At 54.9% G+C, this 1,068,988-nt stretch overlaps 99 protein-coding genes and 4 long non-coding RNA genes across 189 annotated transcripts in view; 60 read left to right on the forward strand and 43 right to left on the reverse strand.

The window, feature by feature from the left end:
* The first annotated feature begins 17,940 nt into the window (after positions 1–17,940).
* SMARCD2 (SWI/SNF related, matrix associated, actin dependent regulator of chromatin, subfamily d, member 2) lies at positions 17,941–34,034 on the forward strand. Of its 2 annotated transcripts, none has more exons than XM_051794777.1 (13): positions 17,941–18,190; positions 25,470–25,654; positions 27,842–27,884; positions 28,388–28,510; positions 28,913–29,032; positions 29,320–29,415; positions 30,315–30,416; positions 30,887–31,048; positions 31,265–31,362; positions 31,919–32,054; positions 32,156–32,278; positions 32,609–32,710; positions 32,785–34,034. In XM_051794777.1, exons 1-13 carry the CDS (start codon positions 18,029–18,031, stop codon positions 32,836–32,838), a joined length of 1,506 nt encoding a protein of 501 aa, XP_051650737.1. In that variant the 5' UTR covers positions 17,941–18,028; the 3' UTR covers positions 32,839–34,034. The 2 variants fall into 2 exon arrangements, with proteins under 2 accessions (XP_051650737.1, XP_051650738.1); XM_051794778.1 differs by lacking the exon at positions 17,941–18,190 and adding an exon at positions 22,559–23,631.
* PSMC5 (proteasome 26S subunit, ATPase 5) lies at positions 33,360–37,711 on the reverse strand. Its single transcript, XM_051794780.1, has 12 exons — positions 37,582–37,711; positions 36,972–37,043; positions 36,292–36,361; positions 36,058–36,155; positions 35,664–35,720; positions 35,350–35,580; positions 35,145–35,271; positions 34,866–35,056; positions 34,687–34,785; positions 34,493–34,603; positions 34,326–34,412; positions 33,360–34,043 (listed from the first exon to the last, which is right to left on the reverse strand). The coding sequence occupies exons 1-12, from the start codon at positions 37,618–37,620 to the stop codon at positions 33,990–33,992; spliced, it is 1,236 nt and encodes a 411-aa protein (XP_051650740.1). The 5' UTR covers positions 37,621–37,711; the 3' UTR covers positions 33,360–33,989.
* A 267-nt stretch (positions 37,712–37,978) lies between these two features.
* FTSJ3 (FtsJ RNA 2'-O-methyltransferase 3) lies at positions 37,979–44,718 on the forward strand. Its single transcript, XM_051794769.1, has 21 exons — positions 37,979–38,219; positions 38,306–38,411; positions 38,582–38,628; positions 38,799–38,878; positions 38,992–39,091; positions 39,383–39,577; positions 39,694–39,809; positions 40,403–40,507; positions 40,629–40,729; positions 40,809–40,889; positions 40,962–41,120; positions 41,409–41,544; positions 41,643–41,848; positions 41,963–42,086; positions 42,180–42,273; positions 42,579–42,729; positions 42,829–42,905; positions 42,985–43,087; positions 43,166–43,349; positions 43,438–43,532; positions 43,806–44,718. Exons 1-21 carry the CDS (start codon positions 38,153–38,155, stop codon positions 43,993–43,995), a joined length of 2,517 nt encoding a protein of 838 aa, XP_051650729.1. The 5' UTR covers positions 37,979–38,152; the 3' UTR covers positions 43,996–44,718.
* On the reverse strand, positions 44,714–54,757 carry LOC127474242 (G protein-activated inward rectifier potassium channel 1-like). Of its 2 annotated transcripts, none has more exons than XM_051794779.1 (3): positions 53,732–54,757; positions 48,227–48,443; positions 44,714–46,779 (listed from the first exon to the last, which is right to left on the reverse strand). In XM_051794779.1, the coding sequence occupies exons 1-3, from the start codon at positions 54,380–54,382 to the stop codon at positions 46,205–46,207; spliced, it is 1,443 nt and encodes a 480-aa protein (XP_051650739.1). In that variant the 5' UTR covers positions 54,383–54,757; the 3' UTR covers positions 44,714–46,204. The 2 variants fall into 2 exon arrangements, 1 of the variants encoding a protein (XP_051650739.1); XR_007905766.1 differs by lacking the exon at positions 44,714–46,779 and adding an exon at positions 50,222–50,302 and having other exon boundaries at positions 48,334–48,443; positions 53,732–54,386.
* MPP3 (MAGUK p55 scaffold protein 3) lies at positions 54,010–70,386 on the forward strand. Of its 5 annotated transcripts, none has more exons than XM_051794771.1 (19): positions 54,010–54,112; positions 57,000–57,110; positions 57,497–57,615; positions 58,124–58,201; positions 58,333–58,413; positions 58,935–59,072; positions 60,009–60,102; positions 60,856–60,941; positions 61,834–61,908; positions 62,901–63,097; positions 64,042–64,106; positions 64,516–64,536; positions 65,089–65,130; positions 66,138–66,302; positions 66,980–67,060; positions 67,492–67,585; positions 68,106–68,214; positions 69,053–69,175; positions 70,046–70,386. In XM_051794771.1, the coding sequence occupies exons 2-19, from the start codon at positions 57,086–57,088 to the stop codon at positions 70,226–70,228; spliced, it is 1,776 nt and encodes a 591-aa protein (XP_051650731.1). In that variant the 5' UTR covers positions 54,010–54,112; positions 57,000–57,085; the 3' UTR covers positions 70,229–70,386. The 5 variants fall into 5 exon arrangements, with proteins under 5 accessions (XP_051650731.1, XP_051650730.1, XP_051650732.1 ...); XM_051794770.1 differs by lacking the exon at positions 54,010–54,112 and adding an exon at positions 54,823–54,934; XM_051794772.1 differs by lacking the exon at positions 54,010–54,112 and adding an exon at positions 54,823–54,934 and having other exon boundaries at positions 70,049–70,386.
* Positions 70,387–71,570: 1,184 nt separating this feature from the next.
* LOC127474245 (ras-related protein Rab-18-B-like) lies at positions 71,571–77,890 on the reverse strand. Of its 2 annotated transcripts, none has more exons than XM_051794784.1 (7): positions 77,711–77,890; positions 77,404–77,459; positions 76,894–76,955; positions 75,071–75,143; positions 74,025–74,110; positions 73,217–73,283; positions 71,571–72,755 (listed from the first exon to the last, which is right to left on the reverse strand). In XM_051794784.1, exons 1-7 carry the CDS (start codon positions 77,773–77,775, stop codon positions 72,580–72,582), a joined length of 585 nt encoding a protein of 194 aa, XP_051650744.1. In that variant the 5' UTR covers positions 77,776–77,890; the 3' UTR covers positions 71,571–72,579. The 2 variants fall into 2 exon arrangements, with proteins under 2 accessions (XP_051650744.1, XP_051650743.1); XM_051794783.1 differs by having other exon boundaries at positions 74,025–74,143; positions 77,711–77,889.
* On the forward strand, positions 77,738–83,065 carry DUSP3 (dual specificity phosphatase 3). Of its 6 annotated transcripts, none has more exons than XM_051794790.1 (4): positions 77,738–77,755; positions 78,930–79,100; positions 80,098–80,324; positions 81,792–83,065. In XM_051794790.1, exons 2-4 carry the CDS (start codon positions 79,015–79,017, stop codon positions 81,995–81,997), a joined length of 519 nt encoding a protein of 172 aa, XP_051650750.1. In that variant the 5' UTR covers positions 77,738–77,755; positions 78,930–79,014; the 3' UTR covers positions 81,998–83,065. The 6 variants fall into 6 exon arrangements, with proteins under 6 accessions (XP_051650750.1, XP_051650745.1, XP_051650748.1 ...); XM_051794788.1 differs by lacking the exon at positions 77,738–77,755 and adding an exon at positions 77,975–78,092; XM_051794787.1 differs by lacking the exon at positions 77,738–77,755 and adding an exon at positions 77,988–78,121.
* A 3,689-nt stretch (positions 83,066–86,754) lies between these two features.
* Positions 86,755–89,894, forward strand: SOST (sclerostin). Its single transcript, XM_051794569.1, has 2 exons — positions 86,755–86,979; positions 89,473–89,894. The coding sequence occupies exons 1-2, from the start codon at positions 86,757–86,759 to the stop codon at positions 89,892–89,894; spliced, it is 645 nt and encodes a 214-aa protein (XP_051650529.1). The 5' UTR covers positions 86,755–86,756.
* Positions 89,895–107,635: 17,741 nt separating this feature from the next.
* Positions 107,636–112,535, forward strand: MEOX1 (mesenchyme homeobox 1). Its single transcript, XM_051794734.1, has 3 exons — positions 107,636–108,379; positions 110,181–110,353; positions 111,183–112,535. The coding sequence occupies exons 1-3, from the start codon at positions 107,929–107,931 to the stop codon at positions 111,303–111,305; spliced, it is 747 nt and encodes a 248-aa protein (XP_051650694.1). The 5' UTR covers positions 107,636–107,928; the 3' UTR covers positions 111,306–112,535.
* Positions 112,536–126,336: 13,801 nt separating this feature from the next.
* On the forward strand, positions 126,337–138,605 carry ETV4 (ETS variant transcription factor 4). 4 transcript variants are annotated; one of them, XM_051794828.1, is made up of 12 exons: positions 126,337–126,488; positions 126,576–126,669; positions 126,847–126,894; positions 129,712–129,765; positions 131,147–131,267; positions 131,829–131,987; positions 132,378–132,622; positions 134,280–134,354; positions 134,452–134,520; positions 134,891–135,063; positions 136,092–136,193; positions 136,817–138,150. In XM_051794828.1, exons 1-12 carry the CDS (start codon positions 126,444–126,446, stop codon positions 137,036–137,038), a joined length of 1,407 nt encoding a protein of 468 aa, XP_051650788.1. In that variant the 5' UTR covers positions 126,337–126,443; the 3' UTR covers positions 137,039–138,150. The 4 variants fall into 4 exon arrangements, with proteins under 4 accessions (XP_051650788.1, XP_051650786.1, XP_051650787.1 ...); XM_051794826.1 differs by having other exon boundaries at positions 126,337–126,669; XM_051794827.1 differs by having other exon boundaries at positions 126,337–126,669; positions 134,894–135,063.
* A 1,746-nt stretch (positions 138,606–140,351) lies between these two features.
* DHX8 (DEAH-box helicase 8) lies at positions 140,352–154,648 on the reverse strand. The gene is made up of 23 exons (XM_051794821.1): positions 154,507–154,648; positions 154,076–154,161; positions 153,400–153,472; positions 152,962–153,047; positions 152,228–152,337; positions 151,811–152,122; positions 151,369–151,513; positions 150,686–150,889; positions 150,114–150,201; positions 149,690–149,787; positions 149,024–149,171; positions 148,522–148,703; positions 147,923–148,117; positions 147,534–147,719; positions 146,828–147,038; positions 146,319–146,500; positions 145,484–145,624; positions 145,052–145,207; positions 144,105–144,242; positions 143,560–143,688; positions 142,343–142,539; positions 142,022–142,201; positions 140,352–141,503 (listed from the first exon to the last, which is right to left on the reverse strand). Exons 1-23 carry the CDS (start codon positions 154,616–154,618, stop codon positions 141,284–141,286), a joined length of 3,579 nt encoding a protein of 1,192 aa, XP_051650781.1. The 5' UTR covers positions 154,619–154,648; the 3' UTR covers positions 140,352–141,283.
* Positions 154,649–157,079: 2,431 nt separating this feature from the next.
* On the reverse strand, positions 157,080–172,528 carry NBR1 (NBR1 autophagy cargo receptor). 4 transcript variants are annotated; one of them, XM_051794822.1, is made up of 21 exons: positions 172,339–172,528; positions 170,145–170,207; positions 169,060–169,078; positions 168,654–168,676; positions 167,641–167,838; positions 167,019–167,093; positions 165,806–166,008; positions 164,637–164,801; positions 163,975–164,181; positions 163,369–163,528; positions 162,899–163,186; positions 162,321–162,473; positions 161,792–161,867; positions 161,385–161,495; positions 160,413–160,601; positions 160,162–160,296; positions 159,190–159,556; positions 158,796–158,893; positions 158,540–158,618; positions 157,739–157,844; positions 157,080–157,383 (listed from the first exon to the last, which is right to left on the reverse strand). In XM_051794822.1, exons 1-21 carry the CDS (start codon positions 172,495–172,497, stop codon positions 157,207–157,209), a joined length of 3,051 nt encoding a protein of 1,016 aa, XP_051650782.1. In that variant the 5' UTR covers positions 172,498–172,528; the 3' UTR covers positions 157,080–157,206. The 4 variants fall into 4 exon arrangements, with proteins under 4 accessions (XP_051650782.1, XP_051650783.1, XP_051650784.1 ...); XM_051794823.1 differs by having other exon boundaries at positions 167,019–167,090; positions 172,339–172,527; XM_051794824.1 differs by lacking the exon at positions 172,339–172,528 and adding an exon at positions 170,352–170,444.
* A 104-nt stretch (positions 172,529–172,632) lies between these two features.
* BRCA1 (BRCA1 DNA repair associated) lies at positions 172,633–191,483 on the forward strand. Of its 6 annotated transcripts, none has more exons than XM_051794815.1 (22): positions 172,633–173,112; positions 173,527–173,626; positions 174,078–174,131; positions 174,444–174,524; positions 175,003–175,091; positions 175,986–176,131; positions 176,812–176,920; positions 177,266–177,311; positions 177,775–177,917; positions 178,430–181,765; positions 182,422–182,507; positions 183,538–183,716; positions 183,887–184,053; positions 184,522–184,847; positions 185,461–185,548; positions 186,140–186,217; positions 186,687–186,727; positions 187,362–187,445; positions 188,063–188,117; positions 189,060–189,133; positions 189,426–189,486; positions 190,377–191,483. In XM_051794815.1, exons 2-22 carry the CDS (start codon positions 173,547–173,549, stop codon positions 190,478–190,480), a joined length of 5,427 nt encoding a protein of 1,808 aa, XP_051650775.1. In that variant the 5' UTR covers positions 172,633–173,112; positions 173,527–173,546; the 3' UTR covers positions 190,481–191,483. The 6 variants fall into 6 exon arrangements, with proteins under 6 accessions (XP_051650775.1, XP_051650778.1, XP_051650780.1 ...); XM_051794818.1 differs by having other exon boundaries at positions 176,815–176,920; XM_051794816.1 differs by lacking the exon at positions 172,633–173,112 and adding an exon at positions 173,265–173,379.
* An 8,840-nt stretch (positions 191,484–200,323) lies between these two features.
* RND2 (Rho family GTPase 2) lies at positions 200,324–216,314 on the reverse strand. The gene is made up of 5 exons (XM_051794711.1): positions 216,160–216,314; positions 215,984–216,071; positions 205,699–205,808; positions 202,476–202,610; positions 200,324–201,637 (listed from the first exon to the last, which is right to left on the reverse strand). The coding sequence occupies exons 1-5, from the start codon at positions 216,259–216,261 to the stop codon at positions 201,389–201,391; spliced, it is 684 nt and encodes a 227-aa protein (XP_051650671.1). The 5' UTR covers positions 216,262–216,314; the 3' UTR covers positions 200,324–201,388.
* A 5,823-nt stretch (positions 216,315–222,137) lies between these two features.
* On the forward strand, positions 222,138–230,041 carry VAT1 (vesicle amine transport 1). Its single transcript, XM_051794758.1, has 6 exons — positions 222,138–222,522; positions 223,323–223,530; positions 223,848–224,018; positions 224,108–224,197; positions 225,142–225,383; positions 226,113–230,041. Exons 1-6 carry the CDS (start codon positions 222,190–222,192, stop codon positions 226,212–226,214), a joined length of 1,146 nt encoding a protein of 381 aa, XP_051650718.1. The 5' UTR covers positions 222,138–222,189; the 3' UTR covers positions 226,215–230,041.
* Positions 230,042–230,341: 300 nt separating this feature from the next.
* On the reverse strand, positions 230,342–235,770 carry LOC127474221 (uncharacterized). Its single transcript, XM_051794740.1, has 5 exons — positions 235,482–235,770; positions 235,268–235,371; positions 232,054–234,951; positions 231,484–231,692; positions 230,342–231,022 (listed from the first exon to the last, which is right to left on the reverse strand). Exons 1-5 carry the CDS (start codon positions 235,657–235,659, stop codon positions 230,953–230,955), a joined length of 3,459 nt encoding a protein of 1,152 aa, XP_051650700.1. The 5' UTR covers positions 235,660–235,770; the 3' UTR covers positions 230,342–230,952.
* A 248-nt stretch (positions 235,771–236,018) lies between these two features.
* IFI35 (interferon induced protein 35) lies at positions 236,019–239,267 on the reverse strand. The gene is made up of 9 exons (XM_051794756.1): positions 239,131–239,267; positions 238,888–239,046; positions 238,464–238,622; positions 238,018–238,128; positions 237,583–237,727; positions 237,180–237,313; positions 236,800–236,989; positions 236,411–236,517; positions 236,019–236,290 (listed from the first exon to the last, which is right to left on the reverse strand). Exons 1-9 carry the CDS (start codon positions 239,143–239,145, stop codon positions 236,099–236,101), a joined length of 1,212 nt encoding a protein of 403 aa, XP_051650716.1. The 5' UTR covers positions 239,146–239,267; the 3' UTR covers positions 236,019–236,098.
* Positions 239,268–239,879: 612 nt separating this feature from the next.
* On the reverse strand, positions 239,880–242,016 carry RPL27 (ribosomal protein L27). Of its 2 annotated transcripts, XM_051794766.1 has the most exons (5): positions 241,903–242,016; positions 241,722–241,804; positions 241,433–241,602; positions 240,747–240,857; positions 239,880–239,970 (listed from the first exon to the last, which is right to left on the reverse strand). In XM_051794766.1, the coding sequence occupies exons 2-5, from the start codon at positions 241,800–241,802 to the stop codon at positions 239,922–239,924; spliced, it is 411 nt and encodes a 136-aa protein (XP_051650726.1). In that variant the 5' UTR covers positions 241,803–241,804; positions 241,903–242,016; the 3' UTR covers positions 239,880–239,921. The 2 variants fall into 2 exon arrangements, with proteins under 2 accessions (XP_051650726.1, XP_051650727.1); XM_051794767.1 differs by lacking the exon at positions 241,903–242,016 and having other exon boundaries at positions 241,722–241,805.
* A 615-nt stretch (positions 242,017–242,631) lies between these two features.
* On the reverse strand, positions 242,632–246,139 carry RUNDC1 (RUN domain containing 1). The gene is made up of 5 exons (XM_051794757.1): positions 245,750–246,139; positions 244,971–245,129; positions 244,516–244,714; positions 244,173–244,262; positions 242,632–243,611 (listed from the first exon to the last, which is right to left on the reverse strand). The coding sequence occupies exons 1-5, from the start codon at positions 246,083–246,085 to the stop codon at positions 242,749–242,751; spliced, it is 1,647 nt and encodes a 548-aa protein (XP_051650717.1). The 5' UTR covers positions 246,086–246,139; the 3' UTR covers positions 242,632–242,748.
* A 3-nt stretch (positions 246,140–246,142) lies between these two features.
* LOC127474225 (putative protein PTGES3L) lies at positions 246,143–254,545 on the forward strand. Of its 4 annotated transcripts, XM_051794755.1 has the most exons (19): positions 246,143–246,312; positions 246,681–246,794; positions 246,932–246,998; positions 247,320–247,418; positions 247,781–247,870; positions 247,959–248,012; positions 248,786–248,908; positions 248,982–249,141; positions 249,524–249,581; positions 249,935–250,091; positions 250,182–250,298; positions 250,501–250,631; positions 250,806–250,872; positions 251,053–251,144; positions 251,623–251,677; positions 252,251–252,345; positions 252,481–252,612; positions 253,197–253,275; positions 254,370–254,545. In XM_051794755.1, exons 1-18 carry the CDS (start codon positions 246,143–246,145, stop codon positions 253,210–253,212), a joined length of 1,797 nt encoding a protein of 598 aa, XP_051650715.1. In that variant the 3' UTR covers positions 253,213–253,275; positions 254,370–254,545. The 4 variants fall into 4 exon arrangements, with proteins under 4 accessions (XP_051650715.1, XP_051650714.1, XP_051650712.1 ...); XM_051794752.1 differs by lacking the exons at positions 246,143–246,312; positions 246,681–246,794; positions 246,932–246,998; ... (1 more) ...; positions 247,781–247,870; positions 247,959–248,012 and adding an exon at positions 248,565–248,705; XM_051794753.1 differs by lacking the exons at positions 246,143–246,312; positions 246,681–246,794; positions 246,932–246,998; ... (3 more) ...; positions 253,197–253,275; positions 254,370–254,545 and adding an exon at positions 248,566–248,705 and having other exon boundaries at positions 252,481–252,704.
* Positions 254,501–257,463, reverse strand: G6PC1 (glucose-6-phosphatase catalytic subunit 1). Its single transcript, XM_051794759.1, has 5 exons — positions 257,172–257,463; positions 256,552–256,661; positions 256,105–256,213; positions 255,745–255,860; positions 254,501–255,645 (listed from the first exon to the last, which is right to left on the reverse strand). Exons 1-5 carry the CDS (start codon positions 257,399–257,401, stop codon positions 255,134–255,136), a joined length of 1,077 nt encoding a protein of 358 aa, XP_051650719.1. The 5' UTR covers positions 257,402–257,463; the 3' UTR covers positions 254,501–255,133.
* A 118-nt stretch (positions 257,464–257,581) lies between these two features.
* AOC3 (amine oxidase copper containing 3) lies at positions 257,582–274,516 on the reverse strand. Of its 7 annotated transcripts, none has more exons than XM_051794743.1 (5): positions 273,704–274,516; positions 263,006–264,275; positions 262,622–262,907; positions 261,723–261,852; positions 257,582–261,560 (listed from the first exon to the last, which is right to left on the reverse strand). In XM_051794743.1, exons 1-5 carry the CDS (start codon positions 274,001–274,003, stop codon positions 261,258–261,260), a joined length of 2,289 nt encoding a protein of 762 aa, XP_051650703.1. In that variant the 5' UTR covers positions 274,004–274,516; the 3' UTR covers positions 257,582–261,257. The 7 variants fall into 7 exon arrangements, with proteins under 7 accessions (XP_051650703.1, XP_051650701.1, XP_051650702.1 ...); XM_051794741.1 differs by lacking the exon at positions 273,704–274,516 and adding an exon at positions 269,643–270,447; XM_051794745.1 differs by lacking the exons at positions 257,582–261,560; positions 261,723–261,852; positions 262,622–262,907; positions 263,006–264,275 and adding exons at positions 265,292–266,194; positions 266,726–266,855; positions 267,074–267,359 and having other exon boundaries at positions 272,437–274,296; positions 274,408–274,516.
* Positions 274,517–278,263: 3,747 nt separating this feature from the next.
* On the reverse strand, positions 278,264–284,406 carry PSME3 (proteasome activator subunit 3). Its single transcript, XM_051794762.1, has 11 exons — positions 284,261–284,406; positions 283,755–283,787; positions 283,394–283,456; positions 282,857–282,961; positions 282,486–282,534; positions 281,814–281,926; positions 281,250–281,318; positions 280,974–281,041; positions 280,770–280,824; positions 280,484–280,570; positions 278,264–279,979 (listed from the first exon to the last, which is right to left on the reverse strand). Exons 1-11 carry the CDS (start codon positions 284,300–284,302, stop codon positions 279,899–279,901), a joined length of 765 nt encoding a protein of 254 aa, XP_051650722.1. The 5' UTR covers positions 284,303–284,406; the 3' UTR covers positions 278,264–279,898.
* A 150-nt stretch (positions 284,407–284,556) lies between these two features.
* BECN1 (beclin 1) lies at positions 284,557–288,642 on the forward strand. 2 transcript variants are annotated; one of them, XM_051794751.1, is made up of 11 exons: positions 284,558–284,725; positions 284,819–284,886; positions 284,965–285,023; positions 285,369–285,459; positions 285,716–285,852; positions 286,021–286,215; positions 286,415–286,561; positions 287,036–287,185; positions 287,272–287,332; positions 287,821–287,963; positions 288,253–288,642. In XM_051794751.1, the coding sequence occupies exons 1-11, from the start codon at positions 284,599–284,601 to the stop codon at positions 288,419–288,421; spliced, it is 1,347 nt and encodes a 448-aa protein (XP_051650711.1). In that variant the 5' UTR covers positions 284,558–284,598; the 3' UTR covers positions 288,422–288,642. The 2 variants fall into 2 exon arrangements, with proteins under 2 accessions (XP_051650710.1, XP_051650711.1); XM_051794750.1 differs by having other exon boundaries at positions 284,557–284,725; positions 284,819–285,023.
* A 98-nt stretch (positions 288,643–288,740) lies between these two features.
* CNTD1 (cyclin N-terminal domain containing 1) lies at positions 288,741–292,665 on the reverse strand. Of its 2 annotated transcripts, none has more exons than XM_051794761.1 (7): positions 292,277–292,665; positions 292,106–292,181; positions 291,682–291,856; positions 291,064–291,163; positions 290,494–290,636; positions 290,034–290,130; positions 288,741–289,673 (listed from the first exon to the last, which is right to left on the reverse strand). In XM_051794761.1, the coding sequence occupies exons 1-7, from the start codon at positions 292,446–292,448 to the stop codon at positions 289,480–289,482; spliced, it is 957 nt and encodes a 318-aa protein (XP_051650721.1). In that variant the 5' UTR covers positions 292,449–292,665; the 3' UTR covers positions 288,741–289,479. The 2 variants fall into 2 exon arrangements, with proteins under 2 accessions (XP_051650721.1, XP_051650720.1); XM_051794760.1 differs by having other exon boundaries at positions 290,492–290,636; positions 291,064–291,226; positions 292,277–292,663.
* A 116-nt stretch (positions 292,666–292,781) lies between these two features.
* Positions 292,782–293,466, forward strand: LOC127474236 (cytochrome c oxidase assembly factor 3 homolog, mitochondrial). Its single transcript, XM_051794768.1, has 2 exons — positions 292,782–293,025; positions 293,106–293,466. Exons 1-2 carry the CDS (start codon positions 292,824–292,826, stop codon positions 293,216–293,218), a joined length of 315 nt encoding a protein of 104 aa, XP_051650728.1. The 5' UTR covers positions 292,782–292,823; the 3' UTR covers positions 293,219–293,466.
* A 470-nt stretch (positions 293,467–293,936) lies between these two features.
* WNK4 (WNK lysine deficient protein kinase 4) lies at positions 293,937–305,845 on the reverse strand. 4 transcript variants are annotated; one of them, XM_051794739.1, is made up of 20 exons: positions 305,305–305,845; positions 300,039–300,211; positions 299,610–299,830; positions 299,361–299,518; positions 298,727–298,815; positions 298,432–298,651; positions 298,026–298,356; positions 297,735–297,865; positions 297,595–297,662; positions 297,363–297,504; positions 297,176–297,292; positions 296,952–297,107; positions 296,619–296,676; positions 296,342–296,476; positions 295,631–296,217; positions 295,312–295,387; positions 294,776–295,199; positions 294,438–294,640; positions 294,219–294,322; positions 293,937–294,124 (listed from the first exon to the last, which is right to left on the reverse strand). In XM_051794739.1, the coding sequence occupies exons 1-20, from the start codon at positions 305,746–305,748 to the stop codon at positions 294,122–294,124; spliced, it is 3,840 nt and encodes a 1,279-aa protein (XP_051650699.1). In that variant the 5' UTR covers positions 305,749–305,845; the 3' UTR covers positions 293,937–294,121. The 4 variants fall into 4 exon arrangements, with proteins under 4 accessions (XP_051650699.1, XP_051650698.1, XP_051650697.1 ...); XM_051794738.1 differs by having other exon boundaries at positions 295,312–295,408; XM_051794737.1 differs by having other exon boundaries at positions 294,225–294,322; positions 295,312–295,417.
* Positions 305,846–310,478: 4,633 nt separating this feature from the next.
* VPS25 (vacuolar protein sorting 25 homolog) lies at positions 310,479–313,234 on the reverse strand. Its single transcript, XM_051794763.1, has 6 exons — positions 313,110–313,234; positions 312,817–312,962; positions 312,678–312,731; positions 312,185–312,273; positions 311,642–311,717; positions 310,479–311,132 (listed from the first exon to the last, which is right to left on the reverse strand). The coding sequence occupies exons 1-6, from the start codon at positions 313,172–313,174 to the stop codon at positions 311,020–311,022; spliced, it is 543 nt and encodes a 180-aa protein (XP_051650723.1). The 5' UTR covers positions 313,175–313,234; the 3' UTR covers positions 310,479–311,019.
* Positions 313,235–313,418: 184 nt separating this feature from the next.
* Positions 313,419–316,214, reverse strand: RAMP2 (receptor activity modifying protein 2). Of its 2 annotated transcripts, XM_051794765.1 has the most exons (5): positions 316,004–316,214; positions 315,713–315,863; positions 314,551–314,661; positions 314,108–314,210; positions 313,419–313,966 (listed from the first exon to the last, which is right to left on the reverse strand). In XM_051794765.1, exons 2-5 carry the CDS (start codon positions 315,771–315,773, stop codon positions 313,711–313,713), a joined length of 531 nt encoding a protein of 176 aa, XP_051650725.1. In that variant the 5' UTR covers positions 315,774–315,863; positions 316,004–316,214; the 3' UTR covers positions 313,419–313,710. The 2 variants fall into 2 exon arrangements, with proteins under 2 accessions (XP_051650725.1, XP_051650724.1); XM_051794764.1 differs by lacking the exon at positions 316,004–316,214 and having other exon boundaries at positions 315,713–315,918.
* A 1,773-nt stretch (positions 316,215–317,987) lies between these two features.
* On the forward strand, positions 317,988–330,453 carry EZH1 (enhancer of zeste 1 polycomb repressive complex 2 subunit). 2 transcript variants are annotated; one of them, XM_051794749.1, is made up of 21 exons: positions 318,003–318,044; positions 318,558–318,678; positions 319,232–319,360; positions 319,662–319,781; positions 320,285–320,405; positions 321,087–321,260; positions 322,048–322,150; positions 322,417–322,580; positions 323,334–323,425; positions 323,936–324,110; positions 324,546–324,742; positions 325,139–325,230; positions 325,787–325,827; positions 326,250–326,375; positions 326,898–327,076; positions 327,563–327,658; positions 328,033–328,114; positions 328,247–328,327; positions 328,430–328,514; positions 328,623–328,722; positions 330,353–330,453. In XM_051794749.1, exons 1-20 carry the CDS (start codon positions 318,034–318,036, stop codon positions 328,681–328,683), a joined length of 2,250 nt encoding a protein of 749 aa, XP_051650709.1. In that variant the 5' UTR covers positions 318,003–318,033; the 3' UTR covers positions 328,684–328,722; positions 330,353–330,453. The 2 variants fall into 2 exon arrangements, with proteins under 2 accessions (XP_051650708.1, XP_051650709.1); XM_051794748.1 differs by lacking the exon at positions 330,353–330,453 and having other exon boundaries at positions 317,988–318,044; positions 328,623–329,912.
* Positions 330,454–330,591: 138 nt separating this feature from the next.
* On the reverse strand, positions 330,592–338,893 carry CNTNAP1 (contactin associated protein 1). Its single transcript, XM_051794735.1, has 24 exons — positions 338,757–338,893; positions 337,543–337,644; positions 337,172–337,365; positions 336,923–337,070; positions 336,520–336,723; positions 336,267–336,451; positions 336,037–336,180; positions 335,441–335,702; positions 335,214–335,363; positions 334,975–335,146; positions 334,780–334,886; positions 334,555–334,674; positions 334,211–334,414; positions 333,976–334,132; positions 333,707–333,834; positions 333,408–333,575; positions 333,111–333,329; positions 332,794–333,033; positions 332,483–332,719; positions 332,186–332,313; positions 331,975–332,068; positions 331,621–331,854; positions 331,451–331,498; positions 330,592–331,363 (listed from the first exon to the last, which is right to left on the reverse strand). Exons 1-24 carry the CDS (start codon positions 338,833–338,835, stop codon positions 331,173–331,175), a joined length of 3,915 nt encoding a protein of 1,304 aa, XP_051650695.1. The 5' UTR covers positions 338,836–338,893; the 3' UTR covers positions 330,592–331,172.
* On the forward strand, positions 338,834–343,260 carry CCR10 (C-C motif chemokine receptor 10). Its single transcript, XM_051794727.1, has 3 exons — positions 338,834–339,104; positions 341,070–341,176; positions 342,178–343,260. The coding sequence occupies exons 1-3, from the start codon at positions 338,834–338,836 to the stop codon at positions 343,258–343,260; spliced, it is 1,461 nt and encodes a 486-aa protein (XP_051650687.1).
* Positions 343,261–345,345: 2,085 nt separating this feature from the next.
* Positions 345,346–352,505, forward strand: PLEKHH3 (pleckstrin homology, MyTH4 and FERM domain containing H3). Of its 2 annotated transcripts, XM_051794701.1 has the most exons (13): positions 345,347–345,579; positions 347,652–347,707; positions 348,330–348,418; positions 348,564–348,758; positions 348,943–349,100; positions 349,254–349,377; positions 349,546–349,843; positions 349,943–350,150; positions 350,390–350,526; positions 350,638–350,758; positions 350,833–351,282; positions 351,355–351,546; positions 351,628–352,504. In XM_051794701.1, the coding sequence occupies exons 1-13, from the start codon at positions 345,427–345,429 to the stop codon at positions 351,808–351,810; spliced, it is 2,364 nt and encodes a 787-aa protein (XP_051650661.1). In that variant the 5' UTR covers positions 345,347–345,426; the 3' UTR covers positions 351,811–352,504. The 2 variants fall into 2 exon arrangements, with proteins under 2 accessions (XP_051650660.1, XP_051650661.1); XM_051794700.1 differs by having other exon boundaries at positions 345,346–345,579; positions 350,833–351,546; positions 351,628–352,505.
* Positions 352,506–353,410: 905 nt separating this feature from the next.
* On the reverse strand, positions 353,411–360,468 carry TUBG1 (tubulin gamma 1). Its single transcript, XM_051794702.1, has 11 exons — positions 360,335–360,468; positions 359,957–360,069; positions 359,331–359,498; positions 359,015–359,083; positions 358,109–358,188; positions 357,396–357,522; positions 356,597–356,683; positions 356,213–356,362; positions 354,795–354,947; positions 354,346–354,507; positions 353,411–354,123 (listed from the first exon to the last, which is right to left on the reverse strand). The coding sequence occupies exons 1-11, from the start codon at positions 360,381–360,383 to the stop codon at positions 353,926–353,928; spliced, it is 1,356 nt and encodes a 451-aa protein (XP_051650662.1). The 5' UTR covers positions 360,384–360,468; the 3' UTR covers positions 353,411–353,925.
* Positions 360,469–360,666: 198 nt separating this feature from the next.
* RETREG3 (reticulophagy regulator family member 3) lies at positions 360,667–366,992 on the forward strand. Its single transcript, XM_051794564.1, has 9 exons — positions 360,667–360,875; positions 361,406–361,512; positions 362,662–362,692; positions 363,746–363,872; positions 364,134–364,218; positions 364,627–364,764; positions 365,226–365,305; positions 365,621–365,753; positions 366,257–366,992. Exons 1-9 carry the CDS (start codon positions 360,682–360,684, stop codon positions 366,688–366,690), a joined length of 1,329 nt encoding a protein of 442 aa, XP_051650524.1. The 5' UTR covers positions 360,667–360,681; the 3' UTR covers positions 366,691–366,992.
* On the reverse strand, positions 362,736–364,124 carry LOC127474115 (uncharacterized). Its single transcript, XR_007905744.1, has 3 exons — positions 363,889–364,124; positions 363,346–363,438; positions 362,736–363,003 (listed from the first exon to the last, which is right to left on the reverse strand). It is a non-coding gene; the product is annotated as an uncharacterized LOC127474115 (long non-coding RNA).
* Positions 366,993–367,707: 715 nt separating the features above from the next.
* PSMC3IP (PSMC3 interacting protein) lies at positions 367,708–370,001 on the forward strand. 2 transcript variants are annotated; one of them, XM_051794566.1, is made up of 8 exons: positions 368,007–368,162; positions 368,373–368,482; positions 368,555–368,644; positions 368,708–368,819; positions 368,963–369,108; positions 369,206–369,259; positions 369,341–369,400; positions 369,478–370,001. In XM_051794566.1, the coding sequence occupies exons 1-8, from the start codon at positions 368,132–368,134 to the stop codon at positions 369,535–369,537; spliced, it is 663 nt and encodes a 220-aa protein (XP_051650526.1). In that variant the 5' UTR covers positions 368,007–368,131; the 3' UTR covers positions 369,538–370,001. The 2 variants fall into 2 exon arrangements, with proteins under 2 accessions (XP_051650527.1, XP_051650526.1); XM_051794567.1 differs by having other exon boundaries at positions 367,708–368,162; positions 369,341–370,001.
* Positions 370,002–370,179: 178 nt separating this feature from the next.
* MLX (MAX dimerization protein MLX) lies at positions 370,180–373,651 on the reverse strand. Its single transcript, XM_051794565.1, has 8 exons — positions 373,419–373,651; positions 373,122–373,158; positions 372,921–373,010; positions 372,500–372,606; positions 372,219–372,318; positions 371,858–371,957; positions 371,427–371,628; positions 370,180–371,331 (listed from the first exon to the last, which is right to left on the reverse strand). Exons 1-8 carry the CDS (start codon positions 373,458–373,460, stop codon positions 371,275–371,277), a joined length of 735 nt encoding a protein of 244 aa, XP_051650525.1. The 5' UTR covers positions 373,461–373,651; the 3' UTR covers positions 370,180–371,274.
* A 114-nt stretch (positions 373,652–373,765) lies between these two features.
* Positions 373,766–377,750, reverse strand: COASY (Coenzyme A synthase). The gene is made up of 9 exons (XM_051794563.1): positions 377,105–377,750; positions 376,587–376,801; positions 376,308–376,439; positions 375,917–376,106; positions 375,485–375,549; positions 374,768–374,852; positions 374,523–374,620; positions 374,296–374,442; positions 373,766–374,034 (listed from the first exon to the last, which is right to left on the reverse strand). The coding sequence occupies exons 1-9, from the start codon at positions 377,718–377,720 to the stop codon at positions 373,966–373,968; spliced, it is 1,617 nt and encodes a 538-aa protein (XP_051650523.1). The 5' UTR covers positions 377,721–377,750; the 3' UTR covers positions 373,766–373,965.
* Positions 377,751–377,876: 126 nt separating this feature from the next.
* Positions 377,877–379,824, reverse strand: HSD17B1 (hydroxysteroid 17-beta dehydrogenase 1). 2 transcript variants are annotated; one of them, XM_051794714.1, is made up of 6 exons: positions 379,439–379,824; positions 379,111–379,272; positions 378,677–378,856; positions 378,507–378,600; positions 378,217–378,400; positions 377,877–378,145 (listed from the first exon to the last, which is right to left on the reverse strand). In XM_051794714.1, the coding sequence occupies exons 1-6, from the start codon at positions 379,533–379,535 to the stop codon at positions 377,975–377,977; spliced, it is 888 nt and encodes a 295-aa protein (XP_051650674.1). In that variant the 5' UTR covers positions 379,536–379,824; the 3' UTR covers positions 377,877–377,974. The 2 variants fall into 2 exon arrangements, with proteins under 2 accessions (XP_051650674.1, XP_051650673.1); XM_051794713.1 differs by having other exon boundaries at positions 377,877–378,400; positions 378,507–378,856.
* Positions 379,825–379,921: 97 nt separating this feature from the next.
* Positions 379,922–383,643, reverse strand: NAGLU (N-acetyl-alpha-glucosaminidase). Its single transcript, XM_051794712.1, has 6 exons — positions 383,214–383,643; positions 382,940–383,087; positions 382,719–382,865; positions 382,458–382,543; positions 382,028–382,284; positions 379,922–381,804 (listed from the first exon to the last, which is right to left on the reverse strand). The coding sequence occupies exons 1-6, from the start codon at positions 383,615–383,617 to the stop codon at positions 380,588–380,590; spliced, it is 2,259 nt and encodes a 752-aa protein (XP_051650672.1). The 5' UTR covers positions 383,618–383,643; the 3' UTR covers positions 379,922–380,587.
* A 1,528-nt stretch (positions 383,644–385,171) lies between these two features.
* Positions 385,172–411,769, reverse strand: ATP6V0A1 (ATPase H+ transporting V0 subunit a1). Of its 5 annotated transcripts, none has more exons than XM_051794812.1 (22): positions 411,694–411,769; positions 411,420–411,561; positions 411,186–411,264; positions 410,821–410,918; positions 410,146–410,274; positions 405,928–406,031; positions 405,017–405,143; positions 403,546–403,628; positions 402,848–402,941; positions 401,359–401,571; positions 400,578–400,728; positions 400,216–400,355; positions 399,313–399,470; positions 398,768–398,858; positions 398,354–398,472; positions 397,827–398,043; positions 397,145–397,252; positions 394,151–394,258; positions 393,549–393,566; positions 391,661–391,778; positions 391,073–391,244; positions 385,172–386,481 (listed from the first exon to the last, which is right to left on the reverse strand). In XM_051794812.1, the coding sequence occupies exons 2-22, from the start codon at positions 411,534–411,536 to the stop codon at positions 386,388–386,390; spliced, it is 2,538 nt and encodes an 845-aa protein (XP_051650772.1). In that variant the 5' UTR covers positions 411,537–411,561; positions 411,694–411,769; the 3' UTR covers positions 385,172–386,387. The 5 variants fall into 5 exon arrangements, with proteins under 5 accessions (XP_051650772.1, XP_051650773.1, XP_051650770.1 ...); XM_051794813.1 differs by having other exon boundaries at positions 411,697–411,726; XM_051794810.1 differs by lacking the exon at positions 411,694–411,769 and having other exon boundaries at positions 405,928–406,010.
* Positions 411,770–413,994: 2,225 nt separating this feature from the next.
* CAVIN1 (caveolae associated protein 1) lies at positions 413,995–429,420 on the forward strand. Its single transcript, XM_051794814.1, has 2 exons — positions 413,995–414,698; positions 427,038–429,420. Exons 1-2 carry the CDS (start codon positions 414,279–414,281, stop codon positions 427,701–427,703), a joined length of 1,086 nt encoding a protein of 361 aa, XP_051650774.1. The 5' UTR covers positions 413,995–414,278; the 3' UTR covers positions 427,704–429,420.
* A 635-nt stretch (positions 429,421–430,055) lies between these two features.
* On the forward strand, positions 430,056–442,592 carry STAT3 (signal transducer and activator of transcription 3). 3 transcript variants are annotated; one of them, XM_051794840.1, is made up of 24 exons: positions 430,056–430,176; positions 433,397–433,546; positions 433,948–434,092; positions 434,254–434,352; positions 434,641–434,736; positions 434,820–434,901; positions 435,304–435,398; positions 435,591–435,742; positions 436,191–436,349; positions 436,453–436,545; positions 437,212–437,271; positions 437,561–437,590; positions 437,713–437,806; positions 437,887–437,934; positions 438,122–438,205; positions 438,301–438,399; positions 438,551–438,686; positions 438,917–438,969; positions 439,057–439,151; positions 439,418–439,557; positions 439,918–440,133; positions 440,354–440,396; positions 440,735–440,847; positions 440,926–442,592. In XM_051794840.1, the coding sequence occupies exons 2-24, from the start codon at positions 433,419–433,421 to the stop codon at positions 440,979–440,981; spliced, it is 2,316 nt and encodes a 771-aa protein (XP_051650800.1). In that variant the 5' UTR covers positions 430,056–430,176; positions 433,397–433,418; the 3' UTR covers positions 440,982–442,592. The 3 variants fall into 3 exon arrangements, with proteins under 3 accessions (XP_051650800.1, XP_051650799.1, XP_051650801.1); XM_051794839.1 differs by having other exon boundaries at positions 433,400–433,546; XM_051794841.1 differs by having other exon boundaries at positions 433,400–433,546; positions 439,918–440,130.
* A 6,097-nt stretch (positions 442,593–448,689) lies between these two features.
* Positions 448,690–463,476, forward strand: LOC127474272 (signal transducer and activator of transcription 5B). 4 transcript variants are annotated; one of them, XM_051794835.1, is made up of 19 exons: positions 448,690–448,781; positions 458,739–458,876; positions 458,993–459,149; positions 459,230–459,319; positions 459,498–459,672; positions 459,747–459,877; positions 459,967–460,118; positions 460,190–460,345; positions 460,431–460,610; positions 460,745–460,832; positions 460,932–461,054; positions 461,206–461,298; positions 461,467–461,673; positions 461,872–461,966; positions 462,033–462,163; positions 462,330–462,500; positions 462,697–462,748; positions 462,984–463,091; positions 463,160–463,476. In XM_051794835.1, the coding sequence occupies exons 2-19, from the start codon at positions 458,749–458,751 to the stop codon at positions 463,284–463,286; spliced, it is 2,364 nt and encodes a 787-aa protein (XP_051650795.1). In that variant the 5' UTR covers positions 448,690–448,781; positions 458,739–458,748; the 3' UTR covers positions 463,287–463,476. The 4 variants fall into 4 exon arrangements, with proteins under 4 accessions (XP_051650795.1, XP_051650798.1, XP_051650796.1 ...); XM_051794838.1 differs by lacking the exon at positions 448,690–448,781 and adding an exon at positions 454,459–454,980; XM_051794836.1 differs by lacking the exon at positions 448,690–448,781 and adding an exon at positions 455,412–455,513.
* A 970-nt stretch (positions 463,477–464,446) lies between these two features.
* Positions 464,447–467,850, forward strand: GHDC (GH3 domain containing). The gene is made up of 8 exons (XM_051794842.1): positions 464,447–464,789; positions 464,872–465,002; positions 465,093–465,669; positions 465,922–466,105; positions 466,194–466,265; positions 466,392–466,525; positions 466,658–466,746; positions 466,863–467,850. The coding sequence occupies exons 1-8, from the start codon at positions 464,555–464,557 to the stop codon at positions 467,061–467,063; spliced, it is 1,623 nt and encodes a 540-aa protein (XP_051650802.1). The 5' UTR covers positions 464,447–464,554; the 3' UTR covers positions 467,064–467,850.
* Positions 467,851–468,873: 1,023 nt separating this feature from the next.
* Positions 468,874–478,536, forward strand: LOC127474271 (inactive phospholipase C-like protein 2). Its single transcript, XM_051794834.1, has 6 exons — positions 468,874–469,062; positions 473,261–475,750; positions 475,911–476,114; positions 476,538–476,613; positions 478,029–478,138; positions 478,236–478,536. The coding sequence occupies exons 1-6, from the start codon at positions 468,874–468,876 to the stop codon at positions 478,419–478,421; spliced, it is 3,255 nt and encodes a 1,084-aa protein (XP_051650794.1). The 3' UTR covers positions 478,422–478,536.
* An 89-nt stretch (positions 478,537–478,625) lies between these two features.
* Positions 478,626–480,849, forward strand: HCRT (hypocretin neuropeptide precursor). Its single transcript, XM_051794843.1, has 2 exons — positions 478,626–479,686; positions 480,238–480,849. Exons 1-2 carry the CDS (start codon positions 479,666–479,668, stop codon positions 480,679–480,681), a joined length of 465 nt encoding a protein of 154 aa, XP_051650803.1. The 5' UTR covers positions 478,626–479,665; the 3' UTR covers positions 480,682–480,849.
* A 477-nt stretch (positions 480,850–481,326) lies between these two features.
* On the forward strand, positions 481,327–490,867 carry KCNH4 (potassium voltage-gated channel subfamily H member 4). The gene is made up of 16 exons (XM_051794728.1): positions 481,327–481,426; positions 483,934–484,167; positions 484,276–484,407; positions 484,563–484,690; positions 485,655–485,898; positions 486,111–486,268; positions 486,603–486,810; positions 486,999–487,193; positions 487,377–487,576; positions 487,937–488,186; positions 488,290–488,504; positions 489,396–489,434; positions 489,520–489,878; positions 490,024–490,130; positions 490,224–490,300; positions 490,385–490,867. Exons 1-16 carry the CDS (start codon positions 481,351–481,353, stop codon positions 490,865–490,867), a joined length of 3,105 nt encoding a protein of 1,034 aa, XP_051650688.1. The 5' UTR covers positions 481,327–481,350.
* Positions 490,868–491,462: 595 nt separating this feature from the next.
* RAB5C (RAB5C, member RAS oncogene family) lies at positions 491,463–503,309 on the forward strand. The gene is made up of 6 exons (XM_051794559.1): positions 491,463–491,605; positions 499,299–499,543; positions 500,605–500,756; positions 501,046–501,168; positions 501,807–501,900; positions 502,290–503,309. Exons 2-6 carry the CDS (start codon positions 499,378–499,380, stop codon positions 502,403–502,405), a joined length of 651 nt encoding a protein of 216 aa, XP_051650519.1. The 5' UTR covers positions 491,463–491,605; positions 499,299–499,377; the 3' UTR covers positions 502,406–503,309.
* A 1,877-nt stretch (positions 503,310–505,186) lies between these two features.
* On the reverse strand, positions 505,187–506,103 carry LOC127474109 (heat shock protein 30C-like). The gene has a single exon (XM_051794561.1). The coding sequence runs from the start codon at positions 505,917–505,919 to the stop codon at positions 505,335–505,337; it is 585 nt and encodes a 194-aa protein (XP_051650521.1). The 5' UTR covers positions 505,920–506,103; the 3' UTR covers positions 505,187–505,334.
* Positions 506,104–506,784: 681 nt separating this feature from the next.
* On the forward strand, positions 506,785–507,684 carry LOC127474108 (heat shock protein 30C-like). Its single transcript, XM_051794560.1, has one exon. The coding sequence runs from the start codon at positions 506,937–506,939 to the stop codon at positions 507,531–507,533; it is 597 nt and encodes a 198-aa protein (XP_051650520.1). The 5' UTR covers positions 506,785–506,936; the 3' UTR covers positions 507,534–507,684.
* A 963-nt stretch (positions 507,685–508,647) lies between these two features.
* KAT2A (lysine acetyltransferase 2A) lies at positions 508,648–515,143 on the forward strand. Its single transcript, XM_051794562.1, has 18 exons — positions 508,648–508,914; positions 509,520–509,643; positions 509,724–509,869; positions 510,244–510,333; positions 510,481–510,662; positions 510,891–511,082; positions 511,172–511,278; positions 511,423–511,530; positions 511,618–511,754; positions 511,891–512,099; positions 512,170–512,296; positions 512,550–512,660; positions 512,739–512,882; positions 513,128–513,242; positions 513,337–513,373; positions 513,506–513,569; positions 513,773–513,857; positions 514,077–515,143. Exons 1-18 carry the CDS (start codon positions 508,687–508,689, stop codon positions 514,268–514,270), a joined length of 2,400 nt encoding a protein of 799 aa, XP_051650522.1. The 5' UTR covers positions 508,648–508,686; the 3' UTR covers positions 514,271–515,143.
* Positions 515,144–515,260: 117 nt separating this feature from the next.
* DHX58 (DExH-box helicase 58) lies at positions 515,261–521,463 on the forward strand. Of its 2 annotated transcripts, XM_051794720.1 has the most exons (14): positions 515,261–515,838; positions 515,916–515,975; positions 516,058–516,117; positions 516,228–516,418; positions 516,621–516,737; positions 516,963–517,089; positions 517,170–517,352; positions 517,436–517,692; positions 517,804–517,953; positions 518,196–518,357; positions 518,648–518,838; positions 519,032–519,128; positions 519,401–519,990; positions 521,344–521,463. In XM_051794720.1, the coding sequence occupies exons 1-13, from the start codon at positions 515,307–515,309 to the stop codon at positions 519,578–519,580; spliced, it is 2,307 nt and encodes a 768-aa protein (XP_051650680.1). In that variant the 5' UTR covers positions 515,261–515,306; the 3' UTR covers positions 519,581–519,990; positions 521,344–521,463. The 2 variants fall into 2 exon arrangements, with proteins under 2 accessions (XP_051650680.1, XP_051650681.1); XM_051794721.1 differs by having other exon boundaries at positions 515,602–515,838; positions 515,916–516,117.
* Positions 521,464–529,228: 7,765 nt separating this feature from the next.
* ZNF385C (zinc finger protein 385C) lies at positions 529,229–585,233 on the forward strand. Its single transcript, XM_051794627.1, is given in 12 exon segments — positions 529,229–529,246; positions 529,248–529,323; positions 529,326–529,402; positions 529,404–529,455; positions 545,897–546,145; positions 573,900–574,042; positions 577,329–577,439; positions 579,037–579,208; positions 579,660–579,989; positions 581,471–581,658; positions 581,833–581,946; positions 582,229–585,233. Coding segments are annotated over 12 exon segments (1,755 nt in total). The 3' UTR covers positions 582,454–585,233.
* On the forward strand, positions 564,246–570,047 carry CUNH17orf113 (chromosome unknown C17orf113 homolog). 2 transcript variants are annotated; one of them, XM_051794615.1, is made up of 3 exons: positions 564,246–564,265; positions 566,010–566,637; positions 567,631–570,047. In XM_051794615.1, the coding sequence occupies exons 2-3, from the start codon at positions 566,119–566,121 to the stop codon at positions 569,161–569,163; spliced, it is 2,052 nt and encodes a 683-aa protein (XP_051650575.1). In that variant the 5' UTR covers positions 564,246–564,265; positions 566,010–566,118; the 3' UTR covers positions 569,164–570,047. The 2 variants fall into 2 exon arrangements, with proteins under 2 accessions (XP_051650575.1, XP_051650574.1); XM_051794614.1 differs by lacking the exon at positions 564,246–564,265 and having other exon boundaries at positions 564,668–566,637.
* Positions 585,234–585,284: 51 nt separating the features above from the next.
* On the reverse strand, positions 585,285–587,503 carry NKIRAS2 (NFKB inhibitor interacting Ras like 2). 2 transcript variants are annotated; one of them, XM_051794694.1, is made up of 4 exons: positions 587,274–587,503; positions 586,996–587,073; positions 586,832–586,898; positions 586,216–586,455 (listed from the first exon to the last, which is right to left on the reverse strand). In XM_051794694.1, exons 1-4 carry the CDS (start codon positions 587,365–587,367, stop codon positions 586,359–586,361), a joined length of 336 nt encoding a protein of 111 aa, XP_051650654.1. In that variant the 5' UTR covers positions 587,368–587,503; the 3' UTR covers positions 586,216–586,358. The 2 variants fall into 2 exon arrangements, with proteins under 2 accessions (XP_051650653.1, XP_051650654.1); XM_051794693.1 differs by having other exon boundaries at positions 585,285–586,455; positions 586,832–587,073; positions 587,274–587,450.
* Positions 587,504–587,568: 65 nt separating this feature from the next.
* DNAJC7 (DnaJ heat shock protein family (Hsp40) member C7) lies at positions 587,569–602,145 on the forward strand. Its single transcript, XM_051794640.1, has 14 exons — positions 587,569–587,709; positions 594,609–594,697; positions 594,948–595,072; positions 595,157–595,270; positions 595,592–595,666; positions 597,150–597,268; positions 597,602–597,755; positions 598,470–598,634; positions 599,642–599,733; positions 600,090–600,163; positions 600,504–600,650; positions 600,849–601,001; positions 601,503–601,565; positions 601,859–602,145. The coding sequence occupies exons 1-14, from the start codon at positions 587,618–587,620 to the stop codon at positions 601,894–601,896; spliced, it is 1,500 nt and encodes a 499-aa protein (XP_051650600.1). The 5' UTR covers positions 587,569–587,617; the 3' UTR covers positions 601,897–602,145.
* Positions 602,146–606,636: 4,491 nt separating this feature from the next.
* Positions 606,637–612,939, reverse strand: CNP (2',3'-cyclic nucleotide 3' phosphodiesterase). Its single transcript, XM_051794665.1, has 4 exons — positions 612,818–612,939; positions 610,069–610,738; positions 609,350–609,492; positions 606,637–608,813 (listed from the first exon to the last, which is right to left on the reverse strand). Exons 1-4 carry the CDS (start codon positions 612,818–612,820, stop codon positions 608,361–608,363), a joined length of 1,269 nt encoding a protein of 422 aa, XP_051650625.1. The 5' UTR covers positions 612,821–612,939; the 3' UTR covers positions 606,637–608,360.
* Positions 612,940–613,163: 224 nt separating this feature from the next.
* ODAD4 (outer dynein arm docking complex subunit 4) lies at positions 613,164–622,674 on the reverse strand. The gene is made up of 12 exons (XM_051794616.1): positions 621,914–622,674; positions 621,396–621,527; positions 620,956–621,109; positions 618,650–618,711; positions 617,787–617,943; positions 617,029–617,253; positions 616,517–616,724; positions 614,959–615,045; positions 614,571–614,767; positions 614,305–614,405; positions 614,011–614,089; positions 613,164–613,605 (listed from the first exon to the last, which is right to left on the reverse strand). Exons 1-12 carry the CDS (start codon positions 622,022–622,024, stop codon positions 613,202–613,204), a joined length of 1,917 nt encoding a protein of 638 aa, XP_051650576.1. The 5' UTR covers positions 622,025–622,674; the 3' UTR covers positions 613,164–613,201.
* Positions 618,718–620,997, forward strand: LOC127474190 (uncharacterized). Its single transcript, XR_007905750.1, has 3 exons — positions 618,718–619,094; positions 619,459–619,658; positions 620,055–620,997. It is a non-coding gene; the product is annotated as an uncharacterized LOC127474190 (long non-coding RNA).
* A 395-nt stretch (positions 622,675–623,069) lies between the features above and the next one.
* ACLY (ATP citrate lyase) lies at positions 623,070–648,600 on the forward strand. Of its 4 annotated transcripts, none has more exons than XM_051794588.1 (29): positions 623,070–623,088; positions 629,715–629,884; positions 631,238–631,360; positions 632,713–632,775; positions 633,069–633,259; positions 634,186–634,265; positions 634,721–634,855; positions 636,181–636,295; positions 636,762–636,898; positions 637,292–637,353; positions 637,526–637,643; positions 637,807–637,961; positions 638,321–638,411; positions 638,707–638,736; positions 640,316–640,457; positions 642,248–642,416; positions 642,860–642,964; positions 643,199–643,395; positions 643,570–643,651; positions 643,990–644,100; positions 644,415–644,542; positions 644,725–644,818; positions 645,055–645,209; positions 645,575–645,725; positions 646,265–646,408; positions 646,603–646,716; positions 647,232–647,314; positions 647,556–647,632; positions 647,807–648,600. In XM_051794588.1, the coding sequence occupies exons 2-29, from the start codon at positions 629,726–629,728 to the stop codon at positions 647,899–647,901; spliced, it is 3,306 nt and encodes a 1,101-aa protein (XP_051650548.1). In that variant the 5' UTR covers positions 623,070–623,088; positions 629,715–629,725; the 3' UTR covers positions 647,902–648,600. The 4 variants fall into 4 exon arrangements, with proteins under 4 accessions (XP_051650548.1, XP_051650547.1, XP_051650549.1 ...); XM_051794587.1 differs by lacking the exon at positions 623,070–623,088 and adding an exon at positions 623,626–623,766; XM_051794589.1 differs by lacking the exon at positions 623,070–623,088 and adding an exon at positions 623,626–623,766 and having other exon boundaries at positions 634,724–634,855.
* Positions 647,643–649,833, reverse strand: LOC127474192 (uncharacterized). 2 transcript variants are annotated; one of them, XR_007905754.1, is made up of 3 exons: positions 649,757–649,833; positions 648,960–649,012; positions 647,643–647,779 (listed from the first exon to the last, which is right to left on the reverse strand). It is a non-coding gene; the product is annotated as an uncharacterized LOC127474192 (long non-coding RNA). The 2 variants fall into 2 exon arrangements; XR_007905753.1 differs by lacking the exon at positions 649,757–649,833 and adding an exon at positions 649,343–649,457.
* Positions 649,299–655,674, forward strand: KLHL11 (kelch like family member 11). Its single transcript, XM_051794601.1, has 2 exons — positions 649,299–650,067; positions 650,321–655,674. The coding sequence occupies exons 1-2, from the start codon at positions 649,406–649,408 to the stop codon at positions 651,915–651,917; spliced, it is 2,259 nt and encodes a 752-aa protein (XP_051650561.1). The 5' UTR covers positions 649,299–649,405; the 3' UTR covers positions 651,918–655,674.
* Positions 655,675–655,975: 301 nt separating this feature from the next.
* On the reverse strand, positions 655,976–659,705 carry KLHL10 (kelch like family member 10). The gene is made up of 5 exons (XM_051794626.1): positions 659,186–659,705; positions 658,156–658,642; positions 657,445–658,062; positions 656,842–656,991; positions 655,976–656,347 (listed from the first exon to the last, which is right to left on the reverse strand). The coding sequence occupies exons 1-5, from the start codon at positions 659,323–659,325 to the stop codon at positions 655,976–655,978; spliced, it is 1,767 nt and encodes a 588-aa protein (XP_051650586.1). The 5' UTR covers positions 659,326–659,705.
* A 97-nt stretch (positions 659,706–659,802) lies between these two features.
* On the forward strand, positions 659,803–664,909 carry NT5C3B (5'-nucleotidase, cytosolic IIIB). 2 transcript variants are annotated; one of them, XM_051794684.1, is made up of 9 exons: positions 659,803–659,823; positions 660,499–660,597; positions 660,983–661,052; positions 661,419–661,465; positions 661,871–661,956; positions 662,129–662,218; positions 663,152–663,314; positions 663,440–663,640; positions 663,886–664,909. In XM_051794684.1, the coding sequence occupies exons 3-9, from the start codon at positions 661,001–661,003 to the stop codon at positions 663,994–663,996; spliced, it is 750 nt and encodes a 249-aa protein (XP_051650644.1). In that variant the 5' UTR covers positions 659,803–659,823; positions 660,499–660,597; positions 660,983–661,000; the 3' UTR covers positions 663,997–664,909. The 2 variants fall into 2 exon arrangements, with proteins under 2 accessions (XP_051650644.1, XP_051650643.1); XM_051794683.1 differs by lacking the exon at positions 659,803–659,823 and adding an exon at positions 660,250–660,357.
* Positions 664,910–665,007: 98 nt separating this feature from the next.
* On the reverse strand, positions 665,008–670,712 carry FKBP10 (FKBP prolyl isomerase 10). The gene is made up of 10 exons (XM_051794666.1): positions 670,361–670,712; positions 669,056–669,201; positions 668,574–668,763; positions 668,268–668,413; positions 667,963–668,152; positions 667,575–667,720; positions 667,254–667,443; positions 666,788–666,930; positions 666,464–666,627; positions 665,008–666,323 (listed from the first exon to the last, which is right to left on the reverse strand). Exons 1-10 carry the CDS (start codon positions 670,570–670,572, stop codon positions 666,138–666,140), a joined length of 1,713 nt encoding a protein of 570 aa, XP_051650626.1. The 5' UTR covers positions 670,573–670,712; the 3' UTR covers positions 665,008–666,137.
* A 1,396-nt stretch (positions 670,713–672,108) lies between these two features.
* Positions 672,109–676,313, forward strand: P3H4 (prolyl 3-hydroxylase family member 4 (inactive)). Its single transcript, XM_051794658.1, has 8 exons — positions 672,109–672,696; positions 674,094–674,243; positions 674,362–674,533; positions 674,606–674,734; positions 674,848–674,993; positions 675,066–675,149; positions 675,322–675,463; positions 675,552–676,313. Exons 1-8 carry the CDS (start codon positions 672,193–672,195, stop codon positions 675,560–675,562), a joined length of 1,338 nt encoding a protein of 445 aa, XP_051650618.1. The 5' UTR covers positions 672,109–672,192; the 3' UTR covers positions 675,563–676,313.
* A 1,865-nt stretch (positions 676,314–678,178) lies between these two features.
* Positions 678,179–695,427, forward strand: JUP (junction plakoglobin). 5 transcript variants are annotated; one of them, XM_051794602.1, is made up of 15 exons: positions 678,179–678,250; positions 687,626–687,858; positions 688,818–689,071; positions 689,327–689,565; positions 689,980–690,181; positions 690,598–690,742; positions 691,111–691,214; positions 692,173–692,511; positions 692,597–692,752; positions 692,890–693,009; positions 693,148–693,298; positions 693,424–693,545; positions 693,779–693,818; positions 694,168–694,333; positions 694,550–695,427. In XM_051794602.1, exons 2-14 carry the CDS (start codon positions 687,633–687,635, stop codon positions 694,311–694,313), a joined length of 2,244 nt encoding a protein of 747 aa, XP_051650562.1. In that variant the 5' UTR covers positions 678,179–678,250; positions 687,626–687,632; the 3' UTR covers positions 694,314–694,333; positions 694,550–695,427. The 5 variants fall into 5 exon arrangements, with proteins under 5 accessions (XP_051650562.1, XP_051650566.1, XP_051650565.1 ...); XM_051794606.1 differs by having other exon boundaries at positions 678,199–678,290; XM_051794605.1 differs by having other exon boundaries at positions 678,219–678,290; positions 694,567–695,427.
* Positions 695,428–699,319: 3,892 nt separating this feature from the next.
* On the forward strand, positions 699,320–708,742 carry HAP1 (huntingtin associated protein 1). Of its 3 annotated transcripts, none has more exons than XM_051794607.1 (15): positions 699,320–701,579; positions 703,491–703,567; positions 703,688–703,804; positions 703,907–704,007; positions 704,215–704,323; positions 704,458–704,536; positions 704,639–704,769; positions 704,847–704,921; positions 705,007–705,144; positions 705,233–705,300; positions 705,387–705,554; positions 705,745–706,061; positions 706,149–706,367; positions 706,823–706,925; positions 707,737–708,742. In XM_051794607.1, exons 1-15 carry the CDS (start codon positions 701,483–701,485, stop codon positions 708,131–708,133), a joined length of 2,196 nt encoding a protein of 731 aa, XP_051650567.1. In that variant the 5' UTR covers positions 699,320–701,482; the 3' UTR covers positions 708,134–708,742. The 3 variants fall into 3 exon arrangements, with proteins under 3 accessions (XP_051650567.1, XP_051650568.1, XP_051650569.1); XM_051794608.1 differs by having other exon boundaries at positions 705,748–706,061; XM_051794609.1 differs by lacking the exon at positions 706,823–706,925 and having other exon boundaries at positions 707,737–707,928.
* Positions 708,743–708,953: 211 nt separating this feature from the next.
* LOC127474212 (gastrin/cholecystokinin-like peptide) lies at positions 708,954–709,962 on the reverse strand. The gene is made up of 2 exons (XM_051794730.1): positions 709,165–709,962; positions 708,954–709,078 (listed from the first exon to the last, which is right to left on the reverse strand). The coding sequence occupies exons 1-2, from the start codon at positions 709,523–709,525 to the stop codon at positions 708,954–708,956; spliced, it is 486 nt and encodes a 161-aa protein (XP_051650690.1). The 5' UTR covers positions 709,526–709,962.
* Positions 709,963–712,575: 2,613 nt separating this feature from the next.
* On the reverse strand, positions 712,576–713,977 carry EIF1 (eukaryotic translation initiation factor 1). Its single transcript, XM_051794698.1, has 4 exons — positions 713,812–713,977; positions 713,303–713,466; positions 713,114–713,215; positions 712,576–712,796 (listed from the first exon to the last, which is right to left on the reverse strand). Exons 1-4 carry the CDS (start codon positions 713,840–713,842, stop codon positions 712,752–712,754), a joined length of 342 nt encoding a protein of 113 aa, XP_051650658.1. The 5' UTR covers positions 713,843–713,977; the 3' UTR covers positions 712,576–712,751.
* Positions 713,978–729,885: 15,908 nt separating this feature from the next.
* Positions 729,886–734,713, forward strand: LOC127474156 (keratin, type I cytoskeletal 14-like). Its single transcript, XM_051794652.1, has 8 exons — positions 729,886–730,473; positions 731,717–731,799; positions 732,207–732,363; positions 732,868–733,029; positions 733,117–733,242; positions 733,347–733,567; positions 734,049–734,080; positions 734,423–734,713. Exons 1-8 carry the CDS (start codon positions 729,976–729,978, stop codon positions 734,518–734,520), a joined length of 1,377 nt encoding a protein of 458 aa, XP_051650612.1. The 5' UTR covers positions 729,886–729,975; the 3' UTR covers positions 734,521–734,713.
* Positions 734,714–738,852: 4,139 nt separating this feature from the next.
* Positions 738,853–743,486, forward strand: LOC127474154 (keratin, type I cytoskeletal 14). The gene is made up of 8 exons (XM_051794649.1): positions 738,853–739,451; positions 741,048–741,130; positions 741,421–741,577; positions 741,831–741,992; positions 742,080–742,205; positions 742,310–742,530; positions 742,889–742,938; positions 743,034–743,486. The coding sequence occupies exons 1-8, from the start codon at positions 738,954–738,956 to the stop codon at positions 743,129–743,131; spliced, it is 1,395 nt and encodes a 464-aa protein (XP_051650609.1). The 5' UTR covers positions 738,853–738,953; the 3' UTR covers positions 743,132–743,486.
* Positions 743,487–749,178: 5,692 nt separating this feature from the next.
* LOC127474175 (keratin, type I cytoskeletal 13-like) lies at positions 749,179–752,152 on the forward strand. Its single transcript, XM_051794680.1, has 7 exons — positions 749,179–749,352; positions 749,707–749,789; positions 749,963–750,119; positions 750,209–750,370; positions 750,648–750,773; positions 750,867–751,093; positions 752,005–752,152. The coding sequence occupies exons 1-7, from the start codon at positions 749,179–749,181 to the stop codon at positions 752,090–752,092; spliced, it is 1,017 nt and encodes a 338-aa protein (XP_051650640.1). The 3' UTR covers positions 752,093–752,152.
* Positions 752,153–758,626: 6,474 nt separating this feature from the next.
* LOC127474149 (keratin, type I cytoskeletal 19-like) lies at positions 758,627–763,759 on the forward strand. The gene is made up of 8 exons (XM_051794641.1): positions 758,627–759,431; positions 760,338–760,420; positions 760,748–760,904; positions 761,142–761,303; positions 761,745–761,870; positions 761,975–762,201; positions 762,505–762,650; positions 763,413–763,759. Exons 1-8 carry the CDS (start codon positions 758,859–758,861, stop codon positions 763,436–763,438), a joined length of 1,500 nt encoding a protein of 499 aa, XP_051650601.1. The 5' UTR covers positions 758,627–758,858; the 3' UTR covers positions 763,439–763,759.
* Positions 761,149–863,800, reverse strand: LOC127474194 (uncharacterized). The gene is made up of 3 exons (XR_007905755.1): positions 863,694–863,800; positions 862,424–862,466; positions 761,149–761,225 (listed from the first exon to the last, which is right to left on the reverse strand). It is a non-coding gene; the product is annotated as an uncharacterized LOC127474194 (long non-coding RNA).
* Positions 768,124–772,796, forward strand: LOC127474153 (keratin, type I cytoskeletal 13-like). Its single transcript, XM_051794648.1, has 8 exons — positions 768,124–768,612; positions 769,490–769,572; positions 770,080–770,236; positions 770,474–770,635; positions 771,090–771,215; positions 771,395–771,621; positions 772,070–772,239; positions 772,728–772,796. Exons 1-8 carry the CDS (start codon positions 768,124–768,126, stop codon positions 772,751–772,753), a joined length of 1,440 nt encoding a protein of 479 aa, XP_051650608.1. The 3' UTR covers positions 772,754–772,796.
* On the forward strand, positions 779,724–784,806 carry LOC127474138 (keratin, type I cytoskeletal 13-like). The gene is made up of 9 exons (XM_051794623.1): positions 779,724–780,420; positions 780,510–780,592; positions 781,098–781,254; positions 781,505–781,666; positions 782,025–782,150; positions 782,356–782,594; positions 782,875–783,155; positions 783,610–783,711; positions 784,508–784,806. Exons 1-9 carry the CDS (start codon positions 779,803–779,805, stop codon positions 784,531–784,533), a joined length of 1,794 nt encoding a protein of 597 aa, XP_051650583.1. The 5' UTR covers positions 779,724–779,802; the 3' UTR covers positions 784,534–784,806.
* On the forward strand, positions 790,603–796,339 carry LOC127474135 (keratin, type I cytoskeletal 10-like). Its single transcript, XM_051794617.1, has 8 exons — positions 790,603–791,411; positions 792,143–792,225; positions 792,668–792,824; positions 793,446–793,607; positions 793,948–794,073; positions 794,292–794,518; positions 795,222–795,595; positions 796,020–796,339. The coding sequence occupies exons 1-8, from the start codon at positions 790,656–790,658 to the stop codon at positions 796,043–796,045; spliced, it is 1,911 nt and encodes a 636-aa protein (XP_051650577.1). The 5' UTR covers positions 790,603–790,655; the 3' UTR covers positions 796,046–796,339.
* Positions 797,924–801,318, forward strand: LOC127474161 (keratin, type I cytoskeletal 14-like). The gene is made up of 8 exons (XM_051794662.1): positions 797,924–798,435; positions 798,996–799,078; positions 799,269–799,425; positions 799,624–799,785; positions 799,958–800,083; positions 800,173–800,399; positions 800,553–800,641; positions 801,062–801,318. The coding sequence occupies exons 1-8, from the start codon at positions 797,986–797,988 to the stop codon at positions 801,079–801,081; spliced, it is 1,314 nt and encodes a 437-aa protein (XP_051650622.1). The 5' UTR covers positions 797,924–797,985; the 3' UTR covers positions 801,082–801,318.
* Positions 804,647–808,483, forward strand: LOC127474163 (keratin, type I cytoskeletal 16-like). The gene is made up of 8 exons (XM_051794664.1): positions 804,647–805,201; positions 806,017–806,099; positions 806,240–806,396; positions 806,595–806,756; positions 806,929–807,054; positions 807,144–807,370; positions 807,903–807,982; positions 808,302–808,483. Exons 1-8 carry the CDS (start codon positions 804,752–804,754, stop codon positions 808,319–808,321), a joined length of 1,305 nt encoding a protein of 434 aa, XP_051650624.1. The 5' UTR covers positions 804,647–804,751; the 3' UTR covers positions 808,322–808,483.
* On the forward strand, positions 816,184–821,396 carry LOC127474166 (keratin, type I cytoskeletal 19). Its single transcript, XM_051794667.1, has 8 exons — positions 816,184–816,987; positions 818,362–818,444; positions 818,716–818,872; positions 819,112–819,273; positions 819,406–819,531; positions 819,641–819,861; positions 820,586–820,614; positions 821,124–821,396. The coding sequence occupies exons 1-8, from the start codon at positions 816,559–816,561 to the stop codon at positions 821,159–821,161; spliced, it is 1,245 nt and encodes a 414-aa protein (XP_051650627.1). The 5' UTR covers positions 816,184–816,558; the 3' UTR covers positions 821,162–821,396.
* Positions 825,099–830,098, forward strand: LOC127474150 (keratin, type I cytoskeletal 15-like). Its single transcript, XM_051794642.1, has 8 exons — positions 825,099–825,724; positions 826,224–826,306; positions 827,242–827,398; positions 827,685–827,846; positions 827,965–828,090; positions 828,227–828,447; positions 829,247–829,272; positions 829,760–830,098. The coding sequence occupies exons 1-8, from the start codon at positions 825,158–825,160 to the stop codon at positions 829,849–829,851; spliced, it is 1,434 nt and encodes a 477-aa protein (XP_051650602.1). The 5' UTR covers positions 825,099–825,157; the 3' UTR covers positions 829,852–830,098.
* KRT23 (keratin 23) lies at positions 833,361–843,242 on the forward strand. Its single transcript, XM_051794647.1, has 8 exons — positions 833,361–833,929; positions 837,377–837,459; positions 838,351–838,507; positions 840,005–840,166; positions 840,260–840,385; positions 841,117–841,337; positions 842,002–842,027; positions 842,681–843,242. Exons 1-8 carry the CDS (start codon positions 833,378–833,380, stop codon positions 842,782–842,784), a joined length of 1,431 nt encoding a protein of 476 aa, XP_051650607.1. The 5' UTR covers positions 833,361–833,377; the 3' UTR covers positions 842,785–843,242.
* KRT20 (keratin 20) lies at positions 852,259–856,931 on the forward strand. Its single transcript, XM_051794663.1, has 8 exons — positions 852,259–852,763; positions 853,515–853,597; positions 853,800–853,956; positions 854,444–854,605; positions 854,687–854,812; positions 854,965–855,185; positions 855,734–855,774; positions 856,421–856,931. Exons 1-8 carry the CDS (start codon positions 852,344–852,346, stop codon positions 856,516–856,518), a joined length of 1,308 nt encoding a protein of 435 aa, XP_051650623.1. The 5' UTR covers positions 852,259–852,343; the 3' UTR covers positions 856,519–856,931.
* On the forward strand, positions 858,382–861,671 carry LOC127474147 (keratin, type I cytoskeletal 12-like). Its single transcript, XM_051794639.1, has 8 exons — positions 858,382–859,015; positions 859,316–859,398; positions 859,629–859,785; positions 860,047–860,208; positions 860,307–860,432; positions 860,811–861,022; positions 861,291–861,373; positions 861,574–861,671. The coding sequence occupies exons 1-8, from the start codon at positions 858,395–858,397 to the stop codon at positions 861,669–861,671; spliced, it is 1,542 nt and encodes a 513-aa protein (XP_051650599.1). The 5' UTR covers positions 858,382–858,394.
* Positions 863,801–863,821: 21 nt separating the features above from the next.
* Positions 863,822–870,589, forward strand: KRT222 (keratin 222). Of its 2 annotated transcripts, none has more exons than XM_051794685.1 (6): positions 863,822–863,994; positions 865,593–865,721; positions 866,459–866,679; positions 867,023–867,099; positions 867,277–867,382; positions 868,720–870,586. In XM_051794685.1, exons 1-6 carry the CDS (start codon positions 863,899–863,901, stop codon positions 868,931–868,933), a joined length of 843 nt encoding a protein of 280 aa, XP_051650645.1. In that variant the 5' UTR covers positions 863,822–863,898; the 3' UTR covers positions 868,934–870,586. The 2 variants fall into 2 exon arrangements, with proteins under 2 accessions (XP_051650645.1, XP_051650646.1); XM_051794686.1 differs by having other exon boundaries at positions 863,962–864,076; positions 868,720–870,589.
* A 2,539-nt stretch (positions 870,590–873,128) lies between these two features.
* Positions 873,129–888,706, forward strand: SMARCE1 (SWI/SNF related, matrix associated, actin dependent regulator of chromatin, subfamily e, member 1). 5 transcript variants are annotated; one of them, XM_051794668.1, is made up of 11 exons: positions 873,129–873,233; positions 873,927–873,977; positions 874,515–874,558; positions 877,423–877,527; positions 879,802–879,882; positions 881,008–881,139; positions 882,665–882,836; positions 884,531–884,703; positions 885,690–885,791; positions 886,285–886,495; positions 887,218–888,706. In XM_051794668.1, the coding sequence occupies exons 2-11, from the start codon at positions 873,971–873,973 to the stop codon at positions 887,427–887,429; spliced, it is 1,239 nt and encodes a 412-aa protein (XP_051650628.1). In that variant the 5' UTR covers positions 873,129–873,233; positions 873,927–873,970; the 3' UTR covers positions 887,430–888,706. The 5 variants fall into 5 exon arrangements, with proteins under 5 accessions (XP_051650628.1, XP_051650631.1, XP_051650630.1 ...); XM_051794669.1 differs by lacking the exon at positions 873,129–873,233 and adding an exon at positions 873,673–873,775; XM_051794671.1 differs by lacking the exon at positions 881,008–881,139.
* Positions 888,707–895,507: 6,801 nt separating this feature from the next.
* CCR7 (C-C motif chemokine receptor 7) lies at positions 895,508–905,157 on the forward strand. The gene is made up of 3 exons (XM_051794677.1): positions 895,508–895,593; positions 900,568–900,617; positions 901,941–905,157. Exons 1-3 carry the CDS (start codon positions 895,584–895,586, stop codon positions 903,003–903,005), a joined length of 1,125 nt encoding a protein of 374 aa, XP_051650637.1. The 5' UTR covers positions 895,508–895,583; the 3' UTR covers positions 903,006–905,157.
* A 15,601-nt stretch (positions 905,158–920,758) lies between these two features.
* On the forward strand, positions 920,759–939,237 carry TNS4 (tensin 4). 4 transcript variants are annotated; one of them, XM_051794612.1, is made up of 13 exons: positions 920,759–921,468; positions 927,187–927,813; positions 931,304–931,736; positions 931,917–932,323; positions 933,155–933,241; positions 933,700–933,819; positions 934,137–934,229; positions 934,496–934,573; positions 934,931–935,002; positions 935,945–936,113; positions 936,463–936,531; positions 936,746–936,772; positions 937,310–939,237. In XM_051794612.1, the coding sequence occupies exons 2-13, from the start codon at positions 927,318–927,320 to the stop codon at positions 937,437–937,439; spliced, it is 2,181 nt and encodes a 726-aa protein (XP_051650572.1). In that variant the 5' UTR covers positions 920,759–921,468; positions 927,187–927,317; the 3' UTR covers positions 937,440–939,237. The 4 variants fall into 4 exon arrangements, with proteins under 4 accessions (XP_051650572.1, XP_051650571.1, XP_051650570.1 ...); XM_051794611.1 differs by lacking the exon at positions 937,310–939,237 and adding an exon at positions 937,058–937,288 and having other exon boundaries at positions 920,760–921,468; positions 931,914–932,323; XM_051794610.1 differs by having other exon boundaries at positions 920,762–921,468; positions 931,914–932,323.
* Positions 939,238–939,830: 593 nt separating this feature from the next.
* Positions 939,831–948,652, reverse strand: IGFBP4 (insulin like growth factor binding protein 4). Its single transcript, XM_051794690.1, has 4 exons — positions 948,254–948,652; positions 942,346–942,500; positions 942,105–942,239; positions 939,831–941,962 (listed from the first exon to the last, which is right to left on the reverse strand). Exons 1-4 carry the CDS (start codon positions 948,624–948,626, stop codon positions 941,834–941,836), a joined length of 792 nt encoding a protein of 263 aa, XP_051650650.1. The 5' UTR covers positions 948,627–948,652; the 3' UTR covers positions 939,831–941,833.
* A 438-nt stretch (positions 948,653–949,090) lies between these two features.
* Positions 949,091–956,997, forward strand: LOC127474213 (collagen alpha-1(XVIII) chain-like). The gene is made up of 21 exons (XM_051794731.1): positions 949,091–950,630; positions 950,848–950,987; positions 951,319–951,390; positions 951,533–951,595; positions 951,678–951,752; positions 951,990–952,205; positions 952,402–952,764; positions 952,972–953,091; positions 953,167–953,220; positions 953,613–953,639; positions 953,971–954,072; positions 954,255–954,299; positions 954,466–954,537; positions 954,918–955,097; positions 955,182–955,316; positions 955,444–955,506; positions 955,661–955,729; positions 955,903–955,971; positions 956,112–956,306; positions 956,541–956,653; positions 956,787–956,997. The coding sequence occupies exons 1-21, from the start codon at positions 950,414–950,416 to the stop codon at positions 956,995–956,997; spliced, it is 2,601 nt and encodes an 866-aa protein (XP_051650691.1). The 5' UTR covers positions 949,091–950,413.
* Positions 956,998–957,963: 966 nt separating this feature from the next.
* Positions 957,964–975,568, forward strand: TOP2A (DNA topoisomerase II alpha). Its single transcript, XM_051794583.1, has 35 exons — positions 957,964–958,072; positions 958,529–958,672; positions 958,862–958,952; positions 959,375–959,438; positions 959,884–960,029; positions 960,189–960,286; positions 960,584–960,796; positions 960,989–961,162; positions 961,348–961,449; positions 961,908–962,045; positions 962,159–962,297; positions 962,570–962,727; positions 963,113–963,238; positions 963,672–963,782; positions 963,875–963,980; positions 964,361–964,470; positions 965,205–965,297; positions 965,754–965,868; positions 966,182–966,303; positions 966,758–966,906; positions 967,203–967,434; positions 967,558–967,692; positions 967,790–967,990; positions 968,547–968,742; positions 969,946–970,037; positions 970,172–970,318; positions 970,446–970,529; positions 970,633–970,833; positions 971,741–971,846; positions 972,128–972,268; positions 972,710–972,854; positions 972,988–973,049; positions 973,165–973,290; positions 974,306–974,484; positions 974,917–975,568. Exons 1-35 carry the CDS (start codon positions 958,040–958,042, stop codon positions 975,052–975,054), a joined length of 4,617 nt encoding a protein of 1,538 aa, XP_051650543.1. The 5' UTR covers positions 957,964–958,039; the 3' UTR covers positions 975,055–975,568.
* Positions 975,569–977,367: 1,799 nt separating this feature from the next.
* Positions 977,368–978,091, forward strand: GJD3 (gap junction protein delta 3). The gene has a single exon (XM_051794691.1). The coding sequence runs from the start codon at positions 977,368–977,370 to the stop codon at positions 978,085–978,087; it is 720 nt and encodes a 239-aa protein (XP_051650651.1). The 3' UTR covers positions 978,088–978,091.
* A 659-nt stretch (positions 978,092–978,750) lies between these two features.
* On the reverse strand, positions 978,751–1,000,180 carry RARA (retinoic acid receptor alpha). Of its 2 annotated transcripts, XM_051794650.1 has the most exons (9): positions 999,900–1,000,180; positions 992,983–993,271; positions 982,238–982,386; positions 981,975–982,116; positions 980,917–981,077; positions 980,653–980,829; positions 980,372–980,576; positions 980,023–980,181; positions 978,751–979,585 (listed from the first exon to the last, which is right to left on the reverse strand). In XM_051794650.1, exons 2-9 carry the CDS (start codon positions 993,158–993,160, stop codon positions 979,374–979,376), a joined length of 1,383 nt encoding a protein of 460 aa, XP_051650610.1. In that variant the 5' UTR covers positions 993,161–993,271; positions 999,900–1,000,180; the 3' UTR covers positions 978,751–979,373. The 2 variants fall into 2 exon arrangements, with proteins under 2 accessions (XP_051650610.1, XP_051650611.1); XM_051794651.1 differs by lacking the exons at positions 992,983–993,271; positions 999,900–1,000,180 and adding an exon at positions 987,119–987,278 and having other exon boundaries at positions 978,752–979,585.
* A 3,442-nt stretch (positions 1,000,181–1,003,622) lies between these two features.
* Positions 1,003,623–1,007,607, reverse strand: CDC6 (cell division cycle 6). Its single transcript, XM_051794674.1, has 12 exons — positions 1,007,445–1,007,607; positions 1,006,960–1,007,193; positions 1,006,479–1,006,697; positions 1,006,034–1,006,233; positions 1,005,784–1,005,947; positions 1,005,541–1,005,647; positions 1,005,263–1,005,402; positions 1,005,028–1,005,128; positions 1,004,832–1,004,896; positions 1,004,497–1,004,696; positions 1,004,245–1,004,385; positions 1,003,623–1,004,145 (listed from the first exon to the last, which is right to left on the reverse strand). Exons 1-12 carry the CDS (start codon positions 1,007,605–1,007,607, stop codon positions 1,004,056–1,004,058), a joined length of 1,824 nt encoding a protein of 607 aa, XP_051650634.1. The 3' UTR covers positions 1,003,623–1,004,055.
* A 496-nt stretch (positions 1,007,608–1,008,103) lies between these two features.
* Positions 1,008,104–1,019,541, reverse strand: WIPF2 (WAS/WASL interacting protein family member 2). The gene is made up of 8 exons (XM_051794661.1): positions 1,019,494–1,019,541; positions 1,013,442–1,013,566; positions 1,013,142–1,013,274; positions 1,012,884–1,013,003; positions 1,011,745–1,012,401; positions 1,010,263–1,010,472; positions 1,010,066–1,010,167; positions 1,008,104–1,009,360 (listed from the first exon to the last, which is right to left on the reverse strand). Exons 2-8 carry the CDS (start codon positions 1,013,502–1,013,504, stop codon positions 1,009,320–1,009,322), a joined length of 1,326 nt encoding a protein of 441 aa, XP_051650621.1. The 5' UTR covers positions 1,013,505–1,013,566; positions 1,019,494–1,019,541; the 3' UTR covers positions 1,008,104–1,009,319.
* Positions 1,019,542–1,019,870: 329 nt separating this feature from the next.
* RAPGEFL1 (Rap guanine nucleotide exchange factor like 1) lies at positions 1,019,871–1,027,869 on the reverse strand. Its single transcript, XM_051794618.1, has 15 exons — positions 1,027,396–1,027,869; positions 1,025,409–1,025,487; positions 1,024,728–1,024,875; positions 1,024,555–1,024,652; positions 1,024,058–1,024,170; positions 1,023,750–1,023,917; positions 1,023,570–1,023,667; positions 1,023,116–1,023,238; positions 1,022,831–1,023,009; positions 1,022,663–1,022,753; positions 1,022,054–1,022,104; positions 1,021,743–1,021,830; positions 1,021,591–1,021,655; positions 1,021,270–1,021,324; positions 1,019,871–1,020,596 (listed from the first exon to the last, which is right to left on the reverse strand). Exons 1-15 carry the CDS (start codon positions 1,027,817–1,027,819, stop codon positions 1,020,472–1,020,474), a joined length of 1,905 nt encoding a protein of 634 aa, XP_051650578.1. The 5' UTR covers positions 1,027,820–1,027,869; the 3' UTR covers positions 1,019,871–1,020,471.
* Positions 1,027,870–1,031,878: 4,009 nt separating this feature from the next.
* On the reverse strand, positions 1,031,879–1,043,638 carry CASC3 (CASC3 exon junction complex subunit). Of its 10 annotated transcripts, none has more exons than XR_007905746.1 (15): positions 1,043,354–1,043,638; positions 1,041,485–1,041,512; positions 1,041,152–1,041,189; positions 1,039,505–1,039,663; positions 1,039,277–1,039,428; positions 1,038,692–1,038,868; positions 1,037,618–1,038,303; positions 1,036,127–1,036,191; positions 1,035,836–1,035,950; positions 1,035,155–1,035,253; positions 1,034,346–1,034,560; positions 1,033,834–1,033,954; positions 1,033,125–1,033,247; positions 1,032,902–1,032,978; positions 1,031,879–1,032,301 (listed from the first exon to the last, which is right to left on the reverse strand). XR_007905746.1 is itself a non-coding variant. In XM_051794595.1 (15 exons), the coding sequence occupies exons 1-14, from the start codon at positions 1,043,618–1,043,620 to the stop codon at positions 1,032,943–1,032,945; spliced, it is 2,241 nt and encodes a 746-aa protein (XP_051650555.1). In that variant the 5' UTR covers positions 1,043,621–1,043,638; the 3' UTR covers positions 1,031,879–1,032,301; positions 1,032,902–1,032,942. The 10 variants fall into 10 exon arrangements, 9 of the variants coding, with proteins under 9 accessions (XP_051650555.1, XP_051650554.1, XP_051650552.1 ...); XM_051794595.1 differs by having other exon boundaries at positions 1,032,902–1,032,965; positions 1,033,861–1,033,954; XM_051794594.1 differs by having other exon boundaries at positions 1,032,902–1,032,965; positions 1,033,855–1,033,954.
* A 399-nt stretch (positions 1,043,639–1,044,037) lies between these two features.
* Positions 1,044,038–1,050,166, reverse strand: MSL1 (MSL complex subunit 1). Of its 2 annotated transcripts, none has more exons than XM_051794675.1 (8): positions 1,049,986–1,050,166; positions 1,047,508–1,047,731; positions 1,046,802–1,047,184; positions 1,046,102–1,046,166; positions 1,045,874–1,045,941; positions 1,045,519–1,045,643; positions 1,045,319–1,045,391; positions 1,044,038–1,045,208 (listed from the first exon to the last, which is right to left on the reverse strand). In XM_051794675.1, exons 1-8 carry the CDS (start codon positions 1,050,127–1,050,129, stop codon positions 1,045,118–1,045,120), a joined length of 1,173 nt encoding a protein of 390 aa, XP_051650635.1. In that variant the 5' UTR covers positions 1,050,130–1,050,166; the 3' UTR covers positions 1,044,038–1,045,117. The 2 variants fall into 2 exon arrangements, with proteins under 2 accessions (XP_051650635.1, XP_051650636.1); XM_051794676.1 differs by lacking the exon at positions 1,049,986–1,050,166 and adding an exon at positions 1,049,093–1,049,214.
* Positions 1,049,252–1,064,027, forward strand: NR1D1 (nuclear receptor subfamily 1 group D member 1). Of its 2 annotated transcripts, none has more exons than XM_051794624.1 (8): positions 1,049,252–1,049,390; positions 1,060,113–1,060,454; positions 1,060,543–1,060,631; positions 1,060,715–1,060,859; positions 1,061,334–1,061,797; positions 1,061,943–1,062,128; positions 1,062,850–1,063,060; positions 1,063,551–1,064,027. In XM_051794624.1, the coding sequence occupies exons 1-8, from the start codon at positions 1,049,258–1,049,260 to the stop codon at positions 1,063,748–1,063,750; spliced, it is 1,770 nt and encodes a 589-aa protein (XP_051650584.1). In that variant the 5' UTR covers positions 1,049,252–1,049,257; the 3' UTR covers positions 1,063,751–1,064,027. The 2 variants fall into 2 exon arrangements, with proteins under 2 accessions (XP_051650584.1, XP_051650585.1); XM_051794625.1 differs by lacking the exon at positions 1,049,252–1,049,390 and adding an exon at positions 1,057,102–1,057,246.
* A 112-nt stretch (positions 1,064,028–1,064,139) lies between these two features.
* Positions 1,064,140–1,068,988, reverse strand: part of THRA (thyroid hormone receptor alpha) — a 16,365-nt gene continuing 11,516 nt past the window's right edge. The window contains exons 8-10 of the mRNA XM_051794673.1: positions 1,068,859–1,068,988; positions 1,068,486–1,068,744; positions 1,064,140–1,067,246 (exon numbers count right to left, since the gene is read on the reverse strand). The exon at positions 1,068,859–1,068,988 is cut by the window's right edge and continues 17 nt beyond it. Of these exons, the coding sequence (XP_051650633.1) occupies positions 1,066,996–1,067,246; positions 1,068,486–1,068,744; positions 1,068,859–1,068,988 (640 nt within the window). The 3' untranslated portion in view covers positions 1,064,140–1,066,995. The remainder of the gene's footprint in view (positions 1,067,247–1,068,485; positions 1,068,745–1,068,858) is intronic.

The following is a 1,068,988-nucleotide window of genomic DNA, read 5'->3' on the forward strand; positions in this document are numbered from 1 at the left end:
GCCAGGATTTGGGCACTGGCAGCAGGAGCAGCCTGGGTTGCTGGAGAAGCAGGAGACCACGTTCCCAGCCAGGACTTTCGGCCCCACATGGCTGCAGGCTGGGTGATTCCAGGCAAATCCCATTCCCTGCCCATTCTCCAGAGCCACCCCTTTAATTGCACTGCCAGCCCCTGCACTGGGGTGTCCAAACTCCCCTTCTCCAGCACAGACACAGCTGAGTGTTGAGCAGAGCCCTGGGACAGCAACCACCTGGACCAGGGGCAGCGTGTGGGGACATCCCCGTCGGGGCTCCGGAGCTGCAGCGGGACCTGGTCCGTGGAAATCCGGGATTCAGAGCCACTCTGCTTTCCAGGAACAGCTGTGTCTCTGTCCCCAGCGTGAATTGTGGCTGGGGATGAGTTATGCTGATTAAGTGTGTCAATAATTCACCCTCTCGGAGACGGGAAGGACGCGTTTTATCTCCGGCTCCGAGGCTGCTGCACAGCCAAGGAAACAGAGCATAACTCAGCCAAAACCAAGCTGCTGCAGGACAGGGAACAGTGTCACCAACTCTTGAGGGACCATGACCACAGACACTGGGTGCCCAGAGGAAGGGATGTGCCCAGGGTGCAAATGCCCCCAGAAGCCCAGATTGGGAAGGTCCAGCTCAAGGAGTCTGTGGCGTGTCATGGTGGGGAGACATGTCCAGGTCTCTCCCACGCTCCCTCCTGTCCTCTCTCCTCCCTGAGGAGCTGTTTTCCTCTGTGATTGCAGAGTGGTGGCTGGAAATCTGCCACGGCCAAGTTCTGCAATCAAAACATTTGATTACATGCAAATGTCTGCCCAAAACAGCTGCTTTCCTCTGCCACCTTTGATCACTCACTCCAAGGAAAGCATTCCCATTTCCACCTCTGGAAAATGTCCTTGCCTTCCATTTTGTCCAAGGATTCAGTCTAAAATGGCAGCTGAGCCCTCACCCATATCTCCCTCTGTCCCTTCAAGGTCCAGTTTATACCAATTCCCTTTTCCTGCCTGCTGATGGATGAAGGACTTTTGTTTCCAACACACACATCCACAAACATTCCTCACGTCTCTCTGGACACAAAAATATGCTTTCCCCTAACTCAAGACCAAAGGGATGGGCTTGGAGTGGAATAAAAGGAGCAGTTTCTTCTCTGCTTTCCTGTCTTTCAAAGGATTCCTCAGGGAACAGTGTCACAGCTTTTTTTGGAGACGTTTGGTGACAGCCACTATCTCCTCCTCCAGCCCTCAGCAGCAAGTTTTTGAACTCCTTCACTTTGTTTTTCTTCCATCAAACTTCTGATTGAGAAATGAAAAAGAAACTTCCCTGTCTTAAAACTCTGGGTTTGTGCTTTGCTGCCCTTTCTCACACACAGCCTCCAGTTTTCCAAGTTCTCCACCCCAACACTCCACTGTGGCCCCACTGCTGGGGGGAAGAATCCAGCTGGCAACTTGCTGGTAGCCCCACATCTCTTTTGGCCTCCAAACCCGGTGTTAGTTAAGTGCAATGTTAATTTTAATCAGATGTCTGGATGCAAATAAAGCCAGACAGCTCCTGTTTCTCCTGCAGGCTGGAATAGCCCCAGCGAGGCTGATTTAGAGACCTCAAGTCCCACAGTTGTCCCTTGCTGCCTCACAGGTCAATGAGAACAAGCTCCACAAAGCACCACTGCAGGTCATTAGTGCTGGATTGATCCTCCCAGGCTTTATGGTTTTTTAATTGAATGCTTTTAAGGGTTTATTGAAGTCTTGGAGGATCCGACTTCACCTCGGAAAGGATCACGTCGTGGTAAGAAATGTGTGGCTGATATGGTTTATGTGCAAACAGGGTTTGTCAGCACTCTGGGTCAGAGGGGTGAGTAGAAATGGAGCATCCTTTGCTCCAGGCATTGCTCCAGCTGAGCACCAGGGAGTAGGGAATGACCCTGGAGCTCCCAGCCCAAGCCTGGCCCCAGGACCTGACCCACGGTTCACAGCCGAGCTGTCCTGGAGGTTTTCTTGGCAAGCAGGGATGGTAGGAGACCTGGGAGAGAATAAAAGGTGGAATGTTATGGGTTTTACATGGAAAAGAGCATTTCCAGATCATCCACTTGACAACAAAGCCATGCAGGGCAGTAACTGGGAGGAAAGTACAGTTATGTCTCGCAGTATTATTAAATCACAAGCAAACACATTCCCAGCTCTCAAACACAGCCCATATGCTCAGCCAGAGCTGCATTCCCTTCCAACACAAAAACAGGCCTTTATTTACTAGGGACAGCTGGGGAAGCTACTCAGAAATGCTTCATGACAGGGAAATTTCAATGCTTTGACTGCACAGACCTGTTGGAGCTGGGTGTAAATACTGGTCCTGGCTTTTGAGGGAAAAGTGGTCTGGAAATGACTCTGTTGCTGCTGTTATCAGTGTTATTATTGGAGAGGCTGGATGCTCCAGGTGCTGGCAAACACATCAGGAGTGAAAGCCAGTGCTCCAGAGAGTCTTCCTTCTTATCATTTTACCTCTAAGAGAAACAGGGCATGGACAGATGGAGACACCCCAGACTGCAGGGCAGGGGAGCATCCTCTGTGAGTCCTGCTGATCCATCCATGATGCCCTCCCTGCAGGATTGCACTGAGAAATGAAGGGATTTACCTGCAAGGGAAGAAAATATATCTCCAAACCAGCTCCAATCACTGCATAAATCCATGTGAACACTGAGCGTGCCTTGGATCTCCCATCTAAGGGAACATGGACATGGAGATCCTCCAAGGGCTGGAGCCAGGCTGGGAGAGCTGGGGGTGTTCACCTGGAGAAGAAAATGCTCTGGAGAGACCTGAGAGCCCCTTCCAGGGCCTAAAGAGGGCTTATAAAAAAGAATAATAGAAACAGGGCTGGTGTCCCCCCTCCACCTAAGGGTGCAGGATGAAGCAAACAGAAGGCAGGGCAGCAGGGGCTGTGGAATCCTCAGGATGGGGATGTACAAAGAGGTGATTTAGCTCTAAATTCATTAAGTCTTCTCACTGAACAGAGATGACAATGGTTATTACCTGCACTGGATCCCAGCAGAAGAGCAACCATGGAGCTTGAAGCAGATAAAATCCCAAGTCATTATATTAGCAAATTATCTGTTTGGGTCTGTTTCCTATTGACAGTATTAAGCCTATTCTCATTAATATTGCACTCTTCAGGGAAATTAAACTTTAATGAAAGTGTGCTACTTACAATGCCAGCCTGATGATTCAAAAGGGAAAAAAAGCAGCAAGGCCATGGCTGTCTGAATTATTCCTAGCAAATAAGACATCCAGGCAGCAGTGTCCTTACTCATCCAAAAATTGCTCCCAAGCTCAGACACAGTGGCTGGGAAGAGGCAAATTATCTGTGAGTATTTGCTGAGTGTTTTCTGTGCTGGGGATGGTGGGATGGTCCCAGATGGGACAACAGAGAATCATGGAATGATTTGGGTTGGAAGGGAGCTTAAAGATCATCTCATTCCACCCCTCCTCCATGGGCAGGGACACCTTCCACCAGCCCAGGTTGCTCCAAATTTATCCACCCTGGCCTTGGACACTTCCAGGGATCCGGGGCAGCCACAGCTTCTCTGGGCAACCTGTGCCAAGCCCTCCCCACCCTCACAGGGAGGAATTCCTTCCCAATATCCCATCTAACCCTGCCCTCCTTCAGCTTAAGGCCATGGGGCAACTCAGGGTGTCTGTGGTGCCCCTCAAGGTTGTCTCCCATGAAGTCAGACTGTCCTCGGTCTGTTTGGGCAGAATTTGTCTGCACTTTGCATCCTTTGCTTCCTGGGTTTCCCACCCAAAGCTCAGCAAGGTGGGAACCAGCCCCCTGTGACCCCCCCAGCACTGGAGCTGGGATGGAGCAGGGCCAGGAGCAAAGCAGGGACCTCTGAGCCGAATCCACTGCTGTCTGTGTGACAGTGATGGATGGGGCAACACATCCTGGATGAATCCTCATGTGGAGCCTGAACTAATCTTGTGCTGCCCCAGCAGCCCCTGTCCCAGCTTTCCCCAGCCCCTCCAGAGCCCAGCACTCTGCAAACCAAGTTACTGCTCAGCATTAAAAGAATATTCTTCTCTGTTGCCACTTGACATTTCGTTTTTGCTAAGACAAAGTAACTCCCACTGTAACTTGGGGGGAGCTGCTGCTGTGAAATGGCAACACTCTCCTCGCTCCTCCAGACTGTGTTTGCTGGCACTGAGGCTGCTGATGAGAGAAAATTAATTAAATCCTTGGAATGCTTCCTGAGCACCCAACAGCACCAGGGAGAGAAACCTTCTTGCAAGGACAGCCCAGCTCTGCCTTTTGCCTCTCCTCCCAGCATGACTTCCAAGCACACTGCCCCACTGCCCAGCTCCTCGTGGTGGAGAGCAGGAGGATTTTTTTCCCCTTTCCCACCACACCTTGCAGGTCCAGCTCCCCGTGTTTAGGCTTTGCTGTCCTAAAATAAAGAGAGTATCACGACTTTCCCTTCAGCCATGCAAGGCACTGGTAGCATCAAGGTCTCCACTTCCATTACCACGTTGCCCCAACCTGCAGCTCTCCCAGAGCCTGGAAATGCTTGGAGCCATCAGCAGAGAACACTCTTGCTCCTTCAGTTCTCAGTCAGTGCAGCAGCAACTCCTGAAAGCACCATCTTGCCCTTGGGAAGTGCCTGAATTCCTTCATCCACCCATCCCTCCATCCCTCCATCCCTCCATCCATCCATCCTCCCACTCCCCACCCAAGGGCTCCTGTTCCAGCCCAGTTCCTCAGTTAAATACCCTCCTTATGTGCCTCCATTTAATCCAGGGTTTAACCTGGGCAAAGCACAGCCCTGCAGCCCCCTGGATTCAGGATGTCCAGGGATTTCAAGGGAAAGTGTGGTTTTGTCTGAAAATTTTATAGAAAGGGGCATTTCCTTCAAATCAAGGGTTTTTTTGTGTAGAAATCTGAGTTCAGGAGAGCTGGGAGCTGATGAGTAGCTGCAAGTCAGAGAGAGAGGAAGGTCCCCAAAACTGTCTGGGATCATGGCCCACAGCAGGAAAAGAGGGATCCAAAATCCTCTTCCAGGGATTTTTCATTGTTATAAGGATGAAGCATGAAGAGACAGCCCCAACTGAGTGAGCAGGGACTGGTCACCCCTGCCCAGGGGTGAGATTTCACCCCAAGGATGCCAACAAGCTCCACATCCCCATGTTATTTCTCTCCTTTACCACAAAAGTCTAAAACAAATAAAACCTTGAGGAAGAGAAAAAAGAGAAACAAACAAAAAAAAAACCACCAAAACACACACGAAAAACCCACAAAACATTTTCTCCAGTGTGGAGCAGCACATTTTACAAGTGGCTTTTCCAGCCCTCCCTGCTCACCATCAATTAGCAATTACACCATTAAAGCTTCATTTAAAATCTGGCTTGCTTTTAAAAGCGGCCAGAGTGCATTTTCTCCTCTCACTTTGATTAGAAAATAAATACTCCAGGCCATGGAGCTGTTAGGGATGACATTTGGAGTAATCCTGAGTGATTTACCTGTCAAAAGCCCCTCGAGCTGTTTGGACGCGGCTTTGGGGAGCGTTTGGAGCTGAGGAAAGGGAAGGCAGCAGCCTCACACCCGCTAATTTGCCATCATTCACTGCAGATACACACTCTGCTCTGGGGCAGTGGCACAGATCAACGGGAAAGTGCAGGAAGCTCGGCCAAATTGCAAAGAAATTGTGCTCTTTTGTAGAGGAAAATTGAGGGAAAATTCCCCCCCGTTTGTCCACAATGGCCAGGATTGTGCTGAAGCTGTTTTGCTGCTCCCAGACTTACCTGAAGAACTCACTTGAAACACTCTCCTGCTTCTCATCTTCACTTATTCCTTTTCTCCCTCTCCATCCTGCTGACACAGCCAAGCTTAAGAGCAGCAAAGTCCTGCGGGCAGCAAAGCTTTTCCCTTCCTCTTGCTGTCTTCAATTTGCGTGGGAATCAAAGCAGAGTGAGTTGGGTGGATTTATGTGCTCTTGTTAAATTTGCAAGATCAGGGGGTTTGATGATTTTTAGGCTTTTTTGGTGCCTGGGACCTTATTACCTTTCAATTCCAGTCCTCTCCTTTTCCTCACTGGATGGGGTCAGCTGTCCTGGGGTGGGAGGAGGTGGTTGGTTAAAGCAAAGGCAGCAGAGGAGGATCAAGATGATGCCAAAAAGTTTTCCAATTCAATAAGACTTCACCCAAATAGGAATTGGCTGTTTCTCTGCCATCTTGTTCTTGCAAGGCACCAAACACAGCTTTATGCTCTGTCTTACTGGTTAAACTGGGCAGAGAGGGAGAATGAAACCTGTAAACACCCCAGACTAAAATCCTGAACAGATGTTAGAGATCAGCACTAATATTCAGGACCCCAGCACACTCAATCCAGCTGTTTAACCCCTAAATATTGCCAAGATCTGCTCCCCCACGAACCTCAAGTGTGGTTTGGGGATGGAGAAGGTTTCTGGAGAGTTTGGAATGGGCAGTGCCACAATCCTTTGGGTTTTAATTGTACAAGAAATACTGGCACTTCATCTTCCCATTTGGCAAAACCTTGTCAACCTGCAAATTAATCATCTGTTTGTGCATTTTCAGCGTCGCTGCTGCTGCCCAAGACATCGACAGTTAATTGGGGGGGAAATAAAGGTTTAATCTTTGTTACAAAAAGGGCCTGAAGTGTATTATTGGTGAGGAAATAACGTCGCCTAAAACGCCGCCGGCTCTGCCTGGGAAGCCAGCGGTGCGTGCGGGCATCCCTCCCTCTAGTGACTAAATGCTGGATGTACAATCCCTTCCCAGGTTTGGGAAGACGAAAGAGCTTAAATCGGAGCCCTGACATTCCCACCGTGCCCAGGGAATGAACAAGGATCAGCGAATCGTGGCAGATCGTGGGCTGGAGAAGAGGGGGGGATGCTGCAGAAACACCCCAGAGGTCTCCTCTGTGCTGATATTGCTCGTGGAGCACCTTGTTTCCAACCCCAGGTGGTTATTGTTACTATCACTTATATTATTATTATTATTATCATTATAAGATTATATACAAATAAATCTATTTTAGAACCTGGTCCATTCATCCAGGCCCCCTCCAGCCCCCACCCCAGCAGTGATGGCCACCCACCCATCACTCCCTCCCTACTTAACCATCCCTCCTTAACCCCTCCTTTCTTTCCAGCCTCACCTGAATTTATGGCACTTTTCCCCCCTTCTTGCAAGCTCCAGCCCAAACTTTAATCCCACGTTGCAAGCCCCTGAGGCAGCAGTGCTTTCCCTCTTGTTCCTCTTATCTGTGGTGTTTCTTTGCTTTACAGCAACACAAATAAAGCCTCTTATCTTATTTGCAGCTACACGGGGACTGTGATCCAGAGCCAGCCCTGTCTGGATTAATCCTCATCTGCTTTCTGACAAACACACATTTTTTATTCACTCAGTATCGATCTCCCATCTGGTGTTGATGGCAACCTGTGGGTTAAGGGCTCAGAGCTCTGAGTCTGCAGGTGCAAATAAAACAGCAGGACACTGCAAACACACCTGGATCCGTGTCCAGAATCCCTCCTCCAGCCCTCGAGGAATTGCTTTAGGAGACCACAATGACGACTGCTGGCCCCTGTGCAGGTGGGAAATCATGGCTGAGCCACAAATTAGAGTTAAATATTTCCTTGGATGCTTTCTCAGACCTCCCCTGCCACAGCCCTGGGCCGTTCCCTGGCTCCTGTCACTGCTCACACAGAGCAGAGACTGGGGGGTGATGAAGGAGCTGAGGGTGTGGCTCTGCTTCCCTCCAGCTCTGCCCCACTCCTGGACCACCATGCCCGGCATCCCCTCCTCGTTTGCAACCCTCCCTGCAACACTGGCACCCCCATTTGTGTGCTCGGGGGTGGAAGGAGAAGCCAAACCCCCCCCAGAACAGCCCAGCTCACCGAGGCATCTCAGCACCAGGACAAACAGCTCCAGTGCTCCACCCCCTTTCATCCCTGTGCTCCTGCCACGATCCCACTCTTTCCATGGCCACAGCAGAGTCCCTGCAGTTCACATGACATTTTCTTGTACTTTGCACTTGTTTGAGTTGAACAATTTACTAAAAATCAAGATATATGAACGTCTACCGCCTGTGCTTCAACGCCTAATTTAGCAATTCTATCAAAAATGTAATTAAGTTTGTCTAGCATGATGTATTCTTAATAAACCTGAGCTGCTGGTGGATCTGTTATCCTCCTGGTGTTTATAGCTATTAATATTTGCCCAGCAAATTCTCCGGGATTTGAAGGGAGATTCACATAAACCTGTATATATTATCTAATTAATAAACAGTACTAATACACAAGTAGAAGCAAATGAGCAGTGCCCAGTGTTTGCAGTTCTCAGATAATTAATTCTGCCACCAGCCCCTTCGGTGGGAGCATCAGTTCCACAGTGGGGATGTCAGCAGGGAGGCTCCAGCTTGGTCCTCAAGCCAAGAAAGGGTGGAAATTCATAGAAACATGGAATATCCTGAGTTGGAAAGGACCCACAAAAATCATCCAGTCCAACCCCTGGCCCTGCCCTACCCCAATAATCCCACCCTGTCCCTGAGAGTTGTCCAAACCCTCCTTGGGGCCGTGCCCACTGGCCTGGGAGCCTCCAGTAAGAGCTGCCCTGGTGTCCCAGACCAAAGTTCCCGTGGGCCATGGGAACATCCCAAGCAGATGTTGCTGGAGGAAGGGAAGAGGGAGGATGTCCCCAGCCAAGCCCCTGCTGGCTCTGTCTCTCACCCTGAGGCTCCTGGGGACTCACCCGAGCCACCATCACCTCTGGCAGCCTCGTCCTGCCCATCTCCTGCTCCAAGGTGACACCTCCTGTTGGGACCATGAGCGTTGCTTGCCTTGCTCTTCTCTCTGCTGGATTCAAACACTCTTTAATAGTCTTATTTCCCCTGTGGAGATAATTAAGCACTACAATTAAATTATTAAAGTTCCCCTCTTTTTGTGGCACAAACCGCCTTTGCCCCGAGCACTATTCGGAAGAGCAGCATGGAACCTAATTTCCTATAGATGTGTGGGGTTTAATTTCCTATAGGTGTGTGGGGTTTAATTTCCTATAGATGTGTGGGGTTTAATTTCCTATAGGTGTGTGGGGTTTAATTTCCTACAGATGGGTGTGTTTTCTGTCCCATATCCCACATGGGGCCATGATCCCAGCCTGGATTCTTTTGTCTTCTCCTGTGCCATCGCACACCCAGAACATTCAGGTCCCTCCCTCTGTTACCCCACAAAAAATTGCCCTTGAGCACCTGCAGAGCTGCAGCAGCCAGGAGAAGTTCACCAGCTCCTTCAGAGATCTGCTTCCAGAGAAATCAAACCCATTGATGGCTGAAAGGTTCTTGCCTATGCAAATCATTAGCTCAATAATACATTAAAATAAATGTCAGCCTTAGGTCACTGCGTACAGGGAGAGGAGATGACACGAGCCATTTGCCCCCATCACCTCTGCCTGAGTCTTATCACACCTTTTGAATATCTCCAGAGAAGAGCTTAAAAGAAAGGCAGGGGTGGCTGAAAATATGAATCAAGGCAGGGATGACTGAAAATTTAAATCAAATTAACATTTTTTTTTGACGGCAAGTTGACATTTCAGCAGGATGAAAACGGGCAAAAAGAATAAAAATCCAACAACAAACGACAGGAGGAAAGTCCTGGCTTTTCAGAAGTTATTTTATAGTTCTTTTGAGTTCAGAGCCCACATTTTCTGCAGAAAATCCCCACCTCCATCAAGGTGCTTGCAGGTACTCCGTTCCCCTCCCTCGTTCAACATCTCTCTTTCACAGCGAGGCAGGGGAAAGAAAAATTCCCTGCTTGTTTCTTTTTTTAGAACAAGTAAACCTATGACAAGCAGTCAAAGGTTGGACTTGAGGTCTTTTCCAGCCTCAGAGATCCTGTGATGCTGTGAGCTCCTCCACAAACAGAGCCCAATTCCCTCATTTTTCTATTCTGCCCCAAAACCCCCAAAGAGACGTTCCACAGCTCCTCTGGAGCTGTCAGAGGACTCCCTGCTCTCCTCCTGGAAGCCATTCCGTGCCATTCCACACTCTGATGCATTTAAAGGTGCATTTATAGCACAAAGTAGATGTTTATAATTTCTAATGGTGTTCCAATTACGGGCTGGGAAAGCGGCTGGAATTGAGCCTGTCTCGGTTATTTATGGGCAGAGTAATCCCAACCCAGTAGACACCTCTCAGGAAGAAAGCTCCCATTTTTCACCTGGGCACTGAAAGCAATACTTCATGCTAATAGAGTCTGTTATCAGAGGGAAATAAGCCTGCACAGCCACCTCACCAGCTCCCTGGAGACCAGCATCCAAAAGCACAGCGATCCAGAGGTCTGGATCAGGAAGCAACAGGCTGCTTAAAATTCTGGGACGCACAAAGAAAGTAAATTACTAGACTGGGAGGAGGAGGAGGAGGAGGGATTTTCACCTCCCTCCAGTAGGTGGAGGAGAATGGGACAAAATCTTCATCCTTCCCATACCAAAAACATCCCTTCTCTTCCCTTGTGTCCCGTGGAGTATTGGGATATTTGGAGGCTGGTTCACACCTTTGTGACACCTCAGTTTAATCCAGCCCTTTCCATCTGTTTCTCCAAGAGGAACTTGACCTCCCACAGCAGGGACAAGAGATGTTCAGCCCACTTGGACTAAGGACACAGTATCAGGTGACACACAGGACCCCCAAAACTGAGGGCCCACCTGGCTGCCCCTTCCTTGCTGAAAAGCCTCTAACAGTGAATAAGAGAATGATTTGGGCTGGAAAGGACATTAAAGACCAACCAGTTCCACCCCCTGCCATGGGCAGGGACACCTTCCACTACCCCAGGTTGCTCCAAGCCCCGTCCAAACTGACCTTGGACACTTCCAGGGATCCAGGGGCAGCCAGAGAAATTTCAGTCCCTCACCACCCACACAGGGAAGAATTTCTTCCTAATATCCAATCTAACATTCCTTCCCTCGATTTGAGGAATAAACACAATATGTATAAAAAATACAATTTTGGCTCATTAGGGCCCACTAGGAGCAAGATTCTTCAATAAACCCCGTGCACTCTCCTCCAATATCTCCCCCTGAGGGTTCCTGCAAGGCTGGGAGAAGAGCAGCAGTGGTGGGACAGTCGTATTCCTCTCAATCTTGATGACCTTGATTTTGCATGACAAGCCACATACTTAATTAATTAGAGAAAAAAAACCCTCCGTTCCTTCTAAAAGGCCATTATTTTAATTCTGACAGGTAATTACAGGAGAAGAAATGATAAATCTTCCCGAACACTGTTTGTCTTTAAGAGAGGCGTTAATTATGGATGTTTTAAAGCTGAGGCTGGTGGAGCTGGAGCTGTGTCAAGGGATGAAGAAGTGCTCAGGACCACCTTGAGCGTCACTGCCTGTTGGGCAGCTCCAGCTCTGCATTTCTGCCCAGCTGGAGGAGATCCAAAGCAGGAGAGAGGGATTGAAACAGCTAAATAAAATTCATTAGGGAAACTCATAACAGCACAACAGACTTGGCCTGGGGAACACATTGCCATCATCTATCACCTGGCAGCATTCAAAAAGGGGATCACCATTTTATGCAGATAATAAGAAAATCCAGAGTTATAGCAAAGAGGGTGGAAAAAAGAGAGAGAAACCAAAATATTCTGTGAAGAGTGGAAAGAAGAGCCTGATTTCTCATGCATTTATGTGCTCAGCCCCTTAAATGTGCATCCCACAGTAATTCCAGCTCCTCTTCATGTTCTCCAGAGGAAGAGGAAACCCCCATGACTTCCAAACTCACCATCTAATGGTCAAGTACTGCCCACTTGCCTCTTGGACAAGGCAATAATTTGGGTCTCTCTTCTTTGTCCAACCAACATTCTCCACAAAGCTGCAGTATCTCCATCTGTCCATCTGTGGATGGAGACAAGACACTGCTGTGCTTGTTCCCCTCATCTCAGGGGTGGCCAAACTGCCAGCAAAGACAGTGCTTTTTTGAGCTGCCATGGCCAAGTTATCACTTGCTTATCACACCAAGGTGATTTTCACTTTGGTAGGTGAGAAACCCAAGTCACCACAGCACCAGGGTCAGCCAGAAAAGTGTTTTGACTCAGCCCTGGCATGGAAATTACAGCTTTGGTGAGCCCAGGCTGGCCTTGCTTCTGGTCATGAACCAAACTGGAAGCCAACATGTAGGTAACGTGAAGGTGTCCAATTAAACAGCCATCAGCCTTCTGTGAGGCACATTTACATGGCCTGTTCCTGGAAGTGTCCAAGGCCAGGTTGGAAAGGGCTTGGAGCAGCCTGGGATAGTGGAAGGTGTCCCTGCAGGGGGTGGGACTGGCTGGGCTTTAATATCCCTTCCAACCCAAACCATTCTATGCCTTGGAAAGCCTCCTCCTGTACCACTGCCCTTCCTGAAATACATAAAATCCAAATCTTTGGTTCCTCTTTCAGCTTTGCAGTTTCCACACTGCAGGGAACAGGCTCATCCCCTCCACGTGTTGCTCCAAGGAGCATCCCTGTGCCAGGACTTCCCGGGAGGAAAGTGCACCCTCTGCTCCCACCCCGTGGGAAGAGCCCTCCCCGCATCCCAGCCCAGCAGCAGGACGGAGCAGCAGCTGGTGGGATGTGGGAACAGCCCCTCGGGGATGTTCCAGCCGAGGAGAGGATTCTCTGACTCCCGACCTTTGGGCTTTGAGCGATTCCCTGCCTGGCTGCAGGGATAAGGGAAGGCAGCCCGTACATCTGTAGGAGTCATTAGCAGGGCAATTAACACTCGCTCAGCTTGGAACCATCATTAAGAGGGCGACTTACAAAGACCAGCAATAAATCAAGCCGAGTTGACGTGACATTAAAACCAGCGCCCACCCGCAGAGGGGACCTGACAGAGCCCTCCATGGGGCCGCTCCTGCTTTTCCCATCCTGCCCATAAAGCTCGGATTAAACAGAAGGATTGAGGCATCGTCCGTGCTGGAGGTGGGGCCCTGAGTGCTCCGGGGAGCGCTGGCACAGGGATCAAGGATGCACATGGCACGAAACCTCAGTGCTCAGCCCCTTCCCTGAGCTGCTGCTCAGCCCCTCTGCACACTCACGCAGTTCCACTCCACAGAGGGTTTTTCCGTGGTTACAAGTACTGGGTTCTGATTTTTCCTGGAAAGCCAAGCTCCCCATCTCCTCGGAGGGGAGGCTGCTGCCCTCCAGCCCCACCAGCCTCCATATACCCTGTGGCACTGCAGGATTCCACACTTTTGTCTTCAAGATTTCCCTGCCAAAGGGCAGACCCAGCATTAAGACATCACAGGAAAATCCAAAATTCACTGCGAGCCACCACGAGGGTTTTCCAGATGCCCAAGATAAGCCCATCCTGGGTACCAAAAATGTAACCCCAGGGACATATCCTGCCCTCGCAGATATTATCACACCCACGGATGCACTGCCCAGGGAAGCAGCCCTGGATGATTGTACCAAACCATAATCACACCAGAGTCACTTTATTGCTCCTTGAACAGCCTCAGACAGAGACAAAGAATAAATCCAAATTATTAAACATCTTAATCACTCCTTGTCACCGAGCACAAAGAGATGAGGTCTTGAGCACCACCTGTGGTGGAGCCACACCAGAAACCACACTGTGGGGCTGAGCAAGGGGCTGAGCAATGTTCACCTCTGCCCTGGACATTTGACCACCACCCGGGGTGATTACACCAAGCCTTTGAGGCTTTGAGTGGGGTTTTTGATCCCCACTTCACTTGAGGTTTCCATCCCAGTGCCTTCCTCCACCACGAGGAGCAGGGGACAGTAAGTGCTCCTCTCCCGTGCAGGGACGATGGAGAGATAGGAGTGCTGGAGTCTGTGAGCTGGTGAGACACATTGCTATGGAAACAGGAGCACCACGCACTTGAGACAGACCTGGAGGAGAAGCCAAACAGAGCTGAGAGATGCAGAAGAACAGGAGAGTTGCTCTAACCCTTTCCAGCTGGGTGCAGGCACCACATGTCCCCCAGGCTGAGGAGTGAGAACATCCAAGAAGAGAGAAAGCAGAGATAGGTGAGGCAGGTCAGCTCTGCTGGGAGGCTCTTCCCTGCTCAGGAGGGACAGATGGAGTCAGGACCACCTGCAGCTCCCTCTGTGTGACTTCACTGGGTGAGAAACCAGCCTTGAAGCCAACAAGTCCCCACCTTACCCTTCATTCCTCCTGCCACAGGTTCACAGGCACATCCAGTGTTCAATCATTGAGACCTTCTCAGCACCACAGGCCACTCCATCCCCCCCTTTCCCAAAAAAGTCATGTGGGAATGAAGCACCTCAAACCATTCCAGCTCCACAGGAAAACCTGCCTTTTCCTTAAGATGCTTCCTCACATGTTGAACCTCCCTGCTCGAAGCACCAGCCTCGTTTCTCACCCAATTCCCTCTGAGCCACCATTTCCCTCTTGTACTTTCATTCCCCTGCATGTTTAGCTCTTCCAGAGATATTCCATTTGAAAAAAAGCCACCTCACAGTCTTCTTTTTGAGGAGCTGAACAACACAAATTCTTTTTCCCCTCAACCAGACACTTTTTTCCTCTTCACCCATCACAAAAAATAAAATGTGAAGGGATCTATCCTGCCTCCCAGTGCTTAATTAGCAGTGTTTTTTCTCCCCATTTGCACAGAAATTGCTCCCACAAGTGTTTCAGGGCTTCCAAAAGCGACAGTTTTATCACTTAGTCATTGAAGGTTTTCAAATCCCTCAATTAGCCACAATTCACAGCAGTTTGAGGAAGCCGAAGAGCATCGGCAACTCCTGTAACATTCGACACAGAAGCATCTTCTAAGTGTCTCTTTTATGTGGCTTTGCCCATAATTATGGCAGGGAGATAAAGTTCTGTAATTTATTTCCACTAATACAGCGAGGCAGCAATTGATGTTTTTTTATGAGGGTGAATATGTCTGTGGGATGTACTAATGTTTATAGGCCGGTAAATTTGATTTATATGGAATAATCAGCACTGCTATCGGTAGAGGCCCAGAGAGCTAATATGATTTGCATTGATGAGATTAATATCAATTTAAAGCTTCCAGGTTTGCAGAGCACAGCTGACTCCTGATTCCTCCCGGCTCCCACCCCGGCAGGTTAAGGGGATTTTGCTTTGCAGGCAGTGAGCTGGTGTTTGACCCCAAAAACCTGACAGATCTTGAGGGATTTGGTTGTTCTTTCTGGTCTGAGCCGCAGAAATGACAGGTTTACTCCTGCAGGAGGAGTTGCTGGCTCTGCTCAGCCCTTGCTCCCTTCGTTTAAGGACATGCAATGTCACAGAGGGGCAAAGGATGGACACGTGTGCCGTGGTGTAGGGCAGCAGCAGCCTCTGGATGTGTCTGCTCGCCCCTCCGAGCCAGGAGGAAGGGGTACGAGGGACTTTCTGCCTGCAGAAACTCGGGATCACGGTGGTGTTTCAGTGCCCTCTTGTGCCAAAGCACCGACGGTGTTTGAATGCCTTTCTTGTGCCCAAGCACCGAGGGTTGACAGAGGAGCTAAACCCGGGGAGATGCTTGTGCCAAGGTCTCCTGAGTGGTTTTGGAAAGAGGGGAGAAAGTTTTTGTTTGATCCTGATCTCTGAAGAGGTAAAACCTCTTAAAAATTAGGCTGAATGCTTTAACTACCGAGTGCTATGGATCTCAAGGGAGGTCACCCATGGCTGGGAAATAAGGGGTGACTTGGGGTGACTTGGTGCCCGTGGAGTACAGGGGGAGGTCCCTCACCTGCACCTGAGACACCGAGGCTACAGGTTTTCTTTCCTGGGGGAAAGAGCTGGTTTTCCCTTGCAGGAGCCAAGCGCCAGAAATTGCGAGTTCACCTCCGAAAATTATATGTGGGTGAAGATTCCTCCCAGACAAAAGGGGCCAGGACAGAAAGGTCTTGCTGCCCATGGTGTACCAGGGTAACCCATCACCTGCACCTGAGATCCCAAAGTTATGGGCTTTCTTTCCTGGGGGGAGCTTGGCATCTGCTCACCCTCCACTCTGCTGAGAGACCTCCACCAGCAGTCACAGAGTCACGGAGTGCTCTGGGTTGGGACAGAGCTTAAAACTCATCCAATTCCACCCCCCTGCCATGGGCAGGGACATCTTCATCTAACCCAGGTTGCTCCAAGCCCCGTCCAACTTGGCCTTGGACACTTCCAGGGATCCAGGAGCAGCCACAGCTTCTCTGGGCAACCTGTGCCAGGGCCTCCCCACCCTCACAGCCACCAATTCCTTCCCAGTATCCCATCTATCCCTGCCCTTTGGCAGTGGGAAACCATTCCCCTTGTCCTGAGATTCCAGGCCCTTTAAAATAGCCCCTGGTGCCTGGGGAGGGGTTTAAGTCATGGAGAGAACATCTAAGGCACCAAACCAACTACTCCAATAAAACCTAACACTGGTGGAATCTGCAAAGTCCGGGCTGTGTCTGGTTGCTCTCCCATTGTTCCCTTGATCCTCCCTCTGGAGCACAGCTTTGTTTGGAGATCTCTGCACCACCCCAGCCCAGGGCTCTGTGCCTTTCCTTGGCGTGGTCAAGGCCATCATCAAACAACACTGGTCCCTGCTGCCTTCCTCTTCCACCAGCCTGTCTGTCTGGGAGAGTTTTCCATCCCTGGGAATGCTACTGTGACAAGTTAAAAATCCCCTCTTCCATCCCCAAAGCACAAAGTAGCCACAGGCATGGATTTGCATTTTCCTTGTCAATTTTATTTGTCTCCAGGGACTGCAGTGACCTTCAAAAGGGAGATTTAATTGAAAAATATGAAAAGGATGCTCCTGATTATTCATCCAGAGGCGAAGTTTCCCTGTGTTTTGCAGCCAGCCGAGAACAAGCACCTCTCCAGTGAGGCTGAGCCTGCCCTGCACTGATGAGCTGTACATTCCACACACACACATGTACATCACACACACATGTACATCACACACACATGTACATCACACACACATGTACATCACACACATGTACATCACACACACATGTACATCACACACACGTACATCACACACACACATGTACATCACACACATGTACATTACACACATACACGTGTATGTTATATTACACACACATTATAGACAAACACATGTACATCACACACACATGCATTGCACACACGTGTACATTACACACATATGTACATCACACACACATGTACATCACACAATGTACATCACACACATGTGTACATTACACACACAAACATACACACACACATATCACACACGTACATTACACACACATACATTACACACACACATACATTTCACATACATGTACATTACACACATGTACATCAAACACATACATTACACACATGCACATTACACAATCACACATGTCTCTCACACACACACACATAGACACAGACACACACAGACACACACACAGACAGACACACAGACACACACAAACACACACACGTCTCTCTCTCACACACACACATACATCACTCACACATACACACACACACACATGTCACACACACACATACATGTCACACACACACAGACACAAACACAGACACACACAGACACAGACATAGACACACACGTCACACACACACATACATGTCTCACACACACACACACACACATACATGTCACACACACACAGACACAAACACAGACACACACAGACACAGACACACAGACACAGACACACACACACAGACACACACAGACACACACATAGACACACACGTCACACACACACATACATGTCTCACACACACACACACACACATACATGTCACACACACAGACACACACACAGACACACACATACATGTCACACACACACAGACACACACATACATGTCACACACACACATACATGTCACACACGTCACACACACGCCCAGTGGGCGGAGCCTGAGCTGGCAGTGGGCGGGGTTCCGGGGGCGGGGCGATCCCCGTGGGCGTGTCCCGGTGTGCGGGGGCGGGGCCAGCGGCGCCTGGCGCTGACTCGCTCCGGGGGCGCCGCCGCAGCGGAGCCGCCGCCGGGGCCTCCCCGTCCGTGCCCGCCGGTCCGTCCGCCCGGCCCCGCCATGGCCGGCCGCGGCGCCTTCCCGCTCAGCCCGCTGCCCCCCGCCGCCGCCCCGCCGGCCCCGGGGCCCGCCACCGCCCTGCTGCGCGGCCCCAGCCCCGCGCCCGCCGCCGCCGCCGCCCCGGGGTACCGCGCCATGGGCCCGGCCGCCGCGCAGTACCAGGTGAGGAGCCCGGGGGGCACCGCGGCGGGGCGAGGGGGGCGAGGGGGCTCCGAGGGGCTCTGGGGAGGGTGGCGGTGCTGGGCCGGCCCGCGGGGCCTTGGCGGGGCAGCGTGGCCGGGCCTGGGCGGCATCGCCCCGAGCAGGGCCCGGGACCCCCGCCCGGAGCCCCGGTGGGACCCTCTTCCTTCGCGTTTTACTCGGGACACTTCCTTCGTCCCTCCCTCCCACTTTTTAGTCTCAAACCCCGGTAAAAGTTTGTCCGGGCCCGTGCCCAACACGCAGCGGGGGGGACCCCCCCGGGGCGGGGGTGCTGGGACCGTGAGCCCCGGCCCGGGTCCGCAGCCACCCCATCCCACCCCATCCCATCCCATCCCACCCCATCCCATCCCACGGCCGGGAACCGCCTGGAACACTTTATCTGCGTCCTTGGCAGAGGTGGAGGTAACCACGAGGTGTGTGCGGTGCAGGTGTGCATCCTCTGTGCATCCTCTGTGGATCTTCGGGAAGGAAAAAGAGGTGGTGAAGTGGTGGATGAGGTGCTTGGTAACGTTGGGGGAAAGCAAAACAGGGAGCAGCCCTCAAAAAGCAAACAAATCGCTCGTTTTCCAGCCTGAGCATCTCTTATAAGTATTTCCAGGCAGTAAGAGGAATGTTTACAAGGGCCTGGAGCGACAGGACAAGGGGGAATGACTTCACACTGCAGAGGGCAGGGTTAGATGGGATATTGGGAAGGAATTCTTGGCTGGGAGGGTGGGGAGGCCCTGGCACAGGTTGCCCAGAGAAGCCGTAGTTGCCCCTGGATCTCTGGAAGTGTCCAAGGCCAGGTTGGATGGGGCTTGGAACAACCTGGGCTAGTGGAAGGTGTCCCTGCCCATGGCAGGGGGTGGGACTGAATGATCTTTAAAGTCCTTTCCCGCTCAAACCATTCCATGTTTCTGTGATATTCCAACAGTAGGAAGTATATCCTGACATACCCTCCTGCTCCCCCTTGCACACCCAGCTTGTCGGTTCGCTCTGAGGCTCGTGCTGATTATTTTGGTCCTTAGTTTTCTGGTGTAAGGCTGAGTTTTCCGGGCAGGCTGGAAATGGAGGAGCCCGGTTGTGGTTGTGCAACAACACGTTCTCATGGGCGCCGATGCCTCCTCCAGAGCTGTGCCTTATTTGCATTAATTAAAACTTCAGAAATAGCCCAAGCTGAGGGAAATTCCAGCTCGCTAATGCAGGATGAGGAAACGACTTCCTCCTGCAGCCTGAAAAAACGCCAAAAAATGGTGTTGGGAATGGAGCTGGCTCAGCCACGGCCGTAACTCGAGGCAGAGGCGAGCGGGCACTGGGTCTGCCCTGACCTTCCATGGGGCAGGTTGCAAAATCCAGCTGGGAAGCTGGAGCCAGGCTGGCATATGCTGGCTTTCCCCCCTCCCTGCTGCTGGCTGGGATCACAGCAGGTGTTGGGAGCACGGGGTGATGCATCCCATGCATCCCTCCCTGTGGCATCAGCCCCGGGGCTGGGGATGAGTGGCCTCATGTCCAGCCACAAGCTGCATCCTTGTGCCTGGGAAGGGAGATGATCTGGGAGGGTCTGTCCTTTGTTTTGCAACTCCTAGGCTGGGAAAAACAACCCCTCCCCTCCCCGTGCCCATCCCTGCTGTGCCCAGAGGACTTCTCGGCTTTGTTAGTCCCGGCTTAATGAAGAGCTTCGTTATTGGGGCACCAGGAGACACAACGGGCCCCATCCACTCCAGTGAGGGCTTAGGGGCTCTAATCACTGGATTATGAAACATATGCTCGTCCTTTTGACATCCTTTGGGCCTGCTGGGGATTTACTGGAGACTTAAATGGGGAATCCTAGAGGATGACTCCCTTTGGGGGTTCCTTTTGGGAGCTGATGTGTCAGAGCAGCCAGGTGCTGGTGCCATGCCTGGAGCAGGAAAGAGAGGAGGGTGATCAGCTTGAGCTGTCAGGCTGTGTGGTGGTGGGTCTGTGGGCAGATCCCCCATCCTGATCCCTGTCCCTGTGCCTGGGGCAGCAGAGATGCTGAGCCTGAGCCCCAGCATCCATGTTGTGCTGTCCCACTAAGTTCAGTGAGAAAGGAGCCATGCTCTTTGTTCAGGTACTAGTTTTGGAGTTAGGAGAGTTTTTCCCCGAGTTATGGGATTGACACTGTGGCAGGGATTGGTGTGGGTCTGTGTGGAGATGGGACCTTGGAAGGCAGTGCTCTGGCCTCACAGTGACCCCAAGCTGATGCTTCACTGGTGCACAGAGGTGGCAAAATTAGGTGTCTCTGTAAAGGGGTTTCATTGATATTTGCAGAACCTGGTTTCCATGGAACAGGAGGCTGCTGCAGTCCAGGAAGCTCCTAAGCCTGGAAGCAGCTCAGTGATCCTATCCCTGGGCAGGTGGCAGTGGGAAGGAAAGCAGAGTCGTGCTTTGTGGAGAAATACATGGAGACAGTGGGATGGAGGAGCTGGAGAAGTGTAGGTTGTTGGTGTGGAGCCAGGTGAGAGCTGGGGAGGCCTGGACACATTGGAGAGGATGAAGTGTGGAACGGGAGAAATCCACCCTGTTTGAGAGCAGAGAAGAACAGTGTTCCTGCTCATTTGGATTGGCTTGAAGGGGGCCTGGAGACAACAGCCAGGGCTGGAGCTGATCCAGAAAGCTGGGATGCTGCTTGTGCTGGATGACCCCACCCTTCCCAAGGGAGAGGGTTTCCAAGGCAGGTTTCATCACAACCCGAGCCTGGAGTTGGTTTCAGCGATGATACAAAGCAGATGAACAGTGTCCTCGTGGAGCAAGGGGGAGGAAGGCAGAGCAGAGACTGCCTGACAGTGAAGTTCTGGGGGAACAACAACATCTTCAGAACTGGAGGCCCTCACCCCCTCTGCCTCCATAGGACCTTCCCAGGAGCGGCTTCCTGGGCAGTTTGGCACTGCTGGGGTTTGTGCCAGGCACCCATCCCTGCTCCTCCCCTGTGCCTCACGCTGTGTTAGCAGCTCTGGGGAGGAACCCAACACCTTTGTTCCTTGTTCCTGCTGCTGTTACTGCCCGTGTTATGATCTGGATTCCCATGACATCCACAGCTCCAGGTGTGAGACCTTGGATGAGCAGGTTTGTCTGGACCCAGAGAGCTCTGCTGGTGCTGGAGACGTTCCCAGCACGTGTCCTCAATCTGCTGGGAGGTTGTTCCTGGTGCCGTGCCCTTCTCTCTGATTTACTACTTCCTTGTCTATGGTTTTTAGCTGATAAGTGATCTGGCTCCTGAAGCTCCTCCTATATTCAAACCTGACAGCTTTTCCAAGCATGATAAGATGCATGGGGAAGTTTGGGAGCAGTTTTGGGGCTTGCTGGGAGCAGGGAGCTGAGGGAGTGATTGCAGCCTGCAATGACATCTTGATAGCACCACCACCTCCCAGATCAAGATCCCTGCCAGCACCAACCCAGGCTCTTCCTGGCACTTTCCCAGAGGCATTTGTTCACAGATAAGGACAAACAAAGAAGGGGAAACATCTTTTGGGGTGTGCTGGGGGGCTCAGTTGGTCCCGATCCATGCAAAGCCCCTGGTTGAGTGGTGGCTTTAGGCAGCCGAGCTCTCCTTGAGCCCAGCCTGATGTGGAGCTCAAATCCTGTTTGAACAGAGTTTGTTTCTGAATCCTGATGGGAAGTGCTGCTGCCTGGGCATGAGGGAAGGAATGTGCAAGAAGAGCTCTCTTGCTTGGCCAGGGCTCTGCTCCCAGAGCCCCAGGCAAGGATGGATTTGAGCTCCCATTCCCTGACTTGTTAGCGTGTCCAAAGTTGATCACACGTCTCTGGATGGAGCAGAACAGGACGTGTGTTGGGAAGAGCCTTTCCCCCTCGCTGTGGAGATGCCAGGAAGAGCCGTGACCTTGGAGGGAAGATGAAGAGGCTCTCGAGCTGTTTTTAGAATTGCTGCTTTGCTTCAAGCTCATTCTTCCTCCTGCAGCCCCATCCTGTGATTTATTGCTTCTCTGCTACCAGCCCCTAATTTCTGAGCTGCCCTTCCTCAAGAAGGGGCCTCTGGCAGGCACAGAGGCTCCCATCATGCCAACGAACATCCATCAGGAAGCCTCCCAGCCTCCCGTTGGACTGGGCTGAGGCTGAGTCTGAGCAGAGCTCCCCAAAGGCGAGCGGCCTGTGCACTGACCTGGGATGAACCGCGAAACCGCAGCCGGCCCCATCCGCTCCTTGGGCTTTGGCAGGGAACAGAAACAAGCTGTTTTCTGTCCCATTTCCAAAGGCTCTGCAGGGAAGGCTGGATGGGATCCAGCTTGTTCCTCGGCGCTGAGCTTGCACGGTTTGCCCTTTGTCCGCCCCGCTGGCGGGGAGGGGACGAGGCGGGACCCGGAGGGGTAGGCAGAGGGACAGGGGGTGTTCGACAGAAATGAACTGAGGGAGGACTCCTTGGTTTGAGCTGGTTTAATGACATTTCCTGAGTTTAAGCCCTCCTGCATCCTGCTCATTTCCAGGGCTTCCAAAAGGGGCTGGAAACAGGCTTCACCCCCAGGGCTGTGGTGCTGCTTCCTGGCTTAGCTGGAGATTTAAGGCTGCGCTTGCGTGAGATGGGTCTTGGCAGCCTTTGGGCAGGAGGTGAGAGGCTGAGACTGCCCAGGACAGAGGTGCAGTCACTGATTGAGCCAAGAGGCTTCTCTGTTAGAAATGTGAAAAGATTAAGGGTAAACTGAGAGGAAAAAACATCCCTGTGGAGGGTTCTGCCCTCCATTTTATTGCTCGTCCAAGCGATCAAATGCAGGTCCCTGGTGGGCTGGAACTCGCTCTCCTGCCAGCTGAACTGTGGCTGATGGCTCTCAGGTGCTTTTGGAGTTGATGTTAAAGTTGAAGCGTGACAGATCTGTTCATCTTTGTGCTGAACCTCTCCCTGCCAACAGAATTGTTTCAACTGAGCAGTCTGGCCCTCCAAAGAGCAGATGGACATGCAGGAGACCTTGCAGAAGGTGTTGTCACTGATGTGGAGCTGTCGAAGACTCCCTCAGCTGACTTCAGCCAAGCCTCCAAATCTCTCATTTGAGGGATAGATCAGAATGTGACCCATGGAGTGGCAGAGGAAGATAGGAGGGACCTCAGGGCATGACAAGAGCTGCCCTGGCTGAAGGACAGGAGCTGGTTGTGGCCATGCCACCTCCAAGCAAGCTGCCAACAGCATTCCATGTGCAGGGAAGGGTCTGTGTAGTCATGTCAGGAACCTCTCTGGCCTTCCAAGCAGTTTTCCTTTAGCACTGATCACGTGTGGGCTTGAAAAACACCCAGGGCAAGGGTTTCCCTACCAGCCATCTGCCTCTTCTGGGGAACTGCAGGTTCTGTTTGCAGCCTCAGCACTACACTGAGCTCCTCTTGGGGCCCAGAGATTTCAAATTAAAAGTTTCCCAGCTGCTTCTCTCGGTTTATCTAGTCCCCAGAAGCCTTTGCAGGTGAGTCAGCACTGTTATGGGCTACACAGTCCTCCGTGCTGGAGTGGCACAACAATATTTACTGTGGTTTTCCATTTTGCGAAGGGCGTGGGGCTGCCCCTCCTCCCAGCCCTGCCACAACGGATTTCTTGATAAACCCGCCGAAACTGTGTTCTTGCCTTGTGGTTTTTGGCAAAAAAAAAAGGTGCTGCCGGCCGGGGTGATGCTGACACAGTCACGAGGAGTTACGCAAGTGGGGCTGATGCGGAGGGGAGAGGGGAACATCTGGGAGCCGAGAGGAGGAAGGAGGAGGCTCCTGCCCTGTAGCGAGGGCAGGTCAGCCAGCCCGGGCTCTGGAGGTGCCTCTTCAAAGGCGGCTGGGCCGGGTTTGGTTGTGTAACGGGCTCAGCCTGTGCCGTGCGTGTGTTTTCGAGCTCCCACGTGCGGCACTAATCCTGGGGCCCCGCCGCTGCCCCGGCTCCCGGCTGGAACACGCTGCTCTTTTCGGCGTCTCCCGCTCGCAGAGGCGCCCGTGGCGCGGCTCAGGCTCCTGGCTTTGTGTTCAGCAGCTTCTCAGGGAGGTTGGGGTGTGTTTTCTGGGGGTGTGTTTTGGCTGCAGCTCTCAGTGAGGGCGGTGCCCCCGCGCTCCCCCTCCTGCATCCAGGGTGTGCTCCAAAACTGATCCCCGTGTGCAGGTAAGGAGGTGGCTTCCCTAAATCCCTTCACAGCACAGTCCTGTGCCCTGGCAGGACGGGGAGAGAAGCTGAGGGGATGTCCTGGCACGTCGAAGAGCCTGAGGCAGGGGAGAAATGTTGCTCTGCTGGCTTGGTGGCTCTCCCAGCCTCAAGGATCAAAGGATCCCGGGAAGCTGCTGGCTCAGCCCTCAGGTGGAGCAGGCTGGAGCACGTAGGGGCAGCTGGTGGGTCATGGGGTGCTGTGACCGACTGTTGAGGATCCCAGTAGGGTGGTGGGTGTTAACCTGGTGGCACCTGTGAGGCCCAACCACTGCTCTGGGGGTGCCCCAGGGCTGGGAGCCCTTGCAGTGGTTGGGTATTGTCGTGTCTCCTGAATTCCCTGTCTGGGTCCCTGGAAGGGGAAAGATGGAGCTGGCTGCTTCCTCCAGCCCTCAGCTTTCTTCCTGCCTGCTGTTAGGAAGTGGGATTGCCCTGCTTCCCCCCCCTCCCCGTGCTGCTTTCCGGAGAGGAACCCACGGCACAACCCACAACATCCCCGGGCTGCATCACTGCTTCCAAATGAATCCAGTTTGTGTCTTCCCTCATGTTTTGCTGCTTTACATCCAAACTGCAGCCATGAGCTGTGTTGTTAAAACCAGCCCCAATCACTTAGTCTCAAGAAGATCTGCTGTGAAACTTTCTCCAGAGCACAGGAGAGCCCTGTTTCAGAAACATGTATTTATTTAGTGAGATATTCCTGCAGATACCGAGGTATAAAAAGATTAATTTAATTTAGGACAGGGTGCCCAGGGCAGTGTTCAGTAAGTATTTGACTGTCTTTAAGATCCCCAAACCTCTCTAGGCCCCCATTTAAGTGTTTTGAGTAGGCTTTGCAGGCAGTGCCCTCGTGACACTCCAGGTCTGGTGGCTCCGGGCCACGAGTGGCTTCAGCCCTGTGCCAGCTGGCAGGGCACGCTTCCCCTGTGGCTTCTGCTCCTCCTGCTTCTGCTTTCCCATTGCTCTTCCTGCGGCAAGGAAAGGCTGCAGCTCCTGCTGTCCTTCCCTCCTCGCTGCCCTGTCCTTGCAGGATACACCCTCAGGGATCTCTGCCGGGGAAGGGGGCGGAGGGTGGGTGGTTGGCAGGACCCAGCAGTGTTTAACTCACACCCTCCTCTCTCCCCACAGCGCCCTGGGATGCCCCCCGGGGGCAGGATGCCCATGGCAGGGCTGCAGGTGGGACCCCCTGGAGCCCCCCCGTACGGAGCAGCCTCCCCGATGAGGCCTGGCCTGCCCCAATCCATGATGGATCCCTTCAGGAAGCGCCTGCTGACCCCCCAGGCACAGCCACCCATGGCCACCCAGAGGAGAGGGTAAGGGGCTGGAACACTCTGCTCCAGGGAGGACACCCTCGGGAGGCAGGAGGAGGGGGGGTTGTCCTGCTGGGTCCTGGTTGCACTTTGTGGAATCATGGAATGGTTTGGGTTGGGAGGGGCCTTAAAGCCCATCCAGTTCCACGCCCTGCCATGGGCAGGGACACCTGCCACTGTCCCAGGCTGCTCCAAGCCCCATCCAGTCTGTCCTTGCACAGTCCCAGGGCTAACTAATCTATACTGAAAGGATGCTGCATCACTGCTTCCAAATGAATGCCATTTGTGTCTTCCCTCATGTTTTGCTACTTTACATCCAAACTGCAGCCATGAGCTGTGTTGTTAAAACCAGCCCCAGTCACTGTCACAAGAAGATCTGCTGTGAAACTTTCTCCAGAGCACTGGAGAGCCCTGTTTCAGAAACATGTATTTATTTAGTGAGATATCCCTGCAGATACTGAGGTATAAAAAGATTAATTTAATTTAAGACAGAGTGCCCAGGGCTGTGTTCAGTTTGACTGTCTTTAGGATCCCCAAACCTCTCCTGGTCCCTATTGAAGTGTCTGACAACTGTCATGTCATGCACAGACCCCCAGCTCCCTGCCCTGCTGCAGAGATTTCCCCCAGACTGGCACCACAGGCAGCAGGGAACCTACCAGAGCTCGGCAATGGGATATTTTGTGGCGACAGGGTGGTGATGGGGCCAGGATGACTCACACCAGTAACCAAAGAGCCTCATGGTGTGTGTTTGTGCCTGTCAGGGTCTGTCTCCTCCTCACAGGGGTCTGTCCAGGCTCTGGCAGGCACAGGCATGGCTGGAAGCACAGCAGGGGGGTTGGAGGTTGTAGGGAAGCTCCCGGGAGCTGCAGTCTGGGCAGGACTCTGTGGGCATTGTGCCAGCAGCTCCTTGCTTGTTTACAACACCACTAATCCCTCTGCTGTTCCCGTTTTCCGTGAGGGCTTCTTGATTACTGGGAGCTGTTCCTCAGGGCAGGATCCCTGGGTGCTCATGGATGCTCAGGTCCCATTCCCTGCTCCGTGATCCCTCTCAGGGCACCCACAGCAGCTGGTGCGTCCCAAAGGTGCTCCAGGGCGAGCTGGGGATTAAGGGCAGGGAGCAGCTTGTCCCCAGCAGGGACGTCAGCAGCCAGATACTGTGTCCCCATTCCCCAGGGCTGGGGTCTGGGAGCTGGGATCAGCCATGCCCGGCTGACCGGGTGTCCTTGCTCCCGGCTGGCTGCAGATCCAGGGATTAGGAGCTGCCAGCTGCTAATGGGGGTGGCCAGGAGGTGTTTGTGTGGCAGGCAGAGCTCCAGCAGGGGCTCTGACCCCGCTCTTCGTTGGGGCCACCCTCCCAGATGTCCTCCTGGGGCAGCCTCTTGTACCTTGGGCCCCTCGGGGTGGCAGCACCGACTCCCACGTGGGTTATCCTGCTGCCAGAGAAACGGGACTTCCCGGTGCTGCTGGACTCTGCCCCGTCTCCTGTGCAGCACAGCAGGAGGAGAGTGTTCCCTGCTGTGTCCAGGCACTGAGCAGGAGCTCAGGGGGGCATCAGGGTGGGCTCAGGCTGGTGGGAGCCTGGGGTGTGCAGGCTGGGCTGAGCTGAGCTGGCTCTGAGCAGCTGCTGTGGCTCTGGAGCCCACCTTGCTCCCTCTGTCCGCCAGGATTTTGGTCCCACTGTGGTAAGGCTGGTTTGTTTTAAGCTGGTTTTAAGTGAGTTCCTTGGAGTTGGCTTTGGTTTGTAGCCCTGGGAGATTGTGATGGCTGTTCCCAGAAAGAAAACTCGGGAAGGCTGTCCTGAAACCATGGCTTTGCCTTTACCACCTCCCCTTGCTCCTGCCCTGCAGCAGCAAAGCAAACTGAAGCCTGGATTTCCTTCCCTGGTGACAGGCTCTGACATCCCACACCGTTCTCCCACAGTCATCAGGAGTATCCTGAGTGGGAAGGGACTCACAAGGACTGCACAGACACCCTAACAATCCCACCCTATCCCTCAGAGCATTGTCCAAACCCTCCTGGAGCTCTGGCAGCCTTGTGGCTGTGCCCACTGCCCTGGGGAGCCTGTTCAGTGCCAACCACCCTTTGGGGGAAGAACCTTTTCCCCATATCCATCCCCACACTGGGCAGGCAGCAGGATGTCCTGTGGGTGCTGCAGGGTTGTGGTTTTTGCCTGTCTCTGTGCTTTTGCAGGGTGAAAAGGAGGAAGATGGCTGACAAGGTGCTGCCACAGAGGGTGAGTGATGCCTTGGCATGGGGGGGTGCAGCTGAGCTGCTGCAGGGGGGTGATGGGGTCCCCACAAAAGGAGGATCTACTGAGCTGCCTCCTGCCCACTGGGCATTTCTGTTCAGTCCCAAACTGACCTGGAATATTTCTGTCTCTTCCTCTGGGGTGGCAGGAGGGGTTTGGGGTGTGTTAAGTTGGACAAGCAAGACTTAGAGCAAGCAGGGAACAGCAGTGGCTTGGGGTGGAGACCTCAGGAAGACCCTAAGCCTTTCCTGGAGGTCCCTCTTGACAATCCAGGAATTCATTTCATGCCTGTGACAGGCTCTGAACTGATCTGGGGAGAGCTTTGCAGGGCTGCAGTCTTTGCTTAAAATAAGAACTTGGTGCTGTTGTGCTGGACCTGTTGCTTGAAGGCTCCTCGGCGTGTCAGCTCAGCACTGGCTGTGCTGCTGGGGCTGTGGGGGGATCCAGCCCCAGCCCAGCAATCCAGAGTGACCATTTCTGTGTGACAGATCAGGGAGCTGGTCCCAGAGTCCCAGGCCTACATGGACCTCCTGGCCTTCGAGCGCAAGCTGGACCAAACCATCGCTCGGAAGAGGATGGAGATCCAGGAGGCCATAAAGAAACCCCTGACGGTGCGTGGCAGCCCTGCCTGGGGGGGGTGGGGGCTGCAAACCACGGGAGCATGGAATCACAGCATGAGTCAAAGATGGAAAAAAAACCCTCTAAGACCATCGAGTCCAACCATCAGCCCAGCACCACCACTAAACCACGTCCCCAGGTGCCACGTCCACACAGTTTTTAGACAGTTCCAGGGGTGGTGACTCTATCAAATCCCTGGGCAGCCTGTTCCAGTGCTTTACAAGCCTTTCTGTGAATAAAATTTCCCTAATATTTAATGTAATAATTAATCTAATTTAATCTAAACCTCCCCTGGTGCAACTTGAGACCATTTCCTCTCGTGCAGAGGTAGAAGTGGGTGCTGCAGTCACCCTCTCACTCCAGTCACCCTCACCCTCTGTTTTCCCATTCCACAGCAAAAGCGGAAGCTGAGGATTTACATCTCCAACACTTTCACCCCAGCCAAGGAAGAGGGAGAGGGGGGGGAGCGTGTGGCCTCCTGGGAGCTGCGTGTGGAGGGCAAACTGCTGGAGGATGTAAGGATCCAGGAGGGATGAAGTGGTAGAGGGAGGAGAAGTGATGGTCCACAAGGATCCAGGAGGATAAAGTGGTGGGAGAAGTGCTGATCCATAAGTGTCCAGGAGGATGAAGTGGTGGGAGGAGGACTGGTCTGTAAGGATCCAGGAGGATGAAGGGCTGGTGCTGTGAGCCAAGAGCTCGTCTGGGATGGACACAGCCCTGCTTCAGGGGCTGGAGGTGGGTTTGGGCTGGGGCCCTCCCTGGCTAGGGGGGGTCAGACGAGTCTCTGCTGCTCTGTTTGCAGCCCAGCAAGCAGAAGAGGAAATTCTCCTCCTTCTTCAAGAGCCTTGTCATCGAGCTGGACAAGGAGCTGTATGGCCCAGACAACCATCTGGTGGAGGTGAGGCATGAGGGGTGGTCCTGCTGCTTCCCCTCTGGGTGCTCAGCTCCCCACCCCAGGGCGTGTCCTGCTGCAAGAGAGGGGTGTGCAAGGGGTGTTTCTGTGTGCCAGGGGGTGCCAGACCCTCCTCAGGGGCCCACGCTGCTTTCCAGGCTCAAGTTTAGGGCTGCATTTTCTTCCCTAGTACTGGTTCCTGGCCCCCACCCTGCAAAGTCTGCAGCCAGAGCCAGGAGTTGTGGGGCTGCAGTGAGGACGTGGCTCCAGAGGCTGCTCAGGCAGCCCTGGATCCCCCAGGTTGGCACAGGGAGGCCCCACAAGGGTGATGATGCCACAGGAGGCTCATCCACACATCTGGTGCCACGTGGGAAGAAGGGGCTGCCCTCTTGCCTGTCAGCCTTGCTGGAAGGTCCTCAGGGAGGTGAAGCACTGTGAGTGGGATCAGGCCTTCCTTGGGTGCTCCTGCCTGGAGCTCCTGAGCAGGCTTGCCCTGCACCCAGCTCATGGTTTTTCCTGTGGGAAACACTTATTTCTGTGGTGGTGCTCGATGTGATGGGAATCCCCTCCACATGTGGGATTGTGAGCAGCTCTGATGTGCATCCCCTGCAGTGGCTGAGGCAGGATTGATCCTGCACTGGCTCCAGGAGCTGTTGGAGCCCTTGACATCAAGCACTCGGGGCTGGAACTGCCCCAGCCCATCCAAAATGCTGATCCATCACTGGGCTGGAGCACATCCAGCTGGACTGGGTGTCACCCACTGGGATGAGACTCCCAGGAGCTGCCAGAGGTGGGCTCCAGGCTGTCTGCCTGTGCTAGACCCCTGCCCAGAGCCTGAGCACTGGCTCTGCAGACACAAGGCCTGTCCTGGTCCTGGATTGACCAGTGTCCCCTTGGTCTCGCAGTGGCACCGGATGCCCACGACCCAGGAGACCGACGGCTTCCAGGTGAAGCGTCCCGGGGATGTCAATGTGAAGTGCACTCTGCTGCTCATGTTGGATCACCAGGTATGGCCCTGGGGCCTTACAGGGGCTGGGAGTACCTGCTGCCCTCCCTCCAACACAGCTCACCTGGGAGGGGCAGCCCAGGGTGGGGAATGGGCTGCGGCAGGGCTGGGATGAGGGTTTGGGGCACAGGGATCACAGGGAGCTCTGGGGATGGACCCACAGCCTGTGGTGACACAGGGGCTGTGTGGGACTCCCTGCTCAGAGGGGCCTCCCAAGTGCCAGACAGACCCCCCACTTCTTTGTGCATCAGAAGGAATTTCTTCTTGCAAAGGGTTGTTAAACATTGGGATGAGCTGCCCAGGGAGGTTTGGAGTCCCCGTCCCTGGAGGTGTCCAAGGAAGGACTGGACGTGGCACTCGGTGCTCTGGGCTGGGGGACAAGGTGGGGGTGGCTCACAGGCTGGACTGGGTGATCTTGGAGGGCTTTTCCAACCTCAGTGACTCTGTGACTGCCCCTGTGTGTCCCTGCAGCCCCCCCAGTACAAGCTGGACCCCCGCCTGGCCCGGCTGCTGGGGGTGCACACCCAGACCCGGGCCAGCATCATGCAGGCCCTCTGGCTCTACATCAAGCACAACAAGCTGCAGGACAGCCATGAGAAGGAGTATATCAACTGCAACCGCTACTTCCGCCAGGTACCACACCTGGGATGGGGAAAAACACCCCTCCCACCCCCTCCAGCCAGGAAAAGCCTCTTCTCCAGCTGTCACAGACTCTCCAGTCTGCCCAGGCTCTGGTTTGCATCCACCACCTTGCCACACTCAAACCAGGGCTAGGGATCCACCCACCTGCCTGGACAGGTGGCAGGAGGCCCTACCATGGGCAGCAAACACTCTGCTTTGCCCCTCCAGATCTTCAACTGCATCCGCATGCGCTTCTCCGAGATCCCCCTGAAGCTGGCAGGGCTCCTGCAGCACCCGGATCCCATCATCATCAACCACACCATCAGGTGGGAGGGGCAGCATTCCCGGGGCTGGGGGGCTCTGTGGGGTGGGCAGTGGGATGGGCAGTGTTTCTGGGAATGGGGGGGCTCCGTGGAGTGGGGAGTGGGACAGGCAGCATCCCTGGGGGGTTCTGTGGGATGGGCAGTATTCCTGGGAATAGGGGCCTCTGTGGGATGGGGAGTGGACTGGATGGTGTCCATGGGGCTGGGGAGCTCCATGAGGTGGGGAGTGTCCCCAGGAATAGGGGCCTCTGTGGGATGGGCGTGTCTTTGGGAAAGGGGGACTCTGTGGGGTGGGCAGTGGGATGGGCATGTCTTTGGGAATGGGGGGCTCTGTGGGGTGGGCAGTAGGCTGGGCAGTGTCCCCAGGCTCCATGGAGGGGAGGGCCAGGAGGCTTCTGAGGTCTCCAGCCCAAAGGAACAGTGAGCACAAGTCACCAGCGAGGGGAAGAATCAGCCAAACAAATGTGGGGGCTCCTTGGGGCAGTCAGGGGGTCAATGCAGCCCCACAGCAGGGTGGAGGCTGAGGAGGGCCCTCCCTCAACACCCCATGTCCTCCCAGTGTGGACCCCAATGACCAGAAGAAGACGGCCTGCTACGACATCGACGTGGAGGTGGACGATCCCCTGAAGGCTCAGATGAGCAACTTCCTGGCTTCCACCACCAACCAGCAGGAAATCGCCTCCCTGGATGCCAAGGTGGGGACACTGCCAGGGCACAGCCCTGCAGAGCTGGGGGCAGCGTGGTGATGCCTTGTTTGGGGGGACACAGCTCCCTCTCACCCCTTCTCTCTCCCCAGATTCATGAGACCATCGAATCCATCAACCAGCTGAAGACACAGAGGGATTTCATGCTGAGCTTCAGCAACAACCCACAGGATTTCATCCAGGAATGGATCAAATCCCAGAGGAGGGACCTAAAGGTAAAGGGGACATATTGCCAGGGGAGGGTTAAGTTGGATATTAGGAAAAATTTCTTCATGGAAAAGGCTGTCCAGCCCTGGCCCAGGCTGCCCAGGGCAGTGATGGAGTCACCATCCCTGGAAGTGTTCAACAACACGTGGATGTGGCTCTTGGGAACATGGTTTAGTTATGAGTTGATGGTTGAACTTGATGATCTTAAAGGTCTTTTCTAACCTCAGCACTTCCATAATTCTCAAACCCTGGTGCTGGGCAGAGCGAGGGGCTGGGAGGAGGTTCAGGTCCATCCCTGGTGCTCATTCCATGTGCCCCCCACCCCGTGTGTCGCTCAGATCATCACGGATGTGATCGGGAACCCCGAGGAGGAGCGGCGGGCGGAGTTCTACCAGCAGCCCTGGGCGCAGGAGGCTGTGGGCAGACACATCTTTGCCAAGGTGGGCTCCTGGGGGTGCAGAGGGGGTTGGGATGGCACTGAGGGGATCCCTCTGACTGCCCTGCTCTCCTCCAGGTCCAGCAGCGCCGGCAGGAACTGGAACAAGTGCTCGGGATCCGCCTCACCTAAAGGGTGGGCGGGGGCTCGGGGGCTCCTCCTCTCTCGCTGCTGCCTGAGCCTGACGGTACTTACTGGAATCAAACAGCACTTGCACAAACCCGACGTGCCTGGAGGGACTGGGATCCGCTCACACCCCTGGGCTCCACTGGGCCGGGAAGTTCTGGCCCCGGGCAGAGCGCAGAGGGGGATCCCCTGTCCCCCCAAAGCCCCGCAGTTACGCCCCCTCCTCCCGCTTTGCATCGCGCCCCTCGCCCCTCCTTTAGAGCCCCCGCGGCCCCTCCCGCTCCCCTCCCGAGCCCAAAAACCTCCGGGAGCTGGGAAGAGCTGCCTGTGCCGAGGGGGAGGTGCTGCCAAGCCCCTCCCTGAGCCCAGCAGGCCCAGCCCTGCCCCTCTTCAACCAAAGTTTGTCATTCCAAACGCCAGCCCCACCCCCCGGCCCCGCCGGTGCCCGACGTTTTGCACTATTTTTGTGAACAGGTTTTATATAAAAAAAAACACATACACAAAAAAAAGAAAAAAAAAAGGAAACGTTTTGTACAGTGGGTTTGTATTTGATTAATATATTGAGTTCCTCTTCCCTGCACTCATGGCCTGGGCTCTGCAGGGGGCTCAGGGTGTGCTCTAGAGGGCACAAACCAAGGGTTTAGGTGAAGTGTTTGACAATCAGTTCATTCCTCCACCCCTCCCCCCTGTTTTACATAATTAGTGATGCGTCTTGAGGGGGCAGAGGGCGTAGCTCTGCCCACAGGAGCCTGGTGGCAGTGGGGTCACAGGGGCACCAAGAACTGGAGATAACTGGGGATGGAGGGAGGGGACCACAGGAACGGTGCCACCCCCTGCCAGTTCCCCTGAAGTGCCTTGGCCCCCCACCTGCAGGCTCCCGAGGGGAGGGGGGCGTTTACATATTCCCAGGGTGTTCCCAGGCTCAGGGGTGCCTGCTCTGCCTCTTGTGTAACCTTTTTTTTTTTTCTATTTTGGATATTTTCTAATAAAACCAGTTAGCAGCAGCTCTGTGGGGGTGTGTTGAGTCCTGCAGCTCTGGGGGGGGGTGTCTGTGTTGAGTCCTGACCCCCACCCTGTTCCCAAATCAGTGCCCAGGCCTGGCCTCAGCTGCGCTTTATTCAAGTGACACCACACACGGAGCAGCTCTGGCCTCACCGTTACTTCCACAGCTTCTTGATGGACATGTTCTTCTCACTGTCCTTCTGCATCACCTGGGTGGGGATGGGAGAAGGGTTGGTTCCAGTGTACAGCCCCCAAACTGGGTGCTAACAGCCCCCCAAAACACTAAACTTCAGCCCTGCACCAGGAAGACACAGGAGCCTCTTCCACATCACTGACATCAAACAACTCCCTCAGCACTGTTCTGTGTCCCCAGTGCCCACCCCCTCCAAGTCCTGCAGCTCTCAAGTCCTGGCAGACAGTGCACAGGACACTCTGTGCCACCAAAAACCACCATCACCCCCTGTTTTGCCTCCCCCCCCACACACACTTACCTTGGCCACGGCCATTTCAAAGTCCTCCTGCGTGACGTGCACCCGCCTTTCCCTCAGCGCGTACATTCCTGCTTCCGTGCACACGCCCTGGGGGGACAGGATGTCACCCACTGCTCCCCAGTGCCACCCCCGGTGCCCCCCAGTGCCCCCCAGTGCCCCCAGCTCACCTTCACCTCCGCGCCCGACGCCCCTGGCATCAGCTCCGCGATCTTGCGCAGGTTGATGCCCCGCGTCAGGTTCATTTTGCGGGAGTGGATCTTGAGGATGTCCAAGCGGGCCTGGAGCAGTGGGGGTTAGAGCCATGGGAATGGGGACAGCAGGGACCCGGGAGAGCTGGGGAGGAGCCTCACCCTCCACGTACCTCCTCATTGGGAGGGGGGAACTCGATCTTCCTGTCGATGCGGCCGGGGCGCAGCAGAGCCGAGTCCAGGATGTCGATGCGGTTCGTGGCCATGATCACCTGCCCGGGGACAGCAGCTGTCACCACCGTGGGGCCAGCGGGACACGTCCCTGTCCCCAGGCAGGGTGGCACCCTCCTACCTTGATGTTCTTGGTGGCCTCGAAGCCATCGAGCTGGTTGAGGAGCTCCAGCATGGTGCGCTGCACCTCGCTGTCCCCGCCCGAGCCGCCCTCCAGGCGGGATGAGCCGATGGAGTCGATCTCATCCATGAAGATGATGGAGGGCGCGTGTTCCCGGGCCATCACGAACAGCTCCCGCACCATGCGGGCACCTGCGGGGGCACAGGGCTGAGCCTGGCACTGTGACCACCCAGGGGGACAGCCCTGATGTCACCTGTCCCCCCCAGGGCCACCTCCTACCTTCCCCAATGAACTTCTGCACCAGCTCAGAGCCCGACACGCGGATGAAGGTGCAGTCGGTGTGATGGGCCACTGCCCTGGCCAGCAAGGTCTTGCCTGTGCCAGGTGGGCCATAGAGCAGCACCCCCTGAAAGGAGCACACAGACACATCAGACCCTGAAGGGAACACGGGGACAACCCTTCAGGACCCCCCAGCAGCACGTGCCTTGGGCTGGGCGATGCCCAGCGCCTCGAAGAGCTCCGGGTGCTTCACGGGCAGCTCGATCACTTCCTTGATCTCCTTGATCTGCTTGTCCAGGCCCCCGATCATCTCATACGTGGAGTCCGGGACCTTCTCCACCATCATCAGGGACACCAGCGGGTCTACCTTGTTGGGCAGGATCTTGTGCAGGGTGTAGCTGTCGTTCCGCAGGGCCACGCGGCAGTTCGGGGTCACCTGTGGGGACACAGGGGGGATCAGTGTCCCTGCCAGTCCTGGGGGACCAGTCAGGACCTCTCCCATGGCCCCAGAACACTCACATCGTTGATGTCGATGTTCTTGTCCACATCCACCACAAACTTCCCCTCGGGGTGCACCTGGAAGGCAGAGATGTCGCCTTGAGTTATTTCTCTGGGAAGTTCCCTGGCTTGTGCCCAATGTCCATCACTTGCTCAGAACGGGAAGAAGGAGCCAGGAGCTCAACCACCACCAAACACCTTACGGCCTCTCCTGCCTCTCACCAGCCTGGGGAAGGTATGGGCCTAGCAGAGCCACCCCAACATGCTCCTGCAGACAAAGAGCTCCCACTCCACATCTCTGAGATGTCACATCCCCCCAGCTCAAGCTCACACTCACTGTGACCCCCACGACGTCACAGGGTCTCTCAGCCCCCACCCCAGCTCTGACCACCCTCAGGACACCTCAGCCTCGTACCTTGACAAGCACTTTCTTCTTGTCCATGGCTCTCACCACCTCTCCCACGTAGGATCCCTGCTCCTGCAGCAGCTGCAGCTCCTCCCGCAGCAGCCGCACTGTGGGGAAGGACAGAGCTCAGCACCAGCCACAGCTTCCCCCCTGAGCCCCTGCCTGGGGTAGAGGGGCAGCACAGAGGGCACAGCAACCCCCAGCCCAGAGCCCAGGTGAGGAGGAGGAGGGTGCAGGCCGTACCCTTGGCATTCAGCTCGTTCCTCTGCGCCTGCAGCCGCCGCAGGTTCTGGCTCTTCTCGTTCACGATGAGCTGTGGGGGCAGAGCCTGGCTGAGTCCTTGGGGTGCTGGGCAGGGCTCAGCTAAACCCAGTGTGGGCACCAGCACTGGCACCGTTATCATGGAATGGTTTGGATTGGAAAAGATTTTAAAGACCATCTCATTCCAGCCCCTGCCATAGGCTGGAACATCTCCCACTAGCCCAGGTTGCTCCAAGACCCATCCAACCTGGTCTTGGACACTTCCAGAGATCCAGGGACAGCCACAGCTTCTCTGGGTAACCTGTGCCAGGGCTTCCCCGCCCTCACAGGAGACAATTTCTTCCTAATATCCAATCCCACCCTGCCCTGTGTCACTTGGGACAGGGACCTGGATAGGGACAGTCATTCCCAGCAGGACACAGCCAAGCCCCCCTGCAGGGTGGGCAGCCCCTCACTCAGAGAGTTCTCAGCTCAGAGCATAAACTCATCCTGTGCCCCCCAGAGCCCCCAAGGTGGGTCCTACTTGCTGACACCCCCTGGGGAAGAGCTTCCTTCTGCTCCTGCAACACAGGGAAGGCCGTGGGTGCCCTCCAGGGCAGGGCAGGGCAGCTGTGGGGAAACGGCCACACAACCCTGGTGTCCCCAAGCAGGACAGGGCTCACCTGCAGCTCCTCGATCTTGGATAGGTAGTACTGCCGCAGCCCCGAGCCACCTTTCCCATCGTCCATCTCCATCTGGGAGAGAGCAGAGCTCAGTGGCACTGACTCCCAAACCCACCTCTATCCCTGCCAGCCTCCGTGCTGCCCCCTCAGTCCTCAATTCCCCTCCCCAACCTTCCCAGGCCGGGTCCTGGGTCCCCTTTTCCCTCTTCTCCATCCTCTATCCCCGCGGTCCCCAATTCCCCTCCCGACCCCCTCGACCTGGGTCCTGGATACCTTTCCCTCCGCCTCTCTGACCCCGATCCCCAATTCCCCCCCACTCGGGTCCTGGGTCCCCCTTTTCCCTTTCCCTCCATCCTCTGCCCCATGGTCCCCAATTCCCACCTTGGTCCCTCCCGGATCCCCCCCTTCTCTCTCCCCCACTCTCAGAATCCTGCCGTTCCCGCCCGACCCCAGTCCCGCACCCCTCCCGGGGGGGCCGAGGCGAGACCCGCCGAGTCACGGCGCGGCCAGGCCTGAGGCAGAGCGGGCCGCAGCAGAGCCGTGGGGCCGCACGGAGCGCCCCGAGCCCCCTTCCCGTCCACAACCCTGGCCCAGCCCGGCCCGACCCCACCTGCTCGGGCCCGTCCAGCGCCATCTTCTCCGCCGGCATCGACCCCAACAAAGATGGAGCCCGCCGCCTTCCGCTGCCCGACCCCTGCGCGCTTGGCGCGATGGCGTCACTTCCTGTCCCCGATGCGCCGCAGGATCCACACACGCCCGCACCTCCGGGATGCGGGGCGCCGCCATCTTGGCGTGGCCAGGGGTGATTCCTCTGTGTTGTAAGGCGCCGGAGGGAACGGAAAGGGTTGTGGACACGCCTCCGAGGGGGTACATTATGGTTCCACGAGCCTCCCGTTGTCGTTCCCCTTCTCCCACCCTCGGCAGCCCGCCTGGCCGCGGCGGCGGGGGCGCGCCACTCCCAAGATGGCGGCTAGAAAGGGACCAACCGGAAGTTGTCGGTTGGCGCGGAGCACGCCGGGAAGGTGCTGCGGGCACGCGGCGGCACCGGGACCGGGATCGGGAGCGGGATCGGGAACGGGATCAGGAGCGGGATCAGGGTCGTGTCGGTGTCTGGGGGCAGCAGCCCGGTCTCCCCGCAGGTCCAAGCCCGGCGCTGACAGCGCGGCCCCCCCGCCGCCACCATGGGCAAGAAAAGCAAACTGGGCAAGAGCCGGCGGGACAAGTTCTACCACCTGGCCAAGGAGACGGGTGAGGGGCCTGCCCGGCGCTGGGGGCGGGGGGGTGCGGCCCCCTATCACCCCGGTAACCCCCGGTAACCCCCGGGTGCCCCCCAGGGTTCCGCTCCCGCTCGTCCTTCAAGCTGCTCCAGCTCAATCGGAAGTTCCAGTTCCTGCAGAAGGCCCGGGCTCTGCTGGATCTGTGTGCGGCCCCCGGCGGGTGGTGAGTGGGGTCGGGGCTGTGTCCTGGTGCCACCAGCTGCCCTGGGACACTGTCACAGTGTCCTGTGTGTGCCCTGTCACTGTGTCTCTGTCCTCAATCCCAAACCCCAGCAGCACAGTCTAAAGCTGGGGGCTCTCCTGGGTGGTTTCATTCCTCTCTTCTCTTCCCAGGCTTCAGGTGGCTTCCAAATTCATGCCAGTGTCCAGCCTGATCATTGGTGAGTGGTGGGATCTGGCAGGAACGAGGGGCAGGGACATCCACCACCACCCCTGGGACTGAAGGGGAAAGGACTGGGGATCCTGGGAGGAGGAGAGGGTGGGTGGGGCAGCCACGTGGGATGGGCTGGAGCCTGGTTTTGAGGGGCCAGGATGTCTTTCATCACCCCAGGAGTGGATTTGGTCCCCATCAAGCCCATCCCCAACGTGGTGACACTGCAGGAGGACATCACCACCGAGAAGTGCCGCCAGGTGTGTCCCTGCCCCCAGTGTCCCCTGCTACCCTGGGGCTCAGGGGGGTCATGACCCCCCCACCTGCTCAGGTGGAGGTCCCAGGAGGGGTTCTGAGTGTCCCTGTCCCCCAGGCCCTGCGCAAGGAGCTGCAGACATGGAAGGTGGACGTGGTGCTGAACGATGGGGCGCCCAACGTGGGGGCCAGCTGGGTGCACGATGCCTACTCCCAAGGTGGGGCTGCTCTGGGGGCACCAGGGGGGCACTAGTGTGGGGACAGTGGCTGCTTTTAGGGTCACAGGGTGGTTTGGGTTGGAAGGGACATTAAAGACCATCCACTTCCCGCCCCCTGCCACGGGCAGGGACACCTTCCACTGGCCCAGGTGGCTCCAACCCATCCAACCTGGCCTTGGACACTTCCAGGGATCCAGGGGCAGCCACAGCTTCTCTGGGCAACCTTTGCCAGGGCCTCCCCACCCTCACAGGGAAGGTCACACCCTCGCTCCCTCTTCTCTCCTGCTCCAGCCAACCTGACCCTCATGGCCCTGAAGCTGGCCTGTGAGTTCCTCTGCAAGGGCGGCTGGTTCATCACCAAGGTTTTCCGTTCCCGGGACTACCAACCCCTCCTGTGGATCTTCCAGCAGTTCTTCCAGAAGGTCCAGGCCACCAAGCCCCAGGCCTCCCGCAACGAGTCTGCTGAGATCTTTGTGGTGTGCCAGGGTGAGCACCTGGGGGGACCTGCAGCTGCTGGGATGGGGCTGGGGGAACCTGCTGATGGCTCTGATCCCTCCATCCCAGGAGGAAGGGCTCTGATGACTCTGATCCCTCCATCCCAGGTTATCAGGCTCCAGATAAAATTGACAGCAAGTTTTTTGACCCAAAACATGCTTTCAAGGAGGTGGAGGTTCAGACCAAGTCTGTCAGTGAACTGGTCAGCAAGAAGAAACCAAAGGTATGAGCAAGGGCCAAACACACAAATGGGGCTGGGGCTGAAGAGATTGTAATGAGCAAAATTGATCAGGAAAATGAAAGATCTGGGGATGCAAAGTGGTGGGAGAACCAGTTTTGGGGAGGTTTTCAGCCCTAGAAGTTGGTGCAGCAATGGGGAAATGGAGATATAAGTTGTGAGGCTGGATAGGAGTCAATTAAATCCTACAGTTAAACCCATCAGTTAAACTCCCTACAAGAGTTGGCCACTGGGTTTGTGTGACTATGAGATGTCTTTAGGACAGTAAAGCTCATGTCAGGTGGTCTCAGCTGGGCATGGAGCTGACACAAACCTCTGTGAGTGTCAGCTCTCCATGTCTGGGGTGGGACTGGGAGATGCTGTGGAGCTGCTGGGTTGGGGCTGGTGGACTCATGTGGACTCACAGAATCCCTGTGGTGGGAAAACACCTCTGAGGTCATCAAATCCAACCATTAGACACGTTCAGGTGGACACTGCAGCCAGACACGAGTTAGGTGACACCATCCATCCTTCAGGGCTGGTGGCACCTGCTCGGTTCTGCCCTGCCCTGGCCCCCCACAGCCCCTTTTCCCCCACAGGCAGAAGGTTATGCTGATGGGGACACAACCCTCTACCACCGCTTCACCCTCATGGACTTCCTCAAGGCTCCCAACCCCGTGGACTTCCTCTCCAAGGCCAACGAGGTGCGTGCCTGAAGCGAGGGGCACCTTGGAGCACAGAGGGATGCAAAGATGGAGCCAGGTGCCCCTGTGCTCATGGAGGGGAGGCTGGGGTTTAACAGCCCTGTCCCTGTGCCCTGCCCAGATCACGCTGGGGGACGGGGAGCTGGAGAACCACAGCTCCACCACGGAGGAGCTGCGCCAGTGCTGCAAGGACATCCGCGTCCTGGGCCGCAAGGAGCTCAGGTACTGGGAGGGACTGGGACAGGCAGACACACCAGCTGGGCCTAGGGGGGGTCTCTAACAGTTTGCCCCCTCCCAACAGAGCCCTGCTGAACTGGAGGACAAAGCTGCGTCGGTTTTTGGCCAAAAAGCTGAAGGAGCAGGCAAAGGAGCTGGATATCAAGTAGGAGCAAACAGCAGGGGTGGGATGGGCCTGTGCCCAGCACAGCTGCTCTGAGCTCCTTCCTTTTGGCAGCCTGAGCTCTGGTGAGGAGGAGGAAGGCAGAGAGGAGGAGGAGAAGAAGGTAAAGAAGATGGTGCCAGAAGCTGCAGCTGACGAGGTGGAGAAGGAGGAGGAGGAGGTGGAGCTGGCATTGGCAGAGATGAAGGCCAAGGAGCTGGCAGAGTTGAAGAGGTAAAAAGATCTCAGGGAGAGAGATGGGGGAGCATGGGGGGTTCCAGCCGTGGAGGCAGAGGTGGGACTGTCAGAGCCTGTTCCTCTCACAGTGGGTGGTTTGTGGGTCTGGGGGCCTTGGGCTCCTCTCCTCCAAGCAGATGAAACTGGGGGCCCCCTTTGTCCCAGGGTTGGGGACCCTCCACAGGGGGTGCCAGTGCTGCCAAGGGACATGTGGCACCACTGTGGCAGTGGATGAGCCTCTGGGGTGTATGTGGCAGTGTGGCCTCATTCCTTCCCCTCTCTCAGAAAGAAGAAGAAGATCCTGAAGGAGCAGCGGAAGCAGCGTGAGCGTGTGGAGCTGAAGATGGACCTGCCTGGTGTGTCCATCGCTGACGATGGTGACACCAGCATGTTCTCCCTGCGGAGCATCCACAGGACCCCGGTGTGTGGTGGGGGAGGCCTGGCCTCCCCTGGGAGCTCCCCAGGGCCATCAGGGCTGGGACAGTGCCTGACTTGTGCCTTGTCTGACTTGTGTTGCAGCTGCTGGATGAGTTGTCCCGGGGGGACATGGCCTCAGCAGACACCCTCCTGGAGATGGGCCCTGGGGACGATGACATTTATGTCTCAGATCATGAAGAAGAGGATGATGTGTCCCTGGACAGTGACCTGGACCCAGAGGAGCTGCTGGAGATCGAGGCCCGTCAGCGCAAGCTGGAGCGGGAGAGGCGGGAGCAGGGTGGGAAGAGGTGAGAATGGGAGAGGCCTCCCTGGAGCAGGAGCTGCCATTGGAGCAGCTCCAGGATCCGGCAGTGGGCACCCTGTCCTGGCTGGGGCACTGATCCTGCTGCTCCTTGTCACAGGGCGAAGTTTAAGCGGAAGGAAGAAGAAGAGGAAGAAGGGGAGGAAGAGGAGAATCCCCTGCTGGTGCCCCTGGAGGAGAAGTCAGTGCTGGAGGAGCGACAGACCAGCCTGTGGTTTGGGAAGGTGAGTCCCACTGGGACAGAAATGGTGGGGCAGCCTCGGCCCCAGCAGCTCCCCAGGGCTGCCCTGTGTCTGACCCTCTGCTCCCCACCCCAGGACGCCTTTGCTGGCATCGAGGATGATGCAGATGAGGACCTGGAGCTGGGGCAGGCCCAGATGTTGGCTGAGAGACAGCGCGAGTCCCAGAGAGGTGAATCACTGGGGGGGCACAGAGGGACAGTCCCACAGCCCAGTCTGGGGCTCTGGATCCAACCACGATGGGGATACTGCCCTGAGCAGTTTCATGGAATGGTTTGGGTTGGAAGAACCTTAAAGGTCATCCAGTTCCAACCCCTGCCATGGGCAAGGACACCTTCCACTAGGCCAGAGGCTGTTCCCAGCCTGTGTTGTTAAGGACCTGTCATTAGTGCAGTGTTAATGAGCAGGATCTCTAGAGGAATGGTCTGCAGTGGGGTCTCCCTTGGCCCTTTCTCACCCAGTGGTTCCTATTCCCAGACAAAGCAACAAAGAAAGGGCAGAAGAAGAAGCAGGTGCTCCAGGAGGAGGCTCCAGCCGAGCCCCCACCAGCCACAGATGCAGCACCTGGCACTGGTGAAGCACAGGATGAGCAGAGCAGTGACGACGACAGCAGCAGTGACGAGGAGAGGTGAGGGCTGGGAGGGGGGTCAGGATGTTCTCCCCTGCTCCAGAGTCCTGGTGAGCTGGGAGAGGAGGACCCCAGCCCTGACCACGCTCCTCTCCACAGGCCACCAACAGCAGTGAGGGGGAAGCGGGGCCGTGTCGAGCCGTGTGGCTTTGAGGTGGTGCCCATTGAGAACCCAGGTGAGGGGGAGGCCCTGTGGATCCCTCTTTAGGGACAGGAGGCGGGGCCAGGCCAAGCTTTAACATGTCCCTCCTGCAGTGAAAAGAGCCCGTGTCCTGGATGCAGAGGGCCTGGCCCTGGGCTCCGTCATCGCCACCTCCAGAAAGGCCCGGCGGGACCTCATCGACGACTCCTTCAACAGGTACCGGAGCTGTGGGGGCTGCAGGAGGGGGTAGGTGAACTGAGGTGGGGACCCCTTGTCACCCGAGTGCCTCCCCAGGTACTCCTACAACGAGGAGGAGGGGGAGCTGCCCGAGTGGTTCACGGAGGAGGAGAAGCAGCACCGGCGCAAGCAGGTGCCCGTGGACCGGCAGACGGTGGAGGCCTATCGGCAGCGCTGGCGTGAGATCAACGCCCGCCCCATCAAGAAGGTGGCGGAGGCCAAGGCCCGCAAGAAGCGGCGGGTGAGTGGGGCCGTGGGGCCAAATCCCTCTCCCGGGTGCTCCCTCCCTCCTCCAACCTCCCTGTCCCTCACCCTCGCTGTCCCCACAGATGCTGAAGAAGATGGAGCAGATGAAGAAGAAGGCGGAGGCCGTGGTGGACACGGTGGACATCTCGGAGCGGGAGAAGGTGGCCCAGCTGCGGCGGTGAGTGGCCAAGCTGAGATCCAGCTCCTTCCCGCGTTGCTGGGCTGGCTGGTGATGCTGTGTCCCTGCAGCCATGGCGTGGGGACAGCTCTGTGTCACCCAGCCAGGCTGCATCTGGGGTGGCAGAACAAAGAGGGGCAGCCCAGCCTGGGCACAGAGCCTAGAGGAGATGGGTGGGGCCTAATACTGGTTTTAGGGCCAAAAGCCAAACTGCTGGAGCTGAGTTGGGCTGGACACTGGGACTTGCTCTGACCTTTCACCCTTCTCCCACAGCATCTACAAGAAGGCAGGGCTGGCCAAGGAGAAGCGACAGGTCACCTACCTGGTGGCCAAGAAGGGGGTAGGACCCCGTGTGCGCCGCCCCCCCGGCGTCAAGGGCCAGTTCAAGGTCGTCGACAGCCGCCTCAAGAAGGATGTGAGGGCTCAGAAACGCAAAGAACAGAAGAAAAAGCGCCACAAGTGATGTGGGACAGGCTCTATCCCCAGCAAGGGACTCTGCTCAGGGCTGGCTCCTGTCCTCCACTGCTGTCCCCTGCCCTGGGGACAGGGCTGGCACTTGGTCACACACTGCTCTTAGTCTCTTAGCCTGTGCCTTGATGTGACTGTGCCTCCTGCCCTCCCCTGGGGCAGGGAGGGTTTATTTGGCCACATCTCCAGTCTCACCTGCTGGCTCTGCTGAGATTCACCCTGTGGAGGTCACGGGAGCATCCACACCAGCCCTGGCTGTCCCCAGACAGGCTGTGGCTCTGGGGGACATCCCTGGGCTGTATCTGTCACCGAGGGGGCAGGACAGTGGGTGCAGGGAGTGGGTGGGGCAAGGAGCAGGGACCAGTGAGTGACTGGTGTGGGCAGGGCTCTTTTCTACACACACATCCCCATGTATTTTCAAGCATTTTTGGGTTATAACCTCCCTTTTTTGGAAGGACTCCTCATAACCCCCCTGAGCCCAGTATCATTAGGATACTGGGGTGCTCCCAATGACATCATCACCCCCCAGATTTCCTCACCCCCTGTTTTTACTCACCCCCAAAGGTGGCACAAAATGAGTGAAAACTGCCCTGGTCAGTAGCTCATTGCTCTGATGCATCTGGACATTCCTCCCCTCAAAATAGAGGGAGGTGTGCCTGAGGATGGGGTGACTTTGTTGTCAACATGCAAATTGGAGTAAAGACTGCTTGAGACCCAAGGTGGGTGTAGTTTTATTTCACGCCAACTCTGGCTGTTCTGATGAGCAGGGAGATTCATCATCATTCAAGACTTCACATTGTCATCTAAGTACTCCATACAAATACAGTTAATAAATGAAAATACAGATTTCAGCACATACATAACATTGAAATTCACGTTGAAAACAAACAACAACGAGCAAATCTGACCCCTGCATAAAATACCATTTTCCAGTTTCACACTGTAGACAGATCAAAGCAAGAAATAGCAAGTTATGCAAACCAAGTCATTCCCAGCTTGGATATATCACTTTGCCATCAAGGAATGCCTTGCCAATCAAAGTGGCCACTGCCACCCCTTTTAAATTTGATTGAATTCTGTCCATGTAACAAGAGTAGAATTTGATCCTTCTGTTGGAGAGGGCTGTGCTAGTGCTTTGGTGATAAACACCCTATATGCTGAGCTACTGAACACTGCAGTTTACAAAACAGCAAGTTTGGATTATGCTTACTCACTAGCAACCAGGAAAAAAAAAACAACTTTTTTCACAGGCTGAAGTGGACTGAGCTGAATAGTAATAAATGTCAAATCTACAAAATTATTGAGAATCACACACGAATGGAGAAGGCAAATGTAACAAACATTATCAACATGACACTACCATTCATTAGTAAAACTCTGAGAACGTGTAATGACTGAGCATTATAGAGCATTTTGGTTTTATTTGATTACAAGGTCTTCAAACTAAAATTTCATTTAGTTGCAGTATGAGACACACCATTAAGTTGAGCTACTGACCTCAGGTTCCCTTCACAGTGACTGGTGATATGGTTGTTAAAATTCAACATGTGATCCACCTAATCAAATGCTGAGGTCTAGTTCTGAACACGTTCATGTGAGTCAAATGACCCAAATGGTTATTGCAAACTGCTTCCTTTACCTGCCTGGCAATGAATGAGACACTGGGAGCACAGGAGGAGATCACTGATGAGGGATGCAGTCTCCAGGTGTCACAGGAAGGCCACTTTCCAAAGGGGTCACTCAGAGAGAACTGGACTGTGACCAAGCAGCATCACAGATTTTTCCTGTGTTCTGTTTTATACTTCAGGAACAGTCCAAGATCTGAGCTGCACAAAACCACGTTTCAGCTGGTGTTACACCCCCTGTGACTTAAAGATCTGATCCTTGCTTCATGAAAAAGCATCTGCATACACAGAAGACAATGTAGATGTGCAGTGAGCATGCTGATAAACATCACTAGGGCAGGGATCTCTTTGGCATGACAGTTTAATCTTACTGCCTCCTCAAAGTCCTATTATGCTACCTAAATTGGATCTGTACAGAACAATTATGCAAAAAGGATCATTCTTCCTGAAAGTGGCAAAACCAAATTATGACTTTCCTGTAAAACAACTTTCTCAGATCAGCAGTCTCAGTTAAATGCAGTTTATCAGCAGCAACTCCTGTTTCTTCAGCTCTTAAGAGAGGCAATCAGAGTTCATTTTTCAAAGTTTGGCAGGTAAATTATCTTCCAATTTCACCTCCAGAGCACCTGTACTTGGAGAGATCCTGTGTAACTCGAGATCACTGGCAGACTGAGTCAAAGCCTCAGCACTTATTTTTGAGGCTTTCAGCTGCATCCTGTCATCACTGTCTTCACCCTCAGAGCTGGGACTTATTTCTTGAATTTTCAGGAGATCTCCAGTACTGAAAGTCTTCTCTGTGTTGCTGGAACTCATTCTCAGGGCTCTTTGTGGAAGGCTTTCCTTTCCTGAGCTAATCTTCTGAAGTTTAAAAGGGAGTTTGTCCTTCTCTCCTGCAATATCAACACAGTCAAGCAGACAAACCTGTTCTCCTCTGGTTTTGTTATTATCGACGGGACTACTGAAAGGAGATGACAGGGACAGCTTTTCTTCTTGCTCTTTAACACTGTAAGGAGGAGTGGGCACTTCAAATGTAGCATGAAACTGAGAATAATCAACACGGAAAAAACCATTTTCCAGAGACATTACAGGGAGGAACCTGTGACCCCAAAGGACTTCATCTTCTGTATACGAGGTCCTAGCTTGACACGTCATTCCTATGGGAACAGAGACAAAAGCATGGCATTCTAATGTCAGCAAACAGACTGGCATCTACAACAAAAAATACAAGGCTAAAAATCAATTGTAGCCTGTAAACTAATAATTTTATGGATTATAAAATGGGGTGATTTTTCCTAGACAATCTTCTGATGTCAATGGAGTGCCTCTAGTTCACTGACTAGAGTTTTACACAAATACTGCATTAAATATTGCAGACTAGAGACCAAGCAAAAGCAGAATGTAAAATTAAAACAGTATCAGCTTGACAGCAACAACAATCTTACAGCTTGTATCATAAAATCTCAGAATGGGCAGGGACACCCTCCGCTAGATCAGGTTGCTCAGAGCCCCATCCAGCCTGGCCTTGAACACTTGCAGGGATGGGGCAGCCACAGCTTCTCTGGGCAACCTGTGCCACCCTCAAAGTAAAGACTTTTTTCCTAATATCTAATCTAAACTTATTCTCTTTCAATTTTAACCCATTCTCCCTTGTCCTTTAAATGCTCTTGCCCCATCTTTCCTGTAAGTTCTCTTCAGGTACTGGAAGGCCACAATTAGGTCACCCCAGAGCTTCTCTTTTCCAGGCTGAACAATCCCAATTCTCTCAATCTTGACAGAGTTTGTAATACTGTTCCTTGGAAGTCACCTTGGGAGAAAGAACTATTGCTTGGCAGAGGCTTCCAGAGTTCTCTGGCGAGGATCAGGTGTGGGGGGAGCTAAAGCTAAATGAAAAATGTAACATTCCATTCCTTCTGTAGGCTAGGCTACACTGAAGCTATCTTCCATGCAACTGTAAATGCAGAAAGGATGAAAATGCACTGTGATTAACCAAAGCTTAACAAATCCTCAGAAGGCAGCAGAGGAAGATCAGAATACTGATGATTTGGACTTCAACAACGTGCACAGATCCTTGATGCAGAGCTTCTTATATAACTAGAACACGTTTTCACAGCATTCATAAAACAATTAAGTTCTCAAAAGACAAGGCCACAAAGTCAGCTGTCATCTGGACAACACCATACCCAAATGGAAAAAAAAAAAAAAGCCCTGCCCATATTTGTTGATAATCATATGTGCCTACAATCTTTGTGGCTGACAAGGTCTGTATTTGTGCTGTAAAACTGGACTCCTTATTCTGCATTCAATTTAATGCAAGCTACACAGAAAAGAGATTTTGCAGCACTGGCAACTTTCTTTCAGAGTGGTGGTCCTTAAATCAGGAGCCTGTGTCTCTTCTTGGATGTACTGGCCACTTTGGGAAACAGGAATGCAGAGCCCTGTGGGGGAGAGAGGTCTCCTATTCACTGGAACAGGCCACTGAAGTTCTGCAGCATATGGCAGGATATTCTGAAGCATCCAGGACTAACAGCTGCCTTGCTAAAAATATCAGGACAAAAAAGAAAAGACTAAAAATTAGAGTATGGGTATTATTCTAAATCTTACCCGTGGTCTCAACGATTCCTTCGAGGATGACAACTATTTCAAATTGCTCACTTCTCAGTGATCTTTGTGAGAGGCAGAAAAAGGGGCTCTCTGAGGTAATTTCATGACAGATGGTTAAAGGGGAAACTAAAAACAGCTGGTCGGCTCCAGTTCCAAATCCAACATCCAGTTCACACTGGTCTAGTGGCAGAAACTCTCCCTCCGGTGTCTGCCTGGACTAAAGATAAAAAGATGATTTAGTAATCACCACGTGAGGCAAAACATGAAATCAGTGCAATGAAGTTTAAACCTGCCTCTTCCATGACATTATCATCTACATATATTAGCTCTGGGCTCTTCATAATGGAATACAAGTAATGCTAAATACTAAGAGGCTGCTGTGTAAGACCAATTTTGACTCTTCTTATTGTGCCCTAGGATTCATCACCATCTACAAACTTTACCATGAGTTATATATATGTGTATATACTTCAACAAAAATGTCATGTGCCACACTACAGGCCTTGCTATGGATGTTCAACAGGAATATCCTGCAGCAAAAGTTCCTGTTACCAAGAACAAAATCTGCAAGCTGAGCACATTTGAATCTGTTGCTTGAATTCATGTTCCATTATTTTTGTATGTTACTGACTTTTGTTTGGCAGATGGCATATGATGTACTAACTCAAAGGTAAACATGGCAATGGTACAATATGTCTGGTAAGTGATGTTTCCACAAAACCACCTGAACTGATGCTGATGATGCAGTCATCCCTTGCCAATTTGCATGTACCACCTACTCTAAGCTGACCTTAATAATGAACTTATAATATTATTAACTTAAGTGCCCCATTTGTCTTCCCATCATTTCATGGGTCCAATAAAAACACTGATATGATAACTTCCCTCCACCCCTTAGTGTTCCCTCCAAATTTTCTTGGTGTTCAAAGTATAACTAAAAATGACATCAGTTGGCCAGGCAGCTCCTCAGCTCAGTCTCTGAAGGTCTCTGGTGGAAACTGCCCATTAAAATTAGAAGCTTTGCACAGCCAACACAAAACCTCTTTAAAATCCTTCCTGCTTATTATTTGATTAAAAAGCACTTAACTCTTTAAGAAGACGAGTACTGATTATAAATGGTAGACTATTCTGTATCTACTAAATAAATTTAATGGTGTTGCATTCATATTGACAAATGTATTGGTTCCACTGCTTGGAAACACCATTCCTTGAGGTCAAGTCAAAGGTAGCAGTTCTGCCATCAACTTAAATCCAATTAGTATTATTTTACTAGTCTTTAAAAACACTCCCTAAGCAACTAGTGTATCTTCATATTGTCCTTCCACTTCACATGTATCTTAAAAAATGCTGATGTTTTAACTGCCTGATATTTACTGGTGATTACATAACCAGTTAGGAAGCTGCCAGAATATTAAATACAATGCACGATTTCATTTATGTGCAGTGTGTTTGTTTTTCTGCTAAGGAAAATAAAAAATTCCTATCTAAATAACCAAGTTCTCCCTTACACAAGAGGACAAGAGCCAGTTTCTCCACTACTGATGAAGACAGAGAAAACATCAGCTGGTTTCTCGTAAAAGCATTCTCACAAATTAGTTGTGATTTGAAACATAAAGGACAATGCTATGAAATAAAAATGATCAGAACCACTACACATACCGGTCGTGACAGTCTCTGTTATGGGCAAAGGTGTAATCAAACTATGGCTGAAACATCTTTTTTCCTGAGACAACCTGCAGAACCAAGCTGCAGAACTACACCCCTGCTTTGTTGCCTGGCTGCTGCTCCTTCCATGGGTGCCCAAATTCCTTGGCTGTGCATGATCTTTGCTCTTTGCTCCACGGTAACAAGGCTCGACACGAGCTGCAAGAACCAACATCTGAAACCTCAAACTGTCCCAAAGTTTTATCAAATATATCTACCTGGACAAAAATGTGCCTATTTGCACAAAAACTGCTGCCTGACTGACTTAAGAACTTTGTTTGATCTACAAACCATTTTTCTCTGTGGAAGAGTCTTCGATCAAATCCATTCAAAAGCAAACAAATCCAGCGAGGATGATTAGAGGTAACAGATCTGGGAGAAAGCAAAAGGTTGTGTTTGAGGTATTCAGTATCTTACACACAGGATTGATTTATGCAGGCCATGGAGAATTTTTAAAAGAAACTTTGTTAAATAAAAAAGCAATTAACCTGAATGAAGAGAGCTTAATAGCCCCAATATGTCAGGCTCCCAGCCAGTGACCTTTGTTGCACATACACAGCTTTACTCAAAGGATCACAAAACAAGGCAGAGGACTATAAACTGTCAGCAAGAAGTCTGGAAGGAACACTTGTGATTCTTTATTTTGACTCATATAACACAAAGCCAAGCAAATTTCACAGATCAATACAATGCTTGAACAAGGGCACAATTACTTAGAAATGCCCCAGCTTGCATTTTAAATGTGGTCAGAGGTAGAGAATCTAAAGGTTTAGATGAATTTCTCCAAAGGTTAAGTGCTTCATGTCTAAAAAAAAAAAAAAAGACTCCCGTGTCTTTAACTTTCTGCCACTGGATCTTTGTTTTGTTTTTTATTACCAGGCACACTTCCACTGCATCATCACTTTGTTTTAGTGAACAAACACCTTATGTCCTTCAAATCTTCACTCCTATCCTGTATTCATTCTTATTGCTTTTCTAAACCCTGTTGTTTATGCACATTCTCCTTTAACTGGACATGATGCAGTTTTATTTTTATTAACCCTCTGTCACTTCACTCCTTAGAGAACTCACATAATTATGTTTTGATACCCAGGTGGGCTCATTAAGCATTGGAGTATAAAAAAACTGGGATGCAAAAGATGCAGCACCATCGAGCTTAATATTGTAGTACGTTGTAGAGAAACTCAGGAATCTGGAAAATGCTAAAGTGGCATGTGGTCATTTGCCAAACAGTACTAGGGTATTTTCAGTACTGGCATTTGAGAGGAATCATCTCACCTATCTGGGCTTCAGCTCCACACTTGGACTATCAGCTTGCAAGAAGTATTTTTAATACTGTTGTTAGCACATGTTGAAAACAGGCTATGATGATTTTACAGTCCTCAGCTTTCTGAATCAAAACCATCTGAAACACTACACAGAGCACTTTACACCCCAACACTATCATGTTTATCAATCACACCTGTAATCCCATCAAGAGAAGATAAGAATAGCTGGCGTAATTAAGTTTTAAAAAATCAATACTGATCACCACACTGCCTGAGGCACATGAGTAAGGTCCAGAAACCAAGAGGCAGAAAAATAAAGCTCACTGTGATGCTGAAAAGACCAGGATCTGAAACTGCAGCATTTTCAGCAGCCAGTTCAAACAGCTTTTTACTGTTTCTCACCCCAGGATTTTGCTTTTTCTTGCTTTTACACTACTCAATGTAAATTAGAAAGACTCAGGTTTCTGGAGAAGTTTTTGCTGAGACACACACAGTTAGTTTTGTAACTGTCTCCAAACTCACCACGACCCAGCCTAAAAAGAGCCCCAGACTTTTGCAGGACATCACTACCCTGTGCTGCTGCACAGTCCCTGGACACAAAGAAAAGCCAGCACAGTGTGGTGACAGTGGTGGCACCACTGCAATCTCCTGAATATCTTAGGGCATACATCACACTGTCAGTAAATGCCATTCAGACAGACTCAGGTTGGTGTACTTTATTTACAAAGGGTAAAGAGCTCCATTGGTCCAACCAAAACACTACATTCACTACTAAAAACATCTCCTATCTCAAGGACAAAAGTGTGATAAGACACTTTAACAGCCACTATTGACTGCTAGAATGATGTGTCCAGTTCAACAGGCACTTTCACAAAACGAGGAGGATTTACAGAAAGCCACAGGAACTAATACCACACCTTGCAGTGAGGACTGAGGGGGCAGCTGGTGCACATTCACTTTTAATTTTTCCACTGTTCATAGCTCATATTTGCCAAAGGTTGCAAAGCAGCTTTAAGACAAGTCATGGGCATGACAACTGTACAAAAAAAAAAATCAAGAACTGCTCACTGATTCATTGTCTAGCCTATCCTAAGCTGGCTATCCTAAGAGAAATTGGTCAAGCAGATCCATCAATGTCCCTGAGTTTTCTGTCCCAATCATTTGCATATCAGCAATGTGTAGCAATAGATTGTCAGCAGAAAGCACACCTTGTATATTCAGTGTCTTATTTCAAAAAGAATTTATAATGAGTTACCATCACTGTAAAAACAAAACTATGACATTGCTTTTATTCCACTTTGACTTGCATTCCAGCTTGAGAGGAGGCTTTCTGCTAACTTGGAATAGTTAGAGAGCAACAAAAAACATGGTTTAGCTAGCTTTCCAATTCCTACAAAAATTCCTCCAGTGTAACTCCTGACAGCTTGTTCCCATATATATCCAACATTTTTTTGAATCTTAGTGGATTCCCCATTTTAAATGGCATTCTGCACCAAGAAAAATTAACACCTCAGTCAAGTGTTCTGCCCAGAACAGAAGGAAAACAGCCTTCCATATTTACCACTGCTCCATCACCTACTGCTTCATGCTTATTTCTGCAGATTATTAAAAAGGACAGTTGCTCCAAAGAGTGCGTTACCAGGTAGAGTATGAACATTTATAACACTCAGATATGACATTCTGAAATTAATGTTATCATTGGGATCCCACTTCTGACAGTCCTCCCCAGATGTGCTCCCATGACAAGACACAGCTGCTGAGAGCTGCTGTGTTGCTCCACCTCAGCAATTCTATACAGTGTTTTTCTTCCATTCAGCTCCACCTGATTTATCTTCCAGACCTTCGTGCCTGCCAAATTCCACTGTCTCCTTATAATTTATTTGTTTTGTTATGATCTTTGAGTTTCAGTTTTCTTGCGTTCTGAATTATGCTAACCATCATCAGTGATTATTAAATAGGTACCGTGACAATCAAAGGGTCTTTCCACTAAAGCACCTGTACAATCCCTCTGAAATGCTAGGAGGTCACCAGCTGGAATACTGGGATAAAGCTCTGCAAGTTCAAGATCACCGAGTTTCCCCAAGGGGAAGAGGAGGTCAAGGCTGATATTTGTCCTTAATCAATTCTTTCTTTCCAGCCATCACCTGCTAAGGAGCATGCCTTAGTACCCTTCCTGCAGCTATCCTGCATCCTGCCACATCCATCCTTCCTGCCAGCCTCACAAGCCACCGGAATGCCCCTGGGAGGTCTCTGATGAGGCTGTTTTTCCCTGTGCCAGCTTGGCTCTTCCCTGGCTCCTCCTATGGCCAGCCACTGCGACTTCTTCACAGTCCTTCGCACTGCCCCTCTCACTCGCACACCGAGGGCCAGGGCAGCTCTCCCCGGGCCAGGGCAGAGCCCACCAGAGCAGCAGCAGGGGCTGCACAGGAGAAGCCCCACGACAGCTGCACCAGGGACACAACGCCGCACTTTGCTCGCGCTGCCCACTGCAAGCCGGGTGCCCTGTGCCACCCGCTGTCGTGCCAGCCCTTACCTTGATCAGCTTGCAGCGGATCTGGGCGGACACCATGTGGCTGTTGCGGAGGTTGCCGACACGAAACATGAGGCAGAGCCTCCCGTCCCGCTGCGAGATGACCGCGGCGCGGCTGAACATGAGCGTCTCGGCTCGCTTCTTGGGCTGGGACATCTTGATGAACATGCAGCCGATGAGGAAGGCATCGACCACGGAGCCCAGCAGCGACTGGAAGAGGAAAAGCACGATGCCCTCGGGGCAGCGCTCGGTGATGTAGCGGTGCCCGTAACCGATGGTGGCCTCGGTCTCTATGAAGAAGAGGAAGGCGGAGGGGAAGTTGTACACGTTGGCCACGCAGGGGCTGTAGGTGTCATCGTGCGCCTGGTGCAGGTCACCTCGCAGGTAGGCGATGCCCCACCACATCGAGGCCATCACCAGCCAGGCCACCGTGTAGGTCAGCAGGAAAATCAGCAGGTTCCAGCGCCACTTGAGGTCCACCAGCGTGGTGAAGAGGTCGGAGAGGTAGCGGCTGCTCTCGCCGCCCAGGTTCCCGTGCTGCACGTTGCAGCGCCCGTTCTTGTCCACGAAGCGCTGCCGCTCCCTGCGGGCGCTGCAGCGAGCGGGGCCCACGGCCTGGTACTCGTCCCCGAACTTCCTGCGCACGGCCGACATGCTGCGGGCCGCCGCTCTGCTCCGCGGGCGCGGCGAGAGCGCGGCGGGGCGGGAGGGGCGGGCGGACCCCGCTGCCTGCGCGCAGCAGCCGCCGCCGAGCGCTTTGCCGGGGCACGGGGCACGGGGCGCACCCGGATGCCGGCGGAGCGGGGCTCGGGAGCCGCCAGCGCTGCCCGCTCGCCGGCAGCACCGGGGGAAGATGCGGAGCGGCCGCGGCCTGACGGGGCACACGCCGAGCGGCCGGAGGGGTGAGCCGGGCGCGCCAAGCCCCGGGGAGGGCACAACGGCGAGGGCGGCCGGCCCAGCCCCGCGAGCTCCGGCCGTCAGGGCGGCGGGGCCCGGAGGAAGCCGCAGCGGGCTCCGCGCACCTCCGACCGCAGCCCGGCCGCCCTCCCGGCCGCGGGCAGGTTGGGGGCGGGAGGGAGGCGGCGCGTAGAGCGGCTCCGAGGGCGCATGAGCGGGGTGCGCACCGGGATGCGGGGACGCGAGTGTCGGGAGCCGCTCTGAGGCCTCCGGAGCAGCCTCCGGCCCCGCACAGGCCCGCACCCGCAGGTAAGGGCGGCCCGGCCGCAGCGCCGGTCCCGGGGCGCGGTGGCAGCGCTGGCAGAGGCGGCCCCATTGTTCGGCCGGGCGGGATCGGGCCGGGCTGCCGGAGCCGCCTCCCAGGTGCGGGGCCCGGCGTGACCGGAGCCCGGCGTGACCGGAGCCCGGCGTGACCGGAGCCCGCGGCACCGCCGGGTCTGCCCGGCGGGCTCGGGCCGAGCGCGGGGACTCGGGGCCGTACCCGGCGGAGGTGCGGCTGGGGCGGTGCTCGCCAAGCGCGGCCTCGGGGCTGGGAAGCAGGTCGGGAAGGGAACGTGTGGCTGCTGGTGTGCGGGAAGCCCGGCCCGGGACGTAACTTCACCCCGTGCTCGGTTGAGTCGTGAAGGGGTCCGGCCGCACAAGCCTCGGTGCCCGGGCTCGGTGGAGCGCACCAAGAGCGCTCTCCGGGCTGGCAGAGCCCTGCCCAGGGGGCCGGTCCGGCCTCGCCCCGCTCCAGGCCCCCGGAGCGCCCATCCCGGGCCGTGCCCCCGAGGTGGGTCGGCGGAGGAAGAGCCCGGCCCCGCGGGGCCCAGCGGGGAACGCTGTGCCCTTCCCTCCGTGCTTCGCTCAGCCGGGGGAGAAGCCGCTCTTTTAGTGCTGCAGGAGGTGCAGTACCCAGAGAAAGACTTGTCTCGCTCAGATTTGGACGCGAGGAGAAATCCTGTGTGATGGCCATCGGTACTCGGGCCCTGTTTCCTGCAGGTGTATTGTCTGACCTTATCGCTGGGGCGATCTTCTCCCGGCAAGATGTTAAACTGCTTTCTGAAATGGGATCTGCTGCTTTGGATGATATTAATCTGGATTACAGAAGCTTTGTGTTGTGTTAAGCTGTGAACCACAATAGGTTTATCTTCCGAGGTAATGGGGATATGCCAAATCACATTATGCTTCTGTTTAATCCCCCACTTTGACCCCATGTAGAGAATCAGAGGGAGATTTCAACACTCAGTTCATTTACTTGAAAAACTCACTTAGGTTTTGATACCCAGTTGGACTAATTAATTGTAGTGGTAGAAAATACGGGGTGCAAAACAGAGGTGGCTGTTGAGCTTAATATTTCAGTATGTTGTAGAGTAACTCAGGAATCTGGAAAATCCTGACTAGGTATATGCTAATTTGCCATGCAATACTGTGGTATTTTCAGGAAGCTATTTTAAAAAATGTTGAATTGGAAAACCATCAGACTTGCAATCAAAGTATCAGAGATTTATCTGCAAGTAGAAACACGAGGAACATCCTTTGTTGCATTTAGCAAAGAGCTGGAGTATCACACGTTCCTTTGTAATACTTTATGTGTGCTGCTATGGCAGGTTTTTTTAATGCAAATATTTGTCTGATGAATTTTTGTAAGCATGAAAAAGATTGTAAGTGCCTTGGAATACAGTGTTTCATCTTGGACTGATAATTATAAGCATAAATTCAATTTTGCCTTTTTTAAAAACAATTGCTCTGGAGTCATTTGCTCTCAGTGACAAGAGAAATCTGCACTAAAAGCATCTAAAGCAATTTCTGAGCAATGGAGAAGTAGCCTTACTTGTTGAAACATTCTTAGTAGCTGTGACCAAGGTTGATAGAGTGACAGTCTTACTATTAGCTTTAATGGAATTGTAGTATGGTGTTCATCAGAATTCCAGGGGGACATACATTCCTTTGAGATGTGCTTTTAGGAAGCCACAGAACATCTTGTGAAGTGGCATCTTCCTGCCTGCTCTCTCTGTTTCTGCATCTGATGTTTATCAAGGCTTTTAAACATCCATTCTCTTCTGTCTTTCCAGACAGTTACTTAGACCTGTGAAAACTACCTCTCTAGAGGGATGCTCTCTTTAGCATCAGCCTTGTCCGAGATACAATGTGGTTATTGTATAACATGGTATTTTTCATTGTTTTACTTGTGTAGAAGAATAACTGCAGAACTCTGCTCGATTTAGGTTAAACTGAGCACTTGAGGGAAAGATGTACTAGGAATTCACTATTTTTACCTGCTGGCCATTTTTCTCACATGCTTGAGCTCAGGTGCTATGTTTGCTCGTTTCAGGGCTGCCTCTGAATCACAGTCCAGAAAGAAGAAACAGTTGTGTTGATTGAAGCTGAACATTTGCCTCTAAGATTAAGAACAAAGCCATGCCAGTGCTTTCTGAAGACTCAGGTAACTAAACTACATGTTTTCAACAGAACAGTGACTGAAATCTTAGTGTATGTGTTTCACACAGGAAATCAGTTCAAACTGGCAAGTTGTTCTAGAACACAGGGTAGTTAACATGAAGGGGAAACTTAAAAGGTGATGTTTTTTAAAAAATATACATTGCTTTGGTAGCTTTTGCCTTAAAGTGATAATTGTTATATCTTAAGCTGTGTTTGCCACTTATGAGGGGAGCATTGCAAAATGAGTGGTAGATAAACACAGGTCTCTGCAAACTTGATAATCACCAACATGGTACCCAAATAAGTGTAGTGGCTGTTGAGTCTGCAGTAGAAGGTCCTGTGAGAAATGCTGTGTACAATGTTTTCCTTCTGTCCTGAATCTGAATTTAGGATTGCATGAAACTTTGGCCCTTTTGACATCTCAGCTAAGACCTGACTCAAATCATAAAGAGGAAATGGGATTCCTTAGGGATGTCTTCAGTGAAAGGAGTCTCAGCTACCTCATGAAGGTAAAAGTTTATTTAAGTATGTACATTTCCTTACAGTTTACTTATTCTCTGTATTTATCAACTTATTCTCTTGATTTAGCAACCATTTACTTTGCCAAAGCTGCTTTTTTTTTTTTTTTAAGAATCCCATACCAACCAAAGTATATGTGTTTAAGCACAAACATTCAGAACATTTGACAATTAACATATTTTGTTCAGGAAGAAACATCTCTGCTCTGATTGCTAAAATGAAGATGCAGTGCCCTGTAACTAAAAAGTAGTCTGAGGTGGCTGCATTTTTTTTCCTTACACTGCTAAAGTCTTAACAGATTTTCTGGCTGTCTGAAACTATCAGGAGTAAAAAGAAAACTAGAAGACTCCTAAACAAAAAAAGTAACCCCCAGAGAGATTATTTTCCTGACACATCTCAGAAAAATTATATTCCTGAAATAGAAAAATATTCTGGTGTAGGTATATTTAGAAAGTTTTGAATCTGTCTGTAGAAATATCTCTGAATAATCTTTTTCAGATTCATGAAAAACTCCGTCATTATGAAAGGCAGAGTCCAACTCCTGTTTTACACAGTGCAGCAGGATTAGTTGAAGATGTAAGTCAAAAATTCCTGTCTCCTGCTTTTCCTGTTATTTAAGCCTGCTTTACTAACACATCAGAGCTTTGCAATTGGATCTTGTTTGGTGGACTCCTTTAATTTTGGGGCTGTAAATTTTTATTTTGAAGGTAATAGAAGAGTTGCAGACTGCACCAGTGAATAATGAAGAAAAAGAGCTACTTCAGCTGTTGTCAACACCTCATCTCAGGGTAAAAAAACACACTGGGGACTTTAACAAAATCCCTTTGCACAATTGCAATGGAACATTTTGTAGCAGAAAAATTGTATTGAAGTGTCCCTAAGAGAAAGGAAAAACCTCTTGCAAACTGTAGTTCTGTTCCACTGTGATTTCCTGCACAGATTGTGGGATGCAAAGGGAATTAAGAAGACACAGCCTTTCCTGCATAATGCATCAGGCTGTCTTCCCTCTGTCCCCTCCTTAATATTTTCTGAGGGAGCAGAATAGAAAAGGAAACCTTTTTGCTTCTCATAGTCCACTCAGGTTTTTTTAGGCTGAGCTTTGTTGTTGCCTGGATTTATTATTATAAGTATGAACATATACCAGTATATAGTTTACCTGATGGCTAATGTAATTGTTGAATCTTTTTTGGAGGTTTTGTGGTGAGGGTGGAAAGGGGGAGATTTAAGTTTGCTGTAAGATTGGAAACATGAGAACTGGGAGCTGTAATATTGCTACATTACATTACTATTTTTTATTTCCTTTATGCAGGCAATGCTTGTAGTACATGACACTGTAGCACAGAAGAACTTTGATCCAGTCCTTCCACCTCTGCCTGATAACTTTGATGATGATTTTGATGAGGAATCAGTGAAAATTGTTCGGCTAGTGAAAAATAAAGAACCCTTGGTACATATTAGATAACCCATTCCTAGTCATAGAACTCTATAGTGCAAAGGTGTTATTGTGAGTATAGAGGAGACACTTGAAGATGCTGTCAAATAACCAGCAAAAACTAGGAGAGTGTTCTGAAGCCAGTAAAGTAACATAAAAAGAAAACTTTGGTAAATACACCTTCACAATTTTGCATTGGGATGCTTTGTGGACATGGGTTTATAATACAAGTTAACACAGGGAACACTGTCTCTGAGGAAATTGTATGTGTTGAAGTGATTATGCTTATTATATGTATTAATTCTTTTCATTCTAACATTCAGTGACTTAATATATTCATTTACATTAAAGTCAGTGACATGTGGTAAGAGTATGTTTTGATACCTGACAATATAATGTAAACATTATATTGTCAAGGTACAAATGGAAATGGATGAACTGATTTCCTAAGAAAAAACAATTGTGTTGGGGAATAAATATGCTTTTTGTATATGACAGTAGCAGAAGAGAGCAGTGACTTAATTCCTGCTAAAGCTGATTAAAGCTTTATATTGCCAGCAGAGCTTGGGGAAGGGGAAAAAAAAGATCTAATTATTTGGCTTTTGTTGCTTTTATATGTAAAAGTGCTGCCTGTATTGTATAAAGATTAGAAGACAAAGAGAAAGTTTGTTGTAACAAATCCTGTTTTGCACACTTGAGTGACTTGATGACCACAATAATGTAGGTGGTGTAAGCACTCAGCAAAGTCCACAGAAAGGAAGGGGTGTGTACCTTCCCATAATGGGGGGGCAAAAGTTAAATAACAGTGAAAACCGTCAAGGAGAAAGAGAAAATCAATTGAAAAATTAATCCCAGTTTAAAAGATGAGGTAGTGTACATGTTATCTCACTGCTTGCTGTATTCTAAGCAAATTTCTTACAGTTTCTTGGTGGGGGGGTTGTTTTATTTCAGGGAGCCACCATCAGAAGAGATGAGCACACAGGAGCTGTGGTTGTGGCAAGGATCATGAGAGGTGGTGCAGCTGATCGCAGTGGTATGAGCAGTGGTAAATTTCTGAAGGAAGGGGGATTTTAAATTGCATTTGTAAACTTCTGAAGTTTCCTAAGCGTGCACTTGGCGTTTCTGTATTTCATCAGTGATCTATTAATCTACTTACATGGGGTTTTTTCTGAAATGGCTGCTAGGAAAAAAATGCAAACAAAGATAGAAGGAGTAGGTTCAAGCTCTAGAAGAAAGAAAAGAATGTTTTTTACTTTTAATTTTGGTTTATTCAGGTTGTTATGTGTTGTTTTCTGTGGGCTTTACTGAGAAATTCTTTTATGTTGGTTAACAGTAGCTATAATAAGTACAACATTTCTTACTGAACTGGATAAGCAAACCTAAAACTTGTAGAGTCTCTTTGTGGCTTGTTAAAAAAAATGAGTCTAGCATTCTTTCTAGTGTTGAGCTGTCATGTCAGTCCTGCCTTTACAGTCAGCAGTGTGTTTCCTGACTTTACAAGATTTTGATCATCCTCATGCAACTATTCCAATTTTATATTCTTAATGCTGATGGAAATAGAGGCAGTGGTTTTCCAGAGCATCTTGCCACATGTTGTTTAGCTGCATGTTGGTCTCCTTTAAGACTGTGCTGCATGAAAAAAAATGCCATGTGGAATAAGGGCAGGAGACTTGGAGGCACATTGCCAACAAAGGCAATAGTATTAAATCCATCAAGCTGGATGAGGGAGGAGAGGAGGTACATGCTAATGACTTAGGCTGGACATCAGCCTATTTTAATTTATTTGCCATCTTTTCAGGTCTTGTCCATGTTGGAGATGAACTAAGAGAAGTCAATGGTATTACTGTGCTTCACAAACGACCGGAAGAAATAAGTCAGATTTTGGTCTGCACTGATTTTCATTTCAAGATCTTTTCTGTTGGGTGATCTAGTAATTACAATAGATGATAAAATTTAACCATGAGTTTTAAATATAGAGCTAAAAGATGCAATCCCTGCTTGTCTTTGCATTAAGAGTTTTTCTTCTCCCAGTGGATTAGTCTTCTCCTTTTGACTTCAGAAACTTCTGCGAACTGGATCGGTACCAAGTAAGATACAAATATAAAGTTAACATGTTGCTCTGTCAAGAACGTCCCTTTAGTGCTTTGTTTATGACAAGCAAATTGCAAATTATAAGTACATTCCTGTTTGTCTGTGTTTCCTTTTTAGTCTGTGCAGAATAGCAGGCTTCTTTGGGACACAGTTCATCTTATCCAGAATAAGGCATCTAAAATAGATCAGATAAACCTATTCTAGATTTCTGATGCATCCAGAAGTGCTTTTTAATTTACTATAACTAATAGTTGACATTTACTAGCAAAGAATGAAAGTAGATGTTTCATTCTAGAATGAAAGTAGATGTTTGTTTTGTTGATGTTTAGTCTGCAAAAACTTAAGTTAGTCTCGTACTAAAAGCCACAGAAGTATTTAACACCCTGTGAACTCTAGTCCAGAAATTGATGCAGTTGCTAAAAGCAAATGAAGGAATTTTAAGGCAGATCTTAATATGTCCTAGCCAAGTAGTTACTGTGGATGTCTCCATGGGTAAGACACTGTTGTGGAAGATTCATGGAACATCATGATTGTCTCTGTAATGAAGTTAAAATAGTGGATTAGCTTGGCCTGTTACTGTTCTGAGAAGAAGAGACAGCTGCTAGCTCCTTAACTGGAGCTTGAATAGTCTGCATTGTATCCTTGTCCTGCTTTCAAAAGTAAAAATCATTTCTCTGTTTCTCAGGCTCAGTCTCAGGGGTCAATAACGTTAAAAATAATTCCAGCCATCAAAGAAGAAGATCGACTAAAAGACAGCAAGGTACTGAAATGCTGCAGCACACATTTTCCTGTTGATACATTCTGGCATCTCTGTAAAGGCAACATTCCTGCTGTGTCAGTGAGAAGTGTCACAGACACAGAATTGAACTACAAAGCCAGTGGAGTGGTTTCTTGTGCAGTGCTCTTTTATTGAATAGAATTACTTGGATGAGTTTTCTCCTCTTCATCATCTTGGCACATGTTCTGTCATAGCATTTCTGAAATCCAGTGTCTTCTTTTTTTGTTCATGTGGTTAAAATTGGTGTTCCTGCTAGTCTTCTCTTACCATCCCAGCTGCAGTCTGTTCATGATCTCTGGGCATTTTGCCATTCCCTTGAGTCAGATTAGCCCTACCTACTGCCAGAGCTGCATCCATCATGTGACCCCCCCATCAGCAAACTTCAGCACACATCTCAAAGTGCTTTATCTGAAGCACTTGATCCACTTGATCATCTTCTTGAGAGGGAATCCCTGTTCAGCTGGTCCCTTACAAGATTCCTCTGTCAGCCTCTTTCTGCTTCCCTGCTCTTGGTTGCCAGATTTTTCTTTGAAGCCCACAGGTCACTTTTTAAAGTGATGTGTTAAGTAGTGTTAAGATACAAATCCAAAGGTGAATAGTAGATTTTGATGTATCAAAGGAACATTTTAGGGACAGTCTTCATAATTGGGCAACTTGACAGTAAATCCATTTTTATTGTTTTCTCCCCTTTTTTTTTCCTCCATTTCTCTATTGCATTTTCTACTTGATGTAGGCTGTGGTCTGTGTTTCTTGGGGCTTTTATCTTTTGAGTCTCATGTTCCACAATGCCAATATATAATGACTGTGTATGTACTTGAAAGTTAAGTTTATTTTTCTGCATGAGTGCTTAAGTCATAATACAGCTGTGCTCAAAGGAGAGATGAAGTGTATGTACAGTGTTAGCACTGCCTTTTAAAGGCAGTTTGAAATTCCAAATAGGACAGGAAGAAATGATGTTTTACTTTCTTTTACAGGTATTTATGAGGGCACTTTTCTGCTATAACCCCAAAGAAGACAAAGCCATCCCTTGCCAGGAGGCTGGGCTGCCATTTAAGAGGCGACACGTCCTAGAAGTTGTGAGCCAAGATGATCCCACCTGGTGGCAAGCCAAGCGTGTTGGAGATACCAACCTCAGGGCAGGCTTGATCCCCTCCAAGCAGTTCCAAGAAAGGTTTGTCAGCAAAGATGATAGATTTATTTTTTTTCACACATTGATTTTTATGCCTTTTTTTTTTTTTGGCAGAAAATGAAGGGCAGGGTCATGCCAGGATCAATACAGATGCTTAGAGAAAAGCACTAAAAAGCTCTATTCTCTTATAGAATAAACTTCCTGGTTTGCTTTGGATAGTTTGCTGTGGACTTAACACTTTGTAGCATGAAAACAGAAACACTTGCTAAATGAACATATGAAATGAGATGTGGAATATCAGCCTCTTAACCTTCTTGCCTTCTGGAGAGACTGCATTTCACAGCCTTGTACATCCACAGTATGAGGGAAAATGTTGATTTATTGTAACTATTTCGAATTTATGCCTGTAGTAATAGTAAAAAATGTATCTGATCTCTCTTCTGGCTCCTCAGGGAGTATTTAGCTTGGACTGGGATACCTTCTAGAGCTTGAAGCTTCTCTGCTTTCACAGCAAGATATGTGTATCTTCTCAAGCAAAAATACCCCTCAGTTCTTGTCTTTAAATATCAGAAGTCTGATATTTAAGTCTTATATTTAAGAAGAAATCTGATATTTAAGAAGGAATCTTATATTTAAGAAGGAATCTGATTTAAGCCAATCACTCTGTGATTCTTACTGCAAATCACTGGATGTGTCTTCTTTGAATTGTAGGTGTTACAGAGGTGGGGTGTCTAAGAATTAAAACAGGTCTGATTCTATTCTGGCCTCCACAATTTCCATGAGGTTTCTAGTAGAGGACTTGGCTCTGCTATATGAAAGCTCACAGTTTTAAAGAAAGCCCTTTAAATTGTTGAATCAGAGACATTTTAAATTTTAAAGGAAAAGCTCTGTTTTATTCTTTATTTTCAATGCTAGGTGTATAACATGCTCTAAATCCTCTATAATTCTGAGCTGACACATCTAAAATACAGTTATTTTCTCTTCAGACGACTGACTTACAGAAGAACAATAGGCACTCTGCAGAATGCCAGAACTCTGAAGAAACCATTATGTAAGTCTGTTCTGTTCTTCCAGTAATGTTTTGGTACTTAGTATTCTTTTGCTACAAAGAGGAGGGAAGATGCTCAACCCAATTATAAAATAACATTACTGATTTAAATGAAGCTTTTTCAAATTAGTTTCCATTACACTCACTGTAATGAGGATTGCTACTTAAGCCTTTTCTCAGATGTTCCCAAGACAGTTAAACTGATAACTGCTTAGAATACTAAATTGCAGCCCAGAAATCTTTAATCAGTTGATAAGGGTTTATTACTTCAGTTGTTGGGTTTTTTTTAAGATAGAAAAGCCTGTTAAGCAATCAGACCAGAAGACACTTCCTTTCCATTCTCTCTAATTTTGCTCAATTATTTGTCTGTCTTCTAACATCATTCCAACTCTGCCTTTCATGCTAACTACAGATGATCAGTCCTCTGACAAAGGTAGGTCCTCTCCTGCATCCAGAGGGTTTTCTAAAACACTTGCTACACCCTTAAACAAAGGGAAAAGTAGATGTATTGTTCCTAGGACAGTTCCTTTATGAATTATTATTTAAACTAATTTAATTCAGATTGATGACTTAAGTAATGATAACTTCCAAATTTGCTCTTGATTCAAGAGAAAAGATTTGTGTCTTCTGATACTTGTCCTGTAGGTTTCTGAGTGAGCTTGAAAGAGTTAAATACAGTCTTTGTATCTGGCATGTTTAAAAAATAAAGAAATATTGGGGTTCAGCATTCTAGGGCACCTCTATCAATCCAAAGTGATTTGTCTTCATTGCTCATTTGGACTGTTTTCTGCATTATTTTCATTATAAGCAACTGTGGTGGGCTCATGCAGTTTGTATGTCACTGTGCCTTTCCAAATATCAGGTATTTCGTGTTCAACTCTGCATGCTGTAGTATTTTTTCACATTGCACATGCTTCTTGAGATTCATATTCCTGGTATCCCTCTCTGTGCCCTACCCCCAACCTCCTTGCTTTTTCATTTACAGAGGACTGTGACTGTGAAGGATATTTCAATGGACAGTACATAGGTGAGAAACCAAAATCCCTTTCCCCTTCCCTAACACCCTCACACCCCCCTCTCCCCAACATAAAAACAAAACAAACAAAAAGCAAAAACCCACCCAAAAAACCCACCTCCACATTAAAAAGTGAAAATTTGCCTATGTTGACTTTTAACCCCCAAAATTACCACAAAGTAACATCTAATTAATTTATAATATATTATATTAATATATGATATATATATATAGCATATACAATATATAATATATATAATATATTATATATAATATATAAAAATAAAAATATATGTTAATATATTAATTAATTATTAAAAATATATGCTATATAATATATATAATATATAATATCTATAATTACATAATATATGTATTATACATATATAATATATTATATATTACATATTAACAAATAATACAATATATTTTAATATATTAATATATTAATTAATTATTAATAAATATATGCTATATAATATATAATATCTATAATATCTATAATTACATGATATATGTATTATACATATATAATATATATAATATATATTATATATAATATATTACATATTAACAAATAATATAATATATTTTAATGTTAATTATATATATTTATATATAACTGTAGTACATAAATACAAATAAAAATAAATATATAAATAAAATATAATAATATTATCTATTATGTATTATACATTATATATTAATGGTTTGACATTAAAATGCTAATTTGCCATACATTCATAAACTAGATTATCTCTGTGAAGAGGCATAGCTGGGCTTTGGCATAACCAACTGAAGGTGATATGAGGGGGTTTTTATTCTAGTTTGGGTGCTTGGTTTTCTACATCATATGCAAATTCTCATCTATAATATTAGCAAATATGCACTGATTTGATTATTTAAAAAATAATTGGTGGGAGTAACTTGCATTCCAAGACAGTAACTTGTAGCTGAACGAGCTGGAAAATGTGGATAAGTGGAGACAGGTCTGAAAATCTCTTTTTTTTCCTGCCCAGCTGGTTTACGGAGGAGCTTCCGATTGAGTCGAAAAGAGAAGGAGAACAGTGTGAATGAAGGCAAGCAGGCAGAGCAGGCTGATGGAGCAGAGTTCCTCACATATGAAGAAGTCACAAAGTATCAGCAGCAGCCTGGGGAACAGCAGAGGCTGGTGGTTTTGATTGGTAAGATGCACAACTGGTGCAAAATTCTCCTTCTTCCCTTATCACCTGCACTGCAAAAGGCTTTCTTTCAGTGTTTTGTTTGGGTTTTTTGTGGGTCCTGGTGGGTTTTTTAAAAGGTTTTTCTGGTTTTGGTCAGAGGTTGCTCTTTTATTTCAAATTACGTTAAAAAACAAACCAACCAACTGAAAAAAAGCAATCAAACTCACCAAATCCTCCTAAAAATAATGATGCAGGACTATTTCTCATTTTTCTGATTCACCCTCCATTGATTCTCACTGAAACATGTACACTTAAGCTATTGGAACAATTGATGAAGAGGTAAATGTTAAAATTACCTAACAAGATCTTGCATGCAACTTTAATTCAGTAGGTTTATCAGCTTTGTGAGAAGCAAGTTTCCCAGGATGGCCTAGAAATCAAGGGTATCCCACAGAACTTGAGTGCTGAGATTACAGATTTTCTGACTTGGTGTCTGCCAAATGTTTGTTCAAGGAATTCAGTTTGTTCCTGGTGGTGTTCTTCAAAGTAGAATCTGATGGAGCAGGTCATGAGGCCTCTCATGTCCAGGTTTCTTCAGGCACATTCCCAAATCACCTTATTTGTGTGAAGCTGATACATTTATTCCCTGCAGTATTCCATGCCACACAGAAATCAGTCAATCAGTTTTATTTTATTAGGTTGCTTGGGGGCCAAATTAAGTGAGCTCAAGCAGAAGGTTGTGTCAGAGAACCCACAGGAGTATGGGGTTGCAGTTCCACGTGAGTAAAATTTACTAACTTGTGTGTGTTTATTTATTCCTTCAATGCTGTCTAATAAATATAGTGCCAGCTGCACTGATGAATGATAATTTGTGTTCTGACTATTGCATGTTTTAGGAGGAGTTAAAATTCTTTTTCTCATTGTAATATACTATGTTTGCCCTCAATAGATGAATAAATCATTATGTGACTTTACACGTGTGCATTTTGGAATTCTGCCAGATCAATGGGGTTTTTTTTTTAATTGTGTTTTCCCAAGTGAACAGATTGCATTTTCTCAGTGTCTGTTAAAAGAATGAAAAACTCAACAGAGGAAGTAAAAAATAGACTGTGACTCACAGAAAGAGCTGGTGTGAAACACTAGTATGTTCAGAAAACATTGTTTGCAAAGGCTGATATGTCTCCCATGTCTTGCTTCCATTCTCTTCTAGATACAACCAGGTCAAAGAAAAGTCATGAGAAGGAGGGAGTGGAATACAATTTTGTCTCTAAGCAATCATTTGAGACAGATGTGCAGCAAAACAAGTGAGTTAATTTTAAAACACTGGTACAATTGACTATTTAAAAATATACCTCATTCAGTCTTGCATGATGTGGACACCAAAATGGGATGTCAGGTTGGAGTAGCTGTGTTAGAAGGGTTCTGCTTTCCAAGTCAAAAGTCCTGGATTCCATCTGGACTGTCAGAGCAAATTCAAAGATTTAGTAAGAAGCAAATCAGGAATAACATAAGATGGAAGGATTGCAGTCCACTTCCTGACTAGCTTTATTCTATTTTCTGTGAAAAACATCTTTTCTTCTTCTTCTTCTTCCCCATCTTGTCAGTAGTGCTGATTAGCTCTTAGTGACATGGGAAGAAGACTATTGCTACAAAGCAACCAGAAGGAAAAAAAAAAAGAGAGAAAAAGAAATCCTTTCCTACCTGTCCCTGATTTTCTGCCTTTCTCCTCCTCATTTGACTACTGTGACTTCAGCAAACAGCTGTCAAATGTTCTAAGTTAAATATTCTGTGGAGATGGTATTTAAAAATGTATTGACTTTTTAGATTTGTAGAACATGGAGAATACAAAGAAAATTTATATGGTACAAGCCTGGAGGCAATCCGGTCTGTGATGGCCAAGAAGAAGGTTTGTTTGGTGGATGTGGTACCTGAAGTAAGTTCTGCATCTTATTTTAAAGAATGTAAATATTGCTTATTATGCTGCCAGCCTGTGTCACTGGTGTTGTTCACCACTTGTGGCTGCTTACCCTCCAGAGAACAATGAACTTGTGTCTCCTGGCCTGACCTCCAGCTCTAAGCAGTGCAGTGGTGACAGTTCCTGGATGTCTTGTTAATACAGCCTGGATGTCACTTTAGTGGCTCTCACTGTGGGACTTTTCCCTTGCTGGAGGGGTCATGTGCATCACTGGCCTCACCTGCTCAAGTCCTACACAGAATACTTGGAGCATAGTTGTTTTTTCCACTCTAGTTTCTGTTGCCTCTGAAGCACATTACTAATCAGTGCCAATCACACTACTAAGCAGTGCCAGTAGACCTGGTCTTAATTCCTCCATGCTGTGAGTTAATCTTTGAAATTTTGATTCAGATCTTGTAACTGGGCTAGGAGAAGACTTGTAATGCTACCTCAGGTGAATTCCAGGTTTAAAATTTCCAGTGTTTGACCACTTGAGCAAAGCAAACCATAACTTGCCCATGAAGTCAACTTTTTTTCTACTTTCCCCAGTATTTTCTGCCAGGTCCTTTCTCCTTGGTATCACAGTGCATAGTAAGGCAGGTGTGCAGTTAAGGCCATGCTCCAAATACTCTTGGAGCCAGGACACTGATATGAACCTTTCTTTTGAAGAGCAAAAGATTACTGAGGTCAAATGTATAGCACACAGGACCTCACACCACAGGGTGTCAGTGTGTACCAGTGAAACTGTTGAAAGGAATTTGAGTAGATCATTGACATACAACAGAGGTCTGATAACAAAAAAAACATCTGTTCACAGGCAGTAAAGCATTTGAGGACTCCTGAGTTTAAGCCTTATGTCATCTTTGTGAAGCCTCTTATTTCAGAAAAGAAAAAACATGTCCTAAAATCTCCCATGTCAGAAGAAATCTCAGCCCCCCTGGTAAGTATTCTAACTTTTAATCTTCTTTTTACACATGAAAGAAGTATTTGGACTAGCACTTCTATGACATGAAAGAGCTCCTCTTCCATGACAGCAAGAATGTCAGAGTGGGGCTCTAAGAAGGTCTTGTGCACATATTGCCTTTCAGCTGGAACTTCAGAATGTGAGTTTTGACTCTTTATATACTCAAGTTTTAAAGTAACACGAAGCCACGTGCTGCTCTTCCATGTGGACCTGTGTAATCATCAAAGCTGCAGGAGGGGAAGTTGCTACTGAGCTCAGATAAACTGATAATCATTTTACATTCCTGATGAGCAGCCCCATCAAATGGTAACAGTAGTCACTCCAAAGTGACACCCACTCTGGTGTTAATTGGGTACACAAAAAATGCAGGATGTGCATGTCTGACAAGGATCAGCTGCAAACTGGTGATGGGTAAATCTGAACAGATTTTACAGTATTGCTTTGGGTAACCTGAACTTGAATTTATACACTACAGAACTTTAGTTCACTTGGTAAGTTCTTGTTTAAGCCCTCAAACTTACTGAACTTGGGGCCAGTGGATCCAGCACTCCCTTTCAGCTTTTGAGGAGTGTGATTTCCAGGTCTTAGGGTTAGGCAGCAACTCTAAATGCAGTGTCACCATCTTATGCCCCTCCTGTGACATGTGTTTTTCCCCACTCCATAAGACCTCTTGCATTTTTTGAAACAGCTCCTTAATCTCAGTTGCAGTACCTTACATACCTTTTCCTAATGGCTTTTGTTTCACTGTCTTTCAAAGTAGTGACTTACATGTGCTAATATACTTTAAAATGCTAGTAATTAAAAAGACATGCTGTAAATTTCATACCATCATCTTGTGTTGACCAGCAGGATGAAGAACAGCAGGAAATTCTTAATTCAGCAGCATTCATTGAAGAGCAGTATGGCCATTTAATTGACACTGTACTGGTGAAAGAAGATCTCCAGAGTGCATGTAATCAGCTGAAAACCGTGTTAGAGAAGCTAAACAAGGATTCATTTTGGGTGCCAGTCAACTGGGTGAGGTCATAGCTTGTTACCATGTTTAAGGGAAAGACTGTATAAAAATGTCTTGTAAATGAGTGAATTAGAAAAGGGAAATATGTCAAATTCACTTCAAAACTGCTGGTCTGTCTAAAAGGCAATATATAAAGACTGTATGAGGAAGAACTAACAAAGTTAAAAGCTGACACTGCCTCCCTGAATCAAAATTTTGAATAGCAGCTGTCATTTAAAAGTGAATACTCAGACTAAACAAGTCAGTCCAATCTTTTACTGATCTTTAGGCTGTAAATAGTGTATTTTGTACAGTGAGGTTTCACAGAGGGTCCCACACTTCTAAAGCATTTTAGTGCTGAGACACTGACTGACCAGGTGGAATTTTTGTCCTTTGGCCACAACTCCAGCCACAAAATCAGAATGAGGTAGTCTTTGGGAACAAGCTGCTTCTTCTGCCCTCTTTCCCAGTCTCTTCCTACTGACACAGGACAAATTTTAAACAACCCATGAGTGCACCTGTATGATGAGCCAGCTGATAAAACAGACACTTTTTTTAGTCTATGTGAAAGTAACTGCACGTGGTTCTAAAATACATTTAAGCAGCCTATTTTCTACAAGACACCTTTGGAAGTGCTACCTGATGGGATACAGTCTTGACACCAATGTAGCAACTCCTAAAAGGAGGAGGATGAAGGACAAAGTAGCTGAGCTACAGGTCCAAATCATCATCCCTGCAGCATTTATGGCTGCCTTTGCTCCAAATCTGGCAAAGGCTTCCAGAGCATCTAATTGGCCTGAAGAAATCTTAACTGTTAGAAGACCTTGTATATATATTTCAGGAGACTTGAATATACAATATTATTAGATAGGTCTTAATAAGAAAATGCAGAGATGATTCTGGAAGTACCTGTGCTCTGTAATTATTTGGGGGGTGGAGGGAGAGTACTGTACAGGTGCATGTTAGCTGTAACTAGTTCCTGGTTTTGCTTGCCTGCTGTGCTCTAATATTTCCTGTGTACTGTGCTCTTTAAACAAGACCTTTTGGTGCACCAGTCTTGTTCCTTGCATCTTGACAGTATGGTGTTATTCTTGTTCCATGACATTTAGCAGAACTAAACAATGCATATTAAAAGCACATTTCTTACATACCAGTGTCACTGAATCTACATCACCTCTAGCTCAAGAAGTTGTATAGAACAGCTACACATATCCATCTTCTCCAAATGTATACCATGTAATATTTAAATAAGTGTAATATTTTAAAAACTGTTTCAGTAACAGCTTTTCAAATTATGAAGTGAGCAGATTAATCTTACCCTAGATCTATATTGCAGGTTACAAGCAGGTTTTTACAGTTTGCAAGAACACAAACATGTTCAGAAGATACAGATTTAATTTAAAGAAAACTAAGGGTCAGAATTTATTTAAAGCAAGGTTGCCATCTTAACATCTTAAAATATTTTGAATGACTAGCAGTAAATAAAGCTGTATGTTTAAGATCAAAGATAGCCTAATAGTAGAAACTATTTGCATTAAGAGAAGCAAGGCAAGTTACATACAGGGTCCACCTTAAGTTACAATGACTAAAAACTTAAAATACCAAGATACAATGCCAAGAGAGGTGTAAAAGGTAAAAAGATAAATTCATAATGGGATTGGCAACAGAACTTCTTCCATAGCCAGCACATTTTCTATTAAATTTAGTTGGAGCCCTGCAGTTGCTGAGTGAGGACAGGAATGTGAGTTTGCAGAGAACCACACTGGCTGCAAAAAGGACCCCCAGTGTGAGCCAGTCCAAAAGGATGGCTCCATTTCACCCCTGATCCCAGGTACATCTTCATGACAACCCTAACATTAAGGAGTAAGTCAGCTCACTGTCAGGGGACAGGTAGCAATTCTGACTTTTTAAAATCAGCAAACTATGTCCACTGCTCAGGGTAACTCCTGACTGTTAACTACATTTAAGGGAACTTGGGTGCCTAAAATGGGTGCCTAAAACTCCCATGCCATGCCAGGGAAGAGAAGTTTTTCAACATTCCAAACTGGAATACTGCCTTATTTCTGCTAAGGCAGGAATTCCAGAAAAAGTCCACGTTGACTGCCATACAGCAAGAGCACAACACTCTAAGCAGCACTATGATTAAATACTGAAAAAATCTCAGAGTTACCAGAAAAATATCTGCAGATAGCAGTTGTGCATCAGGGAAGGAGAAATTGGATTTTGTTAATGAACACAAATGTATTTTGCTACCCAGTTTGTGTTTTGGAGCTGCACAGCTGGTGGCAGGTCAAACATGGCACAGATTAGTGCTTGGAACCCACCCACCCCCCCTTTTTTTTTTTTTCAGGTCCCCTCCATTCAGGCAGAACAGCCACCTGTAGATTTAAGAAAGTGGACAGTATGTACCACATAAACTTTTATGCTGCTGTGCTGAAGATTCCATTAGCTGGACTCCCCGTTTCTCTGTGCTTTTATCCCAAAGACTTGGGGTCTGCAGGATCTTTCTGACTAGTTCCTCAAAGGCATGTTGCACTCCATCCTGTGTCTTGGCACTGGTCTCTGGTGGAGGGGGGAAAAAATATTTTACCTTATTTGCAGGGAGTATATTTCCACTCTGTAAAAAAGTTATTTTGGGACCAGTGAGCTGATGTGATTTTTTTTTTTTTTAATGAGCCATTTTCCTCTCCATTATCTCTTAAAGGTACACTTAAGCTGAATAGGGTAAACAGAAATGCATCCTCCTGGTTTCAAGAGAATATAAAATTCATGCCTATATAGTATATGCAGTAAATTGTTTCAGAGAAAAGTGCTTCTAGTTGCAGTCAAGGCAGAGCATCCAAAAAGTTGGAGCCTACATCCATCCATATGAACTAATGCAGCAAAAGGAACCCCCATAAACAGGTGCTAAAAAAAAGGCAGATCTACCCATCAACCTGAAATACAATTGTACACTTGGTTCATGCTTAGCAATCCCAAAATAAACATAGGAATAGAGGAGGTTTTGTCACAGAGGTGCATACCTATAAAAAGCAAGGAGCGTTTCTTAGCAAACTGGAGTCCTTCTTTCCTCTCTACTTCACGATCAGGCTGCAGAGACAAATGAAGAACATGGCTAAAAGAAGCTACACTTGCCCCTTGTAGGAAGTACCTGGAAAAGCACCACTGCAGAAGCGAGGTTTTGGTGAAAAGAAAAAAGAATGTCTGCAATGTGTAGTAATCAAGTAGATTTTCCCACTCTACAGGCAGCTTACTGCTAGGCCAGCTCTTACAGGGTCAAATTGAACAGTAGCAACATCAAATCAGGATCTCTGAGTTGGAAGGAACCCACCAGGATCATCCATGTCCAACTCCTGGCCCTGCACAGGACAGCTCCAGGAATCACACCATGTGCCACATCAGTAGGAAATGACTGTGTTGCCATGCTCTGGATCAACCAGGAGCAAGGTACATCTCCAGAAAGGAGATCTCAGTAGGCAAGTAGCCAAAAAGGTTCTGAAACTGGGCAGATGAGAACCTAATTCAGGATAGCCACACTGAAAACCTCTTGTAAAGCAAGAGTGAAGCATCTCACCATGCAACAGGCACCTAAGTATGTCAAAACACCCCAGAAACAAACAGCAACCAGTGCACCTCACAGCCACATTAAAATCTTTAACAATACCTGCTTTTAAAATGATGTCATAAGGGGAGCCTGCCCATCTCAGTTACAGAGCATAACACCTCCTCACACAACAGATGTGTCACTTACTGCATTTTATCTCCCATTTATACTCTATCAGGAGTAAGCAATCTGGGGAATAATGTAAAAGGATTCATTCCTAAACTGACCTTATCAGTTTTATTGCCAACCAACATCTTCACAGTGTTGCTTTTGGAGGTATAGATGTCCAGCTCCTTCAGCCAGCTTTCTAGTCCTGTGAAAGTGTCTTTTCTTGTAACATCATACACTGATAACAGAGGAAAAGATGCTTAACAGCTGTAAAGTCTTGAACAATGTTCACTTAGTCCACACTACCTAGCTACTGCCCTGAAAAGAAAACAGTATTAGGGAATTACAGAAAGAAACATAAACCATATCCTCTTCCCAGAGCTGGAACACCCCTGCTGTGCTCACCCAAAGTCACTGTGGGTTACAGAACACAAGCATCTCAGTGAGTGAAAATCAGACTTACCAATGAAATCTTCTACCTGTTGGTAGTTCTGCATTGGGCCATGCAGAATATTTTAAAATAGGTGTTTTGTCACCTCATTTCATGTGTAACTACATGCATGTGCTGCTGCTAAAAACATGGACTGAATAAAAAGCAACTTTTGGGCACTGGTAACTTCTTAACTGCATTCATGTAAACGACTGAGGTTTAAAAAGCTGAATCACAGTCAGAATATTTTGTACAGCAAGGTGTTCAGCCTTCACAAACCCTGAAATCAGGAGTCCTTTTATTTTCTAATTGCTGTTGTCACACAGAAAGGGCCTGGCCATCCATTACCTGTGTACAAACCTCAAGTCAGCATAATCAAATCAATAGTTTCTGGGGGAAAAAGAAGTAAAAACGTCATGGGGAAGAGAACACAACACAACCCCCAGTTTGCCTTATTACCAGAAAACCACTGAAGTAATAACTACAAAGCTAATAATTCATCCACCTTACAGTGTGACATCTCTGGTTTTTTAATTTAAAATATTTTTAAGCAGTGCTACTTCCTGCCAGTGGTTTTGTGTTTGAGCAGTAATGAGCAGTAAGTGTTGTAAAAAACATATAAGCATCCCTCTGATTCTCTCAGGTAACCTCCTTTTGTAAGGGCATGCACATTTAGGAGTAAACAAAGACCACAATTTTTGTAATCATGTTTTTTTTCTTCCATATGCTTCATACCTAAAACAACCCCTTGAGCTCCTCGGTAATAACTGGGAGTCAGTGTCCTAAAGCGCTCCTGTCCTGCTGTGTCCTGCAGTGGGGATGGGGGGGAAAGAAACCAAACACACAAAATCAAACATATTTAGAACAAAAAAAAAAAAAAGTATTTTAAACTACACAAGATGAGCAAATTTAAAATTTTCCTGCCCGCTAAGGATACATGGTGAGAGGTGAGAATGAGCAGAGCTGTCAGGAAATGCTGGCAGCAGCAACAGAAAATGGTTAAGGAGGGGTAGAAAAGCATGGAGAGGATTTGATTGAAGGTTAAAGCAATGAGCAGACACTGAAACATGAGTGAGACAGTAAGAAAATCAAAAGGACTCTAGAGAAATTCATAAAAGGCAAGCAGCCATGCAGTTAGGCTTGATCAGTTAAAAACCAGCTGAACTGAATGAGGGGAGGAGTAACAGGTTTTCCAGTGAGAGACACTGCAGGAAAGGAGACACAGTAATTCCAAATATCTCCCTTTGCTCCTCCACACCACAGGGAAGAAGAATCCAGCTAGAAAGAACTACTTCAAGACTGCTATGAATCTAAGCAGATAAGAAATTTAAAATCAGTAGTTTCACTTAATTGTTACTGCACTATGTCACACTTACTCTCTCGAATAAGTGAGCTACTAAGTGCAATATGAAACTCAAAAAAACCCTCAGAACAAACAATAAGGAGGGGGGGAAAAATCACACAAATATGATTTTTTAAAAAAAAACTTTATTTACTTTTAGGTACAGTTTACAATTGATAGACTAACACCTATGTTGGAATTTATTTATTTTTTGTTAAAAAAAAAACTAAAGTTGGCAATATATTTACTTCATTCAAATTATTGCTGCTAAAGAGATTATAATCTTAGGCTTCTACACACACATGGACACTAAAGCAGAAGCCTCTTTTTGACTTCAACACACTGTTTATGCATTAAAGTTTTTATTTAACACTGTACAACCAGACTGGTGTGTCACTGTCCCCCTCCCAGCCCAAAGCACGTTTGTGCTCTGCTTCCATCTCAATTTCTTAATTAATAATGGTGTTTTCTTTCTCAAATACCTGTGGCCAGACACATAAAATCTCTCTTTTCTGGAGCTCTTTCATTCCACTTAGAAGAATAAATGTGGTGCTTTGTATTATAAATAAACCGGACCCCACAGCTGCAGTTTGATTTCACAGTTTGCAGATGCTGGAAATACAGCATCAGGAAGTTAAGGACAAACACTCAAGTCTTGCAGTAAATCTGAACCAACTTTTAAATAGTTCAAGACCAAGTATACTATTTTGCATGATTTTAACCAAAATAAAGGCTCTGGACCGTTTCTGGTGTAGTATACACAGAATAGCTGCACAACCCCTACAGGAAATCACCCAACTCATCACCCAGAGCATCAATTTTCTGCAGTTTACTCAACTTGCATCCTAGGTGTGCCTCTGGGTCATACAGGCATAGAACCCTCCCATCTTCAGCAGTTTAACACTTCACAGAGCCTTTGAGAGACCCAGTTCTGTAACTGCAGGAAAGAGCAGCCAAAGTCTCTACTAGAGTCGAAAGAAGTCCCGAACCTTGACCAATGAAACTTTTAGAAAAGTTGTGAAAGGACATCGTCTGCAACTACTGCTATAAGATCATGAGAGACATTGCATCATAAATATAAAATCTCGGCATGCAGAAGACTTGAGCAAGGAAGGAGGAGGAAGAAAGGGGGCAGGGGGGAAAGAAAAACACAGAAAGCAGCTTTGCACGTCTGCCGAGAACAAACCTAACCCTATCCGTCTGGAAGAAGACCTACCCATATGGCAAGCTGTGCTGCATGGCCGTCCACCACCATCTTCTTCACTCTAAAATCAACACCTGAGACGTAAGAAGGGAAGGCTTGTTAGAAGGAGCTGTCTCAGCCGCCTCCCGCGTTCACACGACCCCGGCTCCCCAACCCTTCCTCTCGCCAGTGGCACCCCAACAGGAACGTCCCCGGCATCCCAACGGGAACGTCCCCGGCATCCCAACGGGAATGATCCCGGCATCCCAACGGGAACGTCCCCGGCATCCCAACGGGAATGATCCCGGCATCCCAACGGGAACGTCCCCGGCATCCCAACAGGAACGTCCCCGGCATCCCAACAGGAACGTCCCCGGCATCCCAACAGGAACGTCCCCGGCACCCCAACGGGAACGTCCCCGGCATCCCAACGGGAACGTCCCCGGCATCCCAACAGGAACGTCCCCGGCACCCCAACGGGAATGATCCCGGCATCCCAACGGGAACGTCCCCGGCTCGCGGCCGGGCGGACTCCGCACTCACCGATGGTGGGTTTCAGGCTTGGCTCAAACGCGCCGTCCGTGAATCTCCGCAGGAGGCTGCGGGGGAGAAAGAAACCGCGAGTTCAGCCCAGCTCGGCTCAGCCCAGCTCAGCTCGGCTCAGCCCGGCTCAGCCCGGCTCAGCCCAGCCCAGCTCAGCTCAGCCCAGCTCAGCTCGGCTCGGCTCAGCTCAGCTCAGCCCAGCCCAGCCCAGCTCAGCTCAGCCCAGCCCAGCTCAGCTCAGCTCAGCTCGGCTCGGCTCGGCTCAGCCCGGCTCAGCTCGGTGCCGCGCGAACCGCAGGGGCAGCACCTGGACTTGCCCACGGCGCTGTCTCCGACCAGCAGCAGCTTCAGGGTGAGGCCTGCGGGGTCCATCCCCAGCACCGCACGGGGCCGGGGCCGGGGCCGGGGCCGGGGCCGGGTTCAGGTCGGGTCGGAGCCGCCGCCGTCGGGCGCCCTCAGGGCCCCGTCCCGGCCCCGGCGGCAGCTGCCGCGGCCCCGCCCATGAGGCGGTGGCTGGTGCCGGGCGGGGCGGGAGCGGGCCCGGCTGGAGCCTGTGCGCCAAGGGGCCTCTGGCTGGCGGCGGAGGAGGCTCGGCCATGGCCGAGTACCAGATCTCGGTGGAGGAGCTGAACGACCTCCTGGCCAACGGCAGCGGCTGCTACAGCCTGCCCAGCGCGCACAGCAACGAGGTGGTGCCGCGCATCCACGTGGGGAACGCGTGAGTGCGCCGGGCCGGGGCCCGGGCGGGCGGCTCGGCGGGGGCGAGGCCGGGCCCGTGTGGGGCGGCCCGTGCGCCGGGTCCTGCGGGCGGGGCCGGGCCGGGCAGGGCGCTTTGAGCCGGGGCCGGTTCCAGGCTGCGGGCTGGGATCTGCTGGATCTCTGCGGGGCCTTCCGCGGCCTGGCCCGGGCCGTGCGGCCGCGGGTCAGCCGTCAGTCCTCCTGTCCAGTCCAGCCTGTCCGCTGTCTGAGGCTCCTCCCGGTGACTGACACAGCAAACGTTAGGACAGCTCATAAATGGCATCTCCTACAGCGTTCGGCACCCTGTTGAATTCCCAAACCCCATTTGGTCAAAATGTCCTGGTTATGAATGCCCAGCCTTAGTTTTCCTGTCTGCTTTAATGTGTGTGGGTAACCTGTTCTTATTTCTTAATGTGCTAGAACTGCAGCTGTGTTGTAAGGAGTATGGAAGGCCTTCTCCCAAAATTAATATTAGATTTAGTGACTGTAAGGGAAGTGTTGGTGAGGAAACAATTTTGCATGAACATAACAGTGTAAAATAAAATATGTTAATATGCTGGCATTTTTACCATTAAAGACTTGGTCTCTTTGCTTGTAATCCCATATGGCATTGGTTTATAGCTTCATGTCCCCTTAATTGCTGATGAATAGTTCTCCAAGACTTTTGTGCCTGGTAAAATAATTCATCCCTGTTCAAAAGAAACACCTCTTACTAGTGTTACTCGTGGGATGAGGAACTCTAAATCTTCCATGTTGAGAATGGACAAGATTCTGTGATTTTTTTTCAGGAACCAGATGAAGCTGATGTTAGCATCTCTCAGCTATTTGGAGAAGCTAGCATTTCAACATTGAACATGATGCAGCTGGAATGAAATGTTAAGGATGAGAGAGATCCAAGGACTGTTTGGAAAGGGAGAAACAAATGGCATACAAATACAGTCTTTTTCACCTCTAGCTGTGTAAGAAAATAATCTATAAAATCTGCAAAAACCATTCACTGGGAATGAGTTTGCCTCCAGGGGGGGCAGTCTGTGTTGCCAGATTCTTCCGTGATTCCAGGATTGAAGTTCCTATTGATCCTGACCACTATCAGAAACATGCTGATCTATATAATATTAATTAAACCATGTACTCACCCTAGTAAGTGTAGAAACTCCCAGTTGAATTAACACTTTTTGGTTTGGCCTTGCACTGTAGGATTTTTGTGTTGCAAGCAGAATTCCCCAGACACTGATACTTGTACCATGGCACAGATGATGTCCTGCCAGATGGAAAATCTGTCAACATTTGTTTGGGTAATGAAGTCTTACAAATATTTGGCTCGTTGCCATAGTTGCTTGGCACAGACAGCAGAAAATGTAGGAGCTTCACTCATGCATCAGGATTCATCTGCTTACACTGAAATTTAAGGGGTGAAGAGTCATCAGGAGCAAAGGAACACTCAAGATGTTCGTAGCCTTGAATTACATGAAAATTGTGAGTGAATGCACTCAGAGATTCATGTAGCTATAAACCAACTAATTTGGGTATTTATTTTAAAATTTCAGAATACCTACATGTCCAGCCAAAAGCCTTAGGTGCACTGCCATCTCACAGAAACTTGTCCAAAATAATACTACATAAAAGCTTCTCTGGAGTTCAGCTTAATGTTAAGACTTGTATTTGCAGTTTATGACTTGAGCTGTAGGAAGATTTTCCAGAATATTTCTGTTTCTGCATCCAGTAGACACATATTAAAGGCTGCTTTTATAAACAGTAAAGGTATTTATGTCTGTCTAGCCTACCTCTCTCACAAAGTGTGAGACCGTGGCTCTAAATATTTTTGGTAATTTTTAATCTGCAGCTCATTCACTTCTGGGCACAATATATTTGATATCTGTTAACAGAAAAAGCATCATAAATACTGAGATGATTTGCCAAATTCTAATGGTTTCCTTGATGCTTTTTGTCACACAGGTTCATAGCCAAGAACATCATGAGGCTGCAGCGTCTGGGGATAACCCATGTCCTGAATGCAGCAGAGGGGAAATCATTCATGCATGTGAACACTAATGCAGAGTTCTATGAAGGCACAGGCATCAGATACCATGGCATTAAAGCTAATGACACACAGGAATTTAACCTCAGCCGCTATTTTGAGGAGGCAGCTGATTTTATTGAGAAAGCACTTGCCCAGAAGGATGGTAAGGCAAACTGAGATATCTTCCTGCCCTGGTTTCTGTGCACTGCATGTGTTTCTTAGCAATTCGCTGTTTAAAATGGTTCTTTGCTCAGATTACCAGCAGAACAGCCATTGGCAAGAATTCAGATCAAGGCCCTGGATCAAAGACACAAGAATACAGAAAAAGACAACTCAGTGTTCTGTTCATACCTGTAGGTCTCCAGTATGTGGTAAAGGGAAGTCTTGTCTCTGTAGGGGTGCCTTTGAAAAGGGGAACAGCTGCTGCAGCTTATAATAGTTCCTATCTGGGAAAATATGTTTTTATTTTTCCTTAGAAGTGTTAAATTACATGAAAAATAGTTTTAAAAAGTAAGTTCAGTGTCTAAAAGTTGGTTTAGGACACTGGATCTTAAAATTCAAGGGCAGAAGTGATACAAGTAATGCACTGCTGAAGAATATTCACATAACCTGTTGTGTGGGTTTTTTCTAAATGTACAGTAAGGATAGGGACTGTCACCTTGCAGTTTTTACTACATTAAGTCATTATATTATTTTATGTGTTGATTACCTCTTTATTTCATAGGATTGCAGGAAAACTGAAGATTATATTTGCAATGTTGTTGATTGCCACATTTCTCTACAGTGTATTTCCCCAGAGCAGAAATCCTGGGACATAGTGCAGTGGGACAGATGGTGTTTGTCATCATCTGACTATTTCAACATACCAGTTATTTCTACACTTGCTTCATGGTTGAGCGTGAAAAAGGAGGGACGAGTAGTCCAACAATTCTAGAAGTTCTTTCTTTAAAACGGGCAAAGGGTTACTGGATCTGTGATGTGGAAGTAAATTTTACATCCAGCTTGGTGGAACTCACCAGCTGCAAAAGGACTGACATTATTTTGCTTTCATGACCAGGCTTCACGAACGAAGATCTGGGGAGGGCACGCTGGTAGCTGAAAAGGCCAATACAAGACAGACAAGTCTGGTTGCAAAAGGCACAGCAGAAAGACTCCTTAGGTGGTACATTCTGCAGGGCACGATTCTTTCTGCCTTGTCTTTTCTCCTCCAGGGTGATTGATACAGGGAGCATAGAATGGGGTAAGAGGGTTAAGGAATGTGTAGACTAAGGGTGCTAGAGGGAAAGGGACAAGGGAGGAAGGGTTGCTGCTTTTAAAATCTACTTATAAAACTTAAAAGGCTTACAAATACTAGGAAAAAAAAAGAAAAAAACATTAGGGGCTTAAGGCGTCATATTTCAGTTGTATATAACTGTAACATAAGTGTAAATATATTTATATATATTGCTTTAGCCGTCTCTGTCTCGTTTGGTTGGTTTTTCCCCTCTTCTCCCTGAGGTTTGGTGGAGGGGACACACACACACACACACACACACACATGACTTCTTGTGGTAAGGGTTGGAGATTTGGCAGGGAGCCATCTTCAGACCATATCAGTGGTATAACCCCATCCCCACGCGTGTCCCCGCAGGACAGGTGTTCGTGCACTGCCGGGAGGGTTACAGCCGCTCCCCCACGCTGGTCATCGCCTACCTCATGCTCCGGCGGAACATGGACGTCAGGACTGCCCTCTGCACGGTCCGGCAGAAGCGGGAGATCGGCCCCAACGACGGCTTCCTGAGGCAGCTCTGCCAGCTCAACGAGCGGCTGGTGAAGGAGGGCAAGCTGAAGCCCTAGGGCGGGGAGAGAGCCGTAGTGCTTTTTTTTTTTTTTTAAGTTTCTCAGACCTTTAGAGGACATCTTAGGTGCTTTAGAGAGCCCCCCCAAACCCCAACCGCCAAGCTAAAGAGAGACAGGATTCCTGCTCGTCCGGTGGAAGTGTCGTTCTTGAACTCTGGGACTGAGGTGGCGCGAAATTGCGTCACCGTTTGGGAGCTGTTGCAATAAAGAGGTGTTTTTAGAGGGATAACTCCAGTGATAACAGCTGTCTTCACGTGTATGTCAGAGCCCCTGAAGACTCCATAGCATATGTGGTTTGCATTGACACTGAGTGTGATTCTTTTAAGCTTTGTCTTGTGTCTCACCAGAGCACGAGTTTCTGAAAGCCCCGACACGTCTCTTCACTCACTCTTAAAACAAGCACTGTAATTTCTAAAGCTTCTTTTTTCGTGCACAGAGGTGCCTGATGTTTGAATGTAGGAGCTGAAAGGAATGGAGAAGTGTGTATATTTATGCACAGATGCACTGGTTTGTAAAATGAAGTGTATGCAGTGTTTAGTGTGGATTTATGCAATACACAGTGTGTGATAGTAAAGCCATTCAGAGCCCATTCTTGATGCACACTGTATTTCCAAGAACAGTTGTACCTCTTGCTGTTGTGATTGACACGAAATAGTGTGTTATTAAATGCCCTTTTATTTTTGTTTTGAAGTCATACTAGAAAAAATGTCAACAGCAAATGCTGAGGAAAAGACTTGAGCAAGGAAGAGAAAATGTTTGTATTTAGAAGTGCTTGTACTGGATGTATGATAAAAGTCCTAAGTATCAGAATGTGATGGCTTTCAAAGTGTCTTTATTCCTTATTTACTATCACTGTTTATCAACATAGAATAGAATGAGCACACATACTTCCAGCAGGGCAGCACAGGTGTGCTTTCAAAGCAGTTTGCAGAAGTATACTCTTGACTTCTTAGATTGCTTGCATGGCGTCATTAAACAGAAATGAGAATTGTAACATACCACACTGTATAGGAAATATTTACTTTCTGTTAAAATAAATGATGTCTGGATTCTGTTTGGCATACAGAGGAGCTGAGTCATTGCAATGTTGGGAGAGGGAACTGTGTTTACTGTGTGCCTTAGTGTTTAAATATGTACCTGTGAGTTGCAGGACTGTATTAATGCAAAGGATCTCCCACTGCAAACTTGGAATTGTTGGTTAAACTAACAGAAACCAGGGTGTTCCCCTTTTAACCTGTGCTTCAATGTAGTTCTACACTGAAAAATCTTAACCCTACTTTAAACAGAAACACTCTTCGTGTTAGTACCACGTGTAACCCCAGAGCTAGTTTTGTCTACTCAGTTCAGTAATCAAAAATCACAAAGATCATACATTGTTTTACTTCTGGTTATTGGGGTTGTGTGGTTTGGGGAGGGGGGAGTGGCAAGGGAAAGTTCTGTGTAGCTTTATTGAAATTAAACTCCAGAGGTGATTGTTCTGCTCCAAGACCAGCCTTATTCTGTTTCCTTGAACAGGATGGAACTGCCAAATCAAGTAACCTTTTCTCTTTTGTGGGGAACACTCTACATAATGTTTCCTGTCACCCCTCTACAGTCAGTCAGTATTCAGTGCTTGCTTTGAATCAGGATGGTTCAGTAATAACAAGCAGTAATCAATTCCATGGGCTAATTACATACCTGTTTGCTTTCTCCCCTTTTATCAGGATTAAATTAATTGCTTCTTCAAAATTCCTAGTTATTGATTTCATGCTGGGTGGATTGGGAAATAGAATATTGGCCTTATCTTTTCTACAATACTGACTTTTTCCTACTGCAGTCTTATTTATAAATTATCCTTTTAAAATTTTTACTGTGAGCATAGATTTTTTTTTTTTTGGTCTTGTCTCACACCATGTATTCTTAATACCTATCTGCACTGCAAGGGAAAAAAATGGAGATTCATGTGCAGTCACTTTGTCTTTTGCCTGTTACTTGGAAGTCAAAGTTCCAATCCATTAAAGAGCTAAGAAACCATTAGGCATTAGAAGTTTGTTACCCTTCCATAAATTGTAAGATGATAGGAGTTGTCAGATTAAAGCCAGAGTGGTTTATTAATGTTGAGTCTGTTCACCCTACGGCAATATTTTTGTACTTGTCAGTATCAAGAACAAATCAAGACATTGGGAAATGTTTTTATATTCAAGATACTCTTTTACTTCAGAGAACACTCTCACTTTAGTGGTAACTTTAGTGACACTCTGGCCCATTTGTCTCAGTATAATAAAACTGATTGAACAAATGTTTTGTAATATGAGGATGGAGAAGGATAAGTAAGACCATGTTATAAATTGATTTTACAAATTGAGACAATATGTCCTATTTTAAACTACTGATAGGCAACTCAGAAATGAAACCATTTCTATCTCTGCTTTTAGAGTAGGCTAAAAATAGTTAGAATGTCAGCCCAGTGCTCCATTAATGGATCATGTTGCTGGCTGGCTGACTCACCAGATGGAGCTATAGGCTTGTTATTCTTCCCTAGTCATCACTGGGTCCCTGAACAATACTATTGTATGAATCCAGTGTGTGCTTATCACTGAAAAAGGCAAGCCACCAGGATGGTTTATCAGACTGGTGGGAGAATACTAAGATTCCATTTATTCTTGGCTGCTTGCATGAGATCACACAGCAGCATTCAGGCTGCTGTATTCACACTGTGATATGTGACACAGCAAAATTCTTATGAGACACATAAAAGTTACATGAACAAGACTATCTTAGCAGCATCTTAGAAAAAAACCTGTTTGAGAGGCAAATAAGTTTTTTATCATGTTAAAAACTGGGCTAGTATCCTTTCTGCTGTTGTTCTTTGCTGAGAAGGAGGAAGATATATTGACACAAATTTGTTTTTCAACTCAGAGAGCTTGCAGTGTTCTTACACGCAGTGCTTTTCATGAAGATTAATTAATTCTCACATCACTCACATCACCAAGCATAATCACGTTGTAGGAGAAAAGAGTGTCCAGTTCTAATACAGGCTTAGCATCCCAAAATGGAATTACAATAAAACATATTGTGGCTGCTAGTCCTGCATTTGGATGCTATAATTCTAAGTTTGAAATAACTTCAAGAAATATTCACTCCCCCTTCTTAAGTACAAAATTCCTGGGCAGTGTGTGAAATATGAGCCATTGACCACAGATAAGCTTAAATTGAACACTCACATCTTAGGGCCTGGATACAGAACAGAACCCCTTTGGCCCAGGTGTGGACAGAGTGAGCACCTGAAGTTAGAAGTGACAGAACCAATTTCAGAAACTGGTTTGGCAGTGCAAGCACTTTGGGACAGATGCCTGAGTCAGGAAGCAGCAGCAGCAGATTCAGGCAAAGTACATGATGCCAGTTCACCCCTTGGACCTGCTCCCCTAATGTGTCTGACTCCTTCTTAGCAGAGTGGGCTGGTTTGGGCTGGGGTACAGTTAATTTTATTCCTAGTAGCTGCTGTGGGGCTCTGTTCTGGATTTCTGCTAAACACAGTGATAATAACACAGAGATGTTTTTGTTGTCAGCATACCAGAGGCAAGTTACTTGACAGCAGTCTGTATTAAAGAATGATACCCCAATTGGCTGAGGAGGAAAAAATCTTGTAAAAAAGAAAACACTATGTTGTATTCCTCCATGAAAACAGAGTAATTTCTGAGATGGGAAAGGAGGAAGGGGAACTGACAGTAGGGGTACATTGTTGTATGTAACACAATGCATGATTTCTTTTAGACAAGGAAGACTGCCACAGATGAGATTTTAAAACATGACACCTGAATGCATCTTGGGCATAGATGCCCCAGACATAAGGTCATCAGATCTTTCTTTCTGCTGGTTGTATCATGACTGGAAATCAGTCTGGTCGTGTTCTTGTGTTTAAAATAAGCAAATGTCCTGTATTCAACATTTGCATAGAACAGCAGCAGAAGTAGTAGTATGCACTGAATATAAAGCAAATGTAAACATTTGTTTGTTTGGGGTGTTTTTTCCAAGTGTTAAAAATGTAAGAGAGAGCACATCAAAAAGTATGATGTACAACATCCTGGCTGTTTACCCTGAAAAACGTATTCCAAATAGCTATTTTTAGGAAAAACTAAACAAAACAGCTTCTCACATTGAAATGAAGCTCTTCCCTGTTTCTTACACTATATTTGTGAAACAAAATGCAGAGCTCCTTTTTTTGGAAGGGAGAAAAAAAGGTACCCCAAGTCCAATCATTTCCCTGCAGAGACTGACAAGCAGAACTACTGAGCTACAATTTCTAGATTTACTTACTTTACACAGCCAGCAAGGGGAGGAGGAATAGCAAGAGCAAAAGTAAAAAGTCTGAAAAACCTTTGGAAAAGACAATAGCCAAAAATTCAAACATGGATGGAGGAAGAAGCAGTTTTTAATTATAACATTGTTAGAAAAAAAAGCTGCAGAAAAGACTTGTTGGGTTTCAATTCATCCAAGTCTTGTCAATCACCATTTGTTGCCAGGCACAGAAATGAAGTGAATATGAGAAGTTTTTGCATAAGAGTTGTCGAATATTGTCACTAACCCACCCCCACACACCCATTTTATTTCACACTGACAAAAGCTGAGATGAATGAGTCGTGGTCTGGCCCTTCCCACTTCGTATAGCCATTGGCTGGCTTGGTTCTAAAAAGGATTTTAAAAAGGGGAATAATGTGCCTTTGCCTTGGATCTGAAGCTGTCAGGGTGCTGAAAAGCTGATCTGTGAGCTGCCACCATGCAGGTCTCTTGGGCTGTGTGTGCTGTGTGTGTCTTGGCACAAATCGCACCTCGATCTGTGCAAGGGTGGCAGGTGTTTAAAAATGATGCTACAGAAATCATTCCTGAAATCACTGAGAACACAGAACCACCGATGGAGCAGACTTTCAGCAACAACAACAACACAATGAATCAGGCAAAACATGGAGGAAGACACATACAGCAAGCTTCAGACCCTAACGGTAAGAAAAAATAACATTATTACTGTTTTGGACCCTAAGAGAAAATTTGTGAAAGAATACTTTTTATGTGTTTGTTTATTAAAACTTTTGGGTGTGGCCCAAATGCTTTAAGTGATAAAGATTTACATCTACTGTTGAAGAAGTATGAATATAAAGGTCAGAAGGAATAGTGTGGAGTTTAGTGATGACAACATGGTCTATCTGTAGTAGATGTTACTTAACATTTCTCTGTGATTTGTGCTCTCAAGCATCATGAGGAAATATCACAATTTCTCTCTTTAATGTCAGGATGGGGGAATGGGTTGACAGTGGACATACAAGTCCTTAATATTTAGGAAGACCCACACTAGTTGTGACTGAGATCATGTCAAAAATGGCACATGGAGGTTGTGTTCAGCTACAGGAGAGAAGTGTGCTGTTCACTGTCTTTTGCTGACAACCAGATCTTCCAAAAGATTCCAGCAGCCAAAAATGCTTCATAATATGTTGTCACATTTGACCAAACATCCAGCTTTGGCAGTGATGCAAAACACATGTTTTGTGAGGAGAGACAGAGGATGAGAAGCCAACACCAAGCTGAGAAAGGTAGTTTTTAAAAAAGTTTTCCACTGCAGATCTGAATTATCCTTCTTTTTCTGGGGACAACTGAAAGGCAATTGTGATTTTCTGCTGCAGCTGTCAGTGAAGGTGTTTAAAACCATAGTATTTAGCTATATTTTAGAGGAGAAAGTTATGCTTTTGAGAGTGTGACTTTAGAAGATTCTTACATTCCTAAGAGGGGGAGCACCTTGTTTCTCACAGTCAGCCCCACCAACCACCTGGTCACAGCAGGTTGGTTTTGTTGTTACATCTGAATACCTTCATTTTTTAGCCTTTTACTACTCTGACATCAACTGATGGGAGTCTGCCCCACTTATATGTGTATATTTTTCAAAGTGGAAAGGACATTTACTAAAGAAATCAAGGGTAAAGGAGACTGGACAGTTATTCAAGATATACAATTGTCTTGCATACTTATTTTAACATCTTTAACACGAGGAATCAAAATTGTGGTCCAAAGTGGAACAGATGATGTTGCATCAGCCCATGAATAATTTTGCACTGTGTTAACCTGCACACTTACAGGACAGGACATATATGCACAGAAAATAAGCCTATATAGCTGAGGCAAATGCCTGTATATTTAATTGTATATTTAATTGTACCTGTCTATGTGTTATGGTGGTGCAATACACCTGATTCAAAACATTATTTTTTACAGACAGACATAATTTTCTTCAATGCTTAGGAAATTTGGGATTATTAGGCTACATGGACATGCAGTTCAGTTGTCACTATTTTTGTCAAAGCTGGCAAGGATTGTTTAATTTCATTAATGCAGTCCCTCAAACTTTTAAAAAATAAAATCTTGCTAGTTGTACTTTGACAAACATAAATCTGAGCACCGAAAATCCTGTTTCTGTACTTCAGAGGAAAACCAAAAATTAAGATGTTCCTCCAAATACTGTTCTAGCATTAATGACTCAGGGTCAGACTTCTCTTTTGCTGAACTAAGGAGGGAAGCACCTTGTGTATGGTGAGGAGAATGGGCCTAACAAACACAGCCTTCTCTCTGGGAGCTGACCTTTGAAGGCTTTTACCACAAGTAACATTCCTGAGTTAAAACTGGCCTTTTGACTAAGAGAAGAACATTAATATGTGTGCATCTTGATGAAGTTATTTGACAAACACTTTCAAAAATCAAATTCTGTGTCTTCCAAACGGGTCAATTAGCCAAGCATGTCATTTGGAAAAAGAGGCACTTTTGGAAAAAGTTACATTCCTACAATTGGAAAGTTTGTCTAAGTCCTTAAAGCTAAAAAAATCATGTATTTACTAATGTTTCATTTGCCTGTAGCTGTCCATTGAGAAAAAGGGTGGGAGGGAAACTGTATAGTTCCTAATCAGCCAGAAGGTGCCTCTAGCTGTCTGAAGGAAATTATGTGGGACAGGTGGAATTATCCCAGAGAGCAGTAAACCTGGAAAAGCTGATGTCTGAATAGTGGGATTCCTTAAAGCTGTTGTTACCTGCTATTTCTCCAACCTGGAACAGATTATGGTAGCTAAAATTCACTTAAGGAACACTTTCTTTGTCGCAAAAGAGTTTAAATCTGGAGTCAACACCTGAAGTCAGTCGAGTTAAACCAGAGCAGTGGGGGAAGGGGTTGCCCACAGGCAAATGAAGCCAGGAGAAAACCATCAAATTTTCCCGTGAAGTGTTGGCTCCTGCACTTCAGGAGCTCCACTCCTGGAATGCACCTCGTGGCAAGAGAAGGATTTCATTCATAGATTTGTACCGTGTCATTCAAGGGTCTCACAACTAGAGCAGAAGCTGCACAGGCGAGCGTTCTGAGATGTTTCTCCCAAAAACCTTTCTGTTCGAGACAAGTGGGGGGATATCTCCCGTGGAAACACAAAAGGTGGAGAAGTAATTAACGTGTTTCTTGCTTGCAGATGCTTCTGACTTCAGCTGCAGGGAGCTGAGAACCACCCGCTATGTGTCGGACGGGCCCTGCCGCAGCGTCAAGCCCGTCAAGGAGCTCGTCTGCTCCGGCCAGTGCGTCCCCTCTCACCTGCTCCCCAACTCCATCGGCAGGGGGAAGTGGTGGCGGCAGAACGCCCTGGATTATCGCTGCATCCCCGCCCACACCCGCACCCACCGCATCCAGATGTCCTGCCCCGAGGAAGAGACTCGGACTTACAAATTCCGAGCCGTCACCTCGTGCAAGTGCAAGCGCTACACCCGCTACCACAACCAGTCGGAGCTGAAGGACTTCGGGAAGGACAGTGCCAGGCCCCAGAAGAACAAGAAGCCCCACCTGTCCAGAGCCAGGAGCAGCAAATCTAACCAGCACGAGTTAGAAAATGCTTATTAGGAGGTGGCTCTGGGTGACACGGACTAGCAGCTCTGGATACTTTGCAAAGGCACTCAGAGGCCACAGCATGACGTTCTGACCGCAGTAGGTTCCAATTCCTTCTGCTAAGCTGGGTCAAATGCTCACATAGGCAAAAAAAAAAATCTTTCAGATTATAGCACTTATGGTCTGATAAGAAAATGAGGCAAACCAAGCTGGAGGTAGCAACCTCTACATTCAGTCTGAAAGGAGAGGTGCAGGTTGGAGGAGATTCACACGGGGTTGTGTGGCTTGTACCAGCAGGCAGGCAGAGGAAAGGGAAGCAGTTGTGGTGACAATCAGGCTTTGCTAGAAATCATTCCACTCACTTCAAGTGAAAAGAGCATTGAGATCCCTTTCCCACACAAGTGCCGTGATGCAGGACAAGCATCCAATTAGGGAAGCATCAGGAGAGCTCACACTCTCTGAATAAGCTGTAGAAAGTTAGGTATAGCAGGAATTTCAATAGTTATGGTGACTGAAGTCAAATTGTTGGGAAATGAACATTCTGTCAGATGTACCAGTGAGTTTCCTCCAAAACACAAAAATCAAAACACAAGTAAAAGCGTGACAGATCTGCTTCATACCTTTACCCAAAAGACTGTAGGACCAGCAGATTCAAAACCGAGATTTGGCAACTAAAACTATATTTGATTTAGAAACAGTGGCTTGGTTTAGGAACAATTCAACAAATTCTACTAGGTGAAGCAGATTCATGAAATGCATGGTCCTCTCAAACCAGGTAACCTCACTGATGTTTGTCCTGTAAACAGCTAGAGATGTGCAGAGTTCAACATAAAAGATACTGATTATTCCTGATTTCCTAGAACACATTTGACTTCAGTATCAGCTTAGATACCTCTATTTACATTTTCTATTCTGTAGAGTTTGGACTATCTGGCCACACATTTTGTAGCATTAAGACTGTGCAAGCCAAGTTCTGGGAACACGGTGGTGGCTCTGCATTAAAAGTGAGCCTCTGCTAATTTTGAAGTCATGAATTCCTCTAGAAAAAGTCTTTAGCATATGCAGCTTTGGTAAGTCTTTAGTTTGGCAGCAACTTTCCTTTACTTAGCTTCTCAACACTCAGACTAGTGTTTGTGTTTTTACATTAAAGAATGCTATTAGAAAGTGAGTTGTCACATACTGTATACATCTGGTAGAATATGCTGAAATCATATAAACTGTGGAAATTTACAGTGTTGATAGATTTTTCAATTATTTTATGTGGGACCAGAACCTAGAGAGACAAGGTATCGTTTAAGAGAGTGAATTACATATTTATTTTTTTTTCCCAGAAGTTATTTATGCAATGTTTTTCCTTGTAGAAAATGAGAAGTAACACTGCTTTAAAAATATTAGTCTGTTATTTTTAATTTTAAATACATTGTTAATAAAGTAGAAACAACGATTAATTGTAGGAAGACTCATTGATTTTCAGCTACATTATAAAGCTGATTTGCTGCAAAGCCAGTGATTTTACAGAACAGTCAGGGTGTCAACTCCAATTTCTGTGATAGTGTCAAGGTCTTTAATTCTAATAACCTACACATCTCTAAAGAAACTCCATCCTGGAACTTCTTGCTCCAGTGGAGGATGTTTCTCATGGAAAAAGTTTTCCTGGGCAGATGAGTATTCTGCTTCCCCTGGGGAAGAAAAACTTACCTGATTTCAGTTTCCCTCCTGCTCCCAGTGGCATTTCCAGATTCATATGTTCACAACCTGATAAAGCCACCAAAAAACCCCCAAGAAATCTGTGAACTATCAATCAGGATTTCCTGATTGAAATCTGATTGCTTCAGATACCTCTCATTGGAAAAAAAAATAAAAAAATAAAGTGTGGAATCCCTTTGCAAGTGCTGCCAAGCAAGAGTTAAAAATTTTTACAATTTGGTGTTGTAGATCTGTGCTCATTTTCATTTATTTTTTAAGAAACATTTTCCAGTGAAGTCAGGGAAAACAGCTTGGACTGTACATGGTGTGCAGACCTTTCAACACAGCTGCAAAGCTGAACAGCTTTTTCAAGACAAGCAGTATATAAGGTTTCCTTTCACTGCTATAGTTTACATCATATAAAAGCCTAATATAAACCTTTGTCATACCTGCAACACCATTTTCCAGACTTGTCTTTGACTTCATGAATTTGACACTTGGGGCTTCGTTTTCAGAATTCAGCAGGAACACCTGCAAGCAGTGCTGAAGTGAGAAAAGCAGTTCAGTTCCTCTGTTCTGCAGCTAAAGATACTGGAATACTGGTTTTAAAACGTTGACTGTGATAAGCCAGTGACAGAGACTTACTCCATCTCAGACTTCCTCCTGGCTCTCAGGCAGTTCAGGTGAATCAGCAATGTCTTTGCCCCAAATATTTCACCTGAAAGGTGTCCTCTTCCCCCCCAAAAAACATGTTCTCCTGCTCATTCTTGTCTACCAAAAGTGCAAACATTTCCTGCTCTTGAGCTGCCACTCAGAATCTTGCAGTTTTTCTGACTTTCCAACATAAGGATTGGTTCTTTCCAAGCTATAAAAGCTTTTACAAGAATCCCAAGGGATGGGGAGTCCTGAGGCACTTTTACTGCTGTATTTCCTCTCAGCCCCCATCCTGACTGTAGTGACTTCTCACTGGTTTCTTACCACAGGATAAAAGTGGAGGAGAAGTGCAGTCAGCTTGTATGATTAGGCTCCTGAAGCAGCCACCTCCAACCACCACTTCTGCAATTTATGTTATCAGGAGACTTAAAATTGTCAGTGTGCCTACTTTATTTGTTTTTTTCTGGCAAAAATACAATTCTACTATCATTCAATAAAAAAAAAATAAACCTACAGACAGCAGAAACAGCCTGCTGGTGTCCACAAAATCCCAAAGATTTCGCGTGAGGTTCAACTCTTTAATTACAAATTGCACAACAAAGGACATAACTTTACACTGTGAGGTCTTAAGCCAAGAAAATACGTTGTGTTGTGTTCTGCAAGTGTGGTTGAGAAAGTCAGCATTGTGAAATATGGAGGGAATAAACACCTATTTTTTTAGCCATATGACATCAACTTATAATTAGCTTGTTTCACTCAAAATTAGTGCAGCGTATGGGCACACAGAAGATCTTCTCTATAATAAACAGGCTCAAAAGTCTTAAATTATCATATTTATATGTAGCTTGAGTTTGGATTGAACATACTGTGCAGATGTAACCTGAAATTTGAATAATCTGGAACTACTCTTGACAGGCAAGGAGAGAAAGTCCATTTCTAAAATAACATTTAAAATAAAGCCAGTACAAGTTGCAGCACTTGCAACACAGCTGATGTTGTTTAGGTGTACAAAACAGAGCAGCTGCTCCCCTTTCAGTCTTAGAGCCATCAAAGGACAACTCAGCACCAAGTTTTTTCCAGTTATATACACAGGGATTGACATTTCTTTCCTGTTCCTGGAACTGTGGGAACAGTTTTGACACCGAATGTTGGAGAGTTGTAACATCAAGCTGCAGAGTTTCATGGACAAACCTCATAATGCCTTGTAGCCACTTCATTGAATTAGGAATATGATGCTTTGCTGTATTTTTTTATACACAAATGAATGTTATTCTCACTAGAGTACAATAAACATACTGTGCCTGAAGACCAAAGGGAAGGATGCAATGATGATTCTTCTATCTTTATTAACCACTTCTGATGCTGTTTCATGAACCAGTTATTTCTTTGAATCCTAAAAGCTTTCACTTTTCTTTTAAGAGGACAAGTTCTTGCTCTGAAAACAGGGTAATAAAAGTAATCAGTAAAACCTGAGTAGAGGTAAAACTCATCAGCACACACCCTGCTAATTCTGAAATAAAAGTATAGCAGACACAAAGAGAATCTTCAAAACATCTCATCTCTACCACATCACAATATATGGCTGAACTGGACACTTCCAGGGATGGGGCAGCCACAGCTTCTCTGGGCAACCTGTGCCAGGACCCCACCACCCTCACAGGGAAAGATTTCTTCCTAAAATCTAACCTAAGCCCACCCTCTTCCCATCCCATTTAAGACCATTGCCCCTCATCCTATCACTAGACCCCTGACACAAAGGCCTTCCCCCTGTGTCCTGCCTTCCCCCTGTTCCCTGTCAGCCCCATGTAGGTATTGGAAGACTGCTCTGAGGAGTTCTGGAGCCTTCTCTTCTCCAGGCTGAGCAGCCCCCAACCCTTTCAGCCTGTCCTTGTATGGGAGGTGCTCCAGCCCCCTGATCATCTTTGTGGTGCTCCACTGGACCCACTCAAGGAGGTCTGGGCTTTCCCCAGAAGCCCCCAGAACAGGACACAACACTCCTGCTGGGGGGGTCTCACAGAGTGGAGTAGAGGGGGAGAATCACCTCCTTTGACCTGCTGCTCACACTGCTTTCCCTGCAGCCCGGGATGGGATTGACTCCCTGGGCTGGGAGTGCACCCTGCTGGGTCATGTTCAGATTTTCCATCCACTGATATCCCCAAGTCCTTCTCTGCAGGGCTGCTCCCAACCCACTCACTGCCCAGCCCGTTGCCAGGTGTGGGATTGCCCTGGCCCAGGGGCAGGACCTTGCACTTGGCCTTGTTGAACTTCATGATGATGTTCACACAAGCTTTTCCCTCTGGCCTGTCCAGGTCCCTCTGGATGGTATCCCTTCCAGAATATCAACCACACTGCTCAGCTTGGGGGCATTTTGGGTGCTTAAATACTCGTGTCTAAGCCTTTAATCCACCCCAACCCTGCCTCTCCCAGGGGCTGATTGGTTCACAGGGATGAAGTTCACAGCACAGCCACTTTAGCCATCTCAGGTGGGGCAGTGTGTGATGTGAATCCCCTTTTTTGCCCCATATTGGCTGCTCAGATTCCAAGTGATACAGGTGGGGCTGTCACAACACTTCAGAACTTGCACTTTAGATTAAAATTGTGAACTTGTACAGCACCCAGGATGTGAAAATGTCGTTCTATTCTTGGTGTCCACAAGGCTAATAATCATAATTTTCATCTCAAGAGGAAGTAGCACTAACTCCTTGACTGAATTGCAGATCCAAAGTCACACATCTCCCTACTGAAGACTCCCACATCAGACTGTTTGTAGAATTAACCTTAAGATTTCTTGTCTGTGGCTTTCCAGCCAATTTAAATATAGCCTCGAACCAAGAAATAAAAGGGTATTTATTCCATGGTTATCAAGCCCCTAAATTAAACAGACATTCTTATCACTTCACCAACAATTTAATGTTTGTGGCATGAGGTTATTTCAATTAAGAAAACAGTTCAGTTCTGGCTAAATAAATAAGTTATGTCATTCTTCATTCAGGCTACCAGATTCTTTGGTGTAAAAACTTCCCTCAGGAGAGGTCTTGGGACATGGTGGCTCCTCTGAGACTATTTACATCTCTCAATTTCTCTAATCTCTTCTTCCTTCCCTCCTCCTGCCTATTTCCTTTCCCTTTCACTATAAACTGGCCAGTATTTAACTCTAATGCTTCCAGTCTGCCCAACATGCTTTTAGAATTGGGTGGTTGTTGGTTTGTTGTTTTGTTGGGGTTTTTTTATAACCAGAAATAAGGCTTAATTTAAGGTAATTACTCTCCCATTTGAAGGGTTTTGCTATTTGCAGGGCCTTATTTTTTTTCCTAGTCGAATTAGCAGGAGAAGTTAGTTTTAAAAGTGATAGTTTTCTTCTAAAATTGTTCTTCAGATTAAGGGTGGCTCTCAGAACCAGAAGCTTCTCACTCATGTTGAATTTCTGTATGTCTAGAAACAAAAGTGGTGCTATCAGGCTGTCATTATTGAGGGGAGGGAGAGGATAAACAAATGGCATAGACTTCCAATGAATTGACAAAATGCATGTGAATTTTAGCCTGATCATCAATTAATATGGGCTTCCAAATAAGTTAATTTTCAGAGGTGTCTGGAGTCCTCCCAGGAGTCAAAAATAGGCCCATTTTAAAAGATACATTTTTCTAGGACTAGTTTTGTGAGTAAATATCTCTAATATGGCATCAAGAATTCGCAATCAGTCACGAGGACTGAATTTGCAGTGGAACAAATGTACTTTGTGGAATGAAAAGCATTAATAAAAGCAAATGCTCAATGGAGCAGAGTTCACTGATAGGAAATAGTGAATAGGATATTCTTAGTGGGAAAACAGGCTGACCAGGGAGACCTTACACACAAGTCTGGTGAGAGGCTGGTCCAGAAAACTTAAAAAAAAACCAAAAACCCCAAAACATCTATTTTATAGATGATTCTTATATGATGATCTATGATTCTACTGTTATAGTTATAACTCACTGTTATAAGTTAGTTATAAGTCACTGTTATAAGTTAAATACAATTCCAGTCAGATAGGCAAGTTTGAAAGGTCTAAAACCAACTGGAACATTTGAAGTCATTCCAGTCATGGAGGTCGTGGAACTGTTACAAATAAATTATACTAAAAGCAAAACATGGTAAAATACAGTCAGCAGGTACTGTTGGTTACAAGGCAGAGAGTTTATTTACTATTTTATGCAGCAAATGCAGATAAAAATCTGCATTAGTGAACTGAATTCGCTCAGCAGGCTGTTCTTATGCAACATAAAACTCAAAAGGGACTCTAAAAAATAAAAACAAGGCTCCATTAGAAAACTGAAATTGGAGAAATTTGGTATGTATAAAACTCAGAGTAAGTGAGTGGCATACAGGCAGAATTAGCTCCAAGTAGCACACACATAAAGGACATAGATCTGAAAAAAATGAAGGTAGAATAGGATAAATTATTGCAATTGTGGGGCAATGTATTTGTTAAGGAAGAAAAGCAGCTGAAATGCTGGCAAGTCAAATTAGAAAAGCTGAAATGGGGTGTGAGTTACTAAGTCCATTCTGTTTGACTGCCCAACGCCTCAAGTTCTGTGTATGTTTGATGTTTGGTATCCTAAATTAAAATACATGGCAAGAAAAAGAGTAAGTATTTTGTCTTTGATCTTCAGCAAAAGCAGACTGAGAAAATCCCTTTATAATTGGTTAATAGTTCATGGGACTAAAACAGTTGTTGTAGCACAATCTGTGGGAACAACACAGGAGAAACATTTCCTGCAGAAAGAATGCTGAAGTTTAATTACTACACATGGCATGAGAGAGGATTTCAATTTTTAGGGCCCTGTGTTCAGGCAGTTACTAGGTAGCCAGCTTGCAGTGGAATATTGATGCTTTAGTCTAATCTCTGCTGTGCCAGAGAACAGTGGAGGGGCCTCATTCTCATGATGGGGCAGAAGGAATGCTGCACATTTCTTAGCTCTTATCATCATGTACACTGCCATGCCAGGCAGTTTAATTAATAACTGTCGACATCTTGTCATTTATCATTACTGAAACAGGAGGTGAGGACCCTTCCATGTGCATGGAGCACAAATAAATTAAAGCTGGCTCGCCCAGTCTCACGGCTCTGCTGCTGTCACTCACTCGTGTTGTCCTTCCTGCAGTTCAAAGACTTGCATCTTGCTCTCAGGGCTGGGCAGCTATTTATATCACCTAAAACACAAACACATGCACATGCAGGCCCGGGGGATAATCAACCTCAGTTGATATTGTCGCAGAGAATTCAACTGTTGGGTTCACCATAAGATATTTACTACTAGGTTTCAAATATATATCAAGGAAGGGTGTTTCAGGAGCAAAGACATGCATGGAAACGGGTCCTTGAGGTAGTGTGGAAACACCACAGTCAGATAATGACATCAATATAAGCTTTTTCACTGACTTCAAGTGTCATTAGGGCAATATCTTATTTTCATATTACAAAGCTAGATACTGAGTAGCTCAGTGTGTGTAAATTGCCCATCTTTCTTTGAAATCACGTGCACCATTCAGCATGTGAATACTCAGAATGCCTCTGGGTACTGTTTGTGATTTTGTTTCAAGCCTAAAAAACTTCCTCTCTGTGAATGCTTTGATTCTTAGCAGCATTTTACAGGAAAAAATCAATTCCAACTGAAATGAGAAGGTGGACATAGCTAGAGTAGTAGCATGAGTAGCAGACTTTCAAACACAATCCATTTTTGGTAAATAAAAATAAACAGTTCGTTAGATGTGCTCCATCTTCAGGGGCACAACATGTCAGGCACTGTACACAGGAAACAAGAGCCCTGCAGACACTATTATTTAAATTAAAACAAACAAACAAAAAAACCCCTGAGCTCTGTTTACTCTGTACAATAAACTGCATTGTGATAAATTGTCATGCTAATTTGTGGCTGCCTACAGAGCTTCCTGTGCCTGCTGAAGGCAAACGATGGAGCATCTCTGGGTTGGTTTTGCAGGTGTGCCTGGCTGACTGATGGAGCTGCCTCACTTTTGGCTGTTGAAGAGCAGCAGGAGGTGCTGGACTCCTGCAGGGACTGCCAGAACCTGCCTGACAGAAGGTGGCCACCTTTAAAGCAGCATGTTAAGCTGCAGCTCACTAAAGCACCTGTTAAAGCCACTAAGATGATGCAGGTCAGAGTTGCATCAGGAAAACATCAAATAAATCATGGAATAGGGCAGTGGGACCATATGGAGTGTCCCAGCTCTGCCCCTTGCACTGCTCCCATGTGAGGGGTGACCCTACAGGCAGGAGAGCTGCTGGAGCACTGGGTAATATCTGCTTCTTTCAAACTGTACATGGTCAGACAGACACCAGCACACAGGGAAGTGCAAACAAGAAAAATCCTGCACCAGAGCTTGTGAATGTCTCTTCTTTAGAATGCCAAAGGGGCAAAAAGCAGCAGAGACCTTCCCCGTGCCACCCTAAGCAGAAAGCCATGGCAGAGCTAACCCTAGGGTGGCAAACAGCTGAACCATGAGAGCATTTTAATAATGTGATATGTGGTAATTCTGGCCCCTTCTGGCTGCAGTAAATTGCCCTGTTTGGCTGGAGCCAAGCTGAAATAGCACGTTGGGCATGCATCAGGAAATGACCTCAGAATATATGAAGCCTCAGCCTCTAGGTGATAAGTAAGGGCCCAACAAATTAATCTCATCATCTACATTCATCTTTGGGTGCCACTCTGTGCCAGGCCACAATGTGTGGGCTGAAGTCTATTTTTTTCATTTGTGTAACTTAAACAGGTAGTTTGAGTTACTATGATACAAATGTTCTATTCTGTGCTGTCTGCATCGTAGGTTGTTCTTACTGAAATAGGAAGAATTATCATGTCATATTTTAGAGGCAGGCAGGCAAATTATTATGCTGACAGCTTGCCTTTGTCAACATATTTTGAATTATACATTCTATAAGTCTAGTGAAGGGAATTTATTGTCTTCCTCAGTCTTTCTCCCTTTAATGGCAAGCATATTTATTAATAATTTTAACTTAATTATTTATGAAGCCATTCAGAAACTACTAGCTTTTACTGTCTATTTTGAATTGCATTTATTGCTGTATTATTAAGTCCTTTCAAGATCAAAAATCACATCTAAGTGAAATGGAAAGAAAGAGTTGCCTTAGGCTCGTGATTGGAATTTAGGACATGTATGCCATAAACAAAAAAATTGTCTGGGTAAGGGAAAAAAGTCAGTTTGTGCTTCCTATCCTTTTGTTGACTGAAATACACTGCACCAGCCTGGTATTGGTCTGACTTGGTCACCTGCCTGTCCTCCCCTGGGGTCACTGAGGCATCTCAGAAACCTGGTGAATTCACAAAGTCTGCTCCTTGCTGCAGGATCCTGTTGGTAGAACACTCCATTCTGTGCACTGCTCCTTCTGCTGGGTCAGCTCTGCTGAGGGGACCAGGAGAGCTGCTTGCTGAACACACTTCAGCTTCTGTTCCATGACAACCCAACCAGCTTGGCTTCAGCAAAAATTCCTGTTTTCAAACACTAATTACTGTGCTGGCACAGCACTCGGAGTGGTTTTCTAATTGTTTGTATTTATTTGCAAAGTCTCTGCTCCACAGGGTCCTGTGATAAATATAATTCCAGTCGTGGCTAATTGGATGCTTTTTTGGGGGGAGAGGGGAGAGTAATTTCATGGTAAACCATAATTACTAGTACAAGAAGTACCTTATCTGCTAATCCAATCTGAGGGAATAGCTGAGGCTCAAATAAGCCTAATTAGAATTCTACTTGTTCATAATAAATAAGTGGTAATTACTAATTGGATCTAGCCTACATTGTTCTCTAAAGGGAACAACTTGAAGGTGTGAATTTAATGGCAGTTTGGTTTTAATTTTGGCCATTTCCTACTTGCAGTTAGCACAGAAATGAACAGAGTAGACATCTAAGCCCTCCAAGTCTCCTATGGCTTTTAGTTTCTAGTGACACAGACCTCTGGCAAAACAGGTAACTTGATAATGCAAAATATCACTGCATGTTGAGCTCTTGAAGATCCAGTTCCAGCTATAGATGCAACACACAGACACCCACAGCTGTGTGGTAACTCAGCCAATGTGGAAAAATACTTTTCACTGTCAGTCCCCATTCCTCATTCATTTTCTAATGAAACAACACTTGTTCCCAAGCCCAAAATGTTATATGGTATTATTTGGGTCATTCATGGCTAGAAACCGTGGTGGCTGATTGGCATCAAATAAAAAGAGGAACTATTATTACAATATATTGATAGTTTAACTCCAGCTGTTTGCTCAATATGTATTTGATCACGGGCATAAATCACATTCTACCTGAAAGGAGGTTGTAGCCAGGTGGGGGTTGGCACCTTCTCCCAGGCAACCAGAGACAGGACAAGAGGACATAGTCTTTCTTAATCTGCACCAGGGAAAGTCTACTTTGGACATCAGGCAGAATTTCTTCATGGAAAGGGTGAATAGACATGGGAATGGAGTGCCTGGAGGTGCTGGATTCCCCATCCCTGGAGGAGTTCAAGGGATGAGTGGATGTGGCACTCAGTGCTCAGGGCTGGGTGAAGAGCTGGGGATCAGTCACAGGTTGGAACTCGATGATCTCAGAGGCCTTTTCTAATCTAACTGGTTCTGTGATAACACAGGTGTATTTTCCACACTTCTTCCCCACAGTTGACTGACCTAAATAACTGAGAAATTCTTGCAGGCCTGAAACAACACCAGCAAGCATAAAGAAATCATTATAAAAGTATTTATTCTGTGATTTTGCCTCCTGTTTTTGGTCTCTCTAAGAACTCCACCAGCTGGTAATTGGAATATTATGTTAGACCTACAAGCACATTCTGATTTGTGATTGATACACGTGTTCAGCAGATTTGAGAATTAGAACATCACAGTAATGACAATTCAATCAAAGATTTTTCATCTCTAGTGATCCTTATCAGTCTACCATTGTCTCTTTACTACCAAGAGGGAACTGAAGATTTCTTAATTACAGGGGGCATGGGTGCAATAGCTTTATATCTTAAAAAGTCCCCTAAAAACACAGGTAAGAAGCAACTTTGTGACATCAACCTGAAGTCTTGCAGCTCTCTCTGGTGAGAGTGATGTTAACTAGTCAGAGTGGCTGGCCAAAAGACAAATATCCTTTCCAAAACCCAAGTGTCAGGGTGTTTAAATCTGCTCCCAGCTGCAGCTATTCACAATATGGGACACACTTCCTAGGGGAAGAATCAGTGGCTTCTCTTTGCCACGGTTTTAGCTTTTTTGTTTTGATGGATTGTTTGGGGGTTTTTTTTGTTTGTGTTGGTTTTTGGTTTTGTGTTTGGTTTTTGGTTTTTTTTTGTCAATTTGGAGTCCTTCAGAAATAAATAGAAGAATTTCTTGGTTTTGTTTTCTTTTTTTTTTTAGATCAGCTTCTGTTCTCACAACTTCTGGGCAAATACTTCCTTATTTGCTAGAGGGCTTAAGGCCCTGGGAACCCAGCAAGGGGCAAGTGGAGGAGCTGCTCACACTCTTTCTTACCAAGCTAAAAACCACTTTTTCTATCAATCAAACCCTACATGAGGCCTCCTTCAACTTCGAGGCTCCTCACCTTTGTGTTATGATCCTGGCAGTCACTGTCATGGCAACAACAGAGGCCATTCCAGCTGAGAAAACTGCCAGGGAGATGTGGAGGGAGCCCTGGGCTGGGAGTCCCTGCCTGGAGTAAGACTCCAGGAAAGGATGCCTTAGAAATCATGGAAAATCATGATTTACCTTGAACTAAACGTTTATCCAGTCTGGGGTGGATCTTCCATCCTTTGTCAAGTTTAATATTGATTCATCTCTTTAATGGCTGTTTGCAATGAACCCTCCTTGGTCATCCCTTGTTCTGGTCCATCTCCTGCAGTTACTCCCTGATCTTAAAATCTACACTCTTTTGGGGCATCCAGTTACTTGACACTTTAAAATAAAAAAAAAAAAAAACAACAAGGCATCCACCAGAAACATTTCACCTTTTTTTTTTTTTCATTTTCGTGCATGGAACTAAAATGAGCTAAAAGACATGTAGTACTCAAGAAAATATGAAAATCAAGTTTCTTCTCCCTAAAACCATAACTGTTACATCCTGAGTCACAGCAGGAACCACGGTGCCTCACTGTCTTCAAGCAACAAACCACAGGAGTGGCTGTCACAGTCACCTTCTAGCACAGGATTCTGTTCCTCACACACATTTCTCCCAAAATAGCAACAGCCCAAAGACAAGGAAAAAAAATTGGCTTCTCCCCTTAGTCCTGGACAACAATCTGGCAAACACACTCATAATTTGCTGCAGGGGCCTGGATTGTTTAAGTTATAAACATAAAATAAACCCAAATGTGCTAACACCCCCAAGGCAAAGGCTCACAGCGAGGGAGAGGAGGAGGAGGAATTCAGCAAATCCGTGGAGAACCTTGGACCCAAAGGCCAAGGAGTCAGAATGTGCCCCTGCTCCAGTGCTGGCCCTTGTCCTATTGCAAAAACAAGTCTTCACAGTTCATTTTCAGTGCTCCCAAATGGTCCTGTGGAAGCCTTGATTTCCCTCCTCCTTCCCCATCAGCTGTAATGAAGCTTCTGAACTTGTTTGGGTTTGTTGGCTGTGCACTGAAGCATTGACCTCTCCTAAAAGAACAGCTCCAGCTGTGAATTTATTGAGTCCTTTATGTGCCCAGGTGTGGGGCTCTTTCCTGGGAAAGAATTCCTCTCGGGTTTTCCCTGCCCCTCAGCTGGGACCGTGCTCTCAGCTCCCGACTGCAGCCTGAGGGTTGTGCAAGCAAATCCTGCCCAGGGGCACAATTCCATGGAAATTCACACACTCACAGGTGCTACAGTTCATAAACTTATTATTATTTTTAATTATTTATTATTAATTTTTAATTATTTATTATTATAATTATTTATTATTATAATTATTTATTATTATTTTTAATTTTTTATTATTTTAATTTTTTATTATTATTTTTTAATTATTTCAATTTTTTAATGTTAACCGAAAGAATTATGGAGCCTTTCTATGAAGTATCTGCATACTTTTAGCTGTGCTATTTTATTTATTTATTTTTAAGTGGAGGCATCGACTCAACCTACGACTTTGCACTTGTTTCTTTATCCAGAATCGCAGGTAGGGATCTCCCCCTCGTGGTGTGAAAACAAAGCGTCCTCACGAAAATTCCGAACTGCAGTTACATTGCTTTTTAAAAGGAACCAACAGAGGGAGACGTTCCACCACTAACAATTAATTTCTTCGCAGCAGAACTTACGTGAAAAGGGGATTTAAACTGAACAGAAATAAGTCATCGTTGCTCCAGTTCTAAGATATAGTACAACAGAACACAACAGCTGTAATGTGTTCTACAGTTTCAGCAGAATTCCCTAATGAAATGGCAACTGATAAACTTTAATTATTAGGTAGGATTCCGTAGGACATCTTTAAAACCAGATTTACACTGATCTCTTCAAAACAATAAACATTCTGTGACTATATCCCAAATAATAAGAACTCAGAGAAAACTTTTTTTAATTTAAGGAAGGGGGCAAATAATTTTCCATAAGGGTTATTCAACATAGGAATGAAATCTGACTCTTGCAAAAAGCTTTTCCAAAAATTTTGTGTAATTGTCTTTAGTTCAACTGGCTGCAGTGAAAGAGATTGTAGAGACAATAACAAATGCAGCAGCAAAGGGTGGTCTCAAGAAAAGTACTGCAGATGTCTTAGCACTGAAGAAATTTAAATGTTTATCAACTGTCAGATAATCCTATAAATATATTTATTTGGAAACACATGAGATTCTTAATACAGCAAAGACTCAAAATGAAAATGCTGCCTTCTGCCCTGCCTCAAAATATATGAACCATGCACTGAAGTCTAAGTGTAGATATCCATAAAAAATGGCTTTAAAAGGCTGGATGTTCTGTTCCTCTCTGTTCCTTGGGGATGCCACAACTCCCGTTTCTTTCATGTTATCTGATGAAAACAACAGATGAGTTCTGTAATCTGCCAAAAACTGAGCTAATTTTGTATTTTTCGAACTATTCGACCATCAAACTCTTTAACTGTTCTTTTGTTGATCTTACAAAATATTCTCAATTTAGTAGAAAGCTTCAGCTGCCCTGGACCTTGTTCAGGACATTTAGGTCCTCGTGAAACAGCCACAACCACAAGCACAACATAAAGACAAGAGTGGGTAAAAAAAGATGATTGATCAAATTTTTGGGCAGATGGTCTTTCCTGTCTTAAGGATTAATGTTGTGGCTGAGGCACTGCTTGCTTTTAAAACCTTTCAAGGAAAGGATATTCCTCATCTTTATGTGACACTGGGCCTGAAATCCAGAAAAAGAACTGAAAGAGGAGAAACAAGCAAGGAATACAGAAGTTGGTGCCCAGACTTGCAAGCTGAGATCTTTGCTGTCTTAGCACAGAGCTACTGAAAAAACAGAGCACACTTTGCTTCCTGTAATTGCTAAATCTCAATTAATTGTTATATATATTTACCTATTTTCTCATATTCCCTTCTTAATAGCAGAGAGAAACTAGAAGACAGTGTTTTAAACAATTTGCAGGAGAAAATCCCAATTAGGTGGGGACAGATTCAAGGTACAAGAAATACATGTACACACCTACCCATGCTAGAATTTACTGTGTCAAATTTCCCATTTCCAGTGACAGCAGCACCGCCTTTTCTATTTTTTTTTAATTACTGCAAACTTAAACCTGGCCCTGTCTTTCTTCTGCTTTTTGCTTCTACTGCTCTCTTTCCTAAGAAAAATCATCATGTAAGCATCTCTGAACACTTCTTGAGATTTCCTGTACTTGAAGCAGGATTTTTTTTTTTTTTCCAATCCTGTGAAGCCATCAAATTTAATTAATACCGGAAATATTGACTTAGTGCTAAGAGTGATATTATCATTAAATTAGAAATTCTTGTGGTGGTGATGCCAGCTCCCCATCTACAGAGCAAGTCAGACACTGAATCTCAGTAGGTGTGCCATGCTTTAGGTAAAACTCTTCAGAGCTAAAAGCATTATTTACTCACAGAACTTCAGATTATACTATTCCAGACTGAGAAGCTGGTTCTTTGTCATCTTCTCCTTAACATTATTTCCCTGGCATCACATATAATTTATGTGCTTTAAAGCTCCCTAAAAACTGGCTGAAAACCTCTTCCTAGAAGTTTAGGGAGGAGAGATATAAAGATACCATACAACCATGATATCACTGTTACAAAATAGCTGCTTTTTTCACTTTTTTTTTTTTCTTAGAAGAAATTAAGACTTTTTCACTCTCTAGATCCCCTCCCTCGAATTACCAAAAATCTAATACTGATTTCCTGCAAATGTAGGCCTTTTAAGCTTGACTAATTTGTCATATGGCATTAGAGCAAAATGCAAGTCGACGTTTCCTGACATTTTGTCCAACATCTAATGCCTTTTAATAGAGCTCTTTAACCACATGGCTCTTTAACTTCCATTGGTGGGAGATCATTTTTCCCTTCTAGGTAGGCTGCCTCTATTAGCCTAAGCTTTACACTTCTGTTCTTTTATACCTTCAGAATGGCTGAGAAAACCATTAAAATGACTGATGGACCCACCGAGCCCATCTTTGGCCTTGGCACTTCCTTCCCAACTCCCGTTGCTGTCGGAGCCCCTTCTCCTCTCCCTCCCAGGTGTTTGCTGGGTCTGACCTTGGCAGCCCTTCTCCAGCTCTCTGCCCTCCTCTGGGTCTCCTGGTGACCTGGGGAAGTCCCAGGATGGACTGACAGAAAGCTCCAAGACAAATCCCCACTTCCCAGCCCTCAGGTTGTTCCAGGAGGGTTCCTCACCAAAGCTCATCCCCATCCCTGCCATTTTTCCTTACCAATGTTTCAGTCCTTGACTGAAGAGATGTTGTTGACTTTACAGAGGTTAAAGGTGGCCACCTCAAGAGACAAATGGGATTTAGCAAGAAGGGATGATTGTTGTTCTTTCAGGAATAAAGTGTCAGGAAGATGCAGAGGTCCCCTGGCCCCTGCTGAGGCACCAAGTGACAGCAGCAGCTGCTGAGGGTGCTGGAGCTCTGCGGGATCTGAGGGTTCCCACGTCTCAGAAGGGCACAACTTCTCCTTTTCCCACATCTGTGGCTGGAGGAATAACAGCGAGAGCTCCGTTGGGGAGCTGAGTCAGGCCCTGCAGACAGACTTTGGGCTGAGTGGGAGCCTAAAACTGGTCCTGACTGAAGTGACCAAGAGACTAAGGGACAATCCTCCTTTCTCTTCCATCCCTGCAAGCACATGTGCAAGAACATAAATGTTTGAATAATTAACTAGACCTTTCTGTAGACTGAAGGTAGGACTGACAACCAGCAGACTCAGGCTGAATTCACACAAAGCCCTAATAATCTGTGTGAGTGAAGTGCTATACATATGACAACACACACAGAGAGAATATAAATTAAATATTCTGCATTGCCAAAAAGTTCTGGACTCTGATTTAGATTCTGCCAGTGCCTGGAACATTTACAGCACTTGTAGTTTCGTTATAACCTGACCTTTCAGAAAAAAAAGCAGTCTGGGGGATTTCCTCCTGCCAGTGAGGATGAAATACTTTATAATGTCTATTATCTAATGCAACAGAACAACAGATTTAAATATTTAGGAGAGTTCTTTCTAGAGGGTGATTTAGGCATCAGATACTGAGAAGAGATTCCCTGCTAATGTATTTTCAACTCTGGTGGCTCCAGGGTCAAAGAATCTACTTTCTGCTAGGAAAAACTATAAAATGTTCAATAAAAGACAAAAAACTTGTCTTTCATTGTCATAAAATCAAGATATTTCCTTGCAGGAGGGGTGGCATATTGAAAATTCTCTAGAAAGTAGAATACAGAAAGAATAACTGTCACTGGCAGCAAACTCCAACTCTCAGTAAATACATGTGTTACCAATCTAACAAAACACCACTCAAATCCTTGCATGTGTGTACAAGCCAGGTTTAATGGTTTTTTTCAAATTTTAGGATTGGGCCTTAAATTATATATAATTAGTAAACTCCTCTCTTACTTTTATTTCCCACTTTAGTCCTTGAAATTTGGTGTCTGTTGAATTATGTTTTAGGGCTTTTTCTAAACCCGAGATTTGGGGAGTTTTGTTAACAGTGCAATAAAAATAACTTCGTAGCGTCACAAAGAAACATTAAAGACTTTTTTTTTGTGTGCAGCTCTTTAACTTAAAAAAAAAAACCCAAAAAACAGACATTGTTTCTTTAAAAGGCTCCATCTGCAAATCCCATTAGATGTGCATATAAGGTTTCAGATGATTAATAGCTGCCTGCTTTGCTTTGGTTGGAGGGGCTGAGAGTATTGTGTGTTAACCCCTCCCTCCCCTTACTCACATTTCACTTTGCAAACTTGTCACTCTCTCCCCGGCACAGTATTTAAAAGGTGTTTCACTCATGCCCAGCACTTCAGGAGGGAGCAAAGTGCAGGCCTGGGGAAGCAGCTCATGGAGGTCCCTGCCCAGCTCTGGGTCCTGTGTCCCACCTGGGGCAATGAAGCGATTTAGAAAAGCTCCCACAGTAACAAACCTGCAGGGGCATAAAACCCACCGACAAACTGTTGTTTAGGGAGGAAACCCATCCTGCGAAATTTGGGAGATTCACCCTCTGCTTCTCTCCTGATTTTGAAGGCTGAGCCGTCACCGAGGCGCGGACAGGACTGGCAGATGGATCCCACCAGCAGCAGCTGCATGCGCAGCCCACAGCCCCCCCCTGCCCTCTGGGGGTGCATGAGGAGCACCCACATGGACGTCAGCACAGCCCCAGGGCTGAACCACTGCCCAGCAGCACCGTTCTCCTTCCACCAGAGACCAGACTTTGATGCTTACTCCGATTTCTCCCCCTCCTGCTTGGTGGCGGCTCCCCAGAGCTTCCCACGGGAGGAGCGAGCCTTTGGGGAGCAGCAGCACCCTCTCCAACACTCTGCCTGGCACCTGGCAGCACCTGAGAGCACCAGACAGCTCAACCCAGAACAGGCCTTGGCATCTGGGCAGTTAGAGGGCAGCAGCCCAGACCCAGCGGGTGTGCCAGCGGGGCTGGATGGAGATGAAGAGGCACCAGTGAACACCACAAAGGACACTGAGAAAAAGCCACCCAAAAGAAAAAAGGAAAGCTCAGGTAGGTGACACGAAATCAGGGTTGTGGGAGAGTGCAGGCAATGGAATGAGGGCACTTGTGAGACTGAGAATTAAGGCAGGAAGCTGATTAGCAAAACATTTCGCAATGCTTGACTGGGCAAACTTACACAATAACAACACTGAAACCAAACAGTTCATTCTTATTCTGGCCTTTGTATTTCAGTCTTGCAGAGCTTGTTTACTGAACTAAGCATTTTACTCACCAGTACAATGCACATTTGCTGTAACTAAACAGGAATCACATGGCATGTGCACGCTGAGCTGACAGTCCTGGGATGAGGAGTTACAGATCCAGTCCTAGGATGTGGAGTTACAGATCCATACTTGCCATTTGTCTGAGCACAAGGGAATGGCAAAGAGCAGAGATCCCTCAGCTTGAGTTGCCTGTGCTAGTTGGAAATACCATACTAGGATTTTGACATCTCAGTTTATGGTAAGAAGTACAAGAGGCAAAGTCTTCCTTTAGATATAAATTCTATTTGGCCTCACTAAATAATAAATATTTTTACCTCAAAGCAGCTCTAGCTCTGATTCCTAAGCATCAATTTTCTTTTCTTTTCTTTTCTTTTCTTTTCTTTTCTTTTCTTTTCTTTTCTTTTCTTTTCTTTTCTTTTCTTTTCTTTTCTTTTCTTTTCTTTTCTTTTCTTTTCTTTTCTTTTCTTTTCTTTTCTTTTCTTTTCTTTTCTTTTTCTTTTCTTTTCTTTTCTTTTCTTTTCTTTTCTTTTCTTTTCTTTTCTCTTCTCTTCTCTTCTCTTCTCTTCTCTTCTCTTCTCTTCTCTTCTCTTCTCTTCTCTTCTCTTCTCTTCTCTTCTCTTCTCTTCTCTTCTCTTCTCTTCTCTTCTCTTCTCTTCTCTTCTCTTCTCTTCTCTTCTCTTCTCTTCTCTTCTCTTCTCTTCTCTTCTCTTCTCTTCTCTTCTCTTCTCTTCTCTTCTCTTCTCTTCTCCTCTTCTCCTCTTCTCCTCTTCTCCTCTTCTCCTCTTCTCCTCTTCTCCTCTTCTCCTCTTCTCCTCTTCTCCTCTTCTCCTCTTCTCCTCTTCTCCTCTTCTTCTCTTCTTCTTCTCTTCTTCTCTTCTTCTCTTCTCTCTTCTTCTCTTCTTCTCTTCTTCTCTTCTTCTCTTCTTCTCTTCTTCTCTTCTTCTCTTCTTCTCTTCTTTTCTTCTTTTCTTCTTTTCTTCTTCTCTTCTTCTCTTCTTCTCTTCTTCTCTTCTTCTCTTCTTCTCTTCTTCTCTTCTTCTCTTCTTCTCTTCTTCTCTTCTTCTCTTCTTCTCTTCTTCTCTTCTTCTCTTCTTCTCTTCTTCTCTTCTTCTCTTCTTCTCTTCTTTTCCTTTTCCTTACCTTACCTTACCTGTTTTTACACCCTGCACCAGAGGTGGGCTTCATGCACTCCTGACACGTTGTAAACACCAAGTGCTGGCTTGGCTGCCTCCTGCACGGCAGGTCAGGGGAGGGTGAGAACACGGATACAAGGAATGAAAGTAAAAATCTGGGGAAGGAAATCATTTCAATGCAGTGCCAGCAAGGAATGAGAGCTCCCTTCCCACAGCTGCAGCTCTGTGACTGTGCAGAGCCAGGCAGTCCCTCCTGGCTGAGCTGTCCCACCCCTGTCCCCTCCAACATCACACTGGCAGCACCAACAAGTCACGCTGAGCTCAACACAAACACCTTAAAACTTCCACTGAGCACTTCAACGGGTTGTTTAAATCAACCCTCCACAATGCAGGTGTTCACACACACACAAACATAACTGCAGATTACACAACAAAGTGTGCTTTGCCTCTCAGAAAACCAGAGCTCGGGCAGCAAGACAGAATCCCACAGCAAATCGCGGAAGGAAAGGACAGCTTTCACCAAGGAGCAGCTGCAGGAGCTGGAAGCTGAATTTGCCCACCACAACTACTTGACAAGGCTCAGGAGATACGAGATAGCTGTGAACCTGGACCTCACCGAAAGACAAGTACTCCCCAAACCCTGGTCTCCCCAGCCCCTTCTTCTTCCCCACAAAAAAACCCTTCTCCCTAACACTAAAAACCAGACGTGTCACTTGAGGGTGGGTTTTGCAGTGGCACAGAGGTATTTTAAAACAAAGCCTCCACGTTCTTTTCAAACACACTTGTTACAAATTTCTGTGAGTAGTTGATACATTTAATTATGTTTCTCTAAACTAAAGATAGATTTGGTAATAACTGGTCTCTTGCAAGCTGCTGCTTCCCACCATTCACTGGTACATATTGATATACCAAGGTTTACATATGGAATAGGGGCACCACCTTAGACTGCAATCAACAGGAAATTATTAGAATTATATGTTTGACACATGCATTCTTCCTGGGTGGTATTTTGAGGTGATAAGGAAAGACAAAAATGCAGAGTTTTGTGGAGAGATGTATTTCTGTTCCCTCATTGTCATCTCAGTCCAGGTTTCCTTTTCAAAGCCCAGTGAACAATAGATGAATTGCTCAATTATGTGAAGCAAAGTAAAATTTCGGAAGCATTAGATTGGGTGGCCTAGATCTTAAAAATACATGAGGGGCACTGTGGCTGTTGTGTTGACATGCTTATTTGACATGAAGACAGGTTCTAGGCAAAGCACCTTTGGGGGTTTCAGAGGAACTTCTGTCTGGAGTAGTTTAGACAGAATTGTTCCCATCTGTGTTAGAAAGATGAATTGCTTAAACTTGCAAAGTTCTGTTCACCTTTTCTTCTGGAATTCCACAAATCTGCATAGCTCTGCTTGTACAGCTCAGGTTGAGACAGGAAGTAATTATTTCCTCTTTATCACCCAGGTCAAAGTGTGGTTTCAAAACAGAAGAATGAAGTGGAAACGTGTTAAAGGTGGGCAACCAGTGTCCCCACAGGAACATGACACAGAAGATGTGGACTCTGCTGCCTCTCCCAGCTCTGAGTAGTCCTTGCAGCAAAGGGAGAGGAGTCTGGAGAAAGTGATGGATCAGAATGTGGATGCAACACTGCTTTGGGTCAGCTACTCAGAGAGATCATCCTGCTTGCAAATCCTGTAGCCCACAGTCTTTAAGAGGTTTATGATGCTTTATGTTGCAGAGGCAATTAAAGAGCACAGGGGGGAAAAAGCCAAAGGAGGGCACAGTTTTGATTTTTGTCTCTGGAACTGTCTTACTACCACAGATGTGTCTACAGAAAAAAACAATAACATTGAATATAAAACAGGAGTAATGTTGTGTAGATGCTCAGACATTCAGAAAATACAGGTTATCAGTCAGAGAGTGATAACACAGATTTATTCTCATCCAGTCTTTCCCTGGTCACATCTATTCAGTGTGCATTTGGACTTGGCAATACACATTTTACTTGTGCCTTACTCTGAGAGAAATAAATACTTTGACAGTCACTGATTCTTCTTGCAAAATGAATTGGGCACCTGTGTAGCTAGGCAATAAGATTACAAAATAAAATATGAGACTAAAAACACATATAAACAGAATTCTGCTGACCAGTTTCAGAGGAGGTGGCTCTCACACTGGCAGTCCAAGAAGGTAGGTGCCTTGTTGATGGCAGCAATTTGCAGAGGGAGATTTCTTCCAAGCTTACTGTAAATCCTGAAATTAAACTCCTAGACCTCAATTCCAAATATTTTTTCAAAGCAGTCATCACGAAACACCACAGCAGGCACGGCAGAGATGGAACTCTCAACACAACAGCTCTCACTGCTGTGTTTTCAAGTTTTCCAATAAACAGCACAACCAGAAGTTTTAACACTTCAGAACACTTCCACTTGAAATTATCCTCCCTTTCAACCAAAACTTATAGTATATCAAGTTATGAAGATTTAGAAAAGCACAGTGCCTGTTTCCATTTGCTCTATCTTTTTGTTTAATGTACTAATGCCATGTTTTGAACAGAATTTTACACTAGCACACCACAACGTGGCTATTGAGAACACTGAAACAGTGGTTTGAATATTTGAAAGGTAACCATGATGGCAGCTATGACATACTACCTTCCTCTCACACTGCTCTGATGCATATTTATTGTGGTTGCCTGTAAACTGTTGATCTGCTGGGTGCAAATTTGTATATCTGAATGATATGTTTATAAAGCTATCAGTGGTAATTCCACTTGTAAAAAAACTCAGAACAGATAAATATTGTCTTTTTTTTTAACAGAGGTGTTGTGTTCTTTTCAAAGAGCTGGTTACTGTATCTACTAAGAAGAAACATTCATTACATTCCTTCTTAACATTTCCAAACTCTGACTGACAGGTGAAAAAACGTGCAGTTTAGAGTATATATTTGTGCAAAACCAATTTAAAAAATAATTATTTCTGAAAGAAGTTATTTAAAAATAAAGAAACCTGAGAAGTTCGAGAAGCACTGAGGAAGTGAACTGGTGTCTGGTTTCCCACACTGCACTACTTGCTCCTGCCCACTTTACCCAAAACCAACTGCTGCCCAAAACAAAACACCAGCACCTCCCCCACTCAAAAAAATAAGGAAAATAAAGATCATTGATGCCTCACAGGGCCTCTGCACAAACTGTGCTGCCATCACAGAGTGGATGTAAACACGTGCGAATCCTGTGACTGTAATAATTACTATATAATCAATTATAATAATTAGGAGTATGCATGTTCTCTGAGCTACCTCTACCCCCATCTCCTCAGAAATTTATGGTAAAGAAAAACCACCCTCAGCTTCCTCCCAGGACTTTTGTGTGTGCATGGCAGATGTTCCCACGGAAAATGGGGCAGACAGGGAGTTTTGGTGCATCCCAGTTACTCCAGCTGAGGGGGATAATGACAAAACACCATTATTGGGACTACAAACTTGATATTAAAAAATAGGTTAATAACATCACTACTCAGGTGACACAAAACCAGTTGGCTAAAACAATTGCCCACTCACAGATGAGAAGGAGCTTTGCTTTGCTGTAACTTTAAGAATAGAAAATATCTGGGGCTCTGCTTCTTAAACCTTGATGCCTTCAGATTGTGCTGCTGACTAAAGTCAGTAGTTCAGCTCTTGGCAAACACTGAAGCAAGCTGAGTTTTGGGAAGAATTCTCTGGTGCTAACTCAGACATCCCACTCTCATCTCCTGGAACACAAATCACCGTGGGCAGGAGTTCTGTGTTACTCAGTTCCTTGTAAGCTCTTTAGCCAACTAACACTGTACAGCCCCTCTTCCTCACCGTGCTTAGAAAGTTTGCAACCTGCAGAAGTAGCTTATTTGGGGATGAAAACTTTTGGGATCTTGGCTACCAACATAAACCAAGATCAGCTCCTCGCTCAGAAAAGAGGCTAATAAATCTTCCCCTTCAAGGAAGCAGTCAATGGTAGCATATTGAATCATACTTCACTTAAAAGCCAGTTAATGGGATCTCAGTCTGCACCCACAATTACAGCTCCTAAACTGTTCTTGCTCTGGATTTTGAGAAATAAGCTATGAGTCACCTGTGAGATCTTTTTGTGCTCAGGCAGTTTCTTCACTAAACCATCTGCTTACTCTAAGGCTTTAGTGTTTTGAGAAGGAACATTTCACTCCTGACATCAAAGCATTTGACCTCTGAACCTCTGGTGCCAAGAATCTTTCAGGCAAAAACCTGTCGTCTGGGAGCAAAATCTCTGACCTGCAATTATTTTTCTCCAAAATCCACATCAGGCTGCATCCTCCTCACAGAAGGGAGGGAAACTCTGCCTTGGGATGTTTGGCAGTGCTCCCCAGGCCTGATCCTCAATAAATAATCTGAGCACACCATCACCCCGTCCCATCAGAGAGCTCTGGCAGGTTTTCCCCAGGAAGCACACCCAGGCAGAGCAGCAAGACTTGCTGCCCATACAGAGCCAGTGCAAACAGCCCCCAGGGGATGGGGATACCTGTATAAACACAAAAAAACATGCTGTAGCCCTTTATATCTGTGCTGCCTCTTCTAAGCAGAGAAAGAGAGGCACTTTCCTCAGACTCATAGATTTTATGGACTTTTTATCTATCCAGCCAGATGCCAGTGTAGCAGAGGCCCTGAGTTGTTTTACAGTTTCTGCATCCCATGACTCCTCTGTTGTTAGTCCTCAGTTTCTCCACAGCATTCTGCAGATTTAAGACAGTGATTTTTCCAGTCAATGGAGCTACTCAGAAAACTTAAAGATAACTCGTGCCAGTCCAACCTGGCCTTGAACACTTTCAGGGATGGAGCATTTTCTGGGTTTTTCTGGGTAACCCGTGCCAGGCTCTCATCACCCTCATGGTGAAAAATTTCACAGACATGTTGTGACTAAGGAACCAAACCCTCCAGTTCACACTGCCTGGAAAAATAAGAGAGCCCTTTCAGCAAACACTTCACGGCCAGAGATTTTTACTGGGACTTATCCTACATGAGTAAAGCTTATAAATCCCACTTCCTATGGAATTTCCTACGTGTGGAAACAAGCACACACAACAAATCAGGGCATTTTACAGAACAGACACGCAATTTTTCAATTACCCCATTTTCTTCCCCCACCTCCAGCAGTGCTCATATTGGGTTTCATCAGCTACTATCTCATATTTTGTGTAATTCCTTACCCTCGAGGAAAGGGAGCAGCCAGTTCAAGAAATACATCTGCATTAGTTACTGGGCTCCGAGTGCTGGATCCAGGCAGGTCCTCTAGGCAGATAGACAGGAAATCCACTTTCTTCCAGTGATTCCAGCTTTTGTCTGACTGGAACTTGCCCGGTGTGGCTGTAAAACAATCCCAGCCTCGGGCTATCACCTTTCAGGCCGTATTTGTGAGTTATGAGCGGGCAGTTCCCACTGCAGTGCCAGACACAGGCAGGTGCTGCAGAGCCTCTCCCCACCCTCCCCCCACACACAAGGCCACATTGTTTTACTCTCTACGTGAAGGAAGGATTTTCATGCAGCACCAGACTTTTACACCGCTGTTCCCTTCCTCTGTACCGTAATTGCTATTTTATTTTTTTTATTATTTTTTTTTTAAAATAACTCTTTAGGCAGGGATAAGCATCTGGTTGTCTGGAAGCTCCTTTGGGAACAGATTGCAAAAAGATAATGGGAGTGAATAACAGAGAGGATGGTGACTTCATACCATGGAGGGTTGAGTCATGTTTCTCTCTTTCCTTTTTAAAGAAGAAAACATTTTTTCAAACCTCCCTCAATCATGCTCTGTACCCCTGGCTCCGGAGCAGGAAACAGATGTGAATTGACATTTTCTTAGAGCCTTTGATTTCTAATTCAGCCCCACACTCATACCCCATGCTGATCTGTCCCCCAGAATGCCACATGTGGAGTATTTCCTATGCTTGGGAATATATCACCAGGTAAGGGTTAGTCCAACAGTGCTACAGCAAAGTCAGTCATTGGAAAGACACCAGAAAAAGGGTTGTTCCTTTCAATACTCACCTCAAACATCCTTCCAGTCTTATACCTTCATCTACTTTTAATTCTATATTTCTATATTCTGACTCTTTTCTGTATATTTCTATCCTCTTCATTCTATATTTCTCTCATGAGAAATGATCAGAAAAAGTGATGTAACTGTTGAGAATCTCTGCACAGTTTCCAACACAGAAAAAGAAAAACTCTATCAGATCTGATTTAATTGCTCCATCCACTTTTCTCAGTTGAGAAGGACAGACCTCTGGTCTCAGTATCAGGGTATCCAACAAATCTGGCCAGGAAGTTATTTTCCAGGGAAAAGAAGTATCATTCTCCATAATAGTTATCCACCATTTTTTTCTGTCTGAAGTTAATTGAAAAGGAGATTCTGGGGAAAAGTATAGCTCAAGAACCTAATCTTCATTCAAGTGTGCATACATCCAATACTCTATGATTATACCTAGAAAATGGCACAAATTATAAAATAAGACCTCTTATTTAAAAGGACTAGCAGCATGGATTTGGGTCAGGCTAGTTGCTGTCTTCAAGTGGCCTAAGTTTAGCTGGACTGAGTTATGGCAAAGTTACATTAAATTTCTTCAAAGTATCCCAACTAAAAAATAAATGTGTTAAAAAGAGAATGAAATAACGAGATGAGAAGTTTTCAGTCCCAGGGAAACATTTCAGGCACATCTCTCACTTGTTTATTTGCAGAAGAGAACACAGACACAACTGGGGTGTGTTTCACATTACGAGATATGAGGGTTCTGTCTGCACTGAGGACATGTTTATACTGTTGGGTTCCATTATGAATCTGGTTTATATCCTGTGAATGCTCAGAGTCCTTTGCACACTCTAGACAGGAAGCCTTTAATTCACACACTGAGAAGACATTTCCAACTATTCAAACATTAAATAAATAAGCATGAAAAAAAAAGTCATTCTACTGCAATGATTAAATTCTTCTTGTCCCTTTGCGAGATTTCTGGAAGAACAAGCCTCCCAGTCCTGGCAGGGTTGTTTATAAAGTCCAAGAAATCCATAAGAGAAAGAAACTTAATGCAAAACCACCCAAACTCACACTTTGGAAAACAATGCAAGGGTAGCAATGTTGAATTTGTAATCTGTGTATAACTCCCAGTACGAAATTGGGCTTGAATTTTCACTTTCCCTCACAGTTGCTAGGGCCAACTTGACTGCTATTATTTTTAGGAGAAAAAATGATCTCTCTTTTTACAGTCTCCTCTCTGCTGTGATTTCATTGTGTCTCTGCCAGGATCAAGAGGAGGCGATGCCAAGAAAAAGGATGAGCTCATTGCATTTAATGGTATGAGGTTTCACAAATAAAAACTACATTACTCAACTGAGAAGCAGTCAGTGGTATACAACAGGGTTAAAGGCAGGCAGTTTTTATTGGAAACAAAAGAATTAATTAATTTCTGATCTCACTGGCCTTTCTAAGGGATGGAATTTCTGATTACTCACCATTATTGTCTTTTATTGCACTTTTATGATAACATGAAATGAACACGATGAACGTTATTGGTAAAACAACCCAGTGAAAGCAGCAAATTATAGGAAAGAGTCATTCAGATTTTCCTGTTTAAATCCAAGGTATAAATCTCAGCCTCTGGAGTTATGGATTCAACACTCTTTTCACACCTTGTTGACTTCTGGCATCTCACTGAGCTCAAAAATTCTTATTCCACAGAATGGTGAATCCTTCTTAATGACACTCTGCTAGTTCAGAAGAACCTCTCGAACCTGAGAGATCTATTGACCAAACAGATCCATTTGCCAAAAATGCCAGAGGCACAGCCTCTTTTACAGGCCCCATGAAGCCTTTGCAATGTGCCACATAAAAATGAAGGAGCCTTCAACAAGGAAAGGCAGTTTAAGTGCCCATAATGGACATCTGAGCTCATGATGCATTTGACTGGGTGCTGATTTTTGCACAAGGGCTTGGACAGGTACAGCTAAATCATTTTATGCAAGGTAGGCAGCCACAGGTGTCAAAGACTGCCTCGCTCTCCATGTGAGCAAAACTTGAATAAAACCTACAGATACAGAGTTTTCCTGTATCCTTATGAAAATCCTTTGCCTGTGCTGGCACGTGTCCCATGACTCCTATTTAGGAAGCAATAGGAAGATATCCATTCCATCTCCTTTGCTCTTCCTGCACCCTGACTGGATCAGAGTCCCCTGTGACGTTCCCAGTGTCTGCTCCAATGTCTCACTGACACAGAATGACCTAATTTGTTATGGCTGGTGAGTACTGACAGAAATTAAATCCAGGGTCTGTAGTTAATTGGGGTCAGGTTGAGATGATTTATGACCTGAGGAATGTACTTACTCTTTACACTATCATGTGAACAACGGTATCAACTGGACTCAGCAACCTTTGGAATCGAATTAAAATAGGGATTTTGCAGAAAATGAGAAGTAGCAGAGGCAAGACCCAAGGGAGAAGGCAGAGTGAGCAGATGAGGCTGTATCTGATCACAAAGCCAGGTACCTTCTCTTCCCACAGTCAGTCAGTTAACCTTCAACTCCTGATTTATTGTCCTTCAGAGGAGAGATGGAATTGGTCTATGCCAAGAAAATCTCATCTGTCTGGAATCTGAAAGGAAGGGAAAAAAAAGTTTGAAAATTTCAGAGGAAGTTGGGATTTGTCCCAGTTCCAGTGTCTCTGTGTTCACTCAGACAGCTCACGTTAGCAAGTGAGGCTCACTGAATAACAGTTGCAAATGTTTTTCCATCAATCAAGAGCCCTGAGTTTGATCCCAAGTCAGAGGGCTGTGCAGTTTAGCCCATGACCCTGAGCAGCAGGAGCCTTCAGCAGGTTCTCCCATGCCTTTTGCAGGATGTCTTAAATCAACATCTTTCTTTTCTCTGTGGGCTTTAGAAAAGGATTACAGAAGAGTTACTCTATTATCAAGTCCAAGGCACTTTATCACAGTTCAGCAGTTAAACAGAATATGAAAATAAAATCATTCAATACCAACTTTCTTTGGAAAAAAATCACAGGGGTTTTTTTTTCTTCCCTAATTAAGACTCTGCTTCTCCATTCTTGGTAACTTCATGCCCTGTTTTTGATTACACAAGATGCAGCCGTTCATGTGCCCAGTGAAACCAGGAGCTGATCACAAACTCTGGGCCTATGCTTTTGCCCTCAGATACCAAGAGGTACTTCAACAAGCTTGTAGAGGATTCAGAGTCTTACAATTAATCCTGAAAATGTCTTATTTCAGGAAATACACCAGCACTGCTGCTACAGCAACTACAAAGGGCTGTCCCTTGTTGTGTCACAGAAAAAATGGTACATGAGAGACCAACAATGATCACGTTCTGTGAAAAGACAGGGATGCTGTTCAAACTGCTCCATCTGCTGCTCAAGATTCCTCCAGACATCACTGTCAGTTTTAACCTTAATGCATTCTGTAAATGTCTGGAAATATATGATATATGGAGTCTGCAACCACTGGAAATCAGCCTTGTGTGTGCTGCTTTCCTCAAAGACCAGAAAGGAAGCAGTGGTGTCCTGATGGTGTGTTATTACTGAGACCTAAGGGCTGCACACATCCTGAAGACTTGGGTTTGCTCCTTTTTCATGGCTTTGGTTTAATTTTTTAGTCTCCATTTGTCGTGGCTCAACCCCAGCCAGCAGCTCAGCCCCACTCAGCCACTTGCTCACTTCCCCCCTCCCTGTGTGACAGCAAGAGAATCCAAAGGGCAAAAGTGAAAAATCTCATGGGTTGTGACAAAGACAGTTTAATAGGGAAAGCAAAAGACACATGTGCAAATGAAGCAAAACAAGCTATAAAATAGAAGGATTTCATTAGGACAGATCTCCTTTCATGTGAAAATTTTGTCCAAATATAAATTTATTTTTTTTTAAGCAGAAAAATCATTTCTATTCTGCTAATCTCTATCAAAATAGGCAGAGGAAGGAAAGGGGAGAAAGAAAAATTGTTGCAGTCCCAGGAGTGGTGGTTATAAAAGCTCTCCATGGGTTCCTGTGCTTCTTGTTGAACACAATCTTGCTCACACACACCTTCACTTGCCAGATAAGTGACAGTGTATCAGCCCTTCACCTTCCTGTTCCCTAAGAGCATTTTTGCATAGTATTCTGCAGGGATATGAGCCCAAAATATATAAAGCTTCTTAGAGAAAAGAATAACCAATATAGGGGAGGTGCAAAATGCTGTATAAATGCAGGGATGACTGACAATGCAAAATCCAGCCTACACAGAATCATCTCTGCTCTACCTCAGAGACTTCATCTGAAGGCACACGATGAAAGAGCAGAAGAATATTGGGCTGAGTCACCCCCTATCCTCAGTGGAAGCCCAGAGAGCTCCAGTTCCAGGCCAGGAAACACTAGGAATGTACCTTTGTCCTTATAAATCTTTCTGACTGGCTCTCCTCTGTGAGATTGTCAGTGGCTGCAGTGTGGCAATCACTGCATTTGGCAGAGCTCTTTGCTACCTGCAGCTTAACTCCCAAGCAAGCAGACTGCAATAACACAGGATATTTACTCAGCTGTGCTCCTCCTGTGTATCCTGGGGAGAAAAGGTATGTTCTGGCCTCTTTAATCACTTCATTCTTCGCTGGAGTAAACAAGAGGAGCCACAGGGGGTTGTCTTTGCTTGTGAGGTTCTGCTGCACACAGGGTTTGCTGCATGAGACACCTTCACTAGCAGAGCACAAAGTTCCATCACTGGGAGGAGGGGGAGACGAGCTGGGGTGAGTACAGATGGCAGGAGGAATGCAAAAAAGGACTGAATAATGGTCCCAACAATTCCTTTCCATCCCTACTGACAGAGCAAGCAGCATCTGAACTGGTACACCCTGTGCTGCACCCGAGGTGGGACAGGACAGGGATTGAAAAGGATCAGTGGAGTGAGAGTTCAAAGCAAGTTACTGATGTTACACACACAGCTTTGCCAGCCCTGTGCCCCAGCACCTCAGCAGCATTCAGAAGGGACCATTGCAGCCTCTTATAATAAAAGGAAGTGCTCTGAACAGGAGAAAAGGGCTGCAATAACCTGAACAGGCAGCAAAGTGCCCTAAGAAGTATCTGGCCAATACATTACCACGGATTTACACTGAAAACTCTGACAAGTGGAACTGGTAGGTGCTTTAAAACATTGTCAGAGTTGGCTGGGAAATTACTGGTTGTTTTTTTACTTGTGAACAAGTCCTGAAATGCTCTAACACCGACAATTATTATAAGGAAAAATAAAGGCTTATTTCAAAAATTTGTATTATTGTTTTTAATTTTGGGCTGCTGTGAAACTTCAATTTCAAATTTTAATTTCAATCGAGTTCAGAGCTGATGATTTTTGCACTGTTGCTGCCCTCTACACAGGAGATACATACAGCAGGGGGAATGGGATCTGCTGGGCAGGGAGAGGTGCAGGAGTGCAGGATGTGGCCTTTGATCTGCTGCTCAGGAACCTCATCATCCCTGCACTACAGAACATGCAGAGCTGCCCCCTCCCCATCTACAGGGACGGCATGTAAGGTACTGAAATACAAAAGGACAAGTGTCTTTTCCCATTACTTATAGTGGGGTTAGTTGGGCCATATAAATATGTCTACAGTCAGGAAAAGAAGACACTATTTACTTCTTCAGAACAAAGAGTGGACTATTCTGTGAGGCACAATTGTGTGACTCGAAATGGCTTTTAAAAAGTGAATTTAAAATTAATTTCGTGTCTAACACGTATTATGTCTGTCTGTCTTTAAGTTTTCAGTGTGACACACACCAATTTGTCTGGCACAGCATCGTGAGCCCCACCCCAGCAAGGGCTCCATTCAGAAAATGTCCAGTGCTCCAAATGGATGAGTCACTTCTTCTCCTCACTAAGCACCAAGTTCTCTCTGGCAAAGCCTACTTGGCCAAACACCAGGACTAAACAGCTTTTAAAGAAAATAAAAAAATTCTCATAAAGTAGGATCCTGTTTTCAGACTTCCAATTTTTAACATGATTACTACAGGAAGAAATATCTCAGGTCCTGCAGCTCTATGACCTTCCAGTCCCAAGGCAGGTTCTTTAGAAAACACGTTTTCTCAAATTGTAATTCCATGAATTTTTATTACCACTTTTAAAAAGAGCAGAAGTTACATGTTTTCCACACAGTCTCCCAGTGTTCATGAGCTTTCCCCCCCCATCCCTTTCCTGCTTACATGTAATAAAAGTCAGAGGTAGCAAGTGAAGATAAAAGCAAAAGGGGCTAAGTGTCCCAGGGGGCAGATTTGCTGTATTACTTCCAATACTTTTCAAATTGAAAATGTGGAAACACATTTGACTCATGCTTCTATTTCTACACGGTTGTTCTTTGCTTCTCAACTGTGATTCATGTGCAAGAATGAAGTCTATATTGATTGATCAAGATCTAGCTCTGGATAACTAATCTTCCTAGAAACTAGACTTATTTTACATTCACTGAATTTCTCTTAATTTTTATGTAATGAATGTGGGTGGCAGATGACCTAGCATTTTAAAAAAATATTTTACAAAGTGATTGAACCAAATTAATCCTACATGGAATTTAATGCATAGCATATTCTATATTATCTGATTTTTCAGGAGGTCTGCATTAATAATTTCTTTCAAAATGCTCTTTCTCATTTTGTTGTAATTTAATTATGTCCCCATGACTGTTGGATCCCTGTTTAGCTTCTCAGGAAATTACTCTGATATGTCAGAAGAGGCAAGGTAGAGATTCTCCTTTTTGTCTTCTGGTCTTAACAATTAATCACACTTGTCTAAAGACAACAGAAAGCTGATTTTCAGACCAAAAAAAAAAAAAGAATTCTATGAAAAATGGATTAAATTTTTCCCCAAAATTTGGTTGGGTGTATATTCTGAATTTGGGTACCAGAAAACCCATTCCTTCATAATGCACTCCTGGGTCCCTCAAGTTCACCTTCTGTGCTGTCCCGGGCTCAGGATGCCACGCCAAGGGTTCTGAATGTACAAAAAAAGCTGAGTGACAATTCCAGGCGGGGGAAAAACGAGTTCGAAGTGTTGCAGGATGAGTCTGTCGCTGGAGTACCGACTCCCACCATCACCATTGCTGGATACTCTGCAGTTCTGCTGAGAACAACTCGGCTGAGCCTGAACTCTCCCACCGCATCCCCGGCTCTCCCACCGCATCCCCGACTCTCCCGCCGCATTCCCGCCCGGATCATCCTCCTTTCCCGGTTCGCCCCCTGCTGGGTCTCGCCGGGGATGCCCTTTCTGGCACGGCGGCAGCTGGAGGGTTAAAAGTCTGCTCCGAGTTTTGTGGCTTCTTTCCAAAAGGTTTCAGTTAACACCAAAGGTCTCCTTAAAGCTCCCTCGCTTTAATAGATTTTTCCCATCGAGTTCTCACTTTATAGACTATCATTTCCTTTTCTGCAGGGGAGCTATTTTCTGGGTCACTGATCCAACCAACTTAAAAGGGATTTCATTGATTAGATTTTATGGGTGGTTACTTCAACCATAATGTCACAAGTTGCTCGTACCTGTTAACAGCTGTGAGTCTTGCTTTGGTACCCTGTCTCTGGACATCTACAAGTGAAGGCAGGTTCCCCTCTCCTGCCTTGATTGAGTGTTTGTTAATTACTAACATATTCTTTATCCTGTGACTGCCTCAGCTGCTTTTGTCCTTTTACATTTCAGTGCCCCAGATCAGCTGCATGGCGAAGTGTTACTGATAAAATCCCCTGTTTGTGACATGTGGCACCTTATTCCCTTCCTGTCTCTGGGTCCTGCAGTCACACAAATATCCCACAAGCACCTGAAGCACTGCACACCAGCCAGCATCACACGAACAGACAAAGCCAGGAGATCACCACTTTCGAGGCAAAACTGAGCAGAGTGTTTTAAAGCAGAATTTTAATTTATTTTAATTTTTTTTATTTAAGTGAAAAATGAGGAATAGAGCAAATAAAGGGAAAGGGAGCAGGGCTTGCAGGCAGTGGAGTTGCAAGCAGGATTCCTGCATGTCAGTGCCTGCCCCATTTCCTCTCTCAGTCCCAGGGACAGACTGGGGAGCTGCCTGTGTGCACAGCATGCTCCTGATCTGCTCTGGAGGATGATCTCTAGGACACCAAGGTAGTTTAGTTTTTGGGACTTGTTTCTGAGCTTCATGGCAGTGCAGGGCAGGACCCCAGTGAAAGTACAAGCCATGCTAAATAAGCAGAAGAGGTGAAACTGCCTGTACATAGTATAAAATCTATGAGCACCAGCAAGTGCAGAGTCATCTTCACAGATTTTAAGAGACTGATTCTTAAGAGCAACAATGGAAGTGATTTGTGACTTACTACTTCCAGTTTAATTTCCTTTCCTCTAATACAGTTGCTTTCCTGGCCAGAAAATATTTGCCCCTGTTTGTGCTAAACAAAGTGCCATGTGCTCAAAAGAAAGGATATCATTTTCTTCCAGCTTCTCTCAGAAAACACCCGACTGACAGCCCAGGAGGGTTTGCAGATTGGTGAGTACCCTCAGAAAGGAAGGGGATGGCAGTGGCAGGGCTGGTACAAAACTGGATGGCTCCACTGCCAGTGCCAGTGGAGCAACCTCTCTGCTTCTCCCATTTCCAGAATCCAGTTCTGAAGCACTTTTGCTTCCTACATCACTGTCACGAGGAGCACTAAACGTGATCTTGCAGCATCAAGCCTTGGAAGGTGAAGTACAGAGAAATTCCCTGTCATTCTCTTCATGTCCCTTCACAGGACACAAGGAAAATTAATTGAGGGTAACAGTCTACTGCTCATTCCCTTTTCCCTAGAAGACATGGCCCATTCTCTGCACTTCATCTCCATACATCCTGTGCAGAGATTCCTCTATTTGCTCTTACAACTGCCCTGGTACATTATAGCAATATGACCATCAATTAACAGCACACTCTATCACAATAAAGAAGCCACCCAACCGTATATAACTCTTTTTAATTGTTTTCTTACATTATAGCATTTTGCTAAACTTATTCTGCCATAATTCACATAATTTAATTTCTCAAAGTGCTAATAATTTAATTGCTTCCTTCCTGCAGACAGAGTGCCTGAACTGCCTTCTCTCATTCAGAACATTATAACAAGTGGCTGTCATGAATACTTAAAAGGGGTATTTTATTCACAAGACCTCACACCAAATTGCTCTCTCCAGAGTCTGTGTTGTGTTTCAGGCAGCCACAAGGTGCAAGAAACCTACCCAGACACTCCCTTGCATCCTGGGACTATCCTCAGTAAGTTTGGATTCCAGTGATGCATTTAACCACATGTACAGTGTTTGGGGATGTGGGAGCAGCTGCTGGATGTAAACTTCCTGACAGTTCTGCACGTGTCATTCTGCTCCCACTGACATGGCAGAGCTGTGTGTCAGCTGGCACAGTGGGGAGCTGTAGCCTACCAGCAGAAAAATCAAAACTGTGTTTTGGCCAGGTACTCAAACATCACAGACACCCCCTTCCCAAAGCAGTACAGCAAACTGGGGGTGTGAGCTATAGCAAAACCACCAAAAATGTACTGGTTCCATTTAGCCTTAGGGATGACTTTCCCCTTGTCTTCTTTTAGTCTTGACTACCTATTTCTCATCCAGGAGATGACATTCCATGAACAATTATTGTGTCGTCACCAGGTCTCACCTGTCACTGATATATTTGGCAGGAAAAAAATAGGATCGGTAAATGTTAAATATCATCTTGGAACTTTAAAGAAGAAATTTTGGAAAAAAAAACAGGATGCATGCACATGACCCAGGAGACAGCACCTGGCAAGTGGAAAAGCAAAACCACTTTTTCAGTGTGCAAATCCCAGGACTGGAATTTATTTTTTTTTTTTAATGTTCTTGTCCTTTAACACTGGTATGAGTAAAACTGATTTTGGCAGCCAGGGCTTTAGTTATTCTTTCTCCAGTTCCATGAGTGTGATTTTTTTTTTTCCAATCCTTGTCGAAGCTTCCCCGGAACAGAACCGAACACACCTGAGGAGTGTTTGAAAATGAGTGCAGCGTGCGTGAGAAGGGGCAGGGCCGCCAAGGGAGCCCGAGAGTGCGGGCTGAGCAACTCCTGCGCTCGCAGCAGGCCCGGGGGAGCGCCCGTGCGGCCGCTATGAATGAACTTCGGGAGATTTTTCTTTTTTTTATGAATGGGAGCTCCGCGAGGAGGGATGAATGGCAGAGCTCTGCGCTGTGATTGGTCCCCCAGGGTGGAGCTCCTCCCACTCCTCAGAGGGCGAGGGCCGGAGCGAGCTGGGATTGGCGGGCGTGCCCCGACACGGAGCTTCATTCACAAATTCGGTGAGACAAAGGAGCGGCGAGCGGGGCCCGTGCGAGCGGGGCCAATGGGCGACCGCCCCCGGGCCCACGGAGGCCTGAGCGCGGGGCGGGGCCGCTCGGGGCTCCGCGGGGGCTGAGGGACCGCGGGGGAACCGACCGGACCCGGCCCGGCCCGGCCCGATCCGCCGGGCGGGGCTTCTGTCCCGGGGCGGGGGGACTCGTCCCGGCACGGGGCTGGCGGGCTCGGTCCCGACTCGTATCCCAAGTTTCGGCAGCTGCGCCTCTCAGGGGCGGCGGGAGAGCCCGGGAGCGGCCGATCGCGGAACTGCCGCGGCTGCGGAGCGCGGTGCGGACCCCCCCGGCCGGGCCGGCCCGCCGCTCCCCGGCCCCTGTGCTGTCCCCCGAGGGGCGCGGGCAGTGCCCGGGCAGGATGAAGGGGTACCTGGACCAGCAGGTGCCGTTCACGTTCCCGCAGGTGAGTGGCGGCTTCGCCGGGCTGGGGTCCCGTGCCGGGCTCCGCTCCCGCCGCGGGCTCCGCGCTGACCTGCTCCTCCCGCAGCAGCCCCCGGGCCAGGCGGTGTCCGGCGGCGGAGCTGCGCAGGGCGCTGGGAAGATTCCCGGTGAGCCGGGGGTGCCGCCGGCGCAGGACTCGGAAGGTGAGAGGGTCTGAGGGTGGAGGAAGGGATGGGGATGGTGGAGGCGTCTGGGTAGTGACCGGGTCCTCCCCCTGCGCCTCCGTCCCCACCTCCTCGTTCCGCCGGCACCGCCGGGGCCGGAGCAGCCCCTTGTCCCTCCCCGGTGCTCCGCTGAGAATCCTTTCCCTTCTCCTGCAGAGCTCTTCCAGGACTTGAGCCAGCTCCAGGAGACCTGGCTGACCGAAGGTAGGCTCCTTCCCTTCGCTCTGTTTGCTTTTGCTGGGCTTTGAGTTGTTTGTCTTGCGAGGTTTGTCCTGCTCCTTTGCTGTGTTTGCCTGGCTCCAAACAAAAGTGTTTTTTTCGGGCTTGCCAACCTCTGGCTTGAGTAAATGAAGACGCTGAATGACACCATTGTGCTGGGCATTTGCTTATGAATGGAACTTGGCTGCTGGCCCGCTTTCCTGGGTACAATTTTCGTTTTAGGCTATTTGTAACTGGTTCGATTTTATGCTAATTTGTCACTTATCTTTGTTGTTTGCCAGAACGTCGGCATTTTCTTAAACAATAAAGTATTCTTTTAATTTGGGGAACAAAATGTTTCTCTCTCTTTTTTGTTTGTTTGTTTTTTGGTTGGTTTTTTTTTTTTTTTTTTTAATAATACTTTGTGGGGAACTTCCTGGAATTAGCACTTTTCAGTTTGGTGTCTAAATTGTTTTGCCTTTGAACCTCAAGGAAAACTTCGAATTCCAGGGAGTCCCATTAATTCTAAATGAAACTAGTTTTAAACAGAGCAGTGAACTTACTCAATTCCAGTACTAGAGATGATCCGTTTCCTAGAAAAAGAGAAAGAGGTGATCTGCTTTTATACCAGATTAGAAAAGGATAATGCAAACCTTATTGAATGGGTTTGGAATATAGGCAGAGGTCTTTTTATTATTATTATTTTATTTATTTTGCATAGTCCATAGCATGTGGTCAGAGTCCAAGTGAAATCCTTGAGAAATTCAATCTGTGCTTTAATATTCTAGATTATGATTTCAGACCACATATAGGGGAACTGGTTTCTCCCACAGAGACTCCCATTTCCAGACTTTTTAACAAGAAAAGTGACTCTCTGAAGCAAACTATTTTTGTTTTTCTGTATTCACCTGTATGCCAAAACATTTTCCTGAATGGTGAAAATATTTTTAATAATGTCTTTTGCATGTCTCCATGTTAGCATTTGTCCATGAGATGAAGGCAATAGATCACTTAAGAGTATCTTCCTAAACAATGCAGAAGAAAAAGCAAAAATATGAAATATGTTATTTATTCTCTTCCACATTTAGTTAAAAAATTCAGCTATTTTTTTTCCCATAGTTCTTGGTGTTGTCTATTGTTAATTTTGAAATAAAAGAGAAACAAACCTAGGAAGGAAACAAACTGGAAATTAGCAATCAGGCTAAAAGGTTAATGAATTTAAACCACATATACATCTGTGTACGTGTGTGTATATGTGTCACTATATATATTTGTGTGATTTCAGTTATAGGGATCTCTCTTTTTTATCTTTTTAGAGTATTTTTAATAGTGTCAATTAACACCTGACTTGTCATTTTCAAAGAATAATTCTACATACAGATGGCTCTTAAAAGAAACATATGCTGAAAAATCCCAGGCCTTCTTACTAAAAATCTAAAGTTTTCCTCTGCACCATTTCTAACAGAATCTGGTGGACTGCACTGGGGTGAAGCTGGCAGTTGCTAACTGTGCTAATTGTGTGGAAGTAGTTTCAAGCCAAATAATTTATAAAAGTGCTTCAGCATTCAGAGAAACAAAAAAAAAATCTTCCCTGAAGAAAAGTGGCAGAGGCAGGTCCCTGTGCTGGCTGAGAGGTGGAGATCCACATCTCTGGGTGTCCTTGGGCAGAACACAAGCCCTTGTGCTCTGGCTCTTGAAAGCAGGGTGGGAAATGGGGGACCTGTGTCGATGTCTGAGTGACTGAAAAAAGATTTTTAAATATAGGTGCTGGTTTGGGGAGAACAAGAAAACCTCTGTCTGTATTGCAACTGTATGAAGTAGATTATGAACATAAAAATTGAAATTTTCTTCTGGCAACTTTCACTTTAGCCTTCCTAGTGCAGGTCTGTAGCTGCCTGCAAACATCCCTGCCCAGCAGTGAGGCTGTGTGCTCTCATTTCAGCCTTGCCCTTCATTTCACATCTCCTCTGTGGCTATTGCTTTCAGCATGTAATTCTCTTAATGAGATCCTCAGCGGTGCCACAGAGCCTCAGGGACACGGGCTGCAAAACCCAAACTCGGCTCACACAATGTGATCCTGGTCATTTCTCCTACTTCAATGTTGCTTTTTAAAGACAATTCATAGAATGAATTTTCTAGGTGTTTTTTTCCTCCGTTCCCCACATTTTGTTGTTTATAGTTCCAGTTTGTTGTCACACAGGTCAGTGTGAAGAGCTTGGTTAGTTCCATTCTGATTCACTGCCTGTTGGTGTAGTGTTATTCCCTGAGGTTTATTTTTGGCATGTCTTGTCTAGGTTAGCTTCAAGTGACTGAGATTAGTGGGCTTCCACTCCTTATGTCCCTTAACTTTGACTATATCACATTTGCTTCAGAGCAAAGTTTTGCTCTAGAGGGAGTGCAGTCTGTTGTCCACTCTGCAATAAGAGAAATTGCAGGTTTGTCTGTTATACACTGGCAGCAGCATTTCTTTCAGCAATAGAAACAGACTTTATCAAATAACAATCTGCTGCAAGCTCTCCCTTCCCTGCACTAAAAGGTATGCAAAAGTAATTGTTAGAAGTAATAAAATATTCTAACACAGTATGTCCTGTGGTTAAGGTTCTCTCCCTGCAGTTTCTCCCAGGACACACCACTATTCATTAATCCCAAAGGGAAATTATCCTTAGTCACTAAAGCCATCCCAGCAGAAAGCTCAGTTCTTTCCTGCATAGACTTATTTCTGCTGTACTGTTAATTATTCTGTACAAAGTGCCAAAACTAATTCTTCATCTCTCTCTCTCTCTCTCTCTGTCTCTCTCTCTGTCTCTCTGTCTCTCCTGACAGCTCAAGTTCCAGACAGTGATGAGCAGTTTGTGCCTGACTTTCACTCAGAAAACTGTAAGTAGCACGGGGAGGATCACATGTCTCAGGGGAGAAGGGCAAACTCAAATTTTGGTGCCTTTCCTGTGCTGATACCTCTCCTCTCTGTCCAGAGCAGTTTCCCCCATGAAAACTGAAATGAAACACTTTTACTGGTTGCTCTTGTTTACCTCCTTTCCCTGTACTTGGCCCTGCAGCACAGCTGGGCTTGGTCTCTGAGTCATATATCTCATTTCTTCCTCTTTTTGACCCGGAACTGAGGATGGGCCCGTGTTTCACTCTGAGTGAATTCATGAGTCAGTTGTAATGTAATAGCCTGTTCCAGCTATAAGGGTCTGGAAAGCATTGGCTGCTCCTAACACATCCAGCTTCTTGAAATTTCCACAGAGGTCAGTGCACTGGAGAGAGAACTTATTTTTTTTACCCTCGAGACTCAGCTGACCAATCAGCATTTTTAGATGGACTGTATATATCTGTTTGCTTCATACATTGAAAAGGGTTGCTACAGGCACAGAAAGACTCTTTTCTCTTCTGGCCCTTCCCTGGGCCTGGAGTGTTTGCACAGATGCAGGAGTGTCATGCTCAGAACACTGAATCCATCCCAGGTGTGGGGAGACCGCTGGGTCAGCACACTCAGCCCTCCCTCACCCTGGACAGTGCCCAGAGCTGTTTGTGAACAGGTCCCTCTGCTCTGACTGATGGCAGCCACAGGATCAACCACAGGAGCCAGTTGTGCCTGAGGAGCAGTTGGAGCCAGAAACAACAGGAGGCTCTGTGATCTTGTGGATTTATCCAATATATATATATATAGTAGTATTTTCCCACAGAAAGCCTTAAACTTTTGTAATCGCTGTGTCTACAAAAACCTCACATTTATTTTCCTGTAGGACAAACTGTACTATCAGGACATCTCCAACGTGTCATCATATTAGTGTATTATAATTTAATGCAGTGCTACATAATAATACTTCTCACAAGACATGGTTCCCAGGTATGGCAAAGACCACTTTGCATGATGCAAATCAAAAGTTCGCTTTTATGTTCTGAAAAATAATGTGCAAGCTACACCTTATAACAGAAAATGTCTGTCCCAGCCCTGAATAGCTTAGGACATACCCACTCTAAATCCTTTTCAAAGTGCTCTGGATCATCACAGAGCATGTTAACACTACCTTAGGTTTGCTCTTTTAAGGCTGATGTGTCATACACACTTCACTAAATCCAGGGCAGCGCTCAGGGAAGTCCAGTGAGCAGCTGTGCATGTTGGTTTTTGTTTCTTTCAGAGCCACCTGAACAAGGACAAGGTGGTGGCAGCTCCACTGGCAATTCACTGGCAGATAATCATAGCTGTCTATAAAGAAGAAAAGTGTCAACTTGATCTTTCCTTTCCCTCCTGCAGTAGCTTTTCACAGTCCTCCTGCTCAGATCAAAAAGGAACCACAGAGCCCCTCAGAAGCCCCCCTGTCCTGCAGCCACGAGCAGCCCTTCCAGCAGCACAGTGAGCAGTGCCTTTACACCAGGTAACGTGGCTTACACAGGGGAGAGGCAGGAGCTGTTCTGAAACAAAGTGCTACTGCATTATCTAAGAATGGAGTGTGTGACAGCCCTGCCTGTGTGCTCAGTCCAGACCCAAGGGTGGGTCAGCTCAGACAGCCAGTCCCTGCTCTGGGCAGCTCAGAGCTGAGCAGGGTGGGTCTGGCCTTGCCTCTTTTTTCTTCTCCCTAGTGCTGTTCCTCGTCTGTCTTCATGCTGAGCACAATCTTGACATCTACCACATGCCTCTCCCCCTTGCCTTCCAAAATCTGTCCCACACCACTGCCCATAGTGCCAAGCCCTTGCCTGAGCTCTAGTGTGGCTTCTTCAGCACAGACACCTTCCCTGGTTTTCTACCTGAAGGGTTGTTGCTGTTGTGTGTGGGGTCAACTAATACTCAGAGAGCAGGGTGTTTATGCTGGGATTTTGTCAGCCTAGGTGGCTGCACAGAGGGACAGCATGTTTGCCTTTGATATACTGTTCCCAGGTGCTGCCACAAGTCCTTCTAGGAGAGCTGTAATGCTCCAATATCTGTCTGACTGTTGCAGTGCCTATGATCAACCCAGACGAGTCGGAATCAAGTCCCCCAGCCCGGGAATCCTGACACAGTCACCACTCCAACAGTTCCCTAGACAGGACAGGAGCTTCCCAAGCCCTGTGGGGCCACCCCACTCCACATCCAGCTGTGGATACCTCAATGAAAACGGGTGAGTTACTGCCAGGAGGAGGCAGCCACTGGCAAGAAGGATTGCCCTGATTGCCCTCCTGGGTGGTTCAGGGAGGAAGGGCTGCAGCATGCAGATGGAAGTGCTCTGTTTACAGTGAGCACAGGATCCCCTCCCATGGGATCCACTGCTGCTGCCTAGGGTTCAAAGTCCATAACCCTACCCCTGCTAGATTCTGTGAATGATGGGCTGTACAGCAGCTCCCCTTGGAAACACCCTTCACTGGGGTCCCTTCTTCCCCTAGCTGTGAGTGAGCTCCTACAGCCCTAGTAAGAGGCTGAGGAAGTTTCTGTCCCTCAACCAGCCCCCCACCAGGGCTGAAACCAGGAGGGCCAAGAAAGCAGCCCTCTCATGTCCTCTCCCTTCTTCCAGCTCTGCCTATCAGCCACCTGTGGAGATGTGCCATTCCTTCCCCTCCTCCCAAGGCGTGGCCCAGGAAGACCCCATTGCCTACCAGTGCCAGATGCCCAAGCCCTGCCTCCAGTACCCTCACCAGGGCTTCAAACAGGAGCACCATGACCCACGATACGAGCAAGAAAGCCAGGCAGGCAGCAGCCACCAGTACCCAGCAGCTGTGGTGGTGAAGCAGGAGCAGGTGGACTACATGTACGACTCAGGTGGGCACAACGAGCTCTTTCTGACTGCAGAAACCAGGCATCAGTGGCAGTGAGCAGCTCCTGGGTGAACATCCATCACTGGTGGGCTTTGGGCTTTGAAATAGTTCTTCAGGAGCACGTGTGGTCTGGGAAACTGGGCTGGGTAACTGGTTATGTAGTAGGAAACTTAAACATTTCCATCTGTTCCCTGCACCCAAGATAAAGTTGGGACATTCACCTTCCATGCATGTTCTGAGAAAGACCTTCTGGTAGATAGTTGGAAGCTTTAGTAAGACAGGAGGTAGAAGGTGATGTTAAATTCATTCAAACTAGATTAAAGTATGCTTTATTTTTTTTCCCCAAGGGAATAAGTAGCCAGTGGGGAGACTCTCAAAATTCACAGTTAGCCCACTCACACCATCAGTGCCATTGTACTGCTTGGTGTCCCTTGGAGTGTCAGCTTCCACTTGCTACTTCCCAAAGAAACAGGGCACAGAGAACAGAGATTTCAGGGGATCACAAGAGAAGAAAAGTTTATCATCCCAAAAATAGCTCTCTAGATACCAGGTCCACCAGGTGATCCTCTTATTTTTCCACAAGGAATAAATCTTAATTTTTCAGCAGACCTGTCTAAAGACTCACTACCCTGAGTTTGCAATAGCCTCTTCCAGAAGGAATGATACCTCTGGTTTCCTGGTATTTTAATGGACATCTTGAATTGTTTCCTTTAGCAGAAATAAATACATAAATAAAAAGCTCCCATGAGGGTATAAAAACCACCACTGTGGTGAGGCTGATATTACACTTTCACTGGGTAGTTCTGTGCAGGCAGGGGAAGAAAATGCAAACCCAGAAGAATGCTTTTTGTGAGAGTAGTTTATGATTGTAATAAGACCCACTCTGTCAGCTCGGAGTACTCTTCCCTCAGCATCAGCAAAACATCTGCTGAAAGCAATGGCTGAACACAGGAGTGTGAGGGAAACATAAGATAAATCTTCCCAAAGCTCCCAGTTACAGCTTCCGTTTCAGCTGGGGACAGAAAATAGATTTGATTCAGAAAACACAAGATACAGAAGACACAAATTGCAGTGCTCAGGCAGCAATATACACTACAGAGAGCATGGAAAGACCTTCTGCTTGTTTTTAAACTCAGGCTATTTTTTTCTTTTTGTTTTCTCAATTGTTTGTGAGAATGCCCATCATGATGTGAAAAAAACAGGGAGACTTGAGACATCTGAAATGACATTTGAGAGACACTGTCTGCAGAAACATTCAGATGCTACTGCTCTGTTTAGATTATCACATGAATGTATGAAAAATGTAATGCCTTCTTACCTGGGAATGGATGTAGTTGTCTTAAACTGAGATGAGGGAGAGGTGTTATTCAAACTTAGCCCATTGTCCAAGATTTTGAATGAAGAGTGGTGTCGAGGTGACAGGCTAACTATCCCAGCTACTCTGAAGGATCTTGTGTGATAGTGCCACAAAAAACTACTGTAATGCACGATTGGAAAGATGATGCAGGTGAAGTTGTAGTTATCTTTCTGACACTAACCCTTTGGGAGGGCCCTGAGAGGATGTTGGTCAGACAGCTGCACTCACCTATCCACCTCTGGAGAGCAAGATCTTTCTGCCACCCGTGTTTTTTAAACAAATGAGCTTGTTAATTGTTCTGTAGATGTTCCTGACTGTGCTTCCATGTATGTAAATGCTGAGAGTTATCCAAGCCATTCAAACACAGAAGACACATTAGGTAAGAAAAGCAGTGACTGACTTCCTTTCCCTGCATGGAATTGCCCTCTGGTACTCTCCTGGCTGGCTGTGACTGCTGGTGTTGCTTTCTCTTTCAGGCTGCAGCTACGACAAGCAGATGAGGTCCTTTACTGATGATGTCTGTGTTGTTCCAGAAAAATTTGAAGGTTGGAGAAAGGCTCACAGTTTGGGTGTAAGATAGGGTTACCCAGCATCTTTGCTAGCCACCTGACCAGTGTCCACATAGTTCATTATGCTGTGTTCTTGTGGGTGTGTTAGCTGTGGTTCATATTCAGCTTTTCAGTATCCCAATTCTTGGGCTTTCTTAGCAGCAAACAGGCCTTCTAGCACAAGTAGCTTAATTGTGAGGTTCATCAGAGCTGCTTTTGATTTTTGCCTGTGAATTGGCCACTCTGTTTCATGTGAACTGAAATATTCCAGGTAAACATTAAACGTGTCTCTTCTTTTTTTTTTTTTTTTTTTTTTCCCCAATGGTTTTTGCACTGCTATCCTTAGAAACATCTTGTTTGTTCTCAGCAGGAGACATCAAGCAGGAAGCTGGAGGGTACCGGGAAGGACCTCCCTACCAAAGACGGGGATCTCTCCAGCTCTGGCAGTTTCTTGTGGCTCTGCTGGATGACCCAACCAATTCCCACTTCATTGCCTGGACTGGCAGAGGGATGGAGTTCAAGCTCATTGAGCCAGAAGAGGTGATACCATGGAGTTTCTCTACAGGCTGAGGGGAAGCAGCCACCGTTTCTGGGGCTGCAAATTCCCAGGTGGCTTCTCCTCTTTCCTGTGAAGCTTCTGCCTACCAGTGGTGCTCTCTAGACCCTGCAGGAAGTCGAGGTTTTTAGAAAAGGTCAAAACACCTGGGTGACAAATATCAGGTTTAGGGAAGGCTGCTTATATGTAAGTTTAGACTCTCAGCTATGCAGTGAGTCAAATTGCCCATTGCCTTCACTTCCCTAGATACTTGAATCTCAAGCTTGCAGTGACCTGTGCTGTCTTATCTTGCTCTACACTTGACTCTGACATGGAGGTTTGGAGTTTTGAACCCTAATGATTGCAGAAGTCCTCATAAGAATCTGGAAGAAAATATGTCCTAGTCTATATCAAAATGACATTACCAAGGTGTAATTTCTAATGCTGCCATGTTCCAAAAAACACAGTGATGCCTGACAGTATCTAGGAGATGTGTTTATAATATCTATTCACATCTATTTTCAACTAGAGCTGCATTTAGCACTGTTCTTGCTACATATCAACTTTTATGGGCACTTTCAGTGCAGATGAATTGTTTTGGTGGGTTGATATAGGCTTACAATGGATTTCTGAGTCTCACAGACATAGCTGAAAATCATGTAGGAATAGGAAGGCACGTGGCTCTTCCATTGGGTTCCTTCACACTTCAGCTCCTGACAAACATGGGACCCTTGAAGAGTAAGTGTAGCATGGGATGAAGCAGCTCTTTAGCACCCTCAGACTTTCAGAGTATTGGAGAGTGAGAAGAAGTGATGACCCTGTAGGGTCAAGGAGAATTTCTCTGTGATCCAGAGTGCTTCAGCTTGAGTTCTACTCTTGTTGTAAAGCTGCTAAATTATTGATGAGTCTATTATTTAAATGTTTCTACGTGTTGTGGTGTCACTCCTCAAAAGAGAACCAGCTAGATAATGTTCTTTTGCCCTTGGGCTGGGTTCAGAGACATTTCCACACTTTATCCTGCTTTATTCTGCAGGTGGCCAGGCTGTGGGGGATCCAAAAGAACCGTCCAGCCATGAACTATGACAAGCTGAGCCGCTCCCTTCGCTACTATTATGAAAAAGGCATCATGCAGAAGGTCAGTTTGCAAAGCAGGAGGAAACCATGACTTTTAAGTGATGCTTCTCTTGTTTGAGACAGGTACAGAATGTCCTTGAGCTAGCCAGGCATCCCAAGCTTTCTCTCCCCACAATCTCTCTTTGCAGCTGTTAAACAGTAAAGCTGGGAAGGAGCTGAATGTAGGCAATGTATGAGAAATAAAACAAAAAGGAATCGTGATTTCTTTTTCTGTGTGTGTCTGCAGCCAGGAAAGTTGGAAATTATGCAGCTGAAAGGAGATACAGTCAGTCTAGACTTGCTTTTGTGAGAGAAAGGCTGCCCGAGGCTTTGTCCTATGTAGTAGGGATGGTCTGTGACAGATCCAGGGCACCAAAGAGATAAGTGGGAGTGCAACTATCACAGTACAGACTGCTCAGGGACTGCTGATGCTGTTGTTACCTGGACAAAGAGTCCACTGGCAGCATCCCATTTCCCAGGAGCTGTTCCAGGGGAGCTCAGAGCAGCAGGAAGGCAGCACAAGGAGACATTTACAGCTCTGACACGACTCCCATGTTTTTGCAAGCCTTGCCAGGCACTGAGGAGCACTGCCCAGTGCTGCCTGTGGGCCTGCAGCATTCACCTCACCTCATCTCTCCCCTGCAGGTGGCTGGGGAGCGCTACGTGTACAAGTTTGTGTGTGAGCCCGAGGCCTTGTTCTCACTGGCCTTCCCCGACAACCAGCGGCCAGCGCTGAAGGCAGAGTTCGAGCGGCAGATCAGCGAGGAGGACACGGTGCCTCTTTCCCACCTGGACGAAAATGCCACTTACCTGCCAGACTTTGGGAGCTTCCCTCCACAGCTCTACAGCAAAGGCTACACGTACTAGCCCTGGTGGCAGCACAGTGCTGTGTATATACGTTCTATACATGGTTGTGTATAGGAGATAGCTGGTTAGTATTCAGTTGGTATCAGCATTTCTTCAGGCCAGCACTAAGCTACGAACACCTGCGTTGGTCAGGACAAGTGTTCAGGTACACATGTGGATAAACCACCTCTCAGCAGACAGGGCTCTCGTGTGCTTGTGATAAGACCCCTCCTGTGTGTCAGGACAGCACATGTTCTTAGCCATGCAGACACCTTCCAAGCAGTGGAGCTACAGCTTCAGCAGCACGGATCAAACACGCCTGGTGCAGTCTCTCTCGTTGGGGAGGGAGGGGATGCTGTCCCACTGGGCTTTTTTTCACATATGAGAATGCTACAAGGCTGCTGCTGACTCTATTCCTCCAGTACACGTACTGAACCTCTGTGTAACCTGCCCTCAGCTCTGACCACAGGGACTCACCTCTGAAAGGCCAGTCTTGCCTTCTCAGGATGGCTGCAGGATAGTGGTCACAGATCTTATGCCTCCCTGGGGGAATACTTGTTTTGAATGTGCATGCTCCTGCCTGATCACCTCCTTGCTCATTCTAGGACTTTCAGGCGCTCTGAGCAGGGTAGCTGGAAGCACTGGCCAGGATTAGAGCAGTCCTGTAGATGACACACCACCATTTAGGGGAACTAGAGAGGTGCCTGATTGCATTGGTCTGGGACACAGGTCAAAGCCAATGCCATGTTCAGTTAGAGGGATGGGGGAAGCAGCAAGGCCTGAGACACCAGCTCAGCACAGAGTTATGGCTTTTCCAAACTGAACAACTTTTTCAACAAACATCCTCAGGATCTTTCAAGACCTGTCAGGCTCTTGAGTGTGCCCATCCTGGGCTTGGCTAGAAAAATCATCTAAGGCAAGAAAAGAACCTGGTGGAGGTGTGATAAAAACGCTGTACAAAGTAACCTAAACCATACATAGATCTTAATACTGGAATTCAGTCTTAAACTCCACAAACCTTTGCATGTTTGAGGGAAATCCTGATATGTTGAAAAGGCAGCTCCCTCTGCAGCCCCATGGAGGGACTGACAGGTTTTCCACAATAGTGAACATTTATAATGAGTACCACATCCTTATTAAGAGATGTCTTTAATTAGCAGCTCCAGCCACGTTCCCAGTTAGACAAGGAGCAGTACAGTGCACCTATACAGAAAAAGCCTGTTTCCTACTGCTTCATAATGATTTTTCAGCTGCTGAATACACAGCATTGCCAATCCCACCAGCATGGTAGCCTGTAGAGAAAATTCTGCATATTGACTGAAAGCCTGATTTCTCCCAATGACCTTCCCCTGCATGGCTAATGCCAACCCTCCCAGCCTTGTCCCCGAGCAAGAGAGCCATGAAAAGCAGCATTCCCTGCCTGAGGAGAGGCCAGATGCTCAGAGCAGCCTGTTCTGTGTTCTGTGCACTCCAGAGACTTGGTGTTCTGGCAGCTCCTGGCCCTCCTGCCGTGCCCTGTGCCCACCCAGCATCCCAGAAGTGAGGGTGAAGAGGAACCCTTGGATATAAAGCTGCCTTTACTATTTATGAGTGTAAAAATACTATAATTAATAAATTGGTCTACATCTTTGGCCAGTGCAACTTCATTGAGCCCCTGACTGGTCCTCCCTTACCTCCTGAGCTTGCTTTGCACAGCTCCTTGGCACCAGCTTGCAGCTTTGGGTAGCTGATCCAGAGGGCTCAGGGATGCATGTTTACTTCTGAATCTTGATGGAGTTGAAGAAATGAACACTTTGCTCACAACCAGGCCTGAAAGATCACAGTGAAATATGTAACCTCCAGCTGCACCTGGTGTCAGGGGAACAGTTCTCTGCAGCTGCAGAGAACACCACCCACGCTCCACACTGACAGCACACTGGCCCCTGAGCCAAGCTCCACAGTTTTAATTAGCTTTTCCCTGAACTTCAGCTCTGTCTCATGCAGCAGCACTTCCAGGGGAAGAGAGCATGTGCTACATGCAGAGCTGGGAGCAGGACTAGGGAAGTGCAGGGCACACAGTGAGGAGTGTGGCACCCTGTCCCTGCTGCAGAGCCAACCACCCTGCCAGGGCACAGCCACTGATGTGGGCCTCTCTCTACAGGGAGAAGCACTTTCACACCAAGAGAGTGAAGTCCCTTCAAGGGAAGTATTTGTGCCTTCTGGAGGCTGCACCCTGCAGCAGCACTGTTTCTAACAAAGGAGACTGGCAGCTTGCTTTTCTTTGCTATCTCCACCTGCAGGATTCCCATGGATTTTACATTTATCCAGTATTCTTGGGGCTACCCTCTGCCCAACACATCTTCTGGAACGGGAATTCAGGGAGCTGGTTCACATTTGGATGAAATCTTAGCTCCACATTTCACTTGGGTTTGTACTGTCAGGGCAACAGATCAATTGCTGCAGAGCAGTTCTGGGAATCAGCAAGATCAGGTTCCCAGCATTGAGGGGCAGTGACCTCCAAAGGGCAGAGATTTATAATAACCAGATCAGAGAGCTGGGAGTCAATAAATACACTCTGCATTTCCAGTTTAGCTTGACTGAGAGGCAGCTGATATGGGAAAGATGGTGGAGGTAAGAGAGAAGTCATAATTTTCTCCTGATGGTCCTGAAAATGACCAGGAGCTTCCAGAAGGAAGATAAGCAGCTCCCACACAACCCTATAAAATACTCCCATGGAGGTTTCCATAAGCCAGAGACTGAGGAAGAACTTGTGCTTATTCCTAAGCACCACACCTACACGTCTTTTAAATCCCTCCAGGGACAGTGACTTCACCACTGCCCTGGGCAGCCTGTACCAATTCCTCACAACCCTTCCCATGAAGAATTTTTTCCTAATATCCAGCCAAAACCTCCTCTGGCACAACTTGAGGCCATTTCCTTCTTCTTGTGCTATCACTGGGTGTCTGAGAAAAGAGGTCAACCCCCATCTGGCTCCTGTCAGGGAGTTGTGGAGAGTGAGAAGGTCCCCCCTGAGCCTCCTTTTCTCCAGGCTGAGCCCCTCATCAGACTTGTGTTCCAGACCATTCCCCAGCTCCATTGCCCCTCTCTGGACACATTCCAGCACCTCAACATCCTTCTTTATGAAGATGTATTATCAGAGGAAAGCTCAGGACATTTAACAACATCCCTGCCCACCTTTGCACAGATAGAGGTTTCCAACATAGGTACTTTTCAATGTGAAACATTCTTCAAATTTACTTTGTAAAAACAACCAGCCAACCTCATTCTCCTCGATTCAGCAATGATTTTAGCAAATGTTCCAGCTTTGGAAAAAAAAAATTAGAGTTTCTGGAGCTATGGAGTCAAATATGTTTCATTTGTTAGCAAAGAAAAAATAATTTACAGGTAGCTTTGGCATGACATAGCACACACTGGGCAGTCAACTTCTTTTTAAACAAGAAACTTATGCACCTTTTACAGGCATTTTATCTGTAAGAGCACATTCTATTAAAAAAACCAACAGTTGTGAGTGATGTCAACGTTCTAAGTGAAAATAAAACACCAGACACACTGTATAGGAAGTCTAAACATCTGTAACCACTTCTCAGACAGAGCCAAACTGCAGAGGCAATGTGCTAATTACTCCCTGACACACCAGCCTTCAGCACCCAGGAGATGGGGATGAAGGATAAGACTGTGCCATTGTCCAAATATAACTGACATTCTAGCTGGGTTTCTAGAGGTTTTTTGTGCCTTATCCCAAAGTCACAGATCCTAAGTATCTCACCACTGATAGCCTGGTTAAGAGACAAATAGTTACAATGAACAGAAAAATGCATAAAATAGGAAAAATGGAAAACAAGTAGCTCCCAAAAAGCAGCCACTGTCCAAGAGCGTAAGTGGAAATAAATCCTTTTTAGCAGAGTAAAGAAACAAACTATTCCAGCCTCTGTGTGCCTGGTGACTCAGAAAACAGGTTGGTGAACAGCCAGTTTTTAATCACCATCTTTTTGTTGTTGTTCAGCTGAGTGCCCAGACTTCCAAGTCTCAGGTTTTGTCTGTTAAGTGGCGAATGACCAACGAAGTGCTCCAAGACCCACTTCTGAGAGGCCTGACACGTCCTGTGGAGCTGCAGCACATCTGTGCCCCTGCTCTGCCAGGGCTCATTACCTGTTCATAGCACAGGTGAGCTTCACAGGAATGTCTTGTCCTCCAGGACACTGGCAACGATGAAAAAGTCACAGTCCCACAAATGTAACACCAGCAGGAGTTGGCAGGGAGCTGAGCTCATCGCCGCCTGAACGCCCGCGAGATCCTCCAGGCGTTGGGCTCCTCGTAGCGATTGTACAGCGGCTCCAGGCGCTGCTGCTTCTTCTGCTTGCTCAGCTTGGTCGGGTCAGAAACCTTGAAGAAAGCTGGGGCAAATTCCACCAGCCAGCGAGGATCAATCGTTGTCACTTCCCGCATGTACTCCTTGGTGGTCAGCACCAGCTCGTGATACACCACCCTGTGAAAAGGGACAGCAACTCTGGAAACCAGTTTTTCCAAACAAGAAGCAACAAGACAACAGCTGGAGTTCCAAGCTTGCTCCTTTATCTCCTTCAGCATAAGGCTCCTTATAAGCTCCAATGCAGGCTCCAAAAGGACCATGCAGAAGAGCTAGCCCTATTTTCCCCCCTCTTACTTCACAACTACTCTTCAGCATAGAATTCCTTCATTCCATTTAAAACAACCCTTTTTCCCTCTTCAACACTCTGTTCTAAACTCAGTTTCACAACAGAGAAACACGGACTGCAGATTTCAGGCCTGGCCTTGGCTCCAAAAGTCAGTCTCATCTCTGCACGGGCACTAAGTTTAGCAGCAGAAAGAGCCAAAAGCAGACTTGAAACTTTTCTCACTCTGCTCATTGCTGAGAAATCAGCAACCTCTGCTCAGATCTGTACTTCACAAACAGTGCACACTGCAACTTCCTCTGTTATAAAGTCTGAAAAGAAACAGAAAACTCCATGCTATTGCCTCCCTCACCATTCTGGCTGCCTGTTGAAGAGAGCACTGGATGGGTGGATATAAACTACTTGTTGGTCAATGAGTGTCCGATAACCTTCCTGGGGATCCTTCTTTGCTGCATTCCTGAAGAAGCCACTGCAGATGGCCTTCTGCACCCGAACTGTTGCCTTCCCACAGGACACCACATCCAGCTTGTGCCTGCCAGACGAGAGTTAGAGAGAAAAAAGTTTGGGTTCTCCAGATTTGGGTGCGGCCGCCAACATCGGGTTACCAAAATTTTATTACAAGGTAAGAACAATAAGAAGCAAAGTCACTGTTTGTCCCCCTTGACGTGCTCACCTGTCCATGATGCCCAACATCTGCTTGCGAATGTCCTGTGCCCTGCGTAAGGACCGGGCCTGGATAAAGTTTTCATAGCACCAGGGGTTTGAAAACTTGTTATTCTTCCAGGAATTGTACACAGCCAGCAGGGTGAGGTGGTCACCTTCTGTCTGATGGAACTTGGCTTTCTTTTGATCAGCAAGTGCTTGTTTATCCTACCACATAAGACACACGTGAATCAGATATCTACATTGTAGAGACAATCCTTGTGCAACACGAATGATGTCGGGCCCTTGTCACTCATACCATGACATCTAAATCTACCAACAGAAGATACAAAATGTTGAGTGGTGAGTGACTAAGGACCAAGTGATGAAAATCTGAAGGTCACTGAGACTGGTCTGAGTCAAAAGGAAAGCCTAGAACTGTCCTTGTCAAAGACAGACCTCGTGCAGACTCTCCCGTGAGTGACAAGGACCTGATCATAAAAGATGAACAATTTTTTTTTTACTGAAACGTTTTATTCAATTTCAGTACCTATTTTTGAAAGAACATTTCAAAGTAAATGGCTCATTTATACTGCAGGAAGCATATACACATGTTGAACTAGCTGGTTTTTTTACTGCTCTAGAAATAACTTCAGTTACTCATCAAGAAAGGTGCTGCAGCAGCAGGTTTGAGCCTGCTGACCCACACACCTCTCCCATTTCTCCCACCTGTAAATAAAACATTAATCAAACACTGTAGCTACACGGATCAAAACTGAAGTTAACAGACTACACTGCAGGTGGCCACCATGAGGAAGAAATAATGGATTCAAGAGGACCCTGCTGCTGCTGAATCCCACCACAGTAGAGCCTGTTGCTTGCTGACTTAAAAGAAAGCAGCATAGGATAGGGTTTCCATGAAGAAATACTTTCTGTGTATCTGAAAATGCAAAGGCAATCTGAACTCCAGAGATGGGTCTGACTTGGTTTAGGTTGTATGTGTTTACTGGAAAATGCAAAAAAGAGAATAAGACTTCTCACTTCTACCTTCCCATCTGCAAAGAAACTACCACCATCACAGCCTACAGGTCCTTAAACCAAAAGGCATATCAGAGAGGTAATGCAGGAGCAAATGGTCTGACCAAGTTACAGGTTTCTTTTGGCCACTCTGCTCACTCTAACCCCTGAGGCAGTCACACCAAACCCATCTGGACTGTAACACTGCTGCCTCTTGGCTCAGTGCCTCACCTTTGGCCTGTAAAACACGTTCTGCACAGACAGCATGGAGACTATCGTCAACATTTCCTCGCTGCATCCCAGGTGGACAGACATGATCAGCATCTTACACAGCATAGGTTCCAAGGGGAATTCTGCCATCTGCAAGAAACATGTTTTCAGGGCACTCCATGGAAAAATCTTGAGTCTTCTCAGTGCAAAAGAAAGCAATGCCTTTTCTTGCATACTTACTTCCCAAAGCAGTGTGCTTGACCCAGAATAACTTTGAAGCATGAAGCAAACTATTTGCTTGTATTTACCATCACAAGAATATCCCAACACTTACAGGAAATTTTTAGACATTAATAAAAGTAGCCCCATGAATAAGGAGTAATAATAGTTGCTCCTTAAAAAGCAGTAGGTATGTAATTGTGGTAAATGAAAAGCTACCAACAAAACACAAGAGAATAATAGGAAAAGGAAACCAACAATGCTAGGCAAGGCCTGATATAACTGCTCTGTCATCCCCTAAATATTGGCAACTCAGACAGTGCTAAAAGGTATTTTATTTGGCCTACCCTGCGCCCAAGGCGAGTGAGCAGTCCCTCATCATCCAGAGCTCCCAGGGTGTAGAGCTGCTCCATGGCAGTTATGAGAGTTTCCATGGGGGGAGCATCCATAAAGTCGAAGGACAGCAAATCGTTGATGCCCATAGCCTGAACAGAGGGAGTGGAGAAAGCCCAAGTTAAAACACTGACAAGGAAGGAAGACACCAAACTCCTGCCAGAGATGCAATGTCATCAAACACTGAGGTGCCACAGAACTTTAACCAAGCCTGGTCTCATGTCCTCACCCTGACTGCAAGCACAGTCATGAACACACAGCTGTGTTCCTGCACTAGAAATAACCTGCACCAGCCCACAGCATTCATCCACCACTCAGCTTTCTGCTCTGTTCCTTTGGTCCTGTTCCATACATCTCTCAAGCAAAATGATTCAGCTGAGAAGAAATTGAAGACTTCCCACCCTGTAAACCAGTGTGGCCTGGCAGCTCCACCGGACACTAAGTATGTTCCCAGAAAGCAGAATGGCAGCAAGTTTCCCAGCTGCTCCTGAGTTAATCCAGTTTGCAGACTCTTGGAGGGATGGCACACACTTAGAGATGCCCAAGTTTGCAGATCTAAGCCCAGTGTAACAGTGTCTCATCTGTTAACAACAAATGTACCCTACACAGCCAATGTTACTGCTCTGAGGATTCCTGTTTCTTCTGCCTCCTGCAACTAACTGTCCTGTGCAGCTGAGACTTGTGATTTATGTTGTGGATATCCAACATAATAACCCTCAATAAAAAAAATGCAGGAGCAAGCCCAGAGCCTGAGAATTGCTTTTGTTGAAGTCTTCCTTCCAAAATACCTCTGTTCACTAGAAGAATACAAAATTACAGCAGTACTTCATGAGACTCAAAGGAAGAGACTCACTTATTGAAACACTTACATTGGCTTGCTACGAGTTGGTGAAATACATACCTTCAGGGAAAGCACTGTACTGGCCAAATTTGTTCTCTGGATTTCAGGCACATTGGTGGTTAGCATTTCATCTCGATATGCACGCTCTGTATACAACCTGTAGCATTTTCCTGGGCCTGTTCTCCCAGCCCTCCCTGCACGCTGCTTTGCTTGAGCCTAAAGGTAACAGTGAACAGTGAACAGATGCAAACTGGCACAGGTGAAAAGAAGTACAATGAAATGATTAATTATCCACAATTTTACTTGTAGTAATAGAAAGATTTTCAGTACAACACAGGAAAGTATGTATTCCTTAGGAACAGCCTCAAGGAGCCTCAGGGAGTTATCAAAAAATGTGATTTTATCATTGTCTCACTTTGCTTCCCTGTTCTTGGATGTCACATTGGCAGGATACACAACACTCAGAGGGGGAGCCAAACACAGAATGCCTACCTGTGAAATCGGTGTCACCACCAGCTGGTCAATCCCAGTCTTGGAGTTATAAACCTTCTGCTTCACAAAGCCAGGATCGACCACATAATATATTCCATCAATAGTCAAAGATGTCTCTGCAATGTTAGTGGCAATGACAACCTGTAAACCACAGTTTAAGTCAGCACAAGTTTTGTGTCAGGTTGCCAAGCCAACCACACTGCTCAACTTCCTCCATTGGCACGATATGAGCAGTTTGTTTTATGTGCAATTACTGTCATTTAATATGAAAGGAGAAATGCATTCACAGACATGAGAAGGAACTGCTACCTACAAAGAGGGACAGCTTGTAAGTATCTACCTTTGTTTTAGGTTTGGGCAGAAAGAGAAAAGAGCATGATAAAATACACAATTAAAAGCAAGGGAAAAATGTTAAGTTTGTAAGCAGACTGCACCGACTTCAGGGAGAATTTTTACCTATCACTCAAACATAACCCATATTTAGAGAAGAATCTTCCAGACAATATATTTCTAGATATCCAGTAGCTGCTTGGAGGAAATTTACATCCATCCAACAGAAACTGCATTTAGACTTCAGGTTTTTAAATTAACTAAAGTTAATATCCTTTAAAGACAGCATTAAATAACACATGATGAACATCCCACAGAGCTTTGCTACACCAGATGCTTTTATACACGTTTTCAAAGGCTTAGATAACTCAACATGTACACAACCAAAAATATGCTCTAAGCTGTAAGTTATCTTTTCTCCAGAGCTATATAATTTAAGCAGTGTAATACACCCCACTACTGAAATGCATCAGCAGAAGATGAAGGCACATGTATATGAAATTACCTTTCTGCTTCCTGGTGGGGCAGGGTCAAAGATCCTGGTTTGCATTTCACTGGGTAAAGCTGAATACACTGGTAGGATAATTAACTCTGGAACATCAGGTCCTAGAGATTTCATCCTTTCATAGAGGATTTCACAGGCAGTGTCAATCTCTTCCTGACCAGTTAGAAACACCAAAATGTCACCTACACAGGAAGTAAATTAAAAACATCCACAGAATCAATTCTGTTTAGTATAATTCCTGCATTAACATATTTCCATTCCTCACCCTTTCCACTTAAAGCAGAAGGTCTCCAACTTTTGCTAGCCTCTGGGCAACAACTCTGAACCAGGGGCAACATACTTCAGTCTTTCACCCAACTTTTTCAACATTTTAGTTACTTTATTTGCAAACAAGAGAGGATAGTGCTGACAGCACTTTGCTCATGTTACTAACATGATCCATGACTTATAGAAAGACTTTGCTCACAGATCCTTCAATCACCAATAACCCAAGACTACTCTCCACTCACCTGGTGGCTCTGTTAAGTGGATCTGCATTACTGTAATCAGACTGGCATCCAAATAATCTGTCTCTGGCTCTTTTGTGTACAGAATTTCCACTGGATATGTTCTGCCAGGAATTGTGAAGATTGGTGCTTCATAGAAATACTGAGAGAATTTCACAGCATCCAGTGTTGCTGATGTCACTATCAGCTTCATATCCTGCCGCTTCTGCACTGTCTGGAGCAGGACAAAAAGTTCTCAAGTCATTATTGCCATTGGAACAATTAACATATGGGACTTGACTAAAGTCAGAGAAATACAACCTGTAATATCAGGTGGTTTAATGTCTGAGTAGGGGGGGTGGCTCATTCCAGAATTTCAGATAATTGACTGCTGGGATCCCATTTCAAACCTCTTTTAGCAGAAAGCCTTTGGCAGCAAAAGACAAGCAAAGCAAGAATGCTCCTCTGCTCATCCACCATTATGAACATCCAGGATGGCAAATTCTCATTGTTTCTGCTGCATTCTGCCTGCTTTGTCTTCACACAGAGGCTCATCCACAAAGATTCAGATGACAAACCCTTATGAGCATTTGCTCTACTTCAGAAGAGACTCTTGGAGAACAGAACATGAATGAACCCAACCTGTGTGACCTCACCTCTGCCTGTGCCCTCCTACCCATGCATAACATACAGAGAACACTGAAGCAGTAAAAATCCAATGCAACATTACCTTCTTCAGGAGTCCAAAGAGCACATCTGTATGTATGGTCCTTTCATGGGCTTCATCCAACATGATAATGGCATACTGGGTCAGATCTGGATCTATCAAGCACTCCCTCAGTAACATACCATCTGTCATGTATTTGATGACAGTTTCAGGGCTGGTGCAGTCTTCAAATCGAATGGTGTAGCCAACCTAGAAAGAAGAGTTGCACAGAAACTGAAGCTACAAAATCAAGCCATCAGCATTATTAACTCCCAGGTTTGATTATTCCCCAAACTCATTTTACAGCCAACAAGAGAACAGACACATGGACACACAAGTAAACCAGCTCCAGTACTGATTTTTCCTCTTTTCCTCATGCTTATTTTGGCCTGTTCTTCAACATGGAAATTTACCTCTTGTCCCAAGCAGCAACCAAATTCCTCTGACACCCTCTTTGCGACAGACATTGCAGCCACTCTGCGAGGCTGAGTACATCCAATCTTCCCTCTTGAGGTGTACCCTGCCTCAGCCAGGTACTGGGTAATCTGTGTTGTTTTCCCAGATCCTGTCTCTCCAATAACAATCAGAATCTGGTTGTCATGCACAGCCTAGAAAAGGTCAGAATAGATACACTTGTCAAAATTTCTAAAAACCAACAGACCAAACAAAATCAGCATGGTCTATCTAGGACTAGGTTGAGCTCTTGCTCTTGCTTCAGTTGACCCAGACCAAAAATCATACAAGTATTCTTACTGATCAAGTAAGCAATCTGCTTAACCATCATTCAGCTGACTCATCCCTTGCCCACATGATCCTAGTATCAATTTTGACTTACATCAATAAATATCTGGAGCTTTATTAAAATATACAGATATAATACTTTAAAATAAATACTGTGAACTAAGGTTCTGCACCTAAAATGGCAGGTGAATAGCCAGCTGATCAACAAGCTAAACCAAGAATATTTAAGTTATTGCTTGCTCAAGCTAGAATGCCTTTTCAAGAGTCTTACTTGTATCAGCTGCTCCTTCAGTCTGAAGATTGGGAGACTCTCTCTCTGTTCAATGATGGAAAGCTGGGTCTTCTTACCATAAGAAGCTTTGTTGCCACCAAATGCATGTTTCTTCCACTCTGGGATATCATTTGGCATCATCCCAATACCTCGCATGTTTGCAGCTATTTGTCTTCCATCCACTAGAAAAGAAATAAACAATTTCACCATTACATCCAGCTTCACACAGCACAGACCCTGATGATCCTGTTCCAACCACTCCATCATCCAAGACCTTCTATATTTGTGTGTTTAAATGTTTAAGTCACTACATGTATACACCCCACTATTACAGGATATACCTGTACACTTCCCTTGACATTCCTATTTCCACTTCAGTGGAAAAGCATTTCTTCTTTGACTCTCTTTTTAAAGTGTGGCAGACAAACACAGCATCAAGACATTTCTCCTGACTTGCTAAAGTATCACAGAAAAGGCACAGCTCCCCTGTGCTCAGACATACCATCAGGGAGAGGATCCACCCAGTGTGTGTTGAGGCCCATGGGGATAGAATCCATCTCTGCTTCTCTCTGGGCTTGCTTAAGTTCTCGCCTCTCTTTAGCTAAAGCACTCTGCATCATTGCAGCCTGGGATAAGGAACCATCTGGATTCTGGAAAGCAAGAAAAAAGTTAAGATTTCAAGTATTACAATTCCTTCAACTTCAATTATCTCTCTGTCATCACTGTCCTTCTAGAAGCGTCTTCTGAAGATGCTTTAAGAGATGTTAAATTTTGCCTGCTAGATTTCCAGGATGTTTCCATTAGCCTAGCCTCATGACTTTCCATGGTCATGACTAATATGGAGTATCCTTACACTGTCCAGTCAGAAGAATTATGGGCACAACCAATGAAAAGTTCTTTACCATCTTCAACTTTCAAAAAATAAGAAAAAAGCAGAAAAGAGAAAGTATGTTCTGACACACTTAGGTGAAATGGCATTTCAGTTCCATTATTCCACTTCAATGTCACCAGTCAATTAAGAACTCAGCTTTACTAGGAAGGAGCTTCAGTTCAGTGGAAATGTTTTTCAGGGCTCTCAGTAAAGTACAGGTGGGAAATTGACTGTTAAATTCCCAAATATTTATTTCATTAAATCAAGCACATTGGTTTTAGTCTGGAAACCTCTTACCTTTACTATTTTAATGGGACTCATATCCATGCTCTGTTTAGTGTGACCTCGAAGGAATGGTGGCTCTTCTTCAACTAACTCAATCTCAAGGTCCTCATCTAAAATCCACAAGTGACAATTGTTACAGAAAAGTTAAACAACTTCCAGGCACATAAAAGTGCCTCTTTAAACAATGCTTCCTGTTTATTCTTGACTGTGAGGTACTTAAAGAGTTTTAAAAGTGAAAACTCTGCAATAAAAGTTCACAGACAGGGCACATCAAAATGCATCTAATAATACAGCCAGAGCAACCCTAGTTCCAAATGTGTAAGATGATGGCAAATTGTGAGATGCTTCATAGTCATTCATATCATCAATCTCTTTTTGAATCAAAACATATCCAGAAACACAATGAATTTACAAAAATAAGACTACTGGGAAATACCTTCTTCATCATCAACTTTAGGAAGAATCCCAGTCTCCTCATCAAAATCAGGAAACTCTTCCTTGGAAAGCACATTAGCTGCAATCATCTGGGAACAGAATGAATACAACATGAATTTGTCTCTATGAATAAACATAACTGACACCTACAACTCAGTTCTAACACTATCCCCATAAGACAGGAACAAAGGAAAGGTCCTACATTCTGGCACACTTCTTCCCAAGTCATCCAGCCTCTGACCAAACACTCCTTTGTTTATTCCAAATAGCACCTGCATGAAGCAGATGGTTTATGTGGGACTATACTGACAATGTAACACAGCCTAAGTGTCAATGGATAAAGATCCCAATCCCACAGGTCACAGTGACATATGGAGATCCAACCTTCTGCTCCAAGCAGGGCTCATTTCACAGCTAGAACTAAGCTAAAAGTCCCAAACCAGAAGACAGCAATTCAGAGGTGAGGTGTAAGTTACACAAACAATCAACCAATCCAGAAGCTGTATCCTAGTTCATGAAACACCCTGGCAATTTTACTGACTGGCATCCTATTTCCCTGAATGCAACACACACCTGTTTTATTTCCCACTTCTCTGGGTCTGAGATCCGGGTGAGGCGTTTCCGCTCCAGGCTGTCGTCCTCCACCTCCGGGGCGTTCACCAGGGACAGGTGACTGGGTCTGTCTGGGTTCCTCATGGAGGTTTCCTCATTGGTTTCTCCAATCAGGTTTCTTCTCCTGTTTGGGTTCAAGTCTTCCCCAGTGTCTTGATCAACATCCTACATTAGATTGATTAATCAGATCAGTTCTACCTATATTGCACTTCTCCTTAGCTATTATTAGGTGCTTCATAATGCCAATAACAGGCCATTCACAGAAAATGTTGTTTTGCAGGCTTTTTATTTTTTTCAGCTGGCATTGCCAGGTACCCCCAGGTCTGGAACACTCTATTCTGCCTTGGCAACAGTGGTGATTTAATTTAAAATGAGAAGCTTATCTCCTACTGAAAAAGGAAGACAAACAGCAACAGCTTGAGGTTTGCCCTGCCTCTTAGCTATCACATCAAGCCAAACAATTGTTAGGAACATTACATCAAAACCAGGAACTTAGAGCAAATGAGTAAAGTAATAGGTCACTTAAATACAGAACAGTATCTTGGTTTTAATTCCCACTTGAACAGCTATGTATTAGTTTCCAGCAAAAAGAGTAAAAAATAGCAAAAATACGCATAATTTTAAAAATTTTGGCACGTCCATACCTTCATGCTCAAGCTGGTTTTGGATCCAGTAAAGGATAACACTTTGACCTTCACTCTTTGTCCCTTGCTCACAACATCAGCAACATTGGCAACCCGTCCTTCTCTTCGCAGCTCTGAGATGTGGACTAAGCCCTCCCAGCGCTTCCTGGGGGTGAAACAGGAAGACTTGAGACATTGTTATTACTCTGACAGTCCTTCAGATCACTCAAAATCTAGACTTGCTGTCAATATTTTGCTGTCAACTGTGTATGTTCATAAACTGTCTCTTTTAACGAGAATTTTATAATTTTTCACTGTCAAATTTATTTTTCTGAAACGGTCTTTCATTTTGGTGTCAAAGTCCAGCGTGCCTTCTGGTAGCCTCATGCCCTCTTTAAGTTACTAGCAGAAAAGAGAACTCAGATGGAATAGTACCAGCTCTACCATGAACATCAGAAGGTACCTTAGTCCTTCCAGCTGCACAAAGCACCCAAACTGCATTATGCTGGTGACTTTGCCATTGTAAATGTCTCCGATGGAAGGCTCCTCAGGTGGTGGGCGGTCAATGTGCTTGTCCCTCCACTTCTCATGGCTCCTCTCCATGTACTTTTCCCGATCCTTACGGTCCCTGCTGAGGCTGCGACTCCTGCTCCTCGACCGGTATCTGGATTTTCCCCTGTTCCTCTCCCAGGTTCTGGAACGAGACCTAGAGCGAGATCTGTGCCTTCGCTTCCTGTCCCTGCTACGGCTTCGGCTCCTCTTCCTTTTCTTCACCCTAACAAACAAACATGACCCCTCTGCAGTGACATTCCCCCTCAGGAAAGAGCGAGCAGGCAGTGCCAGGGGCCAAGACCCTTCCCCAGCCACCCCAGACACGTACCGGTGGTCGCTGCCCCTCTGCTTGCCCTGCCTGTCTGCAGTAGGCATCAGAGCTTCGAGCTCTTTCAAGGCATCAGCTGCCACTTTCACATCATCTTCATCCAGCATAGTCTGCAAGAACAGAAAACTGCTCTGTAAAAAGGCTGATAAAAAGCCTTTTTATCATTAAGGATAGAATACAGAAAGGATAATCACATGTGCATCTATTTAGAGAGAATGAGAGATAAAAAGAGATCAGACACAACATGTGATGTAAAAAAAAAAGTAATAAAGCTCTCCTCCATTCACCACAATATTGAGATAATTCTGCTTTTATACAAAAGAGCTCCATCTTAACACCTCGAGTTATTACAGAAATGCAAAATGCAAGTCCCTCAATAGCATCTGAATATCCAAAATTCTTAACTAGTTTGTAACCCATCACTACTTTGAATTCGTGTAAGAAATGTCAGGTTACAAAGTGCATGTCACAAGACTGTCATATTCCAGATACTCTGCAAAACAGTATCAGCATGGCAATTGCTGTAACAGCTACTCCTTGAACAATGTGCAGTAACACCAGCCTTCTGCCTCTTCCACATTTCATTTCTTACAGTTCACTTTTGTCCATGCATTAGCAGGAGACACTCATACTAACATGAGAAAAGATTGAAATTAACTGAAAAAAAAAAATTAAATAAAAACTCCTCTAAGTTTTCACATAATCACAAAAGAAATCTGAAATGATGACCTTACCCTGATGTTGGGATTGTCTGGCCTGCAAAGAGCTGGATACAATTCCCTCAACTTTTCTTTCTCGGATTTGGGTTTGACGATCGGCTCTGATTTTGAGATTTAAAACAACAACAAAAAAACCAAACAACAAAAACAAGCAATGAAACTCAAAACTTAGAAGTGCGAGAACAATTGACTCTTGACTTCTCTCTAATTGAATTTAAAGTTTAATTTTCATCTAAATGCAAACGTTCATACAGTTTTTACAGACATTCAATTCAAGGAGTACCACAAAGAAAATTCTGATTATCAGTGAATATGAGAAAGACAAAAACTCTAAGCATTATACTCAGAATAACAGCAGCAGGATGTACATTGAAACAATAAGATTTGCTTTACAAGACTGGAACAGTGACTACCTCAATCTCACCAAACACTGAACCACTGGCTCTGCAATACCTTTGCTCGTGGATGGTTTTGGTGGAGGCCGCATGGTCTGTATAAGACGTAGCAAGTTACTGATGAGGGAATCCTGAAAATAATAACAAAACAGTTTCAGAAATTACTGCAACGCTGTTTTTCATTATTAGAAGGCACAAGTGGGGATTTATTATCAGGACAAAAGATAAAAAAGCTCAATTCTGAAGATGCAAGCTGCTTTTTAGAAAGTATCACTGGACTTCGTGTACATCCTGAAAGGGTGTAATAAATTGAACCTGAAAATAATTATGACAAGTTCCATTTGAGTGACTTTTCTACTTGTAATTTTTAATCAGTTATTTAATTCAACTACAGTTACATCTGAAGAAGTGATAAACGCAGCATCTAAGCATCACAGGAAGACTTATGACACCTGCCTTCATCAAAAGTTGCTTCTTCCATGTTTTATATGCTCAATGTGACAATAAGCATTTCAAGTCCTCAAGAGGATGCTTTCCAAAGGCTACAAAAGTTTTTAAAAAAGGAGGGACAGGGAGACTTGGGTTGATGAGACAGGAATACTCAGAAGCTAATTAGTACATAGTTTTCCAATTGAAGAAAACTCATAATCACTCCTCATAACTCTCTCTCTAAAATAAAAACCTCTATAAAATATACTAGGACAAGGAAAACACAGGGTTCAGGTCTCACTTACAGTGAACTCAGCACCATTCTTTAGCAGAATTGCCTTAAATGTGTCAAACGTAGTATTTTTCTCGGCAAGGCTTATCACAAACTCGGCTGCAAGGAAAAAGCATTAAGTAAATAAAAATAAGTAAAAGGCAGTGTAAGGGCCAGAAGCTGCTCTGGGACCAGCCAGGCCGCTCTGCTGCGGCACCGTCCGGAGGGAGCTGCCCCTCAGCCACCCTCCCCGGGAGCCCAGACCGAAGCAACTCCTCAGGCTCACAAGTTTTTTTTGAAGCAAAATTTATCGTCTGAAATCGAAAAGCCCCTTCGCAAAACGCGTCCGGGCCGACGGAAACAGGGCTACAACAGCCCTCCCCGAGCTGCCGTCGGGCCGGGAACGCGCCACACACCGGCCGCCATGACAGGGAGCGCCCCAAAAGCCGCGCCCACCGCACTTACCCAGGTCCTTGTCGTTGATGCCCAGGTGATTGTCGAGCTCGGTGCAGACCTTGGAGACCAGCGACAGGTACTCGAGCTTGGCGAGCTCCTCGGCCGCCACCACCTCCGCCATAGCGCCCCGTCCAACCCGGCCCGGCCTCTTCCGGGGGCGCGGCGGAAGTGGCGTCGTGACGTAAAGTGACGTACCGGGGGCGGAGCCGGCGGGGCGGGGACACGGCCGGGACATGGCGGCGGGACCTGCCCGGCCCCCGCGGGACGTCCCGCACGGGCACGGGAGGGATTTGCTGGGCAGGAGGGCTAAACGGACTGCCAGCCCGGCCGAAGCAGCGGGGCTGGGGCGCGGTCGCGTCAAGGCTTTTTCCTTAACGCAGCCGGAAAGGTGCTTTCCCTCCGCCCCCCTCCCCAGCGAACGGTGAGCTTGAAGGGACCTCGATTGTTGTTCGGGAGCCACGTGCTGGGGCCAGAGCAGGACAGCGCTGGGAGCTCCCCCGGGGCTGTTACCGTATGAGAAGTCTCAGCGCGGGCCCGGCTCCTGCCGAACCAACCCCGCGGTGGCCCAGGGCATGTGCTCTCGGCAGGGAGAGCAGGCGGAGGACCCCCACCCCGGCCCCCCAGTCACGGCCACCCGTGAAGTGCTCGCCCGAAATAAGATGCAGAGGCCACGTGTGCTCTATAGAATGTATTATAAATTATACCATGCATCCATTAACAAAATATACAAAGCTGACAGAAATATATCTTAAGCCTGAGCATACAGCATATCTAAACCCTAGTAAAAAGTAACCTAAAGGGAACAGCATCTCACGCTTGACGTTTCAATCTGCAATAAAAGTGTTCCTCCTCAGATGTTTTAGTTTTGTTAATTTATAGAACACATTAACATTCCAATTACGAAGGTACACACAGAGAGAACGTGGGTCCTGCTGAGCCTGACAGATCCGAGCAAATAACCACACTACACTTCAAAGTGTCACCAGCTTCTGCATTGCATCCCTGTCCTTTCCTCCTCCTCGTTCTAGAGCTGGCATTAGTCAAAATATACTCAAAACAGCACATCCAAGTTAAAGTGGGGAAAGTTACAGAAGGATCTTTAACTGGTCCACAGCACACAGTTGTACCAATGTACAGAGATGGGAAACACTGCAAAATAGTTCTACTGTATTTCAAAATAAACATTTAAGAGTGTATCTTCCACAATCTATAAAAATAGGTTTAAAACAAAAGTGGTATGATACATTTGTTTTCTTGAACTATTTCAATGGTCTCTCTATGGGTACTAAGTCTTTTAAAAAATTCCTACTGATAATGTGGTCAGTCACAATACTGACACCACTTCAGCTACATTGTGACAAAACAGAACACTTTAGTTTGAAGCAGGGGCAATATAAAGCATTTTAGGATCAATGGTCTCCTACACTGTCACCTACAGAGGGACTAACTCTGAGGAATTATCTATGGATACCCCACTGCACAGCAGTGTCTGGTGCTCATTTCTTGTGATTCTTCAGAATCAAATCTCTCTCAGCACATTTATAAGGGAATTCTTAGATTTCCAGATTAAATATGGGCATCTAAAACAAAATCCTTACAAGAAAATTGGATCCTACGAATGTGGCTATGGAAACACAGAAGCAGCTAGAACCATCAGAGGAGACTGTACACTTGAAAGTGCTTAAGTTAATGCATTTTTCAAACTCTAAAGTATAAAGTCACCAAATCCCTGCCTCAAGCACTCTTCCCATTACTAAACATTACCAGAATTTGTACTTCAATTCAGGTCTGGGTTTCTACACATTCTTGAACTTTCTACATGGTATTAACAGAGCAAGACATTTGCACTATACTGAAAAAAAGATAAAGGTCATATTTTTAATATTTTTATAAAGAGTCTGTAAAGATTCTTAGAAAGGCCTTTACTACCCTTGCACTCCATTTTTAACAAAATACTTTATGTAGGTTATACTTTTCTGTTAGAGATCTGGTTTGCACTATCATTACTAGAGCTGGTTCAATTGCTGGTGGTAAATTCACTCTCCTGCTTCTTTCTGCTACAACAAACAACAACTTCCTTGTTATTCATCAGTATAACTGCAGTTACACTTTTAGACTAGATTCAAGATGGCTTTTGTCTATGAATAACTTCTTTTTCTTAGAATAATTTGTAAGGTTTAAGTCTGTTACAATACTATCATGCATTGGAAAACCAATTACTAAATCATCAGAAGAAACAACTTGCTAGTTTTGGGCATCTCTTGTATATTCGTCAGGACTACATTTTGCAACAGTATTTGACACTTATTCCTATTCCAAAGCTAGTCAAAAGTCAACAAAAATGTCCAGCTGCCTAAAAAAAGATTTTACAAACAGTAAAAGGGGAAGCTCTCATCTGGGTGCTAGTTTAGTTCTACAGGATTCCCTGATAAAAGGATTCGGTCTGAAATTAGAGACTTAAAGACTATCCATTTCACTATGAGGTTCAAATTACAATTGAAATTCTGGTGTCCAGTTCAAGAGATGCCATGACAAGGGCTGTTTGACATTTCCTTGAGAGAAAAAAAAAAAGAGTCAAAACCTCAAAGAAAAGCCAAAGTTTTAATCACACCTCCAAACAGAAAGCAGCTGAGGAGCAGCCTGCTCCTGTTGTAGTGTTTTAATGAGAGTTTACTCAATGAAGATGATTCCTCCCTCCACCAGGCAGGTTCAGCATCTACTGCTGTACCAGTCACTGTTACTGATCTGAAGTAATTCAGTTACCACTTGAATCATATTATTGTTGTGTTTCTTCAGCAGCCTCAGGTTTAACTGCCTGTCACAGAATCCCATCTCACACAGGCTGGACAGCAGACTGGCAGTCTGCTCTTCTGTAGCTGCAGGTTGCTGAAAACAAAAGATAGTAAGATCAGCTAAAAAAAGAAGATTTATTATACTGGAATAGAACTGAGGCACAGAGACCCTTTGGGCCCCAATTAAGCCATTTATATTCCCTTTCACTGCTCACTTACAAAGGTGAGTTACTACTCTTACAAGATGCTACAAGAGAAATGCTTCCATCCTCATGGCATGGATTTCCCAGTCTGCTGGGCACAACATACCTCAAAGGGATGCCATTAAGCTTAATATTCTATTCTTACATAAAGTCCTATATAGAATACTGTACATTTATAATGCACAGCTATAAACTTAAGGTTGTGACTCTATGAATAATCTCATAGCATACAGGAAAGACATTTACCTGCTCAATAATGGGAGGTCCAGCAAATAATGCCTTGTAGGCAGAAGCAGCAACAGACAAAGCTCCTTTGACAAGTTCTCCTGCAATGCTGCTCCCTTGAGGGTACCTGTGGAGAGGCCAGGTCTTACTTTAGGGTCAGTTTGTTTCAGCAAAATGCAAATCTCTGCCTGTTGATGTGCCAGCTGTTGGAGAGAACAGCCCCTGATCCACAGGAATCAGCACTGTTTGGGAACTGAGCTATGCAGGAAGCTCATTCCTTTGTGGCTTTATGCTTTCCATAAAGTGACCTTTTGTAAAGAGTTAAGTATTCTCACCCAGAAGAGAACACCCATGTGTGAAAGCTGGGCACTGAAACATCCATTCAGGCCAGAGTAACTTCCATTTGTTTTCCATAAATTCTAAGTCACTTAATATTCTGCTCAATGTTTTGCCTTATTCCTCCAGTCTCGGTATCTTAAGACACTTAATTTTATGGCTAACTTGCAAATCACCATTTTAAGAATCCTGAGATTTTCCAGAAAACAAACCCCACAGAAATGTAGAAGGATTCAGCTTGAGCTTTTCATAAACTTTTGCTTGCCCATTTTCTTACCAGATCCTGTAGATCTGTGTCCAAGTAGAAAACAAAATCTTATAAAAACACAGCATTATAAAATTCAGCATATTTCCTTTAAGAAGGGAGGCCTTTCTCCAAACTAATGTCTACATGAAGTCTGTAATCCAGTGCTTTTTCCTGGGTGCTAATTTAGCAGTACTCAGTTTAAAACAGTGTTTGTGAAGTCACAGCTTCAGCATCATTACCTTGGGTATTCTGAGAACTTCTGTTTACTAGGGGGAAATTCAGAAGATCCTGGCCCATGACTGTCTTCACCACTGGGTTCTGGAAAAGGAATCAAAAATGTCAACAGGTCCAGTTAATGAGAAGCTGGAGAGATGCAGCTCATATACATAAATGGAAAGGAATGGGACTCAGCATAACAAGACATCAAATTCAATACTAGGCATAAGGAACAGGTGATAGCAATAGGATGCACTCTTTATTAAGTACTGTCAATACCTTCTCTTCGTATTTGATTAGGAGGAGCAGAAGAGATATTCTCTGAAGCTGATATGTTTAGTTCCTGGAAGATATGATCCTGAAGAGGTGCAAGATTCCTGAAAACATAAAGCAGAAAAAAATTACTTTTACTACTTTTATTGTACATGTACATACACAGGTAAGTCAAGATCAACAGATAAAAGAAAAAAACTTCACATGGTCCCTTCTCTCCCTGTCTTGCACTACTTAAGTCAGTGAGTTAAAAAGGTGCAGAATTTAAGGACATTCACCTCAGTATAAGACAAGACTTTTGTTACAACAATTCTGTTTGGACACTGAACTTAAGCACAAGACCCTGCAGACTCTACACCAACACCAGCATCCTCATTTCATTCTTGTGCCCAAAGCATACCTTTGTGTCTGGGGTGAGGTGTCCACAGTCTCTGGGGTCAGTGGTACTGCAGCCAGTGTTTGGGAAGTTGACAAAATGTCACTGACCCTGTGGGTCTGTGGCTGGCTTCCCACTTCGGGGCTCTCTGCTCCTGCTTCAAGTTCTCCTGTCTTTTCCAGACTGGGCTGAGAAAGAGCTGAACTATACATGGACTCGCCTAAAGGCCGACTGGTGTCAAAGCACTCAGGGAGAATAATGATATAATCCTCTGATGAAGCAGAGGAGCCTTGACTCTGAACATCATCTTTATCTTCCTCTTCCTCACAATTGTCAGTGCCACTACAAGGGCTCGTGCTCTCAGCAGGTGGTGGAAGGTCCCCTTCCTTCCCTAAGGAAAAAAAGTGAGGTATTACCATTACCCATTTTGTATGGACAACAGAGACAGCATTGTCCCAGCTGTAAGAGACAAGTATTTAGAAACAACTGTAAATCTTTGCTGATGCTATTAATGGTATAATTTGCTTTGTCTGTTGGGGGGAGGGTATAGTGTGAAAGAGTAAGTGATCTTAGTGTTAAGCCTATATAAATACAAATACACTGCTGATATTAATGCTTAAAATAAAAACAGGAATAAGAGCTATACAGGGAACTTAAAAAAAAGTTTTCAACACCTAAATTACATACATTAGAAACAGGTCAGAGACAGTTATATGTACTGACTTCAAGCTACATGTACAGAATATGGAGGCACCAGTCATGCCTAACATATGAGCATTTATTATATATGGAACCTTTATGCCTCAATTTCATTTTTTAGAAAAGCAGCTGTTCAATTAGGTGCTTGTTCAGAGTACTGACACCAATTTTCTGATGTAATGATTCTCTTTGTGTAATTAGGATCAATTTCCTAGAACAGCCAGATGGTTTTACACCTTTTTTTTTGTAGCCCTTATTATTACAGCTTCATCTTAAATTCAAATCTATTTTACTTACCACAGTAATTTTCCGTAATTAGCTCTGACTGATGAATCTTTGCTTCCTTTTTGGAAGTGGAATTAGTATTTATCACAGGAGATTCCTCATTTATCATATTGCAACTGAAGGAGTCTTGCAATGTTTGTAAAGAGTCTAATAAAACAATCAGGAAAAACAATTTGATGTTATCACCACCTGAGCTGAGCAATCTGTGTCCCATGTCTGACTCCAAACAAGTCAAACCAGAGAAGGCAGCTGACAGTACTTACTCTGGAGGATTTTATTTTTTTTTTGTGGAGGCTTGTGGTCAGGTGCAGCATCCAGGGTCAGAGATCGAATTACAGTTTCACAGACAAACTGAGTCCCACTCATATCTTCCTCCCCTTCCTCCTGGTTCAATGCATGCTCAGCTTTCACCTTCACCAGGGAAGAGTCCACAGGAAGGCAGTCTGCCACTCCTTGGGAAGGGAAATGTAATAGATTTTACTACCACCACAAGGCAATGTAACTATGAGAACAATTTTTTAGGCTAACCATGGCTAATATTGACTCTGTGTGTTAATTCTTCCTAAAAATTGAAAGATTTTTTAATTCAGTTCAAGTTGAACGTCAAAGTGATTGAGAAGCATAGGGGGCCACACCTGGAGTGTTTTGAGTACAGCCTAGTCTATAAAGGGCAAATTGTTAACTCTCCCAACAATTCTAGTGGCAAATTAATTCTAGACAAATTAAGAAAAGCATTTGAAAGGACTTTTTACAAGGGCATGCAGTAATAGAACAACAGGAAATGGCTTTAAACTCAAGGAGGGTACATTTAGATTAGATATTAGGCAGTTCTTCCCTGTGAGGGTCATGTGGCCCTTGCACAGGTTGCCCAGAGAAGCTGTGGCTGCCCCATCCCTGAAGTGTCCAAGGCCAGGTTGGACAGGGCCAAGAGCAACCTGGGATAGTGGAAGGTGTCCCTGCCAGTGGTTAGAACTGGATGATCTTTAAGGTCCCTTCCAACCCAAACCATTCTGTGATTCTATGGGTTGTATTTCTGAATCTACATATATTATGCTCCAACCTCCACATTCAGGAGAGCAGCATCATGCTACAGGTTTATGAGCCAAACAATCATTTGTTTTTCCAAAGAAAGAAAAGACAGCAGTTAGAATTCTTTTCAGACATCAGGTCTGTTGACTACACAGAAGTGACAATATCCTCCCTTCACCCCCAAGCTCCCCAGGACTACTGCTTACCAGGAACTAGTTTAAATCCACTCCCCTCATTCTCCTCCTCTATCTGACCTAAGCCAGGTTTCTCCAGCAAGGGGCTGTCATGTGGCAAAGGGGACATGCATGGAGTCATGTCTGAAAAACACAGGGAGCAAAGATAATTGGCACTAAGGGAGTAGGAGCCTCTAGGTGTCAACATTTTAAGAAGTTATTCTTTTTAAGGGACTGAAGAAACTCAGTTATTTTGCAAGATAATTTGGTGAAATAAACAACTAACTTTGCATGACACTGCCACTGGTTGTGCAAAGAAAGTGGCAGCATTCTTCAACACCTGCAATGTTATGGTCTTGGGGATATGAAGGTGAAAAGAAGCCAATACTGAAAAATGCAAAGGACAGCTGACTGTGCTCAAGACAGAACAAGAGCCTTACCAACAGGAGTATTATGTGGCACTCGCTCCAATTCCTGCACAATATTAATGTCCAACAGCTCAAAGGACAGCAAATCCTACATGAAGAAACACCACACAAGTTTTCATTAGCAAACCCTAAAATGGAATCATATCTGTATTTGGCAGCCCAGATTCCACTTGGTACAAGTAACATTTTGTTCCTCAGAGGGCAGTTTTCCCACAACATACACCCATGTCATAGGATGTGGTGCACAAATCAGGGCAGCAAGAGACAAAGCTTAGAACTCCCTTGTTAGGGGCCAGAGAAAGAGCCAAAGCTGACTCTTTTTTGAGAATCTTAATCTGTCCTGCACATACCTTCCACATAGTGACAGTCCCTGATACCAAACAGAAGAAAACAGCTCTGCCATATATAATGCAATACACTCTGTCTGAAAGTAGAGTGGCCAGTTCAGAGCTCAGAAGCTTTATTCTTATGGATGTCTACATACCTAGACATCAAACCCGAGATGGTTTGCTTTATCTCTGCCTGAATTTCAGCACTTTACCTGTGCAGTGAGGAGATCAACAGACGGGATGTAAAATTCTCTCTCACTTGGCAGATTTTTGATCTTTAAAGGAATAGTTGGCAGAGATACTTCAGCCTGCTCTGTGATTTCACCCATCAGTTGAGCACCTGCTTCTGTTTTTAAGGAAGCATCCTGAAAAAACAAAAAAACAGTGTCCCAGAAGCCCCTTAGGCAGACAGTAAATAAAATAGTAGATCAAATGTAAAGCCTGAATTTTTGTAAGCACTCAAGTAACTTGAAAGAGATTTAAAATAACTCATCTTAGAGGCCAAAAGGACAAGATCTAAGAAAGAGAAATTCTGCAGTGTTTCAGTTCAAAGAACTAGACAAATAGCTAAAGCAGACTGATAACTAATCTCATGCCTGTCAAAAAGAATAACCATTTTAGAATTTATAAATGCAATATATCTTGCATTTCTTTCCTATTAAAAATAGAATTTAAAAGCAAACAACTAAAAGAATCCCCTCAAATAGTTAGTAACACTCTGCCAAACAATACACAATGCTCCTTCTCCTAGATAATTCAGAACTTCCCCAATACCAGGTGAGTGACTTGCCTGTTTGGTGCTGGAACTGTTACTCTTCTGACAGGAGTCAGAATCCTTCCAATCACTTTCTAGATAGTCAGCAGCTGGAGAGGGATCCACAACAATACTGCACCAGATCCTTGGCCCAAACTGTTCCCCTTTGTGTGACAGTCTCCAGTGAGAAGTGTAAGTTCCTTCAATATTAGGAGCTACAAACTCAACTGAAACAGTTCCCACTTGTCCTGATGGAAGGGATGGCACTAACACATCTTTTTTCTCAGAAGATGCCAAGGTCAGATTTCCCCACATAAGTTTCAGCTGAAATATACAACAGAAAAAGCCAAAAATTAACTCCTAGACAGCTCATTGTCCCAGAATTCCCAGCTTGTGAATCAACAGGCCAAAAGAAATCCTAAATGGGTCCCCACAGAGAACTCACACAGAAGTAATATCTTCCAGAACTATTTTAGTGTGTAAAAGTAATAGCAAAGGCAAGATACCTTTGTGTCTGAGCTCCATTCCACATTGCCAGTATTTTTCATTCGCCAGTGTTTGATAAACTTTGTTCCTGGTTGCAAGTGAGTGCCATCAGGCAAATTCTCATCCACAAATACTGCACTTAGCGTTGGGACAATTGCTTGGAAGGGTTGATTAGGACTCCTGAGATTGAGGAAACAACAAAAAATACACCAAAACTGAAGAAGTTCAGCTGCCAATAACATCAATCTGACTTTTAAATGCCCTAAATAGAAGAGATGAATTAAAGAAACTAAAACTATACAAGTTTTAGACTGTACATTCATAAACTCAAAGGGTTTGCTGTATGCACATGCATGTGTATATAATCCTAGGCACTCCCCTTCCTCCTAAACCTAGATAAATCAGTAAGTTTCTGCTAATAACCATCAGTAACTTTCTTCCTCCTCCTGGGAGAGCTCCTCCCAATCAAAAACACTCCACCTTGCAAATAAAAAATTCTCCCAGGATCCAATGACAAATCATACTTTGAATGAGCAACTTCATAACCTTCCTCCACTTTAACTCGGTCTCATCACAAAAGGTCAGACAGCACAACTACCAGATCCTCAGCTAACAACATCTCTTACAGGAAGGTGTTAGGTTGGAGACTCTCAGATTTCAGAGTAGGTGAGCTGCTCGTTTCCAATACATGGACAGAGTTCCACAGATGAATTTTCCTGTGCAATTTTAGCTGCTTTTTGAGCTCTCGGACCTCTGCTTTTCGCTGTTTCTTTTCTGCTCGTAATCTTTGCTTCTCTGCCTTCAGAAATCTTTTGTCCATCTGTTTTTGGAGCCTGCAGAGAGAATAAGACACTGTTATAATACATTGAATTGGCCAGAATTCAGCTTTAGTCAGCAGAGTCTTAGTCTCAAGGGAACACTACAGGAAATGTCTCAGGCTTCTAGACTGGATACCAAATAATTTCCAAAGAACATCCTCAGAGTTGCTTGTGGAACTAGTTTGAATGGTCTCAGTGAAAGAGCAAAGGCAAATACAGAGTGCTCAAAGAAAAAGCAAGCTTTCAAAGTTTGCTATCCATCTATGACACAAAAGTCTGTATTTTCTATTTTATTATTAAAAACAATAAAAGATTTGTGACTTAGGCCCTTTAAAAGTACGTAGCTATTTTGAGCTACACACAATAAAGTTTGAGTGCCATTTCTCGTTCTCTCTAAAATAAAAGCTGAACATCAACCTCAATACAGGTGTTTCCATTTGCTCTCAGGACAATCAGGTGGGTTTTTTTACCTGACTTGCTCCAGAGTGGCAGGAAGGCGTGGTGGGAGCTCTGCAGGGCTGTAATTCTCAGCAGTGCAGAGGACGGGCCTGCGCAGCTTTAACAAGACATGGTTTGGATCGTGGGCATATGTTCCTGCTTCACACTCTTCACAGATATTGTAGGCTGGACAAAGGCTGCAAAGCAGAAGAGACAGAATGTTACCAAGAGGCAAAGAATTTCTGCAGAGAAACAACTCTGTGTCACGCTGCTGCTGTAGGCAGTGCCCAAACGACAGCACCTGGTGGTCCAACTTATACATTGATATTGGGAGCCATCTGGAATACCTAGATGATTCTCTCTCTTCTGGGCAAAACTGAAACACAGTCCCCACTTCCTTCTTGAACACACATTGAAAAAAAATTGATGCTTCCTTTAGCAAAATAACTAAAATTGTTGCTAAAAAGGACAGAACATTTTACTGAAATCCAGTGCCAGCACCATACTTATGAAAATACAGAGGATAAGTCAACAAGTACTCAGGGTTGCAAAGCAGATGGTCCTACAGGAACAGGACTGATAAAAAACAGGCTCTCATCTCCTGTCAGCAAGAAAAAAAAAAAGCATCCAAAGAAAAACCCTGTTACGATTTCATCCACTGCTTCTGCCTAGTCCCAAAACACTTACCTTTACAGCAGTTGCCTCATTTGAATAAAACCCTCACTTTTAAACACCTCACTTAAGACATTCATCAATACCTATTTCATATTATTAAACTGACAAGCCAGATCATTAAAAAAAGCATGATCTGCCTTAGTTTCATTGACTCTCAGAGCCAAACAAAGCATTACTGTGGGCTGGTGGTTACAAGGTTTGCTTTTTTGTTTAGTTAACTGAGCAAAACATTTTCCTTTACAATTACTGCATCTTACATGCAAATAGGGTAAAGAGTGATGGTGAATAGAGCAGGTGTTAAGAAGTTCTCTCACTTTATCACCTTTGCTAGAAATAGTATTAATCTTGTTTTTATGCAGACCAAATCCAGTCACCACAGGAGACGTTGGTGAGACACACACTAACATTCTGAAAGGCACAGCAGGCTGCTGGTTAGAGCTCTAGAAGTCTGTGACCCCGAGGCAGTTCCTGAGGCTCACCCACAGGCCCTCCAGGACAGGTTTGCCACAGTCCCCTGGCACTGTACCTGCACTGGTAGCGCACCCCCACGATCCGGGCCTGGCAGTTGCAGCAGGAGATCAACCAGTCACAGGGGCTGCCCTCCACAGGGGGAGGTGCTGCTGCAGCTGAGCTCTCAGCAAAGTCTGCAGGCTGACTGCTGTGAACAAGCTTCTCATACAGCTTCTGCTCCAGCTTCTCGACAGTCTCCTTAACCACTTGTTCCCTGAACTAGAAAGAAATTGAAGTGGTCATGGATGGGACCCACCTGCACGGTTTGAGAAGTCGCGTTACGTTTTCTCAAGTCTCACAACCCGTAAGTCAGTGGTTCAGAACCCACTTCCCACACACCCAGCACATTCTACAGGAAATTACACAAATATCCCATTCCAGAGGATTTTTATTTTAGAAAATACCAGCCCAGAGCTTTTAAAAAGGCAAGTTAAAAATCACATACTTGTGCTTACAACATTAAGGTTCTTCTTCCATAACCTTGCATGAAGGGAAGGAAACTCATCTCCAAAACAATTATCACAACTCCCAAACCCTTCTGGAGTCTCTACCATTAAATTCTGATTTGTCTATCAGGGATGTTTTAGACATAACCATGAACTTCCCCTATCTTTAGTTTGTATGAAAAGGTGGCAAAGAAAGAAAGGAAACTCTAGAAAAAAAAGCTTAAAGATAAATGCACATACTACTGTACACTGAACCCTTTAGTTTCAAGAACTTGTTAGCTAATGAATTCTTAATGATGGTATCAAACTGCTTCTCAGTGATGTTTATTAGCTATTCAAAACAAGTTAACAACCACATTTTAATTGCTGGTTATTGACAATGGCTTCCTGGAAGTATTTACGTGAAGTGAACAGTCAAGAAAAGCAAGGTCATTAAATGCTCTGCTTTCAATCACAGGAAACCATATCTATTCCATGCTGAAACTGGACAATCAAGAGTCTGCAACAGCAACACTATTCCTATTCCATGCTCTCCCATGATGAGGGGTCTGGAGTTCCTAGGGCTGTCTGGATTCTATATCATGGAAGCAACTTAAAACTACACTCAAAACTATTCAAATGCAGAAACCAAACAATCCACTTTTCACCAGGGGCATGGATCAAGCTGTGCTGACAGCAACTGTGTTGAGATGTCTAGAGTTAGGTATTACAAGGAACTCTTCCACCCACAACTTCTTATGCATTTCTTTAGGAATACCAAGACTTGCAAGACAATGCACTTACTGTTTCCAAGTAGCTTGTAAACCATTCTGGAGGATTTTCACTTGTGCTTCCTGTTTGTGTCTGATTTAACTTCTGCTGGGGGAAAAAAACCAAACCAAACCAACAAAAAAGCATGCAAAGTTGAAAAAAACATCCTCAAGACAGCAAGTTAACCACTGAAATAGCTCTCAAGCATCTCTATAAAAAAAAATTTAAAGTTCTTCAGAAAACAGTGGAGAAGCAACACAAGGTAACCACTGACATTTTCCTGAAAGATTTCTGCTTCATTGGCACTTGAGTGTAATTACACACCAAATCCAAAATAGTCAAGTATACAGAAGTTATTAGAAGCCAATGAGGGCTTCAGGAGACCAATTACTTTGTTTGTCAAAATATTTAAGAATGGTCAACATGAAAGCACCTGTATTTCTACAACACCTGTATTTCTAAAGGCAGCATCAAACTGTCCTCTTGAAAATTCAAACTATTTGGTGAGCTTCAGTGGGTGCAGGTAGCTGAAAACAGAGACCAACCTCTGAACTCAGTTTTGATGTATGAGTAAAGAGGATAATAAGCCCATAAAGTGAATTACACTTACTAATTCTTTGTTTTAATTAATACATAATGCAGCTTTAGCTCCTACCTGAATGGTCAGCTCCTTGTCATCTTTTAATTCTTCCTGTAATCCCTGAGCCAGCATGGAATAGCATAAAAGAGGTTTCTTCTCATCTTTCAGAAGCATCAGCTTTTCTGTCACAGTTTTTTCAGGTACTTGCAAAGCACAAGCAGGGTTTCTTTCATAGGCATTCATCTGAAGTTGATTTCCTTGTTTAACTGCAATCTAAATAAACAGTACACACATACACCACATTTTCCACTTTCAATCAGCATACAAAATCTGTAAAAATACAGCACTGCACTACATCAGAGAGAACAGGGAAAAGATGGGGAAAGACTAACAGACAAAAAGAAAACAGAGATGCCAAGGTAGAGTCAACTGATATTCTACTTCTTAAAGGTTACCAATATGCTTATTAAAAGGTTTATTACATGCCAAAAGATAATAATGCAGATATCCTACATGAATTTTTCAACCTAAAATAAAGTGTTCACACGTGCCAGTAAATAACAGATTCTGTCCAGGAATTTATGATTATTTTCAAATGATCAGATTTTAAATTCAGACCATGAGGAAAAAGTTCCAGAAACATTACTAATGTAAAACTGAGATGCAAAGGAATGCAATTTTATTTTGCCTACATAAAATTAACTGCTCCTAAAGTAACTAAGCATTGACACTAATAGAATTTTCAATGTTTTACTCTGGTAGTAGAGTCTGTGTGACAAGATTCTTGAAGGGATCCACAAGCATCTCCAAATATGGGATTACTGTTTGAGAAAGTCAGTCACTTAACCAACCAATTGCTGTTCAGGGTCCTGAATCACAACTGCCTATGCAACTAATTTACACAAATCAAGATTAGCCAGGATGGAAAAAAAAAAAAAAAATCAGTAAGATATTCAAGCTATTGTCCAAAGCTAGAAAACTGAGCTATCTGGATTTCCATGGGCCAGGTAATTCTGGTATTTTCTCAGCTACATCAATTTTCATCAGAGAACAATGAATATATTGAAAAAGCCAAAGAGAGCATTTACCTTCAGAGCTTCTTCATATTCCTCTAAAGAAAAAGAGAAAAATGTGAATTTTCCCTGTCTCAAACAGATACAAATTTAGCACACAGTATTTAGGGAGTCTTACACCACAAGAAGTCTCCATTACCTTCTGTAAATTCTTTTAAAGTAGTGCTACTGAAAGAAAAAAATTGTATATACAGCAACAAGCACACCTTCTCCCAGCTAAGAGCTGCAGCATTCCATTAATTTAGCCATATCCAATTTGTTCCTACAGACCAAAAACTCCTTCCTTTGGGAAGAATTTGATGCCCAATGATATAGAAAATACAAAAATCAAAAAGCAAGCATTCTCAGGTGCTTCTCCAAAACCCACAAACAATGGTTGGGGTCTGTTTCTTGATTTCACTTCAATAAAGCAGCAGCTCACCTTTGCTGTTCACAGAGACCTGCAAAGAAAAATAACAGTGAGTGAGAGCCACAGACATATTTTTGCAATTCTCTTAAAATTACCACACTTCCAGAATAAAAGTGCTTTTATTTGGAGTTTCCAAAACACCACTCCAAATACAGTTACTCATTTATCCATTCTGCACACAGAAGTTACCAATACAAGAAGCTATTTAATGCCTACAGTATTGCCTGATTCTGAACAGGGTTTAGTCAGTTTGACCAGTATTTCAAAGAGAACTTTCACAGATGTATCTATATATTTATATAAAATACAAGCTAGAAGATAAGGGAAGAATCTTTCCCTGAAAGGTTGCTGGGACTATCTTGACATTTCCCCTTAGGGGGAAAAAAATAACCACAGGGACTCCATCTCTGCAATTTAGTAGAGCTATAACCCAAGTAGTGGAACATGGGGTTTGCAAAAGGTCCATTGTTTCTAAGAGTTACATTTTCCTCTGAACCTCTGGACAAACAGAAAGAACATGAGAGGGTGAGGCTGTGCCAAGCAGGAAGTTACTCAACAAGGACAACTAAAAGTAACCAATTTGTTTTCTGAGTCAGTAATCTGCTTGGAGATTACAGCAATTGCATAAAGCAAGCAGAGGATTTGAGTGCACCAGATCACTGAAGCAAACATATGCTAATGACAGGGGACCTACATTTTCCAGAGGAAGGAGTGTAGATTGAAGAGCCAGGGCTTTACCATGGCTGCAAACACCAATAGTTGCAACTATCTTATTCTCATAAAAAGAAAAATCAAGTTCCTCAACAGAAACATCCCTCCCTCAGAGCACACAGAGCCACTGGCTGTTTCAATGGGGTGGGAAAAAGAAAGGCAGCAGCTTCTAGAAAAGTATTATTTTAAAATATGTATGCTGCATTAAGAATAAAACCACCAGACTAACAGCTATTTTCTTATTAAAGGGACAAACTACCCCCATCCCCTGATCTGCATAACAGATGCTCCTCAAGGACCCACTACAAATTACTGTGGGGCAGAAAGGTTCCCAGCAGTCATTTTCTGGTTGACCTGTTGGGAGGGTAGGGTGGTAGGTATTTTACCTCATCATTGTCCTCATCAATGTATTTGATCTGAATGTTGTCCAGGTCAAATGAAACTTTAACCTGTAATGAAAAAAAATGAACATAAAACCACAATGAGACAGGACTACAGGTGTCCTCAGTTAAACATGATTATTAATTGGGAGTAATATTATAACCCTCCCACCCCTCCCTTCAGTTTTCCAACTGAAGCAAAGACTGTTTTACAAAATCCATTCCTCTGAAGTTGAATCACTCTCCCCGGTGCCTTCCCTCCAACTGTTATTAACTTTCCCTAATGAAAAGGATAAATTCATTTCTTTCATGTTGCACCTTCCCTAGTTAATGTTTACTCCAAAACAAATAATAATAACCTTCCCATTCTGAGAGGACAAGCTCAGGGTTAATAAACTCAGTCATAGTAAACACTGCCAAATGTGAAGGCTAAGGCCAACAGTCCCCAAACACTACCTTTTACATTGAAAAGCACCTGGAATGTAGCTCACACAGGTGATCAGCCTTTTTTTAGCCTATCAGAATTTAGAGGATAAAGTTGAGCAGCTATTTTGCATTTTACATTAACAGGGCAGAGTGAACAGCACCAAACGAACCATAAATGAAGGCAGATGTTTCCATATGCTGAGCTCCTGGACAGTTTGTAGCAGGTACCTACACAAGCTGTATCTTCCCCAGCAGAAACTCTCTGAAAGACTTGACATGTTCTGCCAGCCCAGACCTAACAGAACACCTCAGTTGACAGAGGCTGTTGGGACTCACACAGCACCACTGGAGCACATGGACACAGCCTTACACATTCTGCAATGGTCAAGCTACAGGCAGGCTCTTCCAGCAACATATCCCAAATTTTGGGACTGCAGTGAGAGAACAGACTCAGCTTATCAAGAACAAACTGTGGTCTGTACCTACACTGTGTAGTGCCACAGATTGTTCCCCTAAAACTCACACTAGAATGAGAGATCGGGTTATCCCTTAGAAACACAATCAATAAAATATTAAAACGTAGGAAAGACGGAATTTAACTGATACTCTCTTCAAACACTAATTCACAACAGAGAGAACCCATGGTATTACCCTGGTTAGGGAAGCATTACTGTAATAGAACACCACACCTTGAACAAACACACCCTCGCTCTCAGACTACCTAAGATTAAGGGCAACACGGTGCTTACACACTAATCTGCTTCCAGCTTTGATGCAAGCAGGATTCTGACTAGCTCAGACATTCCTGCAGGGTCTACTTGCCACTAAGTATTTTAAGACTGAACAAGTGCCTCTTCCAGAGGACTGAAACACAGCAAGTGAAGATGCTACATTTCGAGCTTTGAACTTGAGTAATTCACTAAGCAAGAGCCTCCTGCACTCTGGAAAATGATAGCTAGAAGACAAAATAAAATACTGACAAGACTTCTTAAGGTTCAACTTTAAAAGTAAGCTAAAGAAACAGAACAGTTGTTACAGAAGGAATAATAATTTTTAAAAAAATCACATTAGCTTCATAACAGCCAAGGGAGTGCTTACAACACAATTTTAGCCTCAGCCAGGAATTTTCACAAAATAGGCGTAAAAACAAGCATCCAAACAAAAACTTTTGACTATACCAAGAGCATATACAGACCTTCATAAGCAACTGTCTACCCACACGTGGCCCAGTCAGACAGTTTTGTCCAAACTGGCACACACAGAGCTCCTGGAAGCAAGGGGCCAAAAACGTATCAGTGATTCGGTAGCCCAGAAAGCACAGACGCATTTTCAGAAAAGCAACAGACACGCGTTACTTCACCATAACTACTTCAATGAGTAAAAGAATGGCAGATAAGAGGAACAGAGTGTACTTTACAGGGGGGTACAAGGCCAAAACCAACCGTCCGTACCTGTGGAAATAGGCAAAAAACACAACTAAAGCCACCTACTCTCACAGGAAAAAAAAGGACCCATAAGAATCTTTTTCCGAAACAGGTTTTTCAGGTCACTCTAAGCACACAGCAGGAGTTGAGGGCTAAAAGAAAACCCGAGATTGCAGCAGTACGAACTACCAGTGCTGAGAGCCTGGGAAACGGGGGCCAGGGCTTTGGAAGGCGTGGGAGAAGATGCCGGGCCCCCGGAGAGCCGCTGGCACGGTCAGCATCTCACCGAGGCGGCTCACCGCGGCTGGAACCCCCCCTTTCCCCACCTCCCGCGGCCGGGCCGCGCTCACCATGGCCTCCACATCGGCCCACGTCGTGTGCGCCGGGTCCGACACGATGAAGCTGCGGGTGTCGCCGCGGCAGGAGACGCGGAGGGTCACCGGGGGCTCCATCGCGCGCTCCCGCGGGCCCAGGGGCAGCGCCGGCCGCCGGCCCGACCAGCCCAACATGGCGGCCCGAAGGGTGGTCGGCCCCACTCCCTCTGCGCGGCGCTATTGGCTGTCCCGCCTGTCACTCATCCTGCTCGCCAACCTGGTTGGCTGGAGGGGCGGGGCCGGGCGCCGTGGAACCACAACAATAAACAGAGCCGGGCACGCGCACGCAGAAACAACACTCATCCGCGCCTGCGCCGCCGCGCCTGCTGCGCGCGCCGCTGAAATCCGACGGCGGGGATAAGGCGGAAGCGCCAGACCCAATCAGACGCGTCCGGCCCGGCCCGGCCCCGCCTCCCGCGGCTGAAGGAGCCTATAAGAGGGCGCTGCGGAGCCGAGTGCCCGCCCCGCCGGGCCTGATTGGCTGCGCGCGGAGCGGTGGAAAGGGCGCGAAATGCGGCGCTCGGCGCGGCGCTGAGGGACAGGACCGGGACCGCCACTGCCACTGTCACCGCCGGGCTGGCACAGCTGCACCGGCCCCGCCTGTGCCCCGGCGGCCGTGAACGCGACCATTCCTTCTCCTCGGGCGGGCGGTCAGAGTGAGTGCAGGGAGCTGGGCGCTGGGACGCTTCGCATCGGCCTGCGGACAGGCCTCACTGCAAAGGCCCCCCCGGCCCGCGAGCTGCCGCCGCGGTAAGCTCTTATGGTTTCTTTTTGTTTTCAGGTACTTGCGGTGTCTGATTCGGGGTCTCACCTCTGCTGGCTCCTGTAGGTAGGCCCAGGGTCCTTTGCATAAGCACGTCTGCCGCGTCCTCTGCATCCTTTTCCACCTAGAACGCCCCCTTTTTCCGCTGTTTTGTGCTCTGCGCCCAGAGTTTCTGCTGAAAGCCGCAGTAAACCCCTTCCGGTCTCTCCTTTGGCTACAGGACACTTGAGAGGCTTTAACTGTCAGCATTCAGAGTAAGAACTCGTAAACTCTTACTCAAGAAGTAGTAGCGAGGTATTTGATACCATTCCACAAGTTGGGGAGGGACATGCGGGAGGAGACGGCCACGGGATGCAGCAGAGCAGAAACAAAGCTGATTATTATTTATTTATTTTCTCTAGACTATTTTTGGGCGTGAAGGATGGACTTCTCAGTGGTTACTGTTGGCCATGTGCAAAATGTGCTTTCAGCTATGCAGAAGAACTTGGAGTGCCCAATATGGTATGCCCTGCAGTTATACCAGTATGGTTAACAAGTGGGTTTGGGTTTTATTTTTTTCCCCCCTTTCTTTGCAGATGGTTTGTCAGTTCAATGACTTATGAGAAATCAGAGGGATTCTTGCTGAAGACTATGTATATTGATGTTTTGTAAGGCTGAAGTGACAAAGTCTAAGACAGAACGTATATTTTGCTTTTACGTTCTAGTAAATTTTGTTTTTCTGTTACGAACTAAATATGTCAGTCCTCTATCCAGAGAGGGGAAAACATTATCTGATTGGATTAGAGTATTGTTTGTAAAGCAGTGTGGATCTTTGCCCTTTGTCTCTGAGAAGTGAGTGAGGTCTGTAGTTCAGCAAACAAATGCTGAAATAGCAAAGGTTCTGCTTAGAGGATGGATCCCTACAGTGTCTGTAACTTCTTTTTTCATTCTGTTTTCATTTTTCTTTTTGTAGCTTGGATGTGGTACAAGAGCCAGTTTCAACAAAATGTGATCACATATTCTGCAGGTAGGTTTGAAGAGTGCAATACTTAGTCAATCTGTTTTTAATTTCCACGTATGCTTCTTTAGTGCTAATCCTCTATTTATACTGTGTTTTGGGAACTTCTTGTGTAGCTACTTTAGAGGAAAAATCAGTTCAGCAGAAGAGAGAACTGCAGCTTCCCAGGTGTGTCAAAGGGGATCAATGAACCCACTGTAAAATCAGAACAAAAATAAAACTTGATAGCAAAGGATTTCTACTAAGCCATGAATGTGCATGTTCAGTTTTAAGAAAAATAATCTCCTTTTGTTACTATCAAGACTTTTATTTTTTTCCTAGGTTCTGCATGTTCAGACTTCTCAGCAAAAAGAAAAAAGGTGTGATACAGTGTCCTCTGTGTAAGACTGAAGTTACCAAGAGGTGGGAAACCTGTCTTTGTAAGGGGACTTGAGAATGAGAGGTTTGAGCTGTGAGGAAAGGCTAACAATTGTCTTAAAATGTCTCAGCATAAGACTAAAATAAAGAAGAAAAGATGGTTATTAAATAAACTGTCTATGTCTAAAGGAGTAGCTGTAGTACCTTACCTCAGTGTTAGCTTTTTCCAAGTGATTGCAGGGGAACACCCCTCTCTTAACAAATGTTTGTGCTCTATTAGTGTTCAATTATTACAGCTCTACTAAACCTACATGGGGAAAAATATGAAATGTTCACTTCTGTGATAGTTTTAATTCACATGGTAGTGGTTGTTTGGGGGAACTGTGTTATTTCTTAGCAACAATTTCTCATTGTCTCATCTTACACTTTAGAGTTTTACCCCTTGTTTTGTTCAGCCTAAATTCTAAGAGAAGTATTTACAGTTATTTGTCTTAAAACAACTCAAGTTCTGATATTATTTCAGAAGTCTGAAAGAAAATTCCAGATTTAAGCAACTAATTGAAGGACTGTTGGAAACTATCCATGCTTTTGAGCTTGACACTGGAGTGAAGTGTAAGTGGTGTGAATGTATGCCCCCAACTTTTTTTTTTTTCAATAAGGTTTTGACATTTATATCATAATTGTTTACAAGGTATCCCATTTAATATGCAATACTAAACATGGGAAGAATTATCAAAAGGTTTTTTCCTTGGGTGTAGAAGCATAAGTTCCATTAAGTTTCCAAGATATTTTTAAAATAGTTTTAAATATTTTTAAAACAGTTTTACCGTGTGTTTGATGACTCCACCCAGTCTTATGTTCAGTTTCTGAAAGGTGGCTGAATGTGTATCAAATGTTTAATCTGTAATTGTGAGGTGAAGTTCTGCTCTTGATGATGCCCAGCCTTGCAGCTTTACCTTGTTAAACAATCTCAGAGCCCGAATTAGCAGATGCTGTAGCCACGTACGTTGACCTGTCTTGTTCAGACAGATCCTTTGGGAATCCAAATTTATTCTTTCTAGTACTAAGTACCTTGTAAAAGGTATTGACAAGTCAGACATGTGCCTGTTTATATTTTGATAGACAAGACGTTCTGTTTGGGGGCAGATGGTGGTTACTGACTTTTGTTTGGGGTGGGGTTTTGTTTATTGTGCTGTGAAAGATATTTTGTTTTCAGATTCTTCTCAACTTGCTCAGCCATTCTAAAATCAGTAGTGTTATATCCTGTTCTTGCTAGGTTATCTATATAAGCAAAATTGGTTGAAAAAATTAGTTGACGAGATCAAGATTTTACTTAAAATGTTAAGAAAACTCAAAAAGCAATCAGACTAATAATTCAACGAGATTTCTTTCTTTGATAATTATACTGCAGCTATATATGCACTAGGTGCACAGGGTCTGTGCAAGGCTATCTCATTAATATATAAAGCTGTGTCATACTCAGTGTGAAAATTACTTTTTTTTCAGTTTTAAAGAGTCACCACGTTCGCAAAACACCCACAGAAGCCACTGCTGCTGAGCTCCTGTGTAAAGAAAGTTCTGTCATTCAAAGTAAGGGCTTCAGAAACAGGAGAAAAAGTGCTAAAGAAAATGGACAAGAAAACACCACCTTGGTAATTTTTTTTCCCTATTTTGTTTTCCTGGGTTGTTTAGAAGTTTATTTGGAATGTATATTGATGCAAATACATAAATGAATGAAGAAGGAGATTTTGGTTTGCTCTGAGATTGCTGTTTGACTTGGATAATACTCTGGACAGGGACATTTACATATTTTTGTCTTCCTAACCTACTTGAAAAAGACATTTGCATAAAGAACCTGAACTTATAGATGATATTTCCATACTACAGTCTGTTACTGAAACTAGGCTTGAAAAGTTGTCTGTCCTGGTTGTTTCATGAGGCTGTCTAACTATTTGTAGGGTTTTTATTTTTTTAGTGGTGAGATTATGTCTTGGGATACATAAGGCATCACTCAGCTTGGGGTGATTGTTCTGTGTGTGTGACTGTTTGGCTTCTCACCTGCTTGATGCTGAACAGAATGTTGGATAATACAGAATGTGAGATCAAACTGTTAATGTTTTGATCTGTCAGATGCATGATAATTGTTTCTTTTGACACATTCCATTACTGATATCAATATAATAAACTACTTGTGTATTTTTGCATAGAGGCCACCAATTCATATGACAGAGTGTTTCTATCAGCCCTTCCTGCTATGGTTTAAATAATTACAAGTGAGGTTTTTTTAAGTAGCCTACTGTTATAAATAACTTCATTTCTGTTCTCCTGTCAGCAGGAAACTACTGGGAATACTCAGCTTACAGATACCAGGGTCAAAAGGTGTCGCCTCAGAAACAACCCCCAGAAATGTGACTCTCAGAAAGGGGTTTATGTGGAGTTGGGTAAGATCTGTTGTAGATCCACACTAGTTGATCTTATGTAAAATGCAGTAGCAGCTGTGTCATGTATAAATTTAGAAATTAGACACTAACTTTTAGCTAAATAACTCCTGTTACCAATTACTGTATTTAAACAGAATTTTATGCTAAAGGCATGTTGATATTTCTACACAGAAATCATTATAATTAGGTGAAATACTTTAAGATTGAACTTGATTTCATCTGATAAAAGTTGAAAGCATCTACCTCTAGAAAGAACTAGGCCTGCATGTGATGATAAACAGTGACTCTAGCAAGTCACCTTTCTCTGAATCATTCCAACCAGAGTAACAGCTGATTTGTTTTCAGGTTCTGAATCATCTGAAGAGTTTTTTAAACAGGCAAGCAAAACTGGGTAAGTGAAGGTGATTAAGGAATTCATATCTTCTGAAGACAATAGTTCAGTGTTCTCATTGCTATGTTTTAGTTCCTTGGCATAGGACTGGTAGAATTCTTAAACTGGCAAATGATTTTCAACTTCGAGGGCATTGGGGTAGAATGGGTAGCTGAATTTTAACCCTTTGTGGTATTATGTGCTTTAAATGGTTTTTCTAAATGTTTTGTTGCTTATGTAGGCATTAGGCCTTCAACAGAAAAGTAGGTACTGTGCTTTAGAAAGTAAGTGTTAAATTCAGGAATGTGAGAGGGGATCTCTTAAAGATGTGGCCTGAAACTCTGAAGGGATCTGGTTGTGGTGGATATCAATTATGCAGCCTGACTTCCCCAGGAACTATTTCAGAGAGCAAAAAGGTAAAAATAAGTATAATCTTCTATCTGTTGTGGCTTTCTCTGTAGTAAAAGATTTCCCTTCCCAACAGGTTTAAAGACAAAGCTGCAGTTCAGATTTCTTCTCAAGAAAAGCTGGAAGAACTTGGGAGTGTTGAGAAGGGGAATGAAAATTCCTGCAGTGCACAGCCTGACAAGCTGTGTGCCAAAGAAATAACACTACCAAATGTCATAGGTGTGTCTGTTATTTTGGTGACAAAGATGATTTAAGCTTGAAAGAAGCACCACAAGTTAATATTTTTATTTCACATTATTACATATATCTAGATAGATAGATAGATATAAATATAGTTGCAGTCTTGTATGTTGTAGGTATGCTTATGCCTACATGACAGTGTAATACAAGACTGTTCTGGTTGACTAGATACTTAAAATGTGCATATTTTGTGCACAGGAACAGAAAGGGAAAAAGTAACTTGATCAAAATGCAAAATTTAATTATTCTCTGTAAGCCATATTATCCCTTATAGTACAAACAGAGAGCACTGTCTGGTAATTCATGTAGGAAGTTAGAACATATGTAATATCTTTCTGCTTTTCTCTAGAGGGAGATTTGTGCAGTGTAATATTCTGGTTTGGGGGGAAATAGGAACAGTTCTTTTAAAACAAAGTAGCCATCAAGCTTGTTGTTGTGATCGTGTGTGTAAAATAGGGCTTAATAATTTACATTTCTTATAAATCTAACAGGTGAAAGTGATTTCTTGAAGGAAGGCTTGAGCAAGAAAAGCACTCGGAGCGTTGCTGATTGTGCCAAACCTGACCAAGTGACTATGACTGAATGCCAGAGTTCCCCTTTAAATGTTCTTGCTGCAGATCTACCTCCAGAGCAGTGTGACAGAATAGGTGATTCCAGTCCCACAGTGACCAGGGGCACATCATTCTTCAAGAACTCAGAAGAAACAGATGAAGAGCAAACTCAGTACAAGAGTAAAAACAAAGAGTTTGACTTAAAAGGTAGTTCAGGGAGCAGGCTGGATAAAAGCAAGGAAATGGATACTGTTTTACCAAGTGAGGAAGCTGTGGAGGTGTGTGAACCCGAGAATGACTCTGACTCTTTCCAGGACAAAGAACTTCCTCAGGAGAAGCTACTTCAGCCAGAGAAGACACTTCCCTCTGCCACCTTGGATCAAGTCTCCAGGAAGAGACTGAAGAGAAGCATTCAGAAAGTCAATGAGTGGTTTTCAAAAAGTAATGAGATTCTGTCTTCCAATTCTTCCCTGGATGATTCTGCTGGAGGAACTGATGTTTCAGGTGAAGGAGATGCATGTTCATCAGATAAAGAATCCTGCATTTCAGAAAATACTGACCCTATGGTAGATTCCATGGAAATTGCAGTGGTTGAAAGAAACAAGAGATGGTCAAAACAAACAGCAGATAGCATCAAAGACAAGATATTTGGAAAAACCTACAGAAGAGAGAGGAAATCAAATCTCCCTTCTACCTCGAGAGACATTTTATCTACTACAAAAAAGAAAGATGTGGCTGCTGATAAGTGCTTGAACAATTCCAGCAGAGACAGACCCAAACGAAAAAGGAAGACTGCCTGTGTCCTGCAACCTGAGGATTTCATCAAGAAAAAAGATACAGAAGAGGCAGGTGGAGGCCCTGAAAGTGTTAGCAGATGCCTTGGAGATGCTGAAAAGAAAAGATGTGATGGAAGTGTTGCTGTTAATGAGAGTCACCTCCCTCAGAATAGAGTGGATAATACACTAACAGGACATGAGGAAGGAGGAGGGGCCACATGGAAAAAAGCTGCTGAAAAGGTGACTAGCAAACACTGTGATGAGGAGCTAAAAATGTGTATCAGTGATCAGAAAAGCACTAAAAAAAGTTCTGCAGCAAAAAGATGCAGGCGTTCCACTAGAACCATGTGTGCTCTGCAGTTAGCAGTGGACAGAAGCTCTGTTTCCCCTGATCCAACTGAGCCACAGATTGATAGCTATCCAAGCAGTGGAGAGCCCAGGAGAGCTGATCCTGAGCAGAACCAAGTCAGGCGCAGCAGGAGGCTTCAGTTACTTTCTGAAGAAATGAAAGAAATGACCAAAGAAACAGGAAAAGGAGCAATGGCAAAGGGACCACGAAAGAATGGCAGTGATCCTGGAGGATCTGTCTTTGGAGACCAAAAGAATGTGGCAGCTCAGGCTGCTGAATGCCAAGACCTGTGTGAGCCTCAGGAGATGTTGAGTTCTGAGGCAGTCACTAATCTGAAGGGAGGTGATCTGGAAGCAAATGAAATGCAGGTTAGTCTAAAGAGTTTATGTGACACTGCAGAAACTGGAAGAAGTCTCTTCAATCCTGCATCTTCATGTCAGCCTCCAAACTGTGGTTCCTTTACACCTTATGCAGGTTCTCAAGACAGTGAAATACAAGGTAGCCCTCTCCTCCTACAGCCTCCTTCAGTGCCTGCTGTGCAAACTGCTTCCCATCAGAGTGAAGAGGTGACCGAATCACTTACTGCCTTTCCACAGGAATGTGGCCATGATTCACTGAGTGTTCCAGGGCGCTTCAGAACTGAGAAGTTGCCCGTGGCTGAAACTGTTTCGGAATCAACCAAAGAAGCAGAAGACAGTGAATTAGACACACAGTACCTGCGAAATATATTCAGGCATTCAAAACGCTTGTCCTTCAGCCTTTCTCGGGCTCCCAGGCAGACCTGTGCAGTAGAAGATCCTGATTCTGAAACTTTAAATCCATCACGTGCTGCTCAGGTAGAAAATAAGTACAGCAAACATGTACAACCAGAAAACCTGCAAGAGGAGAGAGCAGCTGCTGAAAGCTTGAGGAGGGTTTGTGAGAAAGAGAAGCTTAAGGCCTGTGAGTCTGCCTGTGCTGGTGATGTGACTTGCTTTGCTGTCAGCACAGGAGAACACAGACATGCTGTTTCTCAAGCTGCAAAGAAAGGGATTCTGACACCAGTGAGAACGGGGACTGCTGGGACTGAGGCCAAAAACCAATCACTAAAAGGCAAGCAGGGCAATGAAAAGCCTGTGTCAACTGACATAGGGATAGAAGGTGAGTTGAGACAGAATCAAATCAGAAGTAATAGAAGCCAAAGTGGTCAGAATAACATAAAAGAGCATGATTCCAAACAAACCAATGAGATAGGCTTCACTTCAGAAAGCAGTCTGGAAGGAAAGACCAAAGTTGTTGATGACAAAGAACCAAGTCTACATTTTCAATCTGGATCAATGATTTGTCCTGCAAGTTCTCAGCAAAGTCCTGCTGAAGTTATTAGGAAAAAAAGTAGTGAAAGAAAACGAATAAGGGAGAATGAAGACCAAGCAACCCAAAGTGCTGGCACAGCAATGCCTGAGGGTTTAGCTGCAGAGGCTCTTAGAGGGAACAGTGGTTTTACAGGTTTGTCTGAAACCCCTGATGGCTTACTGTGCTCTGATGCTGATATTGAAGAGAACACCAGCTTTTCTGAAACTGATAGGAGAGAGAAATCTGCAGTGTTTGCCAAAGGAAGCAACAATGCCCTGGAAAAAGAACCACACAACAGAAATGTTGGTTCTAAGCCAAGATCTCGAGGTGCTCAAAAGTCTCGAAGACGAGCACGGAAACTGCCATCTTCAGATGAAGAATCCTGTGAGGATGAAGATCTGCCATGTTTTCAGACATTAGTATTTGGCAAATCAGTAAGCACACCTTTGCAGGCTGATAAACAAGTGACACCTGTGACAGAGTCTTCAGCCAGTCCCAACACGTCACCTCACAGTGGAAGTAATGGTGACAATATTATGCAGAAAATGCCTGAAGTTGCCCCAGGCAGTGTGTGTGTTTCACCAAGCCAGGAGTCAGAATGCTCTGTCAACTTATTTTCTTCCCAGTCCATGTCTGAAGAATCAGTTCATGGAGCACAAGAGCTGAAGAAACTTTTACTGCAAATTGATGAATCCAAACAAGTGACTGGCGTGAATGAGAGTAAAGAAACTTCTCAGAGCTGTAATGGAAGGCTGAAGAGGACCAAAACTAGCTTCAGAGATGAATGCCAAGAAGACCCAGACATGGGAGCAAACCTAGGTACAAACCCAGATTTTCATCTTTGCAGCTGTGTTTGTGATGTCATTACACACGAGTTTTTGGTGTTTGCATGGGAACTTTGTTCTGTATTTATGAGGTGCTTGCTCTCCAAAGGAATGTATCAGCCCTAAACAATCAAACAAAAAATCCTCAGTGGCTTATTTCCTGAAAATTATGTTCTTCCAGTCTTCTTTGTTCAGAGCACAAATGAATAGACTGGACACTAGAGGCTGTCTGATGGGACATTCATTTTTGAGGGATATTGCAATGTGATACTTGCATTGTCAGCAAAATTTCATACAGCCCACCTAAGCTTTTCACCCACATGAGATGTTTGTTGAAATTGGCTGTAGAATTTTGTGGCAAATATTATGACATTTTTATGGCTTTCATAAACGTTTAGGACTCTTTTATCACTGTTGACACAGAGTTCTGTTTACTTTGCCATGTGTTTCACATGGTATTCTTTGAAATGTTCACTTAAAGTAAATCTGTGCTTCTCATTTCAATATTTTCAAAACTTGTCACTTTAGCATTATAGTTAGTAGTTGTCTAAAAGATCTGTGTAGTAAGAGATTATATATAATGTTTGGTTAGTTGTATCTTGGTGGGGTTTTTTTTTCTTTAACTCAGATTTTTTTTCCACCTTCTTCAAGGTGAAGCATCTGGATATGACAGTGAAACAAGTATTGTAGAAGATTCATGTGGACCATTCTCTCAGGGTGAAATCCTTACTACACAGGTAACTGAGTTTATACACTAAGTGCTAGAAGTAGCTTGCATTGGTTTTTTGATTGGTTTTTTTTATTTTGGTTTGGTTTGATTATTTTTTTTTTGCTTTGGGATTTTTTTTTTTGTCCTGTGTGACTTCAAGATAAGTCTCATGCTAAATCTCTTTCCAGCATTATCAGCTCTGTGAGTTTTAAGTATGTCAGAGAAGAGTGAACTTAATTTTATGCTTTCTGAGTTATTCTTCCTTTTACTGTATCAGTGTAAAATGTGATCAACTGGCAGGACGTTGCTTCTTGATGTGGCTTCATGGATACAGATTCTAGGATGTGCCTGGGTTGAATGGATTTGTGGTAGTACAGATTGGTGGGGAGTTCTGGCTTGTGGTGGGGCAGTGGTTTTCTGTTTGATTGGGGTTTTTTATGGGTTCAGTAACAAAGAAGTTCCACATGGTGCCAGTGCTGGAGCTGTAAATGGAATATTCAGTTCTGTGGAAACTGCTTTATCATGTAGGGTGAAGGTTTTTGGTTTTTAAAAGGATCCTTTGAAGCCCTGAACTGTTCTTATGAGGAGCTGCCTATGGCATATTTTTAAACATTTAATGTAATTTTTGAGAGGGAAGATAAGGAAAAGTAATATAAAATATTTTAGTCCTTTAAATGGTCTTTGAGGCTCTTAATAATCGTGGAAAGTGCAGAGGCTCAGTACTTGATGTTCATTATTAAATTTTAAATTAAGTTACTAATGCAGTTTGAACAAAATTACTTAAATTTGTGCATAAGTTCTATATTTTTTTCTCCCTGATTAAACTCTGAGTGATCTAAACTGAAATAATGTGACTGGCAAAATGAGTGTGTGGTTGGCTGGGTGTTTTTGCTTCTGACAGTGGGGTGTGTGCACTGTTTGTAACAGTAAAAGCACCACAGTCACCTTTTGAACATGTGGCAAAAAAGTGATTCCAAACAATTTTGCTGCTCCTAATTTCCAAGCATTTGTTAAATCCTGAGTTTGCTGATGTTGGCACTCCTGTGTCTCCTTTGCAGCAGAAGAATGCTATGCAAAATAGTCTGAAAAAACTTCAGCAAGAAATGGCTGTGCTTGAAGCAGCACTGAAGCAACAAGGGAGCCAGGCCTGTGAATTTTTACCTATCCACAGTGAACTGCCACATCCCAGTAGTGAAAGAACATTGGAAATGGAACAAACAAGACAAGAAAAAGAAAGGTCAGTGTTTTGGGTTTGTTTGGGGTTTTTTTTGTTTTGTTTTTATTTCTAAACTTCTATTAAAAAAATTTTAAAATCTTGAAATAAATACTTCTGAGCAATTACAGTACCTTTGCTGTTGATACATGACTCTGATACAAAGGTATTAAAATCAATTTTCCTCTCTCAAGGTCTCCAGAATTGTTGCTCCCATATTCTGAATCCTGTTTGTTAAAGAGACCAGATCTGGAGAAAGGCCTTGAGTGTGACAGTGTTCTAAAGAACAAACCTCCTTGTGAAAAGACAAAACCTGTGCAGGAGGCAGTGCAAGAATACAGGCAGTGTCAGCTTGAAACAGGTAACATTTAAGAGGCAGCCAACACATTTTGAATTCTGGTGGGTTTTTCCCCTGCTCTTCTCATGTTTTTACATACCAGCAAGATATACATCATCTTCTTGTAAATCAAGGATCTTAATTTATATGTTCCTGGTCAATTTGAAAAGATGTTACTACTTGTTTGGTAGCCCAGCTGTATGGCTGCCCATGGGTTGGGACAACATTTTGACACTAATAGGAGTTTTTCTGTCTCACTTCTAAATTCATTAGTTTATGACTAATACACTACTGGAAGTTTCACAGGTATTTTAGTGCCTTCACTGTAAATCAGGAAAAAGTAATGATAGAGGCAAAGATGAAGTAATAAACACATAAGGAAAGGAAGTAACTGCTGAACTTAAACCTAAAAGATAGAGGGAGCAACAGCCTTCTACCATGACTACAAGAAAGATGAAATTTTCTCAAGGAGTAATTTCTCTTTTCCTTCAGAAAATGCAGAGGAGCAGAAATCTGGGACCAGGCAAAACAGTGCATCTGTCTCATCAAATCTCTCTGGAAATGTGACCAAGAATCCAAATAACTCTTCCTCCTCTATAAGGCTTCTTAACCCTCAAACTCCTGAAGCCACAAATGGGTCTGTTGTAGCTCAGAACACCAATAAAAGCTGTGGTCCAGGACACAGATTGAAGAAAAGTGGCTGTTTTCCTGGACCTGTCCTGCACAATGCAGCTGGGAAAGAAAATGCTCCAAGTCCAGTTGTGACTAAGAGGAAAGAAATGTCAATTGTGGCCTCAGGTCTGAACCACAGCGAACATGTAAGTAAATTTCAGGAGTTTGAGATCACTAATTAATGATTCCTGATTACCACTATAGTCCTCAGAAGAGAGAGCTCTAAGTATAATAGAAACTAATCTTGTGGGAGCTGCAGATGAGTAACAGAGCAACTCAGGTCAAACTCCTTCACTCCTAACAGTGTGAAGGATGCTGCCTGTAATGGCACTGTTAAGGTTAGTGACATTTGAGCTTTTTAAATGACTCCTAATGTCTAAGGGAATAACACACTGTTCCAAAGCCAGAGGACTTCCAGACAGCCTTGGGCCTGGGCAAGAGGCTGTTTGAGTGGTTGGTTCACTTAGGGAGGATTTCTGTAAGTAGTAGTTCTGAGTTGCTAATAAACCTGTTTCTGCACTCAGTTTCCAAGAGGATTTGGCTTTTTTTAATAAACAACATACCAACAGCTGTGCTTTACTTTAATCTGCTGAATGGTGCCAAAATTATTGACTTTTAAGGAAATGTACATTCTGTGTGCCAACACAAATAAAACTGTTACTTTAAAGGGACTGTGCTATTATGTTGTGGTCCTGCAAACTGGGGCTGTTGGGTTTAAACCTGTTTTGCTACCTATTAATTTTTTAAACTGTTTTTCAGTTGGTGGTCCAGAAGTTTGCAAGAAAAACTCAGAGCACTTTTTCTAATCACATTACTGAAGGAACAACCCATGTCATCATGAAAACAGGTTTGTTGGGATCTATGTGGCCAAATCCTATATTGACAGACCATATAGAATTTTACCTTTAACCAACAAGCAGACAGATCAGCAATAAATTTGAGTAAGTTTAAGGAGAAGGTGTTGATTGTTCATCATAAATTTTAAGCTTGGGAATCTTTCTTACTGGGTTTCACAGAATCAGAGTGGGGGTGCATTTTTCCTTGTGATTCACACAGGAATATTTGATATTTGTTTCTCTAGCTGTTTAGTCATAATTTTCAGGTGTTTACAGCACATTAGTGTGAAGTAGTTCATAACCAACCAAAAGGAAGTGAAGGTGGTTCCCAAAGAAATCATGCTTTTTCTTGCCCCTTCTCTCTATTAAATAACTAAAAAATGGTTCACAAGTGGTACATGTGATTAGTTTCTGCTAGTTCCCTTCAGTTCACTAAAATCAGGACACTAAAATTTTGGAATCTTTCTACAGTTTTGATATTTTGCTGCTGCACTTAGCAAAGAAACTTTTGGTCTTAGGCACAAATAACCTGAGCTGGGTGTTTTTTTTTTTTTTTTTGCTAATGGAAGAACTTAGAGATGTTACTCTTGTTTTGTCTGCAGACAAGGAGCTGGTGTGTGAACGGACACTGAAGTACTTCCTGGGCATTGCAGGAGGAAAATGGGTGGTTAGTTATCAGTGTAGGTACAACTTGTCTTTGCCCTTCTACCACAAATGTCATCTTCACTTCTTACAGTAAGGAGAAAGGACCTCTTCATGTCTTGGAGTCTGATGTTTTGCAGTGTTTCTTCTAAATACTTAAAAATAAATTAAAATTAAAACCCCCAAACAAACAGCAACATTAAAATTCTTTAATTTTCTGAGTTCAAATAACCACATTGCTCCCCACCCTGGTAAAAGTCTTTTTTCCCCCTCTTAATTTAAATCTTTGAGATGCATGGCATCAATTAGTGTAAAATTAATATTATTTATAAAAGGTAAATAAATTTTTAAAGTTTCTTTCAGCATCATACATACTTTGTACTAAAGTATTCCTTTAGTACAAATACTTTCAATTTAATATAGCAATGAAGTCAGGCTACTGGCAGTGGAAGAACAATTTTGCTGGATGAAATGACTTGTGCTCTGATATTTTTTTTTTTTATTTAGGGGTAATTCAGTCTCTTAAAGAAGAAAGGATCCTGGATGAGGTAGGTCTTTTGTCTTGGGTGAAATGTCAAATGGGTAAGTAAAGCTGTTACACTGATGGCTTTAGCAGTAATCACAGATACTGTCTAAACATTTCATATATGGAACTCTGGTCTGAAATCTAGGGTTCTAGTTTTACCAAATGCTAGGAGCAAAAGCCACACTAATACTTCATGTTCATTGTTAGTGAAGACACCAAGTCCCTATTGTTTTGTTAACAGGTTGTAGACATATATTCTTTATTATAAGCTTTCCTACTGATATTGATACATTATGGCATAGAGCAAAAGTTTTGCTTTGCCTAAGGAAATACTATGTACTGATAATTTCTATCAAATGAGACTTTACTGATCAGTTAATTATAATCATGGAACATGCTGCTTCTTTTAATCCAGTTTGCTAGACTACCATACAGTTTGACTATAATTTGTTTCTTTTAAAATTGCCTGATGGTGCAGAGGTTTCTTTGCTGCTCTCCAGCATTTCTCTTGAAAAGCCTTTTAATTAGTTTTCTGCACACACATATTTGTGGCTTGTCAGATTTCAGAACTGACATCTTTCTGGTTTGATGCAGAACTGACAGGAAAGTGTTCTCAGTCTCTTAACTTCTGATTGCTTGTGTATGTTGTGTTCCAGGAGGACTTTGAAGTTAGAGGAGATGTAATCAATGGGCGAAACCACCAAGGTCCTAAGAGGGCTAGACAGGCTCAGACTGAAAAGGTATGAGCATGTCAGGGGTGCAAACTCTGTCCTGCTGAGACTGTTCCAGATCTGTGGCTGTGCCAGCTGAATATCTGCAGCTTCTTCTCATTTCTCTGCTCTTCTGTATATACAAAGTTGTACAAATTAAGCAGTCTCATACTTGAAGGGGGAGCTCTGCAGAAGAACAGACAAGTTCAAGTGACTCACTGTGCCTGGAGTGAATGCTGGCTTTTTATAACATAGCATGGGATTGAGGGGCTTGGATGATTTTCTCCTGGATGATTTTCTCCTGGATGATTTTCTCCTGGATGATTTTCTCCTGGATGATATTCTCCTGGATGATATTCTCCTGGATGATATTCTCCTGGATGATATTCTCCTGGATGATATTCTCCTGGATGATATTCTCCTGGATGATATTCTCCTGGATGATATTCTCCTGGATGATATTCTCCTGGATGATATTCTCCTGGATGATATTCTCCTGGTTTGTAGGCTACAAAGACCTTGGGATGCACTTTGTGAAAACAGTGATAACTTGGTAACAAGCCCTGGAAGTGCAGTGAAACCAGCATATTAAGTATTGACCTTTAAAAACCCCATATGTACTCTGTAATATGTGCCTTTCTTTTCAGATCTTTAAAGACTTTGAGATCTGTTGCTATGGACCTTTCACTGATATGACTACAGGTGGGTCCTTTTGGTGGAATTAAATGAATTCTTAGCAAGGAAAATCATTAGTGTCGTGCTGTCTGGTAATTTTTAGATGCTCTTAAATACTTGTATTTGAGCATTTTTTTCTTCTGTCTTAATAAATGGTTCTTAAGTATCCTTCTTCTAGCAGTTGCCAGTCCTCTGTGTAACCTTCTATCTGTAGGAGCAGGTATTAAAAGTTGAAACACAACAAAACCAGAAGTTTATATGCAAAGAAAAAGCTGTGCACCATAACTTTACCTTGTTATTTTGAAATTTAACAAACTATATTAAATGTTTTGAAAACTTAAGCTAAGATTTTTCCACTTCAAATATTTGTACCTAACTCCCCATTTTTGTGGCTTATTTATCAGATGTTTTCTGTTTTATCCAATAATTTTATTTTTGACTGGGTGAAATATCCTCACATCTCTTGACATTTACAGTAATTGCTACAGAGGATACAGTGCTTTCACCTGCTGCAGTGATAGTCAGTTGTGGCTCTTGAGAGACTTATTTATCTTCTTCACTGTCAGTTCAACAAATTGGTGGAAATTAAGTACTTTGACTACTTTAGTTTAATGAGAACTAATCACAGTTCTAACTCCTGGTTTTTAATTTTCATTTCGTGTCTTGCATTTCTTGTCTCTTATGAAAAGGGGAAATAAACTGTGACTTTAAATTTTGGGCATGTGCTCCTTTGCTTTTTCAGGTTTTTTATTTTGTGTAGACCTGACTAGAGGGTGAGGGGAGATGGAGCTGATGCTCCTCAGCAGGTTTGAAAGTAAAAAGACTTAACATTCTACCAAGGCTAAACATCCCTTCCAGATTGTGGTAGTTTGTATCTTGGAGCAAATGCACGAGGGCTCAGGGAAATAGTATGAATTTCAACCTGATCTAAACCACTGAAGTAACAGACTGTTCATCTCATTTCTTCAGAACATCTGGAGTCTATGGTGGAGCTTTGTGGTGCCTCTGTGGTGAAGCAGCTTCATCTGTTCACACACACCCCTGTAAGTGTTCCTGAGTGTTACCCTTCCACAGTCACATCATGTTCTCAGATCAGCACTGAGCCTCATTTTCTGTCACCAAAAGCCCTTAGTGCCTGAATGTAGTCATAGCATTCCTGGAGAGAAACCACAGAAGAATCTTAAGTGCTAATGTCCTTCCCTCTACTACTTCTTAAATTCCTCTCTGAGGTGATGCTCTGAAGCAGAGTTAGCTCAATTATTGCTCTCTGCAGATAGATATGAGAATCATTTAAGGACAGACAGATAACAGTAGCATTTTTAATTTTTTTTATAGAACTCTACTGCTGTTGTGGTTGTGCAACCAGATGCTTGGAAGGAAAACACAGATTATGGAGGTAAAGTGACACTGTCACGGGCTGTTTTCTGGTACACACTCAGTGCTTTTGTCACCTCTGTCATTTTAATAGCTAAATATCAGAGAGGTTTGTAGAGGAATCAAAATCCTGCTGCATCTGGAGATGGAGGTAAGTCTTAAAAGAAAAATCTGGAAGCACAAGGTATATTGTCTCGAGAATCAGCAATAGAATCTTAAAACCTACTGTGGCAGGTGAATGCTGTTGGCTCAGTTGTCCCCTGTGTATCATCAGCTTTACAGAAACTTTTCTGATTAGATTGTTTTTGAAAGGTGGGGAAGGGTATCCTTGGAGGACCAGTGAGACCTAGGAGAAAGCCTCAGATGGAACAAGATTGTCTTGGTCTGGAAACAATGTCTTTCTACAAAGCCTTAACTGATATAATTTTGCCTTTTTTCTTTTAACAAATGCTCTGGAGAAACCATGAGACTTTGAAAGTCCAGGTGTTCCAGACTGACTTACTTTTAAATGGGATAGTGGGAGATGCAGAATGAAAGGGAGCTAGTTAGTTGACAGTGAAGTTGAACAAAAAAGTGAAGCAGGAGGATGATGTAAAAAAACAAACAAACAAACCAAAACAACAAAACCAGCTGTTTCCATGGGACTGAAAAAATGAGAAAAACAAAAAGATCCTGGAATGGGAAAGAAGAGTTGCCACCCAGCCCTTCTCTTTGGAGCAGCAGTATTACCTGCATTGTTAAAGGGAATAGCAGTGCCACATCACTGTTTTCAGGCTTTTGTGGTTTTTTAACAAGGCTTTTAAAATGTTACATAGAAAGCAAATAGCTTAATCTGAAAGACATTGGTAGTCAGTCTCACCTTAAACTTGCTTTGACTCCTTGATAAGTGGTGTTTGTGTGTTTGTCTTCCAGCAATAGAGCAGCAGAACAACATTGCCATGGTGACGAGGGAGTGGGTCTTGGACAGCGTGGCTTGCTATGAGTGCCAGAAGTTTGATGCTTACCTTGTGTTCTAAGGGTCAACAGCAGCTCTTTGGCCATTGCTCAGCAATTCTGATCAGTGCTGGTAGTTTGAAATTATTTTAAGGACTGAGAATTTTTGAGACACGCAGAGACAGTGTGTGTCTACTGTTCTTGTTCAGAGTAAACTAATAGATTTTTATTAATGATAAAATTGCTTATATAACGTTGCCATCTGCAGATAGAATTAGCCACTGTTCTTTAAAGATTTATATTAATATAAAGCACTATTTTGAAATTATAAATGTTAAACAAATTTTAAAAGTTGGAAAATGTAGAATATGACCTCCTCAGAGAAATGGTGATGTGTTATTTGCCACTGCAGCCAGTTTCTGTTTATATACTTGTGGCCAGTTTGGAGACAGTTAAAAGAGGGATATTGGGCTCAGGGCTTGAATTAAAATGTACTTGCACTCTGGAGTAACCCCCATGTTTTCATTTTGTTTAAATACAAACTCTGAATACCATTTGTGATTACTAATGTTGAAAACATCACAAACAGCTCTCTTGTTGTATATCAAAGTGCCAACTCACCCTTAACCAGAAACATTCACATACAGCCCCCAGAAAGCCAGTGACTGAGTCTCAACAGAAACCTCTCCTCAAAACCACGAGCCCATACCAGTGTTGTCCATCTGATTTCTGGCAGGTGTCTGTGGCACTGTGAAGAGTTAATGAACAGATGCACTTTAGTATCCCAGTGACCCATAATAAGCCCAATAAGAATCTGCTTCTAATAGTCCCTGTGTGCAAAATGAGGCTGTCAAGAAATTGCTTTTTATGGAAGAAAATATGTTGCTTCTTTCTGTTGCCAAGCAATTCAACTTCATACCTAATTTTGTACTTTGAGAACAGAAAGAAAACCTGTTCTCATGCAGTGGTTGTTTAAAAAAAAGTGTCTAAGTTCAGAAAAGTGTTTAGTGCTCAGATGGTGATGTCTTGGAAAGTTACAAAAGTATGTTTGTAAATATTGGAATACTCAAAGGAAATAAAATTATTTTGGCAAGTATCTCACTTAGTTGTTTTGCTTTCCTTATGTGAAACAGTCCCTCAGTCTCTGCACTGAGGTAGGTGTGAAAAAACACCTGAAGTCCAACCTCCTGAAATGGGCAAGGAAGTGGAAACTTACTGGAAGCCAGAAATGTAAATGAGAATTTCAGGGCTGGAAACAAAATTGTAATTCCTACTCACCCTGATAAGTAACTGTGTTATCAAGTGTCTTGCAGCTGCCAAGTGCAGGTGGTCTGATCAGACATTACTGTTTTCTTCTGTGTGACAATATTCCATACCTGAGGCTGTCCAGCACAGCCTCACCTTCAGAATGATGCTCCTCTTATCTCTGGAGTCCAGGCTGGTGGTTGGTTTTTATAATCTACATTTCAAAGGGTAGCTGGGGGCAACGACTGGCCAGTTAGATGTGAGGAAAAGGCCAAGCCAAGGCTGTTTTGCTTCTGCCATGGTGAAATTGTCCCCCTGATCTTGATGCAAAAGTCCTTTCTAGCAGGTAAGGTACTAACTCCAGCTGGATAATTGTCTGTAGGAATGACACCCATGACACTGCCCTTCCTCCTCGGAGGTGACTAGATCTGTGAAAATCATTCCTACAAAGTGAACTTTTGTAGTGATTTCCATCTCGTGTAAGATGTGGATGAAGGTGAAATGGCTTGACCAAGCACACAGCTAAAGCAAGGATATGCTTCCAGAGAATTAGGCAGTTTAAGGGGAGCTGATGTGACCTCCATATGGAATCCATATGGACATCTCTGGTTGCACTTCCAGCTTCAGTAGTGAAGCCCCAGCACGTGGAGTTCCGTGGCACTGAAATGCCATATTATAGGTGAGGATCAAGCTCCATTTCCTCCCTGTTTGCTTCTGTGCCAGAGCAGCTTTGTGACATTTCCAAGGCAGGAAGCCTGAGGTCAATGCAGTTTTCAGGTGTGGCTGCTGTGCCTGTTACAGCAATTACCTGAGAGGTGAGGAGGGCAGGACCACACATCATTAATGACCCAGACACCAGCTAAAGAGGCTGCACACAACCTGCCCTCTCAGCAGCAAGTGCTTGTGATCCTGTTCACTGGAGGGAAGGAAGAAACAAAGGAGAGGTTGGTGCCTGCTCTAAGTTTGCCTGAGGCTTTGCCAGCAGGTAAGTACCACATTTGTATTTAAAGCTGCTTTGTAAGTCAGCAGGTGGTTTTCTCCATGTGGCTGCATCAGGGTGAACTTGAGGAGTAGTAGCTGTGGTCCAGCTGCAGGAGGAATCTGGTGGGCACTAGACAGTGTCTGTTTGCCAGAGCAACTGCTCCTTCCCTGTGAAAGGAGGCTGGCAAGGGCTGGACTGTGGCATGGGATTGTAGGGACCTGTTCAACAAAGGGATCTTTTCCAACAACTTTAATCTGCTGCCTTTTCTGTGGGTGCCTTAAATGGGACATAGTGTTCCTTTTAAATCCTGTTAAATTGTCCATATTTCAGTATCTGACCTACTCATACTGCTGATGAGCAGCAATGAGTACTTGTGCAGCTTTCTGCTGAAGTACTTTATCTTTAAAATCCTCCCTCTGGATCCATACACAGAGTTGTTTCCTTGCAGATCTGAGGACACTTTTAAGAGAGCAGCTTATTCATGGATGCAATTAGAACTCTTGTGTGACTCATTACTGGAGTTAATGGTAAATCAAAGAAATATTCAGTGTGTTCCTATAATCGTTGTTGGTGATTTGTAAGATTGTTCTCATCTTGGGTCTGGTGTCTGTTTTATTTTGCTGATGTCATGAATAAAAACCTTGTGCATAATCCATAATAATCCCTTTTGGTAGGAAATGCCCATGAACCCTCCTGGTTCACAGGACAGAGGGCATGAGCTGAGGCCGAGCAGCAAAGCTGCCTCCCAGCTGCTTATGAGCCTCAACTTAGACTTGAAGAGCATCAATTCTTGTTTGCTTGTTTCTTTGGTGCAAAGAGCACTTTTGCAAAGCAGTTCCTTGTTCTGCTGTGAAGCACAGACATTCCAAGCCTGTCAGGCTCTGAGCCTTTAGTGTTGAGAATGCTGGAATGATTGTATTTGGTAGGCAACAGGTACTTATCTTCACAGGTATGAGTGAGGGCATGTTCTGCAGGCTCTGTCTTATTCATGTATCCAGTGCTGCTGTAACATCTCATTTGAAAAAAAAAAAAGCTTTCAGGAGGTGATTTACTGTAAAGTTCAGACTTTCAGCAGAACATAAAGCCTCTCCCTTCCTCCTTGCCCACTGCCATCCCTGCTCAGTCCCTGCAGCACTCAGCCCTTGGGGAGGTCAAAGGCCTGAGTGCAACTCAAGGCAGTCCTCTGGCCTGACATGGGCTTTGGATATCAAGGTGACATGCCCTAACCCAGTGCAGAGGAACAATTCCAGTACTGAAGTTGCTGTTGGAAGTCAAAAGGTTGCAGGAGAAACAGTTGACAGAATTTTTTGTTCTTTCTTTATGAGCTGCAAGTGTGGTCATTGCAAGCTTTGGTCTTACTGGATTTTGAGCCTCTCCTGAAGCTGGCAGAGCTGCTGCCAAGATCCTTTTCAAGCATTTACCAGGCAGGTTTGACAAAGGGCAGACTGATCCAAAGGGAATGCAGTGAATCAGCACAGCTATTTATGCTCCTGGAGGGATGCTGGGTCAGCCATTTCCCACGAGCTTTTAATTCCTTTGTACATTTTCCCCTATTCATAAGAACCTCTCCAGAAACTTTTCCTAGGAGGTATGTGGAGGCTTCCTTTCCCTCTCTGCTTACACTCTCATGTGTTTCTCATTCCTGGCTTGGAAGACTTTTTGATTCACTGAGGCTCTATTTCTGCTTAAGAAATCTCTTACAGAAAAATCATCAGTACTGAAACACCTCAAACCAGTTCAGGATTAGACAAACAGATCAAAAGTTTATACTCTAGAGGAAGAAGAGTTGGTGCCCAGAGCCTCACAATGAATCAAGTACTGATGGACTGTCACTGGAACAGAGTGTGGGTGGGGGAAAACATCAAAGAATTTTGGTCACTGTGATTATTTGTCATGGCATAGAACTAGAACCTGTTTTTGGACTGGCAGACTGTGAACACAGGGAACTCCTGAGGCTGATTGTTCTAAGGCTGCCTTCCTGATGCTGCTCTGGGGAACTAAGTTTTTATAGCTCATGCACCTGATCCTATCACATATTAGGATGCCCTTTTTCCTCTCCAGACTTTTGCTCCAGAGTAGCAGATGAAGGAAACCTATTTTCCCTTGTCCCAGGGAGAAAATTCAGTGCTGTTCCCTATAAAGGGTGGGTGCAAACTTCAGACTGTTCATTGTATCTTGCAGAGTTCTGTACCCTTTCCTCGAGAACAGTCAAGCACGGAAATATTAATTTTAATTTTTAAATTAATAATTAATTTTAGTTTTTATATGGTCAGTAAATTTAAGAGAGGTTTGTGTGGTGAGCCCTGCAGTTAATGTTTTTTCTTAAGAGTTGCAGAGAGGGGGGGAAAGGAGACTGAATTGTCTCTACCCTTAGCCAAGCAACCAGCTGTGCATCTGTGTGAGTGTGTGCTGGCAATACTAATCAAAGCCCTGCTGGCAGAGCCCTGCCCAGAAAACTGGGCTCTGAGAGCAGCTCGTTATTTTGCTGATCACCACACAGCTCTCTAAAAACCACTGACCCCTTCTTAACCCTAATGTGACTCTGGCACCCAGACTGCAGGGGTTGCAGTTTCCCCTGCCCCAGTCCCAGGGCAAGTAAAACGTTTTCTGCTGCTGTAAATGGGAACCAAGGAGCTGGGAATCTGGCTGGATGTGGAGAAAGCATACACAGGTAAACATGGGTTTATCCCTGACCTACAGAGCTTTTCTTTAACTCTCCACAGTTACAGAGGATTATAACAAAAGCAGCTCAGGTCTGTGGGGCTCCTTTCACACAGGGAGCAGGACTGAGGCTGCCTTGGCAGCATCACAGCACAGCCCAGGAGGACTCCTGGGGGCAGCTGACTTCAACTGGGCAAGATTTCCCTTGGAAAGGCTCCCCAAGGTGTCCTGCACAGGGCTGGAAGCTTTTCTACCTACTAACAGCCACACCATGTAACTGTCTGGTGGTGGGAGCCAACCATCAGGCTCAGTTGCCATTTCAAAGCACCATGCTGGGCTTGTTCCACCACCTCCATATCAAAAAACCCAGTCAAAAAGAAGAAGGAAATTTCATCTGTGTCTTGCACATCATTGTCTTTCCTAACTGATGGCCTTTGTGCCTCCCCTTCCCACCTTTCTGTGGGGATAAATCGAGGGCCATGAATATATTCATGCAGCACAGGCAAGAGACTCAGGGAAGAGGTTCTGTTCAGGGAGCCTCCCCAGGGGCTGGCATGCAGTCATCTGCCAGAATAAACATGTTTAATTACCTGCATTAATATTCAGATCATGAAGTCCTGAGCATTTGTATTTATTCGTTTATATAAATGGAACAAGCTTTACAGAGCGTGGCTGCTGCCATGCACGTTCCCTCAAGGCCCTTTCTGAGAGGAGCATTTGCCATTTTGCATATATACATTTCAATTGATTACAATGGGTTGATTGATTAAACGAAATAAGATGATTAATTTACAGTTGTAGAAATCATCTGGGGTCAGAGTAAACACATGGAAACGTCATGTGGTTCATTTGCAGCTCAGTTTCACCTTAAATTAGTGGTTCTTTGCCATTTCTTACCTAGGGTGTTTGAGCACTTGATTGCAACATTGGTAAAACAGAGGAAAGAACTTTATCACTTTTTCACTTGTCACTGAAAAACAAAGCAGGGCCGTTGCCAGGAGCCCCAGTGTCTCCTCTGTGCTTCTGGCCTCAGATTCACACTGAGCTGGGCAGGTCTCTCTGGTGTTATATATTTGCCATGATTTAGAGCTGGGAGCAGTGCTGGATTCTTGCACTGGCCTCTTCCCATCCACCTGCACACAGATTGCAGCCCCACCACCTGCTCCCAGGTTTCCTTCCTCCCTCAGCACCTCCCAGAGGTCAAGCCCTGATTTCCTCTGAGCATTTAACAGGTAAAACTGGTCCTGTGCTTAATAATGGGAGTTTCACTTCCCTGTCAGAAAGCAAAGACATTTTATATTCAAACAGATGTCAGGTGTGCTGCCTCTGAGCAGCTGTAACCCCCTTCCAACACAACAGGGCCTTGATTCAGTGGTCCAATCTGGAAAGACTTAATGCCCAACTGCAGTTCTTGAGCTTGACAGAATTGAATTGAAACAGAAGAAATGAACTCTTCAGCTGCTTTTGATTTCTTTCTATTTGATCACCCATTCTCCTTCCTTCTCCCTTGGGTCCTCTGATTGCTAATCTTACAGGTCATGGAATTTTACTAAAATAATACACCAGAAAGATGTCATTAATTATTAATAAAGGCTTTATATATTTCTTTTCAATAATTTAACTTCATTACATTCAATGCTATTACACTAAATACCAGAACAATTAGTACAGATGGGATTGCTGACAGGTAATTGTCACTGTAACATTATCTTGATTTGGAAGGTGTCCATTAATAAATACATAAAGCCCAACTTGGAATCACTATAGGGTTTTATTATAGTTCTTGCCATCTCACATATATGGATTAGTTGTCTCCCATTAGCATTTTTAGTGGAAGGACCATTGCAGAGCTGGTGACCTGGTGCCAGAGGCACACAGAGCCTTGCAGAGCAGCTGCTGCAGAGAGATCTGGGCTGGAAGAATATCAGCAAGTCACCACTCTTGGGAGCAGAACAATTTCTGCTGAGACCCAGACTGAAGTGGTTGCTGTCCCTGGCAGTGAGCTGCTCAGCCCACCCCATGGGTAGGCAATGCTTTTTTTGGTGGGACACCTGCACTGGCAGTGTGGCTCATCAGTTTTTCTGCAGGCACTAATTAGGGGCATCAAGTCCTCCTTACTCGTCTTTCATGTGTCAGTTCCACTACTTCATCTGCTTGTTTTTGTTTCTCTCTTTCCTGTGTTGACTCATCTGCTGAGGAGAGCCCGTGGGTGCTCTGCAGCAGCTCCTCCATCCTGCCCCTGTGAGCCCAGTGTTGGCACCACAGCAAGGCAGGCCCAGTGGAGCTGAGAGGGAGCAGGGAGTTCACACCACACAAGCCAGAGCCAGCACTCACCAGGTCCTGCACTCCCAGCTGACCAAGGGGTCTCTAGGCTGGATCTGAGACCAGCAGCTGACTTTGGCTATTTGAGTCATTCTTTCAGGGAGCCTCATTCCCTCTGTTGATGATTTTCAGGGATCCAGAGCTTCCAGTCTCCCAAGCAAACCCCATCCCCAGCTGACTGTGAAGTTGCCCACTTGCAGTCAGGTCGGTTCCTGCCCTCCTCACAGGGGTTTGACCCTCCCTTGGCACATGGAGGAGGGTGGGATGAGGCAATGAGGTAATGAGGTGTGCCTTCCCTGCCTCTGTATGGCAGAGAGTGCTGAGGTTGGGCCCATGAGTGTTTTTCCTGGCTGCAGAAACTGTCACAATCCTGCACTGTGGGATCCAGTGGGAGCCCCCAAATGCCATCACTGGGTTGCCTGGTGCTTCTTAACAGAAACTCTGATGCTCAGGAGTGAGGGCTGTGGCTGCATCCCACACATCCATGGACCACTGCTTTTTTTTAATCCCAAATTATCTGTCATTAACTTCAGCAGATTCTTTGGAACAGTTTTCATGATAAAAGGGGAAAATCCCAACTTTGGAAAATTGGAAAATCCCAATTCATTGACTACTTTTCTATCTACTCCCATATAAAAGACTCCCAAACTGCTCCCTGCAGATTCTGGCTTGGTTTGGAGGAGAAGGGACCCAACAATGGGTTTATTTCGTCTGTTCTGTGGCTGTGGCTCTCCTTTACTCCTTCAGACATTTTTCTTTTTCTTTGCCTTTTCTATTCTTCTTTTGATTTTGCTTCCTGTTTTGTCTTGTTTATTCCTCTGTAGAAAAGGATAGTGAAGGAAAGGGACTCCTTTGAAAACTCTGGTTAAATGAGCTACTGTGGGAATCCAAACACTCTTTTTTAGACAAGCAATCTAGTGGAGAAGCAAGTGCCAGAATATTAAGCTGCTTGCTGAATTGTGGCTACAGAGAACAGCCTTATAGCCCTCTGAGGAGGGGCAGAGAAGGGGATGGGGATACTCATTAGCCCAGAATTCAATCCCAGTCTGAAGCCACAAGTCCAAACCTTCAAAGGCTTCAAACAGTCAATGTCTGGGTTGTATACAAGTGTGGCAGATGCATGTTTTGGGTTCAGCCCAGCTGTGGCAGCATCTGCATTTTGGCTTTCATTATCTTCCCACGAGGTTCACGTTTCTGTGTCCAGCTCTGCTCTGGCCAGGTCTGAGTCTGGGTCTGGTCCTGCTCACTCTGGCAAAATGCACATTTTTTTTTGGCGGCTACACATTTTTGGTTTTTCACCTTTTTTGGCTGTTCTAGAAGCAGCTGGGCACAAATTACTTTCATTCCAGCATCATTATTTTCATACCGTGGGTTTCCAGCTAGTTAGAGCTGTGCTGAGGGGGGGGCAGGGGCTGGGTAGCAATGGCATTTCCCTGCAGTACAGAAAATAAACAGATTCACAAAATCAGAACAAGAAGCTTTCAAGATCCCCGTTGGTTTTGTGTAACCCCAAACACCAGCTGCTTTTCTGGCACTGCAGCTTCACCTAAAGTGCTGAGTGCTGAATGTGCATGGGAGATGTCACTTGGGCATGGAAAGCAGAAGGAAGACCCTGGAGAATGCAGCTGCCTCTTCAGAGAGGCAATTTTGAGTTTCATGTCCTGGTTCCCTTGCTGGGGGGCATCCTGTGGGAGTGGGCATTGAAAATTCCCCTCAGGATAGATCCTGGGAACTAAGCATTTGCTTATAGGGCGAGCTAACAAATTAATACCTGGGAATTTAAACTAATCAGTGACTCAGGAACTGCTTTTGTAGATTAAATTCAAAAGTCTAAAGGATGCTAGAACATGGTATAAGGGGATGTGCTTGCCAAATACTGCTGCTCCTATGCAGAAAGAAGGGAGACACAGTAACTGTGTGACACAAGGATGGTGAGAACAACTGCACACAGGTTGTGAGGAGTGGGCAATGACACTCATGTGCCACCAATTGCTACCATCCAAGCAGGGACCTGGTTTTGCTCAACGAAGTTTACAAAGGCTCTGGGAACCCTGCAGAGTGAAAAAAAAAAAGCATTGTGATGCTGAGGGTTCTTCTTGGCACACTGCCTTGCTCAGTTCCTCTTCCCCTAGACTGCAGATGGGCATTTTCATGCTCTTGCAACCTGCACACAGCACAGCAGTGTCCAGTCATTGATGGAGTTTTTCTTGTTCTGGTAACTGAGCAGCTCCAACTCCCCAAAAAGCCTTCACCATGCAGCTGAAGTCTAAGACCTGGGTGCAAGAGCAGACACAAAATATTGAGTCAAAAGATGTTGCTGCAGTGAGGACAGGGGCAGCTCGTGTCAGCTCAGACTGCTGGATCAGGCACAGACAACCTGCAAATGCTCCACAGTGTTTAAGGATTAGGGATGGAGGGAGAGGTTATTTAAGGCAGGTGTTTCAGCTCCAAAATGAACACATGCAGCTAAGTCCTCTGTGTTTTTCACTGAGGGGAACTGCAAGCGTATTTCAAGACCTAGAGAGAGACATTAGAACAGAAAGAGAAGTCAGGCAGTAAGAGATTTTGAGAGGGTGCGTGGTTTGACTATTAAAAATGAACAGAGTCGAGCATTATGCATTTTCCAACGATGTTTATTTGTTTCCTGTAGCCCACAGACACAGTTGGATCTGGCAACAGAGCAGATTCTTCTTTTCCTTAAAGTGTCCACGTGACATTAAGCCCAGGCTAACACTGTTGTCAAAGGCATTTAGGGAGGGAGTGGCAGAAGCAACGGGAGGTGCTGGGAGGAGGCTGGAGAGCAAGGCATGAGGGCAGGAAGCACCTTCCATCCCACTGCCACAGCAGAGACAGCGTGCAGATACACATAAAATCAGTTTGCTCATCTATACCAGACAAATACAGCACCATGCAACACAATCTGCAGCTGGAAGTGGGTGGAGAGCAGGATATGGGTAGTTATTGCAGTCTGCTTGAAGGGAGCAGCCTGGGGAGCAACCAGGTGGCAGCAGCTCACACACAAGCTCCCAAGAGGCATTTGCTTGCTGAAGGGAACCAGGATTTTCAGGATGCATCTACTGGGACAGACCTCTCCCTTGGAGCCAGATCCACTCTGCTGCATTTCAAATGGAGTTCAGGTATCTAAAATACCACGTAAAGAGACATCTGTCTGCTTTCTTCACAGGAGGTCAACTACCACGGTGTCTCATCAAGGTGCCTTCCCAGGGTGCTTTCCCTCCCAGCTCTGGCCCAGTCCTGCACCTTCCATGGCACCTGCTGTCCAGCCTCGCAGAGGGCAGCACCACCTCAAACATCTTTTCTCTTCTGAAGAAAGATCAGAAGAACACCTCCTCCGGATCGCAATCCCCCCTCCTCCCTCCAACCCAGGTCCCACACAGCCCTCACCCCACACCATGTGTGCTGTACAGCTGCACAAAGGCACAGGGTTGTGGCTACAGGCTGTGGGTACAGGAAGGTGGCACACAGACAGCATCGCTCCCTTTCCCTTTGTTTCTCCCAGTCACAGACCTTCCAGCACCTCAATACTCCTCTGCCAAGTGCTTCCTTCATCCCAAGCAACCTGCACAGCAGCAGCCAACCCAGAAGTCTCCACAGTGCAGGGCAACTTGTGCACCCCCATTTGCAGCTGGGACCTTTCCTCAGCCCTAGAGACTGAGAAAAAGGCTTTGGAAAGGCAGGCTGGCTCCCGCAGCCAGCACCTCGCCTCAGCCAGTTCCTGTACAAAATGGACAACACACACACACGATTTACAGCCTGTTTTTCACATGATGGAGCAGCTCTTGGCTCGGTCTTTCCTGATCTCCGTGTCACTCAGTAAGTCTGTCCTGCCAGGCATCTGTGACACCCGCTTCAGTCCCCGTTTGGAGTTGCTGCGCTTCAAGTTCTTGTGCACCCTGTTGACCGAGGCCAGAGTGGTCACGTGGAACACGTCCCGCACGCTGTTCTCCGAGACCTTGGAGGAGCACTCTGCGTAGGCCACTGCCCCAATCTGCCGTGCCAGCGCACTGCCCTGCAGTCCAGAGAGAGCAGGAGGAAGAGGAAGCAAGGTTAAGACACGGGTGCTCTGCAAGGAGCATCCTCCCTCACGGCCGGCAACCCTGCCTGCGCTGGCAGCCCTGCCAGAGCACTGTGGCACCACCAGCACAGCTCTCACAGTGGTTCCTCAGCACCTGTAAACACAGTGCAAGCCTCTGTGAGAGCTCCAGAGGTGAGGGCGGCCTCCTGAGCAGACAGTGCTGCCAAGCACTGGGCCCTGGGTCAGTGGCACTTTCTCATTCACACGATGCCACCCCTGCAGCTGAGACACCTGGGCAATCCCTCTCACCTGGACAGTCACCTGCTCTGTGCAACACAGAGCCAGGCACAGCAGCCCAGGGCTCAGCCACCCCTGCACCACAGAGACCGGGTCTGTTGCCAGCCTGGAGACACCACTGGGTCCACTGGTGGCCAGCAGCAGCAGCCCCTCAGCCCTTCCAGCTCCAGCTTCCTCCCTCCCAGCAGTTTTTCCCCAACACAGAACCTGAGTAGGAGGGTCACTGGGGGAAGAGCTATACTGAAGTAGGAGATGCAGAAGCCCACACTCCCCTCTAGCCAGTCCAGCTTGTCAAATCAGGCATCTCCACCCTCTCTGAGGAATGACTTTTTGGCTACTAAGCAGGAGGCTGCTCAGCAGAGCATCGGGAATAAGTCAGGGTCTGCCAGTGTTGGGGACAAGAGTGCTGTCAGCATCAGCAGCTCTGAGGTCGTGAGCCACAATCAAACCTGCTGCAGACCAAGACCTGGGTACTGTGGGTCGTGGAGCCCCTGTCTCTCCTCCCTGATCCACGTGGAGTCCTGCCCAAACCCACCTGCTCATGTGTCACAGGGATGAGGCGCTGCTTGGAAAGCTCCCGGAGCGTGTTGAGGTCTGTCCTCATGTCCAGCTTGCAGCCAACCAGCACAATCTTCGCGTTGGGGCAGAACTCCTGCGTCTCCCCTTGCCACTGCAGAGGAAACAAGAGGCTCTGCTGTGTATGATTTTCCAAACTGGGGGGGGGGGGTCACAACTGTTCAGACACCGATCAGCTCACCAGGGCACTTTAATGACTGCCACAGACAAGGATGGGAATGGTCAGAGGGCCTCTTTATGCTCACTTGTTGCAGATTATGCTCTGCAAACCTCTTTGATCCAAGCTGCATCCCCTGGGCAAGGCTATGGGAGGCCAGTCCTGGCTGTGGCAAAATAACGACCACACAATCTGGTGCACAGATCTGGGACCCCAAGGGTCAACAAAGCCAGCAGGGAGCTCTTTGCACAGCACACACACTATTTGTTTACTACTGGGAACCACATGTTAAAGACATTATGATATTCAGAGTGTAGGTATAGCCAGAATTGAAGAAATAAAGAATTGAAGCAAAGGAAGGAGAAGACCAGGGTAAAAATCCATGTCCTTCACACAAATGGTTCATTTCAGAGCTCCCAGAATGAATGCCTGATGTCAGCTGTGTCTGCAGCAGTAAATAAATCCATCACCTGTGACCTCCCCCTGGGGAGAACCTGTACAGCCCCATCAGCATGTCAACACCCTGGTTACTTATCTAGTAGTTCTGAAGTAGGAAGCAGATAACAGAGATTACCCCTGGCTAAAGATGCTACTTGGAATTAGCAGTTTCCTGCTGAGCTAACTGATGGTTGAGCATATACTCTGGGCAATCAGAAGAAGACAGAAAACCAAGTGTCCACAACCTGGTGGGGAAGTGCCAAGAACAACCCAGGTTTCATTCAACCAGTATCAGACCAAAGCAACTACAAAATATGGAAAATTTTTATTTTCTACCAAGAGATGGGCTCAGGTATCTTCAGGTATTTGCTTGACAGGGACATTTTTTCCCCAGGACTCAGGCACCTCCAGCCCCTGGGCAGCAAGGGCTGCACAGATCTCTGGTGCCTCAGCCACAGAGCACCAAGGGCCAACGAGGAGCAGATGCAGTTCTTTTGGAGCTGAAATTCAAGCATCCTGATTTACATGAAGGGTTTGAGCTACAGGGTCTGTTCACACCTGGCAGAGGTCCTAGCTGTCTACAGTAACACAGGGCTCCTTGGTCTCTGGAGAGAGCTGGGATGCTTTTTCCACATGACTGACAGCTCTGGGAGCCCAAGATCTGCTGTGCTATCAAGACTTGCCAGAATAAAGGCACCACCCCATGAAAACCTTCTCTGTATGAAAGGAAGAGTTGCTTGTTTGCATTCCCTCAGATGGCTGTCCCTTCAACTGTACATGCTGTACAGCAGCCCAGGCATCAAAAGGGCAGCAATAATAAAGATTTCCTCTGCTGAATTAGTATTTTTGCCTGAGGCTTGAACAGCCTGATATCACAAGCTAAAACCCATTTCAACTTCATGGTATCTTAGGAATTTTCCTCACCTCCATAAGGCTGTGAGCCTGCACCAAAGGAAACACGGCACTTAAGAAATCCCCTGGGATTTAGGGTTTATTTTAAGTTACCATATCAAAAAGACATTCCCTAACAGCACTCAAAGTGCCTGTGAGGCTGCACAGAGAAGGCTATGCACCAAGCAGGGTGGACTCACAAGAAGAGTGTGCAGAGAGACATAAATAACTCCCAACCCCAGCTAATTATTGAGGGGTTTGCATCTCATTAAGGTGCAAGTGATTCGCTTGCATTATTATTCTGCTGACTCCCAAGCTGAGCAGTGAATTCCTTCAGTCCACATGAAACACCCTCCCTTCCACCCAGCCTGCTCAGTACCCAGGACCTGCTCTGGAAGCCAACACTGAGCCATTGACCGAGTTATCAGAAGGGTCTTTGTCCCCTCACCAAGACACTCCTGAGACAAAGACCCACTTCTCAGGCCTCCCAGCCGCTGAGTAAGAGCCACTTGCTTCTGCACAACATTTGGCAAAATGTGGGGAGGCCAAGAGGGCACCCAGTACAATGTGACATGTTCAGGCTGTGGCCAGTCCAGCCTTGGCAGCCTGGGGCTCTCTGAGGAGAACAGCCACGGGAACCACTGTGGTGCTTTTCACGCCTCGGTGTCTCAAAGAGTGTCACAAACGAGACACCAGCCAAGGCTCACCCCTGGGACACAGGATGCAGCTGCCAGATGCTTTGCTGCACAGTGGAACCACAGCTCCCTAAACTTCATGGAAGGAAGCAGGGTACAGCCAGGACCAAGGGATGCAAGAGACCAGAAGGCCATCTCTCCTCTCTCCCCTGAGCAGCATTCTGAGTTGCTCGACTTCATTCCATCTCAGAGGAAAGCCTCATGAAGTGACCCACTGGAGACCAGCCAGTTGTGCTCCTCAGAGGATCCCCAGTCCTGTGGGGCTCTCTGGGACCTGCCAGCTGGAATGTCAGCTTTGCTGAAAGTCACTAACCTGCAGGTCCAAACCCCTCAGCTGCTCCTGCAGAGCGCAGATGGTCAGCTCTGCCGGGGCAGGTGGTGCTCAGGGCCCTGCGCTCCAGGCCAGTGGCATTGTGCCATCTCATGTTCATTCACGGGCTTGAAATTCAGTGCCACAGCTCATTATTTCTGTTGTCAAGCTATAGAGAACTGATTGCTGTCTTTCTTACTGTGCAGATGCTGAACTGAAGGGAGAACCAAAAAACTGAGCACTCTGCTTGCTTGGAAACAGGCACCAGGGGCCACTTCTCAGCTGCTGCAGGCAATGCACAGTCACTGGTGGTGACAAGATCCAAAACACCTTCCAAGGTCTTCATGAAAAAAACAGAACAAATGCCCTACATTTCTCTCTGTCCCCACATTTGTATGTGTGAATACAGACAGACCTCACACACATGCTGCAAGCCACCATGAGCTTCACCATTCACTGGGCTCCTTTCAAATGGAAATATCTTGCATTCTGCACAGATCACGTAGAGATGGTGGCAGCAGCAGCAGCTGACCATCCTCCTCTGAGCACACAGACTCCAGCCAAGGCTTGGGCACAGGGCCAGAGCTTTGAGCCTTGATGGGGAGCGGGGACCCCGGGGTGGCTCCACGAGCTGCTGCAGAGGGCACAGGGGCACAGGGCACTCACTGGCCAGAGGGCACGGGGCACTCACCTTCTTCAGCACACTGTCCAGGGTCTCCGGGCGGCTGATGTCGAAGCAGATGAGCACAGCATCCGAGTCGGGGTAGGCCAGGGGACGGACGTTGTCATAGTACGCTGAGCCTGCGGAGAGCAGCGGGAGGAGTGGGGTGAGCAGGATGTTAACCCAACTTTTAGACCAGTGGCAGACATCATAAGGTTTAGAGGAGTTTGATTCGCAGAGGATTTGGTTCCTTTGTTTAGGCACGGAAGTCAGAGGGTTTGTCCTTGTGTGCTTGTATTTAGCTCTTTACAGAGAGAAAAAGCAAGTTTTGCATCCCTCTCCCAGCCTAGTGAGCATCTGGCAAGGCTGTGTGGAGCTGCACTGCCGGGGGATGTTGCTCACACAGGAAGGAGCTCGGGACACACCTTACTCACCACTCACTCCTGGATTCCATCACTTGTCATGCTGGTGCTGCACCACTAACAGTGGAAAGGTGCAGCTGAGAGAGGACAGGAAATGCTGCTGCTATTTTTTATCCTCTCTTGCTATCTTTATACAGGAGAGCCTGCTCACGTAGATTATGAGAATTTAAGACAGGTAAAAATGAATTGCCTTTCTCTCTGGATTTGTGCTGGAAAAAGCCAGACAGCTTCTTTTTGATATATAGAAGAAGTGACAGGATTTGGTGAAGAGTCCATAAATGGAAGGGGATGATTCTGCGTTCTGCTGGAATTCTGTGAGCAGGCAGAGCCCAGCCTGAATCCTGCACACCTTCTACTGCACACACATGCGCCTGCACACACCTTCAGTGCAAATTTCAGGCATTAAAGTCGTTGTGCCATAGGGGTGTTATTCGCAGTGCATTCTGTCGGTGCCTCAGCAAACAGCCATGGAGCAATCAGCTCAATGCAGCCGATTGCCCTCTGCTCCTTAGAAACACTGTTTCGGTTTCATATTTGTCTTTGCAATGGCTTAAACTTCCCGGAGGGATGAGCAGCAGTTGTTTGTTTATGAAAAGGGTCAGCAGAGACACCAGAGTCCTTGTTGAATCTGCTTCCTCCCAAAGCAGGATCGCCCACCCGAGGCCGAGGGAGCAGGATGCGCTTCCTGCCGCAGCCCCTCAGGATGCCCAGACCCAGCATTTTCCCACACCGAGGGGAGGGTGGAGCACCCAGCCCGGGTGTCGGGCAGCTCCCTGATGGAGTCCGGCACCTGATGAATTATGGATGATGGTGGCTTATGTTTCCGGGACAATGGGAATCTGCGTGGGAGGAGAATGGGCTGATTCTGCACAGGAGCTCTGCCCCTTGGTCCTGCACAGGGGGCTCCCGGCTGAGGTACAACAGCCCCCTTGCACAGCACTGCACAGCCGGTGCTCTGCAAACACCCCAAATCCCTCTGCAAGACTCAGCCTGGGGAGCACAGCTATGACCACTCCTGCCTCTGCCCAGAGCCCACACGGGGCGGGCTGAGGGCTATGTGGAATCTTCCCAGACCCTGCCCAGTGCCAGAGACTGGCCACTCACTCTCCCCTTGCCACCGGCTCAGAGCACAGCACCAGCAGCAGCCACCAACAGCAGAGCTCGGGGGCTCTGAGCAGCACAGCCCCCACCATTCCCACACAGCCAGAGGCAGATGCCCTGGATTAAATCTGCAATAGGATTCCCAGCAAAATTGGCTACAGGTATCTCTAGCTTTTATAGCCAGCCCACAGGAGCAAAAGCACCTGCCCCCCCTGCTCCGGTCCTGGAGAGATGTGTCTCTGTCCCTGCCAAGTCATCGGGAAGGAAGCAGTTGCGATCAGCACAGCAGAAACGGACCCTGATCTCTGCAGAGCCCAGCCCTCTTCCTAGAGGGAAAGTCACGCTCCCCGATGGAAAGCAGCCAGTCCCTGCGGCACCTCGGACAGCTCTGGGGACGGGGATGCCGCACGGGGTGGCACGGAGGGCTTTCTGACCTGGCCGCAGGCTCAGGCTGCTGCAGGTCACAGCTGGCAGAGCCGGTGCCATGCGCTGCTCCCTCTGGTGCCCCGAGATGACCCGGTCCCGCCGGGCACGAGCAGCTCTGACAGGCAGCACCAAGCGCAGGAGTGCTGAGCTCCCCTTTGAATGCGGATTTCAGTCATGTGCTTGGTGTGGGCTGAGGGGATGAGATGGGAAAGCCAGCGCTGATCCACATGCTTGAATGAGTCAGGTCCTTTATCTGAGCCGTGCCCTCTCCCCCATGCACACAGGGGTGTCTGCCTCCAGACAGGGGCCCTGGCACTGGAGGAAAGCGTTCCCACACACATCCTCTCCCTTCGGCTTCTCTGTTTTACATAAACACTTCAGATAAATCTACCCCCTCCCAGCCAAGGAATGCTCCTTTTGTAGAGGTGGTTTTGGCTCGTTCAGCACAGACATTGCCACAGCAAACTGTATCATAGCAACCTGCTGCTCCTCAGCAGCAAGCCAGCCCCTTGGCAGACAGCCAGCATCGCTGGTGCAGCCCCCCATTATCCCACAAGACCACCTCTGTCCCATCCTCGTGCCCAGAATCACACTCTTACCACTTGTGATCACAGAAGGAAAGATCCCCATGCTGGTGGGAGAAGCCGAGGGAAGGGAAGCATGAGGCAAACAACCTTATCTTCTTAATGAGATCAAAATTTGCTTCACATTCATTAACTTTTTGCTCCAACTCCAAAGAGCAGGAGTCGCCCCTGGCACCTCCACTCAGCTCAGAGCAGCACTCCCAGCTGTGGCACCAGCAGCTTCTGCCCACCCCAGGACACTGATGGGGGGGGACCCATGGTCAGTGCTGCCCTGTGGGGCAGGAGAGTTGCATTGCTCCCAGACAAGGCAATCCCCAGCTTGCTCTGGAGGTGACTCTACTGAATCAGGGAATTCTTTTTGGGTGATTATTAGTCTTCTAGTTTTTGCATCTATTGCTTTTTCATTGCATGCAACAATTAAAAAAAATAATAAACAAACAAAAAAACCAACAACAAAACATAAAAGCCTCAGTGCCTTCAACTCTAGCTCTTCTGAGCACCTTTCATATACTCCAGCAGGACACTCCAGAGACTCACAGTCTGGCACTTCCGAACACACACACACACACGCCCAACTCTGGTGTGTCTGCAGATTCAGCTTTCCTCTACTGCATGAGTCATTCTCCCACTTGGCACCCAGGTCTGCAACAAACAGGACCTATGTGCATCTGCTCATGATTAAAGAAGGAAAACTGGAGCAAGCCAAAAAAACAGCTTAAAAATAAAGTCCACGCAGTTGTCTGAAATTCAGAGGTGTCTACAGCCATGAGCAGCTCCTCTTTCTCCTTGGCTGGCAGCCCCTGGAATGCCTGGCACTGCAGCTCAGAGATGCCACTCTTGGGCAGGGGACTGAATGCTGTTTCATCTATACCAATATTGTGCTGATCTTCACTTGTTCCTTATTAGCTGTTCTAGAGATAATGAGCCCCCTCCCATGGGCACCCTCCATCCAACAACAGGACATTACAAACCAGGAGAGCCAGTGTGCATCCAGAGCCACGATCTGCTCTGCAAGGGGCTCCTGCAGCCCTGGCCAGCTCTGGCTTGAAACAGAGACGAGCACTGCCCAGACCTAAATTTCTCAGCAGCACATTTGTCTTGGAGGGCTCACTGTAAACCCTCCCCATAGAGCCAGCAGTGCTGCAGCACTTGCTGCTTTCTGCAGGGACAGAGGATGTCTGCTCTGCCAGACAGATCCCACCGACAGCCCAGCCAAGCTCTGGGCAGGAGGACAAAGCTGCCAAAGCAGGGCCAAGCCATAAACCCCACAACTTCTACAAGCTTCTTTCCTGGCTGGACTTTGACATTTCTCTTGCTCATGCAAAGCTCTGTGAAGTACAGGAAAGCAGGAAACTGCTCCATGACATGAAACAAGTAATTGTCTAAAAAGTGCAAGACTGATCAACAGCTTGGCCAATTAACCTCTGCTCCTAATTCTTACAATGCACATACAAAAACTAGTGAATTACTGAAGAGCCCAGGTGACATACCTTCAGGATGGACATAATCAGGATGAAGGGAATTATATTTACATGGGCTGAGGTGGCATTTCTGGGCCTCTCTCCAGATCTTATTACTGGAAACCTGCCCCTCAGGAGGAGGCTGTTCTGCTGGATTTACCAGTGGAAGAATCTCCAGCTCAGACAGGCACAGGGGTGCTTCTGCCTCATCCCAATCCTGTGTCCTGTCTCACACATGCAGCTACCAGAGGTCCAGAGGAGCTTGCTCAGATGCAAACCTCCCTCCAGCAACTGTGAGGAAGCTCTGAAAGCTCCCTGTAGAAGTCCCTGCTGGCTCCAGAGGGAGCATCACAGAGTGTCTGGAGTGGGAGGGCTGGGTCTGCAGATGCAGCCAAGGAGCTCACCAGACTTTTCAAAATCATGCCTGCAGCAGCTGACAAGGGAGACAAATGGGAGTCAGAAGTCCCTTCCTGGCACTCTCACCATGTCACAAGGGCAGCTGGCATTGCCACAACCTGCCTGTCATCCTTTCTATGGGGTACAACAAGGACTAGGAGTGGCAAGAGCTTCCTGCAGCACAGCCAGCACACATTCTGCCTTTGGGGAGCACCATCCCTCAGCCTGAGGGCGGAACAGTGCAATTATCTTGATGCAATGCTGCAAATTCAGGTTTGCTGTGCACAGGCATTAGATCCCTCCCTGACTGCTTGGCTGCCAGATAAGGTTTCTCCCCACTGGGAAGGCTGGACCTGTACACTTGTGAAGTTTAATGGGTTGGAGGTTTCAGAATCTGGAGCAAAGGGGACAGGGGGAGCTGTCCTTGCCACAAGAGAGAACAGATCACCTCCAGGCTGTGGGAAAGGGGTCTGCACCAGAGCTGGGAACAAACTCACCCTGCAGAATGCCCTTCCTTGTCTACAAGGTCACAGCAGCCAGCAGGGTCATCTGGTTGTCACTAATGGCCCTGTTCCCCAGCACCTCATAACTCCCAGGACACTCCATGGTCCTGCAGAGGCTGAGCCTCTCGGATCCGTAGGGGACAAAGGATAGATGCTGCCACAGAGCATGCTGCCTTTGCTGCAGAAGTAACCTCCATCCCTGAGTCCCACAGCATTGCAGCACCCCTACACGATGCACAGCTCAGCAAGATGATCCTCCTGGGCACTATCCTGCCCTGCCATGGCTTCTCAGGTCCATCCTCCACCCACTCCAGATAAGCATTTCTGCTGCAACCCTTTAAAACTTCTGTCTGACTGGTTATTGACCTGCCTGAGAATGTGACCCAGCTGCATGTATTTTTAGGCTTAACTATGTATTAGTGCTGAGGCACAACACAAGTATGCTGGTTTCAGGCTCCCAGTCTCAACAGGAAGGATGGGAGGAGCTACTTTGGTATGGAAAGGGCAGCTCCACATTTTGTCTCTGCCTCAGACTGCAAGTGGCATTGAACTCTTTCTGAGACAGAACTTGCCCTTACTCTTTAGAAGAAGCAGCCATGGCAATCCTGGAGCTGCACCCTGGGAATCCAGGCACAGACAGCCACAGCATCCATGGAGATGCCATTGCTAAACTCAGTCCCTTTCAGCTCCCTAATCTCATCAACATTCCTCAGTAGTTCCCCTAAAGAAAGATCTGTTATCACAGCCTGTGGGTTCCCACACAGGCCATTCCAAGGCAGACTGTTTGCCGAGGAAAGGCAAAGAGGGAGGCGGAGGGGGATTTGCAATTCACAGCGTTATTCTTGTCTTGAAAGCGCATCTGCTGAAGAGACAGCGGCTGCTGTGGAAGGCTGGCAGCCACACAGCTCCTCTGCTGCGAGCTGCAGCACAGAGCAGGGCACAGGGCACTGCTGGACCTGTGCAGGTTGTGGCAGACACTGCAGCTCTCGGCCACGCTGCATCCTGATGGCCCACAAAGGACAGAGAAGTCCTCTCCAGCAGCTTTCCATGGCAACAGTGACCTTGTGCAAGGCACAATGCCAGGCTGGGCCTCCCACTGAGCGCTGGAAAAGATGCTCCTACCAGAAGCAGGCAGCTCTACTCCGCAGCAGCATCTGCAGCAGCAAAAGATGAACCAAGCAGCTCAATGACCTCAGGTCCCTCACTGCTCTGCCTGCCTGCACTTTGAGGCCACAGACACAGCAGGCAGGCAGAGCCTCCCAGCATAGGGGGGTGAACCAAAAACAAAGAACTGAGTCCAGGCTGCAAGGCACAGAGTAGCTTCCTCTCCAGTATTATTGGAAACAGAACAAAAAGTCCACCTGGGTTCAGGCCAAAGCCTCAGACCTGCCAGCACCAGTGCCATGGTACTGTGGCTTTGGAGAGGCATTGGGCAGCAGCATTGCCTGAGCCCATGACTCCCCTTGCTCACAGTCAGTGCTTGGGAAGGAGCTCTGCAGAATAAGCAGGGCATTGAGTCAGTCCAGTGTAGGCAGAAGGTTCACTGGCAGTGCCAGAGTCACGGTAGGAATGCTCCAAGTGCTGGTCCCTGGGAAGCAGGTCAGCTGTTGCCAAAGGCTCTCACTGCCAGAGACCTGCTGAGCACTGCAGTGGCTCCACTCTGGGCATGAGATTTCCCAGAGCTGGGCAGACCCATGGACCCTCCCTGATCCCACAGGGAACATTGCTGAGGAAAACCTCCCTGCCCAGTGCATGCCCAGGGGTAACAGCACTCCCTCTCACACCCAACACGCCAAAACGAAACTCGCCCACTCCTTGCAGAGCATGGCTAATGATCACAAACCATCTGCCCTTCTCCACCTGCCACAAGGAACAAAGCTCTTCCTGATGGGTCCAGGGCACCAGCACTGCAGGTCTGGGAGGCACCCAGCCCTTTGGGAACAGCACTCCCAAGCCATCAGGCATCCAGCTGAACAGGAGTTTCCCCCACCACAAGATACCGTCGCCGCGCAGAAGAGTTGTTTCTGTGGCAAGCACGTTCAGCCAACAGGTAGCAAAAAGAATTTGCCAGAACAGGAGCATGAAGAGCAGCAAAGCACCATGTCCTCCATAAAGCTCACAAGTAGAGGGTGCCAGGGCATGGCCACTCCCCAGAGACGTGTCTACCCCGTACAACTGGCAGGCTCTGCACCCCTTCCCTCGCACACAGGGATGTCAAACTGCTTTTTAACGGAGGCTTTAGCAAACAGTACAGGCTTCCCAGGGGACAGGAGGGATGGGACATCCCTGCCATTCTGTGAAATGGCACCTGAAGCAGTTTTACTCCCACAGTCTATCCCGAGCTGGGACACAAATGGAAAGAAACATAAAATGCAACCAGCACCCTACAGATGTTGGATGAGGGGATTTCCCCCCTAGTCTGTTCCTAGATCTAAGGCACTTGAGACAGTGCAGAGTCCCAGCATTTGCCCTGTTTGAGCAGCACAGGTTTCATCCTCATGAAGGAGTCTCAGTGCTGGAAATTCTCCAGAGTCACCCTCCAGCCTCAGAAAAACTAATCAAGGAACATTTAAAAGACATTTAAAGGAAATCAGATGTCTCAATACAATTTGAGAGCCATTCAGTTCTCCTTCACCTCTGTCTACCCCACGGCAATATTCCTGTAAGGAGAGTTCCTGCCTGCCAGCAGCCAACGTCACAGCCTCTGTTTGCCATTTAACAGGAGGGGCTGGTTCAGCCCAAAAGGCTGCATTTTCCAAGGCACTGCCATCAGCCAGGATGACAGGCCCCAGGGAGCAGACAACATCCTGGGCTGTACAGAAATTACCAGTGGGATGGCTGAGTGGTCAGGTAGACTGCAGCCACTCTCAGTCACCACAAAGGGACTCTTCCAGGCAGAATGCTCTTGCACCACCTCCCACTGCTGAGTGACACTCTGCTCACTCTGTGCAGCTTCCAGAGTCTCCAACCACTTCCTCAACAAAGTACAGGGAGGGGGGAATTCATAAAAGAGTAAAAATGAACAGCCTGCTCCTCTGTCCAGGTCTCTGCTGATTTCTGGGGGAGTTTCAGTTCCAATTACTTATCTAAGAGATGGCAAGTTTTTAAAATAGAAAGGGCATGAGGAGGGGAGCAGTTTCTCAACACCTCCCTTCCCAATCTTGCTGGGATGGAATTTATCATGAACAATAAGCCCCTGCATGCAAAGTGACTTAAAAGAGAGAAGAAGTAGCATAGAGACAAGGGAAAGTACCCTCTGATGCCTGTCACTCTCCATAGGGAGGGCAATGAGCTGCTGCCAGCCCCTTCAGCTCAGCTGGTTCAACTCACTATTGTGCAAAACATCTTTTACCAAAGCTCCCATTTACAAGGGGCTCCAAAGAGCAGCTTGCATTCTACAGCTAAAAGTATCAGTTTGATTACTGAGAAAAATTGCTGTGTAGTGCTTTGCAGGACTGTTTATTAACAACCAGCCCCTTTGTATTCCAAATAAAAGCTGAAACAGAAAGAAATTTATCTGGAAAACTACCTGACGAACTCTATCTACACCAAAGCTGCTAAAAAGGTCTGACATTTTTCATAGCAGAAGAGAGAAAGAATCAAAGTCTCTTTCCTTTTGGCTGTAGAGATAAATATTAGACAAACATATCTTTTGTTGCAAAGAGGAAAAATGAATGCATGACAGCATCAGATGCATGGATCAGACACACATACACAGCTTTAAAGACTTTTCATCACATCTTATTCTTTTAACATTTGTAAGACCAATGCAAATAATTCTGGAGAATTCCTAAAAGGCAGACAATGCCTCAGACATGCTTCCATACCCTCCAAAGGTGAAGTTTTTTATATCAAATAGAGATTCTCAGAGCAAAGCCATTCAGAGCCTAACAAAGATAGCCCACTCTATTCCCTCCCAGAGCTGCAGAAGCCCACGATTTGGAAACCCTCAGCCATGGGGGTGACCAGGCTGTGGGTGTACACAAAGGTGTGCTGGGGTGACACGTGAGGTCGGCCACCCCTCACTCCTGGTGTGCCCTGATCCAGACTCACCCGTTGGAGCAGCTCCAAGGAACCCTCTGCATTGAAGGCCCCCTGGATGGCTTCAGTGTGGCCGTGTCTGAAGGATTTCACACAGACACGTCAGCCCAGCACCATCCACCATGAAACGGCTTCCACGTTGTAGCCACCATTCTGTGCCCCAAGCACAGCTCCCGGTCAAAAGCCAAGAGCCAACGCTGATGAAGCCAACATATCATCCAAAGCTCCAGCCCCAGGAGCTGCCCCAGGAGCCAGAGTCCTTAGGGCTCACATCACAGCACACACAGCGTGCCAGCATAGCTAAAGACCCCTTCTTGTCTCAGGGAAAAAGCAAGGTCTTCTGGATCACAAAGCTCCAGAAAAGACTCAACAAATATATTTTACATGTTTGAACTAGACTTAGTAAAGCCACTACTCTAGGTAGAGCTATGCTGATCCTATAAGCTGTCATTTGGTGAATGCAAAATTACAGCAAGGAATCTGAATAAACAACAGCAAAGAAAGTCCTTGGTCATGTTTTAATTTACTACTGCTCTTGGACACCAAGAGGACTTCATTTGTCATGAGGACTCCAGAAATTACATAAATATGGGGAAAGAGCATCAGGGAGCCCATGATGTACATTCACCAGTAGAACACAGCATTCAGCTGCACTGCCTGTACAAAGGAGTCCAAAGGTAAATTATAAAGTGCATGTGAACTTTGCAGGATGCCAATACTTTCATTAGCTCTGCATCAAGCACTTCACTTGCAACTCGTGCCTCCACAGAAAGACAGACAGCACAAAGTTTGGGACAGGTCTTGGTGGGCCACGACAGCTGCACCCGCAGCTTCACAAAGATCCAAAGCCGAGGACACAAAGAGGCAAAACCAAACTAAGCCAAAAAGACGCCAGAGAACCCCAGGGGCTCTGTGGCAGGGAGCAACGACTGGCCAGGGCACCGCTCCCCAGGTCGAGGGTTCCCTCCTCCAGCAGCACCTTCCCTCCTCCCCGTTCCCCTCCGGCCTCCCTCGCTCCCGGGGCCGGCTCTCTCGTTACTCCTTGTTTCCCTACAGGCAGGTGCAGCACCGCAGAGCCGCGCCGGCTGCGGGACAAGGGACCGGCTGCGGGACGAGGGACCGGCTGCGGGACGAGGGACCGGCTGCGGGACGAGGGACCGGCTGCGGGACGAGGGACCGGCTGCGGGACGAGGGACCGCCCGCCCTGCGCGGCGGCACCAGGGTTGCTCGGGACCGGCCGGGAGGCTCGCAGGCTGCTCGCAGGACGAGAGGGCGCTGCTCCTGCCCCAGCCCCGGCCCGGGGGTTCCGGGAACGGAGAAACCGTCTGTCGGAGGGACGAGGCCGGCCCTGCCGCCCCCCCCCCGCGCAACCCCCGGCCCACCTGAGGTGTCCCACATGTTGAGTTCGGTGCGCTGCTTGTCGATCTCGAAGCTGGCCGTGTAGTTCTCGAAGACGGTGGGCACGTAGCTCTGGGGGACGGAGGGGAGAGCAGAGATGAGGTGAGGTGAGGTGATGCGCGGTGGAGAGCCCGGCCCGCCCGCCCGCCGCCCGCCGCACCTCGGGGTAGCAGTCCTTGGCGAAGACGTGCAGCAGCGCCGTCTTGCCGCACTGCGTGTCCCCCACCACCACGATCTTGCAGCGCGCCAGGTGCCCCTCCATGGTGCGGGGCCGCGCCGCCCGCGCCGCCGCTTTACCGGGTCGGCCCCGGCCTGGCCGCGCCCCCGGCCCCGACAGCACCAACCAGGCGCGGAGCGAAGCCGGCGCTGGGCAGGGCCGCTCCGCCACGGCCCCGGGAGCCGCCCCCCGCCTGCCCCGCCGCCCCCTCGGGGCGTCCGCTCGGCGCTGCCGGCGCTCGGCGCTGGTCCCGGGAGACGGCGCGGGGGTGGCGGGTCCGGAGCCGGGAGTGGGCACGGCCCCTTCGCCCCCGCCCGCTTCACCGCGGTCCCTGCCCAGCCCCCGGCCCGCAACCCCGGGGCGGCCGCAGCCCCCCCGCCCCCGGCCCCGGAGATGCGTCTTCCCCGGGGCTTCCAGCCCCGGCGCTGCCGAGGGAACGGGACCTGTCCCCTGAGGAATTCGGCAGAAGCGAGGTCACCCAGCATTCTGACCCGCCCCACGTGCGTTCAAGGAATCCCGTATCCCCGGTGTCCGCGACCGAGTGACATCAGCAGGGGCGGGAGACTGGTCTCTGCAGCGACTGCGGGACCCCGGGTCCGGCTCACAGCCCTCTGCAGAAACGACAGTGGTTTCTGCTTTCCATTCCTCCTTGAGCACAGACAGCACATCTATAAAATACAGCGGTGATTTTAATTAGTAGAATTATTGGAAAAGGAAAGGCTCCTCTACTACTGATGTTTTGCTGGCCACACTGCAGAAAGGTTCACCGGAATGGTGAATGGAACTGACAAGCTGCCTGTCACAAAATGCAGAAAAATAGAGACAATGAAGGCAAAGCAAGGCTGGAAAAATGGAAATTAAAATGTTTTGGCAGTGAAACTGGATTTATTAATGGGCTGAGGGGGCAGATTGTTTTTACTGAAATCACAGTCATTTTTCATACATAAATATTGGTGCTGTGAGTGATGTTGGGACAAGTAAAGAACAGAGAGAGGGTGCAAGGCAAGGGGGGTGCCATGCAGGTACCCAGGGATTTCAAGTGCTGCTTGGCCTCCTGACAGCTGTGCCAGCCAAGCCCCCTGGGACACATCAGCCTCAGTCAGCACTTTGGTGAGCCAGCTGCCTGCATCTGGTCACGGGCCACCTGCGTCTTAGGATGCACCCCTGGGACAGGGGCCAAGCACAAGCAGGGCTGAAGGTGTGTCTGTGGCACATTCAGCTGGGCAAACAGGAATTCAGGTCCCTCCTCATCGTCACACACCAGAGAAGACCTGAGAACAGAGCAGATGAGGTGATCGGAGGAGATGAGGCAGTCCTGGAATTCTAGTAACTCCTGTCCTCACCTGGTCTCATTCCTGCATTTTGTGGTCTGGGAAATGGCTCAGTCAGTTCCTTGTTCTGCAGCTTTGCAGTGGGTTTTGCTGCAGCATCTCCGTGCCTCCCAGTCTTACCTTAAGCTTTAAAGATGATGAGTGACTGTCTCATGCTTGTTTCCTTCCAGCCTCCCTGAGGAAAGGAGCCTGAGCTGTGACAGGTTTTTGTAAGGCCTGGGGAGGGGGTGGCATTTCCTTCTTATACATGTACATGTTGCTCCATTTTATGTGGAAGAATGGAAAGAAGAATTCATTGTCTTGTGACTGCAGGTAAAGAAAGGAGTGCTGGGTGGCCACTGGTGTCACCTGGAGTGAGCTCTTCCCCTGGCCAATGCCCTTTCTGGCAGCACTTCACCGTTTTTCTCAATAGGAATCAGGTGTTTGCTCCCAACAGATTGTTGTGCCCCTGCTTCAGAGGAAGGAAGACACTCTCTGCAGGGAGTACTCAGACCTTTGCAAACCCGACAGCTACGTTTGCCTTCCCCAGGGAGGAGCAGTAGTTGCTGCCCTTGCTCAGAGCCACAGGGGCAGCATCACTGCTGAGCCTCACGTCCCCTTTGGTGCAGAGCACCTTTTGGCAGGACACTTGCAGAATACACTCAACAACCCATCACCACGGTGTGAATTTTCTGAGCAGGCTGCAGAGACATGCTGTGACTGTCACTGCGCATGGAGAGGCGACAGATGGCTCTCACACATTTACTCCTGAAAATACTTCTCCAGTGGTTAGATTCTCCCTTGCTGATCCACGTTCTCAGGGATGTTAATTGCGATTGTGAATTAAATTTATTTTGTTATATTTGTGTCATTTCCTGCACAAAGAAACTGGAAGACATTCTCAGGACCTGTACTGGCAAAATGTATTGAGAGAAACCAACCCTCACCAAAGGACCTGCAGCCTGAAACCTGGAGCCTGTGACATCTTGTTCTCATGCACAGAGCTTGGTCCTTTACAGCCAATCATAGGCACTGGACCTAATTTCAGGTGAATGTACTGAGTAAACAGTGTTTCATGGGTGTGGTCCCTGCAAGGTGCACACATACACCTGGTGAGAGGTGCACAAGTGCCACCCCGGGAACACAGACAAAGCTCCTGTTCATCACATCATGCAGTGAGCATTCCCTGGATTTTTATGATGTGTGCATTGTTCCATCTTCTTGGACTTGTCATATACGTGAAAGAGGTAGAAACCTTCCAGGCCAAGCTGCAGAGTATTACTAACTGTGAACACTCGAAGTTAAATCATTCAGCCTCGAGTGGTGTGTTATTTGATGGTTTCCCCTAAAAGATAAAGAGGTGGAAAAGCAGTAGGGTTTGAACACATGCAGCAAAAAGATACAAATCAGCAGCAATTGGGAAGGTTAAAAAAAGAAAGAGGAAAAAATCCCAGTCAAATGCCCTTTCATGTGTCCAGCCTGTTTACATTCTGGGCTAGAATAGTGCTGATCTGACTCACTGTTGGCATTAATGAAGTTTGCACTTCTGGGTGAGCAATTTAATTTATCTCAGCAAACCAAAGCTCATTATAACAGTCCATAAATGCTATCAGATGAAAGCAGCATCCTCAAGCAATCTCAGGGATTAAAGCAAGGAGGCATTCAACTGCCAAGGCTTCTGCTGGAAAGACTGCAGTCAAAGCATGTGTGTTAGAGGCTGAGGAGGCACAATGTCTTCATTACTGCTTGCAGATTTCTCTGTATTAAGACAGTGATCTGGACCCTCTGGAGGTGAGCAGCTTCCTTTTTTCCCCCTCTCTCTCTCCAGACATCTCTCCTTAGGGCTCATCTAGCCCAGTAGCAGCTGGAGAGACATGGGAGATGTGGGGACTCCACAGGTTGGCCACATGGGATGTCTCTCCTGCAGGGAACAGGAGCCTTGTTGGAGGGGCAGGGACTTGAAGCATGAAGGCACACAAAGAGGGTCAGAGTGGAAGGAGGAAAATGGCCGATTCTGTCCTCTTGGGCATAGAAACCTCCTTGCCACACATCCTCTCCCACACTGGATCCAGCTACTTGAACTGCAGCTCCCAGAGCTGCGCTGGCCTTGCCCTTGCCTTGCTCTGCATGGAAGCAGTGCAGCACCCACACATCCTTCCCATTGCTCCCTTTCTGCCAGGGCTGCCAGCGTGGCTGTGGCTCCAGCTGCAGCTGCAGCACACAGCACTGGCTGTCGGGGTGATGGAGTGAGCCCACCTGGGTGCTCCCTGGCAGAGGTGCTCAGTGGAAATGGCTTCTCCAGCAGCAGAAGTGATCTCCACCACCCTCATGTCTGAAATCGTATTTTCAGTTTTGCAATTCTTTTTCACGTGGAGAGTGGTGGAGATGAGATGGGCTGGGCAGGAGACGAACAGAAATAAACCCTCAAAACTTCAGTTTCTTTTCCATTTAACTTAAAAAATGAATTGCATATCACAAACACAGACTGGGGATAAAACAGTTTTCTTTTTAAAGCCTTCCTTTCAGCAGGCCCAACAGAGAGAGGCAGGGCTGTGTGTGACTGTGCCTGGGGAGCCATAGGCTGGTGGGAAGGTCCCCATCTGAGGGATGGGGCTTCTGGGGGGCATGCTCCAGCTGCCTGGGGTCAGGTGAGGGTCTAGGCTCTGGGACCTACTGCTGCACCCTGTGTGAGCCTGGGGTGAGCCACGGGAACACTGAGCCGCTGGCACTGCCAAGACACAGAGTTTCTGGAAGCTGCCAGGAACCAGCACCCTCGGAACCAGCAGCAGAGGTGTCAATGATGCAGAGAAAACCAGCTCCTGATGCAAGGCAAGGCCACGCTGCCAGGTCCTGTGTGCTATACCCCTGAAAGCCACAGTGAACACACTGAGGCAAGTCTGTGTGTTTTCAGTAAGGTAAGACAAGCTGACAGATAATGGGCTTCTCATGGATGCACAGCATGTGGATGTGCTAAGCCTGTAATTTGGGGACTATAATTGTCAGTAAATTATTGATGCTGTGGTGGAAGGTTGAAGTTAAGGAGAAGGGTTCTCATTTCACAGGATTTCCCCGAGGACCACGGTGGAGAAGGTGCCTGCCTCCAGAGGCAGACACGGCGGGATGCTGTTCCGTGCACACCTGGAAACCGGCCTCGTGCCAGCTGTGCCGTTTGCTTGTGTTGCACATCCACAGCCTCTGCTGCTGGGGTTGTGCAGAGGAAAAGGCTGGAGCAGCTGCAGCCCCGTGCACTGTGAGAATAATGCTCTGTGCTGGGAGAATTTCTTCAGTCTGCTGCCAGCGTGAGGAATGAGCCACCGTTCCCTGAGCTTCAGTTACCACTTGACAACCATCTCCACTGTCTCTGTGATCAAAACCACAGTGCAGGGAACTGTGGCTGTGAGTGGCAGGTATGTCTGAGGGGTTCTGTCAGATCTCTTCCACCTGCTGCTCTACCTTTCAATCACAGTAAATGTAATTTACTGTGATACAGGCATAGTGTCACCCAGGAGGCACAGCTTTCCTGGTATGTGTGATGCAACTGGGACATCTTGTCTGTGTCTACCTCTCTGTGCTTCTCAACACTGCAGATACAGGTGAGGAAAACACAGAACAGAGGCAGAAGGAATCTTTCCCTTGAGTTGCCAACAAACCCAGACAGATAGATTTGAGTTCAACACTTTCTGGGGATGTGCAGAGCCCTGCCATGTCTGGCAGCCAGACCCTGGCCCCCAGTGGGGTCTCAGGCAGTCTTACCATGTGAGGGAAGGCTTTGGTGAGCCTGGGCCTCTGGGATTCTATCCTGAGAGAGCCCTGGGAGCAGGCACAGGCAGCTGCCTTCTGACCAGCAAACCGCTGCCAGGCGGGTTTTTTTGTATCTCCTGCCTGTTCATTGTTCCAATGTCCTTGAGAGCAGAGGAGAAACACTGCTAGAGCCCTGTGTAGAAATAAAGGGAGGTGTAACAAAGGGCCAGGCAGGGGAGCTGGCACTGCTCCAGCTGTGGTACATCCTCCTCAGCCTCTCTCGGGGATGAGGGAGGGCAGCAGGAGGCTGGAAAGAGCAGGAGAGCAGCTCAAGGGAGGACTGTGGTCCTGTCGTGCAACTGGACATGAGTCTCCTCCTTGTTCCCACTGCAGCCACCCAAACACGCATAAATCTGCCACACAGCAGAGCCAGACGATGTGCAGCCTGCCCCAGGCTCTGCCCTCCTGTCTGCTTTCCTGCCTTTGTGCTCTGCTTCCTGAGCAGCCCCAGCCGCCGGCATTCCCGGAGCCAGCCCAGCCCGGAGCGCGGCCCCGCAGGGCAGTTATAAATCGTAGAGGTAACTCGGGGAGATGATGCTCCAGCAAAACCGCCCTTTCAGCGTTGTCCCCAGGAAGGACGCAAGCGCTGTGTTTGCTCGGAAGGAATCATTTAGCGGCGGGAAAAAAAGAAAAAAAAAAAAAGTGGAAAGAATAAAAAAGACAAAAAAGGCGGCGCGGAGGACGGGCCGGGGGCGGCCTGGGGAGCGGGGCCGGGCTCGGGGGGCGGGTCGGGACAGCCCCTCCCGCCGCCGCCGCCGCTCCGCGCTGCCCGCCCCGCCCCGCGGCCGCGCCCCGGCTCTTCCCCGCCCGTCGCCGCCGCCGCCACCACCGCCCGCCGCCGCTGTCGCCGCTCCGCTCCGCCATGTCCGCCGAGCCGGCCCCGGCCGCCGCCGCCCCCGAGCCCGAGCAGGCCCCCGGCCCCGAGCCGCCGGCGGGCGGCGGGGAGGCGGCCGAGCACCGGGCGCTGGTGCTGACGGGCTTCGGCGGCTACGAGAAGCTGAAGGTGCAGGCGCGGCGCGGCGCCGGCCCGCGGCCCGGGGAGGTCTCGGTGAGCGTCCGCGCCTGCGGCCTCAACTTCGCCGACCTGATGGCGCGGCAGGGCCTGTACGACCGGCTGCCGCCGCCGCCCTTCTGCCCCGGCATGGAGTGCGCCGGCACCGTCCGAGCCGTCGGAGAAGGCGTCCGCGACCGACAGGTGAGGGCGGCTCGGCCCCGCCGCGCTGCGGAGTCTCGTGTGCCCCCCGGCCGCTCCACCGGCGCGCTGGGGGCCGGGGCTCCCCGTCGGGGCTCCGGCGTTGCTCAGCCCGGTCCAGGGGCCCGTCCGATGCCGCCCGCGGAGGCTCCGGCAGCGGACAAAGGCCCCGGACAAAGGCGAGGAATCCCCCGGACGGCCCTGCCCGTCCCGCTCGCTCCGGGACGGCGGAAGCGCCGCCGCCCGCCCGCCCGGGCTGAGGGACCGGAGCCATGGGGAGGAGCTGGGAGCGGCCGTGTTCCTTAGACCCGGGAGGTTTTCCTAAGGTTGGACGTGTTTTTCCATGGTTGATGCTATTAAGCGTTACCCCAAGGCTCCTGCCTGTTGGCAGGATGATCCTTACAAGGGGCAGCAGTAATGTTCAGCGGTGTTCAGACTCCTGCTTCCAAATTGAGCAAGGAGGGCAAGAGATGAACCTCATCCCTCTTGCCTTGTTAGGGCTCTGTTCGTTTGGGCAGCTGGCAGGCAGCACCCTGGGTACAAGCCAGAGCCTGGGGTGCCTGCAGTCCCTCTGAGGGTCGAAGGTTATGCCTCACCCTGTGGTGAGAGGTGCTGTGCTGCAGTCTCCCGATGAGCAGAGTGCATGCTGTGGGCTCCTGCTTGAGCCAGGGCTGCTGCAGTCCCTGCAGACCTCTGCACAGAGAACAGCGTGCATGCACTGCCTGTGGCATACCAAGGGCAGGACTGTGACGGCTTCTGCTAGCCTTGAGCTTGTTTTAGACCCACTTGTCCTCCAAATTTAGGTTGGCGATAAGGTAATGGTCCTGGCTCGGTCAGGGCTCTGGCAAGAAGTCGTGAATGTGCCGGCCATTCAGACTTTTCCAATGCCTGAGGGGATGAGCTTCGAGGAAGCAGCTGCTCTTCTTGTCAACTACATCACTGCCTACATGATCCTGTTTGACTTTGGAAACCTGAGACCCAACCAGAGTGTCCTCATCCACATGGCTGCAGGTAAATAGTTCTTGACAGCCCGTGTTGAGACTCTTGGCCTCACCATGCAGTTTCCAAATGGGTGGCGTGGGTAAGGAAGTAATGGGGCTGGATTGACAAAATGTCACCTGGCAGAGGTGCAGGCTTCATGCTGGCCCCATTTCCCTACTAGCTGAGGTTGGTCTCTCCCAGTGTGTCCCAGGCATCAGCCTCACCAGGCAGAGCCTTTGTTCTGCAGCCTGTCACCAGCACACGATCAGTGCAAACAGGGATAATTTACCTATTCAGAGGTTTCTCTGACTGTTTGCTTCTGAGGCTTTCTTGCTGCTGATTTTCAGGTGGTGTGGGAACTGCTGCCATCCAGCTGTGCAAGACTGTAGAAAACGTCACCATTTTTGGCACAGCGTCTGCCTCCAAGCACGATTCACTCAAGGAGAGTGGAGTTGCTCACCCCATCGACTACCGAACGATGGATTATGCAGAGGAGGTGCGGAAAATCTCTCCCAAAGGTACTACGTGGTGGAGGGTTTCTGCAACTGTCCTGCATTTCTTTCAAGTGCAAAGAAACCTCTAGTTACTACCAGTTCTCTCTCTCTAGGTGTTGACATTGTGCTGGACCCGCTGGGAGGATCCGATACAACCAAAGCGTTCAACCTGTTGAAGCCAATGGGCAAAGTCATCACTTACGGTGCGTGTGAGCCCCGTGCCCACACCCAGTGCTTGTGCAGGGGGGACCATGTGGTGGCAGGGTGGGATCCACACAGGAATGCTTTGTGTTGCTCCATGCCTGTGCTGTCAGGGACCATCGCTATTCCTGACTGCTCTGTGTGTCGTAGTTCTGTTATTTCATGAATGTCTTCAGGATGCTTCCCCTGGGTGAGGCACTGAGGGGAGTGAGATTTGTGTCTTGTCCCCAGAGCTCTGATTACAGGCTCCAAGGCTCTTCCCTCCCAGGGCAAGATCTCTCTTTGAGTACAAGCCAGTGCCTGCAGGGGAAGCTGGAATGTCCTCATGGAGGAACAGAGGCACAGCTGCTTTGTCTGGGCTGAGTTAATGCACAGCCTTGCTTTTCTTCTAGAGGATGTGTGGGTGATGAGGTTTGAGGCTACTGAATACTTATCTCTCCATTCCCCAGCTCTGGAACACTGTGATTTTGTCCCATAGACAAAGCCTTCACACAATCCCCAGTGGTATTCCAGACACTTGCACCAGTGTGCTGCTTCTGCTGTTGCAGCCGTTGCAGCGTGTGACTCCCCTGAAGAAGCAGGGCTGTAGGAGAAGGGGAGAGCTGTCCTGCCAGCCTGGCTGGATGGCACTTGTAACCCTTTCTTGTCTCTGCCAGTACTCCAGTCTAGCTGCTTCTGCCTTAGGAGGGATGAAAAAAGGAATTCTACATTTTTGTGATATATACGAGTGCTGATAATCCACATTCTGGATTATCTTGAGGCTGAGACAGGTGCCTGTTTCCACTGATGGTCAGATGGGCAGAGCCTCATGTAATCCAGTTCTCAGCTCTGTCCATCACTGGACAGTGAGTTGCTGCTCCCCTGTGCATTGTCTGAGCTGTTCCATGGGATGCCTGTTGCCTCTCATGTTGTGTTCCAGCTCATCTATAGCTTGCCTTCTTTTTAGGGGTAGCAAACCTGATCACTGGACAAAAGAAGAACCTCATGGCTATGGCTAAAACCTGGTGGAACCAGTTCAGCATCAGTGCCTTGCAGCTCCTACAACAAAACAAGGCAGTGTGTGGCTACAACCTGGGATATATGGATGAAGAAGTTGAGCTTCTCAGAAGCGTTGTAGTCAAGCTGGTTAACCTGTACAGTCAAGGAAAAATCAAGCCTAAAATAGACTCTGTATGGCCCTTTGATCAGGTGAGTCTGAGCTAACATACAGGCTGGCAGCAGTTCAGAGTGAGCACCTTTGTTCCTGGGGCTGACCTGCTGGAAGTGTTTGATAACCATCTGTTTGCAGACGTTTGGTGCCTTTTTCCTTTTAAGATACTGTGGGTGAGTAAAGTGGCTGGGCTCTTCTGCTCCAGTGCCCAGAGCTGGGCAATGCCAGACAGTGTCCCTGTGGAGTAGGGCAGGTGCTCAGCTGTGCTCCATGGGCAGCAGCAACCAGGAAGGGGCTGCATTATGCATCAGGCTGGAGTCTGCCCTGAGCCTGCCCCCTGTAATTAAGCAGAACAGATGGGAAGGTTGTTGCTGCCCTTCCAAGAGTGAAAAAGAGCTCCGGCAGTGAAGCAGAATGAGGGTGTTGGAAGGGAGCAGAAGGTTTTTCAGTAGCTCTGATCAGTGTTGTTGCATGGATGTGTCCAGGCAAAGTCAGGCTTTTCCCTTGGAAATCCTGTGCTGGGGCAGGACTTGCTGCAGGGGAGCAAAGAACTTAGTGATGATCAGTCAGTATTCGTACCTGATACCTGTCTTATGGAGAGGCTTAAGGAAAACTTGGATTCCAGGCCTGGCACTTGCTTGGACTGCAGGGAAAGGTGCCTCTGGGTTATCCTTTAGTCTGGTCTGGGTGGACTGAGGGGCCCAGGAAGGGCATGGATGCACTGTGCAGGGTGGGTGGGGATCTCACCAGATTCCTTCTGCTTCCAGGTGGCAGAGGCCATGAGGCAGATGCAAGAAAAGAAGAATGTTGGAAAAGTCATCCTGGTTCCTGAAGCGCCGAAGGAAGAATCCAAAAAAGCAGAGAACTAAAGAAAAGAGATGTATGCAGATTATGAATTCATGGTTTAACTCCCTGATCTCTTTGGGACCTGAAAATGGACAGATCAGTAGCTTCCATCTTCACCAGTACAAGAACATCATGGTTATCATTCAGATGAGGTTTGCATGCTCTTGTTGTGACTGACCCTTTGCCAGATATGCCTCCTGCTCTCTCTTTTGAAGGCTGTTTATTTCGTACAGTTTTCTAATCACTTGTTTCTCTACTGAATTTCCAAACTAACCTTATTTTTCTCACAGTGCAGCTGAAGCTTCCAGGCAGTTGGTGACTAACAACTGCACAGCCTGTCACTGTAAAGTCATGGCCAAATGTACTGTAGCAACTGCCAAGTATCTCTGCAGAAACTGAGCCCTGATGAAGTGTTCTCACTGTCACCTTTGTGAAGCCTGTTCAGCAGAGAATTGGCCAAATGTAGGGTGTTTCCTCCACAGCCAAAGGAAAGCACAGCTGGCCTCGTTTAATTCAAGCAGGGATTTCTCTTCTGTTCACACTGGCCCTGCTCTTTCCCCTCTGCTTTTGTAGGCCACTAACACAGTCAGTAACAACTCCTGTTGTCTTTGCCTTGACCATCCTGGTTAATTTGGGGTCTGTGGCATACCGTGCTTGATTTGCAGTTACTTCTCTTTGCAGTCAGCAAATACCCTGACAGGCTGAGCTGGGCTGTGTCTCAATACAGAAGAAAAGTTTCAATTGGGTAACTTGATCTTGTCCATTTTCTATTTCCAAACTGGATAGAGAGATCTGAACTGTGTCTGATTCTTTGAGACCATAAGGACTCAACTGTGTCAAACGACTGGAACAACTGATGTTGGCTCTGTGCTTTATTATGTTGGGCTCCAAGTTGCTATTGCTAAGGCTAAACTTTACCCTCCTGTTTGTGTTTCCAAGGGCTGCAGTGTTGAATTGGACTTCATTGGGATGGGAACACTCACACCAGCTTGGGGTTCAGTGCTGCAGTAGGGCTTGACTCTTCTTCCTGTGAATCTTTGACTCATGGGACCCTTGGGCTCTCTTCCAGCACTGAGGGTTTAGGAGCTGACTGTGGTGTTCCTTCTATAGCAGAACTTTGTTTCTCTTCTGCTTTTCTTCTGTGCATTTGAAAATGGAGCTGTGCAGAGACCCAAGCCCAGTTCTGTGAGCACCTTGAGTCCTGGGTGGTGCTGTGCTTCCCACTGGACCCTGCTTGTAGTCCCAGGCAACTCTGGTGCTGTTGGTACTTGCTTTTGAGGCTTTGTCATGGATTGTAGGTGCTGTGGGCTTTTAGGCTTCATTTTGGTTTTGAAAAGGTAAACCCAAGGGCACCAAGAAGAGCTGCTCATCATGGAAGAACTCAGGCTTCAGGAGCAAAACCTTGCAACCAGAAGTCCTGCTTAACCAACCCCCAGGCAGGGCCCAGGGCCCAAGGAGGGCAAGTGCAGGGCCCTGCACACAGCCCCCTTGGCCCCTGAGAGAGCCCACGCAGGGCTGGGGGTCCTGTGCAGGGGAGGAGTGTGGCTTCTTCCTCAGCCTGCTCTGTCCTCCAGCAGGGCTCCTGTCTATCAGTGCAGCTTGTAGTTCAGGTGCTTGGGCTCAGTCCAAAGTTCTTCAGAAATGCGTAGGCACAGCTTGCCTGGCTAACTTTACATATTGAAACAACCCTGTTCCCTACAACCTCAGAGGAGTGCTGGAGCCCTCTCACAGATCCTTGTCAGTTCATCTCTTGAACTTCATAAATATGGGCTGATGGAACTCGCAAGCACAACTTCTTATCTTTCTGAATCCAGAATCTTGCTGCTTCTTTCAATCTGCCCTGTCGTGCTAATTTAGATTAAATCCAACAGTGTTTAATGCTGCTTTACTAGGTCTGACAACAGGACTGTCCAAATTGCTGAAATGGAAAGTCTGGACCTGTTCCTCTGAGAAACTGGACCTTACCTTGATGACAGAGCAGCGTGCTCAAATGGCACCCAACCCTGCACATCTTCAGGTTCTACTCACTGGTGAAAAGGAAAGCTATCCCAGTGTGTTTCACAGTAACATCCCTCTCCCTGCTTTACTCTTGGGTCAAGCACGTGCTCAGTGCCTTACATGGATGGCCTTGGGTTGGGTGGTGTGGCCCAGGAGCCTCACAGCTCAGACCCCCCAACCCACAGGAAACAGCATCTCAGTGCCTTCTGCTACATGACTAGGAAGTCACTGGGGCCTTTTCCATTCTGGCCAGGTATATTGCCAAAATCCTGTTTTGACTCTTGCTAGCTCTCTTTTGTGAACACTGGTGATGTCATTGGAATTTCTGTGAACAAGCTGTACTCTTCCCAGGTGTTCTAGCCTTTCCAGGGCTGTCCTGGCAGTTCTGTGCTCCCCAGTCCAGAAGACCTGTTGTAGAGCCCTTGTCTCCCTCAGGGTGGCTGTTTGGCTCCTGGCAGTCCTCGAGTGAGGCTTTATCTGCTGCCCTGGCCTTGGCTCTCTGGGAACAATCCCTGTTCCTGTATCTGCTCACGTGTCTTCTGCATACAAATTCCTGAAGCCCTTATCGGGGCAGGAAGAATGCCAAGCAGTTACTGTGTGTTAGAATTCAGCACTGGCTGTTTTGTGTCCCTTGGTAGCAACAGTGTTTTCTATAGAAAGACCAAGATTAAGTGTAACCTTGCTCTCCTCTGCCCCTGCTCCATGCTCTGCTCTAGGCGGGTGCTGTTGGTTGTTTTTTGGGTTTGGTTTTTTACTTTTTTTTTTAATGGGACAGTAGGTATAGAATCTATGTAAAACAACTTCAAGGGTCTTAATCAAGTTAACCAGCAGGTTTGTACACAAGGACCAAAGCAGAAAACCAAAAACAAACCCTAGTATAAAAATCATTCCACTCAACATTGCTTGTTTAGGGCAAAGTTGTGCTAGTGAGGAAGTGGGAGATTCCTGTCCTTAATCACGTGTGCCATTCGAGCTATCAGAAGTGCAATTTAATGTTTATTTTACTGATTGTCTGACTCTAAGGTTCTCCCATGAGGAGTACAAGTGGGAAGTGTGAGTAAGGGGTTGATGAGCAGAGGAGGGGTCCCCGGCCCTGCGTGCCACAGCATGGGGTGCCTGTGCAAGTGCCTCTCCTGTCATTGCTGCAGTGGCCTCCCAGGCTGGTGCTGCTGGTATTGCATAAAGGGCAACTCCTTTGCTTCACCAGGCAGCTGTTGCCACGTTTTTGACTCTTTGGTTTCTCTGAAGCTTCCTTAGGTTGCATGCTGACCGCAGGAGGGGAAGGGAGCAGAGGCGGCCTCCACTCAGATGGAGGAACACAGCCCATGCCAAGTACTGTGGGAAGGAGTTTGGCTGTACCTTTTGTTTCAGACACCTGTGTTAAACTAGAATTGATTGACCAGAGACAAATAAGAAGCACTGTGGGTCTTAGGCTTCAGCTGGTGCAGAATTCTGGCCCACTGACAGCTGCTATCATAGGTGTTACACCACTGGTTGCCTGAAGTCTCTGGTGTGCTGAGCCCTCGTGATGGCAAAGTGTGACTGGCAAGTGGTACATGAGCATGATGTGAAACACATTAGACTCTGAGTGAGCCTCTTACAACATACAGTCTGGTCTGTACTGTCTGAGTCATGTTGGTTTGCAGATATGTGATATGAGTGATGCTCATCCTACGGACACATGGAAAATCTTTGTTTAAAAATATATATTCTGCTTTGTACGTGTAACCAAGCTGGACAGAAAGGAAGTGTGCCCCTGATGTTTACATGATTATGTGTAATGCTCCTCTCTCAAATGTTACCATATGCCTTATGTGTTTCAAATGGTAATTAAAAGCATAACAAAACCGTCCATGGTACACTGCTCAGGTTTCTGTTGGCATGAACCCTCTGCCCTCAGCTTGGCCTCTGGACAGGTTCAGTTGATAAAGTGTTACTCTCCCAGCATGAGGAGGTGCCTCTGCTCTGGAAGACAACTATTAATTGTTGCTCCTAACACGCTGTTCTGGAAGGCAGCTATGGTGATTTTTGTTTGTGAAGCCCTTAGCTGAGCTCTGCCCTTTGTGTCTGAGGTGTCTCTGTAGCCAGGTGGGACTGAAGGAGGGTGCCTGGGCTGAGGGTAAGACAAGCCATGAACAACCACTACTGAACGTGAGAATAAATCCTTTTTATTTATGTTTCTCCACTTAAGAGACTGTCCCTGGGAGGCAGCTGTTGCAGGTGCTGAAAGCTGTTAATGTTCTCCCCAAGAGAGAACCAGGTCACCTGCTGGCCCCAGAGCAGGTGCTGGAGAGGGGCTGAAGCATCAGGCTGTCTGCTGAGGCATGAAGAGCTGACACTAATGACATCTTATCTCTGGCCCTGGCTCTGGTGGCAGCTGAACTGGAACCTGCCTGTAGGAGGTGGAAGGTACTTCCAGAAGCTGGGGCTGGACTAGGCACAGGCTCCTGCTAAGGTTTGGGTCATGCTGCTGAAAGCCACACAGGCCTGAAATCAGCTGAAATCAGGTGTGTAACTGGCTGTGGCAGGACACACAACCAGGAGGAGCTGGAGTTTCTGGGAAGTGCTGATCCACACTGAGGCCTGTGTGGGGCAGGGATGGAGGTGCTGCTGTCGCTGATGTGCAGGTTTCTGGCTACCTATGGGGACACAGGAGCTCCTTGGATAAACACCTGCTTTTTCTCAAGCTGTCTCTATTAAGCTGCAGTTTTATCAGAAGGAAAGGAAGGCGAAGCAAAGCCATGGGCTGTGGCCATGGGGGTCTCATGCAATGCCCAGTTTCTTCAGAACCGTGCGGACCTCCCGGAGACACTGGGCGTCCGGGTAGCCGTTCCTGTGGAGCAGAGGGGGAAGTGCTGTAAATCCTGCTGATGTGCCAAAATCACAGAGGGGGGAGCGGCAGTTTGGTTTTGCCCCAACCCTTCAGCAGGGGCTGAGGGTGGAAGTCCTGCTCCTGGGAGCTGCTTACACCTGCAGGCACAGCTCACACCCAGTGTTGGCTCCGAAGCCCTGTCACGGGAAAGGCTGTAAGTGAACAGGGCCTAGAATTCCTGTCCTTGAGGAATTTACAGGTGTGGGATGGGCAAGGGCTTTTGCTCTAGCTGGAGGGTGCCAGGGGTGGTCTGCCATACCATAGCTGCCCTGCAAGCTGAAGCAAAGGGAGGCACCAGCTCTGCCACCATGGGAGCATGGAAGAGCCACCCCTGCCAGGATTTGTTGAGCCCATGGTTCTCCTCTTCTAATTGCTAAAACAACCACAACCATACCCAAAACTTAGGATGAGCTGGGCCATACCTGGCTTTGCCTCCACCAAAGGAGGTTTTGTGTGGGATAAGGCCCCATGTCACTCTTTCCTCTCCATTGCAGGACTTGATCTGGAATGTCAGTCCACGCTCAAATGCTTTCTTCAGCAGCATTGCTGTCTTCTGCCCTTCCTTGTTGTCAGGTAGGAAGGCACAGAAATGCCCCCCTTTGTAAGATTGTCCTGGGCGAGGGTCCCCAACCTTAGAACAGGAATAAGATGTTTTAAACAGTGGCTGGAGTGCTGTGCCTCTGAGGGGACTTCTAAGGTTTGTGCCAGCTTGAGAGATACACCAGTGACCATGGTCCCCAGGGGCTGATAGTCACTGTCAACTAAAAACAGATCATACTTGCTCCTCTTCAAAAGCAGCAAGCTGCTCCCAAACCTGGTGTGAAGCTTTTTGCCTTCCCCAGGTTAATACCTCTGCTGCTTTCCACGAGGTAGGGAGCTGTGGCTGCCCTTTCCCCCCAGTTACACACACACACTTGCCCTCACCCCAACCACCCTGACAGACCCCCTGTGTGTGCTGTGGTGGGATGGGGAAGCCCCATGTGGGTACCTACCCCCTGCACGCCGTCAGGGATACTGTAAGCAATTTGAAGCGTCAGGTCTCGGTAGTAGCCGGGCAGGCTCTGAGACAGAGAGGAGATCTTGAATGTCCCCGGGATCCTGGGACTGGGGGCAGCTGAGGAGGAGCTGCAGCATGCTGGCCGCACACTGTCTGCTGCAAAACACGTCCTGCACAAGGCATGACCACAGGGGCCCTGGCAGGTCACCCCTGAGCCCTGGCAAGCATCACACCGGCCCAGGGGAATGGTGCCACTTTCCTGTCCAAGGCTGGAGTCTCTTCTCTGCTGTGATGGGAGGTCAGGCTCCTCCTGCTCACTGCTCCTGCCCTTTGGGAGCTGTGCCCTTCCCTGGCCCCTGGGCTCTGCTGCAGGTGCCTGTTGGGCCGCAGCTGGTGGCAGCTCAGGAGCCGTGGCCCTGCACAGCCAGGTGGGCAGGGAGTGAGGAGCCCCCTCAGCTGCAGGGACTGGGGAGCGCAGCTGTCCCATCGCTTCATTGTGGCCTCCTCTGCTCTTGCCTTTGTCTCTTGCAAACTGGAATCTGTCTGGCAAAACCTGTTTTAGCCGGGCGACGTCCGACTCCCCCAGGGACAATTTTGTCTTCAGCTGTTCCTGGGACTCCTTCAGACCAGCAGGACTTGGCTTATCCCCCGCAGCAGGGTTCAGAAGGCTGCTTCCTCCTTGCCCAGTCCCAGAATCAGCACGGCCATTGGCCTCCTCCTGCCCCCTTGCCTGCTGGAACCTCCAAGGACTGGGGGACCTCTTTTCCTCGGTTTCTGGCACCCAGGAAGCCCTGAGCATATCATTGGGGACTGCTTGATTGCTGATGTTCAGGTGCTGCAGGCCCATCTGGAGGGACTCCAGGCTACTTGGAAGGGCTGCATCCGGCACTGTGTCCTGCCTTCTACTTGGCTGGATGACACTTGATTGCCCTGTACTCTCTGGTCCTGCAGACACAGATGAAGACTTCAGGGCACGTAGCCTCCTGGAAGAAAACACGTGGAAGGCTTCAGTCACTCCTGGCAGCATTTCCTTGGGGTAAGCAAGATATAGCTTGTATTTGTCTTTGTGGAGTCCAACCTGGAGGGATTTTCCTCGCAAGAGGCTGCACAGTTCACTCAGGGCACTGTCATCTGGACCATCTACAGCAAGCTCTGAGTAGCTCAGACTCTGACACACCAGGTCAGGGCACTTCTGCACAAGAGCTTCCACCTGCCATTTAGCCTGGAAGAGCCTGCTCCTGTCCTCTGCCTGCAGTGTCAGCACTGCGCAGTCCCCAGCACGGCGCTCCGAGATCTGCACCTTCCCCCCCCTGCACAGCTTGTCGATAGCGACACGGCAGGTGTCTCTCAGGTAAGACCACTGCAGAAAGTCCAGGCTCATTTCCTCACTCACCCTGCTGCTGCCACTGTCTCGGGACTTGCTGCTTTCCTCTGACCTCGGCAGGGAGAAGCTGTTGGACCGGCACAGCAGAGGCCTGGGTGCAGAGGGTTTGGAGTCTAAAGCAGAAGAGGTCCTTGTCACATCAAAGGTGCTGGAGGTGCCAGTGTGGGAATGGTGCCCAATGGGACCTGAGCCTTTAGAGTCCCCAGGATGCTGTGAAGTGCTGTTTTCTTTGCCCCCAAAGGACGACAGCACCTTGTGCCCTGGAAGCCTGACAGCTCCTTCGACATGGTCCCGTTCTGTGGGGTCGTTCTGCTGAGGCTCTGCTGCTGACCCCAGAACCTCACCTGCTGTAGGGACAGGAGGCTGATACTGCTGGGTCAGTGCTGTTGGGTCACTCAGACCAGGAGCATCTGATGAGTGTTTCCTGGAAAGCTGCACCTGTCCCACTGGCAGAGAGTCCTGATTCAGCAAGAGGCCCTGGCCAGCCTGAGACCTGTCAGCTTTCAGGGCACTGAAGTTGGCAGCTAGCTTAAGTTCACCTTTCAGCTCTGGCCTGCCTGAGCTGAGCTTTGTCACTGAGGAGTCCACAGGCACTTTGGGCAGATGTAGTGGAGCCTCTGTGGTACCAGAGGCTGTGGGGTGTGAGGGCTGGTTTCTGCTCAGCACGTCAACTGCGTGTGCAGCACCTCTCTTGGTGATGGAATGCTGAAGGTACTGCTTGGCCTGGGACACGTCAACGAGGTTTCCAATAAGATAAATCTGCTTCGTGTCCTCGTGGCAAAGCAACTGGGGATACAGCTTCTGCAGCTCATGTGTCAGAGCCCTGAGTCCCTGGCTGTCCATTCCCAGCCCTCTCTTGGCGATCTTCTCCTTGCGCAGGCTCGCCTCCAGCTGCTGGTAGAGCAGCTGCAGGGCCAGGCGGGCCTCTCGCAAGGCCTCCATGTCCCCAGGCAGACCTCCAGATGGCTGGAGGTACAATATGGTGATGCCATCGCTGGTAACATCCACCACATCCACGCGATGCTGGCGCAGCACACCTTGGTACTTGGCAGCACAGAACCTCTGCATGTACAGGTAGATGTCCAAGTCCATCATTAGAGAAAATTCCTCTAGCTGTTCCACAGCTTCCCCATCCACTGGGCCACGAGGTGATGGGATTTTAGCTGTCATTTCACACTCCTGGTCCCCATTTGGCAGCTTTGCTGTCTCTTCTGCTGACTCAGTGGAGTCAGGCACTTGCTGGTGATCATGCATTCCCATCTCTTTGGCTCCACGGCTGGAATCTGGCAGGAGGATCTCCCCAGTGGCTTTGCTCCTGAGGTTCAGGCTGCCCAGCAGGTCTCTGCTGAAGGCCTGCAGCTCAGTGAATGGGCCCTGGACTATGCAGTGTGTGTTTTTAGAATCGAAGTTGAACTGCACATTGCTGTAGCCCTTGTGCAAGTCCCTCAGGAGGGTTTTGCCAGTAGGAAGTTTGCCATAGTCAATTATCATGCACGCACATATGAAGATCTGCAAGTAGATAGCAAGGGAGTGAGAGAGAAAGGACCAAAAATAACCCCCTCCAAGGCACAAGAGAAGGCAAGTGCACCTGGCCCCTGTATTATTATGACAGAAGAGAAGACCAGTCCTCCATCTCTCTCCCTCAGCATCTGGCTTTCAAGAGAGATGGAGCCTGATACAGGCAGGACCGAAAGACCCACACTAAGCTACTCCTCAACCTTGTGCACTTGTCAAAAGCTTTCTGCAACCAAGGAACGAGAGGGGGAAGTCACACAGAGATGTGACTGCATTTCTACACACTGGGAGCTCTCCAGACAGCCGGTACCTCATCGGGGCTCAGCTCCTCAGTGTGCAGGGTCACCTCCAGTGGGTACTGCATCCCCCCGATCGCCAGCACGTGGTCCTTCAGCTTCAGGATCCTCTGGGCCACTGGTGGGAAAAGCCACCCGAACCTGCGTCAGCCCAGCTGAGGGGCAGCAGCGGGGCTGCGGGGCCGGGAACGGCGGGACGGAGCCCCCGAGGGTCCCGCGGCCCGTTACCTTCCGGCGCCTCGAAGGTGATGAGGCCGCAGGGCGGGGGCCCGGGCAGCATCCGGACCTCGGCGATGTCCCCGCCACCGTTGCGGGAGCGCAGGAAGTGGATGGTCAGTTTGTCGGCCACCCTGTCCGGAGGCAGCTCTGCGGGGAGGCCCCGCACCCGCACCGTGCGCCCCGCCATGCCCGCGGGGAGCGGCCGCGCCCGCCGGGCCCTGCGACACCGGGGAGCCCCCCGGAGCCCCAGCGGCGGCTCCTCCGCTTCGCCGCACCGGCCCCTCGCCCGCCCCGTCACACCCCGGCCCTGCGGCCCCTGCCCGGCCCCGGCCCCGCTGCCGCAGGGAAACGAAAGCGAAAGCGGGGCCGCCCCGCCCCGGCCGGCACCTCCCCGGGCCCGCGGGACGGCCCGGCCCCGCAGAGCGCGGCCCGGGGACCCGGCGCCGCCGCCCCCATCCCGGCAAGGGTCCAGCCCCCCGACGGCTCTTGCATGCAGCTCCCGGCCCGGCCCGGCCCGGCCCGACCCCAGCACGACAGACACGGTGCTCTCGCCAGATGCTTTAATTCTCGCCGTGCCGGGGGGCACACGGAGCTCCACAATCTCGGCTTGATGGAGATGGCCAGGACTAGCCCGTGTCCTCCACAAACACGGCCCTCCCCATCCACCCTGCTGGGACATAGGCGAGGGCATCCACCTCCCCGCCGCCGAGGCTGGCCTTCTGGAAGTGGATCTCCAGGGTGTCTCTCATGGATTCATCAAACAGCACATCGGGAATGCCAGAAAGCAGGACAGTCCTGGGACAGCAGCAGGGCTGGAGCTGGACAGAGACAGGGATGAGCTGTGTGGTGGAGTAGGGAGAGGGGCTTCAGGAGCCCCCCACCTGTGCTGCCTCGGCACAGGCTGGCAGGTGCTGCTTGCACAGGGTTCGTGCCTTTACCTGCAAGTTGGTGATGTCTCCATTCATGTATGGTGATATTTTGACTTTGTATTTTTCTCCCAAAATAGGAACCTGGATGTATCCTCTCTCAATTAGCAGCTCTGCAACTGAAGATGGAGAGGAAAGCCCTGAACTGCCCAGGCCCCAGATGAGCTCCAAGGGAGGTTACGTCCCTGGCATAGGCACCAAGGCTGACACTGCCCAACTCATTGTCAAGCTCATCTACACCAGCATAGTCTCAGGGGAGGCAGGACAACCTGGGCTCACTGTGCCTTCCCTGTTCCTCAGACACAGCTACATCTGCCCTCAGGAGATGACCCATTTCCCTCCAGAACAGGCTGGGCTGCTCCACCCTTGCCAGCCGCCCAAGCTCAGCACACCCCACGCACCTCCATCCTCTCTGAAGGTCAGCACCACCTGGCGAGAGTCTTCCTGGAACTCCCTCCTCTCCACCTCACTGCCCCCATTCTTTTTCTTGCTGAAGAAGAGCTCCAGCTTGTCCAGCAGTGCATCCTCAGGGATGTCCCCGTTGGGCAGGTCAGACACAATGATGCTCCTGCTGCTCTGAGTCAGCCTGATCTGTGAGTGGCACAGGCCATTCAGTGCCAGAGCAGGACCGGCCCCAGAGCTCAGGGGAGCAGCACTGAGTGGGGCTGGTAGCAGTGCCCTGGTGGTAGCAGTGCTCTGGTAGTGGCAGGCTCGAGCAGGGGGGAGCATTGTGCCCAGGGCAGCTCTGTGGTGTGGGATGCAGCAGGCTCTCAGGCCCTACCTCCAGGGCAGATGGCAGCAGTATCTCCACAGGTGCTGCCTGCACTTCCATTCTGCACTGGTCAAGGTCCTCCACTTCCTCCCAGCAGCTCAGCTTCACCACGTGCTCTTTCACCTCTATGATCCTCTGGGCCACTGCAAGCAGAGAGAGCCCCCAGCACAGGGCAGTGACTGCCTGCTCCCAGTAGTCTGTGGGACAGGACGGAGCAGGGAGAGCCCCCAGCACAGGGCAGTGACTGCCCACCCCCAGTGCTCTGCAGAACAGGGCACAGTGCAATGCTTCAGGGAGGACCCCCACACAACACAGGTGGAGGGGCAGCACTGAGCCCTGGAGGGAACACAGGGCAGGCCCCAAAGTGACTGTGCAGGACACCAGGCCAGGGCAGTGCTCTTCTCACACTTACCCTCTGCCTTCTCAAAGGTGATGAGAGCTGAGCCCCCTGGCAGAGGGTAGCGGATTCGTGGGGTGAGCATCAGTTTGTTCATGTCCTCCTTGTTTGCTGCAAGTCCCTTAAACACCATTTTCTTCTCTGGCAAGCCAGACTGCATCTAGGTTCAAGTACAGACAGCACCTGGAGGAGACCGGACCCTGCACAGGCATGTCTCAAGCTCATGGCTCAAAATAAACAGCTGGAGAGCCTCAGCAGAGTCTCTCGTAGGGTCTGGCTGTGCCTGGAGTCCCAAAGCCATGACTGGAGCTCCTGGCTCTGGAAAGGAGCCACCTGTCAGCAGGAGCTGTGCCAGTCATCACACAGTGCCCAGCTGCATTTGCTTGCAGCCTCTCCAGTCAGGCTTGCACTCTTGCCAGCAGACCTGAGCACCCACACACACTCTATTACCATCACAAGATCACCCTGGGGGACCCTCTTCAATTCTTCCAGTTTATTTTTCAGGACCTGTTTCTCCTTCATCAGTCTGGTGTTCTCCTCCTGTGCTGCAAAAAGCTCCATCTGGAAGGAAGGAAAGAGGGGACAGTAAGGGAACACCAGGACATGAGGGGCTGCAGCACACTTCTCATTCTGAGCACAGCACTATTCTTGGACACAGCTTCACCCACACCATTTTCCTGCTCTTGACTGCCTGCAGCCCTGCCCTGGCTCCTTGCCCTTGAGGACAGCTCTGCCTTCACCGCCATGGCACTGCCTCACTTCCCAGCACAGGCCTGTTTCCTGTGAGACCTCCACCAGACCCAGAGCAAAGGGATCTCAGAGCAGTGAGCACCGTGATGCAGCCCCTCCACCACCCACACCTTTCCAAGCCAAAGGCACATCCTCTGAACACCAACCTGGTGGTCTCTCTCTTCACCTCTGTTTAAAGACATTTGATGTTCAAGAATTTTATGCAGTACTTTTCCCTCTTTCCTCAGCTCTTGTGTCCTTTGTTCTGTAGCTTCCTTGGCCGTTTGTAGCTTTACACAGTCTTGCTCCAGAAGACTGTAAAGCTCCTGTGAGAAGCACCATCAGACAGTAAGACCCTGCAGACATTGTGCCACCCAACTGGCCACCCAGCCCCGGCACAGGCTGCTCCTTTGGGAATGAGCCCGGATCCCAGGACAGGCTCTCTTCTCCACGGGATTAGCCCTCTCCGCCGCCTCTGGCTCATAGTCCAAGAAAAGACACTCGATCTCACGGCCAGGGCCGGCTGGGCAGATCCCGGGGCGATCCCGGGCGGTTGGGATCCAGCCGATCAATCCCCTCTCCTGGACGCACCTTGAACTGCTCGATCTCCCGCCGGAGCTGCTCGGGGCTCTCCGGGCCGTCGGGATCCAGCCGATCAATCCCCTCTCCCGGACGCACCTTGGACTGCTCGATCTCCCTACAGAGCTGCTCGGGGCTCTCCGGGCCGTCGTGCAGCCGGACGAAGGAGTCCTAACCAGAGGAGGGGTCTCAGCCGCTCTGCGCCGGCCCCTCCGCCCCCCGCCCCGCAGGTCCCGCGGCTCAGCCCCTCCTCACCTCGTCCGAGTCCATCCCCGCGGCGCTGGGGCAGCACGGACCAGCCCAGGGGAGCCCTCCCTGCCCGGTCTCCGCTGCCGGGGAGCCCCACGCCGGCTTCCTTTCGCTTTCGCTTCCGGGGCACCGCCCCGCCCCGCCCCGGTCGGCGGAAGGCACGGACCGCCCGGGCCCCCCCGCCACGGCCCCAAACCCCGTCAACCAACCCCATCTCCCTCCCACGGAACCCGCCTCCCCCAAGCACCCGACTGTCCTGCCCGAAACCGACCAGGAAATAAACACCTGAATAAATACGTACACAACCTCTTCCTGCCCTCCTCTTGGGCCCCTGCTCCCCCCTCATGTGGCCAAAGCCAGCACCCACCCCGTTCAGGAACCAAAAATCCAACACCCTCAGGTTGGTCCCCACATGAATCACCCTGCACTCAGCAGACACTTGGAATCATCCATTCACCTTCCCTCTTCCATCCCTTTTCTCTCACAGGAATCATCACAGTTTTGGGAATAAGAGATTTTCAGTGTGGCAGGAATGACATCAACCCAAAGGTACAGGAGGGAAGAGCAGCCATGGCCCCACCCTGTGCAGGAGGTACCCCAAGGCAGTCCCAGAGGCAACATCTGCATCCTTGGCTCAGGTGCTGACACTCACCTGGACAGCCATAGCTTTCCAGCTCTTAGAGACACACAGAAAGCACAACCATACCACAAAGACCACTGCTTTTTTTTTTTTTTTTTTGAATAACAAAACAACATGGTTTTTAATAAACATTTATTGATGCAACCTTGTTACACCCCTAGAATCGCAGCTTCTGGAAGAACCACTTGTTTTTGCCGGTTTTGTACCTGAAAGGGAATACAAAGGTTAGAGAAGGCTCTGTACCAGCAGGTAACAGAACGAAACCTGCATTTGAGCTGTGCCAGACAGACAGGAAGTAGTAACCACCTTACTCAGAGACAATTCACTTGGTCTCTCCAGCCTAGGCTGCAACTAGACCGGCTTTAAATATTGAAACTCTAAGGGAAGCAAGGGCCAGCTTCCAGATTCCTCGTGAAGGACACCCACCACTCCCACAGACATGAGCACAGGACACGGCCATCCTGCTGGACACCTTGCATGGAGGGCAGTAACCAGGAGCTGCCCTCAGAGAACAGCACAGGGGCTGCCTGAAACACCCTGGGTCTGAGAATACACAGTTCTTTCCTCTGAAGGAGCTTCTGAACAGAAAACCAAAAGGGATCAGTAACCCAAGCACTCCTGGGCAAACCATAAGCACTACCCCAGGCCACTCAGCCCACTGACAGAGAATGGATGAACTGGCAGTGGGATGCCAGAGCATCCATTGGCACCTGAAAGGCCCTGCTCACACCTGCACAATGCTGCACACACACAGTGCTGCACACACAGTGCTGCACACACACAGTGCTGCACACACACAGTGCTGCACACACACAGTGCTGCACACACGGACAACTGAGAAGGAACGTGTTCACCAAACGTGCACGCAAGGAAGCTGGGGCACAAGTGCCAACTGGGGACTCACAGGCTGTGGCACAGCCACCCAAGTCCTTGCCCTGAGGACAAGCACCAACACCACTGAAGAGACGAGATCCCAGCTCACCTTTCCTCAAATTTCACCTTGGCTTCGCGTCTCGCTTTGCGTTTCAGAGCGGGGTCCCTGAACACGTCCTTATTGACCACTGTTTTGTCCAGGGGAATATCCACAGAATACCTAGGCAAAAGAACAGCATGGTTTGAAAGGCCCACAGTACCTGGCACAGGGCTGAAAACCAAGCAGGGACCAAGAGCAGTCTAACTAGTGCCAGGTCAAGGGGCTAGAGTTCTTAAAGCCTCCTCAGTTAAGGAATGACTGAACCACTAAAGGATCCCCAGTTCAACCTATAAAGAAAACAGTCAACCGCTTCCTGAGGGATGCACAGCTCTGTCCAACGTGCTGCCTGGGAGCTGCTCCGAGAGCTCCAGGGCACAGGGAGAAATGGCTCTGCCAGCCCCAGACAGAGCTGTTTCAAATGCTCATCTGCTGACACTCCCTGAACAAGGGGAAGGTTCCTGTGGCTAAATTAAGAGCCAGCTGCCTCATTCCAGAAGTTAGTATTTCCCCTTAACCTCAGACCTCCAACTCCTTGTTTTTGCAGAGCCCGAGCCTCATGTTCACTCAGACACGACATTAACAGCCCCAGTGACTCTGGGCGTTCACCAGAGCACACAAGAACCGCGATCCCCAGGTGCAGCCGAGACTCCTCCAGCCGACACTGCCGGCAGCAGCGCTGTCGGGGCCGCACTCACCGGGTGGGCATCAGATGGTTGTAGTTGTAAACCTTCACGAAGGACTTGATCTTGGACCTCTTCGCGATCTTCTTCTTGCCCATGGCAGCCGTCACCTTGCGCGGGTAGCGGTCGATGCCGGCCACCAAAGCGTGGCTGTACGGGCGGTCCGAGGTGCCATCGTCGATGTTCTGAAACACACGGGCCGCAGCGGCGGTGGCACCGCGGGGACTCCACCCGTGCAGCCCTCCCGGCACGACCGAGCGGAGCCGCGCCCGGAGCGGCCCCGCCAGATCATCCCCGCGCTCACCTTGACGATGACGGCCTTGCGCCCCGAGTAGCGGCCGGCCAGCACCAGCACCACCTTCCCCGGTTTCATGAACTTCCCCATCTCTGCGGACACAGCAGCCGGCAGTCAGGCCGAGCCCGCGCCGCGCCCCGCCCGCCGCACCCGCGGATGGCGGCGGATCCCGCGCCCGGCCCCCACTCACCGAGGCTCCGCCGCGATGGCGCCCAGGCCAGAAGAGGAAGCTGCGGCCGCGCCCCGCCCTCTCAAGGCGCGATCGCGTCACTTCCGCCGCGACACCGGGAGCCGCTGCCGGCACCGGGCACGGCGGGGCCGGGTGTGTCTCCGCCCCCCATCCCCCGGCACGGCGGGGGCCGCGTAACGGAGCCGGTAACGGACACAGCACACGGCACGGTGGCGGGCTCGGCCCACACGCACTACAGCGCTATTTAATACACCCCGCGAGACACCGGGCCGTGCTGGCCCTTGCACAAAAGCCTGGAACAATTTGCTCGGACCGCTGGACAAAGCAGCCTGGCAGCCCGAGAGACGCGGGTTGCGGAGCTGCTGGAGGAGACCCTGGAGCCCCAGGGCATCTGTGTATCTGCCTCCGTCTTCTACATCCACCTTGGAGAGGGCAAGTCCCGTGTGACTGGGCAGTCCCCGAGGTGCCTCAACACCTGCCAGCCTCGCTCCTCCATGAGAGGTCTCGTGGGTACATCATGTGGAGCACAGACGGTGAGAAATAACCACACAGGAGCTTAGCTGCAGGTCCCCTCTGCTCCCCACCCCAACACTCACTGACACCTGGGCAAGGCAGTTTTGCCCCTGAGAGCAGCAGGGCTGGGGTAAGGAGGTGCTGCCCATCTCACAGCCTCCAGCAGCTCTGCAGGGACAACCTTGGACAACACACACTTCCAGCATCACGACACTCTAAGACTTCCCTAAAAGCAAATATCAAAGAGACAAAGTTGGGTCTTACAAAAGCCAGGCTTCTTGAGCCCAACAGCTGCCTACTTGTGGAAAATGGATGATCTACAATAAAAACACATCAAAAAGCATCTTTGATGTTTTTCAGCTGCCGAACAGCCAGATCAACCGGGAGACTGAACTTCAAGTTGCTCAGGCGGCTGAGGAGGGTGAGTGCGCTCTCAAAACCCGTGTTGGCCATGTAGCTCCAGGGCTGGTAGTGGGTCTGCACTAGAGCTCCAGACTTGCAGATGAGGTTGAGCCAGGAGACCAGGCGCTGCTCGTTCAGTGCCATGCACACCAGCGCCTTCAGCTCCGAGTCCGCGCTGCGCTTGAAGGGGCCGTGCTCCGTGAGCACCGTGTGGATGGCAGCCAGCAGGCTCTGCTTGGGGGTGGTGGCCACTGCTCCTGTCACAGGCAAGGCGAAGGACTGGGAGAGCTTGCGAGCCGGGGATTCCACGAAGGCTTGTCCGTTCTTAGCATTGTAATACTTGACAAAGAGCTCCCAGGGGTGCATGGTCCGCGGCGAGGGGCTGAACGCGGGGATCAAGCACGCGATGGGTGCCAACACCAGGCTCATGCCAGGGGAAGAGGCGTAGAGCCCGTGAGCCATCAAGTCCCGCAGAGCCACCGTCAGCTCCCTGCGCACAGCCAGAGTCAGCTCGTCTCTGCCTCCCAGGGGAACGTCCTGCAGCTCAGAGCAGACAACCTGCTCTGCCTGTTGGTGTTTCAAGGCGAGCTGCCTCACCCGCTCCACCGACAACTCCAGTTTCTTAATTAAGGGGGAGAAGTCCTTGTTGTCTTGGTCCTTCTGCCAGAAGGTGCGAGGGATCTGACCTGTGGCACAGCCGAACTGGCTGACGGCAAAGATCTGCAGCACAGCCAGCACACGGCGCATGAGCTGCAGGCCCGTTTCTCGCATCCTTTTGGCATCTTCTGGGTTCACTGACCAGGTTAGAAAAGAGAAAAACATACTCTCGTTAGGGAGTCAACAACGCTGCTTGTTCATACACACAAAGGGAGTGTAAATGCCTGCAAATTCCATCAGGCCAACATTCTGACTAGCAGCAGATCCCTCATGCTACACTACTTAGTTCCAGTAAGTTCGTGGGATAAGTGGGGAAGTCTCAAACTGAAGAACACTGGATCCCCCCAGCTCACAGTACCTGCTTACAGAGTTCAGAGCTTGAAGAGCATGAATTAGAGTGCATCAGACAGGGCTGCTCAGTCTGTCTGCATTTTGCACTGTCAGCAGTCCCTTCTCTTCCTGACCCCTGCTAAATACCAATCCCACCCTCTCTGCCACACGTTCAGGCCCTGTGACTACTATAATGATCACATAAAGGGAGGGTAAAGGAACTGGACACAGGCCCTCAGCAGTGGGACTGGGGAAGTACAAAGACCAACTGCCAGGAAAAAGCAGAGTATGACTGGTTTGTGCCTGTCAAAGCTCCAGGGAGGGACAGCCAGAACTGTGCTAGCAGTGCCAAGCCCAGTGGTGCCCACCTCTGTTCCCAGAAGGCTGGGTGCTGGGTTTGTAGGAGCCCCCGCAGTCACAGTGTCCATCTTCCGCCTTACCAGAGCTTCCAACTTCATCTACAACAAGGATTTCACACCATTATTTCACAATTATGAATTTCAGCTGTGCATACAGTATTAAGGTCAACATTCCTCTGACCTCTCTGGACCTCTTTTGCCACTCTATCCTTTCCCTCACCATCAGTTTAGAGAGATTTGTACTTTCCTGTGACCCAGGAGCTGTTTCCAACATCTGTGACCTCCCTCCTCATCACTGTGTCAGGGAATTACACAGCAATTCAGTCTGCTCATCCAAAACCTCATCACTGACCCTGAATGAAGTTGATGAACATTTCGAGGTCCCTTATCTGGGTCTTCAGTTGTTCCACCAGCTGCTCCTTCACCCTGGCTGGATTTACAATCTGTGCTATGGCAGCATCCACCCGCTGCCGCAGTTCCTCTGGGGAGAGCGTTGCAATATCTTCACTCAAGTCCATGTCCAGCTTCTTTATCAACTCATTTATAATCATCTGCAAAATACGAGTGAGCAGCATGATTTCACCATGTGGCACTGCTGCCCAGGATACTCCTTTCCCAGACACTCGCTTGGAAACAGGATGCCTCTGCTGCACAGAAATAATTGCAAAAGACACAGGACAGGTTCACATGTGTAGAAAAACTCCTGACACTATTTCAGCTGCTAGCAAGAAATACAGATTGATAACCACCTACAGTCTGTAATCCCTCACAAGGGCTAGGAAATGCAGGAGGTTTTGTGAGCCTTACCCGTTGCCTTTCCATAACCACAGACTGTGGCAAAGAGTCATAGCTGCCCTCTTGGTAAGCAAAGGTCTCCAGGTCATCCAGCTGTGTCTTGAGCTGCAGGATCAGCTCTCTGTGCTTCTCCTTCTGGACCTCAATTTGTTCCTGCTTCTCTCGCTCACCCTGAAAATGGTTACCAGTAAATCAAACTGAAGGCTTATTGTCACAGTTAGGCCCCAGAGAACAGGATCATGACATGAGGAATGTTTCCTGCAGCTCATGCACTTCACTTGTGAGCACTGCAAACCAGCCTGAGAAAGAAATGTGTCTAAGCACCAAGACAGCCACATCACCTCATCTGACAGGGGAAGGAAAGTGCTTCTCCAGGCCTCCTGCACCCACACCCCATCCCACAAGGCTGGGATCCAGGAAGAAAGTGGCCAAATAACGTGTGTGTAAATAACATGTTCATATCACAGATCCTCTGACTCACCTGTGCCGTAGGTGGGAGTGGAGCGGTGACACACCACTCAGGGCTTTAGGGCACGTCCCTGCGAGCTGGCACCGAGTCAGCAGGGCCCTGACTGTGTCTGGCACCGATTTCTGTGCAAACACCAGCACTGCGGGCAGCGCAGCTGCTGAGCCCCCGCCGGCAGCGCTAACGGGCTTCACCCGGGACACGCGCACGTAGAGATGCCGGGGCGGGCAGCGCGGGGCCAGGAGCCACGGGACGCCGGTACCCGCGGCGCCGGTGCTCTCTGTGCCCAAACAAGGCCCCGCTCCGCCCGGCCGCGGGCACTCACCGGAGCGGCGCCGAGCCCGTGGGGCAGCGGCGCGGGGCAGCCGCGGAAGGCGAAGTCTTCGAGGTCGCGGAGCAGGCGCTGCTGCTCGGCCGGGCCGGCCCGGGCCACCTGCCGCAGCCGGAACTGCACCTGAGCGAAGTGCGAGGCGAGCGCCAGCAGCGCTCCGTGCAGCCGGCGCCGCTCGGCCCGCAGCCGCGGCACCGACTGCGGCGACCCGCCGCCTGCCACCTCGTCCTCGTCCTCTTCCTCCTCTGCCTCCTCTTCCTCCTCCGCCGACACGGCGCCCACGGGCGCCCAGCGCTCGCCGGGGCCCAGCGGGCCGCCCTCCGCCTCCATGGCCGCCGCTACCGGCGCCGTGACACCGCCGCCATCTTGCCGGCGCGGGGCGGGGCCATGGGCGGGGCCAGCGCGCCCCCTCGCGGCCCGGTGGGGCGGGCAGAGCGGGCGGCGGCCGGGCCAGGGCTTGTCCGCGCTGTGCCCGCCCCGGCCGGCCCCGCTCCCGGCCCCCGCTCCCGGCCCCTACCCAAAATAGCGCAGGGCGGAGTCGGTACGGCCATGGCGAGGTGAGCGCGGTCGGACGGGACAGGCAGCGCCGGCACGGCGCCCGGTCCCTGGCCGGCGCACCGCCAGGCAGGACCCTGCGACCCGGGACCGGCATGGGGGAGCTGGAACGGGGTTGGCCGGGTCCCTCCGCCAGCCGGTCGAGGGGCGTGCGGGGCGGGCGAGGGGAGCGCCGTGTGCCCACCGCCCACCTCCCGGCCGGAACCCGCCCGGCTCCCCCTGCCAGCCCCGGGGCTCGACCCAGGCAGGGCCCGCGTCCGGGGCCCCTTCCTCGCCCCTGTCCCCTGTGCCCCCTGCGGGCCCTGCAGAGCGCTCTTGGACACCGGGGGAATGTCCGCTGGTGACACCCTCTGGTCTGCTCTTCCCCAAGGCAACCTGCAAAGACACTGTGGTACGACCGCCCGCGGTACGTGTACCTGGAGTTTTGTGTCGAGGACAGCACAGACGTGAAGGTCGTCATCGAGGACCAGCGGCTGGTGTTCAGGTGAGCAGCCACTGCCCTGCTGACTGGTGACATGGCCTGAACTGAGCGTTGTTTGGAGGATAAGGAGGCCTCTGAGAGAGCAGGGCACGCATGTCCTCAACCATCTCCTAAGCCAGGCTGTTATGGTGTTTTGGCAGTTGCAAAAATGCAGACGGTGTGGAGTTCTACAATGAGATCAACCTATATGCCAGAGTCAACTCTAAGGTGAGGCTTCCCCCCAACAAACTGTTCTCCACCAGCCTCTATAAGGCTCAGAGTCAGAGCCAGCCTGTGTAGTCTTGAGCAATGCTGCTTAGCGTTGAATCCTGCCTGTGTCCCGAGAGCTTCAGTGAGGTGAGCACACACCTGAGAGCCCTGACCCTGCCTAGGGCTGGTACTTGGGGTGCTGGCTTGAGCCAGAAACAATGTGTCTCCGTGGTTCTTTATCCCCCTCAGTCTGTGCGGGGCTGAGCTTTATAACCCTGTCTAGCTCTGCAGAGAGGAGTCTGACAGACACTGAGGTGAGGCACTCTGATCTCTTGGCAGGACTCAAGGGAGAAGCGCTCTGACCGGTCCATCACATGCTTTATGAGGAAGTGGAAGGAGAAAGTGGCCTGGCCACGCATCACCAAGGAGAACATCAAGGTGTGTGTGGTGCCTGGCAGCCACGACCAGCCTCAGCACATGTCCTGTCCCCATGCAGCACCTCACAGCTCCCAGGGACCAACCTGCCCCTGGGAAAGACACAGAGGGCCCCACGGGGGACCCCAAGACAGAGCTCCCAAAAAACCCAACCTGACAATCACTGCTAGTCCACAAATTAGTGCAATCCAGGAAGGATGCAGCACCTCTTTTCCTCGACACAGGCAGGGTCAGGACCGGTGCCTGCAGGCAAAGGGACATCCCTGCTTCCTGCCTCTTCCCAGGCCCTGTGCAGGAGCAGCCCGTGGGCTGTGAGTCCCTGCGGTGCTGCTCCCCCCTTCAGGGGATGCTTTCTGTGCCCACAGCCGGCCTGGCTCTCTGTGGACTTTGACAACTGGCGAGACTGGGAAGGTGATGAGGAGGTGGAGAGGGCCATGGTGGAGCAGTACGCAGAGGTGAGCTGGGCTGCCGGCTTCAGGGTCCAGGGGCACGTCAGATGGGTGCTTGGGATGAGGGGGAGCCAGCTGTTTGTTTCCCATCCAGATGCTGGAGAGGGTGACAGACAAAGGCCCCCCACCAGCCATGGATGACCTCGATGTAAGTACCACCTGCCAGCTACTTCCCACTACCCTGCTGAGCAGAGCCCGGGCTCTGACCTCTCCCGGCTCCAGGACAGCAGCAGCAGCTCGTGCTGCTCCCCTCGGGCAGCCTGTCCCCGAGCCAGCGCAAACACGCTCCCCGGGCTGCCAGGGGCTGCCGGCCGGTGCAGGGCTGGCCCGGTCCCTGGCATCTCCCACTTCTCCCACAGGACGACTGAAGTCCGGGCTCCCGGGGATGCCGCGGCTGCAGGAGCCTCCCAACGCGCCGGTAGCACGCACCGATGGACAGGCAGCGCGGAGAGGGTTTTCAGAGAGAGCAGAGCTGCCTCAGCTTGTGCCCGCTTGTGCAGCGCACCCGACCCCGGGCGGCAGAAGCGGTCCGGTCTGCCGTGCCCGGTTACCCGCGCGGGGCATGGGGCAATAAACGTGTACTGCCGCAGTTGTCTGCTGTGCCCGGGAGCCGTCCGTCCCCACGGGGGACCGTCCTTCCCCGTCCAGGAGCCGTCCGTCCCCACGGGGGACCGTCCTTCCCCGCCGGCAGCGGGCGCGCGCCGCCGCCGGGAGCGCGCCCGCGCGTCACCCCGCAGGCCCCGCCCGCTCCCGGCGCTGCAGCTGCCGCCACTTGCGCCGTGTCCGTGCCCGGGCGGCCGCGATGGTGTTCCGGTGCCAGCGGGACAGCTGGGCCCGGCAGGTACCGGCGCGGGGCGCGGGGCGCGGGGCGGGCCCCTCGCCCTAACCCCGACCCTTACGGTGCCGCCGTGTCTGTCGCAGTTCGCCACCAGGGTGGTGTCGTGCCAGGCGGCGGAGCTGCGGCCCGAGGGCGGCGGGGAGCCGGTGCGCGGGTTCCAGGTGGTGCTGGAGGACACCATCCTCTTCCCCGAGGGCGGCGGGCAGGTACGGTACGGACCGGGCCGGGCCGGGCGGGGGCCGGGCCGGGTCCGGCGGCGCTGACCCCTCGTGTCCGCAGCCGGACGATCGCGGCCTCATCGGGGACGTGCCGGTGCTGCGCGTGACCCGGCGGGGACCCGAGGCCGTGCACTTCGTGCCGGCCGCGCTGGAGCCCGGCGCCGAGGTGCTGCTGTCGCTGGACTGGGAGCGCCGCTTCGACCACATGCAGCAGCATTCAGGTCCGTGCCGGTACCGGGGGGGTGCCCGGTAACACCCCGGTTACCGTGGGCGGGGGGCGGTCAGTGCCCAGCGTGTCCCCGCCCCGGTCAGGGCAGGGGGATGCTCGGCAGCTCTGCGTGCACAGTCTGTCCCCGGCGCCACTTGGGACAGCAAGTGCCCCCTGCGAGCTCTCCCTGGCTTGTAAACAAACCCACCGAAAACAGGTTTGGAAGGAAAAGTTCAACCCCTGAGGGCAGGGCTGTCTCCACTGCTCCTCTGGGTGCCGGTAGGAGCCCTGCAGCACCCAGTGCTCGCCTGTTGTGGGGAATGTCAGTGGGACATACACAGTGTGACTGAAAATACCAGTGGCACTCAGAGCTGGTGCTTGCATGTCTCTTCCAGGACAGCATCTCATCACTGCCATTGCAGAACAGATGTTTGGATTCAAGACAACTTCATGGTGAGCAGGATAAAGGTTCCTTTTGACCCCAGTATTACCTTGTTTGGTACGTCCCACCATGCTGGGCTCCACGGAGCCTGAACATTAATACACCAAAAGGAGTTTGGACATTTCATTCAAGTTCAGAGGTCCTGCCTGGGAGAGGTGACTGACCTGGAGAGAAGCTGTACAAAGTGTTTGCTCTGTCTTGTCCTCCTCAAGTGTTTGGTTTGCACCTGGTGCTCTGAACAAAGCAGGGAGAGAAGTGTGTTTTGTTTCAGTCACCACATTCCTGGCAGTGGGATGCTGGTGCTGCACAAAGGGACCTCCTGGATGGTCTGAGCTACAGCAGCAGATGTTCTTCCCTGGTGCAGGGAGCTGGGCCGCCAGCGAAGCCTCATTGAGCTGGACACCCCCTCAATGACAGCAGAGCAGGTCAAGGCCCTGGAGAAGAGCGTGAATGAGAAAATCCGGGACAGGGTCCCTGTGACAGTGAGGGAACTGGCTGCAGATGACCCTGAAATTGAAAGAGTAAGTGATGGGAGAGAACTGATGGTGTTTGTGGGACCAGAATAACTGAGCATGGATGTCACCCTGTTTGGCACTGTTCTCCTCTGCCAGGTGAGGAGCCGGGGGCTGCCCGACGACCACGTGGGGCCAGTGCGTGTTGTGGACATCGAAGGCATTGACTCCAACATGTGCTGTGGGACTCATGTCTCCAACCTGAGTGACCTGCAGGTGGGTGGTCACAGCCGAGCTGCCTCTGGGAGCCACACTCCACATAGAGCAATGTGTGGATTAATCAATTAAAATTGATTTTAATCAATTTATTTTCACTGGCAGAGAGTCAGTATTCACCACAAGGCATAGTCTGGTAGGAAATGACCATCTGTGTATATAACTAAAATGCTGTTCTGACCAGTGTGATTTTCTTTTTAAGGTTATTAAGCTCCTTGGTGTGGAAAAAGGGAAAAAGAACAAAACCAACTTGATTTTCTTGGTGGGAAACAGAGTGCTGAAATCAGTTGAACAAAGTCACAGTACCGAGAAGGCTCTAACCTCCCTGCTCAAGTAATAACCTTTCCACTTCTGTTATTTCATCTTTACTCTTTCTCCTGACAGATACCACATAAGCTTCAGGGTACAGCTCCTGGGGCTGTGTATGATCTGCTTTTGCTCCTTTAGGAAATCCTTCCTTTGTCCTTCATGATGAGCCAATGATCTAAATTCTCCCTGTTCTTTCAGAAATGGACCAGGTGAGCATGTAGAGGCTGTGAAAAGACTGCAGAGCTCTGTGAAACTGCTCCAGAAGGTACGAGAATGGCTTGGAAAAGTGAATTGTGGTTGCTTCGTGCAGACCTAAGCTTTAGTTGTGGAAACTGGGAATTGAATTGTAGGCCTCAGTTTTTGTGGATATTATGAAAAGTGCTCTAACCTCTAGGAACACAACTGTATTCACACTGACAGTACAGTTCATTTGCTTTTCTTTCAGAATAACCTGAACCTGCTTAGAGACATTGCTGTTTTGATAGCTCGGGACTTCAAGAGCAAACCTGCTCCAAGGCAGCTGTTTGTGTTACACAGGTACAGAGGAGCTCAGGGAAAAGGGGCCAACAGTATCTCACATGTATTATGACAGTTGCCTTTCTCACACCTATTCAGGCTTGTTTTCTCAAGGAAAAGTATAAACGAGGTGAACAAAATATTAAACTGCCTCAGCCTGCTGCAAAGCTCTGTAATTGAAGGAATCTGTTGGTAATTCAGTCACTGACTTCTGGTTTTGTAGCTGAGAAATGACTGCATCCATCTAATTTCTCTCTGCCCTTGATATTTTCAAATAAAACTAGGGAGCTCTATTTCTTAAAGATAAACACTTAAGTAATTCCTAACATGTCCACAGGAATGCCCAACAAGGATTTAGATATATGGACAAAACCTAATCTCTATACTAAGTGCAAGAGGCCAAAACCCCTGATCAGGCCATTGGTTTCTGATTGAGATTTTTTATTCTAGAGGGTTTTTTTCCTTCCTTTTGAAGTGTTTTTTTTACCCATCTATACAGGAAAGAGGGTGATTCTGAGTTTATGAACATCATCGCTAATGAGATTGGGACAGAGGTGAGTTGGTGATGAAGACTGACCTGACACCACTGGTTTTCCACCTGAGCTATACACAGACAGGGGCTGGTGAGGCTGCTGCTCTTGCTGCAGTCATGAGCTGCAGGTCTGGTTCCTTTTGACAGTTACCTGAGGTTACCTGTCCCCAGCAGCCTCAGTCTGCAGGGAAATCCTCAACAGTGAGAATTCAGAGGACTGGGGAAGAGCCTGACCCCCAAAGCTGCACCAAGCCTCATTAGAAAGGATGGGATGGGATAGGATAGGATAGGAATACAATAGAAAGAGTAGCCTGTTTCAGTTGGAAGGAACCTACAACACTCATCTAGTCCAACTGCCAACTGTATCCTTTTAATTGAGGACATCCCAGTACCATGTTGTCCCAACAACATATGACAGAACCAAAGGTTCAGAAGCCACTTTCCTTTTACTTTTTTCAAGAAATCTCTGTCTCAGTAACACACATAAACTGCTGAATTGTCAGTGTGGTGTTTCAGTCCTGTGGCCAGTGTCTGTCCTTTCCCTGAACAAGGAAGGCAATAGTTAATCTGCAGTAACATCCATCTCTGTCCACAGGAAACTCTGCTATTCCTGACTGTGGGGGATGAAAAAGAAGCAGGACTCTTCCTTCTAGCTGGACCTGCTGAAGCAGTTGAGAATTTAGGTCCCAGGTAACGTGTTTTGTGGTTTGTTTAAAATGAATTCTGACGTTGCAGACTGAGCAGCTACACAGTGGAATCCGGGCACAGATCCATGTTTGCTGTCAGGAGCAGGTTGGGCTGCAGCCTGTGGTGTTGTTGCTGCAGGGTGGCAGAGCTGCTGGGAGGGAAAGGAGCTGGAAAGCGTGACCGCTTCCAGGGCAAGGCAGCCAAGATGAGCCGTCGGGGAGAAGTGGAAGCTCTGCTCCAGGAATTCATCAGCCATCGAAGCCCTGAAGTGTAAGAAATAATTCTCAGAGTAGGGCTTCCTTCCCTGTTTTGCACAGACCCCACTAACTTCTCTCCTGGAGAATAAAGACCTGAACCCAAAAGCTGGTGTGCACATGCTCTGTGCAGGCTGGTTTGGTGCTCACAGAAGTGGGGAGGGGATCTGCAATCCGTGCTTTGCTGCAAGGGCTCTTTCATTTCCCCAGCCAAATGGTACAGGGGTTAAAGTAGTCCTTAGTTTACCACTTCGTAAGGTTACTAAAACCAAGAGGGGCCTCCAGCTGGCGGTGCATTGGGGCCTTTTGCTTTGCACCAGTTGCTGAGGAGCAGTTGCTTTGGCAGTAACACTCAGCAAGAGGCCACTGGTCCTCCCTGACACCTTGGCCTGCCCAGGGACAGAGAGCACCCAGAAGGGAGAGTGGGTGGTCCACAGGCAGGAGGTTGTTCCCCACCATGTACCAGTCCTTTCCCTTGTTGAAGTGCAGTTGTTATTGGTCCTTCTTTGAACATTGAGAGTTTCTTGGGCTGCTGCAGTTACAAACTCCCTTGGGATCAGGCAGCCCTGTTCCCAGTGTTCCCTAAGCTTGCCTTTCTAGCCCGGGCAGGCCCTGAAGCTGCTGCAGTCTCAGCTGGAGGAACTAAATGGTGCTGTGGAGCCACAGTGGGGCACAACAGGTAATTTGGGGGGGGGGTTTCCCTCCTTTTTGCTAGAAGTGACATGACAGGTTCACTTTAGATGTTGGTAATAAACAGAGAAATAGAATAAAAGAAACCTCCATCCTAAGGAAGTTTATCTGTCATGAACAAAGGGATGGTGAACCCCAGCACATGATGTTCCCACATGTGGCCGCTGTGGCTGCTGCAGGGCCACAGGCCATGGCCCATGGCTGAGCTGTTGGGACAGTGTCAGCACACAGGGAACACCACAGAAACTGGAGCTGGGTGTAGGGTCAGTGCTGCAGGCACTGGTTGTTTGGGGGAGATTCTGCAAGTGCACACACAGAATCTGGCAGGAAGAAAATATCTGGACTTCCATATATATTTTAGACTATCTCAGGCTGAGCGAGGATGTGTAGTGAAGGAGTTAATTGCCAGGCTGTACAGCCTGCATGGCTTGAAGCTGGAGGGAGCATGGGACCACCACAGGGGGTCAGGATGCTGATACCAGGGGGGTCAGGATGCCAGGGCTGGGGGAGCAGAGCTGCTGTGACCCCATGGGGCTGGGAGAGCAGAGCTGCTGTGACCCCATGGGGCTGGGGGAGCAGAGCTGCTGTGACCCCATGGGGCTGGGGGAGCAGAGCTGCTGTGACCCCATGGGGCTGGGAGAGCAGAGCTGCTGTGACCCCATGGGGCTGGGAGAGCAGAGCTGCTGTGACCCCGTGCTGATGCAGCCGCTTCCTGCACCCGGGCAGAGCTGGCACTGGGGCTCGTGGTGGCTGGGGGCTGTGCCAGCACTGACCACCCTGAGCCCAACCCCGCAGCACAGCCAAATGCCAGCTCTGTCCCCACACCCTGGGAGTTCAGCACAGCCCCAACCGAGTCACTCAGTCTCAAAGCTGAGCTTGTTTCTGTAAGCAGCAAGGTGACACGAGTTTGTCCCTGTTCTTGCCACAAGGTGCACCCAGAAGCTTTGGATAAACAGCACAGAAAGCATCTCATCCCTTGCCCCACCTGCTGTGCTCTCAGTGTCTGACTGCAACCAGGGGTGAATGGCAAAGACCCAGGACACCTGGCAGTGCCCTTCCCAGTGATTTGAACATGTTTTGCAGGTGTTGGTGTTTCTCATCACTCAGGACAGACGTCCTTCCTCCACCACCCACAGTCCATGCCACAGCCCTGCACCCAGGAGCTGATCCTGCATCCCACAGCACAGGCCAGCAGAACACTCGAACTCACCAGCTAAACACACCTTCAGCTTTAATAAAATACCTCCTGTGCACAGCCACACCCCCACGTCATGTGTGTATAGATACATGTATGTATGTACACACACAGGTGTACGCTCACCCCACACTGCATCACAGCAGCAAACACCGGATGCCCCAGGGCTGAAGGGTCCCTCGTGCTGGCACTTTATCTCCATGTCACAGTGTCTGCCCGTTCCTGTCACAGAGCTGCCTCGCCAGCAGACCCCAGGCACCCAGGGGTGAGCACCCTGCACCTGGTGGTGCTGTCCCCAGCCCTGCAGTGCGGAGCTGACGTGTCCCCGTGAGCTGCAGAGGGAGTGCAGGATCTCCCCACCACTGCTGCTGGGTCCCAGGCAGACGACCTCCACCCATGGGTGCAGGAGGGGCAGCAGGGGAGTCCTGGGAGTGCAAGGCTTGCTGTGCCATCAGCAAGGGCACGACTGAGACTGTGGGTCTATGTGGTGGGAGCCACCCGGCAGCGCCACCAGCCCAGCCTCCACAGTCCACTCCCAGTGCAAAACCAGCAGGGAGCACACAGTGGCTGGGGTGCACCAGGGCTAGTGGGTGCCCCTGAGACCAGGGCTAGGGTGGCCACTTGCCTGGGCACGATTACCTGCAGGGATGCCCTAGGCAGCCTTCTTGTCCTGTGTGGCCATGAGGTGGGAGAGGCAGTAGGGGATGAGGCTGACAGTAGCCAGTGGCACAGCTGCACTCTTGCAGAAGGAGAGGGCGTAGAAGAGCAGCTGCATGTGGGAGGGTGGCTTGAAGGCATCAAAGATGTGGAGGATGAGGAGGGAGGCAGTGACACAGCCCAGGCGGAAGGGCAGCTGCTGGCCCTGCTTCCCCTGGCAGCTCTTCTTGTACATGTGGGAGTTGACAGCCAGCCCCAGCCCAAAGAGGATGCCCAGGTTACGGAGGAGGCTGGCAAAGGGGGTGGTGTCGATGTGGACCCACTCAGGGCGGCTGCACCACCTCCGTGCCTTCTCCAGTGTCCAGAGCAGGTCCACGCCAAGCACCCGCAGCAGCAGGTAGAAACCAATGGTGAAGCTGAAGAGGAATAAGGTGATGCCCGTGTACCGATGTAGGCTGGCGTGGTAGATGCAGCGCACATGCTGAAAGGTCTTGGCCACAGCCATCCCTGCCAGTAACAAAGCAGCAGCACTGGTCAGTGCTCAAGGTACTGCAGTCCAGCACGGAAGAGCTGCAGGGAAGGGCATGGGGGATCTGATGCACTTACCTGAGAAAACGCCTGCGATGACTTGGTGGGGGAAGTGAGCGGCAATGAAGACTCGGGACAGGCAGACGCAGACCTGAACTGCCCAGAACCCCGTCCAAAGCACCATCCACAGCACCCTGTGAGGGGCAGGTGGCTATGTTGGTGCCAGAGCCAGCTTGCACTGCTTGTGGCACTGCCATCCCACACCTTAAACAATGCCTGGCTCTCTGCCAAGCCCATCCTCATGCAGACCCCACTTGGGGTGCCACAGCCTGTCTATCTGTCCACAGCCTTGTGCCTTGATGGGCTTGGCTGTGCCAATCAGTGCTGGAGCTGCCTCTGCCCAGCACTCTGCCCAGGTTGTTCTGGTGCACAGCTTACCAGTATCCGGATGTCCTTGACTGCTTCTTCCCACGAGCAGCAGAGAGGAGGGCCACCACCATGACGTAGTACACACCTGCTGCACCCATGGCATGGCCAGACGGGCTCCCTGGGCAAAAAGAGAGCCCCGGGTCAGACCTGCTGTGAGCCAGAGCTGAGCACAGGCAGGATTTGTGCTGAACCACCACATCTTCACCAAGGGTCAAGGTCTGCTCTGTACAGGGACTTCCCTGCCTCCCCCCACTGCGGGCACAGCTGGTGTGCCTGGGAGCACAGCAGTAATGGCCCTCTCTCAAGAGCTGGCCAGGACCACGTGCCACTGGTGGGCTGCCAACTGTGACCCTGCCCAGGCCAGCACCCCCCTCCCTGCATGTGCAGGTCACCCTGGGCAAGTGCCCGCTGCTCCAGCTGGGGCTGGGGGACCCTACCAGGGCTGGGGGACCCTACCAGGGCCAGTCTCGCAGGTGAGCGGGAACTGCTGGATCTCTGGGGCAGAGGTGTTGTTGTAATAGTCCGTGTCGTGGACCCACCAGTATGGTCTCTCTCCAAAGAGGATCCTGAAAAGAAAGGAAAATGGGGTCTGAGGAGGTTTTGGGCACAGCTGCAGCTTCAGCTCTGTCCTGGGAGCTGGAAGAAGCAAAGGACCCACAAGTGGTTGAGGGCATCCTGAAAAACACAGCACACAGCTGGTCGCTTGGTTCTGACAGCTGACACTGCCTGTCCATGTCCCCATCCCCGGCCCTGAAGGGGAAGAGCAAGAACTTCCTGGGTGCAAGTCAATGCAACCTCCTGTGCCGAGGGACTCTGTGCAGCCCCTGCTCAGCACCACAGTCCTGGCTGATAAGCAGATTCTGTTTGTAGAAGGCTCCATCTCTCTGCCTGGCTCTGAGAAGGGGGGAGCTGTTGCTGCACAGCTTGGGAAGGAGCAACCATTGTCACTGCCCAGCTGGGAGCTGAACTCTGTCCTTTGTTCTACCCCAGCATTGGAGCTGAGAGCACCCAGCTGGCCTGCATTAGTCCAGCTGTGCCAACACACTCGGAGGGAGCTGTGGCTCAGGGCCACTCACCACTTGAAGACAAGGTTGAGCCAGTCTCCGATCACAGCCACCCAGATGAGTCTGATGCCCACTGCCTCACTGAAGTGGAACCAGATGGGGAAGAGGACAAAAAAAGCGTTCCTGAGGTCAGCAGCATAGGAGATGAAGAGGAACAAGTCCTGGGAGCCCTGGAAGTGCTGCTGCAGCCAGTGCGTTGTCCGGATGCCCACGTCGTGCAGGAGGTTCATGTTGGCCTCCATCCTCCTCTGCTGCCCCTGCCCTGGGCTCGGCTCCGGCTGCCCCACGCTCCGCTCTGCCGCTGGGGTTTTATAGTCTGCTGAGTCTTGTTTGCTGTGGGCAGGTCACTGTCCCAGCACTGATCTTTGGACTCAAAACCACTTTTGCCAAAGGTGCATCACCGGGGGGGGGTTGTTACAAACATGTTTGGAATAACTTACATAAAAGGGAAAAACAGGCTCTGAGGGCACGTGGAGCACAGGGTGCTCCAGCAACAGCGCTGGCCCCTGCCCCACACTGTCCCCTCACGCAGGGGAATCCTGCAGCCCCAGCTCCTCTGGTCACCCAATACAACAGCTCAGCTGCTCCAACTGAACTGCAGCCTTTGCTCCGTTATTGGTGTGACAGCCCTCCAGAGCTGCTGTGCCCGGGGTTGATGCTGCTCCCACCTCTCTGCCATCCCCCTGTGAATCACCACCAGACCATGCCAGGGGCGCCCAGGAATGTGGAGTGGGTACATGGAGCAGAGGACAGGCTGCCTACCCCCTCCTCATTTGCCAGGCTAATTTAACCAGGACTTCACATAATGGAAAACTTTCCAAGCCATTCCTGGAGTTCCCTGCAGCCACAGACGGCCAGGCTGGGGGTGCTCCTGGCTGCCAGCCATGTTCTTCTGGTCTCTGCTGTGGGGCTAAAGAACCTTTGCAAATAGGGATGGCATTCCTCCTCCCAGCACCACTCTGCTGTGTTAATCCCTCCTGCACCATCAGACCCTGGCTGAGGGGACAGAGCCAAACATGCCACTCATCCCATGGTACTGGATACCAGCCCTTGGCTGTTCCCTCAACCCCAGCCACACCCTTTTGTCACTGGCAGCACTGTGGGCACCACAACTTCATCATCCACAACGGCTGTTGCATGAGCATGCAGCTTTGTGGCAGCAGCACAGTGCTCAGCTACCACCTGCCACACCTGAACAGGCAGCTGCCCACGATGGGAGCAGGCAGCTGCCCACAATGGGAGCAGGCAGCTGCCCATGATGGGAGTAGGCAGCAAGGTGTTAGTGATCAGCAGCCAGTGGAATGCATCACTTATTTCCCTCGTGAGCAGACAGGTCAAGATCCTTGAACCGTTTCCATAAACTGTTTGCTGCTGTGAGAGTCATGTCCTGAGCCAAGTCCTGCCCACAAACAGTGAGGTTTACAGGCAGCATCCTGTCCCCCCTGCCCACGCAGAGCCCAGGGAGCCACGGGGTCCCAGCAAACCTTCCTCCCTGGGATACGGGCACGAATGGCCCGTGAGAGCAGCAGTGCAAATGCTGTGGGGTCAGCCCTGCCACAGGCACATCCTTGCCCAGGGCTGGTCCTCCCCATCCCTCCCAGCCCAGCCTCGCTGCATTCAAAGGGGATAGTTTGAGCTCCTGACCTACAGAACACCCCAACAAAACAGAAGCTTGCAAAGAAATGGAGTTACTCTTGAAAAACATATTCCCTAACTGCTCATTCCAGGGTCCTCAACTGAGAGTGGCTTTGGCCAGCGTGAAGGAATGCAACAGACTTGGCTTCTGTGTCAAAAACATTTTGAAACCATCAGCAATAAATCCTCCACGGGAGATTTCACAGCAGAAAATGGGGCAAAATGCTCTGAGGGATGGGGACTAGCACTCCAGTCCACTTGGAAAGTCACTGCAGGAAACCTGGGGCTGCAGCAGGGAGAGACCAGGGAGCAGGACAGAAGCAATCACTTCCTCCCTCCCAGCATGGAGGACAGAGTGGCACAGCCCAGTACCCCCCTGTGCAGTGGCCAGGTGCACATGCCACGGGTCAGGTCTGTGCCAGAGCTGCCAGGAGGCACGCAGTGGTTTCCCAGCACTGCTCCGTGCCCTGTGCTGTAGATAAAATCCCTGGTCCCAAAGTCACTGTGTGGAGCAGGGCCAGGTTGGGGCAGCAGGAGCTGCTGACCCCCTGGGCACTGAAGGGTTCTGCATCCTGGCCCATCTGACACCAGCTTGAGGAGCACCGTGCCAGGCTCCAGCTCACCCCCTGCACCAAGCAGCCACGCTGGCAGCACTGCTGGGGACGTGCATTGCAACCTGGCTGGGGAGGCTTCCTCAGGGGAGGAGTGGGGCCAGGCTGGGGGAACCTGATTTCTGCCCCGGGCCTGTGCACACTGAGCTCAGGATCAGCTGGCAGCCCAGGAGGAGCGTGCCTGCAGTGGCAGCAGCTGGATCTGGGACACAGAGCTCCAGATGGAGCTACAGCAGGTGCAGCACGAGCGGGTGCTGTAACACAGTGTGCTGCATGCAGTGCCAATGTTTGGTCCAGAACGTTCCCAGCTGGCTGCAAGGTCCGGGCCAGGCAGCAGCGGGTCACTGCCAGCACGGGACTGCGTCAGCAGGCAGAGTCCAGGCAGCACCGCGCACACGTGGGCACGCGGCAGAGGGCAGGATGCCAGCCAGACACAACCAAGACCTCAGAGGACCTCTGGGCACAGTGTCTGCTATCGCCCCAAGGCAGCCAGGGACCACTGCAGCCTCCCACAGAGACACAGCCTCAGCTGCTCACTCTGCACAACGCCCCTGGGTGCTGCTGGGAGCTGAGGTGGTTCCCAGGGGAAAGTGCAGCTGCCATTAGGTCTTCTCAAACCCCTTGCAGCACGGTTCTGGGCAGCCCCAGCCACTACACTGAGGGGTCAGAGAGGATGGACACCCACCATGCCCCCAGGGACACCTTGGCTGGTGCTCAGCATCTGCAGCCACATGCCAGGACTGCCACTACCCTCCCCAAGCTCTTTGGTGCCCCATCCCAGCCTGGCACAGTAGGGATGGGTTCTGGAGCCTGCAGGATCCCACAGGTCAGGACTGCACAAGCAGCTAGGGGTGCAGGAGCAAGAGTCTTCGCACTGGGGTGGGGCTAAGCACCTTAGGCAGCAGCCAAGGCCAGAACTGATTAATGCTGCTCAGAACAGCTGTTACACATTAACTCCCTTGTTTGTCCCATATGTCCCAGCAGGAGCCTCCTACCAGCACCCTGGTCCCAGGAGCAGGGCTGAGGCACCCTCACACAGCCATGCCAGGCACTGTGCTGGGCGTTGTGCCAGCCCCCACAGCCCCTGGACCCCTGCAGAGCTGAGCCAGGGCCACCTCTTACAGGACACCAGTCTCCACAGCATCAGCCATAGTGGGGTCTCGCCCCAGCCTTAGGAGCCACAGCAGCACCTGTGAGCTACTCAGGTTTGGTCGGGGAAAGCACCCCAGTGCCCGTCTATTGGGAAGGGCAGACACGTGGCAGCCCAGCTCGGGCAGTGCCCCTCCGGGGGCACAGCCGTGGGCTCCTCCCATGAGCTCCCAGTGAGCCCAGCACACTGTCCCTACCTGCAGAGTTGGCACTGCAGCAGCTGCCAGAGCCTGGCAGCACCTTGGCCCTGCAGTCGGGATGCTGCAGTGGCTGCGAGGCTGGGGAGGATCTTTTGGGCATCCTGGAGTTGCCATCTCCCTGTGGATGGGAGTGCCATCACACCGCTCGCTCCTGCCACCCTGGGCAAAACCTTGGGTGGACCGTGGCTCCAGGGGCAGCTGTGGCTTTGTGCCATGTGCAGCCCTGGCCGGCACTGTCACCCTGTGTGCACTGGTGTACCTTGGGCAGATGGCAGGAGCCCTGTCTGAGTGGAGGGGGGCAGCTGTGGGCACCACACGGAACACAGGAGATCAAAAACTCACTCCTAGGGGTTGTTTTTCAGAGGTTTTGGTTGCACCTTTAGCAGCACTGCAGTGCTGAAATGACAGCTTCACCAACACCTTCAAAAACCAACCCTGAGCACATGACAGCCTGGGCAGGGGGAGGGCAGGTCCTGCCCAATGCCTATATGGGTGGGGACCCGTCACACCCCGCCAAATGGCGGTGCCAGGCTGACGTTGAGGAAGCCCCCGAAGTGGAAGGGGGGAAGGTGGGGGGCACATGCAGCAGTGGAGGGCAGGCAGGCGAGGGGGTTGGCCCCGCATGCCCTGGTGTCCTGCTCACTGCTGAAGTACACACTGCCAGGTGAGTCCACTGAGGGGTCCTCGTTGAAGTAGTTGTAGGGCCTCAGGAAAAAGCCAACACTGTTCCCCACGGCCACCGTGTTGGGGACGTCTTCAGCATGGGGGACATGCAGGAACCCCACGGAGATCCAGGCAACCAGGTCCTGGGCAGGAGAGCAAAGAGGCATTTATCAGGCTGAGCAGGACTCTTCCAGCCTGGCGGCTGCTCAGTTTGGCTCCAGGACATGTGAAACCTCTGTCCAGGGCAGGAGCCAGGATAGCACCCACAGGGCTCAGCTCCTCTCCCCCCAGAGCCCCCAGCTTACCTTGTTGGTGATGGTCTCGTTGTTGATGAAGTCGGCGAAGGCGATGGTGGGCGTCCAGGGGTCATTCTGGTTGTAGATGCTGGTGCTGGTGGGCTCCTCCTCCTTCCGCTGGGTGACAGCCAGCTGGTACCTGCCAGCACAGGGAGCAAAGGGCTTTTCCATGCTGGCACAGGGCAGGGCAGCCATGGCATTGCTGGCTGGATGCACTGGTGAACTGGGGCTGGATGCATCCCTGGTGCATGCCAGGGGACCTGGTCTGTCCTGGGGCAGAGAGGGAAAAGGCTGGCAGGGATAAGCATGGCAGTAATGGTCAGCAGCCCCAGCACCTTTGGGCTTGCAGGGAATGCCTTACTGCCTGTGGCTTTTCCAGCATGCCTGAGAAACACAAACTGATCCAGGCAAAGATGCTGCTGCTCAATGCCCAACACAGTCCCTTCAGCCACAGCTACTTCTCATCCATACAGATTCCCCAGCATGAGCTCTGTTAGTTCACCCTGGCAGCGAGACTGGTCTGTGCTTATCTCAAGCATTTTCTAAAACACATTCTGTCCTCAAGGGAAGATATCACAACCTGGGGAAGCCAGTGCTTCCCTTGGGAATTAGTCCTGCAGCTTGGTTCCCCACAAAAGGAAAAACATGCCATTTCTCTAAATTAGTCTGATCTGGGGTCAGATTCCTGCCTGTGACCTACCATGAGCAGACGTTATTGAGCAACTTTTCAAGGGAATTTCAGAGCCAAAACCCATGCATGTTCTCTGTTTAACCCTTCCCTGCAGCTTGGCACAGGCCTGCGCAGAAGTGGCAGCTCCCCCGCACCAGGAGCAGGAGGAGCCAGGGCTGCAGGGGTGAGTGGGGCAATAGGGAGTGGGAGCCAAGTGCTCCCCAGCCCTGGCACCCACCTGCCCCAGCTGACAGACCGCTCCATGGAGCTGTTGATGGGCAGGTGCTTCCCAGCAAAGCTGATGATCTGGATCCGGTAGCTGCGTGGGTGCCCCCACTTGTTGGGATTGGGGCTGGCAAAGGAGAGGTAGCGGGGCAGGGGGGCATTGAGCGGGAATGCTGCCTCATCCTCCCTCTCCAGCCTTTTCCTGCGGAGGTACGGACGCTCGATGGTGTTCTGCGTGCTCCAGGGATCTTTGATAATCTCATACTCCATGTCCTGGGTCTCCAGGAAGTTCAGCTGCCCTGTGAAGCAGAAGGGGAAACATTCTTGACCTCCACACCCCAGACAGAGCTGCAGGCCACAGTGAACCACAGCCATGAACAAAGGTGGTCAGACCTACCGTCGACATCGAGGTCCACCTTGTAGTGCATGTGGTGGAAGTGCATCGTTCCCAGCGTGTGGGGCCCAACCCTGTTGCCATAGTTAGTGCCTTGGCCATGGAGGAAGGAGGTGCTAATGTAGCCAGTAGCATGCACACGGACCTCCATGGCCCCACTGCCGTGGAACATGAAGTCCCAGATGTAGTCGTAGTTGACGAGCGTGGAGATGGTACGGATGACCAGCGTGTTTTTCCGCAGCCCACCATAGTAAAAGGACTGCGAGTCAGAGAAGTGGCGCCGCAGAGGGAGGGCAGAGTCGTGCTCAAAAATGCAGAGTGAGTTTTGGTTGGTCTTGGGAGTGTCTGACTCTGCCAGGTAGTGCCGGTCCACATAGGTCGCTGTGTAGGGGCAGTCGACGCCCCGGACCAGCTCGTAGGCAAACCTGCCGATGCCAAAGCTCCCGTCAAGGTAGCGGGTGGACATGCCCCCAGGGCAGTTGGAGCCATACAGGGCTAAGGCTTCCTGGAGACTCAACTCATAGACAATCCTCTCCCTCCGGTACCTGATGTCAAAGAGGCGTGGGCCAGAGTTGGGGTTCATGCCAAAGGTGATGCTCCAGCCCTGGTAGGTGACGCGATTGCCCCTGACGCTGTAGCGGGGACCCTGAGGCTCAAACTGCAGCGGACCCAGGGAGTCGGGTGGGTAGCGGGGCCTCATTGAGCCCAGCACTGCATCAGCCTGGGGCTTCTTGAGCCTGACGACCTCCAGTGTGCCAGCCAGAAACTCCTGCTCCAGATCCTCTGTGCTGGCAAAGTACCGGCCGTTGTAGAAGACTTTGCGCAGCTGCCAACGGGAGGCATGGAGGTCCCTGTGCTCCACCAGCACCTCCAGCCCCACTGGTGACAGGTAGTAGCCAGTGCCAGCCACGTTGTGGAAAAGGACAAGCCAGGTTGTGCGGTCGCCAGACTTGAAGCCCCGTGGGGCCGTGGTGAGGATGGCCAGGTCGGTCCCGTCAGACTCGCAGCATGTGGTGAGGAATTGCGGCGCCTTTTTCAACTCCCTCCGGATGAGGGTGTTGATATCCATGTACTCCTTGCCAGTAACAGGTCTGCGGTGGTATGGCACCTTCCCCCCGTACTTCTGCACCGTCACATCCCGGTGGTACGCCGGCGTTGGCAGGGGACCCACCACGTACTCGGTGACATTGGGCTCTGGCTGGTTCCCAAAGTACAGCACAGCCAGTGCCTCTCGGGCGGGACGAGCCCCCCCGCCGTCCAGGAACCGCAGCACCTCTGCCTTGGCAGGGACCTGCAGGTCCACGGAGGCGATGCAGTTGTCCGAGGGTTTGGCACGCGAGGCATCAACCAGCTGCACCCCAAGGTTTCCCTGCAGGTACCGCACCACTTGCGCCATCTCCTCGGGTGTCAGGTCAGCAAAGACCAGGCTCTGGCCATCCTCGGTGTCCTCCTGCTCCACGGGGAGGTGCTGGCAGGTGCTGGGGGCCCTTCCTCTGGTCAGCAACACGCAGACCAAAGCGAATATCGTGGCTAACGCCAGACCGAGGAGGACGAGCACAGTTTTCACGTTCATGCCTGCTGAGGCACCAAGTGCTCCTGCAGTCTGGCAGGATGCATTTCCAGCTGCAGAATCCTCCCAGTGACCCTCGGGAACAAGGGGCTGGGTTTGTTTTCCCCCCCTGTTTTCTCAGCAGGAAACAGCCTGGAAGAACTCGCAGGAAGGACGTGCAGAGATGTTCTCACACATTGCCAGGATTTGCTGGGAACCATAAAAGGCAACTTTGCACTGCTTTGCCAGCAGTTTATAGTTTTAAGTAAACTTAATGCTTGTGCATCTGTCCTTCCCTCTGGTCCCAGATCATACACTGCAGAGCTTGAAGGGGATGGATCCAGTCATTCGAGGGAAATAAATGCATCTCCCCGCTCCTCCTTCTTTTAACCCTGCAGATGCTGGGCAGGCAGCAGTGCCCGCAGAGACAACCCTTCCCCATGCAGAGCAGCGCTGGGCACAGCACCACGGCCTCATCCTGACACAGCCCCACCACCACCACCACCAGCATCACCTGCTGCTGCCAAAATCCCCACGGTCCTGCAGCCGTGACAAAGGGGACAGACACTTGTCACTCCGCAAATGTGCCCCTGATCCTGAGCTACATCCTAGCACAGATGGGGCTGTGAGGAGGGGGACGAGGGCTCCAGAGCCTGACCAGCATCCTGGCAAACAGGCAGTGGCACTGGCCATGCTGCACTGCCAGCAGCCATGAGACCTTGCAAAGGTCCCCTTTGCATCCCTCCCCTGTGCTCAGCACTGAGTGCCTGAGAGCTGCAGCCCATGGGGTCCTGGCCCTGAACCCAGCCTTCCCCCAACACCCACAGGGCTTGATGCCAGTGCCCACCTCGGCCCCAGAGGCCCAGGACACCCCAGCCCATCCCTCCTGCCCTCCAGCTGGACGTCCCCATGCCCTGACAGGTACCCAGTGCCACACTGCTGGGCTGGTTTGTGGGCAGAGGGAACATGGCAGAGACCAGCATCACACCCCAGGAGACCCTGCTGTGAGTTGTAAGAACGAGACACTCGAGAGCACTGGACCAGCACCATTTTCATTATTTTAACCTGAGATATGCACTACATAGCACTTATTTCTACAGCAGAGGAACAGGATTTTCCTCACTTTCCTCCTGAAACAGACTCAAACTCAGCAATTAACAGATAACACAGACTCCCATGTGGCATCATGCCAGGAAGATCACGCTTCCTTTTTCAAGAGCACTATTTCAAAAGCAATGATAAAATGTGAAGTCATTACACAACTGGAAATTGAGACAACTTCACTAAAATAAGAAAATCTGAGACAGAACAGTCAACCTGGTGTCTCTGACCACATCTCCTCACACCATCCTGTAGCACTAAAGCCTGCTCATGTTTTGAAAACCATCATAGGTGAATGGGGGAAAGTTTGGCAAACAAGAGGCAGTTTTGGGCAGGCAGGCGAGAGGGTTGATTTCACATGCCATGAAGTCCTGCTCACTGGTGAAAAACACACCATCGTGGGAGTATATAGAGGGGTCCAGGTCGTAGTAGTTGTAGGGTCTCAGGAGAAAACCAACCGAGTTTCCCACAGTCACAGTGTTGGGAATATCCTCAGAGTGTGGGATGTGAAGGAATCCAGTGGTTATCCAGGCAACCAGGTCCTAGGCAGGGAAAAGCCACAAGCCCAGGGTTAGTTTAGAAGCTGCAGCAGCAGTGACTGAAATTCACATGGGGCCATGGGGACTGACAGGAGAGAAGGAGGAGAACCCATAGGCACCAGGCAGCTGCACTCCCACACACTGAGCTCCCCCCTCCTGGGAAAGATCCTCTCCCTTCCCCCAGGGCCTGCCTGCAGCCATGGCCACAATATCTATCCAGCGGAAGGGCCCTTGCCTTGACCTCTGTGGCCTCACTCCAGCCTCACAGAGATTTTCCTGATGTTTTGCCAGCATTTCTCCACAGGGAGAAACAAGCTCCTGCTCTGCACGCTCTGATCTGCACACTCTCACAAAGCACTGAGCAGGCTTATGGAGAAGGGGATGCTCAAACCCACTTTCCTGGTTGCCCAGGGCTGCTGCTCTCCCAGCTGAGCATGCTGTCCCGTGGGCAACACCAGGGTTGCTCAGTCCCTGGGGCTCCCGTTGAGCCTGGGGATGGCTGGTACAGCTCCAGCCCAGGGGACCCCAGCCCACCTCGTTGGTGATGGTCTCGTTGTTGATGAAGTCGGCGAAGGCGACGGTGGGTGTCCAGGGGTCATTCTGGTTGTAGATGCTGGTGCTGGTGGGCTCCTCCTCCTTCCGCCGAGTGACAGCCAGCTGGTACCTGAGGACATGAAAAGAGACAGCCCCTTGAGTCAGGGCAGAGCTAAATCAGCTCCTGAAAGAGCCTGCACAGCACAGGCTTGCTCCAGTGGAGCAACCTCAGCCCAGAAGACTGTTTCCCTGTGCCTCCCCAATCAAGGGACATCCATGTGATGCCTTCCCATCTAGCAGAGCTGGGGAGTGTCTGAGAACCTGCCACCCCAGCCAGAACAGCCTGACCTTGCCCAGCTGATGGCCCTCTCCATGGAGCTGGCTTCGGGGATGTGGTCCCCTGCAAAACTGGTGATCTGGATCCTGTAACCACGCTGGTGGCCCCACTTGTTTTTGCTGTTGGCTGCAAAGTAGATGTATCTGGGCATCTTTGACTGGAGTCGGAAGGCAGCCTGGTCCTCTGTGTCCAGGACTTTCTTGGTGAGTCGTGGCCGCTCTATCTGCTGCTCTGGGCTCCAGGGAGCCCGTGTCATCTCAAATGCCATGTCATGGGCCACCAGGGAGTTTTTCAACCCTGAAAAGCAAAAACAAAGTCACTGAGGAGCGTCTCCACAGTCCTCTGTTCCCCAAGGACATCACTGCAGTCAGAGTTCACTCTCCCTGTCCTCCCTCCCTGCATCCTGAGCTCGGGGCACCGATTCTGCCCGAGAGCAGTTGCTGCTCCACAGCTCCTTGTGCCACAAGTGTACACCATGTGTGTTGATCTATAGCTGGACACTTGTCTGAGCCAGGCAAGACCACTCTGCAGCAGACTCTGCAAAAGACAAGAGGGGACAAAGGGCGAGCCTCGTCCCAGGGCAGAAGAACAGGTTTGCTTTCTGTACAAGCACAGCCTAATTAACCAGAGCACCCGCTGGCACAGGCTGTGTTACTGCTCATCAGCATGTCCTGTGTGATGGAGGCGCCTGGAGCAGCCCAGGCGCTGAACACATTTGCACAACACAGACCAGATGTTGCATCGTTCAGGTCCTGCCACAAAAAGAGACACAGGCCCGTCTCAGGGGGGATATGGGAGCAGGAAGGGTACAGGAGCAAATCGATCTGGGGACAAGATGGCAAAGGGCTGGCTGAGAGTGCTCGATGGCCAGTGTGGGTCTGGCTGATGGGCCAGTGCTCAGCACCACCTGCCCATCCCACCAAGATGCCCTCAGAGTTCTGCTCCTTTCAGTCCAACATGAGTTCCCAGCTTGCATAAAGACCACTTCAGAGCTGAATTTCTGGCCATCCACGAAGGTCCAAACCCCACAGTAGAAGATCTGTGCAGAGCCACCACCACTATGATAATTTTCTTTCCTTTCCTCATGTGATCAAACCTTCTAACCCCATACCTCCTCTGCCAGAGTTAGCAGTGACAGCCTGGTTTCATTCACCTTTTGCCTATTCCTGCAGTTTTGCCATCCCCCCGTTGTAAGCACACCACCCTGCCTCACAAGTGGAAAGGAAAATCTGTATAAGCACTAAAAAACTCAAGTTTTGCAAGACTAAAAGTACTTGGGGAGGGCAAAAAGGAGAGAAAAGACCCAAACCTACCTCCTACGTCCAAATCCAGCTTATAGTTGAAGGAATGAGTACGTATCATACCCAGAGTGTGTTCCCAAAGCCTATTGCCATATCTCAGGCCATCCCCATGAAGAAAGGATGAGCTCGGGTACCCTGTGGCCTGGACCTTGCCTTCAATGGCCCCGTTCTGGTAGAAGATGAAGTCCCACACATAGTCATAGTTGCCCACGGTGGCAACGGAGCGAACGACCAGAGCAGAGTTGACCAGCCCCCCGTAGTAGAGCGACTGCAAGTTGGAGTAGTGGCGCCTCAGAGGGGAGCCCAGGTTCTGCTCAAAGATGCAGAGGGCATTTTTAGTAATTCTAGGCACCTGGGAATTAGCAAGGTAGTGCACATCCAGGTATGTTGCTAAATACGGGCAGTCGACCCCCCGGACCAAGGGGGAGGTGTAGCGCCCGAGGCCAAAGCTGCCATCCATGTACCGCGTGGACATCCCTCCCGGGCAGTTGGAGCCGTACACGGACAGCGCCTCTTGCACGCTCATTTCATAGGCAACCCTCTCCCCCTTGTGTCGGATGTCAAACAGGCGCAGGCCCGTGCTCACGCTCATCCCAAAGGCAAAGCTCCACGCCTGGAAGAGGACCAGGTTCTTCCTGACGCTGTAGCGAGGACCCTGGGGCTCATACTGCAGTGGGAACAGTGCGGCCGAAGGCGCTCGGGGCTTCATGGAGGAGAAGTCCCCATCCTGTGGTGCCTTCCTCACCTTCTCCACGCTGATACGGCCCTGCACGTAGGCACTCTCCAGCTGAACCATGTCCCTGTAGTACTGCCCATTGTAGAAGACCCTGCTCACCGTCCACTGGGAGACATCCAGGCTGCTGTGATCCACCAGCACCTCCAGCCCCACCGGGTGCAAGAAGAATCCACTCACGTTCTGAAACAGGATGAACCAGGACTTGCGGTCTCCAGACTGGAACCCGTGAGGGGCTGTGGTCTGAAATGCCACACTGGTGCTGTCATACTCCAAGACTTCTTGCAGGAAGCTTGGTGCTGCAGCAAATGCCACTGTCTCCAAGAATGCTGCCACCTGCTTGTATTCAACAGCCAGTGTCGGTCTGCGGTGGTATGGCACCTTCCCCCCGTACTTCTGCACCGTCACATCCCGGTGGTACGCCGGCGTAGGCAGAGGACCCACCACGTACTCGGTGACATTGGGCTCTGCCTGGTTCCCGAAGTACAGCACAGCCAGAGCCTCTCGGGCAGGACGAGCCCCCCCGCCGTCCAGGAACCGCAGCACCTCTGCCTTGGCAGGGACCTGCAGATCCACGGAGGCGATGCAGTTGTCCGAGGGTTTGGCACGCGAGGCATCAACCAGCTGCACCCCGAGGTTTCCCTGCAGGTACCGCACCACTTGCGCCATCTCCTCGGGTGTCAGGTCAGCAAAGACCAGGCTCTGGCTCACGGATCTTGTCTTCTCCACAGTGCTGGGCTGGGATTCACAGCTAGGCGATCGCCTGCCCCTGCTCAGCAGCATGCAGGAGAGGATGAAGATTATCACTGCAGCCCCAGCTAGGAGAACGTAGGGAAGTTTGGGGTTCATCGCTCTGAGTGTGGCAGCAGGGCACACGGTTTGGCTGAAGCATCCAGAGAGTGTTCCTCACCTACAGACCAGGCTCTTTATTCATTTGTGACTGTGGGCGTAACGGCGACGCTTGTGAGATGGGGAGGGAGCCTGGAGCTCTCATGGGGCTCTGGGATCACAGGTCCCAGCCAGTTTGGCTTGTTTTCTCCCCACCCCAGACACACGGAAGGACCCAGCCAGGGAGCCGGTGACTGACTCACTCATCAAGCTATTGCTGGGTTTCTCCTGCTGCAGGGTGACACCACAAAGAGCCCCAGTCTCGTCTGCCCTAAGGACCTTTGCTTCTTCCAGCATCTCCCAGGATGCTCCCTCCCCATCTCCTGTGGGAATGTGTCTGTGCTGGTGGGGCTGGCTCAGCTGGCCTGGTCCTTTTGTGCCCAAGTGCTCCTGGACCAGTCCCACTCCCCTGTAGGGTCAGTCTACACTGGCACAGCCCAAGACCCGCTGGCTCCCCAGCACCTCCACATGCTGGTTATTCCTGTCACCATTCTCTGTTGTCTCCGAGTCCCTCCCAGCCCTGAGGGAAGAGACCTGGCTGCTCCAGCCTGGCTCCAGCTGCAGGAAGACCAGAGGCAGCTCCCTGGTGAGAACAGGAGGCACTGCTGAACTCTGGGCAGCAAGGGACAGGCAGCACCTGGAGTGGCTGTCATCAGCCATCCCAGCCCCACTCTAGCAGACATAGTCTTTGCACAAGGGCTGTTGTGGGCAGAAATGGTGCAAGGCAGCTGCCCCTGCATGGCCATCAGCTCCTGCAAGGCTCCCCCAGCACCAGCCCCACGCAAGGCAGCAGTGACACACAGCCAACAGCAAGGATGACTTTCCAGAGATCAGGGTCCACGTCCACTAAACACCCTCTTGGTGGGGACACACTGAGACACAGGCAGGAGGGGCTGGAACCATCACAGCACTGGAGCAATTTACCCCATTTGCAGCTGTGGTAATTTAGGAATTATGTGTTCATTCTCACTTCCCACTAGGGATTAATTGCCCTTTTTCCCTGCAAGTCCCGCACAAGCCTCAGATCAGGATCCAAGAACCTGTGTGAGGGATGGCCCACTTTAGCTGTGACACAGCTATGCCTTCCCTGTGCTGGAAGGTGGGGATCCTGCAGGCACCTCTCATGCTCCCTCCATGGCCCCAAGCCCTCTTGCCTGGAACACGGCTCCCCTCTCACTATGGGGAACAAGTCTGGGATATCACACAACTCTTCTCAAGAGAGTTTTGCAGCAGTCAGGGCTCAGGGTCTTTAAACAGTGCGAGGCATGGATGGGCACTACAGTCACAGAAAAGGACCTTGTCACCATGCAGGAACTGTGTTTTAGCACGTTGTTGAGCCTTGCTTACAGGAAGGGACCAGTATCAGCCCCGACTTTGACCATAACAAAAGCAGCAGCACCTTTCAAGGCCACACAAACCCCTGCATCACAGGTAGGTACACAGGAGAACGCATGCTGGGACCGAATGCTTGCTTAGCAGTCAGCTGCAGCTTGACTGATGTAGCTCTGAGATTACTTCCCACAACCCAGAGGCAGCTTGGATCCCTGGGACTGCGTTTCTCCTCGGGCTGGTTCAGATGCAGCTACTGCCTCACAGCGAGCTCTTTAGTCCTGGGCAGATGTAAAACATTTTTCCCCTACCTTTTACAGGAGAAGTTTTCAATAACAGACACTGAGTGTCCACCTGTGCTCCCACTGCCCCCAGACTGCAGCTACTGGAACAGCCTTTTGGAAGCAAAGCTGCCCCTGAGGCTGAGCACCCCTGCACTCCCAGGGTGGCTGCCAGCACTTGGCTGTGAGCAAGGGGCTGCTCCTGGACTCAAACAACCCTGTGCAGGGATCTGCTGCCAGACCATGACTGCACAGGGAAGCAGAGGAACTTGCTGGGTCGCTGTAGCAGCTTTGCAGCCCCAGGCTTGAGATCCAGCTCTTGAGTGTTTCCTTATGAGAGGAGTGGGATACAGCTGCAGGAGCTCAGCCCCACGGAGCACCAGGACAGCTGCCCTGCTTTACCTGGCACAGTGAGACAATAAAGGGACTTTCCCGAGGGACAAGGAGTGCCAGGACCAGCCCCAGGTGCCGCAAGAGTGGGCTCACAACGTCCGTTCTCAGACAGGGCCGACTCCCTGTCTGCCCAGCCATGCCTATGGCAACACACGCCGTGCCAGATGTGAGGCCTCAAGGAAACACAAACATTTTTCAGCTACCACCTTTCATACTTTCCCGAAGCTGAACACAGAGCTTCCAGAAATTCTCACTGCCTTCAACTCAACGACCTTGACAGACTATTTTATAAATAGAAAAATAATTTTGCAAAGAAAGAAGAGGTTAGGAGAGTAAAGAAGCAGAGTTCTGATGTCAGTTATTAGGGACTCTACGGAGAAGGAGGCAAACCCCAAAGCACTGGGGTTTATCAGTACAACTGAAGGCATTAAAAGAAGATCCAGACCTACCTCCTACATCCAAGTCCACCTTGTAGTTGATGAAATGGGTGTGTATCGTACCCAGAGTGTGTTCCCAAAGCCTATTGCCGTATCTCAGGCCATCCCCATGAAGAAAGGATGAGCTCGGGTACCCCGTGGCCTGGACCTTGCCTTCAATGGCCCCGTTCTGGTAGAAGATGAAGTCCCACACATAGTCATAGTTGCCCACGGTGGCAACGGAGCGAACGACCAGAGCAGAGTTGACCAGCCCCCCGTAGTAGAGCGACTGCAAGTTGGAGTAGTGGCGCCTCAGAGGGGAGCCCAGGTTCTGCTCAAAGATGCAGAGGGCATTTTTAGTAATTCTAGGCACCTGGGAATTAGCAAGGTAGTGCACATCCAGGTATGTTGCTAAATACGGGCAGTCGACCCCCCGGACCAAGGGGGAGGTGTAGCGCCCGAGGCCAAAGCTGCCATCCATGTACCGCGTGGACATCCCTCCCGGGCAGTTGGAGCCGTACACGGACAGCGCCTCTTGCACGCTCATTTCATAGGCAACCCTCTCCCCCTTGTGTCGGATGTCAAACAGGCGCAGGCCCGTGCTCACGCTCATCCCAAAGGCAAAGCTCCACGCCTGGAAGAGGACCAGGTTCTTCCTGACGCTGTAGCGAGGACCCTGGGGCTCATACTGCAGTGGGAACAGTGCGGCCGAAGGCGCTCGGGGCTTCATGGAGGAGAAGTCCCCATCCTGTGGTGCCTTCCTCACCTTCTCCACGCTGATACGGCCCTGCACGTAGGCACTCTCCAGCTGAACCATGTCCCTGTAGTACTGCCCATTGTAGAAGACCCTGCTCACCGTCCACTGGGAGACATCCAGGCTGCTGTGATCCACCAGCACCTCCAGCCCCACCGGGTGCAAGAAGAATCCACTCACGTTCTGAAACAAAACGAACCAGGTGATCCGATCTCCAGACTGGAATCCACGGGGAGCAGCTGTCACGACTGCAAGACTGGCTCCATCATAGTCCATTACTTGTCGCATGAAAGCTGGAGCTGAGGGGAACACTTGACCCTTTAAAAACCCTCCAAGCTGCTTGTATTCAACAGCCAGTGTCGGTCTGCGGTGGTATGGCACCTTCCCCCCGTACTTCTGCACCGTCACATCCCGGTGGTACGCCGGCGTTGGCAGAGGACCCACCACGTACTCGGTGACATTGGGCTCTGCCTGGTTCCCAAAGTACAGCACGGCCAGAGCCTCTCGGGCGGGACGAGCCCCCCCGCCGTCCAGGAACCGCAGCACCTCTGCCTTGGCAGGGACCTGCAGATCCACGGAGGCGATGCAGTTGTCCGAGGGTTTGGCACGCGAGGCATCAACCAGCTGCACCCCGAGGTTTCCCTGCAGGTACCGCACCACTTGCGCCATCTCCTCGGGTGTCAGGTCAGCAAAGACCAGGCTCTGGCCATCCTCGGTGTCCTCCTGCTCCACGGGCAGGTGCTGGCAGGTGCTGGGGGCCCTTCCTCTGGTCAGCAACATGCAGACCAAAGCCAATATCGTGGCTAACGCCAGACCGAGGAGGACGAGCACAGTTTTCACATTCATGCCTGTGGCTGGTCCGGCAGTGTTCACAGCAGCCTTCAGAGAAGGCTTTCCAGCTCCTGCCTCTCTCAGTTTATGCTGCACTGGATGGATTAGCAAAGAAAGTACAAAAGACTGGGAGAGGCTAGGGGAGGAGATCTGAAATACGTGGTGACCAGTTCTCTCAGCTGCAGCCTCCTCTGTCTTTCTCCACAGCAGTGCCCTGAAAGAACTTGTGGAGATGCAGGGTCAGTGACTCAGACAACTTCCACATAATTCCGTTACTTTTTCAGTCCAGCCTGGCTTCCTGAGGCTGCCTGTAAAAACGGAGATCATGCAGTCAGCCTGAGGTGGCTGCGATCACTGCGAAGCTCTGACAAGCTGGGAATTGTTGTTACACTGTACAATTTCACCTCTTTGCAACTCACCCATTTTTCTTGTTTATCAGGCTCCTTCCTTGTAAACATTGTCCCTGGCAGCACCATTCCAAGCTTGGAGTTACTTTTTATTTTATTTTTTTCAGTCTTCCACATGGTAGCCTTTGCTGAAAACACATCCTTCTGTGTAGCAGAAGAAAAACTTTGGCAGGCATGGAGGTGTAGCTCAGGATGAGAATCAGGCCCCAATGCACTGTGAACAACCAGCTCTTAGTTTGCACCTCAGAACAGCTCTGAACCAATTAATCCCCAGCATTTCACTGCCACAGGATCGTGCAGCCTTTATCTCTGCCTCCAATTCACAGATAAACCGAGGTGCAGCTTCCAAGAGGTTCCCTCAAGGACAGAACCATCATGAACCTGTGCCCGGCTGCAGCTGAGGGCAGTGCCCACTATTGGTGCTGCCAGGCCACAGTGCCCAGGCTGAGCAGCCAGAGCTGCCCTCTGCCACCCTGCTGACAGTCTCTGCTGGCCTCAGAGCTGTTCAAAGGCACTGGCAGAACGAGGCAGCCAGAAGGACTCGGTGCTCCATCCTGCCACGCAGCAGATGCTCGGGGCAGACCAGACACACCACACTGGCTACAGTCCCTGAGCTGGTGCTGAGTAAGACAAGGCATCCAAGAGAACCAGGGCTGGACATTCAACCCAACATTTCCACTCCTGCTGCCAGCCTGACCTCATCTCACCCTCATCTTCTCTTTCTCCTGTCAGAGTTTCCTGGTGGGAAACAGCCCCCACCAGCCTCTGGTTCTTCCTCTGTGGCAGATCCTGCCTGGGGCTCAGCCCCTCTCTGGTCCTCCAGCCACGCTCAGGCACCACACTGGGAGGCAGAAGGCCATGTTGCTGTAGGACACGCTCCATTATCCTCACCTCCACTCGCAGCCTCAGCCTTCTTTGGCCTGGGACATGCTTGTCCCCGCTCTGCCAGCACACAAGGCTCTGCCTCACCAGCCATCATGCCAGGAGAGACTCAGAGCCACAGCACTCACTTGACATGGTCACAGTGCCAGCAAAGGAGCTCACTAGCACAGACACGAGCAACGGGGAGAGACAGAACAGATGAGAACAGAGCCTTGGCTGCACAGGATACAGCAGCCACAGTTTTGGGAAGTACCTGCTCTCATCTCACAGCGGCAGAATTGGATGCCTCTGAATAATCCCAAATTAGGCAAAGCAGCGCTGCCTCCCAAGTCAGTCTGTCAGTCCACAGAGTCAGTGAGGCTTGGAGGATTACCTGGGGTTAGGCTTGAAAGAAAAATTCCCTTTTGGTGTAGGCCTGGAACATGGCAGAGTGCAGAGCAGCAGCACTGCTGTCCCGGTTCAGGTTTGGAGCACAGCCAGGACATACCTCCTGCCTCTCAGGAATGGAACAAGTGTTCTGCTGCCACACACACGGGCACAGCTGGGCCGAGACTACAGCGGAACCTCCATGGCTGCATGACAGAGCTCACACGGACCTTTCCTTCAAGAAGTATACAAAGAGCAATCATTCAGGTTTGACTTTGCCTCTTGGATTTGCATCCCGAGTCCCTCAAAGCCACAGCCCAGGCTGCAATTACAGAAGGGCCTTTTCCAAGCAGCACAGCAGTAGTTTAAGGTTATTGGATAAACTCCACAGGCCTTCCTGCCCCACAAATCACAACTCAACCCTGCAGCTGGGCCGGGAGAGATCTGAAAATAGAGTGTGGGAACACTCCCCATTCTGTGCATGTCGGAGACTTGAAAGAGAAACCCTAATCTGTACTGACATCCCCATGACAAACCAACCACAGCACGTACCCCAGAGCTGCGGGACACGGATGGCAGCTTTCTACACTGCCTCTGCCCCACTGCAAGGCCTGTGCCATGGAGGCCATGACTGATACCGGGTTTTTTTAGTACCATCTGTTTCTGCTGGACTTTTCAAGCTCTGGTTTATAGATCTGCTTCAGAAAAAACAAAACAGCCCTAAATCCACCTCTATCTTGCAGCAGGAGCTTCAGGAAGGAGAGTAATTAACTGAGCCTGCAGTGCCAGGAAACCTGTGTCGATAACTGACTGATGAAAAGCAATGATGGATCTTCAGGGGCCCCCCACACACTGGAATTGCTTGTGTACCTTCTCTAAAAGAAGCCTGAAGCAGCTTAAAGCTAACCTAGAATTAAAGAAATTGCACATCTCCCTAACAGCAGTGTAACTTGTTTATGACCTGCTCGGCGCACGTACTGCTTCCCACATCCCAGTTCCCCAGTGCAATCAGCCTGTCACTGCCCCACATCCCATATGGAGAATTCACATCCTACCCATGTTTTATTTTGGCTACACAGTCACTTTTAGGCACTGCCCATTAGTACATCTTATATTTGCTAAATTGCCCACATTCCCCAAACAAAGTGACAAAGGAGGGAGTTTGCTGCATTTTCACTCACACAGAAAGGTAGAGGTGGCAAAAAATAGCATGTGAAATTTATAGAAACCCAAACTAGACAGACAGCTTTTGGCCTGGGGAAACTCTGAGTTGGTGACTGTGACAGCTGGGGAAAGGGCACAGTACAGAAAAACCCCCGCCAACACTCCCGACACCAGCAAGGCTTGAGTAAACCCCACACCAGAGCTCAGACTCTAAGAAGTTCCCACTCCCAAAGCCTCACCTCATGGGGCCAGCTGGTACAAAACACAACAGTGGAACTGCCTGACCCTTCCCCACGCTGGCTGTGCTGCTGGCAGCGCCTGTGGCTGCACACAATGGCTGAGCCATTATTCTCTTCCCCTGCATGTAAGCCAGGACGTCTCAAGGACTGATGAAGCTGAGCCCTGACCCCACACTGCCACTGCTCCCAGACTCACCGACATCACAGACAACAAACCCTCTCCCATATACCCCTGCCCCCATGGATGAACCCTGCTCCCTGCCAGCACCTGCCCAGACAACAGTCCTGGGTGCTCCACCCTTCCACAGGACTACTGGCACCACCTTCTTTTGCTGTGATGAGGAGGAGCCCCTTGTGCTGCACCACATCAAGTCCTGCCAGCAAGTCCTTCCCCTGGGCTCTGACTCCAGCCACCTCAACCCCAGAGATCTGTGTGCAGCTCAGTGCCCCCTCCCTGCACGAGTCGGGCACCTGCAGGGCTTTCCCACACTGCAGGAGGAACCTTCCTCCACAGGCACCTGCTCCTGTTCCTGGGCAGCTGAAGGTGCCAGCTGGGAGCCCCAGTCTGTGGCGGCCACTCCCAGGGCCAGTCACAGGCCCTGCAGCCCTGCAGTTGGGGTACAGGACACTCTGGGAGTCCCCAAGTGACCTTTGAGAGGCCTCTGGGCCCCAGTCTCAGTGCATCAGGCACGGAGGGAGTACAAGAACGGGATGATCCCTAGGGAGAGCAGAGGGCACTGTGGCTGGGGACAGCAGGGCAGCCACCACTCCCTGGGCATCACACACATGGAGCAGCCAGGAATAATGGACTGTGTGCCCAAGGAATAACTGACTGTGTGCCCAACAGACACATGGCACTACATCCAGGTGCTGCAGGACAGCCCAGAGACACCTGCCCATCAGAGCAGCCCCGGAGCAGCTGCACACCCAGAGAAACCCAACGCAAAGTTCCTGTGTCTATCTGAACTGGGATGGCCCGAGTTCCACACTGGGCTGAGACGGGACAAATTCCATCAAACCCAAGCCCGTGGGCCCATGTGAAGCATGCTGGAGGAACAGGAACAACCTACACAGCAGTGCAGAGCATTTACAACACAGTCAAAAAGAGGAATGAGGAGAATGCAGGAAGGAGCAACTGAATTGGAGAAAGGCAGGACCAGAACAGGACACTAACACTGCATGGCCTGAGAGCCCAGCATCACACACAAGGGGCTGCCTTGAAAGAATTCCAAGTACCTTATTTTAATTTCTTGACATGGTAAAAGTTTACATACGTTCATCTGGCAAAGAGAGCTGAACAAATTAAAAGGAATCAATACAAAGAAACACAAGGGGAAGTGCTGTTCCCAGACAGCAGCTCAACGCAGTTGGTTTGTTACTGAATATTTATTAGCGGGAAGACTAAGAGTTGACTTACTACAAACAACAACAGAAGAGTCTATAGCAAGGGCCAGCGACCTGCCACACTTCAGGCAAATCCCTGGGAAACCAGCAAGAGCCATGGCTCTTAGATGTGGAAGCAGAAGAAAAAAAAAAAACAAAAACAAAGTAAAAAAAAAAGAAGGGGAGAAAGTTCATTCCATTTGTCACTGTTGTTACAATGAGATTAACACAACTCTTAAGGCTACTGCACAGTAAGAATATACAGATGTAACAGCGAGACCTGGGAAACAGCGAGGTTCCTGAAACAAATGATTTAACATTCCCTGATTAGGGGACTTAAGTAGAAATACTATAAATAAGAAAAATTTGAAGCCTGCAGCGTTATGGGCCCACTTGCCACACACAAAAACTGATGCAACACAACCAGTCATTTCCAAAGGGGTTTGTAATGGACCATGAAACGTTCTGGCAGCTTAGCGGAGTCACCAGGCACAGGAACGTGCCCTTTGCAGGGGAAAGACTGCAAGGTCTGCAGGGTACCAGGTGGGTATTGGCCACCCTCACCCCTGAGCACCAGCTGTGGTAGCCAGCCTGCTCTGCCCAGGCACTGGGGAGCACTGCCAGGGACAGGGGGGCTCGGTCTGACCACATGCACAGATATTGGGACTTTAGCATCAGACCTCTGGCCCCTCCCTTCCCTCAGCCTGGGCAGAAGCATCTCATGCCGAAGGGGCACTGGGACGTATGTGAAGAAACATTAGTTTTAGCCAAGGAAGTGGCTCTAGTCAAATGGCAGAGGAGCAGAAGCCACCTGAGCTCGTGACAGCCAGGACAGCACTGGCCCTAGTTCGAAGCACCACCTCGTACTCTGCACTGATCCAGACAGAACTGACAAGGCAGAGACCCATAGGGCAAGCTCTGCTGAGCCAGGAGAGAGACAGAAATGGAGTGCAGATTGCTCAGTGGCACTGGAGTATGGCTGCTGCCACTGGCCCCAAGGGGCAGGGTCCCTGGTCAGTGCAGAGCTGGTGGCAGAGGGGCCCAGCCACAGCTGGCAGCAGGGAGGGAGCTCCCCCCCTCTGGAGTGCCACCCTCTGCCAGGTTGTCTGCCCCATTCCCAGAGACCCCAGTGCAGCCACCAGCCAAAAGGTGGGACAGGACAAGAGCTTGGTCTCTAGTGTTGTTCCCAGTCAGGTAGGAAGCAAGGCGTGAAGGAATGTCCCTGCCTGGCTGCAGCAGCCTCTGGGGTGCCCAATGCAGCACAGCCTCTACTACCAGTGACTAGAGGGAGGGAGAGCTCCTGAGACCTGAACAAAACCAATCACAAAACTAGGCGAGAATTTCTTTAGAGTTTAACTAAGAATGCAATACTATTTCCAGCCAGTTTCCCATCTCGATAGTCACGTAACAAACCAAGGCAATGACGGTCTTTAGTTGACTGAACAGTTCTCAAGTTCAAACGTTGACACTTAATAGAGGGTCTCAGCATTGCTGCTCCGAGGCCTCTTGATCTTCTCAATGTTTTTAAGGATCATGTCATGCAAAGTGACCTGCAAAAACGGAGAACAGGACTCAGACAGGAAGGGTGAAGCCATCCAGTGTTCAGCATTCACCACGAGCACTGGTTACCACAGCAGCACCACTCCCCTTGGCACCACCCTCAACCCCCATGTGCAACTCCACACTCAGCTAAAGGAAGGGCTTCCTTCAGCCAAACCTTACAGAAGCCACTGCACATAATATCAAAAACATTTATTCAGAGACCTCAGGATTAGCTTGTACTGTATGAAGAGCTTAGGATCACAGACTCCCACAGAAGGGGAAGGAATATTTTATGCTAGAGCCTTGTGAACACTTGGAAACACCTCCATGTCTAGAGAATGGTGGAGAAGCAACAGTCAGCTCCTGTGGCTGGGGCTGAAGTGGAGCAGGCAGGCTTCCTGCCAGGAGCGGGCATGCTTGCAGGGAAAGGAGAGAGGAGCAGCAGCAGCAGGAGCACAAAGGCTTTCCACTGCTGTGCTGGGAGCCAGTGTGAGCTCTGTGTTTTCACTTACATATTGATTCCTCAGCTCTGAAATGATCAGGCGCAGACTAATGTACTCCTTCTCGTCGATCTCCGTCACGGTGCGGCGATAGTCCTCCTGCCGAGAGAGCGCCCGAGCTCAGCCAGGCCTCCCACACCTGAGGGGGGCTCCTGCCTTCCACAAAGGAACCTCCCCCCTTCAGCTTATTGCCCTCCATCCCTGTATGATTCCCCTCTTCCCCCAAGACCCTCAGCTCAAAGAAGTCCCAAGAAGCAGCAGCACGAACATGCAGATCTTCACGTCCCCAGCGACTTACCACATGAGGGTACTTGGCTATTTTGGAAACCAACTTTGCTCTTGTGATATAGTATCTGGTAACAAAAGGGAGAGACTAAAGATCAGATAAACAGCACCAGGATGGTTTTTTTCTGGTCCCAGCTGCCCTGTAACAAAGGCCTTTACAAAACATGTTCTTTTTCCAAGGGGATCCCAAAAAAGAAGTCTGTTCTTGCATGCCTACCTAGAAATCTGGTCCAGGTAGGACGCTGCCTCACTCTCCACAGTCCGAAGCTCAGCGACTGTTTCCTCCTGACAGTAAGACAAGGAAACCATTAGCTCCAGGAGACTGTAACTCGCCTTCAGGGCTCGGAAGGCAACATCTCAGCAGCAGCACATCAAGCTCAGGTTTGGATTTTAAGACCTAACCCACTCCCAAGACTGCAGCTGCTGGACACCATGAACCGACTCAGAGGAACCTCAGAGATCCAAGTCCCTGGAGCACAGAGCAGTGCCTTACCTGAATAGAAACACCAAAGTTGTTCCCATCCTCTATCCTGGGGATGAGAAGCTGCACCCACATTTTGACCTGCAGTGGAAAGATCACAACACTGACCAATGCCAACATCTCCACAAAGACCTCTCTTAGAAATGTTAGCAAAAGCTTCCCAGGATCCTGCCTTTGCCACACAGCTCACAATAAACTGCTGCAGGTCCCACATGCACCTGCAACACTCCTGAGGAAATCACTTCCCACGTGGCTGGGGTGCCACTCAAGCCAGCACAGGGGATTCCCATGGGAAGTTCTCCTGACCATAACACAAGAGCTCTTGGCAGGGGTCTGTGCCTGTGCAAACGGAGGGCAAAGCAAAGCCTCACAAGGCCTGACAACAGAGGTCCTCCTCCTTCAGGTGAACAACAGAGCTCCCCAAGGGCTTCACCTGCCTCCCAGCCCATCAGATAGGGCAGTAGTAGCCCTGCCTTTCCCCATCTCCAGCACAGAGGGGTCTGCTCTCTCCACAGCTCTGCCTCTCCAGGAGCAAAACCAGCCCGCTGCCTCCCCTTGCCCCAGGCCCACACCCACCGTATTGCACTTCTCGATGAGCAGCCTGATTTCTGGCTTCACTTTCTCGATGATGTCCACCAGCTGCTGGTTGCTTTTCAGCATCCCATTGGGCATCACGAACACTTTGGTACCTGCAGCAGAGACAAACCCCCGGCGTCAGCGACGTGCAGGAACTGCAGGGTCACCTGAGCCTCATCTCCCACACGGGCCAAAGAGGGACTGGGCCAGGCTATGGCCACCAGTGGAGAAGGGGAAATGGGACATGGGATAGCAGCAGTGACCATAGGGAAGGAAAAGAGAGAACATGAAGCAGAGATGTGGTTGAAGAGCTTGAGGCTTCTGAGGCTGAGCACAAAGGGTTTCCCTGGGAATTTCTGCCTCAGCTTAATCCAAAGCCTGGAATCTTCCTCCAGACAAAGAGCACAAAGCCACCAGAAGATCAGCTGCCTCTGTCAGCAGGCCAAGCTCAAGCAAGTACTACTTATGTCTATCAGAGAAGTACTAATTATGCTTCTAGGAGCTGGAACCTGACTCCTCCACACCAGCACATCTGTGTGTTGGGCCCTGGCCTGCATGAGCAGCAGCTGCTGTCAGGGCAGGGCAAGTGGGGCTCATGTGATTCACATCCCCAAGGCATGGTGCATTGGTTCAGGGGGCAGGCAGCAACACAGGGGACTCAAGCACTCTTACCCTGAAAGGTCTCTTCATGGTCTTCCAGCTTCCTCTTTTTCATATTTGGCTAAAACATACAAAATGTTTTACTCACAAACTAGTCCTAAGGTTATAACAGTGCTGCAAAGGAAACAAGGAAAACTTTGGAGCCTCTGCCACACTCCTGGCCTTCTAAGCATCCTTCTTTAAAGCCAAAAGGGGACTGCAAAGCACAGTGTTACCTCCAGCAGACCTCCCCAAGCAGCTCCTCTGTTTGAGAGACAAACCCCTAAAAGCCTTTGGGAGAGCCAAGGCTTGTTATTAAATAAGAATATCCTACCCCAGCACAGAGCAAGCCATGCAGTTTTAATTAAGAGAAACCAGGATTACAGCCAAGAGAGTAACCTTACCCCATCCAGTCCATCATGGCTGTTGGTGAGAAGAATTGGGTCAGGCACTGGGAGGTTCATATCCGAATGGATCTGAGTAAGATCATGAATATTCAGGATGGGCTCCTGGAAAATAAAGGAGATTTGTTATTTAACTATGAACTAACAAATTCTGCCACACGAAACACAAGGAGAAGACAAAAGATTCAGACCTCCTTATGCAGCTGCAAAATAAGGATGAATTAAAAGGAACATCCCAACAACAGCCTGTGAGAGTTCCCTCAGCCCAGGAGCAGTGAGCCAAGTTGGGCTAGACTCAGCCATCGGCGTCCCTGGTGCTGCCAGGGACAGCCTTAGACAGATAAAAGTAAGAGATCACAAAGAGCAAACTGGAAAAGGCAGCACCCCTCCAGAGCCACTGGCACCTCAGTGCACATGAGCCACCAGCTGCTGCCTTGTGTCTCTGCAACAAGGTGAAATGCAGAGAACACAACTAGGATGAGACCTGCTACGTTGCTGGAAAATGGAAAAGGATGCAGAGCACAAGGCACACCCTACCTTAAGGAACCCATCGAGTTCTAACAGTTTCTTTGGGAAAAAGTTTGCTACGAGGTCTTCAGCCTGAGAGAGAAAGAAGAGACAGCAGTGTGAAACAAGGCCATGAGGCAGGAACACCAGGGAAATCATCCGTCCACAGGCAAGAAATGGGAGAGAACACAAATCCCTCCTGCTGCCAAAACCACCCTCAGCCCAGGTGAGGAGATGCAGGGAGAGCCAGGAGGCTCAGGAACCTCCCTGCAGGGGGTGACTGATGCTCTGGGTGCTGCTGAGCTTCCCGAGGAGCACTGACCCGCACTCAAGTCTGTCAAGAAGGTACACAACCAAACAGCCCCTTTCCTGCTTTCGGTGGGACACTCACCTCACTCGTGATCCGCTCCCTGAAAGAGTCAACCTGCAGAGGGAAACAGCGACAGGTCAGGGCCGCTCCGGAACAGCGGGGCCCGGGAAGGCCGCGCACTGCGCCCCGCAGCCGCACCCAGGACCTCCTGGGGAACGCGGGGCAACGGGAAGAGCCTGCAAACACCGAGCGAGAGCTGCCCGTGCGGGCTGGGCTCCGGGCGCTGTGGGGAGACGGAAGATCGGCCGGGCCATCCCGGGCCAGCGGCTACGCTTCGCCAGGGCTCGGCTCGGGGGCGGCCGCAGCGCAGCCCCGGCCGCGTCCCCGCCCTCCCGGCGCTCCCGCGGGGCAGCGGGCGGGGCGGGCGGGCCGCGCTCGGCGGTCGGGGTAGAACGGCCGGGTGGCACCGCGGGGCGGCACCGAGCCCGCCCCGCCCTGCGCCCCGGGCCGGCGCCAGCCCAGCTCGGCGCGGGCCGCGGGGCAGAGGCGGCGGGGCGGGCCGGACCGGGCGGGCGGGGCGGGCGCACCTTGAGCTTCACCTCCGGGTCCACCTTGAGCAGCGAGGCCATGGCGGGTCCGGTCTCGGGGCCGCTCCGCTCCCCCTGGCCCACACCGGAAGTGACCTCACGCCGCGCGCCCGCCAATGCCGCGCGCGCCCGCCGACCGCGTGACCCCCGCCCTGCGCGCGCACGCGCCGCCGGGTCCTGGCCGCTCACACACGGCCCCGCCACCACCGCCGCCGCCGGGGAGGGGCTACGGAAAATGGCGCGGGCGGCCCCGCGCGCACACACACTCCTGCCAGGACCGCGCCCCGCGCGCGTCACGTCCGGCGCGCGGCGATGGCGGGGCGCGCGCGGGCGGCGCGATGGAGGCAGCGCGGGCGGGCGGCGGCACCGCGCACGTCAGCTTCGTGTGCCAGCGCTGCCTCCAGCCGCTCAAGCTCGACACCTCCTTCAAGGTCCTCGACCGCCTCACCATCCAGGAGCTCACCGGTACCGCCGGCGCGGCGCGGCGGGGCGGGGCGGGGGACTGGGGCCCGGGGTGAGGCCCAGGCGCGGGCCCGGCTGACGCCTCCTCTCCCGCAGCCCCGCTGGTGACTGCCGCCCCTGCCCGGCCCGGGGACGCGCACGAAGAGGAGAGCGCCCTGACGGAGGTACGGCGGGGTCGGGCGCGGCGGGGCGCGGCGGCGGCTCCGCCGGGCCCCCCGGTGACGGTGCCCCCTTGCCCCCAGGAAGCCTTCACGGAGAATCGGCAGGATGGCGTGTCCAGGAGGTTCATCCCGCCAGCCAGGTACGGCCGCTGTCCCCGCGCTCCCGCCGGGCCCGGCCCAGATTGGAGCCCTCCTGCTCCTTCCACCCAGCCCGAGCCGGTGCTACGGGAAAAGGTCCCCGCCGGACCTTAGAGCCTCCCCCGCGGGAGCCCCGTGGCCCTCGGGCTGCTCGGCAGTTCGGACACACAGAACTACTCAGCACTCGGGGGGCTGCTCCTCAGCTGTGGGTCAGACCTGGCTGAGCCCCCAAAACACGGGCTGTCCCCCTGTGCTCCCCCACCCTGACCCAGCCCCAAGTCCAGGTCTGGCACTGGAGCTGCCTCCCCATGCCCCTCAGCACTCACCTCAGTAACATTCTTTCCAAGAATGATGTCAACAGAAAGTGCCAACAGTTTCACCCTGATCGGGGAGGCGTCGGATGGCGGCACCATGGAAAACCTCAGCCGGAGACTGAAGGCAAGTGGGACTTGAGCTGCTAAACTCGGGTTCTTGTGAATGCAGTACCAGTTTTGCTTGATGCCCTGCAAAACTAAACTGCAAAGTTCTGTGAAGTACTGGCCTTCCAGGGGCTTAGTTGGTGAGTAGTTCAGTAAAGCTGGATTGTATCAATCGATATTTGACCCCCAAGGAAGACTTTGCCAACTGGAGCCCCTGAAAGCCAGCAGGCAGCTGCCTGTGGCTCCACTTGCACTAAGGTGAACTCTTTCTGCAGGTCACCGGCGACCTCTTTGACATCATGTCTGGGCAGACAGACGTGGATCACCCCCTGTGTGAGGAGTGCACAGACACCCTGCTGGACCAGCTGGACACACAGCTCAACATCACGGAGAACGAGTGCCAGAACTACAAGTGAGTGATCCAGAGGTGACCTGAGACCAAGTTGTTGTAGCTTGAAGCAGGATCAGCACGGAGAGGTTGGGGTTGGCAAGAGGTGCAGGGGCTGCCACGGAAGCGAGGACTGGCAGTGGAGCACTTCCCAGGATCCTTGTTTTCGTAATCCTATCTGCTCTCCTTTAGGAGATGTCTGGAGATACTGGAACAGATGAACGAGGACGATAAGGAGAAGCTACAGACAGAACTGAAAGAACTGGCGCTGGAGGAAGAGCAGCTGATTCAGGAGCTGGAGGACGTGGAGAAGAACCGCAAGATTGTAGCTGAGGACTTCGAGAGAGTCAGGGCAGAGGCCGAGCGGCTGGAGCAGGAAGAGGCTCAGTGAGTGAACTGTACCTGCAGCCTGTGGTGGGGGTTGGAGGCAACAAAGAAATGAGGTTGTAATGTGAGAAGCCTGTAAATGTTCCCAATGGCTTGTTCTCTGCAGAAGGGAAGGTGGCCAGACCAAACTGACCCACAGAGACATCCCTCTGATGTAAAAGGTGGCACTTAGCACTTCTTGTCTTGCTTTTGCTCAAAGGTATCAGAAGGAATACTGTGAGTTCAAGAGGCAGCAGCTGGAGCTGGATGATGAGCTGAAAAGCGTGGACAACCAAATGCGCTATGCCCAGATGCAGTTGGATAAATTAAAGAAAACCAATGTGTTCAATGCGACCTTTCATATCTGGTAACGTAGACACTGGAGTATCGTGTCCCTTTGCTTGGAAGCTGCAGTGTGGGGCTGTTTCAGTCACACTGCATTCAACAGGAAAGGTGCAAGCCAGGTCACAGTTACCCCCCAGCCCCGGCTCCCAGCAGCAGCAGCTGAGCAAGGTGTGCCAGGCTGTGGGACTGGTAAATGGCTCTTTCACCAACCCCAGTAACACTGGGACTCTCTGTGCCAGCCAGCAGTGACACTGGCATCGGAAGTCACAGAGCAGGTGGTTCAGGGGGGCTGGTTACATTTTTTTAGTAGTGTTTTTATAAAAAAAAAGAAGACAAGTGGCTGGTATTTACATGCACTTGCTGAGCAAAGTCCCAAACCCTCCGTGTGTGTGGCACGCTGTGTGTGCCGTGCTGTTGGGACACAGCCCCTGTTTGGTTCTTGTGCCAGGAGCTGTTCCCAGCCCAGCACACTTACTTATAATTCCTCTTATCACAGGCACAGCGGGCAGTTTGGCACAATAAACAACTTCAGGCTTGGCCGCCTCCCCAGCGTTCCTGTGGAATGGAATGAGATCAACGCTGCCTGGGGCCAGACAGTGCTGCTGCTGCACGCCCTGGCCAACAAAATGGGCCTGAAGTTCCAGAGGTACACACAGTACCACACACAGGTCCCTTACAGCCCAGAGAAAGGCAGGGCAGACTGAGGTGCCTGTAAATCCTGTCTCCTTTCAGATACCGTCTTGTCCCCTATGGCAACCACTCGTATTTGGAGTCCCTCACGGATAAATCCAAGGTGAGAGATCCCGCACGAGTCGTGGGACATTGAGTGCCAGAGCCCTGGTCATCCTGGGAATGCAGCAAACAAACTTGGTCTTTATGAATGTGGGGTCCAGGAGAGCTGGCTGCCCCAGCTCCTCCAGCATGGTAACATCTCACTCCACATCCTGTATCAAGGCACTGGTTCTGCCAGCCTGTTTAGACAGAACACTGGTTCTGTCAAAAGTGACAGAACTGTTGAATACACCATAGCTGGCTGGAGGCAGATGGCATGATTTGGGGTGATTGGCAGGTGGATGGAGCAATTTGGGATTGGTGGAGGTCAGGAACGCATGGCAGGCACTGAGACAAAACCAGTCACACTCGCTCTGTGCCACCAACTGTTTCTGAGTGTCCTGTGATGAATTCAAGGCTCACATGAAGTTAAAGAGCTGCAGATAAAGAGCTGCAGTGACTGTATTTAAAACAAGTGCTTGGGGTGCCCAATACAAACCTCTTTTCCAGGAGCTCCCCTTGTACTGCTCTGGAGGCCTGAGGTTCTTCTGGGACAATAAGTTTGACCACGCCATGGTGGCATTCCTGGACTGTGTGCAGCAGTTTAAAGAGGAAGTGGAAAAGGGTGAAACTCGGTTTTGTTTGCCTTACAGGTGAGTGTTGCCACGTAACTGCCAAATTAACCCCTGTGTGCTGTCCCCAGCACTGCTTGGTGCTTCAGTCCTGGCTTTCTGGAGTCATCTGGGATTCTTTATCATGTGCACTTACTAGTTTAATTGAAATTTAAAGTCAGTCCCCCTGAGGCTTGTTAGGTTCCCTTTAAAAACAAAGTATTTTTACGGGATGGTATTAATGTCAGGTTGAAAATTTAGTGCTTGATGTCATACTGAGATTAAATGTTTGCAGGAGGAATGCACTAATAAAACCTTGTGTGTGATACAGGATGGACGTGGAGAAAGGAAAGATTGAAGACACAGGTGGCAGTGGTGGCTCTTACTCAATTAAAACACAATTTAACTCTGAGGAGCAATGGACAAAAGCACTAAAATTCATGTTAACTAACCTGAAATGGGGCCTTGCCTGGGTCTCATCCCAATTCTATAACAAGTAACCATGGTCATAATTTGACCTAGCAGCTGTGGGTGTCTGCATTAACGTTGGAGAAAGGCAAGTTAAGATGTTTCTTAATATTAACCAGTACAAAATGTTTACAATACCAAAAATCCACAAGACACTTTATTTAAAATGCCATTACTACAAGTAGTTTATAGAAAAGCAATATGCAAAGTTGTATCATTGAGTTGAACAGAATAAACTCAGCTATTAAATGGATGCTAAACTGGTACTTCTGGGGTTTATGGCCAATGTTACAAACACAGGGAATAACATGGAAAAACTCTCAGAACTCTGCCTGGTCATTAAAGAGTATCTACAGTTTGAAGTAAAGTTTTCCCAGTCACATCAGCACTTCTTTGTACCACTGAGCTTAAACAAGGTTTGATACCACTTAAAACAGTTTGTAATCCCTCCTGCAGCCTATTCCTGCACAGGGCTGCACTGAGGAAACACTAAAACTGTTCCTTCCTCTGAGTGCTTTCCTTCAGCTCTGCCTGGCACAGCACAAACCCTGGCACTCACAGGGCACCTGCCTGGGCTGTCATGACAGGATTCTGTCCTTGTCACAATGCTGGTCGTCACTGGCTGTGGTAGGGCAAGAGCAAAAGTGTTCCAAGTGCTGGCAGAGGGGAAACAGTCACAGGCAGCTGGAGATAGGGATTTTAGAAAAGCAGCAGGTGGAGACAGCACAGCACCATTTGTAACATGGGTGTCAGAGCTGCTCCCAGCAATCCTGGTCATGGCTGAGCACCAGGCACAGCAGCACCTTTCAGACATGACTACTGTGAGGGGTCTCTTCAGTCAAAGGGAACTTTGACCCAGCTTAAAAGATGCACCTCTTACAATAAACCTCTGGGTCCCAAAGAGGCATTTCTAAACACTGCTGTGCTGCTGGGCCTCCCTTCAAAGTGTGAGTGTGATGCCTGGCAGGACGAGCTTTGCTAATTCACACATGACTGACAGGCTGTTCCAGAACCCCTGGTGCTCAGGACCAAAGGTAATCCCGAGCTTTGCTGGGAGCCCAGGTGGTGTCACAGAGGAGGAACTGTGGGTTCAGCAGCATGACAGTTCCAGACAAGGTGGTTCTATTTCAGGGGCAGGATCCTGCCTTTGGGAGCTTTGGTCCCACAGCTCCCATGGTGCTGCCTGGGCACGGTGCTGCCCAGGATGCGCCTCAGCACCGCGTACGAGAACTCCTTGATGCTTTGTGGAGTAATGCCAGTGATACAGTTCAAATGCTCCACAACCTGAAAACAGAAAAGACAGGGTGCCTAAAGGCCGTGAGTTTACAGCCTAACTGCTCCATGGGCACATTTCACAGGCAGTTGTCCCACAGGATTGCTTCTCTACCTGCCAGCAAAACGCTGCCTGTGGGGGTTTGTCCTGGCTGTGAAGCACTGAAGGCAAGGACACACACCAGTGCCAGTACATGCTGCACCACACCATGGCCTCCTGAGGCCCAGGAACTTCCTGCTAAAACCCCTGAGATGTCCCCTCCCTCATGCCACTGCCAGCACAGCCCCACCTATCTCCTTGCTGTGCTGAAACAGATAAACCACCCTGGCGTCGTGTTCCTATAAAGCCAACACGTTCAGCAGCAACTGTACCTGCTCCCAGTGCCCAGGGCTCAGGATGAACATGCCTGTGCTGATGATTCCAACAGCCAAGAGCATGAAATCTTCCTTCACTGTCAAAAACTTGGCTCTGCAGAAGGAGAAGTGTGTTCAGGTGTAAAATGCTGCTTCACAGCTCAAAAGCACCCACTGCTGCACTTGCCACGGCCCAGGACACAACCAAGGCCTGACACTGGGAGCTGGAACTGATAGTGCATGGCTAGACTTTCATGACCAAGTAAAACACTCTCCTTGCCCCTGAAGCAGCTGTGGAGAAGCATGCTGCTGTGAACTGCTGTATTAAGAAACAGTGCTGAAAGCCCCCCAAAATTAATTTTTATTAAAAAGATGCCCCAAAAATGGCATAATGGGAATTATGCTACTATTCATTAGCTTTTCTTAGGGTTTTAATTTCAAAGGGTTTTTAATTCATGGTCAGGTAAGAGTCTTACACCTGCAGCTTGCTGGGTGTGGAGTTTTCAATGGTGATCTTCAGCAAAGTGTCGTAGATGGTCTCTCTGGACAGGTAGCAGAAGTCCAGCAGCTGCACACACATGTGGTGCAAGGGTTTGGCAGGAAGCAAGCACCCATTGTGTCCTGGCAGAGATCACACCATCAGCCCAACATTTTGGGTCAATAGATTGAATTAGAAATGTTAGGTACTGTAAGGGAGGGATGGAGGTTTCTGAGGAAAAGTGCCCTGTCTCTGAATGCCACATGCTCCCTCAGCCTCAGTATAATTTCACTCACTCTCACATTCAGGTTGTCACACCTGGGCCAAGAAAATGGTGAGTGTAGAAAATGCAGCCTTACACCAGGTTTGGGGGGTTTAAACTGGCTGTCCAGCAACATTCATCATGCTGTACAAAGGACAAAGTTCTCACCTGAAAAGTGAAGCCCTGGACAATCTGAACAGTTCCATGTGCAAAAATCTCTAATATGAGATGTTTCGGTTCAGATCAGCACCAGCTCTATTACCCTTTTAAAAAACTTCCTTCCCATTCTCTTTGATTGATATTCTCACCTAGAACCTCCAGAAGCAATTCCACGTAGGCCAACGGAGTGGACACGTTGATGTGGAAGTGCAGAGTGTTTAAAACAGCAAGCTCTGACTCCAGCAACTCCTGTTTAGTGTAAGGGTATTTTAAGGATTGCAGAAATTTTAAAGCTGTGTCACTGGTCACTCTCTGAAGAGGAAAAAAAGAGAAAAGACATCTTCCAGGCAATAAGGCCCTTGGTAGGAACAAAGTGCTCCCTCACCTCCCTCCTCCCGCTGAGCATGAGGCTGCGACTCACCTGCCTGCCCTTTGAGCTGGCATGAGAAACCCAGCTCGGACCTTTCCCAGAGTTTTCCTCAACTCCATAAACCATCCCCCAGGTAGGTGTGAACCCCTGTGGCCACACAATTTTTGCCAACCACAGGCTAAGTGTTTCTTGCCCTTTTTTCCCCAGCACTGGGAGAACATTTCCCCGCAAATCATCACGGGACAAGTGGCAATTTGCCTGCCCTGAAGGGAATGTGATGTCTTTTGCATTTCATTATCACTATTCCCTTTCAGAGAGGAAATCTATTTTTAAGAGAGGTGAACACGCTGCAGATTGAACCCCACTGCTAAAGCAAGGACAGGCCGAGCTGGCTTACACTGTAGTGCAGGGAGAGTTTGCTCGCGAGCTGAATGCACGACACAAGTCGCAGGACAAAGGTGTTGACTATCTGATCCCTCACAGAGCTCCAGCTGCTCCCTTGTCCTTGGGCACCACCTTTAACGCTCCCACTGGAGGACTCCCACAGCTGTTCTACCTGCTTGATCATAAACCTGCAAAACTCACAGTTGCTCAGAGCACAGTTCTCTTTGCTGAGGAAGGAAGAAAGGCAATTCTACATATATTCAGAGTATACACAGAGCTGGTAATTTGGATTAAATGGATGAAGAGACAGAGCACTCAACACACAGAGAAGTCGTGTGTGGTTTGGGTGAGGGGACAGAGCAGGACAGGGCAGGACAGAGCATGGGCAGCGCAGCCAGAGAACAGGAAACAAACTAAGTGTTCCGGGCTCTTGTTACCTTTCGAGTAACTCCACTGCTTGGTACCTCGTCGATTGGTCCAAGCGCCATTTTTCAGATAAAAGGAATATAAATTCTGCAAAGAGCACAGCAGTCACTGGTTCAGTCTCCTGAAGCTCACTGTACAGCTGTGACCTGCCCCGGGGGCTGCTGTAGCCAAGTCAGTCTCACCCACGATCCGCGTGTCCTTGAAGCTCCCGGCGTGCTCCGGCAGCTCGCTCAGATACTGCTCATTCTCTGTGGCCAAGTGGATCAGCGTGTCCTCGATGATTTCAGGAGTGACCCCGCTGAACACGGGGCCTGGGTCACGGCCCCAGGGTTCCACGGGCACCGGGGACCCCATTTAATTTAGCAGGTTGGGGTCGAAGCCATAATGACGACAATGGTTCCACCAGCCCCACAGGGACAGGGCAGGGCCCCACCAGCCCCTCCGGGCGCCCGAAGACACCACTGGGAGGGCACGGCCCCTCGGTGAGGCTGCGTTCGGGCAGGGGCAGGGGCAGGGGCAGGTTCAGGCGATGGGCCCGGTTGCTGCAGGCTCAGCCTGCAGCGCCCTCCGGGTCTCGTGGCCCCGCTCCGCCAATCAGCGAGCGCCGCGGCCGGCACGCGCCAGGTCTCAGCCAACCACTCGACGCCGCGAGCCGCCCGCGCCCTCGGATTGGTCAGCGCCCGCCGCCGGATGTAACGTCACTGCGCCGCGCGGAGGTTGCGGGGGAAGATGGCGGCGCCGGAGGAACCGGGCGCGGTGGCGGCGTTCGCGAAGCGCATCGACCCGGCCCGGGAGCCGGGGCTCAGCCCCGAGCAACGCCGCCTTATGGCGCAGGTGGAGTACGCCCAGCGGCAGCGCGTCCTGCGGCGCCGGCTCCGCGGCCGCAACACTCTGCTGGCGCTCGGCATCGCCGCGGTGACGCTTGGCATCTGTATCCTCCGGGGCTGGAGCGGGGCAGGGCTAGGGGGTGCCGGGGCCACGCCCGCTGCTTTTCCTTAACCCCTCCCGCAGACGGGTACACCTTCTACTCGGTGTCTCAGGAGCGGTTCCTGGACGAGCTGGAGCAGGAGGCAGAGGCGGCGCGGGCGCGGGCCCGGGCGCGGGCCGAAGGCGCGGCGAGCTGAGCGCGGAACGCCCGGCCCGGTCCGGCCCGTGACTGAGCTGCCGCCCCCGCGGGGCTGGACGGGCCTCGAGCCCGGGGCAGCCGCCTCCGGGGGTTCGGGCCTGCCCCATGCTCAGCGCGAGCCTGGGGAACGTCCCGGGGGCTCCCCGCGGGCAGCCCCCACCCCGAAGCCTTTGCCGGCACCGTGCCCATGGGAAGGACAGGGGTGCCCAGGTCCCACCACTCCTTACAATAAACCCTCTCACTGGAGACCGTGTCAGTGCCCGTGGAGCACCTGCTGGGCAGAGCCTGGCTCAGTATCTCACCCCCTCGGGGGCTGCTGGGGCAGGATTTTCTGTTCTGGTCTTTATTGTGGCACAGCGAGGCCAGCAGCCACAGGTCCTACCCAGTAGACACACACACACACTCCATTTGTATTCAATCCGTGTTTATGAAAATGTCTTCTTCACGCCAGTTCTTAACAAACTGCTCCTGGATCCTGCGGCTCCTGGTGCTCCTGTGCTCCTGTGACAGGGCCATGGGGAGCTCATCCCACCCCGTAGGGCGGGCGGGGGGCTCAGGCCCGTGTGGGAAGGGGGATGGAGATCAGTGTGGTGCAGGGCTGGGGCGAGCAGGGGCTCCGGGGTGGGCTCAGCTCAGTAAAGCCATGAGAGGTGGGGACACCTGGCACATGTCCTCCAGCAAAGGGGCTGGGGACAGCGGGGAGGGTGCCGGGGGCACAGGGTTGGAGGTGGGACAGAGTTGCCCCCGGCCAGCTGCACTGCCCCTGCAGAGCCTGTGGGGTCCCCACCACAGGTCTGGGTTGCCCGGGGCTGGCACTGCCCTCCAGGGGGTGCAGGGGCTCTGCCCTGGGGCCACAGGCACTTCGATGAGGTAGTTCATGGAGTCACTGCTGGCCAGCCGGCTACTGTGGAGAGAGGTGGCCATGAGCTGGGAGCATGCCAGGATCAGCCCCCACCCCTCACCCTGACCCCTACCCTCACCCTAACCCTCACCCTTACCCTTACCATGCGGCCGAGGTCGTCGGCGAAGGTCACCCCCTTGCTGAGCCGCTGCTCCTGCGAGCCCGTGCTGCTGCCACTCAGCGAGTTACGGCGCATGATGCCTGCGGGGACAGCGGCCCTGAGCCGGGGCAGCGGCCCTGCAACACCCAGCCCGGAGGGATCCCACTGACCCTGCCCAGCTCAGGGCTCTGAGGGGAGCGGGAGCGGGGCTGTCACCTGCGGGCTGTGCCAGCTCCAGGCGCTGCAGGCTGTTGCGGCGGGAGGGGTTGAAACTGCCCTTGGAGAGGCGGCGCTGGCGGCTGGACAGCATGGCGGCAGGAGAGACGATGCCCAGTGGCGGCTGCTTCCCCATCCTCAGGTACAGCTCCTCAATTTCCTTCTTCTGGGCACTCTGCAGCAGCTGCACCTCGGCCAGGTGCCTGCGGGGGACAGGGGGTGTGGCAGCAGAGCCTCGGGGAAGGAGCATCGCCCTCCCACGTGGGGTGGGTGGGAAGACCTGTCCCCTCCTGCAGGCCCCGCGTCACCTCTTGGGTGCAGCCCACCCTCCTGCTCACTTCTGGCGCAGGTTCTGCAGCTCCTCCCAGATCTCCTCGTCCTCGCTCTCGGTGTCGTCGCTGCTCACGTAGGTCAGGCTGCGGGGGTAGCTCAGCCACACCTGGCTCAGCACGGCCTGGGGGGTGCTGTCTGTGCCCTCCTCCCCAGGGCCTTCCTGGTCGCTCTCCAGCGGTGCCACTGGCATGGTGCCCTCCTTGGCCAGCACCTCCTCAGCCTTGGCTTCCTGCTCCGCTGCCTCCAGCACTGCATCCGAGTCGTTGCTTGAGCTGTGGCTCGTGTCGGGGACTGTGGGAGGCGGGGAGCCACTCACTGGCCCCACTTGCTGTTCTCCCTCGCTGCTGCTCCCGTTTTGCACAGGGGAGGGCACAGGCAGGTCCTTGGTTGGTATCACGTGGAACCGGCCCAGCACCTGGGGCTTGGCTTCTGCTGGGGACAGGGGCAGCTGGTGGGGTTCAGGGGTCATGGGCTGGTGGGAACATCACGTGCCCCAGCATGGGCATGGCCCCGGTGCAGCCCCAGCCCTGCCCCACCTCACCTTCGTTGATGGGTGAGAGCTGGGCCGTGCGCACGGTGGGGGCCGGCAACTCCGACACGATGAGTGAATGGCTGGGCTTGGGGACACAGGGTGGCACCTGTGGGACCTGAGCACAATCAGCTGCCCCTTCCCACGTCCCCCCACATGTCCTGTTCCCCCACTGCTGCTCCTGGAACCCACTGCCCACTCATTCCTCCCTGTATCCAAGTGGTTCCACAAGCCATGAGGCTTCCTGTTCCCCTGCAGTTACCACCCAGCCCCCCTGGCACTGAGCTTCACCTCAAGCAGCCTTGAGGAGCCTTTGCACCCCCATACTCACCGTGCTGCTCTCTGGGCTCCCTGGCGTGGACGAGCTCAGCGGTGGCAGGGGACTGCCCATGGCCTCACTGTCTGTGGGGTACATTGGGGCTGGTGCTGGGGGTGGGAAGGATATGGGCCCCCCGGCAGTGGGGACATCAGCCCCTGCTGACTCCAGGATCCCACTGCCAGCTGGGACTGGCTTGACTGTGCTTGTGGGGTCGGGGTAGACAAAGCGTGGGGCCCCCAGGACAAGACTCTCTGGCCGTGGCAGCAGTGGAGGGTAGAGGTGCCCACCTGAGCTGGCGATAGGGGAGACAGTGGGCAGCAGCGTTTGGGCCACGCTCATCACTGCCAAGGAGAAGACGTTGGCCAGGGTCAGGAGGGGAGTGGTGGGGGACCAGGATGTGCTGGTCACAGGGGGGCTCAGGGGGCTGCTGAGCTCACAGGAGACAGGGGACGTGGGGAGAGGCTGTGGGGATAGGAGTGCTTGGGGCAGGGCCGGTGGGACAGGCCCCTCTGAGGTCCTTGTGGGGGTCTGTGGGAACACCGGTGACGACGTGAGCCAGGAGGGAGCCATTGAGATGAGTGGCCAGGTCTGCACGGAGCCTGCAGAGAGAGGAGCATCAGGAGTGGCTCCCGAGTGCCCCCTCCTCCCCAACCCAGGCACCCCAGAGCCTTGATCCAGCGGCCCTGGTGCGATGGACACGCCCAGCCCTGCCAGTGCCGGTACCTGCGGGGGCCTCCAGCGGTGCCGGGGCTCTGGGTGCCTCTACAGGGCTGGCCAGGTCAGTCTCTGACGGGGAGCGGCTCAATGATGGCGGGACGGGGGACTGCACAGAAAGTCTGGGACTGGTGCAGCTCAGATCTGCAGCACAGGGGTGACAACCAGGCTCAGCCAGGGCAGGACGTGCCCCATGAGAACCCCCCCAGGCTTGGCTGAAGCTGTCCCCCGCCCTGCATGGGGCTTGGGGGGGATGAGAAGAGCCCACGCAGGGGCACAGACATACCACTGAGCGAGGATGAGGAGGAGATGGAGCGCGAGAGCCCCTGCAGCTGCAGGTCCACCTGCAAGGAGGATGAGCTAAGCCCAACACTGGGGCAGAGGCCCTGGCCAAGCTGTGCTAAGCCCCACCCTGGCCCCACTACCTGGGGAGACAGGAGCTGGAGGCTGTGCCAGGCAAGGGACCACCACCACTTGTCACAGCAGTGGGCAAGTGACCACAGGAGGACCCTGTACCCTAACCCCCTTCCCCCCGGGCTCTCTGGGACCAGGCAGCACCCCCAGGCACGCTCAGCATCAGCAGCTTTGCCAGCACTGGCAGGGCCGGGCTGGCACTCACGGGGCTGCCCACGCCACCCTCAGCCTCGGGGCTCCTGGGCAGCTCGGCGCCGCTGCGCCCGTCCTTGCGGAGCAGGGTCTCCACACGGTGGATGATGTCCCGGATGCGGTTGATGAAGCCATCCCGCTCTGACTTGAGGATGAACTCGTTGTGGACCTGGGGGCAGAGGGGCTGGTCAGCACCTAGCACAGCTGGGCAGATCCTCACCCTCACCCCGCACTCACCATGACAGCTGCAATTTCCTCCGGGTTGTCCCCATCCAGGTCAAACTTGAAGGTCACCATTTTGTTGTTGTAGGTCTGCAGCTGGCACTCCACCACCCGGTCACTCTTGTCGGAGATCTGTGGGTGGCAGAGCTGGCTCAGCCTGGGAGCGCCTGCCTGGTGCCCGCCTGGCACCCGTGGCACTCACGTTGGTTATGCGCAGCCTGGACCGGGCTCGGCGCCGCAGCAGCTTCCCCGAGGCTCGCTTGGGCGGCAGCTTCGTGCTCTGCTCACTGGCCGAGAGCCCCTCGCAGCCATCGCTCATGCCCGATGCCACATCTGAGGTGTAGCTGCAAGAAGCCCCAGCACTGGAGCGTTAGCGTGGCCATTCCCAGGTGCCACACTCCCCATCCAGCCCTCACCCAGCCCCCCAGCCTCACCTGTCCACCGGGGAGGAGAAGCCGCTAGCGGGGGGCAAGCGCTCTGTGGGCAGCTGCACCGCGATGCTCTGAGGGGAGAGGACAGGGTGAGATGGTGCCACAGCCACCCCGACCCCACCCACCCACAGGGCCGCACTCACCGTGGGGAAGCAGCGCACGGGCCGGGTGGGAGGAGGGCTGGCAGGGTCCCCAGCCACAAAACTGCGGTGGGCCAGGTCTGGGGAGTCCAGGAAGCCGGAGGAGCTCAGATATCCATCTGTCTCACAGTCAGCTGTGGAGGAGCGCTGGCATGAACCAGAGCAAGTCCCCTCCCCAGCTGAGTGCCTGGGAAAGGGCTGTGGGGCTGGGAGAAGGAGAGGGATCCCCCACCCACCTCCCGCCTCAGGTCCCCTGCTGCCCACCCAGCTGTTGCCCACCCAGTGCCTACGCACAGGTGGCCGAGGAGTAGCTGGTGTGCTGGTAGGCAAAGTGCTGGTGCTGGTCGGCCTCGGGCTCCTCAGGCTCCGGGGGGAAGGTGCTGCTGAAGACGGAGTCCCTGGAGCCGGGGATGGCTGGGGCAGGCGCGGGGGCACCGGGTGGCCGTGGGGACTTGAGCTCCTCCAGCAGCTGCAGGACACCCGGCGGCTGCTCTGGCTCCGCAGGTGATGGCACGTCCTGGACACGCTTCAGCTTCTCCCGCTTGCGCTTGATGGCAGCCACACGATCCCTCACCGCCTTGGCCACCAGTTTGTAATCAGCCTCACAGATGAAGCCCAGGACCACCTGCATGGAGGAAGCTTGTCACTTTGGGGTGCAGGGACCCCACAGCACCCAGGGCTCCCTTGTTCCCATCCCCACCATCTCCTGGGCCACTTCCTCTGCTACGTCCTTGTGGAGCTCAAAGAGGAACTCGATGGCGTTGTTGTCCTTGTATTTGCCGTGCAGCTTCTTTGTGTCATCCATGCGCAGCCAGAGCTTGAGCCCAGACTTGACACCATCATCCTCCTCAGCCAGCTCCACATGCACCCCCGTGTCCTCCTGGAAGAAGGAGTGCTCCAGCAGGTCCTGGATGGTGTACCTGCAGGGGACACAGCTCAGCAAGGGCCGGGGGCCAAGGGGGACCGTGCCACCCACACCCGTGCTCTGACCCCACCTCTCATTCTTGTCCATGCGGATGCAGCCTTCAATAATCTCCTTCAGCTCTGGCACCTTCACCTTGTAGAAGCTGCTGGGCTTCAGGCCCTGGGGGTGATGAATGTCAGCACCTTCTTCTGTGCCAACTCGCCGCAATGCCGGGCTCCCAGGGCCCGGAGAAGAACCAGCCCAGGGCTCCACTGGAGCTGCAGCAGCTCCCATGGCCAAGCCACGTGTGCCTGCACAGGCCAGGATACCCTGGGGCTCTGGGTTTCCACCCCAGCAGGCAGGAGCTGGCAGGAACTGGCTGTGACCGGCCAGGGCAGATGCCATGCCCTATGTAGGGGGTGGCCAAGCAGACCTGCTCCTGTTCCACCCCATTAATGTGCTGGCAGTGCCTAGTGTAGGGTGAGGGACACAGGGTCTGGCCAAGCCGTGGCCCCACCACCACCACCACCCGCAGCTCCATGCCCCAGCACAGCAACCCCTCACTGACCAGACTATCTTTAACCACTTGCACAACCTTCCCGGTGACACATTTTGGGCAGCAGCAAGGCCTGACAGCTTCAGCTGACTGTCCTCCCCCTGCCCCTTCTCCTGGCTCCTGCAGCATCAGCCAGCAGCGTCACCCACGCCGGGGGCTGGGGCCTCACCGAGGTGACCTTGCGGTAGATCTGGGCAGCGTTCTGGCACTCGGAATAGGGGTACTCTGAGGTGGCCATCTCCAGCATGCACATCCCGAAGGCGTAGACATCCACCGCCTCATCGTACTTCTCCTCGTACATCTCCGGTGCCATGAACTCGGGGGTGCCTGGAGGTGGCAGTGGAGCTCAGTACCCCTGGGGAACCCACCCCCTGCAGCCCCCCCAGCCCCTGCGAGCCCAGCCATGCTGGGACCCCACCTATGACACTCTTGGCAAAGGAGGCTCGCTTAAGTGTGGCCAGGCCCAGGTCCCCAATCTTGACCGAACCCGTGGGGCCCGTGATGAAGATGTTGTCACACTTGAGGTCACGGTGGATGATGGGAGGGGAGCGGGTGTGCAGGAAATGCAGCCCCTTGAGGATCTGCCGGCTCCAGCGCTGCAGCACCTTCAGCTTCATCTCCTTAAACCGCTTCAAGTACCTGCCAGGGACCAACAGGGCTCAGACCCCCAGGGCTCAGACCCCCAGGGCTCAGACCACGCCCCAACCCTGCCCCAGCCCACCCTCCTCCTGCTGCCGTGCCAAGTCTATCCAGACTCAGGTGCCTGCACCGGGCAAGCAACGAAGAGCACCTCAGCAGGGACCCTGCCCCCTCCCCTGCACACCCCGATCCAGCGGTCCCTGCTCACGTTTTCAGGGTGCCAGATGTCATGAGCTCTGTGACCAGCACAATGCAGATCTGCCCTTTGATGGTTGACTTCCAGGAGTCGTAGAAGCGAACGATGTTGGGATGCTGCAGCCCCTTCAGCATCTCCACCTCCTCGCTGAACCGCTGCCGCTCTGTCTTCGACAGCTTCCGCGTCTGTGGGAGCCATCGAGGGGGTGAGGGGGGCACGTGGGGTCCTGCCGAGACCTGCTGTCCTCCGGCACAGCGGTGCACACAGGGCTGGGGCCGCCCCAGAACGTGGCCCCCTCCACCCCTCTCCCCCTGCTCTGGGTATGTGCACAACAGAAGAGGCACTGAGAAGCTCGTGTGCTTCCCCGCCGTCCTGTGCTGGGGCCGCCCATCCCTCCCCTCGCTCAGCCTCCAGCCGGAGCCCACCCCCTCCCCACAGGACAGGGAAGCCCACCCTGCAGCCGTCCTGCCGAGGGGACGCGCAGGGGCTCTGCAGCAGCGGCTGCCATCCTGCCCTGTGCAGACCCGATGGCCACGGCCCTTCTGCCCCTGCCGGGGCACCACCGGCACCAAGCTCTGCGTGGCGGGGTGCCGGGACAGCCTCAATGAGGCCTTTGTTGGGGAAAGCAGGCGGGGGAGGCTCCAGCCCAGGTTTTTCCATGTTCCTCCTGCTCTAGTTAATTAAACTGGAAACCGAAGCCGAGGGTGCTGAGTGGAGCTGGGGTCGGGGCCAGCGGAGGGGACGGAACCGTCCATCCTGGAGGGACACAGCCTAAGAGTGCAGGGAAGGGTGGAGCTGACTGAACAGAGCTAGAGGAGCTGGATCCTGCCCTGAGCGGGGCAGGTGTGAGTGCCGGCAGGAGCAGGAGCAGGAGCACCAACAACTCCACCACAGCCTGGGGTCCTGATGAGCTCAGCTGCTGCAGAGCCTGGGGGCCTTCCAGCTGGGACCCCTGCCCAGCCCATGCTCTGAGGCAAGGAAACCGGAGCTGCCGTGGAGCTCCCACTGCCAGTGCTGCCAGAGCCGTGCTCGTTCCCTTGGCCGGTGGCTGCCATCCCTCAGCCACAGCAGCTTTCGTAATATTTTCATTGCATCACAGGTGGCCCCACGGCCGGACTGGAGCCGCTTCATAATCCCCCCCGCATTTAACACACGCTCAGGGACCGGCTCAGCCCAGATGAGAACCTGAGCCTGCTGCAGTGGGATGAATGGGACCTTTCATACACGAGGAGGAAAACAGCCCCTGAACCCCTGCATGGCCAGCAGCAATCACCGGCTGCCCTGCCCAGTGCCACAGCCACCATCACGCCCTTTGGCTCCCCACTGCCCACAGAGGCATCCAGAGGCTTCACTGCACCCCACAAACCTGCAAGGGCACAAGGAAGCTGTCATGGGCTGTGAACAGGGGCAGAGAAGGAGTTGTGGGTGGCCATGGCTCTCCCAGCTCAGTGAGAGTAGATCCTGCCTGGATCGGTTGTGCCAGCACAGCCCCCACTGTGCCAACCCCAGGCAGGACCCCAGCACAAGGCTTCCTCTCCCATTGTGCCTGGAGCAAAGTCTGGGGGAGCTGAGTGTGTCCTTTGAGCCTGTGCCAGGGCTGCTCACCTGGCACCATTCCTCATGCATGACCAAAGCAGCAGCCGCTCCTGGTCCCAGGCATCCTGATGCTCTCCCCATTGATTGTGGGGATCCGTGGCTGGAGGAGCACCAGGGAGGGCAGGGCAGGCAGGGCTGCCAGCACGGACATGCTGCATGGCACGGGCACACCACGTCCTCTCCTAAGAGCACTTGCACAGGGCGGAGTAGGACACTGGGGATGGTGGTGTGGGGACGGTGAGGAGCTGGTGGCAGTAGTCCAGCCCTATCCTGTGAGCCAGGAGCTGGCTGCCAGGGAGCCCGGCACAGCCAACACCGGGAGCTGAAGCCAGCAAGGGAGGAGGGAGGGCTGGGCATGGTGGCCGAGGATGGTTCTTGCCTCTGCAGCAGGACCTGTCCCCAGCACTTGGCAGTGTTGGCGCTCAGCACACTCCGCAGCACTCCCAGGGCTCTCCTGTTCCCATAGCCCTTGGTTGTCCTGCTCCCACAGCCCTCAAGGGCCCTGGCTCCACAGTGGCACTCGCACTCTGGAGGAGCATTCGCAGCAACACCACAGTGGGGCACATGGAGAGTGCCCAGCCATGGCCACAGCACCTCCAGCCACAGGGAAGTCCCAATTCTCCTGCACAGGAGCCAACTCTACAGCAGCAGTGGGTGCCATTGCCTCACTGCCCTGCCCACAGGTCTGCCCTGTTGAGCAGGGAGCTCCTGCGTGCTCACAGGCATGTGAGCACACACACAAGGTGCCCCACAGCCCCGGGGCTGCTGGCTGAGGTTACCAGTCCAACCTGGGTGCTGGAGCCAGGGGAGGCACGACAGCACCCGCTGCCCAGGATGCTCTTGCCCACTGGAGAGTCCCAAGGGGTTCCACAGGAAAATCAATCACAGACAGGTATTTACAGCCCAACCCCACTCTGGGCCTCCGGTTTCCTCCCTGCTTCCTCCTTCCCCATTGCCCGCAGCACCTACCACAGAAATAGTCCTGGGCTAAAGCTGGAAAGCACAAACAGCGGGGCTGTGGACACAGGCAGGAGGCACAGACAGACACTGTGTTCAGGAGTAGGGGGCAGTGGTACGAGGGGATGGGGTTGGGCAGGTCCCCAGAGGGGTCTCACAGGAAGACTGGACAGGCAAAACCAACCTAGAGTTTGCCAGACTCCAAGGAGGGAAGGGCAGGGCGAGGACAGTAAGGAGAGATGGGATTTGGGACTGGGATCCATCACAGCAGCTGGACAAGGCTCGCTGGTGCAGAACAGGTCAGGCCTGAGGTTAGGTATTCATTTGGAATTGAAAGGCAATAGAAGGAGAACTGTGACATGCACAGGACAAAGCTATTTTTAAAATGGCAGAACCACAACCACTTTTATTTGCGGTTCCAAATCCCATATTTGTGTCACAGTGTCCAACTCTTTGCATGATTGCTGAAAAAAACAAACTTCTAAAAGTCTGCCTCTGTGCTCTCAGCCCTTTGTGGGACATGGATTTGGGGACAAGAGACACTGGATAAAGAGTGCTCAGTGGGACGAAGCCAAATAGTGGGTGGGGAGGGGAGAGGGCTGGGGCAGAGGGGTGGGGGTGGCACTGGGGGGGGGAGCGGGGCTGGGGCTGCCCACAGGGATCTGGTTGTGCTCTCCTGGCAAGGTGTAGGCCAAGGAGAGCCAGGTCTGCCAGGTCTCCCAACACCATGGGATGCTCACAGGAGGGTCCCTGCCAAGAGCTCAGCTTAGACCCCGACCTCTCTACACCCACCCCCTGCCAGCTCCCCTGGGACCAAGCAAGTGGCTCCTGCCACTCCTGCCTGGTGACTCGCAGGACCAGCAGTGGGGCCAGCATGTGCCTGCTGGACTGAGGCACGGGAGCATTTTGCTTCCCAGCTTCCTTTCCCCCACCAGGATGGTGCGGCCTCAACTCCCCAGCAGCCTCTCACAAATGACCAGCACTGCCTGCGGACAGCTGCAGGGATGGGCAGGAGGGCAGGGAAGGAGATGTGCTGCCAGTCCCACTGTGCACGCCAGGTGCCAGCGCAGGGGAGCTGGGGCACAGCTGTGACACGGGGCTGAGACCCACAGGGAGGGACACAGAGCCAGCTGAGTGGGAAGCACTGGGCACGGCTGACTCATCCAGAGAAGGTCCTGGTCTCACCAAGGAGAGCCTATCCCCAGCAGCAGCTGCCACCCGAAGGGACTCAGCAGAGGTCAGGGACATTTGGATGGAGCTGTGGGGCTGCATGAGGGTGGGAGAACTGATTCGGCTCCGGACTGAACTCTCAGCAATTCTGTGCAACCCATGAGGGGGGGCAATCCTCACCTTCCTCACTAAGAGGCTACAGTCAGCCCTCCAGAAATTACCCACCTCTCTCCTCAGGATCTCTTCTTGCTCTGCTGAGCTGCAGCCACCCCAAGGACCCAGCCCAGGCAGACACCTGCCACTGCAGCGAGCTTTTAGGAACAATTCAACAAACTCGCAAGACATGTTTTTCTGTGTCAACAAGGACTTGGACCTTCCCACCACAGCAGCCATCCCAGGGCCAGGAGCCTGTGGGAGACTTTGGACTTCACCAAAGCCCTTCCCCAGGGGCTTCAAGGAGAAAAGGGAGCCCCATGGCACAGCTCTCCTTGTGCACCTCCATGGGCAAGATCACCCCCATCAAAAACAATAAGTTGGTGAAGGCATTGCACAAGCAACATCTTCACCACTGCCCTCAGCATCCCATTGTCTACATCCTGCTGTCAGGCTGTAAGGCAACAAAGGGGATGAAGGAATATGTCAGCAGAGAGGAACGTTCCTCAGAGACCTGCAAAACCACAGGTAGCTGCTCCCAGCAGAGAGCCCCTGGCAGCATCACAGAAACCACACACAGGTGCCCAGAGACTCTACTTCAGCAAAGGTCAAGCAGGCAGAGCACATCAAGGTCGTGTTGTACCCTGCTCCCAGCTGACACCCAGCCCCCGCCTGCTGCAGGCATGTGCTCCAGAGCAAACCAAGGGCTGTTGGAGCAAACCTCGGAGCTGTTTCCAGCACTGGCACAGACACACGGGCAGGGAGGGCACTGCTGCCCTCGCTGCCCTCCCAGGGGAAAATATGCAAGCTGGTGGGCACCAGAAAGGCAGGGGGTTGTTCAGCCCCAGCAGGTCATCCTGGATCCACCTGTAAAGCCCCAGAGTAGGTACTGGCACCAAGAGGTTGGGTCCCCTGGCATGCTCCAAAGCACAGGCGGCAAAAAGGCAAACGGAAAACAGCACGTGATGGGCAGGAGGGCCAGGAGCGGCGGTGCTAAGCAGGAGTCTGGGCCCGGGCCAGGAGCCCCGCGAGGCACCAAGGCACTGGCAGTGATCGGCACAGTGCAGGGCAGCGAGGGGAGCCCGTGCCCAGCCACAGGTCCCTGCCCTGCCCGGCTGCTGTTGCCCGACTGGCTGGTAGTGCCTGGCAGAAGTGGGGGCTCGAGAGTCCCTGCCATTGCTAGAACAGGCTCTGGCCTGGGAAGGTGCCCTACAGGTCCCACACAGCTTTCAGGCAGGCAGCAGGGGTAAGTGGGCTCAGGCCTGGGGACCTGCACATGCCAGGGAAACTGGACGGAGAAGGGTCCAAGTACCCCTCTCGAGCCCCCTGCCCCGAGGCAGGGGTCTGCGGGCGCGGGTAGAGCGCGAGTAGGCAGGGGCGGAGACGCTGGCAGGGGCCGTACCTGCAGCTCGCACCAAGCCACCTCCACGGTGGTCTCCGTGTCCAGCCCCTTGTAGACGGTCTTGAAGGAGCCGCGGCCGATCTCGATGTCGAACTTGAGGAACCGGCCGTCGGGGGAGGTGGCGACCGCCCGCGTCTCCACCTCCTCGCTCTCCGTCTCCTCCGGCTCCCGGAGCCCGACGACGCCCGACGGCGGTGGCGACCCCCCGAGCACTCCGTCCGGCGCCGGGTACCCCAGAAGCTCCAGCTCGGCCGAGCTCCGCCGGTTAAAGCGGAAGGAGGCGCGCCGGGAGTCGCGACCCGAGGGCCGTCGGCTGCGGTGAGGGGCCCGTCCGGGGAGCCCCGGTCCCGGCTCCGGCTCCGGCTCCGGTGCGGAGCCGTCACCCGTCCGCTCCGCCTCGGGCTGGGACATGGTTCCGGCAGCGGCGGGCTCGGCCGCCAGCATCGGCTCAGCCCGGCCGGGGCGGCGGCTCCAGCGCAGCTTCGCACCCGCTGCCGCCGCGACCCCGCAGCCAAGAGGGACCGCCGAGACCCGGCCCGGGCACCGGCCCCAGCCCCGCCGCTGCCCCGCCCGGCGGCACCGCCCCCGCCCCGCCCGGGCCCGCCCCCGCACGGCCACCGCCCCCCGCCCGCTCTGCGCCACCGGCCCCGCACCGGGCAGGGGCCCCGCACCAGGCACCGACAGCGCACCGGGCAGCGGCCCCGGAACGGTGCCCAGCGCTGCGGCTGCGGACACAGGCTGCGCGCAGCGGGCGAGAGCCCCGGCATCGCACCCGGCCGCCCCGCCGGGAGCGGAACGGTGGACATCCCCCCGAGATGCGGGGTGTCCCCTCCTGGCCGGGGGTCACTGCCTGGCGCCCACCCGGGGCCGCGCTGCCGTGGCTGCCCCGAAGGCTCACGCCCTCCCCTCCCCGCAGAGCAGCCCCTCGCCCGCTGTCGCCCCTGCGGGTCTCCGAGGCCGCTGTGACCGACGCAGCCGGAGCCGGGACTTAAGAACGCGCTTGGTTTAGACGTTTCCTCGGAGTTTCTGACTCCGGTCACGGAGCAGTGTGTCCGGGAGCAGCCGCGTCCCGCTGCCCGGTCACGGGTCCCCCCACGCCGCCCCAGACAGCCCTGCTCGGGTTCACTATAGTCTGAAATCCTGAAATTAGGGTCACGCAAATAGGAAGAGTCGAAGGTGTGTGTCAGCCCCGCGGGAGCCAACAGCCGGACAAGAGCGTGTTGTCTCTCCAGGCTGAAGGAGGAGGTTGTTCTGCCGGTGAGGTTGTTTACATAAAACACAAAGCAATTGAGGCCACCGCTAATTTCTTTTCCCTGAGGTCAGATTGTTTCTACTCAACGATACGGGAAACATTAAGGAGTGGATCCATACTGGAGCACTGCCATTTCCTCCTAAACGCACCTGGCACCCACAGTGTGACGCCGGGCAACTGGGGCTGCTGACCCGAAGTTCGGCTGTGGCCGTGTCCGACACCGCTGCTCCCCACAAATCCCTGGTGGCAGGAGGAGGGAGAAGCATTTAATGAAATGTGCTTCCTACAGAAACCATGGCCAAGCTGTGTCACACCGCCGATCTCCCCTCTGCTCCCCCCACATGACCAGCTCTTCCAGCTCGGCTCTCCAGCACTGGAGGAGCCGGGAACCCCCTCCCCAACAAGGGGTTTGACCGACGCCTCCCTGACAAGAGCTGCTCGTGCAGCACGGGCTGTTGAGTAGGGAGCAGTGACATCCCCAGCCAGCCCTGCACTCCTTGGAGTGTGTGAGGAGCACGGTCCTGGGGGAACAACCACTGCTGGCAGAACACTGTGTCCAGCACCGGCCCCTGCAGGGCATTACCTGCTGCCGGGGCACTGGGCTACCATGGCCACGGGAGCCCAAAGGCCGGGACCAACAGGCTGTGGGTGCAGCGCTGGGGTGGCCCTGCCATGGGTGACTCTCGTGTTGTCAGGTGCAACACGGTTTGACGCAGCTCTATCAAACAACGCACTTTGTTCGGGTGAACCCAGCCCTTCTCAGCACTGCCAGAAAGGGGGGCATGCTGCCCATGGCCCTGTGGGCTAGCTCTGAGGCTGCCCCCACCCAGGGTTCCCTGACAGGGACCCTGCACTGTCCAGGCACAGGAACATGGCCCAGACTGGCAGGGAGCCCCATCTCTCTCCAGTGAGACACACGGAGACAGGCAAAGATCTCGGCTTGGTTGCTGGCAGGGACATGTCCCCTTATCGAGGCTTTTCATCATGAAATGAGATGCCTTGGAAGATCCCAGAGGCGCAGGGGAGTATTCCAGTCCAGTGAGGCCCCTGCAGACAGGAGAGGAAATTAGGGGTGACGTTTACTCTGACTGCTGCCCTCCCACACATCCCTGATGAGTGGTCTGAGAAATTCCCTAGTCATCCCCGGCCAAATGCCACCTCACACCAGAGTTTGGCAGGGGGCAGGCAGCTCAGGCAGGGGCACAGTTCCCCTCCTGACCTGGCCAGGGACACCAAGCTGGAGACAACTTGGCCTGAAAACAGAGGGCTCCTGCTCCACAATCAGGTGCCCATTGCAGCTCCCCAGCGTTATCAGGGTGACATTTCTGGGTTGTGGATGCCAGTGCCAGCCCTCGCTTTGAGGAACCGCTGCAATCAGGGAACATAACCCATTTCTCACCTGCATTTGGCTGCCAGGAAGAGAACAGGGGACTGTGTAATCACTCTCCTTAAAATCAGATCATGAATCAAAGCCCTGCTCGGCTCTGGGCTCCAGCAAGCCCTGCCAGGAATTGTCTGTTCTGATTCCGGAGCTCAGGGTAGGATCACAGAAAGGCCAGGATGGGCCCAGACAAAGGTGTGTGTCCCCCTCCAGAGATGGGGATGCACAGCTGGGGCTGCGTGGCACAAGGTGCCCGTCCCAGGAAGGGTCCAGGGCTCCAGGGACACCCAGAGCTTTTTTCACAGTTGGTTTCACCACCCTCTGCCCACAGGAGCTGCCTTGCCCCTTCTTGCTCTAACCCATGTGAGTTCAGGGAGAAGGAGATGGCACCCAAACCTCAGCTCTGGTAGTAACCCTGGGCAGATCACTGCAGAGGATTTCCTCAGCCCAGAGGCACAGATGGGATCCGCCTGCAAGTTTATCCCAGCATATAAATTTATCAAACTGAAACAACTCTTGCTCCTAAGCAGCCACATTAAATAAACCCCCTCTTGGCACCTTACCTCCCAAACCAGTGGGATCTGAGTGTGCCTGGCCTGATAGTGCCTTATCTCGGCACCAGAGCCCCTGAGCAGTGCCTCGCCCCAGCCAGTGAGTCCTAATCACCCTGGCCAGACGCAGCAAGGGCCTCTGAGGGGCCATGGGCCAGAGGAGGGGGCTGCATCAGCCCCCCCAGAAACGCCACCTCCACAGGGCTGGGCTGGGCAGCACCTCCACAGAGGGACACCTGCTCCCTCCAGGGCGGCAGCACCAGCCAGCAGCACATCTGCCATCCCAAGGACCCATCCCACAGCCCTGGCAGTGACACCTCACTGCAGCAGCACCACTATGGTGCCCAGCATGGGCAGCTGGTCCCACAGGGTCTGCACAGGCACGGCTGGATGTGGCCTCTAATAACAAGACCAGAGGGTGTGGAAAAGGAATTTTACACCGTGTCCATTCCGCAAAGGGGACATACTCTTCCTGCTCCTCCTCTCACTGAGTAAGCAAACTAAATAGGAAGCTGAAAAAGAGAAGGGAATTGCTGCCAGGAGCGCCTTGGAACGAGAAAGCTAGTTTTAGTCTTATCTAATATCACATCAGCCATTTCCTAAGAAGGGAGCGAATTTAATTAAGAACACAGACTCCCTCAAGGACAGCCAGGTTACAGACAGCACTCCCAGCTCGGAACACAGTGCTGGGAGGTCCACATCACGCACACAGACAGCAAGGACAGACACCCTGAGCCTGACTGCTGGAGGCTTGCTGTTTGGGATCCAGTGCAGACGCCTTCAGGCACAGCACTGCGGCCACAGAGGCAGGCAGAGCAAACAGGGAGGGTAGGGGCAATGTGAGTGGCATGGAGAGGGAAGCAGAGGCAGTCCAGGGCAGACACTGGTAGCAGACAGATCCTACACAGAGACTTCGGTGGTTGCAGACACAAAGGGACACAGTGAGTCCCGGGCTGGGCAGAGCCTGAGCCAGTTGTGGGGACAGACGTGCTGTGGGGCTCCTGGCACACACTGTGGCACAGCCTTTGCTTCTGCTGGCCTTGCTCAGTGCTGTCAGTGCACGGCAGCACCATGGCAGAGCTCATAGGGATTGGAGACCACACCTGCCCAGTGTGTCAGTGATTCACCACGAGCACTGCCAGTGCCTTTCTCCAGCGGAGAAGTGCTGGCACTCAGGAATTCCTCCACAGCATTGCTGTCCCTGGGCACGGACGGGAAGCCTAAGCTTCAGCTGCAGCTCCAGAGAGACGTGCCCAGACCAGGGCAGCACATCCCACCACGTTGAGGTCAACGGGCTCCTGCTACAAAATGGAAAGTTTTAAATTTTGCAGCCCCTGGACTCCAGCATCTCACCTACACCGAGGATTCCCTGACACTGACATTGGCTGTCAGCAGCAGTGACACCAGTGCTGGGTTGTCCCCAAGGGCAGGGCAGGCTGGACATGCTGGTCAGCACTGGCCAGGGCAGGTGCCGGACCCCCAGAACAACCACACTGGTCTGACCAAAGGTCACTCCTGTCCTGCCCCCAGCCTCCACCACAGAGAGGCGAGCATGATCCTGCCCCAGCACAGCCATCTGGCTTCCCCAGGACTCACGGGGTCAGCAACTGTACCTGGGCCACGGCTTCCAACAAGCTGGGGACTTTGTTGTCAGCACCAAGAGTCTAAAGCTGAGTCATCCCTTTACCAGCCACAGTGGTACAGAGCTTACCCCATCACCTCTGCACAAACCCAGGGGCTTCCAGCAGGCTGCATGTGCAAAATTAAAGTAAATGTCTCTGTCCTGAGATGGGCAGTGAGGGCTCCCACGGGCCATGGCCCTGCCAAGTGGAGAAAAGCACTTGTGCTGCTGCTTCCCACCTGGGGGAGGCCCAGCCCTCACCAGCACCACTGCACTCCCTCAGGGCAGAGAGGAAACAGGACTGAAGGGCAGGAATCTGGTACACTTTGTTTCTGATGGAAAAATAAAGACAGATGAAAACACCCAGGCTGCTCTATAAATACATTTCATTTTAATCACCTGAAATTAGTTCCTTGGCATCCCCCAGCCCGTTTGGCGGTAAGTGCATTTCCTTCTGCCATTGAGGGCCTCCACAGCACAGCAGCCACAGCCAGTCCCCTGCTCCTGCCTCACCCCTGGGCACTGCAGTGGGACCGGGGGGCCCAGGCACGTGGCTGGCAGAGGGATGGGGGGCCCTTTGAGGACAAGCTCAACCAGCCAGCTGGGACTGCTCCGAGGCTGTCACAGGAAGAGGGACCAGCAGCAGCCCCAGTGTTTCACTACTGGGTGGTCCCTCTCAGAACTGCTTGGAGCAGCTTTAGCCTCTCAAGCACATCAAGAGGAAGAACAGACAGACAGAGGATCTCGGGATATTTCTAAGTCATGTCTTCGGAAGGGTTCGCAGACTCTCCTTGCCCCAAGAAATCCTGAGGATGCAGCTACTTGCAGCCAGGGTGTGAATCCAGGCCCAGGGAGCGACCCTTGTCAGCAAGACCGAAGACTGCAGCTGGGGAAGGGAAGGGGCCTCCTGTCAGAAGAACTTGACGCCTCGGCCATCATCCAGTGTGATAATTTCAGCCTTGTGCTCCTGCTGCAAGGCTTGCAGGGCACGGAGCAGCATAGCCTCATCCAAGCCATGGAACTCTAGGGAAGGACCAAGATCCTCATCAATAGGGAAAAAAAAAATCACATCAGGAAATAAACAGGCTTGCAAGGTCCATGGACTGGGGGCAGCAGAGGGCTCTGAAGAGCACTGTAACACTACAGCAAATCGAGAGTCACACGGCTACACTGACAGGCTCATCCCTACATCACTGCTTCAGGAACAAAGCCTGAAGGACACCAGACAGCAGGGATGAGTCACAGGAGCCTCTAAGGCAGTGCAGGAGCTCGGCATGAAAACAAAACACCCCTCACCTCAACAGAGAAAGCGCTGGGCACTGGGGAAGTGAAAATGCAACTACAGAGGGACATGTTCCTGCAAAGTGTTAAAAGCCTTCGCAGCAGCACGTGCCAGTGGTGTGGGGGGCAAGTTTGCATGTGAGATTTCAAAATATTTAATCTACAAAACTATAATCTGACAATTAACTGTTTACATGCTCCAACCCAGCGTGCTCTGAAAACCTGCTCTAGACCACGAGCCCCGACATTACCTTCGCTCTCGGTATCATCCCCGCTGGCCAGCTCGTACAGCGTGAACACAGAGTTGGTCAGGCCATTCCTCAACACCTGGAAACAGAAAGGCAACACAGCAAATCTCATCCATGTGGCTGAACATCCTCGTACATCCCAGAGCACGGGACATAAAGTGTGCACAGCACTCAAGGAGCAGCGGCAGCCTGGGGCAGCAGGGTCAGAAGTGCAGCCTGAGGGGACAAAGACAGTTCCTCCGCTGCCCCTCGGTTCTTCCTGCCCACATTTTGCAGTGAGGACTTGGACCACACACAGTGACACTGTCCTGTCCTCACCAGGGAACAGCCAGTGGCACTGGGGGCAGACAGTGGCACCCACAACTCACAGCAAGCAAGAAGCTGCTGATAACCCCGTCCCTCCCTGCAACAGGGAGAAATGGAAGCAGAAAGGTAAAAGCAATGAGGAAGCAAGAGGAGAACACTGCAGTGGTCTTTCCCAAACAGCAGCCAGGACCCCCTGTCCTCTCAGACACTGAGCCCGGTCTGGGTGTGCAGCTCTCTCACCCACTGATAGATGAGCTTTCCCCATTCTTCTGGTCTCCTCCACATGATCAGAAAGCTGGTTTTGTTCTTATCTAACCATTCCAGGTTCCCTAAAAACAACAGGGAACAGAGACTGAATCAGAGCACAAGTCAGCAGTAAGGATCAAATGTGCAGATTTCAGGACACATGCCAGACACTGCACCCAGGGGCAGCCTCAGGGTCCAGCCTCCTCCCAGCTGCTCACGCCAACTTCCTAAATATCGCTGTGTCTACAGAAATCGATTTCTCTTTTGAGACCCCTCTTCCTCCTCAGCTAAATCTGCCTGCAACGGCAGGATTGGGTCCCGTGGAGGCGCGGGCAGGGATGGCCGTAGGAACCAGCCCGGGCTGCGGCATAGCCCAAATCTATGGGATGGGCAGTCCCTGCCCCGGCACGGAGCTGTCCTGCGGGGCGGGCACCGGCTCCGCTCCGGGGCACGGACGGATGGACGGATAGACGGACAAGGCACCCACCGTTCTTGCGGAGCTCCTCCAGCACCACCTGGATGGATTCCAGCGGCAGCTTCCCTGGGCGCGGGTTAAGGAGGCGCTGACGGAGGCGGGGTCGGGGGGTAGGGGCGACGGGGGCGCGGGCACCGGGCCCAAAGGATACGCTGGAGGCGGCTGTTGGCGAAGAGCGGGATGTCCTGCGCCTCCCGCACCGTCATGGCGGGCAGGCGGTGCCGCCGGCTGTACGCCAGCGCCAGCGCGCACCAGGCCGACAGCTGCTTCTGCCTCGTCTCGCCGTTGGGCTGCAGCCTGCGGGGGGTCGCGTCAGCGCGGGGCCGCCGAGGCACCGGTAGCCCCCGGGCCCGGTGCCCCCGGTGCCCCGCGTCCCCCGCCCTGATCCCCCTGGCCCTGACCCAGCCCCACGCCCAGTCCCGCGCCGTGCCCGCCCGCGCTCACGTGAAGAAGGGCGGGAAGCTGTACTGCCAGGGCCACGCGAAGCTCATCGCCTCCGCCTCCGCCATCGGAACCGCCGCCGCCTTCCGCCCCGGCCCGGCCCGGCCCGCTTCCGGCGCGGCCGCGGCGCCCCGCCCACTCCACCGAGGCCCCGCCCCTCTCCACCGAGGCCCCGCCCTCCCTGCAGGGTCCCGCCCCGCAGTCCCGCCCCCTCCGAGCCCCGCCCCCTCCGAGCCTCGCCCCTCCCGGACGGGGTGGCCCCGCCCTGTTCCCGGTCCCGTTGTTCCCGGTCCCGTTGTTCCCGGTCCCCGTGTTCCCGGTCCCGGTGTCCCGCGAGGCACGTTCCCCACGGCAAGAAGCTGCCGGCGTGCCCATGCCGGGGCGGGGTTGGCGGCGGGAGTGGGCCCGTGGCAGGCCCGCGGCGGGATCGAACGACGGAAGAAGCAGAGCCAGGCGTGGGGGGAGAAGCGTTTAATCCCGGGCCGCGGCGCGGGGGAAGGCAGGAACCAGCCGCCCCAGCAGCGCGGGGCGGTGGCCCCGGGAGCCCACGGGACGGCTCGGGTGGCCGGGGCTCCGTGCCCCGCCGCGGGACGGGGTGGCAGCGCTAGGCCTGTGCCTTGCCATCCTTGCTGCGCCAGATGACCAGGGTGACGAGGAAGGGGATGAGGCAGATGGGGGCGATGATCATGGCCAGCAGCACATCCTCGGGCGGGTCGAAGTACACCGGGTGCTCCAGGGTGCAGTTGTGGAAGTAGCGGTGGTGGCTCTGAAAGATGTACTGCTCCGCCAGTGCGTTGGGGTAGCTGTAGTTCAGGCGGTCGGCCCAGAGCTCCAGGCACAACTGCAGGTCGCTGTAGGGCCTGGGGAGACAGCCGGGGCACTGGCAGGGGACAGAGCACCAGGGCACAGACCCCCGGGCCATCCCCAGCCCAGCAGCACCCCTCTGGACTGCCCAGCCCCTGTGCCCTGCTGCCAGAGGGGAAGGTCCCACCACCCCATACCTCCTGATGACTTTCCACTCGCACAGCTCCGATGCTGTCACATTCCTCATCAGGTAGACGAAGTAATCCCAGCACTTCTGTGTGATGTCGGAGTAATTTCCCTCTGTGGGGAAAGGTGCTGAGCACGGGCAGCACGCCCTTTCCATAGCACATCCCTGCCTGCCCCTGCTGCCAGGTGACACCCAGGCCAGCGGGAGAGACACTGGCAAGGTGGGGGAGAGACCCTGCAGCAGCCCTGGGGTACTGCCCAGACTCCACAGCAGTCCCAGGGCAATGCCACTAGCACAGTGGGAGGGCAGGTTGCTGCTGGCTGGCACGGGCCAGCTATTTTGGGGATAGCCAGCGGAAAGGGGGAGGATAACCCTATGGTGCAGAGCCAGCCCTGGCCAGGGCACCGTTGGGCCCAGGGGGCCACACAGCCCTTGCTGAGCCCCAGCACTCACCCATGGGCTGGGCTGTCCCGTTGGACATGGCCATGGGCGAGCTTGTCCCGGCATCCTGGCCAAAGCCCTTTGTCTCGGTGTCCGCGTGGCAGAGCCCAGTCCCCAGGAGCACTGCAGAAGGGGGGACACAGGGTGAGGAACAACACAGGGTCAAGGGGGGCAGGTGCTGGTAGGGCTCCACGCACAGAAGCTGCCTCAGCAGAGGCTGGGTCTGCAGCAGGGAACTGGTTCTGAGTGTCCCTTGGGGGCCACTGGAGCCAGCAGTTGGGGTACAGGACGGTGAGCTGCCCTAATCCTGGCACATGCTGGGGCCACAGTGTCCAGCCCCCCAGATGGGCAGAGGCTGTGCAGAGGGGTCCAGCCAGGCTGTGGGCAGCTGCTGAAGGGCTCAGAGGAGCTCTCTGGTGGCAGTGGTCCCTGGGCTGTGGTCACAGCACAGGGGTGAGCCATGACCACTGCCCATGGGGAGCCAGCGCAGGCACCGCCCTATTGCCCTGGGTGGCTGCATTGCAGCTGGACAGGGCTGAGGCAGGAAGAGGAAGCACTGGACACAGTACGGCACTGCCGGAGAGCCCCTCCGCCTGCCATCAGTCCCACGCCCAGCACAGCCTGCCAAGGGCGTGGGGCATGTCTCGCCTGCCCCACGGGGCCCCATGGCCCAAGGAAACCGCCCCATCCATCTTCCACCCCTGGCTGAGGGCCCATGGTGTGGGGCAGCAATGCTGGCGGGCCCCAGTGGGCCCTGCCTAGGCCGTTCATGGGGAGCTCTGGGACAGCCAGGCACTGGCCACGGGGTGCTCCTGGGCTGGTACAGTGGCTGAGGAAAGGGCAGCCCACCCTGTCCCAGTCTCTATCCCCAATGGTCCCATCCAGCCCCTCTGCCTGTGGTGCTGCGGCTCCTGTTGCAGCTCAGGGCTTTGCAGGGCTCCCTGCTAGATTGGGGATGAGCATGGTGGGGGCTGCCCCCAGCACCCACCTGCCACTGACCCCTGGCCAGGCTGACGGTGGCTGTCCCAGCCACCCTCAGGCTGGTCCCATGCCGGGGTAGGTGGTGGGTCAGGCTGAGCCGAGACCCCGACCCTGGGCCCCGCGAGTGGGAGGGCGGCCACATGCGGGGTGGTGCGAGGTGCGGAGCCCCCGGGGCCGCCCCCCGCGCACTTACCCCAGAGCAGCAGGAGCCCTTGGGAGAGGTGGCCGGAGCTTGTGTGTGCGAGCGGTGCCATCCTGCCAAAGCCTGCCGGCTAACGACCGGGACAAGGATTTCAATGGAAATAACAGGAAGCAACTCCTTTCCTCTGACAGGGGCAGTTTGACTACAGGAGACGTGTGAAAAATGAGATTGCTCAGCGCTGCTCTGAAGCGGCTCTGCCGGCGGGACTCCGCCGTGCCGCGCGGTGCCGGCCCCCGCGGGCATTGCTCCGGCGCCCCAGCACCCGCGACACCCGTGCCTCACCCGCTGGCCCGGAGGCTCTGCTCCCCGCACAGCACGTCCAGCCTTACGAGGCTGCGATTTGTTTACTTGTGTATTTCTCTTTAATCCTGTCTGGGCTGGGTTGTGAAATCCCTCGTCTCCTGCGTGGAGGGCAGGCAGCCCAGCAGCGGGGGGAGTGGACGGGGAAGCACAATGTCCCCAGACGGGCGCTGCCGCCCAGGGATGGGGGAGGCAGGGGGACCAATGGCCCCAACATCTGCCCCACGGGCGGCACAGCTGGGGCAGCTCCAGCCCCTGCCCAGGCCCGCGGCCGAGGAGGGAAGGGTGATGACGTGACCTGCCCACAGGCACGAGGCCGAGGAGGTGGGGAGAGGGCAGAGACTTGGCCGACCCTGACAGTCCTTGGCCCCAACGCCTTCCTCCTGCACCGCCCAGCCCGGTGCCTGCCCAGCTCTGCTGGAGCCCCCTATTCCTGGAGCAGATCCCGCCCAGGGGCCCATGTCCCCCAACTGAGGGTGACCCCAGCCCATGGGGCCGCAGCATTCCCTCATAGGACCAGGCTGAGGCCAGGTGAGCTCGTTTCACCCCTGGCCAGGGGCAGAGTGCAGCTCAAAACCTCCCCTTTAACAGCCACCTGTAGACGTGCAGAGTGGGGACTGGATTGCAGTGAAGCACAGCTCAGAGGGACCCTGCCTGCTGTGGAAAGAAGATTAGTCCGGTCTTTAGCTCCCCAGCAGAGGTTCTGGGGAGCTGTCTGATGCTCCCCAGGCCACAGCAGCCATCACTCCAGGGCACCACGGGACCTTCTGCAGATGAGTGGCCACATCTGGAAGCTATCCCTGGCACTCCAGTGGCCATAGGGCTGGAGCCCCCCAGTTTCATTCTTTGGTGGAGCCAGCAGAGCCTCCGGCTGGGTGGCAGGAGCCTCTGCCAGGGAGACACCCAATGATCTCAGCACGGCCCCGGGGCGAGGATGGCCACCTCCCTCCTGGGGCATCCGGAGGGGATGGGCAGGGACAGGACAGGCAGGGATGGGATGGTGGCTGCTAGCCAAAGGCCTGGGCCCCCCACCCAGCCTGGCATCCCCGGTACTCCCGGCCAAGCCCCACCCGGAGTGCCAAAGAAGGGGCTTGGCCCGAGCAGGGTCAGGATCTTGGTGCCTGGGATTCTTCTCCCAGTGCTTCCCTTGCTCAGGGCAAACGCAGGCATCCCCTATTTCTATGGAACCAGCTCCAACTGCAGGGACTCCCCGCCCCGCCTGACTCAGCGGAGCTCCCAGATGCGGGCGGGATGCGGAGACTGCTCGTCCCTCCCCTCGGGGTCACCCCCCAGGGTCAGCGTGGAGAGGCGCCCCGGGGCAGCCGGCGCTCCGCACCGCGGCGGGGGGATGGACGGGGCCCCCGCCGGGGCAGGAGCCAGCACCGCCCGCTCCCCACCGCCGGGGCCACCGGGTCAGGAAGGGCCGCCGCCAGCAGCCGCTTCCTGCCCGGCGCCGCCACGGGGAGCCAGAGGGGCCCGGGACTGCCGGGGCGACTCGTCGAGGCCAGGCTGCCCCGGGGCGGGACCGGCGCTGTCCCGGCAAGCGCTTCCTGCGGGACCGAACCGGGCCCGCAACAGAGGCGGGGCCGGGCGCACCGAGCATGGGCGGGCACCGGGGCGGGATGGGCAGCGGGCTCAGACCCGCCGGGCTCGGCCCGTGCCCCGCATCCCGTGGGGGTGTTCCCCGGGCTGGCACGGGCCCGCTCCGCCGGGGGAGCCCCGCGCGCCCCGAGCCCGCCGGAACCACCGGGAACAGCGGGAGCACCGCCAGGAACAGCGGGAGCACCGGCGGCACCGGGGCGGGGGCGTGGCCGCAAAGCGGAGGGCGGGGGATACGTGACACCGGAGGCGGGGCCTGGGGCCAGGTGGGGCGGGGCCTGAGGCTGGTCTGGGCGGGGCCTGAGGCTGCTCTGGGCGGGGCCTGAGGCGGGGCGGGGCGGGGCCTGGGGCCGGGCGGGGCGGGGCCGGCGCGCGCGCAGTGCCGAGGGGGCGCGCGGCCTCCCCGTGTCGCGATGGCCGAGCAGTGAGTGCGGGCGGGGCCGGGGGGTCCCGGGAGGGGAGCGGGGTCCCGCAGTACTGGCCGGGACCCCGGGCGGCTTCGGGGCCCAGCCCCGCTCCCCGGCCCGCCGGCACCGCCGGCCCCGGCTCGCTCCGGTGCGTGTTCTCGGAGCGCACGGGCCCGGCCGGAGCGGCGCGGGAGCGGCTGGAGCTGGACCTGCGGCTCTCCGGCGTCATGTCCCGGAGGGGGATCAGGGACCCCAGCAACGCCCCGGGGTCAGGCGCTGCCCCGGGGGCTCGCGGGGCAGGAGCGGCCGGTCCCGGTCAGCGCCGCCCCTCGCTGCTGTCCCGGGCCTGTTCGTGCGCCTCGGCCGCGGGTGTTCCGCAGGGAGGAGCACTGCAGACAGACCGGGCCCTTATTTTGCCTGGTTCAAGTCTATGATGCATTTAAAATCCGCAGGGATGTTTTTCTAATATCACTTGTTTCCGGGACTGAGCTCTCCGTTATTTGACGTTTATTCTTTCTGTACTGTTATAGAAAAATGGAAATTGCCACTCCTCCGACATCCAAGTGCATCATGTACTGGAAGAGGAAGGTCAAGTCCGAGTACATGCGTCTGCGGCAGCTCAAGAGGTTCCAGGCGAACATGGGAGCAAAGGTACAGGCATGGCAAGGGCTGGGCTGGGGCATCCCTGAAACGCTTCCCTTCAGCTCAGAGAGTCCAAGCAGTGCCAGGGGATGTCAGCCCGTGGATTGATAAGCTGTTCTTGACTTGCAGGCTAGATCAGTGGGAACAGATGCTGCTTCTCCCTGTGCCCTGTCCTTGGTCTCGGGCCATGCGGGCGATGGCTCTCGCACACAGAAGGCTGTTGGATGAGCCCAAAAGGGCTTGTTCCCACTTGGTTTTTACAGTATCTCCCTGCTGAACCCTCTCAGTGCTGTGGGTTTCAGATGACTTTCTCTTGGCAGCAGGATTTCAGAGGGGGTCAGCTGGGATCAGGAGTTGCCCTAAGCTCCCTGGCTGTTGGGTGGGTTCTCAGCGCAGTTTTGTACCAATGCTGAGTTTAATTAGGATTTCATCTAATGAGTATCACCAATCTGAAATGCTCGGCCTTGTTTGTGTTTTGATGCTCAAAAGAGAATCTCAGGAAGAATTTTAGTGTTCTCAACGGGATTTCTTAAATTTTGAGAGCTCCTTTCTCTCCTTTCAGGCTCTTTTTGTGGCCAACTTTGCAAAGGTTCATGAAAAGACTCAAATCCTGAACGAAGACTGGAAGAAGCTGCGAGTGCAGCCGGTGCAGTTGATGAAGCCAGTCAGTGGGCACCCGTTCCTGAAACAGGTGTGCAGTGGAAAAGGAGCACAGCAGCAGCAAGTGGGGACTGGAACCAGGGCTCTGCAGGGAGCTGTGGGGATATGGGATGAGGTTTTGCTGTCCTAGGTCAGTGTCAGGCTGTGCCTTGCACTTCTGGGATGCAGAAATGGGCAAAAAGTACTCCAAAGGTTTTTTCCTGTGCAGGAATCACAGAGTGGATGTGGGGCTTCCATGTCTTTGTCCTTTGTCTTTGAATTCTGTTTTCTCTCAGGCTGTGGCAGCCTCCCAGGGTGGTTCCTCACTGCCCTTCTCTGTACTTGTATTCCAGTGCACTGTTGAGAGCATTTTCCCAGGATTTTCAAGCCAGACACTGTACATGAGGACCCTGAACACGGTGGCACTAGTTCCCATTATGTACTCCTGGTCCCCTCTTCAGCAGAATTTCATGGTATGTGGGAGGCTGTGGGGCACAAGGTGTGTGGTTGGTGTGTGAAGTGGGAAGTGGTTCTTCAACCCACTTGTTTCAGGCAATGTCTGCTCGACAGATGATGGAAAGTGTTGTTTTAGATGCTTGTTTTGTGGAATCCCATAAGCCAACCATGTGTCCACGCTGTGTCAGCCAGGTAGCCTTTACACATGACTCTTTGGCAGGGTCAAGGAGTTGCTTCACAGGGTTCAAGGAGTAAATATGTTTTTGGGGGTCTCGCTTTATTTGGGTTTTTTCCTAGGATTTTTATGTCCTTTTAAACAAAGAATTTTATTTCTTAGACAGGTCCTTTCCTTTGTGACTGGGTGACAGTGGGATAGCACTGACATGTCAGGGATGAGACATCTGAACTTCTGCTGGTCCCTGTGTTGTTGGCAGGTGTGAGGGACTGGAGCAACCTCGGCCACAGCCTCGCTGGTATCAGCAAATGCTGCTTTTCTGATTTGTGCCTGATCTCTCTTCAGGTGGAGGATGAAACAGTTCTGTGCAATATCCCTTACATGGGTGACGAGGTGAAGGAAGAAGATGAAACCTTCATTGAAGAACTTATTAATAACTATGATGGGAAAGTTCACGGAGAGGAAGGTAACCTGGGAGCAGCCAGCCCTGTCCCTTCAAGGCCAGGTTGGATGGGACGTGGAGCAGCCTGATCTAGTGCCCTGTTCATGGCAAGAGGTGGAATGAGATGAGCTTTAAGGTCCTGTCCAGCCCAACCCATCCTGTAGTTTTATGGTTCAGTCTCTTGCAAATAACATATCTAAGTAATTCAGAAGTCAAAAGGTGGCAGCAGTAACCAGGTTTTCTGTGGGAGCTCTCAGAGCAGGGAAACAGGACTGTGCCTGCTGTTCTCCTTTGCAAGGACACAGTCCTGCCTTTGGATATCCTGCTCCATTCCAGGCCTGAGGTGCTCTGGAGCAGATACTTCTGTGCACAGGGATTCACAGGCTCCTCTGGGATGCTGAAAATATGCAAGGGGGTGGGAGGAACTCAACAACTCTGTTCTGCTTGTGACTTTAGCCAAGAGTTTAATCAATGAAAAGCCAGTATATTCCCCTGCAGCACTGCCTGTCCCATCATAAAACTGCCTGGGGGGAGAAAGGCAGGGAAAACTCTGATGTGGCCTGTCCCCACGTTGCTGAAAACGATAAAACACTCCTGACAAAACTGATAGAAGGGCTCGGCTGGTAGCAGTGATGTGGCTGACCTGTGGTTTGCCGTGGCAAGGAGTGAGAAGGATGGTGGCAGTCCCACATCTCTGTGTTTCAGAAATGATCTCAGGGTCAGTCCTCATCAGCGATGCCGTATTCCTGGAGCTAGTGAACGCCCTGAATCAGTACTCTGATGAGGAAGAGGAAGGACACAATGATTCTGAGGTGAAACAGGAGGATGGGAAAGAGGAGCTGCCAGTCACAAGGAAAAGAAAGCGAATTGCAGCAGAAGGTGGGTTTGGCCACAGAAATAGGCATTATGGTGGTCACGTTTCCATCCTGCTCTGGGTTGTTCTCGCTGTCCCCTGTGGACAGGACAAGAAATCACCACCTTAAAGTGTGATGAGAAGTAATTTAGATGAGTCATCTGGAAACCCATTTCCTGGTGAGATTAGCAGAGCTGGGTGTTATCTGAGGAGGCTATGGGAGCTCTGCATGTGGAGGTTTTCAAGTGCTGGTCTGGCAAGCACCTATCAGGGAGGTGTGGGTGGATCTGTTTCTGTGGGAGGCAGGGAGATGGGACATTTCAAATCCCTTCCAGACCCGCTTTCCATGTATTAGTGTTTCTCTTCCCTCTCCTGTGGCACCTGGAGCTCTTGTTGCCTAGAGGAAGCTCTGGTCTGTAGGATTTTCCTGTGTCCTCGATGACCTTAGGAATGCTGACAAGTAGTTTTGTCTTTGTCCTTGATCTGTGGTGATTTGGGTGGCACAAGTACCAAGACCTTTGTGGATGTAGAAAAGCATTGTCTGAAAGTCCTGCCCTGGGACAAATAAATAGTAATAATGCTTAAGAAATGTTGATTCTTCCAGCAGTACATCATACTGTGCTGAAAGTGATCATGTACTGATTCTGAAAATGCCTTAGCCTGGTTGCAGGACTTTAGGCTTATCCATTGTGTATGGGATTACATTTCTGTCTTAAAATACAAACCTGAACATCGCTGGAATTGCTCTGTGTGAGAAGGAAAGGCCCGTTCACATCAGCTTGGCTGAGGAATTCTGTCTCCTCTTCTTTGTAGGTAGCAAGAAGTGTTCCAAGAAGCGTTTCCCCAATGACATGATATTCACTGCCATTTCTTCCATGTTTCCTGAGTATGGCTTCCCAGAGGATATGAAAGAGAGGTAGAAGATCTGCTTGGGTTCTGTTACCTTTCTTAGCAAGAGCTGAAATCTCTATTTCAGAGGCCAGCTCTGGCCAGGCCACAGAGCTTGGTGCCTGCAGGCTCCGTGGGCAGAGCACGTTTTGAACCTTACAAAACCTTGCAAACTGCAGTTCGGCCTCGAGGTGCCTGGGCCAGAGTCCGACGGGCCCAGGTGGTGATGTAGCCGTGTAAAGTGTCCCAGGTGGGAGAGCGTGCACATCCCTGGGTGTTTCTGTTTGTCAACAGGTACCGGGAGCTCACGGAGGTGTCGGACCCCAACGTGCTGCCTCCACAGTGCACTCCCAACATCGACGGGCCATGTGCCAAGTCAGTGCAGCGGGAGCAGTCCCTGCATTCCTTCCACACCCTCTTCTGCCGCCGCTGCTTCAAATACGACTGCTTTCTGCATCGTAAGTGCCGTCTCGGCCGGACGCTTCCCTAGAGCCCTCTCTCCTCAGTTTTCCTCTGCACGCCTTGCTTAGTCCGTGCTGCAGTCTCTGGAGGGTGGTGCCTCCCGAGTTTGCAGTGGGGCCTTAGGAGCTGACAGGTGCCCAGAAGCCTTTTGTACAGACGGCTCCACTCTTTGCTCCCGCGGACGGCAGACCGACCTGCGTGGCCGTCCCCTCTCCGCGCTCAGCACGCCTCATCCGAGCTCCCGGCAGTTTGTGCCGTAGTCCTGCCACCACCAGACTTTGCTCTTGCTTTGCAGAAGCTCGTCAGTGAAAGGCATGAATGTTTCACTGCCAAAGTCTGGACATGCCCCTGTGTTTTGTTGCCTCACTGGAACTTACAGCTTCATCTTAGTCCTGTTCCTGCGGTTGGTCCTGCCAAAGCCTTTTGGATACTGCTTAGCTGCTGGACCTGCTGTTCTCCAGGTCTAAGGGCTTCTTTGGGAAGTCACAGGACTTTTTCCAGTGAATTATTTATTAAAAGATATAATATTAAGATCACGTGGTCTTTGTTTCAGTCTGAAAGCAGATCCTTTTCCTATGGCCTCTCCTTTCCAAGCTGCTGAGTCCCCGTTGTGGGTTGGAGCAGGGCTGCCCCGGGGTTCAGCTGCCACAGGAGCCCTTGGACACACAGGCTCCCGCTTCCTGTCCCTTGCAGAGTGGGGGGAGACTCTTGGAGAATGCTAATAGTAAAGATAACTGTTACTTTTTCAGCTTTTCATGCTACTCCTAATGTGTACAAACGAAAGAATAGAGAGACCAAGATTGAGCCAGATCCTTGCGGCGCAGACTGTTTCCTCTGGCTGGTACGTTTCTGCGTTGCTGCTTTAGAAACCACGAGAGAAGTGCCCTGGCCAGCCCTGCTCTGCAGAGCTCTGTGGACCTTTTTCACAACTTCCAGAATTAGTTCTAGTCCTTGTTGGATTCAGGACAGCGTGAATGCAAATGCAGACCTTACCAGATGCATATTTTAGCAGATGTCCAGCAAAGACTAATTCCAGAGCTAGCAGATGGGAAATTGTGTGACACATGATTTCTCTGGACTCAGTGCAGTGTTAGAGAAATTAAACCCAGGTTAAAAAGGAGCAGAACAAGAGGCCAGGAAGATACAGAGGAGTGGGCTGAGGGGGGGCCAGGGCCAGGAAGCCTCTGCTGACCAGGCAGGGTTTGGCACTTGCTGAAGAGACCACACATGGCCGGCCTCTTCCACCTGTTCTTGGTGGTGGCAGGACAGGGTTTGTCCCAGGGCCTGTAGAAAAGCCTTCCTGCCTTCCCTGGTCATCTGCCACTCGTCTTGTCTTGTGCTCTGCTTGCAGGAAGGAGCCAAGGAGTTTGCTGCGCTGCACAACCCCCGGTCCAAGTGCTCAGGCCGGCGCCGCCGCCGGCACCACGTGGTGGGTGCGTCGTGCTCCAACACCCCAGCAGTCACCGAGACCAGGGAGGGTGACAGTGACCGGGACACGGGCAATGAGTGGGCCTCAAGCTCCTCGGGTACGGTGCCAGCCCCGGGACACCCGCTCACCTCTGGTGTGGGCAGTGAGGGCGGGTGGGTTCTCACAACTGGAGTTCTCCCGGGGTCCCCTCTGCTTCCAGCACAGCTGGGAAGTTTGGAGTTAGCAAACAGTCGGTGTTCCCAGAAAACCTGAGGGACACCAGCCCTGCCCTTGCTGTTATTGGATTGATTCACTGTCCTCTCCCAGGAAGAAGGAAAGTTGGCAAGAAAAGCGAGAGCTTTCCTGGGACCTGCAAAGCTCAGAGCGAGCCCTTGGCTCTGAGCACTGTTCCCGGCCAGAGGCAGGAGTGTGTGACCAGGAGTGCAGTGCAGGGTTGTGAGGCACTATGAGGGGACCACTGGCCCCCAGAACCACGACGGCCAGGTGCCTTCTTCCAGGGTGTGTTTGGCTTAACATCTGCCTTTCCTGCCAGAGGCCAACTCCCGCTGCCAAACCCCCACCAAGCAGAAGCTGAGCCCGGCCTCCTCCCAGCTGTTTGCAGTGGAGACGCCACAGGAGCCTGTGGAGTGGACGGGAGCTGAGGAGTCACTCTTCCGTGTCTTCCACGGGACCTACTTCAACAACTTCTGCTCCATTGCCAGGCTGCTGGGGACAAAGACCTGCAAACAGGTGGGTGCCCAGAGCCGGCGATACAGCAGCAGGAGAGGGGCCAGAGCCGCTGCCTGTTGGTTTTATTTCTCTGCCACAAACCTCCCCGAGGAAGGTGTCACATCAACACGTTTGGAGTCCAGGGTGTAACTCTGCAGCAGTGCTGCTGTTGACAGAGCAAGCCCTCTGTGCCAGTGCTGTGGGTTCCCTCCCGTGTGTTGCAGCCGGGCAAGCAGGCGCTCGTTTCCCAGGCAGGAGGAGCACATGGGCAGGGAAACAGGGCAAAGCTGCTGCTCACTGGGCCTGGGACTGGGAGCCCCGCTGTGTGTGCTTGCTCACACTCTCTGATTATGCTTTTGATAGAACAACTGAAGTGCACTGAACCTGTTTCGTCTTTTTGCTTCTGTTCTCTGGTAGGTCTTTCAGTTTGCCGTGAAGGAATCACTTATAACAAAACTGCCAACAAATGAATTAATGAATCCATCCCAGAAGAAGAAAAGGAAGCACAGGCAAGTGTTGGACAAGCTTGTTTTGTTCTTTAAATGCAACCAGATCCACTCCTTTTTGTGCCAACGCATTCCTGGTAATCCCCATCTGGCTCCCATCTGTGCACACATCCTGCTGTCACACGGGACTGCTGGTGCTGCCACTGGGTGCTGGCCCTGGCCCAGCTCGAGGGCTGCTGCCCTTGCTGGAGGCTCGGTGGTTCTGGGGTCTCGGTGGCCCTGTGGCCCTGGGCTCAGCCCAAAGACAGGGCATTGCTGGCTGCAGCCTCTGCTGCCACTGCCCTAACAGCAGCCTCATCCTCAGCTCCCCAACCTGTGACCCACTTTCTGTGCTGATCCCAGTGTGTCCAGTATTATTCTGGCTCTGGTGTTTGCCTTAAAAAGCTTCTGCTGCAGCTGCATTGCTCTCATCTTTCTCCATTTTATGGCGGCTGCTGATCACTAATGCATGAACCTGCCAAGCCTGTCTCTGCTGTGCTGGCTGCTGGTTCAGAGCAGTCCTGGCCGGCTCTCCCTGATGGCTCATGCATCCCCTCAACCTTTTCTGCTCCTTTTCCAGGCTGTGGGCTGCACACTGCAGGAAGATCCAGCTGAAGAAAGGTAGTGTTGGCTGTGGCTGTGTCATGGGAGGTTTGTGAGGGTCGAGTTCTCCAGCTCTGACTGCCACAGCGGGACAGCCACGTCCTGCTCACCATCCTGGCAGCTCTGCAGTGCAGAGAGGAGCAGCTCTGCCCAGTCAGGCTCCCTGGGGTGCTGGGGGCATTGTGACCGTGCCAGTGCCTGCTGAGGCCACACTTCTGGTGGGGTTTGCTGCAGCCAGGGGGAGGCTGAGAGCTGGTGTGCAGCCCTGCTGTACACTGGGCTGTGGTCAGTGAGCACAGCCTTGTGCCTGTGGGAGCCCTCACCAGTGCAGGCAGATGAGAAGCTTGCACCTTCTCTGCTCCAGTGCCCTGCATGTGCTACTTTGAAAAGATTCCTGCAACGTACAGCTTCTAATCCGGGCATTTCTCATCTTGCTCTAGATAATTCACCAACCCAGGTGTACAACTACCAACCCTGTGACCATCCAGAACATCCCTGTGACAGCTCCTGCCCTTGCATCATGACTCAGAATTTCTGTGAGAAGTTCTGCCAGTGCAACCCTGACTGTAAGGAGAGGCCGAGGACTATTGGGCAGGAAAGCAGCCAGGTCTCCTGGCACAGAGCAGAGGGAGGGTGCAGAGCTGGGGCATGCCAGGGGCCTGCTTTATTCCTGCACTCACTGCTCTGTCCATCTGCAGCAGTTTGATTAGCAGCTCTTAAAGTCCAAAGGGAAATAGTTCCATGCTGCCCTGCAACTCTTGGCAGCTGAGAGACGCTGCTGTTAGAGGATGCTCATCAGGGTATCTGTATCCCATGGGTGCTCTGCTGCTGGTCCCCTGTGAGCAGGATGTGTGACCAGCATTTAGGATGGGCATTGGGTCACTGCTCTGCCATGTTTGTTTTTCGTGTCTGGGCTTTCACTCCCAGCTCTGCAATGGAAGCAACAGCCAGGCTTTGTTCTCTCCCTGCCCAGGCCCTGCCGGGGTGAGACCTGGCTAGGGGAGGAACATCTGGGGCAGGGACCCTGCGTGGCCCCTCTGTTCTCTGCCAAACCTCACAGTGCAAACCCGTGGGCTGTGTCACTGCAGGTCAGAACCGCTTCCCGGGCTGCCGCTGTAAGACCCAGTGCAACACCAAGCAGTGCCCGTGCTACCTGGCTGTGCGGGAGTGCGACCCCGACCTCTGCCTCACCTGCGGCGCTTCGGAGCACTGGGACTGCAAGGTGGTCTCCTGCAAGAACTGCAGCATCCAGCGAGGTCTCAAAAAGGTATTGGCAGCAGCATGGCAGGGGCTGCCTCGGGGCTGATACACAGCTGCTGCTGCTGTGTGGGAGGGGGGCATGAGGCCCCCGCAGCTGCCTGAGTGCTGAGGTCTGGAAGAGAAGCTGCTCTGCCCCGGGCTTCTGCAGCACTTACTCTGGAGTGGGGACTGTGGATGTGAAAATCAGGAGACGTGAGTTACGTGAGGAAGGGTTGAGAGCAAGTGAGTGTAAAAAAAAGTGGCTCCAGAGAAAGGTTTAGTCTTGAATTCTGCTGGTCAGGGCAAGGGATTTTGCATTAAAAAAAAAAAAAAATCAGAGAAAGTTGCAAATTAGTGTGTGTCAAGTCCTGTGCAGCTCCATAAAATGGTGTAAGTCTGTAGGGAGCCATGTGTCACCATAACAAGGGGATGGACACTGACTCCCCTCTGCCCCTGTGATCTGGGTGCTGTGAGGTGCTGTACCTGCCAACCCTTCCTTTCACCTTGGTTCCAGCATTTGTTGCTGGCCCCGTCGGACGTGGCTGGCTGGGGCACGTTCATCAAGGAGGCTGTGCAGAAGAACGAGTTCATCTCCGAGTACTGTGGGGAGGTCAGTGCTGCTGTGCTGGGTGCACGGGGGTCTGCCTGTGGGGGGAGGGCTTCCTTCAGCCATGGGGACAGCAGGGACAGCTGCCTTCCCCAGCTCTGCCGTGGCCATGGGCTCACTCTGACCGGGTTTGGAGAGTGAGTCTTGTGCTATTTCAGAACACATCTCAGTACCTCTGGCCCTCCACTGTGGAGGAGCGTGTTCTATGTGTGCTGCTCCCTGGGAACCCTGCTCTGGCCTCTGCCCCATCCCTGGGAGCCCTGGCAAGCTCCTGCCTGTGAGGTGGGAGGGAGGGCAGGAGCGTTTTTCCAGGAGGCAGGTGAGTGCCTGGCTCACCCCTCAGCTGCTGAGTCTTTCAAGGTGTTCTCCCTCTACAGCTCATTTCCCAGGACGAGGCTGACCGGCGTGGAAAGGTCTATGACAAGTACATGTCCAGCTTCCTCTTCAACCTCAACAATGGTAATTCCCTGGGGCTGCCAGGGCTGGAGAGGCCAGGGCTGCTGGCCAGGCAGGCAGGCTCAGCCCAGGTGACAGGCCTGGCCTTACACCACAGTTTTCTTCTTTTTTTTCTTTTTTTTTTTTTTTAAATAGATTTTGTTGTTGACGCCACCCGCAAAGGAAATAAAATCCGCTTTGCTAACCACTCGGTGAACCCCAATTGCTATGCCAAAGGTGAGATCCCCCTGCCCATTCAGACCAGGCAGGGTACAGTGCTGTGAGAGCTCTGGTCCAATCTGGGGCTGCCCGTCTCTGATATCATCTCTCTGGTTGCAGTTGTAATGGTGAACGGAGACCACCGGATTGGCATCTTCGCTAAGAGAGCCATCCAGGCAGGAGAGGAGCTCTTCTTTGACTACAGGTACCTTGGACAGCAGGGGAGTGGGCTGCAGGGGTGACCCCACCTTCTGTAGAGGTTTGTGGGGACTGTGGGAGGTCATTGCTGCAGCTGTGACTTCCTGTCTTGCAGGTACAGCCAGGCAGATGCCCTGAAGTACGTTGGCATAGAGAGGGAGACAGACATCATCTAGGCCCGGGGGCAGTCCCGGCACACCTTGCTGCTGCACCTTGTAAGCAATGCCATGTTTGCTTCACGCTGACATGACTGCTGCTGTTCCCACTGCTGTGTGTGTCACAAGTGCTACTTTCCATCCAGACACCCAGAGAGACTCAGGGCAGGAGTGTGAGCAGTGCCTGTGCCCCAGCTGCTGTCCCAAGGTGGTTTCCCCTCTGCCCCAGCTGGCTGGGGCACAGGAACCACCCAGCCATGGCTGGAGTTGGCACCAAGGGATACCTGGGGATGGGAGAGCAGCACTATGCAACACGTCACTTTGAATAGGGATGCCACTGAGCTGGGTAGAGACAATGTTAAAGTCAGTGCCCATGGTGGCCCAGGGAAGGCTCCTCGGAAACCTGCCTTGGGCTTTGTGATCCTCTGGCCCTGAGGATAAAGGGGAAATATTCTCTGGTGGGGTGAGGTTTGGCCTTAGCGCCCAATGCAAAAAGGAAAGAAAAAAGCACTTTAAACTAATCCCCAGCTGGTGGCTGGGCCCTGTGTTTCATGCTGGGTATGGAGGGACTGCAGGCATCCTGGGCGACCTGCATCTGTCAGCACCTTTGCAGGGACATTGCTCTGGGTTTGGAACAGGGCAGGCTGATGGGGCCTGGCATGACCTGAAGGTTGGGGCTGTCCCCTGAGAGGCACATGTGCTGCCAGCTACCTGCCCAGCCTGGTGCTGGGTGCTGGGCCATGCTCTGCCCAATGTCCAGGGCTGGGTTCCCAGGATGGTGCAGGGAGCCTGGCCAAGCCCTGGCCTGGCACCGAGGGGGCTGGGGCTCCCCAGCCCCCTTCCAGCTGTGTGGTACAAGAACACAGAGAGCTGCTGTGTCTGCCTGGGAGCCAAGCTCTCCCTGGCCCAGCCCTCACCATGCTTCCCCAGTCCCCTGCCACGGCAGGCCAGGCTGTCTGTCCATCCTTCCCACTGTCCATGATGCCCTCCTGGAGCTTGGAGGTGTTTGGGTTTGTCTGGAGCAGTGCTTGTACCCCAGCACCTGCCTGAGCCCTGCTCCCTGCCTCCTCCGTCCGCCTGGCTCCCCTCAACCCTGCTCTCGGCTCAGCGTCTTCTGCCACTTCGGCCATAGCTGCACTATGCCAGGCTTTTGTCTGTGGTTTGTTGACGGTGAATAATGGTAATAATAATGCACTTTAAATAACATGGCTTGTAGCCTTTGTCATAATAAAGTGGTAGCGAAGACCCTCCCCTGCTTGCTGGTCTCTGTTGCCTCGGGAGCAGCTGGCAGCAGCCTGTTCCCTGCCTGTCCCCTGCCTGTCCCCTGCCTGCTGGGCTCAGCCCAGCCATGGCTCCTCAGAGCCCAGGGGGAATCCCGAGTGGTCAGGAACTGCCAGCTGCCCAAATCACACTGGCTCAGGGTGGGGAGGGGACAGAGGTGTGTGGCAGGGAAAGCAGGACACAATGTGTGTGTGCAGCAGCAGCTGAGCTGCCTCTAGCCCTGGCTAATTACACCCTGCAATCCCATTCCAGGAGCAGGAATTGCTGGTGTCTGTGTGGTCCCTCTCCTGGTGCAGGCTAAGCTAGGGTGGGTGGAGAGGATCTGCCTGGGCTGCCAAGGGGAAGGCTGGGGAGTGTCAAACGCCGTCATTCTGCCTTTATTTGATTATCCTCACATCTCATTCAACAGAACAGGATTTTTAAAAATAAAGTGCCCAGTGGAGCCAGGCCTTTGGGTAGATAAATGCGTTTCTGTAACATCGTCTTACCACAACACAGCGAGTGAACAGGAGCTTTCCCTGGGCTGGAGGTTATCAGCAGGACTGGCACTTCATACAGAGAAGTAGCAAACTACAGACCACGCACCATGACACGCGGAACGTCGGGCCCGCGGGAGCTTCCGTTTGGTTTTTTTATACAAACCGATAGAATAAAAAAACCCAGAGTGTAGTAGAATATCCAGCAACAAAAATGGTAGAAAGGATCTGTACCTGATCTTACGAAAGCAGCATCTCAGCAAGGTGCAGCGGCGGCATGCGCGGCGCCGGCGCAAGGTATTGCTCGGCGCCCCGGCTGTGCGGGGCAGTGCTCGTGGCTCTGCGTGGCGCTGGCGAAGCGAGCAAAGCAGCGGGTCATCTATGCGGGCAGCGCTAACGGGTGGCAGCAGCCGGGTGCCCCCGGCCACAGGGAGGGTGGGGGCCGGGCCCGGGGCTCCCCACGGGAGGCCAGGCGGGATTTGGCAGCTGCGGGGGCAGCAGCCTGCCTCCGGCGAGGGGGCTGCCGCCGTGCCCAGGGCGAGTGGGGTTGGGGCTCGGCAGGTCACAGCCGTGATCCGGGGCCGGTCGGTGGTGGCCACGGGGAGGAGATGGTGGTCGGTGCGGTCTGGGCCGTCCAGAGGAGGATGTTGGCAGTTCAGGTGTGCTCGGCCCTTTGGTCCCGCGACGCTCGCTCATCCCCGGGCAGGTCTTGGGGATGTGGGGGCTGTGAGCCTGTCCCACCCCCAGCCCCTGCTATTCCCCTCTCGCCTCCTCCAGGATCTGGGGCAAGTTCTGGTCCTTGCGTGCCGACGCTGGTTTGGTAGCGCTGCCGTAGTCCTGGATGGCCTTGGGTTCGTTGGTGTGGTAGGAGCCCTTGTAGCGGTGGTGGTAGAAGTACAGCAGTGCCAGCAGCCCCCCCAACAGCAGAAGCAGGAAGATCACAACTGTGGGGGAGAGGCAGCAGTGAGGATCTGGGAAGGAGGTGCAGGGCCAGGGCAGAGCATGAGACACCATCCAGGGGCTTCACTTACACCCAATGATGATCCCAATCCAGCCGTCATCATGCACATGGGGGAACTCTGCAGAGATAGAGTGGGTAGCTGAGAGTGGGCTGCAGCGAGGTCTTGTGCTGGAGCTTCCCCTCTGCAGCTGGTGCTTGTCAGGGGCTCTGTTCAAGCCAGGGTCTCACCACAGCACCTACCTATGCCCATGTACCAGGGGTCCATCTCAGGAGGGATGAGTATGGTGGTAAGGGGGAGCATTGAGGCACAGCTTGACTCCACCAGCTCCCCCCGAATGCTGTAGGGTCGCAGGGCACTGGTGGGGTGGAAGATGGTTTTGAGGGGCACGAGGGTGTTGAACTTCACCCCTGAGAGGCAGCCTGAGAAGCCAGGTGTGTTGTAGCGCTGGATCTCAGGGTCAATCACACCGGTTTCTGTGGGAGTACAGAAGGAGATAGCTCATCCCTCCTGGAGAGCAAGGGCCATGCTGGGCAGAGGAGACCCTGGAGACTCCAGCATGGGAAAGGGGTGGCCAAGGGCTGGACCCAGCTCACCCATCACACGCCCCAGGTAGAGGTTTTTGGGAGAGTCCAGCTTGCTGTCCACAAACAGGGAGAACTGTTGCTCCATGACAGGGAGATAGTCCACCTGGGAGGCAGGTGCCCAGTGTCAGCGCCCATGAAGCCACCCCACCTATACCCCTCTCAGCCTGACCTGCAGCCCCAAAGCCCCCAGGCCCTGCGGGGAGGGTGCCCTGGCCTGTACCTGGGTATACAATGTGCGTTGCAGGCGGGTGATGTTGACATGGTGGGGCCTCCCATCTGTCACTGGCTTGGTGGTGAGGGCGAAAACATAGGGGCTGGTACCCAGCTGGTAGCGTAGCTGCAGGCTCCCTGCGGGCAGTGGAGGCCATCAGCAGGGCCAGAGCTCTCAGTGGACAGTCTACTCCCCAGTCTGGGGAGTAGCATCCACAGAGAGGAGGGTCCCGTGCAGCCCCAGAACTTGGGGGGGGGGTCCCCTCAGGCTCTGTGTGAGCCCCAGGACAGGGAGCCCTGCCCTCACCATCATCCTTGATGAGCACGGCCATATAGTCCTTTACAAAGGTGCTGACATAGAGCAGCACAGCGGGCGCTGAGGTGGTGCTGAAGCTGAAGCTGACCTCCTCGCTGGTGAGGTTGTAGCCAGGCAGGGGCTGCCAGGGGCTGCTGATGATGCTGGCGAACTCGCGGGCGGCGTACAGAGACACGGGCAGGATGTTGTACCGCACCCAGGTGCCCTCCTCAAAGTACCCGCCGATGTCTGCGGGGGAGCCCACGGGGTGAGGGAAGCGTCGGCTCCTCAGCCCCTCTCACCCCGCGGAGCGCAGCCCTCACCGTGGTTGCAGAAGGGCCCGGTGAAGGCGGAGATGCTGCAGTTGCAGCTGTAGTGGCTGTAGCGCTCAACACAGAGCCCGCTGTTCTGGCAGGGCACCGGCGGGTCCTGGCAGTAGCCGGTGCAGTTGACCCGCACACCCTCCGTCTCGTTGGCCTTGCCCTCCAGGTTGAGCGTCACCCCGTTCATCCGCAGCCCCCGCAGGCACCCCAGGAATGGGCGCATCTTGTGCTCCGCTGCACCTGCAGTGGGGCCGAGGCTCAGTACCCTGTGGCACGCAGGGACCTGGGGGTGTGGGGCCACAGCCAGGGGCTCTCACCGACATAGAGGGGCCTGTCAAACTCCAGGCGGACGAAGCTCTGCGGGGGGGCCGGCCGGACCACCCAGGGCAGCTTGTCCACCCGCAGCCGTGCCAGCTTGACGTTGAGCTCAGCCTTCACCTGGTGCCACTCATCATCGTTCCAGGGCACCACTGACCGCACCGTCAGGTTCTCATCCCCGTTCCCAATGTCATAGATAAACACCACATCCCTGGTGGCTGCAAGGATGTGGTGTTGTGAGGAGCACCCCCCAGCCCTGCCGCCCCCCTCAGCCCTGCCCCCCCTGCCCCCCGTACTGTTGAGCTCAATGCGGATGTAGTTTCTGGTGCCAGGGTTCTCCAGGAAGACTCCAGATAGGGCAGTAGTCTTGAAGTAGAAGGAGATGTCAAGGCTGTGATTGGCCTGGAAGGTGGGGAAGATCAGGGCTGCACCCCTGTTGAAGGAGACGGTGTTCCAGGTGTTGCCTGTGGGGAGTAGGAGGGGCAGTGAGGGATGAGCAAGGACCCTCCCTGTGTGGGGGACCTCGCAGGTGTGGGACCCCTGTGGGTGTAGGCACTCTGCAGGCAGGGGACCTTCCATGGGGCTGGTCACTCACGGTCTCCGTAGCATCGCAGGGGCCCCAGCAGGAACTGGGCTTCAGAGCCAGTGCGGTTGGTGTCTCCAACCACAACCTGGGTGACAGGCAAGTGGTCCACAAAGGTCAGCAGACCTTTGTCTGTCCTCCTGCAAATGGTGCGTGCATCAGAGTGGCCGTGAGGGGCTTCTGTCCCTTTGCCAGCCTGCACCCCTATTACCCCCATCTGAGGGCCCCCATGCCTGCAGCCCCCGCCCCTCAGCCTCTGTCCTGCAGACCCCACCACTCACCACAGTGCATGGTCGGCATCGCAGTTGCAGAAGTACTGGGGGTCGGCACAGTTCTTGTCCAGCCCGCAGGCACAGCGCTGGATGCCCGGCCGTGAGCCACCCCAGTAGTAGTGCCGTTCATCATTCCGGCCCATCCAGAAGCTGAAGGGCAGCCCAGCTGCAAGCACAGGGGAGGGTGAAGACACTGTCCCAGAGCACAGCCCTGCAGTGCAGCCCCAGTCCCCCCAGCACTCACAGGGAGTGTTGAGCAGGCGAGAGTTGTAGCAGTGGAACTCGATGCGCTGCTCGCAGTACTCAGAGGCATTGGCCAGTGCTGAGACCTCAGCCCAGGAGGCATTCCAGTACTCTACAGCCCCCAGGTAGAGCTGGTCCACACTGGAGCCCGTCACCCGTGTGGCGTAGTGGCGGTTGTGATGGATGATGGTCCATGCTCGGTCCACTGCACTGACAGGGAGCTTTTAGGACTGGACCCCCAGGACACCCTCACTACCTCTATCCTGCTCCAGCCCCAATACACAGGCAGGGCTGCTCCCCAGGGGCACTGGACAGAGGGACCCCCTGGCCTCCTGCTGCCCCCACCTCGGATGTCACAGTACACCATGAAGGGTTTGAGTGGCCCGCTGCCATCCGGGTCGATGGTGTAGTTGCCCGAGGTTTTCCCGCTGACCCGGTAAGCATCACATGATTCTTTGTAAAGGGCTGAAAGAGAAGAATGAGGTGGGGGTCAGTGTGAGGGGGACACTAGGCAGAGGGAGGGGCCACAAGTGCCCTTACTGTCCCTGACCCACAAGTCTCCAGGCTCACATTTGTGACAGGTCTCCCCCTTGTACCCCGTCAGGTTGCAGATGCACATGAAGTCATCCCAGGACTGGATGCAGCGGCTGTCATGCTCACACAGGTTGGGGGTGCACCTGAGGGTGCAGAGGGCTCCTGTCCCAGCACCAGCACAGCCCCCCAGTGCCCCTCACTCCCAGGCAGCACCCCTGTACCAGTTGATACCTGTCTGTGATGCCGCAGACGTTGAAGAACACATTGTGGTACTGCGCCAGCCGCTGATGCACCAGCAGCTCCACATCCACGGGCTGCAAGTCCACATTCAGCATCTGCAGGCAGCCATGGAAGGCTGTCTGGTTCGACCTGCAGCCGGTGACTGAGGCTGGCTTGGGGCAGCCTGCAAGACAGAGCAGGGTGAGCAGCCCCTAGGCACATGTCACCCTTGCCTCTGCCCCACTGCCCACCTCCAAAGAAGTATTGGCCGCCAGTACGGAGCTGGAATGGGTGTGCCACCCGAAACTCAGCACCATCATCATCATCAATGGTCACAACAGCTGAGCCTTCCCGTGCCACCAGGTGCACTGAGTGCCAGAAGCCGTCATTCAGGCGATACCCTGTGGGGACAGGAGGGTGTGTGGGGAGGCTCCGCTGCCACACTGGCCCCACTCCCCACGTTGGCTCCCCAGCCCACCTGCGGCAAACTCCAGCTTCTTCTTGCCGGGCTGGACAATGGAGACATTGACCTGCCCCTCACTCAGCACCATCTCAAGAGAGCCCAGGCCATCAGAGAAGTTGGTGTAGAGCAGGAGCCCAGTGGTGTCCCAGGAGCGGAAGCGGAAGCTGACGGCCAGGCGGTTCCTCCGTGGGATCCCTGGCACCCGCACGTAATTGTTGATGCCGGCAAAGGTGATGGGGGTGTTCAGCTGGTCCTGGCAGTAGTGGCCCACGCTGCCCTGGGGACAACCACGGGATGAGGTGAGGAAGGGGATGTTCCCATGGCAGGGAGGCCCCTCCCATCCCCACAATCCTGGCCCCAATCATGCCCAATCGATCCCAATGCCTGGTAGAACCAGGCAGGCACCCCAGGCCAGGGATAACCTTGCATGGTCAATGTGGTGCCGCTTGGCTGAGCACGGCTGCTGCCCAGCCCCGCACCACCCCACAGCGGGCAGGGAGCCTGTCCCCAGGCAAGGGGTCACCCGCTGATATGGCTAAGGACATTCAGGAAAAGGATCCTCCCACAGCAGGGACAGGACCCCCAGAGAAGGGGCACCCCCCGGCCTGGACCTCGAAGCGGATGTTGGGTCTCCGGTGCCGGGCCAGCTCAGCGATGTTGACCCCATTGAAGATGATGTTCTCCACGCAGCCCCGGAAGTTTTGCCGGTAAGTGAGGTGCTGCTTGTCCTGGTCAATCACCCCCCCAAAGAAGATCTGGGAGGCAGAGGGAGAGGGTCAGTCCTTCTCTGGGGGGACACCACCAGTCAGCACCCTGGCAGTCCCCCGCCTGCTGCACCCACCTCAGTTTCGAGGTCAAGCTGGTTGAAGGTGCCACGGCAGCGGAAGCGCTTGACCTCCCCGTCCAGCGTCAGGTTGACGTAGTGGCCGAGGCGCTCAATGTGCAGTGAGTGCCAGTGCTGGTCATCCAGGAGGCTGCCCACCGCCACTGTTGTGTGGCCCTCACTGGCGTGCAGTGGGCTGCTGCCTGGGGAGGGGCAGCGTCAGCCGGCAGCCCTCTGGCCCCATGTCCTCAGCCCCCTGGCCCTGGCTCACCTAAGCTGATGTGCAGGAGGAGCTGAGCCTGTTTGAGCTCCACCGTGATGTAGTCACCCTGTGAGCCCTCTCCATGCATCAGCACCCCGTCCTGCTCCAGCGTTTTGAAGTTGAAGGAGATGTCATCCTCAAAGGTGCTGACCCTCTTAGCCCGGAAACGGTAGGAGATGGCATCATCCCCATCAAAGTAGAGCACGTGGGACCCTGGGGAGAGCAGAGCAGCCCCAGCCATGTCACTGCCTGCAGCAGCAGGTGCCCTGGCACGGGGAACACTCCCTTCTGCTGTGGTCTATGCCATGGCTGCAGACCATTTGGGCGCAATCCCCTCTGAGAGTGTTTTCCACAGTGCTAGAGCCAAGGTTCTGCTGCACAGGGCTGCTGGAGCCCCTGGCCAGGTACTCACGGTAGGGGCAGCCGTAGAGGCCCAGGCGCAGCCCGATCTTCCCACGTGGATTCCATGCCACTGGGATGATGCGGATGTAGCGTGCAAGGATGGGGTAGTGCAGGTCATGCCGCACCACCCCACTCTCGTTCACATTCCCAAAGAACGTCTGGGGATCAAGGGTCACTGTCAAACACCTTGCTCCAGGCTAGGGGTTTCTACCCCCCTCACAGGACCCCCTCCCACAGGGACCTCAGGACTCCCCCCTACCCAGTTGCTGCCCTGCTGGAAGAAGGGTTTCCAGCTGGTGGGGTGGTCTCCGTAGAGCACGATGTAGCGTGTCAGCCAGTCATAGGTGTTGAAGGTTCCCTGCGTGGCCACCGCGTTGATCCGGTGCTTTTGCATCAGGTCGATCTGGAGCCAGGGCTGCTTGTCCCGGGGATCGGGGGACCAGCCGCTGGTGCCTGTGGGGGAGCTGCTCAGCTGATCCCACAGCCCTGCACCCAGTGGCTCCCAGCTGAGCGGGGGCTTCTTGCTCGGCCCCACCCCAGTATCCGACTGGATTCCTCAGCCCTCGCCGAGGACCCTCCCGGCCCACGTGCCCCGCCCAACCTGCGTCCCGATCCTGCAGGGGGACTCACTGTGCAGCCGGGCAAAGCTGGGCGAGTAGAAGATGTTGTATCTGGAGGAGGCACCGATGGAGTAGGAGTAAAGGGGAGCGACGAGCTCATCGTAGCATGGTCCTGTGGGGAGAGTGGGGCTGGGGGCGTGCTCGGGGCACTGAGCTGGGCAGTGCCCCTATGGAAGCTCTCCCGACCCGGCCCTGCAGACTCTGAGGGCTCTGGGGACCCCTGCAGACTCTGTGGGCTCTGAGGACCCTGCTGCCTCTGAGGGCTTTGGGGACCCCGCGGCCCCCTCGGGCCGGCGGCGCGGCGGGCCCGCTCCGCTCTCCCCTCCCACTGCAGCGGAGCTGACACACCTCTGCGGGCCCCGGCGCCCGCACCAGCCGCCTCTGCACTGACGTGGGCGACGGGACCCCCCGTCCCGCCCTGCCCCGCCCTGTCGGGTCACAGTCCCTCGTGGGAGCCCAGGGGGTCCCGTGCAAACCCTCGCGGCACCGGCAAAAGACGCTCTGACGGGGTCGGAGTCCCGAACCCCTCTCACAGGGTTCCCCCGGCCGTGTCGGACGAAGCCCGGGGAGTCCACGAGTACCCCCAGCTCTCACTGCAAGGCTTGTGCTCCACCGCCCCCCGGTCCACCGCCCCCCATCCCACAGCCCCCCACCTCCATCCCTTTTCGCCCCGACCCTGGGGAAAGGGGCCAAGGGTCCCGTCTCCGGGGGCCGCAGGGAACTGTCCAGTGCGGCCAGGACCTTGCCGATCCCCGTGCCGGAGCAGATGCCCTAAGCCCCGGTACCGGGCCCGGCCCGGTTCAGCCCCGCGGCGGGGTCGGCCCGGCGGGCGGCGGCGCTGGCCGACGTGCTGGCGGAGCCCGGCAGGTCCGGCGGGGCGCCCCCGCTCGCCTCGGCATCCCCGGGCATCCCGGATCCTCGGGGCATCCCGGCTCCCCCGGTCCCCGGAGGCTGCGGGCGGGCGCGGTTCCGCCGGCGGTGGCGGGGCTGCTGGGGCCGCCCCGGGCGGGGCGGGGAGGGGGAGAACCCGGACGCCCGTGTCCGGAGGTGACCTTGAGGACGATGCGGACCGGGGCAGTAGGGGAAACCGAGGGATGCCCGGGGGAGAACGGGGGATGGTCGTGAGAGCGGGGTTGCGGGGGCGGCTCAGGGATGCGGGGCCGGGGTGGCAGGCGCGGTCCCGCAGTGCGGAGCGGCCGCTCCCGGGACTGCGGCTCCACTTACGTGCCAGGCAGCCGGGGCCGGTGCGCAGGAAGCCGACGCAGGCGGCGAGCAGGAGCCCGAGGAGGCGGCGGGCGCCCATGCTGAGCGCCCCGAGCGCCCTCGACGCCGCCGCTCCCGGTGCTGCAGCCGCACGGCGGAGCGGGGCCGGCGGCTCCGCCCATGGGGCGGGGGGGGAGGCCGGGACCGGGCCGGGGGGGTGCGGGGGCCGGGCTTGGCGCAGCGCAGAGCCCCGGCCCCCCTCGCCGCACCCCGGAGCAATGCTCCAGCCGGCCGCCCGGTTCCTCCGGTCCTCGGCCCCGCGGGGTGCCGGCTGCCTCGGGCCGCACCGGGACGCGGCTCGCGGCCTCGGTGGGCTCGCGGGGGGATGCACGGGCATAGCGAGGCCGTGCAGGAACTCCTCTGGCATCCCCGGGAGGTTCCTCTGCAGCACCTGGCCCTTGTCGAGCCCCGAGCCCCCCCAGCCCTTATTCCCTTGCAGCCCCGGTCTGGAAGGGGGGGTCGGAGCGGTGCCCGCAGCCCCCCCCGCAGCAGATGTGGCGGCGGTTTGTAATCAAGCCACAGATTAAGGCCTTCAGGTCTCCCGGTCGCTGCTCTCTCCAGTGGTGCAGAAGAAGGGATTTAGCCCGTGTCTGCTCCCAAACAATCCCCAGATGCCCACAGAGGGGCCGGGGGGGCTGGCGACTGCCTGCCCTACATACACCTACAAACCCTCTGTGCCCCGTGTCCCCTGGCCCCTCAGGAGCAGGAGACCCACTCTCCCAGGAGCCCTAAGCAGCTCTGAGGGATGGGGATGCCCCAGCAGCTGCTGGGTCCATGCTGGCTCTGGGCACTGGGCAGGAGCTCAGCAGGGCAGCTCCACACCACTGGCTCTCAGCAGGGCAGCACAGCCATGACCTGTGGGTACCCAGTGCTGGGGCTCCTTCCTGCCCAGGCAGAGTCGAGACCTGGGCTGGGGAGTGAAAGAGGGAACAGAAAGCCCCAGGTGTGGTGGGGATGATGTGGGACAGCCAGTGGTGCACCGAGAGTTCTGCTACCGGGAGCTGGAACCATGTGCCAGGGTCACTGGCACCTGCCCTCCTGTCCCTCAGACCCCAGCAGTGCTTTCGGGTCCATCCCCAGGAAAGGCACAGCCCACCTGACCTTATCCTGACACCCCAGGGTGCTACCTGCTCTGGCCACAGCCCCCAGGTCCTCTCCTTGTGGGAGAGGTCTGTGTGTGTCAGGTCTGTGACAGCCCCAGTGGGGACATGCGGAGTCCCTGATGTGCTGTAGGGCCAGCATTGGCCCCGGGACTCTCCTCTCTCCCCTTCCCCCAGGATGCAGGGTGTAGGATGGCAACCCCTGAGCCAGCACTGGGCAGAGGTCTGCAGCCACATCCCTGCACTGCAGAAAGAGGGGAAATGACCCTCCAGCAAAGAGGTCTGGGGAACCCCCAGGGACTGGAGGCCTCTGCCCAGTCACTCTCCAGCCAGGGCACAGCAGCTCCACAGCTGCACAGCCCCATAGCTAGTGCCTGGGACCCCACACCCGTCTGGAGGCAGCAGGAGGGCCGAGGGCAGAGCTGGGATAAGCCGCAGCAAAGACTGATGTAGCGGGGGAGAAAGGGGGATTGAGGGATTACTGTGGCAAATGGCTGGGAGCCTGTTAAAGCTGGGGATCAATTTGCTCCCCCCTGGGAAGAGGAAAGTGGGGCCTCTGCCCCACAGGAACTAATCTGCTTCTTAATGAGGAGCTGGGAATTTTGTTGTCAACAACCAGCAACATGCCTGCCCAGAGCCACAGGGGTGCAGGGGCACAGGGGCCTGGGGTTGCAGGGATGCAGAGTGCAGGGCCAGGCTGGGACCTCTGGGTGGGAGGTACAGCCTGCACTAGCAGCCACCCCAGCTCCTGGAACCACCATGTTTCCATCAGGATGAGATGATCCTGGACCAGACATGGCTCTGCTGATCCCACTTGAGCAGCATCCTTCCTATGCCCAGCTAAGTGCCAGCCCACAGCAGCATACACTTCATTTCTTGGCCCTATTCCCTCTAGCCTCCCCTCCAGACCTGCAGAGGAGCCACCAACAGCCCCAGGGTGGGCTGGGGTCTCCTGCACATGCTGTGTACCCTTGGCCACTCGCTGTTCCCCTGGCTGGGTGCTCCCAGGCTTGGCCCACAGTCCTGCATGACAGGGACTGAGTGGAGCTGCTATTTCTGTCCCCAGCATGCAGATGTAAAAGATGCACAAAATAAATTATTCAGGACAGGCTCTGGAGGGGAGCCACCTCACCTTCCTCCATGGGGCTGGGTCTGTGCTCTGCACTGTTTTCAGTATCAGAAGAGGCACGTGGTCAAACCACAGGTTACAGAGCGCTGAGACATCAACAGCTCCAGACCCACCGAACACGGGAAAGGTCCTGCTGTGCAATGCAGAAACAGGTGAGAGGCTGTGGGGTGAGGGGTTTGCTGGGGGCAGGAACCCCCTCACTGTCTTTTCTTATGTTTTTTAGATAGTTTTCTTGTGAACCCTGTGGGTTTGGGCTGAAAGGCAAAACTCTATGGAATCCGGGCAGTACCTGGTGTTCCGGTTCCCTGGGGCCCAGAGCAGGGAAGGAGCTAGGAGAGCTGCTGGAGAGTTAACCTTCCCTGACACTGCATTCAGATCCTACCTGTGGCCCCAGAGCAGGTGGGGGGGCTCCGGCCCAACTGCCTGGACTTGCTGACATGGGCCAGAGTGAAATTGCTGTTGGGAGACTGCTCTGAGTCAGAGTTGTGTCGGACCCTGACATCCATGGCAGAGGGGTCCCAGCTGTTCAGTGCCAGGCTGCAGTGCTGTCCCACTGCCCCAGAGCAGGGCTGAGCAGCTCCGTGCGCAACTGCCTGCAACATGTGCGAGGCAGTGGGATGCCCTGGGACCTCCCTATCTGGGGCCAGGGCCAGGGAGTGTGGGGCTGTGTCTGCACTGGGATCCCCAGGGTGGTGCATGGGTGGGTGGGTGGTTTGGCCACCCAGGGATGCTGGTGTGGAGCCCCAAGACCTGACTGCCCAGGGCAGCCAGGGCTGTAGGCTGGGTGCTGATCCCCAGGGGATGCTGGAGCAGCTCCCCAGGCAGGTGCAGGGTTAGTCTGTGGGACGTGGTGCTGTGCTGGGGACGTCGTAGCCAGGGTCACGTCCCTTCACCAGCTCTGCATCGCAGGCAGCTGCTCGGGAAGCGTGCGGTTGCTCTTGCAATGACTGAGCATGGTGAACCTCCCACTGCTGCGGGGTGGGTGTGAGACAAACCACCCTGCACGTGGGGCTGGGGACTGGGGGCTGTGGCACGCCCAGGCTCCCCGCGGTGGGGCTGGGCGGAGAAGAGTTGCCCTCCCTGGGTGTGGTGCTGCACCCTGTGGCCGGGCTGCCACCACCGAGCCCTCCTCATTCAGTCTCCTTCTGTGCAGGCAACCCCCAGCCCCATCTCAACGGAGCTGATGGCCACCACCGAGTTCTACTCCTGGGAGGACGAGTACTCGGGGGAGGCTGGCATGCTGCCCGAGCTCTGCGAGAAGCAGGCAGTTCAGGGCTTTGCCCGCACCTTCCAGCCTGTCGTCTACCTGCTGCTCTCACTGCTGGGAACGGTGGGGAATGGGCTGGTGCTGCTCACACACACCCGCTACCGCCGGGCACACAGCGTCACTGACGTCTGCCTCCTGCACCTCGCCCTGTCTGACCTCCTGCTGCTCCTGACTCTGCCCTTTGCCATCACTGACACGCTGCAGGGCTGGTCCCCAGGTACGGCCGCCTGCAAGGCACTGCAGGGTCTCTACGCCCTCAATTTCTACAGCGGCTTCCTCTTCCTCACCTGCATCAGTGTGGACCGCTATGTGGTCATCGTGCAGGTCCCGGCCGCCTGCCGCCTGCGTCCAAGGGCTCGCTGCCACGGCTGGCTGACAGCGGGGCTGGCCTGGCTGCTGGCCACGCTGCTGGCACTGCCCCAGTTCATCTACAGCCAGGCAGAGCAACACCAGGACCTCCGGCTCTGCCGAGTCGTCTTCCCCCATGTGGTCTCACGGGTGGCCCGGGGGGCCACCAACCTGGTGCAGGTGGTGCTTGGATTCGTGGTGCCCTTCCTGGTGATGGCGAGCTGCTACACGGCTGTGGCACGGACGCTGCTGGCGGCCCGTGGTGCCCAGCCCCACCGGGCACTGCGAGTGCTGCTGGCCCTCGTGCTGGTGTTCGTGGCCCTGCAGCTACCCCACAGCCTGATGGTGCTGCTGGACGCGGCCGAGCTGCTGGCCAGCTGGGAGGTGAGCTGCGCCCAAAGCCGCCGCAAGGACTTGGCGCTGCTGGTCACGGGTGGGCTGGCATACCTGCGCTGCTGCCTTAACCCGCTGCTCTACGCCTTCCTGGGCCAGCGCTTCCGTCGGGAGCTGTGGCTGCTCGCCAGCGATGCCGGCTGCGTGGGGCCCCTCGAGCCGCGCTGTCCCGGCTGTCCCAGTCCCCGCCGGCGGACATCGCTCTCCACATACCTGGATGTGGTGTAGGGGCACCGTGCCTCCAGCCACGGCAGGAGCCAGCGCCCCGGGGCTCGGCCCCTCCGTGACTCCCCGGGGAGAGCCCTGCCCATACATGGGCTTGCCCCGGCGAGCAGCCTGGCACAGGCAGCGCTAGACAATCCACACGGTGATTGCACGCTCGTGGACAGAGGGAAGAGCAGCTCCACAGCACCTGCATGTCCTGAGAGTGCCTTCAGTGCCCAGTGACCCGCCGGGACAGGGGTCCCCACAGTGTCACACGTGCTCCCGGGGAACCCTGCAATATCGCGCGTGTTCTGGGGGGATTGTCTAATATCACGCGTGCTCCGGGGGGGCCATGCAATGTCATGGGTGCTCTGGGGGTCCGTGCGGTGCCGGTGAGCTGAGTCGGTGAGTGCAACGGCGGGGCCAGGCAGGCAGCTGGTTCTCACTCTCACAATAAACCTCAGTCGAGTCCCGGTGGGCGAGCGCCATCTCCGTCCGGGCCGGGGCTGCCCTGCGGGCTCTTGCGGGACAGGAGCTCGGGGCCGGGTGGCGGCCCTGTGGCCACCGGCGCTGGCGGGCGATGCCTGCAGGAGGCAGCAGAACCTCGCTCTTCCTGCCCGCCCGCTGCCCGCCCTCTGCCTGCTCGCTGCCCGTCCCCTGTTCACCCTCTGCCCATCCCCAGGGCCGGAGAGGCAGAGACCCCCCGGAAAAACCCACCCTGGGTCCGACTGGAATCCCCTCCTGGGGCGGGGGCAGAGGGACGTACCTCTCCCCTCCTCACTCCCCCCACGAACTCCCGTGCCCCAGCACATCTCGGCCCGGCGGCTCCCCGGGGCCAGGGTGGTGCGCTGGAGCTGGCCCGGCCAGATGCCCCCGGGCTGGCACATGACTAGCGGCTCATGGCCACGGGCCGGCAGCACCGGGGCCGTGCGGTGCCTCATGTTCCGGGCTTGGCTGAAGAAGCGCTCTGGGGTGCCGGAAGCAGCACCAGGCCTGGCTCTGGTGCAGCCTCTCCTGGGATGTCCCAGCGGAGCTGGGCATGCAGGGAAACACCTTCATGGGGCTGGTAGCTGCTTCATGCTCACCCCCTGCTCTGCTTGGCATTAACCCAGCACTCGACTGGAAGAAGGCATCCCGGAACCTTCACCTGCTGCTGGGCCAGAAATGTGGTTACTGCTGACTCAGCAGATGCAGAGCCGTGGTGATGGTGTTCCCCTCAGCCGGTGGGGAGCAAGGGCCAGATCGGACAGCACAGCCCTCTCAGCACAGCCCCTGCTGCCCTCTCAGCCTGTGGTCTCGAGTGGTCCCGATCCCGTTCTCTGCTGTCCCCATGGCTGGCAGGCTCTGCCCAGTGCCCGTTGCCGTCCCGGCTGCGTGGCCGGCCCCACAGCGGGGCTCAGCCCCCTGCGTGGGAGGTGAACTGGCAGCCGGCGCTTCCTGCCTGCGCATCCCAGCACCCGGGTTCCCAGGGACGACGGTGACCCAACAGCTGTAGCAAAACCAGAGCCTTAACCCCTTCTGGGGCTCTGCGAGCAGGGCCAGGGCCCGGGAGCTGCCACAGCACCCAAGGCTCGAGGGCCCAGGGCTAAGCTGAGCCGCGTCGCTGTGGCACCGGGTGTGAGTCCGCCACGAGCCCCTTCTGCCAGCTCCTCTGTGGAAAGGCGCCACGAGGGCCGGCAGGTCAGCTCTGACCGGGCACGGTGCCCTCCTGCCCACGGTGCGAGCACGGAGCCCCGGTGCTGCCCGCTGGCACACACTTGGCACCGCACCGGGCTGAGCCGCCATCCCGGGACGGGCGCGAGCACTGCCGCACGCAGGAGCCAGGGCGGCACATGGTGCTGGTGCCGCGGGGCAGGGCAGGGGCCCGTGGCCGGTGCCGGTGCCCCACCAGGCGCGGCGGGTGCCCGGTGCGCCCCGCCGGTGGTGGCTCCAGGAGCCCCGGCCCCGCACTCCCCCCGCCCGGCCGCTGACGCAGCGGCGGCCCCGCCGCTCCGGGCGCTGGCTCCGCCCCGGGCCGCTCGCAGCGATTGGCGGCGGCCGGTGACGCGCGGCCCGGCCCGCCCGGGGCGGCGGCGGGGCCGGTCCCGGCGGCGGCGGCGGCGGCGGCGGCCGGTGCGCGGGGCGGGCGGGCGGCGGGCTGGTCCCGTCGCGTCCCGGTGCCGGTGCCGTCCCGTCGGTGCCGGCGGGGCGATGCCGTTCCCGGGCGGGCTGTGGTGGCTGCTGTGCTGCCGGCGGGGTTTCACGCTGCTGCGGCGGGACTACGGCGAGGCGGAGCGGGAGGCGGACGGCGAGGCCGAAGAGGAGGAAGAGGCGTCCTTCGAGCTCCGCACCCAGGGAGACCAGGTGGGGTCCGCACCAGTTTCGGGACGGCCATCGAGAGGCGCGCCGGCGCCGCGGCGGGACCGGTGGCGCGCGACTCTCCGGTCCCGGCCCGGTCTCCGCCGCCCGGTCCTGTCCCCGCCGGTCCCGCCTCCCGGGGTGCCCTTGGCGCGTCCCCGTCGCCGCCCGTGGGGTCCCGCGGGATGTGGGGGGAAGTCGTCCCGGCGGGTGCGGGCGGGCGCGGGAGCAGCCTCCGGGCGGGCGCGGGAGGTCCGGGGCCCACGGGGCAGGGCCGGAGATTGCGGGGCTCGCTGCCGGCTGGGTCTCGGCGTGGGGCCAGTGCCTCGGCGGCGGGACCCGGCGCCCATCAGCTGCTGGGGTGCAGTCTGAGCCGGGCGCTGCCTGCTCCTGCTTGCTCCAGCCCGCGCTGCCCGCTCCTCGGGGCGGGGGCCGCGGGGCTGCCGTGCCAGAGCCGTGCCAGACCCACACCGGCCCGGTGTCGCTGGCCGGTGTGCGGAGGAGCCCCGCACTGCCCCGCCGGAGCGGGCCGGGGCTGTCCCGGGAGCACGTGCCGGGCGCGGGGAGCGGGCCTGGATCTCCCTGCTCCGGCTGCTTCCTCTCTGGAGGAAGCGGAGCGGCGGAAACCGGCGCTTCCTCCGGCCGGGCTGTGTGTGGGACGGCTGATAGCGCGGGGGAAACCCCGGCTCCCGGGGGGCCTCCTGCCCGTCCCGGCGCGGTCTCCTGCACCCAGGGCCGCGGGGCCGAATCCCAGCCCGGGAGGGACACAGTGGGTGGTGACAGCCCTGTCCCGCTCCTCTCCGCTGGCCGTTGCAGGGGCTGCAGCACGGCCCTGGCAGCAGGTCCCCTTCCCTAGCAGTGCCAGGCCCTTGGGATGGTGGGCAGTGGGGACAGTGGCAGGGCTGGAGCAGGGCCCTCTGGGAACATGTGGCAGTGCCAAGGGCATGACTGTGGCAGGAGCTGTCTTTGGGCTTCCTGCATCCCAAGGGCCACACTGGCTCCAGAGGGCCGGGCTGGCGTGGGCGGCTGGTGACGCCAGCTCCCTGGGGAGCCCTTTGCCGTGGCCAGGGGGTCCTTGGAAACCCACAGTGCTGGCTGCCCCTTCCTGGGAGCGTGGGAGCTGCCATGACTCCTCTCCTGTTTATTTATATCCCTGAGAAGGAGCCGACAGCCACCGCCGCCTGCTCCGGACTGCCCACGAGAAACTGGGCACTGTCTCCGTGCCCACAGCCCTGAGGAGCATGTGGGGCCCTCCCCAGTCTCGGCAGCGGGACAGTGGCTTGAGGTGCTGGCCCTGTGCACGGGCACCAGCACTATGTGACAGGTGCCCTTAATGCCACGGGTCAGTGGTGCCTGGCCCTGCCCCATGGCGCAGCCGTACCTGCGGCAGCTCCCCCCTGCCTGTCACTATTTTTAGTATCTGTCTCTTTTTCTTGGCGTTGTGTGGCGTGCTCTGGCCTGTCATGCCTCTGGCTGCCCTATTGGGCTGCAGCTGGCAGGAGCTCCTGTTCATCTCCTGGGACAGCATCGCTGTGTCCCCGCACCCCGCTCTGCCAGGGTGCCCGGCTCGACTCGGTGCCTGACAGTGCCTGGGCTCTGCCTCATGTCCCAGCACGTGTGCCAGGCTCATCACGTGAGCGGCACCGTCCATGTCAAGTTGTGCCGTGCGAGGAGGAACCGACCCTGTCCCGCTGCAGGGCCAGGGACTTCCCAGTGCCGCGTCCCACCGCCGCGGGCAGGAAGTCAGCAGCCCCATTACAATGGGACTTTGTGCCGTAAGCGTATTACTCAGCACTGACCTTGTGCAATTCTGCACGGTATTCAGCCGGCCGGGTCAGCTGAGGACACACGGCCAGCACGCCTGCTGGCTGCCCCCACATCCCCGGGGTGCCCCAGCTGCAGCCCTGGCCCCTGCCACAGCCATGGGGGCACTGAAGCTCCCTGCCCCATGGCAGCAGGATGCGAGCCTGTCCCTCTGGGTCTGGAGCTGGGTTGGCGAGGAGGCACACAGTCAATGGGGGGATGGCCGGGAGCACCAGTTGATGACCATGGGGCTGAGACATCTTCTTCCTCCCCAGGGATCCCTGGAGGTGAGCCTGAGCCAGCCTACTCGTAGCAGCAGTGGCTCAGAGCGGTGAGTGACCCCCTGCCTCTGGTCTACTGGGCAGGAGCTGGGGGACTGGCATGTTGTGGGAGGTTGCCCTGGTGCTGGTGTGCGCTGAGCATCAGGCCGTGTCACTCTGTCAGGCAGAGCAGAGATGGCAGAGCTGGGACTGCCGTGCTCATCCCCATCCCTGGCGCACCCTCAGGCATGTCTCCATTCCTCTGCCATGGCAGATAGCTTGACTGCCGCAAGCTTAGCCAGTGGGGCTGTGCCTGACTCTTCCTGTGCCAGGAGGCTCTTCTGGACCATGTCCATTGGCAGAGGCTGTGCCCTGGGGCGGTCTATGCTGGGGAAGATGGGGGGCCGGGGCACAAGGGCCTGCTCGCTCCCTGTCCTCCCAGTACTGACGCTACTGCCAACATTCCTTCCTGGTTGTTCATTTTCCGAATTCCTTGGCAGGGCCACGACTGCAAACAGCTTATTTTTAGCCAGGGTCATCTGCACCCGATGACTCTGCCGTGTTCCCACCGCAGGGCTGGGGTACCCAGAGCCCCTCAGGACCCAGCTCACCCCAGCCCCTGGGCCAGCTCCTGTTCAAGGATTGTGGGAGACACACGCGGGCACCCCGAACTCAGCCCTGTGTTGTCCCCAGGTCCCTGCTTGTTGCAGAAGAGATGCGCAGCCTCATCATGGAGAAGGGCCCAGGGCCAGTGGAGGATGACCCTGATGCTCTCGTGAAAGGTGGGGTTCTGCCCCAGCTGTGGCTGGTCCCATCCCACAGGGACAGAGGTACTGGCTGGGCGGGTGCCAAGCAGACCCTGCCCTGCACTGGAAAGCTGGTGGGGTGGATGGTGCTGGTGGTGGGGACTGAGGGCTCCCTTCCCAGGCTGGCTGCAGCGGGAGATGCGGGGCTGCATGAAGACTCCCTGGATTCGTCCTCGGAAGTACTGGTTCGTGCTGACGCCTGACTCCCTGGACTACTACAGCAGCAACGAGAAGGGGGCCCGGCGGCTGGGCTCCCTTGTGCTTACCAGCCTCTGCTCTGTGCTCTGGCCAGACAAGCAGCTCTACAAGGAGACAGGTGAGGTGCCCGTGCCCCTTGGCTGGGCTGTGTCTTTGTGGCCCTTTGTGCCCTGTGTCACCCTCCCGGTCCCAGGGGCCTCTGTCACCCAGAGGAGGGGCTATGCTGAGCCCCAGGGTGCTGAGCCTGGCCGGGGGTCCTTGCAACACTGGTGGGCAGTGGGTGAGTGGTTTGTCCCTCACAGGCTACTGGAGCGTGACGGTGTTTGGCAGGAAGCATTGCTACCGCCTGTACACGGAGCACCTGAACGAGGCTGTGCACTGGGTGTGTGCCGTGCAGAAGGTCATTGACAGCAAGGCGCCCGTGCAGACGCCCACCCAGCTGCTCATGCGTGATGTGGAGGTGAGCCTGCGGCACTGCCCACGCCTGCAGCCGCCGGCAGCACGAGGATGGGTGTTCAAGGCCTCATGTGCCCCAGGGAGGTGGCAGGGGTCTGTGCCAGGCACTCAGCCGGGCGACCCCTCTGCAGCTGCTGCCATCACTTTGCCCCCCCAGGAGCACAGCAGCAGCCCCGAGGTTCTGGAGCAGATCTACCGCTGCAACCCCATCCTGCGCTACACCAGCGGCCCTCTCTACGCTCCCCTGCTGCCCTTCCCTTACGGCAGCCTGGACCAAAGTGGTGAGGGATGGGTGGGGTGCACGAAGCCAGATCCAGCACCCTGGGCTGGTGGCAGTGATCCCTGGCTGGGTGCTGTGCAGGGCAGGTGGGCGCTGGGTCCTGGTTGGCCCCAGGTGCGAGGACGGTGCCCAGCTGCTGGCGGCTGTTAACCTCTGTCCTGTCCCGCAGCCCCCGGCCCCCGCAGCTACACCACACTGCGTGATGAGGCTGTGAAGCTCTTCAACTCGCTGCAGCAGCTGGAGTCGGAGCGAGACCCGGTGCCGCTGATGCAGGGCGTCCTGCAGACCTGCCTGGACCTGCCACCACTGGTGGATGAGATCTACTGCCAGCTGGTGAAGCAGACCACGGAGCCGCCGGCGCCGGGCGGGCAGGGCGACCTGCACTACTGGCAACTCCTCACCTGCATGAGCTGCACCTTCCTGCCCTCCCCGCCTGTCCTGCGCTTCCTGCACTTCCACCTGGACAAGTGAGTGCCAGGGGTGCCTCAGCTGCAGGCAGAGAGCTTGTCAGGTTGCCAGACCCCCTTGGGTCAGTGCCATCCTGACCCTCCTGGTGTTTCTTGTAGGACTGAGAGCCGTTTCCCTGCTTCGGAGATGGCCAAGTATGCCTGCTTCATCCGGGAGGCACTGGGAAAGACAAAGGGGCGGGAGTGTGTGCCTTCCCTGGAGGAGATCCTGATGCTGATGCAGCGGCAGGACATGATCTGCACCGTTCACTGCCCCGGGGCGCCTGCCTGCAGCGTGGCCATCAGCTCCCACACCACAGCCGAGGAGGTGAGGGGTCACAGCCATGCCAGGCAGCGGGCTGGGGATGTTTTGGCATTCAGGGCTGGATGGGGCAGTGTGTCATGGGAAGTGAGCAGCTCCTGCAGGTCTCTCCCACCTGAGCCATGATGGAGAGGGACCAGGGGCTGCCTGCCTTTGCCCACCATGACCTGTTTGTGTCCTTTTGCAGCCCTGAGCGCCGTGGCCAGGGACACGTGGTCACCGTCGGTTGCCTTTGTCTCGCCCAGGTGGCCCAGGAGCTGGTGTCGCGCCTGGGGCTGTCCCAGAGCCCCAACCTCTTCGCGCTCTACGAGCAGTCCCGGCGGCGGGAGCAGCCGGTGGGCAGTGCCACATTGCTGGCTGATGTCCTCACGAGGTTTGAAAAGTAAATGTCCCACTCTGCTGCCTATGGGGAAAGGGATCAGGGAGCCACAGGCAGGAGGGGACTGTGTGGGGTGTCTTCACAAGCTAATGGAGCTGGTCATGTCTGCTGCAGCCTGGCCGGGGAGCAGCGTGAGCAGGACCCACCATGCCGGCTCTGCTTCAAACACTACGGCTTCCTGGACACGGACAATGTCCCACGGGACAGCCTGGAGTTCGCCCTTCTCTTCGAGCAGGTGAGTGCCACACTGGAGTGGGGTGGCTATGCCGTGGTGGCCGTGCCATGCCGGCTCACCCCGCGCTCTTGCAGGCACACGAGATGGTGCTGCGGGGCTACGTGCCCACGTCGGAGGAGACGCTGCAGACGCTGGCAGCCCTGCGCCTGCAGAGCCTCAACAGCGACTTCTCCACCCACGCACCCTTCCCGCGCCTGGAGGAGCTCTTCCCGCCCCACGTGCTGCACGCCCGCCTGCCACCCCCACCCCACCGGCCCCCTGCCAAGTGCCGGGGGGCCCGGCTGCGTGCAGGGTTGCTGGCCGGTGGGCTCTGGGGCCAGGCACTGGCCAAGCAGCGGGCGGAGCGGGACCAGCGCCTGCGGGGCCGTCTGCGTGAGGAGGGGGCCAGCACCATGGCCGCCATCGTGGAGAAGTGGAAGCTGCTGCAGGGCATGGGCCGGCCCGAGGCCATGGCTGCCTACGTGGCCCTGGTGCGGGAGTGGCCTGGCTTTGGCTCCACACTCTTCGATGTCGACCTGCATGTGGTGAGGCCCTGGCCAGGCAGGGCGTGGGGGCAGCCCTGGCAGTGGGTGGCCCTGACACCCCTCTCCTCACAGAGCCCGGTAGGTGCTGGGCCCCAGCGCCTGTGGCTGGGCATCGGGGCCAAGGCTGTCTCGCTCTACAAGCCGGGGGAGCCCGAGCCCTTGGACAGCTTCTGCTACGGCCGCATCTCCTCCTTCGGTGCCTCCGACAGCAGCACCTTTCGCCTCTCTGTGGAGGACCGAGACCTGCTTTTTGAGACCTCCCAGGTAAGGGGCAGCCATTCCTCCACCCTTCTCCCCTCGCCGGGGGTGCCCCAGTGTGACCCACTACGACCCCTCTGCCTGCAGGTGGACGAGATCGCCCAGCTCCTCAACACGTACCTCGCCTCTGCAGGTGCCCAGCGGCTGCCCCGGCCCCAGGAATCCCCCACCAGCCCCCCCACCTCAGAGTCCACTGTGCTGCCCCAGGGGCTCTGCCATGGGGCTGGGCCCTGGCAGCACCGGCCACCGGTGGGTTCCTCCCACAGCTAGCCCGGCGGCCGGCGTGGCCACACAGGTGCTCTGATGGCTGGTGTGGGAGGGTGGCCAGCCCAGCAGCAAGCGGCAGGTCTGTGCTGGCCTCCAGCTGTTCCGTGGAGCAGGGGGTCAGGGGCTCCTTCTCCCCCCACTGCCATTGCCTTTCTGGTTATTTCCTTAATTTATTTTGAGATGCCTGCGCGCCCCACATCTCCCAGCACTTTCCCTGGCGGGCAGCGGGGCCGCCCCACTGTGGTCTCCCGCACTGCCCTCAGGCCTGTTCCTGTCCCCTGTACCCTTGGTGCCTTCACCTCCAGCACTTGTGCTGTCTGACTGCTCTGCCTGCGCCCCGGGGGCTTTGCCTGGGGCACAGGGTGCCAGGCAGCAGTGCTGTGCCATTGTCTGTCTGTCTGTCTGTCCGTCCGCTGGACCCACCCCTCCTGGAAAGCTGCAGGCGGCTTTTGGCCGAGCCGCCCTGGGGACCTGCAGGCTCCTCCTGGCCGAGTGGCCAGGCCTGTGGCTCTGCGGTGGCCCTGTGGCTGGGCTCGTGTCGTGGGGGTGGCCAGTGGGGTGGCAGCTGGTACAGCTGGGGCTCAGCCCCTCAGTGTTGCCTCTGTAGAGTTTGTCAGTTATGTCCTGGGGAGGAGGGGTTGGTTGTTTGTTTTTCTAAATAAATGCACAAAGGAAAGGCTGGGCCTCCTCTCCCGGAGCTTGGGTCGACAGTGGGAGGCCAGGACAGTCAGATCCCTGGGGCAGCAAGGGCAGCGGGGCCTGGGACAGGCGGCGGGAGTAGCAGCACAGAGTGTCCTTGGGGGCAGGGACTGCCGTCCCTCCGGTCAGCGCTGGGTGCCCTTTGGCACTTCACCAAGAGCACAGGCAGCTCCAGCTCCCCAGCAGCCCCTGGCACTGGCTGCCCCAGGCGGGGGGAACTGCCCCAGCCACGAGCACTGCTGTGAGGCTGCTGCCAAAGGCGTGGGAGCCCGTGCTGCTATGATGGCCATATTTTTAGCCTCCTGCTCTGTGCCCCACAGGGTAAGAGGAAAATGCTAATTCTCACCTTGGGCTGTCTGGGCTTGGGCCAGCGCCATCACTGCCCCACATCCCCAGCTGGCAGTCCAACTCCCACAGGACAGGACCAGAGCTGCCATGTCCATGTCCCCTGACATCATCTGGCCCCAAGCCTGTGCCCTTCCCAAGAGTGCTGGCCCCTGCCTCAGATCCTGAGTGCTGAGGGCACCCCTAGCCCCTCACGATCTCCTACACGGGGCCTCGCCCTCATGGAACATCCGTGCGGGCACCACGTGCTCCACAGGCAGGGCGGCGCCGGTCCCAGCCCTGGTCAGCCGTGCTGGCAGGTCCTGCCAGTATTTCTGGCTCTGCTGCAGCGGTCGCCCAGCGCCGCCCGGGCTCCTCAGCACTGCTGGCTGGGGCAGGGCTGGCCCTGTGCACCCCGCAACTTGCCAATGAGCAGCAGCCATGGTGCTTCTGCAGAGCTGGGCCCCCACAGGCTGTGGCTGCACAGCAGGGCCATCTGGCCAGGCAAGGCGAGCACTGGCCTCAGTATCTGCAGCTGCTTCCCTGCTCAGCTGCTCGCTCAGGAGCTGTGCAAGCAGCATTAGTGCAGGAACAGCCTTTATTAAAGCAAAATAACCTACAAAAATATAGATACAGCCCGTGCCCCAGGCCTGATCTGGCAAAGGAGGAACAAGGCTCCTGCCCAGGGCAAGGACTAGCTCAGCCACACGGAGCCTTTGGCCATGGGTGTCGTATGCACCCAACTCTAGGGGCCAGGCCTGTTCCCAGCCCCAGGGTCGCTCTCCTCCTCCTCCCAGTGAGCGTTGCTCCCATGGGTGGAGGTTCCCTCCCAGCACAGCGCGCAGCTGCCCCAGTCCTGTCCTGGGCCAGGGCACGTGGTAGGGCGGGGGCTGTCCCCCGCCGAGGGGCTGCAGGGGCAATGCTGCTCCCCACAGAGCAACTTCCACGGAGGAGTGCAGCCATGTGTGCAGCCGGCGCGAGGGCTCCGCCGCACCGGGCAGCGCTGAGGGGTGATAAACGTGGGCACGGCAGAGATGAGCCCTGCCGGCGTGTGTGGGGGTGGCCATGGGACCCTCCCGTCCCCTGGCAGGGCACTCACTGCTCCTGCGTGCCCCAGGAGATGTAGTCGGGGCGCGTGGCCGCGTGATACTCGTCGATGAGCTGCTGCACAATCTCCCGGGAGTTGTCCAGCTCATCGAAGTTGTCCTTGAAGATGTCCTCCTTGCGGAACTGCTCCAGGAAGGCCTCCCGCTTGCGCAGCTTGTCGTACTGCCGGCACGTCCGCTCGAACAGCTGGAGAGCAGCGCGGGGTCACAGGGGCCAGGGCTCCCTGGGGACCCTTTCCAAGAGAACGGCACAGCGGCCAGTGGGACTGATGGAACCCTGGACCAGACCTGAGCCCTGCTGGGAGCCATCCACCCCACGCCCTGGCAGGGCCTGCCCTGGCTTTGTGATGGCCCCAGATTGAAGGGACACCAGGGGTGTGGGGCCCAGTGGGGCGGGGAAGGCACTCACCGAGGAGATGTTGGTATGGTTTGCCATCATGAGACCACTGACGCGGTGAGCGGACGGCAGGTAAGGGGACTTGCGGGACAAAGCCACCTGGATGCTGGCAGGGCCCCAGGGGATGAAGTTGGCCAACTTCCTCTCCCGGATCCGCTGCAGACTCTTGTGAACCTGGTGGGATGAGAACACCAAGGGGAAGCAGGGTGAAGGGCAAAAAGCCTGGTCCCAGCAGACCCACGAGCTGCTCCTCACAGGAGGCATGGCTGGATTTCAGCAGGAAAGCTGGATTTCAGCAGGACTGTGGCCTTTCCAAGAGGGCAGAGCTCATACAGGAGAAACCTGGAGCCAGTTCTCAGGCACTGTCCAGTCTTGCCCCAGGACTGCTGCACAGACAGTGACCATGCCCTTCCCTGGGCCACACCATGGCCATCAACACCTTAACGGCCATGGGAGCTCACCTGTGTAGGATCCACCTCCCCCTGGATGATGTTGAGGATGGCGATGTAGCAGTGGTTGGTCTGCCTGTCTCGCCCTGTGGACACCATCACGTTTTTAGGCTGCAACAATCTTCTCATCACGTCCAGGACTGTGGTTTTCCTCACACTGGCCACCTGCACAGGCCAGCCGGGGATCAGAGGGAGCAAGGGTGCTGCTCCCTGCCCTCCCACTGCCCAGCACGCACATACAGCAAGGGGGACAGCTGGACAGAGATGCCCTCGCCCCAGGGATGGAGCCACGTGCAAAGCCACATGCAGGATGAAAATCCCAACATCACACAACAGGCACAGCCAGGTTGAATGGACTGTCAGTGAAGCCTCCAGCATGGGGGCTGTCTGCCTCCCCCCAGAGCACAGAAGGATGAAGCTCAGCTGAGAGCAGAGGGACAGGGACCTGTTTCATATTATTGCTGTCAAAGTTGGGTCCTGTCCCACTGCTGAGGCAGAGAGCAGTGGGTGTTTGACAGGAGAGGGGTTGTTCCCCACTCCATCCCCTCCCTGCCCTGCCCAGCTCCGAGCTATGGGCAGACTGGCCACTGCCATCCCTGAGTGCTGTCTGGGCTTTGCTCAGCTGCCACCAGTCAGAGGGGTCACAGCTGGGGCCAGCACCCAGAGTGCTCACAGCAGGGACAGCTGGGTGAGGTGGCAGCTCCCTCCTGCACCGTCTGAACCACTGGCTGAGCCGTGCCCACACTCCTCCCTGGGAGGACAGATCACACACTGATACCCTTTTCAGAGCCAGCAGTTTTTCATATTTGTTTCTCTGAGCAACATCCTGAGGAAATGCATGAAGGGAGAAGAGAAGAGCAGCTGTTAGCTCCCGCCAGGCTGCGATGGGCCAGTGCAGGCGAGCACCTCTCGAAACAGAACTGCCCCACTCGCACTGGGGGGTGGAGGGCCCTGGCTGGGGACGAGCCAAATGCAAGCTGGGGATGAGCCAAATGTCCTGAGGGCTGGCAAGTCCCCCTCCCAGACACAAATCAAGCCCCAGGAAGGGGTTGACACCTGGAGCCCAACATCAGTTTTGGAGTAACAATGATCAACAGAGATTGGACCCAAATGGCCCAAGCTGTGGCCCGCAGGGCTGGCAGGGCCACTCTGCTGGCCTTGCTCAGATCATTTCTAAGGGTGGCTTTTTATCCTGTGATCTTGACAGCCGCCCTGATGCATGCAGCAGGTAGCCTGGCACACGGACAACTGCCTGCTCACGTCTGATTCATTGCACACACGGCCATCACGTGGTGTGAGCATACAGGCCTGGGATTTGGGACATGCAGCGACAGCTCACACCAAGACACGGGACTGACAGATGCTACAAGGTGAGCGTGGCAGCTTCTCCTGGCCTCAGAGGTGGGGAGGAGTGCCTGGGGCTGCCTTACCGACTGGTCGGTGGTGAGTGGCGTGTACCCCGTCATGAGGAAGTGCAGCCGGGGTGTGGGGATCAGCGAGGCGATCAGCCCGATGAGGTCGTTGTTCATGTACCCGGGATACCTGAGTGTGGTGGTGCTCGCAGACATGATGGTGGAGACCTGGGGGAGAGAACGGGGTCAGCGCCTGTGTCACCACAGGGTCACAGGGGGTGTCACAACCTGCCTCATGCGGCTGTGCCAAGGGAAGCTGGAGCACCCAGAAGGGCAGAGTGCTCTCACTCACAGCTCCAGGCTGCCCACCCATGAGCCCAGCCCATGGAGTAGTTTAAGATTGAGCTGAACACAGCAGGGAAGCCCCATGCTGGCTTCTCCCAAAGGAAGAGCCCTTCTCACCAGCTGGTTGATCTGCGAGAACGACGGATTCTGAATGTGCAGCCGGTCTGTTGCGATACGATTCAAGGCTGTGTTGTCCAGAACCACCTGCAAGAGAAACCTGGCTCCATGAAGGGCCTCGGAGGCAGCTGAGGAAGGGCAGTCCCAGCTACGTGTCTCAGGGCCCAGCACAGCCCTCTGTGCAGGTGGCAGACACTTGAAACCACAAGCTGACTCATCTGTGGAGTGTAACCGACACTGTCAATGGAAGCTCTTCCCTCCCTCCTGGCTGTGCTCCCCGCACTCTCCCCAAGAGCTCTGCCCCTGGGCCAGCACCATGCACCAGCACCAGCCCCAGCAGCTCCAGTGAAGCTGCTCCTGCCCTGCCACACACAGGGATCAGCTGCAGGGGACGAGCAGCATCTCGGTAAGACCCAACCAAAGGCCCCAGCACAGGCTGAAGGTGCTGCCTGGCTGTGGAGGTTGTGGGTGCTAAAAGCAATGCCAGGATCGAGTTCAAGCAGAGGCTGCAGCACAGCTACACAAGGGAAGCACAGACAGCCCTCGCTGCCTTGGGAAGATCTGCTGGATCCCAGAGGCAGAAATACCAGGCAGCTCTACAGGGGTTAGTACAGAGCCAACGAGGGTCCCTGGGACCACCACATCTGCTCGTCCCTTCTGTTCAGGGCACACTTGTTGCTACATCCAGGGCTCACAGGCACATGGTGCTGCTGCAGCACAGGCCCCAGCATGGGCCATGGTTCTGGGCTGTGGAGACAGGGCTGTCACCCCAAGGCTTGCTGCACCACGGGCCTCTTACCACACAGTCAGCATTCTGAGTCAGCCTCTTCAGTGTCAGCAGAGAGTTGTACGGCTGGACTACAACATCGCTCATCTCATCCTGGTTTGGGAACACAGAGTAGGTCTCCACCAGCTTCTTGGGATACCTGGTGAGAAGTGCAGCCATCTCAAGGGTTAATGCCGACAAGCCAGCACTCTTCCCTCCCACAAGCTGCCTTCCTAGTCTCCAGGGCTCAGGACAGGGTGAGTCACCAGAGCTGCAGCCAGACTGGCTCCCAGGGAGGGAGAGAATGTGTCCCAGCAGTGCCTACCCCAGCAGCACAGGAGCTGGTTGCCAGAGGAGCTACAGGGAGACTGAGCCATCCACAGGCTGATTAAGCAGCTGCTCACAAGCCTTTTCAAGAGGCTGCAAGCTTGAACAGGCCAGGACAGCAGCTCAGAGCCCACAGCCAGAGCCTCCCATCCTCCCCCTGCACAGTCAGGGTGTCCGCAGGCAGCTGCCTGATAAGAACAGCCAAGGGAAGGCAGAGCTTGGACAGTTTCAGAGCCTCTGAAGTCCCCAGGCATATCAGGAGCCGTCCCTCTGCAGGCAGCTCGCCAGGGATTGCACAAGACAGTGTTTGGGTGGGGGTGGTGGCTCTGAGTCAGCGCTCTCCAGCTCTCCAGCTCTGGGCAGGGTGCCCAGGCTGGGCCAGGCTCTGTGGTGCAGGAAGGGGACAGGGCTGTGCTCACCTGTCATTCAGTCTCTCCAGGAGGTACGAGCCCAGCCCAGAGCCTGTTCCACCAGCGATGGAGTGGCAAAGCACAAACCCCTGCAAGGAACCAGAAGGCAGTGCTGAAGCTGCAGCTCAACCCCAGTGCAGGCAGATAACATGACACCCCCAACACCTCCAGCGGAGACCTGCTGGCCAGGGCCAGAGCTCCCCATGGCAGCTGGGAGCACAGACACAGTGGAGTTGGCTCTGGCTCCTCTGGACTCCAACCACAGCTCCTCAGCCCACTCCTGCCCACATAGGTGGGATCCACATCTCTGCACACTCCGCAATGTGCAACAGCTGCTTGGGAACCTGCAGGATCCCTCCCACCCAGAACAGGCTTCAGAATAGCTCCAATGCCACCTCCAGGATCCAGTCTGTCACACAAAATGCAGGCGCACTTCTTCAACCCTTTCCTGGGTCCTCCACACCCCTTCTTCCTTCTAGAGTGACTGAGACCAAACTCCCACTGCCTGACTCCAGGGCAGCTTCCACCTGCTCAACTCCCACAAAAGGCTCCTGAATCTTCTGTCTATTTGTTTTAGCTGACATTTGCCCTTCCCCTGCTGCCACGTGACAGCCTGAAACGAACACCCAGCAGCCCTGTCTGTCTGTGCAAAGGGAACAGGTTCACGTGGACGGTATAAAGAAAAACGCCCCGTGAGCAAACAGTGAAAGGATTTCCAGGGCAGGCTGACAGGTGGAGTGGTGATGAACAAACCTCCTGTCCCTGGTTCCCCCCTCTGTGCCTTTTGCGCTCAGCCCCAGAAGCACACTGAGCAAGCTTGTGCACACCAGAGCGCTGAGCTCAACCTTACAAAGAGCAGCCTGGCTGGGAAAACACCAGGCAGGGCCACTGGATCCAAATCCCCGTTGTACTTACTTCCAAACTGTCGCTCCCATCAGCCTCTCTGTCTATTATGTCAAAAATATCTTCGTGGATCTTTTCTCCCTGCAAGAGAAACCAGACCTGGTTTTGTTCCTTTCCCACAGAACATGGAGAAGAGCTGCTCAAGCCTGCTGTGATGCTCAGTCAGACTGGCAGTGTGGCCCAGCGCCCCATGCCCGGGGTGCCACAGTCCCTGCCAGTGACGAGGTGTTATTCAGAAACTGGGACTGAGCTGCACGAGGGGGTCATGAAAAAGCCCTAGGCCTGCTGGGCTGCCCTGCGTCTCACCCAGTAGCACCAGAGCTGGTACCTGCGAGAAGCCACTGGCCCAGTTGTTCCCAGCTCCCCCTCCGTGCTCAGACAGGTAAATGTTTTCTGGGTTGTACAGGTTGGCATAGGGGGAGTTGAGAATGGAGTGGATGACGCGGGGCTCCAGGTCCAGCAGCACGGCCCGCGGGATGTAGTGCTCATCGTCGGCCTGCAACAGGAGCAGGAGAATCACAGCGCTGCTGCAGCTCAGGAAGGGAGAGCATGAGCCACCCCCTGGCCTCGGGCGAGCCCAGCACAGCATAGCCGGGCCTGGTGAGGGGGAGGAGGGAGGGAGGGAGGCTGGCTCTGTGCAGCCTGTGTCCCGGAGCACCCCCAGCACGGGCGGGGGGGGCTCTGGGTGCTTACATAAGGCACCGTCTGTGGCAGTGCCTCGTGCTGCCGCTCCGCCCACACAGCGCTCCACGGCCACACCGGGAGCGCAGGCGGGAGCCTGTCACTGGCTGTGAGCGGAAGGCTGGGCTGAGCCACCGCTCCAGCCAGCGGGGTGGGCACCCGCGAGGGCTGCAGAGAGGGCTGGGGCAGGCACGGACAGCCCGCAGCCCCGTGGGGCCGAGGGCAGCACACCCCACGTGATGTGTCCGCCCCACGGCCCGGGGTCGGCGGTACCTGGTAGAAGAAGACGTCCTTGCGGTCGGTGCCCTCGGTGGCGAACTCCTCCACAATGCCCTCGGGGCTGATGCCGTGCTCGGCGCAGAGCTGTTTCCAGAACTCGAACCCGACTGTGGGGAAGGGGCGGTCATACGGGACGGCCGGGCCGGGCTGGGCACCGGCACCGGGACCGAGACCGACATCGACAGTGGCACCGGGAGCGGGGCAGGGCCCGGAGCGCCCCGGTCCGCAGGCCCCGCCCCATCCCACAAGGCCCCGCCCCGCCCCACGAGGCCCCGCCCCACCTCACAAGGCCCCTCCAGTTCCCCCCCCAAAGCATCCCGGCCCCGCCCGGTGCGCGCTCCCCTGGCCCCGCCGCTGCCGAGGCGCACTCACTCTGGTTGCCGCACTGGCCCAGCTGCAGGGTGATGATCTCCCGCGGCATCGCGGCCGAGGCTCCGCTCCGCTCCCACCGCCCGCCTGGCCCCGGTACCGCCGCGTCTCCCGCCGGCGCCAATGGCAGTGCGCGTGCGCGCCTCGCATTTCCGGGGCAGCGCTGCACGCCCCCACCCGTGGCGGTGCCCTGGCAACGCGCGTGCGCCCCGGCAGGCGGCGCCAGCTGCGCCTGCGCCAAGATGGCGGCGCCCAGCGCAGCACTGCTGCTGCCGGCGGCGGGGGCCGCCATGCCTGCGGCAGACGCGCGCGCGCGGCCGGCGGACGGATGTTGACGCCGTGAGGGAGCGATGGCGGCGGCGGCGGCGGCAGGGCCGGGGTTCGGGCCCGGCGAGCGGCAGCGGCGGGTGCAGGCGCTGAGCGCGGCGCTGCGCGGCCGCCTCGGACCGTATGAGCCGCTTCTGGGCGCCCTGCAGGCCGCGCTGGTGTGGGAGCGGCCGGGCCGCAGCGCGCTGTGCTGGGCGGCGGTGCACGGCCTGTTCTGGTGAGCAGCGGCGCCGGCACCGGCACCGGGCCGCCGGGGGAGGGCGGGCGGCGGAGCGGCCCGCTGCCGCGATCGCCGGGGCTGCGGGGGCCCGTCCGAGCTCCCCGCGGCGACGGGGCTCGGGGGGCCGTGGGGGAGCCGCTCCCAGGGACGAACGGGCCGAGAGGAGCCGCAGGTTTGGGCCGCGGCACGTTCCGGACAGGAGGGACCTGAGAGCGCTGAGTCTGCAGCCCCGGCCCCCTCCGCGTGCTCCCCTTGTACTGGGGAGCATCAAACTAACCGGGAACAGCCAACCTGTGCTGTGGCGGTGCAGGGAGGGCAGCGGGCACCGCTTGCCTGGGACAGGGGGCTGTCCCGGGAGAACTGACACGAGCAGACCAGGGTCCCCCGGCAGCTGCCCCCTTCAGACTGAGTAGCACCTGCTGAATTTTCTCTCCAAGTGACTGGTTGGTTTTGGGTTGGTTTGTGTTACCCGTTTGTGTCTTGCACAGATCTGGATGGTACCAACCCCTTTCATTTCTTCCTCGCAGGTTCTTTGCTCTGACTTCCCTTCGTTTGCTTTTCCTGGTTGCGTTTACCCTCCTGGTAGTTGTGTGTATAGACCAGTGGAAGCATAAAATCTGGCCAGAAATTGGAGGTAAGTTGCAGCATTTGAGCTGATAGCAGCAAATCAAGCCCCGTTTCCAGCCCCATGAGTACAGGCTCTGTAGTGTCTGCAGTTAAATTGTTGGTTTTTTTGCTTTGAGGGTCTAGAAGCCATCAAGAATACTGCAGGCATGTTCTTCCTGGAGCTGGAAAATTCTAACCTGTGTGAACATAAGACATGTTTGTGCTTGTGATACTAGTATTTGTCTTGTAATCCTGAACCACGGGGTGTATGTGACCTAGTGCAGGTCTCAGCCAGTGACTCACTTTCTGAGCATTAAGTACCAGAGCGAGAAATTGAAGCATATGTGGAACTCATCTGGATTTCTCCTCAAAATCCATAATAATTCAGTTTAGGATGAAGATGAGTCCCAGCCTTGCTGTTGAGCAGAGATTTATTTGGGAGAAGAGGCATCTGAACAGCTGTTAATGAAGTTAGTCTTAAGCTTTCAGTAACCAAAGCAGTTATGTCCCTCCTTTGTGACATTAATACACTGATGAACACCCCCATTCCAAACAGGTTGAGGTCCCTTGGCTTTGCATGGTTGGTTTGGAGCAGTGTAGGGTCTGCATGCTCCCAGGGCTGGTTCCCTGACTAACCAGCAAATTCAGCTCTCAGCTTTCTGCTTCAGCCCATGTTCTCTGTAGTTCCTGGGAAGACATTAAAGCTTTTCTCGGTTTTGGAGCTTGGCTCAGGCTCCCTCTTAAGTGGCAGTGTCTGTCCAGCTCCTTCATCTGCCTGATTTTGATCTCTCAGGATAGACAGTACAGTCTTTGGTCACTTTTCAAGTCAAGCCTCAGTGAGAAAGTATCAAAAGCCTTAAATCCTTGATGCCTCCAGCCTGCAGGCTATTCCTGCTCCCCAGCTGGTATGGGGGAAGGGGAAGTGGTGTTTTGGCCAGAGCAGCCTCCAGTGTCCAACAAATACCAAGGAGCAACAGGGAGACTCTTGCAGTCCTGTACTGCCACACGTACACACTCAAGACGTGTTATGGAGTGATGCATCTCCATCCTGTAATTACAGTTAATGTCTTTTCCAGGTGTTCCCCAGCTCATTAAAGCTTTACTTAAATCCCAAGAGCTACGCATTCCCATGGCAAATTCCTTGCAACTAATGTAGTGTCTGTTCTTAATATTTTAGTGGCGAGACCTGACGAATTAGACAATGAGAGGTAGGAAACTAATTGACTCCTCTGCTGTGATACTTTGCTGTGATACCGTGTCATTGCCTGCACAAGCTTGGAATATCAGCTCCTTGGGGCGAGGAGGAGGGGGAGAAGGGAGAAGGGAGGATGGAGCCTGGGACGCCGTCAGGCAGTCATGAGAAGCTTTTGACTTGCCCAGGCCTTTGTATTGTACTTCATCTTTGCCTCATACCAGCTTCCAGTGACGCTTGCTTGATCCCCTGCCCCCTGAAGTTACAGGCGCTGCCTTGGAAGCAATTCCTCTTGTATGGGCCTCCAGTAGCAGGAAAACAGCATTTCTGTGGGAATTAATGAAGTCTTCTTGAGACTTGATAGGGAATGTTAGACAGGCTTGTTCCAGCAGTTGTTCCTGCATAGTTATGGTCTGACTGCAGCGTTAATAATGGGTTGAGAAATGCTGAGGTGTTGCCTCAGTGCTCACACCTGCCTCTCTGGGCACACCTTCCTGCCGCCACTGCCAGGCTGTGCTGGATGTCAGCGCCCGATTAAGTCACCTGAGCTGGTGCCAGAGGACAGTTGTCTTTATTCAATTTTTTAAGAGGCCCAAGCACAAAAGGAATTGCTCTTCCTAACCTTCAGGTACTTGTGACCAGCAGTTAAGAGGCACTAACAAAACTCACCAATTCAAGGCCTCCAAAGTAACTATGAAGTGAGGTGCAAGGCTGCTTCCAGACCTCGTGCTGAACTCTTGGAGGCCACAGTTGACCAAATAACTGCAGAAAAAGTAAATGGATTCAGTTGATTTGCCTCTATACTGCCCACTCCCTCCAGCAGCATGGAGAAGTCCAGGCCACTGACTGAAATTCCTGCTCCTTGGCTGCTGTGGGAGCGCTGGGACACTGGTAGAGCAGCAGTAGACAAGCTGCTTTGGGCAGGGCAGTGCTTGGAGGGCAGGTGACCCTCATCTCTAGAGCTGTGTGCTGGGGAGGAAGAAGCATTGAGACAAGCGTTTGTAACAAGGGACTTCAGCACTGACGTTGATGCAGTAATATCTGTTCCCAAATTCTGCCTTCACTGCAGCTGGGGATATGTCCACCCTCGGCTGCTTGGACTGCCAGAGCTCTGTCACCATTTGGCTGAAGGATGGGTGGCTGGGACCAACTTCTTAAATAATCTCTTCATTTTCAAGAGGCAAAGCCCTGGCAAGGTAAGAATGTACAGACCTCAGAAATAACCTGTTTGGTGTGGAGCCTCTGTTGACCACGAGGAGCCTCCTGTGCTGGCATCCAGTGCTGACTGAACATGTTCAGGCATGGGAGGTTGCCATGGGAGGTCTCCCACAACACTGTGGCTGTTAGGTGGTGGGGAGGAATGAAAAGCACAGGCAGAATGATCAGGTTCTAGAGGAGGGAGGAGAAAGTGAGGCCACTACTTAACCTTGGAAACTCACTGTCTCCCATGTCTTCAGTTTTGTCTTCTAGTGTGTGGAGTCTTCACTTTCCTGGCTGTCCTTGGCCAGTATATCCCTGGACTCTTGCTCTCGTACTTGCTGTGTAAGTAGATCTCTGTGCCAATACAGACTTATGTGTGAAAAGAGATGAGGGATCTGAATGTGTGAGGGATGGGGCTCCTCTGTGCAAAGGAAAGCTTGCGTGAATGGCTTTAAAATTTAAAATTATACATTCTGCCTGGAACGTGGTGGTTCTTGACCAGGACTCGAAGTCTGGTCTGGAAAGAACATGTTTGAGTGCTTAGTAATCACAGATCTGAGCACTGGTCGGCCTCTCAATTTTGTTAAATTGGCAGAGGCGATGGCACCAGTTCTCACAGCCTCCTGCAGCACTGCCCTCAGTGCCCAGACCTGCCGTGCTCTGTGTGTTGTGCTGCATCACAAAATGGGCAGGATGTTTGCCAAGCAGCATCCTGACCAACCTTCTAACGTGCGTTCCCACTCACCCCAGTGCTCCTCGTCCTGCTGTGGCCCCTGGCCGTGTACCACCGGCTGGGGCAGCGCATGTACCTGCGGCTGGAGCCGGCTCTGCAGCGGCTGGACTTCAGCGTCCGGGGATACATGATAGCCCGGCAGCGGGAGAGGCAACGTGAGTGCTGTGCCACTTCTGACCCCTCAGACCTTGGTCCTTGGTGCCTGAGATGGGCTGTGAATGGAGCCCCCAAGCCCTGGCAGGGGGTAGGAGTGCATGTCTGGCATGGCAAATTCTTGGAGCTGCCTTGAGAAGGGAGCGAGGCAGCTCTGCCTCCACAGCCACCTGCCAGGGAGCAGCTGCCGTGGGCTCTTCACGGCGCTGAGCTGCTCCAGTTCTCGGCTGCCAGAACTCTGTGTTCCATGTGATGGTTGCGCAGAAAAAGGAGGAAGGGATCGGTGCAAGGGAGTGCTAAAACATGTTCATCTCGGCAAAAAAACCTGCCGCAGCCGCAGTCAGGAGTTATCACAGCTCTGCTGCGGAACAGAGCTGGCTCTACTGTCCAGCTTGGGGTGTTGTGGTTCTGCACAGAGCCCTATCCCAGCAGCAGTAACAGCTTTGGCTCTGGTTTCTGGCAGTGCGTGCCCAGGCCCTCGGTCAGGAGGCCACGGACGATGGGAGCGACAGCGAAGAGGAGCTGGCTGCATTCTGCCCCAAGGTAACGGAGTGTCTGGGAGAGGGGGGAGCTTGGCTGGACAGAAAAAACAAAGTAGCTGAATGTGATGGAAGAGCAGATGAGGACATTCCCCTTCCAGAGAGGTCTTTCTCACTCTGTCCCCACTCAAGGATGTCCAGAGCTGCTCATGCCAGCTGCAGGCTCCTAAGCTGGGCAGTACACATGAATGAGCCTTAGGTACCAGCCTCCTTTGAGGGCTGGGTTTAACTAGAGGCCACTGGGTCATCTATTTTGTCTTGAGGCACAGGAATAAGCTCTCCAATGCTGATGTTTTCAATTTTATCTCCTATTTCAAAGCTGGATGACTCTGTGGTCGCCAAGGAACTGACCATCTCTGACTCGGAGCATTCAGATGCTGAGGTTTCCTATACTGAAAATGGGATATTTAACCTTTCAAGGGGCCAGACTCCCCTGACAGAGGGATCAGAAGGTGAGAGGAAATGGGCAGCTTGTGGAAGGTGTGGAATGCCAAACAGGCGCCAGTGTGACGGGTTGGAGGGCGGATGTGTTGTTACCTCATGTCCTTGAGGTCTGGCTCTTTGATGTCAGCCTTGCTGCTGCAGATGAGCTACAACTGCCTGTTTTGTTCAGAGCGTCCTCCTTCATTCCTGTGGCGCTTGAGTAGAGCGACAGCAGCTACTCTGCAAAGGCAGATCCAGCTCTGCCAGTCTGACTGTGGGCTCAGAAGCAGTGTGGTTGGGGGTGTGGGTGCTCCCCTCTGGCAGGTGGCTGGTTTGGCACCCGCATTCCTTGTGAATGAGTTGGGAGATCAGTGGGATCCGAATAGCTGGGATGGGGAGGAGGGCGAAGTTGAGGAGCGTGTGGTCTGTGAGATGCCAACAGCCTGCCCTGGGGAGGTGCTGGCCCAGCTCCTGATGGAGCCTGCGGGTGCTGGGCGAGTGCCAGCATTTAAAGCACTTTCTCCTCTTCCAGACCTGGACGGACACAGTGACCCAGAAGAATCATTTGCCAGGGATCTCCCTGACTTCCCTTCCATCAACCCAGAAGCAACTGGCATAGATGATGAAGACGACACCAGCATTGGGATCCCAAGCCTGGCATACCGCCCACAAGGGACAGAGGATCTGCATCTCCCGTACGACCCGGAGGAGTCTGGCGCTCTGCCATCAGTGCAGAATCTCACCAACAACATCGCTGGCTTTGTCACCAGGGGGATGATCCAGCTGGCACTGTCAGGAGCCCCTCAGCCAGGCTCCTCACGCAGCACCAATCCCCAGAGAGGGGCAAAGACTCACCTCAGAGCAGTCAGCTCGGACTTGGACACTGATGCCGAAGGGGATGATTTTGAACTGCTGGATCAGTCTGAGCTGAACCAGCTGGATCCTGCTGGCTCCCGAGGCCAGTAAGCCATCCCATCACTTCCCTCTGGTTTTCTATTGCGCGTCACGGAGGGAATCCTGGAAGGAAAAGCCTTGCACAGTTCTCTCAATCGTCTCCTGTGAGTCTGAGTGACGTGACAGCCAGTCCTGGCTGGGAACATCACTGTGACTTGTGACTCTGTAGCCTCGCTTGGATTTTAAAATAAAGGACACTGGTAATCCCTAGGGAGAGACATTGATGGGATAGGTCCACAATCACCCTGTGCTGTCTGCCAGGATGCTGCCTGCTCCAAACTTCCTCACCTAAGACAATAAATGTGGTGTCTGCAGCTCTCGAGGCCAGTGGGACCGACGGCATTGCCAGGGACAATCGTGCACTGACCTCTGGGGCTGATGCACAACCAGGGGAACAGGATGAGGCCCTTCAGGCTTGGTGTCTGGGACTCAGTGCTGTTCTGTCTCAGACAGCCATTCCCCACTCCTAAAACATTCACAAATCCAAGTCTTCTCTCCCAGCAATATCCAGCTCCAGGTGGAACCAACCCCCTTGCTCCACTGTGGACGTTGTGCAGCTGCAATGTTTTCCTTGCACTGGCCACTCCCTCGGCTCCAGCTCCTCGTGATGCTGGTTTTTAAGAGCTCAATGGCAATAAGACACCTGCTGTGACCACCAGAGTCCTGCAAGAATATCCACATGTGGCCCCTGCTCTTGTGTTGCTTTCCTGAACTAACAGCCTTTCTTGAGAGCCAACTAACACTTTGCTAGAACTCCCTGTGCTCCTTACCCTCGTGTTCCCGTGGGCAGGGCCGAGGTTTCCTGGAGGAGGGAGGCAGTGGGACAGGGGTGCCTGGGCAGCTGTGTGTCCCCCTGGCCCTATTGTGTCCAGCTTTGTGCAGGCAGAATCCACGGACAGGGGACACCAGCCTGGGCTGCCAGTGACTGAGGAGCTCATGCCCACTGTGGTCCCGTGAACAAACCAGCAGCCCCCGGGGAGAGCCGCCCCTGCTGTGTCCGCCGAGCTCCCCCCCTTGCTTTTCCTAAGCCATAGACCCGGTTCTGATCACGTTTGTGCAGCCAAGAACGTACCTCGGCAGGGACCCCATTACCGGCTGCTGTTTGTCTGACTCCGCCGTGCCGGGGCCGCAGCCAGGGGGGAGGCGGGGTGGGGCGGCAGCCTCAGACCCGGGAGTGGGGGTCGGTAACGGGTTGTTCCATGCGGGCGTGAGGCGTCTCACGGGCCGAGTTGCGGAGCCAGAGCGCGGGGGCTGCGCTGCTGACGCCGCGGCGGGAGGGCCGGGCGGGGGGCGGTGGGTGCCCGCCCGGAGCCCCCGCCCGCCGGTCCCGCCTCCCCGGGGCGCGGCTCCTCCGCCCATCGGCGCCGGCCCGGGCCCTGTTCCCGGTCGGACGGAGCGCGCGGCGCGCCGGAAGTGCCGCCAACCGGGGCCGGAGCGGGGCGGGAGGAGCGGGATGAGCAAAGGGCGCGAGGCCGCGGCGGGCGGTGAGTGCGGGAGGGCCGGGGGAGCCCCGGGCGGGGAGTGCGGGTGGGCCGGGGGAGCCCCGGGCGTTGGGTGCGGGTGGGCCGGGGGAGCCCCGGGCGGTGAGTGCGGGGTGGGCCGGGGGAGCCCCGGGCGGTGGGTGCGGGAGGGGAAGCCCGGGGCGGCCGCTGCGGTGCCAGAGGAGGCCGCGGTGACCGGGGCCGGTCCCCCAGGAGGCGGCGCCGCCGCCGTCCTGCTGCGGTACCTGCGGGAGCAGAACCGTCCGTACAGCGCCCAGGACGCCTTCGGGAACCTGCAGCGGGAGCACGGGCTGGGCAAGGCGGTGAGCGGGGCCGGGCCGGGGCGGGGCGGGCGCGGTCCCAGTCCCTGTCGCGGCTGACGGCGCGTCCCGCAGGCCGTGGTGAGGGCGCTGGAGCAGCTGGCGCAGCAGGGCCGCGTGCGCGAGAAGGCCTACGGGAAGCAGAAGATCTACTTCGCCGACCAGGTGAGCCCCGGCCGCGGGCGCCCTCTGCCCGCTCCAGCCCTCCCTGACCACCCCTCCCCGCAGGAGCAGCTCCCGGCCGCCAGCGATGCCGAGCTCCGCAGGCTGGACGAGGAGATCACCGCCCGCTCCGCACAGCTGCAGGCGCTGCAGCAGAGCTGCCGGCACATGGAGGCGGGTGAGTGCGCCCGGGCGGCCCCGTGGGCTCAGGGACAGGCTCAGGTCCTGGCTCTGCAGCCACCGGGAGGGTCCCCAGGGCACGGGCAGCTGTGCCCCGGTGCCGGCTGGCAGCCTGGCCAGTGAGTGGTGCCACCTCACCAGAGCTGAAGGACTTGAACAGCTCCATGACAACCTCCGAGATGTCCAAGGAGATCGAGGCGCTGAGGAAGGACTGTGCCAGTTACACGGAGAAACTGGAGAGGATTAAATCTGCCACCAACCACGTGACTCCAGAGGAAAAGGAGAAGGTAAAGAGCTGCCGGCGCTGAGCCTGGTGCTGGGCTGGGCCTCCACCGGGATCCAGCACATCCCTGATGGGCATTCCCAACGTGGTGCTGTTGGCAGGTGTGCCGGGAGCAGCAGCTGTACCGCCGGGAGTGGCGCCGGAGGAAGCGGATGGTACTCACTGGGGGCTGGGGGTCAGTGCTGGCCCTGCTGGGACGGGCCCCCCACAGCCCCTCACATGCCCTGTCCCGTCAGGCCACCGAGCTGCTGGATGCCATCCTGGAGGGGTACCCCAAGAGCAAGAAGCAATTCTTCGTAAGTACCGAGGCTGGAACTTGCCCGGGGCTGCTGAGCCAGGCCCTGACCTGCCCTGACCCACCGGTGCTGTACAGGAGGAGGTCGGGATAGAGACGGATGAGGAGCATGGCGTGGTGCTGCCAGCGGCCCTGTGAGGGGCTGGGGGAGCCTTTGCCCCGGGGAGAAGCTGCTGCTGTGGAGCTGCTGCTGAAACTTGGCTGTTGGGTTGTTCTGTTTCTCTTTTTGCAGGACCTGGGCTCATCCCGTGTATTTATGTGTTTAGAATTCTTTTGCAGTTGGAAGGGTGGTGGGTGGGAGAGACTTGGCACTGGCCCTCTCCTTGCAGAGGGATGTTGTTTCTTCCTGCCCCTCAGCACAGGGAGCTGCCAAACTGGGGTCCAGTGGGGCTGAGGAGAGGTGTGGGGGCACTGGTGCTGTGTCCCTGCTGTTCTGGTAAGAAAAGGGATGTGGGGGAGGTGGGGGGCACTGGTGCTCCAGTATGGAAAGAGTGAGGGACTGTCAGGGCTGCAGAGCTCTGTATGTGATCCAGCCCCTTCTCACCGTGTGCCTGAGTGGTCGCACAAGAATACGATCCATTAAACACCAGAATTTTGGTTCAGCTGTGCTTCCCTTTGGTGTTTGTCTGTTCAGAGGGTGTTGGGGCAGGGTTTAGGTCCTGAGGGGTGGGAAGGGTGGGAGCCAGGAGAGGGTAACATGAACCACAGAGACTAGAAGGGGCTTCTGCAAACTACTGGCTCTAGGACCCAGCTCTAGGAACACAGCAGCAGAAAAATCACTAAAACATTCAGCAATATTTAATTACTTTTCTCAATAGAAAAATACATCACTTTCATGTGTGAGTCTGTAAAACTTCTCATCCTCCTCCCAAGGCAGGAAGCAACACTCCCTCCTCAGCTCTGGGAACAAAACAGCCTGAAATAAACACTCCCTGGCTGTGCCCCTGGAGCAGGAGCACAAACGTGGTTACAGAGAACAAATCCCACTATCCCATTACTCTGGGCAATGACCAACCATCAGCTGGGCAGAGCTGTGACCCAAACTGGGCGTGAGACAGGGGCAAAGGTGTCCCTGAGAGCAGCTGCCTGCACAGCTGGCACTGGCAGCACTCCAGGACCGTTTCAGTGATTTACAAAAATAAAAATCAAATCAAGGCTGGTCATGGATGTGTGTGTTTAAAAATTCTAAGGAGGGGCAGCAAGTGCAATGTGGCCACATTGTGCTGCAGCTGCAGAACATTCTGTGCAGCACAGCCACAGCCAACCCAAGAGGGAGCTGGATACAGTCCAGCGCTTGCAGGAACTTCCTGTGTCCCTACCAGGGAACCCACAGCTGCAGGAGCACCCTGGCACTGAGGGGCTCATCCTGCTGCCAGCACTGACAGGCTCTCCCAGAACACATCTGCCTCAAAGGGAGGGGGGAGACAGCCCAGAAGTTGGGGAGAATCTATTCCTACTGTTTCCCCAGAAACCCATCATTTTTAGCACACATTCATCACATTTCCCCAGCCAGGGTCAGCGGGGCTGTCAGAGGCCTGAGGGCACAGAGCAGAGCTGCTCCGGGGTCAGCTCTGCAGGGAGAGTCGGTGGCACAGGCAACCTCACAGCACTGCCTGAGCCACAGACTCTGCCCTCACTCCTCTGCTCCACATTCCCTTTGCCTCCCCTCTTGCCCAGTCCCTACCAAGACTCGGTAACACCGAGCAGAGCAGCTGTGTCTGCACGGCCACCGTTGGGCTTCGGAGGGAATACAATAAATAATTCAGAAAAGCTCAAAAACAGCCACGAGGGAGAGGGCCCAGGAGGGTGCCTGTCCCCCAGGCCCGTAGGCAGGAGGTGCCCTGTCCCCACAGGCACAGAGGCAGTGGAGGAGGCTCAGTAGAGCTGACTCTTCACCTGGTGCAGAACCCCGATGACAACGTCCCGCAGTGTCTGCAGCAGAGAGAGGACACGGTCAGTCAGTCTGTAGGGCAACAGCTGCCCCCATGCCACTGTCTCTCCCCCTGGGCCATGGCACCACTGCTCACCTGGGGCTTGCAGTGCTCCTCGATCCAGCTGAACACACACGCTGAGAGCTCCTGGAAACTTGTTACAGAGATGGAGGCATTGAAGGACTGGAACAGGGAATCCATGATGCCTTGGAAAACATTGAATTTCACTTCATCAGAGACCTGGTCCTTCCCTTCGTTTGGGTTGTCTTGATGAGCTTTCACAATCTGCTCATAGTTCCTGAAACAAGTACAGGGCCTCGAGGTCAGCAGTGAGGCGTCTGCACCCAGCTCCTGCTCCTGGTTCTGAGCTCCTGCTCCCAGCTCCCACACCCAGCTCCTGTGCTCAGCTCCAAGCTCCAGGCCTGTTCCCAGCCAGAGAACCTCTGGATGACCCCTGGCAGCTCTTCCCTGCAAGGACATGGGGGAACAGCAGGAGGAGGGCATGACCCTGACAGCTCTTCCCTTACACTTTCATGATCTTCAAGGCCATCACATCTTTCCTGAGGGTAGAAACTTCCTCCTCCTGCTTCTTCTTTTCCTTGTGCAGGAACTGGATGTAGTCAATGGCTGAGCATGAAAACAGAGAGTGAGGATTTGGGAGCACACACAGGCCCCTGAGACCCCCACGGGAGGTGCCCAAGCAAGGGCAGCATCAGCTTCCACTGCAGCCTGCGGACAGGCAGGTGCAGGTGAGCAGCACCTGAGCCCCCCAGAGCTTCATCGCACCACAAGGTCCCAAGGTGCTGAACTCTGCCCTGCACAGCTCTAGGGAGGCATTCTGGGGGATTGACAGCAACCCCTTCCATCTCCCCACCCCTTGGGACTCACTTTTCTGGAGGACAATGGCCTTGCTCAGCTTCTGGGAGCCGATAGAGAAATCCTGCTGCTCGCAGGTGGGGACGATGGCCTGCAGGTCATCGTAGCCTTTCTGGGGGGAAGCAGAGCCACAGCACGTGGAGTTCACCCTGTGGGGCTGGGCCCACACCCAGCTCCCACCACACAGCCCATCAGGGCCAGGGCAGCTCCCAGCACACGAGGAGCCTCCTGGAGAGGGCAGATCCAGCAGCTCAACAGGGGCAGTGCTGGGTGGGATATGGCTCTCCCCTCACCTTGATGGCATCACGGCGCTTCTGCTCAGCCTGGGTGTGTGCGCGGCGGCGCCGGTCCTTGTACGACTCCTTGTAGGGCTCCTGGTGGTAGTCGCTGTCCTCGTCGTCTGTGGGGACAGGGCACGGCCCGGGGTTGAGGAAGCAGAGGCACGAGGGGGCTGTGGCAGCTCTGGGCCCAGCACAGCCCCTGCCCACTCAGCTCCTGCAGGCTGGGCCAGGGACAGTGCCCCGAGGGGCTCCACCGACCTCTCCCCTCTCCCTGTGGAGCTGCACAGGAGGCACCTGCTGTTTCCACCACCTCCCTCCTCCTCCTCAGGGTGGGAACCCTGCCCAGCCCCCTTAGCGCAGGGCAGAGCTGGAGCCCAGCAGGTGCTGGGCTCCCCCAAAAGCAGAGACCGCGGTCCCGGGGGCCAAACCCCACCTGTGTTGGGGACAGAGGAGGCGCTGGTAGAGCCGATGCTGTTGGCCCGGGACACTATGCTGCTTTTCCGGGCGTTCTCCATGAAGAGCGCTGAAACAAGAGTGTCCCGGGGTCAGTGCCCAGCGCGGGGTGTCACCGGACGCAGGAACAGGGGGTGTCCCCGGGTGGCCGCTGCCACCCTGGCGCGGGGGTGGCACCTACCGGAGTCCAGGCCATTGTCGCCGTAGGCCGCGTCCACCTGCGCGGGGCCGGTGGAAACACGTCAGTGGGGCCGGGCTGCGACCGCGGCCTGGCCCCCGAAGGCTCCCCGGACCCGCCCGAGCAGTGCCCGCCACCCCCGGGCTGCGTCCCCGCTGGGATCTCCGGCCGCCCCCTCCCACACAGGCAGCGATCCCCCGCGCGCTCCTCGCCCCGGCGCTCACCCCGCCCGCCTGCCCGCCCTCCATGGCGCCCGCCCGTCGCCCCGTGGCCCCGGCGGCGCTCCCGGCCCGGCCCCACCTTCCCCCACGGGTCCTCGCCCCCGCCCGGCGGCTCCGCCATCTTCCGCCCGCCCGGTCATGTGACCGCCGCGGGGGCCGACGGGAATCGCGCCCCGCCGCGCGCCACCAGGGGGCGCCCGTGCCTCTGTGTGGGTGTGACGTCATGGCCAGGACACCGTCACTGTGACGCAATCTTCAGTGACGTCATCGCTGCCGTGCGTCCCCAGTGCGGCACCCCCGAGCCCCGCAGCGCCGGGGGCCACGCCCATAATGGGAGCTGGGAGGGGCCGGGGGCAGCGGAGCCCCTGTGGAGGTGGGTGGGGGGACAGAACTGGCACAGTGACACGAGACCGGCACACGGACATGCACAGTGGGAGCAGCCTCTTTACTGGCGCCCAGCGGGGCTCAGCCCTGCAGGGTCCCCTGCACTGGGGCACGTCAGGACGCCCCGGCCCCTCCATGGAGCCGGATGGGCTCAGTGGGCTCGGTCCCGCGCTGCTCTGTCCGCCGGCTCTCGCAGGGCAGTGGTGGACACAGACCCTCCCAGGGCCATGCAGGACTGCCCCTCACAGGTGGGGGTCATGGCCGGGCTCTGGGCGCAAGCGTTGCTGCAGCAGGTCCCAGGCCTTCTGCACCTGCCAGAGAACCACCCAGGGCAGCACCTCAGAGCCCACGGACCCCGAGAGCGGCACCTTGGCACAGGGTCATGCAAGGGTCCCATGCCTCCTATCCCTTCCCAGCTGCATCTACACCCCCAAATCCCTCCCTTGTGGCCGTGTCCAGAGGCAGCCTCGATGGTGAGAGCACACCCAGGCACACAGTGCCCAGCCCAGGCACAGCACTGAGCCCTCTGGTCCCCCAGGACACCCCCAGTGCTGCAGCAGCCCTGGGCTCACCTGCTGCCGGGTGACATCTGGCTCCCAGAGGGTGCAGAGCACCACCTGTGCCCACTCCACCCGCTGCCTGTTGGTCATCTGGCTCTGCAGCCGGCAGCGAGCGGCCTCCTCGCTCAGCCCATCCCTGGCCACAATGCGCCTCACGGCCTGGCAGGGGCAGAGGGGACACTCAGGGGAGGCTGAGGACCAGCTCTGGCAGCGAGCGAGGGGCCCAGGGCATGGCTCACCTCCTCCTCTGGGATGATGGCCGTCCACACCTCGTGGACCATGTCCTGCCACCCGGCCTCCAGCAGCACAGCAGCATCCAGCACACACACGGCCTTCCCTGCGGAAGAAGGGCATTCCTCAGCACCTGGCCATGGATGGAGCGATGGCTCCTCAGCTCTGGCCCAGCCTGGGCTCAGCTTCCCCCTTCCAGCAGCACAGACACTTCACTGATGAGCTGAGGCTGCGATGGAGCTGCCCCCATTACCTTGAGAGTCGGCCTCCCGGATCTGCTCCCTCGCCATCCGGGCTATCTCAGGCCACACAATGTCTGTCAGGCTCTTCAGCCGCTCCTACAAAGGACCAGGGCAGGATTCAGGATTTGGTCCTTTACCCTCAGAACTCCTGAGCAGCCAACAAGGGGATGGTGGCTGTCAGCAGTCAGGGGGCACCCAGGAAGGTGGGGGGGGTATTATTTTCCTTGCCCTGCCAGGCATAGCAGACCCTTGGTCTCTGCTGCCCCTCAGCACAGTGAGGTCCCGGTGCAGCAGCACCCACATGAGACCCATCCACCTAGGGGACCCCTCAAGCTGCCTCCACCTGGGGCTGGGGCAGCACCGGAGCCACAGGCTGAGCACTGGCCCCACCAGCAAGGTCAGGTGTCACTGAGCTCCCTCGGGTACAAGGGGCAGAGAGCACCAGCTCCACATACGTCAGGGCTGTTGCTCCACACTGGGTGAAGGAAAAGCATGGCATAGAGGGGACAGGGATGAGGAGACAGCAGCAGCTGCAGGGCAAGAGGACTATGTCCAGCACAGCTGCTGACTCAGCTACAGAGACAGATCTGTCCTGCCCTGTCACTGACAGGAAATGTAGCCAGGAGGGTGTCATCAGTTCAAAGGACTGAAAACTAAAAAGCCTCAACAGAAGGGGAGAGCTCCCCTGGCTCATGGGATTAAACACTGAGTCTCCGTGCTGCTTCTACCTGGTTTCCAAACACTTTGGCCCCAAGGACTTTCCTGTTAATCGTCCCATCTTCATTCAAGATCTCTGCAAGACAGAAGCACAACAGGTTTGGCAGGAACAAACCCAACTCCCATCCCTGGGGCAAACCTGGGTCAGGGAAACATCTTTGGCACAGGGCTCTCAACAGGACACAGAAAGGGCCTGTAAGATCTGACCTGGCAGCTCTTCACCTGACTCATGAAAAGGACAGGGGAGAGCTCATCCCAGGCAAACAGCAGCCCAGTTCAGCCTTCCCCACCAGCAGTTCTGACATGGGACACACGACATTTGGGGAGCCCAAAACCCATGGGACAGGAGGGGGACACAGGCCAGGGCTCCTTGGGATGTTGGGACACTCCTCCCTCCCCCTCCTCCTCCTCCCAGTCCTTCCCACAACCTCTGGTGGCTCTACCTGCCCCAAAGGCTGCCACTACTTGCTCGTAGGCTGGGCCACCGGGGACATAGACGGCGTGGCCCAGCTTGTCAGCATCGATGACAAAGGCGCCCAGGTGCCCCAGGAGTTTGGCGATGGAGGTTTTCCCACTCCCAGTGCCCCCAGTGAGCCCAATCACATACGGGCGTGATGGCAAGGCCGGGTCTCGCTAAGGGAAGAAGGAAAGCCATGGCAGCAAACGGAGGACTGGGCTTTGCTGGAGAAGGATCCCAATGCCCCAGCCTGGAGATGGGCATGAAAGGATCTGGCCTGCAGAGCAGCAGGAGCATTGCCAAACTCTGTGGATCCCAAGGTTCCCACCCCTCCTCCCGGGCACACCGCTCCCATCACAGCCGTGGTTCTCCCTCACCCGTGGGGGCTGCAGCAGCGTCCCCAGCAGCCTCTGCCGGAGGCTGGAGGAGCTGATCTTCTCCTCCTCGTTCTGTTGGTGGTCAGGGTCCTTCATCAACTGGATCTCATGGAGAGCCAGCTCAGGGAGCCCCTGAGGAGAGAAGGAAGCCCCAGGGACCATCAGCTGTAGGAGTGTGGTGGGTGAAGGGGAGAGCTGAGACCCGATTTGCCCCCAGGCAGTGGCAGGCAAGGGCGAGAGGGGGGCAGGGGCAGCCCGGGGCTCCAGCACGGGAATTACGTTTTCAAGCCTCTTCCTATTCACAGCCTCCCCTCCCCGGCGGGTCTCCTCGCTGACCACCAGGCACTGCAGGTCGGGGTCTGTGACAGAGGGGCCGAAGGGGTCGGCCAGAGGCACGATGTCATATCTCAGCGAGGGCTTCACATCCTCCAGGAACTCGCGGAGCTTTGCTGCCCGCAGCTCGTAGGGCTCGATCAGCTCCGGCAGAACCTTGTCTACCAGGTGCCGGGAGGGTGGGGAAGCACAAGAGTCACAGAAAAACAAGACCAGGAGAAGGGAGACAAAACTCGTCTGTGACTTTGAGTGGCTGCTCCCTCCTGCCCTTGCTCCCGCTGCACCCACACACCTTGCTAGCTGTGGACAGGACACCAGGTCCCCACCGGCTACCCAGTGTCACCTTGCCTGGGCGGCACCGCTTTGGGTGGGTGGCTGCCAGGACCCCCCGTGTCAGCGGTCCCCCAGATCACCGCCCTGCCCCGGCCAGCACCGGGCTGACCCCTCGGCCACCCCGGACTCACGGCGGAGCAGGTCTCCGTCGGCCACCCCAGCCAGGAGCCGCCGCCGGGCCAGGAGGCAGCAGGCGCTGAGCAGGAGCCGGTGGGCGCCGTGGAGCCGGTCGAAGGTGCCGCCGACCGCCACGTCCAAGAATTCGGGGAGCGTCGCGTCGGGATCCTGCTCGGGGTCCCCCTCGGGGTCCCCGCCGCCGGTGTCCTCGCCCAGCAGCATCGCGGGCAGGCTCGGCGGGCAGCCGTACACGGCCGCGGCCAGGCGCTGCAGCCCGAGCTGCACCGGCTCCGGCGGCCCCGGCGCCTCGGCGGCGGCCGCCAGCAAGACACGGGGCGGCCGTGCCAGGCGGCGGCCGGGGCCGAGCAGGACGCGCAGGTCCAGCCCCCGCCGCGCCGCCGCCGCCTCGTACAGCGCGGCCAGAGCCCGCAGCAGCGCGGGGCCCGCGGGCGGCACGGCGTGGCCGGGGCCGGGACCGGCGGGGCCGCTCAGCCGCAGCCCCGGCTGCAGGTGCACGTACAGCGGCCCCGCCACCAGCCCCGCCGCCGCCGCCACCAGCCCCGCCGCCCGCCGGGGCAGCGCGGGCAGCGGCGCCGTCAGCACCAGCAGCCCCGAGGGGAAGGGCGGCATCGCCCCGCCGGATGCACCGCCGACCGGAACGGGGACGGGACCGGCACCGGAACGGCACCGCCTCCCGGGCAGCCCCGGCGCGGCTCCGCCCGCGGGAGGAGGAGACCGGCAGGCCCGGCCCCAGCGCGGCCCCGCCCGGCCGAGACTGAGCGACAGGGACGGAGCCGGAGCTGTGCGGATGCAAAGGGCTTTATTGGGGACACGGCAGGACCGATCCCCCACGGCAGCGGGTCCCGGTGTCCCGGCGGCTCCGCTCAGGGCTGGTCCCCGCTGACTTCGCTGCCGCCGAACACGAAGTCGTGCATGGCGCGGACGTACGCGGAGCCGTCGGGGCTGCCGAGCCGCAGGCGCCAAAGCGGGGCGAGGAGCTGGGTGCTGGCGCAGCGCAGGGGCGGGCAGAGGCTGACGATGGCCTCCAGGAACACCTGGCACCGCAGAGGGGTCAGAGCCGTCCCCGGCGCGGCTCCACGGCCACCCCCGTCCCGCGCGGACTGACCGGCAGGACGTCTTCCACCTCCTGGGCCGTGTCGCGGAAGAGGCTTTGGCAGTGCTGCAGGTATCGGCGGTACAGCCCCCGCGTCTCGGCGTCCAGGCCCTCCAGCTCGCTGCCCTCGGGGTCCGGGCACTGTAGGTTGGCCAGGAAGCTGGTGTGGACGGGCCCGCACTCCACCAGTGTCACGCTGCGGGGAGGAGCGCGTGAGATGACACCGTATCCCCGCCCTGGCATCTCCCCGTCCCGGTGGGCGGTCTGCAGGATCCAGCCCCCGCGGCACCGCCGGCACTCACTGGATGTTGAAGGGGCGCAGGACGATGGCCAGGCTCTCGCACAGCCCCTCCACCGCAAACTTGCTGGCGCAGTACACGGCATTGAAGGGTAGCCCTGGGGCAGAGCCGCACCCTGAGCACCGGGGCTCTTCCCCGCGGCTCCCCACGCCCCAGGGTGCCGGGTGTCCCACCTTGCAGCCCGCCGATGCTGCTGGAAACAATGATCCGCCCGGCCCTGCGACGCTTCATGGCAGGCAGGAATGCCTGGATGGTGCGGACGGCCCCAAAGAAGTTCACATCGAAGAGGGTTTTCATGGCCTGATCGGAGCAGGTCTCCAGAGGTCCCATCAGTCCCACCCCCGCGTTGCAGACTGCTGGGCAAGGTGCAGTCAGCCAGGCACTGCAGCCCCCACACACCACCGAGTGCTAGAAGGCAGGAATGGGGGGGCCTTTCCGTGCTGATGAGCCCTTGGCACCCCCAAGCCCATCTCCTGCACGCCTGCCCCACTGAACATGTCCTATCCCAGCCCCAGGATACTGGCATCTATATTTTGGGAGGCTTGTGACCCTGGAGATGTCCCCCCAGCCACCCAAGGGACAGCGGGGGTAACGGGAAGAGTCATACCCAGCACGTCCAGGCGCTGCTCCTGCACCCGCTGCACGGCGGCTGCCAGTGAGTGTGGGTCGGTGACATCGAGCTGCAGGACCTCCAGCGTGTCAGGGCAGTGGCTGCCCAAGTGCTCCAGCAGCCGCTCGCCCTTGGCCAGGTCACGCATGGTGGCATAAACTGAGGAGAGAGCGTGGCCGTGGGCAGCGAGGCCACAGAGCCCACCCCCCACAGGCCTGACCCCAGCCCACCCCCAGGCACTGTCTGTCCTTGTTGAGGTGTTGCCTGGCCCAGCCCGGAGACCCCCAGGGGTGCTGGACCCCCCAGGGCAGCATTGTCCCTTTACCTTTGAAGCGGCGAGCGCTGTCGGCTGCCAGGCGTGCAGCCAGTCCCAGCCCGATGCCCGAGGAGCAGCCCGTGATCAGCACCGTGGTTCTCTCCATGGCAAGCGGTGCTGGCCGAGGGGGCTGTGCTGCTTAAAAGGGCTGGGATGGGGGTCCCTCCACCCCACACCACATTGTTGTGTCTGCTGCCTTATCTCAAGGCCCCTCCACAGACCTCCCTGCGCGTGCCTGGGGCTCCCTGCGCCTTGATGCTCTCGCAGGTGCTGCGATAACGACCCGCAGGGGGAGGCTCTGGGGCACAAGGGGAGCCGCAGCCCCGGGGAATCCACACCAGTCACCAGTCACGCTGTGCTGTGCCAGGCGCTCCAGCTCCCAGGACTTGCCTGGCAGTGCATTGTTCCTGCTATGTGGGCTTAGAGCCAAGCTGCTCCTCTACCCCTTGTGTTCCACACAGTCCTGCACTGGGGAGACGAGTTGGACACGCATAGGAGAAAAAAAGTCTTTATTTGCTCCACAGCTGGGCTCTACCTGAGCTCCAGCTGGAGAAAAGGCCTCAAAAACCACATCCTGATGGAGCACGGCCCCAGCAATGCTGCAGGAAATGCCACTAAGTCTTTTATGATACAGAAGGCACCAAACATGGGCAGGGCCATGCAGTACTGGGTCCCTGCAGGCACTGGGGTCCAGGGCTGCTCTGCCCCCACACCACTGCCACCTCCCTGTCTGCTTCTCCACCATCACTGCCCCTGCAAGCCAGCCAGGGTCCCACAGCAGGGACACGTCTGTCCTGACCCTCTGCAGAATCCCCGCAAGCTTCCAACTGGGAGCACTGGGGCAGCCCAGCTTTCCAGGGGATAGGCTCAGGGCAGACAGGCAGGGCTGGGCACAGAGCACAGTGCAGGATGTGTCCCTGGGGCACAGCCTGCCCCTCATCCATCTGCTAGCCCCCCTCAGGGCACGTCCTGCCTACACAGGAGAAACAAGGGGTCCAGGCTGGCTGGGTGCCACCAGGGTTCTGTGCCCCCCTTCCAGTACAGCCAAGACGCAGCCATCAGGTCAGGAGTTGCAGGAGCCTTGACCAGGAGGGCACGAGGGCTCTGCCCTCCCTTCCTCTCCCTTCCTGGGGGAGGCTCCGGAGGCACAGTCCAAAGTCATGCCAGCCCAGCCCGGCTGCGCCACAGGGCACTGGGGTAGTATTTGAGGAACAGCTTCCTGGAGATCTCCAGTGTGTCCCCAGCTGGCACGGCCGGGTAGCGCTTCTTATTGTAGACGAAGCCTCTCTCCACTTGGAAGACAGCCTGGTTGAACTCGTCCTGGTGGAAGGGGCGGCCCGAGTTGAGGCTTTCCACCAGCACAGAGACGAAGAGGCTCCAGCGCACTGCATAGTAGTCCAGCACCAGCCCCCCCAGCTGCTTGTTGGCATAGTCCAGGATGTTCCCACTGGGCCCCCAGAGCGTCACCTGGTTCCGGGCGTTCAGCTCGTACTGCTCTGCCTCCCGGTCGCTGGTGGCCATGGCACGGGCACCTTCCAGCCAGCGGCCGAGCAGGAAGAGGCTGTGGCTGGAGAGGAGGCCGTCCAGCTCGGGTAGCAGGTCGTACACCAGCACGCCACCGGCCGTCAGCAGCTCTGGCAGTGCGTGCCTCTGGAAGGCGCTGCGGATGTCCAGGTAGTAGTTGCTCACCAGCTGCTGGGCCGCCTGCCGCGTCACGTCCACCAGGTCGTAGCGGAAGAGGGGGCTGGAGCCCAGCTCGGCGCTGGCGCTCAGCAGCAGGCGCCAGGCCTCGTACACATCGCTGGCGTTGTACCAGAGCTCTGTGTCCATGTGCAGCGAGGGCCGGCGCACCAGCGGGCTGCGGTTGTGGTTGACGCAGACGCCGGTGCAGTTGTACACGCTGCGGAGGAGCAGGCGCCAGGCGCCGGCTGCAGCAGCGTTCGGGGCACCATAGCGGCGCTCGGCGTAGCGGGACACCCAGCTGGGGAGGTCGAGGGGCTCCTGTCGCCAGCCCAGCTCGTTCATCAGCTCGTACACCATGTCGTTCTGCTCGATACCCTCAGGCACCAGCCCTGTGCCCACCATGGTGGAGTTGGGGAAGCGCCGAGCCATGAAGGGGCCATGGTTGATGGCCTCCACGGTGCCGAAGAGGCCGTGGTTGCCCCCGAAGTTGTGCAGCATGCACCAGATGAAGGGTTGCCCGTAGAAGGACTCTGTCCACTGGTAGACAGGTTTGGACTCAGCAAAGAGGTCAAGAACAATCATCTTGCCGAGGGGCACACCGTGCAGGAGGGCCCGCACCTGTGCCGGGTGCCAGAAATCTGGCTGGTGCTGGAAGAGCCAGCCCTGCATCAGCCACAGTGCCTCGGGGTCAGCTGGGGATGGAGGAACACAGGGTGAGGTCCCCTCCAGGCAGGGCCCAGGAGGCCCTGGGGCCACTAGCCACCCCTCGTGGAAGGGGCTTTGAGGGTCTGGCACCAACGGGGTCTGTTGAGCGCAGGCAGCTCAGCGCTTGCATGGGGCCCACAGCCTCCTTCCCCAGCCCCAGTTATCCCACCTGGAGCCTCACAGCTGGGCCAGCACTGCACACTGACCCACCTCCTGTCATCGACCTGAAGACAGCATTGCTGACCCTCGAGAGATAGGCAGGGTCAGAGGAGAGGGGGGTCATCTCATTGAAGGTGTCGGCACTATAGACGTGGTCTGTGCCGAACTCCTTGATCAGCTCCTTCAGGAAGAGGGTCCCGATCACCTGGAACATGGGGTCCTCCGGGTCCAGCAGGTAGATACATGAGTAGGTGCAGTCGAAGTGGCTCCAGCCCCCCAGGCGAGTGGCATTCACACGTGGGAAGACCCTGCGCCAGAGGGCAGAGATGGGGATCAGGAACAGGGTGGGACAGGAGCACTGTGCCCCTGCAGGGACAGTGCACCCTCTCAGGGAAGCTGCAGGTGGGAGGTGCCATAGGTGCTGTTATGCCAAAGGTGTGACCCTGGAAAGGGCCCAGGGCAGAGCGAGGGCAGCACCTACCGAAGGATCCCCTGTGGCACATGGCCCGCGAAGGCTGGCAGCACTGTGGTCATCCCCAGGGAGCGCATCCGCTCCAGGATCCGGTACTGGGAGAGAGAAGGAGGGAGAGAGCAGGGAGAGAGAAGCCCACGCCTCCTCGCGAGGGGCTCCAAGAGCTGCTGGAGCTCGGGGAGAGACGCGGGGGTCCCCGAGGCTCCGTGAGTGCGGCCAGGGCAGGGGGTGGCAGGGGTCTGCCTCGGACAGGCAGGGCTGCTCTGGTACCTGCAGGTAGAGCTGTTTGAGGTGCCAGGCAGGCGGCAGTGGTCCGGCCCAGCGGCGGAGGTTCCCCATCCTGTTCCAGGCCAGGAACGCGGGGCCCGTGAAGTACTTGTCGATCTCCGACTGGTTCAGCCCGAGGTTGCGGTAAACCTGCGCCGGGCGCCGGGCGTCAGCCGGTCCCGGTGTCTCCCGGTCCCCGCCGCCCTCCCGGCCCCGCTCCTCACCCGCTGCCACACCGCCTCCTGCCCAGCGAAGGCCGGCGCCAGGTTGATGCCGCTCAGCGCCATCCAATCGATCTCCCGCTCCCAGCGCGCCCAGTCCCACCAGGCGAAGGAGTAGCTCTGGGCGCACACGTTCTGGTAGTAGCGGTACCTGCGGGAGCGGCGGAGGCTGCGCCCGGGCCGCCCCGCGCCCCCGGGGCCCCCGTTACATAACGGCGCCTTGTCCCGCGCTAACGAGGCGTGAGCGGCGCCGCGCGGCCCCGTTACCTGCCGTTACCTGCCGGGGGCGGCGGCGCGGATCTCGGCCCGCAGCCGCGGCAGCGGGTCGGGCAGGCGGAGCTGCGCCCCGGACCAGGACAGGTGGCAGCCGCAGAAGTCGCGCAGGTAGCGGTAGAGGCCGGCGGCCGCCGCCACGCCGCTGGAGCCCGTCACGGCCACGGCCACGGCGGCGCCGGGCGGCGACCACAGCCGGTACGCGTCGGGCCCGCCCGCCGCCAGCGCCGGCTCCACCGACAGCGACACGGCGGCGGCCCGCGGGCCGAGCAGGCGCCGCGCCAGCGCCCGCACCGCCGCCTCCTGCCGCGCGTCCCCCGCCCGCGCCGCCGCCGCCGCCAACAGGAGCAGAAACGGCAGCGCCAGCCCCGGTCCCGGTCCGGGTCCCAGTCCCCGCCGCGCCTCCATCGCAGCTTCCTTCCCCTGCGCCAGGCCCCGCCTCTCCCGGTACCGTCCCGCCTCTCCCGGCCCCGCGGCGCTGGGCGGGCCTGGCGGCGGGGCCGGGCCTGAGCGGGTACCGGGCACAGGGCGGAGCAGGGTTGGTTCAGTGGGCGGGCTCCGGCCCCTCGGAGCGGGGACATACCGGGCCAGGGCTGGGGACAGGCGCTGCCTGTGCCCCGGGGCCATCGCGGCCCCTTGCCCGGGCAGGGGGACCCCCGCGGGACGGGACCCCCGCCGGGGCTGCCCGGCCGGGGCGAGTCTGGCACCGGCAGCTCCGGACATTTCGCGTTTCCCACCCGTGACGGCTCCCCGCCCCTGGGGCAAACCGGGCCGGGGCGGTCCCGGAGCATCCGCCAGCCCGGGCCCCGCTCCGGCCGGGCGGGGGCGCTGCGAGACCGGGCAGCGGGGCCGCCGCCGGTGCCCCGGGGCCGGGGAACGCCCCGGCTGCCCCAGCACCGCGCGGAGCGGCCCCGGCCCGGCCTCCCCCTCCGCCCCGTCGGGAGGGAACCCCGCCAGGGAGCGGGGCGGGGGCGGGCTCGGGCTGCCGGGGTCTCTCTCAGCTCCAGGGCCATTCGTGGGCACTGCCAGGACAGAGCCCGGCTGCGGGGCGGCCCGGGGCACGGGCGGGGGAGATCGGGGCTCCCCGAACGTCCCTAGCTCAGCCCACGGGAGCCCCCAGGGCTGCCCTGTGGCCCCGGAGCCATGGAAACGGGCAGAAATATTGTGATTGCACTCGGGAGTGGTGCAAGAGCGCAGGGGAGCGGGTGAAAGAGGAGAGCATCCCCCGGGACTGCTGGTACCCGTAGCGGTGGGAGAGCATCCCCCGGGACGGCGGGGAGCCGGCCCCTCGTCCGAGGGGTGCAGGACACTGGTGGTGGTGGGGGCAATGCAGCGCAGCTCCTGCCCTGCCGGGACATCAGGAGACGGGAAACACAGCGACTTCAGCAACACAATCGCCAAAACCCCGCAGAACCGTCCCTTCCGCTGCTCCCGCACACGTGGAAGAAACCCTGCGGCAGGAAGGGCCTGAGTAAACACGCCACCCCCCGGGGGGAAGCAGGGGGTCCCTGCGGCTGGGGGGGCCGGGAGCAGGGCACAGCCCCGGGCATGCAGACCGTGTTGCCCCACTCCCATCAAGAGCACCCACAGCACCCGGGTTAATCAAGCTGGAGCTTTTCCTCCTGCACAACTCCTCGTTCCACCGTTATGGGGTTTATCGGGGTGGGCAGGACGTCCCGGGACAAACGGCCCCGGCCTGGTCTTCACTCAGGATGTCACCGGGGCTCGATAAGTGCAGAGACATTGCAGCCCGGGCAGGGTCACTCTGGTCTCACTGTACAAACCAGCCCTGCCCACCCCCTGGTTGTGGCCATGGGGGTAACAAGGATCCTAAGCAGGAACACCGAAGGTCCCAGATGCCCCCAGCAGCTTTTGGGGCTCTGCCCAGTGTCAGTCAGGGATGAGGGGCTGTCCCAGAACCCCCTCAGTGAGTGCAGAGAAAGCAGAAAACAGACCAAGCACTTGTTGTGCAGTTCATTTAATTTATACAGTGACTGTCAGCAACTGTCAAGCATTTCATCCAGACAGTGGGACACACCAGGTCTTGAGTCAGTGCTCCACCTGCAGCTCCACTTTGATTTCACCCTTCAGTCTACAAACAGGTCTGTAAACACACCCCAGTGAGCACCCAGGGGCTGCCCAGGTGCAGCATGAAGGTCCCTGTGCCCTGCACACGTTGCAGCATGCAGTGCACATGTACCTTTCTCACCTAATTTTAGGCAGCCCAGTACCTTGAGGCATATCCTCCTCACTTCCAGGTTAATGATTCTCATTTTTGTTCTAATCTGTTCATATACAAATATTCAGCTCCACTGTGAGAATTAAACACGATGGTTGCACACAGCACTAACACCCCACTGCTGCTACAGCTACATCTAGTTGAGGAGGGCAAGGAATTACTGACAGCTCAGGCAGGAGAGAAAGCAACAGATACTGCAGGGACACACCACTGAGACCTCCCTGGGCCTCTGCTCCCCCTTAAAGTGCTCCTCAGACCTGGAGTGCACAGGACAGCGTAAGCCACTGGTCCCTCCACCGGTGCAAAAGCTGCCTCCACCAATGCCAAGTCCATACAGGCACTACCCAACGTGCCTTGAGGGCTTTGCAACCTTTGGCTTTAAACCAGAAACCCCAGAAGTTCCACTGCCAGTGGCAGTACCTGTGGTGAGAGATGACAATCAACACCACAGCTCATCCCTCCCCATCCAGCCCCAGGCCACAGCCAGGCCTGAGCCCCCTCCCCACCACAGCCTCCAGCAACATGAGGGGGAGCAGCCCTCGCTCTGGAGCTGAGGTTCTTAGGTCTTTTCTCCATGTACTGGTTTGCCCCCTCAGCACAGCTACATTTCTCTTCTGCCCTGATCAGCTGCCAGGGAATGCACAACACAGGGAATGCACAACACAACTGCACACCAAACAGACACATCATGCACTTGGTATCTTCGAGAGTAAACATAAGGAACAAAAAGTTTCTGTGATCCAGTGTCACCCGCTACCCCAGAACATCAAAGCTCGTGGCTTTGGGATGCCATGGTAACGCTCAAGAGTGCTGCAATAAGTTACTGTCACTATGGGGGGGGGTTACACACGACTCAGACATACAAGGAGGGGAGGGTCAGTCATTCATACACACACACACACACGGTGTTTAACACTGCTGGAGTGTGTGTGGGGGGGCTCAGTCATCAAACCTCCCCTCACGGATGGTGTCAAAGGAGAAAGGGAGAAACTTGAACCCAGTACCAGTGTAGAACTTGTTCTGGAACTCGATCCTGCAAGAGAGGGAAGAGCAATCGCTCATTAAAAAAGGCAGCTCTCAACAAGAGCAGTTAGCAAGAACTCTGTTAAAAGTATGATTACTGGCTATAAAAAATAAAAGCTTTAAAGAGAAAAAGAGGTATTATAATATATTGTACCTTTTGGGATGAACCTCCCATCTGTGTGCGATGTTTCAGTGTGGGGCAGAGAACTGTCCACGGACTTAAATCCCACTTAAATCCCAGGAAGCACAGGGAGCACACAGCATTTTCTACACCAGCTCATTGCTAAAGTTCCCTTTCCTGTGTGAGCACAAGCCTCGGCCGCGTGACGCTGAGCTCAGACTCCCCCACCAGCCGCTGCTGTTTATTCCCTGTGGCACATTTGGTTCATCCCCCCCACAGGCACTTGTGCTGGGATGTGCCTGCTGGCTCCAGCCAAGCGTTAGCAAAGCCCCATTTGCTGCTGCTGCCCCTAATGAACTCGGGTAAAAAAAAAAAGAATTATTCTAGAGAAGTGCCCAATGGTCAGCGACAGCCAAATAGGGTCAGGGAAGCTAATCCCCTGATTCCCAGCAAAAACAAGCCTGGGCTTCACAGACACTTTACGTTGCATGATCCGCTGGAAAACAAAGTCTCTGCAGGCAGTAAGTGACAGCAAACTGGGGAGCATTTAACACAGCTGAGGAGAAGGATTTTTATGCAGCGAAAAACAGACAAATTTGAATTATTTTTCCCCATGGCAAACTCCAGAGCTGCTGGCTTTAGCTGGCAGAAAGTGATTTCCCCACAGAGCCCAGGAGACAAATGCTCAGAAAAAAACCAGCTTTATCTTGTATCTGCTGCTGCCTCACAGGCCAAGGGATCCCCAGGATGAGCAGGATTTTCCGTGTGGGAGGAAGGGCTCCTTGCCAACCTGCTCCAGTTTTTCAGGAACCCTGATAATCTCCATAAATATCCTGTGACTAAATAACTGTTCTGTAAGCAAAGGGAAATGAGAGGCAGAGGGTTGGGTATCTGAGTCACCCAAACCCACTGTAACTGAAATTTTAACCCTGATGATTCACAGTTCCAGCTGGCCCTGACATCCAAACACTCCCTTTGGACACTGTTACAACTGGAGGCCCGATGATGGAGGAGAGGCTGCTCTTAGGTTAGAGAACCAGTGAGAAAAGCGTATTGAACCAAATAATCACAGCATAAACAGTCAGTGGGGTTTTCTGCAGTTGTCTCCAGGAAGGTCCAGAACCCAGCACGAGGCACTACTGTTCCCAGGCTCTGACTGTCACATGTCCCAGTCTATTGCTAAACTCTCTGTGTGTCTCCCATCGGTGACCAAGGTCTGCAGAGGATTTAGAGACAGTGAGCACTGTCAGCAAACAGATCAGGAGCTCTCTGGCAGCAGTGCTACAGCAAACCCACTCTGCAGCTTTTTGCATTAATCATTAGTGTCAGTGTTTGCTGGACTGCAATCCACTTCTGTGGATTTTCCAACTGCACAGAGTCGGGGTACCCACACTGGAAAACCAGGCAGCTCCAGTCCTATGAGCAGGAGCAGCTGCACAGGCAGCTGTGGAACAGGAACCCCGACTGTCACTTGGTACAACTGCAAATTCCCACTTGGTGTTTGTGTTCCTAAAGGCAGGTGCCACAGCCTGGGGTCAGGTGTTACCCAGGCACACTTTGAGAGGGGTGACCTCCAGCACACCTGACAGTCAGAACCCACTGAGGTGTCTGTGCAGAGACTGTTGCAGTTACTCCTTCCTGAAAAGGCACTGTGGGAGATTCCATCCTGCCTGACAGGAGGCTGCACTGCCCCTCGGAGCAGCAGCTCCTGCAGCCACGCTGCAGGCAAGCACTGGCTTGTGACTCTTACAGAGGAAAATCAAATCCTGGCAGGTGAGTGGAGAGCTGGACTCTACCACTCCCACTCACTGGACTGAGAGCAGGATGCAGCTCCAGCACGCCCACACCTCTAGGGAAGCAGCACTCTGAATACAGTTTTAAACTTCTCCTTTTGGGCACAGTCTGTGTTGGCTCACATGAGAAGAGCTGACTAGCTTAAAAGGGGGGAAGCTGCTTTAATCTGAACATTCACGTCAAACTGCATCACTGAAAAGCATATGGAAAGGTAAACTATTTCAGGAGAGTTACAGTAAAAGGAGCTGACAGCACGACAGCTCAGACCAGTGCTGACCTGCAGTGGAGCCCTGATGCACACCCAGCACTCTGGGTGCTGCCTCCACTCCAGAATGTCCTGAGAAACCCAGCCTGCTCAAAGAATGCACACTCAAAAAGCACAGAGTAAACCTCCCTCCTTTGGGACTGCCAGGCACAGCACATGGAACAACCTGGCACTCCCTCACCAGTAAAACACATGCTCAATTCCTCCTCCTTTCCAGGACGGCCGAGCCACCCACACCTCGAATTCCTGATAGGTGACTCTTCTCCCACAGCCAGAAAATCCCATCTGCTCTTTCCAGGACAGCTGTATTTGACCCTCACTCCCCCTTTCTCCTCCTAAAAAGGGAACACCTGCCATTGGAACACCCTGTTTTTGCTTCAGGAGCAAAAAGGAATGTGAACAGTGTGTTCTTTGGAACAACTGAAGGTGCCTCCCTGTGATAAGCAACACAGCAAACACAAAATCATTTCAGCAGATCACTTGCAGTCTGAAATAGAGCCTTAAACTTGGTGTTTGGGCTCTGAGCCTGAACAGACTTTCTCTCAGAGCGTGTAAATGATAGGCTTGCAAGTCTGAAAAACACATTTAGGGATAACAGGACTTTGATAAGCACTGCAGTTCTGCAGCCAGGCCGTGCCCTGCACTGGTCTGCTGGGCTGGAGTGATTTGTGTGCCCACTGCTGCTGCACCTGGGTTTCCCTGTTTGCCATTTCACTGACTTATGTCTTCTCTTGACACATTTACAGATGATTTTTTAATGTCCCTTTAGGAACAGCCTGGCAATGGGAGCAGCCACCTCCTGCCTGAACCACGACCTCCAGCTCACACCTGTTCCAGGTATCTGTGAGCCGTATCCATAGGTGCAGATTGTGGTTATTAACACAAGACAGGTACCTCCCCAAAAACATGCTTTCTGCTCTGAGCCCATCCCTGTGGGTGCCAAAGGAGCCAAGCAGCCTGCCCAGAGCAGCTGCTCAGAGCTGTTCCCCAGCTGCTGCTCAGAAACAGCCATGCAGCTCCACAGCCCAGAGAGGCCAGACCCTGGAAATCCTCTAATCCACAAGGAATTGCAGAGCAAACCCACCACATCTGGAGTTACAGCACTGCTGCTCTCTGCTCCCCTTGGACTGCTCTCAGTGCCTGGCAGGGTCTGCAGGGCTCCTGCTGTCGCTGCTGCAATGGCCCCGCGGTGACAGCAGGGAGAGGGTGAGGGCCCTCCGTCCAGCCAGAGGGGAGCTCTCGAGTGACTGCTAGGGAGGGTTCAGGCTGGATGCCAGGAAAAACAGAGGCACCATCCAGCAGCCATTTCCAGCAGTGCCCCCCTGCTCCCTCGGCACAAGATGGCTTCGCCCCGGGATCCTGGAGTGAGCTCAGCTCACTCAGCTACAGAGACACAGGTGGGCCAGGACCCCCCAGCTGCCAGTGGAGAGGGCAAAAGGCCAAAGTTTTCCCTCCACACAAGCAGGGGAAAAGTCCAAAAAGGCTGATTTTCTTTCCCCTTTTTTTTTTAAAGGCATTGCACCTTTTGCACTTACGGAACTACTTTCAGAGAGTGCTCCCAAACTTTTCTTCCCATTTAAGCAAGACAGAACATTCCTTGTGATGTGCATGGGACTTCCCTTTGCACTTCTGACCCCCCAGGAAATCAGCAGCCTGAGGAGGTGGCAGCTGCCTGAACCCCACAGAGGCACAGACTCTCCTACGCTTCAGGCTGAGCAAACCCCACTCCCAGTTGCTCCTTTGATCCCACCAGTCCACTAACCAGGCAATCTGAAGTGGAACAATAAGTGCTCTTAAACATGGATTAGAGAAAGCTCTTGAACACTTTCCACACTTGGGAGCAGAGGAATTCCTTCTGCTTTGCTGGCTGCATACACAGGAGCTCAGTGATCATGGGAAAGGAGCTGCAAAAGCATCTGCAAAAAGCAAGACCAGCAAAAACTCGCTGCCATCCCACAGCACCCTGAGGGCAGAGGGCAAAGCCACTCCTGTCCAAGGCAAGGTCTTATGATGATGAATAAGAGCATGAGAAGGAAATTGCAGTCAGTGGCTATTGCACATGAAAGACAATAAACACAGGAACCAGGGAAAAGACAAAAAGACAGAACGAGAAAGTCCTGCTGAAAGCCACAAGCACACTCATCTGCCCAGATCTGCCCAGAGCCTCCCTACCCCCTGGTCCCAAAGCTTTGGTCTTAAAGCCTTAGCCTTTTAGTGCTTATTTTTAAGCAGAGCTCAGTTACTCTCCACAATTTCTAAGCAACAATCAGGAGACAGGTGCTGCTCTACCAACAGGATTGAAATCTGACTCTTTTAAAGACTTTCTGCCTTCTAGAATATGGCCTTTCTGCACAGTCCAGGTGACATCTATTTTCTTGCTATGAAGAGCTCCCCAAGTTTCTGGACGTCCCAGTGACTCACCAGTGCAAACGCAGAGCGTGGAGGAAGGCTGAGAGCCCCTCCATGACCAGCAGAATGGCCACTGTCAGGGTGGCAAAAGCAGCAAAGATGAAGAAGAGGCCGAGGCCTCCCCCCAGGCTCCTCACGCTGAGGCCAATGTGGATCACCATGGTCCAGAGCACCTCCGAGAGCTCTGCCAGGAGAAAGGGGAGGAGAGGGCTTGTGTCAGTGGGAACTAAAGTCAACCAAACTAAAGTCAACCAAAAACTAAAGTCAACCAAACTTCCACTACAATGAGGTGGGAAACTGAAAAGGGGCCAGAGCTTTTACAGCTGAATGTGTCAGGACATTGCCTCCAGCTGTCACACAGGACAGGGCAGAGTGCTTGCTCAGCAGCTCTTTGCTTGTTCCGTGTCTTTAGCTCCCTCCCTCCCGTTCAGCAGAGCTGTGGGAGCAGACCCTGTGTGCAGCTCACTGCTCCCAGCTCACACACACAGAGCACTGTCCCGTGCCAGCTGAGCCCTGAGAGGCCCCTCGTGTCCCTGCCTCCCCCTGTGTTGGGGGAGCAGGCACAGGGACCCCCAGCTCAGCCCCAGGAGGGACACTCACGTGCGTGGGCCAGGCTGAGGGCCCAGAGCCGCAGGTAGGACGCGGTGTTGGAGATGCAGCCCAGGCAGTACTCGATGGTGTGGATGGCCTGGTACACCACAGTGTCACCGAAGTCGAACTGCAAAGGGAACACAGGGTGAGGGGAGCTGGGAGCCCGGCACGGGCCAGCCAGGCAGGGACACGGGCAGGGGACCTGCTGCTATCGCCAGGGACACCATGTGTGACGCTGCACACTGACACTGTCTGCTCCTGGCTCAGCACATCGGTTTTATAAATGCAAAAATGGATCTTGTCTCGCCAGGTTTTGCAGAACGACAAACGCTGTGACTTGAATATTGTTTTCACATTCTAGTGTGTGAAAGTCAGATATTCCAAATCCATCCACGGGCTCAGCCAGGAAAAGACTGTTCAGCAGAAGATGGCGTTGGTGTGCATTCCCCAGTACCTCAGAGGTGCCTCTACAGGAAGGAGACAGTGCTCCAAGCTGTACAGTGTGTGCCTTTGCTAAAGGAGCAACAGGAGCATTTTGCAAGATATGAACTTGCCCTTTTTGAAAGCAAAAATAATGCATGAAGCTATCCTGAAAAAGTCACATCTGTGCACCATTCACTGGCAAAGTCTCTGTGTCTTGGTAATTTTCTGCAATAATAAAAGAACTTACAAGGAAGTCTACCATGTAGTGCAGTTTCTTATTCTGCAGCTTGGGAAAGCATTCCCTGCATTTTGGATTTAATCCATGCTCCAGAAACTGCTCAGATTTAAGTGAACACGATGTTTTAAATACATCCAGTGACTAACGCTCTAGGCATGAACACAAAGCTATTTATATTCTTATTTCTCCCCCAGTATATCCAAGGCAATAAATATTTCAAACAATTCAGTTAAATTAGCTGTCAAAAGCCTAATTCTTCCTGCACAGAACGTGAGCTGTGAAGTTCTTCAGTTCCAGCTCCCGCACACACGAGCCGGGCGGCAGCTCCGGGAATGTGGGAAATGTGAAATGTTTAAACAATGACTGTTCACAGCCCAAGTGCAACTGCCTGAGAGAACGACCACTGTGCCAGGAGTGGGAGCACTGAGATTGCTGTGGCACAGTCCTTGTGGGTTTACCCATTTTCCCCAGGTTCAGGGAGATATCAGGTACACCAGCACGCTGCCCCATGCCCCCCATTCCACATGGGCCTGTGCACAGCAGAGCTCTGAGCAAACCACTGTCAGCACAATTTCTAGCAGCAGTGCCCTGGTCAAGCTGCTCTGATTTCCATAGCATTTGCACTTTTTGTAATAAAATTGGTTACCTGATAGTGCTGAAACCTATACTCAATCCTGCATGAGTACTGCTAAGCCCATTTTTTAAATAATTACTACAAGTGCTTATGGAAGAGCAGTTTCTCAGAATGGAGCTGCTCTTTTACACAAAGCCTCTGCCCAGTTCAGCTGCTGAACTACATGAAACTGGACTGGTTGTGCTGTATTTGCTCACTGAGTCAACCAGTGTCATCCTTAACCTGGCAGGTAGTTTGGGGAAAAAAGCTCTTTAAACAGTTTACTGCAGCACAGAATTACCAAAGACACAACATAAGGCAACCGAGACTTCTCCAGAGGCTCAAAAAGTGAAAACTTTTCATTTTCAGACCTCCAGCTGAGCAGCTTCCCAGGTAACTGGGAATGACCTGCAGAGAGGGGATCAGACAGACAAGCTGTACAGATAAAGTAATTAAAAGTCTGTTAATGTATGCATGTATGAATTAAAAATGGCCTGTAACATGTATACAGGAAGATCTTTTTGAAAACAAGATGCTGTGACATAACATGTTCAATTCAGCACGTTTTACATCAATGGGAAATGGCCCAGGTACACATGAAGGCAAAGCTGCTGTGCTCTTACCACCTCGTCCTCTGTAGGCTTGAAAACACAAATTTACATTTAGTTCAGTGTCTCGATCACATTAATCATGAACACATTCAGCAATTCCCTCCTAAACACGCCACGGAAAGCAGTAACACATCCCATGCACTACAGAGGCAGGATCTGCTGCAGTCGTTCAGAGGCATCAGAAAACTCCCAAACTACGTGAGATGACTGCTCTTCTCCTCTCCCAGAGGAAAGGGAAGTAATTAATATTACCCCCAGCAGTCAAAATGAATATATAAACAGGATTTCAGCGCTTCAGAAATACAGCCCCTGGATTTCCAAGGGCGTGGGAGAAGCAGGTAACATGTACCACCTGGGAGTGCTGTGCACCCCTGAGATGGTGGCTCCTTGTCATGGGGACAAACAGAGCCACATCTCCCATGATATGCAAATTATGCTGCTTTTTCTGGAGTCCCAGGAGTGACTAAGAGACAGTCAGTGAGAAAACTGCTATGAAAACACTTCACTGGGAATGTTGCTGTTTAAACAGCCTGGAAATGAGTAACTTCAGTCCCAGCGAGCTCATCCTGCTGCCGAGTGCAGTGCCCTGAGAGCGAGGATGCTCAGGTGCTTACCTCTTCCCCCTCCTCAGAATGGGTAGATAACTGGTCATGTTGAATGATCTCAGCATCCTCCTCCGTTGGGCCATTGCCCACCCGGATCCCACCAAAGTTGTGCGTGCCCTGACACATGCAGAAAAGAAAGAGCAAAGTGTTGTTTGGGTTTTAGTGCAAAACTGCAGGTTTCTCATGACTTCATGTGCAGCAGCAGCTCACAGAGGAAAACAAAATATTAAATATTAAGGCCCAGGTTAAGGCAGGTATTTCCCAGCTCGGATGGGAAAGGTGCTGATTCCTGCTGGGGCTGGGGAAAAAAAAAAAGTCTGTCTGAATGAATCTTTGGCACATTTCTACTGTGTTACTGCGACCCTGAGGAAAATAAAGGCAAATCTCTCAGAGATCATTTGCTGGCTCTGATATGCAACTGCCCATGTCCTCCCCAGCATGGCTGGCCAAGCACTGACACACCACTGCTGGGTCCTGGAGCAGGTCACAGAGCAGAACACGCTGACACAAACACACACACACACTCGCTCCCACCAGCCCCAGGCACACCAACATCACACAGGAAACCAGACCTTCCCTGCTTGGAAACTACCTTGTGCAAGCAGCTTTTTTTTACAGACATTTGTTCTGACGTTCAGCATCTGACCCTCAGCTGCACCTCCAGGACTCAAAGGGAAAAGAACAACCCACAGACTGAGCTGAAACGTTGGAACCAGGAGTAGTTCCCACCTGACCCCTGTGAGTCTGATCCCCAGAGAAGGAAACTCCAACACCACAAATAGAAACAAACCCTGTGTCTAGCTTCAGCGCTGTCCTGGGTCACCTGTGACATGGGATGTGACCAAGCTGACCCACCACACCCAGACTCCAGAAGTTCAGGGATGCCCATGCAGATCAAGGAGGCTGAGGGTCCTGTGACCTGACACTTGCACAGACCTGCAGAACAGCTGCTCAGAGTTCTTTTACCTCATTTGTTCTTATAAGCCTGCTTTCATTTTAGGCTGAACTATAAATTTGTCCAAAATGCCAGATGCGAATTAAAGATTTTGTCAGGTTTCTAAAAACAAATTTGGTAGGTGTTTATACTGTGAATAGAAATAAATTAAAAGAAACCCCCACATTTACAACTAAGACAGTGCTTTTATTAGGATTTTCAGCATCTCTGAAACACCAGAAGTCACTGATGACTCATGTCAATATTCTATTTATGTATTTCCAGCCTGTGTGAATTTGCACTTCTGCAGCTTTTCCCTCGCACCTGACTCGTATCCATTCCCTGTAAACCATCCAACCTAAACACGGCTCCAACAACTCCAATTATTTACTTGATCCTTCTAAGCACACCTCACACAAGACCTCCCCTTGCAGTTCCCTGATGGAGATGCACTTCATACGCTGGATGGATCATGCACAAAAGATCCATTTTCATGCCTGACATTTCCGTGCGGAAACTAAAATGTCACAAGAGAAACAGCTAAACCGTCCCTTCCTGGCACATGGAGAGCCTGATGTGCTTCACACAGTCAGTGAGATTCACACTTCCTAGTCAGCCAGGCAGCATTCACAACTAAAACCAAGCTGAAATAGGCAGCACTGGGGATCAAGTTCTGGAGGCTGCCACAATCCTCACCAGAAAGCTCCGGCAGGAAAGGGCCATCCCTAGGCTTAGACAGATAAGTCGAAACAACTGCCACTGAGAGGCTTGTTTGTACACAACCATTTCATAACAGTTTCAGGTCAAAGTGTGTACAAGGTAGAGGTGTCACAAATCCAGTGATTACTGACAGAGAGTTGCTGGAGGCCATCACATTACTGTGTGTTTGGGAACATGTAATGCAAACAGAAATGCTGCCCTGAGAAGAATCCTAATCTATCTTAAACAAATATGCAAGAAAAGGAAAAAAAGGGGAACTTAACCTGGGGGGATGTGGTAGCAGGAATTCCTGTGCTGCTCTGCATGTTGGATTCAAGCAGCACTCCTGCAAGGAAGTGTTTCTGTGCACGCACAACTATCATCCTCCAGCCTGGGTGTTCATCCAGAATGTATCAATTTGGCTGAACTTTGCTCTTTCCAAGAGAAAGTGTTTTTCACCCTAAAGGTGCACTTGTCATTCCCTTACGATACTCAGATACATTCCATGCTCCCTCGATAATCAGACAGAAAGCCAACTCCCATCTGTAATGCATCAGGCGAGTTTGAAGAGCACTCACTGTTGCAGCCGCTGCTGCCTCGAGCGCCTGCGCGTTCGTGCTGCCCTGGGCCTCCTCGGGCTGCCCTTCCTGGGGGTGGATGGAAGAAGAGAGAGGGAGGAGGAAGAAAACAAAAAGAGAAAGGGAGACGAATGGAGGGGACATGGGAGGATGAAAGATGGTCAGAGAAGGGAGAGGGAGTGTCCGTAACTGAACTGATCTTTGACTTGCTGCACATCCTCACAGCTCGGCACGACATGCAGGGAGAACTCACACCAGTGCCACACTCCTGCATCTCACACACAGGTACTTCACAGTGCAGCTGGAAACCTACAGAGCACACCAGCAGACCACCTCTCACGTGACTGTGGAAGTTTGTTTTTCCTTTTAATTGTTATCGTTTACCATCCAAACTGCTTTAACGAAGATAGCTGAGAAGTCTGCGAACCAAGCCCATCTCTGTTTCTCATCAATGGGAAACTGCCAGCCTAGCCCAGGCACAGAAGTGCATCCAGCAGCCAATGAGATTGTTCCTAAACCAGCTGCTGAAGCCCAAGCCAGAGACACTGTTCTGATCGCTACCAACATAAAGGGGTTTTAAAAGCAGGTTTGATGCTGGATCCGGATCTGGGAAGCAGGCAGGCAACACTCTGTCTCCACTAACACCTACCTCCCTGTATGCCCAGGAATATGCAAAAACACTTTACAAGTCTCAATGCAGTGTGAACCCATGTATCCAAGCTCGAGATGGAAAACACAGCTTTTAAACCAAAATTAGTTTTCATGTGGAAAATATAAGGGGGAGTCACCCACCAAGTGTTTTCTCCTTAAATACTGCTGGCGAAGGACCAGGGGTTTGGCTACCAGCATCCACGGCACACACAGCAATGCCACGACCACGAGGAAGCACTGGAGCCCCTTCTGCAAAAGAAACAAGTCTCAGGTGATTCAGTGGCAGCCACTGCTCAAACACACACAGAACCCAGCAAGCACGGCTGAATTCCCAGCATGTGGACGCTGCACTACGTCTCTCTTCTGGGAACAGCAAGACGAGCTGTACTTAAGGCCTGCAGCTGACCCCACTGACTGAATACAGCATTCAATGCTGAGGTTGGGTTAGATTAGGGAAAAATCCAAAAGATCCTGCAGTGAATGAGAATTTGACAGATGTCTCATAGTGCTAGAAGGAAACGGTGTTTGTGTCTGAGCTAAGCTGAGGCACTACATTGCAGAGACTGGGCAATACTCCTAATTGCATTCCACTATTAATCAGGATCCAAATGTTCTGGAGCCACAGCTGACATGCTCAGACTGATCTAAATTCCTGGTATAGGGATTATTCCTTCCTTCTTCAACTTCACGTATTATCAGCCTTCAGAAACCTTCTGTCACAGAGGAAAAATGTTTCACACTTCATTTCACAATTATCAGGAGGTCAATGAAATGCTCCAATATCACAAAGCATCTCTGATCCTGTTTTAGCAAGAGCACGCACCTGCCCACTATAAAGCATCTTATTACTGGTATCCTCATAGGAGAACAGAAACATGTTGATAAAGTGTATTAAGAGGCTCGGTGCTTCCTTCGATGTGTGAGCATCATAGGCTGTCCACTTGTAAAAGATGAGAATAACAAGGTATCCAAAGAGGGAGGACATGAAAATCATTTCTGGGATAAATCCAAGGTATATGTTCAGTGGCTTCTTAAAATAGCTACAGGGAAAAAAAAAAAAAAAAAAAGAGAGTTTAATATTACATTTCGTTAGAATTAGGGCAAAAGCTTTTAGTGAGAGCATGAAGAGTGTCTTTGGAACGACAATGCAGGGACTCAGCAGCTCAACAACAGCTGGGCCAGAGCACAGGAACTGCCTCACACACACACAGTTCCACACACAGCCAGAAACAACTGCACTGCACCTTCCACCAGGAGGTGAGGGCTGACAGGCTCCAGCATCTTAAACCAACACACACGACACCCAAAGATGTTCCCCTCACCATGAGAAAAACAGAGCAAAGCACTTACATGTGGTTGAGGAGACTCAACGCGACACCAAAGAGCATCTGGAAAATGCCAAGAATCACAGACATCTTCATCTTGAAGGAATTGAGGAAGGCCAGCTTATTGCTGGCAATATTCCAGATCTGTGAAAAACAACACCCAGTCAGGCAAACACTGGGGAAAGGAAAACAGGAGAAGAAAAATGCTCCCTTTAAGCTAAACAGTATGAATCAGCCAGGAAATGTCAGGCTGAAAGAGCAGGTTTTTAAAGCTGTGTTTGTCCCACAGATATCTTTTGGGGAAATGAGCAGACAAGGTTTTCTGCTGGGAAAAGTCTCACGGTGACTGAGCCCACCATTGAGCAGGAATCAAACCTGTTTTGATGGGAGCTCAAAGCTGCAGGAAAGAGGTGGCTGTAGAGGAAGGATGAGCTCTTACCGGGTCAATGCCAAAGGGGTAGGGCCCACCAAACACTCCCTGGATAGCAGGATCCAGCTGCAGCAGGGGGGTGGTCTCCAGCAAGGCATCTCTGTTTGGGAATAACATTACACAAACATTAACACAAGCAATGCCATCCTCTTTGTGTAAAAACTAACAACACTCTTCCCTTGTGAGAGCAAGGACTAGCTCAAATTGAGAGAACTTTAAGGTTCCTATGTGGTCCTAGAGATTTTCCCAAATCAATAAAAAACCTGTTTCTCCACCTTTTACTCAGTATCACTAAGAAGGCAGGTGCAGGGGACAGGAATCTTGCAATGTCTATGAGGAGGAAGGTGAGAAACTGCATCTTTACAAATTTGTTGGGGAAAAAAACCACCTGTTTTGAAACTTGATAGATATCGTCCCATTCACAGCCCTCTTCCAATTCTACGTGAGACCGAGTTCAGAAGTTTTTGTTTTCCTGAAGTGGGAGGACAATGGGGAAGGACAAGTCACTTGCTTCTCACTGTCTGTCTTTATGTAGTTTCCAAGGGTTTACTCACGACCAGTTGCCTTTAGTGAACATTGGCCGGACGCTCCACGAGGAACCAAACATGTTGAGGGACTTGGAGAAGCAGTCGTTGTAGATGAGGCCTGTGTATGTGGAGAACAGCCCCATCAGCAGGATGATGTACCGACCACTGAACACCATGTTGAACATCTAGTGTAAAAACACAAAAGGAACAAAGAAGGTCCATGAGAACAGAGAAGGTCCCTCCTAAAGACAAACCAGGGAACTCAGTCTGTTGTAGGACAAACATCAGCTGTGTGGACTGAGAGCTCAAAGTCTCTATTTCCCCTTGGCAGGGATTAAAGGGAGCAAGAGGGAGCATGGCAGCACAGAATCTGATAACCAGGATAAACGGGTGGTGTGGCTGTCCACAGGGAACCTGAGATTAGCTGGAGAGGATAAACTGCACTGCACAGCCTGATGCAACCCCCAGCTGGCAGCGTGAGTTTGCAACCAGGCAGCACAGACCCTGTCAGCCTCCTCCATGCTCTGCCAGTGTATCTCAACTCTGGCTCAGCTCCTGTCAGCCCTGAGCAAGCAAATCCCACCCTGAGCAGCAAATAGAAAGAACTGAGGAGATAGGATATATACATACAGAAATTGGGGTGATTTGTTTACACAAGCTTATCTACTACTTGATAATTTTCTGCAGACAAGAAAAAGGAATAATTTCCTATAAATATCTGAAAGAAAAAGCAAAGCAACTCAATACTATTATGAAACTACACGACTCAAGTCCGTCCGTGCTCCTCAGGCTTCCCAGCCTATTCATGTGTTTCACAAATTCCAAAGGAGGAATAATGCACATTGTCAACTCCAGGGGAAATGGATGGGAGTAAACCAAGCAGCAACTCTTTGTTTGAAATGCAAATCTCAGCATGATCTGCCACTTCACCTCATTGTCACTCTTCTGGGACAGAATCCGGCTTTCCCTCACCACCATCCAGACAGCAATCAGAGTCATCAGGATTCCGTGGCCAAAATCCCCAAACATCACAGCAAACAGGAATGGGAAGGTGATGATGGTATAGGGTGCTGTAAGGGAAGAGAGATGACAGTCCCAGGGCACTGTGTGTGAGTCAGCCCAGATTCACCATGGTGAATTCAGGCAATTTAGCAATAAAATTCCACAGCTTCCCCTCTGCTTCTGAAAGCTGTTGAGTATTAGAAATTCCCACACGGGTCAGACAATACAGAGAAACATCATTACTAAAAAACTGAGATGGATGTCTTGGACTGCTCTAAGTCCAAATTTACCTGGATTTATTTCCCGATATGTCCCAATGCCGTAAGCATCAACAATGTTTTGAAAGCCAGAAGTAAACTTATTTGTTTTGTTGTAGGTGGGTGGGGTCTGGTTAGTTTGCATCCTGTTTAAAATAGAAGGGACGGTGGATCCGCTGTGCTCCTGTTTGAAAAAAGCCAAAGGGGAGATCAGTAAACCCACCCTTGGAGCACCGGAGGACAGTCTGACATGGCTCTCCTGCTGGCATTTGGAAAACTGCAAGCTTGCATGCTTGCAGTGTGCTTGCACAATGAGACACTGGAGCAGCTGAGGAAGGCTGCCAGGATTCCACTGCTCTCCACTTTGTGTGGCAGGAGGAGAACCACTTGGAGTAAGGGTGAACGTTCTCTGCATACAATAGAGTTCGCTTGTTTTTTTAAAACAGCAAGTGAAAGGACTTCAAGACACTCAACTCTCTTGTCTATCTGAGCAGAGGGTGAGCTTGCCAACATCCTGGAGAGCTCCTGTATCCAGACATCAAGACTATAGAGCACAGTCACGATAACTAAATGGACCAAAGGACTCACACACTGGAAAGTCCTCACCAGTCCAGCATTCTCCTGAACTTAAACCTTTACACAACATATTTGTTACATTTATGTATAAATCATGATTCCTGCATGTTAAATAAACTGTCCTCTGGGAGGGCTGATTCCAACAGCCCAAGGGGATGGTTTTCAGAGGCTCACAATTTGGAAAAACCAATGAATCCATGCAGTGCTGCCACAGCTGACGGGCACAGCAGCTACTCACAGTGCCCCTCCTGAGAGCAAACTGGATGGAATCGAGATCAGCAACAGGACACCAGACTTCAGCAATCAAGCACTTCTGTGTCACGTCGATGTTGCACAGGTTCAGGGTGTGGTAAATCGCCTTCATCTTCCTCACTTTGATGAACCAGACACGGATGTTTTTAGCAGCTGCCTGCAAAACCCTCTGGCGATGATCCTCTGTTTGGTTCAGCACCTTTCAGAGATGCAGGAAAAAGGTGAGGCCAGGTGCAAAGACTAGACAAGCCTTACCCACAGAGGATGAACCACGAGCCCGCTCCCCTACCCCACGCACAGGCTGCCCCATGCCCCATGTTAATTAGTTCTGCTAAAGGGCCTAAACACTTTTTCCAGGGATGCTTTCTGATTACTTTCCTCCTCCAGCCCCAAGGTCAGTGGTTGTTTCAAACAATGAACTATGCCAAGGTCACAGGGAAAAATTATACCTCCACCCAGGTTAAAAGAGCAGAGAAGAGCCCTGCAAGTGAGGGGTTTGCTGTTTGGAAAAACACACAAATTACCCTGAAAAACTTGTTTACTGAAGGGAAAAGGAGAAAGTGCTTCCTACTGAGGCTGTTTTCCAACTGGAACATATCGAACTCAGGCCAAGTCAGATTTCCAGAGTGGAAAGTCTTAGACTGCAGGGAAAGTGAGGACACAGAGCACATGCAGCTTTGAATCCTCCCAGTTACATTGGTTCTGAGTTCTTGTCAACTTTCAAATTGCTGAACAGCCGTGCTACACAACTCCCACCTTGAGACAGTTTCTGTATCAAATAAGCAGGCCAAATTCAACTCTTTTTCCTTTTAATTTCTAACATAGTCTTAATTTTTGCCTCAAATCCCTTAAATCCTTCTGCATTATTACATACTGCCTTTCTTCCTTGAAGCAAGCACCAGGTATTTCAGAACTGGCACCCAGGAGATCTGGGTGCTGGTTACTTTTTACCAACACTCAGGCTGCTGCACAAGAGATTAGTTGTAAAGCAGAAGCTCTTCAGGACAGCACAACGTGAAAATATGAAGACAGGCAGAAAAAAGAAGAGCTAAGTTAATGTTAGCATTGTTATCTCAGCTTGGAAAAACGTTTAAATGTTTTCAAAGTACTTGCAGATGAAACAGACAATTACACAACATGCTCTCAGAGCCTTAGCACACAGGATCTCCTCACACACACATGTTCCTCTTTGCTCCCTGGTATGGAGTTCCCTGTACTCACTTGTATACCATGAACTGCTCAGCCCTACAGAAAGATCAAACCACCCCCTTCCAAACCCTGACACAGAAACAACTGAGCAGTCTCCAAACATCTCTCTTGCACTGCTGAGCTGCAGCTCTCAAGCCACCTGGAGCTGAAAACAAAGTCATGTAATAGGGCCAAAATTCCTCCTGTTTTAATAGGATGCAGAGGAGTTTTCAACTATATCACTAAATAAAAGAAGAAAGAAAGGGCATTGACCCCAGTTATTTTACCATCTGAAGATCATCAATTCTGGTATTGACACCAGAAGCCATTTCCTTCCGCTCCTGGGGTGTTTCTGGGCATGGATAGAGGGAGGCCCGGAACCTGGAAGACAGGGAAGCACTTCAGTGACAGAGATGGAAATAAGATCAATTGGTCAGGGCTGAGCCTGAGCTCAGAAATAAAGCCAGAAGCACCTTAAGAGAAGTTTCTGATCAGCAGAGACTGCCGAGCAGAGCTCCAGGCTCTAAATCACTGGAGTGCATAAGTTTGCTTTAGGTCAAAACAGAAGCTGTGCTAAAGAAAACGGAAGTGAGAGAGAATCCTCTGTTCCCTGTGCTCCCAGTGTCTCAGGGTACAGTCACGAGGCTGGCCAGCCAGTGCAGGGGAATGCTGTCTAGCAGCAGCTGCTGCAAGAAGCACTCACTGTTGTCTCCCCTGTGAGAACATCCCACTGCTATCCCACCAGGTCTGTCCCAGAGTTCCCTTCATTTTGGCATTCCCTAGAACAGCAGTTGTATACTTTTGAGCATTACAGGCTGTGGAGTGGCAAGTTTGACTGTAAAATATGTTTCAGCTACTTATGGCACATTTCATTTGCTGTCAAAACATGTGCTCCTGCAGCCACCGTGAAATAAGGAGTTGAGAAACACCAAGTCATGTCAATGTTAAAATAATTGAGAGCTGCCCAGCTGTCAGACTTTCATACCCTTCACAGATCTTCTTGACTCTGTTCTTCAGCTGGTCACCTTGGAAGAAGATGATAAACACAGACTTGTGCACATAATCCCCCTAAGAACAGAGGAAAGAATTGTAGAAATTAGCATGACAGCTAATTGCCAGAGCTCTCCTTTTCCTTCCACTGAGTCTGTACATCAGAGCTCAGATGTGCACAGTGGGTCAAGAATGTACCTGAGTAACACTGAAACAGCCACAAGGAGAGCGATTTTCTCAGCCTCAGTACAGAATACCTGCATTGTATTTGTGTTCACTGAAGCAAAATGTCCCAGATTATCCATTATTGATTCTATGCAATATAATAAAAGGGAAAACCTGGGAAGATCTCCAAAAATAATGGAGATGCAATGAAATATTTATCTGCACATAGTGCAGTCAGCTCATCTACAGAATCAAGCCAAAAGCTACAGAGTGAACGAAGATAAGATGAAGGGGAGTTTAACCACTCCCTTCCCAGGGAGGCCGGCGGCACATTCCTTGCACAGCTGTGTCCGTGGGGGCAGCCAGGGCCCCTTTCCTGCATTTGTTGACAAGTTATTGTTCTACCTTACTTAGGAAATTTTAACATAATGTTTCAGGAATAATTACATTAGGTGTAACCTCAATTTAAGGAAGTTCTGCACAATAAGAACAAAGTTTCTCCGAGCAGACAGATGATTCCACAGGTCAGCTACCAGTGGTCAGAGGGACAAGGGAACACATCAGTCTTTTGTGAGAAAGAGAGGTGTTACTGAACTTCACCTCCTGGGTCTGTGTTCCAGGGCAGCTCCCATGCAGACCCCACACAACCTTTATTGGGTAAGAGCAAGGGTTCCCCAAGTTTGGGAAGTGCCCACTGGTTTGAGTGCAGAGGACACTGGATGTAAACCAGGCCCAATCACAATGTTTATTTTTCTATCTTTACTAAATTTATAGATATAAATTTTATAATTATATAATATATAATTATAATTTTATATAATTTACTAAATTATTTCTATTTTTACTAAAGCCAACAGTTCTCGGGCAGGTGTTTAAATTATCGAGTAGCAAATTAAGAAAAAAGGAAAAGTCCAAGTTCAGAGTAAACGAGTTTCAGATCTGACACACTGCCTGTGTCCCAAAGAGCCTCTTCCAAGGAGGATCACCAGTCACACAGAACTGTGTACATACAGGAGCTGCACTTGTAGTTTGGGCCAGAGAAGTCACTAGGACCTGCTGCAGTCCATGTTTTGAGTTGTTTTCTCATTTTCAACAGCACTGCCCATCCAGCCTGCTATTTTTGTTTCACTAAAAAGGGAAAACATTTGTCGCTGAAGCTCAGAGGCTGCAGTAGGTGCCGGGAAGGGACGTGACCCAAACGTTTGCTGCAGGGAGCTCAGAGGGACACAGGCTTCCATCTACAGGCCCACAGCTGTTACACATCAGAGGCTTGTGCTGCTGCCCCCGACAGTCCCTGTTACCGTGACGGGATCCTCCAGCGGGTTCTCGATCTCGGCCTGGCGCAGGAACACGTTCCCGCGGCACACGCGCCACAACATGCGCTCGAACGTGGGGATGCGCTCGCGGTTGATCACGCCAGCCACGAACCTGCCAGGGGACAGCACAGATGTGAGGGGCTGCACCCAAACTACCCCAGAGCCTCACACCCAGCACGCCACGGCAACTGGGGGGGGGGTCAGCATCGCATTGGAGAGCTACAAAGAGCTCGTTTTAACATTAGCTCTTTAAGCAAAATGGAAGGTCCTCTAAAAATAACGGAGGTAACACACAACAAACCAACTGCACAGGTAGTGGGTTTTTTTGTAAAAATAAACCACTGCTTATAGAAGAGACAAATGCATTTAGATATACAGTTTCTAGGCTCCATTTCCCAGGGGTTCTGGTACATCGGCTGCAAGGGTTAGAGCAGCCACGGCTGCCAGTGATTGTGCCCTGGGCTCATGCTTCAGACCTCACCAGCCCAAACACCCACATCCAGACAAAGAATTACACACACACACAAGGAAGCCTGGAAGCAGTTGATAAAGAGGATATAGAACTATGCACTTATTTCAGAGCATTATGTGCTCGTGGTAGTTACAGCTTCCAACAAAGCTGTGAGAGTTCAGGAGGTCTCAAAAACAACCAGACAGATTTACATGGAACAAACTGGGATAATTCACTGGTGCAGAGAAACATGTGAAGCACAATCACGAACTGGGAAGTTAATGTAGGCAGGACAAGAGCAGAGAGCAACAGCTGGTTTTAGATCAGTTTTCATCTGCTTGGGGTGGAAAGTTCCACAGCTGTGATCAAATCATTGCTGATTCCACAGGCTCATAATCCCCAATCCAACAACCCCAGTGCCAGTCATAGCCCAAACTGCCATTACCCAAGTCGGAGTGGGGCACCTCTTCCCATCTCACTCGGCTCCAGCAGTGAAGAGGATTCTTCCAACAGGTCTGGATCCGCCATCTGCTGATGATGCAATTCAGCCTGAATTCACAAATCAATTAATATCTAATGAAACCAGTTAGTGGCATGCAGGGAATGAGGAGCCAGGAGACAGTTGGGGGAGACAAAGAAAGAAAAGAAGGAAGAAAAGAAAGAACAAACATAAGACCGCAAAAAGAGGAACGAGATGACAGAAAAGACAGCAAGAATTACACATGGAAGGAGAAAAACAAGAGGAAAAGTGAAATGGCTCAGCAGGGCTTCCATACAAGAAAGGTTTGAGGATTGTTGCAACAAAGGGGTTGGGGGATATATAAGTCTGAAGAAAGGCAGAATTAAAAAAAAATTTCAAGTTTTAAGTACAAGTGATGTTCCCAAGAACCATTTTTAATGGCACAAACCAGAGAAACACACTTGACTTTCATATTTCCTCAGATATTAAATTAATTTATCCTTATTCACCATGTCTTACAACCAGACACACCAGATGGGTTGCTTAGGGCAGGCTGGTGATGAGGCTCTTGGACAACCAGGCATTAAAACAGGACAGTTTTACACTGTCCCTCATTGCAACTCATTTGCATGCTAAAATTCTTAGGAATACAGCTTGTAAGTGTCAGCAATTCAGGTCAAGGATGCTCAAATCACATCACTCTTAATGCACCGTCTTCACACTCGTTCAACCCCGCCTCACACTTAAGTTTTACCTCTGCAGCTTATATAATGAAATGCCAAAAATCACAGTTCCTGAGCACGACCAGAGGGCCCAAGTCTACCCTCTGTGGTACACAGGAGGTCTTCCTCATAGAGCCACCAAGGGAAGTTGCTGAAACACAGTGGAAGAGCCAAGGCCACGCCAGATGCTCACACACAGTGCAGCCTTGCAAAAGTGCAGTGACTCAGCCCCAGCTTCTCTATTTGGGCCACAGTTGCATCAGAATTTTAGCAAAAACATCTCCAACACTTTATTGTTTGGTAAATAAAAGTGTTTGTCATATACAAGAGTTTTTGCAAGGCTGACACCCAGTGCAGCTCGATTGCTTGTACAAACACTAGCTGCAGCTTACCCACGTCACACAAGGGAGGGAGCCCTTCATTTAGATTGGAAAGGCAACACGAGGAACTCCTGGTCCTTTCAACTTTAAGGCAACTTGTTGCAACATCAAAAAACTGAATGAAAATTTTGCTTCATAGAGGACACAACCAAAATAAGAAAGTTTGGTACCCCAAAAAGAAACACACAGACCAAACATCCTGGTGATTGTTTGACATCTCAATTTCAGGACACTGAAGAACAGTAAGTTACAATTTTAAGAGGCTTGTATTGTATTCACAGTCATCAAGACACTGTCTGATATTTTTTTTGTGAAGTGTACCACGTTTTAGCAGATGAAACATGAAAAAGGAAGGACAGCACACATGACAACTTTGGATCTGCCCCACCTGAGAGAATTTGTTATAAATTTTTAACATTACCTTGGTCCCTTTGGGTTACGTGTCCTTTATTCAGGACACGTCCTGCTTAGAGGGGATGGAATTACAAAACAAAACAGTTTAGAATAAATGTAGGTTAGACCAGTTTTACTAAAATATTGAGAATATGTGCAAATGGAAGAACTATCCAGTTCCAACGTGGGAAAACAGGGTTCTGGGAAATTTACTTTGAATACGAGTTTTTGCCAGCACCAAATAAAATGTCAGAGTTATTGTGGAGTGCTTTTACTACATCAGGTCATTCAGGATTGGAACTCCCCTACATTTCCATGCCAGTAATCAAGAAGCAGAGCTTTCCCTATTGAACATTTTTAAATTGCTTATTGTTCCCCTGATCAGTACCCAGATCAGCACCCTGAATCTCAAAAGTGGTTCATTTTCCCCATTTCTTGATTCCAGTCCTGTCCTGTAACAGCTCTGGATGCCCAACACAACCCAATACAATTCAAGCCCCTTCCAGGTCACAAAGAGAACAAAAATCAGTGTTCACAAGAACTTAAAAGGATTCATGTCACCATCTAACAATTAACCCAGAGCCAGACAGAAGTGACAGATGCAAAGCAGACAGAGAAAAGCAGATGGCAGAAGAGTTAGAGGGAGGAGGAGGGGACTGCATGCCATTAACCGTTACTTTTCCAGTCTTCTTTTACGCTCACACTCAAGGAAAAGCTCTCAGAGAAATCTCTCCAGCTCATACTGTTCTTCATAAGCAAAGACAAGAAGACTGAGAAAAGGAGCATAATCATCAACATGGTGTGTTGGAACAAGAAATGGCTTCTTGGGCTGGAATGGTCACAGGAAGAACAGGGGAACATTTTGCCACCCACCCTCCCCCTGTGCTCAAACTCTGGAGAGGGAACACCAAGCATGAAGGAATTTGGAGAGCCAGCCATTTCTTGTGCAACTCATTACTATGAATAACACAATCTTAATTACCACTCATTGAAGTCTTCAAGTGTTGAAGGTGCTGAGCAATGGCAGTCTGGGGAAAGGGAGCATTGGCCACTCTGGGATGGTGAGCAGAAGCACCAGGCACATGCCCTGGGCTGCTCAGGGCTCTCACTTGCCTGTTTGCTGAGCACAGTGTGAACTGAGACAGGTTTAAACTGTCCACACTTATGTTCTACTGAACATCACCCATAAGCTGTTCAGCTTGCTTTTACATAGAGCAGCACATGTTATTTGGTATATTTTATTACTAGAGAAAACCTTATCAAAGAGGAGCAGAACATATCTAAGCTCTCTGTGGCCGGTTCATGTAAGGCTGCCACGAGCTCCCTTTCGTGGGTGACCTGACATGGACTGTTTAGAAAATTGATTTTCATCTTTAAACTTAGTATGATCAACCTGCACTTGAAGAAAAGCAGTGGGCAGCTCTCACCAGAGAGGACAGGAATTAACAAGGCCAGGTTGGATGGGGCTTGGAGCAACCTGGTCTAGTGGAAGGTATCCCTGCCCATGGCAGGGGGTGGAAGGGGAAGAGCTCTAAGGTCCCTCCCAATCCTTACTAGTTTGGGATTCATTCTTGACATAAAAGTGCTCAGCACCAGCTGTACCTGATTTTACTTAATACTCAGAACAGGTGGTAGCACCTTAACACAGCAAAGTAATAGATTATCAGGGAATACAAGTGTCCCTTGGACAAACAGGAAGTGAACATTCAACACTCGAAGACGACTTTTTTTTTGTACTGAAATCAACCCCACGACCCATCAACCCTCACATCAGCAGCAGTATCTGTGTCAGCAGTGACTACGACTGGTGGTGGCACAGGACCAACCTCGGTGCCTGAACAGGCAGCATCTTGTGCCAAAACACCAAGAAACAAACTGTTAGATCAATGGCCTGAAGCGTGCAGGAGCCCAGCTCCGCTCGACAACAGCCCTCGTAAACACCAGGAGCCACTTCTGTCAAGAACTCTTTGATCAAATCCTGGAATCAGAGGAAACAGGACAACTACTCGGCAAAAATGTGTCCTGAAAAACACCCAGGAGCTCTCTGGGAAGACTGCCTAGACGAGGAAGGGTTGTGTCTTCTCCCAAGCAGGATTTATGTTGGTGCCATGAATGACACTGGAGAAGCTCCTCTCAGATCCAGTGAAAGCTGCCAGTCCAGCTGATAATTAACAAAATGTCAAAGACTTTATATGGCAGCTTTGCTCTAGAACTGACCTCTGAAACCTTCAGGATTTGATCAAAGGCTCAATCAATTAATTAATCTATTACTTCAGAGGACTTTATATTATGACCCTGATTAGTCTCCACATAACAGTTCAAAGGCTGAAGACAAATTCAGTTTGATTGTAACTCCTCTGCATGTGCACCAAAGAGACTCCAACCCACTTGGGACAGTATGCACTGTAGCACCAAATTTCGGGGCTGTTGATGTGCTTTAAAAATGCTCATGTCTTAACTATTTTACACAATTTTTAAACAAATCATCGCTTAACTAGAACAAACCCAAACCAGCATTGTAGGAGGTAAATCATGGGTAGCTGTGTGTTCTGCATGAAAAATGGAAAACAATTTGAGAAGCTTTCTTAAACAAAGCATAAAATGATGCTGCTACCCAAAAGAGCAACTGAAATATATCTGAGAATAAAAATGGTAATTTCTAGAAGAACCAGCTCCCCAAGTGTTAACCCCCCCCCCGGTATTCTGACCTCATCAAAAAACTGCTGAGTTTTACGCAGTATAAATTTTAATTCTGTCAGCTCCAAGAAGTTTTTCTTCAGAGCCTCCTGGTTGGTGTTGATTTCTTTAAGCTCGTTTTCAATTTTCTCAAAGTTTGCCTGCAAGACGTGAAAAAGAGAAGGGACTTAAAGCAATTTGATAAATAAGTGCTGTTCAGTCTAGCACTGAACACGGAAGCAGATGAGATACTTCACATCCCCACCTAATTTCTATGGAATTACAGGTGTGTCTCCACAGTGCTGTGGCACAGATCCAGATTTGCCACATTCTTTTAAGGCAACTGCAGACTTCTCACACTCAGCCAGTCCTTTATGGACTGGATTGATGCTGTTTCTTCAAATCATTAAACCCTAATAAACTTTATGACCCACCACCATAAATCATGTAGTTCCAGCAGGTTTTGGCTCATTTTGACAGTGAAATTCCTATTAAGGGCTTTCACTTCTGCTTGGATAAACACAGAAGCAGCACAGTGTTGTGAGTCACACCCAGCCCATGTGAGGTGGCAAAGCCACATCCAGGGCCAGCTGGGGACTGAGCCAATGCCCCTCTGCTGCTGAGCTCTGCAGGCATTGACCCATAAGGACAATTTTCCCTGTTTCCATTCTGAGTGAAACACTAGTTGAGTCTTAACACATCATTACCTCCAGGTCAATCATGTCACGTGGAAAAGGCACCTCTGGGTTTTCGCCAGTGTCCATGATAGGAATATTAGCTTTTTTAATCTCCTTCTCCACAAACCCTGGGGAGACAGCATCAACAGTGTTAACCACAGACACTCCAGTGTCACCCGAACCTGCACCTGACCCCATCAGCAGCTGAGAGTCCTTTCACCTCCTATTCCAAGACTGACTGACTTGGTCAGAGTTACCTTTCCAGGAGGTTAATCCCGTGCCCTCACCCCTCTCTGCTCTGTTCCTAACGCTGCTCTGCAGCTTCTGCATGCCTCGATTGGCTTATCAGCAAAAACTGCAGTCTCAGAGCCCCATCAGCCCTGGGGGGAACGTACGGAGCTTGCGGTCCATCTCCTCACACCTCCGGACCTCATTGACGAATTTTCGGTGGAACACGTTCACATCGGGGTTCAGCTGCGGGGAGAGACGCGGGGTCAGCGCTCCCCCCGCCGCCCGGGGGGGTTCTGCGCTGCGGACACGGGGGCGGGGGCGGGTGGGGCTCCCGATCCCGCGGGGCTCCCGGGGGGTCCCGATCCCCCCCGTCCGCCCGGGTCCGCGGGGACACTCACGTCGCGGAACTGGACTTTGCCCAGCTCGCCCAGCTCGCTGACACAGCAGTACGCGGCCTCGGACTGCAGGAACAGCTGGGCCAGGGTCATCTCCTCGCTGCGGAACAGCTCCCCCATGGCGGCACCGCTCCCGCCGCGGCCTCTGCGGACAACGGCCGTGAGAACCGGGCCGGGGGCAGCGACCGGGGCCTCCCCGCCGACCCGTCACGGCCCGGCGGTCTCCAAACCGTCCCTTCCCGTCCCGTTCCCCGTCCCTGCTCCCCGTTCCCGGTACCCGCCGCCGCCGCCGCTCCCGCTGCCCCGCGCCGGGACCCGCCCGTGACGTCACCGCCTGCGCGCCGCAGCGTCACGCGCACGTCTCCTGGCGACGGCGCGCGGACGGACCCGCCCCGGAAGTGACGAAGAGGGGCGGGAGGAGGCGGGTTCTGGCTACAACGGCGGTGACGTCAGTATCTTATTATGTGACGTCATCTGTGATATAGTGGCGTCGCGCATGGAGTGAAGCTATTCATCAAAGAACCAATTCGTGACGCCACCGAGAGCGCGCACGAGGCCGCGGCCTGGCCTCTCCTGTCTCCCTCCGCGAGGCCCCGGGAGAGGCCCCGGGCGAGGCCCCGGGCAGGGACAGCGAGGGCAAGGAGCAGCCCAGGGCCCTCTGGGGTACACGGGGAGCAGCTGGGGCTGCTCTGCTGGAACAGATCGACCCCGAGCAGAGGCTCCAGAGCTCAGGCTGCAGATTCCCACCCGTTGGCTGCTCCTGGCATGTCTCTGTGGCAGAAGAGGGCTGAAGTGGGGTTAATCCAAACATAAGAAATGACTGCCAGCGTCCCAGCCCGGGGTGATCACTGTGGGCACGGGGGCACCGTGAGGGGCACTTCTCGCTGAGCCCCAGGAACAGAGCGAGTCCCTGCCCTGTCAGTTTATCTAGTTCTATCCAGACTGACCTATTCAGGCAGATTTTTAATTATTCCCAAATGGAGACCCAAAGGCACAGAGATATGCTGGAATCACATGTGGATGGCAGGCCCAGGAGGAGCTCTGCTCCAGGGGCACCCTGTCCTGTACCTGAAGCCCCATGCAGGTGCCTGTGGAAGTCCACCCTGGAGCACACCCAGGGACAAAGAGCCGCTGGCTGCCAGCACTGAGGGTGTTCTCATGGAGCTGACTCATAAGCAGCAAACACTGGAAATAAATGCTCTGGAAAAAGGTCCCTTCAGGAAAGAACAGGGCATAAAAAGTAGCCTATTTTTCCTAGGTGGCATAATGGCTATTGTGGGGGCACAGGACACAATTCCCTGATTCCAGAGCAGCCAGGCCCGGGTCAGTGGGGAGGGTGAGCAGTCACAGGGCAGGGAAAGTGCTGACTGCCATAAGCATTCATGGTGAACAATGTCCCTCTATGAGATGCCCTGGGTTTCCCAGCCTGTGTGTCAGGATGGGTCATTTGTCCCAGGCTGCCTTGGGCATTCCTGGTATTTGCCAGCTGATCCGGGAGGAGCCCGGAGCTCTCAGGCATACCTGGTACTTGCCAGCTGGTGGCAAAGGGCAAGGGTGGCCTTGGCCCCTCGAGAGGCAGGAGATTCGGAGGATGAATTACTGTTGTCAAGGCTACAGGACAAGGGAAGCTGCCACCTTCCCAGTGTGCCCACAGACCTTACCAGTGAGCCTCCAGCCCAGCAGCAGAGTGCAGGCCAGCAGAGGCTCTATGACAGCACTGTACGTGGGAGCTGGGTTCCCTCTGGTTGAGCCTACTCCAGGGACAGTGAAGGGTCTGGCCCAGAGTCACTCCCAGAATCTGAATTTTCCTTCTCCACATTCTTGGCGTGTTCCTGCTGGGTTGTTGCAGAGCCTGGGGTGGCACCTACCATGTGTCTCCTTGTTCTGAATCAATTAGGGTTTTTACCACTAAAGCCACGAGTAACCCACTGTATTTGGGCTTTGCTTTCAAGCACAGCTTTGCATGGCATGCACCGCAACGGGTCCCACATTTAAAGTCCAGTGACTGTATCTGTCGATGGCTCGAGGATTGCAGAGCTGGGAGAGCTTCTCTGGGGAGAGTGCCCAGCTGCCTCCCTTCTGGACTGCATTATCCTTCCCCCGTGTTAAACCTGTGTGGAGACGTGGTGCACTTTGCATGCACTGTGTACACCCATCATACATTCACAGTTGGGGGGGTATTGTTATGATCCAGATGTTTTTGTGCCAGAACTACTGAATCCAAATTGTAGCATTTCTTTAAAATATTGAAAATCACGCTTTCATAGTCCTGGGGAAAAAAACCCCAAGCCTTACTATTGGCAACAGGTCTGCATTTTCCAGCTGAACTTCAGCGCATGCAGTTGTTTAAATCAGCCTTCAATGCTCACAGCTGTGCCCAGATGGGGCTGCTCGCTTCCCACTCTTCCCAGCAGCTTCCCGAGCCATTTACTTGAGGATTTTGTTTTTTCCTCTTGTTACTTACAGCGCCTTTAGACTGAGGGGCGGCAGCAGTTCCAAAGCTTTGCATTCCTGGCTGAGCTGTGCCTGTGTTTGCATGCAGAGCCATCGCCTCCCCTCCAACTATTTTAATCATTTCAAAAGGGTGGGTCAGCAGGCATTTGGCAGCGGCTTCTTTTCTATAGCTGAGGTGGAGTCAGCCAATGACCTGCAAGCCTGGAAAATTTTGCAGGGCAGTTCCACTGGACGGCTGTGCGGAGCTGTGCCATTTGAATTTCAGCACAGACACTCACTCACTGCGCTCCCCATTCCTGGCGCGTCTCCCAGCGCGGAGTTTAGCTGAGGCTCGGGCTCAGTTTTCCCTGCTCTCTCCCTGCAGTGACAGCTTCTCCGGGCTCTGTGAGCCAGGACTCCCGAGCGACCATGGAGGACACCACCTTGCAAATCATCGAGCCACCCACTGTCTCCGAGACCTCGGAGGAGCAGGCGCCCGAGGAGCCCATCAAATCAGACCAGATCAACGGCGTGATGGTGCTGACCCTGCTGGACAAGATCATTGGAGCGGTGGATCAGATCCAGCTGACCCAAACACAGCTGGAGGAGAGACAGCAAGAGATGGATAGCGCAGTGACCAGCATCCAGGGAGAGCTGACCAAGCTGACCAAGGCCCACACCACCACCAGCAACACCGTCAACAAGATGCTGGAGAAGGTGCGCAAGGTGAGCGTCAACGTGAAGACGGTGCGGCAGAACCTGGAGAAGCAAGCGGGGCAGATCAAGAAGCTGGAGGCCAATGAAGCGGAGCTCCTGAAACGCAGGAACTTCAAAGTCATGATCTACCAGGTAAGGAACTGTCTCACAATGTCTTTGCATCCTGTTAGCGGCTGTTTTCTTCGCTGAGGGTCCTGTCATGCTGCATGGCCGGTCCAGTCCTCTCCCAAACTCCCTGCACTGTCTGGCAGTTCAGGCTGAGGTGGGTCCCCCCGTAGCTTTCTCATTTGTGGTTTAACATTTTCTGTGTGTCCTAAGACAAAGCTTGACAGAGTTGTCCCACTTAACAGGAATTTTAATGCAGATAGGAAGCAAGGCCCTAAGCACTCACTGCAATGGGCCAGAAGGATCAAAATAACCCGATTTTACTGCTTAGCTCAACGAAGTACAAGTGTGTCCTGGGATCTGGAAGGGGGTTTTGTAAATCCATCTGCAACGTCTCTTCTACCAAGAGACACCATGTGCGTGGCTACGTGGAGAGCGATAGCATTTCAGATGTGTGACATGCATCTGATAACAACAAATGACAGTAACCCTGGCTCGGGGTTAATCCCACCCGCCAGGGCAGATGGAGCTGTCAGAGAAAATCCAGACCGGTCCCCTGAGCTTGGCAGCACTCAGGGTGGACTTTGCCGTGGGTTTGTACAATTCCCACCTTCTTCCTGCTTCATCCTGCAAACCTTGATCCTTCTCGTTGTCTGATTTCAGTAACAGCTTTGGTTTGCTTGATGTTCTCCCCCCCCATGCTAAGCGTTGGAGTTTTCCTTTTCTGTTAAACAAGGAGAGAGAGAGGAGCACGGTTCTGTCAGGTTTCCTGCCTGCAGTTAGTTTCCCGTGTCAGAGCAAACTCTTCTATTGGGCCACAGGAGAAAAGTGAGTGAAACAGTTAATGATTCAGTTGGAAGCCTCTGAGTTAATAATAGCCAGCGCCAGGGACAAATAGAGAAGCATCGAATGCTGATCATGGGAAGAGAGAGAAAAAAAGCAAAATAAAAGGGAGAATGGTCGTTGCAATGGGGTTTGAGGGAGAGCAGCTCATGACAGACTCAGTGATCAGAGATATACAGGGCTGGTGCGGCTCCCTGGTTCAGAGCTTGAGCATTTGTAGTTTTATTGTGGCTGAAAGGCTGAAATACTCAAGCCTGTTTAGATCATACGGGAAACCTGACCAGTTATAGACAGATACACATGTGTGTATTTATTACAAGCTCTTTGTATCAATCTGTCTATGGAAAAATAAGATAGAACTTTAAATGTACTGCAGAAGCAAAACCATTGCAAAATGAGAGGAGGGAAGGGAATTGTTTAACATTCCGTGTGGGTTACGGAGATAGGTGGGAAGTTAGCAGAGTTCAAGGTCCTCGGGAAGCATGGCGAACATTGACAGGTTGGCTTTTGGTGAGCTGCTTGTGTTGGTTTGCACTGGCTTATGGATATTGAGCAGAGTTTCTCTTTGAATATGAAAAACCATCCTGCTTCTGAAGGCTCAGGGCCTGCCCTTGCTGCTGTGCTGAGGACAGAGCAGCCTTGGAGCGAGTCGGTTGGCAAGGGACTGCGGCAGGGACTTGGTAATCATGGAGATTATAGTGAACAAAGTTATTTGTAATTTGGAACAGTTTCCCAGAATGGAACGTAGTGTGATTTGAATGTGAGGTCGCAGAGCACAAGTAAGGAATTCTCCAGGTTTACTCCATGTGAAATGGAGCTGTTTGTGCCCTCGTGAACATCCTGGCACTTCTGCAGGAGCAGACTCGGCCCCAGCAGGACAGGACCCGGCACTGGGATCCACCCTGGGAGTTTAAATAAGGAATACACTGTGCTTTCCTAATGGTGTCTATGGCTAAAACCAAATAATTACAACATAATTCTCTTCTAATTCAGTGTTTCACTTCTCAGACCCCCCACTCACCCATCAAAGGGTCTGTTGGGTACGTTACTGGTCATGTAATTAATTCTGCGGTGCTGAGCACATTATTGCTCCTCTCTGACTCAGGGAAAGCTGCTGCGCCACGCTGGGAGTGACTCCTGTGTGTTTTCCATTGCTGTAGCTAAAAGTGCAAGGATTTATTAGCCTTTTCTTTTGAAGAAGAAGAGAGAAACTCATTTTAAGAGAAGTAAAATACTCCATAATCCCAGCGGTGACTGTTTTCAGGCGACAGAGCTGAGCAGAGCAGGAGCCATGCTCTGTAGGAATTCGATATCGCACAGTTCTGTGGTCAAAGAGATAAAGGAGGTAAAGATAAATGAGTTCTTTGCTGGTTAATGATGTTTGATTATTCTCTCAGCATTACATCCTGAAGCTCCAGCAGTTGTGGAGGGACTATTTCAGGAGTGCAAATTAGATCTTTTGCACCTTGGGAGGGGAGGTCAGACTGCCTATGAGAGCTGTGTTTTCCTCGCTGTAGATTAGGAGGAAATCGAAGTAAAATTTTATTCAGGGAAAGCCTGACTTGTGGGATGATCCTGAGCACAACTGTCAGGGTAGTTTCTGACTTTGGGGGAGAAAATGCTGAACTGGAAATCAGTCCCATGTCCTGGCTAAGCTGAGGTGTTGAGCAGAACGTTTACGGGTGTCACTCGCAGTCTTGTCCGTGTGCACATTTTCTCACTTGCTCACCCTCTCAGAAACACTTCCAGCTGATTTTGCCAGGAGCTGGTCTGATTTCTACTGAGTTGAAAGAGTTTTTGTATCGACTTAATGTAGGGAATTAGATCGATTCTTGAGAAAAAAATTTGAAAACAACAACCCCCCTCCAAATTGCCCCATCTTTCTGTTTTGAAAACTTGAGGACCCAAAGCAAGTGGCCGAGCTTTGATGGGCCACTGTGTATGCAGATGTTCAGTGCAGAACATGCCTTCCTAAAAAGTCTGATAGTGAGTGCCTGCACTGCTCAGCAGCCCCTGGGAACAGAGCTCAGAGCTCCATAGAGCTTCCTTTGTGCCTCTGGCCTGGGTTCCCATCTGTCAGAGAAACCAGGACGCCAATGAATTTGGTGAGAATGGCTGCTAATAAAAACAAATTGAAGTTACTTCAATCCCAAATCTCCTGTTTTTAGGATCCTGAATCTGAGTCTGGTTACTGCAGTTCATGGTTAAATAATGGATGTCCTGTGCAGCTACTGCCCTGAAACCAGACTTTGGGCCGCATTCAGTCTGAGAGCAGCACGTGGCAGCTTACGTAAGCCCAGCATTTTCCTCCAAGCAGTTTTTGACAGTTAAACTTATTCCTGCAAGTGTCAGAGGCTGACTTTCTTACAGCTGGGCAAACCCTTGCAGCACTCAGCATACACACGGAGTATTGAATTTCTAAAGTGTGCCGGTCCTTTATTTTGAGGCTCGTGTGGGCGCCGAGCTCTGGTTGCTCTGGCTCAGGATGTGCAGTGGTTTTTTTTGGAAGAGCAGCCTTTGTCCAAGGGGTGCTCCCCTGCTCCCCACACTGTCTGATTTGGGGGCTCCTGTGGGGCTCCTCTGTGCCTCAGGGGGCTCTGACAGCCACTCTGAGCTGTGTGAGATGTGGGTTTCCATGGGAAGGGCCGGGCAGTTAGGACAGCAGGGTGGGACCCACATCCCAGCCATGCAGTGTGTGGGGTGGGTATGGCTGGGCGAGGGAATATAAATAGCCCAGCCTGGCTTTGTGCTCTGCGTGGGCCTTATACGGATGGGAGCAGCAACACTGCACATTTTGGGCAGGGGGGATGGATTTCAAACCCACACATTAATGTGACAGATTAGGAGGTCAGGCCTGAATTGCCTCATTTTTGGGACCGTGCTCCTCAAAAGAGAGTGTGGGATAGGACATGGGCTCAAAGGGCTGAGGAGGAGTAGAGGGCAGGAAGCCCAGGGTGTACAAGCCCACTGCCCAGGGCTGCAGCCTTTTTCCACTGCCTAAACAGAACAGCAGCTGCCCCGAGCTATGGTTTTGTTTGAAAGTAATCATTCAGAAACAAAACCAGGGTGAGAGCCAGCAAGACCTGCAGGCCTGAGAGGCAGCTTGGGTCAGTGACGTGCCTGGGGTTCAGTGGAGCTTGCCCAGCTACCAGTGCTACAGAGTAAATAGGAACTTGCAAAGCAATTTGGATGACAGCACTGGAATAGGCACGGGCACCAGGCACCCACAGGGCACTTTTCCTGCAAGAGCAGTTAGCTCTGTGTGCCCGGGAGTTCTCTGTGCTGGAACGTCTGTCCCTCTTCCCAGTGGGGCACTGCAGGGATTTGCATTGCAGCAGCCAGTGGGGTTTGTAATTATTTTCTGATAATACTTTAAAATAAAAAGCTGGTTTCAATTTTCTGTGAATCCAATCCAAAGCAGCTCCTATCAGTGCAGGTTCCCCCTCCATTGCAGGAGCACCACGTGAACATTCTGATGTGCCAAAAATCCTGCATATTCTCTGCATATTACTGAATTATTACAGTCTCAAGATAATAATTCACAGGAGCCTTTAAAAAAGTCAGGATGTTAATATGTCCAACTTCCAGGATTTTTCTTAGTGCAGATTAACAGTCTTTCTACCAAAAGACAACTCTAGAGCATGGATTTCTCTCTTGCAGCCTGGTATCAACTGCATTAATATTTCCTTGCTCAGCTGTTATTTATAAGCAGTTGGTGCCAGGGCTGTTCACTTTGCTGAAATCCTTTCAGCATTATAGTTACAGACTGAGCTGTGCAGCCATGAATTGTCTTGGAGCAAAGGGCCAGAGGCTGCCCAGCCATTGGGATGGAGTTAGATTGGATGAGTAGTGGCTCATGAAAACAAATCCCAAGGTAATATACCTCCTGATCACATATTCCTCCCTCAGGCCTCTCTTGTGCACAGCCTGGAAAGCACAGCAATGACTCATAAACTATTCAGCAACAGGCTTAGCCCTCTTTTAGCCTGTTTGGGATTGTCCTCTCTATTCTGCAGGATCTCCTACAACTTACAGAGCACCTGAAGAATCATGGGTCCACTGCACAGCTGCGAGATAAGACAAAGACCAGAAACAAAATGCTCAGTGTCAGTGAGGGAAAATCAAATATTTAGAATAAAAAGTCTCAGGATGTTTAGTCTTCAGCTTTATGTGAGGATGCAAATGTCAGTGCCTGCAAATCATCTGTAATGAAAACCCATCTTTGCTGCTTTGCTGTTCAGAAGCAGCTCTGGAGTCATCAATCAGCTCAGACAGGTTTATCCGGGAGGAGCAGATCTGAGAGCAAAGCCAGTGGTACAAATAGACTGATAATGGCATCAAAACTTTTCAATGCTGTCAGAAGAGGGGAAAAAAAAGAGTCTTTTCACTTTCAATCTATTTACTTCTCTGTTTCCTACAGCCCTGCCTCTCTTCTGACTCACTGTAGGCAAAAGCATTTTTCCGAGCACAGCCTCCTCCTCTCCCTGCCATCCCTGCCTTCCTTTGCACCAGCTCTGGTGCCAGTACCAGGCTGCTGCTTCTCACAGCTGATGAAGCAGATCCAGATTTTTGGGCATGTCTTCCAGGACACAGAGTAACCAGACACGCCTGATAGAAAGAAGTGCCAGGCAGATTGCACAACACCTGGAATTACGGAGGATGGGAGGACTCTGCTAGTCAGGGAGATGCCACCTGAGAATGCACTACCTATTCCTCTAACATTTACCCAATCCCAACCTGGTTTGCTCCCCCCCCCCCCCCCCTCATATTTTGGATATTTCCCTTACTCTCAGCAGTATTCCTTGGTGACTTAGTGCAGGACTCAGAAGCCTCCTCTCTAAGGCTCGAGGCTTCTCTTTTCGTGAACCTCTTGGCACTGCTGGAGACAAAATCTGTCCAACCCTTGGAACCCAGAGTCAAGGCCATGCCTGACTTTGCTGTGTCACTGGGTATGGACGTCTGGGAGCTGCTGGGAATTGTCCAGCGCTGGTTTAGGGTAAGGTCAGTACGTGACAAAACCAGCCTATGGAGTTGCAACCGGCTGTTTTGATCTCCACAGCCTCTGCACTTGAATTAGTAAACACAGTAAACACCACCTTTTTTTTCATGATCTTATACATACAAGCACATTCTGCATTCAGCTATGCCACAGCAATGGGAGACATCCCCAACAGCCAACACTGAATCCTTGTGACTGTGAACAGTCTGGCTCTGTGGCAGCGTTCAGTGTGAACGTGCCTGAACCCACAGAAGGGATCCTATATCTCCTGGGACCTGCCATGAAGCAGAGATGGACACTCCTCCTTCTCAAAGATCTTTGCTGACTGTGTTTTCTGTCAAATTTTGTTTCCTGGCTTCTCCTTTTACTAAAACGTACCCCTGTGCCTTTTCTCTCTGCCTGTTCTCATGCTAACCCGGATCACTGTTGGCGTGTTCAGATTCCCGTCGGGAGCAGGTAAGTGTTTCCACTGTGCTTCCTTTCCCCGGCCATTGAAACACAGTTTTCCTCGTCTTAGCCCGAGAAGATCCCGCGCGTGTGCCTTGAGCCTTCGCCAGGGACTGCCCTCTGAGCCCTCCCCGCGCAGCGCCAGGCCCAGGGCAGCAGAAGACACACCAGGAGGCGGCAGTTTAGGGCCTCGGCAGCGGCACCCCCCCGAAGATCTCTCTGAACCTCTTCCGAAGCTCTGGGAGCTGCTGATTCTGAGCCTTTGCCTCTTGCCTGCTCAGGGCTGCCCCAGGCCCTCAGACCTACCAGGCTGATCCTGCTGCTGGCAGGACGCCTCCTGTGACTAATGCGCTTGCTGCATGCGCTGCCCTGGTTGGCGTGGGTGTGAGGAGCTGGGATTTTCCCTCCGGCATTGCACTCCCTCTTCCATCTGGGAGGGAGGAGCTGCTCTGTGGCTTGCATGAAGGGCGAGTGGCCAGAGGCAGTTGGCTCTGCTGGCGTCTGCTGTGACTGGGCAAATCCCACCTGTTCTCAGAGGCGCTGGAAACACAGCCCTGGAACACCCACCTCCTCAGGCTTCTTGTGAGCGTTAGTTTGTGTTTGTGAAATGGTTTGGAGTTGTTTTAGATAGGTAAAAGTCAGGCAGAGAGCACAAACTGTGATGTAAACTCCCGGTGCCTCAGGCAGGCCCTGCAGCACCTTTCATGTCTGTCCAGCCACAGCCTCCAGCACTGCTGGCTCCAAGCTGGGCCCTGCACACACTGGAGTGGTGAATTTAAGTGCTGCTCATTTAACACTTACCTCATTCGACAGAGGCCATGGTGCCCTGTTACCTTCCTGTCATTATGCAGCTACTGGAGAAAATGTCCCAAGCTGCAGCTGCCCTTTGGGGGTCACCCAGTGCTGTCCAGTGGGAACGGCTGCCTGGGTGGACAGGAGTATTCCAGGAGCCAGGTGATGGTGAACCCAGCCCAGGAATCAGGGTCTCTGGGGGAAGCTGCCAGGGAAACTTCTCCTTTTCGAGGAGAATGACAGGACTTAAAAAAGGGATTTCTTTTGTGATCTAGCAGGAGACTCTGATAGCAATTTTAGCCTCCACAGGAAAACCCTGTTCCACCAAGGCACTGGAGAGGAAAACACAGCCCCTTCTATTCAGGGCATCTGGACACCCCTGAGCTCTGCTAGGCTCTGGGTACTTCTCAGGCTTTCTGCTCTTACTCAGGAATAGTTGAATCCTCCTTCCCATGACACTGCTGGAAGGTCAGCACAGAACAGCCTCCTCTGAGGCCTGGCAGAGCAGAGCAGTTATCATGGCAACGGGAGAGCAGAATGTGTTCTCCTCTGGCAGGGCTTGAGCTGACCTGGAGGGCTCTTTGCTGCCCAAGCTTCTGATCCTCCCCCAGCCTCCCCCAGGCCAGGGCCAGGCTGGGCAGAAGGAGGGCTGGGGCACAGGAGGGGCTGTGGGCTCCAGCTCACCCAGTGTCGGGATCAGCCTGATTTGGTCACAGTGGAGCCCGGGAATGTGAGCTGGTCATGTTCTGCACGTTATGGCTGCAAATGTCAACCAAACTCACTGTTTGTGCTGTTGCAATTGTGTAAAAATAATGGAGTGAAATGAACTGCAGATGTGATTTGCATGTGCATGTGAGAACCTTCCATTAAACCTTCCAACCAGAGACTGGAGTGGCTGGGAGTGCTGGGACTCTGTTTTTTACATGCTGACAGTAAGACCCTCTACAAGAGCAATCCAGGAGCCCTACTCTTATTTTGGGAGCGTTCTCCAGATTTATTGGTGGCTCTGCAGCGCTGGAGGAGCCCTTTGAGGCTGGGAATGCAGCTCAGCTCTGTGTCTGCTTGGCCTTTTATACACCAGGGGAAGTGTTTACATGTGTTGTAGCAACCAGGCTGGTGTCCATGGCCGTGGGCTGCGGGTGACTCACTGCCAGGGAACTCGAAAACAATGTCAGATAAAAGCCCACTCAGGGGAGCCGGGAAGAGGCTGCAATGGGTCCAAGAGCTCTGAACTGTTTGAAGTAGAAGGACGCAGAGCAGCCCAGCACCCATCAGCTGGCAGCCAGCTGCCTTTGGGACTGGCTGTGGGCACCAGGGGCCCTCCAGGTGCCCACAAAGTCTTCAGATAGAGAGGCCACCAGTCCCATCAGCTCTGCCAACGGCAGGGAGCTTCCTGAAGCACACCACTTCCCAGGAGGTCTGTGCTGCAGGGGCAACACACACTCCCTGTCCCCTGTCCCCGTCCTGCTGCTGGGTGCAGCTCTGTGCTGTGGACAGAGTGGGACCAAAGTTTGCTGCTGCTGCTACCAAAATCTTCTGAGAAATGTTGTTTACCCATTGTCCTTGTGCCAGCTGGATCTGAGCTATCTGAGAGGACAGAACTAGTTTGCCTCTGCTGATCGGGAGCCAGGCTTTGAACACCCCAACAGGCAGGGATGCCAAGACCCAGGCTTTTGGACTCGCCCACTTCAGGGTCAGTGTTTTCCCAGTAAAAATAGAGTGGTTGGAATGCCTGGTGTTAAAAATGTGGCTCATTTGGATGAGTCATGAGTGAAATGAAGTGCAGAGAGAGTAGTGCCTTGCCCAGAGCGGAGCAGGGATTTGTGCAGCGGCCATCCATAAACCCGGGACAGTTCTTGATTGTTCCAGACAGGTCCCATTGTCCTCCACAGCTGTGTCTGCAGGCACATCCTGCCCACACCGGGCAGCTCTGCTTCTCTGCAGGAGAAACCTCCCAGGCCAGGAGGAGGAGACCCTGCCTGAATACAGGGGGGATGTGTGGTACATGCAAGGGATGCTCAGCAGAAGGTGCTCATCCCCATTAAGACATGCCAAAGCTGTAGTTGTTCTCACACCAGCTGTGCTGCACCCAGGCCTGCAGAAATGGTCCCTGGATACAGCTGGGCTCAGAGCCTGGGGAGTTACCCACGGCACACAGTGCTGAAAGTCCTCCAGCTGTCCCCCAGCTGGTTCTCTGCTGCTTGGGTCAGCAACCAGAGTGAGGAAGTGTCAGAGGGGAAAATGCAGGAATTATACCAGACTTAGGAGAGAGAGAATCACCATCTGAGAGCCCTGCGTGGGCTGCCCTGGCACCCAGCCCTGAGGGAGAGGGGCTGGGAGCTGGACCTGAAGGGTTTCCCAAGCACAGCTGGAGAAAAGCTCTTGGAAACAGTCCCACGCAGGAAGACTGAGAAGGCTGGGATCTTTATGTATGAGAAGAGCTGTGGTCCCTCTGTGCTTCTGGGCCTGAGCCATGAGATGCCTCCTGACAGAGGCAGAGCAGAGGCTCAGGTCTGTGGGTGCTGCTGGGCTGGGGCTGGGCTGTGGGGACGGAGCAGGGCCGGCAGAAGGGCAGGTGAAGTGCCTGAGTGCAGCCTGTGGGATGGCAGAGCCGGGCAGCTGCTGCTCTCTGGGTGAAACACGGAATTAGGGAGAGCTGCAGGCACCCCGACAGGGGTTGCTCCCACTGTCCCACGTACCGGGAGCTGCTGCTGGCCACGTCCTCACGGCTGTGAGAGAAGAGCTGCAGGATGCTGCTGAGGCTGGATGGGAGCATTCCTGGCACAGCCCATCTCACCACATCAGAAAATTCAGTCAGGAGCTGGATTTGCTGGTGTAACAGGAGGAAAGATGGTTATTTATGTGGAAGATGTGGGATTTTTTCTTTCTGCAGACACGTGTTCTGGAGCTCACAAGGGGCTGATACGATCAGAATTTTCAGGATATGGCCCATTTCCAGGGACAGCTGTGCCAGGCAAGAGGGGGATGCCTTTGTTCTGGCTTATTGTGTTGCCTCAGAGGGAAGGAAGTGGCCGGAGTTCCTGATGTTCTGCTGGTGGGGCAGGGTCCCTGGGAGTCTCTGGGATTGCTCCAGCAGGTGTTGTTGTGAACAGGCTCCCTGCCTTCCCAGTGATGTGGGTTTGTTCTGGACTGACCTCACCCTCTGGAGAGCATGTCTATTGTTTTCTGCTGAAGTGGCTCATCAAATGAAGAAAACACATGTTCACCACTTCACCTTAATCTCCATGAAGTGTTTGGGGCCTGAGCTGTGATCCAGAGGGTGAAGAGATTTGCCCAGAACAGTTCTCTGCCCTGAACAAAACCCAGAGCCTGCAAAGCCCACAAAAAAACGAGGCTCCAGCAGGCTCTGTGTTTTCACCATGGACACTGTGGCCTGCACCACCCTCATCGAGCCCAGTGCTCTGTGGAGCTGGCTCACCACTGCTCACAAAGGTTTCCCCAGATGCCCTTATGCTTCCAGAAAGGAACAGCACCCTCCTGTGCTTGGAGAAAAATGAGAAAGCAGATGAAAGCATCCGGATGTCACCCAGGTGAAGCTGTGCTGGAGTCACGTATTCAATGAGTTGTGTCAGTTTTCCAGGGATGCAAGGGAAGGCAGGGCTGGGGACAGTGCAGCGGGCCAGGCCCAGTACCTGTGTCTGCAGGGGGAGTATCCCCTCCTGCCTCCATCCAGGGGCTCAGGCTGGAGCCACAGCATGGCAGTGACTTTAGTCAGCTGGGGCAGTGGCATCGTAGAGACCTTGGTCAGCCAGGGCAGTGGCGTGGCAGTGACCTTGGTCAGCAGAGGAGCAGCGGGGGCAGTGGGAGAGCGCTTGGGGCACGGATATGTGAACATGCTGTCCCTTCCAGCACTGCAGGAACCGGGATGTCCTGTCCCACAGCACTGCCAGGGACGCCCCTCCTCGGGCTGGGCCTGGCAGAATGACCATTCCCAGTGTCCTGGTTCTTGGTATCTGCACAGCTCGTTCATGTGTGGCCACAGTGGCACGGTAGCACGGGAGGTGCCACAGCAAAGTCACCCTCCTGTGGCTCAGGGCAGCTCCCCAGGCCGGGGGCAGGCGAGTCACTGCCGGTGTTCCAGTGTTTGCCACACACTTCGAGCACTTGGGTTATGCCAGGGCCTATTCCTTGATTTCCCTGGGCCCTGCTCCCGCCAGTGCTGCGGATCCCTGTCCTTGCTCCGTTCCTCTTCTGCCTGCCCCAGGGCTGGAAATGGCTCCCGGCCGTCCTGCTGCCCAGGCTCTTCTCCAAGCCTCAGCCCAGCAGCTCCATGTGCTGTGTGCCCATTCCACACACTGCCCTTCGGCTGCTGCTGGATTTTCTGGCAGCTCCCACCTGTCCCACCCAGCTCTATAGATCAAAACCCTCGGGCAATAAATTTCTGAGCGTGGGCTGCAGCCCCGCTGCTGTGACGCTCCGTGCAGTGATGGGCTATTTCCAGCCTGTCCTGGGATGGGAGAGGTGATTCACTGCAGCAGGGATGCATGCTATGTGCTGCTTAGATGAAAACCAATCCTGCTCCAGACCTGTGCCCCTCTCCCAGGCACATGCTTGTCCTCTGCCACTGGGATCAGAAACTTGGCTGGCCTGGGCACGTGGAGAAGCTGAATGAATCCAGCCCTGTCCCGAGCAGAGCAGTGTAACCCAGCACACCGGGTCAGGGCCACTGTCTCCACCATCTCCAGATATGGGCTTGGGCAAATTCCTTAACTTACTTCCCAGCGGAGAAGTGGGAAGAATAGGGTGGCCTGCTGCATCCCAAGAGATGTCCTAGCCCCACACCTGAATTCTACAGGCATTGGGAAAGTCTGAGTGCAGACTGGGATCAGCCAGGCCAGCGTGTGCGTGCCAGCAGTGTGGCTGAGATCCCAGCTCCAGCCATGCCTCTGCTCGAGGGGCTGTGATGGCCAGGTCCTGGGATAAAGATGAAACTAGAGGGGACGGGACTGTGACAGGGCACAGCAGGACAGGGAAAGACTCCAGTTTCAGTGCTGGGCTGCCTTTCCCATGCTGTTGGAGTCATGGATGGGTTTGGAACCAACCCAGAGTGTGCAGAGCTGATGCCTGAGCACAAATACGGGAGAGCCCTAAGCACATCCTCATTACAGTAACTTATCAGGTGCACTAAGGGAGGGTGAGCCCAGGCCTGAGGCACCTGGATTTGTTTAGCCAGGTGGAGGCCAAGTGGCCCTGTGGGAGGGAGGCAGGGCTGGCTCCAGGGCTGTGGGGTGCGTGTCTCACTGGCTTGGCTCTGTGTCTTGCAGGATGAAGTGAAGCTCCCGTCTAAACTGAGCATCAGTAAGTCTCTAAAGGAGGGTGAAAAGCTAGAGAAGGAAGGCGAAGGTGAGGAGGCACCTGTGGGTGAGGACCATGCAGAGGAGGACCACATCCAGCTCTCGTCAGATGAGGAGGTAGAGATTGAGGAGATTATCGAAGAGTCACGGGCAGAGCGCATCAAAAGGAGCGGCATGAAAAGGGTGGATGACTTTAAGAAGGCATTCTCAAAGGAGAAGATGGAGAAGACTAAGCTAAAGACCAAGGAAAACCTGGAGAAGACCCGCCACAACCTGGAGAAGACCCGCCATAACCTGGAGAAGAGGATGAACAAACTGGGCACCAAGATTGTGACTAATGAAAGAAGAGAGAAGATGAAGACCTCTCGGGACAAGCTGAGGAAGTCTTTCACCCCCGACCACACCATTTATGCCAGATCTAAGACAGCTGTCTACAAAGTGCCACCCTTCACTTTCCATGTCAAGAAAATAAGAGAGGGTGAGGTGGAGGTGAAAGCCACCGAGCTTGTGGAGGTTGGTGGAGAGGAGGGAGAAAACTCAGATCTGATGCGAGGGGAGAGCCCCGAGATGCACACACTGCTGGAGATCACGGAGGAGACCGACGCGGTACTGGTGGACAAGAGCGACAGCGAGTAGGACAGGCTGCAGCATGGAAGGGTTGTGGACGACAACTGAATATTTTATCACTCACATTTTGAGCTCTCCCTGCCCTGGAGCCCCAGGGAAGTGTACACGATGCATCCTTCCTACCCTGCAGAGCCGACGCTGATCCCCTACCTGCTTGGACAAAGGTGTATTTTATATTTTAGTTTTAGCACACAAACATTAGGAACACGGGATTGTTTTTCTTACACTGTTAAGTCACCCTCGGAGACCATTCCTGCTGCAGCCTTCTCACCTCACACCTGAAGATGGACTTTGAGCGACAGGACCCTGGCCCAGTTGGAGAGTGCTGAACCCAAGATAATGACTGTACAGCTGGAAAGCTCGAGTCCTCCATAAGCAAAACCTGGCATCAAGAAAGCTTCCTGCAAGCAGCCCACCAACTCACGGACCCCCGTGCCAGGTGTGTGGCTGCCCTGCAGTCAGGAAGAACCCCAACACCCACACTGGCCTCTCCTTCAGGGAGCAGAGGAACTGGGATGCAGCCAGAGCACGGGAGGGAAGAGCTGAGCTAGTCCTGTTGATGGGCAGAGCACGGCGGGGCAGTGGGTGCTGCTCCTCTCTGTGCTCCCAAGCACCGGGTGACCCAGCAGCACCTGGGATGGCTCCCAAGGAAACCGCCCTGCAGCTGGGGCTGCCCTGGGTGCCCACAGGGCATCACACAGCCAGGCCCTCTGCTGCTCCCTGCTGTGCTGAGGCTGCTGCTGCTCAGCCCCGCACCGGCACCGCGGCAGGAGCGATGTGGGCTGCAGGCTCCCCTGCCCGGGTTATGGATCCAGCTGCCAGGGGCCCAGGCACTGGGCGAGTCCTCACCAGGGCAGGGAGCAGCACGGAGGTGGGGTGCTGGATCTGCTCCCTCCACACCCACAGCAGAGGGGGCAGCGGGCAGGAGGTCCATGCTCACTGCTCGAGGAGGGGGAACACACAGGGAGCGATGCCAGAGCAGCCACCACTGCCCGCAAGTTGTTTCCAGAGGGAAATGGGATGTGCTGCTGCCATGTGAGGCTCTCAACCATCAGAGAGTGGCCTTGATGCCTGTCCAGCACCGGATCTTGAGCATTTCTGAGCATCTGCTCTCTCCAGGGGTCCCGGCACAGCTCGGGCTCATGCCCACGTCCTTCGCTTTCCTCCCTGTTTCCTACTTTCTGCAGCTTCACTCTGTGCCCTGAGCAAGGGCAGCACACAGTGGTTCCAGGGCCCTCCTGGCTCAGCCCCCTTGGCTCTCACATACACAGCCCCCACCCCACCTTCCCCATCCTGCTCCCCCCAGCACGAGGCGGCTGCTGCTCACATAACCCAATATATAAACTTGCTTTTCCTGTAAGAATTACTTTCCTTCATATTGTCACAGTGCACCCAGCCTGTCCTGGCCCCAGGGCCCTGCCACAGCCGCCCTTCCCAGAGCAGGCATGAGGCCGGTCCAGTGTGCCAGCTGCGGGCAGCCGTGGGACACCAGAGGCTCCCAGTGTGGGGGGCACCGGCTCTGGGCTGCCCGTGGGGCAGGGGGGCGGTGGTTCCCAGTGCTGTGTGAGTCCCCTGCCCTTACAGAGCCTCCTGCAGGCCCATGGGCGGTTTTCTGGCAGGTTTTCTCTGGGCAGTGGGGCTGGGGTGGCGGGAGCCCCAGTGACCTCTGGCCGTCCCTGGCTGTGCCCGGGCAGCAGCACAGCAATAAAGTCTCTTTTGTAAACCACCAGCGTGAGGCCTGTGTGTGGCACTGGGGAGGGCTGCCACTGGGGACTGATCCCCACTGCCCCACATGGGTTTGATCCCCATGGCCCCACCTGGGTTTGATCCCTATGGCCCTTCCTGGGATTGATCCCTACGGCCCCACATGGGATCAGTCCCTACAGCCCCACTTGGGATTGACCCCCCCTGCCCCACATGGGATCAGTCCCTACAGCCCCACTTGGGATTGACTCCCGTGCCCCACATGGGATCAATCCCTACAGCCCCACATGGATTCCGCCGCGCTGCCCCCGGGGCCGCTCCCCGGTTCCCCACGCGGGGGCGCTGCTCTGGGCGCGGCCCCTTTAAGAGGCGGTGGCGGCGGCGGCGGCCGCGTGACGTCACGGCGCTGCCCGGAACCCGGCCGGGTTTCCCGCACGGCTGTTCCCGGCAGTCGCTTCTCCCCCCCTCGCACCGCCCCTGCCTAGCACCGCCCTGCGCTGGGAGGCGGCGCCTTCCGGGAACAGCTGCGGTGGCAGCCCCCCCGCCGCGCACCGTGACGCACCGCGCAGCGACCGCGCTGATTGGCCATCGGGGCGGGGCCGGGGCGGGGCCGCGGCAGTACCGCGTTCCCATTGGCCGCTGGGATGTGACGTCACACGGGGCGGAGCCCGGCAGCAGGAGCTTCGGTCCGTCAGCGCAGCCGGACGCGATCGCCGCCGGCACCGGGAGCACCGGAAGCACCGGGAGCCGCCGCCCCGCCCGCCCACCGGGACCGCCGGTGAGCGCGGGGGGCGAGCGGGCAGACGCTGCTCGGTCTCGGGAGCCGGTGTCCCCGGAGCCGGCTCGGGGACGGGGCCGCCCCGCGCGGGGGGGGCGGGCCGGGGCGCAGCGGAGCGGGGCAGGGGCGGGGCGGGCACCGCAGGGTAACGAGGGGGGGCCCATCCCGGCTGTCCCGTCGCCGGAAGCCCGAGCCCTGGTGCGGAGCCGGATGGTCCCTGTGGCTCCTCGGAGAAAAGCGGCGGGGCCGGAGAAGCTGCCGCCCACCCGGGTCCGCCGGAGCCGGGCGGGGCTGACGCGGCCCCGGGGCTTCGGGGTTGCGCTGCGGGACGGTCCCGTGTGCGGCGGGAGCAGCAGGGGGTCCCATCGGTGAGGGTGAGCTGCCCTGGGCCTGCTCCAGAGCCCTCCCTTTGCACCTGCAGGGGCTGGGAATGGCCCTGGCCCTGCCTGTGCGTGACTCCTTTTCCAGCCTGAAAGTGATCTCTGTCATCGTCGCTCCCCAGTGGAGCCTCTTCTGCTGTTTCCTGTGGATCTGTTGGAGCTGCTGGAGCGGTGGTGGCAGAGGACAGGAGGGGTGTGGGCTGGGTGTCCCATGCCCCGGGGCGGATGGTGACAGCATCACTCACAGCTCCTGCAGTGGGAGTTCCACTGGGATGGGCCCTGGAGAGCTGTGATGGGGACAGCCGTGTGGGATGGTTGGGGAACTCGGCACCGTGGCTGTGAGGTCTCCCAGAGCCGTCTTCCTCCCTGTGTCACAAATCTCTTCATCACTGTGTTCCACCTCTAAGACTGGCTTTGAAATCGCTCCAGAGGAGTAGAGCCAAGTTCTCGCAGCCTTTCCAAACTGGCTCTTGTGCTGCGGGAGCAATTGGCTGCTGTGTCGAACAGTTTTCCATCAGGCTGTTGATTGTGTGGAAGCAGGGGCAGCGAGGGGCTCTGAAGTGTTATTGATGGCATCCGTTGTGACCCTGTGATGCTCCTGCTGTTGATGATGTGAGCTTTGCAACACTGTCAGTGACTGAGCTTCATCCTGTTTGTGTCCCTGCAGGGGACACAGAGTCCATGGTCCTTCCAAGGCCTCTCCAGTGACTTCGCTGTATGCGTTGCCCCAGGGGTCATTCCTTGTTGTGGGGGCACAGGTGAAGGGCGTTCCCAGGTGTGTCCCAGAAATAAGAAAGCAGATGGAATGGGCAGTGGCAGCGTTGCTTCCAGGGCAGCCCTGTTGTGAGTGAAGCCGTCGGAACATGCAGAGCTGTCCCAGGCTGCTGGTAGCACCGCAGAGCTCTTGTGCTCTGCCCTTGCAGCGAGATAAAGAAAGGTGAACTTTAGCTCTTGAGCTACTTTTAGCAGCTCCGCTCTGAGCTCTGGATAGCGTGTTTACCCCTGGGCTTGCATCATGCCATGCTTGGCCCTGGCCGTGTCGGCTGCTCCCTGGCTCTGTTCCAAAGGTGGAGGAGAGGCAAACCACAGGGATGGGCAAGCCCAGTGGAATCGGAAAGGTTCAACCCTCAGATCTTTACCCCAGGCAAGGGAGGCTTCCCGGCGGTAAGGCCGGCCAGGGAGAGGCTCCTGCGTGAGCTTCCAGGGCTGACAGGGTCAGAGCTTCCCTGACACTGGTGACTGCTGCAGTGAGGAGCATCGCAGGGAAAGTCGGTCCTGCCTTCTGTGGATGCTGGGAGGAGCTGGAGCTTGGTGCTGTGAGCTGGCCCGTCCTGCAGCTGTTTGTGGCAGTGGGAAGTGTCTGGTTTCTGTCCAAGTGCCGCTGCCACACGGCAGCCTGGGAGCTTTGCTCTTGACCCCTTAGTGCTCTGCAGATTGCGGCTCCAGCACTGCCCTGAAATACCGGGATTGTGGCTTTCTTGTGGAACATCTGCTTGGATTAAGGGTCCGGATGTGGCATCTGGTTTGGTTGCTGCAACCTGACAGGGGAAAGTCTGTCTGCAAACTGTTTGGCACCAGGCATGGCAGGGGCCGCCCGGGTGGCTGCCTCCTGTGCCGTGGTGCTGCGGCACCATCCTCGGCTCAGGGCTGGCAGGAGCTGGGCTGGGGCAGCAGCTGCTGCCATTTCCTGGGGGGCTGGTGCAGCCCCCCCTGCGCGGGGGTGCCGGCGTGTGGTGCAATAGGAAATGAGGCAGCTGAGCTCCCCGGACAGGCAGGGCACTCCCCGTGGGGATGGTGGGTTTTCACTCTTGCCTGGCCTGTGCATTTGTTGGGTTTTCCCCTCAACAGCAGCTCCATTACAGGAGTGGCCTCTGGGACTGAGTGAAAGGGCTGGAGCCTCGGAGCTGCCAGGGTGGAGGGAGCACTCCCCAAGCTACAGCAGCTGAGAACTGACCCCATAGAGCTGAACCCTCTGCAGAATGGGAGCTCTGCTGTGCTGCCCCACACACAGCCTGGCCTGTGGCTCACGGTCTGGATGGTCCCAAAAGCTGCATCACTGAAGGAGCATTTGTTGTTTGTTGAATCTTGCATGGCTGGTGTCTCTCATCCTGTTCACTCATTGCTCCATTGAAAACAAGTTTGACTCACGTGGACTTGCCTGGGGATTGCACCAGAGGGTTGTGGTTCAAGGTTAATGTCCAGTGGAGGGGCTGCTCCTGCCTTTGAGGCTGTTCAGTGCTATGAAGTTCTAAAAACCTCTTTAACTCGATGTCAGGTGCCAGTGTCTGTCCCCTCCCTGTGCCTCAGCCTACAGAGGATGTTCCCCCTTTCTCTCAAATGGGGAAAGAGTCCCTGTAGCAAACCACAGGAGAGCAGGGCACGCTGCAATGCTGCGTCACTTGCTGCAGCGACCTTTGGGAAAAGCAAACCCTTTTCTGCAGGGAAGTGACTCTGCCTTCACTTCCCGGGCACAGCTGGAGTCCCCTCGTTAGTGTTGATTTTTATTGATACGAGTCATGAACTCGAAAATTGCTCCTTCCTTGTTTCTGTAGTTTCCTGGCAGTCTCCGCCTTCCGCACTTACTGTAAGCTCCACAGCTGTTTCCCTGCCTCCTGGCAGGGCTGGCCAGGAGTGCCTGCGAGACCAGATTACAGCTTCCTTCCTACCTGTTGCCAGTGACCTACCTGCCTGCACCAGCCCTCCTGGAGCCCTGTGCCCCAGACTCGTGCCCTGCCTGTCTCTGGTTCTGGCCCACTCAGTCCTCCCCAGAGGGATCACAGCTGGGTCCTGGCAGGAGGGAGCTGGGAGCCAGCTCTGAGCCACGTGTGTGCCCATCCCAGCAGGTCTCCAGAGCTGGCCAGGATGGCGCAGTGGAACCAGCTACAGCAGCTCGACACGCGGTACCTGGAGCAGCTCCACCAGCTCTACAGCGACAGCTTCCCCATGGAGCTCCGGCAGTTCCTGGCCCCGTGGATTGAGAGCCAGGACTGGTAAGGCCTTGTGAAACGCCGATGAGGGGATGTTTCTTGGGACACCTACCTTGCAGTGGCAGCAGGGGCCTGGGCAGGCTGGAAGAGTTCTGCCACTTTCCCTGGGCACCTGATGTGGCAGGACTGGCCGCCCTCCCTGTGACGCCAAGAGGAGTGGGACTGTGCATGGAGTGGGACTCTGCATCGTGTCAGACCCCGGACCAGAAACAATGGATGTGGCACTGAGTGCTCTGGTCTAGTTGACAAGGTGGTGATTGGTCAAAGGTTGGACTCAATGATCCTGGAGGAGTTTTATGACCTAAATGATTCTGTGATTCTGTAAACTGCACAGGGGATGGCAGGCGTGAGCAGAGCCCCCCTGCCCTCTGCTGGGCACCCAGGGCTCTCCCTCCCTCATGCAGGGCATATGCAGCCAGCAAGGAGTCGCATGCCACGCTGGTGTTCCACAACCTGCTGGGGGAGATCGACCAGCAGTACAGCCGCTTCCTACAGGAGTCCAACGTCCTCTACCAGCACAACCTGCGCCGGATCAAGCAGTTCCTGCAGGTGAGGTGGGAAGTGCCAGTTGGGCAGCGGATGGTGCAGGGGGGAGCTGGTGGGAGTCCAGTGATTTCCTTGGCACAGCTCACCACCCGCAGCCCTAAAGGTTGTGGAGATCCCAGGGGTTGCCTCATGCCTGCTAACCGTGAGGGTTTGAACCTTTACAGAGCAGGTACTTGGAGAAGCCAATGGAAATCGCTCGCATCGTGGCTCGCTGCCTGTGGGAAGAGTCCCGACTCCTCCAGACTGCTGCCACTGCAGCCCAGGTCAGTGGCCAGGTATCCCAGGGCTGGCACCCAGATTCCCGACAGCCAGGATGCAGCCTGGCTACTCTGGGTGGGTGCTGTGAGTTGGATGCCCCCATCTCTCCTCTCACCCTCGCGTGAGGAGTGCCCTGACCCCTGTGTCACCACAGAGCTGACACTGAAGTGAGCAGCCAGCTGCCCTGGCACGTGTTAGGGATGGGGTGAAGACCCTGTAGAACCTCCTCAGGGTGGGAGGGAGCATCCCCGTGTCACAGCCCTGTCCTAATGCCCTCTTTGTCCCCTCTGCAGCAAGGGGGACAGGCAACACATCCAACAGCAGCGGTGGTGACAGAGAAGCAGCAGATGCTGGAGCAACACCTGCAGGATGTCAGGAAGAGGGTGCAGGTACATGTCTGCCTGGACACCTTCTGCTTTCCCCACCATGGTGCTTTAGTGCATTGAATGAATACACATCTTTTGCCTTGCAGGATCTGGAGCAGAAGATGAAAGTAGTGGAAAATCTCCAGGATGACTTTGATTTTAACTACAAGACTTTGAAGAGCCAAGGAGGTAATGGCAGCTCATTAGCATCTGCAAACCACAGTGTGTTCCTGCAAGGAAACTTGCTGGAGGGTGTGTTCCAGCCTCAGCTCTCAGCAGGAAGGTGCTCAGGCTCAGGGCATTTGCATGGCAATTGCAGAAACCTGGTTTTTTGTTTCTGCTGCTCATGCTCCCCCTGGGAGAGCTGAACCAGAGTTCTGCTGTGAGCACAGCAGTGGCATGGGGAGGAAATGGTCCCTGTGGGTGTGGGAGAGCCACCGAGGTGCTTGGAGGCTGTGTCAGATTCCTCCTTGACTGTCAAGGAGGCTTTCAGGGTGCCTGCACTTTGCCATGGGAGTGTTGTGTCACTTGGGAGGGCGGAAAGAGTCCGTGTGTGTGTGTGTGTGTCTGAAGCTTCTCACCTCTGCACAGACATGCAGGACCTGAACGGAAACAACCAGTCGGTGACCCGTCAGAAGATGCAGCAGCTGGAGCAGATGCTGACAGCACTGGACCAGATGCGCAGGGTACGTGGGGCATCCAGCCCTCCAGATCCCCTCAGGTGCAGATCCTCCTTCTTCAGGGTTGGAGTTTGGTGTTCCTGCATGGCCAGAACCAGAGCAGTGCTGGAAACACAGCCCTGGGCGGCTTCTTCCTTGTCTGTGAATGTGAAACTGGCAGTCGCAGGGTGCCGAAGGTTCTGCTTTCTCTCTTGGCAGGGCATAGTGAGCGAGCTGGCCGGGCTGCTGTCGGCCATGGAGTACGTGCAGAAGATGCTAGCAGATGAGGAACTGGCAGACTGGAAGAGGCGGCAGCAGATTGCCTGCATTGGTGGCCCACCCAATATCTGCCTGGACCGCCTCGAGAACTGGTGAGAGCTGGCTGGGGCTGTGTCTGCCTCAGCAGTGGCGCTCACACACCTGCCATGGAAACAAGCTCTTTGCCTCTGGAAATATCCTTGCAAAATGGCTTCCAGTGCCTGCACGTGTCAGTGTAACCCACTGGTCAGACTGAGCCTTGATCGTGGGCACCAGTGCTGGAATGGTGTCCTGGTGTCCCCAGCCACAGGCCTGGGGGATTCTGAAGCTGCTGAAAAGCTTCTGACCCTGGTGTCTCTGCAGAACTTGGGCATGTGCAGGGTTTGTTTGTGTGGCCTAGAAAAACACACTGGGCTAGGAGCCACAGACACTCTCACTTCTCAGCTGGTTTGGTTTCTGGCATGGAGAGCATCCCCTTGCTTGGGAAGAAAAGGGCTCTGCGGGCTGGGACTGTGCAGGCTTGGCAGCCAGAGTGAGCCTAGGTTCTCTCTTCTCCCCCAGGATAACCTCTCTTGCTGAATCGCAGCTACAGACCCGGCAGCAGATCAAGAAGTTGGAAGAACTCCAGCAGAAAGTATCCTACAAGGGTGACCCGATTGTCCAGCACAGGCCCATGCTGGAGGAACGGATTGTGGAGCTGTTCAGGAACCTGATGAAAAGGTGCCAAGGGCGGACGGGGACCATGGGCAGTCCCAGTCACGGCTGTGGGTGGAGGGTGGGCAGTGAGTGAGGTCTGACTGCTGTCCCTGTGCTGTTCCCCCAGTGCTTTCGTCGTGGAGAGGCAGCCCTGCATGCCCATGCACCCCGACCGGCCCCTCGTCATCAAGACGGGTGTGCAGTTCACCACCAAAGTCAGGTGGGTCACTGCCCCTGCAGGTGAGGGAGGGGAGCTGTGCAGGGAGGGTGGAGCAGGATCACTCTCTGAAGGAGATGCTGGTGCAGGTGCAGCCCCCAGCTTACCTGGGGAGCGCAGGTGCTGGGAGGGGATGGATCGCAGAGGGATGAATCCCAGCAGGCTGGAGTGCTGCCCATGTGACTCAGTGTAGGGCTGGCTGGGGCTCTGCCGTGTTCCTGGAGCCAGCTGGGTTCTGGTAAATCCCGCTGGGGAGGTGGGCGGTGGAAATGTCAGTGCATCCCTGGCCAGCTGCTGCTTAGGTGGGCTGTGTTCCCTGCCAGCCTTCATGGAGAGAGGCTGTTCTGACACTGGGCTCTGCTTAGAGCTTCCTCACCCTCTCCCAGCTGTGCCCCCGTCGCCCCCTTGTCATATGGCAGCCCCTGGTGCAGAACAGTGTGGAAGGTGTTTGTTCAGAGCCTGGTGTAGGCAGTCAGCAGCCCAAACAAGATCCTGAGGGTGCTCAGTGGAATATCAGCACCTCCCCTTTTCTGGGGACAGGTCTCAGGGCTGATGAGCCCAGGGACACTGGAAGAACTGGTCCATGCTGCTGGCTGCCAGCTATGCCTGGTGCACAGGGGGTGTTTGCATGAACAGGATGTTCACACTCCTGTCTGCTGACTCTTGCAGGTTGTTGGTCAAGTTTCCAGAGCTGAACTATCAGCTGAAAATCAAAGTCTGCATTGACAAGTGAGTCCTGTGCTCCCCTCCCAATGGCACTGGGTGGAATTACTGGGGTGGGACTTGTTTCTGCTGCTCTTGGGTCGGGCTCCATCTCCACACCAAGGGCCAGTGTGACCCCCAGTCAAAGGGGAGGGTGCAGAGTGACAGTGGGTCCTGGGGGTTTGTCCCTGTGTTGGGGGATGGCCGGGGGGCTTGTGGGACTCATGCTGGGATGCAGCCAGTGCTGCACACCGGCTTGTCTGCTTGGAGTGGGAAGGCCACAGCCATGACCTGGTGTGTCTCTCCCCTTTCCTAGGGACTCTGGGGATGTTGCAGCACTTCGGGGGTAAGTGCAATGTTTGTTTTGGTCATTTTTTCTCATTTCTGCTCTTATTCCTGGCAAACATCCTACTGCACATTCACTCTGAGAGGGCCCTGTCAACCGCAGCCTGTCTTTCCTCTTCCCAGGTCCCGGAAGTTTAACATCCTGGGGACCAACACCAAAGTCATGAACATGGAGGAGTCGAACAATGGCAGCCTCTCTGCAGAGTTCAAGCACCTGGTGGGTACTGTGGGCTCCCGGGCTGCCCCTGTTGGGCCGTGTGCTGTCGGTGCAGCTGCAGCCTGTGCCTCTCTCCACAGACCCTGCGGGAGCAGCGCTGCGGGAACGGAGGCAGAGCCAACTGCGACGTGAGTGTGGGGGGCCTCTGATAGGGGTAGCTGAACCCTGCCCTGAGGTTGGGGGGTCTGCAGGCACCAACTGGCACGTTGGCAGCTGCCAGGCCAGCCACAAGCAGCAGCGCTGGGCCTGTTGGCCGTGCATCAGGCCAGGGGTGGGTGTCTCCTGGGTGCTCCATGGTGTCTCCTTCTGCCCCAGGCCTCACTGATAGTCACCGAGGAGCTGCACCTCATCACCTTCGAGACAGAGGTGTATCACCAGGGGTTGAAGATCGACCTGGAGGTGAGACATGGATCACTGCCTGTTGCTGCTGTGGGCCTGGGTGCAGAAGAGCTCTGGGACATGTCCCAGCCTGTGCTCACATCCTCTCTTTGCAGACCCACTCGCTGCCTGTGGTGGTGATCTCCAACATTTGCCAGATGCCCAATGCCTGGGCGTCTATCCTGTGGTACAACATGCTGACCAACAACCCCAAGGTAGGGCTGGTGTGGGAAGGCAGCAGGCAGGTGTTGGCATGGGTGTGTCCGGGGGGCAGAGGGAAACTGTGAGTGGGGAGCGGGGCTGGGGCAGGACCTGGCCCTGCTTCTGCCTCGTGTCCCACTTAGGGCCATGTGTTCCCTGGTGCAGAATGTGAACTTCTTCACCAAGCCGCCCATTGGGACCTGGGACCAGGTGGCAGAGGTGCTGAGCTGGCAGTTCTCCTCCACCACAAAGCGTGGCCTTAGCATTGAGCAGCTGACCACGCTGGCAGAAAAACTGCTGGGTAAGTGCTGGGTGACTTGGCTTGGTGTCCTGCCTGTCCCTGCTGTCCCCCGGGGTGAGTCCCCACCTGTACATGCCATCCAGGAGCGAGGTCCCATGTTTAGCAGAGAAGCTGTAATTTTCAGTTGCTTGGTTTTCTCCCCAACAACACAAACCTCAAGCTGCTCCCTGGAAAGGGTGTCTTTGGAAGAACAGCTCTATTTAAATGTTCATGTTCCTGTTCTCTGCCAGGACCAGGTGTGAATTACTCTGGCTGTCAGATCACCTGGGCCAAGTTCTGCAAGGTAGAACTCCCTCTGTTCCCTGAGCACCTTCCCTTGGCTGTTCCCTTCCTCGGAGCTGTGCTCACAGCCTCTCTGCCTTTTCCTCAGGAGAACATGGCTGGTAAAGGCTTCTCTTTCTGGGTCTGGCTGGATAACATCATTGACTTGGTGAAGAAGTACATCCTGGCACTGTGGAACGAAGGGTGAGTGCCAGCCCAGAGTCCTTGGCTGGGCTGGGTGTTGGGAGGGTCCCACAGGTCCCATTCTGATGGTGTGGGGTGCCTTGTCCAGGTGCAGGTGGGCTCTCTTGGGGTGCTTTTTGCTTGTTCAGAGTGAAACCCCACTAGGAATCCTTAAAATGCCAATAGCCTGGGTCCTGCTGCTGAGCAGAGCTGGCAGGGCTCACATCCTGGAGGAGCTGCGCCTGTTCCCTGACACACCTTCGCTCTTCTCGCTTCCTGCTGCCCAGGTACATCATGGGGTTCATCAGCAAGGAGCGGGAGCGAGCCATCCTGAGCACCAAGCCCCCGGGGACCTTCCTGCTGCGCTTCAGCGAGAGCAGCAAGGAAGGTGGCATCACCTTCACGTGGGTGGAGAAGGACATCAGCGGTATGAGCTCTCCCCTCGGTGCTCTGGGTACCTGGCTGAGCATTCCAGGCTCTAAAGGAGGCTTGGGACCCCGTGATAAGACACTTGTCCTTTGTTCTTGTCGCAACAAGCTCTCTGCCTGGGTTAACCCAGGCGGCCCTTTCCTGGTCTCTGCCTCTTGGGTGTCCCTGCCCACGTGCTGCCACTGGGTAGGGTTGTCTGTGGCACTGAACCCAGCTGGCAGGCCCCAGTCCCCCACCCAGTCCGGGCTGCCTGGTAAGGCTGCTCACAGCCTCAGGCCCATTTTGTCCTTGCTGCTCTGGGGGTGTCTGAGGGAGGCTCTGCCTTTGCCCTCTGCCAAAATTCTCCTTCCGTGCACAGGGAAGACACAGATCCAGTCGGTGGAACCTTACACCAAGCAGCAGCTCAACAACATGTCGTTTGCGGAGATCATCATGGGCTACAAAATCATGGATGCCACCAACATCCTGGTGTCCCCACTGGTGTACCTGTACCCAGACATCCCCAAGGAGGAGGCGTTTGGGAAGTACTGCCGCTCTGAGAGCCAGGAGCACTCGGAAGCGACGGACTCAGGTAGTCGTTGACTTTCCGTGGCTCCTGTGTCACAGGGACAGCACTGGAAGGGCTGTCACCAGCCAGGACCCTGTGCCATCCCTGGAGGGCACAGCCACAGTGTGGAACCAGCTGTGGGGTCCCATGGAGTGGGGGCAGAGGGTGGGCAGTGCCTGTGCTCCAGGAGGAGGAGAGTGGGGTTCATCCTTGAGTGGCTGCTGACAAGGCTACTCCCTCCTTGCAGGCGCTGCTCCGTATCTGAAGACCAAATTCATCTGTGTCACCCCGTGAGTGTTCCTGTGGGGTGTCTGTCAGTGCTTCGGGGGTGTTTGTGTGCTCAATCTCCCTTGAGGAGGGGTTGCCTTCCTTCTCTCCTCTGCCTGGGCTTTGCCCATGTGCTGTGGGCCTCCCAGCCTGGGGTGATGGCAGGGGCTGAGCCAGGCTCCGGCTGCTGCCCAAACCACAGCCTGGTTCTTCCCCTCTGGGGCCCCTTTCCTCTGGAGAGCTCTTTCCTCTGGAGGCCTCTGGCATGGCCCAGCGGCCCCTCAGTGGGGAGAGGGGGTGTCGGCGAGCTCTGGCCAGGCCCTGACTCTGGAGGTTTCTGTGCTTTTCCTCCCTTCGACAGCACCTCCTTCAGCAACACCATCGACCTGCCCATGTCCCCGCGCACCCTGGACTCACTCATGCAGTTCGGCAACAGCAGCGAGGGCGCGGAGGGCAACTCGGGAGGGCAGTTTGGTGAGTCTGGGGGGGCTCCAGGGGGGCCTGGCTGTGGCCACGCGCGGGCCCCGTAACCCCAGCTGTGTCTGCCCGCAGAGTCGCTGACCTTCGACATGGAGCTGACCCCGGAGTGTGCGTCCTCGCCCATGTGAGGGGCTGTGCTGGCGCGCGGGGCCTCCCCGGGCTCGGCCTTCCCACCTCCAGAGAGGTCTCCTGGATTTGTCCCACTCGGCCATGGCTGCTCTGAGCCTGTCCTTGAGAGCAGCTGGGGGCCGGGTCTGTGCCCCCAGTTCCTTGCCTGCCCCAACGGAGCAGCCCCTCTTTGGGGTGGTGCCAGTTGTCTCTGGGGCAGGGGGATGAACCTTTTTCTATTTCCTTCCATAACAGTTTTTTATTATTTTTGCTCATTCAAGTGCCTATTTCCCTCCAGTTGCAGCTGCAGTTCCTACAAATGCTTCCGCAGCCCAGGGCTGGAAGCTGCCACCCTGACTGCCAGAACCCCAGACCCTCAAGACTTTGTGAGCCCGGATTTGCAGAGGGGATCAGCTGTGCAGTGGGGCCTGCCCTCCTTCTGCCCAGCACCTCCCAGAGCTTGCAGGGTGCAGGGTGGTCTCCCCTGTGCCTCCCCCTGCCCTGGTTTTGGCCAGCAGGACCAGCACAGGGCTCAGAGCTGAAGGTGGATGGACCTGGGCACTCCTGCCCTGCTAGGACACTGCTCCTGCTGGACTCGGCCTGGGCTTTGCTGGGAGCAGGGAGGTTCAGGAGCTGCTTGTGCTTGTCACCACATTTCTGCTGTGGGCACAGGGCACTGGCCAGCGCCAGCAGCCCCGAGCTCCTGCTGGAATGGCTGGTGTCCCTGTGGGGCAGAGGCTGCCTGGAGCCATGGTAGTGCTGCCTCCCAGTAGTGGTGCCTGCATGTGAGCAGCGTTTGCATCTGGGGCCTGTTTTGGGACCTGGGTGTAACCACAGAGGCTGCCCTGGCCATGGTTGCCCTGTGGCCAGGTTGGGGCTGGGAGTGTGGCCACACTGCCCGTACTGTGAGTTATACCTCTTGGACTCTGGGGAACTGCTGGAGCCAGGGTGGTCAGCAGTGGGGTACCTGGCTTATCCCTTTCCCTCTGGCTTGTGAGGGGCCAGGCATGGGATCTGCAGCTTCTTGGAGGCTTCATGTGGCATTTCTGTTGGAGTTTGGCCCTCACATAAGGTGGCAGGGGGCAAGAGTTGAAGGGAGCAGATGGATGTGGGGAGAGGAACTTGCCACAGGGCAGCGCACAGTGGAGACGTGGATGTTATGAAAAGCAGGTGTCCTGGGTTTTGAGAGGTCAGTGCTTGTGGTCCTGCATTTACCACGATGAGGGGAGCCCTCCTGCCCTTTCCATGCAGTGGGTACACGGACATGGATGAGCAGTGGAGGGGAAGGGGAGGCAGTGGGAGAGCTGCCTCCCCAATTGCATTGCAGCCAGCAGACAGGAAGCCAGAGGGGAGAACTCCTGGGGCTATGGGGTCCAGGCCAGTTCCCCCCAAACTGTATAGGAGCAGGATGGAGGGTCCATGGCTTGCCCTAGGCATGCTCAGAGAGCAGGAGGGCCCTTTGCCCCTGTGCTCACCGTAACTGCCTCCAGCTGCAGTCCTTGGAGCCCAGGGCAGCATCTGATACTGTAAAAAAATTTTTATTTTTTTGTATATTTTATTGCTGTATCTACAGGCTTTAACTTTCCCCGAAATAAAGGCCCTGAAGCGACGTGCTCTGGGATGTGAGCTCAGCTCTGCCTGCAGCACCCACCTGACCCCGCTCCGGGAACTGGAGCCTCAGTCAGCGAAACGCGGGGCTGGTGCCGCAGCTGCGGTTTGCCCCCGGCGTGAACCAGCTGCACTGCTGCCAGCACCTGCCCGGCACGCGTGGGCAGCTGCCCCTCATCGGGGCCCACGGGGGGCTATGGCCACGCCTCAGCCCCTGTGGCTGCTTTCTCTGCCCCAGAGCTGTGCCCGGGTCTCCTCCGCTTGCGCAGAGGAAACGCCGGTGCCAGCGTGGGAGGACGGGCTGTGCTGGGGGCCTCTCTGGCTGCTCCCAGCCCAGACTGCCTGGGGCTGTAGTGGGACCTCTGCCAGTGCCTCTGCCTGGTGGGCTCTGGGTGGAAGTGCCTGGGCTGGAGTTGGGGACAGCAGATCTCAGGCTCTGCAGGGCAAGGGGTGGGTGGGTGTGCGGGGCTGGGAGCAGGGGCAGTGCCACTGCCATGTTACCCACAGAGCACCAACATCTCCACCGCTGTGGATCCCACCATAGCACTTGCACCTGTGGCCCTCTGCAACACAACAGAGCACAGGATGGTTCCAGGGTTTGTGTTCTGGTGAGGCCAAGAGGGAGAGATTATTGCTCTGTCAGAGCAGGATTAGGGGGATTGTTCCACATGCGGGTCATGTGGAACTGGCTGTGCTGGGTTGTTCCGGGCGCTGGAGGTGCCCTGGAGCCTCCTCTGCCTTCCGTGTACCCTGGAACATCCTGCTTGGGTCTGAGCTGAGCACTGAGGCCATCATGTGTCCCTGCTCCAGGAACCAGCCCCTTCAAGACCATTCATTTCACTGTCAAACCAAACCAGAGCTCTGCACAAACCTGTTCCTGCTCCCAAGGCAGCTGCATGGCATCTTTGCCTGCTCCAAGTGGCACAGCCCAGGGTGTGTGTGGGGGGGAGGGGGGAGGCCATTCACAGAGGAACAAGGCCCAGCCCATCCTCAGGGCCCCCATTCTCCTGCTCTAGCAGGTCCCAGCTCCCCTCTGCCAGCTGCGGGATGTGTTTGAAGACCCAGGAGTGAAGAATTTTCTTACCCATCCGTAAACCCTGGGGTTGCCATAACCGTTTAGTGTCAGGAACATGGTGTTCCATCCCACACTCCTGCAGATCAGGGATTTCTTATCTCCCTGTGCCCACTGCATCCCTCTTGGAACCTGCCCTGCTCAGCTGGGGCCAGCCCTGAGTATCAGGATTAATGGGCTGCTGCTCCCATCTCGCGGTTCCTTCTGTCAATGCTCTGGTTGGCAGCAGGCTGGGAACTGCTGGAGCCTGATGTGCAGCAGGAGAAAGTGCCCAGGGAAGGTCTCTGTGCTGGGCTGGCGAGACCCCTGCAACATCTGGGGCAAGGGGACATTTGCCAACACCCTCTCCCCCTCCTGCTGCTCCAGCCACCCCTGGGGGGCTGCAGCCCCCACTTTCTGCCTGTGCCAGGGTTGTTTGTGGCTCTGAAAGGAGGTCACGGGGTGGCTTTGCTCCTTGCCCAGGGCTGCAGCACAGCAGGGAGGAGCAGGAATGGTGTCAGAGCCAAACATGCAAACGGATTAGGGGTTTCCGTATGCAGATAATCGGCTTGGGATGCGGACACTTGCGTGCCGGGCACGGGGCAGCCCCATGGGGATGGGTGGCCACCTGGGAGGGCAGCCTTATGCCATGGGCAGTCTGGACTGGGCCCCGGGGGGGGGGGCCACATGCCCCTGGGGTCCTGGTGGCCCCTAGGCCTGTCCAGGTTGTGGAATATTGGCAGTTCCTTGGGAGTAAACCGGCAGACAGGCATTAGGGAGGCCACAGCTCAGCTGTGGCTCCAGTTCCAGCCCTGTTCCTGGGCCAAACAACTGAACAAGCAGTGCTTGCAGCATGGGGGTGGGAGGCAAAGACCCCCAGGACCTGCTGGGGACCTGACTGAGGGTCTCCTCTGCCCTCCCAGGTGCTGGGCAGGGTCTTTCCATGGGGATATGTACTGAGCTGTGGAGCACATGCCACCACTTCCCGAGCCAAGAGTCATCCCAGTCCCTGCTTCCAGCGCTCGTAACACAACAGTCAAACATTGCATCACGCTCAGACTTTAATATGCAGCAGAGCAGAGCCAAGCAGTGGCAGTTCCCGCTGCCAGGTGTGGCAGAGGTTGAACTCAGAGCTCCAGCACAGCGTGGTTCCCCAAAGTGGACCACCTGTGAGCCCCACTGGTGGCCATGCTGGAGGGACACAACCTGCCTGTTTCCCTACAGGCATCCCATCCTGGCTCAGAGTGCAGCATTGGGCTATGGCAGCACCAGTGCTGAGGGCTCAGCTCACCCCAGTGTGCAGTGAAGGGCCCTGGCCCTGGTGCAGCCACTGGACTGGGCTGACCCGTGGCAGCATGTTTATGGCAAGAGCAGCTAGGACAGAGCGGTTACTGTGGCAACCTGAGCTCTGCAAGGGAGAGCAGGGAAGCAGGGGGAGTGCAAGGATGCAGAGGGGTTGCATGGGGATGTGGGCATGCATCACTGCAGGGTGGCAGGGCCAAGTCCTGCCCCAGTGTCCACGCTCTGGATGCCCCCAGCCAGGCCTGGCACTGGGGGTGGCATGAGACGCTTGTATCCTCAGTCTCAGCTGGGCTGTGGGTGCTGCTGAGTCCCCTGTGCCCCCCCTGGGTGCAGCGGGACTGATGTGGGGTTCTGGTGCCCACCCCAGACCCAGCTGGGCTGTCGCTGCCCCAGGTGTTCCAGTAGCAGAAACTGGATGTTTTTTCCAAACTGGGGGAACTATGGAGGGAACAAAGAGCCTTTGCCCAGGCAATAGCGTTGCTTGGCTGCCAAGGCCGAGCTTTTGCTGGGTTGTTCCCAGCTGTATCTGAGTGGCTGGAAGCAGAAGGTTTCCTGTGGAAATTCCTCCTCGCATAAAATGCCATTTACCAGGTCTTTGCTGGAGCAGATCCTCCCCTCCTGCTGGCATGAGGCACCATGGGGCTGAGCCTGTGCCAGTGACAAGCTTCCTGGGTGCCCGTGGGCTGGCTGAGCCCTGGCAGGGTCTGTGCTGCTGCCCTGTCCCTTCAGCCACTGACCCCACTCTCCACAGGCTGCCCCTCTCACCAGCACCAGGGTTGGAACCCCATGGGGCCCATCTGGGTTGGTTCTCCAGTGGGACCTTTGTGGGAAAGCACAAAGCTCTGACTAATTTTGGGATTCATCTGTTTTGCATTAGCTGGGCTGGATTATCACAAAAGGGTTTTGTGGCCTCACCACAAACCTGGGAGTGTGAGGGACACAAAGCAAGGACAGGGTGGGGCTGGGGTCCTCCATATGAACTCCTGCTTCCCAATAAACTCGAGGGGGTGGAGCTGAGGCTGTGTCCTGCCTGCAGGTGACTGTTGTTGGGTGCTTGTGCCTTGTCTGAGCACTGAGCACTGCGCCCTGCACATCCCAGGAGCAGCAGGGAGGGTTGTGGAAGAGCCTTGCATACCGGATGTGCCAGGAGGGCTTTGGGGCAGCAGCCAGAAGCCTCGGGACCTCTCCAGAGCTGCCTAAATAAATGCTTCCACTCCTGAGAAATAATTAAGACCCTCGAAATGCCACTTAGAGAGGAAGGCTACTCTTCCTGCACTCCTTTCGCTCCTGCTCCAAACACAGGGGCAATTTTCTAGGAAATCACTTACGCAGCCCCAGGATCCCTCTGTCCTTGGAATGCACAGCGTCACTCAGCATCCTGCTGAGCTCATGTGAGGTGATCATGCGTCCGGCCACGGCTCAGCCTGGACACTGCTCACCTTCCCAGAGACATTTTGAGACTTTCTGAGGACCAAAGAGAGCTGAGGCAGAGCTGGGGCTAAGTTGGGGCAGTGCTGGGGCAGAGCCAGGGACAGCCTCTCCATCGGACTGCTGCAGTTGTTGTTCCCCTGTTCTCTTCCTCCAGAAAGAAAGAATTTCTCTTGGGTAACATCCCCACCAGCCAGCTCAGACTTTTCCTTGGGACCTGTTTGAAACAAAACTGTGATTTGGTTGTATTGGATTTTTTTGGATTCCATTTGCTCTCTCAGCGTGGAGCCCTCTCCACTTTCTCTCCCATCACTGATTTCTTTCTCCTTTTTTTCCCCCTTCCTACCAAAAAGGGGAGGGAGAAGGGAGGGAAGGGAGAGGGAACGGAGGGTGTTTTGTGTACATCTTCCAGCTCTCCCAAGCACATGTGGCTGTGTGGGTCTCTGGCACAGGGAGTGCCGCGTCCCAGACCCTCTGGATTTCCCTGGATCTGAGGTGCCCAGATGGAGCCCCAGCAGCCACAGACATTGTGTGTGACCTTGATTCTCTGGCCTGAGCAGCCGGTGCCCGGCTGACTGTGCCGATGGGTTATGTGGGCCAGGGATTGTGAAAGCTGTGTCTGCGTGATGCAACTCACTGGACTGAGAATGTCCCAGCTGAGCAGGGCGGGCAGGGACCAGGGCCCTGCACTACGCTCCCCATTCCTTTTGCTTTGTCTCAGTGGATATAGACAAAGGGAGCGTGGGAGCTGCTGGCCCCATGCTGGGCACTCTGGTCACTATCTCTCTGGGGTCCCAGTTCACCTACCTGAGAGGTCCAGAGCACCTCAGGAGCACTGGGAACTGCAGCCAGGGTTCTGCTGGCAGTGTCTCAGCAGTGATGGGTCAGACCCTGTGCATGAAACACTACAGAGCGGGTGAGTGTAGGCAGCAAAACATTTGGTGGGAGATAGGGACTGCTTGGGCTAGTCACTCATCCCCCTGGGCTGTCCCATTCACTGCAGCTGCTCCAGGCACAGAGCAAGGTTGGCGGGGAGGAGGTGAGTCAGAAAGCACCAGTTTGTGGCTGCTGTTTGTATGGAGCAGGTGCTGTGCTGGTGCCTGCCCATCCCACAGGTGTTTATCTCTTGGACATGTGGAGCTGGACAAGGCAGTGAGGAGCTGGAGCTGGAGCTGGAGGACTTTAGTACAAAAGCAATGGAGAGGTGGGAACTTGGGGCTGTGCTCTGACGCAGTGGCCAAGCGATTTTCAATTGCCAGTGCATCAACTGTCTGAGAGCAATTCTGTTCCAGTGCTGGCACAAGGAGAGATGAGCCCATCCCTCCCAGATTCCCAAGGCCAGAGCTGAGTGCTTACCACCCCAGGCAGAGTCATCTATGCTTCTACCAGCCCAGAATGGGACAAGGCCCTGTGCCGTCTGAATTTCCCTCCGGAGTTTTTTTCAGGCCACAGAAGATGAACTGGTAATGAAAGTGAAAGCCCGGGAGATCCCATGCGGTGGGTGCGAGCGCTGGGGCAGAACGAGCACACCCAGTATTGCTTCCTGCCGCCACCCCTGCCCATCACCACGCAGCAACTCCCTGCCCAGGGTGTCTGTCACCCGGGATGCCCCCGGGGTGCCAGTGCTGCCGGGAGGGGTCTGCTGTGGGTGGCACCTATGCAAGAGCCCCTCAGGATGGTTTTCTCATGGCCACTGCCACCTTTCTGCGTTTGGGCAACCCCAGAGGAGCCAGCAGCGCCTTGGGTCTCCTCAAAGCGTGCAGGGGATGTGGCAGCTCAGGAGAGGTGGATCCTGTCGCCTCAGGTGCCCGAGGCTGCGGTAGCGCTGGGGACCTTGGCTGTGCACATGGCCACGAGACATCAGCCCGAGTCTGTGGCAGGAGTGGACACCAGGCAGCCACGGTCGCTTCACACGGAGGGCCCAGTGTCAGCACGAGGCAGCCCCGCAGCCACGTCTGCGGCCACCAGTTTGATCACTCCTACTCCCAGCACCGAGGCCCGGTGCTGCTTTGGGCTTCCCCGGTACTTAGTCCTAAACTCCGGTGCTAGTTTGTGCCTTGCCAGAGTCGGTGCTGAAGCCTGTAGCTGTTCTGGGCTCTGCCTGTACCTGGTGCTGGTGCCCGGTGCTGGTGCCCGGTGCTGCTGCTGTTACCCAGTGCCATTACCCACTTCGAGCACCCTATGCCAAGACCCGGTGCCGGTGCCGGTGTCATTAACCCAGAGCCATTACCTGGCGCCGTTACTCAGTGCCCAGCACCAGTCCCGTTACCCGGCGCCGTTCCCGGTGCCCGGTGCCGGCGGGGGCGGGCGGGGGCGGAGCCGCGGGGGGGGCGGGGCGGCGCGGGCCGTGCCGGGGCGCTGGGGGGGGCGGCGGAGCCGAGCGCCGGGAGCCGCCGGAGCAGCGGAGCCGCAGCCGCCGCCGCGGCCGCAGGTGGGCGCGGAGCCGCCATCGCCGCCGGGGCCGGGCCGGGGTCCCGTTCTCCTTCCGCGGCGGGGCCGGGCGGGGTGCGGCGGGGCCGGGGCTCGGGGCGGTCCAGTCCGCGCTGCGGGTGTTTCGTAACCCCGGGCGGGCGCAGCTCCCGGCGGGGCCGGGCCGAGCGCGGGGCGCTGCGGGGGCCCGGCCGGGCCCGCGGCCCCGGGGCGGGCGGAGGCGGCGAGCGGGGCCCCTCCTGGGGCGGCGGGCCCGTCCCGGTGCTGCGGCGCATCCCGGAACGGGGGCGCTCCTCTCCCGGCGGAGCGGGGCCAGTTCCCGCCTCCGGGCTCTGCCGGAGCGGCGGCCGCGGGGAGCGGCTCCGAGCCCTGGTCTCGGGCCGAGGGGAGGGTTCGGGACAGCGGGAGGGGTCCCATGCAGCGACGGGAGGGGGGGGTTCCGCCGCAGGCAGCACAGCGAACCGGGGTGGCGGTATTCCCGCGAGCCCCGCCGCTGGCGGTGGGACACGCGGTTCCGCGCCGCGGGCCGGGTGGGATCGGTCCCCGGCGGGAGGCGGGAGCGGTGACACCGCGGGGACCGCAGCGCCCGGTGGCCTTTCACCCAGCTCGGGCGCGGCCGGTGACTGGGAGCCCGGGGGAGCCGCGGCCACCTGTCCAGCGGGATACGGAGCTGTCAGGGCTCGGTGCCCGGCCGGCCCCGGGCAGCTCCCGCCGAGGCGCCGCGCGGCTCCGGGGGTCCCGTGCCCGGCTCGCACCGGCGCTACTGAGCGCACCCCGTGGCGCCGCGACACTTCCAGTGGCAGTCGTGGGCCCGGGTCGTTGGCTCATTCGAGTCTCCGTGTGCCGTGCTGAGCGCCCCGTGGCACAGGGCCGGGGACAGGCAGTGGCCAGCAGCAGTTTGTTCGTGGGGTCTGGGGCGCGTTGCAGTGAGGAGGCAAGGCTGGGCACAGGGCAGGGCCGCATGGCTCGCCTGTGGCAGGGACATGGCACACGATGTCCCTGGCTTGTGGGTCACCTGGTTAGAGCAGGACATTCCTGGCCCTGGGCTGTCTCAGTCACCTTGTTTCCCCATAGCGCTTGTACCTGCCCCCAGAACAGCCAGAGCCCCAGCAGCAGCATATGTGAGGGCAGTTGGTGTGGGCACCATGGGGTATTCTAGAAAACCTGTCCACCACCATGGGCACTGGGAAGCAGCCCTGCACTGCAAGAGCTCTCCACTCTGGGTCCTGACTCCAGGAGGACAGCCCCAGGCCCATGGTGGGGAGCATGGCCCTGAGCTGGCTGCAGCTGCCGTGCTCCCTTGGAGTGATTTTGAGCCAAGGTTTGCTGTCCTGCTTCAGAGGTTTGCACTTGCTCTGTGACCGTACTGGAGGAAGGTTTGCTTGGGTCCAGTGCCGAGCCTGGCTGTGCCCTGTGTGTGTGGCTCCGGGTGAGGGGAGGCATTGGAAGTGTCAGGGTCACTTGCCCCGGCCCTGGTGCTCCTGAAGCCTTTGGGATCACAGCCTGACCTGATGTGCTTCCAAGGTCCTGGATGTGAGGATGGAGACTGTCTCCCTGGGTTTTATAACCTTTCCTGGGGAGTGGCTCATCCCTTGGGCTGGGGAGGGCTGGGCTGGGACAGGCTGTGTGGTGGGTGCAGCACGAGGAGGAGGAGGAGCTCTGGTTCAGGTTGAGAGATGCCAACAGCCTGTTCCCCGGGGACAGAGGAGAGCTGGGCTGGGAGAGGGGTGTGACAGGTGGTTGTCACCCACTCTGCATTTCGTGGCACCTTGACAGTGTCCTCCCTCAGGGGTATTTGGCCCCTGCAGTTGTCACTAGAGCCACCTTGCTGGCTGTGCTGTGCCTGCCTAGTGCTGAGGCTGATGTTTGGAGCAGGACAAGGGATGCTGGCACTGGACAGGGAGCTGCAGTTGTGGATGCTCGACGCAGGGCACACAGAGCCTCTGGAGGGACCTTCCCCTCTCACTGCAGGGGAAGTGCTGACTCCAAAGTATCTGCAAAGGCTTTGCCATGGGGTTTCCCAGCTCTCTCTCGAGTGATAGCAAAACCCAGATACTCTGCTTGCAAAAAATCCCTGCTCCCTGCACTCGTCCATGGCGTGGGTGGAGAGCGGTGACTGTGCTGGGCCGAGTACAGTGAAACGGCCCCGTCGGCTGGGAAATGACTTTCTGGTTTGCAAGGAATGACTGTGAACTGGGCTGCGTTCAATGGGCTTCACGGCAGCCCTGGGGAGCCGGTGGGAACCCTGGCACAGCAGGCCAGTGTGTGGGGCGAGTGGGACCTCCGTCCCATCAGCATCCCCTGGATACCTGCGCTGAGGGCCACGTCCCTCTGGCCATGCAGCTGTGGCGGCTCCCGGTGTCCCACACACTGTGGGTGCTGCTGTCAGAGCACCCTCTGTAGGGCAGCCGGGGCATGGGGGACGAGGGCAGGGGTTCTCCAGTCCCTGTCTCACGGGGACAGATCAGAACTCAGCTCTGAGGCTGCACAGGCAGGTCCAGCCTGGGAGGCTGTGCCGGCTGCTGGCTCCGGGGCTCCGGCATGCTCGGGGAGAAGTAGCCTCGACAGCTGTAATGTTTCTGTGGCATGCCTTTCCTTTCATGGGGTGTCTATTTTGCAACCCCCAAGTGTTTTGATCCCAGGAGGAAGGGGGCGGGGGTGTTTACCCTGGCACCGCGTGGCTGGTGCAGGGATCCAAGTGGCGCTGGGCATGCCTGAATTTTACATGCAGCAACAGTTCTAGCAACATCTGCTGGCTGATAAAAGGTAGGCTGCTGCACGCCGCTTCTCCCACTGTGTTGGGAAACATCGAGGGGGAGGCACTGTGAACACGGCTTCCTGGCTGATAGGGCTGAGCTGACTTGCTGATAAAGCAGAATCCACCCATCTGGCTGCACCAGAGGGGCTGGGAGCACTGGCTGCTCACAGGCACTTTGTGCCCGGTGCTTCCTTGAGTGCCAGCTCTCGCTTCCCACCGTGCTGGGAGTGATGGGCTGCCAGGCAGCTGCTCACTGGGCTGGGGCAGCCACAGCGGTGTAGCCGAACCCGCAGCATGGTCACAACCCACTCCTGGTTCAAAGAGTCACTGGTGAGTTTTGCAATCTCCATTTTCCCTGTAACTTTGTGTTATGAGCTGTAATTTCTGGTTTATAGCAGAGTTCTGCTGGGGAGGGAACTGGGGAAAAGGTTGGTGCTGGAGAGCTGCTGCCTTGAAGAGCCAGTGGCATCAGCTCAGCCCTGCCCACCATGTGTGGGGTACTTGCTCTGTCTAGCCTCTTGTCCCTCTTGTTTAATGGCCCCACAAAGCCTTTAGAAGAGAAAGAGGCAGCTCTTTCTGGCAGCTGTGAGCCCTCTCACCAGCTGAAACTGCTATAAAATGATCTTTGTCCTGCCTGGTGTGAACACCTGGCCCTGGCTGCAGCCCCAGGGATGCAGCTGCCTTGGCCCCACTCACGGAGATGCTGCGGTGGGGCTCGAGGTGCAGCCCAAAGGCAGGGGCTCTGCCCTGGCACTGCCAGTGGCTGCTGTTGCTCCAGGGGCTGCAGAACCCATCCCAGGGCCAGGAAACCTGAAACCCAGCTCTCCCACCTAGACATGTTTGTGTGCATGTGGATGCATGCTGTGCTTCACCCTTGCCTGGGTTTGACTGAAAATTTTGTTGCACAAACTATTGGTGTTTTGGTTGTTTTATTTTCTCTCCTGCCAACATCCCTGGGTGTCTCTATATCCCCTCTTCCAAAGGCAAGGCTTTACCCCTCTCCATCCTGCTCCACAGAGCTGCTGTGAGAGCATCTCCATATGCAGAGCTGCTGCAGCTGCTGGGAATGAACCCTGGGAATGTGGGGGGGGATGCAGGGGCTGTTCTGGTGTCCCTTTGCCTGTCTCTGCTCACCAGCCATCCCAAAAGCCTGTCCCATGCCATGCTGGCTGGGCTGGCCCTGCAGGATGGCTGTGCCAGTGGTAAAGAATCTCCTGCCCCATGTCCCCAGGCCCACGGGGAGCAGGAGCGTGGTATCAGTCGGATGTGGCTGGAGCAGCACTTGGTGCCTGCACTGCCCACATCACCCCCAACCCACCTGGGTCCTGCACAGAAAATCCAGCCTGGCTGTGGCTGGATTAGTGCCATTGTGTGTGCTCACTGATGCATGGCAGAGAAAATGAAATTGTGTCTCCAGACCCCAATCAGGACTAATTCGATGCTGAAATGAGCTTAATCCTCAGGTCCTTCTCCCAGCCCATCCCTCCTGGGCTGGTGCAGGTCTGAGCAGGGATTATCACTGAGCCAGGGGCTGTGCTGGATGTGGCCTCAATGCTGGGGGCTGGCGCAGGACCTGTGGGACCCTGGGGCTGTGCCCTCAGTGCGGTGTTACAGGGGCTTGAGGTGGGTCATTATTAGTGTGGAGGGAAAATCCCTTCTTTCAGTTCCCTGGCATGTCCCCTCCCAGGCAAGGGCCAGAGCCTGCCTGAGCAGGGATGCTGCAGGTAGGCAGTGGCTGTGTGCCTGCCCCAGGATTCCTCCACCAAGCCCGGGGGAAGCCCCAAGACGTCAGAGCCAGCTGTGCCAGCCCCGCTGTGCCAGCCCAGAAGTGCCGCACCCGGTTAATTCGGCTGCTTGGCCCCAGGGAGCCAGGAATACTTAAAGCTCTGCCTGGCCTCTCTAATCCTGTCTGGGGGTTTATGGCAGAGGCAGCACCGATGCTGGCAGGGACTGGGCTCCCCATGGCGAATGTCCTGCAGGCTCCATGCAGCTCATGGGGCTGGTTGGGTGCTGCACGGTGCGTCCTGCCCACCAGTGCTGGTCCTGCTACATCCTCAGTGTCTGGGGGAATCCCACCACTGCCAGGACAGCACCTGTATCTGGCTGTGGCTGCCCCGGGGCGGCTCTTGGTGCACCAGGGTGGTTTTTCTTTCATGGTCCCAGCCCTTGCATTCAAAGGATTTTGCTGGGATTTTGTTTGGTATTTTGGTGGTTTTGGTTTGACTAGGTTTCTAGGCCTCTGTGGTTGGAAGAGGAAATCTGAAGAGCGGAGAAAAACCTTTCCCAAGGATGGCAAGTGCTGGCAGGCAGGCACAGCCCCTGGCCTGTGGTGTGAGCAAAACTGTTGGCAGCCCCTGTCCCTGATCCCTGAGATGCCTGTCCCTAGCTGGGGCACCTCTGCCTGTGAGGGGCTGGTGTCCCCCCTGGGCAGCATCAGGTCACATGTGAGGTTTCCTTGTTCCTGTAACAGTTCAAATTCTCCATTTTTGGTTCCCAGAGTTGCCAGGACACCCAGCTGGTCCTGGTGCTACTAGTCCTGGCTCTGCCCACCGGTTGTGGAACCCATTGCCTCTGCCCTAGGGTGGTACATTTTGTTAACAGAGCCAGCATTACCTCCTTCATGAGCCCCACAGTGCCTGGCCCCAGATGTTTCCAGCGTGGGCTGGGGCACTCAGCTGCCTCCTCCCCGATGGCGCCAGGGTGAAGCCGTCGGCTGCTACCACTTTCTGTGGGAGAAAAACAAACCCCATCAAAGCACAGAGCTTCTAGAAGGAGCTCGCTCCTGTGCCGGCTGCTGCCTCCCAGCCAGAGCTGGAAACCACAGGCCGGTGTAAAACATGCGAGCTGCCCTGGGCCCTCCGTGCTGACTCTGCTGTGCCCCGGTGCCCCTAGCCCCGGCTACAGCTGTGAGCAGGGCCTGGGTCTGGGGGCTGCTCACCAGCACCTGGGTGTTCTGGGTGCAGGCTCTACCCCGATGCCATGTGCTGTGGGGGTGTGAGCAGAGCTGGGGTGTGCAGATGAGTGGGTCCTGTCTCCCCCTATGCCGAGTTCCTGCACTGGTCCATGGAGTCCCATCCCTGGCTGCTGGCCAGTCATGGGGGCTCATGGGGGTCAGCACCGCCAGTCTGCTGGGGACAGAGGCTGTGCTCACTCTGGCACCAGGGAGGTGTGTGGGGCCGAGCAGGAGGGTGTGCTGGCCCCGCTCCCCAGCCGGCACCCCACAGGCAGCCGAGGCAGAGGTGGCTGCCAGCAGCCCAGGGCAGGCTGCCCTGCGCAGGCAGCTGACATTTTGGAAGGAAATAGCTGCTCTCTGCTCCTTCCTGTAGCGCGCAGCCAGCGAAACGGCCGCCTGGGAGCCCGGCTGTGCCGGCAGCACCAGCCTGGAGCCGCGGCCGGGCTGCCCCGGGTTCGGACACTGGAGAGGGGCGTGGGGCAGAGCGGGGTGAGTGCGGCTGCAGGACGGGGCACCCCGCACCAGGCTCCAGGGGGTCCCTGGAGCGAGCCGGGGTGGGCAGGGGGACGGTGCGGGTGGAGGGGTGGGGGTCTGTGTTGGCAGAACCAGAGCCCTTGCGTGTGCAGAGCGGCCGCTCTCGAGTGCCGTCCCCACCGTCCCCCGGGCCTGCCCGGGGGCTGGATCCTGCCCCGGAGGGACCTTGCTTGTGGCTGCCCACCTTGGGGGCTGCAGGAGACCCTCCCGCCGGGCCCGCCGCGGGCAGGGGCAGCGCTGGCAGGGGCAGCCTCGGATCCCCCCCGGCGGCACCACCGCGGGGCTGCGGGTCCGGCCCTGCGGCCGCGAGCGGGGCCGGCTCTGACCTGGAAGCGATCGCGGGCTCCCGGAGGTGCCGAGAAACCACGTGCCCGTGTTTACTGCGGCGGGAGGCGCAGCGGGCGCAGGGCCGGAGCCCCGCGCCGGGCCCCTGCCAGGGCAGGACACCGCTCCGGAGAGCCCCGGGCCGGGAGATCGACGGGCGAAGGGCAGTGCGGGAGCCGCCGCGGCGGAGGGGCTGCGTGTGTCCGGCGAGGGAGTGGGGTGGGGGGTTACAGCCAGAGCCTTTTGCTGTGGTCCCCCCAGGGCTTTGCGTGGCCCTGGGCCCCTGCCTGGTCCTGCAGGGCATGGGACGGGGTAAGGGGCTGCTGTCGAGGGCTGTGCCAGCACTATGGCAGGGGTGTCCTGCCCTCGGAAAGGTCCTCGGGATGGCTGTGTGCAGGGAGCATCCCGTGGCTGATTGCAAGGAGCATCCCGTGTGGAGCATGCCCCAGCCCCAGGGTGACTGCTGCCCGTGTCTGGGTTTTGCCGTGCCCATGACACGTGAGAAAGTGCCACTGCCGGCCTCACCCCGTGAGGCATTTCCCTCCTTTTGTCTGCCCACGGATGTATTCCGGCTCTCCTGCAGCTTGGGACCTGTTGCTGGCGCCAGCCCACTGCCACTGTGGTTGCAACCCTTCCCCGCTGTAGTCACATCAGTCCCCTGGCTGTCCCCAGCCCCAGCGGTGCTGCCAGCCTCCCCCACCATCCTCTTCCCCAGTGCTGTCTCCAGCCCTCTGAGAGCCCCTTTTGGGTGGGTTTCATGGATTTTACATCGGGTTTGGCAGTGCCTCCCCATTGGCAGCGGGGAGTGGGTCTGTCAGAGGCAGAAGCAATGACTGCTGGCGTCTTCCTTCCTCTGCACGGTCCCTGTGGTGCTGGGGTCCCTCCCCATGGCACTGGGGTCCCTGTCCTCAGCCCTGGTCCTACCCCGGGAAGCTGCTGCCTGTGCCTCTTTGCAGGCGATAAGTCTCCGGTGAGCGCGTTGCTGTGGCTTGTCGAGTGCTGCTGGTTAACCGAGCTGCAGTGACGGGTGGGTTCCAGCTCGCTGCCAGCGAGTAAATGCAAAGTAGCCTAAACCACTACAATTATCTGCCTGTTGCAGTTGTTGGAGTGTGCGCGGGGCTGGCGGCTGCAGCACAGCTGACCCGTGGCAGCGCTTGAGGCTGCGGTGGCTCTGCCGCGGTGCCGGAGCCACGGAGAGCGCCGGGGCTGATGGGCTGGGTGGTGGCACTGAGGTGGTTGAATGCCAGTCTCTGGGCACAGGGGTGAATCCATCCTCGGCTTCCCACCCCTTGGGCAGCCAGTGGTGCCACTGGAGAATGTGGTGCTGGAGAGTGGTGCTCAGCATGGTCCAAGCCAAGGCAGTGGCTGCGAGCAGCAGCTGGGCACAGAAGGCAGGGCTGCCTGGAAAAGCTGGCAGTGGTGGCTCTGGCTGCACAGTGGGACCATGGTGCTGCAGCTCATGCCAAAACTGAGCTGCTGCCTCAGCCTTGCTGGGTCTCGGGGCCAAAAGCCTCATCTGCTCATGGCAGGGAGCACTGGCGGCTTGTCCTCGGGCACTCAGGGCACCCTGCAGCCCACGGGGAGGTTTGGTTTGTCAGTCCACAGGTGAGACACAGGAAGCCAAAATGAGGTGCCTGCAGAAATGTCCACTGCTGCATTGACAATGCCCATGGAGGTTGTGCCCAAGCCTGGCACGAGTGGTGTTTTGGGGCACACACCAGGTGAGCAGTGCCACCATAGGTGGCTGCATGCTCCCTTGTAGAGGCAGATGCTGGTGCTCCTGCTCCCAGGCTGGTGCCGGCCGAGCACAGTGCCTGCTGGCTCACCACAGACCAGCTGGAGACTCGTTGCTTAACAACACACTGGAGTGGAGTAGGAAGTGTTTTGTCACCACAAAATGGGAAGAGATCACCATTTTCTCGTCAGGCAGGGCAGCATCTGTTTGCTCTGTGTCCATGCAGATGTCCTTGCAGTGCTGGGGACTTCATTTTTTTGTGTCGTGATGGCACCGTCATGGCCATGGCTGTTCCTGGCCCTGCCACCGCTGCCCCTTATCAAGCGTCCTCAATTTCCAACAGCAGCTCGTCCTGTTATTGGCCATCCCACCTTTCCTTTCCTCCTTGCTGGCGTTCTTATGCCTCCCCAGGCTCCTCCTTGCCAGCAGCATTTCCAGCTTGGTGATTTCTGTGAATGTGGAAATGTTCCTCCCATTTTATAGGGGAAAAATTCGTTTTTAGCCAGCTCTGGGTTATTGTTCCTCTTCCTGCTCAGGGGCGGGTGTGCCGAGCTCAGGGGCTCCAGCCGTGGCTGCTCCTCTCGGACCCGCTGCCTCTGTCCCGCAGCGCGTGCCCCTCACTGGGGGACCACAGCGGCTTCTCTGGAGCTGCGTGGGCCATGGGGTGTTTCTGAGGCTGAACAAAGTGCTTTGGGGAGCTGGGGAGGCACAGCCCCCACTGGCTCGGTCCTTCTGCTTGTCACCAGCCAGCGCAGTGACCAGGTCCTGTGATGATCACTCGGCCTTGGGACATGGCGTGAGGCCTCGCACCTCTGCCCAGCCCCTCCGTGTGGTGCCAGATCCCAGGCGGTTTGGGCGTGAGTGTATCTAAATGCTATTTACTGCTGCCTCCTAGTCTGGGGGGGGCCTTGAGCACCATTGCATTACCCTCAAACACTCAGCCACAGGTGTGACTGCCCAGGGAATGCACTAGGTTTTAGTAGAGGTGCTGTCTCCACTGTCCCATCCCTGGCTGCCCCATGGGAACTGAGGCTGAGTGGCGGGTGGAATCTGGCAGTGCTCCTGCATGGAGCCAGAGCCGCCCCAAAACTGCTTTGAGAAGCTTTGTGCGTGTCCACCAGGACATAGGTCATACAGTGGCCCTGGGACCAGGGACCTATCGGGGTCTGTGGTGCCACGTGGTCCCTTGGGGCCGGGACTGCTTCTGCCCATCAGCACTGCCAGGGTGTGGGCAGGAGCAGGGCGAGCGCAGGGGGGCCTCTGCTCTGCGTCACCCTGGATTTCTGGCCAGCCCTCCCTCCCCTCAGCCCCGTTTCCTCATTTGCGTGGCCAGCGATGGCTGCGATCCCGTGGCACAGTGAGGGGAAATGAGAACCATGTGGAGAGGCCGCGCAAAGGCGCGTCCCTGGCCCCGGGCACCCCCAGGGTTCTTCCTAGAAAAGAGGGGGTGACTCAGAGCCAGGGTCCCCTGCCCCCACACACCCCTTCTTTCAGCCACTGGAGACAGCGCTGGCAGCACCAGAGACTCCAGGGGCTCCTGCAAAGGAGAACGCGGAAGCTCCTGCAAAGGGTGTGGGGACAGCTGGGGCTGGACTCGGCACAGCACAGCGCCTGCCTGTCTGCCACGGGTGCCCTGACAGCCCATCCCCTGCAGGTGCTGAGCCATGGCGGTGTGGATCCAGGCCCAGCAGCTCCAGGGCGAAGCCCTGCGGCAGATGCAGGCACTCTATGGGCAGCACTTCCCCATCGAGGTGCGGCACTACCTGTCACAGTGGATCGAGAGCCAGGCATGGTAAGCTGGGGGTCCTGTCCCCAGGGGGGTGCTGGGCTTGGCAGCAGCTGCCTCAGGGGTGCCAGTAGGTGCCCCCCGCCAATAGGCTGCCCTGATGCTCTCTGCTCCATGTGTAGGGACTCCATCGACCTCGACAACCCCCAGGAGAATGTGAAGGCAACACAGCTGCTGGAGGGGCTGATCCAGGAGTTGCAGAAGAAGGCAGACCACCAAGTGGGTGAGGATGGCTTCCTGCTGAAGATCAAGCTGGGGCACTATGCCACACAGCTGCAGGCAAGTAGGGGGCCGCAGGTGGGAGTGTGAGACTGGAGGGTCCCTGCCCTGTGCCTGGCTGAGGCTGTGCTCTCCTACAGAACACGTACGACCGGTGCCCCATGGAGCTGGTGCGCTGCATCCGGCACATCCTCTACCACGAGCAGCGGCTGGTGCGGGAGGCCAACAACGTGAGTGGGAGCTGGGAGGGGTGAGGGAGAGGGTCCCACAGGGTTGGGGGAATGCTCAGGGGCTCCAGCATGATGAGGGGAGCAGCCCCGAGGCAGGGGGTGCTCTGGGTGCCCCCAGCACCCAAGGAAACAGGGAGGGTCCCCTTGCAGTGCTAAGCATGCCCCGTGCCCTGCACAGAGCCCGTCACCTGCTGGCTCCCTGGTGGATGCCATGTCCCAGAAGCACCTGCAGATCAACCAGACCTTCGAGGAGCTGCGGCTCATCACACAAGACTCGGAGAACGAGCTCAAAAAGCTGCAGCAGACACAGGAGTACTTCATCATCCAGTACCAGGAGAACATGCGCCTTCAAGGTGGGTGGGGGGCTGAGGGGTGTGGGGCCGGGGCACTGGCAGGGCTGGCCCTAATGCTGTGACCTGTCCCCCAGCCCAGTTCTCCCAGCTTTCTCAGCTGGGCCCCCAGGAGCGCATGTCACGGGAGACGACGCTGCAGCAGAAGAAGGCATCGCTGGAGGCCTGGCTGCACCGGGAGGCCCAGACACTACAGCAGTACCGCGTGGTGAGTGGTGCCACCCCGTCCCCCGTGATGCTGTCCTCTGCTTCCTGTGATGCTGTCCCTGTGCCCCATGACACCATCCCACCTTGCAGGACCTGGCTGAGAAGCACCAGAAGACGCTGCAGCTGCTGCGCAAGCAGCAAACAACCATCCTGGATGATGAGCTGATCCAGTGGAAGCGTCGGCAGCAGCTGGCAGGGAACGGGGGCCCACCCGAGGGCACCCTGGACGTGCTGCAGACGTGGTGGGTGCCTGGTGGGGCAGGGCGGGAGGGGGTGCTGAGCTGCAGCACGTGCTGAGCCCTGCTCCCCTCAGGTGTGAGAAGCTGGCGGAGATCATCTGGCAGAACCGGCAGCAGATCCGCCGGGCTGAGCACCTGTGCCAGCAGCTGCCAATCCCAGGCCCAGTGGAGGAGATGCTGTCAGAGCTGAACGGCACCATCACCGACATCATCTCTGCCCTGGTCACCAGGTACTGGTGGGGTCTGGGTGGACTGTGGTAGTGGGTGGGGTTGGCCCTGCTCTGCCCACCCCCCCTGATCCTCCTGCCCCCCCAGCACCTTCATCATCGAGAAGCAGCCCCCCCAGGTGTTGAAGACACAGACCAAGTTCGCAGCCACCGTGCGGCTCCTGGTGGGGGGGAAGCTGAACGTGCACATGAACCCCCCCCAGGTAAAGGCCACCATCATCAGTGAGCAGCAAGCCAAGGCCCTGCTGAAGAACGAGAGCACCCGCAAGTAATGCCGGGGGCTGGGGGGGTGTAGTGGGGGGCTGGGGCTGCCAAGGCAGTGGGGAGCACGGCGGAGGGGGGCCTGCACCTCAGATGGCTCCCGGCCCTGGTGGTCCCCTGACCCCTGCATTCTGGTGGCAGTGAGAGCAGTGGGGAGATCCTTAACAACTGCTGCGTGATGGAGTATCACCAGGCCACTGGAACACTCAGTGCCCACTTTCGCAACATGGTGAGTGCCCCTGCCTCCCCTCGTGTGCCCTCATGTCCCCCTGTGTTCACCCTGGTGTCCCCATCTGTTCCCCTGTGCTCACCTCTCATGTCCCTGCAGTCCCTGAAGCGAATCAAGCGCTCAGATCGCCGTGGGGCCGAGTCAGTGACGGAAGAGAAGTTCACCATCCTCTTCGAGTCACAGTTCAGTGTTGGTGGCAATGAGCTGGTCTTCCAGGTGAAGGTAAAGCCACCAGACATGTCCCCTCTGTAGGCCCTTGGTGAGCCACGGACACCATGCCCACAGTGTGGGGCTGGGCTGGGGCCATAGGGTGCCCACGGGCGACGCTCCTGTGGTGCCCCACAACCCATTCCGGTCTCCTTCCTCCTGGCAGACGCTGTCCCTGCCTGTGGTAGTGATCGTGCACGGGAGCCAGGACAACAATGCCACGGCCACTGTGCTCTGGGACAATGCCTTTGCCGAGCCCGTGAGTGCCAGTGCCATGGGGGGCAGGACAGGCCCTGTTCGCCCCAGGGGGCTGTGGGAGTTGGGCTCAGCCTCCTGAGGGGCTCCAGGAGTCGGGCTCAGCCTTCTGGTGGGCCGTGCCCAGGGGCAGGAGGCAGAGCTTGGTGCTGACCTCTCTCTCTGCCCCCAGGGCCGTGTGCCCTTCGCCGTGCCCGACAAGGTGCAGTGGCCGCAGCTCTGCGAGGCGCTCAACATGAAGTTCAAGGCGGAGGTGCAGAGCAGCCGTGGGCTGACCAAGGAGAACCTGGTGTTCCTGGCACAGAAGCTGTTCAACAGCACCAGCTCCCACCTGGAGGACTACAGCAGCACCACGGTGTCCTGGTCCCAGTTCAACCGGGTGAGCAGCCTGGAGTCTGTGCAGGAGAGCTGTGGAGTGCCCCCAGTGCTTGTGCTGGAGGGCTGTATGGGGCATGTCCACCTGGGAGTCCCACAGTCCAGGTCCCTGAGTCTTTGCTGCTGCATCCAATGGCTTTATTGTGTAACAGCGGCTCCGAGGCTGGTGGCAGGAGTGCTCATTTTCTGGGGATTTCAACAGGAAAACCTGCCTGGGAGGAATTACACCTTCTGGCAGTGGTTTGACGGGGTCATGGAGGTGCTGAAGAAGCATCTGAAGCCGCACTGGAATGACGGGTAAGAGCCGCCCTGCCCCGTGCTGCCCAGGCCAAGCCCCCTGCCCTGACGCCCTGCTCTGCCTAGGGCCATCCTGGGCTTCGTCAACAAGCAGCAGGCACACGACCTGCTCATCAACAAGCCCGACGGGACTTTCCTCCTGCGCTTCAGCGACTCAGAGATTGGTGGCATCACCATCGCCTGGAAGTTCGATTCCTGTGAGTGTGTGCCGGGTGCTGGCACCCCCAGACAGTGTCCCTGGCCCCCACCTTGTGCTTGGCTGTCTCATGCTCCTCGATGTGACCTCACAGCCTGTGTCCAGAACAGGACCAGGAGCCACCACTGGCTCTGGACATCACCATGGTCCTTGTTCTTGTCTTGCAGCTGAGAGGATGTTCTGGAACCTGATGCCTTTCACCACCAGGGACTTCTCCATCCGCTCCCTGGCCGACCGCCTTGGGGACCTCAGTTACCTTATTTACGTGTTCCCCGACCGGCCCAAGGATGAGGTGTTCTCCAAGTACTACACGCCGGTTCTCTGTGAGTCCACGCCAGGTAGCGCTGTCCCTTCACCCCATGTGTGTCCCCTCCTTTGTGCATCCGGCTGGCGTGGAGCTGGGGCTCACAGCATCCCCCACCCTGGGGCTTGCACTGGCCCCACAGGGGCTCTGCAGCTGAAGCCCCCAGCACTGCCACAGGTTCACAGCATGAGCAGGATCCTGGGGCCTCAGCGCTGTCTCCTTCCCTCTAGCTAAAGCCGTGGATGGATACGTGAAGCCACAGATCAAGCAAGTGGTGCCAGAGTAAGTGTGACACCAAAGGCAAACCCTGGGCAGTGGGTCCCATGGGATTTCCCCTGTCGAGCTGGCAGAGGTGACCAGCAGCCCAGGGCACTGTGGAGCTCAGCTGCCAATGGCCACATCGGTGCTGAGCCTTGGGAGACGCTGTTCAGAGGGGGTGAAAGTTTCCAGAGCGTGACTTCACCCCCGGGATGCCCATCCTGTCCTGTGCCAGCACTCATGAGACCTGTCCCCACAGGTTTGTCAATCCATCAAGCGATTCTGCCCCTGGAGGGGCCACCTACATGGACCAGGCGCCCTCGCCTGCCGTCTGCTCCCAGCCCCATTACAACATGTACACCCAGAAGTAGGTATCACATCCCCTGCCCCCATCCTGCTGCAGCCGGTCCCCTCCTCACCCCCTGCCTCCTGCAGCCCCGACCCCGTGCTGGACCCTGAGGGTGATTTTGACCTGGATGACACGATGGATGTGGCGAGGCACGTGGAGGAGCTGCTGCGGCGCCCCGTGGACAGTCAGTGGATCCCTCACGCCCAGTCGTGACGGGCAGGCACCTGGTCCCTCGCCACTGGCCCTGGCGCTGCGGGGACTGTGCTGTGTTTGTGTCTCTGTGCTGGGGGGGCGGCGGGTGGGCTCTGCCCCCAGGATTTGCTCCGTGCTGCCCTGAAACACAGGCTGGCGTCCGGCTCTTTGGTGTTTATGCCCTTGTATAAACGGCAGCGGATTTGTCGCATGGTTTTCCTGTATGTTCCTTTTAAGAGGCCCAGCTTCGGCTTTCCGCTTCCGCCAGCACCAGCCCCGCAGCCCCCTGCTCCCCCCGAGGGGCTGCTGGGGCAGGGGCTGGGAGCCCGGCCTCAGGTTTGCTTTCGCAGTCGTCACTAAGAATGTACGTGTCGCCTTCTTGTTCTCCCCCGCGGCTCTGTTCCCAGGGGTGTGTTGGGGGCATGGAGTGGAGCAGGGGTTTGGCTGGGGCTCCCCCTCGCCGGTGCTGCACTCTGCTCCACAGTGGCGGGGTCCCCTCCCCAACCTCATCTCCTCCTCTGGCCCCCAAGGATGCAGGAGCCCCTCCGGCCTCAGTGTCCCCTCTGGAGCTGCTGCAGCACGAGGGTGGCAGGGTGCAAGGGCACCCAGCGAGGGCAGTCGGGTGGGCAGGGGGTTTGGAGGAGCAGAGCCCTCTGCCCCCCACCTCTCCCCTTGCCGGGGCGGGAAGCTCTGGGGTCCTGGCCATGTTATTTTTCTACCACAGAGTAAATAAAGCACGGAATATTTTTATAACACAAAAGCTCTGGGTTCCAAGTGTGTCTTCGGGCAGAGGCAGGTCCCTCCAGGGGGCTGCATGCTCTCCATTTCCAGCGGGTGTACCGGGTGGATGCTGGGGCCAGGCCCAGCGTTTGAGGTCCCCGTCTCCGAGGGCAGGGGGATCGGGTCTCCCCTGGCTCATGCAGGATGGATCCAGAGGGCCCGGGCCGGGGGGCTGCCCTAGAGAGCAGCGGATGGGATGGGGATGGGACTGGAACCATTTTTGCAGGCAAAAAGTGAAGCAAACCGGACCAATTGCCCGGTTTTTCCAAAGAAGGAACTTCCTCTTGATGGGGTAGCAGGGGGTCCTGATTCGGCCTGCCGGGCGGGGGTCTCCGGGGGTGCTGTGGAAAGTTGAAAATGAAAATAAAAGTAGAGCGGGGGGGGGGGGGCGGGGGGGGGCGGTGCCGGGCGCGGTAATTCTCCGTCATTCCTGCCGGAGGCGGAATAGCCGGGGGGCGAGGAAAGTCCCGGGTCGGGTCCCTGCTCGGGGGCGGCGGTCGCTACCCGGGATGCTGCCGGCGCTGGCGCTGGCGGTGGCGGTCGCGGCGGTGGCCGTGGCCGTGACCGTGGCTGTCCCCGCGCTGCGGCACCGCCTGGTTCGCTCCGCGCTGCGCTGCGCCGGGGGCCGGTACCGGCGGCGGCTGGAGGCGCTGAGCACCGACGTGCGGCTGAGCCAGGAGCGGCGGCTGCGGCGGTTGCTGGGCACCGGCACCGGCACCGGCCCCGGCCCCGGCCCGGCCGGCGGTGAGCGCGGGGCGGCGGCGCGGGGGGCTGGATGGGGGGAGGTCCCGGAGTTGCCCCCCTCACCTCGTGTCTCTCCCGGCAGGCTCCGAGGAGTTACGGGAGCGGCATCCCCTGGGGCAGCGCTGCCGGGACGGAGCGCCGACGGATCCGGTTTCCCCGCTGCTCCCCTGGGCTCTGCTCCGCAGCTGCTGGGACACCGACCCCGCGCTGCAGGTACGGGGGGCAGCGGGTGGGGTGGGCGCGGACCCCCGTGGGGTCTGACCCCCGCGGGGTCTGCCCTCTTGACCCCATCCTCCCCCGCAGGGGTCCGTGCTCTACCTGGATGCCCTCGGTGCCGCTTTCCCGCGGGCGCTGACCTGCCGGGGCACGGCCTTGCTGCACTGGACCCCCGGCTGCCCCCGCACCCCGGCGGGGTGGACGCTGCCCACCCTGTACTGCACCCCTACCCCGGCAAGTGCCCTGCCCTCGCGGGCCACCGCCCTGCGAGTGCAGCTGCTTTTCGCCCTGCGGCAGCGGGGGCTGCACGTGCTGGAGGCCGGGCTGGCAGCCGAGCTGCGCGACGCGCTGGCGGCCCTGCACGATGAGTGGCCCCGGCTGGCCCAGGAGCTGGCACTGGGCAGGCTGAGCCCCCAGCCCGGGCTGCCTGAGGAGGTGCGGAGCCAGCTGCAGGCACTGCTGACCCCTGACCCTGCCCGGGCGGCTGAGCTCCGCGCTGAGTGTGCCCGTGGCTTCGAGGGCATCGTGCGGCGCCTGTGGCCACAGCTGGAGGTGGTGGTGGTGGGGTCAGCACACAGCACAGAGCGACTCTACTGCGACGCCCTCCTCCAGGCTGACTGCCAGGGGCTGCCCATCTACTGCCCCTTCTACCAGGCAGTGGGAGGTAAGTGTCCCCCATGCCAGGGTGTCCCCACAGTCTGCCCCAGGTGCATGCAGGGAACCGCTGCTGTATGGCAGCACAGATCCCCCTGCCCCAGCAGACACTGGTGCATCTCTGTACTACATCCCCTTCCTGCTCTGCAAAACCAGCGCTGTGCTGGCACCAGCAAAAAATTCCCCCTTGGACCAGGTGATGCTGTGTGGGCAAGGACAGAGGGTCTGAGGGCTCACACTGACACACACTGACTCTGCCCAGCCCTGCTTGGTGTGAACCTGTGGCCGGAAGAGCCAGTGCCCCAATTCCTGCTGTGCCCTGACTGGGCTTTCTTCGAGTTCCTGCCCTGCCCTGCAGAGGAGGAGCCACGGACGATGCTGTTGGATGAGCTCTGGGAGGGACGAGAGTATGGGCTGGTTGTGACAGCCCAGCCAGGAGAGTACAGGTGCTTCCTCCCTGCTGTGTGGTCCTGGGGGACCACTCACTCCAGCCCCACACACCCAGCTCTCCTTCACGCTCCTCTGCCCACACAGGTGCTGTGCTGGGGAGGTGCTGAGGGTGGCTGGCTTCCACAAGCAGTGTCCCGTGGTGAAACCTGTGCGGAGGTGAGGATACCCCAACCCCTACCCCTCACCTCGGGGAGCTGTGAGGGGGCCCTGTAGCAGGCAGGGTCTGTGGCAGTGGCAGTGGCAGAGGGTGGCAGTGACTCACCCCAGCCCCGTGCGCCGCAGGGAGAGCCAGACACTGAGTGTGCGGGGTGAGAGCATACCTGAGGAGCGGTTCTGCCAGACCCTGTGCCGTGCCTTGGGCATGTGGCCGGGTGCTCGCCTGATTGACTATGTCTGTGTGGAGAGTAACCTGCTGGGTGAGTCCCCCTGAGCTGCTCGAGTCCCCCAAGAAGCATGGCTGGCACTGCCCAGGGCTCTGCCGACCCTCCGGGGCCCAGCTGGGCTGAGGGCTGTGGGCAGCTCTGAACGTGCTCATGGTGCTGCTCCAGGCGACTCTTCGGGGCCCTGCGCCCCCCACTACGAGGTGTTCGTGGAGCTGCAGGGCCTGCGGGACCTGTCGGAGGGGCAGCGCTACAAGGTGAGGGGAACGTGGTCTCTGCTCTGGGGTGGCCTGGCAGCCTCTGGGGGGGGGTAGCTGAGGGGCACCGGGACAATGGTGTGGGACCAGCACAGGCAGCTGCCCTCTCTTTGCAGCTGGACCAGTGTCTCCAAGAGGATTTCCTTGTCTACAAGTCCTTCCGCTTCAAGGGCAGCATTGGGCCCCTGCGCCTGCACCTGGTGAGGGCTGGAGCCTTCACCCGGCTGCGGGAGGCACTGGGCTCCCCTGTGCCCATGCCCAGGGTCCTGCGGGAGGAGCGGCTGCTGCAGCTCATTCAGGGCTCTGTCATCTCCTAGGGCAGCCCAGGGGTCCCGCAGCCCACTCACCCTGGGGTTCGCTTGGTGTGCACTCTCCAGGAGGGAGTGGGGCCATGTCCCTGGTGCTGGAGGTGTGGGGGTGAGGGTGCCCAGCTCCAAGGGTTTGGCTGAGTGGAGTGGATGGAGGTAGTGAGCTTGACCAAGCCTCTGCTCCCTGCTCAGTGCTGCTGCGGGGATGGAGTGGACACTTCGGAGTGTCATGGGGCAGTGGGGTCCTGCAGCCACTGGATCTGCTCACTCAGTGCCTTGGAGTGCCTGCAGCCACAGTGAAATGGGTGCCTGTGCCTTTCCTGAGGGACACCTCAGCTGTCACAGCCCTGTCCAAGGCAGAGGGCACAATAGAAATCTCTGCAGGAGCAGGAGGAGCAGCAAAGCCTTGGCTCATCACGGCACTGAGCGCTGGGGCCCTGTGGCATTTTGTCCCCTGGCAGGGACACTGGGCAAGGCACAGGTGGCTGGTGGTGGCAGGTGCCATGGAGCAGCCCCAGCCAAGCTCTAGTGCACATCCACTGGTTTAGGAAAGAATAAGCTCCAGCGAGGGATGCTTTTAATGTTTTAAAAACAGAAGCAAAGTAAAGGAGGATTATCTCTTAAAAAATAAATAAAGGGCCGTGCTCTGGGATTGATTTTTTATACTATTATTTTTAATCCTCATTAAAGAGATTGCTCAAGCAATCTGATTGCTCTGGGGACTGAGGAGTCACTGCCATTCTTGGGGGTCCTGGGGAAGTGGCAGCTATGAATATTTAACCGGCTCAGCGGCTGGCTGGGCTCTGGAGGCTCCGGGTTCTTTGTGCCTTTGAGGCACACGTGTATCATCGGGAGGGACTGGTCCTTTCCCCACCCGTTTGTTATGGGCTATTTTAAGGGCTGATGAGGGCATGTGGGGCACCTGCTGTGCTGCAGCTGCTGCCGGGCGACTGCTGGGCCGCGGGCAGGGGATGATGTCTTGGACAAGGTTTACACAAAGCAAAGCATCCCCCGGCACAGCCGAGACCCCCGCCAGGGATAACGGGGTTGGGGCCCCTTACACCCTCCCTGCTGGAAAAAATTGGAGCAAAATTTCTTCTGCAAGTCGAGGAGAAGCATTGCCTTGGGCTGGGGGTGGCTCCCTGCAGCAAAAGCCTGGAGACCCCTGCCTGGGAGAGCTGTGTGTGGCCAGGGCTGCACTGGCTGGCTCTGCTTGCACTGCCCTGCCGGGACGCCGACGGTACTGGGGGTGCAGGCTGGTGGGGGGGACTGTGCTGGGCAGGGCCAGGCTGTAGGGTGCCCACCTGGGTGTGGGTGCCAGGCTGCAGGGTGCAAGGTCGACTTTCAGTGCCGGGCTGCAGGGTACAGCTTGTTTTGGGTGCAGGTTTGTTTGGGCTGCTGTTACTAAGGCTGCAGGGTGCAGGTGCATAGCTGCAGGGTGCCAGGCTGGGGTTGGGTGCCCGGCTGCAGGTTGCAGGTGCCAGCTGCCCAGCTACCCGGGTTCAGCCGGGGTCCCCCCGAGATGGGGCGGCTGCTGGGCCGGGGCGCTGCGGGGCTGGGCGGAGGCCGGGGATGCCCCGGCGGTGGGAGGTTCCGGTGCCCGTCCCCGAGCCCCGCCGCTGCAGCCCGGGGCGGGGGGGCCGCGCCGTCCCCGTCCCCATCCTCGTCGCGTCCCCGCCCCCGGCCCGGCCCGTCCCCTCCTCCCGGCCGCACCGCCTCCCGCCCGCTCCGCCACTGAGCCCGCAGCGGCGGCGGCGGCGGGCGCAGGCTCTGGGCGCCCCGGGGCCCCGCGGCGGCCGCTGCCCTGAGGCCGCGGGGGATGGCAGAGGAGCCCCGGGGCGCCCAGCCGCCGGGCTCGCCCCGCCCCGCCGCGCCGCTGCCCAACGGGCCCCGCGGCGGCGGCGGCGGCGGCGGCGGCAGCCCCGGCTCGGGCTCGGGCAGCAGCAGCCGCGAGGACTCGGCGGAGCGAAGCCCCGCGCCCACCGCGCCCCGGGCCAGCATCATGAAGGTGAGAGCCACGCACCGGCCCGGCCCCCCCGCGCCCTGGGACCGGCACCTGCGCAGCGCTGGGAGGGCAGAGCCGTGTCCCCCTGCCGAGCCCTGCGTCCCCCCGCACCGGCCCTGCCCGCTGCCCCCCGCTCTCCCTGGGCCCGTGGGGCGGCTCCGCGGAGCCGCGGAGCAGCCGTACCCCCGATCGGTGCCCGGGGTTCGCCACCTGCCCGCGGCGCCGGTCACTCCGGGACTGGCACGACGTCCCCTCGCCCTGCCCGGCCCCGTAGTCCCCAAGGGCACAGCCTGTTCCGGCCCGGCTCTGTGGAATGTCCCTGGGTCGCCCCGTCCAGTGCCGCGGGTCCCCTGCACGATCCCGCTGCAGCATCACCCGGTCCTTGCTCAGGGCACCATTAGGTGCCAGTGAGAAGGGGCCCGCTCCTGCCCCTCAAACAGCTCCTGCTCTCCCGTGCTCTCTACTGCCAAGCGCTGAGCCTTCGGCCCGGCCTGGCCAGCTCCCAGCCTGCTCCTGTCACCTCCCGGAGCCGGGCCGTGGGAGGGAGTCAGGCAGTGTCTCGGGGGTCTCCCACTTGGGTGGGCAGTGGATCACACATGTGCTTTCCTAAATGAACTCCCTTGATTGTGCTGATGCTGGAGGTGCTAGCTGACACAATGGGTCACGTCCGCCCGGGACTTGCCTCCCCGCTCCCGGCAGCCTATTTTAAGCTGGGATTGCTCCGATGCTATTAATACCCCATGTGGGGGCTGTTCCCGTGGTGCCCCAGCCTCGCTCTTCTGCCCCCGGGACCTGGTTCTCTGGGCAGCGGCGTCGGGACACTGAGCCCTGCCCGCGCCCTCCCGGGCTCCCGCTACAAACTGTTGCGGGGGCGGCCGGGCTGCGCCCACGCGGTGACGGCGCGGAGACCTCCCGTGCAGCCAGAGGCTGGTGCCGGTGCGCTGTCAGTGCCCGGTTTCCTTGGGGACCTCGCCGGGGTCTCCTGCTGCTCCCGGGACGGGCCAGCATCCCTCCCTGCCCGGGGGACCGGCCGCGGGCAGGCACTGCGGGCTGGGGGTGAACCTCCCACTTGCCCCCGGGCTGGGCACATCCCCGTCACCACCTGCGTCACCGCGGGATTTGGCCTCACGTGAAGGTCGGGTGGCCCAGGGCCAGCGCAGGCGGGGGAGGGAGCTGGCCCGGGAGGGGGTCAGACCCGGACAGTGTCCCCGTCTTGTGTTGATCCGTCGTGCATCCCCGAGTCCATCCGGGGCCTGAGTGGCAGTGGAGGCACGTGTGGGAAGAGCTGCCAGCTCTGTTATTTTTTGGGATTTCCAGAAAAGGCTGAAGGAGTGAATCTGAAAGAGCGACTCACTGGCTGTGTGGAGCTGGGGGGGACTGGAGCAGCGGGATCCAGAGCTGGCCCCTGCAGTGTTCCTGTGCTCTGGCTGCAGGATCTCCTCCCTTCTCTCTTCTCAGGCTAGAAGCAGAGGGGTCTGGAGGTCCGGTGGGCTGGGAGGATGCTGGAGAGGGACTTGGCGGTACTGGATCTATTCTTTCCTGCTGCAGGAGGTGGCCTTACCCGAGCAGCTCACTGTCCTATCTCTTGTGTCCCCTCCCCATCCCATGCCAGCCCCAGGAGCTGCGTGGTGCCTCCACTGGGATCTGGCTCCATGGCCCCTCGCTGGGGAGCGGCAGCTGGTGCTGCGGGGAGTGGATGTGTCAGTCGCTCTCTTCTTGGCAGGGAACAAATGATGGTAGAAAAGCCTTGATGGTGTCTCCTACTGCCTCCGCTCTGGGGTTGCTGCCTGCTTGCACCCTGCCTGCATCCCTGCCAGTGCTGCCCAGCCCCAGAACCTGGGGAAATCAGCTGCAGATGAGTCCTGTCATGGCCAGGCTGGAGGATATGGGGAAGGGAGGGACAAATGATGGACCCTTCTTCATCCTGCGCTTGGGAGCAGGTTGTGTGGCCGGTAGTGGTGGCCGTCACGTGGAGGCTGAGATTAGGGCAGCAGCACTCTCCAGGGCACTAATACAGGAGGTAATTGGCTGAAGAGATGTTTAGCACACGCTGCTGAGTTGGGCAGGGCATGAGCAACTGGGACGTGCCCTCCATGCCCACCAGTGGCATCCTGGGTGGCATCAGCATCATGGTTGGTACTTCCCTCTACAGAGCCCTGCCTGCTCTCTGCCAGCTTGGTGGCACAGTGACCAGGATCACTGCTCTGGCCAGAGCCCTGCCCTCTGTCTGGGGATGCCCTGTGCTTCAGTGGCCATGGGCATCACATCCTCCTGGCTCTGCTGCTACCCCACTTGTCACCTGCCTCTGCTGCTCCTGCCTGTGCCTTGTCCAGCTCCTCGTGGGGTGTCCCCAGGGTTGAAGACCACGTGGAACAGCTTATGAAGGGGCTACCAGGGAGCAGTGGCTCTTCCCTGCTGGTCTCCAGGAGTGAGGAGCTTCGGGCAGGGGACCCCTTGCACCCAGTGCCCACCACTTGCTGCTGGCCCATGCATAGGGAGAGCAGAGCCCATGTGCTGCAGGGCACTCTTGGGTCTGTGCCACATATCTGCACCCCAAAGTGCTGCAAAGGGGACTCTCTCCCCTTCCCAAACCTGGGGGGATGGGGGGCTGCAGGGAAGGCATTCGGGCTTTTGTGCTGAGCCAGGGTGGCTGGGGAACCAGCAGGGCTGGTGAGGTCGGGTGTGTCTGGCTGCCTGCAGTGGGCACAGCTGGAAGCAGGTCCTTGGCGCTGGGTGCACGCAGGCCCCCCGCCCGTGTTTCCTTTCCGGATGGATTTCCTGTTTTCGGCTGTGGGGCCCAGTGCGGAGCCGCACTGGGTGGGTGCGCCGGGCGGGGAGCGGGTCCGCAGAGGTGCGGGCATCCTGCTCGGGGCAGGAGGTGCTGCCCTCGGTGCCCATCGCCCCCCGGCAGGGCGAGGGCTGGGGCTGCTCGTCAGTGGAGCGCTCAGATTGCAGCTTGCAGGAGGCATCCGGTGCCGGGTCCTTTGCCGCAGGGCTGTCCGATGGCGTGACCTGCCGCTGAGCCCTTGCCGACCCAGGCTGCCTGGCACGGAGAAGGGGTCCTGGAGCTCAGCCAGCTCCTTGGAGCAATCTGGCAGTGAGAGGATACAAACAGCTCACACATCTGAGCTCTGGGACAGCAGAATCTGGCTGGCTCTAACAATGGGATGCGGGCTGGGACTGGGTCCCCCATCCCTGGGCCACTGTGTCACAGGCATCCCTGGAGGAGCCGTCCACCCATTTCTGTGACCTGTCCAGACTGCCCTTGGCTGGGGCTGCCTGGCCCCAAGGGGCAAATCCCAGGCCCCCTGGGTCAGGCACAGGGACACACTTGTCCAGGCACAGCCCCAAGCAGGAGGTGAGGAAGGTCTCAGGACACTGGAGGGGAACACCTCCTCACCCCCAACCTGGGCAGCTGGGCAGGACCTGCCTCTGACAGGGACACCATCAGATTAGAGGTGACTCAACCATAATCTTGAAGAAGTGGATTAAATCTCCTCCTACTGCGCTACTTAATGAAATCCATCCCATAATACGCTCCTGGCCCTGCTGTTCCCCCTCATCTCCTGCCCCTCCCAGCCCCGTGACAGCAGGGTCCACCTTCCTCACTGTGGGGCAGGACAGAGTGCAGGCATGGGGTGCTGGCAGCGAACAGCCCATACCCCCGTGACCCCTGACTCTGCAGGACGGGACCATGGCCGTGCTCATCCCTAGCACATGGCACTGGCAGGGGCTGTCCTGCCCCTCTCCTAGCAGAAGGCTGGAGGGTCTGGCTGGGGTTCCCCAGGAGCATCTCTGCTCATGCATCACATGCCAGGCATCGGTTTTAATTCTGGTGTCCCCAGCCAGTGTCCTCAGCCCCATGCTGGGCTGCCACTGAGTGGCCATACCTCCGAGGGTGAATGAGCAGTGGGGAAGGATCTGTCTCAGGGCCGGGAGCAGGAAGGAAGGAAGGAAAGCAGAGTTAAATTAAGCCAGGCAGCGAGCCGTGGGGGAGGCCAGGGCTGGAGCCAGCTCCCAGCCCCCAGGAGAGGGGTGGACCGGGTTGGACTGGGCTTCATGTGGCACTGGGACACCCTGGGGGACCCTGGGGTGCTGCACTTCGCTTTGGGCTGGGGCGAGGGGACCCTGAGGCAGGACCTGGAGGGACATATGCTGCCTGCTCATCCCTGACAGCTCTGTCCCTTTCCCACCCTGGTAGGATGGCTCCCGGCAGCGGCTGCCGCACAAGAAGAAGACGGTGTCCTTCAGCTCCATGCCCAATGACCGCAAGATCAACAGCACGGCTGCCTGCATCTCCCTCATGCTGGAGGGCTGTGAGCTGAAGAAGGTGCGCTCCAACTCCCGCATGTACAGCCGCTTCTTCGTGCTGGACGCCGACATGCGCTCCGTGCGCTGGGAGCCCTCCAAGAAGGACTCAGAGAAGGCCAAGATTGAGATCAAGTCTGTCAAAGAGGTGCGTGTAGGCAAGAAGACACCTGTCCTGCGCAGCAATGGCCTCTCTGACCAGTTCCCGGATGAGTGTGCCTTCTCCATCATCTATGGAGACAACTACGAGTCCCTGGACCTGGTGGCCAGTTCGGCCGACGTGGTGAGCGCCTGGGTGATGGGGCTGCGGTACCTGGTGTCCTATGGGAAGCACAGCCCCGAGGCGCCTGGGACCGGCCACCCCAGCCTCCGGACCTCCTGGATCTCCTCTGTCTTTGACCTCGCTGACCTGGATAAGTCTGGTCGCATCCCTGTGTCCCGGGCTGTGCAGCTGATCAAAGCACTCAACCCTGGCATGAAGACCTCCACCATTGAGCTGAAATTCAAGGAGCTGCAGAAGGCCAGTGAGCGTCCTGGTGCAGAGGTGGCCTGCGACCTCTTCGTGGAGGCGTACTGTGAGCTCTGCACCCGCCCTGAGATTTTCTTCCTGCTGGTCCAGTTCTCCAGCAACAAGGAATACCTGGGTGTGAAGGACCTGCTGATGTTCCTGGAGGTGGAGCAGGGCATGGAGGGGGTCACAGAAGAGAAGTGCTTGGAGATCGTCGGCAAGTATGAGCCCTCCAAGGAGGGCCGGGAGAAGGGCTACCTGGCCATCGATGGCTTCACGCGCTACCTGCTCTCTGCTGACTGCTCCATCTTCGACCCGCAGCACCGCAAGGTCTGCCAGGACATGGCACAGCCCCTCTCCCACTACTACATCAGCTCTGCCCACAGCGCCTGCCTGCTGGAGGACAACTTCTGGGGCCGCTCGGACATCAGTGGCTACATCAGTGCCCTGGGCCTGGGCTGCCGCAGCATCGAACTGGTGCTGTGGGATGGCCCCGAGGGCGAGCCTGTGGTCTACACCAGCCCCTCAGCTGCCTCCTGCGTGCCCTTCCGTGCCGTGGTGGGGCTGATCGACCAACACGCCTTCACCGCCTCCGCCTACCCCCTCATCCTCTGCCTGGTGGTGCGCTGCTCGGCCCCCCAGCAGCGCCTCGCTGCCCAGTGCCTGCGCAAGACACTGGGGGACAAGCTGTATCTGGAGCCCCCCAACCCAGTGGCGTCCTACCTGCCCTCTCCAGAGCAGCTCAAGGGCCGCATCCTCATCAAGGGCAAGAAGCTGCCACCCAGCTGTGAGGACAGCGAGGGGGAGGTGTCGGATGAGGAGGAAGGCTGGGAGCTGGCACGGCGGCTGGGCCAGGAGGACCGGGAGGCACCGGAGGGAGGTGGCCCGCGGCGGGTGCGCCTCAGCCGGGAGCTCTCAGAGCTGGTGAGCCTCTGCCAGGCTGTCCCCTTCCAGGACTTCGAGAGCTCACGGCGTGGGCAGCGCTACTGGGAGATGTGCTCCTTCAGCGAGGTGGAAGCAGGACGCTTTGCCAACGAGTGCCCAGCTGAGCTGGTCAGCTACAACAAGCGGTTCCTCTCCCGCATCTACCCCAGCCCCATGCGCATCGACGCCAGCAACATGAACCCCCAGGACTTCTGGAAGTGTGGCTGCCAGATGGTGGCCATGAACTACCAGACACCGGGGCTCATGATGGACCTGAACGCGGGCTGGTTCCGGCAGAATGGGGCCTGTGGCTATGTCCTCCGCCCAGCCATCATGCGGGAGGAGGTCTCCTACTTCAGTGCCAATGCCAAGGACTCCCTGCCTGGGGTGCCCGCCCAGCTCCTGCACCTCAAGGTCATCAGTGGGCAGAACCTGCCCAAGCCCAAGGGCTCAGGGGCCAAAGGGGAGGTGGTGGAGCCCTACGTCTGTGCCGAAATCCATGGCATCCCAGCTGACTGTGCTGAGCACCGCACCAAGACAGCCCTGCAGAGCGGGGACAACCCCATCTTTGATGAGAGCCTGGAGTTCCAGATCAACCTGCCCGAGCTGGCCGTCCTGCGCTTTGTCGTGCTGGACGACGACTACATTGGGGATGAGTTCATTGCCCAGTACACCATTCCCTTTGAGTGCCTGCAGCCCGGCTACCGCCACGTCCCCCTCCAGTCGCTGGCTGGGGAGCCCCTGCCCCACGCCACCCTCTTCGTGCATGTGGCCATCACTGACCGCCGTGGCGGGGGCAAGGGGCACCGCCGGGGGCTGGCGGGGCGCCGGGGCCGCCGAGTGCGGGAGTACACCTCCACCAAGGCCACCGGCATCAAAGCCATCGACGAGGTCTTCCGGACAGCCACGCAGCCGCTGCGGGAGGCCACCGACCTGCGGGAGAATGTGCAGGTACAGACCCTGCAGAGGCACTGGGGGACCTGGTTTCTGTGGGGGAGGATGGGGCCCGGGTGTCCTCCTCTTCCGGGGAGACGTGAGCAAGGAGCAGAGAGCCAGGGGAAGCAGGGATGTTCCTGGGTGGGGAGCCACTGACGCCGGTCTCTGCCCGCAGAACGCACTGGTGTCCTTCAAGGAGCTGTGTGGGCTGACACCCGCCGCCAACATGAAGCAGTGCATCCTGACAGTTTCCACGTGGCTGCTGCACAGCGACAGCACACCCAGCGTCACCCTCAACCTGGCAGAGCAGTACCCCCCCATGGAGGCCCAGGGCCCCATCCCTGACCTGCTGCGCAAGGTCCTCACTGCCTACGAGACGGTAAGTGCCATTCTGCCAGGACTTGGCTCTGTGGGGTCGGTGGCACCAGGACCTGCTCAGGACAGAGGATCCTGAACTCGCTGCATCCATCTTGCAGCAGGGAGAGGTGGGCGGGGGGCTGTGTAGCGGCTGCCCAGGGAGGAGTCTTGCTGAGGCACAGGCTTGCCCAGGTCAGTACGACCCTGGGACCCCGCAGCCCCTGTCCCTCCGCCTGCACTACCTGCCCCTTGCCCTCGTCCTGCCAGGTGGAAGAAATCCCATTAATAGCTGCAGCCAGAGCCGCTTCCTTCCTTTGTGTTGGAGAGAACCTGGCCACCAGCCAGATGCTGACAAGACCCCTGACAAGCCCCATCTCCCCATCCACTCGGCCGGGGGGGTGCGGGGCAGGGGCTGCTCAGCTCCTCATGCTGCCCCTCTCCCCAGATGATCCAGACCAGCCGGACGCTGATCGAGTCTGCTGACGTGGTGTACGGGAAGCTCATCCAGGCACAGCAGGCAGGTGGGTCCCTGAGGGCAGCCCCAGCCCCGGTGTGGCTCTGGCCACAAACCTGGGCACATCCTGGGGTGCTGGGGTGTGGGCCCTCCTGTGCCGGGACAGGGTGTGGGTGGGTGGGCTGCAGGGCTGTGTGGGAGGGAACAAGCAGAGCGGGGGAGGCTGATGAGGAAGCGGGGAAGAGTCATTAGCTGCCAAATGCCAGAACATAATTAGTGCCAGAAATAACAGGCTGGGGCTGACGGTAGAAGTGGCAACTGAGTGTTACGACTTCCCAGACACATGGCAGAACCCACACAGGCAGGTGCTGCTGCTGCCTGCCCCAGTCCTCCCCCCGGCTGCCCCCACCACAGCAGCTGGCTGGGACTCCCAGCTTCGCTCCAGGCCCTGATGGCTGCGTGGCCCCTCTTTGGGCTGGGACGTGCAGGGACAGTTCCACCAGTCCCAAGTACATAGGGGGGTGCTGGCCCAGGGGCTCATGTGGGCTCCCCATGGGGCTGGGAGAGCCTCAGGAGCTGGAGGGACAGGGGAGGGAGAAGGGGGCCCCGCTCTGCCATCCCCTCATGCCAGCCATGCTGCCAGCAGCCCTGTTTGTTCCCTGCCTACGCAGCAGACGGAAACCTCCCCAAGCTCTTGGCTTTCGGCTCCGGCACCGCTGCCAGCGCTGAGGGAGTGGAGCAGTGGGGCATGGGCTGCAGAGCACAGGCTCTATGCCCTGCTCTACTGCTCCAGTTGCTGTGCTGGGACGTTGCAGGGCAGAGGGTCCTGGGATGTGTGGCCTCTCAGGGTGGTGGCAAGCAGTGGTTTTGGGGCTGCAGCCCCCACCCCCATGCCCTGGTGCTGTCTGTCCCTGCTTTCGCCCAGGCTGCGCTGGGGACAAGCCCCTGTGGTGCTGGCATGGCCAGTACCCAGACGGTGGGTGTTGGGGGGTCTGGGGAGGTGCGGCTGCAGTGGGGGTGCGGGGCTGGGGGTGTCTGATTGGCAGCATGTGGGCGAGCAGGCTGCGTGGGAGCCCTCGAGTGGGCCTGGAGCCGGTGCTGCGTCAGGAGGGGTAAATATAGCACCCGCTCACGAGGACGTCACGTGGTGCACAGTGCTGGGGCCCACACTCCAATAGGGGAGCCTGGTGGGCCTGCTCTGAGCCCCCCTGGGTGACCCATGGGGTGCAAGAGCTGTGCCTCTGCCCAGGGCCCAAAACTGCCACGGGCTGGGGCCAAGCAGGGTGCCAGTGTGCTCGGGGCTCTACTGGCTCATCATACCTGGTACAGAAGGGTTTTGGGGCTGCTGGGGCGGTGGGGGACCCACCCAGCCTGCACCCCCATGGTGGGCAAAGGGCGTCCCTCTGGCTTGGTCCCCACTGGTGGTGGCCACCCCCATGCCAGCATCCCTGCACTTACTGAGCACCACTCCCACCTGCGCAGGGATGGATTTCCACAAGGAGCTGCACCGCATCGAGACCAAGGAGGGGCTGCGGGGCCGCAAACTGCAGAAGGCGCTGGAGAGTTTTGCCTGGAACATCACCGTCCTCAAGGTGAGGGCTGAGAGCTGCACAGACACACCTGTCCTGCCCTGACACCTCACCCTGATGCCTTCACTCTAACACCCCCCCCGATGCCCCCTCCCTGCAGGGCCAGGCTGACCTCCTCAAGCACGCCAAGGCGGAGGCACTGGACAACCTGTGGCAGATTCACAACGCAGGACAGTCCTGCGGCATTGGCAGGAACGGCTCGGCCTCACCAGAGCTCTCCCGGCTGCGTGCCCCACTGGAGCCCATCCCTGAGACTGACGGAGGCGGCGACACAGCGTCCTGCTGACCCTGGCCTGGGGCTCAGGGGCCCAGACTGAGCATCCCCAGCCACAGGAGCAGGAGTCCCAGCCTGCTCATGGACAGGCAGCTGCTTGCAGGCTCAGGCTGCCTGGGGGGACACATCTGGAGCCTGTGCTCTGCCGTGTTAAGGGGCTGCATCACGGCTCAGTGGAGAGGTTGAGGAGGGATGATCCTACTCCTGCTTGCCTCCCCTGAGCTCCTAAGGGACTCATCCATCCCTCCCATCTGCTTCCAGAGCCTGCACTCTGCTGCAGGGCTGGTGGGGATGCTGGTACTCTGGTGCCCGTGTGCGTGTAGCCTGCTGTGCCAGATTCTGCTTGGAAAAGCAGCCCCAGGTTTGGGCTCCTGCCCTCCCTCCCCAGGGCTGCAGGTTTGGCTGTTGTCAGCCCTGGGGAAAAAATCTGGCCGGCAGGAAGGGTCCTGGCTAGTCCTGTCACCTCTGTGGCACCCCTGGGGCCCCCACTGTGCAGAGGGGCTGGGAGGCTGTGGTGCAGCAGCTGCGAGGCCAGAGTGCCAGTGGATGTGGCTTCTGGCATCAGGGAAATGTTGGGATTTGTCCCCCAGGGCAAGGGGGTCCCAGCACAAACAGAGGAAGGTGGTCTGGGGTTGGACTGGGGCTGTGGAGCATTATAAAGAGTGCAAGAACCTTCCTGGTGCCCTGTGGCTCCCTCTATACCTGGCACGGGGCCAGGGCAGGATGGGGTCACCAAAAGGGATGGAGAGTGGCACCGGGTATGGGACCCTGATAGCACCATCCCTCCCTGACACCATGGGGAGCACAGGATGACGACTCCCCACGTCAGGGAGCTGTGCTGCTGCCAGCACCCCTTTGTTCGGGGGGATAATTAGCTTAATGGGGCTCCGAGCATCAGCCTGGAGCGCTGTGCTGCCGGTGCTGGTCAGTATTGACCTCCAGCCCCTTTGTGCCAGCCTGGCCACAGGGCCTGTGGGCAATTAGGGCCTCATTAGTGCCTGGCACCCCAGCCACTGAGCACCTACACAATGAGGAACTGCAAATGAGGGGAAAGGCCTGGATGGTCTCCGGGCTACCGGCCCCAGTGCACCCGTGTCTCCCAGAGACCGTCTGCTCCCGCTGCCCCAGCGGTATTTTTGGCAGCACTATTGTGCTGGGCCCTATAAAGCAGCAGCAGCAGCACAGGGCACTGTGCTCTCAGCTGCCCGGTGGGACGTGCCCCAGAGCCACTCGGCTGCCTGAAGACCCCAGGAAGGATGGAGGTGCCAAACACCAAGGTGGGGCTGGGGCACTGCAGCCCTGGGGGTAGAAGAGGGCAGTGATGGGAGGAGGTCAGGATGTGGGACTGGGGGTGCAGGAGGGCCTGGCCAGTTCCTTGGGAAGCTCCAAGTGTGTGGCAAATCCCCAGGGCTCCTCAGCTGCGGCCAGCAGCTGATCAAAGAGTTTCTTATGAGGGATCTGAGTGCGCAATGCCTGTGGCGTTGAGCTTGGGTACTCTCACTGCTCATCCCGTGGCACTGGGCAGCAAGGGGAGGGTGTTTGCCATGGCTGCCGTGTGCTGGAGCAGGGAAGGGGTGTGGTGAGGGCACCCACATCTGGCTGCTGGTCAGAGCACAGCTGGAGGTGCTGGCCATGCCCCAGGGCACCAAAGGGTGACATTCTGAGTGCACTTCGGGTGTGGGGCTGGGCCCCTGTGGCAGCGACTGGGCAGGGGGCAGTTGAGACATCAGTGGGCAAGGCAGGACAGGGGGGCAGCCCTGGGGCTGTGCACTCTCCCCCTCTCTGCGCTGTCACTGCCCTGTACTAATGCTGCCCATTGCTTTGGCAGCTCCAGCGAGCTTCCTGCCTCCTGCTCCTGCTCCTTCTCTGCTCCCTGGCCTCTCCCCGGCAGAGCCTGCCCGACTGCTGCCGGCAGAAGACCTGCTCCTGCCGTGTCTACGACCTCCTGCACGGCATGGGCAACCACGCCGCTGGTATCCTCACTCTGGGCAAGAGGAAGAGTGTCCCCCTGGCCTTCCAGAGCCGGCTCTACCGCCTGCTCCATGGCTCCGGCAACCACGCCGCGGGCATCCTCACCATGGGCAAGCGTGGGGAGCACCCTGGCACCACCTGCCATGACACATCAAGCTACCCTGCAGGCGTGGACACCCAGCCAACGCCAGCACCGGGGGGTGCTGACACCAGCCCTGCCGGCCCCAGGGAGTGCCAGGGACACTCAGGGAAGGACCTGAGCTCGAGCCAGGCCCAGGGAGCGGCAAGGAGCTTTTACTGAGTGAGGTGGAGGCAGTGGGGGCAGAGAGGGGATCCCTGGGGGGGATGGAATCCTGGGACACACACCCGGAGCTCGGTGTAAATAGCACTTTTAGATACCTCCTCCCTGGCTCAGCCTGCCCAGGGCACCGCGGGCACCGCGGCCTTTTACAATAAACGGTAGCCTGATGTCACCCGGCTCTGTCGTCTCTCTGGGGAGGGGTGAGGAGGGCACGGCTCAGCGCCGGGTCAGCTGCCGAGGCAAGTGCCTTCCTCCGTGGTGCCCGGATTGGCTTCACCTGTGGCGCCTGCACTGGGGCGCCAGTGGGTGCAGGACCAGGACTGGGGTGAACGGAGGCACGGCCGGTCCTGCCCTTTCCATGGGCCCCAGGAGGGCGGGGGCTGAGCGGGTCCCGGGGCCAGCGGAGTCCCGGTGCTTCCCGGTCCGGCGGGTCCGGTGCCGAGCAGGTCCCGGCGCCACCAACTCTGTGCGCCCCCGGGACCGAGCGCCCTGCCCGCGGGCGGCGGCCGGTGCCCGCTGGTGCCGAGGCCCCTCCCGGTGCCGGGGCGGGGCGGGGGCGGGGCGGGAGCCCCGGGCGGGCCGGGATCAGCCCGCGGTGCTGCGGAGGGGCCGGGGGCGGCGGAGGCAGCCCCGCCGCCGCAGCCCCGCGGCGGGCGGCCGGGCGGGACGATGCCGGTGATGAAGGGGCTGCTGGCGCCGCAGAACACCTTCCTGGACACCATCGCCACCCGCTTCGATGGCACACGTAAGGCCGGGACCGGGCCGGGGAGGGGCCGCGGGGGCGGGGGGGAGACAGGGCGTGGGGAGGCGCTGCCCCGCAGGAAACGGCCAGGGGGACGGGACTCGGCCCGGCCCCGCAGCCCCCGCCGCTCGGCCGGACGCGGCCACCCACGCGCTGTTCGGGGACCCTTCCGTGTCCCTGTGTGGCCTCGGTACACCGGGACTCCCCCTGTCCGTGTCCCGGGCCGCCCCCAGGATGCTCTCCCCGCGCCCACCGCCGGTGCCGCTCGGTGCCGCCGCAGCCGCGCTCAGCACCAGGGACAGATCCCGGTGGCGGCGTGAGGCTCCGCGCGGGGCCGCGGAGGAGCGGGGGAGCCCCGGAGGGGGCACGGCCGGTCTTACACTGTCGGAGCTGACCTGGGGCCCCGCGTTGCCCCGTCCCGTGCCCGAGCGGTCCCCGGGCGCTGAGGTCCCTCCCCTCCCCTGTCCGTGTGCCGGGGCCAGGATGGATTGAAGCCGGGATGGATCATGCCCGGGTGCCACGAGTCAGCTCCAGCACCGCTGGCATCATGCAGCCATCCTGGGGTCGGGCCGTGTTCGGGGCTGACCTCAGCTCCCCCCAGGATCACCTGGAGTAGGGGTCTCCCGGACCAGGTGCCTGCGGGGCTGGGTTTCTCCTCCCTTGCTGGGAGGCATAAAGATGGCACTTTTAGTCTGCAGCCACCTCCCAGGACATCGTCAAGGAACCTGGAACACCCTGGGGCATGTGCTGGTTGCGTTGCTGGGCTGGCTCCCGGCCTGGAGTGACAAGGAGCCACCCTGGTGGCTCAGGGGTCGTTTGCCCAGAGGAGCTGGGACGTGGGATGTTACATTTGGGGTGTAATGCGTGAGGAGGCAGCTAGCCTCTGAGCCTTCCCGGGCTCCGACCGAGCTGCGCCTGGAGGTGCTGGGACAGAGCCACATGTGCCTTGCGCTGGTGATCCCACTCCCTCCGCAGAGGCAGAGCGCCTGTATCTGGCTCTCCAAGGGAAGGGTCCCCAGGGGAGCTGCCTGCAACACCTCGACGCAAAGCCCTGGGAATTTGCCCCGGGGAACCGGGCTGCCCGACCGCCTCTGGGCACTTTTAAACAGTGTGGGGCTTTGCAGGTTTGATGTGCCTCTTATCGGCTTTATCTGCCATAGAGAGGGGTTTAGCGTAGTGATACTCGGAGTGAGTTAACCCTGCCTCTCCCGGGCAGCTGCTGCACTGTGCCCCGGGGCTCCTGGACAGGCACACTGGCCACCATGGCTGGGGGCTGCCGAGCTCCCCCAAGGCTGCATCCTCCAGCTCGGTGGAGCCACTCCCCAGTGCAAACCCTTGTTTTCTTTTCTAATAACACATCCTGGACATCACCATAATCCCGGCTCCCCAGAGCCAAAATCTGGCCTTAGTCACAGCTTCAGGCTATTTTTGCTTCTCCAAGCTAATCCCGGGCTGAGCTGTGCTGTGGTGGCCCCCCTGCACCCCCTTCGGCCAAGGCTGCCCGCAGCCATCATCCCCTCCCTCTGCAGCCTCTGCTGCCCTTGGCCTGCCCTGGCACAGCTCTGCCTGCTCAGTGCAGGCACTGGCATTGCTGTGGGCTCCTCTCTGTTGTGAGGGGGGGTAGAGCATGTTTTCTTGCTCCTGGCTGTGTGGTGCAGGAGTCCTGGGCTGGGGCCCCACCACTGGAGACCGTGGTGGGGCTGGGGACAGCCCAGATTGCCCATGCTGGGTGCAACCACAGCCCATGCCGGCTGCACACCCACTTCCTTGGCACCCTGCTAGCATGAGCCCATCTGTCCCACTGGCACAGGGCCTGCAGCAGGAGCTGCTGTGGTTCTGGGACAGAGCCCACAGCTGGGGACTGCAGGGCAGAGCTGCCATTCTGTAGCTGGGCAGGGCATGGGGCTTGTGAGGGCTTTACTGTGCCTGGTGCCATCTCCCTGCTAGGGCAGGGTGATGCTGGGGAGGCTCCATGGTGCTGACAGACTGAGGATGCTGTAGTTCATCTCTGGCTCGTGCCACCTGGGCACAAGCCCTTGACTTCGCCCAGGCCTGTGGCTGTTCTCCCACCCTCTCAGCTGGTGCTCCAGCATCCCAGACCTCTGGGGATCTCAGCACCACAGCTGGGCACCCCTGGGCTGGCAGTGCCCAGCTGTGTTTGCTGCCGCTCTCGCTAAGCTGCCTGAGCCCGGGCGGAGCTGGAGTGGCAGATGGTGAGAGGGAGGCGTGAGTCGCCTCGCGTGGGCAATGGGGGCCGGCACATGGATCAGGGCTACTTCCCCTTCCAGTGCATGGGGCCGGGGTCCTGCCTGGGTGATGGCCTCGGGGAGCAGTGGGGCAAGGGATGAGTGAGCTCTAGGAGCAGCTAGGGGCAGCCAGCAGCCAGAGGAGACCTGGCTCTGCTTCCCAGGGGGACCTGTGTGGGGCTGGGAGTGCTGGGCAGGCTGGGCTACCCTTTGTGCCCTGTGAGGTGGCCCTGAGCCCTCAGGGGCGGCTGCGTTTCCTTTCAGACAGCAACTTCATCCTGGCCAATGCGCAGGGCCGCTGCGGCTTCCCCATCGTCTACTGCTCTGACGGCTTCTGCGACCTCACCGGCTTCGCCCGCACCGAGGTCATGCAGAAGAACTGCAGCTGCCGTTTCCTCTGCGGGGCTGAGACCAGCGAGCCCGTCCTGCAGTGCATTGAGAAGGCGCTGGACGACAGGCAGGAGTACCAGTCCGAGGTCTGCTTCTACAAGAAGGGTGGTGAGTGGCACTGGGGCTGGGTCCCTGCCCGCAGCTCCGGCTGGCCCTGGGAGAAGCCACCAAGCAGGTGGTGCTGCCCTGCCTTCACCACCCTCTTCCTCCACACAGGAGATGCCTTCTGGTGCTTGCTGGACATCATGCCCATCAAGAATGAGAAGGGGGAGGTTGTTCTCTTCCTCTTCTCCTTCAAGGACCTCACAGAGAGCCGGGGCAGGAGCCACCCGGGGGACAAGAAGGAGGGTGAGCCATGGCTGTGGGATGGGGATGGAATTTGGGGAACAGTGTGTGTGGTGGGCATGTGGCAAAGAGACTCCCTGTTCCCTGGCGCATCCTGCCTGCCATGTACACCCATGGCACAGTGCTCCCACTAACTCAATATGTCCTGTCTGCTGCAGAGAAGCAGAGGAACAAGAAGCCTGGGAGTTCCCACCTGCGGGCTGCACGCAGGCAGGGCCGGACTGTGCTGCACCGACTCAACAGCCAGTTTGTCCGGAGGGACCGCGGCGAGGTGAAAATCAACCGTGTAAGGACCTGGGGGACCCTCAGCTTCACCCAGTGCCTCCTGGGCTGGGGCTGCGATGGACTGGCAATGCAGCAGCTCTCCTGGAGAGCAGCTCCCAGCAGAGCCCAACCTCCTGGGGATGCTGTTCCCATGCACACCCATCCCTGGCCTCCCCAGCATTGAAGTGCCCCCCACCCCTGGCAGCTGCACTGTAGCCAGGCTGCACATGTGTTTGGTTGGAAGCAGGAGAGCCCAGCGGGTGCCCAGAGCTTGCCATGGGAGCAGCAGACTTGGCAGGTCTGGCAGGGCTGTGCCTCTCCTCACATGCTTGCTGTCAGGAAACCCCAGTGCTGGCTCTGAGCACAGCCATGCTGGCCCCAGGGAGTGCCGTTACCAGGCTGCCGGAGCTGTGGGGCTGCCAGAGCCATGGGGCTGCCAGCCAGGGCAGGGACCAGAGTCAGTTCCTGTGCCAGGCCCTTTGCATGGCTGCAGTGCCCAACACAGGGTTCCCAGGCACCCCCTGCAGCCATGGGGCCAGAGAGAGGGTCTGAGAGCCACTGGGTCCCAGAGCCGGTGAGCAGGCAAAGGGTGTCACTGCACCAATCTTGAATTTTGGGGATTTGGGGTGGGATGGCCCTGGGTCTACCCTCACCCAGCTGGTGTCACATTGCCTCTTGTCAGAGCTGTGTCCCTGCAGGGGGGGGGTCTCTGCCCCAGCACATGAATTGGCCCCTGAGATGGTTCTGGGCAGCAGCTGGCAGTGCCAGGGGATTACCATTATTAGCATTGACATCGTGTTAATTGATGTGCCATAATCAGGCATTCTGTGCCCACCTCTGAGGGTGACCTCAGTGCATCCATCACCCTGGCATCAGGGAGTGGCAGCCAGACTGGCAGGACTCAGGAGGAGCGGGGCCTGTGGTGGCCCTCACTCCTCTTGCGGGCCCTGCACCGTCCCTGTACCACCCCATGCTTGCTCCCCCAGAACGTGTTTGAGGGCAAGCCGTCCATCCCCGAGTACAAGGTGGCCTCGGTGCAGAAGTCCCGCTTCATCCTGCTCCACTACAGCATCTTTAAGGCACTGTGGGACTGGCTGATCCTGATGGCCACCTTCTACGTAGCCGTCACCGTCCCCTACAATGTGTGCTTCATGGGCATGGAGGACAGTCTCTCGGCTGCCCGCAGCACCATCATCAGTGACATCGCCGTGGAGATGCTCTTCATCCTGGGTAGGTCCATGTGTGGAGCCAAGCATCCATCCGGGACAGGGGACACAGTGGGACAGGGATGAGGGGTGAGGGAGAGGGGAACTGGCATTGCAGTGCCCCTGCTGCTGTCCCTGAGCACTCTGGGAGAGAGACCCACGTTTGCTGTGGGCTCTGGCTCAGCTCCACAAGCCACAGCAGGGGTGATGAGGGCTGGTCCTGCTGTCCTGGGGCAGACATCATCCTGAACTTCCGGACAACATACGTGAGCCAGTCAGGCCAGGTGGTGTACGACCCCCGCTCCATCTGCATCCATTATGTGGCCACCTGGTTCTTTGTGGATCTGATCGCTGCTCTGCCTTTCGATCTGCTCTACATCTTCAATGTGACCGTGGTGAGTGTTGCTGGCACAAATGCAGCCTCCGATAGCAAAGCTGCTGCTGCCCACTGCCCCTCCCACTGCCCACCTCCCTACCCCTCTCCAGCACCCACGTATCCCAGGGGGATTCAGTACCCTGACAAGCCATGACCCTGGCTGCCTGCTGGGTGCTGGGCATGGGGGTGGAAGGCTACCTGGGGAGGATCTCTCCCCAGCAGGCCCCACAGCCCACAACCCTCCTGCCATCTGTGTGAGTGGCAAAGGGTCCCTGTCCCGGGGAGAGGTGTTGGGGTCCGTTTCTGCCCCTGCCTGTAGCTCCGCCAGGTTTACCTGCCTGCCTGCCCCCCAGACCTCGCTGGTTCACCTGCTGAAGACGGTGCGGCTGCTGCGGCTGCTGCGGCTGCTGCAGAAGCTGGACCGGTACTCGCAGTACAGCGCCATGGTGCTCACGCTGCTCATGTCCATGTTCGCGCTGCTGGCGCACTGGCTGGCCTGTATCTGGTACGTCATCGGCCGCAAGGAGCTGGAGAGCAACGACCCCCGCACCTGGGAAATCGGTGAGCAGGTTTGGGGTGCTGGGGTCCCCCCGTGCCGTGGGCAGAGAGCACTCCTGTGGGGCAGCGGTGCAGGGGGTGCAGCCCTCACCACTGGCTCCTGTCCACAAAGCGAGGCCGGGGCAGGGACAGCCTTGAGGAGGGGGCCACTGGCCCCTCGGTGAGGGCTAACCCCGGGCTGTGCTTGGCAGGCTGGCTGCACGAGCTGGGCAAGAGGCTGGAGGCTCCGTACTTCAACAACTCGATGGGGGGCCCCTCCATCCGCAGCACCTACATCGCCTCCCTCTACTTCACCCTCAGCAGTCTGACCAGTGTGGGCTTTGGCAACGTCTGTGCCAACACCGACGCCGAGAAGATCTTCTCCATCTGCACCATGCTCATCGGGGGTGAGGCGGGGAGCAGGGCTGGGCGGGGGGCTCACCTCTGGCTGCCGGAGCAATGGGTCCTGAGCAGGGTGCTGGGGGAGGTGATGGACACGTGTGCCACATGAAACAGCCCTGGGCTGGGGTCTGGGGAGCAGCCTCCTGTGCTGCCCCTCACTGGGCCTGACGCTGCCCTGCCGCCCCCAGCGCTGATGCACGCTGTGGTCTTTGGCAACGTCACGGCCATCATCCAACGCATGTACTCCCGCCGCTCGCTCTACCACACCCGCATGAAGGACCTCAAGGACTTCATCCGCGTCCACCGCCTGCCCCAGCAGCTCAAGCAGAGGATGCTGGAGTACTTCCAGACCACCTGGTCGGTGAACAATGGCATCGACGCTAATGAGGTAGGAGGTGTTGGTGAGGCTGGGCCAGCCCACTCTGGCCCAGTCCTACACCCAGCACAGGGGTGATGGGGCTGGCAGGGCCAGCTGTGAGTGTGGCACTGGAGGGACCAGGTCTGGGGCCGATTCCTGCCAGCACAGGGAGTGGGACAGGCACACGAAGCAGAGGCAGCCCACCACCACATCCGGGGCCCTTCTCTGCCAGCTGGGACTGCTGGGTTCTGCTGAGGCACCAGGGCAGCCAAGCAGAGAGATTCCCTGATCCAGAGGGCCACCTGTCCCCTGGGGCTGCAGAGCTGTGGGAAGGCTTCTCCCTGCTCCCTCCCTGCCTGCTGTGCCCAGCACCCTGGCTCCTCTCCCCAGCTGCTGCACGACTTCCCCGATGAGCTGCGCGCGGACGTGGCCATGCACCTCAACAAGGACATCCTGCAGCTGCCCATCTTCGAGACAGCCAGCCGGGGCTGCCTCCGCTCCCTCTCACTCCACATCAAGACCTCGTTCTGCGCCCCGGGGGAGTACCTGCTGCGCCAGGGTGACGCGCTGCAGGCCAACTACTTCGTCTGCTCCGGCTCCCTCGAGGTGCTGAAGGACAACGTGGTCCAGGCCATCCTGGGTGAGGGCAGGTGGTGTGGGCTCTGCCCCAGCCCCTCCTGCTGCCCAGCAGGGTGAGGGCCCCAGGGCTCACACCACTAGCCCACACTGGTCCTCTCCTGCAGGTAAAGGGGATTTGATCGGTGCCGACCTGTGCAGCACGGACCAGGTGATCAAGACCAACGCAGATGTGAAGGCGCTGACCTACTGTGACCTGCAGCACATCGGGCTGCGGGGGCTCTGCGAGGTGCTGCAGCTCTACCCTGAGTACGCCAGCAAGTTCACAGCCGACATCCATCAGGACCTGACCTTCAACCTGCGGGAGGGCAGCGAGATGGAGGTGGGTGCATGCCCTGCTTCTTGTGGCCCGGGGGACCAGAGCAGGGCTGGGACTGTGGCACGGCCGTGGAAGGGGGGGCTCTGCACCCCCTGCTCATGGTCCCCAGGCTCCAAGGCTGGGGTGGAGGCTGCGGCTCTGCCACCCCTGTGTGTCTTAGCTCTGTGCAACCTGGGGAATTGGCAGAAAGAGCATTTGCAATGCAGAAGGCTGAGGCAGAGGGAACTGAGGGGGCACTGCAGGATAGGCAGCTGGGGCACAGCCCCCCAGAGTGCAGGAGACAGCCGGGGGCTGCAGGTTTAGTCATGCTGATGGCTTCAGCAGCTGGGGGGATGTTCTGCGGCAGAAATGGCTCTGCAGCACTTTTCCTCCCCCAGCTCTGCTGTGAGAGGCTGGGGGCTCCTCCAGAGCATCTCTCCCAGTACCCACTGCCCACAGGCCCGGTGGAGGTGGAGGGGGAGGCTGCTCTCTAGGTCCCAAACAACCCTACCAAGACCCACCATGTCCATTGTACAGGAGAGGTGTAAACAAATCAGGGGCAGAGGATGCCAGGAGTGTGCACCAGGTCCTGCAGAAGCCCTGTCACCCTCTTCATCTGGTTGCACCCTCCAGGCAGAGATGGTGCTCTGATGGCTGAGCCTGGGATGGGATTTAGGACGAAGTCTTGGCTCTGGCTCAGGCAGTTCACCATTGTCACAGCAGCAGCAGAGAAAGGAGAGTGGGCAAGGGGCTGCCAAAGGCTGGTGCTAGGGCTGATGTGTGTGGCTGGAGGAGGTTTGGCTGTCCAGGGGGGCATCTAGAGACTGGGGGGGGCTGCGTCCTGTAGCCGGTCCTGGTGCAGCCGTGCGGGGCTCCCACCCGCTGCTGAGCCGGTGCCGTCTGCTCTCTCCGCAGGGGCTCTGCCGCTACTCCCGGTCCCCGCGGCTGCCGCAGGTTTGTACCGTGCCAGGGCGATGGGGGAGGACGGGGCGGGGGTGGCCATGCCCGGCACCAGCCCTGATTTCCTGCCCAACCGCAGCCTCGTCCGGAGAACGGTGCTGCCCCGGAGAAGCCCCTTCCCTCTATTCTGGAGGATGAGGAGGAACTCGACGAGGTCTTCCAGCAGTCGCCCGCCAGCCCCCCCCGCCGCAAGCTGCTGCTGCCCCAGCTGAGCAGCCCGGCGCGCCGCGGTTCCCTGAGCAGCCTCCTGGGCGATGAGCTGTGCCAGGTCTCAGCCCTGCGGCGCAACTGCCGCTCCCCGGCCCGCGGCAGCCGCGGCCGCAGCCCCTCTCCGCAATGCCGGCGGGACGCCCGGCTACCGGAGCGGGATGGCCGGAGGCCGGCCAAGCTCCTCATCCCGTCCCTGCACGCCAACGGCCCCCCGGACCTCAGCCCCAGGTACGGCTGGGACGTGCTGGAGGCTCATCCCACTGCTGCGGGTTTGTGCCCGCCAGGCTGCGAAGGGTCCCGGGGGGCTGCTGGAGGTGGTGACAGAGAGGGGAAGGGGGTGGCGCGGGGCAGCTCTCACCCCCTCCCACTCTAGAGTCGTGGATGGGATTGAAGACAACGGGGGGACATCAGAGCCACAAACCTTCTGCTTCAACATGGACCCGCCGCTGCCGAGCGCGACGAGGGACTCCCCCACCTCAGGTACCGCCAGCAATGCCGGCCAATGCCAGGGCTCTGGCCCCGGGGCGGGGGGCTCGGGGAGCCCTCTGCCATCAGCCGCGTCCCCCCCGGCAGGGACTGACGTCGGCGGCCCAGCCCTGGCGATGGAGGCAGAGCAGATAAAGCAGAACATCAGCAGGCTCAACCAGGAGGTGCGGCGGCGGCCAGGGGTGGGCGCGCGTCCCCGGGAGCCCCGGGGGCACCGCCCGGTGCTCACTGCTCTCCATCCCTTCCAGATCAACCACCTCAACCAGGAGGTCTCGCACCTCAGCCGGGAGCTGCAGGGCATGATGGAGCTGCTCAAGGGTCACCTAGGCGCCTTGCAACCCCCTGCCTGCCCCTGCCGCCTGCCCTCGGCCGTCCCGACGCCTCCTCGGCCCCCGCCGCCCGCTGCCCCGGTGCCATCCTCGCCTCCCGTGCCCCCCTCGCCCCCGGTGCCCCCCAGCTCTCGCAGCTCCCCCTCCGCCAGCCCCCGGGCCAAGCACTGTCCGGTCCGCAGCCTCTCTGCCCACGCCACCGCCCTGCGGCACCCCTGGGTCGGAGCCGAGGGGCCGAGCCCTCCGCGGGGGAACCCCCCCGGCCCTGACCCCCGCCGGGGCTCGGATTCGCAGCCTCCCCCGCTGCCGCCCCGTTCCGCCCTCTCCTTCCCCGGCTGCTCGGCCGGGGCTTGGCCCCGCGCCCGCCCGGAGCCGCGGTCCGGCTCCACTAGCTCCCACTGACCCCGCGGACACCGGGGGTCGGGATCGGGGGAGCCGGGACCGAGGAGACCCCGCCGGAGGTCCCCACCCGGAGTGACCCCGCCGGGGGGACCCTGCCCGGGGTGACCGTGCTCCCCGCCCCCGGGGCTCCCCGGGACGTCGCGCTCCGAACTCTTGCAGGGATTTTGATACGGTTTTATACTCTTCGCCCACGGGGCCTTTCTCACAGCCCAGCCGGGCCCGGGAGGGGCGGGCGGCGGGGTCTCGGGGGGGACCTGGAGGCTGAAATCCCTCGTGGATCCGGGAGATCCCCGGGAGGGTCTCCAGGGGTCACGGACGCTGCCGCCCCTCTGCCGCTGTAGTTCCCGTGGTTCTGCCTCGCCCCTCTCGCGTCCCGCGCCACATCGGGAAATAAAGGCTCTATTTTTCCAGCCCCGGCTCCGGTGAGTCTACGCCCTGCCCGGGGCCGCCCCGGGTCTCCCCCACGTCCGGTCCACCCGGACACCCTGGACTACAACTCCCAGCAACCCTCGCGGACGCGCAATGACGTCACGCCCTGCTAACGTGGGGGCGGTGCGCTCTAGAGGAGGAGGGGTCCCCGCGGGGCGGGGCCAGAATGATTGGCAGTTCCCGCCACCTGTAGATGCAGGGAGGGGGCGGAATAGGGTGGGCGGATCCGGAAGCGGAACGGGTAAAGGCGGAAGTGAGGGCCGGGGCCTGCGAGACGCACCGGCGGCGGCGGGAGCGGCGCTGCGGGCGGTGAGCGGGGCCGGGGCCGGGGCCGGGGCCGGGGCCGGGGCCGGGGCCGGGGCCGGGGCCGGGGCCGGGGCCGCTCGTTCTGCCCTGACGTGGTGGGGCCGGCGCAAAGTCTCTCCCCGGCATCTCGCCTGGCCGGGGGCGGCGGCTGGGCCCCGGCGCTCCGGGGGCCCCGCGGTGGGAGCGGAGCGGGGCCTGGTGGCGCCGCTGTGCCGAGCGGGGCGATGCCGTCGGGCTCCGTGAGCCGGGGCCGGACCGGGCGGGCGCCGCCGGGGCGGGGCGGGAGCTCGGGGCGGCCGCGATTCCCCCCCTCACCCGGTGCCGCCGAACCGGGCCCTGCGCGCCCTGCGAGGCGGGGGAGCGGCGCTGCCGCGGGGCACCGGTGTGCGGGGGCGGTACCGGGAACGGCCCGGCCCGGGGGACGGGCCCCGACTCGGGGCGAGCTCCCGGCGGCGCTGAAGGGTCTCGGGTCAGGCCCCTCCGCGCCGGCTGTGAGCAGGGAAGGCTCGCGGGGGGCAGCGGGAGCGGCACCTGCAGCCCGACCCCTGTGCCTACCTGGGAGCGGCGTCCCGGCTCCCGTCCCTCACAGCCGGGACTGGGAGTTCAAGGGAATCGGGGAAGGTGGGGTGCCTGCTGGGGCAGGAGTGTCGTGGGGGGATCATGTCTTGTTGTAGCTGTTCAGCCTCTGAGGTGGAAATAGAGACTCCAGGAACTAGTTCTCAGGGTTCCCAGGAACTGCTGGGATAGGGGATGTGACTTGATCTGCTGGAATTGGGCTCCAGTGGAGGCTGTCCTGGTCACTGCTGTGCCGAGCACAGCCCTGTGCCCCCCGAGGGCCCTGGTGGAAGGGAATGTGTGGTGCTGCAGGGCCCTGAGCAAGGCACACGGGCTGCAAGGACGTTCTGTGGCTTGTCTGGAGAGGAACCCTGGCCAAGGCCATCCCTGGATCACGGAATCACGACGGGAGAGGCTCCAGCACATGAGCTGGGAGCACAGCAGGAGGGCACCTGGGAGTGTGAGCAACAGGTTTGCGCTGCTAAATCCCAGGAAAGCTGCTCAAACGCTATTCCTGGTGATGCTCAAGGTGCTGACAGTTCCTGGGGCTGGGCAGGAGCCGTGAGTGGGGCTGTGGCCCTGCAGGGAGCCCAGCCCAGCTGCCCCCAGAGCTTTGGGTGCTGCCCTGAGAGCTCTGACCTTGGCTGTTCCTAAGCCTGTAAGGAAACCGGGGAGGAGAATATGCCCAGGGACTATTTTAAGTCTGGTGTGGAACAACTTGCAATCTACTATTCTTAGCTTTTTTTGTGTGGAGGGTCAGCACACTTGAGCTGCCCTGTTTACAGCGTGACATCAGTCCTGCACTGCGCTGGGCCGGGGCTCCTGAACTGGCTCTGAGCTTGGCTGGGGCCAAAAAGACAGACTCAGTCCATGTTGGCTTGACATGCCACACTGTCTGTGTGAGCTTCCTTGGAATATCCTGTTAAAATCCACTACTGCCTTGACTCTAAAAGTCTATTACATTTCCTTTTGGCTCACCAGGATAATAAGGTGAAAGAAATGTGGCTGCATAGGGTGAAGAACTCAGGACAGTGTCTGTAGGCAGCTGTTCCTGATGTGTTCTTGGAGTGAGGAGAGCAGGTAAAGCAGGAGTCTGGCTGGACCTGGGAGGTCAAGGACGGCAACACTTGGAGTCATAACTGGGTCTCAGTGCTGAAATTGCCTCAGACTCCTCTTGAGTCACAACAGTGTGCTGGAACTTCAGAGCAAAAGTCTGTTTCTGAAGTGACCTTCCCCTCTAAGATGCTCTGGTTGATTTAGGTGACGTTTGGTTTAAGGTTGTGCCAGGCAGTGTGAGTCCCTCGAGGCTCTGTAAGTAGGTGCTGATGCCCCTTCAGGTGAGAGAACAACCCAGGCAAGCTGAGATGGACTCATGGAGAAGGGTTTGAGTTACTGGAGAGCATGAGGGGAAGACTGGCTTGGCAGGGGATATGAATAGAGTAAAATAAAACACTGGTCTAGTTTTGCATGAACAGAGTTGAGTTAGGGTCCATTTGCTTTCATGTGAAACCAGTGATGGGTTGGGCAGTGCCTGAAAGGAACTGTGTGTGTGCTTGGCCAAACCTAGTAATTGTGATGAGATGTGGGATTATCTCCATCACAGCAAAGCTCTTCTGCACCTGGAGAGGGATCAGCTCTGGAGTTGCTCTAGGCCCTGCCAGTCACCAGCTCTGGGTCCAAACTCCCTCAGCTGCTGCCTCCTTAGTGGATGGTGGTCATGGCATCTCCCTGAACAGGGAGGGGGAAGGAATGCCAAGTGCTTTCAGACACAGGAAATGAAATGGGAACACTTCTAATGAAGTGGGTGTAGCCCAAAGTATTCCTGTCAGCAGACTTAAAAGAGGGTAGAATGTAGAAATGTTGGAGTCAGCTGTTTTCTTCCCTTGGGGTATGAAGTTTGCAGCCTCTTATGCAAGTCCTGAGAAGTCGTCAGAGTAACACTGAAAACACTCCAGACTCCGGCCAGGAACAGGGAGCCTTCCTGGCTGTGACAGTACTGGGGAGGGATAAAGCTTCATCTGAGTCCCAGAGGGAACACTGTCCTCCCCTGGAGCACAGGAATGAGCTGCCGGAGCAGTTCTACATAAACAGATAAGAAAACACTGGTTTTCATGTTTGCTTTGGTTTGGTAGAGCTCCAAATAAGGAGCTGCTTGAGGCAGGAGATCTTTGTGCCGTCTGGGAAAGATATTGTGAAGGTCACGGATTCCTTGCAGTGCAGGTGGCTGTCTGTTGCCTTGCACTGCTGATGTTGCCTTCTTGCTCACAGAATGGTGAGTGCTGTCCGAGGCACGTGTCGCTGGATGTCTGATCAAAGTGAAGCTGTGTCTGTTGAGGGCATCTGAGGAGGGGACAGTGTCAGGAGCAGGAGTTAAAGAACCTTGGCTGTGGAATTAAAACCTTGATGCTTTTGTTCCATTTGAGTAGGTCCAGGCTGCACCCATGAGTTGCTCCTCCAGCCTTGCTGTGCCCTGTGTTCTCTGGAACTGGACCAGCTTCTTGCAGTGCCAAGGATAACTGAAAGTGGGTGAGGGCTCCGAGAGGGAGCTGCTGTGGGACAGGGAACGTGGAGGCTTTGCTCCCTACAGCAAGAGAGCAGCTAATGTGAGGTGAAAGTGATGCACAGAAGGAAGATGATGCCTCTTCTACAGAAGTCTGTGCCGAAGGGATGGTAACAGCAGGGTGGTGGCCTTGAAATCTCTGAGGATAAAGTTGTTTTGGAAAATCTACTTTGAAAAACAGCCGGCTGCAGGGGCTGCTCTGCAGGCCACGGCTGTGCAGATGTCAGGAAACAGATGTGTGTATCAACAGCATGAGAAGGAGCTGGTGCTGCAGAAACAACTAGACTTGTTCAGGGCTGTAGCTACCAACAATGAGTAATTTAACTTTGGAATGGAAATCCCGTTTACCTGTAAACTAAGATGAGCGTGTCCATGTCTTCAGGAGTCTAGCATGTGGGACTGCACAGAGAAGTTGTTACACTGTCCTAAGTTAGTCACAACTGTAGAAGCGCTGCTGAAACTGCTGTCTGAACTGATTTGGGTCTGTGAGTCTGCACTTTGGGGCTGTAGTGCAGCTGCAGTGACCAGTTTCCCAGCTAGAGCAGTTACTGAACTCCAGGCTATGGCCTCGCTGATCAGAACACTGAGGGTTTGTTCTCTAGGGAGGGAATTGTGTGTTGTCTGTAGAAAGGTGAAGTATTAAAATTGATCAGACTTTATGGGACTGAGATCTGTAGGTCAGGTATGTTTCCCGGTTCATCTCTTCTGTAGCAGCTGAGTCTGTTCCTCCTTCCTTCGCAGCCTGGACTCTCCTGCACTCAGGCTCTGGAAATCTGTTCTTATTAATCATATTGATGAGTTGGAATATCAGGCTGACACTCCATGCTGTGCTAACCTGGACTAATGGGGTCCATGTGTGGTTCTGGTGGGACTCACATTGGTTGCTGGTCCTGCTCACAGAAGTTGCTCCTGACTCCACATCGTGCAGCCTGGGAGCGGGGCAGTGCAGCTCAGTTGCCTGTGCAGTGAGAGGTGAAGCAAAACCACTGGGTAACTTCAGGGCTTCCTTTGCCAAGGAATTCATGTAACGCTGTCAGCTATTTAACAAGATAAATACTTCACTGGGGCTTTTGTCTTGAGTATTTTGGTTCTAAGCCAACAAATCCATAGCGAAGCAGCTCCTTGCATAGCTGAGAGCAGCAGCAGTCCTTTGGGTAACTAGATTCTTCAGGATTTGGTTTCTAAATATCCTCAGCTTTCAGTCCTTGCTACTAGGTGAACACAGGGCAAAAATATTAGATTCTTTAACTTCTGACACCTTAAATGAGCAGCTTCCCTGTGGTGGGGTTTCCTGCAGAGATTAATGTGGGGATCTGACAGTAATTCCCCTGTGGAGATTGGGATTCCCATCCTTGACTGGTTTGTTTGAAAGGAGCTCTGGTGCTATCCCCCAGCATCCTGACAGCTCTGGAGAACTGCCTTGTGCTTGGACAGGCTGGGAATGCAGCAGTCCTGGCATGTGCTTTCTCATTTAGGGCACTCAGATTCTTGAATTTAATACTCCTATCCGTGTACAGGCCTCTCCAGCAAATCCTGGCAGGCAGGTGAGGTGTGGGAGGAGCACAAACTGCAGAGGGGATAGACCTGAAGCTCTCACTTGTGGGACAGCACCAGGCATTGAAACTTGTCTTTGATCTCAAAGCAAACGAGACTGTTTTAAGAGTTTACAATAAAAAGTTGGTGCTTTTACTGTGGGATCTAGAGCTCCTGCACACGCTTCAGTGAGCAGGAGGTGGGTAGGGCAGGTAAGCAAACCAGCACAAGCCTTTTTGTGGGTCTTGTGACCTTCCAAGTGCTGGGTTTTGCTAGTTACAAGAAACTAGTAGGAAAAGTAATGCCTGTTAATCTTGATGACATGAGTACCCCACCATGCCCTTCCTTCTCATGGTCTCAACTGCTTGAATTAGCACTGCAAGCTGGGACTTCAGCTGCTTTCCCTCGTCTGCTCAGTATCACTGTGGTTATTTTGGTCTGCCTGACCCACGGCTCGAGTGTCAGGGTTCCTGTGGGGAGCAGGGAGGGGTGCATGCCCAATTCTCTGCTGGAAGAGGGGGAATGAACAGCCCTTCCCAGCATCAGAAATGGCTTCGTACAGCAGGAAGCCCTCCCTGTTTCTCAAGCCAATGTCCACTGGTGGGTGTGGGCTGACCTAGCCCAGGTCCAGGCTGTGTAATTCAGCTGTTCCCTCTGCAGAGCCAAGTTCTGTCTGACAGGAATCCTCGAAGACATTGGCAGAAAGTGCCAAAGTGCCCATCCTGCCATGGAGCATGCTTGCTGTCTGAGGCTTTGGTGGGCACTTCCTTCAGTTATTTGGTTCTTTCTGTGACCAGCTCACCTCATTCTGTTGGAGTTCATGTAGCACAAACAGACGGCAAAATGCATCGAGATCTGTGAAATATAGGTCAGGCTAAGACTTGAGGATGTCAACAGGCTCATTTCCTTGTTTTGCTCTGGGAATCACCCGTATCAGATTTCAGGAGGCCATAACTCAGAGACATGATTCACACAGCATTGAGTGTGCAGAACGTTGGTCTGAAGCAGCGGCAGAGCTGGTGGACTGCCTGGGAACAAATACAAGGTTAAACAAGGCAAAGCTGTTCCCTTGCAAGCTCTGGTTAGAGGGGAAGCTCTAAAAGGTGGAAGCTTCTTCAGGCCCTATAGATGCAGAGCTGCTGGTGAGCTTCTCAGACCTCATGGTGACCAAGCTGCTTCTGGCCAGAGCTGCAAATGCTGTTCCCTCACTGCCCAGCAAAGCCAGTTGCTGATTTGCTTCCTATCAAGCTTTCTCATCCTGTCAGTGTTTGTCCTTCCTTGGAAGAGGGAGGGGGGTCCTGACAGTGCAATTTTTTTGCTGATCCAAGACTGGACGGGCCACTCAGAGCAACAGCTTCACAGCTCTGGCTCCTGAAACATCTCATGGCACTTGGAAGTTACTCCTTGGGGTTTCTGTCCTACCTGCCAACTCCTGTGACCGGTACCAGCTTAACAGCAGGTGTGTGACTGCCTCCTGGTCAGAGCAGTTTGAGGTGGAATGTCTTTAGGTCAGAGCACGCTCAAGTGCTTTGTGTTTCAAAGCTGCTGAGGTTCTCCAGCTACTGGTGCTCATGGACTGTCCCTCCAGAGGAGCTCTGAAATGGCTGGAGGTTCCCTATCAAACTGTGGGATTGTTTAAACTCGAGGCATGGTTAAAGTAGCCTCAAGCAATCACAGCTGGACAGGTATTGCCCTGGAAAGCAGCTGTTTGAAACTCTCCTCTGTGCTGAGCAGGCCTGAGTGTCCTGTTCAGAGGACACTCTGCTCCAGTTCAACCTGCTTTAAACTTCTTATTCATGGAAATCTGATATTTGCTGGGTAAATGCAGGATGTGCCCAGAGTTTCTTCATGGATACTCCCAGAACAAGGAGAAATTTGCTTTTGGGGCATTTTCTTGCAGTTGTCTCTCAGCAAGCAGCCTGGGTTAGGAGAGTAGAGTGGAAAGTGGTGATCCAGAGCGGATGTGATCAGCTGTAGCATTTATCATCCACGGGAAGTGGGAGTCGTGATGGGTACAGGAAGTACGCCTAAATCCGTAACTGTGCACTTGGAAAGCATTCCTGTTCTCTGCAGGCAGCAGAACTCAGTGGTTAGGGAGGCCCTGGGACTCACTCGTGGGTGCAAACCAGCTTGTCCTGCTGTTCCTGCCATGGCTCTGTGCCTCTGCACCACTCCAGAGGCTGGAGCTGGGGAGTGGATGGCAGTGCCAATCCCAGGGGATGCTGCCTGTTTGTGCTGGATTTGAACAGTTCTTGTGAAGAATGTGGCCAGTAGCCTGACGACCTGGAATGCTGTGGGATGAGGGCGTTGAGGCAGTGGGATGGGTGTGGGAAGCATTAGGTGCTGCCTGTTTGGATTAGGTTGGGTGGTGATTCCTGGTGTGGGGAGGGGCTGCTGACAGCCTCTGAGGGGACAGTCCCTGCTGCCAGGTGCCCTCCCTCCCTGTGCAGACCCACCTGCCTGGCTCCAGGGCTGTCCTCAGGCCTGCTGGGAGGTGCAGAATGTTGTGGTGCAAGTGCCGTGGGCCGAACAGACAACTCTAGAAACTCCCTTTGTTCAAATGCCTTGTGACCTGTGGAACTGCCTCCTGCCAGAGTGACACTGGGATGGTTCTGTATGGCATTGATAGTCTGAAGTTGCTTCCTTGTGAACTCAAGAGGGGAGGAAGGAACTAAAGGTCAACCTCAGTTACCTCCATGAACTAATTGTTGTTTGAATAGACGAAGCTCTAATAACACCCATTGTGTGCTGGCTGCTCCTTACCCAGCAAGGTGTGTGTAACATCCACATGTGGTGGAAGTGCTGGAGGGCCCAGTGGTGGGGAGGAGAGCTTGTGTTACCTCTCTGGGGATGCTCAGCAGGCTGAGATCCTGCTGCAGGAGCTGCTGCCTGGCAGGAACTGCCCTGTGGTGCTTGCAGCTGATAACTTTCCATCATGGGAAGGAGCCACCACTGGCTTGTGTTGATGGTGGCTGCAGATCAAACCACCCTCTAGAACTGGTACAGCTGGTCCCTGAGCATGTCACTAACTCTGACCTCCTCTTCCAGTTGCAACCTGCCTCCAGGTGGATCCCAGTGCAGAACCTGCAGCATCCTTAACTCTCAGCACTCCTGCACTTAAGCCACAATGGCAGGTCGAGGTGGGGCTGCCCGACCGAATGGACCAGCTGCTGGGAACAAAATCTGCCAGTTTAAACTTGTTCTCTTGGGCGAGTCGGCGGTGGGGAAGTCCAGCCTGGTCCTGCGCTTCGTGAAGGGGCAGTTCCACGAGTACCAGGAGAGCACGATCGGAGGTGAGTGCCAGCTCCACATGCCTGTGGCTGGGAGGTGCTGACCTTGCTGGGGCAGGCTGGGGTGTCAGAAGCAAGAGTGACTATTTCAGTCTGGTCTGGGATTTTTTGCTATAAATAGAACCAAACAGTTAATGCTTTAACTCTTGGTTTGCAGTTTGTTGGTATGAGGTTCAGCACAGCACAGAATAATGCTATGGCAACCTTGCACTCTGCCTCTGAGGCTTTGCTTCCAGTGCCTCAATTCCTGCTTCTAATTAGAACCAAGACCTTCAGTTTGGTTTATAGCCCTTAATTATCTTTTCAGACCGTGACCTGGGATTTCGGGGCTCTTTGTAGCATGATACTGTTAACTACTTCCACAGTGCTTTCAGGTCTAGTAGTTCTTTAGCTTGAAATCATTAGCACAGTGTCACCAATCAAAGGCTGGTTGGCGCCTGGGTCTGTGAGCAGCAATACTGGGAGGGGTGTCCTGAGGAAAGGCTTGAGTTTTCCCTCTATGACCCATGCAGGGAGTAAGCACAGCTCTGAGTGTGGCTTATGGGTAAGCAGGGCTTAATGCTCCACTGTGGAGGGTTGTGTGGATGCTGCTGCTCTGCCTCAGTCTGTATCCGAGGCCGGTGCATTTGCCCTGGGTGTAACGCCTGGTGTTAGATTTGCTGGAACAAGAAAACAACCATTTGCTAAACTGGGGGAGTGTGGTGTAACTGGGCTGAGTTTGGTGCTGTCACTGGTGCTCCCCAGCTCTGATCGTGGTGATGCCACAGCCGGGCTGTGTGATCCCTGTGAGGGGCTGCTGGGAGGGTCTGGCCCTGTGGCTGCTCCGGGGGCTGGCTGCTGTCTGGGCTCTCCGGGCCACCTTCCTGTCACTGTGTGGGGGCCCTTGGGTTCCTGTGAGCAGGAAGTGTCACACAGCAGAGCTACAGCTGCCACAGTGAGTGGCACTGGCCTCTCCAGGGCTCTGCTCGCTCCCACGCAGCAGCAGAGCTGCTCTGAGCTCCCAGCGCTGGCTCTGGGGCCTGTCCTGCTGGAGCTGAGGCAAAAGCCTCCACCTTCTCTTGCAGCTGCCTTCCTAACACAGACAGTGTGTCTGGATGACACAACGGTGAAGTTTGAGATCTGGGACACGGCAGGGCAGGAGCGGTACCACAGCCTGGCCCCCATGTACTACCGGGGGGCCCAGGCAGCCATCGTGGTCTACGACATCACAAACACAGTGAGTGTGGGCAGGGCTGGGGGCCTGGGCTGGGGGGAGGCTCCTGGAGCTCTGGGAGTGTTTGAGCCAGAGCCCTGCAGGTTCCTGCCTGCAGGTGCTGAGTTCTTGAAAACTGCTCATGGCCTCTTCCTCAGCTCTGGCCAAGGCTGTGTGAGCTGATAAAGGATCCTGCTGCCAAGTGCTGCAGAGGCAGAACACTTCTCACAGGAAAGCCTTGTTCTAATCATATCTGCCCTGTGGATTCCTACATGGCTGCCCTTCCTGACTGCTGCCTCCTGTTTGCTTCCAGGACACATTTGTACGAGCCAAGAATTGGGTGAAAGAGTTGCAGAGGCAGGCTAGCCCCAATATTGTAATTGCACTAGCAGGAAACAAGGCAGACCTTGCTACCAAGAGAGCTGTGGACTTCCAGGTGAGTGGGAATCCAGAGCACTTGTTACCTGAGTAGGTCACAAAAGCAGCTTTTTGCTTAAGTAGGGGAGATGTTGGCTCTGTGTGAAATGCTTTGAGGGAGAGCGGAGGTGAAGATTTGTGCTCAGGACCCCAGGATGCCCCTGAGTGGGGGCTGTGCCCTGCCCTTCCCACACTTCTGTCACAGCACGTGTGGCTCTGGCTGGTGACAGTTCTGGTGAATGTGGAGGAGGAGGTAGCCCACAGAGCACAAGCTCCTGTCCTTGGTGTCCTTTGCTGTGTTCTCTGCTCTTCACAGCTCTTACCTCGTCTAAGCCATGTGTTCAGGAGAGGTTCTTCCCAGCCCTCTTACAGGATTGCTTGTGCCCTTGCAGTGGGTGACATCCTCCCAGCTGAGCGAACACCAGGCACTGTGTCTGCATGTGGCTCAGTCAGGCTGTGCCCCAGCTTGGCTGTGCAGGGCTGCCAGCAGAATCTGTCCCTGAACTGTCCTGGCCAGACAGGGACTGGGGTGGCAGTCTCTGGCCTGGGGTGGGACAGTGTTAATCTGGCTGTTAGTTTGCTGACAACTGAAGTGCATGAAGCCTGCTTGGGTTTCCTGGCAGGGTGCCTTTAGCACTCTGATGTGATTGTTTGTAGGATGCACAGACGTATGCAGATGACAACAGCTTGCTGTTCATGGAGACGTCGGCAAAGACAGCAATGAATGTGAATGAAATCTTCATGGCAATAGGTAATGGCCTGTGTGCAGGGCTGGGGTAGCTCTGAGTGCCAGCAGTGCAGCTCAGGGGGGGGTCCTGTGTCACCCAGGGGCTGGTGCCTCTTACTGGGGAAGATGTCCAGTTTACCACACTGGTGTCACTCTCTGAGTGTGTGGAGTCTTTGCCTTGCAAAACTGGGTCTCTCTCTGGTCTGGGCTGGTGAGAGAGGAGGGAGCAGAGCTGATGCCAGCCAGAATCAGGAGTGTGCTGGTTTGCCGTGCAGTGCTGCTGGCAGTGTCGTGTCCCAGACTCCTTTGGAGGTGGGGACTTGGGATGGAACAGGCAGAGCCCAGCCTGGGAGGTGCAGTGGGAGGCGGTTGGCCTCTGTAGAGGACCCTACTAATGTCCTGCTTCCTTCTAGCCAAGAAACTGCCAAAAAATGAACCCCAGAATGCTCCTGGTGGCCCAGGCAGGAATCGGGTGGTGGACCTTCAGGAGAGCAGCCAGCCGAGCAGGAGCCAGTGCTGCAGCAACTGAGCAGCTGCTCCGGCCCGCGAGCCCTCAGAGGACGTGACTGGAACCCACGCTAACGATCGCACTTACCGTAGGGCGGCCGCTGCCGGCGCCGCTGTGATTCTCCATCCCTTTCTGATCATAGGCTGGAGGGAGTTCTTCCACCTGCACCTTTCTGTACAAATACTAATTCAATTCTAAGTCTTAAGTCACTTTTTTAATATATGAACTTCTGCTCTTCCCTCTTCCTGGTGGTGGTGGATGCAGGACCCGGTGTCTGCCCAGCCAGCGCGGCCGTCCCGCGGGTGAGGCCAGCAGCACCCAGGTCCCACAGCACTGTAGTTCACTATGGGAAACAAAGGGATATTGGGACACGTGTTTAAAGTTCCCTGTCTGTAAGAGCTGAGGCTGATCCCGTACGATGTGCCCAGAACAACCACTAAACTGTAGCATTAGAGACAAACTCCGGCTCTTGGGCCACTTATTGACCAAATCAGTGATGAGTATTCGGGGTGGGGCAGAGGGAAGCAAAACTGGTTTCTTCTGTATTTTGTATTGTATGTTTCTCCATGTAACCAATCAGTATCTTGTCAATATAGTACATCCAACGAGCTGCCTGTTGTCTTTCTTTGTGTTGGACTCCAGCATGCCAACTCTTCTTTTCTCTCTGTTCTGTCGTAATGCACTAATCCTGTTGCAATTTTTGCAAAAGATCTTGTATAGAAAATTGTCCTTTTCTTGATGGTTGTGATGCCACTAATGTTGTTAACCCTGCTCTGGTGGGAATACACAAGGTTTACTGATGTACAGAGGTGGGGTGGGGGAAACCTCGGGTAACCTGTCAGTGGGAACGACGTGTATTGCAAAAGCCTGTAATTCCACAAAGAATGAAGGGAGGTATTAAATGGCTTCTGTTGCCAGACTCTAACTGATGTTGGCTGCTGCCTAGTGCCTAATGCAGTGTCTTATGCATCCTGGTATTTAAGAGGAACTGTCAACTTAGTCTTCACCACAAACTTCAGTTTTGTGTGATTAAAACAAAATTTTTATAAACCTACCATAACAACAATGTTCATGTTTCTTAATGCAGCAGGGACTGGACCTGAGCACAACAGTTCTGCTGGAGGCTGAGGTGTGCTGGGCTGCTCCTGGTATGTCCCACATCTTGATAGGGAAATGGGGACTTTCCTTCCTGGGGAGGGAGAAATGGAGCTCCTGAGCTGGGGCTGTGCTGCTGCTCCTGCTCACAGTGATGCTGCTGGTGTTCACTCAGCCTCAGTGTGCTCAAGGAAGCTTAAGGCAAATAGTGGGAATTATTCCTTGCCTAATACTTCTGGGGAAATTCTGCAGTGCAAGTTGTGAAGAGGTAGGGGGAGCAGTGTGTGGAGAAGCTCAGCTGCATGGTGGGACAGGCTTGGGAATGCTGCTCCAGAATTAATGAACACAATGCCTCTGTCCCTGGAGTGTTATGGCCTTGGAAGATGCTGCTCTGCTGTTGCTGCTGCATGGACTGTGAGACCCTGACACCCACTGACCTGGAGTCAATATGGAAGATGGAGCAGCCCCCTGCAGCTCCACCCCTACCACGTGTGCTGCACCATTCCTGCTGGGAGAGGCTGAGGATGGAGATGTGCTGCACCTGGAACCTGCTGCCCCTCCCTTTCTCAGCTGTGGGGTTGCTGCTGCTCAGCTGCAGGAGAGCTGTGAATAGAGTTGTGTGAACAGCCCTGGCTCATGTGGGCTTCATCCTCTATCCAAGGTCTCGGTGCCTCTTCCTCATGCTGCATTTCTTTAAAATCCTGGAAGCAGGAAGGGTTTGGAATGACTTGGTGACTGAGGGACTCATGCTGGAGTCTGGCTGCCTGCAGGATGGGGGCTCTGGTGGCCCCCCCAGTGGGGTTCACTCACCTGGTGCTGCTTGTGCCTGGGCTGCTCAGCTGCTGGAGGAGCTCACAAACTCTGGGGGATCCCTGAGCTCTTGGTGCTTACAGATTGAGGGGGGACTAATGCTACTGGTTTCCCCAGGCAGCCACAGTTGGACCTGTAGGAGAATGGCTTTCCTGATCCCACTTGGAACAATCCTACAGACACTGCAGTGCTGTTGCCATCTGCTGGCTCCTCTTCCTGGCTCCTTCCAGGACTTGGGGTCTAGTCTCTGTGAAGATGCTGGCAGTGCCCTAAGGAGGGTCTCACTGCTGCAGGAGCAGGGGCTCAGTACTGGGGCTGGGGACCCACTGCTGTTCCTGGTGTGTCTCTGGAATGGGCTGTCTGTTGTGGGAGCAGCTTTAGCATAAACAGGTGTGCCTGCCCCACATACCTGCTGCCTGCCCGGGCCTGAGCGCAGGCGTTTGTGGTGCTTACTCACACTGCCTGGGGTTGGGCTTTTCCCTCCCTGCTGCTCAGAGCTCAGGGGGCCTCCAGCAGCCCCTCACCAAGCTGTGGGGGGAAAGTGTGGGTACAATAGCTGTACCCACACCCAGCTGGGCCATCCAGGGTGGTTCTCTCACCATTCTGTGGCACTGGCCAGGGCTGGGGAGCTGGAGTGGATGCTGACAGCAGTGTAAGGAAGGGGTGAGTGTGGTACAGGTGAGTGGGGCTGCCTCTGTGCCTGGGACCTTCCTGCCTACCCCTCTCCCCAAGCAGCCCAGAGCTCCCAGATCCCTTCCCTCCCTCTGGGGCTGCTGTCGACCCCGTTTTGTGCTGCCCTGAGAAGCGAGACGTTTTTCCCTCTCTGTGCATACAGCTCCAGAGGCAAGAGCAGGGCGCAGCCTCCCCGTCAATCAACACCCAGAGAGTACATGAAGGTTCTATGCAAAAGTATTTTTATTGGATACAAAAACATTCCAGTATAGTGAAAAAAATGACATCACTGCTGATGGAGCTTGTCTGGGCTTAAACCCAAGACTTGCTCCTGTCTGCTCCGGTCCTGCCGTGGCCATGGGGTCCCATCCAGTTACACCTGGGCTTTGCTTGCAGCTCCGTCCTCAGAGGCTGGTCCAGGCTGTGGGGCTGCAGGGCTGACCTGGATGGGCACATTCCTCTCCGGAGCAGCCGGCAGGGCCAGCTTGGGGGCCTCGATGCGGAGCTGCCCGTCCTTTGACAGGGAGCAGGTCAGCGCCTCGGCGTCCACCTCCTCAGGCACGTCCCACTCCCGCTTCAGCACCTCGTACTTGTAGGAGAAGGAGCCCTTCTCGTCGACGTTCTGCGTCTCCTTCTGCCCCACCAGCACCACCTTCCTGCCCACCACCTTCACCGACAGCTGCTCGGGAGCGAAGTTCTTCACGTCCTGGCAGACGGAGAAGCCGTCCCCGGAGCACTGGGCCAGGGTCGTGCTGGTGCTCGGGGCGCGCTCCGCTGCGATGGCTCCGTGGTTGCTCAGAAGCTGCTCGAAGCTGCTCATGAACTCCCGAGCTTTCTCCATCTCCTGCTGCAGCTCAGTGAAGATGGTCTCTGCGTGTGGCCAGAGGGTCCTCACCGTGCCCAGACGGCTGGCCAGGGAGCTGGAGGCGAATGGTGCGAGGTGCATCCGGCAAAGCATCGCTGCTGCTGCTGTTGCTGCTGTTGCTGCTGCTTCTTTCCCCTCTCCAGTGGGCTGGAAGCGTTCTGCCCCGCTGCTGCCGGCGGAGCCTTTTATTCCCGTCCGCTGGAGGCGTGGCCTCGTCCCGAAAATTACGTCACCTTCGGGAGAAGAGCTCAGCTCTTTCCAGCCCGTTCCAGCTCATTCTTGTTACTCACCCGTGAGGAGAGGCGCTGCTGACGTCGTGCCCGGCATACCTTCGCCCTGACTCTTGCACCTCTGCTCTCCTGGCTTATAATTAGCAGCATCACCTCAGCCTCTGTGTGGGATGCCTGAGCCACCCCTGCCAAAAATCTGTGCCCTTTCCATTTCCCAGGCAGGGAGCAGGGCCGGGCTTGTTTCCTCCCACCCTTACCTGGGGCCCATTTCCCCCATCTGCAGCCAGGAGAGCCCCTCTGCCCCCTTCCCTGTTTGCAGGACCCTCAGTGCTCAGGGAGGTCCCCCCAGGTGAGACCAGGAGCCAGGGTGCACAGTGGGGTGCTGAGGGGTTGTGACAGGACAGGACGGGGGGTCCCAGAAAGTGTGAGAGATGTCTGGCAGAGGGTGACAAGGGACACGTTGTTTTAGAGGTGGGATTGTCCCTGTACTGGCCAAAGGGATGTGCTCCTGGCACTGCAAAGCCTGGCCCCACCAAGCCCCCAGCATGGGGGCCAGGGAAGGGCTCTGGGGGCCGGGGGGTGCTGCTGCATCACGGTGGCTCTGCAGAAACCCGAGCTCCCAGTGGTGATTGCAGCTCCCTATTTGCGGCGTGTGACTCGTCCCCAGAAACAGGCACAGCTATTTTGGCTGGTGGATAATCAGCCTCTCAAAAATAGGCGATGGCTCCAGGAGGGTGCGTGGGAGAGAGCGTTCTAGAAGGGGCACACCCCTGGGCAGGGGAGCATAAAACCCGCTGCTCCCTGGCCCCAACCCAGCACCGCTACAGCCGCTGCACCGAGCAGAGACACAGCACAGCCGGAGCGTTTGCCGGGAGCAGAGATGCTTTGCCGCCTGCACTTCATGCCGCCCATGTCCAGCTCGCTGTTCCCGTGGCTGGGACCCGTCCGCACCCTCTGGCCTCATCCAGGCACCCTCTTCGCCGAGCTGGAGCGGGAGATGCGGCTGGAGATGGAAAGGGCTCGGGAGTTCATGAGCAGCGTCGAGCAGTACCTGAGCACTGGGAGCAGCCCCGGGCGGGTCGGCATCGCCCCGAGCACCAGCGCAGCCCTGACCCAGGGCTCCGGGGACGGCTTCTCCGTCTGCCAGGACGTGAAGGACTTTGCGCCCGAGCAGCTGTCGGTGAAGGTGGTGGGCAGGAAGGTGGTGCTGGTGGGGCAGAAGGAGACGCAGAGCACGGATGAGAAGGGCTCCTTCTCCTACAAGTACGAGGTGCTGAAGCGGGAGTGGGACGTGCCTGAGGAGGTGGACGCCGAGGCGCTGACCTGCTCCCTGTCGAAGGACGGGCAGCTCCGCATCGAGGCCCCCAAGCTGGCCCTGCCGGCTGCTCCGGAGAGGAATGTGCCCATCCAGATGGGGCCGGCGGTGGCACAGGTAGCAGCCAGCGCTGATGATGGAGCTGAACGGGCCAAGGCGTGATGGGGAGCAGCAGGGGCCGGGCTGAGCCTGGCAGATGGGGCAGCTACTGGCCACAGAGCGGGACCGTGCTGGGACTGCGCGATGGCCCAGGGGGTGGTGTCTGCCCAGAACATGCAGCTTTTTTATATGTAATAAATATTCCTGACTTTTATTTGCGTGATTTCTGTGTTTCTGGTCGTGCCCAGCCCTGTGCTTTGCAATGCTCCTACTTCTACCCACGCAGTGGGATGGCAGGGTGGGAAGTGGGGCTGTGCTGGCACAGGGCATGTCCCTGGCACCTCTCCCCAGCCCTGCCCTGGCAGAGGAGGTTGGGCAAGGGGCTTCCAGCCCGTGCGCAGTGCTGAGAATCCCCGGCAGGTCCTGAGCATCCCCCTGGGCAGCCTTCGGACACCCGACCCGCGTCTTCGGGAACACTCTCGTGCGGTGCCTGCTGGGCCACGTGCCGAGCTGTGCCCGCACCCCCCGGGCCGCCCCCCGTTGCTGGCACCTTCCAGGCGCTGCCCGCGGGTCGGCCCGGCGCCAGGCCCCGCCCCCGCCAAACCACGCCCCTCCTGGGCATGGGCGTGACCTCCCATAAAGGACCACGGGGCGGGGCCACCTCATTACATCATTAGGGGCGGGGCCACAGCCATACCGGGCGTTTGGCCACGCCCCGCGTGGCCGCGAGGGACAGGGGGCGTGACCACATCCAAATATGGAGAATAGCGCGGGGTCCTATAGCACATTTAGAGGGGGCGTGCCCTCACCCCATATTTGGAGGAGAGGGGTCATATAGCATATTTAGAGGGGGCGTGACCACGCTCCATATTTGGAGGGGTCCGCGGGGTCGTGCGCCGCCGGACCGGGATCGGTACCGGTTACCGGAGGGACTGGGGCGCTTCTCTGGGCACCGATGGCTCGGCACCGCCCCGGCACAGGCTGTCGCCGTGGGTCGTCGCGGCCGGACCTTGATCCTCCTTGGCCGGTTAGCGCCGTCAGCAAACCCGGGCGGGAGCTCTGCTCTGCTCCCTGCCGGGGCTGCAGGTGACGTGAACCGACCCCGGGAGGCCCGGCCCGGGAGCCCCGGCCCCACCTCCGCCGCCCCAGCGGACTACGGCTCCCGGCGTGCCCGGCGCGCAGGCGCAGTGAGCGCGGGGCGCACGCCGGGCCCGGCATGGCGGAGCCGGAGGCCGCGCAGCCCGGGCGGCCCCCGCCGGGTCCGGGCACGGGAACGGCGGCAGCGGCGGGGGGAAGCGGCGTAGCGGCGGGAGGAGCGGGGTCCAGCGACCCGGCCCGGCCCGGGCTGAGCCAGCAGCAGCGGGCGAGCCAGCGCAAGGCGCAGGTGCGGGGGTTCCCCCGCGGGAAGAAGCTGGAGAAGCTGGGGGTCTTCTCGGCTTGCAAGGTGGGGGACACCGGGACCGGGGGGGCAGGGGGTGCAGGAGGTGGGGTTCAAGGCTGTGCGTGGGTGGCGGATGCAGGAGAGGGGCGCAGGGGGCGCAGGAGGGGGGATGCAAGGACGGGCATGGGTGGGCGGTGCAGGGGATGTAGGAATGGGGGGTTCAAGGCTGGGCATGGGTGAAGGATGCAGGAGGAGGGTGCTGACCTGGGTGGGGGATGCAGGCGGGGGTGCAGGGACGTCTATGGGTATAGGATGTAGGAGGGGGGCTCAGGGGGGCAAGAGGGTGGGTGCAAGGGGTGCAGGAGTGGGTGCTGGGCCATACATGGGGTACAGGAGGGAGTGCTGGGCTGTGCACGGGCAGGGGTTGCAGGAGGAGGGCACTGAGTTGTCTGAAGGAGATGCAGGGACATCCCTGGGCAGGCACTGCAGGGTCCTGGGGCTGCACGCAGAGAAGTGTCGGAGTGGTGGGAGATGCCAGGTGAGGGCTGAGAAAAGCTGATGTGGGTCAACAGGGCTAAGTGGGAACCAGGGAAATCATTCGGCCCGAGAAGGCGGCTGCCTTGGCACATGGCAGCCACTGTGACGGCCACTCCTGTCCCTCGTCCCAGGCCAACGACGCCTGCAAGTGCAATGGCTGGAAGAACCCCAACCCCCCCACAGCCCCCCGCATGGACCTGCAGCAGCCGGTGACCAACCTGAGCGAGCCCTGCCGGAGCTGTGGCCACACGCTGGGTAACCACTGCGGGACCCCTGGGCAGGGCAGTGGTGCTGACCCCCCCCCCGGTCTCACCACGGCTTTCCCTCCGGCACAGCGGACCACGTGTCCCACCTGGAGAACGTCTCAGAGGAGGAGATCAACCGTCTGCTGGGCATGGTGGTGGATGTGGAGAACCTCTTCATGTCCGTGCACAAGGAAGAGGACACGGACACCAAGCAGGTGTATTTCTACCTGTTCAAGGTGCGTCTGGGGCTGGGCACGTCTCACTGCCCCACCTCCGGGGGGGCTTGTGCAGAGTCCCTGGGCATTGCAGGGGAGCTGGGGCTGCTGTCACACTGCTCGTGCTCTGCTGGGGGTGGAGCTGTGGCTGTGAGCTGTCCCACAGCCCAACCAGAGACCTGGGATGCTGACCCTGTCCTGGAGCGACTGCTCTCCTGGCTTGGAATTTCCTGGGAGGGGGGTTTCTGGGGCATGAACGAGCATGCTCCTAGGGGGACCCTGGTGCCTTCCTGACTGTGGAAATCAGAGCAGCCCCACGGCAGCATTTGGCCACCTCCACCACTGCTGGAGCAGCCGGTTTCTGGGCCTGTGGTGACCATGTGGTGTCTTTGTAGCTGCTGCGAAAGTGCATCCTGCAGATGAGCCAGCCTGTGGTCGAGGGGTCCCTGGGGAGCCCTCCCTTTGAGAAACCAAACATTGAGCAGGTGAGTCTGCTGTCAGGCTCGTGCACTGCCCTGACAGCTTGTCCTGTGTTCTGCTGCTCTTGCATGGTCCCCTCGCTTTTCGGGAAGCAGCACAGAAGGGCCCAGAGCAGTCCCTGGCACCCTCCCACCACCCCATCCCCTCCCCAGGGAGTCCTGAACTTTGTGCAGTACAAGTTCAGCCACTTGCCGCCCAAGGAGCGCCAGACCATGTACGAGCTCTCCAAGATGTTCCTGCTCTGCCTCAACTACTGGAAGCTGGAAACGCCGTCACAGTTCCGGCAGCGCTCCCAGAACGACGATGTGGCCACCTACAAAGTCAACTACACCAGGTGAGGACAGGGAGGGTGCTGAGCCAGCCACCCTGAGGTCTGACTCCGGGATCTCCCCAGCTCTCCCAGATTGCTGGTCCCTTAGGAGAGCCGGCATCCAGTGGGTACACCGCTTCCAAATGTCAACCATGCCCTCCATCCACCTGCTCCCCTCCTGGCAGCCTTGTCCCAGGAGGGATATGGATGCTCTGGAGTCTCCGGTCACTGGAGCCCCTTCTTGTCCCATAGGTGGCTGTGCTACTGCCACGTGCCACAGAGCTGTGACAGCCTGCCCCGCTACGAGACCACCCACGTCTTCGGGCGCAGCCTCCTTAAGTCCATCTTCACGGTCACCCGCCGGCAGCTGCTGGAGAAGTTCCGTGTGGAGAAGGACAAGCTGGTGCCAGAGAAGCGGACGCTGATCCTCACCCACTTCCCCAAGTAGGTGCCCTGTGTGGGGGTGGCTGCTGGACTACTGAGGGGGCTCCTCCCTTGGGACCCCTGCACACCAACGTGCCACTCCCTGCCAGGTTCCTCTCCATGCTGGAGGAGGAGATCTACGGCGAGAACTCTCCGATCTGGGAGGCTGATTTCACGGTGCCAGCCACAGAGGGTGCCCAGCTGGTGTCTCGCCCAGGTATTTTGGGGAGCAGCCTCCCAGTTTGGTGGCTGTGGGATAAAGGGCCGAGGTGTGGGTGAGCCATGGTGGTGGCAGTGGCTGGGCTGCCGTGGCGTGACGAGGTGCTTTCTGGCTGTCATGGGCACCTTGGGTCTGTTCCAGCTGCAGTCAGCACTGTTGCCGTGCCCACCACTCCGCTCTTCAGCAAGAAGCTCAGCAGCAGCAGCTCGGCTACCAGCCTGGATGCCAGTGCACCGGAGCCCCTGCCAGGTAGGACCAGCGTGAGCCTGTGTCACAGAGCTGGAATGGTCCTTGGTCCCTCCTGGTGTTGGATGTGCCGCTCTGTTCTGCTCCCAGGGGAGAAGCGGAAGCTGCCCGAGAGCCTGACACTGGAGGATGCCAAGCGGATCCGTGTCATGGGAGACATCCCCATGGAGCTGGTGAACGAGGTCATGCTGACCATCACGGACCCCGCTGCCATGCTGGGCCCCGAGGTACAGGCTGGGGATGCTGAGGTGGCTCCGGTGCTCTCTGTGGCCCACAGAGCTTCTTTCTCAGTGTGCCAGGGTGGAGTGGGGCTCCCCCCACAGCAGCTGTGCGGGGCCAGTGACCCCCACCCTGCCCCCCCAGACCAGCCTGCTGTCGGCCAACGCGGCGCGGGACGAGACGGCGCGGCTGGAGGAGCGGCGCGGCATCATCGAGTTCCACGTCATCGGCAACTCCCTCTCTCAGAAGTCCAACAAGAAGATCCTGATGTGGCTGGTGGGGCTGCAGAACGTCTTCTCGCACCAGCTGCCCCGCATGCCCAAGGAGTACATCACTCGCCTCGTCTTTGACCCGTGCGTGGCTGAGGGGCGCGGGGGGGCTGGTCTGGGGGGCTCTCCTCACCCTCGGCCGTGCTGCCCGCAGGAAGCACAAGACCCTGGCACTGATCAAGGATGGCCGAGTGATCGGGGGGATCTGCTTCCGCATGTTCCCCACCCAGGGCTTCACGGAGATTGTCTTCTGTGCTGTCACCTCCAACGAGCAAGTGAAGGTGAGAGTGGGGAGAAGAGGGGTGGGTGCATGTGAGGGTCCCCAGCAGCCCAGCATGAACAGATTGGTCTTGCTGTAGATGGAGTAGGGGTGCCCCAGCCCCTTGGGCAGCCAGACCTACTCACCACTGTCCAGCCCCAAATGGTGGTAGTTGCTCCAGGACCTCTTCCAGCTACCATGTCCATGCTGGTAGGGGGCTGTGCATCCCAACTCGGGCTGCCTGGGGGTTCCCTGTCTCACGGCGACTCCCCCAGGGCTATGGGACGCACCTGATGAACCACCTGAAGGAGTACCACATCAAGCACAACATCCTCTACTTCCTCACCTATGCAGACGAGTACGCCATCGGCTACTTCAAAAAGCAGGTGGGCTCCTTCTCCTGGGCAAGCCCCCACTGGCCCTGCTGCCCTGCTGCCCCCTTCCATCTGTCCCCTCCCTCCTAGGGCTTTTCCAAGGACATCAAGGTCCCCAAGAGCCGCTACCTGGGCTACATCAAGGACTATGAGGGGGCGACCCTGATGGAGTGTGAGCTGAACCCTCGCATCCCCTACACCGAGCTCTCCCACATCATCAAGAAGCAGAAGGAGGTACAGCCCAGGGCTGGGCAGGAGGGCAGGTGGGCGCTGCCAGCTACCCCCCAAAGGCAGGGGAGAGGTGTGGGGCTGTGCTAGCCCTGGGAACAGGCTTACAGGGCAGAGAGGGGACACTGGTGGTGTTGACAGTGGCTGGGGTTGGCTCTGGCCCTGGGTGGTGGGTCTGTGGGGTTCCACATCAGGGTATAGCTCCCTGCAGCCCCTGCTCATCTCCCCCCTTCCAACGCCCTTCCCTGCAGATCATCAAGAAGCTGATAGAGAGGAAACAGGCACAGATCCGCAAGGTCTACCCAGGCCTCACCTGCTTCAAGGAAGGTGTGCGGCAGATCCCCATCGAGAGCGTCCCCGGCATCCGTGAGTCCTGGTGGGGGGGGTCTCACAGGAGGGCTCTGTCCTTCCTGCCCATGGCTGCAGGGCAAACATGGTGACACTGACACTTGTATTCCAGGAGAAACAGGATGGAAACCACTGGGGAAGGAGAAGGGGTGAGTGCTGCATGAGGGGGTGGGCGTCCTGCAGCAGCCGGACTGGGGGCTGAGCTTGGACTGCCCCTTGCTCCTGGCACTGCCTGGCCCTGCAATGGAGAGAGGCTGACAGGTGCTGGCTTTGTCCTGCAGGAAAGAGCTGAAGGACCCGGACCAACTCTACAACACTCTGAAGAACCTCCTGGCCCAGATCAAGGTGAGGGCAGGACGGGACCCTCACTCCGGGGTGCATGACTCCTCATAGCCCTCAGAGCTGCCTCCCTGGGATGGGCTGTGCAGGGCTCTGCCCTCAGGGGCTGCTAGGGTGACCCAGGCGCAGGGGGAGCAGGACCCCTGTGTGCTGGAGTCGGCAGGGGCTGTGTATGCTCGCTGCTCTAACTGCCCCCTGCCTCTCCCCAGACCCACCCCAGCGCGTGGCCCTTCATGGAACCAGTGAAGAAGTCAGAGGCACCAGACTACTATGAAATCATCCGCTTCCCCATCGGTAGGTGGCTGTGTCTGGTCCCCTGGGGCAGGATGGTGGGGGGGCTGGATATCCCCCCTTCGTTGTGGGGTCTGAGCTGGGGGCTCACGTTTGGGGTGGTGGGAGCCCCGGGACAGCCCAGCAGACAAAAGGATGAGTTGGGACCCGTGCTTGGTGCCCAGCTCTGTGGCTGGGGATGCAGAGGCCTGGGGCGGGGTCCTGACCCTTCCCCACCCCCAGACCTGAAGACCATGACCGAGCGCCTGAAGAACCGCTACTATGTCACCAAGAAGCTGTTCATCGCTGACCTGCAGCGCATCATCACTAACTGCCGCGAGTACAACCCGCCCGACAGCGACTACTGCAAGTGTGCCAACACCCTGGAGAAGTTCTTCTACTTCAAACTCAAGGAGGGAGGGCTCATCGACAAGTAGGGGGGCTGGCCTGGACCTGCCATGGCCACCAGCCACCCAATGGGAGGGACAGGGCTCCTGTGGGACCCACCCCACTCCATGGGCAAGAGCTGCTGGAGGAACTGGTGCTGCTGAGCAGCCTGGGGAGCTGGACCTTCCTTTCTGGGGGGTGAGGGGGCCAGTGGGGCTGGTGCTTTTAACTTTGAGATGCTCTGGCTGCCTCTTGTAGGGAGCAGGGTTGAGGCTGGAGCTACCTCATCAGGATCTTCCTGGAGCAGGGGCAGCACTGAGTTCCTGCCTCAGCCTGGGGTGTAGGACCCCCCCCGACCCTGGCGTGTCCCCCCTCCCTGGGGTCGTGCCTTCTGCCCTGGCTCCCTGTGACAGGGTAGGGGCACACAAGTGCTTTGGTTTCCGCTCCGTCCACGCACAGGCAGCCCCTGCCCTTGTGTTGAATGTACGGCGGGGTCAGCCCTGTGCCTGGGCTGCCCGCAGCGGTGCTGCTCCTGGGCCAGGCTCCTGCTGGGAGGGGGGCTCTGCCCTGCACCCCCAGCTCCTGCTGCCTCTCAGCTATTCCCTCCCCCTGGGGCAGGTCTGCCCTCCCTGCCTGTACTTCCTCCTTGCCTGTACATCCATTGTCCCTGCCTGTACATCCTACCTGCCCTTTCTGCCAGCCAGGGGTAGGGGGTGCTTCCAGTCCCAGTCCTGCCCCTCTGAGTGCCAGGGCAGGGGGCTCCCTGGTGCTGTGCTGGCCTCTGCTCCCCCTGCTCTGCCCAGGCTGGCAGCCACCTCTGCTCACCTCCCTCCTTGTGCCCCTTCCCCCCCCTTCCCTGCCCCCCACTCACCCCCATTCCACTTGACTGGTGTTTTGTTGGTTTTTCGGGTTTTTTTGTTTGTTTTTTTTTTTAATAATAAATGTCCTTGTGCAGCCCTAGCTCCCTCCTTGGGGCTCACCCCAGCGCGGTGGGTGGGGGGACAGCGTGGGGTGTTCTGGGGGTGTTTGTGCTGGGGAGGGGAACAGGAACAGCTCAGGATGGGGAGAGCGTGAAGAGCCCCGCGGATGGGCTGGGGTACACTGGGCAGAGCTGCGGTGCAGGGGCTGGTCGGGGTGCACGGTGCTGCCCCGGGGTCGCGGAGAGGCGAGGGAGCAGGGGCTGTCGGGGTGCGGGGGGGCTGTGGGAGCCGCGCCCCGTTTCGGTTTCGGTTTCGGTTCGCAGCCGGGGTTCGCTGGGGGGTTCCCGGGCTGGGCGGGCGGCTCAGCTCGGCTCGGCTCGGCTCGGTTGGCCCCAGCGCGGCCGGCGAGGACCCCCCTGGCTGGGCCCCGCCCCGCCGGGACCGGCAGGACGCACCGCCTTCGGTTTCGTTTCCCGGCTGCGGGGCACGGACGGCGGGGCCCGGAGCGGCACGGCTCGGACCGGCGGGGGATGGAGCTCCGGGGGTATCAGCGGGAGGCGGCGGCCCCGGCCCTGCGTGGCCGCAACAGCATCGTCTGGCTGCCCACGGGCGCCGGGAAGACCCGCGTTGCCGTCCACGTCTGCCGGCGGCACCTGGAGAGCCGGCGGGGCGGCAAGGTGGCCGTGCTGGTCAACAAGGTGCTGCCCTGCCCCGGGACAGCGGGAGCCGCGGGTGCCGGTCCCGGCCGGCGCTGAGCGGGGTCCTGTGGTCGCAGGTGCACCTGGTGGACCAGCACGTCGAGAAGGAGTTCCACGCACTGCAGGACACCTTCAAGGTAACGTCCATCAGCGGAGACACCAGCCACAAGGTCTTCTTTGCCTACCTGGTGAAGAAGAGTGATGTTGTCATCTGCACAGCCCAGATCCTGCAGAATGCGCTGGTCAGCACTGAAGAGGACATGCAGGTGGACCTGACAGGTGGGTTTTGGATCCCGCATCCTGCTGGTCCCAAGACCCTGGCTGAGCCCCCAGCTGAGCCCCCAGCTGAGCCCCCATCTCACCCCACTCCCCTCCCTGGTCTGGCACAGATTTCTCACTGCTGGTGATAGACGAGTGCCATCACACACACAAGGACTCTGTCTACAACAAGATCATGCTGAGATATCTCCAGGGCAAGCTCAGTGGACAGCAGGACCTTCCACAAGTCCTGGGGTTGACGGCATCCCCTGGCACTGGGGGGGCAACCTCCTTCGAGGGGGCTGTAGAGCACATCCTGCAGGTGGGTCCTGTGCCCCCCATCCTGTGTTGGCACAGCTTCCCCAGGGATACAGCAGGATATTCCTTGTGATGGGGGTTGATGCTCAGGTGCTGGGCAGACCAGGGGAACATTCCTAAACTTGCCAGAGTGTCAGCGAGCACCACATGCTGCATTGTCCTGGGCTGGTGGGCTTATGGCTGGAAGTGGGGTCTTTGCCTCTCAGATCTGTGCCAACTTGGACACTGAGAAGATCACATCGGCACAGGAGGAGGTGCAGCAGCTGCAGAGCCACATCCCGCAACCCAGGAAGCAGTATGACCTGTTCCAGGAGAGAGCACAGGTGAGGGGCGGCTGCTCAAAGCCATGGGGCTGCTTGCTGGGTGGAAGATGAGACCCCCCCAAGCTCTGCTGAGTGGGGGGGCTGCATCCCTCCGTCCGCTTCGCTCAGGCCAGTGAGAGGAATCAATTGACCCAGAGCTTTGGTGCCGGGGCATCCTGCAACTGTCCAGGTCCCGCTATGCAAACAGCTACGGTTTCTGGGTCCTGAGCCCCTCCCTGCTCCCAGGACCCCTTTGGCGACCGGCTGAAGAAGGTGATGGAGCAGATCCATTGGTACATGGAGATGCCGCACTCATCACAGGACTTCGGCACGCAGATTTACGAGCAGCGCGTTGTGGAGCTGGAGAAGAGAGGTGAGGGGGCGGCAGTGTGGGTGTGGTGGGGCCGAGCCGCGGGGACGGGCTGTGACCACGGTGCCCCCCGGCCCTGCCAGCCGCGGAGATGTTTTGCCGCAAGACTCGGGCGTGTGCCCTGCACCTGCGCAAGTACAACGACGCTCTGCTGATCAACGACACCGTGCGGACGGTCGACGCCTTCCAGTGCCTCCAGCAGTTCTACAGCACTGAGAGGGATGCGAAGGACCCCACCGAACAGTTCCTCACCACCATGTTTGAGGGTAACAGAAGGGCCTGCAGGGGAGTGGTGCTGGCTGCATTTGGGAGACGGGGAGTCCCTTTGACACCCCTCTTGCCTGCACAGAGAACAGGGAGATCCTGCAGGCGCTTGCTGGGGACCAGCGCTATGAGAACCCCAGCCTGGGCAAGCTGGAGGAGATCCTGCGGGATCACTTCCAGCCCCTGGGTGCTTCTCGTGGCATCGTCTTCACCAAGACACGGCAGAGTGCCCACAGCCTGCTCAGCTGGCTGCAGGGCACGGCCACGCTCCGTGGGCAACACATCAGGGCCGCCGTCCTCACCGGCGCTGGCTACAGCAACCAGACCAGACACATGACACAGGTGAGCAGAGGGTGGGCAGGACCCCACTCTTCATGTTTCGGGGATGCTGTGGGTGCTGTGAGGGCCTCAGAGCCCTGCACAGCTGCTGAAGCATCACCCCTGTCCCCTCAGAATGAACAGCAAGATGTGATCAAGCAGTTCCGTGAGGGAGCCCTCAACCTGCTCTTCTCTACCAGCGTGGCCGAGGAGGGCCTGGACATCCCTGAGTGCAACATTGTGGTCCGCTATGGGCTGATGACCAATGAGATTGCCATGATGCAGGTGCTGCCTGGGCTTCCTCTGGCCCTTGCTGGGATACCCCAAAGCCATGGGGGTGGGACATGGGGGTTCTTGCATTCCTCGCCCGCTGACAGAGCCCTGGGGATGAGCCCAGCCCCTGGTAGAACATCTGCTTGGCAAGGCACAGGGGAGGGCAGAGGTGGCTCCATCCTCACAGGGTGGCACAGAGGGGCCAGTCATGTCCCTCCTCTGCTGACTGAAGCATTTGGCTCCTTGCACTTCAGGCCCGGGGCCGTGCCCGTGCTGAGAACAGTGTCTATTCCATCCTCGCCAAAGCCAACAGCAAAGAGGTGTCCCGAGAGCTGCTCAACGAGGACCTGGTGAAGCTCATGGAGAGGGCAATCCAGGAGGTGCAAGCCATGCCCGAGCAGGAGTACCGCCAAAAGGTGGGTGTTGGGCTCTGCCCTGGGCACTGGGAGGGCCAGGCAGCTCGTGCCTGCCTCTACGCCCTGAGTTTGGCTGCCTGCTGTGCCCCAGGGCAGCACCAGCTCCTAGGATGGGGTTGTGTGAGGGGCATGGGACAACATGTGTCTGTCCCATCCTTCCCTGCCCATCCTACCCTGTGGCTTGTGCTCCTGGGATGGTGCATCGCTCCATGACTCTGGATCTTGTCATCTCTGCCATCTGTCCTTGCCCACAGCCCTGCACTGACCCCTGTCCCCCCTGCCCTCTGCAGATCCGGGAGCTGCAGCGGGTGGCCGTAGACACCTGGCTGATGAAGGAGGCCAGGCTCAGCGAGCGGCGGCAGCTGCACGACCCGGACGCTGTTTACCTGCACTGTGTCAGCTGTGGCACGGCCGTGTGCCGCGGCAGCGACATCCGCACCGTGGAGGGCATACACCACGTCAACGTCAACCCCAACTTCGGGTAGGAGCCTGGCATGGGCAGGGGTGAGCAGGCAGATGGGCAGTGGCACCGTTCTGCTGCCAGCTCTTTCTTGGGGACCCCGGTCAAGGGAGCTCACGGGGACTTTGACTGTGTGACTGCAGCAGTGTCTGTGCTGCCCTGTCTGTGTCCCCTGGACCATTGTCCTTAGCGTCTGTCGGGCCCTTCCTTGCAGGTTGTATTACAGAATTTCCTCTGGGAAAATACAGTTCCAGCGGACTTTTAAGGACTGGGAGCCCGGCTGCCGTATCTCCTGCAGTGAGTGCAGCCAGGTGAGCACCACAATTCCCCTGGGGCTGCAGCCCAGGCAGAGCTGGAGGGGCAGGAAGGGCTGTGCCTTGTGCCCCAGCTCCCGGCTGAGGAATGCAGCTGTGTCCCCCTTGCACGTGCTCGTGTCATGTGTGCTGGGGGACATGGACACAGGCTGTCTCCAAAGGGGGATGTGCCCTGGGAGCAAGGAGCTGCCCCACCCCTGCATGTGTGGCCCTGCAGCCTGGGGATGCTGCATGTGGGCTGTGTGACTGTCCCCTCCCTGCCCACACAGGACTGGGGGATGGAGATGCTGTACCGCCAGGTGAAGCTGCCCATCCTCTCCATCAAAAACTTCGTGGTGAAGACACCGGCAGAGAAGAGGAGGTACAAGAAGTGGAGTGCAGTGACATTCCCCATCAAGGAGTTCGACTACCTGGAGTACTGCTGTGACACTCAAGGCCTGTCCTTCTAGCAAAGGCTCTGTCCAGAAGAGGACTATTCACAGGGCACCTTCAGGGACAGTGGAACCCTTGGACAGAGAGCCACGGCTCATTCCTCTCTTCCTTGCTGGACCAAGCTGCTGCAGCACATGCCTCACCAGAGCCTGTGCCTACCTAAGGAGCTTTGCTGCACCCACACAGAAATGATGAGACAGTGGGATGGGAAACCACTGCAACCCTTTGCTGTTCCCCATGCCCCTGCCTTCCCCTCCTGCCCCCCACACTGCAGACTCAGGGGGATCTCTGCAACCCTGCCAGGATTACCAGCCCTTTCCTCTGGGCCCAGGACATGGCCCAGCACTTCTCTGCTCTGATTTGTGAATTTGGTGGGTCTCCATTAAAAACACTGGACTAAAGTGGCACATTGGCAGCGTCACTCATGGTGAGAGCTGACTGGGCACAGGTGGGTTTGAGGGGGAGGACATTGCACCAGAGCCAGATCCCTGATTGCTGGAGAGTCAGACCCCACTACACCCCGTGCCAGCAGCACAGGGGTCCCCAGGGGACAGTGGTATCTGTGGGGCTGTCCCGATACTACTCCACCCACCTAAAACTGAAACTTCTCGCGGCCCAGAACGAGCCTAAACCTCTCCGGGACAGCCCTAGGGGTTCCCGCGGGGCTCCAGGGGTCCCCTCTGTCCCAGTTGGGCCCCTCTGGGAAGCCTTTTGCATCCCACCCGGGGGCTGGGTGAGCCGCGGGACTTGCGGCAGGACTCGGGACCGGGACCGGGACTCGGGGCCGGCCTCGAGGGGGGTTCGGTACCGGGTTGCGCAGCCCCGAACCCCGCGCCCGCACGTGCTGTCCCGCCGCCGGTCGGTAGAGGGAGCCCCGGGCCGGGCCGAGGGATGCGCGGGGACCGGGGGGCGACCGGACGGGACCGGGGGGCGATCGGGGAATCGGGGAATCGGGGGATGACCCGGGGAGGACTGAGGGATGCCCGAGGAACCGGGAGATATTGCGGTGGGGGCCGGGGGATGCTCCGGCAGGTACCGGGGGGGCTGCGCGGCTCCCACCTGCCGCTCCGCCCCGGCCCTTTCCTCCGGGATCCGGCCACAGATATTAGCGCCGGCCCAGGGACGCTCCCACGCCGGTGAACAGCGCGGATGCTCGGCGGGTCACGGCTGGCTCCGGGGGTGGCGGGGAGCGGCAGAAGGGCAAGGACACGTGCAGGGACCAGTGTCCTGCTCCTGCCTGACTTTGGTGCCAGAGGCTCCCCCGGTGTCAGGCACTCGTAGCCCGTTTTCAGGTGGAACTAGCCCCGGGGGAACCACGAAACCGAACTCCTGTTCACCAGAAACTGGGTAATGAGGGCATTTGAGTTATTTGTAGCTCTCTGTGGGATGGGATGGCCTCTCCTCCCGCTCCCCAGGCAAGATCCCTCCCTCAGGGACCTCAGATCGTTTTGCTCAGCTTAAATTGCCCTGATTTGTGCTTGGAGAATCCAGGCTGTGAGTTACCCCAGTGTGTGCCTGCAGCAGTGGGTGGTGCAACCTCTCCCCAGCCTTGATGGATCTGGCTGTCCACTTGGGTGTCCCAAAACAGAGTTTCTGCAACATTGATCCAAACTTGCCCCTTTTTGAGGGGGTGCAGCTGACCCCATAAAATACAGAGGCAGGACAGCACTGCTCTGTGGGACTCTGTGGGTTTTGAGGGTGGGCCTGTATCCACCCTCTGCTTGTTCTTCCCTCTGTGTCCCTGCTTTAATTCCAGCCCCATCTGGCTTCTCCTTCCCAGGGGCTCAGTCACCTTGGGCCTGGCAGCAGGGAGCAGCCGAGCTGCAGCGATCGGTGCTGCGACCTTGGCCAGTGTCCTTCAGGGCTGGCATCCTTCAGAGCCTGCATCCTTCTGAGCCAGCATCCTTCAAGGCCAGCATCCTTCAGAGCCTGCCTTCTCAGGCTGGAAGAAGTCTGTGGCTTGTAGCACCTTGGCTTATCTCAAGCTGCCCGAAGCACTTACGTTACGGCCGTCATAACTCACTGCCCGTAAGCAGAGATGGGCACCATTAGCCCCGCAGCAAACAGCTGCTGCAGCAAGTTCTGCTGGCAGAAGCACTGTGAAGGGGTTCTCCCCTGGTCTGCAGGCTGCCAGGATGGGCACAGCCCCGGGAGCCCCCCTGGCCTTCTGCCCCCCAGCACCTCCCTGTGCCCCCGGCGGCCAGATGTGCTCACGGAGTCAGGGCAATGCAGCGATTTATTTTTCACAGCTCATTTCATTTGTCATCAGTGTGTCAGAAGGCACCGATTCCCCTCTCAAGGCACCAGCTCGAAAACCTCAGGCTCCTCCACCTGGCAGTGCCTCTGGTCAGCTCTTTCCAGAGCCTGGTATTTAGTGGGACTCAGAGCTCAGCCTGTTTGACTTATCGGGAAGGAGCCTGAGATGTGACTTGATTACAGCGTGCAAGTACCTTCCTGGGCAGAAAACCACTGGGTATTAAAGGACTCTTTAACTTGGCAGAGAGAGGAATAATGAGAACTGAGGCTGGAAGATAAAGTCAGACAAATTGAAATTCGAAATCCAGGGCAGGTCTGCATCAAGGAGGGCGCAGAGCAGCCAGAGCAGGATCCCAGGCACGTTTATCAAAGCAATGCCCGAGGCTGGGAGCCCTGCCCTGGAGGAGGCTCCATCCTGCTCCATGGCTCTGGCCTAGGCAGCAGCAGGGTGAGCCTGGTGGCGTTATGGGTGAGGGGGATGGGGACTGAATTTTGCTTCCCAGGCACATCTGAAAATCTGGCTATCACACAATATCTGTCCCTGAGCCTGGGAGCACATCAGCCCCTGAGGTGACCTTTCCCAGGACAACTGGAGCCTCCCTCTCTGTACCAGGAGAAATTCCAGTCTGGTGAAAAGTGCTTGTGGTGGAGGAATTTGATCCTGAAAACCAGAAGCCCTCTCCCTGCACTGTTCCTGCATCCCCTGTCCTCTGTCGCCAGGAGCACATCGGAGCCTGTGTGGGGACATCCCTGTCCTGCTCCGACGGCCGCAAGTGGAACGATTCCCGCCGGGAGCTAATCCTGACTGTTCGCATGTCAGGATGCTGGTGGATTAAACAAGGGGATTAGCATCAAACAATTTCCCTCGTGCCCCGAGAGGGAGGCAGGAAATACAATCACTGCAGGTTTATTCTGCTTAGGTTAAAACAGCTCCCTGGCATGTGGCGGGTGATGCCAGATGAACTGATGGCACAGCAAGGCACGTGCCCAGGGCACTGCGGGGGCACAGGGATGAGGATGCCGAGACTGGGGGCTGCTTGATCCAGGGGGCTTGGGGAGGTTTTCCTGCTGCATGACACTCAGGTACCCACTGCAGCCTGTGCCTGGGGGGATCCCACCTGCCCACTGCCCAACTGTGAGGTGCCAGGGCACAGGGGCCATATGGGCTTGGGGTTGGGGTCTGCAGCCATTCATTGGGTGCCCACAGGAGGGCACAAAAGCTGGGACTGGGGAGAATCCCAGCCCCCCTGAGCCACTGAGCCACCCCAGCACTGTCCTCCTGGCTCCTCCTGCCAGTCTGGGCTCAGCTGCAGATGGCAGAGGATGGAACAGCCTCAAGGGTGTAAAAGCAAATCTGTTTTCCCAACAGCTTCCAGGTTCCCAAGCCAGGGGCCAGTGATGCATCTCTGATCCGATGGTGGTGGTGCTGCAGGCTGCCAGCGTTCGTCCCAAGCTTCCTGCCCATCTGCAACCCCAAGGTCCTCTGTCAGCACCGGGGCACAACACTGCGCTCTCAGTCACCTAAGGAAAATAAAACAAACCCCCTAATCCAGGGGTTTTGATGGAATTAGCTTGTGCAGCTCTGCCTGGGGCAGGGCAGCCCTATGCCTGGCACAGAGACTCAATGTTTCTTAGGACCAAAGCACCACGAGAGCTCTGGACTCACATCCCTGTGTCCTCACTGGCTCAGGTCTCTTGGTCCCTGGAGGTTTCTTGGCCACTTTCCTCTGAGGAGTATTCCCAGGGCAGCCAAGTCCCTGGTCAGCCAAGGACAGGACCACCACGTGTGCCCACCTCGTTTTTCTAGGAAAGGGCTAAAAATAACGTCCTGAGGACTGTGCGGAAAGGACTGGGCAGATCCTCAGCTACTGGGAGGTGAGTGATTTATAGCCTGTAGCCTGTGCATGGTCCAAGTGGCTGTGCAAGGGCAGGGTCAATCCCGGGGCACCTCTCTGTGGGGCAGAAGAGAGGGGGCTGCAGATCCTCCCTTCCTCAGCACTTCTGGGGGCAGCCACTCTCCTCCTTGCCATTTTTGGGTGACTCTGTTCGGGCTGGGCATTGGCAGGATGCAGCAGGGAGAGGATTCAGCACGGTGGGGATGAGACCCAGGGGTAGCTGGCAGGTGCTGGCACAGTCTGGGGCCTGTGGGGACCCGCGGCACAAGCTGCAATATCCGAAAATTCCCAAACAAAATTTCATGCACTAGATCTCAGGGCTGCAATTCTGCTGAGACCTGGCTTTATAATTGGATCTGTCAGAAACCCGTCACACTTAATGTGCAGCTGCCAGAGCGCGTGCGGCTCCTCGGCGGCTGCGCTGGCTCTGCCGGGCACCAGGAAATCTGGTCCTGGGATTTTCCAGCCACCTAAATCCCCAACCCTGGGAGGAGGGCAGTGTGGGCCAGCCGCAGTTTTGCCTGGAGATGCCTCAGTTTCCCTCTGTGTCAGGGAAGGCAGTCGGACGGGGATGGTGCTGGTAAGGCGTGGGAGCCCAGAAGCCTGAGGCCACCGAGGAGGAGTGTGCGTGTGTGTTCTTCACCTGAGTAATCAAACCCTTTATCCAGTGTTTGATTAAAGGCCACAAAACATATTATCTTTGATTCTTCCACTTTATTTTTGTTCCCTTCATTTGTCCCTTGGAGAAGAGGGTTGCTCTGGTACTTATTAGTCACAAAGCCCTAACCTCGCACTGCGTTCTTGCTATCTGAGAAATGAATTATTAATGGTGCATTAAACAGAGACTGGAAAGGGGCCCTGGGACACTGATAATCAGGAGCTAATTGAGGAAGAAATGAGATACTGCTCCTGTTGCAGAATGAGGACTGTGCAGCACTGCGATACCAAAGGTGACCCTGCTGCAACTTCTGGGCCAACTGCACCCAGCTCTGCCTGCCTGGCCCTCGCTGAGGGGTCATGTGTGCACCTGGCCAGGATGCTCCCCCTGGCAGGGATGCTCTGCCCTGGCCAGGATGCCCTGCCCTGGCTGGGATGTTGTCCCACCTTGGCAGTGGCTGCTCAGGATGCTGGATCCTCTCTGGACTTCGGCTGAACTCCCACACAGGTGACTGGGGCTGAACAATTTCAATCAATTTTATTTACTCTCTTGTTGTTTTCCCACACAGCTTTGAGCTGGGGCCTGTCAGATTTCTCCTCTTCGACCTTGGCTGCATTAAAGACCTTGCTGCCCTGGCTTCAGCACTGCCTATCTCAGGGGTCCCGTGGCACAGGGCCACAGAGTCTTGGAGGTTGGAAAAAGATGCAGGAGTGTGGGACGCCCCCCGTCACTGGCCACCCTGGCCACAGGCAGCGAGTGCTGCTGCTCTGCACGTGGCCGATGTCAGGCTGACAATGGGTCCCATCACCTCCCCTCTCTAGACAGCAGTGATGTGTCAGGTCTGGGACCCGACTGTCCCACTCCCCTCCTGGCTCTGGCAGGCTCAGTGCCGCTCCCCTGGGCACCCAGCTGGGGCTGCCCGCTCTTACTCCGCTCCCACGTCACGCCGAAGCAGCCGCAGTTCACCCAGACCCCTTGCATAAATATTTATGCACTGATGCAACGCTTTTCTAAATATAAAGCTTTATCTGGAATTTCATTTAAACATTAAGTGTAGATAATTTATTTATAATTAATGTAGACATCAAGCCCCGTCTCTGGAATGCCTGTGAGCTTTCATTTATAATTGGGAGGTAAGTCAGCAGCTAGAGGCTGGGCCTCTTATCAGTTTCATTTTAATTTTCCTCCTACAGCAAACGAAGTCAGTGCAATTCATCTCTCATTAGGAGGAAGCACAAAACTCCCCTAAAATAACAGTTTTATGGGGAACACGTAATAAACCCGTCTTTGTTCCTCTTCTTGCCTTTGATAACGTTACCAGGGCTCACAGATCCCTTCGAAGTGTTGCTCTTACTTAAAAATAAGTCTATTAAAAATTAAAACCTCTTTTCTATATAATAAAATTTACTCCCTGCAATTATGCAGAGGGAGCAGTTATTTGCCTCCCATAGATTTTAATTAAAAGCTACAATAGGAAGGAAATAACGACGGCCATAAAATAACAGCAGCCTCTCCCCTAACGATGAGTTATTGGTGCCTCTGTCACTGAGGTGCCTCTCGAAGAGATACCCAATACCAGTGAGCGGTGCCAGGGCTGGCAGGTTCCAGGAGCTGGTGCTGGGGGTCCCTCTTCACCCACTGGGGGGTTTCCTGTGCTGGTAGGTGCCCAAATGGGTGCTCAGCCCAGCTCTGACCTGTCCGTGCTCTCATTCCTGTGCCCTGATTAAAGAAGGGGGCCCATCATGCCAGTGGCACCCACGGCTGCAGGGTGCTGGTGTCGGGGGTGTGGCTGTGCAGATCCTGGGGTGCAAACCACAGTTCTGGTCTGTCAGGGCTGCTCCCTATTTAATCCCCCAAGGCACGTGGGTCCCTGCCGCCGCAGAGGCTGGATTCCTCCAGTGTTCCTGAGCTCTTCCCAGGGAAGCACGTTCCAGAGGAATGGGGCTGCGGAGGCTGCGTGTGCCTGGCCCGGATATTTCACAGAGCTCAGAGAGGGACGATCAAAGGTGGCTCCACGTTCACACTAAAAATAGCAGGTGCTGGGACGGCGCGGGGGCTGCCGGCGGGAGCGCAGTGCCTCCCTCACCTGCAGACACCTGCTCGTGTGGAAAGGACTGCATCGGTGGGAAAGCTCATTCCATGTCTACAGCAGCTCTTACAGAGTGCAAACCTCTACCCCCGAGGACACCGTGGGCTCCTCTGAATCCAAACGTGGGTGTTTGCAGGGCTGTTGCCCCTCACCTGTGCTGGGCCAATATTCACAGTGGCCGGAGCGGGGTCACCTGCTAATTGAGCTGACGAGGCACAGGTGAGAGCCAAGGCTCTGCTATTACAGGGGCTGGTGCAGCTGCATTTGCCCTGTGTCAGCTTTTTGCTCTCCTGGAGTCTGGAGGAGCTGCTGTGCTACATCCCAGCGTCCCACAACCTGCATCAGCAGCATGTCATGGGATTCAAGGTGAACAACCTGTAGCTGACCAGGGCCCTTGCACCCAGGCTATGGACTGGGGACCAGTCCTGCCTGTGCTGGGTGTGGGCAGGGAGAGTGAAGCCTCACTCTGCTCCCCAGGGGCTGGTGCTGTTGTTCCTTTAACAGGTTATGGCTTCTGCTGCTGGTCTCCCCATTGCCTGCCCTGGCTCCTGGCTGTGAAGGTGCTAAACCCCCCCCCCCCGATCTGGCTCTGAAACGTTTATGAAATCTTTATGGGCTTTTGAAAATATTTTAATTCCCTGACAGTGCCGCTTTCACTGGGAAAAAAAAAATAAATTATGACTCAATGAGCAATTACAACTCAACAGCTGCTGAACGGCCACGGCAGCTGCTGGAGCAGCTTGGCACAGCTCGGCACCGTGGCCGAGGAGCCAGTGAGCCTTCCTGGAAAGTGATGCCAGACCTGAGCCACCCCACATTGGCCTTCCCTGGCTGTGGGGCCCTGGCCCTGCAGCTGGAGACCACCTTCTCTTTGTTTATAAATTTGTCTTTGGCTTCAGAGATAGCTGCAGCAAACCGAAAAGTTCGAGGGTGACACATCTCTGTGGTCTTGGCCCAAACAATATATTGGGGAGAAGTGATGTGAAGGGCTGCCTTTGGGAGGGAGAAGCCAGAGTTCCCTTGAAGGAGAAGCAGTACATCCCTGCTCCCTCATACTGGAATGTTAGGAGATGTGGGCCAGGCAAGAGGCCTCATCCCTGCACTTCCTGATCCCTGTGCCTGGAAAGGGAGTACACTCTCTTCCCTGCCCTGCAGTGGAGACAGGATGAGGCTGTAAGGGTTAAAGTAAATGAAAAAGTGTGAAGGAGCTGCAGCCCTGCCTCTGCTCCTTGGAGAAGAAGGCTACACCGTCATCATCAGGCTCCTGACAGCCAAGGTACTGCAATGTTTGAAATCCATTAGAGTGCCTGTAATTATTTATAGAGAGGGAAAAAAAAATCCTACATTGTAAAATTCAGATGGCACAGCAAACAAATGCACCAAGCTTTAGAGAAAGGGTTCTGAAAACTCAAAGTGATTTATGATGAACCAGGCTGAGGCTCAGTGGTGCCACACTGCTGCTCCTGGGAACCCGACCCTGGCTCCAGCAGCAGCAGGAAAAGGTGCTCCTGGTGTGGACGGGTGAGATCTGCTGCTTCTGGGCCACCTGCTCGTGTTCCAGGACCTACAGACCCAGAAGCATCTCAAACTGGGACTCCCTGCTCCTGGCTTCCACCTCCCTGGCAGCTGGAGTCCCTGGAGCCTCCTGAAGCTGTGGTCCTCCACGGGCCTTGGGGGTGCTGGGATCAGCACATGCTGTGCTCCCACTTCTGCAGCCTCCACCCTCTGCCAGCGACAGTGCAGGTCTGATCACATCTCTTCCTCTTGGCACCAATTCCACGTTTTAGTGGAGGCAAAGCAATGCAAGCAGGCAAGTGCTCTGGGAGATGGGAGCCCCTGGGCACCTGCTCTGGAAGAGAGGGCTCTTGGCCAGAGCAGCTCCCTCCCAGCTGGACTCCAAAGCTCAATTAGCAGTTTTGGGAAGTGCTTCGGGATCCTCTGCGAAGTGTCCTGGCGGAGGGCAAAATGTGATTATATAACGTGTCTAGACAGCATATTCCTTGGGGCGGGCAGCGGGACGCTTTTATATCTCTTCTCCCGTGTCAGCATTGTGTGGCCCCGCTGAAAGGTTCTGGGAGATGCTAAAATATTAATACTGATGACAGCGACAGGCCAGCGCAGGCTTTTGCACTTGAAATTGTTGATCTTAGCACAAGGCAGGCGCATGGCAGCAGAGGAGCCTTTGCCTGCCGGCGCCTTGTGCTCCAGCTGCGACGACTGAGGAGCAGAGAGCGGCTCCCTGCAGCCTTCCTCCCTCCGTCCCGCCCCCGGCTCCCGTTCACCCTCCTGGAGCAGCTGGGCTGCCTGGGCATGGCCAAGGCGTTATCCCACCCTGCTGGCCGCTGGGTCTGGGTCAGACCAGGGACTCTGCCATCGACGAAGCCCTGCAGCCCCCGCGGTGCCACCTCCCCGGTCCCCGCAGGGAGCTCCTGGAGATCCGAGCTGTCTGCAGCTGCTCGGGGTGAGGGACTGGAGACCCTCGTCCTGGCAGGTCTGAGACCTGACCCGTCATTCTCCACGGTGCTGGTGACACTGGGAATCTCAGTACCCTGAAATCCAGGTGCCATTCCCACAGCCTCGCTTGTGTCACCCTCCTCTGCGTGCCCAGCCACACACCTTACCGACCCCCCCAAATCCCCTGGAAAGAGCCTGGGGAGCCCCTGTGTCCCCACCGTCCCAGCCCGGGGCACCCGGGACCGCGGGGTGCGCGGCGGGAGGACCGCCCCGGGCGCCGCTGCGGGATGCAGCTGCGGGATGCAGCACCGGGATGCGCCGCCGCCGTTCCCCCCTCCCACCCCGTGCGGGCGCGCGGCGCCGAGGGGGGGTTGGACCGCGGCGGCGCGCGCGCTGCCTTCATCCCCCCCTTTCCTCCTCCTCCTCTTCCTCCTTCTCCTCCTCCTCCTCCTCCTCCTGCGGGAGCGCGCTCGCCCGGCCGGCAGCGGGAAGCCGGCGGGAGGATGCTGCAGACGGCGGCGGAGCCGGGCGGCTGGGCAGGTAGGGCGGGCGGGGGCGGCCGGGCTGCCGGTACCAGCGGGCCCGGGGCCGGGCTGCGGGCACGGAGTTGCAGCCGTGGCAAAGTTGCGGGAGCCGGGGGGACGCGCCGGAGGGACCCCGGTAGCCGGGAGCGGGGCCGGATGTTCGCCGGGGGCACGCGCCGCTCCCCGCGCTCCGTCCCGGCGGCGCCCGGCACCGGGAGCGGCTGCAACGGGCCGGGGGCGGCGGAACCCCGGCCCCGCTGACCTCCCCGGAGGGGTCAGGGCAGGAGGGAAACTTCTTCAGCGGAACTTTACCGAGGCCCCGGCTCAGCCCCTCTCCAGCGCGGGGCTGCGGTTCCCACGCCGAGAGGGACCCGCGTGGGTGTCAGTGACCCCGGCTCGTCCCCGGGGCACCTGTGGGGCACCCGGCGTGGGACCCCCACGGCTGTGTGCTGCGCTGGGGTCTGCGGCAGCACCTGGGCACGGGTGATGTTGGCCCAGATGCTGGGGTGTGTGTCAAGGCCAGGGCAGTGGTGGTGGGGTGGTCCCTGGGCCCCCCGGGCCCTGCTGTGCTGGTCGGGGTGCACAGCACACCCTGTGTGTCCCTTGGCTTTGTCCACAAGGTGTCCAGAGCTGTGGGTGCCCATGCTGGGCTCGGGACTCGGAGAGGTCTGTGTTGGGGATGGAGCAGAAGCTCTGGCTGCCTCCACGAGGACACTGCTCTTATGGAAAGGACCTTTACTGAGCTGTACAAAAGCGCTTTCTGTTGGCAATGTGGGCAGTGGGTGCTGTGTCTGAGGTGGGGGCAGTGGGGGTTCCCTGGTCCGGGCACGTGGAGGCAGCAGCAGGGTCCTCACCCAGCGGATTGCCCGCTCTCCCCTGCCATTATCAATAGACTTTGCTGTTAACTCGGAGCAGCAGTGTGTTATGGTGGAGGCTTTTGAGGAGTTTGCATGGGGGTTGGCAGGGCTGGGGCTCTGCTCTGCCCCAGAGCGAACCCCACGGATCCCAGCACAGGGACGTGCCTGTGCCTGCCCTCGGCAGTGCCGCGGCAGGGCGGTGAGCGCCGATCCTGCTGGATGGGCGTGTGGGAAAACAACGTCTTGGCACAAGTGGCTGCAATTTGTTTTCAGAGCAAAGCTTGAAAGTGCTGCTTAAATAGAGGAGATGATTCTGTGTGAAGGTGGGGGTCTAGGGCCCGGCGCTGCACTCCTGGAGGCTCTAAGTGGCTTCCAGGTTGATCCACCAATCTGGAGGGATGGCACCTTGCTGCTGGAGCTGCCCCTGCGAGGGCTGGACGTGTCTGTGGGTCACACACAGGCGGGGAGCAGTTTTGGGTGAAAATACGAGGCAGGAGCTGGCCCTGCACTGTTCAGCACTGCTCATGCATTGGCTTCACCCCCTGCTTGTCTGGGGGGTCTGAGTGGGGAGCAGAGAGGTTTGTGTGAGCTGCTGTGTCTGCATGTGGGGCACAGCGCCTGAAAATAGCATCAATGGGCAGTGCCGCCGTGTGTGACAGCCCGCGGATAAATGAGCCTCTGTCCCGGCTGCCAGCCTGACTGGGAGTTTCTGCAGCCAAAATGCCAGCCAAATCCACCACCACCGATTTTTTTTTCTTTAAGTGCCTGCAGGTGTTTTCCGATGGAGCATCCAGCCCAGCAGCCTCGCTGAGTGATGTTTGTCACTCAGCTGGAAGGGCTCCATGGGGTGGAGGAACTGCACCGGTCCCTCACTAGCTGCTGGTGTGATTCTGCCGACCAGAAACTCTCGTGCCATATGCAGAGTTCAGAGCGGGGTGACGATACCCTGTGCTGTGAGTTTCGTGCTTGTTCTATAATCTGCCACGTGCATTGGAAAAAAAGGCTGGTGTGACCCTGGATGTGGCTCCATCTGTGAAAGCACAGAGCCAGGCTCTGCGTTAGCAGGGCCATGACGTCACGCCAGGCTGTGACTTCCCACTGTGTGTCTTGTTCATGAGCATCCCTGAGCTCACACTGCGCTCAGCTGGGGCTCGGGAGTGGCTGCTCTCTCTGCCCCAGTGCTGTTTGGCTCTGATGGAGCAGTAGCATCTATATGGATAAAGCAGGAGCTTGGTTTAATGGTCCTGAAAATAAGAAATAGTTGTTGGGGCTGGTGGCTCGCTGGCCTCGGGGCCTCATCCCTGTTGCTGGACCATGCAGGGCCACACGTCCTGGCTGTGGTAGGAGAGGGTTGGAGACCTGGCTGCTTGAGCAAGGAGGTGCCATCCTGCTGGAGCATGTGCTACTGGTGGGCCCAGAACAGCCATCCCATCCCATCCCTCCCCTCCCCTCAGTGCTGTTTATGGAGGGCTGGTGCTCTCTCTGCCTGGCATTCCTGGCTGTCCTGGGACCAAGATCCTGTCAATGTGTCAATGGGGACATGGAGAGGGATGGGGCAGAGCTGCCCCAGTCCATCCGACCTACACCTTCCTGCCATTCATCCCCGTGGGCTGGCAGGGATGAGTGGAGCCTGGTAGGGCAACACAGCAGCTTGCCTGGCTGTGGCCATCCGCAGCCATTCCAACCCAAAAATACTCCTTGAGCATTGCCCCAGCATCCTCAGACATTGGCTGGTGGATGGTGAAGGAACCCTGGTCTTGGGGCTGTTACTTGCTGTATTTCTGGAGATCTTCATCTTGTTTGGCTTTTATCTAGCTTTTCTGGGGAGATCGATGTATTTCTACAAGTGCATAACACAAGTCTGCTATTGACTGAACAAGGACCTTCACACGGATGCTCCCAATCCAGCACTGGACATGTCAGTCACGTTGCTTTACACTGGTAAATTTCCAGGACTGGAAGCAAACCTGTCCTGGAAGCACGGGGCAGTTCCCAAAGTGTTCTGGACTTACACGTTGTAGGAAGAGAGATTTGCTCTCTGAGCCCTGTAGCCCATCCAGCTGCTTCTGTTCCTCAGCTCGATCAGAGCTGGAGTTTGAATTTTCCAAAGCCAGATCCCTCGGTTCTGCAGCCCTTTAATCATTTCTAGGGAAAATAAAAATGCAAAAATGTGCACCCGGAGCAGAATAATGAAGCCCATGAGGGTCTATTTGTCAATTTAGCAACAATATTGTGATGTACAAAGGCTGTTTCTTAGTCTGATGTTCTGAGATTGCCTCCAAAATAGTGCCATAATTTCTGTGTCAGGAAGCCCCTGTCAGGAATTATGTCTGTGCTCTCAAGGAAACCCAGGCTGCGGCTGCACTGTAACAACTGCTCTGTTTCTGTAAGAACCACAACAGTTTATTTGCCAGTCGTCAAAGGGAACCTGCAGATTTAAGGAGCCATGAGCTGCTCTGTGGGCACGGGATGGCCCAGGTCCTGTGGGAGCTCACCTGGTGCTCCCCTGAACGCAGGGGTTGGTCTTCCGAAGGCATTATGGTGTTTGTCCGTGGGCACTCTGCTGGTGTGCCCAGCCTGGCCATGGTAGCAGGGCCAGGTGGGCACTGTCACCCCCAGGCCATGGCAGGGGGGCTGGCACAGGCACCCCGGGGCTGTGGGCACGAGGGGGGGTGTGGGGCAGAGCAGGTGCCCCCCCCCAAGCACCCCTGACTTCACAGGGTCTGAAGGCATGGATGGTCCCCTGCTGTCAGAGAGCCCTTTATGGTTATTTTTTTATAAAACCTACCACTTTCCCCCGTGCAATGTAAATAGCCTTTTCCCCAGAATGACTTCCCAGCAGAGTGCCAAGGCTTGGGGCTGCAGGGCTCTGGGGGTGTGAGCCCAGGCTGAGTCCCAGCTCTGGCGAGGGCTCTGAGCCCTCGATGCCAATCAGATCCGTGCCACTTTGAAATGGGAACGTTCCTGAGTCGTGATTTTCCCTGGCCTAATTATGGAAATTTTTTAATTAGCTGATAAGAAAGATCACTGGAAAATTGTAAAGGAAACATTTTGAGGTGAAGCCCTAATCTGTGTCTGCCTGGCGTCAGGAGCTGCTTGGTCAGGCAGCAGTGGCCGAGTTCAGGGTGCTGTGGGGGCTGGGCAATCCTGCTGCTTCCCAGAGGTGCTGGGTTCCTTTGGCCAGGTTTGATCCTGGTAGATTTGTGCCAGCTCTACCCACTCCTCTGCCTCATGCCTACCAGGCAGGGGACGAGCTGGGGCCTTTCTGGGGCGATCCGGGCTTATGCCACTGGCTGTGCCCGGTGCTTTGTCTCCAGTTTGGGTATTTCTGCCTCTGACATCTGGCCACTGGCTCTTGCTCTGCATCAGGGGGATGAAGAAGCTGGTGAATGCAGGATGGGTTTTGCCTGTGTAAGATCAGAGATGGCTTCTCATCTTCCTGTCACCTCCCAGTTCTGCTGACTTGGAACTGGGAGAATTCTGCAGCCGCTGCCCTGGAAGCAGCAGGTCACATCCTTGTAAAACCATGTGGCAAAGGGCCAGGAGCTTTTTAGGAGTATTTTTCCCTTTATCTGTTGGAGCAGGAGAGATGTGGGACCTGTGACCTGGCCCTTACAGGTGCCACAGCAATGCTGCCCCGGATGCTCCCTGGACCCCACTGAGACCAGGACCAGTGTGGCAGAGATGCCAGTGGCCGCCAGTGGTGGTGACTGGAAACCAGCAGAGTGGAACCCCATCCTGGTTTTTGTGGATGTGGGTAATGCCTGGCACGTTTTTGGGGGTTGGGTTTTTTTCCCCTGAACTTTCCCTGTTGCTGTGTCTGATTTGCTCCCCTCTCCCTCCCCAGCCACGTGCCCGTGGGACGTGGTGTCGCCGCTGTTTGTCTTGGTCGGGAGCGTCGCTGCTTTGCATTCGTTTGAAGGGCTGGAGGCACAGAGCCCGTCTGTGTGTGAGGCTGGAGACTCTTCAGAGGAGCTTGAAATGCTTGTAGGAAAAAAAAAACATAAAAAGCCCAAACAAGGGAAGCTTGTTACCCAGCTGGCGGGAGACTGGGAGTAGCACAGGGAGGCTGCTGGCTGGGCTGGGGGGTGAGAGCTGAGGGCTGGCTGTGGGTCCCCCCCAGAGCAGGTCCCCCCACCTCAGAGCCCTCTCGCCCAGCGCTGGGTGCGCTTCGTCGCACGCAAGGCCAGAGCCTATAAATATCCCAACTCCAAATTTTCAAGAAGTATTAGGAACTCTCCAGGCTTATTTTTGAGGGCTGTTACGAAAGGGCTTTAGCGGATTAAAGCTCTCCCAGATTAATCTGTGCTCAGGAAGGCGGGGGGTGTGGGAAGGGCAGCAGTGGCACCCTGGGTTTGTGGTGCAGGGGGTTCACTGGGGCTGCTGGGCTCCCCACTCCCCACCCCACCAGGGTGTGGGGCAGCAGAAGTGGTCATCTTTGGGGCCACAACTGGGGGGGCAGGGAGGGACACTTCCACAGTGCCGTGTTCCCAGTCCCTCAGCTGGCATCCGTAGGGCTTCAGGTTTGCACAGTTCAATGTCAAATTTCTGTCCTCTCTGGTTTCCAGGGGAGGTAATTAGCCAACAGGTGTAATAGCAATTTAGTAAGTGTGTCAAATTAGCGAGCCAGTAGTGGCGTGAAGCACGCTGTGCCTTTGGAGGAGCCTTCCAAGGACTGGGGATATGTCAAAGAGGAGCACAGCCTTGTCCAGGCTGGGATCCGTCTGTCCATCCTGGGGCTGTGCAGGAGCTCACTCCTGGCCAGGAGCTACTGCAGAGCTCAGGGAGGGACCTAGACTGGTGTTCACATCTGTGCTCTGTTACCATTGGAAGGCACAAGGCGTGGCTGGAAGCTCAGGGCAGGATGAGTGCCGACTGATGCTGACTTAGGCAGAGGATGATTCGAAGGGATTTACAGACACCCGGCAGCCTCCTGCACCTTCGGGTGTTGGCCTGCTGCTGGCACTGCTGCAGTGCCAGTGCTGCTCCCACAGGCACAGGGAAGTGCCAGGGTGGGCTTGGCAGCAGAAAATTAGCTCCAGCACTTGCTGGGGCTTGGTTTCTGCTTGGTACTGGGAAAGCTTTTCAGTTTGTCCTTGGGAACATTTCTCCTCCTAAGGACTCGGGCAAACCCTCTCTGGCGAGGGCATGGTCATGTGTGACAGTGAGATGCTGGTGGGTGGCAGGATCCTCCCTGAGTGCCCCTCAGGCAGCTTCCCACTGCCCACTCACCCCTGACTGGCCAGGGAGCTTTTCCTTCTCCTGCCAGTGGTGGAGACCGTGACCTGTCTGTGGCCCCAGCCAAGGGACCTCTGGCTGTGGAGTGACAGATAATACAGGCAGGGCAGGATGCAGGACCCTTGGAGGGTCAGGACTGGTGTGATGTTGTGGTCCCGAGCAGGGTCCCTGCTCAGTGTGTCACCCCATGGGGACAGTGACGGGAAGAGGCGCTGGTTGGTGGTGGAGTGCCAGCTGCATCATGGATAAACAGCCTCCCCTTTGAATCCTAATTAGCACCCGGCTCATGAAGCCTATTTGGCTGTTGATGGAACGAAGCATGGCTGGTCTCGGGGGGCTCACACAGATGGGGGTGATGGGGCTGCAGGAACGTGGTCACTGGTCCTGGGGGGCCGAAGAGGGTCATGTGTGGGGCAAGACAGTGGCTGTGCTGACATGGAGACTCTGCCCCAGCACAGGGACTCTCATGAGGGCAAGGCAGGCAGGGTCACAAAGACACCTCTGTGGAGGATTTGGCCTCTCCCTGCCTGCCCTGGCCCGAGCAGCACTTTGATGGGTGTAAATCAGTAACAGAGAGCAGGAAACCCTGCAGAACCCAGACTCAGTGGTGTGGGGGTCTCACTGGCTACACCCGGAGCCCTCCACCCATTGCCAATGCAAGTGCCAAAAATCCTGCCTTTCTTCACCTGCTGACAAGGCATTGGAAAAGAGTAGATTCTTTAAAACATAAAACAAATAAAATTAGGTCTTCTGGTAAGGGATTAAATTGGGGCCCTCAGCTGTATTTATAGAAGGTTCAAAAGTAAATCTGTTCCCAGACTGAATAAATATTTTGCTCAGGCAGGCACGATCTTCAGTTCATCTGTCTTGGAAAGACTTGAGTGAGAGGGGAATTGATTTTCTCCAGCCTGAACAAGGCAAGCGCCTCTCAGACCCAGATAGAGAGTGAAGTCCCATTATCAGCCGAAATGGGGAAGCAGCTGGGAAATCATTAAAGAGAAAGCAAAGACAGAGCTGCTTTAGGGAGGTGGTGGTTCCCTGTTCCCTCGTGGTGGCCGGGGCTGCCACCCCTGTAGCTGCTTTGGGGCCATGTCACTCTGGCCCCATGGGAGGGTTTGGTGACACTGAGTAACCGTCTGACAGCACTGGCACTTGCTTCCTATGGTAGACAGGAGTGGCTGGCACTGGTTTCACTGGTACCACTGGTTGTGCTGGTTGCACAGATGCAGGGACAAGGGATATGACCTGGGGGACCTTGGGGTGGCTCAGCTGGGATGGAGGGGGATCTGTGAAGGTGCAGTGGCAGTGCCAAGGATGTGGCAGTCTCTGCTCCTACACGGATCACCTGGAGGTGCAGACGCGCCACTGGCCGGGTTGGCACTGCCAGACACAGAGCCACTCAGGGCTGGACCTGCTCTCTCATGCTGGGTTTCTGCACTCAGAAGGTTGCTGTGCTGTGGCTGCCCTGTCTGTAAGGATGAGAAGAAGCTGATGACATGTCCCTGTCACTGTCCCCAGCCCGTGGGATGCAGCCGTTCGTGTGGTCTTTGGGCTGCTGCAGGTGGCCTGGGCAGAGGTTCCCCCAGCAGCATTCGCCACAGCGTTGGCTGTTCCGCAGCACAGTTCCAGCTCAAAGAGCTTGTTAATTCAAGCCGGCACCTGGTGTTTGCAGACATCAGTTACGGCCAAGACAAGAGCTCAGTGCTTTGCTCTTGACAAAGGCGGCTGCCGGGTCAGCGCCAGCACAGCTCGAACTGCGCAGCCAGGGCTGCCCGGCTCCCCTTGCCTTTCCCCAGGTCAGAAAGGAAACAACACAGGGAGAATGAAGAACAAGCCAAAGCCCTTGGCAACATTTTCCAGCTTCTTCTCCCTGTTTTCCATGGCAGAACCACATCAAAAAGCTGCTTGTGTGCAGAAGGTCCCCAGCCCCAGGTGGGTGCCCAGTGCCGGGACGCCGTGGGGGGAGCAGTGGCGGTGCCAGGCGAGTGTTTGCTGTGCAAGCTCTGTCCGCCCCGTGCTAAAAAAAGCCACAAAATGAGCAAAATTATGCGCTGAGTCACTAATCGTTCACCCGCTGCTTTAGTCACCAGTGTTCCCACACCGGGGGACGTTTGCTGAGGGGGCACAAACCGAACTGTCATTGTGTTAAATGGATGTGGCCGAAAGCAGCAAAGAGCTGCTGCTGCACGCGCGGCTTCTGACACCAGGCAGGCCACTGGGCTCCACGGCCACCGGAGCTGCTCAATTACCGACAACTCCGTGATGAATCCATTGATTAATTGTGGCCGTGTGCTGCGGCGCCGCGGAGGTGGTGGCAGTGGAGCAGCTGCTGCCCATGTCTCATGACAGTCACTGTCCTGGTCCCTGTCCTCCCATGGGCATCGCAGCTCCCGCAGAGGGACATGAGCCACTGTTCCACAGGTGCTGGTGCTGGGGAGCACCCTCTGCTCGTAGGGTGGTGGGGCTGAACTGCAGTGTCAGCATCCTGTCTGCCGGTGCCCCCCAGCTCCCCCCACCTGACAGGAGGCTGTTTTAACCGAGTAACCCGCCATGCCGGAGCCAAGCGCATGTGAAAGGGCCTGTCTCAGTGCAGGGAAGAGCCATAAAGGGCCTATTTATGGAGCTGGCTCCTCGCAATGTTTTCAGACACAGCCCTCGCATGTTTTCATAACAGCAACGCCTCCACCTCTCGCCAGCTGCCAGCAGAGCTGAGGCTCTCGCTGCTGTCCCCCGCACACCCCGGGGAGCCGGGAGCCCCGGGTGATGGGCTGGCGCCTGCAGGGCTCACCGTTGGGATCCCGGCCCCAGCACACGCCCCGAGGCAGCCCGCGGGGCTGTTCCTTGGCTGCCTCCCCCGTCCCGGCTGGGAGCTGGCACTGTGCCCACGCAGGGACACGCTCAGACCCTTGGCATGGATGGGCTGCCTTGTCTGGCAGGAGATGGACCTGCCAGCAGCCCCTCCACCTGGTCCACCTTGCCACCGTGTTTCCCATCACCTGGAATTTGCTGGTGGGCAGCGCTGAGCACAGGGCAGTGTCCGGTGCCCAGGTGGAGGAGCAGCAGCTACCAGGCTTCAACCTGGGAATACCTTGTGGAGGGACCAGCCTCTGCTCCGGTCATGGCTCTGTGCTGCTCATCAGCCCTATGCAGGGTCAATGTGAACTGCCCCCTCTGTGCCAGGCACCCTTTGGTGACAGCGTGGCAGCCCCTGCAGTGACAGCAGCAGGGATGGCAGTGTCACACACGTGTGGGAGGCAGGTGAGCACAGAGCAGGGAGATCTCTCCTGCTCAGCGCTGATGCGCGGGAGGAAGCAGGCGTGGGGTTGTCTCCTTGGCAGGGAGACAAGTAACTTTTCATGAGTCCATTTAGGAATTCCTTTCAAACAGGAATGCTGACCCACCCGAGCTCATTAAATAACATTAATGGTGCTGCCCAAATAAATAGTCCAGCTGCCACCTGCGCCACCAGCCAGTACTCACTGCCCTCTGCCCTTCTGGGAGCAGAGGTTTTCCAGTTTAATTGGCTACACGTGCTTCTCTCCTGACACTGATGACCTCCAGTACAGCAGAGGATTCTCAATGCTGCGGTGACTGGGTTCCTGCAGCTTCATTCCAGCACTGCAGGAGCAGAGCAGTGAGTCCAGGGGCTGGCAGGACCTGGGAGCTGGGAGAGGAGCAGAGACACCAAACTGTGGTGAGAGGAAGGGACAAATCCTGGCTATGCTTGTCACTGAACTGATTAAACCCAAGCTCTGAAACTCTTCTTCTGTCCTCCATCCGGTGAGCAATGTGCATTACTCTGTATCCAGGAGACACTGAGGGATGTGGGCAATTCATTATTGTCTGTCCTGTTTAGTTTCCTTGCCTGTCAGTGCTGGTGTCCTGGTGTTCACAGACAACTCAGGGTTTCAAGGTGTGAGCTGATGCTGCAGCCAGTGCTCCTGCAGCGTAGTTCTGACAGGACCCTCACACTCCCATCACTCTGGGGACCCCAAGGGGCTTGGGGATTCACCACCAACAACAAGCTCAAGGCTTTAGGGGCTTGACTTGAGAGTTGCCACTGTCAGCAGGGACCCCAGGTGCTGGGAGTGCACCTGGGAGCTCTGACTCCTGACCGGGGAGGATGCAGAAGTGAGGGATGGTTTTGGATGCCAGTTTCTGGCTCCTCTCCTCCCTGTGGCTCTGGTGCCATCGTGCTGTCCCTCCTCAGACCCGTCTTTTCCACTGGCACTGTCAGCTCAACCATGTCCCCCTCTGTGTCCCCCTGAGGGGGGACACACGGCTGGGGGGACCCCCAGGCTGTGTCTCCCGAGCCCCAGGGCAGCAGCATCAGGTCCTGCTGGGTACTCGTCTCAGATCCTGGTGACTAATTGCTCTGCAAAGAGCATTTCTCACAAGTTTCTTTCATAAGAAATGGTAACAAGGCTTTGATTTTGCTCTCCTTTTCCTTTCTTCCTGTCTTTTTTTTTCTCCCTTCCTACCCCAAATGCAGAAGCCTCTTTGATCGTGCGGGTTCAGGCTCCATAACAAGCATCTCTGTTTGTGTCGGGGGGTTGTCAGCGTGGTAACATGACAGCATGTCTCCTTGTCGCCTCACACACAATGAATTATTCCTTCCACTCTTTCTTTGTAATATCTCTGGGACAAAATACTGCTCCCAGATGGGCTTGTCACCCAGCAAAGCACCCTTAACCTCTGGGATGATCCCTGTCCAGCATGGAGCTCTGGCCACTGCAGCTCACCCAAGGCTGCAGCAAAGTGTTGGAGCAGGGAATTGTCAGCCTGGCTTGAAAGCAAATTGCTTTGCCAATTTATTTTCTTCCTTGTGTATGAACATATTTTTCTTAAAGGGATGCTGTCACATTAAATATGGAGCTGCCAACTGCAGGCATTAAAAAATCATGGGTCGTCCCATTTTCCTTCCTCCCACTCTAAATTCTGAGAAAACAATAAATTCGGGGTTCTTTTTACTTGTCATCTGCCTTACAGCTCAAAACGCCTTTTCAAACTCTTCCCAGCAGCCAGGAGGTTTGGGAGCTTTAGTACCATGACAAGAACTGTGGATCTGGGGCAGACTGGGGGGGCAGTGGGGTGGCCCCTCAGCCACGTCATTGGGGTGTCCAGCTGTCCCTGGTCCCATATTCCCAGAGCTCTGGGCTGAGAGCAGCCCTGGAGCAGTCCTGGGACAGTGCTTGGGAGCCTTCCCTCCCACCACAGCTGATGGGACTGAGCCATGTGCTGGTAAGGAAATCTTCCCCAAATCTGTCCTTGAAGGGTGATCACTGTCATCAAGCTGCCTGAACTCTGTGTCACTGTCATATCTGCTGTGATGGATGCAGAAAATACCTTCCAGTCTTTAACTTTCCAAGCTCTTTTTTAGGGAAGGTAATGAAAGTAGTTTTGTTATACTTTGATAAAGTGTGTTTCCATGCACTGAGCACGTTGCAGCGCTGGGGAAGGAAATCGGGCATTTGTCAGACTGAACAACTTCGTGACAGTTTCTGGAACATGTTTCTGAGGGATGTGGGATGGGATCGTGTCTGATCTGGTGTCAGGTATCAGAAATCCCTCATATCCGAGAGATCTGATTGAAAACAAGTTCCATCTGGGGCTGGGTCGTGCTTACCCTTCTCTCTGCTGCAGTGAATCTCCCTCACACAGCTGCAAGTGGGGATAAGTCTCTTGCTACTCTTAAATTTTAAAGGAAAATCTCTTTCAAAGCTGTGCTGTGCTGGCAGCCTCGTGGCTCAGCAGAGCTCAGCTGCTCCCTGGCCCCACTGCATGGGGTCCAGAGCCTCCCCCAGCAGATCGGGTGTTTGATAACGTTTATTTTAATAAAGCTCTGGTCCTGTTTTGATGGACAGATCCAAAGCACTACATGGATTTAAACAGATCCCGTTGCAAATATCTCTATCCGATACCCCTGCCATGACCGGACTGCAAATGTCACTTGCTTAGCACTATCAAATATTTAATTTACGTTGTAATACAGGAGCCTGTGAGAGCTCCAGCTTAAATTGGAGGTCTCCTGTGAGCCAGCAGCTCTCCACAAGCTCACTTAAAGGCCAGTTTCTGCCCCGAAAAGGTCCTGATCCAGATGCAGAAGTGAGGGGAGCTGGGAGGGAAGACTCTGCCCACCTCTGCTGTGGGTCTTGCTGGGATCCCACTCGTCACTGTAAGTGCTCGTGGTGGGTGTCCCCACCTTTGCCCTCCAGGGAACACGTGGGTGGGGGAATGTGACCGCTGCTGCCGCCACCGCAGTGCTCATGGCGATGCTTGTGGCCTCACACCTTCAGTGGCACCACTGCTAGCCCAGCTGTCGGTGTCTGTGGTGGGGGTGGCAGCTCCCCAGGAGCTGGCCTGGATCTCATTCTGGATCCTGCACTTGTGGAAAATCATCTTCTCTGGGAACTTCCCCATGGCAGCTTCAGCAAGCCGTGAGGGAGGCACGAGGTGCTGCCGGGGCTCGGAGCCTCCCCGTGCATCACCCAGTTCTCTGTATTTTATTTCCCAAGAGAATATAGTGTCTCTGTGAGACGTGGCTCTGTGCTGGCCACAGGAACCCTGAAGGATGCTGTGATCTTGCCAGCCCTGTGCCAGGTTCTCCTCCGCTGGCAGCACGCGGAGTGGCTGGGGAAGCAGCATCCGATCAGGGTGATGAATCATGGAGCCTCCGTCCTTCCTCTCCCACTGCTCCTGCACTGTGCTCACACCTACAGCTGAACCCCGGGATGGAATGCCACATTCCCAACCTCTGTTTGCTTTGCTGTTTTCTCTGCTGGTGTGAGAGCTGGTGGCATTGTCCAGGTTTTGCTTCCCAGAGAGGATGGGCACTTTCCCTGCCCCGCTGCAGAGGAGCAACCTTGTTCCCTCCACGGCATCTCCTTCAGCTGGGTTTCAGCTGTCCTCACTGCCCGGGAACAGGGCTGGGATCTGCTGATTCAGGGGACACTCAGCCCTGCGGCGTTAATGATCTTGATGTGCAAAGGAGAGGACAGACACAGTGGCACCGTGCTCCGTGCGATGCTCCCTGCCCTCCCGGGATGCTGCACAATGTCCCGCTGCCCTTCAGCGCGTGGGAGCAGCGCTGGGGGGAACCCTGGGGAGCATCTGAAGGTAAGAGCCAACTGGGGCATTTGGGGTGTGGGTCATCTGAGTCCCCTGTGTGCCCTGGTCCCTGTGCCAGGAGCCAGCCTGCAGCCTGGAGCCTTGGGGGAGAGATGGCTCCCACTGATCCTTGCTCTGGCATCGGATGGTTTATGGACTTATCCTAAAATGTGCCTTGCTCCAGCTCTGGGCCCAACCTTTGAGGCGCCCTGGGAAGCTGCCCCATTCCCCTGTCTCCCCCATCACCGAGAGCTGCTGTCAGGTGCATCCTCCTGCTCTTGGCTCAAGCTGGCTCCTCCAGTGCCACCTCCTGCCAGCTGGCGCCCACTGCCCCGCGTGACGCTCCAGGCTCTTTGGGAACTTGCTGAGCCTCAGGCACCAGCTCGGACGTGCCCGGCTCTCGTCCGGAGGCTGCTGATGAGGGCTGATTTAGTGGCGATCGAACCGCATTTGAAGTGCTTCTTGAAATATGAGACAAGTGTCGGGAACTCTCCGGGCGTAGGGGCGGCTGCGGTGCCCTGACGGCTGTGGCACACAGGCAGGAGCCGGCTCGGCTCAGCAGTGCCAAGGGCAGGGCTCGGTGCTCCCTTCACAGGCACCAGGTAGGAGCCTCCCGCGCCGGGCTGGGGCACCGGGTGCTGCCTCTTGAGCGTCGCTGTGTCCTGAGCCCAAATGGGTGGGTGGGCTAGAAATCGCCTCTGCCAGCAGACAGGAGTCAGTGCGGAGGTAGGATGGGTGGAGCTGCCCCCCTGGGGGGTCTGGGGCTCCCCAGGGGCTCTGGAGGGGGGGCACAGCCAGGGGCCCTGGTGCAAACACCCAGGGCAATCATGGTGTCACGGAGCTGCTCAGTGGTGCAAACCTGAGGTGGTGGGACCATGAAATCGGTCCTTACTCGGGGGGATTGAGGGAATTTTGTGACAGTTGTTGGTGGCCACTTTCACACCAATTTTTCTACTCCCACTGCTTTTATTTACTGTTGTGTGCGCTCAGCTGGGAACGAGGAAGGTGGATTCAATGGTGCGGAATCGTGTGAACTCGAATCAGATTTTTTTTTTTCAGATTTCTTGCTCTCTTAGCAAGTTCATGCAGACTTTCTCTTCGGGTGGTGTTTTCCCTGCTCCTACATTGCTGAATGGACTGATCTCCTGATCAGCTGTTGTGATATCCCCTCAGCTCCATGGCGAAGGCAGTTTGACTCAGAGGGAGGTTCTGGTCCCATGTGTTGGCTTCACTGAGTTCAGGCCCAACAAAAGTCCCATGGGACACAAACTGGTGCTGATGGCAGGAGGGAGCCTGAGGGTCCCTACCGGGGGGGCGTCACCGGGGTGGTGTCACCTAACCTTCACTGTGTTTTAGTTTCCCTCCTGTCAAAGGTAACAGTCCCCCAGACAGATCCTCAGTGCTTTGCTGAAAAGGGGAAATTTGCCCCAAAGTAATCATCAGTCAGGACACCGCCGGCACATGTGCCATGACCTGTCCCGTGACCCGTCCCAGCCACGAGTGACCCGGTTTGTGGCCCTGACACCTGAGAAGCAGAACAGGCGCAGCAGAAATTAAGTGAATGAGACAACAAGCGTGTGTGTAATTAGGACAGACCTTCAAACGCTGCCCCGGGAGCCGGGACAGAAGTCACCGGCTAATCAGAGCAACAGCAGTGCCTGTTTTAAAGACGAGGCAGACTTTAAGGATACTTTGTCCACATAATGTTCCAATTTTAGCTCTGCGTCCCGGGATGTGATTGCATTAAAAATACCCGGGGAGGGGGAGGATGCCAAGGGCACCCAGCGACCTGCCTCCTCTGGCGTGTCCCCACCAGTGCGCCGTTCCCGCTGCGTTCCGAAGCCCTGTCTCACATTCCTGGCGCTGATCATCATCCAGATCTGCTTTCCGGCTGTTCTGCTAATGGTTATCCCGGGAAAGGCCTCCGGCTCCGTTAACAGCTCGTGGGAAGACCTCCCGCTCCTTTTGCCTAAACAGGACTATTGATGGAGACGCTCGTGGCCACCTCCGGGGTGCGGGAAGGCGCAGGATGGGACCGAGACCCGCCGAGGACTGGGGTGCTCACCCCAAGGGGGGGTGGGTGGCAGCGCACCCCCGCTCCGGGAGGGGGTGACCCGCTGCCTCCTGCCGCCGCTGTCCCCGGTCCCCGCCGTGCCCGGTCCCGGCTCCCGCCGCCGCGGGACCCACGCGGGAGCGGAGCGGCGGCGCCACCGCGGGGCCACGGCCGGGGCTGCAGCGCCCCGGGACCCCCCGACCCCGCCGGTCGGCCCGAGGACCGAGTGGGTCCTTCTCCTGATGGGTGCTGTGTGGATGGGGAGCCCCACCCCGAAGCCACCCACGCCAGCACGACACAGCAGCTTTTGGGCTGCCTGAGCCAAAGCCCCCGGTCTGGTCCCTGCTCCACTCCCATGGGGTACACAGGTGGCTGAGCCCTGCGCGGTCCCCATGCAGCCCTGCCCGAGGATGCCAGGGATGGCTCTGCAGGGCACCCTTGGGTCCCGCCTGGCCACCCACAGACACCCTGGCCCCTGCTTTGGCCCCTCGGGGTGTCTCGGCACAGCGTGCCTGTGGGTATTTGTAACCAGCAGCTGCCAGCTCCAAGGTGGTAACTGGATCACGGGGCTCGGGTGACTTTCGCACCTCTGAGGCCGTTCTGGATATCCCACCAGTTCCCAGCTCTGGGCTGGGCAGCAGGGACAGTGTCCCTGCAAGGCAAAGGTCACTGGAGGGCTGTCCCCAGCCCCTCCCTGGGCAGATTTTCCCTGTGGTGTCCCTGCATGGGTCTGGGGCTTCAGCTTCCCACACAAGGTGGTCCACAGAGCCCCACGTTCAGGACGGGCACCTACTGGTGGCTGGCAGTCCTGGTGCCAGTCGTCCTCCTGCCATGGTGGGGATGGGCTGTGGAATCCCTGCACCGCACACGAGTCTTGCCAGCTGAGTCTCTTGCCTGCAGAGAGTTGGTTCCATCCCAACTCTGCCTTGGGCCAACCTACGGTGCTGTCCGGGAGTGAACAGAAACTTGAACTGACACAAGGAGTGTCTTCTGGAGCTGGAAACTTGGAAGAAGTGGGTTATTCCCTTCCGGGAATGCTGCTGCTCATGTCATCTTGCCCAAACGCTGTTGCTCTTGCTCAGGGATGCCCCCTGGATCCAGACACCCCAGAGGCGTGGGACCTGTGCTGGGCTCTCCAGCCTCACATGGCACCCTGTTCCTGTCCCTCTGTCCTCATGGCGGGTCTGTCCTTCCTCCCGCAGGCATGAAGCGACCCCTGAGCCCATCCCACAGCCCCGAGAGCGCAGTGCGGCTGGCAGAGGTGGCCAGCTGCCCCCCCAGCCAGCCCGAGCAGCGCATGAAGCAGGAGAAGAAGCACCAGTCGTTCACACTCTGCGAGGTCTGCAACATCCAGCTCAACTCGGCCGCGCAGGCTCAGATCCACTACAACGGCAAGTCCCACCAGAAGCGCCTCAAGCAGCTCAACAAGGGGAAGATGCCAGCAGCCCAAGGTAGGAGCCCACCCAGCAGGTCGAGCTTGCCCAAAGGCTGCCCTTGCTCTGGCACAGCTGCTCCGCTGGGCTCATGGAAAGTTCGGGAACGCTGTGTTCTGTCCTTGGCATCTCACTTGCTGGTCTGCCTGAGAACTGCAGGGCTTCCCCCAACTGTCACTGCCAGCCCTCAGGTGGTTTTGGGGCCTGAGAGCCCGTGCTGTGGCACTAGAGGGATGGACACGTGTGGATCTGTCCATGTGTAAGTGTGGCTGCTGGTGCTCTGTGTCTTTGTGGGCGTATTTTTGGGTTCTGTAGAAGGTTTGTGCAGCGGGGACGAGCGAGTCCAAGGGTGGACTGGCTGTTGGTTGCTGGGCTACTGGATGCTGCTTCCCAGGTGCTGCCCCGACCCTGTTCCTCCAGGCTCCTGATGTGCATATCTCCTGTATCTGTGCTGAGTTTGATTCAAAATGCTGCTTAGATGTTGGTGTTGAGGCCCCTTCAGCTGCAGCAGGGATGCTGGCCCATGGCAGAGATGCCTGCACACGCAGGTGCCGCGCCGCTGGGCAGGAGCTCGTGCAAGGGCAAGGACTCACTTGCCCTCTGTACCATCTGCCAGCGTTCACCTGGCTGGGCCCAGCTGGCTCTGCAGATTTTCTGCATAAAAACAGGGAAATATGCCCAGAAATGTCACCCTGTCACCATGGCTGACCTGCTCTGCCTGAGCTGTGAGGGTTTGTCTGGCGCTGGGAGCAAACCACGAGAATTTCATAGAATCACAGAATGCTCTGAGTGGAAGGAACCTTAAAGATTATCTGGTTCCCTGCTCCTGCTCTTCCTAGAGACTGGGCAGACTGGAACCATGCAAAGGAGTAGGTTCATCATTGTTACTGACAGATGGAAATATCGCCGGCTATTTTAATGGGGACAGGGCTCATAAATTCCAGCCTGCAGCTTCCAGATTTTACCCTGAATCTGGCTGTGGCTCGATGGGAGGCTGTCCAAGGATGTGTTTCCTACTGAACCAAAGAATCTCAGAGCATGCCAGTCTGCTCTTTGTGCTTCTGCACCGTCCCTGACCTCTGCCAGCGTCGGGGTGCGCAGACGCCGCAGCCCCAGGGCCCCCGCACGCTCTGCTCGGCCGGGCAGGGCACAGCAGAGCCCTGCATGTGCAGGGCTGGGATCTGCTCACTGGGGGATTGCAGGCAGCAGCTGCTCCCCGCGCCTCCCTCTCCCTCCTGCTCCCGCCACAGCCACTCCGTGTGGTTGGAGCCGACCTTTCCTTGCGCTTCTGGTTAAAAATCTCATTTCCAGCATTGTCCCAAGAGGGACAGGGACCATCCCTGTCTGCCTTGCCCCAGTGAGCTGAGGACAAGCGCAGGACAAGCTCCTGCCTGTGCTCCTGCCTGGACTGTGGTGTGTGGGTAGGAGGGTGCAGGCAGGGCTGGCAGGGTGGTGGTGCTGAGGGGGCCCTGCCGTGCCCCATTACAGTTATCTGGGAGCCCTTCACTGGCCAAACTAGTACCTTTGGGTGCTGAGGAAATGCACCTGCCTGTGGTCATTGGAGTTTTCACCCCTTCTCAGGCAGGTGCCTGCTCTGCTGCTGGGCTCAGCCTGGCACAGCCCACGGAGAGGAACAGCTAAGAAGTGTCTCCAGTGGCATGTCAGCACTGGGGGAGCTTTGGGAGGTTAAAGACAATGGATTAAATGAAATAATTGTGTTAGACAAAGATGGGATGTTCCTCTGGGCTGGAATCTCTGTCTCATGCTGACATCTACAGCTACATCAAAGGCAGCTTCCCAGCTGCTGCTCCCCGTTCCCCTCTGGCTCCTCGGATCCGTTCTTCCTGCATAAGCTGTGAACACTGGCATCTTATGGAGCAAAGCTGCAGAGGAGCATTGCTGGCAAATGTGCTAATCAGCGTCATTACAATTCATTAGCTCTGTGCCACAAAGACCCCAACTTATAAACAAACCATTGCTCATTAGGCATTTCCTTGCAAGGCAGATCCCTGTTGTCCCATACAGAATCACAGTGCAGGTGGTGATTAGATATGGGGTGCCCACAGATAAAAGATGTTTTCGTGTCACAGATGCCAGTTCTAATCCAACTGGGTCATGAGTGATTTAATTATTGCCTGTGATTTCCAAGGGAGCCTCAGTGAGCTTCAGTTTGCTCTTGGAGTCCTCAGGAGCTGAACCCCCGTCTGGTGCAGAACGAGCAGGAAGAGCTGATACACCCCAAAATGGGGCGTGGTGGCTGCAGGGTGAGGGCAGGGGCAGGGATGGGGGGGCACTGCCTCCCCTTGTCATCCTGGATGATTGCTGGGGCTCCCATCACAGGACAGGCTGAGCATTTCAGGAATTTACAGCCTTATCCACTGCTCCCCAAAAGGCCTTTCCACCAGAGTCTCAAAAAAGTCATGGGATGTAAAGAGGAGCTTGAGCTCGCCACTGCTGGAGCAGCATCCCTGGGCCCTGCCAGCTCACATCTCCCTGAGAGGCAGTGGGTAGCAGCCTCCTTCGGAGCAGCAGGCTCCTGGCCCTGCGGGCTACTGGGCTGCTCCCCCAAACCAAGTGCCAAGGCAGAGTTGGGCCAAAACACCCAGAGCCAGCTGTGCCCCGGGGCTGATCCATGTCACAAGCTCTTCCTCATTTCCACGTGCCCCGTGGTGTTACGTACCCTGACCCTCCCCAGGGCTGCCCAGTGCCACCTTCCCCCTCACACTGGGGCTGCCTGGTGCCGTTCCCCCCTTTGGCAACACAGCCCTGGAACAGCAGTTTCGTGCAAAGGGAAAGGTCCTGGTTTCCCCAGTTATCTGCTGAAATGTCTGTCCATGCGTGTTTGGGAGCAGAAAGGCTTGAGATGAGCAGAGAAATCACTGTGACAGCTTCAGCATCGCTGGGTCTGCAGCACAGAGTGGGGGCCCCAGGAGGGGATTTGGGGACCCCAGGGGAGCCTGGGCTGCTCTGGGAGCTGGGGGGGCTGGCAGCTGCTGGTGGGTTTCACAGGGGGTGCCAGCTGAACTCTCTGATTTTGGCAGCTTGGGGGAACCCACTCCCCTCGACTGGCTCCTGTGGGACAGAGTCTGGGTCACAGTGACCGAAGCTGGGTTGTGACCAGGGAGTCCATGGCCAAGCTCTCCACCGGGCCAGGATAGCCCTGCTGGGAAACAAATCCTGAAAACCACCCAGAGCAGTGTCTGGGAAAGCCGTGCCCTGGTGTGAGGAGCAGAGGAGGGAGGGGAGCTGGTGGGTCTGACCATGGACAGTCTGATGGGTGCATGATCCCACTCCACGATTCTGCTCCGTGAGCCTATTTCGTGATCCCAGTCCACGATCCTGCATGTGGTCCTGGTCCCTGATCCTTTTCCATGACCCTGCTCTGTGTGCTCTGGCATCTCATTGCTCAGCTGCATCATGTTCCCTCCTCCTTCCCTCGGCTGCTCTCTGCTGTTGCAGCCCTTCAGCTGTTCACTACCAAGCAAACTGGTGCCAATCCCATTTTGTTCCATTTCATGTTCCACACGGAATCCTTTAATTGTTGTTAATAAACAGGGCGATGCTCAGTGGGGCTTTGTCTGCAATAAACCCAATGTATTGATTTAAATAATCTGCAAACATGTGGGATTAGGGTCTAATTGGGACTAATCAGGGTGCAGCAGCCGTGTCACCACTGGGTCGGGGCTGGGATGTCCTCGTGTCTGCCGGAGCTCCCAGCCCTGCCCAGCCTCGGGTGCCTGCCAGGACCTGCTCTGGCAATGCCAGAGGGAACGCTGTTCTTTCTGGCTCCCTCCTTAACTCCTGCAACAGTTCGCTGCTCTCCTGATTTTGGGACCTTTTGGAGAAATTCAGCAGGGAAAGGCCAGGGTCTGTCTGGCACAGGAGCCACCTCACAGCGTCCCTCGCCAGGGACTTTGGCAGCACGTCGGGCTCTCCCGAACTTCCCAGTAACAGATCCGTGCCCAGTCTGAGTGTTAAAGGGGCTTTAACATTAAGCTGGGGCAGACCCTGCATCTGCTGGGTGCTGATTGACACCTAGTGCCCAGGCAGCACCAGGGTTCAGATTTTAAGCTTCTGTGAATTTAAGAAGGACAAACATACGGAATCCTCCTGCTCCGTTGGCCTCGGCTGCTCCCTTCAGCTGCAAGCAAAGATGAGCAAAAATAGCTTTTCAGATCAGATTTGAATAACCTGGAATCTCAGTGGGGAAAATACAATGGTTTTTTCATGTCTTAAAGATGTTGGCTGGGATCAGGCGTCATTTGCAGAAGCTCAGTTGGGTAATTTTAAGTTTTCCTTCCCTCTGCTTACTCACAGCCTTCTCCCTTCCCATTTGGGTGTAGGGATGGGTGCAGGGATGTCCCTTGGGGCACCTGGGGGCAGAGCTGGGAGGGCTGAGAAGGGGAGGGATTTACCCCTGCCACTGGGAAGTGGCAGACAAGCTCTGTTTCACTAAATGCTCTTGTTCTACTAAAAAGGCCATTTTCCTTGGTGGAAAGGGCCTGCGGGCTCTGTGTGAGAGGCGCCGCATGAGCCCAGACCCTGCTCCAGGCACATCAGCCTCGTGCCAGCCCACGAATCCAGGGAAAACTGCTCCCTTTCTAAATCCTCGGAAAATACCCCATTAACTTGCTGTCCCTCTGAAAAGCCCAGCTATTCAGCTTTCCATGGATTAATAACTCTAGCATAACTAATCTCTGATTTTATTGAGTCAGTAACTTCAAATAGAAAATTAATCGATCAGTGGTCAGCTTTGGCTGGAAGGGTTTCATGGTGTGGAGCCTTCCCCACTGGGACTCTGCCCTCCCGCTCTGCACCCTGAGTTCTGGCCAGAGCTTCAGGGGTATTTTTCCCTGACACACTTATTCCAAAAATATCCTAAAAATTTAAACTCCTAGCCATAAAATGACACAGAGAAGATGCTGGGCTTTGTTTGCGCTGCTGGGGCATGGAGGAGGTAGCTGACCCCACGGCAGGAGCTTGAGGGGCTGGGATGCGTGCTCCAGCTGCATCTGTGGAAGGACTTTCCCTTAAAAATACAGAGATCAAGCCAAAAGATATGAAGGTCAGATAGTATATATCAAGCATCATCTTTGGGTGGGCTGGCAAGGGCTGCCTGAGCTGTCGGGGTGCCCTGGTGCTGCTGGGTAGGCAGAGACTGTGCTGTGCTGCTGGCAGTGGCGATTTTTCCCAAAATCAGTAGGAAATTGCCTCATGTTATTTTTAAGCCCTGCAGTTGTGAGCCAGTTCTCCCTAATCGTGGATTTTGCTGTCACTTTCTTCGAGTCGGTTTGCTGTCAAATTGCCTCAATAGTGTTTCACAGCCACTCAGCTCAGGGCTGAGGCACACGTGACATTAATTAGAAGTGGATTAAGAGCAAGGAGGAACACGTAGCCATGCAATATTTCACAATTTCCCATGTAACATCAGCTCAGCAGATTTGGAAGAGGAAAGCCTGAGATTTATTTTAAGTGGGGAAAAAAATGGTCAAAGCAGCAGCTAAACTGTGAGCGTGTCCCAGCTCGTCAGCACCCGCTGGTCCCCGTCCTGAGAGAGCTCTGAGCCTGAAGGGGCCTTTTCCAGGGTTCCATCAGCAGCTCCGAGGAGGGGTGAGGTCCCTGGGAAGGGGGTGATGTCCCCCTAGAAGGGGGCACGGTGTTTGGGAAGCTCTGGGGTTAGACAGCTCCTGGCTCTCATGGCCACCCCAGGCATTGGATCCAAATGCATCCTGCTGGGGGAGCTCAGCTCTGCCCCCCAACCACCTGGGGTCTCCTGTGTCTTAAACGTCCCCAGGGAAGGGTGAGGACACAGAGGACCTCGGCATCCCCAGGTGGCTCTGCTGTTCTCAGGGACAGAGGCAGCCGCTGTCCTGTTCTGACATGGGAGAGAGATGAGCATCCCGCAGCACCCGGCTGCATCCCGTAGCATCCCGCTCCCACCCCAGCTGTCACTGGGGATTAGAGGTGCTGGATAGAGCAGGTCGTGCCCGGCTGTGCGTGCGAGGGCTGTGCGGCCTCCCCGTGCCCAGGCGCCGTCCCAAAGAGCACCGGGGCTGACTGGGGGCACCAGGGAGGGGTGACAGCCACGGGGAGGTGACTTGTCCGGGGTCTCCACGATGGAAATGCAGTCCATCCCCCCCAGCCTCCAGCCCCGTTCCCTCTCTGTACCCACTGTGTCTCTGTGTTGTGCACGCGTGTGCTGCTCGCCCGGGGACGCGGGAGGAGTGAGCGTTTGGAACCGGGTGAATGGGGAGCGGAGGCAGCTCGGGGGGAGCTGGGGGAGGGCGAGCGAGGGGTTGTGGGTAGTGTGGAGCTGTCACTGTGATTTAGGGTCGACTGCTTAAACTGTTTTATGTTCCCAGACAGTAAGTCGTAAGCAATATAAAATTTTCTCTGAAGAGATGATCTCCCCTCGTCATGCTTCTGCCTCTTTCCCGGAGTGAGCTCTCCTTTCTATAACCCCATGGTGTCAGCGCGGGTGTGCAGAGGGAGAAAATGGGATTCTGGCCTTTGCAGCCATGGACACAGCCTGGGGTTGGGAGCAGGCATCCAGGGGCTGGGGACCTCCCCTCTTGCTGGTCCCGGTGCTGCTGGGAGCAGAGCTGGGAGCAGAGCTGGGAGCAGAGCTGGGAGCAGAGCTGGGAGCAGGGCAGTGCGGAGCCGGGTGTGCCGGGGGAGTTGGCTGTGAGGGACCAGTGTGTGCAGCCGTGTGTCCCTTCAGCACAAGGACCGTGGCCTTTCTTTGCAGCCCCCCCAGGCTGCCCTCACCTCTCTGCTTTTGGAGCGTGCGAGTCGAATTGGGGCCCTGGAGTTGTCGGAGCTGTCGGAGCTGTCGGAGCTGTCGGAGCTGTCGGAGCAGGGCTGCCTCTGCCTGCGGGCACTGCCTGTTCGCCTCAAATTCAATTCCTTTCTTTTTTCCTGCCCCTGAGTTATCACTGCTTTTGGAAAGCTCCAGCTCAACACTGCTCCAGCTCACCTTTGGTATTTTCTACAGTTACAGATTTATGAGGAATAGTTCAATTTATTTGGCCATTGCCATGCCAGAGGGAGTGTCTCAGTGTGCTCTGTGCCATGGCACCCGAGTGTGTGCCCAGAAAAGCTCCCTGGCCCTGGCAACTCCTGAGGGGCCAGAGCTGAGTAGGGACCTGGTGGGTGAGACCGGAGCTGGGTCACCCCTGGCTAAATAAGCATCCAGAAGTTTTTGGGTAGCTAGTTTACATGCCAACCCCCAGCTGAATCCATATGGGGGCTCATGAGCCCTGTGGCACCCCAGAAAATCTGCACAGGGCTGGTGGGAACCGAAGTGTGGTGGCAGGTGGAACCCTCTACTCTGTGCCTTACAGGAAGGCTCTCCTAGATTAGAGGGAATATATTACATTCTCTCTCTGAAACTGTTTCCAGGTGTAATTTCCTCCCCTTTTCCTGATAATTAAATATTTTTAAGTCATCCAGTTTCTCCACCCTACTCGCAGACCTGTCCTGGATGCCTTTGTAATTAGCCATCTCTCTGGGAAAGATGATTAAGATGGGAGGCACAATGCCCCTGCTCTGCTCCCACAGCCCTGTCCGCACCGTCAGCTCATCCTTGGGGGGCAGAGCTGGGGGGTGTGTCCCCCAGAACCACCAGTCCCCTCCACAGACACATGGCACCCAGTTTGCTCTTTTTAGATGCATAAAAGCAGAAATCTTCAGGAAGGAGTCATAAAAAAACCTGGGGATTAATTAAAAAACAGGATCTGGGTGGGCACTGTGGATTCGGCGGTTTAACGAGTTCCTGTTTATCAGGCGAATGACAGGGGGACCCAAGCTGCAAACCCCATCCTCTTTGTGTGGGAACCCCTCGAGGGGAGGATTCAGCCCTTAAAATATGTTACCTTAATCCTGAGCAAACTCAGGAGCAGGAAAGGTCAGCGCCCGCCTTCCTGGCCCAGCAGGGATGAAGCGCCGGCGGCTGCTCCAGCCGGAGCCTTCTGCTCCTGACAGGGCTCAGGTTACAGAGCAGAAGAAAACTGATACACGTCCTCCAGGTGTATCGGTCCTGATCCTATCTGGCATCTTTCACCCCCAAATTATACCCTAAATCCTCGGTGAACAAAGTCAGCCAGAAAGGCTCTGGAGGGCTTGGCAGACCTGGGAGGGGGGGGGAGGGCTTCTTCCTGGGTTTTTATCCCTCTGTCTCCCTTCTCCTTTATTGAAGTGCTCATTGCCCAATTCCAGTCGCTATTTGCCAGACTGGAGTCTAAGGCTGGGGAGAGCCTTTCCTGGATGTCTCTCAGCCAGTGAAGAGTTTAACACTGCCCTCAGTAGTGTTCAGATTAATCTCTCTGTTGTAGTTCCTGGAGCCTCTCCTCACAAAGAGCCCAGTGAATCGGTGAAATTAGGGACAGTCTGTGCCCAAACCGAGCCTGAGCACCCTCCCTGTTTCCCTGCCCTCCCTCTTCTCGCTTTAAGCCACAAGCACAGCTCGAGCAGACCTGCCCAAGCAAGTCCAGCTCTACAGTGGCTGTTGGCAAACGCTCTCCTCTGACTGCATGTTTGGGATTTGCCTCTTCCAGGACGTGTGTGATGAGCTGCACACTGAGGGCTGGGGGCTGGGGCCTTTCCACAAGGAACCCTCTGGTTCTGTCCCCGTGCTCTCAGGACACTTGGCCATCAGGGCCTTGCGTGTGGATATCAACCTGTGTCAGAAAGTGGTGACCACGGGGCTTGTGGCGTGTGACCCACTGTTGGCTCTGGTTTTTTTTAGGGCCTCACACAGCACTATGCAGGGACGGTGGAGCCAGTTGTCACAGCCCCCAGGCACCCTTCACAGCCGCTCTGGGGAAGGTGCTCCAGCAGCTCCGTCCCACAGTGCAGGTTGTGGGGAGCAGCAGCCACGGGCTTTGCTCCCCGGGGGATAGAGCGGCTGATGGCACCACCAGGAGGGTGACGTGGGTCTGGGCCCCGTGGGAGGGTTTGTGCTGCTGCCCTGTGTGCCAGCAACAGGGTCCATGGACAAATATAGCAAATTATGCACCCGCCGGACCCACGCTGCAGTGCCGGGAAATTCCAGTGATCTGCTGGGCTGGGCAGGGAGGGCCGGAGGCGTTAATGGCAGGGGCTGTAATCAGCACCTGCAATTAGCCCCTGCTCCAGATGGCCTCAAAGGCTTGGCCACAAAGGAGCACAGTGTCCCACACTGCTGTTCCTCGCTCCCGCCCCTCCATGTCACACCAGCTCGAGCCCTTTCAGCCACGGCAGTGCCAGCCAGGACCTGCCCGCCCAGCTGGGATGAGCACGGCACCAGATGGAGCTGGGAGAGGATTTATTGATGGAATTGATGGGTAGACCTCAAAGGGCTGGTCAGGGATGGGGGCAAAGGTGGATGGAGGATGGAGAGGGGGGGTCAAGGCTGTACATTGGTCCAGCTGGTCTTTGCCAAGAGATGCCAAACTTGCTCATGGCTTGTGGTCATCCCAGGGGAAAGGAGAACAGCCACTGTATGGGTGTTAGCCCCAGTCTCCTCCCAGTCTTTACACTTCCGTGCTCCCTCTGCTCGACACTCCTTGCAGTAACACCAAACTGCTGATGACATTAAACAAATTAATATTGGGTTTAAATAGCCTGCTGGAGGTCAGGGCCAGGCACACAGGGCCAGCTGTCAATCCCAGATTAGCGACTGCCCTGGCTAAACTTACTGCTGCCGCTAACGACCCCGACAGCAACACCCTGCCCAGGGCTCTGCCAGGGCTGCCTCAGTGCCAGCCTAGCCTGGGTGGGTTTTGGGAGAAGGACCCCTGGTGTGCCCTGGTCTGGCAGCAGCGCCCAGGGGAAGTCCTGATGGCTTTAGATGCTTTTCAGTGCACCAAAATTCTGTAATTTACCCCAAAAGTGCCTGGTCTGGCTGTGGCACATGGGAAAGGACTTCAGCATCTTGTGGTTTAACATCTTCATTTTCACGCTGCTTGTGGCCCAGCAGTTTCTGCCCAACTCCTTGAACTGTTTGACCTGGGGGAAGTATTCAATTCCCTCCTTGTTGTTGTCTGCCTTTCAGGGAGTGGGGGGAGATGATTATTTCCTCTTTTCACAGACAGGTTTTTCATCATTTCCCTGTTTAAAGGGCACCAATGTAAGCAAGTCCTGAGCCTCCCCTACAGAGAAGAGGCCAAAAATCAGCACAGAGAAGGTGCTGCCACGGGAAGCCCAACTTCCACAGCCTCTGCTAACGAACCAATGGAGAGGGCAGCAGGCCCTGGGCTCATGAAAACCCCAATCATGGGGGGCTGGGGTGAGCCCCCCATGCGGATCAGGCTTCCCGAGTCCACTCATGTCATCCCATGAGCTGATGCCATGTTTGGGTCGGCCCTGCGTGTTTCCAGTGCTTGGAGTCAGTGTTGAGCTGGTCAGGGACCCACACGCACCGGACAGGGACCTGCAAGCACCGGGCAAGGACATGTGGCCACCAGGCAGCGACACGCAGCTCCTGCTGCCGAGGAGCCTTTCCCGGGGGTCGGGGTGGGTGGCTGCCTCTGTCTGCCCTCCCTGAGCAAACCCCGCGGCGGAGACCCACGGGGGCACCTTGGCAGGTGTCACCCCTTGGAGGACGCTCGGACAGAGCCCCGGGGGCGCAGCGGAGCCGCTGAGAGCTCCCTCCTCCCGCCCCAGGTTTCGGTGCTCGGGCAACCCCGGCGCGGGGGCGGCTGTGCGGGGCGGGGGCCGCCCGCTCCCCCCGCCCATTTCCACGCCGATACCCGGCACCTCCGGCAGCTTCTCCCCCCGCGTTTCGGCGGGGCCGAGGCGGGGCCGGACGCGGGGCGAGGGGCGGCAGCGCTGGGCGGCGGAGCGGGGGTTGCGCCCGCCCGGCCCTGCCCGCAGCTCTGCCCGGCGAGCGGGAGGCACCGGCAGCGCGGAGGCGACGCAGCCGCATCCAAAATGCTTCTAGGTGGGTGAAACGCAACTTTCCCGCAGCCCCATCTCTCCCCGTTGCCCCCCTTCTCTCTCCTCCCGTCGCCTCCTCACCCCCTTCTCGCCGCTGCCGGAGCCGCTGCCTGGGGCAGCGGGAGCCCGACGGGGCAGCGGGACCGGGTCAGCCGCGGGGCTCCGGGGCCGGGCGGGGGTCGGAGGGACGGTGGGGTTGGCGCGGCGGGGATCGGGGTATAGCCCCGCCACTGTCCCGGGGCTGCTCCGGCCGTGATTCGAGCGCTCCCGGCTTCTGCCGACTTCCTTCAGCTGGGGAAAAGGGCACTAAATCAGGCTCCAGGGTGTTCTTTATGGGCAGAAACACAGCGAATCGGTTCTTATTTTGCTGGTAGCTATGTTCAGGCTGTGTGTGTCCATGTCTCTTCTCCACTTTGAGATTTTGGCCACAAACTTAACTCTGAATAGTGAAACATTGAGGTGGGTTAATTACCCCCGGGAAAGAGCCCCGGGAATAGGTGGTGCTTGAAGAGTCTGGGCTTGTAGCGAGAGGCTAGGAATGGGCTCGGCATCAAACTCAAATATTGATTCACCTGTGGGGTCCCCATCTTGCTCTCAGCAGGGCTTGGCATCCCACGTTACCCTCATGAGATTTTCTTGTTTCTAAGCAAATCATGTCATTCCTATTCCCTATTGCCGTCCTGCCTAAAACACCCGTTAAAGAGCTGTTCTTGTTATTTGCATCAGCTGAGGCTGTACCCTACACCCACAAAATGGTCCCTCCCTGCCCAGCACACAGGCAGCCTGTTCCCTCGGCTCCCAGCCTGCTAATCCTAATTACTTACGGGATTCAAGCTGAGTTTGACTCACTGCATCTTATTGATTTTTCCCAGGGCTGCAAAAAGAGGAGGGAAAAGGTTGTGTGCTGACGGGGCTGGATTTTGCCCTTGCTCTTTATCTGGGTGTCAGTTCCAACTTGTGTTTCTGCTGTGACTGTGATGCAAACGTTTTGGTGCTTTTTGTGCGAAATGAGGCTGCGGGGAGCGCCGGCAGTGTCCTGGCGAGGGTGGCCGGGTGGCTGATGGTGGAGCTCCGTGGCCAGGCTTGGCCATCACGGGCTTGAGGAGCGGAGCAGCGGCAGCAAACAGAGCATGACGCTGCTCTTGGACCCGTTTCACGTGGATTCAGGGCTGGTAATTTTAGTGGTTTTGGTATTATCAGCATTAACTTTGTGGCAGGTGCTGGGGAGGGAGCGTGGCCCTGGCCACTGGCTTCTCTCCATGCGTGTCCATACGTGTGTGGTGTGCACATCCCTGTGAGCCCGGGCACGTCTGCAAGCTGCCGTGCACTCGCTTTCCTCTGGTAACATGTCACTGGCGTGTGCTTGTGGGTGCCTCTGGCTGCTGGAGCCGGGAACACGGATGTCATTGGTCTGGCACATCGGTCAGGGCCGCGCTGAGGTGCCCACATCGGGGTGGCTGCAGCCCCAGCTGTCTCCCATGGATCACTTTAATTTTTCTAATAGTTTGAAACACAATCTTTTCTCCAAGCTGTTCTTTCCCTGTATCTCTGGAACGTGTAACACTACTCGGGATATTTATCTGGAATACTTGTCAGGCAAAGCAGGTTTAAAAGACAAACAAAAACCAACAGCAGAGCTTGCTTTTCATGTTGTGGTCTCAAAACGTGGAGGAAATCTTGAATAGACACTAAAGCTTCAATTTTGACCCCACAGTGCTCTGGGCTTGCTGGCAATCCTGTGCTGGGACCATGTAACTCTGGGTGGAGGAACGTGATGGTTGTATAGGGCTTGCATGGTGATTCCAGCCCTCTGGAAGCTGTGGGGGGTAATGGTGAGGGGAGCCTGGCCCCACTCAGCCACGGGATTTGGCTTTGGGGCTCCTTTGGCAGATGGTGGGATGGAGTTCTCCCTGCGGTTGTTTTGGGTGAATTTTCCCTGTAAATGCAGCGGTTGTTTTTATTACTGGGGCTTGCTCCAAGCAATGTCCTGGGGGAAACATCTGTCCCCTGGTTTCGACCCTGAGTGAAACCTGGTGGGGGGGCACAGGGGGCTCCGACCTCCTCCAACAGCCTCAGCCTACCCTTCAGAGTATTTTTAGACCAAGCTGTCATCTAATCTTGACCTCCAGGATGATGTGGGCTAGAAAATATCACTGCATCTCCAGCATCAAGCTGAGGGTATAATTCACAAATCTCTTTAGCCCATTTTTAATTATGCCTCACCTGCAATAATGAATTGCTAACAAGTATTTTGAGCAAACATGGACTTTTTTTTGAAGTTTCTCGGTGCTGATGCTCCCGGCAGGTGCTGCCAGCACTGATGCTTTGATGGTCTGTTCCAGCACCCACCTGATGTCCTCGAGCTTGTAATGACTGCAGGGGCTGGGGATTTAGCAAATTGCTTTTTTTTTTTTGCCTTTCCTGAGCGGGATGTTGGAACAAGTGGGCTGGCTGCTCCCACTCTCCGCCGGAGTGATTATATTAGCGTGGCCTGGGTAGGAGTGGCGGAAATTACAATGAAATACTAGAGGTAGGAAATAAAAATATAATTAAAAAATAATGACGGATGTGTGTCATCTTCCAAACCCTGATCATGACCAGCCTGGCAGTGGGGCAGCCGTGGTGGGGGCTTACACACTTCAGCCCATCAGCACAGCCTCGATGGAGCTGTGCTCAGGGAATAACGCTGGGAGGAGAGAGCGGGGGGGAGGCAAAGGGCTATGAAACTTAAGAGGGGGAATATGTGAGTGGATTGGGGTTTAAAAGCCCTCTTGGCCCCTCAGGACTTGCTCCCCTGTAGTGTGAGTTGGTGGGCTCCCCTGAAAATGGGGCAAATCCCCTTTTCTCCCTTCCTGAGCAAAGCTGGGACTGGCTGGAGTCCACATGGTTTCACTGCTTGGGGGGGTGCTGGGGGCAGCTGTGGCACAGTCACGTGCAGTGGTTTGGGCATTGCTGTGGTGTGGTGGTCTGTGTGCATCGCTCTGGCACGTCTGGGATGGCACCACTGAGAGGGGATGGCCACCGGCCTGGAGCCTGGCTCTGCCACCGACCTGCTGGGTGGCCCTGGCCATGTCCCTTATCCTCTCTGAACCTGTCTGTCTCCTCGAGGCTCTTCTCAGCTCTCCGGGGGCTCGGTGCCAGCCCAGCCCTGGCTGTGTGAGGGAGGTACCTGCCTTCAGGTACTTCAATAATAGAAATCATTAATTTTCACTGCTAATGGAAGAAATGCTGCTCTGTGAAAAATGTGCGTTGGCTTGGAGGCAATTCAAAAGGCTGGTGGAGACGGGAGCCCCTAATTTGTTCCAAATTGGTTATTTCACTGGAATGGTGAGAAAGCATCAATCTGAGGAGCTTTTCTCCCTTTTCATTTCTGTCAGCCGCTCCTTGGCTGTAATGAATTGGACTTGGCTGTAATTTGTACGATTTATACAGTGCCCAGAATAAAGACTAAACTGATCCGTGGCTCTGGTGCCCCCCTGAGCTCTCAGTCTCTTGAGAAGACCCTGATCTCTCCCAAACTACTCAGGGAGGGATGAGCAGGGCTGTGGGCAGTGGATGCCAGATCAGGGTTCAGTGTTTGCCACCTCCTTTTCACTGCCCCTGGGTCAGGATGAGCCCAGATCCCTCCCAAGCCCCTTGGTACCTGTGGCAGAGGTGGTTGAAGTCTCTGCTGGGGGAGGCATCACTAAATGCTGATTTTTCAGATCATTACCTGGCAGATAGGGAGAGCTGGGAATTAAAATCCAAAGGCAGTTGGACTCGATGTTTGCAGACAGGGGGAAGAAAAGAGGCTTGATAGAGCAAGACCCACGTCCAGTTTTGCTCCTCAGCAGCTGTTTTTGATATCGGTGGTGTGGGGTGATTCTCCCTGTGGCTCTCAGGGAGCAGGATGCAGTCGAGTTGCCTCCCAAGGACCAGGTGCATGGACTGGAGGGAGCCCAGAGAGGGAGATCACCCTGTCCTTGCTTCTGCTCCTCGACAAAAGGGCTTTGCCCTTCTCAGCTGCTGCTCTGAGGAGCCTCAGCCCAGAGCTGGGGTCGCCTGCAGGGAGAGATGAGCATGACCCCCCCTCCCCAGCCCAGTAATCCTGTTGTGGCCATGTCCAGAGTTTGCAGGGATGTCATTCGAGTTTATTTCAAGGCTTGTTCCCTGCCAGCTGCAGTCACACAGCTGAAGGTTGTGACAAGGCTGTGCAGGGGAAGGAGGCACGAGGCAGCATCCTGCAAGCTGACGGTGGCTGGGAGATGTGGGGGGTTCCCATGTCAGCAGCTCAGGGGGCTTCTTCTCCAGCAGCACCCATGGCCCACTACCCACCCAGGCTCCTCCACAAGGACCTGAGTGTGCTGGAGCCAGGCCCTCTGTGCCCACAGCAGTGCTGGAAGGGCCCCCTGGCAGAGGAGGAACAGCCCCCCCCAAGCACCCCAAGTTGTGTGGGAGAGCTGGGACACAGCAGGGAAATACTGGTGTCCTCCAGCATGTGCCCCATCCCCTTCCCTGCGTGGGAGCACCTTCTCTTTCCCGTGTCCCTCCAGTCTCTGCAGATCCCACAGGAGCTGTCCTTGTCAGATCCGCCCGTCCAGGCACCAGCCCGGGGGCTGCAGGAGTATTTTTAATTTGGCTGAGCTGACACGGTGCCGGGTGCTCTCTCCCACACGAGACAGCGGCTCCTCTCTGCCTCCCCCCTCTGCCACACACGGCAGAGATTGAACTGAGCTGTCACCACCTTCGGGTGCGAGGGATGCGGCCGGGCAGCTCCTGTGAGTCCTCCCTCCCATGCAATCTCCCAGTTCATTTTGGGGGCTGTCACAGCCAGGGTTTTGGGTGCAGAGGGGGAGCAGGGTCCTGCAGGGTGCTGCCCCATCCTCTGTGATGGCTGGGGATGGGGGCTGGTGGAGCCAGGCACCGCGGGGTGGGTGGGCAGGAGAACCGGGGGCTGTGCGGGGATGGGGCTCCCTGGGGTCAGCAGCTTCGGGAACACCAGAACCTCTGCTTCCCTGCGGGAAGAGTGTGCGTCATCCCCCAGAGCCTGACTGGCTTAGAGCAGGAATGGAAACAAAATCTCATAAATATCTTTGGACTCAGGGATTTAAAATCTTTTGGGGTAATATGGCAGCATTTGGTCTCTTCTGTTCAGCTCCTTACAGATGTAATGAGAAACCCTTGGGAAACCCAGCCATGGATGTGGGGCTGGAGTGCTGGCAGGAGTGTCAGGGACTGGCCTGGAGCATCCCAGTGGGAGCAATGTGCTTGGGGTCTGCTCCAGCCACCAGACGGGTGGGACTCCAATGGAAAACGGGGCTCAGATGGAAACTGTGGCTCATGGCCATGGCCGCCCTCGTGTTGTGCAGATGATGGATGTGCTGGTGCAATGGGGCACCTGCCTGCCCAGCTCCCAGGCACAGCACAGCAGGGAAAAATAGCAATGATTCGCTCGGGCCAAGGCGGCTGCTGCTGCTGCACGGGGGTAAACAGGAGTATCTGCACTTCAGTTCCTTTAGGAAGGACATCTGATCTCTGGCAGGGATGCGAGGGCAGGGTGCTCGGCAGGGTCAGGGACATCCTGCAAACACTGCCCAAAACCCATGTTAAAGCTGGAGGCTTCCAGCAGAAATGGGCATGCTGGGCAGAAGGGATCAGTGAGTTCAGCCATGCTGCTGGCACAGAGCGGGCAGAGGGTGTTCCCCACTGGAATCCACCCGTCCTGCTGGTGGATCCCAGTGCAGGGGCTTGATGGGGTCCCCATGGGAAGTGGGATTGGCCCCAGCCACTGTTCACTTGGGACTGCTGACCTTTGCAGTCCTGCTCCAATGCTGGGAACCAGGGGATGCAGTAGGCTCCTGCCTAAAAACTCATTTAAAAGGCTCAATCCTCTTTTCTCGAGGCATTAGCACAAGAATAAATTGGGCATGTTTTCACCCTGAGAGCCAGCTTTGGTTTCACTAGCTCCTGCTCTCATTAACCCTGTGCTAAGGTGGCCAGGCAGGAATGTCCCCAGAGCAGGAAGAGCCTCTTGCCTGGGGATATGTGGAGGAGCCTGAAGAGAGGAATTCACCGGAGGCTGCCAGACCCCCCTGCTGTGGAGCCAGCTGGAGCCAGGTACAATGCAGCCCCTAATCCAGGCACATTCCGGTGGGCCACATCCCTCCTCATACCCTGACTCTGCAGGGGGAGTCGGGGTGGGAGCATCCTTCAGCTCCCAGGCACAGGGTCTGTGCTGGGGAACAAGGAGCGGAGTGTTCCTGTCAGGGGTCCTGCAGGACACTGGTGTCCTTTGGGATCGTTTGGGGGAAAGCAAAGGTGGCACAAAACCCTGTTTCTGGAAGAGGCTGAGGGGCTCTAAACCTCACCTGCATTTAGTTCTAAAACAAAGTTTTTGGGGGATGAGAGGAGCACCTGTGCTCACTGGGGAGCCCTGAAATGAGGGGTGGGTTTCAGACCCAGCCCTGCAGCTATGGACCAGGAGCACGGGTAAACAGGAACACGGTTGTGCTGTCGGACCTGCATCCTGCCGAATCTCCGTGCCTGGGGGTCGCTCTGCCCGTGCGCGGGGCACTCGCATCCTGGCTCTGCCCAAACCCGGGGACACCGCTCCTGGCTGGACGCAAATGTGGGCATCCCTGGGGGAGTTCCTGGGCGCTCAGCGCCCACCTCTCCTCGCACCTTGGGCAAAAAGGCGTGCCGGCAGGTGAGCCCGCGGCGGGCACCGGGCGCAGCTCCGTGCGCTCCCCATCCCCGGGGGGGGGGGCCAGAGCCCGCGGCGCGGCTGCTGCGCCCGCTGTCCCCGCGGCCCAGCCGCGGCCACGCGGCCTTCCCGGTGCTGGCCACCGCTAGTGGCCACTGCCGCCGTGGGCTGCCGGGAGCATCCGCGAGCCCGGCGGTCCTCGCAGCAAGATGGCTGCTCCCGTGCTCCCGTGAGCCGGCGCCCGCCGCAGGCTTTGTTCCCGCAGCCGCCGCGCTCGGGGGTGCGGGATGCGGAGTGCGGGGTGCTGCTTGCTGCCGCTGCCTCCTGAGCACCTCGCTTCGTTTCGTTTTCTTTTTTTGGCTTGGCGTTGCTGCTTGGCTGGGTTTGGGTTTGTTAGGGTTTTGGTTTTTTTTAAGTAGGTTTTTTTTTTTTAAGTAGATTTTTTTTTTTTCCTATTTAAAAAACAAAATCTGGGAAGTTTGCAAGGCCCCCTCCCCCCGCCGCCCCGCCGCCCCAAAGCTTATGGCGGCCTTTCCATGGTACGTATATGTAGGGGTGGGTGAGCGGGGTGGGCACGCTGGGCTGGGCTGGGCGCTGGGGCTGCCCCGCTCACCCGCAGCCGGGGCTGATGCACCGGGGACGGGGCTCGGGGCAGCAGCTTGTCCTCTCACAAGTGAATCCTGATCCTGCCCAAACTTCCCGACCGGGGGAGAAGCAGGCTGGTGTGGGGACTGGAGTGTCACCCCCATCTCGAGCTGCTGCTGCCGAGTCGCCCAGGATGTGCTGCTCTTCCCCGTGGGCAGCAGCAGTGAGGGGTGCTGGGCTGGTGCCAGGACTGGTTCTGGAGCACCAGGGGTCATGCGGGAAGGGGTGCTGCGGTGCTCTGCTCCATCCCAAGTTCCCCCTGACCCCATGCGCCCCACACACTAATTGCTGCCTTTTTTTTTTTCTTTCCAAGACAGCAGTTTTTGCTGGAGCGAGTGCTGGAGGGTGAGCTGTGCTGGATGGGGTGGGAGTGAATGGGGTCAATGACAGGGAGAGAGCAGAGGAGTCCACTCCCTGGGGCTGTGCACTGTCCCATTGCAGTTGGAGGAGCTGGGTGCCCTGCTGGCACTGGGATGGGGTTGCTGTGCCAGGCAGCTGTGGTGCTGGTCACTCCAGGACCACCTGCCAGCATTGCCTAGGGCACCCCATGGGAAGCCCAGCATCTATGGGAGTGGGCACTCACAGCACTGAGAGTTTGGGGTGTTACTCTAATGCCTAATTGTGAGGGTTCCCCCTGCTCCCCAAGGGCTGTGGTAATGGCTTCGGTTTGGGACATTTGTTCTTCAGAAAAAAACCCAAGTTCCTCTTGGGTTTCTCAGCAAGTCACATGGACTGATGGTATTTCCCGGCTTTGCTGCTGCTAAATGTCCACGTTCTTTCCATTTTCCTCTGCATTTTGGTTCTGTCCCTTCCTCACCATGTGCTACGTTCTTGCTCTTCCTCTTCCCCTCACCTTTATCAAGGCTCAGTTTGGATTTTCAATCCAGTTCATGGAGGAATGTGAGAATTGGACTGAGTGGGGCTGAAATGTGGGTAAGGGGTTAAGTGAGTGCTTAAACCCTGCAGCTCCTGGTTTGGTTATGTGGGTAACTGCTTTGCAGCCTGGAGCTCAGTAGATATTCGGGAGCCTGAGCTGGAGCAGGTTGAGTGTGTCACCCCCTGGGAGGGATGCTGGGCTGGCCCTGACTGTGAGGAGCACAGCCCTGCTGCCACGGGACCTGCCACGACTTCAGCAATTCCCCGGGATAGAGACAAGCCAGGCAGGACTGAGAGCACACACATGTGCTCACAGGCACTTGTGTCTGAGCTGTCTCCCAGTCACCCTTGTGCTGCTCCAGAGCCCTGGCACTCACCACCACTGGCAGGTGCTGCTCCTCTGGGGCTGAATGTTCCTGTTTGGGTGTTTCATCCAGCTCTGGGCCTTCCTCACCTTCCCAGCATCAGTGCAGTGGGAAGGGCTGCTCCGGAGGGAAGTGTGTGGGTGTCCCTGTGGCAGTGGGACTGTGTGTGCGTGCACCAGTCCCACCAGTGACACCGAGAGCTGCCGGTGCTGCCGGCACTCAGTGGGATGCCCCCGCATGGTGCTGGGGCTGTCGCATAGCCTGGCCTGCCCTGAGCACCACTGTCACCGCCGCTGTCACCACACCACCATGGCCATGCCACCACAGCCCTTCGCTGAGCCCTGGCTGAGGTTTGCAGGGCCCTAATCCCTTTCCCTTGTGTCTCTTTCATCTCCAGTCGGACCAGGAGAGTGGTAATAGACCTTCTTACTAAATTAAATGTGCAGGCTGCTCCTCAAGGCACGGCGCGGTTCAACCGTAGTGTTTGATTTCCCAGCCACAGCAGTATGGTGCCTCCAGGGAAAAAGCCAGCTGGGGAAACTTCCAATTCCAATAAAAAGTGTAAACGCTATTTCAATGAGCACTGGAAGGAAGAATTTACCTGGCTGGAGTTTGACTATGAGAGGAAACTCATGTTTTGCATAGAGTGTCGGCAGGCGCTGGTGAAGAACAAGCACGGTAAAGCGGAGAACGCCTTTACCGTGGGCACGGACAACTTCCAGCGCCACGCGCTGCTGCGGCACGTCACCTCCGGCGCGCACCGCCAGGCGCTGGCCGTGAACCGCGAGCAGCTGGCCTTCGAGACCCGGGTCCACGGCCACCCCGAACTGCGCCCGGTCATCAAGGTGGAGGTGAACCCGGCGAAGGTGGCTGTCCTCACCACCGTCTACTGGATGGCCAAGGAGGAGATCCCGGATGAGAAGTGCTCCTCCCTGCTCAACTTCCAGAAGTTCAACCTGTGCCAGGCGCTGCTGGCCTCGGAGCACAGCGAGTACTACCACCCCGGCAGCGTCAGGGAGATGCAGGTGGGTGTGCGGGGCTGGGGGTCTGCGCCTGTGTGACGGCCAGCAGGGCTGGACAGTGCTGTGCAGCCGCTGCCTTCGGCAGAGCCAGCAAGGTGTCTGTGCCCACTGGCTACGCGGGAGCTCCCTGAGCCTGCCATGCTGCTTGCAGGATGAAAGCTCCGGAGTTCAATTAGCACACGGGCACTGTGGGTTTTTCCTCTTTTGCCCTAAACTGAGTGCTCAGGAAGATCAAGTAGCCAGAGAGTTTAGAAAGGATTTTCTGAGTTTTACAAACGCTTCGTGCCTGCTAAAATCAAATTAAATTTTTAGTGAGTCTTGGCCATTTGCCAGGCTCTTCAGCTCTCTGCAGAGCCTTATTTTGCTGCAGATAGACTAAACCCACTAATTAGGTTTCCCAGCCTGTGGTGATCCTTACAGCACTCGCACACACACAGGAAGTTTCCCCTCCAAGCTGGGGTGTGTGCCTGAAATGGGGGAAAATGAGCAAAGAAGGAGAAGACGCTGCAGTTTTGCTGTTGCTCCTGCCCATGCTGGGCCAGTGAAGCACTGATGGAACTGCTGGAGTTGAACTGAGCAGGCAGGTTCCTGGTGTCCTGCCTTGTGACTGGCACAGGCAGCAGCTCGGGAATGGGGTGCTGGGGGCTTGTGTCTTGGTGCTGCTGCTGGTGTTGGGTCCTGCTGTAGCTTGTGTGGCTCTGACCCCCAGCTCAGGGCAGGGCCTTCCAAGCTCTCAGCAGCTTCACGCGGTGCTCAGGCTGCCAGACAGGGATGGGAGGAAGCAGTTTATTATAGGGAAAAGGAAAGTGATTTCCAGCCTGTGTGTGCAGCTTGCATAAGGGCTTTTCCCTGGCTTGGGCCCTTGTGCTGCTGCAGGAGCCCACGGGTGGGAGCCCGGCCGCTTGCTGTGTGCTGGGGGCTGCGCGTCTCCTGCTGTCTCTGAACCTCATTTGTGTTTCTCTCTCCCTCCCTGTGCCCCTCCTTCAACTGGCTCAGGCAGCCATTGCCAAAGTCCTGCACAACGAGGACAGGCACAGGATCAAAGCCTCGCCGTTTGTGGGGCTGGTGGTGGATGAGACAGTGGATGTCCTGGAGCACCGCAGCCTCGCCATGTTCACCACGACTGTCTCCCCCTGCAACGGGCAGACCTCCACTGCCTTCTTGGGCAGCTTCGAGCTGCCCGCCGGGGAGGCCTCCACCGTGGCGGGCAAGGTGGGTGAGGTGATGCGCTCCTTCGGCATCCCCACCATGAAGCTCGCCTGGCTCAGTGCTGACAGCACCTCGCTGGTGGCCGAGCGGCTGAACGGGGTGGGGACCGCGCTAACCTCGCTCTGCCCGCTCCTCACCGAGGTGCACTGCCTGTCCCACGGAGGCTCCCTGCTGCCAGCTGAGACCATCGGCACCACTGAGTACCTCCAGAAGTACGAGACCACTGTGGATGCTGTGTACAGGCTCTACTCCAGCTTCCAGGGGGGAAGCGATGGCCTGCGGGAGCTGCGGAGCGTCCTGGACCTTTGTGAGATAGACCTCGGGAGCCCCAAAGCCATCCACTGGACTTCTATCTTCCCAGCTGTGGAAGCCATTGACTCCTCGTGGCCCACACTGGTGCTGCTGCTGGAGAGCGAGGCAGAGCACTCGCCTGTGGCCCGTGGCCTCTGCGAAGAGCTCAAGAAGTTCCAGTTTGTGGCCTTCACCAAGATCCTCCTGGACATCCTCCCCATCTTCCAGAAGCTCAGTCGCTTCTTCCAGATCGAGGACTTTGACCTTTCCATCCTGAAGCCCATCGTCTCGGCCACAGCCGCCACGCTGCAGGCCCAGCAGAGCACCAGCGGCCAGAACCTCCAGGAGTTCCTCAGCGAGATGAACGAGCACCCGCGGGATGGCCAGGAGGGTGAGAGCCGCCTCTACTACAAGGGTATCGAGCTGGCCAACTGCTCCCAGGTGCACCTGAAGCACTTTGAGCACTTGAAGGAGACCTACCTGGAGAGTGTGCGGGGCAACCTGCTAGACAGGTTCCCCACCAGCGTTCTGGAGGCCATCAGCTCCTTCTCAGCCATTTTCAACCCCAAGTGCTATCCCCAGTCTCTGGAGGACATTGGCAGCTATGGAGTCAGCGAGCTGAATTTCCTGCTGCAGGCGTACTCGCGGGTGGTGGTGAGTGAGAGGGCCCTGAGCGACTTTCCCCTCTTCAAGCGCATCGTCTTCAGCCTCAGCCAGCTCTCCTTCAAGGACCTCTGTGTCAAGCTGGTCTACAGCAGCTCTGAGATGCACGAGCTCTTCCCAGACTTCGCTGTCCTGGCGGCCATTGCCCTGGCCTTGCCCTTGGGCTCGGTCCTCGCCGAGAAGATCAGCCGGGGCCGGGAGCTGCTGAAGCGCAGCCGGTCGCGCCGGACGAAGGACGAGGGGCTCTCTGACCTCATGAAGATCGCCATCGACGGGCCGGCCATCAGTGAGTTTGACTTTGCGTTGGCCATCGAGTACTACGAAAGCATGAGGGAGTCTGGGTTCATCATGACACAGGTGAAGTGAGTGTGGCCAGTGAGGGCTGAGCCCTCGGGCAGGAGCCGGGGCCTGCAGGCAGTGCCCAGCACCAGCTCAATGCTGCCTTTCCACGTCGCTGGTCACTGCGGGGCTGGGTGGCCGCGGTGGATGGTGACCTGCTCCGTGCTGGGAAGAGGAAACAGGATCCTTCAGAAAGCCATGCTGGTCCTATGACCACCCCTCCCTCATCCACCAAGCATCTGGCTGAATTGCCCAGAATTCAAAAGCCTGGGGCCACCTAAGGTCCCAAGTTGCAATGATTTTTTTCCAAGGGTTTGTCATTATTTTGTTTTAGGGATAGGAGGGCAAATCTTCTCTTGAGCTCAAATGTCATGTTGCCTTTGCACAAAGATACCCAGCAGCTTCTGCTTAATACTCTGCAAAAATAATAGATTTCTGTTGTTCTGGAGCCTCGAGAGCGAATGCAGAAAAGGCAGAACATCCTCCCAGCCCAGAGTCGACCCCGACATGCCTGGCGGTGTCGTGTTGGTGTTCCTTGTGCACAGCACAGAGTATTTTTAGCAGTGGCATCAAGTCATGATCATTTCAAGAGCAAGAGATTTAGGGAATGATATTGTAATGGCCAAGGAAATATAACTTTAAATGCGTCATTGTGTACATATGTGTATGTGTGTATATATATAAATATATATATATAAATATATGTATTAAAAAGGTCTAACTTAATTTTCCTAGTGCTTAAAGTTTAAAGATATATAAAGGGACTCTTTTTGCAAGGACAGAATAAATTATGATCGGCGTCCAGAAATAATCAGTAGTGCATTTCTGGTCTTTCCAAAACGTCCACATGTCCCAGCTTTCCCTTTGCACCCTGAGCTCTCGGCAACCTGCTGCCCAAGAGAAAGTCCTTCAACACCTGCTTTTGAGACCATCCAGAGGTGTTCAGCTTGTATTCCTCCTCTGAAGTGTTACTCTCTTTATCCTGAGGTGAGCAGAGCTGTTGGTGCCCGTGGTGGGCAGGGGCTTGGGCACCTCTGCCCTCGGGTCTGGGGGTGCTGGCACGGTGGCTGAGTGGGGCTGGGGTGCTGCGTGGTGTGTTCCAGCATGACAGGGCTCTGCTGGTTTTGACTTGGAAGGCTGTTTCCTTCAGATCTGACTGATTCTAATCAGCAGTAAACCCAATGCAGCAGCCCGAAGCATCACCTCAGTTGAATCCTGAGGGCTGAGTTCTCTGCTGGGGTTGTCAAAAGCTGCCCCACCTGCTCCCCCATGGTCTGGTTGCTCTGGGAGTCCAGTGTGTTGCAATCTGTTTGTTACTGGTCTGGATCCCAGAGGTGCCTGGGCTGCACGGGTGCTGCTGTTGTGGTCCATTGTTGTGACTGGGTGTTTCTCCTCAATCCCTCAGCCTTTGGCATTGAGGAGCACACGTGTCTCCCAGGAAGCCTCCTGGAAAGAGCTGGAGTGAGTTCAGCCCATGCTTGGTCAGAGGCAAAGTTTTAAAGCCCTGTGTAAGGATTTGGAGACACCACCAAAATTTGCTGAGAACACCTCCCTAGCGGGAGGGAGCCAGGCTGCCTCTGTGTGAATAAACAGCTCCGTCTCCATCTGGCCTGGGCAGACTCTGCACCAGATGCTCTCTGAGGCAGCAGCGTCTGCGGAGATGGGTCCTTGGCAGACTCGTGTTTGTATGAGAACCTGCAGCGTTGGCCCTGCTGCCTTCAGAGGCAGCTCTGGGAGGTTCACACGCATGGGGTGTGAGAGCACAACAGTTGCTCTGCTCTGCCTTGCAGGGACCAGGAGAAAACCTGCTGCAGGTGTGTGTTCAGTGGCTGCGTGGAGTGAAGGGTTGGGGAACAGGCTGGGGACTGTGTCCATGCATGGTCTTGGGGGCTTGGTTAAGTGTAAGGCTAAAATACACCTTTAAATACCAAGAGACCCCTCTGAGAGTCACTTGTCTGCACGACAGGAACCGGGCTGAGCTCCAGACAGAGGATGTGCAGGATCTGATGGCTCTGGCTGAGCCCCGGGCAGAGGATGTGCAGCACCATAGCAGTGATGTTGTGGGCTTTGGCATCTCTTGGTCAGACCTAGATGCTACCTGTGGAACTGGGGGGGACACAGAGACCCTCTCCACAGGCTGCAGCAGGTGTTTGTGCTGGGAACACGGGGTTCCCACACTCCCCTCCTTGCATCAGCCCCATGGAATGCTCCACAGGGCCTGGAGCACATCCCATCCTGGCAGGACCTGTGGGGCTGAAGCAGTAGCATTTGTTGTGGCCGTGGGGGCTCCTCTGCCAAAACAGGGGGAGACACAGAGCCGGTGCTGTGGCAGAGGACACCCCACTCCGGAGCTGCAGACTGAGCGTCTGGGGATGCCATTCACCAGCACAGCCCAGCCCACCACTGGCCGTGCTCGTCACCTTGGGTAAGGTCGTGTCATTCTATACAGACCTGGGGCCCTGCCACTCTCCTCAAAGCAAATCCCTGTAATTGAGTGTCTAATTAATACCTAAAAATACCGCCCTCAGCTGCTGCTGGAATCTGCCCTGCAGCAAAGGTAAGGCAGGACCGGCAGTGCCACGGCCCTGTAACCTTGGGAAGGTGCCCCAGTGGAGTGCTGTGGCATTCTGGGCAGCTTTGATGGCACTGGGGTGGCTTCAGCCCTTTTCCTGCTCCCGAGGGTCTTGTCTGCTTCAGGGGCAAAGCTGGGGGGAAAGGTCCTGACCCTCCAAGGGGTCTCACTGGGATTTCTGGGCTCTCTCCAACCACCTGGTTTATCCCAGCCCAGAAATATGTTTAATCCACAAATCTGAGCTCAAGGATGTGCCAAAGGGGTTGGTGTATCTTGTCTGTACTGTTGTGGGCAGCAGCTGCTGCAGGTGGTGGCTGTCCCTGGGACCCTGTGTCCCCTCAGCATCCCCCCTGTGCCTGCCCAGTGCAGGAGCTACTCCCCAGGGAGTGAACCCCTTTATGTGGTTACTGATGTTGGGGGAGGAGACAACTGCCTGCCCTCTTGTTCTTCCCAGATATATATATTTACATGTACATATATTTTATGTTTTTAAGGCCAGTGCAGTCAGTGCAAACCACACTGACAGTGGTGATCAGCATCCCTCGTGATCCAGCCCCAAATGCCTTCACTGCTGCTCTCTCATGGGGCCGCTTGTGCTGGGGGGTCCTCAGGCAGCTCCCACGGCGCCGGCTGGGCTGTCTCAGATGATTTGATGCAGAAACACTGTTTCACGCCTCAGAAGGTTAATTATGCACTGCTCACCCAGTCCTGCTCGCTGCTGCTCCCTCCTCATTGCTGCTGCTGCTGCTGTAATGTTATTTATTTATTTTTAAGCAGTTTCGCAGATTTCCCTTCTGGGCGACTCTGGAATTAACTCGATCAGTGCACGCCTGATGAAGCAAACTGTAATTCCTCCCCGGAGTCAGGCCCGGCTCGGGGATGGCTCCGGCGCCGTGGCAGAGCCGCCGCGTGCGCTCGCCCAGAAAGAGGTCGTTGGTGCCCGTGGGGCCGGCGGCGAGCGCTCGCTGCTCAGATCCAGGGGATCTCTCGAACTTTGAATTTCAGGTTCATGTCTCGGCTCCTGCACCAGCTGGGATTGGCGCAGGGTGGGTGCAGAGCAGAGTAAGGAGCAGCACCAGCCTGGGGTCCTTGTCCTGCACAACCAGTGTGGGGTGCAGGGGGCTGGAGGAGGGCTCAGGCTCAGCGCTCTCACAAAGAGGTGCTGGTGGTGACGGCTCCCAGCCAGTGTTCCTGCTGTGGGAGTAGCAGATCCCCCCGACACCCTCCCACAAGGGGTGTTCTCTGCTCTGCTGGGGTGGTGGGATGGGGTCACGCTGTGCTGTGGCAGGGGCTCCACAATGCCTTTGAGGTGAAGAAGAACGCAAAAATCAAAAAAACAAGAGATGTTGGCCTTGTCCTTGCTGCAGGTGGAGGAACAGGGCTGTGAGTGGGCTGGAGGAGGCATGAAGCCGTGTGGGATGTGAATGGGCTCTTCTGGTTCAGCATTCTGAAACCGTTTCTGATTTATTGTGTTTGATTAATTCATTTTTTTTATTTTAGCTTTCCCCCCTCCTCCCTCTCAGAGCTGGGCAGGGACCCTCTCTGCCACTCAGAGGATGCTTTGCTGTGCTCATCATCTGTGATGAGCCTGACTGGAAACCTGGGATGGGGAGCAGGCTGGAGACAGATCCCTCTGCTTGGCCTTCCTTCCCTCCCTCCCTTCCTCCTTCCCTCCATCCCACGGGTGTTTTCACTTTAGACAGAACATTATTAATAACCCCAGGCTATTTTTAAGTCGCACGCCGGAGCGCGTGGTTCGTTTGCGGGTGACGGGGAGTGGCGGCTGTAGCGTAGGAGCAGCTCAGCCTCTGCCCCTGGTCCTTCATCCACTGCTGGCAGCCAAAACCTCACCGGCCCCGGTGAGGAACCCCCATGGTGCTGTCGTGGGGGAGCCCAAGGAAGGGGCTGCTTCCCTGGGGGAGGTTTTGACACCTTTTGGAGGGTTCAGAGCGAGCTCCTGAGCATGTCCATGCTCTGATGTGGAGGCAGCTGCATTGAGCTTCAAACTGGGCTGCTGGTTTTGAGCCTGAAAGACAAAGGGGTGCCCAGGGCCACCCTGGGCTGTGACCTTTCACTGAGGAGGGTCCATCCACAGCAGATGTCCCCGCATGCCGTGACTCAGGTGCCTGGTCTCCCCACTGCGAGCAGGGACCACCAGTGCTAATGCTGCTCTTTCCCTTTGCCTGCACAGGTCCCTCCGGACACAGCAGCCCCCTCTTAGCATCATTGCCCATCCCTGGACGGCCCCTTCACCCCCCCTTGGACATCAAGCACTTTCTGACCTTCAGGCTCAACGGGACATCACCGCTCAACCTGTTCCCCAACTTCAACACGGTGAGTCCCTGGAGGTGGGTGGGCATTGGCTGTTGGACCCCTCTTCCCCTGCAGCAGTCCCTCCTTTACATGGCACTGGTCCTTGAACCGCACCAGGTAGTTTCTGGTTTAATTCCCAGGATCTTTGGCTGCTGGACACCAGTTCAACACGCCTGCCCTGCCCTTAGCTCAGAGCGATTCCTGCCCAGCCAGTGCCTGTCGGTACCAGAATTAAAAACGTGGTTCATTTTAACCAAGATCAATTGGATTTTGCCCCTGGAATCAATAGTAATAAAGTAGCTCTGGAGAGCAGTTCATTAGCTGAAAAATAAATAAGGAAAAGGAAAGAAAGAGAGAGAAGGTGTTACAGATATGAGGAGTGTGGCTGGTGCTGTGGGTGTTGGGGAGTCGGGGTGATAGGGGGACTGCTCCCACCCCAATGTTCTATTAGACAGCTAAACCAACAGTGTGTCGGGTGTGCTGTGGTGTTTTCCCCATGCCATGCTGCTTCCCCAGGCTGGTCCCAGCCCTGTGGGGGTCTCTGTCCCCCTGAGTGCTCTCCAGCATTGCTGGGGGCAGATTCTGCTTCAGGAAGGGCAGTGGGCCCCAGGGCTGCTCCCCCTCTCCCCTGCTGAGGCAGGGCTGGCGTTTCAGGGTTCAGAAAATGCCCGTGGTTTTCGCTCGTGATCCTGGAAACGGGGCTTTCCTGAGCCCCCTCCATGCTTGCCAGCCTTTTGTGAGTGGCATTGAGCTTAAACCTGCTCGGAAGGTGCAAATTATCGCTGAGATCTTCAAAGGCGGCGCAGGAATTAAGCACAGGATTCCTGTTGCTGTTGAATGGGATTCAGGCGTCTGAGTCCCTTAAGCTCTTTTGAAGCCCCAGCCCAGCCTCTCCCTGGCTAATGAGCAGGAACACAAACACAGGACAGGAGGGGTTTTGATGCCACTACGGTTCCTGCTCTTTGTCTGGGCTCTTTTTTTAGTCGCTGGAATCAGGAGTGAACTTGACCCAGCGCCTGTTGTTCACTCCCCTCGGCTCCCGCCTGCCGCTGCCTCGGCGCGTGTTCGCCCCGGTTTGGTGCTTTAAAAGAATCAGTAGTTTGGAATATGAATCTGGTACTTGCTGGAGCCACACAGTGTCACACGGCTGCTGTGCTCCGTGGGGGCTCCTGCCGTGGAGGATGGGTCAGACATGGATGGAGATGCCAGGGGAGGCTGTCACGGCTGTTCAGGCACCTGGAGTGAAGCGCTCCGAGCTCAGACCTGAGCCTGGCGTGTGCTGTTGGCCGAGCAGTGCCAGGGCTGATGATCTGGAACGCTTTGCACTTGGAGCAGGTCACGGGGCTCCCATGAACCCAGCAGATGTTTTACTCTGAAGCGAGCAAAACCCTTCCAAGCTGCCTGCTGCCACTCAGAGCAACAACCAGGAATAAAAAACCCTAACACAGCACAGGAGGCACGTTCCGTGCTCCAAAGGCCCTTCCCTGCTCTTGGGATGTTGCAAATCCCCAGGACCTAGCAGCGCCTCGTAAAAGTCCGTCAGGAGACACGATCTGAACGGATGCTGCATCCCTGTGAATTCCCAATCCTGACCTCAGGGGCCACAGGGAGCTCAACACAGGGATCGCTATTTATATCGACAGGAACATCCAGGGATAAATAAAGTAATGTGAGTCAATACAAACTGACTATAAAGCTGGGATCTTTATTCCCCAAGAGTGTGGTGCCCAAAGCCAACCTCTGTTGCTGGCTCCGTTCTGCTGGAAACCACTGGGAAGCTCCTCAGCCTCCAGCTGTGGGTGCTGGTACGTATGGCAGTGGCACAGCCCCCACTGGCCCCGTGGGAGCTGTGGGGGTTTTTCTGTATCCGAGGTAGCTGTGAGGGTGTGGTTGAGGCCAGGTCAGTCTCTGGCTGCATTTGTGTTCTCATGCCAGCATCTTTCCTCTGCATCCTCCTTTGATCCCTGCCCTGCTCCTGCTGCGGTGCTTGGGGTGTGGATGAGCCCACGGGAGCCAGTGGTGCTCCGTGGGAGCCAGTGGTGATTGGTGGGAGCTGGTGGTGCTCGGTGGGAGCAACCGGTTGGAACCTGGTAGCTGACATTGCTGGGAAGGTTGGAGCCATTTTTCTTTTTCTGAAAGAAGAGGTGGGTGTTTCTCTGGAAAGCAAGCGCCAGCCCCACAGCCTGTCAGCGTGGGGCTGCTGCCAGCAGCACGTTGCAATGTTTGTCGTCAGGCATGGAGCAGCATCTTGGCCATCTGTAGCTTCCTCCGGGTCTCTGCCGAACCCCAAATGCCTCTTCATTTATATGCCAGATAAGTGAGTAAAATTTCATAGCAAACAGGCACTTCATTAATCACCTGCTTTTACCATTCTGCTCACTCCTGGAAAGGAATTCGGGGTCTTGATAATGGCGCTGTTGTCCAGGCATGTGCCTCGAAGACTGATGCACCTGTCTCGGCAGCGAAATAGCTTTGCAGAGAAATACGATCGCTGAAAACCCCGGGCTCTCCTGACAGCAGGACTCAGATAAGATAATCTCCCTGTGCCACAGGGTAGGGAACAATAGTTGCATTATAGATTAGAGCCACGCTCAGACAAAGAGGTTATTCTTATGTTTTCTCCCTTAATAAATGCATTTTGTTTAAAACAATTATGGCTTTTGGAACCACTTTGGTGCCTGGGCTGCGGAATGAGGCTGAGCCCTGGAGTGAGACAGAAGGGCCAGGGGCTGGCAGTGGCCACATGCTCAGCCCCACTGTGGCCCCAGGCAGGCTGGACGATGGACAGTGCTCCTGGCAGGTCGCTGAAGCAGGTCTGTGTGTACCCAGCCCAGTGAGTGAGTTGTCATCATTGGTTTTGAGCAGGTGCAGTGCCCCAGAGCAGTGGGGCAGCCCAGAGGGGCTTTCACGGGCACTGTGCCTCGGGCGAGCTGTGTCCATGGCTGTGGGCTCTGGTGTCAAACAGTAATTTGCCATCTGTGACACCAGTGTCTGAGGTGGGGAGGGACAGGGACAGACAGTGGGGACACACTGGGACAGACAGGGTCTCATCACCTCTGCCAGACCACAGCTGATGTTCAGACCCTGCGAGATTGGTGGATGTAAGGATGGTTTAAGCAGGACAGGAGCCGGTGTTGATGCACTGCCTCAGCAGCCACAGCCCCTCGCTCCCAGTGTGAGCTCTGTGGTGTTGGCAGCGGCTCCTTGGGAGCGTGGCAGGCGTGGGGGTCACCGGGTCGTGGTGCCACGCCAGGGCAGCCATCAGGATGTGGCACCAAGCCACCCTCTGCCCTCCCTCCCCTTCCAGATGGACCCGGTGCAGAAGGCAGTGATCAGCCACACCTTTGGCGTGCCGGCCCCACTCAAGAAGAAGCAGTTCATATCCTGCAACATCTGCCACCTACGCTTCAACTCTGCGGTAAGCGGGGCCAGAGGTGGGGCTGGGGTGAGTGGGGCACATGGGGCCAGCACTGGAGCAGAGGCATCCCAAGATGATGGGCCATACTACTCATCCACCAAAGCTGCCAGTGCTTGGTGTCAGGCAGCATGGGGGCTATGGGGGCTGTGGGAGCTGCTCTTGCCTCCCCGAGCCCTGCGCCCTGGTCAGTCTCTGCCACCTGTGGAGGAGCTGTCCCAGCCTGGCCATGCTGCATCTGCAGCACCCGAGGCTGGTGCTGCTCTGCTACTGAAACTCAGCAGTTCTGGGCTTCATGATTCCTCTCCGCAGCCAGGGGGCTTGGGGAAAAGCATTGCTTCCCTGTTCCGGGCTTCATCCCAGCTGGTAGTGCTGTGCCAGGAGAGTTGGTCCCACCACATGCTCCCAGTGCTCCCGTGAGCACCCCATGTCCCTGTCCCCGCTCTGCCTGTCCCTGCCCGTGTCCCCCCAGGTTCCCCTGCGGGAGCGTTGCTGGCACAGACCCTCACAGCCCGCGGGTGTTCCGGCGCGGCGGCGGTGACCTACTTCGGCTGCACCCAGTCCCGTTCCAGCCCTGATATCCAGGGGGAGTTTATTGTCTTTGCTAATGAGGCACCACGCTCCGACGGGCCCTTTGCTTTCCCACGTACTGGCCGTCGGCCCTGACCACTGTTCCCAGCCCTTGGAAAGCCACGGGGGGAGGGAAGGGGAGGGATGGGATGCTTCCCCCTGCCAAGCCCTGGAAGCCTCAGCTGGCCCCCCGGATCATTGTGCAAATTAATCTGTGCTGCTCAGGGGTACAGTGTCTAATTCATACTGGGGTTCCTTTCCATAAATTGCCGAGCTGGAGTTGTTTTGGGGGACAATACGGCATTGTCCCCACTGGGAGGACACCAGTGCTTGGAGGATTTTCTTTTGTGGCTGTTTTTATCAGTTCAGTGCAGACATGAACCCGTCAGAGTCGCACTTCATTATCTATCCAGTGTTTGCTGGGAGAGAGGAGCCGGGGGACGTGAACCGTGTGTTGGACAACCCTTAGGATACAGTGGGAGACATGTCGTCCCCACTGATGAACCTCTTTATTTCATTTTTACAGCAACAATTCATTCTACATTTCTGGAGTCATAAATTTTGCCTGAAAGCTGCTTTTAGGAGCGACTTGATGCATTTAATCAGAGCAGGGTCCTTATCTCAGCCGTGCAACATGGTGATGTCTTAGAGAGTGACACCTCGGCCCCAATATGTCGCTGTCAGAGCAGGCTGGAGGGAGGAGGGATGTGGCTCTGTGTTACACCCCATTGCCAACACCTCCTCTGTGTTACACCCCATTGCCAACACCCCCTCTGTGTTACAGTCCATTGCCAACACCCCCTCTGTATTACACCCCCCTACCAGCATCCCCCCGTGTTACACCCTGCTCCCAACAGCCCCTCTGTGGTAGTCGTGGCCCTGGGGGTGGATGTCACCAGAGGATGTGGCTGTACTGGAAATGTGCCTGAGCAGCCACATCCCAGGGCTGGCCTCGTAACATGCCCTCTCTGTGCCCATCCTTCTGTCTGGCGGCTGCACCAACGTGGTCATCCCTGTCTTTTGCCCCTAGAACCAGGCAGAAGCCCACTACAAGGGGCACAAGCACGCGCGGAGGCTGAAGGCCATCGAGGCCATGAAGAACAAGCAGAAGGTGGCGGGGGCTGCAGCGGGGACCCCCAGCCAGGACAGTGCAGCCGACCTGTCCCCCATCCCCGAGGGCAGTGGGGAGCCCGGCAGCACAGGTACAGGTACAGGAAGGGGGGGACGGGGCTGGGGAGGCTGCAATCAGCACGGCAGAGATGCCACTGCCAGCGTTCATAAATGAGCTTCTGTGCTCTGCCCGTGTGACAGGCTGAGCACAGGAACCTGAGCAGTGTCCTGGGGGGAGCCTGGCCCTGGGCATCCCCGTGGCTGTGGGGGGATGGCCGTTGTTTTCCCTGTGGTTTGGTGTTTCCAGGAGGTGTTTTGTATGGATGCGGGAGAGGAAGTGATCTCTGCCTCACACATCCCAGGGCTCTGCCACATGCAGGGACAGCCCTGGTGGGAGCATGGACACATGCAGACAGTGCCCGAGATGGTCTCGGGGAGAATGGCAGGTGCTCCCTGAAATCCAGAAAACCTGTTCAGGCACAAAGAACTTTCTGCCCATTTCTTTCTCTTTCCCGTTTCCCCCTTTCCTTCCCTACCCTGCAGCTGATGCCAGCAGCCCACAGGAGCCAGAGGGTGAGGGCAGCAGCCTGGGGCTGGCGCCTAGCACCGAGGAATCACCCACGGATCTGCCAGGCAGCATCGCCCCGCTGGGCTCCCCACCGGCCTCTGAGCTCTCAGAGGGCACCTCTGATGCCACCAGCGTGGCCTCCTCATCCGCCCAGGCAGCCGAGGCACAGGCTGCTGAGTCGGGTGGCAGCGTCAGCTCAGCCCCTGAGAGCGAGAAGGAGGGGAAGAAGAGCAAACAGCACCTGTACTGTCCCACCTGCAAAGTGACTGTCAACTCCCTGTCCCAGCTGGAGGCTCACAACACCGGTAAGGGCATCACTGCAGGGACAGGGGGATGGGCTGCTCCATTGTTGGGGTTTCAAGCAAAATCATGCCCCATCACCAAATGGCCTCATGGGGAAGCAGCGAGCTTTAATGAGTGTTGCTGTAATTAAAAAGGGTTCGTTAAGGTGGCCTTCACAGATAAGCTGTGGGGCTTTACCTGGGCTGCAGCTTCTGTGGTGAATTTTCTCAAGGTCGAATGCTCTTATTGTTCGTGTCTCCATTAAGGACATTTCCAGCTACATTTAATCAAGTGATTGAGGCAACTTTATATTTCATTTGACTTGAAGCTGATAGCCAGGGCCTCTTGCAGACCCAGGATAATCCTTCCCAAAGCAGCTTGGTGGTCTGGGCTCATCATTCTGTAGAGGAGTGCCTTGGGAATCCAACAAGCTTTGGAGCCCCACAGCCAGTGAAGGCTCCTGGGCTGTACAGGGCAGCCCCTCAGGGAGGTCACAGGTGGGGGGTGCTGAGGGTCCCCCTGAAACCTGAGGGTGGCCAGACACCCACCCCTGGGATGGTGGTAGGTGTGGCAGCCACAGTACAGGGGCACCCAGCAGGATCTGTGGGCCCTGCAGTGTCAGATCCTGACTCGTCCCTTTCTCTGGAGGATGCTAAAACGGAATGAGCATCTCAGTTTTAAATGGAAGGTTCTTCTCTCCCCCAGTTCAGAAAGAACTGGGAACCAGTTCTCCCATCCCAGCTGCCCACTGGGGTGGCAGCAGCCGCCGTGTGCAGGGTTGGCTCAGGACACCACTGCGGCTTAGCTGCAGACATGTCCTTTTGCTTTTGTCAGCTCCAGTTACGAATTTAGGAGCTGATTTGGGGAAAAAGAACAAACAAACAAACGTTTGCAGGCTGGCGCTGCTCTGCGGCCGTCACACGGCTCCTTGCTTCACGCCTTAAAAAATAGAATGAATTAGCAGGGGCTTAAATTACTTGCCCCCCACGCGCCCCCGCCGTCCTGGCGCTGGCAGGGGTAGGACGGAGTGCCCTGTCCCCAGGTGTGCGGGGATTTCGGGTTCCTCCTTCCCCGCCTGCTGTGACCCAGCTGAGCTATTCCTGGCTCCGCACGGCTCCGCTCTGACCTTGGGCACGGCTCAGATGCTGCAGCACGGCGGGCAACGAGTGCCCGGCCCCGCAGACTGTGCTAACGCCCGGGGACAGGCGACAGGCTCCAGCACACACTCAAAATAGCTTCTGTGAAGGTCTGGCACATGTGGGGGGGGGTCTCTGGGAAGCTGAGCATCTCTGGTCTGCCTGTGACATGAGGCTTGGCAGGGTTTGGGAATGGGCTGCACAGTGCCGGCAAGAGTCCGGGCTCCCAGGCAGCTCCCTGTCCCCCTCTGCCTGCAAGTGCTGCCAGGCACAGGCTGGTGTGGGTTTCCTGGTGCTGTTGGAGGGCACCGTCCCTGCTGCCACGGCACAGGGCTGGGCTGGGTTTGCTGAGTGTCCCCTCTCACCAGGCGCCAAGCACAAGTCGATGCTGGAAGGTCACGGCACCCAGCTGCGGCGAGGCCGGGGCAAGCTGCTCTCCCGGGCAGGGCACAAGTCCAAGCGGATCGGGAACAAGGGCAGCATCAACATCCAGAACAAGGCGTTTCACTGCCAAGTGTGTGAGATCTACGTGAACTCGGAGACTCAGCTCAAGCAGGTGATGATGCCCTGGGAGTGCAGGGGGACAGGGTGTGGGTGGGCAGGGGCTTGGGGCAGGTACCTGATGGTCCCTGAAGGGTGAGGAACATCTCCCGCGGACCCAAACTGCACAGTGCCGTGGGTCTCCCCTCACTGTCCTGGCTCCCAGTGATCCAGTTGTTTTCCTCCCCAGCACATGAGCAGCCGGCGACACAAAGACAGGCTGGCGGGGAAGCCGCCCAAGCCTAAGTACAGCCCCTACAACAAGCTGCAGAAGAACGCTGCCCTCGCAGTGAGTATTCTCAAGGTACCTGTCTCCCTGCACAGCACCCTCGCTCGCCATCAGCCATCCCTGCAGTGAGTCACAGGAGCTGCTTCTCTTAAATCTCAGTTCACATCACCACACCTCAGCTGCTCCCTTCACAGAAGGTGGGCTGTGGTGGGGGGGGTGGATTCAAGTCTTTATTCCTGGGAAGGCCAGAATAGGGATAACTTGGGAGTGCTTTGGCAGCAGCATTCACAATGGCAGCACTTGTGATTCCTCCACCTGTTCCACGATCTCATGGAGTCTCCTCCTCCCTCCCTGCAGTCCAAGCTGGCTTTGCAGAAGCACCTCACCAAAACCCTGGCGACCCGCTTCCTGCCGAGCCCGCTCACCGCCGCTGCCGTCTGCGCCATGCCCGGCCCCCTCGCCCTGCGACCAGCCACTGCCACCACCCTCTTCCAAGCCCCGATCCTCGGACCAGCCCTTTTCCGAACGCCGCCGGCCCACGTCCGCACCACGCCGGGCCCCATCGTCTTCGCGCCCTACTAGAGCTGCTGGCCCGCCGAGGGTCCGCGCCACGGCCGGGCTGTGCTGCGGGGGCTGCGCGGGGCAGGGCAGCGCTCCCGCTACCTGCTCTCCTGGCTGGTGGGAAATCGTAGTCCTAGACATCAAACCCAGATTCTCCTTTGCTTGGAGCAGGCTCCTGCTGGAGCGAGGTGCCCCGGCAGAGCCTGGCCAGCCCTGCCACGCATCCCCACCGCTCCCCCGGCCCGCGCCGGCCCCGCTTGGCAGAGCAGCCCATCACGGCTGGGCAGTGCACAGGAGAGGACGGTGCCTGAGTCAGCAGGACCGTCTCATGGCCATGGCCTGCCTGTCCTTGGCCTGCTGGCTGCTTCTTCATCACCCTCTCAGTTACCAGACTGGAAGGAGAGGAGCTGGCTGGTCCCTGGGAGAAGGAGCATCCTTCTGGTCCCTGCCAGCCCAATGGGAAGGGAACTGTGAGGGAAGTCTCAGCCCAGCTCTTACTGGGAGAGTAGGAGCACAGGTGGGAAGGTGGCAGTTCCCCTCTCAGCCTGGGCTGGCTGTGCCCTCGCCAGCCCCACACTTGCCTGTGCTGGCTGGGGGTTTCTGTGCCACCCACCAGCCCCTCAGTTCCCACATCTCCCTACATCCCACCAGCCAAAGAGCCCCAGTGGCAGCAGGCACCAGCCACACTGACCGTATCCTCACTCCAAGAGCAATAGCTGACCCCAGGGCCAGTGCCTCCCCCCTCCAAAGCACACGGGCCCTGCCCTGGCCCCAGAAGCACACAACGGGCATATGGCTGAGCCAGGCCCCCTCCCGCCCAGCGAGGCCGGGAGCGCCAGGCTGCCCGGTGCTGGGTCCCCGAGGAGGTGACCCTGTGCTTGGCACCTCTCCTTGCCTCTGTCCCACCATGGGGACAGCCCTGCCCCTACCTCCCGGGAGATGCTGTGAGGCTGAGTGAATGTCCCTAAAGCACTTTCGGTTCTCCAGTGAAAGGCAACGCTGCTGCTCGCCCGCCGTGCCCGGCCCTCCAACCCCATCCCCGTTAGGAGCTTCCAGGGAGTTACTGAATGATTCCCAAAAACAAAGGTGTCCCTAGCAGCCCGGACAATCAGGTACGAAGGAGCAGGTGGCACCTGTAGCCTGCAGAATGCTGGGCTCCAGAGGGACCCCGAGGCCGTAGCTCTGCATTTCACTGTGCTCAGACAGCCCAGCCATGACCTGGTCTGGGACTGTGCCTGCAGCACTCCGGGTGCCCGGCGCGCTGCTGTACACGGAGACACGCAGGAGAGCTGCATCCCAAACGGACCTTTCGCTGGAGGAACACCCCACCCCGATCTATGCAATCCAGGGGGGCAGCTCGCCCGCCGCGTTAGCCACCTGCGTTTCCCTTTGGTGCTGATGTGTCCATACGGTCGGGAGCAGCAGTGGGAGCAGAAGAACCAACGTAACACTGAGCTCTGTCCCGTCCTCAGCCCAAGATGCTGGCTCAGACCTCTGCCGTGGCCCACGCTCCCTCCCAGCCCTCGGGAAGAGGCAGGTTGGTGTGTGCACCTGGGAATCCACACGCACAAGCACACATATCCGACGTCTTGGCCATAAGCAGCACCTGGATTTAAGGAGGATTTTGCCCAGTGTGCTCTGCTGATGCTCAGGATGGGTCCTGGCATGGGGAGCTGAACAGGAACCGGCCAATGAGCCACTCTGGTGGCTGAAACTTTTCTGCTTCCCAGGGCTGGAGCCTCAGCAAGGGCAAGGAAAGCTGCCCGGAGGGAGCAGGGCACAGGGAGCCACACACCCGCAGGGCCTGTGGGTAGCACTGACCGTGGAGCCACCACTGTGCTCCTGCCCCAGAGACAGGAGAGTGATGGAGCCCCTGGGAATGGATTCACCTGCCCAGGGCATCTCTGCCTCAGGGAAGGAGAAGAGTGGAGACAGGACACTGGGAGAAGAGTGAGTAGCCGTGAGTAGAGACAACGGAAAGGTCTTGCAGTGGTGATGGGAGACGTGGCTTGGAGTGCAGCTGAGGGAAGGCAGGCTCTGCCAGGGACAGGGAGATGGTCCCACAGCCCAGGGCACATGTGGGGATCCTGAGTCCCAGGGGACAGGAGCCTGCGCTGGTGGGGCCCCCAGCAGCAGGAGGGACGTGACCCCAGTCCCCTGTGCCACAGTGCCAACCAGCCCATGGCCAGCACGGCTCCAACCACCCCCGCCCAGCTCACTGTGCCCTTCCCAGGCCCTCAGGGTCACCCCCAGCCCGGTGGTGGCAGAAGAACAGGTCCTGTCCTGCTCCGTGTCCCTCCTGTGCCATGCCCAGCGCCTCAGGAGCACGGGGAGCCAGGAGCAGCCAGGCTCCAGCCTCCAGAGCCGCGTGGCACCGCTGGGCCTGTTCCCCTCCAGTTTGTTCCAAAAAGCCTGTGCTGGAGCTGCGGCTGCTCCGTCACCCCTCACCAGTGGAGTCCTGAGACACTCCTGTACTTGGCACTTTAACCCTGAGAAAGCCATTCCTTCTAGTAACAATAATACTGCAACGAGCTGCGTAAGAACCCCCCATTACAGCATCCCCCCTGCCAAATCCCCCTCCTGCTCTCCAAAGCATTTACTGCCTTTGACTTAGCACATGCTGTACTAGGAGTAGGGATAGTCCATAGCGCTCGGTAACATGTGCCCCTCTGTAAATAACCTTGGAGTGATGTGAAGTTTGATTTAAAAAAAAAACCAACAAAAAAAAAAAAACCAACCCCAAATGGAATCTCCAGACTCTAGGGACTTGGCCAGTACCCTCCTGTAATGTTCATTGTATATTTTTTTGATGTACTATAACTGTTGGGAAAAAAAAAAAAAAAAGGAAAATATTTTGATAATCGAATCTCATCGCTTTATTGTGTTACTCAGTAAATAAAAGGAACAAATATAAACAGGCCAGGTCTTTTTGTCATCTCTTTTCCTACATCCAGACTACCTGAAGGGAACTGGTGTTGCTGGACAGGACTGGGACACCTGTGCCTTGGTTTTATGGTAGTTCTGAGAGAAGGCAGCACCGTGACAGGTGGGCAGGGAGAGCTGCTGCAGCCTGAAGCATCCGGGTGTGCAGGGTAAGCAGAGTCCCAGCTCCTCCAGGGATCCAGGTGTGCAGGGTAAGCACAGTCCCAGTTGCTCCGAGGTCATGGCTGAGTCTGCACCCAGAAGAGCAGGGCTGGATTGGTGGATTTGGGCATCCTGCACTCAGGAACAGCACCTGCCCTACCCTAGGCATTCCCTGGGGCAGGATGCATAAACAGCACCTGCCCTACCCTAGGCATTCCTGTGCATAAAGGAGCAGTGGGCACTGCTAGCTAAGGAGCTGCAGCACAGAGTCAGCTGGGGTAGGGCTGGGAGAGCTGCTCGTCTGGAGGCAGGGCCAGCAAAGGGGCTCTTCCCACATGGTATCAGGAAATAGAAAAGAGAGAGAATGTTCTTCCCTCTAGCCCAGCTGCAGAGCTGGCCAGCCTGTGCCTCTGCTGCCCCCTCCCAGTCTGCACCCGAGAGCAGAGGGGTCACTGGGTGAATCCCGGCCTTCCTGCAGCACCTTGACAGTGCAGAGGCCAGGCAGGGAGAAGGGTGGTCCCTGGCCCACTGCCTCTCTCATCCTCAAGGACCATTCCCAGCCCTGGGACGACTGTTCTTCCTGCCACCTGCTTCCCGCAGGCTCCGTGACACCAGACAGGCTCAGCAGGAGGGGTGTGTGCGAGGGAAGCAGGGAGGTGAGGAAGAGGAGGTGGCAATGGAAGGGAAGGGGAAGAAGGCTCAGCCATCCATGGATCCGCTGCCCTTGTTCTTGCGGCTCAGGGGGAACGCAGACTTGCTCTGGGGCTGCGTCATCTTGCTGGCCAGGTAGATGAAGGGCTCGATCAGCGAGCGCCGGTCGGCCACCGAAACCTCCCACAGCTTCACCTTCTCGCCCTTGGCCCAGTGCTGGGCTGCCTCATGGTCCACCCGGCGCTGCTCCTGCAGGTCACACTTGTTGCCCAAAACCACGATGGTGACCTGTTCCAAAAGGGTGAGAAGGGACCCTGAAGGTAACAGTGGCAGCACTGCAGGGCTGCCTGGCTCTGCCCAGACACCCATGGGGCTGGACCCAGCTCTGCCACTGACCCCCCCTCCATGTCGAGACCTTTTGAAACCCCACGGTCCCAGTGCTTCCTTGCCCCCCTCTTGTGGTCTGTGTGTCTCAAAGCAGCTCCAAAGTGGAACGGGCTGTCGAGCACCTGTAGCCTCAGAAAGCATCCCAGGGCAGAGCCCATGACAGCTGAGTCTCACAGACCAGGGACCCATAACCGTCTTGCGACAAGCTGGAGCAAAGGTGAGAACCTGCCAAGGGGAGCAGACCCCACTCTGCAGCCCCTGCCCCCGGGGGACTCACCTCCTTCTTGTCCTTGGACTTGTCGATCTCCTTCTTGAGCAGCTCCACGCGCTTGAAGGACTCCTTGCTGTCGGTGCTGTAGACCAGCACGTAGCCGTCGGTGCAGGAGAAGCAGTGCTTGGGCAGCTCCAGCCCGTCCCGCAGCCCCCGCGTGTCGTAGAAGCGAACCTGCTCCCGCACCCCGCGGTCCGTCTCGATGGAGCCCACGTAAATGTCCTCCTGGGTCTCGATCATCTCCGAGCCTGGCGGGGGTGGGCAGGGGACACGTGGGGACCCTGCCGGGGGTCTGGCCCCGGCACAGCCCGGGGAGATGCCCCGCCGGGCGGGTTGTGCCCTCCCGTGTTTAGAGGTGAGCAGGGACAGCCCTGCCCAGTGCCGGCCCCGCCCGCGGCACACGGGGCCGCCGCCTCGCCGGGGAGCAGAGGGGCAGCCCCGCACTCACCGACCACATGGTTGCCGTAGAGCAGCTGCTCGAGGATGGAGGTTTTGCCGACCGAGGCCTGCCCGCACACCACCACCTTGCAGCTCTTGCCCATCCCGCCTCACCGGCCCCGCGGGCGGGCGCGGCCGGGGCTCAGGGGCGGCGCCACAGCGCCCCCCAGCGGGCGGGCGGACCGCGGGGCCCTGCTGCAGGGAGGGGCGTGGCGCCGACAAGACCTACCCCCATGACAGTGGCCCCCGCGGGCCCGCGTGCGGGCGCCCCCTGGCGGGCGGGCCACCTCCGCCCCGCCCCCGGCGTAGCCCCGCCCGTTCCGGCGCTGGCCCCGCCCAGCCCCGCGCGGTAAGATGGCGGCGGCGGCGGCCGAGCCCGAGTGCGATGTGGTCATGGCGGCGCCCGACGGGCCCGGCGAGGCCGACAGCGACGAGGAGACGCGCAGGTACAGCGGCGGCCCCGGAGCCGGCCGGGCGGGGAGCGGGCGGCCGGTGACGCTTCCGGCGGGCGGGCTGCGGCTGGAAGCGCCGCAGGGCCCGGGGGCCGCGGCGGGGGGCGGCCGCAGGTGCTCGGCCGGGATGGGAGCGCTCCCCGGGGCTCCGGTACCGTCGTGACAACCGTGGGCCGCACGCGGCGGGGCCCGGGAGCCGCTGGAGCTGGGACGCGGTGCCCGTGTGTTGCCGGTGAGCTCCCGCGGCCTCCGTGTGCACCGGCATTCGAGCATCCGCCTGGCCCGTGTGTCCCGGCAGGACAGCTCACACCCTCTGCCCCGAGCCCGCACACCGGTGCCGGCGGAGCGCGGCCTCCCCTCGCAGAGGAGGAGGAGGATTGAACAGCTGCCGAAGGGGGGGCTTCAAACTCCTACATTTGACGCCCTTTGCTGCTTCATCACCCCAGTCCCCCGGTCCCTGGTCCGTTTGAAACCTGCCCGTGGTGGGTTTTGCCCCGGCCTGCCTTGCTGTGGATAACGGGAGAAACGCCCTGGGCAGGGCCCTCCCCCGGGAATGCTCCATCCCCGGGAGCTCCTGCGAGCTCCTGCACCGTGTCCCTGCAGTTCTCCGGTGCACCGTGTCCCCGAGGCTGGGGCGGTGGGAGCCTGACCCTTCCTGCAGGTTTACCTCCCAGGAGTGAGCAAGTTGGAGCGCTGAGGGCAGGAGGTGAGAAGATCCATGTCCAGGAAACTCCACTGGTTACACAGCGGTGGACGCTGGGCTCATCTCCCAGGGAGTTCCTGTGGGAGGGGAGGGAATGGCTCCTGATAATTATCCAATGGAATGAAAAAGAGGAAACAAAACCAAAAGTGGCCTCTGAGGAACAGTGGTTTCAGACTCCCATGTGTGGCCTGAGGGGTTCTGTGCAATTGAGGCCTGAGGAGCAGCTCCCTGGGGAGGTCCTGCTGAGCAGGAAAGGAGGAGCTGCTGAAGAGGCACCTGGCTGAGGCTCATAGAGCACCGGGACAGCCCTGCGTAGGCATTCCTGCCCCTGGGCGAGGGAAATGTAGTGTTTGAAATGGTAAAAATTCCCAGAGGTAAAAGCCTGGCTGAAGGCACAGGTGTCTGCTGGCAGCGACCTCTAGCACTCTTCCTTCCTTCCCTTCCTGGCTATACCATGCCATGCACCTCCTTAGGTCCAGCAGACAGGAGTTACAGAGTATTCCAAGTTGCCTTCACAATGTTTCCTTTTCATGTTTTTGGGATAATGAGATCTTCATTTCAGGGTGGTTGTAACTAAAGTCCTGCAGCAGCTGCAGACGTGCCAGGGGGCTCCCAGGGTGTCCAGGGCACAGGAATGGAGTGTGGTCACAGGATAATTATTGTCTTGCTGCTGCCTCATGGATTGTTGGGGTCCTGGCGGAAGGGGTTGATGTAATTGTGTTAATTTTATCCATTAGTGCATCAGTGCAGAGCAGCTGATGAGCAGGGCTGGGCCACCCCCAAAAGCTCACTTGTTTCTTCATTAATTTTAAAGGTTTCTCACCCATGGGAACAGTTTTTCCCTGCTTCCAGCTGCTCTGCGAGCTTGGGTCCCTGGAGCTTTGCCAGGGAGAATTTCCTTGTCATCTTCCTGGCAGCTCTGGGTTCTGGCTCCAGGCTGGATCTTTCTCCTCCTTCTCCAGCTCTGGAGGATGCAGGAGCCTCTTGAAAAGAAATACCTCACATGGTTGGGAAAATCCCGTGGTGAGGTTGTAGTGCCCTCAGTGCAGACCTGGGGAGCGTTGGTGCCTCCGTGGGGAATCGTTCCCGCAGCGAAGCGACGAGCGCGGAACAGCCCCCACGGAGTCCTGGAGGCTCCAGGCAAGGCCTGACTGGGGGTCACTGGTCGGTTCAGCAGGTGTTGGTGAGCAGCAAGAGGCTTTTCCAGTGCAGTTCCCATGAAGTGAGGTGAATCCTGGTGAGGCTTCTCTGGAACACATGTCATTTCTCACCAGCTCTCAGGGCAGCACTGGCAGGAGGGAGGGGAGTGGGCTGAGGGGCACCACGTCATTCTGGGATAGCCTGGAAAAGGCTCCACTACTCCTGTTCTGCCTACAAATGGGCACTTGAGTTTCCCAGGTGATAAATTCAGCCCATTTTACTCGTGTGGAATGATGATCTTATGATGATCTTGTTTGGTCCCCTGTGCATCTACAGAGTATTTGAATGTCTGACTTAGGCAGTTGCTTTATCCATGAGGAAAAAGTGATCTGTACCTACAGTTCCAGCCTTTTTCTTTGCTTTTCTAGGGCGAATCATGATGTAAGTGCAGTTGTTTTCCCATGGTATTCTTACAGCTGGCTAGCTTCCTTCATTCAAAAGAAATTGCTTCCTTCAAAGAAGCAATCTCTGGCTGATTCTAGACCTTTCCATGGGTTGTCATCTCACAAAAGTTATGCTGTGGGCCTGCCAGGAGTGATGGAGCCATTGCTGGGAATTAGGTTAATTCCGAGCTCCGGGAATTACATAACGGCACAATTAAAGTTGGGGCTCAGCTGCCGTTCTCCCTCATGGCTGCAGGGGAAGTTTGGGTCAGTTCTTGGATTTCTTGTGGTGCATTTTGGTTCTTGTTGCTCTTTTGGTCTTCTCTGAGTTTGCCCTCGGGTACAGGGAACGTTCAGGGTTTGTGCACCTTGTGGGCTCGGGTTCAGTTCTGACCTTCACCGGCACGTTCCCGTGGGTGATTCCTCAGCCCATCCGTGCAGGTACTTGCATGTCCAGACTCGGGTTTCCCGGGCTCGGGGCTGCTGTGAGTCTCTGTGGTGGTGCCTGTGCTGCTGCACAGAGCCAACCTGGCGCACTGGGGGAGCTGATGTGCCAGGAAACGGGCTCTGCTCTGCCTCGGCGGGTCAGCGCTGCCCAGCCGGGGATCACGTGTGTTACAGGGCAGTGTGTGTGACTGCTGCCCTGGGGAGCCTGTTCAGTGCCCCACCACCCTCTGGGGGAAGAACCTTTTCCTAATATCCGGTCTAACCTGCCCCTGACCCAGCTCCAGCCATTCCCTCGGGTCCTGTCACTGGTCACCAAGAGAGGAGATTGGTGCTGCGCCTCCACTCCCCTCGTGAGGAAGTTGTAAATATATATTCTTTTATCTCTCTAAATCCTCACTCAGTGTCAAACCTCACCTGAGGAAGAGTCTCTCTCTAAGAGTCTCCCTGTGTATCTCTCTGGCACACAGAGTGTTTAGCTTCTCTTCCAAGTCCTGGAAGAAGGGAGGGGAGAGTATTGTATGTCCAGTGGCAAACACGATGGCTAATTTTAAACTCTAGACATCTGCCTGCTGTAAACTGAATTGAGATCACCAAACTTATTTTATTCCAGCAGCTGAGTAACATCTGACAGCTGAGAATCTGGGTGGGATTTCACCCCAGAAATGCTGGATAAACATACCATATCCTATTAAAGAAAAAGTCTCTGCAAGAATTGCTCAGAAAAGGCAGGTGTGTTCCTTTTGTCAGAGCCTCAAAGGAAAGATTGCTTGGCCAGGACAGGATTTTGGACCCTTCCTTAAATCCTGGCTATTTCAGGATTTTGTCACTGTTTCATAACAGAGGCAGGCGGTGGAGTGGGAGTGAGGGTCAGGAGAGCTGTGAGAGAGCGACTCTGCCACCTGCTTAGGTGCTGGATTTCTGTCAGTGGTGGTATTGCCTTGGCACGTCCCTGCCCAGGGGCTGTGCCAGCACACCTGGACCGAGAGCTGTGGGGTTACACATCCCCAGAGGTTCCCCTGACAGAAAATGAGATGCCTGCGTGGTGGGTCTGCGGGAATCTCGCTGGGAGCTGGAGTGGGGGGGTGGAAGCCACGATCGGCACTCGAGTGGGGGCAGTGTGTGGAAGCTCTGAGGAGGAGGCAGGAGTTGTTAGGCAAGCGTGGGATTCTGTCACTGTGCGCAGGACAGATTCTCTGAGCGCTGCTGTGCTGGGAAGGAGCAGGGGCTGAGCTTTCAGCAGGGCATGGGGAGGAGAAGGAGCCTTGTGCTGCTTCCTCACTGATGCCTCAGAGTTTTTTTTGATCATCCCCACCAGCCAGGCAGTGAGCTCCATCCTGGGGCCTGGGCATGCGAGGGAGCGTCGGCACACACAGCTGCTGTTTGTCTTGGTGTGTCTCAAGCTTGGATCACACAAGCTTGGATCACACAAGCTTGGTGTGCCAGGCGAGATCCGGGTTGGACATCAGGAAGAATTCTGTCACAGGAAGGGTGGTCAGGCATTGGAAGGGGCTGCCCTGGGAGTGGGAGAGTCCCTGTCCCAGGAGGTGTCCAACTGGTCGTGGCACTCAGTGCACTGGTCTAGTTGACAAGGTGGTGATCAGTCACAGGTGGGACTTGATGATCTTGGACGTATTTTCCAACCGAAATTATTATAAAAGAGAATAAAAGAGTTGCCTTGCTCGCAGGGAGAATCACTCCCACCAGGCCCTCCTGTGCCCGTGGTGCACGTGAGCCATGAAAGACAAGCTTCTTCCCCAGCCCCTTGGAGCAGTTCTTGCCCGTGTCTGCGTCCAGCGTGGAGCGGCCCCGCGAAGACACCGACCCTGTCACAAAGCCACCCATTGAGCCAGGGGTGTATTTTTAGCAAAGCACGATTCTTCCTCAGTGTCAAAAGTAGCAAGTGGGGAGCGCAGGGCCCAGCGGCGCGGGAGGCAGAATGAGCTCATTCAGGCCACAGCATCTGTTTGGGGTGAAACAATCCCCAGTGAGATCAGGGGCTGCAGTTCTCCTTGTTGGAGCCGGAGCCGTGGTAAACAAGGGCTGTGTGCTCTGTGTGCTCCTATGTCAGCGGGGCACAACGGGGCAGAGCTGCTTCTGTCCTGGGGCTGGGAGCTCGAGCCCAGCCTGGCAGCTCCAGCAACTCCTTTCCCTTCGTGCTCTTGGGGTGATTTGCTGCTTCTTTCACAATTTTCATCACTAAACTTGGGCCGTGTGAGCAGCAGATAGCTGTGCTCTCCTTTCTGCCAGTGTCACACCAGGCACTGTGACTTGCTGATACATCGATCTGTGTTAAAATGCTTAAAAGGAAAATGGGCCAATAAAAAAGAGGAGAAAACGGTAATCCTTGTGTGGGGGTGTTTCTCTGGCATCTCAGAGTACCAGAGCTTTGTGAAAGTTGGTTTTGCATGGATATGTGTTCTTTCTCCCATTTTCCCAGCTCTTCCCAGCAGTTTGTTGCAGATGGGGTGCTCTGGCACCCAGCTGTGTCTATAAGGCAGTGATTCCTCATGACATGACAAGTAAAATTGCTAAAAGACTTGTGACTTGGGGCCTGCTGTGCCAGGCTGCAGTGGTGGCTCAGGTGAGTTCTGCCATTAAGACTGTTCACACTTTAAATTGTGTAACAGACACCTTCTGAGGGAAGGAACTTTCATAGGATCTGTGATTTTCTTTTCCATTTACCATTACAGAAACAAGAGAGCGGTGAAACTTCTTAATGCCCAGGTTCCAGAAGTGCAGAATTGCTGAGTAGTTTTTCCACTGTATTTGGATGTTTGATCTGTAATATTCAAAGGAGGTGGTTGTGTTTGGAAGCATTTTAATCAGACAAAGCCTGTGATATGGATCCATCCTGCAGGCAATCCTTGTGGTAGATGGTGCAGCCAGGAGGGTGCTGTGCTGTGCTGGGGCTGTGCTGGGTGCTGGCTCCTGAGGAGGAGCCAGGCTGCAGCATCTGCCTCAGGTGTGATGCTGGGAGGGCTGAGGCAATGGAGGGATGGCAGTGTCCTGTCTCCCACGGGTGAGTTAATCTGTTGCTGGAGCAGCAGCAGGAGGAGCTGCCTGGGGAGCCCGAGGCAGTGGGTGCGGGCGCTGCCCTTTCTCTCTGCCGCAGTTGTTACCATCCCATTTCAGCTGAGCACAGCGTGTGGCTCTGGGCTCTCCCAGAGTGTGACTCCTACAGGGCCATGACATGGCCAGGCCAGGATGTAGCCTGGAGCAAAAGTTAAAACTGAAAGTGAAGAGCACACTTCCCTGTGTCCATTGTTCTGCCAGCTGGGAAATCTGCGATGGCTCACTGAAAACAACCCCTGCATGAGATGGTTGTGTGGGAACGGCCAATGGCAGCCTGAGCGAGGCTGAAAACATGGGAACTTGTTCCAACACAATTCCCATTGTTCTCTCCCTGGTTGGCCTGCAGAGCATTGCTCGTGTTCCCAGCTCCAGCACCGTGGTGTGCACTCCCTCTCGGACTGCCTGTCTGGAAGGGTGAAGGGAGATGAGGGAAGAGAGAGAGAAGGGTTTCATTTCCCTCAGGGAAAGCTTTGCTTTCAGGAGTTTAAGGGAAGCTGCTTTAAACCATATGTTGTGTGTTTTTAAATGTCCCAAACTGTCTCTGCAAACGCTTGTTCTTGAGTGTGAGGACTATTTCTGGACCTGTTGCCAAGGCAGTGCCAAGCTTCTGCTGGAGGCTTGCACCCATATTTCTTTTTTGATTTAGCTGTCTTTTGAATGTGGAAACTGTTCTTCTTGGCCTTTGTTCCTAAGTACATGGGACTTCTGAGAGAGGCAGTGCTGTCTCTTGTGCTCTGCCTGTTGGAGGGGGCTATTGGATAAACCCCATACCAAAGAGTTCTGCTGGACTCTCTGAGGAGACTCAAGGGTGGTTTTAGGCTGCTGTTGCATCCCTGTAATATTTGGCCAGGAAATATCCGTTATCCCTGTTCATGACCCGGCTAAAGGGCTGGAGTATCTGAGAGCCAGCAGGACACAAGGTGTGCTGCTTTCCCCTGAGCAGTGTGTGCTGAGATCTCACAGCAACCAGCTACAAGCGTTTGGACCATTGAAGAGTTATACTGAGGTTGCTTGGGGATCAAATGGTCAGCATGGTCAGAATCCAGTGCTCAATCCCTCTGAAAATGTGGTGTTTTGCTTCCTTTCAGAGAAGCAGAAGCATTCAAGGAGCAAGGAAACGCGTACTATGCCAAGAAAGATTACAACGAAGCGTACAACTACTACACGAAAGCCATAGGTGAGAAGAGCTGATGGCCATATCAATCTTTGCTGAATACCACATCTAGAAATCAGAGCTGATTGCTGATTTCAAACACACCAGCAGGGTTTCTGACAGTACATGCTGGATGGAAACTTCTTGCCTGCTTTGATTACCTTGGGAAATGTTGCCCGATCGATAATGCCAGTCAGGGCCAATGTTCTTAATGAGTGCCACAAGCTGTGTAGCTGCTGCATTACACTGACAGTGAGTCTTGCATCGTCCCCAGATACCTGTCCCAATAATGCCAGTTATTATGGGAACAGAGCTGCCACGCTCATGATGCTGGGGAGGTTCCGAGAAGCACTGGAGGATGCTCAGCAGTCGGTCAGGTTGGACGACAGCTTTGTGCGGGTACGTGGAGAACTTGGGGCTCTTCGTTCAGTACCTTGTCTGCACCTGTTGCAGCTCTTGCAACTCCCTTTTATCTGTTCCCAGGGCCATCTGCGGGAAGGGAAGTGCCACCTTTCCCTAGGGAATGCCATGGCTGCCAGTCGCTGCTTTCAACGAGTTTTAGAACTGGATCATAAGAATACCCAGGCACAGCAGGAGGTAAGAGGGTCTTCAGATTTAACTGGCCCCAGGAGATGCTGAGGAGGCTAAGCTGGTCTTTCCCCCAGCTCTCCAGAGGAAAAATGGAGAGTGGTGTAAGTCAGCTGCCACTGTTTTGTCCCTTTCACGGGGTACATTTTCCTGGGCTACCAGTTTGGTCAATTAATTTCAAACTGATTTTAATGCCAGCAAAAGTATTCATGTCATCTGCATTATCAGTCCATGGTCTGCAGTAGATTTGGCTCTGACACTTCAGGGATTGACTTGGTGGCATTTCAGAGCAGAGACTGTCCTGCAGCACTTGTGTGTTCTGTCTTTCAGCTGAAGAACGCCACGACCGTGCTTGAGTATGAAAAAATAGCCGAGGTGGATTTTGAGAAACGGGATTTCAGGAAGGTGAGATGAACTTGTTTGCTGTGGTCTTATATAAGAACTGACCTGGCCTGTGCAGCAAGGTGTGTGGCTGATTTCCCTGTCGGGTGTCTGGGAGGTGCTGTGCCACATCTGTTGAAGCAAGGCTGGCTGGTGAACTGTGTCAGCTGTGAAAGGGGCAGAGCTTGTGCTCCCTGAGCACCGACTGAATGACAAGTGAGGAGGTGACTGGCTCAGGCTGAGTGTCCTCTGTCACCATTTGCTTTGCAAGATGAGTGGAGCCACGAATGAGCTGTTTGTGACAGATTTTGTCAGCAGCAGCATTTAATCATGCTTTGCTCCTAAAATGCATATCCAGGATTCTTCTTTCTCAGCTCTTTAAAAAAAAAACAACAAACCAACAAAAACCCAGAGGCAGGCCATGTGCCAGTGAGGGTCACACAGGGAGCAATGCAGATCTGCATGGGGCACTCATCTTACTGCTTCCAAATCTTTCTTCCCAAGGGCTGTAAGAGGATGCAGCTGGTACTAACCTGATAGAACAAGAAATGACAGCATGAAATCTGAAAGGCACCAAACACTTCTCATGCAACTGTTTCTGTGCAGTGGATGCATGTAAGGCTCAGATTTGGCCCAGAAAGGAGATTGTCTGGCACACTGAGCTTGCTGTTCAGGTCACTGACTCTTAGGCTAAGCTCAAGATTTTGGAAGGGTAAATCCCATCATTGTACCCCTTGTTTCTGAGGAGCAAATGGGATGTGTAGTCAATCTGAATTTCATGTGTAGGAATTGCCATGCCTGTACTGGACGTCCTGTGTCTGTCCCTCACTTCCCTGGTCCCACTCCACTGGGGAGGCTCACATGAAACGTGATCTTTGTTTCTGGAGAGCTGCTCCTGCTCCTGCCTCTCCCAGGAGCCTTTGGCTCTGGAGCACAGTGCTTCCCACAGCAGGGCCCGTGATGTCACGGGCTGGGGAGCAGATGAACCTTGGGGAACAATGCCCCGTTCTCGTGCAGATGTCCCCGCCGAGAGCAGGGATGGAAAAGACCCATTAGCTCACCCTGCCCATGACTGGCAGGCCAGTGGAAGATCAGCTCCTATACTGTACTTTTTTGTGTTTTCTCTAGTCCAGACTGTCTCAATCTATTGAATTGCTGTCTCTTCCAAGTGTCTTTATACTGCAGGAAACAGGGGCAGGATTGTCCTCTTTGGCTCTTTCTTTAGGGCTTACAGTTTAGAAGAGTTAAAGGGGTGGACCTCCTACAGGTGTCCCTTGAGTCTTGTGTAGTGCTCTGTCACAGTAACACAGCAGATGCCTCAGATCTTGGCACACAAAGCCCTTTAAAAGACAAAAAAACCTGCACACGAGGAAAATTTTCCGGTGAATGTGTCTCCAGCAGCCACACTCACCTTCTTGGTCAAACACAAATCCCAGACGTGGTGTAGCTGTTCAGACTAGGCCGTTGGTCTTTGCTGTGCTCACGCCTGTGGCTTTTCCCACCCCAGGTTGTGTTTTGCATGGATCGTGCTCTGGAGTTTGCTCCCGCATGTCACCGGTTCAAAATCCTCAAGGCCGAGTGTTTGGCGCTGCTGGGCCGGTACCCCGAGGCTCAGTCTGTGGCCAGGTGAGTGTCCGAGGGCTAGGGGGTGTCCTGGCTGCTGCCTGTGCTCCACACCCGGGGTAAATGAGGGAATATAAAAAAGAAATAGTCCTTAATGCACACTGTGAGGAGGAGGAGGAGGAGGAATGTGTGAGTTTATCCCTGTTAATCTTCCCGGGAAGCTGCATCCAGACCCTGCTCCCAGCCAGCCGTCCTGCTCGAGCAGGTTCACGTCCTTTTGGCTCATCTGTACCATGGACTTGATAAAATAACCGGATAGCTGAGCAGAGGAAGGTGCTTGTGGAGGTCAGAAGGAGGCGGGAACGGGGAACATTTCCTTCCTTGCTGTTGCTGCAGTGATATCCTGCGGATGGACTCGACGAACGCCGACGCGCTGTACGTGCGCGGGCTGTGCCTGTACTACGAGGACTGCATCGAGAAGGCCGTGCAGTTCTTCGTGCAGGCCCTCAGGATGGCCCCGGACCACGAGAAGGCCTGTCTTGCCTGCCGGGTAAGTGGTGGAGAAGGGACTGCAAAATTACCAGGATTTGGGGTTTTTTAAAGCAAACGCCTGACTTGATTCGACTGGATCAATCCCTTCTCCCTCTCTCAGCATTATCATTCCCAGACCTCCAGGAGCAGGCGGTGTGTCCAGCCCTTCCCAAAGACAACCCCATAAACCCAAGTTGCCAGAAGCTGTTTCTCAGGAGATTGTGATACTTTGAAGCTGCTTCCCCTTCACTCTTCTTTGTTCCCAGATACATCATTTTTAAAGGAACTCCTGACTTTCGTATCCAATATCCGCCCACAGCCTGACTTGCATTTAACACTGTTCCTTCATGTTGCTCCTTTCCTGGTGTAGTTCTTTAACTGACTTTTCTAATGTGTTCACATGTATAAGCCCTCAAAAAGTGAGCTCTCAGTCTTATTTTAATCCTTAAATTTACTGCGCTGTCATGTTCTCATCTTAAAAATTAGGCAACCTTTTTGCTGTGGAGAATGCCTGGAACTGGCACTGGCTCTTCCTTAGTGCTTCTCTTGGGGGAAAGTTAAAGTGCTTCCAGCTTGTTTCAGCTGCTGGAGCAAAACTGTGGCTTGTGTCCTGCAGTAGTGTCTGAAACCAAATTAGAACTGTTATGTTTGAGGGCCCTTGTCCAGCAGAACAAGGTGCTTGGTCCCCTTGAACCCTGACCTTGTGTCCTGACTCAGGTGTGTTTCCTTTCAGAATGCCAAAGCACTTAAAGCGAAGAAGGAAGACGGGAATAAAGCATTCAAGAAAGGCAACTACAAACTAGCATATGAACTGTACACAGAGGCACTAGGAATAGACCCAAATAATATCAAAACAAATGCCAAACTCTACTGTAACAGGGGGACGGTTAATTCAAAGGTAAGGGACGGTCACCTGGCAGGTGTCTGTTGTCATATCCCTCATCATGTCAGTGATAAACCACAAATCAGTTGTTCTGGGAAGCACAGGCTCCTCTGGCTGCTGGGCAGCTGCATCTCTCTGGGGCCATGGGCAGTGTGTCAGGGATTTGTGCTTGCACAACACTTGGGTCAGTTCCCATCAGCCAGCAGTTGACTCCTGCAGAAACAAAACTCAAATACTTGCGCTGCACAGAGTGGGAGGGAGAGGAGGGACGTGCTGTAGCTTTATCTTAGTCAGCAAAAGGCATCCCTGTCCCTGTTTTTCCTTCCTGCAAATGAACAGCTTTATTTTCTTAATTCTTCTTGTAAGTCATGTCTTGGTTTGCTTTTTAATCTTAAAAAAAGACCTACTTTAAAGCCCCTGGATACTTCTTCCAGCTTTGCTATTGAATTTTAGTCCTGCACTATCCAGAGAAGCAGTCAGTCATGTGTCAGTGCTCCCAGTTCCCATCCAGAAACATATCTTCTGGGCATGTTTCCTCCTCAGCTGTCCCTCTGTTGCTGCTCCCCAGACATCAGCACTCGGTCAAGAGAACACAGGCTGTTCCCGAAACCTGGGAAGTGGGATGAGCTGGAGACAACATAATGGATGTTTTACATGGCTGTTTGTGTCTGAAAACAACCTTAAAAATATTTAAAAGAAATCTTTTTTAGAAAAAGAATTGTTTATCTTGCTGTCTGGGAATTAGCTTGGATACAGAATCGGGATTGTTTTCAGGAAAACCCTTGGTTTTGAGTGCATTTCTTACACAGAAGCACCACGAAGCTCTGCCATGTCACTGGCCAAGCTTCTCATTTTTTCCAAGGGAGCAAAAGCTCAGTGTTTGGGGGGAATTGAAAAAAAATTCCTAGACCTAGGAACCAGTGAGATTTTTCCCAGATTCTTCACACCTTTCCTTTGCCTGAAAGCATGATGCAGAATTTTTTCTGTGTTTGGGATTTGCTCACTTCTGTCTGCCGTTGTAGCTTAGGAAACTTGAAGAAGCAATCGACGACTGCACGAACGCGGTGAAACTGGACGACACGTACATCAAGGCATACCTGAGGAGGGCACAGTGGTGAGTGCACCTTGGCACGGGCACCCGAGCAGGTGTGTGGGCAGGAGTGTCCTCCTGGCAGCTCTGAGGGACGGGGTCACAAATCTGGAGTTTACCTGAATAGGAGTGCAGAAGGTTCTGCACTGAGGGGTCCTCAGTTTATTCCTTTCCCTACACTGCTGAGGAGATGAGGGAAGCTCCCACAAGTAGCAGGTATCTGGGCTCCCTGGCAGTGGCCCTGTGTGGGCCCCTCTGATGACTCTACTGCAGTCCAGGGCATTTCTCTTTCTTAATCAACATCCCCCCAGACAGCTGTACTGAGCCCTCTTTGATGTTCCTATGAAGGACACCTTGACCACCAGTGTTTCTTTCCACAGTTACATGGACACAGAACAATATGAAGATGCTGTAAGAGACTATGAGAAGGTTTATCAGACAGAGAAAACAAAAGGTGAGCACATGGGCACTCTGTGTGTGTTCACACTTTTCCCTTACCTGCCAATTTTTTTTGTTGTTGCTTTTTTCCCCACAATATGCTCTGATTTGCAGCCTTTTACCCCAGCAGAACAATATGGAGAAGCCCTTGGAAGCACTGGAAATGCCTGTCTCAGGTCTGGTTTCTCTCCCAGCATTGAATGCTGAGATGATAATTGAGCTTGTGGCTGAGACAGTGCACTGAGTTCAGAATGTCTGGTTTTGGTTCTCATTTTAACTGTCCCCTTGCTTTTTGAGTGGCCTGAAGTGGGTAGGACAAAGTAACCCCTCTCCTCTGGCCTTGTGCTCCTTTCCAGAACACAAACAGCTCCTAAAGAATGCACAGGTGGAACTGAAAAAGAGCAAACGGAAAGACTACTACAAAATCCTGGGGGTGGACAAAAATGCCTCTGAAGATGAGATCAAGAAGGCTTACAGGAAACGAGCACTAATGCACCATCCAGGTACCCACAGCAGTCCCTATGTGCCCTGTACAGCCATCACTGAGGCAGGAATGCATATGGGAGTGGGAATTTCTGGACAAATGGCAGCTCTGACTCCACAGATTTAGAGCATGTGCTGGGATGGGAGTTTGGGAATGTTTTGTTTTCCATTTGCACTAGAAATTAATAGCTTCTTCCTGCTTGTTTGTGTATCCACAGATCGACACAGTGGGGCAAGTGCAGAAGTACAGAAAGAAGAGGAGAAGAAATTTAAGGAGGTTGGTGAAGCCTTTACAATCCTGTCAGATCCCAAGAAGAAGGCCCGCTACGACAGCGGGCAGGATCTGGAAGAGGATGGATTGAATATGGGAGGTCAGTGTTCCTTATGATGCTCTGGCATGGCAGCCTTTAACAAGATCAGACCCTTAAGAGTCTGCCTTAGGCCCTAAAGCAAGCCTCCCATTGGGAATAATTCCATGAATTGATTCAGTTTGGTTGCTGAAAGCATTGGGATGGCAGAGCTGCACTGAGTGTTTCCAGTTGGGAAATGGCTGGGACACTGGTGGGTGTTGTCTTTGGCTGAGTTGGTGGGCAGTAGCTGCCATTAGGCAGAAATCTATCACAGGACATGTAAAGTAGTGTAACTGTGGATCCCTGAATGCTGCTTATCCAAACCCTTAGGCTGCCTCCTGACAGGTTCTCCCTGTGACAGCTGCTTTTACCTGTTTGCTGCTGCTGTGCCAGGGCTCGGAGCCAGCCCTGTGTCCCTGCTCACCCCCTTTGAAACCCTCTCAGTGAACTGACAGCTCCTGAACTGTGGGAGTGTAACTGGCTGCTTCCCTGCAGCTCATGAATTCCTTCTCTTCCCTGTAGACTTTGATGCAAATAACATCTTCAAGGCCTTCTTCGGCGGGCCAGGAGGCTTCAGCTTCGAAGGTAGGTGAGGTGTGCTCCTGCCAGCCTTGGAGTCGTAAGTACATGGAATCCCTGACAGGGCAGCTGGGGCTCCCAGTGGATGTGCTGCTTGAGGAGAGCATGGAAAGTTCTGCCTGTACAGCCTCGGCTGGTGGCTGGTTCTGGTTGTTTTGGGTTCAAAAGCCACAAGGGCCGGGCGTTCCCTGTTGTGGAGGTGTGTGTGGGTGTGGCCATCCATGTGCTGCTTCGGATTGCACTGAACTGTTTTGTCTTTGAGTTTGGAAAGTCCTGATATCTCCCATTTTCTTTTTCAGCTTCTGGTCCTGGAAATTTCTTTTTCCAGTTTGGCTAAGAAGCAAACAAACACAAATAAAACCACACATACCTGATCTGCTTCTTTTAACCTCGAGTACGGACAGCCCCAGACTCCTCCTCCATCACGTCTCGTTGTCCTTAGAGCAGTTTCATTTCTGGGTTGGAGCCTCTGTTTGTGTGTTGTGTGCGTGAAGAGGAAACCAGCTCGGGAGGGGAAGGCTTGTGAATTTTGTTTTACTGTTAACTTTATTAAAAAAAAAAAAATAAAAATAAAGCTTTGAATCTTTTGGTCCCTCCATGCTGGCCCATGCTTTCAGCTGCTCCTGCCCCTCAGCACAGAGGATTTCCCGGCATTTTCCCGGAATCTCCATGTGTGAGAGGGTGAAGGAATCTCCTGGTTTATTTTGGTTGGCTCTGAAGCAGCATGTCCAGGGTTTCGAGTAACTTGTAAGTTATCCTAATTTTTTGGAAATATTGCCAACACTCAATCCAGTTTTATACAATCCTGTTTCACCTGCCAGCTGGATTTTTGGCTCTTTTTATTTCTTTTTTTTCCCATGGTTCTCCCAAGGTCCACTCGGGCATTAACTTTAGTGATAATGTGTGAGCTTACAATTCTGTATCAGAGAAATGCTGCTTTGAGTTTAAAGAGCAGCTTATGTGAGAATTCCCTGTGATGCAGCTGGAATTAAGGGCTTTGTGTTCCCAGGATTGTCCTGTTTAAGGGAATATTGAATTTGCTCTGGGCTGAATTCCTTCACTGTACTTTTTTTAATTAATCCACTTGAATATTTCATATTTGTGCTGAACTTGATTTTGTTGAGCTTGATGTGTGATTTCCTGTTACTGATCCATGATGTGGGTGAGTCTTTCATTGCCAAGTGAAGTTCAGGCAGGGATTGTGGGTGGTTTGAGATGTGCAGTGCTGAGCTCCTGGTGTGCAGCAGCTGGGCTGGTTGGTTAACCTGGCCAAGTGGTTTTCTCCTGGCAGTGATTTACTCATCCAAAGCAGCAAGGAAATGCAAAGCCCAGCTCTGAACTGACAGTCTCTACTCACTTCTCTTGTGCGGTGTCAGGATGGGAGCTGGAGGGATGGATGAGCTTCTGGCCCAGAGCCATGTCCAGATGGATTTGGTTTTCACTTAAAAGGTGGTGTTGCAGCAGGATCTTACCTGGGAGAGGGCTCTGCTCCTGGAATTCTCCCCTGTTCTCTAGAGAGTGGAGAACCTTTTTGCCCGGGTGCTCTGAGTTCAGTCCTGTCTGTGGAGGGTTCATGCTCAGCATGGGGTGTGAGGGGGGCAAGAGGCAGCAGGGCCGTGGCTGGGGATCCTGGGCTGGTGCTCAGTGAGGGGCAGTGGGGCCATGGCTGGGTCCTGGGCTGACCTGGCAGTGCAGGGCCATTGGAGGCCAGAGTTTGCTCAGAGAAGGGGTGTTGGTGCTCACAGGCCGGGCTGTGCGGAGAGAGAACCTGACACTGACTCTGTGTAACACCTGACTTACCTTCCTTCTGCAGGAACAAACACTGCAGTGAGTTCATTGCACGAGGTGATGGCTCTGAATGCCATGTCTTTGTCTTCCTCCCTCCCGAGGGCTGTGCGTGTCCTTCCAGCGGGACAGGGACCAGCATGGGGCTGCAAGGTCCCAGTGGTTCCAGCAGAGACAGTGCTGTTGTGGTCCTGCTGTGGTCTTTGGTCAGGATTCTTGACAATCTGCTTTCGTAGAGGGAAAATTTAAGGGCTTAAATTTTAGCACTGCAGAATAGAGTATTTTACAACTCACTTGAAACTCAGCTTTCCAAGTGAGTCAGTGCTGAGTAATACTTTCAAAACCCAACTCTACCATGTTTATTCCAAGGTCCTTCACACCAGTGTGAGGGATTGAACCCACCCAGGTGCACCAAGAGCAGTTGGGTCCTGGCACCTTTCAGGCTCCAAAACGGTGAATCCCTGGGGAACCGAAACCCTGGTCTATGCACATCGATCCTCCCCCAGCTCTCCTGGCACTGTAAATCAGTTTACAGGGCTTCTCTAGTGGTGTTCCAGATCCATGATGTCTCGTTCTCTGTGTGTTGTTGTCACTGTACAGTCTGGGCTGTTCTCAGTCTCCCATTGCTGAGCACAGCCGTGTCCTGTGTCTGTCAGTGGGTTTGTTCTCATTTCCCCCTGCCCCAGGGAAGTGCAATCTGCTTCCTTCCTCCCTTCCTTCTCTCCAAGCTGTGAGTGAGCCCATTCCTTTGAGCACAGGAGTGGGATGGCTCTGCTTCTGGGAGAGAAAACGTATACAGCAGCTATTTATAACCTGTACATGAATGCATGATTTAATGTAGTTAAATATTCATATGGTGAGTGCCAAGACTTTCTACGGAGCGTTATTATGTGAGTCAAAGTGAAGGCACAGAACCACGGAACAGTTTGGGCTGGAAGGGACCTTTAAAGGCCATCGAGTCCAACCCCCTGCCATAGGCAGGGGCACCCTCCACTAGGATGCCCTGAGCTCTGTCCCTGTTCCTCTCTGCACAGAGCGGGGCTGAGCAGGTTTTGGTGGCATCCAGCACCTCAGGGCAGCAGCAGCACAGGTGGCACTGTGACCTCCACCGCGTCCCAGCACAGCCTGGGGGCATGGGACTACTTCTTTCCAAAAAATGTGCTCAGATGAGTGTTGCTTGGAGCGTTGCCTCCACACACGGAGGTTATTGTCTGTGGGTTGTGGTTGTGTGTAGCCATAGGAAACAGGAGTGCCACTGCTCCAGCTGCTCACAGCCCCCCTGCATGTCCTCTGGCTCCACGGGAGCCACTGGATGTAGGGATTTGCCACAGACACTGTGATTGTAGTCTTCAAGGGATGTTGTCCCTGAGCTGTTTCTAGAAGGACAAGGAGCTGATGGAGGTGCAGGAGGCAGGTGCTTCATGTGCTGCCCCTGAGGCACAGGCGTGGTGGGATGGACATGATCAGGTGTGGTCAGACACTTCCTGCTCCTTGGTGTCACTCCTGGCCAGCTCTGGCCTGGCAGCTCCTGCCCAGGGTCCCCCAGGGGGGAATGGCTGGTGCAGTGAGAGCTCCTGCCAAATGGGAAAGACCTGGAAAGAGCAGAGCTGCCATGGCTGAGGGCAGACGAGGCTGGTGTGTTGGGGGATCTTCCACCAGTCATGCTGGGAGTATTTGTTCTGAACAGCTCAAGAAGGAGTTGTCAGCTTCTCCAGGAAAGTTGTCAACTACAGGAAAAGTGTGTGGGGAGTGTGGCTGTGGGCAGAGCTGGCCTGTGTGGGCTCTGCTGTGGGACTGCAGTGTTTGCAGGGAGATAGGAATTGTTTGGCTGTTAGACTTTCCCTTGGATGTGGTTTTGCCTGATCATGCTCATGGAATCATGGAGTAGTTTGGGTTGGAAAGCTGTGAAGACCATTCAGGGGGTTCTGGTCACCCCCTTTGACTGGCTCCTTGTTGCTTTGGCTACACAGAAGGTACCAGATTTGTTGTTTGAACACTCCAGGAGTGTTCAGTGAGCAGGATCCCCAGTGCTGACAGCTGCTGTAAATACAGGAATGCAAGTTGGAAAACAGGAGGAAGAAAAAAATGTTCCGGGACAACAGTATTATCCATTATCCACGGAATAGTGGGTCCCACTCTGTATCTGCTGGGATACAGAGTGGAAGCTGCTGTGCTGTCATGGTGTTTCTGGCACAGGGGCTGGTCCAGCTCTGGTGCCAGTCCCTGTCCAGCTGCGCCGGTCCCAGTTCCGCAGCCACCAAACAGGGTCGGGCCACGCGCTGCTTTGCCACTTCCAAATGACTTCCTCAGTTTCAGTAATAACTCCGCATCTTCCCTTATCTCCAGTGGATGGTTTTCATCCTGTTTAAATTCGTGCCTTGTCCCTAGGGAACAGGACGCCCCTGTGCTGCACCCACCCCATCCCTGGAGCGGTGCCGGTCCCCAGGCAGCTGTGGCAGGGCTGTGACAGGGACAGGTGGCAGCAGCTGGAGGGGCCATTCCTGGGTGTCCCTGTGCCCCAGGCCCTGTGTGACTGTAGGAGCTGGCATGTAACTCTTTGGCCTTCCTGCCAGGCCCGGCTCTCCCCCTGCTGCTGTCAGGGATGGGGTTATCCCTTCTCAGAGCAGCGTTGGGCGTTTTCCCTTGCCCAGACCTGAGCTCAGAGGGACAGCTCTGGTCTGTTGCTGGGAGTGGGGAGCTGGGACACTGCGCCTGAGCTGGAGCATGGAGGATGGCCTGGGAGGACAGGATCTGTGGAGAGCCTGGCTGCCATCCCAGCCTGTCCCACTGCCCCATCCCCATCCCTGCTGTCCTTAATGGCTCGTGTGGACAGAGTGTGGTGTGAGGTAGAGTCAGAGGGGCTGCGTGCAGAGCACCCCAAGCCCCTCAGTGCATGTGAGTCGTGGTGGTCACGACGTTACAGAACAGTCAGGACAAATCCAGGCGCCGATGCGAAGCCACTTGGAGAGGAGCTTGTCCCTGCGCTGCCGTATTTATCTGAATTGGAATTCGGAATGTTTACCTCAGTGTACATAGCTCAACCTTTCCCTGGGAGGAAAGGGGAATTGCATGGAGCAATCGCTGTCCCATCGCTTTGCCAAACTCCTCATCCTCTCCCAGCCAGGCTCCGTGTCGGTACTGACTGTCCTGTCCCTCTTGGACCTTTCTAGGATGTGAATGGTAAAAATGTGAATATTTGTTGTTTACTTCCTTAGCAGAACTCCTGATGCTGTGTTTGTATGGGGAATCAGCCTGAGCAGACCCATATGCAATCGGTTTTACTTTATTATAAACTGTATATGATGTACAAACTAATAAAAACTCAAACGACGACAGTGTCACTGTTGTTCTTGAACAGGCAGATGAAGGAGATGTTCCAGCCGTGCATTCCAGTGCTGGAGTGATCTGGATGCTGGGGGTGTGGGCTCAGTTGGCCCCTGGGCAGGTGCTGCCAAAGGGCGTTTTTGAGCTTTGTTGGAGCAAACCCTTGAGGTTCTGTCAGGAGAGGCCCTGGCTGAGCATTGGGCACTCGGCTGCCGCTGGTGTGGGAGCTGGAAGGATTTCTCCATGGAGGGCAGGGAGGGTCACAGGTGATCTAGGTGGGTTTATAGCTCACTTTTTTTTAATGTTATAATGGGAACTTATTACCATTCTTCATTTTGGAACAGCAGGAACTATTTTGCTTTCCTAGCAGAGTGTTTGGTTCCAGACAAGCCCCAGAGCTCTCCCTGCTTTTGGCCTCAACGTTTGGAGGAGAAACACTCCTTACCCCGGCAGTGTTGGGCTCGGGCGAGCTGTGCCCAGTGACAGCCCCAGCCCAGCCCACGCCTCAAACACGGTCAGTATTTACAGTGTTAGTGTGGGTTAATGTCACTCTGCAGCTCCCCAGGCCCTGAGCCAGAGCCGGAGGCCGAGCTGGGACCTGACCTGGGACCATCAGTGGAGCTTCATATTAAATAGTGCCCAGGAGCCACCGCCCTGCTGGACCGGGGCCTGGTGGAGCACAAACACAGGTTTCAGTCAAACATTTAATGACAGAAGTGCTGGGTCAGTAACTTCCAGCCAGGGTTTAGGTTTGAGCAGACTTGAGTTATGCGGTTACGGTGCCTCCGCTTCCTACACTACGGGGTTACTCCAGCCTAACTCTTAACATTCAGGTGCATTAGAGGAAGGGAGTAAAATCTTGCATGAAGTGCAGTTCTGTACTTCAGACATGATTTTAGTTTCTATCAAATAAGATGGAAAAGATGTTAGTTCATCTCTTCCACTCCCTGCCAAGGCAGGATTGTTCCCTACAGGACAAGGACATGGGACAGTGCTTGGTCCAGCCCAGGTAGGGGGAAGTGGCCGGAACTGGCTGCCTGTCCTGGTGTTTCACTTGTTTCCCCCTAAGTCTGTGGTCGGTGTCTTTAAGACATCACCTGGCACTGTGCCCTCCTCCAGGAGGAGCTGGGCTGGAGCTGGGCAGCTGCGGGACCAGCCTGAGATTGGGGCTGCCGGGACCTGCTGCCCTCAGCAAGGTCTGTCCTTAGGGGCCAAACCCTTGGTAAGGGACCACCCCTGACAGGAGTGAGCCACGCGCTGGTTCTGACCCCGTAATCGGCTGCAGCTGATGTCAGTCCCTGGGTGTGGGAGGGGAGGGACATCCTGCAGTTCCCTTGGCTTCAGAGCAGCGACCAACGGGCTTTGGTCAGTGCCGACAGGTAAAGATCGAACGATTGTGGTTCAGAGGGAAGCGATAAAAGCCCAGAGTTGATCTTCCTCCAAGGAAGAAAACAAGCAGGACACCCTGGCTGGTTCCCTCCAAAACTCTCCCGTTAAAATCCATGACAGTTTCAGTCAGAAGTTGCTTGTTTTCTTCCTTGTCCTGAGGCTGATAACTCCCCAGAGGCTTCACACTGGGGTGGGCAGGAGGGTTGACTTTAGTAAAGGTACAATTATTTCTCTTTACACTTTAAGGTTACAGGAGTTACTTGCCTTTTAAAAACAAACCGAGGAGCTGCCCTGCCCGTGCTCCTAGATGATGGTGCAGGAGCTAAAGGCAGATCCCCGTTTGTTGGTGCTCTGCGTGGGCACGAGTTTTCCCTTCCCGTAGTATCCCGAGAATATCGCCCTCACATCGATCTTTTTAGAGAGGTTGAGCATCCACATACCGTTATCAAAATACAGCAGTTTCCCTCCTCCAATCTCCCCCACTTGCTCCCCTTTGTTCCCCGCCTTTTCCAGCTTCACGAACTCCAGCAGGTCGAGCCCGGTCTGGACGGCCTCGACGCCGTTGGCGCAGCCGAGGGTGATGTGGGCCCGGCTGCCCCGCGGGAGGTTGTCCGTGGGCAGGATCTTGTCGGCGTCCCCGGGCCAGAGCAGCAGCTGCTGCTCGCTCAGCTCAATGCGAGCCCCGACAGTCTTTGTGGTGATGAACAGCGCCGAGATGGAGAGGGTGAAGCCTTTGCCGTAGGAAGCCTTGACGGCCTGGAGGAGAGGGAGACGCACGTGGAACAGTGTCAGTGCCTGTGGGTGGGGATTCACGGCGCTGTCACTGTCCCCAGGCTCAGGGGAAGGTGGCTGCTCACAGCATCTCTTGCTGTGATGTAGTTAAAATATCGAGTGCAAGGAGAAGGTCAGGGCCTGACACTCCAGCTCCGTGGATTTGGAGCTGGGTACATCTTTATCCTTCACAAATTCCGATATTTAACTTGGGCTTATCTGCTCTGAAATAATCTGTCTGGGAGCGTAAATACCTCAGTTCATCATCATTCAGCTCACACCGTCGGAGGTGATGCTGGAGGGAGGGTGGGAGTATTTTGTTTGGAAATAGGAAACAGCCACCATCTCCACAATTCTGAGTTTTCTCCTGCACGGGCCACGTGGACGTAGTTCCTGTCTCTACCTTTGGCCTCTGGCTCAGAGCAAAGCCCATCCCCAGCCCACCCCAAGGCTCGTGGACTCCCTGCTGGGGAGGGAGGGACACTGGGGATGCGGAGAGGAGTTGGGACCCCAGCACTCACTTCCTGCTGCGCGTATTCCTCGGCTCCAGCTGCTTTCCCGAACTCGGTGTATTTCGTGGTGCAGTGCAGGACCCCAGGTGGCCTCTTCACGAAGTAGCTGGTGAGATCTATTTTTATTTTGGGATCATCGATAGCAGAAGCAACTGCAAATACAGGTAAAGAACATCACTGTCACAAAGTGATCCCCCCACAGTGTCACTCCACGAGCCCAAGTCCCATCTCAGGTCCCTTTCCCACCCTGTCCTTCACCTCATCTTTCTGGCTGCTGGGGAGCACTGGATGGGTAACTGAGCCCCTCCCTATCCCCAGGCTCACCACAGATGGAGCCAGAGAAAAGAAGCCTCTGCATGTCATCGTGGCTTGTCTTAACCCTGATGATGTGAGTCCCTTAAGGGAGGGGATTGTTCAGCCTTTCCTTTCCCATTTCTCTCTGACTCTTTGCCTTTGTCCCACCCAACCCTTCAGAACCAGGGGACACCCAGGACCCCACGTCCCACTGCTGCCACCTGAGCCCAGTGCCCTGGGGGGCCAGAACTTCTTGGGAACAACCCTTCAATTTATTTTTACTTAAAAAGCAACTTTGGCAGCGATGGGGACCAGGTTAGTAGCTTTAAAAAGCTTTTCTTGTTGACACCTTTAACTAGAAATTGGCTTGAGGAGCTGATCAGACTTGTTAACATCAACAGGTAAAAACATGGTAAGGCCATGTCTATACATACAGTATTTACTCTCCTTTTTGAAGGCTTTGAGACTCCCGAGCTCATCCAAGAAGGCCTGGCCAGCCTTTCTCAGGATCTCTGAACTTCTTTTGCTCAAAAACCACCCAAAATACATGGGGAGGAATTCCTTCTCCAAGCTTGGCTTCATCTTCTTCAGCTCTTCCGCAGACAGTTTCCACTGATTCTTGTCCTTCAGCTGGGGACAATCCAAGCGCCAGGGGGTTTTGGGCTCGGCGAAGATGACTTTGTACCGGTACTTGTCAGCAATGTCAAAGAGCTGCTCCAGCCGTTCCCGCTCGTGGTGAGTGTCATCCAAAACGATGACGCTGATCTCCCGTTTGCAATAGTCAACTAGATCCTCATCCACCTTGGAGTACTCTTCAGGAATGGAGCTTCTTATTACCGGTGTGATTTTATAGTGATCGACAGAGATGACCTTGCAGGCGTCTTTGTACCGATCGTGGATGGCCTGGGCCAGGGTGGACTTCCCGCTGCCAGGCAGGCCCCGGAGGATGAAAAAGGTTTTGGATTCCTTGAGTGTGGAGATGGTGTCTTCGTCGTCCAGGAATGGGAACTGCAAACTCTCGGGTCTCTCTTTCGCTGATTGAGTAGACATTTTTCTAAATATTTTAGGCAGGAAGGTGTGACTCTTCTTGGAGAAGCCTCTGTTCTGAAATGGAAGGAGAAGACACTTTGCAGGGCAGGAACCCCGGAGACCACGTGGCCCCACTGGGACCTTTATTGGGAGAGATGGGGTGCAGGGAGCACCTCCCCCCTCCCGTCCTCACTTGGGTGCCCTGCTGGGCTGACACCCCCTCCCACAGCTGCCCTGGCTGGTCCCACGGCAGGGACCTGCGCCCTGTCCCACCCAAGGGCTGAAGGTGCAGCCCCACTCCCCTCCCTGGCCTCGGCAGCTGCGGTCCTGCCCCACCAGGAAGGGGAAGTTTTACCCATCACGTGGCAGCAGCGCGGGCAGAGCTCCTCCTGTGACAAATTTAGTCTGAACGCTTGAACAAACCCCGGTGGCTGCCGGATGCCGAGGGCACGGCAAGACCTGGGGAAGCCCAAGGGGAACAGAAAGTCCCAGCAGGTGCTCAGAGCTGCCACACTCTTGTCCCTTCACCTGAATTGCACACTCTGTCCCCAGGGAAGTGGCTGTTTCCTAGAGCAGCCCACGAGGATGATGCCGTCTCTCTCTGAGCTGCACTGGGGATCGGCAGCCGAGCGCCGAGGAGGAGGGAATTAGGGCTCCTCTTGGGAAGAGAAACTTAGATTGCTTCCAGGAAAACCCAACCCCTCCCTGCAGCTGCCAGGTAGGGCAGAACTCGAAAGTGAAACCTCGAGTGCCGAAGGAAACGAAACACTTTTGTTTGGCAGCAGCAAGCGGGAAACACTGCTGGGAGCTGGCGCGGGCTCTCCCTCCCCTCCTGCCAGCAGCTCCTATAACTGGAATCCCAGATTAATTCCCAGCAGGGCCTGGGAAAACACAGCACTGCAAGGAAACGAGGGATTTCTCCAGCCGTGTGAGTTCACTATAGCATCAATGGGGCAGTCACTGTTTTTTGGGTCAATACATGAACTCTCCAGCTCCCCAGCTGCCTCAGGGCCAGCCCAGCCCAGGATGCGCTGGAGCCAAAGGCCATGGAAGTGATGCCCAAGGACTGAGTTTTGCTTTTGATGCAAAAATCGAGAGGTTTTTCATAAAACACAACTGCTCTGCCTGAGGCAGAAAACTGCTTTTCCTCTTTGCGGATTGATGCTGTTGTTTAAAAAAACCGCACTTTTCAGGTGATGAATTTCCCCATCTCTTTATTCCAGAACGTGGAGGTGGGTTTGGTTCCAAATACCTCAGGAGCAGGACCAGGACCCCACAGCTCCCACGGGCACTGCCTGCCCCGGGGTCAGCTGCAGGACGGGGACCCCGAGTGCTCTGGGGCTTGTGTGGAAAGAAATGGGCCTGACAGGGCAGCGGGGACCCCCAGGCTCCACAGAGACCCCCGGGCTCTCCAGGGACCTCCACTGCCTTCCCCGTGGACTCGGGGCTCCCGGGTCCCCACAGAGGAGGAAGCAGGTGAGTCACCTGGAGCTCTGTTCGTGCTCGCAGCGCAGGTGCCCCGCCCGCCCGGGGGTCGCAGGGCCGGAGCCGGTGCCGCGCTGTCCCCGCACCGCGCTGTCCCCGCACCGCGCTGTCCCCGCACCGCGCTGTCCCGCGGGCGGGGGCCGGGGCCGCTGTTCTGCCGCGGCAGCTGCTCAGGGGACTGAGGCGCTTTTCAGCCCCGCGAACAAAGGAACAATCGCGGCCCCCCCCGGGCCATTGTTCGCCGCCGGCTCGGGGACAACGGGCGCCTTCACGGCCCGGGCCGGGTGGACAAAGGCCCCGCAGAGCGCGGGGTGCGGGGTCCCTCCGGACAATCCCCCATTGAGCCCGGCCCGGCCCCCCCCGCCGCCCCCACAAAGCTCCCGCTTGTCTCCGGCTCCCCGCGGGACAGGGGCTCGCGTGGAAGGAGCGATCGCTCCGGGCCCTGGGCTGCCCCTGCCCCGGCGGCCCCCAGGGTGTGCCGGGACCCCCAGAACGGAGCCACGGGCACCCTGGGGCCGTTCTCGGGGCCCGGCTGCCCCCGCGTCCCCCCACACCCAGCGCCCACGTGTCGGCGACGCCGCGGGCTCTTCCTCCCGCCGGGAATCGGAACCATTGCCCGGGTGGAGCGGCGGCCCCGATCCCGGTCCCTGTCTCGGTGGCCCCGCTTACCATGGTGAGGGCAGCGGCTCCGGGGCGGCCGCCGGTGGACAGCGGCGCGGCGTGGAAGCGGCTCTGGGGGGGGCGCGGCCGCGGCCCCTTTCATAGCCCCGGGGCCCGCCCGCCCCGCGGGGCCGGGCCGAGCCCTCCCACGGGGGTCGGTCCCCGCCCGGGGCTCAGTCCCCGCCCCGCCCGCCCGGCAGGTCCGGCCGCGGAGGAGCCGGTCCCGGGGATGCTGCCGGGACAGCCCTAGGCCGGGAGAGGAGATACGGAGAGAGAGGAGGCTCTGAGAGCAGCGATGGCTCAGCCCAGCTCCTTCCCTGCTCAGGACACACCACTCCACTGCTGGGTATGTCTCTTGTTCAACATTTATTATTTACTCCTCCCGCCTCTGCTCTACTTTTCCCCGTTGCTTTCTTTTATTTCCTTGTCCGTTTCCCCATCACTGGCATTTCCACGTGCTTCTGTATCACTCCCGGCTTCCTCTTTTGGCTTTTCATCTTGATTTCCTCTGTCTTGTTCCCCTTCCTCCCTCTCTATGTCCTTCTCGGACTTGTTTTTTGTGTTTCCTGTATCGTTCCCATTTTCTTCTTTTGGCCTTTCATCTTGATTTCCCATGTCTTGTTCCCCTTTCTCCCTCTCTTTGTCCTTCTTAAGCTTGTTGGTTTTTGTGGTTTTTCTATCATTCTTGGCTGCTTCTTTTGTCTTCTCATCTTGATTTCCCACGCGTTGTTCCCCTTCCTCCCTCTCTCTGTCCTTCTCCAACTTGTTTTTTGTGTTTTTACGGCTGGAGTCACGATCTGGGGAGGAATAAGCAAACTTAAGCCAAGTCCCAGCACTCAGCAGTCAGGCTCAAGAAAGGTCCCCCGGCTCCCTCACCCCCACCAGGAATCTCTCGCTCCCCGTTTGCTGGGACAGGAGGTGCTGGGAAGCAGCACTGAGGGGAGCAGCCCTGGGGGCTGCAGGCACAGCACCCTGCCAGGACCCCTCACCAGGCCCAGGGAGGGCTGGCGTGTCGGTGACACCGGGCCTGGGGTGCAGGGGACACTCAGGGAGCACTGCCATCTGGACTTGCACCAAGATTTTAATTCACTGCTTGGAAGGAAATGGGTGCTGTGGGAATTCTAAGGTGTGGCTGCTGTGCTCCAGAAGAGGAAATGGGGAGGTTTTCCATTTCTGGGTGCAGAAGTGGGAATGACAAGTACCTTTCTGTGAGGGAACTGTCTCTTCTTTGCTGCCTTTGCTCAGCTGCTTGATGTAGCTTTTGCTCACCTTATCCAAGGCCTGAAAGGGATGTGGCTCTTAATAAAAGCCCCGGATATGCAGTTACATACCCAAGTTTTTCCTGTTTTCTTTTGCCCTCTGCTGTCGTTTGCTGGTCCTTTCCTACCACAAAACTCTTCACTTCTCCAGCATTACTGCCTGGAGTATCCCAGCTGGGATAACAGCTGCTCATGGATGCTGCCCTGAGCTCCTCCTCCCTGCAGCAGCCCCCTTACCGCAATGATGGTGTTTTGAGCAGCTTGGTCTGGCACGAGCTTCGCCTTCTCCAGGGCCTTTTCAAAGTTCAGGATCGCAGACCGGTAATCCTTTAATTTCACTGGAACAGACAAGGATATCAGCTGGTTTAACCCAGGATCAGGAGAACAACTAGAGGTAATCACACCAGTCTTGACCTGAGGGGTTGCTTTGGCTGTTAAATCCCAAAGATGTTTTCAGAGCGGCTTCTCCACCCTGAGAGCAAAACCTGTGCCCACCCCTTTACCTTGTGCCTGTGCCACCAGCACAGTGGCGTGGAGCTGCCACTCCACATCTCCCTCTTCATCCGCTGACTCCAGAGACTTCTCTCCGCAGTCTTGGGCTGTTTCAGCTTCACCCAGCTCGAGGTAACACCGGCCGATGTCATGGAACAGACAGGCCTTCTCCAGGCTGGATTTTGCCATTGGAATCCTCTTCTCCCAGCTTCAAGCAGAGTAAGATAGGCAGTTATCGACTGTCGCTGGGTGCAGTTATGATTCAACCACTGATTTGATAACTGAGGGTTCAGGTATGAAAACTTCCCCATCCCCTGCTGCAGTGGGAACACACAACTGCACAGCCATGGCCTGGGTCACTCCAGGCCCCCACTGCCCTTCCTGCTGGGCTGTACTCACGTGTTGATGGCCTGCTGGAACCTGCTGGTCCGGGCGTACACGCGGCCGATGTTGTCCAGGGCCCGGGACACGGAGTCGGGCAGAGCACTGTGACAGGGAGACAGAGGGATTGTGGCACTGGCATCGTCCTGCTCCTGACTCACTCTGAGTTCCTCTGGTGCTCCCCATGGCCTCAGGGAAGTGTTGGGGAGTAAAGGGCCCAGGTCAGACTGAAAGCCATGAAATTGAAGTCAATTTTTGATTGACTGACCCCCCTGGGACACAGGGGAAATGGTTTAGCTTTATCTTTGATTATTGTTATTTTTTGTGCAAATCTGGCATTCCTTGTAAAAGTCTTTCCACTTTTCTTTGTCTCAGTTTCCATCTGGGTCCCTGACATTCATGGATGATCTCTGTCTTCCAAAGGGAAGACCCAAAAATGTGTCTTCAGTCTCCTGGCACCAGCCCTGCTCCCCGTGCTTGGACTGAGCTTTGCTCCATGCCACAGGCGGCTCCTATAACAACGGAGCCTGTGGCCTTTAACTTTTTTCCTTAATTATCCTCATTCCCATCTTTGGAAGTGGCTTTGCCTACCCTTACCTTAGAGAAGGAAAAACCCATGAGTGGAGCAGCCAAATGAGATGGGAATCATGGAATAACCGAGTGGTTTGGGTGGGAAGGGGCCCTAAGGCTCATCCAGTTCCAGCCCCCCCGCCACGCGGTCATTAACGGGAATCATTACCGAGTCATTAAGAGTCATTAACGGCGTTTCCATCTGCAGCCGCCAGAGGGCGCGGCCCGCCCGTCACAGCGGCCTTCGGGTCCTTAAAGGAACTTTAAAAGGGTCCTAAAACCAGGTATCTCCTCCTGCCTCTCTCCTGCTAATTCCTGCCTTTATCTGGTGTACCCGGGGAGTGGGATCACCAGGAGAAAGGCAGCCATTTCCTAAAACAACACTCATTTCCGAAGGGATTTTGGAAAATGAGAAACTACCCGTCAGTGACATTTTGAAATCCCGGTGCAGTGTTGGAAAAAATAACCCCCAAACCACTTCAATTCAAGCCACTATTCTGTGTTTTCTCATGTGCTTTGCAAACTGTCACTAAGACTACATTTTGCTCCACTGTGGTTCAGCTGGAAGAGCTGCAGGATGTGTCCAGTGTGGGCAGGTAAGTGCACCTCGGAGAGACATTTATTTCAAGCTGCTCTCATGGTCTGAATGAAAAAGGGTTTTAAGACAAAATGGAGCAGAAAACTGGTGCAATTTCAAGGCTGAGCTTCCTGAGAAGGAGGTGCCTGCTTGAGGCTCAAGTGCTGAGACTGGGACTTGTGTTCTTTCACTTTGTTTCAGCAGAGGTTTCAATGTGCCCCATGCTCTAGGTCCTTAAAAATCTGCTTCAGGCTCCTTATTTTTGAAATAGTAAAGATAAAAAGTCACCAGAGAACCTGATACACAGGCAGAGCTGAATGTGTGGCCCTGTTAAACCTCCAGGGGAGAATAACACCATTACCTAATGCTAAAACACCTCCACGAGGTACTTTCCCCTTTCCCCACCCACTTGAACCTCCCAGCACTTACTTCTGCCTGGCACAATCCAGATCCCTCCTATAGCTGCGCAGAGCTGCCTCCATCTGTCCCATCTCCACCTGTGCGTTCCCAATGCAGCTGTGGAGGGTCCCAACCAGTTCACTCTTGTTGGGAACTTCGTTCTCTGGCCGCCCTTGTATCTTTTTCAGGAGACGCTCAGCTTTCCTGCAGCTTTCCTCAGCAGAGCCTCTGGCCAGCACTGGGGACAGGGAGCAGAATTTGACACTGGGGTGTGACACAGAGATGTTGAGATGTGAATTCCCCATCCCTGGGAGTGTTCCAGGCCAGGTTAGACAGGGCTTGGAGCAACCTGGGCTACTGGAAGGTGTCCCTGCTTATGGCAGGGGGTGGAGCTGGATGAGATTTATGGTCCCTTCCAACCCAAACCATCCTGGGATTCTGTGATACTGAGAAAGGGAGACCTGGTGCAGCGGTAACCCTCAGACAAAGGTTGGGAATGGTTAGAGCAGTGGGAGGCACTCAGCTTCCAGCCAGGAACCTACTCAGCTCAATATCCTCCATGTCCTTGGCGATGGCTCTGGCAACTTCCGCCGGTTTCCGTTTCCTGGCCCCGATGCCCCGGTGCTGCAGGAGCCGGCGCTCGTACAGCCGGGCATAGATCGGCTTCTGCTGCTGCCAGAAGTCCCGGCGCTGGTTCAGGTAGGAGATGCCATCCAAAACCAGGTCTTCGACTTTCCCCCCCTGCCTCATGTTGATCTGCATCAAGTCTGGAAATAAGATAAGGTAGAATCCAGGTGAGTATCAATGGACCTGAGCTGCAGTGAAGTGGGGAATCGCTTGGGAATGTTCCTCTGGTCTGACAGAGACAGTCCTGGAAACTAAATTGTCCTGTGCTCCTCAGAGCTGAGGTAATGGGGGAGTTACCAGCATTTATAACAAACCCACAGAGGAGTCACAGCCCTGTGAGCAGCGCTCGGCACTGAGCGCGAGTGTCAGTGGGTTTGTAGTTGTGACAGAAGTTCAGTCACTTGCAATGAAGCTGTTTCTCTTTCTCATTTCATCAGCACAGGTTGCTCTGAGGTGATTTATCGATGGGGAAGGAAATAAGCCCATAGTTATAAATGTTGGACCTGGCTCCAAACCTGCCCGTGTCCGGCACCACGTGCTACGTGACCTCTGGTACGAGTCAGGAAGAGTCACAGGGACAAAAACGAAGAAGAGAAATAAAAAAAGGATAAGAGGAAAAGAAAAACAGAACCTGCTTGGAAGGAACATTTAGGTAAACACAATGGAGAAACACCTTCATCCTTGAGCAACTTCTCCAGGAAGGTCTTGTCATCATAAAGCTGTCCCAGAAGCTCTCGCTCTGTTTTTGGATTCTTCACACGCTGCTTCTTTTTTGTCCCTTTTTGATCCTTAGTTGGTATGTTTTGCAGTTTCTGGTTGTTTTTTCTGCTCTATGGTGAGAAAAAAAGCAAAGGAAGTTGGGGGAGATCAGTGGGGAACACTGGAATGATCAGAAGTCTGTCATGCTCCATATAAGGCAGCTTATTTTTTTAATTAAAAGGAAAACGTTAGTGTCTCACCAGCTGCTTTGGTCATGAGCAAGTGAAATTCTGCAGCCAATCGTGCTCCCTCAGGACCAAGAGGGTGTTACAGGAAAAGCAAGAAGTAGTTCTGGCCTCTTGGAGGAACAAGACCCTACTGCCATGGAGCACCCCAAAGTGAAGCAATTGAGAAAGTGTGCATTATCAAAACTGTGACCTTAAACATCAGGTAAACCCAAAGTCAATATTGGAGCTCATGGCACCCTGCTTGACCTCAGGGATGTTACTCATTAGCCTCGGATGGGCGACCAGTGACACCCCCAGGAAGGGGCTGGGGAGGAATTCCACATTGGGGTTTGTTTCTCCTCATGGCTCTTCCTGGCCCTTCTGCATTCTCCTGTAAGTTCTGGATGGTTTGAGCCAGACCTGCATTAGAGGCAGGTGATAAACACTCACAATGGGTCAGTGTGTTTAAATGCTCAGGGAGCCTTTCAGCAGACCTGCTGTACAGGACCTGTGTCCCTGCAGGGACTGTCTCCCTTCCTGTGCCCATTTCAGGCAGTTTTAGCATTGCAACCACTCTAGAAGCTTCTCCAACAAGAGCTCTGTGCTGTACCTCTGCCTGCCTGCTCACGAAGCCCAGCTCCTCCTTGTTCTCCAGCTTCACCGAGGCTGGATCTGCAGACACAGAGCAAACCCCTGTTAGTGCCCACAACAGCCATGCAGGCTCTTGTCAGTAAAATGCCCATAAATGTGCCAAGCCCAAAATGTTCAGTTTGAACTGAAGCTGTTCTAATTCTTTCCCATGGAACAGGGGGTGTTGGTGTGTCCTGGGTGCAGGGAATGCAGCTCATCCACCAGCTCCTCTCGGGATTTTAATTCCTATTTTACACAGCACCGGGGGCTCTCACTGCAGCATTCCTACAGACAGGCTACATCCTACATGGAAACTGGGGAAGGAGAAGGATGCAGGTTCTTCTGCGGAATCACAGCTGGAGTGTAAAATGGCAGAAAAGCTCTGAGCACAGGGAGCTCCTGCAATCCAGAGAATTATTCTAAAGGTTTGTGCACTGACATTAGGGCAAAACTGTTGTGTTTTCATCTGCACTTGGGGAGGGGAGTGTTCAAAGGAAGGACAGAGCCTCCCAGGCCAGTGCAGGAGGATTCCCTTTGGCACAGCCATGGGCCCAGACCAGCAGTGCAGGCACAGGCGGATCACAAGGGTAGCAGTTCCTGATCCTGCTGCATGAAGCACAGGCAGGGGAGCACTTTGGGAATGTGCCCAGTTAATGTGTGTGCATTTCCCAACTATTCAAACATCCAGCTCCATGCTGGTGTGTTTCCTTGCTTCCCTGCATCTTGGAGCTACTGACTGATGTATAAAATAGAGTTTTCTAGGTTTTTACTCTGCTCCCGTACCTGCAGCCCAGGGGCTCGAGGGAAGTTAGAGACCTTGCCTTGAGCCCAGGAAGATTCCAGCTGGGAGCTGTGGCAATACCTGATCATTGTGCTAAGCTCAGGAAGCAGCAGGAATGGAGGAAAGCAAGCCAGATGTGAAAACTTTCCCTGTTTTTTTAAATAACAATTCCATATGAAAGCGCCGCAGGCTCTGGCACCGCTGGCACGTGAGTTAATCCCTGGCACTGGGGGAGGGCTGAAGTTTGGAAATTTCGGGGGAGGGAGGCCTGGCCTATCTGGGGATCTGTGCAGGGTGTGAGCTGGGCAGGGATAGGCTCCGGGATGCAGGGATAGGCTCTGGGATGCAGGGATAGGCTCCGGGATGCACCGGAGCAGTTCCAACCCGCCGGGCAGGTTTGGCAGCCCCGGGGGGGGCCGAGCACGGGGCTCCCTGCACGTGTCCTGTCAGGTGGCAGCCCCAGGTGAGGGGGGTGTGTGTGCCCCAGACTGGCACAGACTGACTTTGCCTGCCAGCGTGGCTGAGAGAAAAACTAAGGGACAAGGGACAAGTTCTCCGTTTGCTTTGAACCCCACGAGGTCCTTGGCCTCTCCTGTCTCTGCAGGACCCACTGGTGATCTGAGCCAGAAGTGATGAAAGCACAACTCATTGCAAGAGTCAACAGTTTCACTGCTCTTGTGCAATGGAAATTGGAGGAGAGTCAGGATTTCGGGAGGCCAGTCTCAGGTAGCGTGGCACATTTCATTCCAAACTTTGAATATTGGGGTAAAGATCTCAAAATGGATTCTGGAATTAAATGGATTCTGAAATTAGTGCTGGAGGTAGATCATAGAATCGCAGAATCCCAGCATGGTTTGGGTTGGAAGGGACCTTAAAGCTCATCCAGTCCCACCCCCTGCCATGGGCAGGGACACCTCCCACTAGCCCAGGTTGCTCCAAGCCCCATCTAACCTGGCCTTGGACACTTCCAGGGATGGGGCAGCCACAGCTTCTCTGGGCAACCTGTGCCAGGGCCTCCCCACCCTCACAGGGAAAAATTTCTCCCCAGTACCCCAATTAATCCTGCCCTTTCTCAGCGTGAAGCCATTCCCCCTTGTCCTGGCACTTCAGGCCCTTGTAAATAGTCTCTATCCACCTTTCTTCTCGGCTCCCCTCACACACTGGGAGGCCACTGGTGAGATGAGCTGCTCTGGTCTGTATTCCCTGGAACATTTCCATAGTGACTTTGGAAATTTTAGTATCAGGAGTTACCTCCAGAACTGAAGGGATCAGACATTGTGTGTGAATGGGCACTGAGGGGGGAAAGGACGAAAAAAAGAGCAGGGCTGGGCTCTTTGTGGTGCTTCCTGGTGCTTCTGGATTCACCTGCCACTGAGCACATGGACCCAGGAGCAGCAGGACTGTGGTGTGGGGCCCTTGGGTCACTGGCAGAGCTGATCTGCCATCGGCTGTGCCCTGAACAGTGTCAGCCAGGCTCGTGGGGGCCAGGAAGTGGCACTTCTTACTGCCAATGCAGTTCATAATTGCCTCCTCTGCCTTGTTGATGCCCAGCTGGAACTTGTGCTGGTCCGGGCGGAGCCTCCGGCCTCGATGGTAAAACACCAGCGCGAACTCGAAGTCCCCCATGGTGTAGAGGGTCTCTGCCTTTTGGTAAAGCCCCTGAAATGACATTTGGGAAAAGAAATTATTAAAAAGAGGGAAAAAAGTTTCATGGATCTCAAGTAACTCCTGACAGGCAGAAGGGAGAACCCAGGGTTGTCACAACCTGAGTACAACAAACCCCAGTCCTGGAGCTGACTGAGCACCTCCACTGCTCCAAGAGCAGCAGAAACCTCAGGAGTGTTTGGAGTGAGCTGTTCCCTCCCAGCTCTGCCTCAGACCCTGCAGGGTCTCACAGATCCAGGCCAGCCCTGGCCCCCCTGCTCTCACCACTTCCTCTGGTTACCTCGGTGAACGCTTTGTCTCTTTGGAGCGAGGCTTCAGCATCCTTCAAGGAGTTTTCTGTGTCCCCAAGTTTCAGGAAGCATTTGGAGCGGGTGATAAGGCACTGCTTGTCCCCTGCCCTCAGCTTCAGTGCCTGGAACCACAGACACGGACACGTCACCAGTGCTGGCTCAACACCACAAATACACAAGTGCAGGTATTTGGTGCCACCTGCACAGTCGCCACGTGGATCTTGATGACACATGATGATAAAACCACAGGATTTTTATTGAAAAGAGCCTTCCCTTGCAGTTCACAGGTTCCCTGTGCTGCAGGGGCTGCCCTGCCTGGGTCACCCCCTGGTGCCGAGACCTCCTGGGGACACGTCCCTCCGAGCCACCTCCCCTCGCCTCGGGTGCCACGTTCCCTCCGCTGCCTCTTCCCCCTCCTGAACCGAGTCGCGGCCGCTCCCCCTCGAGGCCCGTCCCGCCCCGGGCCGCTCGGTGTCCCTGGGCTGCGCCCCCGCCGCGGCGCCCTCACATTGTTGAAGCAGCCCAGCGCCTTGTGGTGCTGCCCGCGCCGGCTTAGCGTTGTCCCCTCGGTGATGAGGCTGCCGAAGGTGACGATGGGCCCGGGGTCCGGGTCCGCCATGATCGCGCCGCGCCGCCGTTGCCGGGCAACGGCCCCGCTTCCGGTGGAGGCCCCGCCCTCAGAGTGACGTCAGGCGCGCCCGGTCAGTGCCCACGTGGGTCTCGGTACCCCGGGAGCGGCCCCGGGAGCGGCCCCGGTACCGACCCCGCACCCCGGCCCGGCACGCCGGCCCTCGCTGCTGGGCAGGCGCGTCCGCAGGCCGTGCCCGGGGCTGCCGGCGGGTGCTCGCGGTGTCTCTGTCCCGTCCCGACCCGGTGCCCGTGCGGTTCTGTTCTTCCACCCGCGTTCCCGGAGTCCTGCGCGGCCCCGGTGCAGCCGCGGTGCCGAACGCCGGGCAGAGCCGGTTCCTCTGCTCCGCCGGCTCACGGCCGGTGCCTCCTGCAGCGGCAGCACGAGGGGCAGCCGCCGCCCCCCTGCCATCGGTTATTCGGGACCGTTTGGCGCTCGCGGGTGGCCCCGATACCGGTTTCGCCGCTGCAGTGGCCAGTCCTGGCCAAATAAATGACTAACGGGAGATGCTGATGGTTCCCTCCCGTCCGTGCTTCAGTCCCGACTTTATTTTGGCGCTGGGTGAGACCCCGCGCCAAGATTCGTGTTGGAGACACTTTGTTCCTGCCAAGTGACTCACGGGGGGAAGGGGGGGGGGAGATGTCTGTCCAGCTCGGGGCTGGTGACATTTAATGTCACCATGAGACAGATCCGCGGTGCCGGGGCTGTGCTTACCCGGCCCCGGCCGCGGGGGCGGGAGGCGGGGTGGGGGTCACGCCAGGGTGGGGAGACACAGGCGGCCGAGCCCCGGAGTGGGAGGCGGGAGTGACACACCCCGTCCCCGGGGAGCCCGCGCAGGAAATTTCAGGCAGTTGAAGCGTTCGGGAACAGTTTTCCAGGGATAATTTCCCCACTGGCAGCGCCGGGCGTGACACGCTGTGCCCAGCGGGGTGGGCAGGAGCACCGTGTCCGCGGGGCTGTGCCCACTCTGGTGACACCGTCACGGGGGCACAGCAGCCCCGGCCGCCGGGGCAGAGACCGCGCCGGGTGCCCCCCTCAGCGCTGCTGATGAGCGCGTTAGTCACAGGCTGGAAATACCAGGGAAAAAGTGAATGTGGAATGAGGGGTGTTTCTGGGAAGCAGCAGAGCCGTGACGGCCTCCGTGAGAGGCTGGTGAGGAAATGGCGCAACGAGGAGGCAGGACGGCCTTGCCCCAGCGTTCCCGGTGCCTCGGGAAGCTCCGTGAGCCTCCCGTTGGCCGCTTCCCCAGGGATCGCGCTCCAGCGGTGCCGCCCGCGCTGGGACCGGAGAACCGGCTCCGGCGGCGCCGCCACTCCCCCGCGGGCACCGCCCGCCCGCCCACTTGCAGCACGGCCCGCGGGAGGCTCCTCGGCCCGTCCCGGCGCCGGGGAACAAGCCCCGCTCCCGGTGCCGGTGACGTCATCTGGGCCCCCGGTGACGTTAGCGGCGGGGGGTCACGGCCGCGAGCGCCGCCGGGGGCGGGGCGGAGGGTGGGCGGGACTACAACTCCCACAAGGCCTCGCGGCCGCGCCCCACTCGCGGCGGCCAATGGGCGCGCTGCCGGCGCTCAGGCAACGTGCACGTGGCGGCCCCGGCGGCCAATGGGCGGCGGCGCGTGCCGTGACCCGATGGGCCGAGGGGGCCGCGCTCGGCGAACAAAAGGCGGCGGCGGCGGCGGCGGGAGCGCGGCCGGGCGGGAGCGGAGCGGGGCAACGCAGCCGAGCGGCGCCCGGGTGAGTGCGGGGGGGTCGGGCCCCGCCGCTGCGGAGGGGGGTCCACTCGCCCCGGAGAGCGGCTGCGGCTCTGCCTGGCACATGGCGGGGCCTCGCGGGGCCGCTCCCTGGGGCGGCAGTGGAAGGGGCCGCGGGTCGGGAGCCGCCTTGGTTCCGGCCGGCCCCGGCCCCACCGGCTCGCTGGAGGGCGGGCGGGCCCCGGGTGTGCGGCCGCGAGCGGGGGCGGCCGGAGCGAAGCCCTGCGCTCCCGCCGGCGCGGCCGCCCTGACCTTGCCGGGGTGTCCCCGGAGCGGTGCCGGTGGCCGGGGCGCGCTGGGGCGCGGGCGATGTGCGGGGGCACAGCACAGGCATCAGCGAGGGGCTGGGAAGTTGCCCTGGGCTGTGCCCGCGGCAGCTCCGCGCTCCGGCTTTGGGCGTCTGTTCCATTCCCAGCCAGGTCCAGGAGGGCCTTGGCCAAAGCACCTGCACCCCCTTTGTGGAAAATCCCTTCGTGGCCATCCTGGAGGAGCAGCCCCGTGTCGGGATCTCGCTGTTCCCGTACGAGCAGGAGGGTGCACAGCGCGTGTCGCTCCCTTCCCGGGACAGGTGGCTGTGTTCCAGCTCTCTTGTTTGCTGCCTGCAAACACCTCCTGTTTGTCTTGCTGCTTTCGAAATTCTCATCCTGCTGTACAGACTCTCCCATCCCTCTGTTGAACTGTTTGTTTTCTGCAGCAGCGTCTAAAAGCTGAAGGCTGAGGTGCATCCTGAATATCCTGTTTGTAGGTGTCTGTACTTGTTCTTATCCCTAGCTGGGTTTGGAGCTCAGAGCATCAGCTCTGCTGCCCAGTGCTGTGATCCAAACCCTGTTGAGTTTCCTGCATGTGAGGCTCTGCTGCACTCTCCAGGTAGCAGGGCTTTTCCCACCGTTCCAGTGCTGCCTGAAGTGATTGCCAACAGCCACGGTTGGGAATTCTGCCAGGGAACCCGCCACTGCCTCCACTGTGCAAGCAACATGGGAAGGATTTAAGGAATAAACGTGTTAAGGACCTTCCCAAGGCTGCAGAATAAGATGGCCTTTAACGACAGGGTCCCAAATTCCCTACTTGTGGCACTGGGCACTCACCAGGTGTGTGGAGCCCGTCCGCTGCTCTCCGTTGGCCACACGTAACCCGGTCTCTGGTCCCTTCCCCTCCCTGGCTACCGCGTTGCTCTCAGGGGTTCCACATGTTCAGGGAGCCTCCCCCAGAGCTGGGCAAGCAGCACCTGCTTGCATCACCCCACACAGCATTTCCCAACTGCAGCTGTGGGACCATGACCCTGCACTGGCCCTCGCTGTGCTCTGCTGAAACATGGGCACTGCCAGGTGGGAGCTGATGTAACTCTCCGTGCTGCCGTGGGCTGAAAATACTGGCTGAGCTTGAACTGCGTTAATAAGTGACCCGGGATGGAGTGGGAAGGCTGCTTTGCCATATGAGTTTGTTGACATAATTCTTGGGAGAGCGGGTGAGAAATCTTCACTGGGGAGGGAGTCCTTTCCTCCTGGCAGAAGCACCATTCAGGTGGGATTGGAGCGTGGTACTGATCCAGATCTAAGAGAATTCCATGCCTGAGCACCATGTTCTGTCTGAACACAGACTGGTGAAGTGGAGCTACACCTCTGCAACCAGAAAGGGTTTGCAGAAAAACCAACCAAATCACTGTCTTTAATGCCTTTTTCTCTCCTTGCAGAGCAGACTGTGTTGCGCTGAGTTAATGCCACATCGTTGATCTCTTGGGAGTCAGGGAGACTTTACCTGGGTTCTGTGTCAGGAATGCCTCCCTGTTTCTCCATTTGTGTTTCCTTTGGATCTGCTGCAAGTTCCCTTCAGCTGGTATTGGGGCAGGTGTATCAGTTGTGTCACAGCAAACACAACATCCAGCTCTAGGATCCTTGCCTGCCTCTTACCATCCCGCTGTTTTTCTCCGTCAGTACGTTTGGGGAACATTTTCCAAATACAAACCTCTTAGCATATTTGACAGGTAATGTTTTGAGGGAATAAGTGCTGCTGAGCTCCCGAAAATGTGCTCTAATCCACATCTCTTACTTGCTCTGGACTTGCCAGTAAAGGCTGGAATCCAGCACTTCTTGAATCGGTGGGTATGGATGAGAGGTCTCTGAGGTGTTGCAGGGAAGCTGTTTGTGTTGGAGCCTCAGTAAATGAACACAAATCTGTGGCACTTCCAGAAAGAACTTATTCTTAAAGCAGTCAAACCACTTGCACTTGTCAAACCAAGACCAGGTGTGTGACATCCACTGGAGAGAGCTCTGCTTCAAACACAGGAATGGCCCCGGTGACACGGGCTGGCCCCAGAGCTGATCCTGCTTTGAGCCTGAGGTTGTGCTGGGTATTCTCCTGAGTCCCCTCTAACCTCAACTATTCTGTGATCTGATGATCTGTCACATTTTAACTGAAAACTTCACGGTATGTGCTGTGGGAAACGCTTTATAGTGGCAGTAGATCATCCTTTGCTCAGCAGATTTGGCCAGCAATCAGCTGTGCTTCCATCATAGACCCTTCAAGGGAAAGGCAAGGCGGTTTGTAACTGGCTCTGAAAGGCTGTGATAATACAGGTACAGTGTCCAGGGAATCATCACAGGCAGCTGGAGAGGCAGCACAAGTTAGAAACTGAATTCCATCTGCCCCTATCCAAAACCTCGTGCGGCGGAGGCTGCACAGTGGGAGCAGATTGGAAAAGGCTTTTTGTGCTGCTGACATGAATCTGTCCTTGTGTGTGGTGGGTGCAAGGTCTGGGACCTGAAGTGGTGAGAAAATTGCAGGTCAGTCTTGGCTAATGAATGATGAACAGAGCAGTGTCTGGGTGTGAAGTGGTGAAAGAGAACGTTGTTACCCTACAGCTTGTGTTTGAGACAGAGAGAAGGACTTTTCTTTCCTCTCTTTCTTCAGAGGTGCAGCCATTGCTCTCTCCAGCACTGGTTGGCCCTGCAGGTGCTAAGCATGACTGAAAACAAGATTATCCCTGGCAGATGAGAGTCTGAACCTGCCCCATTCCTGGGAAACTGCAGAGACTGTGTTCTGGTGACTTGAGTCCGTGCCCCTGCTTGGTGTTGGCAGAACAGATGCAGGAAGTTAATGGAGGTGCTCTGATCTGATCTCCCTGGTTGTCAAGGGACCTGCACGAGCACACACAGCTGGAAATTGCTGATGCCCTATGTATTTTTTTCCTGCTGATCTCTTAGCTTAACAGTTCAGCAGACTGAAGCAATTGTTTTGTGCTGTGTGTCCCAACAGAAAGGCGGGGTTGGAGCAGCGGAAAAATGGAGTGAGGGGCGTGATTAAAGACTCGCCAGTGTTTAGGAAATCTGAACCTCGGGCAGATAAGGTCAGAACAGCCTCATTCCTGCTGTTCTGTTGCCATGACATGAGGATGTTGTTATTTTTCATCTACTGCTGTTGTAATAATCCTCTAGTTTCCTTTCTTTGCCCCGGTAGTGTTACTGCAAAAATGAGGTGATGACCAGGAATGGTTCTGAGAGGACCAGCTCCACAGGGCCACTCTCCTGGGAGTGCCCCATGCATTGTGTCCCTCGGGTTTAAGAAATCCCATTTCTGTCACTTTTTCCCGCTGATAGTTTTTATAGGACTGTTCTTGATAAGACCTGAGGGGTATCCCGGGTCCAATTTCTTGCAATTGCAGGTGATTCGTTGACATAACTGGCCTCAGCTTGAGTGGTTTGATTTGTAAACGTGGACTGAAGTTCTGCAGTGCTGTTGGGGGGCTCTGTGACTACCCTGGAGAAATGGCAAAATACTTGGGGTTTTTTAAAGAAATATTTTTGCCACTTTCTTTTACCCATTTGCTGGTGCTGCAGTGAAATGTGATGCTGTTTCTCTGGGACTGGGACTGGCCCTGAGCAGATTGTGGAGTTGATGGATTTTGAAGGGGTATGAATCAGGAGTATTCCAGCTTCCTCCCAGGCAGAACAAATGACTGCAGGCACCATGGGAGCAGGGTTTGCTCTCAGAAATACCTCTGTTTTAAAGCAAAAATCCTAATGGAAAGTTTTCAGCACTCTAGTACAGGGGGAGTGTGTGCAGCTGTGAGGCAGGGCAGTGGTGTGGGGTCTGTGGGAACTGAGTGTGTCTGTGTGTGCCTGCAGGACAGGGCTGGGATGCTGGTTTGGGGTTTGGTGGTTGGTCTCCTCTGGCTGCTCACAAGAACTCCCCTCTCCTGGGGCCACGCTTTGGCACTGGGCTAATGAAACAACAGGGCTGTTTTCAGCAGGCAGTGTTAGGGGCAAGTGTTTCTTGCCCCAGAAACATCGCCCAATGCTGTTTTGAAACAGGATTAAATTGGAAGTTGTGCTGCAACTATTTAGGGTTTTACATCATAACTCCCTGAGAGCAGCCCTGCTGGTCTTTAAAGTCTTTTGCCCCTTCAGTAGCTTCGCCTTTGTGATTTTTAACCCTGGAGCTGCATTTGAAAAGATGTCAGCAGCAGATCTGACTGCTGGTCCTTAAGCTTAGTTATCAGCTTTCAGTAACAGCACTTAGTCCAATCTGGTTTGTTCTGGAGGCTCAGGGAATGCAACCTCCCTCCTACTAATGTTGGGATGGACCAAACCTCCTCCTTCCTGCTCTAGGGAAAAGTTCTTTATTTCTAATGATGGCTAATTATTCCCTGGGTGAGTAACCCAGCTGATTACTAATGACTGTTTCCCAGAGGGCAACACAAGAAATAACTGGAATTTTTAAACTGTTTGCCTCTGTGGGTCTCTGTTTTATGAGGACAGGTAGTGAGTCTTACTGAGCCATTCCAGTACTTCACTGCCCAGGTGCTCAGATGGAATCTGAGCTCCTCCTTTCTGTGTTGGTGCCTTTCTGCTTCGCAACTCTCCCAGAATCTATCCCAAGTGTGCTTTTGTTTCCTTCCACATTGGCTGTGCTTGGGGAACAGGAACATGACCCCAGTCACTCAGAATGCAGCAGGAGCCACTGCTCAAGCCTCCCTGTCAGCAGTCTGACCCCTCAGACGTACCAAACCCACTGGCTGATCACAGGACTCAGTTCTGATGTGTGACAGATGCAGACAGGGTCACTGGAATGAAATATTCTTTAAAAAAAATGTTTATGGCAGCTAAAAAGAAATGCATCTTTGACACCTACGACTTTGTTGCTGCCTATTGGAAAGAAAAGTTACAGCCTTGAGGTCAGAAGTCATTTCCTTACATCAGTTTGAAAGACACTTGAAAAGAGAATAAAGCCATCCCCCATCCTAATTCCATGGAATTAGGAATTTTTTCTTAAACCAAAACAAACAAAAAAAAAAAACCCCAACCTGTCTAACCTTAATCTTCGTTGTCTTGAGCATCTTATTCTGTCGGGTGTGAAGCTCCTTCCAAGACATCTGGTTCGGAAACAAGAAAAAACAGTGATGTAAACGTGTTCTGGTTTTGGTAATCCTGGCAGCGTTTTCCTTTCCCTTTAGGAAAGGGATGGGGGTTGCTGATGTGCCTGCAGTCAGGGAACGTGGGAGGCTGTAGGGAAATGGGTGGGAAGGAGGGGTTCCCTTCCTGGAACAGCACCAGAATAAGTGATGGATGTGTTACACAGACCCCCCCAGGAGCAAAGCTGGGGTGCTGCAAGGTTTGAGAGCAGCTGCCTGAGCCGGACACCCCTTGGATGCTCCAAGCAGAGGGTTTGGGAAAGGCTCTCGTGGCTGGGACAGGCTCCTGGGATTCTGCCTTTCCCTGCAGGCAAGGCTGGACCAAAACAGTGTTCAGGGCAGGGGAATGGGGTAGAAGTTTTTAGCAACATGAATAGTTCTTGCTTGTCAGGTGAGTTTTTTGATGTTATTTTTAATGTGGAGACAGAGCCCAGCTCTGGGTTTGTGTTGAGCCGGGTGATGAGGAGTTCTCAGCCACAACAGGGCTCTGTTCCTGATGGATTTTTGTGTTTTTCCCCATCCAGACTAGATAGCCATGTCAGCCAAAGCCATCTCCGAGCAGACGGGGAAGGAGTTCTTGTACAAGTACATCTGCACGTCCTCTGCCATCCAGAACCGCTTCAAGTATGCCCGGGTCACCCCGGCCACGGACTGGGCACGGCTCACCCAGGACCACCCCTGGCTCCTGAGCGAGGTAAGGACAGCAGGACCTGCCTTCCTGGAGTGCCTGAGCCCTGCTCCAGACCCTTCCCGAAGGACCAGTCACTGCTGCTGCTCTGCCACGGTCACTCCCAACCCTGGTGAAGAAACAAGCCTTGCTTCAAGGCTCAGTGTCACCTCGTGGGGGGCTGATTATGCAATTCCTTGAAGGACTGAAACACAGGAGCAGAGAGAGCTGTGAACAAGCTGCTCATAACTGCACAGGAGGTAGAGGAGGCTGATTCAGGCAGAGATGTCAGTCCCTGTTCTCAAAGCCTTGCTGTCTGAAATTAGGGAGTGCTCTCTCCATGGCTGGCTTTATCCAGTGTCCAGTTAGGACACTGCTTAGTTTTCCTGTATCCAGGCAAAATGTCAAGGAAAACTTTTTTTTTTTTTTCCTTCTTTTTCAATGCAAGATCTTTTATATCTCTGTGTGTCATAGCCACGCACTTTCTGTAGAGTAAATATATCCAGAGCTCTTTTTATTAGCTGCCCAAGCTGGCTTCTTCCCAGTGGTTAATTATATTAAGTCGTTGGCTGGAGAACATGAATGTCTCACAGTCCTTGACTGACTGACTGACTGATAGAAGCCCTGCACTAATTAAATGTTCTATGCTCAAGTGCCTGAGTAAACTGCAGGAAGAGATCAGCACTGCTTCTAAAAGCCTTGCAGGAAGCCAGAAGGGAGCAAGGATGCTCTGGAGCCTTAAGGCAGGTTCTGTAAGGCTAGAAAGGGCTGCAGGGTCCAGCAGCAAGACCATGCTCAGTGTCCTGTACCTCAACAGAGTGTGTTCTGACTCTACTCCTGCTGCTGAAGTTCCAGGACACATCAGCAGTACAGGAGAATAGCACCCAGTTCTGCTTTGTTTTTAATCAGATATTTGCAAGCTAGAGATAAGTGTGTAACCCAGGAGCAGCCTTCCATGGGTGTCTTACAGAAAGCTACTGTCAGTTGACTAAAATGTGCATGACCCCTGGCCCTGGCCAGTCTCATAAGCAATGTGTAGTGACAGCAGGAGTTGTTGGGTTTGGGTTTTATTTGTGAGCAACTGACTGTGCCTGCCATGACACTCACATTTTTTTTCATCAAAAAAAGCCAGAACAAACTGTCACCTCAGTCTCTGATGTCTACTCATGGCTGAGTAGAAACAAAGCAGCTTTTCTTGAAGTATACTGTAAATAAACCTTGCAGGCATGTTGTACGAGGAGCTGGATTTGCCAAGATTAAAGACATTCTGCAAGGATCTGTGCTGTACAGAGCTGATTTAGATTTTTTGCTTTACTATCTGCAGAGAACTGCTTGACCAAAGTCACTTTCTAATGCTTCTTCTCTTGCCCAACCTTGTAGCGTTTAGTGGTGAAGCCAGATCAGCTCATCAAGAGACGTGGGAAGCTTGGACTGGTTGGGATTAACCTCACTCTGGATCAGGTGAAGGCTTGGCTCAAGCAGCGCCTGGGCCAGGAAACCACGGTGAGTGTCACCTCAGCAGCAAGGACAAGGCTGCTTTTTCCTGTCTCTCCTGGCCCTGCTGGCCTGTGGGTGTTTCCCTTGCTTCTGGAGGTTTCAAACACGTGTGATGGTGGCGGAAAAAGCAAGTGAGAAACTGTCCCACGTGTGAACTTGCTGGTAAATGAGCCCTGAGAACTGACACACCGTGACAGGGCGCAGAGCCCGCTGCTCCCTGTGACTCTGCTGTCTGTGCAGGGCCGGTGGGAACTCAGCAGGAATTCCCTTCCCCTGGGAGTCAGCTGCTGGTAGCTGGATGCTGTGTTGAGCTGGCTCTGCTGCTTCCCAATAACACCCAAGACAGTGTAAAAGCTGTCATAAAAGCATCCCCTACTGCAACCAGCTCGTGTGTTTTGGCTGATGACTGAGTGTTACTTCAGGTCCTTATTTTAACTCAGTGCTGCCCTAATATATTTATTTTCCTGGGAATGGCACTGCAATGCTAATGATAACAAAGTGCCTGCCATCCCTGCTGCCGTGTGTCGGGAGCTGATGGAGTTCTGCTGCCTCAAGGAATTGGTGCCTTTGGCCCTGCTGGGATTGATTTGCTGCTGGCTCCAGCTCTGAGCCAGTGCAGCTGCCTGGAGAATTGGGAAACAGCAGGAACTGCATCTTGTGTGCTACCCGTTGGGAAAATGATGGATGTGGAAATCACTCCTTTAGCACAATACAACAACCACATCTAAAGCAAGGACTGGGCCACAGGCTTGGGACTACTGGTGTCCTTGGGAACAGGGAGTATCCCCCATGTGTGGGAGTGTCCCTTGAGCCAGGCTAGGGTTTGAATAGCAGGAAAGTGCCTACACAGGGCAGTTCCCAGACCTTGCTCTAGTTGTGTGCCCCTGTAGGAAGGGGATAAAGGGTTGTCTTGCTCTTCCATGCTCCCTGACACCACTTCAGGGCGAGGACTGCTCTGAGGCCTCTGCTCCTGCTACTCAGGAATTCACTCACTTCTGATTTTTTTCCAGTGCTCCAAGAGCAGCTCAAGTAGTCACCCTGTGCTGAGCAGGGCTCTATGATGGTGCTGTCTCTGGAACAGGAGGCGAGAGCAGCTGTCCCAGTGTAATTGTGATACCCCTCTGTCCTATGAGGAATGGGGAAGGTGACTGACTCCTGTAACCAGATATCCTTGGTGACAGTGCTGGATGTTGTGCGGGAGAGGGAGGAGTGGTTCTCCAGGAGGCCTGGTGGAGAGGTGCTTGAATAAGAGCAATCTTAGAGCAGTGCTGATTAATTCTCAAAGCTTGCCTTGTGCTGTCACAAATGTGGAGACTGGACAAATGGTTATGGGTGTTTGTCTTGTTTTCTGCCCCCAGATTGCTAATGCGAGGGGAATCCTAAAGAATTTTCTGATCGAACCCTTCGTCCCTCACAAACAGGTTAGTACCCCAAATAAAGCGTTAAAAAGGGCTTTTAAATCTCTTTGGACTTGCACACTTAGCTGGATTGGTACAGTGGAGAAGGCAGAAGTTTGGGGGTGTGCTGTTGAGCTCACAGGGTCAGTGCACAGCCTGCACAACCCAAGGCAGTGTCGGGGTCACTCCAGCACTGCTGCTCCTGGGGAAGCTCAATGTTTGGCTTGGGTGCCCCATCCCTGGCACTGGCACAAGAGCCTCTCTAGGGTCTTCTCTGGGTGTCAGTGGCTAATTTTTGTGTCTGCTCTGTGGTGCAGGAGGAAGAGTTCTACGTGTGCATATACGCTGCCCGTGAGGGAGACTATGTGCTCTTCCACCACGAAGGGGGCGTGGATGTGGGAGATGTGGATGCCAAAGCTCAGAAGCTGCTCGTGGCAGTGGATGAGAAGCTCAGTGAATCAGATGTGAAGAAGCAGCTCCTGCAGCATGCACCAGCAGACAAGAAGGAGTAAGTACAGCTGCCAGTTCTGGGCAGGACCAGCCACGCAGCAGCTGCTCTCCTTTATCTCAGTGTCACATCCCTCAGTTCTGCTCACCTCGAACTTCACGCTCCTGCCCTTCTTGCTGCTCTCCAGGATATGCCATGTATCCTGAATCCAAGTTCTCTGACCTTATCTGAGCCGCCTGTGAAACCCAAAATAAGGTTTAGTGCTGAGCCTTCACTTGGCAGCAGCACTTCTCAGCCTGCTCAGGTCTCGACCTCTGAGACTGGAGACATGTACTGAATCCTGATCCTTTGTGCCAGCTTAGAAGTTTCTTTTGTTTAGTGGAAATAGTGATAAGATGTGGATCTGACTGCTAAGTCAGAACTGCCCTGTTCCTTGCTCTGGCCCAGTCTCCAAAGTTATTCCTGCAGCGTCTCTGTAGATCTCAAGGCTTCTGCATCTCCCTCAATTAGCTGCCCATACCTCATTATCTTAATGTGAGTCATGATTTTTCCAAACACAACGTAATCCCTGCTGGCATCGTGCAGCACTGAAGGGCTGAAGGAGCCTGTCACTCCATCAGTTCACTGCAGCCTCCTCCCCATCACAGATGAGGAAGCTCAGATCTGACAAAGATGGGTATCAGCAGGAAGACAACCAAGTGCGTCTGTCTCCTGGGGAGATAAATCAGACTGCACAGCTCTGACAGCTGTGAGCAACTGTGTCCTCCCAGAGTTTGGTGGAGGGTAATTAGGATGAGTCATCAAGGTCTTCCTTCCCTTGAGTCATCACCCAGGCTCCTTCCAGAGAAGATGAATGAGAATGAAAGAAATTGATGCTGAGTAAATTTGCCACAAATACCAATGAACAGAGCAGGCTGTGCTTAGGTTTGGCTGCTTTCATTAACTTGTGTCACTTTTTTTTTTCTTTTTTTTTTTTTTTTTTACAGCATCTTGGCCAGCTTCATCTGTGGCCTGTTCAACCTTTATGAAGATCTGTATTTCACATACCTCGAGATCAATCCACTAGGTAATGGATGTTTTTGGGAACAGAACTTCCTGTTCTGAACTGCTGGAATGTGTTCTTGATCCTTCTCTGGGTTCTGTAGTTCACAACAGCACCAGGTGCCATGTGCAGAGGCACAGAGGTGGCTGTGATGTGTCTTGGAGCTGCTTGTTGAGTGGCTTAAAATGAGCAAATGAAAAATTCCATTGAAAGGGATGTTAAGGCAGAACTGAAGAATGTAAAAGTTGCTCTGTTAGAACAAAACATCCCCTGAGGCAGAGCCTGGGCCATGGCCACAGTCACTGGTTAATTCCTCAGGGAACCTGCTGGGGCTGGTAAATGCTGCTCAGTGCTGGGGGGGAGCAGCAGTGACCCGGCTTTAGGAATGATCTCTGTGGTATCAGATGTTGAAGCAAACCTGTTACATGTCCTTGTACAAACCACCAGACCAGAGCTAATTATGATATTTTTCACTGCAGTAGTGACTAAAGATGGTGTTTACATCCTTGATCTGGCTGCGAAGATTGACGCGACCGCTGACTACATCTGCAAAGTGAAGTGGGGGGATGTGGAGTTCCCCCCTCCCTTTGGCAGGGAAGCTTATCCCGAGGCAAGTGACAGCCCAGATTCCTTCCCTGTGGCCTGCAAGATGAACTCCTCAATGCTTATATCCCCAGCTTCCAGTGCTGTGTTTCCAACACTTTGGCAGTGCTGCCCATGCTAACCTGTGTACAGGTAGCTGTAGTCCTGGGACTGCTCGTAATCACACTCTGAGCTGCAGTCACTTCCCAGCTCTTCTTGGATGTTCTTTCAGTTCTTTAATTCAGAACTGACTTCTTTAAATGGAGACTGATACTTAACTTCCCTCAGCTGTGTGCCAGAGCTCTGTACCTGTACAGAGCTTGCTTCTGTGGTTCCCGCCCGTGTTGCTCCCCTCAGCATCACTTTTTTGTGAAGCAGTGGTTACTGGCAGCCTCGTGGGAGCTGTTGTTCCCTCAGTGTGTCAGTGGCAGTTCTGAGAGCAGAGCAGCAGCTGTGTGCAAATGCTGCATCCAAGTGTGAATTCAGAGAAAATAATTACCATCTCTCAGGCTTTCAAGTCAGAAGTTAAGATGTTAATGCACCTGTTTTCCCAAGAAGTGAGGACAAGATGAGACCTGCAGGCAGCCCTTTGTGAAGCCAGCAATGTCTGCTTCCTCTCCCAATTCCCTGGGTCTGTGCTGCTGGATGCACAAGCACTGCTCCAGACAGCTCCCAGCAGCTTCAGAAGCTATTGGAAATAGAGCTTTCTCCTTAGTTATTCTGTTACTTATTTCAGGTGACTGTTCTGCTCTCTCCAAAAGGATTTCTGTCCTGATTTTTTCATTTCAATAATTAGAATTATGCTTCAGTTGGAAGGTTTTTGTACCGTGGCCAGGAAATCCATTTAGCTGTTCCTCTCCATGTAGCTTGCTGGATGCCAACACTCAACTCAATTTGCTCTTAAAAGGATTAGTTCAGGTTTTGTCTCTGAATCATCCCTCTGCGAGTGCCTGGGAAGGTTGTTATGGCACAGTCTTTGCTGGGAATGTTAATGAACTCCGATGAAGTGCTGCTCAGCAGCCTGGCACGCTGGGCTGCAGGGGCCCCATGGTGAGCCAAATGGCAGCTCTCAGTGATTACATTCCTGGCTGCAGCACAGCCAGAGTGGTCACCATGGGTGTGATGATTTTTAGATTTTTGTCTGGCCTCAGTCTCAGACAAGGTCAGAACAGACTCTTCAGTTCTGTTCAGATTTTGTGACTGGATGGAGAGCTGGCACTGGGCCTCTGTCTCTTACAAACATGGTGTCTGTAGCTCTGCTGTCCCTCAGCTGTAGCTGACACCTAGCACTGACCCTCGGGATGGAAAAGGCAGATGCAGAAGGAAGTTGAGGTTGTGCTGCTCTCCCTGCAGGAAGCCTACATTGCTGACCTGGATGCCAAGAGTGGGGCCAGCCTGAAGCTTACGATCCTGAACCCCAAAGGCAGGATCTGGACCATGGTGGCTGGTGGTGGTGCCTCGGTGGTGTACAGGTAACAGGAACAAGGTTTCCAGAGAAGGGGGTGGATTTACAGTGCTGGAAGAACATAATTCTGCAGCCTATGGCAAGCAGACTGTTCTAAAGCTGTTTTTCTCATACTGACGTTCGGAATCCCTTTAGAATGAAGGTGCTGTGCAGATTTCTCACCAAGCTGGAACATAGTGTTCCCCAGGGAATTTAATTCTGGGAGGTTGAGAATACAGTTTCTTTTTGACTTGGAAAGAATTGAGCTGGCTGGAGGGTGTTGAGGTCCATATTATTGCTGTAGTGGTCACTGAGTTCCCATCATATCTAGGGAGTATGACAGGACTATGACTGGCACCAAGGGGAGAGCAGCTTTGTTTTCAGCAGACAGCACAGTCCCTCTGTTCTGAGTGCTGCTTTCCCAGGGCTTTGGAATGCTTTAAGTCCTTTACAGTGACTCAAGTTATAACTAACCTCTTAAATAACTTTTATAGTGACACCATTTGTGACCTGGGGGGTGTGAATGAACTGGCAAACTACGGGGAGTACTCGGGAGCCCCCAGTGAGCAGCAGACCTACGACTACGCCAAGACCATCCTCTCCCTCATGACCCGAGAGAAGCACCCAGAAGGTGAGGGAGATGCTGCAATTCCAAAGCTATGAAGCTGCAGGAAGTTCATATGAAGTTCAGGAAAAACCTGAACAAATGGGGGCTGTTACTCTGCTTAGCCCTCCCTGGCAGAGCTCTCAATGTACTGCTGCCTTCAGAGGGAAGCAGGAATGGATTTTTGTCAGCTCTTCCTTCAGAGGCAGGACTTGTGGTTTTCTGTGGAGCCTGAGAGATTCTTATCAAACATTCTTGCTTGTTACAAGGCTCTTATCTTCCAGGCTCTACTAAACACAACTATGAACAACTGGCTAGTCTGCACTGCAGCTTTGTTTCACTTTGTCCTAAATTGCTTCATGATCTTGGAGTATGCTGCTCTTAAAACAGGTCTATTTACACATGTTTTTCTTCCCTCAGGGAAGATCCTGATCATTGGAGGCAGCATTGCAAACTTCACCAATGTAGCAGCCACCTTTAAAGTAAGTGACCAGTCAGAAGCACCAGCAAACACCCACTTGTCAGCCCCAGGCCTTTCTTCCCAGTTCCCTGTTGGCTGAGGCTGATAGTCCAACTCTTCCAGGACTTCCTGAGATGATGGGACAGGGTAAAGGTCAGACTGCCCAGGTCACCTGTCCTGTGTATTTCTTGTAGGGCATTGTGAGAGCCATTAAGGATTTCCAGGGCCCTCTGAAGGAGCATGAGGTGAAGATCTTTGTACGAAGAGGAGGCCCGAACTACCAGGAAGGGTTACGTGTCATGGGAGAAGTTGGTAAGGACCAAACTTTTCCTCAAGTTTTGTTCTTGCATCTTATTTCTTCCACCTGCTCTCTGCTGAGCCTTCTCAAGGTTAAATGTTTCCCTTTGGCAGAAGCTCACCTTGTTCCTTCCCCCCCCCCCCCAGCAAGGCTGACTACTGCTGTGTGTCTCCACAGGGAAGACCACTGGCATCCCCATCCATGTCTTTGGCACGGAGACTCACATGACTGCGATCGTGGGCATGGCGCTGGGCCACCGCCCGATCCCCAACCAGCCGCCCACCGCCGCCCACACCGCCAACTTCCTCCTCAACGCCAGCGGCAGCCCCTCGGTGAGTTCTCCCTGTGCCGTGAAAGGGGACAGGCTGCAAATGGGTCTCAGACACCAGTGTATATGTAGGAAGCTTTACAAAAGCAAATGTGGCTTTGCCCGCGTGGTTTGAGGAAGGGCCACCCCAATGCCCACCTCGCTCGTGGCAGAAAACGTGACCTCTCAAATCCAAAACGTGACTCTTGTACCTACTGGGTCATTAAGGAGTTTTCCCTTCTGTGACTGAAACAGCCTTATCTTAAAATCAGTTTTCTTTGGTTTTCTTTGTAGCAGACCAGCGTGGCCAAAGTGGCCGTTTCCTCCTCTGCTCCAGGTGTTCCTGGCACTGTCCCTCACTGACTTGGTTTCTGAATCTTTCAGACTCCCGCACCAAGCAGAACCGCCTCCTTCTCCGAGTCCAAAACAGATGGTATTGCTCCAGCCAAGAAGGCAAAACCAACAGCACCTCTTGGTAAGTCCAACCCTGGCAGTGCTCTGCTGCTCCCAAAGGCAGGACGGGCACGAGACAAATGCTTTTTTTTTTTTCTGGACATAAAGGGAAGCAATTTCGTGGTACCTGCTTATCTTTGTCTTGAGTGTAGTTAGGTGGTTTTAGCTGTCACTTGTTTTTTAACAAAAGCAAAACCCAAAAGCCCCCAAGTGCTGTGGGGAGGAGGGCAGCTCAGCACCTGCCCATGTGCCCAGCCCTTGGGCTGGCAGCAGCCAGCTCTGTCATGCTGTTGCCTGAGTGATTCTCTCTTTAACAGATTCAATCCCAGCCTCGACACCTGGCTCAGGTAGGACCCGTGTGACCAGCTGAATGTGCCTGGCCTTGCTGGCAGCTGACTTTTAGTTCTTAGTTTTGTGGCTGTCTTTTCTCTCCAAAAGTTTGCCGTGTTGTCTGGTCTTCCCGCCTGCCCAGCATATTTAGCTGTCACCATGTGACCTTCTCATCTGGTTTTTCAAGTGTAGATCACATATGCCTTTGCACAAACACTTTATTTCTGGGGGAGAGAGGGACTGGTCTCAAACTTCAATTTTTCTTCCCTCCCCACAACCATTACAGAGAAGAACAGCCCCAGACACATTGTGAAAAGCTCTGTTACCTTGATTTCCAAAAGGAGGAGTCACTAACTGTGCCCAGTAACTGGCATCTTGTTTCAAAGGGAAGCAAAGTAGTGCAAGGGCCCTGCTTATCAGGCTTGGAAAGTACCTTTGAGATTCTCTTGAGCTCTGTGCTGAGAATAACCTGCTGAATCAGGGGCAAAGTAGAGCTTCAAGTTACCTCCCTTGTCATGAAGAGGGACAGTAGAAGGGGAATTCTCAGATTATATCTTGTGTGATCTCAAATAGCATCACCTCTCTGGGCCTGCATTTTACTGTTCCTGGGAACACTCATGCTGCCTCCTTGCAGGCACCTACAGGATAAACAGAATTTTCATGGTAAGCAAATCCCTAATAACAAGTCAAGTTGCAGTTGAATCTGAACTGTGAGTGTGTAGGTCTGGAGAGCAGGGATTGATTCCTTGTTGAAACCAGTGTCCTGTTTAATCCCTAATACTGTTTACCTTTGATTCAAAGCCAGAAGGAACTCAGCAATAGCTTGAGTTGGCATCAGCAGGTGGACCAGCTCTGAGGTTTTTACAAGTTTTAAAACGAATTCTGCTTGGAGACAAAGGGAGGGACCCAATGTTGTGCTGTGACAAGTGGTGTAAATAGACTTTAGGCCAACAGTCCATCCTCACTGGCTGAACTGTTGCCTTTCCTGTGACTCTGTCCACTGAAGCCAAGTTTTGTGCTATATGTAAGTTCTTGGAGCCGTCAAGTTTGTATTGGATTCTGGTCATTAAAAAAAAAAATACTGAAAAGAAAAACCGAGTGCATTGAGCTCCTTTACTTTTTGTTCCCTCCATTTCCTGCTTTTCTTTTTATTTCCTATTGTTCTGTGGTGCCCTGACAAACCTCCTGTGGGCCACATGCAAATAAATAAATAAAATTCAAAGTTCTCTTCAGCTTTGCAGAAGAAAACTGGGAGGAAGATGAATGGCCCATGAGAGGAGAGGAAGAGGCAGTTTTCACTTCTCTCCTCTCCTACGCCAGCTCCACCCTGCAATTCACTTGCCTGTTTAGTGACCCCCAAAACCTGGCTGTTGTGTTCAGAATCCAGGGAAAGGGTTGCTGTGCTTCGTTTACAGTTTCTTCCTTAATTTGGACAGTGTGGCTACTCCATCCTGCAGTTCACGTCTTGGTTCAGTTTGGGGGAGGGGAATATGCTCACTCAGGAGCCTTTCAGCAGCCGTTTGGCAAAGCTGCAGCTTGGGTCTTGCTCGGATGTACAGTTTGAACGTGGTTTGTTTCTTTGCCCTCTCTGAGCAGGTAAAGCCACAACACTGTTCAGCCGCCACACCAAAGCGATCGTGTGGGGGATGCAGACCCGGGCTGTCCAAGGAATGCTGGACTTTGATTACGTTTGCTCCCGGGACGAGCCGTCAGTGGCTGCCATGGTTTATCCGTTCACGTAAGTAGCCTGTGACTGCATCGCTTTTGACTGCTTCCCTCCAACTCTTCTGTGAGCTCCCCCCTCTCCCAGTCTCTGTGGTTCTTTAGTGGAGCTCTGCCCTGGACTCCATCCCTGCTGGAACACCTTCTCCTCTGCTCCCTTCCACCCCTGACTTGGCTTTGCAGGCTGCTCAGTTTCCCTCAACCACTGATTTCGGGCTGTGCTGTTGAAACAGCTGAATGTTCACCACAGAACTGAAGTTTCACTTCATGTGCCTGTCAAAAGGTATCCAAGTTGTGTTCTTCACTCAGTGAGTAAGGCAGGTGTGACTGCCTGGGCTTTCTGTACAGCCCCAGGCTCAGCAGAGGCAGGCAGGCTGTGTAAGGCTCCTTCCCTGCATCTGTTCTTTGACATGTGCCTGTCTGAGACACCTTGATTTGGGCCTGCAGCAGCAGGAATTTCCCCTCCAAATATTAGCCAGAATCACAGTCGCTCTGCTAAAGCAGTCTGGCTGGTATGTAGCCAAACAAAATTTAAAAAAAAACTAAAATCTTATTCATGCTCTTTCCAATAGCAACAGTGGTTCCTTAGCAGGCAGAAAGCCCATGGATCCTTCAGTGGGATAGAGAGTTCCCTGGTGGTGTTCACTCTCTTGTACTCATCCCTAGGGGACTGTTGAGTGTTTCAAGTTAGCCTCTGGAGGAACTTCCAGAGCATGGCTGTGTGTGAGCTGTTTCACTGTACCCCCTGAGCGTGGGGTCTCGCTGTGTAACAGGACAGGTAGGGAGAAGGGAAGCAGTGGCTGTCACTTCCAGTACAGTGAGGTGGGAGCACAGAGCCAGGCAGGAGCCTTGGTTCATTCCTGTGGTATTTACAGACATCCTGGAGAGCTGATGTCTAATCAACCTCTGTCCTGCAGAGAATTTCTCCTCTTGATGATTAAGACCTTGCACTGTTACTCTGCAGCTCTGATGGTAATTGCAGCTGTGTAATAACTTCTCAGCAAGTGCAAACCTCGGGGTGCTGAGTGCAGGCACAGCCACGGGTGAGTGGCAGCCCCTGGCAGAGCTGCAGTTGATTACAGAAGAAAAAGCAATAAGGATTAAAGTTTAAGGCTACCCGTAATTATCTGATTCTGCTTGACCTTTTGGTGGAAGCCAGGCTGGCAAAACCTGGAATGTTCTGTCACGAATGTACCAGTATGGGAACACAGCTGGTATCTCTACACTCCTAAATGACTGCACAGTCAGAGTTAATGCAGGCCTGGTTGGAGCATCTGCTGTGTACAAAATACCTACAGTGAAACCTTCCCAGGTGCTTCCCTTCCAGCGCCTGTGGGGTGAGGAGTGTCTCACTGTAGCAGGATTGGGAAGCTGACCCTCCCGTTGCTGTCCTGGCTGCTCCCCACAGATGCTGATTTCCCATTTCCCCAGCCTGGTGTTTACTCCAGCCCAGTGACGCAGCTTTGCACACCTCTCATTCATTACTCTTTCTGTGCCTCATTCTGTCTTCCAGCTTGGAGTAGAGTTAAGGCTCTGGTAACTTCACTGTGGGAGAGCTTATTCATCTTGCTGGATGCCTCTGTCCCCATTAGCCCGTCTCCTTCCATATGCTGCTCTGTCCTATACTCTGAAGAACCTTCTGCTGTCATATGATCCCTCCCCACACATGCTCACATGCTCGTGAATGTCTCAGTCAGTCTCGAGGGCTGAGCACGGGGTTTGTAAACTCCTCTGTCTGCATGCACTGTGTCCCTTTGCCTTTCCAGCAGCCTAAAGGTCAGGGCTTTTCCATCTTCTCCTCCACAGCGGTGACCACAGGCAGAAGTTCTACTGGGGCCACAAAGAAATCCTGATTCCAGTCTACAAGAATATGTCAGATGCCATGAAGAAGCACCCAGAGGTGGATGTTCTCATCAACTTTGCGTCCCTGCGCTCTGCCTACGACAGCACTGTGGAAACCATGAATTATCCCCAGGTGAGCGTGGGATCCAGAAGAAGCCCAAGAGGAGACCCTTTCAGCAGGGTACCAGTGTTTCTTAAACTGTGATGGCATTAGTGAGTTGTCTTTATCTTCCAGCTTGGCAGATAAACACCCCAATTCTAAGCCCTTACAGACTGTAAGGGAAGGTACTGGGGTTCCATCACAATCCTGATGCTGTGCTTGCAATTAGTGTAAGAGGAACTCGGTACCTCTTGGTTAGGAGTAACTACTTCAGGCTGATTAAAATACAGTGCTGCTCTGATGTGCAAGGGAGAGAAAATTCCCTGACCAGAACATTGAGACTGCTGGGAAGATTATGACAGACTGTGGATCTGTGCACTGGGCCTTCCTGGATGAGAATGCGTGGAGTGACCTCCCAGGGGCCTGACAAGGGGCAACTTCTGTGGGTACCAATGGTTTTCTTTCTCTTGCTGCAGATCCGCACCATTGCCATTATTGCCGAGGGCATTCCAGAGGCCCTGACACGCAAACTGATCAAGGCAGCTGATAAAAAAGGAGTCACCATCATTGGGCCTGCAACTGTAAGTACTGATGGCTGCCTTCCCCTGTCTTTCTTAACCTTCAGATCAGCTTTTTCCAGTGGATGAAGTGCGTCCTACAATTCGCTTTGTTTTTAGTCACAGGAGGTGTGTGTTAGTCTCTCATTTTAAGGTCCTTGCCATCCTCCCTTGTCTGCACAAATGCTGACAAGGCTGCCTTACAGAAACATTCCTCTGTTTCGTGGTGTTTTAAAGGGCTTTATGTCTTTCTTGTAGGTTGGTGGGATCAAGCCCGGTTGCTTTAAAATAGGCAACACAGGAGGCATGCTGGATAACATCCTGGCATCGAAGCTGTACCGCCCTGGCAGCGTGGCCTACGTGTCCCGGTCTGGAGGAATGTCCAATGAGCTCAACAACATCATCTCCCGAACCACTGACGGGGTCTATGAGGGGGTGGCCATCGGAGGAGACAGGTACGAGTCGGCATCTTCAGCAGACTCTGGTTTTCAAGTCAGTCAACAGAAGAATCGTTGGTAATTTGGAGGAAGAAGGGCAGGTTGGCTGTTGATTTTTTTTATTTTTTTTTTTTTAATTTCAGAAAAGTTTGTGAAATCAATTTCTACCATTTTCCCCTGTATTGCACACAGATATCCTGGCTCAACTTTTATGGATCATGTCTTGCGTTATCAGGATACTCCGGGAGTGAAGATGATTGTAGTACTGGGGGAGGTGAGTGAGACCACTTCACTCCTACCTGAGAAATATCAGTGTGTGATTTTGTTTTGGGAGCATCTGACCTGCTAAATAGCAGTTACTTATACTATTCTTGAATATCCCAATTTGTATTTCTTGCTGCTTTTATCAAAAAAAATTACATGCATTCCACAGGCAAGTTTAGTCTTCACTACTTCAAAAAAAAAAAAAAACAAAATTCAAGAAACTTTGTTTTGAGACTTCAGCTGTTACTTGGTGAAAAAGGAGGGAAAATCCCAGCAATGCCTCCAGTGTGTGTCTTGGAGCTGGTTTCCACAAAAGTGCAGTTTGGAACCATATCTCTCTCCCTGCAGATCGGAGGCACAGAGGAGTACAAGATCTGCAGGGGCATTAAAGAAGGCCGGATCACCAAGCCAATGGTGTGCTGGTGTATTGGTACCTGTGCCACCATGTTCTCCTCAGAGGTACGTGCAAAAAGGGGAAAAACACATAGAATAAGGATAAATCCACAACAGGAAGAGAAACCCAATTCTCTCACTGTGCCTAAACCTTCCAGAATTGCCAGTGGCAACTTTTAATGTGCAGAAGTTCATAAATATAAATGATAAAAGCTTTTTGTGCTTCTATGGTGTGTCACAGGAGATTTCCAGGGGATTCTGCTTACTTGTGAAGGGAGCCCAAAGTTCCCAGGGAATGCAACAAATTCCAATAGCCACCTGCTTCTGGAGTGGGAATGGGTGCCTGTAGTCCTTACTGTTCTCCCTTCTCCTATTTGTAGGTGCAGTTTGGCCATGCAGGAGCTTGTGCCAACCAGGCTTCTGAAACTGCTGTGGCAAAGAACAAGGCCTTGAAGGAAGCTGGGGTGTTTGTTCCCCGGAGTTTCGATGAGCTGGGAGAACTCATTCAGTAAGTCAAACTCACAGAGCACCTTCAGCAGAGACAAAAGCAGTCAGGGCACTGATTCTGGCCTCATGGGGAATATATTCCTGCTTAAGGAAAGCAACTGTTACTCATTGTGGGGTTTTAAGTCTGGGTTAGGACCACCTCACTTGGATCCCTTAAAAGGACCAAATGGATTCTCTCCCTAGGTCTGTGTACCAGGATCTTGTGGCCAGAAAAGTGATCGAACCAGCTGAGGAAGTGCCTCCTCCAACTGTACCAATGGATTACTCCTGGGCAAGGGTGAGCTCTTGGGTTCCTTGGAACCAGACAAGGCATTTGCTGGGATTCTGGATGCCGTGTTGGGGTTACACCTTGTGCTTTAGTGTTACTTGTGAGCTCCCCGGCTGCGCTGGTTCTGAGCTGTGGAAGCTGCTCTGAGGGCAAGCCTCAGGCGTTGCTGTTTGCCTGCTCTGCCCGGTACTGCCCTTGCTGCCAGTGTGGGTGTTTAACATCCCATCTTTACGCTGCATTTCCAGGAACTGGGACTGATTCGCAAACCAGCTTCCTTCATGACCAGCATCTGTGACGAGCGAGGGCAGGAGCTGATCTACGCTGGGATGCCCATCACTGAGGTCTTCAAAGAGGAGATGGGAATTGGAGGGGTTCTGGGCCTGCTGTGGTTTCAGAGGAGGTGAGGCAGCTCTTGTGAAAGATCACAAATTCTTTGGTTTGGAGTTTTCCTTGTTTATTAGTGGAGTTCTAAGCAAAAAAGTAACTCCAGGATTCCTTTGTGAACATAGATTCACTGGAATGCCATCTCTGTAATCCCTCCTTTAGACCATGTCAACATTTCAGGCTACATACAATATGTTTTAGTCTTAGGATGGAGTTTTCCCCAAGTTTTGTGGTGCATTGAGGAAATTTCTTTGTTCTAGGCCTGATTCACACTTTCTGACTACTTGTTTATTGTGTCACCTCAGCTCTGGAGAGACTGGAGACTTGACAAGCATTTTCACTTGTGTTCTGTCCCCTGACTGACCCTGTGTCTGTGCCCAGGTTGCCCAGGTACGCCTGCCAGTTCATTGAGATGTGCCTGATGGTGACAGCAGACCATGGGCCAGCCGTGTCTGGGGCTCACAACACCATTGTCTGCGCCAGGGCTGGCAAAGATCTCGTCTCGAGCCTCACTTCAGGCCTTCTCACTATTGTGAGTACCTGAGATCCAGGAGGTTTAGCTTTTGTTATTAATTACTCTTCTAGGTTCCATTACTATTAATTTAAGATTTGAATTGACTGCAGAGCCATGGGCTGGTGATGTCTATTCATTCACACCTTGAATTTCAACTCTAATAGTCCAGTGCTCTCTGTTTCAAACTGTGTCCATTTTTCCAGTAAGCCAGAACTAGTTTGTCTCAGCTGAGTCTAGAAGTATTTTGTAGCAACCAAATTGCTGTCAGTATTGCCCCTGTTTGGTTGCCTGGTTTCTTCCAAGACTGACAAGTAAAAATGTGACTAAAACAGACTTTGGAATTGCATTTTCCCCCACATCTGTAGCAGAGACATGTTGACTCCATATTGGCACTTGTCTGAGTTAAAACCAGATGCTTTCTCTCATGTGCCTGCCCAACTTTAATGTCATGGGTGTCACAGAGACCAGCAGGGTGGATGGGGGAGATAATCTTGTGTTTGTTTTGTACCTGAACTGTGGAGTCCTTTGCTGCAATTCCCTTTGTGTCCTACACCCAGGGTGACCGGTTTGGGGGAGCACTGGATGCTGCAGCCAGAATGTTCAGCAAAGCCTTTGACAGCGGGATTATCCCCATGGAGTTTGTGAATAAGATGAAGAAGGAAGGGAAGCTGATCATGGGCATTGGACACAGAGTCAAATCGGTAAGAAAACTGTGTTAGGACAAACAGGAGGGAGTTTTACTGAAGGTGAGGAAGAGCAAAAACAAAGGAAAGCAAATTGGCAAGTTTGAGGCAACTATTGACCAAGTTGTCCCAACCCTACAATGAGTAAAACTGATGTCAGGTACCTGTGTAAGAGGCAACGTCAGTGACTGTGACATGCTCTGAACCTGCAGATAAACAACCCCGACATGAGAGTTCAGATTCTCAAGGACTACGTGAAGCAGAACTTCCCAGCCACTCCACTGCTGGACTACGCACTTGAAGTAGAGAAAATCACAACTTCCAAGGTGAAAGACACCAGCACTGAACTGCTCTGAGGACTGTTCTCTTGGGAGGGAAAGTGACTGAGGTTCACAATGTATTTTAAGTGCAATGCTTCAGAAGTTGTTCCTGGGGGTTGTGTTTCTGTGGTAGAGTTGAGGCCATCTACAGCTGCAGTTAGGAAAGGCTTTAAGGTGTTTGGATACCAGGAAAATGCTGAACAAGCCAAACCATCATCTCTGTGGCCACTGTCCACACTGGCACTGCTGGATGTAAATCCAAGGCCATTGGTACGTGTGTTGGGCCATGGCAGAGAATCTCTGTGGCTTGATCCAACAGGCCCCTTCTTTGAGGCTGGTTTTCCAGCATTCCCATTTAAGAGCCTGTGGCTCTTGCTTAGGCTGCTGAGCTGCCTCTCCATTGCTGGGCTGGTGTGTCCCCAGTTACAGGCAACCGTGAAGTCACGCTTGGCGTGGAAGGTGCCAGGTGAACACCATTTGCACTGTTAACATCTTCATTGGGGTGTTTTCATCTCCTGCAGAAACCAAACCTTATCCTGAATGTAGATGGCATTATTGGAGCAGCCTTTGTTGATGTACTCAGGAATTGTGGCTCTTTCACACGGTGAGTAGGGAGGGGGCTGTACTTGGGTCATGGTCCTATAAAGTGATGGGAGCTGCCCTGCCAGATCCTGGGGGGCAGGATTTCAGGACACTGGGAAGGAAACATAGCCTAGCCTTGGGGGCAGAAAGCTGTCACATGAATTCTTGTGGCTTCTGGCACTAGAGCAGGTTCTCAGCCTATCTGACATTGATTCCTTAAATAGATCACTACCCCAAGCTATTTAATTTCCTTCCTTTTGCAGAGAAGAAGCAGATGAATATATTGAAATAGGGGCTCTCAATGGCATCTTTGTACTGGGCAGGAGCATGGGATTCATTGGTGAGTTTGCCACGTCCCCACCCCTTCCCATCTCCTGGGGCTGCCCTGCCCCAGGAACACCAGACAAACCTGAACCTCGGGGAGACTCGGTGTACTCCAGAACTTCAAGTTGTTCCAAGGCAAAGACGAGGAGGAGGGATGGGAATTCTGTAACAGAAACTATTGTCATTTCAGGACACTATCTGGACCAGAAGAGATTGAAGCAGGGTCTGTACCGTCACCCGTGGGATGACATATCCTATGTCCTACCAGAGCACATGACCATGTGAGAACCTGGTGTTGCCCTGGAATGTCACTGCACGAGGACAGAAGCCTGTCCAGGGGACAGCCACAGTGGGACTGTGTTGTCTAAAGCCCGTTGGGACAGAGGCGTCGAGCTGCCTGGTCAAACTGTGCAAAGCGACTGTTTTATAAGAATAGAAACTTACTCTAATAAAACCAAAACTTGTGCTATTCCCTCTGTTACCTGCTGTATTTAATACTGTCTCTCACCGGTTTAGTTTTTCTACTCTCTCATTTCATTTTGTTTCCAGAAAAGATTAAGGGTTTTGGGGAGAAAGTTTGGCTCATGGGCACAGTCTTATGGAACATTACTCTGGTAATATGAAGGGGAATGTGCCCATCATTCCCATAAGCCATGACTTAGGCTTTTTTTTTTTTTTTTTAACTGTATTCTCATCCTTGGTCTGATTGTACCTGAATATTGGGACCACTGCTGATGTATAACCAATGTTACTCAAGCGCTGGTGTAGTAATTTAAACTGTAAAGTTGTAACATACTGCTGTGAAAACTGTGAAATCCCTGTACTCCGGTGTCTGTATTTATGCAAACAACTTCTTTCCTCTGCTGCTCTGTGCACTGTCACTCATGTTACCTGCAGCTGCAAAAAATATCTCAGTAATAAGTTCAGTGTCCTTCTTGTCTGTGTATTGTAACCGAACTCAAATAAATACACACTACTAATTTATTCTTTTCCATTTGTGGCTTCTGAAAGTTGGTCCTAGACACTGTCTGAGGGGTGTGATGAGCTGGGAACCAGTCACTTAACAAAACACTGCGCCTCAAAGCAGTTACTCCTTAGAGACTGTATTTCAGATGATTTAAAAGGGGAGAAAAAACAAACTCAAAATGCATACATGTATCCTCTCATATTTCAGTGTAGGTCAAAAAGATGAAATTTAGCAAAGCAGAAAAGAAATAGAAGGAAAGAGACTGGTTATAATTGACATGGCATACAAGAGTTAGGGAACTGTGTTGTGTGAAAAGCAAACATGAAATAATCAACTGCAGCTCACTTCCTTCTTATTAACTAAAAACCCTGTGTACCTTAGCTGGAAAGTGAAATCCTTATTCCTCAAGTGCACTCTCTTCCCCGCAGCCTGCCGGGGAGAGCAAGAGTAAGGAGGAAAAAATGATCAGAAAGATACCTGAGGCTCTGTGTGTGTGTCTGGTCTGTGGTACCTGAGCGGAACCAGGTGTGTGTCTGGTTTGGGTACCTGAGCGGAACCAGGTGTGTGTCTGGTCTGGGTACCTGAGCGGAACCAGGTGTGTGTCTGGTCTGGGTACCTGAGCGGAACCAGGTGTGTGTCTGATCTGTGGTACCTGAGCGGAACCAGGTGTGTGTCTGATCTGTGGTACCTGAGCAGAACCAGGTGTGTGTCTGATCTGTGGTACCTGAGCAGAACCAGGTGTGTGTCTGGTCTGGGTACCTGAGTGCCCAGAGGGAGCGCCGTGCCCGCGGGCCGAGGCTCCGGCAGCACCGGGGCGCTCCCATGGCGGAGAAGCACCGGGGGCAGGTTGGACTGAGGGGACTGCGGGTTCGGGGCGGAGGGACGGGGGTCCCGGGCGGTCCCAGACGGTCTCGGGGGCTGCGCTACTCCCGCCCCCCTCACGGCGCCGCCGCCATTTCCCTGCAGCGGCGCCCCTTCCCCGCCAGGGGGCAGCGCCGCGCCCTGCCCGCCGGCTCTGACAAGATGGCGGCGGCCGCTGCAGCCCCACAGCCGCATCCCGGCCCCGGCCCGGGCCCGCCGGCGGCCGAGGCGGAGCGCGGGGGCCCGCGCGGCGGCGGGGCGGACGGGGAGGCCGAGGCGGAGGAGTTCGGGTGCCCGGCGCACTGCTCCGACCTGGCCTGGCGGCAGAACGAGCAGCGTCGCCAGGGCCTGTACTGCGACATCACGCTGGCGTTCGGCGGCGCGGGCACGGCCCGCGAGTACCGGGCGCACCGGTCCGTCCTGGCCGCTGCCACCGAGTACTTCACGCCGCTGCTCTCGGGGGGCTTCGCGGAGTCGCGCTCGGGCCGCGTGGAGCTGCAGAAGTGGAGCTCGGAGGGCGGCCCCGACCCCGAGACGGTGGAGGCCGTTGTCGGTTTCATGTACACGGGCACCATCCGCGTGAGCCCCGGCAACGTCCACGAGGTGCTGGAGATGGCAGACAGGTGAGGGGGCCAGGGGCTGGGGCGGGGGATCGACAGGTGAGGGCGGCCGGACCGGGGCTGGGGGTGCCGAGTCACAGCATCAGTGGGTCACAGACTGGTTTGGGTTGGAAGGGACCTTAAAGCCCATCCAGTCCCACTCCCAGGGCCACCTTCCACCAGACCAGGTTGCTTCCTGGCCTTCCAGCCTGGCCTTGAACACTTAACGCTTGCAGGGTAACTTGTAACAGGGTGTTCCTGTTTGTTTGTCCTGCAGGTTTCTGCTGACACGCTTAAAGGACTTCTGTGGAGAGTTTCTGAAGAAGAAACTGAACCTCTCCAATTGCGTAGCAGTTCACAGCTTGGCCCACATGTATTCCCTGAACCAGCTGGCCCTCAAAGCACAGGATATGATCAGGAGAAACTTCCACAAAGTCATCCAAGATGAGGAGTTCTACACTTTGCCGTTTCACCTCGTCCGGGACTGGTTCTCGGACTCAGAGATCACGGTGGACTCTGAAGAGATCCTCTTTGAGACTGTTTTAAAGTGGGTTCAGAAAAATCCTGAGGAAAGAGAGAGGTACTTTGAAGATCTCTTTAAACTGCTGAGGTTGTCTCAGATGAAACCCACGTACCTGACTCGCAACGTCAAATCCGAGCGGCTGGTGTCGAGCAACGAGGCCTGTGTGAAGTTGGTGTCCGAGGCCGTGGAGAGCCATGCCCTGCGCTCTGAGAACCTGCAGTCCGGGAACCTGCAGCATTCCGCCTGTCCCGCCGCGCTCCTACCGCGCTTCGGGCAGAACATGGATGTCATCATCGTCATCGGCGGCGTGTCCGAGGGCGGTGACTACCTGAGCGAGTGCGTGGGCTACTTCATCGATGAGGACAGGTGGGTCAACCTGCCACACATCCACAACCACCTGGACGGGCACGCCGTGGCCGTGACTGAGTCCTATGTGTATGTGGCTGGCTCCATGGAGCCGGGGTTTGCCAAGACTGTGGAAAGGTACAATCCAAACAGAAACATTTGGGAGCAGGTCTCGAATCTAATCACCAGAAAGCATTCCTTTGGCCTGACTGAAGTGAAGGGCAACTTGTACAGTATTGGTGGACACGGCAACTTCAGTCCAGGCTTTAAAGATGTGGCCATTTATAATCCCGAGCAGGACAAGTGGCAGAACCTGGAGTCGGCACCCAAGATCCTGCGGGATGTCAAAGCTGTCTCCGTGGAGGACCGGTTTGTGTACGTGGCCGCCCGCACCCCGGTCGACAGTGACAGCGAGGACGGGCTGAGGGCCGTTATTACCAGGTATGACACTGAAACCAGGCAGTGGCAGGATGTGGAGTCCCTGCCCCTCATCGACAACTACTGCTCCTTCCAGATGTCCGTTGCCAACACCAACTTCTACCACACGGCCTCATGCTGCCCTAAGAGTTACCCCATCGACAACGAGGAGGCCAAGGGAAAGATCTCTGGCAGGGCCTCAGATGAAATCCTGGAATCCTTGCCCCCCGAGGTCCTGAGCATTGAAGGAGCAGCCATTTGTTACTACAAGGACGATGTGTTTATCATCGGGGGGTGGAAGAACAGCGATGACATTGACAAGCAGTACAGGAAGGAGGCCTATCGCTACTGCGCCGAGCGCAAGCGCTGGATGCTCCTGCCCCCGATGCCACAGCCCCGCTGCAGAGCCACCGCCTGCCACGTGAGGATCCCCTTCAGGTGCCTGCAGGGAACACAGAGGTACCCCATGCCACAAAACCTGATGTGGCAAAAGGATAGAATAAGGCAAATGCAGGAAAGGCAGATGCAGGAGATCCACCGACACTCCCTGACCTTACGGCGAATGCCACGCTCTCAGATTGAGTGCTAGTGTCTGGAATACCACTCCTGATGGGCCTAGGAAGTAAACCCTTTTGTTAGGCTTGATATGTCTTTATAAGACATGAGGGTGTGGATTGGATTTGATGCATAAAACCAGCATCTTTTGTGTACTGAAAAGTCAGAAGCTCAGAAGTTGAGGATGGGTGGGAATTGAGATGCTCTGTGAATCCAGCAGTATTCCTTAATGGTGCCTAGGGAGAAGCTGTAGCCTGTATCGGGCTGTGAAATGTCTCCGGGTGCATTAAGCCTGTTACTTCTCTCCTCGGATCTTTGCTTCCAAGGGTTTCTGTAGAGTTAATCTCTAACAGTTCTCCTTTGAAAATCAAAGATCTCTCTCTTAATAATTTAGTGGTTACATTTGTGTGTGCTCGAAAGCACCTTTTTATTTGCACTTATCTCTTGACATTCCTTTGATTCTCTCCTCAGTGACTAAACTTCACAGGATTGGTGTTGGTGTACTTGGCTTTCCCAAGCTGGAGGCAAGTGCAATAGTTCTGTATGAAACAAAAGCACAATCTTCCTTTATGAAATTGCTTCAGGATGTTTCTATGTGTATTAAATATTTTGTATCTGTGCGTTGTAGAGAGGCTGCAGAGTTTGTTTATAAGTGGATGATTGATAGGACACAAGACGCAGGAAGAGAGAACTTGAGGCAGTGGATTTTATTTCAGATGTATCTGCAGATTTGAGTCTGTGTTTGACAGCTTTGTTAGAAACTGGAGTCTAACAGCAGCCTGAGACAAGGAGTGACAACCAGTGTTGAACCACCCACCCACACTGGCTGTTCATTTCTGTCAGAGTGGAGCAGTGAGAATGGGTTTATTCCATGGGAATAGAGTGAAACCTGAGCTACACGTAGATCCTTTCTCAAATGTTGCACATGTTTTAATTCTAGTGAAAAGTGATGGAAGAGCCCCTGCTGTTCCCAGCGTGTCTCTGACAATCAGAACCCTTTGCCTTCCATGTGCTGTCCCGAGGAATTCCCAGCAGCCATACTGCAGCTCCATAATGAGCCCACACGTGCTCCTCTGGCAGGGAGAGATGGGTTTTCAAAGTCTTCAAATATCTGAATTTCCCCACTTGCTGTGGGGGTGAGATTTAAGCTCATTTAAACACCTTTTGGCATTCTGAGGTAATTTTACATCCAGCTGCCCTGGTTGACTGTGGGTTTCTTCCCACTGTACTCCCAGGGAATAGAATGTGGAGTATTCCCTTTGAGCTGTCCCACTGAGCACTCCTGCCCAATCCAAGGAGCTCCAGGATCCTATAGTTTACCAGCAGTTTCAGTGCATCCTTCCTACCTCCTTTTCTCTCCATCCTTCCCTTCTTTTGAATGTTCCAGGTTTTCCCAGCAGTGTAACTCAGGATCTTAGGGAAGGGAATGGGAGGAGTAATCTTGGTGTTCTGAAATCTGTGTAGACAAACCTTGTTGGAGAATGTGTTACTGTTCTTGGTTCCTTGATATTTGCTGGTGGTTTTGATGTGGGCATCTTCACTGCAAAGAACTTGTAACCAGTTTGGGGTTTGTTTTGGTTTTAGTTGGTTTGCTTTCTGAGCTGCTCCTCCTCCTTTTCCAGTTCATCAGGCAGCCCAGATCGTATCTGAAACTTGGGGTAAGTCCTTCCACCACTGTGTGTAAAGGTTTCTCTGATGTGTATGTTCCTTAACGCACTACTTTGCAGTTCACGGGCCACTTTGGTATCAATAACTTGCCTGTTCGTGAGAGAGTCTCCAGCCTTGGTTTGAAAAACCCACCAAACTTGAAAAACTCTGAACGGTTTGTCCCAGTTGACCCCTCTGTGGTAACTGTATTGTATTTTCTTTGCCTGTTGGGTTGTTGGGGCAGGTGAAGTTTATGCTGCTGGCCTCATGCAAGTGGAAATAGGTGAGTTTAAGGTGATGTTTGCAGGTGACTGTTCCCAAACAGCTCCTGTAGGCCTGTAAGCCAGGAGTTGATCCATGGAGTTTGGCCCACGGATTCTTGCAGGTCTGGCTGGAGTAGGTTCAGAATTGCTGCCCCTGCAGGAGGTCTGTGATACAGTATGGAAATCTCAGCTCTAGTGCTCAATCCATCAATGTAACAGCAGTTTGTGGGAGCTGGTTTTAAGATACTTTCCCAGACTTTGCACCAAAGCAACTGAGAGGAGTTCATATCCTTCACCTGGCTGGAGGGATTTAACAAGCAATTGGAGGGTGGTAGTTGGTCACACCACCACAGCTCTATCTAAGCCCTCTTGTAGTCTGTCATGGAATACAGACAATTTGTAGGGAGAAACACGGAGATGATTATTTCAGTTGGAATAGCAACTAAATATTTAATGCATGGCAGCGTGCAACAAAGAGGCAAGAACAGACCTTGCAGTCTTGCTTTTTCTAAGCAAAATTGATATTGCACTTTCCCAGGAGGACTTTGGGCTGACAGACAAGCTGTGTTGTTTACTAAAAGCACTCCCCTCAGAGCCAGTGTCAGCCCAGCCCATCCCTGGACAGGTAACCTGTGTGTGCCAGCCGCATGCCATGTGTGCTCTGTGTGCATGGCACTGGGGGTCCCTGGCAGCAGCATGGGCTACTCTAACCTTTGCTCTGCCAATTCTGGGGTAGTTTTAAGCATTGGTGCTTTTTGGCCTTGACTTTCAGTGGACTAACAGCATTGATGTGATTTGTGACTGACGGGTTGAACAATCCACTGCATCACACGAGGTGTTGGGAGAATTGCATTCACAGCTCGGGCTGTAATTTAGCCCATGAACCTGTGAATCCATAACAGTTCCTTGCAGCCCTTGAGTGCCATAGCTTGCTGGGTGTTTATCAGATGATCCCATAAACAAAAGCCTGGGGGTTCTTTCTGTGTGTTTGTAGTGGCTGGTCAGCTGTCAGCAGGGTCCCGGTGTGTGTGAACAGGGAGGCTGACTGCTGGCCTCGCTGTACTGGCGGTCACCGCAGTGACTCCCAGGGGCCATATGTGTACAGAATGTTTTATAACTACCTGGATACCCCGTTAGTAGCCTGGAGGTGTCTGTGTTTTGAGTGCCTCTCTTGCACATAGTAGAGACCACTGCAGAGCTGAAGCAAAGAGCCCAGTGTTGCACGTGCTGTGAACGGCTGTGCCGAGCATTCCACTCCACTATTGCAATGGCGTTTTTCCCATTACAGTAAATGTCAAAATCCAAACTCTTGGCTCAGCTTATGTGTTGTGGAATAGCCTGGTGGCTGCTGACAAACCAAGTCCTCAGGAATTACAACTGTTTAGGTTGTTCTTAACACAACCTTGTAAGAGGATATTGTAACATCCAATGGGTTTTGAAAAGCAAGTGTAAAGTAGGTGGTTTGTGGCTTGGATTCATTTTCAGCTCTGTCCACCCTAGGTTGGGGTACAAACCATCTCTCCTGTTTGACAGTCCTGGGTGGAGTCTAATAAAACAGGTGCTCCTGAGGATCTAACTCTGTTACTAATATGAATGTATAGTGTGGAACTAACAAGCTCTTTGAAGACCATTGATAGTCAGATCTTCCTCCTGGGTCCATGTCACTGTTGGTCACGGCAGCTCTGCTCTCCTGGGACATTAACGGAGGGGCAAGAGATTTCTGAGGAGCAGCACTCCTGTCCTTACCTGTGAGGTAAAGTAGTGTGTGTGATAGGCCCTTTGAAACAAATCCTGCTGTCATGTTCTTGACCTTAAATACACTGTACTAAAGTTTATTGTAAGAGGTGAATTAATGAAAATAAACCTTTTATTTCTCTAGCATCCCATTGTACTTTTGATTTTTTAAGTTGCTGTACAGGCTGTGACTGATAACACATGTTCTGTGGTGCCACAGAGTGAAAGCTTTAAATCCTAATGATTCTTTTGGCCTGTAGCAATTGTTTCTATTTTAGAACAAGAGAACATGCTCCCCTTCCTGCCCTAGAGACTTTACTAGCTAAAGAGAACTATTTACACAGGCATCCAATGCTGGGATGCTCAGAAGACTTTATTAGCTCAGCAAGACTATTTACAAGAGCATCCAGTGATGGCTGACCACCAGACTTAGCTAAGGGGGAACTATTTACAACGGTGCGCTCCGAGTTGAAGTGCTGAACGAGATGTCCATGGAGTTGTTGTGCCGGTAGTAGTGTTGCCTGGCGATGTACTCCATGACGTTGGACAGCCCTGGCACCACGCAGCAGCTGACGGCGCTGCGGGTGATGCCCATGCTGTGGGCGTCGTACCACTCGTTGGTGTCCTCCTCGTAGCACTCGGCAGCCACGGTGGTGCTGAACCCGTTGAAGCCCCCGACCACGAACAACAGGCCGTCCATCACCTCGATGCCAAAGTTGCTGCGTGGGTTTAGCATGGAGGGCACGGCGCGCCAGGTGTCGGTGACGGGGTTATATGCTTCCACGGTCTGGAGCCGGCTGTTTCCATCAAACCCTCCGACCTGCGAATGCCAAAGGGACAGAGCTGAAAAGGGCCTTCCCTCAGCCAGATCCTGTCACGCACCAGTGAGATGGGAGCTGCTTCTGCCTCCCTGGCGGTGGTCTGAGCATGGTGGAGAGCACAGGATTTCAGAACAGTCTGCTCCCTTGGGAGCTTCCCAAGGCACTGTGTGCAGCTGTCAGATTTGACAGTTCTCCAGGGGTTGGATGCAGTCCATGGAGAATATAAACAATGAATGAACAGGCCCAAGCCCTGCTGTGTGCTGCTGATGCTGTTGGTAGTGGCAGAAGATAAGTTGTTTGCTGCAGCTGCTTAAACATTGCCCACATCTTTTTCCTACCAAAAAGCATGTGATGGGTGATAACATTCTTGGTAAGTCCATCAACTGTTCTGGTTCTGACTTCCCTAAACCTCACATAAACACACGGCCAGCCTGGTGTTGTGGGAACTGCAGCCATACAAAGGCCTGCAGTGCAGGGTGGTGGTGGCCCTTACCGCGTACACCTGGTTCCCGTACGCCATCACCCCAACCCCGCTCCTCCTGCTGCTCATCGGGGCGATCAGGGACCACTGGTTTGTGGCAGGATCAAACACTTCAGCTGAGCTCAGGCACTGATCACCATCAAACCCACCACAGATGTACACCTGGGGACAGGAGAGAGAGCAAAGTGCGAGGGGAGCAGTTAGACCATTGGTGAGACAGTCTGTTGGAGAGAAAATGAATGGTGTGGCTGGATTTTTGGGGTGTCTTATTTTGTTTTAGGAGGGGAATGAGAATGTCATCCTGGGTTTGAAGTAGCAGCACTACAGGGAGCTGAAGCCAGCAGGATTTAGACCCTTAATTTCCCAAGCTGCATGAAGCAGACAGGCCTGGTATTGTACCTTTGGCCAGAAAAAGGGCTGGCAGGCACCAGGTGGGCTGTTGGGGGGCAGCAGCTCCAGAAGAGTTTTCACACTCCTGGTCACATCTCTGCCACACGAGGCAGATGCTGTTTTATATCTGTAGGTCCAGGATTTAATGAATTGTTACAAATTCAGTGAAGGTTTATGTGAACTTTTTTCATGTTGCAACTCTCCATCCTCTCCCCTTCTGTTTACCTTTCCGTTCAGCGTGGTCGCGTTGGCATCGCTCCTCTGCTCGTGCATGGGGGTGATCAGGGTCCACTGGTTGGTGTCTGGGTCATAGCGCTCCGCTGTGTTGAGCCGTATGTACCCGTCAAACCCTCCCATGGCGTAGATGAAGTTGTCCACGACGGTGACGCTGACGTAGCAGCGCCGTGAGTGCATGGGTGCCACCTGCTGCCACGTCTTCTGGAGTGGGTCAAACCGCTTGACGATGTTGAAATAATCTGTGCCATCAAATCCGCCAATGACGTAGACGTAGCCTTTCAAATACGCCGAGCCGTGGTAGGCAACAGGGCTCTCTTGCTCCCAGGGGATGTTCAGCCACTTGTCGGTGCGGCCGTCGTAGGTCTCGATGGCGCTGGTGGCGCCGCCCCCGCTCCAGCCCCCGATGGCAAAGAGGATGGCGTAGGGCAGGCGCGGCCGGGTGAGTGGGTTGGCATTGGCTGAGGAGCTCTGGCCGTATGAGTTCAGGTCGTAGATTTCTGACAGGGCACTGATGATGAGATCTTTGCACTCAGCATTGTCCTTCACGTACTCGTGAGCTTTGACGTTGTTCATGAAGTAGTCAGACTGGAGGAGTGCCAGTCGAACCTGGAACATGCAAGGAGGAGGTTAGAATACTAATGCTGATGGTTTCCCCCTCGGCAGCCTTTGGGGACAGCTTCAAAGCTGTGCTGCACCCACCTTGCCCAGCAAGCAGGCGATGTACTGCCTCCTGTTCTGCGGGTCGTGAGCGATCCACCTCAGCACAGCCTCGAACACGGCTTCTTCTCGCTTCACGTTGAGCTCATCCTTCTCAATGATGTGTGCCAGCTCCTCAGCAGAGAGGTCTAGGAACTCCTCGGACACCTGGGACACCTCCTCAAAGTGATGCAGGATATATGCACAGGCGGCTGCGCGCAGGTCGGGGCAATAGTAATAATCAGTGAGTCTGCAGGTGCCAATGCAGTTTTCGAAGCACAATCTGGATCTCAGGAACTCGCAGCACAAGTTGACGATGCCCATGACATTGAACTGGTCTGCTGCAGCCAGCAAACTCTCAACGTTGTCATCCGTGATTGGTACTGTCCCAGTGTAGGCATAATTGATGATGAGACCCATCATTTCAGCTGAAACGCCGGGGATTTGATAGACCATCTTGCCTGGGCGGTCCCAGTTGGTAAACAGAGTCCTGAAAACACAGCATTGCTGCATTAAATCCTGTCCTTGGGTCCCCTGTGTTTCCCAAACTCCCAGGGCAACAGTTTAGGCACTGGTAGGACCCCTGCTGTTTGGAGGAGCCCTGTGTGGAGGCTCCATAGTTTATTAATTAATGTTTTACTTCCTGGTTGTTTGAAAAAGGAGATACAGCCTCTGGCTGGGGACAGGGAGCACCAGGGCGAATGGCCCCCATGCCTCCACAGGAATCATAAAATCACAAAATGGCCTGGGTTGGAGGGGACCTTAAGGATTATCCCATTCCAACCCCTACCACGGGTAGAAATTCCTTCCACTAGACCAGGTTGCTCCAAGCCCCATCCAACCTGGCCTTGGACACTTCCAGAGATGGGGCAGTCACAGCTTCTCTGGGCAACCTGTGCCAGGACCTCACCTGGCTCACAGGGAGGAATTTTTTCCAAATATCTAATATAAACCTCTGTCAGTGTGACGCCATTACCCCTTGTCCTGTCACTCCAGGCCCTTGTAAATAAATCCTTGTGTTTCCAGTGCTGACCTGAAGTAGACACTACAACAAGAGAGGATGAGCTTGTGGGCCTTGAATTCCACTCCGTCTACGCTTATGATCACATCACAGAATCGCCCTTCCAGGCGGAGCTCATTGGAGATGGAATTCTTGTCTCTCATCCACTCCATGTTGGAGGATGGCTGGTGGGTACTGAGTTATCCCCCACGTGTGAGTCAGAGGCAGAGTGGACCTCGCTGACACGCGTGGAGCACTCTGGTGTTGCCTGGAAACATCCAGCGCTGAACCCACTCGCTGGCTCTGGATTGTGCCCCATGATGACATCACAACCGCAGGGGTGACCCAGGCCCAACATTCCCTGGTTGCCCGCAGCCTTCACTTCCCCTCGGCCCAGGTTATGCTGAACCCTGGGCCTGCACCATGTTGATGGTTGCTTGGAGCAAATGGTTGCTTGGAGCAAAATCGTCTGTGTGATCCCCCACCATAATAATACTTAATAATAATAAATAATCCTCAGTATTATTTTGCCAGAGTGTAAAAGTCCCCAAAGGTGGGCACTGACTGCTGCTGAAGTGCCTTGTACCACCTCACCCAGGAGGAAGCTGAGGCACAGCCCAGCTCCTGTCAGTGCTGAAGTCGCACACACTGCCCCTGATTTGTCACTCGAGGTGTGCCAGGGGAGGCTTAGGTTGGATATTGGGAAACTTTTTTCCCCAAAAGGGCTGTCCAGCCCTGGCACAGCTGCCCGGGGCAGCAGCGGTGGCGTCCTCATCCCTGTACAGGTTTAAAAGCCGTGTGGCTCTTGGGGACGTGGGTTAGTGGTGGCCTTGGCAGTGCTGGGGGACGGTTCTCTGCGGGCATTTCCCGCACAGGGTTCCGCGACTCCGCGTCCCCGGCGCTGCGGGGCGGTTCAGTGCCGGGCGCCCTTGCGGGCCCGAACGGCCCTGCCGGCGGCTTCTTTATTGGAATCTTTCCTTTCTGCTTCGCCCTCCCCGCTCGCTGCGGCAGAAACGAAACCGCCGGTCCCGCCCCGCGCTGCTGCGGGCGCCGGGCGGAGGCGCAGCCGGGGCGCGGGGGTCCCCCCGCACCCCCTACCCCGAGCACGCCCCGAGTCCCCCCCGGCCCCGCGGCCCCGTTCCGGTCCCGCCCCCCGGCCCCGCCCCGCGGCTGCGCGGCCCGGCGGGAGCGGAGCGGGAGCGATGGTGAGCGGGGTCCGCGGGCCGGGAGCCCGGGCTGGGGCAGCGGCGGCCCCGGGGCTGGGCGGGGAGCGCGGCCAGGAGGGCGCTGGAGGGTCCTCGGTCCCACCAGGGCGGCACCGAGCGGGGTCTCTGCTCTGCCCGCAGGTGCCCGAGCTGGAGAAAGCCACGGTCCGGATCCGGCAGCCCGAGCGCGTGCGGGGGATCATCCGGACCCTCCGGGAGCAGGGGGTGGCCAAGCTGCAGGTACCGGCCCCGGCGGGGCGGGAGGTGCATCGCTCACGCTCCGTCCTTGTCTCAGCTGGCCCTTCCTCGCCCCCCCGGCTGCGGCGCGGTGTGCAGGCGGAGGGGAGAAGCCCCAGAGGAGACGGAGGACGGGGCTGGTGGCTCTCCCCGGACGGTCCTTTCGGCTCCCGGTTATGAAACTCAAACCGTGCCCCACTCCCCAAACCCCTCTTCCGCCCAGGCAGGATGGAGCCATTCGGTGCTGATAATAGCGCCGGGGCGGGAGGGTGAGGACACCGTCTGCCCCTGTCGCTGCCATTGTGTGCCCTGGCAGCACCTTGGCTTGCTCTGGCTGGGGCAGAGTGCGCTGGGGCACACACAGATGTTGTTTTCTCCCCTTTTCCAGGTCATTTCTGACTTTGACATGACACTGAGCAGGTTTGGATGTAACGGCAGGCGCTGCCCCACATCTCACAGTGAGTGGAAGCTGCTGTTTTTACTGTCACTAATTCTGTTTGGTTTCTGCGTTTGTGTTTTTCATCACTGTGGTTTCTGTCATCCTCTGTCCCCTCATCTGCCAAATCTGACTGCTCCTCATGTGGCTCTGGGCCTCACTGCCTGGTCCTGGCCACCCACTGCCCATTGCAGGAGCCATGTCCTGGGCTGTCCATCTCCATCCCACTCTCCTGACAGAGCCAGGCCCTGCACTCAGCGCCTGTTGGGACTCCACAGCTGTGCCACCGCAGCTTGTTTTGGGAGGAGCTGGCACTGAGATGCAGGAGAGCTGCTGTTAGAAAGGCTTTTAATATCTCTGTGCCATTGTCATTGTATTGTCCTTGCAGATATCCTCGATACCAGCCGTGTTGTCAGTGAGGACGGCAGGAAGAAGGTGGGTGCTGTGTGTAGGACACCCTGTCACCCATCATTGTAAGGTCACACTGGCTGTACTGGCTGCCAGGCTGGAGGGGATAGTGTCCAGGCTGCATTTCAGCCAGCAGTGACAGAGGAGAAGTGAAAAAGGGAAATTGAATTTGCATGCACAGCTGTGGGTGTTTCAGCTCGATAAGAGGAGGAAGGGGAGGGATGTTTGTACCTGCAGTGTCTGTCTGGAGTGAGGTGAGGGTCAGCCAGGCTGCTACAGGTGTGCTCAGAGGGAAGCTGCTCAGTGACACAGTTTGGTTGTGTTTAGGAAGTGTGATGCTTTGGAAGACTTCAGAAATGCTGGTTTTGTTGTTTATAGTCTGTTTAGACCTGATGTTCACTCTGTTCTTTTCCCCTCTGTCCGACGCTCCAGCTGAAGGACCTGCTGCACTATTACTATCCCATTGAAATTGATCCCAACCGGACTCTGGAAGAGAAACGTCCCCTCATGGTGGAGTGGTGAGTGCTGTGCATGATGATCTTGACCTTGCCCTGACAACCTCTTGTCCCCAAGGACTGCAGGACACAAGGCTTGAGCTGTCCCTGGGCTTTGTGGTGATCCTGGGGGATTTAGTTGCGATTCTGACCGCCGAGGGCCTCTGCCCCAGAGCTCACTGCTGCCTTTCCCCAGGTGGACCAGGGCCCACGAGCTGCTGGTGCAGCAGAAGATCCGCAAAGATGACATAGCCCAGATTGTCAGAGAGTCAGAAGTGATGCTGAGGTATGGACATGGGGCTGTGGTGCTGAGTTATGGACATGGGGCTGTGGTGCTGAGGTACAGGCACAGGGCTTGGCTGCCCTTGGCCCTTCTCTCCTGCCTGTGCAGTCAGGTTTCTCTGCTGTCACCACGCTCTGTGCCGCTGAGCTCACTCCCTGGCTGCAGGCTGCTCCCTTCCTGCACAGAAACTGCTTCCCCCTCCCTTGGGCCTTGGCGAGGAGCAGCCGAGGGGCCGGCACTGGGCACGGCTCTCCATGTGCAGGGCGGGATGGGGGGGCAGCTCCTTGCTTCCAGCAGAGATTTGTTCTCTGCACTGGAGCTGCTGGGCCTTATCCAGGCCCTTGGCTCAGCAGCAGATTTCACCCACAGCATAAAAACTTTGCTCTAAAACTTGCTGCTACTGCTGCCCTGGCAGCGATGGCCCTAAGGCTGGCTCAGGGAACTGGGCTTTGACTGAGCTCCGAGGCTCAGGGAGGAGATGACACCATATGTCTGGGTTTTCATGAGCCCAAGTTCCCCTTCTGCATGGAATTGTGTCCTGGCAGACTGAGGCTGTCACAGGTTGGCCTGATGGTCCTCCCAACCAGTCCAACCTGTTGCATATCTCCCACGTGGTTCCTGGCAGTGCCCTGTGCCCCCGCTGAGCAGGGGGTGTGATCAGGAGGTGCCAGGCAAAGGGCTGGAGTGCTCCATGTTCCCGTGAGCACCCGCCCGACCACTACACCCAGAGCTCTCCGGGGTTCTGCACAGGGAAGGCCACAGGAATGCTGGTGCCACAGAGAGCTCGTGCTGTTTGCAGAGCTCACCTGTGTGTTTCTATTTGGGAAGTGCTGGACAGAAACAGGAGCTGGGCTGGGCACGCTGCCAGCCCAGAACACCAGGCACCGTGCTGGGAGCTGATAACACAACCCCATGCAATGGACACTCCTGCTCTAGGGATGGCTTCAAGGAATTCTTCGATCAGCTGCACAAGAACAATGTCCCCCTGTTCATCTTCTCTGCTGGCGTCGGTGACGTCCTGGAGGAGATTATCCGCCAGGCCAGCGTCTTCTACTCCAACGTCAACGTGGTGTCCAACTACATGGACTTTGATGATGACGTGAGTTTCTGCACCACACTGGTGTGGTGAGGGGAAAGGTGTGGGCTGGGACCAAGGGCTGGGACACGATTAACAGCGCCACCACTGGGTTAAGAGCTGTCTGTCTGTCTGTCCTGTGTGCTCAGGGAGTCCTCACGCACTTCAAGGCACCCCTCATCCACACCTACAACAAGAACAACTCCGTGCTGCAGGGCACAGATTACTTCCAGCAGCTGAGCACGAGGACGAACATCATCCTGCTCGGGGACTCCATGGGTGACCTGACGATGGCAGATGGCATTCCCAGCGTGGAGAATATCCTCAAGATTGGCTTTCTCAATGACAAGGTGGGTGTGAGGAGCAGTGTTGTGTTTCCCTGCCAGCCTTCCCCAGGTGCCAAGCTTTGGGGCAGCAGGGAGGGGCAGTGATGTGGAGGGGTGTACTGAGCTCCTGCTGCATCTGGGGCATTGTCAGGGTGGTTATTGATCCCCTTTCCAGTAGCGAGGGCTGTGGGTGCAGTATCTCTGCCCTCAGGTGTTGGTGTTCACAGTCTTCCCCCCCTCCCCACCCTGTCCTGACGGCCGTGCTGTAGGTGGAAGAGCGGAGGGGGAAGTACCTGGAAGCCTATGACATCGTGCTGGAGAGCGACGAGACGCTGGACGTGGTCAACGGGATTCTCCGGTACATCCTTACTGAGACATGAGCTGGGAAGAGGCATCCCAGCTCCGGCCCCGCAGCAGGCACTGGGCAGGGAATGTCCTCCCCGGGACAGAGCTGGAGGGGATCTGCTGGTACTGGCTGGGCTCCGTCCTGACCTCACTAATGCCCTCGGCCCTGGAGCGGGAGAGAAGAGATGGAGGAATCTTCTCCATTCCCTTTACCCCAACTCCCTGGTTCTGCTGCTTCCCTCTTGGACTGGCTTCATCCAACTTGGACTTCATCCCACTTGGAATTCATGCCCTCTACCTCCCAAGGCCACAACAAACTGTTCCATGTTTCAGAAAGAGACGTTCTGCACCTGCTTCAGCAGCTGAGTGTGGAATGGAGATGGTTTGCTGTGGGACAGACCCGGTTCAGATGAAGTTTTAGAGTCACTGTGTTCCTCACTAAGAAAACAAATCTCTCTCCTCCTGTTTTCCTGTTTCTGAGCCCTGGTGCCACCACTGGGCTGGTGTGGCCCTGCCAGGCATCGCATTGCCCAGCCCTACATCCCTCATGGAAAGCTGCAGCTCCCTGGCCTTGGGTCCCACCCCGTCCCTCTTGCACCAATACAATTCTTACTGTGGACAAAAAGCTTTTCCAGCCGTCCCTGAAGGCCCCAGAACTCGGCTGCTGCTGCTGCCCAAACCCAGAAGTAAGTTTGTCTGCCAGGGTTGGGGCTGGGGTTTGGGTGGGGTGGGAGAGGAGAGGCCAGCGGCAGCATTTTGGGTTTTAAGGAACGTTTTAGCTGTCCGTGTTTCTGTCCTAAACTTCTGGGCTGATCCTAGGCTGATCCCAGGGTCTTGGAGCAGCAATAGGAAAAACCCTTGTTGTTTCTGTCTCCCCTCTGTTTATATGGGACTTCAGGAAGTGCCGACTCTGTTCTCTGTGTTGGAATAAAGATGTTATTGGCTAAAGCTGGGCCACAGGTGGTTTGTACCCGGTGCCGAGGGGCTGGAGCTGCTCTGCTCCCAGGGCTGGTGCTGGCAGCTGCCTCTACTCCCCAGATCAGGGTCCCTCCATCCCACCAGAGCCCCCCAGCCCTCACTGGGCACTGGAGCTGAAGCTCCAGCAGCTTTGCTGGAGGATCCCAGGAGAGGATTTTGGTTTCTCCTACTGGACCCAGCAGGTGCTGGAGCCTGGAATCCCCCTGGGCACTGCCAAGGCTGGTCCCTGCACCGCTGCCCCAACATGCAGGAATGTTTCATGGCAAAGTAACCCGACACAGGCAAACTCCTTGGGAACCAGGAGGAATTATTTATTTGGTGCAAGGTAGATTCACCATTTGAGGGGGTCACTCTGCCCTCTGCACTGGTGGGTTCCTGCATTCCTTCTATCCCTGTCTGCAGGACAGAACGTGCAGAGGTTTTGGGAGCCCTGCTAGTCCCAGCTGGAGAACCTGAGCACCCCGAGGTCATGACCTGCATTTAGGCATTGAAACAAAATTGGGCTGATTTATCTCAGTCACTGAGGGCTAGGGGGTGGGGAGGATGTGGAGGGGGATGATGCTGCTCCCTGAGGGCCTGGAGGAAGAGGAGATCTGTTCCCCTTCTCCCAGCTCGTGAGGGGTTTGCCAGGTCTCATCCCTGGAGTTTTGGGGGGCCCAGACTTTTGGAATGGCAGATGCCTGTGGAGTATTGGGGTTTCACCCTGGGAACCTGAGCCCCTTCCAGCTTCTTGTCCCAGGAGGAGGCAGTGAGGACAGAGCAGGGACCGGCACAAAAGTCTTCTCTAATTCTTCTCTCTACAGAATTTTAAGTGTGTGTATAAAAAAAACCCCACCCCCAACCCTAAACCACAAAATGCTGGGGTGGAGGTGAGGGGAAGTCCCCCCACATCCTTCCTGCCCCCCAAGGCAGCACTTGTGGGCAAGGGGGGCAGGACCTGCAGTCACTGGTGGAGGACAAAGGGGTTTGGGGAGGGGACACCTTCTTGCCTGGGTTTATTAGCTGGGGGTTGAGTTTTCCTGCCCAGGAGGAACACATCAAAATACCCTCAGTTAAATAGAAAGGGGGGAAAATCAAAATCTGCCTCCCTGCAGGGCTGAGGAGGGGCAGGGGCAGATTCCCTGGGCAGCTGGGATGGGAGACCGGCCATGGCACGGCCAGGATGAGTCCTGTCTCCAGGAACAGCAGGGTCTGCTCCTCAGAGCTCCTCGTGAATCTTCTCCTGGTCCTCGTCTGACTTCAGCTTCAGCTCCTCGGGCGTGATCTTCCCGTCCTGGTTGCGGTCCTGGTTCTGGAACATGTCGGCGATGACTTTTTCTGGGTCAGAGCTGGGCATGAGGCGGCCTTTCCCCTCTGCCACCTGGGTCTTGATGAAGGTGGAGAACTGGAGAGGAGAGAGGGGAGAGATGCTGCTTGGCTCTGCACATCCAGCACCGGGCAGGGCAGAGAGACCACAGCCTGTGCCAAGGACAGCAGGGACCAGAGCACCAGCCTGGAGTCCCTCGGCGCCCTGGGCCCACTCACCTCGTCAGCGGGGATCTCCCCGTCCTTGTTGAGGTCCATCTGCTCGTAGAGGTTGGCCGGTGGCTCCCCGTGCCAGATGAAGAGGTAACCCTCGGGAACCCCCTCCTCCATGGAGATCAGCTCCACCTCGAAGCGCAGCACGGCACTGCCGGGCACCCCCCGGGCTGGAAACACGGCGAAGGCTCCAGCACCATGGGGAGCACAGCAAAGCCCCGGCCCTGACCCCCCAGCCCCAGCAGGGTGAGGGGGGACAGGGCCCTGAGGGGGCTCAGCAAGGCTGAACCCCCCAGTTTGTGTCGCCCACATCAGTGGACACTCGCCTACCTCCGCTCTCCCCGTGGCCCAGGTGGGGGGGGATGATGAGCACCCGCCTCTCCCCCACACACATGTCCAGGAGGCCACTGTTCAGCCCCTCAATCACCTTGTTGGCCCCCAGGGTTACCTCCTGGGGCTTCTCGTAGTCGTGGCTGCAGGAGGCACAGAGAAGACAGTGCAGGTGAGAAAGCCCCTTGGATCCAGTAGGGAACCCTGAAATCCCAACCCCTCCATCCCGCCACGCCCTAAAATCCCACATCCATGCCATAAAGATCCCCACTCTCCATGTCACCCCCACGTCCACCCCGCTGTGCCCCCAAACCTTGCACCCTCCTCCCTGTTGCCCCGTGGCCGATGCCCCGGTGCTGCCCCTTGCAGAGCGGATGCTCCCAGTGCTGCCCGGTGCCCGCCCGCCCCAGCTCAGCGCCGGCCAGGATTGAGCCCCGGGAAGGACAGGTGAGCTCGGGGCACGCACGAGGAGAAGAGCCGGGTGCCGTCCAGCAGGGAGCAGTTGTAGTGGTAGCGCACGAAGTCCCGGTCGCGGGTGGTGACGTTGCAGCCCTCGGGCCGGAACACGGTCTCGATCTCCACGGGGTCTGCGGGGTTGTGGAAGTCGATGACGTGGACATCAAAGATGAGCACGGCTGAGCCGGGAATTTTGTCCCCTGGAAGAGGAGGACGAGGAGGGCTGCTGAGAGAGCTGCTGGAGTGCTGTAAGGCTGGTAAAACCTTTCCCTGCTTCTTCCCATGACCTGTGATGTGCCTGTCCCTCGGAGCCCGGGCTCTGCACATTTACCTGCACCGTTCTCCCCGTAGGCCAGGTGTGGGGGGACGACCACCCGCCGCTGCTCTCCCACGCAGACCCCCTGCAGGCCCTGATCCATGCCGGGGATGATGTAGCCCTTCCCGATGTAGGTGTTGTAGGTTTGATTGCGGGAGTAGCTGCAGCAAGAGAGGCCCCCAGTGCCATCAATCCCCCCCCCAACCCCTGCACCCCAACCCGCACCCCTTCCCCCAGCCTCTCTTGCTCCCGCAGGGGCAAACCTTCTTCCTAGGGATGCAGCAAACAGGTGTTATCCTTTTCAGCCTGTTTCATGCCGTTACCACCCTCTCCTCCCCGCCAGTTCTCCAGACTCTCCCTGCAGCCATGGGGCAGGAGGGGATGTCAGGGGCTCTCCCCACACCTGGAGTCAAAGAGCGTCCCGTCCATGAGTGTCCCGTTGTAGTGGTACCGCACAAAGTCCCCGGTCACAGCCCGGCGCTTGCAGGGCTGTGGCACCTCCAGGTGCTCCAGGAAGACACCGTCCTTGGGGTTGTGGAAGTCCACCAGCAGCACGCTGAACACCAGCGATGCCTGCGGTGGGATCACAGTCCCTGGGGAGGGAACATGGTTCAGCCCAGACGAGGGTCCTGCTGCACCACAGGGCCTCTGGGCAGAGCTGGGAGGGAAGGGGCCGGTATGAAGGGGTGGGGCTGGGGCCTAGCTCACCATAGCCCTTCTCCCCATAGGCCAGGAACGGGGGGATGATGATGCTCCTCTTCTCCCCGGCGCACATGCCCAGCAGGCCCTGGTCCATGCCCTTGATCAGCCACCCGGTGCCCACGTAGGTGTCATAGGTGCTGCCCTTGCTATAGCTGGTGGGGGAAATGAGGGTGGGGATGGCTCCAGGGCCACACCAGCACCCCCAGCCGGAGTGGTGCCATGCCAGAGCCTGGTCTGGGGGCCATGGAGCTGCACCAGCAGAGCAGGGAGTGCCCCGTGCCCCAAGGCCAGGAGCATTGCAGTGCCCTGTACCTGGAGTCGAAGGGGGTCCCGTCCAGCAGGGTGCCGTTGTAGTGGTACCGCACGAAGTCCGAGTTCTCCACCGTGCGGTTGCAGCGCTCGGGTTTGGACACGGTGGTGACCTGCAGCTTGTCGTTCTTGTTCCAGATGTCCAGCATGACCACATCGAAGTACAGGGTGGCATCTGGGGGGATCAGCCCCGCTAAAGAGATGGCAGTGAGGACAGAGCACCTCAGGTGAGACCAGCACCAAGCCCAGGCTCTGTCCCCTGAAGCCCTCCTGATCCCACCCCTGCTCAGGGCTGCTGGAGACCCATGTCAGCCCCTGGGAAAGCAGCAGAGCCCAGACTGGGGGCAGGACCCCTCATTCCCAGGGAAGCCCTGCTTCAGCACCACTTGCCCTGGCCGTGGAGCTGCCAGGTGGGCACCAGAACCCTGCTGACAGTGGCCCCGGGGGGGTTGCCCCCTCCATCCCCCCGTGCCGTGGCCCCTTACCCACGCCGATGCTGCCGTAGCCCAGGTGGGGCGGCACGATGAGGTGACGCCGCTCGTTCACGCACATGCCCTGCAGCCCCCGGTCCATGCCGGTGATCAGCCGCCCGACGCCCACCACGCCGGCCACTGTGGCCCCTCGGTCATAGCTGGGGCGAAGGGACAGGCCCGTCAGAGGTGCAAAAAAGGATGAAGCTCCCAAAGCTGCAGGGGGGGGCAGAGTGGGGGGACAGGGCTGCCCCCTCCCCGAGGTGCAGGTAGCCCACCACAGCCCACGAGCCTCTGTGCTGCAGGTAGAATCCACAGCTCAAAAACACAGATCCTGATGGGTTCTGTCTTGCACTGTTGGGGGGCAGCTGCCCCCTGCAGCACTGGTCAGGGCCCCAGCCTGACCCTGCACCTCCAGAACCCATCAGCTGCCTCCCCAGGTCTCACCCACAGAGCTGGGCTGGACGCCAGCAGCTCCCAGGCTTCCTGCTGCTTCCAAACCATTTTGCATATGGCACATTGGAGCTTTGTGCAGCAAGGAGGAAAGAACACGTCCCGGCCTCATTCTTAAACTGCAGATTTGTTTTTATTTTTGGATCTTGAAAAACTCCAAGAAGTAAGTGGAGACACCTCAGGTAAATCGAAATCCTTCATCCCCTTGTTTCTGTGTCCCCGGTTCTCCCCCTGCTCACGGTGCTGCAAACCAGGGGCTGCCACAGGCTCAGGTCCCATCCAGTGTGGGCAGAGCAGGAGGGATGCAGGGCCAAGGGACACTGAGTGGAGCAAAGCCTCTGGGGTAATGAAAGGTTTCTCCACTGCCACGTCTCAAAGTGCTTTAAGTGTTTTCCTGCCTGTGCAGCACAAGCAGATACATGTTCCTGAGTGCAGAACTTCCCACTTAGGGCCAAATCCTGCCTGTGCCCGGGACAGGCTCTGAGGGCATGCAAGGCTCCCCGAGGGGCTGGGGGGAGCTGGGGGACACGGCAGGGCAGCCGGGCAGGGGCTGGGGGAAGGGGCTGCAGCCTGGGTTGAGGCTTTGCTTGAGGCCCCCCCAGGCTGACACGTGTACAGGGCTCCCCGGGTCCATGTGCTCACCCCAGCACCCACCAAAAGCCCTTCTTGGGGGGGATCTGGGCACTGTCTGGAGCGGGCAGCTGCCTGCCCTGGCCTGGCTGCCCCTGTCCCGGGGCTGGGGGATGCATGCGGGGTCCCCGCAGCTGCCCGCCCGCCCCGGGATGCGGGCTGGGGGCTGGGGGAGACATGCAGGGTCCCGCCGCAGCTGCCCCCCGCATGCAGCCGGCACAGAGCCGCGGGCGATACCTGGAGTCAAACTTTTTGCCATCTTTAAAGGTCCCATTGTAGTGGTAGCGAATGAAATCCCCCATCTGCGCCTCCCGCAGGCAGATTTTGGGGATATAGTATCTGTCTATCACCACGTCTTCCAGGGGGCCGGGGTTGCCCAGCGCCGGGGCCCCCAGGATGCCCAGGAGGAGGAGGAGGAGGAGGACGAGGCAGCGGCTGCCCGGGGCCATGGCCACGGCGCTGGGGCTGCGGCGGCGGAAGGGCCCGGCGGGGGGAAGGCGGAGAAGGGGGGTCCGGGACGCCCCTTCCCTGCCCGGGACGCCCCTTCCCTTCGCTTTCCCTCCCTTCCCTTCCCCTGCGCCCGCCCAGCCCGGCCCTCTTGGAATTTCTGTAGACGTGTCCGGGCCCCGTCGCGCTCCCCCCGCGCTCCCCCCTCAGTGCCGGGAACAGACACCACGGGAGAGAACGATCCACGGCGGGAGGGGTTATTTTTGTCCCCTCTTTTGTTTTTCCTCTTTTTTTTTTCCTTTACCCCCCCCCCCCCCCCGTATTTTTACCCATTCTCCCTCCTCCACGTCTTTTTTTTCTCTCTTTTTTTAACTTTCTCTCTTTTCTCTTTTTTTTTTTTTTTTTTTGCCTGGGCAGTTCCTCCTCCGAAGGAAAAGCTGACGGAGCCTTTGGGGAGTGTCTGCGCGGCTGCGGGCCCGGCCCCGGGTCCAAGCGCTGCCGCGCCTCTTTCTCTTCCTCCTCCTCTTCTTCCTCTTCCTTCTCCTGCCACCGCCAGGTCATCACACTCAGCCCAGGATGCTGCTGCTCAGTCCCACCAGTTTGGGAGAGTAAATGGAAGGAATTAAATGCTTTAATAATGTGTCTCTTCCTGGCGGAGCCTTTACTGAATGGCAATAGTTAAAAATGTGAAACTCTCCTTCTAACAGTCCTTCCCAGGCAAGCGCAGCCTCCAACACACACAGAGGTGTTGCCCACACATCCCCATTCCCCCCAAAGCATTGGCAAGAGCCCTCAGCAAGTGCCAGGTGGGAAATGCAACAGGCTGTGAGCCCAAACCCAGCTTCTCTGAGGCTCAGCACTGCCGATGAAAGCAAAAGCTCCAGCAAAGCACCGTTGGCTCCCTCACCCTGGACCTGGGGTGCTCTGAAGCCCCCCAACACACCACACCAGGGCTGAGCAACCTCAGCACTGCTCGGAGCAGCTCAGGAGGACTCAGGGCTCTGCCCATGTCCTGACAGGGGGCCGGGCCTGGCTCTGACAGTGAGGGCTGGCAGGGATGGTGGCACTGCAGCCACGTGCGGTGCTGGGCACTGCCAACAGCCTCTGCTCCACGGGAGAAACCTCAGCAGCGTCCTGGCTCCTGCCCTGCACTCTGACATCCCTCAGCACCACTGTCCAGCCGGCGACAAAGCACTGGGCTTGGGCCGGGGCCAGTGTGGCCATGCCGAGGCCTGGCGTGGGACAGCCCTGGGGCCAGGATCTGGCACAGCGCAGGGCGTGTGGCCTCAGGCTTGGCACTGGCCAGCAGCGCGGCCACCTCCGGGCACCGCAGGCCTGGGGGGTCCCGTGCAGTGTGTTACCGAGCTCATCTCGCTCCGTGGTGCACAGCGCTGGTCACTCCCCTTCCCGAGCGCTGCGCGCAACCCCTGCGCGCCCCTCCCCTGCGCGCCCCGCGCAGCCCCTGCGCGCAAGCCCCGGCGCCGGCGGAGCCGCACTAAGACCCTGCGCGCCCGCCACGCACCGCCCACCCCCGCCGCCCGCCCCCTGCGCGGGGCCCGGCGTGCAGCGCTGCGCGGGGCGGTGCGCGGACGCTGCGCGGGCAGCGAGCGGCGGCGGCGGGGATGGGCGGCGCGGTGCCGGTGCCGGGTCCGGTGCGGGCGCTGCTGCTGCCGGTGCTGGCGGCGGGGCTGTGCGCGGCGCAGTACGAGCAGTACAGCGTGCGCGGGTTCCCCGCGGCCGCGCTGGAGCCGCTGCAAGGCGCCTACGCGCGGGCGCTGGCTCAGTACGCGGACGCGCAGTGGGCGGAGAGCGCGCGGGGGCTGGAGGCGAGTCTGCGGCTGCACCGGCTGCTGCGGGACAGCGAGGCGCATTGCCACCGCCGCTGCGCCGGAGAGCCCCCCGCGGGGTGGGGGGACCCCGCCGAGGAGCCCCGCGCGGAGCGGGACCCCGCGTGGGAGTGGGAGCGGGAGATGCGGCTCTTCGGGCGGCTGCTGCTCCGCGCCGGCTGCCTGCGCGCCTGCAAGCGCGAGCTGCCCGTGTTCCAGCTGCGCTACCCCCCCGCGCAGACCCTGCGCGACTTCCAGCGCCGCCAGCCCTACCAGTACCTGCACTACGCGCTCTTCAAGGTGAGGTGGCGCAAGTGGCGGGGGGGCGAGGGTGGGGGGTCCTCTGCCTCCATCCTGCCCCACTCTGATCTAGCCCCTCCATCCTGCACTCTCTGCTCTGCCCCCGGTTGGGCACACCCCTTCCTGTGTCACCCCTTCCCGGGTCTCAGCCTGTGCCCCTCATCCTGTACCTCCTCTTCGACACCCCCATCCTGCATCCCCATCCTGTGCCCCCATCCTACACCGTCAGCCTGCACGCCCTGATCTGCACGCCCTGCACCCCTCCCTGCCCCATCCTGCACCCCCTGAACCCTGCTCCCCTCTATCCTGCACCCTGCTCTCAGGTGCTTTCCCAGCCAGCACCCCACTTCCTTCACTCCCCATCTGGCATCCCACCCTCCCCTGGCTCCTCCATCCTGCTCCTGCACCATGGCACGTCAGCGTCATCTGGGACGTATCAGGCAGGACGTGAGGGGTGCAGCCGGCACTGGGGGGCCCTGTGATTGTGTCTCCCTACCCCCCCTTGTGCTGCCCTGGTTCCCCAGGGTCCCCCTGGCCACGCAGAGCATTGCCTGGGGAGGGGGCACAGGGGCTGCCCCAGCCGAGGGGCCCAAGCTGGTGGTTCAGTGCCATTGTGATTGTGGTGAGACACGTGTCAGGATGCTCCCTCAGGGAGAAGGACTTGCTTGGCCCCACGGTGCAGACGTGGAGGGAGGTTACGTGGACGGAGGTTTTGTGGAGGGAGGTTTCATAAGGAATCGCCCCGGGGTGACCCTGTGCTGGCCAAAGTGGCTCTGGCAGGGGGCAGTCCCCTGGTCAGGGTCCCATCCCTGGCCACCTGCCCTTGCAAGTGCTGTTTTAATGCTCACCTGGCAGTGCTGAGGGACAGCCTGTCCCAATCCTTAATGTCTTTTCCTCTTGCTGCTCTGGCCCAAACCCACTTCATGGTCAGATCTTTCACCCACCTCCCCCCCCCAACCTCACCAACTTCCTCCCCTGAAGCTGCAACCTGAGAGCCCACAAAGCAGCAGGGGCCAGCCTGGGCTGGTGGCAATGCTGGAGAAGAGCGGATGTGTGGATCAAACCCACACCACGTGGATCCATCCTGCACCACGTGGATCACTCCCAGCTGGATGTGGAGGCCCATGAGGGGCTGAGCTGTCCCCGTGTGGGACACCAACCCCAGGTTGGTGTGGCTGGAGTGACCTGTGATGTCCATGTTCCCAGATCCTGTCCGTCCATCGTCACTGCCAGTGGGCTGTTGGGCTCGGGGCTGGCACCATGGGTGCGGGACTGTTCCCTGCAAGGACTGTCCCTGTGCCCTGCACCCCCTCTGGGTGCTCAGCCCACCTGGGCCGCAGCATCAGCCCCGGCTGCCCTGCAGCAGGTCTCTGCACCAGCTCTTCCTCTCTCCCTAGTCAAATAAGATCGAGAAAGCAGTGTCTGCTGCCCACACCTTCCTGCAGAAGAACCCCAAGCATGAGATGACCTTGAGGTACCTGAACTACTACAAGACGATGCTGGATGTGGATGAATACCTGGTTGACCTGGAGGCTCAGCCCTACGAGGTGAGGAGTGGATGGGGCGGGAGAGGGGCTCCCCAGGGCTCGGTGCATGCCTGGTCCTGCCAAACCCAGAGGGAAGCAGCTCCCCCTCGCTAAGCAGTGCCCGCTTGGCCCCTGGCAGCCGATATTCGTGCGCTCGGTGAAGCTGTACAACAACGGGGATTTCCGGAGCAGCGCGGCCGACATGGAGCAGGCGCTGGCCGAGTACTACAAGGCGTACGAGGACTGCCTGGCCGGCTGCGAGGGCGCCTACGAGCTGCAGGAGTTCAAGGACTTCTACCCTGCCATCGCAGGTACTGGGGCGCTGGGGGATGGCAGACCCCGGGGGGGTGCTCAGGGGTGCAGCGCCTGACATCTCCCCCCAGACCACTTCGTGAGCGTGCTGCAGTGCAAGGTGGACTGCGAGACCGAGCTCACCCCCAACGTGGGCGGCTACTTCGTGGAGAAGTTCGTGGCCACCATGTACCACTACCTGCAGTTTGCCTACTACAAGTGTGAGTGCCTGAGGGAGCGGGGAGGCTGCCCCGGGGACGCCCCGGGGTGCTGTGGGCCCCGGGCAGAGTGTCACCCCCGTGTCACCCCCGTGTCACCCCCGTGTCACCCGCAGTGAACGACGTGCAGGACGCGGTGCGCAGCGTCTCCAGCTACATGCTCTTCGACCCGGGCGACACCGTGATGCAGCAGAACCTGGTCTACTACCGCTTCCACCGCGAGCGCTGGCGCCTGCAGGAGGAGGACTTCGAGCCACGGCCGGTGAGGACCCCCCAGCCCCCTGTCCCGTGGCTCTGTGCCTGCGGGGGGGCTGACGCAGCCCCTCTCCCCCAGGAAGCCGTGCGGTACCACAACCAGACGGCCGCCCAGAAGAAGATGCTGGAATTCGCTCGGCAGTTCCTGCAGGCCGATGATGAGGTACCCGATGGTGGGGTGCAGACAGATGCTTTTGGGGGTGCTGGGTGGCGTGGGGGGTGCTGTGGGTACCCCGGGGCAGGGCCCTTTCTCGGGTGGGGTGTCTGACTCCCCAAACCAGCCCTTGAGCAAAGGCTGCAGCCTCTCTGCCTCCTCCCGCCCTCCCTCATTGCAGATGGAGGTGGATGGTGGTGAGGGGCTGGAGGCTCTGGACCTGCCCTCCGACAGCGAGTTCGAGGGTGAAGGAGACTACGAGGAAGGCTTCTTCGCAGAGTGGTGGCAGGAGCCCAAGACCAAGGGGGACAAAGATGACCAAGGTTCCTGACACAAGGGCTGGGGGCTGTGCTGGAGGGTGGGGGGGCTGCTGCCTGTGTCCCAGTGCCACTGAACCCTCCTTGTTTGCAGAGGTCCTGTGATGAGCCAGGTGAAACGGCGCCTGGCCCTGACAGAGCTGGACAGTGGTGGCTCTGTGATGCCATCCCGGGGACATTGGACTTCAGGCTCCTGTCAGTCACTGCATGGACACTCAGGCTTGTGGAGGAGGGCTCATCCTGCCCAGGGTCCTGCAGCAGGGCTGCCTTTGCTGTCTGGATGTCTGCTGCCCTGGCAGAGCCCAATTCCTGTCGGTGGAGCACCCTTGAACCTCCCTGCCTGCCCACGAGCTCCCCCCAGGCCACCCCTGTCCCCAGTGTCCCCAGGAGCCCTGGCCAACAGCAGTGCCCCACAGCACAGGGATTTGCTGTATCCCTCAGCTCCTTCCCTGGACCTGTGGATGGTGCACAGGCATTGACCCCTGTGTTGTCATGAGGGGTTTGGGGACTGCCCCTTGCTCCAGGAGCAACGCACGATGCTGCTGGAGCCAGTCCTGCCCCTCTCTGGGGCTCCTACTCCTGTCCCTCCAGCCTCCCAGGCAATTTGCCAGTCCCTTGAGCCCAGGTCCCCTTGGGCCCCAGCCTGGTGCTACAGGGGGCTCCTGGTGTGGCACGTCCCTGTGGCACCATGGGGACTGTGGTGCCCGTGCCCTGCTGTGCCTTGAATTTTTGCCACACCAGCCCTCTGTAGCCTTAAGCTCTGTTAATTTAATATTTCCCCACTTGCACAGTTGCTCTTTTTTTAAATATTTACTGGTGCTGAACTTTAATAAAATCCGTACCAGTCTTTCCACAAGTGCCTCCACCACAGGCTCCCGGGCTGGGGTGTGCTGCTGGAGGGGGAGGGACAGGCCTGTGTGCCCCAATGTAGGTGGGGGGTGGCAGGTTGGAATGACCTCCCTCCTGCCGGCATCAGGGTGTTTTGGGGGCCCATGGGGGGCTGCTGTTGGTGCTGACAGACCTGTGCCCACCCTGGGATCGCTCCTCCCTCCACATTCCCGCTGCACTTGGAAATTGGCTGGGAGAACTGAAACCGAGAGGCTGAATCACAGCGTTGGCCCCGGGGGAGGGAAGGGACGGGAATGGAAGGAAGGTGGTGGCAGGAGGCTGCCAGCACCCCACCCTGCCCTGCCCAGAGCCCCCATTTACCAGGGCTTCCCCAGCTCTGCAGGGCTGAGCCCCCAGACCCACAGGTAGGGCTCGAGGAGGCAGCGAGTGCTGGGGGGACCACCCGCAGCACCCTGCACCTGGCAGGGCTGTCCTGTCCCTCGGGAGGACTGGGGTTTGTCACCCATGGGTCACAGCCACCTCGGGAGGGGAGCGCCAGCCTGGTGGGTGTGGCCGGCAGCACCCGCGCCTGGATCAGTGGGAAGCTCTCAGCCCAGGGGACAAAGGCTCGTGGATCTTCCCAACAGCTGGGTGAGGGTGGCACTGGGCCCACAGGGCCTCCGCCCTGCTCTGACATGCACCTGGGCACCGTGTCCCTTTTGCCAGCCCCAAACTCACGTGGGAGAACACGGCTCCTTGATCCCACTTACCTACTGGCACTGGGCAAAGCCCCTTGCAGCCCCAAGCTGGGGTTCCAGGGGTCCCTTCCCTGCTCCCACCTGCAGCCAGTGGATGTGCAGGTGCCAGGTGGGACCAGCGCTCCTGGGAATGCTGAGCAGGAGCTGCACTGTGGGACAGTGCCAGAGGTGCAGAGATGGGATGCAGGGGCATGAGCAGGGACACGGAGGTGGGATGCAGCAGGATGCAGGGGACAAGGCCACAGGACACGGTGGGTTACACGGTGAGGGCAGCACTGCACTCCCCTAACCCCTCTGACCTTGACCAAGGGGGAGCATAAATGAGATTTCTGGCTGTCATCTCAGCTGTGCTGTGCTCCGCTCTGCCCTGCCCTGCCGTGCTGTGCCATGTGCCCCTTTCCTTGTGCCAGGAGGACTCTGCCGTGCTCTGGATTCCCCCATCAGCACACAGCGATGAATTCCCGCTTTCTTGCAGTGGCGTTGGAGGCTGTCTCTCACCTCTCTGCGGAGCGGAGATTCCCCGCCCGGCAGCGCCCGCAGCCAGACGTGGCAGGGGCCGTGCGTGGGTGCAGGATGTGCCCGCTGACCCCCACCCGGGGCAGAGCTCCCCACACCTGGGGGTCCTGAGGACGCCCCCACCCCGCGGGCCGGGACGCGCCCCGGGGGTGACTCGGGCTCTGGGTGACGGCGGCTTCGCCCGGGCCGCGGCGGCAGCGCCCGGCCGGACCGGTCCGGCGGCCCCGGCGTGACGCAGCACCGGCGGCCCCGAGCCCCTCCCGAGCGCCGTTTCCCGCCGCCCCCGCGCTCCCGCCCGGGGGTCCCGCCCGTCCCGGGGTCCCCGCGGGGGTCCCCGAACCCCCCGACCCTGCCCAGGTGCGCCCCGGCCCCGCCCTGCCCCGCCCACTGACGTCACCCAGGTGGTCCCCTCGTGGTCGCGCCCTTCCCCTCGCGCCGCCGCGCCCCGTCGCCCCGCCCACCCCGCCCCGCTGTCCAATCACCTGCGGGTGGGGGGCGGGGCGGCCGCGCCCCCGCCAATGGGCAGCGCATAAACACGTCCGGCGGGGGCGGGGCCCGGCGCGCCGGAGGCTTGACGGGCGTGGCAGGCAGCCAATGGCGACGCGGCGGGGCGGGGGCGGGGCCTGCGGCGGGGCGGGGCCGGGCGCGGGGCGCTGCTCGCCTTTTGTTCGGGCAGGAGCGGGGAGAGACGGTGAGAGACGGGAACACCGGGAACGGGGAGGGGAGAGACGGTGAGAGACCGGGACACCGGGAACGGAGAGGGGAGAAGGTAGACGGTGAGAGACGGGAACACCGGCAACGGGGGTGAGCCACGGTGAGCGGGGACATCGGGCACGGGGGTACCGGGCGGGTACCGGAGTCGCCGGGCATGGGAGAGGGACGGTGAGCGGCACCGGGGCACTGGGCGAGGAACGACAGTGAGCGGCGATCGGCCGGCGGGACCGGGCAGGGAGCGCTCCGGTGAGCGGGGCCGGGACCGGACAGCACCGGGCGCTCCGACTCGTCCCCGCCGCCGCCAGCCGGGACAGGGCTCCCCGTGCGCTGCCCGTGATCGCGGCCGGTCCCGCGCAGGGTAGGGCGGGCGGGTCCCCAGGGCTCCTCCCGCGGGCGGCTGCGCCACCCCGGCCCCTTCCCGGCGCTGTGGGAGCCTGTTTGGAAGTCGCGGCCCCGCGCCCCGGTGCGAGCCGGCTGCTCCGGGCCCATCCCCGGCCCCGCCCGGAGCCGCCGCTGGGCGGGCGAGGCCCTGGCACGGGGCTCTTACGCAAACTGGGCTGCTCCGTGCCCCGGCTCACACCTGGGGACACCGCGTGCTGCTCTCGAGGCCACACCGGAGCCCTTCGACACCGCCGTGCCCACCCGCGGGGCCGGGGCTGCCCCTCGCCCACGGCCGGGCATGTGGGGTCGCGGGGCTGAGGGGGCCGAGGGGGATCAGCGTGACCTGGCATCACCCAGGCGGTCCCCTGCGGGTGAGGAGTGCTGGGCACAACGCGGCAGGAGGGTCCCAGCTGAGCCCCTGACAGCGGATATCCGCACCGGGAAACATGGGGGGAGCGAAACTTGGCTGGCTGTCTGATGTTTGGAGAGGAGAGAGCACTCTAATTGCGTTAGCTGAGCGATTAGCTTAATTAATCAGGTTTACAGCACAGATGAAAGGATAATGCTGAAATGTTGCTGGGAGTTGCCCGGAGAAGGCAAACGTGGGCTGTCATAGGAACAACGCGGAGAGAGGAGCGTGAGCGCTCACCGAGGGCACGGCGGCTGCCGGGGACGGGCCCGGGGGACCCGTCGTGCCCGCAGGGGTATGAAGGCATCAGCCTGCACCCGCTCTGGCCAGGCTGCAGGTTCCCTGCACTGTTGGCGTGCCTGAGTTGACCCCCATGTCTGGGGTGATGCTCCCTGTCACATTCTCCCTACCGGAAGGGTGGTGGGTACTGGGGGCGCCCCGGGACCCGGCTGGGTCTGGCTCCCGCAGTTGCTGCACGTCCTGCTCCAGCCCACGTCGTGCTGGCTTTGGCGCTGGTGCCAGCCCCGACGCCCGCGGGCCTGGTGTCCGTCTGCCGTCGGCTGGCGGGGAGCCGGGGACGCAGCGACTCCCGCCAGCTGCCGCGGGGACGGGGCTGGAGCGGTGCCGAGGGCTGGAGCGGTGCCGGGAGCGTTTGCTCCGGGCTCTTACTCAGCCTCATCCAGGGCAGGTGCGGTGCCCGCGGGGGCTGCTCCAGGCCCCACTCTCGGGGTGTCCGGCCCAGCTGGAACCGGGACTGGGAAGGTTTCAAGGTCCCTTTCTGTGTCCTTGTCAGTGTCGGAGCTGCTTGGAAGGGTGCAGGGCACCCAGCGGAACCGTCTTTGTGCATCCGAAGCCTGTGGTTGCTCACTGCTTTGGAGGATTTCCCTGAAGTGTCATGAAAAACCTATTTTGCTGCTAATTTGGCTTAAACAAGTTTGCCATCAGGATGGGGACTGGCGCCCGTGGCTGAGGGTTGTTCTCCCTCCCAGGCCTGGCCGCTGTGCGGGCGCTGGGGCAGACGCGGGTCCCCAGTGCTCAGGGTGCTGGGGGAAGGTGTGGCGGCCGCGCGGGGCCCTCCCTCAGACAATGGCGTTACAGTCTATTGTCTGGGCGATGTGCCGTGTCCTTGCCGGCTCCAGGAAGCGCGTTCATCCCCGGCGGGGCGAGCCGGGCTGCTGAGGGGGGTCTCTTGGGGCTGGGTGTGCGAGTGGTTTGTGCACCGTGCCCGGAGCCCTGATCTCCGCGGCAGCGCGGGCGGCTCATGGCCGGGCTGCAGCCGGGGACCTTGGGGAGTGTCCCCTCTGGTCCCGGTGCCGTATTTTAGTGTATCGTTCTGAGCTGCCCTAATCCCATTAACTCTCCCCTTTGTTTCCCCCACCTGAAGCCCTTACTCAGCCCTCGCAGCTGGGCAGGCACTGCGGTGCAGCTGCACAGCTCCTTCAGCTCAGCCTGTTCCTGGGAGGACGGTTTCCCTTCAAGGCTGTGGTTTGGTGTGGGAGCGCTTGATGGGATTTGGCTTTTTATCACACTTCCAGATCTCCGGGATTTAAGACGGCGCTTCTGCCGGGCGCGCTGCCGCTCGCAGATGGCAGAGCCTGGGAGCAGAGCTGCCCTTGGCCCCGCTCCGCAGGCTGGGGGAGCAGAGCCTCTGCACAGAGAACTTGTAGAACTTTAATTGCAGCATCTGTACCGAGGCTTGTGCTGGTCTTGAAGGTTTAAATTAGACTGGCTTCTAATTAGAAAAAGTTACAAAGAAATGTAATGTCTATTAAAGAAGTACAAGCCTACCTTGGACTTCAGCTGGTGTTTTCCCACCTAGACAGGGTGTGTAGGCACCAGCATCACCCAGAGCTGGGCGTGGGTGGTGGCTCTCAGTACCATGGTGTGTCAGGGTGGGTCTATGCGAATGAAAGCAGCTCAGGAGGACACCAGGGCTGCACTGGTCCCTTGAATCACGCTCTCTGTTCTGGGAGGGATGGTTTTACCCACCGTTTCGCCATGGACACTATTTGGTGAAGTAGTGGAGGACAGTGGGGGTGGGAAGGTACAGGTGCTCGCTCCCTCTTTAAAAAAGGCCTAAACACCACGTCTGTGCTTAAACAGAGCTGGCCTTGGAGCCACACAGGTCCCTCGCTGTGTAGAGGTCCTCACCCCCTCCCCACCTCTGGCGTGGGAATGCTGCCCGGCTCGTTGAGGGCTGTGGGGGGAGGTGAAGATGTTTCTATTTAGGCAGAGGTTTCAAATACCCTTCTAAATACGCCAGCCCCGATGAGTTCTGCTGCGGCTGCTGACAGGCCCGGAGGCATCTTGACACGCCTCGGCCGCTCGGCTGCGGAATCGCTTTGGAAACAGGGCAGGAGCCTCGTGCCGCGGGTGCCGGGGCTCGTCGGGCAGCCCGCGACATCTGCGCCGTCTGATCCCAGCGAGTCCTCGGGCTCCTTCCCAGACCCGGAGCTGGCAGCGGGGTGGAGGCGGAATGCTCGGTGTTTTCCCAGTATCCCACGCCTGGCTGATCAGACCTGGGAGGGGGTGACGGCGGCAGTGCCCTCCCGGGGGGGCTGCCCGGTTTGGGCGGGGTCACGGAGCCCGTGGGGTGGATGCGCTGGGGTCCCGCGTGGATTTGGGGGTGGGTGGCTGGATGAGGCGCGTGTGTGTCCGCGGAGGGGGAGAGACCCTTGGCTGCTGGCAGGAACCTGCCGTAATCGCGGTGACGCGCGGGCAGAGCCCTGGTGACAAATCATTAACTTGCTCCGACAGGCCGGGTGCTGACGGCTGTTGGTGATAATTTCATGTGAAGCGTCTGAACTTTGCAGCTGTAATGCAACTGGATGGAGAAATTAAGCCGGGGCTCAGCACCTCCACCTCCCTCCCTGCTGCAGTGGCTCTTCCGGCAGGGCCAGGTGGCAAACCCCGTGTTTTGGACACTGGCTGGAGCTGGGAACAGCCTCCAAGCCCCAGAGGCTGCAATTATCGTGTTCTTAAAGAACAACTAGTTCTTTGTGCTCTTCGAAACAAAATAATGATTTTTTTTATCCAGATGGAGTTATTGTGATTAATTGCGCCATGCCAGTTCTCCTTTCCATGGGCAAGTGGCAAATTCCCATCTTTTCCAGGCGTGATTCTAGTGACATCAGCAAACTTTATCTGAGGAGGGGATGTGCCCGTGTGGGTCCTTCCAATCCTCTGTGGTGCCTCTGCGGATGGTGGTGTCTGTGCCAGCAACTGGGGATGCAGGAGGGGAGATGCACTGCCAGAGACCCTGCCACGGGTCTTTGATCTCTGGAAAAACCTTCCTGCCGTGGGGCTGGTGTCCTGCCGTGGGCCTTGCCCCGTGCACAGGAGCATCATGCCTGGCGTTGTGCGTGTGCTCGCAGCGGGAAGAGCACTTGACGGATAATACCGTGTTGTTTTGTGATGTGAAGTGCCAAAACATCACAGCCTGGGCCTGGCGTGTGCTGGAGCTGTCAGGAGCTGTTAATTCAGGTGCAGGCGAGGCATTTCAGGACGTGCTCTGGGTTGATGGAGGGCATCAGCTGATAGCGGCGGGTTGTGGTGGAGCTGCCATGTGCTGGGGCTGCTCTGCTGCCAGAGCCTCAGAGCCTGGCCTTGTGCTCAGGGGGGATGCAGCACTCCCGTAACAGGAGAGGGGGCTTTGCGAGGGGTATTTGGCAGCTCAAACTTAACCTCATCAGGAGCAGCTGAAAAACAAAAAAGGGTTTAGAACCTCCTCCAGTGAGGGAGCTCAGGTTTGAAGCTCCTGCAGCCTGCTGCCCTTCCTGAGTGCCCTGAAGTTGTTGGAGCTGGTGGGGCAGCCAGGAGCCGCTCCGGACCTGGGAGCATCTGTGAACAAAGGCCATGGGCTCCTTTGTGTGCAGGACCAGGCCAGTGCTGTTTCGCCTGCTCTAACTAGAGGCCGATCCCCTGCTGCCATCTCCTCCTCATTAAACTTCAAGCTGCTCTCCTTCCCCTTTGAATTCTTCCACTCATCTTCCCTATAAAGCCCCATTGAAAGGGCTTCTGGTGCCGGGATCTGACTCGAACGCTTCCCATTGATGCTGGTGAGGTCTTGACAAGCTCCTTTCTCTGCCTGCTCCTGCTGTGTGTTCCTGAGGATCCTCTTCAAAACTGCTGAAGCTTTTGTACAGTGTCTGCGGGGGCTTCGTTAGTGGCTGCCCCAGCTTCGTCAGCCCTTGGTGTCACTGCTGGGCAGCTCTGGGCAGGGGGTGCGTGTGGTGGGGGACCTCGGGGTACAGTTCTCTGGGCTACACTGGGCCCTGGGTGCCCTTGTCTGTGAGAAGACTCTGTGCTGTGGCTGCTGAGGCCGGGGCTGTCTGAGCGGGCGGCCGCTAATCCCCGGCTGCTCCAGGAAGGGGGGGACCGGAGATCGCTTGTGTGTAGCGTAAGTGCTTCTAAAATAGAGTCTTTTCTTGTGCTGCATTTATTGAATTGCTTTAACTGCCTCTTCCCCTTCCTTAAAAGCCTCAGCGACTGTAATTGCAGCTGCTTGCACGTTCCCACCACCGAGCTCAGCCCCTCACATGCTGCGGCTGTGTGACGGGGCCCCCAGTGCTGCTGCCCTTGGCTTCTGGGTTGTGTGTGCAAGGACAGGGCTCTGGGAGGGGCTCTGGTAGCCCCTATGGCACCCACACTGCTCTGTGCCAGGAGCTGCTGGAGCTGCACGTGATGAGCTTGGGCTGCCCCTCACGGCCACTGACCCCAGGACCTGGTGCCTGCTTCTGCGCAGCCCCTGTCTGAGGCTTGGGCTGTGGGGGTGCTCTGTGCCCCCCAGCTTCTCACTTTGGGGTGACTCCACACTGGGGGTCACAGCTGCTCTCCCCTGGAACCTCCACTCCCTAAGAAGCCCCTGCGCTGTAGATGTTTTTGCGTGAAGCACCACTCAGGGCTTCCCTGCTGCTGTTCTGGGCAGCTCAGCTCTACGTCTGCTGGCTGTGTCCTGCCTGGTGAGGCTGAAGGCCTCTCCAGCAGCCAGAGGGAAGGGTTGGTCAGGCCTAGGGCTGCCTGTTTGCCAGATACTTCCTCTGCAGACAGTGTCCCGGGGGGCCAGTGCTGCCTGGACGCTGATCAAATGGCTCCGGGGGCGGATGAGCCACTGGCCAGTGCCTGAGAGCTGCGGGAGCTTCCTCTGCCTTCCCCAGCATTCCTGGCTTCAGGAAGTGGTGGGAGAGGGATTAACCTTCTCCTGGCTGTGACCTGTGTGGGTGACTGAAGCCCATGACTGCCCCACATCCCATGGCTGAAGCCCCCCATGTGTCTCAGCCCCTTCCCCATCGTGGTGCTGGGGGCAGGCTGGAGGTTCTTCCCAAGCGTTTTGTCCCCTCTGAGGGCTCCCCCCCACCTGCCTCACTGTTTCCTGGGGGATTTCTCACTGTTCCCAGGAGCAAGTCCTGTTTCCCTGGGGTCCTGGCTTTGTGCAAGGAGGGGCTCAGATGGGGCTTGTTGGCACCGCTCTACCCTTGCTCTTCTACCCTTCCCTCTCTGGGTAATGCCAGCCTGGTAGGGGGATATAAGGACTGGGCTCAGCAGCAATTGTCCTGCGCCCAGGCCCAGTGTAGGGGGCTGAAGTGCACCCAGACATTCATCTTACTCATGACTGACCCTTCCAGGGTGGGTATTTTCACATGTTCCCCAAATTCTCCCCCCTCCTGCCCTCCCTTTCAGTGCTGACAGAGTTCCTGCCCCCCCTTGCAGCCCTGCCCTGAAAGCATCGCCAGGGAATGGCTCCTGCTGAAGGTGAACCCCAGTGTAACCAGCATCCCAGCACCCCTCTCTCATCCCACCAAGGAGGAGGGAGGACACCTGAGGACAGAGCTGGAGGACGGGGAGAAGCTCATGTCAGCGTCTGCCCCTCACTGAGCGATGAGCAGGAGACGCTTGACACAGGGTTCAGAAAATGTCACTGCTCACTGCAGGAGCGTCTGCCATTTACTCCACTGGCCCTGTCATCTGGGGTGCCACTGGCCTTGCTTGCCCCTGTGGTGATGAGCAAACCTTGTTGGGGAGATGCTCAGGGGAAGGACAGATGCTGTGTTTAGCAGGATGCCTGTGGTCCCTTCCGGGTGGCTCCTGGACCCAGTCTCCCGCTTGGAGCTTGTCTGGGGCCGATTGCCTGAGCTCATGTCTGGGCTCCAGGAGCTGTGCTGGCTTTTGATGTCCCTGGGTGCCTCAGTGCAGACGGAGGGGGTGGCTCATGCATAATGCAGGGCTCTGTACGGTGTCTGAGCCCAGTTCCTGGAGGTTTGCAAAATTAAGTGCCTGTCAGGTGCCTATAAATTGTAGAGCCGATGTTACCCCTCAACGATGGTGCTGCACCAGCCCCTGCCTGCTCTGGCTCACTGCTGCCCGGGGTCCCTGCCCTGGCTGCAGTGGGTGTTTGGGGTCCCTACACCCCATTTGGTGGAGGGAGCTTTTTCTCCCTCAGCCTTGCTCCCCCTGTGCTTGTCTTGTCCAGGGCAGCTTTCCAGTGTCATCCTGGGGGTTCTGGGGCCCCACATGCCGGCTGGGATGGGTGATGGCTCACCCAGCTCCTGCACCGTGGCGCTGTGCCCTGCCCACCACAGTTCCTCAGATGTGATTATTGCTTCTCTCGGGCTTTCTGACACAATTTGGAGGATCTGCCACCGTGGCCGGGATGACCCAGCTGGAGGACCTGCCCTTCCAAATACCTGTGCAGCAGCTCACAAGTGCGGGTGTGGGGCACCGCGGCACTCCCAGCGTGGCACTGGAGTTCTCCCAGCCGATCCCTGCTCCGGCGCAGGGTGGGGAGCGGAGCTGGCTCTCCTCTTGCCCCTGGCGCCGTGTGTCACACACCGTCCTGCCCCGCTGATCGGACCGCCCAGCTCCCACCCGCCGTGGGAAGGCTCTGCCCCCGCCGCCCTCCATTAGCGGGTCCCTCCACTGCCTGACCCCCGTGCATTATGCACAGCCCTTTACAGCCTCTCTGAGCCTGCCAGTGCTGCTTGACAGCACAAAAAATATTGGATTGGCAGGAGGAGCAGCGCCCTGCCGCGGCTCCGGGAAGGCGGCTGGGGCTGGCGATGGACGCGGGGGGATGCGGGATGCGGGGGGATGCGGGATGCTCCCGGCCGGGGGGACAAGCGTGGTGGGGCTCCTGTTTCCCATCTGTCCGCTGCTCCCGGGAATGAGGGCTGGGGATTTCTCCCTGCGAGCGCCGGCCCGTGCGGCTGGCGAGGGCTCGGCCGCTCCTTGGGAACAGCCGGCAGCGCTGGGACGAGCCGCGCCAAGCCCGTGCGCGCCGGGCCCCGCCGGGACGCCCCACGGAGCCGCGTCCTCGGCCACCACCCGACGCCCTGAGTCAGCCACCGGGGGCTGGAGGGGCTCAGCCCCGTCCCCTCGCTCCCCAGGAGGGTGCTGGGGCCCGAGGCTGCCGCCCCTGCCCGGCTGGTCGCTGCGACCCTCTCGCTGTGCCGGCGGCTGGAGCGGAGCCGGGGCCGCGCGGCTGCCCCGGTCCAGCCCGGCGCAGGAATCGGGGCCGGTGCAGGTGGTAATTAGGTTGTTTGGAAGTGGGTGCTGCTGCGCCCAGGTATGCCGGGCGGCAGCTGCTCCCTTCGCCGCTTATCGCCTCTGAAACTCTGACTCATCCCACTCCTGCGTGGCCGGGAAGGGGCAGGAATCCCGGCGGATGCCTGGGTGATGGGTCAGCGGCGGCAGGGCTGGGCGGGCGCTGTCTCCATCCCTCCCTCCCTGCCTGCTTCCATCCCTCCATCCTTGCCTGCCTCCATCCCTCCTGGCCGTGCTGGGGGCCTGGATGCGGGGCTGGTGACTCACAGCCCTGCGGCCTCTGCCTGCACCCTGCTGAGCTCAGGCATTAATCCGTGAGCCATCCTCCCTCCCCCTGCGTCCCCAAATTAAAGGCAAGGAAAGCCCAGCCCTGCTCCCAGCAACCTTGGCTGGTTTGTCCTGAGTGTTGGGATATGCCGGGTTGCCCTGTCCCGGCACCGCGTGGGGAGTGCCCAACCCCGGACCACGCCGTGGGCGCCTGTGGTGCTGAGCACCCGCAGGAGAGCCGAGCTGGTGGCTTTGCCTGCTTATTTTTAGGTGCTTTGGGAACATCCCAGAGAGCTTCTAAAAGGGTTCATTTTATTCTTGGAGCTCTAGCCATGTGGAGCTTGGAGCTCCTGGCATGTCCCCAGCTCTTTGCAGGTCCTGTCTCTGGAAAGGGTCTTTAAAAAGCTCCTGGGCAGCTGGGGGACCCTGGAACGGGGGATCTGACTGAGAGGCCGCCCTGCACTGGGCAGAGCCTGCCCAAACCTTGGCTGTGGTGGTGGTGAGACACGGCCTTGTGAGACACAGCCATGGTTCATGTCTGAACATGAGCAGCAAAGTGCTGAGCTGTGGGTTCGTCATCCCGGTGCTGCCTTTCATCTCCCGTGGGGGAGGAGGGCAGATAGGGATCGGCTCCATCTCCTCGTGGGCTGTGCAGGGGCCAGCTGCTGCGTTTTTCGGGGCAGGAGAGGGGCAGGAGGGTGCTGTGGTGACCTGGGCTCTCCCAGAGGTGTAACCTCTCCCCTTCCTGCCCTGCAGAACAGCCATGGAGGTGATGAACATGATGGAGCAGCCAATCAAGGTGACGGAGTGGCAACAGACCTACACCTACGACTCCGGAATCCACTCCGGCGTCAACACCCAGGTGCCCTCTGTCAGCAGCAAGTGCCTCGGGGATGATGATGAGGTGTATGGGAAGCAGTACACCATCAAGAAAACGACCACCACAAGTTACTGCCAGGGAGGGAGCCAGGGCCAGAGCCAAGCGCAAGGTAAGGGACTGCGGGGCCAAGCACATCTGCGGGCTCAGCTGCTCAGCTCCTGCTTTCCTCCCCCGTAGCTGTGCTGCTTCTGGGCACTCCTCCATGCTGCCTTCCACACCCCAGGAGTTGTTGCTGCCTAAAATATGCTCCCTCCCATCCTCCTCCCCAGCGCCAAGAGGCTCTCGTGTGGGGGTGGCGTGGCCGGCCCGCGCTGGTGCTGAGCTGCACACACATCCGAGCGCGCCGGCAGGTTGGCTTGAGATGGGAACAGCTGATCCCAGCCCACGGATCTGCCACCTGCTCTGCTGCCTGTCTGCCTGCTGGGAAGCCTGTCCCGGCGTGGCTGCCAGAGCTGCCAGCATGTGCCGGAACACCACGGCACCGGCCCGGCTTCCCCCACTGAGGCGAGAGTGACGCGGAGCTGCAGCCCCGCAGTGAAGGAGATGCTTCCCCCAGCTTTATCCCCTCAAAGTGGGATGGTCTGCTCCGCTCACCTCTGTGGTTTCCTGTCAGCATTAGGCCCTGAAAGGTTTATTTTCCAGCTCCCCCAGGAGTCAGAGCCCCTGAGCCCCTGAGCCCCGCGTGGTCCATGTGCCGTAGAGGTGGGGACCGCGGGCGGTGCCGCAGCACCTCGCTTATCTCAGCATCCTTGACAGGGAAGGCCTCGGTGTCCTTTTTCCCAGTGCCAGCTGGTCCCAAGTTGCAAATATCCTTAATTTTTTAATTAATGGGCCTTGTGTGACAACTGCTTCATCATGCTGCCTAATTGACTGTTGTCTTATCTCTGTGCTGCTGTATCTGTGTATGCTTTGAAGCTCCGGCTCCATGCAGAGCGTGCCGGGACTGCTGACGTGGCCCGTGTCGCTGCACTAAGCTCTTGCTCATCTAGTTGGGATTGGGAAGCAGGGCTGGGAGTGCTCCTTGGAGAGAGGCTGAGCCTTATACTGCCTCCCTGTCTACCCCTGCAGCGGACATGGAGGCTCAGCTGGCCATGACTCGTGCCCAGCGTGTCCGGGCTGCCATGTACCCCGAGACGGTGGAGGACCGCTCGCTCCTCATCACCACCCAGCTGGAGGGGCAGCAGACCAACGTGCAGCGCCTGGCAGAGCCCTCCCAGATGCTGAAGTCGGCCATCGTGCACCTCATCAACTACCAGGACGATGCCGAGCTGGCCACACGCGCCATCCCGGAGCTCACCAAGCTGCTCAACGACGAGGACCCGGTGAGGAACTGGGGTTTGCTGCATGTGTCTGTCTCTGTGCATTCAGCTGCTGTGCTGGCGGGTTGCACTTCCCTGACGCAGCTGGGCTCCCATCCCCGTGGGGCTCCGAGGCCGTGTCTGGCTCCTTCCTCCTGGCAAAACTCTGGTTGCCTCCTCCCTGTCCCAGGACTGAGCCCACCTTTGCTCACCCGTATTCCCTCACAGCCTGGCCTTGCTGTGGGACCCCCCTCTCACGGCCGGCTCCTCTCGCCCCAGGTGGTTGTCAGCAAGGCAGCCATGATTGTGAACCAGCTGTCCAAGAAGGAGGCGTCGCGCCGCGCGCTGATGCAGTCGCCGCAGATCGTGGCGGCCGTGGTGCGCACCATGCAGAGCACCAGCGACCTGGACACGGCCCGCTGCACCACCAGCATCCTGCACAACCTCTCGCACCACCGCGAGGGCCTGCTCTCCATCTTCAAGTCTGGTGGCATCCCAGCCCTCGTCAGGATGCTGAGGTACGTGGTGGGGGCGGGGGCTCCAGGGGGGATGGCGGAGCCAGGTGGTCCCTCCCGGGCTGGGAGCAGGGGAGGGGAGGGCTCATGCTGCTCCTCAGTGTGGATCTTCCTGCTCACCGAAACAAGGGAGTGGGAGGCTGGGAACCTGGGAAAGTCCCTGGGCTTTGCCGCGTTTGGAGCCTGGAGGGGAGCGGTCCCTACACTGCCCTGGCCATGGAGATGGGGCTCAGGCTCTGCTCTGCCCTGAGGAGGGGGTGTCCCTTCCCTGGGACCACACAGCATGGTGGGCTTTCACTGGGTCCTGCTTAAGGGTGCTGGTGGGAGCTGGGCTTGGGGCAGCCCTGTGGGCTCCCCTTCATCCCAGTGAGCCCGGTGGAGCTCCCACACTGATGTGGTCCTGCCACCTGCCCTCAGCTCACCTGTGGAGTCGGTCCTTTTCTACGCCATCACCACCCTGCACAACCTGCTGCTGTACCAGGAGGGGGCTAAGATGGCCGTGCGCTTGGCCGACGGGCTGCAGAAGATGGTTCCCCTGCTGAACAAGAACAACCCCAAGTTCCTGGCCATCACCACCGACTGCCTCCAGCTTCTGGCCTACGGGAACCAGGAGAGCAAGGTGGGATGGGGATCCAGCCTGCCTGTGGTGTGGGGTCCTGCCAGAGGGAGGGCGGGGGGGCTGTTGCCCAACCTTGCACCTCGGAGATGGAAGCCTGGGAGGGAGCGGTGGAGACCCCACCATGTGGTGTGCCCCTGGCGAGGTGACCAGAGCACTCCTGCGTGCCAAGGGGTACCTGGTTTATGTCCTGGCATGAGCTGGGGAATCCTGAGGGGAGGTCCCAGGACCCCAAAGCTGCAGCATGCCCCAAGCTTCCATTCTTGATGCCTCATCCCTGGAAGTGTTCAAGGCCAGGTTGGACAAGGCTTGGAGCAACTTTGTTTAGTGGAAGGTGTCCCTGCCCAGGGCAGAGGCTGGAACTGGATGGCCTTTAATGTCCCTTCCAACCCAAACCATGCTGTGATTCCATCTTGCAGCTGATTATTTTGGCCAATGGAGGACCCCAGGCCCTGGTGCAGATCATGCGCAGCTACAACTATGAGAAGCTGCTCTGGACCACAAGCCGGGTGCTCAAGGTGCTGTCGGTGTGTCCCAGCAACAAGCCTGCCATTGTCGAGGCTGGTAAGAGGGACTGGGGGCTGTGGCAGAGCTGCCAGAGGAGGAGGATGGTGGTGTCAGGGTGATGCTGCTGTGGGCGTGTGGGATGGGCAGTGTTTGGCACAGCCAGGTGAAGCCACCTGTGCTGGCCTGGATTCCTGCTCTGAGGGCTGCTGAGGTGTGATCTTGGCACTGTGTGTGGGCAGAATCTATCCCAGCTGTCCAGGATCTCTTTCCACACCCTGTTTGGCCTCTGCTGAGTCATGAGGCTGCCCTCTGTGTGGGAGCATTGGCCAGTGGTGTCCAGCCCACGCAGACTTGCTGCCTCTCAGTCTCCCTCCTTGTTGGGACAGCTGAGGGTACTCACAGGTGGGCTGTCCCCTTCCCTGCAGGTGGCATGCAGGCGCTGGGCAAGCACCTGACCAGCTCCAGCCCCAGGCTGGTCCAGAACTGCCTCTGGACCCTGCGGAACCTCTCTGATGTGGCAACCAAACAGGTGAGTCTGCGGGACCCCGGGTTGTGTTTTGGTGCAGCATTTTGGAGGCGTGTCCGTGCTGGGTGTAGGGCTGCTCATGCCAGGCTGGGTCCAAAGCCACGTGAGCTGCAGCAGTGTCTGTGCCTGGCAGGGTGAGGGGATGCCCCACTGTGCCCAAGTTCCCCTGCAGCATCACAGGGGCTGATCATTGCCCACGGCCCTGCCCGTGCCAGCCGGCTGCCCGTGCTCCTCTGAGTCCCCGGCGCGGGGCCGAGGCCACCGTGGTCACTCAGTGGGTGTTGCTGGGCTTTGCTCTGGCCCTGCAGCCCTGGCAGCCTGCCCTGGGCTGGCCGCCTGCCCAGCTCCCACGGGAGCTGCCAGTGGAGCCTCTGCCGAGGTGGTTGTGCCCCGCAGCTGGTTCAGGGGTGACCCCAGCCCTGCTCTGGGACTGCTCTCCCAGCCCTTTGCTGCCTCCTGATGCGTTTCCCCATCTGCTGGGGCCGCTTCACACGGATTAGAGTCTGATGCAGCCTGGAAACTATTTTGGCTGTCATGGAACATCCCCGGCTCTGCTGATTGAGGGGGGAACGTGGTCGTGGCACTTTAACCCCTTCCTGCCCTGCTGCTGGCTGTCGGCCAGCACAGCCGGACTGGAGTCACCCCGGTACTGCGCAGGGAGCGCTGACAAAGGCATCGGAAGCACGATCCCAGCACAGGGAAACTGCTGGAGACATTAAACTCTGAGTGAAGCTGCACATGTTGGAGAAGCTGTGGCTCATGCTGTGCCAGCACCGAGGAGGAGCAGCTCCAGCTGTGGGGGAACAGGAAAGGAGCTGTGTGGGAGTCAGGAACGCTGCAGCCCATCCATTGCTGCCTGCTAGGGGCACATGGGGCTGGATGTGGGGCTGCAGCCCCACCGCTGGCTGAGCCCAGGTCTGGCTGTGGGTGCTGCTCCCACCTCCCATTCTCACTCCCGCAGGAGGGCCTGGACGGTGTCCTCAAGATCCTGGTGAACCAGCTGAGCTCTGACGACGTGAACGTGCTGACCTGTGCCACTGGCACCCTCTCCAACCTGACCTGCAACAACAGCAAGAACAAGACGCTGGTGACGCAGTCGAACGGGGTGGAGGCCCTGATCCACACCATCCTGCGGGCGGGCGACAAGGAGGACATCACCGAGCCGGCCGTCTGCGCCCTGCGGCACCTCACCAGCCGGCACCCCGAGGCCGAGATGGCACAGAACTCGGTGCGGCTCAACTACGGCATCCCCGCCATCGTCAAGCTCCTCAACCAGCCCAACCAGTGGCCACTGGTCAAGGTGAGGGGCCGGAGGGGTGTTGAGGGCCAGTGGAAGCCAGTGCCACAGTCAAGACGAATCTCTCCTTCCCCCTCCTCTCTTCCAGGCTACCATAGGCCTGATCCGCAACCTGGCCCTGTGCCCGGCCAACCATGCCCCGCTGCAGGAGGCCGCCGTCATCCCCCGCCTGGTCCAGCTGCTGGTCAAGGCTCACCAGGACGCCCAGCGACACGTAGCCGCTGGCACACAGCAGCCCTACACAGTGAGTGCCCACCCCTCTGCCCTGCACAGCCTGGCACCCCAAAACCCAGCCTGTCCCTGGGGGTACCCTGTGCCCACGCTCTGGGTGGCCGTGCCCTGGCGTGGAGGGGCCCTGGCTGAGCCCTTATCCCCCGGCAGGACGGAGTGAAGATGGAAGAGATCGTGGAGGGGTGCACGGGGGCCCTGCACATCCTGGCCCGGGACCCCATGAACCGCATGGAGATCTTCCGCCTCAACACCATCCCTCTCTTCGTGCAGGTCAGGGCTGGGGGCATGTGGGGGCTGCGCTGGGCCAACCCCTCCCGGCGGGCACAGGGAGCCACAGCCCTGGGCCGGTGGCTCTGTGCATCAGGCTCCTCGCCAGCTGCTTCACGTGGTGCTGATCTCTCCCCACAGCTCCTGTACTCGCCCGTGGAGAACATCCAGCGCGTGGCAGCGGGCGTGCTGTGTGAGCTGGCCCAGGACAAGGAGGCGGCGGATGCCATCGATGCCGAGGGGGCCTCGGCCCCCCTGATGGAGCTGCTGCACTCCCGGAATGAGGGGACGGGTAAGTGCCACCGTGCCAGGGGCTGTGGGGGGGGCTCTCTGCCTCTTGGCACTGTCCCAGCTGGGGCTCTTGGGGCTCCAGCGCTGTGTGGCACCAGGAGCTGAGGCTGCTGCCTGTCCCTGCAGCCACCTACGCAGCCGCTGTGCTCTTCCGCATCTCGGAGGACAAGAACCCCGACTACAGGAAGCGCGTCTCCGTGGAACTCACCAACTCCCTCTTCAAGCACGACCCGGCAGCCTGGGAGGCGGTGAGCATCCCCTTTCCCTGGGAAAAAGAGCCTCTGGGAATGGCCCTGTCCTGCTTCCAGAAGCTCCTGCCAGCACCTCTGACCAGAGCTTGGACGGGAGCAATGGGCAAATGTGGGGAGGTGGGGGGTGGACAGGCTGTGGCCTCAGCTCCTGGGTCACAGCCTGGGACAGGTCTGGGCACCATGTGACCCCTGAGCACAAATCCCTACAATTGTGCCACCTTCTTCCGTAGGCTCAAAGCATGATCCCCATCAACGAGCCCTACTCAGACGGTGAGTACAGTGCCAGCCCTCCCCGGGGTCACCATGGGCTATACTCTGGGTGGGCAGTTGTCTCATCTCACCAAACCAGGCTGCTTTTAAAACCTTTCTCTGGTGGCTGCCAGTCAAGTGCCAGTGCAGCCTGCTGGGGAAGCTCAGTGGGATGCTCAGCTCCTCGGGAGCACAAACAGCTGCTGCCCTGGGTGCCTGGGCTGCCCCCCAGGCTGGAGGCTGGGGTGGCAGGTGGCTGTCACGTCCTTTGCAGCACCATGTGCCACATGCTGCCCCGGGTGAGGGTGGCTGCGGTCTGGAGATGTCTCTGGCTGGCGGGAGCTGAGGTTGCCACGTCCCTTCCCTGCAGAGCTGGACCCTGGCTACCGCCCCATGTACTCGGGTGACATCCCCCTGGACCCCATCGACATGCACATGGACATGGACGGGGACTACCCCATGGACGCCTACAGCGACGGCGTCCGGGCGCCCTTCGCTGACCACATGCTCGCCTAACCCGCCCTGCCCCGCACCAGGTACCTGCCGGGGTGGGGGCTCAGCCCTGGGGCAGCGCGGGTGGCTGGGGGAGGCAGGGCTGGCTGGTGGCACCTGGCGTGCCCGGGGTCCCTGGTGCCACCACGGGGTCCCTGTTGCTGCCGTGGGTTGATGTCCCCATCACCCGTGGGCTCGGGAGCTCTGGCCTTGTCCCAGATCCCCCCTCGGTGGGTGACGGGAGCTCCCTGCCGCCGCAGGTGTTCTCTCCATGCAGAAGAGGGTGGCCCCAGAGCTGAGCATTCGCGAGAAGGACTTGGGAGACAGAAGTGCCTGAGAAGACAAAACTTTTCCATTCCCACAAGAGGTTTTGTTTTTCGATTTGTTTTCTTCGCTGTGGGTCTGTGGAGAAGGTCCTTCCTCCTGGGACTGCTTCGAGCACCTACTGCCGCATCCAGCATCCAAGATACTGTTTCTGAAGCTTTAAAACACAAACCCTGCACCGTTAGCGACCTTTCATTGGCAAAATAGTCTTTTCTATGAATATATATTTCTTTTTTATTTTTAATATGGTGCCAACGGCTTTTGCCGTCTTTAAGTTTGTGCTTTCTAACTTCCCCTCAATTTGTTCTGCGTGTTAGTGTTCTAGAAGAGGAATCTAATACGGGAAAACCCTTTGCTTCCTGCAAACTCCGGCTGAATGAGGCCAGTCCAGAGTTTGCCAAAAGCAAAGGGTCCGTGTCCCAGTACCTTCGGTTTGGCCGTTGGGGTGTCTGAGGTTTAATTCTTTCCCATCAGCCGTTGGGAGCTGACTTTGTATCCCTGCCTGTCCTGCCAGTCCCCATAGAGGAGTGACTCCAGCATTAGGAACCGTGTCCTTGTACCGATCTCTGTTGCACATTTTAACCCATTTCCCTTCTCTTTGGTGAGTGGTGTGTTTCCGTCTCCTCCTCCCTTATCTAACGCATTTTTTTAAAGAGGCTCTAGATCTGATGGTGGTTTAACACTCCGGCTGGAAAGGGATGGACAGTTACTGGAGTGTGGGTCAGGAATGGAAAGTTTTATTATTTCTGTAAGTTGTTTTTGTATAGACCAAAGCAAAGAATAAAATAACCCCTGCAGCCCTGTGCTGCCCTGAGCCTGTTCTTCTGTTGGCTGGGGAGGGTCAGTGAGACCCTCGGGGCAGCGGGGAGAAGGCGGCCATCGCCCTCTGTGGGCCTGTGGGGGGTCCCTCCGTGGGGCAGGGTGACCTTGGTGAGCTCGTTCCCACGCTCAGCACTCACTTTGCCTGGCCCAGGGCCCGGCTGCCGCGGAGCTCGGCAGGACACGGAGCCTCACGTGCCGTGCTCGGCACAGGAGTGAGCTGGGGCCGAGGCAGCAGGAGCCGGTCTGGGAAGTGGGGAACATCCTGCCTGAGCTCTGCGCTGTGACTGCAGCCAACCCCGCTGCTCAGGGATATGGATCTGCTTCCTGCCACGGCCCGTGCCAGGACCAGCAAGGAGCAAAACAACAGCTGCTTTCCGGGCAGCCCCGACAGAGCCCAGTGCACTTCCCAAGGGCAGCGGGGCCAGGGCGACTCATAGGATGAGGCTGGGGGCCAGGCAGCCCTCAGCCTGCTGCGTGCACTGCTGGAGCAGGACACGGTCAGTGACAGGCCATGGCTCCAGCCCCGTGTGCCTGGGATGGGGGTTTGGCTGTGCTGAGCCTGGAGCTGCTCTCGTGGCTCCCAGCCAGCCCCGCTGCAGGTCGCAGGAATGTTCCTGGTGTCGGATCTGGCTGTCCCCCAGGTGCCAGCGGGCCTGGAGATGCCCCAGAGCTTGCACCCTAGGAGGGACTAGGTCCTGCGACCATCCCCGGGGCCATGGGCTGGGGCATGCCCCCTGCACACCCTGGGGTGCCCTCACTGGGGCAGGACTGCACGTTCTGAGACCCTCAGTCCCACTGTGGCAGAGCTGCCAGGGGGCATGTCCGGGATTTTGGGGAAAAGCAAAGCCAGAGGATAGCTGGACCAGAGCAGCCGGAGCTGTTTGCGGGGTTCCCAGGGAGCGGCATCCCTAGGGAGGCTCCTGGAGAAGCGGGACGGACTACAGGTCCCAGCATGCCCGGCCGCGCTCCACACCTGCCGGGGAGCGGCTTCGTTACCGGCGGGGCCCGGCAGCGATGTCCGAGGGCCCCGCAGCCGCCGCCACGCCGGGAGCAGCGCCCAGCGGTGAGTGAGCCCCGGGACCCCTCGGGGTACCCGCACCTCCCGCCCCGGCACCACCGCTGCACCCAGACCCGCATCCCCCGCATCCCCCGGTGCACCGAGCCCGCGGCTCTCCCGTTGTCCCACGTTCCCCCAGGCTGCCCTCGGGCACCCCAAGACCGTGGGTTTGGCCCCCGTGGGCGAGCCCCAGGCTGAGGCCCTGGAGAATTTGCCTCGTCTCGTCCCTTCCTGGCGCTCGGCTTCCCCTCGGGAGGTGCCCGGGCAGGAGCGGCAGGGCAGGGCAGGGCGCAGCGGGCGCGGGTCTGCACAGGCACCCGGGGCGGGCTGAGCCGGGACCTCGCTCCGCCTGGCCCGTGTCCCACCGGGACCACCGTCCTGCTGTCGCCCAGCTCCCGTGGGGTAGGTCACCAGGTCGTCGGGACCCGAACGCTGGTGGCGGGGGGACAGTGGGGTCCGGGGGGCGATGGGAACGGGGGGCGATGGGAGCTGCTCGCACGTGTCTGAACAAGGTTCCCCTGGGGAGAGTGAATGTGCGTGCAGGAGCTGGGCCAAAATCAGACGCAGGGCTCTGGCAATCCCGGCTGAGCTGACTCACCGGCCGGGCTCCCTCCCCGGAGCCAGCGCAGCGCGGCACCTCGGCACGGTGGGTCCTTGTCCTTCCCCGGGGAGAAGAGGGGCTGGGGGCTGGGGCTGGGAGCTGTTCTCTGGGCAGCACGATGCAACATGGGGCCCCGAGGTCTGCTGGTCCCAGTGCTATGGGGCAGAGGGCTGTGGGGGCTGTGGGTGTGCTTCGGAATGTGCATGTTGCCTCTTGCCCATCCTGTGTGCCAGGGGGGTGCAGGGTGGCCTGGGCTGGGTGCTGTGGATGTGGCAGCAACCCTGAGCATGTGCCAGGAGGGAGGGCAGTGTAGATGAGGATGAGGGGCTGCTGGTGCCGCAGCCCCTACCGTGGTGGAAGTGGGAGCAGGGCTGGAGATGGGGCAGGGGGCTTGCACAAGGGGCTCCTGCCCCCCAGGGCTCAGGGGCAGCAGTGCCAGCACAGCCCGAATCAGGACTACTAGAGGTAGCAGGAAAGCAAGAATATTCTGGTTTTATGGCCTGTCTCATGATGTGTTTATGGTTGGGATGGGGCAGACACAGACGCTGCCCAGCCCTGCCCTGGGTGGCACAGTAGGTCCCTGCGCCTACAGAGGATAACAGACGGACTTTGCTCTCTAAGGTGGAGCTCCCAAGGGCTCTTACTGACACTGCAGCTGTGTTTGCCCACTGCCAGGAAGCTCGAGGGCTCCTTCCTTGCTCACTCCATAGGCAGGGACCCAGCCAGGACCTCGAGGGGAGCAGGGTCCTGCCCCGTCCCTTCAGAGCATCCTCTGCCCTGTCTGGCCCTGGCGCTGATCCAGAAATCACCAAGTCTCTGCTTTGGTGCTGAGCCCCCCACGTCACAGCAGCCGCCACATAGCAGGTACACTGACCCCTCACCACCCCCAAACCTGCCCCACATTTGGGGTGGCTGCTGAGCTGGGGTCCGTTCCCACAGCCCCCCTGTCCCAACGGCAGGGAGGACGGACACCTGAGCTCTGGCTGTGCCATCCAGGTCCTCACCAGCCCCCAGCCTGGCAGGTGTTGCCCCTGGGAGGGTGTTTGTCCCGTGGCAGGATGCTGGGGGATATGGAGGTGCAGGGTATGTCCGTGGTCCCTAGAGCGTCACCTGAACAGCTCCTTCTCCCCAGGCAGGGCCCGGAGAAGGGAATCTGCTGCCCAGCAGCGCCGCTCCAGGGAGGTAGGGTGGACGGTGCCCCTCCCCATGGCGGCTGGGCCCCCACGTAACGCCAGCCAAACTGGACACCGTGGTCCCACGAGAGAATCCCCCCGGCCAGAGCCCACCCACCTGCCACCTCCGGCCCAGCCCAGACTCATCTGTCACTGCCTGTCCCCACACTGACCCGGCATCCTGTGGGTCGGACACGGGCACGCACCGCGATGCCTCAACCATCACCGGTGGGTAGGGATGGGCAGTGCCAGTAGGTGGCCCAGGGGAACTGGGAAAAGGGGGGGGAAGAGCTGGGGCGACTCTGGGCTGGTTCTGCATCCTGCCCCCATCCTGTTGCTGGGGCTGAGCCACTGTCCTGGCATCCTTCACCCCACACCGTGCTCTGTCCCCGGCACCACTCGGCCGGGCAGAGCGTGGCCAGGAGATGGCAGTAGGGCCCTGCCTGCAGACAGCAGGGGGGCGAGGGGGAGCAGGGCAGAGCTGGGGGGGGATGTCCCTGTGTGCCACGCTGCGGGGGATCCCCCAGTCCCCACAAGAGCGGCTTTGGGGGCAGACCCGTCTGGTGGCACCAACCTCAAACCCTGAGGGGACAGAGGGGGCTGAGGGATGTAGGAAGTGCTCCCCTGCCAAGGCCCCCATGCACCCCATTCCCCTCATGTGCCCCCAACCCTGGGCTGACACCGTGCCCCTCTGTCCCCAGAGCTGTGCAGTGGGGACATCCCCGAGGTGGAGATCATCAGCCTGCTGGGCGAGCAGCTGCCCCGCTACACGCTGCGGGCTGACACCGTCTTTGGCTACGACCACGGTGACTGGCTGAGAGCCCCCCTCGGCCCCCCACAGCCAGCGGCCCCCCTCGCCCCCCAGCAGATCGAGGAGACCCTGCAGTATTTCCGTGAGTGCCCGTGGGCTGGTGAGGGTGGCGGGGCTGGCAAGGGCAGCGGGGCACAGGCTGCGGCAGCTGCGCGGGGTCGGGACGGCGAGGGCAGCCCCGGAGCTAATCACTGCTAACGGGATTGACGGGCTGGATTTCCTCACCCAGAACATCCCCGGCTAATTCTGAGAGCAGCTTCTGCTGAGCCGAGCCGGATGCTGGGAGAGAGCCTCTGTCTTCTCCAGGGACCCCTGCACGTCCCTGCTCCCCTGCACTGTGCCGTGGGCTTGCAGGGGTGGCACACTGGTGGGGTTGGCAGAGTGTGCCAGTGAATCCCAGTGCTGCTGTCCCCCCAGACATGACAGCCTGACAGGCATTGTGGGGGCGCTGGTGCAAAGTCCCCAGAGCCATGGGGTGTGGATGCCTGGGGGGAGACCCCACAGCCCCCATGGCTAGGCAGGGGCGATGCCCACGGTGCTGTGATGGGGCCCGTTCCTGGTGTGGGGTTGGGGTTCAGCGGGGGTTCAGCACAGACGGATTATCTCTGCTTTGTTTCTGCCTCTGGCCTGCGTGTGGCAGGGACAGGATTAGAGCGAGGGGCTGGGGCAGATGGGTGTGGGGCAGCAGGAGACAGATGGGGCTGAGGCTCCCAACCCCCTGCCCACGCCAGGCTGGGGTGGGGGCAAGCCCTCTCCATGCCCTGCCGGTGCTTGCAGCCTTCCCCATCTGGCTGCTCCCCTCTCTGTTCAGCAGGCAGTGGGGTGCAGCCCCCCAGCCATCAGCACCCCTGACCCTGCAGTGACAGTACAAGGGATTGAGCCCCAAGCCCTGTCCCTGTGCCACAGGGCAGGGAGCACCCAGCTCTGCAGGACCCTGGCACCCCCATCCATGGGGCCTGCTGTTCTCAGTGCCAGACCCCTGCAGGTCACAGTTCCCCCGATGGCATGTGTGGGTGTGGAGGGGGCCCATGGCGTCATCCCTTTACCCAAACCTTTAAGCTGCCGTCAGAAATAGCCCCCTCTAATCTGCTTGAGCAGACACGGGGAACCTGCCCAGAGGAGCAAATCCTGGGGCAGGGGATTAGGAAGAAGCAGCTCTTGCCTGTCCACGCAGAGATGTGTGCTCAAGTCCTTGGGGTCCCTGGGGGGTGGGCGCCCAGTGCTGGCTGTGTCCCTCACCTCACCGAGGGAAACACCAGTGCCAGGAGGAGGGAGAGGCTGGGACTGAGGGCACCTGCTCCAGCCCCTCCTCTGGGAGGGGTCCAGTGGTTAGGCAGGTGTCAGGATTCCAGTGGGTGGGAGTCCAGCAGGAGAAGGAAGGCATCCGTGAGGGGCAACTCCAGCCGCGTCCATTCATCCATTATTTGGGTGCTAACGAGGAAGGGCGTTGGGGCAGGTGGTGGGGACGGGCAGAGCATGCGTTGGCATTACCAGCGTCACACCCACGCGGCTTGTGCTACGTGCCAGCCAGCTCCTCCATAATTCAGCACACCATGATTTATTCAGCTTTCCTGCTTCCGTGCTGCCTCTGCAGCGGGGTGGTTGTGGGGAGCTGAGGGTGCCAGCCAGGGAGCACAGGGAGCCTCGATGGGGCATGGAGGGGGCCAGGCTTGTGCCAGCCCATGCTCAGAGCCAAGGGGTGCTGAGTGGGATGGAAAAGCCCTTTCCCAGCTCATGGACCGGGTGGGTCCCAGCACTGCACTGGGCCCTGCATGTGCAGAGTGTGTGATGGCTGTGTGGGTGATGATGGGGGGACCAGGCCTGGGGTGGCAGAGCAGGGCTGGCTGGAAAAAGCAGACCCTGATTCTCACAGGGCCCAAAACCATTCCCTGTCCCTCCCAAGGGGCAGAAGCCGCTGTCTGTGCATAACCCTTGGGGTCAGCCCCGTGGAGCTGCTACATGGGGACCCCCAGTGTCCCCTCCACATTCATCATCACCCTTGGGGACCCATGTGTCCAGACCCCCCATGTCCATGAGCTGGGACCAGAGGTGGGACACAGAGCCCAACTGCACCAGCCCCCCGGGGCTGAGCAGGGTTGTCGCGGGGAGTGCCCCCAACGGGGAGCCCGGTCCTGGGATGTCCGAGAGAGACCGTGTGCCCGAGGTGGCTCGTGGGTGTGGGGGGAGTGGGCACTCCCCAGCAGCCTCTGACACCCCCCGTCGCCCCCGCCCCGCTCCCGCCGGCCCCGCCCCCGCCCGGTCCCGGCCCCAGCCCCAACCCGGCCCCGCCGCCGGGGGACGCGCCGGGCAGGTGCGAGCGGACGGAGCGACCCTATAAATAGGGGAGGGAGAGACTGCAGCGGCTCCGCTCGGCGCGGCTGGGCACGGCTGGGTGGGCTCGGCACGATGGAGATCTGGAGCAGCCCCGCCGCCTACGACGAGTTAAACGGGAACGCGGAGCGCGGCGGCGGCGCCGACCCCATCGCCCGGGAGCTGGAGGAAGGTGAGGGCGGCCCGGGCGGTCCCGCCCCGGCGATGGGGATGGGGATGGGGATGTGGCTGCAGCGGGGCCGGGTTCCCCTGGAGCTGGTCCGGAGCGGCGGGGCCGGGGTCTCTCCCGGGACCGGGGCAGGTCCGGAGCGGTGATCTCGGCTGGGGTCTCCCCCCGGCGGTGCCGTCCCCTCCCCGACCGTGTGTTCCCGCAGCTCGCTGCGTTCCGGGGCAGCCGCCACCCAGTCCCTTGGGGACCTCCAGGCTCGCCCCGATCCTAAGGAGACCTGTCCCCTCGCCGAGGGAGGCGGGGAGCGGGTGGAGGGACAGGGTGAGAGCCCCCGCCAGGTCTGCGTGTGCCCGTGGGGATGGGGGTCCCTCCTCCCTCCCCCTCCCGCATCCCGCCGGATCGGGCCTGCAGATGGGTGTTTACATGTTTGCCAGCGCTGCAGCCCCCGTCTCCCAGGGCCAGCCGCTCGCTCCAACCGTAACGATGCTCATGCTCTAATTATTTCCAATTAATGGCTCAGGGGCCTGACGAGGTGCAGTTGGGGACCCCCGCGGGGAGCGGGCACTGTTGGGGTGTGTAGAGGGGGTTGAGGCTGGAGCTGGAGTTGGCTCCTCTTCCCATGCATGTGTTTGGGGTACCTGCCCACTGGGGCGTGGGGCAGCACCCAGGGCAGTGAGGACTGGACGGGACCGGGGTGGCGAGTGGGGGCATTGCCATGACAACACACTCACCATTACACAACCCCAGCTGGGGCGGCCTAATGGGATTTGTGTGGCTGAGCCTCCCCTGTTAACCCACTTCGTCTGCAGGACTGGGGAGTGGCTGTGACTGGGGACTTGGGTGGAGGCCCTGAGTGCAGCCAGCGCTGCTCGGCCAGGGGAAACTGAGGCACGGCCCCTTGGGGCAGCAGAGCATCAGCAAGAACATGGGGAGTGCTGTGTGGTGTGGGCAGGGTGCGGGGTACAGGCAGGTCTCGGGGTGTAAGCAGGGTCTGGGGCACAGGCTCCCAGTTCCCTCTCACCACACAGCTCCAGTGCTGCCATCTGGGTGCGTGCCCAGCACTGTCTGGCAGCGCCTGCGGGCACAGTTGGCAAGATTGGTACTGGGGAGACAGACATCTCCATCCTTGTGCCTCCTCTCCCATCCAGAGAGCCAGACAGTGGCCAGGGGAGGCAGGGCCGTAGTTGGGGCCCGTTCCATTGTGGTGGTGTTGGCGTTGGGGGCAGCTGCCTGTTCCCACAGTGTGCTGCCCACAGCTGCCTCTGCCCCTGTTGCTGAGTGGATCGTTGTGTTGTGCAGCTGGAGGGGCACTGGGTGGGTGCGGGGTGCAGCATCCCCTCCCCCAGAGAGAAACTAGGGCAGGGCTGGCTTCTCGGGGGGGGACTGGGAGAGGGGGCTGGGGACAGATTGGAGGGGACGCTGCCTGTGAGCCCGGCTCGGCGTGGTGCCACCCACAGCTATTTACTCTGGAGCTCCAGCCTGTTTTCTGCTGGAAATGTCACCTCCAATCCCATCTCCACTGCTGGCCTTTCCCCGTCCTTCCTTCCCATCCGTGTGTCCAGCGGTGGGGCTGGCACTGTGCCCGTGCTGGGGGCTTGGCGCTTTCCTTGCCACCCCGAGGTGCAGGCAGGGTTGGGGGTGAGGTGTGAGCCCCCCGTTTCCCATGATGGTGGCATGGCTGTGGGCATCCCCACCCACCTCTGCCTGGCACCACGCCAGGTGCTGCCCAGCAGATAAAAGGTCCTTTTTGGTGACCAACCTGGAGCAGCCTTGTGCTGCCTCCCTCCCATTCCCGTCCTTGTGCAGCTCCAGAGAGAGCAGTGACATGGACTGGGGGGCAGTGGGGTGACAGTGCTGAGCCCCTGGGCCAGTGCTTCCTCAGTGTGGGGGTTCATCTTTCGACCTCTCCCCCAGTCCTGTGTGCTGAGCGGGTGGTCAGGATCACCAAGACCTACCACGACATTGACGCCGTCACCAACCTGCTGGATGAGGTATGTTGGACACCCCCACCTGTGTGAGGGCTGGGGGGCTGTTGGGATCCTGGGGACACAGGGATGGGTGAGGACTGGGGAAGGGATGAGTCCTGGCTGAGGCAGACCTGCTCCTTGCAGAAGGAGCGGGACCTGGAGCTGGCGGCGCGCATCGGGCAGTCCCTGCTGAAGCAGAACCGGAGCCTGACCGAGCGCAATGAGCTGCTGGAGGAGCAGCTGGAGTTGGCCAAGGAGGAGGTAACAGCTCCTAGGCACAGGTCCAGGCCTTGGCCTCCTGTGTGCCCCCCTGGGGTGGCTGTGGTCCCCTTGGCCGTGTCCTGAAGCCCTTTGTCTCTCCAGATTGCGCAGCTGCGCCATGAGGTCTCCATGCGGGATGACCTTCTCCACTTTTACACCACCACGACAGAGGAGAGCGAGCCCACCACCACCACCTCCACACCGTGAGTGAGAGTCCCTCACTGCTGCTCCTGTGGGTTGGGCAGGAACTGTCACCACCACCAGGGTAGCCCTGGACGTGCTCCCTTCCCTCCCCTCCCTCGGCTGTGGCTCCAGCAGCACAGAGCTGAGTTGTTGCAGTTTCCTGCCTGGGTGGGCAGCCCCATCCTGCCCGCACTGCAGGTGCTCAGTGCCATCCCTGCTGTCCTCAGGCTGCGCCGGCACGAGTCCTCGCTGTCCCTGCAGCAGTACTTCCAGTACGACACCTTGCAGCAGAAGCTGAAATGCCTGGAGGAGGAGAACCAGAAGCTTCGCATGGAGGTGAGCAGAGCCAGCTGGTGGATGCCCTGCGGTGCCCACCTCTGCCCCACTCACTGCAGGGGGGCCCGAGCAGCCTGCCAGGGAGGTGGGAGGTCCTGCCCATCACACTCAGCCCCTCCAACCGTCTCCTCCAGGCCACCAGCATTGCCACAGAGACCTGTCAGTATGAGGACCAGGAGCAGCAGCTGATGATCGACTGCGTGGAGCAGTTCTGTATGTGGGGCTGGGGGGTCTGCAGGCAGTGCCCAGCATCGCTGCGTGGGCTGGGGCTGGGGGGCCGTGCCCCGGCGGTGACGAACCCCGGCCCTCCCGCAGCCGAAGCAAGCCAGCAGGTCGTTCACCTGTCGGAGGAGCTGGCGCACCGGGCGGAGGACGCGGCGCGGCAGCAGGAGGAGATCACGCAGCTCCTGGCGCAGGTCGCGGACCTGCAGCAGAAGTGCCGCACGGTGAGGGTCCCTGCCCGTGCCGGGGGTGGGGGGGTGGCGCGGGCACAGCGCCCTGACGTGCCCGCTCCCGCCCGCAGTACGGCTCCGAGGTGGAGGAGCTCCAGCAGCACCTGACTGCGGCGAAGGAGGTGCAGCAGCAGCTCCGGATGGAGGTGAGGGCCGTGGGTGTCCCGGCCGGTGGGGGGTCCTGCCAGGTGCCCCCGGGGCCGTGCCCGAGCTGTGCCCGTGTCCCCGCAGCTGCGGGACCTGCAGGAGAAGTACGCGGAGTGCGGCGGGATGCTGCAGGAAGCGCAGGAGGAGGTGAAGAGCCTGCGGAGCCGCAGCCTGCCCAACAGCACCGTGAGCCGCTACAGCGCGCCCAGTCTGCTGCCCGTGGTGAGCGCCCGGGGGCGCGGGGTGGGCACGGTGGGGGTGGGTGTTGCTGCTCTCCCCTCTACTGACACTGTGTCCCCCCTGTCTCCAGGACTCACTGGCCGCTGAGATCAAGGGCATGATGAGGAAGAGGACTGACAGCTCCTCCTCGGACTACAAGTGAGCGCTGGCACCGGTGGCTAGTGCTGTACCATGGGATGGGAGGCTCGGAGGGTGCCTGGCTCACTCCCACCCGCTTCCTGCAGGGGTTACCTGCGCGTCTTCGAGACGGTGAAGGCAGTGAACCAGGCAGCCAAAGCCAAATCTTGCTCCGAGTCTCCCCACCACATGCCAGGCTCCAAGCAGTTGTCAGCCGCCCACTCTGGGGGGGCCAGCACCCCCCACATCAGCTGCTCCGGCTCGGAGGGTGCCCGGTGAGTGCTGGGGGGGGTTAACTGGGGCCAGGTGGGACAGCGGCTGCCCCTGCACTGGAGACGAGGTGCTGGTGACCTGCTGGTCACACGGGAGCAGGAATCAGCCTGGGGCAGGGAGGGCAGGATCCAGCACAGCCCGGGGTGCGGTGCGGGACCACTGCCCCGGGCACCCTAACCCTGTACCTGCCAGCAGGGCCGGGGGGTCCGGCGGGGCCCGCTGGGCAGCCCCGGGCCGGCAGGACCTGGAGGCGGCGGTGCAGCGGCTGTCGGCGCGGCAGCAGAGCCACTCCTCCGAGGAGCGCTCCTTCTTCGAGGCCGAGCGGGAGCGCAAGCTCTGGCGCCTGAGGGACGGGGCGAACTCCAGCGGCTTCCTCACCCCCAACGAGAGCATCGTCTCCACGGGGACCAGCTACTCGGGGGGCTCGGAGCTCACCGCCGGCTCCACCTTTTCCCTCGGCTCCCTCACATACCTGCCCGACAAGCTGCAGATCGTGAAGCCACTGGAAGGTGAGGGGCAGAGGGGGTGCAGAGCTGGAGCTGCCAGGAGGGTCCAACGACACCAGCTGAGCCCCCCCGGCTGTGTTCTGTCCCCAGGCTCTGTGACACTCCACCACTGGCAGCAGCTGGCACAACCCAACCTGGGCGGGATCCTGGTGCCCCGTCCCGGGGTGCTCACCAAAGACTTCAAGCAGCTGGACATCGACCTGGAGGAGGTGTACAGCCTCAATGACCTGGAGGAGGATGATGTGGACACTGGCTCCTTCCAGCTGCTCCCTACCTCAACACCCGCCAAAGCCAAGGAGCGCCCCAGGGGTGAGCGCGGGGCGAGGGGACGGAGGGGACGTGGCCCCCAGCACGCCCCTGTCCTCCTGCCCAGGCTTCCTGTCGCTCCCCCCTGCACTCTCCCCTCTTGCAGCAGCCTGTCCCTGCCACCCCCCTGTCCCCGCGGGGACTCTCCGTCTGCAGCTGCTCGAGGGCCCTTCTCCGGCAGCCGCCCCGGCGGGGTGAGCCCTCTCCGTCACCCCGGGGTGCCCCTGCTGGCCCCCGGCCGTGTGGAGGGGGCAGCTCTGGGACAGACGGCATCTCCCGGTGCCACCTGTGCTCACAGCCCCCTCTGAGCAGGCACCGGGCCCCAGCTCTGCTGGAGCTCTGCCCCACGCACGGAGCTCCTGGCCCGGCTTCGGCTCTCCCGCCTGCCCCCAGCCCCGCTCTCTGCCTGTGTCCTGCCCCCCTCTCCCCGTTGACCCCTTGTCTCCTGTCCCTTCCAGTGTTCCTCTCTGTTAACAACCTCCCCCAGACCCCGTCTACCTTCACCATCACCACCTGCCACATCCTCCACCCCACCACTGCGATCACCACGGTGACACCCAGGTAAGGCGCGTGGCCCCTCCCACCGCCTGCGCTGCCTGCACCCGCCCCGCTGTGCCCCCCGGCTCTCGCTGTGCCCCCCGGCTCTCGCTGTGCCCCCCGGCTCTCGCCGCCTCAGCCCCTGCCTGGCTCCCTGCAGCTCGAGGAAGCCGCAGCCGGGGGCCACTTGCGGCCCCTGATGCTCTGAGAGATGCCAGCACTTGAAGTATCCCCAAATCTGGCTGCTGGGCTGTCTGCGTGCCCGTGGGGAGCTGAGACCACCTTTTCTCCCCCCCCGCCCCCTCCTGCACTGTAGCACCCTGAGGGGATGGAGAGCCTTCCTGGGGGGCTCACCCTGGGGAGCAGCACCCCGGGCACAGAGCAGTGTGTGCTCCCGGCACTCCGGGGCAAGGACATGGCTGGGCAGCAGCCAGGACATTTCCCCAGCTGGGTTCTGGGCTGACCCTTCATTAATGAGCACCGGTGATTAGCCCTAATGAGCCCCTCCAGGCTCCTTGGGGTTCGATGTGAGTTGGAGTTCACTGTTAGACACAACCCTGCATGTCTGGAAATTGCTTGTGGAGCAGGGACTGTGTTCCAATCCTTCCTGGCTGCTGAGCTGGAGGGGCATGGCCACAGCCCCCCAGCCCCTGGCCCTCAGCTTTGAGGTACTGGGCAGTTTGCAGCACGGGGGTGTCCCATAGCCCAAGGCTCATCAGGTGAAGGAGGAAAGGGGGTCCTGCTCTGCCCGAGGCCCCTCCTGACCCCTGCAGCAGCATCCCCTGGGCCAGGGTCCCCCACTGACCCCTCCCTTCTGCTCTCTCTTCCCCTCCAGTCTGTATCATGCCGTCGTGCCTTCTTGTGGGCCCTTTGAGGGGCTGAGCCTCAGCAGCCCCTCGCCAGAACAGTCTCCCCCCACGCTGGTGCTTGGCCCTGGACCCCCAAGCACCCCCGTAGGACTCTTCAGGCTCTTGCTGGGGCGAGATTCCCACTCGGCACCAGGGACTGGATTGTGGCGGGCCCCCTCACTCTGCTCCCAGGACTCCCAGCACGCTGAGCCCCAGCCCTCCCCTGTGCCCCGGGGGCAGGATGGATCCCCACCCAGGAGCAGCATCTTCAGCTGGAACCTGGTGGAGAAGCTGCGGCGCCTGGGGCTGGACAAGGTGGTGGCCAGAGGGGAGGTGTACCATGCCCAGGGAGGGCACAGGGGGGCCCGGGGCACCCTGACGTGACACTGCTGCAGAGCCCCCAGGCTCACGGTGAGACACATCCTCTTCCTTGCCCATCCACGGGGAAATGGAGACAGGACAAGCTTCACCCTCCTCTCCAGGTGCTGCCCAGGACCGGCAGCACTCCCAGCACTTGAGGAGGGCTTTGCCCTGGCTGCAAGGACAGAACCCAGCACTGCTCCCCATGTGTGGGGGGGTGCAGGGGGTGCCGACTGACCCTGTCCCTGCTGGGGGTAATGGACCCTTCACAGGAGCCAGTTTCTGGCAATAAGAACTGTTCCTGCTTCTGCTGAGCCTGTTCAAGGAGCGAGGGGCAGCTTGGCCCTTCGGGGCTCTCCAGAGCTGCAGCAAAGGGCGATGCTCAGGTGGGTCCTGGGGGAACCTGCGTGTGCCGGGGGAGATTCCCCCAGCCCAGGCTGGGCCCCTGGCCAGCACCTGGACTGGCTTTTAGAAGGAATGGTGGTTTAAACTCTTTCCCACTCACTGAGTAGCAATAGTAGCAGCACCTGCAGCTCGGGGTGTTTCTTGGGGTGCTGCTGTTGCTCCCACCGGCCACATCCCTCACCCCGGGCTGTGCCCTGTCCCCTGGCAAATAAATGTGAAGTCACAGAGCAGTTTGTGTGTGCTGTGTCCGCTGCCGTGGGCAGTTGGGTCTCTGCCCTGTGCTTCCCTGTGGGGCTGGGGGCAAATTCCCCCTGCCCACCCTTCCCAAGCTCTCCCCAGCACAGCCCTGGGTGCAGCAGCCGTAGTGCCAGAGTTTTATTGCAGGAAAGGACACACACCAAGGGCATGGGGGCCGTGCATGGTCAGCCCAGCCCCGTGGCTACACGGCATCGGCCCCGTCCTCGGCACTGCGGCGGCCGAAGTCCATCCAGTCGGGGTAGTAGTGCTCGTGCAGGGCCTCCATCCCCTCGTCCTCGTGCACGAAGCCCTTGTGGTTGTTCAGCTCTGCCAGGGCAAGGGTGGCAGTTAGAGCTGGCACAGGGGGCCGGGCTGTGCCCCCCCGAGGGCTGCCCACCCCGAGCTCCTGGTACCTGTGAGGGCGTGGGGCAGGAACCGGGACAGGAGGTGCTGCTGCTCCTGGGACAGGTACTCGGGCCAGTCGCGCCGCACCAGGCTGGGGGGGGGCTGGTGGGGGTCCCCCCCAGCGCCCGGTGCCACGGGCCAGCACAGGCAGGAGGTCACAGTGATGGTGAGGATGAGGCCGAAGCACAGGGTCACCTTCATGGCTGTGGAGAGACTGAGAGGGGAGGGGAGCGGAGGGGCTGCATCCCCCCAACCAGGCGTGCTCAGCCTGCAGGGAGGGGTGACCTGGGTGCTCCTCCTGGGGTCTGGCCAGTTCACAGTCCCCTCTGTCCCTCCCTGTGGGTTCCCAGCCCCCTCCATCCCTCCCATCTGCTCCTCAAGTCTTCTCCATCCCTGACTCCCAGCTGGTCCCCAAGATGACTCCGGACAGCGGCAGAGCCCTGTGGGACTCACCTGCAGGCTCTGGGGCTCGGTGGATGTCCTGGCGGGGTGTCCTGGTGGGGTGTCCTGGCAGGGTGTCTGGGTGAGTGTCTCAGTGGGTGCCTCTCTCCAGGGTCTCTGTGGCTCAGTCCTGCTTTTAAAGGCACTGCTGCAGCTGCCCCACCCCGAGGCGGCTCCACACCCACCCACCTCCCCTATGGGGGGGCCCACAGGCTCCTGTGTGTGCTCACAGACACACAGACACACACACAGAGTGCTCACACACAGACACACACTGAGCACTCACACATACAGACACACACAGACACAGACACACCGACACACAAACACACACAGACAGAGTGCTCACACACACAGACACACAGACAGACAGACAGACACACACTGAGAGCTCACAGACACACACACATATATATACATACATATTTATACATATATAAAAAAAGAGACATTCATACGTAAACAGATATATGTATATACATATATGTGTGTGTGTGTGTGTGCATATATATATACATATATATACACACACATATATATATGGGACTCAATGATTTTGATGGTCTTTTCCAACCTAAATGATTCTGGGATTTTATACATATGTAAATATATATATATATATATACACATATGTGTGTGCATATATATATGTACATACATGTATGTATATATGTATATTATGTATACACAAAGGTACATATACACATATATGTATATATACATACATGTATATGTGTGTATACAAACATATATACTTACATGTCCACATACAGCTGTGTCTGTTCACACACACACACACATATGTACCTCCATACCTCTGTCTGTGTACATGTTTATACACGCGTGTGGCATGTCTGGGGTCCCAGCTGGGGCTGCACACAGCAGGGGGGTGCAGGGGTGTATGTGTGTGTGTGTGTGTGTGTGTGTGTGTGTGTGTGTGTGTGTGTGTGTGTGTGAGGCTCTTCACACAGGCCCCATTCTGCAGCCCTGGCTCTCTCCCTGTACCCCAAAAAGCTCTGGGGTGTCACAGGAGGGGTGGGAACCCCTCGCTGCCAAAGTCCCCCAAAATTCCCTGTCTGCTCCTCGTTCGATATCGACGTTCCCTCCTGCCCGTATTAACCCTCCTCCCGGTGTATTTTAGAGACCATTTGTCTCCCTCCTTCAATAAACCCCTGAGTGACATCCTGGGCTGGGCCGTGTCCCTGTCCTGTGTCCCCCTGCTCACCGTGTTCCCAACGATCCGTGTCGGAGCTCCTCAAACACCCCAAAACAAATGGCCTTTGGATGGCAGGGAGGCAGCGGCGCCCGCCATCGATCACTCGCTCCACCGAGCGCCTCTCACAAGGAACATACAAATTGTTTTCCAATTTGTGGCTTTTAATGGCTCAATCTGGACCAAATGAGCCGTCAGGGTGACGGGAATGGCGGCCGCTCCCTTTGGGGGTCACGGGCTTGGCAGCACCTTGACGCAGGTTTGTGGCCAGACCTGCGGGCACTCGGCTGGGCCCTTCTCCAGGCGGACAAAGGCCGGGCTGGGGGTGGTCCCAGCCCCCCTCGCCCCTGCCCAGCTGGGTCTGCCTGTCCTGGCAGCGGATGAGGTGGTGCCTCCCTCCTGTGTTCAAGGGCAGAGCCAGCAAGGAAGAATCCAGGCTGGATATACTCCAACAGCCCCTGCTCAGGCAGGGGCTCAGGAATTTTTGGAGCAGCATCAGAGTGTAGATTGGGCTGTGTCAGGCTGTGAGCAGGAACAGACCCCCAGTGTGAGCACCAGCCTTGGAACTGCCAGCACCTGCTCTTGATGTGCAGGGCTTGAGGTCACCCCGAGGTACAGGCAGGGCTGGAGGTCACCCTGAGGTACAGGCAGGGCAGGAGGTCACCCTGAGGTACAGGCAGGGCTCAAGGTCACCCTGAGGTACAGGCAGGCCTCGAGGTCACCTCCCTCCTCGGTGCACTCAGTGTGTTGCACAGTTGCAGCAATTTGGTTTCCAAGAGCAAAGTCTCCCGCGGAAGCAGCAGTGAACGAACCCAGTGAACGAACCCAGTGCTCCCGTGGGAGATGGGGGTCATTGTGGCAGTGGGTGAACAGCCGTGACCTGCTGTGGGAGTGCCAGCAGCAGGTGCCCAGGGTGGTAGAGCCTCCCCCTCCTCCCCACAGCAGTTTTTGGGAAGCACAAGTGCTGGTCCTGCCCACAGGACTTACGGGAACAGAAACAGCCCAAGAGCTGGTTCGAGGGTTGCTGTGCCCAGGCAGGGAATGACTCAGCACCCACCACTCCTGGGCTTTTCCCCCTGCTCAAGCAGGAGCAGCACCAGTGGAGCTCAGGTTCCCCTTCCTGCAGTGAGTCAGAGTGGGGGGACACCCCCAGACCCTCCCAGTTACACCAACCAGGCCCCTGAGCCCGTGCCCCTGCTGGGAGAGGGGAAGGTGCTTTGGCTCCAGGGAGCGATGGAACCCACCACGCACGGGCTTTTGAAAACCACTTTTATTTAAATAAGACTTTAAATACATTACATAAAACATCAGAAATTAAACCAAAGCTGTTGTTACTGCACAGGGCCTGAGGCAGCAGCTCTATGGACACAAAGCTCTGCAGCTCCAGCCACAAGGCTGCTCCTCGTGTTAGTCCAGAACTGATCCCTTGTCACAAGTTTAACCCACCTCAGGGCTCGCGGGGCCCCGAGCTGCAGCCATCCGGCCTCCACGTCACTCTTCTGCCACTCTTGTTCCAAGCCAAGCTTCCCCAGATCCCTGTGCCAGTGGGAGCCAGCACTGCCCCGAGGGACAGTGCCATGTCCCCGTGCCCCACCTGAGCTCGGGGCCCGGGCTGGGCAGGACACGATTCCCATCGTCCGGGCTGGAAGCGCAGCTGGACTGAGGAGCCATCCGGGCAGGCCGAGTCCCTGGGCTGAGCTGGGAACAGCTGGGTACCTTTGGCTCCAGGTCGGAGCTCTGGGAAATGAGGGACAGGCAGACAGGATAGCATGGGCTCGTGTCAGTTTATTACATCACCAGTTACACCAGTCCAGACTCAACAGTGGACCCAAGATCGTTACATTACACAAACCGGCTGCTTTTAAAGTTATGACAAGGGACAGGTGGGAATTTCATGGTAAGGAAATCTTCTTGCATAAAGCTCCAGAGGCCCACGGGCACTTAAAACCCGTGGACTTTCAGCTGGTCGTCTTTAGCCAGTCCAATCTGCAAGACAGAAAACGCATTTACAGCCCAGAGCGAGGCTTTTGTGCTCCCCCACACCACCCGTGCCCAGAACTGCCCCCTTCACAGGGAGGGAAGGTGAGACTCTGCAAACCCTGCTAGGGGGGAATTTGCCTAGATCAAGGATTAAAGGAGAAAAGAAAGAATCATCACAGAGAGGGCTACGCTGAAAGAGACTGTGAGATTCCAACCCCCCTGCCCCAGGGCAGGGACAGAGCTGTTCTCCCTCCCACCCTGCCGTGTGTTTATTATCTAATCTCGTGTTTAATTTCACGAGCGGCAGCCCGGGGGTGTCCTACCTCCACGAGGAACTGGCAGATGTTCTTGCGCTGGTCACCCTGCAACTGAATCACTTCTCCATACTCGGGGTGCTCAATTACAGTTCCATTGCAGGCAAATTTCTGCAGCAAGGAGACAAGAAACCTCCTTAGCACCTCATAAACCTCCTCCCGCCAAGCCTGGTCGACCCCCAGCCCCTCCACACTTACCTTCTTGAAGGCCTTCACCAGTTTCTTTTTATCGTAGTCATCCGCGATGCCCTGGACTGTGGTGAGGGTCTTCCTGCCGTTGCGCTGCTGGATCCTTATATGGATGTAGTCCTCAGTGCCGGCCGGGAGCAGGTCATCACCCTTACTTGCATCCGCAAAGGGGTCTGCGGGGCCAGATCCCAACGCGCCGTCAGGCTCCGCCCCGCCGCGCCCCATTGGCCGCCGCGCCCGTCCGTCACAGAAGGAGCGCACCCCATTGGCGGCCTCACCCGTCCATCACGCGCTGGAGCCGCCCCTGCCCGCCCCACAATGCCTGTCAATCACGAATGGCCCCAGCCCCTGCCGCCACCCCATTGGCCGCCGCACCTGCCCGTCAGGCTGGAGCCCCGCCCCCTCCCTCCTTCCCCCGCGGCTGACGCAACCGGGCCCGGAATAGCAACTGCGCCACGGGGCGGGGCCGGGGCGGGGCCCGCGCGCTCCCCCGGCCCCGCCGCACAAAGGGGCCTCACCGAAGGGCTGGAGGTTCTGGATAGCGGACATACGATACGCTTCCCTTCCCTCGGCGGAGGCGGCGGCGGCGGCGGCGGCTGGGGGGCGGCTGTGGCGGCGGGAGCGGCTCTGGGCGGAGGATGCTCTCGCGGCGGCGGCTCGAGGCGCTGTCAGGGGGGCGGGACCGCCGTCTCCCGCTTATATACGGCCGCTGCGTGACGTCAGCGCGCACGGCGGGCGAGGGCGGTGATTGGCCGGCGCTCGGGGGCGTCAGCACGCACGGGGCGCACGACGCCGCGCCCCGGCCGGCGCAGGGAGGGCCAGGCGCATGCGCGGGAGGGGGGCCGGCGGCGCGCGGAGCGGCGCGTGCGCAGTGCGAGGACCAGGCCCCGACCAGGCCCCTCGGGACCCCCCCAACCCCCTGGACCAACCCCGGGATCCCCCCTCCGCACCCCAAACCCCCTTGGGAACCCCCAAAATACCCCTGGGGCACCCAACTCCCCATCCGGGATCCCCAACCCCCCACATGAACCACAAAATCCCTCCCACGACCCCCAAAATCCCTCCAAATCCCCATGTTAGCCCCACCAAGACCCTCTCAGGACACCCCAAAAGCCCTCTGGGAACGTAAAAACCCTTCCAAACCCCCTTCGCGCCTCCCAAATGTCCTTGGGACCCTCGAACCCCCCCAAAATCTCCTTGGGATCCCCCCCCAACCCGGACCAGCTTCCTGCCAGTCCTGCACCGGCCTTGGGGCTCCTGTGGCCGCTCCGGGTGTTTGCTCGGCTGCACTCGCAGCCCTCAGTGCGCGGTGTGACCCCCAGCCCGGGGTGACAGAGCTCTGCCATGCCCGGTGCCCACTCTGACACCCAGTTTGGGGTTGTCACCAGCTGTGTCCCACGTGCAGGCAGCCCAGGATGCTGCTCCCAGGCCGCTGGCAGGGAGATGCTCCGAGGACACACGGTCCTGGAGCGGGGCTGGGGCTCTGCTGCCAAGGGGGAGACGCTGAAGGTGTCCCTGGAATCTGCCAGGAGAGGAAGGGGTTTATGTTTAAACATGTGACACGTCCCCCTGGCACTTGAGTCCTAATTTGAGGCCCCAGAGCCTGGCTCTCAGTGTTGGGATTGAGCTGCTGAACACGGACATTCCACGGACAAACCCCCAGCCTGGCGGGTGTGTCCCCAGTGGCTCAGCCCTGCACGGGGGCTGCTGGCACAGGGACACCACATCCTGCTCGGAACAGGTGCTAAAAATACCTCAAGACTCCAGATATGAGGGACAGTAAATCCCCTGCACAGTTACAGGAATCAAAAGCCATCCAGATCCAGACAGAGCGTGAACTCTCCTCTGGGAGCGGGTTAGAGCTGCACACGGAGTGGGAATGTCATCCCTGGGGACCGTGGGCCTGCGGGGCTGGGGACTGTTTGTCTGGAGCTCCTCAGCTCTGTTCGGATCCCAACTGTGTAGGTGTCACTGCTCCCCTCGGATCCATCTCTGGAGCACGACGTGGGCTCAGCAGGTTACTGGCAGCTGGGTGTGCTGCCATCTGCGGCTCTGGCAGCCCTCGCTCGCTCGGGCGTTGCATCATTCTTGGGGGTTTTATTTAAGATAAAGGCAAATGGTGTCTCTTGCACCAGGCAGAGGGAACCGTTTGCGATGCCGTGTTCCAGGGTCTCTCTGGTGTCTCTGGAGCATTTGTCACTTCTGTATGTGACAGATCAGCTGCAGAGCTGGCTGAAATTGTCATGAAAATGTGAATTTGCTCCACGACCACCTTGAACAAGCAGATGGCTCTCCTCTCCTCTGTTTCTGATCAGGTTCTCCTTTCTCCCAGAGGAGCCATCTCTCACAGCCACATGGTGGAGTAGCCAGACAGGGGAGGCAATTAGAGGTTTGCACTGCATCTTTCTGCTGGAGGCATTTCCAAGTCCTCACTGCAGCCAAAGGGCTGCTTTTCATATTCCACACCAAACACTGGCAGAGCCATTGGTACCTCCAGTCTGGTGTCAGCTCTGGGCACACCGGCCAGGATGTCCAGGACACCCCAGCTGATTGATCAGCATCACTTCAGGTCCACAGAGTCCATGTGGCACACCCCTGTTGTGCCCCCCAGAGCCTTTGGCCCAAGACAAAAAGAGGGGAGTGTGTTTGGGACACCAGGGCTGAGCACTGTCAGGGAAGTATTGCATCAGATTTTGTCCTTCAGAGCTGGCACCTGCAGTCACGAGTGGCATTGGCTGGGCCCCGGGGCCGAGCCCCCTGCACCTTCCTCACCTCTGGGTGCTGGTCCTGCCCTGTCCTGCCCGATGAGGTGCCGCTCCCGGCTCCCCACGAGGTGGCAATGCCGGTCTCCTGCAGGAGCATCTCCGGAGGCAGCACCGAGCTGCTGCCGTGTCCTTGTGCCCGGCCCCCGGCAGACAATCGGCCCTTGTCCCCCCGCGCTGTGCGGGGGCTCCGTGCACCGCAAACCCCGTGCGGGGGCCGTGGCAGTGCCAGGTGACCTGCCAGGGTCGGCTCAGGGGCAGCAGGAGGAGCAGGGGGGCCCAGAGCCACCCGAGTCCTGTGACACTGTCACTGCTCACTCGAAGGCACTGCAGTGGTGCTGGGGGCTGGGGTGGCTCCTGGGCACCCTCGTGTGCCTTGGCAGCGAGTGGCACAGGCGGCCCTGAGATAAGGAAACATGATGGTGGCGAGGGCAGGGCCTGCCCAGCACCGGTGCCCCTGCCAGTGCCGGGGATCCTGGGGGGACGCTCCCCTGTGCCCCTGTGTGTGTGTGGCCTGGGGAGCCCAGGGTGATGCAGCCCCACCCTGCCTGTGAGGGTCCTGCAGCAGTGGCCCCGAGGGCTTCCAGGGGCTCTTGGTGGGTGACCAGCCTGGGGTTACTACAGGTCTCTCCCCATTGTGTCCTGCAAGGCCATTTCACCCTGTGCTCTAAGTGGGGGGTCTTGGTGCCCCCCAGAACACCCGGGAAGTGCAGCAGAAGGAAAGGAATCACCCCAGCATTCTCCCGCAGCTCAGCAATGCCCTCCGGGCTGGGACATTCCTAGAAACCAGCTTTTCTCCTCCAACATCCTTCCTGCAGCCTCTGTGCGACTGCTCAGACGGGATTCAGGATGAGCTGGATGTCTGATGTACAGTATTTGATCCCATTAATCAGCACGGGCAGCACTGACAGGCGTCAGCCTGGTGATTAACCTGCTCCTGGAAAGAGCTGCGGCATGGCCGGGTGAGCCCGGCTGTCACGGGGCCAGTGGCAGCTCAGGGAATCCCTGCTCGAGTCCCACATTCCCTTTCTTGCACAGCTATTCCTGGCATTCACATCCCAAAGCCTGCAGACCCTGGGCTGTCATGTGAACTGGCTGCTGCCCACCCACGGTTGGGGCCTGTGGGATGCTTGCTGTGGTCCCAGCTGTCGGATGCTCTGGGATGAAGGCACCGGACACGGTGTGACAGACAATCAAAGGGTCCCACACGCCTCCCCCTCACAGCCCCTCTGCCCTGTGTGTGCACCAAGGGCCGGCACATCCCGATTCCTGTCCACCCAGTGACCCCCGGGGCACCGCTGTGGCTCCGGGTGTGTCACAATCACTCGTTTAAGGGTGTTTATTCACCCTCCCTCGCACTGCTCAGCTCTCGCTTCCCCCGGCGGGGCCCCCTCCCTGCACTGCTGTGACTCCGCTGCTCTCCGCGAGGTGCCAGGAGAGCTCCAAGCACGGGCTGAGCCCGGCCGTGCTGCCGGGGCAGGTGAGCGGGCACGGCCCCGGCTCGGCCCCCCTGCCGGTACCTGTGCGCAAGCGATGGAACAAGGCAGCTCTGTCCCTCCCGGCCTGGGGACAGAGGTGCTGGGGCTTCTCCCAGGGAGAGTTCTCCAGGATCCTGGAGATCCCATGGTTTTCCTGCAGAGGAGAGGTGCTGCACCCACAGGGATTCCCCAGGCAGAGATCGATGCCCTGTGTAGATGTCACTCCACACTCACATCGCAGGGGATACATAAAATAACTGTCCACCTTGTCAGGGCTGTCCCTTGGCTGGGGACTCACATCAGCCTGGAGCAAACCTGACACAGGAACAGGGGTCATGGGCACTGGGAAGGGTGGGAGCAGCTCGGGGCAGCAGCTCTGCTCTCCATCAGACACCCACAGAGCACTGGGAGCTCAGGAAGTGCTGGCCCCTGCCTAGTGATGGGGAGCAGGGCTGGAGGGTTTCCTGCAGTGGAGGGGCCCAGCCCAGGCATCGAGGAATGCTGAGCAGCTGGGACAGGCACAGCCATGGCAGGATTTTCATTCCATCCCTCCTGGAGTCGGGAGCTGTCGGCACCAGGCGCAGCCAGCGCGGGGCTGACTCAGAGCCTCGGCATCGGGCAGGAGGATGGGTCGTTCACACACACCGGTGAACCTGCTCCTGCCAGACACATCCTGCTCTGCTGTCAGACCTGGGCCATGGGACACAGAGCTGCTCCAGTGCCATGGGAAGGGGCAAAGGTGCCAGGCTCAGCTCCCACTGGCTCCCTCACTGCAGCATGGCCAGGCTGGCCAGCAGGAGCAGCCAGGGACACGGGATACAGCTGGGGATGTAACTCATCCCCCACTGCTGCCCTGCACAGCTCCAGCCCTGCTCCAGCCATTCTCAATGTCCCATCCCTGAAAGTGTCCAAGGCCAGGTTGGACAGGGCTTGGAGCAATCTGATCTAGTGGAAGGTGTCCCTGCCCATGGCAGGGGGTTGGAAATGGCTGATCTTTAAGGTGCCTTCCAACCCAAACCCTTCTGGGATTCCATGATTCTGTGGTCCTGCCCTGAAGTCCCCTGCTTTCATCTTCCCCTTCCACTCTGCCTGAGCCAGGCAGTGCCACCCCATTCTGGAGGGAGCTCCCTGCTCCACACCAGGGAGAGAACTTGGGCCAGGGAGAGACCCTGGGATGAACCTTTGCTGGAATCTTGCCAAGCTGGGCTCCTGGCCTGTGCCAGCTCACAACCAGCACCAGCACTGGTGATGTCTGTGGACACAGGATGGGCCCATCTGGGCCCCTTCCAGCCGTGCACCTGAGACCCTCCTCCCAGGTGCCTCACACCCGCCCTGCGCTGCCACTGGCGCCACTGGGATCTCGGCAGAGTCATGGCACAGCTGGGGCAGAGGGGATAAGCCTTGCTGAGCAGCTCTCTGTGTCCAGGGGCTCCAAGACCCATGAGTGGAGCAGCCCCTGCCTTCCCTGGAGCATTGGTGCCCACTTTGCACTGCCACGTGCCCCTCAGCCCAGGCTGGGCTTTCCCCACTGTTCCCTCCTGCCGGGGGGAGGTTCCAGCCCAGCTGCCAAACAGCTCAGGCATCTGACCCTGCCCTGGTGTGACAGGGAGCGGACACTGGGCTGAATCCACCTCTCGCTGAGTGAGGGGTAAAGGACAGGAGATTTCTGGGGTTACAGCAGCAGAAATGGCGAGCACGGGGCAGAGCTGTCCCTGCTCTGCTGACTCGAGCACAGGGAAGGGGCAGGTGAGGCCGAACACCTCGGTCAGCACCTGCCTCGCTCCGGTTCGTATTTCACTGACGAGGCAAAAGCCGCATAGAGTGCGAGCCCGTCCCCACGCAGCTCCAGCCGCAGCCCGGCCCCTCCCCTGCCCCGCAGCCCGGCACACTCATCGCTGCCCACGCCAACTCCCTGAGGGCCAAACACTGGCCGTGGGCCAGCGCTCCTTCCCCGCACGCTGGCAGTGCCAAGCCTGGCCGCCCGTCCCGGCACGACGCTGGCGCTGCAGGGATTTGCCTCTTACAAAACACTTGGCTGTGGCACCCGCCCTGCCAGGCTGGGAGCTGGAGCGGGGATCCGGGAGCTGGGATGGCCAAGCTCTGGGGTCCCAGTGCCCCCACTCCCAGAGAGGCATGGAGACAGGCTGGCCCGGGGAAGGGCAGAGGTTGCAGGGGCAGAGGGACACTTGTGGGGACAGCAGCCCGTGGAGAGCCTGAGGTCCTTCGCAGCCACAGCTCACGTTTGGTGCCATGTTGTGCAGCTGCCCAGCCCCTCTGTGCCTGCTCTCGCTCCCAGGACTCCCTTGGCACCTCAAGGGTGCAAGAGCAGTGTGTTCAGCTTATCCTGGAGCTGCCTGGACCCTTACCCTTATTCACCCCATCCAGTGTGTGCTGGCCTGGCAGGGGGACAGGGAAACCTCAGCAGGCACTGCCTTGGGGGTCCAGCCCAGAAAAAACAGCTCAGTCACAGCCCCTTCTCTTGGTTATGAGCTGTCAGGGACCCCTGAGCACAGGCATTGCCATAACAACCCTGCTCAGCCGCCGTGTGCTTGGCCTTCCCGGCAGCCCCACTCTCACTCCCTGGCATGGGGCTTCTGGGAAAACCAGGTCAAGATGGAGCTGTCCTTTCAGAATGAGGCTCCACTGCAGGTTCTGTGCTCATACCACAGGCTCAGCCCTGCATTTGCCAGAGGCAGAGCCATGGCAGCTGGTCTGGCTCGAGGCAGGAAGGGCTGGTGGATTCAGTGGGATTGGGAGCACCAGGGAAGCCCAGGGTTGGGGTGCCAGGCCCCGAGGCCGCAGTCCCCCAGCCCCACAGCAGGTAATCACCATGCTGGGACTGGGTTTGGTTGAAACCCCATGGGGCTGAGGTTGGAGGTGGAGACACTGCCTGGCTCCAGGGTCCCCAATCACCCACCCCCCTGCTCCAGGGCAGGCTCCAGCTGAATTTCTCTTTTTCCCTTTGCTCCTGAAAAGGAGAAGGAATAAACCTCCCACCACAGGCTTTCCTGCCAGGGGGCTTTTTCTGAGCCTGTCAGCCTTGCTGGGAGGAAACACACCACAGGGGACAGGGGCTGCCCAGCGGCCCCCAGGGCAGGAGACCCCTGGGGCTGAGCTGCGGGTGTGTCACCGGCGTTGTTTTGGCTGACAGGGCTGCATCCCTGCCCCGGCTTGTCCCCACGCCCAGCGCCGGGCTGTGATTAGCGAGGCGGGTCCTGCCCGCGTTCCCATCTCCGCGTCAGCACCGCCGCCCTCGCGGGCGCTGCCAGCCGGGCGTGCCCAGCCAGGTGTGCCGCAGCCAGGTGTGCCACAGCCAGGTGTGCCGCCCCGCCGCCGCAGTGCCGAATAAGGAAACCGCCCGCTCCCTTCTGCTTGCAAAACACCTTGGCCTCGGTGCTGTGCTGACGCCGCTTGTTCCCACCAGCTCCTGGGAGGTGCTGGAGGCCAAGATGGCCCCTGATCCCCCCCTGGGCTGCAGCGGAGAGCCCCAGGACCCCGCAAAGCCGATGCTCCAAACCCCTGTGGGGTTGGTCCCTGGGGTCCCAGCCCCCCGTTGGCAGCACAAGGGACATGGGGAGGGCACCCACAGTGGGGCAGCCCCCAGCCATGGGGAGCATGACTCCTAGGACTGGGATATGAAGGAGCTGCTGCCCGGCTGGGGTGAGCCGTGTCCCTGGTGCTGCTGATGACCCACGGAGCAGTGCCGGGCACAGACCTGCGCTGGGCTCAGTGCCCTCATCCCTGCCACAGCTTCTGCCACAGCACGTTCTGGCCAGGGCAGTTCCAGCCTCCTGGTGATCCCACGGTGGGCTCAGCACCAGGTCACTGGCACAGGGTGGGAAACACGGCAGCAGCTGGGAGGCAGATGGGCTTGGCAAAGCTGGTTCAGGAACCAGCTGCCTGCATCTCTCTGTGTTCATGGGAGACAGGGAAAGGTGCAGGAACAGGGGGGACTCGGGTCCTTCCCTGCTGGTTCAGCGGCCAGGAGGGATGGGATGTGTCCGAGGGGCTCAGTGGGTCCAGCCCTGTCTGTAGTTTGGGAAAGCTGCCAGCTGGCTGTGGGTGACAGGAATGCCCTGAGCAGACACAGCCCCTCACCCAGTGAGTCCCATGTGTCCCCTGTCACCGGGGAGCCGTCCCCAGCCAAAGCAAAGTAAAGGGCCTGACAAGGCTTCAGTTGAAGGGCCTGACTGGCCACCCATGAAGCTCCAATCTCTTGGGGATACCGGTGCAAACCCCCCAGTTTCCAGTCATCACAACCACCCGCTCTGACCCCCAGGGAAGAGCAGTCAGACCCCAGCCATGTCGGGTACTGAGCTGCACAGACCCCACACATGGAATATGAAGGTACCAGTGCCCTAGAGACTGTGGGAGCTCCCAGAACAGCAGGAGAGGGGTCAGGGCTCTCTGCAGCATTTGGGACAAAGTCAAAATGAGGCTGACAGGAGCCCCCCAGTCTCCCAAGCCCACTGGGCTCCCCGGGCAGGGCTGTGGCTGGGCCACGCAGATGGAAAGTTATTTCTCAGAAACTGCTTGATGGTGAAAGTTCTTTCCCAGGTGTGGCACAAGAGGAATGTAAATCCTCTGAAGTCCTGATCTCTCCTGTAATTACTGTCAGACAAGTTTCAGCTTGGAGCTGGGCCGCCCCAGCCCCAGGCATGGGAGCACGGGGGTGACGCAGCCGGCCCGTCCCTGCAGCACACATGTCCCCTCCTGCCCCAGGAACGCGTCCCATGACTCATGGGGACCATGGGGGTGGTGAGGTGGGCGGCACAGAGGGAAGCACCCGCAGTCGGGAGGCTGGGTGGGTGCACCCCAGTGGGCTCGTGCAGGTGTAGGGTCCTGTGTCCTCCAACCTGGACGCCTCATGGGGTGACCAAACACCCAGATGCTGCCCCCCTGCCCTTCCTCAGGGGACAGAGCCCTGTCTGCACTGGCCTGGGCAGTGTCCCGGCCCCAGGGACTCAGCAGACCCAGGAGAAATGTGCCTCCCTGGCTCTGTGGTGGGTCTGGCCATGAAGGACACAGCTGGGCTGGCCATGCCCCTGGCATTCCTCACACTGACCAGCTCCACAGACACTGTGCCCAGGATGTTGCCACTGGGCCAGGGGACATATTCCTGGCAGCTGTGAGCCAGCAGATTCCAAAGGGCCTTGGCTCGTGGGGCTATCAAAACCGAGGGCAACTGCACAGGACTGACAATGTCTGACCCACCTCAGGGGAGCCTGTGTACAGCAGCATCTCGGGGCCAGGGGCTCGGGTTGGGCCCGCTGGGGGCATCCCGAGGGGGAAACACTCGGGTAGGAGTCCTGCACGGCTCCCACACGCCATGGCCGGGGCTTTCACCCTCGTGCTGCGCACCTCGGGGTCAGGCACGGGGCTGCAGCAGAGCAGGGACTGCCCCACCGAGACCGTGTCCCCCCGGCAGTGCCGGGGCTGCACTCGCCGCTGGTGCCAGCAGGACCCTCCCCGCAGCCCGCCAGAACTGCGCACGAGAGGCGAGCACACGGGTGCGCACACCTTTTACACCGGCTCACGCTCTTCTCCTCCCCTCAGCTGCCGGCTCAGCGCCCGCCCCGCCGATGAGGCGGCTCCGACCGCGGGCCCGGCTCTGCGGCACCGGCACCGGGGGCTGCCCGCCCGGCTGGGGCGCGGGAAGCGGCGCGGGCAGGATGCGGGCAGGGATCGGCTGCTCACACGGCAGCACCAGTACCCTGCACCCTCCCTGCACACCCCAGCACCCCCTGCACACTCCCACACACCACAGTGCCTCCCAGCGCATCCCAGCACCCCTGAACACCCCAGCGCGCCCCAGAAGCCTCCTGCACCCTCCGCACGTCTCTGCGCCCCTTGCACACCCCAGTACGCCCCTGTGCCCCCTCTGCGCATCCCAGCGCAGCCCTGCACGCCCCAGCACCCCCTTCACACCCCAGGACTGCCCCGCACACCTCGCTTCACCCCCGCACCCCCCGCACCCCGCGCTCCGCCCCGTCCCGCAGCGCCTCCCGCTGCCACCAGGGCGCGCCCGTGCGCAGCGATCGCGCCCCGCGGCACCGCCCGGCGCGTCCCGCGCGGTCCCACCGGGTACCTCCGGATCTCACTGGGTGCCACCGGGTACCCTCGGATCTCACTGAGTGCCACCGGGTACCCTCGGATCTCACTGGGTCCCACTGGGTACCCTCGGATCTCACTGGGTCCCACTGGGTACCCGTGGTCCCACCACGTACCCCCGGATCTCACTGGGTGCCACCGGGTACCCCTGGTCCCACCACGTACCCCCGGATCTCACTGGGTGCCACCGGGTACCCCTGGATCTCACTGGGTCCTACTGAGTACCCCTGGTCCCACCGGATCTCACTGGGTCCCACCAGGTACCCCTGGTCCCACCACGTACCCCCGGATCTCACTGGGTCCCACCGGGTCCACCCCAGTCCCCCTACATTAGTGCACAGCCCAGCGCAGAGCCTCAGCACCGGCCCCCAGGGCAGGTCCCAGCCCAGCTGCCCCCCATCGCCCCCGGGGTCCCCACAGGGCGGGGGGGCACCAGCACTGCAGGGACATCAGTACCATCTGGACACCAGGACCACCAGAGCACTGGGCCAGCGGCACCACGGGTCACTGGGTGACCTCCATGGCACAGGGACCACTGGGACGATTGGCACCACCAGGGTTCCTGCTGTTTGGCGCTGCCTGAGGGTCTCAGCCCAGCCTCGGTGGTGCAGACCCACACCCGTGCATTGAGCTGGGTATGGAGTTTATCCCGAGCACCCACTGGTCCCGCAGTGCCAGGCTGAGCCAGCGGTTCGGATTAATACAATAATAAGAGAGGCAAAGCTGATCAGGGCCCGTAATTACAGTTACGTATCGCAGGATCCGCCGCGCTCCGGGCGAGAGCGGGACCAGCGTGTGCCAGGCCCGGGCAGGCCTTCACCTCCCAGCAGACACGGCTGACGGGCCTTGGCTCTGCACTCCCAGCTCGTGTTCAGAAAATCATTAGTGTCATTAGAGCTCCTGGGTGGAGCATGGCCCCGGGCCAGGAGCGCTGCGGGCACTGCGAGGGAGCAGGAGCGGGAGTGGGGTCAGGCGGGGGCTGCAGTGGGGCCGTGGGTGGGGGGCTCAGGTCCTCGGGGGAGCTGGGGAGGGCTGGGCAGGTTTATTGCTGGGGGCTTCTTGTAGGCACTGACTGTTTCAGTCTTGTTAATGACTTCATAAAACTCTCTGCCAAGTACAGATTAATGAGCAGCCAAGTCCTTACCCTCGTGTGGGAAGCAACAGTGCAGCCTGGTTACAGGGGCTGCTCTGGGGTACATCTCCCCAGCACAAGGCTGGGCAGCCCCTTCCCCTCCCAGCAGCTGCAGTGGCCTCCTGGGATACGGCCCCATCGTCCCCCAAGTGCACAAGGGGAGCAGGCCCTGCTGCAGCCAGGCTATGGCAGAGCCTCACAGGCAACACCTGCCACGACCATCAGCCCTCGAGGAGCAGCAGAAGGGGAGGGCGGGTGGAGACCAGAACACGTGGCAGGGGCTGTTTCCCTGCTCCTGCCCATCCTCCTGCTCCTCGGGGCTGTGATCAGGGGCCAGGACAAGGCCTGGATACAGGAGGGCACTAAATGCTGGCAGAGGCTGTCATGGAGCAGTCACGGGGCTGGTGGAGCCCCTGTCACCACCAGCAGGTTTGTCACATCCCCCGGGGTCCTTTGGAGTGAGTGGCCGCACCCCAGAGCAGGAACCAAATCGCAATTCCCTTCCGTGAGCACGAGTCAATGCCGGTACCTGCCTCACCCACCACTGACGTCAGGGTGTCCCCACGCTGGGATTCCCATCTGGCTGGAGACCTGGCCCGGGGGTGCAGCAGGTGTGGGTGCAGGATGAATGTGGGAGCCGCTGTTTGTTGCCCAGAGTCAGCAGAAAGTACCTGTGAGTCCCTGCCGGCTGTGCCGTGCTCAGCGAGGGGAGAGGAATGAGCAGACAGGGTGTGATCGTGTTGCCACACCGAACAATGAGACATGAGAAAATGCAACAGCTGCTGCTACCTGGAAGACAGATGCTGAAAAAATAACGTGGGAAACTCCAAAGTGGGAAACTCCAAAGTTTACCGTGGAGATACAGCTCAAGCAGCTCCTGGTGGCTTTGGGACTTTGGCTCCACTCAGACACAAAAACATTCTTCTGTCTAGAGTAAAACAGGCCCTGAGCTGTGTCCATCTGTCCTCCCTCCACCAGCCAGAATGACTCTGGTCACACCTCTGACTTGCAGCTCAGGGGGATTCACAGGGAGAGCCCTGCTCACACGCAGTGTCAGAGCAGCTGGTCCCTTGGCTCTGGACCAGGGAATGGTCCATGGATCTGCAATATTGTCACCAGCCTCAGCCTGGGCTGGAGTGCACAAGCTGGATGTCACAGGAGAGCCCTTTCAGGGTCTCAGGGGCAGGAGGGCTGAGCCAGCCCTTGGAGACAGGACTGGTGTGATCACAAGCTGTTCAATACCTTCAGAGCAGAAAGGCCACGCTCAGCCAGCCTGGGGGGGGGGCTGGCAGCACATGGGGCTGTCATAGTGCCTGGGTGGCCTCGAGGACGAACAACTTTAGCAGGAACTGGTGGGAAGAGCTTCAACCATCATGCAAAGACCATCTAGTGCCAGACAGGTCCGTGATCCCCAAAGTGTAGCAGAGAGAACCTCCCTGCCCTACTCTGCCTGGCCCTTCCGATGAGCAGGAGCTGCGGACTGGCTGTGTCAGCAGTGCTGATTCCCTGGGAATCAATGCCACGAGGGGATCTCCTCGGCACCAAAACGGGCAGAGCGGGGCTGTGCTCCAGCACAGCCCTCACTGGTGGTGACAGCTCATGAAGCATCGATGTCACAGGGCTGGGAGCTTGCCTGGCCCCGAGTCTGGCTTCACTGCTCCAGTCTGGAGCCCAGAGAAGGACAGCACGGGTCACTCCCCTTTGTCCTCCCCTGTGCACTGCTGCCTCCATCGCTGCCTCCTCCCCTCCGCAGTGGCCGGGCCGTGCTGCCCCTGCGTCAGCGTGGGCAGGAGGGGATCAAACAGGGTGAGCATCACCCCCACCCCGCAGCTCGGGCAGCCGAGGCTCGGCTCCCTGGCTGATGGCGACGAGCCCTGCGCCTGCCCAGAGGGAGTTTCCATTGCAAACACACACCACCGTCTCCTTTCTTGGTAACTGATCTGGGATTGCTTTTTCCAGATAATATGGGGGAGGCCGTCAGGACATGTCCTGGCAGAAGATAGAAAACTGAGACAGAAACAAAGACATCGTTTGTCACTCCACACCTCGATATATTTGTTACCCATTTTGTGTTGTGCAGACTAACAGAGCAAACCCGTCAGCCTGGGCCCGCCATCCCTCACACACAGGAGACACCTTTCCCAGGGCTGCATCATTCAGCGGGTTCCCACTGAGCTGGGAATTGCTGTGGAAGGCACTGGGGAGAAGCTGGTCCAGAGGGGAAACCTAATGACTCCTAATTAGCTCTTATTCATGACACTAAAAGCGCAATTAAGTGCTATTCTTTGAGGCAAATGCAACATACTGACCGTTGCTGTTTTGCACCACTCTGGGCACCCCAGCAGGTAACATCACCTCCCCTCCCATGCGAGGAGCGCAGCTCGTCCCTCCCCCCTGCAGCACACAGGCAGAGATAGCATCTCCGGCGTGCTTCTTGCAGGAGCAGACTCCGATACCATCTCCCGAAAATTACGACGTTCCCTTTTTCTTTTATCTCAAGGGAATTTGTTGTGGGTGAGTGTTTCAGGAGAGCCTGGGAGACTGAATTCTTCTGCTAACATGAAATAGCCGAAGGAGCGGCTGCTCCTCCGTTTCCTGATGCCCCGTCACAGCCGGCTCAGGGGAGCTCTGTGCTGAGAGTTCCTGATGTCAGAGTGGAGCTGGTTTGGGATTGTTGTTCACGAGCTCGGTCAGGGGCCTTGGCAGCATCTGACCAGCAACGACTTTGACCAGAAAAGTCCAGAAAAAGCTGACATTGCAGGACAAGCTCCACATTTCCTCTTTGACTCCTCTGCTACGTGGTAAAAGAGCTGAAACATGGGTTGAGGTTGTGATAACACAGAAGGAAAAGCCCTAAATCCAGGTGTTCCCTACCTGTGGGGCTGTGGCAGGGCTTTACTTCATGTTAGGGCAGTTGTCACCTTCAGGCTGACTCGTGACTTGGCCTAAAATGTGAGGGTGACCTGAGGGGGTTCAGACCTCACAGCACAGGTTTTGGCCCACATGGGAGGCTCGGGGCCAACATGGGAATTGCCTGGAGCAGGAGGGTGTTTGCTGGAGCGAACATGAGCAAAGCGAGCACATCTGCTCCGAGCAGGGGTGGCCGGGGTGGCTCCGGAGCACAGCTCCCACACGACGGCTGTTGGGCAATCCTGTACCCCCCACTGTGGAGGGAAGCAGGCCAGGAACACCTGATCTTTGCCCTGCCAGGGTGCACCAGGATAGTGCTGGAAGCTGAGCACTGTCCTCTGCTCGCTCTGCCTTTGCCAGTGGTGGGTTGGGCCCAGGTCCCCTCCTTCCCCAGCTCCCTGAGGGACAGGGCATGTGTGCACCCCAAATCCCCTGATTTAGCAGCCTGGGGAGTCAGAAATCCAAATCTGAAGCCCATAGGTGTGAGGCAGTGCTGCCCAAAGAGCAGAGCCCTCAACTGAGAGGATCCAGAATTTCTCTCTCTGGTTAAGTTGGTTCCTCGGTGGCCGCCCAGAAAATCACCCCACGCTCCTGGAGCTGCTGAAGGCAGCGTGACTGCTGTGAAGTCCTGGGATCTAACAGAAGGCAGATAAAGCCTTGTTGTTATTGTGTCCTTCAGGGAACAGATGAAAGAAAGGAGGCACCATGAATTACCGAGGGTGAGGCTCTGGGAACATCTGAGCACCTCCAAAATCAGTTAAGTGCATTAATGTGAAAACAGCCGGAGGGGCCCGGGAAGGAAGGAGATCACAACAGGAGGGAAAACACAAAAGGGTTCCTAATCCCTATAACTCCCTCACTACCTCAGAGGCACCTCTGCTAAAAGCAAAAATAACTTCTCTTATTGAGAATGCCACGGTGGAGCCAGGCGGGCCGGGCTGGGTGTGCGATTTTCCACTGCATGCGGCAAGAGTTGGCGTCACACCAGCGAAGGGTTTTATTCCCAACAAAGAATAAAACAGTGCAGGGTCTAATTTCCTGCTTCTTTGCTGCTTTTTTCAGGCCAATACCTGTCCAGCTGCATGACTGTAATGGCTCTGCCCAGTCCCTCAGTAGCCCCGGGCAGGGGTGGCCGGCGGGGCCTCACCACTGTCCCTCCCTCTGCGCTGCCCTGGGCGAGCCCTTGGGGTTTGCAGGGTCCTCACCCCAGTGCTGGGTGTGGGGGCCTTTGCCCCTCAGCACTTTTGGCACAGGGGATGCTGGTCCTGCTGAGTTACTGTTGGCTGTTACTGTTACTGACCTCAGCTGCAAATCCATAGGAAAAAACCTATGGCACAGGCACTGATAAGGACTGATCGTTCTCTTCCCATTGATAAGGATTGATCATGCTCTTCCCATTGATAAGGACTGATCCTACTCTTCCCATCAGAAATTGCAGGTAGCGTGCCCTGGCCGTGGGTGTCTGATGCAGTTGCAGTCCCACTCTTCTGATTCAGAATATTTAGGCATTAAAACCTGCCTCAGCCAGGAGAGAGAGGAAATTGTGGCACAGGATTTTTTAGCTTCTATGCATTTTTTAGAAGCCACAGGCTGCTTCTGTGGAATTTGGGACAGGTGATGGAGCAAAGCAGGTACCCATTGCTGTAGGGACTTTCCAGTCTCTGTCAGGAGATTCAGCCCAGACTGGTACAAAAGCAGAAATTACAAGATTTCTGCCAAATCCCATATCAGTACACAAATCCCGCCAGGTCTGTGCTTGTCCTGGGTTAGAGGTCCTGACAGGAAAGTTTCCATCTGGCTCTGGGTTGGCCCATATAAAGATTATGGATGTGCAGAGCTCTTAAGTCAGCAGCTTTCCTTGGCTTTGGACTCTTTAAAAAAGCAAATAAACAGATTTGTAGATTTTTGCAATGATATCAGCCACTTGTGGGCGACCTGGCGGATCGCAGAGGATTCACTTGTGTTACTTCATGAGGGAGCAGCGGGTGGAGCTGGGCTGGGAACGCTAAAACGTAGCCATGAGCAGGAGCCTGGACCACGCCAGGTGCTGGCAATGGAAGCGGAAGGAGAAGATCCCGTGCGTGCCCTGGTGCTGCTGGTGGGATGTGACAAAAGATGTGAAATCAGGGAGAGGAAAATGATGATTCTGGAATTTGGCTCAGGCTGTTGGGGGTGACGAAAAGCACTGGGAACGCCTCCTGGCCGGGCTATAAAGGGCCCCGAGGCAGGGGAAGGAGCACTCACTGCTGAGCTGCAGAACTGCCTCTCTCTCCACCTCCAGCCTCCACCATGAGCACCACTGTCAGGCAATACTCCTCCTCCACCTCCCTCAAGGGATTCGGGAGCCTGGGGGGAGGCTCCAGCAGGCTTTCCTCCGTGCGTGTCGGGGGGGGAGGCTACAGGGCCCCCAGCGTGCACGGGGGCTCTGGCAGCTACTCCGTCTCTTCCCGCGTCGTCTCGGGGCTCGGAAGTGGCTTTGGGGGCAGCTACTGCAGCAGCGTCGGAGGGGCCCTCGGCGGGGGCTTTGGGGGCAGCTTTGGGGCCGGCTTTGGGGCCGGCTTTGGAGGGGGCTTTGGAGGCGGCGATGGCATCCTGCCGGCGGGGGAGAAGGAGACGATGCAGAACCTCAACGACCGCCTGGCCGCCTACCTGGACAAGGTGCGAGCCCTGGAGGAGGCCAACACCGACCTGGAGGTCAAGATCAGGGAGTGGTACAAGAAGCAGGGCCCTGGTCCTGACCGGGACTACAGCCCCTACTATAGGACCATCGAGGAGCTCAGGAACAAGGTAGGACTGGGGATTAATGCACTGGGACATCGTGTGTCAGAGAGGAAGCAGAAACACTGACTGTTACTTCTGTAATTAGTCAGCACTAATTATGTTGTAAAAAGTGTCCCAGTGGCACATGGGGAGCGCCAGGTTGGAAATCAGGGGTGTTTCAACGTCATCTTTTGGTTGCATCCTCCTGGGTGGGACAAGTGGCAGCTTTCACTGGCAGAAACGGATGTAACAAGACGTAACACAAAAAAGAAGAATACAGACAAGTCTGCACTGATCATGTGTGTTCTTGGGAGTTTTAAAGGAATGTGCAGGGAAAGTTGTAACTGTGGGCAAACTGTGAGACGCTGATGTCATGTTTGGAAACATTCTGGCAAAGAATTTGCAAACTTGTTTCAGCTCCTCCTATTAAGGAGATTTAGATGATAAAAAGATGTATCTGACCAATAACGAGTTCTTCACCTCCTTTTGGCAGTCACTGCCCCTGGGCTGGGCTTGGTGCAAAGCCCCCAGCCCAGGCATCTTGGGGGATTCCTCTCCATCTGATTTGAGTCCCAGCACCTCATTTTGGAGGAAATGCTCCAATTTCTTTTGTCCTCTGTTACTTCCCATGCATGAATTGCCCCCAGCAAACACGCAGGAAGCCTTGTGCAGCTAGAGCTGTGGGAGTGCTGGCAAAGGATGCAGGGAATCCATTTTCCTCCCATCTCCTTAACACAATTCTCCCAAACTCTGACTTGAATCTCCTCCCAGGAGGGGTTATTTGCTTTGGTAATATGAAAATCAGAAGCTGTAGGCACCTGCTCACTGCCTTTTGCTCCATTTCTGTTGCCAAGAAATTAAATCCACCCCAGAACAAGGTGTGCCAAGTGCAGACACCCTGCTGGTCCCTCTGTCCTGCCACGGTGCTGCAGGTGGGGACCACGTGATTCCTCCTTGACCTTTCTATAATCAGCACCTGCCCTGAAGGACGGGAACAAAAGCTACCATCAGATTTCACACATCTTTCATGGCCCCACCTTGCCTTTTGGAACACTTACTGATGGATTTTTGGAAAGGGAAGTCACAGACCGACCAGCCCCTTCCCACGGTCGCAGCTGCAGCTCCCTTGTCCCGATTCCATGCACACTTCTGCTAAAGAAATCCCAAACTTCCCCAAAACTGCTCCTGTCCCAGCACTCCCACTGTGCTGCTTCCCTTGATCTGTCAGGAGGAGTTCCTGACGCTCCTTTTTTTATCCTCCACCCACCAGGTGCTGGCGGCCACAGTTGACAATGCCAACCTCTTGCTGCAGATTGACAATGCCAGGCTGACGGCCGATGACTTCAGGACCAAGTAAGCCACATTTCCTGGAAAAACGGAGCGAAGGGAAGTTTGATGCAATGAGGAGAAAATCCCACCCAAACCCCAAAAAGGCAGCGGGAAAACAAAGCCTTCAAAACGAGGGTGTAATTTCCAAAGCAGATGGTTATCTCAGGCACTCAGGGATTGTGTTGCTTCCATCCACGACCACTGTGTTATTCCCATTCCTTGTTCACCCATGGCACAGGCTCTCCTGTGCAGAGGCCTTGCCCTGTGCCTTGTTGTGCACTTAATGTGTGTGTGCAGCTGCACAGAGCACAGAGCCAGCACCAGGGCCTGGTGGGATCAGGAGCAGGGTGACGTGATGGACTCAGGTGGACACTGTTTTGCTGGTTTTCCCCACATTTGTGCAGCTTTGCTGACTGTTGCTGTGCCCCCAGGTTTGAGTCAGAGCAGGCCCTGCGCCTGAGCGTGGAGGCCGATATCAACGGCCTGCGCCGCGTCCTGGACGAGCTGACCCTGGCCAGAGCCGACCTGGAGATGCAGATCGAGAACCTGAAGGAGGAGCTGGCTTATCTGAAGAAGAACCACGAGGAGGTGAGCACAGAGCCAGGCTCAAAAAAGGCCATCCTGGGCCCAGAAATTTGATCTCTGGTCCAGCCTTTAAGGCTACACTAAGTGCTGGGCGGGAGGTGAGAAGTGCTGGTGAGGCAGCAGAGGGGCTGCACCTTGGACAGCAGCACATCCTCCCCATCCTCCCTGGAGACTGGGTAACACCCACTCACCACTTGGCATGTCAGTAATAACCACTGTAGCTGTTAGAACTTTATTAACATCGCTCACAGCTTCGGGCAGGGAAGGTCTGTTCCTTGAGAAATGAACCAGCTATAGGCTTTGTTTTATTTTCTGACGAAATAACTCCCATAGGGATTTCTTAAGAATTTGATCTATTTTCTCTGTGGTCATGGGGCAAAGACCCCAATTGGCTCCCTGTTGATCTGCCTCCAAATGCTCCCTTTCCTGAAGAACTCTGTCTCAAGAAAAACATTTCATATGCTGGTTCTTGGATTGCATGAAGATGTTTTTCTCTTTCTGTGTCAGGAAATGAGTGCCCTGCGCGGGCAGGTGGGTGGGGAGATCAGCGTGGAGATGGACGCTGCCCCCGGAATCGACCTGACCAAGATCCTGGCGGAGATGCGGGAGCAGTACGAGAGCCTGGCGGAGAAGAACCGCAGGGACGCCGAGCAGTGGTTCTTCACCAAGGTGAGGGGCTGGGGGGGAGCAGCGGGCACGGGGCCGGGGCTGTGCCCACCACTGGGGCTCTGAGGGCACGGCTCGGCCTCACTGCAGACGGAAGAGCTGAACCGGGAGGTGGCCATCAACACGGAGCAGCTGCAGAGCGGCAAGACGGAGATCACGGAGCTGCGGCGCACGATCCAGAGCCTGGAGATCGACCTGCAGTCCCAGCTGAGCACGGTACGGGGGGCGGGGGGCACCCGGGGACACGGGCCCGGGGCCGCAGGGCTGTGCCCCCCCGGCCGCCCCCGCGCCCCTGAGCCGGCCCCGTGCCCGTCCCGCAGAAAGCGGCGCTGGAGGGCACCCTGGCCGACACGGAAGCGCGCTACGGCACCCAGCTGGCCCAGCTGCAGGTGCTGATCACCAGCGTGGAGGAGCAGCTGGCCGAGCTGCGCTGCGACATGGAGCGCCAGAACCACGAGTACAGGGTCCTGCTGGACGTCAAGTGCCGCCTGGAGCAGGAGATCGCCACGTACCGCCGGCTCCTGGAGGGCGAGGACGCCCAGTGCGTGAGGGGCTGCGCGGGGAGGGCGGCGGGAGGACACGGGGATAGCAAAGGAAACAGAAAAGGAACCACCTGCATTCCCTGCAGGGTCCTGTCAGCCCATTCCCTGACCCACCGCATGCAACAGGGTCTCCAAGTCCAGAACAGCCCCGTGGTTATAACGGTGCTGCAGCATCCCTGGGATCCACCTCCCATCCCTCCTGTGTCCGTGTGACCCTGCAGAGGGAGCAGGTGCTGCTGCTGCTCCTCGCAGCTGGGATAGGTGCTGCCTTGGTATCCAAATCCCCGTGGCACACATGCATCCTTAGCAGTTTCTTCCCTTAATTGTGACACCAGGCAGTTTCCACGAGCACTGGAGTTTTAATCACTTACTGGTGATTATCACAAGAAATAAAGGCAGGGTTTAAATAATGATTTTGTCTTAGCGATCACCCACTTTTTTCCTGTTTCTGACCACCCCTTCCCTGTTCTCCTCCTGTAGCATGTCCTCCCACTACATCGCGCCAAAAGAAGGTAAGAACAGGTCTTGGCTGAAGCTCTGATCACATACAGCTCTATCACACCCTTATCCACCTTCTTAGCACAGAATTCTTCTACTAATCTACTAAAGTTACTATTGCATTATATTTCCAAAATGTGAATTGACACAAACCACTCTTATGATATACCAAAACCTCTTTGAGAAATTATCTGAGCAGACTGAAACTGTACAGTGAAGCTTTCAGGGGTGGGAATGGGGTGTTATGTTGGGTTTCTGAGGCGGTGGTTCTAATAACAAATCTTTAGGATGAAGCTCTTTAAGACACTTTCTCCTTGCTGCCCTGGAAATAATGGTTCCTTCCCTCCCCACTGCAGGGCCTGTAACCACCCGCCAGATCCGCACGATCTTCGAGGAGGTGCAGGATGGGAAGGTGATCTCCTCCCGGGAGCAGATCACCCAGGCTGCCCACTGAGCCCTCAGAGCCCACTGAGCCTGGTTTGCTGCAAACCTCGCCTGGCACAGCAAAGCAGATCCCTGCTGACATGCTCTGGCCCTGTGTGCCATGAAAAGCACCTTCTCCCTCTCTCACCCCCCTCCTTCCCCTCCCTCACCCTTCTCTCAGCACTGTGCCACACACAGAAATCAAATAAAGCTTCTCCTCACACTCCTGCAAACCAGGCTCTGGTCCCGTTGCTCTCGGGCTGTCCCGCTCCTGCAGCCATGGGACAGAGCTCCTCCCTGGAAGGACCAACATTCCCCATCCTTGGTACCCCGATGGCAGGCCCAGCACACTCACACCTCTGAACACCTGAGACCTGGCGGCTCCAGGGAAGAGGGGAGGGATGCTGGTGTGGAGGAGAGATCTAGACAGGAACTGATCCCCCAGGTGGTGGGAGGTGAAACCTGTCAGCGTGTCTGCGTTTCACCTCGGGCTGGGCACTGAGAGGTTCAGGTGGGCAAAGCACTCCCCCACTGTGACACCCAGGGAGAGCAGAGCCGAAGCTTTAACCCAGAGAGGCCAAGCAAGAACATGAATAAAGCCCAGGTGATGCAGCCAGGACCCTGCAACAGCTCTGCCCCAGCAGCTGCCCCCCAGTCCGGATCCTGAGCTTTGGGAAGCTGCAGGTGGGGCAGGGGTTCCCTGGCTGCTGCCCCTCCAGACAGGCAAACTCAGCTCAGTTTGATTCCTGCTTCCAAAGGTGCTGCTGAAGGGTGAGGAAAACAGTGATGGGAAGCAGTGGGGTATGGTCTGTGCAAGCAAAAAGATTAAAATTCTTCTGAGAGTTCTTCTGGCACTCCCCGGGGTGCTGGTGGCTGCTCCTGACACAGCAGTTCCTGCTGCTGTCAGCTGGCCCAGCGTTCCTGGAAAGCCAGTTCAGACACATTCTTGGCTGGATTCTGTCACATTTATTACTTCATAAATCCAACTTCTAAATCAATGAGATGAATCAGAGCAATGCTACTGATTGTGAGTGAGAGCAGAGCTGGCCACACAGCTTTATGACCCCTCTCCAGAAAATCTGCCTGGAATTCAGGGGGAGATAAGACAAAATTCTTTTTTTTTCCCCCAGACATTGGAATGATGCCTGCAGTGCATCAGCTGGGTTGGCAGGGACCCCCACAGTCCTGCCCTGCAGCTCTGCCCAGCACCAAGGGCTGTGTCCCCCCTGTCCCCTTGGAGCAGACCCCTGTGATCCCTGTGGGTCATCAGCTGTCCTGAGCACCCCCAGCATCCACCAAGCGGTGGAGACACGATTTGGTTTAAAGTTGAACTCTATCAGATAATCAGTGAGCTCATTTCCACTCAGATTCCACCCAAGGACATGGAAACAACCCAGTGAGGCAGTGCTGGGGTCAGGAGAACATCCTTGTGGTGCATCGTGGATGATCCACGCATCAACAGCAGCACAATTCCCAGCTGGAGGCACTTCCAGCCCAGCACCTCCACAGTCCTGCAGACTGCACTCCCTCTGCTCCCACAGCCTTGAAGGAGCAGCTCTGGGCAGCCTCAGGTCTCTCCCTGGGGAGATCCATAGTCTGGAGCCTCTCCCTGGGGGGATCCATGCCCTGGGTTGGATAAAGGCAAGGCTGAGCCATCCAAGCTCAGCTGCCTGAGAAGTGTCAGGACAGACACAGCCTGCAGTCAACCCTCCAGCTGCCACCCTTGCGACACAGAGCGAGGGGCTGCTGAGGTGCCTCGCTGGAATTCACCCTTGCTTCATATTTTTCTCCTGTAAAAGTCTGGGCACACCCCTGTTCCTATAGAAACAACAAATAACACTTTTCTAACGAAATCCCCTGGTTTAATTACTCCTACTGCACAGTGTGAGGGAGGTGTGAAAAACAGAAGTCGATTCTCTCCTGCCTTGAGCACTATTAATTAGCCCTGACCTCAGGAAACCTGTCAAGGAGGGATCTGCAGGCTCATGCTGACAGGCAGCGGCAGTTTAAGGCATGTTTCAAAAACTGGAAATTTAGTCCACAAAGACAGTTCGACTTCTCAGGCTACACAGAGTTACTCTGACAAAAAAGACCACTTCAGAAAGAGACATTGATATGCGGGTTTTCAGCTCATTTTAAGGACAGGAGAAACTTTATAAACACATTTAAAGAGAGAAGTGGTTTTATCCAGGTAGTATCTGGGTCTGCTGATAAATGAGTTTGGAGCCAGAACTTCACCTCCATTTTCCTCCTACAGAATTGTGTGTTTAAACATCAATGTGCAACCACAAAGCTGTTATGCCATAGAACTGGAATTCTGATTTTGAAATGTATTAAAGGTGGGCTCACAGCATGCACGTGCTACTCAACAGAGGCAGGATCTGGTTTAATACCCAGCCTTTTACTTCAAAGAGTGTGATACAAACAACATGCAGTCCTCGTGGTTGTGTTCAATGGGAGGTCATGGAAATAATATCCTCGAGTGGTTAATGTTGTTTTCCACCTTAATTAACACTTCATGATTTTAATTGCTGCCCTGTGGCACTATCAAAGTATCACAGATATTTTGGGCAATGTGTATTTTTATGACACAGCAGTTCAATGGCAAACAAAAGATGACAGAAAAGGCAATTTCACACACAGACAGAGCCACGTGTCACACGTGTGACACACACAGAGACAGTGTGACGGTGTGACAGTGACCTTGGGACACCCCCGCTGCCCTGAGGGGCTTTGCTCAGGGCCAGGCTGAGGGTTTGGACTCACAGGGGGCTCTGCACTGGTTTTGTCTCTGACATTCCCCTTCCCCCTTGTCACCACTGCAATCGGGGAGGACAAACCACAGCATTGCCCGGGCGAAGATGAGGAAATAAAGATGAGGAGGAAGCACATTCCTCAGAGTGACACGTCCCGGCCGCCCCCGCGCTGCTGCACCTTCCCCATGTGCACCTGGGCAGGACGGGGGAGTGGGCGGCGCTGGCCCCGCGCCCGCGCTCGCGCCGGGGATGGAACAGCCAGAGCCAACACGGCCGAGGCTCCTGCAGAGGTCCTGCACAGCTCCAAGTCCTATGGAAGATGGGCAACCACTTCTCCACAGCAGCCAGCTCCTGATATTCCAAGGACACATCCCACTCCTGCACCGTCTCCAGCTTTCTGCAGAGGGAGGGGAGGGAGTCGTGCCCTTTGAGCTGCTCAGTAATGTACCTTTGTTCTTCTTTCCATTCCCTTTCCCCCCTCCTTTGGCAAATGATCTAAGGAAGAACTTGGCTGTTGGGAAGGGGCTGTTGGGGCCTGTCTGTGGAGACAGCCCAACAATCCACCGTGTGCACACATGAGCATTCCCTCCTCCTCCACACCCTGTGTGACGAGCCAGGGACACTGGGATTGGTGGGCTCTGCCCATGCTGGGGGTCAGCACGGAGTGCCGACAGCAGACCACGGCACTGCACTCAGGTTTGGAGTCCTTTTGCTCGTCAGACACAACCACAGTCTCTCCTGACGGGAGCTGTCAGCTCTAAACTCACACTGCACTTGTCCTGCCTGGTCACAACTGATGTTGTCCCTCTCAGAAGACATCACCAGCATTGGCTGCCCAGCTGTGCTGCTGTCAGCTTTGTGCTCCTGTTCACAGGGTTTAGACACCAGGAGTTTGTTCCTTACATCCTTCATCTACTTTATGCTATTCTGCATTTTTCCTGGAGCATCTCGTAATGTCTAGCTAGCAGCCATACCCTGCCCTTTCAGGATAGTTTGCTAGTGCTCATCCACAAAGAACACAAACCATCCCCTGCTAATGCCTTTTCACATTCCCCCACTCATGGGTGGTCTCTGAAGTAAAGACTCGAGCGAGCCCTGGAGCACGAATTCCCTTTTCATTGCTTTTTCACTACTGATCATCCCTCTCCCTGTGGATAAAAGAGCACACTTGTATTTCCAGGATCAGGAGCCAAGTTCCTTCTGGCACCATTGTACTCACGGGGCTGTGGAGGTGTCACGACACGGCTGCTGTCCCTGCAGGTGTGTGTGCAGCCTAAGCAGGGACAGGAAACTAACTGGGATGAAAAGCCACAGTAAAAGAGATGCTGAGTTACTCCCTCAAACACTGCCTGTTCTAGAGCTAACAGTGCAGAAGGAATTAAATCGTAGCCCTGAGCAAGGAGCCTCCTCCTTTGAATCACACCTGATGATTTACTTGGAAACGGAAGAAGCATAAAGACGCCCTTTGTGAGAGAAAAACCTTCTAGTGGAGTATGACAAAAAGCATCAACAGAACAAAGGCAAAAATGACGATTCTGGAAGTTGGCTCAGGTTTTAGGAGTGATGAAAATCGTCGGGAATGCAACAAAAAAAAAAACCACCGTGTGGCAACGCCTCCTGGCCGGGCTATAAAGGGCCCCGAGGCAGGGGAAGGAGCACTCACTGCTGAGCTGCAGAACTGCCTCTCTCTCCACCTCCAGCCTCCACCATGAGCACCACTGTCAGGCAATACTCCTCCTCCACCTCCCTCAAGGGATTCGGGAGCCTGGGGGGAGGCTCCAGCAGGCTTTCCTCCGTGCGTGTCGGGGGGGGAGGCTACAGGGCCCCCAGCGTGCACGGGGGCTCTGGCAGCTACTCCGTCTCTTCCCGCGTCGTCTCGGGGCTCGGAAGTGGCTTTGGGGGCAGCTACTGCAGCAGCGTCGGAGGGGCCCTCGGCGGGGGCTTTGGGGGCAGCTTTGGGGCTGGCTTTGGGGCCGGCTTTGGAGGGGGCTTTGGAGGCGGCGATGGCATCCTGCCGGCGGGGGAGAAGGAGACGATGCAGAACCTCAACGACCGCCTGGCCGCCTACCTGGACAAGGTGCGAGCCCTGGAGGAGGCCAACACCGACCTGGAGGTCAAGATCAGGGAGTGGTACAAGAAGCAGGGCCCTGGTCCTGACCGGGACTACAGCCCCTACTACAGGACCATCGAGGAGCTCAGGAACAAGGTAGGACTGGGGATTAACATAACATCTTCATCAGAGTCACTTGTAAAAAGATGACCTTGTTCCTAAGAGCTGGAGGGAAGAGGATTAACAAATGGCCTGAGATTGGAAAACAGAAGGAGCTTTGGAATAACAGTTGCAATTTATGAACAGCAGATCATGAGGCACCAGGATGGGGTTTCCATTGACTGTTCCAGTGCAGGGAGAATGGTGGGGCAGGGAAGCAGGAGTCAGACACTGATTCATGTTACCTGATGTATGTGCCCCTGTAGATATGTGCTCCCTGTCAGGCTCCTGCTGGAGCTCAGCAGGCAGGGACACGTTATCTCTTGGCCCCTTCACTGTTGACTGATATGCAAATGGAGATGATAAGTCATTCTCACAATACAAACCCAATCTTTTCTAGAATGTAAGGAGGCTCAAGGTGGAGGTTAAAGTAGAAAGGAACTGTCCTATGGAATGGTTGTTCTTTGGGAGTTGCAGACACAGACATGAGTGAAATCCAAGGGTTGGATCACCCTGGGCTGTGGAAGGTGCTGAAATCAGATGTGTGCCCTGGTCTAAAATGCAGCGGATGAAATCAGGGCCAAGCTTGTGTCTTTATCCTTAGCAGCTCCTTGGATGATTTTAGGTAAAAGCCCCTGATCCAAAGCATCAGAATGTGCCATCCCTCCCTGCCCTGCCATCGCTGCCCCCCTTCTGCCCTCATCACTCATCCCCAGTGAGCTCAGGTTCCATGGAAGGGATGAGGTGTGGGGTTGGGCAATGACATACCTGGCCCGTGATTAAATTCCAGGGAAATGGGGCAGGGTCAGCCCCTGGGGTAAGTCACATTCCTAGAATTTTTCTGTTCTTTAACTGTTCTCTTGGGCTTCACCCTGGGGGGAAGGGCCTTTGCCTGAAGCTCCTCTTCAGATTCCAGCTTGTTGGGTGTGCTCTGATGGAGCACAGGAACACAGGAGCTGTCTCTGGATTTGAGCAAAGAAGTGCTGGGTCTCACAGAAACCCTCTGCTCCCGATCCAGGGGGAGGCAGATACTTTCCTCCCATCCCGCAGAACAGCTGAGAAATGACCACATCAATATTCCTGGATTATTCCCTGGATATCCCCTGAAGGAGCAGAACTCAGTGAGAGCTTTTCATTAGCTTGTGGCTACAGAAATTCCTGCTCACTAAACGGCCAATCATTTTCATAATCCCAGAGCAAATATTTGCACCTCGGGTGTAATTATGAAAGCCAAACTACGCAGGCACAAGGCACTCCTTCCTTCCTTCCTTCCTCAACCCTTTTCTTCTCAGCCAGGCTCTTCCCATTCCCAAAGCCTGGAGTGCTGCCAGGGCTCAGCATGGTGTGAGCACCTGGAGATGCCACCTGGGCAGGGCCGCGTGCCCATGGCAGTGTCCTCACGGGACTGAATCTGTGCTGATGGGAGATGGAGCTGAGCACCCCCGTCTCCCTCTTTGCAGAGCCCACCTGGAAGTCCAGCCCCACACCAGGAGGCCCAGTGCTGCTCCAGTCCCAGTCCTTCCCTGGATGGGATTGCTGCCAGCGGTTTAAAATGACTTTTTAACTCTTTTTCTTTCTTTTATCCCCCACCAGATTCTTGCTGCGACTGTTGAAAATGCCAACATCGTCCTGCAGATCGACAACGCCAGGCTGGCAGCGGACGACTTCCGAACCAAGTGAGTCCAACGGCTCTGAGAGCTCTTGGGACAAGGGGGGAAAGGCCTGGCTGTTCAAGGCTGTTCTTCCTGCACCTGGGGTTGCTCCACCAGGTCACTGCTCACTAGGAGTGGGACATTTGGGAATTGTGCATCTCTCCCTGGGCACAGCACTGACATTCCTGCACTGTGAGATCTGTGAACGCACACTGAATTACAGATTCTTGGCAGAAAATGCCAAGTTGGGGAAGGAAAAGACAAGAATAATCCTGTATGAGGTGGGTGTTTGCTGACTGTTGCTGTGCCCCCAGGTTTGAGTCGGAGCAGGCCCTGCGCCTGAGCGTGGAGGCCGATATCAACGGCCTGCGCCGCGTCCTGGACGAGCTGACCCTGGCCAGAGCCGACCTGGAGATGCAGATCGAGAACCTGAAGGAGGAGCTGGCTTATCTGAAGAAGAACCACGAGGAGGTGAGCACAGAGCCAGGCTCAAACTGGGACCTACGAATATTTCTTGTGCACCAGGTCAGGTCAAACATGCAGGAGTCTCTGCAATTAGGAATGTCAGGAGACATCTGAGGGGAAAGGGAGAGGGAAATAATCCCTTCAGACAGGACCTCCAGGAGGTCTGTGGGGTGCATATGCTGGGTGCAAATAAAAAGTTTTTCAGGATGGAAACATACCTTGTCACTGTGACGTGTATAATGTGTCTCTTCTGTATTAGGAAATGAGTGCCCTGCGCGGGCAGGTGGGTGGGGAGATCAGCGTGGAGATGGACGCTGCCCCTGGAATCGACCTGACCAAGATCCTGGCGGAGATGCGGGAGCAGTACGAGAGCCTGGCGGAGAAGAACCGCAGGGACGCCGAGCAGTGGTTCTTCACCAAGGTGAGGGGCTGGGGGGGAGCAGCGGGCACGGGGCCGGGGCTGTGCCCACCACTGGGGCTCTGAGGGCACGGCTCGGCCTCACTGCAGACGGAAGAGCTGAACCGGGAGGTGGCCATCAACACGGAGCAGCTGCAGAGCGGCAAGACGGAGATCACGGAGCTGCGGCGCACGATCCAGAGCCTGGAGATCGACCTGCAGTCCCAGCTGAGCACGGTACGGGGGGCGGGGGGCACCCGGGGACACGGGCCCGGGGCCGCAGGGCTGTGCCCCCCCGGCCGCCCCCGCGCCCCTGAGCCGGCCCCGTGCCCGTCCCGCAGAAAGCGGCGCTGGAGGGCACCCTGGCCGACACGGAAGCACGCTACGGCACCCAGCTGGCCCAGCTGCAGGCGCTGATCACCAGCGTGGAGGAGCAGCTGGCCGAGCTGCGCTGCGACATGGAGCGCCAGAACCACGAGTACAGGGTCCTGCTGGACGTCAAGTGCCGCCTGGAGCAGGAGATCGCCACGTACCGCCGGCTCCTGGAGGGCGAGGACGCCCAGTGCGTGAGGGGCTGCGCGGGGAGGGCGGCGGGAGGACATTGGGCATAGACACCACATGTGCTGCCTGGGGACTTGGTCCAGCCGCAGCTTTCAGGGCTGGGCTCCATATTCACACCAGCCGTGGATGCCCAGTGGCTCTGTCCCTGGTTTCTGCCTGGACTGGGATGCTGCACCAGGCCCCCTTCCCTGCTGGAGGGGGTCATGGTTCCTCTGCTCCCCAGCAGAGGCCAAGTGTAGCAGCACTTTTAGCAACCTCCATGAGCCCTCTCTGTTTTCCTGCTGCCTGAACACAGCTGTATAACAGCAGCAACAGATGTTTGTCCCTAACTTCTCTTTGGTTTTGTGCTTCTCCTGCAGCATCTCCTCCCAGTACTCCTCTGCCATATCCCCACACTCCGGCAGAGATGGTAAGAACCTGCCATCTCCTGAAGAATATTTGATAAAGTGTTAAGAAATTCCCTCCCTCCTGCCATGAATAACTGTCCCCCCTTTCCCCCTGCAGTGGTGACATCGTCCCGCCAGGTCCGCACGATCGTCGAGGAGGTGCAGGATGGGAAGGTGGTCTCCTCCCGGGAGCAGGTCGCACTCACCACTCGCTAGGAGGGCCAGTAGGACCCTCAACCCCAGGCTCAGGAGAGCAGTGAGCTGAGCCAAGCACTGCCTGAGGCCCTGGGTTGTGTCCCAGAAAGCTTCCTCCACCTCCTCCTCCTGCCTGTATTACCCTCATTCCGTGCAGGTGCCTTTGGACACACTTAATAAAGCTTTTTCTCCTCGCTAGTGCAGCTGCAGACTTGTCTATCACTGACACAAGATCCCTCAAAGCCTCAGGGTTGTGTGTTCATGCCAGGGAAAGTCCTAAGAAACCACAAGAAGAAGCCAGTGAGAGGAGGGGAATGGCAGGAGATGGGTTTCACCTGGAGGGACATGGGTTCCACCTGGGGCAAAGGTAATTGGAGACAGCTTTTTCTAATGAACTCATTGCTTGTAAATACACGGGACTGGCTGAGACATCAACTAGATTAGTGACAGAAATTGAAGGCAGTTATGGATAGATGAGGTCTGAGGTCAATGTGCCACGCGACTGATAATTAAAACCAACAAAATAAAGCTCAGTTCTCTTGGGATCATAAAAAATCACTTTCTCCTGTAAGCTGAACTTGAATGACTTCGGCAAGACTGCTGCTGTCAGATGTTCCATCTGGGACACGAGCCCAGTGTCAGGCTGGTTGGCAAACCTCATCCCCACTTGCCTGCTGCCTCTTTTGACTGTCTTTAAATCACACTATTGGGCAGGGAAACCTTATACAGAGCTTTCTATGCTGCCCCAGGGCTGCACTTAACAGGATCTAAAGTAACCATTGCTTAATCCGCACGGGGATGAGTAGCAATAATTTTTATCACTATCACGTCTAGTAGATCACTGGTAAAATCCTTCCTGAAACACAGGAGGCAGAAACAGCGCCTGAGGCCAAGCTGCCACTCAGGATTAGTGACACAGTTGGGCAGCAGGTACCAGGTGTGCCTGTGCCCACTTGCTTCCTGGAGAGCCAAAAGCGTGATGGAATCACTCAGACCCAGGTTCATGCTCTCTACAGTGGAACCTGGGAGCCCTGTCCATCTTGGATCATGGGCTCATGTTAATCCCCCACCTCAAGGATACAGATCTGGGGCTCAGACCAAAGGGAAAGGGACCAGTCTGCAGTAAATCAGCTTCCACAATGCACAAGAGGCTCCTGTGGCTGAGGCTCAGCTCACTCATCCCTTGGGTGATGAGTGGTGATTCATTGTCCCTCAGCCTCCCCGCAGCACTGAGGTCCCACTGAGCACTCACCACACACTCCCCGGCCCCAGCAGGTTGGGAAAGAGCTGGTGATGTCACACTGGGCATGACAGGACAGGCAGAGGAGATCGAAGAAGTGGGGAGCCTGCCAGGTCTTTCCAGAAAAAGGGAGTGTGAGATGTTATCGCTCTGTATCATCGTTCAGCAATTACAGAGAGGGCAGGAAACGAGCGGAGCGCAGAGTTCATGGACTGTGTCATGCTTCTCCCTCTCTGGAATAACACACCTTCCTTGGAGAAATAGGAAGTCTCCCAGGCTGACTGAGCCAGAGCTATGTCAAAAATTAAAACCAGATCAAGCAAAATGTACCTGAGCCTCCAGCTGTCTCAGGGTCTGCGGCAGTGGGCAAGGCTGCAGGCGGAAATCCTGAGAACACTGCTAATGTGCTGTGCTTATTTTCCATCAGAACAGAGTTATTTCAGTTTTAAATGGCAGCTTTTTAACTCTTGAGCCATCTGCAGACTGCCCCAAGTGTATGAATACAGAAAGGCTTTCTGCAAACCACAAATCTAACTGATGAAATACAAGTAGGAGGCTAAAAGAAGATGTCAGTCCAGGAGTACCGGCCTCCACGGGCAGCACAGGGAGGGATGGCTCCTTCTGCAGCCAAGAGGACACAAGGGAGAGATTGATCCAACAGCACATTTGGTTATCTCTGATTGTCACCCTGTGCTGAGATATTTACATCTATCAGCAGGAACTGCCTGAGGTGGAATCCTGAGGAGAGCTGGGGGAACAGCTGGGAGAGCTGATGGAGAGCCCAGATTTGTAATCAGTGGATTCAGTTCTCCTGGGGTTTTCCTTATTCATCAACATATATTTGCATCAATGAAAAAGGCCTTAATTCTGCATACAGCTCAGTGTAACACTGTTATCACAGGTGAGAGCGAAGTCCAAGCTCAGTACAAGTGATCCCTGTAGTGCTCCGAAGAAGGAAAATACCACAGGACTATTGGGCAATTTATTGCCTGTTACTACTCTTTGATACACACAGTATGTGTCCGTGAAACATGGACAAATTGTGACTCCAAGAGAAGGACAAATACTGGTTTTGGAGAGCGTTGCTCAGATTTTCTGGAAGCTCCAAGCACAAGAAGAAAAGCCTCATTAGGATTCAGCCAGGAGTTACAGAAGCAAGTTCTCAGCAAATGATGGTGAAACTTTAATGGACAACAAAATGAAAAAAGGGAAAATCAAGGATGTCCTTGAAAGGCATTTCATGACTGAGACACACAGGGAAATCTATGAGATGTGCCTGTGTCAAACTTAATATAAAACAGTAAGAACACTGACAATATATAATACTTACACAAGAATTGTCTTTCTAATTTTTGAAGCCCCTTGTGCTTCTTAGAGAGTTATTTTTACAATGCCCTCGAGGAGGGGGATGACTGTTATTATGGTTTCCATTCTACAAAGCATGAAATTGAGACTGGGAGGAGCTGAGTGAATTGCCTGGAGTGACTTGCAAAGCCGGGATCAGACCCTGGAGCACCCGGTGTCCTCAGAGGGGTGGAGATACAGCCAATGGCAGCTGGCAGAAAGTGGTGTGACAGGTACATCACCAGCCAGATAAGCAAATACTTTGTAAATACTTCGTATGGATTTTCCATAGTGACACACGGAAATTCAGCTGACAGTGGGCAGAGAGCTCTCCCTGCCTGGGCTGGAGCCGTGAGAGACACCCCATCTGGCAGGGGCTGGGCTGGGCAGTTCCTGGCTCCAGCTCTGCTCCTGGCATTCCCTGTGTCTGTGCACCAGCAGGGACTCGGGGTTTGGTGCTGTGTCTGAGTCAACGAGTCCCCAGGGAAGCTCTCTTGGACATGAAAACAGCTGGTGACTCAGGGATTGTTTGTAATAACGTGAAATGCTGGATCTCCTTCTTGGGGGCACATTATACTTCATCTGCATTAGCTTAAGAAACAGTCTGAAACCTTAAAATATCCAAAGGATTTCCCTCCAGGGAAATCTAATCTTTCTCATTTCCATTGCCCTGTTGAATCTGGTAATTCTGTGCTGGAGCACCCTTGGGAATAACGCCAGCGTGCCCATCCCCTGCCCCCGTCACACAGCCCAGGACACCGACAGAGAGCTGAACTATAATCCCTTTTCTCTCTATTTTTCACAAAGCTCATTACGTGGGAGCAGCACCTTCGCCTGGGGGAGGCTCTTCTGCTCATTTGTTACTTGAAGCAGTCATTTTTCCTGGTCAGGCCGGTGCTGCTGCTCCCGAAGTGCCTGTGGCAGCTCCTCGTGCCTGGCTCCTTCCTCTGCCCCCCCTGGGGCACAGCGGTGCCTGCGAGGGGCTCCCGAGTCAGCCGAGGACGAGGACGGGGCATCAGAGCAGCGCCCCGGGCTGGCTCCGAGGCTGTGGGCAGCAAATTTCCATCTGCAGACTCCAGTCGGGAAGTCAATAAAAGTTAATTCTGGAAGGAGCCTTCCATTAGGCAGGGAGATGCCGTCATTAGCAGGTCTCCTTGTCACAAAGTGAAAATCTCTTTAATGATATGAGGGCTGTGACTGCTGGCAGGGCCTGAGGTGTGCTCTGGTGTAAACCCAAGAGCTGGTTTTAATAAAAATTTCGCATTTTGGAAAGGAAAAAAAGCTGCTGTGAAGGACACACAAATTTGGAAAAATCAAGAGTGAAGTTACTGTTCTCCTTTACAAAAGCTGTAGAAATTCTAATCACCTTTGGTAAGGTCTGAAGTTCCAAAAGTAAGGAAGAAACGTGGACATCTCTGCTTAGTTTCCAGTAATTGAAAAAACCCCAAAACTCTCCACTCATTATGTGTTTTTTTTCTCCTCATTTAAAAAAAATCATAAAATCTTGTAATCACAGGATGGTTTGAGTGGGGAGAGACCTTAAAGCTCATCTCATTCGACCCCCTGCCACGGGCAGGGACACCTTCCACTAGACCAGGCTGCTACAAGCCCTGTCCAGCCTGGCCTTGAAAAATGAAGGACCATATAATTATGGATTAAATGAAATTAAATGTTTACTCAGCTCTGGTTTTATAATTCTTGGATGGAAAACAGACCGATTGTGGCCGGGCTGCAGCTGATCCCGACCCCAGCTCCAGGCAGGGCCTGGCCACCCCTGTGTGTGTCAGGGCACCCTGGCACCGGCTTCGCTTCCTAATGACGGCGTTAACGAAGGACAGGCACCCACAGAACCACCCCAGTGCTGCAGGAGCGCTGGGTTTGCAGTGGCAAGATAAAATCGAGCCTAATGAACTCACCCAAATGGCAGAAGCAATATTTGTGAGCCAGGCTGCAGCTAACACATCCTGTATGCCACGTGTCCAGGTGACCTGGATGCCAAACCCACAGCTGAACCACACGTGGGTGAGAGCCAGCCAATATTAGCATGGCTTTATTAATGTTATTAATAAAATTAAAGATTCAGATGACAAAACATTTTAATTATTTCCCTTCTTCCTCAATCCATCATTCCAGGACCGAAAAATAGCTTTAATATATATTTTTTTAAAGTTGTTTTTGTCTTTTCTAAATGTAACACCTAGATTGTATTTGGAGTGTTTCCACGGGGCTGATTAGAACTGGGTCAGACCTCTGCAGAGTCAGGCATCTGCTGAAATTCTGCATATTACTGTTTTAGAAATCTTATCCTGTGTGATGGTGAATATTCACAGTGAACTGCAATGTTTGGTGTTCAGGAAACATCCTCTTCTCTTATATTTTGGATAAATATTTGACTATTTTGTCTACCCTATAAAGCAGCAAAACAAACAGATCTCCCTCTGCAAGGGGATGTTTTGATGGAGGTAGGAGAAAGAGAAAGGACAAATCATCCCTGGTACATTCCAGTGCAATATTCCTCTGTGTTCTCCAAGAGCATTTCAAGGGGCTCACTCAACCCAGGGCCACACAGGATGGGACAGACCCTCGCTGCACAGTCCAGGGTGGTCTCCTGGCCCTGGTCCCAGGGACTGAGGGCAGCTGAGTGAGGGGACCCTCTCGCTCCTGGTGACAAAGGGGTCGAGCAGGCTGGGTCAGATAGGATGCCTTTCCCACAGCTTTCACTTTCCGGGTGGACTCGCCCACGCCGGGGGTGGATAATTGCCGTGGTGTTTCACTCCCCGGGCACTCTCGGGTATCGTCGGGTTTTTGTGTCACTGTTGTTGAGCTGTCATCACAAGTCAGACCTGATGATTCAGGAAGTAACATTTTTGATGTAGTTTTGAAACACGCTTCTGTTAACCAAAGCATCTTTCTGTTGTGGGATTTCTGGAGACAAACGCCTTTGGGGAATTATTTCCGGCTGAAAAAAAACACCTCCCAGCCAGGTCACAAGGAGGAAGAATAAACAGCCCTTCTCCAGTGGCACGATCCACGGGGACTGGTATAAATAGAGGACCAGGGGACAGAGGGATCACAGTTGGATCCTGCAGCGAGCTGAGCACTTGCCCCGGGCTCCGTCGGCTGCACCATGAGCTGTGCTGTCAGGCAGGTCGTCACCACCTGTGCCCAGGGCAGGGGCAGCACGGGCAGCAACGCGGCCGGCACGGGGAGGAGGGTCTCCTCCGCCTCCTCGGGGAGACACGCTGCCTACGACCTGGGTGCCGTGGGGGGCAGTTTTTCCGGCGGCAGTTTGAGCGAGGGATTTCTCGGGAAGCAGCTGAGCGCCGGCAGCGCGGCCGGCGGGAGCTTCGGAGCCACCCAGAGGGCTTGTTCTGCCCTGGGCTTCAGCAGTGGAGGCATCTGCACTCGAGGGGGTGGGGGCTTCCCCAGGGCTGGCGCTGGCTGCGGGGATGGGATCCTGTTCGCCAACAACGAGAAGGCCACGATGCAGAACCTCAACGACCGCCTGGCCTCGTACCTGGACAAGGTGCGGCTCCTGGAGGGGGACAACGCCGACCTGGAGTGCAAGATCAGGGAGTGGTACGCCAAGGTGGGGCCCAGCTGCGAGCCACGGGACTACAGCTGCTACCACAAGGAAATTGAAGACCTTCAGAACCAGGTAAATCCTTGTTCGTCAAGAAAGTTTAATATTTCCTTGGGCTTTGCTTTCCCAAGTGCAGAGCCCTGTCAGAGGGCAGAGGCAATGGCTCTGGAGGGGCAGGTGCAGTGATGGTTTATATGGAATGATGGTCCAAGGGAGGGGGATTCTGCATTTACTGAGAACTGACACTTCAGCACAGCCAGCTCCATCCAATTGGCACGAGGGTTTCCCTGCTGTGATCCCACCTAACTGATCAATAATCCCAGTACATGGAATCATTATAAAATACCCCGGGTAGGTGTTTCCTCCAGGGTCTTCTGGAGCCAGAGGAAGCTGCAAGCCCTAATCCCTTTCCTACATTTGCTTTTCCAGATCCTGTGTGCAGCCATGGAGACTAACAAAATCCTTCTGAACATCGATAACAACAGGATGACTGCTGATGACTTCAGAGTGAAGTGAGTACAGACCCGTGCTGGGGAAGGGCAGGTGAGGGGCGGTGACGGGGAAATCCCAACCCTCTGCCTGTCAGGCTGCACGGTCAAAAGCAGATTTTTTCCCCCAAACTCAAGTGAAAGGCTTGCCTTGCCCTGCTGCCCTGCTGACCCCCCTTTGCTGCCCGTGGTTTAAGGTACGAGACCGAGTGTGGTCTCCGGCAGAACGTGGATGCCGACATCTGCAACCTGCGGCCCGTCCTGGACCAGCTGGCCAGCTGCAAGACCGACCTGCAGCTGCAGTGCGAGGCTCTCACGGAGGAGATGTGCTGCCTCAAGACCAACCACGAGGAGGTCGGATCACCCCTCACCCAGGGAATAGAGAAGAAGGAAAGCCCCCCCCGGGGTTGATATTACTGATATGGTGCCCGTATTCCCTGCAGGAAATGAGCTGTCTGAGGAAGCAGGCGACCGGGGATGTGAGCGTGGAGGTCAATGCCTGCCCTGGCCCAGACCTGAGGAAGATCCTGGAGGATCTGCGGTGCCAGTACGAGACGCTGATGGAGCGCAACCGCAAGGAGACGGAGCAGTGGTATGCCTGCAAGGTACCACACCCGCCCAGGGCTGGCCCGGCACTGCCCCCTGGGACAGCAAAAGTGAGGGATTAGATGTCCTAATACCAGCAGCTGGGTCACAGGAGTGCTCAGATCTAACTGTGCTGCCCGATTTCTGTGCTCTGTCTGTGGCAGAGGGGCCACCACATGGTGTCACAGGGCCACAGGAGAGTAAATGGGGGGGGGGGGGTCAGCCTGCTCAGGGCATTGTGGGATGTGAGATGATGTGGGGACGTGAGGAAAGGGCTGCTCTTTTCTGACCTTGCAGATGGAGGAGGTGAATCTGGAGGTCGTCACAAGCAGCCAGGAGATCGAGTCAAGCAACAAGCAGGTCACTGAGCTGAGGCGGCAGCTGCAGGCCCTGGAAATCAACGTGCAAGCCCAGCTCACCATGGTAGGGATGCCACACGACTCACACCTGCAGCCCCCGTGACCAGGGTCGTGCCCGCAGCAAACCCAGGTACCTGTGTGCTTGTTCCATTCTCAGAAAGAAAACCTGGAATCCTCTCTGACGGAGACCGAGTGTCGCTACAACAAATACCTGGCTGAGCTGCAGACCCAGATCTCCTGCGTGGAGCAGCGGCTGGCTGAGATCCGAGCGGAAATGGAGTGCCAGAACCAGGAATACAAGACCCTCCTGGACGTCAAGTGCCGCTTGGAGCAGGAGATCCAGACCTACCACTGCCTGCTGGAGGGCGGCCAGCACGACATCATGTACGCAGACAGAGCCGGGCACCCCAAAATCCCTGTGCTTTGCCTTCCTGATACCAGTGGTAAAAGCAACACTGTGGTGAGGAACCAGTGCTGACCTGTTACCAGACAGGGCCTATTAGCAAACTGTGAGGCACCTGAGGATTTGGCTCTGATAAATGTCCAGGGTGCATGTCAGAGACCATTCTGGGGCCAGGGAGGGGGGCCAGGAGAGCCCCCAGAGCTGTCCCAGCCCCTGGCACGGTGCAGCAGCTCTTTAAGGGCAGCTTTGCTGGTAGCTGGGCAAGGTCTCTGACAAACACTGTCACATTAACTGAGTTATATTGGCTTTGCCAGAATGAGGCAGGGTTAGGGACTGGCAGCTAAATTAACTGAAACAATAAATTATCCAAACATTTTAAGCTTCACACAACAATTTTAATTAAAGTTTTGGGAATTTAATTTGTATGCAAAGCAGCTGTCTCTGCCCTGCCTCCCATTGACTGAGGTTTTTAAACAGCCAGGCTGTTAATCCCAGACATGGCTGCACACACACAACACCAGCCTGGGCACCCACCTGCTCCATTTGTTTGGAAAAGGAGGCATTGGAATGGTGGAGCCCTGAGAACTCTCCAGTCCTAAATTAGTTACATGACAAATCAGTTTTTGTTCCAAAATGCCAGTTGCAGTGGATGAAGGGACACTGTTAGTGTTTGTCTTGGAGCCTGGGGTAATCCTGGGATGGAAAAGGAACAGCAGCCAAGAGGCAGGCGGGAGGGAGCAGGAGAATGGTGGCCAATGGCCCTCAGGGCTCGGAGGGGAAACGGCAGCACTGACTGAAGAGACAGAGCTACAGCCAGTGCACAGGTCAGGGGGAGATCTCCAGGGTGGGAATGCCAAGGGCCTGGGTCTCCAGAGCTGTCTCCTTTCCACAGAGGGCCAGCAGGAAGAGGAGTCGCTGCCACATCAGCTGGGAGGAGCGGGGGGCTGAAAGCCACTCTGTGCCAGCCCTGCCTGCCCTGAGCCTGGCACAGGAGAGGGTCTGCCAGGTGAGGGGTCCTCCAGGAGCCAGGGAGTGGGACCATGAGCTGTCCTTTCAGTGCTGGGAACCTGGGGAAGAGGAGGATGAGAGGCTTCCAGGCTTTTCTGGGTGAAGAGGGGTTGGAGGTGGTGTCTTTTCCCTGGAAAGAGGCTGGGTCGGAGCCTGCCAGGCGGGATGGCAGCTATGACTGTTGGTGGTGGAGCACTGGGATTAACTGGGCTATGGTGGGAAGCAGTGGTAAGGAATGGTGGGAAGCAGTGGCAAGGGATGCAGCTGTGGGACATTTATACACCTCTGTAGAAATTAGGTTTGACACTGGGGAGTGCCCAGCAGTAAAGGTGTGGTTAAATAAGACTTCCAGCACAACATGGGAATGAGGAACTGGAAGGGGAATCAGTCAGTCACAGCTCTTTGAGAAGGTATAAAATCAAGCAGAGCTGGGGAGAAGAGGGAAGAGGAAGGTCAGTACAAGAGCAAGGGTGTGTAAGAGAAAGGCACATATGCAGAACCTCCTGAAAAAGTGATGCTTCCTGCTCTCCCTCAGGTCACTGCAGACCAGAGAGCCCCTCAGCCCCACTGCACATCCCCGAGGAGCTGTGAAGAACAAGCCATTTGGAAGAACAAGGCAAGAATAACCCGGGTGTTCTCAGTTGTGCTCCAGCAGCAGCCAGAGGGACTCCATGGGAGCTGCTCTGATCCCAGCACTGCCCCTCACTCGGGCTCCCCAGGGCTGTGCTGGTTGTCTGACAGCAACCAAGGCTTGTCTCTAATAAAACTTTGCTCCTACTGACACAGCCTCAAACCTGGGAAATGATTTCTACAAGTAAATTAATATACAAGTATTTAAAAAAAATAGTTATGCAGACACTGATATTCGAGGCACAGCTTTGGATGGAATCCACCCTCACTCTCCATCCACACACCCGTCACTGCAGGGAAGGAGGAAAACAAACTGTGTCCCCATCAGTGCTCCTGCTGAACTCAGAGGCTGAGGAGGGGATGGAGGGTGGAGGAGAGGGACCAGCCTGTGCTGTGGAAAGGGATGTTTGCTACCAGAGGAGGAGGCATTTGCTAAGACATGAGGTAGAAGGTGATGTGGAAAGAAACAGGCAGGGAGGCTGGGCAGAGGGCAGGGAGGGACTCTCGGGCTGTCTGACTGTCTTCTACTGAGAGACCTCTGAGAGAAAAAGGAGTCCTCATTAAAGTAGGTGTGTGCTAATATAATAAAATATAATATAATATCACATAATATAATGTAGCACACAACACCTATGACTTATTATGGATGTGCACTAGCAGGATAAAATCAAGAACAACAAGTTTTCCCAAATAATTGGAGCAGGAATTTTGAAAAGCAGGAATTTTGAAAGCCAGGCTCTGCTGGACTGTCCACGCCCTTCTGGTGGAGGCAAACAATTCCCAGAGAAAACACTAAACAAAGAACCTCTAAATGGATTTGTAAAAAAGGCAAACAGGAAGAACCAGCTGGCAACATGTGGGAAGATAAAAGGGTGAGACAAATTAATACGTGGGAGAGAATTTTTTTAAAAGTGAGACACAATAAACAGCCAGGAAAAAAAAAGCTGCTGGTGTTTTATTACCCCAGTGAAAGGAATGACAAACACATCCAGGAACACGACTGCATTTTGCTGTGTGTGCAAGCCAAGGCTCAGGATGCAGCCTGTCCCTCCTCACTGGCAGTGTCTGAGAGATGGGTCAGTAGGGCTGGGAGTGGTGTCACAGCCCTCACCCCTCATTGTGCGGCTCTGAAAGCCCTTTTCTCCCATGAAATATTGGATGGGGTTTGATGACTAACCTTAGACAGAAGCCTGAAATGGAGGATCCTAACAAGGCGGCTTCGGGGGACACAATGAGTCCAAATTAGTGCCCGTTTCTAAAGAGAGAAACAGCTCAGACGGTTCTGGAACAGCCTCTCCCTGAGCTCTGTCCAGGACACTCGTTAGCCCTGTGGGGTAATTGCTCTAACGAGCTCCTGGCCAAGCTCTGTGCTACTTTCCCTGCTCGGTTCTGCATCCCCCCTCCCGCAGCACTAATTACACTGCGCATTTGGGGGCGATCTAACCCCCCTCGGTGCTGACACAGCACCTCTGAGGTCACCACACGCTGCCCTCCCTGCCCAGACTCACAGCCTGGGCAGCCCTGGGAAATGATGGAGGCTGTGGAGGCTGCACAGGAGGAGGCAGGGAAGGGAAGGGAAGATATATGAAATGCAGAGGGCACAGTGCAAGAGACAACAGGACAAGAGTGACCAGGGACAGGGACTGCAGGTAAATGTCTGCCGTGTCCTCACACAGCTCTCGGGTCGTGCAGCTCGTGGCAGCTCAATCTGTCTCCTGTAAATCTTGTAAAAGCAAGAACCAACAGATATCTCAGAGACAGAGAGAGACTTGGGCTGAAGGTACAGGACTGGGAGAGGAACCAAGGATAAAGAGAGCAAGGGGGGGTGCCCAGGGAGAGGAGAGGGTGGTATCAGCACTCAGGCTGGTAAGCAGAAGATGAAATGCACTGTGACTGCTCCAGCAGATGTGTCTGTGTGCTACAGAGAGCACATGGGAATTACACCACCATCAGGAAAAATCCCCGAGGAGTGAACGCACCAGAGGTTTAAGGGATCAGTGAAGAAACAGAAAGAAAACAACTAATTTTGCAAATTGCCAATGCTGGAAATCAGCCACGAGTTCCGGACTGCACAGCACAGCCAATTATCCCTGATTACAGGCATGGTGTGTTTGGAAAGGCAGGCCATGTTCTGCTGTGATGTATAAACTGTAATTTCTCTACAGAAGTGTACTTCATGCAGTAGGCAGACAGGTACAGTCTCACTCACACCCACAGTAACTATCTGTGGGGTTTAGATTTTTGTTTACTGGCTTGTGCAACATTTGTAAAGAACTAGAGAGATGAGCAAACTCCTGCCATAACCCAACAGATTTCTCAGCTCAGTGCGCTGAATGACATAATCTAAACTGCCAGTAGGAGCCACAAATTTAAAGTGCATTGAAATTAAGAGACTTTAGTATGATATAAAGCTAAAAGACACTGTGGGGAGGCTCTGGCTGCTCTGCCCAGCTCTGTTGCACCCCTGACGGTGTCTGAGCGCAGGAAGCACCTGAACACAACAGGTTGTCAGGTTCTGGTCTGACCCTGTGGCTCAGCCTCGGTTTCCCTCCCATCCTGCACCATGCTCAGCTCTCCATGGGGGACTGGAACTGCTGTGGTTTCATCACCCATCACTATTCCCATCTATCCTAACGAATTCTCCAGGACTCTTCTCTGCTGTGATAACCTCCAGAGGTGCACAGTCTGGAGGCCTGGCTGCACTGCCAGTGTCTGGCAGGCACTGGAAGGAACCAACAGCCCTCACAAAGCGAATCAGGGGAGACTGTGAGCTTCAGTAGGAAGAAACCCAGCTGTGTCCATGTCCTGCTGAGCTCCTACTTCACACTGCAGATGCTCAGAGCCTGCAAATGTGAACAGTCAGCAAGAAACTGAAGCAGAGTCACCCCCTCGGTCTCAGAGGTGTATTTAAGCCCAGGCTGTTACCAAACCCACTGTGGTAATTATTTCACTTGCCTTACAGGATTTGGCTAAACATGGTGGTACAAACCAGTGAGTCACTAGCCAGGAAAAAGTCGTGGTCTGCATTTGAAAGATGAGAGCATGAGGCCTGGAGCTGGCTCAGTATCACATCAAAGAAGTGTTTAATAAGTGATGCCTAATGGCCATTATGCAAATTATTAATGGTAATTACAAGTGACAAGATAAAATCATACTCCAGTGTGGTTGCACAAACATCACTGAGGCAATGCTTATGAAAGCAAAGTTCTGTAGAACCAGACACACCTTTCTTGTAGTTGACACAGGAGAGCATTATCAGCTTTGATAAGCAAAGCCAGGCGAGCGTGTGGAGCCGGGCTGGGCACAGGGACCAGCATCCCGTGGGAATGTGACATCCTGCTGCTTCCCCCATCCCTGTGCACCAGAAATGACCCTTATCACCTCTTCCTCCACTTTCACTCTCTCACCCATCAGGCCCAGAGAACTCAGCTTGTTGGCACTGACATTGTGTGTGACCACTGCTCATCATCCTGGCCCATGGCCTGTCGTGGATTCCTGCACTTCCAGCTGCATGAAGCCATTTGTTTCCTCCTGCCTTACACTGAGGTTGTAAATCCTTTTGGGACACCTTCGTGTCTTAGACTTGCACAGTCCTTTCCCAGCCTTCTGCCCCAAGGCTGTGTCCCAAGGCTACAGGATTACAAATAAAAACAAAAGTGGAGGTAAAGAAATCAGTGTAATGGGGGAAGAAGCCGGTACTGAGGGATGTTTTGGAATGAGGCAGTGGCTCCCAGCTAGAGAAAGCAGAACCACACAGCCAGTGAGCCCCACACAGCCTCTGTCTGGCCTTGGTGCTGAGCCTGGAGCCCCAACACAGTCACAAGGAGCGGGACAACACCACAGTGTGTTTTTAAGATACAGCCAGGTTAGTCAGGGACTGGCTTCTGGGTGCACTGGCTGTACCAGACACATGTCCCACATCCCAGTGGAACCAGCAGGAGCCCAGAAAAGCTCCAAAGAATGCAACTGCATCCCAAATATGAGTACTTTGGCAGAACTGTATGGTCGTGTCTAACTCTCCCTGGTGAAATGGGATTTGGGAGCCTGTGGACCTTTCACCAGGACGTGAGTGAAAGGTTGTACAATGCTGCAAACCGATCTGTTTTGTGGAGCAAGACCTGTTCCTTCTTCCTGTCAGGGAGCTGCTGAAGGGGGGGGGAGGTGCTCCATGTCCACCCATAGAGAAATGTCCACCATCCTCCTAAAGCCAAGAGTCTGCAAGGGAAAGAAAGGCACCCCCAGCCCCGTGTCTGCTCTTGGGTAACTCCTGAAAACCTCCCCAGCAGAAGCGAAGCTCCAAGCAAGCATTACATTAATTTCTGTTGGCTCCAACAGCCACACCCTGTCTTCAATTATATTCCTCAAAACGACGGATGAAAGCCAGATTTGCTCCCTCTCCTCCTTTTCGCTCATGATTTTCCCGACTGCGAGTCTGGGCTCTGTGGGGAGCACGGGGGCTGTGTCTAGGGGAGGATGGACTTGTATTTCAGGCACTGCAGTCTCAGTGAGGAATCTGAGCTCCGACAGACCCGGCTCAGTCCTCGAGCAAGTTATTTCCCTGCGCCATATGAATAATGAATATTCCTGGATGCTGCCAGCCTTGGTAGGCGGCTTTTTATCATTTCGGATCTAAGTAAAGAAATAAATTACTCCACCGGAGAGTGGAGAGCCTTAACTCATGCTGGTGTGAAGACAATCACAGCTAAACATGCTTGGGGTCACTCTCATACCATGGTGGCAGAAGCCACCAACTTCCCACCAGTCCATGAGGTGTCTGAGGGTACCAGTGTGGGTTTTCTCTGCCCTTCCTCCCAGAGATGACGCTGCTCTTGGGGCTCCCTGAGTGTCACCTCACTGCCAACGAGGATCTATCACAACTGCTCCTGTGAATACCCAAACATCCTTGAGACAAAGGTGGCTCGTGAGTAAGAGTTGCGTGGAAATTCCACCCTGTAGGGGACAGAAGCCGTCGTCCCCCCGGAGAGCAGAATATCCTCTCATTACAGAGTCTGCTGGAGAAGGACACTGGCACTGGTGGAGCCAGTTCTCTGAAGGCTCCCCTGGCTGCCCCTGCCTGCTTGGGCTGTGCTCACTCCTGCTACTGCTCCAACAAACTCAGTAAGAATTGCAGGACACTTTTGTCCTCCTTGTCCTGTGCTCAGCACAATCTTAGTAACGGCCAAGACCCGCAGGGTCCCATCTGAGTCCACCCAGGGAACTGGATACATCGCCCATGGATACTCCCTTTCCTGTCCTCTCTGTCTTTATCTCCGATCACCACAAATTGGTGCAGCAAGGACAGCAATTACAGTAATTGAAAAATAACTTCAGCGAGGTCCTTCGAACACTGCAGGTGACATCAGCCCCGTGTCACCCACACACAGGGGACACTGAGCCAGCCTGAGCAGCGCAGTGTGAGCAACTTCACTTCTTGTGTTTCCATGACCAGGGGAGGTTAAGCCATACACAGGGAACTAAACCCATGGGGAACTGCCTCACTGATCTAGGAAATCTCACTGTAAAGCAGGTATTAGAGCTGTGCCAGGTGACCCACATCCACAGTACAGTGTCCCTGGTCTGTTCACTACTATGGTTCACACTTTTCAGAAATGAGAAATTCTATTAGTCTCCCATTTCTGTTTCACGAACTCTACCACAGCATGTGATATAAAAATGGTTATTGGACTAAGAATAAAATAAATACAAATTAATAAAAGATAAAAGACACTTTGATGTTATAAATACCAATGTTTCTTCTTTGTACATAATCTAGGGCAACTTTTTTCTCGACTTGTTGCAAAGTTTGCATCATACAAAAAGCTGATGACTCACAAAACACTATTTTACTTTTTGGAATAAGCTGCTGACATGTAAAGTATCTTCCTTGTGAACTGGGATTTCTAGAGGGAAACTGCCTATGGGCTATTTATTCTTGGCATAAACAGCCAGACTAGCCAGCCCCGTGGGAAGAAGAAACACCCCACAGGTGACACCCCCTTTGGAAGGTATAAATGCAGACCTGCGGCAGCGCCAGCCTGCAGTCGGACTCAGTATCACGCTCTGCATCTCGCTTTGGGCTGTGGGTTGGCGCTGCAGCTGGGCCTCGCCATGAGCTGTAGTATTAAGCAGACAACTGGCTCTCTCAGGGGCAGGACCAGCGGGGGCAGCTGCGTGGTTGGTGGCGGTGGTGGTGGTGGCGGAGCGCGGATCTCCTCGGTCTCCTCCGGAAGATACACGACCTGCGGGATAGGCGGGAGCCGAGGGTTCTCCGGGAGGAGCTACTGCGGTGGCGTGAACTACGGAGGGGGACTGAGCACCGGCAGCTTGGTCGGAGGGAACTACGGAGGCGGCTTAGGAGCCGCTGTCCTCGGAGGATGCCCGGGCATGGGATTCAGCGGTGGCAGCGCTCGCTTCGGCGGTGGCATGGCAGGGGGCATGGGAATGGGGCTCGGTGGAGGTGGTTTTGCTGGTGATGGCATTCTTCTTTCTGGTGACGAAAAGGTCACCATGCAGAACCTAAACGACCGCCTGGCTTCTTACCTGGACAAGGTGAGGTGCCTGGAACAGGAGAATGCTGACCTGGAGTGCAGGATCAGGGAGTGGTATGCCAAGCAGGGCCCTTTTTGTGAGCCACGGGACTACAGCTGCTACTACAAAGAAATCGAAGATCTTCAGAACCAGGTAACATCCCTTCTCAGCTTCTTTCTCCCTTGAAAGCCTCTCCCCCGGTGCTGCCCACATTGTCAGGAGTAACAAATCAATGTTGTAAAATGCTCTTTGCAAACATCCATTATAACATCTGCCTGTGGAAAGCCCCAGAGCTCAGAGGTGAAATCTGGAGGGTTTCTGTTGCTTTTATTCGTCAGATATACTAAAGGGGGAAATGTTACTTCATGGAATGCATCTGGATGGGCTCGGTGATCCTTCTGAATTCTGTTAGTGCCAAGGTGTTTAAATAGACACGTGGCAAGAAAGGAACTAAAAGATAAATAAATAATGGATTGCAATAATTTGCCTGAATTTATATTATTGCCATCAGTCTTGCAGAATTCCAGTTAAACTTTATTTCCTCTATTAGTTTACTCTCTCATAAGCAATTGGGGAGTACAGGATGTCTAATTAAAGGTAAGAACAAAGACAGCATTGCCATAACACATTTGAAATGAGCAATTTGAAATTCAAAATGTTTACAAAGTGTGTTTGGCAAAAATTTAGGATGTCAATGCATAAAGAAGAATAAAGTGAAAAGAATCTGGGAAAGGGACAGAATGAGACCAGCTTGTCATTAAGTCTTCAAACAAAATCTTTAAATCTCTTATCTGTGAAAATAAGATTTAGATTTAAAAGGTTGAGGTGGATTGTGGCAGGTGCTGGACACTAATTACACCTCCCAGACTGCTCGTACCTGAACCATGAATTTTATCATTTAATGCCTTCACTGCACTTCACTGAACACCCCTGTGAGCGCTGCACCCCTCAGCTCCCCATCCCTGCTACCCAGGACGTCAAAAAAGGAAAGGGAGAACGGGGTCTGGTGGCACTGGGCAATGGGAGCAGAGATTTCAGGAGTGAATGTTCTTTTTCCAGATTGTCTGTGCAACCATAGACAACAACAAGATCATTCTGAACATCGATAACAGCAGGATGACAGCTGACGACTTCCGAGTGAAGTGAGTACCGTGGGCTGCCCCCTCCTCTGTCCCCGCCCCCGGAGCTCTGGGCAGCTCTGCTGTGACCCACGACAGCCTGGAGGCTGCACAGAGAAGCCTCTAGATGCCCTAATAAGGGCAGTTCCAGGAGGGAAAGTCTGGGATGCCGAGCTGGGTTTGAGTGGAGATCAGAGTTCTCCAGGAAGCAGAGGGATCTGCAGCGAGGGTTCAGCTGAGCTGCTGTTCCAGCACGTGGTGTCTTTAAAGGGGAAGGTTTTGTTTTTCCTGCCGGAGCTCAGAAACGCTCGTGGTGGTGTCAGACACTGACTGCTCTCTGTCTGTTGGCAGGTACGAGACGGAGCTGGCCCTGCGCCAGAGCGTGGAGGCCGATATCAACGGGCTGCGCCAGGTCCTGGACCAGCTGACGCTCTGCAGGTCCGACCTGGAGGCACAGCTGGAGTCGCTGCGGGAGGAGCTCTGCTGCCTGAAGAAGAACCACGAGGAGGTAGGTCCTGCCCCTCTCCTCTGAAAACCCTTCACTCCTGAGGGATCCATCCTCCCTCGCCCCAGGATGCTGCTCGGGGGGACAAGTGGTTGATGGAGACCATGGTGTGACCCCGGAGCTGTGAGGGTCCAGCAGAGAGGGGCTGTGCCAGGCTCTGCTCCTCCCTGCAGGGCAACTTGGCTGCCTCAGTTCTTTCCTCCTTTTTAAAAACTGACCTGGTCTGGGTGGTGTTTCCAGGAAATGTGCTGTCTGAGGAAGCAATCGACTGGAGATGTGAGCGTGGAGGTCAATGCCTGCCCCGGCCCAGACCTCAGGAAGATCCTGGAGGAGATGAGGTGCCAGTATGAAACACTGATTGAACGCAACCGCAAAGAAGTTGAGGATTGGTATGAGTGCAAGGTGAGTAAATTCCCACACCTCTGACCTTCCCCAGCTAACACTCAGGCAATGGTCCCCCAGGACTTAAACCTTTAAACCATTAAAGCCACACGACAGACTGTAATAGCATTTAGAATTGGTTCAAAGTGACCAAGGGACACAGGGAAGGGATGCTGCTGCCCTGTGTCCTTGTCATGGGGTGAGGGAAGCACTCCATGCTGGTGAGACTTGAGGCAGGAATTCTCTACAAGGCCATAAGTGGTGAGAAGAACTGGAAGCAGCACTGTTAGAAGAGCAAGAGGAATGACCAGCAGGGTTTACACTCCATTAGGATGAGAGTTTTCACCCAAACCTTTCTCATTTCAAGTTCTTGCCAACTTCTCTGCTCTTTCCTTAATACTTAATCTGACTTACAATGCACCTTCCCTGAACTCCCTCTTTACCCTGGACTGGTGATTTCAGATTGAGGAGGTGAATCGGGAGGTGATTACAAGCGGTCAGGAGGTGGAGACGTGCAACAACCAGGTGACCGAACTGAGACGCCAATTGCAAGCCCTGGAAATCGATCTCCAAGCTCAGCTCAGCCAGGTGGGTGACGAGCTGGTGCAAACCTCAGCCACCTCACAGAATTTGCAGCTAAACGCGGCGTTTCTCCTGCCTGTATTTGCATTGTGCCCCTTGTCACCCCTCAGAGGGACAACCTGGAGTCCTCGCTGGCGGAGACAGAGTGTCGCTACAACAACCACCTCGCTGAGCTGCAGAGCCAGATCACCTGCGTGGAGCAGCAGCTGGCTGACCTGCGGGCAGAGATGGAGTGCCAGAACCAGGAGTACAAGATCCTGCTGGACGTCAAGTGCCGCCTGGAGCAGGAGATCCACACGTACCGCTGCCTGCTGGAGGGCGGCCAGCAGGACCTTATGTAAGTGGGCTTGAGACTCACCGAAAGGTACAGTGGAACACCTGTGTCCTGGTTATTTTGGTGTAACAGCAAAGGGAAGGTCCTTTTCCCTTACTGACCTACTTGGGCTGCCTGGTGCCAATGGTGGGGACCTGCTGCCCTGCCCTGTGCCAGCTGCTGCCACAAGGAGAGTGGTCACTGAAACCTTCAGCCCATTTTCTGCCAAAAAGGGAACCTGACTGAGAGCAGCTGGGACACTGAAAATCTGTAGCTCTAGTTTGTCTGTCCTTTCCCTCACTAAAATGTTATTTTCTGTCCCCTCAGTCAGCAAGGAGGAATTGGTCAGTCTTCGGGTCTAGGAGGAGGAGTTGCAAGAAGCAGTGGGATAGGAGGAGGAGGCATCATTAGGACAAGCCACACTTACACTTCGTCTGCCCAGATCCCATCCTGTGCAGCTGCGGAGATCCAAGGTAAGAACTGCCCCACTCTGAGGGTTTCCACAGTTTCCTCTGCTCTAATGCAACACGGATGGGCAGGAAGAAAGATCTTTCCCAGGCAGCTTACAGATGTACTTGAAAGTTTATTGTGGGGCCCCTGGGAAATACAGGATGGGAGGCACAGAGGAGTGGCTGAGAGGAGAGCTTTTGGGAGCTGGGACTCTGCTGAGACACAGGAGAACTGCCAAAGGGAGGAGGGGAAGAGGGATAAAAGGGAGATGGACAGAGTCAGCAGGCAGGCAAGCCATGGACAACATGGAGAAAAGACTGACATGAGATGGGGGCAGAGGAAAGAGCAGGAGAAAGCAGAGTGCTCAGAGATCAAGGTGGAGGTAGAAAAAGCAGGAATCATGGGAATACTGGCAGATAACTGCTAGTCCTAGTTCAAGAGGAAGCTTCCAGCCAAACTGAAAAGGAAAGAATGAAATATGGTGAGAGTTGGTCCAGGAAATGAGAGTGAGCAGGGGCATTGTTCCAGCACGGACCCCAATGCCATTCCCTCATCCACATCTCCAGCTTCCACTGCCTGGCATGGAGAAGGGCAGCCTGTGCTACAGCACAAACAGATCCATCTGCCTGGCTGGCAGGAGCCATTGAACCTTCCCAAGAAGGGGCAGTATTTATCTGAAGTTCTAATTGAATTGGCTTGTGAAACGATCACGTGTGGGGAATGACAGTGTGGGAAAGAATCCATTTTTGCCATAAACACAGTAATGTTTCCTTTGATCTCTCCAGTGCCTTGCCGAAGGATTTGTGATTAAGCAGAGAAACAAGAATATCCAAGAGAAGCCTGAAGCAGAGCTATGGGTGAAGAGAGAATATTTACTGCATGTGTCTGCAGAGAGCACGGGGCGTGCTCGTCTGCGCCGCTCAGCCGTGCTAAGCAATGTGCCAGAGGGATGAGCAGAGCGTTGGGCCACATTCTGCTTTGGTTTGCTATTTGCTTTTCCAGTCTGTGTTGCTGTGTGTGGCCCAGCACCACGACTATCGCTGCAGTCAGCCAGTGATCAGCCATCACTAATGTACCTGCTGCTGAAAAACGTCTCTAATAAAACTTTGCTTGTGCCTGATGCAATCAAGAACGTGCGTCTGAGGCTGAGTTTCTTTAGAACACCAGGTGCTGAGCCATGGGCACACGGGGCACCTAAACTGGTCGGGGTCATCCTGCACTGGGAGCAAAGCTGCTTTGCCAGCAGGAGCCAGAGAGCGGCCTCGCTGACCTGGCAGGTCTTGTCCCACTCCTCCCTGTCACAGCCCGAGGCAGATGTTGCCTGTTCCTGCATGACCCACATGGACAGGCAGGTCAGCATGTCCTTCCCACACAGCACTGGGCTAAAACACAGTCCTAGAAAAGTTCTGAGCGTCACTGGGGGAACATCTGGAGACATTTTGCCTCAGTCCCAGTCTAGTGCTGACACATCTGGGCTGGGGCCTCTCATACTCCATCACCCAGCCTGGAGGTTGTGATTAGGGTGAAGAGGAAATCTTGGTCTCCATTCAGTTTCTCCTGACATGGCTTATGTTTGGACCTATTCCTTTAATTCTATAGAAATCTTCCCACTGGGAAAAGGACTGGAGGCAAAAGGTTTATCTCCTCTATTTTCCCACAGTGACTGAGTCATTTACTGGTCATCCTTCTGTTGCAAAGAGTTTCAACCTGAACATCAGGAACGGTTGGAAGATCATCTTTAGATGAAACACACCTTGTCTGGGGAGCTGGGGAGGGCAGGGTGGGAGCTGAAAATGAGCAGCTCAACAGAGAACAGAATGGAGAAAAAAGCCACAGAGGCACTCAAACCTCACAGGTAAGACAAGGATCACTCTTGGGCCTCGACCAGCAGCTGGTGCTGAGCCAGTGCATCCTGGCACTGACCTGCCCCGAGGCACCCTGGGTTTGCAGAACTTGCAGTTAAAAGCATTATGAGGGTGTTTGGAGGATTAAAGTGTTGGTCCAGAAAGCCAAGCAGTGACGGGTGACTGTGATGTGGCTGCTACAGAGTCAGATTCACCTGTGACATGACCTGGAAAAGCAAAACTCCTGGTCACTTCTTTTCTGTCAAGGGCTGGAGGTTATGGGCCAGCAGGCTCAGGGCAGGAGGAGGACAGGCACAAAGAGAAAACCACTTCAGGACTGTACATACAGCACACGGCTCTGCTGCTGGGGCTTCTGTACTCTCCTGATACTGAAACAGATTTTACACAGCATCGAGTCCCTGAAGAAGTTTAACCACTAAAGTTCAGGGAGCAGGTGAAAGGTGCCCTTGGAGAGAAGGTGTCTCAGTGGTATTTCTTTTATTTCATCTACCAGACACTAAGCTCAATAGTATCCATGGGCAAGACAAGAAAATGTAGCACTGGAACATCTGCAGTGACCAAAGTGGCCAAAGGTAGAAGCTTTTAAACCAAGACTATAAATCAAGTAATCTTTAAATATAATACATATTGTGCCTATAATGGCAAATTTCTGTTGGACTCCTCTGGAGCTCAGCTGTTCTGAGCTCTGACTGAGAAGTCAAAAAGCAAACCTTTCCCTTTTCCATTCCCATTGTCTCCTCCTGCCTCATTCAGTGCAAAGCCAGACAGTGAGATAACCCACTGTTGCCCTTTCCGGCCTCAATCCTTCCCAAATGAGAGTCCTCACACTCTCATTTCTAAAAATATAAAGGCACTGCACTGAGGCCCTTCCAGTTTCTATTCTTCTGGAAACTCTCAGCCATGTAAGATATATAAAAACTTGCCACACTCTCCTGGCAGCCCCATGTGATTCCCACCAGCTCTGGGCTGTTCCTCCTCTTATGAACTGCTGCTGACATCCAGCTGCTCCTCCAGATTCCCTGGGCTCCTACACAGACCTCCCACCCTTCCCACCGCAGCCGCGGGTCCGAAGCGTGCGCTTTCACAAAGGAGCTGCCCTAAATTCCTGAGAGGTGAAAGAGACCTAATGACATGGTCAGAAGGACTCTAATGACCCAGACATGATGAATATGCCTCTGGAAAGCCCCCTGGGGGGGGAGTACAGCCTCAGCTCCTGGGATGCTGTGATGTTGTTTGTGAACCTATGAGCTGGGATGCACCTGGAAGGCAGCTCAGGAGAGGCAGCTTATGATTAACAGTCCCTCAGCAGAAAACACCCTGGAAACACCCCATTTATTAAAGAGCTGCAAATTATGGAGCTGCAAACATTGGAAACTACATTTCCATAAGATTTCCGTACTTCTTTGTGCTAATGAGACAGACCCAGGAAGCTTAGGAGTTCAAGTAACTGAATGAAAATAGGAGGAAAAGCTTAATTTAAGCTTTTAATGTTTCACAACAATCACTTAATTTTATCTTATTTTAACTGGTGCCCTCATTTCCTGAAGACAAACAGGAAAAATAGCGAGGCAGAGGGAAGTGTGTGTGGTTTGAGGCTCCTGGGCACAGTTTAGGTGGGTCTGAGGTGTCCAGAGGGATCAGGAGCCGTCCCTGCAGCGGGCACGCAGACACCCTCCCCTCCCAGGGAGCAGTGTCAGCCCGTGTTCCTGCCTCTGCTGCTCTGATGTGCTGCAGTGATAATGTGGAGCCGGGAAGGAATGTGTGCTCACTCAGGAGAGATGCTGCAGACAGCTGTTGGGAAACTCCTGAGGAATCATCCGCAGCCCGGGCGAAGCTTCCAGCGCCGCAGCTCTCGGCAGTTTCGGTCCGTTCCTGCCACCACGCCCTGGCTCCCAATTATGTTCTCTGGTCCTAGGGATGAAATCCAGCTGTTTCTCCCTGTACATAGTAACTTTGTTAGAGGTTTTGCCTATTCTGAGCTTTGTTTCTGTGTGTTTGGGGCTGGAGGGAGGCCCAGCGTGGCAGGCAGGGCCCAGCTGCAGCTCTGCCAGTGCCGAGAGCTTTGTCTTTGAGTAAAATCACTTTGAGAAGTCTCTCCACACCCATCTCCAGCTTGCTGGAGATATCACTGGAATGCTGCTGGCTGTTATGGTGCTGGATAAGGAACATCCAAGGAGGCAAAGATAAGGGAAGGCGTCTTTTCAGCAGAAATAAGAGCAATAAAATGATGGGAAAATCCACAAATACTGGGATAATTCAGTCCTTTGGTAAATGGGATCATTTACCTTCCATAACAAAACCTATTTCAACTGATAATGCCATTTCAGCAAGAGTTTGAAGTCACTCTTCCCTGGTGAAGCAGGTCTGCAGGATTTCTTACAGGGAATGGTTGGTTTCAGAAAGCTCAGGAACGCCTGACCCTTGCTCCATGGACACTGGAACAGGGGCTCCCAGGGGGAGGTCCAGTGGTCTGGAGTCTCAGCAAAGCATCTCATGAAAATGAGCTCAGCCTCACTTTTGATGTCAGAAGTGTGAAAGGATCCCTAGTTTTTATTTTCCCTGCCTAATTAAGATTTGGAAATTTTACTGACAGAGAAATTCTAGTTTGTACCAAACCCACCTTTCCCAAGCCCATGTGGAGCTGCACTGGGCAGCGACTGCTCTGCAGCTCCATCAGCAGCTCTGTCTTTATACGTGCCAGGACAGCAATCCCGAAGCTCTGATTAGAGCACAGCACATATTGACAGAGAAATTGGCCATAGGATGTTTCCACTCCCATCCACTGTTTCAAAACCGCCCTTTCCCAGCAACAATTACAATCCATAATGAGGAAAAGTGTAGAAATTATCTTCCACTGAACAACAGGAAATATTTAAAGCACTTTTACCTTCCTTTACACTCTCCACATAATGAAACAAATCCCTTGTGAATTACTGGAGAGCCACAATCATACAGGAAGAACCTTTCATCCGTGTCTATTAAGAGATCCCTCCTTGGTCTCACTTGTCTCGTAGCAGAGTGTTCCAGATTTGTCATTTTGCCAGTGGAGAGATTTAAAGGTTAATCTCTGTGTCTCTGATCTTTCTACAGAGTTCTTACATCATTCCTCATACATCATCCGAGAAGCAAACTTAGTATTTCTTCTTTCTTTTTCATCTTGCATATTCCAACCTCAGCACCTTGCATGAAAACTGCTTGTTCAACTCAAAATAAAATGAAAATAAATTAATGAGAGATAAAGAGCTCTTTGATGCAATAACCTTTAATGATTTCTTCCTGGTATGTAATTTAGGACAGTGTTTTTCCTGGCTTAATGCTGTAAGTTTGCATCATAAACAAAAAGCTGATGATTCATAAAACATTATTGCTAATGTATTTTTGAAATTAGCAAGAGACATGTAAAGCATCTTCCTCGTCTACCAGGCTTCTTGAAAGGAAACTTCCCTTTGAGAAATTATTCTTGGCACCAATGGCTGGAGTAGCCAGCCTTATGGGAAGAAGGAGCAGTGGTGACACCCACTGTGGAAGGTATAAATAGGGATGGGCGGCCACGGCCAGCTCGCAGTCTGATTTCATATCAAGCTGTGCATCTTGCTTTGGGCTTCTGCTTGCCTTGCCAACCGCTGTCGCCATGAGTTGCAACATTAAGGAGACTATTACTGTGTCTAGCAAAGGCAGGAGCAGTGGTGGCAGCTGTATCATTGGTGGTGGTGGTGGAGCACGGATTTCTTCCTATGGGATAGGCAGTGCCAGAGGTTTCTCTGGAAGGAGCTACTGCGGTGGAGTGAATTATGGAGGGGGACTGAGTGTTGGTAGCTTGGCTGGTGGGAGCTATGGAGGTGGCAACTGCTATGGCAATGGCCTGGGGTTTGGCCTCGGAGGAGGGGTGGTTGTTGGGGGTCTCGGTGGCGACTGTTTGCTGTCATCCTGCGATGAGAAGGTCACCATGCAAAACCTCAATGACCGCCTGGCCTCCTACCTGGACAAGGTGAAGTGCTTGGAGAAGGAGAACGCCGAGCTGGAGTGCAGGATCAGAGAGTGGTACGCGACACAGGGCCTGTCCTGCGAGCCCCGGGACTACAGCTGCTACTACAAAGAGATCGAGGACCTCCAGAACCAGGTAATGCCCCTCTGGGTTGTTCCTGCCATTGACAGCTCGTTGCTGAATTTCTGTTTAGAACCTGCTGCACTTGTCGGGGGAACTTTGGTGCTGCTGAATGTGTTCACAAACTAATTTTGGCAAGTTCCCCTATGACACTGCTGAGTGTGGGGGCACATCAAGGATGGGTGCTGCAAGGTGGTAGGGGTGGGAGAACGCTCTGGAAAAGGGAAAGGATGCTTTGGTACGTTGTGTTTGGAGTGTACAACTGTAAATAGGGTATTACCAGTGTGCTCTGAGGAGATGTAGTGGTGTCAGCTCTGTAGGGAAAGCAAAGCAAAGAGAACTATGGAACAAGGGCAAAACATACACATTGAATGCTTTATGAAGTGAAACATTATAAATTCTAGGTGAGAAAAGCTGTGTGTTGAAACTGATTGTCACAGGGGCACAAAGAGCCTCACACTAATAAATCCACAATAAAAGCTGATCCTAAGGCTTAAAGACATCTTCCAACCATCTTCCCTGAAGTCCTTTAAGTCTGAAGCCCAGAACACTCCAGCTTCAATATCAGCTGAGATTTAGTGACTTAAAGAAGGTTCTTCAGGTTCACTTTGTGAAGCCTCTTTGGAACTTGCCTTCAGATCTTGAAACTGAGACACCCCATCTCACAGCTCTTTAACTCTCAGCCTCTACATAATTGATCTCTTTACTGACTGTGAGTAAAGGAGGCAAAGCCCCCTCCTTCAACTTCTCTGCTCAAGGGACTAGGTTACTTAAGTGAGAAGGTAACAGAAAAAGGGAATTGTGAAGGGTTACTGCCTAATTGCAATGCAGAAAGACCTACAGAGTAGAACAGGAGAGAAGGAGGCATCTCTCATGCTCTGCTCTTTTCCAGATTGTCTGTGCAACCATTGATAACAACAAGATCATCCTGGACATCGATAACAGCAGGATGGCTGCTGATGATTTCCGTGTGAAGTGAGTGCCCCCTCTGAACCCGCTGCCTCCCCCCTGCTCCTTCCCACCTTGCTGGGGAGGCTCAGAGCACTAATTACAGAGGCTCCAGACACCACTGTGGTAGGGCAGGATGATGAAAGGCATTTTGCTCCTGGTCACCAGCCCTCCCTTAATTAGTGTTCTTGGGTAAAACATTTAGCAACAGCGTTTGTGGTGAGGCTGGGGACGGGCACTGCAGGGAGTGGTCCATTTCCACCCCAGACCAGAACAGATGGGATCAGCAAAGCAGAAATGCAGCTGAGTAAGTGATACCAAATACACAGTGAGCAGGAGCAGGGAAGAACCAGGAGGAGGAAGGAAAGCTTTCACATAACAGACATGAAGTGGTGCAGAAATCCGAGGCACGGTGCATTCAACATGGACAGCAAATGCAGACCAGAGCAGAGAGCTGGGAAAGGAGATCTGGGCACAAAGAGAGCCCGTGTGGGATGTTCCCATCCTGAATCTGTGCTTTCCTGCCCAACCCAGGTACGAGACGGAGCTGGCCCTGCGCCAGAGCGTGGAGGCCGATATCAACGGGCTGCGCCAGGTCCTGGACCAGCTGACGCTCTGCAGGTCCGACCTGGAGGCACAGCTGGAGTCGCTGCGGGAGGAGCTCTGCTGCCTGAAGAAGAACCACGAGGAGGTAGGTCCTGCCCTTCTCCTCTGAAAACCCTTCACTCCTGAGGGATCCATCCTCCCTCGCCCCAGGATGCTGCTCTGGAGGGCAAGTGGCTGATGGAGACCATGGTGTGACCCCAGAGCTGTGAGGGTCCAGCAGAGAGGGGCTTTGCCAGGCTCTGCTCCTCCCTGCAGGGCAACTTGGCTGCCTCAGTTCTTTCCTCCTTTTTAAAAACTGACCTGATCTGGATGGTGTTTCCAGGAAATGTGCTGTCTGAGGAAGCAATCGACTGGAGATGTGAGCGTGGAGGTCAATGCCTGCCCTGGACCAGACCTCAGGCAGATCTTGGAGGATTTGAGATGCCAGTATGAAACACTGATAGCGCGGAACCGCAAGGAAGTCGAGGATTGGTACGAGTGCAAGGTGAGCAACACACACCTGAACCAGACTGACACTCACCCCCCAGGCCTCAGGAGCCTCTCAGAGACCAGACATGGAGACAATAAGCAGTTCTTGCTTCTCAGTAAAGCCCAAGAGCAGCACTCATTATACCCTGTGTTCCATAGGAGCCACAGGCCTGTCTGACCAGTTTGTTATGTCCCATCTGGAACAGCAGCATTTGCCACAAGGCCTTGTGGTGTGTTGCTGGAACACAGATATTCCACATTTGGATTAAAGAGACTTACTAGCCATGGGGCTAATGGGATTTGTAAAATGAACAAGCACAGGAGCCAGCAGGGAACGCCCTGTGCACAGAGAACCTGCCCTGCTCCCTTTTACTTCTGCTGAACACTCCCTGTGTTCTGCTCCTGTAAAACCAAGCCCGATGTACCCAGATATCTCCTGAAAGCTCTTTACCCTGGATTGGTGATTTCAGATTGAGGAGGTGAATCGGGAGGTGATTACAAGTGGTCAGGAGGTGGAGACGTGCAACAACCAGGTGACCGAACTGAGACGCCAATTGCAAGCCCTGGAAATCGATCTCCAAGCTCAGCTCAGCCAGGTGGGTGACGAGCTGGCTCAGCTCGGACGTGGTCACTGCTGGGTTTCTTGGTGTGAACAGCCAGACCCACCAACCAGCACAATGGTGCTGAATGGCTCCTTCATTTCTAGACTGGAAATCATAAACTCCAGGCTGACGCTTAAAATGAATGTTGTTTCTTTGCTTGTCCTGTTTATCAGAGAAATAATTTGGAATCCTCTCTGGCTGAGACTGAGTGCCAGTACAACACCCTCCTCGGTGAGCTACAGAACCAGATCACGTGTGTGGAGCAGCAGTTGGCTGAAATAAGGGCGGAAATAGAGTGTCAGAACCAAGAGTACAAGACCTTACTGGACGTCAAGTGCCGCCTGGAGCAGGAGATCCAGACCTACCGGTGCTTGTTGGAAGGAGGACAGCAGGACCTCATGTATGTACATCTCTAAATCCACTAGAGAATACATGAAAATATCACAGATCTGTATTACAGATTGGGAATCCAGCCGGATCTTTAGTCCTTCTTAATGCTTTCTTTGAGATGAAGAAGTTGTCTTATGAGCAACTTCACTGTGATGAACATTGAAATCAGAACTAAATGTCACTCCCTGGGATCTGCAAAGCAGAGATACCAAATCTGATAATTGCTGGTGACAACACTGTCTGTCCTAGCATTAGGACAGTCTCTTCTCTGGGGTGATATATGTGAGAACTGTCAAAATGGGAATTAATGGCAATTAATTGGCAACTGCATTGCAGTTCCACGCCAGGGGGGAGCACAAATGTAAAGCAACTCTGAGAGTAACAGAAAATGTGGTGTAAAATACTCTATATGTAAAAACCCTTATAAAGGACATAGTTTGAAACTTTGTGCCATGTAGCCAGTCAGCAGTGACACGTGAAGTTCTAAAATTGCCTGTCTGTCTCACTAGTCACGGAGGAGGAATCGGAACTGGCGGAGGGGTCATTAGGACAAGCCACACCTACACAACAACTACAGCTGCCCACTGCCAGCCCCAGGTCCCACCCTGCAAGACTGGAGACATACAAGGTAAGGGCCGTGTGCTCACAACGGGAAAACCGGCTTTGTTTGGTTTGCTCCTGAGCTCTGAGGGCCAGAGACAGCACAGTCCTAGGACGTGTCACTGGCATCCTCTCAGACTCACTGTGCTACAGGAGGGATCTGTCACAGTGGTGGTGCCACCGAGGAACAGGGTTAAAGAGAGCTCGGGCTGAACACAGGGCTGCAGGAAACAAATGGGGGATGAGAGGAGGCAGTACCATGGAGAGAAGTAAAGAAGATGAGTCTAAACTTACCATAAGAGTCTGGAAGGAGTGAAAAGAAGAGTAAATCTATAACTTTACAAGAAAATTCCCATTAAAGTAAATTATTTGGGGAATATCTGGGGTTTCCTGGGTTGCTGCCAACTGCTCCAGCTTAGCAGTGCATTCTAGAAATGAGGGCACCACACAGACTCAATTTCTGTTATTTGAAGGATTCTGTTTCAGTCAAATAATGCTGCTGTGTTTTCCCTCCAGTGACCTGCAGGAGAATTTGTGATTAAGGAGGAACGGACTGGAAGGTGACAGGGAAACCCAGAGACAAACCCAGAACGCTCCGTGTTCGCTGCACCCTCTGTGCAGAGAAAGTAGAAGTAACTCAGCGACGCTTGGCCACGTAGCTAAAGGGGGTGTCAGGAGCCCCCTCCTCTGTTCTGCTCTTCTGTTCTGCAATGCTGTAACCTCTAGAAATTACCTGAGTTAGTCAGGGTCACTAACGTACCTGCTGCTGAAAAACGTCTCTAATAAAACTTTGCTTGTGCCTGATGCAATCAAGAACCTGGGTCTGAAACTGAGTTCCTTTAGAGCACCAGGTGCTGAGCCATGGGCACAGTGGGCACCTAAACTGGTCAGGATCACAGGATCATCCTGCACAGAGAATGGCCCTGCTGACCTGGCAGGTCTTGTCCAGTTCCTCCCTGTTGCCACAGCCTGAGGCAGATGTTGCCTGTTCCTGTATGACATGGGAGGAGGCAGCCAAGCCAGAGGAGCTGGAGTTCAGTGAAAGGAGAACAGGGATGAGTGACAGAAATTCCCGTGCCAAAGCTCAGGGTGGTGTGTATCCATACACACGTACTGGCTCAGCAGCCATCCCTGGTGCACATCTCCAGCTGCTTTCCAGATGTGTCAAGTGTTAAACTGCGAGATGAGCTGGTGCTGGGGAGTTCAGTGGTGGCTGCAGCCACCTGGGGGGGAGAGGTGTCACCCGGGGGGGAGAGATGTCACCTGTCCCCTGGACTTGTGCAGTGTGAGCATGTCCAGGTGCTGCTGCCCCTCGGCAGAGTGAATCCCACCTCCTCTGTGCGGGACCCCTGCCCAGGGAGGGGGACCCTGCGAGGACAGTGCCCCTTCTCCCGGGTGCCTGTCAGGCCACGTGCTGAGATGACAGCACTCAAATGTTCTCAGCAATCTCCTCTCATGGGGACACTCACAGCTGTGCAGAGACATCCACAGGACGGAAAGAGCCCATGGCCTGAAAGCCCTTTTTGTAGTTTATATGACACGGCACCAAGATTTGTCACACCTAAACACGTGTCAAATATTGTGGAGTCCTTTGCTGAGAAATTCAACAGCATTTTAAACATAAAAGCAAATGCAAAACCCCGCTCCTGACTGTGCCACACACCTGGAAAAGAACATTTCTGCCCCTGCTCTGGCTGGGTTCTGCGCTGCAACAAGCCGGGAGAGGGGACGGGCAAAGGGAGGGCGGAATCTCGGCAGTGAGGAAGCGGAGAAGGAACAAGAGTGATCCCTGGCGGCCGGGAGGGACGGGCAGCTCCATCACAGCCGCTGATCCCGACTCCGGGAAGGACACCGGGAGCTCCTGCGGCAGCACCGCACCCTCCTGGGGCCGGGCAGGGTCGCCTCCTGTTCTTCCCACACTCGGATCTCTCCAGGCAGCTCTGCCGTGGCCCAAACCCTCGTACAAAACCCCGGAGCTGCTGCTCGCTCCTCCTCGAGGACTTCGTGAAAAAGATCCTCTGGAGTGAGAGGCAGATCCTCACCGAAACTCAAATCCTGGGAACCTGAGCTTTCACTTTCTGCTGCCATCGGCACTGGCCTTTCCCTCTTGTACCGCAGAGAGAAACAGCAACATGAAGCACCTGTGAAAATATTTATACTGGGTTGAGTTTCGCTGTTTGTTTTTCCCAGAGGAAAGAGAAATTTAAAATATTTATACTGGGTTTGTTTTGTTTTGTTTTTTTCCAGAGGACAGAGACATTGAGCATGTGTTTGCCTGAGAAGACAGGGCAAAACTGACCTATCCAAAAACCATCCAGTTTGGACTGAGACTGAAGCACAGGTTTTCCACGAGCACTGCATTTGATGTCAGGAAAAAACCTAAGAGCAGCTGGAGTAATTAATGATCCTGATATGCACGTGCTGCTGGTGCTGAGGAAAAAGGAAATGGAGAAAGTGCCTGGGAAGTCCTGGCACTTCCCAGCTCTCCCCGTCAGGTGTCAGCTGTTCCCAACCGGCAGATCCGAAGGAAACACGGACCTGTCAGTGTCTGTCCTGCTCCCGAGCCCCGGCCTGGCCTGGCCCTGCTCTGCCCCAGGAGTGCAAACAACGAGTCACCGCGTTACCCGAGTCTGAGACTCTCCTGAAAGTAGGGATCACATTTTCCTAAGAGGCCCAAAGACACTAAAATGGGCTAATCCTGTCTGTGGCTGAGTGGAATTAGTTGCTGGTAGCCTATCTAGCAGGGCTACGATAGTATGTGATTAAAATAATAGGTATATAAATAATAAATATAAAATTATATTAAATTATATAAATGTGTATACATTCTAAATAAAAATGTAAATATCCACAATCTACAGCAGTTTCAGCCCTGTCCAGGCCCCCTGCCCTGCAGCGGGGTGGGCAGTGTTCCCTCTGCCCCGCCGAGCCCTGCGCCCACCGTGCCGTGGGATCCCGACACATTCTGCATCTCACCACACGGGATATTTGGAGGTATTTGGAGGTGCAGGAGCTGAGAACTCCCCGGCCCTGGGCTGCGGGTGCTCTCTAGAGGGCACTCGGCTCCCACCGAGCTGCCGGAGGGCGCCCGGGGCAGAGGCGAGCGGCAAACCCGGAGCTGGGGGCTTGGCTCATCCTCCCACAGCAGAGCCGGGTGGTGTCTGCGGGACGTGCCGGGGAGATCCCGCTGCGGGAAAACACGGAACGCGCTGTGAGCCCGGACATGCCGCTCCAGCTCCTCCGGTATTTAATGGTGTCACTCGTAGTGAGGTCGGCACGACCCGATTCCGTGTGTGACAGCCCAGGGACGGGCAGTGCCCTCCCCGCCGCCTGCAGACCCCCGCTGTCCCCCGGGCCCCCCCGGTGCCGTCCCGTGCGGGGGCGTGCGGGATGAATGCCAGGCCGAAACTCACTCCCTGATTTGCTAATACCTGTTTATGTTTCCAGCGGCACCGGGATATTTTGCATCACGTCGCTGGGCGGGAGCACAGCGAAACTCGGGGTCCCCGCGGGGGCTGGAAATGCGCTGTAATGACCCTTTGCTAACGAGGGTCTTGCCAGTGGAGCTGCATCAGCTGAGACCCCAGAGTCACCTGGGCCAGGGGCTGCTCAGGCCCGAAATGAAGCCGTTCCCAACCCAGGGGTTTGTGCTCTGAAATCTCCTACGGCTCTGACTCACCTAATTTTTGTTCCTATCGCAGCCACCATCACTCCTTTGGGTGGTGGAGCTGTTGAAGGTGCCCTTTAACGTTTCATCACCACTCGGCTCTGCAACAGGGAGTGAGTAACAGATGGGGCAGAGTGGAGGCAGGAATTACACCTTCTCCTACAGGAGGGATGTTTGCTGGGTCGGACACCCCTGGCTGCCCTTCCCTGGGGTCAGCACGTCCCCCCCCCCGCCGAGTCCAGCTTTACTGACCACTGGGGGAACATGCTGTGTTTGGACCATTGGACAAACAGGGGCAGGTTCCAGGGATATTCCCTGCGACCACATACCTCAGGGTGTGGGTGGACACCAAGACTTACACCAGAAGACACCAGGAGAGGTGGGGACTTACTCTCTCACTTCAAAACATATTTTAAAACCCTTCACTTAAAAAATGCCTAAAATATGTTTTGGCATCAGGGAATCACAGAATCATTTGGGTTGGAAAAGCCCTCTGAGATCCTCGAGTCCAGCCCTTCACCCAGCACTGCCAAGGCCACCACTTGCAGATGGTGGTCCTAGAATTTCACTGAGCTCTAGAACCACACTGTGTGTTTTGGTTTGTGGCAATGAACCAAAGCCCACTGGTCTTTTGACAGGATAAACATGAGTGAGCCCTAATATGTTACAACTGATCTAAATCAGATTTTTCAGTTTTCAAACATCTAGATTTTACTGGGATAAGGAAAAAACCCTCATCATTCAAATTTTAGGGGAGAGGAGAACAGCTTCATGCTAAGTGTCAGGCAGCTGAACCTCACTGGAAGGAAGAGCAGTGTACAAATAAGTGTTCACCCTCCAACACAGTCACACTGCAGGGCCTGGCTTTCTTCTCTACTAGGGAGAAATCCTACAGGATTATCTGGTGTTAATAAAACTGCCTGATGATAATATAATGGGAGTTAGTTTATAGCATATAATTATGAGAATGAGTCATATTCCCCAGGTAGATAATTCATAGTTTTTCTCTGTGTAGCAACATAAGCAAATTGAATATTCCTGACAAGACCTGATCAGAAGCTGGAAGGATGGAAAAGGATCCCTGTGAAGCACCAAAATGGGTGGGCAACAGCACAGTCGTGCCCCCTGAGATGTGCTCAGCAACCTCGGTGGTTTGTCCCAAACACATCAGTGTGGGGAGGGTGTGGATGTGGAGCTGGAAAAGGTGGTGCCAGGGTCTGGGAGGAGCCGCGTGTGCCCACCCACAGCAGCCTCACCTTCCCACTGCCACACACCCAAAGGAAACAGGCTTTGTCCCCCCCCTCTGCTTCAGCCAGCACACAGCTGGGCTGTGAGGGACACACAGCAACTCTGCCACTGAAGTGCTGGATGAAATCTGCCTGTGCTGGGTGAGCCTTTCAGGCTTAAATAGTCCCCCCGCCTGGTTGGGCAGGACCTGGTAACAGTTTCATCACAGGAGAAGGGAGAGGCCCATTGCAAACAACTGTGGGGCCACCTGCCTCCAAGGCACCTTCCTCCTCCTCCTCCTCCTCCTCTTCCTCCTCCTCCTTCTCCTCCCCCCGTTTTGGCCCTGACCAGTTTTTGGCTCTGCTGCACTGAGCAGCCTCAGCCCAGATTCCAGAAGGTTTTGCTGTCCCATTTCACAGGTACCCCTGGGGATCCTTCCAGCTCCTGCAGAGTTTATTGCATCTCTCTGGTGTTACGATTTCCCAGCCCTCCAGCAGCATCTCTAGATTTTGCTGGAAACATTATCTAAGATCACCCAGGCAGCTCAGAGTGTTGCAAGGGCCTGGACAATCCTATGAGACATAACTGCAGACAAAATTACCGCCTCATAAACCAGCTTCCACCTTACAGCAGCTCTGAAATAAAACATTCCTTTCAGGAACCATTGGTTCAGTCACTTCTGTCTCTGATCCTGGCCAGGATTCCCAGATACACTGAATCATCAGGCTTTCTCAGGTTTAAAGAGATAAGCTTCACTCTTGAGGAAAGTTGCCTGCACAAATTCTGGGGAAAAAGTGGCATTAAATCTTCCTTTCATGTATTAAACATAAAGCTTTTAAGTTGCACACTGGCATCCTCCCTGATATTCAAACCATCCAAACATGTTCTCCTGTGAAGACAGGAAGCTTGGTCCATCTGAAAGGAATGACTGATGCAAAAGATGTAATAAACATCTTTGCAGAAAAACAAAACAAAACAAAACAACACAAAACAAACCCCTTCTGCAGAATTATACAGAAAACATAGATTTGTACCCATGTCAGCAGCTGGAAGAAACAGTTAAACAGGATGTAACCCAACGGCTCCAAGAGCCAAAGCAGCTGGAAGTATAGAAGACAATTTTGTTTACTTGAGAGAAAAGGGTTTCTGGCTGTAATGAGCTAAAATTATCCCCCACACTCCATTAAATGTTGCAATGAACCATTTAAATTCCTACAGTCCAGGGGAGGCCTTGCTCCCACTTCAGAGCTGAAGTGGAGCAGAAGATGGAACGTGAGGCGTGTCCTGCTGCGTGGGCCAGGGTGTGCTGGGAGGGGCCTTCACAAAAAGCTGTTTCCACAAACACTTGCTGCGAAGCCACAACAAACAAACAAACCTGTTGATCAGCAACAACCAACAGCACAACGGGCCCAGCGAGAAAACAGTAATATCCCAAATCAATACAGGAAATTGGACATCACACGACGAGTTCCACCCACGAGGTGCGACAGGTAACAGGCTGGGATTGGTCTGGCAGGAGGACGGGGTGAGAGGCACCCGGGGGAGAGGTGACACTGTCTGAGGCTCAAGGCACGGGGAGAGCTCACGAGCCTTGGGCAAAGATACAATCTTGAAAGAAGATGTAAGATGTGTCTGTGGGTGGAAAACGAATCTGAAGGGAAAATGTGATGTAGTTTATTGACTTAATCTCCAAATCAGAAACTTCACCTTTCTCCTCCAAGGATGTTTGTATTTGTGCTGCGTGGGGAAAACATCCTGATAAATTCGTGAATTCCCTTCGGGAGTGAGAACAGGACCTCTGACACTCCCAGGAATGTCAGGAGAGACCAGCCCAGAGCCAGGATGCTTTCCCAGGTGTCTCGGCCCTCCTGTGCCTGCATTTGGTCCAAGCACATGAAGGGTTATTTCCAGAAACAACCTGCCACACTTCCATTCCTCACAGCCTGACACGGAGCTGTTCTGCAGTTGTTGTAACACCCTTTTTCATAATTAAATTGTTATTTATAAAACACAATTGTAGAGGTGTGATTGGAATAATTGCTGGCACGTGACATTTGCCAATGTTCTCTGAGCTTTTACGAGATATTATAAAGAAGTCAGAGTGGTTCATTGTACCTACAACTCACATCCTGGGATGGGCTTTCCAAAGGCATAAAGCAATCAAGGACTAAAAATAAGGAGCACACAGCAAAGAATAACCATAAATCTATGAAAATATCAGGTAACTATAAAACAATCAGCCAGTATTCCTTGACAAATATCTGAACATTAGAAGAGAGATGGGAACATCCACCACTGTCCCTTATTGTGGCAGAGTGTTGTTGTGTTGAGAGGGATGTGACCAGGACGAGGTGAGTGGGATGAGTTTCTTTGGGATGACTGTAAGTCAGTGCACTAGATCTCAGCAAAGATCTCCCCCACTCAGAGCCACCCAACAGAAATTACATGTTTTGTATGAATAAACAAATGGTCACAAACACTTAGAGGAAGGGTTAAGCTTCCTGACACTGCCAAGCATCTCCCTTTGGCAAATTAGGGCTTGCAAATGCACATGGAAAGCGGGTACTCCCTTCCACGGCGACACCCTCTGTCTCGGCTATAAATGCAGAGGAGGCCGGCTGGAATTTGGAGCTATGATTCCAGGACAACTGTAAGACCAGCTTTGAGTTTTCACCTGAGTCCTTTGCTGCTGCCAGGATGAGCTGTGGCTCGAAGCAGCCCCTGAAGAGCTGCCTGCGAGGGAGCAGCGGTGGCGGTGCCAGCAGTGGGGGAGGAGGAGGGGGCAGCTCGCATTCCTCGGCCTCCTCGAGGAGGATCTCCTCCAGGAGCAGCGGCGGTGGCAGGTTTTCTGGCAGCAGTTGTGGTGGAGGAAGCTCCCGGAGCAGCTGTGGTGGGGCAGCTGGGGGGTATGGGAGTATCAGGCGCAGCAGCTACGGAGGAGGGATGAGCAGCCACAGCTGTGGAGGAGGGATGGCTCCCGGATATTGTGGAGGGGGAATGGGAACGGGCTTCAGGTCAGGGGGGAGCGGGTTTGGTGCTGCTTATGGAGGAGGCTTTGGTGGAGGTGGTGCTGGTTTCAGCAGTGGCAGCTTTGGCTTTCCTGGAGGGAACGTGGGAATCCTCTCCTACGATGAGAAGCTGACCATGCAGAGCCTCAACGAGCGCCTGGCCTCCTACATGGAGACCGTCAGGAATCTGGAAACGGAAAACGCTCAGCTGGAACAATTAATCAGGGAGTGGTACCAGAAACAAGGTCCTTCTGGCCCAAAGGACTACAGCCACTATTATGGACAAATTGAAGAACTTCAAAGCCAGGTAGGATGCTCTTTGCCAGAGGAGTTGGAGCACTGACAGGCTGAGAGGTTCTCAGGGAATGTTTGCCCAGCACGTTGTTTCTCTTCTAGATTGTGACTGCGGCTGTGGACACCCACAAGGTACTTTTGGACCTGGATAACACAAGGATGACTGCAGAAGACTTTAGAGTAAAGTAAATATATATTCCTCTTTTCCAGCCACTGATTTCCTTCCTCCTGCTTTCCTGAACTTCATAAATTAATTCCATAAGCAAATATCAATCCACAGGGACTTGGGTTCCTCCTGGTTCTATGGCAGCACAACTGAAATAATTTGTGAAACTTCAAAATTTTCAATATTTCTAGAATGCTGTCTCTGAACCAAATGGATGGACCCTGCACAAAGTTGCAGGTCAGAGAGATGATGAAAGATACCACAGAATAAAAATATTAAAGTTCAATATTAATATTAAACTTTAAATGTATTAAGTATAAAGAATAATAATGTTATTAAGTAATATTAATTTTAAATGGTAAGTACTGGCTGATGATTTCCTAATTCTGCTGGTTGAGGGATGCTGCATGCACTGAAGTACAGACACAGATACTGGAATAGGTGAACTTCTCCATAAATAATGCCAGTAGGAGAACTGGGATGGGAAGAGCAGGGCTGACCTCTCTGCACTGTCCCTGGCACAGGTACGAGACCGAGTGTGGGCTCCGGCAGAACGTGGAGGCCGATCTCAACAGCCTGAGGCCCCTCTTGGACAGCCTGACCCTGTGCAGGTCCGACCTGGAAATGCAGTTCGAGTCTCTGAAGGAGGAGATGATCGATGTCAAGAAGACCCATGAGGAGGTAAGAGCAAAAAAGCAACAAAACCCCACAAACTGGAGGTGCTGCAGGGGAAACCTCGGCATGAAATACCCACCGAGGGGCAGGGCCAGGCTGTGCCAGGGGGGCCCTGAGCTCAGCCCCTCAACAAGCAATGGCTTGAAGTCAAGGCCAAATAATTGCAACACAACTCCCCCCAACATATATATATATATGTATGCTGTTGAAAGGCTCTGTTTGTGTTCATTGTCCTGGGCCTGGCTTTTCTCTGCAGGAAATAAAACAGCTGGAATCCCAGTCCAGCGGGGATGTGAGTGTGAAGGTCAACGCTGCTCCAGGGGAGGATCTGCTGAAAAAGCTCAATGAGATGAGACAAGAATATGAAGCCATTATTCAGAAGAACCATGCAGAGGTTGAAAAGTGGTATGAAAGCAAGGTAAAGGGTGACAGTTGGAATGTTCGTGTTAAAAAGGAAAACACCAGCCCCTGTAGAGGAATGACACAGCATCCATTGCTGTTAGGAAATAATGGTAGAATCCCTTTGACTAAAATGAAGGAAATCACAAGTGGGCTTGAACTGTTCTGGCAGAGCCACACGAGGAAGTGTAACAGCCCCATTTACCAGTGGCCCTTCTGCAACTTTGAGTTTTCACCCGAGTTGTTTGCTGCTGCCACTCTGAGCTGTGGCTCCAAGCAGGCCCCAAAAAACTGTTCCAGCTGGTCCCATGATAAACTGCCATGTTGACATTGTAAGTAAAAGTCAGAAACTCCAGTTCTGTACATTAATTTTTCAGATGGAAGAAGTTAATCAACAAGTCCACTCAAGTGGCCAGGAGGTGGAATCAAGCAACCGGCAGATCTCTGAGCTGAGACGTGAATATCAGAGCCTGGAGATTGAGCTGCAGTCGCAGCTCAGCATGGTAGGTACCAAGTGCTCCTGATCCTTGGATTTGCAAAGAACCCAGGGGTTGCTGGGATGACAGGAGGGTGGCTGTAGCTGGCACAACAGTCAGTGAAGATGCTGGGTGCCCCTGACACCATGTGAGATCTGTCCCATGTGGGGCACAAGAACGCTCTGATCCTGCCACATTCCCACCAACGCCGCGTTTTGTTTGGCCCTCGCAGGTCGACTCTTTGCAGTCCAACCTGGAGGACACGGAACGTCGCTATAACCTGCAGCTGCAGCAGATCCAGTGCATGATCAGCCCCTTGGAGGAGGAGCTGGCCAGCATCCGCTGCGAGATGGAGAGCCAGAACGAGGAGTACAAGATGCTGCTGGGCATCAAGACCCGCCTGGAGCAGGAGATCCAGCAGTACCGGGCCCTGCTGGAGAAGGGGCAGCACGGCCTGAGATACAGAATTAAGTAAAGACATCAATTTATTAACTTGCCATCTCTGCAATCAGGGGAAGAGGAAAGCAGCAATATTTATGTTAGGAACTGGTACAACTGATTAATCATCAACATATTTATTACAACCACAAGAATTCACATAAATCTTAGCTGGCAGGGTGCAAAGCTGGATTTTCACAAAAATATTTAGTATTGTGATTTGTCATTTCTTCCCCGAAGTACCAGCAGGAAGTGCTGCTATCTGAGAAAATGAAGGGTAAGAAGGAAATAACACACCCTTTCCTGCTTACAGACCTGCACAGGGAGGAGCTGATGGTGGATCTTCAGGAGAAGGAGGAGGTCATGGAGGAGGAAGCAGTGGAGGAGGAACTGGAGGATCCTATGGAAGATCTTCCTCTTCTGAAAGTGGAGGAGGAGGAAGTGGAGGAAGAACAGGAGGTGGAACCTGTGGTAAAACCTCAGGTGGAGGAGGTGGCAGTGGAGGAGGAGGAGGAGGAGGAGGAGGGGGCAAATCCTGCCTCTTCCGCTCTTCATCGTCCCAGTCCCAGCCTGGTGACTCTTGTGAAAGCCCAGGTAAAAATGGAATAAAGAAGTACATCCTGCCATTAACGATCCTCTCTGAATAGCAGGAAGGGATATGACAACTTCCTTCCTGGAAATATTTTGCTATTTTTCCCCAGTTGTGTTTTAAGGCCACTCTGACATTTGTTCTTACACAGTGACAACTCAACATGGCAGCATTTGCAGTGACTCCACTGAAGAGGGAGGGTGGCATGAAGGGTTGTGTGGAAAGAGGAAATGAAGGGGGGAAAGGGAAAATGATGCCCAATCCAAAGCATGCAGGGAAGCAGGGAAGTCAGTGGTTAGAAATGGCACTGGTGTTAAGGGGGCATGGTTAAAGCAGGGCACAGCAGTTGGAAGGAACACTCCAGACATTTAAAATATGAGAGGCATTGGCTGCAAAAGACTCAAGTAGCAAAAGACAGAAAGGTCTGATCTGTGTCTGATTTCCCGGCTGTGGTTCCAGGAAGTGCTGAAAACATGAAGCTGTGCCTGGAAGGGAACAAAACACTGGGGAGAGGAGCCACCATGGAGGAAGTGTCCGAAGCCATAAAACACATGAGACTGGGTAAGGCTCCAGGTCCTCACAGCACCTCAGACAAATGCCTGAAAATGGGGAATATGAACAGGAAATTGTCATTTTTAGAAAGGTTCACTTCCACTTTGATCCTATTTTGAGGCTTCATCGGCCTCTGTCAGTCAATCTGTCTCCCAAACACAGTTTCCACCACAGACTGACAGTCATGACATGAGAGCTGGCTCTCACCCAAAGGGCCTGGAGCCATCCTTGCAGACAGCAGGAACAGTGCACACACTCTCCTGCTGCTGGCAACAAAGGCAGTGAATTCAGAAGGATTTTGTGTTATGAGGAAGATTCTTCGGGAAAATTTGATTTTTAAAAATTCATACATAGGCTTTGCAAACTCCTCTGCAAAAATTCACTCCTCTGATCAAACATCCCATCTGACCTGCAACACTCCTACATATATTAATGTTGGTAGGCAAGATTAAAACATGTCATGTGCCATCCATCTTTAACTTATAAAAATTTGTTGTAAATGTCTGTACACAGAAAAACGTACATTCTAAGTTCCTCTGTATTTGGTATACACTGCTCAGCCACTCTAAAGTGATTTGCACTCCCACAGCTGAGAACAGAAGCAGGTCTGTGCAGCTCATTGCTAAAGTTGCACACACAGGTACAAACACAAGTCTGACACTGTTCAAACTTTTCTGGGAGGCTGGAACAGCCCTGGTGCACCGAGACTGCACAGGGGGTACTCGGGGAGTAACACAGGGTTAAAAATGCTGAATGAGATCACACTTCTTCAAAGAAATTCTTGCTTCCCTCCATCTTTCCTCAGGGAGTTTTAGAAGGTCTGAGGAGTGATTGGCAGGAGCAGCATCTTCCACTGCAGGACTTCCCCAGTGAGGCCTTTGGACCAAGCAAGACTCTCCGAGCACGGCCGAACACGGCTCTGCCACGAGCAGGAGCCAGCACTTGTTCAAGTTACCCAACACTGCTCACTGCAGGGGCTCCTCAGGGCTCCCTGCATGGCCTGTCTGCTGCTTCCACCTGTCTTTCTGTTCCGAATCACTGTTACCTGATTTAATCTCTACCGTGATTGGTGTTCCTGTGCAATAAAAGCTAATAAATCTTTGCTTCTCTGTGATGCAGCCAGAAAACCGTGTCTGGTTCAAGTTCCTTTGGTGGAGTTTTTTGTTTGAATCAGTTACAAATATCAAGCCCTACCTGTGGAACACACAATAATGTGTCAGGTTATCCACAGGACCCTGAGTTTGCAGTTCACCATTTAAGATTCACTGGGCAAAGCTTTGCAGACTACACTGCTGGGAACTGCTCGGTGGGCCCTGCGATGGGAAAACTCACAGTCAGCAAACCCACTCACTTCTGCTATTGCCTTCTATCTGGGACAAGAGGGGGGGCTTAAGGAACTGACTCTTCCCTAGAAAACCTGTTTAAAATATGGGCTCCATGGAGAATTTCCCCTGAAAATAACGCAGGGGGTTCCTCACATGACTCCTGCTCACGATACCTCCTTCCTCCTGCGCACTTCCCCACTCGCCTGCTAAAACCCCAGCAGGACTATCACTGCTGTGAGCCTTTCTCTCTGAGTTTTACAATCACAAGGTTTGTTTTTTCCCTCTGATGAAGGCATCACCCACGGGAGAAGGTTGGGAAATGCAGGCTGAGTGGGAGGCCGTGGGAACGGGAGTGCTGAGAGCCGGATCCCAGGCCGAGCCGTGCCGGTGATTCACGGCGCTGCCTCACGCCGGGCTCTCAGCCATGGGATTGGGACTGGAAAACCAAGAAAGGAAGAATAAGATTGTTTTTCCTGACCAGTGTCCGTCTGGGGGCCTGAGGGATCAGGTCACCTCGTGCACGTGCTGATGTCCCCAACCTGCTGGTTGTTGATGATCCTTTGCCAGGATACCCCAAACTCCCACCTGCTGCAAAACCACACTCTTCAATTTTAACCCCTTGCAGCCTCACATTGTTCTTGTCCCTGTTTTGTTCCCTGTCCTCTGAACCTGCTTCCTCCAATTGCTCTGCTCGCTTTCCACCTCTGGCAGGTGGTGACAGCTCTTTCTCAGACCTGTCTGTCCAGGGTACTCAACTGACAGCCCAAATTAAGGAGTGCTCCAGGAGCCCTGCTTCTCACACCTCCCCTCGGAGCCTGCCAGGTTAACCTCAAAACTGTTCCTGCTCAGTGCCTGCTTCCTGGCTGTCCCAGGGTGAGCTACAGTGATTTACCTGGTCTCTGGTCCCACAGTGACACCCGGGAGGCTGTTGGGGTGATTGGATATGATTTCCTTGGAGCAGCAGCCTCTCTGTGCTGGACTTCACTGCTCTGTGCCACCACAGCAGCTCTGAGCACTCCTGGCTCCTCTTGCTCCTGCCCTTCTTTCCAAAAATACAACTTCCCTTTAGTATTTTACGGCCAGTTGTCTAATCCTCAGGCATCTCTGCACATAACCTTGCAGGAGAAACTCCTCTGAAATGATCCTTGGGGAAGCAAAGCAGAAAGTGGAGTGTGGGAAGGGCTGTGGGGCAGTTCAGGGGCTGAGAAAACAGCGCTGAGCACAAACACGAACGAGGATGCAGCGTGTGGCAATACCCAGGGCAGCTCTGCTGCTGATTTAATGGCTTATATGGATATGTTAAATAAGGCACAATTTCTGAGCCATTAGGATAAGTAATTATAAGAGCACTATTACTACTTTTGCTACTCAGCATTGATTGCACCATATTCTTCCTTACCTAAAATCTCTACCTTTAGTCTGCATCTACGGTGCAAATCAGCTTCATAATAAAGTTTATTTGCTACATTTTACAGTATGTGACAAAATAAATACAAACCACCAATAGACTCACAAAAACCCCCACTCAGTCATGGCATCAGTGCTCACTACAGACAAAAAGCACTCTGAATTGTGATGGTTTCTTACCAGACCCTGGAAGAAAATGCCAGTTTAAGGATTCTTTCCTTTTTCCATTTTGTATTACAAAGCCTGCAGCTGGGTTACCACTGGCACTTGCTTACTGAGAGAACAGGCTCACATGGAAGAACAGAGCTAGAAAAACCATTGCAAAGCAGGAGTAAGAAGCACAAACATTGTAGTGTCAGGTGTCAAAGCTTAGGGCAGGCTCAGAGTGGGGCCGCAGAGATACTGAGGGACGAGGAGAACTTGGCACTTTTTATTTGCACGCATTTTGCTGGGGATTAATCAGCATAATAAGCTTTAATTTTATGAGCACAAAGTGTTGCAATTCGGATACTTATCTGGTGTTCCTATTAGTGCTCTGAGGAGATAATTGAGGTACGTGTTGGAACAAGACCTTCAGAGCAACCTGAGGCAAAACTCAGTGTGCACACACACTCCTGCCTGTTTGGCTTCAGAGCTCCCCTGCAATCCCTGTGTCCATTTGAAGGCACAGCTGTAATTCCCAAACTGCCTGTGTGTACTGTGCTGATCTCTCTTTTGTTGAGCACTGTCAGGCCTCTTAATTGCCAAATCCTGCCATATTCAAGGCCATATTCAAGGGCTGCACAATGAGAACAGCAAAGTCACTGCGCTGGGGGGAAGGAACTCGACCCCTCCCAGAGTCCATCTGGCTTTGCTTCACTTCCATGAGGGGTAACACCCATCTCAGACAAACCTCTGTTTGAAGTGTTCACTCTTCTTACAAAAATATCTAAGAGTGATGGGAAGGGATGGCTAAACAGGTGAAAAGAATAAACTCCAGCAGTTGCCTGAGGCATCAGAGTGACAGTGAATTAAGGGGAAATGCTTCAGTTTGCCAGTGCACGGACACAAAGCTGAGAACACATTTCCTCCAGCTCTTTTTGAATGCAGCAGCTCCAGCCTACTGGAAAAGCCTCCCAGTCTTGGAGCACGGGCTGCTCTCAGGGTGCTTGAGAGTCACTTCTTTGATACCAATCACGAGGCCTGATTGAAAGGAGAACAGTCACAGAGCGAGAGTGAAGGGACAGCAGCTGGGCCGAGCCGTGTGCTGGGCTGAGGAGATGCTCTGAACAGGGCTGGAACATTCCAGCACCTGCAGGCTGGGGGATAAAAGCCCTTATTCTGCTCTGACTGGGAAACAGCAGTGTTATATAACATATGGATGCTATATCTACACAGAAACATTAATGATTCAACTGTGCATCACGCATAGGAAAGAGACCAGAGAAGGACCTAAAACTGCCAGTTCCTGTTAGGTAATAATTCCATAAATTCACATCATCCTATAACACATTAGAGGAAAGCATCAGAGAACAAGATTCTTTGAAGGCTCTTTAAATGAGCTCAGAAATGAAAAATGCATCCTGCCCACAGAACAGATCTTCTCTTGTTTGTAAACATTTGCACAGTTAAATATTTAATAATTAATAAGTTAAAATAAGCCAGGAGGGAATTCAGTGTGTGCAACTTTACTGGAGCATGAAGTACTCGAGTTCACCTGTATTTTTCAGGCACTTCAGTGTCAGGCTCCAGACAGACACACAGTGACTGACAGAAACCAAACATCCCAAGGGCAACTCTGAGCTGCAGGAATATTTTGGAATATGGCCCAGCCTCACAGCCAGTAGGGTTTCTATAAAACCTCCAAGGTGAAATTAGTAGCAAAAATTAAATCATAGCAATGCTGAAGACAAAACAGGAACATCCTGAGAGCATGTGACTTATGAACTACCAAAGATCTGAAGGCAAAATCTGTGATTTGTGATCCTCCTTTATATACAAATAGTGGAAACAACACAGAACTACAATGAAATGTTGAGGTTAGTGGAAGTTCTCCACCCTCAATGCTTTGACTTTCTTTTCTGTCATTGTTTTGATTTTTTTAAACTTTTTCTTAATCCTGCAATAAGAAGTGTCCATTTTCCAGTGTGGACAAATCCCTTTTGTGAACAGGTGCATATGGAAAAAGACCCTGAATAGGAAACAATGTGTGTTTTCAGAAAATACAGAAACAGAGTAAGAGTAAGAGACTCTTTTGGCAATTTTTTTTACTTTTGTTTTAATAATTACAGGAATTACTTTGCTCACTATCACCTACAAACCCACAGATTGTTCTAGCTTGGCTATGAAAAGCATCTCTAAGGAATATTCCCGGAGTCTCTGATGGGAATTTGAACTTGACAATCCATTTTACTCACCACGGCAGAGTTTGTGACAAAGGGCCCCACTGGCAAGGTGACATTCCCCAAACCCAGAGACAAAAAAAGCACTAAAATGAAAAAAGCATTTTGCCCCCAGCAAACTCCATCTCTCTGCACCAATAACAGACCGTGCAGAAGCAGAAACTGTTTATGCTGCTGGGGTGTCAGGACCAGCCTCCAGCTGAGACTCAGGAGAAATTATCACATCACCAACCTGCTCGGAATCTTTCATCACCTTTGAGCCATTGAGAGATCAAATAGCAAGATAAAATCTGGGAGCTTTTGAAAGCGATTGCCTAAGCAGCAACAGAGCAACCGGCACAGGCACGGAGCAAAGGCCAGGAGGAGGGATGAGGTTAGAAAATGGTAAATAATCCTGAATCTACAACTTCCCACAAAGGCAGCCTTTGGAAAGCAAGGCCTGCACTGCATTCCCATCTCCAAGGGCTCCTGGAGATGCTGGGAGCAGGACAGCAGAGCACAAATGGCAGTTCTTCAGGTGTTGCCTCTGCTCCTGCACCTAAGGTTTAGGGGAGAAATTGCTACACCCTGTAACTGCCTCCAGTCGTTAGAGACTCCATGACCCCGTGGGGAGGAGGGAGGCTGATGGAGACATTTCAGTCACACAGAACAGAACTGTCACTGGGAAACTGTGCCCCTTCCCTGAGCTCTCTGGGACAGTTTGGGTCCATCTACAGCAAGACAAGAGCACTGGTGGTTTGCTGTTTGCACATCTGCCTTCAGACACTGGTTTAGCATCCAACTCCCAAGGCAGGATGGAAACCCTTCACTGGGTCAGCTTCTGGGATCAGGACGACACTGAAGTGTGGGGTCATTTCTTTTGTGGTCTCAACAGTCTGATTTAAACTGCCTTTTCTGCCAGGATGTTATTTTAGAGTCTCAAGGATCTCTGCTTTAAGAGCAGTAGACATAATACAGATGTACTTTATCACCTGTAATATATGACACATTGACAATAGAGAGCATGAGCTGCTTTATATTAAACGATAAAAAGTCTTCCCACACAGTAGTTTTGAGGTAACTGTCTGCAATAATACAGCTTCTAATTGGGCTACAATTGACTTTGTAATACATTTAAAGTATCCTTGATCTTCCCCCTGTTTTAGATCAACAGCTTCTTGGTGAAAAAAGTCCAGTATTTTTTTTTTCCATTTGAGTTCTAGGACTTGGCTCTCTGTATGCTGTCCTGGTGCTTTCTTCACAAAGGAGGCAGTTTGATTTTTAAATAAGAATCTCTCTGCATTGCTTGAAATAGCCTGTTCATATCACTAAATATGTTCTTTAAGTGCTGGCAGGGACACACGAGTTGGACAATCTCTAGAGACAAGTCACACAGTCCTATTAATAAAACTCTTGCACTATCACATATGGTGAGAAAAGGAATATAAGGTGTGTAGAAAATCTGAAATACACGACACAGGAAAGAGCAAAAGAGAACAAACAACAGTCTTTGGCGATAGTAGCTACAAAATCTTAGCAAAGAAAGTACCTATTCCAGGAAAAGCTAAATGAAAAGGATGTCACCCAAAAAGAGTGAGATGTTAAACCTTACCCAAGCCCCAGAAGCCCAGCCGTGGGCTGGATTGCCTGAGATAGCTGCACAAAAATACTGTTCAGCAAATAATTCTTGGCACAAACAAGAAATTTGGTAAATGCCCTGGGAGAAGGAAACACCCTGATGGTGACACCCAGTGTCAAACGTATAAATATGGAGAGCTGGGTATGAAGGCTTGCAGTCCTGAGGCTTATCGGGCTGTGCAGCTAAATTTGGGTTGTGGTTTGACTCTCGCCTGCCGTCGCCATGAGCTGTGGCACCAAGTCCTCGAGCAGCACCATTAGAATTAGCAGTGGAGGTGGAGGAGGTGGTGGTGGCGGCGGTGGTGGAAGATGCAGTGGTGGAGGTGGTGGAGGGAGCAGGTCTGGCGGATACTCCTCAGTGTCCACTAGAAAATACACCTCCTCTGGAGGCGGCGGGGGCTTTTCTGGGAGAAGCTTTGGAGGAGGAGGAGGCTCCAGGAGCAGCTATGGAGGGGGCTTCAGCAGCGGCAGCTGCGGGAGGATCAGCCGCAGCAGCTACAGTGGCAGGATAAGCGGTGGTGGGTACGGAGGAGGAATGAGCTGTGGAAGCATTGGAGGAGGATTTGGGTCAGGAGGAGGTGGATTTGGGGGAATGGGAGGTTGTTATGGAGGTGGTGGATACAGTGGAGGTGGTGGGTACAGTGGAGGTGGTGGGTACAGTGGAGGTGGTGGGTACAGTGGAGGTGGATTCAGTGGCTTCGGGGGCAGCGGGGGCTTCGGTGGTGGTGGCAGCTATGGTGGAGGAGGTTTTGGTGGGATAGGGTTCGGGGAGGACTCTGGATTGCTCTCCACGAACGAGAAGCTGACCATGCAGAACCTCAACGATCGCCTGGCTTCTTACATGGATAAAGTGCGACGCTTGGAGGAAGAAAATGCTCAACTGGAGCGGCTGATCAGGGAGTGGTACCAAAGTCAAAGTCCCTCTCAGGGCAGGGACTACAGCCAATATTACAGGACAATCGAAGAGCTGCAAAACCAGGTATGATGTACTTTGACTAACTCTGGAATGGCACTTACTCCTGCAGTAGAAGGTCCTGGTTTGGGGTGATATTTGCCCTCCTGTGCTTTGGCCAGGAAGCAGAGCTGTGTGGGGACCAAGCCTGGCTGCCAGTTTTCCTGTGTGTGTTCTGGCACAGGTGTATTTGGTGCAGGTGGCATCGCTGGGGGCAGTGGCAGATCAGCACCAGTGTCCCCATCACGGGGCCTGTCTCGTGCTCCCTTCCCCACTGGGCTGCTGCTTGCTCGTTCCTCACCCTCAGGAACAGCAGATGTAATCATTGCTTGGCTTGTGCTACTGCTGCCATAGTCATTGGATATTTTTGTGAATACACAGGACAAGCAGCAGGTGCAGTTAGCCCCATTCCAGCCCTCAGCCACTGAACAGTCCCATATCTCCTGCATGAACATGGCTGTTGCCAAAAGCAGTGGTAATTTTGCTTTCCCACTGGTTTTGAATATGAGGAGTTTATTTAGTTATTCTTTCTGACAAGGTAATTTTAATGGATATTTGTAAACCAAAATTGACAGTAAAGGCACTTTCTTCTATCTGGAAGCAATAAACTCTTCTCTCTCAGTAGCTCCTGCAGCACTAGTCAGGTCTGACATCACCACAAAGCTGTTCTGCAAGGTGTTTGTGCACAGGAGTTCCTTCTCTGTGTGTGTCAGACTGAAAAGACAACTGTGGAATAACACCTGCCCTCTCCCTTTCAGATTGTTGGTGCAAATGTGGACCTGAACAGGATGCTTCTTGACATGGACAACACCAGAATGACTGTGGATGACTTCAGAATGAAGTGAGTGGTTCCCTTCCTGGTTCATTCCATCCTGCCTCCTTTTACCCCCATGGGTTCCCATTGCCAATTAATCTTTGTAGAGGCTGGAGCCTCTTGGCTCCGATGTCAGAATACGGAATTGTTGGGAAAAGCATTCTGAGAAGGATTGCTTTGGGTTTTCACTATTAGTTTTATCCAGACAAGTTCTTGAAGGACTCCAATCTAAGTTTCTCCATCCTTGCATGCTGATTTTAAGTATAATCCTCATGGAATAAATCTCACATAGAGAAACTGTACTGAAATCAAACAAACCTACTGGAGACAGAAAGAGAATTATGTCCTTTCTTTTAAGGATTGACAAATGGGATTAGAGACCAGAGATGTAGGATGGGAACTGCCCATACTGGAGGTACCAAACAAAGGTCTGGCAGCACCTTTACTCTCTGTCTTGTCTGTTGTTCAGGTATGAGACTGAGTACAGTCTCCACCAGAGTGTGGCAAGTGATATCAATGGATTACGCCCATTTTTGGATCAGCTGACTCTAGCCAGATCTGACTTGGAGTCACAGTTTGAATCCCTAAAAGAGGAACTGATCTTCCTGAGGCAGAACCATGAAGAGGTAAGTTTCTCCACACTTAGTAACCACCGACAACACAACACTCAGAGAACTTCCTTTGGATTTTTCCACCAGCAGTAACCAGGTTTTGGCCACTGGTTTTGATCATTCAACTTGACACAACCTGGCTTTGATTCTGAGGAGTGTGTAGTGTCCACAGCTGCCCACAGCTGATGTAATGAGACACATGGGTCACTGCTTGGCAAAATGAGAACTGAGGAATGAGTGACTTTCAGTACAAAGTAAAATCTGGTTGCTGAAGTCATGGAAGGAAAATTGGATAGAATATATTGAGGAGTGAAAAGAAAGTATTTATACTCTCTGCAGTGAGATTTCCCACGGAGGAGAAAAGATTCCCACAAAGAACACCCTGAACAGAATTCCTTATGACCCTCTGGAGGACACTTCAGGGTCACTGCGAAGTGTCACAGTGCCTGGCTGTGAGCACTGGAGCCTCAGGAATGGCTGAACTGTTCCATGGCAAGGGCAGACAGGCCCCCTTTGCAGGAGCCATGGGCTGTGTGAGGATCTCTGTCCCTCTCCTTCCCCTTATTTGAAACGACACCATTTCTCCTTAACCTTCACCCTTTGAGAACCTCACGGGGTCCTGTGGTTTTTTTCCAGGAAATGAAAGGACTGCGAACACAGTCTGGTGGGGATGTGAGCGTGGAGGTCAACGCCACTCCCGGCATCAACCTGATGGAGAAGCTGAACGAAATGCGCTTCGAGTACGAGAGGCTCATTGAGAACAACCGCAAGGAGGTGGAGAGCTGGTACGAAACCAAGGTAAAGCACGGGAGGTTTGAGTATTGGATCGTTCACAAAGCACTGGACCTCTCCACATCCAGCAGGCAAAAAGTGTTATTTAAGGGACATTAAATGACTTTAAGCAGTTTCCTGTACCAGGTCAGTCCTGGAGTATCAGGTTATGTGGTAAAGCACATGGAGCCTCTGTCTTCCAGCAGCCAGGAGAATTACACAGGGTGTTGGCACAGTGGCTTGAGGGAAGCAAAGAGTCTGCATTGCGTCTTAATTCTTATTAATTGCTTTCTCAGTACTTTTGTGATAACCATACAATGTCTTCTTGTTATCAAAAATGCCTCAATTTTGTATGTGCGTTTTTCAGATGGAAGAAGTTAATCAACAAGTCCACTCAAGTGGTCAGGAGATACAATCAAGCAACCAGCAGATCTCTGAGCTGAGACGTGAATATCAGAGCCTGGAGATTGAGCTGCAGTCGCAGCTCAGCATGGTAAGGAAAGGCACTTGCTCCACCTGTGACACAGTGTGTGTGTGGGAAGAAGGGTTACACCCAGCAGGGTAAATCCATCTGAGGGGAATGGGATACTGGGTAATTTATCTGCAAAGACACACTTTTTTTCTGGTTTGTGAAGATCTCCTGTTTTTCCATGAAAATAAGTCAAAGTCACCACATTCCCACCAACGCTGCGTTTTGTTTGGCCCTCGCAGGTCGACTCTTTGCAGTCCAACCTGGAGGACACGGAACGTCGCTATAACCTGCAGCTGCAGCAGATCCAGTGCATGATCAGCCCTTTGGAGGAGGAGCTGGCCAGCATCCGCTGCGAGATGGAGAGCCAGAACGAGGAGTACAAGATGCTGCTGGGCATCAAGACCCGCCTGGAGCAGGAGATCCAGCAGTACCGGGTGCTGCTGGAGGAGGGGCAGCAGGACCTTGTGTATGTACTCTGAGAGAGCACAGCACTGTCATCAGTCACAGGCAGTAAACACACAGTGGGGATTTGCAGATCAGATTTGGTGCTGAAATGGGGCTGATGCAGCTGCTCTTGGCCAATCGCCTCCCGGGCTTGAGGGGTTTCATTCTGTTCAGAACATAACTCATGTGAGGAAAAATCAGTGAGAAATTCTGAACTACCGATTTGGGGCTGGGCAGGGAAACCCCCACACAGAGCCTTCCCTTTACCCTGGTTCCAGGGTAGCCAGGAGCTGAACGGGCAGGAGTCACTTTGGAAAAGACCATAAGGAAAGAAAATGACCATAGTTTTCCAAACTTTCATAAAAGTCTCTGGAAGTTCAGGCTGATTCAGCTTCCTTTCTGCAGTGCCTGAAAGAGCAGCTAAAGCTTCATTCTCTGCTTTCCAATTTCGAGCCATACACTGATAAAGCAGCAGTGCCAAATATTTCAAGAAGTCTCCTGGCAGAACGTGGGAAAAACAAAAGCTCTTGAATTCAAGCTGACATTGAAAGAGAGGCTGATTTTTTGGCACTGCCTCAGTTGTCTTGCTGCTGTGCTGGGCTCTAACCAGAGGTACAGCCCAGAGCAGTGCCAGCTCCTGGGCAGCAGCTGTACCTCGATTGCCTTCAGAGATCAAAATGCTTTTGATTAACTTTTTTTTCCCCCTTCTTTCTCTCTCTTTGCAGAATCCCTTCAGGAGGAATTGGAGGAGGCATGGGAGGTGGTAGAATAGGAGGTGGTGGCTATTCTGGAGGAGGAAGAGGAGGAGGTGGTAGCATAAGTGGTGGATATGGTGGTGGTGGCAGTGGAATGGGAGGAGGAATTGGAGGAGGAAGTGGTGGAGGAGGAATCGGAGGAGGAAGTGGTGGAGGAGGAATTGGAGGAGGAAGTGGAGGAATAGGAGGAGGAAGTGGAGGAATAGGAGGGGGAAGCGGAGGTGGATGCAGTAGCATTGGAGGAGGAGGAGGAGGAGGAAGAGCCTCAGGAGGCATCAGCAGTTCCCACTCCTACTCTTCATCTTCCCAGTCCCAGTCCTGCAGGAGTGGCGGTGAAAGCCAAGGTGAGAACTGTGCTTTGGGCATACTGTCCTCTCAGTCCCACCCTGACTCATTTATGCACTCATTTATACCAACATACTCTTCCAGAGCCAAACAGTCCTGAGGACAAACTAAAGTCTCTGAGAAGTGTGAGATTCACTGTTGTTAGCAATTCTTTCCTCTTTGTGTGCAAAGTCCATCTATGTTCCATTTTGTGGGTGACATCAGCTGATCCTGTAGTTTAATAACCCCAGCTGGTTTTCTTCATCCCTCTCATTCTTTGCAGGCCCTCATAAATCTCACGGTCTTTGTGCCATGCTGGAGTTTTCCTTTGTGCTTTTGGAATGCTTCTGGTCACTCCCACACAATCCTCATGTCTGGGGGACACTGGTGGCTCAGGGGTTCAGTGCCAGCACTGACCTTCACACTTGCTTTGCCCCTAAACAGGCTATGGAAGAAAATCTTTTGATTAAGAATATACACCAAGGATCCTCCAGTGCAAGACCCTTCAAACAGAAACGCCCGAATCCACTGCATTCCCCGTGCTCCCGAGGAAGGAGGATGCTCTGAGCAGTTCCTGGGAGTTGCAGATGCCACCTCTCCCCTGCCCTGCATGCTCTGTGCTGCTTCTGCCCGCGATGCTCCACGGCCCCGGTCACTGGCACTGCAACTGCTGCTTCACAGACCCAGCCTGGCCGGTACTCGGGTTGTTCTGAATCAGGAAAATGTCTCTAATAAAATTTCATTTCTGTCTGATGCAACCAGAATCCTGTGTGGGGTTTTTCTTCCACTCTGTAGGGTGAAAACACTTAAAAAAGAAAACACAAAGCCATGCCAAGACATGCCTCCAGGCAGGGAGGTTGATGATACACTCCAGTAGCTGATAATGATATTTAGAGTTAAAGCACAATTTCTGAGCAGTCAGGGCAGATCAGAATCTTCTTGGAGCAACTTGGGCTGTGCTTTTGTTTTTTAATAATGTGCCAGATACTCTCGTGAGCTGAGCTCTGAGACCCAACAGACAAATATCAGCCCAGAATGGGATAACAGAGCTAAGGGTGAACACAACTGCAGTCAGAGAGGGGAAGGAGCTTATTTCTTCTCCTGTAATATGGAATCTCTTCCTAGAATGCTCCCAGGTTGAACCCATCCTGCCTTTCTGTGGATAACCTGATTTTGAGGTAGCAGTTCACAGCAGGCCCCACCAGCTCCTTGTGCTTCCCTTCACAGCCCAGCGACTCGTCTGCAGGAGCCGCAGAGCCGACGTTTAACACACAGCTGGAAACCTGAGGGTTTGTTTCCATGCAAGGCTTTGCTCAGCTTCCCAGCAGCTTGATTAGTAAAGGTGGAAAAAGCAGTTCACTGCACATCCCCTATTGCACAGGCAGTGGAAAAAAGTACACAAGTGTTTCTGACTCTGCTGGGTGGTGCAAGATGTTGCAAAACACCCTTCACTGTAACAAGCTCAGGTAATGATTATATTTTGTCAGATCTAATCTTTGGCACTTTTCATCAAAAATTATTTTTTCACCATATTATATAATTCAGGGACTTATTCTGAGAAATGACTATTTTAATATGGTTATGAAAATGCACAAAGTCAAATATTTCTCCTCTCAATTTCCTCTGAGTCCATTTAAAACACTTTAAAAAAAATTAGGAGCTCTTTGATAGGAAAAGATTTAGTATGTTTTCCCTCACACAATACTACTTTTGTGGCTGTCACCTGGTTTTCTTCAAGAAGAAAAAGGACTGTGATTCCCATCCTGCACATTCAGAGAAAGCTGAATGCCAGCAGGACCTTCATCAATACAAGTGACAAGAGAGTGAAAAATTCACAGTGAAGTTCTTCTCTAAAACAGACATGAGAATGCAGTTTTAAAAGTTTTTATTTCAGGGAATTAAAGAAGATTTCTAAATAGCTAATGCATATTTGAAATAAATCAAGAATGAAGACTCCCTTGGACATTGTGATCACAGGAGGATGACCAAAGCTGAACTACTGAGTTTCACCACACAGAAAGCTGAAGGAGGCAGACAACAAGGCACAGCCTTTTTTAGCTCCCACTGACAGATTGACAACGCTGGGAGATATTCTATTTTTCAACAAAATATCCAACGAGGAGCCACCTACATAAAATTATAGTGCAGCTTGATGTGAATCAACACAGACATACTTCCACCGAATGGTAATGCCTTTTACTTACCTCAGACTAGATTCCCTTAGCACATCATTTTTTGGCACAAGCACTGGGGCTGGCAAAGCCCATGGGAAGCTGGACTGCCTGGCAGGTGACACCCACCCAGCCAGGTATAAAGAGCCACCGGCGAGGACGCCCCACTGCACTTGCCTTCCCTGTCTCTCGCTGTGCACAGCTTTGCTTCTGGGGCTGGATATCTGATCCCTTCCACCATGAGCTGCAGCATCAAGAGAACATCCAGCACCTCGTACCGGAGCGGAGGAGGAGGAGGAGGAGGCGGCTGTGGAGGCAGCAGCGGCCGGAGCTCCTCGGTGTCCTGCCGGCGCTACGCCTCCTCCGTGGTCGGCGGGGGCAGCTACGGCGGGGCAGCGTGCGGGGGCTACGGGGGCGGCCTGAGCGGGGCCGGCCTGGCCGGGAGCTATGGGGGGGGCTTTTCAGGGGGCTTCTGTGCAGGGGGGGACCTGCTCCTGGGCGGCAATGAGAAGGTCACCATGCAGAACCTCAACGACCGCCTGGCCAGTTACCTGGACAAGGTGCGAAGGCTGGAGGAGGAGAACGCTCAGTTCGAGCACCACATCCGCGAGTGGTACAGGAAACAAGCTCCCAGCGTTTCCAAGGACTACAGCTCCTACTACCAGACCATTGAACAACTCCAGAATCAGGTAGGATGGCCCCAGCTAGCGTGGCTCCATCACCACATGCTCTTCTCTCCTGTGAGTTCTTCCTCCTCCCTCCTTCCTCTTTCCTGAAATCCCACGCTGTGCAGGTGGGTCAAACCAGTCATGGGTGGTTTCCAGTGGTTCCCTCTGCTCCCACCCGGTTCAGCTGGATGGAGTGCAAAGCCACAGCACCTGGATGGCAGGATCTGAGCTCCCTTTGTCCCTGCACACTCCTACAGACACCAGGTGGAGGACTGAGGTCTTGCCTTATGATAGGTTTACATGGTACCAAGAAAATAGAATAATGGACCAGGAAGAAGCGTGATACAGGGAAAGGGCTGAACACACTCCCTGGGACACACAGGGAACTGTCTCTAACTGGAGAGGAGGAAGTAAAGAGCAGGGATTTGGGTGGATGTGTGATAGCACAAGTTTCCTTGAAAAGCAAATTTGGAGCATCACCCTCGCACATGGTCCCTGCATTAATGCAGGAAGCAATTCCAAGACCCACAACAAAACCCTGCCAAAGCTTTGGGGCTTCTTTCTACCTTCCGGTTTTGCAGATCATTTCTGCCACTGTGGACAACAACAGGCTGCTGCTGGACATCGACAACAGCAAGATGACTGCCGAGGACTTCCGAATGAAGTGAGTACCTCCCTGTGAACCTCGTGTGCCTGTCCAATCCTGCTCAGCATCTCAGGAGACAAGGCAGCAATGCCCTGGGTGGTGGTACTGACTCCTCCAGTGTTACTGGGATACTGGCCTTGGAAGGATGTGTGCTAGTGACTGTCAGCATCTCATTTACCCATTTCTCTGACTCTCTTGTGTGACACAGGTATGAGAATGAGCTGGTCATCCGTCAGACCGTGGAGGCTGACATCAATGGCTTGAGAAATCTCATGGATGACCTGACTCTGGTTAGATCTTCCCTGGAATCTGAGCTGGAGTCCTTGAAGGATGAGCTGATTGCCCTGAAGAGAAACCATGAGGAGGTACAATCCAATGACAAACAGCACAGCCAAGGCACCACCCTTGGATTCTTCAGCTTCCCACCCTCACACATGGAGTCAATTCCACCTTAGGCCAAGGGATTGTCACTCCTTTTTTACCTTGATACCGCTTTGCCCACAGTCTCCAGCACAAGAAATGACCTGTGTGTGCTCTTGTGTCTCTGTCTGGACTCCCTGCAGGAAATGAGGCAGCTCCAGTCTCAGACTGGTGGGGATGTGAGTGTGGAGGTCAATGCTGCCCCTGGAGAGGACTTGACAAAGATCCTGAATGACCTGAGAAGTGAATACGAGCAGATCATCGACAGGAACCGCAGGGAGGTGGAGCAGTGGTATGAAGTCAAGGTAGGTGGCAATGCCCAGAGAGGAGTCCCCTCCGGTGGCACAGCCCAGGCCCGCGGGCACCGGGACAGGATGAAAGGGAGAGGCTCCCTGCAGAGCTGAGCTCTCCCTCAGCAAACCTGCTCCCCCAGGGGATGCTGTGGCTCAGAAGGTGTCCCTGGCTTTGCCCCCGCAGATCGAAGAAGTCAATCGCCAGGTCACCTCCAGCAGCCAGGACATGCAGAGCAGCAGCCACCAGCTCACGGAGCTGCGGCGCGAGATGCAGAACCTGGAGATCGAGCTGCAGGCGCAGCTCAGCACGGTACGTGGGCAGGGGCTGGGCCTGCCCTGCTGGGGCTGGGCACGGAGCACCACAGCTCCCCTCCTCAACTCCTGTCTTTGCCCTCCCAGAAAAACTCCCTGGAGAACTCCTTGGCAGAAACCGAGACTCGCTACGGCTGCCTGCTGCAACAGATCCAGGCGCAGATCCACTCTGTGGAGGAGGAGCTGGCCAGCATCCGCTGTGAGATGGAGGGTCAGAGCCAGGAGTACAAGATGCTGCTGGGCATCAAGACCCGCCTGGAGCAGGAGATCCAGCAGTACCGGGCACTGCTGCAGGAGGGCCAGCAGGACCTTGTGTATGTATTCCATATTGTAGCAAGGGAATAGCAAGAAATCCTTGTGTACTTATTTGCCAACAGAGACTTCTTGTCCCTGGAGCATCAACATCTTTTTTGACCAAATATCTGGTGTTACTGGGTTTTTCTGAATTGATTACTCTCCTTTTGCAGTGCCTCCCAAGGTGCTTTCCAAGGAGGTGGAAAATCCTCCCAGTCATATTCTGCTTCCTACTCCCATTCCCAGTGTGGGGACATGGCAGGTAAGACAACGCTTTGTAAGGATGTGGTTATTAGTGGGTTACATCTGCCCCAATGGCTGCAATGTAGTTTGTAAGAAAAAAGATTTGTAGTTTGGGCTGGGCAAGATTCCCAGATCCATTAACCTGGGAGTGAGAGAACCTCAGTACTCTGTTACGGAGGAATCAGGCATTAAAATACAGCAAGTTTTGTCCTTCCCTCTACCTAATTATAAAATATAGACCATAAACTTTACGAGATGGGTTATGCTTTTTTGCTCATCGGAATAATAAAAAAAATACAGTTCTGAGAAAGTGCCCAGGGCGCTGCTGGCACGGAGCCTCTGCCCCTGTGCTGCTGACACAGTGTCAGGTGTGAGGATCCCCTCAGCAGGAATGCTCAGATTTCCTCTCAAGGCGATGATTTGCTCGGTGTTCACACAGGGCAGTCAAGAGTGTGTTAGAGCAGCGGCAGCGACCCCGACAGCGTCCAGCGAGAGACGGAGCCCGGCACTTGTGCAGCACGGCCGGGGCAGCGGGAAGGGCTCGGGACCGGAGCCTGCTCACCTGCCCCAGCCCCCCGTCCCCCGCCCTGCAGTGCTTGGCTTACTCACTTGGTCTGTGGCAACTGCTTCTTGGTTTAAGGGCTCACACTCTGCTCGAAACTCTTCTCTAATAAACCTTTACTTCTGCAACGCAAATCACAACCACGTGTCTGAGAAAGTGAATTCAGCCAACCCGGGGTGGGTCCTCCCCCAGCTCACCCCTCAAACACGGGCTGTGCGGTGGTTCTGGGTGACTCGATCCCGGGACAATCCATTTTGCACTAAGGAAATGGTCACGGTGCTGAGATAAAATCTCCAAGCAAAGGGAAGAATTGTGAGCGTGGCTGTGTGAGGTGTGACAGATCCAGGCTCTGCCTGAGGGAACTGCCAGGTGACACTGTCACAACTCTGCTCAAAAGCAGGAGGTGTAAGGTTGAATGAATGATGTGAGTGAAAGGAGAAAGAAAATACCAACGTTGGGGAACTCAGAAGATTCTTTAATTAACTGTTAATGTACTAAACTGTGTTCAATGGTACTATTGTGACAGATATCTGAGTCCCTCAGTCTCATCCCAGCTGGAGTCCTATGGGAAGGTGTGACTCAGGAGAGGTTGTTCCAGTATGTAGGGGCTTCCTCACAAGTATTTCTACACCTCTGACTGTGCAGACAATCACATATTGCTGCCTTCTGTTGGGAAATACAGACAACAATGCAATGGGCCTGTTTCCTTTAGTGTCATGCACCAAAAACATTCCTATATTTTATGATAGAAATTTCAATTTAAATACTGATTTAATACCCAATATATAAAGTGATGTAAAGCAAATGTAAATATGACTTTGGTGTCCAAAGGCTGCCAGAACTCACTCAAGTCTCAGCTGTACTTCCTGTACCAAAGCTGGTGAGGGACACATCTCTTTTGAGGCAGGATTATGTAGCCTTGAACTACAGTTAATGTGTATAAGTAAGCACTTAATGCATACAGGTAAGCTCTCATGTGACAGGAGTCACATAAGAGAAAAATGAGCCCAGAATGTGGGTCTGTGGAAACCATTCAGCTCTGGATGAACTGAAGAAACACATCCCTGAGCAATGCTGCAGGGAGAGGGGTGATGGATGAGGAAAGCACACATGGAGTTCCTGATGAAACTCCTGGGAGTAGCACTCTTCTTACCAAGACCACAGTTGACTCATTTGCTGTAAAACAATTAATTACCAGTAATTGTTTCTGAGGTTGTCCTCTCCCTCTCGTGTGACTGAAGACATATACCCAGTAATGCATCACAGCTTCTGGGGAAACCACAGACTGCTTTTAGTTCCTTTGCCAGTTCAGAGTATCTGCTTGTGGCTCCACATCCAATTTCACCAGTGAGTAAACAGCACTGGGAAAGGATCCACAGCACTCCCACTTCAACCAAACCTCTGACTTACAGAGGTCCATGGGGTGCATTGTGAGCCAAAGGCCTGCCAGGGGAAGATGTGATTTCAAAGCTCTCACAGCCCCTCTGGAGGGTTGAGGAGCCTCAACACCTTCTACAGCAGAACGTCTGAGCTGCCTCTGCCCTTGCAGGGACTGTGGGAGGACCTGAACAGCCCCAGCTCTTCTGGCTGGTGATGTAAATCAGTGTGTCCAAACTGACTCACAGCAGCCAACTCCAGCCAAGAGCCGTGTCCACAGGATGGTGACAAGAAATGCACAGGGAGACAAGGAAATGCCCCCGAGTTACAGAACAGAAGGTCTGAAGTTTAAGTGTTTGGGATGCAGCTACAGCAATAAGGATGGTTAGATCAGCTGTTTGAAATGAGAAGAGAGGGACAGAGGGACAGAGAAAAGGCTCCTGGTGATGGTATGAAATTACAGCATTGGGAAATGTCAGGAATTGTTGTGATGAAACGGTGCCGAGAAGGAGATACAAAGTCAACACCTCTGGCACTAAGGCCAGTCAGCAATAAATACCTCATAGGGGAGAATAAAAGTGCATTTCAACAATCTAATGAGGAAAATATGACTAAGGAATCACACCCTGTGAGAAAATAATTTTTATTTTTTAATAATGATGACTCAGTCGCAATAACATATGCAAAGCAACTGGTTCTGACGTGCAGATAATTAGAGAGATACCAATAAAACAACAATCATAATTATGCAGATCAAAGGATTACATTATCTGTGATCCAGGGGTGGTGGTGTGTCAAGAAAGAGGGCGAATGGCTTTCCATGATTCTTCAGCTGGCCATGACACACGTTAGTAACTTCCATGGGTCTCATAAACGCTGTGGTAGGAGAGAAAATGCTGCTGGAGACACAAGTGCAGGGGGTGTGTAACACTGTAAATGGAGAAACCATTTGGAGAACTCTTCCCAAGAAGGGTTCAGCACATCCTGCCCCCTCACGGGAACGGTGCAGTTGTGCAGCACCGAGGGACAAAAGACTCAAGGTAAGGAGGGTCTAGAGGGTCATCACAGCTGCCTCTGTTACACAAGGATAAAATGCCCACCATCAACTGACCAAGGTCAATCTTGAAACTCTTTCTCTCTTCCACCCAAAGTTCCTGCAATGGAAGCACCTCCAGACCCTTCTGCCTTCTGTAGGTAAAAAGCTCCTCTTAGTTTTCAGGCCAGACTCACTCATATCCAGACTGTGCCCTTTCCTACATGGACAACAGGACTGTCCTGGATTTCAAACGGCCCCAGTACCTCCTTCCTCAAGAGCTGGCTGATAATCATCTCAGCCTCCACCTGGCCAAGATGAATCCTTTCCTCTCCCAGCACACAGCCAGTAAAGCCCTATAGATTTTACACACCTATTTCAGTTTAAAGTAGTCTCTGAGTGATTGGAAATTTGCACAAAATGTTAAAAAATCACAGCTTTAAAATGACATCATCGAATGCCCATCACTGTGCGTGAGACGAGGGTTTCCCAGAAGTGGCACCACCCGAGTCTGGTGAGAACACAAAGAGCATTGCTGCTTCTAAGGTCACTCTACTGTGATTTACCACTGAGTACCCTGAGAGACAGTACCCATGCTGAGCTCTCCTTTAGAGAGAAAGACCAAAACTCTTAGAGATTTTGTTTCCAGAACTGGCAGTTCAACAGGAAAACTGGAACCAGCCTCACGCACAGGGTGCCTGAGTTCATTCTTCTCCAACTCTGACATTAAAGCAGAGTAACCAGGTGGTGCTTTCACCACCTGTTTTGAGGACAAAAAAATTACTCCAAAGAACAAAGAACAACTATTAAAATGAGTCTCACTCATTAAGTAGCCAGCAACAATCTATCTGCAACAAAATCTAACTCACAGCCACCCACCCGAAATTGCAGTGCAGGCTTGGTGTGAATCAGCATGCAAACACAGTACCTGGGGGGAGGGCTGACCCAAGCCCCAAAAGAAATTCCCCTTAGCACATCACTTCCAGTGTAAGCACTGGGGCTGGCAAAGCCCATGGGAAGCTGGACTGCCTGGCAGGTGACACCCACCCAGCCAGGTATAAAGAGCCACCGGCGAGGACGCCCCACTGCACTTGCCTTCCCTGTCTCTCGCTGTGCACAGCTTTGCTTCTGGGGCTGGATATCTGATCCCTTCCACCATGAGCTGCAGCATCAAGAGAACATCCAGCACCTCATGCCGGAGCGGAGGAGGAGGAGGAGGAGGCGGCTGTGGAGGCAGCAGCGGCCGGAGCTCCTCGGTGTCCTGCCGGCGCTACGCCTCCTCCGTGGTCGGCGGGGGCAGCTACGGCGGGGCAGCGTGCGGGGGCTACGGGGGCGGCCTGAGCGGGGCCGGCCTGGTTGGGGGCTACGGGGGGGGCTTTTCAGGGGGCTTCTCCGCGGGGGGGGACCTGCTCCTGGGCGGCAATGAGAAGGTCACCATGCAGAACCTCAACGACCGCCTGGCCAGTTACCTGGACAAGGTGCGAAGGCTGGAGGAGGAGAACGCTCAGTTCGAGCACCACATCCGCGAGTGGTACAGGAAACAAGCTCCCAGTGTTTCCAAGGACTACAGCTCCTACTACCAGACCATTGAACAACTCCAGAATCAGGTAGGATGGCCCCAGCTAGCGTGGCTCCATCACCACATGCTCTTCTCTCCTGTGAGGTCTTCCTCCTTCCTCTGTCCTCCTCGCTCTTTCCCCTGGCCCTGGGCTCCACCCCCTGCAGGATGGCCATTCTGGTGGTACTGCAGACATAAATCCACTGAGCTGCTCCTCCCATCCCTTGGGTGAGCAAACCCCCACAGCACCCACAGGCAAAAGGGACGTGCTCCAGAAGCACAGCCTGAGGCCCCAGGGAGCTCCAGCAGCCCCAGACGCGCTGGCACACGGAAATCCCACGCTGTGCAGGTGTCTCCAAAGCAGTTGTGGGTGGTTTCCAGTGCTTTCCTCTGCTCCCACCCGGTTCAGCTGGATGGAGTGCAAAGCCACAGCACCTGGATGGCAGGATCTGAGCTCCCTTTGTCCCTGCACACTCCTACAGACAGCAAGTAGAGGACCAAGGTCTTCCCTCACAATCATCTTTTTTCATAATGAGATGAGTTACCGCATCAGGGGCAAAGCCTACACTGCCTCCTACACCCAGAGTGCAGAACCCACTTGGGGTGGGTGATCTCCCAGCATAACTGTTCTTCTGTTCTTTCCCCCATCAATATACTCTTTCATCAGAATGTTTGCAAAGCCAAAATCTTCACACACTAGTCCCTGTCATAGAGCATTTCAACAACGTTCTGCGGCCCCTGCACTACTGCAGGAAACAATTCCGAGACCCACAACAACACCCTGCCAAAGCTCTGGGTCTTCTTTGTTCTTGTCCTGGAAATCTAGGACACAGAAAGATTTGTCTCCGCCCTCCTCTTCTGCAGATCATTTCTGCCACTGTGGACAACAACAAAATGATCCTGGACATCGATAACAGCAAGATGACTGCCGAGGACTTCCGAATGAAGTGAGTACTTCCCTGTGAACCCCGACTCTCTCAGGCTGTGAATTTTACGAGACTTGTGAATGGAGGGGCTGGTGCCCTGTCCAAATGATCGAGCATTGCAGTGGAACGAATGTGTAACGCTTCTCTTTCCTTTGGTGCAGGTATGAGAATGAGCTGGTCATCCGTCAGACCGTGGAGGCTGACATCAATGGTTTGAGAAACATCCTGGATGATCTCACTAGGACTCGGTCTTCCCTGGAATCCGAGCTGGAGACCTTGAAGGATGAGCTGATTGCCCTGAAGAGAAACCATGAGGAGGTACGATCCAATGACAAACAGCACAGCCAAGGCACCACCCTTGGATTCTTCAGCTTCCCACCCTCACACATGGAGTCAATTCCACCTTAGGCCAAGGGATTGTCGCTCCTTTTTTACCTTGATACCGCTTTGCCCACAGTCTCCAGCACAAGAAATGACCTGTGTGTGCTCTTGTGTCTCTGTCTGGACTCCCTGCAGGAAATGAGGCAGCTCCAGTCTCAGACTGGTGGGGATGTGAGTGTGGAGGTCAATGCTGCCCCTGGAGAGGACTTGACAAAGATCCTGAATGACCTGAGAAGTGAATACGAGCAGATCATCGACAGGAACCGCAGGGAGGTGGAGCAGTGGTATGAAGTCAAGGTAGGTGGCAATGCCCAGAGAGGAGTCCCCTCCGGTGGCACAGCCCAGGCCCGCGGGCACCGGGACAGGATGAAAGGGAGAGGCTCCCTGCAGAGCTGAGCTCTCCCTCAGCAAACCTGCTCCCCCAGGGGATGCTGTGGCTCAGAAGGTGTCCCTGGCTTTGCCCCTGCAGATCGAAGAAGTCAATCGCCAGGTCACCTCCAGCAGCCAGGACATGCAGAGCAGCAGCCACCAGCTCACGGAGCTGCGGCGCGAGATGCAGAACCTGGAGATCGAGCTGCAGGCGCAGCTCAGCACGGTACGTGGGCAGGGGCTGGGCCTGCCCTGCTGGGGCTGGGCACGGAGCACCACAGCTCCCCTCCTCAACTCCTGTCTTTGCCCTCCCAGAAAAACTCCCTGGAGAACTCCTTGGCAGAAACCGAGACTCGCTACGGCTGCCTGCTGCAACAGATCCAGGCGCAGATCCACTCTGTGGAGGAGGAGCTGGCCAGCATCCGCTGTGAGATGGAGGGTCAGAGCCAGGAGTACAAGATGCTGCTGGGCATCAAGACTCGCCTGGAGCAGGAGATCCAGCAGTACCGGGCGCTGCTGCAGGAGGGGCAGCAGGACCTTGTGTACGTACTCCGTTTGCAAATAAGGGCACAAAGTCGATCGCAGGCTTTTCTCTCTTAGCACTCATGGAAGACAGAGCAGAATCTTCTACTTGTCTGTAGCTGAAACCTAAATTCAGCAGCTTCTTCACAGCATCTGCATTGAAATGTATCTATCAGAAACTTCATAAGCACGTCACACACCGAGGGAAACACAAAGCAGATTGTTACTGAGAGGTTTTGAGTTAATCAGTTCCTCTTGACCTGTTTGTGTGGAGTGAATTCTGTGAGAGGAATCACCGTGCCAAACTAAACTGTAATGAAGTTCCTGCTGTCAGCAGACAAGCAAGAACAGCTGGAGTGGGAGAGTACAAAGATTATGCTGCAGGAGTGTTTTGCTTTTATAATTTTCTAGGAAAATACAGCTGGAGGGAAGGAAATAAAAATATAAAGAATTATTTGTGAGGTCCAGGAAAAACCAAGCTGTTACACACACTGCATGTGATGTCAGTATGTATTTATTTTTCCCTTTCTTAAAACTCTTTTCCTTTCACAGATCCTGTCAAGGAGGGGGAATGTCCTCCCATTCTCATTCTTCTACTTCCTACTGTCATGGTCAATCTAGTGACAAGGCAGGTAAGAAACATCTTCCAAAGAGGATCCAAACCCATCCTGTTCCCATGCCTTTCACATTTTGTGTTTCATCCCTTTTCCTGTTAATACCAACCTTGTCCTATGACTTCCACATCTGCAATTGCAGCAGGGATTAAACCATTGGCAATCAAAGCTCTTCATTTCAATGTGGTTTGGCTCCAGTTCCAGACACAGGCTGATCTCCTTTCCCATGCTTTTGCTCACAAATGGGTATTTAAATAGCACATAAATAGAAATGTCAGTGCTGCAAGAGACTCTTGATTTCCCCGTCAGAGCAATCAATTCTTCTTTCTTTCCACAGGGCAGTCCAGAGTGTGTTAAGATACGACCGGTGTGTTGGGCTTCCCTGACCCACTCACTGCCATGGGAGCAGCCAGGCCCACAACAATTCCTGGGTTTCTCCTCAGCTGATCTCCTTCTCCCTTTTCATGCCGCCCATCACTGCGATCGCTGTGCCTACACACACATTCCTGCAGTGCACTCACTGCTCTGCTGCGTGACAATGCCTCCAATAAAGCTTTACCTTTCTGCAATGCAAAGAAACTCTGTGTCCAACCGTCTGTTTGGTTCATTAATGTTGTATTTACGTTTAGGTGGAACAAGAGAGATAAACCTTCACAGTGAATTATGTGCTATGGCCCCAAAGAAATGTGTGAACCCTAGCTCAGTTGATGTCTGGATAAAATCCTGGAGATGAATCCACATTAAACTCAAGAGTGACACCTATGGGGAAGAGAAAGCGGGGGGAACCCCTTTTTCATGGCGTATGTTCCAAGGGCTGTACGAGTAGTTCAGTAGTTCAGCAGCTCAACTGAAAAATCAGGACCAATTACAAAATTTCATTAAAATTTTGTCAAATCAAAACCACTTTCCTTTGAGTCACTGAACAAGAAATCAATCCCATCCAGGCAGCCCTCTCCCAGCTTCTAGATGAGAGCTCTGTCTAATCTTGTTCGATAAAGCAAAAGGTCAGATCAGGAAATGAGTGAGGTGTATGAAAGAAGTTCTCCTACTAACTTAATGTTCAGTTGTTGGGATTATTCCTCCTGCTATGTTGGAAAATCCGGGCTCAGGACTTTTATTTGCTAGTTCCATATGAAGGAGTGTGCTTCCCTATTCCATAAGGCCATTCCCAGCTCCATGGCCGTGCAAGCTCTGGGTGGAGGATGGCAGAGTGCAGGCAAGGTTCAAACTTCCTAACCAAGACCATGCTCATGTTATTTGGGCTCAAGAGAGAAAGGTGAAATATTTCAGTCATTTCAAACTTACGGATTCCATTTCAGTGTTTGGTTTGCAGGGCTGAGGAAGTTGCTGAACAGGGTTGGTCACATAGCAGGGGAGTGGCTCCACTGCCACCCTGTCCCAGACCCAGGTGGGTCTCACAAAGCTCGTTGTTCCCTGAACAGCTCCTAAATCACCAACATTTCCTATCCTGTCACACAGCTGTGCACTTGCGCTTCGGTCTGCAAAGAGATCTGGGTCAGGCAAAACAGATTCGGATAACAGGGTAGTTCTTAGTTTAAAAGGCATCAAACTGTTCCATGTTACAATCCAAAGCCGAATTCTGAGCACAGTAGAAAAGAGATGAGTCAGAGAAACTATTTCCTTGGGAAACAAAGGAGGTTTGTAAAGTCAAAGCAGAAATACCTGTCCCTGGAGTCATGACAGGGCTCTCCTGCTCCTGTGCCAGTAACAGACTCTGCTCTCCTTCCGCTCCCTTTTACTTCTCCTATCACCAGTGCTGACCACCTCAAACCCCTCAGCATTAGGCAGCTACAATGGTCTTTGGGATCAAACACCTTCTTCGGCCACAGCTTAACTAGGAAGAATGTTTGTGATCTCAGAAAGGAGCCAACTGTGTTCCAGGCTGTCTGTTGGGAACGCTCTCGACTCTCCCGCTTCCCTTCTGCTCTTTTTTAGGTGGGGCACGCTGGCAGTGCCCGTACAGGCAATGCTGTGGTTGAGCCCAGTTCTGCTCCACTGTTGTGTCCCAGGAACCACAGAAATAGGTCCCACAGCTCCGTACCACGGACAGGATTTATCCGTAGGTGACGGGCAGCGTGTCCGTCTGGGTTGGCTCACACGGCATCCTCTGGTGGCAATTCAGGAAATATACACTAAGATTTGTGACAGAAACTGTTCTAAACAGTCTCCAAATTAAATTCAGCCTCAACCCTAAGACACGGTTTGGCCAAGGAAAGAACAGCTTAAAAAACAGTAAAATCGGCAGGTTTGTATTTTCATTTCGCTCGGGAGGAGGGTGAATCCAAAGGCGCTGTGTTTGACGGCCGGGCCTGCAGGGGGAGCTCGGTGCCGCTCCCGCTTCCCAAGGCCCCAAATCCAGGGATCGTGGCTTTGGGAGGGTTCGAGAGGCTCAGTTCTGGCTTCCCCCTGGATCAGGACGTACCTGCAGGATTAAGACCCACAGCACATGTTTCTTTTTGCAAAGGCAGCTCCTAGGTATGGACAGGTACGACGGCCCAGTGCAGCTCCCAGTGCCTTTGTGCACACTCCTGCCGGGCCATGGCACTCCTGGCCACAAGGAAATGGGAGCACGGAGGTGACACAGCAGATTTCCCTCTCAGCCCACGAGAACTCAAGAACTGAGAAAAGGAATTCTGGCTCGCTGTGCCTGTGACAAAAAGAGAGACGAGAGGAAGCTGCTCCTGTGACATTTCTCACATTTACCAGCCCACCATAACCGTGAAAAATAACAGCAGCCAAGTTAACCAAGTACAAGAGTTCTTGCAGGAAAAATCCTTTCTCTCTGTATTCCAATTAACAATTTCTATTCTTTCACGTCATACATAACACAGTGGAGTGGTAATCCCAACAAACCTCAGAATTCTTTAAGTATTTCCACATTGTGGCTGTTCCATCCCTGGAAGTGTCCAAGGCCAGGTTGGACAGGGTTTGGAGCAACCTGGGCTAGTGGAAGGTGTCCCTGCCCATGGCAGGGGGTGGGACTGGATGGGTGTTAAGGTCCCTTCCAACCCAAACCATTCCATGATTCCCTGATGAAGGCCAAGCACTCTCAGCCACACTGGGGTTGACTCTCAGAGCTGTGTTAGCAGTGCCTAAAGAGAGGTTTCTGCAGGCTGCAATTACTCCTAATGGCTCCGTTTGGGAGCCCACGCTCCACAGCTCCGCCAAGCCTGGCTCCAGGGAACACCTTTCCCTGGCACACCCCTGTGCTCCCAGCCCTGGCTGGGATCAAAGGCACCCACAGCCTCAGTAATCAACATTTTCTTACAACATTCCCAGTGTTAGTTCAGTTCTTTCCCACAACCCGATGTCGATAATTGCCAAAAGTTCACAGCGATCACACGCACACAGAGATTTTAAACAAATGCCAACTGCTCCTGTCTGTTGGAAATGTTAGAAATCATTTCACCAGTTCTTACGTTATTAAAGCTGAATCCATTTGGAAAGAGTGAAAAGGCACATTCCAGTCACTTGCTTTGGTGGCCTTGGGCTGCCCAAAATACAGACAACTGGCACAGACCTCGGTTTTTAATAAAAGGAAGATATTTAAAGCTGAATTGGGGTGTCAGAAGCTGGTGGAAAACCACAGCTCCCAGTTAAGGTAACAGCCTGGGGAGGGACCTGCCTGGTACACGGGGAAAATGCTCCTGGTTGAAAGTGGTACAAAGTGTTAAGAGTAGCCAGAAATCCCCTTCTCCTCCCCTAAAGCTGTGTGGCCAGCCAGGGCAGCCAGAGCCAGGGCTCCCAAGGGCTTTCTGTGGGCTGAGAGTTGCCATGAGAACCACGTGTTTACAAACACTTCCCTGGCAGCAGCTCCCAAACCGGAGGCTCCAGGACTGGCCCTCGCAGAGCAACAGCTGGACTTTCTCACTGAGCCCAAGAGAGATCTGGAGACTCCAAGAATTCCTCTCAAGCAAAACCGAGTATGAAACCGCCTGTAGGATTGGGAAAGCCCAAATCCAAGGATCCATCAGGAGGGTACTAAGAGAGCTCCTTGTTTTCAAATCCAGAACATGTGTTTAAGGCTTGCACAGTAAAATCTCAGCCCTTACTGGAAGCCGTGGTTTATCCCCATGATCAGAATATATTCTTATGAAATTAGAGAGAGAAATAATAATCTATAATTCTGTGAGTACAAATATGTGTGTGTAGACATAAATATATGAGCACATAGATAGAAATAACACACATACAAATGTTTTACAGAATAAAGCAGCTCAGTTCTGCTACGCACCCCATCTACTCTCTGTTTCTCCCAAATCTGGGATGCATTTTTGAGTAGGAATTTTCCACGTGGCCTATGGGAAGATCCCTGTGATAGTTCCAGGCCTCCTCCCTCACTGTGACTGCACTGACGTGGCCAGAGTCCAACACCCAGAGCTCCCCCAGCCCGGGACAGGCTCAGTTTGCCAGGGTTTGGCAGAGCCTCTGCGCTGCCTCCGCCGCTGCCTGCACAAACCTGACTTCTGGAACACGTCATCCTGGCCCTTGGATGCTTGGCTCTTAAATAATACTTTCCAGCCCCATCATACCTTGCTGAGATTTACCAGCCAGATAACAGGTTAAAGGAAGTGTAAAAGTACATCCAGTGAGTTGTCTTTCACTCCTCAGGGCTTGGTGCCCAACTGAGCCTTCCTTCCCACACAGTCTTTAATCACACGATAAGAAAATCTGTTTTATTTTCCTGTCTCAGGTACTTTAGTCCTTTCTGTGCTTTATCATTAGAGTTCTGGACTGATAAAGACTTTGAAGCTGTTTATGTTTCTAGGGTAACAGGGACAATAATGAGGCTTTTCCACACCACAGCCAGTTTCAAGGATTTGCCAAGTATTCACACTGCTTGCAATTACTGAAGTGCTTGAGCTCTTCAGGATCTTTTGCTATTTTCCTCATACTAACCTATTAAAATATTCTATAAATGGCAACCACTGAGAAATTAAATTCTGTAGCTCTGCAGGAGCCTGGGCAGGAATGGTTCCAGTTCAGCTCAAATCATTGATCCATCGTTTCTCTTCTGCCGGGAACGACCCAGAGCCCTGGACAGGAATGGTTTGTCCTGTGTCTTACTCTCCTCATTTCTGTTAACACAGAACCCTTTCATGACCTTATTTCTCACCTCTTTCAATGCAGAAATTGTGCATTCCCACATGCATTCCCCTTCACCACATTCCCTCTACTTTGCAAAAATAGTAATTCTGAGCAAGTTCCCACTGTTGCTCTGCTCTTCCCTCCCCTTCCCCAACCGCTCCCAGCCGTCCCTGCACGTGCTGGGACCTGCCCCTTCAGCACAGAAACATCCTTGTCTCTGAATCTGTTGGCACATTTGGGGACTATATGGCAATGCCAGGTTTGTGAGGATTAAGGAAAAAGATTAATGATGGGCTATAAAAGCCAGACAGGTGAGAAATGTATTCTGGGCAGACATTCACCACAGTTACCTTGCTACCAGCTGCAGATCAGAGCCTGTTGTCATTGGTTCCTCTCACGAGGAAGTTTAAAGAAAAAAATATGGAATTTTGTGCTTGAATTAAAGAGCTGCAAATGTTTCATGCCTGTGGTCTTCAAAAGGGAAGAAAAACATCCCAAGTTGGGATCTTAAGAGGGTCTGTGGCACAATTGGTTGGGAGGGGCAGCCAAAGTTTGGATGAGCAAGAGAAGAGATGGAGACTAAAAATGTGGATGTGAAAAGGCATCACATTATCACTGATGGAAGCAGAGGCAGAAAGGAATAATTACCAGAAGGAACAAACAGTTAAAAATTTAAAAGGTAGATTCAGAATAATAACTCTACATTGCTCATTCATCCACAGAAGCATCACTGGAATTGCAGCCACCAACAAAGCTGGTTAAAATGTCCAGCAAGTTCATTTAACTGGAATTGCATTAGCAACTCCTGGCAGCAAATACAGCAGGATGTGAGAAGAGAGAAGGATGTGCCAGAGTCACTCAAGGGCAAGAAAAAAGAGTTTACAGTTAATAAAACTACCCTGAAACAACAATAATGATTTTATAAAGCAGCAGGGACTGGTAAGGCAGAGCTCATAAAAGTAAAGCAGAACCCAGTGCCAGCCAGGAGCTTGGGTGTGACTGGATGACTTTGCTTGAAAAAATGTGTCTCCCTTCCCCTCTGATAAGGTGCAGATAAAGGAAAATCCCTGTGCTGACCATTCCTTACAGGGCAAAAGCTGACCCTACAATAAATTAGGTTTATGGTACTGGGAGAAAATGAGACCTATGCCGAATGCTAAAAGCACATTCTTTCACTGGCCATACTAAAGGCTTTTCCAAGCATTTAAGTACATGTTCTCACCTTAAAGGAGTCCCTACAAAAACAAACACATGCAGCCATTGAGGTAAAACAGAGATGGAAGTTAAAAGAAAAAACCAAAACCTTTCTGGAAACTTAAAATTCAGTTTTAGCACAAATGCTGTGTGAGGGACTGATTTGGTACTAGAAGTTTATTTGGTGGTACAAATCAGATTAATCCATTTGACAGTGTATCCCAAGCCTTTCCTCTCCTGACATTTTCAGCTGTACTTCCAAACTGCCATGAAGAACTGCAGTTCATTCTTTGGGAGATTCTTCCCTGCCAGCCGATGCCAACCCACCGTGCCTGCAGTACCTGATCAATATTCTGCCAGTGTGACACATGGTGATTGCTGCTTTTACTCAAGGCTTGCAGAGGGAGTGCAGAGGCCTTCCAGATCCACATTTTCATGAGTTGGATCATAGAACAGACGTACATTTCATTTTGCAAAACCCCAAAATACACTGCTTTGAGGTCCTGACGTGGGAGTCCAGGGAATGCTGAAGGAGTACCTAAGGGGAAGGACATTCCTTTCTCCTTGCAGCAGGAGACAAACACCAAAAAGGACACACTGGGATTTGTTCTCCTTTCAGCTTCTTGCACTTCAGTGCAGAAAAGCACATGGACTGATGTTCTTTATGCTCTAACTATGGACTTGAGTATTTAGTGATAAAATAACTGTTCTCCTGCAGCTTTCTCTCTGTCTGCAGGCAGACTGCAGCCTCCTGACACCACCATTCACCTGTTCACAGCCCTTGGAACAGTTACTGGCCAGGCAGGTTTGTCCCACCCGGGGTTGAACAGGACATTCAGGTCTCCAGGAGGAAGGACGTAGTTTCTCTGGCAGCAGCAGTGGCCCTGTGGCTCTGAGGAGAGGCTGCACAGCTTCACTGTACAGGTGGAGAGCTCTCTACAGAGAGGAAAGAACTCAGCTCAATGTCCAGGGCTGAAGTGTGGCACACATCCTGTGTGTATCCAGTGATTTATTGCATCCCTGAGTCACTGCACGGTTCCTGATAGAGGTGATACAGGTGCTGTTTGTTCTTCCCGTGTGCTGTTTGTTCTTCCCCTCCCTGAAGCTGCCCCACAGTTTGACACCTCTGTACACAGGGAGTGCAGCTCTATTGTGTGGCCTGAAATACCTGGAGCATTCTTCATGGGCATAGGAAGGCCTGGCTGCTCCTGAGAGCTGCAAACACTGCCAGGACAGCACTCCCTCTGTCTCCAAAGCACTTCTGGGGAGCTCCAGAACTTTGAAGGGAGTGAGAAGGAAGGAGAGTGGAAGGAAAGCTGTGAGTATCCCCTCGTGTGTTAGGGATGCTTAGGGAGGAGCTTGCAGTAGCAAAAGCTTTTGAAAATCCATCTTGCATAACAGAAGACTTGAAAATTTTAGAAATAACATTTTCATGACTTTCAAAGACCAGAAGACTAAGTGATTCTGTTTCTTCTCATCACTTCTCTCTTTGAGCAGCAATCAAAGGACTCAGTGTATAATCAGGCACTTGTTTCTCCTCACTCCCCAGGTACTCAGAGTTGTTAATGCTTCTCTTTGCTACAAATGCAACCATGGCTGCTTCAGAAGGATTCTGCAGAAGGATTTTCTGCAGAAAACCAGACTCTCAGATGCAGCAGGTTCTCTGTCAGCCCAAACTGAATGGAGAGCAAAGAAAAAAACAGAGAAAATGTCACTTCTGAAAGAAAAACCTGTCTCAAGGGAAATGAGGAACACGGAGGGGTAGGAACAGGTTTTGTCCATGTCCACACCAGCTCGGCTCCTTTCAAGCTCTGTTATCAGGCTGAATCACTCTGTTAAAACTCTTTCCTGAGATTACACAAGAAGGTCTTTGTGTGAGGCCCTCTGATCGTGGCGCGCAGCGGGGGCCGTGCACTCCCAGCCCTTTGTTTCCATGCAGGTAAACTCTGACCAGGTGTAGGAACGCTCCCCTCGGCACGGAGACGCCTCCTCCAAATCCCACCTTTTGCTTCAAGAGGCGGTGGTCAGGGGGAGGAATCGCCTCCCGTGTGTGGAGGTGTTTGGGAAGGAATCAGCCCACTCCACAGCCACTGACCAATAAGGGAATTGCCGTGTTGGCAGAGGGCTTAGGGCTGATAAATTCCATGGGTCTCAGATAACACCTTCTGGAGACAACTCCCCTTGTCACCGGCTTAAAAGCAGTGAGGTGGGGGAGCAGGGCACACTCCTGCCTCGGGATCAGGAACCTGTGAGTGCAGCTTGGTTTTCCAAGGTCCTTGGTTTTCCTCGCCATGGCCAGTTACAGCTTCAGGCAAACCAGCTCTTCCGTGGTGGGGGGCCCTGTCGGCTCCTCGCTGCGGTTCGGCGGCAGCTTCAGGGCCCCCAGCATCCACGGGGGCTCCGGGGGCAGGGGCGTGTCCGTGTCCTCGGCCAGGTTTGTCTCCTCGGGCCTGGGAAGCGGCCTGGGGGGAGGCTACGGAGGCAGCTTTAGCAGCAGCTTCAGCTATGGGGGCGGCGACGGGCTCCTCTCGGGAAACGAAAAGGCGACCATGCAAGGCCTGAACGACCGCCTGGCGTCCTACCTGGAGAAGGTGCGCGCCCTGGAGGACTCCAACGCTGACCTCGAAACTAAAATCCGAACCTGGTACCAAAAACAAGGGCCAAGCCCAACTCGGGACTACAGCTCTTATTTCAAGACTATTGAGGACCTTCGAGACAAGGTAGGTGTTAATATTTACCAAAATCCATCTTTGATTTGCTCTTAAGAAGCACGGCGTGAAAACCCAAAGAGCAAACCTTCCCGAGGGAGCCCCCAGAGGGCCTTGCAGGGAGGTGAGATGGATGTGCAAGGAATGGGCGGGGGATAAAGAAAATGTCAGCAGGGAATTATCTGCTTTTTAGATGTTAGCCAGGAGAAGGCACAAACCAGTCAGTGTGGGATGTCTGAGTACTTAACTCTCTGTACACACACATGTACATACACACATGCTGGTCATGTACACGCTTATGACCAGTTAATGTACATATCACCATATATAAACTGATATATAAAGAGAACCAAGCAGTGACAGCAACCTGCTTGTCTCTGTACCTCTCACCTGCCATAAGGTTTGAAAACCCTTAGAGGCCCCATCATATTGCTTTAACAATGAGAATAAAAATGGGCTAAGGACAATTTCTCTTTCATCTTTCCCCTACTTAACCTTGGAATGGAGATAAAAGCACTAAAACATTTGGCATAGTGAAGAAGGAAGCAGCAGACACGAAGTAATCAATGCCATATATAAATGCAGGATTTGCCCCAAGAGCCCATGGGTGCCTGATAACAGATTGCTGAGGTGATACACACCCTGCAAAACACAGGCAGTCGCTGATTAAACTATGTAAATAAATCAAAGAAAACTTGAGGTTTAGTTTTCGGAGTTCAGCCTGGAGTTCACGACCGCTCCCATGCAGGTTCCTGCTCCTCCTGCAACCCATCCACCCTCGCTCCTGATTTAGAATCTGAGCTCTGCTGAAGGCAGAACTGGCAATGAGACTTTTTTCCTTCAGTGTTCTTTTCCCACCTTTCTTTCACTCCCCTTCATTAAGAGAGGGAAAATGTTGCTCCAGCTGTTTTTGTGTTTTTGAGTTTTAGAAGTGGCAGGCAATGATGTGCTTTCCAGGTAAAACTGAACAGGGATCCCTCCTAAATAAACATTTCCTTTAGAGGCTTTCATGATGCATTAAAAGAATAAATAAACACTATCCTGGGTGTTCTAGGAAATGAAAATATGTTCCAAGATGTTACCTCTAAGTCCTCTCCCCCTAAGCCAGTCCATAGTTTTGTCTCACAGTGGAGAGAGGCTTAAGAGAAGTGGCTTTTCCACCTAAAGCCACTTCACACACCAGACACAAGGATACGTCCCAAGCTGCCAGTCCTGGCAGAAGTCTGAGATAAATCTGTGCAATGTGTTTGCTGCAAATCATTGACTCTTCCCTACACCTCTGTTTGCAGTAGCTACAGATGAAATAGAGTCTTCACTCTTATCCAGAGAGCAGGGAGGCAGAGAACACTTGTTTCAGCCTCAGCAATGAGATCCCTTTGTTTGCAGATCCTTGATGCCACCATCGACAATGCCAGGATTGTGCTGCAGATTGACAACGCCAGGCTGGCTGCTGATGACTTCAAAACCAAGTGAGTCGTTTTGGAGAGGGGAAAGGTCTCGTGAGTAGGCAAAACCCCCTGTTGAGCCAAAGGGCAATGAAACAAGAACATAATGGCCATAAAACCCCCGTGTGAACACTGGTTTGATCCTGTCTGTGCAGCTCAGCCCTTCATGTATTTGCTGAAAGCACCATCTGCACCACATAAATCCTACAAACCCAAACACTCTCATATAAAATAATGTGTTTCTTGTGGGTTGGTTAATCAGCGAACCTGAACGGGCTTGTTTTGCCTTCTGAAGGTTTGAAACCGAGCAGGGGCTTCGCCAGAGCGTGGAGGCCGACATCAACGGCCTGCGCCGCGTCCTGGACGAGCTGACCCTGGCCAGAGCCGACCTGGAGCTGCAGATCGAGAACCTGAAGGAGGAACTGGCTTATCTGAGGAAGAACCACGAGGAGGTAAAACCCAGGAAACGCGTTTGAAAGCGGCACTATAGAAACAGCCTGTGGAGATGTGGAGTCCCTCAGGATTGCCCTGGGGCCTCCAGCGGTGAGGAAAAGATTTCAGTGTAGGCTGGGACCCCCCGTCAGTACTTCAGGGCAGTCAGTCAGCCTTAGCCCTTGAAGAAAGAACAGGAGGTTCATAATGTTTTCAGTGATGATTGTGCCCTCTTTTGTCTCCTCTGCCATCCCCACAGGAGATGAGTGCCCTGAGAGGACAAGTAGCCGGCCAGGTCAGTGTTGAACTGGACTCTGCTCCAGGCATTGACCTGTCCAAGATCCTGGCGGATATGAGAGACCAGTATGAACAAATGGCTGATAAGAACAGGAAGGATGCTGAGGCCTGGTTCCACAGCAAGGTAAACCCCCTCCATACTGTGCAAATACTGACCAAAAAACCCATGAAAGAAACAAGTGCTAAAAGGCACAGAGAGCAGCTGTGACAGCCCTACACAGCCCATCCTTCTCACGTGCTGTTTTCCCTGTCTCAGACCGAGGAGCTGAACCGGGAGGTGGCCATTAACACCGAACAACTGCAGAGCAGCAAGTCCGAGGTCACTGACCTGAGGCGCAGCCTGCAAGGGCTGGAGATCGAGCTGCAGTCCCAGCTCAGCATGGTACGTCCAGTTCTGCACTGCCTGACCCCCCCCCGAGATGGGCCCGTACTGCCCTCCCCGTGGAGGGTCCTGTACGTGGCACCAGCCCCTCTGTGGTTCCCCCTGGCAGAAAGCGGCGCTGGAAAGCACCTTGGCCGACACGGAAGCGCGTTACGGGGCGCAGCTGGCGCAGATCCAGGGGCTGGTTGGCAGCATGGAGGCACAGCTGGCAGAGCTCCGAGCTGAGATGGAGCGCCAGAACACCGAGTACAAGATCCTCATGGATATCAAGACTCGGCTGGAGCAAGAGATCGCCACTTACAGACAGCTGCTGGAAGGCCAGGAGTCCCAGTAAGAACCTTCTGTCTGACCCTGCCGTGGTGCTCACTTGCCACAGCACCTCAGTAAACACACCTGCCAACACTCCCGGGGGTCTACAGTTTGTAACAAATTAATTGCTCTGGACCCTGGTAGAAGTAGAAATGTTACAGCTCCCATTTACATGAGATGAGACCTCAGAGAGTTTCTAAAGGGGAAGAAAACACAGGAGATTAAGTGTAACTTAACAGTTAGAGTGATCAGCTGCTTCACAGTCAGGAAAAGTGCAGTTAATAATGTTTTACAGGGTATAAAAATTAAGAACAAATTGCTATAAACTTCCTGTTGCCAGGCAGAGAGCTTTTACCCCTCAGGAATCAGTGTGGAAGGAAATACTGTGAAGAGAAGGCAGCGAGGCTGGGCCTGCTCAGCCCCTGAGTCACCCCACATGGGAGCACAGCTCTCTGTCATCCCACACAGCCTCCAGGAGGGAAAAAATGAGACAGGGGTGGAAAGGTTTTGATTTCCTCTATTCCTCCTTTTCCATAATTGTCTTTTCCCAATGCAGTTGTTTAAAAGTATGTTTCTTACAACAACTCCCTCTCCCTGGCTGAGAAGGAGCACAGGGAGATGGGTATCCCTGCTCTGACCACCACAATGTACCTGACTGACAGAGAATTTGCTCTCATCCATCCTTGTCTCACACAGCATTTCATGTGTTAACTCCTTGTTCAACTGTTCTCTCTTTGTTCCACAGGATGTTTGGCTCCCTTTCAGGAACTCCTGGTAAGAATCCTTGCTCTCTCAGGAGAAGTTTTATTTTATAAAAGGAAATACACATAACTCTGGTAGTTTGGTCCTTTCTAGAGAGGAGTCTGCATTGATTTGCCACAGAAAAAAATCTAATAAGTAACAAATGATGTCTCTGACTAGAACTGAACAAATTTCAGCCATTAAAAGATGTCAGACATGAGGAAAAAAAATCCCAGACTCTGCTACAGTAAAGGCAAAGTAAAGCACAAAACACTTAATCATTTCCCCAGATGAAAGGACACAGGAATTGAAGCTTGGCCAGCTCAGGGGAATTGCAGGAACACGCCACTAAAACCTGCCTTGAGCTGTTAGAGGTCAGCAGTATCTTAAAAGGGATGAGTCAAATCCAGGAGATGGAGAGGAAAAGTTGTGAGAGAAGGGAATGAGAGATGAGGCCCAAGCCAAGCTCAGTGCCCGTCACAGAGTGGGCTCGTGTGAGCTGGGCTTAAATAACTGCTGTTCCTTCTCTCCATTTATTGCAGACAAAAGGGACAAGCGGGGAGAGGGGAAACAGCAGTGAGGATCCTCCAAAGGTCATCTGCAAAGTGAGAAAAGAGACAGCACACGGGGATTGAGACGGAGAGGAATCACTCTGAACCGCTGGAAACGACTTTTAAAGCACAGAAAGTTCTTGGGCACACAAAGTTTCGGCAGCTACACTCACCAAATGGTGATTCAGCTGCAAATAGAGTCAGTTTTGCAATTATTTCTAGGTCTTGCATGTACTGAATTGCTGCATCTACTCAAATAAAGATGATCTTCTTGCAATCTTCGCTTCTTTGGAGTTACTGTGATATTTCAGTGCAGTTTGGCTTTTCTCAGGTAGGAATTAGCCAGGCAGCCTCCCCGAGAGGGGAGTGCTCACAGTGTGGGGGTGGCTTGGGTTCCATCCTGATTCCTTCTGTCTCCTCTTGCTGGCAGGAGCTCAGAATAAGGAGGCAACACCATCCCCAGCCCCTCAGTGGGGCACACAAGAGTGACTCGGGTTTTTAACTACACCACTGAGCACTCTGCAGAGCAGGGGCAGTGGGATGGGAAGTGATTCCAGAGAGCAGCAGGAGCTGGGAGACGTTTCATTAGGGTAAAACATAAAGCTGTTAAACTGGGTCGCAGGAAACTCCTACAGGAACAAACAGGGTGAGCAGCAGATGGGAGAATTCTTCACTTCCTCCCCCAGTTCACACAGAGGTTACCAACCTTTAGCACCAGTTTCAGCCCCCTTCTCTCTCATGCTGTTGAAGGTGTATTATCCCAGCTGAAATTCCAAACGGAATCACTTTCCAGCCCCAGAAATCAATTATTTCATTTCCTACCACCCCTCTCCAAGCTGACAGCTGAGGAAACTTTTCAGGGCTTGTGCTAAAAGCAACCCATGGCTCCAGCCCAACCAGCACCTTCCCAGCTCCTGCTGTCACCAGAGGCTCCCCAGTTGAGGGGGAGTGGGAACAGGGATGTGCCCAGACTGGAAGCATCCCAACACTGCTCTCCCCCAGAGTGGATCAGAGTGCAGCCTGTGTTTCAGCGACACATCACCGGATCCTTCAGCACTTCTCTCCTTGGCCTTGAGAAGTGTTCATGAGCCCTTGTTCACACCAGATTAATGGAGTGTTCTCGTGGCTCAGAGCACCCCAAAGCTCTGGACCTGCTCCCTCAATGCAGGACAACCCTCTGCAGTCCCAAGGTGCTGGTGCCTGGTTTTGGCTCAGCGGTGACTCAGGTGACCTGTCAAGATCAGCTGTCAGCACTGACACCGGCAATGCCAGCTCTGCCTCTGGAATGAGGCATGGTGGCTTTGGGCAGTGGCTTCACTGTGACAGGGAAAAACTGTGACAGAAGACAAAAACAGTGACGAAAAGTAAGAACCAGCAAAGAGACAGAGAGAAAGGGACAAGATGGGGAGAACAGGGGGAAACAGGGGCAGAACTGAAGGGAGCAGTGGCCTGAAAAGCCCATGGGGAGCAGGGGGTTCTTCAGGAGCTCACCCATTTCTGCGGGGTTTGCTTTGGAAGAGGCAGGAGAAGCAGCTTTCAATGGTTCAGCACAGGCAGTTCCTGAGGGCTGACACATTTGCTAATGCACATTTTTGTACCAAACTTACTCCCTACAACAATCAGACCTGGAAACCCCCTCAGAAGACAGGACAAACAACTCCAGGTTTGGTTTTTAATCTTAACAAATCCCATTCCCTGAGAGGAAGTTCTTGTGACAAAACCAGTCGGGGGGTGAGGTCACTGGTGCAGATTTCTGGTGTTGTCCAGCTGCAAATGTGAATGTCTGACAAGAAATTCTTTTCACTCCAGGAATGCAAACTATAAGAATCCTGAATTCTTGGGTTTATAGCCTAATTTTATTTTATAGTTGTATTGATTTTGTCCCATATCTGCAGGGCAATGAAGGATTTCTGGTGAAATGTTTAATATAAAATACACAGACACTATAATTTTAGAACCTGGCTCAGGAAAAAAAAAAGTTTTGTAAAGGTATGTCAGGTTCTTCTCTGAGTGATGGGTCTATCAGTCATAGAGTTATCACTGAGATGACAAACAAGCTGCTGCTTGACTCGAACTTGCTGTCCTGAGAGGAGGGGCTGGAGTGTGTCAGCTCCGTTAATCCCACAGCAGAGGTAACAAAAGGGTTTGTGCAGCACAGACATGTCAGGGGATGTGTTCAGGAAAGCTCCGTGGAAGATGACAAACCAAGGAGTTTGTGCACCACAGGTACAACGCTGAGAGTGTGCAAAGGACAAGTCTGTGTGTCAAGACACTGGATAAGGAATCTCAGAGCAAAGACAGTGAGACCAGAATAAAGGCATAAGCTGGAAAAAGGGCTCTTCTTTTCACTTCAGCAGGTTTCTGCTTCCTTGTACTGACCGTAAGGAGAAAACGCTGTAGAAATGGATGTCTGAATAATGTTATAGGACATGATCTGTATTGGCTGTTTGATTGATTTTTAGTTTCCCAATGGTAAATATTAAGAAACAGCTTTTACCTGCTACCTCTTTTGTAAGTGTCCATCTGATCCAATCCAGAGTGATGCCCAAGGCACGTTGAAAAGCAGCAAAATGTGTTTCACCAGCGACCTGCCAAAGGAGTTATCAAGCCTGAGTGAAAGATGACTGAAGGAAAATTCCCCAAAGTTTCCTGCTGAAGTTTGTGGTGTTTTCTAGAGGTCTGTTTGCTGGTTGTCTGTTTTTTGGGGTTTTTTAACGGAATTTGATTTGCCTACTGTGTGCTCACTGGGTTGAACAGCCCCTGGCAGCGCACACACCTCGGGGCTCTGACATTACAGGGGTCTCAAAGAGACTTCTTTTATCTTTGGGAGGATTTGTCTGGACTTGTCTCCTGAGCCACCAACCCTTGGAGACACACAGATCTGGCAAGGTATGCAGAGCCATTAATCTGCCCAGCAGCAAAACTGAAGGGCTGTGGCAAAGGGCCAGGTTCGGTTTGAAACACGTTTCCAGAGCTGAGAGCACCCCTGTTTGGTGCTCAGCCGTGCCCAGAGCCAGCCTGGCAAGGGACATCACAGCTGGACTTGGCCATTTCTTCCCTCCCAAGTGCACATCCCCGAGTGAAAAGGCTGCTCATCCCCGCACCTGCAGTAACATCTCAACATCCTTCACCCGAGCAGTGTCACCGTGGTGTGCAGAGAACGGGGCTCTCCAAACTCCCCCCCGCCACAGTCCCCACACCCCCATCCCAGCAGGGACACAGGCAGCTCACACCTCCTCATCTTAAGCCCATTTTCCTTAAGTTTTTCAAAGTAACAGGATCTTGGTCCTCCCACATTTCCTCTTCTAATTATTTCAGTCTTGTGTTACCCTTCTTGACTATCTCACAAGCATTAATAGATTAACTGTGCCTGCTCTCCCTTGTACACTGATGGACACTGATTGTTCCTCACATGATGCCATGAATTGGTGCTTTTTGTACTAAAAATTCAGACTCCAAAATCTAAATATTAGTTCCAAGCAACGATCAAGAATAAGAACGTTTCAAATTCAATTCCAAAATTTTAAAGGGAAAAACATGGATAGAAAAGGACAAATAACAGTGAGATGAAGTGATGATTGTATATTTTTCAATGAAAGGAGAATTTTACTTTAACTTAGTTTTCAGATCAAGTTGATTTTCAGAATGTAGTCATGGTGAGTGTTGTAAACGGGCAGGTGGGGTGGGGCTGAACTCACTTTGTTTTTCCACTCTTGAATGTCAGAGAAGTAAACTCCAAGTTTCAGAACTATAGCCCGAAGAAAAAACACTCATCTGATTCATGCCTTTTGTTTAATTAAAAAAAGAAACCCCAAGCCCAAGCCCCTGCGATGTGCTGCCAGCGCTGCTTGTCAGGAATGTCATCATAATTGGCCTCACCCCCAGGGAGGAGGAATTTTGGAGGGAGGGCTGCAGTGGGGTTTCAGATGTGAGGGTATAAAAGAGGCACCAGGGCAGTGAAGGCACAGCCTCTCCTCTCTGCCCACGCTGCACAGCTGCCCTTTGCTCCTTCCCTCGCTCCAGCCATGGCCACCACCTTCGTGAGCTCTTCCTCCACCTACGGGGGCGGCTTTGGGGGCGCTGGGGGCAGCTCCCGCCTGTCCTCGGTGCGCTCTGGGGGCACCTTCCGTGCCCCGAGCATCCACGGCGGCTCCGGCGGCCGCGGCGTCTCCATCTCCTCGGCCAGGTACGTCTCCTCTGCAGGAGGCGGCTACGGCGGGGGCCTGAGCGCCGGCTTCGGGGGGGGCTACGGAGGAGGCTTTGGCGGGGGGGCAGCCTGTGGCTTTGGTGGAGGGGCTGGCTTTGGAGGGGGCTCTGGCTTTGGAGGGGGCTCTGGCTTTGGAGGGGGCTCTTGCTTTGACCTCGGCGGTGGCTTTGGGGGCGGCGATGGGCTCCTCTCCGGCAACGAGAAGATCACCATGCAGAACCTGAACGACCGGCTGGCCTCGTACCTGAACAAGGTGCGGGCCCTGGAAGAGGCCAACTCAGATTTGGAAGTGAAAATCCGAGACTGGTACCAGAAACAAGCCCCCACCAGCCCCGCCCGGGACTACAGCAATTATTACAAGATAATTGAAGATCTCCGAGACAAGGTGAGACATTCATATGTAGAGGAGTTATAAGAACACAAGAGAATTATGGAACTGCATATTCCGTCTCTTTAAAATAAGCTCAAATAATTAGAAAAGAAATGCTGAATTCCTCAATCCCAAATACACTGAGGTCATGAGCATTCTGGCAGAAAAGAGTAGCTTGTTTTCAATTTAAACACCAAATATCTTATTGTGACAATGGGGTGTTCATTGAAATTAAAATGTTCACATTAAAAGTCAGCAAAATGTGGCAAAATGTGTTTAGATTTTTCAATATATTTTTTCAGGAATCAAATCGTAAAGAATGTGACAGGTAGGCCTCAGAAGCTGGAAAGGTAATTCTCCTGGCTACAGATAAGATCAGGGGTTGTACAAATGTATTTCCTAATTATGGTTCTAATCCACGTTGCACAGAGTATCTCTGGTTTGCTCAGGGAATGTGGATCCGATATTTCACCGTTACTCACAGGACCCTTTCTCTGTGATTCCTAATTGGCAGATCCTTGCTGCTACCATCGACAATTCCCGGGTCATTCTGGAGATCGACAATGCCAGGCTGGCTGCCGACGACTTCAGACTGAAGTAAGTTCACCTGGGGCACATTTGTCTTCGCTCCGCTTTTCTCCTTCTCTCAAAACAGTTTTTTTGAAGCTTGATGTTACTTCTTGTGTAGAAAATAAAGTTCTTCAGTCACTGAAAGGCACATTTTGAAATTATGGGCAGGTATTTTTCCTTGGTAAATTCTGATGCAAAAAACCCTGGCAAACAGAATGAACTGATGAAGGACCAATCAGAATATAAACCTGACAGAAAACAACCTCCAGATCACTAAGCAGTTTGCATAATGAGTTATAGCCCAGCTCTTCATTTTTTCGTGATGCTCTTAACTATTTTTACTAGCCTGAGTCACGGGGGAAAGAAGGCAGGAATAGGCAGGGATTTTCACTGAGAAGGAACAGAGTGGCAGGAAGAGATCATTGTGGGGCTGCAGAAATTCTCTGCCACAGAGCCTGAAATTTAGAAAAGAAAGACCAAGGGTAACATGGGGCTTTTCCATGCCCCGGGCTCAGCAGCACATTCAGTAGATGATCAAGGTCCCTGCACAGCTGCTCTCCCTTGCAGTGGTGCACCTGCAGGTTCCTATTTTCCCTCTCGTGTCCCAGACAGCCCCAGGCTACCTGTGCTTTCCTCCACTCCAAATCCCAGAGGACACTGCAAACGGCCTGTCCTGTGTGACGGTGTTTCTCTGGATGCTGATAATCCTCATTAGGTTCTGCAAGGGGAATGGTCACGTCCTCCCCAGGAACAAAATGAGATGGCAGTGCCTGTGCTTCCATGTGCCATAGCTGGATGTTGGAAAAAACCACATTCACTCCTTTTACACTTCTTCTCGATCTGTATGTTTTCATTTACAGCCCACTGTTCCTCCTGTATTCGGTATTAAACGTGATCATTTCAAGCTGTACTGAGCACAGACTTGGACACGTTCCAGTGCTTGTTTCTGTTTTGAACTGCAGGTATGAGAACGAGCTGTTCCTGCGCCAGAGCGTGGAGTCCGACATCAACGGCCTGCGCCGCGTCCTGGACGAGCTGACCCTGTCCAGAGCCGACCTGGAGATGCAGATCGAGACTCTGAAGGAGGAACTGGCTTATCTGAAGAAGAACCACGAGGAGGTGAGTCCTGACAGTGCAGAGAGATCACTTCCCTTTGGACTTTTTGTCTCTTGTAAATGAAGCACACATGTAAGTCACATGTAAAAACGTGTGTGGTGTGTGAGTACATGGAGAGTAGGAAAGCCTGTGCAAGGAGAGAGAAAATGGGATAAATGTTTCATGTGTGTTGTACCTGTGAGACTTGACAGCACAGGTCCTGTGTGCCATGGCAGGGATCGCTGGGGCAGGAAGGGTGTGAGAGGAGGGAGCCTGATCTTTCTGTGTCCTCTGCCTTCTGCCCATGCAGGAGATGAAGGAGTACTCGAACCAGATGAGCGGCACAGTCAACGTGGAAATGGATGCAGCTCCTGGCATCGACCTGACCAGAGTCCTCTCCGAGATGAGGGAACAGTACGAAGCTCTGGCTGAGAGGAACCGGAAGGATGCTGAGGCCTGGTTCTTGACTCAGGTACAGTCACACGTGCCTCAGCATTACCGCCCTGGCAGGTGCCTCCCTCCCTTCTCAAAATAATGGAATTTTTTTTATACACTATATATGTGGTTTTACAGTTGTTTTTTCCTTGCAGACTGACGAGCTGAACCGTGAAGTTGCCACCCACACACAGCAGATCCAGACCAGCAAAACGGAGATCACGGAACTGCGTCGCAGTGTGCAGAGCCTGGAGATCGAGCTGCAGTCACAGCTCAGCATGGTACGGACCCGCCCCGAGCACATCTCCAGGCACTGCCTCACACTGTCCCCATCCTCCCTTGCTGTCTTGCCTCTCCTTGTCCCCCTCCGTGGCACAAACCTGCATTGTAACCTGTTCTGACGTGATCCTGCTTTAGAAAGCCGGGCTGGAGGCCAACCTGCGGGACACGGAGGGCCGGTACTGCGCGCAGCTGGCCCAGATCCAGGCCCTCATCACCAGCGTGGAGGAGCAGCTGAGCGAGCTGCGCTGCGACATGGAGCGCCAGAACCAGGAGTACAAGATGCTCATGGACATCAAAAGTCGCCTGGAGCAGGAGATCGCCACGTACCGGCACCTGCTGGAGGGCCAGGACTTGCAGTACGTGACTGCCTGAACCCTGAGTGCAGATCGGGGCAGTCACAGGCACTGTGTGGGGTGGGAGCTGGGGCTGCCGGGCTCACCCCGCAGAGCTGAGGCACTGCACACACAGCCTGTGGGGCACTGGCAAAGCAGGTGCCCAGGAAAATCCCTGGTGCTGCCATAACTCCAGCTAAATCTGCACATCAGTGGTGCTGGGGATTTGAAAATACAAATGCCACCAATTTGACTACAGTGAATTACAGAAGGCACCAGGCACCATATGTACATCCCACATAACCCTCTGTTTGCACTGGAATTAGAGCCTTCAGCCTGAAACAACCTATAAAAACCTGCTCCCTGTATTTCTTTAGCTCTTGGTTTTCTACATTTGCACAGAGGTGAAAATATCCATCCTCACACACCAGTACCCCCATCTAGAAAAGAGCTTAGTACAGACCCCAGCTTACTTCAGGAAAATCTGCTTTTTCATGCCCACTCCTCATATCTGATCTATACATGGAATTAGTCCTTATATAGTTTCTAGAAGAGGCATTCTGAGGAGAGCAGCAGTATATGGAGATATCAGGACAAGGAACTGGTCTGACAGCTGTTCACATTCCCTCTTAAGTACATAAGGGTGGCTTTCAAAGCTGAAAGCACCTTAACACCACCTCAGGTAACAACACACCTGAGAAACCAGCCATTGAGAGCAGCCCTGTGAAATCCTGGCTGTTCACACGAATTCCTAAATGGATCAATGGTTTCAGGGGACAGGGTCAGGGATGGTCATTAATGAAATATTTCTTCTTTTCTACAGGCTGTCAGGAGTGAACCCCAAGGACGGTAAGAAACATTTTTATTTAACAAGGGGCTGAAATGAACAGGCAAAATAGGATTAAACAAACTTATTGGCTTTTTGCCTTGGATTTCTTCTTACTACCACAGATTCCATTCTCCTGCAATGACCACTTTCTGTATCATGTAGAGGCAAAACCATAACACTTTATTTTATGTTCACTTTTGAAACCATCATTTTGCCATAACGATTGCATGGGAATCTAAACCACCAAAATCTCCCAAAGATTTCTAAATTCCTCTGCTATTCACACAACACACAAGATACTTCCAAATCCACATGTGATGTGCACTCCTAAGTTTTTTCTGGATAAGGACCAGGAGGGAAAGCAGATAAGATGTAAAGGCAGTTCTGCCTTTGATATGTGAAAGATCTTGTGAGGAAACAAACACAACCACACTGCTCAGCTCCTCAGGGTCTTAGCTGTGCAGTGGTTTTTTTCTTCCCTATTTAATTGTTTTATTCCTCCTGCAGCATCATTTGGGATCAGTGGAAGAGTTCGTGTTAGCACAGAAGATGAGGGAAGATCTGGATCTGGTTCTACCCGTGACAGGAGATTCCCATGAATAAATACTGAATCCCCTCTTTCACGTGATTCCACATGGAACCAGTGCAGCTTCTATATTGGCTAATGCTGAGAGAAAGAGCCTTTCAGTCCCCCAAATCACAAGAATGTACCCAAGAATGTCTTTCCTTAGATTTGCTCTGCCTTTGTACATGAGCATTGACTCGCTGGGGCGGAGATGCCTGTTCTCTGTCAGTGCTCTATTGTTTCCTACATAATAAAGTTTCTGTTCTGCTTGTGCAAATATATCCAGTCTGATGGTGTTTTCTGGAGTCAGTGTGGCACTGCCACACACAGCCCACACACCCTTCCAGCAGGGGTAACAACAGCAATAACAGCCACAACTTTAATAATAATAACAACAGAGATGGTGATGAACAGATACAAAGTGCCATTAAATTCTTCCAGGGATCTGGAGCTGGGATCAGTAAAAAATGGAGAAGATAACATAAAAAACCCTAAAGCTCTTTGTCCTCAATGCCAAGCACACAATTCATGCACAAATAAAACGCACCTCGGCAAAAACTAGTATTTTTCCATCTGTTCCTGTACTGCCTTCAGCACAAAGAGAAATGCCCTCAGCTCCTGAGGAAGCTCCAGGCATGGTTCAGGTGAAATGAGCTGCTCAGAGTTTGCTGTGGTTGTTTTGGTTCTCTCCCATCAGGCAGAACCTTCCCAGCCCGTGTCAGTGCTGTGGCTGCTGTACTGGCCACACCACCTTCTCCCAGCTGCAAATCCACACCAGAGGAACTGAGGAGATGCTGACAAAGCTTTAAGAGCCTGGTGAATCCCAACCTCAGGAGTACATAAGGAGTTATCTAAATGCTGTACTGTGCTCCCATAACCTGTTTGGAAAAGGTGTCCTTAGCCCCATTGATGGGTATTTCAATCCACATAACAGTGTCTGCAAAAATGATGTAATTTCTAGAATTTTATTCTCTTTCCAACCTCCTTAGAACCCCTACTTTTGTGTTTCCTATTTCCTGACACTTAAAAGAAATCTAAACTGCTGGCACCACCAGTTTGGCCATGAGTGAGGCCACAGGATCACTGGTGCCACTGGTAAGAAATGCACATCCTGCTGGTATTCCCACTGGAAGGAACTGGGAAGAGGTTCTTGCAAAGCAACATAAAATGCACCAGAAAAGGAAAGCCAAGCAGCACAAATGACCTCTTTTCCTGATCCAAGGTAACTATTGTTTGTATCACTCAAACAGCAAGAGGTGGAATTCCCAACAGCCACAGGCAGCTATCCATCCACTTGAGTTCTGGATGGAGGAGTTGAATGAACCAGTGATGGTTGCAGGACATTGACCTGTACGATGTAGGTGTGAAAATATTCTCCTGTACTTAAAGTGCAGCCTAGAAATTCAGCTCAACCTGCTTTCCCTGTTCCAATTCAGTACAACAAGCACAATTCCAGGACAGTGCATTCTCCCATTCCCCAGTTCCCAGGGAGCATCCAAGGGTGCCATCTGCTGACAAGGGTTTATTTCCTCACTCTGATCATTGCTTCCATTCTCTGCTCTGGGTTAAAGTGGTGACTAAGCCCCAGACCCACAGTGCAGCCTTACAAAGAGCCGTGTCAGGTTTGGAAGTCAGTTGTTTGATCTTTTTCATGGATCCTCAACATGGGTGAATGAAAATTGTGTGGTGTCTTTCCCAGCTTGGAAAGGCTGAGCTTCAGAGGAAGCCCTTGCCATGTCCCAGACCACCTGTGCTCTGTATTACTTGCGAGAGAAAATACAGTTCTGGTTTTCACAGTGTGGTAACTCCATGAAACTCGCAGGGAGTAGGACAGAGGCTCTCTGGTCTCACATGCTGCCAGCCTCACTGCCAGGCAGCCTGAGAATATCCCATCAAACGAAGGATTAATTTTATTTTACATACTACTATGTACATACACGTGCATTTCCATTTCCGTGTAATAGTTCGTAGACACCAGCTTGCTGGATGGAAATTCAGTCTGAAAATGATCTCTGGTGAGATGAGCTGAACAGCAGGACATCATCAGTTCTATAAAATTTGGGGGGTTTTTTCAAGTTAGGCCCCCAGTTTTTGTCGGGTGCTTCAAGCTCACCCTGCTCTCCAACAGCAGGGCTGACCCTGAACTGCAGCTTGGACAGTGGCTGCTAGCAGAGTGTTTGGGGAGAGCCAAGCCTGGCACTCACTGGATAACCCTGTTTTCAGTGGGTAATTGTCCCAAACAGTTACAAATGGCAGCATCTCTCCACACCGGAGTGCCTGAGGAAGGAGAGGGAGCACGCGCTCCACGGAAAGGGAACTGGGAAAGGGAAAGGAGCAGGTGCTGAGCAGAGCCGAGCCCGAGCCACAAGGAGGAGCCCGGCACCTGCTCCGTCAGGTACCCAGGGAAGGCTGGAGTGCGGCAATTCCTGCCTGCTGCAGCATTCCGAACTAAACAGAGAAAAACACACCCCTCCAGGTTTCTGCCAGGACAGTGTAACTCAGCCCCGTGCAGTCTCCCTGACCCCACCGCTCAGGCTGAGCAGCAGGGCCGAGGCAGACCCTGGGAAAGGGCTGAGCTTTCACCTGGGTAAGGAAACCAGCCTCTTCCCAAATCTTTCTCCTCTATCCCATCTCTCAGTTGCACACCAGAACTACCCTTAAAGACAAGGTAATCCTCTAACCCCAGCGGCTGCCACGGGAACACTTCCCAGTTTAGCCCCCCCTTACCAGCAGGAGGAACAGGACTCGCCCGTTCTGGGTTTGATGGAAGAAGCTCCACAGAAATCACTGAGACTTTTGAGGAAGCCTATTCCTGAAGGATTGCCAGGTCCATTTCTAAGGCTGGCAGCTTTCAATAATTACTTGAAGCTTTTGAGTGTTGCTACAAACTCACACTGTAAATATTTTCTCTAGCTAAGGATATAAATATCTTAACTGTGTTAATGCTGGGAACAGCAGGAAATCCCTGCATTGCTGCCTATTGTGACAAGACCATTGAAACAGGACTGAACCTCAAATCGTGAGCAAATCAGTAGAAAATATAAAGTATCTAATTCTCATGTGTTTCCCCTGGGAATGGGCAGCTGTGGGGAACAGCTGGGCATTACTGACTCCGGACTGGAGGTTTTTTAGTTTAGAAATTGAATCACTTCATTAAAGCCTGGTGTCTCCTACAGGCTGAAGCTGTTGGTCTTTAATGACAGCAGATAGGACATGCTGGGTCTGAGCATCCACAGGCTGCTGTAATTCTACATCTGAGAATCTGGACAGAAAGCATCTGCAGAGCCCCATCCCTGCCCCAGCTCCCCATTTATTCCCCTCACGAGCAGGAAAACATAACATGCTAACTACAGGGTTAGAGAGAAGTCTGAGGCAGAGCTGATCCTGTTCCACACCTACGGGATTTTGGCCACACCTCATTATTATCATATGAAAAGAAAAAGAAAAAAAAACCCAAACAAGCGAAAGGAAAGCAATCCGGTATGTGGCTGATTCCAAACAACAACAGTGTGCAGGCTCATAAATGCTTCAGAATTGACCAAGAGGAAGCACGTTTCGTGATGACACAATCTTGTTGCTGTAGTCATTCATCGAAGGGAAACTCCCACAGGAAAAGGCATAAAGCTGCTCAGGGAAGGCGAAGAGGCTGCTCAGTGCTAGGCAGCCAAAGCCGGGGTTCGATTCACACAGAGCTAAGCATGAGCACCAGCCAAGGCCCTTTCCAGTTTTTTTCTGGGTCCCTCAGGGGTAGTTCAGGGTGTGGTTTGGCCCAGCAAGGAACTTCTTACAGAGCGTCAAGTGCAGATGGTGGTGCCAGCAGCACACATCCCTCCTTCTCCTCCGCCAGACCCCTCTGGCTGCCTGCAGGAGGGGCACCCTGGGCAGGCTTCGGCGAGCACCATGGGGAAAGCATCTTCCTGGGGGGCAATGAGAAACAGACCATGCAGAACCTGAATGAGCGCTTGGCTGCCTACCTGGACAAGGTGCGAGCCTTAGAAGCAGCCAACGCTCAGCTGGAGAGCTGCATCCTAGAGTGGCACAGGACAAAGTCTCATGGAAAGAGGCATGACTTCAACCAGTACGAGCAAAACGTCACTGACATGCAAAGACAGGTAAGTCAGAGCTGGGACTGTGTCATTCTGTGCTCTTCTAAGGAATCTGGGCTCTCCTTTATGCTGGTGGCTTTCCTCTGAAGAAGTTAAATAAAACCTTTGAAATGCTAGAAATCCCCAGGAAGGTGGTTCCAGGGCCTGGGCACAAACATTCTTTGTGCTCAGCAGGAGGAGACGGGGCACGAGAAAGGCTGGGAGGGGGCGAGGGGGGATTGTGCAGAGACTGGAAGAATAGAGGGATCCGTGTGCTGCCAAGTGCTCCTTTCTGCACTGAAACTGGGGCTTGAGTAACTGCGTCTGGCAGAATTCTGGCTTTTTGACGAGCAAATTACAAAGCAGGAGGAGAGCAGAGCCTGCCCCTCTCCTGCCGCTGTCTCCAGACAGACTGGGGCATTCCAGCTCTTTGATTCCTGCGGTAGCAGACAATGAAACTACAGGAGTTTTGGGACCAATGAGCTTATGTAATCAGATGGAAAAATACTTCATTGTAATTAAGAAAATAGCAGTGACAAATTCCTTGTGGATGTTTTCACTATAATTAAAAGGAGAATTTCTGGTTCCTGCCAGTAGTTAATATTAATGTTCAACAGTAACTCTTTCAATCTCCCAAACTCACGTGTCTTCAAATTTAAGCATAATATTAATCTGTATTCATAATGAACATCCTTAGCACTGTAACCAGCTGTGTGACTAATCAGTGTAATTAACTTTACATACCCATATGGGGCAAAACCCAAAGCTCTTCCAAATGCAATGCTGTCGTTTTCCCTCCACTTTTTATAATACTATTACTTGGCATTCTCAAGACCCTGAGAAATTCTTTTCAAAAGGGCTTGGAAATGATGTTAATCCGTATCTTTGCTGATTGGGGCCAGGGACTTAATCAAACTGGGTGCTCACTGTTAAAAGTGTTGCCTCCAGGCAGAAGATGAGGCGCTCTGACCACAGCCTGTGTACAGAGAGCCAGAACTGTCATCACCCATTTCTGTTTTAAGGATAAAGAAAGGTCACCGTCCCCAGATCTGGCACTGGAGCACTTTCCTTTTTAACTGAAAGAGAAATAAAAACTTGTTCATCAAGAACATAAATGTGTTCAGGTTGATTTGGAATTAACAGATTAGAAAGATTCAGAAGGACAGGCATGAAACCATGATGCTGACTGGGGTAAAGCCCTCACTTTTGAATAGGCTATACCCAAACCACTGATTTTTAACTCTCACCCCTTAAACAGCTGTCCCTGGCCACAGGAACCTGGAGGCCAGTGGCTGTGCTGGATGAGGCAGGAGGGCCAGGAAAGGATCATTTACAGGTGACAATTCAGTGCTTCAGCCCAGAATTTTAACTTTCTCTGCAAATTATTGCAATTAGCACCAAGTCTGCCAGTAAAATGAGTGAAAATATAGTGTCTAATTATTAACCATAATTAAATTAATTAAACGTTAATTTAAAAGGTGAAACTAATTTAGCACCTGAAATAAAATTTAGACCAAAGTTAGGATCCTATATCCAATAACCCAGAAAGCCTATTATAAACTGTCTGTCTGAACCTTGGAGGCATTTAATCATTTGGGCCCTACATTTTTGGACTGCACTCTTCCCTGCATACCTGAATTCAGGAGGAACATTTCACTGGAGTGAGAAGTTGCCTTGCTCCAGCCACTGTAACCCAGACACACAGTGAAATGGCACCTGTTCTTCAGGTAACTGCCTCATTCAAACACCTTGTGCTGCTAAATAACCAAAGTGATCTACAGAGCACTCCAGGAGATGGGACAAAGGACACGAGACATGTGAGGAAGAAGCCAGTGCAGGAAGCCTTCTTGGAAAATCCTCAGTTTGAGAAGGAATTGGAGTGTATTTCCTATATAACAACATGTGAGTCCTTAATGAAGTTATCTGTGAGTTTGCAGAGCGGTACTAGTGTACAGCCACATTCACGAGGGATGCAGGCAGGAATTCTGTGTGATTATGAACAGGCAGCTGGCACATGTGGGATTCCCTGCTGGCTGCAGAGCACCCACGAGGGCTCAGATAGCAAGAGTCACACAGCAACTCCTTACACCTGTGTGGTTATGAAATGGCACAAAGATGAAGAACTCGTGTTGCTTCCTCATCACCCTGTAGATCCCACGGTAGGATTTACCATTCTCCAAGGCTGGATTCAAGAATTGCCTCTTCTCTGACACCAAATTCCAGGCAGCCACACGTTCAGGGTGTTATAGTTCTGCTGGCCTTGATTGTGTCCCAGGGCAGGATCCGAGGTGTGCTGCTAATTGCTCAGGAACGCACAGTCTGTAACAGATTAGTTAAACATTCCACCTTCTTATTTACTACACGAGGTGAACCTTTGACACTTCAGGAGAATTTTGTCATTTCCTCGTTTCTTTGTGATTCACTGAGGTGTGGGAAGTTTAACCTGAAGGTGCTGAGAGCTCTGTAAATGATTTTGGTACAGCCATGATGCCCCTTGGTGTGTTCTGTGGGTGCTGAGTGAAGGTGACTGGTGCTATTGTGACCACACTCCTCTTTCCTCTCTGTTAGAAAAGGACTCAATGCCCTACATTTATGATTTCCTGAGAATTATGTATGGGTTCCTGCTGGAATTCTTCCAAAGATTTTGCACACAATGCTGAGCTTTTTGCATTCAGATCTATAGTTAAAAGCCATTCCATGTTATCAGGGGCTCACAAGACTTTCCAGTGTGTGCTGAGTACACTAAAGGAATTAGGAAGTTGTGCTTCCTCTTGCACTTTTTTGGGCAATTTTCAAATCCCAAAGCAAAATCAGAAACATGAACTAATCAGTCTGTGCTGCTGGAGTTACAGGTGAATAACTGAATGGAACACAACTCCATGCCAGTGGCATTGTCCATGTGACTCCAGGCTGAAGCCTGTGGTGGATTGAGGGCCCTGCCCTGCTGCCACCACCCCTGTGGTGCCTCTGCATCACAACACCGACTCAGCAAGGTGTTCCTGCACGTGCTGCTTTTTAGTATATCATTAATGCCAGCACCTGATTGTACTCAGACACAGCTTAATGGTTCTTACTGAAATTTGCTCTAAAGATGCCCAAGGCAGCTTTGTCAGCGAGGCTGAACAGGATCAAAATCCGGTCACAGAACCAGAGCAAGGCAGTGACTGTTACTCTGTAATAAACCATGAAGTTTGTGTAATACAAATCATATCCTCTACCTGGTCAGGAATAAGATGACAACTCTTGGTTTGTACCCAAAAAAGTAAGACTAAGAGTAAAGTAAGATTATGGACAAAAATTGCAGAACATCTAAATGAAGCAGGAAACTGAGCTGCTGTTATTCTTGTTACATGGAAATTCTTGCGCTCTTGTTACATGGAAATTCTGAAGCAGCAGGGAGGCTAAACCAGCACGGGTTATCTACTGTCACCCCATGGCCACACTGAGCCTCCTGTGGGATTCTCTGTTTTCCAGATTGAGGATGGCAAGATCACCAATGCCAGTATCCTTTTACAAATCGATAACGCTAACATGGCTTCTGAAGACTTCAGGCTCAAGTAAGCTCTTCTTTGGTTTCCTGATCAAGTTTGAAAGAGGATTAAGCAAAACATTGTTTTTTCTTGCTAATCCAACAGTGAAGTGATTTTACTGAGGTTCTCTGGTGATACTGGATGAATAAAACCAATGTAGAGCAGGGAAAAAAAACCCTCAAAGTATGTAAAACCCACAAATGATTGCTGAAGAACCTTGAGTCACCCTGTTTATGATACTTAGTGTAGGTCCTGAGGAGCAGGTTTGACAGCAGACACTTGATACTTGTGACAAAAGGCACTTAAAACTGTCATCTGGGATTACAAATTATGGGATTACAAATTATCCCCTCTATGCACTGCACTTCCCAGTCCAGCCCAAATCTATTTCCTGGATTTATCACCTCTTCTGCCCATGGCAGCATCTCCCTGCCTGCAGCTCAGTGCAGACACTGCAAGAGGTTAGAGAGGAATGGGAATAACTGGCTTCCTTCAGATTTTTCCTGTCTTCTGAAGGACTGAAAAATTACCATTTTGGAAAAACTACAGCACACATTGATTGCTGGGACTGTTTTCAGAGAATCATATTCTCAAAGCTTTCACAACCTGGTGAATATTAAAGTGCAAAAAGGGAAGTGAAAGAAAGAGCGATTTTATTTCTTACCCTATAGGAGGAGTTGTGAGGGAGAAAGGAAAACGAAATACAAAAATAGTGAAACCCATCTTATTGTTAAGACTATTCAAAAATATTCCAACAGCGTATTTTAGAAACAGAATTTGTTCCCTCGGTTGTTTGTTCTCTCTGGTTGCCTACACACAGGACTCCAGCACGTCTAACTTCTCTTTGATGTTCTCTGATGCCAGAGCCTGAGTTGGGCAGCTCTCAACACGCACCTTGTGTCCTCTTTCCTCATAAAGATACGAAGCGGAGAAGTGTCGCAGGCAGGGAGTGCAGCTGGATGTGGAGAACCTGCGGAAGGAGCTCGACGGCCTGACCATTATTAACACAGACCTGGAAATGGAAATCGAGGGCTTGAGAGAAGAGCACATCCTCAGGAGGAAAGACCACGAGGAGGTAGAAAAAGTTCCACTTGGTAAAATCCTATCGCTCAAATCTTTGCTAACATGTAATTAACTGAGTAAGACCCACAATCTGTAAGTGGGATTGATGATTCAGTTTGATCCTGTTTCTGAAGCAGCCAATGAGAGTCAGATGAGGCACAAAGTCTGTGTCTGCTTTACCAATTACACCAGGGTTTCAGAGAGAACAGGCTGTTGTAGTCTCTCCCACCCATCTGTCATGCACAGCTACTAATAACTGACAGATTGGACAGAAATGCTCTCAGAAAGACTTAGATACAAACACACAAGATTTCAAGGAAATAGGAAATGTTACTGGGTGCTGTTGGGTTTAACCATCACAGCCTTTTCCCTCAGTCCTGGGTATATCCTTTCCCAGACTCACAGAAGGTTGAGGGTTGGGAGGGACCTCTTGAGGTCCCCTTGTCCACCCCCCTTACTCAAGCAGGGTCACCTAAAGCAGGCTGACCTGAGCTAAGCACACCCTAAGTTCTTGAAGGATCCAAACTAAAAAAGAATGGTTGGCGAACTCAAGCAAAATTACTCATTCTTGCAAAATCCCAAGCACAATAATTAGATAATAATTCTCAAAAGCCACGCTGCTCTGAACTCCTCCAGAGCTACACCCAGTGCTCTCTGTTATTCCACATTTATAACCCCACTGCTCGAAACGTGCTGGTTTCGTTTTGATCCGGTGCTGTTTGCAGTTATTGCCTCACGCAGAACCCAACGCGCTGCTCGGTGTCCGTGGGCTGTCGAGGCGGTCAGGGAAGCACTGGGGTTACACAGCAGTGGGGAAGCTGCCTTTGGCTGACCCCCTGCCAGCCCTAGCTCTGGGAGGCAGGGATCCAGCAGAGCCATCCGTGTGTCCAGCTGATCCAGGTGATGTCATACCCCGAAAGGCTCCTCTGCCTGGGCGCTTTGAAAATGGTACCAGGCACGGAAGGCTGTGCTACACCAGAAGGAATGTTACCCTACCTGCCCGACTGGTCCCGTAATTATGTTGTTTACACAGTAATTATATGCTTTAATCCAATTATTCCTTTAACAATTACATAGAACTTTTACATTACTCTCCTGTAAACTTAGTTATAGTTCCATAAATATTAACGTAAAGGGTAAGAAAGATTAAATTACTGTTAGATTTTTGTCAAAGGTTTTGGGTTCCTAACAGATAAATAAATAAAAAATGTCAGTGCTTCTTCATTAAGCCTGCCTTCCAGAAGCATTCTATGGAAAGATCCTCTCACACATTTTTATTGAGTTAAGCAAACATAACTCACTGGTTTAAGTCACATCAGAGTAACATCAGTATGTAAATTTTCCAAATAATGTTAACTTTATATATATATATATATATATAAAGTTAACATTATTATATATATATATATAACAATTCCCCCAGCAAACCACGCTGTGATTCTGTGGTTCTGTGAAAACTTTCCACTTCCATAAATGAGTTTGCTTGTTCCCTCTGCTAACACATGAACAGGATATGCAGGCAAATCGCTCCTCACAAGACTTCAAAGTCAATGTCAAAGTAAACGCGGCCCCTCCTGAGGACTTAGGCAAGATTCTGGCAGAAATAAGAGAAGATTATGAGGCCATAATCGAAAAGAATCGTCAGAGCCTGGACAACTGGTACAAAGAACAGGTAACAGCTATTCCCTGCTCATTTCCAAGATCCCTGTGGCTGTACCTGCCCGACCAGGGTCAGTAAAGCTTTGCTGTTGCTTCTGCTCCCCAGAGCTCAGTCACGTCCCTGGCAGCAACCCCCAACCCCGAGGAGATCCAGCGCAACGAGAACGAGATCAAGGAGCTCACACGGACTTTGCAGGCCCTGGACATCGAGCTGCAGGCACAGATAAGTAAGGTATCTGCTGCAGACATCCTGGGCTGCTCTCTCCTACCCCAACTCAAAGTTGCCATGGGCCAGTTCTCCATTTAAATCTACAGCCTAGAATAACTTTGTTGCAGTTGCTAAAGTAGGAGGGAAACTGGAATTCAGAACGTGCTCAGCTTTGACAGAACATGCCAAACAGATTCAGCAACCATCACCAGGAAGTGAAAAATTCATGTCTCTCCTTAAAACAAAATATGGGGAGGGGAGGAGAAGGGGTAGCTGATTCCATGGTCTAGAAAGCAAACACGTCCAGAAGACAGATAATAATGCAAAGTTCGTATTTGCAACCCTTATTTAATGCATGAACTGTTAAAAATGAAAAATGCTGGTGGGGAACTTTCACAAACATTGCTCAGCTCTTGTATAGGTTAAAGCTCACATCCCAGTGACCTGGAGACTTTGCAGCAGTTGTGGACAGTCCATGCAGGACTGAGAGGAGAGGCAGCAGTGCCAGGAGCAGAGCTTGGAGCAGAACGGATACAGCAGGGAGAAATGACTCAGCTTTGCCTCTCATGCACACACGACACAGCTTCGTGGTTCTGCTGCCTTCACAGGAATAGTTATGCAAATGCATAAGTGTTTAAATTACCACAGCCTTAATTTTGCAATCTTCTAGCTAGAGACCAAATTCCCTGGCATTTCTGCATTATATCTACCACATAAATAATAATCATGGTTCCTGGTATTATCTGCTCTGCCAGAAACACATGCTGGAAGACACCTTGGCCGACACTCGGAATTACTACGCTGCCGCGCTGCAAAACATGCAGCAGATCATCTCCAGGTGTGAGGAGGAGCTGAGCCAGGTTCGTCACGACATGAAGCAGCAAAATAACCAATACAAGGTTCTTCTTGGGATCAAAACCCGCCTGGAGAAGGAAATTTCCACGTACCGCCTGCTGCTGGAAGGGAACGCTGACGGGTAAGGCAGAGCTGCCCCGACTGGAACAGATGAGAGGAGAGTCCTCATATTCGAGTTATTTATTTGTTTGTTTGTTTATGCTTAATCAAAGCTTGTGAGTTCCATGCTACATCAAGGGTTGGTATTTTAATGCGATGGATCATAATAAAAAGCCAGAGCCACTTAAAGTACAGAGACACTTGTATCCATGTAATTTGGATTGCCTAAATTAATATAACTTTTTATTAAAAAAAATAAGTTCTCCACTCCCACAGCATGGCCATCTCAGCATAGGAAAGTGATGCCCTCATCTTTGTTCTCTCATCTGAAAAGGAAGATTAGCAGCCTTTAGAACCCAAACTCTCGGGCAGGGAGGCCAGTGTGGCCCCCCAAGGGTGGTGGGATTTGTCCAAAGCCAAACTGGGATCAACCTGAGCAGCTCAGAATACACAAGAACCAATGCACCTTCCCCAGGAGCAATAGTGAATGTGCACGGGGACAGTTCCAGGTGAGAGCACCTACCAAGGGGAAAGCTCGTGGTATAAAAGCATAAATTTTTTTTCCTTTTTATTTTTTAATTTTCTCTCATAGTGGGATGAGGTCTCCTTAGAATCAGTGAGAAGAAGGGGATTAAAAACTTCTTGAAATTAGTCTAACCATTATTTTCTCTCTATTATTTTTACAGGACAGCAAGAAAATCTGAAGCTAAAGGTAAATGTCTCTTACTTTGTTCTCTGTAGTGACTCTTAATTACTGTCATTTCCAATCAAATTTTCCTCAGTAATTTTAACCTCACCCGACTGAGCTGTGGCAGGTGTGTGTGGCAGGCAGGGCTCACACAGGCTGTATTTGAGAACCCTTTCAGCGGTTCCTGGGTGCTGTGAAGGGCTCCCTGCAGAGCCCGTCGGGCTGTGCCTGCTGCTCCTGGGCTGCCTCAGCCCCAGCGCCGTCAGCCACACACGTGGCCACAGCTCAGACTCCAGACTAAAGCCTTCCTGGGATATGAGGAGGCACAGAGACTCATTGGGTGACTAAAGCAGCGTTAGGGCTTGAGAGCAAACCAAAAATCTGCATGTCTGGGAACTCGTATTCTGGCATGAGCATGACCTGCAGACATCCCGCATAATCTGCTGGATTTGCATTGGCTGGGCTGTCGCTGTGTTATTCATTTGCCCTGACCTGGACCAGACCCAGGGTGACTTTCTGGCAGCACATTTCACACAGAGCAAGAACAAATATTGACTTAAAGGGAAACATGCAAAGATAACTCGGCTGAGAGGCAGGTGAAGGACTGCAAACGAAGCTCTCCCTTGTGGCCTTGTCCCAGCGTTGCCCCTCAGCTAATGAAGTCCCCTCTCTTCCAGAACACGCCGGGCTGAGCAAACGGAAGCTCAAAGCCATTGTCCACGACAGCGTGAACGGGGAGGTGGTTTCCTCCACCATCAACGAGATCCCCCCACAAGCCTGAAGGAAGGTCCTGCCAAGCAGTGGCTCTCCCAGCAGCAGCTCCCCCAGCCCCCCGGGAACAGTGTGCTGTGAGCCAGCTCCCCGTGTGTGGGACAGGGACACTGCAGTGACCTCGCCCCTAACATGATCTGCAGCCTAACCCTGCAAAGTGCCACACGGAGCTGGGTATAGCTGATATTGGTAGTTTAAAGAGCTTTTAGTCACGCAGACGCTGAAGAGAAGCTGATCAGCGTCAGCAGCTGGCTGAGCTGGTGACAGATGTATCGTGCACATCTCCCCGGGGCAGGAATCTCCGTCTGGGATTCAGTTATCACTCTGCAAGTTAACTATAATTTAAAAGGAATAATCTCTCAACTTTTTTCCTGGTCTTATGCCTCTCATCATATACCTCACTGCAGCCAATAAATTTTTATCCATTACTTGTTCTGGTCCTTGGAATTTCTGATTTTGCTTTCCCTTACACATGTCCCAGCCCGTTGTGGCAGTGCCACCGACATGGCTCAGGACTGCCAAAGTCCCATTGTTTCAGGAGGGACAAAACTGGAAGGACACAGGAAAGAAAAAGGTGACACAAGTTAAAGACAGCATTTACACGAGCAAACTATTCAAATTCCCCATGTACAACTTTTCAGTGTCACCACTGAAAACAGCATTATGAGTAGGAGTGTTGTAAAGTCACTTTACTAAAATAGTCACCTAGAAACATTTCTTTATTCTTCAGCTTGAGAGAAATTTTCTTGCACTGTCTTTACACACTTTCCTTCAGAGCCTGTAAGTACTTTTCCAGATACTCTCAACCTTTCTCAGTGACCCAGATAATTCAAAAAACCATCTCAGTTATTTGGTCTGATATTAATGTTCACTGTATCTCTCAGATTAATGTTCACTGTCTCTGCTGTTGGGTTCTGCAGTCAGGACAGAGTGGTGATTGCACCGGGTGCTAATGTCAGGGAGAGCCCACGGGCTTTAGTCACATCCAGGCTTCCTCCCCTTCCTCAGCTCAGACCCCGACAGAACAGTGCTGTGCAAAGCTAAAATATGGGCAAGGAAAAGAGAAACATCATTAGGATGTTTAGATGAGGAAGACTGCAAGGCAGAAGGAAGAGAGACAAAATGGAGCATAATGAGTGTGTTAAGGATTTGCACTCCAAAGTCACCATCTGTGTCCAGGGCAGGCTCACAGTCGAGTGGCATTGTCATCGTGCCCTTTCATCCCCACTCATGAGGGATTCTCACAAAGGGCTCCTGTTACCTGCCTTGCTTTGAAACAGGGCTCACAAAGGAAAGGGAAAATTTCAAAGAAAATGCAGATTAAACTGAACAAAGTCCATCTCTGTGATACAGCCCTCTGCTACCGGCATGTTCGGACCAGTTCCTGACCCCCCCTTCGCCCCCCGCCCCCCAACTCTCCACCCTTGTTGCACAAAGAGATCCCAAAAGCATTGGATGGATTACCTAATGGTTTCTTTAAACTGGGTAAAACTTGTAATACAGGATTAGTAACTCCTGGCTAATTAACAGTGTCCTTCCTTATGGCTTACCAGACCCAACGAGCCAGACCTGGTGTTTGTAGCATCTGGACAAAATGTGCCGAGGTTTTCTTGAACAATTTTCAGAGTTATTTAAAGATAGGTTCATTTACCAGATTTACAGAGGAGAACCACATTGCTGTGACACAGATAATTACAAAAACTTCTAAGTAGCCCCTTATTTCTACATCAAAGGAAAGTATCTGCTTTGTGCTGGGTTATTGTGCTGAACTACAAGGAAAGAAGAAGGGAAAACAAGCAATTGAAGTGCTGTGTGGAACACGCCTGTCCTTATTTCACACTGCTGAGCGATGCCCTGGCTTCCCTCTGCCCTGTGCAGGCGTCCCCTGTGCAGAGGTGAGACGTGCTCCCCGTGCCCTGTGCTCTGGTCCCAGTGGTGCTGGATAAGAGGCAGCACAATTCCCATTCTCCTCTGCTAAGAGGCAGCACAATTCCCATTCCACTCCACCACTCTGATGATTTTAGCCTTCTCTTACCCCCGTGCCGTTGAGCTCTGTACTGGTCAGACCAGTAGAGCCCAGTACAGCTCACACACCGACCTCCCAGCTCACCCCGTTACTGACACCACCGCGCACCCACGGCTCTCACAGCCATTTAATTCTCTTTTACTAAGTGGAGTAAACCAGCTAGTCCTTAAACATACAAATACTCGTTCCACCACATGCTGTTTTCCAAAGGAAAGCAAATATTCTGTGGCAAAAGCTGCTGATTTCTGGAGAATCTTCCACGGCTCCAGAACACTCTGCACAGTCACAGGTTTCCTCGGAGCTGGACAGCTCGTGTCACCAGCCATGTGTGCCCTGTACCTGCTGGTTACTCATTACCTCTGAATTTGTGCTCTGGTAGATAAGTTATGCATTTCTAAATGTATTTAGGGTGGGTCTGCACCTTAAATAATAAATAATGGTGCTAATATTTACCACTTGCATGCACTGTTAACATCATATTCTCACACCACACTGAGAGATGAAGCCAGGGAGATAATGAACGGGGGCAGTATTATCATTCCCATTTTATTGCTTGAGAAATTGGAAAAAGAGATGACACAACTTGCTCAAGGCTGCAAAGAAAGTCACTGATAGCCACTAAATTAGAATTCATCACTTCACAGCTTCTACTTAGCCCAGCTATTAGATAATACAACTTCCTGAAGAGCCATTCCCCACTCACAGCAATCCTGTCTGTGTCTGATTGCTTGGAAGAGATAATTCCATTGATTCATTCCAAGTGTTTACGGTCGGTCAGGACCCTGCACACACTCTGATGATGTTCAATGTGCCTGTGTCAGCAGCCTGACTGAAATGAGCCCTGTACAGAACACTGTGCTGGTGTCTTTGGTGGCTTTGTAGTATTTGGGAGGGTTTAAAAGAGGGCACAAGTGATGCTTCTTGTAATCTCAGAGCAGCAGCTTGAAGAGAAGGAAATCTTTGGGAGCATGATGCTGTATGGCTTGAAAAATTACTTTATTAATTAATTGTATTGAAACTGATGGAATTCTGCCAGTTGGTATTTTGTCTCCTTCAGTATTCCATACACACACAAGTGCTGTTTTGACACCAAGGAAATGACAGAGCCAGGACCAAAGGAAGTGCAATATGAAAAACTTGGAGTATCACACAAAATAACCCCCTCCAAGTGAATAGATTCTATTTCCCATAAATGGATAACAAAGAATTATGAGCAGGAAAGAACAGCATTTCTCAGTCTAAGTGAATGATGCAACAGTACTTCTGCAAACCAACAAGACACAGGAACTGAGCCTATAAAAGGAGGCTGAAACCATCCGTGCTCGCAGCCGGCTCCTCGCAGTTTCACCTGCCATTTAAGGCAGTCCTGCACGGAATAATCCCCAGTGTGATTTCCAAGAGCCTTGACTGCTCTCCAGCCTGGGCATGAGTCACAGCTCATTTCACTTGGAGAAATGTTAAAACTTATTAAGGTGTATTACAATAGGCAGCTCTGGTAAGTGAAGTGTTGATCCCCTGGAAGAGGTGTGTGATGAGGTAATGCAGCCACAGTTTGTGCTATTAATCACACATTCTTCTGGGGAACTGGCCCCACACTGCCAGGGCTTGGCCTTATTTATCAACAGTCTCTTCTGCAGAATGCAAGATTTTTGCTCTCTGTTCCTTGTTAATGCGGACACAAAATTAACAAAGCCATTTACAGAGAGAAAAAAGGGAATCTCCCCTTTAGAGCACTGCTAAACCCGCTGGTTCCATGGATTATTGAAGCAGAGAGAATAGGTAGAAGAGCCGGTAAAACATTTCACAATGTCCACACCCTGACCTATAAAGGTTTCTAAAGTTTTGCTGGGAGATGCCTGTTGGTGTGTATGAATCATTTAGAAAAAGGAAGGATCTATAAACAGGGAAGCAAGAAAAGAATAATGCTGGAGAGGCTGCACCCCCTGTCCCCCCATGTCCTGCATTATACAGCAAAAGCATTTTAATTATTGACTCTACCAGGACGTTTGGCTTTGAGAAATCACAGCTAATGGTTTGCTATGTGTGGCTTCCTCATCATTCCTCCCTCTGTAAAATTTTTGTTTCTTTTCAAGATGCATTTTTACGACATCTTTAATTGTGTGACTATGTTGAAATGACCTACTTGAGCCCCAGGCCTAGGGCTGCCATAAACCAGCTGTGTGCAAAACTATGGCACGAAACAGAAGCATCAATGTCTGGCAGTTTGGAGTGTCCCTGTGGCAGGAGCTCCTGGGGTAGGACATGACCTAATGGTGAGGCAGGTGCAGGGCTGCTTCTCCTGGACACCTTAATTTGCCTTTTGAATGTCTAAATATGCATCAGAAGCTTAAAGGCATAAAATCATAACACCAGCTGTGGTAAAAACACTTTCAATAACTATCTAGACTTCAAGGGTAAATTTTTTGGCTTTCCAATGTCCTAAGGACAAGTCCAAAGGAGTCAATGTGACGGGCTGTTATTAGGCTCTACAGAAAGCAACAAAAATGAGGAATATAATTTGAGAAAAATGTATTTCAATTAAGAGGAATAATTGGTTGGAGGTTGGAGCAGGCAGGGAAAAGGAGAAACAAACAGGCTGAAGTAGCTACAACCTACAGTTCCTCCTTAGAACAGAAGTCAATGGTGTGCTGCCTCTGCACCCCCAAACCATCCATATGAGAAACGAAAACATCAAATGCATCAAACAAATACACCGGGAGAGACTCTTGCCAGAGTAATTCCTAAGCAGGAAATCCGTAACGTTGCTGCAAGCAGACAGGAATTGTGATTGTGAAGTTATCAGTGCAGGCAAAAAATCACTGGTTTAGGCCTTATTAGTGAGACAAATGACCAATTTTTGGAAGCTGTTTCAGCACCCAGGCTCTGCTTCCAGGTTAATCTCGCCAGAGACAGTCTCAAACCAGTCACCAAGACATTCTGGGAATGGATCCACTGGAAAAAACAGCGCTACTGTGTGTAACAAAAACCAAAACACAACCAAAGTAACCTTTTCTTTAGAGTTTATCACTGCCTAAAAACTGAGATACTCAGATCTTCATAACGAAGGGTGTAATTTTAAGTGATAATGAACATCCTGCTCTCAAAGATTTAGCTGTCAAGATTTAGAAAGACAGCTCATACTTCCTGCCACTGCTTCCAAACCCACCCCTTACACAGCACTTGCATTACGGCCGGTGGCTCCGGAGAGAATATTCCTTTAAATGTTTACGAGTGATGTAAAAACATTTCTTCTGGATGGATCCACGAGCCGTTTTCGTTATATAATCCGCGAGTTCCATCCCTCGCTGGGCTCCGCGCGGGTTCTCCCGCGGTGCTCGGCGCGGGAGGGCTGGAGCGCTCCGTTCCGAAGGCCGGTGGTGGCCTCTAGTGACAACCAGGGAGATCCGCACGGAGCCCGAGATCTGGTCCGGCCCTGCGCTCCTCCGGGGCTCCCGCGGCTGCCAACAGCTTCGAACTGGAAATTTCTGCTGCAGCACTTGAGTAAAGAACACCCGTCACAGTGCCAAACTTCCTCCAGGGGAGTATAAAGACGGATTTTTGGTTCGTTTGCTTTATTAGGATTTTTTTGGATACCTGGTTGCCTGCTGCAGATCCCGATGCTGGGATGGTATTTCGGGTTCCAGGCAGCCCATAGCTTGCTCCTGGTTGCACAAACCCCGGGAGAGGGATGCCCTGGGGTCACTGGGATGCACTGAAAGGATGGTTTTCCAGAGAAGTTCTGAACAAGAAGCTGCAGCCCTGCCTCTGCCCAGGCACCTCCTGGTAGTACGAGTGCAACTGTACCCTGGGGGAAAACTGAGTTTTAATTCTGATCTGGGGGCTCCAAGCAGGACACAAGTCAGGTCCCCAAAAACACAAGGATTTTTTTTTTTTAAGGCCAGCAAAAAAATCTAACACAGCTGTGAACACATGCAGTGCAGTGTGTTTGCACATATCCTTTATGGTGTACACTCAGTGTGTGCATATATTTGCACAGGGTCATGAAAATTGTATTTGCCTCCTGAATCATATAAATATGTAAGATTTTCTCATGGATGCTGAACTACTCCAGCATTATGGAACTGAGAAAACCAGTAAGCTGGAATTCTCTCCAGTTCACTGGTTTTCCCCTTACCCTGACACCCTGGTTGCTCAGGGTTTTTACAAGAGAGAGATCTGCCTGCAGTCCCATGTTAGAGCTGATCTTAATGGCACTTTTAGGGGAGAGAAAAGAGAAGGTTCGTTTGTGTGGCCTGGAGCTGTTTTTGTTGGCACTGAGATCTGATCCTGCTGGAGGAGAGCAGCTGAGACAGGAAAGGCAGCTCCTGACTTTCATTTTCCACCTGTGGCTGAGGAGGGATGGAACCCACACACTGCCTCGTGCACCACTCCAAGAGCTGGAACGCTTCTCTAAGTACCATAAATATTTAAAGTAATGCTTTAACTTACCCCTCTGGTCAAAGCTCCAAGCAGAAAGAAATAAGGTGCAGCGGTTTGAAGATAGAGGTGTTTTCATTGGACAGAAGATAAAAAGGAGAGGGAAATGAGGGAAAAAATGTATGAGAGGCACAGACAGTGTAAGGCTGCAAATGTTCAGGGCCCAAGTGAACCCAGAGGAGTTGGTGACTGCACCCGGACCTTTCTCTTGTCTGATCCCATTCAGCAAAGCACAAAACCCCTTGCTTTGCTCTTTGGACAGAGCAGACTTCCAGGGTGCAGCACTGGCATTTACAGCAGTGCCAAGGTAGCTGAGGGGGAGGGAATTTCTCAGACTCAGAAATATTGAAAACTGGAATATGGCTGGAATATCAAACAAGGAATATCTCTCCCCTGAATGCACTTTGCACAGCAGAAGTCCTTTCAGGACTGTAGCGTAGATCTTTCAGATTCAAACTCTTATGGCACCAAACCCAAACACAGTTACAGGGACCAACAAACAGGTTGTTGGATTTCACCCCTAGAATGGATATTTGCTAAAGACTGAACTAAAAGACTTTGCCTTATTCAAATCTCTAAGTCAGCCAAAAGAGAAGCATCTGTTCCACCTAAAGGCAGCAGAAACACAGCCCCAGAGCTGGGTGTGTCTTTTTTCCTTGAACTCTCCAGACTGGTTGCCTGTGGCTGGTTGGCACAGGTGAGTCAGCCCGACTAGCATTCACGTTATCAGAGCCCTGCAGGACTTATCTCCATGGCTCTGTAACACCATTAAACTTCTTCATGAAATCAGAAAATTTATTAGCGTTGCTATAATGTTTTATTATGTCTACAGAAAATCTCCTCTGGCAGAGCACGTCACTGAAGGAAGTGTTACCCACGAACCCACAGACTGTCCTGTACATTTGAGAAAAGAAGAAAAACACCACTAAGAAAATTCAGCCCAATATCTTTTCACACCAGGTCTTCATGATGCCATTGCTCTGTGCTTCCCCTTGCATCCACCTCAGACACTTCTACTTGATAGTCCAGAGGGCTCTGGAAAGAACATAGCTGCTGGAGGTTGACCCTGAACTAAAGCTGCAGAGCTATAACACAAAGCAGATGTCTCACCTAAGCCTGACTACCACTTTAATTAAGATCCCTGCATTTTTTGTCTTTTGCTCACTAAGAGAAAAAATAGAACCTCCAAGTGATGTTTAGAAAAAGCACCAGCAAGGTTATATGGAAACTAATTTCAATAAATACTGAGAAGACAAAGCAGAATGTTTTCTCTTAAATATACTGTCACAAGATCCTGCAGAGATCTAGGAGTGAGATACAGAGCTGAGAGATGTAAGTGCAGCAGGATCTCTTCTGTACTCCTCTTACAGCTATAAAGGTGTAAGCTCTGCCCTGCTAAGATGATCAATTCTTACTCAGCCTGAATAATTTTAATGAACCAGATGACCCACCTTGAGTCTCTATAATGACAGACCAAATGTCATGGCCTGTGTACTTTGGTTTCACATCTCATAAATGTTTTTTATTATCAGTTACACCCAAAGATGTTCAAGGTCCAAAGACAACCCACAGCATCCTCCCAGAAAAAAGTCCTGCCTTGGACACTGATCATTTAGGTTTGGAAGCTGTGTGTAAGTAGGACAGTTTAACTCTCCACCTTGAGCCAGTACTAGTTAGACTAATCCCTAGTGCAGTAGCTTAAAAAATTTGGCAGTACTGATTCCCCAATATCCCGGGCTGGGTGTTCTCAGAAACGTGAAGGTGCCTCCATACACCGTTTGATGCCCCCGAAGCTCGGTGTCTCACCAATCTCCTTGCCCCAGGGTGAGAGATCAGTAGGTACAGCAGCTGCTCTCCCTCACACAAGCCATGTGTGCTCATTGTTCCCCCTGACTGCACCAATAACACACCACAGCACTGTCAGTGCAATGCCCCAGGAGCTGCCCCTCCACACTGTCCCAGCACACACCAGCCACCTGCTCCCCTGCAGCACCAACAGCCCCGCAGCAATCAGGTTCTTCCCTTGCTTTCCACATTCTCCCCATGTTTTCTGTGTCCAAGGTGGGCACCACGCTCAGCTCAGGACCCTCCACATGACCAGCAGCAGGACTGTTGGGTTTCTCCATGCCCTGCAAAGGCAGCTGGTTTCCTGTCAGCAGTCACAGCCCCCGGGCTGGGGACAGACCCCCCAACATGGCACTGGTGGTCTCTGGAATACTGATGAGACAGGAGGTTTGCTTTAACTTCAGCCACACAGGAGGGCTGGAGGCTCATTCTGCTGGAAGTTGGAGCTCAACACCTCCTGCCACTCCATGGACCTCAGTGTCTCACCTCATGTGAAACCCAGTGGGCAGTGAAGGCCTCCAATATTCTCATTCCTCTTATTTAGGGACAAAGAAATACTCTTCCTGCTTAATTTCAACTGTACTGAAAGCTTGAGTTCCACTTGTAGGGGTTTTCTAATACCAAACAAATACATATTTAATGCAAGCTGACAGCAACAGCCTCCATCTCCACTGGCAGTGTGGATGTTGGGTTGTGCTTACTATGAAATGAATTCACATGGAAGTACAGCTGCCTCCTTTCTAGTCATTTATACACTGTTCTAGCCTGTCCTGAGGCCCAAATTATTGCTTAGTCAACAGAAATACACACTTGATTGCAAATATAAATGTTATAAGTCTCTTGTCACATACAGGCAACTCTCATTTTAAATTCATGCACTGCACAGGGGGATAAGAACCTAGTCCTTTGTTCCAAAGGGCTACAGAGAGGATGGCTGCAAGTACACGGTTATAAATGATTCAGCAGATCATTTGTGCTTTATCTTTTACTCAAAACACTAACAAAGCAAGCCAGGCTACCTGGGGAGTGTTTCCTCAAACATGAACAGATGAAAATCATTATCGGGGGGAGGGGGGGGTAATATCCTATGTGTTCTTTGTGCTGACACCAGTGACCTTCTGTGTCAACAGAGGTGGGGTTTGCAGCCACTGTGCTTCCTCCTGGCCCCGGTATAAAGGTGTACAGCACACACACAGCTCCTCACTGCCCATCTCTGCCCGTGCTGGTTCACCTGGCTCCTTCCAGCAGACCAAGAGCACAAATGGCCTTCTCCACCCGCAGCATCCAGTGGGGCACCAGCAGCCACCTCCAATCTGCCCCCAGTGTCAGCGGTCGCACCTCCAGGAAAATGTCCCTGCAGAAGATCCAGGCACCCAGTGTCTACGGGGGGGCCGGGGGCTACGGCACCCGCATCTCCACCAGCACCAGCTTCGACCAAGGCCTCGGCGGGGGCCTCCAGCTCAGCATCACTGGCAACGATGTCCTGCTCCCTGGCAACGAAAAGTCCACTATGCAGAACCTCAACGACCGCTTGGCCTCGTACCTGGAGAGGGTGCGCTCCCTGGAGAAGGCAAACTCCCTGATCGAGAAGCAGATCAAGGAGTGGTATGAGAAGAACACCATAAGTGTAGGGCAGGACTACAGCTCCTACTTCAAAACCATTGAAGAACTCCGAAGCAAGGTAAGAGATCACAGAGCCCTCTATAAATGTAGGGATTGCGGTTACTGGGGAGACAGAGAATAATCTATTGTAGAAAATGTACTTCTTCAAATTGCAGTTGTCTCAGCTGAGAAAAATAAATGCTTAATTTTGCTCAGCTACAAATTAGTTGCAGATTTTACATCATTTGTAATACCAGATATATGCCTGCAGATGTGAGTAATCTTACACATGAAAAACCTTTGACTCAAAATTAACTAATTCTACGATATTTGCCTTAGGTGATTTTAATTAGGGAAAGTACCGATGGTAATCTCCATATTTAAATATAGTTTAGCAATTGTCTATTTCTTAGAAAAGAAGGGCAAATGCTCAGAAAAAAATAATAGATCACTACTTAAAATAGTAAATTACCACTGGAAACCAAGAAATATTCCCAGCAATTAGCTGACAGGTTTGTCAAATCATATTTCCAGAACTTCCTTCAATCTTTCTCCTCTTATATCAGTGCTATTTCCCAGCCTTTAAAAGCAGATCCCTTCAGAGAGCAGTTCATTCCATTTGATACACTTAGTTTATGACAGGACAATTTGCCTTTTGCAGATCCCTAATTCTTTCCATGCACTTCAGAGGGAACTTAGCTTAAACCCAGCTGACTGACAGACAGCTGAAGTGATGTGGGATGAAGCCCTCCTGCAGTACTCATTCCCAGGAAAGGATCAAGAGTGCATTTCTGTGCAAAGCTTCATTGCTTGTCCACCATTCCCTTTAGATTGCTGCTGCCCAGCTGGAAAATGCCAGGCTCGTCCTGCAGATTGACAATGCCAAGCTGGCTGCTGATGACTTTAGACTGAAGTAAGTTCCATGATTTTATATCAATTCTTTTTCCTGCTCCTCTTACTTAGGAAAGCTTCTAGTTACTGGTATCCGTGCTGAGAAGTGAATATTTTCCAACTTAAAGTTTAGTGAATATTTCACGACTGTGGAAATTACTGATTCCAGCATTTACACCAAACTGTTGCACTCCAGAGATGACAAAAGACACCCTCCTGTACAGGTTTGAGAACGAGCACCTGCTCAAGCAGAGCGTGGAGGGCGACATTGCAGGGCTGCTCCGGGTCCGTGACGACCTGACTCTGACCCAAGCTGACCTGGAGGCCCAGATCGAGGGCGTGAACGAGGAACTCATCTTCCTTAAGAAGAACCATGAGGAGGTGAGAGCAGCTGAGCACTGCCAGGGAGAGGGTTTTTAAGTGGAAAACATAAACAGCCTCACTAAGAAGCATTTTTATGCTTCCTGGAAGCAGCATAACTGTGTGTGGCACTAAGGGACGTCCAAGCTGTCAGGGATCAAAGGCTGAACACTCCTCCATTCCAGGACTGAAGGAGTGAAGGTTTTCTCAAATAATGATTTATGGTTTAGGAGTTGCTACCCCAAAAAGTACACAAATGGGAGCCATGACTTCTACCCTCATTCCACAGATCCAGTCCTGAGGAAATCATCCTTCTATAAGACATTTACCTATGATATAGCATTTATTGCTACAAAATAGTAAACAGTACTTATGAGGTGATTAAGTTGTCTTGCCCTGAGGTGCTATTTAAGGATTACTGCTCTGTGTGTCGATTTTGAGTCTGGTTCCAACACCCAGGAGTGAGAGCTCCCAGCAGCTGGTGCTAACCAAGTCCCCCTTCCCGCAGGACTGCAACCGGCTGCGCAAAGAGGTGAGCGGCTCCGTGAACGTGGCCGTGGATGCTGCTCCTGCCACTGACCTGGCAGCTATTATGGAAAACATGAGAAAGCAGTATGAAGAAATGGCAGAAAAGAACCGCCAGGAAGCCAAAGAACACTTTGAAAAGCAGGTAAGGCCAACTGCTTAAACATCAGCAGCGACCCCGGTCATGCCTGGCTGCAGTTCACAGTCCCTCCGTTCCTCATTCCAGACAGCAGAACTGAACCAGGAAGTTGCCATCAACGTTGAACAGATCCAAGTCCAGAGGAAAGAGATCACGGAACGCAGACAGATCTACCAGAGCCTGGAGCTGGAATTACAGTCCCAGCTGAACATGGTAAATAACAGAGAGCATTGAAATAAGGACTGCTGATAGCAGACAGTTACACGGATAAATATAGAGATGAGGGGCTTTACAATCAAAAGGTTATTTTAACACAAAACTGTATCCTCTGAATAAAACGTCTCTGTTCTTCCCATCGGCTACAGAAACAGACCCTCGAGGCCTCGGTGGCTGAGACAGAAGCACGGTACAGCCACCAGATCTCCCAGATCCAGGCAACCATCGCCAGCCTGGAGGCTCAGCTGAGGCAGCTCCGAGCCGACATGGAGGCTCAGAACAGCGCGTACAGCAACCTGCTGGATGTCAAGACTCGCCTGGAGATGGAGATCGCCACGTACCGCCGGCTGCTGGAGGGAGAGGAGAGCGGGTGAGCACACACGGCCTTGGGTTTCCTGTAAATCTGCCACTCTCCAGCTGCTTTGGGCTGGGGGGACTCCACTGCCCAATTCCCAGGTGCAGAGTCCCAGCAGGCTGCAGTTCAGGCTGGGTTGCTGAAGCTGCTGTGAATTTTGAGGTGGGCTCTCTCAGCCTGCAGACTGTTCCTCTGTGAGCTGGGTAACCGGGTCGGTGTTCACACACCAGGAGCATCCGTCATTCAGTTTGGGATGGACTTGTCCATGCTGGGCAAGCAGGCAGTGGATCTTCCCCCCAGGTTCTGCCTGTTCAGCTGTTCTGGCTCAGGAACTGGCTCACTGGGCATGAGCTGAAGTCCTGGCATTGTAGAGATGAGTCTGCAGATTAATGGTACCTACAGCTTATGCTCAGCAAGTTTTACTTTACCAGAGAGAATTCATTTTAATGTCTTGATGAAAGGGCATTACCTGTCCTGATCAAATGCATGGGAAATGTACAAGGATGTTTCTTCAGTCCATTAGGTCCTATATATTTATATTTTCTAATTTATCATTTGAACAGGCAATTCGAATTGGAAGCAGCTACAGCAGAGCTTGAAAAAGGTATGTCCCACCAACTTCCTTCTGTTTTGATGGCTGCCTGATGAACTGTTATGGAATGACACAGCCTGATATAAAACAACAGCTTCACAGCAAATAATCAGCCAATAGAATCTCACACCAAGAAAGCAATCAAATATATGAATAGTTACCCTGCAGGGACTATACAAAGCCTGGGTTTATGCATATAATTCAGGTGCCCAGTGTAAAACCACAGACTCACCAAATCCGTGGTTCTGTGACTCCTCTCAAAGAGAACAAGGGAGTTACTGAAGTCCCCTCTGGAGAACTGCAGAAACATCTGCTTCGCCCCACTGACCGCACACGGAGATCAAGGCTCCCAAACAACACATCCAGTTTAATAGCAAAAATATTCATTTTGGTGTAAGACTATTCCAAGGTTTTAGGTCTACAAGTTTGTGCTAAACTGAGGCAAAACTATCAGAGGGATAGAAAGTTATTGAACTCACTGTCCACTGAACATCTGACAGAAAAGAAAGCATATCCTGCACACCCCAAAAGTTTACCTCAAGTACCTGTGGATTGAAGATGCTTTTCACTATTTCCTCATTGGCTGCCAGTACTGCAGCAACATGACTCTGTCAGTGTACACTGCATGTAATTAATTCTCTTTTCCATTTCCTTGCAGAATCAAGTAAAATGAAGAAGATCAAGACAATAGTTGAGGAAGTGGTTGATGGCAAGGTTGTCTCCTCTGAGGTCAGAGAGTTCGAAGAGAAGATGTAAATGGCACCAGCAGAGGAGATGCCTCTGAGCTTCCTGGACCTGATGCCAAAACTAAAATATTTATAAAGAATCCCATCTAATTCTCCCTGCACCCCAGCAGGGTTGAAAAATGCCAAATTATCAAAGCTCAAATAATTGTTATTGTGGGGGAGTGTTAATAAAAATCAGTAAGTTACAACTCACAAGACTTTGGGTTTACTTACATGGTGACTAAGTAGCTTTATTGAAAAAAAATCTAATCAGCCTGGTATAAATGTGTAACTGCTTCCAAGACAGATAAAAACAGAAGTATTAGTTTTTTTAAATGCCTTAAGACATCAATTCAGCACACCTTCTCTGAACACAAACTCCCACTCAAAAGTAAGGCAGCTTCACAAAAACCTGATTTTCAAATAAACAAGAAGTGTCAATTTGTTTTTCATAATAAATTAATGGGAATAAATAAATTGAAGTAGCCTATTTGATATTTTTCACCCTCTGTGAATGATTATGGCACCAAGGACTACAGCAAGCCAAGATACTTCATGAAGAAGAATCTATTTGAAACAACCCCCACCTCTGTCAAACCTTTCTAGGCCGATAAGGTTCCCTATCCCACAGGGAGGCCCCCCTGCCACACCTGGATCCTCAGTCCCAGGAGTTTACATTTTCCCCTTGAGAACATAAACACAAAAAGCTCTTTCCTTTGAAACCTCACCTGTCCGGTGTCATTTACTGAACACAAACAGCTGCCAAAGAACTAATCCTAATCCTCTGCTCTCCCTGCCCCGAGTCACTGAGACCAGGCTATCAGCTCGTTTCCACGGAAAAGCTTCACTTGCACCTTTGATCTTCCGCTCCTTTCTGCCCCAAAAGCACCCCTGCCCCTGGGTGCAGAGAAATCAAAAATTAACTCATTTCAGTTGACAAATCCAATGATATAATTAAGCCAGGGTAACCATACCAAAATAACTTCAAAAGAAAAAATACACTGGTTTGGGAGGGTTCCCGTGCCCAAACCTGCACCCAGAAGCACTGCATTTGATCTTTAGATTTGTATTATAAAAAGCACAAAATACAGAAATCAGATTTCTTATTTTGAGATAACAGCGAACTATTTACCAGAAACAATGGTCAGTTTTCAGTCCAAAGAACAAACTGGGATATGCTGTATGCTACAGACTATATGCAAATCACACCGAGGGAGTTCGATGATAAAAGGGTTAGCACAGAAAACCCAATTCCAAATCCTATTGGGCACAATCCAGTATATTTATGTTTTCCTATTAATGATCACCCTGCAGCTCTTTAATGCCCATGTGTCCTCAGACACCTGATGGTCACTTTTCTTGTTTCCTATGAAGCATCCAGGAGCACAAATGCAGCAGAATCTCCTGCCAGAAGAGCATTATGAAAAGAAAGACATTCCTGCCGTGCACTCTGGGAAGCAGGGATCAAAGGGATCACTCTGCTGACTTCAGCAAACTCCTGTAATAACAGCCCCGAACCCAGGAAGCACTGAATATGCAATGACAAAACAATTATTTAGGAGGGATTTGAATGCGAAAAGCACTTTTCGTGCTCCGTTGCACATGGCAGAACAGGATCGTGATGTCTCAGCTCCACTCCACCCATTTCCCCTCATACAAATACCTGGAGGGCACCAGATTTCCACGCCCGTTGGCAATTTCGGTTGGCACATATCATTTCAGTCGGTCAGGACACACTAAGCTGACGTCCCCTGCGAACAGGAGGGAGAGAATGGAAGCTCTCCCCAGGAGGTGGGGACTCCTCCTGAAACACCCACTGCCGTCCCCATATAAAGCTGCCCCTGCTCCCGCTCTGCCCTGCTCCCTGCCGTGCCCTCCGTGGAGCACACCCGGGCCCCTCGGCCACCATGGCCCTTTCCGTGCGCACGAGCGGCGGGTCCCGGCAGTTCTCCTCTCGGAGCGGAATTCCCGGGGGATCTCTGAGGATCTCCAGTTCTAGTGGTGGAGGGGGCTTTGGTGGCAGCGGGTTGGGGTTTGGTGGAGGGTCTGGTGGAGGTTTTGGTGCTGCTTCCCTGTTGGGCTCAGGCTCTGGCTTCGGTGGGGGCTTTGGGAGCAGCTTAAGCAGCGGCTTTGGGGGGGGCTTTGGAGGGGGTTTAGGTGCTAGCTATGCAAGTGGCTTAGGCAGCGCTCTTGGGGGAGGTTTGGGAAGTGGTTTTGGCAGCAGTTCAGGTGCTGTTTTTGGAAGTGGCTTTGGAGGTGGCACAGGGTCTGGGTTTGGAGGTGGGTATGGCCCTGCTGGTGCTGGGGATGGTGGCCTTCTTTCTGGTTCAAAAAAGGAAACCATGCAGAACCTCAACGACCGTCTGGCTGCGTATCTGGACAAGGTGAGATCTCTGGAGGACGCCAACACCGAGCTGGAGCGCAAAATCCGTGAGTGGTACGAGAAAAGTGGCCCTGGCACTGGCACCCCTGGATCTGGGAACGACTACAGTAAATTCTATCCTCTCATTGAAGACCTTCGAAACAAGGTATGTCAGCCAAAATAAGAAGTTCCTTTCAGAAACCAAGAGCACATTTATCCTGCAGAACCGACCCCTGCAGTGACCTCTGTCACCTTGCACTGTGACACGTGCTGAGTTTTTCCTGTACCTTAAAGCAGTTCTGTAGCTGTGTCACACAGTGTGACTTGTCTAATCTGAAAGAAGAGAAGGCAGTGATGGAATCCAGCTCTACAAACTCTCGTAGATAACGAAGTTTAAAGCTACTACAAAGCTTCTGTGAAGCTCTTGGGCTGTAAAAACATTCTCTGAACACTGTTTGTACTCCAGATCATCAATGCAACCATCGACAACGCGAGGATCATTCTGCAGGTCGATAATGCCAGACTGGCTGCTGATGACTTCAGACTGAAGTAAGGAAATCTTAATACTACAAAAACTCTTAATAATATTTTAAGGAAAATCTTCTTTTCTATTAAAAATCTCTTTCCTTGCAGAATACTTGTAATAAAATCATTGAACAATATTACAGGAATTATACGTATTACGATTTCATATTAAAACCTACAATAAAACACATTAATAGTTTGCATTTGACCTCGTTAGCCACGTAAAAAAATAACATTTAATTCCTCATGTACAGATATGAGAATGAAGTGGCTCTGCGGCAGAGTGTGGAGGCCGACATCAACGGCCTGCGCAGAGTCCTGGACGAGCTGACCCTGACCAGGGCGGACCTGGAGCTGCAGATTGAAAGCCTGAACGAGGAACTGGCTTACCTCAAGAAGAATCATGAGGAGGTATGTTTTTTTCCCATTGGGAATTCATAACAAAGGCAGATGGAATTGTGAAACGTCAAATTATTCCCCTATTTAAGCCAGTGAGGCTTCCTGGGTTTCGTGATTTGTTTTGTTTGCTGTTATTTTTTGAGTTTACCAAGTGAAAGATTGCAAGCAACGTGCACGCGAGATCCCTGTTGAAATGGAATTTATATCACATATATTTCTTTACATATCTTTTTGCTTTTTAACAGAACCTTTCCTTGTTTTCAACCTCTCCAGGAGCTTCAGGGCATCCAAAGCAGTGAAATGGGCCAAGTCAGCGTGGAAATGGATGCTGCTCCAGGGACTGACCTGACCAAGCTTCTGAATGACATGAGGGGACAGTACGAAGTCATTGCCGAGCAAAACCGTAAAGAGGCCGAGGCGTGGTTCAATGAAAAAGTAACAACCAGAGGGAGCAAAGCTGGAAAAATGCTTGGAAAAATGAGTTCAGTACTTGGAAGAGTAAAATTACACCCTATTCTTCCTTGTCATTTCAGAGCGGGGAGCTGAAAAGGGAAATCTCCACCCACACCGAGCAGCTCCAGTCGGGAAAGAGCGAGATCACGGATTTGAAACGGACCCTGCAGAGCCTGGAAATAGAGCTGCAGTCTCAGCTGGCCATGGTACGTTCCAGGGGAGCTGCTGACTGCTCAGAGCCGATTCAGCAGCTTCCAATACTATTCCACAGGATTTAAGATTTGCATTCATTTCCTATTAAACCCTACATTCCTTTAGTTCCTAAACAGCAGTAATGTGTCTAACTGGATTGCAGTAATATATCTAACTGGACTGCAAGGAGCACATCACAAAGCAGATCAGCTTTTGTGTTCACATTCAGGGGTGTGACAAGGGCCAGTTTTCGCACTGGTGCTTCAAGGAGAAAATAAAACCCTCTAAGCAATGCAGCTGCACTCACACCCTTAAACTATTTCAGTCGGTTTTGTCTTTGTAAAGAGGGGTTTTTTTTCCTTAATCAGAGATTATTTAATATCCTTACACAGAAAAAATCCCTGGAAGACACTCTAGCAGAGACGGAAGGCGGTTACTGCGCTCAGCTGTCCCAAATGCAGCTGCAGATCGGGAACCTGGAGTCCCAGCTGCTCCAGGTCAGGGCTGACATGGAGCGCCAGAACGCGGAGTACCAGCAGCTCCTGGACATCAAGAGCCGCCTGGAAATGGAGATTGAAACCTACCGGCGCCTGCTGGACGGGGAGTTCGTGTAAGGCACCGACTGACACAAAATATCGCCTCGATTTATTTTCTGTAGCAAAACCCTTTCCAGGTAAAAAGAGGTAAAAATAAAGCGGAGCATTCTCCAAAGGACAGTGAGGCACATACAGTGATCTGAAATACCACTGACTGAGCAGAGAGAGCCATTCTGTTCAGTAGTGAAATAACCTCTCAGTGCCACCCCAGAAAGGGAATTCATCCCGATCCTACTGAACATCCTGCAACCACACGTGTCTCTGATTCACTTCTAGGGGCGCAGGACAGGCAGTTACGTTTGAAAGCTCATCCCTGACGGGGTCCAAATCTCAAACACAATCACTGGATTCTTCTCAGGGTAGGTAGAACTTGGTTGATAAAATTTTGTTTCTAAAGTCATTCTTATCATTAAAATAATACATGTTATCCTACATCATACAGCTCATTAGAACCAGAAGCCAACAGGAAAGGAGAAGGCGGTACCTGGTCGTGTACACCCTGCTCAGCTTTATCATTTCTAACATGTTGATAAATATTTTTTGTTTTGTTTATGTTCAGATCCAACCAAAACTAGAAAGATCAAGACAATTGTTGAAGAAGTGGTAGATGGAAAAGTTGTTGCATCCCACGTTAAGGAAGTTGAAGAGAAGATATGAGGCACAATCTGATGTGGCAAAGGATCCATTCGCTCCAAGCCAAAATGGATAAATAATTTTATTCCTTTGTATGAAGTGATAAAAAGTTGGCTTTGTACTAAGATACTCTTACATCAGACAAAGTCAGCACTTTCATTCCTAGCAGTCATGCAATGTATTTCCTGCTTCACTCTATCAGCATTACCTGTATGATTTCCACAGTGTTCTTTAAATATATCATCAATTCTGTGCTCAATAACCAGAAATACAGAGTGCACTTTAATCAGATCTGCTTTTTTATAATCTTTACCAATCAATAGATAAAATAATTTTGCTGTTCTAACCTCATTTTCCAGTTTTCTTGACTAATAAAAAGGACTCAACAAGCTTTAAGGTATCAGTGTCCCTTCATTCTCCATGAACCCCCTCCAGCACCAACGCTGAGCCCCAGGAGTCTGCAACCACCACAGCACATTGTCTGCACCACAGATAAACAATCCCTGCCCAGTGCAACCACCACAGCACATTGTCTGCATCACAGATAAACAATCCCTGCCCAGTGCAACCACCACAGCACATTGTCTGCATCACAGATAAACAATCCCTGCCCAGTGCAACCACCACAGCACATTGTCTGCACCACAGATAAACAATCCCTGCCCAGTGCCTGAACTATAAACTAAAATCCAACAATAGAATATAAACACTGAAAGCAGTTAGAATTCAAAATTCCATAAATCCCAGGAAAGATATGATTGATTGCACCTGCCTACCTTTAGCCTTCGGGGATCTCGTGGCCAGGTGCTCCCCTTACACCTGGAAAAGAGGGAAAAAGAAAGCTTTAGTTTTTACTGTCCTAATTACAATATCTTGTGTTTGTTTGTTGGATTCCTTATGGTTTCCTTACTGGCCATTATTTTGGGGTTAGAACTACACAGAATGAGGATAATTAAGACACTTGTGGAAAAGAGACTGGACAACAAAACCTTCCCATCTCAGTCCAGGTCAGCTGGAAGACAACCAGCTAAGGAAAATAAAATCCAAACACAGGATCCTTTCACACACACCAGTGGACAGAGCCAAGAACAGGGATGCCTCCTGCACACCAGGAGACTTTTAGTTGGTACAATACTTTGACTTCTGAAAAGACAAGTGTCTTGTAAAAGTTCACTGCCTGTTTTATCATTCACTGATGTATACTCTTATTTAGAGCCTAAAATGCATTCCCTCTGATAAATTTATTTTTTTATTGAAATCTGAAATTTTTTACTGCATATCTGACATGGTGCAATACAGAAAAAACTGAAATAGGTAAGAGGTAAAACTGAAACAGGCAAGAGCCATTCTTAGCAGACAAGATCATCCAGTGCTCCAGTGAGCCAGGAAATGCAGAATCACTTGCAGAAACCACAGCACAGCAGACAACCTGTGCTGGACCTGCCTGGGAGTTGTCTGGAAAGGGGTAAGAACCCCACACATTCTGCATTCTGTGTGTATTGAACCTCTCGAGAACAGGCACCAAAGGTACTGAAACACCTTCACAGATGACCCAGACTCGTTTTCTGACAGCAGTGAGGTGTCTGAAGTGTTCATTCACCAGAACTTTGCCCTGTGCAGAAGAGGAGCCAAAGCCCTCACCATATCAGTACTGTTCACCAGCAGTGCTGGTTCCTCTCCCTCCTTGTGTGTTCCAGCAGTGTTGGGTGTGAGGATGTCCAGGAGCTCAGCTCTTTTCCAAAACGGGACAGTCCTCGACACTGGGTCAGGTCACACAGCTGAGGCTTTCCCTCGTTGATTCCCAAATACCTCCAGGGATGGAAATTCTGTGCCAGTCCCAGCGGTGGTGGAGGAACCTGCCAGCGGCACTGCCAGCAATCCAGCTGTGCTGCTGGGAGGCTCTGCCCTTCCCTGCCCCTGCCAGCGCACCTCATGCTGGGCAGCTGCAATTTTGCCCTTCGCTGTGTGTACCTCTCACCCTCCCATTTCTGAGGTTATAAACCCCCACGGTTACAGCGTAACTAAACCAGAAAGACATCGATATACTCATTTCGGCACATAATTTAGGAATCGCTGTTTCAGCGGCATCCTTTGCTGTATTAAGCTGCAGCCAGGCCGGGCTGGCAGGCTCTGACCCCCCATCGCTCCCCGAAATGGGCCGCTGCCGCTTTAACGGCCCCGCGGCCGCATCCCCGCGCCGCCGGCAGAGCAGCCGGGAGCCGGGGAGGATGGGAGGAGGAGGAGGAGGAGGATGGAGCCGGCCCGGCTCCGCCGAGAGATCAGGGCAAAGTATGAATCGCACATCACCCGAAATCAGATAAAGACCGTCAGCTCAGCAAGGACGCAGGTAATGCCTCCTCACAGCCACACACCTTGCAGAGTACGGAGCCATTCCCTGGCCGTACAGTTCCTCCCGCAGCCTCTGTGAGGTACAGTAATTCCTTTCGATGCAGCAGATTTTCGGGGAAGGGATTTGGATTTTACCGCAGTAAGATGCGAACTAGAAGATTCGGAAGTAGATTTTGTTTCGGGTATGGATTCACACGGAACGAATGCTGTGTAATCCGTCGGGATGCGTTTCTGTCCCTGCAGCAGGGCTATTGCTGGGATTTAAGGGATGATGACATAGGCTTTAACACGGTAACCTCTAGCTCCATGTAGTTACCCCAGAGGAAAAGAGAATCCTGAAGAGAATCCATTTATATACAGCAAGCTTTGCCATCTTTAGCACCTCTAGTAAAGAAAACTGCATCTTTGCAGGAACTATTTTATGTTGCTCACAGTAAAACTATGTTCTGCTCTTCAGCAAATATGTTGTTCTCTCATACAGCCCAACTGAATGTTACCAACACACAGTGCTGCTGTTGGGGATTCAGACACAAACAGCCCTAAACCCAACAGAAACCAAATGGCAAAACAATGCTGGGCCATCAAACACGAAGAAATTCAGGGGAATCAGGTACTGTGTCCCCTCGTAGTCAGGTGTTGCAGGAATCCTGGAGGTTTGTGTTAAGGACAGGCCAGATCTGCTGCAGCCTGGCTGATCCAGCGGCGTCGGACACGCGGCAGCTGCACCCCCGGCAGGGAAGGCAAGTTTATCTTGGTGTTGGCACCAAGCAGGCAGTGCTCACTGGTTTGATCCTGTCACACAAATTCTGCAGTACCCAGGGGAAGCAAAGAGAGTTGGGGGTTCACTTGTGGATGAGCCAAACACAGATTTTTCACCAAAACAATGGCCTGGTAAAATTGCAATATGTCAGTATGGATGGGGGGAAAAAGAACTTATTTTCCTTGGTTCATAGGACCTGAATTAGAGAGTTTCTTTTCTTTGAATTGATGTCATTGTAAGAACCTGCACAAAGCAGTAAAATACGCAAAAGAGCAGGTGCTGTTCAAGGGCTTATGGCATCTTCACCACTTGCAGGGAAACTCAGGGTCAAAAGTGAAAAATAACCTCCATAAGTCAAACAATCATTCTGGAAGTTATGTGCAGGAACATACTATCAAATCAAAGATGAGCCCAAATCTAAAATGACCCCGTACATGCTTAATACCCTACTTTTGATACAATAAAAGGGAAAAAAACTCCAACAAAATAAAAAATACATTAAACCTAAAGCACCCTATTCAAACCTGGAAACTTGAACTGCCTGCACTTCCTCTAAGCTCCAGAGGTGAGTAAGGTCTCAGTACAACTGGGTAATTTGTATGGGAATTCCTCTAGGACAAAGATGCCAGGGACAGAGAGGTGGGCAACCTCTTCCCATTAAATACAGCAGGATAAGGGCTTCTCCTCTACACAGCACAGAAAACACTAACTCTTCACTTCAAGCTTTCGCACATTTATACAACTCTAACAAAAATTCCAACTAGGTATTTTTATGTCTACCTATTTTCGTTATTTGAATAGTTTTAATACTGTTATCTTTTGTATGTCCCCTGTAGGCAGAAGAAGGTGCAAGTAAAAGAATGGACAAAGATGCAGAAGCACTAAAGGCAGCCAGGGCAGAACTGTGCGAGGCCAGACGGCAGTGGCACCACATGCAGGTGGAAATCGAGTCCCTCCACGCCGTGGTAAGAGCCAGAAACGAGACTCGAACTCTCCTGGAAAAAAGAAGTATCATCCTTGGTGTAAATTACCCCACAGTCTGTTTCTGTGACAGTCACAGCCACCACACAGCAGAAATCCAGCCCGCAGGAGCAGCCAGCTTTGGGGGGCCCCAGCTCCTCCCAGAGCCCTCACCCACTCACACTAACCCAGCTCATGTTCTGGTGCAGGATCTGCCACTCAATACACGTGTGTTGTCCTGTTTTCACACGTGCCAAACATATATTTGCATGATGCCCCCTCACCAAGCTCCTGGTCACTCTGCCTAACCAATCCACAGCAGGTTTATAACTTCCACTGAATGTGCGGACCAAAGTTATCAATTCATTCGTGATAAAATATGTCATAAAATATAGTCAGGAGTTTGATTCTGGCACTACAGAAAAGCTCCAGGAACACACAGACAGTGTTCATGCAGCACTGAGCTGGACATCATTTAACTGTACAAGTAAAATCAGAGATCTGTAAACTCAAGGCAGGGGATTGCTGTGAAAGAGGGGGCTACAGTTTCATCCTGGTTTAAATTAACACAGATTTTACTCAAAAATTTCTCAGCCAAAGTATTACCTTGAAAGCTTTACTCCTGTTTTTAATGAATCTTAAAAGAACTGATGTAACACTGCACAGTTTGTTAATGAAACCACATATAACATCTTTATGCACATGCTTTTCCAAATCTTAAAATACGACTCAAATTTCACAGGAAAAGGGTTTGGAACGTTCGTTGCGGGCCACAGAGCAGCAGTACCACATGCAGCTACAGAATTTAGAAGGTGAGATTGAATGTTTGGAGAAAGAGCTGCTGGAAGTGAGAAGGGGAATTGAGAAACAGCTTCGAGAGCACGAAATTCTCCTGAACACGAGGATGAAGCTGGAGGAGGAGATAGCGACGTATCGCAGTCTGCTGGAGCAAGAAGAGAGCAGGTACTCACTGCTTAGGGAAAAAGCTCTAAAGTGCATCTTCCACTTCTGAGCATCGCATTTAAATGCTCAGAATTGTAAATGCATGAACCAATCATCAAAAAATTAAAGTATAAAATCCCTAGCAATGGTATCTGCAAGAAAGCTTCCCTGATTGCACAGTCAGTGGTGCTCAGTGTGTCACAGCTGAGCAGGGAGCAGCACGCTCACTGCACCCAGTGTGGCACAGCTGAGCAGGGAGCAGCACGCTCACTGCACTCAGTGTGGCACAGCTGTTCACAGGACCAGTTTGGGATCAAAGCAATTCAATATTATTGGAAGCCTGTGATCATTTCTGTGTTTGCAGGTTCCGTTGCTCGATACCTGCCCAGAAGGATGACAAAAAGCCCAGCACTAGCAAGATCACCTTTATGCTGCCTCCAGGTGAGTGTCAGACACCTTCCCCTTGGGGGATTTCGGCCCTAAAGGAGGTTCACAACTACAAATTCCTGGATATTACAAAAGCACCTTTTCCAATGCAGCAGGAGGAAAAACACCTCCAGGTCCTCGTCCTGCCTGTGCCCTTCTGCAGGCTCAGTGCACCTGCATTTTCTCTTGCAGATGGTGTAAAGAAGCACCAACCAGAGAAGGTGGAACTGATGACAAAACAAGCAATCCTAGATGGAAATATCATGAAGGAAAGTGCTGAAGCTCATGGCACTGTACAGTAAGATAAACAGGAGTTTCAGAGAATAACAATTGGAAGTGAATGGTGGGGGTTATGTGCCAGCAGCTTTGAGTTTCTGTTATTTGGTACCTGTTTTACCACGCCCACAAGAGCCCAGGAGCTCCAGAACAGCAGTGGCAGCTCCTGAAGGTGCACTGAATGGCAGGGCTTAACAATACATTACACTTGAAAGTCCTTTTTATTAGCCTTGGCTTCATAAGCAAATAATACCAGGATGGTGCTTCTGATTTGTAATTTCTATTTCTGTTAAGAATGAAACTATGAATAATTCATCTCGCTAAGGCTGAAAGCAAAGAGCCCAGACCACGTTTGGGAAGTCCCTCTGGGGCCTATTTATGCACATAAATTCAGGCTCAGCTGCTCCAACTTGCTCCTTGGAAACTCCTACGTTCCCCCAAACAAGGGAGAGAAAACCTGGCTCCCAAGTAGGCTTGTGAAAGTCTGTTAGGATGTGTTATTCACCTGAAATTACTTTAATAGTACTGGATTGTCTCATTTTATTTTTTTCTGCTGCTCTTTAAGCTTTTTTGTGGACTAATTTAAGGCTACCTTCAAACACACTGTAGTGGACCACATCCCTAGCACTGAACTGGAACTGGAGGCTGAAAAAGTGTAGGAATTTGGATTAAAAATTAATGCCATCACCAGGTCCACTGCACACACCCCACACCTGACACGTATTCTCATACAGGAGCTTTGTTGGTCACTCACAGTCACTCAGATCTGCATGGGGCCATTTAACTCATCAGGGTGAGGCCTCAGAGCCCAACTGTCTGATCTGGATCCTGACACACACACAGAGAATTAAATCAGCAGGCTTTGGGCCCCTAAATATTCCTCAGTCAGCTGGCTTTCCCCCTATTTTTCTCCTGCCCTTTTTTTTCCTCTTTAATGTAACGTAGCTCTACATTCTGAGGTTTGGATCTGAACTAGATTTTCTCCTCCCTATGCTGAAGGCTTTCAGATGCAGGAATTCTGGCCTGCCCACTACAGTACTGAGACTTCTTGCAAAGTTTGTTGAGCCTGGATTCCAAGCTTTCTCCTCGGAAACAAATTGCCCGATGTGTTTGGAGCAGTGGTTTTGTAGCCATGCCTACCTGAAAGTACAAAAACAAGAGTATAATGAACCCTCACCCTTTATTTAGCTGTTCTGGAGAATGAACTTGTGAAAAAAAAGAAAGCTTCAATTGTCTCAGTGCTGTCCTAAATAATTCGACACTTTATTATGCAATTTCTCCCTGTTTTAAAAGCAGTCCTGAAAACAGGTAACTGGTATTGCCTGAAAAATCATAAATACACCTGCTTTGTTGTTTCAGGACAGAAAAAGTGGATGAAGTCATTAAGGAATGGGAAGGTTCTTTCTTTAAGGACAACCCTCGCCTGAGGAAAAAGTCGGTCTCCCTGCGCTTCGACCTCCACCTGGCAGCCACGGACGAGGGGTGTCTGCACACCAAAAAGAAAACTCTGCCCGACATTGAAGTCAGGCTGGTGATGAGGAGATCCTGCAGCATCCCCTCCATCAAACCTTAACCTCAGCCCGTTCCCCCAGAGAGCACCTCCAACAGGCTCTGGGAATGAACTGTGGATGGACTCCCACAGCCGCTGTCTGCTACGACCACACCTCACCAGGCACTTGGATTAACACCATAACACCATACAGGTCCTCCAAAAATTAGGGAGAAGAGCAAGGGAGTTCAGATTCCAGGAAACCCCACTTCTACTGGTTTTATACTCTGGGTGCAGCCCTTTCATTTTCTCATTGTTGTTGTTTTGTAGAATCTCACCAAATAGGACAAAAATTAACTTTATAGTTTGACATATCTGCCTTTGTAAAGGAGAACTTGTCTTCTCTTTCTGGAAATGAGAAATGCATATTTCACTCTCTTACATATTCAATATTGCATATATATAACGACTGGGGCATATATATAATGACTGGGGAATCCTTGCAATAATTTATATCACATCTGTCATAATTCTAGAAATATATTTTAAAATAATACTTTCTAACAGCAAAACTTACATACAAAGATGCTCTTAAAATACATGAACTATTAACAATTTTCTTTTAAAAGTGGCTGGTATTTTTAAATTCATTTTTTTAGGCAACAACTGAGCAAAAATATCTTTCCCTTGCATCCTGATAAACCCATTTTTAAAAGTGTTGTTACAATCCAGCAACATTTTAGCCGTATCACTCCCCTGGTTTTGAAGCAGTGATTTCCCCTGAAAAATCAATCATTCTCTTATGTGTCTGCACACAGCTGTACTACCACTCTCTCAGCCAGGCCAAGTGAAATTACCCTCTGATTGTTCAAATGTGAGGAGCCAACCAACCATTTTAATGCCGGTATTCCGTTAATTTTGTTTGTTGTAACAGCGTGCGTTAAAACACCTTCAACAAATTCCTCTTCTGACAAACATTAAGGGACTCTCCTGGCCTAGGACATGTGACAAGTTACCGTTACACCAGGGCACAACTGTTATTCCTTCAAATTAACTGGGCTAAGAAAAAGGGCTACAAATTCCAAGTCCAATTCAACCAGACCCCTTAGGAACCCCCCAGTCCTGCTGGGAGTGGCCGTGGGCAAACACAGAGACCCTGCCTATGGAGGACCAGCCATCCTCCTTTGTAATGCTATGGGACAATCACAGAGCCAAACCAGACTGTATCGAGACAGGAGTGATTGTTTGTGACGGTTCTGACGAGGATCTGATCTCAGCTCCCACTGGATTGCAGGGGCTCAGAGTCTGCAAACCCCACACGCTGGATTTGCTGGATCACAGATTGAGTTCACTGTCAGTATCTGCCTTATTACCTATGGCACGTGTACAAAACAGGGCCTACAGATTCCTCCAGAGTTAATTTATGCTTCTATCATTTGCTCATGGTAACAATGCATCGATATTGCCCCGTCCTGTCTGTACTGTATCAAGCTGGCTAATTATCCTTAACCCGAACCCCGAGCTGGTGTTGTTACCTCTTGAGTACTTGGCATCCTGAATGTATCAACCTGCTCCAGTATTTCCACTATGCAGCTTTTTTTTTTTTTTTTGTGCTTAGACTCTGTACATTTTACAATACTTGAATTTAAACTAAGTTTTAATTGCTTTAAGGCACTTTAAACAGGGATACCGACTTACCAAAGTAAATTATAGTACTACAATAAAAAAAAGGATTAAAATGGAGTTTACCCGTGCATATTTTGTGTGTGCCAATGTGTGCATATTAAAAGCAAAGGAGTGAAAGAGAAATGCAGAAGAAAAGCTGTAGATAGGAAAATCTGTAGCACTGTAATCAAGTGTTTCTAAGATCTCCTCTGCAATTAGAAACACACAGATTCCCTCAGAATCTTTACCATAACATGTGGGTGTTTTCTGTGTTTTCTCCCCTTTCAGCACATATCCATCTGTTGCATTATTTACAAATCCCACCTCTTCATATGAAAACAACTCACTTTTGTTCATAAACTACTTGAACCTCCATGAGTGGCAGTGTGAACTCCACGTGGGCATCAAAACTGTAATACAATAACGTCTCAGCCTCATTTTAGGCCATTTTAAAGCTGAATTAAAAAAAATATAAAACTGAAGCTTGGTACTACGGCACAGAATTCTTCATTTCTCTGCTGCTAATTAAACACAGACCAGCTGAGCCTCTGCCAATGAGCACCTGCAAAGAGCTGATGTTAAAAACAGGTTTCATTGTCTCAACCTACTTCCCAGTGAATGTCTGTCCTCGTTCCAGAGCTTATGAAACTGCTGGTAATTAAAACAGTTGGGTAAGAATAAGTTTTTACATCCCTCCTAGTGAGCACAGTGCAGTATAAACAGTTCCATTAAATCAGTAAAACTACTCACATACTGTACAGGGTATTAAAAAGTGTACACAGGCAAACCCTTTACTATCACAACATGGAACTGAGGCAAAGAGCCTCAAAAATAAAAAAAACAAAGGAAAAAAAGGAATAAAACAAACTGAGGAATACATCAATGGCTTTGAAAACATATAATTATTCAGAACTATTGGCACGGAATGTGAGTGTCAGTAAATGAACACCATAATAAATATTTCAGTAAGCTGTGGAAATTTATAACAACATTAAATGCAGTTTACACTATCAACAAAACTATTATTAATAAACTAGAGATGAATTCATGAAAGCAGGGGGAAAACCAGGTTATTTTTCACCTCTTAACAAGTATTTTCTCACCTTTTCTTTACAAACAGCCTGAAGCTGGTGGACTAGAGTGGCTTGCTGAGTGTATGTGGCTGGCTGAGGAATCTTTTCAATTCTGACTTTCTTTCAATATCAAATTGAAGTCACAGGTCAACAAATGTCCATTGTGGGCACAGACAGCATGGTCTGAGCAGAGGAGGGCAGAGCTCTTGTCTCTATTTGTCCATAAAAATAAGTTTGTTTAAGAATGAAAGCAAACTGGCCTAATGCAACTGTAGGCATCCAGAGAAAATGGCCCCAACTTGAAGCAACATGGTATCATGTTGAATTAGTTTTAATTCTTTTCACCTTCTACCGTCCTTTGGGGTTAGGCAGGTACCATCCCCTTGGCTTTCCTTCAAATCCACCTTCATTCATAATCCTCCTTCACGAATGTCTGGGAATGTACCTCACTGGCCACGTGACAGCATTTCAATAACAAACACTAAATTTCAAGGTCACACCTTCAATTTAAAAGCAAAACTTTCGACATCAGCCTTTCAGTTTCCACTGCCGAAGTTGTCGTATTTCATTCAGTCACTTGGACACTTTCCAGTGTAAAAGGCTCCTGTGCTGAATACTGGGGTCTGAATCCTCCTCACCCCCTCAGAGCCACAGGGTTCACCGGGTTTGTTACTTCTAGTTTTTACCTCTGTGTGTGGTACTTGTGCTGATTTCTGCAAGGAACTGTGGACAATTCCACTGCTCCCAGACCACTGGGTATTTTATGACTCTGTGTGATTCAGCAGCAGAGTGTTTGGAGTTGGTCAGGCTGATTTAGTTCACAATCACCATATATCGCGTATTTATAACCCAGGGTCCACATCGCTGCCTGTCCCAGCCATCCCTCGCTCCATCCCCTTCCTGTGGCCTTGTCCCGCTCGCCCTGTCACGGACACACCGCCGCGTTCCCGCTGCCCTCAGGGCTCGTCCTGCCCTGCTCAACCGCACCGCACTGAGCACACGGAGGGTTCACCCGCCTCCACCGCTGCCTTTTCGGGGATTTTTCGGGGATTTATCCGGGCTCGGACCCGAGGCCCCGCAGCGTTTCCCCGCCGCCTCAGGGCAGCCCGGGGCGCCTCAGGGGGAGCGCGCGCTCGTCGTGAGGGGGGGAAAAAGGCGCCAAGAAGCGGCTCGGGGGCCGCGCGCGCTCCCGCGAGGGGGAAAAGGCGCCGAAGCGCAGGAGGCGCGAGGCGCCCGCAGCCCCCGCGCCGCAGATTCGCCACCGGGAGCCATCGCTCAGGGCACCCGCACAGGGAAAGGGGGACGACCCCAACGCTGGGCACTGTGCCTCCGGGACGGTTCGGGAGCCCCGGTGACACCCGGCGCCGCCTCCGTGCCGGTGATGGCGAGCGGGGCCGCCCCACGCGGAGCACCCCGATGGCGTCCCGCAGATTCGCCGCGGCTCCCTCCCGCCGCCGCCCGCCCCCCGGAGGGCGCAGGGGGGGCCGGCCCCGCGCGGGGGCTCCGGTGGGAGCGGGGCAGCCGAGGCGGCCCCGCCGTTGTGAGCGGGGGGGGTCCCCCGGCGGGGCTGTGTCGAAAGTGCGGAGCGCAGCGCGCAGGCGCCGCCGCCGCCCCGGGCCGTGGGAACAAAGGGAGCGCGGCCGCGGGTGAGTCGGGAGGGCCCGGCCGGGCCGAGCGGGGCGCGGGGGGGACGGGCCCTCCCGGGGGGAAAAACGGGGGCTGCGGGGCCCGGCAGAGCCTTCGGGGCCGGGCGGGGAGGCCGAGGGGCTCCCGCGGCCGCCTCGGGCCCGCTCGGGCTCGGCGCGAACTCCCCGTGTGCCAGCCCGGCCGCGGCTCCGGGGCGTTGTTTCACGGGGAAAGCCATAAAAAATACCACGTTACAGCGGGTTTTTTTTAACATTCTGGTGTAAAACCTCGCTGCTGGAAGGTTAAACGCTGCCTGTGAGACCGCGGCTGCCGGGCTTGGTGGTTATTTATGTGCCCAGATACACGATTTGGTCGATTATGCATTAGTACCAGATTTCTGAAGGAGTCAGTGTAAAATAATGGGGCGTGTGTTTTTTATTCCTTAGTGGGAAAAAAATATATTTGCTTAAAACCTTTAGTATGAAGGTGATCTAAGCCTGCGTGTTCTTGCACAGCTGTTTAAGGCCGGATTCCTTGGAAAGTCCATTAGTTTTTCAAAGAGGTAACACCTAAGCTTATAAATGCCCTTTTGTCCTTATTCCAAAATTGGCGAATTCCTTGGGAATCAGTGGTAACGATAGTAACTGAAGCTTCAAAGATCTGGGGGAGCAGAGGCACAGCACTCACTGGCGTGATCTTCTTTTGTCTTGCAGAAGTACAAATATAATGTCAGGTGGCTGAAAATTTGACTATCAAAATGTCAAGTAAGTTTTTTTTTTTCCGGATTTTTCTTCCTTTAACTTGATGAATTAAAGATCTGGTTCAGGAGAACCTGTTTGTGAGATAATCCCATTGTTCCTGGCATTATAAGGAAATATAGGAAGTGCAGAGATTCCTGACTAAACTCTTGGCCTTAAATCGTGCTGTGGCTGATTCCTGGCATATTGTTTTCATAGGAAATCCAGATATCACAGCTTCTAAATCCTGTTTGACTGCATTTTTGCTCTCCCTCCCTGTAATTAGTGTGCATATAAATGCACACACAGATTCTCCAGTCTTCTGCCTGAATAAAAGGCTGGGATTTAGAGCAAAGGGGGGGCTTCATTTTTTCTTTTTTTTTTTTTTCTTTCTCTTGTGTTGTTTTTCACTTTTCAGTGGCAAAATGCAAAGTCTTTCGGAGTAGAATTTCTGTCTTATTTTGGTAAATTGCTTTAAAAATGTTGGCCACAGCAGATGCCTTATAGAGAATTCGTTCAGATTTTCAAGAAAAAAAAAATGTGCTTACATTTCTATCTTAACAGAAAGGCCATCCTATGCCCCACCTCCCACCCCAGCTCCTGCAACCGTAAGTATAGTGATTTTTCTCATTAACACAGAGCCTTTAGTAACTTCCCAGAGCAATAATTATGGAGTTGCATCACCTTCCTGTATCAGAAACACAGCACTAATTAATGTGATATGAATTGCTTAAATTAATCTCATTCTTTTTTAAGCACTTTGTGAAAGAGGAGCTGAATAAATTTGTTTCACCTTTGAGGCTGGACCTTGCAGACACTGAATTTTCTGTGAGCAGTCACTTGTCTGAAATGATTCACAGGGGGTTGCAGCAGTGCTGGAGTAGTTAAGAGCCAACTGACATATTTAATTCTAAAACTTCCTGCTGAGCCTGTGCCCAAATCATGGGCAGACAGTGCATTTTTTTTTTTAATGTTTCTGTTGTCCTGATCTGCATTTCAGTGGAATGTAGGAATATGCAAAATCCTGTTACATTGGGTCAGAGCAACGAAACACTCCTGATGCCAGTCTTGCACTCCTTGAAATCACTGGTATTTTGGAGTCTAGGACATGGGAAGTATTTTACTTTCTAATAAAGTGGTGTGGAATCACACTGAGGAAAACATGAATGGGAGCTTTGAGTCCTGTCCAGTGACATTCCTGGATGTACAGAGGTGCTGCAGTACCAGTGTGCTGTGGGCAGGGAACTCTTTGAAAGCAAAGGCTCCTCTTTGGTCACATTTCTGAATAGTTTGGATTTTATGATAAATCCTCTGTACAGAAGAATGAGCAAAGATTCTGTAGTGATTTTTTTTTTAACTTAAGAAGATTGAAAAACTGTTACCCAACAGTGTGTCCCTGATCTCTGCAGGATGGGAATTAGATGGAAAGTGATCCTTCAAATTTATTGTGCTGTACTTTACAAGTAAAGAGGCTTGAAAATGGTATAGTGCACAGATACAAGTTATGTTTTCATAAATTCACACAAATAAAACTTGGTTTGCATAGTTTGCTCAGAGTTTTCATTTTGCACACAGCGAAATAGATCTGTGCCAGGGTTAGGAGGAACACAATGGACCCACCCTGAGCCCTGGATTCCTGCATGGGGAGCTGTGCACACACATGGGATTCCCTTGGGATGTAGCATGGATACAGATGTTAAACTGTTTATGTTTGCTGTGGTACAACCCTTCAGAAGGGGTGCATGAAACACCTGCAGCCAGTGATGTGCATTGCCTGTCTAACAAGCAGCTTTTCTTCTATTTATATTATATTTTATGCAGTCCTTCAGGTGATGGTCTGTGCTCTGTTAATGCAAGTCATAAAGCAGCCAAATAACCTTGCTTGTTCTTCCACAGCCAGTTCCAGGTGCTACAGTGAACAAAGTCCCAGTACTGTAGCTGAAATAAAAAGTCTCCATGTGTTGCAAGGTAGTTCACTGGTAACATTTAAATCCTGTCTTGCAGAAATAAAGAATTAAGCAGACGGAGATTACAATTGTCACCTGGTTTTATTGAAGAGGTGTAGTTCAACATATTCAAAACCTGTTATGGTAATACAAAAAACCTACAGTAAAATGGTGTCTTATGAAGTAGTGAGTGTGTATGTCATGAGCCCAGGCATACAGATGAGCACATGGCAGCTGCTGTGACTGAGTTAAAAAGCTTGGCAATAATCTCTATTGAAGGCTGACTGTTAAAGGATAATTTTCCTCTGCACTTGTGTGTTAAGAAATAAAATCCTGCAGCGAGTCTGCCTTTACCTGAAACCTTCAGAGTCATCATAGTCAGCTCCTAGGGCACTTCTGTTCAGTGTCTGTGTGTGTCATACTTTGGTTCTTGGAGTCCTGAACCAATTTGTAGGATTTTTGTAACTGTGGTCTAGAACAGATCTGGCCAGCAAATCCCAGGGAAAGACTAGGAATGTTTACTGGGGCTGCTGGAGAGAGGGACACTGAGGGGATGGTGCTTAAATGTCTAAAAACACTCCAGGCTCTCATGAATCCTAATGGAGTGACAGGACCACGACAGTCAGGATTTAATCACGGTCACTGTTAAATAGCTGATCCATTTTTTCCAACAAAATTTGATTGGGAAGTGGGGGATAATGGAAAAAGGTAGAAATTTAAGCGAGGAGGGGAATACAGGGAACCCAGTGACACTTGAGTGTCCTTAGATTACTGAGAGAGGAAGGTAAAGAACTCAGAATTTTCTCTACATGACTGAGGTGAGAACAAATTGATCCACTTTCATGAATGAATGAAGAGGTATTGATTAACTTCTGAATTGTCTTGGATTGGGTGGTCTGTTCAGACTAGTCTGTAGTTTCTAACCTGTAGATCTTTTTGCAGAACTAGAGTTCCTCAGTCTGCCTTGTAACAGAGGGATGTCTCTGGGGATTGTCTTCAGCCACTGGCAGTGGTGCACAGATGGTGCTTTGAGAGATTTCCACCCCCCTCCACGTTTGTTGGGAAGGCAGAATGCTGGGAAGAAAATCAGGCAGGGATTTTCACTGGTGTAAATGTGGATACAGGGGGTTTCTGCCCCATCACTGGGTGCTGTGTCACCCTGGAACCTTCCCCCTTCGGATATGAGAGTCTTCTGAATTCCTTGGTGGCTTATGTTGGAAAATTTTATTAGCAATGAGCTGGATTTACAGAATGCTTGTTTAAATAAGTTACGCAGTTAATAGAAATAAAATCACCGACTTCAGACAGAAATTTGCAGTGACACATTTGCTTAAAAGTCCTGTTTCCTTACTAGGTTTGTACTGGAGTAAGTTGTGTGTGTTGGGAAGACACCGACTGCTACACCTCATTGCTTGTTTGAATTCTGGTTGCTTTTGCATGCCATATTGCAGTTCATTTTCATTTCTGTGTTTTCCTCGTTTGAGCTCATTTCTCATTCGTGTTTTTGTCTCATTTGTTTCCATCAGCAAATGCCCAGCACCCCAGGGTTTGTGGGATACAATCCATACAGCCATCTGGCCTACAACAACTACAGGCTGGGAGGGAACCCGGGCACCAACAGCCGGGTCACGGTAGGAGAATCAACTATTACATCCTCCAGCAAACACCAGGAATTGACCAGAAATGGCTTTAGGGTTAGGTTCTTCAGAGTCTTGGCTGCTGCCACTTCTTTATTAAAAAAAACAACAACTTACTTCTGATTCTTATTCCCCACCCTCCCCCCCTTCCCCCTTCACTCTGAAACCTTTTGCAGGAAAATGAGCTTCTACTCAGCAGGGAGAACTGGTGATGGTTTGTGGTGCAGAACTCCAAAAAAGACAGACTTTGTGGTCTTCAGTGACCACTGCATGCGTAGGGAAGAGTTCTGTAGCTGGGTACGAATTGTTGGAGGGAGGGAACTGCTCATTCTGCTGAGGTTCATTGGCACAAAAATAAGGAAGAGCGTTTTGCAAACTGGAGATCGTTGATAGTTGTTGCATCATCCTGTTGAGCCATATGAGGGGTGCAAGCTTTTATTATTCTTTCCAGGCTTAGACTGGTAATAACTGCACAGTCCCAAGTTCAGTCATTATTTTTTCAACAAAAGTGTGGTGATAATAAAATAGAATCCTTTCAGCTCTTAAATGTGTCAGTGTGTGGGAAATGGATGTTACATTCATTTTTCATAGAGTAAACAAAGTGAGAAGGAGGCAAGTGATGAGGGAGGTGACAGCTTCATTTCAAACACGGATGAAGTGCTGAGAGTCAGATGGAGTTAGGAAACAAAAATAGACTGGGGAAATGTAACATTTTCATAACACAACAGAAACAGAGCAAATCCCTGATTTTTTTTTTTAATATCTCAAAACTTTAAGGTTTTTTTGATGTAAGATTTGTACCTTAAAACATCTGATCAGTTTGGAAAGTGATACGGAGATTTCTCAAGGACCAAATGCATGGTGCTTTCAATGAAGTGTACTCCTTTTATGCCTCTCATATAAACCTTCTTTCAAACTTCACATATGAAGTTCATTCTATTTGTTAAAGCATTTGCAGAAAGGACCTTCCCCTACAAGCTGGAATTGACTGAACGGACACTATTTCCTTACACAAGAATAAGTCAGGTTTTGTCTGAGAACTTCCATTGTTTCTGTATGTCACAAACATACACAGCCTGCTCTGCCATGCATATCCCAGTATATGGATGGTGTCTTTAAACCCCTCTTAATTTAAAAGCATTAAACAGTTTCCGTTAATGTTTTTCCAACCCATCTGTATGTGTATCTATGTATACATTTTGGTGATGCATATACCTCATGCACATTATTTATACACAGTTCTGTATGCATTGTTCATAGAGCTCCATAAATTCAGCAAAACAAAAAAACTGTTGGGGAGTTAAAATTTGAAAACTGAATGTTGAACACAGGCCTTCTGGGGCTACACACAAGTATTTGATCTATGGGCCACAGTCCTGAAAGGTCTCGAACCTTTTATATTTTTATTTAAATGCACCCACTTAATGTAACAGAACTCCTGGAAGTGCTGGAAGAGCGGAGGGTTTCAGACCCTGCAGTTGGCAGGGGCTGTGATGGCACTGCACTGTTCTAGGAGGAAACCCTGTGGGGTGTTCTGTGCATTGAGGGACATGAGGGGAGGCAGCAGCTTTCCAGCAGCAGTTGGTGCTCAGTGTCCTTTTGTGTAGTGCCAGCAGTGCCTGACAGCGTCAAAGCCAAGGGAAGATAGAGCACAGGAGCATGTTACAGGCTAATTGGGACAATTAATTACAGCTTGGCTACAAGCAGAGCACACATTTGCAGTTCGGCTGCATAGGGTTGTTTTCTTTTTATCATATGAGTCTGTTAATTGGCTCCAAATTACCACTGACGAATTTTGCAGGCAACTGCTAAAATTATTTGGTACATCTCTAACTTAATGCTTTTAAACTTTCTCCATATCTTTTTTCACCTGTGCAGTAGCCACATTAAATTTATGGAAGCAGATAAAATAAATTGCTCACCAGAAGTGAGAAAAGCCAGCCTGCTGGGGTTGGTGTCTCCATGGCAGTTCCTAAGCTGTGTAGTTCAGTTTTAAGAACACGGAGCCCTTTTAGAGGCTTTATCTAGTTACTGCCCTGTAAACTCACAGAGAAAAGGGCAAACTCACGTTGGAAATCACTGCTGTGAGGACCAGCTCTCTAGTTAGTGCCTGTTCACAGACTGGGTCATTCTTTTTTTTGGTGGTGTTGTTTGCTTCTCGTGGTGGGGGTGTGTGAATGCACGAGAGCGAGTGTTTTCCGACACTAGAGCGTGTGGGATCTGTCCAGCAATCCCGTTAACGAATGGATTTATCCGGTTCTTTTATAGGCTTCCTCTGGTATTACCATTCCCAAGCCCCCCAAACCCCCAGACAAGCCCCTGATGCCCTACATGCGGTACAGCCGGAAGGTGGGTATTGCCGTGTCCGTCAGTAATAAAGTCAGTGTTCGTTTGTGCTAACAATTAATTGCTATGATCTTAGTTTCAGCTTCTAAACGTTGACTCCTAACAGCCTGCGCTCTCTTAAGGGGATGTAAAGTCCAGAGTCTGCCCTGCAGAACAAAGGCAGCAGTAGTCTGGTCACACAGTTGCCAATTTCTTGGGGGGAAAAATTGCTAAAATGCTAATTCCTACCACTGTCTGCTGACAAGGATCCACCCCGCCACATTCAGGAGTTCCTGTGACTTACTGACAGAACTTTTTTATATAAAGGAAGTATTCCTTGCGTTTTCTGGGCTTGGTGCAGTGCTGTAGCTGGACTGAAGAGTAGCAATGAGTGGACTTTGCATGTTCTCCTTCACCACCCTAGCCCGTGGCAACGTTCGCTTCGCTATTCTGTGAACTGTGTGACAGAAATAGGAGAGAGACTCTTGTGGAGTCTGGAGTCTGATGGGGCATGGGGAGGGCATGGCAGCCTGGCTGAAGCAGGTGAGCCAGAAGGAATTTCTTCCACTTCTGGTAAAGTATCTTTACCAGCCTGTCTGTCTTAGGCCAAAAAACATCAACACACACAAAAAAAAAAAAAAAAAATAAAAAAAAAAGTCAAGTGGTGCAGCAAGAAATTACACTGGCAGCTCTCCTTTTTTTTTTTTTTTTCCCTATAAAGTTAGAAACCTTTTTGGTGGAGTCAGAACTTGTTGGAACTCAGATTGATCAGCAAGACTGAAATGTTGTGAAATGTTACATTCTGATCTGAAAAGCTCAGTCTCTTTGTCATAATCTACTGCTGGATGTGTTTACTCAGTAGCATTTTTTTCCCCGAGATGCAGCGATGTGCATTTAAGAAGAGAATTGAGAGGGTTAAAGGCAATATTCCCATGAGACCAAAGCCACTCAGCAATTGCCTGGTTCAGTAGCTGGCTTCCTACTGACTTCCTGCCCCAGAAAATAATCCAGATAGTTTAGCCAGACTCATTCCTAACTTAATCCTGTTTTTCATGGTGATTCCAGAAAGAACACTGAGATGACAATATAAAATGTTTAATTTGGAAGTATTTAGATATCATTAGTAAAGCTCCAGCTGTTTCTGTTAAGGTCTGGGACCAAGTGAAGGCGTCCAATCCTGATTTGAAGTTATGGGAAATTGGCAAGATTATTGGAGGAATGTGGCGAGATCTCACTGATGAAGAGAAGCAAGAGTATTTGAATGAATATGAAGCTGAAAAGGTAAATGGAAGAAATCTGGGATGTTTATTACAGCTGATTCTTCTAGGAACTGGTCTGAGAAGAAAAATTCATCTTCCCCATGCAGGGGTGTTTGAGGCATTCACGAGAGCCCTGTATGTAACTTAAGTGGAAGTTTGTCCTGACACGTCTTTTAGATTTTTTTTTAAATAACTGTGCATCAACTGTGACTGGTCAGTTTTTAGACCTAATTCAAAATGAAGTATTTATAATTGAGTGTCGATTTTAACTGTTTAATGAATGGATTTGATTGTACAACATCAGTATTGAAAAGATTGTCTCAACACCAAAATCCTCTTTCAAAACTGGTGCTCTGCAACTACTGCTGTTCATAAGAGACTTCCAGTCACGTGGGGTTTGGTTTTCCTGGTGTAACCTGGTGGAACTCCACACTGTGGCATTAGTGTCTTGTTTCTTAATAGAAAATGCTACCACCTGTAGGGTTTTCTTGTGCTTTTGTTTTGGTTTTATTGATCTTAATGACAAGAGATGACAGCTCCTCGTGTCTAGGTTGGTAAGTGCTGAGCACCTGTACAAGGCTGTTCTTGTGGTTCTCAGGTACAAAGGGGAGAACTGTCCAGCTGATGTGCTGTGTTTACACCTGGCAGGCATCTGGGGCTGTGGACACCTGGTCAAATCTCAGCTGGTTCTATTCCAAGGCAGTAGAGAAGTACTGCAAACTGGGTGCTCGTAGCTGAAAGAAAAAATGCAGGAATTCTATCTTTTACCTTGCTAATGCTGTTTAGATTGTAAGCTCCTTGGGGCAGGGGCCAGCTGGTTTCTATTTGTGCAGTGCCCAGGCAGGAGGATTCTGGTCCTCATCATAAAGAAAACAAGACTTTTAGGTACCTTTAACAGTATCGTAGATTATATCTCCTTTTTCATTGGAAATACCTTAAATCACTATAAAAAAAATCTTAAAAGTGAGATTAAAGAAAGCAATTCAAAGGGAGAAGGTATTTCAAAGAAGGTGAAGATAGTGCTGCCATCCTGCTGCAGAAGGAGACAGGAGTCTGGCTGCAGCTCTCTCTGTCATCCCAGTGCAGGGATGGGCCAAAGAATGGACAAATCGTAAGTGATTTTGAAAACTGGTTCATGACATGCTGGAATAAGGAAAGAGAAGAAATCAGAATCACAGATCTAGTTAGAACTCCAGAGAATTATTGAGAATATTTTATGTTTGCTAATTATATCTTAACCAGAGTTTGATCATAAATGTCCATCACCTTGTTCTGAGGTGTTTTGAATTTGCAATCTCAGAAAACAAAGCTGTTCTGAGACACTTTCGGGTTAGTAAAACTGAAATGGACCTAAAGGCCCAGCTGTGTTTTTAAAACACAAATGGACTGTGGAAGGAGTTCTAACTTGTAAAAGAGAAAGCCTGGGAGAACCTGGTCCCCGGTGTGTCAGGCAGACGAGCCGGGGCGTCCCCGTGTAGGGGCACGGTGGTGGTGTTGGGCCGGGGGTCGCCCGGCGGTGCCATCAAACCGTGTTGGTCACGTTTCAGATCGAGTACAACGAGTCCATGAAGGCCTACCACAACTCCCCTGCCTACCTGGCCTACATCAACGCCAAGAGCCGCGCCGAGGCCGCGCTGGAGGAGGAGAGCCGGCAGAGGCAGTCGCGCATGGAGAAGGGGGAGCCCTACATGAGCATCCAGCCCGCCGAGGACCCCGACGGTAAGCGGGGCGGGCTCAGTGCAGGACCAGCAGCAGAGAGACACAAAACCACCCCCACTCGCCTTCCCCAGCACCTCACATGGCTGCCTTTCTGTTCTGGTGCCTTTGATACTGATTATCGCATTTTACTCCGTGACAAAGCTGACTTTGTTCCCAAAAATAAGGTGGCACCCGTGGCAGAAGTTATTCCAGCCCTTCTTATTTAAGTGTGAAGTAATGCTTACAGTTCAAACCAAATCAGTCTGCTTACAGCTTTAGCCCATGCATTAGAAAAGGCTTAGCTGCCTGATTTAATCCAGCTTGGATGGAATGTTGTGCTTTTATTACCAGAAGCACATAAGTCTGACAGGCAGAGTTCAGGTGTGATTAAGAGCACCTGAACTTTCAATGTGTTCAGCAACTGTCATTTGAGATTGTTTAGGGAGTGAGGTGCCCTTGCTGCTGACAAGTTGATGAGAAAATTCTGAAAGTTTATTTGACTGCAAGGAAATGCACCCCACCCAGTGGGAAAAGTCAGCCTCACACACCTCATGGCTGCTTTTAAATTCATCACGAAATACTTGTTGAAACCTGAGGGTGAAAAATGTACTCAGTTACACCCTTTTTTTTTTTCCTTCCCCCTCGTAAAAGCACACCTCTGAGATAAACCTTATGGCAAACAGCACTTTCCCCTGTGTGAGGTAATTGCAACATTTAAGTAAATACATTTAGTGTTGGGCTGGCTGGAACTTGGGGACTTGAGATTCTGTTCTGTGCTGCCTGGACCAGGTGAACTTGGGCAGAACCAGCCATTATCTCTTTCTGCTTTGTTTAAACTGATACCTCAATGAGAAACTGAACATAACACTTTGAAACAAAGGGGACAGAAACTGTGATTCAACTAGTTCTCTTCTCTGGTAGTACCTCCTGGCATGGTGTTAGGCTTCTCCTTAAAATTCCTGTGAATAGTCAGAAGGTCATCTCCATTAGGAATATTTGATGTAAAGTTAATTCAACTTCTGGACTTCCCTATGTGACATTGTTCTGGGATATAATTCACACTTGTTGCTGAATGGATTTCTCTTTAGAGAAATGCATTTACTAATAAATAGATAGAATAGAATAAATAAATAGAATACTGTTAATACATTCCTCTGAATTTTCAGTGATGTGTAAACACGTGTCACTGCTTCATGCTTTCAGTCCTCAGTGTTTCAAAAAGTGAGTGGTTTTGATCTGTGCTACAAAGGTTGTTTACAGAGGAGTCACTGTCCTGCTTGCCTTTTGCTCTGGGTTTTGCTCTGCTAACGTGATTAGTCAGGGATGGTTCTTTTATTCGGTGTATTAATATCCCCTCTTACTGTGGAAATGTGGAAAGCAAGGCAGTCAGTAACTAGGTCAGTGCCAGTTCCAGCTGTGGGAGATGCGTGTGAAATGGGCTGTGAGAGCTGTGCCAGGGAAGTGCTGTCCCATTCCCTGGTGCTCCGTGTGTGTTCCTGTGCTCTCTGGGACGTGCCAACACCACGCTGGGGTTTCACTGAGCGGCAATGTGGGTACAGTGCCAGCCTCGGGGCTCCCTGTGGCACTGAAGCAGTTCTCTCCATGTGGCACTGCAGCAGTTCCCTCCATGTGGCACTGCAGCAGTTCCCTCCCTGTGGCACTGAAGCAGTTCCCTCCATGTGGCACTGAAGCAGTTCCCCCCGGCTCTGTTGCAGACTACGACGATGGGTTCTCCATGAAGCACACGGCCACGGCGCGGTTCCAGCGCAACCACCGGCTCATCAGCGAGATCCTCAGCGAGAGCGTGGTGCCCGACGTCCGCTCCGTGGTCACCACGGCCAGGATGCAAGTCCTGAAACGCCAGGTTCAGTCCTTAATGGTTCATCAGGTAAAGAGAAAGGACATGGATGCAGCTAAAACCTGATGGTGTTGGGCTGGACTCCAGGTCTCGGATCATTTGATTGCTTACATGACTGTTCTTGCTGGGTGTCATGTTCTGTGCACTCCAAGAGCTAATCCCTAGGTTTGCTTGGGAGCTGCAGGATGTGAGACTTCACCACCTGGGCTGTTTTGTTACTGAGGATCACGTTAAACTGCACTTTGTTCTGTAGGATACCCTAGGTATTAACTCCATAGCTTTACATTATGACATACAGCCCTCTGTATTATTACAGCAAAAGTCTGCTGGGTAATAGGTGGAGTTGTGATTTCAGGTACCTGACAACTCATTACCTTGTTTGTAACGATTTCTTTTTGCAGTAAATTGTCCCTATTGTAACATTTCTGATTGAAAGTTAAACTCATACAAGGAAATCTGGTGAGGTCACACCTACATGTTTCACCCAGCTTTGACTGGGCACATGCCTGTATTTTCCAAACACTCGTGTTACCAAAAGAACCCTGTCAGCATGGTCAGTGTGAGTGTGGGTGAAGAGAGACGAGGATTAGATAGAGATGTGTTGGGGTTTTTAATTAACAGATTATTTGGAGGGTGGAGGGGGTGGTTTCCCTTCTTTCCTTTGAATTGTGGTCTGTGTTATGAGAATGTAATTGATGTGGGAGTGTGTCTCTACCTGTGGGCTGTGTATATCCAGACCTGAGGGGTGCAGAACAGGAAAGAAAATGTGCACATTTGATGCTGGAAGCTTCATTTACAATATGCCTCATGTGCTGCATGGGCCCATTTACTGTTCATACTTTTCAGTATGAACTTCTGAGCTGTCGGCTGTCAGATCAAGGCAGGCAGAAGGATGTTTATGTACTAGAGCAATATTTAAAAATAAACCCATACAAATATTTTTGTGCACAGCTGTAGCTTTACCCAGTTCTCAGGCGACTGCCCAGTGAAGTTCTTGCCATTTATTTCACTTCCAGCGTAAACTCGAAGCTGAGCTGCTGCAAATTGAGGAGCGTCACCAGGAAAAGAAGAGGAAGTTTTTGGAAAGCACAGAGTCCTTCAACAACGAGCTTAAAAGGGTACAATTCACTTTCCTTCACTTACTCTGAGGAAGCTGCTGGTTCCCCTCTGGTACAAGTGCGTCAGTCCTGTGTTTAGTTGTGTGCAAGGACCCAGCTGCTGGGGCAGTGCCCTGGGGTGGGTGGTACAAAGCACAGGACGATTTCCTGCTCCTTCAGTGACCTTTAGTGGTGACATGGGGCCAGTACAGTTTAAGAGTTCCTCCAGGCTGGGCCTGAGAAGGAGCACCTGAAGGAAGGTGAAGCCACTGTGGAGGACACACTCTTCTCCTTGGCTGTGTTCAAATAACAACCTCTACGTTGTTTATTTATCCCCTGCCCCTTTATTTTTGTTAATATGCCTGTATCTCCCTAGTGACTGAAGATTTTCATATAACCTTCATCAAATCAATCTGCACACAGAAACACTGAACTCATCACTGGGGTCTCTTGATGTTTTGTATTTCAGCCTGAGGTAGTAAAAGAGCTTTCATCTTTTTTTTTTAACTGCTAGTTATGCAGCCTGAAGGTGGAAGTGGATATGGAAAAGATTGCAGCTGAGATTGCCCAGGCTGAGGAACAGGCTCGCAAGAGGCAGGAGGAAAGGGAAAAGGAAGCAGCTGAGCAAGCCGAGCGCAGTCAGAACAACCTGGCAGCTGAGGAGGAGCAGGCAGCCAGCAAGGGGGAGGAGAAGAAGGAAGAGGAGAGCACTCCAATGGAGACAGGTAACTGCACCTGAACACCTGCTGGGGAATCCTACCAGGATCTCAGAGGGTCCCTGAGGAGGCTCAGCTCAGCCAGGAGAACAGTTCACTGCGTCCTGGTGAACACAGGCATTTGCTTTCTTACTCAGTTACTCAGTTTAGGAGGGGAGGGGATGGGATAAGAACACACAGAGCCCCCTGCCATGCTTTGTGTGTGATGTACCCAAGGGAAAAAAATGCTCTCTAAACCAAAGTTAGCCATTGGTTTACTGGGAGCAACTGGGATTGTCTTCTTGTCCCAGTATCCGTGTCTAGCAAGGAGGATGGAACAGCTGCTCTCAGGTAGATTTTCCAGCTGCTTTGTGCTCTGGACAATGGCAGTAGGAAATGCTGCTGGATTCAGGGGTCTCAGTGGCTGGTACCTCCGTGAGTCACTGCTGCAACAGCAGGAGCGTAAGGAAAGGGGACCAAGGAGTTTGAATTCCAGTGTTTCTGGTTTAACAAGGCACATGGCTTTCCTATGGCTGGAATTCTGAGGTCAGGCAGCTGTGGGTGACATCAGGATGCTGTGGCAGGACCACGTGCATCCTCAGCGCTGAGGTCCCTCAGCTGTGCCTGTCCCTGCACGTTCCAAGTGGCATAACTGCTGTGGAGCACTCGGATTTATCGCAGCTAAATCCTAATTGCACAACCCAAACAGACGCACTGGCACGTGAGTGACACTGAGAAATGTGTTGTTCCAGAGGAGCCTCACGCGGAGGAGAGCGCGGAGAACCAGCAGAACGGTGAGGAGGGGACCTCCACCCCCGAGGACAAGGAGAGCGGGCAGGAGGGCGTGGACAGCACGGCCGAGGAGGGGACCAGCGACAGCAACACGGGCTCGGAGAGCAACAGCGCGACCGTGGAGGAGCCGCCCGCGGACCCCACGGCCGAGGAGGGCGACAAGAAGGAATAACCACTGTGTCTGTCATGAAGTACTGTGTGATCTCAGAACGTGCTCCGCGGCTGTTGTACCTTCCCTGCCTCTGTCACTTGTCTCCAAAGGATCCCCGGGGGTTGATGGCACGTCAGGTTACCAGTGTAGCGATGTGAGAGGCCCTGTGGAGGTACAGGGTGTCCTGCAGCAGGCAGAAAAGGAACCTCATGTGTCTAGGCACGGCTGTTGCAGCGTGGAGAGGGGCTTATATCACTTGGAATTCTTCCCTAGAAAGACAGATTTGGGTTTAGTTTTGGTTTTAGGTGAGAAATCAGGCCTTCTCTCTTCCTTCTCCTTCCACAGCCGCAGTGACTGGCAGTTTTTCCAAAGGCCCTTCCTGTCCCTGTGTGGCAGCAGTGAGCTGCAGGTGTGTCTCACCCAGGCTGCAGCCCTGACTTGTCTGCACGACTGAGGCATTTAAAGCTGATGTTACTTTGGAGCAAAGGCCTGATGTCACCTGGAGCCTCTCCTCATCCAGCAGTCTGCTGTGTCCCACCGCTGCTGCGCTCTGTGCCAGCCCAGGGCAAGTTCTGCTGCAGCTGCCCTGGTCTTTGCTTTGAAAGAAGGCTTTCAGTCCTCAGGAGCAGCTCTGGAATGAGGCTGAAAGGTGGGGTTTAGGGGTTTTTCGGTGTAACTTAGTTGTTTTTCTAGAGGAGCTGCTCTCCAGTGATGGAAACTTGCTCGTGGTCTGCGTGCAGCGTGTCAGGAGATCCAGCTCCAAAGGACTCAGTGTAGTCTTGCAGTAAATGACACATCTTCAGGGATTTTTTCCTGTGGTGCAGGATTCCTTTCAGCAAGCCTTTGCTTTTCTTTACCAATTAACTCCTTTTTTTGCTACCAAGAGACCCTGGTGTGGCCTCAGCCAGAGCCCTGGCACAGTACAGAGCAGGAGAGCGTTTAAACACGCACATGTTCTCTGAGCAGACAGTCACTGATAAGGCACAAATGATAAAAAATAGTAGTTTTGCTTGTCATGAGCTTTCAGAACCTCTGGGAACTACAAGAAAAGGCCACAATTTGCCCTATATAAGCAAAAGCCCTAAAAAAAAAAAAAAAAAATACATTTAATTGCAACAAAAGCTCCAGGCAACTTTTTGACTTTACAACTGAGAGAACACGTGATGCTTCAATGAATTGATGTGTTTTTTTCAGAGCAGTGGGTCTATGAGATGGTGTTTTTTAAATCCTTTTGGTCTTTTTTTTTTAAATGGTCTAAAAATAATAAAATTCAACGTTTGTTTTTTTTTTAAAACTCACAGTGGTCTGTTCTTGTCTTTTAAGGTAATGCCAGTGTTTGGTTCAGAGCTTTCATCGTCTGTTCTCCATCTCAAGCCAGAGGAGAATAAACACATGGGATTTGATTTCTTACAGATACCAGCTGCTGCCTGGACTGGGGGCCGACCCCCACAGGGCTCAGGTGAGACTCCACACCTGAGGTGCTGCAAACCCTTGTTGTGCAACAGCTTTTATCTGCAGCAGCCCTGGGTTCTGCAGGCGGTGGGGGGGGGGGGGGAGGTGCTTTTCATCTGCTCCAAATTCCCAAGGTGTATGTAAATAACTCATTATTGGCAAAGACGGGCGTGTGCAGCTCAGGGTGTGTCCCTGGGGGAGTGGAGTAGGTGTCATCTTCAGGGGTGAAATAACTTCTCTGAGCACATGAGAACCTGAACAAACGCCCGTGGGCAGTGTTGGAGCACTGGCCAGCCCTGTGGTGCCTGGCAGAGGTGCCCACAAGGGACTGGAGCATCAGGGACCTGGTGCAGGAGAGGGACCGGCCTCGGCAGAAACCCGGCTCCTCTGCTGTGCTCCTGCACCAGCCCTGCCTCAGAGCAGCCACCTGGAGCTCTGATGGCCCCTGTGCCTACCTGCAGGTCCTCAGCAGGGCCAGGAACTCTCCCAGGAGGAAGAGGCCTCATGCTTTGCTGCTGGGCTCACTGGAGGAGCTCTTTCCTGGGCGCTCTGTCTGGCCGGTGGGTGGGCGCAGCCGTCCCACACAGGGTACTGAGGGCTGGCCAGTCCCTCACACCCCAGGGGACTGGCAGGGAAGCAAAGAGGCAAACCCCAAACCCCTGCATCTTGCAAGGGAGTTGTTTTCTTCGGTTTGCTTTTCTCTTCAAGAAAAACCAGGGGTTTCCAAGTCCGAGTCGGGCGTTGTGACCTCTGACACCAGCACGGTGCTGCTGCTGGTTTGCTCTGCAGGAGGAGGTTGAGCCTGTGTTGGGTTGTTCTCAGAAATATGCTTTTATCTCACCACAAAAACACGCTCGGTAAAAGTTATTAAGATGCCTGGGTTAAAAAAAGAACCGTTCTCAAAGGGGTTTGGAGTTGGGGGTTTTTTTGCGTTAATGTAATAATTAGATTTTATCGCCCCAAAACCCTTCTGACCTACAAAACTGGAATACAGTAACGGGTACAGGGCCCAAAGGGTAAATGTTGAGAGGGATTTAGATGTTAAAATATAAACCAGGTGCCTTGTGAGGTTGTTCAGAAGCAATTCACCAGGAGAAGTGAACCCAGATGCTGGGCCTCCAAGAGCTTCACGCACCCAAATCCCTACCAAACCCCTCACCTACATGTTGGGCTGAGCTTGGCTTCCCGAGAAAGACAAAAGTCTCGTGTTTGTGCAGCAGGGGAGAAAAAAAGGCTTCTGGAGAAACCAAACAAAAAAAAAAAGGTAAAACGATCACTTGTGTATCACCCGGACAAGTCTTGCCAAGCTGCTCTGCCTGGAGCCAAACGAGCTGCAGACACTGCTTACAGAGAGGATTATGCTGGTGACAGAAGGAAATAAAACAGATTAATGGAGCTTTACAGGGATGAAATATCAGAGCCAACCTGAACACTGGCACAGAGGGGTGGCTGGGGCAGCCTGTGTGTCGGAATCAGAGCCCATTCAGAGTGTTGTGCTCGTGCAGCTCAGGGCAGGAGTGGAGACACCTCGTCCTCTGCACCTCGGGGGCCTCGGGGGAGCAGGTCCAGAGCCCCTGAGAGGGAGGAGGTGTGGGTGGAGAGTATGTGTGGAGCAGGGTCGGACCCCTGCTCTGCTCAGGCCTTTGCCGAGGTCCCTCCTCTATCCCGGGATGTTTTCCCATTTCCCACCAGCTCCAAGTGCAGCCTCTGTACCTGCCCCATCCCGAGGAGCCAGGGATGGTTTATTTCTCCTTCCCCCAGGTTTTGCCCTGAACCCCCAGCCAGGCAGGCCTTGCCGTTTATTTTTTTTTTTTAGAAAGCTACTTTTTAATTCAATTTATCAAGAGCTACAAACAAACGTTCCACTGGCCACCAATCCAACCCCTCGTGCCGCCACCTCCGCTCCCCCAGCGCTGTCCTTGCTCCTGTGCTGACCTCCCTTCATTCTCTTAACTGACAAGCATTCCCAGCAGTCCCAGCTGTCAAAATATTGAGGAAAAAAACCCCTCACAGCCGACTGGAGATGGAAGTGGTGCAGACTGTGTGCTGGCAGAGGTGTGTGAGCCGGAGCAGGCGCTGCCACCAGGAGTCCCCATTCACCTGCCCAGAGAGGGACTGTCCTACCCTGGGCTGTGAGCTGTGAGTAGCTCTTACTCTTTCCTCGTGCAGCATCACCAGTGCCCGCCAGCAGCAGCAGCAGCAGCAGTTGTGGCAGCACGTGCTCTGTGTGACTGCTCAGGGCTCGAAACAACACAACCATCCCAGCTCTGAGTTCAGCTCCCCCCACCCTGCAAGCTGCTGGTTGTGCTCTCCAGGGGCCTGGATGCAAAGCTGGGGGGGGTTCAGTTACATCAGGGAGACAGGAGGGCTGGAATTCCACGTGTTTTTCCAGGCAGGCACCAATTCCATCCCGGGCCATTGCAGCCAGGACTGGTTGTGCCTTCACCGAGCTGCAACACCCGGCCAAGGCTTTGAACACTCAGTCCAGGGCTTGGATCCCTGGGTGTGAAATCCCCCCTGTGTTTGCAGGGTGTTACTGACTGGCAAACTCTCCCAGGGGGATCTGATGACCAGATGGGATCAGGCACTTGGCTTTTAGAGCCTGGATCCTGCTTCGGGGCTGTCTCGCTGTTTGTGCTCTCAGTTCCCTTCGCTTTGACGTTTCTTTTTCCACAGCCTTCGAGGGGTTTTTTGAAGTGGTTTTGCACATATCAGACTGGTGTCTTATTTTGTTGTAAGTCATCACGTACAGCTTCACTTGTGACTTCCAGAAGTCAGTAATTTCTGTCAACAACCAGTTTCAATTTGCTTTGTTCCCTCGATTCTGTTAAAAAGGCGAGAAAAAGCCATTTGAGTTCTGGCACCAGTTTCAGGGGTGGGGGGGGAGAAGCCAAACCAGAAAGAGTGGCAGTAACAACAACAAAAATCTTTTTCTAATTACTATTTTTCAATTCCAGGGATGAGAAATTCTATATCCATGACAGAGAGGGCTGGATGAGCTTTGCCTGGAGCAACCACTGGTGGGATTATTCTTTGTTTCTATACCCAGTTTTCTTCCAAAGACAGCAGTGGATTGGTGCTAAACCTTCCACCTTTTGAATAAGATAACACAGCTCACAGGAAGGATGTTTGCTGGATGGTCAGGGACACTTCAACCCTCAATTATTCTTAGGGGCCATAATGCTTTATCTCCCTAATCAGGATCTCTTCAGCTCCCTAAACGGCTGCTCACTAGTGTTTGATACCCTGTGGGAATTCCCAGCAGTTTACCCACTTCTGTGGGAAGGCTTAAACCCTCTCTAGACACAACTGGTGCTCGTGTGCCCTCCCTGCCATAGTTCTGTGAAGAAATTCCTCCTGATGTCCATGCTTTAGTGCAGGGCAGATGCCAGCTTGGTAAATCTCTCTTTTTTTTCCCTCAAAAAAAGAGCTGGAGAGCAAGGCCATCACCTGATACGTGATGCGGGCACGAGGCGGGTGCGTTCCCGGTGACACCGGCTGTGCCCTTCCCTGCTGTGGGGACCACTGTGGGTAGCTGCACACCCCCATCAGAGCTGGCACTGCACAGATTGCTTCCTCCCCCCGGGGGATAAGGATCTGTTAATAACCTCGTGGTGAGATCACAATCATGAGACAGTTTGTCAGGGCATCCCCTGCGCCCGCTCGAAGAACTCCGCTGGGCGAGGAATCCCAGCTCCGTGCCCCTCTGAAGGTCAGGAATTTACTCCACAATTTCACTTCTGCTATTTCTGTTTGTTGAGGAACGATGACATCAGATGCCCCCTCAGAGCAACCCCCGTGACTTCCACCACAAACCCCCCGGGGTGCCCCAGACATCAGAGAGGGGGGTCTGGGTAGGAGCAGAGCCAGAGCTGGGGGATCCTGAGTACCCCGGGCTGGCATTGCTGGGCAGAGGGAGCAGCAGGGCAGACGTCAGGGTCCCTCCTTGACGTCAGCACAGGGATGCAACTGGGAAGTGCAGCCGGGAAAGGTTCACCCTGCACTCACCAATGCTTCTGTCTGGGCATCTCTGGCTTCCCCCAGCGAAGGGGATGAAGGGGACGAACCTTCCCGTGGCTCAGAACAGGGGGAGGGAGCCAGAGTTTCCATCTCAATCCACCTAAAGCAAAATTAGTGGAAAATACCAGAAAGTTTTGAATCCAGGGTATAAGAACACTCCGTGCTGTGCTTTTCTCAGACCGAATTCCGCCTCCTGAGGCAGAGCCCCGAGTTTTGCTTTCCAAGGTCCCCCAGCCCGTGTGTGCTGTCCAGGAACCATCTCCTGCAGCACCAGGATCCTTCCTGCCTCGGGATGTCCAGTTAGGACAGCCTGCAGGAATCCCAGCTTTACACACAGCCCATGGATGTGAGACACAGCACTCGACTCCCTTATGATATTCCATGGCTGAGTGAGCCACAGTTTAACGTCAGAGCAACTCAAGATTACACAGCTCACTTCGGTTCTAACTTGATGTTTCAATTCAAGTGGAACGAGCCTGAACTGAACCGAAATCTCTCTTTCTGAGCAACTTCCTGTGGAATTTATCAGGAAATGCATTTTCGTTGAGAAGTTGATTGATGAACCTGCAGCTTGAGCAGCAGGTTTGCATCACTGACTTCCACTCTTCTGGCACTGCAGGGTCCCCACAGAGGGACCCAGGGACTGGAAATACCTGGTAACTTGATTCTCTTCATATGGTTAATTAACTTTTTATATAGTTAATTAACTCTGGGGTAACAAATGGGTTCTAGTGACAGAGCAGTGTGGCTTTCCTGGGCACGGCTCAGGCCTGGCACTGTTGGAGTTTGGTGTATTTGCTCCCACAGGATCACAGTTTTGTGAAAAGCTGCTCACGGGGCACCCGGGTTCAGGGAATGTGTCAAAGAGATGGAATCACTGAGGCATGAAATAGGCTGGAAATATACACAATTGAATTAAGCAAAGCTTTAATAACTGTTCTGAGAACTCCCTGGGGATAAAACGTGACCGTAAAGAAATTCAGTGTCACACACAGAGAGCAAATTGTTTATTTTAAATATTCCCATTCTTTTTAAGAAAAACAATTTGCTTGAATGGGCTCTGGCAACACAGAACTTGGCATCTATCAAAGCTCTGAAGATGAAGATTGGGACCATGTGCAGAAAACAAACTGCAAACCACCTGCCTGCGTCCCCTCCTTGTCTTTGGCTTCAGACCTGGGGATGGATCCACCAGGACACTGCCAGCTGCCTCTCCCTGGAGCAGAGGGGACATAGAGCACGCCGAGGGGCCCGTGCCCCCCTCTGCACACCCCCCCCTCCCCAGGCAGTGCCGTGACCGTGTGTGAATCCTTCACACCCCCGTTACACCCCCTGATTCTGGGTATTCTGCCCGTACCCGAGGGAAGTCTTTTCATCTCTGGTCCTCCTTGGGGGAAGTGGTTACGAGATAAAGCTCTCGAGGCACCGTACCTGTCCGGGTACCTGGTGAGCAGAGGCAAACAGAGCAATAAATAGCTGCAGAGATGGGAACAGCACCCGCTGACCGAGATAAGTGCCAGGCGAGGTGCGGGGGCACCGGGGCAGGGCACAGAGCACGCCAGGGGAAGAGAGGGTCACGTTGGGTGAGCAGGGAAAAACCCCCACGGTCCTCAAGCACCCTGCCCTGAGCACCCCAGAACGGGCTCAGAACCACAGCAGCACTGGCCCATTGAGAGAGAAACACTGGGAAGGATTTTAAGTGACAGCTGGGCTGTCACCACGTCTAAGGATGGTCTGAAGCTGGATCTGGGTCTTTACACAGGACCCAAGACCATCCACAGGACCCTCAAGACTATCCTCAACTTCAGATATATTTAACTGGGGCTGGGATTCCATCCTGTGATGCTCTATTTTTCCACCTGGCTGCAGTAACAGCACTGGCACAGCATGAGAGGATGGACAGGACGTGATGCCAAAGGCAGTACTTCTAAGTGACCCTGGCCTGGGAGGAAACTGAGTTTATGAGGAGCTGGAGATGTTTCTGCCTGTTAGAGAGGTCTGTTCCAAGAGCAGGACCCCCCTTGGACACCCACCAAACAAAAGCCACTGATTTGCCTTGGGGGAAGGAGTGGGACTTCCAAAGTGCAGAAGATTTGGGGAAGATGGTGCAGATGGGAGCACAAAAATACCCAAAAGCAGAAAGAGGGGAAGTCACTGAGCTGCTGACAGTGTCGTGAGGGAGAAGGGTGAAGGGCTGGTGGCCACGGGCAGTCCTGTGCACTGAGCCTTTTCATCCTGAACACCCTTCCCAGAACGGGTCTGGCAGGTGGGATGGATCCTCCCCATTTCCTCCAGCACTGGGCTCTGCGGGTGCTCCACAGATGAAGCAGGACCTGCTGCAGAGGGGAGGTGAGAAGGAGCCTCCTTCCCCTGGTTCCCTCACTGCAGGCCATTTCTCATGTGTTGGGGCAGAAGCAGAGCCCACCTCACACCCTGTGTGGCAGTGACAGCCCTGGGTGTGTGGGACCTGCTGAGGCAGCACCACACAGCTCTGAGCACATGAGGAGGAGAAGGAGGAGGAGGAGGAGGAAGGGGAGGAGGGTCTGCTGAATGTCAGTGACACCAGGGTGCCTGGTGTCACCGGGCTCCTCGCAGGGGGCAGGAAGTATAAAAGCAGAGTTCCCCGAGGAGGGTCTCTGGCAACAGCTGGAGCTTGTGATGCTCTCACTGACACCGTGACCAGATCCCTGCTGGAACCACACCATGGTTGGGGGTGAGTACCTGGGCTGCAGCCTCTGGCTGTGTCTTCAGCTTTATTGATGGTGCTCGAACTCCTGCCCTGTGACACGGGAGTGGGACGCTTCTATCGGAGTATTTAAACAGTATAAAAGACTTTCATCTTCCTCATTTTTACTATTTAAAAAAAAAAATAATGCACAGTTCTCTTTTAGAAGCTCAGAAACCTCAAATGACTTCAGAAACAAACAGGCAAAAAACAAGTGTGGAGGCAATGTTATGGGCTCTTGTGTCCCAAAGCAAATGGGCTCTTCTTGCACAGTTCACACCTTTTCTTCTGTGTTCTTAATTGAAAAAAAAAAAAAAAAGAGAGAGAGAGAACACTCTCTCCTTGGCAATGTTATAATTCAGTGAATAAATCGAGGAATTAGGAGCAAGTAAAGCTGAGGTTGTTTGCTAAGTCCATCCAGTCTTTTGCAAATTGTTTTTATTGATGAATATCTGCAGGAACACTGGGGATGCAGGAGGCTCTGGGGATGCAGGAGACTCTGGGGATGCAGGAGGCTCTGGGGATGCTCCAGGGATGCAGAAGGCTCTGGGGATGCAGGAGCAGGCAGGAGGGGCCGGGTCCCACAGGACCCTCCAGGCAGGAGCAGGGAATCTTCTCATGGATGCCTTCTCACAGCCTCCGGCAATCAATGGCTAAGGAAATTCCTGGATTTCAGAATCCCTGCATCCAAAACAACACACCAGAACCCACCTGGACCTGCCCACCACACAACACTCTCCTCCTGTTTAAACTTCTGGCCTTTGCATCATCCCATGGGCGTTTTGTGGCTGCTTGTTCCAAGGGGTTTGGTGTTTGGGGGCAGCTGAACTCGAGCTTAGCTCCTGGAAAAGGCAAATCGTGACAGGGAAAAGAAAGAGTTAGAATCTGACAAGAAGATTAGGATAGTGTTCCTGCTTTGGGGTTTTTGTCCTACTGTTGTATTTCAGAGGAATATTCCATTCCTCTGGAAGATGCCCAGAGGTGGTGCTGTCTTTGAAACGCTTCTGGCTCACTTCAGCCTGAGGCTTTTAACTTGCTTATCCCTGCTTATCTAGTCCTTTGATTCACACTTTCCTGAAAGGAGTGGAGGCAGATAATTATTAACTTTCTTCTGTAACAGATCAGTGAACACAAGAAATAAGAGCATGACTGGGTTTCTCTGGTCTCACTCCTGAAATGAGGTGTCCTTGCCCTGCCGGTTGTGAGGAGGGGAAGGCAGGGAGCTGTTAACTGCCAAAAGCCATTAGATCACTTAGGTATGATTAACTTTTCTCAGAAATACCCAATTCTTCCCCCAGAAGCCTCTGTGCTGCTGGTGAAGAGGCACCAGAAACTGGTACATGTATGAAGATGCAGAGAGTAAGTTACTCCCTGCCTACACGTGTGCTGGGCAGGAACTTTTGCTTTGCAGTTCCAGGCGACCAAAAAATGTTCTTTCACCACGAGGGTTTGGCCAGGGCAGGTTTGCTCAGCTTTGCCAATGGTCCCCAAAGCCTTCCCAACGCTCCCTAAAGCCTTCCCAGCCTCTGCTTTGCTCTCATCCATCCCTGGGCAGTGGCTGCTCCCCCGGCATGAGCCAGACCCGTGTGGGCAGGAGCTGCCCTGGTCCTTTGTCCAGCCTGGTTTAACCACCCTCAGGGTCATGTCTCTGCTCCTCTCTCCTCCTCGGGGCAAATGTCCTGCTTCCAAATATTTCTCACTGTCAGAAGCTTTCCCAGGTGTACCTGGGGGGATTCACTGTTCCTGCAGCTGCTTGTACCTTGCTTACAATTAGCTGCTGATGCTGAGGCAGATTCAGATAAAATGAGTGGGATTTACCTGTCCAAACTCACCCACCCTTCTGCCACAGCACAGCCCAGGTGCCCAGCCCAGGACACCTGAACCACGATTTAAAAACATCTCTTTCTTTCCCTTTGCTATTGAGGGAGCCTGAACAGCTCACCAGGTGTCGAGGGATGAATCCCACTCCCTGGGCTTAATCTAAGGAGGAAGATTGTCAAAACTCATGGGCTGCCATCCCCTGCCATCAACAGACCCCTTCCCTCCTTCATTCCCATGGAGCAATTCCCCTTTCCACCTGTCCCTGGGTCCTGCAGGACAGGGACAGCAGCAAACCAGCACCTCCCAGGCTGAGGGACGTGGGGGCTGACACGGGGCTTTATGGCCAGGCTGACTCATTTGCTGTGCTGGGGTTTTGGTATATTTTTATAAACAAGGTTTCTAGTGCAACTGGTTGTGGGGATTTTTGGGAGGGTTTTTTTTTTTTTCCCTTAATATTTTGAGGAACAAAACCTTTAAGAACTTTTAAGAAAATACCCAGAGCAGCCAACTGCCAGGGGGTGTGAAAAAAGAAACAAAAAGTAAGGAAATGTACCTAAACTGGCTGATAAACTGCAGAGCACAGCTCATGTCTTCTCATTTGCTTCTGCCCAGTGCCCCAGGCCCCAAGAGAACTTAGGGGAGACCAAGGTTCTTGTCCAGTCTCACTGAAACCAGTGGCACAGACGAGCTCAAACTGGTGTGTGAGGAGAGGGAGGCTGCAGGGCCTCTGGGCTTGAGCCTTTGCAAATGTGTAACCTGAGGTGGGGGCACAGCAAGAGGGGGAGAGACAGCACAGGCTTTCTTCATATTGAAAAGTCATTTGACATTTAAGACACTTGAAACAGCAACTGAGAGGGGGAGGGAAAACTGTGATGATCTTCAAAGGAATGATATGGGCTGAACTGTTCCAGGAGTTGGTTGAGTCACGTTTTCAGTCCTGTTTTGTTAGACCTTCACTAGGTGATAAGAAAACAGAACACAACAGAGCAGAGCAGCCCTCACCAGGGCTGGGCACTGCCACTGCTCGTGTTCAGCCAGGGCTGGGCCTGGGGTTTGCAAACCAAGCCATGGAGAGCAGCTGGTGGAGTTGGGTTTAGGTCGGTGCTTTCCTCCCTGGAATGAGGGTGGTTCTCCTCTGCCTCCTTTTATCCAGCTGCCAGGGAGGTAATTGCATTTCAGGCCTCAGTCCCTGCCTGGTGGGGCTGAGCTGGGCCAGCACAGGTTATCACCCACCCACAGGGACTTATCATCCATCCACAGGCAGCCACAGCATTAACCCCAGGAGTCCCCAAGGAACCAGGCTATTCAGGAGGAGCAACAGAAGAACAAAGACTCCCATGGCTGGGTTTTTGCAGAGATCAGGGAAACCCTGTGCCCGTTTCCCAGCAGGGAGAGCAGCTACAGTCTGGGCTTGCTTAAATCACTCAGCAGGTCCCAGTCCTTGGGCCTTTCCTTGTATTTCTTGTGTAACGTGCAAAGTCAGAGCAGCAGCTCGAGGGGGAGACAACCACACCAGACACCAAACCTCTTCCTGCAGTCTGGGACTGCTCAGAGTGAAAGCCACTGGCCAGAGAGAACAGACAGACAGAAGCTCCCCTGTCTCCCCTCAGGCCCAGCCTTGCTCTGCCCCCCTCCTGACTAACCCGCACTGAGGGTGCCCTGGTGAACCCCTCAGGTCCCCCCAGGAGGATCTGGAGAAGGTGAGGGGTGGGTGAACACAACCAACTGCATGAGTATAAAAGATGAAAATGGGGGGGGAGGTGAGACACAACTGCTAGGGGATGTTGGGGAAGGCTGTTACACAGGCCTGGGGATGAGCAGCGTGAGTTTTCACACGTGGCTGAGGATCTCTCACCCACACATCACCCGTCGTGTATAAACAAACACCCCCAGTCCAGATACTGAGTAACTCTGTCTGTTATTAGTGATGCTGTTGCGTGTGATTTGATGTGGGGACATGGTGCAATGGGTGCAGTTACCTGAATAGTGCAAGTTCAACATCCTGGTCCTGGTGCAACACCTGAGCAGGAGCCTGACAGAGCAGGGAAGGGCACAAAGGAGCTCTGAAACAGCAGAGCTGTGTCCAGCAGACACTAAGCATGAGAGGGGCACAGGAATCAGTCACATTCATGAACAACCAGGCCATGAGGAGCAAGGCAGAGTTCCTAGAAGAAACAGGCAACTGAAAGCCAAAGGCAGACATCCCACAGATATCCCACAGGGAGAGAGGGGCTGCAGTGTGGGGAGCAGCCAGGGCCTGGAGGGACATCCTGGGGCAGCAGCACAACACTCCACAACCAATGCCACTGTCCCTCAGGGAGGGACTCTTCTGCTCACACCAGAGCAGAGCCCGGGGCTCTCTCACTGTCACCTTCCAGCTGAGCAAACTTTCAGTGGCAACTGCTCGAGGTAGATGCTGGTACGAGCTTTAAATAGAGAGAGGAGAAAGCTGTCCTGGTCCCTGCCCTGCAAACCACAGCAGGAAGAGCTGCTCGGCTGAGATTGCTCTCACCACCATCACACCTGGCTCTGAATTCAGTTCTTCCTCCCAGCTGTCAGCGTCCTGTATCTCCACATCCCAAGGCAGCAGAAGCCAACTCTGACATTTAGAGAGGAGCAATAAATTTCAGGCAGTTCCAGTTCCATCTGTCCCAGGGGGGAGCTGGCACTGCAGGGGCACAGCTGGGCTGGATTTATGGCCCTCACAGCTGGCTGTTTTCACGTGGGTTAAGCTGCACAGGCACAGGGGACAGGCTGCTGGCTGCCTGCAGGGAAAAGTAATGGATGAAATCAAAATGGGTGTGCTGTGCACAAGTGTCCTCAGCTCTCAGCCTTCACTGGACAGGGCTCTGAGCAACCTGGTCTGGTTGAAGACGTCCCTGCTCACTGCAGGGGGTTGGACTGAATGACCTTTAAAGGTCTCTTCCAACCCAGACTGTTCCCTGGTTCTGTGAAGCTGGAGGGAGCAGACTCCTGAGACTTCATCCGTGCTCTGACAGTAACTTGTGTGACCCTGGGTTATCCTGTTGGCATCTTCACCAGGTTTTGATTTCCCCAGCTGTGGGGGCTCTGTTTTTTCAAACTGAGAACCACGTGGAAAGCCCCAGTGAGCCACTAACTCAGCATCTCCTTCTTTCCTAGGCAAGAAGCTAAAGGTCACCCTTGTTTTCAGCCTGCCGCTCATTTTTCAGGTAAGATGTTTTTAACAACATTTTGAAATCCAGCTGCTCTGTGTTGTGGCTAAAGAGAGATCTCAAAAACTCAGAGCAGCCACCCACAGCCCCAGAGGTGTGTGGGGACAGGGCTGCTCACCCCAGGATCCAGCCGTGGGAGGTGGGAGGTGAGAGCAGAGCCCTGCTAGAGAAACACAAACAGGAGGAACAAAACCAAGGAGGGAAAAACAGTGGCACAAACGCTGTGATTTTCAAATGGCTGTGGCTGTGAGAGTCCCCTGTCAGCCCCAAAATGAGCATTTCCAGGACAGACAGGAGCACCCTATGCTGACAGTGGGGAGCAGTTGGTTCCCTGCTCCCTGCAAATCCCTGGTCAAGGTGCCAGGCTCCGACCAAGGGCTGTGCTGGAGAGGGATGTGCCCAAGGAGGAAGAACCCAGTGTCTTCCTCTGCCCATTCCTGCTCAGAGTCACCCTGACCAGGAAGGAGAACCCCAAGCACGGAGCTGTGCCATGACCTGCTCCCAGACTGGGGCCTGGCCCTGGTGCCTGCAGTCCCAGGCAGCACCAGCCCCCCCAGGCCCTTGGGGCTCCCTGAGGCTCAGGCAGAGCCGAGCAGCCCGTTCTTTTCCCTTTCACTGCTGGGAGGATGTGGTGAAACCAAACCTGCCGAGATGGCGAGCACAGAGATGCTCGTGATAACGGGGGGGGGTATCCAGGGGAAACCTTTCATCTCTGTGCGATGGGGAGAAGGTTCTGGAGACTAATAAGTCACAGAAAGCAGGGCACAGATACCACAGGCTCCCTCTGCCCCACAGCTTATGGCAGTGTAGGAAGATGAAACAAGAATAATCAGAACTGAAATCAGGGGCCTGAAGGAGACGCCGGTACCGCGTCTGCGCCGGCACGGAGCAGCTTCCTGCTGCACTCACTGCATTTCCTCACCGTCCCACTGCCACCTCTGTTCATTTTTGATTTAGCTGAAGGATGTTTTATTTCTCACATTTGACCCACCAGCCAGCTGTGTACACACAGCTGGAGGTGGGCCCTGGAACACTCTGGAAAGCTGCCACACGTCTGAGGGTTTTGCAGGTGTTACTTTGGCTGAGCATTGAACATTTCTGGTGGAATTCCCACTTGGAGCCCCCCAAAAAGCCCCCAACCCCCCCACACACACTTGTGGGAAATGTTTTCAGCCACAAGGCCATGCCAGCTCTGTTTGTGATGCTGGCACGAGCCAGCTCTTGGGAACTCCCTGAGACTCCTCTCCAGGCTCCCTTCCCAGCACGGCCACGCAGGCACCGGGTCCCATCCCAACACTCGTCTCTTCTCTCCTGTTGTAGTTCTGTGCCGGGGACAACGTCACCGATGACTACGACTCCAACAGCACCATCGACTACAACCTGTTTGAGACCCTGTGTGAGAAGAAGGAGGTGCGCTCGTTCCGCGCCGCCTTCCTGCCGGCCATGTACAGCCTCATCTGCTTCACGGGGCTGCTGGGCAACGGGCTGGTGATGCTCACCTACATCTACTTCAAGAGGCTGAAGACCATGACGGACATCTACCTGCTGAACCTGGCTCTGGCAGACATCCTCTTCCTGCTGACCCTGCCCTTCTGGGCCGCCAGCGCGGCCACGCACTGGCTCTTTGGGAAGTTTGCCTGCAAGGCTGTTTACTGCATCTGCAAAATGAGTTTCTTCAGCGGGATGCTGCTCCTGCTGTCCATCAGCATCGACAGGTACTTCGCCATCGTCCAGGCGGCCTCGGCCCACCGCCTGCGGCCCCGCATGATATTTATCAGCAAGGTGACCTGCGTCATCATCTGGCTCCTGGCCTTCATCCTCTCCATCCCCGAGCTGGTTCACAGCGGCGTGAACAACCTGGAGACCCACCCTCGTTGTTCCATCATCGCTCATGACCTGCAGACCTTCAACACCGGCATCAAAGTGTCGCAAATGGTGTTCGGCTTCTTAATTCCCCTGCTGGTCATGTCTTTCTGCTACCTCGTCATCATCAGAACGTTACTCCAGGCCCGCAACTTTGAGAAGAACAAAGCCATCAAGGTCATCATCGCCGTGGTCATTGTCTTCGTCGTCTTCCAGCTGCCCTACAATGGTGTCATGCTGGCCAAGACCATCTCGGCCTTCAACCAGACCAGCTCGTGTGAGGAGAGCAAGAAGCTGGACGTGGCGGACGACGTGACCTACACCCTGGCGTGCTTCCGATGCTGCCTCAACCCCTTCCTCTACGCCTTCATCGGCGTCAAATTCCGCACCGACCTCTTCAAGCTGCTGAAGGAGCTGGGCTGCCTGAGCCAGGAGCGCCTCTGGCAGCTCACCAGCTGCCGCGAGAGCAAGAGGTTCTCCTTCGCCATGGAGACAGAGACAACCACCACCTTCTCCCCGTGAGCCGAGCCCCAGGCACGCTGGGGCCAAGCTGGAATGGTTCTGAACACTTCCTCTATTCTGAACTCCCGGCAGAGCAAAGCCTGCCAAGCTGCAGGGAAGGCGAGAGGAAAACCCAGGAGTCTCCCCCTGGGGAGAAAATCCAATAGAATTGTCACTAAGAGCAAAGCAAGGGAGAGGTGGTGAGTGTACAGTTTCTCCTGCCGTTTCACCTTTAGTTTAGTCTTTCCCAGTCAAAATCAGAAATGCCCAAAATAGAACATTTTCCCTAAAAGCAACAAATACCCAGAGAAACAGACACTGGTGCAGCAGAAATGTTTGGTTTGGAGCTGAGCTTCCAGGAGCATCACCCTTGCTTTGGATGTCACTTTTAACAAGACAACCCGTTGCTCTGCAGCCCTACAGAAATGCCCCTTGCACCGAGTCAGTCCAAGGCAAACCAGCACCCACAGCCTTTGCCCCACCCTCGATCCAACACACAACACCAGCTGTGGAGCACCCGAGCACATGGCTCTACTCTGCCTTCCCCCATCAGAAGCCAGAAATGTCCATAACTAATAACAAATCCATACAAATTATAGCCACAATTTCAATTACTTTGTACAACACTGTGGCCACTCGTAGGTTTGTCGGGAAAAGCACAAATCCCACTTCACTTCTGCCTGTATCCTGTTTCCGTGCTATCACCTGCTGGCTTCAAGAGACAAACATGAGGGTGGGTTTTCTCCTTCCCCTCCCAACCAATGTGTCCTTCTAGCAGGACTTCAGCTGCCTTTGAGGTCAGATCTGTGTTTCACTCATAAGCTACTGGGACGTGTTTTGCCTCGGTGCTGTCGGCACCAACTAAGACGCCGCTCGCCGGGGTTTGATCTAAACACAAAGGACAGTCATGTGTGGAAAATCCCTGCCAGGGCCACGGCAGCTGAACAGCAGATTGCCATGGAAAGTCTGTCATGGAAAGTCAGACCTTGGAAGAGGCCGGGCTGTAATTCCAGTTGGCGCTTTCACGGGAAGAGCGAAGATTCCTGCTGACAGATGACCACCCTGGGAAGCGCCGCCGTGGGACAGCTGCACGTCAGGGGGAGCTGCTGCAGGGCCTGTGCAGCTGTTCCTGCCCTTGTCCTGGGGGCTCTGATCCCACAGCTCTCCCACAGCCACTGGAGAGAGCTCTCAGCCAGGAGCCTCTCCCAGGGCTGGCGGGGGAAGCCTGTCCACGTTCCCCTGGACACACAGGGCCTTGTGCAGCAAAACACTCACTAAACAGACATTCATCCTCTTTCAACACACAGATCCATCGGCAGTGACACAGGGAACTCCGTGGACTGCAGGTTGGAAAGCATTGCCTTAGGGACACAGGGACTAAAATCAGCCTTACAGACCTGCCTGCCACCATAACTAAATCAGTTCTTCACAAACCATTTGGATCTGGGGTATGGCATTTTGCCAGGAGCTGGGATTTGGGAGGAAAGGATGTTCTGCTCCCTGTTACCTGTCTGTGCTGAACTGCTGAACTCCTTTTCTTTTACAATGCTCAGGTGACTGCACAGAAGTGCTGCTTCTCTGTCACGTGGAGCAGGGGGTGACAGCTGACACTGAACAGTCATTTGTCCTTGGTTTGTTCCTTGTCCTCACTCGAGCAAGGCACAGCTCCCGAGAGCTTGGCCAGAGCAAGGGACACGCCCAGCACAGGGGCTTTGCAGTTTTCCTCATCAGTAACAATAAATTCTTAACGAATATTCAATATGTAAAGCTGCTTTACACAGACAAAGCTCAATCTGTTCATGAATGTACCCTGAGAACACACTGCTGCCACAGAACCTTTCATGCAGAATCCGTTCACCTGATCCAGAGAGGAAACTGCTCCACCAGCACACGGAGCTGGACTTGTCTCCTGTTGACAAAAGCCATTCCCCTCCTGCAAATGGAGAGGTCTCCAGGTCTCTATGGGCCACAGGACAACACGCAGCTGCTTCCATAAAAGAGATCCAAGGGCATCATGTGGGACAGCTGGTGCCTCAGTGAGGCAGTGGCAATGCCAGTGAGCAGCTTTCCTTGTTTAAATTTAATGGACAGAACAAATTTGCATCTGATTTAGATGAGTCATGTTAACATCGGCCTAAGATCCCAACTCGAGGCTCCCCACTGATGTCTGAAAACTGACTGTATTTTGCTATTTGTGAAAAAATAAATTATAATGATTTAAATAAAATATCTTTAGTTTTCCATTGCATTTTCTCCATCCTTCTACAGTCCCTGTCACCTCCTTTTTGTCCTGTCAGGAGCTGTTTGATCAGCTCAGCCTCGTACCGGTGCTGCCCTGCAGGAAAGGAAGCATGTAAAATAAACTAAATAGAAATAAGTTGGTTTACTCCATCTCCTGATGGATTATACTGGAAACAAGTCACCAGCAGGTTAAGGAGTCTTTATTTTAACTATTAACCCATCTGCCTTAACGCTGCTCCACAGCTGGATATACGTGATGGCTGCTCACCAATGATTAAGTGAAAAGCCTTTGTGCTGTAGCATTTTATTGTTCACTTTTAAATTAAAATTCAGCAGTAAAACACAGTGTTACTGTGGGAATTGCCACAGGGAGAGGCAGCAACCACAGCTCTGGGGGGATGCAACCCTTCACAGCCAGAGTGAGAGTAGGAACTGCGACTAAAACAGGCCAGTGTGGCTCCATCAACGTGCACACAACGTTCCTTCCCGACCCACTTGTGCCTCCAGGCACTCAGGGATGACCCACATCCTTTACAGAAAGGGTCTTGTGAATTGCTACCACAGAGTCAAAGAGGAAGGACCTCAGAGAACGGGAGCAGACACGAATCCTGGCAGGTGAGTGCCAGAGCTGAGGCCCATTTCTGCTTTCACTGAGCGACAACAACTCACGGTTTCTCCGAAAAGAGAAAGCACGAGGTGAGTTTCAGCATCTGGCCCAGAGGTTCAAGAAGAAAAGGGCCGCAGGTTTGCCATAAACTACATAAAAGTAGAAGAGACAGCAGCCACCCAGTCAGTTGTGTGGAGTCTGGGTGGTTCCTGCAGTCCCTTTTCCACGTTATTGGGGGAAATCTTCATCACTTGGACTCCTCGTTGCTCTGGGTAAGCGTTGCTGCTGGACATTTCTCCTTCCCTGACAGTTCCTTATCTGTGCACGTGGATGTTTTTAAGTTATGGCTTGAAAGCCCTTAGTGCCAAATGGATATGGGCTGGGTGAGAGGTAAACTGGAACAAGGAGGTGGTGAACTGGAACTGGGGGAGTTGGCAGTTGCTCCCACCCATTCCAGAGCAGGCACTGGTGTGTCCCCCTCCCTCCTTGTGCTGTCCCAGGTGCTGCTGCTCCCCATCATTTTACTGCTGAATGACCTGATTGATGGGAAAGGGAAGGGGAAAGTTCTCCAGGCAGGGCTGTGGTTTCTGATGTGCCTCCTGGGCAGCTGCGGGAGGGAAGTCCTTGTCACCCTAAGAAAGAATGAGCTGGAGATGAGAGAGGCAAACCAACCCTAAAAATACTGCCCGTGGGTGATGAGGAAGGGTGGTGGCAGGGCTGCAGCATCAGAATAGCTGAGAGGGGGCCATGGCTTCCTTCCCATTGCTTCTTTTACAGGGAAAAATAACCCCCACTCCTGTTCTGGGGTGGAGGTGTCACACCTCAGGGGAGAACTTGTACAGCTGCCCTCCTCCCCAGCTTGCAGAGCTGCCTCCCCCAGAGGGGACAGTGGTGGGGGGGTTCTGTCCATCCCAGTGTCACTGTAAGATGGATCTGGGGAAAGTGAAGGCAGCTGAGATCTCACCTGCCCCTTGTCTGTGTCATCATAAGCAGCTTCATGAGCTCAAAGCAAGTAAATCAAGGGGTCTGACCAGGACTTCTTATGGATTAGAAGGTGGCAGGGTCAGCTCAGAGCCAGCCGTTGGCAAGAACACACAGCCAGATTATGAGGAAAAATAACTAGAAATAACAGCACCGTGCTGCATTTAATGACAGCAGCACAATCCACTCCTAGTCCACCTTACAGCCCGTCCTGCTCCTTCCCCAAGCACTAAAACAAGGCAAAACGTCCCTTTGCAGAGCACTGACCTGGCTCTGTGCTCACACCACGCGTGGGAGCCCTCCCGGCCTCTCGCAAAACAAAACACAACTTCACGTGCTCGAGTTTGGTGGAAATCGCCCCTTTCCCAGCCCGGCTCTGACAGCCGCCGACCTGCCTCCACCCAGAGCCACTCCTCACGTCCACTGAGCCCCCGGCTCTGCACGGCTGAGTGTTACCCGGGCACGGGAGTCGAACCTCGGTATTAAACCACCACCTGTCGCTGCCACAGCTTGTTGCAAAAGCCTCGTTCAGGTCTGAGCAGGGAGGGAGCCTTTGGGCTCACCTGCTCCACGTGCAGGACGGCTGCAGAGCCACCTCAGGCACAGCTCTGTCTCTGCTGAGCCCGTGCAGCTCCTCCGTGCGCGCGCAGGAACCGAAACTTCCCTTCCTGCTGCTTTGTTTTTAGTTCAATTGTCTAAAATAAGATAACGAGCAGAGAGTTACTTTCCTTTCTGTGCTGCTGAGAGCCCGGCACAAAACTAATTGTTGGGTGACTTTGGGCTTTATTGGGAAACCCGTGTGAATGCAGGGCAGTTCTGCAGGAGAATCATCCTGCAGGGCAGGAACAGGCCAAGTGTTCCCAGTGGAATGGACAAAAAGGCCTTCCAGGATTTGGAGTCTGCCCGTGCTGCCCTGTACCAAAATCAGACCTTCTCCCACTGATTTCCAGCTCCTGCATCCTGCAGGTTTTCCCCACAGCTTTGTGCCTTCTCCTGAGAGAATCTCCTGAGAGAATCTCCCATCTCCATGTGAAGCTCAGCGAGCAGACACACGTGTCCAGGTGTGCACACGTGTCCAGGTGTGCACACGTGTCCCAGCAGCCCCGGTTTCATACTCTGGGGCTACAACAGCAGAATCCAACCCTGCCGGGGCAAAACCCAACCGCCAGAGCTGCACAAATAGAAACTCATGTTTTCAGGGGAGAGTTGACTGATTCCCTGGGAGATAACATGTTTTTTTCAAAGTTTTGGCCACACCGAGCAGTGAGAATGAGCCTCAGCCCCTGTGCCAGGGCGGGGAGGGGGAGAGGAAAAACAAAGCTCTTTGTGGATGACTAACCCAGGCAGCACCATCGCTCAGCTCCGAGGGCGTTGCACAAGCCCCTTTGAAGAGGTTCACACCTTCCCAGGTGGGTCCTGGTGGGTCACAGGGGATCAGCCCACAAGGCTCCTGCTCAGACTTCACCCCCCGACCTCGTGCAGAGGGTGGGAGTCGTGGAGCTGGACCCCCAGAGATGTGGCTTCCACCAGACTTCGGGGGATTGCAGCAGAGCTGGAAAGGCACCAGATCCATGTGAGAGTCATCCAGCTGTGTTGCCAGCAGCCCCTGACGGGCCTCCACACCTCTCCCCTCACGTGCCAGCGCTGCCTGCGCAGCCCAAACAGCCGGAGGCGTGAGGCTGTTTTGGAGCTGCACAGAACAACCAACAGAAAGGTCTCCCCAGCACCACAAACAAGCCCTGAAAGGCTGCCAGAGCCTCCTGCCTCCCCTGGGCAGCCTCTTCAGGGCACTGCATGGGCTGTGGCCACTGGACGTGCCAGAGAAGGTCACCATGGAATCACAGAGTGGTTTGGCTTGGAAGGGACCTCAGGATGGGGGATCACCCCCAGGGCCACTCGGGCACAGAGACGATGCCCCAGTGAGAGATCAGCTCTGCAGAAGAGCTGCTTCCCCCAGGGGGGCTCCTGGTACCTGCCCACCCCATGGACCTGCTCCCGAGCCCTGGCAGGGGAATGAACCCCCTTTTTTAACATCAGCAATGCAAAAGGAGCCTTTCGGGTGACCCACAATCCACCGTCCCCTTTTGGCTGTGGCCATCCCAGCCCTGGTAACCAGCAGAGACAGAGCTGGACTTTTTCAGGAGAGCAGGGATGTGATCTCATCCCTGTCCTTCCCTCGGAGCCACTCTCCTCTGCTCTTGCCTTCTGTCACAAGTTCCCTCCTCTTGGGAGAAGGATCCCAAGCAAACCCCTCATCTCTCCACGGGTAACCAGGACCCCGCAGTGCTTTCCTTGAGAGCTGCTGACACCATGTGGGAACGGCTGGGAAGTGATCCACAGACACTCCACCTGCCCTCCAAGCGGGGACTCCTGCAAAAACTCGGGAAAACTTACCCCTGAAGTAAAGGTGTGGGTTCAGATTGTATCAGTGCAATCACAATTAATCCCTCCATGAGCAATCAGGCCAAATGGTACAGTTGTTTCACTTTGGTTTAATTTAAATCTACTGGAAGTGATTTGAAAATGGCTTTGATTCACTTGATTTTTCCCTCTGGATCAGTCCATGCCTTTTCCATGTGATTCCAATAATCCATTCCCAGTGCTAAACTTCATCGTGTTTCTTACATCTTCCCATAAAAATCACATCCCCCATGGATCATCTTCCACTGGCTTCATGCCCAGAATACCTAGAGAACTCTGAAAAACGTGAAAGGCCTTTTCCAGCCACCTCCTGCCACGTGGGACCCTGTGGGAAACTCCGGTGCAGCTGCTCTGGAAAAATCCCAGCCAGGATAAATGGGATTCGTCAGGCAGCAGAAGATGCTTTTTTTTCTCCAAGCAAATTTTTTACAAACACACATTTTTCCTCGCGGGGCCTCCTCGTGCTTTTCAACCCCTCTCTCACCCCGTGAGAGCTGGTGGCTTCAGCTTCCCAACCTGAGCTGAGGAAGGTGCTGTTATCACAGCCCAGGCCTCGCTGGGTTGATGACTCAAAGAAGTGTCACCGACGTGCAGGTGGGGACGAACGTTACAGAGGTGTGAATTCTGCACCCTGGGGAAGCCACAGCTGGCAGAAGTTGGGACAGAAACTCTCACAGCAGATGGGCCCCCGAGGCTGCCGGAGCTCAAGGAGTGTTTGGACAGTGCTCTCAGCCACAGGGGGGGATTTTGGGGTGCCCTTTGCAGGGTCAGAAGTTGGACTCAATCCCTGGGGACGCTTCCAACTCAAGATATTCCATGATTCTGTATTTGTCAGAAAAGAAGCACAGGAAAACTTACAGAATTTAGTGCAGACATGTGTTTATTTCTGGCACTTTTTTGGGGGGAGGGTGGCCAAACCCCTCAGACACTCTCTCTGCACCTCTGTGCTCCTCCCAGCTTAACTCCCCTCAACTCACCCCCAAACCTGCTCTCTGCAAAATGAAACCTCCCTCGCTCCACGCGGGTTTATCTGCTCGGGTTTTGCCTCTTTCCTCTAGTTTGCATAGTTAAAAAAAGTCCTTTTTTGTGGCTTCTGCAGAAGACAAACGAACAAAAACAACCCAGCTCGCCCCACCTATGCCACTGGCTTTTACCTGCGAGGGCCAGAGCCCACAGCCCACCCCCCCAAACCGTGTGGAGGTAAACACTCGGTGACATCAAACCTGTTACCAAGGAGAGGCTTCCCACACCCCCGTGCCAAAACACTTCGGTATTTTGCTCCCCGAGGTGCTGCCCACGCGTCTCCCCCGCACGCCACAGCACCGGGCTCGGAGCCCACGCACCGTTCTGGCCTTGAGGTGCTTCCCAGAGAGCACTGAAAACCGGGAGGGGCAGGGAATTCCTGCTGTTTTCTAAGGAACACCCGGGCGGACCCTGAGAAATCCGGGACAGGATCATAGAATCATAGAAACAGCTGGGTTGGAAGGGACCTCTGACATCATCAAGTCCAACCCTTGATCCGCGACCGCCGTGGTTCCCAGCCCATGGCACTGATGCCACATCCAGTCTCATCCTAAAAACCTCCAGGGACGGAGAATCCACCCCTTCCCTGGGCAGCCCATTCCAATGGCTGATCCCCCCTTCTGTAAAGAATTCCTTCCCAATGTCCAACCCGAGCGGGCCATGGTTGGCCTTCGCCGCCCCGGGGTGGGAGGGTGAGCCCGGGAGCAGCCGCGGGGCCGTTCCGGTGCCGCCGGAGGTGACGGTGACGGTGACGCGGGGGCGCGCCCCGGCCGGCCGGTCACGTGCCCTCACCTGGGCGCGCGCGCGGTCACGTGTCCTCACCTGTGCTCACCTGGGCGCGCGCGCGGTCACGTGTCCTCACCTGTGCTCACCTGGGCGCGCGCGCGGTCACGTGTCCTCACCTGTGCTCACCTGGGCGCGCGCGCGGTCACGTGTCCGACACCCCCCCCCCCTCCGCTCCGCGGCGCCCCCTGGCGGCCCCGCGGGCCCGGCGCGGCTCCCGCCGCCGCTGGAGGGACCCGGAGACCGGCGGATCCTCCGCATCCATCGGCACGGCCTGGAGAGCCCGCCCCGTCCCTGCGAGCGTCCCAGGCCACGCTGGACGGGGCGTGGAGCGGCCTGGGCTAGTGGAAAGTGTCTCTGCCTGAGGCTCCTTCCTTTCCACCCAAACCAGTCCGCGATTCCACGAACCCAACCCGCCGATGCAGGACGGTGCTGCCGGCAGTGAAGCTGCAGCAGGATGCAGGAGCTGCAGCTGCCACCGGGACCAAGCCCTGATTAACCTTTTACGTGCTTTCTTCTCTTTATGACTTCCCAAAAAAGTTTCTGGATCTGTCTGGGAGCTCCAGGCTGTGTCGCTCTGGGGTGAGCAGAGCAGTTGGTGCCCTTCAGTATTTTTGTTAAGGGTCTAAAAGCTCAGTTTGGTGCTCGGATGTCCTCCTGGCTCCCAAGCAGACACTGTTCCCACCTCTCACCACTGCCACAGGGAGCAGGGAATGCCCAGGAAATCCACTTCTTGGCAGAAGTCGGCAGCTTCTCCTTCAAACACAGCCTTTACCAGGTAAATCCTGGTGCCTCATGTCCTGTCAGTGGCCACCGAGCACAATTCCCATTCCTGCAAACCAGGAATGACAAAGAGGGAAAGCCCAGCTGGAAACCAGGAGGGGGAAAGGAGGTTTTTGTTGCTGTGGGACCTCCTGAGGGTCTCAGAGCCCTTTGGAAATGGGAGCCAAGCTCCCAGTGTGTGTTACAGAGGGAGAGAAGCAAGTCCGAGGTGATGCTGAGATGTGAGCAGAGCCCGGAGCGGGGCAGCTGTTTCCAGTGTCACGAGCTCGTTCCCGGCCCCGTTTTGCTGGCACAGCCCGTGGCACTGGAATTCGCAGGGACGGAAGAAGCAGCACTGCAGCACTCGGGTATGGAAATGAGCCGATAAATAGAGCATGACCCGCCCGCGGAGCGCGGGAAGGGCACTGCGGTGCGGAACAGTCGGTCCCTGGGAGCTGATCCCTTCCTGGGAGCTGATCCCTTCCTGGGAGCTGATCCCTTCCTCGTGCCGCGGCTGCCGAGCTGGAACACCGTGGGTGATCCCCGGGGAGGGGCAGAGGGGGGACAAGTGTTAATTCACAAACATGCAAGGAAACAACAAAATCCAGGGGCAAACCGTCCTGGTTTTGTAAATACTGAGCAGCTCTTTGGGGTTTGTGTCCTGTTTTCCCACGGCACGTTTTTGTCATGAGAAAAGCACTGGAAATTCCTAATGGCAACACAAAAATGAAAGAGGCTGCTGTGTCACTCCTGGCCCTGGGGCAGGCCCATCCCTGTGTCCAGGATCCAGCCCCAGCAGTGTCTCACCCAAGAGCTCCTCTGCAGAGGAAGATGCCAGTGTCACATGGCAGAAATGGGATGCTGGCAAGGCAGAGCGGAAGATTCCCAAAATCCTCCAGAGTGGTGCCCCTGACCCCAGATTTCCTGACCTACCTGCCTCTGTGGTTTGCCTGGAGTTGCAGATCTTCCTCTGCTCTGATCCATTGGAGCTGTGACCCCCAGGGATGTCTGAGAGTGACAGCCACGACAGCCCTGGAAGTGCAAGTGAGCTTTTTGCTGCTTTTCTCCCTTTCAGGACCCTCTGGGAGGATCCTCACAGCTCCATTAGAGTCCATTAGCAGCTTCCTCTCCTTTGTCTGGCACTGAACGTGGGCCTGGTGAAAGGTGTCATCGTGGTGGTCCCTGGAGCTCAGGGAGAGGGGACAGCACAGCACAGCAGCCCCTGGACCTGCCCCAGCTCCAGGCAGGAAAAGGAACCGTGGGGGCCTCCACTCCTTCCTTTTCCTGCAGACTTGGACAATAACAGGGGCAAGGCTGGGAAGAGAAGGAGCAGTGGGCTCCCCACATCAAAACCAAGAATTTTTAACAAAGGAGTATCTGACAGGCATTTGCTCGACCTGCAGGGGAGTCTCAAGGCTTTGCTGTGGGCTGTCCCTGCTATCAGGTTATTATGGCTTATTATTCTGGGTTTACTGGGATAAAGTGGGCAAGGATGGTGAGATAAGTGGAGACCATTCGGTTGCTGGAGGGCTGCCAGGAGCTGTGAGCAGGACAGGGAGGTGCTGAGGGTGCAGCTCCCTCTCTGCAGGGCCAGGCACACACACATTTCCATCTTCCAGCAGCTCAGCCCCACTGAAACCTGCAGCAGCCTCGGAGGGACTGAGGATCAAGCCCTCTCCCAGCAGCTGTTCCCAGATTTTCCCCTGCCATGGCCCGGCCATCGCTGCCAGAGAGCCGTTTGCATCCCTGAGCCAAGGGCAAAGCCCGGAAAGGAAGAATTGCAGGACCGTGTGGGACAGGAACGGGAGAGCTTTGGCCGGGACAAAGAGCCACCCCTTTGTCCCTGTCCTGGGGAATTGGCCCAGCCTGGAGCCCGTGGGGGGATCAAGGGCACTGCGGGCCGGGATGAGGGCGGAGAACACACCGAGCCCTTGACCCCTCGCTGCGGGTGTGAACAGCCTCCCATAAATACCAAACGCTTCAGCGTGACAAGTGTCGGCAGCTGTGAATCAGCCCTTGGCAATGCCTGCAGTCACCAGCCATGCTCCCATTGTCCCGGGATTCCCTGGAATGTGAGCCCACCCCGGCAGTCCCACCCCTTCCCTGGGCTGCAGGCACCGGCAAACAGCACCTTGTGATTCCCGGTGTGGGGATGCCCGGGCTCCAGGGATCCGAGGGGAAATGCCACCTCCCAGGAAGCACTGGAGCGCTTTGTGCATGGCCAGTGTGGGGTTCAGTGTGGAAAATGGATTCTGAGAGCACATGCCAGCTCTTCTGCCAGGGAAAATCTGGGAACAGCTGCTGGGAGAGTGCTTGATCCTCAGTCCCTCCAAGGCTGCTGCAGGTTTCAGGGGGCTGAGCTGCTGGAAGATGGAAATGTGCATGTGCCTGGCCCTGCAGAAAGGGAGCTGCACCCTCAGCACCTCTCTGTCCCACTCACAGCCCCTGGCAGCCCTCCAGCACCGAATGATCCCCACCTATCTCACCACCCTTGCCCACTTTATCCCAGTAAGCCCAGAATAATCAGCCTATTCTTCTCCAGCCCTTTGTTGCTGCACCCATCCGGGGGCCCTCAATGCACCTTTCCCCTTCCTGCACCGTCCCTGCTCTGTTCCTCCTCACCCCTGCTATTGGCAGTTGGAGCTGCAATTAACTCCTGGCTGTGCCCAGAATCCTCTCCCTTCCCTTCCCTTCCTTCCCTCCTCGCAGGGTTTACCGGTTTTTCCCTTGCACAAATATGGGAGCAATTCCCGTGGATTACCAGTCCCTATCAGTGCTGGCGTGGGGCACCTGGGCAAGAGCAAACAGAGCTGACTGTGGAGGGGAAAAGCGAGTGTGGAAAGCAATTGTTCTCCTCGGGTTCACCTTGATAACAGGGACGCCAGCTCCAAGACAAAAGCTGTTTCACGGTTCCGTGCCCTGGGGTTGCAGGAGTCTCATTCCTGGAAAAGGGAAAACGGGTGGTATTAGTTCAAAATGCAGCTATGAGGTGGGAAGGAGAGTCCAGGCTGCATGGGGAGAGCTGAGTTTCATTCCCTTTTCTTCTTCCACCTACCACGAAACCTCAGGCAACTCTCCTACCCTGGAGATGAGAACTTTTCCAGGATTATTTGCTTGGAAGCTGTCAGCAGCTATAGCTCAGAGGTTAATGCCTCTCCTCTCGCTGTGCTGTCAGTGTGTGCAGAAATGTGTCTGCTGAGAGGGCACTGGAGCGCAAACACGGACAGGTGTGATCCCTCCACCCCAGCTCCATCACTGCCTGCATCCCTGGGCTGTGGGCCCAGCTGCCAGCTGGATTTAGGGGCCTCTTTACAGCAGGAACAGGGGGAACAGCCCAACCTTGCACTGGTGGGAAACAAACCCCTGAGGATCTTGCTCTGAGGAGGAGAAGCCTCTGTGTCTTTGGGCACACGCAAACACAAACACCTCCAGGGTTTCTCCTGCAGGATTTCTCCTCCAAGAGAGCCCCTCCCTTCACCAAGGTGCCCTGGAGGCTTCTTCAAGCACACAGCTCCCCTGGGGTAGTCAGCAGCCAGTGAGAGTTTGAACCAGCTTATGGATTTAATGCTGAAACTTCTGCTGGCTTTCTGGGAAGAGCAAATCCTGCTGCCAGGCAGCTCAGCCTGGGAGTGACCAGGACAAGCTACTCTGGAAATCCTTGGGATTTTGGACTGATAGTTACTGGAATGGCTCCAAGTGAGAGTTTTGTCAGGCAGCATCTCCACAGCCCTGTATGGAAGGAGAGTGGGAATGCCTGCTGATCCATGGCTAACATGCTCCTTGGAGGTGTCCAAGGTGTTCTGGATCTGGCTGGCTGGGAGCAGAGCCTGAGGCAGTGCCTGGCACCAATGAACAAAGAAACAGACTCCCAGAGGCTCAGCTGTAGCAGCAGGAGAAGAGGGAGCACGGCTGCTCCCCTGGCAACACTGTGTTCCAGTCCCACGCCTGGGAATGGGCAGATGGGCCTGTGCCTTCACACCATCCTGTCCTGGTGGGGTTGGTGAGGGCTCTGGCACAGACACTGGGAAGATCCTCTGGTTCCTGAGACCCCCAGTTGGCAGAGTCCCCTCGAGCAACCCAGGGAGAGCTCCTGGGGCTCTGTTGGCAGAGGTGGCTCCGGGGCCAGCACGGGTCTGTGATGACTGCAAGGTGATGGTGTCACTTGGCACAGGCTGAAATATGTCTGTGGTGGAGAGCCAGGAGGCTCCATGAATCATTCAGTGCCTTACATCCGTGTAAGGATGGTTCAGGGCTGGATCTGGGGCAGATCCTGGAAGTATCTTTCCAAGGGAAGTTTTGGACAATGATGTCCCAGCTTCTGATGATGCCATGTGAGACAACCTGTGCTGCCTTCTCCTGCCCTGCCACAGCAATCTGGAGGCAGGTATTCCCCATGTGAGGTTTCCTCACTGGAAATGATCCATAGAAAGCTGCCTCAGGGAAAGGGCTTGCTGCTAAGGAAAGAAGAACCCAGTCTCTAATTCTTTGTAGTTCTCAGAGCAAAATCCACCTGCAGATGGAGGCTGTGGAGACTCCTCTGCTGGCTTTAAAGTCCCCAGTCTCTGGAAAACACTCCAGAGACATCCAAGATGTGCATCCTGGGGGATGGTGGCTCGGGAGAGTTGTGTGCAGCAGCAGCACCCTCAGTGTCCCCTGGGGCCAGGAGCCTCCAGGTGCCAGTGTTCTTTTGGGCTCATTGGCACATCATCAACTACCAGTGTCACCCAGCACTGCCCAAAAAAGGGCTTTTCTCAATGCTCCAGCTGCACAGCCAGGTAATTCCTTGCAGGAGACAGGAACCACCTGGTGCTGCCACCTCAGCTCTGCCCATCCAGGGCAGCAGCGGGGCCTCATCCTGTGCTGTTGACGTCAGTGGTTTTCCCCTCACAGCGCCCGGCGTGTGCAGGCAGAGACCTGGAGCTGTGTGAGCCCAGCCCACGCCTCTGGCACGTCCTGAGCCAACGCTGCTTTTCAGTTCCCTCCTGCAGAGAACACAGCTGCTGGCTCAGGGCACCCCGGGCATCCCCCAGGGCAGAGCTGGGCACAGGGAGCTGCTCCTTTCCCTGGCTCCTGGCCGGCTCTGACTGTCACAGGTGCTCCCAGCCATGGTGTGACTTCCCTGGAGCCTTGCACTTTCAGTTTGAGAAAACCTTCACTGCGAGGTCTAGAAAACAAAAGGTCCTTTTTCAGTGAGAGGAGGCTGATTAACATCCCCTCGGGGGAGCCAAAGGGCCTCCTCACCCTTCTGAGTAAATATGTTTTGTTGTTCCATGAAAAGGGGTGACTCACCTGGCGAGGCTTTCGAAGCAGTGAGGTCCCTGCACGTGGCTGTTACAGGAGCCCCACAGTCACGGGGCTCGGGGGAGGTGTGAGGGACTGGCCCTGCCCTGTCATCAGCCCGTCCTGCCCAGCACCAGCCAGTTCAGCCCCTCCAGAGCAGAACGCTCCGGGCTCAGCTGGACACTGTGCTGGACACTGTGCCCACCTGCTCCAGCCAAAGGGAAGGGCTGCTCTGGCTCAGTGTGTCTCTGGGGGTGTCTCAGGGTGCTTGGAGGCAGCAGCAGGACCCAATTCCAGACCTCGGTGGGTGTTCAGGGTTCTCTCCCCTGCCCGGTGCCACTGGTCAGGAACCCCTCAGAGGGTTCCCCGGGAGCTGCCCAGACCTGCTCTGCTTGTACCAGCTGTGCCATCGACCCTGGGAAGACCACGACCCTCTGTGGCTTTTTCAGGCAGGTCTTGCAGCACTTCACTTCAATGTTTTCTGCACTTTCAAAGGCCCTGGAGGAGAGGAAGGCTGGAGGAGTGAGGAAGAGGAGGGGTGAAGGTAGCAGTGACCTGCTTCCTGCCCAGAGTCACTGTTTGGTCAACTCCCCACGTCACCTCTGAAGCACTGGACGTGGTCTCACTTGGCTTCTCCCGGGTCAGACTTCTGGAGGGTTTTCCAGAGCCAGGCGAGAGGGAGGCAGTGTCGGTGGCAATGCAGAAAACAGGGCAGAGCAGCTGCTGGAGCCAACTCACACGTTTTATTTGTTCTTTTTTTAGCTGTCAGGTTAATATTTTGTCCTTTATGAGCACGTCCTGGGTAGGGCCATGCCTGGAGGAATCTGCTCTGCACAGGCAGGTTGGGTTTAGCCAAGAAAAGAGGAGGCAGAGGAGGTCACAGAGGATTCTGTCACAGATGCTGCTGAGGGGAGTTCCCAAGGTGAAGGAAGACCTGGAGGATGGCCCCTTGTTCCAGCCCTTCTGCATGGCCCCAACATTTCAGCCCAAGGCCTCCCACCTTGCCCCCCATCCTGCAGCCCCCAGAGCCATTCCATGGATCCCCTCCCTTTACACAAGAACCAAACCCTCAGTTCCAGGCAGAGGTGACAAAGAGAGGGATGTTTCATCCTCTTCTCCTCGTTTGCACAGGTGCATTCCAGGGAAGCATTCCCGAGTCTTATTCATAACCAATATTTGTTCCTCTGAAAATTCTCTTTTATGTTGGGTCCCTCACCGGTGTCTGGGTGTTTATTTTGTTCCAATCCCAGAAACAAGGAACCACACACCTACAAACCCTGCAGGAGTGACTCTGTCGCTCTCCCCCTCTCTTGTTCTTCCTCCAGCCTCTCCTGGGGCCACTCTGGTTTTCCTTGGCCATCTCCAGCTGCAACCAGAGTGCTCTCCCCCAGTCAGTCTCACACTCCTGATTTCCTTCAGCTTTCTCCTGGGCACAAAAAAGTGGCATTTACTGGCTGCTGACCATCCATCCCATCCCAACCCATCCCGTCCCAACCCATCCCATCCCATCCCATCCCATCCCACCCCACCCTATCCCACCTTGGAGGAGCTGTGTTACCACAATGTTGCCCACCTGTACAACTACATAACCATTTATAAAGTTTAGGGATATGCTGTTTGCTAATAATGTTTAGGGCCTTCAGGGTGGGAAAATCCAGGATGACGCAGAGGCTTGTTCCTGGTGGGATTTCTCACTGCAGGGTAAGTTCACCTGCACAGGTGACTGGTTCTCACAGGCAGTGCTGCTTCAGTCCAAAACATCTGCAGTAAATGCAGTGTAACCCAGGTTCTGACTGGGATAACAGAGCCCTGATGCAAGATTTTTACCCCTGTGGTAAAGATTTTTACACCAGTGGTGAGTGATCCACAGGGGCAAGGCAGAACACCCCTCTGTATGGACAACCCTCCACGCATCCCATTAATTTTTCCTGTTGAACTTCCATGGATATGGAGAGCACGAAGAAGATGTAACAGCCTGGCCGAGGAGCCACTGAGCCTCTTGGCCTCGCTGCAAAACCAGAAATGTCAAAGCCAGAGGTGGATGGTGGGGGTTTTTCTGAGGGCTCTTGCAATATCTCTGTTTGCCTCAGTGCTGGGGAGGAGTTTGACAGCCCTGCTGCAAACGAGCCATTTTCCACAGACAAGGCTCCCCCAGGCATCTCCCCATGCCTTGCACAATGCAGGCAGGACAGCAGGCAGAGAAGATGGGAAAGCAACATTAGAACAGCACAGGAATTGCAATTTGGCTTCCTGAGTGCCAATAGCAGTAACAACCCTCTGCCCTGACAGAGAATTGCATCACTCCTGGACACACAGGCCTCTTCAGCCTGGGGCCAACACAGGATGTGAACACACAGCAAACAGCTTTGCACTGATTTCTGGGTTGCTGAGCATGTAAATGCCAGAGGAAGTTGACGCTGGAAGGTGACAGTGGAAGGTGACAGTGGAATGTGTCAGTGCAGTGGGAGCACCTCCCTTTGGGGAGGCCACCCCAGCTCCACAGGCAGGTCCCATCCAATCCCACCTCCATGAACCCGGTGCTGGCTGGAGCAGGGCAGTGGGACGGGGAGGGCCCAGCACAGGGTCACTTTGGGGTGATTTTTCCAAACGAAGTGCTTAGCCTTGAACACATTTTATCCTGCTGGGTTTCCCCAGGCCGTGAACCCTCCAGAACAGAGTTGAAGGCTGGGCATTCCCAGAACTGGCTGCAAACAACGGGACCAGAGTGTGGAGACATCTCGTTCTGCTGCCAAAACCTTCCCCTCCCCACATCCCTGGTGCTTCCCCATCCTCTACAACTGCCCAGCCATCCCAGGAGAGAGAAGGGACCCAACCATGACCCAACACAGGTCATGGTTCCCCAGCATTACTCCCCCTCTGCTCCCTCAGCTGCAGTCAGGCCCCAGTGATGTGTGTGTGATACTGAACATCCTCCAGGTTAGAAATTCCCTCTGTCAAGGACCTCATCCAGGTGAACTTTACCAGCCAGGAAAAGGAAAGCTGCCGGGAAATCACTCCCACTGCAATCCCAGGGCCATCACAGATGGAAAGGGGCTGTGCTGGCAGTGTCACACTGTTTACCCAGGAATGTAAGGACAGGAAAAAACAATGGCTGATAGTAAATGAAACACTGGAAAGATTGTAAAGTGAGATGAAGGAATTTTAAGGCAGGGAGTTTATATGGCCTATTTCCTGATAAAATCAAGCACTTTAAATGGTCCCTTCGTGGTGTGGCAACACTGCAGTGAGCCCAAGGCATTTATGGGCAGAATAGGCAGTTTCCTTGAAAAAGGGTATTTCAGAGACATGGTTTAAAAGGTTGCTACACAGCTCTGTGCCCACTGAAACTGGAAGAAACCCTTGAGCCAAGATGTACAACAATCCAGAGGGATGCTTGGGGGTTATTTATTATCCCCCATTCCCAACCAGGGAATGCTGAGTGCAGCAGTCGGGCCTGGACACTGCAAACATGTTTTAGAGACACGGTTGCCTTTAAATACATTTTCCAATCTTCTCCCTGTAACACACCAGGGATAACACCCCAGTGCTGATGGTGAGGGCAGACAGGTGACAGACGCCCTTTAACCAGACAGAAGATAAAATTTCTTTCCCTTTGGTCCAGTCTCCCTCCATAAAGCAACACCTTTGCCACGAGGCAGTGACACAGGACAGGCTGTCACCTCTTCCAAGGAGCAGTTCTGCTCCTCCCAACAACAACAGGCCTGTGGGAGCAGCTGGTACCTCTGGAAAGGAGCAGGAGGAACCAACACTCCGATGCTGCAGCTGGAGAGGAGTCTGTGCTTGTTGTCCCCTCTTCGTTCACTGTCACAGCCAACAGCCAAGGTTTGGGGAGACTGAAGCCCAGTCCCCAGCAGTTCTCTCCCCACAGGCAGTGCCGTGGCTGAGGGCTGGGTGGGGGCTGCTGCTGGCCCAGGGGGCTGCAAGGGCAGAGGACAATCCTTGGTAGCTGCAGCACCAACTCCCCACCTTCCCGAGCAGCGTTGCCTTGCTCTGCTCCGCCTGGAAGCCGTGCCCTGAGCAGCCTGGCTGGCAGCTCTGCCTGGAGCCCTCCCGTGCCAGGGCTCCGGAGGCACCCTGGCCCCTCGCCAGCCCTGCACTGCTCCGGGGTCTATCCCAAACCCGGCGTCTGGGTCTTCCCTTTCCCTCTTGCACCACACCTGGCCTGAGCGGGGCTGCGCCCTGCGGGGCACGGAGGGGCGGTGAAGCTCAGCCCAGGTGGGAGGGACTGGGCTCCCGTTAAATCCCAGCTCCCAGAGGACCCGCTCCTTGCCCAGACCCACCCCTGTGGTTTATGAGCTCAAGGTGCTGGCGGAGGTGTTGTGGCAGAGCCGTGCACAGGAGTGGGGACGAGCTGCTGCAGCCCAGGTACCTCAGAGTGCTGATTCCAGGGCCATCTCTGCCTTTGCCATGCCTCTTCCAAGTCCTTTTTTTCCCTTCAGTTCTCATGCTAATGCTACAGTTCCTATCAGTTCCTCCCTTCCATCACTCCTCTTGCTGCTGCTTTGCATTTAGCTGGGGATTATTGCTGTGCCTTGGGAGGAATCTGCTGCAGGGATCTCAAATAAGCCAAGACAGGGTTGTTCCTGCACGAGCAGCGCTGCCGGCGGGCAGAGACCGAGCGGATCCGGGGTGGGGAAGTGCTGACAGGGATGGTTGGGATTATGCTTGTTGCTCCAGCTAAGCTTTTGGGGTTTTCTCAGTAGTCTCTGGGGTTTATGACATTAGCATTTACCTTTCTTACTCACCCTTTTGAAGCATATTTAAGGTTTCCAGTGGTGTTCGTTGTCTGTTGAGTGTTTCCTTCGCTGCCTCCAGTGGGCTCAGCCGGGGGGACACAACTGGGATGGTGTGCTGGTGCGTGTCCCAGTGCCTGTTCCAGCGCCTCCTCCCTGCCCACGGGAGGCTGCGGTGTGGGAGGTGTGCAAACTCCAAGGCAATAAAAGTGCCACGTGGGAGCAGACGTGCGAGTGGCTGAGGTGGAGGTTGGTGTGAGTGGCTCGGGGTGTTGTGGTACCGCAGACGGTCAGGGAGGTCAAAGCGCCGGGAATTGGGTCAGGAACAAAAATGCTGTGAAACCAAAACCAAAAGCGGGTTCTGGGGCTCCAGCCCTGTGTCAGAGGAGAGCGAGCATCAGGAGGATGGTGTGGGAACTGTGCAGCCAGGGCTCCAGGCAGGAGCACTGTGGATCTGCTGCGGGTGTAGGTGGATGTGCTGGGAAGAAGATGGAGGTCTGAGGAGGGGAGGAAGGGAATCCAATCCCACCTCGTACTGTTTGGGCCCAAGGGAAGAGCCTGAAGCAGTTCTGCTGCTTCACAAGGTTTCAAGCCCTGCAGGATGTGCCTGGGGCAGTGCAGGGGTACAGGGCCCTTCTGAAACACCTGGAGTGTGCAGAGCCCCCCGTGGAGCAGCTCCCATCCTCTCCCTTCCCTTGGTACCCCTGAAATGCAGGAAAACAGCCTCTTATGCTGCAGCTTCCTTTGTCTAACATTAGTGAATCCCATAAGGGATGTGCCCATGGTCTCAGAAGGGGAAAATCCTGGCTGGTGCCCTGAGGAGCTTGTTAGTGTGTCTTGAAAGCCTCATGTTCCTGTAACTCATCTCAAACATTCTTAGGATTTGCTAATTTAGTCTATTTTTGGACAGACATCCTGTTCTAAAGACTCTGTTGTCCCTGAGCCTCCTACATCCACTGCTCGCCCACAAAGAGGGGAAGGGAAACTCCTCCTGGCTGTGCAGGGACCTCTCCTGGGAAAGGGGACCAGGCTCTGCTGCTCATCTCATCCCCAGAGAAGCTCTTGCCAAAGGGGAAAGAGCCATCCCTGGAGAGGAAAAGGGAGCAAGGCAGTGGGAGGGGGAGGTGTCAGAGGAGTGATTTCGACATTACTAATAACCCTCCTCCTCCAAATCCCTGGAGACCCTTCCAGAAGCCTGAAATGTTGCTAAACAGGCAATGCACTGGGGGATCTGCAGGGAGGTCGCTGGGCGGGGGTGGCTTCTGATGTGGATGCTCTTGGGACGCGTTGGAGAGCAAAACATCCTCCTCTGGCACTGGTCACAGAGATGCTGCCCCGTCGTGTGGCTCCGGGGGCTGCTCAGACACCAAGATGCTGCCTGGGATTTCACAAACGCTTCTTTTGCTGCTGATCTTCCTAATTGCTCGTGTTTGAGCAAGGGAGGAGGCTCTGACAGCCGCCCCTTCTCCCCCGGCGAGGGAGGGCAGCCCCTCCTCGTGCCCAGGTGCTGGAACCCCCGGAGCTGGGGGTTTATTAATATCTGCCATGTGATACCACGGCTCTCCCTGCTCTGCAGGCAAAACACGGCATAACCATGGGAACTCTGCTCCTCAACGCCCTCAGCACGCCCCGCTAATCCAGGCAAGTCGCCCGCAGCTCTCGCTGTGATCAGGTTGGGTGTAATGAGCTCTGGAAACCCTGGGTGTCCCAGCAGTTCCCTCTGCCCTTCCTGGCGAGGGGATGTGTAACAGGCTTGTCATCGGGAGGCTCCCAGGGCTCATGTTGCAAGGAAAAACAACCAGACTTGGCAACTGGCTGAGCTGTTTTGGGGTCTGTGCAGGCAGGGAAGGAGGCTCTGTCCCAGCTCGTATGTCTGAGCTCCAAATATCCGCGCTGGGACTCCCAGGGCTCTGCTGCAGCTGCCGGGGGACGCTGCGGGGCAGCGCTGCCAGCTCCGCTCTCACCCTGCCCCGTCTGATGCCAGGGCAGAGCCCTGGGGGTCCCACCGGGCTCCCCGAGATCCAGCAGATGAAGCAGGAGGGACTTTGCCCTGCGTGGATGGGCGGGCTGGGCCGGCGGGGCTGGGCCGTGCCCGGCGGGTTTGGGAAGGGCGGTTATCGCCGGGCCGGGGTGTGTCGGCACAGCCCTGGCCCGGGGCACCGGCTGCTCCCACCGCGCCCAGCAGCGCCCTGCAGACCTCCGAACACACACCCGCCTCCTGCCCCACGGGGGTGCCCCGGTCCCGGTCCTGACACCCCGAACCCTGCTCCTTCTCCTGTCAGGGGGGTCGTGTTTTCATGCTGGGGGGCTGCCTGCCGAGCTGGGCTGGAGGTGGAGGGGAGAACTGGGGTTACTGGGCTGAGCTGCAGCTCCTGCCCCACAAGCTGGGTCTCTGGGTGCAACAGGGACCTGCCTTGCCAAGAGCCTTTCTAAGAGTGTCCATCTGCATCCAAAATCTGTGACTTGTCCCCTTCATCTCAGGGGGAATTCTGTTCCACAGTCTGCTTCCAGAAGCAGAAACTCTCTAATTTCCAGTCTGGATGTGTTTGTGCCAGCTGATTTCCATCTCTTTTTGTGCTACCCTTGTCTTAGCTTAAACAGCAGAGCTCCTTCCCTGGTGTTTCCATACAGCCAGCAGATCTCCCAGCCCGGGCTGAGCCAGCCTGGCCGGGCACAGCTGCAGTGCCAGGGTTCCCTCTGCCAGGGCTGCCCTGATTCTGCCACAGCACTCACTCTGCTGCTGCCACAGAGCCCAGGGCACCGCTCATGGCACAGTGTGGATGTGTGTGATATGGGCTCCCTGCCTGTACCCATGCCCAGCCCCTCTCCCTGCCCAGGGGGGCACAGCTGGACACTGCCCAGCCCTTGCCAGGGGGACACTGCCATTCCCAATTGCTCTTGGACAGTCCTGATGTCTGTGGGCAGCATTTGCCTGTCCCATGGCTGTGCCATGCTAGTGGCCAACAACCAGCCTGTGATCCCCCTCCTTCACCCCAGCCCTTCCCCTCTGCTCCTCCAAGCAGGAGAGCCCACAGCCGAGGCTCAAAATTCCTGTGAGGAGCCTGGGAGACCTCTCACTTCAACCCAGAGAAGGGAAGGGAGGAAAAATGAAGTTTGGAGACTAATTCTGGCAGCACCAGGCATAAGAAAGATCAAAAACTCGGGGCAGGAGTACAAGAGAGGAGGGAAGCTGTTGCGTGCATGCTCCTGGAAGCCCCGACAGCCCCGGTTCATGCATCCTGCACGTTATTTCTGTACCTACTTAAATTAAAACCAGCCTTGTCTTGCTGACGCTGACTGGAGCCAGGCAGTTCTTCTCCCCAGGGGAGAATCCAATTTTCACTCCATCTTGCTTGCGTTTTTGACCTGGAATGACTCTTCTTTTTATATTTAACCAACACTCCCTCCGAGCCTCGTACCGCGCTGCGCTTCTCACGCAGAGCCGGCGGTGGGATGGCACACAGAGCTCCAAGGCAGGGGACTTTGGCTGGTTTCCCAAGGTGGGCATCCTGCCCACCTGAGCTCTGAGTGACCCATGGCAGAGCCGTGCCGTGACAGACCAGAGGCCACACGTGCTCTGTAGGCTCCATCTCTCCTCAGAACAGAGGCAGACCTGGCTCAAAGAGGGTAGGATTACTTAATTACAGCTCAGAGGTGCCCTGGGCCTGTCTAATCCAGTCTCCAGAGGTGTTTCCCTTCCTGCAGCACAGCCCTTGGTGCAGGCACATCCCTGCTCCCGAGCCTTTCCTAGGGACCAACCTGTCAGTCCTGTAAATTAAACCTTTCAGAGGCTCAGGAGACACCACGGGGGCTGGGCTGGCAGGAAGGTAGATGGAGTGGAAGTATTTATTCACTCCTGCAGCCCTTAGTGCTCTGGGAAGCCCTGGAGAGGCCTTTGCCTGCCGTGACTTGCCCGTGGCTGTGTGCTGACAGCAGCGACGTTCTGCTTTAATCCCCTAATCTTCATGAGCCCGGGGTATTCCAGGTGTCTCTCCAGCAAGAAGTGAGGCTTCTCCAGGGTTATATAACCCATCCAGAGCAAAGCTGGGCTGTTTGGAGCCCACTCCATACCAGCTCCCAACACCTGGCAGGGCAATTAGTCACCGATTACAGCCGTGACGCAGGGCACCAGCCCAGCTCCTGCTGCGCCCACGGGCTGAGGCACCAACTGCCCCGGAGCAACGTGTCTCCTTCCTAATCCTGTGACTCCATCGTTAATCAGTCCGGGATAGGTGAGTAAATAAGTCTGTCACTGGAGGCTGGTGCAGGGAAGAACAAATGTTTTGTGAGGTGCAGCCCTCTGTTTGTGTGTGTCACGCACCGGATCCGCGCGGGATACGGAGAGGGAGCCCCAAGCTGTGGGATTAACTCCTGCCAGCAAACCTTTGGCTCTGGATCGCCCGTGGTCCCCACTGGCACTGTTCTTCCTGGGGACCAGAGAGGATGGGAATGCTGCCATGCAGCCAGGGCAGTGTGGGCACAGGGAATGTCCTGGGCTTGGATGTCCCAACACGGAGATGCTGAGTTAGTTTGGTTGTGGCAGGACAGCATTATTGTCCTCCTCTGGAGCCAGAGGAGTGAGGGTCCCTCTGTGTTTGGTGGCAGGATGTGATGCTGAGGGACAACTCCTGCCAAGCAGGAGGGCAGCAGCAGCTGGGGAGATCCCACTTGTTGCTGATGCAGTGGGACAACTTCCCCACCTCCAAACAGTGCCCTCAGACCCTTTTTCCCTGACCCCTGAGGGAAGCCCACCTCCTGCCAAGGGGGTTTATAATGGAGAATTAAAAAATACTTTCTGTCCAAAGCAAAGCCCGGGAGTCTTCAAAGTGTATTAGCAGTCAGATTCCTCAAGCAGCACCATGACTGAGGCAGCAGCCACGTACTCAGGCTTCCAGGCTTGCCTTGTACCAGGAAAAAGAAATCCTGGATTAGCTGTACACCCACTCCAGGACACTGCCCTGGCAGGCAGCTCCGGCTCTGTGCCCGCCAGGCTCGCTGGCTGCCCTCGGATGCCTTCTGAGGGTCAGGGTCCCACGGGAAGACTCTTAGAGTGAGCCCTCATTTCATTCTTAATCCAGAAAATCAGCAAATAAAGCAGGATGTCGTTCTCAGGCCTTTGAATCATCCTGAAAAAGCTGTTGCCAGTGAGTGCTCCGTGCGCTCGCCCGGCCACACTGTGGCACCGGGAGCAGAGGCTGGAGAGGGTGGAAAAGCAGGACGGGGTGACTTGTTTTCTTATGAGCTGAATTCCAGCTTTGCACTCCAAATCCCGGTTTTTATAGACTTTTCCGCTGAAGTCTGCTCCTGCCCGGGGCATGCCTGTGTAACCGCTCCTCTCTGCATTCCTCAGATTCCTCTTCCGCTGGAGACCGGATTGAAGACGGGGGTCTGAGGTCCCTGGTGGAGGAAGGAGGCGAGGAGCAGGAGGAGGAGGAGGAGGTTTCCCTTGGACTCTAAGCCGTCAAACCGGAAAACCAAACCATGTCCCAGGTCATACAGAACCACGTGCTGCGTGTTGGACAGACTGTGTGTGTTCCCTCTCCGGAGGAAAGCAAGAGCCTGCACCCGGCGGGGTACCCGGGGTGCTCCACCCTGCCGGGCAAGTACGTCTACTACTCCACGGAGTCCTGGGCTGACCCCCCCTCCGTGGTGCACCCCAAGGCCCACCTGCTCCCCGGAGGGAGGCTGTATGGAGCCCACCCTGTGCTGGAGCATGTGGCTGCTCACACACAGGGGAAGGGGCAGCAGGACTCCTCCTTGGAGAGAGCCACTGCTCCGTGTCAGCCGAAGCAGGAGGAGAACACCAGCGTGGATCCTGAGGCTCAGCCAGTGTCTCCCTCCCTGGACATATCCATAGAGGCTCTCAACCGGCTGATCCTGGAAATCGACCCGACCTTCCAGCCGCTCAAGGATCCAGCCCAACCTGCTGTCTGGGGTGACACCGTGGCCACCAAGGAACAGGAGCCAGAGGCAATAGGTGAGGAAAAGGCACCACTCAGGCACTGGAGCCAGAGCAGCTCCAACCCAGTGAAAACCCTCTGCCAGGGGCAGCGGGAGCCCAGGGCAGGGAGGTCGGGCACACACCTGTCCCGTGGGCAGGATGAGGTCCTGGGGGGCTGGAAATGGGCATCAGGGATGTCCCACACTGTTCCCAGTGGGATTGCTGTGGGGAGTTGTCTCCTGACGTCAGGGCTCCATATTAAGGAGCAGGACAGGCTGTGTATCCAGGCTCTGCCTAATTCCACCGCTTCCATGGCCCTGGTCTGATCACTGTTGACACGTCTCATGCCCAGCCAGCTCAGAGGGATCCAGAAGGGAACAGGGAAAACAGCCTTTGATTCAATCTGATGTTTGTTTCCCTGCGTTTGGAGAAAACATTTCTCAATGGAAATGGGACTTGGGGAAACTCCTAATCCCAGCTGTCACCATCAGTGACAGGCCCTGGGCTCTGGGTGCCATGTGAGGACCCTGCTCCCCTCATTCCCTCAAGGCCAGCAGGGCCTTTCCCAGGGTCACACTTGACCCGTGGGAGCACAAGGATTTGCAGCCAGATTTCCAGGGCCCTGGGCTAAGGTACCGAGTGTTGCACAACCATCCCATTTAAGTGTTCCCAGTCACTTTGCCAGGGAAATTCTTTTTCCAGGGCTTGTGCACTCCTCGGGCAGCATACCTGGCATAGGCAAGGCACCAGCAGCACATACCAGCCTGTTCTCTGCTCAAGGGTTCCCTACATGAACCCTTGTGCAACACTTCCCCGTCATCCCTGCAATCCAAACTCTGATCTGTGAGCTGCTCCTGATCCAAGCATTCCTGCCTGGGCTCTTCTGCTGGTTTTAGCTGTTCAGCACCCTGTGCACAGGGCAGCCCCAGCAGTGCTGGCACTGCTGTCATTGTCCTGGTGCACTGGGGGTGGCTCAGGTGCCTGAGGACACAGACTTGCTGTTTCCCAACAGCCTTGTTGCCTGTCCCTGTCTTTACACATGGAAATACCTTGACAGTCTGTCCCCAGGCCTCTTTCCAGAGGAAGGTGAAATGAGAGGATGGCAAAGGCATGAAAAAAATTCTGTTCTCCCTGAGCCCTCCTGCAAACACGAAGATTGTGGGGTCAGGGGAGGATGAGGTGCCTGTGAGGGTCCTGGTGCTCCAGCAGGGAGCCAGACAATTCCAGGGCAGACAGTGTCCCTGCTTCCCCCTGGGATGGACAGAGTGGCCTTGCAGATAAAGGACTGTGACAAAGTGCAAGTTCAGCTCTGGCTGCTCAGTGCCTGGATCTTGGGGGATGGAGCCTGAGAAGCTTCACAGGTTTGAAAAATCTGGCTCCAAGAGAACACCTGGAATTCTGGCCACAAGTGCAGTGGGGAAAGCCTCACTTTAGCTTTCATTTTCTTTTAGCAGCTCTTGGATTTTACATCTACCTCCTCCCACTCCAGCCCTGCAACCTGTGCCCTGATGTGAGGGTGGCAGGGACTGACAGTGACCAGAGAAGTGAGAGGGGCTTGTTCTTGGTTAGTGGAGCCCATGAGGAAGCTTTAAACGTGACAAATGCTGCAGCAACAGGAGATGCTTTCATGAGAGTCACAAATCCCTCTGGAATCCGCTGGAGAGGAGAGGAGATCTCAGATCTCAGCTTACGTGACATCTGAGCTTCGTGTTTGTGGCACTTTTGCCACTCCTTGATGCTGGAAAACTTGCCAAGGTCTTGAGCAAATATTTGAGGTTTAACCCCAGGTGATAAGAGGAGCCAAGGCGGAGAAGTAGGAGGTAAAAGGCCTCCTACATGAGCACGGTGTGCAGGTGCTTGTCAGTTCTTTAAAGGACAATTAAACTCTCCATTTCTCTCTCCCCTTGAGGAGCCATTGACAAGAGCTGGCTGTGAGGGTTTGTGTGCTGATACCGGGACACTCCCAGGCCGAGTGTTGGAGGAGCTGCTGCTGGCAGCCAGGCTGTGGAGGGGGAAGGCTGTGGCTCTGGCTCCATCCTGGCGAGGTCCAGCTGTGTCCCCACTGGGGACCAGCCCTCCCAGCCCACCCGGTGCCTCCTCGGCACTGGCCGTGCCAATCCGACCCTGCGCCGGGGTTGGCACGGAGAAGGGGCTTGGGGAGTAACTTCTGTACAGACTTGTGCTCTTCCTGCTCATCCATCTCTGTGCCCCAGAGGTCTGGCTGTTCCTTGCAGTAACCAGGGTCAGCAGAGTCGGCTGCTCTGCCTGTCCAGCTCCCACGTGGCAGGTCCAACCCTTCACACCGCAGCCAGGGGGATCGGGGTTGTTAGAGCAGCTTGTCTTTGCCGCAGCAAAAAGGTTCTTCCCTCTCCAAGAAACGCTTTTGAGAAGGGGAACTTTCCTGAACTCCATGGCAGGGCAAGAACGAGGCACTGAAAGCAAAGCTGGGCATGTCCAGGCTGGAAGGGAGGTGCAAACTTCTGGCACTGGAGTGATTAACCACCAGAGCAGCTTCCCTGGGCGGTGAATCCACCATCGCTGCGAGTGCTTAAATGGAGTCTGAGTGTTCCAGCCCAGCCAGAAATTTATGGCTTTGTCCAAGGAAGCCAGGGCCTGATGTACATCAGGCACCTGGGGAGCCAGGCACACTCTGTCCTGGCTGTGAGGTTTCGCTTTCTCTGGCAAGAGATGCTCTGCCAGGTGTGTTCCCATATCACTGATGGCAAGCAGAGGGGCTGGACGTGCCTGGCCTGCCCTGAGCACGAATGGAAGAGCAGGAAGGATCCCACAGCAGGGCACAGGCACAGAAACTGCCTTGGAAGTTACTTCCCTGGAGAGATTCGTGCAGGATGGAAGAAGGGAAGAGGGAGCAGGAGGCCCCTGCCTGGGGCTCTGTGCTTGCTGCCAGCATGGCTGGTCCCATAGTGGACACCAAGAGCCCTGTAACTGCCCTTGTCCCACATGGATTCACTCTGCCTCCTGTCCCACCACCACTCCAGCTGTACCTGGGGCCAGGTGACATCCCCCTGCTCCTCTGCCCAGGCCCAGGTGACATTCCCCTGCTCCTCTGCTCGGCCAGGGTGTGCAGGGCCACACTCCTGCTGCACTGAGCACCCTCCAAACCTGACGTAATCCCCGGGGGGAGCAGCCAGATGTTTTTCTCTTGAGTCAGGTACAAACAGAGAGGCTGCTGGAGGGAACACCCACCTCTGGCTGCAGGTCTCTGCAGGTCCTGGCTGGGTAGTGCTGGTGAGGGGGGGTCTGAGCAGCAGATGTAACCCCCCTTCCCTGGGAGCCTGCCAGCACTGGGGGCAATGCACTCTGGGGTCTGTGAGGAATCAGCCCCCATGGGATCTCAACAAAAGGTATGGGGGTGTCCCCTGGGACTCCCCTGCAGCCCTGCAGAGAGTGAAACCCAGAGCCAAAATTCACAGCAGGAAGAACAGACACGTGTCCCCCACGGAGCTTTATTAAGGAACACAATTTGGACACTAGATGTCTAATAACCTCCTCTCTCTCCCTGCAGACATCAAGTACATAGAGCTGACACCAGGCAGAGCCACGGGGCCTGAGCTGCCACAGGGCTCCCCCAGCCCTTCGGGCACCCCCTTCTCCAGGTCCCCCCAGACCGACGGCTTCCTGACCCAAAAAGGGGCACTCGGGGGCAAATACAGCACCAGTGACAGCGTGGTTTTCTCCAGCCCACCCGGACCCTCGAGCTCCCAGTCAGCCACCCTGAGCTGCAGCAAAGCATCCGAGAGCATCACGGTGCCCCAGCAGTGCACGGCCGGACACACGGACACCACTGCCGGACACACGGACACCGCCTCCCTCGGCACCTCCCCGGGCTTTGACAACCTGCTGAAGCCTGTGCACGTGGTGAGGGCCCAGCAGCGGGGCAGTTGGGTGTCCCAGCTCTCCACGAGCCCCGGCTCTGACACCAGTTACATCCTGGGAAGGTAAATGTGCCCCGGCCTCGGGGTGATGGTGGGGATGGAAGGGGTGCAGGGCTGGGCTCTGAGTCCCTCATTCCTCAGGCTGGGAGCCAGCAGGTTGACGGAGCTGGTGCAGTCCCTGGGGTGGGCTCTGCATGTCAACACCCCCCTGATGTTCTCTGCTCTTTGTCCCTCTTGCAGCAGCACCCACTCGCTCCACAACGAGGACTCGGATGCTGCCACCGCTGCCTGCCCGTCCCCCGCCAGCTCCCTGGGCAGCCCCTGCTCCCCTTCCCCTGGCATCCTGTCTCACTCCAGAGAAGCTTTTGGCCAGAGGCCCCCCCAGCCCAGGGCAGGCAGCTCCCCCAGCACCAGCTCCTCCCAGAAGGGCCAGGCCAGCAGCTGCCCCCCCTCCATCCTCCCCTCCGCAGCCGACGTCCCGGTGCTGTTGGTGAACGGGTGCCTGGAACAAGGAGATGGATCCCCCCGGGCGGCCAAAGCCCCCCCCAGCTCTGCCATGCAGGCTCCCCCTCCCGGCTGCAGCCCAGCCCCGAGGCTCGGGGGCCTCAACAACGCCCTGTCAGCTCCTGCCCTCTCCTGCGTCCCAGACAGTGAGTCCCAGGGCAGGGCTGGGGTGGGAGCTGCAGATCCTGGCAGCTGCTGGGAAAGGGGTACAAACCTCATTTTCCCTCTGGTTTAACTGTGGATTATAGACACGAAAGGCGGGAGGTCCTTGCCGGAGCTGGAGCTCCTCGTTTTGTCCCCGAGGGCTCCGGGGGGTCTCCAGCTCAGTCCTGGTGACCCTGGATGAGCTACACCTTCTGCCCAGTGGGGTGCTGGGGCACGGGCTCAGCAGGCAGGAACCCTCTGCTCCCTCGAGGAAATGCAGATACACCCATTTATAGTACCTGAGAGTGAGAACCACCGTTCTGTCCTGCCCTCCTGGTTTGTGGGCCCAGACCAGGGTCGGGAGGAGGGGTTGGGGCTCCTGTTTGCTCTGAGGACACCAAAAGGTACAGCAGTTCACAAGGTCCCTCATTCAAGGGCAAACACTGGGGCTATTGTTCTTTGGAGGAGATGAGCAGAGGCAGCTCTCAGGGCAGAGGGTTTTAATTGGGATCCTTATGGGAATATCAGGAGGGTGTGTGGGTCAGATCCTCAGCTGGTGTAAAGCCCACGGTCCAGTGCATTGTGCAGGGCTGGGCAGGCTGGCACTGCCAAGGGATTCCATGTGCCCCTCTCTGCACTACATCACAGCCTGCCAAGAGAGATAATTACATGGAGAATGAGCTATTCTGAGGAGTGGGGAGGAAAGGATTGAAAAGGATTGAAAAAACCTTCAGCCCTGACCAGCCCGAAAAAGAAATGTCTTTGCTGGGCTCTGTCACCTGTGGAGGTCCTGCGGGTCCCTGCTGGCCTTGACACCATGGGGTCTCTTGCAGGTCCCCTCAGGGCTGGGCAGCCCACCATGAAGTTCGTGATGGACACATCAAAGTACTGGTTCAAGCCGAGCATCAGCAGGGACCGAGGTGAGGCAGCAAGGGGCTCCAGGGGGGTGACCCCACCTTGGGCTCCTGCCTGTGCCCTGGGGTGGAGTCCTCCTGTGTCCCTGGGGACTCAGTGAGGGCAATTCAAAACCTACTGGGGGCTGATGGGGGTGGAGAGACCCTCTTACTCCGAGGGGGACGACTCAGAAACACAGGCTGTGCCACAGCCCCTCTGCGACCCCCTAAAGCTCATAAAAGCTTCTCCTGCCCCTGTGCTGTCCCACAGGCAGGGGCTGAGTGTCCTGGGGACCACAGAGACCTCTGAGACCAAGGCAGGGCCCTGCAGGAGCACAACTGGTGCTGCACGAGGGCCGTGCGCGTCCTTGGCAAATGCTCCGGAGTCTTTCCTGCTGCTGCCAAGGAGTGACTGCCCACAGAGCACAGGAGTGGGGAGGTCCCACCTGTTGTGCTTGGCTGAGCCCCTGCCTGTGCTCTGACAGCAATCCAGCTGCTGAGGGACAAGGAGCCAGGCACGTTCCTGGTGCGGGACAGCACATCATTCCGGGGCTCCTTTGGACTGGCCATGAAGGTTCCCGGCTCTCCGTCCGGCAACCAGACAGGTACAGGGACTGGCTTGGAGATGGGGGGGTTCCTTTAATGCTTTAACTGAAACTGGGCAAACTAAAGCCAGATGAGAAACAACAGGATTTCGGTTGTGTGGGAGACATTGACGGTCTCTGTTGGTGCCCATCCCACCCCTCACAGGGGCTGGCACCACAGAGAAGCTCTGGTGATGCCCTGGGATGGGCAGGGGTGGGCAGGCACAGGTAGGGGAAGGCAGGGGTGGGCAGAGGAGGGCAGGCACAAGGAGGGGTGGGCAGGGGTGAAACAGCAGCTCTGGGGCCGGTGCTGATGCTGGTTTTGGTCCCTCTTGCAGGGGACGACGGCAGTGACCTCGTCCGGCATTTCCTCATCGAGTCCTCCACCAAAGGAGTGCACCTGAAAGGGGCCAGCGAGGACCTGTATTTTGGTAAGGACAGTGCCATCACCCACAGCAGCCCTGGCAGCCCCAGGAGCTGTTTCCAAACCTCCTGGAAGCTCCAGGGTGCCGGGGGGAGCGTGTTGCACACCCACCAGCATGGGGACCCCCCGGCCCCCAGTCCTACCTGCACTTCCCCGGCAGTGAGATCATGGCAGTAGGAAAATGAGCTTCCTGGGACACTGTTGGGGGGTGGAGGCACGTGGTGGGAGGTTTCAGGCACCAGGCCCCCCACAACTCGTGGCTCTGTGTTTCAGGGAGCCTCTCTGCCTTCGTCTACCAGCACGCCATCACCCCGCTGGCACTGCCCTGCAGGCTCAGCATCCCCACCAGAGGTAGGTGATGGGACAGGGGGGATGATCCAAGGGGGAGGGGGGAAGGTCCTGAGGTGGGGAGGGGGCTGAGCCACCCAGGTGCCCTGTGAGGGGCTGCTGCCCTGGCTGCAGGCAGAGCAGGGACCTGCAGAGCTGCCCTGAGGACAGCACAGCAGTGACCCCCTTCTGCTGGGGGAAGTGGGGAGATCAGAGGTGAGCAGAGCCAGGAGGGGGAGGTGGAGGACAGTTAAGTTAATTACTGCTCTAAGCCCCTGAAATTAGAGCAGTCCTGGGCCTTTGTGAGATAAGGAATGGCCAAAGAGGTGACCAGCACAGCCCTGCCTGTGGCATCACTGCTCCTGCTTGTCCTTCGTGCAGATCTCGCTGACAGAGAAGACAGCCCAGACTGTGCTCCTGAATCCATGCTGTCCCTGGCAAACAAAACTGCAGGTGAGGGCTCGAGCCTGCACTGCTGCCCAGCTGGCAAGAGCTGGAGCCCTGTGGCACGCCCTGGTGGGGGCCTGTGTGACATCCCCCTCCAGCTTCCCCACCGGGCTGGGGATACCCCCAGGATCTCCCCACCTCCTCCCCAGCCCCTGGGCTGTAGGGGAACCTGGTATTTTTAAGGAAAGGAGATTTTGTGTCCTCAAGATACCAGAGAACACAGTTCTTGAGGTCACAAGGCTGACAAAAGGCCCCCATTTCCCACAGTTTTAAATAGCTCTTGATTTTTAAGCCTCTCCCCAATGGGGTTCAATGGGGATTGAACATCTGGAGCTTTAGGAGAGGGACGGGGCAGTCAGGGGCTGCTTGAATTGCTGAGGGACCTTATGGGGGACACGTGGGCACTGCAGAGCAGGATGGGAGGGGTCTGTGCACCCCAGCCTGGGTGGGAGCAGAGAGGGAAGGGCAGGAGACCACACGGATGGGTCACAGCACAGGCCGGGGAAGCGGGAACGGCTTTGTTTTGCTGGAAATTCTGAAAAATCAGTTGGCAAGCTGGAAAGTTTAGTTTGACCCAGAGCAGCCCTTTAAACAGCTCAATCAGCCTGAAATGTCATGTTTTAGGTTGGCCTTCAGCCCTTCGTTGGCTTGGGGTATTTCTGCTTTTCATTAAAGGAAATATGTAATAAACAGAGAAAAAAAAAAAAGCGCCCCAAATGTGACATTTAGAAACGGGAAATTAAATACTTTGACTTTTACAACAATTAGTGCGAAGAATTAAAGTAAACCAGACTAAATTGGTGAAGAATTTCTTGAGTCACCGAACCTTTCAATTTTCGTCAAAAACAAACCCGGCCCGGACTCCGCGCGAGGGTTCTGCAGGATGATCCCTGGGACCCAGCCCCGGGTGTCACCCGTGCTGAGCCGGGCCCTGCGCTGTCCTCGCAGTGTGCAACGTCCTGTACCTCAGCTCGGTGAACGTGGAGACGCTGACGGGAGCCCCGGCCATCCTGAAAGGCATCTCCTGCACCCTGGAGCTGGAGCCGCTGCCCACGCCCACCCTGGTGCACTTCAGGGTGACGGAGCAGGGCGTCACCCTGACCGACATCCAGAGGAAGTAAGAGCCCAGGGGTGGGCTGCGGGGGTGGCCGAGGGGGGGTCATGGAGAGGCAGCTCCCCCGTGCCCACCCAGCCCCCTCCTTGCCTCCCAGCCTCAGGAAAAGCTGCCCTGCTTGGACAAACCCCCGTCACGGTCCAGGGATGGGCCTGGCCCCTTGTTACAGTGCAGGGCTGTGCGTGGCAGCACCTCAGGGGTGGGATGCAGGAGGCAGCTGGACCCGGGGTTGGGATTCGGGGATGCCATTTGGGACCCCCATTCCCCAGCAGCCGTGACAGGGCTTGGATCTGCATCATCCTGTTCCTGCCTGGGCCCTTCCCTCCCATAACCCTTCCCTCTCCTCTTCCAGGGTGTTTTTCAGGAGACACTACCCCTTGGCTGCCATCAGGTTCTGCGGGATGGACCCTGAGAACAGAAAGTGAGTTTTGGGCGGCCGTGCCGGTCGGAGCCGCCTCCTGTGCTCCCTTCCCTGCTGTTCCCAGCACTTCTGCGCTGCTTCAAATCCCAAATCCCAAAAAACTGCCCTGGGCGTAACGCGCCAGGGTGGATCTAAACATAACCCTTGGCTTTGCAGCTGATGGGATGAATTAAACATCAGCCTTTGAGCAACTCCAATTCTGTTCTTCCCTCAGGTGGCAGAAGTACTCCAAGTCCTCCAGGTAAGACCTGCACAGGGACCTCCTGCACAGAGCCGGGGGCTGGAATCTGGGGGGGATGATGCTGCTTTGGGAAGCAGTTGCATTGCAGAACATCAAAGAATCAGCTTAAAAATGAAGAGAGGATTCAATAGAAGTTACCGTGGTGGCCGGGTGAGGGGTGGGACTGGTGGGTAAAGTTTTTTAGGGCGGGTTTGCTCTGTAGGTTTGGGCAAGAGGTTTGGCTGAGTCCCGTTCTCCACATCCCCTTGTGCAGAACCCCCCATCCAAATCCCACAACCTTTCCAGGGACTCACACTGGGCTCAGGAAGGGAGTTTATATCTGGCTCTACCTTGTACTCAAGAATCTTTTCACGGCTGGGTAAGCCTTGCCAGAAACGCTCCTCCCGGCTGCTTGGCTTCCAAGGAAACGTGATTGGGGAGCGGGCCAAGGTGGAATTGTTGGAACTGGGATTTGGCTTTGTGGCCGGGGCTGGTTTCAGCGTATTCCTTCAGATTCCTGGATGCAAACTGAATAAGCCTCTCTCCTTTTTTTCAAAGAATCTTTGGGTTCGTGGCCAAAAGCCAGGCAGACTCGGGGAACCTCTGTCACCTGTTTGCAGAGTACGACACGGTGCAGCCGGCGTCGCTCGTCATCGACCTGCTCCGCCAGCTCCTGCTCGGCCCGTAGGGATGGGACCTTTGGATGCCCAGGGCTGGCAGCTGCCCACACACTGCCGAGCTTCTCCTGCTCCTCTGCTCCTGCTTCTGAGTTGCACTTTTGGCAACAGCTCGTATTTATACTCTTTTTGTTATGTACCATCATGTCAGAAGTCTCAGTTAGAGATTTTTCAACTCTGGTGGGATGAGATGCCCACGGGGAGCTGTGCTGGTCTGGGACAGAGCGGTGGGATGGGAGCTGTGCTCCCTATGGAACCACAGCCCCTCACCTGGCACCTGCTGTCTGCCTTGCAGGGCCCCAGTGTTCTGGCTGAGGTTCCTACCAGCCACGAGGGACCCCTGTGCTCGGGGCATCCAGGCTGAGGCAGGTCATGGAGCTGAGCTGAGCTCCCACCATTAGGAACTCGGCCCTGACCCCCCAGTGCCACAGGAGGGGAGGTCTGGGTCAGGCAGGGGGGACTTACCCCCTGAGTAGTACCAGAAGGCAGCTTTGCAAATCAAACTGCATAAAAATCACCCAGTCCTGCTGGGAACCTGCTTCCCTGAAGGAGCAAGAGGCATCCGCAGGCAGGAATGTCAGAGCAGCGCATTTTTCCCTGTGCTGGGAAATTCTCCTGCCCTTTTTCGCAGAGCGGGGTTACGGGTGGGCTCGACCTCCCGGCACCGCGGAGAGCTGGGAAATAAACGGTGACATTCTCATGACAGTGAAACATCGGGTTTTTGGAAATGACTTGCCTGAATTTGGGCCAGCTCCTCGGATGACGTGCGCTGGCGCGGCCCCGAGGAAGCCGCAGCTGAAGAGTCGGCTCCGCTGCAGCTGGAGCAGAGGGCGGCTCCGAGGCCACCACACTGTCACCTTCCGTAGGTGTCGCTCACCTGAGGCCTCTGCACTGGTTTTGATTTCAGGCCCTGTGTTATAAACCCACATAGGGGTATTTCCAATAAAGCAGTGGAGCGTTTATCCCGCACGGACACCGCAGGGATGTCAGCAATGGAGACACTCGCTCTGCTCTGGAACAGCCAAGCAGATGCATCCATGGCAGAGGGTCCCTCTCCTCCAGCCAGGCTGTGGAGCGGGTCCAGCTGGAGCAGCTTTTGGCAATGACCAAAACAGATATCAGGGTCACTGCAGGGGGAGCACATGGGGCCCTGGAGCTCTGGGAGGAGACCTGAACAGCTTTGTGCCCCCCAGACCCTTTGCCCCAGGCTCTGCTCAGCCAGAACCCAGCCCTCTGGGGTGGGCTCGGGAGCCAGTCCCAGGGATCCTTGTGTTTCTGCCGCCCCCACTGTGCTGCAGGGACACAGCAGAACGTGGCACCCCAAGGTCATGGGCAGCTCAAGCTGCAGGATCCCAGCCCTGGGACATCAGGGCAGGTCCGGGACCCCCAGGGCTGGACTCTTGAGGTTATCACGATGCTGGTCAGGATCATACAATGAGAATGGGAACAGGCAAAGGCCTTGGCTCCATGCAGTGCTTTGAGAGGGTCGTGCTGCCCCCCCTGACCCCGGCCAGCCCTGGCAGTCACCGGCACAGGGCCGGGGCGCGGGGCCGGGCTCCAGGAGGGCTGGCGTCGGCCCTGGTCCGGCGGCCGATGTGCTGTGCCAGCAGATTTCTGGGCTGCCTGTGTTGGCTGCGGCCGCCTCTGGCCCCGTCCCGGGGGTGTTTGCACAACCCCAGCACCGCGCGGCTCCGGTAACCGGAGCATCGGGCTGGCACCAGCCCCGGGTGGCACTGCCGGCCCCGGGAGCCACCAGGCAGGGACCCGGCGCACTCCTGTGCCGTGACCGCGGGCAGCACCGGCTGCAGACGCCGGGGTCGGGGGTGCCAGGAGCAGCGGGAGGGGTGCGGCTGCTGCATCTCCCGGCTGCATCCCGGCACCCTCCCAAAGCGCCGAGCGGAGCCGGCGGTGCCCGGTGCGCTCCGGCACCTGGGCATGTTCCGCGGGCTGCGGCTCGTCAAGGCCGGCGGGACCGCCTGGCCTCGAGCCCGTGTCCCTGGAGCAGCCGGTGCCCGTCCCTGTCCGACCCTGAACTTTGAAGCCCGTCCAGGGTCCCCTCCCAGCCTGGCGCCGTCTCCGGCCCCGCCGCTGCTCCGTGTCGCTGTGTGGGGCTGACGGTGACAACCCTCCCGGTGGCACTGGGGGAGGCTGAGCTGGGACTCACGAGGAGGCAAGAAATCATTTGCTTCTCTGCTCGTGAAGCTCTTCCAGAGGCTTCAGGGCACCTGGGTTTCCAGGGCTGCTGAACCCCAGCACAGGACCAGGAGAGCAGGTCCTTGGGCAGGGGTGGCAAAAGGAGCCTGTCCCCACACCGGTGGGATCCCACAGACCCCTCACTCCTCCCCCCCTCCCATTATTTAAAGCCATAAAAAATAAAACACACTCAATAGAAAAACATCAGATAACAGGAAATTAAATATAGTAATTACCTTTTTTTCTTTTTGAGGATACAAAGGTTCAAGTGTACTGTAAAAGGGTCGGTGCTACACGGGAGTCCAACGGGACGGGCTTGGCCCAGGAGGGACGGACAGGGACCCCTTGGGCACAGGGGGACACACTGGGGATGGGGGACACTGGTACATGGTCGTGTGTAAATACAGCCCTAAACTACGGGAGAGACACTGCGAAACACTGGAGCCCTCCAAGCAGGACACAGAATGTGCCTTGGTGCACTGGCATTCCCAGGAACCCCCGAACTGGGAAAGGCTCTGCTGGATCTGCCCTGGTGTGGGCAGGGAGGGGCCAAGTGGTCAAGACCACTGGGCTGGCACTGCCACCACACCCTGTGCCCTACCATGGGATTGGCACCATGACTGGCCATGGTCCCCAGCAGCACCTCCTGCAGCCTGGGAAACCCATCCTTGGCACAGTGGCACTGGGGGGACTGGGAGAGAAGAGGGGCAGGGACCCCCCCCTCCCCACTGAGGACTGTCCTGGCAAATTGACTCCGTTTAGAAGTTGTGTGTGAGCAGGGCCACAGGCAGCCAGGGCAGGCAGGGATCCAGGGGGTGCCAGGGCAAGAAGAGATCCAGCAGGGCACAGGGACAACCAGGGCATCTGGGGGTTGCCAGGGCAGGCAGGGATCTGGCAGGGCACAGGGGCAGGGATCCGGGGCAGTGCCAGGACAGGCAGGGATTTGGCAGGGCACAGGGGCAGGCAGGGAGGGGGTCAGGAGGGCAGAACGTTTCACTAAAACTGAAACATTTTGTTCCCATCAGGGGGCCTTGGCCAGGGCAAATCTACATGGAAAACCAAAAGCTTCCACTGAGGCCATGGAGCTGGGGTAGGTCAGGAGAGGATCAGGAAAGTCCCCTCCATCTTTGGCACACTTGCCACGGCATTTTTACATGAAAAATTTCCAGCCCAGCTTAAAGAAAAGAGAAGAAAAAAGAATAGCTACAAAACCAGTGGCAATTTCTCAGCTGAGAACTTTGTGCTGGTGAAATCTGCAGATCCCATCATGGAGACATTCCAGAACCCTTCCTGGTTTTGTCATGTTGGCCAAGCAGAGAAGACAGGAGCTACTGCCACAGTCCCCTGGTCCCTGGGGTTGGAGAATTCCAGCCTTGGGGCCATGTGGTCACTTTTAAGATCCCACCAATGGCATTTTTTAAATGATAAAAAAAAAATTTGGGGAAGAAACTAAAAACTCAGACCAGAAGCTCTTCCTGCTGGGATGCATTTCCTGGACCTCCCTTGTCCCCCCCATCCTCCCCTCGGACTCAATGCCTGTGAGGACCATCCTCGCCCCAGGGATGGGACAGGGGGAGGCAGGATGGGTTGGGGGCTATGTCCCTGCACAGGGAGCAGGATGGGGATGGGCTGTGGGGATGAGGGGCTGCAGCAGGGAGGGGAAGGTCTCTTATTGCTCTGTGTGGCTGCGCTGCCCATCACACACACACACTTTGGGCAAGATGCAGGCAGGGAGGGCGGGCAACAGTGGGGGGGTCTCTCCATGCCCCCCGGTCCTTGCCTAGGCAGCCTCTCGCTGCCAGGAGGGGCAGGATGAGGCACTTCTCCTGCTGCCCATGCAGAGGTCTGGCATGCATGGCCTGCCACAGCACCCCACGGTGTCAGGGGCTGCCCAAGGAGCCGGGGTGAAAACCGGGGGAGCACCACGGGGCACCGGCAGCAGCGTCGAGGGTGCTCCCCACCGGGGCAGGCCGACACCAGCCCCCGGGGCAGCACGGTCCAAGCTGTGTCCCTGTGGGATGGAGGGGCCGCTGGCACGTGCCAGGATCCCCAGCAGTGGTGGGTAGTGGTCATGGCGCAGGTCGTGGGCAGCCCGTGGCACAGAGCAGCACAGTCCAGAGTGCACCCCGGGGTGCCCCGGCACCAGGGCCCCGCTCGGCGCTCACGGCCCCTCTCCTCCTGTCCCTGGCAGCCGCTCGGCGCGGGGTCACGCTCACATGCTGTCCGCCAGCTGGTGACAGTCCAAGTCCCCCTTCAGCTCCAGGAAGCCCGGCAGCTTCACCCCAGTCTTGCGGTCCACGCACCAGCACTTGCCGCGCTGCCCGTCCAGCGCCGGGTGACACTGCGGGGACAGGTTCAGGGAGGGACACCTCAGGCCGGGTGGGCTCTGCCATGCCCTGTCACTGTCCCATCCACCCATTTCCCCCTCCCAGCCTCACCCTGTCCCACACAGTGCCCCCGCAGTGGGTGAGAGCCCGTCCTACCTGCTTGGGGTGGAAGTTGCCGTTGCGGTCGCAGTTGGGGATGGGGATGACGTACAGGTCCTCGTGGGTGCGGGTCTGTGAGGCCGCCAGCCGCTCCAGCGCCCGGTGCAGCTCGCTCTGGCACGAGCCCTGTGCCTGTGGGAAGGAGGGGCTGAGCCGGCTGCGGGGCTGGCATGTGCCCCCGCCCCAGCACCCCGGGATCCCTCTCCACCCTGCCCTCCCCAGCCCTGCCCGTGCTCACTATGGGCCGCGTGTCCTCGCGGTGGTGAGGGCTCCCGCTGCTGCGCATCTTGTTGCCGTTGTTGACCCTCTTCGCCTGCTGCTTCTGCAAGCACTTGCGGTCATGGATGCTGCAGGGGCTGAAGCTGTTGTTGGGGTGGTCGATCTCCTCCTTCTCTGCAGGAAGACAGACCGAGGGGGCTCAGTGCCACTGGCACCCTCAGCAACAACAAGCAGTTGATGCTGCCAGACCCCACATCACCCTCTCCAGTCCCCAGAGGTGTCCCTCTGGGCCGTGGGTCCCCTTCTGCCCCTGCAGCTGCACAAGTCTGAGCTCCCTGCAGCACTGGGAAAGACTCCTGGGAGTTTTTCCAACTCATTAGCCATGATTAACAACTTATTGCCATGTGTCTGTTATTGTAGGGTTGCAAATGCACACTGTGAGTGCTGGGCAGTGGTTCCAATGTGCTGGGTCTGGCTGTGTCCCTGCCAGACACGTGCCACCAGGCACCGGGTGCTCGCCCACAGCACTGGAGCCGTGGGGCTGGAAGGTGACCCTGGGACACACAGCCAGGGGGCCACAGGAAGCCCCCCGTAGCCCCAAAAAGCTGCCTTTGAGGAGCTGCAGCGGGAATGGGGCACTGGGGTGGTGCTGAGCCCCCGCCAGGCCCGGGGCGTTACCGGGCGCCGCGGCCGGGAGTGGAGCCGCGCTCTGCCGCGGGGCACGGCCCCCGCCAAGACATGAAAGAAGAAATTCCTGGAATAAGAAAGTTAATCTCCCACGGGGCTGATCCCGAAAGGCGGCGCTTGGCATCCCCGCCTGCGCCAGGAGCGCAGCCAAGCTGCCGGCCCAGATGTTGGCAGCTGGACGGAGCGTCATGAGACGAGTGCTCGGCGTGACTTAACTTTCAGAAAGCTGCCGGTTCCTCCAACCTGGGGCCCGTTTACACTCTGTGCAGGGAAGACACCCCAGGAGCTGAGCCCCACCTGTGCTCAGAGCTGTGTCAAGCACAGCCCAAGCAGAGTTTTGTCCCCCAGCCCATCTGGGCTGTCCAGGGAAGCAGCCAGGGCTCCCTGCCCGAGGTTATCCTGGGGTTGGGCTTAAACGAGTCAGTATTGCAACTGGCAGCAGGGAAAACCTTCCCAAACCAGGCAGGGAGGAGTCACCATCAGAGGTGGCACCCAGGGGCTCACAGCACCAGGACAGGGGCTGCCAGGTGATGGCCAGCACTGGCCCTTCCCACAGGCTGGCAGTGGGGTCAGAGCCACAGCCTGCTGCCCACCACATCCTCCCAGGATCCGTGCTCTGGTCTCCCTTTGGCACCTCATGCCATGGCTCCTGCAGCTCAGGGCTCCTGGCCCAGCTCCTGGGGGCCTGGTTAAAGTCCACAGCAAAGCCCCAACCAAAGCCCCCTCCCTCGTGGGTGTTATTTGCTTTTTGCTTAATCTGTCCACTTTTTCCAGGAAATGGCTCATGCCCTTGAAATTTGAAACACGAACCCAAAGAGACCCAAAGGACCCTGCACAGAGCAGTGCCAGCGCCAGCTCTGATGGCACCAGCCACGGGGCTGTGGTGCAATGCTGGTGGCAGCGCCCGGCCGGGGGCGCGGGGGCTCAGGCAGGGATGTTCCTTCCTTCCTCTGCATTTCCATGGGGACACACAAGGAAGAGCTGGGCAGAAGATTTGGCACCGGTGGGGACCACTGTGCTGAATTCCTTGCACCTCCACACTCTTCTCTCCCGCCGTGGAAAGGCAGGACAGGGAGGCACCGGCACTGCCTGCTCTGCCCCCGCAGGGGAAGCCCTCACCGATCCCAGCACAGCCAAACCCCCCTCCTTCCCCCGCCAGACGCCTCCAGAGCATCAAATCTCCCGGCTTAAATAAAACCAGATGCCAATAACATTTTCATAAGGTCACATGAAAATCCGGTGCCTCCAGGCTGTGAGACGGCTCCTGCCAGAGCTCGGGACCCGCAGTCCCCGGCTCGCATGCTCCAGCATCCCTCCCTGCCACAGGGATCTCTGCTGTCCTTGGGGTGACTGTCCCTTGCTAAGTGACACACGGCAGCTCAGGGAACCTCTTGCCTGCCTGGGACCAGAAAAGTCCTCACACTCAGCAAAAAGACACGGGAAAAGCAACGTGTGTGGAACCCGGAGCTGCCACCCACTACCCTGCCCTGGTGCAGCCCAACCTGCCACCTCATGCATGGCCACCACCACCCTGGAGGGAGGGAGGGAGGGCAGGGGGGGCCCTGCTTGACCAAGTGTTTTAGCACTCAGATATGAGTCTGCTCAGTTTGGGATGGAAGTGGGTGCCAAGAGGATGGGAAAGGGTGCTACCATCGCTGGCCACACAGACCTGCCACCCATCCCGGCAGGAGGAGGATTCCTGCCCGGCCCGTGGACGGGGGACACAAACGAGCCATTCAGCGTCGCCTTCAATTAACAGGAGCCGCAAATGAGGTTGGTCACGTGCCGAACTTGTGATTCACAGCACTGAGCCCGAGGGAGTGGTGAAGGGCTCCGGCTCCACCGCGCGGATCCTGTGGGAGCAGAGCCCGGGGCAGCCAAAGAAATCCCGGGACTGTGTGTGTGTGTCCCTGGGGAGGTACAAGTGTCAGAGCTCCAGCCCCACTTCCCTTCTGTGCCACCAGTCCCCTGTGAAGGATCCCACGTGCCTCAAGGGACAGAAGGGGCACATCCACGTGTCTGTGGCCGACATGGCACATGAGCCATGGTGACCCCAGCACCCTCCACGTCCCTGTCCAGCACCCCCAGTGTCACCTGCGGGTGGTCCTGGCAGGGCCATGGCAGCGCTGGCTTTTGGCTCCCGGAGTGCTGGACTTGGCAGGCACTGGCACAGGGAGGGCTGTACTTGTCTTGCCAAGCACTGGTCCTGGCAGAGTGCAGGGAGCCAGGTATGGGGGTGCCAGGGGCACCAGGCACCTACTGCCCCCTGGGCACCTCCTGCCTCAGTGTCCAATGTGGGCCTCGTGGAAGAGAGATTGGGATGCAGGAGAGGGAGTGAGGGATTCAAATGCAGATGATGATTCCCCACAGATGATTCCTTGCCAGGAGCAGCACTCAACCTGGAGAAACCAGAGCATGGAGGAACCTCCACCCCAGGGAACAGGTGGGACATGGCAACAGCCTCACCTGCCTAACTCCAGCCTGCCCTCCCTACCCGTGTGCTGTCCAGCCAGGGCTCAGCCACCGCTGTCCCTCCTGGTCACAGCACGCAGGAAGGAAACAGGATTTGTCCCAGCTTGCAGAGACCACACGGGATGAACACAGCTCCCATGGGGTCAGGTTTTCCCAGACAGAAGCATTTACCCAGCATTAAATCACTCGTCATGTGTGCTGGGGAATATGTCCTCACCTCCTCCTGGCTGCCACACACAGGCTCAGTCACCACCAGCCAGCGGCTGTGCCGGAAAGCCATGGCTGGGACCTCCTGGAGCTGGCCCTGGCACAGGGCTCTGGCTGAGGAGTGGGGTCCTGGAGCCAGACAGAAGCTGGCAAGGGCTGGGAGAGGGAGGCAGGGACAGGGCCCGACACGAGGTGCCCAGACCCACAACCACGGGAGAGGGTCAGGAGGGCAGCCACCCGCTCCCTTGCTTCCTGAGAGTCCCGTCCCCTGCGTGCTGCGGGTCCTGGGTGAGCAGAGAGGCTCCTTGCTGCTGCTGGAGCCGGGAGCCATGTCCAACCCTTCGGAAAGCCCAGCCTCAGCCCAGCCCCCCGATCCCAGCCTCTTCCCTGGAATGCGGAGCCCCCCGGACAGAGCCCCCAGACAAAGTGTTTACTGTATGAGCCGTGCATTAACCGCTTCCCGGCCGCCGGGAACGCTCCCCGGCACCCGCTCAGCCCCGGGGCCACAGCCACAGCCGGGGGCACCTGCTCCCTATGGCCCTGCCCCCAAGTAGGCATTTAATTCCCTTCTGCTGATCCATCAGAGGCCAGGGTGCCCTCACCGTGCGGGAGTGATGGAGCCTGCAGCCCCCAGCCCCACTCTCCCACTGGTTCTGGGCCACTGGAGTGGGTCAGAGACCCACAGCTGGATGTCCCACCAGACCGAGCAATGTGCTGTGGGTGTCCTGCCCACATCCCACCAGGCTGTCCTGGACACGGGGGTTCCCAGTGCCCTCTTGCCCATCCTGCCACCTGTGACACCACCGGCCATCACGGTGCCCGGTGGGTGACCCGGCTCCCACGGCCACCCACCCATCCCCAGCCAGGCCAAAACACCGCGGGAAGGAAGGGAAAAAATGCAAGTCTGTTTCCTAAAGGCTCTGGGAAAAAATGTTGCATTACACGGGGCACAGCCAAAACCAACAGGGCTTGGCAGCGTGGCGCAGCCCCGGGCCAGGGAGCCCAGACAGCTCCTGCAGGATGTGGGATGAGGACAGACAGGCAGGGCAGGGGGGCTCTGCAATGGACCCCATGCCAAGCACTCTGGGAGAGCTCCTGTCCCTGCAGGGGGGCAGTTGGAGGGGCCCATCCACAAAGGGCACTTCTCACGCTGGGGATACTGGTAGAGCTGCCACGGACCAGCCATGCAAGGAGGGAATGGAGCTGGGATCCAGCCCTCACGGTGGATAGGGACAGACACTGCTCTAGTCCCTTCTGCCCCACAGGGAGCTCCAGGTCACTCTGTGTGGGGACCTAGGGCCAGGAGAACTCATGGATCACCCCGTAGTGGGATGCTGCTCCCCAGCTTCAGGAGACATGGTCCTGGTCACAGCCTACAGGATATGAAAGGGGGAGCATGGCATCCAGACCCACAGATGGACCAGGTCCCCACACTCATCCCCCAGGAGAGGCCCCATTCCCACAGTGCGACCTGCACAGCTCTGGGCTGGGCTCCCACTGTCGGCTCCAATCCCGGCCCCCAGACCCTGCCTGAGCACCAGGGGGATGGCAGGGGGCCACAATCAACACCTGCAAGGGGGTCCTGGGGCAGACAGTCATAGGCAGAAAGTACAGGAAGCAGCTCCTTCAGCCCAGCCCTGCCTGCACCCCACTGTCCTGCCCGGACAGACACAGCTCCCGGCAGAGCACGGCTCAGCGCCCGGCCGGACCTGCCTGCGAGGGAAGCAGGTGCCCCGCGGCCTCTTTCCTGTTTCCTCCCGGCAGTGCAGGCAGAGCTCTCAGCAGCATCCCAGGGAAGGGGCCTCTGTGCAACAGGAGCTTCCCCAGCAGCTGGGACGTGTCCCCAGGGGCCGCGGGTGTCTGCAGGACTCCAGGCTGCCCCTCGGTCCAGGGGCACGTTGTGGCCAGGGGGGCAGAGCAAGTGGTTCCCCACTCTAGCACGTGTGGTGCCACTTGATCATGGCACTGCTGTGTCCACAGTGGGTAAGGATGGTACAAACGTCAGCCACGTGTACCAGGGCTCCTGCAGCTCTGCTCCCTCCCTGGGACATGCTCCCTGCATTCCCATCCCTGGGCTGTCCCGTCCCATCCTGCCTCTTAGGGTCATGGAATGGTTTGCATTGGAAGAGACTTTAAAGACCAACTACTAGACCAGGTTGCTCCAAGCCCCGTCCTGCCTGGCTTTGAACACATCCAGGGATGAGACATCCAGAAATACTCTGGGCAACCTGTGCCAGTGCCTCTCCACCCTCACAGGGAAGAATTTCTTCCTATCATCTAATTTAAATATCCCCTTTTTAGTGTAAAACCCTTCCCTTTGCCCTGTAACAACCTACCCATGTAAAAGTCACTCTTCATCATTTTTACAAGCTCCCTCTAAGTGTGGAAAGGTCCTTGTCGAGCCCCGTCCTGCAGCCCCGGCTCTCGTCGAGTGATCAGGGAGCGAACTGGTGCCAACAGGGGGTTGTGCCACTACCATTGTCAGGGAAAAGGACCCCCGGGCACCCACCCCGGGTACCCACGCCGGGCACCCACCCACGGCCGCCACTCCGCCGCCTCACCTGGGGGGTGGAGGCTCTCCTGGATGGCCTCGACGTCGGCCAGGTCGGTGCAGATGCCCTGGCCGTGCATGAGGGTGCGGAGGGGCCGGGGCTCTCCGCGGGGCGGGTAGCAGCGCAGCCCCGCTCCGCAGCGCGCGGTGTACACGCCGCAGGGGGTGCCGCGGGGCAACGCGCAGGTCGCGCAGCACCCGCAGCCCGGCTCCCGCACCAGCTCCGCGCAGCCCTGCGGCGCCTTGCACCGCGCCAGCCGCTCCTCCGAGCACGGCGGGCACTGGATCGCCTCCTCGCCGCCGCCCGGCCGCGCCGCCGCCGCCAGCAGCGCCAGCACCACCGGCAGCACCGGCAGCGCCGGCAGCCCCGGCCCCGGGCGCATGGCGGCCCCGCTCCGGCCCCGCTCCGCGGCGCTCGGCTGGCGGCGGGCGCGGGGCGGCGGCGGCCGCTTTATGCGGCTTTATGCGGCCCCTGGCCACACCTCCCGCCGCCGCCACCGGGGCCACCGGCGGGGCCGCCCCCGCCGCCACCGGGGACCCACCGGGCAGCGACGCTCCCCCCGGCGGCGGCCGCACCGGCACCGGCACCGGCGGCGGCTTCAGCAGCGGGGCCACCGGCGGGGCGGCTCCGGCGCCGGGCAGAGCGGAGAGCCGGCCTGGAGCCCTCCCGGCCCCGCGCCTCTTCGCAGCCCACCCGCCGCCCCGACACCCTGCTCGGTCCCGAGAGCAGCCGGGATAAACTGGGGACACACACACATCGTGCGGGGCTGCACCGCGGGGGATGCGGGCAAGAACCCCGAGGTGGGCTCCGGACGCGGGGGGCCCCGGCGGGACCAAAAGCGTTGCTGGCAACGGAGCATCCCGGGCGGTTCGGCCCCAGTCTGTACGGGACGGCCCCGCCGTGTCCCCGCGCCCACCTGCCCCCGGTTCCCGCACTCGCGGCCCCGCGGCCCCCGCCCCGCACAGTCCGAGATAGGTTGAAGGCTGCCGGCACCTAGTGGCTACTCGGGAAAAGCGGGAGCGGGCAGGACCCCAGGGAGCCCCGCCATCCCCCCGGGACCCCGGTCCCGCCAGTCCCCGCAGCACCGGGGGCGGCACGGCGGGAGGCCGGGAGATGGCGGGGAGCGGTCCCTGTGCCCGGGGGGGAGGTCCCCGAGCTGATGACCCCCGAGCTGCGCCCTGGGGCATCTGAGCCAGCACCGGGCTTGGGACAGCCGGGGGAACTCGTCTGGGTGTGGCAAGGGGGTCGTGGGCACTGCAGGGAGGTCTTGGACATGGCGGGGGTGGCCCTGCGGGGCCCTGGTGTGGGGCTCAGTGTAGTGGGTGGGATAAGAGGAGCAGAGCCGCCTGGAATGCCGGACCTAGGCTGAGAACCCCCAACTTGTGTCACGGGTGAGCACATCTAATGCTCAAACTGGTATTTTGAGGCTTGAGTGCCAGCACGGGTGGCACTGGTGGCACTGCCACAGGTGCTCTCAGGACAACCTTCTCTCTCCTGTGCAGGTGAGCTGGACAGTGCTAAGGGCAGGCAGGACAGGGACAGGCAGGTTCTCTGTCCCCCACTCTCCCCCGCCCCCCGTCTCCCCTCTCAGCCCCAGCAGGGGCCCCATAAGGAATTGTCACATGGTGCTGCTCTGAGCCCCTGCCCTGCCTGGCACTGTGGCCATGACTCAGGGCAGAGGCACCAGCCTTGACTCGGTGTCCCAGTAGGGACCAAACCCAAACAGGTGCCCGGCCCCGCTCAGGCTGCAGCACCTTATCAGGCCTTGGCAGTGCTGCCCGCCTGTTGGGGAGGCTGTTGTGTCTGCGGACAGAGGCAGCGCCAGCGTCCCCTCCTCTGCCCAGGCACTGCTCCTCCAGGTCCCTGTCCCAGCACCATCCTGTGAGATGGAGCGGGACTGGGCTGGTGCCCCCCACAGCCGTGCTGCCCCCACCCCAACCACAGCCCTGTGGCCACAGCGGGGGCTCAGCGCTGGTGTTTGGTGCTTGGTGCAGCCCAGCTCCCTGCCTGTGACGGGACAGCCCTGTGCCCCCAGCCCTGGTGCTCAGCACCCGCCGGATGTGCTCCGTGGGGTGTGGGTGCCGGGGCGGGCAAGGGGCGTGTCAGGGGCCGCTGTGATAACTGCGGGCGCTGTGTGGGGCTGCGGGCACAGACGGAGCAGGGAGCGGGATGAGCCAAGGACCCCCATCCTGGGCAGCAGCCAGGCCCAGAGGCAGTGCCATGGGGTCTGGCAGCGCCTGGGGCCTCCTCCGCACCCTCTGCATCCTCCTGGTGCTGGCCGGGCACCTGTGCCCTGCCACGGCCCAGTGGTTTTACCTGGGCTCGGAGGACACCACCCCGGATCCTGGCACCAGCCTCACCACCCCCACCCTGGATGGAGAGGAAGGTAGGCAGGGTGCGATGGGGGCAGCACCCCAAATTCCTGCACCCCAGCATGGAGGGGGCACTTGGAGGGTGGAGGGTGAGGTGTGGGGTGCTGGGGTCTGGGGCTGCTGATGGCACTGCTGTGGCCATGGCAGGTGCTGGGAACTGGGAGTGCTGTGCCACCCCAGCCCCTCTCCAACCTTTCCACCTTTTGCCCCATCACCTCTTTGCTCCTGCAGATGCAGAGACCAGCATGGAACCCACGGGGAAGGTGCTACTGAGCAAACCCCCTCTGGCGAAGGCCCCCAGGCGCCGGGACCACCTTGCCAGGGGAACAGCAAAAGGACCAGGCCATGCCCCACCACGCACACGAGGCCAGGTGCCTTTCTCTGGGCAGCATCTCCCTTCCAGCTCCTATAGCCTTCCCAAAACTCCCCAGCTGCTGCCGGGCACCTTGCCATGTCCTTCCCCTTATCCGTGCCCTGTCTGCACACACCAGCCTGGGCACTGTGCCTTGCTCTGGCCCCGAGAGTGACTCCCCTTGGAAAGGAGCCACAGCAGCTCCTGGTGTCCCCCACATGGCACAGCCCCACAGCAGTGCTGGGGCTGGGCCCCCACCCTGGGCTGGAGGCAGCCACGACTGCGGGAGGGTCCCACCTGCCTCCCGGGGCCCCCCGAACCCCACACTGAGCACTCCCTGTCCACCCCAGCAGCACCGACCCACGGCCACCCCAGAGATCTTCGAGGGGAGCGCGGTGGAAGAGGAGTTCCTGCAGATCCAGGTGGTGGAGGGGTCCTGGTCCCCAGGGGGATGAGAGGGGCAGCCTGGGATATGGGTACCCTGGCATGTGGGAGGGACTGGCAGGGAGGGACAGGGATGATGCTCGGGGGTCTCACACTCAGCCCTTCCTCTCCTCCACACAGACGACAACGAAGGGGCTGCCCCGGGGGGTGCCCCCAGCTCCGGAGATGGACCCTGCCCTCCAGGTGAGGGGTGGGCACAGGGCACCCCTGTTGGACCCAACAGTCAGGTTCAGGTCCCTCAGCCCACCTCTCTCTCCCTCTCCAGGTGCACAACGGCTCTGGCTGTGTCTGCCCCGTGCGCCCTGGCCCTCCCGGCCGTGCCGGCCCTCCCGGCCCAAAGGTGGGGTGGTCCTTCCCAGGGAGGGGCAGGGGTGTGCGGGGGTCCACAGAGACACGCTGCAAGATGCTCTTTTGTCTATGCAAAACTCTTTTTGCTCAGGATTTGGAATGTGGCTTTGGGGTCTGAGTTGGGGGGTGACTCAGGTGGCCACGGGCAGGGGGGCTGCAGGTCCCCCTGGTTAGCCCCAGTGGAGGGAAGTGCCAGGAGCCGGAGCCAGGGTCTGTCTTTCCTCAACAGGGAGAGAAAGGTGACCGAGGGTTCCCCGGAGAGAGAGGCCAGCCCGGAATCTCAGGGGACAGAGGGAAGTCTGGCAGCCCAGGACAGCCAGGTCATCAGGGTCCTCGGGGGCCCCCGGGTCCTCCGGGGCCCCCGGGACCCCCGGGACCCCCAGGCACCTGGGGAGCCAGGAGCCCACCCGCGCCTGCCACCCTCCCCGAGGGATTGGAGAACGAGGTGAGCGCCGGGGCGGGGACACGGGCGGGTGATGCCGGTGCCGCCCGCGGTGTCGCTCCCGGCGGGACCGGCGGGGACAGGGAGGGCTGGGGCACGCGGCCGTGCGGGTGAGCAGCCCAGGGGAGGGGGCCAGGGCATGGGACACGGCGGTTCACTGACCCTGCTCTCTCTCCTCTCCCTCCAACCTGACGAGCAGCTGGGACCCTCCAGCCCTGTGGGAAACCCGGGACCCCCAGGCCCCCCCGGGCTGCCCGGCATGCCCGGACCCCCAGGCTACCCAGGCCATGATGGCCCCCCGGGGGTCCCTGGGCGGGAGGGAAAGCCGGGACCCCCCGGCCCTCCAGGGGCTGTGGGACCACCCGGTTTCCCCGGGGCTGAAGGAACTCCAGGGTCTCCAGGCTCGGCTGGGCCAGATGGACCCCCAGGGGCACCAGGGCTCCCAGGACCTCAGGGCCCCCCCGGGGTGCCAGGGCACGAAGGACCCCCCGGTCCCACAGGACCTGCATCACTCCCTGGCAAACCAGGGCTCCGAGGGGAGCCAGGATTCCCAGGACTGAAGGTAAGGGTGTCCCAGCCCAGCCCATCCATGGCCCTGGGGTGGGACAGGGCATCCAGGCTCACTGGGCCCTTGCCCTGCCCCGGGGGAGCAGCCCCCAGCACTGAGCCCTCAGAGGGCTCTGGGGCAGCCCCAGCCCTGCCACCGTGGGGCCTGGGGGCACACTGGGCTCAGCCCCCACGCTCAACACCTTGTGCCGTGTGCCCATAGGGCGAGAAGGGTGAATATGGACTGCCAGGTATGCCGGGAAGCCCTGGTCGGACCGGAGAGACAGGGCCCCCAGGCATGCCCGGTCCCATGGGGCCTCCAGGACCACCGGGGGACTACAGGGTGAGTAGGGGGTCCTGGGCTGCAGGTGCTGGGCTGGGGGCACCCCACACTCATCCCAATGTCCTCTCCTTGCAGTGTGACTTGCGCCATGGAGGGCACCGTGGATTGGCCGGGGCACCGGGCCCCAAGGTGAGCTGGGCAGTGGGCACTGCAGGCAGGGGTCCTGGCAGGGGTGAGCTGGGCAGTGGGCACTGCGGGCAGGGGTCCTGGCAGGGGTGAGCTGGGCAGTGGGCACTGCGGGCAGGGGTCCTGGCAGGGGTGAGCTGGGCAGTGGGCACTGCGGGCAGGGGTCCTGGCAGGGGTGAGCTGGGCAGTGGGCACTGCAGGCAGGGGTCCTGGCAGGGGTGAGCTGGGCAGTGGGCACTGCGGGCAGGGGTCCTGGCAGGGGGTGAGCTGGGCAGTGGGCACTGGCAGTGGGTAGGTGGTACCCTGGGGCATGAGGCACAGCATGGTGAGGGGGGCTGGGGGGCCAGGGGACCCCCAGAGCCGGGTGCTGACAGGATCTCTCATTTTCCTTCCAGGGAGAAAAGGGTGACCCCGGAGAGCCGGTTTGTAGCCACGAGCAGTGGCAGGGGGGGAACTGGTTGGGGGGTGTCCCCACCCCCACACCTGAGTGTGCATCCCTGAGTCCCCTGTGCTGCCTCTGCTCCCCCAGCACCCTTTTCCTCATCCTAGAGGCAGCACCAGAGACCCCAAATGGGCTGAGGTGCAGGGTGGGGGGCGAGTGACACCATTCCCCGAGGCACATGAGAACACACACGGGCACACATGTGTGCATACGTGTACCAGCACACAGTGCACACACACACGCACCCAGCAGTCCCTGTCCCCAGCACCCAGCTCAGGCTCTAATCCTGCCTCTCTCTTTGCCTCACCCAGGGGTGCTGCTACAAGGAACAGGGGTGCAAACCAGGCCACCTCCCCTTCCCCAGCACCGGCAGCCAGCCCAGCTCCTGGGGGTCCATCAGAGGGTACCAGACGGTGAGTGCTCAGGGGGAGGGACCCCAGCCCGGCCTTGGGGACATGGATCACCCCACCAGCAACCCCGCAGGGCCCATAGCCCCAGCTGGGGTGGAGGAATGGAGGATGGAGAGGGGGAGAATGGAGGGATGGAGGGTTGGAGGATGGAGATCAGTCTCAGTCTTTTCCCTCTGCCTCTGCAGGACAGCAAAGAGGAACCAGAGATTTATGGAGCGATCATCCCCCATGTGAGAGTCACTGCCTGGCTGGGGTCTGCACTGCCCCAGCCTGGGGATGTTAAGCCCTGGGAGGGAACTGGAGTGGGAAGGATGAGGGGCAGCAGCAGGGTGTCTTATAGCTGCCCTGCAAAAGGCAGCACCAAAACAGCCCAGTCTCCACACTGCTCTCCTGCAGGGTGTTCGAGGTCCCCCCGGCCCCCCCGGGCCCCCAGGCCCCCCTGGCCCACCAGGTCTCCTCTACCTCAACGTAAGGCCCAGCGCGGGTGTGCACACTCCTGTGTCAGAGCACACACACATGTGGGTGTGCACAGCACCAGGGCCCCCCCAAACCTGCCTGTCTTTGCTTCCAGAGGGTGTACCCGGTCCGTGCCCAGCCCCCCTGCAAGCAGCCAGTAAGCCATGGCCTCACTGTCCCTGAGAGTCCCCGTCCCCTCCCCAAGCACTGGGAAGGGTGTCCCTGTACTTGTGCCCAGCAGGAGTAACAGGCCCCATTTGCCTTCACAGGTGGCCCCAGAGCCAGGCTGGGCAGCAGGTGAGGGCATTTCCCAGGTGTTCCAGGGGCTCCAGCCTCTTGAAAACACCTTTGTGAAGTCTTGCCTCCCTCCCTGGGTGTTGGGGCCATGTCAGCACCGGTCCCTGGCACTGCCGCTGGCTTTCACCCACTCCCCCCATGTCCCTGCAGGGCCAGCTCCCACGGGAGCACCCGGGCCCTGCACTGGGACACCTTGTGAGCCCCCACCTTCTCTGGGCTCTCCAGATGCCGACACCCGTCAGACGGAGCCATCGGACTGCCGCACTGATCCCCGGGTGTGTCCTGGCTGCGGCCATGGGTGAGCCCCCCCAGCTCCCCCAGACCCCACAGCAGGGCCCTGACTCTCTGCATCCCCCCAGCGCCAGACGAGGGTCTTCAGGTCCAAGGAGCTGATGGTGAAGGCGAGCGGTGCCGTGCCCGAGGGGAGCCTGGTCTACGTGCAGGAGGGGAGCAACGCCTTCCTCCGGACCCCCGCTGGCTGGAGCCGCCTCCTGGTACTGTGGAGATCCCTCGAGGGGCTGGGGGCACAGGATCCAGAGTTGGATTTGGCACTGGGGCAGCAGACCCCTGGGAAGGAGCAGGTTTCCCCTAACCTGTCCCTCTGCTCGTGTCACTGAGCAGCTGGAGGATTCGCGGTCGGTCTTGGCTGGTGACGACCCTTCTGCCTCCACCCCACGGTACCAGGTGAGGGACGTGTGAGCAGATGTGGGCTCTGCTCATGTCTCTGTAGTGGGATAGAGCCCTCCTCTGCCTGCCAGGGGGGACAGACACCATGAGACTGTCCTCTCCCTCTTCATCCCCCTCTCCTCTCCTCTCCTCTCCTCTCCTCTCCATCCAGGAGGCAAAGTGGGTGCAGACAAGAGGTCCCAACACAGTGTCACCTGTGCAGTCCCCAATGGACTCGCTGGTGAGCCCTACTTAGGGTCCAGCCGTGCTGGGAGGGACATGCCATGGGGGTGGGCTGGATGTCCACAGGGCAGTGCCAGCCTGGCATGGGGTCATGTTGGTCTGGAGAGGGTGCCACCCACCCATGGCACAGGGATGGGTGTCCCCAGACTGATCTGAGCTGTGTTATTCCAGGTCCAGAAGGAGGAGGGACAAGGGCTGCCCCAAATCCCACCAACCACCATCACCCCACGGATCCCATCTGTAAGGAATGCCTGACCCCGGGGGTGGGAGAAGGGGCAGAGGTGCCCAGGGGCCCCCCAGTCCTGGTCAGCCCCCCCAGGAGCCTCCCGCCCCCTGGGAAGGAGGGAGCAGAGCCCCAACACCTCCCCACTGTCCCCCAGCTCCGCCTGGCCGCCCTCAACGTGCCCCTGTCCGGTGACATGAGCGGGATCCGGGGTGCCGACCTGCAGTGCTACCGGCAGTCCCAGGAGGCCGGGCTGTACGGCACCTTCCGGGCCTTCCTGTCGGCCCCCACCCAGGACCTGGTGTCCATCGTCAAGAGGACAGACAGGACCCTCCCCATCGTCAACCTGAAGGCAGGTACCCCCGTCCCCGGGAGGGGTTGCGAGTGACAACCCGCCCCTCCAGCCCCCAGTGAGCTGTGGTGGGTGTGGGACCCCTGCCCAGTCCTGCTCTGGGGCTGCTGCACCCCGGCCGTGCTCCGTGCTTTTGGGGAGCTGCCGGAACAGAGAGCAAGTTACTGTCCACACGTGGTGGGGACAAGGGCACCCCCCTGGCCCCCGGCTCAGCACCATGGCCTGTGCTCACAGGGGCAGCTGCTGGCCAAGTCCTGGAGCTCCCTCTTCGAGGGTCAACCTGGAGCCACCCCACGGGGTCCCATCTACTCCTTCAACGGGCGCAACATCCTGACGGATCCCCTCTGGTGAGTCCTGAACGGTTCCCCCGGTGTGGGAGGGGAGTAGGGGGGGCTGTGGTGGGTCCCTCCCTGCTCAAACGCAGGAGCAAAGAGCTGGGTGTGCCCCGAGGTGCCCCGCTGACCCCGTGCCCACCCGCAGGCCCCACCGGCTGGCCTGGCACGGCTCCACGGCGCGGGGGGGCCATGCCCGGCGCCGGGACTGCCAGGGCTGGCGTGGCTCTAGCACGGCTGAGGGCATGGCCACCCCCCTGGGCCAGGGCCGGCTGCTGGCCGGGCACCGGCACAACTGCTCCACACCACTGGCCGTGCTCTGCATCGAGGTGGCCTTTCCCTACCGGCACATGTGGTGACAGCGGGGACACCGGGCCACACGGCCCAGGCAGCCCCGTGGGCCTGGGAGCACTGTGGGCAGCGTTGGAGCTGTGCAGGAGCACCGAGGGGATGCCAGCCCCACAGCCGGGCTGTGTCATCCCTGTCTGTGCCATCCCACGGACCCCTGTGCCATGGGGCGATGCCAGGCTGTGCCCACAGCCTCCTTGCACCCGCAGTGGTGCCAACACTGTCACTGCCCCGAAATAAAGACATGCAAACGTTGTTTTTTATGACACTGTGCTCTGCTCTGGGGGGACATGGCTGGCTGCAGGGAGGGGCCGAGGGGACATGCAGCCACCTAGGAATGGAGAAAGGGGCTGGAGGAGGGGTTGGGAGTGGGCTCCAGTCCCCTTGGGATTGGCAGAAACTGGGAGGGGACACTGCGGGATCAGGGATGGCACAGGGCTCCATGTCACTGAGGTCAGTGTTGTGTCCCCAGAAGCTGAGTGTATCCTATCCCTCTGAGTCCCAGTGTGTCCATGGGACTGCCCAGCGTATCCCAGTGATTCCCAGTGTGTCCCAGTGGGTCCCCAGGGCCTGTTCCCTGTATGCCAGCGATTCAACTTGCCCTGTGTCCTAGTGTATCCCAGTGATCCACACTGTGTCGCAGTGATCCACACTGTGTCCCAGTGTATCCACGTGGGGCTCGCCCAGTGTGGCCCGGTGTACCCCAGTACATCCCGGGCTCGCCCAGTTTGTCCCAGTCCGTCCCAGTCCATCTCAGTCCGTCCCTACCCCGAAGGTAAAGGGCCCTCGCTGGGCCCGCCCCCCTCGCTCCTCTATTGGCCGGTCTCGCTGCCCGTCCCGCCGCTCTCCCTTCCGAGTGGCCGGTTTGAATGCGCGGAGCGGTCTCTGATTGGGCAGAGTGAAGGAGGGCCCTCGAGCAGTGTTCCCGTCCCAGAGCTGTGATTGGCGGCCCGCGGGGCCACGCGGGCGAGGATTGGCGGAGCGTTTCGGCGGGACGAGCGGAGGTTTGAAGGGGCCGTTGGCGCCGCCTCAGCCGCCTCAGCCGCCGCCGTCATGGAGATCGCGCAGCCCCCGTCGCCCCTCCGGGTGAGTCCGGCGACCGACGCCGACCCTGCTCGGCGACCCCCGACCTCGCGGGCCTTCGGCTATCCCCCCGCCATCGTCCCCCTCGGTGTTCCCGGCCGCGCCTTAGCTCCCGCCGGACCCCTCAGAGTCTCCCCCAAACCCCCTTAGCGCTCCAGGGCCCCCTCAGGGTCTCCCTGGGCCCCCTCAGGGTGATGCCGGGCCCTATCAAAGTCTTCCCAGGCCCCTTCAGCCGTCGCCGAACCCTCCTCAGGGTCTCACCGAGCGTTCCCCAACACCTTCCCCCCCCCGCCCCTGGGCTCCCTCAGGTTCTCCCCAAAACCCCCTCAGGGTCTCCCCGAGCCTCTCTCGCCGCCGCTTCCCCCAGCCCCCCGTTCCTCTGCGATTTCCCCCATCCTCGTTCTCTCGGGCCTCTCCCCCAACCTGACCCCTCGTTCCCCCTCCCCTTTCCCCCCACAGCCCGCGGACGAGAACGCCCGGACGCACAAGGCCGATGGCCCCAAGAAGCTCTCGGTGGAGCACATCTACCAGAAGAAGACGCAGCTGGAGCACATCCTGCTCCGGCCGGACACCTACATCGGCTCCGTGGAGCTGGTCACCCAGGTAAGGGGCAGGGGGGTGCGGGGCTGAGCCCCCTGAGCCCCTCAGGGCAGGTGAGGGGGGCATTAACAGCTGTTTACAAAGCACGAAATATCTGCTTATCAACCACAAAACATCTCCTTCCCAAACGGGTGGCGCAGAAGAGAGGCTGTACCCTGGGCACTTATGAAGTTCTTCCTTTTTTTTCCCCAGCAAATGTGGGTTTTTGATGAAGACATTGGCCTCAACTGCAGAGCTGTGACCTTCGTGCCTGGCTTGTACAAAATCTTTGATGAGATTCTGGGTAAGGTGACAGATCTCCCGAGTCAGTGAGTGACAGGTTATTAACAGGGGTTGAATGCCTACAAAACTGGATCTAAACAGAAAAACTTATCAAGAACTCATTAGCCCTACTTAACAGCAAGCCATTCGTGGGAAACAAAAAAAAACACCCCAATTTCAAAAATCCAATTACAAACCTGATTTCATTCAGGCCAGACTTCTCCTTTTTCTGTTAATGGTTGGACTTGGTGCCCGCAAAGGTCATTTCCAACCTGAATAATTCTGTGATAACTTGCAGAACTCCTCTTTGCAATTCACAAAATATTTTCATGCCAAGATGATTATTAGTGACATTGCATTGATCTTTTGTGTCCATTCTACTGAAACACTTCGTAGTTCTGTCTTGATTTGGAATGTAATAAAGTATCAATATTCTCTTTCCAGTCAACGCCGCAGACAACAAGCAGAGGGATAAAAACATGTCGTGCATTAAAGTCACAATTGATGTGTAAGTTTTATTTCATTGTTGTTTGTTGCCTTCAGCTGTTCTGCAGAGCTGGGGTGGCACTGCAGGGGCTGATCTCAGTTACCCCAAACTTAATCCACTAGCTCTGAAAGCCTTTCTCTTTGCTCAGTCCCCTGGTCTCTTACAGAGGGCTGGCAGGGCAAACGGCTGCTTTTTACTTGCTGCTGTTTTCCATCTCTTCCTGCCTTTTTATCCTGATTGAGCACAGGCAGAGGGTTTTGTGCGTGTCCATTTTAGAGCAGATCTGGGGATTTCTGTGTTGCCTGTCCCCCCTCTGCTGGCAGCTGCTGCACTTGCTGAGCACAGATTTGCTCCCGACGAAATGGTGCCTTTCCCCAGAGCCTTTCTATAACTTGCTTCACAGCTCAGTCGTTTGCAGCCTTAAAAACACATTTTTTATGTTGGGTTTTTTTTTTCCCTCCCCTAGAGAGAATAACACAATCAGTGTGTGGAATAACGGGAAAGGTATCCCAGTTGTTGAACACAAAGTGGAGAAGGTCTATGTGCCTGCTCTGATCTTTGGACAGCTGCTGACTTCCAGCAACTACGATGACAACGAGAAGAAAGTCACAGGTGGGGAAGAAGTTGCATACTGAGCTTGTAGAACGTTGTTGCTTGTTGACAGTTGCCTTTGGATTGTGCTGAAGTGGCCAAACTCCTGTTAGTCTGGGATTCTCTTGGATAGTTGTGGACAAAGATAGTAATACAAGTCTGTGTTCCTTCTAATTCCAGGGGGGAGGAATGGTTATGGAGCCAAACTGTGCAATATATTCAGCACGAAATTCACTGTGGAAACTGGATGTCGTGAATACAAAAAGTTATTCAAGCAGGTAGGAGCACTTCTCATTTCAGAGAGGTTGTACCTGAGGTTTTCTGATGAGACCTTTACGTTTTGTTTCAAAAATCTAGGCACACCTTCAGTGCATTATGTTTAGAGTAAATTTGACCCACAAAATATAATTCAAAGGAACAATGAAATTAGCAGACAGCACCAAAATCTGGTTTTCAACCAGAGTTTTTGTTAAATTTGAAAGTATTTAAAACTCAAACCAGCTTACTGTTTTTAAAAACTACAGTAGTTACTTGCATGTGCTCGACTTGCAACTCACAAAAGCTCCTTTCCTCAGACCTGGACAGACAACATGGGAAAGGCTGGAGAAATGAAGCTGAAATACTTCGATGGAGACGATTACACCTGTGTCACTTTCCAACCTGATCTGTCCAAATTCAAGATGACAGTTCTGGATAAGGACATCGTAGCACTGATGTCTCGAAGAGTGTATGATATTGCTGGGTCCACAAAGGATGTCAAAGTTTTCCTGAACGGACAGAGGCTGCCTGTAAGTGAGCATTGAAAAGAAACGCAAATACCTGCACTTCTCGTGCCATTTAACTGGTGAGGTTGTGTCAAAGCCATTCCTGTCATTGCACACAGCAAAGGAGGCATTCCTGTACCCACTTTGCAGGAGGATGTGCATTAAGTATTTATGGCAGCTGTTATCAACCAGTTGTCTGCTCTCATCCGTGTGCAGGTGAAAGGATTCCGCAGCTATGTGGACCTCTATCTGAAGGATAAGGTCGATGAAACTGGGAATGCACTTAAGGTTGTCCACGAGGAAGTCAATTCCCGGTGGGAAGTGTGTTTGACTTTGAGTGAGAAAGGCTTCCAGCAAGTCAGCTTTGTCAACAGCATTGCCACCACAAAGGTAACCTCTCAGTGTTTTTAGTCAAGCCAGCGCCAAATTCTTCAGCATTAATATTCTTGGCTATTTCTAAGTGTATGTATTCTAGTAAAAAACAGTTAATATTGCAAAGACTGTGCTAAAACTTTTCAATAGATATTTGTGGGGTTTAATGGCCTCACCCCGGGTCCTTGTCCTGTTTCCTTTAGGGTGGCAGGCACGTTGATTACGTCGCTGACCAGATCGTGACCAAACTCATCGATGTGGTGAAAAAGAAGAACAAAAATGGAGTTGGGGTGAAGCCTTTCCAGGTACAACATCAGAATTTCCCCAGTGGGAAACACAACTCGAGCGTTACTGCCAATTGTAACTCCAGCTTAGAGCATAACTGTGTTGATTTTATAAATAACACATTTCCATTGTACAGATAGTAGATATAGAATTGCTGATTATAGAAGTCTCACATTGTCTAATTTAAGGCAATTCTCTTTGCTTTGCTGATGTGTTTTGTAATCACTCTTAAGTCAGTGTAGATGCACTAAAACCCATTACCTGTTAGAAAACACCCATTTAGGCTGAGAGATGCCAATTCCTTGAGATCCCAAATCATCTAACATTGCTCATGAATGTTCATTATCTGTCCAAAATTCTTCCAGACCATTCAGAAAAATCCCAAACCCTGCAGTGATAACTGAGTCTTTCCTCACTGTGTGATTGATGGGTGAGCTGAGCCTGTACAGAGTATGATCCTTGCTGTGTTTAACTACAGGTGAAGAACCACATGTGGATTTTCGTGAATGCCTTAATTGAAAACCCAACCTTTGACTCTCAGACTAAGGAGAACATGACTCTGCAGGCAAAGAGCTTTGGGTCCACCTGTAAACTAAGTGAAAAATTCATTAAGGGTGTAAGTATGGATAAACACGGACAAGCAGGATGTCTGTAAAACTTTGTAGCAAAAAATTCCATCACTGTTGTGGCTTTCCCCACAGCTGTTTGGGCTTGGGTTTTGTATTGCAGGCAGTTGGCTGTGGCATTGTTGAAAGTATCCTAAACTGGGTAAAATTTAAAGCTCAGAACGAGCTGAATAAGAAATGTTGTGCTGTGAAACACTCCAAGATTAAGGGTGTCCCTAAACTGGATGATGCCAACGATGCTGGTGAGTACTTGACATCCTTTATAACCAATTCATTCAAAAACAGTTAAAAGTTGGTTGTTAAATGAAAGATTTGTCTCCTAAGGAAAAGTGAGAAAACCTGTAATTATAGTTTTACCCCCATTTTATGGCCCTGTTTACTATGTTTATCCCCATTTACTGTGTGCAGTGCAACAAAACCTGTGTTAGGAGATATTTATCATTCAGTTGTGAGTGTGCAGGCTTCGATTTCACTTCTTAATTAGAAAACTGACTCGATTTTCTTCTTTTTTTAGGCAGCAAGAATTCTCTAGATTGTACGCTGATCCTGACTGAGGGAGATTCAGCCAAAACTCTGGCTGTCTCTGGTCTGGGAGTGATTGGCAGAGACAAATATGGAGTATTTCCTCTTCGTGGGAAAATCCTCAACGTCAGAGAAGCTTCTCATAAGCAGGTTGGGTGGAAAATGGTTACAGTTACGTGATGGAAGGTGTGGTGTGGTTTGTGTAACCAGTTGGTGCAGCTGCTCACCTGGAGCACTGCAGCTCCAAGGTGAAGTGTCTGCTCTCACCTTGAGCCTGCCTTGCTGGTTAAGTGGGAATATCGATTAAGTCCTGTTTGGTGTTTTGCCCGAGGGGATGATGTTTGTGTTGTGGACTGGAAAATGTTTGGAATGATGCAGAGTGATTTAAGCACTGAAAACGATAGGTTTCTAAACAGCAAAAAACCACCAGCAAGACAGAACTCGGCCAACGATTCACTTATGGGTAATTTTATACTTTCTTGAGCTGCTTTTTGAGCCTGAAAGGCAAGTTTTTGTCCTGTGTGATGTCTTTCAGATCATGGAAAACGCCGAAATCAACAACATCATCAAGATTGTGGGTTTGCAGTATAAAAAGAACTATGAAGATCAAGAATCTTTAAAAACTCTTCGCTATGGAAAGATTATGATCATGACAGATCAGGTTAGGTTCATTTAAATTGAAAATTGGGAGAAGATAATAACTAACTCTTAAATGAAGAGAAAATAAGAAAACCATGCTTTTCTCCCACTGTTGTACCTAATTCTCTGTGTTTGTCTCTTTTGCTCATTCTGTATTTTAGTGGGTCATAATATCATTTCAGCCACAAAACAAAAAAGTAGAGGGGGGACTAACCACCAAACAGCTAAAGTCTGCTGATTCAAGGTCCTTGAGCAGTCCTTGACACCTTTTTTCACCAAAAATCTGCCTTTTTGGTTCCTCTCAATTTTCAGCAGTTAAAAAACACATGGTCACCTTTTTAGAAGTGAGTTAATAGGGTCACTTAGGTGGAATTATAGAACCATTTGCTGTTAAGCCAACAATTGTCAGTCCCATCATGCCCCTGATAAAATATGGCTTTTCCTTTTTAATTCAGGATCAGGATGGGTCACACATCAAAGGTTTGCTGATTAATTTCATCCATCACAACTGGCCATCTCTTATAAGACACAACTTTTTGGAAGAATTCATTACTCCCATCATAAAGGTGAGGCTTGGGGGATGATCAGGTGAAGGGGTGAGGATTCACAGCTCCAAATCTGCCTCTAATTTCACAGTTAAAATATTTCTCTATCGCAGGCCTCTAAAAATAAAGAAGAAATTGCATTCTACAGCATTCCTGAGTTTGAAGAATGGAAAAGCAGTACACAGAACTACAACTCATGGAAGATCAAGTACTACAAAGGTTTGTAAAAACTTAATATGGTGAAATTCAGTGGTCCAAGTCAGAGGATTGATGATTCGAGTCAGTCCTGCTTTGCAGAAAGGTTTGGATCAGGTGTGTTCTGTGTCTCTTCCCTCCTAAGACATTCCAGTTACATTTCAGATATCTACATGAGTTACAGACAAAATCCAAAAGTACAACGTGCCACTGCTCACTGAATTGTAATTCTTATGACTTTTGTGATACATCTCATTCTGAAGTAACTGAAGTTTTCAGAAAGTCATCTTCACACTGTCCATTCATGTGATACATCACAGAAACTGGGCACAGCAAAATATTTCTTTGAACTGCAACTTAATTTAAGCAAAAAGTCGTTCGGATTAACTCTGCTGTCCCTGCAGGTTTGGGTACCAGCACATCGAAGGAGGCCAAAGAATACTTTGCAGATATGGCAAGACACCGAATTGGCTTCAAATATTCTGGCCCTGAAGATGATGCTGCGATCACCCTGGTAACTAACACTTGATTTAATTGCTGACTTACTACCTTTGGTATTTCACCTTGTAGAGTGCTCGGTATTTTCTCTTAAAATGCTCTTGGAGGCCCGTGGGCTGGAGACAATCTCTGGGTTACCAAGGCTACGGATTTAGTCGAACCAGGAGCAGCAAATCTGCCCCCAGACCTCAGGCCAAGAGTAGCCTTTTAATGATGGGCTTTAAATATAGCTCAGAACAAACTAATCACTAGAAACCAATTGACATTTTCAGGCACAATAGTAAATATTTCTCTAACATTTTTCTGCATGTTTTCTGCTGCAGTTTGCTCCAAGTTAGATCTCCCCTTTTTCCCCCCAGTGCGAAACAGTGGATTAAAACAGTCCTGGTTTCTGTGAACTTCACCTTAGGGAACCCTTGACTCAAACATTCAGAGCTGTTAGGCAATGCCAAAAAATCGAATTTTCCCCCAAAATATTTATCTCCCCCCAAATCTGCTTTAGTTTTCTGCTAATACATTAAAAACCTATAAATTTAAAACTAACTACCCCATCTCCTACAAACTGGTGGAAATTATGCTCTTAATATGTTTAGCTACAGAAACCTTTTATTGCACTTGGGCTCTTAAGCCAGCCTGTTTAGCACGTTATTCTCCTGGGCAAGCTCTTCCTTTCTTTTTCTCGACTGATCCAATAATGCACAACTGCAGAACGTTCTAGAATCGAGTTACTTTTCCTTTTGTAACACCCAGGCCTTTAGCAAGAAGAAGATAGAAGAGCGAAAGGAGTGGCTGACTAATTTCATGGAGGATAGGAGACAACGGAAGCTGCACGGTCTGCCAGAGGTAAAAGGGTTATGTTCACAAGCAAACTGGTTCCCAGTCCCTGCCTGGGGCTGTTCTCAGCTTCATCCCAGCACTGCACACGGCTCAGTCACTGAGTCAGGCCCGGAATTAGAGGACATTGAAAATGTGTCAGGGTTTTGCAGAGCAGCTTCTTCTCTGCCCTTATCAGTGTAGCCTCACTGTCAATTATCCAGCGGTTAATTTCGTTTTTAACTCTTATCTTTCAAATTGCTTCATCAATAGGGAAAAACAATAGCTCGAGCAGGACCAGATGAAGACTTTATTTCCCAAGAAAATGGACCTGCATCATGGCAAATGTTTCCCTTTGCCATGCAAGGAGTGTCAGGGCTCAAGCTGTATTTAGCTGGTCTTACAAGAGTTCCCATTTCAGTGAAACCAGCCAAGAGCAGATTAGGCCCTGTTAAATTAAGGCAATCTTCCACTTGATTTTCTTAGGAATATCTGTATGGGAAAAACACCAGTTACCTGACATACAACGACTTCATCAACAAGGAGTTAGTGCTGTTCTCAAACTCGGATAATGAGAGATCAATCCCATCACTGGTTGATGGTAAGTGATTTCTAGGTAGTGATTCTGCATGGCGTGTCCCTAGAACTTAATAAATGGGTGTTTGATGTCCTGTCAGACTCAGGGAACCCACTGATTTTCAGGATCAGTGTCCTGAAGCCTGTTTTCTGCTGTCCAAGCTTTTTTCAACTTTGGATTAGATGTCTTGTCCATTTTGTGGTATATTATTGCAAATACCTTACTCACCTGGTGCAGGATCTCTGGGTGGATAAGTAGTTCTTGTGTCTCTAGAGAGCAGAAGCCAAGTGAAACACCTCACATGTTCCAACCACGAGGTCTTTTCTTTTTTGTACAGGTTTGAAGCCGGGTCAGAGGAAGGTTTTATTCACCTGCTTCAAACGAAACGATAAGCGGGAGGTGAAGGTGGCTCAGCTGGCCGGTTCCGTGGCTGAGATGTCCTCATACCATCACGGTGAGGTAAGGACCTGCCTGGGCCTGCAAAACACTTTAAATGAAAGACAAAAAGCCCTTCTGCTGGCATGACAGTGGCAATGCCTCTGAAGCAGAATTAGGAGTGTGAGCACCAAGTTGAAGTGGCTGTTTAGCTGCTATTAATGCTCCAAAATTAATTTAATCTGAGGTTGGTCACTCTGCCTGCCCTGCCTGGATTTCATGGGAGCACAGTTTGTTCCAAAAGAAGAACAAGAAAAACTTGCTTTATTTGGGATGGATCTAGGCAGAAGTTAATAACCTTTCTGCCTGTACCAGGAGAAGTTAAGCACTAAAACAAGATTCCCTGTAGAGACCCAACAGAATCTTTCACTGGAGGTTTCAGAGCAGGTAGACAGCAGTAGAGCCGTGGGTCACTAGGACATTTCTAGTCACCCTGAAGCATTCTGCACGCTCAGCTTTGCACCTTCCTTCGTTTCAGGCCGCCCTGATGATGACCATCATTAACTTGGCTCAGAACTTCGTGGGCAGCAACAACCTCAACTTGCTGCAGCCCATCGGTCAGTTTGGCACACGGCTGCACGGGGGGAAGGACTCTGCCAGCCCTCGATACATCTTCACCATGCTCAGGTCAGCATTACAGGGTTCTTACTGTCCAAAAGATTCTTAGCAGGACCCAATCTTACAGCAATTAGACTGAAAAATGAATTGACTTTTTCCCTTTAAAACTTTGGGCTGCTTGCATGCCCAGAGTAGCAGCAACTGAAGTGAGATCTGGGTGCTAGATTCAGGTATGGAAGCTTGGTTATCAGAGCAGAGAATATGGAAATGGAAGCAGGAACAAAAAAATTCAGCAAGTTTCTTTTTTGCATGACCATCATGTTCTGTAATGAGAATTTGGGCTTGAATTCCCTTCTCCATTCCAGTCCCCTGGCACGACTGGTGTTCCCACCGATGGACGACAACATCCTGAGGTTCCTCTATGATGACAACCAGCGTGTGGAACCAGAGTGGTACATGCCCATCATCCCAATGGTGCTGGTCAACGGGGCTGAAGGGATTGGCACTGGCTGGGCCTGTAAAATCCCCAACTTCGATATCAGGGAAGTTGTGAATAATATCCGTCGGCTGATGGATGGAGAAGAGCCATTGCCAATGGTAAATAATTAAAAACCAAATGTCTCACTCGTTGGTTTATCGAGCTCATGTTGAGCATTTGATGGGAATGCTTGAAAACAGAATCATCTGCACAAAGCTGAATCCAGTGTTTGTTCTGCTCAGCTTCCCAGTTACAAGAATTTCAAAGGCACCATAGACGAGCTGGGGCCTAATCAGTATGTGATTAGTGGTGAAGTGTCCATCCTTGATTCTACAACCATCGAGATCACCGAGCTGCCTGTCAGAACATGGACACAGGTAACAGACAGGGAATTTGCCCTGGGAATGTATAGTCTGCCCTGTAAAGCAAAAAGGGGCTAGTGGGGTTTGGGTCTGACTTTGTTTCTTTTCTCAGACTTACAAAGAGCAGGTTCTGGAGCCGATGTTGAATGGGACTGAGAAGACCCCCCCTCTAATCACAGACTATAAAGAATATCACACAGACACCACAGTGAAGTTCATCGTGAGGATGACTGAGGAAAAACTGGCGGAAGCCGAAGCTGTGGGGCTGCATAAGGTCTTCAAACTCCAAACAAGTTTAACATGCAACTCCATGGTATGTGACAGATTTTGCTGAAGGAATTTCTTGGTTTAACTCAGACTCTGTGGACAGCTGCAGTCGTTGCGTGAAACAAAAATCCTCTTTGGCATTAACCTATTCACTTCGATTTTTCTGCTGTTACTGGTTTTAAATCAGCTTTCAAAGGTCAAGAGCCTGGCTTGGGCGTGGGCCCAGAGTGGATGGTTTGCCTGAAGGAGGCAAAGTGATCTGAAATCACAGTTTGCAGAGCCCTTTGAGCCAGCAGCACGGGCACTGAGCGTCTGGCTCCTGACAATGTGTGAAGCTGGATACAAGATGTTGGTCCTGCACAGAGCCTTAAGATCAAAGTAACCTTAACCCTGCTATGGGTATTCAAAAACAATGCAATTCTAAAATTGTCTCTGCTGCTGTGCTCACAAACTGAAGTAGCTTCTCAAGTAACACTGATAAGTTTGATCATTTGTCAGTTAATAATTGAGTGATATCATCACACCTGTGTTACTGTTAATTTTTAGTGGGTTTGGAATCAGTTTTATCATCATAATGCCCATGTTCCCTCGTTTTCCTCCAGGTTCTCTTTGACCATGTCGGCTTTCTCAAGAAGTACGACTCTCCCCAGGATATTCTTAAGGAATTCTTTGAGCTCCGGCTCCGATATTACAGTTTGAGGAAGGAATGGCTTATTGGGATGCTGGGTGCTGAGTCTGCAAAGCTGAGCAACCAGGCTCGCTTCATCCTGGAGAAAATAGATGGCAAAATCGTGATCGGTGGGTGTCGTTCTTGGTGACTGGGACTGTGAACTGGGAGAACTGGGTGCCCCCTTGAGCTCTGTCAGCACCCACTCAGCCTCGGGCTGGCTCTTACAAACCACACCAGAGCTTATCTCTGTTCCGGTGACATGCAAGAGGAAAATGCTTTCCCAGAGTATCCTTGGTCTGTGTGTGACAATTTTTTGAGAGTAGGATTTTTTTAATAATTTAGCAATAATTTCTATCTATTTCTAACTCATTAGGAGTAAGAGTTAATTGTGTGTGGTGTTAGGAAGGGGCAGTGTTTGCCGTGAAATGCATTCTTAAGAACCCATATCTCTGTCCACTGTCTTTGTAAACCTCTGCAAAAATATTCCAAATCATGTTCTCAGTGGACCGAGGGTTCAAACTTAGAAGATACCCAAGTAGCAGCATCTGAGAATCATGAGCTAGAAAAAGAAGCAGATCTTTGTTCCCAACATTCACATTTTGCAATCCACTTTTCCCCCCTCGGTGTTAAAGCCGGGCTGTGTTTCGCTGCCTTCACGGAGGATGAGGCCAGACAACGTGTCATAAGATGCTTTGTGGTTTGTGTCTGAAGGCAGCCCAGTAATCCCAGCAGCCGAGTCTGTCTGAGCTCAGGAAGAGAAATAATTCCCTTGAAATGCATTTTCTTGGGTTTGTTTTTTTTTTTTTTTAATAAGTAGTTCCAAGACTGCCAGAGCTGGTTTCATTTGTATTTGTGTCTCATGGTTGATTGCTTCTGATGCCTTAAAAAGGAGCAAATTCCAGCTGAAGCATTTCCAGTGGTTGGGCACTCAGAGCATAAATTTCCCAGGTGATGTCTAATGAGGTGCAAGCTATACCAAGCTACCAGGGCTTTTTTCCTCCACCTGCCTGTTATCATGAAACCTGTTTTATACCATCACACCTTTTTTTCCACGTTCAAAAACTACTTAAAGCAGGGGAAATGCCTATGGAAACAAAGAAAAATATTTACAGTGCTCTGGCAGCTGCAGGACCAATGCTACCCTGACAAATCACCTCCTAAGTAGGAGCTTTTCAGGTGTTATCCAGGCTCCTCCACATGTCCCAGCTGTGATGAGGAAAGGCTGGTTTGGAGTCCTGTAGGATGCAGGGATCCAAAACATAAAGCTCATCAGTCGCTCCTGATAGCAAGTGGTGGTCACTGAGTGACAATCCTGAAATGTCTGTTTGCAGAAAACAAACCCAAGAAAGAACTGATTCAGCTTCTCATCCAGAGAGGGTACGAGTCTGACCCGGTGAAGGCTTGGAAGGAGTCACAAAACACGGTAATGCCTCGGTCATCCTCAGTACACCCAAGCTGGCTCTGAGGCTTCATAATCCATACAGAGGCCTCAGGTCCTTTTCTGTCCACAGGATTCAGGGTATTTGTTGACAATGTTTGTTTCAAATCCATATTCAGGAAGAAGAAAAGGAAGAGGAGGAGGAAGAGGGTGACAAAGAACCAGCTGCAGCTTCTGGCCCAGACTTCAACTACCTGCTGAACATGCCCCTGTGGTATCTGACCAAGGAGAAGAAAGATGAGCTCTGCAAGCAGAGGGATAACAAAGTATGTGCCTTCCTTTGCTTATTAAAAGTATTAAGTTCATATATAATGTGTTGGGGGGGTTGTTTTTTTTTTTTGGATGGTGGATTGAAATATGTGACTAATGATTGTCATTTATGATTCCCTTTAGCAAAAGGAGCTGGAAAACCTCAAGCGCAAGAGTCCCTCTGACCTGTGGAAGGAAGACCTTGCTGCCTTCGTTGAGGAACTCGATGTATGTCGATGCTCAGTGCAGATGACCCACTCCCTCATCTTATCCACCAGCTCTTTATTGACTTTTGGGGGTTTTCTGTGTTATTTTGTGCTCCCCTCTGCAGGCAGTGGAGGCCAAGCAAGCACAGGATGAGATGGAAGGGATTGCTGGCAAACCTCTGAAGGTGAAAGGAGGGAAAGCAAAGGTGAAGAAGGCCCAACTGCCAGAAGTGATGCCATCCCCTCATGGTGTCAGGGTTGTTCCTCGGATCACTGCCGAGATGAAGGCAGAGGCAGAGAAAAAGAAAACTAAAAAGAAGATAAAGGTACAAAGGAACATTCCAAATGCTTAGTCTTTCTTTGTATTTTCTTCAATGCAGTCCTAAAGAAATGCAAGTCCTTGTTAGCTGGACTTGTCCTGCTGAAGCAGCTGTTCAAGGAGAGGGACAGAACCTTGGGGCTTGGGGAGCACTGGGAAAGGGGGTGTCAGTCTAAAGGACAACAATTCACTAACGTATCAGGAGATGGCTTAGAGGGAAATCTTGACACATCACAGTGTTGGGGTGGGTTGGTAGCTCAGAAATGGAGAGGCAGGTGCAAACATGGTTGTTCCAGGTATCTTGGGAATTTGATAAACCCTTTAGCAGGCAGGAAGCACAGCCAGTAAATTCCCTTCTCCAGAACAGCCTTTGCATTCCCAGCAATGCTTTCAGCCAATTAATGCCATCATTGTTCTCCGTATCAAGGAGATGAAGAAGATTGAACTCTTTTTATAGAACTAGTTGAAATTGTGCCATTCAACCATTTCCAGCAGAGAAAACTAACCCACCCCCTCACCTGTTTGGCCCTGGAAACCTTTCCTCCACATGGTTCCACCCAACAGTTTTTTTCCAAATAACTTCCACTGTTGTTTTTATCCCACCCTGTCCAACTCTGCATCCTCATCTTCCCCCAGGGCCGTCCCAGTGGCAGGACTGGAGCACTCAGGAGTGGGGCCTGAGTTCCTGTTTTTGTTCCTGTTGGGTTTTGCTGTTTTAGTCACCTGATTTGGGGACAGATCCTGTCTGATTTGCAGATCCTGCCTGTAATCAGTTCCACACACAGTTTGTTTCACAGAGTCAGGTTTCTTGTATCACTAACTCTTCCACGTCTAAAATAAGCAGCTCCTTCCTCCATCACCCCCCGTGCCTCCTCTCCGGGAGCTGACTCACTGTTTGGTATCTGCATCTGCAGAGTGAAAAATCTGAATTTGATGAGAATCAGGATGAAAACACATCCGGAGAGAAGGAGCCTTCAGGCCTGAAGCAGAGATTAGCACAGAAGCTGAAGACTGAACCAGGTAAATGCTTTGATGTCATTCCCTCAGTAGAAAGGGAGGGGAAGGGTTGTCAATTTGGTTATTTGACCTCTTCCTGAAGGTGGTGACCAACACCTGGGATCGGGAGTTTTGGAAAAACTAGGGGAGAAAGAGGTCCTGGATAACAGTCAAGCAGGATAAATTCCTATTTCTCTTTGTTTAAGCCAGAATCCTCTGAATTTAGTGTATTTCTAAGTTGAGTTTGAACTGCTGAAGTACACATGTAAGTTTGCTGGCTCATCCTGCCTCCCACTATTTTTCAGGAGCTAAGAGACAGGCCACTCTACCCTTCAAACCAATAAAGAAAACCAAGAAACGAAACCCTTGGTCTGACTCAGGGTCTGATTCAGAGTCTGATTTTGAAGCACCTCCTCAAAGGGAACGAGTGGTTCGTCAGGCAGCAGGTGAGTGAGGACACGGCTGCAGAGAGGGATAATCTGTGAAGGAGAAAATGGAACAGACTATTTAGGGAGATCCCAGAGCCTCAGATCACATTCAGAAATGATTTTTAAAAGGCTTCTTTATTTTACTGTCGAAAACAATTAAATATTTCTACCATTTGTGCACACATTCAAGGGAAAGCAGAAAAGGGCATCTAGAGCAATATGGTTATTTGGTTTAATTACACAACTGTCTTGGCAAATTAAATGTGTTGTGGGTGAGGTTGGAAGCCTCCAAATGACAGAACACACTTGTCATTTGGAGTCTTCTCCCTGGCAGTCTCAGCATCTGCTTGTTTTTATTCAGATCTTTATTTTTTAATAACTGCAGCTAAAATATTGAAAAAGAAGCTGAGCTGCATATTGCCAAATGTGTAAAATAACACATCTGTGTCCTTCCATCAGCCAAAGTCAAGACCATGGTCATTTCTGACTCAAATTCCTCCAGCTCTGATGAGGAGTCTGAGTTCCAGGGTGACAGTGCAGGCAGCTCTGACTCGGATACAAACTCCAAGGAGAAGCCTCCTCCCAAGCCCAGAGCTGCTCCCAAGTGAGTATTTCTCCACAGCCACTGAAGATTGGTTGTGCTTAATGCTACACATAAATTCGTAGCTCTGGTTTTTTTCAAGGCACCTATTTAGTGCATCATAAACTGAACAAATACTCGGGGTTTTGTCTTCCAGGGAAAACACTGAAAAAGCAGTGAAAGCTCCCAAGAAAAAGGCAGAGCCAAGCGCTATCCCCAGTGAGTGAGAGACCTCTAAACCTGTGGATTGTCCCAAAACCCCTTGGGAGTGCACAGGGCAGAGTAGGGGGGACAGTTTGGCTCTTTCAGACTGACTTTGTGCTCCCTTTCCCAGTTCAAGTCCCAGATGTCACTGATGACAACGTGGACCAGGCTCCTGCTGCTCCCACTGTCCCAGGGCCGGGCCCCAAGGCTGGGCCCAAAAAACCCTCTGCAGCCAAGAAGGCCGGAGCCACCAAGGGTAAGGGCAGCTCAGCAGCATCATTTCTGGAGCACAATTATAATTCCTGTGGGAAACGATCCGAGTGATTCCACTCGGTGCTCCAGGGCCTGAACAACTGGAGTTTTCATTTCAAGCAAAGATCTGAGGTTTGTGGCAGAGGTTCTCTGGTTGTTGTCATGTTTAAGAGGTCTGTTTCCAAACATATCATGTTCTAGTTCATGTTGGACATGCTTGGAGGGAGGGAGTCTTAGTTTGGGAACAGGAAAAGTGAATGCTTCCTACAGGGCTATGTAATACTTGGCAGGAATAATCCGGGTGGAATTTGTGTCTTGCAGTCTATGTCTTACTTTGTGTCTTTTTGGGAAGAAAGCAGCCTGGGAGCTTCCCAGGAGGCAGAAAAGCTTTTTGGGGCAGTTTGATGTATCCAGTGCTGGCTCCACCTCGTCCATCTCTGGCATTTGACTTCTGTTTTTTTTTTAAACTAAACTACCCAAACTTTGTCAGATTTTGACGCTGGTTTGCATATTCCAAATGGAATCAACTGGGTGTTAATCCCAGCAGGAAAATAGTGTGTTACTTCCACTCCTAAACTGAGAAAGCCTGTTATCCTTCAGAAATGAGCTGAACTGGGAGATGTGCTTCAAGATGCTCTTAAAAAATGTCAAAATGTAGTTAAGAAAGAATCCCCAAGTGAGCGTTTGGGAGATTCCTTCCTCCCTGTGCAGGGCTTTGAAGGTCTGAGGTGGACCACAGATCCTTGAGAGTCCAGAACTTTTCAAACTTGAAATAGTCTGTAAATTGCTTTGGGGACCTTTTTAATTTGATCCTCTAAACGTAGCGGAACCGAGCAGATAAACAGCCTCATTCCTCATCACCCGGGGAAGGGAGATCTTTCTAGAAGCCCCAGCTTCAAATGGAGGCGACCTGCGCGCTGACCCCTCGGCAGCGCCGAGCCTGTTTGTGTTGGAAGTAATTCCCAAGCTGGGAAGGAGAGAGGAGCGAAGCGGGGATTTAACACCACGTTCTGTTCCAGAGAACCAGCCCTCCATCATGGACATGCTGGCCAAGAAAAAGGCTGCGCCCAAGCCAGCGGCGAAGGAGGGACCCCCGCGCGCCAAGGGGAGGAAGGCCACGAAGAGGCAGCCGAGCTCCTTGGACTCGGATTCCGATTTGGATGTTGGCTCGAAGCCTTCCAAATCCGTGGCATCAAAGGTTTGTGCCCTGCACCCCTCAGTGCCAGGGGATCCACAGGGAGCGGGGTCGGTCCTGGCAGGAAAAGCCGGTGGAGGTTAAACCTCTGCCTGCCTGTGGGGAACAGGGTGGTCACAGAATCGCGGAATCTCCTGAGCTGGAAGGGACCCCCAAGGATCATTGAGTCTGACTCCTGGCCCTGCCCAGGACACCCCAACAATCCCCCCCCTCTCCCTGAGAACGTTGTCCAAACCCTCCTGGAGCTCTGGCAGCCTTGGGGCCGTGCCCACTGCTCTGGGGAGCCTGTTCAGTGCCAACCACCCTCTGGGGGAAGAACCTTTCCCTAATAAGGGCCAGACACCCACTGTACCTGTGGCACAGGGGGCCTGTGATGCTCACTGTTGTTCCCTGGGGATGCTCAGATCCATGACTCCTTCTCTGCTTTCCCTGCAGAAATCCAAGCTGCAGGATGACACCTTCACCGCTGAGCCCAGTGCCAACAGCCCCGTAGCCCAGCCCCAGGCCAGGCCTGGCCGTGCCAAAAAGCCCGTCCAGTACCTGGAGGAGTCCTCAGAGGATGACATGTTTTGAGGTTTTAGGACAATTTTAAACTCCTGACCCACAAAGAGCTTTCAGCACAGCTCTGGAGCTCCCACCAACGACCACCTCAGCCTAGGAAATCATCTCCAAATACAAGCCACTCCAAAAATGTTCGTTACAGGTGAACACAGCTCGTTTTTTCTTGGTTTTAAATAATTTAGATTTGTTGAAACAAGAACATCCCCTTTTTTGTGAGCACTGGAGCCACGTGCCCAGTGAGTGCTGCCACACTTCCCTCTTCCCTGTTATTTGACACTTTGTGGTCATTTTGGTGTTAAAGTTGACTTCAGAACATGCCAAATTTTTTTAAATTGATGCAACCCTCATGAAATATCTTAAAATACTAAAATATACAAACTTAACTCCACCACCTGACACAGGTGAGCTGGAGCCATTTTTCCAGCAATTCTCCCTGTAAATATTTTTTGTGTTTTTCTTTGTTGTCCTGAGTTTGTCTTTTTTAATATTTGTCTAATAAATGTGTTTATACTTATTTTCTTCACTGCATTTGAGTGTTTGTTTTTAGGAAAATAACCACTGCAGAGCTTGTGCTAAGCTTTCCCTCCCTCTGCCAGAGCAGAGGGTTTGGCACAAGCTCTGGGGGTGTTGGGCTGGTTGGCCACTTCCCCACTGGTTGTGGCCACTGTGGCTCCCCAGCCAAATTCCTGTGAACACCCCTGTTGTCCCCAGCACGGGAGGAGCTGCTGGGCCAGAGCAGCTGTGGCTGCCCCATCCCTGGCAGTGTCCAAGGCCAAGCTGGACAGGGCTTGGAGCAACCTGGGCTAGTGGAAGGTGTCCCTGCCCATGGCGGGGGGTGGGACTGGATGGGCTTCAAGGTCCCTTCCAACCCAAACCATTCCATGACTCCATGAAGCCCCAGGGCCCCCCACACTATCGGTGCTTTGCTGGAACCCAGTCAAGTGTGGAAAGCACTGTCAGATTTTCCACTGGCTCTGGAGAGTGTCTCCGGCGCGTCCCCTCCGAGGGCCGGGCTATTTACGGCTCCTCTGCTGCAGAACCGTTGTCACAGCCCAGGACGAGGCCACGGGTGGGTTGTGGGGCTGCTCCCAGAACCCCAGCACCACCCAGACGTGGAGGGAGAGCTCTGGGAACACACAGAGTGCACCACAGTGTCCCTACCAGGGGTTTCCCCATCCCAAAATCTCCTTGGGTGGGGTGTTGGAGGTGCTGCTGGATGGGAGCTGAGCTGTGGGATGCCAGGGGCACTGTGACCCACCAGGGACACTGCATGTCCCCAAGGGGCAAACGGGCTCTGAGGGTGACCTGTGTTGTCCAGGCTCTGCTCCTGTTACTGGAAAGGGGATTTGAGGTGCTGGCAAAGGCCGTTGGTGCCACCCTGGCCAGGCAGGGGCTGGTGGGAGCCCAGCCATGCCATGGGGGATTTCTTGCAGGGATCACACGTGACAGAGCCATGGGAAGATCCATGGGCCCCCTGACAGCCTGGGCACAGTGTCCTGGGTCAGGGAGGGCCAGTGCCAGCCATGAGCATCCCCTGGGCACCATGGGGCAAAGCCCAGCCCCCAGCAGGAGCTGTGCCACCACGGCTGGGTGCACCCAGGATCTGACAGGTCCGGGGGGCAATGCCAGCACTGGGGGAGCCTTTTGGGGGCCGAATGCTGTGGCTTGGGGACCTGAGACCCTGCAGGTTTAGGGAGGCCAAGGTTTGGGGGCATTTCTGCACAGAGGGGGCCACTGCCCCTGCACCAACCTGTGCCCTGGGCAGCTCCCAGCCCTGGGCAGGGGCAGCGTTTGTCCATGAGACCCCCCACACCACCACCTCCCCCCCAGCAGTTCCAAGCCCTTCCCTCCTCTCTGCGTGCCCCTGTGGCTGCTCTGTCCCTTTAAAAGGACTCCAGGCGTGGCTGTGGGACCGTTATCCCAGCCCAGCCGGACAAGGGACCGGACAGTCCTGGACAGCCCTGGACAGCCGGCGCCAGCCGCGCTGGCACACTGTGGGCCGCAGCCTCCGCAGGTACCAGGGCACTGGGGGGGCTCCTGGGATTTGGGGGGACAAGGGATGGGGAACATGCTGGTCTTGCTCCAGTTGGTGTCCTTGGACCCATCCCTGGGGAGGGAATTCTAGGCACAGCGGATGCCTGGGGACACTTGTGACAGGGCTGAGCTGGGCTGGCACTGCCCAGCCACCCTCCCGTGAGTGGGGACATCGTGGTGCATTCAGGAATGGCAGGAGGATGGAGAGCTGGAGGGGCCGTGTTGCCACTGGGGCCTGACCTCGCGGGCACGGCGTCCCCCCAGCGCTGACCCCGCTCCCACAGCGCGGCCATGGGCGAGTGGGGCTTCCTGAGCTCGCTGCTGGACGCCGTGCAGGAGCACTCGCCCATGGTGGGCCGCTTCTGGCTGGTGGTGATGCTCCTCTTCCGCATCCTGGTCCTGGCCACGGTGGGCAGCGACGTCTTCGAGGACGAGCAGGAGGAGTTCGTGTGTAACACGCAGCAGCCGGGCTGCAAACCCGTGTGCTACGACGCCGCCTTCCCCATCTCCCACTATCGCTTCCTCGTCTTCCACGTCGTCGTGCTCTCGGCGCCCGCCGCCCTCTTCGTCATCTTCGCCGTGCACCAGGCGGCCAAGCCGGGGCGCGGGGGGGCCCCCGGCCAGCGCGCCCGCCGCCTGCAGCCCTTCTACGTGGGCAGCGTGGTGGCCCGGATCGCCGCCGAGCTGGGCTTCCTGCTGGGCCAGGCACTGCTCTACGGCTTCAGGGTGCAGCCGCTCTTCGTGTGCCACCGCCGGCCCTGCCCGCACCACGTCGACTGCTTCGTGTCCCGCCCCACCGAGAAAACCGTCTTCATCCACTTCTACTTCGTGGTGGGGCTGGTCTCGGCGCTGCTCAGCCTGGCCGAGCTCGCCCACCTCCTGCGCAAGGGCCCCCCGGTGCGGGCTGGCTGCTGCCCCCGGCCACAGGAGCGGGGCCCGGCACCCGGGCAGCCGGCGGGGGCTGTGGCAGAGCCGTGCTGTCCCCCCCCACGGGGGGACCTCACCGTGTAACCGGCCCCGGGCTGCCACTGCTGCCATGAGCCGTGGCCGTGTCAACCGGGCCCCGGTGCCCCCAGTGCCCCCCGGTTCCTGTTATGGGCGGTGGATGGGCCTCTCTTGGCAGCTGCTGGAAAAAAAATATGGACAAAAGGAAGACAAACAGGTCCCATCCCTGTGCAGTGGCAGGGATGTCCCTTCCCACCCTGCCTGCCCCCAGCCCGGCACAAGGGGCCAGGGCTGTCCCCACACCCTGTGCTGGGGGTGTCACAAATGCTCTCAGGCTGGCCCTGGGCATTGGGAGACATAAGTGTGACATCAGGACTGGGAAGGGCAGAGCTTTTGGGATGCTGGGGGGACCCCAAAGGGTTCTGCTCCAGCCCAGCCTCTGGGGATGGCCAGAGCCAGGAGGGCAGATGGGGGGGTCCTGGGGTACCCTCCTGCAGCAAAGAACCCTCCCTCCAGCAGGGGTGCCACAGCCTGGCCATCTCCCCACCCCTGCACCCCAACCTCCCCCAGTACCCCACAACAAGAACGAGCCAGGCACTAGAATAAATAAACTTTATTCTGGAGCCAGCCCCCACCCCGTCCCCCCTCCCCCCCATCCTCCCCGTGCCGGCAGGGCCGGGCCCCCCCCTCCCCACGAGGCCGGGGCTGGCACTGCCACGTGCCCCCCACAGCCCCCTCCCCGCCTGGGGGGGCCGGGGCAGGGCCCGCCCGGTGCCCCCCGACTCTAAATCCACTAAAATCTCAACAACAACAAAAAAAAAAATTTAATAATAATAAACCGTGTGCCCCCCCCCGCCCCTCCCCCGGCAGCGCCCGCCGTGCCCCCTCCACCTGCACAGGCCTAAAAACCCCTCCAAACTTTTACAAAGGTTTTAAAACGTATTTATAGATATTTATAGATATTTATATATATATACTTTGCTTTCTTTTCTCTTTTAAATGACTCTGCTTCCTCGGCGTGCGGGGCTGTCCGGGGTGCCCCCCCCACCACGGACGGCCGGGGCGGAGCGAGGGGCGGGGGGAGAAGTGGCTCGGTGGTCGCGATCCCGTGGGTGCTGGTGCTGGTGGGGCCGGGGCGTCCCCGGGGCCGCGGCCGAAGGTCCCCGCGCCCCTGAAATGTGACTCAACCAACGCGCTGGGCCCGGGGCTGGGGGGGCTCCCCGCGGGGGCCGCTCCGGCGGGGGGGCTGCCGAGGAGTCCGCCCCGTGGGGGGGCTGCAGCCGGGCCGGGGCGCGGGGCCCCCGCCGTGTCCGGCCGTGCCGGGCTCTGTCCTGGTGCGCGCCGGGCGCGGGTCACGGCGAGTGCGTGGCCGGGCTGCTGCGGTTGGAGCTGGGCGAGAGGCTGGGGCTGCAGCTGCCCGGGGGGGGCCCCAGGCTGCCCCCGCGGGGGCCGCCCGCCTGCCCCCCCAGTGTGTCCATGCCCTCCGAGTTCTCCAGCATCTCCTGGATGAGCGGCGGCATCGAGCCCGGGATCTCCATCTTCAGCGTGATCACCCGCTCGGCGCCTGCGGGAGGGTTCGGGGTCAGCAAAGTGGCACCCCCAAAAACCGGCGCTCCCAAACCAGCACCCCTAAAAACTGGCATCCCCAAAAAACAGTGCCCTTGAAATTGGCACCCCAAAAATGGCACCCCCAAAACGGCACCCCGAAATTGGCACCCCTCCCGAAGTGGCACCCAAAAACTGTGACACCCAAATTGGCACCCAAAAAACTGGGACGGCCAAAACCGACACCCCCAAACTGGCACCCCTTTATCTGCACTGGTCCCTGAGTGCTGGGGACAACAGTCCCTCCCCAGCATCCCTGGAAGGTGCAGTGCTGGGGGTGTCCCCCTATTCTTTGTCCCCTCCAGAGGATGCTGAGTGACCTGGGCCCACCAACATCCCTGGGATGCTCCCCAGGATCCAGAGCCACAGGAGTGGCCGCCCCCTCCTCAGCCTCACCCTTGGCGCTGATGCTGCGCAGGTCCGTGATCTTCATGAGCATCTTGGGGAACATGTGGGGCTTGTTGGGCCTCCTCTTCCTCACGTAGATCTTCAGCGCCTCCAGCAGTGGCTCCTGCAGCTTGTCCACCTTGTCGGGCTGCTCCAGGTCCTGGCGGTCTGGGGAGTGGGCACACAGTGGTTAGAATGCAGGGCAGCACATCCTGGTATCCCCCCTTGCCCCCGACTCAGACCAGCTCCTGTGGGGTCACCATTTGGGCTCTATATGGGGTCTCCTTGCTCAGCCATTGGGGGAGGACAGCCCAGGGGGCCCGGGGGGCGCCGGGCAGGGGCCCATCCCAGCACCCACCTCCGCAGATGAGGCAGATGGCACTGAGCAGCCCCGTCTCGGCGTCGTCCATCTCCAGCGGCAGCAGCTGGTTGGCGAAGGCGAAGACCAGGTCGGTGAGGGGCCCGAACCCCGCGTTGTGCATCTGCGTGCGGTTCAGCGTCAGCCCGTCTGAGAAGGTCATGGTGTCCTGCTCCGGCGTGTAGCGCGTGCAGATCCGCAGGATCTGGAGGGGCGAGGCCGGGGGGGCTCAGCCTGGTGTCCCCTCCCCATCCCCTCCCTGTCCCTGTCCCTGCACTCACCAGGATGTCGAGGCAGGCGGCTTTGAGGAGGGTGATCTGGTCAGCGATGGTGAGCGTGGTGAAGCCAGGGAGCTGCTTGGCGAACTCCACCGTCTTGATGATGCACTTGGTGGACAACTCGCTGAACTTGTCCCACAGGTCGATGTCCAGGGACACCCGCTGCTCCGAGCTGTTGTTCTGCAGCGGGAGGTGGGGGGTGAGGGCACGGAGGGGGTGCCGCCCGCCCCAGCCCCCCCAGCCCCTCTGGGACCCCCCGACACTCACCGTAGTGTATTTGCCGAGCTGGCAGAGCGCGGGGAAGGTCTCCTGGTGGGCTTTGCGCACCTTCTCGATGAGCTCCTCCACCTCAGGGGTGATGATGTAGCTCTCTGAGCACTCCGGCTTGGGCACGTCCTTCTTCTTCTTATTCCGGTCATTGCGGACGGCTGTGGGGACAGCAGGGTCAGGGTCACCTGTCCCCAAAGCCACCCAGACCCTGCCCAGGATGGGGGGGTTCAGCCCCACCACGCTCTGTCCCCTCAAGGCACGATGGGGACCTGCCACCAGGGCCATGGTGACAAGTGACCAGTGGATTCCTTAAAACAACCCCCAAGTCATTAGGAGTAATTAGGGGTGACCCTGTACCCCTGGGGGGTGCCCACCCCCGTCACCATGGGGACTGTGCTCAGCTCTGCTCTGCTAAGCCAACAGAGCAGAGAAGGACCCCAGGGACAGAAATGGCAGCTGAGCCATCACTTGGTGAGGGGCCCATGGAGGGGACCCCAGGGATGGCAGCTGGGGAGGGGGGAGCAGCTGGGAGCAGCCCTGGCCCCAAGGGGCTCAGCCTCTGTGGGCTGGGGGGGCCTGGACCCCCTGTAGGTGCAGGGTGAGCCCCTGGGATGCTGAACCCCTCCCCCTGCAGTGCCCAGCTCCCCCAGCCTCTGCCAGCCCCTCTCGGGGGTCCTGGGCCCCCAGGGGCTGGCAGATGGGGCAGGACTCGGGGAGGCAGCTGTGCCCCTGCAGCCCAGGCCCCCGGGCACCCACCACGGGGGCACAGCCGGGCACCATGACAACTGCCAGCAGAGCCAGGAGGCCTCATCGGCATCATTTATCTCTGACACTATCAATCACGCGTTGCCCGGGCAACTGCCGAGCTGTGACACAATCCCAGGGGGTCCCCATCCACCCCCGGGGCCTCGCTGGGCACACGGTGGGGGCTGCTGGGATGGCCCATCACACCCGGAGCCCCCCAACCGGGACACCAGGCAGGGTGTCCCCAACACTGCCCCATCAGTGACCCCATCCCCGACTCCATCCCTGTCCCCGTCCCTGTCCATACTCACACTCCTTGGACATTCCGACTTCGAAGCACTTCTGGAGCCGGCAGTACTGGCACCGGTTGCGCGTCACCTTGTTGATGATGCAGTTCTTGTCCCGGTGGCACGTGTACACCATGTTCTTCTGGATGCTGCGGCGGAAGAAGCCCTGGGGACCCCAAACGCCCCGGTCAGCACCCAGCATGGGGACCCCGGGCACCCCAGGGAGCCCGGGGAGCTGTGGGGACTGTGGGGACAGTGGGGACAGCGGGGACAGTGGCAGCACTCACCTTGCAGCCCTCGCAGGCGCTCACCCCATAGTGGTACCCCGAGGACTTGTCCTGGCACACAAAGCAGGGCTTGTAGATGCGGGGCAGGGGCGGGGGCGAGGGGGGGCTGGGCACGATCTCCTCCGAGCTGGTGCTCTGCGTCTCCACCGCTGTGGGGAAACGGGTGGCAATCAGGGCACGGAGCCCCCTCCAGGTAGGGACCCCCCACCCCGCACCCCAGGGGTATCCCCAGGCTCTGGGGGTCCCGGCAGCCCCGGCCCTGCGCTGCCCACCCCGGCCCCGGCGCCAGGTCGAGCGGGGCCAGCGGGGAGAGGACGCGAGCTGGGAAGATGCAACGTGACATTTCCAGGTCACGGAGACGATGTGGAATTCAGGCAGACAAAAAAAAAAAAGGGGAAAAAAAGCAAAGAAAAGGACTGGGATCCCAGGAGCCCCCAGTCTGGGCGGTGCTGCCGGTGGATGGGGGGACAGAGGGGTGCAGGGCTGGCACGGGGAGGCATCAGTGCCACACATCCCCTCACACATGTGGCCACATGTACAGTGGGACCCCCCTACAGCAAAAACATGGCCCCCAGGAGGGATGGGCACAGTGGCACCCAGCTGGCACCCCACAGTCCCCTGGCAGGGGACATCTCTGAGGGTAACCCCTGGCCACCATGAGCTGCAATGGCCCTGTGAGCATGGGGGACACAGCCAGTGCCCCCTGCACCCCAAAACCTCATGGGACATTCCTGTCCCCTCTTCCTGCACCCCAAAACCTTGTGGGCTGTGCCTGTTCCCCCTCCTGCACCCCAAAACCTGTTTAGGATGTGCTAGTTCCCCCTGCTGCACCCCAAAACTTCTTGGGACATTCCTGCTCCCTTCCTGCACCCGAAAACTTTGTGGGATGACCCAGCTCCCTCCTGCCCCCACAGGAACACCTCTGTCCTCCAGGATCCCCTGGGAGGTGCCTGAACCCCCCAGGCCAAGCCCCATTCCCCATCCCTGTGCACCCCCAGCACTGGCGGGGGGCTCAGCACCATCAGGGTGCAGCTCCTGGCATTGGGGGGGTTCAGTACCATCAGGGTGCACTCCCAGCACTTGGGGGGTTCAGCACAGTCGGGGTGCAGCCCCTGGCACTGGGGGGGGTCTCAGTACAGTCGGGGTGCCCCCCCGGCACGGGGCACAGCCAGGCAGGGGTTAAAGAGCTCCCGGCTGCTCCGGGATGTTTGCGAATGTTTTTCTGCAGCGGAGCCAAGCGAACCAGTCAAACAGGATATTAAAGGCCGGGCCCGGCGGGGGAGCCCGGCCCCCCCCCCCCCCCCGCTCTGCCGGCCCCTGCACCCCAAAAAGGGCCCCACAGCCGCCCGAGTCCCCCCAGGGCTGGGGAGCCGCCAGGAGGCCCAGGCAGGGACACCCACCCCGGAGGAGGAGTCCCAGTGGGGTGGGGGACCAGGGGGGGTGATGGGTGAGAGGTGGGGGTCCCCAGTTGGGCTGTGCCAACAGCCCCTCACCAAAGGCCAGGGACGCCAATGGGCCCAGGGAGGAGACAACGGGATAAAGCCACCCCTGGCACTTGTCCCCAGGCTCCAGCAGGGACGGGCGAGCGCGTGGGGTGTGACAGGAGCGTGCAAGGCACGAGGGGACCGTGAGGGGTGGGATATGTGGGCACGGAGGAGCGTGTGAGCGTGCGGGGTGAGGTACGAGCGTGTGGGGTGGGATATGAGTGTGTGGGGTGGGATTCGAGTGTGCAGGGCGGGAGGGGGCGTGCGGGGTGGGACACGGGCGCGGGGGCGAGCGCGCCGGGCAGAGCTCCCGGGCGGCGCTGAATAAATCACCGCTGCCACTCGAGGGAGCGGAGCCATTAAAGTGACTGAGCGAACGTCGTCTATAATTTATCGCCTCTTTTATATAATTTAAGAACTTCCTCGTGGAGAGCTGCACTCACAAAACGCGGATTTGACAAGATTTTGACGTGCTCGGTGCAGAGGGGGGAGGGGACCCGGCTCCCCCCGCGTCCCTGCGCTGGCGGAGCTGCGCCAGCACCCTGGGAATCCCCTGCCACCCCCGGCACCGGCAAAGGGACTGCGGTGCCACCGCGGAGGGGACACGGGCACAGGCGCAGCCGCCAGCCTGGCCAGCTCCTCGGGAGCCGCTCATGGTGGCATCGGGCCTGGGTGCCCTTCGCGCCCTGGGGAGGACACGGAGCAGCACCCAAAGGTGCTGAGCGGGCAGGATGGGTGCAAACCTCCCCCGCTCCCGCGGGGCTCGGTGAGGGGGTGCAGCTGGGGACACGGGGGACCTCAACGCCCAGGCTCGCCCCCTCCCCCAGCCCGCTCCCCCCGCAGCAGGGGGGACCCCGGCATCCCCCCCGGCCACGGCAGCGGAGCGCGGCTCCAGCTGCAGACCAGATGCTGCGGCTCCACCGGATCCCGGGTGAACGCGCCGCCCCCGCCCGCGGCCCCGCCGGCTGCTTCCTGCCCGCGCCGGGGGACCCCGGGGCACCCCGACACCCGCACCCCCGCCCTGGCGTGGGAAAGCGCCCGCGGGGACACCCCGTGTGCCAGAGCCCGCGGGGACACCCGGCCCGGGCCGCCGCCACCCCCGCCAGCACCCGGCCATGGCTCCGGGACAGACCGTGGCAGGCGGAGCGGGGGGACGGGGGCAAAGCCCACCCAGGGGTCGCAGCGGGGGTCACCGGGGGTCCCCACGGGCCCGGTGTGGCGGCAGTGCCGTGCCAGGGATCACAGGCCCCACAGGAGGGTGGGCGCCCACCCAGAGCTTCCCTGCGGATGAGGATCCCACGTGCCCCAGATTCCTGCGCCTCTGCAGGAGAAGGGGGAGGGAAGAGGGTCCCGGGAGCCCTGAGCCATGGGGTGCCCTAGTGTGTGGGGGCGCCTGGTCCTGCCCACGTCCACCGGTCACTGCCTGGTCCCCAGGGGCCATCCTACCCAGAACCCGGGCTCTGCCCCCCGCCAGCACCAGGGTCTGGCCTCCCCAAACCCCAGACACACCCATCTGTGACCCACAGCTCCTGCGAGGCCATGTGAGGCCACCCCGTGCCCAGCAGGGTGGTGCCACGCACAACCCAACACACATACCCTCCCAAAACACCCACAGCACCCCAAACCCCTCCCTGCAGCATACAGCCCCCCACGGGCAGGGGGTGCCCACTGCCTCGGTGGGCTCCCACAAGCCCCTCCGCTGCCCTCGGGGGTTGCCTTGTGCCTCAGTTTCCCTGGTCGTGGTGTGGCCCCTGCCCTGCTGGGGAGGGTGGGCGGGCTCCCCGTGCCCTCCGGGGCAGCTCTGGCCCCTGTGCCAGCACGACTATGTCCCGCCGGGCAGGGCAGGGCAGGGCCGCGCCGGGCCAGCTGCCAGCGCCACGGGGCCAGCGGGCACAGCCACAGCCGCCTCTGGGGAAACTGAGGCACGGCACGGCCCCGACAGCAGCGAGCCCTGCCGCGGGCTGGCACCCCCGGGGCTGGGGAGACACGGCACCTCGTGTGACGTCGGGCACGGGGCACCCTGCCAGGGAGTCCCTCCAGCGCCCGCCGCCCACGCGCCCGCCGGGTCACGGTCACCGTGACCAGGGCCCCGAGGTGCCCTGGCCTGGGCAGGGGACCCGCGTCCACCCAGCACCGCGGCCCACGGGGGGGCTCCGGACTAGGGGGGGCACAAAGGGGCACAACAGCCCCCAGCTACCCTGCTCAGGACAGTCGGAGCCAAGGGGCGCACTGGAGCTAAGGGGTGGCACTGGAGCCCTGGACCCCCCTGCCCACCCTGCCTGCGCGGGGCCTCGGAGGCAGCCCCCGCCTTTAGAGGCAGCGGGAGCCCCCGCGTGTCCCCAGCGCAGACAAAGGCCCTTCGGCCGCGCTCGGTGCCAGCGCAAAGGTCGAGCGGCCCCGAGACAATGGGGGGAGTGAGATGGGGGGGCCACGGCCACGCACCCCCCGGGCAGCGCCGGCCACGGGCACCCCACGATGGGCCTCCCACGATGGACCCCCCTGCCCTTGTCGGGGTGAAAGTTCCACAGAGCAGGACTTTCTTTCCCCAGGCCATTGTGGTGGCCCCTGAGTGCCAGCACAGCGGCTGCCCACTGTGGGGGCGCGGGACCCCTCCGGCCCCCCCAAGCCCCACTCGCCCCCCGCGCCGTGGGCACAAAGCACAGCAGGGCCCCACAGCCTCCCTTTTGGGGGGAGTCCCCAGGCTGGTCGGCACTTGGGGTGCGCTGCCCGTGTCCCCCCGCTGCCCACCCCGGTGCAGCAGCGTCTCCACGCTCCCTGTGCCCCCCCTCTGCACAGAGCACGGGATAGGGGGGACCAACGGGGGACACCCCGCCGTGACCCCTCAGCGGCAACAAGACTGGTCGGGCCCCACACCCAGAACCCTCCGGCCCAGGGGGACCCCCCCGATCCCCGGCAGGGTGGGGAGGCCAGGCTGGGGCTCCCCCTCGCCTGAGCAGCAGCGGCGGCTCCGTCTGTAGTTAATTGGATTTTCCCGGAGCCTTTATCAGGAGGGAACGAAATTCCCGGCGGAGACGGCGCTGCCCGGACCCCGCTGCGGGAAGCGAGGGCGAGAGGCGGCCCCCCGGGCCCCCCTCACCGGACTCGGCCTGGGTGTCCCGACTCCCCCCGAAATGAGAACGGGGGTGTTTACGGAGCCCGGCGGCATCTGCGCAAGGAGCGGGTGGGGAGGGGGCTGAGGGGGGACTAAACCCCGCACCCCCCTAAGACCAGCACCCAACTCAGCCCCCCGCCGGCGGCCAAGCCCCCCGCACCCAGCCCCGCACCCCGCACCCAGCCCCGCAGTCCCGTCCCCCCCCCCCCTCGGGTTTCGGGGCCGCTCCCCCCGGCCCGATGCGGCGGTGAGGGGCCCGCCCGCCCCCGGCGCGCAGGTACCTACAGCGGCCGGAGCTGCTCCAGGGCGGGGGGCGGCGGGGGGGGCAGCCCCGGGGGCCCGGCCCGTAGAAATCCATGCGGAGGAAGGGGCCGGGGGGCAGCCCCGCCACCGCCGCGCCCTCGTACATGGCCCCGGGGCGGCGGGGGCGGCTCCCCCGGCCGGGGCGGCCCCGGGCGGTCAGTGCCCCCCCCCGCGCCCCCGGGGCGCCCCGCGCCGCGCGTCCATCGCCCCGCGGAGCGGCCCCGCCGCTCGCTCCGCGCCCGGGCGGCGGGAGGAGGAGGAGAGGGAGGAGGAGGAGGAGGAGAGGGAGGAGGAGGACGAGGAGGAGGAGGCGGGGGGAGGGGAGGAAGGCGCAGCCCCGCCGGCTCTGCGGCTCCGCCAGCCCCGGTCCCTCCCGGCACCCGCCGCCTCCCCGCGCTTAACCCGCTCCGCGCCGCGGGGCCGCCCCGGCACCCGCACGGGAGGGGACATGGACGTGGGACACGGACACGCGGGGGGGGGCGCGGGGGCGGGAACACGGACGTGCAGAGGGGCCCGGACATGCCGTGGGGGCACGGACGCACGGGGGTGACGGACACGCGTGGGGACACGGGGAGGGGACACGGACACGCGGGGTGAAAGGGACGCACAGGGAGACACGGACACGCAGGGGAGAAGTGGACACACGGAGGGGGCACGGACACGCAGGAGGAAAGGGACGCGCAGGGGGACACGGACACGAGGGGGCAGCGCCACGGGGGGGGGGACGGGGAGGGGCTCACAACGGGGCTGGGGGGGGTCGGGGGCTGCCCGATGGAGCAGGGCGGGGGATGGGGGTCCCGGGGGGGTCCCGGGGGCTGCCCGGCAGCCGCGGCTCATTTGCCTAATGGGATGCGGGTGAACTGCGGGTGAACCCGTGGGAAGGGCTCACCTCGGCCTGACCCCCGGCCCCCCCCGAGGGGTGGTGTGTGTCTGTGTACATGCGTGTGCATGTGTGTTCACGCATGTTCTCGCTGCGTGACGCGTGTTTGCATCGCCACTGCAGCGGGGCCACGTGTGCTCCCGCTACACGGGTGCACGGGGAGGTGCGTGTGCACACACAGCCTGTGCACACACGTGTGCACAAACCTCCTGCACATACATGTACGTGTGTGTGACACCTTGTCCCACCGAGCACGGGGGCAGCTGAGCCTGTGAACATACACACACGTGTATGTGTGTGTGTGTGTGTGTGTGTGTGTGTGCGCACATCCCGCTGTCTCTACACGTGTTGCATGACCCACGCAGGACAGAGCACCACGTGCCACCACTGCCCACCACGCTGGCCCTGCACACAGGGCCCTGCTGGAGGTGACACCCCGAACCCAGGGACCCCCAAGTGGTGGCAGCGCTGCCTGCACAGAGCAGGGACAGTCACGCGCCAAGGACAGGCCCCGGGGGTGCCACTTCCCGCCGCAGCGGTGGCAGTGGTGACCCCCCCGCTCCATGGCAGGCACACAGCCTCTGCCACGCCACAGATCCCACACTGCCCACCCCAGGGGTGCCCTTGGAGGGAAAGGGGCCCCTCTGAACCCCCACAGGCCGTGGGCAGGAGGAGCACGCGCGTGTGCACAGCTGGACACGGGTGGGAGGATGTGGGTGCTGCCACACACCCCGGCCCTGCAGGGGGACATGTGGCAGGCAGGGAGTGTGCATGGGATGTGTGTGTGTGCGTGGGCACACCAGTGAGCACACACATGGCATTGTATGCACAACCCCCCCCCATGACAGCACACACACACTCCTGGTGCCGTGTGAGGCTGCATGTGTGCATGTGTGTGGCTGTGCACACGTGTGGCTGTACATGCACGTGTGTCCATGTGTGCATAGCTGTGCATGCATGTGTGTGTCTGTGTGTGTCTGTGTGTGTGTCTGTGTGTCCATGTGTGTACGGCTGCATATATGTGTCTGTGTGCCCATGTCTGTATGTCCTTGTATCCATGCCTATACATCCGTATGTGCGTGTGCCCGTGTCTGTATGTCCGTGTGTGTGTCCATGTGTCTGTGTCTGTATGTCCATGTGTGCATGTGTGCGTCCATGTGTGCGTCTCTGTACGTCTGCGTGTGTGTGTCCATGCGTGTGTCCGTGTCTGTATGGCCATGTGTGCATGTGTGTCTCTGTGTGTCGGTGTGTGTCCATGTGTCTGTGTCTGTATGTCCCTGTGTGTGTGTGTCTCTGTGTGTCCGTGTGTGTGTCCATGTCTGTATGTCCATGTGTCCGTGTCTGTATGTCCCTGTGCGCGTGTCTCTGTGTGTCAGTGTGTCCCCGCGTGTCTGTATGTCCGTGTGTCCGTGTCTGTCTGCCCGTGTGTGCGTGCGGGGCCGCGCAGCGCGGCAGCGCCTGTTTAAATAATAATGGCAAGTCGGGCTTTGCTTAGCCAGCAGGTTTCGAACAAAAGCCCAGCGCTGCTCCAACTTCCTGCAGCGAACATGACAAATGTCTGCTCTGACTCATTTACCAGCGCTGGAAAGAATGTGGCTGCGACGGAGGGGACGGCAGAGGGGACGGAGGGGACGGCGGAGGGGACGCGGGCGGTGGCACCGCGCCCGGGCCGTGCCCGCACACCGGCGGCCGCCCCGACGGGCAGCGCTTCCCGACCCGCATCGCTTCCTGCACCGCTTCCCACATCCCTTCCCGTCCCGCATCCCCTCCAGTCCCGCGTCGGCGGCAACAGGAAGAAACAGAGATTAAAAAAAAAAAAAAACCAAACCTTAATTCCAGAGCCAAGAGGAACTGGGCGAGGGGACACCCCGCACGCAGCCCCGCGGTGTGAGGAGAACGGGGACACCCCGCCCTGAGCCACATCCCACCAGCGGCCTGGACACCAAAACGGGCCCCCACCAGCAGCACCCCCAGCTCCACATCCTCCTGGCTCCGCTCCCAGGATGATGCTCCGAGGGGACACAAGATGCCCCCAAAAGCATGATGGAAACACAACCCCTACAGCCCATGGGGACCCCACAGGGACCCCGCTGTGCCGAGAAAGGGTGGCTTTGGGAGGGCAGGGTCACACCCCCACAGACAGGGATGCCTGGGACCCCCAATTTCCCCCCCCCAGCCCAGCCTTGGGGTACAGGGTGTTGGCCACGGCCCCTTCCCCCATCGCCATGGCGGCACCTCGGGGCCCCGCAGCCCCCCCAGGCCCCGCAGCCCCCCGCAGCCCCCCTCTCACCCGCCCACTTCAAAAGACCCCATTTATCCCCTTCAGCCGCTTTTGAGCCCGGCGAATTCCCGGCTGGAGCAGGCAGCTCCCCCCGGCCCCTGACAGTGATAGAGAACCTCCGCCTAATGGGCTTTCCCAGGCCGGGGGCCCAGCGCCTCATCAATCTTCCGGGGGCAGGGATAGGGGGGCCGGGGGTCCCCAGCACCGCACCCCGCAGGGCTCCCCGGCCCCTGCCCCGAGCGGGGCCCCGCAGCCCCGCGGCCCCCACCACCCGCGGCCCCCGGCCTTCAGGGAGCACGTTTTGCTCATTAATTTTTAAAAATTAATTAATTACGGGGCGCTGCGGGGGAGCGGCTGCGGCGCAGAGGAAACCGGAGCCAGCGGGTAGGGTGACAGGCCAGCCCAGGCGTGGGGCCCCCCGTCCCGGCAGCCCGGAGTGGGGCTGGGGGGGGCCCGCCTGCAGCGGGGGCTGGGCTGGGGTCCCACTTCCCACAGCCTGGGAACCAGGGCAAGGGAGGGTCCGAGGGGGTGGCTGCACAGGGAGCCCCTCTTGGCCCCCCGAGATCCCCCACAGGCCAGCACTGGACAAGGGGAGGGGACTCCCAGGGACAGCCAGGTGACACTGAGCCCCCAGGGACAGGGATGAGGGCACAGGCACAGCCCTGCCACTGCCACATGCACTGACACGCATGTACACACCTGGCATGGGAACCTGAGTGACGCTACACTGTGTGTGGCGTTAACACACGGGCACAGCGGGCACTGACACACACACACGTGACACAGGCGTGCACACCCCACACAGCCCCAGCTGTGCACACACAGGCACAGCAGGCACTCACACACACACACACACACACACACACGTGACACAGGCGTGCACACCCCACACAGTCCCAGTTGTGCACACACAGGCACAGCAGGCACTCACACACACTCACACACACACACACACGTGACACAGGCGTGCACACCCCACACAGTCCCAGTTGTGCACACACACACACACCAGCACTGCAAGCAGCACACACAACTCCACGCACACACACACACCCCCCACAGCGGGCACACGCGGGCACACACATGCACACCCGTCAGGTGAGCACACACGTGCCCACGTGCAGCTCCCAGCCCACCAGATCTCTGTCTCTGGGTACGCTCTGAGGTACCCAGTGGAACCTTGGGGGGGATCTGCGCCCCCAGCACGGCCCAGTCAGATGGGCCCCGGGGCCGCGCAGCTGCAGCACATCTGGCGAGGGTGGGCCGGTGGTGGGGCCGGACATGTGTGAGGAGGGGGTGGAGGCACCGGGCCCCCCCGCAGCCCTCCCAGGCAGGACACAGACACCAGCACTTCCCTGCCAGCTGCAGCACCAGGAGCGAGAGCAGTGGCACTGCAGGACACCCCAATACTGCAGGACCTACACAAACATGTCATTGGCCAGGCTGTGTGGGTGCTACAGGGGGGGCAGACACAGTGCCCCCACCCTCTACACCCCCTCGGGACACCAGGCACCCAGTGGAGGACAAAGGGAAACTGAGGCACGGTTCGCCCATCAGCCCCAGGGCACCCTCCAGCCCTGCCCGTGGCCTTGTCCCCAGTGTCAGGGAAGGGGGGGACACAGGCGGCCCCCCCAGCCTGTTCCCACACGCTGGGAATGGCCCCAGAGCCAGCGCGGGGGAGTGGCCCCACCCGTCGACACCCAGTCGCTGAACTGGTCCCACTGGGTCCCACCGCCGCCGGGGCGGCTCCGGCGGGGGACAGCACCCAGGGCTGGCCCTGCCCGGACCTGCACCGGCCCCCGGGGCCAAGGACGGGCCGGGGGGGCCCCGCCACACCCCGACCCACAGGGTTCTCCCTGACAGCGGGCGCCGCGGGGCACTCAATGCCACATGGTTCGGGAACAGGCACGGGCACCCGCTCACTGTGGGGCTGCGGTGGGAAGGGTCCAGCAGCCACCCCACGGCACCCAAGGGAGCGTCCGAGGAAACTGAGGCACACTGAGGGGTGCTGGTTCAGGGGGACCCCGGGTGGGAGCCCACCTCCAGCGGCTCCCAGCTGCTGGCGCAGCAGGCGGTGATTACCAGGGCCGTGATGGACGACCCTGTCACGGGGAAATGGAATCGGGAGCAGCCGCGATGATGATCGCCTTCATCGCCTTCATCGCCTTCATCGCCTCCCCCATGGCGGCCCCCGGCAAACAAAGAGCCACCACGGGGACACGGCACCCACTGAGCCCCCCCGGCACCCAGCATGGCCTCGGTGGGGCCGGGGACACCCTGACCAGGGCCTGCGGGGCCGTTAATAACTGGGGTATAACACAGCCACTAATGAAGGTGGCCGTGCCACCCCAATTAATGACACACACCCCGGCAGGGCCACTGCCCGCCCCCTGCCTCGGCTTCCCCAGCAGCACTGACGGGAACACACGGGGAGAAGCACCCAAAGTTTGTGTCACAGAGCTGGTGCACCCCAAACACAGATCCCCAGGGGTGTGGCTGAGAGCAGGGAGACCCCCCCTCACCAGTGCCACCGCCCCAGGACAGGTCATGGACCAGTGCTGGAGCAACAGTCTGGGATAGGGACCTGTGGCCCACGCTGGGGACAGACCCTGGCACAGAGGGGTCCCCACACGCCCCCCCAGCCCTGGGGGCCCCACCAACTTTCCCCGGGGCCGCAGTACTCACTGGCAGGTGATGGGGTGCTGTATCCACTGACAGGGAGCTGGTGCTGGATGCCGGCCAAGGTGCTGGGGGGCGAGAGCCCCCCCAGCATGTGCGGGAAGAAGAAGGCGTAGGGGGGCACGGGGTAGCCATTGAGGTGCCCCCCGCCCGGCGTGGGGCAGGAGCTGCTGTTGCTGGCCATGGCAGGGGTCTCCAGCGCGGGGGGGCTCTCAGGCGGGGGGCGAGCAGGGCATGGGGCCCGCGGGTGCCCCGCTGCCGGGCTGGCCTCGCTGGTGACGCTGGTCCTGTGGCGCTGCGGGGGGAGCAGAGAGGGGGGTTAGCAGAGGGGCTGGGACCCCCGAGCCCCACCCCGCGGGGGCACCCACCATCCGTGCCTCAGTTCCTCCGGCCCCCCCGGGTCCACATCCCCTCCCGGCCCCAGGAGGGCGCAGCCGGCCGGGGCCAGGGCTCCCTGCGGGATTAACGCCGATCCCTCCGATTAACGACACCGGGACGGCGGCACCGGCAGGCGCAGCTCGCTAATCCCGGCTTAGCGGCGAGGGGGGGACGAGGGGACGGTGTGGGGACGGCCTGGGGACACTGTGGCCCCACAGGGCACCCCCTCCGGCCAGCGGCCACACCGCGGCCCCAAACCTGCTCCCCCGGGGCTGGCATAGGAGCCGGGGCACAGGGCAGGTCCCAGGGGGCAGCACCTCGTGCCCCAGCCTGGGGGGCTGCGAGGCAGCTGGGGGCGGGGGGGGGGACACGGGCACAGCGGGGTCCCCTGAGGACAGCGGCTCTGCTCCAGCCCGGCTCTGCCGTCACGGCCACACACCCGCCCGGGCTCTGCTCCCCCCACGCCTGCACCGAGCGCAAGGGGGCTCAGCCACCCAGTCTCGGGCAGGAGGGGGCTCAGCCCCCCAGGACAGCACCGGGGGGCTCAGCCCGGCCGCCCCTCGCAGGGCTGGGCTCTGCCCGTCGCGGAGCAGCCCCCGCCCCGTGCCATGTGCCAGGACGTGCCATGTGCTGGCAGCTCCCACGCCAGGCCAGTGGGCACGGACCCCTCGGCCCAGGCCGGTCGGGGGGCGGTGGGGAGGGGGGCGCGGGGCTTTCACAATCCCGGGCTGGCTGTTTATTTAAGCGCTGGCGCGGGGCCCGGCGGGGGCTGTTTATTTGCCGAGAGTGCTGGCTCCCGGCCCCGCGGAGGCGGAAAAGGATCCAGAGGAACAAGGCTGGGCCGCCCGGCGAGGCGCTGGGGAGGGGCCGGGATGGGCATGGCCCTGCCCGCCCCCCCAGCACCCAGCTGGGTGCACCCACTGGAGGCAGGACCCCCGTTCTCCCAGCTCACACCAGCACCCATCGTCCCAGCACTGCCCTCCACCCATGGGGAGCACCCACGAGGAGACCCATGGTCCAGCCATCCCCGGGGAGGGCATCCAGCAGTGGCTGGGTGGGGGTCACATCCTCCCCAGCCCAGGTTGTCCCAGCGCACGCGGGATTCCCATGGGCATCACCAGGCACGGTGCTGGATGCCGGGTCAGCATCTGCCCAGGGACAGCCCTCACGTGGGGTCCCCCCAGGGCAGTGCAGGGATCCCAGCCTGCGGTGTGGGGGGCTGCCTGTGGCCCCCCCAGCCAGGCCCTGGCTCCCAAGTCGTGCTGGCTGAGGGGAGCCCAGGGAGGGAGGCGCGGGAAGAACTGTTTATGTTTGCCGGTGCCAAGTGCTCGCTGGGCACTGCGCCAGCCGTGCCGGGGCCCAATTACTCAACCCACTCCGGCCCCCCTGCACGCTGCCGGCCTGGGACCAAGCGAGGCCAACGCCACCAGGCTGGCCACTGTGCACCCCAACCCAGCCAGAGGCCCCCCTGCCCCTTCCCAACGCTCCACAGGACCAGCAGTGGCCAGGAGAGTCCAGGGATCTGGGCCGGTGCTGCTCCCGTGGGTCCTGGTGGGCAGGAGGAGCTGTCACCCATGGGAGCACCCATGGGAGCTCCCACAGGACCACGTGCCAGCACTGCTCCTGGCACACGGCTGCTCCCCAACTGGAGGGTCTCGGGCGTTGCAAATGCGGGTCCTGGGTGCTCCAAATGCAGGTCCTGGGTGTCCTGGCCAAGCTGTGCTCCCAGAGCCCCCCAGAGCCGGGGAGCAGGGGCCGCACAGCCCCTCGGCAGGGCCCACGCTCACCCGCCCCGACGCCTTTTCCTCCAGTCCCTGCAGGAGCTGGACGGGGCCCGGAGCTTCCTGGAATCCAGCGTCTCGTTCCAGCCCCGTGGAAAACGCTGCCGCGGGGCCCGGGCCAAATCCAGCCACGAGGAACCTCCCGCCCAGGCCGGGGGTGGCCCCCGGGAGTGGACGGACGGACGGATGGACACGCAGACCGGAGCCATTCCCAGGGTTGGCAGCAACGCAGCTGGGGGGGGCAGAGCCTGGGGAGGACACGGCCAGGGGACATGGTTGGGGGAGCCACCATCCCCCCATGACCCCAAAGAGGGCACGAAGCCCACCGTGCACACCCAGACAGGCCATGAAGCCCTGGCACAGCCCCTAAAGTGACCCCTTCCAAAAAGGTAGCCCCTCACAGTGACTCCCAGGGACCCTCCAGGCTGGGTTCAGTGCCCACAGCCCCACTGGGCTCCCCCCCTCTGTCACAGCCAATGCCAACTGCAGAGGGAGCAGGATGGCACCACGACACTCCCTCCTCATGACCACCCCAGCCAGCTGCACCCTGTCCCACCCAGGGGCTCCCCCAGCCCCCGGTGCAGGCAGCACCCCCAGGCCCAGTGCCCACGTCACACCCGCAAACCCAGCCAGGCTTCCTGCCGGGGCACACGGCGATGGCAGCGGATGTGACACGCCGGTGAGCGGGGGCACCGCCCTGGCCCCCCCGGCAGAGGGGGGCAAGTGGGGCTGGGGGGTGCTCGGGGGTGCCTGGCAGGGCAGTGGGCAGCAACCCAGCCCTTCCTGTCACGCCGGCGGGCACCGCGCTCCCAACCGCAGCTTCCCCTTGCCACTCTCGATTCCCAGGCAGACAGGTTTCAGTTCAGCCCTGGCCCAGTTGCTACAACCCCCTGTCACCCCAGAGCCTGTCACTCCGCTCCCCTGTCACCCCAGAGCCTGTCACCCTGCTGACCTGCCACTTCATTCCCCAGTCCCTTGCCCCTGGTGCCACCACAGTGTCCACCACCCCAGCATCCTGCACTCCCCAAATCTGGCAGGGGCTGCTGCCCATGTCCCCCGTCCTCACCAGGACAGGCGACAGGGACCTCCCAGTGCCAGCTGCCCCCAGGGCGTGTGGGCAGAGGTGAGAGTGCCGTGCTGGGCTGGGGGGGCACGGGGTGGCAGCCCCGGGGCAGGGCAGGAAGCGCCCGCGGAGCCACTGCGGTCGCAGCCTGTGGTTTCCTCGCTGCCGGCAGAGCCAGCCCGGGGTGGCCTCGCACGCGAGGCCAAGGGCCTGGCTGGCCCCGCTGCCCCCCCAGCCACCACCGGCCCCCCCGGCCCAGCCAGCACCGTGCACGTGGGGTGAGGTGCCCCCCTGGCAGGGCCGCTGAGTGAGACCCCCTCCCTGTATCCCCAAAGCTCTCAACCGTGAGTCACCGTCACGTTTCTCACGTCCCCGGGCAGGCGTGAATCATGCCCAGCCTGCGGCACGGCCAGAGCCAGCGGCACACACTCGGCCAGGCAGCGTGTGCCAGAGTCAGGGCTGCTGGGACCGGGAATCTGGGAGTGCTGGGGCCAGTGCAGACCCCAAGACCTGCATCCCACTGCTCCCCAGGGGCAGTGGCACATCCAGGGGCTCACTCAGCCCCACCACAGGCCCCTGGACAGCACCGGTGACACCCTGCAGGCCAGTCACCATCCACGATGGGCCACTGCCACTCCCTGAGCATGGACACGGGCCCAGGGACCCCACGCTGGCCCACAGGGACGGTGTCCACGCCAGCAGGGGTGATGTCCATGCTGGCCTCCCACCCCGTGGGGGCATACAGGCACCCCAAGGTGTGGCTGCAGGTCCCATGCCATGGGTCCTCGCGCCGGCACCCCACATCCCGCTGCTGCCGGGAGCCACACGCTGAAATTCCACCTGTCGCGGCCGGGCCGACTCCGGTTACGCCAGGAACGCGCCGCTCCGGTTACACCTCCCGCACCCACCGCCAGACGCGCCATTCTTCTGCGGGAACAGGTGCCCCGGCCCCCGCCACGGCCCCCAGGATGGCCATGGCTGTGCCAGGCCACCACCGGCACTGCTCAGGCCTGGCTGTGCCATGGGTGCTGCAGGAGGTGCAGGCCAGTCCCAAAGGTTCAGCGGTGTCCAGGTCAGTCCACCCACCAGCCTCTCACACCGTTGGGTGGCCCCGCAGTACCCTGGGGACCCTCACTCACACCCACCACTGCCTGCCCATGAGGGGACACCCCCAGGCCCAGCCCAATCCCCACCCTGCATCCCAACCCTCAGGATGAGCGCAGGGATCTGCAGGCCCAGGGGTCCCGGGGTGCCCTATCCCAGGGGGTCCCAGGATGTCCCATCCCGGTTCCCTGCGGGCTCTCGGGAAGCAGGGGGATGGTGTCCTGGCAGCCGCCCGCGGCAGCCCCGGTTGTTTTTAGCCGAGGCTGCGGCGGCAGCCGGCGCCCTGGGAATGGCGTGCCGGGAACAGCGCGGCCCCAGACAGCCCTCGCTGGCTCGGCGACAGCCGGCAGACAAGTGCAGCTGGCACGGGGCCGCTTGGGACACAGCGCGGGGGACCCGGCGGGCAGGCGGCCGCGCGACACCCCCGGACACCGGGATTTGGTGGCACCGTGCCCCCGGCCTGGGCAGGCTCCCAGGAGCCAGGACCTGGAGTACCTGGGGGGCCCAAACCGCCCTGTTCCGCAGCCACCACGACCCACCGCGTCGCGCCCGGGCCGGCTGTGGGCGGGCGGGCAGCCGTGTGCCACCACCACGTCCCCTCGCCATGTCCCCTGTCACAGCCTGGCAGCCGGGGCTCAGCGGGGACAGCGGAGGCCACGGCGGGCGCACGCGGCCCCTCGCCGGGCCCTGCCACGAGCCACCCCCCGCTAAGCCGCCTCCAGCCGCAGGGAGATTAACCCATTTTCCGTAATCAGCACATGTGTCACCGCAGATATGATCGCACCCCCCGCGTCCGCCGCGGCCCCCCCGGGGCTGGCACTGCCAGGGGGCCCTGTGGCACAGGGTGCCCCGTGGCATGGGGCACCTCGGCTCTCCAGGCTTGCACCGCAGAGGACACACAGCTCTGACAGCCCTGACGCGTTGCAGCAGCACCCCAAAGAGGGCTGGGGGACCCCAGAGCCCAGCCATCCCCTCGGCAGCAGCGCTGGTATCGGCACTGGGCATCGCCAGGACGGTGGCTCAGGGCACGGTGGCTCAGGGCACATGGCCGGCGCAGCTGAGTGTGGCACGTTGTCACGCCAGAACCTCCAGGATATAAATAGATGCGGAGCGGCGGGATGGTGAATCCCAGCGCCGCAGGGCAGGCGGTGGCGGTGGCACGGGCCATCCCCAGGCTCTGTGGCCACGGGGACAGAGCGCAGGGACACAGCAGGTGTGTGAGGACAGCTGGGCATCCCTGTGGGATGGGGCAGCCACAGGCACCGGGCACTGCTGGATGGGGCAGAGGGCACTGCCCTGCTCCTGCCACCCCGCAGGCGGTGGCCGTGTCACCGCGTCACCTGGGGGGGCTGCGAGTGGTGGGCAAAGGGGCCGGACACCCACCGGGGCACTCGCGGGCATCCCCGGCGCGGGCACCCACGGGAGCAGGCGCATCCCGCGCCGCAGCAAGGTCACCCCCAAGGGCAGGGTGGGGGCCCACGGGTGACATATGGCCCGGGAGCGGTGGCCGCGGGGCCGCTAAGCCACCGAGCCGTCACCCGCTAATCCCGGCGCGGGGCCGGCGGCGGGTTCCGCACCCGGAGCCTCCAGCCGGTGCCTGCCCGGCATCCCGGGGCGGGGGGACCGGCGTGGGGAACCCCCGTATCGCCCCAGCACCCGCCGCGCTGCGGGGCGGCCCCGCCACCAACGGGGTCAAAGGTCAGAGGCACAGATTTGGGGGGCAGGCGCACAGATTTGGCTCTGCCCCGGCCCCTCCGCGGCCCGGGGCGCTGCTGCCCGTGCCCGGGGGGGTCCCCCTCGCTGAGCTCCCCGAGGGCAGCACCCCCCACCCTCCCACACCCCGCGGGGGCTCCGCCGCCCCCGGGACGGCGCCGGGGCAGCTGCCGCGGCGGGGGAGGCGGCGGCGGGCGGTGTCCCCCCCACCCCCGGGCCCCGTCGCCCCCCGCCCGGCTCCCCCGGGCCCCCCCGACCCCCCCGCCCGCCGCCGCCCTGTCAGCCGCGCAGAGCGATGGCTTCCTCCGCCCGCCGGCCAGGAAACGGCGCAGACGCCGCTCCCGCCCCCCGGCCCCCGCCGCCCCCCGCGCCCCCGGCCCCGCTCCCCTGCCGGGCCCCGGCCCCGCCGCACCCCGAAAAGGGGAAGCGGCCCCGGCCCCCCCCCCGCCGGGGGAAGGTGGGGGGGAATGTGGCCGCCCGCCCCAGGGGGGGCCCGGTAATCCCAGGGGAGCACCCCCAGCACCGCGCTCCGCGGCCGCCCCCCGGTCCCCGGTGCGGTGCGGGGCACCGGAGCCCTCGCCGGGGTGGGGGCGCAGCGAGGCCGCTCGGGAGAGCCCCGGCGGTCGGTACCGGGAGGGGGGACTCCGGCGCCCCCGAGCCCGGGGTAGGAGCGGAGGGGCAAAGCCACAATCCAGAACTGGCTCCGGCTCCGGTGCTCCCGGCAGCCCCAGCCCAGCGGGGTCCCTGCCCCCCCCCCCCCGCGGGAACCCCGGGATCCCCCGGATCCCCCGTTACCGGAGGGGGATCCCCAGAGGCGGTACCGGAGTCGCACCAAGACCCTCCCTCCCCACCGCCTCACGGGTGGCTCCGGGGCCCCTCATTACCTGCTCGCGGGAGGGTCCAACACCGAAATCCTTAAACCCGGCGAGCTCCCGGCGGTGGCTGCATGGCGGCGACGGCGACGGCACCGGGAAGCGGCGGGGCGGGGGGGGGGTGGTTGGAGGGGGGGTTCGCTCCGGCTTAGAGGGGTGAGGGAGGGGTGGGGGGGGGGCTCCCGGGGGGGTTCACCGAGCGGCGGCCGCGGCCATTGCGAGTCATGTGCTCGCGGGGAAACTTTACCCGGGGCTGGGCCGGGCGGGGCGGCGGCGGCGGCGGCGGCGGCGGCGGCGGAGGGAGGGGGGGAGCGGCGGGGGGACACGCCCCTTCCCCGCCGGGCCCGCCCCCGGCCCGCCCCGCCAGCCAATGGGACGCCGCGGGGGGCGGGGCGTGGGCGGGGCCTGGCGCCGCTTTGTAACTCTTTGAAGTCTCCAGAAAGCGGAAGGGGAGAAAGTGGGTGCGCGCGCCGCGCTGGGGGGGGGGGGCTCTTAAAGGGGCCGCGCACCCCAAGCTGGGTGCCCCTCTTCCCCCCCCAAATACAGGAGGAAGTGGTCTGACAACACCACCCCGCCCCCCATCCCACTGCCCCCTCCCCTGCCTCTGGACATCGTGGTCACCCCTCAGGGTGAAGGATTGCAGCACCAACACGGAGGATGGGTGCTCCCTGGGGTGTGAGGAAGAGGGGTGAGAGGGATGGGGGGAGTAGGGATGGAGAGTCCCTGAGCTGGCCCCTCCTCAGGCTCAGGGGAAGGGTTGGAGAGCACCCGTGGTACCCCTGGGTGTGTAGAGGTTCTGTACCCAGGGAGGGAGTACCTGGTGGTCTGTCTGTCCCCAGGAGAGATGGTTATGCCAGGATGGGGGTAGGGACACGGACGTGGACATGGACACGGACACAGACACAGGCTACCAGCCACCCCTCTGGGAGGCCAGAAGGGACACCAAGAGACCTGCACCCACTGGCACAACCTGGACCCTGTGACACGAGGGGACAAAGGGGCAGGAGCTCCCCTGGGGAGACACCTATGAACAGTGTGGGCAGCCTCAGCACACACCCCAGGGGGGTCCTGCTACCCCCACACTGCCCAAGACCCCTGGGTGCCTGTCAGGCCCTGCAGCTCCCACACAGGAGGGTGGTGCCCACTGGGACACTGAACACCATCCTGTGCCTCAGTTTCCCCCGTGTGCTCAGCAGGGCCAGGTGGGACCCCCTGGATCGGGAGCAGCCAGGCCAGGGCACCCCCAACCCGGCACGGCCCCATCCCCGCACACTGAGGCCGCGGCGCCGGCGTGTGCTCAGCCCAGAGGAATGTGCCAAATCACTCCCAGATGTGCTCGGCGGCCGCTCCGACCCCCCCTGCACCCCCACTGGGGACCCCCAAGCGCCCCACGGGAGGCTGAGCCCATCACCGGTCGGGTCCCACCCTGCCAAGGGGCCCAGGCCCAGCCCGTGCCGTGGCGTCGTGGTGCCGAGGCCCAGCCGTGCCCCAGGATGGGCAGGAGGGCGGTGAGTGCCAGGGCGCGGCCAGAGGTGCCACCAGGACAGGGTGGCCGCGTCCCCGGTCCCGCCGAGGTCCCACGGCCCTTGCCCGGCACGGGCCCGGTGGTGGCACGGCGGGGTCGTGTGGGGTCCTGCCCCACACCCCCGGCCCCGGTGCCAGGCGGGAGCAGCCGAGCGGAAAGGGGCTGTCAGATGGAATCTGGGTGCCGGCGGTGACGGCGCGGCGGGAGGCGGCCGTGCCCGCCACGTGGCCGCTTATGTAAGGAGAGTGCAAGGGAGGACAGCGAGGCAGCCGGGGCACCGGGGACACCGCCGAGGGGACACCGGGCCCCCACCGTGCGCACGGGCGGCTGTGCGGCCGGACACGCGCCCGCGGGGCTGCCCACGGCACAGCTGGGCACTGCCCGGCCCCGTGGGCACGGCACGTGTGTGCGCGGGGCTGGGGGACACGGGCACACGTGTGCAGGGTGGGGGGACAGGATGGCGGCGGCCCCTTTGGCCTCCCCACGCCGCCGCAACCCCGGTGTCCTGGGGTGTCCCCTTGCTGCTGTGGCACTGCCAGCCCGCGTTGATGGAGGACCCAGGCGGGAGCTCCGGCACCCACGTGCTTGGATCCGGCTGCGCCATTGATTTTTCATCCACTGCAGCAGAGAGCAGAGCCAGGGCTGGCACTGGCACGGCCAGGGGGGCCGTGTCCCCCGTGTTGTCCTGCTGTCCCCGTCCCCACCTGCACAGCCAGGACGCTCTGGGGACAGTGCCGGCACTGGGGACCCTCCAACCTCGGCCACCACGGCCTGTCTGACCCAGGCACGGGGTGCCCCTGTGCCCTGCCTGCAGCTGCCTGTGCCACCATCACCTCACCTGGCACCGTGGTGGGCACAGGGGGGGCTGGGGTAGCCGGGGGGACACGGGGCACAGGGGCTGTGCCTGCGTCACCACCACGTCACCGCGGCCCCACACACTGCCAGGCGCTTCCTTCCTGACACCGTCACCATGTGCCACATCCCCACATGCTGTGGGGCTGCATCACTCCCCGGGGCCTTGGCACAGGGCACGACACGACTGCCACAGCCTGTGGGGAGCCAGGGACCCCCGGGCAGCCCCTGCCCGGCCCAGCTCTGCCCACGGGCAGGAGGACACCAGTACAGCCCCACAGCCTGGTGACAGGTGGCAGGGCCGCGGTGCCTGCTGATCTCATGGCATGGGGAGGGGCAGGGACAGGGTCCCCCCAGGTCCCTGACGTGGCGAGGGCGCAGGGACGCGGCGCAGAGCGGGCACAGCCTGGGCTGACCCCGCCGCCCGCCCGTGCCGCCGCACACGTCCGACACATGGCAGTGCCGGCTATAAATAGCGCCCGGCAGCGCGGGCTGAGCCTGCCCGCAGCCCTCGGGGCTCCCAGAGCCCCCTGTGCTCCTCTTGCCTCTATTTCCCCACTGCTCCCCATGGCCAGTGGCAGCTGGGGGGCCCTGGGTGCCCCCGAGGTGTCTCCTGGCCTCACAGGGAGTAGGAAAGGGGGTGGGAAAGGGGGACTGCCCTGGGATGCCCCGTTCCGTGGTGGAACCCAGCAGCCTCACCAGGCTCCGCTTTGTCTGTGTCCTTGTCCTGGGCACCCAGTGCCAATGTCCCCATGGGGATCCCACAAGGCCACAGAGCCAAGGGGCAGAGCCAGGATGGGGTTGGCACACAGCAGGGTCACACTATGGGGCCAGGGGGAAACTGAGACACACTGGGGATCCAGGACCCCCATCCTGTCCTGCCCCCAGAACCCCTTCCCTGTCCAGGAGCTGCTGAGGGGGCAGCCGGGGGTCCCGGGGGACTGGGTGGGATGGTCAGAGGTGGGGTGTGATGGGGGATGGGTGGCACTGACAGAGCCTCGTCCCCTCCCTGCTCCCCCGCCTGCCCAGAGCCCACCACACCCCCCCGAGATGGGGAAGCTGCAAAATTAGGTCAAAGCGTCCATTATTTAACAGAAACGAAAGAGCTGCAGCCAGGAGCTAAGGGGGGGGGCTAAGGGGGGGGCTGCAGCCCAGGAGAGGGGCAGGGGGAGACAGGAATGGGTCCCCACAGCCCTGGGGAAGGGAGGGACCAGGGGGAGAAGTGGGGGGAACAGGGGGGGCAGGAGCCAGAGCTCAACCAGAATGACTTTATTAATGGCAGGAGATAAAGGGGTCCTTGCTGTCCCCCCACCCCCGGCGGACCCTGCACCCCCCCTCTGCCCCTGCCAGCACTGGGACCCAGAGCAGGGCTGACACTGGGACGGTTCTTCCTGCAGCCAGAAGGGCCCAAAAGGTTCTGGAGGGCCCTGGAAGGCTCCGAAGGAGTCAGGAGCAAACACTGGATCCCTGGGTCACGGCAGGAGCAACAGCAGACCCCAGGATCACACACAGGGGTGGGAACAGGGCCAGGAGCACCAGCACCCACCACTCCCAGCTGCAAAGGGGTTGGGGGGGCTGCAAAGGTGCTGGGAGAGGGTGTTCCAGCCTCCTACCTTGGCTCCCACAGATATCATAATATACCATTAATAATATTAATATATTAAAAATATTAATAAAAGAACCCCAGACTGAGGGCCCCAAGGCACAACTTGACAAGTGTCCAAGGCTTTGGGAGCCATTTCTCTGTTCCAGCCACAGCACTGAAATCCCCCCGGGGCCATGGGGAGGGGGCTAGTGCAGCCCCTGGGCCAGGATGCTGCCCACCAGCGCTGTGTCCTGCAGCCTGTGCTCCAGCACCGCCTCCTCCAGCTTCAGGGAGACCTGGGAGGGAGACAAGGGATGCTCAGCACTGCCCTTGTTGGATCCTGCCCTGCTGCCAGACCCCAGTCCCACCACCAGACGCTGCCATCCCCCTGGTACCTTGGCCAGCCGGGCCTCCTTGGCCCTCTTGAGCTCGAGGACACCGCGGGACTCCAGCAGGGTGACAAGGGACAGACACTCGGCCTGGTCGACGGCGGGGAGCTGCTGCCTCCGGCACACCTGGCTGTAGGTGTCGTGGAGCTGGGGAAGGCAGAGGGGCGTCACAGTGCTGGAGTCACACCCCAGGGAGACCCTCAGGGACACCCACCCACTGCCCAGATCCAGCCCCGAGAGGGTCCTGCTGCCACTCACCTTGCCCAGGGTGACCTCGCGGGCGCGCAGGTGCCGGGAGAGCAGGAGCAGGGAGCAGAGCAGCACCTTCTGCTGCAGTGGGAAGGTGTCCTGGGCCCCCTGGGGACCCCCTGCCAGCCGGTCCCCAAACACCTCTGAGAGCACGCGGGAGATGTGCAGGAGCCCCACGCGCTTGGGGACGGGGGACACCGGGGAGTCACCTGTGGGACAGAGAGGGGAGTGAGAAAGGGAGGCGGCAGCGGGGAGCAGGTGTCCCAGAAAGGGACCCCAGACCCCAATTAAGGCCAACCCAGAGGTGCCCCCCCAGGGTTTTGGCTCCAGCAGCACCAACTCACCCCCGGGCAGCGGCTTGAGCAGGGTCTGGCCTCGCACCTCCAGCTCCACCACCTCCACGGCACGTCTGGGGAGGGACAGCGCTGAGCACAGGGCAGAGGCACCTCTGGCACAGGTACCCCCAGTGCAGGGGACCCATGGGGGCTCACAGGGGCCACGCTGGCCCTGGCACTGCCAGGTTTTGGGGCACACACTGACCTGCAGACATCCAGGGCCTTGCGAGCATCACCAGAGACCGCGGAGACCTTGCGGGCGCAGAACTGAAGCGCGGCCGCGTCCAGGACGGGGTCACCGGCCACCTGCCGAGGCACCGGGGCCATCAGTGCTGCCCCCCGCACAGGCAGAGCCCCCCCATGCCCTCCCCATGTCCCCACCTGCCCCAATAGGATGGTAAAGCCCCCGATGTCTCCCTTGTGTCCCCCCGTGTCCCCACCTGCCCCAGCCGCTCCTGCAGGATGCAGGTGAGCTGCTCCTTGCTGTAGGGTGGGAAGTGTAGCAGGCGGGGGCTGCTGGCCGGGTGGGCTCCCAGCCTGGCCAGGCTTCGATCCGTCAGGTCCAGGGCGTTGGCCAACCCTGCAGAGTGAGGAGAGGAGGAGGATGAGGGCTGTGACCCGAGGAGGCAACAGGAGAGGAGCGCAAAGGCAACCCTCCATCAGCCCCCTCAAAACAGGGAGGGTGCCAGGGGGGCAGTGCCACACTCCACACACTCACCCACGAGGACGAGCCTGGAGCTGGGCAGCCGGGTCCACTCAAAGAGGGTGTAGAGCACATCCTGGCCTTTGCTCTCCAGCTGGTCCAGCTCATCCAGCACCAGGAGCCTGCAGGGGGAGTGCAGTTGAGTCCCCACTCTGCCCACCCTCCTCAGAGCACCCTAAGCAGAGAGAGCTGCTGCCAGACCACCTCTCCCAGCATCCAGGGGGAACCCACACCACCCCCCAAGGATGGGGAACTCACACCATGGGCCCCTGTGCCGTCAGATGCTTTTCCAGGCTCCGGATTTGCTCCCGGCCAGTGGCCATGGGCAGCCCCAGGTGCTGTGCCAGGGCAGGGAAGACACTGTGGGGGCTGCCCAGGGCCATGCAGTTCAGCACCACGGTCCTGCTCCCGGACAGCTCATCCTGACGGGAATGGGAACGTTACACCAGTCCTGAGCTGCTGCCCCCAGCCCAGCCCCCCAGAGCAGCCCCCTGGCCATGGCACAGACCTTGCAGTCAAGCAGAACACGGCTCAGACAGGCCGTTTTCCCGGTCCCAGGGGCTCCAGACACGTAGAGGCTGCCGGGCCGATGGCCCCGGACGTGCTCCCGCAGGAACTGCCGCAGGATCCCGGTCTCCCGTTCCCGGCCCTGCAGCCGGTCAGGCACGGCCACATGCAGCACTTGCTTGGCCTGCTGGTAGCAGGTACCTGCACAGGGAGGGACAGGGCTCAGGAGGCATATGGTGCTGCCAGGACCCCATCCCCATCCCATCCCTATCTCCATCCCAATTCCAGCTGTATCCCCATCCCTGGTTCTATCAACACATCCCCATCCTCATCTCTGGCTCCATCCCCAACACTATCCCCACACCCATGCCCCATCCCAATCTCTATCTCATCCCCATCCCCATATTCCCCAGTTCCTCCATTCCCCCATCCCTGCCCACACTCACCTTCCTGCCGGAAGAGCCTGGTCCGAGGGTTCTGCCCATTGACCCTCGAACTCCGGGGGGTCTCTGGCCCCCCACTCCTCGGAGTCGGCCCCGGGCTTTTGGGCTGCTCGGGGGAGGCCGGGGTCTCCCCGAAGAGCAGCCGCCGGCCCCGGTTCTCCTTGCTGCGCTTGGCCGGGGAGCCGGGCAGGGCCTGGGGGACGTTGCAGAGGTTCTCGTCACCTGCAGGGCGACAGGGAGCGGTGACCGGGCCGCTCTCCCTGGGGGGCTTTGTGCTTCATCACCTCCCAAACCCCGCGGGAGCAGCTTCTCCTCCCAAAATGGGGGTGAAGCGCCAAACGCAGCTGGGCCAGGGATGGGGGTGGGAGCCGAGCCCATCCGCCTGCCTCGGCCGCCCCAGGGTGAGACCCCCACCCTGCAGGGGTGGGGAGGGGACGGGCCCCCCACCATTCCCGGGGGGTCCTAGGGCAGGGGGGGAACTCACCCAGGCGCTTGCGGGGACTCAGGGGCTGTACTTTGGGGCTCAAGGGCTGCGCTGTGGCCCGGGCCGAGCGTGTGCTCGGGGTGGCCTGGCCGGGGGAGTCCGAGGCCTTGGGGCGCGGCGAAGGGCCGGGGTCGCTCTTGGCCGGGGGGGCGGCCCCGAGGCGGCGGGCGCTCCTCGTGCGGGGGAAGCCGATGGTGGGCTGGCTCTGCGGGCTGCGGCTGCTCATGGCGGAGGCTGCAGGGGGAAGGAGACAGCGGTCAGGCGGGGGGGACCCCGGTCAGGCGGGGGGGACCCCGGTCAGACAGGGGGGACCCCCAGCCCCGCGGCTCCCGGGCACCCCCCCAGCCCATCCCACACCGGCCCTGTCCCCTATTTCCGCCCCCGTACCCCCCGGCACGACCCTGAGCCCCCCCGACCCCCAGAGTCCCCCCCGATCTCTCGTGTCCCCCCTGACCTCCCGTGTCCCCCCCTCTGCCACCACCGACCTTCTCGCGCCAAATCAGCCCCGGCTCCGCAGTTCGCGCCACCAGCCCGAGCTGGCCTCGCCCCTTCCTCCCCATTGGCTGCGCTGCCGCCGCCACCGCCAATCGCCGCGTCCGGAGGACGGATCGCAACAGAGCAGCCAATCAGCGAGCGCGCCCGAGACATGGCGGAAGGCGCGCGGAGCATGCTGGGAGCTGTAGTCCGGATGGGACCCGCGCTCCCAGTAACCCCCAGCCCGTCCCCGCGTGCTCCCAGTGCCTGCATCCCCCATCCTGCCTTCCCAGTGCCACCACTATCCCTCATCCTGCCTTCCTACTGCCACGGAGTCCTACCCCACCCTTCTCCCAGCACTCTCCACCCTGCCTCCCAGCACTCCCAGTATCTCCCCCTTCCCGCTTTCCTGTGCTCCCAGTTCCCGCACCCGTCCAATCCCACCTCGCCATGCTCCCAGACCATGCAAACCCGCCTCCCCATGCTCCCAGAGCCCACGGTCCTGTCTTCCCAGTAGTCCCACTGCCACCAGTACCCTCCACCCTGCTTCCCAGCACTCCCAGTACCAGCCTGGCTGCAGACAGAACGCCCTACCCGCAGCCCCTGGGGCCATCACCCCCCCAAGAGACAAGAGGGGTCCCTGGGTACCCTCCCTTCTCCAGCACCCTCCCCCCAGGCAGTGCCCTTGACATCATTTATCACTTTATTACTTTTATTTAAATGCAATTTCCAGCTCCTCCAATTCCCTCTGTTCCCTCTTAGGAGGGTCCCTTGCTCCAGGAGGGGCAGAACCATGTTGACCCTTTATTTAACCCAAAGGGCAATGCTGAGGGGGGTCATCCTCCAGAAAACCCCCCCAAACACCCCTCACCCTTCACCCGCATTTCTCCAACCCCAACAGGGAAAGGTCCATCATCATAGAAAAAAAAAACAACACCCAAATCAACCCCAAACCGTTCTGGGGGAGGTGCAGCCTCCCTGCAGCCCCCGCCACCTTCCTCCTACGGCGCTTGACAGGTACAAAGAGATCAGTAACTACGTTAGTGTGACCCCCCCGCGGGAACACGGAGAGTCCGGCCGGGACCACCCGTCGGACAGGGAGTGTATAAGGCAAAACGTCACTGGCTCCCCCAGGGCCCCCCCCATGTGCCCCCTGACGTGTCAGAACCAGCACAAACGGCCCCCTCCCGGTTCCTCCCCAGATAATTAGTGTTTTCTTGTTAAAATGCTCGAGTTCGGGGGTTCAAGGGTGAAAGCCGAGAAGACCCCACGCCCCCCATCCCAGCCCGGGGGGGAAGTGCCGGTTATAGAGGGCACAGGGATGGGGTTCCCCCTCACCCAGCGCTGTCGGGGTCTCCCTGGATGGTCCCACTCACCCCCCTCCCCTACTGGCTCCTGTGCAAAAAAGCAATGGGCTGTGCTGGGATAACAAGGCTCTCCCAGGATAATGAGGTTCCACCGGGATAATGAGGCTCTCCAGGGATAACGAGGCTCCCCCAGCCTGGCCCTGCTCCCCCTCGCTCCGGGGGTCTCGCAGTATGTCCATCCGCAGCCCCTCTCCACCAGCCCCCCTGATCCCCACAGCCGGCACACGGCTCAGCCCAGAGTCCTGTGCCCGGCTCCCAGGCTGCTCCTGGCCCGGGATCCATGAGGAGGAACAAGGGATGGACCCATCCAGGCTTGCCATGAGTCCCGAGGGGTGCATAGATGAGGGGAAGGCTGACGGAGGGTGCTGGGCCGGGCAGATCCGCTGGTCCTGGGGAAGGCAGAGAGGCTGGGAGTGTGCCATGCAGGATCCGGGGGGCTGGGAGCTGGGGGGGCCGGCTGAGGGAGGGGAAGGAGGTCCGTGTGTCTGCTCCGGAACAATCCACCTGCACAGCCCGGTTTCACCTGGGGATGGGGGGCAGAGGGGGGGCCCCACGTGTAGCTGCAAGACAAGGAAGGAGGATGGAAGCGGGAGCTCCGCAGAGCCGGATCCGGCACGTCTGCTTTCCCTCCTCCACACCCCCGCGCCAGCTGCTGGCCCCCCCTCCCTCCCCGACCTCCCCGCGGAGATCTGGAGCCTGGGATTTGCGCCTGGCAGCAGCCGCACCGAGCTCGGGGCTTTTCAAACCCGCATTAAACATTCATGGCTCTAAAAATAAACGAGCATCCCATTCTCCCCGGAGTCTCCGCCGGGATCCGCAGCGCTGACGCGCGGCACCAAGGGCACTTTGAGCTCTGCCGGGTCCCAGCGCCGGCGCTCAGGGCCAATCCCAGGATACACAGAGGGGCTGCGCTCTCCGGCCCCTGTCCAGCCCCAGCTCCGGCCGCAGGGTCCTTCAGGATCCCCCTCTGGCACCAATGAAAGCAGGAACGAGCCCTGCGACATTTCCCAGTAGGTGGGATGGGACATCTGCACAGCCCAAATTCCCAGCCCCCCCTTCCCCTGAAGCACAGCGAGCTGCCCTCGGAGCTCAGCACCCCCAGGAAAGGGGCTTGGCACTCCCAGGAACATGGGCAGGGCCTGGGGCGAGGCCACTGCACCATTCACCCTGCACGGGGACAAACACGACCCCAAGGGCACAGGAGGGGACAGGTACTGCAGGACACCCCCTCCTCCTCCTCACATGCACCCCCCCATCCTCCTCACCTCTGTTTGTTTTGCTGGGGTAGATTCTCTGGAAGTACTTATATTCCTCTGGGGCTGGGAAATCTTCAACGGGATGAAAGGAGTATTTGGATTCAAAGTCATCTGTGGAAAAGGGGCAGAAGAGGCAGGTGAGGGAGGGGGACTCTAGGGGAGCCCGGCCAAACTACAGGGCTCTGCTCCGAGGGGGATCCACTCACCCAGGAATGCTCTGACGGTGGAGATGGAGTCGCGGTGCCCGTTCCGCATGGGTGGTGGCGGCGGCGGTGGCCCAGCCGGGGTCCTGGTGGGCGGTGGCGGGGGCTTCCCCCGGCTGGGGGGCTCGGCGGGGCCGTGCAGTCTGTAGGGGGGCGGGGGCGGGGGGGCATCGCGGCCCCCGTTCCGCAGCATCGGCGGGGGGGGCGGGGGCGCTGCAGGGAGAGCGGGGTCAGCAAATGCGGCATTCCTGGGGCAAACCCAAGGACATCCCCTGGAGCATTCCAGGCCGGCGGCTGGGCCAGACCGCGGCCCAGGGATGCTCCTACGCGTGCCCAGAGATTTCCTGCTCGCTCCTGACATCTGCATTCCTCATTCCTCCAGCAGCTGCAGGGCAGAGACCGGCCAGCCCGGTGCCCCCCCAGCTCACCACCCACCATGGGGGGCTGCTCTGGCCCTGCACATTCCCAGCCCATGCTGGGCACACATCCCTCCACGGAGGGGATCCAAGGAGCAGCTATGAGCCAGCACATCCCAGAGTCTGAGGGCAGCAGCTCCCCGTGGAGCCAAGATGCTGCCTGCCAGGGCTGGAGGCCACGTCTGCAGTGCCACCGAGGCGGTGACAGGACCCCCGGCCCCTCTGACCCACCTCTCGCTCCTGCCCAGCCTCCCGCGGAGGCTCGGTGGCAGTTCGTGCTCCTCATTAGCCTAATTACAGCCGGGCTGACAGCGCAGCTCCCCAGCCGTAGCTCCAAGGAGGGATTCTGGCAGGGCTGGGAGGACAGAGCGGCTTGGCCAGGGCCCAGGCGGGAGCTGCGGTCTGGACACGGAGCCCAGGAGCGCACGGGGGGGCACCAGGGCACAGCCAGCGCCAGCCCCGGCCACGGGGACACGCTCTCGAGGGCTGCACCACCACAGGAAAGGCTTCTCCCTGCTCTGCCACAGCTTTTTGTCATCCCCCCAGCGACATTTCAGAAGCTCAGGGGAGCAGAGACAGACTGTGCAGCTCTGGCTCTGCCATGTTCTCACCTCCCACCCCAGGAAAGCACACGGACCTCGCGGGCAGGAGCTGCCCAGACTAAACCCACCACCACCATCAGGCTGGGAGGAGCTGGATGGGCATGGGACATGACCAAGGACATGTGTTAAACATGACACTGCAGCCACTGCCCTGCTCAGCCCCTACACCATGAGCAGAATCACAGACTCATTTAGGCTGGAAAACACCTCCAAGATCATTGAGTCCAACCTGTGATCAATCCCCACCTTGTCAACCAGACCAGGGCACTGAGTGCCACGACTCCCTGAACACCTTCAGGGATGGTGACTCCACCTCCCTGGGCAGTCGCTTCCAATGTTTAATCAACCTTTCTGTGGAACCTCACTGTGCCTCAGAGCTGACTCTTCCCACTCACCTCTCACAAGCCCCCAACCACCGAGAGACCCCCACAGCCCACCCCGGGCACCATGGAGCAAACAGCTCTTACCTGCTCCGCGGCTCGGGGGGTCTCTGGCCGGCGGGGGGGGGCGGCTGCTCTGCAGGGATGGGGAGGCAGCAGTGGGTGGCGGGGGGGCCAGACCCCGCAACGGACCCGGTGCCTTCCTGTGCAAGGAGTTGTGTCTCTGCGGCAGCTCCGGGGCCGACTCGCTGCCGGGGCTGGAGGGGCCGTTGGGGACACCGGGCGGTTGCCGGTAAGGGGGCGGTGGGGGGGCAAGAGACTGGCCCTGAGCCCCCGACCCCGTCCGGAGGCTGACTGGGGAGGGAGGGGGCTTGATGGGCGGCGGGGCGGGGGGTCCGTCCCTGCTGCCGGGTGGGCGCTGTCCCGGGGTGGGCGGCAGTGGCTTCTCCCGGTTGTAGGGCGAGGCCTTGGCGTGCGCCGGAGGGGGGGCCGGGGGGGCAGCGGCGCGGCGTCCCGGTGGCGGGGGCGGCGGGGCCGAGGAGCTGTGCTTCATGCCGGTGCTGCCGGCGGTGCCGGGCCGGGACAGGTCGGGCAGGGAGGGTCTCTGCGTGCGCGGCAGCTCCGGCGGGGACCCCCGGCTGCTGTCGGCATCGTCCTGAGGGCGGCTGTTGCTGGCCGGCACCGGGGGCCTGGGGGCAGCTGCACGGGAGCCGGGCACTTGCAGAGTCTGTTTGGTGGAGCTGTCTGTGGGGAAGGAGAGCACAGTGAGGGGGCTCGCAGGGTCTGTTTGGGGGAGCTGTCTGTGGGGAAGGAGAGCACAGTGAGGGGTCAGGAATGGCACAGGAGTGGCTCCGTGCCTTGTCCCTGCGCAGAGCCGCGGCCGAGGAGGGCCAGGCCACACAGATGTCTGGCACAGGCAGGGAGCTGGCAGCGAGCACAGCCACACACACGGCTCCTCTCTCACCACTCTACTCTTTGATCACCACAGAGAACACCAGAGAGAAACATTCAGCAACACACGCGGCTCCTGTGCGCTACGAGAGGTCCATGTGTGGGACACTGTGGCATGGGGAGGGCACACCAGCCTGTGCCACACAGGGGGTGTGACCTGGGGTCCTGCCTCTGACCAGCTGAAACCCCCAGGGAAGCACGGCAAGATTCTCAACCCCCTCCTGCTCCGGGCCCTCCCAGGAACCCCACGCAGACCACGGGCACATGGCTGTTACCTGAGCTGTCCTTGGCTCCCACAGGTCTGAGCTTGGGAACGCCACCTTGGAATAGGCCACCCTTGGGCTGGATGGCGGCTGAGCCAGAGCTGTAGTTGCCACCGCCACTGCCCTTGGGCTCTGGAAGGAGGGAGGCAGAGAGGTTAAGCCTGGAATTATCCGCTCCTCCAATGAGGAGCTGCTGGGAACCAGATGGGTGAGAGCCCTGCTGGGCACAGCAGCAGCCGGCACGGGGCCGGGAGCCCCCCGGGGACTCACTCTCGAGGATGGGCGCGCTCCGGTCGTTGATTTGGGTCACTTTCCTGAGCTTGGTCCCTTTACAGATGTCCTGCAGGAGGGCCCCACGGCCCCGCTGCTCCTCCCGGCTCAGCTTGGGCGGCTCCGTGTTTGCCTGGGGACGAGCAGCAGCTCAGCACCTGCCCCGGACACCCCGAGCCCCGCTCCACATTCCCACCTCCCGAGGCACACACAGCCAGCCTTCTCCAGGGCCAATTCCTCTGGCAAGTGGCCCCATGAGGGGACAGGCCACTTCCCCACCTGTCACAAGGTGACCCCTACCTGACCGAGGGTGGGGGGCGGCGGGGGGCCGGGGGGTGGCGGCGGGGGAGGAGGGATCGGCATCCTGGCCTGGCTCCCGGCGGCTCCGGTTGCTCAGTGCTGGGGGCAGGCCTGGGCACTCATGCCTGCAGGAAGGGAGGAAGCGGTCAGGGAATGGAGGGGAAAGCCTGTGGAGAAACATGGCCCCGGGGCGCTGTGCTGGTGCTGAGCTGGAGCTTCTGTGGAGCAGCAGCTGGATCTGAGCTCCCACGTCCTCCCAACACCTTGGAGCAGCAGGTCCCAGAAGTGGGACAGCACATCCCCACCCCAAATCCCCAGGGCCCCCAGAGTGCCTGGAGATGACACCCAGGATGTGTCTCACACGAGCACCTCGCTCAGCAGAGAAAACCCAGCCAAGCTGCTCCAGCACCATCCATCCAGCTCCTCCAGCTGCAGCCAGAGAATGCTCACGTGGGAATGTGACAGGAGCCTGCAGGAGGCACAGCCAGCCCTGGCACACAGCCCCGGGGCCTCTCTGGCCACAGCCAGGGTAAATCTGCCAGACGGCTCCGTCTCTGGAGCAGCCAGAGCAGTGCGGGGCTGTCCTGTGGCTCCCAACCACAGCATCAATAACCCCCCAACACTGAAGGCTCCCTGCACCCCACAGCTCCAAAGCCCCCACCAAAGTTCTCCAAGCAGTCAGGGAAAACAGCTTTCCCAGCATGGATCTGATGACATTTCAACCCATCTCATCACGAGCCCAAAACGAACCTGTCCAGCACCGCGGCTCCCCTGGAACAGCTCCTGGGGCCCGGCGGCTCCGTTTGGCACCGGAGACGCAGCACAGAGGGAGGGGGGGACAGGAAGAGGAGCCTGAATCACCGGGAAGTCACAGTTCCCTGGCAGACTCGTGCTGCTGACAACAGTGCTCAGGTAGGGCTGTCCTGCAGCACCGGCTCAGGGAATAGGAATGTGGTGACTGGAGGCCCCACATGCAGAGTCCCAGGTGCTCAGGGTAGACCCAGAGGCAGGGGACAAATGTCCCTCTCTGGGCCACAGACATCCTTCCCTCAGGAAAACCTATTCCACAGTCACTAACAGGGACTATAATGCCAACAGGAGGCAAGGACAGGGCAGTTTCACACCTGAAACTTCCCATTTCTGACCCCGAGGGCAGTGACAGAGGGCACAGGAACAGCCCCTGTCCCCGTGAAAGTTCCTTTGTGACCCAGGTTTGCACCAGGTATTAACAACCAGATCCCTCATCGGACTCATATCCTGCTGGATAAACTACAATTTACTGATCCCATGGGACACAGGTCCATCCTCACCTGTCAGACATTCCCGAGATGTGAGAACGGGAAGCACGGAGCAGCGGCACAGCTGTGATACCAGTGGCTCCCCTGCCTTTGGGAAACCACCAGCTCCGTGGTTCAGGGAAATAAATAAATCCATAAACTGCCTTTTAATTAAAGTCAGCCCTTCTACCCAGTGAGAATTCCTCGGCTACAGCCTTGTCGGGAAGGCCTTCCTCCCTCTGTCTCCTGCATTTTCCGAGTCACCTGAGGCTCCCAGTTTCCTGGTGGAAGTGCCCTCCACTGTCAAGTCCCACCTCGAGGCCTCACACCCAAGAGCCAACGACCCCCAATCCCTCCGGACGCTCCAGAATCAGGAATGACGCCCGGCAAACACATCCAGCCTGTGCCTTTCCCACCGGAGCAGGATCACAGACGGCTCCGAATGTGCTTGTCTGGGACGAGTTGGAACAGGAATGCTTTTCCCTGTGCTCCTTCCCAGCCCGCAGTGGGGCCGGGACGGCACGAGCTGCTCCGGGGCAGAGCCCCAGCAGTGCCGGATCAGCTGCCGGAGGGAATTAGCACGGATTCAGCGCCAGGTAATGAGACTCCTGACTCGGGCTCGTGTGTCACAGCCCTGAGCCAGCACAGGAGCTGTGCCAGGGCCGTCACCTCCGCTCCCAACCCACGGGAACGTCACACATCACGTCCCTGCTCCAGCTGGTTACTCCCAGGGTGACACTTCCCTCGGTGGCACTTGGGGTCACGGGAGCCGCTGTGACAGGGACACACCAGCCCACAGACAGACAGACAGCGGTTGGTCACAAGGTTCCCCCGTGTGCCCTGCTGACCCCCAGACACCCTGTGACAAGTGGAGCGGCTCCAAACAATCCCACAAGGACAATCCCACAGGGGCAATCCCACGGGACTTGTAGGACGAGGGGGGTATTTCTCCAAACAGACCACGAGTCACCATCTCCCCATTTTTAGGGTGCCCTCACAGCAAAACTTGCGCTCAGATCCAGGTTCTGACCTAGAAGAGCAAGAGAAGGGGAGGGAAGAGTTTAAGTTAAAGCAGCTTGAGGATAAACTGGAGCTGAATTCCCGAGAAACAGGTCATTCCGTTTGAGCACACGGCCCCGTTAGGGCTGGGGATTAACAGCAAAGGTCACTTTGAAAAACCAAAATCGAGAGGCCCCGAACTCGGCACATGGCTGGGAAAAGCTGAGAGCTCCGGGTGGGAAGGCTGCCTTTGAAATACAGCCTGGACCTTTCATGTGCAAGAAGACAGACCCAGCTGATACAGATTAGGGAGACACAAGCTAAATCCTCCAGGAAAAGAGAAAAGGGGGGAGTTCTCCTCCCAGCACTGCTTAGCACCCCTTCCTGCCTGGCAGAAGCCATCCCCGTGAAACAACGCTCCAACTTCTCCTTTGTTCTTCCTTACCAGGATCCTTTCACACCAAGACACATGGGAGCCTGCGAGAGCTCCCACTGCTCACAGGGAGAGTGGTTGGGAAGAGTTGAATCCAGAGACACCCGCAGATCAAAGCTGGGCTGAGGCAGGAGGGGCAGGTTTGCACAGTGCCTTTGCTTTTCCAATCCAAACCAAACCCCAGGAGAGCTCTGAGCAAAGTGTGAGGAAAACAAGGTGTGAAAAGCTGTCCCCTGGGAGGAGAGAGAGATCAGGAGATTGAGGTGACCCTGAGGAAAGCTGCTTCCAGAGCTGAGCCCACCACAGCCACAGACCCCTCGGCAGCATTTTGGATCAGCACCTCCCTGTCACCTCTGGAATCAAAACACCATTAAATCCCAAGAATTTGTCATTCAGCTGCCCCTTGTCCCCTAAAACAGCTGGATTAGGCAGATCCAGCCCGGCCAGGGTGACACACCACGTTTTCCAGGTGTTTTTCAAGTCCCCGTTTGCCGTGGAGGGATTTAAAACGCCCTCCCCGGCAGCAGCCCCGATCCAGCTCATCCCGGGGGATTGCTGCTGGGGCAGGACAGGCAGCAGTGACCTTCAGCCGCCTATTTCCTCGCTTTTCAGGGGGATTTGGGCTCCGGGGCGGATTTGTATTTCTCATTTGCAAGCCCGAGCTGCAGCGCCTCATCCTCAGGGAGGCTTTGAACTGCAGATCAAGAGGAATTTCCAGCCTCTGATGTCGGTGCAGAAATGCGGCCGCACCGGTTTGGGAACGACTTCCAAGGCTGGACCTCTCCAACGCCCGCCCCCGCGCCTTTATCTTCCCCCTCTTCCCATCCAAACCCGCAGCTCCTCGCTACCCCCCTCCCAAATTCCGAGCCTGTCCCCGCAGCCCGACATTCCTGCCCGCTCCCGCGGAGCTGAAGATGCCACATAAATAATTTATCCTGAGCGACAGCCATCGCAGGATTTAAGGTCACTCAGGCTTTTAAAATCCTATCAGCATGCTTCCCGAGCGCGAGCTGCCAGCTCCATTTGGAGCGTCCCGCCGAGGCGGCGCATCCCTGCCTGCAGACAGACGGACACGCTCCGGCCCCGCGGGATCCAGACGCTCCCTGTGAATTATTAACGACCCGCGCGGGCTCTGACGAGGCGTTTTTACCAAAACCCCCGACTCCGGAGTTTCTCGTTCCTCAGGGGTGGGTTCCACAGCCTCAGTTTCCCCATCCACAGCTTCCACAGCCTCCATTTCCACAGCCTCAGTTTCCCCATTCCCACCTTCCAGCCTGTTTCCCTTTCCCAAGCTTCCAGAGCCTCAGTTTCTCCATTCCCAGCTTCCAGCCTGTTTCCCACAACTTCCACAGTCTGTTTCCCCATTCCCAGCTTCCAGCCTGTTTCCCACAACTTCCACAGTCTGTTTCCCCATTCCCAGCTTCCAGCCTGTTTGCCTCTCCCAAGCTTCCAGAGCCTCAGTTTCTCCATTCCCAGCTTCCAGCCTGTTTCCCTATCCACAATTTCCACACCCTGTTTCCCCATTCCCACCTTCCAGCCTGTTTGCCTTTCCCAAGCTTCCAGAGCCTCAGTTTCTCCATTCCCAGCTTCCAGCCCGTTTCCCTATCCATAACTTCCACAGTCTCTGACTGCCCATTCCCAGCTTCCACAGCCTCAGTTTCTCCTTTCCAAGCTTCCACACCCTCAGTTACCCCATCCCCAGCTTCCACAGCCCCATCCCAGGCTTTCCCATTCCCAGCCACAGAACCCTCGAGTCAGGCTCATCCCTTCCTCCAAGCTCATCTCAGGTCACTCGCCAGAGGAAACCTTTAATCAGGAGCAAGGGAATCACGTCCTGAAACTCGGCTGCACCAAAGGGAAAAGCAGGAAAAGCCCGTCCCGCCAGGCCCACAAGCCTTCCCTGCCTCTCCCCTTTCCCCGGGAAGGGAAAGGAAGCTGGGAAGGGAGAGGTGGGACGTGATGGGGCCAGGCAGGAACCGCTGATTGGCAGAGTGTGATCCCAACGGGGTTATCCCGATGGAATGTGATCCCAGATGGAATGTGATCCCACAGCGGGCGTGTGCTCCCGGTCCACCGGCCTTCCCGCCCACGCTGCCTTCGGCATCGTGGGCGGGAAGGCCGTCGGACCGGGAGCAGGGAGCCGTGGATGTGTTTCCCTGTGGCTGCCCCATCCCTGGAAATGTCCAAGGCCAGGTTGGAGCAACCTGGGATAGCAGAAGGTGTCCCTGCCCATGGCAGGGGGTGGCACTGGAGGGTATTTAAGGTCCCTTCCAACCCAAACGATTCCATGATTCCATGACACTGTGCCCACGGTCATCCCTGGGCCACCAAGGGCCACAGACCCCTCCCCATCCTTCTGCTGTACCCCCCTCTCCAGAAAGGCCCCAGCCCAACCTCAGGGTGGGGGTCCAGGGAAGGGTGGAGGAGCCCAGGGGGTCATAGTGGGGGTCCCAGGGTAATTCCAGGGGTCAGTGTGGGGGTCCCAAGGTGGAGGTCCTAAGCCCCTGGTCCTGCTGGTTCTGGGTACCCCCAGGGTGGGGGTCCAGGGAAGGGTGGAAGGGCCAAGGGGGTCAGTGTGGGGGTCCCAGGGGTCATAGCGGGGGTCCCAGAGACCTCGAGGGTGGAGGTCCAGGGGGTCAGTGTGAGGGTCCTAGAGGGGGTCACAGTGGAGGTCCCGGGCAATCTGAGAGGGGGATACAAGGGGGTCCTGGGGAGGGATCCCTGAGGTGACCCAGGGGTTAGGGTGAAGGGGTCAAGGGCATCCGTTTTGGGCGTCCCAGGTGTCATAGCGAGGGTTCAGGGGGGTCCTGAGGAGGGGTCCCTGAGGTGACCCAGGGGTAAGACTGGATGAGTCCAGGGCGTCAGTGTGGGGGTCCCAAAGGACACCCAGGGAGGGGGCAACGTGATGGGGTCCACGACCGAGATTTCAGCCCCCGGCCCCACCGGTTCCGGGCAGCCCCAGGTTGGGGCCCGGGGGGTCCTGGCGAGGGGCTCCTGAGGTGACCCAGGGGGTCAGTCTGGGGGTCCCACAGGGGTCACAGGGGTCAGGGTGGAGCGGAACAGGGGATCTGTGTGGCGGCACCAGTCCCCCAGTCCCGCCGGTTCCTAACACTCCACAGCCGGTCCGGGGACCCCTCAGCCGGCCCTGGGGACCCCTCAGCCGGCCCGGACACCACCCGGACCCCGCGGAGGCCTCGCCGGGCCCGGGCTCCGCACAGGCCCCACACGCCCACCGCGAGCCACCACACCCCTCACAGCGGCCCCACGGCCCGCAGCTCCGGCTCCTCGCGGCCCCCTGAGCCCCGGTCTGGCCCCCCGCTCCCCCCGGGCCCTCCCCGCTCACCCGCGGCTCCTCCCGCCGCTCCCGTACCCGGCCCCGGCACCGCCGAACGAAATGGCGGCCAAGGCCGCTCTGCGCCTGCGCGACACAACAGGATGTGGGCAGGGCACGGCGGGGCCTCGGCGCCATGATGGGGAGGTCGGGAGGCCTTGTGCGGATGGGCCGCCATCTTGGGAAGGTCAAGGCTGCAGCTGGAGCGTTCGGTGCCGCGCGTGCCAGTGACCGGAGGGAGAGCGGTGCCACCGAGAAGGGATTTCCCGCTCCGTGCCAAGCCGCCGCTGCAGGACCGAGACGCGGCGACTGAGCGCGGCTACGCCGCCAGCTCCGCCATATTGAGAAGGGCACACGGAACCCTGGCGGCCGCCATGTTCAGAAGGTCAGTGGGCGATGCTGGACGCCGCCATATTGGTAAGGTCATCGCGAGCTCCCGCGCCGCCCCCATCTTGGGAAGGTCGGGTCAGCTTGTCAGTTCCGGAACTGTGACGTCACCCGGCAATATGCTGTGACGTCACTCCCCAGCACGAATTCAGTCCCTCGCATGACATCAGAGTCGGGCGCCGGGACAGACGTTTATTGGGGCTCCCCACCCCCCCCGGCCTGTTTTGTTGGGGTTTTGTTGTTGTTTGGTTTTTTTTTCTCCTTTTTTTCCTCCTTTTTCTTAAAAAATAAATGTACAATTCCGGACAGCGCTCAGTACAAAATATACACGTCTGGGGGGGGCGGGGGGCACATACAAAAATAGGGGGGCGAGGGGCCCCCCCGTAGGTCCCTGTGCCCCCCGCCAGGGAAGGGGGGCACCGGGGAGGGGGGGGTACGTGCCGGGGGTCCCCAAACCCACCCACCCCCCCGAGGGCGGGGGCAGCACCCGCTGTCGGGGCTGGGCAAAGTGCGTCAGTGCTGGGGGGCACCGGGCCCCCCGGAGTGGGAGGTCCCGGGGCCTGGGGGGTCCTCAGGCTTTGGGGGTCCCCAGTGGGCCCCCCCTCACTGGCTGCCGGGCTCCAGTTTGTAGGAGAGCTCGAAGAGCAGGTTCTGGTTGTCGATGACGCGAAGCTGCCTCACGTAGGCCTTGGTTTGCAGCTGGGCCGGGGACGCCTCCAGCTCCAGGCCTGGGAACGGGAACAAGAACGGGAATGGGAATGGGAACAGCGATGGAGGAGCGCGGGGATGCAGGGGTTGGAGGGACGGGGGTGAAAAGATGCAAGGTGGCAATTTGGGAACGGGGATAAAGGGATGAAGGGGATGGGGATGAAAGGAAAGGGGGATGTCAGTGTGGGAATGCAGGGGGTGGAGGGACAGGGATGGAAGGATGCAGGGAATTCAGGGATGGCAATGTGTGAGTGAAGGGGATGGGGATAAAACAATACAGGGATGGCCGTGCGGGAATGGGGATGGGGAGGTGGGAAGGCAGGGATGGGGACGGAGGGATGGGGGAGTGGGGATGAAAAGATTCCAGGACAAGGATGTGGGAATGGGGATGTGGGGATGGATGGGATGAGGATGCAGAGATAGGGATGGCGATGAAGAGATGACACAGTAACAGAAACATGGGAACGTGGATGTGGGGACAGGGATGAAGGGATAGAGGGGTGGGGATGAGGGGATGCAGATGCAGGGATTTGGGGATGCAGGGGTGAAGGGGTGCAGGACATGGATAATGGGGTGTGAGGATGCAGATGGGGGTGCAGCCACACCCCTGTCCCTCAGGGGCAGCACTGAGGGTTCAGGGCTGTGTGGGACACCCTCCTTCCCCCCCCGGATCCCCATGTGCACCCCACTCACAGAGGGGGCGGCTCCGGTATTTCCTCACGGTTCTCACTTTCTCAGCGATGCAGTGCTGGGCAGAGAGAGACCCCCAGAGTCAGCCCCGGCCCCCCCAGGGACCACTGGCCCCCCTCAGGGACCACTGACCCCCCCAGGACCTCCTGCACAACCCCTCACCATCAGGGACCCAACCCCGGGGGTCCTGCTCTGCACCCTGGGGATGCTGAACCCTCCCCCCCACACACAGGCAGGGGACCCCCAGCCCCTCAGGGGGGTCCCCCCTCCCCTGCCCTCACCCCAGGGGTCTCTCAGCCACATCTTCCCCCCCCAAGCACCCACCAGTTTCTCCACGTTGACCAGCCCGTCCAGGAGGGTCTTGCTGCCTTCGTGCAGGAAGGTCAGATCTGGGGGTGAAGGGGGGTTAGGGGGGGTCCCGTGGGGTCTCAGCAGGACCCTGACCCCCTGTGGGACACGGGGAGCCCCTTCCTCACCTTTGAGGATGAGCGGCACGAAGGGGATCAGGGGGGGCTTCATCTTGGCCAGCACCTCCCGGTAGGTCTTGTGGTTCCTGCAGGGATCCTGGGGGGACAAGAAGGGGGGGGTATCAGGGTTTGGGGGGCTCCCGGGGGGTTCCCTGGATCTCCCCCCACGCTGGTGGCCGTGGGCATGGGGCTGGTAGTGGGGGTGGTGGTAAGAACACCCCTGGACACCCCAGGAAAGTTCCCTGCCCACCAGCTCCCCAAATACCCTGAGGGGGGTTCTGGGGGACCCCCAACCCCCACGGGGCCCTGATGTTTCTCACCGTGAGGTTCTCAAACTTCCGAAACAGGTTCTTGAATTTCCCTGGGAGCTTCTGGAAGACAAATTGAGGGGGGACATGAGGATCCACCGGGTCAGGGAGCACCTGAACACCCCAGAGGGGGTCTGGAAGAACCCAGGAGGGATCCAGGAGCAGCCAGGAAAGGGTCTGGGAGCACCTAGGGGGGGTCCAGGAAGGCCCAGGAAAGTTTGGGAAGGTGTGGGAGCACCCAGAGGAGTCCTGAGAGCACTGGATTGGGGGGTGAAAACTCCTGGGGGGTTCTGGGAGCACACAAGGAGGGGTCTGGGAGCACCCAGGGTGGATCTGGGAACATCCAGGGGGTTCTGGGAGCACCTGGGGATGTCTGGGAGCACTAGGGAGTGTCAGTGAGCATCCAGAGGGGTTTTGGGAGCAACCAGAGGGAGTCTGGGAACACTGGACAGGGGAGGTGAGAGCTCCTGGGGGTTTCTGGGAGCACTGAGCAAAGAGTCAGGGAGCACTTGGGGGGTTCAGGAAGGCCCAGGAAGGTCTGGGAGCATCTGCGGGGGGTCTAGGAGCACCAGGGGGGGTCAGGGAGCACTGGGGGGGGGTGAGGGCCCCCCAGCCCCTCACCTCCCAGGTGAGGCGCAGGCGGCTGACGGCGGCGTTGTTGAGGCCGATGACGATGGCGTAGAAGGAGAGCATGTCCTGGTTCTGTTTGCAGCTGTGGCGGGGGGCAGAGAGCGTGAGGGGCGGGCTGGGCACCCCCGGGACACCCCCCCACCCTGGCTCCCCACTCACATGGCAGCGATCTTGATGAGCTTCTTGAGCAGGTGGGTGCGCTTGCCCAGCCCCTCGCAGAGCAGCAGCTCCGTGCCCACCCAGTGCTGCACTTCACTGCAGCGCTGCAGCAGCAGCTCCAGGTTCGCCGTCTCCCGCCGGCCCCGCTCCCCGTGGAACACGTAATCCACGAATTCCAGCTGCAGGGAGGGGCGGGGGGGGGGGTTACACACGTGGCATCAGAGCCCCACGCGCACACACAGCAGTGTCCACGCACTGAGCCCCCCCCCCGTGGCCCCCCCAGACCTCGTGGATGCAGCGGAAGAGCTCCCAGTGGAAGGCAGTGAGGTGGTTGGCCACGTCCTCGGGCTCCACGCGGTGGATCTCCGTGTCCCCCGGGACCACCTGGATCTCCTCGGGCAGCGGCACCTGAGGGGGGGGGGACACGAGGTTATGGGGACACTCAGGGGGTGCTGGGCCACAGGGTGGGAGCACGGGGTGGGAAAATGGGATAGGAATATGGGACAGGGAAATGGGGTGGGGACATGGGACAGGGAAATGGAGGGAGGAAATGGGGTGGGAACATGGGAACATGGGACAGAGAAATGGGGTGAGGAAATGGGGTGGAGCACAGGGGTCCCCCCTTTCTGCACAGGGAGTGATTGTGGCACCAGGGCTGGGCAGGTGGTGGGGGGGATGTCCCTGGCAGGGGGTTCTCTCTTGGGGGTCCCCATCAGGGTGTCCCCACCGCAGAGCTCACCAGGGAGTCGAAGGTGTCCCTGGTGCAGGCGAAGAGGTGGCTGTTGATGCCCAGGGTGGTGAACACACACTCCTCGCTGGGCTGCAGCACCGCTTTCTCTGCCGTGGGGCACAGGAGGGGGGTCAGCACCTGTGGGACCCCCCAGCCCTGCCCACAGCCCTCCCCCAGCCCCTCGGGCACCTCCGGACGAGGCCATGGTGACGAGGATCAGGGCGTCCTCGCGGGTGCTCTGCTCCTCCGAGTACTGGAGCTTCTCGGTGACCGAGGCCAGGATGTCCTGCACCGAGGCCGAGAGGCGGCTGCGGATGGTCACGTACGAGTGGTCGGGCAGGTACACGCGGCAGAAAACTGGGGAGGGGCGGGGGGGGTCAGCACAGGGCACCCCCCGCCCCGTCCCGGGCACTGCCCACCGGGAAACTGAGGCATGGGGCAGGCAGGGGCAGCGGGGCACAGAGAGGGGACCCCAGGCCCCCACCCTGGTCACTCACTCTCGTCAGAGCCCCGAAATGCCACCCGGGTCTGCAGGCACGAGTCGATGCGGCGGAAGTGCCGGAACAGCGGCTTCACCTGCTTGTTCGGGGGGGGGGTCTCGTCGGCCACCCTGGGGGGGCACAGGGCAGGCGTCAGGTGAGGCCCTGGCGCCCCTGGGGCTGCACCCTGAGGTGTGCTGGGTGCCCTGACAGCCCCCACTCAGGGCCTTGCTCGGGACAGGGAAGTTGGGCGTGAGGAGGGCACTGGGGGTGCAGTGAAGGGGGCAGGGGGTGGGCACACGGGTGCCATGGGGAGGGGTCTGGGGCTGGGCATGGGGAGGGCATGAAGGTGCAGTCAGGAGGGCACCAGGGTGGGCTGCTAATGAGCTAATGACCCCCCAGCACCTGTGTGTCCCCAAGGACCAGAAATCCTTGTCCTTCCTGAGGACGCCCTGACCCACAGAGTCCCCCAGGACCCCCTCCCCTTCCCCTGGACCCCCTTTTCCCCCTCTCACTTGAGCTCCACCGTCTCCACGAGCTGGTGCAGCTTGAGGATCTCATCCTCCAAGTCATGGTAGAGGGACGTGTCCTTCATGATGAGCAAGTAGAGCTCCTGGGGGGGGGAAGAGGGGTCAGAGCGGGGGGCTCTGGGGGACTGCGGGGGGAGACACGGGAAGGGGACCCCCACCTTGATGACCTTCCCGGCGCTCTCCTCCTCCTGGAGCAGCCCCTTGTATGTCTCGAGGAAGTGCAGGAGCACGGCCAGCACCGCCCGCTTGCGCTGCAGCCCGGCCCCCTCCTCCCAGCGCGGGGGGCTGCCCGCTGCCAGCACGAAGGTAGCACTGTCAAGGAGGTGCCACGGCAAGGAGGGACCCCCCTGGCCGCTCCCCAGCACCCTCTGCACCCAGGGACCCCAGTGAGGGCCGCTGTGCCCACCCTGGGGGCACCACCCTGCCCGCCTGGCACCCAAACCTGTAGCCCACTCTCATGGCCCCACATGCCCACCTTCACAGCCTCCCCATGTGCCCACCCACATGGGCACCCCAATTCCCTCCTTGCTGCTCCTGTGAGCCCCTGCCCTCCCCATGTCCTCCTCCTCCTCGCAATCCCCATGCCCACTCTCATGCCCACCCCTGTGCCACCCTCATGGCACTTTCTTGCCCACCCTGGTGCCCACCTGGTCACCCCCTCATGTCCCTTTCATGACACCCTTGTGCCCACCCTCACTGCACCCCGATCCCCTCCTCATGCCCAGCCTCAGACCCCTCCTCACTGCACCCTCGTGTTGTGCCCTCCCACTGCCCCCCGTGCCCAACATTGGCCCCCTCCCTGTCACACCCTCGTGCCCCCCCGTTGCCCCCCAGGATATTGCTGGTGCAGCTGCTGCAGGAAGCGCTCGGTGGGCAGGAACAGCGAGTGGGTGAGAACGATGTCGTCCAGCAGTGACTCTGGGGGAGATTTGGGGGACAGGTGTGGGCACCCCACCCTGCACAGCCCCCCGACACCCCCCGTGCCCAGCGGGGCGGGAGGGTGACGGGAGCGATGCTAATTCCGGGGTGACACCGGGAGAGGCCGAGCCCCACGCGAACCACCCCCCCTGCGCCGGCGCTGACTCAGGGCCCGTCCCAGCCCCGGGGCAGCCGGGCCCGGCAGAGCCGGTGTGGGGGCAGAGGCGCCGGCAGGGCGGCACCGGGGCCGCGACGCCCCGGCACACCCGGGAGCCCCGTGAGAGCCGCGGGCACGGCGGGACACGGAGGGGGAAACTGAGGCAGGAGCTCGGGGTACAGCGGGCCGGTGCCACAGCCGGGCTCTCCGGGCCAGCACCAGTGGCACCACCCTGGGAAGGTGTTTTGGCACGGCCAGGTGAGCCGAGGGACTGGCACTGGCGCCAGCACCAGCCACCACCGGGACCTTTGGACGAGGCACCACTCCCTCCCCGGCACCAGAACAACCCTCGGCCCCAAGCAGGGGCTCTGCCCACATGCCCCGGGGACACTGTAGTGGGTCCCCAGAGCCTTTCCAAGGGCTCTGTCCCACAGGGACAGCCCCGAGGGGCTGTACAGAGTGTCCCCTCAGACTATCAGACTATTAACCTATTCGTGGATCTGTGCTGAGCCAGGGCAGAGGGTCCCCTGGCACCCCCATGCCTGGCACAGCACCCACGGGGCATCAGCTGCTGCCAAAAGCAGGACGTGGTGGTCTAGGGCACAGGGACAGGCAGAGGCACTGGCAGAGGGGGGGGTACAGGTACACGGCCCCCAGCCCCCCTGCCCTAGGCACAGCCCCCTCTCATGCTCTGCCTGGGGACTGGAGTCAAACACTCTCCCCAGCCCCCCAGGCTGCAGCCCCCTCCAGCCCTGCCTCAGTTTCCCCATCCCTCTGCAGCAGCCAGGCCGTACCCCAGAGCCACTGGGAGACTTTCCCACACTGGGACCCCCACGCTGGCTCCTGCCTGCCCTGCTCCAGGCCAGCCTGGGCACCGCCGGGCCTGGCAGCATGTCAGTGCAGGCAGGGCCTGGCACTGCCAGTCCCAGCTCGCTCCTACCTGAGGGCTCCTTCTGTCTGTGCCCAACCCTGGCATCACTGGAACAGGAGGCTGGGGGTGGCTGGGGGTCGCCAAGGGGGGTTCCTCAACACCTCCCAGTCCCACCAGCCAAGCGAGACTGGCCGGAGCAGGGATGCCCGTGGCATGGGAATGCTCCCACCCACCTGCACCCAGCCTGGCTCCCACCCAGCCACGGCACCTGGGCACGGGGAGCCACTGTGGGACAGCACTGGGAGGCCTGTGCCAGAGGGAAGGGGCATCCAACCGACCCTCCCACTACAGCTCCCGTCGCGACTAATTTTAGCACCAGGAGGATGTTACGGACCATCCAACCGGGAGGTGGATGCTGCAGTGGCTCCCGGTGCCCGGCCACCTCCAGTCCTCACTGGGCTGCTGCCACCACCGAGCATCCCCATTCCCCTGCCAGCCTTTCCGCCGCAGTGTGCTGCCCTGGGGGACCCCTGCCCACGCCGGGAGCTCCTGCCCACCCCGCTGCCACGGGCACCTTGCCCCGGCGGGGACCCGGCCCTGACCTTGTCACCCCAACCGGGCACCGCTGCGCCCCGCGCGAGGCCACCCACCCCACCGGAGACCGCGTACCGGGCACGGGGCTCCCCCGTCCCGGTGTCTCCCACCCCGTCATCCACCAGCGCATCCCCCCCGCAGGCAGCGGCCGCCCCCGATCTCCCCCCGCGCCGCCGCATCGCCCCGCGCTCCCCGCCCCGGGCACCCCCGCAGCCCCTCCCGGGGGTCCCGCAGCCCCTCCCCGGGGGTCCCGCAGCCCCTCCCCGGGGGTCCCGCAGCCCCGTACCTGCCCCGCAGCCCTTCCCGTGCTCAGCCGCCGGCAGCCGGTCGAGGAGCGCGGTCAGGAGCCGCTCGGGGGGCGCGGGCGCGGCGGGGGCGCAGCCGCAGCCGCAGCAGCAGCGGGCGGCGGGCGGCGGCTCCGGGCTCGGTGGCTCCCGGTCCCGGTCCCGGTCGCGGTCGCCGCCCGGTGACGGCTCCTCGGGGGAGCGGAGCGGCGCTTCGGGCGGCCGCAGCTCCAGCCAGCGGCCCTCGCCCCCCGGTACCGGCCCCGCCGGCCCCGGCGGCTCCTCGGGGGAGGCGGCCGGGCGCGACAGGCTCTGCCGCCGCGGCGCCGGCAGCGACCCCGGCCCCGGTACCTGCCCCGGGGGGGCGGCGGGGCGGGCGGGCAGGTGCGAGCCCGGCTTCTTCAGCAACTTCTCCAGCGGCTTCATGGCCGCCCGGGCGCGGCGGCGGCGGCGGCGGCTCAGGGGCCCATCGGCGGCGGCGGCGGCTCCGCTCGGCTCCGCTCGGGCCCCGGCGCCGCTCCCCGCCCGCCCCGCACCGGCTGCACGCTGCGCCCGCCCCGCACCGGCCCCGCCGCGGCCCCGCCGCCAGCGCAGCCCCGCCCCGGTACGGCTCCGCCGCCGCCGCCCCCGGCACCTGCCCGCCCCTTTCCCCGCACCGCCGCCGCCCCCGGCCCCGCCAACGGCACCTGCCCGCCCCCTCCCCGCACCACCGCGCTCGGCACCGAGCCCGCCCCGGGGCTGTGGTGGCACCGGCTCGCCCCCGGACATGGTCACCCCCTGCCTTGCCCGCAGCGCCGCACAGGTGATGCGTTACACACACCAGCATCCCCCCCCTCGTATCTCCACCCGCGTCCCCGGGGCACGACCACGCGCACCCCCCACATCGTACAGCCTGGGGGGACACAGAACCCACAGCCTGTCCCCCCCCCGCTGTCACACACTGCGACCCCCCTGCCACGCACTGCCTCACACCCCCAGCCCCCCATGGCAGCCCAGGGGCACAGAGGACTGTCCCCCTGCATGGGGAGCACGTCCCCAGATGTGGGGTGACCCACCCCCGGCCCCCCAGCCCAGCTCTCTGCTCCAACCGCGCCGTGGGAAAGGGCCGGGGGTGGGTGCGGGACCCCCCACCCTGGCACCCCTGGGGCTGGGTTGCCCCGCGGGCAGGGCGGGCAGGTCGGGCCGGCTGCCAGCTCCCCCCTGCTGCCTGCCAGGCCGGAACGGGCCCCAGCGTGCCAGGGCAGGTGCCGGGGAAGGTGTCAGGGCAGGGCAGGATGGGCGCCTGCCCGAGGCTGAGCCTCGTGCTCCCCACCCGCGGGGTGCTGAGCACCCATCCTGCCCATGCCCCCTGGCTCACCTCGCACCCTCTGGGCAGAGCAAGGGGACGCAGCAACAGGGGGACAGACCCTGCGCCCCCCCCAGTCCTCCCCTCCGGGTCCATCCTCTGCAATCCCGTGGCCCTGCAGCAGCCCCAGGATGGGACGGTGGCAGTGGCCCGGGGGAAGCAGCGTGTGACCCCATGGCCTTTGCTGGGCTCTGCTCCCTGGGGGATTCGGGGTGGGATGAAGGGACAGGGGTCCGGGCAGCTCCCGCTTTGTTCCCGCTTCTCCTCCACCCGGCAGTTGCCTGGCAACTCCATCCATGCGGCTGCCGGAGAGCGGCAAAACAAGTCCCCGCTCCCCTCCGGGGCTGCTCGAGGCCCTGTCGGGATGGGATGGTAGAGCACGGCACAGCACAGCACAGCACTGCATGTCCCTCCTCTGTCCCTCAGACGCCCCCAGACCCCACCCAACACCCCCAAACCATCCCACCCCACTGAGCTCCTCCATCCCCTCTACCCAAGGCGTCCAGACAAGGGCTCCCAGCCCTGGGTGCAAGTGGTGCTTCTGCCTGGGCTGCAGCCACATGGAGAGGGGCTTCTTGTGACAGCAGGAGGGGAAACTGAGGCTCAGAGAGACCCTGCTCGCTGCTGGCAGCGGGGCTGCACTGGGCCACACGGGCAGGAGGGACCCAGAGCACTGTGCCGTGCCAAGGGCGATGCTCCTCCTGGGAAAGGTGCCCCAGATCCGGCCTGTCCCAGCCCCTCTCCCTGGCTCGGCGGGGACGGGGGCACTGCTGGCACAGAGAGAAATATTGGCTTAATTAATTTGCTGTTATTTCTCCTAACGAGCTGGGATCTGGAGCGGGCGCTTCCCTCGGTTGGCAGCCGCCGCATTCCCCCGCCCGGAGCCGGGGGTGCGAAGCCTCCAGGCACTGCTCAAAACAGACCGTGTGTAGGAGGGAAAAATTACACCCCGGGAAAAATCCCTCCCCGAGCCAGCGCCTTAACCCACTTCCCGGCTGCAGCGCTGGCAGAGGGGAGCTGCATGTTTGGGGAAGGGGAGACCCCCCCTACGAAGGGAGAGACGGGCCCTTGACCCCTGAGACTTCTGCCAGGACAGGGAACTGAGGCAGGGGGACTGGGGAGGGATAAGGCAGCATGGCAGCAGGGGCAGGAAGGTGATGCCTCTGCTCTGGGACCCCCACCCCACTGTCAGATGGCCTCTGGGCCCCCACCCCACTGCCAGCAGCCAGGGTAGGAGCTGAGCACCCCCACCCTGCTGCTGACAGTGAGGGCAGGAGCTGGAGAGAGCTGCAGGGAAGAGAGGAAAAGGGGGTGGGATGCAATGGGAGGAGTTGGGGTCCCCCCTGCCCTCAAAGCCGCCCTCTGCCTGCCAGCATCGTTCCCCCTGTCCATCCCATTGCAGGAGGGCAGAGCCCACCACAGCGCTCCCTCCATAGGATCAGGGTGGGCACAGGAGTGGGACACACGCCCCCCACCCCCTGTTTGGTGTGGGCAGGCGGGCGGGGGGCCGGCGGAGGCGGAGGCAGCCGAGGCGGGGACAGCACGGCACAGAAACGCGCGGGCGGCAGCTCCCGCACCACCAACACTCCAGTTGGTCCTTCCCCGCCAGCCTGTGAGGCTGGGGGAGAGGAGGGGGCTCACTGCAGCCCCCAGCCCCGGGAGAGGAGGGGGCTCTGAGACAGGTGGCAGCTGCTCCCGGGGATGTGGGGGCGGCTGGTGCCAGGAACAGCGGAGCCGCAATTCCCGTCCCATCAGGAGCTCCTGGGAAGGGTAGAGCAGCTCCCGGGAAGAGGAGTGTGGCTCCCAGGGACAGAGCAGCTCCTGGGAAGGAGGGAGCAACTCTTGGGATGCTGCAGAGGGGACAACAGTCCTGCCAGGGAAGCTCAGATGGACTCTGTCCTTGCAGGTCTCAGCCCCAGGAGGGAGACATGAGACAGGCCTGCTTCCTACAATGCTGACAGGGATGTGCATCCGATGGGATGGGAATCCAAATAACACAAAAGCCCAGCACAGAGTGTAAGGTCCAGGATTTCGCTTGTGTGACCATATGTCAGTGACACATGTCAGCCTTAAGGCAGAGACACGGTGACACACAAAACATGAGGGAGTTCTGCTCTGGGGATGTGGCTTCAGTGGCTGAAACGAGACACGGAAAGGTCACGGAATCACAAACACCAAACAAAGAAGGAATTTCTGCTGGAGAGCAGGGCATGGATGAGGGATCCACCTGGAGGGTGGGCAGGTGGGCGCCAGGTCCCTGTCCTGGCCACAGATGGGGACAGGGCGGCCGAGACGCCGCTCGCTCGGTGACGTTCCCCTCACCCGGAGCCTGCGCCGGCAGCTGGCGCGTCCCCACGGCGTCCCGGCACGTGCCTGGGAGAGCAGCAGGAATCGGCAGGAACGGGCAGGAAGGGGCAGCCGGCCCTGCCAAGTTTCCTAATGCAATTTGCAAACGGCTGCGAGGACGCGGCCAAGCCGGAGCTGGAGCTGTGGGGCCGGCGGGACGCGGGAGGCACAGGGGGCCGGGGCACAGGTGAGCCAGCCGGGATCGGCTTGGCACAGTCACCCCACGGGATCGGGAATCTGAACGGGGACACGAGGCTGCCGTGGGGGAGGGAACCGAGGCGGGAACAGGCGCGGGGCTGCGGCGCTTCCTCGTGGGGCCAGAGCCCAGCCCGGAGCGTCGGGGCAGGTTCCAACACCCTCCACAGCCCCAGCAGCAACTCCCAAGCGCTGGGAGCAAACCCGGCCCTGCCGAGCTGGTTTGGGTGCTGGCTGGGCTGCTCGGGCAGCGTCGGGGTGCTGGGCACCCACAAACCTCCCCGTCGCTGCCGAGAGGGCAGGTGGCAGCAGGGATGGAGGTCACCCTGTGGAATCCCACCTGAGAGCTCACACTCAACGGACCAACACCAGTTACCAACGGCTTGCTGGGAAAAGAATTAGGAGCAGCTCCTAAATTAAGTAGTTCCTGCCCAGGCAGTGCATTCCCAACAGCCTCCCATGACTCTCCCGCCCTTCTGCTGCTCCCAGAGTGGCAGAAATCAATTTGGTAATTGAAAAGAGAATTGAAATGAAGAACGAACTGTGTCAGAGGATGTCACTGCTGCTTACCCAGACAAATAAATACGAAATACCCAAAAGAAACAAATCAGCTTTAATGAAGGAGCTGCTTCATTCCTTAAATAAAAACAGACCACGATCAAGCCAGCGGAGTTTGACATCTGGGGAGGGAGCGGGGAACGTTCAGTAACGGGGAGAAGTTGGGAGAACGTGTGGCCAAGGACCGACTCGGGGGCTGGTTCTTCGGCGGCCCCAGCGCGGGGGAGGAGGGGGGTGGGCAGCAGTGGGATGGATTTCGGGAAGGCACCGCTCAGACCACGGGGGGAAGTGCCTGGCCCTGAGCAGGTGCAGGTGTCTCATCCCGCTGCCTCACCTCCGCCCAGGGAAGGAGCCGTTCCAAGGAGCAGCTTCCTCCTCGCCGAGGTGCCGAGTCTGGTGCTGGGATTCCCGTGGCCACATCCCTACGTGTTGCTCCTCTCCTTTGATTTTTCACCTTTGCTGTCCTGGGAGGGGGAAGAGCAGCAGAGGTTCAGGACCACCCCAAACCCTGGCATGGGAGGCTCAGTGCTATGGCTGTCCTGCCAGCAAACCCTCCACATCTGGGTGCCAACCTCCCCCCCCAACCCCTCTGGGCACAACCAGCTCTCCGTGCCAACCTCTCCTTGTGGTTCCAGATTTTTCCATCACAAGGGCTTTCTCAGGGCCCCTCCATCAGACAATCTGCTTCCCAGCCCTCCCCGTGTATGAGAACCCACCAGAACATGCCTGCCCGGGTCTGGGCTTGCTCGGCTTCCATATGTGAGGAAGGTATGGAAAGGGAAACCAAAAACACACACGTGGCACTTCAGCACGCTCACACACGCACAGCTCACAGCACTGGAGCAGGGAGACCATTCCCAGTGCAGGGAAGCATTCTCATCCCTGAAAAACCTTTAATTCTGCTGCCTGAATTATCTGCTAATAAGGTCTCAACATTTACTCTTCCAGAGAATTCCTGTCTCCTAGCTTAGGGCTGGGTTTTTCCCTCTCTAAATTGTTCTTTTTTCTACCCTGAGCAAATAATTAAAAAAAAAAAAAAAAAAAAAAGTCAACTTCAGACTTACTTTTTACGTGGTTTTAGTTTTAAAGATTTAAGTAACTCAAATTAACTGGAGCCCTGCTTACCACCTGCAAAGAGAAGCTGAGGTTTGGGACAGGTCAAAGACGAAAACAGGTTTAAGATTTCCTCAGAACAAGGTTAGTTTTTCGGGATGGGAGAGGGAACTGCAGCCTCAAACACGCCACTGGTACCACACACACACACAGAGCCAAGCAAGGGGACGGTACCTCCGGAGGGGGTGGTTTGATGGTCACGGGCTGGGACGTCCGGCGGGGTGGGGAAGGCTTGGGCTGCACCTGCTGCTGGACAGTGTTGTAGTAGGTGACCCCCCCATACACCTGGGACTGCGCCTGTGGGAGCAGCGGGGTCAGAGCTCTGGGCTGGGGGGACTGGGAGACACCACACGGTCCCCACCAGGTTTGACAGCTGCCCCCAGCCAGCACCAAGGGTGAGCCGGCATGGGGAGGGGGTTAACCTGTGCTGTGCCCCCCAAAGACCAGCTCCTGAGGCCCCTCGTGTACCCCCACCCCTTGCTGGGGTCCTGCTGGTAGGGTGGGCAGAGATGGGACACCGCCCATGGCAGAGGGGATTCCCTCATCCTGCAGTTCCCCAATGCCACGGAATGCCTGTGCTTCCCAACAGCTATTCCACAGGGACACAGCTCCCCGGCACACCCAGCCCCGTGGCCCAGGGGTCAGGATCTGCCCCCAGAGTGGGGATCACCCGGAGCAGCAGGAAGGGCAGGGAGTGTCTGGAGCTCAGGGATCGTGCAGCTCTCTGTCCTGCCACGGTGTGTCAGCCCTGCTCCGGGACGGGGATCTGGGCTGGGCTGGGCTCATCTGCCTCCTCACACGCATCTAGTCTGCTCTGATCTGCCTTTGCAAGGATATGGTCTGCCCTGCCTCCTGGAGAATCTGATCTGATCTGTCTCCTCACAGGGATCTGATCTGGTCTGACCCTCACAGGGATCCGATCCAATCCGCCTCCTCAGGGATCTGCTCTGATCTGTCTCCTCACGGACACGATCCAATCTGCCTCCTCGCTGCTCGGCAGCAACCTTAGATGTGGAGTTGGGTCACAGAGCAAGAAAATCCAGCCCCATGTTCACACCATCCAGTTCCCAGCCTCCATCCCAAACAGAGCCGACTTCCAAAGCCATTCCCAAGGTGTCCTTGGCTCAGCAGGGACCTGGAGGGGCTGTGCCTGTTCCCAAGTTTCTGGTGGGCTGTCTCCTGTTCCGTAGGGGAACGCCTCAATTTCAGATCCCCCAGTACAGGATTTCCAGACCCCACACGCAGGGAGCAATCCTTTCCAGGATGGTAGCAGCCTCCCCCTCACGGAGCAGTGCACCTGCTCCACATCCTCTCCCAGGAAAACCTCGGAGAACACACCCCACACTCCACAGGGTCCCTCCTGCTTGGGAAGGAGCCGCGGCACACCCGGCTTACCTGTGTGTTGGGATAGAGATGCGGAGGAGGCGGAGGGGGCAGAGCTCCGGGGGGGTAGGGGTAGCCAGGATTCCCAAAATTCATCACTCCAGGGGCGGAGAAGTAGGTCGGAGTGAGCAGCTGCTGCGGCGGGGGCTGGCCCGGGGGCATGGACACCGGCGGGGGGTACAGGCCGGGGTTTGCCATGGCGGGGGGTGTCTGGTGGGGGTGTAAACCTGGAGGGGATGGGAAGGAGAGGGATGTCACTGGAGAAGCCACTGTGTCCCACAGAGGGCAGGGCTGGCAGCAGGAAGAAGCACGCTCTGCTCCAAGGCTCCCCTGCAGCCCCACGCTGGGGAGGGACACGGGGCACGGCCCCTTCCCCAATTCCAGGTCCCGATTCACTGGGATAGGACATGACCCCATCACAAATCCACTTCAGGAAACAGTTTTGGTAGCAAGCAGAGGATGTGCCAGTTCAACAGCTTCTAGTTCTGCTTTTCCCTGAGCTACAGAACAGGGAGTGAGGAACCAGCCCAGTGCCCACGGAAGGGAGCGGCTCAGCCCAGAGGGGCCCAACAGGGACCTGCAGAGATCCAGCTGAGAGCTGCCAAAGGTTCAAATTCCCCCACCCTGCACTGACTGGAAGCTCCAGAAACACCTATTTTTTTCTTTCCTTAAAACTGACACTGATTCAGCCTCACTGCAGTAGGGAGCAGGTCTCTTCCATGTTTTAAAACTAGGAAAAATGGATTCCCCCAGTGACAGAGGCTGTGGGAAACCAGAGTTCCCTGTCCCCTGGGTCGAGGGGTGTCCTGCTGGCTCCTCACCTGGATGAGGGAGGTGCATCTCCGGCTGCACGATCATCCCTTGGGGTGGCAGTGGGGCCGGGTTCTCCCCGTGGGTGTAGATTGGTCCCTGGAATTGTACTGCAACACATGACAGCCTGTGAGGAAAAGCTCCACGGAATTTCATTCCCCTGCAGCAGGACACACAGCCCAGTAGCCCCGAGGGCTCCCAGCCAGCTCCCACGGCACACGCAGGCTCCCAGGCTCACAGCTGCCATGTGATCCCAACAGAAAAGCCTCCTACTCCCTCAGGAAAGCAAGAAAATACTCAGGGAATTTTTTCTCTAACACTTTAAATGCTGGAGGGAATTTCTAATCCATCCTCAGCCCCACTCTGTGACTCTCCCCGCTCTCAAAGGTCAAAGACCTGATTTAAAGTTCATTTCAAATCCCAGCTCTCGGGAAGAATTGGGGTGTCCTAAGAGCCCTGGCACAGGGAGGGGATAACACTGAGGATAATTCCACGGTTTAAACACAACCAGGGAGCCTCCCAGCAGCCTTTTAGTCGCCGTATGAGGGGCCACAGTGACACTACAACAAAGGAAAGAAAGGACAAAGCCCACCCTGATCTTCCCAACACTAAAAAGAGGGGGGGGGATTCCTGCTCCAGCTGCCCAGCTCTGAGCACCCATGGAGACTCGGGAGCAGGGGGGAAACACTCACGTGGGTCATAGTAGTGCCCTTCCATGATGCTGATGTGCATGGGGGGTGCGGGCTCTGGCACGGGGGGTCTCTGGCGCTGTGAGGAGTAACGCTTGACACGGCCCCCCGGCACTGCCTGCAAGAGTCCCGGCGTCAGGGGGGGCTGGGAGGCACCAACACCACACACCCCCCACCCAAACCTCCCCTGGGTCACCCCCAAACAGCCCCAAAGGGGAAAGGCTGAAGTGTCAGGCAGCCTCTAATTACCCCAACCCCAAGCAATTAGAGCCCGTCTCCGGGATTACACGTTACCATCTCCTCCATCCGGTTGAACTGTGGTGGTGGCCCAGTTCCCACGTGCATATGGTTGGGAATACCTGAGGAAGGAACAGACTGGTTATTATTGTGGTTTGTGCTCGGTCCCAGGCCGGAGCTGCCTCGCCCAGGGATGTTGCTGTGGCTCAGCTCTCTCTCCCATGACATGGAACCTTCGGACTTCATCACCCTTATGGTAATTCTAAATATTTTGGGACAAATTACAGGCTGTTTTGTCACTGCACGCTCACCCACGGTGCTCAGCACCTTCTAAATCCTGCTTAAAAAATAAATCCACGTCCTGGTTTAAGCTCTGTGTCTGCTGAGACATGGGTCTCTTCCAGGTGGATCAAGGATCCATGTGGGATCTGAAGGTGCAATTTAAACCCTCTGCAGGGTGTAAATGCCTTTATCAAGGGAACCTTTGGAACCAAACAGTGAAGTGACGGCTTTTAAAACCATGGTTTAAACCACGGTGCCAAGGTGACCACAGGTGGTCCCAGGGGAGTGAAAACGGACTAAATAAATAACTGGAAGTGCTCATGGATCACTGACAGTGCAAATGCAGGCACAGGGATACAGAATGGACTGATGGGAGCCAAATGCTTCCCAGAATTAACTCCTCCCTCATCCACTAGGGACAAACAAGGGACAGCAGAGTCACGGGCAGAATGTGACACAGCCTAGAGCTGTCCCAAGGGAAATTTGTGAAGACACTTCATTTTTAAGCATAAAAACACCCAAAAATACACAATCTGAGCTCTTCTGAACTCTCATCCCACTGCCACGTTTCCATCCTGTCCAAGGGTCTGTTCACACACAGACTTCCCAGTCCCACCAGTACAAAATGACTTCTGGTTCCACGACCTCAACCCCACAGACGCTTATGAAAGCAGCAAGTCACTTCCTTCTCCTTGATCCAGTTTTATTCCCCTCGGGAAGCACTCTAGCCCTCTCCAGAACACTCTAATTCTGCACAGGGATAATTATACCTGGATGACCTCTCCATGGATACGCAACTGGAACTGTCCTCAGCTGGCAGCAAGGTAACTCTGCCCCAAGTCCCTTCCTCCTCCCAGGCACAAAGAGATTTGCCAATCCCAGACAGGCCTCAGCTGGTGGCAACCAAGCCCCAGTTCCAGGAAATGAGCTGATAAACAGGGAAAAGTTCCCTCCTGCTCCAGCAGGACATCCAGTTATTGATCCTTATCTCCTGCTCTCCTGTGGCATGAGTCAGTCTTGCTGTGATTCACACCACAGGGAGAGAGAAAGGATCTCCCCTTCTGTCCTTCCCAGACCTAACTCCATTCGCCTGCTGGAATGTTTAATTTCCTCTTTTTTCTCTGTGGTTTTGTCCCCACTGCTCTTCCTCAGCAGGAACCACCTACCCTGGGACTGGGCTTGGGCAGAGACAGATCAACTCCAACCAGCTGCATGGAGCAGGATGGCACCAGGCTGCTGGAAAACCAGGAGGCTACTCCCACTTACCCCTCATCTCCCGAGGTGGGATGAACTGGGACTGCCCCGGGGTCCAGTTCTGCTCTGTCAGGTTCATCTGGGTCATCTCCTGCTCGAGTCCATCCACGCTGGATTCCACTGGCGACTCCCAGTTGCTCTTGGCTGGTGGGGGGGAGGTCTCTGCAGGTGTGGGTTTTGGAATGACAGGAGCCAGCCCCTCGGAAGCGGGCGCTTCCTCCGGCAGCTTCCCCGCGTCCCCAGCCTTCACTCTGGTCCTTCTTGCCCGGGAATAGGATTTCTTCTCAACTGGTCTGTCTGGTGGCGGCTGCGCAGCATCAGCAGCCACGGCTTGGTTTTCCAGAGCCCCCTCCTCCTTCCCGGGGCTGCCATGGATATGTGGCACCTCCAGCTCGGGGGACGTGTCCCTCGGCGGGCTCTGCTCCGCCCGTTTCCCGCGGTAGCCGCTCTCCTGCTTGGCTTGTTCCCCGTTTCTGTGCGGGACACCCGTTTCTGAAGCCCGGTAGCCTGGACGGGTCTCCTTGTAGCCCCCCATCCTGGGGTAGTTCCTGGTGGGGGCCATCCTGCCAGTGCTGGCAGAGCTGCGGCTGGTGAAGGGCCGTGGGGGGGCCGAGGGGCTCTTGGCTCCCTGGTGCCTCGGGGGCTTCGGGGGCCTCTCGCTGGACCAGTTGGGGTCTCGCTGGGGGGGACTCCCAAACCTGGGGGAGAAAAACAGCACAATTAACTGCAAAGAAACCCCTGGGTGGGAGGAATTGCTGTGCCCCTCTCTGGGATGCACGTCTAGAAATCCCAGGAATAAGTGATGGGTTTTTAAATCCACACAGCACTTTGGTTTAAACCATAAACCACAGTGCCAAGGTGATCACAGGTGATCCCAGGGGAGTGAAAACAGACAAAATAAACACTGGAAGTGCTCATGGATCACTGACAATGCAAATACAGGCACAGGAAGACAGAATGGACTGAGGGCAGCGAAATGCTTCCAAGAATTAACTCTCTCCCATACAACAGGGCTTCCCCTCTTTGGGGCTCTAGACCCATCCTCTCAGGGGACAGTCCAGGGCCTGGTGTGACTCTGGGGCTCACCGTGGTTTGCGCATCCTCCTGGGCTTGATGTCGTCGGGGTTGTGGGCTGAGCGGATGTCGTATCCGTACAGAGCAATCAGCTCCTGCCTGGTCTTGGGGGCCTGCTCGTCCTCCCGGAATTTGTCGTGTTCCCAGCGCCCCTCGTCCTTCCACAGCTTCCGCTGACGGCCCTTGGGCCTGGAGCAGGGACACAGGGAGGAGTAAGGATGTACAGCTGAGATGTGGCAGCTTCGAGCAGTCCCACACACAGAGACCGAGCATTCCTGGGGCAGGGAATGCACAGGAGGCAGCATTCCTCCTTCCCCCCGCTCCTCCTGCCCAGCAGCTGCTGGTGACCCACTGCTCTTTGGGAAAAGTAGCAGGAAGGGTCACTGCTCCCTGGCATGAGGCTTTTTTTTGGGAGCTTATTTGCATCTCTTGTTCAAAACAAAAACATGAAGTGTCCTGGAAGGACACAGAGCAGGTAATGGAAGCATGGACCTTCCCAGTGCATCCCACTGAAACAAGGAGCTGTGCTGCCAGAGGTTGGCCTGGAAGCTGGCCTGGAACAGCCTCCCTCTCCCAGAGCCCCTGGGGGACACATACCTGACCTCCTCCTCCTGCGTCTGCCCTCGCAGGTCGTGCTCGAAGAAGAGCCCCTTGCGCGGGATGTACGCGGGGTTCTTCCGATCCTCATCGTCGTCCAGGTGCTTGGGGACCTTCTTCCCAACCTTTTTCTCCACAGGCTCCGTGCTCTCCTGTCAGAACCAGCGAGCTCTCACCACTGCAGCAGTCCTGTTGCCAGCCCCCAGCCCGTCCCCGCGGGACACCCACCTGCCCGTCCCCGCTCTGCCGCTCGCCCGTCACCGCTCCCTTGGCATCCAGCTTCTCACTGCCCTTCTCTGCTCTGGCTGCTGACTCGCAGGAGTCGGTGCTGTCCTGCTTCAAGTCCACCTTGGAGCTTTCTTCCTCGCTGTAATCCTCCTCCTCCGCCTGGCAGACACCCAGTGACTCAAATGTGCTCCGTTAGAAACAGATCTCCCAGGTATCTCCCCAAATCTGGAGTTAGATCCAGCAACAGATCCCCCAGGATTTCCCCCAAATCTGGAGTTAGACCCAGCAACAGGTTCCACAGGAATACCCCCAAACCTGCAGTTAGATGCCACAACAGATTCCCCCAGGAATCTCCCCAAATCTGGAATGAGATCCCTGTTCCAGCTGTTAGACCTGACTCTTCAAAAGCAGAGGATTAGCTCTTAGAATTCTTCCCATCCCAGTATTTTTACAGAAAAAGCAAAGGCTAAATAAACCCAGCCTCTTCCAGGAAAGTGAGGATCCAACAGGCTTTCTGGAATGGAGCTGGGATCAGCTCTTCCACAAAGCCCTGGCATCCCATCACTCCAAAAAGGGCTCCTGCAAACTGGGGAGACTGGTGATCACAGGCCCTTCCTTCCACGCCGAGGGCCCGGATCCAGCCAGAGCCACGTTTCCAAATTCCCTGGAGTTCCTCAGCTGACTCACTCTGCTCAGGAGCGTGACCTGGTTTCACCCTCCAGGAGCCTTCGGAGGCTGGAGCCGAACTAAAAATAGCTCGGGGTGATTAACCAAACCCTGCTCCATTTTCCTCTTTCAACACAGCCCTTCCACATCGGCTGCTCCCGGTGTTTACGCCGGGGAAGCCCAGGCCGGGCATTATTTTTAGGCACAGGAACAGAGTCATCCTGGCACGGGTGGTGATGCAACAACCTCGCTGCCACCGGGAGTCTCCACGCAGGATTCCAGGCTGGAGGAGCTCCGGGAGCTGCCCTGTTCCCTCCCTGTGCTGCCACGCTCCTTCCTCGTTAATGGCAATGCTTAATTCCCAAACTGAGATCAACTCCCAAATTAACAGCTTGGATTTCCTCTGCCTGGTGGTTTGTGTGTTCCCTAACCACTGGATCCCTGAAGGATCCCAAAACAAGAGATGGATTTTCCCTAGAAACCCTTCACTATAACCCTCAGAGACCAGAACTTCTCTAAACTTCCTGGAAATCTTTGAGTTCCGAAAATCCAGGGAAACCCGCAGCCCCCAGGCACTGGTGGGGTGGGATTCCCTCAGCACCCCCAACTCCTGGGATGCGTCGCCCCTCCAGCTGCTCCTCCAGAACACAGGGAAGCTCCTGGGATGCTCCCAACCACCACTTTGCTTTTTAATTTCAACTAATTAAAACCCAATGAGCATCCCACACTCCTCCCACGCCCTTCTTGGCCACGGCAAATCCTGTTCCCAGTGTCTGAGGAGCCAGGAGAGTTTTTCCTGGCACGTACAGGCCCTACACCCTCCCAGCAGCACAGGGACACTGGTCCCAGTGCCAGGGACTGTATCCCAGGGGCTGGCACTGGGAGAGGCTGTTTCCTTGGGAGACAGGGGGGTCAAGTGGAAGAGATCCAAGGACACAGCCTGGGAATTGTGCTGAAATTCCATGAGAACCAGTCGCTTACCTCCGAGTCCTCGGCGCTTTCGTAGTCTGAGAGCACGGCTGCAGGGAGGGAAAACGGTTGGGATTAGGGCAGGGCCGGACATGGTTCCTCTCCCAGTGCCACCAAATCCCTTCCAAAGGGAATCTGGAGGCGAGCACCATCCCGGATCAACACCCCAACCAGCCCAGAAGGGAGCAGGAGCAAGTTTGGGGTGTGCTGTCTCTGCACCCCATGTTACAAGTGAATATTTGGGATGGCAACAACCACAGGATTGCTGGAAAAGACATTTTATCTGACTTCTATTTTTTTTTTTCGCACAAACAATGCTTGCTACGGCCAGAGGTCATCACTCACCGTCTCCTTCGATGCCATCCTCGCTTTCCTGCAGAGAGAGGAGAGAGAGGGGAGTTAGAGGAAGAGGAGACCAGCAGCCAGGTCCCTGCAGCGTGGAAACATGGAATCATGGAACTGTTCAGACTGGGAAAGACACTTAAGATCGCCAAGTCCATTATCCCAGCACTGCCTTGTCACCACTAATCCACGTCCCCAGGTGCCACATCCACATGGTTTTGAACACTTCCAGGGAGGGTGACTCCACCACTGCCTGGACAGCTCATTCCAGTGCTTTACAATCTCTTCCATGAAGAAATTTTCATTATAAACTACTTTCCTAATATCTACTAGCCTAGTATCTTTTCTAGCTTCTACTGTTTCATCCTAGCATCTGTTTTTCCTAATATCCAGCATCCCATGATCCCAGACACAACGACAGGCCCTGCTCCTGTCGTATCCACCCTTGGAAGTTCAGCTCCAGTGACCACAAAGGAACAAATTCCAGGGCTCCAGTGCCTTTCCAGAGCAGCTACATTGGGGGAATATTGAGAGCAAAGCACAGCCTGTGTCAGTGCTGGGAGTCTCCAGGGAACACAGTGGCAATGACAGGAGTGCCAGGATCCCTCTCTCGCCAAGGGAGAGCCAGGGAAAGGGCAAAACCAGGGAATAACACACAGATGCCATGCAGGATCCAACTCAGGAAAGGTGGTGGATGAAGGAACAGCTCAGAGCAGGAAAAGTGTTCAGTAAAACTGTTGCCCAGAGAAGCTGTGGCTGCCCCAGCCCTGGAAGTGTCCAAGGCCAGGTTGGATGGGGCTTGGAGCAACCTGGGACAGTGGAAGGTGTCCCTGCCCATGGCAGGGGGTGGGACTGGATGGGCTTTAAGGTCCCTCCCAACCTAAACCATTCCATGATTCCATGATACATGAACAGACTGACCCAACTGTGCAGGAAAAACAACCTCAGAGCACAAACAACCAGACAAGGCACGAGATAAATCCGAACACCAAAACAACCACGGGAATCAGGGAGAGCTGGAAATAACCAGCCCTGGAACCCAAAACAGGAGGGAACTGCATCTGGATGTGAACTGCCAGAGCAGAACTGCCCGATGAGGGGAGCAACAGCAGCCCCCACCCGCCTGCCTCCCACTGCAGGGACCCCAGGGGTGGGGATGGGACCCCAGGAATGGGGACAGGACCCTAGGAATGGGGATGGGACCCCAGGAATGGGAGCTCAGGAAGGCAGATGGGGAACAGGGAACAAACCCTGGGGCACAGGGGGACAGAGCAAAGCCCTTCCCTGGTCCTGGGGGGCCACAGACACCCCCCCGAGGCTTCCCCAGTCCTGCTCCCCCCAACACACAGAGGGGTTCTGCCCCAATTCCCCCAGTACCCCCAATTCCCCAGCCTGCTGCTCCCTCAGCTCTCCAGCCTCCTCTTGTCCCCCACGTTCCCAGGCCCCAGTACCAGCCTCCCCCAGCTCTAAGACCCCTGACTTCCCCCACGGGACCCCCCCAGACACCAGAGCAATCCCCCAGCCCCCTGCCTCCCTCAAGAGGGTCCCCCTGTCCCCAAGGACCCCGAATTAGCCCCCCACGGGACCCCAAGACGCAGGATGCCCCCCTCCAGCCCCCTCCCGAGGGTCCGCAGTGTCCCTGACTTCCCCCACGCCCCCCCCCATTCACCAGAGCCCTCCCCCGTTCCCCAGCCCTCCCACTCCGTCCCCAGTGTCCCCAAGTTCCCAACCTCCCCCCCACACACCAAAACCCCCTCCCGGTCTCCCCAGATCCCTCCTTCCCCGGGGTCACCGAAATCCCCCATCGCTCCCGGTGTCCCCAAGGTCGCACCTCTCCCTCCCGGGGTCCCGCCGCGCCCACCCCTCACTCACACACTCCGACTCGGCCGCGCTCTTCCCCCCGGCCCCACCGGCGCTCTCGGCCCCGCGACCCCGCGGCCCGGCTCCCAAGGCCCCCGCGGCGCGGTGCGGCGGCCGCGGCGAGCCGGACCGGGAGCGGGAACGCGACCGCGACCCTGAGGCCGAGCGGGAGCGCGGGGAGCGCGGGGAGCCCGGCGCGGACGCGGCGCTGTCGGAGGCCGCCGAGCCGTCGCTGTCCTCGCTGTCCTGCGAGGCGCGCTGCCGCCGCCGGTCCGCCATCTTGGCCGCGGGGCACCACGGGACGGGCCGCGCGCGCCGCTCCCCCCCCCCCCCCCCCCCGCCGCGCCCCGCCGGTACCGGGCGCCGCCGCCGCCGCCCGCCAGGGGGCGCGCGAGCGCCGCCGTGACGTCACGCCCACCTCCCCTCCCGCGCGGAAATGACGTCACGCCCGAAGGAAGGACCGGGGGGGGGGGAGAGAGGGGGAGGTTGTTTAAACACCATCAGCAACCCAGCGGCCTTTTCCTCTTTTATTGTAAAAACAAAAAATAAACCACAACGGAAAAAAAAAAAAAAAAAGAAGAAAACCAATAAAAAAATAATAAAATAAACCGGCGAGCGGGGTGCGCACAAGCGCGCGTGAAAACCCCCCCCTTCCCCCTCCCCTGGCGGCGCCCGCCCGGAATGTGTTTAGAACTCGGGTGTTTTTAGAGCTTTTTTTTTTTTTTTAGCGATTTCCGGCCTTTTTTTTTTAAGGTGTTTTTGTTGTTGTTGTTTGTTTGTTTGTTTGTTTGTGAAACTCCGGGGTTAATGAAAGAGAAGGGGAGCGATGGGGGATAGAAGTGGGGGGTGTGGGGTCAGTGTAAGGGGGAGGAAAAAGGGGGGAAAAGGGCAGAAAAGAGGGAGGAAAAGGGGGGTGAAAAAGAGGGGGAAAGGAGGGGGGAAGAGGGAGAAAAAGAGGGGGAAAAGAGGTGGAAAAAGGACAAAAAAAGAGCAGAAAAAAGGGGAGGAAAGGGGAAAAAAGGGGGAAGGAAAAAGGGGACACACGGAGCTCGCCCCATAGAGCCCCCTCCCCACCCATCCAGCGCCACAGCGTCAGGTCCCAGCACCGAGAGGGGTCCAGCAGCACCCGGGGGGCTCAGCCAGGGAACACCCCCGACCCCCCTCACAGCACACCCCTTGCCCGCCTCAAAAACATTTAAATTATATATATAAAAAAAAAAAACCAAAACATTAAAACCCCCCAAATTGTGCGCACAGGGTTTCTATTTCACAAAAAAAAAAAAAAAAAAAATTCTGCTTTTTAACTCTCCCCCCTCTGCCCCCGCCAACACGATCCAGGGGGGGGGAAACTCCCCAAAGACGGGGGAAAACACCCCAAAAGTGGCTCCCAGGTGCTTCCAACTTCCCAGTTCCCGTCTGGCTCCGACAAAACCCACTGTTTATCCCGTTTTCTAACTAAACGCAACACGAAGGCAGCGGCGGGTGAGTCCTGGGGGGACACGGCACCCCCGGGCACCAGGACTGGGCCCTGGTGATCCCCACGGCGATATCCCAAATCCCAAGGCCACGGGAGCGGAGCAGCCGCTGGGGAGCCTCGGCCGGTGCCAGCGCGGGGGGGACGAGTCCGGGGAACGTTCCAAAACCCAAGAGAACAAAACTGGGATCGCAGAGGAACGAAACCATCCGTCGGCACGGAGCGGGCGGTGAGCCGGTGACGGCGGAGCCTCTGGTGGCACACGGAGCTCCCGGAGGTGTTCAGAGCTCCCGGCATCTCCGTTACTTCCGACAGGTCCGGTGCGGCGTCTGCTTCTTCTGCACCTCCAGCCGGCAGCGGCTGCGCTCATCCAGCCACGGCAGCTCGAAGTTCCTGCGGGCACAGACGGTGTCACCACAGCACCAGACTGACCGGTGCCCTCCTGGGGGTGACACCAGACTGAGGCCCATCCCATCCCTGTCCCTCGTGCCCCCTGTACTCACTGTGGGGTCAGTTTGGGTAGGGGCCGGCCAAAGGCGACGACGGGCAGGTACGGGGTGATGAGCAAACTTTCCACTGCAGAGAGACACCAGAACATGAGACCCCCCTGTCTGCACCCCAACAACCCCACCTGCACCCCAGCACCCCTGTCTGCACCCCAGTACCCCTGTCTGCACCCCAACACCCCTGAGCCCCAGCTCACCGTCATCTGGCTCAGGGAAAAATGAGGTAACTTCAGGTTCCGACTCCTGAATCCCTTTCCTTTTGTACATTCGGAGCTGCAGCCGCTGCAGGATTCTCTGTTCCCTGATCCGCTGGATGTCCCACCTGGAAAAACGGGATGGATGGGAAAGTGAGGAGCCACGGGCAGTGAGGATCCCAGGGGGATCAGGGGGCTGTGCCGGCTGCCAGTGACATAGGAACATCCCTCCTCCCACAGCATTCCTGGCTCCCACCCCAGTTGCACCCTGTCCCATCCTCCTGCTCCAGGTGACACCCCAAGACCCTCCTCTGCGGGACCAGGGACCCCAGACCCCCCTCGGTCTCCTTGCTCCCACCTTTTCCTTCGTTTCTCATCCAGCTCCAGCTTCGCATGCCGTTTGGAAAAGACGCTGTCGTCCAGGTTCTGCAACGACACCGGACAGGGATCAGCACGTCATCCCGGTGCCAGATTCTGCTCCCACAGCCCCAGGAGGGGCTGGTCCTTTCCCCCCCCAGGTCCAGGAGTGTGGAACAGCCCAGAAGGCCCCTGTGGCACCACTGGCTCCGATGGGAGCTCCACATACCTCCAGGAGGTCCGAGGGGTTGGGGTCTCTCAGGGGCTCCACGACATGGTCCCTCCAAGACGGAACTGCGGGACGAGAGGGAGGCTGTTACCCCACACTGGGACCTCCACACCCCCTGCCCCACCTTTCCCTCCTATCCCTCCCTCGGAGCACAGCTTAGGATCTCCCAAACCCTCATCCCAAGCCAGGCCAGGCGATGCTGCTGCACCAGGAGCTGATGGGGGCCTGGGGGGAGGCAGAACTTGTCGTCACCCCTTTGGCCAAGCACACGAGCAAACCTGAGCCACTTCCAGGGATGTGCTGAGCTCTCCCCACGCCGGAGCACTTGGCCACCTGGCAGGACAGGTACTGGATTCAGGGACAGCAGGTGACCCCGGTGCTGTGGCACGGTGGCATGAGCTAGAGCACGTTTCCCAACCACCCTGGGGAAGTTGCTTCACCCCTCACTTCAACAGACACCAGCAGAGTGGGGCCAGGAGCCCTGCCCAGAGCGAGGTGAGCCGGAGACGAGATCTGGGAGAGCCCAGAGCCAGCACCCACCACCGTGGAAGGAGCCAGCAGCGTGGCACCTCTCCCAGCACCACGGGCAGTCCCTTTGGGAATCTGGGAGCCCTGTCCCGGATTCAGGATGAAGGTGCTGAGCCGCATTCCCTGGCCAGCTCAGCCCTAGCAGCTTCTGCACCGTCCTCTCCATCCTTACTTGCTACAGTCTCCTCCTTTTTCGGGGAAGGCTCCCGCAGCGGCAGCGGCGACGGGGGCGGCTGGTGCCAGCGGCACAAGTACATTTCGGTGGTGGAGAGATAGGGCAGGTCGTCGGCCTCGCTGCCCAAGCCCTTCTCCTTGGGGTGGGTGCCGGGGCCCTTCGGCGGGGCCGAGGCCCGGAGCGGGGTCTCCAGGAGTGACCGGGGTTTTTCCGGAGTCTCTTGGCTCCGCAGTTCTCGTTTACAAACAGTTTCGGCCAAGGAGCCGCCTGACTCCTCCTTCCCCGGGGAGTGCTTTGGAGTTTTACTCTTCACTTTGGAGAACTCGGACACCAGTTTTTTAACGGGCGTCTTCCTCTCCGCGCTCCCAAACGTCGGCTTCCTGCGGGAGGGAGAGGAGCTGAGCCAGGCACATGGATCCTCACCCTGCACCGGGGCCACCACGGGGGAGTCCAGCACCCCCAAACCTGGGCTGTTGCATCAGGGCAGGACAGAGGTAGTTTCCAGAGGGCCTTCCCCGGAATTTTGGCCCCCCTCCCTCTCCCCCTAGGCTTTCACCAGGTTCTCCAGGATGCAGGGATGTATTCCTAGTGCTGGGCAGCCTCTCTGAGCAGCTCAAGGGTCGCTGGCAGCCCCATGGACAGAGGATAAAGCCACAGGGAATGTCCCCCCTTTCCCCCACGCAGCCCCCCAGGCACCCCATACCTTTTATGCCCCTTCCCGTTCCTGCCGTAGGGGAAGTGCTTGGGCTGCAGGGTCGGGGGGGGCTCCAGCAGGTCCTGGGGACACTCTAGAGGCAGCTTCTCACATGCCTCTGCCTCTGGCTTCTCATCCACCTCAAAGCCCTGGAAGATGCGGTGCTTCTCCCGCTCGCTGTCCTTCTTCACCAGCTGCACCCGCCTTTCCATGCGCTCGATCCGCGCCAGGAGCTGCAGGGCAGGTGAGGGAGGGCTCAGTTTGAGGGGGATTCCAACAGAATCATGGAGTGGTTTGGGTTGGAAAGGACCTTAAAACCCATGCAGTCCCACCCCCTGCCATGGGCAGGGACACCTTCCACTGTCCCAGGTTCCTCCAAGCCCCATCCAACCTGGCCTTGGACACTTCCAGGGCTGGGGCAGCAACAGCTTCTCTGGGCAATCAGAGAATTTGGGGGTCCCAACCTCAGTATCCTCCCCAATGCTGCAGGAGGGAGAGGGGGGTTTGTAACTGCCTGCGGGCTTAGAGAGCACCTGGTGGCACCTGCCCGTGGTCACCTGTCCCCAACTCTCCCCAGCCTCTGTCACAGCCGGGGGCTGCACTGTTTAGAAAGGGTGGTTTGGACAGTGCAGTGGGGGGGTCCCAGCACCCCCCAGGGACGTGGCTGGGGGGACACCCAGCCTCAGGGAATGGAGACTGGTGCACTCAGGGTTTGCCAGCCCCACCTCCCCGCCGGTGTCACCCCGCAGGAAGCCCCGGGAAGCCCCTGAAGCGCCATCACGGCCTCACCACAGCGGCTCCTCCATGTTGGGGGATGCGGCATCGCCTGCGGCGGCACCACGTGGGGTGTCCCCGTCCTTCCCGCCACAACCTGGGCCACCACCGCTGCCACCGCAGCCACCACCGCCTGATGGCACACGGCCACGGCGCCGTGGGGCTGGCAGGGGGTGACCCACGGCCGCGGGGGGGGAGCAGACACGATCAGGGCACGCACAGCGTCCATGGGGTGACACGGGCAGCACACCCGGGGGAGGGGGGGGGCACAGCTCAGCTGAGCCCCGGGGGCCCCGCAGTGCCCCCCCATGAAGGCTGGCAGCCTCTCGGGGCCGTGGGGGACGCCAGACCGCCGGGCTGGGCTGCGGGCAGTCCCCCCTCGGTGCGTGGCCCCGAGCAGCGGGGCCGTGTCCAGCCCGGTGCCCGCAGTGCCGCGGCCGCTTTAAGGGCCCCCCCCCGCCGGTCGCCACGGTGACGGGCGGCGGCCCGTTAACCCCCGACGGCCCGCCCCGCCCCCGCCCTTTGTGCCCCCGCGCCCTTTGTCTGGGGGGGGGGGGGGCTGCGACCCCCGGGGGGCTCCCGGCCCTGGGGGGGGACACCGACCTCTGGGGCACTCCCAGCCCTGGGGGGGAGAAGCCCAGCCCTGAGGGGGCACCGATCTCGGGGGGGGGAACAGAGACCCCCCGGGAGAACCCAGCCCTTCAGGGGGCACCCAGACTGGGGGGGCGGGGGAACCACCCCTCGGGGAGAGGGAGTATTGCCCCGGGGGGTGTTTGACCCCTTGGGGAGGGGGGCATCAACTCCCTGGGGGGGAATGTACCTCCTGACTGCCTTGGGGAGGGGGGCAGATCCCCCTCCCGCCGGGGGTGTTACTCCTCAATGCTGGGTGGGGGTATTAACCCCTGGGGTGCCACCAAGGGTCGTTAAGCCCCCCCAAGGAGGAATTAACTGCGGGTGTACCACGAGGGGAGAACAGTAACCCCCGATGTGGGGCATTAACCGCCACGGGGAGTGGGGGGTGATTAACCCCTGGGGTGCCAAAGGGGGGAGAAGGTTAACTGCCACAAGGGGCACATCGACCCCCCAAGGGGGGGCAATAAGCTCTGGGGTGACGGGAGGTGAGTGTTAATCCCGATGGGGGGGACATTAACCCCCAAAGAGGGAGGGCATTAACTCTTAAGGGGGGCAGAGTTAACCCCCAAAGAGGGGGGGGCATTAACTCTCAAGGGGGGCAGAGTTAACCCCCAAAGGGGGGGGGCATTAACCCCTAGGGGGTGCAGAATTAACCGACAAAGAAGGGGTGTGTTAATCCTCAACGGGGCAAAATCAACCCCTCAAAGAGGGGTGAAAACAACCCCTGAAGAGGGGTGGAATTAACCTCCAAAGAGGGGGGGCATTAACCCCAAAATAGAGGGGCAATAACCCCAAAGAGGGGGGGCCATTAACCCCTTGAATATCTTTCCTGTTGGTGGGCAGAATCCCACCAGAATCCCTGGAAACCATGGGTGCTGGGGGGGTGTGTGGGTTGGAGGGGGCATTAACCATTTGGGGGGGGATTAACCCTGGGGAGGGGGGTCATCCCGGGGGAGGGGTGGTTTAACCTGTGAGAGGAGTTAACCCTGTGAAGGGGGTTAACCCCTTCCGTGCCGCATTCCCGCCTCCCTGCCCGGTACTTCCCCCCCCCCGGTGCTTCCCCCCCTTCCCCGGCCGTACCGTGTCGCGCTCGGCCCGGAGCTCCTCGATCTGCCGCTCCTTGGCCTGCAGCTGCTGCTGCTGCTGCTCGATCAGGTCCAGCTGGAGCAGCAGGATCTGCCGCAGGCAGGCGGCCTGCCCGGGCGACCCTCCGCCGGCGCCCATCGCTGCGCGGGCCGCGGGCCGCCGCTTCCCCGGCTCCGCGGGCCCCGCTCCCGGCCCCGGCCCCGCTCCCGGCCCCGCCGCCGCCGCCTCCCCGGGCAGCCCGCCCGCATCCCCCGCCGCGGCCCTGCCCCCGCCGGCCGCCGGCCCCGCCGCGGCCCCGCTCCGCTCCCGCTCCGCCACCCCGCAGCCGCGGCCCGTGTGTGCCCCCAGCGGCGGCGGGGCCCGGGGCCGCCGGGCCGGCGGAGCGGGGCCTTCCTCCCCCTCCTCTCCCCCCTCCTCCTCCTCCTCCTCCCCGCCCGCCCCCTCGGGCCGCCGCCGCCCGCCCCCCCGGAACGCCGTGGACCGCATGGCCGGGGCCCCGTTACCGCGCGCCGGCAGCGCGGGGCGGCGGCGCGGGGGGCGCCGGGGGCATCGGCGCGGAGCGGCCCCCGCCCCGGGGACGGCCCGCGCGGGGACGAGCGGCGCGGGGGGGGGGGCGGCGGGGCGGGGGTCGGTACCGGGCACGGGACCCCGGGTACCGGCGAACGGGGCCCGGCGCGCATGCGCCGGCGGCGGTGGGGGCGGTGGGATCCCCGGGGGTGAGGAGCGGGAGGGGGGGGGGGGCCCGGTGAGGACCCCCCGGCACGGAGCCCCCGCCGCTGCCCGCGGGCCGGGGGGGGTGGTCGCGGCACGCGGACGCGCGTGGGGCGGGCGGGGGGTCCCCGCGCTGCAGTACCCGGGGCGGCCGCCCGGGGGCTCCCGAGCGTGGCGGTACCGCCGCTCCGCGCCCGCCCCCGCCCCACGGGGGGGTCTCGGGTCACGGGCCGGTCCCGGGGCGGGGGCACCCCCGGACCGGGGGACAGCGGAGCTGGCACCCACCCGCGGTCACGGGCAGGTCCTGCGGCAGGGCAGGGGGACCCCGGAACCGGGGGACGGAGGTGCTGGGACCCCCCCGTTACGAACGAGACGGGGGTTGTTCCGCTGTGACCCACGGAGTCTGCACACCCCCGGTGCGCACACCCAGCCCCCGGACACACACAGACACACACACACACAGCTCTGCAGTTCCGGGTGTGCAAGGACATGCACACACACACACACAAACCCGCAGCGCCCCCTCCGCAGAGGCTGCAGCCCCAGCACACACTTATGTGCACGTACATGCACTCACACTCCTGTACATACATACTTGCACGCGCACACGCGTGTGTGTCCCCCCAGGGAGGGCCCGCACCCCCCACTGCAGCACATGCAGGCACTGCAGCACATGCAGGCACTGCAGCCCCTGCACATGGACAACCCCCCTCCCAGACCGCAGCCCCAGAGCACACGTATGTACACACGTGCACCTGTGTGGACACATATACACATGCACCCCCAGACTGCAGCCACAGAGCACACATATGGATGTGCATTTCATGTATGGACATGTATGCACACACACGCCCCGGGCTGCAGAGCACACATACTGACGTGTATGCACATGTATGGACATGTATGTACACGCACACACACCAGACTGCAGCCCCAGAGCACACGTATGGACGTGTATTTGCATGTACGGACATGTATGTACACGTATACACACACAGAGTATCATTTCCCGCCCCCCCCCCCCCGTGCTGAAACTCCACCCCCCTGCAGCACACGGGGTCCATGTCACCGGGGACACACAGGGGACACGCGTGGCACGTGCTGGGGACGCACAGGGGACACGTGGGGGACGTGTCTCTCCACGGAGCTGTGTTCAGGGACACTCACAAACACACACGCGGGGGGGGTTCCCCTTCACCCAGCCCCCCCGTGAGCCTCGGGGTGCCCCTGTGTGCGTTGCCTGGGTCACGCCCATGGTGCGGGGAAAGCCCCTGCACTGTCTCTGCCGTGCTGTGGGTCACACCAAGCCCTGCCAACAGCTGTGCCCTCAGCATGTGCACACGCGTGGCCATGGTCAAACACGGGGGGGTTGTGGCTGTCCCCCCACATGACTGTGCACATACACATGCATGGCTGTGTTCATGCACACGCGTGTGCTTGCGCAAACGTGTGACTGCTCATACACATACATGACCATGGTTGTATGCAGTCATGGCTGTGCTCACACACACACACACACACGTGGCTGTGTTTGCACACACACATGGCTGCAGTTGTGCACACATGTGACTGTGCTCCCACACCCCCCTGGCCAAGTTCATACACACATGTGGCCCTCCTCGTACACATACCTAACTGTGATCGTGCACGCGTGTGTCTGTGCTCACACACACACACAGCTCTGTGGTAGTACATGCATGGCCATGCTCTCACACACACACACATAGCCGTGCTCACACACACACGTGCCTGCGCTCACACACACATGTAGCCAGGTTCACACACATGACCGTGCTCTCACACACACACTGCTGTGCTCACACACACACATGCCTGCGCTCACACACACATGTAGCCACGTTCACACACATGACCATGCTCTCACACACACACACTGCCGTGCTCACACACACAGTTGGCTCTGCTCATACATACACACAGAGCCGTGTTCACACGCACGCGTGGCCGTGCTCACACACAGAGCCGTGTTCACACACACGCGTGGCCGTGCTCACACGCACATCCGAGCCCGCGCACACGGTTGCCGCGTCCCTGCCGTGCCCGCTCTGCCGGGCCGGTGCCGGTGCCCGGTGCCCATCCCTGCTGCGGCAGGCCCACGTGCCGGCCGGCGCCTGCCCGCACATGGCTCTGCAGCAGGGAGGCTGCTGGGGCTAAAAATGGAGCAGGGCGCACATGCCAGCGCCACGTGACGCGCATGGAGAGGGCTCCCCGCGAGAGGAGGAGGAGGAGGAGGAAGAGGAGGAGGAGGAGGGAGCCCGCTCACATGGGCTGGTACAGATGCCAACCGGGCCGCCGGCCACGACGCCGCGGCCGCTGTGTGACCTGTGGTGGGGGGCTGACGGGGTGCCCCCCCCCCCACCACCAAACACATTTGACCTTTGGGAAGGTCAAACATGGGGCAACGGGGGCGTGGGAAAGGGGAGGAGGGTTCCCAGGTGGGGGTCCGAGGTGGGGGGTCCAGAGGCTGAAGAAGCCCCAGATGCTGCCCCAGGTCCTTTGTGGGGTCCTGTGGGTGCAGAGGGAACATAAACACATGAAATCTCGAGGGGGGGGCAGGTGAGGGGGCCCCCTGCTGCTCCCCCTGAGGGGACTCCCCAGACCCCCCTACATGGTGAACACACTGGGGTTCACCATCCCCTGGGGGTCCTGCACCCCTATATTGCAGCATCACCCCAATTTCTGGGTCCCTGCACCCCTGAACCCTCCCTGAGGTCCCTGCACCCCCAGACCCTACACCCCTGCACCCTTCTGGGGTCCCTGCATGCCCTGATCCTGTACCCCTTTTTGGGTCCCTGCACTCTTCTGGGGTGCATTCACTCCTAAATCTTGCACCTCCACGAATCTGTGCACCCCTGCACCCCCAGATCCTGCACCCTCCTGGGGGTCCCTGCACTCCGAGATCCTGCACCCCCTGACTCTGCACCTTCTGGGGGTCTCTGCCCCCCAACTCCAGTCTGCCCCATCCCACGGTTCTGGGATGCATTGGGGTGCCCCCGGCTGCCTTGGGGTGCCCCCACCCGCCGTGGGGTGCCCCCGCCCGGGGCCAGGCTTGCCTTGTTTACCCGATTTTTCCCGTTCCCGGGGAGGGAGGGCGATTCTGGCAGCGGGAGCTGCTGTCCCGGCCAAGAGCCGGGGGCCGAGCCAAGGCTGCTCCCAGAAGGAAAACACCCCAAACCCATCCCAAACTCCAACCCCACGACCACCCTCCTGGCCCCTCGCAGCGGCACCGGGGCTGCTGCAGCGTCCCGTCTCTCCCCCCCCCGCCCCCCCCCCCGCCGTCAGTAGGGACGGATGAAAGGGGGCTCAGGGGTGCAGGACCCCCAAGTGGGTGGGACCCAGCACCTCTGCCCTCCCACACTCGCAGCTCTGGGTGGGGAAACTGAGGCACGATGTGCGTAGGGTGACACGGGGACACAGCTGGACCCGGTGTCCCCAACTCCACGGGGCTGTTGCAGCCCCACGATGGGTCTGGGGGTGTCCACCTGGGTCTGGGCGTGGAAAGCTGGGGTCCTGTCCCCTGCCAGCCCCAGTGCCCGGCCCCGGGACAGGTTGGGGGGAGGGAGTGACAGGCAGGAACGAACCCCCGTTCCCTGCGGAGACGCCCCCCCCCCCCCCCTTTTCCTGGAAAAGGTTCAACAAGGTAAACAAGGCTCCAGCCCGGAGTAAAAATAAACCCTCGGCACGCAGGCGCCGGGCGGGAAGCGGGGCGAGCGTCACGCGGCACGGCCACGGCACCGGCACCGAGCACCGGGCACCCCTCACCCCGCACCGGGCACCCCTCACCCCGCGCCCCGACAGCGGCCCCACCGCCCCATCGCTGCCTCCCGTTCCCCTGGAGCAGTGGCAGGGGAAGGGGATGGGATCAGTCCCCCCCGCAGGGGGTGCTGGAAGCTGGGGGGAGGAGGGGGCTGCAATTGAGGGGCCACGGCATGGGAAGGGCAGGGGCACAGCCCGTGGCAAGGACTGGGGTGAGACGTGTGTCCCCCTGACATTCCAGGCACCCCACGGCATGCCGGCACTGCGGGACAGGGCAGAACTGGGCTGGGGGGGCAGAGACCGAGGGAGGTGCAAGGTCTGAGGGTGCAGGGATTGCAGGAGGGTGCAGGGGGGCACGATCTGGGTTTGCAGGATGTGGAGGTGCACAGATCCGTGGAGGTGAAGGATGCAGTGTGTGATGACCTTGGGGGGCCTTGAGGTACCCCTCTGTGCCATGGACTGGTTGGCACGGGCACTGCCATGATGAAAGGGCACGGGGACGCTCGGGGACCCCCCCCAGAGCACAGACCCGGCCTCTGGGGGGTGCTCGGGGCAGCTCAGCTGCAGCGCCCTGCTGTCCCGGTGGTTCTCCTGGTCCCTCTCCCCCACCCTGGTCCCCATGGGTGGTCCCAGAGTCGGGATATCCCAGGAATATCCCGGCTGTGCCCAGCCTGAGGTCTCTGCTCACAGCACTCTCCCCCTGCCCCCACCCCGTGCCGGGGTCCCAGCCCCACGGCGGGACCCCACAGTGGGACCCTAGGGGGTTTATCCCGTCCCTCCCAGCCCCACTCCCGTCCCGTGGATCCCTCAGGGATCAGGGTCCAGCCGAGCATCCCTGGCGCCGTGTCCCGTGTGCCGCAGCGCCGTGCGCAGGCATGTTTTCCCAATCCAGACGTGCGGCTGAGTCACGGATAATCACCGGGAACGTGCCGGGAGGGGAACGAGGCGCCGCGTGGGGCCGCGGGCACCTGCACGGTCGTGACAGCCTGGGCAGGGCCCCGCTGGAAGCGGGGATGGGGCAGGAGGGGCCCCTCGCCCCGGGACCGGCATCCCCCCAGGTCCCCCCGGTCCCATGCCAGCCTGGCCCCACACATCCTTCCGGGAGCTGCCGCGGTTCTCCCGGCCGGAGGTGCCCCGGCACCGCTCAACCGCCCGCTGACTCAGGGCGAGAGCATGTCCTGTGGGATGTCGGGGTGTTCCCACCGCGCCAAAAGCCGGGGGCACTCTCGGCATCCCCCCCCCCGGGGACCCCCAGCTGAGGAACGGCTCCGCACACCCAAAAGGGCTGGTGCCGGGGGGTCCTTGGGCGGCAGAGCTCCGGTGCTTCCCCCCCACCCCGGGCACCCCGCACAGCCGGGGCACCGGAGGCCTCCCTCTCCCGTGGGATTAGCTCCGAGGATTTCCCGGCTCTGGCACATCCGTGCTCTGCTCCTTCTCCTCCTGGCTGGGGGCCAGGACAGCGCCCGGCACGTGGCATCCAGGAGGGTGCTGGCACCCCCAAAACCCTCCCCGCGGGGAGGGGGGGGGGCACGATCACCCACGGAGGCCCCGGTGCCACCGGGCTGGGTTGGCCCCGGCGCTGCGACCCAGATCTGCCACCGGCTCTGCTCTGGCACCGCGTCGCCGCAGCCCCCGCGGCAGCCGGGAGCGGGGCCAGGCTGGGACGTGGATGCCAGGCACGTGCCACAGCGGGCACCCGCCGTGGGCAGCGTGGGGACAGCAGGGACTGGGCAGGGGGACATTGAGGGGGGCAGCGGGCAGGGTCCGGCTGTGCCAGGGGCTGTACCATGCACAGTCCTCTCTGCTGCGGGGGGGGGGAGCTGCGGTGCTGGGGCCACGCTGGTGGGCAGAGGAGATGGTGCCGTGCAGGGTGACAGGGGTACCTGGGGGTCACTCGTGCACAGGACAGTGCTTTGAGGGGTGACAGGGGTATCTGAGTGTTCTCAGTTCAGGGGATAGTGCCTTGAGGGGTGACAAGGGTGCCTGGGGGTCCCCAGTGCAGGGGCAGTGCTATACGGAGTGACAGTGCCACCTGGGTGTCCCCAGTGCAGGGGACGGTGCCATGCAGGGTGACAGGGATACCTGGGGGTCCCCAGTGCTGTGCCGGGTGACACAGGTGCCCAGGTGCCCCCAGGGGATGGTGCCATGCACAATGACAGCGCTATGCCTGGGTCTCCCCGGTGCAGGGAACAGTGCCACGCTCAGGTGTCCCCAGTGCGGGTGACAGCGCTGTGCAAGGTGACAGGGCTGCCAGTGCCGCGCCTGGGGGGTCCCCGGTGCAGGGGACAGTGTCGTGGCAGTGACAGAGGTGCCGAGCGCTGCACCCAAGTGTCCGCAGTGCAGGGCACAGCGCTGCGCCCGGGGGTCCCCGACGCAGGGGCGACACGAGGGGCACCCGGCGCTCCCGGTGCAAGGCACCGGCGCAAGTGCCGGTCCCCGCGGTCCGTCAGGCGGCCCCGGTGTGGGGGTCCCCGCCGAGCCCGGGCTCCCCGGCGGCGGCGCGGGGCCGGGGCCGCCGGCGGAAAGTGTGTCACTGGGGCACGAGGCTGTCCCCGGGAATCACATGGGGGAGGCGGCGGCGCCGCGTGCGGCCCAGTGCGCAGCCGCGGCCGGTGCGGGGGGCGGCGGGGCGGGCGGCGGGCGCACAACAGCCCGCACCGGGCGGCGGCGCGGCACGGCTCTGCTCCGCTCCGCTCCGCTCCACTCCGCGCCGGCAGGCTCACGGGGCCCCGGACAAGGATGGCGGCCCCCGAGACGGGCAGCACAGGTCAGTGCCTCGCCGGAGCCCCTCACCCCCGCGACCACCGTGCGGGCACCGGCACCGGCAGCGGTCCGTCCCCCCCCCCCAGCACCGGAGCGCATCGGGGGGCAGCGCCCCGGGACCGCGGCGAGGGGCTGCGCGCTGAGACCGCGAGTTGGAGGGGTCCGGACACCGGGACCGTGGGGGTCCCGCACGCCCGACCGGGCAGGATGCGCACCGGGACAGCGTCCCGGAACGGGGCACCGTCCTACCGGGACCGGAGGGTCCTGCAGAGCGGGGTAAGGTTCGGACAGCGGGGCCGGGGTGTCCCCGGGAGGAGGGTTGGGAGGGGTGTGCGCCGGCACCGGGGGTCTTGCACACCGGGACGACCTGAACACCGGGACCGGGGCGCTACGGTGTCCGGGGAAGGAGAGATGGAGAGCGGGACTGGGAGTCCTGAACGCCGCGGCGCGCCGGACGCGGGGGTAGGAAGGGTGAGAATAGGGATCGGTGTCCCGGAACGTCCCGGACAAGAAGAGAGGGGTGTCCCGGGCTGCGGGACCGGAGGGGAGCGCGACGGGACTGAGGTGTCCCGGAAACCGGGACCGGGAATTCCCGAACGCCGGGGCGCGCTGGACGTGGGGGTAGGAAGGGTGACAACCAGGTTTGATGTGACCCGGACAGCAGCACCGGAGAGGAGCGGGGCGGCTCCGGGGCAGTGACCCGGGAAGCGGGACCGGAGGGGAACGCGCCGGCATCGGCGTGTCCTGGGTGGCGGGACCGGAGGAGACCGCTCAGGGTGACCGCGGAGGGGACCGCGGCGGGACCGGCGTGTCCCTGTCAGCGGCACCGCGGGCACCAGGCAGCCCCGTGGGGCGGCCGAGGCGATGTCACTGCGTGTCGGGGCTCCCCGCGCGCACCGGGAAGGGACGGGGACAGTGGGGGAGGACGGGGACCGGAGGCGGTGCTGGCCCCCCCCCGCTCCCCCGTGTCCCCCCCCGCACGTGTCCCCCTCCCCGCCGCTGCCACGTGCGGAGTTTGTTTTCCCCGCAGCCCCGCCCCGCCCCCTCCCATTGGCCGCCGCGTGACGTCACCGATGACGTCACGCGCGGGACCGGGGACGCCGCCGCTCATTTCGGGTGGTGGTTCGGGGGGGGGGGTGTCCTGTCTCCGGGGTAACCAGAAGGGGCGGGGCCGAGCGCCGGGCCAATGAGGGCGAGGGGGGCGTGGTAAAGCGTGAAGGGGCGGGGCCGAGGGCGGCCACGTGCGGCGGGAGCACGTGGGGCGGCGGCGTGAGGCCGCCTGAGCTTGTGGGGGGGGGGGAAGCTGCGGGGTGGCTGTTTGGGGGGGGTTCCCGGTGTTTTGGAGTCAGGAAGAGTCTTCCCCTTCTGGGGCAACCCTCTGGGGGAGATCCCTTGCACCCCGAAGCCCCGGGACCCCCCCCCGGGGGGGGGTCCCGGGGCTTCGGGGTGCAAGGGATCCCCCCTTTATTTTGTTGTGTCAGCAGCTGGGGGTCCCTCGGATCAGCTGTCGTGGGGTTGGGACCCACTGTCCCCGATTCAGTGACCGCCTTTGGAGGTGGTTCAGAGAGGGGGGGTGGTGGGGGAATGGTGACAAGCTGGCTCCGGCGCGTGGCATCTGTGCCGGCGGCACCGTGTGCGGCGGGAGACACATGGCCCCGGTGATCCCGTGTGTCCCCGACATCGCCGTCCACGTGTCCCAGCCCGGAGTCGTGTCCCGGTGCTGCTGTCCCTGCCCCGTGAGTGGGGTGACAAGGACTATGACTTCAGCCAGGGGCCATGCACATGCACCCCCCGCCACCCCGTACTGCTCCCCGCTTTTTGGGGGTCCCCCACGCAACTCCTCAGCCCTGCAGTGGGGAAGTATCTCCCCAAATGAGGGGGCTGTGCTGGGATAATCCAGGTGCCATGCTGGGATAATCCAGAGCTGCTGCAGTGGGAGCACCCCAATGCCACAGGGGGCTGCACTGGGATCACCCCAATGCCACAGGGGTCTGCACTGGGATCACCCCAATGCCACAGGGGGCTGTGCCGTGCGGCTGTACCAGGAGCTGTGGGTGGGAGCCCGGCTGTGCCGTGGGCACGGAGCCAGGGGACGGCGGGAGTAACTCCTGTGACCTCCTGATTTCACCTCTCCCGAGGGTTCCCAACCCACATTCCTCCTGCAGGCAATTCCGGGGTGCCCTGCCTGTGTCCCCAGCCGGCACGCACCCAGATAAACCCGGCTGTCCCCGGCCCACGTGGGCTCGGCGCCCGTGGCACCCGGTGGGTGCGGTGCCTGACTCAGGGTGGGCGGTGCACGTGCGGCGCTGCGGGATGCCCTTGGATCCGGGATGCATCCGGGGTGCTTCCCTGGGGACCCCCGGGCGCCTGGGGCTTCCATCCTCCTCCAGGGGGTTTTCTCTGCCTGGGCTGGGGGAGGCTGAGCTTGGTGCAGCTCGGTACATGAGTGGTCCACCGGGATGCCCGTGGATCCTGGATCCAGGATGCGTTCGTGATCCTTCCCTGTGGATCCCGCCCCGCTTGGAGCTGCAGTCCCCCTCATCGGGGAGTCCCCCGTTTTGTGGGGGAGGAGGCTGAGCCTGGCACAGCTCAGTACACGTGTGGCCCCGTGGGTTTCCCGTGGATTTGGGTGCTTCCCTGGGGATCCCACCCTACACAGGGCTGTGATCCTGCTCACGGTGGGGGGAGGCTGAACCTGGCACAGCTCAGTGCATGTGTGGCCCCGCAGGATGCCCGTGGCTCCAGGTTGCCAATGGATCCGGGGTGCTTCCCTGGGGATCCCACCCACCTCCCGGGGTTTCCCCCTCCATGAGCTGGGGAGGCTGAGCCCGGCACAGCTCAGTGCATGAGTAACCCCTCGCTCTTTGCAGGTGGGGTGATCAGCTACGTGGGCTCCAGCGGCGCCTCTCCCACCCGGACCAGCCCCGTCTCCCTCTGCAGCGACAGCTCCAACGGCAGCTCCCAGTCGGGATCCCAGCCCTTCCCCACGTACTTCCCCCCGTCGCCCACCGGCTCCCTCCAGGATTCCCGCGCCTACGGCGGGGGCTCGCTGGCCCCCCATGAGGACGGCTCCCCTTCTTCCTCCTCCTCATCCTCCACCTCCTCCTCCTCCTCGTCGTACGGCTCCTCGGTGAACTTCCCCGGGGTGCAGCCGGTCCCCGCGGACGAGCGGCGCCGCAGTTCGCCCAGCAAAGCCGGCAGCACCGTCACCAGTGAGTGGGGCTCACGGGGGGGTGGCAGGCGGGTCCCCCACCCCGCCGAGGGCACCCCGGGACCCCGCTGACCCCGGTCCCCCCGCAGAGCTCAACGGGATGGTGCTGCTCTGCAAAGTGTGCGGGGACGTCGCCTCCGGCTTCCACTACGGTGTCCACGCCTGCGAGGGCTGCAAGGTACTGGGATGGGGCCGGGCATGGGGCATGGACCTCCCGTCACGCTGGGAGGACTCCCAGTGACCCTCCCTCCCACCCCGCAGGGCTTCTTCCGCCGCAGCATCCAGCAGAATATTCAGTACAAGAAGTGCCTCAAAAATGAGAACTGCTCTATCGTCCGCATCAACCGCAACCGCTGCCAGCAGTGCCGCTTCAAGAAGTGCCTGCTGGTCGGCATGTCCCGCGACGGTGAGCTCGGAGGGACCCCCGCAACACCCCCCGAGCCGGGGGGCTCCTCTGGGGGTGGGATTCCCTGTGCCCAGGCTGTGTGTCCCCTCCCGGGATGCCCAGGGCTGTACATCCCCTCCAGAGTCAGGTTCCCCCGGCTGTGCTGGGTGCTCTGCCTGTCTCGTGGGATGTGTCCCCCTCTTCCTGGGATGGGTCCCTGCCGTGGCTGGGGTGGCATGTCCTCTCCTGGGATGGATCCCCCCCATGCTCAGGGCACTACATCCCCTCCCAGGATGGAAACCCCATGCCCAGGGCTCCCTGCCCCCTCCTGGGATGGGTCCCACGGTGCCCAGGGCTGTGTGTCACCTCCAGGACGGGGATAGGGATGCAGCCCTGCTCCCGCCAGCCCCTGACCCCTCATGGCACAGGTCTGGGGGGGGGTCGCCGTGCCCGCTGCCACCGGTGTCCCCCCCTAACGCCGGTGTCCCCCCACAGCCGTGCGCTTCGGGCGCATCCCCAAGCGGGAGAAGCAGCGGATGCTGGCGGAGATGCAGAGCGCCATGGGCGGCATGGCCAGCGCCCCACCGCCGATGCCCGGCCCCGGCGAGGGTCCCACCGTGGGCGGGGGCCGCGCGCCGCCCCCCGGCCCCCCGCCGCTCGCCCCCCCCGCCTGCTTCTCCCAGTTCCCCCAGCAGCTGACGCCGCCCCGCTCGCCCAGCCCCGGGGGGGCCACCGAGGACGTCATCGCGCAGGTGGCCAAGGCCCACAAGGAGATCTTCATCTACGCCCACGACAAGCTGGGACCCCCCCCCGCCTGCGACAACGGCCTCCTGCGCTGGGACACGCCCCCCGCCTGGGCCCCCGGCCCCCCCGAGCCCCGGCTCTGCCCCACTGCCTACCCCGAGCCCCCGGCCCCGCGGGGGTGCCCCTGGCCCCGCGGCCCCAAGGACGTCCTGCCGGTGAGTGCCCGGGGGCTCCTGCTCCCTGTGGGGTATTTTTAGCTGCTTATTGCACTAATCCCCTTGCGGGTGCCCCCCTCCCTTCCCGCTGTGATGGTGGGGCTGGGGGTGCCCCGGGTACCCGCTGACCTCCCGCCTCCTGCAGGCGTGTCCCATGAACAGCCACGTTCCCGGGCGCAGCGGGCGCTCCGTGCAGGAGATCTGGGAGGATTTCTCCCTCAGCTTCACCCCCGCCGTCCGCGAGGTCGTCGAGTTCGCCAAGCACATTCCCGGCTTCCAGGCGCTCTCCCAGCATGACCAGGTCACCCTGCTCAAGGCTGGCACCTTTGAGGTATGTCCTGGGATGGCAAGGGCTTGATGCAGGGCATGGTGCCCTATGGCATTGCGTGGTGCCCCAAAGCCTGACACGATCCCTCTGGCATTGCACAGTGCTCCATGGACTGGCATGGAGCCCCAAAGCATGGGCACAGTGTCCCAGATCATGGCATTGCAGTACCCCACATATAGGAGCCGTGGCACAGAACTCGTCCCTGCATGATGCTCCATGACATGGCACGGTGCCCGTGGCATGGCATGGTGCCCCACATTTGGGAGCCATGGACTGGAGTGTGGCACCGCCTGGTACCCCACGGTGCCCATGGCATTGCCTGGTGGCCCACGGCACTGCAGTGGCTGACACGTGGCAGCCGTGGTATGGAGCATGATGCCCACGGCACAGTGCCCCACTTTTGGGAGTTAGGGACTGGCATGAAGCCCCTGGTGTCCCACGGCAATGTAATGCATGTGGGAACTGTGGCATGAAGCATTGCATGGTGCCCATGGGATGGTGTGGTGCCCCACAGCACGGCATGGGATCCCAGCCCGCACGTTTGGGAACTGTGGCATGGAGCACAGAGCCCCTGCCGTGGCACGATGCCCCGTGGGCTGGCACGGAGCCCCACGGCATTGCAGTGCCCCACATTTGGGAGCCGTGGCACGGAGCCCGGTGCCCTCGGTGCCCCTGTCCCGCCACGGTGCCCCATCCCAGTGCCCACACGCTGCCCACCCCGCAGGTGCTGATGGTTCGCTTCGCGTCGCTGTTCGACGTGAAGGAGCAGACGGTGACGTTCATGAGCCGCACGCGGTACGGGCTGGAGGAGCTCTGGGCCATGGGCATGGGGGACCTGCTCGGGGCCATGTTCGACTTCAGCGAGAAGCTCAGCGCCCTCGAGCTCAGCGATGAAGAGCTGGGGCTCTTCACCGCCGTCGTCCTCGTCTCGGCAGGTGGGCTCGGGGGGTTTTTGGGGGGAGATTGAGGGGTTTGGGGGTGAGATCGTGGGAGTTTGGGAGGGGATCAGAGAGCTTGGGGTTGGGATCGTGGGGTTTGGGGAGTGTTCAGGGGTAGGATTGGGGGATTTCTGTAAAGGATGAGGGGTTTCAGAGGGGGATTTGCAGGTTTGGGGAAGAATTAGGGGTTCGAGGGGGAGATTGGGGGTTGGAGGGATGGGATCAAGGTGATGAAGGTGAAAGAGAGTCAGAGGGTTCAGGGACAAAATCGTGGGGAGCGGATGTGGGAGCAAGAGGTCTGGGGGAATTGTAGCTGGGATAGGGTGTTCAGAGTGGGATTCAGCAGGAATTGAGGGGTTGGGTTGGATGTGGGTCAGGGGGTTCAGGGATAAGGGTGGGATTGGGGTGGTGCCGGGGTGGGATCAGGGGGTTCTGGGGGGTGGAACCGGTGTGTCCCTGCTCTGCCCCTGACACCCTGCTCCCGCAGACCGCTCAGGCATGGAGGACACGGCGTCGGTGGAGCAGCTGCAGGAGACACTGCTGAGGGCCCTGCGCGCCCTCGTGCTGAAGACGCGCCCGGCCGAGACCTCGCGCTTCACCAAACTGCTGCTGAAGCTGCCGGACCTGCGCACCCTCAACAACCTCCACTCCGAGAAGCTGCTCTCCTTCCGCATCGACGCCCAGTAGTGCCCCCCGGACCCCCCCGCAGCCCCCCCCCGCGCACCCCTGTACATACACCACAGCGGGGGGGACACACACAGACCAACCCCCGGGGCAGCACTGACCCCATGGACTCACAGGGATTCACCCTAAGGTGGGCGCCGGGACGCTGGGACCCCCCCGACCCCCCCAAATCGGGTGCCAGCCCCACGGCTCCGCTGGCAGCGCCGGGGGGTCCCCTCGCCCTGACCCCCCCCAGCTCCAGCGGCCAAGGGTGGGACGCAGTGGCCGGATCCAGCCGCGCTGGGTGGGGCGGGTTTGGGGCGTGGCGGTGGGGGGGGGTTTGGTTGGTTGGTTTTTTTTTTTTTCATCATATATTTATTACATAAATATATAGTAAAATAGACCAGCAACAATTACCATAAAAATATCTTTCTTTAAAATCCTGACCAAAACACAAAAGGGTTTAAAATCGCACGTCACAGACTGTGATTGTCACAGGGGCTCCGCGGCCCCCCCGGCCCGCGCCCCTACATTCAGCGACGCCGGCTGCGGCCCCCCCCCCGCCACCACCCTGCATAGTGGGGGACCCCGGTGGGGCGCGCCGAGCCGGGCCGGGCCGTGCCAGGCCGTGCCGAGCCCTGTGCCAGGCCGTGTGCCGGCCGGGCTCGACGCCCGCGGGCAGGGGCAGCTCCGGGAGCCATGAGGTATGTGCTTGGGGGGGGGGGAGGCAGGGGGCGCAGGGACGGGGGGGACGCGGGGCGGGGGTGGCCCGGGGAGGTGGCGGAGGGGTGGGGGGCACCGGTGTGGACCCCCGGGACCGACGCTGGATGCTGGACGTGCGATGGCGACGCGAGACGGAGACGTGGGGACGGCCCGGGGGGCGCGGGGGGAGTGCAGGGGGTGGGGGGGCGTGCGGGGGGCAGCGGGTGGGGGGCCGGGCGGAGCCCCCCACCCCGGGACAAGCTGCCCCAGAGCACCGTGCGGCCGCTTAGGGGGGCCCCGGCCCGGCTGGGGGGGGTCACGGTGGCTGATTAAGACACGTCCCGCGATGGGAGCACGCGGGGGGTGCGCGGGAACACGTGGGCAGCACGTGGGCACGGCACCGGCACCGCACTGACGTGTGGGCACGGCACCGGCACCGGCATTGCACCAACATGAACTGCCACGGCACCGACGTGGCACCATCACGGCGCCAACGCGCATGCCCACGGCACCAACACGCGTGGCCATGGCACCAACATGCATTGCCATGGCACTGACATGGCACGGCCACGGCACCGGCACAGTACCAGCACCTGCGGCCACAGCACCGGCACGGTCACGGCACCAACACGCGTGGCCATGGCACGAACACGGCATGGCCACGGCACCACGGGGGGCATCGCCCGGGTGCCACAGCCCCGGCCCGAAGGCACGTGTTGGGGCTGGTGCTGCCGGGGGGGTGGGGGGTGAACCCCCAAACCCTGTGCCCCCCCAGCATGGGCGTCAGTGGTTGGCTCCTATTGCACCACCCACAGCCGGTGCCACCGGGACCCCCCAGTGCCAGGACCCCCTGAGCCGGGACCCCCTGAGCCAGGCACCCGGGTGGGGGTTTAAGACATTTTGCACCAAGGTCAAATCTGGTGCTGGTACTTGGGGCCGGGGGCATGTGCCCCCCCCAGGGCACCCCGGGGTGCCACGGCCCCGCTGTGCCCCCCGACCCGGCTGCAGGGGGTCCGGCAGGGCCCCCTGACATGACCCCCATGGTGGGGGTGTCTGGGGTGTTGGGGGGAGCCCAGCCTGGCCCCCTGTGCCCAGGGTGGGGGGGACGTGTCTGGTGTTGGGATTTTCTGCTTTTAAACGACCCGTAAAAAGATTTTTTTTTTTTAATTACAAAAATTATATATTTTATATATATTTATATATATATATATATATATATATATTAGCTTAGGTGGGCCCGGCCTGCCTCGCCGGCCCCCCCGGCCCGCGCCCCCCCTCGGCCTCCGCCTGAGGTAAGAAAAAATTCACAAACCTAAATTTGGGGGGGGGGGGGAAAAGGTGATAAAACCATTCCCGGGTGCTCCCATTGCAGCTGTGCCTCCCACCCCCCAAAACCCCCCATGGGACCCCCCTGCCAGCCCCCCCTCCCCCAGCCCGGCCCCCCCAGGAGCATTGGGGGGGGCGGTTGGGGGTGCAGCCCCCCCGAAGTGCTGCTGCCGGGGGGCCGGGGCAGTAGTGCAGTGGGGGGGGCTGGGGGGGGCACCCTCTGCCCCCCCGCCGGCGCCTCCGGGGCCTTTGCAACTCCTGACGGACACGACAAAACCCACGAGGACGAGGGGAAAAACAACAAAAAAAAAAAAGGACAACGGAAAAGTTGGGGGGGTTTGGGGGGGGGGGCAGCCCCCCCCCCCCCCGGCGTCCTGCAGCGCCCACCGTCCGCGGCGCTTGGCACAAAATTGTCTTCTCTCAGCCCAAAAAAAAAAGACAGAGAACCCCCAAAACCCCGAATCTGGCCCCGAATCTGGGGATAAAGGGGAGGGCACGGGGGAAGGGGGGGTCACCCCAGCCGGGGCAGACCCAGTGGGCTGGGGGGGTCCACCAGCCCTGCGCCCCGATGGGCCGGGGTCCCCCCGCTGCCGCTGTGCCCCCCGTGCCCCCTGCCCTGCTATGGGGGGGGTCCTGGCCCCCACCTTGCTATGGGAGGGGTCCTGGCCCTCACCCTATTAGGGGGGATGGGGGTCCTGGCCCCCCGCCCTGCTTTTGGGGGGGTCCTGGCCCTCACCCCACTATGGGGATGAGGGTCCCAGCCCCTGCCCCTGCTATGGGGGGGGGTCCTGGCCCCCCACCCTAGTCCCCCAAAATTGCTGCCCGGCCAAAAGTGCATGTGGCCACGGCCCCCCCAGCCGGGGCAGCCTCTCCCTGTGCAGCCCAGAGCCCCCTCCTCTCCTCCCCTGCTCTTCCTCCTCCTCCTCCTCCTCCTCCTTCCAAAGTGCAGTTAGTTTAATATTTTAGCCTCTCAGGGAGGGAAATAAATGCTTAAAAAATAATAATCTACGAAGAGAAGGACAATAAAGGGAACGCTCGACCGTCGGGGCCCTTCCCTGTGCAAACAAACAAAATTCGTCAAGTCCTGGGGCGGGGGGGGGCAGGGTGGCCGTGGGGGGGCACAGCGGGACCCCCGCCCTGGGCGCAGCATCCCCTTGTCCTTACAGGGGGACGAGAAAGATTTGGGGGGTGTGGGGGCCAGAGCAGGGTTGGGGGGACCCGGGGTGGGGGGGGTGTCAGCCCTACACCTCCTGGTCCTCGAAGACCTCGAGGAAGAGGGGTGGGAAGAGCTCGGTGGGACACTCCACCTTCATGTGCAGGAAGCGGCTGGCGTGGCAGGCGCCGATCATCCGCAGATCCGTCACCTTCATCAGCAGCTTGGGCCAGAAGTGGGGAATGTTGTGTTTGCGGTAGTTGATGTAGTGCTCGAAGGCCAGCAGGTACGTCTCCTGGCACTTCTCGATCTTCTCCACGCAGATCAGCCCCGTCCGGTCTGCGGGGAATCACCACGGGATCATCACGGAGCCATCGCGGAATCACAGCGTGGCTTGGGGTGGGAGGGACCTTAAAGCCCACCCAGTCCCACCCCCTGCCATGGGCAGGGACACCTCCCACTAGCCCAGGTTGCTCCAAGCCCTGTCCAACCTGGCCTTGGACATTTCCAGGAATGGGGCAGCCACAGCTTCTCTGGGCATCCCGTGCCAGGGCCTCACCCCCCTCACAGGGAGGAATTTCTTCCCAATATCTCATCTAAATCTCCTCTTTTTAGTTTAAATCCCTCCCCTTTGACTTGGCACTCTCTGTCCATATAAGAATCTGGCATCCAAGGAGATTTGCCCTCCTACAGGGCTGAGTGCCCCACACACCCCCTGGGTTTTGGGGTTCCCACCCCACAGACCTGCATCAGCCTGACAGGGGTCCCCAGGGCACCAAGGGGCTCAACCCATGCCCACACTTTGCAGCCCAGGTTTCAACACCACAGATTACAGTGCCCACTCCATGCTCCTGGGCACTGGGAATTGGGATATCCACTCCTTCCAGCCTGGCACAGCTCCCCAGAGCTCTGGGGATTGGGGTGCTTACCCCACAACCTCCTGGCAAAGCTCCCTAGGTGCACTGGGGTGCCCACCCCATATCTGCCCCCAAATCCAAGGGAGCACAGTTTCCCATCCAACACACCCTGCAGATGCTGGGGGGCTTTGGCATCAGGGTGCCCACCCAACACATCCCCAGCACAGACTCTGGGCACAGGGGTGCCCACCCAACACAGCCATAAGACACCACAGATGCTGGGCATTAGGGTGCCCATCCAATGGATCCCCAAATGCTGGGGGCTCTGGGCACAGAGGTGCCTACCCAACACATCCCCAGGAGAGACTCTGGGCATGGTGGTGCCCACCCAACACACCCTGAAAATGTTGAGGGGGCTCTGGCATCAGGCTACTCACCTGACACACCCCCAGCATACTGAGGACTCTGAGCATGAGGGTGCCAACCCAACACACCCCCAAAATGTTGGGGGAGCTCTGGCATCGGGCTGCTCACCTGACACACCCCCAGCATACTGAGGACTCTGGGCACGGGAGTGCCAACCTAACACACCCCCAGGACAGATGGGCACTCAACACACTCCCAGGATACTGATGACCCTGGGCACAAGGGTGCCCACCCAACACACCCTCCGATTCCCCGGGCACCAGCGTGCCCACCCCACGCCCGCGCACACGGGTACCTGAGGACATGAGCAGCACGGCCTGGAGCAGGGCCACCTCGGTGTCGTCCAGGTTGAAGGCAGAGAGGGACTTGCCCAGGTCGAAGATGGCATCGGAGACGACGCCGAGGCCGCCGTTCTTGAGCTGCTCTCGCTTCACCGCCATCTCCCCGCTCAGCGTCAGCGTCTCGCTCTCGGGGTCGTAGCGCACGGCCGCCCGCAGCGACATGATCTCCATGCAGCACCCCTTGAGCAGGATGATCTGGTCCTCGCAAGGCAGCTGAGGGGGGGGGCACGGCGGCAGTTTGGGGGGGGGTTTGGTGTGACTCAGACCTGGGCAGTTCCACTCTGGTCCTCCCCCAAAACCTCCCGCCCTCTCCCCCCCCGTTGTTACCTCCGAAAACATGGGCAGTTTTTTGGCAAAGTCGACCACGCGGGTGATGGCCGGGGTGATGATTTTTGTAAACTCGCTGAACGCCTCCAGGTCGACTTTGTCCCCGTCGGGCATGGAGGCCATGGGGGAC

The sequence above is a fragment of the Manacus candei genome, unplaced genomic scaffold (genome assembly GCF_025592945.1).
Source record: "Manacus candei isolate 608988 ecotype Guabito, Panama unplaced genomic scaffold, ASM2559294v1 h1tg000040l, whole genome shotgun sequence".
NCBI classification, from domain to species: Eukaryota; Metazoa; Chordata; class Aves; order Passeriformes; family Pipridae; genus Manacus; species Manacus candei.

Excerpts from the sequence above, each read along its gene's own strand:
- DUSP3 (XM_051794785.1), top strand. The coding sequence starts at position 78,000 with ATGGCCGAGTACCAGATCTCGGTGGAGGAGCTGAACGACCTCCTGGCC. Across the intron at positions 78,122-80,097 it reads CGCATCCACGTGGGGAACGC|GTTCATAGCCAAGAACATCA; the intron begins GTGAGTGCGCCG and ends TTTGTCACACAG. Across the intron at positions 80,325-81,791 it reads AGCACTTGCCCAGAAGGATG|GACAGGTGTTCGTGCACTGC; the intron begins GTAAGGCAAACT and ends GTGTCCCCGCAG.
- CCR7 (XM_051794677.1), top strand. Across the intron at positions 900,618-901,940 it reads GCCTGCCGCTCATTTTTCAG|TTCTGTGCCGGGGACAACGT; the intron begins GTAAGATGTTTT and ends CTCCTGTTGTAG.
- SMARCE1 (XM_051794668.1), top strand. Across the intron at positions 877,528-879,801 it reads GCACCAACAGCCGGGTCACG|GCTTCCTCTGGTATTACCAT; the intron begins GTAGGAGAATCA and ends GTTCTTTTATAG. Across the intron at positions 881,140-882,664 it reads ATGAATATGAAGCTGAAAAG|ATCGAGTACAACGAGTCCAT; the intron begins GTAAATGGAAGA and ends GTCACGTTTCAG.
- LOC127474242 (XM_051794779.1), bottom strand. The coding sequence starts at position 54,382 with ATGTCGGCCGTGCGCAGGAAGTTCGGGGACGAGTACCAGGCCGTGGGC. Across the intron at positions 48,444-53,731 it reads TCCGCTGCAAGCTGATCAAG|TCCAGGCAGACACCGGAGGG; the intron begins GTAAGGGCTGGC and ends TTTTATCTTTAG. Across the intron at positions 46,780-48,226 it reads AGGAATCGTTGAGACCACGG|GAATGACGTGTCAAGCTAGG; the intron begins GTAAGATTTAGA and ends CTGTTCCCATAG.
- RAPGEFL1 (XM_051794618.1), bottom strand. The coding sequence starts at position 1,027,819 with ATGAAGCCGCTGGAGAAGTTGCTGAAGAAGCCGGGCTCGCACCTGCCC. Across the intron at positions 1,024,653-1,024,727 it reads GCGCCGGGAAGGTCATCAAG|GAGCTCTACTTGCTCATCAT; the intron begins GTGGGGGTCCCC and ends TCCCCCCCCCAG. Across the intron at positions 1,024,171-1,024,554 it reads GTGGAGACGGTGGAGCTCAA|GGTGGCCGACGAGACCCCCC; the intron begins GTGAGAGGGGGA and ends GTGCCCCCCCAG.
- P3H4 (XM_051794658.1), top strand. The coding sequence starts at position 672,193 with ATGGGCGGCGCGGTGCCGGTGCCGGGTCCGGTGCGGGCGCTGCTGCTG. Across the intron at positions 674,534-674,605 it reads CTTCTACCCTGCCATCGCAG|ACCACTTCGTGAGCGTGCTG; the intron begins GTACTGGGGCGC and ends ATCTCCCCCCAG. Across the intron at positions 674,735-674,847 it reads GCAGTTTGCCTACTACAAGT|TGAACGACGTGCAGGACGCG; the intron begins GTGAGTGCCTGA and ends TGTCACCCGCAG.
- VAT1 (XM_051794758.1), top strand. The coding sequence starts at position 222,190 with ATGTCCGCCGAGCCGGCCCCGGCCGCCGCCGCCCCCGAGCCCGAGCAG. Across the intron at positions 222,523-223,322 it reads AAGGCGTCCGCGACCGACAG|GTTGGCGATAAGGTAATGGT; the intron begins GTGAGGGCGGCT and ends CTCCAAATTTAG. Across the intron at positions 224,019-224,107 it reads GCGGAAAATCTCTCCCAAAG|GTGTTGACATTGTGCTGGAC; the intron begins GTACTACGTGGT and ends CTCTCTCTCTAG.
- CUNH17orf113 (XM_051794615.1), top strand. The coding sequence starts at position 566,119 with ATGGTGCCTCCAGGGAAAAAGCCAGCTGGGGAAACTTCCAATTCCAAT. Across the intron at positions 566,638-567,630 it reads GCAGCGTCAGGGAGATGCAG|GCAGCCATTGCCAAAGTCCT; the intron begins GTGGGTGTGCGG and ends CAACTGGCTCAG.
- TOP2A (XM_051794583.1), top strand. The coding sequence starts at position 958,040 with ATGGAGATCGCGCAGCCCCCGTCGCCCCTCCGG. Across the intron at positions 965,298-965,753 it reads AGCTGCACGGTCTGCCAGAG|GAATATCTGTATGGGAAAAA; the intron begins GTAAAAGGGTTA and ends TGATTTTCTTAG. Across the intron at positions 973,050-973,164 it reads AGAGCCAAGCGCTATCCCCA|TTCAAGTCCCAGATGTCACT; the intron begins GTGAGTGAGAGA and ends TCCCTTTCCCAG.
- RAB5C (XM_051794559.1), top strand. The coding sequence starts at position 499,378 with ATGGCAGGTCGAGGTGGGGCTGCCCGACCGAATGGACCAGCTGCTGGG. Across the intron at positions 500,757-501,045 it reads TCTACGACATCACAAACACA|GACACATTTGTACGAGCCAA; the intron begins GTGAGTGTGGGC and ends GTTTGCTTCCAG. Across the intron at positions 501,169-501,806 it reads AGAGAGCTGTGGACTTCCAG|GATGCACAGACGTATGCAGA; the intron begins GTGAGTGGGAAT and ends GATTGTTTGTAG.
- PLEKHH3 (XM_051794700.1), top strand. The coding sequence starts at position 345,427 with ATGCCGTTCCCGGGCGGGCTGTGGTGGCTGCTGTGCTGCCGGCGGGGT. Across the intron at positions 347,708-348,329 it reads AGCAGCAGTGGCTCAGAGCG|GTCCCTGCTTGTTGCAGAAG; the intron begins GTGAGTGACCCC and ends TGTTGTCCCCAG. Across the intron at positions 350,151-350,389 it reads CCCACACCACAGCCGAGGAG|GTGGCCCAGGAGCTGGTGTC; the intron begins GTGAGGGGTCAC and ends TGTCTCGCCCAG.
- LOC127474156 (XM_051794652.1), top strand. The coding sequence starts at position 729,976 with ATGAGCACCACTGTCAGGCAATACTCCTCCTCCACCTCCCTCAAGGGA. Across the intron at positions 733,030-733,116 it reads AGCAGTGGTTCTTCACCAAG|ACGGAAGAGCTGAACCGGGA; the intron begins GTGAGGGGCTGG and ends GCCTCACTGCAG. Across the intron at positions 733,243-733,346 it reads TGCAGTCCCAGCTGAGCACG|AAAGCGGCGCTGGAGGGCAC; the intron begins GTACGGGGGGCG and ends CCCGTCCCGCAG.
- LOC127474225 (XM_051794755.1), top strand. The coding sequence starts at position 246,143 with ATGGGCGGGGCCAGCGCGCCCCCTCGCGGCCCGGTGGGGCGGGCAGAG. Across the intron at positions 247,871-247,958 it reads TGGTGGAGCAGTACGCAGAG|ATGCTGGAGAGGGTGACAGA; the intron begins GTGAGCTGGGCT and ends TTTCCCATCCAG. Across the intron at positions 249,142-249,523 it reads CCACATGCAGCAGCATTCAG|GACAGCATCTCATCACTGCC; the intron begins GTCCGTGCCGGT and ends TGTCTCTTCCAG.
- PSME3 (XM_051794762.1), bottom strand. The coding sequence starts at position 284,302 with ATGGCCTCGCTGCTCAAGGTGGACCCGGAGGTGAAGCTCAAG. Across the intron at positions 283,457-283,754 it reads GGGAGCGGATCACGAGTGAG|GCTGAAGACCTCGTAGCAAA; the intron begins GTGAGTGTCCCA and ends TTTCTCTCTCAG. Across the intron at positions 280,825-280,973 it reads TACCTGGACCAGATTTCTAG|ATACTATATCACAAGAGCAA; the intron begins GTAGGCATGCAA and ends TTTTGTTACCAG.
- RND2 (XM_051794711.1), bottom strand. The coding sequence starts at position 216,261 with ATGGAGGGGCACCTGGCGCGCTGCAAGATCGTGGTGGTGGGGGACACG. Across the intron at positions 205,809-215,983 it reads CAACATGTGGGACACCTCAG|GCTCAGCGTACTATGACAAC; the intron begins GTGGGCCGGGGG and ends TGCTCTCCGCAG. Across the intron at positions 202,611-205,698 it reads TGGACAGTGTGCTGAAGAAG|TGGCAAGGGGAGACGCAGGA; the intron begins GTGAGTGCCCCG and ends TTTCCTCTGCAG.
- FKBP10 (XM_051794666.1), bottom strand. The coding sequence starts at position 670,572 with ATGGCCCCGGGCAGCCGCTGCCTCGTCCTCCTCCTCCTCCTCCTCCTG. Across the intron at positions 668,153-668,267 it reads CTATGGGGAGAAGGGCTATG|GGACTGTGATCCCACCGCAG; the intron begins GTGAGCTAGGCC and ends TTCCCTCCCCAG. Across the intron at positions 667,721-667,962 it reads GGGACGCTCTTTGACTCCAG|CTACTCCCGCAATCAAACCT; the intron begins GTGTGGGGAGAG and ends CTCTTGCTGCAG.
- CNTD1 (XM_051794760.1), bottom strand. The coding sequence starts at position 292,448 with ATGGGGTCCCCGGTGCCCGTGGAACCCTGGGGCCGTGACCCAGGCCCC. Across the intron at positions 290,637-291,063 it reads ATTGCTTCTGGAGGTTCTAG|GACACAATGGGTGCTTGCTT; the intron begins GTGAGAATATCA and ends GATCTCTGCCAG. Across the intron at positions 290,131-290,491 it reads ACACCCAGCAAGCTGCAGGT|AGCCAAGTTTTTGACAGTGA; the intron begins GTAAGACTCTTA and ends CTCCTTCTGCAG.
- LOC127474153 (XM_051794648.1), top strand. The coding sequence starts at position 768,124 with ATGAGTTGCAACATTAAGGAGACTATTACTGTGTCTAGCAAAGGCAGG. Across the intron at positions 770,636-771,089 it reads AGGATTGGTACGAGTGCAAG|ATTGAGGAGGTGAATCGGGA; the intron begins GTGAGCAACACA and ends TGGTGATTTCAG. Across the intron at positions 771,622-772,069 it reads GGAGGACAGCAGGACCTCAT|CCAGTCAGCAGTGACACGTG; the intron begins GTATGTACATCT and ends TGTGCCATGTAG.
- TUBG1 (XM_051794702.1), bottom strand. The coding sequence starts at position 360,383 with ATGCCGCGGGAGATCATCACCCTGCAGCTGGGCCAGTGCGGCAACCAG. Across the intron at positions 359,499-359,956 it reads AGGACGTCTTCTTCTACCAG|GCCGACGATGAGCACTACAT; the intron begins GTACCGCCGACC and ends CTCCTGTTGCAG. Across the intron at positions 356,684-357,395 it reads CTCAGAATGCTGACTGTGTG|GTGGTTCTGGACAACACAGC; the intron begins GTAAGAGGCCCG and ends TTTCTCTTGCAG.
- KLHL11 (XM_051794601.1), top strand. The coding sequence starts at position 649,406 with ATGGCGGAGAAGCACCGGGGGCAGGTTGGACTGAGGGGACTGCGGGTT. Across the intron at positions 650,068-650,320 it reads GTGCTGGAGATGGCAGACAG|GTTTCTGCTGACACGCTTAA; the intron begins GTGAGGGGGCCA and ends TTTGTCCTGCAG.
- WNK4 (XM_051794736.1), bottom strand. The coding sequence starts at position 305,748 with ATGCTGGCGGCCGAGCCCGCCGCTGCCGGAACCATGTCCCAGCCCGAG. Across the intron at positions 297,293-297,362 it reads CCAGGCTGCGCATAACCAAC|ATCTCCGACAAGAGTGACCG; the intron begins GTGAGTGCCACG and ends TGCCACCCACAG. Across the intron at positions 296,677-296,951 it reads AGGGTGGCGTGGGCAGCCCC|GTGGACCTGCAGCTGCAGGG; the intron begins GTGAGTGCCAGC and ends TCCTCCTTGCAG.
- LOC127474149 (XM_051794641.1), top strand. The coding sequence starts at position 758,859 with ATGAGCTGTAGTATTAAGCAGACAACTGGCTCTCTCAGGGGCAGGACC. Across the intron at positions 760,905-761,141 it reads TGAAGAAGAACCACGAGGAG|GAAATGTGCTGTCTGAGGAA; the intron begins GTAGGTCCTGCC and ends TGGTGTTTCCAG. Across the intron at positions 762,202-762,504 it reads GGCGGCCAGCAGGACCTTAT|TCAGCAAGGAGGAATTGGTC; the intron begins GTAAGTGGGCTT and ends CTGTCCCCTCAG.
- COASY (XM_051794563.1), bottom strand. The coding sequence starts at position 377,720 with ATGCCGCCCTTCCCCTCGGGGCTGCTGGTGCTGACGGCGCCGCTGCCC. Across the intron at positions 376,802-377,104 it reads CGACGGAGACCTGCTCCGCC|ACAAGGTTCTGCCGGAGCTG; the intron begins GTGAGTCCGGGG and ends GGCACCTGGTAG. Across the intron at positions 374,853-375,484 it reads CCAAAGTGTTTGGAAACCAG|GAGCGGCTGAAGAGCCTGAC; the intron begins GTAGAAGCAGCA and ends GGTCCTTTGTAG.
- JUP (XM_051794602.1), top strand. The coding sequence starts at position 687,633 with ATGGAGGTGATGAACATGATGGAGCAGCCAATCAAGGTGACGGAGTGG. Across the intron at positions 689,072-689,326 it reads TGCTCAACGACGAGGACCCG|GTGGTTGTCAGCAAGGCAGC; the intron begins GTGAGGAACTGG and ends CTCTCGCCCCAG. Across the intron at positions 689,566-689,979 it reads GCCCTCGTCAGGATGCTGAG|CTCACCTGTGGAGTCGGTCC; the intron begins GTACGTGGTGGG and ends ACCTGCCCTCAG.
- KRT222 (XM_051794685.1), top strand. The coding sequence starts at position 863,899 with ATGGAGCCGGCCCGGCTCCGCCGAGAGATCAGGGCAAAGTATGAATCG. Across the intron at positions 865,722-866,458 it reads TCGAGTCCCTCCACGCCGTG|GAAAAGGGTTTGGAACGTTC; the intron begins GTAAGAGCCAGA and ends CAAATTTCACAG. Across the intron at positions 866,680-867,022 it reads CTGGAGCAAGAAGAGAGCAG|GTTCCGTTGCTCGATACCTG; the intron begins GTACTCACTGCT and ends CTGTGTTTGCAG.
- RETREG3 (XM_051794564.1), top strand. The coding sequence starts at position 360,682 with ATGGCGGCGGCGGCGGCGGCAGGGCCGGGGTTCGGGCCCGGCGAGCGG. Across the intron at positions 360,876-361,405 it reads GCGGTGCACGGCCTGTTCTG|GTTCTTTGCTCTGACTTCCC; the intron begins GTGAGCAGCGGC and ends TCTTCCTCGCAG. Across the intron at positions 364,765-365,225 it reads CCGGCAGCGGGAGAGGCAAC|TGCGTGCCCAGGCCCTCGGT; the intron begins GTGAGTGCTGTG and ends GGTTTCTGGCAG.
- ATP6V0A1 (XM_051794812.1), bottom strand. The coding sequence starts at position 411,536 with ATGGGGGAGCTGTTCCGCAGCGAGGAGATGACCCTGGCCCAGCTGTTC. Across the intron at positions 405,144-405,927 it reads GGTGCCCCACTCCGACTTGG|GTTCGTGGCTGGCGTGATCA; the intron begins GTAATGGCAGTT and ends GTCCCCTGGCAG. Across the intron at positions 397,253-397,826 it reads AGATGCTTTATAGTGGGCAG|AAGGGGCTCCAGTGCTTCCT; the intron begins GTGCGTGCTCTT and ends TTTCTTTTGCAG.
- ETV4 (XM_051794826.1), top strand. The coding sequence starts at position 126,444 with ATGAAGGGGTACCTGGACCAGCAGGTGCCGTTCACGTTCCCGCAGGTG. Across the intron at positions 126,670-126,846 it reads GCCGGCGCAGGACTCGGAAG|AGCTCTTCCAGGACTTGAGC; the intron begins GTGAGAGGGTCT and ends CTTCTCCTGCAG. Across the intron at positions 129,766-131,146 it reads TGACTTTCACTCAGAAAACT|TAGCTTTTCACAGTCCTCCT; the intron begins GTAAGTAGCACG and ends TCCCTCCTGCAG.
- LOC127474221 (XM_051794740.1), bottom strand. The coding sequence starts at position 235,659 with ATGGCGGGGCGCACGGTGCGGGTGCGGGGCCTCCCCGCAGAGCTGCCT. Across the intron at positions 234,952-235,267 it reads AGGAGCTGAGCCCCGATGAG|ATCTTCATATGTGCGTGCAT; the intron begins GTACCGGCTGTC and ends ATCTACTTGCAG. Across the intron at positions 231,023-231,483 it reads TTTGGTGGAGGCAAAGCCAG|GAACGGCTACCCGGACGCCC; the intron begins GTATGGCCCAGC and ends TCTGCTCCACAG.
- LOC127474272 (XM_051794835.1), top strand. The coding sequence starts at position 458,749 with ATGGCGGTGTGGATCCAGGCCCAGCAGCTCCAGGGCGAAGCCCTGCGG. Across the intron at positions 461,967-462,032 it reads AAGCCGCACTGGAATGACGG|GGCCATCCTGGGCTTCGTCA; the intron begins GTAAGAGCCGCC and ends TGCTCTGCCTAG. Across the intron at positions 462,164-462,329 it reads CGCCTGGAAGTTCGATTCCT|CTGAGAGGATGTTCTGGAAC; the intron begins GTGAGTGTGTGC and ends CTTGTCTTGCAG.
- MEOX1 (XM_051794734.1), top strand. The coding sequence starts at position 107,929 with ATGGATCCCACCAGCAGCAGCTGCATGCGCAGCCCACAGCCCCCCCCT. Across the intron at positions 108,380-110,180 it reads AAGAAAAAAGGAAAGCTCAG|AAAACCAGAGCTCGGGCAGC; the intron begins GTAGGTGACACG and ends TTTGCCTCTCAG. Across the intron at positions 110,354-111,182 it reads TGGACCTCACCGAAAGACAA|GTCAAAGTGTGGTTTCAAAA; the intron begins GTACTCCCCAAA and ends TTTATCACCCAG.
- LOC127474150 (XM_051794642.1), top strand. The coding sequence starts at position 825,158 with ATGGCCACCACCTTCGTGAGCTCTTCCTCCACCTACGGGGGCGGCTTT. Across the intron at positions 826,307-827,241 it reads GCCGACGACTTCAGACTGAA|GTATGAGAACGAGCTGTTCC; the intron begins GTAAGTTCACCT and ends TTTGAACTGCAG. Across the intron at positions 828,091-828,226 it reads TGCAGTCACAGCTCAGCATG|AAAGCCGGGCTGGAGGCCAA; the intron begins GTACGGACCCGC and ends ATCCTGCTTTAG.
- RPL27 (XM_051794766.1), bottom strand. The coding sequence starts at position 241,802 with ATGGGGAAGTTCATGAAACCGGGGAAGGTGGTGCTGGTGCTGGCCGGC. Across the intron at positions 241,603-241,721 it reads GCAAGGCCGTCATCGTCAAG|AACATCGACGATGGCACCTC; the intron begins GTGAGCGCGGGG and ends CGTGTGTTTCAG. Across the intron at positions 239,971-240,746 it reads AAGGTGAAATTTGAGGAAAG|GTACAAAACCGGCAAAAACA; the intron begins GTGAGCTGGGAT and ends ATTCCCTTTCAG.
- STAT3 (XM_051794840.1), top strand. The coding sequence starts at position 433,419 with ATGGCGCAGTGGAACCAGCTACAGCAGCTCGACACGCGGTACCTGGAG. Across the intron at positions 434,093-434,253 it reads GGATCAAGCAGTTCCTGCAG|AGCAGGTACTTGGAGAAGCC; the intron begins GTGAGGTGGGAA and ends GAACCTTTACAG. Across the intron at positions 440,397-440,734 it reads AAATTCATCTGTGTCACCCC|CACCTCCTTCAGCAACACCA; the intron begins GTGAGTGTTCCT and ends TCCCTTCGACAG.
- NT5C3B (XM_051794683.1), top strand. Across the intron at positions 662,219-663,151 it reads GAGTCAGAAGTGATGCTGAG|GGATGGCTTCAAGGAATTCT; the intron begins GTATGGACATGG and ends CTCCTGCTCTAG. Across the intron at positions 663,315-663,439 it reads ACATGGACTTTGATGATGAC|GGAGTCCTCACGCACTTCAA; the intron begins GTGAGTTTCTGC and ends CTGTGTGCTCAG.
- MSL1 (XM_051794675.1), bottom strand. The coding sequence starts at position 1,050,129 with ATGGGCGCCGGCGGAGGGTCGCCCGGGCAGGCCGCCTGCCTGCGGCAG. Across the intron at positions 1,045,942-1,046,101 it reads ACCCCTCGGACCTCCTGGAG|AACCTGGACGACAGCGTCTT; the intron begins GTATGTGGAGCT and ends GTGTCGTTGCAG. Across the intron at positions 1,045,644-1,045,873 it reads GATGAGAAACGAAGGAAAAG|GTGGGACATCCAGCGGATCA; the intron begins GTGGGAGCAAGG and ends CCGTTTTTCCAG.
- ACLY (XM_051794588.1), top strand. The coding sequence starts at position 629,726 with ATGTCAGCCAAAGCCATCTCCGAGCAGACGGGGAAGGAGTTCTTGTAC. Across the intron at positions 644,819-645,054 it reads TGGATTACTCCTGGGCAAGG|GAACTGGGACTGATTCGCAA; the intron begins GTGAGCTCTTGG and ends CTGCATTTCCAG. Across the intron at positions 645,726-646,264 it reads CTTCAGGCCTTCTCACTATT|GGTGACCGGTTTGGGGGAGC; the intron begins GTGAGTACCTGA and ends TCCTACACCCAG.
- LOC127474163 (XM_051794664.1), top strand. The coding sequence starts at position 804,752 with ATGAGCTGCAGCATCAAGAGAACATCCAGCACCTCATGCCGGAGCGGA. Across the intron at positions 806,100-806,239 it reads GCCGAGGACTTCCGAATGAA|GTATGAGAATGAGCTGGTCA; the intron begins GTGAGTACTTCC and ends CCTTTGGTGCAG. Across the intron at positions 806,397-806,594 it reads TGAAGAGAAACCATGAGGAG|GAAATGAGGCAGCTCCAGTC; the intron begins GTACGATCCAAT and ends GACTCCCTGCAG.
- RUNDC1 (XM_051794757.1), bottom strand. The coding sequence starts at position 246,085 with ATGGAGGCGGAGGGCGGCCCGCTGGGCCCCGGCGAGCGCTGGGCGCCC. Across the intron at positions 244,715-244,970 it reads TGGTTATGGAAAGGCAACGG|ATGATTATAAATGAGTTGAT; the intron begins GTAAGGCTCACA and ends CGTATTTTGCAG. Across the intron at positions 244,263-244,515 it reads GTTCATCAACTTCATTCAGG|ATGAAGTTGGAAGCTCTGGT; the intron begins GTCAGTGATGAG and ends TCCTTGTTGTAG.
- SMARCD2 (XM_051794777.1), top strand. The coding sequence starts at position 18,029 with ATGGCCGGCCGCGGCGCCTTCCCGCTCAGCCCGCTGCCCCCCGCCGCC. Across the intron at positions 18,191-25,469 it reads CGGCCGCCGCGCAGTACCAG|CGCCCTGGGATGCCCCCCGG; the intron begins GTGAGGAGCCCG and ends CTCTCCCCACAG. Across the intron at positions 30,417-30,886 it reads TGCTCATGTTGGATCACCAG|CCCCCCCAGTACAAGCTGGA; the intron begins GTATGGCCCTGG and ends GTGTCCCTGCAG.
- NKIRAS2 (XM_051794693.1), bottom strand. The coding sequence starts at position 587,367 with ATGGGCAAGAGCTGCAAGGTGGTGGTGTGCGGGCAGGCCTCGGTCGGC. Across the intron at positions 587,074-587,273 it reads CTACGGCAACCATGTGGTCG|GCTCGGAGATGATCGAGACC; the intron begins GTGAGTGCGGGG and ends CACCCCCGCCAG. Across the intron at positions 586,456-586,831 it reads AGTCCAAGGACAAGAAGGAG|GTCACCATCGTGGTTTTGGG; the intron begins GTGAGTCCCCCG and ends CTTTTGGAACAG.
- EIF1 (XM_051794698.1), bottom strand. The coding sequence starts at position 713,842 with ATGTCCGCTATCCAGAACCTCCAGCCCTTCG. Across the intron at positions 713,467-713,811 it reads CCAGAACCTCCAGCCCTTCG|ACCCCTTTGCGGATGCAAGT; the intron begins GTGAGGCCCCTT and ends CTGGCCCCGCAG. Across the intron at positions 713,216-713,302 it reads TGGTGAAGGCCTTCAAGAAG|AAATTTGCCTGCAATGGAAC; the intron begins GTAAGTGTGGAG and ends TCCTTGCTGCAG.
- DNAJC7 (XM_051794640.1), top strand. The coding sequence starts at position 587,618 with ATGGCGGCGGCGGCGGCCGAGCCCGAGTGCGATGTGGTCATGGCGGCG. Across the intron at positions 599,734-600,089 it reads TACCTGAGGAGGGCACAGTG|TTACATGGACACAGAACAAT; the intron begins GTGAGTGCACCT and ends TTCTTTCCACAG. Across the intron at positions 601,566-601,858 it reads AGGAGGCTTCAGCTTCGAAG|CTTCTGGTCCTGGAAATTTC; the intron begins GTAGGTGAGGTG and ends TTTCTTTTTCAG.
- GJD3 (XM_051794691.1), top strand. The coding sequence starts at position 977,368 with ATGGGCGAGTGGGGCTTCCTGAGCTCGCTGCTGGACGCCGTGCAGGAG.
- HCRT (XM_051794843.1), top strand. The coding sequence starts at position 479,666 with ATGGAGGTGCCAAACACCAAG. Across the intron at positions 479,687-480,237 it reads TGGAGGTGCCAAACACCAAG|CTCCAGCGAGCTTCCTGCCT; the intron begins GTGGGGCTGGGG and ends TTGCTTTGGCAG.
- BRCA1 (XM_051794815.1), top strand. The coding sequence starts at position 173,547 with ATGGACTTCTCAGTGGTTACTGTTGGCCATGTGCAAAATGTGCTTTCA. Across the intron at positions 181,766-182,421 it reads AGACATGGGAGCAAACCTAG|GTGAAGCATCTGGATATGAC; the intron begins GTACAAACCCAG and ends ACCTTCTTCAAG. Across the intron at positions 189,487-190,376 it reads GGAAAACACAGATTATGGAG|CAATAGAGCAGCAGAACAAC; the intron begins GTAAAGTGACAC and ends TTTGTCTTCCAG.
- CASC3 (XM_051794592.1), bottom strand. The coding sequence starts at position 1,043,620 with ATGGCGGACCGGCGGCGGCAGCGCGCCTCGCAGGACAGCGAGGACAGC. Across the intron at positions 1,035,254-1,035,835 it reads AGGGCACTACTATGACCCAC|TACAATTCCAGGGACCAATC; the intron begins GTGAGTGTTTCC and ends CATGTGTTGCAG. Across the intron at positions 1,033,248-1,033,833 it reads TCAGACCAGATCAGATCCCT|GCGCAGTCCCAGGTGTATGG; the intron begins GTGAGGAGACAG and ends CTGCTCCCACAG.
- NBR1 (XM_051794822.1), bottom strand. The coding sequence starts at position 172,497 with ATGTTGGGCTGGTCGGGCCGGCGGCCGGCGCTGCCCCTGGGCCCGCGG. Across the intron at positions 162,474-162,898 it reads ACAGTTCCAGCACCAAACAG|GATGCTTCCTTAAAAACAGA; the intron begins GCAAGTCACTCA and ends TTGTTTTTTCAG. Across the intron at positions 157,384-157,738 it reads GACCTCCCATTATTGAGCAG|CAACCTGCAGCTACAGAAGA; the intron begins GTAAATGTCTTT and ends TTTTGTTTTCAG.
- PSMC5 (XM_051794780.1), bottom strand. The coding sequence starts at position 37,620 with ATGCCGGCGGAGAAGATGGCGCTGGACGGGCCCGAGCAG. Across the intron at positions 35,721-36,057 it reads AGAAGAAAGTGCTTGTCAAG|GTGCACCCCGAGGGGAAGTT; the intron begins GTACGAGGCTGA and ends TCTGCCTTCCAG. Across the intron at positions 35,581-35,663 it reads AGAACATCGACATCAACGAT|GTGACCCCGAACTGCCGCGT; the intron begins GTGAGTGTTCTG and ends GTGTCCCCACAG.
- CNTNAP1 (XM_051794735.1), bottom strand. The coding sequence starts at position 338,835 with ATGGGCGCCCGCCGCCTCCTCGGGCTCCTGCTCGCCGCCTGCGTCGGC. Across the intron at positions 333,034-333,110 it reads TGACAGGCCCCTCTATGTCG|GTGCAGCGGAGCACAAGATG; the intron begins GTGAGAGCCCCT and ends GCCCCACTGCAG. Across the intron at positions 332,314-332,482 it reads CGTGCTCATCAAGGATGATG|GGAGCCTGCAGCTACGCTAC; the intron begins GTGAGGGCAGGG and ends CACTGCCCGCAG.
- LOC127474147 (XM_051794639.1), top strand. The coding sequence starts at position 858,395 with ATGGCCCTTTCCGTGCGCACGAGCGGCGGGTCCCGGCAGTTCTCCTCT. Across the intron at positions 859,786-860,046 it reads TCAAGAAGAATCATGAGGAG|GAGCTTCAGGGCATCCAAAG; the intron begins GTATGTTTTTTT and ends CAACCTCTCCAG. Across the intron at positions 860,209-860,306 it reads AGGCGTGGTTCAATGAAAAA|AGCGGGGAGCTGAAAAGGGA; the intron begins GTAACAACCAGA and ends TTGTCATTTCAG.
- MPP3 (XM_051794771.1), top strand. The coding sequence starts at position 57,086 with ATGCCAGTGCTTTCTGAAGACTCAG. Across the intron at positions 67,061-67,491 it reads GTATGGGGTTGCAGTTCCAC|ATACAACCAGGTCAAAGAAA; the intron begins GTGAGTAAAATT and ends ATTCTCTTCTAG. Across the intron at positions 67,586-68,105 it reads ACAGATGTGCAGCAAAACAA|ATTTGTAGAACATGGAGAAT; the intron begins GTGAGTTAATTT and ends TTGACTTTTTAG.
- SOST (XM_051794569.1), top strand. The coding sequence starts at position 86,757 with ATGCAGGTCTCTTGGGCTGTGTGTGCTGTGTGTGTCTTGGCACAAATC. Across the intron at positions 86,980-89,472 it reads GCAAGCTTCAGACCCTAACG|ATGCTTCTGACTTCAGCTGC; the intron begins GTAAGAAAAAAT and ends TCTTGCTTGCAG.
- KCNH4 (XM_051794728.1), top strand. The coding sequence starts at position 481,351 with ATGCCGGTGATGAAGGGGCTGCTGGCGCCGCAGAACACCTTCCTGGAC. Across the intron at positions 486,811-486,998 it reads CCCCCGCACCTGGGAAATCG|GCTGGCTGCACGAGCTGGGC; the intron begins GTGAGCAGGTTT and ends TGTGCTTGGCAG. Across the intron at positions 490,131-490,223 it reads GAGGGACTCCCCCACCTCAG|GGACTGACGTCGGCGGCCCA; the intron begins GTACCGCCAGCA and ends CCCCCCCGGCAG.
- FTSJ3 (XM_051794769.1), top strand. The coding sequence starts at position 38,153 with ATGGGCAAGAAAAGCAAACTGGGCAAGAGCCGGCGGGACAAGTTCTAC. Across the intron at positions 38,879-38,991 it reads CCACCGAGAAGTGCCGCCAG|GCCCTGCGCAAGGAGCTGCA; the intron begins GTGTGTCCCTGC and ends CCTGTCCCCCAG. Across the intron at positions 40,508-40,628 it reads TCCTCTCCAAGGCCAACGAG|ATCACGCTGGGGGACGGGGA; the intron begins GTGCGTGCCTGA and ends TGCCCTGCCCAG.
- TNS4 (XM_051794610.1), top strand. The coding sequence starts at position 927,318 with ATGTCCCAGGTCATACAGAACCACGTGCTGCGTGTTGGACAGACTGTG. Across the intron at positions 931,737-931,913 it reads ACCAGTTACATCCTGGGAAG|CAGCACCCACTCGCTCCACA; the intron begins GTAAATGTGCCC and ends TCCCTCTTGCAG. Across the intron at positions 933,820-934,136 it reads TCCGTCCGGCAACCAGACAG|GGGACGACGGCAGTGACCTC; the intron begins GTACAGGGACTG and ends TCCCTCTTGCAG.
- LOC127474175 (XM_051794680.1), top strand. The coding sequence starts at position 749,179 with ATGCAGAACCTCAACGACCGCCTGGCCTCGTACCTGGACAAGGTGCGG. Across the intron at positions 749,790-749,962 it reads GCTGATGACTTCAGAGTGAA|GTACGAGACCGAGTGTGGTC; the intron begins GTGAGTACAGAC and ends CCGTGGTTTAAG. Across the intron at positions 750,371-750,647 it reads AGCAGTGGTATGCCTGCAAG|ATGGAGGAGGTGAATCTGGA; the intron begins GTACCACACCCG and ends CTGACCTTGCAG.
- CCR10 (XM_051794727.1), top strand. The coding sequence starts at position 338,834 with ATGCTGAGCGCCCCGAGCGCCCTCGACGCCGCCGCTCCCGGTGCTGCA. Across the intron at positions 339,105-341,069 it reads GGACGCGGCTCGCGGCCTCG|TATCAGAAGAGGCACGTGGT; the intron begins GTGGGCTCGCGG and ends CACTGTTTTCAG. Across the intron at positions 341,177-342,177 it reads GCTGTGCAATGCAGAAACAG|GCAACCCCCAGCCCCATCTC; the intron begins GTGAGAGGCTGT and ends CCTTCTGTGCAG.
- G6PC1 (XM_051794759.1), bottom strand. The coding sequence starts at position 257,401 with ATGGAGGCCAACATGAACCTCCTGCACGACGTGGGCATCCGGACAACG. Across the intron at positions 255,861-256,104 it reads TCAAGGACATCCGGATACTG|GGTGCTGTGGATGGTGCTTT; the intron begins GTAAGCTGTGCA and ends TGCCCCTCACAG. Across the intron at positions 255,646-255,744 it reads CATCGCAGGCGTTTTCTCAG|GGATGGCTGTGGCCAAGACC; the intron begins GTAAGTGCATCA and ends TGTTACTGGCAG.
- ODAD4 (XM_051794616.1), bottom strand. The coding sequence starts at position 622,024 with ATGGCGGACCCGGACCCCGGGCCCATCGTCACCTTCGGCAGCCTCATC. Across the intron at positions 617,944-618,649 it reads TCGTGAGCAGGCAGGCAGAG|AGCAGAAAAAACAACCAGAA; the intron begins GTACAGCACAGA and ends TTCTCACCATAG. Across the intron at positions 614,090-614,304 it reads CTCAAAACACCATCATTGCG|GCCTTGGATAAGGTGAGCAA; the intron begins GTAAGGGGGCTG and ends CATCCCTTTCAG.
- RARA (XM_051794650.1), bottom strand. The coding sequence starts at position 993,160 with ATGGCCAGCAACAGCAGCTCCTGCCCCACGCCGGGCGGGGGGCACCTC. Across the intron at positions 982,387-992,982 it reads CAGCACCCCATCACCTGCCA|CGGTGGAGACGCAGAGCACC; the intron begins GTGAGTACTGCG and ends GTTTCCCCACAG. Across the intron at positions 980,182-980,371 it reads CATCTGCCTCATCTGCGGAG|ACCGCCAGGACCTGGAGCAG; the intron begins GTGGGTGCTGGG and ends CCCACTCCCCAG.
- RAMP2 (XM_051794765.1), bottom strand. The coding sequence starts at position 315,773 with ATGGCACCGCTCGCACACACAAGCTCCGGCCACCTCTCCCAAGGGCTC. Across the intron at positions 314,662-315,712 it reads AGGGCTCCTGCTGCTCTGGG|TGCTCCTGGGGACTGGGCTC; the intron begins GTAAGTGCGCGG and ends CCCCTTCTGCAG. Across the intron at positions 314,211-314,550 it reads CGGGACAGCCCAGCCCATGG|AGGGAAATTACTCCGACATC; the intron begins GTGAGTGCTGGG and ends CTTTCCCCACAG.
- LOC127474109 (XM_051794561.1), bottom strand. The coding sequence starts at position 505,919 with ATGCTTTGCCGGATGCACCTCGCACCATTCGCCTCCAGCTCCCTGGCC.
- LOC127474161 (XM_051794662.1), top strand. The coding sequence starts at position 797,986 with ATGAGCTGCAGCATCAAGAGAACATCCAGCACCTCGTACCGGAGCGGA. Across the intron at positions 799,426-799,623 it reads TGAAGAGAAACCATGAGGAG|GAAATGAGGCAGCTCCAGTC; the intron begins GTACAATCCAAT and ends GACTCCCTGCAG. Across the intron at positions 800,400-800,552 it reads GAGGGCCAGCAGGACCTTGT|TGCCTCCCAAGGTGCTTTCC; the intron begins GTATGTATTCCA and ends CTCCTTTTGCAG.
- LOC127474135 (XM_051794617.1), top strand. The coding sequence starts at position 790,656 with ATGAGCTGTGGCACCAAGTCCTCGAGCAGCACCATTAGAATTAGCAGT. Across the intron at positions 792,825-793,445 it reads TGAGGCAGAACCATGAAGAG|GAAATGAAAGGACTGCGAAC; the intron begins GTAAGTTTCTCC and ends GTTTTTTTCCAG. Across the intron at positions 794,074-794,291 it reads TGCAGTCGCAGCTCAGCATG|GTCGACTCTTTGCAGTCCAA; the intron begins GTAAGGAAAGGC and ends TGGCCCTCGCAG.
- IFI35 (XM_051794756.1), bottom strand. Across the intron at positions 238,129-238,463 it reads GTGAAGAGAGAGACCACCAG|ATGGAGCTTTTTGCAGCACA; the intron begins GTTGGTGTTCAG and ends CCTTCCTTCCAG. Across the intron at positions 236,990-237,179 it reads TGCTGCCATCTGCCCTGGAG|ATCAGGCTGACTCAGAGCAG; the intron begins GTAGGGCCTGAG and ends TGCCACTCACAG.
- LOC127474213 (XM_051794731.1), top strand. The coding sequence starts at position 950,414 with ATGAGCCAAGGACCCCCATCCTGGGCAGCAGCCAGGCCCAGAGGCAGT. Across the intron at positions 953,640-953,970 it reads AGGGTGACCCCGGAGAGCCG|GGGTGCTGCTACAAGGAACA; the intron begins GTTTGTAGCCAC and ends TGCCTCACCCAG. Across the intron at positions 955,730-955,902 it reads AGTCCCCAATGGACTCGCTG|GTCCAGAAGGAGGAGGGACA; the intron begins GTGAGCCCTACT and ends GTGTTATTCCAG.
- GHDC (XM_051794842.1), top strand. The coding sequence starts at position 464,555 with ATGCTGCCGGCGCTGGCGCTGGCGGTGGCGGTCGCGGCGGTGGCCGTG. Across the intron at positions 466,266-466,391 it reads GTGGTGAAACCTGTGCGGAG|GGAGAGCCAGACACTGAGTG; the intron begins GTGAGGATACCC and ends CGTGCGCCGCAG. Across the intron at positions 466,747-466,862 it reads CGGAGGGGCAGCGCTACAAG|CTGGACCAGTGTCTCCAAGA; the intron begins GTGAGGGGAACG and ends CTCTCTTTGCAG.
- LOC127474212 (XM_051794730.1), bottom strand. The coding sequence starts at position 709,525 with ATGGGAGGGATGGAGGGGGCTGGGAACCCACAGGGAGGGACAGAGGGG. Across the intron at positions 709,079-709,164 it reads CCTGCCCCACGCCCTCACAG|AGCTGAACAACCACAAGGGC; the intron begins GTACCAGGAGCT and ends TTGCCCTGGCAG.
- LOC127474138 (XM_051794623.1), top strand. The coding sequence starts at position 779,803 with ATGAGCTGTGGCTCGAAGCAGCCCCTGAAGAGCTGCCTGCGAGGGAGC. Across the intron at positions 780,593-781,097 it reads GCAGAAGACTTTAGAGTAAA|GTACGAGACCGAGTGTGGGC; the intron begins GTAAATATATAT and ends TCCCTGGCACAG. Across the intron at positions 782,151-782,355 it reads TGCAGTCGCAGCTCAGCATG|GTCGACTCTTTGCAGTCCAA; the intron begins GTAGGTACCAAG and ends TGGCCCTCGCAG.
- HAP1 (XM_051794607.1), top strand. The coding sequence starts at position 701,483 with ATGGAGATCTGGAGCAGCCCCGCCGCCTACGACGAGTTAAACGGGAAC. Across the intron at positions 704,324-704,457 it reads ACCAGAAGCTTCGCATGGAG|GCCACCAGCATTGCCACAGA; the intron begins GTGAGCAGAGCC and ends CGTCTCCTCCAG. Across the intron at positions 706,368-706,822 it reads AGCCAAGGAGCGCCCCAGGG|TGTTCCTCTCTGTTAACAAC; the intron begins GTGAGCGCGGGG and ends TGTCCCTTCCAG.
- WIPF2 (XM_051794661.1), bottom strand. The coding sequence starts at position 1,013,504 with ATGCCGATCCCTCCTCCCCCGCCGCCACCCCCCGGCCCCCCGCCGCCC. Across the intron at positions 1,013,004-1,013,141 it reads GAGCGCGCCCATCCTCGAGA|AGCCCAAGGGCAGTGGCGGT; the intron begins GTGAGTCCCCGG and ends CCCTCCTTCCAG. Across the intron at positions 1,010,473-1,011,744 it reads CCCCCCGAGCCGCGGAGCAG|CGCCCCCGCCCCCCCCGCCG; the intron begins GTAAGAGCTGTT and ends CTCTCCCTGCAG.
- NAGLU (XM_051794712.1), bottom strand. The coding sequence starts at position 383,617 with ATGGAGGCGCGGCGGGGACTGGGACCCGGACCGGGACCGGGGCTGGCG. Across the intron at positions 383,088-383,213 it reads CGCGCCGCCGCCCCCGGCAG|GTACCGCTACTACCAGAACG; the intron begins GTAACGGCAGGT and ends CCGCTCCCGCAG. Across the intron at positions 382,544-382,718 it reads TCAAACAGCTCTACCTGCAG|TACCGGATCCTGGAGCGGAT; the intron begins GTACCAGAGCAG and ends TCTCTCTCCCAG.
- LOC127474236 (XM_051794768.1), top strand. The coding sequence starts at position 292,824 with ATGGCGGCGCCGGAGGAACCGGGCGCGGTGGCGGCGTTCGCGAAGCGC. Across the intron at positions 293,026-293,105 it reads CGCGGTGACGCTTGGCATCT|ACGGGTACACCTTCTACTCG; the intron begins GTATCCTCCGGG and ends CCCCTCCCGCAG.
- BECN1 (XM_051794750.1), top strand. The coding sequence starts at position 284,599 with ATGGAGGCAGCGCGGGCGGGCGGCGGCACCGCGCACGTCAGCTTCGTG. Across the intron at positions 285,460-285,715 it reads ACCTCAGCCGGAGACTGAAG|GTCACCGGCGACCTCTTTGA; the intron begins GCAAGTGGGACT and ends CTCTTTCTGCAG. Across the intron at positions 286,216-286,414 it reads CTGGAGCAGGAAGAGGCTCA|GTATCAGAAGGAATACTGTG; the intron begins GTGAGTGAACTG and ends TTTTGCTCAAAG.
- LOC127474108 (XM_051794560.1), top strand. The coding sequence starts at position 506,937 with ATGCTTTGCCGCCTGCACTTCATGCCGCCCATGTCCAGCTCGCTGTTC.
- EZH1 (XM_051794748.1), top strand. Across the intron at positions 324,111-324,545 it reads GTGGGCCTCAAGCTCCTCGG|AGGCCAACTCCCGCTGCCAA; the intron begins GTACGGTGCCAG and ends CTTTCCTGCCAG. Across the intron at positions 328,515-328,622 it reads GAGCTCTTCTTTGACTACAG|GTACAGCCAGGCAGATGCCC; the intron begins GTACCTTGGACA and ends CCTGTCTTGCAG.
- CNP (XM_051794665.1), bottom strand. Across the intron at positions 609,493-610,068 it reads CAAAAAGGAGAGTAAATACT|TTGCTTCTGCTATCGATGAT; the intron begins GTATGTATAGAC and ends CTGTATTTGCAG. Across the intron at positions 608,814-609,349 it reads AGGAATACGCGCAGCAGGAA|GCCGTCAAGGCTTCCTACGG; the intron begins GTGAGTGCTGGG and ends CCTCTCCTCCAG.
- HSD17B1 (XM_051794713.1), bottom strand. The coding sequence starts at position 379,535 with ATGGAGAGAACCACGGTGCTGATCACGGGCTGCTCCTCGGGCATCGGG. Across the intron at positions 379,273-379,438 it reads CAGCGCTCGCCGCTTCAAAG|TTTATGCCACCATGCGTGAC; the intron begins GTAAAGGGACAA and ends CTCTCTCCTCAG. Across the intron at positions 378,401-378,506 it reads CTGCGCCCCTTCAACATCCA|CGTGACACTGGTGGAGTGCG; the intron begins GTGAGTGCCGGC and ends TCCTCCCCGCAG.
- VPS25 (XM_051794763.1), bottom strand. The coding sequence starts at position 313,174 with ATGGCGGAGGCGGAGGCGATGAGCTTCGCGTGGCCCTGGCAGTACAGC. Across the intron at positions 312,732-312,816 it reads CGCCAACAGCCGCCTCCAGC|GGAAGCTGCCGCTGGAATCC; the intron begins GTATCCTTTGGG and ends ACCCGCGCCCAG. Across the intron at positions 311,718-312,184 it reads GAAAGCTCATCTATCAGTGG|GTGTTGAGGAATGGCCTGAC; the intron begins GTGAGAGAGCTG and ends TTCTGTTTCCAG.
- LOC127474271 (XM_051794834.1), top strand. The coding sequence starts at position 468,874 with ATGGCAGAGGAGCCCCGGGGCGCCCAGCCGCCGGGCTCGCCCCGCCCC. Across the intron at positions 476,115-476,537 it reads TCCTCACTGCCTACGAGACG|ATGATCCAGACCAGCCGGAC; the intron begins GTAAGTGCCATT and ends CCCTCTCCCCAG. Across the intron at positions 478,139-478,235 it reads GGAACATCACCGTCCTCAAG|GGCCAGGCTGACCTCCTCAA; the intron begins GTGAGGGCTGAG and ends CCCTCCCTGCAG.
- LOC127474166 (XM_051794667.1), top strand. The coding sequence starts at position 816,559 with ATGGCCAGTTACAGCTTCAGGCAAACCAGCTCTTCCGTGGTGGGGGGC. Across the intron at positions 819,532-819,640 it reads TGCAGTCCCAGCTCAGCATG|AAAGCGGCGCTGGAAAGCAC; the intron begins GTACGTCCAGTT and ends TCCCCCTGGCAG. Across the intron at positions 819,862-820,585 it reads CTGGAAGGCCAGGAGTCCCA|GATGTTTGGCTCCCTTTCAG; the intron begins GTAAGAACCTTC and ends TTTGTTCCACAG.
- KRT20 (XM_051794663.1), top strand. The coding sequence starts at position 852,344 with ATGGCCTTCTCCACCCGCAGCATCCAGTGGGGCACCAGCAGCCACCTC. Across the intron at positions 853,598-853,799 it reads GCTGATGACTTTAGACTGAA|GTTTGAGAACGAGCACCTGC; the intron begins GTAAGTTCCATG and ends CCTCCTGTACAG. Across the intron at positions 853,957-854,443 it reads TTAAGAAGAACCATGAGGAG|GACTGCAACCGGCTGCGCAA; the intron begins GTGAGAGCAGCT and ends CCCTTCCCGCAG.
- CDC6 (XM_051794674.1), bottom strand. The coding sequence starts at position 1,007,607 with ATGTCTCGGGCGCGCTCGCTGATTGGCTGCTCTGTTGCGATCCGTCCT. Across the intron at positions 1,004,897-1,005,027 it reads AAGGCCCTGGATGTCTGCAG|ACGTGCCGTGGAGGTGGTGG; the intron begins GTCAGTGTGTGC and ends GTCCCTCCCCAG. Across the intron at positions 1,004,146-1,004,244 it reads AGGAGGCCCGGCTGGCCAAG|GTCTCCCTGAAGCTGGAGGA; the intron begins GTACCAGGGGGA and ends TCTCCCTCCCAG.
- NR1D1 (XM_051794624.1), top strand. The coding sequence starts at position 1,049,258 with ATGTGGGGCATTAACCGCCACGGGGAGTGGGGGGTGATTAACCCCTGG. Across the intron at positions 1,060,455-1,060,542 it reads AGCCGGCAGCACCGTCACCA|AGCTCAACGGGATGGTGCTG; the intron begins GTGAGTGGGGCT and ends GTCCCCCCGCAG. Across the intron at positions 1,062,129-1,062,849 it reads TCAAGGCTGGCACCTTTGAG|GTGCTGATGGTTCGCTTCGC; the intron begins GTATGTCCTGGG and ends CCCACCCCGCAG.
- DHX58 (XM_051794720.1), top strand. The coding sequence starts at position 515,307 with ATGGGCTGGGGTACACTGGGCAGAGCTGCGGTGCAGGGGCTGGTCGGG. Across the intron at positions 517,353-517,435 it reads CCTCACCACCATGTTTGAGG|AGAACAGGGAGATCCTGCAG; the intron begins GTAACAGAAGGG and ends TTGCCTGCACAG. Across the intron at positions 519,129-519,400 it reads CCTGCAGTGAGTGCAGCCAG|GACTGGGGGATGGAGATGCT; the intron begins GTGAGCACCACA and ends CTGCCCACACAG.
- PSMC3IP (XM_051794567.1), top strand. The coding sequence starts at position 368,132 with ATGAGCAAAGGGCGCGAGGCCGCGGCGGGCG. Across the intron at positions 368,645-368,707 it reads AGATCTACTTCGCCGACCAG|GAGCAGCTCCCGGCCGCCAG; the intron begins GTGAGCCCCGGC and ends CCCTCCCCGCAG. Across the intron at positions 369,109-369,205 it reads CTCCAGAGGAAAAGGAGAAG|GTGTGCCGGGAGCAGCAGCT; the intron begins GTAAAGAGCTGC and ends TGCTGTTGGCAG.
- AOC3 (XM_051794741.1), bottom strand. The coding sequence starts at position 269,945 with ATGAACCCCAAACTTCCCTACGTTCTCCTAGCTGGGGCTGCAGTGATA. Across the intron at positions 261,853-262,621 it reads CGGTCTGTCAGCTGGGGCAG|GTACCAGCTGGCTGTCACCC; the intron begins GTGGGTGCCAGG and ends CTGTGCTGGCAG. Across the intron at positions 261,561-261,722 it reads ACGAGACCATCACCAACAAG|GACCTGGTTGCCTGGATCTC; the intron begins GTAAGCTGGGGG and ends TCTCCTGCCCAG.
- DHX8 (XM_051794821.1), bottom strand. The coding sequence starts at position 154,618 with ATGGCGGAGGTGGTGGCGGCCGAGGAGCTCGCCAAGCTCGAGTACCTG. Across the intron at positions 143,689-144,104 it reads TCACTCGCCTTGGGCGCAGG|ATGGCAGAATTCCCCTTGGA; the intron begins GTAGGCCAAATA and ends TGTTTCTTGCAG. Across the intron at positions 142,202-142,342 it reads ATGTTGGGCATCATGGACAG|GCACAAGCTGGATGTGGTGT; the intron begins GTGAGCACGTCA and ends CTCGTCTGGCAG.
- IGFBP4 (XM_051794690.1), bottom strand. The coding sequence starts at position 948,626 with ATGCGCCCGGGGCCGGGGCTGCCGGCGCTGCCGGTGCTGCCGGTGGTG. Across the intron at positions 942,501-948,253 it reads GGAGAGCCTCCACCCCCCAG|AGAAGGAGGAGATCGACCAC; the intron begins GTGAGGCGGCGG and ends GTCTTCCTGCAG. Across the intron at positions 941,963-942,104 it reads GCAACTTCCACCCCAAGCAG|TGTCACCCGGCGCTGGACGG; the intron begins GTAGGACGGGCT and ends CTGTCCCCGCAG.
- LOC127474245 (XM_051794783.1), bottom strand. The coding sequence starts at position 77,775 with ATGGACCCCGCAGGCCTCACCCTGAAGCTGCTGCTGGTCGGAGACAGC. Across the intron at positions 73,284-74,024 it reads TTGGCAATAAAACTGATAAG|CCTGATCGTGAAGTAGAGAG; the intron begins GTCAGTTTAGGA and ends TTGTCTCTGCAG. Across the intron at positions 72,756-73,216 it reads ACGCTCCTTGCTTTTTATAG|AGACCAGTGCCAAGACACAG; the intron begins GTATGCACCTCT and ends CCCCTCCACCAG.
- KLHL10 (XM_051794626.1), bottom strand. The coding sequence starts at position 659,325 with ATGGAGTGGATGAGAGACAAGAATTCCATCTCCAATGAGCTCCGCCTG. Across the intron at positions 656,992-657,444 it reads CGACCACGCTGAACGGAAAG|GTGTACATCTGTGGTGGGTT; the intron begins GTAAACAGAAGG and ends TCCTGTCCCCAG. Across the intron at positions 656,348-656,841 it reads ACGGGAACCAGGTGTACGCG|GTCGGAGGGTTTGATGGAAA; the intron begins GTAAGGGCCACC and ends TGGCATTCGCAG.
- LOC127474154 (XM_051794649.1), top strand. The coding sequence starts at position 738,954 with ATGAGCACCACTGTCAGGCAATACTCCTCCTCCACCTCCCTCAAGGGA. Across the intron at positions 741,131-741,420 it reads GCGGACGACTTCCGAACCAA|GTTTGAGTCGGAGCAGGCCC; the intron begins GTGAGTCCAACG and ends CTGTGCCCCCAG. Across the intron at positions 742,206-742,309 it reads TGCAGTCCCAGCTGAGCACG|AAAGCGGCGCTGGAGGGCAC; the intron begins GTACGGGGGGCG and ends CCCGTCCCGCAG.
- CAVIN1 (XM_051794814.1), top strand. The coding sequence starts at position 414,279 with ATGGAGGACACCACCTTGCAAATCATCGAGCCACCCACTGTCTCCGAG. Across the intron at positions 414,699-427,037 it reads TCAAAGTCATGATCTACCAG|GATGAAGTGAAGCTCCCGTC; the intron begins GTAAGGAACTGT and ends TGTGTCTTGCAG.
- KAT2A (XM_051794562.1), top strand. The coding sequence starts at position 508,687 with ATGGCGGAGCCGGAGGCCGCGCAGCCCGGGCGGCCCCCGCCGGGTCCG. Across the intron at positions 511,083-511,171 it reads ATCCTCACCCACTTCCCCAA|GTTCCTCTCCATGCTGGAGG; the intron begins GTAGGTGCCCTG and ends ACTCCCTGCCAG. Across the intron at positions 512,100-512,169 it reads ACTCGCCTCGTCTTTGACCC|GAAGCACAAGACCCTGGCAC; the intron begins GTGCGTGGCTGA and ends TGCTGCCCGCAG.
- KRT23 (XM_051794647.1), top strand. The coding sequence starts at position 833,378 with ATGACACAATCTTGTTGCTGTAGTCATTCATCGAAGGGAAACTCCCAC. Across the intron at positions 838,508-840,004 it reads GGAGGAAAGACCACGAGGAG|GATATGCAGGCAAATCGCTC; the intron begins GTAGAAAAAGTT and ends ACACATGAACAG. Across the intron at positions 840,167-840,259 it reads ACAACTGGTACAAAGAACAG|AGCTCAGTCACGTCCCTGGC; the intron begins GTAACAGCTATT and ends TCTGCTCCCCAG.
- MLX (XM_051794565.1), bottom strand. The coding sequence starts at position 373,460 with ATGGCGGAGCCGCCGGGCGGGGGCGAGGACCCGTGGGGGAAG. Across the intron at positions 373,011-373,121 it reads CGACAATGGCCTGGACTCCG|CGCTCTTCATGGAGAACGCC; the intron begins GTAGGTGCCACC and ends CTCTTGTTTCAG. Across the intron at positions 371,332-371,426 it reads AGGAGCACTGCAAGCCCCAG|ACACTGCGGGACGTTGTCAT; the intron begins GTGAGCAGTGGT and ends TCTCTGCTGCAG.